This window comes from Mchenga conophoros, linkage group LG7, assembly GCF_057382185.1.
Source record: "Mchenga conophoros isolate Kocher_MC1m ecotype Shallow Benthic linkage group LG7, M_conophoros_male_GT1.1, whole genome shotgun sequence".
Lineage (NCBI taxonomy): Eukaryota > Metazoa > Chordata > Actinopteri > Cichliformes > Cichlidae > Mchenga > Mchenga conophoros.
Genome location: NC_140532.1, coordinates 10,487,962 through 11,641,394, shown reverse-complemented (window position 1 = coordinate 11,641,394; position 1,153,433 = coordinate 10,487,962). Strand labels below are relative to the sequence as shown.

Genomic DNA, 1,153,433 nt, shown 5'->3' with positions numbered 1-1,153,433 from the left:
ACCAGTAGTGCAATTGCACTATGTTTCTTGACATGTCTTGCTGCTCATTCAGACGTCCCCTGTCCTCTTGTGCTATGCCCTACACCCTTCTCCAAAAGTGCCCCACATTCTGCCTTGATTTCACATTTCCTCGTGCAGGTCTGTCTCGAGCCCTGCAGAGAAACCACCGCCTGGTGTGAGGTCAGGTGTTATTTATCACAGCCGTCTGTGCAGGGAGTTGACATTCGCACAGGCGTTCTGCTCTGCCATTGTAATTGACTCTCCTTGTCTTCTCGAGGACACCAACAGATATAACTATGTCAGTACACCTCTCAGCTATATATTACTCATCTCACTGAGGAAGACAACTGGTGAGTTATCATTCTGCATCAGCTAAACACAAGATGGACAACGCGGCTGGTTACAGGAAAATGGCAGGATTTCACAAAGCCAATATAATTCTCAGCCAGATTCATTTCTTTCTTTTCTCCTTTCTTCACACACTTCTCAAATTATCAGGTGCTATAAGTACAGACACGATACAGGGCAACTTCTCTGATAGGGCTAACACTTGTAGGCCAAAGGGAGCAGGCACATTTCTGAGGTCATCGTTAAGTAAATACTTATTAATGGTTACCTCCATGACAATCTGATAAACAGGTCATGGTAATGATTAAGCCAAGGTTGGCAAGGTTATAGGCCATGTGTACACAAACGCATGATGGACGAAAGCAGGTTCAAACAGGTGCTAAGGACTAAATGTAATTGTTCCAGGACAGCGATCTTTGACCTGTTATGTGCAAATGCACTTCATAAACCTCTGAATAGCTTTTGTCAAATAACAGAAGCACACAGTTTTCTAATGACAGGTACACTACACCCCAGAGATCTACATAGTTGAAAACTATCCAAATTGTTATGCAGGTATTGTACAGAGCGTTAGGTGCTGACTGAGGGAAATGAAAAGAGAAAAGGAGAAAAAGCAGAAAAAAAACATTCAGCCCAACTTAAGTTCACAGGGTCATTTCCAGCTCAAGGATTAAGTAAACTAAACAAAACTACACAAGCTGCAACTTATCAGACTGCTTGCATGCCAGGACTTTATTTTATCTCCCCCTCATGTTTGCGAGTGCGACAGAGAGGGCTCACAGTCCTCGGCAGCGTCAAACATTAGAAAGACCTTCAGTATGCGAAGATTTCTATTCTTTCCCAATAATGATAATTTAAAAAAAGATAACTGGAATAAATAGATCGTGGGGAAAACTGCATCAGTTAGAGCAGTGGCAAGATTTTTTCTAACTTAATCAGTGATTGATTACCTACTTGATTTATCTTTTTTTTTTTTCCTTTTTACTAAAAGAGATAATGTTGACATCCACTTAGTCTGTGTTAGAATCAGTACAGTGAACAGCTTTGGTCATGCAGGAAATAGCTCTTTAATGCTCTGTCTCAACAGAACTTCACTGAAGCTTTCATGAGGATTATTTTGTTTATTTTGATGAAATGCAGAAACTATTTTTATTGCTTTCTCACATTCCTCTGCTAACCAAGAGTACCACAGTACTTTTGGAGAACTTATTTTCCCGTGAATCACTTCATCGTGTGGTCACTCAAATCCACCAGGGCACATGAAACATGTATCCTGAATATTTTGCAGCTTTTTAAAATACAGAAAGTCAGTGGTTGTTTGACCTTTAGACTTCTTCTTGACATGTTTATTTATGAAATCTTTTGACTCCTTTGAAATCTCTCAGTAGACACTGTGTAGAGAACAACTTTTTGAACTTAATAATGGCGGTTGCTGAATAAAATGTTTCGAAGAGTGGTCAAATTATCCATAATAAATAAATTATCTGGCATTTTTAAAGATAATATACTACTGAATAACCGATGGAACGTAGCTACAAAAATCTGTGGTTTGTTTTTATATGTTTGCCCTGGGATTATCATTTTATGTAGTCTTTGAATCACTTTGAAAATGTAACTTTGACAACTATGGAAAATGCAGAAATGATGCATACATTTAAATACAGTAACTTTTGACTACCGGTATACTTTGTGTCTCCTTATGAAATAGTAGGTGAAACTGTCGGATGTAAGTACCTGTCATCGATGCATTTCTTTAGTTCTCAACTTCAAAAATAGCTCATCCAAACTTAAATGCTGTGAACAGGAACCTGCTCTTTACTTTAACATAGCCCTCAGTGGTAACAAAAGGAACACATTGGAAGTTATGTATAAAAATGGGAGTTGGGAACTTGTTTAAATGAGTAAGAAAGTTGTAATCAAGTGTTCTTAAACCACACAGTCTTTTCAAAAGATGCTTAAGTTGTGAAGGCCGGTGACTTTTTGGAGTTTTTCAAATCCTTTTAATGGCTATATTAAAACCACTGAAAAGTGCCTCTTCAGCAATTCATATCTCATAATATTCAGATGATATGGAGCTGGGACTTTTCTCAAGTTCTCAAATAAGCTAAAACATTATTTTGATTAGCACACAATCCTTACGGTATGTGATTTGTTGTAGATCGGAGCTGATACGTGTGCTTTGTTTCAAGGTTTACACAGTGTCAAAATCAGTGGCAAAAGCCAAAATAGGTAAGATGAAATGAAGCTGCCAAAACCCCTGGCATACATTACATAAGTGAAAGAATACTCTGAGTCAATATCACCTCAAGAAAAACTTCAACACTAAAAAGGGAGGGGGAAAAAAAGAAAGGTCATCTGGTTTCCATTAAGAAGATAAAATGGTTCACTCTGAGCCTTTTACTGGCCGCTTTGTTACTGGGAGGCGTCCATACTGCTCTCTCCATCATCATCCAGTTGACACAACATTAAAGGCTTCAAACAGCCGCACAGGGTTCCTTAATCAAAAACTAATTGTAATAGATATTGAGGAGTGCTAACACTCTGACCGCTTGGCTGGTATATGTGGTCCAAGGCTGGAGATACTATTAAACACAACAAAGGCATGATAGCTGAGACAGGGCAATGCAAGTGTGAAATACAACATGTGGCTGAAAAGGCACAGATACACTGATACTATAAAGCACTGGTCTAAGGCGAGCCTGTCAACTCTGGTTATTTAGAAACAAAACAATGGATCTGGAAAATTCCTGAAAGTGGATACAGCAGAGAGATTTAAAATCACTAACAGCTAAGGAAAGGATACTGTGGCATGGTGCCAGACTTAGAAAATTAGGAACATGTCAGACAAGAGGACATTTTGACAGTGCTTGTGTGTTTAGTATGTGTGTACGGCGTGCGAGCCGGCGACACAATATTTAATTTAGCAAATTAATTCTCATTAATTTGATTAGCCATTATCATTAGCAATAACTCATCAAAGGCCTTTATTCCTATATATTAACCTTTCAGACACTCGCCCACTTAGCATATTAAACATCAGAGTCCAAATGCATGAACAAGGTGAGCGGAGCTTCTGTCTTCGAATGATACATGACGCAACAGTCATCTTCTTGGACTGGAAACACATAGACTTGTCTCTTTCATCATGCCAATCCTTTTGACAAGTCTCATTCTTCTTCTGTTGCTGAAGAAGTCATTTGACAAACCTGTCCTGAAATGAATCTTAACAGACCTACAGAGGTCAGCAGTAAAACACTGGGCAACGAGTAAACAGAGCCAACTGTTTGAAGCCATCAAACCTGCTTTTTGGGTTTAGAAAATGGTCTGAAATTAACTCTACATCTATCTATCTATTGTACCGGATGATTTCACACCCGACGAGATAGAATCAGTGCTTGTTTTTGTGGGGTACTTGTGCGTATACCATGTCTGGCTTTCATGCAGGTGATGAAAACTTTGAGTATGAGACATGAACTCAAACACCTGCAGATAATGTTCACCTTTTTACCCCATTATTCACTGCATTATTCCCTAATCCTAAACAAAAATTGTAATTCCCCAAATTTAATCACACCATAATAATTATTTAAATGTCATAAGCATAACTGTTCCTTAAACCTGTTGTCAAAAGCAACAGATTTAAAAGACTCTGGACTAAAAATACAAAAACAAAACGTATTCTTATTCTGAAGTTTTGCAGAGATGTTGTTCTCGACATTGTGCAGGATAACTTGATGTAAAATTACAGTAACATGCTCCCTGCTTTTCAGGGAGCGCATATGCGCAGGCATGCTTATAGATCCTACCAGGTGTGTCTGTTTTTGTCTGTGTGTGCGTGCACCAGTTTTACTCCTCCTCTGTTGGCAATAGAGTGAAGGATATTCAAACTCTATATTGTACATCAGTTTGGCTTTAGCAGAGTCAGTTTTCTCTGACCATAAATGTATGGCTATGCACGGTAATTGTGTGGAAAATGCATGCAGCCTCCACCTAGCATAACCACCCCTGCTGCACTCCCCTGTGGATAACAAATGGCCCTTTTCTCTGGGAATTGAGGCTAAACGATGGTTTCACTTAGAGAGCAAAGTGACTGTCCATCTTCATAACAGTGCTCTCCATCAGAGAGCAATGAATCCCATCCCGTCCCACTGGCTCTGATTAAACACAGGCAATGGATATCCCCTTTATGAAGGCCTCCAAAGCTGGCCCTTGTGTCAGCCTTGCACCTGCAACTATCAGCTTCTCCTTCTTTAATATATAAATTTAAAAAAAGAAAAAAAGGAGAGAAAAAAAGCCATCTGGCCAGGGGGAGCAGTGCACTTCTCCAGCAGGCCAGTTCAACAGAGTCTGTTTGAAAGTGACACACCTTAACTTGATCTGAATTACCTAAGGCATTTCTTGTTGGTGGGGGTCACATGGAAAGCTCACAGGTCACAAAGCTCACTGGCTGAGGGACTTTCACTCGTGGTTGTGCTTTGAGCTCTTCCCCTTGTCTGTTTTTCCTCATTTCTGTTTAATAATATTGTGTTAAAGCAGTAGTCTGTCTCATATCAGTAGGGTTATAATGTGTAACGGCTTTCATTTTTGTTTGTTTTCACGGGGAGAAAAATAATTAGTTGCTTCTTGAGCTCTTTGTAGCCATAAGCCCAAAAGATGTCATTCTGAATCAAATGCATTTTGACTTCAAGTGCAGCCCCTTGAAAAATGTGGCTGAAATGAACAATAAAGTCTGTTTACATGCCTATTTCTGTTGACACTTTTTACCATGTAAGAGGTGCACGCGGTATAATATATGCCACCACTGGCTCATATAGTCTGTCCATGGTGGGAAGCTGTCACGTCAAATCTTGCGTTTGACCACTTGCCACTAACTTCTTTCAAAGTGTTCAGCATGTCACATGAGAACAACATCTTGAAGTTATTTAGCCTTATGAGAGAAAACGTTGAGTTTTACTTGGTGAAAGAGCTTCCAGCATTTGAATAGGCTTGCCATTGTCAGGTTGACCTTTAGTTACAGGTTACAGTGCTAAAACACTTGCGCATCAACTATGACTTAGTAATAGCACATGCTGTACGTGATGAGAATCACTTGATGTGATGATGAGCACTTTTAAGAGATTCACACTAGAGCGTAGGTTCCTCAGCCATAGACACGGTGCAGAAGACGATCAGTCGGAGATTATTTGTTTATTTATTTTGTTGAAAAAAAAAAAGGTTGTGTCGATGGAAAGCTCGTGAGTGCTTTTACTTGATCAGGTGGGGACAAAGATTTCAAAGCAAATGGTTGAATCCAGAACAAAAGTGCTTGTGTGTGTCTCTGGGAGATACCAGAATGCACACAGTGGTATTCTATTGTTCATACATTAGCTAATGCCATTATCTTGTCTGTGGAGTCAAAAGAGCTAATCTCATGTTATAGGATTTGCAGCCACCTAGACTGATCTCATTGGGTAAACGTTTGGCACAGTGACAAAAGAACAGGATGAACATCCAAGTTCAGTAAGCAGAATCCATAAACCAGCAGCAACCCGACCCCGTGACTGGCAAGAGTAGAGCCAATGCAGATGTGGCCAGCTTTACTTTTCACTTCAGGCTGGAGTTTGAACTGTGAAAAAACTACTTTGACACAAGTTTTTTTATTGGTTTGTTTGTTTTCTTAAGCTTTGCAGCATGCCTGTTGTGACCAATTTCATATTTTTGATAAAAATGTGAAAACCTCCTCCACTGTTATCCAGTGGTTAAACATAAATTTCAAAAGCCAACTATTTGCAGTGGGAAACAGTCTTATCGGAGTATAACTGCCAATTTGGTCCAGACACCCGCCTCATAAATTATCAGGAGTTAGATGGATTGTACAGACTGAAAGATGAAGTGATCCCAAACCCTTGAGAGCAGCACTAGACTCGAGTTTGGCATGGTGTTATCATTACTCGAGTTCATATTGATGACTTCTTTCTTGGCCTGATGTCATTTTCAGCAGTGACCATGATCAATAAATTCGGTTTAAAGGCTGCTATGGGGTTTTGTTGATTTAGTGCACAGGATTAATATGTGCACTAAAATCAAGTTCAATCAAATCAGTTCTGTTTATGTAGTGAAAAAAAGTGCTTTCAAGTTAGCTAAGACACCCTCTGCCCTAAAACCCTTGATTCAGATGAAGAAGAAAAACAGGAGAAAACTCAGGAAAAGCAGTTGAAGAGGAAAATATTCAGTATTGGTATTAACTAAAACCAAACCAAACAAAAAAGCAAAAAGAAAGCAATAACACCCTATTCTCGCTTAATAAAAACAGAGCTCTTAATGGAGTGTATCTAAATAGCATTAAGTATCTAGAACCAAAGTCAAATCTAGCACTTTATTATTTTTTAACAAGACATTTAATAGATCAAGAAAACACTTCTTACATCCATTTCTGCAAGTTAAACAAGGAGATTAACATCACGCTCATGTCTATGCAATAATTATGGATCTAAAACTAGAAAGTAATGAGTCTCGTTTTGTTAAACGACTGGAAATGGGGCAGAGCAGCCAGTCTTTCTTCCAATAAAATAAGGAAATATGCATTTTTATTATTTTATTTCTTACACTATCTCTAATGACAGTAACTGTAACAATAACTTTCTGTGAAGTAACAACCTTTAATGATTTTTTGACAATTACTCAACAAGGGCTGGAGTGATGGTTGTGACTGCACTGCGATCAGTGATTTTCTTATCACACATCCTTGAGTGAAATAGGTGCACTGACACTGAACTGAAGTTGAGTTACTTTTTTTCTGCTGACAATTATAAGGGGTCTAAAATAGTAATTTGTCTGCTTCACTTTACTGTTTTAATAAATTGCAAAAATCTAATGGACTTGCAGTGAATTTGACAGATTTCCTCAGAACTCAGAGTATTGGATTTAAGATAAGATAAGATAAGATAAGATAAGATAAGATAAGATAAGATAAGATAAGATAAGATAAGATAAGATAACCTTTATTAGTCCCACACGTGGGAAATTTGTTTTGTCACAGCAGGAAGTGGACAGTGCAAAAGTTATGACGCAAAAATTAGAATACAATAAGAATAAATACAGTACACAGCTGTACAGAATAGAATAAAATAATATACTATATACAGTAGAATAAAATAGAATAAAAATATACAATAAGATAAAAATTACTAGTAGTAAACAGAGCATATATGTAAATAATTTCCCTAAACTTGAGTTATGAAGGTTCGTTGATCCCCTTCTCACCTTCCAAACCTGTGGGAAAGCAAGGCCATAATAGTTAAGAATACTTCTTTAAACCAGTCATAAGATGTGTATCTTTCCTGGCAATCCTTAGATGACTCCTGCTATTATGTTTATCTGTCCCCAGAGCTTCTTTTGAATTCATTATTCCTATAATGCCCATTTGCCATATTTGTTAACATGCCGGGTCACCTGTCTCACAGCTGCCTGTGTTGACTAGATCTGCCTTTTCATCAATGAGAGCTACCTGCCATAATGACCCTGTAATAAAGTGTCATTATCTATCCACCCAGTCTAGTGTAGCATGCACAAAGCCACTGGAGGAATCCAGGCCCTGTCTAATTCATTTCTGCTGGGTATAAATGTCAGCGTCCTTTTGTGAGGATTACAGACATTCCCACATTAGGGCCGGACTGATTGTTCTATATGGAACGGTGGGAGTGGAATAGAGCGTTTGATTTCAGATAATGTAGTACGAGACAAATGTCACTGGACCGGATAGGTTTTTTGTCTAAACCTGGCTGCAGACTTGAATCTGAGACTATGACGGTGTCAGGGAAAGCTTGAAGAGATGAGAATGGCAGTGGTGTGGATTACACAGTCTGTTATTACAATTTGTCAGGTTTTATGATGTCAGTGATGTCTGGAATTTATCTCTTCAGCCTTTTATATTCCACCTCATTATGACATCCAAAGCCATCTAAGGTACTAATTTGTCAATTTGTATGTCGTTAGCCGAGAACTGTGTTAAGAGGAACGGTGTAATCCCAAAGTTGGATCAGTTATTTGTGGTGTTTTGCTTTTTTTCTGCCTTTAAATCTGTCATTTTGAACCCGGGTGCCAGTATATGAACTTGCAGATTACCAAAGCATATGCCAAAAATGTTGTAATTTACACAAAACTTTAAAACTTCTTAAAGTGTACAGTATAGTTTGTATAGATCATTGCTTTAAAGAACATGTTTAATATCTTGTTCAGTAATTGCTATATTGATTGCTAATGTCATCGTGATTTAGTAGAGAAGCAGTCATGTGGCAGCTTCAACAATTCAAGGGTCTCTTTGTCCATTCATCAGCACCCCTGATTGGGCCCATGTCATGGTTAGCTGCAGGCCCACCAGATAAAGATCAGTGGATGATTGGGCACACACATTCTTAACATGGCTGACCCGTGACATCTCAGGGGCAGGCAGGGAGCCTGTCATTATGTGTACAATGCAGCGCTTTCTTCCCTCTTATCTTTACTGATGACATTGAGAGTTTTTGTATTAACTCATTAATGAAAAGACTCATCATTAAAGGCATCACGGGACACGGTGCGGCGGTGGTGACACTGCATTGCCACTGTCAGCAGGAATGTGTCCGAGACGCTACACTAGCACGATGACAGCATGAGAACTTCTTGTGCTTTTGTTGTAGATGTAAAGCTATAATATCGAGTTTCCTTTGTTGCCTTCACCACAGCCCACACTTGCCCACACTACATTTAAATCATGTATTTAACATGATATGTTACACCTCGGCGTCCATTTCTGATAAGGAACCTTATATAACGTGTTTAGAAATTGTGGCTAATTGTTTTCTCAATGTTGTTTAATAATTCATTTAATAATGTCTGCTGTAAGACAATGAGAGCAGTGTTTGGGTTGTCAGGCTGGGGAAAAGAATGTTTGCTGGACACAGTGAGTTTATAAACAGCTTTAACAGTTTGGGGTTGTAAGAAATGTAAGAATGTGGCTATAATGATATAGTATAATTAGCATCTTTAGACTTTTATAGCTTCTCAGGGACCTCACCAATAATAGTATTGTTTTATAAATTGTGTAAATACTGGAAAGCATGATTTTTCACAGCCTCGCAATGATAAATTACCAATAATATAACTTTATAAGCAGTTGCAAATTAAATAATTTCTTTAATTACAATAAAAAATGTATCAAGATTTCCTTGTTATAAAGTGGTATCAAGACTTTGTTTAACATATCCAAATTTCCCCATCCAGGCCAGTTTGATCTCCACGAGCCAGTGGGAGGTTCTGAAAGTGTGCGTCGCTATCCACTGCATGCACTAACTGCTGACTGCACCTTGGTGTGTGCGCTCAAAACCATGCATGTGGTGAGTGGCTGTGCTTATGTGCAACTCGTGTGTTAATGCTGTCGTTTCCACAGATCAGTCACAGCAGCATTTTCTCTGTTGTTTATGGTTATGTCACCACAATTACAAGAGAGAAAGGGGGGCAGAAATAAAGTGTCTGTGAAAGATTGATAGCTTTGGTCTTTAGTTCAATTGTAAATTAGAATAGCAAGTCCCTCTGGGATACAAGGGCTCTATTTATGATTAAGAAAGAGCTTCCATAATAGAGTGGTGGTAGAAAAGTTTGCTCTTGCTCACAAACAGGCAATTAGCTTGATGAAACAAGCCTTACTTTTTTTTTCTCTTTTTTTCCCCCCCTCACAGCCTGGCTGTGTGAACCCATATTATTATGGGCAGCCTTATAGTTTATGGTATTATTTTCACCTTGCGCTGCAAACAATATGGTATTTAAATAAACTGGCATTTTTCTTGTAGACCACTGTTTTATCACTGCAGTTTAATACGGGCAGAGCAAGTTCAGAAGTAAGGCGAGGTGTTTATATTGTGTGTATCATGTGATAAAGGTGACAAATATCACACCATAGTTTTAATCCTGGCTGAGAATCTGCACAGAGAGTGTAAATAACATATGAGGGATATATAGAAAAAGACTTACAGTATGTACAGTGAAAATGCATATTTATTTTTCCCCAAATAGTTTTTTTTAAATAGAAAAGCAAAATTTATTGATGTGTAAATTGCCTATAGTTGTTTCTATTCAAACCCCCCAAAAGTAGCTTTCTCTCATACGAGAAACGAATTCCAGCCAATATACACGATGATGTCATTTTGCTTCAGAGTTTTCGTTTTAAAGGATCTAATCCTTGCATTGTGGGCTCATTGCCATGCCAGTTATTCAACCTGACTGTACAGATTTGTCCCCCTACTGTATGTTTCCTGGAAGAGATCAGTCACACTCTTTTTAACAAGCTAAGCTTTACTACTGTTTCATTCATGCGGGGAAATCTGGATCAAAAACGGAGCCAAGAGTTAGTATTAGTTAACACTGTAGAGCAGTCTGTCTGAGAAGCTAAAAATCCTCTGTGTAAAAGATTATTACCAACACCATTATAGTTAATGGCACTATGGCTAAAAAAAGAGTGAATGGGAGACGGGAAATTACTGAAGCATCAGAATATACCTGATTGTATTGTAGAGACTAAACAAGTAAATATGTGAGGCGGTGTGTGCCAAAGAGCACGTAGCTATGAGATGTACCGCTGTTTGTTAGGGCTTTATCTTTTAAACAGTGAATTAAAAAAATAAGCATACAAAAGCATAGTTCATAGTGCACACCTGTTCAAAAAAAGTAAATGAATAGAAGTTATTGTGTTAATTGAAAGCTACTAAAAGCTTGTTCAATTGAAGAATCTATTTCAAAAGTAAGTTGTTATATTATCCAAGGCCAAACAGCCAGGAGGATTGTTGCTGCTAGGCACAGTGCTAAAGCACCTCTGTACAGTACCAAGCTGACTGCCATTAACTACACAATATGGGTAAACTATATTTGGTTGCCTGGCCTTTTCATCTGCTTTACTAATGAGGTAAAGCCAAGTAAAATTTGGAAATTCCTCTTGAAATCACAGAAGCTGGAATATTGTAGTGACATGAGAAATGCGTAGGATTCAGAGATGAATTTTTAAAGCTGTGAGATGACAGAATTGTAAATTCAAAAGAAAGAAGGGTTCGACTCAATATTGTGATGATTTCCTACTGCTAACTATGAACTTAAGTTACCACCTCAGTACCAGTACAGGACTGCCCTGAGCCTTTCTTTACTCAATTAGTAATTTAATGGGCACCAGCTGAAGGTTTTTGTTGTTGGCTTCAAGACATATTTGTGTTGTTGTTTTTTTCCTGCTGATACTTCTCCTTTGCAAGCCAGATGAGGCTTCCCCACACATACACGACAAGACATGTGTGGCCACCGCTTTTCGTTTTTTTTTTCTACTGTTTTGCCTGAGGACACACACTCCTGTGCCAGCTGTTGTCATGGAAATTACACCAGTTTATAACATTTGTTTTTGGTATAAAGACAGTGGTGATCACGCAATAGCTCTCGTCTTTTTGGTATTTACACTTAGCTAATAAGTTCATTTTTGTTCTCTGTTTGCTTTCTTGCTTTCCAGTTCCTGTGTGCCAGACGTTATGGCTGCACAGACTCGCTCTGCAGCCACCATTGTTGTTTACAGCTCTGTTACGCCTGTCGATTGATCCGCAAACAGATGCATCTCTGACTGTGATTCACCAAAGCTGATTAAGTCACAAGTGTTTTGTGTTGGTTCACCAGCATCTTGGTTTCAGAGCTGTGTTTTATTTCTATAATTATTTCCTGTACCTGTTGAATATTGCTGAATTAAACACAAGTCACATTTCAGACTGTAAAATGCACCAAAGTCTTAATACTATGAATCTGTAGTGGTTAGTTGTTGTTTTTCGGGATTATAATTTGTCAAATTACAAAATGTAAAATTGTTAAATAAGCTATCTGTGGATATATAAAGTATAAAAATGCACTTATGCTGTTTGAATACAATCAAAATAATGAAACACAGGACTGTCTTAGCCTAAGGATACAAAATAATCAAGGTTTCACAGTGGCAGTTATCTAAATGATTCTCTCATAAATCATTATAATTTAGGGGGGATGTTGCTGAAGCAACGCCATTGTCTGTGGTGCCGCTTAATTTGAGGGTCTGATAATTAGGGTAGCCTAGTTACCATGATATAACCAAAAGCCATCTTGGTATTAAAAAAAATACAATGAATTAAATTATCTTACTTGTTTAAAAAATATATAACTGAGGGATGTCAAAGACAATGCTGTCAGCATCAGGTGTTTAATTTTGTCACACTAAAACATGCCAGAAAGCAACAATAGTTACACCTCCTGTCCGTGTTCTTATACTTTTACATACAAAAGGACAGATTACTCATGACAATTACAAACAAAACAAAAACACATGAATAGAATTTGTGATATCTTCAGGCATTTAGAGTTTTTATTTCTATAGTTATTTTCAGTCAGTTTGTTTAACATTACAGTTGTTTGCTCGTTTATTTTCACAGTTCACATTTAGAAGATGCACTTTTACCTTTGGGCAATCATCCCGCTACTGCACAGCTTGAAGTACTACATACTGAATTCATTTAGTGTTTTGTGACTTCTAGTAGTATGTTCAAGAGTTTGCATTAATAACAAAATGCTAATCCTAACCTTCATACATTAGCGAATAAGAAGTGGCGAAATATAGTTGCTACACACTGATCTAAAAACTTTGTATATCAAATACACACTGTTCAACATATATTTCAGATCACAATAAGACATTATTTTTTTCAACCTCTGCACATTATCACAACATTTTTACAACTCCCCTCTCAATTTATTGTGAGAAAAACAACTCTAATATTCAACTCAGTAAGTGTTGCGGCTCACGTTCTAAAATAAAGCTAAAAGTAACTCCTGTATGTCCTCGTGTGAAGATAAAGTAACTGAGACAAACAATGCGTGATTTTTGGTTTCAAATGGCTTTCACTCTCAAAGTCATGAAATTTTCTTCTTCTTATGTCGAGTCATTACGGATGTGGAGGTCTTTCCAGATCCCACTCACGTTCCATCTTGCGTTTATTCCCTCCCTTATAGACCACTGAACAAATGTGGATTAAATGTGACTTTAAAAAAATTGCATTGCAATATTTGCTATTATAGAACATGTTTTGGTAACAAATGCTGAATATGTGTCTGTGGAGATGTGGTTAAAATTGTCGATATTCATGGACTGCTGGTTTTGGTCATAGTTACAGTATCAGTGACTGCAGTGCTTTTACAATGACGTGCATTTTGATGACAGAACATTTACTCTGGATTGATTTCTCAGTCTGCATTTCTTGTGTTCAAAAGTGGTCCAAGTTATATTGCACAGCTACAGCTTATGTGCGACTGTGTTGAAACCCTGTAAGTCACATAAATCTCAAAACTGACAAATGCTTCTCAGTTTTGAAACTTAGGGTAAAACTGCAGAAGCTGTAGTTGGATAATCAAAACGTTCCTTAATTTGTACCTTACTCCTAATCATTAAATTACCAGAGATGCGTATAGGATATTGTAATTGTTTTTTACATTAATGCCACAGGAATATCATTCAAATATAAAATGAATAGGACTTTATTATCTTAATTTCAGTGAGCATCGTTAGCACCTTAAAAGCACCAAAAAACCAAGCATCCTGCCAAATTACTAGAGCAAGACACTGATAGCTTATACATTTAAGGCAAACAATCACAGTAAAACTGGAAAACCTCATTCTTAACATGTATGATACAGTAGGTGCTATAAAGAGAAAAGCAGTCAAAACACAGCTCATATCTTAAAACTTTATTAGTGGTAAATGTTGCAAATTGATATTATACACAATACTATTTAATTAACTTCTTGACTAACATATAAAACATTAATGCTTAACTGGTTATCTCATAACTTTACGTGGTAGACCATCACATAAAAACTGTGTATTTCCGAGATCTCACAAATGCGAGACCTCATGCTACAAACAGTAAAGTTATTCAGGAAGGAAGGAACATATACAAAAATCACTAAACTGGAGATACAAGGCTTTTAAAACAGAAGCAGTTTGAAATAATTGGTTAATCAAATACTGGCTGATTATCACTTGAGAACGTAAGCTGCTGTTATAGCTATAAATGACTGTAAATGACCTTCAAGAACAGAAACAACACACTTTAACACTGAATAGCTGTAACGGTAAGCTGAAGCTGAAGTAAGCCTCCACTACATCCGTTTGTGTAGTTTTTACATATCCCCCACTGCTACCACATTACACCTTGAGTTACAGTAATTCAATACACTGTCTGCTGCCTTTGGGGCCACATGTGAGCCACGTCTGGCTCGAGACTGAATGCTGCTACGACTTTCTCTCTTCTTTCTTCTCCCAAACTTTTTCTCTCTGAGTGCATGAAAAAAAAAGTGTGAAGCAAGCGGACTGCCCACTCTTCTCTTTCAAAAGGAAAAGTGAGGGGCTCAAAGAGACACATATCACAAGTGCCTGGTACAACTGCACTGTTGTACTGATGGTCACCGTACAGCTCCACTGGGACAGATGGGATTTAATCTGCTTGGCCGATGGGCACTTCAGCAGCAGTTTCTGGGGGTTAGAGAGCACTTATCACACAATTCCCCTACCCAGACTTTCCCAGCGAGTCCTTGGAGTTAAACCATTGACCCTCTGGTCATTGCTGCTACAATGCTGCTGCCTGAAGTAATCATCATGCATGCTCCATCTATGCAGTCTTTAGCAGCCAAAACAACACATCGCTTACAACACTAATCTTTCTCTCCCTACAGTTTTGATCACTTTAAACCTAACAGCAATGATTCAAACCAAAAGCATTTACAAATACATTAAGAGCATGCTGGCAGTCAGCCTAAAGAATTCATTGAGACAAATTGATCCCTATCTGTTTAAACTGGCACTATAATCTGTCATTGGCAAATTGAACACAGTGAGCTATCTGGGATCTATTGCCTTTTTAGATAGTGGCCCTTGGGGCAAGCAGACAGAGAGAAAGTGATCCACGCCGCTGAATGAACTCTATGTAAGGTTTTCAATTGAAACATGCATGGCTGCTTATACGAACACACTTTAAAACACACCTTTTTTCCTCACACTCCACATAGCTAAATGCTTTTATACTGCCTGCACGCGTATGCCGTCAACTTGCTTGCACACATACCACATTTATAATAAAGCGCTGTTACTGGAGGTAGTGGAATGCTGTTTTTTGTGACTAAATTAAAATTACATTTACATCAGAAAAACAAGCACAGTAGTCTTTAAACCTTACAAAATCCCTGTTTAGAGCAATATAACCATTAAAATATTCATATCAAAATAAACTACAGTGTACGTCTGGTCAGGATAAAAGCCAAAAAATAAAATAAAATAAAACAAATTCTATATTAATGATATAATTAAGTTAAGTTTGTTTATTTATCATAAAAATGTGAACTTTAAAATATCCCTACATCATGCTACTTTTCTTATGCTGCCTTTTTGTTCTTTGGTCCTGTAATAATGTTGGTAAAAAAAATAAAAAATTTGAATATTTGGTTTGTTTCTTTTTCCCCTACCCATAATATCACAAAGACCTACCATTCCAAAGAGTCAACCTTTACCGGAGGTAAAAGGTACTGATTGATATTCAGTGCAACAGATGAAAGTCCCATGAAATATGGGACACATCCACCATAATCAAATGAAGGAGAAACAATTTGGAGGTGTTAAGTTTTTTTGGCTCTTTGTTTTGTTTTTATACTAATGTGTGTGTTATGCTTGTAATCTTTTTTTTGACGTGCTGCCTTTTTAACTAGAAAATAATCAGCTTATAAGTTATCTGAAATTCTTTCTTCATTTACGATATTTTGATTTAGATTGCGTCAGTGGGCAAAAATATGACCAATATCTCTCTTCGGGGTGTTTTTTAAGTGGCACAGTTTAGTTTCTGTCTTGATTCCACACTGTCATCTAATTCAATCAGACTCTTGAAGTTGATTAGCCTGGTTAACCTTTGCTCCTGCTTGGGTCTGGAAGGGTTAATCAGGCCGGGAACTTGGAGACCTCCGGGTCAGTATCCCTCTATCTGCATGAAGGACTTGGTGGAGGAAGATTAAAGTCAACTTCTTCTTTTTTTTTTTTTTTTCATTTTTGACATTTAGCACAAGTGTGAGAGAGCTCTTTGGCCGTCAGCAGTTCAATTTTCTTTTTTTAGATCTTGGTGCGTTTTAAAAGCATATTTGTAGGAATTTAAAAAAATGTTTTTAACTACATTCGGTTTTTAGTATATGTCTATAACGTTTTGCAGAATATAATCACGTCGGAGCGCACTTCCCAGTTTAACCTGATATTGGAGGGAAAGCTTTTCCTTCGCACGCCCGTAAATCTCAAGAATTGTCTATCTCGCTATCGATTAATTTAACTGCAATCATTCCAATCAGCACATCTCCAGTCCCGTGTTCCAGAGACTGTGCTTTGTTTTACTAACAATAATAAAGTGATTTAGTCCTTTCTCCCTGTCAGAGCATGGGAAATCGTTAAAGATCTAGCTATTTGTCTGTGATCAGTAAATATTTAGTGCAGGCGACATCCTCTGTCTCCTCTTAATCGATACTGATCCCGTTGGGCAGCGCAATTGTTATGTGCATGCAGGCTTGCTGAGCATACACTGCTTTTATCCTCTGCTTGAAAAGGAGAACCAGTACAAATCACACAGGAAACTTTTAAATCCGCGAATTAAGAAAAACTGCAGGACAAGAGTTTTGAAGTGGGGGGTCTAATAGTTAAGCAGTTGTGCTGCTGTGGGAACGTTTATGCGTTAAGAAAATAGTGCGCAAATTTCTGTGCATATTTACGCGTGGTTCATTGGGCAGTCATAATTTATATATAGGCTTTCCTACTATCTGCCTGATGCATACATGCTAAAGGAGTATCTGCTAAAAGGTTAATTACCCTCTTATGTCATTACTGATATTTCTTAATAATAATAATAATAATAATAATAATAATAATAATAATAATAACTCATGTATTAGCATTTTGTAGGATAAAGTTAGAGCATTTATTAAATTATTTATGCTAAATTAATTTTTACGTGTTTAATAATAGCTTGGCTGATATTGCGTCTTGGCTTGCTTTCTCCATATATTTCCTAATATGCAAAATCTCATAAAGATTGCTCGCCATACTTAAAGACAGGTGTCTGTTCTGACTTCACCCCCTCCCTCTCGCCTCAATAGCCCACACAAAGCAGCCGCGTACGAGCGCGTTTTGGCCATATTACTGTAGGAGAGAAAAAGGCGCACAGGATCTCTCTCTCTCTCTCTCTCTCTCTGCCTGCTGTAAAGCTTACTTATCATTTCCAGAGGCAATCAAATGATATTCTGCTCGGACGACACGTCAACTTATATTTCCAGTCTCTCGCCTAACAACACATGACGTGAATCAGTTGTTTGTTTTGGCTCTCCAAAGTTTTTGCATGATCAGACATTGCAATTTTCCAATAAACAGCGTGCTTTTTGTGTCTGATCCCGTCTGTTGGAGAGGAAGCTTTGCCAGCTTCAGTCTGAGCACTGTGTCGAAAAAGAGAAGACTAAATATATTCTGAATAAGAGAGAAGATGCATCCCGCTACGGACGAATCAGCAACATATGCATTTGGTAGGTTTGTTACTATAAGAATACAGCCTCCTGCCTCACTATCACTATCGGGTAACTTTATGAATGGGTGTTTGCAAACTAGTTGGGCTTGATGCGATTCGTCATATAAATTAACGCTGCGATAATAGGCAGAGATGACTGACGGAGTCGTCCGTAGTCAGTGCGCATTGTAGAAGCATCGTATATATGTAGTCTACGTTATGCTCCGTCTGCAGCACAAGTCTTTTATTTGAAGAGATGAGCCTATTTAATATGATATTTAATTGTGAGCAGAAGGATAAAGCATTGCAACATTGCTGATTTATCATAATAAAGCATACAAATCGCATACTTACCATTTGAAGCAAAACTGGGTCCTCGATAAGCCAGTACCTTGCGGGGTATTTTATTTACAGACTTTCCATGTTCACGGGATCTGTAAACAAAACCGACAAAATAGTAATGCAGACAAAATATAATCGGCTAATTTGTTCTAGAATAAAGACACAATTGGTCTATATACCACCGCTGGGACTGCCTGAAGTGGCAAAAAGTAAATCCAACTTTGGCAACTCTCAAAGGTTTGCCGTCCAAGTCATGTAAAACAGAATTTAAACAAACAGTCATCAGTTTAAAATGGTGCTCGTTAGTTTGGTCGATGCGAGAGAGCAGACTGAATCGGTTTCCGTGTCCGACGGCTCCTCTAAATTGAATCTTATTTGAAGCAAAAAGAATTCATACGCTAGGGGGCACCCATATACTGTAATAGATCCTGGGACAATGCATGCATGCTGCTGCTCTCTCTACAGGCTAACACAGTGACCGGGCTGTAGGTTCATCTGGAGGGCTCTGTAAAGTTTTACCTGCAGTTCAAGTTTGATAGCCTCAGGCCACGGTGAAAGTAAATCAGCCCCGTTCAAATACACACAAATATCAATATAATATATTATTATTATTATTATTATTATTATTAACCATGTGGGCACAGCCATTCTCCCCCTTGTTACAAACACAGCATCGTTTACTTTGTTTCTTATCGTCATTAAAATAAGATGTTTTTATTTTATTTATTTTAGTGAGCAAAAATCCGACAAGTATTAAGGTATCGTTTTTGTGTGGTGTGTCAATAAGGGGACTCTGCTTTCACCCTAGCCTTAAAGTGAAGGGCATGGCCTTTGACCTCGAGTGACATTTTAATTGTGCTCCGCATTTAAAGCTGTAGTCGTCTCAAGCTCTGACCACATATACAGACAAAACTGTCTTTGGAGAAATCATGCTTTTGGACCTCCTGACCATGCAGATGATTAATATTTGTGGCTTGCGGGATTTTTTTGTTAGGCAACGGCGAGCTGTGGGATGATTTCACCAGGCGATAGCGACAATTTCACGAGACATGTGGATTGTGATGTGTAGCACCTGGTACGATTGGAAAGCACTAATATGTACTATTAGCCTCGTAGAAATATAGAGGTTTGTTTAAAATGAGAAATAAAGAAATCCAGGTGGCGTTTTCTTCTCTTCTTCTTTAAATGGGGAGCGACCTTATTCAGTGTCTGGTTTTACAGTGTGCATGGAAAGACAAATCGAAGCCTACACTTGTTTTGATTTTTTTATATGCATTTATTATCAATAATAATAAACATGTTATTTGGTCTAGGTAACAGCATCACCAGTCTTAAATTAACGTAGCCCATCACACAGCCTTTTTTTGTTTCTTTTGTGTGTTGTTTTTTCATTCATTCAGCAGTGGAGTCTGTCTTTATATCCACATACCTAAAGGATCAAGACTGTAATGAACACAGGTCATGCCAAGAAGGTGCATCTGTGTCTCAGGGATAAGAAAAAAAAGAAAAGAGAAAAAAATCCTATCTTCTTTTATATTTCAGCTTGTTATAGGGTTACCGGATATACTGTAGCGCGACATGATGCACTGCATTGAATTATTGATATTTTCCTTTTTTCCCCACTTGAAATTGCTAAAGCTTTACCAGGCTGCATGTGAGTATACCTTATAGTCTGGGTGATTTGAGTGACTATCAGTGAATACTCTCTCCGAAAAGCGTCTCTTTTTAGGACCAAGCGGCCCTCTCGACCTCCATGCTGGCTCTGGCAAGGTACCAAGTAGCACAAGTGCCGACTAGCCAATGGGGTTCAGGGGGAGGTCCCTGAGCTCTGACCAGTCAAACACACTCTCCTTCCTTATATGGCAGCAGATCTCCATGGTAACGTGTGCTAAGTTGCAGCAGTCGTGTCAAAGTTCACTATATAGAGAGCTCAGTGAGCTGATCAGAGAGAAAGCATTCTGCCAGCCCGGCTCCTACCAATCGCAAATCACTTCCTAACCTCCGCCTTTTTAACATATTTGATCACTTTGATTCTCTTCTCCTTTTTCCTATTATTTTTCAGTGCACGGAGGAGGTTTGTAGGTTGTGATCCTTGTTTTTTTATGTTTTTTGTTTTAGTGCTTTCGCTTTTTTGGGGAAGAGTTGTCTTCATATTCCAAGCTCTCAAAACATTGGCTTCAGCTGCGCGCTTGCTGGCGCTACCTCACAAGGAGAAAAGGAAGAAGACGCAGTTTTTTTCTTTTCTGTTTTTTTACCCAGTTGGTGATTTTCTCCGAGACTTGTGCTGGAACTTGATAGTAGCTGCTACAGTGTGCTCACTAATTGTTTTATGCTGCTGCGAGCACGGTCTTATCAACCTGCTCCATCATCCACTGACTAGCCCATGCTACCTCGGTTGGTTATTTTTGAATATTTAACCCACCTTTTCCCATTGATGGGTGTACTGGATGGCTGACTGTAAGCGCCCCTGGACTTGGCCTTTAAGCGCAAGGCAGCGACTCAGCTCGCCATCGCATCAGTTTTGAAAACGTGCTTCGGCAACGTCTCCAACAGCAATAAATCGACAGTTTTCGGGAGATTCAGACTGGATTCAGCGTAGGCTAGATCTGGCATTTTGTGTGTCCGACTGTTAATCACAGTTTACCGCGTTTCCTTGAGACATTATTCACCGCGACACCAAAACGGCAGACAAAAAGTTTCTTTACGTTGACTGATAGATATGGCAATGGTAGTGTGGAGAGGCTCCCAGGACGATGTGGCTGACACCCAAGGCACCCTTTCCTCGCAAACCCAAGGAGGACTATCTCTTCCCACACCTCAAGCAGGCCAGTTGAATTTGACAGCCTCTCAGGTCGCCCCTCCGACCCCTCAGACTCCGGTCCAAGGACCCCCGAACAACACACAGTCCACGCCGACGAACCAGACGTCGCAGCAGTCGGAGAAACAGCCACAGCACATTGAATGCGTGGTCTGTGGGGATAAATCTAGTGGCAAACACTATGGCCAGTTTACTTGCGAGGGGTGCAAGAGCTTCTTCAAACGGAGCGTACGACGGAACCTCACTTACACATGCCGTGCCAACAGGAATTGTCCAATCGACCAACACCACCGCAATCAGTGTCAGTACTGCCGCCTCAAAAAATGCCTTAAAGTCGGCATGAGACGGGAAGGTATTGGGATTTTTTGTTCTCTTATCCATGTGTGTGTTTGTGCGTTTGTAGGTTTTAGACATCGAACCATATCATGTCGCTCCCACAGCATGTTTCCTTTCCCGACTATTCCCTCCAAGGCTGTGCGGCTGGAGCACGCAATGGAGCCGCTCTCTGCCTGTGGTCGAGACGGGGCTCTCCGGATGTTCCTTTTAGCCATGCATTACAGTGTCTAGCGCCAGTGCGTTATAGCTCTGCATTTGACAAATACGAGCCCACCCGTGGCCAAACTGAAGCTGCCGAATATAATGTGATACCGTGACTGCCGTAGAGATACATCTGTGTTGAATTTATGATACAATAGCCCTCTGCGCTATTATGGCGAGTGGCGAATTAAGAGATAGCGTGTTCTGGCTACATCTCCACATCTTGCCGCTTGCCTTGTTCTCTGTGTCTTAAGCTGGACATTAGCGTGACACTGTGCGTTTAAAAAAAGAACGATCGTGCTCCGTCTAACCCGGAGAAATTATCTGAATTTTAGTCTAAAATAGGCCTTCGTGTATGGGGTAAAACGAGATGAATTGCTAAGTAGGTTAAGGGTTAAACATGCAAGGTCTCCCTTGCCCTCTTTGTGTTCCTTCACAGCCAGCTCATGTTGCTGTTGCTGAATAACAACAATTTAAAGCTAGACATGTGCGAGGCTTGTCTTAATTGTGTTTAAAGCGCATCCCTGTTTGTTTGTTTTTTAAATTTATATATATATATGTATATTCAGTGTACGGTTTCTCACACTACAGCCTCTTTATTATCAAGGCACTGTGTCTTATCTCTTTTTAAACTCGGGTAATAATATGTGTGTGTGCGTGTGTGTGTGTGCGCGCGCGTGCGTGCGTGTGTGTGTTTTGATCCTGCACAGGCTAGTAAACATTTACAGCTTGGCGTTCAGATTTCAGTTTTCTGCACTTTAAAATACTGTACTGTTTAACAGCCACCCTTAATGCTCAGAATGTCTGTGATCATTTGTAGAATTCAGGCTTCAATATCTGTAGTTTCTCTTTTTACTGCAGCCGTGCAAAGGGGACGGGTGCCACCCACACAGCCACACCACGGTCAGTTCGCCTTGACAAATGGAGACCCACTCCACTGCCATTCCTACTTATCCGGATATATCTCTCTTCTGTTGAGAGCGGAGCCCTACCCGACGTCCCGGTATGGCAGTCAGTGCATGCAACCCAACAACATAATGGGTATCGAGAACATTTGTGAACTAGCAGCCAGGATGCTCTTCAGTGCCGTGGAGTGGGCCAGGAATATTCCCTTCTTTCCAGACCTTCAGATCACAGACCAGGTGGCTCTGCTGAGGTTGACGTGGAGTGAGTTATTTGTGCTCAACGCCGCGCAGTGCTCCATGCCCCTGCATGTGGCTCCTCTCCTAGCGGCGGCTGGCCTTCACGCCTCCCCCATGTCTGCGGACAGAGTGGTGGCCTTTATGGACCACATTAGGATCTTCCAAGAACAAGTGGAAAAGCTCAAAGCTTTGCACGTTGACTCTGCTGAATATAGCTGCTTAAAGGCAATTGTGCTCTTCACCACAGGTAAGACAATAGACTGCTCACTCAAGTTCAGTGTGTGTGAATGTCACTAACCTGCACACTGACATCAGCTAAATCAACGCTGACCTAAATATATCAGCACTGGCCAGAGGCTGTTGCTTGTATTAGATGAACGCTGTACTTAAACGTTCACCTATGCTGCCTTCATGGCCAAGGGCTTTCAGACAGACCCTAGGCTACTCAATTATAAAATCACTCGATTGATCAACTGATTTATCAGTCACATGCGCAAGGATAAAATGAAAATGGTGGAATGACCACACCAGATCTATCTTGGTTTAAATGAACAACAAAGCAGAGCAAAGTATGCCCAGACACACACATACACACACACAAAACCCACCGCAAATTAAGCTCGAGTTAAATAAAACTGATAACTCCGCAATAATTGCTTCAGGCATCATAAAATCGAGATATTAGAACTCTTTTGGAGACTCAAATAGCCTGCAGATGAATTTCTACACTTGGGCTTTTCGGCCATTTATCATTGTGTGTATACCCCACGTCTTGTTTGTAGGAAATGACAGATATAAATGATGTCAGGCTACGAGGGGGATGGGAATAGAAAAAGAAAGACAAGCCTAATGTCCCATTTGCACACAGTAAAAGCACTGCCCAGGTTTCAACGCTTCCTTGTCATTTAGGTGGCATACATGTGCTACCATAAAAAAATACATAAATAAATAAATAAATACATAAAAAACACGGACACCCCTATATTTGCAAAAATGAGAGAGTCTAACAGCATTGTGTGATATTGCGCAGTGACAAGAGGGGCGGCTTTAATTTTTATTTGCAGAAATATTCTCTCCGCCTAAGATTCAGGGCGTCTCTGGACTCGCTCGAGAACTGGGTCATGACCTAAACATAACCCAAACTTCCCGGCTATTTTGTTACATTAGCTACACCGTTAAAGGAGAAGAAGAAAAAAAAAACACGTAGGGAAGAGATTTACAAGGTTTCACCGACGACTGAATGCATGTCTTTGAAATGATACCATACCTGCAAGCCATCAGTCTTTTTATTTCATTTAGCTGTGGCAATCTTCAAGTGAGCTCATGGTGGCTGGTTAGTTAGCCCTTTCTGAAATAAAATCATAGTTCATGTCATTGAATTTTACTGTCAAGGCTTTATACATCCACGATGGCTTAATTTGTCTCCTCCATACCTGAGTCCCGGAGGCTTGAACGTGAGCTGTGTGTTGTAGCCTGAGTGACACGCCTTTGCTACTTTGGCGGTTTGGTTGTTGTCATGCATCAACTTTACAAACTTACCCAATGTGCGTACAAGCGTTTTTGGCACATCATCAGCTGCCGCCCACATGCAGCAGCATAGATAGTGATTCTGCGTCTCCGATGGTATAGTATGACGGCAGCTCCGTAGGCTATGGGCCCTTTTTTTTTTTTCTCTCGAGCTAAATCTCTGCTCACTAAAGGTCAGTAGGTCTCCCTGTCTTTCCCTCTCTCCTCCCTCACCCCCACCCCTCTCTACCTCGCACTGCCTCTGACTGTGAAAGACACAGGCCCATCTGAAACACAGTCTTTAACTATGAATATGCTTAATTATTTAGTTCACTTTTAAATGGCTTTATCGGGGAAAATATAGATAATAATAGCGACGAAAGGAGAAACACAGAATTAATATGACGAGGGAAGCAAGGCTCTCATTTTTATCTGCCCCTGTAAGATGGCAAGTCCCCCCCCCCCCCCCATCCCCTTTTTCATAAATTAAACACACACGCAGATAAGAAAATAAAAATCAAAGTAAATAGTTTAAACAAAATAAACTGGCATGCATGTGGAAGCGTATTTTGGTTAATGGTGCCTTACATTATTTGTTTAGCGTAATGCTATGGTTATTGTATTATTGTCATATAATAATTTGTTATTATTTTTTTTAAATCGATATTTATTAAATCAAGCCTTGAGACCATTCAGCTACACTTTTACATGTAATGTTGAGATTTTAATTCTGCAAATAATTGATTTTTTATTTTTATTTTTTATGTGACAGGCTATCAATTTTCGCTGTAGTGTATCACCACAGTGGGAAAAAGCTCCTAGTGAGAGAAACACTTTAGGTTACACTTTATTAATGTTTATTTGTTTTTCCCCCTCTCAGATGCTTGTGGCCTCTCAGATGTGGCCCATGTGGAAAGTTTGCAGGAGAAGTCCCAGTGCGCCCTGGAGGAATATGTCCGGAGCCAGTATCCCAACCAGCCAACACGGTTTGGGAAGTTGTTACTCCGCTTGCCTTCCCTCCGCACAGTCTCTTCCTCGGTCATAGAACAATTATTTTTCGTCCGATTGGTAGGTAAAACCCCCATTGAAACTCTCATCAGGGATATGTTGCTTTCGGGGAGCAGTTTTAACTGGCCTTACATGCCAATTCAGTAAACCAAGAAGGCGACGAACAAACAAAAGGTAGGGTTGGGGGGCTGCGAGACTACAATGATTATAGCTGCTTTTGTGGAAGGAATAAAAAAAAAACCCGGCTGTTACACGGGGCTGGCTTTCATGAAGAAAGACATTGACGTAAATGACTGTGAATTCCCCCCTACTCAAAAAAAAAAAAAAAAAAAAAAAAATTGAGACATCCATTGAACTTTCAAAATGGCAGATACATGCTCCCAGTGTTCATGCAGAACAACCTGCTTCGATCCTTTTTTTTAATGAAAGAAGAAAATGAGGGAAAAAAAGGGAAAGGGGATTCTGTTGATCCGCGTGAGGAAATTTGAAGTATTAAGTGCATTTAAAAATGAAAATTTGGGTTAAAAGAGAAACTGGAGAAAGGGAAAATACGAAACGTGAATTTTCTTTTCTCAGATGACTTGTCCTGTGTCCATGTATAGCTGTGTTTTGTACTTTCTTTGTTCCTCCTTTCTGGTTCCAAACCGGCCTATGTGATTTCTGTAGTACAGGTGGTGTTATTTTCTAAGACAATGGTTTATTTTGAAAAAGGTGAAATAATGAAAAAAAAGAAAAAAAAAGTTCTAAAAAGAATTAAAACCACAGCAATAGGAAAATAGGCTTATGATCTAGGCTTAATGCTGCAAACGCACTTATGTTGTTAGGATGACCAATCTGGACAAAAGGGAGTTTTTTTTCTTCTTCTTTTTCTTTTTTGGAGTTCATGTTAAACTTTATGACCCAGCGGAAACACTTCGCTCTTTATTACTATGAAGTTACAGGATCCACTTTTGTTTTCCACTCCTGCTTTTAACTAAAGCTGCATAAGCTCTCTTAAATTTTTAAATTAATTAGTTTGACGCTGACAGACATGAGGGCTTTACACGATTTTAATTATTTGGCGAATAATCTTCCCAGTTTCATCCAGCTCTGAATATTTGGCTTCAGTTCCCCAATTGGATACAATAATAATAATATTTTTTCTTAAAAAGGAAATTTTTAGAAGTTGCCTAGACCTGCTGTTATAAAAGGTATGTAAAATAGGTTGCTCTAAATGCAGTACATGCGCATTTAAGAGCTTTTGCAGAAGCTGAAAACTGTACTGAAAGCATAGTTGGCTTGCTTGAAGAAAAAAAAAGTTGGAGAGGTCAAGGGTCATAAAAGTTTGAAGCCTAGCCAGAGTAGTGTTTAATAGCAGTATTATTACAGCGTCCCTGAAATGTCACCCTTTATTCACTTCAAGCATTAAGTGCCTGACAAGCATGGTGTGATTTCTTATCAAAACGATGTTAAAGTAGGCCTACAACATTTTTTTTTTTTGGGGGGGGACGACACAATTAGATATGAAACTCCAGTCATGTATTTCACTTGAAAAAACTGATTAGAGGCAGTATTCTTGTAAATATAGGTCAATTCATTTCAACAAGTTTTTTCCTTCATACAAAGTATATGTGATTAAGAAAAATCTGTGGTTGCCATTTTTTTTTCCTTCTCGGTAATACAACGTCTTCAAAATTGAGTGGCAGACTTAGCTAGTAGCACTGAAGGTTATGTTTTTAATGTATATACATATTACTACAAATGTTTTCTTTTTCATGTATATTTAGACTGTGAATGCATGGCCACAGGTCGCTAACCTATTTTACCTTTGATATATAAATGTAAATGTTTTTTCTCTCTTTCTTTCACTCTTTTTTTGGACTGTATAGATATAATCTGTGCATTCAGTACACTAGCCCTTGTATTTAAAGCAACAGAAAAAGAAAAAGAAAAGAAACGACGTTCATTATTAGGCTACAGACTTAAACAGGGTGAGCAGGTTTGGGGACAAAAAAATTTAGAAAAAACCTAAAAAAAAAAAAAAAAAAAAAAAAAAAAAGGAGCTGATATTTTAACTTTAGTGTTATGGCTCCTTTTGGTCTCTGACAGGTGCCGTGGTGTGCATGCGCGTGTGCGAGAACGTGTGTGTGCGTGCGTGCGCGTGTGTGTGCGTTTGGAAGCTAGCAATTTTGTCCTTGTTTTGAGGCTTTTCTTCAACACACACATACAAAAAAAACACAAAAAAAACACCATGTTGTGGTTGAATTAAAAGGGATCACTGATTGAACACTGATCTTTGGCTGTTCGGAGCCACATATGGACCAGAGAATGATACATGATTGTAATTATGAACAGTTTAAACTGACCCACGTTTTTATATAAATATATAAAAATATATGACTGCAGGGTATTGATAACGTATAGATACTTTTTTTATCATTATTATTATTATTATTATTAATTGCAAGTGATATATGTGAGTGTGTGTGAAAGTTTATAGTTGAACACAATTCTTGTTTGTTTGTGTTAGCTTATTGTAAACAAGCATTCTGCTGTAAATTTGTTCTTGGTATTAAATTATAATTTATGAATTTGAAAACACCAGTTTTTCATGGTTTCTTTTTTTAACTTCCCAAACTTTATGTGTGAACTTGTCCTTGTATGGGTGTGCGTGCGCGCGCGCGTGCGCGGGGGGTGTGTGTGGTCGGTTGAAGGTGGTGCTGGTGGTGGTGGACGGGGAAGGGAGGGGGGGGGTGACTGGAGTCAATTTGCTGTAGCAGGATGTTGCCCTTTTGCCCTTTGAAAGTGATTAATGAATTACAAAATAATTAATCAATCCGGCAACAGGCCCGCTCAGTACCTTAACCCCCCCCCCCCCCCCCTTTTTTTTTTTTTTTTTTTTTAATTTCCCTATAAGGTTATACTTCCTAAATCCTGATCTCTAAATTACCAAACTGTTTGGGAAATGATGGATTCAAGGTTGCTGTCTGTTAAAGCCCAGAAATGGAATACCACTTGTAATAAGGCGCAGTGCCTCAACAGATAATAACATTTCATAACAGTAGCCCGCCCTCACACGGGACTGCGACCATAGTGCAGGAAATACCAAACCCTGCCTTCCCACCGCTTTATCTGCGGAATAAAGTTTCACCTTTGTACGCTCGCATAAATATTAATGGGCGGAATTTATATAGGAGCCTGTACATTATGCATAGTATCAAAATAAGATAAATCGTATTGAAAGGGAAACCGCTTTGAATGATTTCATGAATATAGAATTGCTCTCTATCGCTGGCAGTGGTTTAGGTTGTTATGCTCTGCTTTTTATTTTTACTTCCAACCGATTCACCGGGCTTCATCAACACTACCAGAACTTCCTGAACTATAGGCGGCATAATGCACATCATCGTTATCGTTGCTGTTATGTGTGTGAGAAACTCGAGAAGTGGATGTAAAGGTTTACAGTGCCAGCTATTTACACGCACTCTACTCTGACGCTAAAACTGTTTGCCCTATAATTATTATTAGTATTGGCTTAGTTGGAAGTTAAATCTGAAGTAGAATTAGCCTTGTTGTGCAGAAGCTTTATCAGGATCGGTATGAAAGCCAACTTCACCGCATTTTTTTCCCTGCCGCTGCTGCTGGTGTGTATCTGTGAGTGCGCCTGTGTGGTTGTGTTGCTGTTGATAATGAAGAAAATGATGATTATAATGTGGCGCTGATGGTCTTTTATCACTGGCTTCTTGCTGAAAGCGCTATTTATCCATACAGTGGTGCTTCCCCTGTTTGTCCAACCAAGCTGTCCCTGAGGTATAGCCTACACTGGGGCCAAACTAAGCCCATATTGATAATTAAAGGTGGACATCTCGCTACACGCGATCATCAGTTAATTGGACAGAGTGTTTAAAGTAGAGCAACCCCGGCCACTCAAAAAAAAAGAAAAAAAACTTTTACCATTCACAGTGTTAGCAGGGGGTGAACACTTTGAGGGATGCAGAATTCACCCACGTATGTCAAAGTAAAGCTTTCGAGTGGGTCTTGACCGGTTGGATTTCGACACTGACCGGATTGATTTGAGGTGACAGAATTTTTTTTTCATGACATATTGGATCTATTGGACTCCATAATTTCTACTTCTGTCCATTTATTAGCATTATGCAGGGGAAAAAAACCAACAAGGTGTAACTTGCTGCGACGTCACTTTTATTTACGTCTGCGTGACGTGCCAACTGTTTGACACGCGAGCTGGTTTTGCCTATAAGCAAAAGTTTAAAGAAAAATCCTGCAGCCTGCTGACGATGCTACGAGGCTGTGGCATGTATACAGAGTCTTTAATGCTCGGTTAGTTTGTTGGGGTTTTACACACAGAAGCTTAGAACTTATTTAGGGCTCACGGGCTATTAGTGGCGCTATTTGTTTAATAAGATAAGGATATGGTTTGCATTCCCTTGCTCTTCCGCTGTCTACTTCACACGAAAGCACACAAGTACATGTCTGCGCAGTTAAGCCACAAATGCACATATGCACATTATTTGTACCTTGGCACTATCACTATGACAAATTATCCCATACTGCATGCGCTTTATTCCATATAGTTTCAGGCACCGCAGCTCATTTACAATGTAGCCTACAAGTCAAAGGCTTAGCAGCTTGGGGCACCTGCCTCATATGTTAACGCACGGGCTTTGAAGACAGAGGAAAAAATAATTAATATTATTATTACTATTAATATTATTAATGTTATTATTAATATTACACATTGACTATAAAGTGGTGATGAAAGCTCAATCAGCAGATGCAAGACTGTTTTTTCCCATTCTGTAGCAGTTTTCTTTATTTTAAATGTTTTATTTTGCGATCATTTCTCCACTTTGTCTTTCGCCATTAAAATAAATTGCCTTTCACTTCTCCTTAAAGCAAACGCCTTCCCTGCACTCTGTCCATAAATGTAAGAAAATTGTGCCATCTACCCGCTGTCCCTGGAACTGTAGCTTCCCAAGACCTCGGAGACCTCGGCTCACTTTAACACAAACGGAAAGGCGGTCGGCGCTGCACATGCAGGCGCCTCCTCGCGCGTCCATGACAGCAGCTGCCGGCTGCTATTAGGCTGTAACTTTACAAGTAATGTGTGTTTTAAGCACCTGTCATCCACTCTGTATCCCACTGCGTCAGTCTGTGTGAATGGAGCAGATAGTATACGGCCACTGGGCATCTCTTTGCCGGAGAGTCCAAATTCACATGATCCTGAGCGCAGGAGCAGGCACACACACAAACTATTTGGGGGGGGGGGGGGGGGTCGAAGGTAAAATATCATAGTTGGGGGATAAGCCTTTTTTTTTCTTTTTGGAAATTCGTGAGACCCACGACTGTAATTTACGCCTATAAAGAACCGCGTTCTGCTGTTGACTACATCAGCGAATTTTGTTCCTGGTTATTTAGCATCTATAGAACATGTTATAGAACATGTAGAACATATTTCCCGCACAACTGTAGACCTCCTGGGTTTATTTACTTTTATGAAGATTTGTTTGCAGCACGCCGTTTTTATATTTACGCCGATATTAATCGATAGTACTGAGTTTTGTTCCGCTTAACTTAAACAGAGCGGTTCCTTTCATGAAGTTTTCATAAGTGTTCGGACCGAAAGGAGAGAGAGAAGGGGACGTGCAGAAAGAAGGGCCAGGCAACACTACCAAGACAAAGTTCACTTGAAAAAAAAGAAAGGGGGGGAAAAAGGGAAGGGGGGGAGAAAACACTGCTAGACTTTCAAAAGGGGTGCAGCGCTTTGTGGCCGTTAAATAGGGGAGGTAAAGACAATTGCAGCTGATGTAGTCCAGGAGTATGAATATACCCCGTGCTGAATTTATGCCCGTTTCGAGAAGGCTATTTGAGTTTTCTTTTAGCCCAAACACGCTCACAGCTAGTCCATCTCGGTGCCAGCGAAACATTCCCTGCGGTAGTTTGAATATTTACGTGCCAAATGGATCAGAATGCAAACTAATATTTGGCCACCGAGTTTAGCATGAAGACCGTTTACAATATTAAAATGTATTTACGGCCGAGAGAGAACAAACCTTTTCGTTCTTTTTTAAGAGGAGCATGCTGCTGGGTTTCTGTCACACTACTGTGCGCCCGAAACTACAAAGCGGGGAGACCGGCACCTTTTTAAAGCGCACGTTGTAATTTGTCTTAATATAGACGATCACACACAGAGGGGAGGACTTAGAAGAGCGGTGAGCCAGAGGGATGATTTGAAGAGACCGCAAACACTCTGCTGGATATTAGACAGCCCCCCTCAGCCTCCCCAAACCCTAACGCATTACTTCATCATGAGTACTTCATAGGTATTGATCGATATAGGCCTACATCTTGCATTGATTTGTTACTCGGGGTACATAGATACTTTATTAAGATTCCCATTAGGTGCACCGCAGCGGTTGTCAGTCTTCCAGGGGTCGCAGTATTAATGTTACACACTCTTCACTCTGAAATCGTTTGGCGCGGGACCCTGAATGTGCCTACAGCCCACACGTTAACCTGGGGGTTCCCGTGCGTGCGTTTTGGAGGTCCTTGGAGGTGCGCGTGCTTGTGCGTGTAACTACAAAGTGGCTGATTAGGCCTGCGTAATTGGCGATGTCAGTTAACCAGGTTTGTTGACTTAAATCGCACTATTGCGCAAACAGTGGTGTCCGACTTAAGCCAAAAGACGATGATGAGGAGGAGGATGGCGATACCTGCCGCAGTGATTAGCGTGTATGGAAGACGCTGGACGTAAAATTTTGCATAAATTGCTCAGATAGAAGCTAAATGTTTAATCAATTCTGCATTAATTTGACGGACAGGCCTGCCATGCCTCGCTCGTGTCACTCCACACGCAGCTCTGCCTGTCTTACCCGTCGGTTATGGGGATGTTTTCTGTTTTCCTCCCTGTAAACCTCCCTCACCACGGAACTGTGTGTGTGTGTGTGTGTGTGTGTGTGTGTGTGTGTGTGTGTGTGTGTGTGTGTGTGTGTGTGAGAGAGAGAGAGAGAGAGAGAGAGAGAGTGAGCGTCTATGAGTGAGCGTCTATCCCTCTGTGTGTGGATGCGTGTGTTTGCCGAAACTTCAAACGCGCACTTGGCAAAGCTCTCTCAAACTGTGAAATTAATTTGGCGTAATTCTGGTCGATGCTGGTGGTAGACTGAAGGTGCTTTAACAATAAATCTCACACCCTGGGCGTTATCTCTTGTCCAGCCTTCATCTTCATCATCGTCATCATTATCACTGTTATTATCATCACCATTTCCACCACCAACACAGTGATCAGCAGCCTACACGTTCACAAATTCCACAGGTGAAAAAAATAAGCCAAACAAAAATCCTCCAAAAATGTAAATTTGTAGACTCACCTCTGCTGTGGAAATCCTCGAGAACTTCAGCTTCAAGAACGTGAATTCTACTTTTTTGTACCAATTTAACCTAAAACAGGGACTGCTAACATTTTCTTTATTGTTACTATTATTCTTTTATTTTACTTTATGACATTTCTTTCATCGTCCAGGCTATATGTTGCTCTGTCCCTCTCTGTAAACAGCCACGGGAAAGCGTTTAAAGTGTTTCTGTAGGACGGACTTTGCGTATTTCAACTCGTGTTTAAAAAAAAAAACATAAAAAAAATACAAATAAAAAATAATAAAATTAAACACCAAGCTCTAAACGGCCAAACATCTACTCGTATATTAGACTGAGTCTCCCGCGGCATTTATTTGACCTGTAGGCCATAATAGCGGCAGATATCGGATTCTTTCTTATTCAAGTGTTTCTTAAAAAACATGAATATAGAAACAAAATAAAATTAAAGTGAATGGTTAAATAAATAAACAAACAAATAAACGATGTTATGTTTACGTCCACGTACTGATGGTTTCTCAGATCCTCAAGAAATCCTTAAGGATTTGTGACTCCTTCCTATTCCCTTTTTTTTTTTTTTTTTTTTAAATCATCCTATATTTTCAAAGCTGTTGCGCTTAAATTTAAAGTCGCCTCTTTTTACCTTAACTTTTTAAAGTAGCATTCTCTTTATTCTCAGCTCACCCAAACAATATTGCGACATAAACACTGCGCGTGTGTGAACAAGTCTTCTCTTCGGGCTCTTTCGCTACCAATTCATGGGCTCCCACACCTTTTCGTGTCACGAACACCAGACGCAGTTACGACTTACAGCCCCCGGATCCCCGCTTGATAAGATGTTGTCACGGGGACCCACGTCTGACATTTTCTGAGGCTTGATAGGATTTTTTTTTTTTTTTAACACAGTCTCCATGTGCTGCAGACTAGCAGATAGCAGCAGGGAAGCTGAAATCCAGGATCAACATCCACGCAGGATGTATACATACATCCTGTAAATGTGCAACTAGAAGCTGAACGTGAATCACGAGAGGAATTAAATTATTTCTCTGATTTCCGAGGACCCCATTTTATCTCCCTCGGCGAACCAGTATAGCTCACGGGACCCCAGTTTGGGAACCAGTGTATATGTCGGACTGTGATCATTTTTTGTTGAATTAGATTACAGTGAAATGACAGCACTTCTCAGATTGCTGAGGACGACTTCACCCCCTCCTTCGGTGACCCCCGCTGGTCCCGGGACGCGCTCCGGGACCCCCTGCACTAATGAACAGCGATAACAGTATAACTGGTGGCCGCCAAAAGACAGCAGCATGCAGGCTGTTGTCATAGCTGGCTATGCACACAGAAATCGGTCAACCTTATGAGGGGACAAACCTTCACCGAGGGTCTCCGCGGAAAAGGGGGGAAATGTGAAGGAGTATCTGCTTGCAACAGCGAGATGGCGCTATTCTGCATGTTTAACATCAGCTGCGCTCCAGTTCTCTCTGTGCCTGTGAAATGCTCCATGTCTACCTGACCACCTTTGATTTCTCTGCAAAATACGCCGAATGAAACTAAATACAGATATCAAAGGGTAAATAATCGGCAGACTCCAGTCGGACAGGTTAAGCATGGAATTCCAGATGTTTTGTTCACATTTATGCTGAAATGTATGCAAATTCCTGAAGAAAAAAAATTCTTATTATTAACTAAATGTCTACTTAAGGGGGAAAAGAAGTATAGAAAGCACAGTAGGTAACAAACCCAGCTACTGTTTGTCAAAGAAACAGTGAAGATCAGGTTTCACATAGTGTTGCGCTATAAGCTCATTACGCCTCTTCCCCGCAGGCTCCAAATTCGCGATGATCGGTGCAGTTTCGATATTTTGTGTTCATTTATTGACAACTGCTTTATGTTGAAATCTGATCTGCATTATGCTTTTTGTGTCCCGTTTATCGAACATTGTGTTACATTTCAAATAAATCTGCTTTAAGTGTCCAGAACACATTTGAAATTTCTAAAAGAAAATAATTGATAATATAATATATAATCTATATATGGCCTTATTTTTTCTACACTCTGGATTTTTTTAAATTTTATGTTATTTATTTACTTATTTTGAACCTTTTTCAATTTGAACTTCAAAGCGCTCTGGGCCTGCTGGCACTAGTCTCTTGTATCTCTCTCTGTTGTTCATTTGCTTCGTAATTATTATTATTATTACAATTTATGGTAAAATATTTATTATGATTTTTATTATTGCGATCCTGTTTGTTTGTTGGATCGGAGGTGCTTCCAGCGGCCTGTGAACGAGCGGCGCTCCTGATATAACAAAGTGTAAAATAACACCATGTGATAGTTCATTCGATATCATTTCTCATCCGGTTGTATTCTCTCTGTTTGAATGACTGAAAACAGGTATATTTTCGCTTAAGCTTCCTTCAGCTTTTTATTTATTTATTTAATTATATTTTTTTTTCAGTTTTTCCTCCTCTGCACTTCAAAGAGCGGTGGGAGCTGAACTATTTCGATTTTATGAAATTTTGTCTTTTAGCTGATTTTACTTTTAAATTATGAATTGAAACCTTGACCTAAAAACGTTAAACTCCAGCGTCAACACACTGAAATGAAAGATAGTGAAACAAATGCCCCCCGCAGCCTCAAGTAGTCTCAGTAATGAATAACAGTATTAGTTATCATTACTAAAGCCACTGCATTGTACGTACGCACACGTGTAATTTACTTGTGTATCTGCGAAAAATTGGATACAATTAACAAAATAAATAAATCACACTTTCTACTTCTTTAAATTGTTTTAAAAAGTTCGCTTTTGCATCTGAATGTAGGTAAGGCGATAACTGAACGACCTAAATTGAGCCATTTCGTGATGCTGACGTTGTGGACTCAGTCATCAAGCTCCCTGAAGCTTTGGCCAGTCCTCTGAACTCTACAACTACATGTAAACAAGGTGTCAGTTTGGGAATAATCTTTCTTACTTTTTATTGGAAGGAAAATTCAATCTCCCAAGCTTAGATTAAGCAGTTTTTTCCTTTTACTCTCACCCTCTTCTTCTTCTTCGTCCCTTGTCATTGCTGGGGCTGGACTTTGGTGGACAATAATGCGGGAATTGTTGATGCTTTGTGACCCATAAAATTTGAGGGTGGCTATTCTGGCTTTGGTATGTAATTATGCAAAACACTTTGCATAAAGACTTGCTATCCGATCTAATGATAGAGCCTGCAGTCTCATTTCCAGAGAGGGAGACACCAGCAAACCCTACACTCCGAGTGACGGTGGAAAAGCTGCCATAATAAAACCAAGACAAGTGCACATAAGAACACATGCTATTGTTCAGGTAATTTTGTTTTGGTATGGATATTTATAATCTAGCAAAATAGAAGACTGTATTTAAATGTAACTGCCACTTACAGTATGTGTTTCTTTCACATTCATCTCTTTTTCCTTTTTTTTTTGCCTTTTGTTTCTTTTTGAGTCCACTGTTCTGTTTTTTATGAAGCTCTTTTAATGTGTGAAATCTTTTGGTTTTTGACTTTTAAAATGTCTTTAAAAGAAAGAATAAAGAAAAGGCAGACAGGAGGAGAAAGTCAAACCCTTTGCAGAATGTGTCTGCTCTGAAGAGCAGGTTCATTGTGATATTGTTCAGCACACTGGTTTTCTTCACACCAGGGGTCTAAAAAAATATCTAAATACAACCTATGTTTCTATAAACACAAATCATGGCAACACTTATTTACTTTTTTTTTTAGATTATTCCCAATAAATATGTAAAACAAAAGAATGAAATAAAATAAAATTTAAAAAATGGATGCAATATTTACATGGATATATTTTTTGTCACAATTTTCAGCCTGTTTATTAAAAGACTGCATACTGCATGTCTTTGAGGTGTGCAGTATACGGGATATTCTGTGTGTATGCACATAATAAACACTTGTGCTGCCTGACAGAGGTGTGAATCTGAGAGCTTTTCTACCAAATGAAGTGCCAGCAGAGAGAGAAATAAAGAGATCTGCAGCTGTCAGGGGTCAGTCAGGCAGAGATTGCTTTTAGAGATCTTTTGAAAAAATCACACGTTTGAAGGCTTAGTACTTTGCTGTCTTCGCATTTCAAGCTCAGATCAGTGGAATCAGAAAAAAAGGGAGAACATGGGTTGGAGAATTCTGATGTTGGGATGGACACCGGACGAGTGCTTTTGGAAGGCAGGAGACAAGTCTTTTACCTGATCCTTTAGAGAGAAGAGGAGAACCCATGTTTTTTTTCTTTCTTTTTTTTGTTCTGACATTAAAACATGTATTCCTCAGTTAAAGCAACAGCGTCTTTAATGTCTGTGGGCGTGCATGTGTGTGTGTGTTTGTGCAAAGGAAATGTAATGTACAAAACGTGCTCTACACACTCCTCTAATTTGCTGTGTGTGTGTCGACAAAGAAGGAGTTACGGAAAACAACTCTGAACTCTGAAGTGTTTTATAATTCACTCACATATTCAGTTTGTTGCTGCTTGAGAACCTTTATAGTTAAAATGTGGAGCACCCCCCTTTTCCAATGTAGAATCTTTTTGGCACTGTTCAGGAACAAGAAACCAAATAAATTACACTGAGATTGTTTCACACATTATTCATTATTTCAAGGATATAATGCGCCACATTTACTGTTACTTTGTTGTGCTTTTTGAGCAACTTTTCTAAATCCTGAGCCAAGCAGGAGCCTTTTTTGCTCTTTCCTGGCTGATATTTTGTGGCGATCACTTACTAATTTTAGGTCTTTTCTTGAATGATCAAACATTTTTTTTTCCTACAAGAGTTCAGAGGATTCCACAGACACAAAACACATTCTGGAGAGATGAAGTTAAGCGTTTAAGGAAAGAAGGTGAGTTTTTATGATATTAAGAAGTCATTAAAAAAAAAACAGAGAATCGTTATTCCCCATGTGTTTCCTAATAGAGTGGAGGTGGAGCAGTGTCTCGACAACTGTGAAGCCAAGAAAATGTAACTGAATACACACAATTTAATTTCAGGACTTTGAGGTCCGGGTTGCAAATAAAATTTAAAAGAAAATATGTCATGAAGGTTATTGATTATGACTTTTAACGTACTTTTAAGCAGCATTTATCTCTCTCTGTGTCTCTTAGACAAACACACACACACATATGCACACAAAGCGAGCGTGCTCTGCATCAGAGCAGAGTGTGCTCCAAAGCAAACCCCAGTAGGCAGTTGTAGTAAATTTTGCCAAAGTGTTGAGTCAAGCTATTTCAGCCAATCACTACTCTCACTGCAAAATCCAACAGTGTGAATTTTCCTTTCGCCTCAGACTCCTGCACAGAGCAATGTTCTTAAATAAGGGCAACGTTTTTATTTACAACATAACTTTTGACATAAAGCCCCGTTGAAAGCTGTTGACCTTTTAGAGAGTTTTGTTTAGTGACAAGATTTTAAAAGATCTCTAAACTACTATATTTGGATTTATATCTTTTTAAAGTTTCTGCTATGTTTCTATGATACAACACTAATATCCTGTTTAATACTAGCATCAGAAATCTGACAAATATGCCAACTTGTTCTTTAAACATGTGACAAACTCACCAGCCTGTTGTTTAAACTCGTCAAATAGCGGAGAAGACGAGATTTAGCACTTTGATTCTTACATTGTATGACACTGCTCCCTAAGCAAGGACTAACATTATTTGACAGCCAAGTTTTAAGTGTATTTTGAGACTGGTAAAGCTTTTTTCTCCCCCCCATTTCTGACACACTATAAAGTAAATCTGTTTAAAGATGAAACAAAAGAGAAATGAACCAGAGGGAAACTGCTATGGTGACAGAGAAAAGGAACAAAGTTCAAGTAAGCACATTATGACTGATTATTTGATTAATAATCTTCTTGACTTTGAGTCTTTCAGACAGAAGAGTTTAAAAAACTGTTCTTGAAGAAGCTTTCACCTTGAAGTCCTCACATTTTCAATCACAAGAGAGTTCTGGAGGAACATGTCTGTCTTAACGTGAACCCTAACTCCTGCCTGTGTTTTCTAACCACTTGTTTTTTTAAAATATGCCAGGTGATTTCTTTTGCCTGCAACTTGAGGAAGGCAAAATATGCAAATCCCATCAGATTTATAACACTCTGCGCATTTCAGTTGTATGTGCTTCTGCTGTGGTGTATTATTATTTTCAAGGGTTCTCAGCAGGACATAAAAGGATCATAAGTTATTCTTCCACCTGACAAAAATATTTCTTTTTCCCTCCGTTTCAAAGATGGACCCAAGTAAATGTGATAATGACGTGATTTATTATCATCTGAATGGATGACGGTGAGCTGATTGGTTTCGACGGAGCTTCATGCAATGCTGCATATGGAACAAAATATAAATTGACGGGGGGATGCTTACGATGAAGTGGAAAAAAAAGTCTTTCATGTGACAGCGTAGTGTGCTCATTAAATCATTTGCAAACAAACATTTTCATTCAGGCGACTATAGGAAAAGCCCTCTGAAAGTGGGCTGAAAGTGGAAACGAGAGCAGAGTCCTGGCGCCTGACAGAAAAGCTCTTCAGTGAACTCTGAAGTTTGATTTTTCCCCAGAGATAGTTTTCTTACTTTCTATTTTTTTTAACTAAACAAACACTTACCAATTCTTCAATGGGATTTTTCCCTTGAACAGTTGGCATACTGGTACTTCTTTTTCTCTTTCTTTAAAGGTTGTCCTGAATCGGGATCCGCCGGTTTTGACTGAAAAACCTCTGATTGGCCTGGTGTTAAAGAGCTCTGATCTGGGCCATGACAGCTTAGTCCAATCAGCCTGTTCAACATGCTGGTTTGACTGTCACTTTCAATTTTCACATGACCCCTTGGTCCTAGAATGGGGGATAAGTGGCAGAAAGTAGGGCTGAAAGCTCATATTATTGGTCTGACAGCTTCACTCATCTGAAAGTAATGCAAACCACAGTTCATATTTATTCTCTGACCTTATGCTCAAACAGGGAATCTACTGTATCTGCATGTTGGATGCTAAGAAAAAGGCCAAAATGGCAAAAAAATAAAGAAACAAAGGAAAGAAAAGTCAAAATTCATATGATTTCCTCACTAACTATCCTGTGAAAAGAAACAACTGTGCCTTTTAGGCTAAAGAGCAAAACTACATCTTTGTACTTCATGTATTAGGAGAACAGCAGGTGCATGAGCAATCCATAGTCCATATTTTTTCACCTTTCACTTAACACAATGGAAACAAAAAAACATGAAAAACACAGTGTCTGTTGCTGCACATTCACAGCTGATAATATTCTCAATATTCCTCCCGAAATGTTTTTATCTGAGCTATATTTATGCTCATGTAGGTCATAATAGAAGAGCGCTATCAGTGTTGCTGGATGTGGTCATTATCAGACATGGTGCTAGACAGAAGGGAGGGGTTCATTGTTCACTGTGTGCTGCCTGCCCAATGACTGAATAAGGTGTGTTCATTGTTCATTCTCTCTGTGCGATAGCCACAGGCTCCAGTTTTACACCAGTGTTGTTACTGCGCTTAACTATCACACAGCAAATAATCTGGTGACTTTAAAATACTGTAATTTTTTTTTAAAGGGGACATAAATGAGAGAAACTGACATCACCTCCCACCACGGAAACGTTCACAATATTTTGTCATTTACCGAAAGGCTGTAAATGAATGATGGAGTTTGGTTTAAAAACATGTTCCCTTATCAAACTGAGGTCACTAGACATATCAAATATTTCCATGAAGAAAAAAGAAAATGTCAAAAGGTGCACGTTAAAGGCACCGTTTCTCTCTTCTTCTTTTTTGCTCTTTTTTTTATATGCTAGTGTTATCTCATTTTGTGATATCACTTGTCATAACTCCAGCAGTAAACATGTAGAGTTGGGTGCTGTAGCAGTAAAGGTTGTTGTCTTTTCTGTATAATCCTCACTTCTTGTCCCCTGCCTGCCCTCCTAATCCCTTGGCATGTGTTGGTGACATCACATGGCTACTGGCTCTAAATTCCCCCTGCAACTGTCATTAACTCTGTGAACAAATGAATAATGACTGGGAGACTCGCTGGCTCCCACCACTGACCTTGGGTATTATTAGAGTGACCTCTCTTTGGCTTGACCAAAAAAAAAAAAAAAAAACCTTTTTGATATCATTGCTGAAAGTACACTAGGAATGATGGCCTATCTGCCGGGGGGTGGTGGTGGTGGTGGTGTAGTCGACAACCACCACTGTCGTGTAAACCTATACTTTCCTCCCACTGCTGTTTCATGAATACTTAATTAGAGCACACAGCCTGAAATACCCGACTTGCAAGTTGCCTGACCTCTCTTTACCAACAATGCACAATATTTGGGTTTAGCCGGGTGACATGGTCAGATGACATGTTTCACTGTAAAGGAGGGCCTTTTGGGAATCTTGTGGCAGTTAGCTGTGTGATATCATCTGTGCAGACAGTCAGGTGTGGCTGTGGGAGGAAGCATCTCCATATGTCACAAAACTGGTGCTCATAAGAACATGCTGGAAATCGCATGCTGATAATGATCACAGCCTGCAGAGAGATGAGTGAGGTTTTATTGTCAGCTGTAGAGGTGTAAAGTAATACAGTGCATTTACTCAGTTGCTGCATTTGAGTACTGCATTGTACTCAAATGAGTACTGCGCAGCTTATTTTTAATTGGCAATTAATAGCTAAAGATTAGGATTTGATATAGCAATGCTGCATTTTTACAGGTTTGACTAGTCAGCATATGCAGCCTGTATTTTCAAATTTCACTCTAAATGACTTAAAATTTAAAAGAAACACAATCACATTATTATCGTTATTATTAAAGAATTAACATGGATCTGAAATTATTTATTTATTTACATATAATGGCTATTTTTAATATCAGTTTGCCAAAAGGCAACTTTAGTATCAATGTATTCCAATGTAAATATATTATTTGGTAACAGTAACACCTGCAAGAGGAGTACTTTTACTTCATGAACATTTAGATATTAATGCTTTTATTGCATGATACCTTAAACTTATTATTGCTACTTATACTATGTTATTATTAATATTACACTTATTTTATCTTTGTTGGTTTATAGATTTAGATGATATTTATAGATTTTATAGATTTGAATATTATCCATGCATAATATAATAAAACATTGAATCTGCAACAATATTATAATGACAGTGTATACAGTGATAACATATTTTATCAGACTTTTATTCAATTATTTATTTATTTTTACAGTTCAGTATTTGTACTTGTTTCCAGTGAATAGGCTTCTTTCACAGCTGAAGTAACTTTTCACAGACGCATTTGCTAAACTCCACTCTGAAAAACAACAATAACAAAAAAGTACATGGCTCATTACAGCACAGCTCAAAGAATAACTGTGTTTTTAAGGCACATCTAATAAACTCATCTGTATGTTAACGCCAACTTCATCTGAGTCCTAATCAAGCACTGAGATCAGCGTATGAAAGAATAAATGGATGAAATGAAGCTGGCATGGTGTTAATCTTAACGGTAGTTATGGAGAAGGCGTCCCTGTATGGACAATGACAAATACATATCGAAGCTGCAGCTATTTAGGGATCGTACAGAACGAATAAATACCTGAGATGAAAGGTAGACACAGAGACTGGCTGATGTAATCAGTGCTGCCACAACGAGGGCTCTCCATCATTGCAATCTGTAGATTGCAATAAAAGTTCCCAGAATTGCACTGAGCAACCCAATCTAAACCAATGGACAATCACAGCCTCTGATCTCAGTCCCAATTGAGACATATCCCAGCTGAATGTCCCAGAAATTAGACCTACTTGGTGTGTTCATGATCCCGAGATGGACAGATAGAGCAGGTGTCTTCCCCCCTGTCTCTCTCTCTCTCTTTCAAACACACACACACACACACACACACACACACACACACACACACACACACACACACACACACACACACACACACACACTTACATGCGCGTCAGTCGATAAGCTTCAGAAAAAGGTTTGTTATTTACATCACTTTATGCTGGTACAATTTTACACGGCATTGCAAAAGCCAGAGGGGGCAAAGTGAATCGCAATTAAAGGGTGACAATTAGTCGTTTGGTTATGCTGAAGTCACTAAAGCCGCACGACAGAGCAGCACGACCTCTGGCAGCGGAAAACAGCAGAGTGGGGAATGAAGGGGCGACAGAGAGGAGAGCCCCGCTTGTTCACTTGGGATGCTGATGTTGTCGGCTACAGAGAGCGTCAAAGCGCCGAGTCTATGATGTTACACGGGGCTGGTAAAAGAACCGTGTCCCGTGAGTTTTGGGACCGGCACACCAAATGAAAAAAAAAAAAATCAGTTAAAATAGTGGGAGAAAAAAAACTTTCAAAAGCGCATTCTGTTGATTTTTCATTGTGTGATGACAATAATCTAAATATATAAAAACACACTGAAAGACTAGATACTTGTAGACAAAGCAGCATTAATTTCTATCGTTTAAACAATCCCTCATCAGGCTCTCAGTAGTTACCTCCCTGGTCATTTAATTTTTGGATGCGTCACCATTTAAAGCTGTGTGCACGTAAACATTTTACGCAGGTGCATCACCGCAATGTTAATGAATAATCTCTCATTTATCCCCTCTTCGCGTTTAGAAATGTACAGCCTGGATCGAATTAAATACTACTACTACTACTACTAATAATAATAATAATAATAATAACAATGATACATAATAATTGCCCTACGTTTTAATATTTTGTTTTTATTTTTCATTTGAAATAAAATAAAAGGATAAATAATAATGAAACAATTCCCAGCGCACGGAAATTATTTATTTCTTTATATATTTTTTAAAACCTCACGCGGTTCTTAAACGGAGCCAGATTCTGTCTGGAAACGAGTTTTGAAACGCGGCGTATTTGGAAGCAGAAAACAGCAGGTTTAATGTCCGCCCAGCACCTGTCATGACTTGGATGTTGTTGACGAGCAGGAGGTGGAACAAGAAGAAGATCTGAGTGACAAAAAAGGACGCGGGAAGATGTGAAGGAGTGAGAGATAAATGTGTATGGATCCGACCTTTCACAGAAAGTTTAAATGTACTGGGCCAAGACCACATGTGACCAAGGTGGCCAAGATGATAGAAATCATCATCAGAGCGGTAATTATAGTATAGTTTATGGCTGGCTGCCTTTGCCAAAAACAGTAATTGGAGCACACCTCTTCTTTTAAGCGGAGAAAGCGTTCAGCTTGGAGGATGGAGGCAGTTGTGAAAGCAATGACGGATACTATTGTCCAAAATTTGACCCTCTATTAACATCTCTTGGCAGAATCTGGATTCTGTCACCATGGAAGAAGACAAAAGTCATTTTCTCAACATACCAAATCCCCTCTTTTTAAATGCCTCCCCCACCAATAAATTGGTGGAGGCCAGCCCAGAAGCTCTTCCTTTAACACTCTCCACGCTACCACCTCTCCATCCTCCCTTTTGTTTTGCAGGTGTCTCCAATTACCTGCTAATTTGCCACTAATCTTGGCACGATTCTTAATAAACATGTTTATCTCCCCCCCTATAAAATAAAAGTTGCTGAAAATCTGAGACAATAGCACACTGACAATAGCACTGACATTCTCCCCCGCCTTGTCATTAAACAATGTGGCGATTTATTAATTTCAGTGTAAAAGTATTGCAACCCAAGAGAGAAGTGAAGAGTGTCGGTGTTAGAGATGGATGCAGGTTGTCGGGTGGCATTTCATTATGAATTTCCTTGGTGAAAGATGAGTGCCAGGGAGCAGTCAATTCAACACAGACACGAAGAGAGAAAGAGTGTTGCTAAGAGACAGGGATGCTGCACAACTTCCATCAGGAGCTTGACTCTGACCTTATATGCAAATTAGCTTCTGCCAAATCTTTTGTGTGAAAGCAACTGCGGTGTCACAGCTACCTGGCCTAAAAATGCTTTAATATCTAGACTCCTCTTAGAATGCAAAATGCACTTTGGAAAGTGGAGCAGTGCAATAAATAAAGACCCAGGCGCACTTGTTGGGGTTTTAATGGGGTCTAAATGAAGAGTACAAAAGAAGGATGAGGGCTGCTATGAACCTTTACTTGAATTGCTCTGTGTAGAATCAAAGGCTTTCTTCCCCTTTAGAAATAATGCTCTGGGAAGGGATATTCAAGAGCTGACATGTTTTCCAAAATTGCCCAGTGCATGAAATTTCAGCTACATCTACTGCATATTAAATTTAACTGGCTTTAAACTGTCCTGTAAACATTTGTTATTTACCTTTCTTCCTAAAGCTACCTGATGAAGCAGGAGATTTTGCAGGTGGCGTCTAGAAGCGACATGGATTATTCACACATGACACATCAATACTGCACAGTTTTCTTGACCTGTAAGTCATTTAACACAAGAATGATAATGATGCTGAGGGCGGGGAGGTGGGTGGAGGTGGTCGGACAGGGCAAATAGGTTGCGACCTGCGAAAAGGGGCTGTATCAGGTTGGAGCATTTTATTTGAAGTGGACACTGATAATGGCCTTTTAGACATGCCAGGTTTGATCTTTCACCACTCAGAAGAGAGCGTAAATCAATAATCGGAGTGAGCAGTGATATGAGGTTACTGTATGAGCAACTAGTAAGCAGACGACAGCATCTGCACATGGCTTAATTGGCTGGACATTTAATGGGGTCAACATGAGAAAGAAATACAGATTCACTTATCAATAGGGAAATGCTTTGGGGGGTTCTGTCATGGAGCGCTTCAAATCAAAACCATTGTGCATCGATTGTACGTTTTAATGTTTGGTCTTTACGCACGAAATAAACACTTTTGGAAATTTAGAAATTATGATCACAGCCAGCTCTTCACAGATTAACTTGCGGGAGCAATGAACACAACTTCAAGGCGCAAGCATAAAATAGCCATTTTAATCAAAGCTAAGTGAAATATAGATCCCTCTCCTCCTGGGGTTCTTCACATTATGCAGAGATACAGACAGAAAGAGAGTGGGAGGGAGAGAGAGAGAGGAAAAAAGAGAGGAAACGGAGAGAGAGAGAGTCCAATACACTACTGTGTTCAAAGCCAACCTTGTCAATAGTACTCACAGTGGGCTAGGGGAGTGTAATAGCACTTCCCTGATTCTACATTGATATCATATAATCCAGTGTGCCCTGTTTCAGTATCATATTTATCTAACCTGCTGGGGGACAGGGTAAGGGGGACAGTGTCCCTGCTGCTAGGAGCAGACACATTACACACTGCCTCGTGTATTCTTATTGATTACTCCCAACCCACAGCCCAGGGACCATAATTTAACTCAGCAGGCACTACAGTTAATACTGGAATTCAAACATTCCATCTACACTTCAAGAGACAAAAACAATTGACACTTTAAAAATGTGCAGGGCCTCTCTAAATGGGATCTGAAGGGAATGGATCTCCATTCTCTGGTCTGTTTTTTTTTTTTCTTTTCCTCTCTCCTACTTCAGTCTCCTGCCTGCACCACTACAGCATTGTTTCTGAGCAGAACTGTGAGCAAACAGCTTTAAATGAATTGCAGTGAGTCAAGGAAACTGGTAATCAAGAAGGACATGAAAAGATACATACATTCTTTTTCTTTTCTTTTCTTTTCTTTTCTTTTTTTTTTTTTTACAAAAATGTTCTTTTAATGCTTCAAATATCTGGAAAAAAGCATTGATAATAAAAAGCCCAAAAAAAAAAAAAAGCAAAACAACGACAAAAAGAGCATTTTCTAACTCCAGATAAAAAAAATAAATTCCTCTGGTAAAGTTTGAACACTGAAAAAAAAAATGACGAGATAACAAAAAGCACTATTGACATGACGTGTGAGGGTGGTGTGCCCTGCTCAGGAAATCACAGGTACCAGCAGTGGCAGGAAAAGGAAGCTGCCTAGTTTAATAAGAGTGTTTGAAATGTAAACATAAGCATAACATTGAAGCTAAAGTAATTAAACCCTTGCGAGGTTATGCAGGAGAAGAAAAAATCTTTTGCAGGACTCTTTGTTGGTGACCAAGTATGGGGATGTGGACTAAATCTATGTTGTTGCTGATCATTTTTAAAGCATACTGAAAGAACCTGTCTCTGTAAAATGTTGAGCCAGGAATGAACACTATTCATTCGAAGGACATTCCTTCATTTGCTGTTTTTGATGATGGTGGTGCAGGCACATTTCTAACTCGCTGCTCCCATAGGTGTTCAGTTAAGTTGAGATGTGGTCACTATGAAGGCCATATGAGTCACATCATTTTCATACTCATTAAACCATTCAGTGACCCCTAATGCCCTATGGATGGGTGCATTGTTACATTAAAAGAGACCCCTCCCATCATGATAGAAATGTTTCATCACAGCATAAAGGCGATCATTCGGAACAACTTTGTATTGATTTCTAGTGACCGTCCTCTCTACGGGGGCAAGTGGACCAAAATCATGCCAGCAAAAGGCTCCCAGCAGCATATCAGAGCCACCAGATCTCCTTAGCGTAGGGGTCAAGGGTTTAGATGTATGAAAAATTATTTGTTGTCCTTTTTACCATCTATTGAAACCAAGTAACAAGCAAAAAAAAGCAACAAAAACAAAAATATTGGTAATCCTGTAAGATAGATTATCCCATCAATAACTATTTCATAAACAAATCTACAAATTCAGAAAAAGTGAGACCTCAGTTTCTTTCAAACCGAGGTCTCATTTTGATTCGGAAAACGATCAAGCCTTAGAAATAGACAAATCTAACATAGACTGTCACACTTTTTTAAAGCTAAAATGAGCATCACAGGGGATTAATATGCATTAATTAAATTGACTCTGTTTCCTTTAATGAGAGGGAACGGATTTGATGTTAATGCTGTTGATCTCACAGAGGCTTGAATCTACCTAATTAACCAGTATTTCTGTAACACACTAAAATAATCAATAATGAAAAAAAAAAGAAAAAGAAATTTCATCACTACCATGGATACAGATACCTGAAACACATGAAATGCTACCTCACCTCGTCAAAAACAGGCTTTTCAGTTTGGAAATGTTTCTTTTATTTCTTTTCTATTCACTCCCTTTCTTTTTTCATCTGGTGCAATAATTAAAATGACTGCTTTATCTCAGGTTTTAGTCATAGTGTGGCAGCACTCACTGTTGCATCTGTGTGCTGTGCAGAGATAGAGAGTCTGTGGAGGGCCAGGGAGCAGGCTCCAGAGATCCATCCATCTCAATCTGAGGCTACAGCTGACACCTTACAAAGAGGTACAATTAATAAGGGCATTATCCAGCAGTAGGCAACAATAGAGTCCTAAAGCAGAGACACCAACCTCAGGAGGCCCAGGGAGGAGAAAAAGGGAGAGTGTGTGTTTATGGGTGGGGGAAGGGAAAGCCAAAGTGCTTCAAAATGGGATGCATTACAAGCGACGTCTTCGGAACATGAATTACAATCTATTAAAACTGAGGTTTATGATGGATGATAGAGGCTATTTTGTGTGCTAAATGGGTCACATAAATTTTACTGCTCTAAAATCTTACATTTACCGAAGTTTAAATGATGAAAAGTCATTCATATTTTCAATACATCAAGTTGCTTAAGCTATGAAATTCCAGACTGGCAGAGCCGAATCTGAAAAACAAAACAAAAATGATTATTAGCTCTTTGTTTCATGACTGCTGTTTAATTTATGAAATGGTCATCATGAAATCTGAGCTATCAAATGCAGCATAACTGATAATGGAGCTCTCATGAAAGTGTCCTGTTAGTGCAGGTTGAGTGTAGCTCTGTGGTTCACAGGGGAGAGGGCGGGGACAACGCTGCACTGACATTTACAGCAATCCAGGAGTTGTTTGTGGTCACTGGACTGGAGGCAAACGCTGAACCCCAAAGGTCAGAGGTTGGGGCTAAATTTCATCCACAGTGGAGGTCCCTCTGTTGGAAAAGACAAACAGAGAAAACAGCTGAGGTGTGAAGTGTTCCTGGTGTCGGGGGAATCAATCAATCGTCATGTATAAACACAAAAAGGAACACCAAAGGACTACAGACCTGCCTAAATGTTGGTACAAAAAGTGTTTAACGTCGTAAAAAGAACAATAAACACATGCAGATCAATACAAGATGACGGGTGAAATAATAATCAGAGAACGTATTCTTAAATAACTCTTAAGGCTGCTCCAGTTTTTAAAAGGAGTCAAGAGTTCCCCCCCACAGTGATCTTTTTATATTTTCCTGCTCATTCCATGGGGAAAGGATGAGCTTGGTTATGGATTAACGCTGTGATCAATAACAAGATAGGAGCCCGGCTCTCTAAGCTCAAGAAAATTAATTCGAAATGCAGTCAAACTCTTATCGACCCGCAGCCAGGGGTTGCTTTCATTGCAGGTAGTTGATAATCCACCAATATTGTGATGAGCAGCTAATCTCTCATTTGAAATATGACCTCCGCTGCACATAATAAAAGTTAAGACTGGCCATGCATTTGTTGTCCATACAGCACGGTCCCCTGGCTTTTTTGTCAGTGGTGAGATTTTGTGATCTATTCCAGGAGTTTGAGTTAATCTTCGCTTTAGAGTTTGAGTCAATTAAACCAACTTAAAACATCTTGATTAGTAGCTGCTCTGAATTAATTATATGTAAATGGCGTATAACAGCTTTCAGATAAGATTTGATTTTTTCAACATTCTTTTTTTTTTGACATACTAAAACTCATTTAAGAGAAGCTTTAAAAAAGCTTTAAATAAAAGCTTGGCATGTGGAAATGCTTATGAAAATGATCATGGGTTAACTTTTGCATACTTTTTTTTTTTTTATTAAAACACACCAAACAAATTAAGGGTTTGCTAAACATACAGCATTAGAGGTCTGAAAGAGTCCATCTTCAAACTCAAAAAGCAAATTTAATCAACTCTCATAAATTTAACTTTTGCAGGTTTAAATTCTTTCAAAGCATTTCACATAGGTGATGAGAATCGCAATTTGTAATAATGTCCTAAATGTCATCAAACATCAATTTACTGGAGTAGCAAAAATGTTCCAGCAGAAAAGAAATCACTCTAGTCTTCTAGATTTTCTTCCAATTTCCGTTTACTTTCATTTACTTGGGCAATAATAGGAACAGCAGATAATGGCGATGAAGATGAAGGCTATTTAAATGTTGTGTTAATTATTATGCATCAAAGACAATTAATATTCAGTCTTCCTTTTCAATCAACAAATCAAAAGTTGTCCCTCCATGACACGGGGCAGCTCTTGTGATGTATCTTGGTCACCTCCAGCCAACATTATGCACAAACCTTAATCACTGAAGAGCCCGAGGAAAAGTGGTGTTATGCAAGTTTCAAATCAGAAGCCCAACAAAGCAGGTTAATTGATGATCAACATAGTCTGACTTTAATGAGGCCACGTTGCCCATGGCCAGGCCCAGTCCAGGGTATACGGGACTTTCTCCTGACTGCTCCACTTTCTTTGATCTTGTTTGCTTTCTCCACTGCTGGGACTGTCATTGTTGGTTTTAATTACTTCACCACCAAATGGTACAGATAAAAGATAGGTGTCTGTAATTAATAAAATCTCCATAAATTTGAATCACTAACCAGTCTCATTAGCTTCTGCCTTTTGTTTTGACTGAAGTTCTCATGTCATCTTTTTCCAGCTCTAACTATACAGAATAATATTACTTAGCCGAAGAAATCACTTGATATGCACCATATTTTCTGATAATCAAATTCACTGTAGGTAATTAAATGCAGCACATACTGTAGTCCTCCTGCAATGATTGAGGTCAGCCTGAAGGAAATGGCAATTGTTGTATTAAACCAATATAACACTCGAAAGTCTTTTCAATTAGTCATTTCTGAGGAACACTGGATGTCGATTTTAGTCAAGCTCAAAAACATAATCAAATTGTTGAAGAACTCATCTTTGATCATGTGTAATCAGGATCAGGGCTGTGTGATGCATCCCTGGGCCACAAACTAAATGAGTTGCAATGCTGCTGGCGCTTACTGCTTTGGATGGCAGTCAGCTTGGCAGTCACAGAGCTGCAGTGTATTCACATGATAAAAAAAGCACAGTTACACAGAGGGGCATTTTGGGGGGAAAACACCTGTTGTTTTGGTGACTTTGAATACGTTAGCATTCTGATCAGATATGTGTTTTTAATGTAATCCCCCACAACCCCCGCCTCTTCTTTTAAAGTTATTTCTTTTGCACAACTTGAACAACAATCTCTCAGCAAAAAAGAAAACAAAAACTTTATTCTTGAAGAGTTTAACACATTTCAAACACAATTTTGATTACACATACATCATTTTTTCAGGCTCACACCATTAAAAACAGACTTTATATTCAGTCATTCGGTCCATATTAATAATTCATTGCATTACAACATAAAGCACCTGTATTTTAAATATAATAAAGACATCCTTCCGTAAACATACTTTTTCTGTTTACCTGCAGCGTAAAAATAAAGCTATTCTCAATTATAGCACATCAGGTCAGACACAGGGAAGCAAGTCTTTGTTGCTTTGTGACAGTGCTCTATAATCTTGTAGAGAACAGCCTATCATTACCAGGCAGTGTGGTAATAGACTGACATGGATGCTATGGGGAGCAATTGATTCCACACATCAATCAGTAGGGAAACTCGCCTTAACGATTGCAGAGAAGTGGCTTGTTTGTCCTCAACATCGCGATAAATGCTAACACGAAGTGGTGCACAATATCTGCAGCTGAAAGCAGGGGCAGTTACTCATCATAAGAAATTCATTAGTCAACCCCTACTTTTCCCAGGTCCTTCTTCTGATATTGTCAAGCAATGTTTAATACCTTAAAATGTGCACTGATGTTCCCCAGCTTAGATAAAATGACAAAAAAGTGGCTACCAGCAACAAAGGAGTGATCTTAGTTTACATTTCAGACCATTAATCATGCATATCAGTGATTTTTTTTTAAAGCCTACAACACCGGATTTAGTAATCCTTGTTAATAAGCTATGTTTCAAGTCTACTGATGATAAAATAAACTACTAAAGAGATATTTTTAATATTAAATTTTATGATTCATTTTTAGTATATTCACTAATCCACAGATTTCTTTTTTGGACCTCAGATAATTTGCTTTTTTCTACTAACAAACAAAACTTTTGCCTTTTTAAAAAAATAAAAATAATACTCTATGTCTTTATCGGTGCCAGTTAGTATAAAAGTCACAGCTGGATGCAGAGAATATACTATGTTCTACTCTAAAAGAGAAGGGTCCCACCTGATTAAGAAGGGCAGGGGAAAGACTTTGGCAGGCCAATGGGAGAGGTCAAGGATAGACCAACCAGCTTCACTCCCCCACCACATCATTTTTGTATGACAGCACCACCCTAAGGTTGAAGTTCACTGAGACTTTTCATGAACAGAGCGCTTAGCGTCAAACACAAGATTAAAGCGGGGGTGTCGCATCTTGGCAGGACCAAATGAAAATATCAACTGCTAAGCCCCCCTCTGAAAAGCCAAGGGACAGGTATCTAATATTAGAGAGTAAGCCTAGTTAGCAAAGGCAGCCTGCTGCTTTCCACATTCTCAGTGGTGGTCAAAAGGCCAGCCTGGCTTTGGAATTGCTTTATTGGTGAAATATATTACAGTAGAGGCCTGCAGAACTACCTTATTAAGGAGGCAGAGAAGAGATGCCCTTGTGACATATAGCAGGAACTGAGGACATTTCCATATTACAAGACAAGAAAAAAAAACCCTCTGCTTTTCACAATTTAGAAAAAAATACAAATATAACCGAGGATTATTTCACTAAAATACAAACAGTCTGATACCGCAAAATAAAACTGAAATCAAGTATGGGATAAAAACTCAAAAAGGCACCAAGTATAGTAACATTACACCCGAAATTGATCATTTTAAAATGTTAATGTTTCACGAAAGTGCTGTGAGTGTCCTGTGAAATGTAAGTTTTATATTTTAAAGCTTAGACAAGCTATCTGAGCAGTGGTAACTCTTATAGCATATTCTGGATCTGAGGGAACACATTTTAGAAAGAAGCCATTTTGTTGTACACAAATGACTTGTTTTCGTCCCTCGCAGAGTAGCAACAGAAGCTGGTGCTTCAGCTCTTTAAGTGGCTTGGAAACATAAAAGAGGCTTATCTGCCCCTCTCATTTCTTCTGCCACACAATCAGATGACCTGAGGAGATCTAAAGAGAAACAAAGTCATTCAAAATTCTATCTATCTATCTATCTATCTATCTATCTATCTATCTATCTATCTATCTATCTATCTATCTATCTATCTATCTATCTATCTATCTATCTATCTATTATTTTCAAAATGTCAAAAAGTTTCAGTTTCTTCAATTTCTTTTTGTATTTCATTTCAAACAGACAAATTGTCCAAAAATAAAGCAACGTCACATTTAAATAACAAGAAGGCAAAGCTCATGACCTAAGTTCACCCATCCTGAAATGAAGACATACACAAATTCATCAGTCTGAAAACACAACTGTGCGGTTATAATAAGTGAAATCAATTCACTTATATATATTCATATATATGAATTCTTTAATTTACACCTTCCCACGTGTTTACTATTAAAATTGCTTATTACGGGTATTACTTTTGTTTTATCAAAATTAAAATAAAGAATAAACACACATTGTAAAATATTTAAATTATTTAAATGGATGGTGAGATTAAAGCATATATAATTAGTTTTAAATGAAATTTAGAAAAGTATGCCCCACGTACCATTCCTTCTTTTTGACATTGTAGGTAAATAAACAGCTTAAAGATATTTTCTCCATATGATCCTTGCCAACGCCTATTTTTTTTTTCTGTTACATCGCACTATTAATAATCAGAAACTCTAGTAAGACATGAAGCTGATCTCGAGGCTTTTCTATAATCCCTCCCCTGGAAGTGGTCTTTACTGGAAGGCTAGTTTGTGATGGGCTCACCCAGTAGCACAATGTTGCATTGGGATACAGCATTCAGCTTAAGCCAACTTATCAACTACATTCAAAGCACATCCATTGAGCTATGCGGGGAGACTTTTTGCCGATCTATTAAAAATACTCTTATCTGTATTTAGCATATGCTGTGTATGTCAGTGCTGGCAGCTTTAGACGGATTTACACTCAAAACACCTCAAGGTATTCTTGAGCTGAAACTACTGATAACATTCTGAAAGTTCTGCAGACAAGCAGGTTTTACAAATAGATAAATTCATTCAGCACGCTGCTATATCGTATATTTACTTATTGTTATTTTTTGGTGGACAATAACTGTTTTTAAATACCATTTTGCCCTTTATTTCTTTAGTGTTTTTTTATTTTTATTTTTAAGAATCATTCTTTTCCTTCCACCTGCATATAAATAAAAGCTCTTTTAAATATTTATTTATTGCTTGATCACACAAATACAACAATTTACAAAGTTAACAGAACAAGGAAATAACTTTTTGTAAGGTCATCTTGTTTTTTTTACTTTTGATAATAATAACAGTTTATTAAATATTTTTTTTAAGTTGATCTTTATTTTGTTGGGTAAAGTGAGAGAAGAGCAAAATTGTTTCTTGTAGAGAAACAAACAGTCAAACAAGGCGGTCAGTATAAAAGAATTGCTGTTGCTAGTTAACAAGAACTTTTTGGAATCCAGCAGCAAATAATGTGGAAATAATCCACGCATCAGGCTTTCGGTGCGTTTCAGTGGGAAGTCCTTCAGAGGAAACACTGGGGCTGCAGAAAGCCTCACATTCTCTCTTTCTTTCACTTTTCTTTCTTTGCAGCAGACAAGGCTTATTTGTACTGCGGGATAATTACTATTAGACATAGGCAAGCTCATGTTTACTTTAACTAAGATGTAATTACAGCAAAAATTTGTTGAAATTTTAAAAATACACAAACTGATTTAGGGCTTTCTCGGGCAGTAAGGAGAAAAAGAACATTTATTTTTCCAAATCTAAACATATGCGAGGGGAATTTATTTATTCACAGAATTATCATGGCTTAACTTCCTGTTCTGATATTTATCCATAGATTTTTGTTGTTCTGGAATATGTTTAAAATATTAATATGTTGGGGTTTTTTTTCAATTGCAGGCAAACCTTTATTTAACTCTGCTCTCTGGGCAGTAGAGGTTTGGCCTTTGAAGCGATTGAGAAAGAGCACCGTTATTCATGCTGCATTCAGTGCTGAGAACTGAGACTCCAAAAACAGCAGTATCCTCTCATACCTGTTGAGAACACTTTCATCCTTAATGGGCTCATTAGCCACATTGTTAATTGAGTGCTATTCAGGCCAACATCAAAGCTAATAATAATTGTTTACTTACTTACTTACTTCACTAAAATGGACCCAACTGTAGCATAATGCTGCTCTCTTGGAAGCTATATGTTCATAAAGGGACATATATTTATGAATAAACTGGGGGGAAAAATGGGACACTCATCATTAACAGTCTCCCTTCACACTTCACACACACAGAGAGACACACACACAGAGAATGCTGAGCCTTTTGTGGACGTTTTATATAACAAAGCTGCTTCAGTTTGACTGAAAAAAAGAAAAACGAACACACAAAAAAGTTAATTTAAAATTTACAGCTTTTGCATTTGAAACCTGTCACTGCCTTAAAAGTTTTCAATAGCTTGTTTTAATTATTTTTTTTATTTGTTTTTACTTTTTGTATAAAAAAACCCCCAAAACAAATGCATTATGGTTACGAAAAATAGACAAAGAACAAATAAATGTTCAGTGTAATTATGCAGCAACACTGGCACTAATAATTCTACAAGTACTACAAACAACTGCAATAATAATAATAATAACAATAATTATAATAGTAATTTATTTTTTTATTTATATATAAGAACATATATTTTATTTTTGAGTTCTTGTCCTGTAAGTTTTCTCCTCCCACGCGCTGCTGCCATATTAGTGGATAATAGGATCCGAAAATGGAAGCTAACTCATTGGAATTAAATTTATCAGCATGTGCTCAGAGGTAATAAGCTGTCAGTTATAAAATGAAGATTTGTATTTAGATATATGATAGGAAGAAAAATGAATAGGCAAAATAAATGAAGCTGCTTTACAACTAAATTACTTATTTGGAGCCAACAGACCACGAAGAGAATTATGATGATGACAATGATTATTGCAGATAATATTTTCCCTATGGAGGTGAAGATAGCAAATATGAAAAAAAAGTCATGCAGGTCCATAAAGAGTTAACAGGAGGGAATGTTTGCAGAAATGTTCTGATAGAAGGAACCGAGGCATTATCAAACATTATAATGGAGGAAATCTAATTAGCACTAAGGAGGGATGTTGCTGTTGAAAACCAGACTCGGAAAAGTGCTGACTGACTCACAAATGTTTATATATAGAGATATAATAAGCAGCAAAGATTGCTAATTTTTAAACCTTCTGACAATCACACATAGTGCTAATTATATACATTTGTGGAAATGCTTGTAAAACAGTCTCACTTTAACTACGATTACAGCCCAGTGGGGAATCTGAATATCCATTTCAAACTGAAATTTTCATCATAGCAGGATTTCTATTTTTAAAAGGCTGAGCTGATGAAAGCTGGTCTAAGCTACACCTAGGCTTGGGGCTAAAGCAGCTGCATTTCAATTGATTAGGTAGCCATGCATGATGAAAGTTTTAATAAATGACACCATAGTCAAAACATTTCAAAGAAAACAATCCCTGCTGTATGCCAGCATACTGCAAATATGCCAGAAACCACATGGGAGAATTAGATGAGAGGAAAGTGAACACAACTGGGTAACACATAGGCAAATTCAAACACACTGAATTTAACAATATATGACAGTAAGTGTCTTATTATTGCTTATTTTTGTCTGGTTTCCCCACCAACTAATTTGTAGTTTGCGTAAGATGTCATTCTGCTATTTTTTAGGTGACTTGACAGCTGTGAATTGTTATTATTTATCTGTGCTGTGTTTTAAAGAAACTATTTTTACCAGAACAAAGACATTTGGAGAATTATAGGTAAGAATTATAAATATGTTTATGAAAAGAAACAAGCATCAAGGTTGGAAAAATCTATCTACAAAAACAAAAGTACTGAAAGCTGCTGGAGGTTTTAATATTTTAACATATATATATATATATATATATATATATATATATATATATATATATATATATATATATCACTTATTGAGAGAGAGAGGGAGATGTGATAGATATGTTTTTTTTCATCTGAGGAGCCTGGTGAAAACAAGCAAAGAAAAGTGTATTAAAAATGTCGTGTCTATAGGGCTCATGTCTGATGTCTGTCAAATCATTAAAAAGGAGAGGCACTGTTATCGAATGCTCGGGATCAGCAATAGTGGTGGCACATCACTGAGATGAGGTATGTCTTCCATGGGGGCAACTTGAAGGCCTTTTGTGAATTTATAGAGTGCGATAAAATCAGCTTCATATTTCTCTGCGAAATCGGCTGATGAAAGAAGCCTGGGAGAGAATTACATGGCAAGAGTTTTGTCACCAGACTCATAGGCTTTATAGGCTGGGAATTGAAAAGGTAATGAGAAAAGCCATGCTGCAGTTTGGCTGTGTTTAATAAGTCATCATGCCGCTATCTATTGTTAGTCGCGCAGACCCCACCAAGATTGTGTTTTCACCATACTTAATACTCTGCAGCTAGCGGGCATTTCAATGGATATAATACATCCAGCGCGGAGGAGAAAGCTAGCAGCTTATAGCACAGACACCATTACACAGAGTCGTGTGATAACAGTGAACAAAGAACAAAGTCTAAAAAATGAGACTGTTCTCCAGTTGCTTCTCTTCTTGAAGAATATGTGATTGCAATTAAGATAGATAGCTTTACCCCCCCCCCCCCCCCCCCCAAAAAAAGGCAAATTCTGGGATGGGCTAATTACACGCACAACTTACAAGTATAATTCTCCCTTTCTGCACAATGGAGTTTGTGTCTGTGCATGTGTGCAAACACACAGAATTCGGGTTGCAGTCGACAACAAGATAAAGAGTGAGGTAAATGCTGTCCTCAGGATACTGAGGATGATACTTGGCAGATGTATTTTTCTCCTTTTTAAAATTTGTTCATCTCATAACTCATCAAACAAATTTCCACCATCCCAGTGATCTCTTTATTCTTCTCACAGATTTTCTGTCTCTTAGTAAACTCGGCACACAGGAGGATAACAAAAAAAAAAAAAGCAGCCTGAAGGAAAATGAATTTAAATGTGAGCTGATGATGAATGGATGAACTGATTTTCTGGCAAGAATTAAAGCTTTGTAACGACACTTGACACAGACTGGATAAAAGGAAGAGTAAGACTAAAAAAAATTAAAAATGATAGGACTACTTTTTACAGTTTGTGTAATTACTGTGTGACATATAATGGGGCATATTTTCCATTTTGACAGCACACTCTACAGCCATCTTTTGTCTTTATGTCACTGCCTCTGGGTATGCATGAAAACAAGACTATTACTACACTCAAACCTGGCCAGACTGTTTGTTGTGCAGTTGTAAACTGCCATTTACTCACATGAGCAGACTTGTTTTAAGAGACAGGCTTGTCATATGCTCTGATCAACGAGAGTCAGTGTGAGGGATTTCTGGAGCGTGCAGAGTTTTTAACATGGAAATTGGCTTTGAACCCCATCTGCACAGGTCGGCACATCTTTGGGCAAAGCTCTGGTACTGCTGACAGGGAAAATGAACCATCAATTCTTTATAATGTGGCCTGATTATTATCCTACTTACCCCCCCCCCCCCCCCCCCCCCCCACAAATTTAAACTGCAAATGTCTGCACTCTATAAAATCTGCAAACTCATAGAAAGAGAAGAACTTATGTCTTCTCGCTCTTTTTTTTGGAAAAAAAAACATTCAAATTGAAGCACCATCAACACTGCAATTTCAAACTAAAATAACCTCATCAACTAAACACTTTTAGAAAAGTGCTTGGTGGTTTTACTAACACACTTCAACACGTTTTCCAGCATACAAAAATCCATCATATCCATCTGATATCTGAAAAGAATGCACCTCTACATCTGAGATAAAATATTCAAGCGAATTAAATGTTTTATATAGGTTTAAGGTAAGGCGCAAATGTTACTTTAACATAAAATTCTGGAACTATGAAATGATTAAAAGTATCCTACCTGTGTAGAAATGTTGATTTCCAAATCAAATCAAAACCAAAGGAAACGAAAATAAAGGTTTTTACTGTATATGTTAGGTTCTTAACAAGTGAAATGGGAGTCTGACTGTGAAATGTGATACAAACCAGAGCAAAGTTTGAATGAAGCATGTTCAGCAACTTTGGGAAGGGATCTGTCAACGGCCAATCTGAGATGTCTTTATTTGACACGACTGGTTTTGTTAGGTCTCTTGCGCCAGTCCAGCCTGCCGGTGTCCCTTTCACCCCTAAAAGCAGCTGGGCCCTGACCTCTGCAGCACTGGCCCTCAAAGCCGAGCTCTTTTCAGCTCAGGCATATAGGGAACCTCCCCATTCCCTCCCACAAGCAACATCCCATTCAGCTGCAGAGATAACTTTATTCATCTTGTGCATCATTGTATCCAGTTGAATGCAGATACTATGCAGACACTTGAGTGAATTGAACTAGCAAGCGTGCATGTGTTAAGGACAGGAAAGAAGGGGAGGTGTTATGTCTTAATTTCTTCATTTTGACAGAAAATTCATGCGTGGGTTCACTTTGAAAAGCCACCTTCAGCCGTTTCATTTCAGTGTGAGTGCTTGGAGCATACCTGAGGTATCAGATTTTTAGGAAGACGTGTTAAGATGACATTTTAGCACTTAAAATATGCAATCATGCCAAGAAATTTAAATAAATTCAGGAAATTACACCAGTGTCTGCAGATGATTTCTCTCCGTTACTGGTGCTAATTTACATGAAAGTGCTAAACAGCTATTTTTTTTCTCTCTCTTTTTAAATTGGTAAACTCTGGACAGACAGCTGGCAGGGACAGTTGAGCTTATGTTCACCTGCCTAACACCAAAACAGCACCAGGACCACCCTGCTTTTCTCTCATCATTCATATTCAAGCCAGGGCCTCTTGACAAGTCTGCTGATCTCACTCAATGTTTTGTGATTTGGACAATACGTTTTTCACTGTGTGGGCAAAAATGCTGAGGCCATCACACTTCTTGAAGCCAGTCTTGTGAGACTCAACTGAGGCAGAAGGTCTCAATTCTTCCTCCTCTGTGAGAGTTATCTCTGTCTAACGCTGTGGTCAGATAGAGCATGGGATTCTCGGTTTCCATACTAATGTGGTAAAAAAAACCAAACCCCAAAACACACAATTTACGTATAACTTCTGATTGAACATAAAGATTCAAATTTAAACAATCTTCTCTCCTGAAAGTTTCTCATTTTAAAGCTAATATTTTCTTTTTTCTTTTATATAGAATTTGACAGAATTTCAGCAAAACATCTAAATACAAAATCCTCACCGTAACATTTTATTTATAATGCTGTTCTTTGTATAACATTATTATACAAAATACAGCATTGACTGAACTTTTTTTTTACAAATAGAAGTGGCTTGGCTGCCCAAATAGACGTGCATTTATCATTACACCGTTTGATATTAGACATAGTTTTTCAGCTGTTTCATCACTTGTTTACAAGTCAACAAATATAAAGATAATATAAATAAATACCACAAACTTTAGGCTTTTCGCACCACTTTCAATCTGTGGTTTAATACGACGTAAAACGCAGTGGCACTCAAAAATATGATTCTCAATAAAAAGCGTGAATATTTGTGATGTAGCCAGTGGTAAAAATCCTTTTGGGGATTTCGATATCTAAAAGAGAGAGGTTTATACATTAGCGCTGTAGTTGCAAAACACTGTTGATATTCAAATGATTATTGTGCAAAATCTGGGATAAGCTTCTGTGTGAGAGCTCTTCTAAGTGCCTACAACTATTGCTAATTCCCCTCACCATTGTGGGCCGGACAAAGGCCTTAATCCCATTTCACTTTTGCAGAAGGCTGGGGCTATTTTCCCTCTCATAAACCAACAACACTCCCCCAAGCCAGAGCTGAGAGGTTCTGAGAAAGGGGCCAGTGTGTGCATACTTCAAGGCTTTTTTGTCCAGCTTGGCTAGTGCTCTGCATAAACTTTTAAGTGGTCCCAGTAGGCCTCAAACACCTTTTGGCAGAAAAAATAAGCTACCACAAACTGTAAAAAGGAAACCAAACACTCTCTTAACCTGGACAATACAAAAGAAAATATATGAAGTCTTTTATAACTCAGATTGGGTCTGGGCTGCAAAGAGTTAACACGCTTTTTTCAGGCGCTATAGTAAAGGAACTTTCATTCTTCTGAAAGCAGCTCTCTTTCTCTGCATTGTAAATCCTTTAATACATTATTTATAACATGGTGGTCCACTATCAAAGAAAGTGGAGTAGAACAGGATTCAGTTCTTGTACTTTGTAGTATAGCTCTAGTTCGCAGTGAAAATAAATCCACTTCTCTGACTTTGACATAATATTTTCTCTTTGTTATTGAACCTACTTTAATTCTACCTTTTAAATTTATGATTTAATTAAAACAAGAGACACTTTAAGGGATTTTGTCCATTCCAATTATAATTTCATCACAGAACCCTCACTGCAAATATGAAAAAAAATATCAAGACATACAATAACTTTGATTTTTATTGAACTCTGCAGTATGTCATTTTTGAATTTTATGTCATATTTGAAGAATAATTTAAGTCTGATTATCACTTAATTTCCCTTTTGAAAACAGGGATGATGAATGTAACATATATATGTAAAGACTGTCTTTTTTAATATTAAATTGCATTTTCTTAACAACAACAAGAGCAGAATATGTGCAAATGCGAGTTCGTGAATATATGCATGACTGGCGAAGCTGCCTGGAACTGAGAGCAATGCCACTAGCTCAGTTGTTTAGTAAGTAAGTGATGGCTTTATTCAGCTGCTGTGTCATGCAGTGCATGTGAACCAGCATGCAGACCAGCATGTGGCCTGTGTTGGCTCATGTTAGGTGTGTAGTTGGAGGGTTTACTCGCACTTAAAAAGGAGGGGCACAGCAAATACAAATCAGCCAGGAATTTTCTTCGACAGCCAGACAAACCATTCTCCTTTAATCTTAATCAATTAGACACCCATGAAGTGCAAACAAATCACAAACCTGTCAGCATACACAATACAGTGTAAAGAATCTGCAAATTACATGCAGTGTAGACAAGCTGTACCCCTTCCTACAACGCTGCTGGGTTGAGTTCCCTAAAAAGCTTCACATCACTCAGCTCATATTTGTGCCACTGACTTACAGTATAATAAAGAGGATCTCTTTGCTAAGATGCCCACCGGAGTCCAGAACTGTTAGTTTAATATCCACTGGGATCCACTGGGGTTAGTGTAGCCTTTCACATACAATACTCAGTCCTGGAAAGTGATACGTCTTTGCTTGATGTTAATGGTTTATAACATCCCATGATAGCTAAATTTATCTCTGGAAAACCTGGCCTAATGATATTTCCCTTGCTCAAGTTGACAAAGAGAAAATCCATGGTTAAAGTACTATTGAATTTTCACACCTGCATACAGGGAGTCATGTATCACATTGTTTCGACTCTTAACTGCACAAAAGTACACCTGAGGGTTTTCTTACTGCTCGGGGGTGGAGTGTTGGGGGTCAAGAAAACCCACCATACCTATTTCTTGGTTAACATTTACACTGGTTGACAAGTAAAGAGAAACACAAAGCTTGAACATTTGTCAAAGCCATATATGAGATAATATTCCTTTGCTAATTTATGTGTTAATGACAATTATTTCATTTATGATATGTTAATTGTAACTTTGTGATATTAAATAACTGTGAAAAACTGGTTGGTACAGCCATTAAACATAGTGTGATTAGTAACATTGTTTCTTATTACTATAGCGACTTTTTTTTTAAAGAAGGAACAGCTGTTGAATAGATACAATGTTGTGACAAACTGCTACTCAAAGCATACTACCAGTAACCTGTAAGTATTTAAAGAGGAAGATGACAACTGGTAATATGAGGATAATCTACTCAAAAATGGTACATTGTGTTTCAGATATAGCCAAGTGCAAATTTGATTTAGTTCCATCAAATATGCAGACATTTTAGTGGGTTGTTTGAAGATTTTATTTGTTAACCACTACCGCATGTTTCAGCTGACTAACCTTATCCATGTAGTTATTTTTTGAGCACTTCCTCTCCATAACCTAAACCAAGTAGCTTCGGTTGTCTAAACCTAACCAAACCTTAACCATACTGTACTTGTCATAAGCAGATGTTGTAGGAATAATCAAGTGGAAAATGTTGGCAGCAAATGCTCAAAAATGTTGTCACGAGCGTAATCTGGGTTTCCGAGAAATCATCCAATATCAGCGGCCTGTCTGGTGAGTGGGTTGTGTAAAAATGATCTTTGCAACCAACATGTTGTGAGTTTCCCCACAGTAAATGTCCTGGCAGTAGGATCTGGCACAAGAATCATTTGCAGGGTGTCCTGATTCAGTTACTAATATCCATTCAACTGAATGCTGTCTGTGGTTGCAAAATCTAATTTAACCCATTTATCCAGCTTCGAATGTAATGATCACAGAATCTACTCACATACTCAGTAAGCCTGTATGTATGCTTTTGCTGAAATCGCTGTGTTTCTTTTTGTAGTATTAGTGTGGCATTGCATTTAACCACTTTTGATCCTCTTCTGGCTACAGATTTATAGTTTTCCTTCAATGAGTTTCAAAGTGCGTTTTGGCACCTGTCATAAAAAGTAGAAATTGAAAAATATAGTGTTTAATGTCAGTTTCTTAGACAAACTTTTTTTAATCCTCTATCACAGCTTCTTTAGAATGATATATTCATTGAATCAAGAAAAGAGTATTTTCTTTATTTGGAAAGAAATACCAATTTAGAAAGCAAACATTATACAGAATGGCTTTCATGCTTGTAGTGTATGAAAACTTTAAAAGAAGCATCTATAAGAGCAAGATATTAGTAGCATTTATAGTTGTAATAGCATTATTAGCAATAATACATTTATTAGTTATGTAAAATCATCAAAAGATCTTTTTTTTAATCAAAAACTAAAACCCCTCTCTTAGGAGGCAATGAAGAAGCGTCCTGTTCAGATATCCATACCACCTCAGCTGGCGCCTTTCGATGAAGAACAGTACTGGCTGTGGTCTTAGCACATCCTGTGGGACCAAGATCCACACTAACTCTAAGGCTGAGCTCAGAGACCCTTTGGAGAAAACTCATTTCTGTTGCTTCTTTCAGTCAGTATTCACACCAAAGGTGAGTGTAGGCACATAGATTAAACTGTAACTTGACAGCTTTTAAATTTACGCCCACCTCTTTCTTCACCACAGCAAACTGTTACACCATCCAAACCAATGTGCCTGTCAATTTCTTGTTGCACTCTACCCTCACTTGTGAACAAGACCTCGGGATACTTGAACTTCTCCACTTTGGGCAGGAACGTATTTATCCATGACCAGGCATCAGTACTCCACCCTTTTCTAGCTGAGAACCATGGCCTCAGATTTGGATGTGCTTATTCTCCACCCAGCTACAAACCACCTCAGTGTAATCTAGGAGCCACTGCCTCATGGAGCCAAAAGAAGCACATCATCTGCAAAGAGCAGGACAAAATCATTTGTACCTCTGTACCTCATTTGCAGTCAGTAGGATGAAGGTAAAACTGAGTTTGAACTAGTTTGAAGTAGTCTGAACTGTGAGGTGTGCTCTAGTAGTATGGAATTCCAGGTCGATTATCACAGTCCATTAGGTTGTAGTGAATGTTGAACTTTAGAGTAGCCCCTTATTTCTAATCCATTGTGATGAGGGTGAGGAGGATTTCCATTTTGGGAAGCTCAGAATAGAACCCTTTCTTTTTGCAGATGATGTGGTTCTCTTATCTTCATGACGCTATGAACTTCAGCATGCAATGAAGTGGTTTGCAGCCAAGTGTTAAACAGCTAGGATGGAAATTGCACATCCAAGTCTGAAGCCATGGTTCTCTGTTTGAGAGAGAGGTTGCCCTAACTGAAGGAGTCATAGCATCTTGGGATCTTATGCACAAGTAATGAGAAAGTGGAGCGTGAGTTCAATTGGCAGACTGGTGAGGCATCAGTAGTAATGAAGGAATGGTTTCAAACTGTTGTAGTGAAGAAAGGCACTGAGCCATCTGCGTTCGAACCCTGTGATCCTGAGATCAAGGCCCTGAATACAAGTCGCCGAAATGAGTTTTTTCTGAAGGGTGGCTGGGCTCAGCAACACACAGGGTGATGAACTCAGACATCCAGAGAAATCTCAAAGCCATTTCAAAAGGAGTGGCAGCTGAGGTGGTTAGGGCATCTGGTAAGCATCTCTCCTGGATGCCTACCCATGGAGATTTTCTGGGCATGCCAAACTGGGAGGAGATCCTGGGCTATACCCAAAACCCATTAGAGAGATTATGTATCTCATCTAACCTGGGAAAGTCTCAGGATCCCCCACGAGGAAGTGGAAAGTATTTATTAGGAGAATATCTGGATATATACCTGAATATTTGGAATATCCTGCTTAGCCTGCTGACACTGTAACAAAACTTTCAATAAAGAGGAAAACTGTGGCTGGATGGATGGATGGACCACCAGAGGAATTTTTGCCATGTAATGCATGTATAGAACTGTGGATGCAAATCCTGAGAGACTAAATTTAATCAACTGCTAGCCAGACACTCAAAACAGAAATGCAGGAAACTGGTGACCCAGCTGAAGCCAGTCCTAAGAATTGCATGGTAATTATTTGCTATAGTTAATGTGACTTTATGGACTAATGCACTAATAATGCAGAAGCTGGGATTTATTCATATGTATCAGATACATTTATCAAATTACTTCAGTCATAGGCAAAAAAAACACAAAAACAAAACATTACTTGACTAACAACACTACACTAGCAAAGCACTGTTAACACGAATGCATGTCTGCATATGCACAATGAACTCCTCCTTAAGGAACCTAGTCTCTGGACACTGAAAAAATGGTCACTGTTACTATGGTTAGCGACCTGTCCTGGGCGTGCATCTCGTATTATGGTAGCTGGAATAGGCTCCAGGCCAAACACGACCCTGGTAAGGGGAAGAGAATGGATGGATGTTAACTATGGTAACCATTGTAATATAGAAATATTGCTTTAATAGTGTTGCAAATAGTTTTTAGACAGCGGCAAGTCTACCTTTAAACGAACAGTTTTGTATTAGGATCATATATATATATTAAATACATATAATATAATGTCTATAACACGGTAACATAACACATCAAGTGTAAACTGTGTCATTGATATATGGTGAGATGTGAGACCACTGTGGTCAGTAAAAATAACATTTATTTACTGTGTTAATCTGGCTCTTACCATCACACAAGACTAAATGTGCACTAGAGCTAAACTTGGGCACAGCTGTACTAATACTGTACTAAATACAGGAACCAATAAAGCAACACATTGGTTTATACTTCTTATACTTCTCAAGAACATTATCAGAGCACGTGACCATCACAGTATATGGAGTATGGAGAAGAAATCAGTTGGGGAAACTGGACGGCGCAGTAGAAGGGCATCACTCCAGCCCTACAAAATGACCTCAGTAGTGTTCACACTTAGTACATGTGACAGATTACACAATATGTGACAGTAAGGTTTTGAACTTCACTATTTAACAAGGTCCTTTAGCAAGGTCTGATGTGTGATTTAAGTGCTCCCTTAATTCTTCTGACCAATGTATTTATTCCTTTAAACAAGAAAACTAGATGAAAAATATGAGCATGATGAAGGTGATTATAATCAATCTCCAGTAGAACGTGAATGTGCTTCAAAATATCGACCAACTGTTAAGATAACTGCGCATAGATACAAGTTTTGGGCTGACCAACCCACCACTTGGCTGACTCTCATGTGTCCATAAAGCTGCATTTGACCTGTTTTATTAGCCTTTGACAGAAAGAGTGTGCTTACATTTTTCTTTTCTTTACCGCCAAAGAAAGATGGAGCCAGTGGACTAGCAAAGGTTTGCTAATTAAATATCTACAGTCATCAGTGATCATCTGCAGCCATTTTTGCCTGCTCACCAAAAAGACTTTAGAAAACACAAAGACAAACATGCAATGGTCAATCATCATTGACCATTGCATGATTTACATATATAATTAGTTATTATTTAGCCGGAGTTTATAGGGTTATGCGAATAAATGTTGTCCTACAGTATTTTATTCAACAAACAGCACAAATATGCTTGATGATACAGTACACTGTTGAAAGCTTCGTGTACCATTTTTAAAGAAGCAAACATAACATGAGGTGACAAATTAACTTGTCACTGGTGGAAATTACTCATACTGTAGTTATGAACATATTAAAATGCTTTTAACTTGCAAAAGCAATCCACATCCACTCAACACATATTGGAAGATAATTAATGAAAAGACAAAACAGACAAAAGTTCAGTTATCCCTGAAAGGTGACAACATCAAAAACAGAGCATCTGGCAACTCACAACACCAAAATCAGCTGTGTCTCTGAAAGAATCTGTTACTGACGAATATTTGAGGTGTTAAATGACATACTTTAATGGTTTTCAGTAAGTAAATAGAACCCCTGAAGGAAACAGATATTATAAAATGCTGGCACATTTATTCACAAGTTTGTATTTCAAACTATTCCATATCCAAACTTACACTAAGCTACTGTAATTCACTACTTTTGTATATCTCACATTTTGTAAAGCCTGCTAAGGGACTTTCTGCTCTTGATTTTGAAGAGAATATAGTGTGTGTAGTTTCCATTTCTTCACTGACTGATGACTAACAAGGCATTTGCTTTATTGGCAGCTACTAACCTAAACACCAGCCTTTGCAGTGGATGTGCTAGCAGTCTACAACACTGAGGAGTTATGTCAGGTCAGGAGGACAGCAAGGAGAAAGCCCATTTGCTATCATTCATTTGGGTTTTGTACTGTAAATATTTCCCCTGGTCTGTCAAGGTCTACTTTAACATCCCCCGAGGTGTGTGTTAGAGAACATGACCTCCAGTGGAAGTGACTTCCCACTCACCTTAAATACCTGCTGAAGTCCCTGCAAAAGAATATCATGGGTTCGTACATCCAGAACATTTTATGTACCATATGCAGACATTGCAAGCATCTAGTGTGTCATTTTATGAAAAAAATAATAATATGCAGCAATACAGTGCAAAAAAATCTCAGCATTTAATATGTACTTGGGTTTATAACCCCAAGCTGCCCCCTGCAACTTCTTCCCTCTTCCCTAGAATGACATTTAAGTTGAAGAGTTGTCCTTTTTGACAGAGCAATGTCAATATATTGGCAGAAGTGCTGGGGATGCTATATTAACCTCCTAAGACACGAACTCTTCCACGGCATGCATTTTTAATTTATCTTTGACATTAGGGCTGATTGGCACCTGATGAATGTAAAAACAAAGAATTACCAGTTTTTTGTTGTTGTTTTTTTACCTAATTTTTGTTCTTGAGAAAATAATATCCACATATGAGGATATTTGTTTAAAATTGCAATAGAACAGTGGCAGTATAATGTCCTCATAAGTGGATATCAGGCACTTGTAGAGCAAAATTTTGTATTTTGGTCTAGACAACCCAAAATGTGATGTCCACATATGTGGACACCAGGTCCTAGGAGGTTAAAGCACAGGTTTACTACTTCGGTTGGGTTAGTGGCCAAATAATCTTTTTTGAATGCATTATGTAACTAACATCAAAATAAAGTTAAGATTTGCGTTTTTTTATTCATTTCACAAAGCAAAAAGTAACATCTAAACAAAGTTTTAATTAAGTGTTTTTAACATTACTTATTTAATGTCTAATTTAAAATAAGAAAATCTTATCACTTGCATAAAGCAAACCACATCTTTTGCATATAACTATTTCCGTTTTTGTTTTAGAAGTAAACGTGTCAAAAATGTTGTGTACCCACAAAGAAAGCACAAAGGAACCTGCCTGGGTGGTTTTTCCCAGGCTTTTGGTGACCGTTGAGTTACGTATGGACGGTGTATGTTGAACATGACTCCCAAAAGAAAAGCAATAGAGAATGTAACATTACAGGAACAGGTTTGATGATGAAAAGAACATAATATATTTAAAAATCAAAGGAACCCTGAATGCTAATTAATGTTTTTTAATATAGAGATATTAATAATTGCTGTATGTGTGATGATGTTTGTGCAAAGTTTCATTCAGATTGGTTCACCTATTAAGCAGAAGATAGGGTACATATGGACTCAAATCTTTGTAGTAATATTATATAAAAAATATTCCATTTTATTTTTAACTGTGAGAATACTGTAGTGATGTTTCTAAGTTTTGGGATGCATAATACTTCTATTATAATCTATTTAAACCTGCATTAGGCAATGCCATTTGATTTAGACTGAAGTCTAAATAAGTACATAAGGAAGTAAGTTAAGTTTATTACTCGTGTTTCACAGCTTGGACGTGTCAAACACAGCGCTTCTTAACTGCTATTTAGAAGGAAATGGTAGTTTTTAAAAATAACAAAAACTGAACCCACATCACAAAGTTAGCAGCATTTTGGTGAAGAAAGTCAAACATTCTGCAATCCAAGATCCAGGTATTTCCACATTTTTCAGGTAGCTGTATGTCATAATATCAGCCATGTCAGTGTATCTGTCAGCTTGTTTTGGAATTATTTTGCTCCCTAGTGGAAAAACTGTTATTATATGGCAAAATGGAGGGTCAGTCACAGCAAGAGGGTCCCGCTCCTTGTGCTTGCACAGGTTTTTTCTGGGATCTCCTGTTTCTCTGGCTACCAAATAGACAACAGATTAAGGTTGCCTATCCTGGCTCAGGGCACACTTGGAGAAATTCAAAATTGCAAGAGGTTTGTTAGACAGTTAACTAAAATAAAAGCCTAACAAAAAAAGTTGGACTGATTTCTTTAAAACGATGGGGTGCCTCAAACGAGCAGCATGTCACCACTTCCTCTTCAACAAGATAGTCTTCATCTTTTCTGCTAAGTCCTTTTCCTGCTATATTTAGGAACCTCTCTCAACAACTCAACATAAGGAGACACTCTGAGTAACATGAACAAGACAAAGCAAGAGGGTGTAGCAATGCTGCTTGAAGAGAGGCTACTTTGGGAGAGCGATGATAAGATCTTGTGGTGTAGTTACTACTTAGATAAGGATAAGAAGCTTAAAAACTAGCTGGCAGGACACAAACAGTAAGTAGACTGTAAGTGCCCTTACTATTATGTGAAGTCCACTCTTCTTTGTGTACTTTTGTTTTGCCCTTAGAAATATTAGATGTGGCTGAATCATTTAGCTTCTAACTATATTTAATTTCTATTTTAATTTCTATTTTCTTCAAATGGTGAAAATGTTTCATCTGGAAATGTGAAAGTGCACTACGGCACAAGTCCAAGAAACTAACTCTCCTGAACTCATTTTTTAATTTATATCATTTAGTATATAAATAAATACACATGTGGAAACGTGCGAAGACATTTGCTATGATTTGCTGTAAATATCTCTGCAGATATACTGCAATGTAATGATTATACATTCTGTACATGTAAAAGTAGTTTTTGTTTTTAGATATTATGGCAGTAGCAAAATAAATATATAAAATAAATTCGTCTTTGCCTTAAATATTAGATAATTGCTTCAGAATTTTGTTCCATTAATAAAGAAGGATTTAGTCCCAGTTGCTTATTGGTTTTGTTAAGGTCTTAGTTGTAACATCCAGGTGATCATTAAATAAAATCTCTTATCAGTTGCTCACTTGTGGAGGAATTAAGCAGTACTTTGGTAAAGAACATTTTCACCTCAGAGTTTAATTAATATTAAAGAAGTGGCAAAACAATAGCCCCACTGCATTTGAAATCTTAACCCCAGGTGCCCTCATTTGGAGCGCCTAGCATATCTCCATGCTGCACCAGTCTAATCTATGGCATGTCAGCGTGACCAGGTGAAAAGTGGCGTTAATTCTATATTGGAGCTGGGCATGTGTTGAGAGCAGCAGAGACAGGTAGAGCATGCCATGGGAGTCAGCGTGTGACCTGACAGGGATTGGCAGGCAGAGTGTTAATTGGATAGGTGCGCCAGCCCATTTGTGTTGGCCATCCCATCGCAGAAGACATTGTACCTAGTTCTTGACTCCCAAGACAAGCTGTTGTTCTCTTCGTAGGCATGCTCTGAATATAGCCAATGAAATTATTTGTTTCACGACTGTCATGTGACTTTGCTCAGACAAAGACAGGGGGATGGGAAAGACAATGCATCACCCAGTTGAACCTGAGCACTGATATTATTTGGTAAGAGTGTGCGAGTGCAATTATTTCTGTACAGAAATAAGAAGTAAATTATAAAAGTACTCAGGAAGTGAGATTTGTCTGCCGAACACAATACTGCAAGGATACAGAAATGTTTCTGAGGCACTAATTTGTGATTAGTTGGTCAATAAATGCATTTGTGGTGTCCATAACTAGAACTTTATTCAATTTGAAAGTATTATTGTATCCACAGGCTGTTTTGCAATCATTTATGTAGAAGACAAAAGACTGGCTATTTTGCAACTTGTTAATGGCAAGTTGGTGGCTGTATTATATTTGACAACGTAGTAACAAATAAATAAAAAATTGTTTAAGCCTAAACGAATTAGCAGACTTATTAAAGTTAGCTCTTTTCTTAAGCTAATATTGGTTCAGCAAAACATTTGTGTTATATTTTTCTTTTTCTTTTATTTTCTTGTATAGCTCATGAATGTCTTGAGAGAAATCTTTAAAAGAAAATGGTTCACATCACTCTCACTTTCTTCATATATGTGCTAAACCTCTTTGTAATTGATAGGAATGTATACTGGAAAAAAATTCCTTTGGTCTAATCAAGGCGCTTTCTGTTTGTGATCACTCTGGTTGATGTTGTTTTATAATGATTAGTCTATTGGCCTTGATTTAAAGTAAAGAAATAAGAAACTTGTCATCATTTATCAAATCCTATATTCTAGGTGAACACAGCAGGAAGCTGCGCGGAACTACAAAAGCAATTTAATATCACAACTTGGCAATCGGTTTATCCTTCAGACCACGTACCATTAGATTCTCTCAGATTTTCTGATATAACAGTATTTCATAAACTTCCCAATTTGCCTGCCAAAGTTGTCTGTGAAATTACAGCTAGTGAATATATGATGTCCAATAGGGTCATAAACTGCATGTGACAACCACATGTTGAAAAGTCCTTTGTAGTATAATGCAACCTATTCTGTCAGGTGTGAGCTACTGAGCTACTGAACAGTGGTTTAATTAAACACAGAGCACACGTCCGAGTTATCACAGTAAATAGTTGTGGATTGTATATTTGTTAATCATGATTAATGTTCCTAAATTTCTATGGAATTACAAATGAAAAATTACTAAAATAAGTACTGGCAAAATGGAATTCAAGAGCTTAAATTACCTGGTTCTGTTAACTATAGCATGTCTGCAATGGGTAAACAAAGTCGTATTAATTTTTAAGATATCTGTAGCCCGGAAGGGGGATTTCACAGTGGTTGCAGAAATAAACATCTATTTATGATGAAACACTGAATTAAAAAGAGGCTCGACTTTTTCCATTGACTTACAACTTCCCCAAAATCCACAAAAATCAAAATACATAGAAAAATGACAGTTTTGTAAGCAAAAAATTAATTTATGATAGCTGTGTAGTATTATATACTTTAGTAGATTAAGAAATATACAAACAAAAAAAGAAACAAGCTGCAGTTCATGCTTAAACAGTTAAGCAGTTGCAAAAATTAAACATGTGCTATCAATGTGTTTTTTAACATCAGAAATTGTAACTGCATTGCATTTTTGGTTTATGAGTGCAACTGTGAGATTTCACATTGCGATGCTGTATGAATCAGTGACTTCAGTCTGCTTTTATTTGAATATGAATGGTTCTAATACAGCAAAGGGTATACACAACCCTCAATTTAACCTTAGCCATTGTGTTCGATGCAGACAGGCCTTACTATTGTTCAAGATGCTGCATCTTATTTTTTTAATAAGGAAAAGGATTAAATTAAAACCCATGCAATCCAAATGAAATAGGGATTTTTGGATGCATTCATACAAAATGTGTCTGGAAAAGATAATTCCACTTAATGGAAGCATTTAAAGAAGTTGGCTGATGCATCTGCTGAAACTTGGATTACATTGTGTATGTGTGTGTGTCTGTGTGTGTGTTTTTCTTTTCTTTGTGCCATCATAAATTATATTAAGGGCAAAAACTCAACATTAACATAAATGTTTACCACAATTTCTGCCTTGTTATTATTAACTATTTTTTATTATTATTTCATTAAATATGATACGGATTAGTACATTCTTTGTCACTTATTTATCTTTATTGGGTCCTTTATTTACCATCCTCTGTCAATATATAGATTTTTCCCACTCTGCGACAGGGGCTGGTGTTAACTGTCAGATTTCCTGGTGATATCTCAATTAAGACAAAAAAAAAAAAAAAAGGAAAGTCTATTGTTTAGGGGGGTGTGAACGGATATTTCCATGCTGCAGGCTTTAAAATGGGAACAAGAATGTGTTCGGTCAGCTTGAACAGCGCAGGACGATTTTGGGGAGGACTCCTCCTTTGTGACACATGCTGCATAGACATAATGAATTATATTATAATTACAAAGCACAGTCTGTAGAAGTGGACAATATAGATATTTGGCTAGGGGGTGGAGTGTGCTGCTCCACAGAGACTGAGCCACTCCAGACTGCATTTCTATTCAGATCACTTTAACTTAGACAAATCTCAATATCAATGAATGAGGCTTTGTTCAGGAAATAAAAACATTTGAACAAGGACGCCTCATCTTCTCATACACTGGCGGGATGTAAGCAATTTTAAACACTCCGTAAAGAAACCCCCACTAAGTTCAACTTTCTCGAAAAGTACTCGCTTTGTCTTTACATAGAAATAACGACACGCAGAAATGACATACGGAAATGCAAACATATATAACACTCATTTAGTAAATAAATGTTAGCGGGGAGATGGTTCACCAGAGAAGATTGATTTGTATTGTGTGATGGCGAAGGCACTATATATTGTGGAGAAACTGGGCAAAGCAGAGCAAGTAGAAAAACAGAGGGGAGGGAAGCTGGCAGTGACTGAGAAGATGAGGATTTGACGGCAAGGTGACAAAGAGTTCAAACAAAATGAGGCTTGTAGATTAGCAGCACTCCCCTCAGTGACAGGTGTCATCTCTTGGGGCAGTCTGTCACTCTGCCTGCTGCCACTCTTTATATAATATGAGGAGGGAGAGAAGGAAAGAGAGGAGGAGAGGCAACAACACTTGCACCTCAAAAGCCATGGCCTAGCCTGCTCTACCTGCCAGCAGCCAAGATTAAAGTCTAAGTGCCCGAGAGAGAGAGAGAGAGTAATGAAATGAACAAAAATAAGCAAATGTTTATTTACCCCACTGCCTATTTTGCTTTAATGATTTCAGCACGAAAAGCCTCTGCAGAAACATCTCACAGTAAGTCTGTGGGAAATAATCAAATGGTATATATAATCCGATGTATATATAGGGAGATATGTTTTATATAAATATTTATTCGTAATGTGATAAAAATGTCTGCGTCTATAAGTTATTTAATGATTTATCTAAAAAAGAAATGTTTTCTAAATACACAGCAAGATTAATAAACTATATACTAAATATCAAATCAAATCAAATCACTTTTTATTGTCACATCACATGTGCAGGCACACTGGCACAGCACATGCGAGTGAAATTCTTGTGTGCGAGCCCCACAAGCATCAGAGATGTGCAAACACAACAACACAAACGAGCAAAATACAAGAATGGCCAACCTGAAACTAATAAATATATGTACAATATATAATAGTGTATGCATTTCTGGATGTGTATACTAAATATTTTCCTACGTGTGTGTGTGTGTGTGTGTGTGTGTGTGTGTGTGTGTGTGTGTGTGTGTGTATACACATTTTTACAAATTAAATAGTAAAAAAATAAAATAAAATAATAATAATAATAATAATAATAATAATAAAATATATAAAATATACAGAGTTGAATATGTGCAAAACAAGTGGCATTTATATACAGTGTGGAGTGCATAATGTTGAAGTTCCAGTAGTGAAGCTGAGGTGTCTATGACGTGTTCAGCAGTCTGATGGCCTGGTGGAAGAAGCTGTAATACACTCCCACTGCCAAAGAGAGGGAGAGAGGCTGAGGGCAGTACTTACCAGTAAATATTTACTACCACCCAGAACAGGCAACACGGGGAGAGAGCGCAAAACACAGTGACACAGAGAGAGAGAGCGAGAGAGAGCGACACAAAGAGAGAGAGTATTGTTCTTTTGTAAAGAGTCAGTTGAGTTTCACCCAAACCTTTAACAAGTCTGTCATACAGGAAGGTATTAACTAAAGCTCAGAGGGAGCCAGCTCCCGTCATCCTGGTGACATGCAGACTGAGACCTGCTGCTCTCTGCCCAGGACTCCAGCCATCTGCTCCACAGATTGCACTGAAACACACACAGCAAGTGCTGCTGCCACCCCTCTGGGTGAGAGAGTCACCAGAGGGTCAGCTACTTCTCCAGGACTTTCTCCCTTATATGTTTTGACTGCTCTTACGTGCATATGTTGATTAGAGTCACCAAGCAGCCTCACTAATGACATTATAATCTGCAAAGACTGACAAACTGAGAATCTACAGTAAGTCTAACAGGCAGCCACACTACACAAAAAGAGGAAATGAGAAAAGGGGGGGGGGAAGCAGGAGACATATTCTGATGTTTGTTTTTGACAGATGAGGGATGCCCCCTATTGACTTTGTCAGGAAGGATAGAAACGGGGGTAGAGAGAGTAAAACCAGTGAGCAGTAGCGACTGTAAAGAGGGAAAAAAATAATGGAGTGCCAGTGTTCCCTTAGCAGGAAAAGGGCCCTTAAGATATCATGTATGGACAAAGGAAAGACTAAGACTGCCAATATACATTAAGGTTTTAAAATATTCATTGCATAGGTTGGAAGGGATAGAAGGTTATGTGAGTATTTGGCGCCCTCCCAAATGGAAAATTCTCTCTGAATAACAATCAGGTCGTACAGAATCAGACGCATAATGAAAATGAAGACGAGCGGTTGCTGGTTATGGCGACACAGAGTAATTTTCCAAAGCCTTGAAGAGAATCAATTAGAAGTTGATCAAAAATAATTACGAGTCTTGAGATACAACTTAAAGCTTTAAGTCGCATTCTGAATTCCTTTTCTTTTTGATTCTCTGTTTTACGTTTAGCTTAAATGAATTTCCCTGATACTACAATTTCACACACTTGCAGCATGACGGCATCTGTGCCCTGTGCATTGAAAAACAAGTCGTACGCCTCACAGTGCCTCTCTGGTCTGTGAACCGGTGTCCGTTGGGGAAATCGACCACCCTGGGCACAGTTGTGCTGGAGTGAGTAATGAGGCAAGCTTTCCATGATGGCTGATACAGCCTCCCATTAACAGCCATGCTTCAGGGTATTCTCTGTTTCTGTGTTGTGGAATGGAAATGAGATCTGATAGAGCCATGTATAATTTGTTGTCACATCAAAGTGACACTTATTAGCTTTATTTCCTTATCATTGTTACATCTACAGTACCTCTGGGTAAATATTTCTGAAGAGCAGACTGGTGCTAGCTTGCTTTTGTTACGTGCTGCTGTGTGCCTCTAAGTATAGCAGTAGTCACTAACTTTCATGGAGCAGATCTTTAACAGCTGGTTGTAGAAATGTGTGTCTTCTATTGATGTTTCCACAATGGACACAATGAACAATGGACGTTAGACTACAAATAGATTTTCTGAAAGTACACATCCACTTCTGTTGGATCTTAAGGAATAGTTTGGGCATTTCTTTTCTTACGGGAGAGAAAACATTGATGTCACTTTCATTATTCCTGTGCATGTCATTTCATTCCACCGCCAAGGCTGATAATCTTATTAGTAACATCATTGTACACTATATGAAAGTAATTTTTTTTGCTGCCCTTTTTTAATATATATTTTATTCATCACTCATTGCTCTCACGCAGACACGCACATGAGAAACACACACATTAATCTCCCAGCTATTCTGAAGTGGATTATTTTGAATTCATCCAACATCCCTCTTCGTATCTTTGTGACTTTGAATTGGGATATTGCTGGATCGACCACTATCAGAGCAGAATTATTCCCCCAAGTCCTACAGAGAGCTGAGCATTGAAGGGCTATATTTCAACCATTGCATCTATAGATATGCAGCATTATAACTCATGAGTGGCACCTCATTTCACACAGCCTAATGGCTTGACACGGAGCACACTGGGGATCCAGGCAGGGGAGCTTCCCCTCATTTTTTTGGTCCAAGTTTTATGAGAGACAAGGATTAGGGTTGATTGAAAGTCAGAGTGAGCTGCTTGCATAGGACTGCACTGTTGCAAGGCTTTTCATGAAATTTGCCTCATTGATAATTTGCATTCTTTAAGAATACACAGGCATCCCACTTCATTTCACTTTCATTTATGTTTCAACAAATTCCACAGGCTCAACTTGCCAGGCCAAATAAAAGCCTGCCAAGTCAAAGATCAGTTCAGATGTGAGTCTCTCCCTCCCTCCAAAAAAAAAGAAAAAAAGAAGAGAAAGAAATTGTGCTGCAGCAGCCTTGAGATATTTAACTGATTTAGATAGAGAAGCGCAAACACTGAGGCACAGTCTACTCTTCAGTGAACTTATCTTGCACGCCTGGATGTGACAGACAGTGTAGCCCTCCAGCTTAGTTGTCATACACCGGCGACCAGTCAGAGCTCGTCAGGTTGGATGATTGTATAATTGTGTTGTGACACCTTGAACCCGCCAGTGGTATATAACCATGTTAATTTTCTGATAGCACACCGTGGGCCGGTAAAAATCAGAGTTATGATGGGTGTAATTTGTGCCTCTGACGGCAGACTGAAAGGAGCGGGTCATCAGCAGGATAAATACAAATTAAAATTGATGCAGGTCTCATTTCTGCTTGACCAGTTTGTGTTGGGAGGCTGCAGAGAGCTAGGAATGGTGCACTTGCCATTTGTGCCATTTGGTCTTCCATTTCAATTCAGGGCCTGAAGGCAAAAAATAAAATGTACCTGCCCGAAAGATGTGCTGCAGCATCACAGACGCGATAATAAAACTCTGAAGGCTGGAAATACGGCAGCGTTTACATCTCACGAACTTGAGTTTTACAAAGAGTTGTAAAACAGATAAAGTTTCTAATTTCTAAAATAAATAAAAAGCGTAAAAGAAGGTAAAGACATACTAATGGTGGATTTTTATTTTCCCAATATAAACAGAGAGACCAGACATTGTTCATGTTAATGCTTAAAACATGAAAATAAAAATAAATGAGTGATGGCTTCATTTTTAATTCCGTGTTAGCTGTTTGCCCTGGGTGCACGCGCGGATGAGCATGTGTGTGCGTACAGGTGTGTATGTGTGTAATATGTCCAGCAAAAGCAAAGTGGCATCCTCCTGAACTCCTGTCACAGCTTCTCTGACTGTGAGTTCAAGAGCTCTTCATTACAGTCTCTGCGCATCTGAGAGAAAGAGAAACAATGCTCAGAGCCCACTGCACATAACCTTTCCATTCAATCAGCAGTTCAAACTGTGTCCCGCAACTGCAAATCATTCTGTTTCTACCGAGTCAAGTGTAGCACTGAGTCAAAAAGCCTCCCATCAAAACTGGATAAAAATATCTTTGTATTGTATTGCCCGACACGCAGGAAGCTACAACACAATTCTGATACATAACTCATATGGTTGCATCGGAATAATTGTTATCATCACTATACTCAGATATACAATACCATTTGATTGGTTATATCTGATCAAAAGGAAATACAGACACTAGTGATTACATTTAAAGTTGTATGCATTAGCCATCACCATCTGTGGAATATGTATATTTATGAAAATAAGCGGTGAAACTAGCCTGACAGTACGATGTAGACGTCAAACAAAGGCTCGTCAGTAATGTTTTATACAAATCCACTGATATAATAATTATACTATCCCCAGTCCTTAGTGGAGGTTGATTGTTCTTGCTGTGAGCTAACACACTTAATTGTAGTATGCAAATGAGAGCAATTACAAAGCTTTTAGGTGAAGAGATGACAGCTGAGGTTGGTTTTATTGGGGGCCTCACCCAAACAGTTGTCATGGAAACTACATAGAATAACTGTCAAATGGATATAATCTCATGATATGTCCAGAAATTGCCTCCTCTCTACTTTGTGTTCATGAATCGCTCCATATGAAAAGGAGATTCTTTGATTACTGAACAAATTGTCAATTTGTGTTGCGCAAAAATGAAAAGAGGGCTCATTTGAGAAAAAGAAAATGCTGGATTGGGTTCAATTTCCAAACTGACGCTTCATAAAGATGTAAAATATACTCACACAGAGTCGGAAAAGCTTTGAGGCTTTCAATAATTAGCCAGATGTATAAAAAAATAATAATTCCTGACATTTATTTTTAGTCAGAATGTAAATCGGTTTAAACTGTGAATTGAGAGCCTTGAACAAACAGGCCTTGACTTAACATATGTAACAGACAGACTATAAATATATATTCATATATATATATATATATATATATATATATATATATATATATATATATATATATATATGTGTGTGTGTGTGTGTGTGTGTGTGTGTGTGTGTGTGTGTGTGTGTGTGTGTGTGTGTGTGTATGAGACTTGTATTTATTGTAGATCAATCAGGATTACAGACAGTCCACACTCAAGCAAAACTGAACAGGATTTATTCAGGCAAGTACTTACTGTCAGTGGAACCGCCCAGAGTCACTTTTCATACAGTTGCTAACATGACATGACTAATAATGGCACTGATTATTGTCATTGTCTATGATATGAAATAGGTCGCTATCTTTCCAGTTAAAATTATCATTGCCTTTTCTCACAATAAATCGTTTTTTAAAGCACACTCATAATGCTGTTTGATGAAGTTGCATGTATTTTTTAAATCTATACTTTTGATAGTAAGTTTTTTTTTTGTAGGCCTGAATGAGGCTTTTACTGTTTACTGTCATTGTTTATCCCACGTTACAATCACTCCTGCTATCATGCAAAGTTGTGGTCAAATTTTCTGCAACAAACTACCCGAGTACAACTGCTCTTGTGGAGGCTTTCATGAATTAAATATGAGTTGTGCCTGAGAATGAGATGTTATAGAGGTAAATGACAAAAGGCAGCCCGTAATTGAGGTGGTGGCAACACAGGCCTACTGAACTAATCCCTGACTCAGTCATGTGACTGGGTGTTCACCAATAGCGGCGGTTCTATTTACCACAAAGCCAAGGCAGCTGGGAAAATTGATTTCTCATCTGAGCTGTATTTGATAGCCTTCGAAATCAAAAATTGAAATGAACTAACCTACGCCCCATCATTACAAAAGAGCAAATTAAACTGTGCCACGGTGGTTCCTCCGAGCACTAGAAGCCTGTGAAGGGGACAAATTCAAAGATCCAAGCTCTTCTCAGCCCTTGACTTTGTCTTGTGTCTCGCGTCCAGCATCGTATTGAAAACAACAGCAACAAAAGAAACGTGTTTTCCTCTTGTTTGTTTTTTTTTAAGTTGCGAACACTGGCACATTTTGAAAGTACAATTCCTAAAACATTTTATAGATAATTTTCTTGAGTGTAAAGAATTAGGATGTAATTAAAATAAAATATGGTGTTTTTTTTTAGTTTTATTTCTGAATGTCTGTTTGATTAAAACATCTGCCAAAATTATTAGCTCTTCCAAAAGAAGGTTTCAAAATAGAGGAAAAATCAAGAATGCTTTAGTGTAAATTTGTCATTAAAGCAAAATAAAATTGCAAACTAATTTGGAATTAAATATAGACACTTGTTTAACTGCCAAGCTACGAAGAGTGTCTCAGTTGCTTTTATTATTACAACAATGTAAACAGCAATTTAGCAAGCATTTAGGAGTAGTACTGCTTCGTGAGAGTGAGTGAAAGTGGACAAGATGTGAAGTGAAACAAAGTAGCCGCTTGTGTTGACAAGCGACATGCCGAAACAGATGTTCCTGCAGGTGGACGTGAAGATCAATAGGCGGTGGAGAGCAGCTAGATAGTTACCTGAGCTGCTGGAACTTGTAGCAGATGTTAAGCAGACTGATGCCCTGGAAGGCTGATCAATGGACAGGAGGCAGATGGAGGAGAACATGGAGGAGTGCTGGGAGGCGCTGTTAGCAGAGAGGAACATAAAATAATAGGAGTCACATTTGATATGCAGATGGGCGCCTGTCCACAACATTAACCCATCAATGGGAAAATAAAAAGCTTCAACTTTGGGGGAAACTTCAACTTCATCCAAAACTCTGCTCCCTCCATAGGTTGGGTGTCATAGTAATTACCGGCAAATTTACCCCTTCAAAGTCAGAATCCTGATAGGGTGATTATTGGTCCCATATAATAATTCTGGCCATGTAGGGTTAGGGCAGCATGATGGCCAATAACGGGGGAGATAAATGAGATTCAGCAGTTTTGCTGGGCTAAAAAACTTGCCTAATTAGAAGTGGTAAGAGACAGTGTCAGGCTGCAATCTAAAATACTATCACCTTTACCTTGCATTAGTCAATTAAATACACAATGAAAATCCCAAAGTAACTCTTGCCCATCACTAGTGCTTATAACTAGCACATTATCCAACCTATTTTTTTTCTTCTTGTTTATTCTTATTTGATAAATTAAAAAGGAAAGTATTTTTCAGATGTAATAAATGCAGGAAACATAATTCAAAGTAGTCATTTGACAGCTTGAACACATCACATAATTCACACTGAATTTATGGCACAATGCTTTTTCCTTGCAGTGGAAAATTGCTTTCTCTCAGCTTTGATCGTGGAAATTCAAGTCAAGCTACTAACAAGTGCAGCGTCTTTCCTCCAGCTCTGTACACCTGCGTGAGCACATACACGGACCCACAGAAACACATGCTTACAGTACGCACAAAGAAGACGCACACACGCACACACACAGATCTTCTGACATCCAGTGTCCCAGTGGCCTTGCTGTCCGAGAAGCAACTTGAACTAGGCGATAACCTGATAGACTTTATCTTGTCTTTCCTGGATTTTACTGAAGCCTGAAGAAGACACTTCAACTGCGCAGCATCCCCCCAGAGTCTTAACCTTCCCCTCATCTCTCCTCGCCGGCACCGGTGCCTGAGAGCTGTCAGCGGCCTGTTGCTTATTGATGTTTCTGCATGTTTTATGTCTTTCTGCGATATGACGGCCCTGACACAGTGCTGATTTCAATCAGCTTGCCACATACCGCAGAGAGTGACAGCTAGGGAAAGTAAGAAGGACAAAAAAAAAAAAAAAAGAATTGGTAGGGATGTCATTGGCTTAGATCAGCTCCGGCCTTGTCTCTGACCGAGGATTCTCCTCCCTTCTAATGAAAATGTTTCATTCACATCTCACATCTCATGCCTCCCTTGCTGATGAATTCAATAGGAGAAAAAAGAGAAACGAATAGTGAGGGATAGAAATTCAGCTTTTGTCAGATGGAGGAGGCAAGAAGAGAGGATGACCCCAGAGCCAAAGGTTTTGACACTGCATCAATCCCTTTAGGGGTGAGGCCTGCTGGACTAGCTCTGGCTGAAGATTACTTCAGCACATCTGAGGGATGGCTGCTCTATCTATTTCACACATTCTATGCAGAAGAGAGCCTTGTATACTTTGGATCCTGAGCTGCCCTGTAAATTAGGTCTGAGATCATTCCATGGAATGAGGGGAGCTATCCAAGGCAATTCAACTCCAAACCATTGACAGAGAGCTTACCGAATCCCTGAAAAAAAGGAGACACACATCTACTCCCTCTTTCTCTTTATGATACCAAATAGAATGTACCGTGGGTAATCCCAATAAGGCTCTTTACTTGCAAATTCAAGTATATGCACACATGTACCGATAAGACGCTCCCACACAGCTTTCTCACACACGTGGTATTGAAAAGCATTCGTCAATTCTACTCTGCTGTTTGGTGCTTTGTCCCAAAGTGAAGCAGTGTCTTGGATTTATTTGGCAGCGCGCAGCTAAAACATAAAATGTTGTAAATTATCATTAGGATTTCAAGAATTCAGACTGCAAAGGAAAATATTTTTGGCATACAATAGTAGTTTTTAGGTGTTTTTTGTTCATGCACAGACACACATATATATGTATAAATATATATACAAATTACAAATAATTATACTCTATTTAGGAATCATTTAAAATGTTTTTCTTGCTTTCTTCCTATATTTGAATCTAATATTAAAGAAGAAATAAAAATCTCCAGGATCTCCTATTCTTCTCAAGCTTATGTTTGTCTCAATCAGATAAAGCACAATTTATTCACTTCAGTTTTCACTGAGAGATATCAAATTAATAGCTGCAGTCTAGGTGCTTTCAGCATGTGGCGATATTTCACATTCATTATTTTTTTTGAACACAATTACTGCGGCCATAATGAGATTCAAAACAAAGACTAAATTAGCTGTCATTAAATTATTTCAATTTCCTTACTCTAATAGAAGATTGTGACAGGTGTCATAGTTGCCGTTGTGTTTGGCATCGCAACATGTTATAACGGATAATTGATCCATCAAAAAACATCAAGCCAAAGCAATAACTGGCTTGAGTCTGGTGTACTGAACATGCAGAAAATCGAATTTAACCCCATGTTGACTAAGACGCTCCCTTGCTCTGTCGATCAAGCATGTCTTTCGTTGACAGCTCTGTTCGCATGTTGTTAAATAATCTAAAGGGAAAAAAGAAACATGAAAGAAAAAGCAGTCTCAGAGGAGCTGTCACAGAGAAAGGAAAATGCCATGGGGGGTGAGGAATGCCTTCAGTCGCACAGCTTTTCACATTTTAATTTCAGTCTGCGGGACTGACTCATGGTAGCGCCTGAGTGAGTGGGTCCTGGGAGTCAGGGCTCACACTGACCCCAGAGCATAGACTAGCCCAGAGAGATGTCAGCTGAGAGCTCCTGAGGATCACCAGGCTGCCAAGCGCTTTGAAAGCTGCTGCCAATTCAGCCTAAGTTTCAGCTGAATGGTCGCTACAGAGAAGGGGAGCGACAGCAATAAAAACAGGTTGCAAAAGGAAGAGAATTTGCTTTCAAAATGTATTTGGCCTTTGACCTTGCATCCAACCCTGTGGCCTGTGTCTTTGAAGCTGAGCATATTTTTTGAGAGACACTGAAAGAGGGGAGGGTTTTAGGGGTGGACTTGGGGCCTGTCAGTATAAATATATTAATAATCTGACAGCTTCATCTGCTTTTGAGGGTTAGACTTGACAGCTCCACAATGGCCTGCGCTGTAGTCCTTCTCGTACATGTCTAGCTTTCCTGTCTGAACAACACAGAGAGTTTATTAAGACATCACACTCCTGTGAAGTATTGATTTTACACCGGTCTCTGTCACTTACTGTATTAGACAATGCAGGAGCTCCAAAATAAACTATGACAGCTGCATGTAACCTGCTGAATATGTTTGCGAGAACTGCTCAGTTCAGGGAAAATTGCGCTTTATTTTGTTGTACATCTTTAATCTGATATCTCCTGGCCAAGTTCTGTGATCAAACATAAACACACACAACAGGAAAAAAAAGCTTTGATTTTCTTTTAAAAGGGATTTTTTTGACAGTGACATAAAACGGGAGAAATGCATTAGAGGGAAAAAAATGTTGCAATTAAGTTTCTGCATTTCACAAAAAGGAGCAATTGCTATGTTGAACAAAGGAGGGGGATGTGCATCTGCCTGTGGAAATGCGCACCGCCTCTCAGACAGTGGGTCTGTCCGTAGAGAGACAGAGGGAGAGAGGGGTCAGAGGGAGCACAGGTAATTGAGGTGTCCCCTCCCCTCCCTTTTTTTCCAGGGTTTCTCACCCCATCCTTTCACCCCCCACCCTAGCCACACAGCGGGCACAATTACGTTCCCCATCACCCCACCAGCTGGCCCCCGTGATCCCACACTTCTTACTAAACGCGACTCCATTGGCCCTTTCCCTCTTAACCTCTCAGCACCCGCTCCAGGGGAATGGTAAGGCTGCACACAGAACTGGGAAAAACTCAAGACAGTTCTACTACTTTTAACAAAACAAAAAAAGCGTGGAGAAGTTGAGTTAACTGCATGTGCATTGAGAATTAAACGCGGTTTACGGCAAGTGTGCGGAAACTGACATCTGAGTGTCTGAATCTACACACTGCAGCTCTGAAGAATAATTTAACTGCATGAGTGACTGGACTGAAATCAAGCGCCAATATGATATTGTGTCGTTAGCGTATGTAGATTAAAAAAAAAAAACACTGGCGGTGTTGTGATATTTATTTTGCATTTTAAACGAGAACAGCATTCATATGAATTTGAATGAAACTGATCATTTCCACTTTCAACGAGGAATCGCCTGTCTGATATCAAGTACGTTAACAATTTTAATCAAACTCTAATAGCTATCAACATGAATGTTAATTGAGTGGCTTGAAATAGATTTCAACATCCGAGTGTCAGTCTGATCACATTTCTCAAACACGCTCCGAGTGTCTCTTGATAGACAGTGTTTTCACTCCATCCCTTCACATTAATGAGTGGGAAGTCTCTCCTGTGCATTATTACCTGAAATAATACCATATGGTAATATGTAAACAACATCTGCATATTCATGTCATAACTTCATCTGTTTAATTAGTTCCAGCAAAGCAGTTTACCCTCTGAGGCCCTCCCTGTCAGAGCAGTGATGGTAGAGCCGTGCCCCGCTGTCGGTCCTGACAGTCCTCCATTGTTCAGTTGACGCCGCTGCCCTGTCTGTTTAATGCCAGGTGCATCTTTACAGGCCACAGATCAGGTGAAGTGAGTTGGGGAGCTTCTTTCACTCTGACGCCAAGCCTGACACATCCCTCTTTAGCATGGCGACCCACCAGTTATTTGAGGACATTCGTTTTTACTTGTTAGCGCAGTTTGGTTAAACGCCAAACTTTCACGAAAAGACACAATCTCTTATATGTGTCGCCCACTGTAACAATACTGCCGTCAATATGTGTGGTGAAGCGCATCTGTTGTCACTCTACACTACAGCATTGTTAAACAGAGTGTGATACAGAGAGCTCGGGTCAATCACATGCATAAAATAATATCAGATGCTGTTTAATATTATTATTTCATCTTTTCAGATTTATCCCCTGGCATAGATCGGGCCTATAGAAAACTGCCAAGAGGTGTAATTCACGCAAACATATGCTTCATGAATAGGTGGTCTTTGATATGTAACACTGCTTCACAACGTTGGTAGGCATGTTTCATTTGGCAACCACTATTTTTGTAAGTAAAGAAAACCATGTTAGAGCCAAAAGAACTCACGATATTTTAAAATATTTGTTCCTTCCATTCAATAAAATATTCCCCCACACAAATAAATAATAAGTAAACAAAAAAACACACACACAGAGCAATGTGGTATGAAAAGCTTGAGTGGGTATTCTCTAATTAAATTCTCCTTCATCAGGCGCTCGTTTGTGCACAAGCATTAATACTTTTGACCCCATGTAGCCTGAACACTAACATGCCTGAGGAAGGAAAAAGAGGAAGGAAATGAAAGAGAAAAACATGAGGGAATATCTTATTAGGGAAGTCAGGCATGTTTTGGCCCTCGCTTCTTGATGGCTGCTCTTGGTGTCGCGACCTACTGGCGTCTAGCTAATACGGCAGTGTACGCCGTGCCATTGTTCTCAATCAATAACTAATTATCAAAGTACTGGCTCCGACTCGTATTGTCCTCTTTGCTTGGAGCCCCTTGTTGTGGACTGAAAGACAGAAAGGGGAAAAAAGGGGAAAGGAGGGTGGCTTTTGGCTGCACAGTGATGCTGCCGCCACAACATCCTCGCATGCCTTTCAAGATATACTGTGCCGTCAGTTTGAATTACCATTCCCTACTAATTGATATGAATTAGAACAGAAGAATTATTGTTGCTGGTGAATGTCATAACGATATCCTCAAAGTAATCATGTGAGACAAAAAGAGAACAGCACAAAAAACACAAGCAGACCAAATATGAAAAGACAAATTAAGCCGACTCCTGCTAGGGACTTTGCAAACGAGGCCTTAGACAATGGAGAAAGAAAATTAGACTGCTACCAATCTGTATGTTTCATTATTTCAATCTTGTTTGCAACTATGAACCATGATTTAAATTCACCAGAATGGATTTCTTTTTCCCAGGCACACTACACTCAGTCGTGCCTTATTTGTGGGCCATATCTTAACTATCAACAGGTTCCAATGCAGCACCCTGACCACTGATACAATGTCCTTTTATCACCTTGTCATTGTTAGCTGTTTTTTTACAAATGAGCTGACAGAAATAGAGGAACTCTGTAATTTGTAGTTGGCAACTTGGAATGGATTGTGTGGTGGTGCCTACTTGTCTCTGTGCTTGCTATTAGAGTACAAGTCCTGTCATCCCACGTGGCAGCACAGTTCACTTCTCTGCAGTACTGTTGGTCCTACTGGCACCAGGTCTGGGGGCTGAGGCCCCCCAGGAACCCAAGGGGTGGCTGGTGCCCCAGTGGCAGGCAGGGGTCAGCCCAGTAAAAGTGCCGCCCTCAGGACAGTGAGTCTAATCCCACAGCAAGAGCATGGCAGCTGTAACAGCCCATCCGTTCAGCCTGTGTAATGATATCACTTGCACTGGATCTGATGTCTGACCTCATTACCAGAGTTTAATTGTGTTGCTCACAGAGTTTCAGTTCTTCCTTTCTCTGCCCTCTTTTTGTTTTGGACAGCTCCCCAAAAGAATTTCTGTGTTGCTCACAAAACAAAATTAATATCGTACACATTTGTAGCTGTTGACAACAAAAAACCAAACAAATTATATAAATAGATAAATTAAATTAAATTTCAATAACTACTCAAATGATCATTTAAAAGACTATAATCATCTAAAAGAAGATTCTAAAAATAGAAAAAACACTCATTATCAAATTTATTCCAACTTTTTAAAAAATCATAATTTGTAAACAATATATTTTTACATCTCCTCAAAGGTAAAAGCAAAATTGAATAAAAAGTGACTCAAATGCCAATTCATTTGAAAGTAACACAAATTTAAAGATGCATTGCACTGCTTATTATTTATTTTAAGATGACAGGTGGTTATTGATTGGGTAATAATATCAAACAGAAAAGCGAGTATTAAAGCAGCAGTTCATTAACACCTTTTAAATATACCTGGTCCTTATCACATTGTGTTTATTACACATGAGTGTGAAAAAGCTCCACTACATATGTAAATGACATTGCTGTTGTTCACACTTTTAATTAGGAAATTTGTTTTTACCATTACACAACTAAAGGTAATGTTTAAAAACTGACATTTTTACCTTTATATTTTTCATATTGAGGTTTTCACCACTCGGATTGATGTTAACCTACATGTTCTGGACGACTCCTGGGGACCGGGCATTATATCTCAGGGGAAATATTGCTTTTCTATCATTGCTGGCTGTTTTGATGTATAAATCCAGAAAAACCATCCCTGACCCAACTTGTTATGAGCCATCCAACCTGAGAGCAAGCCATAACCTGCAGTGCACCATGAAGGAAATAACTCTCTTTCATGCCATGATACCGCATGAAATATGAATAATGAAAACAGAGTTGTGTTGTTAATAGGAAGAATAACTGTGTTGCAAATAGCAGCTCTGTGCCTTTGCTAGCAGCATCCTTTTCCCTCCCACACAGCTCAAGAGGTAGAGTCATCTTAGTTTCCTTCTCAGTGTCCAAACTGCAGCCCTTCATAACCTGCACACCGCTAGGAAGCTAACACTAGGTCATGAGGAACAGGCCACCACTGTTAATAGGGTTGCTCTTTGAAAACATCACAACACAAGTAAACAGGGCACTCCATTGTGTATTAAGTGCAGTGAAAGTTTGACTAAAAGAATCATGATGGGTAAAGGTTACAGACAGACGATATGTTTGTGCAAACAGCAGTCTGTGTGCAGAGACACAGCAAAAGATGCTGTGCTGTATTGAAAATGCCTCATTACTACCCATCCCATTTTCTTAGGCTCATATAGTGTAGCTATGTGCCCTTGAAAACAGTCCCCAATTAATTCTTTGCAACGTGCATGTGGCTAGATTTTCCCAATATTCTCATCATGAAAGAGCAATTATAATTCCATGATTCATATGCGCAATCCATTTGAAGCAGCTAGCCTTGCCTATTGTCAGTTGTCAGAGAAGAGGATAAACCATGAAAAGGCCTAATCCTACTCTGGGCAGCAGGCTTTAATGAGCAGCCTGTCTCAGGCGGAGCCATGTGATACCCTGGCTGGGGCCAGACCAGTGCAACGTGGAGGTCAGCTCCTAATGGAGGGCTCCATGGCTTCCCCTCTGAAGAAGGGTGGAGCCCACTTACGTTGACCTGTTAAGTCAAGTTGTTCTCCTCTGACCTACCAAAAGATGCCTGGATGTGGGAGATTGTCAGTAAAGCTACAGTACAAACAGCCATGCTGCCTGCAGGCAGTGCGGCTCACTAGAAATGAAAGAAGGAAAAGAAAATGCCAGCTCGGAACAGGAGAGTGGAGCCTGTGAAAGATGTAAATTCAAAGCAAAAGCAGTAGAACTTTAACCTATGGGCTATTATGTGGCAAGTGAAATAGAGCTGCCGCTTGGAATTAAGGGACAATGGGGAGTTCAGGCCAGGGGCATTTAACCAATGGACATCTAGTGTATCAGATCCCAATCTTAATGACATCAGTGACCGAAGCTTTGCAGAAACTCTGATCTCTGGTGGCATAAAGAAAGGGTCATGGCCAGAGGGGATTAGTAAAATATATGGAAAAACTGGAAAAAAATAAAGTAAAAAGAAAGGATAATGAAAAGAGGTTATGAAAAATGGAGGGAATATTATTGCCGGACTTCTCTGAGATGCAGAGGGGAAGAAAAAGCTGTGCAAATAGTCATGGGGATTGCAAAGTCAATAATACGTGCAATCTTCACAGGCAGAAAGCTATAATCAACAAGAATCCATATTGAGGGTGAATGCCAGAGTTTTTCAAAATGTCAGTGCAGTGTGTTTGCAGAAGGGCAGGAATGACAGATGAAGAGCAGGGAGGTGAGTGGCAGGGACACAAGGACAGGCAGACTCTGTGCTGATGAGGTCCTGGACACAGAGACCAGGCAAAGTGCATCACCAGGCCAACAGAGCATTCTGCCTCAGCCTGCTCCCTACAGAAAAGCCAAGAGGAGTCAGCAGTGCTACTGGTATCTAATGGGAACCATCCACTTAAAATTCACAGGTTAACAAGACAGTAGGCACCCTGGATTGCAAAAATGGCAGCAGGAGCGATTTGTGGAAACACTTTAAATTGACAATTTTAGCAATGATAAAATTACTTTTTCATTCTTAGTGCAGTCCTATAAAACACAATGCTTTGTAATACCAGGCAAAACACAGCAACTGAAAAGTGAGTGATTGTGGAGGAAGTGCAGTTTTTTTTTGTGAATATAAGCACTTAAAGTTGAGCCATTTTATGGATATAGATATTTTCCATTTTCGACTCTTGACAAAAATGCAGCGAAATAGGGTGGCCATTTTTTTTTCTTTTCGATTTCTGTCTCGTAAATCCTTTTCAAGCGCAATTCCCATTCTTCTTTTGAGGTCTTTTGAGTCATTATAAATGTTTTCTCTCTCCCTCCATTTCTATCTGTCTGTCTCCCTCTCCCTAGCTTTGGTTTTCTTGAATAAAATAAGTGCAGATTTGCTGGAAATCAGTGGCTTTTGTGTGTGGCTGCAGGAGCATGGTGAAATGTTTGGACACTAATACCCATTCATTTCGGTAGCGCCATAAATAAAAGCTGCCAGCTATGCGGCTGCCGTGAAGTGGTATTCTTTGGTGCCCAGCGGGATGTCCTGTTCACATTAGCGCAGCAGGGAAAACTGGCCGGAACAGCCAGACAACTAAATCAAGACATTGTCAACTTCTGACAAAATTGCTATGGGGGGAGAACCAGTTTTAAGAGTGGTTGTGCATGTCTGGTTGTATGCATGTTGCAATGTGTGTGCCTCTGTGTGAGTGTGTCTGTCTGTGTTTTCAAGACACAGAGAAAAACAGAGAGGGAGCGCAAAAGAATGAGTGAACAGGAGAGGCACAGGGGGAAGAGATGGCTTTTCAAAATTTAGTATATCCTGAAAAATAATTCCTGACTGAGCAACACCATGGGGTTGACATGAATGAGGAAGTGTTGCTAAAATGGAGATGACGAGGCTTAGCTTTAGAAATAAAACCTAAACCTCCACAAACACTCATCCCCTGTTGTGTTTTTATCTCAATCTGTGGAAAAAGAAAAGAAAAACCTCTGTCAGTGTCAATTTTCCAATATGGCTGAACGTTGTGCAAGCTATCGTGATATGACGGAAAATACTACAGACAAAAACAAAAACACACACATAGTGTGCAAAGTGTTCTCACTACTGAGTTTGAATGAGGCAACAAGGTATGTATGTGCAGACTTTAATAATCACCTCCCAAAGGAAAAAAAAAAAAAGGCAAAAGTCAGAGGGCCAGGTTGGGACAAACAGCGCACATGTGGCAGAATGTCATAAAGCATGCTCCTTTAAGCAGTCCCAGCCCTGGGCTAGATTTGTAGGTGGTCGATTGCCTGGTCTTCACAGAGGTTAACTCTTCGGGTGTGCTAAAAGCTTCAGGTTTGAAATTGAGTCCTATCATCAGTGGAGGCCTTAGTGACAACAAGACTCAGATAATGGCAACTTTGACCTCAGTTAAGTACAAGCACAGCAAGAGCGCTTGGATGTGCTGCCCAAAACATTGTACGGGGAGAAGAGAAATACTGCGCCAGGGCCACAGCTGGGACATACCATGCCCGTGGGCCTGCCATTTTGATTAGGGGTAAATAAGCCTTTTAACGTGGTTAGATTGAAAGGGAAAAAAAGAAAAAAGACAGGGTGGAGTCTCTATTCATATCCCCTTTCCTTATAAAGCCTAGTTGACAACACAGTGGTTCAACACTTCCCTGGTGAAATGAACCATTGCGGTGCATGTCAGGGGCCTTATGTGTACTCTGCCTTATTATTAGGAAAAGAATGAAATGAGGTTTGGCAGTGCCACCGTGAGGTTATGGCTGGATTTTGTGTATCTCGAGGCAACCTGGAGCCCATCCAGACTGGCCCTCTTTTGGAGTTCTGTGAACTGGAGATGAGAGGAGTGCTCCCTCTTCCTGCAGGCTCTAAGTTAGAGTCCTTGCTATAGGGTTCAGTGGACCTTGAGAAAACACCACTGAATCCGTCACCATCATCTCTCCTGGGACAAAGCTAGCTGGCCACTTCTGAAGCTCCAGTGACCCAAGGCTTGAACCCTGCTGCTCTCCATTCCCTGCCTTACGCAGCCACTGGGAATCTCCGACCTCAAGTTCATCAGGAATCACACACTTGCGTGGCAGCATCAAAAGCACTGCTGGCTCTGTCATGTTTTTTAAACTGTGTTGTGCCCTCCACTGGCTCTGTGCAAATTCACGAAACAAAAATACTGATAAGTGCATTTTCTTTGTTTAACAATTCTTCATTTTCGAGAAGACAAAGCTATTGTCAAAGGAGTGACTTTGTTTTTAAATATTGTGGAATCTCCACATCAAAAACATAACTTGGCAAATAAAAACAGTTATGATATTGTAATAGCTTTCTTGCAGCATGCGAGCCCAGATGGCTCTTAATTGGTTGGCAAAGGGAGCAAGAGGTCTTTTTTTTTTTTGAGGGATGAGTGTGCGATTGTTGCTGCTGAATTGTCGCTGTGAAAGGCTGGCTGCGTGATGTGGAGATGGAACAGTGTGAGCAGAGGTCACACAAAGCAGCCACCAACCTTGTACGTGGGGGGTAGCTGGGGGTGTATGGTGTGCGACTGCTGGGGGAGGAAAATGGAAGACAGCTTACGACAGAAAAGCAAAGACATATAAGAGGGGGAGGGCGTACAGAAAATCTACTCAGAGTGAGAAACTCATTAAGATTTCTTTTTAATTTATTTGAGTAGTTTATCAAAGGCACTTCCATCATACTGTAATGTTGCTCAGGCATGATAAATCTACCTGGGAGATTGTGCCTGAAGTGCACAAAATATTTCTTTATGTAACATCATAAAATACCTGTTTCTAAAGGAAAGTTAAGTGCTATGATTTATAAACCATAAAGCTGATATTTAACTGAAAAAGAAGAAAGGCAAAGTTTGCTGTGAAACGGTGAAGCAGAAAAAATTACTGGTTGGAAAAATATACACTTAAATTTGATGCCAACAGCACATTTAAATGAAAATGGTACAGCGGCATCAAAAGACAAAAGAAAAGTAAATAGAAATTAAAATAACACACCTTGTAGAATATCTTATAGCTGATTAGGTTAAGTGGCAACAGGTCAGTACCAGATTTGTATCTAAAAGGAGAATACAAGAGAAGACTGGGTCTTTCAGAAGTAAACGTGAGAAAGAGGTTTACCATTTTGTGAAAAGGTGTGTGGGCATAGTTGCACCATGTACAAGACACTCAATGCACAAAATGCAGAGAAATCTCTGCACACAAGGGACAAGACTGAAAGCCAATATTAAATGGCAGTGATCCTGAGGGCCTCGGTTGGTATTGCATTAAAAACACATACGATTTATTATTGGAAAGCTCTGTGTGGAAACATTTCCAAAAGTCACTGCCAGTCTTTGCATCCACAAGGTAAGAAGAAGAAAAAAAGCCGTTAAAGAATGTAATCCATAACCAGTGTTGTCTTCTGTGGGCCCAAGATCATTTTAGATGGTCTAAGGTAAAGTAAAAAGATATATGTAAAGGCAACATTATTGCTAAATGATATTTAGACATATTGTTTGAGGAACATATGTGACATTTAAGTCTTTTTTCAGATAAGACCTCGTTTATCTTAGCAGTAAGACGGCAAACTGCATTTTGCACATATTAAAACTGCAGCAGGACAATAATAAGATATTAATTGCAGCTTACAGTATGTACCTAGGATGAAGCCAGAGCACAAAAGTCTCTGATATAATTAAAAATCCTCTTCAAAGGCATTCAAACTTTCCAGTAAATTTAAAACAATATTAGCAGGAATGAACAGCAGCTCAGTTTAAATGACTGTGTACTGGAAAAACTGTATCTTTTGTTTTCTCCAATGTCCTGAATAATTTATATATAATATGTGATTTTGCATACTGTTACAGTCCTGCTGTTTGGAGTAATCAAAGAAGTTCTCCCACTACCCCCATTCCTACATTAAAACATTCCACGTGGGTAAAATAAATTTGGTTTAGCTGTCTTGGCTTAAATAAAACCCTGCTAGGTCTTAATGCTCGGAGAGAAGAGACATAACCATGAAAGATAAAGACCTAACACTTGTGCAACACCTTCCAACAGGATGTCTTTATGAGCAAGGGGCAAAATTAAACCGTGGGAAAATGGCAGGCCATGGAAGAGGTTGCTGTAGACATCAAATCAACAGCAGTCCAATACAGGATCCCATTATCAATGACACTATATGGTTGCCCCCAGCCAAAAGTCTCCTACACTGGAGAAGTTAAGGTGTTGCTTGATTCATTAGTGCCTGTGTCTGAGTTGAGGTGATGGCTCCCTCATTGTCCTGAGAGGGGTGAAAACTGGAATGTCTTTTCTTCCTGTCAACACTGTGTCACTTTAATTTCTTTTTCTGACGCCCAGTCTTGACACCTGGAAAGGTTTGACCGAGCATGGTAGTAAGGGATCATAGGAGACTCCTATTTAAAGGGAGTGGTTGACACTGTTGACATTTCATTCTTGTTCTTCCTTGCAGCCTCACCTTTTTTGTGTAAGAATAGAAAAACGCATCGTGTGAAAGGTAGATAAGTTGTTCATTGTTTGAAAGCCCAGATAATGATCAGTCATAACTCAGATGTTCTTTGAAAATTTGGCCAGACACCGGCACTATCATCTGCATGTTAGAAATGATCACAGATGGCCAGCGGAGGGATTTTAGATATTAAAATAACTTGCAGTAATTTAAATTAAAGATGCAATCTCACCCACCGTAATATTAATGCAACTCATAAGGAGACTTCAGGCAAACTAACTGATTGAAATACACTAAAGTACAACTAAACAAAATTGTTAAAGGAATGACGCTGGTGCACATTATTGCCTGGTATTTTTGTGTTGAAGTATTTACAGTATGAAGTCACCCATAATACACTGTTAGAATATAATAGCTGTCGATGGATACACAGTGCTAATAATGTAATGCGCCCCTCCCTAAGGGAGCTGATCTCCTCATCTGGGTCGCGGTGAGTATTAAAAGGGTTAAGGGTGCACAGTAAATTTATTGTGGGTCTACCAGTACCAATGGGCTAGAGCACTAATGGATGACCTTGGGGTTTGGCTGTTCCAGACTTGAGGAGATCATGTCTCACCACCACCCTACCACCAGGATGACCCTGGTCCTCTCTGCCCCTGGCCTCAACCTTTAACTCACTGATCTTTGACCAAATTATTAAGCAGACACCTGCTTTCCGGTGTATGGTCAGAGTGGGGGAAGAACTCATTCTGGGCACTCTAATTTGATGTAGATGCGTGTTGCAACAGTATAAATCTCACTAAAGATAATCCCATCTGTTAGACTTCCCTGCAGTGTAGCTTCCACCGATGCCTGTACGCAGTGTAATCAGTTTACTGTTTATACTGGTTAATATCACTTAAAATATTAATTAGCCTTGATAATCTGTTTTGTTCAAACTCATGAAAACACTATTGATTTAAGGCCAGATTATCACCAAACGATATTGCATATAATTTATAAGGACATAAACTTGGAGCAGCACCAGTAAATGACATCATGTTCATGTGATATATACAGATTTACAACTTTCAGGCACTTTTCTCCGTATTTTTGTTTCATTTTAAACACTTATTTTCTTTTATAATATACTTTATCAAGGGAAGCTATATGTATAATTTGTACATAAACAAGTATTAAAACATTAAAGATTTTCTAAAGATTTTCATTAACAGTATTAATATTCAATTTCATTACAAATCTATATTTTTTATGCTCAGCAAACTAACACAATTAGACATTCATACTACACATGCGCACACACTAACGCTGACAGAATATTTTGTGAATAAATCAACTATAAAATATAGTTCTCCGTCAAGGGCACCGTAGTACAGGGACCAGCCCCAAAGACTGCTATGGACCTGTGGGACCAGAATGTGTCAAATATGAGGGGGAAAAAGAAAGAAAAAAATGCTGCCATTAAGGTATAGCTTGGAAATGACTCTGACCTGGGTCTGCCATCTTGCATTGTCCCACCATCTGCACAAATGTGAACTTTGCCTTTAAATCCTGGCTTCTCAATTAACATGTCCAGCTGGGTGGAGAATTCCGTCAGCTCCCTAATATCATTACTGCCACACCAGACTGTGATATAAATATTAAAAAAGTGCCCAGAGCTCTTTGCTTGCTATGCGAGCGCTTCTGCTTTTTGGGTTATAATGACGTGCAGCCATGCAGCAGGGTAACCGTAGAACGCATGTTCTTATTAGGGTTTCTGTAGACCACAAGACAGAGAGTATAATGTCTTAGACTGTATTTCTTTGTTTTTCTTTACCTTTTACTCACACAATGAAACACCTACATGGTAAAATAGCACATCCTGCAATCCTCTAAAATGGTACAGGCTCAAGCCTCTTTGAGATATTTCAGTGGTCACAAAGAGCATTCGAAAGCATCAAGTCTTCTTCCAAAATGCAAGCTGTGTGGTCTTTGTGATAGCCCCATTACACCATGAAGGACTCTTACTTTAGGCTGTATATCTGTGTGTCTCTGTCTGTGTTTTCTTGTATGGGTAACTGTACTTTCTAGGAAAAAAAGATCTTAAGAGGAAGTCTTTGAATGTAGGACATTGGCGCTGTAGCGGTTAATCTTCCCCCACGGCTTTACAGACGGCTGTGGATTTAGGAGTTGGCATCATAACTGACCAGTGCTGTTTGATTAGATAACAGGGGATCTACTGCAGGCATCAATGGTCCACTGTGCTGAAATGAAACAGTGTGCCCGTTCACCCGTTCCTGCTTAGAACACGATGGGGGTAATTCTTCAGCAGTCTGATGCCACAAGCTGCCAAGCAGCGTTCACCACAGCGAAACCACGATCACGGCGATGCTATGGATAACACCACCTTGTACCAGATGTTGGGAATTGGCTGTCACCGTTGCTGTTATGGGTTGTGCCCTGCAGCTCTCCTTGAGACTCACAGGACTCCGGGTGTTGATGAGCTGCCAAAAGAGGCATGAAAAGATACTTAGGTTTAAAAGAAAGGGTAACTATAGTGAGACAAGTCTGCCAGCATCCTGTAGTGACCATGTTTTTTGGGCTTTTACGGCAAAGACACAGATTTATGCTAAGTGACAAAATAAAAATTGTTTTGTCTACATTTGATGCTAAGTCCTGCTACTCATTGAAACAAACTCAAAGGTGTTATAATGAGTATCCATAGCTGCTGCAAATGCTGCAAAGCTAGATTTGCTGTACATAAACACTAAATTAGTTCCCACTTACATTGCTATCTGACAAAGAGGTTGTAAATAAACCCCAGGACATAATGCTTCTGTTGTACACCTTATGCTTTCACTATTGTGATTGTGGACTGAAATAAACTCTTTTGATTAGTAAGTGAATTTGTAACAGAATTTCATGTCTCACTGTTAAAATGCTACAAATGCATGACATTAATATTACCACACTCACCACTTTTTAATAAAAGTTCTCTTGAGGCTCGTCAGACCAGCAGCAGGACCGACTGGTTAAGCTCGACCCTTGCTGTACTGTAGCGGAGGGCCTTTGTCCCCTAAAACTAAATACACTCTGAGTGCATGTGGGTGGATGTCACTTCAGATACAGATGCATTTGGGGTCTGCATGGGGGGAAATAATGTGCAACAATGATATCTTTGATCATTGCTAGAACTCCCCAACACAGGAACTGTGTCGAGTGTGGTTATCATCAGCCCATTTCTATTCCCCCAGCACAAATCATTTCATGGCTCCTTCATCCCATGTGCCAGAACTGGGTTTCAAAAGCAATTTCAGCTGAAAAATAAGGTGCTTTTCTTCAATTTTCAAGCCATTTGTATCAGGGTTAGTGTTGTTTACCTAGCTAGTACACTGGTATTTACATACCTCTTTAAAGAAAAAAATAGCCTGGTATGATTTATGGACTGCAGCAAGAGCGCAATTTTCTGTCGTACACCTAATCTGAGAGGGTATAGAGAAAGGTCACATTGGCCATACAAATACCATGGCCCTTCCACAGAGAGTGGGTGGATATTCATTCTCTTTAAAAAAATGTCAGTTAGGTCTGATTTATGATATGCAGAGCTCTACAACACCTTTGGTTTCAGCCTTACGTCTGGGTCGATGTAATAGAGAGAATAAGAAAATTGAATAATTTGTCCTAAACTACTGTCTTTGATAACACGTTGGGTATACAGTACATCTAACAATAATGTAGCATTTCTTGCCTCTTGCTTTTCTTGTGATTTTTCTTTGTATCACACTGAAAATAAGAGCGCTGAAAGCAGTAAATGGCACTGTTATAATTACAAAGAACAAAACAGAACGAGAAACAAAGAGAGATGCTGTCAGGTGTTAGGATCAATGCCATGTTTCAGAGAGGTAACCTTTAGCCTCCCCCTTGACTTCTGTGTGATATGATACCATGAGACTGATAGAGGTAGAAAATACATTTTCACGTACTTAGCGAACATGATACCATTGTGAGGGCTTCTTTTCCCCCCCTAATTTCCCAAACACATCTTCCCTTTATCTTGTCTTGTGTGAATTTGGTCTGGATAACAGGAAAGAATAAACCCTTTCAGTCTCTCTTGTGATTTATCAAAAATGATTCCTCGAAAAAATAAAATCACGCATTGAGTGATGTTAGGCGCCTTTAAAGTAAAGTATCCATTAAAACCTGACACTGTCAGGTGTGTCTTCATTAATATTAATATGAACTTTGTATCCCATGGTATAGCGTGGCAGGGATGACTGTTTCGTCTGGAGAGAATAACAGGAAGATTCCCACAAAGGTCAGCCAATTCACAGAAATGCTGAAACACTAAGCAAAATAATAAAGGGCATCGCAATCAACATATCATTCTGGGACAAGCCAGTGAGTTGAAATGATTACAGCCAAGACAAACGTAAGGCTGACAGTTGTGGCTCCTGCAAGTGCTTGCTGAGAAAAAGAGACAAGAAGAATAACTGCTGTGCATTCTTTTAGCTATGGGTATAAAAAAATGTTGGGTGAGATCACTTGTTCCACTATGAAACACTGTCTGCCTTACATTATAAATGTTTGTGCTAGATGTGTCTCTGGGTTTATAGAAGTACTTTGTGACTATGGCACATATCACTGTGCCCAAGTGGATCTCTGTAATATAAAAAGGAAAAGTATAGGGTGTCAGTTTTGCGATTCCATTTCATGTTCTGCGTTATATGCTCATTATTTACAGTGTGCTCACTTCTCGCATGGATGGACCAATTTAAGGGGAAGCAGAGGATCAAGTTCAGTCCTAATGACAACCTTTCACTGACCTCTCCAGAGAAAACAAATGGAGCCCCAAGGTGATGTTTCAATATCACTAACTACTTGGGTGTCCTAGGGAAAGGAACAGATGTAGCCCTGAGGACGAGGAAGGGGTGAGGTGCAGGTCAAGGTCACCATACGCCAAGGTTAGGGTCAGATAAGCATGGCTGACTTGGGGTCTTCACAAGCCCACAGGCCATAAAAGGGAGGCGTGGACAAAGACTCAAGAGCTATGGATCAAGTGTTATTCCACTGAGGGCCGGAGAGGCGGGTGAGGGCAGGAGAAATGTGCAAGGTTCATACAGTTACACTGTCTCTTTGCTTGCTTTGTATTATTTTTTGGGAAGTGCTTGATAAATTACTAACTGGAGAAAATGACAGGTCTCTGCATGAGCAATGCAAATGAGCGATATAAGGTTATGAGATAACTGTTAGACTGTTAGACTACGCTTGTGCCTGATGTTTTGATGCAATTTTCAGGAAAAACTATTTTATAGTAAGTTTAAGGTAAGACAGTTCCTAATTAATACAGCACTAGCAGGACTTCAAAAGAAAATGCAACAAAACTAAGTGCATAACTTACAATGCAAATTTATACGTATGTATACTGTCTTACAACCACAATGAAATAATCTCTAATTGGAAAAATCTAAATGAATTACTCCAGGTTATTTGTTAAGACTATGAAATGTCAGAGTATGCCATTAGTTGCAGTGGGAGATCCCATGGTATTTGGATGGAATAAATTAGCTCTAGCACATTTATTTTGACTTAATTAATAAGATAACCTAAGTGATTTATTTGATTCCCGAGACTGTATGGCACAATAATAACCTACAGTACGAGGTAAATTTGCTAAATGTGTTCAACTAGAGAAGGACAACAGGAACAGAGTGAGACTGCAATTACTGTCATATTCATGGGGAGGAGGATGCTAATAGGAAGATTTTCTGCTCCAGATCAGATCAAATGAAACTGTATCCTGGTGGGTTGTGCTTTCTTTAATTAGAAGTGCAAGTAGTTTGATAAACTCTTAAAGATTGTGGTTCCTCTGGTTGTCAGCTAATTACATGCCTGCTCATTCTGCTGAAACACTATGCAGTTCATATTTCTTTTCCATATGTTATACTACACTCAGAAAAATAAAGGTGCCAACTAGAACCAAAAGTGGTTCTTTAGACTGATGCCATAGAAGAACCTTTTTTGGTGCCACAAAGAACCTTTCAAACAATGGTTCTTTGAAGAACCATTTCTTTCAGTGGTTCATTGAAGAACCATTAAAGGTGCCCCAAAGAACCATCAAGAAATGGTTCTTTGGGGCACCTTTAATGGTTTTTCAAAGAACCTTTTTTAAAAAGGTTCTTTAAAATGGTTCTTTAAAAGAACCATTTTAAAGAACCTTTTTTGAGTGGTTCTTTAAAACCGGATACCGGATACTAAATTGCGCTGACCTCAACGGCTAACGTATCTAGCTAATCGCTACTGTTAGCACAACATTAACAGCAAGCTACAATGACGAGTAACAAAAACAAAACAGTAATAAGGTTTTAATGGAAATGTTTTACCTTTTCTAACAGTCCCAGAATCCACAGCTTCAAAGTCCAGCAGGTACTGAAGACTGTTATCCGCCTCGCTGTCACCGTCCGTGAGTTTTTTTCCCCGAAAGGTCAAGGCCCGCCGCTCGCACACTCTGTCTGCGCATGCGCATCCCAACGACTGACCCCCTAAGTCCGCTCCCGGGAGGTTATAGTATGACGTGTTCTGACGTCACTCTCTCTCCCTGTCATTTATTTGGCTCGAAACACATATTAACAAATTGCTCAATGATGAACAACTACTCAGATCATTTACCTAAGTTGTGATTTGTCAAAACGAAGTGTGTGTTTATTACACTGACATTCTGTTCTGCAATTGTTATTTACTTGTATCTTATAATTTGACTTTACATACTGCTGGGTGGTTTGTAAAGTTTACAATAATTAGTATTATCATTATGCTGTATTTTCAAAAATATATAATAATCTCAAAAGTAATGCCTTGGAGTAGAAAATGGTAATGCTTTATTAAAATTTAAAACTAAAGTACAGTATTTGAATGTGTGTATTGTGTCTACTGTTTGTTAACTCACCATATTCATAATGTGTTTGTGGGGTTAGGGGTGTGTGTGTGTGTGTGTGTGGGGGGGGGGGGGGGGGGGGGGGTTAGGGTCTTTAGGCTGCCACCACCCCACCCCTGCCACCAGTATATTTTTAAGCAAATATTTCTAACTTTTATTTGAATATTCAGTTTCCTACCATCTTCTCTTAAAGGGTAATTGCCAGGTATCCCGCCCTCCCCCTTCGCACACACATGCACACAAAGAAAACACACAGTATAATTCACAGCCTCATTATAGTGAATAAATATTTATGCCATTTACACCATCAAACTTAGATTGCTAAGGATGAAGAACCTTTTGTTCTTTAAAGAACCATTTGTAATAGCTGAAGAACCATCCACAAAATAAAAAGGTTCTTTGACGTATGATGGTTCTTTAAAGAACCATGAAGCCATCTGAAGAACCATTTAAGAACCATAATTTTTCTGAGTGTACAATGTAATAACAATACTGTGCGGCGCAGTTATTGTACGGCTAAAGAAAATCAATCCTAATTTATCAGAAATAATTCAAATAAGAAGTCTTAGATAATGAAGAGTGCTGGATCTTCTATTCATTTATTATTCAGTTTTAAGGTGAAAAACAAGGTCTGACCTTTCATATAATGAAGAGATTAAAGAGGGTTCTAAACAGGAGGAAACGAAACACCAGTGACACTCAAAGGCTTTTGGAGAAATACAAGACATTTCAGATGAAAGAGAAGCACTGTATTTTTGCATCATTAGCTATGCAAAGAAAATACTTTAAACAATCAAGGCCTTTATTATTCAGAAATATATAAATAATTATTTTCTTGATGATGTTGTTGGACAAGAAATTAAGAGACAGAGGAACTGAAAAGTGGAACCTAAGTTGATAGTATGTCATCAAAACATCAAGTGTGGCGATTTTTAGCAAGTATTTTATAAAGTATAATAATTTGAGAAAATAAACTGAAGGCTGAAGGCTACATATGACAGGACAGGCCATCCAATAAATAATAAAGGTATTAGTTTCACGAGCTTTTACGGGGAAGGGATTCTCTATATGACCATAATTTAACAGGTTTTTAAACACTAAAAGGTTTTTTACACATTATCTCTTCTTTCAAGTGATATTAATTTTTTCTTTTCAAGAGTAGCACTACATTTTAAAATAATATTATATGTATATCTGTTTAATATATCCTATAGTATCTCTTGTGGGTTAGCTGCTTTTAGATTCAATATTATATTCTGTATTCTGATATTGTAACAGAGAAAAAGTAAGTACATTTTATTGATAATAAACATAATGCCAAACTATTAGACAACTATATAATTGTTATTAAAGATCCATTATTTTAGCTGGTTACTTTAATTATCAGTGACTGGATAATAGAATGTCATTGTGTGTGGATCCACTGTGTTACTGAGATACCATCATATATACAGTATGCTAAGTAAAATTGGTGTTATGAGTTCATAACTGTTTTCTCATTATGTGTTTTGTCAGTGTTGTAAATGCCTTCTTTATTATACAGCGGTTTTAATGAGATCATCAGAAAAGTTCCTGACAGGGAGTATATTAACATCACGCATGTCAACCAACTGTTGTTGCCCAATGTGACAACCTACTGTTGGCAAAAGTTAACATGTCACCTGCAAAACAAGGACAGGAGTAAGATGTAAGAAATAGGTGACACCACGGAGAGCAGGGGGAGCAAGAGAGAGAGAGAGAGAGAGAGAGAGAGAGAAGGCTTAACAGGCGATAGAGGAGAGAGAAAAAGCAATGACTCCACAAAGGTCACTCCTTTTTTGTAGTCAATAATTGACATTTAAACACACATTTCAAACGTCACTGATAAAATTACGCAAGATAATGGAGAGCGAGCTGCTTACACTGGCATGCAATTATAACCGTAATGAGATGCAAAAATGCTAATGTCTTTGTGCATGCTACAGCTTCCTTTTGTGGGGTGCTGCGGCGTCTGTGGTGGATGATGGATGCCACACTGGTGGTGGTAGACAGAATGGTGACATGTGGGAGTGGGAGCAAGCACAGAACAGAACTGGGGCAAATATGCCACACACCCTCACATGAGTAAATCCCACACCCGCCCTTTCTAATGCTTCCTTGAATGTTCTCCAGGTTCATACAGTAAATTAACTGTTTCAGCTATTTTTCTATTAATGGGGGGGGGGGGGGGGGGGGAACACGGTTTACATGCAGGTTATGTGTGTTTTTTGAAATACAGTAATATTGATATAAACTTTATTTTAAGATTTAAAGTGAAATAAACGTCCTTATGCGATTATGCACACATCATTAAGCCAAACATTTGTCTCTTGTATAATGAATTGAAACCCTTTGGGAAAATTGCTCTCTCTGGCCAAAATAACATATAAACACCACCTTAGCATTTTTTTCTTTCCATTTCATGTCCCTATACTGACAGCTGAATTTGCTGTAGATTTATTAAGATGCTTTCCTAAAGTTCCAAATGTCAAAATTTCTATTTTTTCCTTCATTAAAAAATTAAGGGCTATATTCAGATGCAGCAGTTGAGACCATTATAAAGTCTAAATAAACCACACCAATGCTTGTTCCCTTAGCTCATGGACAGCATTAAATAAAAGTAAGTAAAGTAAGCAAACACTAAGCGCATACTCCTGTAAGCTTCCTCCCTCATTTTTAGGTTCATCCTTTCCAGACCTATCGCCCACCCCTCTACCTCTGAGGCTGATAAGAATGGGACACAAAACATGCTAGCAGTCATGCTGTTTGTTAGAAGCAATTAATTTCTCCAAGGCCTTCATTCCATTCAGGGTAAGCTTTTGTGCTCTAAATCCTACTATTCTGAGCTTCTCTTGTGCCACGTAGGAGGGTATGAGAGAGTGGAGGATCGGAAAAGAGAGGGAGAGCCCGAGACAGAAGCTTTGGATGACAGATTATCTTGGGCCAGTTAAGCATGTAATTGCTCAAATGAGTTAAAATCCCTTCAAATATCTGTCTCTGCACCTCATCACACCACTTCATACACTCAAATATTTGACAATTCACAAAGATAAACCTAAAAGGAGTCTTCAAAAGCCAGTTGCCAAGATATTTTTCAGCTAAAGGAATATTATTGAACAGATGAGTTGGGAATAGGAAAAAAAAAAAGATTGTCATGCAGTCTTTCAAATGTTGACTGACTTTCCACAAACTTTATTTCTGTGGGCTAACCAGGGCAAAACAAAGAAATAGTTTCTATCACCTTATACAGTGATGCCAAGATTGAAGCTTGGATGGAGCTTTGCCATCAATGGCATCTAGAACAATAATATTAAAGATCAAGGAGCACACGGGATGTGTCTTACATAAAGAGATGGTGGGATTGTTAAACAGAGTAGTACACATTTAGATCTGGAGAATGTGGTGGATCGTCTTGCCAGGCCTTTTTCACATGGCTACTGAAGCTCCCTCTAGGGCATGGATGTGAACTGGACTGCTTTCTTTTTAAAATTGTAATCATTAGTCTAAGGCAGCTTTACAACGCATTATTTCACATTATAAATATATTTTAGAACGTATTGTCTACTGCATTTAAATGTAATTTGACAGTACTGACTTGCAATGATTTCTTATTTTGGTACAAAAAATAATTTGTGATTATTACAAGTGTGCAATTTTTGGAAAATGTGTTTTGGGTAAAACAAAGACTGTTTTTGTGTGCGTGATGGAAAAAATAAATGGAATGAGCATGATGGGCTAGGAAAAGATGGAGACTTTTTGCCAGGTGTATTTGGCCCTTGCCAAATGCCACCCTCAGAGCAGAGAGGGTGTCCTGCATTGCTTCCCCGAATGAATGCTAATGAGGGCGTGTGTGTATGTCTGAATGTTATTCACACCACATCAAACTGGGCCTGCAAAGAGGTGCAAAACTGGAGCTGGCAGCCTCCCAAACCAAAACAACCTGGAAGAATGTCAGACATTACATGTGCCTAGGATATAGTACATGCATGGATTATTGTAGAGAACGAAATTATAAAGCCTATATTAACAGAGGCTCAGCTGTCATAAAAAAGGTGGAGCTCTCTCTAGGAAAACTGTTAATGTTCATCGAAAATGCTAGCCTTTGTTTTGCAAAGCTAAATATCACAATAAATAACAAACGGAAATATGTAAAAAGTCTTTCCACAAGAGAATTTACAAAATGGTCAAATCTGTCATAAATTAAAGGAGGGGGCAGTATAGCTGGCAATATGATGAGAGTTTCAATAAAACTTTTACCAATGCACAATGCAGAAGAATCAAAGATGGATTGAGAAACCAATTACAATCATTCAGGATGGTCTAGTTTGCTAAGGTGAGACACCCTCTGGATTGGCTTCACATTTGCTGAGAGCTGATGGGCAGACAAGGTCACTGGATGTACAAGCTCTCATTTAAAACATAGACATGAGAGCAGAACTGGGGTTAGTTGGGTCTATCAGAGCTGTCAATCAATTAATGACAATTATTGAGCAAGGACGCCCGTGGGAGGAGGGAGAGGGAATGAGTATGACCATGGGGGAACAACACAGGGAAAGGGACGAATTATGGAGATTGGAAAATAATGACCGAAACTGAATGATATTACCAGCCCACACATGCAGATCACTTACTTCTCCAACAAGTGGAAAGTGTATCAACTGAGCACCATGAGAAGCATTTCTTTTATCAATCAAACTGCCAGAGAAGAAGATATTCAATAAGTTCTTAGAATGATAAATAAATCTGTGATTTTATTATGCCTAACTTTATTATGTGAGGTGTCAAAGAAGACATGAATTATTTCGTAAACAATATGCCTGTTTTCACCACACATATAGAAAGTTAGTATACAAAATCACTTGCATGTCCCACACTAGGAAGGTACTGGTGCCACTGCTGTGCTCATACAAATGAGTACAGGACCGAGTCATGCTCAGTCTAAACTGGGAGAGAAAAAAAGGAGGGAGGGAAAAGCATTTTGTAATTCTCCAGCTGGCAGGCTTTAATTTTCCACCATTCTAATTAAAATGCAAATTAAATTTATAATTAGCAACCACAGTATCCGAGAAACCACCTTGTGTGCAGCCCAAACATATGGGGCAACCAGCGGTGGGCAGTACTATCTCTAGGAGACAACAGAGGTGGGTGGCTGGACCGGAGAGTCGAGGACGAAACTACTGATCACGGCTGGGCTGATGACACGAGGGTAGCACTGTGCTTTAACCTGCTCCTCTCAGCTGGGAGCCCTCTAAGCTCTCCAAGTACAGTGAGGCAGGGGAGCGCAGCGCACTTTACTCTGCTGTCACTGCCCATGTCACAGGTCAGTGCATGTGTCACCTAGGCTAGGCACGAGTGCAATGACCAGCACTGCTGGGATCAGCTCCTCTGGATCGAAAGGTGTCTGACCAAAATTAACCTTTGCTGACTCTCAGATAATTTATTTTTCAGTGACGGCAACTCTTTGTAAACACAACACCCCAACATTTTTTTTACACAGAGTTGCGCAGGCTGTTGCTCAGTCGTTCTGCCATTATAGTGCGAAAATTTATCCGAGCCTTACTATATGCTTTCACAGCTTGTGATGGTTTTGACAGAATATATTAGAAGACTAAAATGAGAAAACCGCACATAGAAGTGTAAAAGCCACACTTTTTTTCACAGTTGTCTTTGATCCTAATGGGAACAAAGAAGTTTCTTAACAATTATCAGGAGCAGAAATTTCATTGGGGACAAAAGTGTAAAAGATGCCGCTGACTGTCTTTTGTTGTCCAAGTTAAGTTAAAGCCAGGTCACACTGGGTCAAAGTAATGCTTTCTGTAAATCCAGTAAACTTCTTTTCACTTCTCAAATATCACTGTGTGTGTCTCCTGTATGATATTTAACTGACATTTTTTATTGTAACAACCAACGATTTATACAGGAAAATAATGTCTATTAACAAGGTTGCCCAAACTTCTGCATCCCACTGTATCAGTATATTTTGTCATTAGTATAATATGAAATAAATTCTACATGTGTCAAGTTGTGTGCCAACATTTGCTGTGTAGTAGAACTGAGACATTAGTCATTATAAACATTTATTTGAAATAATATTAAAAGTCTCAAACAGAAAAACATTAAACATAAATATATAAAATATAAGAATTTACAGAGAGACAGGAATAAAAAGGACCAGCTGCTCTCCAGAGCAGGAACAAGGCTGAGGAGGAAATGCTCCATTGGAGACTGGTGTGGCCTCTTCAGGGACTCCAGGATGGCCAGCTCCACCGCCGATGGACCGTCCTGGGACCCGTCCCTCATCTGCCTCGGAGCCGTCCTCCTCTGTGGGCCTGTAAAACAGCACAAAACACAAAGAAATGAGAAGGCTGCTACTAGATTTTAATTTCAACATTGAAAAACAAAACAAAAACAATAACAGGATATAATCAGATTGGTTGTAGATATTTAGTAAAGGTGATCACAAGGGAATCCCACCGACTAAAAAGGTATCAGTGCTTGCTGTACATATCTGTGGGTGCAGCAGCAGGAGCTCAGGGACTGGGGATGCTCTGCTGCAGAATCAGTTGGTTCTATCAATACAGTATTAAATGTTAACAGGTTGGATATAATAATCGTAGAGTAGACAGTGGTCCCTCATTTATTGCAGGGGTTCTCAGAATAACTAGCCCCTGGTCACAGTTCTCACAATTGATTCTCAAAGTGCAAACCTTTGTAGATTGCAAAACGTAAAAGTATTATTATGCCGCGGTTTGTCTTCATCTGCCCGCCACTTTCGTGCGCCTTTTTCCCTCACGGTGCAGGTGTCTATTTCCGAATGAGGCTCATAGTTATGGGTGTTTTTGTGCTGTTTTTTCTATTGGACGCGATGGTTATCAAAACCAAACGTGATAAATTTGGCAAGCGCAGGAGATTTGTCAATCAGGCTGCAGAATGCAATGCTGTACTGTGCAATAAAAAATCAGCGAAAAAGCAAAGCAGTGACGGATGAACAGCGGGACCACTGTGTGCTGTTTATTAATAAACAATAAAATATATTCCTAAATGACAACATGCATAAAAGCAGAACGGTATTTGTACGTCAGTGGGAAAATAGCGTGGCTTGCTAGCTTTTGTGCGGCTTCCCGGGTCAGTGAAAACTTTCAAAAGAGAAATGAATGAACTTACCAGGTTGCCCGATCTCTTCACATATCTTCCTCCAAGCTCGGTCCTTTTTATTCCTGTCTCGGTACTGAAAGCAGCTGGTGTTGTACAGCTCCGAGTTGTTTGCTACCGCATTGATTAGCCTTCCCCTCCATTGAAGTATGAAAGGCTTTGGCTGGATCTGCCCCTTTGACCTAGGTAACAGCCACGTCACCAGGCTCCTGATTGGTTGTCGCGGCGCGATTTGACGCTGGAGTTCAGATTTTTCCAACTCGAGCGGTAGACGCGAAACGCGCGTATGCACAAAATGCAACACAAAAACTCACGCGCATGGTTTTATTCGCGAGTCAAACGCGCCAGACGCGTTTTGGCGTTTTCGCGACGCAAATCTGCTTCCGAATTTTCGCGGGACCCGCAATCGCGCGTCTTCGCGCCTTTCCATTGACTTTACATGTAAACCTGACGCTCTATTCGCGTCCATCGCGTTCGGTGTGAACACACTAAGAGGTTCCTTGCTTTTCTCCCAACACAGCTGAAACAGTACCATCAATCATCCATCAGTTGTCACAGCCTGAAGCTAAGGTCAGAAGAAATCCATGTCAACACAAAAGGCCATATCTTACCATGAGCTTTTGCTCAGCTGGACAGTCTGCTGGTGACACTATGTCAAGAGACTGCTATCCTACTCTATAGTCCTTCTCTGTGACTGACTTAGTCAATGAGAAGGTCTCATATGACCTCTTCAACACCCCTATCCCTTTTGTCACCTGAGTTGGACCACCAACTTCCATTACGCAGTTAAGTGTCTCGACTACAAGACAGATTTATCTAGGAAGCTGTCAGCTGAGTTAACTCGCAAAGCTTTGGGTAGACAATTGGACTTGGCCCTGTGTCACGAATGACACTGTTCTCGCTTACATGCTGCTCTGTAAATGACACTTTTTGCTGTGCAGAGTCAAGCATTAGCACAATGTCATCTGTAATCTTGTGGTGTAGGAGCCATTAAGAGATGCAATACTGATATCTATGTATGTCCATGAGGTCATTGTTTTAAAGACAACATAACAACCTAGTATGTATTCGATTGTGAATTTTCAGGTTTCTGTTTTTGACTTTCCTTTGGATCAAACATGTGCTAGGCTGATAGTCAGAGCACTGAATAAGCACTTTAATTTACCACATTGTGAGGATATGACATATCTTCACGCGTCTGACTGGGCTGACAAGACGGACACAAAAGAAACCTTTCTGTGAAAATATCCTAACTGCAGTGGTAGACAAAAAAGTCAAAATGATATATGGCTTCACCAAATTGACAGTCACTGTTGGACAAAACATAGTTTCTAAATATAATCCTCCATTGTTTTCTCGCCTTTAAGAAATGTTCTTGCTAGCTGTTTAGTTTTGCCACCTGTTGTCTTGTTAATCATGCTGTGAAGATACTCATAAATCATAACATTCTTCAATTAATCAAGTTGTCAGCTTCTAGGTGAGGGGTCATGCATGGAAGAGACAGAGGTCATCGGTGCGGTGTGAAAGGGTCATGGTTGTGTGGCATCTCTTATTCTTGGGAAGTGTCAGTAGAGGAGCCAGCGGAACAAAGGAGAAATCAAAGTCCAAGGGACACGAGAAAAGGGGGTGGGGGAAGTGGCAGGGAAACCTAACCACGTCTACAGAAAAGAGGCAGGGAGCAAAGCATAAAGCCAGTCAAATTGACCTGTCATTACATCAAGAGAGCCGTGCCAAGCCGCTACATTATCACGCTCACCATACCCTTTTAGATGACAGAGTTCCTGCAACTTACCAGGTTCCTGCAGCACTCTATTTGCATAATTAACAAGTCATTCATGTGTCATTCATATGACTTCTATTCATTTCTAGGAGACTTCAGATTAAATAGCATGCACTGAATCTGGTAATTTCGACTGAGTGTCACACGATTATTACTCTAGAAATACAAATTAGTCTTTATTAGTTAAACAACTCTATCAATGATGTGTCCATCCACTTCAGGATAAACGATAAAGACATACGTAGAAAAAAACAGCGCAGAACATTGTAATGTATGTTTGTTATTTGCATTTCTGTTTCTGGGATGTGTGTCTTTGGAAATGTCTTTATAGGGACAAGGGAACGCAGGATCAAAGATGGTGGTCCTTTAGAAGTCCACGGATTTCAAAATGCCCACTGGCAGAAGGGGCACTGTCACACAGAAATGTCTGGTTAAACAGAAAAGAGCTAAAAAACCTTGAAATATTCAGGTCCACATTGTTAACAGCAATATGACAAAACTAAAAGATATTGCACTCAAATGGGTACTTGAAAGTTAGGAACAGGTGCACATTATAGGGGTTTTGTTTAATGAAAGATCATATCTGCTTAATATTTCTGATGGGATGGTTGACATGAAGATATTTTAACCCTTTCACACGTAGTGGTCACTACAGTGGATAGCTATTCAAAGGTTGTTTTCATGTATTTGTCTCAGTGTTGATGGTATACTTGCACATAAACCACTACATTGGGCACTGAAGTGTCACTCCATACCCTGCCGGCAGGGACATGTAAAAAACTCTTTGAAAAGTAGAGTAAAGTTTAAAAAATGAAGTTCAATTTTTTTTTTCATGCCTAAAGATGAATAAAAATACTTTAGAAAAAAATCTGGATTGAGGTTGTCATAATTCATGCATGAAAGGGTTAACTACTTTATACAGCACAGTATGGATCTGACATTTTGGATTTAGAAAATCCAGAAAGTACCCTGGACCTACAGTTATAACATAAATCTAGTGTAGTAAAAAAGTACAGTATTTAGTTCCTTTCAGTACCTTTCCATGACTCATTTTTTTATTCCTATGTTTTTATAAAACACTGTCAGTTAGGTTCAAATCCAGAAAACTGGCTGCATAATTTAGAAGCGCTATTTGATTCAAGGATATCTCTATAATATAGCCTCGCCATACATCTTATAGTCAACTCTGGTGGTTTACCTCTTTCACATTGCTGTAGGCCATTACAGAAAAAGCTCCATGAACATCAGCAAGCCACATGAAGCTTAGTACACGCAGGTTTGAGGTCTATAAATAAGCAAAGTGTTATACAACAGTTGCATTTATCTCCATTTGAATTTGGAGCAGTGCTACCTTTGGTCAGCAACAGTGCATTTTTTTTATACACAATAAACGTGACTGATTATTTCCAAGCAAGAAAACAATTAGCAGAATAAACGTGCCCTCTTCTCAACTCTCTTTCTCATGAAGGTGAATGAAAAGCTACATTTATTCTGACTGGAAATTATTCTTAACATTACTTTCTCACAATTTTCGCCATTTAATTTTAATAAAAGCATGCCATTTGCAGATACATGCCAATCTTTCCTTGTGGTACACATCTTAAAAGCACAGAAGAAGTACTTTAACCCAACACCATTTAGCACATGAGGTCACTCATTGCTGATAATTACAACATCTGTAATTTCCTGTCTCGATGTGCTATACATCAAGCTTGAACTTTACAGAGCTTGATGTGTCAATCTGCTCTATGTATTTCCCTTTGCATTAGTGAATTTGAATGACATTTAAGTCTCACGAATGTTGCTACCAGCCTGTCACTGCCCACTCATCCACCAGCTTAGAATTTGCAAGTGATTTTAGTCATCGATTACTAAGTGGAAGCCTCCTGCAAGTGTACTCGGGGATATTTAAAAGATCTTTAATGAGTTCGTGTTACCACTTAAGTCAATCACTGCTCTTTTTTTAATGGGGGATAATTGTGTCACAATTTGAGCAAGCCACATTTCTCACAAATCCGAGCATGCTCGTGCTCTGATTTGTGATTTATGTAGAAATGCTTCTTTTTACCCTCCAAAATAACTCATTTAAATGTTACAGATCTTTGCAATTTTCGAGAGGAAAAAAAATGTTATGCAGTGCTTTATACATTCAAGCAATCCAAAACATTTATGCACTACTGCCAATTGTGCTTTTTTAACTGTTTGATTAAATGCTTTAATCAATCACAATCCCAGCCTGTGTATTAATCACTTCATCAAGCAGTTGATGCATTAGGTTTTTAATGGACTCCATTTATTCTGATTTCTCCTCTCTTCATCTTATCGAAAGGGCACTCCCAATCTGGACAGATAAAAAGGGGGATGTGAGAATGGCTGCCTATAGTGGCAAGAGCTCAGACAAGCCAGTCCCTTAACTTCCTTACAATCATTCTGTTCAGACTTAACCAATTTATTAGTGGCAATATGTGTCCTGAGCAATGGCTAGGTAAACCACATAGCTTAGCTTAGATAAACAGGCGCCCATTCATTTGTCTCCTCACCTGACACCATGGTGATGTATGATCCTAATAAGATTAATATCCCCTGGATTTATTCCCTCTTAGTGCCTTTGGGCATCCTTTAATGTGCCTCCTAAATGATCTAAGATGGGGGTTTTTTTTTCTGTGTTGGGAGAACTGACACTAGAAATATAACTGTTTGGGTAAATACTTCAATTCATGCTGATTGTAACACTTCAGATGTAAATGATGGCGCTAACAACAGTTTATTGCACGGAGACAAGGCAGTCTATTCTTACACTTGAGCTGTGAATGAACATTCTTCCCTCCAGTGGAAGAGCTGAAAACAAATTTCTAAAACAGAAGCTTCTCTCCCAATTACATTTCAAGTTTCTGTTGTATTCAATAACGCATTAAAGTAGTCATTGAACCATCGTGTTCTGGTCAGAAATGACCACAATTAGCAAACAATCCATCTCCTTTTAAGCCCCCTCCCATCCAACCCCGCCATCACCCAACCACTGTCGCCTTTAGTTTGGATTCATGCGCAGACTTTCTGTCTCTTCCATATCTCCCCCCCCGTCTGCCCTTCAGCTTCTCCTCTTCTCTCCATTGTGCGCTAAAAAGCTATTGTCTGCATCACCTGAAACTCTGTTCGCTGTTACGAGGCAGCGGTGAAAAACATGAGAGTGCGCAGGTTTGGAACGCTGAATAGAAAATTGTACTTAAGTGGTCTTCTCTTGCCCATCACCTCTACCCTCTACCCTCCTCCACATGAGAAGGGCTGCTGGGGTGGGCTGGAAGGGGAAGCCAGCAGGGCAATAGCAAACTTGAAAGCAGCCAACATTTGCAGCACTCTTGAAAAACAAGCATTTCACACCTGAAGCCTTTCATGCAGGGCCTCGAGGCATCCCCTTCAAGGCATTTAATTGGCTATTGCTTCAGAGCTCGTTCAGTGTGCCCATTATGGTGAGGCGACAGGCAGCCAAGTATGTCGAATGAAAAGGGTCCTTCTCCCAGATGGGCCTAGTGGTATTAAAAACTACCCGATCACTTCTTGTTGACTGGCAGAGGTAATTCAGATGTATGCATATCTACAAATACTTACAATGAAAAGAGTAAACTAGAAGAAAAAGAAAAAAGACTGGCCTTCATGAGTCCGTCCTTCCAAACTCAGTTACAAAGACTGTTAGACTATGCAGACATTATGCTGTGATACTGACGTACATATAATATAAAGCACTGCACATACAACCAATAGCTCCAACTTTAGCTCACCCGTTAATCAATAATGACATTTGACCCAACTGTGAAACGTTCTCTTACTGTCAACTGGTGAAAATGTAAAATAAATAAATAAATAAAACACCCTGCAGCATGCCTCTACACATCAGGCACTTTGATCATTTAAAGTTCCAGTTGAAACGAAGACATTTGTGGCTTCTCTAAACATATATTTCATGCTTTAATCCCAGCCCTGGGACACAAAGCTCTAGGATATATGATGTTCCACTTTTGTTTGGCAGTTCTAACTTAAAAATATAGTCTTCTTCCTTCCCTGTGCCATCTGCCATCTGAAGTTTCACCCATATCAGCCTGAGGCATTGGAGCCCTCAGTGGAAATGTTTTTGAGGGCACCCTGACTCCCCATGGATGGACAGCCTTGGGGGAACCAGATAAAGTAGGTGTTTAGTCTCTGGGCTGCTGATGAGGAAGGGATTGGCTTTTAGCTGGGTTCGGGCTCATGGGAAATCTGGCGTGCAAACTAATTACGTTGTGCTGCCAAACTGCCTGTGATTACAAAATGGAGAGGCGGCGAAGGTGGAGCTAAGACTTTATCAATTGCCCTACTATTTCTTTTTTAGAAGAAAACAGCTAAAGTTAATGAGATTATTTAACAAGATCTTCTTTGTGTAGAATGACTTGTATTTTATTTAAAAAATAACAACTGTAACAGACCGATCGATGAAAAGATGCTCAATAAATGAATGAACGACAATAAAACTACTCCACTGTCAAAATCTTTTGACATGAAAGTTGTATCATCTGAAAATTCTGAATTCTCAGGATGGTTCAGCACCAGCAAATATCTAATTACTTCTTCCATGTTTCCCCACCTGCCAGTCACACTTTTGGAGAAAGCCACTTAAAAACAGGTTAGCTCACAAATTATCTGCTATATTTGTATTAACGCCTCAGCTGGTGGCATAGACAGCCCCCGAAGATCCGCACCAGGCAAATCATTAAAGGTACACTGAGCTACTAGTTCACCTCCCTCATCATGGACCAAACTGAAATTCAGGCTCAGTATCTGAATATTTGTGCAGTTTTGTTAAAATGATATTTGACTTGTGTTACTTACTTCTTATAGCTGTTATAAGGTTCAATATCCAACATTTGTGATGCTCTATGTTGCCATGTGGACATTATCACTGTATTGCATGTGCAGATGCAAACTTTAGGCCATGTCAAAAAAAGACATGATGGTGGGGGTTTTTTTTTTTTGAAGTTTTACAGTGAGTGTGTGCAGACCAGCTTTCCATAAAAGAAATCCCTGTGTTGTCTCTTGGAAGCTTGCAATAAAGCATAGCAAGGATGCCTATAATGGGAAATAAATCTTCTATGCTCCTGCCATTATTTTTATTACATTATGTTTCATTACATATGAATGTGCTTAGCAGATGTCTCAAAGCATTGTGACTTACATAACTTACATTCTAGCTCATAACCCACTTATACAGTGGGACATGTCACCAGCTCAGATGAAGAACATTTGTCAAGGACGGAAAGACTGAAGCAATAACATCCTTTAAAATAACTTCACGTTTCCCCCTTTCTCCTCGCTCATTCACTTGCTCACCCTTTTCCCTCTGACAAAGGATTTGGCATCTTGTGGGTTAAAAGAAACAGGCTGATTTTATAAGAGGACAGTAGGCACAGTCATGGATCTAATCATCAAGGGTGGGGTGGGGTGGGGTGGGGGGATGGAGGTAACATCAGTCAGTGACATGGAGCAACATGATATCAGACACAGAATAGATCACTGTCTGTGTGGTATACATAGCACCACTCTTCCTGAGACCTCATCCTTCAAAGGGGCAAACTGGTTGTGGTTAGGGAACTGAACTTGGGACAAGAGGGCTACAGGTTCAATATCTCCAGTCAGACACTGAGCAAGATACTTAACCTGAGCTGCCTCAATGAACAGCCCGACTAATAAATAGATGGCATATAAAATGTCAGCACAGCACTGACAGATAGTTGCACTGCAATAATAACAACAATACAGAGCTCCTATAGAGGAGAAAATATTTCTTTATACACTGCAAAAAGCACTAGCGTTATTAATGAAGGCTTAATAAATGCCATTTATTTATTGTGCTGCTTTTTCTTTCTTAATTTATATTTCATTATATTTACGTCATGTCATTTGTAGTTAACATTTCAAGCTTTTATTCTTCTCTTGCTACTAAAATGTAGAATTTCTGTGTGTGTGTGTTTTTTGTGTGTGTGTGTCATTTTAGGTTATATGTCTTATTTGATTCTCTGAAGCACTCTGATCTGCATTGAAAAAAGTACTCTGCTTCATTTTCAGCTATTGTTATTATCATGCAAACTGCCTGCGTTGCGTGATGGCTAAACCCTTAAGTAAGGTATAGTCTCTTTTCTTACACGGCTCTCGAGTATCTGTCCAATGCTCACAGAGCAAGGTAGGAAAATCAATAAACCAACAGGACAGCTAGCCTCAGAGGAATTCACTTTGGATTAAGAATAGAGGAAAAAAAGAGAGCAGAATGCAATGCTGAAATTGCATTATGACATTATCAAAATCCTCATTGATTACTGATGTGTAAAAATAAAAGGTAATCCTACAAGTAGTAATTGAAACGAAATCCAGAAGCTCAGTGTTCGACTGGGAATGATAGCCAATGACATGACATTAAGCAACGTGAGACAAGGGGCAGTGGTTTAAGTGATCTGGCAGGCAGTACGATGCCCTCCTGTCAGGATCGATCAGTCCTGCTGAAATTTAGAGCAACACTCTAAATTGGTCTTAATGGTGTGTTTCATCCTCCAGTCTCCTCCACACATTGACTGGAAGCCAGTGTCCTTCATCACGCCAGGTTCCTGCCCTCCCTTTCAATCTGGGCATACCACTGATCTCTGCTCTCTGTGGAGAAGGAGCAAATCAGGCCCAGAGCACCCACAGCATCGCGTGGCTTACATCCCACCTCCAATAGTCAGGGAGTTTCCCCTTTCAAGGCAATAAAAAAAAGACTTCAAAACAAACCCGAGCTCCTACTGGGTGCCAAGCAATTTTCTGATCTGGTCAAAATCCACTTCTTGCGTATGTGAATTATCAAATGGCAGCAAATAGCATATATAGAGTCACCAATGTGAACAAACTGGATGGTACAGGGGTGGCTTCTGCCTCGGCCTTTAATGGGGCAGACCTATAAAGGGGCACGAGAAAAAAAGGGAACCGGAAAAAAAACCCCTCTATGCCCCGTTTTCCACTCTCTTGGAAAGTAATCTGCTTACATCATTAGGCTAAGCTTGCTGAAACAAATTACCAGATGTTGTGTTCTTTTTTCTGTCGTCTTTTTGTCAGCATTTTAAAATACTCTCCTCTGTTTTTCCTCACTAGCGCCCCCACCTCTCTAACACCTCTGCACAATAAGGCCATTTGCAAATAACAACAATTGGAAAAAGAAACGTCCCTCCCGCTATTCACAACCCCTGTCTGGTTCTGTTCATGTCCTTCCATTTTCGGGCGATCCAGTCATGTAGCGGCTAATGACCTGAGAGCAGCGAAGAAGAAGAATGAAGCGAAGCAACTGAGGTCCCCCACCCGCAGTTGCACGTGGTAGGGATTTTTGAGGGTCTAGTTTAGCTTATCACATTAAAACCCATTCAGAGATAAAGACATGTCCCAGTTCTTATTATAACTGTGTAGCATGCTGAGCGTGCAAACACATATTTCAATCCGCTTTCCTTTTAGATATTTCTAAGAGCAGATGTAACATTAACTCCAAAGTCAATAGAGAAGAATTAGGCTATGTGTACAATGCCCTTGAAATATTGTTAAATTACAATTTTGATGCATAATAACGATGTAAATAATAGCTTGCGGTACTGTTTAAAATATATGTAAATACAAATACAATATCTAACAGTGTTTTACTCCTAATATTAAATAAAATAGAAGTGTCCAAGATGACTAATAAATTCTAAGATCTTTTAGGATTATTGAATTTTTTTTAACTGTTATTATTATTATTAATATTATTATTATTATATTGATATCACAGATCAATTAGGATTCTCTAAATTTAAAATTTAATTTGGTATTCCTTTCTGCAATTCCTGCAAATTAAATTTAAGCTTGTCATTTAGTGTAAACATCTGCCTTTTCAGCGTGGTGGCAACGGTTGTAAACTGGAAAATTCAGTGTCAACAGTACAACCTCGCCTTAGATTGATTGTGTGAGACTTTTAGAGATAGCAGTGTGCAACAAAGCAGACATACTGTCCATCTGGCCCTGACATTATTTTCTTGACACATAAAAGAATACATAAACAGATATATAGTTTAAAATCAAATTGCTTGTGTATTTACCTCTTATCAACAGCCAGGCAGCAATTGTGATTCATAGCAGTCATTTAAGTGATAATGCACTCATTCACTACACTAACAAACGCATAGCTCCTGGTTATCAGTGTGTCAGCGTCGTTGTAATGCTAGTCGCCAAACAGGAGGCAGAAAACTCAAGATGGCGTTGATTGATAAATTGACAGGTTAATTTTCGGACGGATAATGAGACCCTGAAAGGTGGTTGAGAGAAGTCTCTGGCCCTTTGCTCTACCTTGCATGCAGTGCCATCTATCTGTTAACGCTAGAACCGCAACTAAGAGCAGGTGTCTCAGGCCCTGCCAAATGTTTGTACTTTCCGGGTTAAATGCTTTATATCTTCTTTTTCTTTTTATCAAAACTCAGGAAAAAAATAGCAGTAATTTCACATAAAATTTCAACTACAACATTTAATTATTAAATAAGTTTATACTATTACATATAAGGCTCAAAACATTTTAACATCTGATTGTGCAAACAAATATGATTCAGAACTGATCTACATTTTATCTACAGCTGAGTCTGTTATTAAAACTAATTTTAGAAACTTTTATAAAAGGTTTTTTTCTCCTTTTCCATAGCGGATCATTTTTGCAGCTACTTTGTGACATATGTTGGACAATAGCATACATTATGATTTTGGAGAATACTGTCATTTTCTACAATTGCAATTAGCAAAATTGTGACTAGTTCTAAAGAAATAACTAGGCAGTCCAACTTGGAACTTAATTAGAGGGCAAACTGTTAGAGCAGTAGCGAAGGTTTAACTAGAGGTTAGAAAGGTTTCTATATCTTACACACATTTCTACCACTTGTCATTGCAATGTCCAACTCAGCAAGCACTCTAATTAAGTCTTCACCAAAGTTACACTGCAGCTACTCCTCATGAATCAGCGTACAGTTTAATGCAAATCAAATGCCCTTATTTTACTTTGAGCCCTAATGCTCATTATTTCTATTTTGCCTGATGTACTTATTTGTCAATTTGCATGCATCTTTATTTAATAAAGGGGAGATGTGTGGAAGTAATTTCATATTGTGAAATTGGGGAAATCGTTTACCAACATGTCAGGATGACAGTGACAAGATGGAATTATTAAACATGACTATGAACCAAAAGAATTTATTTTTCATAAAAACAAGAATTCCCAAGAAAAGTGCATAAAATTACTTAATTGAATTAAAAAATAGTAATTATAGTAAGTGAATGCAATTATTTGCATAATTGCTTCTATATTTTCATATAACAGTAAAGGAAGATGGCACTTTTTCCCTTATCTGCACTAGTCTCTTTTATCTCTTTTAGATATGCCTTGAATTGCTCTTAAACAAACTAATTATTTTTGCCAAAAAGCAAAATCTTTCAAATTTATCATCCAGCAATTAATCGAAAAACTCTTTCACCTTTCAAATGACATAGATGTGGCTATATTGCCTTCTTAATATTTTTTTGTCCTATCAAAATAGGATTTTCCCATTTTATGTTCCCTAAGTAAATGTTATATTCTGTCCTTGAAATGAACACAGAACAATTTACAAAGCACAGCAACAAAGAATAAATCATGGACGTGACCATAGTCATGACACTCTGCGCTCCAATATTTAACAAGAAAATAGAAATAAGCATAATAATACATGTTCCTAAACAATAATAATTACAATATAATAATTAATATATTCTCCTAAGTCAGTTACACTGCGGTCGTCTTTGCATTGTATTCAAACATGAAAATAAGGTGTTGCTATGCTCTTGTGAAAACTCACACGCACCAATTTGTAATGCAAAGGCTCAATGCAAATCAAACCAAAACTAATTTAACGCCAGCAAAAGTATGAAAGGACCCAAACAAACTGCAGAACAATTTGAAAATCGGGTATGCACGTCTACAATACGGCTCCGCAGCCATTTTCTTAACGTGCGTTTTGTCTTGTATTATTGAAATCGAGCGCAATTGTGATGAGAAGAATTATGGCTTAGGGACTCATTGTATTGCTGTAAATGCTGTTGATTACCAATAACCACATGGTCACAACCAAGGGTGCCTCACTCCGCCCATTCATTTGAACAGTGTTCTGAGCTCTGACAGACACCACAAGAACGAAAGGAAGGGTGCAGAGGACACATCTTGGGGGATTCACCCCATCTGAGACTCCAAAGCGCCCAACAGCTTGATCCTGTGTCACTCTGAGGGCATGGCTTGGCTTTCCCTTGATTTGCTTTTGAAATCTAAACGTTTAATTGTGGTCAATGAAAAGGGTTCAAGCAAATGAATGGTTGAAGAATATGAGCGGAGGGAGGGGCTATTTCTGAGTGTCAGGCTGTAAAATGAGTATACATAAAAAGCAGGAGACAGAGAGAAAAAAATCAAGAGGGAATAATGAAATTAGGGATGGGGCGAGGGAAAAAGAGAAAGCAAGGGCTGGAGAACTTGAGGCACTGACCCCTATCGTCCATGGTGAAAAGCAAGAGATTAGAAAGTGTTTCATGCTAATTTCCATGGAGATTTCTGTAATTTCTCAAAAATTACTTCTTCCTGCTTTGATTTGTCCATACTGCCGGGCCCCCTGCTAGTGTTGTCGGGGTGGTCTACTCTATCATGACTCTGCTCTCGTGGGCCCCTCGATGGCCCCTCGCTGTGGCCAGCCGTCTTGAGATTACTGAAGCAGCGCTGACGTCTCTATCAGCTCACGCCACTGTCATGCCCTCTCCCAACCCCCTACCATTCACCGATCCCATTCCCTCAGCCCAGCTTCCTTTCTGCCCACCCACCACCAACCTGCCCTTAGTGCAAACTCTCACAGATCTGTCAGATGATGGCTTCATTGGTTCGCATGGCTCTCTGCAAACTCATACCGGTCTTTTTACACTCCCTCCTTCCTTCCTCCCAGCCCTCCAAGAAACCTGCACCTCAAGAAAAATCTCTATCCCTCCCTCCTATTGTACACTGCTTCACCTATTGCTATCCCTCAGCCTTCTTTCTCTCTGCCTCATCCAGGTTTATGCTTCTCCCTGCCACATCAAAGGAGAACCAGGGGTCACGGAGCCACAGGCATGGAATATAAATGCAGCCAACTGCGTGGCAGTATGGGAAATCAATCCTCTAAAGATAGCTCCATACACTTCATGAACCCATCATCAGACTCTGATACATATAGTAACATATAGGAATTTGTGTGGCCTTTTGTGCAGTGTATACTGCACAGTACGTGTGTCTCAAAACACCTACTGCTTGCTGTTATGTACTATTTCAGCTCACATTTTCTTAAGAACTTTAGTTTTCCTTGTTTTTAACAGAACTTACGATATGCAGCATGCACTACAGTATATAATGAAGTGTATGAATGAATTCCAAGTAAAACTATATTCCTTAAATATGCCTTCGTGAAGTGTCGATACAATTTGCAGATTTTATGTTTATTGCTAACACGACTTTGAATCTGCCTTTGTGAGAGTCTGCATGTGTGAGGGGGCTGGTGAAGAGAAAAACGGCCGAGAATAACACCGCAGCAGAAATATGTAAACAACTTTAGTTGGAGGCCCTGAGCTGGAGATTCAAGCCAGCATTCACAGGTAATGTTTTCTGTAATATCAGATATTTGCTTTAAGCACCCGTGATGCAGTCAGGCTGCCTAGTGGGTGATGGTAAGATATCTGGCTAAAGATAAAAAAGAAAAAAAAGAAAAAGAAAACATGACACAGAGGAGCAGCAACATCATTGTTATGAATTCAAAGAGTCTTGAGGAATGAATGGGAAAACTAGTATGATTGCCAGACGCTGAGAACTGCAGCAGGGTTGGATGGCTCCGTGTGGGGGTGACTGGCTCTGGTTGCTTAGCATTAGTATTAGATAAACACTCTGTCGGAAGATGTCAACGTCTCCATTAATGCCAGAGTTGCCACACAGGCTGTGCTTGAGTGACACAGTGTTTTGTGGACTGTGACAGGGGTTGTAAAAGCGAACTCTCTCTGGCTACATCTCCGAGCCTGGTGGAGCCAAATCTTGGCGACATCTGGGAGCGCAAACACTTTTGACACTATGAGGAAATTATATGTTGGTACTCTCATTCTCACCTAGGGAAGAGCATTAAAATTAAATGAGAATGAAATAACAATTGAAAAGATGTTTTAATTGCACGGACTTAAATGTGAATGTTTACTTAGTTCGGCTTTAATATTTTAATTTTGAGTTTGAGGCTTATTCTGAGTTATAAGTGGGGGAGAAAAAGGCTTAAAAACAAACTTTGCTCACTTATCACTCTGTACCAACCACAAACAGATTAGCCTCATCTGGAAGTGTGGTTACCCCAAAAGGCTTTTCCAAAGTCTTTACAAACCACAATATGGAAGCTGTGTAATCAGCACAAGTCTAATGCACTTAAAGCCTGCCACAAGTACACATATTCACCCACACAATGCGCAGGATATGGGTTTTTCCATGCTTTCACAAAATGGGCCAAGGCATTTTCCAGTTAGTAATTATACACACACAATACTATTCCAGTCAGAAATATTGTGCAATTTTTGCTGTAAAAGTTGTAGAATTGATGAGGAGTATGTCTACTTACACAAAACGAAGAAATTACAATGTCTGTAAAACTAACACTGAAAAAAAAATGTACAACCACGCATACAGCATGAATGCAAACGACCTTACAAGCATGAGCATGCAGGGCCACTGTGAAAGTATTCAAAGACCATTTCGTTCTCCAGACTCGAAGGATTTTCTCAACATTGCAACCACACAAAAAAAAAGTGGAAGCAAAACAATACAAACAATATGAAAACGTTCAGCCTCACAAAACTCTGTACAGAATTAAACTGCCTTGAGCTCAATAATTCTGACCATGTAGGCGCTGCTGAGTTGTTCTGCAGGCTTGAGGGTTGGACAGTGTAGTGTACTCTTCCCCCTAATGCCCTGTCCATTGATCTTTCCCGTAACTACAGCTCCCCACAGAAACCCACACAATCTGTGCAGAGGAGTGCTCCTAGGCACCCCCCACTTCAAAAGGTGCATATTTACTCTTAGAAATTTAGAGAAAGTGCAGCTGTGGATGCATCCTCCAACCTCAATCAATGATAGGGCTGGTCCTCCTGACCCCCCCAACCCCACCCCCCGCTGGCTAATAAAGTGCTTCTTAGGCTTGGTGGTTTCCCTGGAAGCCTTATGGGGTTGGTTCAAACTAGCACTTAGGTTTGTTTCCATCGTCTCTTCTCGAAAATTGATTTTTAGAGAAATACTTATCTTGTTGCTCAACAAAGTTCCAGAGTGAATTAATGCAGACAGTTTTTTTTTCTTTCTTGTCCTCTATTTTTCTCATCAAACATAATAACTGAATTTGAAAAATACGAATATCAGACATTTCTGCAGGGCCAAACTGGAAAATAAAGTTGAACTGCACGATCATGGCTTTCCGATGCAATCTACATGTTTTTTAAGAGCAGAAAACTTGAAACACTTTGGATGCCATATCAAAAAGTGCCTTTTGTTTTTTTAAGGAACCTGTCACACTAGTCTCCAACAAATCTATAGTGTCCTAAAAACATGCCTAGAATAAAATACCTTGATTTTTAAATGATATCAAAAGAATAGACTGCTGAAATGTCTTTATATAGCATTTTCACAGAATCTCTGTAAGAAATATGTGGACTTAACATGTCCTGCTTTCCAGTCTTTGACAAAAGTATTTCATGCTGCGACGCACATTATCATAATTGTCATTTCCAATCTTCAAAAACAAATGTGTATTAAGACAGTGGCTAAAATAGGCCTTCTGCTCAAAATCAGACAATCAAAATCTTTTGTAATTAGCAAGCAATATTATAATTACCAATGATTCAAGCTACTCCATGCTGCTTCTGCCCCCCAACCCTTCTGCAACAATTAGAAAAATATATGTCAGCTGTGATTTTTCCTTTATTTCACTTAAATGTGAGACTCCAAAGTGGCGCAGTGGGGGATTTATTCAAAAACAATGACATTTTCAACTCCTCCTTGGAAGAACTGCATTTATTCTCCACTCAGCGGGAAAGACGAAGTTTTAAGTGACTGGACTAAAGGTCTGAAGCGTTTTGCATATCTGCACAACACCACAGAAACTCGATGACAATGTAGTATTCATTGTGTAGAAATTATAATTTTTAGAGTAGCAAAAAAAAGGGTAAAAGTTTTACATGAGAAATAATTTCTCCTAACTTTGAATTTATAACTGCATTTGTATGACGAGCACAGCAGCCTGACAAATTGTGACCTTACAACTACACTGTCTGACATTCATCATTTGATCATCACCCTGTAGGTAAATGCCTACCGAACCCAACTTTTCTTTATGGTGTTGATTGCATTCTTCAAGTCTGCCACAACAGTGTTAGCTCTGAAAGAGTGAAAAAAAAAAACTTGTTTCAATGTCATTAATTCTAACTTGTTTGGACTCCTCACATTGACTCTCCCACACATCTCTTTTTCTCCCCTTTTTTTTTCTCTGTCTTCACATACTACTGCTCTCACTCTCTCTGCCTCGCTAACATGTTGACAGCAGTTTGTTAGTAGGTATCAGTTTTCAGTGAACAGGCTGAGAGGGAGAGAGGGATGTGGTAATCATCTCTATCTCCGGCTGCTTGGCAGCGTTCCCCTCGGCATGCTGGCAGACACTTGCCATTGAGCGGCTGTCAGGCAGAAAGGGTGTGGGATGTGGGCTCAAGCTACACAGGTCACGGTCATTTCTTTCCAAAAGCCACTGAAGCTAAAACCTTAAGTGGCATTTGAGCTACCTGCACTGTCAGTTCTGACACTCGCAACACTAACAAGGAGACCACCGGTAGAGAGTCAAACTCGATTATGCCTCCCTGGTGGTTTTCCTTAATATAGCTAAGCTACTGCCAGACTTGTTTTCCTAACAGCACAACATTAAGGGATTGTTCTGCAGATGTGCGAGGTATCATTTATCGGTTTATCTAAAAAGAGTAACAAATACATTTCTCCAATGAATTAGATTAACTGATTTAAAAAGTGTGTAAATTTCTACGTAATCTCTATATGATGAAAACAGTATTTTTTTTTATATATTGTGATATACTTTCTATATTGTTGAATTTTTAATAGTTGTCAATTTTGCCTGATTCTGTATTTATTTTATGTGACAGCATTAGTTTACTTGTTTAGTTATGTATGCAGATATGCATGGCTTTTAAATTCAACTGTATGTAGTGTGTAATTATGGTAAAACTGGTGGGCTGCTTCATTTACAGCATAATAAAAAATAAAATTAAAAATGATTTTTAATTATACTTCAAAAATCTGTCTTTTGTTCCTTCAGGATGCTCTTTTCGTACACAACAGGATTATACTCATTTTTCTCCTTATAATAGCTACTCTGCTTTAATTCAAAAAAGTCTTTAGGTCACAAACCCGAGGACCATATTTTTATTCTGAATTATTTGCAAACATTACTAATCAGCAAAAGAACCACCATCAAGTTCCAGAGAAAGGTTAAAACTTTAAACAAAACTGCGTGGAAAAGTATCCTGACTTCCACAGCTGCAAAATGAATTGCGCTTGACAAGCTGCAGTCTCTAAGAACCTGAACCTGTGATCTTTAGAGTGATAGCCTCAAGTTCATAGCAACAAATACCCTCAATCACTCAGGGAGATCCTAAGTCTCTCTGTTGGCCAATTACTGCTTTTCAAAAGCCTGCGGCACCCAGGAAACTTTGACTCCTGGAAATAAAGACCAATCTGAGAGAGAAACATTGCAGCTATTAAAATCTTTATAATTCTGTAAATCACAAGTGATTTGTTTTGCCCCATGGCTTGTTCCGATACATCCTTGCTGCTATTGCAAAGGGCACGGGGTGACTGCAATTGAGGAGAGCAAGCTTATTTTTACAACTAAGCTTAGAAAAAAGGGATGCCTTTTTTCTTCTTCTTTTGGAGTGCAGAAGGCAAAGATCTCCTCTGTGTCATAATTGCCTGAAGTTAGAGAGTAAAGGCTCTGGACTCCTGATGTTAGTGTGGGCCTTTCATCAGGGGGGTTGGAGTCAGAGGTGCTTTAAAAAGATCAGGCACTCTGGAGAATCAGACTCTGTTTTTATTTATGTAATAAAGGCATTTTAAAGAGAGAAAGAGAGAAATTAGCATCACTTATCTGTTGATGCCTTATCCCAGGGTGATGCTGTCATTGTTTAGGATACTGTTTTTGTTGATGATTAAGGCTCCCATTATTCAAAGCAGATTTACATTTTCTCAATTATTTCATTTGTGAACTTCAATATTAAGTATGCTATACTGATTAATTTTGAGGATGGATTCTGAAATTAGCCTGCTTATTCAAACAAAGTGGAAGCCAAAAGTGGTAGAGAGGATCATGCAATTATGAGTAAAATCACTCCAATTAAACAGTGCCATGTTAACTTTTAGAGAGCACACACTCGACATAATATAATTACAAATTGGGATGGAAAAATGGAAAAGAAAACACCAACATTATGGAATGAAGCATTTACAGTTGATGGATTCTCAAAAGGCTCTTCTATCCTCTGGTGCTCTGGGTTAAGAATGGCACTCCTCTGCTGCTGCAACGCTCTCCCTCCCAATCGCCACGCTCCCCATTCAGCAGCGCAAGGCCCCTCTGGTACTAGACAAGAGCCCTGACTGAGGACGCTTTGATACTTCAGCCTTTAATCACCAGAGTATCCTTATAGCACCAAGCTGATGGAAGAATGGGTCATAGGAAGGATGTCCCAACCATAAATCAGACTACAGGGGTGACAGCACACAAAATAGGTGAATTGTCCTTGGGTTCCCAATGCTGGCGGCATCCCTTGTGTCCCCAAGTCACACAACCCTTTTTATTATTTGGGAGCGAGTCAAACGGATGCCCTACCAGCCATTCTGCCCTCCCCCTTGTGTTTTCCCCCTAGTCTTCGAGGTTGGACCCTGCTATGAACTGTTTCCAGAGTCAGTTACTGGTGTAATTGAAAGTGCTTTGTCATCGCTTTGAGCCAAACACTGATGGATGTGAAGTTGAATGAGGTTTGGGTTTTAGTTATACGAGTGAGCCTGCGTAAGATTTATCACCAAAGGCTTAAGAGGCTACAAGGGACCATTAAAGCACCACCAGCATCTACATCACAGTGAACTGTTCATTATTATTCATTAAAACAGAATACCTTTAATATGTCTAGTTTCCCATGTGGAAAAAAAACACACACACACATATAAATGCTGGAGAATAGAAAATATTCAGCTGCCAGGTTTTACAGTAAAGCAAGTCTGATGCATTTGAATGGGTTTTTTTTGAAAGGGTTTGTAAAATACTAAAATGCCCTTGGAATTTGAAAAAATCAGAGTTTAAAAAAAATAAACTTTTTTTGTCTTTATGTGTATTGTTTTTAATCAATGCCCTTAATTTTGCCCTTTTAAAACTCAGTATAGAGAAATGAATAGCGCATATTTTCTTAAATTGTGCTATAAATAATGCTTATAATAATAGTGTTAAACTATACATCTGCTAAACCCACTAGGGGTTTTTATATCTTTTCGGAATTAGGGTGGCCTATGGAAAACCTATGAAACCATTTAATTTCAATTCCGAGTCGACATGCACATGCAAAGCGTGGGAGGTGTGCTAGTTCTCATTGTCTCCCACTTATTATAGGCTGCCCCCAGCTGCCTGGGCTGTGAGGGCCTGGATTCTGGCTCACATCCAGCATTGCTCTGATCTGGGCCTCTTTGTGATTTGAGGAGTATAGAGCTTTGCTGGGCTGCTGTCCTAGAGCCATGTTGGAATGCAAGAGCAGTGTTGGAGGTGCAGAGGGAAGTGACCTCACTGTGTGATGCGAGCAAGAGTATGGGGCAAGAGTTACACATTGAGGTTGGCTGGATTATAAATAAAGTAGCGTGTGGATTCTGTGCTGCAGCCGGAAAACAGGAAAGGTGAATACAAGTGCTCACAGCACAGTTGTAAATGGTGCCCTATCCGAACATTGGCTCAAGGCTGCCAAGACAACATGGTCAAATAAAATAATACTGTTAAATTTAAGTTAAGGTTTTGCTTTTCAATTGTTTATGTATGAGTTTTCTACAGTATGACTGTGTTTGCGATCATTATTGTCTGCTATCCTAAACAATATTTCTTAGCAATGGTTGCACATGGAAGGAACTGGATGCTTGTGTTTCTACATTCTTCTTCTGTTGCGCTGATGTTGTTCTGCTGAGTAAAAAGCTAAATAAGTAAGCAAATTTTATTTCTGTAGCACCAAATGCTTTACACTAAATAAACAGGTTCCTAAACATGTTCACGCTATCTGTGCTTTTTCATTTTTGTATTTCAAAATATTTTTAAAAATACAATATTGAAAAACTTAAATAAATTATTATAAAGCAAATAAACTTATTTTTTATTAATTGTGTTAATATGCCTACTTTGTACAAGACCAATTATGTGAATTGCTAGCTACATGTTAGGGGATACTCATGACTGACCTTTGAGGGGCCTGTGTTCACATGGGCCGCCTTGTGGAGCTGAGGAGGAGCAGGGCGAAACAAAAGACCAAGACCCTGCCAAAGGCATAAATACCTGGGAGGAGAGACAAAGACAGCTTCACTTCAACAGGATTCACAGTGTCCAGGATAAACAGTGCATACCTGCATGCACCACCAGTGAGTGAAACTTAACATGACCCTCAGGACATCCCAGCGCTGTTTAAAATGTGGATGGGATGCTTTTGTACTTCTGTGGTTGTTCTGGACCATTTGTATAAGTTTATCAGCACCAGATGGATTCTTTTTCCTGTGTTTTTAGTTGCGCTTATGGCTTAAAAATCAATATCTTAGAAACAAAATTAAACATACTCACACTTGCAATATAGATACTTAAAAAGTGCAATTTTCTAAATTAACTATTTCATAATGCTAAGTGTAGACAAATCTTTTAAGAAGTAATCAATAGATATGCAGTTGCCTCTGGAAAAATTAGCATGGTAAATTAACATTAACTCGCAGATGGTTGGATATGGGGCATCGCAGTGGCTCCAAACAAACAATTGATTAACTTGTAAAATCCCATTGCCCAGCTGTTATTCAGGCTGTTTACCATAAATAAAAGAGGGGGAGTAGAGAAAAGATCCAGATGCTTTGATTGTAGCAGAAAGGCAATATGTCATTGTTCTCAACTAACACTGATGGATGCTGCTTTAAATGGGCATTGGTTTTACTTATTAAACATGACAAAGTGAGGGATGACACACCACTGGTCAAAAAGGTCTGGAGGTCCAGCAACGCCTCAGCACTTCCTTTTTTTTTCCAGCCAAGACAACCTCTTGTTCATGTATCAGCTGCCAATAAAGAGAAGATGTTGTTGGGAAAGGCATTCAAGTTTATTTGTTTTGCTGTGTGTTCACGCTGAACTTGAGAAATGGAAAAATGATGACAACAGCCTATATCAAGAGAACAGCCAGGACCAGTTCATAAACTACTTTCTTTTACTCATTCCCAGATATTTACTGGTTTGGTTTTGTTTCTTTTTTTCTCTGTTTTGTCCATGTTGGCTCACTAGAGCCTTTAATCAGAGTAGTTGACTTGGGTACAATTATAATTCATTACAAAGTTATCATTAATTGTTAAACCCCTCTGCATATTGGAATGCATTCCAAAATTTAACAAAGAACATTTTGTGAAACCCTAGAAAAATATGCAGAATCACTTAGCAATAAAGTAGTAATCACTGTGTTTTTAAAAATAACCATATAAATTGGCAGTAAACTAAAGAAAGTCTGGAGATCAGGTAAAATCATTATATGCAGATATATATGTTTAGTTATATAGCATGACTTAAAAATGTGAAAAACTTGCTGTGCTTTTAAACATTGCTTTCAATGGACAGATGTACCTCAACCAGACTTCAGAGTGATGTCAGATGGTAAATGGTCCAGTAAAGTCTCTTTTCACTGGCATATAAAATGCATATCAGCTGGTCTGCCAGCTGCAGAAGATCAAATACAGGTTCTCAGAACAGGATGACATCAGAAAACTGGAAGGAAAAAGACCAGCCTTTCTTTGCATGGTAAACTTGTACATCAGACTTTAGAAGTCATGTAGTTTCCCAGACAGAAGGAGGTGAAGGAGAACTGAAAGCAAACCTTTGGGACATTTTAAGTACAGACTTCTGCAACTAATCATCCACTGTCAAAAACGACTGAGATACAATGCAGGCAGAAGTTTTTAGGTCAACTGTTCACATAGGATATAATGTTAATATGATCTGGTATTAATATGCACCAATGCATTTCATAGCAACAATGTGACATGCACAAAAAGTGATAAACATGTAATGCATTTGTCTTCCTCAATGCTTTCATTGCTTCAGCATATGTTTGTTACCCTAAGTTTCCCAAAAATGGATATCTATCATCTTTTCAGTGCAGTAGCTGACGTTAGCAAAACGCTAACGTCAGCTACTGCACTGTTTGTATTAAACAACAGCTCTCTGCAGAGGAACAGAAGCGTGTAAGCAAGATTAATGAGTTAAGAAGTTAAGTAGAGCCTGACAGAGTTTTCAGTGTTGCCTCTTTAGGTAAGCTTTCTTGTCATTCCTTTCAGTAGTCTTAAAGGCGGCCAATCCATAACTGATATTGTTTCTTTGTGTTTCTTTTTCCTATCCAGATATGTTTTTACTGCACTGGCAGAATGTTTGAGATCATTGTTAAGCTGAAAAATAAAGTTGCTGCAAATCAACCCTTTCCAGATGGTGTTATATGGGGGATCAAGATCACACGATACCTTTCTGTGTTCATTAATCAATCAGTTTTGACAAGATCCCCAACACCATTGGCTGAAATACAGCCCCAAACCATAACAGTGCCACAACTGTGTTTTCATAAAAAAGTTTTACAAAGGAGGCCAAGAGAAATTTAGTTTCATCACTCTCCGAGACCTCTTGCTACCCATTTTCTGTCTATGTCTTGTGTTATCTGGCACACTTCTCCCTGTTTTACTTACTTAAAAATATCTTCTTGACAGTCATCGTTTCACTAAGACCCTGTCTGACAAGGCTTCGGCAAACTGTACATGGATTAGGTAATGGCCAAGACGTATCTCTCAGGTCATATGTCAGGGTTTTTTTTCTTATTTATACATATAAAAGTTGTAACTGTATGACAAAGTTGGGAAGAAAAAGTGATTGTACTTTTTCCATATATCACTTTCAGTTACCTGCTATAGGCAGTCTTTAGTCCTGCCACCTCTTCTTTTGTCCAGAGTTTCTAGTTTTTGCCAGTTTTCTATTTACACACTGAACACAGTGGAGTATCTGCCAATTTTGGAGGAACCACTTGTTGGGCAAAAATATTTTATGCCTGTCAAAATGTGTTACCATTGGCATTTTTCATAGATTGAACAAATCTTTTTAAGTAGTCAAAGTAACTAAAGATACAGAAGTAGTAGTTTGAAACTGGCTCTTTGCTAAGTTGCCTGTTGTGTGCAGACACCAAACATATTCATTCTTTGAGTGAGGTGCTTTTTCATGGTTCGATGAGTCATAGGCCAGTGTTAAGTGACTGAAAAACATTCATCCCGAAAATTGTTACACTACATACCTAGCATAAAAAATAGAGAAAAAGCAGCCAATGTACAAACGAAAACTTTGAAAGAAAGCCCCAGAAAGCCAGGAGACACATTGTTTAAGACCACTTAAAGAAATGAGAGGTGTCTTGAGTCTTTTGCACCATGCTTTACCTTTGCCCTGGACAAAGGTACAGTAAGTGACTAGAATCAACATTTTTTCACTCATTTTTTTCCCAATGACATGCTCCAAGGAAGGTCCAGGCTCTCAAGGTACCAAGGGTTACACAACAGCTTACACAACCTACTGGACATATGAATAACACTGAAAGCAAGTCTTGAAGTAAAGTTACCATAGCACAAACTGCCTGCATGTATTGTAACAGAAATATAGAGACACCAGTAAATATATATATATATATATATATGTATATATATATATATATATATATATATATGTATATATATATATATATATATATATATATATGTATATATATATATATATATATATATATATATATATATATATATATATATATATATATATATACACTCTCGCCCCTGCAGGTCGTCTATCCTCCAAGCTCAGGTCCTCTACCAGAGGCCTGGGAGCTTCAGGGTTCTACAAAGTATTTTGGCTGTTCCTAGGACTGCACTCTTCTGGACTGAGATCTCCAATGTTGTTCCTGGGATCCACTCTGATTATCACTTGGACCACTGTTACCTTCACCCTCCACATATTTTTGAGCGCTTCTTTGAGCCCTTGGTACTTCTCAAGCATCTCGTCTTCCTTCTTCCTGATGTTGCTGTCATACAGAATTGCTACATCTATCACTACGGCCGTCTTCTTCTATTTGTCTACCACCACTATGTCCAGTTGGTTAGCCACTACCATTTCGTCCGACTGTATCTGAAAGTCCCACAGGATCTCAGCTTAACCACATATATTGCACTCATAACTAGGAAATCAGCTTTGTATCTCAAAGCAACTTCATACCCAAAGTTAGCTAAAGACCAATCAAAAGGCAATCTGTCAACAAGCAAAAATCAGACAACAATTGCTATTACAGCCATCTTGGTGCTCAACAGCAGAACGTCTGATGAACTTAACCAGCAACTCCTTACTTATACAAATTTGGCTTTTCTGACCTCAGTGGATTTTTGTGTGGCAGTGATGTAAACGTATAATATAGGGTTATCTCAGTGGCATCACAGCTGTCACAGCCAGCTGTGGTGATGCTGGATGTGGTGATGCTGACATCAGCAACCTTGAAATCTTCAGTCAGAAAATGATTTGATGTGAAATTAAATCAGTAGTAATTATTGAGTTTGTAGAATTAAAACAAGACTGACATTGCACTCCTTATTTGGCAACGTATAACACAACACTTACTCTATGCAGTATTTTATTATAGCCTTCTAAATACTAGACCTAGGCCCATTTACTTTAACATGGACAATTAAAAATGTGATTTATGATATTTTTCTTTGAACGTGTAATGCACAGTTGCTTTATGTAGACTTGCTGGCAGAAACAGCCGAGTATAGTTCATATGAAGTAAAGGAGAGTCAAAAGAGGAAACAATTAAGTATGTGCAGAGCAAACAATTATTTGCTTGGAGTTGTATGCTTCTATATTATGTTTCTGTATACATACTGCATATGCATATGTAATGTATATGTGTGTCTGTATATAGCAGTGTGTCTATTTGTTAAGTAAAACAAAAAACCTTCCATTTATGTGTTTGCCTGGCCAACAAAGCTGCACATGAAGTTGTTGTTCTTTATAAAGAAACACAAAATTCTAAAATACAACATCCATCCATCCGCTTATCCTTTTCTGGGTCGCGGGGGGCACTGGAGCCTATCCCAGCTGTCATAGGGCGAAAGGCGGGGTACAACCTGGACAGGTCGCCAGTCTGTCGCAGGGCTAACACATAGGGACAGACAACCATTCACACCTAGTGGCAATTTGAATTAGCCAATTAACCTATCCCCACAAGCTGCATGTCTTTGGACGGTGGGAGGAAGCCGGAGTACCCGGAGAGAACCCACGCAAACACGGGGAGAACATGCAAACTCCACACAGAAAGACCCCGGCCTGATGGTGGAATTGAACTCAGGACCTTCTTGCTGTGCGGCAACAGTGCTAACCACCGTGCCACCGTGCTGCCATATAATACATACATATGTTTTATAATTTACAAGATATCCACAATCAATAAAGCTTCAAGGTAGACACCTAGTACTATTGTTATAAATTAAATAACCACCCAAATGTGAAAGAAGTTACAGACTTACTGTGAGTGGTCTCTTTTTTGGATGGCCTCTGGTCTTTTGGATAGAATGTCTCATTATTTCCATTCATCACTCTTTTTTTTCTAGTAGACAATTTATGATTAAATTCTAATCAGTTCATCCTTGAGCCCTTGGACACTTGTGGCCAAATTTAAAGAGATTTCCTCATTTTATTATCCCAAGCATTCCTGGGATATTGCATTCACACAAACGGGATGGACAGAGCCCAAAAATATAATGCCTTTCTTAGCAATCACCTGTCCTTGGTGGGGATAAGAATAGATGGGACTCAAGATCCAGTTTTAGCTAAAAAGCAACATTTTTTAATAAATACCAGCAGGTCAAACAGCACTGAAACGTTTGGAAATCTAAATGAATTATATGTTTTGTTTTGTTTTTCTGTTTCTTCTCAGTAATCAGACTTCAGGTAATACAATAGTCATGCTGACAATGAAAACATGTGTAGGTTTGTATTTTCCAAACAGAAAACTGACCAAGAATAAATAAGAAAATCAATAAAGAATTGGACCTATAACCAAAATCAATGAAGACACTGGGATCAATATGCTATCAGTCTATATGGGCAGCTATAACAAACCTACCTAAAACAAACTAATAACAAAGTGAGCCATTAAATTAGATGATGATTTTCTGTGACTTACATTCAAATTAAATCAATTTCATTTGATTTAAGTTTTTTTGGCAAACATCAAAAGAAAAAGGCAAGCCATTGCTTGAAATATAGAATTTGGCATTGCTCTTCAAAGTCAAACCCACACTACACAAGTGCAGGACACAAAAGTCCAAAAATGCTCTTCTAGGGAAAAAGTTTACAAAAAAACAAATCAATCAAGATGCAATTGTGACCTGTCAAAGAATTTACAGATTTATTAATACTTGATGTCAGCCCAGATGCTGAGATGTGTGGATTTGGAAAGTTTTTGTGGGTTTTCTTTGGGAGCTCTGGTTTCTCCTCCAAATAAATAACATTTCATGTTAATGCTGTCATCGACCCATTTTATGATTAAACATTGTTCCAAAAAGTTTGAAAAAGTACTTACAGACCATTTTATACTAATGCCTGATGGAGTTTCAGTGAATCTGAAAAAAGTATTGCACTTAGTTCCATCCAAGGAAAGACAATAAAAAAACTATGAATAAAAACAAAATTCATATAACGTCTCACTTTTATGTATTTAATGTTGAACTTGTTAAATTTGTTAAATTTAAAATTCAAAGTCTTCCAGGGAGAAAGAGAACAATGAAATATAGCTACTTATTGTGAGAAAATATCCTTTTACTGACAGGTTTTCAATGTGGAGATCCAATATGATTCCAGTCAGTGAGACAGTATGTCAGATCAGCATGTTTTTTGTGATGTTGCTTTTACTTCTCTAATGTGAATCCATGTGGCCAGACTGCTCGCAGACTTGGCCACTGGCTGAAGCCAATTTTCTGAGTTAGGCAGCAGAACACAAGACTCCCCACTTGGAAAAAAGAGAAAAAAAACAGTGGAGGAGTTTTAGCAGTCAGCCCTCAGACAGGAAGACTCTAGAGGAAACACCAGAAAGCCATTAACTAACCACAGAATTATGGTGATCTATTTGCTGGAATGGGCTACAGATAGCTAATGAACAAGCCCCCCCACCCCCCGATCACACACACACGCATACACACACTGCATATACACACAGAGAAGCAATGCTGAGAGAGCTCTTACTTGTACAAAACAGCATGACAGATCAATGCCTGATTCCTAAATCAAGGGAAAAGGTTATTTTCTGTCTCACTGGGATTCCACTTACTATCCCCCCTATATCTAAGACACTCCCATACCCATTTAAACCAAACAAGTCCACCCCCAAACAACACACGCACACACACACATCTCCTAATTAAGAGCGAGGCGGTGCAGCTTTTTTGTGTCTGTGGTTATGCTTGCAATGTTAGTGTCTGGAGTGTGAAAACAGATCTGATGGACTGGTGCCCTCAGTTCTCCCTGATCAGGCTCCAGCAGGTATCCCCCATGATTGACAGCTCACAGGTCATCCGCCCATCTCTCAGTCTGTTAGAGGGTGGGCGGTAAAGAGATTTGGAATGCCTGGGACCCTGATTGCTTTATTGCTCGCCTGTCAGAACCATTGTACAGCTCTGTATTATTAGGGCTTGCCATCTCTCACCGTCTGGTAGGTGTCGCGTCTCAGCTCTGCATAAAGAATCACCACTCCATTCAAAACCCTCTTTCTTTTTGGCTGAAAGGAAGAAAGCACAGATTTTTCCACAGAATCTCCTGTACTGGTTTGTCAGATAATACAACACAAGTGTCTCCAGGGAATGGTTTGGATGGCGCTGCTTTACACTCAAATGAAGAAGATTTGAGATTCCATTTGGCAATAATTTATCACAGTGATACCAACAATAGTCTATAACACTACACTGAAATTACTCTGATGTTCCTGATTATGTATCTAATCATGCTGAATTTTTACTACTCTAGTGTGCACATCCCTGAAACCGAAGAAGATAGCAAGTTTCTCTATTATGCATTCCTCTTTTGTGATGTTTTATTCTATAAACCACAAAAATGAACCAAAATATCTTTCTTAAATAGAGTGGCAAAAGTTAAAAAGCAATGATCAATTTAAAAGACAATTATATATAAATTGTGCAACACATATAAAAACTGGTTTATCATATCATTCATTTTTAAATAAATAATGCCTAAAGTTACAAAATCCAGCTTTTCAATTGTGAATGTGGACAATGTGTGTGGGGTTTCTTTTGTTATAAATTTTCATTGAAATTAGTATATTATTGAGTTTTCTGGTCTAAGAAAATCAATAATCAACAATTTCAACAGATTCTAGAATTCACTTTTTAAAGAGTTAATTCATCAATAATAAGATCGGCATGTTTAATCAATAATGAAGTTAAAGCTCCATCTCCACTAAGAAAAACTGATTTATTTATTACATTTTGAGAGTGCCCTAGTATTTTGATGATGATATGGTGTAGATTCCGTATAATAAAAATGTTCCAGACTAAACTGTTGGGTTGTACTGTGTCCAGACGTGCATTCTATTGGAATTTGTTTAATATTGCAGTTTAAATATAACAAATTGAATTTTCAATCAAAATGTTTAATCATAAATCGCCAAATTTAAGTTTATTAAATTTTCACATATAAAAATCTTATATAAAATCTTAAGGTAAAGGTAATACAGGGGAAAGAAATGGTTTGAAAAGTATACTTCACTAGCTTTGATTCCCATTGGAACAAAGAACCTCATCCAAAGCTAAAATGGCCCAGTGAACAATGTCTTTACACAAATCCCTAGCTGATTTTTTTTTTCATGTTATTCCCCAGACCGCGATGACAGACTGGCAGGTTGTTGAAGGTCATCAAAGCTATGCCTCCCGCCCCCCCGAAGCCCAGGTGATGGCCAGACTACATCCCCAAGTGATCTTGCTCCTCCAGGCCACAGCAGAAACAAGCCCACTGGGGTACCACGTCACTGTTTCCATGGAGATGAGGTGACAGGCTGGCCGCGGCGCAGACTCACACCTTTATGGTCAGCGACTCAGCGTCTCTGAGGAGACTTTGCTGTCTAACAGCAGTTGCACACAAGTTGCGGTTGCCCCCACTCCCACCCCAAAACCATTCATTGTCTCTTTTTGTTGTCGTTTTTAAAGCCAGTCCATGCGCAACATGGGACACCCTTCCTCTAACAGTCCAACCCTTCTTGCCCTGGCAGTGCTACCCTTGTGAGCCCTGCTGGGAACAGTGGTGAGATGTTAGATTAGACCTGCAAGTCTGGGCAGGGCCTAAGAGGGAATGCAATGTGAAGGGACTGCCCATTCCGTCTATGGCTCATGCTCCATTGTGGTTTTATATGGGGGTGTGAAAATATCATTCCCCAGTGCTGTCTCCTTTAAGAGCCTCTCACAATTGGCTGCTGACGAAAACTGGCTTGACTAGCTCAGTTCAGTATCCCTGTTGATCTATGTTATCACATCTCATTACACCGACTATATCTGACAGACAGTTGAATAGCAGATGCATACTTTCAAATCTATCCATCACTGACAAGCAGCTTTCATGCCAGTGATCATATTGATTTTTAAAGCGAGACTGTTCTTCATTCTGTATGTGTGTCCTAATCTGAGAAATGAATGATAACCTCTTCATCACTCTACCCCCTGAGTGTTCTTACTGGAAGCCATATTGATTTTGTTAGTCTGAGAGTCCTTGCATTGCATGGCCTTTACCTCAGGGACAAATCTAATTGTTTATCTCTGGACAGACTTCTGCCTTTACTCCCTTCTGTCTCATTATGTGCCAAGATTTGTCAAGTCAAGTCTCTCCACACTCTCAAATCGCGCTTTACAACATGTCGTTCGGCAGAACACTACAGATGGCTTACTTATCAACAGACCCTCCCACATGGAATGCCACAAACATGACAGCACAACACACTTGCAAAAATATACACAAACTGACATACAATGTAATCACACTCTGGAGACACGATTACACATACTGACACACAAAACATGAGTCACATTTTTTAAGAAACACTGATTTTTGAGATCATTGTGTAAGCTTTCTGGAGAAAATTGTAGACATTTTTTATTATTTTGAGGACTGCAATACACTTAAAAATAGTTGTAAGAATATTTCTAAATCTTTATTTTATCATGAATTATTTCCTCATGTCTAGTGAATCATACCAGAGGTGGCTCATAGTAGAATAAACCACCGATTAAAATGAAAAGCTTTAATAACTCATCTGCAAATGCTATCTTTACCAGCCTGGTCAGGTCACTGACCAAAGCTGAATTACAATAGCATTCCTCTACTTTATTATAGCAAACACAGTCCTTTACAGATCCAAGTTCTTTTTTTAAATAAGGAGTGTAACTCAGTGCATTGTGCCAGACTACTTCAGCTGCACTTACAAATGAATGAATGAATCACTGAAGCTACTGATTTACTACAGTGTGAATTCTGCTCAATATATTCACTGCAAAAGTCCTGTTGTATGATGTGTGTGAGTTATCAGGAACGAGAGAATGACAAATGCCTTGCACAACGATGCCAAAACCATTGCAAGAGTCAGTACAGTGCATTCAGAAGGTAGATTTAACCACTTGATTAGATGCATACATAATGCAATCTCATCAGTACAGTCATGGATAGAATGTAAATAGTAAGCAGGTGAACCAAATAATTATGGTTTATATACATACTGTATATTGATTTGATTTCCTACTACCTACTCAACTAAAACATGTTTAAAAAATAAATGACTTTATCAAGTTCAACATCCCAAAATCATGCAAAATTTTAAGATTCTAACCAGTCTACTTGGCATTATAACACTTTTCAAATTAGTAACCCTAACTCTTCCATAAGGACTATAATATGAAAGGTTAATCAAATCTGATAAGGGTTAATGGCTTAGGATGAATAACTATACTCTTTCAGCTGCCAACAATTAAAAGCCTAGGAAGACAATAATTCAGTACAACTTGAAAAACCTGAGTCTGTACAGTTAATAAACCAACTTGAATGAACATGAGGACAAAATATTTTTGTTAATATAAAGACTTTTCTTTCCGATGACCTTTCTCGCTAGCTCTCCAAACTCTTTTAGGCCATTGGAAGCCCTTGGTCAGGCTTTATCAGTGAGTTAACTCCAACGAAGTAGGCTAGATCAATAAGCCCACTCTCAGAAAGGAGCCAGAGCAGAGAGTTAGAGGCGCGGGGGAGAGAGATAGACGCAAGAGGCAGGGAGCAATCAGAGAGCTATGGATGTGTGCCTTCAGGAGTGGATCGATGCACTGACAGGAGCCCTGCTTTGTTCTCACACAGTGCTCAGATGTTAGGCATGCTTAACATGATTGCTTAAAGGTTTTTGTTTGCCTACTTGTGTTTTTGTTTGTCATTTGTCTACTTATAGTATATCATGCTGTCCCTTTTACAATGTAGACAGATCGTTAGGGTTGTTATCCTATGTCCCGTTGTTTTTTTTTTGTTATTGTTTTTTTCACAAAGTACGTCAAGATATGATTTTTTTTTTCAGCTAGACTTTTAGTAAGCATTTTATTCTGTCAAATTTCTGCAAAATTTCTACAAATGCTTAAGACATGGATAGCAACTAGTCCTTAAGTAACAAATACAAATATTTCAAATATGCTTCTGAATTAACAAACAAACAAGCAAAATTGTGTATTCAGACATATTTTGGCATCCACAATTTTCAGCTATGAAAACTATTTCTTTTTGCAAAATTTGGCTCTTACATCCTTGTCATTTCTCTAGATCAAGGGGTTGTCTTATTATTGCTAAATTGCTTTTTTCATCTTTCATCTCTACATATGGTCGTCCAAAGCATGTTAAATAATTTGCCATACTAAATGCTACGCCAGCAACTGCTTCTAACAAAAACTTGGGTGTGCCTTGGGTGTGTTAACCGCAAAGGACAAGTAGGTGTCAATAGATCTGCTCTCAGAGCGCATGGGCCGTTGAAACGCATGAGCTCTTTTCCAAGGCTTAATAAGATAGCACAGATGTGCCCTTGTCTCAGCCCAGCCCTACGTCTCATTGTACTTTGGCCTCCCAACCCTGCCATTGCAAGACCTCTATAGCACTGGCTGCATGAGAGGGTCTCATTAGGACAGACAAACGAAAACCGAGGGTCAAGGTATATAAAGGTAGCCACAGTTAAGGATCCTGCCTCTAAGATTAGATGGACGCTTCACCACATCCTAGGGCCACCCTGCAGACCTCTGGCCCTCCCAATCATGACCTCCAATATCCACCATTATTTGATGAAGCAGAGCTTGATAATTATTTTGCGTGGATGAAGAAGGGGGCACAGTGTGAAAGGAGTGTCTCATTCTAAGGGAAAGGATAGTAGGGGATGACAGAAAAAAACTAACAAAAAAAAGATCAAAAGCAGGCCTTTCGCTTTTCATGCCTCAGAGGCTCCAAAGAGGATAAAGAACAATTGGGTCCTGGGTATCCTGTCCTCTCTGGCAATTAGACTCAGCTGATGAAGTGAAAGGGATGAATGGCAGGGTTCAAGGCCTTCTCTAGGATTCACACAACAGGATGTGTTTTTACCTTCTTCTCCTTTATCTTCAGCTCCCTTTAGAGCGGCAGAAATCCAGTTGAAATATTTCTAGATGAAGACAATGTAATTCAAGGTGCCAAATCTTAATCATAGGAACTGTTGAGACTCAAGAGGTGTGAGTCGAGTGAAAGGGCCAAGAGAGACGTGCATGTAATCGTACGTTCATGTACACATTTTTTTAAGGTCACAAAGACCATTATCTGTTTCAGTGAAAAAATAATGTGAGTGGATATAAATGTAGGATAATCAAGCCTGTGATATGAAATTTAAAAGCTTAAGAGAGTATCTCACAATTAGTATATCTAGTTTTGTTTTAATCTGCCTTTTTTCAAACCACATGACATTTCTTTAACATGATATAGTCACATACCCCTAACCAGTCGTGTTAGATACAACTACACAGCAAACAATAATTCTGTTTTTACTTTGCTTCATTATAACTGTGAATTAAGACAAAACATTTTAACTCAAATAGGCTTTTAATTACTAGGAAGGGTTGCAGGAAGTGTAGAGTTTATATTGTTGTTTCCCATGTGGGCTTGTCAGGGACATTTCGGGATTGAGCTAGGTTTATACACTGTTATGTCTAGTCTGTCATGCTAAATTCTTCATGTTTTTTCCACCATCTGTACAGTTCAGTTTTGTGTGCTGTTCATTATTTACATTTGTGTTAGATTAGTGACGCTGTGACACCATGAGTGCAGTGGGTTGCTTGTCTGATGATACAAATTGCAAAAAAAAAACCTAAAACTTCAGGTCATTTTGGTTGGTCCTTTGGCCAGGTATGACGAGTGGGAATGGAAGCATAATTCAAATATTCACATATATTGAAAACACCTCCGAAAACTGTTTACTGAGGTAACGAATGAAGTGATGTTTATTTTCATTTTCTCACTGTTTTCTTGTGTCTTCTTATTACGACTTCACTGACTTCTTAACACGAACAAAGTATGGCTGTTTGACTTTATGCAGCAACTCATGCCTGCTGGCTATGACAATAACATCCAGTTTGAAGACACCATCTTAGGGGGCTATTTGCACTTTACATACTTTCCATATATACTGTTTAGTGACAAGCCTGTGTTAGCATACACAGTTGTCTTCAGAATGATGCTCTCCTAATTGTTAAATCCATGCCGAGATAGTCAAGCTGCTGACTTTTTAATCAAGACTCAGAGAATACCCACAACTGCAGAAAGAAATAATTAACATGGCAAACAGGATAGGGTCAAAACAAGGCTTTGCATTAACCTAGGACAACTGGTAATAGAAGAAACACTCAGTTGCTAACTAGAATTGTAACATGTCACTAGCACTTTTGAAAAAGCACAGTATGGTCCCACTTTAGGTCAAAAGGAAATTAAAAAAAATTTGAATATAGAAACTAGAAACTGTTATTATGAGTAGATGACACACTGGAAAAATGACCAGAGAAATGCTAAAATTAAAGTTGATTTGTAAATTGTTTTAAAAAGCAAAGCAAATCTCCCCATTGTCATTTTTTTAAAAGTTATTGAACAGTTAATAGAAGTAGAAAAATACATTTTTAGTCCAAAAAAATTAGACTACTGAGAGGAAAATGTTATACTCTACATCCAGAGGCAAAAAGAAAACTCTAAATTCACATATTAGATTAAAAAAATAAGTCAATTAGCTTGCAGTATATTATCTAAATATGTGAAGGATACCCTTTCAAAAGGTCCATGTCAAATTCTTGACAGTTATACAAAATATATTAAACTTTAAACTTGGCCTGGCATTAAAATCCAAGCCAGATTCTCTAATGTGTAGGAAGAGGTATTAACCTGATACACAAAGTATGCTAAATGTTACATTTTGTCTTAATGACTGTTTTTGCATTAGTGAATCTGGTTTCAGTGCACTGAATTTTTTAGTTTTGGAGACGGAAGATGAAATGGGAAATATGCACGAAAAAACATTTTATGTGATTTGGATAAGGGCAAAGTTCTAGTGTTGTACTTTGAAGGCTACTGGATCCATTTCAGAGGAAAGTAAGTGAAATTAAGAAGAAAAAAATGCTGGGCACCATGTGTTAAGATGCTACTTGGAAGATGCTAAGCAGATACAGTCATGCCCCATGATATTCATATGCTGTATTTTCCACAAAATTGCACCCACACTGCTACTTTAATCTGAATACATAAACTTACAAACCACTTGCTGCCATTAGGTTATCATAGATTTCATTGAAAATTCCTTACAGTGCCCATGCCAGTAAATGGATCCCGTCTCTTAACTATACTGCTACACTGCACTAAAACCTTAAGATGATTAGTGATATTCTTTTTTTTTTTTTTTTTTTTTCTCTTAGATTAGTGATATTCTTAAAACCTAGCCCACTGATAATGTGTTTAAAGAAGCGATACGGCTTTTCCAAGCTTTGAGTTCAAAGTCTGAGAAGCATGGGGTCAGAGTGCCAATGGGCTAAACAAAGAGTAGCCAAAATGGGCTTTGGGGGATTTCAAACTCAGGCCCCTGAACCCCTTTGATCAAAACATAGCTACCGCTATAGAAATACTAAGTATCGAGTGCATGGAACTGTGCTGGTAGCAAAGAATCATGAGTTTGGCTTGTTGAATAAGAAGGTACAAAGTATGCTGGATATGTCACGAATATTATTATATAATAAAAAGACTTTAAGAACTATGAAAATACAATTTTTGTATGTAATGGTAGGTAGATTCTCAAATTATGTTATATAATGGCTTCCAAAGCTGCTATATTTTCAAACAGGATAGATGCAAGGGATGCTGTTGAACCTAGTATATTTGTTTAGATGTTTTCTATTTCACTTTTATTATCAATCATCACTTTTAGATATGATTTTAGACAAGATTTCTTTCAAATTTATATATAAAACTAATTACACATAAAGATTAATCAGGTGGTAAGCAGATTTTTCTTCCCCATCTGTTTTAAGGGTGGTATGGGCTAACTCACAAATATTCAACTGGCTAATTAGTTCTACTTTGACTCTCAGTGAATGCCAGTGTACTTAATGAAATAAACAAGAATAAAAATGACTGAAACTCAAACTTGAACAGATTTTCCCATCTTGAACAGCCCTGAGCAATTAAGCAGGTATGTTTTCATATTATTCTAATATTAAATCAATTACACCCAAGAGAATGTGACTGTGTCGGTTATCACGAAACTGTCAATGAGGCTAACAATATAGTATCAACAAATGTACAGTGAAATTGATGTCTTTTTTCTTAATTTAAGGAAAAGAATGTCATGAAGGGAATATTTATTATATGTAAGATATCTAAAGTTGTTAAATGAAAAAAGAAATGCGTATAATGTCAAACTGCACTTAATAAAAAAAGAAAACTTAATTTTATGTGATTATTAGCATCCTTCAGTACAACACCTCTGGGTATCAACAACAACAACAGATTAGTCTGGGAGAAAACCATATTGGCAAATGGAATATATGATGGAGAAGATAATTGCATTGTGAGAATTTCAATTAGCCTATGTAGGTCTTTGAATATTTCCTTATGGCACTGGTGGTTAGCTCATATTTAAACAGTTATCGCTGTGTTTCACAGTCCATTAAGAATGTTTTCAAAAGGTCCATAGTGAATGATGTAGTGTCTAGTACTTTCAGATAGACCTTATACTACTCCAACTTAGGAACATACAACTGCAATATAAACCACAACATATGTTGCACATCTGAGAGAGGGGCAGTTATGGCTTGTTACACCCAGAGTACTGCAGGCAAAGATTAAAAAAAAGATTAGAGTCTACAAATGAATCTTTCCCTCATTGTTGTCTACCCTAGCTGTGGATTAAATCACTGTTTGGTATGTAACGCCATATAACAACGCTATAAATTTGGTTTTCATTAATTTTCCAACTTACCTCAAATAATTTGCTTCTTTGATTATGTCGCTATCAAACGATTTCATCAAATGCTTGGGTCTAAAACGTTGTAGAGCACAAAATTAAGCAACAAATTTTGTTTTTTCGTAGCACACAATGCAAACCAGAGGTTTAATTTAGTATAAGACAAAAAAAACAGTATAACTATCTTAATAGTGAAGCTAAACTAATCAGTTTTGGGCATTATAACTTGAAAATAACATTTAGTGATTAATTGACTATTAATGGCCATGATATAAAGAAAACACACATTTTATTTATTAATAATATGCATGAAACTCAAACAAAGGTAAATAGTTTTGAAGATTATGATGAATATCATATAACTTTACACCCCAGATTTAAGTCAGGAAAGGTTAACACTTTCTCAACAGGAATCTTCATTGCTTTATTTTTTAAGCTGACACAAACAATATAGCCAATATAGCCAATAGAAAAAGACAAACTTACTGCTATATTTTCTATTTATTCCACCCTGAAAAAGCCAATTACTGCATTAAAACATTATTTTTCAGCATGAAAGATATCTTCCTTTATAACAATGAACAAAATTTCATTTTATTATTTAATCTATTAGAACTGGTTGATGCCTCCTGATGACACAAATAGATGGGATGCACAAAATGTAATAGGCATCTTGTTTTAATTGTTCAAATTTTCTCTCTTTTTTTAAGGTGACAGGGCCATTACTCCAAAGTCACCACTTATCAGCAGTATCACCGAGGATTAATGGTTTCACTTCTGCTAGTAAGAAATGTTTAAGTTGTCCTGATTATCAGTGCAAGAAAAAGAATAATGGTTATTTGTCATTGTGTTAAGCAGTGGGAGAGACTAATCTAACAAAACACCGAGTTAAGAACACCATTAACCCTTTCTAGTGAAGCTGAGTGGGATGTGAGTTGGATTGTGCCCAACAGTGAAGCCCAGTGTCTAAAATAAATGCTTGTCTTTGTAAGAGCTGTGTCAATCTGACTCAGAGGTGCATTATCCATGAGCAGTTTATGCTATAGCAACTATAGTTACTCTGGCTTCCATACTGAGCTTAACATTTTCTACATTATTCACTATTTTTGGACTGTAATCACACTTTTATTGTGTAGGAGACAGTGACCTACAGAGGAAAAAAGGTTTGTTTTTATAATACTGCATAAGAAAAAAGAAAAGCTAATGGGACAACATCTACTTCCTTAAAGTTAATAACAGCCAGTCAGTCAAAGATACACAAACAAAAAAGGAAATTTCATAATGTTACAGTAAATATTACATTCATAACCCCATTGCAGAACACAAACTAAATATGGCAGTAAGTGAAAGATAACATTATAATGGTAAATGTTCAGACATTGAATTTAGTTTAGGACTTATACTTGTTCGCACCAGAACAATTACCACCAATATCTGGCATACTACCGATTTAACACATTTGTCTCGTAAAGGATTTTTTTTCCAGTGGTAGAGTCCCTGAAGCTTTTGTACTGGTGGTGCTGCTCCAGTAATCGCCTACATTATTTTCCTTGTCTGTCACCTTTATAGTATCTATTAGCCACTCTCTACTATCTGTTTGTGGGGCATTTTCTCTTCCTTTTTTCCCATGAATGTTTTATATATTGGAGGGAGAATGATTGTTCTTTGCAATGAGGCTAGCGCGTGGCCTCAGTAAGACAAATTGCTCCAGAACGTCTAAATGGCAGTCAATGATAACTCATTGTAAGGAGAGTAAGTGACTTCCAATGGAGTGGATAGGGGACAGAGAATAATGGCAGAGCACAGGTGAAAAATAGATGTTTGGCTCAGTGTAATTACTCCATTAGGGGGCTCTCTGTTAATCTACCAAGCCACAGCAAGTGTTTTTACAGCGATGAGGAGGTGACAGGCGAAAATGACTGCAACTGGACAGAGAGGAGCCGCGCTGCCTCCCCAGTCACAACACACTCTATGAAGTGTTTACTAATGGACAAATGTACTCCCAGTCTGTGCTCTATGCGGCATGCCATATGAGCTACTCCAGTCAGAAGTTCATATAGTGATAGATGTATTGATGAAGCTCCTCAATGAGCTGACATATTAATTACCTGCAGTATGGTCCCATGCATGCAGAGTGCTTTAACCTTCACTGTCTCTGTTTTGTGCTGAAGGATGGATCAGCTGTGTGCCTGTTAAATATGAAAATCTGGGTTAGAACAAAAAAGGGACAAAGGAAAACCCACCCGCTGGAAATCAACACCCCCATTCTGCTGATTTTCCAGACAAACATAATGATAACAATTTTTTGACCATTTGGTGTCTGCTGCTTCCGCCTGTGGCAATCTAGACAAAAGAAGCCTGGAAAAAAAATGCTCCAATATGGTCTTAAGAGTTTATTCTGACCATACAATCTGTTTTCTTAAGTCAACTTTTAAAACACTGCTACGAGCAGTGCCCACAGCATTATCAGTGAAGCTCAGATTGACCTGGTATTCACCTTTATACCATTTCCCATCTGTTTAGGTTCCACCCTAGAATTCATCCCAGTTGGCTGTAGGCCCACTTTGCATTGGGCTTTCTCCGTGAAACCCTGAACAAAACCCTGTAGGAGCTAGACTTTCTGTTCGGCCTATTTCAGAGGAAGATTTCAGCTTGCATCCCAGGATTTCAGCACCTGACTTTTTCCAAGTGCTTTCCAATGTAAAAAAAAACAACAACAAAAAAAACAACAACAAAAAAAAAAACATAAAGACGAAAGCGGAAAAATTTAACCATTTGTTTCAGCGCAACTTTAAATTTAACTCAAATAAGTCGAATATCCCTGCACCTCAACAGCAGTAACTATGGGTTTATATAGTGAGAGGAAAACTGCCTGCAAACAAGCTGGTTACATTAGCCGACAACGAGTTTATTCGAATTTCTTTAAACGCATCTATTTTCATTCAAGTTACATTAGAGGCTACATCCTTGATTATAGCTGTTCTCCTTACTGCAGCTTATTAGATAGGAGGGACCGACCTTCAACTTGATGAGAAAAAAAAAATAAAAAAAAAATAAAGCTATCAGCAGGCAGGAATGGCTCAAAACACACACAAAGGCACCAATACAAGGCGTCCAGCTGGACAATTTTCTCTGCCCCAAAAGCTACAGGTTGCGGTTAGGGGACTTCAAATGGTAAGGACAGTGAGAGGTGCCATTATCACTCAGTGATGAAAACGAGCACGGTGACCCGATTAAAGCGAGAATTTCTGGGTCATGGTCTTGTTTTTCAATGCTTAATTTGTCTATCGATAGTGACACGGTCCGCGGCTTGCACCTACCTGTAATATTATCTTTCTAAAAGTCGTGGTTCAGACAGGGCCCTTGTCACTGTAACCCAACACGGAGTGAGTGAGCGGATTAGCCCGCAGCGTGTAGCGGGGGGGAAGTGCAGGCTGCCTGCCTGTGCTGTGCAAGTTGCGGGCTGCGGCGCCACTCAGTGGACGCTCCGGTTTCAAGAGCTCCTGCTTCACCGTGGGGTCTCAGTCACTGCAGTCTGCTGTGCGTGAACGATACAAAGTGTTTCTCGAGTTTTTAAACCATACATAGATAGATAGATAGCAAAACCTTCTTTAATACTTCTATTGAAGACAAGTAATGATAAGTAATAGCTGGACCTACATACAGCCACATAAGATATGCATAACAAATACAAGCGTTGCTTTCTGTCTTACATTGCACAAGAGTATTGGGAATACTATGGACCTACACTTTAGCCTTCACCTGAGCTGAAACTAGGTATAGCTTGTTTAGGTGGCCTTTGGTGTGTGATGTATGGTAACAAATAACAGTTCACAGTGTCTGTGGTCTAGCCTTCTCAGGGCTCCCTTTGCATCAGACACAGTCCCCTTCATCTCATGCTAATGTAGTGCAAAAAAGATATCCAGCTTTAAAGACATGGCAGTGAGTTTAAAAAAAGGCTGTGCTTAGTGTTTGAAGTCATAAATGTGACAGAAGACTTCAAGAGAAAAGACCCAAGACTGGCAGTCTAAAGATGAGTGAGAGGCGGACAGGGAACATGTTTTTTTCCCATCCAGAGGGATATTCTGTGGCCAAGCTTGATTATTAGAGATGAAGGACAAGCTGAGAGGATGTGGGATTGTTAAATTCTTGAATCCTTTCACTAAAGAGCCCCCTCCTATAACATTCTTCCGCGCTCCATTTCTGTGCATTTATGGCGCACCCTTGATTTTGTTCCCTTTTCTTTTTAAGGCCGAATGAAATTCAGATTCCTTGATGATATGCAAAAAGCAGAAGAGAAATATGGAAATATAATTTGAAGCTGGGCTGGCATTTAAAAATAAAACTGCAATATACATTTACAGTGTTTATATTCGAAAACCAAATAATACTGCTACAAAATGACCGAATTTCCTGTTTGACTAGAAATTATAGGCTCACCCCCCCCCCCCCCCCCCAAAAAAAAAAATTAATCACTACACTGTATATGTAGAGAGCACTTCAGCTGTCTATGGTGTTATGTGAAACCCTGGCTGTGGATTCAAAACCTTCTTTCCCCTTTCTGTGAGAGGCTGTGCTTCATTTGATGCCCTGTCCATTATTGCCAGCATATTTGAAAAGTGCTAAGCCTTGAAACGAGTCCCATATTATTTCAGGCCGGACTGAATATTTCACGGCAGGAGGCAGAAAATGAGACCTTCCCTCAAGAGACTGCCTGCAGTGCATTCTACTTGGTGCAGCAATCGGAAGGTCTCATACTGTGCAAACACACTTGAACAAACAATTATATATTTATCCACCACACTTGTGAGATTTTTTTAAATTTCTTTATTTTTCCTATCCACTTGGTTGTACCGAAAATTAGGTGGGGGGGGATGCAAGTAAACTGTATATATGGAGTTTCCTTTAGTTTTGGGCTTGCAGCTATCGGTATCAGCACCTTCACCAGGGACAGTGAGTATTCACCAACCCTTAGAATAAGGTGTTTTATCACCACCTCAGGAGCAGAAACACATTCTAGGGAAAGAGGAGCTTCCTTTGAGTTGCATCCAGAGTAAACTGCAGCAGGCTAAAAAAAATTAATAAATAAATATAAGCTAACCAGATTGATACCTGAATCCCCTCTGCCTTCTTTAAATCCTATCTCGTTCTTGTGAGATTAATCTGTGTTCTGGTGCATGATTTCATGAATGTGTAACAGACTCTTCTGTGGACAGTTGTCTCTCTCTTTGACTGATTCACGAGAGTTAGATAGCGGCATAGCGCTCTGAAATGTTTGCCGGCAGAATATTCATGAGTTAGGAGTGGCAGAATGAGGAAAGTTCCCGAGAAAGCTGTAACACTTACTAGTAAAAAAGAACTCAAGAACATATGTAGGTGTGTTATAGTCACCCACTCAATTTGCCCTCTGCACATTTATACATTATTACTGTTTGAGTCATTCCTGGATTATTCTACTTGGCAAGCACCAATAATACTATGTATGTAGATATGCATTAGGGCATTATGGTAACAAAAAAAAGCTGTTTCTGTGGAGATGTGTTCTTTTATCTGGTAACATATATAAATACATACACATATATTCCCCTTTGACATTTGATTTTATCATCTACCTTCAAATTATAAAATTGTGGTCGGCCACAAATGACATCTATTCAAATTTAAAGTTGACATATAAAATGTGCTTCAATTTTATACCATAATAGTGAACAAACTACTCAATTTGCACCTAAAAGTAGATTTGCTACAGGAAAAAAGTCAGACAACAAAGCTTTGCTTAATCATTAAAACTTCAGCTGCCAGTGACCTTTGGGAAGGATCCATATCTCTGTTCCTGGAAGAAATGATGTGAATGGCAAGCAGTTGTGTCCTTTGTGTTTTGGGAAGATATTGAGTGTTTGAAGTGTTAACCCTGACACTACGCCTTTGGGGCGAGCAGGCGAAGGAAACATGTCACACAATAGGATGGGACTTGGATCTTTGCTTCCCCTATCCTGACCTCTGACCGTTATTGGTTTTAAGGGTTGCTGCAACCCCAGCTCCTTAGGGGCAGTGTCGGCCTCTATCATATCAACCCAATATGTAGAAATAGTACCACTACTAGCTAATAATTTGTACTTTATGTAAAATAGTCTCACTGCCATTTTAATTATTTCTTTTTGTTTAAATGTATCATAAATTCAATATGTTGGTGTGATGTTATAAAGGATGTTATGTTACCATTGCAACTGCTGTTAACAAATTTCTGAACAGCGGTATAATGATTTTTTCAACCCAGTAGGACTGCAAAATTATAATTTCGATCCTCGCTTCAAGGTTTTTTTCATTCAGCCTGTTTATAATATCCTCATTGTGGCTTCAAAAGTCTTGGCTGTCTATTAGGTATTTGCTGTCATGGAAATGACCTTTGTTAATGAATCTTTGAATTTTGGTTGACAATGTTTTTGTGTGATCTCTGCATGTTATATGCCTCCAGTAGCTTCGCTGACATAATCCGCTGGGGCCACACATAAAACAGTGTGCCATCTGCACCTGGAGCATGGCTATCAGCTCTTTTTTTTTCCCCCTCACACTGCTTTTGCTTGAGCCTTCTCCTGCCTGTGTGTAGCCTGACCCTGCTCTTCCCGTTCCAGGCTACAGAAGCCAAACCAAAGGCAGCTTTCAAGGGGGACTGTCTGCTCAAATCAAGTCAGAGGCCTTTTTAGAATTGGTTCAGAGATCATAGCAAGTAGAAGTCAGGGAAGAGGATGACCCTCTCCTCGAGGCTTGATCGGATCTTGGCCCAGTCAAACCCAGCAGGGCTCAGTCTCTGGACAGCTTCGTCTCTGCAGGCTTTGACTCTGTGATAGTGCGAATGAAAGAGGGCACCAAGAGAGCAGCAGTTCTGATGTGTCAGGCTCAATGTCCTGGCAGTCTCGCAGAGCAAAGTGGGCAAAGCAAAGGACACAGCCAGCAGGCACGGGGCCAGAAGAAGACCCCTATATTGTGTGACATGTCATCTAATGGCTGTCTTCCTCTTTTAAAACCATGCATCTGAGATAAGTTGGGGCCAGTGACAAAGGTCACGATGTACAAGACAAATAAGCAAATGTAAGAAGGCTCTTTAATGACCCAAATAAACATATTGTTAACATTTTATAGTCAAATATTAACAGTAAAATACCACATTGTTAACAGATCGAAAAATTATTACTTCCCCTTATTAGTATCCATTAGCATCTGTTGATTTTTCATAGACATGTCTTATCTCAATCAGTAATTCAAATTATGTTTTTCCCCTTTTTACACTCCAAATAATGCCTGGTGTTCAGCAACATCTTTTTGGGATGAAAAAGTAAATTCTGAGATTTTGTCCTGCAGTCACTCACTTGGTTTATTGTTGAACAACAATGTCAGATGTCAGAAAACGTTTGAATTCTGCTCACTGTAAACATGGCTACACATTGGGATGGAGAGAGCTAGTTGTGTCTTGTTGACACAGGATTATTCACCCTGTGTTTCTGACCCTTCTCTACTTGACTTGGGCTCCCCTCACTCCCACCTCCACAGATCTCAGCATTCATTAAGATTACGTATTTACTTTAAGCCTGCCGCCTCTTTGCATAATGGCAAGCAGGTTCCCTGGCCGGCACAGTGTGTTTCAAGTGCTTGGTGAGGATACGACTGAATTTTAAACACGATGTGTCTTGCTTCGAAGTTGACCTTGCACAAAAAGCCCAGTGATCTCATTCTTCGCTTCAGTTGAAAGCTGCTGATTCTCTCTGTTACAGTGTTGCTCCTGTAAGAAAGGAACTCTGTATGGCCCGCATATCACTGCAGGCCACTTCTGCATACTCCCTCCACTTTCTCTTTTCAGCAAAATGGGAGGGCAGGGAAAATGGCATAATTCATAATTCTTTGATATGGAAATCTAGGTTAATTTCGCTCTCCAAAGGGAGTAATTTACCAACAGAGAATAATGTCCAGCTAAATGCAGGAAAGGAGATCAGCCATTTTCAACTTCAGCAGGGAAAAACTTATCTGAAGTTATTATTGTACAAAGATGAAAAACACGATAAAACTATCATTTACATTTGGAGCCTGATGATCATGTATCTCGCAGTATATAGTGTTAGATGTCATGGTTCCTTGTGTCAACCACAGTCATTTCCCACAAGGCGATGGCAGTAAGAGGATACCCAGCTCCCACTAGATGTAACTTTATCTCAGACTTACTTAAGGTCAGTGAACTCACAGGTCAGCAGAGGTCACAGAGGAAACCCCTATACACTGAGTACACATGATTCTGTCCAAATGGATTACATTAAATAGTCTTGAGCTTCAGCATAGCTTTCAGCAGCTTGACTTATCTGTGAGAACACAAAGGAAATACAGCCTATGAGGCAAAACTTTGTAACATTTTTTAACTTTTTCAGAATATCCTTCCTGGCAACCTGTCCAGGGTCCACCACACCCCTATATACCTAACGCTAAGGAAATTGTATGCATGTATGGATTGAATATCCTTAATAAAAGTTATTTTTTTATGTTGGTGTTGTAAAGCTACAGTAGCCAAAGCCCCAGTAATAAGGAAAAGACTTTTATGAAGTGCTCTTCGAGCTAATATCATCATGCTGGTACCATTTCATCCATAGCTTTATGTGACTGAAAGCATTTATTATACTGACACCAAACAGTTACTTTGATACTGTGCCTGTCAGTCAGAGGCATTGCCAAGCTGTCCAATGCGACTTGGGGTTATGAAGGTTAATACTGGCTAGTACTCAAAATTCAAATCATGACAGGATGGGTTCATTGATGAATGACTGATAGTTGACCCCATATTTCACTTGTCACTGTGTCCACTAAAGATTTCTCGGACAAGGTTTGTATGAAGAGGCTTGCAGCTTAACCCTCAGTTGTCTTCGTTTTCCCTCACTCGCCTCAGCTGATGACTCTGTTACTTATCGTGACTCACTGTCAAATCTGATTAAAACTGGATTTCCTTTACAGTGCTGCAAAACTCAGGGATTTAAGACGTATGTAAGTGTACGTCTGTGTGTTGAAAACAAAGGCACTGATTTCACAAATCCGATATTATAGACAATATAATCCCGCAGTTTTTAACACAGTAATGAAGCAAATACTGAAAATCAAGACAAGCAATTAGAGCTGGTAAAAGGTTCATTAATCTAACCAAACCTTTGTCTGTTGTTTAAATATCTTTTTTATTACATAATAGCAAAGAGGATTATGAGTAATTTTGAAGAATTGTGAATCTATTCTTTACTTGATGGCAATAAGTATCATTACTTTCCATAAGATTATCCAAGTATAAGATTGTTTAACTGTTTGGTTAATCATGACATTTATAAATTCATAGTTTTATTGGGTCCTCACAGCATGTCTAACCAGTAAATTATCAACAATGTTACACCATTTGTTTAGGCCATTCACAGTTCTAAACCAGTCTATGTTATCATCTAGTGCTACTTTTCCCCAATACTCAACTGAGTCTTAACAGTCATTGTTTTGTTTTAACAGCCAATCCATTTGGACAGAATAATGCGTACTCAGTGTATAGGAGTCTTTGCATTATTTGGTACAGCACGACTCAGCACAGAGTGCCAGACTCTCTTTGTAGGGCAGCTAAGTTCATTTTGTGTCATGAGGGTTGAGCTATAAAGACGCAATAGGCTAGTGGGGTGTTGTTGAGCCACTGTTTCCTTTTATATGCCTGAAACAATATGGTAGCCTAAATCATAAACAAAGGGGTGTGCTTTCAACTTGACATGAACATATCACCGCACAATTAGTGTACAATATTATCAATCTGACTGCTAAATGCAATAAGCTAATGAATTTTCTAATCTCTGGCAAAGTCGGTGCTACTATAACTATCCCGCATTGCTTCATTACGTGTTATTACAAATGTACAGCTCAGCAGGTTGTATATATAAACTGTATTCCCTGAGAATGTGTATTGCTCTTGTCTATCGCACAAATTTCCCCGCCGTGGGATCAATAAAGTCTTGTCTTATCTTTTCTTATAATTGTAGTGATCAAGGTTTAAAGAAAGCCACTTTGTTATACTGAGACACTAAACAGTTCTGGTTTTAAGCTAACCAATACCTTACCAAACCATCAATCACACTTCAAGGTAAATGCCTTTGCTCTGGAGCAGGTTGTGTTAAGAGAACGTAGCAAATGGAATATTTTCAAAAATTCTTTTATACTGACAGTTTGATCGAATGGCAAAATATAATCTTAACTGAGGGAGTATGTTTTTTAATTGCAAACCACCAGACATACCATTTGTTGGTACAAATTTGCATACATTCATCTGGTGATGAATGTACAGAATCTACAGAACATCCACAAAGCTTGATAAAATACTTTACTGTCAAATCTGTTTATGGTAAATGGTCTGGTATTCTACTCTACTTGAGGGCTCAAAGCACTCCATACAACATGTCTCATTCATACAAGCACTTTTTTTGGCTGCTTCTAGGTTTTCTATCTAATTTTCAAACTCTGATAAACACATCCAGGTTCAGTATCTTGCCCAAGGATACTTTTGCATACAGGTTGGAACAGCCAGGGATTTGACCACCAACCTTCCAATTGGTAGATGAAGTGGTAGAGAATGTACACTACTGGCACTGTATAACACAAAAAACTAAGTAGCCTGTTGTAGCATATTTGATAGAGATTATTTAATAAGTAGAGTTCATTTTACTTTGATTTAGATAAAAGCCGGTGTGATTTCCACAACTTTTTCATTACAGGACCATATCAGGTTCGAATGTTCTTCTTGAATATCACATTTAAACGCCACGAGTTTAAAGTTCACAAGTTTAAGCATTTCACTGAGTTTGACTGAAGAAAGCAGCACCCATTCAGTCCATGTTGTGTGGAAGATGAGTCAAATGAATGGTTTAATAGGAGTATACACAGAGTTTGAGGAAGAAGCCATAGGTTAACAGTAGAAAGTTGATAATCACTGTTTTGATGCCCAATATCTCTGACTTTAAATTTCTGGGTTTTAGGTTTTGTCAAAACAGCTAAGACACAGAAAACCCAGCTATCTAGTACACCCTTCAGATGTTGAACATACTGAAGCCTTTTACCACCTAATTGCTAAATACATATTTTCCACAGGATAGTGGACTCCAGGCACAAAATAAAAAGGACAGTCTAATTTGTGGTTAGACAAACAGCTAGAAAATGAAAAGTAATGTTGCAAACAGAAGCTGTTAATAAAACAAGCTTACCAAATCAATAACACTTGTGATATATCAGGGTCCATTTCAGTACTGAAAGAGCACATACTAAGTGTTTCAAACTGATGTATTTTAAAACATCTGTATTTGAAACTACCAAACTTAAAGCTGGTGGTATAATGTCTTTTGTTTTGTAATGACCTATAGAGTGACACACTTTTAGGCTACAATACGCATGTTACCTTTTTTACTGTCAAATGCCATAAAGCCATATGGTTTTATAAGAGTAACTTCATCTGGCCACTGCTTTTCAGAAGTCTTGCCTTGGAGTGTGCTCTTTCAGAATTTCAGCTGGAGGGCACATTGGTGAAACCTTGTGGTGATGAGGGCAATATATCAGTCAGAAGCATTTTAAGTCATTGCGTTGCTGAACACAAGGAATGACTTACATTAACTGCAGTTCAACAGTCATAGAGTCAAAGGACAAAAGGTAAAAAACAGGGTATAATCTGAAAAGGTCAAGTCAATCAAGCTTAATCTGATACACAGAAAGTCCATATGTACAACTGTCATTTTTACTTCAACTCCAGGGAAGTTGAAATAAGCAATATGAGGCAGTATTTAGTTGTTTAAAGTCTTTAAAACCTTAAATTTTACTCCTTAAATGTTGTTTAGAAAATAATGTTGTGTTTTACTTTGTAATTATTTAATATCTGAAAAATATTGAGTAATACAGGCTTGATATGAAAAACTGCATTATGTATCAAGAAGTGTTTCTCACATTTGGACCAAATTTATGGCTTCTTCTTCTCCTTTTTGAAAAACTAAAATAATAATGCAACCCCAGCTAAATTACCAGCTGCATATAGAGACCAGAATCCATCACAGTGAATTTTTGTAATTTTAAGCAAAACCCTTTTCCTTTACCAGGGCCTACTGGAGCAGTCAGGATGCCCCCGTTAGGTCTCCCTCCTGCCTAGACCCAGCGTATCTGCACCGTACAGCCATTAACCACCATTACCGGGCAGGGCCATTTCATGGTCAAAGAGCATTTTAGTGTTTGCTCTCCCTGGGGCAACAAAGTCATCCAAGTGAGTTTCAGCCCTGCTTGGCTACATATGCTATGTTTTACATCTACTCTCTTTTTAAGCTTATTTTTTATTAATTTCGCCCCGTTATGCACTTTGACTCTGTGAGTGTGACTTAGAATGAACTGTGGATTTTGCAGAAAATAATAATTGTGTTGGACATACTTGCATCATCCATTAATTAATGAGACCTGACTTACAGTAGAAAAAAAAATCCTTAAATGATCTTTAAACCCCAACACCAAAGAAAGAAAACCTTCACTGTACAGTATAGCTCCGTGCTCACAGACATTATGTAATGGATGAGTGTGTTGCAGTGCTCCAAAATAACATCAACCAGCATCCATTGATCCATTATTAACTATAGTTTTATGATTATTGGCTGAAACCGCTAATTGGCTGAAACCACTAATGGGGCTCTACAGACTTACTCCTCTTTGCATCACACCATATTAAAATTGTCAGGCTCTCACTGTCAGATGAACCTTTTCAACCCTGTTCGACTTTTTATCCACTATGTATTCAGCAATGGGTGGAGTGGTGGCTCATTAGAGGGCTGTGATTGCTGAGTTAGAAAGTTACAAAGGTTACTCTCCGCAAAACGCCTGACTGAGGGCTGGCTCATTTAAAACAGTAACAAATAGTGTTTTGGACGCCAAAGCCCCATCACACCCCGTCCTTGCTGCTAATATCTCATGCAAAGCATCCAAATTAAATGACGAAATACACAGAAATTGCCCTCCTGGACACCACACAGGAAGTATTTTCACAGACTTGTTGGCAGGACACATGATCTGTCTGAGCTTTTCAAAGTAGTCACAAATAGCAAGAAGGTCCTGAGTTCAATTCCATCACCAGTATTTCTGTGTGGAGTTTGCATGTTCTCCCTGTGCTTGCATGGGTTCTCTCCAGGTACTCTGGCTTCCTCCTATAGTCCAAAGACATACAGTTAGTGGGGTGAGGTTAATTGATGATGCCCATAGGTGTGAATGTGAGTGCAAATGGTTGTCTGTCTCAGTGTGTTAGCCCTGCAACAGACTAGCGACCTGTCCTGGGTGTACCCCACCTAGGACAGCTCCCTGCAACCCTGAATTGGATAAGGAGAGGGGAATAGATGGATGGACAAAATCCAGGTTGTGATTTGGGTTTAATTTGTTAAAGTTAGAGGGACTTCATTATCATGGTTTGAATAACAACTAAATGTTTACAATTGTGGTCACGCTTTAAAATTTGCCAACTATTAGTTAGAAACAAAAGTCTTTATAATGCAGATTTTGTCTATTTTGACACCTGACTAGTGCCTTTTTGTCTATTCATAATTCCTATAAACCAGGCATGCAATTCCCTTTATGTAACTGTCCCCCAGTGCAGCTAAGTTGGTTACAGGGCTCTTTAGACCTCAGTAATTCAGCCAAAGATTTCCCACATGTAGAGCATTTTAAAACATCTAGGGATGAAAAAGAGCACCGGGGGAAGGCATGTCTCAGTTGACCTCATTCTTTACGGAGACAGTGGAGGACTCAGGAGATCTTTATTCCCATGGGCATTTGTCCAAATAACAGAAATTGGTTAGAGAGACAAATATCTTTGACTTCCACCATAGCTAAACCACAGAATGCATACAGAAGATACCTTGGAAAATTACCCTACTCTTATTGAAGTTGTGTCCTGGCAATTTTTAGCCTTATTCAATAATTTTGTAAGTTAACGTGGACTGCTAGCTCAGGTAGCTGTAGCTCAGGCAGTAGAGCAGGTCCCCTACTAATCGGAAGACTGGTAGTAAACTGTAGTTCAATTCCTAGCTGATTAAATCTGCATGACAAATATCCTTGGGCGAGACACTAACCCCACATTGTTCTCTGATGTTGTATAAAGAGGTGCTCAGACAGAATACAAAAGCTCTGTCCATTTACATCCTGTAAAGAAGGGACTTAGTCAATACTCTATGGGTGTACATTGTTAATTGATTGAGTTGAGTGTTGCAAAAATATTTAAGGTTGGTTTGTTCCGTAAACTGATGGGTGATGTCGTTGAGGCTACATCCATATTTCATGGCATTTACAGCATAAAGTTAAAGCAATTAACAATGAGATGATCTGTTAATCTAGTTTGGATACAGCTTGGAGAGTCATGTGATAATCCATATAGGCCCCTCCCCCTAAATGTAGCCCTGTAGAAACAGAGTACCATATTTTATGTGTTTTGTTTTCATTAATGTGTGTATTACACATTTGGATATAAATTATAAGTTATTTGGTAAATTTATTTATTCTTTAAGTTCAATTTTAAAAGTTTTCAATTTCTTGGTTTACACGGCCTACCGGGGTCTGATTGGAGGGAAGGAAACTTGACCCGCCCTCTCCTAGCATGAGGACACACGGCATGGAACACCAGAGAACTAAGAAGCAAGTTCACAAAGTGAAAACAAAGCTGTTGTATCTCTGAAAGTGTTTAAAAATAAAAGCAGAAGTGGCCGAGGCGACAGCCAACACGCTTGATAAAGTTGAACTTTTTGGTAAGTGATTATCGAGTTAGAGTTTAGCTAAGCTAATGTAGCTAACTATAGTGTTGGCATGACAGCCGATGTTACAGTTAAATACATTTTTTTTCCGGTGTGTATGACAAGTTATGTGTACTTACAGCCATATAAGAAATTTGTGAAGGAAATTTAGAGGCAAACAAAAATGTGGCTCTCATTGAAATATGGTCACAGATTGTAATGCCATGACTGTATACAATAAGGGTGTTATTGTTATGCAGGCTGGATTTTTGTCTTTGGATACCTTTTGAATCTCCCTGGAGTTGGGCCCCGGATTTCCTCCTTTGCCTAGGAGGTGGTGAACCCGACCTTCCATCTACCTGAGAAGGAATCCACCTATTCCTTCTGTTCTGTTGGAGAAGTTATCCGTTGTGGTAAGACTAACATAGATCACAAACTGTTGTTGACTAATACCATTGGGTGCAGCCACAAAGAAACAACTGCGCTAAGGTTTGACTAAATACTTTACGCTATCACATTATTATTTTTTGCATAAATCCTACTGATACCCACTTTGTAGTAGCAGTTTTTGTTTTTATTTGTTGTTTGGAATCACCATTCATTTCTACTGCAGTTTAAGGTTTACACCATATGCCACTGATGGCAATGTTTTATTTCAGCATGCAGTTAATGCCATGTTTTAAGTTATTTATTGTGCTCCGGTATTGCAAAATATAGTGAGTGTTACAATCACTGTCAAAGCCTCCAGCTATTTCCTGGTAATCACACACATTTTGGCACCTACCTCTCAAATCTAAATACTGGTCCACTATTTTGTAGCTTATCTAGACCAACTAGTGGGTCTGATTATGTTACATAAACATAAATCAAATCAAGCTGGCCATTACAGTCCGTGACAGTACAACTCATCCAACTTGCTGAATAGATCTATCCCAACTGGTGGTGGGACTATTTAAAGATATGTACTGAATGGAAATAATGAGTACAAATGCAATTAACATTCGTTCAGTAACAATACTCACCACATTCTACTGTATGTTGCGGTTATGATGAACTATATTGTAAAAGTTTTGTATAGTAAGTTATAATTTACATCCCTGGGAGTCAGAATTGTTGTGCTCTGGATAAACTTGTGTTTGCTTATTTTTAAGGCAGCAATTTATTAATACAAAATAGACCTACAAATATCTTTCTAATGAAAGCTCTCAGTGTATGTTAACTCTACCTTGACAGAACATGACTCCAAATGTTACATTTTAATCTGCTTGAGTGGAGACTCAAACATCTGTATTTCATCAGAAAAGAAGTAATCAAAGTTGACATCAAGCTGGTCCTTAAAGTTTGTTTGCAAGTGCCAGCAATCTGGCTCAACATTGGTATGAGAGTAATGAAACATTTTTATTAAGAAATTATGATATGTAGTTATCTAGAGCAGTGGAACATAGTATGCAGCTGTTGCTGGCAGACCCCACTTAAAAGTGTTATGCACGGACTGTTGCTACCATCTGGCTATTACCCGTGAATATGAGGTTATATAAAATGCAAACATTAAGGTTCAGTCATACCTCAGCAAACTACAAAACCATATTTGACACATTAAAGGCATATTCTGATTTTTGGGACACACATTGGTAGAATGGGGTCAACAAGTTTTCCAGATAATCACAGAGATAAAGCGTATGTGCAGATAAAGTCTTCTTTGCCTCGTGCTTCAAGAGAAACTTGCTGATTGACATTGGCAAAAGACAACAACAGCACCGGGCAATTCGGATGAAAGCGAGAGACACCACCTACTGTCATGTCGTACAGCAGCTCAATAGTCCACCGAGCACTGACAGTCACCACAGCTGTACATTTTACGCTACCTGAAGCCCAATAATTAGCATTGCTTTTTGAGGAAAAAAAAGCCCAAAACAAACAGAACATACACTCCAAGATTTATATAAACAACTATGCACGCACACACACACATTCAACCGCATGTGCACGTCAGGTACGCACGCTCAACACATTCAGTGGAACTCCTGCTTAACTTAATTGTTCTTTTCTGTAAATTGGAGCTATTTGTGTAGTTCGTTTTTGTATTAATTTGTGTCAGTGTTACACTTGTCAGCTTGAAGTTGACAAGAGAGCCATATTCTTGTTGTACAGTAGGAATCCAAACATGCTGGTTCTGCCTCATGCTGCTGGTGGATGACACTCAGGGAGAGATCATCTTGCTCAGTAGGCAGTTTCCTCTCAGTTGAACTAGACAGCTGTTTGTTTCTCAAAACTTGGCTATTTGACATATGTTGTATCCATGTTGTCAAAAATCACTCCACACACAAATTAGTTCCCCCAAATTGCATCTACTCTTGTAATAAGCTGTTTTTTTGGACTTTAATGACTATTTTTAACCACTAAAAGGGTATTTCTATTACTTAGATGTGTTTTATTTCAGTTAGAATTCCTTTGTACATTAAATATATTATAATATTTTAAGCTTTTAACCGGTTTAGAGTATTATATGATCTAGGGGTATTGCTGGAGGAAAAGGTTTTGTGGATTTTGTCCTAGAGGCAGACATAGCAGGACAAATCAGCAGGTCTCAGGACAAACCATCCTGTCACAAGAGATGGAGAGCCTGGCCAACTGTGTTGACTGATTGTTAGCATTAGTGGCTTTGAGTGTGATTAATATGCCTTCCTCTCACATAGCACTCTGGAAAAAGAGAGGTGTAGCTTAAAACTAAAAGTGGAGGCCACATTGCACATTTTTAAAGAAGATAATGCATAACCTGAGTGTGGCCAGCTGTATGTAGCTGGATGGATGGCTCTCAGAGTCCAGGTGCTCTTGCATTAATTCCTCCACCTTGAATCAGAGGGAGGATGTGCTGGCCTAATGAGCTTGTTGTGTGGGATGCTGTGCGTGCTGCTGAGATGCTGTTAGAACACACTGTGCTCCAGCTTAGTGAATTTGAGGCGAGCGTAATTGCTGTGTTGTGAAGGGGATCTTCTTCTTCTGCATCTGAAGCAGCCCCTTAGCACCTGCCTGTTTGCCTGGGCCTCCTGTCTGCCGCGGTCATGGCACTCCCTTCGCTTCCGCACACTGGGACTTTGGCACTCACCAGTCAATTTGGCTGTAATTTGAGAAGATTAGGTCCCCGTACAGTTAAGTCAAACATTGCATCACTGCCTCTCTGTTGTGGAGCACAAAAGTTCTTGCTGTGCTCTGCCACTGTTGACAAAAGTACGCGAACACCTGGGCATGTGCACATACAGTTTCCTCAGTGGAAAGGTATGTACTATATAAGCTGGTGTACCACTTGGCTTACGTTGCATATAGATTAATATTTTTTATTTTATTGAAAAGTAGTTTATACAGTACTGATAAAAATTATTATTACAATATAAAAAATTAAACTTCAAACTTTCACAACCACAGGCTCTGACAGAGGAGCTGTAAATTAACCTGAATGGCTCTTACAAAGCCGATTCTTCTACTCGTAGTTTCCATTACCAATAAGGGTATCTAGGGGGAAGTAAAGACATGTTCTGAAAGAGAAGAAAACTTTTACATAAAACTGCAAATCCACATAACAGACAGAAAAAAACAATCTCCTCAATTACACTGTAGCACTGTGTAGCAATGGTGCACAAATAGGGTTTGCCTTAAAGAGTTATTAGAAGAAAAAATTACCTTCAACCTCATTTTCAGCCAGACTCAAGTCAGCAATATTTGGAAAAATGTGGTTTTGGAAACATGGGCTGTGGACAGATTGAACATTTCAATTGAACCCTTGGGCTAGACTCACAAAGTATTCAAAGTATTCAGTTGCTCAGTAAAAAGTAAGGAAATATCAAATCACAATAAAACTTAAGTTGATGTTGATAAAATATAGAATAAAACCAATTTATACGTGTATATGAAGAATAACTTATTGTTTATGCATTTTTGCAGATTTTTCCCACGAATAACTAAACCTTTGAATACTGAGGCTAAAATTGCCAGTGAAGCCATGTTTACAACAAGCTTTATCAGATGCCCACATTCATGTCTGCCTGTTTCTAAGTTGTTGTTTTTTCTTTTGCAGTAAGTATGACACTGCTTAGAATACTAAAGCAAAAATATACGTCAAGTCCAGTCAGTCGCTCATTGAGTTGTAGACATGACATGATAAAATGCCACCTTCAGTTTTCCATTTTTGTACATGTGTGAAGGCCATAAGAAGGCTAAGCTATTAACCACGCTGCTCATTCAACATCTGCACGAGGTTCATCTGTGCAGCAGAGAGCCGTGGCTCAGGCACTCCCTCTGTGCCCCTATGGAAAAAGAGGCCTGCCAGAATGAGGAATGATGGCTAAGGCCCTGATTATTAGGATTAATTGTCTCTTAGTCATGCAGTGGAGCAGGAATGCCAGGGTAAAAGCAAGGTGGAAATAAAGAGGGCCAGCCAGCAGTCGTCATGTTTTCTTTACAAGCACCTTTCACATAACAGTTCCTCTCAGGTACTTCACTCTATCAACACCATTTAGACTGGTGATAAGCATGAAGTCATAATAAAATACGAAATGCTTTTGAATGGAAGTTATTCTACTTATCCTCTGTGCTGAAAAACTTGTTTTAAATAAAGCATTGCCCTGGTAATAATACTGGTGCTGTGTAGCCTATGAAAACACACCTGCCAGGTTAAAGGTTTCTTACACAATCTGCTTCGTATTCATTTTGGCCCTAGAAATCTCAAGTATTGATCTTTGACATACTCACTCTCTGTTAGCTTGTTTATAGATTTTACCAGGAAAAAAAAATAAACACATTTCATTATTTTTTTATTTTCATTTTTTGCCAAAAAAAAGTTACACAGACAGTCTGTGCCAAGCTCAAACTTCTTTCAGCATTTAAATAGTGTAGATAAAGATATTTTTAAGAAAGACTTTGGTAAAACTTTTGCGAGAACGGTCACATTATTTTCACAATACCAGACCTGACAGAGTCATAAAAGACGGATCCCTTTGTTTAGCATTCTTTTCATATTTGGCTCTTTAGCCTTACATTAAACGCCCAAATTTTTACCTGTTTTCATTTAAAACAGACAGAGCTCTGAAGTTGCTTCTCGTCCTCAAAGTGAACCAGAAAAGATTTTCGGGAAAGTTACAAATAGATGCCTTTCCACCAACAAAACATCCAAACAGCTGTCACTTCCCGGCGTATTCATTCATCATTATTAGATAATAAGTGGGGAATAGCCCCTGAAAACCCCTATTACCTTTATGTACTCTACAGAAGTGTGCCACAGATAACAGATGAGGCTGGACTTGATGTAAAATTAAATTACTTGTTTCGTATTGGGTGCAATTAATGGGCTTTAGACGCAGCGAGGCTCAGTGCGTTTAGAGATGTGTCCTATCAACTCGTCCTGGGGATTAACCTATCTACTTTGCATTGGCCCCTGACTGCATGCAAGCAATGCTAATCTGTGCACAGCTCCCTTCAATAACTTTCAAAAACTTCTGCATTAATGATGGAATATCTGTCAGCTGGATGTCATTAATTTTGTACATGATTAAGCGTGTATTTAGGACACTTGTCAAGCGGTTGTTTTGAGCTGTGGCAGGTTTGAGCGCACATATTTTTTTTCCTACAGTCTCTTAGAGCCAGAGTTCTGTTTTCATCATTTCAGATAGCAAAACAGAGACTGGTTAGTGTAATTATGAAGTCAAAAATATTAAAATATCTCTGAGTGAATCTGCATTAAATTTTCAGTGGCAATTCTCTTATTCCTTAAGATTTGCTATAATTAAGTATCACAGTTTTAACTATTACCCACTCTCTTCACAGTTTATGTTTCACCTCACAGAAATACGTCGGCTCTGCATTTTCCCACTAAGTCTGTAATTTTTTACATTTTCTTTCTTTCTTTTTTTTGCTTTTGTATAACTACATTTGTTCTGTATGTCTTATAAAGCATTGCAGGGTGACCACTTGCTCTCCTGTGGCCTTGACTGTGGCAGCACAGCACCTGAATAAAAACCATCAGAGAAATGCCTTTGATTGTAGAATACCCTTCCAAATTTTGTATAGCCTTCGGTAAAAACACGGAACAACAATTCAGATGTACAGTACAGCACAATGGAGGCACTCAACATGAACTAATCAGTGTTTAGGGAATATATAAGTCTCTTTGACTTTCATGCAGTTGAGGGAAGAAAAAAAAAGAGTTTCCAAGTTGTTTGTCATCTAAATAAATCTTCCCTGCAGCATTTCTTCAGACTTCCAATAATAGTGACTAGTTCAAATGCCAAATTATGCTTTGCTCTGACATATTGCCCACACCATGTGGTATATGTGATTGTGTATATGTTTCTGTGTGTATGTGTGTCACACGGATTGTGTCTGTAAGAGTCTGTGTGTATGTGTGCCCGCTGTTTGTATGCATTACTGTATGTGTTAGTGGAGGTGGCTGGTGGCGGTGTACCAACTAGTCACGGACCTGGAGGATTAGATTTACCATTTCAAAGATGCCTGTGTTTCTAAAGTTTACACACATACATGTACACACACACACACACACACACACACTCATACAATCACCCACCCACACACTGCTTCCCCAGCTTGTCAACGTGCAACGTGGGCTGTGGAGGCTTGTGCGAACAGATGGGAGGAACCAGCATAAAATAAAGTTAAACTAGAACAGAATGACTATGCAAGTGGCGTGGCCGCCCTTTGTTTGCTAGGAAGGTGATCCTCAGCAGCTGGGGATGATGGAACGCATGATTAAAATTACCAGAGGGAATGATTAATATCTCCTTAAAGCACACACTTCCAGCATATCAATCATCTCATTACACTGGAAATGTTAATTGTGTGAGGGGAGGGTTGGGGCCCCTGAACCATGAAAAAGTAGCCCACCCCTCGACATGTTTACTTACACAACAGAACGGACCTAACAACTCCATGCGTTCTGTACCGTGTTTTGAGAGTTTCCACTGTTACCACTAAAGCAGGTCCCACTCAGCAGGGGACACTGTACTCAACAGTAACTGGACTCTTCACTTCCTGACAAAAAACTTTGTTTAGGAGCAATCAGGAGGTGTATGCTGGCACAGGAGTTGTTTTAGAACTCATGTGTGATGCTAAACAATACTAAATGTGCTTTTTTCCCCCTTTTTTTAGGGGAGGGAGGTTGAAATTTGCATTAAAGTTGTACACCCCTGCGCACACTCCTAATAACATTCATGGAAATAGTTGAGTGTCATGTGTTAGTGGGATACTTTGTTATATATGTCATGAAGTGTTGGGCTTTTTAACTGAACTGAGATTAATTTCCTAATATCCCAGATTTCCTGTAAGATTTTTATATTTAAACGACACAGGCTTCAGTTTTTGGGGGGCAACATGGAAACGATGAACGAGCAAGAACAGAAAGTTTTTTGTTTTGCTTTATGTTAAGCGATAAAACATCGTGAAAAAAGAAGACTAAAGCCGTGTACATTTTGAAATAAGGAGAGGAAGAGGTCCCAGTGCCTATGGTGGCCTAGATTGCCCTTGCCTTGCCTTCCTTTCCCCTGGTTGCCAGTGTGTCCTACTCTTTGCCCTCTCTGCTCCGCTGCGTTCGCTCCCGTCCCCCCTCCCACCTTTCCCTGCGTGCCTACGCTGCCTGAGCCAGCTGCTCCCACTTCATCTTCAGCAGCGTCACCAGGCGGGGTATTAATCATGTTTTTCGAGGGGGACACTCTGCTATTTATCTCTCTGACACTTCCAGCATTCAGAGGCCCATTGCTGGGCACAGCCCATTGAGTAGTAAGATTACACATTACATCGCTCCATTGCTTCTCCCTGCCCTCTCCATTGACTAGCTGTTCAACGGTGGCATCAAGCTTGCACGATCGGACATAATTTATGCCCTACATGTATAAAAACACTATCCTGTGTCTACATTTTTACCTTCTACACTTCACTTTTACATGTACATGTGGAATGGCAATCTTCCATTGATTTCCACATATAGGAAATACAGGAGTAATATTGTAAAGGAGAGCAGTACAGTAAACTAAAATTAATGTGAAACTTATTCACAGTGAGGTTACAAATCGGAGTAAATGATTGTGATTAAGCCTGTTTTCTGTCAATTGTGCAGCATTTTACTAATATTCAAATAAGAATTCTGTGTAGGATACAACAGGGTACTTACTTTCAGTCACTGATCTGGTTTTCAAAGAGAGAGCCAGAGGAATAGTTTTATCTGTGAAATGCAATTACAAATCCTGACCCTTGGCTTTTTCACTTACACTGCGTATTGAGGCACTTCGGCAAGAACTCCAGTGTAGTTCGTGCCATAGATTCAAATCGCAATCCAATCTCCGTGCTTTTGAGTAGGCAATGAGATGCGGGAATGAATGCACCACTCTTCTGGTATTTTGTTCACTTTCAGTTTGTAAAATGTACGAATCCTCGGGCTAAAGTAATCTATTACGTCTTCCTGTTGGAACTTTCAAAAACAACTGAATTAAAGTAGGGATGAAAAAAGGTGTCTTAGAGAAACAGGAAGCAGTTATGTTGGCTGATGGCCAGTCTAATGGGCTGATGGGAATGCTGAATGAATGAGTGATTCTCCAGGGATCCCCTCGGCTTTTGGTGGAGTTCTGAATTGAGAGTGTCAGCTAACTCCTCCTCTGTTGAAAATGGAGGGTAAAAGTGCATTGAAATCATGCCAAATAGTAAATCAAATATGTGTTCAAAAAGGAAGTGAACATTTTTAGAACAGTAGAGTTAAGTACACCCTCAACCCCCACTTCTGTCCTCCCTCTCTTCCTCTTTATCTCTCTGTCTTTCACTCACCATTTTCATGCACATATTGAAAGAATTTGTGTTGAAGTCTAGATAATAATAATAACTGTTGTTGCCGAGCGCAGCCCAATGCAAAGAGGAGGCAAAAGAGCTGAGGTTTGTGCTACTACAGCCTTTGATTTATGCATTCCTACACATAAGTTCAGAGGTCAGGCACAAGGTTTGAAATGGCTTGTTTGCCATTTCTTTAACCTGACTCAAATTCTTCCTTGTTGGGGGGGGGGGTAAAATATGATCCTAATCCTTCTGTCAGCTGAATGATATAAACTTAATTATTTCAGAGGCAGTAGAGATGTGGCCCACATTTCATAACACTAATATACTTTTAATTTAGTACATCTGACTCAAAGGCCCCGGCGTCTTCACGATCCAAAAAACTGTCAGACGATATCTATAAGCTGAAGTTATGATAACTTAGAGATAGTGGTGTGAATTTAAGGCTGCAGTCTGGTCACAACACTTTATGAAAGCTATTAATGAGATGGAAATACACTTTATGCAAAACTGAAGTGAAATCAAGTTCAGTTTTGACTTCTGCATGACTGAATAGTTTCACAGTTTTCTGACATGAAACTATTGCATTAAATATTCAATCCTATTTGAGCCTCTGTCTAGGAATCTCCATCATAAAAGAAATGTTGTGTGGTTTTGAGTTGCTGATGCAGAATACCTCTTTTGACTTAACTCATCTGGATTTAAGGTTAGCAACAAATTACCAACCACTGAGTTTAACTGAACAGATTATTGTTCTACATACATACAGATTATTTTTCTTTCACATTCTCTATAAAATCACAAAGATTTAATTTACTGGAATTTACTTGAATCCAGTATATTTGGCATATTTAAATGTAATGAAGGATAAATTGCTTTTTAATTAAAAAAAGAATTATGTTGTTCTACGTGTCCTATAAATTCAGAAGTAATCACAGGAAAATATGTTGGATAATTTAATATATGTTATGCAGTTGGATATACACTCATTGACTACTTTATTATGTACACCTTGCTAGTACCTGGTTGGATCCACTTTTTACCTTGAGAATTGCAATACTGACAGGACAGCATTGACACATTGCTGTTGTGCTAAAATATTCCACTAACAACAATCAAGACCCATCAGCTCAGGCAATGTCCAATTTTATTACCAGTGTGAACTGCGGCCTCAGTTTTGTGTTCTTCTTCAGCTGTACCCGATCTGCTTCAAGGTTTGGCATGTGTACTAAAAGATGCACTTCTGTATAACTTTAAAAATAAATTTTAATGAGTGGTTATTTGGATTACTGTTGCCTCCTATTGGCTTCTGATGTCAATATGACATTTTTAAACAGAGAATTACAGCTGACTGTAACCCCCGGAGACACTTATGTAGGAAAATCCCAGTAGGGCAGCAAAAAAACTGAAAACTGTTTACATGAATGCACTGAGTTGCTTCAATGCGAAAGTGATGAAGTGGCTGGTGAGTTTATATAAAAATATTTTATTACTTCAGTTATTTAAGAGATATTTGGAGTATTTGTTATTTCTTAATTGTCTTTTTATTAAAAAACAAAAACTATGTAGCGCGTAATGTTGGCCAGTATGTTAGTCCTTCTATACTTTATATAAATGAAGGAAACTGAAAAGTCATCCTAACTACAAGAAAAATCATACTCGCTTCCACACCCCAGATGTTTTATCACCAAGTCTTTTGGTGCTCAAAGTCCAAGCTTCTGCTGATAGGAGACAGGAAATGGCAGCAACCAAGCTTAATGGCTAATGTCTACCTACTCTGTCTGTAAGTGGTTCTCCACACAGCTACAAGGAGTGGGTGTTAACGTAGGGAAAAGAGGGGTGCTATTAGTTGAGGTGCGCTGTAGGGGGCAGAAACACTTAATAAAGCGTTGATAAATGACATCTAAAAGCTAAATATATCTAAAGATCAAGGGCAGGGGGAGTCCGATTTGCATTAGTCTTCTTGTTTCTGTGAGAGTGAGCATGTACATTCTTATGTCTTTGTCTGCTTCCGAGTGCCTGTGTGTGGTAAAGGCTCACCTGGTATTTCAGTTGTATCTGTCATGTATTAATATAAGGCGAGGGTTTTGAAATGTTAACCATCAGTCAGTGTGTCACTGGTTCTAAGACTGTTGGCTTCTGTATAGAGGATGACTCTCAGATGAAAGCCCTGGACTCTCCTCAGAAACCTTGGAAATGGAGCACAGTATATAGCTAGCACTGATAACAAGAATTTGGCTTCAAACAGAGGGAACATCAAATAACTCTGTATGTGTGTGTGTACGTGTGTGTGTGTGTGTGTGTGTGTGCGTGCGTGTGTTTGTGTGGCGTCTGCCAGACATGTGTTCTTGTCCGTGCAGGTGTGTGAGAAGGCTTGTAACTCTATATGTGCTGTACATTTCTGTGTTTTTATCCACAATTATGGTACACTTGAGTCTGTGTGTACACGTGTGTGCACATGTGAGTATCTGTGTGTGTGTGTGTGAGTGAGTGTGTGTGTCTGGTAGCAAAACCCTCCCATTTTAGCTCTAATGACACAGTATGTTGTGGCTAAGGCCACAAGATTTGGACATATGTTCACCTTTCTTTTGATGAACAGAAATTGAGACTAGAAGAAAGGGGACAACATTTGGACCAGAGATCCACCAAAGGGAGTAAGATGAAAAGGGAAAGACTAGATGGCTAGTGAAACCCTGTCAAGACCAGCAGAGTGGCCCATTCATCTGCTCTAATTCAGGGCATTAGTGCCTCACAGGATCAACATTGTCAAAGCTACAAACAAGAATTGTTACAGACTTCACTGCTGTAGTTTCTTTTATGTGTCTCACAGCATTCTTTTATGCAGCAAATTTCATAACAGTGTGTGATAGTAGGGTCATTGTGGTGGCATCAAAGCAAAGAACAACACAGGAAAAAAGGATCCAGCAATAGTTTAGTACACACACTTTACACTGATATTCTAATATGTGTTTTGCGACATGCTGAGAAATTGTCATGCGCACATGCTGCGGCCTTAAGAGGAACATGAGTAATAATAAAGGGTTAGCATGATTTATGACCCTATCTGCCACTGATTCCTGGAGGATTGCTGATATTCTATCTCCAAATTTTGTATTGATTCTGATCGGACTGTGTAAAGTTGTGGCATGACCTTTCTTTACAATTCCCTTGCTTGGGTCTCTCTCAGCATCTGTGTCTCCCAGCACTAAAAAGGCTCATTAAGGGTTTCGCAGGTGCCTTTATTGCTATGTCCCATCTTTGGACCTATGATTGATTGTTGGTATACAGTGAAATTGGAAATGTTCTGTGCTGTGATTGTTTTGTTAAACACCCGCACAGCACTTATTATAAAGGTCACATCACCTTGGTTTCCTCATCCAAGAATATATGAGACCAATCTACCACAGAAACAGTTTTATTTAGACATACAGGCAAGCAACAAATTAAAGGAAAACATGAGCCTTTGACCCCCTACAGGGGGGATCTGGTAGCTCTGTTATTTTATGGGGGCATTTTGCTGCCATGGTTTGGATGCACTTTTCCCCTTAAATGTAAGGATCACTGCCAAATAAATAAAACAAAAAAAGATCATATGAAATAAAATGAAAAACATGAAAGTATATAAAAGTAAAATACATAGTTGTTCCAAGAGATCTATGTTAATTTGTCACCACCTACTATCATATGTTTTATTGACTATGTCAAAAATTTCAGCACTCAGCTTTAAAAATGTATCTTTTTGTTTCAGTGAAGGCTGGTATTCAGATGTCTGTCTCTATCATAGCTTAATGTCACATAGGGCTGGGCGATATGACCCAAAATTCAAATCTCGATATTTTTTAGCTGGATGGCGATATAAGATATATATCTCGATTTTTTTTTTAAGCCATAAAGTAAGAACAAAAAGAGTTCTTAGTCAAAGCTGTGTCCCAGATGTCACACAGGCACTTTTATTAACATACAGCACAGATGTACATGAAAAATTACTCAAAATTAAATTATGAGCATTCATTAAATAATAATGCTCCATAAATAAAAGAAAACAAGGTTGTTTTTGTGCTAAACAAAGAGCTCACAATTGTGCAGTCAAAATGTAAACTAAAAGACGCTGAGCGTAATAACAAAGACAGACAGATTTCACAGCTGCTCTGTTCCCAAGTTTTACTGTGTGACTGATAGCCTGGAGTTTGAAATCCGCTTCATAACCACGTCTCTTACAGGTGCCATTTATGGTCCTTATCCACACACAATACGGTAATATTACGTTGATGCACAGTACGTATCACTCCGCGAAGCTCCTCGGTAGCCGTAATGCGCCGACAATCTATCAAGCGGTGCAGCTCCGTAGCTTACCAAAGTCGTACTCAAACATTTTTGACAGATTGCTGAGCGCCGTGTACCACATAAAATCAGTTCGCGGCCATCAAGCACAACCAGAATTCATACATAAGGCGCGCTATCAACTTTTGAGAGAATGAAAGGATTTTAGGGTTAGCGCTGTTAGCTCGTTAGCATGTTTAGCTCGTTAGCACGTTGACGCCGTCCAGCCCCACGCATGGGGCGATGCGCAGTAACTCGTTAACGGAGATTTGCCGTGTCCGTCTTGTCGCTGCCTGCACGTGAAGCGATGGGGGAGGAGGGGGAGTTGTCTTCAGTGAAGGCGAGGCGGAGTAACGTTGCGTAGAGACAAAAGTGGACGAAAGAGAGGCAAACTTGCGGCTCCACAACTATAATTATAACGTAACATAGACTATATCGATATAAAGGATATTGTCACATCTTATATCTCGTATAAAAATATATCGATATGTTTTAAAAACTCGATATATCGCCCAGCTCTAATGTCACATCACTTTGTAATTCAGTACACTAATTCTAATTAATCTAATCTAATCTAATCTAATTAATCTGTCATATTTTGTATTTTGCATATCCTTTTCAACAATGCCATTATCTGATTATTTGTCTTTTATAGTCAAATTTGTATCGCTGTGGTTAGACTCAGCAGCAGATCATCAGCAATATAAAATGTGTGTCAAAGCTTATAAGCATTAAGCCGGACTTCAAAACACATGAAGCTCTGTGAGCAATTTATGTTCTCTTTTCTACGGTCAGACTTTCAGACTGTTGTTTTTGATCAGATATCTATCTAAATCACAGCATTTGTTTGGCAGTAGTTAACAAGAACAAGATTTGAAAATATAAAAATGAAACAGTCGTGTTCAAATGCAGGAAAAAAAGGTAAGCCAGTGGCTTTGGGTTTGAGCACAATGATGGAATATAAGTCTAAACCACTCCTTTACAGGATTTTGAAGTTTATAATTAATGAAATTATTAAAAATAAGTACATCTGCTGTAGTAATCAGCGTAATTGAATTGTTGTATGCTTAATGAGTTGCTTATTAGAGTTTGTGAAATAAAGTCTTTAGAATTTTGTATTTTCATATTTAGTTAGCTTACATTTACCTTAATAACACCGAAATGAGATTTAAAATATGCATTGTTATCTACTGATAGGTTCAAACTATTCCCTCTCATAAAAATGTATTGACCAAATTAAAGTGTGATGCCCCACTTGTCTCTCATTTCCTAGCAGCAAACAATTTAGTTTTATGTCACACATATTTTCAGCCTCTGCTTAACTAACATCGGCTCCTTTTTTTTTTCCTTTTGAAATGTGTTGAAGAAGCATTCATTGTACGTTGCGCAGGCTGTTCATTTGAACTTCACAGTTGAAACAGAACGTATGCAAAAAGAGGAAAATCATCGATCCTTTAATGCCATCCCAAAGGGTCCACTGGGTGGGGCAAAATAAAGAAGCCCTTAAACTCTGCAATTGCCAATAATGAGCTATCATTACTCAAATTACAGCAAGCACTGATTGGATTTAAAGTAATGAAGAAAACAACACGATCAATCATCATCAAGGCCCAGTGTCGTCATGTCAGAGCTTGGGCCTTGCCGCGGTGCAGCGTACTCTACAGAGGCCAGGACGGGGCCATGTCCTTGGGGCAACCATTCATCCTCCAACATCAACATCTCAGAAGCAGCAGCACCAGAAGTATTAACTTTGATTTTCAAATACTGCCGTGACCATCGCTGAATAATAAAATCAGAGCTACATCAACCAGATGATAAGACAGATGTTTTTATCAGGAGTTAATTGCTGGTACAGTATACGATTATATTGGTGTACGCTCGTTATCCATGGAGACTGCTGGCCAGATGCTGACTTTTGTCTGTCTTTTGGCGGTCATTTCCACCAGATATGAAATTTGTGGAGAACTGAATATAATAGTTACTTTTCATAATCGCTCTGATAGCTGGCTTGTCAAGCACCCACACGCTCCATTATCATTTTAATACCCTGCATGGACTTATTCTGCCAAGGTGCTGACAGAATGGTTTCTGAGAGTAAGTCATCTTATGGAAAGGAAAATAGTTTTCCCCTGGTTCACCACAGATAGCTCAATTAAGATAAGAAGGAACAAATCTAAGTCGGAGGAATATGTAAATGGTGAAGAAAAACTGCAGGCAGCACAGGCATTATTTGTCTAATAACCATATTGCTATTATTGTTTGCAACAGTGCGAATAGTCAGCCCATTCAATACATCAAAGCACTGTAGTAAGCCTTCAGTACTGTATGCAGTTTATTGTCATTCTCTGTGTGCACTCTGTCAACTCATCTTCTCCCACTTATTTGCCATTCAACAGTTCAACCAGCCCGCCTGCCCTCAATCTCAAGCAGGAGATGCAGAAGGCACAGAGCAAAGTTTTATTGCTGATCCAATCCCTGTTTAGATTCAGCGTGCATGAAAGCTCCTAAAGTTGCCTACCATCAATAATGAGGTCTCATTTACACAAATTACTCTGAACGCTGATTAGGTATTATCTAACAGCAAGGGCCACCTCGATCAATCATCATCAGCCTGTGTAGCGTCAATGGACATCGAAAGGTTAACCCAGATCTTGGAGGCCCTGCCAGTGTCAGCAGAATCAGAGTGGGAGGCCTCTATGCTGTCGATAGAGCAGCCAGACAATTAGGTAATGATTAAAATAACGGCACCTGGGACTCAATAAGAAAATGAGCCATCCCGGCATAATTTGAGAATGATTTGTTTACCAATCCATATAGCTGTAGAAGAAAGTCACTGAAGTGCAGTGTGTTAGATGTACTAAGTTCTTTCTCTGCCACTACAAACTTTCTTAAGCAGTGGATGGACTGTTGTGACACTGTTAATAAAGGTAAAATCAGCTAAAAAAAAAAAGATGCCCGAATATTGTCTTACATGTATATGCATGTATATGCAGTTATTTGTTGCATTCCACTTTCAGAGCCTATTAGTAAAAGCCTATGGGAGACAATCATAGCCTCAGACTTGCTGGTGCTACTCTTCATCCTGACTAAGCTACCCTGAAAATGCAATGTTTTTGCAAAAAAAAGTTCTATGATGTCAAAAGGGAAAGAATGCTGCATAAGAGGAAGTGCAGAACTTTTTTGCAGAAGACATTTGAGCACATTACAATAGGACGAAGAGCCCAGGTGTCCATGATAATTAGGCTATATGGTGACCTAATTTCATCTAACTGCTTCAGTTTCAGGGTCCTGGTTATGTGCACAATAGTTCACTATCACATACCCCTGTGATGCAAGCCTATAAATGTGTTCACATTCATCCTTTTTAGTGTCACTATTAGTTAAGATGACAAATGAAATACACTAAAGCCTGAGGCAACAAATGTTTTCTATGGATGTACAGTGCATTTATGTATTATTAGAGCTTCAGTGAAAACCGTTAAAACCATTAATACTAGATGTAGCATGCTGTAGCGCATTAGATGGACAGGATTGCCTCATTTACTCTTCAATTCTTTACTCTTCAGTGCAGATGTCAGACAAGAATCCCAAAAGTTTAAATAAAGTTTGATGGGATTTAAAGGGCCCACTCACTGCTGTGAGGCTTACTCTCAAACGATCCATGAAGTGAGTATGTTAGTTGACAGTGACTCTTTTAAAGTTGTGGCTTTCAGAGAAAAATAGCGTATGTTATGATTATGATAATTACAAATTCCGCCTTGACAGAATGCATTTGTGAGATGGTAGCTAACAGTTTTAAGAAAAGCTCTCTTCCTCTCGGGCTGTGAATGCTGGAACAGAAAAATTTAAAACAGTAGTGTCACGATGAATATGCGGTTGACAGTAAGGATGGATCAACTGCTTGTGATCTAGGAATACGCATTAAAAATGTCAGTTAGACTTTCAACACTGCGAAATTTGCATTCCAAGCACCCGAGATTATTCACGCACAAAATGGCCCATATACAGACCACAGGCATAATTTCTGCTCATACGTGGGCTTCAAAGCATTACCGTATACTCACAGGCTGTGTAGACCTCGCCCGTGCACTCCTGCTGAGTAGGAAATGCAGCTACATTCAAAACTTTTGTGGCATTCTTTATCAGCTCTGTGTTGATAGCTGGTGCTCCCCTTAAGACACAAGTGAAAACAGAGTACTGTAGATACTGTAGATGCACCTGAGGGCTAATTGACTTCCGTGGCACTGGCGTTACATCTGTGGCTGATGCTTTTGATTATTGAATAGTGCACTCCTGCCATTTGCTCAAGAAACTCCGTCTTCTCACTACAAATAGAGCTGGGCAACACACGATGGACTGTCTGAATGAGCATTCACTTTTAAAGAGCGACGGCTGTGTATTTATACTACACATGCATGTGTCCCTGGTATTCTTAATAGTGATCACTCCTTGTGACACAAGATGGGAAAGAACAGCTTTGTCAACTGTACCGCAGCTTTCTGATTTGAATAATGAAATTAAATCTCACATCTCTGCCTTTGTTCCATATTATTTGAATAGAATTAGTATAGGACAGAAAGCAGTGGTAATAATTTGAATGATTTAACCTCTAATTTTAGGAGTATTTGTACTGCATTTCAAAGGAACAGATGGCAAATGAGAGTAAATTTTCCAGGGAGTTGTACCTTGAATGACAAAATATTATATGGCATAGTTTGTATAGTATAGTATAGTAATATTTCCCAGACATTTTGAAATGGTTTATAAATGTCTGGAAATGAAATGTTGTGGGCATTGCTAGAAATATTGCTGTGTTTAACATTATCTGCACAAGTACTGTAGGATCTGTGATGACACAAAGCCAAAATCTAATACCGGATAACTCATCACATACTTCTTATTCAGCATCACTTGGAAGCTACCTCAAGCCAAATATTTGCTCTTTGAAAAACCTTGTTACCCAAATCAGCTGGTGGCCCTCAGTATACATCCATCCCATAAGGAGTGAGTGCCAGAGCATGCTGTGTGCATCCACTAATACAAATGAACTTTCTCAGATAGGTCCAACACTTACGGCAGTGAACAAACACTGCAGCCTCTTTATGTAATGGGTAGCAGTGGGGCACAGCAAAGAAATGATGAGACATGAAGGGCCATTGCCTCTGAATAGAGGTGAGTGCTGTCGGGCTGTTCGGATTAACACATGTCCCCCACAGCCAAGTCACATGCATTCGCTGCTCTCCACCAAACAAGCAGGGTTACAAGTGTTATTACTCTCACCTTTCAGAGGGGGTTTTGGATAGAGAGATCATTAAATTAACCGCAGGGCACTGCATTTGTGACCAGAAGTACATAAGCCACTCAAGGGTGGTGGCCTACACTCTGTGCTTTTTGAGATGCATGTATAGCTGTCCTCAGAGAGCAGGTATGACACTGAGGTGAGTGTGGGTCGGTAATGTGTTAGCCTTTTGATCATTATGGGCTTAACACAGTAGATCTTCATTATTGAGCCTATTTTTCGCTGAATTCACTTAGCTGAACATTATTTTTCCGTGACCCAGTTCAATATCTGCTGCTTCACACTGACTTGACTGGGGAGCTCTTTCCTCTTAGAGGATGGTGAAAGGTAATGAACGAGTGCCTCAAAGAATTTTTCAGCCATCAGTCTATAGCCTTTCAAAGCGGAGGTGATTGACAACATCCTATCAGTGTAAGTGTGTGGTGTATTATCATAGTTGTCCATCCTGTCTAACAGGAGAGGATGTCCCTGTCTTCAGACGATGCTTTTTATGAAGTGGTTCTGCCCGATCATTGTCAATAAATAAATCTGATAATTGTCAGTGCAGACAGCTGTTTGTGACAGCTTTGTTGTCTTGACTCACTGCATCCTGTCATTCTCACAGAGAGAAAAGTGAGTTTTATATACTCTGACTGCCATCGGGGGAGCAGAGACATTTGCACATGAATCAATTGTCAGCATCACTGTACGCTGACAACTCGGTGACAGCTCAAATATACTGAATGTTGTTGTGCACATTTTTCTAGGTGGCATCCAAAGTTTGTGCAGATATTTTTCTCAGTCATGTGATTCAAGGAATCTGGAATATCAAGGTTATATCTATCATTATGAAAACAGAAGTGCAGAAATCTTCAGAATTATGGACTCGAGCAGAACAGGAAAGTAGATGAAACATCTTCTCTTTTTTTTTCTTTTTTTTTAAAATATCTTCTCTTTCAACAGCTACTTGAAAGTGAGCCTCTCCGATTATGATTGTGGCTCTTGTTGCTCAAGATAACTGCTTGACATTTGCTAAATCAGTCAGTGTCAGTCTTGCATACTCAATTTCCCTCCACTTGAAAGCTCTCTCCAACTTTGGCATTTTGCAATGCACTGTCACTCAAACAGAATTTGCTATGTGTATTGATAAACAAAAAGTCTGACAGCACAGCAAACAAAAACCGGCTTTTTTATTACAGAAATAACTCACAGTGGCTTCCATTAGACCTATAAACTGATAAGTGTGGTAAAGTGTAGTAAAAGTAACACTCTATATGCTTTAACATATAGCATTTTAGATCCATCTTGCAATATTGTGCCTCTGGCTGGGGTGAAATAGGCTTTAAAAGGGATCTTACTGTGAGGATGACAGTTGTGGAAATCCTTCCTGATTCAATATTTTTATCTCCTGCCTCGCAATAAGTTAGGCGATAGGAGTTCAACATCTTAGCAACACCACACAGGAAGGTGGTGGGGAATTGTACATTTTATGTGCTGTAGGGACTGAACTACTATAGTCTCTGCAAAAGGACTGATTACTTTAAAATTTAGAGCTCAGCCCATAGTAGGCATCACAACTCATGGGTTAATATGTTTAGGAAAATGAGGATGACCTCATGTCAACAGCAAGGCACTTACCCTAGTAGACCATGGCACATTGATCCAAGCTGGTGAGAGGAACACTCTCCAGCTGCACTTCATCCTGAACATTTCTTAAATGTTTTGCCAGTGTCAGTGCACTCTGAGTGCTCCCAGTGAAAAGATAATCACCGCGATCAGTGTTTTTTAAGGCTTGACCAGCCACAATAATCAGTTCACATCAACGATTGTGCACTCACTTGTGCCTAATGGCTCTTAAGTTCCCCTGCCCTGCAGCTCTTCTGCACCCTCTGAGTCACAGCTCGCAAGCTACAGGGCTGATCAATTGAAACAACTTGAACATTTAAAGGCCCGTCAATAAACAGTCCCATGTGACACAACACTACCTGTGGAAGATGTGGATTTGGCTCATGTGCCATAAACAGAACTAATTATTAGGTGCCATAGCAAACACTTTGTAATCCCATTTTGCAGTGTTTATGATGTAAAAACATCATGTTATTATAGTTTGTAGAGTTGTGAAAGAATTATAAATGAGTGATTAAATCATGTCATCTTTGCAGAAATTATGTAAGTGGTTTTTTTTTTTAAGCTTTTTTTGTTGTTGTTGTTGTTGTTTTGGTAGAATGTGTAGTTTTACCAGTGATAAATACAACAAATAAAGTAAAAAGTGAAAATGTTTTTTTTTAATTAACCTCAGGACCCAAGACTTCCCAGCAGAGCACTGTAATGTATCTAATTGATCTGTAGCCACCTATATTATTCACCTTACCTGTCTTCTTTGTACATTCACTGTAAAGCTTCAACCATGTCCAACCATGTAAAAGTTACACATCACACGAACACTTTCCAAAAAGTAATATCATGCTATTTTTCTATACTGATGTAACCTCTTTTATAAAGGACAAAGAATCGAATGTATATGTATTATTATAATGATACCATGGTGATTTAGAGCATGTATATATTTCCATGTATATATTCTATGGTTAGAAACCCAAGAAAACAAACACTAAACAAATAGCTGAAAATCTGAAAAGTCTATAAATAACACTGCATTAGAGTTGAGGGGAAAAAAAGAAATGTTGTATTTGCATGAGGCGCGCAAGCTGTAGTCACCTCTCTGTTGTTGCAGATGAGATTGAAGTTGATGCTATAAATGGGCCGGGTAACTCCCTTAAGGGAGCCTCGGTTGACATGTGTTACTAAATCTTATGCAGTTGCCATCTGCTGCTGTGTTAACTGTTGGGAATGTTGACCTCCGCAGACACTGAAGTCATCCAAAACTCATCACATCTGGAAAAGCGGCCAGACCTTAAACTTAAAAATAAGAAATCTTGTTTTTCTTGTCTGTTAATATAAAAAAAGCCAGAAAAACACGCACACACACAGCGCCGCTCATTTGAATATTTGTAATGAAAAGCCAAAGTTATTTGGAAGAAATATTTGAAGAACTGTTGACTTAGCTAGCTACGCAATCTGAGGAACTATGTTTACTTTGCTGAGTGGCCCAAAGTAGAAGTGTTGGAGTGAACAAGTCCAGACAGTATAACAGACACTATGGAGTTGGATGTGGGTGGATACACTTGCCTGGAGCATAGGGTCATGACATAAACGTACCAGGCTCCCTCTCTTAAGCAGTGAGTGACAGGAAGAGGCAGCGTGTTGTTGCCTTTCACGTGGGAATCACAGCTTGCAGCAATATTGAAACAAAAAACGTCTGCAAGACTTTGTGGGAAAATTCAATTGTGAGTTTTTTGGTCCCTTAATGTTTCTCTTAAAGTAAACTGCTGCCCAAAGTTTATTAGTTCAGATAACATTTTTGTCCAAAGAAAGGAGCAGCTGTGTTTTCAGTCCTGCCCACAAGGTCACTCAATAGACATGGACTAAAAATAATTCCTTCTAAAATTTCTTGATGCAGTAATTGTTGTAGTTTCAAATGCCTCGAATGTTCTCATTCCATATGTACTTATTTATTATCAATAATACCAGTCTTTGTTTTCACCAAGATGAATGTTTAACTGCTGAAGCTGGTTTGCAGAGTTCTGAGTGCTGAGTTCTTGATTTATTCTGACTAGTGGATAGGACAGAAACGGCATTTTAGTAGTGGCATTTGCCCAAAAGGAATGCTTCAAAGTACACTCTTCTTTGCAATGTCTGACAGTGAAGGCATCAGTAGTGTCAGAGTATCTGCTTTGCTGTCTTGAACCGATGTGCAGCGCTAATCAGTTTGTGAGCATTTGGAACTTCTCCTGACTACTGAGCCATACAATCTGCACACCTCAAAGACACCTTTCCTATGGAACAGCAGGGGGCTGCTCGCTTTACAGTTTGTAAGTTCTTCACTGAGTCTTGTGTAGAAGTTTGCAGGCTTATTACTCAAGGGGGGGTCTTCACTGTTTTCCTTGCATGTCCCATGGGTGTCTTTTTCAGCTGTAATGAGGCCTCCTGGACCAGAAAGCTCTCTTTAAAACAGGGAGTAATGAGTCCTTGTTGGCAGAGAGAATGGGGATTTGCTCTACTCGGTGGAAAGGGAAGGTCACTGAGAGGAGTTTTATTTTGGGAAACTGTCTTGTTTCTGAACCAAACAAAGCTTAAAGGGAAACACTACAAAGTCTTAGTCCAGAAATTGACTATCGTGGTCTAAAAGCAATTCAACACCTGCAAAGTTCTAAGGTAGAACTGACAGCTTATGTCCCATATCCTTGCCCCCAATGGCAAGTATTATTATAGCTGGCAATATCATTTAGATATACCATTTTCATACAAAGCGTTGCATATACATACATTATAATGGATGCATTTTTACTGGCTATATTCTTAACGGAATGACTAATTAGGGAAAAATGTTGCATATTGTTAGCACTCCCATCAAACATGACATTAAAAGAAAACAAAAAACTAAGTCACGCCATATACATATCACTATTTAGTGTTATGTGTACTCGTCCATAAGGAATGTTTCTATGCTGGTGTCTCTCCAATCACTAAAAAAATCATTCACTTATTTCATAATTTTATTCTAAAGGGTAAGCCTTTAGGCTCGTACCTCCTAAAAATCAGAAAATCTGGATCTATCTATTAGACTCATTTAATGTTTGGGTAAATTACTATTAAAACATTATAAATACTCCTTGTCTCTCTGTTTAGCTCAGTATACACAAACACAATCACAGTGAAGGCTGCTGCCATGACAGTTGTCCACATGACTTTCATTGACACCTCCACAACGAGGGTGAGCCTCAGAACATCAGTGCTAAAAAGGCTGGTTTGTTGCAAAGTGCTCTGTTGAAACATATGAAGTATGGTAGGAAGAGGTGGGCAAGATACAGGGAAGACTGAAGTTTTGAGACACTTGCCAAGGAAAGTCAATTCAAGAACTTGAGAGAATTTCACAATCAGTGGACTGATGCCGGTGTCAGGGCAGTAGAAGCCACCACACATTGACATCTTCAGGAAATGGGCTACAACTGGCACATTCCTAATGCCAAGTCCCTCCTGAATCTGAGATAAAGTCAGGAGTCTCTTACCTGGGCAAATGAGGAAAGGAACTGGACTGTTGCTCAGTGGTCCAAAGTCCAAGGTGTTTGAAGTCCAGTGTGAAGTTTCTTGAGTCTGTGAAGCCTGTCAGACTGTCATCTGTTGGCATTCATGGTGGTTAGCCTACTAAGTCCAGAGTCAACACAGCTGTCTACCACTAGATTTTAGAATTCACCTACCAGCGGTGCAAGAACTACTACCAAATGATTTACTGACAACATTACTGTGGTTCACTGGCTGGCTAACTCACCTGGCCTGAGGGATATTGTGGAGAGGCAGATGAGAGTTTCCTGACTTCCTGACACCTAACCCAAAAATACAGATGAGCCGAAGGAAACAGTCAAAGCTACATTCTACATAATAACACCTCAGCAGTGCCACAATCCTACCACTTTTCAGATTTTGAACATTTCAGTGTTATAAAGACTTTTTGTGATTAATCCTAGAAAATATTATAATATTCTGAGATACCTCATTTCTGTTTTTCTTGAGCTGTAAGCCATATGCATAAAAATTAAAACAAGAAATATTTGAAACTTACATATGAATTTATTATGAAAATAATTTTTTGGGTTGCACTCAACTGGAATATGGACATTATTATTAAATAGTTCAAATAAATAAATATTCAGATTTTTCTATCGTTTTGCAGTCTTTCATTGATTTTACAGGCATGACCATGAACAGCAAATAGATCAAATATCAATTATTATATTTCTCAATAATTCACTACCGTTGCAAGAACATCCCATGTTAACGTTAACCTGAAAATGGGTTCTCGGCCTACACCGACCTACGGTAGGGAAAATTGAATGCAGCACCTGCAGACCTGGGGTGGGGTAGAGAGGCCAGCCAGCTTGCAACTGCCTCACGTCATCCTTCTGCACCAGTAATAGCAGTGGAACAGCCTGCCACCATGACACATTCACACATAATTGGCCCTGACAAGAGGGCAAATCATCAACACAGACCTGATAAGCATTACAGCCAGATGACAGCGTACAGAAGTGTATTAGCAACAGTGTGACATATCATATTACCACCATGAATACAATAAAGGAGATACTAAAGACTATGGCAGCTTCAGTGACCATCTCTTTCTTAATTTTTCTGCTCGGCCAATATGCCTTATTTTGTGTTTCTACATTTTTTGCAGACTGCACACTGGTAGATGTGCACTTTAAACCATTTGTATTGTCACAGCAACCTTGATGTCTTAGTCTAGGACAGATTTAATAAGTAATTAAATATGAAGCTTTTCACAACTTATTATAGATGTGAGTTTGTACCGTTAAGTGTTGAGGGACACAAACAGATGGCGCATGTGGCAAATCTATATGAAAACACGAGTTCTTCGCTACCATCGCCAAGGTACAGCGAGAAAGGCTTGTGCTCAAAAAGAAATAAGTTTTTATGAGTTGTTGTGTCACTCACTCTAAATGTACTTACTTTGATTGGAGCTTTTATGACAGACTTGGGAGGCTGATTTCTGACATGCAGACAGTGGAAAATCCATTTCCCTTAATTGTTTTACCACTCGTATAAAAGGCAGTGCCATGTGTAACAGGAGCCTTCAGATACTGGGACAGGTCTTGAACCTGATAACTTGTACATGTTTTATAGCTGTTACATTATAAATTATTTCCACAGACCTGGGCCTTGAGGGATCATATTCTCTCAGCTTCAGTTACTGGTAACATCTTTTAATGATATTAACAAATTTGCAGCTCTAGTGTTTCAGTTTTATCTAGGAAATCTTAAACGGCTCCATGGTAAATACTTGGTTATGATATTATCAGGCACAGCCCATTGTGTGCTGGGTGGATCATATGGCTATTAAAAGTGGGCCAGCAGTGGTAATAACGAAGCTCATAAAGGCCTGCGTTGCTGCCTAACGGCGTGTCTGCATTTCCTGTTACAACAGTGAGATATTGGCTGGAAAAGTAGAAAAAGCGCATTCATTTTAGTGGTCACCAAAGCAGCTGCACTTAATTTTCCATGGGTTCTCATGAACCTTGTTTTTAAACTTTTATTCCATATTTGATAAAGGAATGCATTTCTGCTCAGCCACCACAGTGCCATAATTGGAGGAAATAAATGTCCACATACAATTTTACGAAATCCCTTTAGCAAATTGAATCTAGTTTCTGCTGGTTTTGTATTTTTTTTGTATATCTTTGTAGAACAATTGCTAATAAATGGTGGTGTTATAAGTTATTTAAGTCACTAGTTTGTCTATATCAAAAAAATACCTTGCATGCCCAAAAAATGTTGACGTGATTGGACAATGGGAAATGAAAGATTGTTTTAGTCACAGAAACATATTTAAATTTATTTGACATTACAATGTGGAAAAAAATACAAATTTAGATCATTCTTATCTGTTTTACATCTGATATAGAAGAGAATGTGCATGAAATAATAACCTGCCAGATATCATCCTAAGCCATGAAGCCTTACTCTACCTCTGTGGCCACACAAGACATGACAACTTTTAATCTCAGCATGGAACTATGCCAAAGCCCATTTTATCCCTAAGACAGGGAGAGGGATTTGCTTCCACTAATGGAGTTCAAAGATTGCAGCATGTCAGATAAGGAGTCATGGGAAGTGAGTGACAGCGCTGGATATGAAGTGAGGAAAGGTTTGAGCATAGCTATGCGAGTACCAGTGTGTTGTTTAAAAGGGTTTTTGCTCCATCACTCGTCAGCCACTGTCACTCTGCCTTTTTTTTTTCTTCTTTAGCAACAATTCTGACTTCTAACTGACAAACTGAGGAGAATGAGGAAATGTTACACCAAAGCAGCTCTGAATCAGAGTTAGAGGGGCACAGGCAGCATCAGACCAGGCAGCTATTTATAGGAGATGACAGTTTGCAAATATCTCAATCTGGGGAAAGGCACTCGGGGTGACAATGAGGAGTGCCATGAAATTGGAGGAGTCAGCAGCCAGCATTTATTTCATCAGGCTTTTTCCAATGAGGTGCAATTGCCTGACAGCATGAGGTTACTGGTGGGTGTGTCATAAGGCCCTGCAAACCCATTCTGTATAGATATGTTTTTATAAGAAACATATAATCCAAAAATACAACAACAAAAAAAAGCATAAAAGCGACAGGAGCGCTAATAGGAAACGTTCACTTCAGGTTAAAATAAGTTGTTGTGGTGATGCTTTGCAGTAATGCTACTGTAAGGAGTTGCAACCAAAAAGTTGTCAATTATAATAATGCTGTACTATTTTTTTTTTTAAACAGTTCTAGGATAACTTGTGCTTGATTGCTCTTTTAGATGCAGTTTGATGAGGGTTCATATTAATTTGGTCTTGTTATGCCCCAGTATATGCTACATGTTAACTTGGTTCAGGGACAGGAGGTTGTTGGCTTTGTGCTAAATGAATATTGTGCTCACAGTTATATTTGACATATCTGACATGGATGTTTAAGCTAGAGCAGCGGTCCCCAACCCCCGGGCCTCGGACCGGTACCGGTCCGTGAGTCGTTTGGTACCAGGCCATGAGAGTTGAGGCTCAGGTGTGAAATGTATAGTTTTCAGGGTTTTTAACAGTTTTCAGCGTTATTTTTGTTATCGTTTTTATCGTTTACTCGGTTTTCCTTGGTCTTTTCAGGTGTGTTATGAATAAATCTTCTTTTTTTCGGTACCCGTACTAGTTTTATTTTGGTGTATTTATCCGCGACACCTTAAAGGCCGGTCCATGAAAATATTGTCGGGCATAAACCGGTCCGTGGCGCAAAAAAGGTTGGGGACCACTGAGCTAGAGTCTGGCTACATGTTAAATCATATAAATATTGAGGATGATAAGTTTTGCATCTTCTGTGACTCAACAAATGTAAAGTACCTACTGTACATAATATATAAGTAATATGATAACTTTTTCAGTTTAATAGGCATTTACCTGTTGAGCAACTGACCACATTTCTGTTGAATTTGGCTATGAAGCTGCATTATGCTAATCATAAAACATCGCCTTATATGACTGCTTAGCTTCACTCACATGCAAACCTTTGAATTGCACTAATTGCACTTTACTTGGCTACTGTATACTCGACACACAACCGCCCTCAAATCCCTCTCAGCCCCCTCTGAGTGATGCAGGAATTAGTCTAGTTTTTGGATCAAAGTTGTGTCACAGCCAGTGACTTCCATGAGGCACTGGATTAGAGGAGATGCTAAACCAGTTTGCCATCAGATATGTGCAGCTGAGTATTACAGCTGTACAAACAATATTAAACAAACAGGGAAAGTATTTTCTAAAGGAAGCCAGTAATTCACCCAAAAATCAAGGGTAAGGTGGGGATGAAGCCACAAAGACTAAACTGCTTGCAACTAAAGCCCCATCCTGTGACCCAAATGATTTCCAGCATGCTTTTGTAATTTTAAACACAGCCATTTGGTGCTTTGGACTGTACTCGAGTGACTCTCCCAAAAGTAAATATGAACTAAAAGCCACGTTCGAAATGCAATCATGTTAAGTGCAGGCATATGTTGAATCGCCAGCCTATGCTATGTAAATTGTCATTTCAGTCAACTCTGACCTTTAAATGAGGCCTGGAACCAACTGATTTCATCAGCAACAGCTGCATTTTCTTCATGACTTCTAAAACGTTTGCATTCCTGGGAAGCTCAGATTTCTGTCCCCTTGCACAAACCGATGCCTTTCTTTCTACTTTTAGTCTCAACCAGTGTTATGTTAACCTGGATTTTATTGAGCATGGCAGTGTGACGCGATGCACACGCACGTTAAGACATCAGATGTCATGGTGCTGTGCGGCATTTGGGTTTCAGCTGTGATTACAAAAACTATGGGTAACCCCACAAAAGACAACTTGAGGATCTGAATGTAAGCAATAAATATGACCCATCTGCATTTATAGACTTTATTCTCTCAGGTCCGTATTCCCCAGTCCTCTTTTTTAACCCACTTATTTAAATTGGAAACAAAAAGCAAATATAATTACAGTGTAATTAGGTGCATACCATAACAACTTACCTCTACATTTGAGCAAAAAACGGAATAATTAAAAAAGAAAAATACAGGTGTCTAAGTTGGAACAATTGTATCTCCCTTTAATAATTCTGGCCTTAAGTTCTAAAATATGCTTCATTCTATAACAGAAAAGCACAATGACATCATGACAGCTGAAAATGATGAGAGAAGGCATAAATAATGGATGCGTACTAATCAAAACATGGCTTCAAGCTTTATGTGTTTTCTTTCCTGAAATCAAAAGTAAGCGTTTTAATCTATTCGTGCCAGAGATGCGGTTTAAAGCGAGGTCAAACATGTAGTCCTGTACATGTTTTCCAGACAGTGAGAGAAAAGCTAATGTAAAACATACCATTAAGGAGGGGCTGTTTGTGAGGTGATACTTTTTAATTGCTTCAGACAAATTTGTTTTGAGCCAAGCGTCAAATTCAGAACATTAAAGCAGATTTCAGCGAATGAGCACGTAAAAGGCGTGTCCTTGGGGAGCACTGCGATGTACTGGTAATGAGTGGAGGTAATGAAAGACTTCACATAGACAGATGTATCCATTTAAAATAGTAATAACTACAGTTAAGATGGCAAAGTGCAAATTGCACATAACTTTCACTAAAGCACATGTTTATTCAGACTCTGCGGGGACCTGCCATTTTTACTGTGTCCCTGGGAAGGTAAGGGAGCTCCTGATGACGCTCATTGCCCCTCAAACAAGGTCAAAACTGTGATAGAGCCAGTATGACTGAAGTGCTACTGGGTACTGTACCTCTGAGATCAGAAGAGGCTCACGGCACCACGTACAAGAAATCAACTGTTGTATAGCAAATGCTTTACTTGGTGATGAAATGCTTTTATGCATAGTAATTTAATAAAACTTCATTAATTTCCTCCGAAAAAGGATGTACGTTTCAGGTCTTATACTGATAACTTAAATGCTTCATATATTTAATTGCAGTAAAACATCATTTCTATGCAAAAAAGATTTCCATCTTGAAAAGTAAACTCTTGTCCCAAACCATAGATGGAGCATGTGTGACCTAGAAAAGATGTTTACCCATCCATATGGATGGTGTATCTTTTGAGTGACATGGCAAATGACACTTTATAGAGCGATGTCACTCATCAGGCTGCATGTACATGCTGGTTTGGAGGTTATGCTTAAACCCCTCACCTCTAGTCTGTTGTTTCAGGTACAGCCTGTTAGAGGTCAATAGACTGAAATGACAGAGCTGAACACTTATTCTTTCTGCACTGATGGAGAGCAAAGAGCAAGTTAAAGACAATACTGTTGTTCGACAGCAACCCGGTCCTTACCCGAGTAATCATTTGTGCCATTTAATTCCCCTGGCACTGTGTCACAGAGGTGCTTCCATGACAGCTATGTGGTTTTTAAGCCTTTGTTGTGGAGTCACGTGAAGTGATGGATGGTGCACTATTGAGTGAAGATCAACCTCTTCCCGTGCAGGGGAAGGTGTCTGCACTATGTGTGTTTGTGCACTCAGCAGTGCCGCCCCTGCCTTGTCTTCTCCTTGGAGGACCCGGCCATTTATCCTGATTTAGTCTGGAGTGGTAACATCAGTACTTCCCCTTTGTGTTGGACAGAGACTGATACTCAGCCTCCTAAAGCTTTAGCTTCTGCTCCAAATCTGTGGTGCAAAACTCTGAAGAATGGTGTTTGTTTAAAACTCTAAAGAGTGGAGTGGCATGTGTGTGTGTGTGGTGGGGGTGTGTGCACATGAGCGTCTTTGTGAAAACTGTTCACAGTCAGTATGCACAGAGCTCGCCTGTGCCAAAGCAGTGCTTCCCACGCAGCTAATGGCGGGGATGTGGAAATGACTGGCTGGCCATGGCGGTGGAGGCTGGGGATGTGTTAATTGAAAGTTAGGATCACTTTGTGGCCATTACAAGGAAACCTGAGACATGTTAACTCAACGGAGTTAGGCAGCACCTGCTGTCGCTAGCTAATTGTGTTGGGTTTGGTCATGTCTGTCAAGAGCGGGTTCTCATCACATTCTGCTTCCAGTTACAGCTGTATTACTGCCAGAGTTGACATTACGGAAGCAACCACAAGGGAGATGAAGCCAACCTGCAACCTCACTGCAATGGCTCGGGCTGACGGATCCTCAAAAGCCAATATAATCTCAGCCATGTTATTCTTTGTCATTTGCCAATTAATTGCTTTTTGTTCATGTTTTTTTTTCTGTAGTGTTCATTCAGCCTAAGGTATGTGCATAGTATTGCATTTTTATGAGTCATTTTCTTCTCTAATTCCTTTTGTTAATTGACTGAGAGGGTGTCTGTTAGGATAAGAAAACAAAAATGAGCTGTGTCTTTCCAATTCATCCTCACTTACATATGCATCAGTCACAAACCAGGGTGCTGTGCAGATGACTCGCTGAGGAGGCATACTGTGCTTTTGAGGACCTGCTAGGGGCAGCAATGTATAATCTGATTTAGACTAGAGCAACCTCCTATTTATTTTTAATTGTCCCACTTTAGCATTTAAGAGCTATTGATCCCCGGAAAAGCATTAAGTGACAGAATCACTATTACTGTTAGTGCTCCCTGCTTGGGGAAGGCACATCAAAGGACATTTTAATGTCACTGACTTTCTGAGGGAATTTGAAGCCTGGTTTTGAACAGGCCAGCCTATGAACGGAAAGGACACACAATAGACAAATGCAGAAACAAATGTGAGGGCAATTTGCAGCTAATCAAAGAGTAGCCGGGAATTGATTTCTCTAGGTGAATGTTTGTAGAGCAAGGATTTTATAAAACAACAGGCTTTCGTAGATAGATGGATGGATAGTCTCTTGTTACAATGACTCCACACACAAAAATATACCCCTTTCAAGTGAAGCCTCCCCCCCTTTTTCTGCCACCATCCCCAGATGTTTTGATTAGCAGCAACTCGTATGCTGGTCAGATCTCGGGATTAATGATGGATAATTTGCCTAAGGTTGGCATAGCACACCGCCACGCTGCCAGCCTTTGGATGCCATATGGGCAGAAGCAGCTGTTTTCATTACTCTCCCTTGCCCAGATGTGTCAAACAGGATGCCGACTTCAATCCGCAGTCTTGCTGGCACTTGGTGGGGGGTGCTTTCTACTAGCTTGGCAGCTAATTACTTTAATGTAGCCGAGTACGGAGTCCCTGCATGTTTTTTAAAGGCCTTTTATAAACAGCTGAATGCCAGCTGTCACCTCTGTGCACAATGAGGGAAGATGGATAGGTAGAAGCTGAGTGTATGATGAGGTTGGCTGCGGGCACAGACCCAACCCGGACCAGGGGCAGGGCAGTCCCGCTCATGAACAATGGGAAGGTCATCCCAAATACATGCCGGTGAGCCATGTGGCCACCGCACCACAGTGATACCTCTCACTTTACTAAACTGCATTTTCAGATCTGACCTTGCCTGTGTGTCCGTGGCTCTGCATTTGCCCTCTCTCCACACACACATACACACACACACATACACACACAAAAAAGCTACAGCGTTGAATGAAATGAATGTGAATGTGGTAATCTGAGCCGCGACGGTACAGTGCCAAGTCACAGCAAAGACCACACACAGGATAAGCTGGCACAGGAGCAGAGAACGGCAAGTGAAAACAGAAAGGAGGATGCTGCCAGAATGTCAGCTGGGTCTTTACATGAGATTGCACACACCATGGAACATGTGTTCAATGTGTCCCATTTCCTGCTGAGCAGCTCTGTTTTATTGTTCAGTGATAAATCCTGAGATTTGTCACAACTGCCACATTTTTCATTGTTCGGGCTTCGGCACCACTGCTGTCTTCAAACTGTGTGCAGTGTGCTTTAAAGTGATTGACACCAGTCAGATAAAACCTTCCTTTCATTCTGATGCATTGACACATGTCAAACGACCTGAATAGTACAAATAATAGCTCTGTGCAGTCAGTCAGTTACATCGCTGCAGCAGCACAGGGCATCAATAAGTTTTCATTATGTTGAGATGCATGTCTATATTATGACTTAAACAGTGCCCAGCAGCAAGAGCTGAGTGTTGACATCATGAAAGGGTCAACGACGCCTGTCTATGGCTTTGATATTTCCATCAATAAGACTTCATGTTTCCACACCTGTATGTCCTCTCTTCTGTAATGATCAACAAGGGGTTGCCATCAGTCAATAGAGCATTATAGTTTCTTCCCAGGGCAAGAGATGATGAAAGCACTGTCTTCATCCAGCGCCTCCAGTCATCAAGGTGCTGTAACACATCCAATGACCTAATGTTTTAAATGTGTTGGGGGTTTTTTGTTTGGGTTTTTTTCCCCCTGAGAAAGGTTGAATTCAAACATTTGGAATTTGAGGCATCGCTCGTCTTATTGACAGGCCTAAGAACGTGAGTGATGTGGGGATGGTAACAGCAGCCGTGCTTCCTTGCAGCTTGATCCAACAAAGTCACAAGGGTGTTGTTTTGTTGTTGTTGTTTTTGTTAAGTATTGATCTTAATGTTGCGCTTCATGTTCGGCTTCCATTGGGGAAAAGATGAGTAAAGAGTGCATTTAGTAAATCAAAAGATCTCCTTTTGAGCAAGGGTATCAGAATCCTTTTTTCTCGTTTTCCCTTTCTTTGTATTTTGAGTGTCATTTTGTTCAAATTATTGACACCGCCTTAGGGAAGGTAACGCCGAACCTTTAAACTGTTATTATCGTGTATACAAGAGCCGCTTTAAATCCTGAGTGTAGTTCATAATTCAAAGTGGTGTTTGTTCATCGTGGCTCCTTCTACACTTTACCATGTAGTGTGCATCCCCTTCACAGCACTTTTATAGTCATACTCACTTTTGGGCCTCAGCCTCTTCTCCCATAGGAGCCTATTATCCTTCTTAACATATGCAAAAGCTTGCTGGATTGTGCATCATACTCACTTGGGGACTTGACACACTCGTATTATGAGGCTCATAGTTTGTGCGGGCTGCTCAGCATTATTGTAGGGGGTGCTTCTCATTTAGAAAGCTCTCCTCTTTCTGAGGGCTTTCACAAAGAAAGTCATTATAAGTTTTGAGCGAACATGAAGGGTCATACATCAGAGAGAGGACATTATTATATCTTGGTATGAGTTTGAGCATCCTATAAAATTCACAGTTTAATGACAAGATCGGAGACTGGATATATCTATTAATTTTTATTCATAGCTGCTGTTTATCCATTTTATCCAAGGGATGACCTTGCATTCTTTCTTTCTAGGGCTGAAAATTCTTTTTTGGGTATTTTATTCACCTACAGACCATTGCATTCTATTTCGGAGAAGCAAAATGTTGTAAATATTTTTTTTTTTAATGAGATTTGAGGACACAGAAAAACTAGCAGTTTTTCTCATCATCACATCTGTTCTAAAAACATACACTCAATAGAGATGGGGGGCACCTCAGCAACGCTTTGATTTCAGCTATGAAATTTTAATTTGAAAAAAGAAAGGAGGGAACATATTGCTTTCATTCAAATCTAACTTTGTTCCCTCAAACTGGAAGATTGGATTTTCTTAATTAAATTATCCCCCTTGTTCACATACTCAAGGGGGCCATTGGCTCAAGGCAGTGAGAAAAATGTGTCTGGGTTTTTGGATGCATGGCTGGCATAATGCTGGTTTGTGAAGAGAATGAAATGTTTTGTTCTGGTTGGACTCCTTTTTTCCATTCCATTTGGACTCCTTTTTTCTAACTGGCCGTCCCTGCTTTCTTCTGTGCTCCTCTGTGTTGTGCCAGCATCAGCCCTGAGCCTCTCACCGAGAGAACGCTTTGATGTGTCCCCACTGTGCCGCCGCCCCCCTGTGCCCTGATTGGTGGATAGCAGGCGGGGCTGGCGGGGCAATGTGGGAGTGGATGGGGGATGAAAGCGAACGGGGCAGCGAGGGGGCACCTGCACACAGAGCCTTGCCTGTGTGTCTGCTACATCTTCAACTGCTTCCCTTGACCGCAGTCTGAACTCCCGTGTCAGCGACCATCACACGGTCACTATGACCTCCCTTTCTCTCCCTCTCTCCGTCGCTCTCTCAATTTATTTCCCCTCTCTCTCGCTCCATATCCTCCTCTTTTCTTTTCCTCCCTTTTGTCCGTCTCTATATAAATGTGTTATGAGCAGAGTAGCAGATGACAGGTGAATCTTTCTGGGTGTGAAGTATTAAGCAGAATGTGAATCAAATGAAATTCCTTCTCTATTCAGACATTTATTTTACCAAAGCAGAAATAAAATCTTACTTAAGAAACCACGAGGTGTGGCTTTAATACTTCAGACTAGTCTTAATAAATGCCAGCTGGAGATTTTAATAAATGTGACAAAAATACATTAAAAAAAAAAGCTTCACTGCTAATCACTCAGTGTTAGGTGAATGAACAATGTCCAGTTACATCTGTCAACTCTAAAGCTGCTCCCTGATTCTCTGTTCTTTTGGAATTTGATTAACCATAAAACGGTGCATTATGACATTTCTATTTATGCCTATTAGAGCTGCCAGAAGGTCAAAGCAAAAGGACCCCCCCCCCCCCCCCCCTTTTTTTTTTTTCTTTTTTCTTTTTACTTTTATTGAGATGTCTCAGCAATAAGGGTACTGTTTCACCACAGCTGTATGCCAAGGCTGGTCAGTGAGAAACAATGAGCGTCTCTGTGCCATCACATTTCAGGCATTGCTGTATGTAAAAGAAAGGAGGTTATGGTTCATGGCTGAAACATGGTTAACGCTTATTAACGACAAAGCATGTTTACATATTGTTTTGCACGTACAGCATTATTAAAATACGATTTCATCACACAGCATGCGGGTGCTTTTATCAAGGTTGAATCTGCATTGAGAAACCGTGTTAGGTGATATAAAACTGCGCTGGTGTGTGGTTGGTTCCCCTTCAGTTCGTTCGTCTAAATGCTGCTGACATTACAACAATTAGTGCTTAGCTTTTATTAACTGTGGCGTTTTATAACCCAAGCTTTAAACTATACTCTCTTCATAACTGACTTCAGGTATGTGTCCACATGCATGGTGTAAAATGTTTTGTGTCCTGTCTTAAGGATGTAGCTGTTGATTCCTCTTCACTTGCAGGCCCAGTTGTGACCCTCTTCTCTTATGCCGCAGATGTATAGCCACGTCTGCGCTCTCAGGAAACACTATACGATTAAGATCTGTCCTCTTTTTAGAGCTGTTTGCTGTACATGGATCTTAGCTGACCCCGTGTAAATGTAGTTGTTGCAGAGGCCACCTGCTTATAAATGAGGGTCATGGTTCAGGTGCTAGAGGTCATATGAGTTGGCCCTCTCTGTGCATAAGGGCACCTTAGTGGCTGCCATCACTTCGACCCCCAAATGCTGAACGTGCATTTGATTGTGTTAGGACCAATAACGTATGGAGCTCCAAGGGAACAGAGAGGTCACCTCTGGGCCCATTGAGATGTGAAAGGTGACAGGCACCAGGATCTAAGCCAATAGAACTCAAAGAGCATCTGTCAGATGTCCTGGACAGAAGTGTTTGCTCAGCAGATATACAGCTTTCTTTTAAAGAGACACTCTGTGGATGGAATATACTCTTTAATGCTACATAATACGTTGGAGTGTCTAAAAAAAATTATTTTCCTTTTTGTAAGGCTTTTTTTTTTTTTTAAATAATAAAACAGAATCTTCTAATCAATCTCATATCGATTTTTAGCTCCTTTTTCACTCACCTAGAAGACTGAGAGAAATTCCATGGGATTGTTAAAGAAGTGTAAAATACTTTCAAGGCTGCCTATGCTTAAGAATTTCAGAGCAAAGCATCACAACGTACAGCACTTAGGCCAAATCCCAAAGGCCGTGACTGGCGCAGCATGTCCCACATTAGCTCAACCACAGCTCGCTGAAATGGACTCGCCTGAGTGGAATGAAACCCTTAAGGCACCATGCACACCACGCCAGCGGCTTTATCAGACAAAGATCAATGGACAGCAGCATTCACTCTGAGCACCCAAGCTGCAAGGACAAATACAGTAACTTGGGGGGCTGTGAGAGTCATTGATAGGCTTAGGCTGTGTGTGTGTATGTCTCACCCCCCTTTAATCAGGTTTCCCAACAGCAAACACTGGGCGTCAAGTGATGCGTTTCAGGCAGTGAGGCCTTTCAGGCAGGACAAAAGGTGGAAGAAGCTGTGGGACTCAGGGCCCAGCCCTCTCATTCGGTGAATGTCTCTCAGTTTTCCAGTGGCGCTCAAAAGGCCTTTGCCCTTCCAGCTGTAAAATTGGCAGACAGGGAGCCTCTAAAATCACCTACTACTGTGAGTTCACACAAAACTACAGCATTTACTTGGAAGGAGCTAACCAGGCTGCAGCACAGGCCAAATCAGACACTGGGGAGAGACTAAAAACAACACATTTTTGCACATTTTATGTAGAGCAGTGGTAAAAGAAAAGCGTACACATTAAGGTATGGGTTATCAGTTGTGCAACAAAATAAATGTTTTCGATTAAATATAACATATTACACCCACATTGTTATATTACTGAAAGAGTTCTTAGTTTACATCAATCTTATGACCATGTGGGAGAAAACAACTCAATATTTTATATATAAATATCTACATATCAAGCACTATCGACTGTTAATCTAAAAGAAATAGTAGTACATGCTTCTAAATGGCACTGAAAATCACACTTTTTTTTTATATTTTTAAGCAATTGTGTTTATGCTCTCTTTAATGGCTTATGCTCACTTTAATGCTCAAACATTGATTCTGCATGCTGATCCTCATGTTTGTCCCCCTATAAATTAGAGCGCTAAGTGAAAGAGCTGGAGGTCTGTGTTCATCATTATTGCATCACAAGCCGGTGAACTGAACAAGACGGGAGCCACAAGCCCCTCAGTAGAGAATATCATTTATTTATGAAGTGGCCCGTGACTTAAGAGGCTTGTGGATCTTATGAGGGATTTATAGTGCATAGCATCAAATGTTGATGTGCATTTAAACAAAGTAGCAGAGGTCACCATTACAGAGCTGGTTATAGTGGCTTCAGAAATCCTTCTAGGCTCTGTCTACTAGTAAGTAACACTAACTTTAAGCATAAAATCCAAACTTGAAGATGATTTTAAACTGATCGTTAAGAAGAAATTCCTTTCGATGTGCTAATGCTGAGATATTGTTCATTACCAGTTCTGATGCAAGTACAGTAATTACAGGGTCCAGATAACAACTATTTTCTGTACATAAACTAGAAATTGCCTCAAATATTATTTGGCAGTTTAACCGCTGTTAATGTCGAGTGACTTTTTTTAGCCTGTGTTGGCGACTGTGCTTCTGTCTACAGGAAACACATCACGTATGACTATGCAGACCTATTTCTTTCACATTTCAAAGAATCGTATTAGCTGAGCAACAACACTGCAAATGTTTGTTCACCTTTTTGCCATTTTTTTATAAAATATTAAACACAAACATACCGAAGTAGCTTTTGAACCTGATAAGATGAAGAGAAATAACAGAAGGTGTATGCTAATTATAATCATAGGTAGTCTTTGCCAACCTTTGCAAATTTCTGCAATTGGCTAACGACGAGGTTACGACATGGGCACCAGGACACTTTGAAGGGAGGCAGTAAAGGATATGTGCAGTTGACATAGCTCCCGTCAGTCGCTGTCTGGCCATGTTGTTTACATGATTCATAGGACTTGCTGCTCGTCACGGCCTGTGGCACTCTGTCAGGAAAAGAGAGAAAGGATTGTAACTTTGGCCCTATTGTTTAACAGCTCACAAAGACGGAGGACACAGAAATTATTCTGAAGAGCAGGAGGCACACGGTGGAAAATGACCTTTAACTGCACTTCCTTAGCTGAATCTCATCCAATTAGAGCACTGTATATTTTCCCTAATAGCAGCTGATGAGGCAGGGCGTATGAGTGAGCACGCCCGACCGGCGTTGCTATGCAGCGAGATGGCTGCTTAGCACCAGAGGAGCGCTAGGGAATAAGTGAGCAGAGAGCTTTAATTTGATAGGGTTAGAATCCTGCAGGCTCCAGGGTCGTGGGTCACCAGGAGCTCGTCTCACACTGAATATGAAGAAATCAGAAGTAAATTGCTTACATCTGCTGCCAGTGGCTGTGAAGGCTGTGATTGGCTCCCAGAGGTGTGCACTATCTAACACAAGCAGTGGATGGGGGCCTTGGCGCAAAGAAGGCTTGTAATTGGAGTAATTCTGCATTAATAGATGTTAAAAATCCTCCAAGCAGCTGGTTTGAAAAGCAATGCCTTCATGAAATGCTGCAGGATCAGGAGAAGCATTTCTTCTTCTTCTGTTCTTTTTTTTTTTTTTTTTTTTTTTTTATTTAAATCTTCTTTTTTAAATGTCTGCACTACAGTGCAAACCCCACAGCCATCTATAAGTGCTCTGGTTCCCCAATGAAGGCTGTGGCTGACAGGGGAGCAGATAAATAAGGTAAACAAAAGTGCCATGTGAAAATTACTATCCATCAACATTGTCCACAGACTGGAATGAAAGGAAATAGCATGTAATATTACTGTCAGTGAATAATACCATATCAGGTCAAAGCTTCAAAATGCCATATTGCGTTTTCCACTTTCCATCTATGGATTCTATACCAGCAAGCGGGTTGTTTGTCTTAAGTCTGTCATGTTTGCTGCTCAGATATTTCTCAGCTATTTCCATGCTTCAGATATTTTATTATAATTTTCTCTTGTCAGTGTGACACTGTCTAGTTGTTCATGTTACTCATCACAGTCCCTACTTTGGGACTGTGTCCAACAGAAAATGGGACAGGCTGTGAATTATCACAAATGCTCTGGCAAATGACACTTCATTGGAAGGTCTTTGTCACCAATTATGTGTCTATTAAGAAACAGTCAATCAGTCAATGTGCAAATAGCTAACCCTCCAAGGGCTCAGCTATTGACAGGATGCTGTCAATAGTCCATCTGATATGATTTAGCTGTGGAAGAACTGTGTGCTCACCATAGACGCTTGACAATCCTGCTGTATGTTTGGAGGCTAACATCTACTCTTGCTCGTTTATTGACCAACAATTATTTTAATGAGCCTTTTTAATGGAAATGTATTTATTCACAGAAAGGAAGCTGAGCCGCTTGCTGTGTGCGTTTGAACCTTTTGATTACAAGGTCTTTGGTACATCAAGCATAGGTCATTTCTTTTCTTAGCAAAATAAAAGTTTCCATTTCACAGCAAGAGCTACACATTTTTGAGTTGCGTAACGCAAATGAGCCACTCTTCTCTTGTCTTGTGGCCTCCAGCATATTAAGCAGCGGCTACATCTGACTTAACCAAAACGCAAATTGGATGTCTGGCAGACTAATTTGATTTCCCAAAAACCCTGAAACTGAAACCCTGTTAGTTACCTCAAATGATGGACACTAATATTGTGTTTTCAGCATGTAACTGCAGCTCGGCATGGTGTCCCATCCCAATCAAAACAGTTGCTTCCCAAATGTTATTACATTATGTTGCCATTTTCAGATAAATGACTGTAAAACGGCTCTGCATCACCATTGATGTCCGTGCACAAACACATTAGATTTACTGGCTTACTCTGGTTTCATAGAGTCTCACTGTCTCATTTTAGTAACTTATATACTTGAGATAATGTGCTACGAAACCATTACCACGAGTGAAAAAAACCCATCTCTTAACTACATACAGTACTAGCATGGAGGTAAACATTTTTTGATCATCTAAAGCTTGAATGCAAAATCCCAGAATCCCCCTTCCCCACAACAGTCAAGCTAAGTTAATTTTCAGTGTTTCAGTGGCATCATGCTGCTCTGAAAGCTGTCGCCCGACATGCAGAAATAAGAAGAAAACAGGCATTGCTGTTTCATATGGGTGCTGCGAGATGTTGACTGCTGCTTCCAGACTCTCTTCCTGTCAAACACTGCCTGGATTGTCAGTTAGAAAATTATAAAATGAATGACAATTCTGTGGCAATACCCAGTCAGCTGGTTGCAATAGTATTCACATTTAGACACAGCCTGATGGATAATCAAACATGAAGCGAAACACGGCCGCAGAGCACACGCTAATACACTCATGCCTCGCATAGTTATTCCTTGCCATACAATGCATTTGATTTGCCTCAGCTATTGCCATTAGGTAGATAAGTGCATCTTTTCAATTTCCCCCCAGGCACACTGGAGACTCTTTATGTTCAGGATAGATCAGACTGGCAGTGAGAGAGCTAAGGACCTGATAGTCCTCAACTATCCACCATAATTACCATGACAGACTCACTTAAGCATCTCCTCCATCTAGCACTGTTACCGGCACAGATCTCAGAATTCTTGTTGTGCATAATGGTCATAAACCTCCAGGAAAAAAAAGCGAGAGGTTATTGAATCTACAGCTTGGAGCTAATAAGAAAAAGTATCACAGGAACAGGTGGACTGCATATATTCCATCGGGGTGTTGTTTAAAGACTGACAGGGATCAGATTAATTAGTTACAGATTGTATAAGGAGTCAAGCATGTTGTCTTTTTTTTTCACTTGCTGCTAGCACATAAGCAGATTTTAGAAATGTCACCAGCTGAGAAACTAACTTGAAAATAAACCCATTAGCAAAATCACCATTCTTAGGAGAATTTCAAAAAATTATCTTTGCTCATCTTTATTTTTAAATCCAATTTTCCTCATCAAGAAGAAGATTCAAATGGTGTGATTGCTTTGATTTCCCCCTCTCTCTCTCCCATGCTCCTTTTTTAGGCACATTTGAATAATAATTCCTTGTTTCTGATTCTGATTTGTGAGGAGGGCAGAATAAACAGATAATCATTAAAAGCAGAGTAGTCTTCTGCTCATAAATCAGTTGTGGGTATTCCAGCTGAGGTAGCTCAATAAGATTCCCTTAAACATTGGCCCATGGTAATGGGAATATCTGAGGGTCAATCGGGGTTAGGCAGTCTTCCTCAACAGGAAATGAGCTTTTGGTGGGCTGTGTTCCCAAGGTAATGAGCAATGTGTATGTGTTTAATCTTAGCTAATATTGTTATAATAACTGGATAAATTATTAAAAACAATCAAATGGTAACATTCTAAAGACCACCAGTAGAATTTGATTTTGTTGGGTTAATATACTGCTTTTAACGGTGCGGTGGAGCTTGGTTTTAAGGCATTTTAACTGTCTAAGTTCCTTTTTTAAGTGTGAATTTGATAAACCTTGGACTTGTTGGGATAGACGATGACACTAGCTGTAAACTACATTTTATGTGGTCAAACTGCCCCTAGCAGAAGTCCTCTTTATCTTCATGTATGCATCCTCTTTAACTCTTTGCACATAGTGCAATCATTTCGCTCCCACCAGTGAGCCAACGAATTTTGGTTCCTTTCATCTCCTGTAAAGTCATTATTGCCTCGAATCTGCAGTAGTGATGGGTGCATGAAATTCATCTCCTGATATGCAAATGGATTCATGAATGCTCCATATTGTATACCCACATGCATCTGGCATGATTGGGCAATGTGGGACAAATAGCCCTTAGCCAAGGCATTTTCCTACTCAGCAAAAGCTAATGTTAAGGTTGGACTCATGTTCACAATTACCATGATAAAGGTGAGCAGGCAGGGGAAGAATAAATTGTGGAAAGAGAAACTCCTGTGCCCTATACGAACACAATACATACTTAGTCCTGAAATCACAGAACAAATGCATCAAATAAATACTTTATTCATGTGGAGCTAATTTCACCCCTCCATTTTGATCACGTCATTCCCCCTGGAAAATTGCAATTAAGTTTGGAGAGATAAAACATGCCAACTACTCTGCATTTCAAGGCTTGATTGGCCTATCAGCTAGTCAGTATGCTGCCATGGTTTTCATCACTGTTAATTGATCCTTTCTTTAATTAATCTGGAAAGGAAAGCCCATATCTCTATCCTGTCTGATCGTCCCCTCTGTCTGTCATAACACAATAAAGGCCCTATCCTACTGCTAGTAACTCTGCCTTAGCTTCTCCCTCTGGCTCTCGGCCAAATGGACTATTTATGGTGCACCTATCTAACGACAAGCCTGCTGTATGGAGTTCAATGGCTGGGTTCATTAACAGTGCTTTACCCGGCTACGTCTAATTTGCATGCAGTGACACCTTGCTTTTAATATAGATGTGAAGGTTAGTGGTAGGCCACGCCACTTTCTCAACTACCAATAGCCTAAATGTTGTTCTTCCATCTCCTCGTACCCCCACTGTGGCTAACACAGCCACATTTTCCTTCTCATTCAATTATACTCTAATCTTTTCTTGGCATGCTTTGTTCCTTTGCTTGCATTTGTCACATATGTTACCATGCATTATGTTAGCATAGCCAACTGTCAGATCAAATTAAAATGTAGACATTGGTTTTTTTGTTGTTGTTTTTTATTTCAGCAAAGTGTTTAATAATCACAACATTATCCTATAATTTGAAATAATACAGGTAAGATCAAATATTACTTTATTTTTTTAAATCTGTGTTTTAAAGTCATGCTACAAACTTGCCTAAGAGGTCTTTGTTTGGGGTGCATGGGTGTGATCTTCATTCAGGAGGATACCTCAAGACTTTTTGGAAAAAATGTACTTTCTTTGTCCAAAGTCTTTGCCCTCTCTTTTGTGTATTTTAACAGTTGGCCTGTGATTCTGACAGCTCTACCTGCTGTAATGGGTGCCTCTAGGAAGTGTGAAACAAGGTCTTAACACTTGGCTTTTCACTATGAATGTGTGGTTCTTTCTGTGCTCACAGTTAAAGTTACAATTGGACCATAAAGCGTTTTTCCCCAACAGACTGTAAAGAAATGGATGGGAGGCAGCTGAGAAATGAACATGTGAGTATCTGTTTCTGTCTAATTAAATCCACAGAACAGCCTCAAGCCTTCCTCTGCCAAGACTGGATTCAAACAACTTGAGGATACTGTAGCTGCCTTCTGTGGTAGCACACTGCCACCTATTGTTCGAGGGACTCCTCTCTGCCTCTGAAACCTTTGTCTGGCTCCTCTCTTGATTGCTGAAAAGACAAGTTAGGTGGTAACAGATAACTGATGATAGTGACATCAGTCATCTGCCAGCATAAAACACTCTTTTAAGATCACATATCTCTTTTGAAGGCTTCTTTATTACTATTTGTACAACACATAGACTACCTCTAATGGCACAAATCATCAGAGCAGGAGAGTAATGCAACCCCAGCTCTTATGTGTTATCATTGTGAAATGTGTTTTCTTAGTGTGGGATTCTGCAGAGGCCCATTTGTTGTTGTTGCTCTCGAGAACAAAGCAAAAGAAGAAGTGGCAGCTGGAGGAGCAATTTTTGTCCATCAAGGGCTATTGAGAGTTCAATTATTTATCTTGTGAAGTGTTCCAAGGATGTGGTCAGCTCATCAGGGTTATAATGCACGGAGTGAGAGGACATGTGCATGGAGCATAGGGAGAAGGATGTTGTTGTAGTCTGAAAAAAGTCAGCTAAAGCTTGTTTCCAGATACCAGCACTCCCACGCTCTCCGCAGCTAATGAGGAAGTCTTTAGAAATGGACATTGTTCGTATCTCCTCTGGTGAGGAGGACAAAACACTTCATGTCAAACACCTGACAAACTTAACCTGACAATAACCAGCGGGGACTGCAAAGAATTAATTCATTTGTTGTTTAATAATATTTCTTTACTGAAGTGCACAAAGTAAAACGCCATGTCAAACTATCTGGTTGCACACTGTTGAGACTCTGGAGGTCCCAGTGACATTCAAAATGAAAGAGAAATATGTTGCCCAAACAGGATTATGAGACCAAAGAGGGACTATGTTTGCGAGTTCTCCTTGCGAAAAGCAGAAGAAGATTTTAGTATTAAAAATAGAAACTATTTATATTTAAAATATCTTTATTAAGTATCACTCAGCTGCCAGTGATGGGAAGTCTTTTAATTTCTAAACTGGATCTATAGAGAGACCTCTATTTTCTTTACAGTTCCCACCAGTGTACCAAGTGTGTTATTCAAATATAAACAGTGGATATAAATATATATGACAATTAAACCACATGTAACATTTTTCTAGTCTTATCAACCACTATATGTCATGTTTACCCGCACATTCCTGGAGGAATTTCACTATCAAAGACACACCAGTGACACACATGAGGACAGTTTTAGGGGTTTGGTATGTTCCCCGAGGATACATATGGACTGGAAGAGCTCAAGATCCAATCAGAATCTTCTGGTTAGTGGAAGACCAGCTCTAATTCTTGAACCATATTGTATGCATTACTATACAACAGGAAAATAAGCATATTTCATTGAACTGTCTTGCATAATTTTCTAGTTTTGACAAAACTTTGGCTGGACAATGAAGATAGAGCACAGCAGGAAAAAAATCCTGCTAGCAGCCCCTTACGGGCCATCTGCCTGACGCATTACTATAGGAGACAATAGTGTTTTAAAACCAGCCAACAAATATTTCCATTCACTGGAAAGCAGGGCTTTGGTCCTGCTTAACCCAAGGTAAGCAGAGTGGCAGGGGAAGTGCTGTACTGATTAGAGGAAAATTTATCATCTGCATTTTAAGCCAAGAAGCCTTGGGCCATAATTTTTCTAGCAAGGATACATAACAACTGTTAATGCAGAGCATGGCAGCAGAAAATGCATTACATACATAAACAACATGAAAGTCCCAGATGACATCATGGATTGTTTTTGGGTCCATATTCCTGCATAGCAGGTAGAAAATATGTAGTATGCACTATAGAAATATCTACAATATTTAAATACAGAACACAGCAGATCTTCAGAATATTGGGATCTTTTTTGACCATTTTTGTGAAATATCAGAGATTAAGTGGTAACTTAAAAAAAATCTGAATGTAACTTGAATACATTTGAATGAAGACAACGCAGAAGTGTGATCCAGTCAATCTCAAGCAGCTGTTAAAACTGTGCCTGAAGAGAGATCCATCACCAGTTTATTCAAAAAAATGAGCCGCTTTCAGAATTCCTGCTAATGTCCATCCATTTCTCCTAGTCAAATGGACTCTGGAGAAGTGACTGATTTTACACCGAACTCAATAATCCACAGCCTGTGCAGTGCAAGCAGTGGAGTTCCACTGTGCGCATGTTAACACCATTAAATCACCTCAAATGTCTGCATGATTCAATTTTTTTCACAGTGTCCGACAACCGAATTGAATTTCTCCAAAGTGGCTGTCCATTTCCTGCCTGTGTGACGAGTGGCTATCGTTGCCAGGGATTTCAGAACCATTCTCCCATTTGCTTAACTTCCAGATCACATTTTGAGCAAAGTGCGCAGCTACCCATTTTCCAAAAATAAAAATGAACTGGAAAAAAAAAAAGTTAAATGAGAATGAGACAAACATACAGTTTATAGAAAGTGATTTTAAATTCGGTGAGGTTTTGTTTCTTTTATTTCTAATCAACTGCATGTGGTTATGTGACAGAGATAGGGTTCTTTCTTTGTTTTTGTGCGTGTGTGTGTGTGTAAAGCTGTATCCACAAAAAAACCATATTCACTGTCTAAATTTTGGAATTGCAGCCAGATGAGGCCCTGGCCTTGTACAAGCCTGTCACTGGCACTCTATAGCACAGCGGCTCTTAGTGGCCGTGACTCCATGACCTGCTTTCCCGTTCATCATGAATAGCTGCTGGCACCTCTCTCCAGCCTGTCTACTAGATGAGGAGCAAGTTTAAAGAGATACACCATTTTTTCAGTACCATTACATTTTTGCCTTGATTATGTTATTATACTATATGCTGTGTCCACACGGTTCTGCACAGTTTGACAATGCCCTCCGGGTCAGGTATAAGAATAACAAAAAGTAGTCTCCTTCTGTGTTCCTCAAGACTGTTTGTACTACTCTCCATGCAAATGCTCAGCTGCAAGAAGCGCAGAGAAAGTTCAGAAGCATCGTTGAGCATTTACGAAGAACTGACTCAGTTTGGCGTTCTCTGTTAATGGATAAAACCTCTGAAAACAAAAGACATCGTTTATTTCCAATTGGGTTTATGAAGGCTCAAAACTTTCTCGCCAAAGATTTGAATTCTGCTATAACAGTTTTCCCTTAAAAATATGAGACGTCTAATCAACTCTAAGACAAAAAACCATTTCTTTGTGAGTGCAGCTGTAGATGGGCTGAGGAAGACAATGTTCACGTGGGCTGGGGAACACTGATTCCCTCTGACAGACTGGGCCTGTTTGCTACCTGCTTAATCCCCAGCATTTTAAAACGGTGTTTGGAATAAACGGACTAAAGGGAATAGAGTACCTAAGAGCTAAAGAAATTGAGAGCTCCACAGGCTTGATTGGCAGGTCTTGTCAGCGAGTCTCTTCCAGTAAGAGGCACCTGCCTCTGCTCTAGTGGGATCCCTGCCTCCAAAGTGAAGCGCAAAGGCATTGTCTTAATTATTCCCCAACCCCACGCCCCCACACCAGCGCATCTCAACAAGAAGGAGGGAAAAAAAACACAATTAACGGTAAGCATTTAGGGGAGAGAGATTATTTACTGGGGCCCATCCAGTGGAGGCAGACGCTCAGTGGTCCTGAGAGACAAACATGTCCATCAGCCTGGGGAAGCCTTGCAATCCAATTAAAGTAGAAGTCTTTCAGGCGGTCAGTGCTAGCTGATGGTGTTCATCATCCACCGGTGACATTGCTTGAATAATTTCTCATTTTAGTCCCTTACTAGCAAAACATTTCTTTTTTGGAATAATAACTGCAAAATATTCAACAACATGAGATGTTTGTATGAAGAACAGAAGACCAACCCGCAGCAGAGAAACACAGAAATCACGCTTGCTTATTCATAAAGTGTTGTTCAAGTAGTGATCTTTGGAGCCCAACACAATGGAGTCAATAGGAAGATCATTAGCCATCTATATGGAAAAATTTATAAGTGTTAGTGGATTGAACAAGGGAATTCTTATGGAGACAACAATAGGAATGCAAGCATGTGACGGCAGGAAGATTCCTGTGTGCACTATGTGGACTTTACTACAGTCGCCCAGGCTGAGGAAAAAAAGGAAAGGAGGAAAAAAAGATTGCTGCAATTCAAAGAGCATGACTTTACTTGGAGAGGCAAACCAAATGAGAGTCTGGGCCTTGGGTCCGTGGGTCAGCTAGCAGGTGGGAATGAGGTGAACCAGAGCGGGGGGAAAAACAGGATGGCAGAGTGGGGACGTCACATCTGGGCTGAATTAGGAAAGTAATACGGCGGGCCCAGGAAAGTGTTTGAGGATCTGGCAGATCTCCTTTCCCTAAGAACAGCAGGTTAGTATGTCAGCAGGGAGTCCAGATGAGAACGATTAGAGGTGGCCTTTGAGGAGCAGGTGCCTCTTCTACCTCTGCTGCTTAGCACTGAATGCATGGTCATTAATCTTACATTGTCATAAGGCATTTAAGCAGATGATACTTTATGAGCTTGTCAAATTCCGCCTTGTATGTGGTTTGTTTTAAATGCATAATTTCTTATGCATGGACCATTATGGAGCAGCACTCGGTTACATTCAACAAGCACTGGAATTAAAGCTAGAATCTTCTGCTGCAGTGTAATGGAAGAAAGAAGAAAACAGGGCATCTTAATCATTGTAAGTGGATTACCTCACCTAACATTACATCATAGCTGATTTGGTGAACAAATTATTTGACAATATCGCAATTTAAAATCAAGTGGCTCGCAGCTTCACTACTGCATGACCAGTTGCTGCCAACTGCTGTATTAAAATGGAGATACAGCCACTGGCAAAATCCTGTAAGAAGCCAAGAGTAACAACAGTGTCTCCTTAATAGTCTCATAATTTCCCCTATGGCTCTATCATGCTCACTGTCTCACTCTGCTCCGCCACCCCGCCTTGCTTTGTATACCAGGGACAGACACATTTGAGAATTGATTCAGCGCTACATTAAGTAATCTAGTAATCATTTACAGCAATAGTTTTGGGGTTTTCTTTGAGAAACAGAAGCATATTAAACAGGCATTGGTGTCACTACGAGGAGAATGGAGCGGTTTCCGTGCAATGTGAGTGCTATCTGACTCGGACGGCCCGCGTTGGGGTTTTTGCTCTCCTTTACGACCTCAAGCTGTACAGTGAAGTGGAAGAGCATCTTTTTCATGGTACAATTTCCACCCCATTTCTTTGCATTTCATTGTTATCCCTATCTCCAAAACAATTCAGTCATGCGGCTCTATGCAAAAGAGCAAAGCATGCATCTGCTCACAGAACAAGTGGAAAGAGAGCAGCTGTGGACACAGACCGCAGCATGAGAACTACAGTGTAGCTGTGTTTGTCAACATGAAAGGCTCGAGACCAAAAAAAAACCCCCAACCTGTTTTACAGTTTTACATCAGCAGAGAAACATTTTGTTATTCGTTTTATGATTGTGGGCATTTTTGGTACATTCAGGCTCGCTTGAGCATTGAGATGGTGATGTAAGTAGTGATGCTGGGGAGCCGGATTAGCAGGTTGTCATACTTTGCCGTTTTTGTTAGTTTTTGTTTAAAAGGGATTTCAAAACGCGGCTTTCTGTAGTGCTCATGAAACCTGAAGTGCTTTAATAGGAGTTCTGTGGTCTGTAGCTGTGAGCGATCTGAAACATGGACAAAGACGGGGAGATGGAAGAGAAATCTAAGCCAGAGGCAGTCTAGTTTGAACAGCTATACAGACTCGCCTCAAGTGCACTGGGCAGATTTTGGGGTGTAAAAGAATGAAAGCGGTAATTCTCACCTGGCGCTGGTTTTTGTTATAGAAACAAAAAGGTTGCTTTTTTTTTCTTTGCAGAAAATTTAAGAAAGTTTTTGTTATTCTACTGGAAGCACTTGTTAGCAAAATCGAACAATAACAATGAACAATTATGAATGAACAGTACTTTCAACTGTAATTGAAATTGTGTAATGCCCTTCAAAATGACAATTCCAGTTGTTGTTGTTCAGGACATTTTTAAAGGAAGAAAAACAAATTTTTGAAAACCACTTTTTCATCCGCTTCAACTAGTGCCTGAGTGAAGTGCTGTCTTCTCCCCTCGCATAGGTTTCAGATGGAGGTGTGGGTGGTTGCAGATCAGTAATGATTTACAAATAATAAGTGGTGGAATGAACAAATCAATAAATCAGTAGATCTCTGGATATTTGTGAGGCAACCTTATTTTTTATATTTATCTGGGTCTTTTATTTGTTTTCAGCTCTCCAAGGCAGGAGCAGGAATCCCAAATTATCCAGGGGGTTAGGGGGCGCAGTGCCCCTGAGCCCCGAGCCCCATAGCAGAGGTAACGTATTCAATGGCCTGGGGCGAGTGGAGGAGAGGAGCGGCCCTGCTGCATACTGATGGCAGGGAGAGAAGCCAGTAATTGGAGCTGCAGAGGAGAGGGGAGAGGGGGGCAAGCACTGGGAGATGATGGCTTTGTTTTCTCTCTTCCTGTCTGTGCTGCTCAAACTCCTCCTCCCAGGCCTCGCTCTCCCTCACACTCACTAAGTAGAGATATGGAGAAATTGAATAGAGATACTTGCTAATTGGTCTCTTGCTGCTTGCTTAAAGGACCATAGACATTCTTTTTCATTTGCCTATTGAAACTAATAAACTACATCTGTCCGTGTGTGTCTCTGTGTGTGCGCCTGCGTATGTGCGTGCGTGTGTGCAGTTATTCAAGGATTACATGAAGCGCTGTGTTGTTCTAACAGGGAGGAAAAGAGGAAAATGTGAGGCATTGCTAATACAGTAGATTTAAAAATGGTTGTTATTGTTATTAAGACTGAAAGGAGAAGCCGTGCTCACCAAAATGAAAAAGAAATCTCAGACTAACCTATTTGTAATACCCTATCAAAGCTTGACGAGTTCATTTACTGCTTTATTTCACTCCACTGCCGTAGAACATATGCACTGCGTTCATGAAAGCCAATTTAAACCCTGTGCTGCCTGATATGATGTAAATTGGTAAATACTATCCTAATCAGAGCACATCACAGTTAATTAAGAAAATTACTTTGACAAACGGTTTGAGACTGGTGTAGGAGCTCAAGCCAATCAGGCTCATTCCTTATGGTGGTGCTCCCTCATGTGGGTAGGGAACGGTGAGAGTGCTGTTACATACATTGTCGAACATCGCTATCAAATCGGCCAGGAGAGAAGCGGATGCTTTTGGCGAAGTAAGTCCCACAGCACCGTCTGTTGACATTGTGAAGTGGTATGATATATGCAGGCAAATTAACTAAAAAAGAAATAATAATTTTTAAAAAATGGAGAAGAAGTTTGTTGTGGCGACATGTTCGAGTCAGCCCTGCTGGCCAGTTGGCCCTTAAACAGGTTGAAGTCCACAGGTCACAAGAAGGACACAAGCAAAGTGAAGCTCTCATTTCCTGTCAAAAGCAGCGCAGACAGATTCTTTCCAAGGCATCAGTCGCAGGCTAATTGGGCCCCGGTGGGTGACACTGCAGCATCATAAATAAAACAAACACAGTTGTGGTGTTTCTGCCACTGGACTCTTTAAACCTTCATCACAGAATAAGCGGTTCTGATGAAACACCCAGCCTAATTACTCTGGTACAGAGCTGTTATCTTTTCTGCCTCGTGTAATTGATCCTCTTTTTTTTTTTTTTTTTTTTTCCTGAATGCATTTATGTTTTTAATCAGAAATGAGAGCATGCATTGCCTGAGAGCTTGAAGACCTTGTAGGAGCCGATAATTAGCTGCTGTGGTTAATGGGCCTAACTGCTTGTGTGCTACATGACTCTACGGTGTCATAATGTGGCAGAGCTCAGAGGAGACAGTGCTCAGGGGTGATGCACGTGTGATTAGTCTCCTCACTTCACCAAAGCCCTTTTCACACCTTCACTTTGCAGTCAGAACCACGAACCTCTGGTGTAGAAAATTACATATCTTTAACTGCACTCACTAATCAAATGTGCTCTCTGTGAACCTCTGACTGATCCATGACCAGTGTTGGGTTTTAATAGTTTTTTTTTGTTCTCTGAAAAAAGGACTAAAATACTGAAACACACAAGTCTTGTACTTTCAAAGTGTTACGACTCAGCACGGCAGAATGTAATGTGCTCCCTTTAATATGTGTGTTGCGTTCATGTGTTTGTATAGCAGCATGTGTGCTAATTTAGATAAATATACAGCTTGCCCTGGGCCATGAATTAGAAAGCAGGCTAATATTGATATACTTTGAATCTCTTGCTTCTTTTAAATTCACAATGAATCAAAATACATCAGCTGCCCACCTGGCATATTGTGTGTTCTTCATTCTGCTCGGTGTCCTGATGATTTCACTTTGTTATTCAGCCAGTGGCTCCTTCCTTGGGACCATATATTCATATTCATTCTGAACCTATAGAATGTGTCAAATAGAGGTGTCCTAATTGTGTCCTTGATGAAAGGCTATTAATATTGAACATTTTCACATTCACCCGTGTGCCAGTGCTGAGGAAATGTGTTTTTCCCCCTGTTTTTTTTTCTTTCTCCAAGACAAAAAAGCAGATCTGTTCATATCTCTAATGATACCTGATTCCCCAGGGGTTAGCGGCGAGACTAGCGGTGGCTTGAGCAGATTCATCAAACAAAATATGGTGCTCTTTCCTCAGGAGGCTGAGAGTCACATTGCGTTATATCACTGTTAATTAGAATGAAATATGCAGTTCAATTATTCTTTGTATTGTTTCCTGACGCGCGGGCTTGTGCTAACTATAGAGCACTGATGTAACACCAAATGTTAGAAAGCTTAACACTTATTTCCGCTCATTTTTTTTCTTTTAACAAAACTGCAGTGCTGCTTTTTTTTTTTCTCACACACACACTTCCATTCCATTTTTCAGCATAACAAAGTGACCCCATAACTATTCCAAACAGTGACTGTAAAACCAAAGCGTTTATTGTGTGAAAATTCTTGTAGCTCTTCTAAGCAGTGCTGTCATGATACTGGCAGCAACTGGCCTGATCGGCTGGGTAGCCGGGTGGCTCACTTGACATTGTTTTTTGAAGCAGGCACTGGCTGTCCTGTGACCAGTGTCAGTATAGCACAACCTCTGATCCAGGAACAGCAACTGTCAGGCCCGCACCTGTACGGCACTGAGACCTTGTGTCCCCCTCCACGTCCACAACGCAAGGTTGTGCTTAGACATGCTTTGCATCTCATCGGCACTCATTGGCCCAAGCAATGCTCTCGAGACTGCCCATGATCCCAGCTGTTGTCTTCATTTTAATGCACTCTGAATAATATTAAAGCAGAATCAGTTGAATTTATTAATGCAGCTCGCCCCTTGGAGAGATGCTTTTAAAGGCCAATGATTTAATTTCAGCTCTTAAAGGCCATCTTCAGTTCTTGATGCTATAAAGAATTATGGCTTTTGCCATCTCTTAACACCAGCGTGTACTGTGGGCCACAAAATGAATTATTAGTAAACTGGAGCTAGTGCAAACAGCTGCTATTAGCGACCATTTTTCTCTCTGTTGTTATCTCACTTACATTGCCGCCCGTATTCCCAGAGATGACATCAGTCCTGGTTACTATAATTTATGTCTTTCATCAGGAGAGACTAAAGAAATGTGCCAGCTAGTTAAGGCGCAATCTGGAGGAAAACAGCTCAAGGTGGCTACAGCATCATTTTAAAAACTCCCAATGCAGTCTCATGTAGACGTGTTAATATACACTGGGCTAAACAGTCGCTAACTGTATTAACATCAGTATGTTCTGCGTTGTGTTTGACAACTGAGCTGATGCACAACAGGTCATGTTTCATTTGGTGCATTGGTGTGTTCTGTTTAGAGGCAAATCGTAACCTCTGCCGTAATAATTTAGGCCATTTGGGAATTGCAGAGCAGCCAGTGATCTCCAGTGATGACCTGCTTCTCCGGTGGTACAAAGAGACCAAATAACACATACACAAGCGCCTTAACACATGTAAGTCAACGGATAGCGGTGCTTTTGTTGGTTTTTCCTCCCGTGCACATTATGTCTGTCAGAGGGGAGGTCAGAGAACCTTAACAGCATTGTAACAGTAACAATTACTAAGGATTTGTTGAGAACACTGGCTTATTTAAATGAGTTTTGTGTTCTGTTTTGTTTTTTTCCTCTATGCATCTCCTTGTAAAGCAACACAGAACTGCGACAAAGGGTGCAGTGTTCGCTCTCCCTCTCTGCACTTGGTAGTTTGACGCCCGCTCCAGGGCTGAACATCAGAAGAGCGGCTGCTGAAAAAACAGGTTGTATGGGTCCTTGCACACAGCCTGCCTGTGGTGCTGCCTGAAGGACTGCCATGGAAACAAGGAGTGTGACAGGCTCTGGGGGGATCCGCCACAGCTGCAGGCACTTCCTTTTTGACAGCCTGATGAAGACATCACTGCCACACCATGCACAACAACAACTACTACTGGAGAAAGAATATGATCAGACAATGTTAACTGCTGTGTGGCTGAAATGTTCATTAGCAGGCTTGTAAAACATCCAGGGATTTTCCCCACCACATTCAGGGACCATATTGCACAGTGACTTCCTCTGCAAATATCTGCAACTGTCCCAGGAGAAAATATACTGATAAATAATTCCTTAAATATGATTACAACATTTTGAAGAGGGGCTTAGGTGTGTTTGTGTGTGCGTGCCATATGTGCATATAAGTAGAGAGCATGAGTGCGCACCGGTGCATGCAAAGTAGAATCAACAATTGTTGAATCCCTGTCAGACTGTTCGGTATGATCCACTGAATATGAATGATACGGGGTACATCCAAGTCCACAACCTCAGTGCCACAGATTCAAAGATTTGACAGCTTGGAGGCAGGCAACCATAGTCCCTTAGGACCTCTCGTAACTGGAAGAATTTATCTTTATAATAATATATATGTCAAATGACACATCATTTCAACTAAGTGCTATTAACCAAAGCGATGACTTTAGATAAACTGTGTTGTTTTTGGCCCCGTATATGTCACATTCTTATTTTCACTTGTTCTGTCAGATATTTAGATGAAATCCGGTTGTTTGCTGTAATGTCTCTTAAAAGTACCCTGGGAGTGTCGCTTAATTGGTTTCACCTCTTGGGGACGTTTCATCGGGTTTTGCATTGGATCTGCTTGTAACCCCCCCTTACACACCTCCCCGCGATGCCCTCCTCTCAGCACAGCCAAAACCAGCTCCCCCCCCCAAGCCCCAGTGGAGCCAAGAATGTAGGAGGGTTTCAGCCAGTGTGTGGGATTTAGCTCGTCAGAAGCTCAGGGTCACCTCCACACCCTCTCACTTTGAAATGGACCCCTGGTGGCAGCTCCTGGGAGAGCCCAGTGATGTCTCTATCAGCCTGTCAAAAGAGATAGCCCGGGGCTCCACCAGGTCCCCCTGAGCCAATCAAACTCTTCACAAAGCACAGATGGATGCTCTTTCACCAGCGTGCTACTCCTGAGGAGGAGGAGGGGTGGGTGGGAGGGAGGGAGGGGACCCGGCCGTGATGCTCAGTCCCCCAATTGGTTGGAACAAACTTCCATTGCTGGAGTCCACTCCTCAGTTCAGCTCAACTTCAATTATAACTATATATTGTATTGTATATTGTGAAAGAGAGTATCTGCCATTTATCTAGTGGGCAAAGAAGGAAATACTACTATTTCTAGTTTTAATTTCCTCTTATGTACTCTCATATATTCTACAGGATGCAATTATTTTGAAGAACAGTTCTTTAGTCACTTTGTGAAACATTTATGTGAGCAACATAAATAAGAAGAAATACTGTTTTGCACAATCAAAAATGATCAAAGATGCCAATCGATCATTTTGCGTATTTAAAATTAATATGCGCGGGAACACTGAGAGATGATACGCTATATCCCTTGACTTTGAAAAACTGTTGCGGGAATACAGATGGAAAAACAGAGTACGTGTGTGTGTGTGTGTATATGTGTGTGTACGTGTGCAACCATTAGATAGGCCAGGTGATTTTAGTGGAAATATAAAGCACTAAGTGCCGGGGATGGAGAGAGTACTCTCTGTGAGATGAGCTCTTTCTCTCTCATCTGGACCCTGTTATTGTGAGAAGGCAACAAAGCAATACATTAGGAAGCACACTGGAGCCACACAGCTTTGATGTGAGCTTGGTAACCAAGGCGCAGCAGTGGCCGGTGTGTGAGCGCCGTTTCAATGGCTGTGTTGTGTAATCAGATGTGTTTACTGTGTATTCAAGTAAAGAAGTGGTGTAATCCATGCTCACAAGAGTGCAGTTATTGAAAAAAAAACAAGAACTCAAACTGATCAAGATTCTTTATTCAGGATTCTTGCAGATTCTCCATTTGATGATGCAGACACGATGCTAGGAGGTAAAACTTGCACGTGAATTTAACAGGAAACACAAAAACTTTACTTAAGCCAAGCAAGTTGGAAATAATACATTTCATGACTATATTTGTTTCTGAGATAAAATTAGGAGTGCTTGTAGGATTACGTTAAATAAAGCAAATCTATACCACAAAAAAGATAAATTCAGTACTCTGTCCTTAATATTTTAAATATAAACAAAAAATATTATTTCACCACAGTTATTTAAAATATATGTGACCTTTAGTTAAATGAACATATAAAGAAAAAAAGAACATTGCAGTGGTTTGTTAAGTTTGTATTTTCTTTTCTTTAAGGCAAATTTCTCAGTTTTACCAAAGTCGAAAAAAAGCCCCAGATGCTTTTCATTCCTTTCTAAATCATATCCAAAGATGAAGGCTGAGCCTCGCAATGCTCTTTTTTCTTTACCTCCAAGCTTGTGATTGACAGCGCCATGTGCTGCCCTCCTAGCGGCTGCAGTTCACAGCCCCTGTCAGGGGGGTGGCAAACACACAAGCCAGAGAGCGGCTAGCTGCCCCTCAGCAGCAGGGAGCAGAGTTAGGGTGGTATGATGGGGTGCACGGGGTCAGGGGCTCTGCTGGCACTGGAGCATTGTTGTCAGGTGGATTGCATCATGCCACATTTAGAAAGAGACCAGCCTTTCATCCAGCGTGTCCGCGGAGCTTACTTTTTCTTCCGCGCCTGGTTCTGGCTGGTGGGCGCTCTCAGCACACTGTACTGCACCTGTAAAAACAAACAGGAGTTTGGTCAGAGGCAGGTAATCCGAGCTCAGTGGAGCGCACGGTAATGGCTCCCCTGAGGAGAGCTGGTGCAGGGGAAAGCGAGGCAGGCTCGCCTGTAATGAATCATTTTTTAAACACAGGAGCAGAGGGGATTAATCACAGGGAGGAAGGATTTGAAGAGTCAAGGGTTCTGTACCAGTGAACGCCCCCCTCATTCTGCACCACAATCACAATATTAGAAACAGACATCAACTGCTGAGATGACCTGCCAGCCAGGCCAGTGAGGGAGTTGCGAGCTGCATAATCACTCAGTGTAAGTTATGTCCCCTAAAGAAAACTTTGTAAGTGTTTAGTGTTGTTTAAGCTGAGCGCTACCAACACAAGTTGATGTATAAGTTTCTTTATGACTTTGCAAACCTCTGAGTGACTTTAATTTCTCCGGGCTAAAACTGGACCTGAAATGTGATATTTGAACTTAAGACCTTGTTCTTTCTCCTGGCTACATATGTAGTGTTAAACTCAAGGAACTCAACTCATGTTACACACTTTCTCATCCATAAATTCCCGCATGTGCTTGCGAAATATGAATCGGGTTTATTCGGACGCTAATTTTTGTCTTTTTTAAAATTACCACCAAAATTCCCATCATATGCCAAAGAGGGCCGATCATAGGGTAAGCTGAAAAGACAAGTTGGAATTTGAAAACTTGCTTTGAAGCTTGCTCGCTGAGCTCAAACAATACGGTGAATCTGTTGAATAAAGGTAAGAACTCTATGCTAATTAGCTGCTCTCCATTATTAGAATGGGAGATGGAATGTGGGAACAAAGTGACTGCCTCCTGCATCAGAACATGAAACTGTCCTCAGAACTGACAGATGCTTCTTATTTCAAGACAGACACTGTGTTGTCAGAAGTCCCCGTTTGAGGCGGACTTTGTAGATGTGCACAAGCACTAATTGCCAAGTCACATTTGCAAGAAAGACAGGAGTCAATTTTCCTCCTTTGTGGTCTTCTGTGTCCACACCTATCTGAGGATTGAAGTTCTAAGTCAACAAAAAAAACAATATGTGGTTTATTGTTTTTGGGTCTCCTGTGTATATGATGTTAAGGTTATTTTTCACAGCGCATAATGGAACGTACTTATGATTAATCTTAAGAGTGTTTTGTTTCCTTTTTTTATGACTGAGGCTATTTTCAAGATGTAGTTCCTCTTTTAATCCAGGCTAAAAAAAAAAAAAACAGGGAAAAAAAAGTATTGTTTCTATGGGATTTGAAAATGAGTCAATTTCAAAGCTCAAATAGTGTATCCCAATGGGGGAAAAAGACATACAAAGGATTCTGAATCAAAATGTATTCACCACCTTGTTTTGCCAACTCAGTCAGCCAAATCTCAAACAACACAGGCTCCCTCCAACATCACAGAGAAGTCAGCAATGGCTTGCTGCAGAAGGACATCAAGGGTGCAGCTGAGAAACAGACTAGGGTGAGAGTGCCTTGCCAGATCCAGACTGTCAGGATTTCTCGCTCTATTCTGTCTGGTGAGTTACCTGCGAGATAAAGGCATTGTGTGGCACTTCATTTCCTGGCTAAGCAAAATCCTCAGTCAGAGAGCGCCGAGCACCCAGCGCCACTTATAACACCCTGACAGCTCCTCTCAGCTCTGTGATGTAAATGCAAATGACATATCAGCCATGGCTAATATGTAATCACATATGGCACCCAGCAAGTCGACTGGGGCTCGCAACTACATTAATTGACTCTACCACCCTGAAGTGACTGGGGCCACATCAGAGTTTCTCTGCTGACACAACAGCCAGACACGTCAGGAGCCCTCTCTGTCGGCATGCAGCCAATCACTGGCTTTTATGTCACAGCGCTTCAATCAGCCGTGCAAAATTGCTAATAACGGACAAGGCCTCTGCAATATGGCTGAGGAGAGATCTGAGCATCTCCTTATTCGGGCAATGCAGCAGCTACACGGAGTTGCACTGTGGAATAATTGGGGCAGGCCCGCTTTAAAGGCGAGTGTCCATTAATAATCAAACAAAGCCAGAGGATATATCTCTGCAACACTTGGGAATTCTGGTACAGCAAATAATGCGGACATCTTCAGGGAATTCTCTCCATATCTGTATGTAAAATTGGACCTTACCTTTTGAACATCTGAAGGCACCCTCTTGAGGAAATCCAGTATTTCATTACTGTCAATACTATATGGGTTGCGCAGCTTCTTGGTAAATTTGTTAATGCCTGTGAAAACAGGAATGCATTATTAAATAAAGCCGTCGTACAGGACACAAGTTTCTATAGTTTTATATAGTTTTGTACTGTAAATAACACCTATAATAAAAAAACAGTTGTGCAACTCTATCAGTGCAGAATTTCCCCACCTTGTTTAAGTAATAGCTGAAAAAGAACATGTGCAAGAAGGGTGTCGCTGTTGCAGTAAACAGTGTGTTAAGTGGATGAGTTGTACATAAGGAACATTATTCAAATATGATCTTACCCTTTATTAACAAAGTTTATTTGTAATTATTAGAAGGACTCCTGACCACATTCGCAGTGTGTGCTGCATCCAGTTTATCAAATCACCAGTAGAGCAGGTGGTGTACAACGATTTTGAATCAGCAGTAGACGCAAATCACTTTTCAGAACCTCAGTGCCAAATGGTCTCCCCTTTGACATCCTAGGATGTTATAGTAGAACTCTCAAAAACAAATGCTAAACATCTTCCCGACTGAACCCTGTAGATTCTTCCACAAAGGGTAATAATGGTCTCTGGATTATACCAGGAGACGCAACTTCCAAACAGCAGTATTACCCTTCGACATATAAATTACTATTTACTATTTGCTCAGTGTGCAAGTTTGAAGACTGTAATGGTGTCACATACGCACACATCAGAACAGGATATCCAGGAAGTAAAGTTTAAAAAAAGCAGGAAGTTTAAAGGAGATAGCGTCAAAATTTTATGGGAAGAAAAGTTTTTTCACAGATCTAGGCACGTCTGACATTTAATGGGTGTAAAATTGTGCATTAACTAATCAATGACAAGTGTTTATCAGTCACTCAAACAGTATTTATTAACCATTCATTAATCGGTTATAACGTTTTTGAACATGCATGCATCAGGTTGTTGTAAAATCACAATAAAGATGATTCAAAGATCAGTTATTAACCCATTGGCATTAGTAATTTTATAAACAAGTGAAAGATTATGTAACAACTTTAGCTTTAGCTTACTAAAGCATCTGAATCTCATTTAAGAATAAAATATTTAATTACCCACAAATGTACTATTCATTAATAGTAGTTACAAAGTGTTAGCAGTTACTTTAATTTGAACTATAGGTACTCGGTTATAACAACTTTTTCCCACTTTTGTTTGCTTCAATATGATCTTTTTGTGCACATCTATATTTACTTTACAAATAGTTCCATACCACAGAGGGAAAAAAAATCTCTTGGGTCTTGTAATGGGACCATTATATTCACAGCTCAGTACTGCTTGTACCTCAGCATGCAGACAAAGAACCTAAGGACTTAAATATGTGCAAGAAACTTGAAAGGCTTGCCTTGCAACCACAGAGATGGGGGTTAACTGGGAAGGCAGAGGAGTGTCTCAGACTGTGTGTTTTTTGTTTGATATGGTGGTTTTTTGGTATTGATTGTGTTGAAGGCAGTGTGGAAGTACAGTGGTTGTGGGCTTACAGCTGGAGGAGGAGAGCCTGTTAAGGGCAGCATATCTCCCTGACCACTGAGATGACGGTCTATTCTCTATGACTACAGCAGATAATGAGAGGCTAGACCAGGAGCCTACAGACTGCCCAAGGACATCATGTATTATATACAGCTTGCTACTCTACCTCTGCTTTGTTTTCACACAAACCCTCGGTCATACCTCTGCTGGGCTCTGCTACATCAGCCCACACTGGGCAGAGCAAACCTCTGCAGCTGTCTGATCTCTGTGCATTTGCAGAGGTGTTGAGATGGCATAGTTCTTAAATTAGTGTACTTCATTAAATCATGGATTAACAGTTAGGAAGACTAAAAGAAGTTGTGTTTTGCAAAGATGATATAGGTATATATTTCTTTCTATAATATTTGTAGAGATATTTTTGGTTTTATATATATGTATAAGTGGATCAAATAACAAAAGGTATTAAGTATCTTTTGTGAATTAAACATGCTTGCGATTTTTCTCCACATGTGGTACTTACCCCATATCAGTACAATGTATCGCAGTGGGATCAAATACAATAGCGCTGCTGCCACAAACAGCACCAAGCAGGCCAAGCACGACAAGAATGGGACAGACCAGTTGAATATGCTGTAAAAAGAATAACATGTCCAGTTAAGTTTTATATATACACTACAACAATAAAATGTTAGTAATTTAAATGTATTATGTATAATAAAATCCAGATATTTGGCAGGTAATTATGAAATAGTCATATTACTTCTTAACTCGCTCCCCGATGTTTGCAATCTCCTCCAAAACATTCTGGACAGCCAGCACTACTTCCTGCACCATATATATCTTATCAATCAAACCCTTTTTTCCGGGTTCCTAAAGTGAAACAAAAAAAATGCACAGACACTGATGAGGTACACTGTATGTCAATTGTTGGGCAGAGTAGACAAAGACCAGTTTATCTCTGCTGTGCTATTATGTGTGATTTATCTATTGAATGGCCCGTAATGAGCAAACACTGTACATCTTCAGACTATGCTTTTGAAGATGAGACAGACTCGGCCATCCACATAACAGCTTCAGAGCACTGAGAGATTTCAGCTTTTGTCCGTCACACACAATGGAGCTGTTGCACAAGTGCAGCACAATCAAGACTCTCCGGTAGATGAAAAGTACAGAAAATGGCCATCTGCAATCAGACAGACTAGACGACCTAGACAAGAAGTGCAGGGGCCTCACAACTTAGGAGCGATTTTATTCCAGGAACCTGCACAGGACGAGTCTGAACACGTTTTGCTTCCTAGCCTATCCTAACATTCTCAAAAAAACAACAAAAAACACACACACACACTTCAACCTGCTTAGAACACCACGCACGAATATTATCACAACCATCACGACGCAAAGCGCGCTATTTGCTTTTATGCATTGAGATAATAAACAAGGTGGAAAAGCAATAAGTCAGAACGAGAGCGGATTGGGCTGTTTGTCTTGAAATGAAGCAAACGTGATTGCATCAAACTTGGAAATAATGGCAACTGTGAAGCCTTCCAGGGCAGAGAAGTAGACTAGAGATAACACGAGTAACACAAGCTAAAGAGGGCTGAGGAGCCTCACATCAAAAGGAGGAAATAATGACAGGAATGATGACAGAGAGAAGTGTGGGAGAGGGAGAGTGAGAAGGGGGATGAGAGTGTTGGGGGTGGTTGGCTTGCTCTAATGGACCCTAACAGGAGGCTTGAGGATGTCTATATGTTTGTGTTACAAGTCAGCTGAAGCAACAGCCAGTGTCCATTGACAGGGCGCAGACAGAGTGCCTTTATCAGAGCTTCATGAGGCAGCCCCTGGGAACACGCTGTCTGCCAGCACAGAGAGACTCCCCACTGCTGGGCCCACTCTCCTCCACGAAAGGCGCAGGAAGAGAGCAATTCCCACACTAGCGGAGCCTCCCCCACTGGGCTCCGATCTGGACAGACACTGAAGGCCTAGCACTGTCCAAAAAAGGAAAAACTATCACAAATATGCTTTCTGTGAGATTAACATCTCACGGTCTCATTATGAGGAAAGACGACTATCTGTGTGCACGCTTCGTTTTTGCTCTCCCCCCTCACTGCACCGGGAAACAGAGGAAACCATCCTGAGTGTCTTTTACTCCACATCAGGTGTTAGTTGAGCTGACTGGGGACGCTTTCAAGTTTATTTTGAAGGCGCGGAACATCTTCAGAGTTTGCTAAAAGCCATTACGAACCGTGTTGGTAAGCTCCTGCAGGACTTAGACAGCCACACATCAAATGATAGCTCATTTGATATGGAGCCTCGTCAGTTAGGCATTCCTTTCCTTATTTCCATTTAAACTTGTTTAAGCAGCCCAATTACATGACTTGGAATTCAAATATATTACAGTATGAGATACGAAGCATTATTTATCTACAACGGATACGCACGCAAGGTAAATCTAGGCCCCAAAAGAAAAAAGAAAAAGAGAGAAAACCATATTGGCTTTCATTTCTAAAAGAAAAAGCAGACAAATAGATGTGCTCTGAAGTATGCATCAAGAGGCAGAGCTCTCGTGATTATCATTATTCATCTGCTTTAAGATTCCTGAAATCCTCCATCTCCTTAGCGACCAAAACTGAAGTCCTTCCTACATTAATCATGTGATGATATTCTTTGTTCATTTCTCTTTTAAGCATGTACTTGAGCGCGAAGAAAACAAATAAATAAAAGATCTCCCTCTTAAATGGGAAAGGATGGCTGAACTGGGAATGGACTAAACGAGGCCTAAATGTCTACTGATTAGAAAACCTGTGTGAAATCATAGTCTCATTTCAGATAAAATTGTAAAAGCTTCCTTTTAAGGTGCCGTAATGGAGAACCAATTTGATCTCCCACACAAAGGTAAACATGCTCTCACAGACATGTGGAGCTATCAAAAGCTGGGGGGGGAGAAGCTCATTTAGCATCATTTTAATTAGAATAAACGGTGCCAAATTTGAATTCTCAGACTGAATCTTTTTTTTTTCTTTTTTTTTCCTGACATGGATACAAAATCTCTCTAAACAAAAAACACCTGCGTTCCTGAAACAAGCTAACAAACAATTTGCTGAGATAGGGCTTTAATGTAATGTTGGGTCCACATGCAGCACGACGTGCACATCACAGATCACGACATGGGCAGTCTGTCTGGCTGGCGTGCTCAAGGAGACCCAGCGGTGAATGTGGACTATCGGGTGAGTGATGGAGTAACCCCGCAGCCCAGTCTAGCACCCCCACAACCACCTCCTCACCCCCCCACCAACTCCCCTGGGCTGGGTTCTGCGAGCAAGTCAACCTCAGACTTGGACGCGGGGGTGTACAGGCTGTTTCCTCTTCCCTGTTCGTTTCTGTTGGAGATCTATGGACTTGTTTTGCCTCTCTGTTTCTTTATGTTATGATTAAATATTGTCTATGTGCTCCATTGATACCTAAGGCCAAAGGGAAGTCACTTTGGCCACACATAATTTGTAAGCCCTCTCCTTCCCTGAGGACAGATTTGTTCACAGGCAGGGAATCTGTTCTGTATTATCCTGCTGTAATGCTGCCTTGCCTTTCGTCTCTCTTTAACGTCATGCCTTCACATTCTTGCCGCTCTGACTGAGGTTTACATATTTCCTTCCTCAAGGGGGAAAAAAGAGGGGGAGATAAAAACATATTTGAGTGGTAATCATAACCTTCTCAGAGGGAAAAGAGACTGTGGGGAAAAAGTGAGGCTTTGAAGTCATCAAATTTAACACTGATCACTCTTTAACCCCAAATATTTTTAAAGAAGACTTTGATAGGGTGTGTAAAGCTACACTGCTTGATCTAACTGCATGATATCGCATTCAAGTGACAGCAAGACCATAACAAGACTTTCAAATAAGCCACTTTAAATTAAAGCTGACAGCTTAAAACAAACATGGGTGACTGCTTAATTAGTAAATGAAAGGAGATATTTCATTTCCTCTGAGTGTGAAAGGGCTTAGAAGGCTCATGGAAAAACCTTTCAAAAAGCTTTAAGAGGTGAAGGCTGAGTTTGCAAACACATGGTGTATATATAGAGAATCATAAACCAAAGCAGTTTGTGGGAGAAAAAAAGAGACATTTCTCGCTTATGTGTTGAAGTTTCAAGGTGAAACCAATAATGATTTTTCTGACCTCGTAATGTAATGATGATTTGGTCAATTCAGTTCCCAGTTCAATGTGGATAAAATGCCGGATTCTCTCAGCGTTGCCGCTGTTTGTTTAAGCCTCGGTTTGCCTGTTAGTAGCTGTGATAGGAAGTGTGGGTTTTCCACTTTGTATGTGCAGACATATCACACGAGTTTCATCTGTGAATTAGCCCGTCCTTTCAGACAGGATTTGCAGGATGTGCCTGTGTTTTTAAACAAAGCTGGCTTTTTTTTTGTAGCCCCTGGTTATCACAGCAGAATATATTGAGCACATTATGGATATGAATCCTGGGCCTAGACACGCAGCACAGGGGTCATTGCTTGGAGGCTTTGCGTTAGTTCCACACTTCATTGCCATAAAGCAATAATACACATCCCTGTTAACTTTTTTCCCTTCTGTACTAAAAAAACAGCGGGTTGAGTATAATTGAATATTATCTGCTGTGGGAAGTATAATTTTCAGGCTACTTAAAGATTTCCTGTTGTTCTGTTTTTCAAGCGATGTCATTATTATTTATGATTTCTCACAAAGGAAAAGTGAAGATAAGTGATAACCTTTTGGGGTGTGGTATGTGTTTGTTACTGTATCCCGTTCTAAAAGATCATACTCAGTGTAACTTCTCCCTTTAGAAAAGGATGACATAAGAAAATCTACTTATTTTGTCCCCAAAAGCGGACTCGAAATCTACCTAATGATGCGGTTTGGATTTGTAGAGTGCTGCAGAAACTCTGTGCAATGCATTCAGGATTGATACTGAGTGCCCAGAGGAAGAGAACAAAGAGCTTTGTGCTACAACTGTTTCACAGACTTTGAATGCATGAAAATATGGAAAAGAGCTTCAGAGAGCTGTCATTGTGACTATGCTAAAATACTGACTAGGACCCGTGTGGCTTTTTTATTTTGTCTGAATATTTCCTGAGAAGAAATTTGCAAAAGAATCACAGCTATTTGGTTGAATCGGGTTTGTCTCTGCCACAAGCATGCACGCATCGCCATGTTTGATTTAACCTTAGTTATTCAGAAAAAAATATTTAAAGGATTTTTGCTCAAGCCGTTGTGTAAAATCACAGTGAAATGTTAAAACAGCATGCGCTAAAATATGTATTTACATTCATAGTGAAACTGAGAGGAAATAGCATTCTAGCAGAACAAGTTATCCCTTAAAATGCAAGAAGGAGACAACATAAAATACCTTCTCGTCTTCCTCCTCGTCGTCACCTATGGTCATGTTCACCTAAGAGAAAATAAAGGGTAGAGGGTGAGTTCCAACGAATGGGACATGTGGGCACTGGAGCATTTTTAACAAACACCTAGTAATGAAATTTTCTTTGAGTACATTCACCCCTATTGGGAGAGGCTTGTTTCCATAGAGACTGCATCACAGGGGTGACCTCACACAAAAGCAGAGGTGAAAAAGGGCCTTCCTCACAAGAGCACTGTCACACCAAAGCAATCTCTTTTCTTCACAACATAAGCACACAGAAAAACAGAAAAGGAAAGAAAAAACACATTTAATTTGGATGTTGTTGCCTAGATCACTTTATATCAAGTCATCCCTGACCCCTCTGTGGTGCGCGCTGTGGCATTGCCTGGGCACAGAGTTGTGTCATTGCCGGCCAGAGGGTCACATGAGGGTGACAGAGGCTCCACACTGGATATGAGGTTGATCCTGGGCTTTAACACTGCCCAGGGATGGCATCTTGAGCCAGCAGCCATAAACACAATGACTGGGACAGAGATTTCGCTTTGGGGAAGGTGCGTGAGGAGGCCAGGCCCCTGGCTGGCCAGTGAGAAGGCTTACAACACAGTGAAATTGGGGGGCAGTCAGAAGTGTGAACAGCATTAACCTTCACAAGCATGTGTAGGGCGAGAATAATTTCCATAAGACTAGATAGAGAAAAGATAACACTGTTGAAAGACCTACAGTCTTCCACCTACAGATGTGGACAAACAATATCAGCAGTCTGTAAGCTGCATCGCATATTCATAGTCACTTCATTTGAGTGGCTTTTTGCTGCTTGAGGTTTTGTATTTGGAGACAACATAGAAACTAATGTTACTAGCTATGAGCTGCATACAGTGGAAAGCTGCCACAACTGACTGTAGTGTTGGGGAAGATATTTTTTGGGGAGTGGCTCAAAAAGTAATGATTTATGTTGCTGTATTTATGCCCCATGTGCACCAAAGGAAATTAATTCCTTCCACCACTGGGTTAAAGGGACAAATCCCCCCTAAAAAAATTTACATATACACAAATTTACACATTTATCTCAGCTGTAGTCCTCCTTTATTCACAAATATTATTTCAGTGATAGTCTGCCTTCTTCTGAGTAGAATGAAACCAGATGGCACTTATCTCGAGTCTCTCAAAGCACCAAAAAATAAAATAAAGAACTATGCAGCAATGTCTCTTTCCGCACACCAGGACCTGGTCATTCAAAGAATCCAAAAACATTGTTCTTAGCTTAATGTGGAAACTGTTTTCGCTTTTACCAAACTATACAAACCAACCGTATCACTCACATGAGAAAGTCCGTCTACCCCTGGCGAGTTGCTTGTGCTGGTGACAGCACAGCAGGATGTAAACACAGTGTCCCCTCCCATTCCGATGTAATTTTAGCTGCTTGACTCTTTTGGTTGGCAGATGTAGATCGTAGAAAGAAAATAGCTACTGTTTTAAAATCTGCTCACAACAAGGTTTGTGAATCTTCACTCAAAAAAAAAAAGCTGATTTAATTCAATGTAAATTTTGAAATGTAATTTTGCCACATAAGCACAAAGAATCATTTTTGGAATGTTTTTGAGTAACCAGGTCACATTTTGTTCTTCTGCTTTGAGGATCTTGTGCCAAAAAGAAGGCAGCTTACAGGAGATAGCTCCAAAACAGGGCAATTCACACCAAAACAATCTACATGGATGAAGCACAGTGGAGGGCAGAGAGAAAAAATGTGATTGACTTTGAGATGAACTATCAATTTAACTTGTTACAAACTGTTGCACTGTAAAACCATGCATTTGAAGAAAATACTGAAGTTACGAGTCCTCATCGCTTACCAGGTCTTGGTTGTAGCTGGCCCTTCCTGTTGAGAGCTGGAAGTAGTTCCAGCCTATGAGGAGAAGCAGGAAGAGGGGAAGCATGAAGAGTTCCCAGTGCCACACTGTCAAGAGGAAGATCTGAGGAGAGAGAACATGACAGTATAAAGCAAAGCACACAGCACACACCACTGTACCCTCACCCAGCTTTCAAATCTCAGCAAACCTTTTCACAGAACAAAATATATAATGGTTTTAATCACGTCCTAAATTTCTTGATGACAGCTACAGTACTAAGCTCGTAAGATTTACAGCCAGTGGCAACAGATTTTACCCCTGGCAGTTTGAAAGTAAAAGACATTCAACTTTTAATATCATGAAATCCTATTTGCAGTATACACACAAATAGCACTGTGCTGGCAGAGTGCCTTACTGCTGAACAGAAAGTCTGACATGGATAGGCATGATATGCTGCCTTTTAACATCCACATCAAATCCTCTTAGATTCAGAGACAGGAACGCTTTCTGACGAAGCACATATGGCAACTAGAAAAGCATTTGCAACATTTACCCCCTCCGTGGCAATGATACTGAGAAAAGCCAAGACCCCTGGTAGAAATAAGATGGATCACACTGAATGAGTAATCCCTCATAATTCTGTAAAGGAGTGGTGCTAAGCACGTTGCACAACACCCACTGCATTTCACAGCAGAGCACTAATTGGACGGCTGTATTTAAACCCATTTAGTGACAGCCTAATGAGTCTGCCTCCAACTGAAATGATCGGGAATGTTTGAGGAGGATCACACCAGCAGGTTGACATGGATGAAATCAAAAAAACTTTTAAATGTCCCCCACACGCTATATTAGATGTCCTAAAATGTAATAAAATGCGAATACGTGCCAGTGCACCCAACATGGCCCACTTTTATTTACCACAATTCATCTTGCGTGCTGAAATTTTGCGTATACCTTTTCTGTAATTAATGCTTCCTTTGCAAAAGTTACATTAGCTTTCACGTCCATTTCAAACGTAGTGTAACTACTATGTTGAACCCACACGACGGTCACAGTGTGCAGTCTAGGCTCAAAGAGCTGGAGGCTGCTTAGAGTATGAACAATATGTTCGAGTTAAGCTCGAGACAGGATGTGAAGCACTGAGGCCTTCAGGCCCCAATAGCAGGCCTGTAAACAGCAGACTGCTCCTGTCACAGCAACCATGCGGAGTCTGTGCATGTTGCTCTGGGGGGCAGTCTACCTATTGCCACACCAGGCCTAGGTTCAAACAGCCACCAGGGAAACGTGTACCGTGACTAATGCCGACAACACTGTGGCCCAAGAGCCCTGGGCTTCGCTACTGTACTGCTTATTATCCCCTCTATGCAACCTGGGTGGGAGGGGTGAGTGGGCCAAAGTGCCGTGCAGAAAGCAGTAAGATCACCAAGATGCAAAAAATGAACAATATAAGCAATGTGTTATTGTTACAGCTCATTTGAATTACGTACACAAAAACAAACTAGAGCTGGTAAATGATTTTAAAAAAAGGTAAACAATGAATATGCATGATGTGCAGATATAGCTGCGCTACATCTCCTCTCGGTTATGAATAACTTACGTCATGTGTTGTCACCTGAGTTCCCATGAGGCAATCTAAAGAAATGCTCCCCTCACCCCAGAGGAATTCTGCTGGCTGGTGGACAGGTAGCTTGTCATATTCCCAGTATTTTCATTAAAAAAAAAAAGAAAAGAGAAAAAAGGGGGGAAGGGAGGGTGTGCCTGGAAACTGACACAAGCCCAGCAGGAATGTTGAACCTCCTTGCCCTCCCTGCAAAAGCTTCTACATTAACCACTAAAGTCTAATTGCTTGGTCTCTGTCTTCCTGTGCAAGTCAACAGAGGGAGCCAATTCATTTCCGCCCAGGGAGCCAGCAGAGAGAATCTGTCACAGGTATTCATAATCGCCCACTAATGCAAATTTCTTCTCACAGCGTTCTGGCTCAGTGGACAAGATAAAAGCCTACAGAAATACAATGCCTTGTGTCTAAACTGAGTGCTTAAATGAGGGTATAAACCAAAACTGTCAGAAATATCTTCTCAATTCCTCCCTCATGGTATGTCAACCCATGTGTTCAGGATTTACATGCTTTTTTAACACTAATAAAAACGACGGAGAGAAACAGCTGGGAGAGGCGCTCAGATTCCTTCACTCAGGTGTGCACACTGAGACTTGGCCGTCAGATATTCCGCAGTAATGAGAGGAGGCAGGGCTATTCCTTCCCCCTGTCTCCGCACATTCTACAGAGTTTCTGTGAAATGGAGACGGAGCTAATTCCCCACTTAAGTGGTTTATGTTTTATTAGCAAGCAGCTGAGTGATTAAAGGACATATTGGACAAAGTGCAGCCTTTCAAAAGTAAGTGTAAATTTGTAGGAAAATAATCTCGTTTTTAATTGCGTTCAGCTCCATTTCCGAGCCCAGCCGCATATTTTAATCGTCTTTTTGTCAGCATGACATTGCTAATATGTTGCACAAATACTTAAACGGTGATTTATTTCACCAAAAAGGACACAAAGCAGCAAATGAAAGCCAGAGTAGTAATAATTAATGATATACCTGGGCATTGCGGTTTACCCACAGCAAAATTGGATAACGAGCGACTTGTAATTGAACAAGTGTTGGTATGTATGTCTGGAAGGAGTGTCTCTAATGCAGGAAACCTCCCTTGACAAACACCATTTAGCTGAAAAATGTCTGTATGATTATGCACATGGTGCCTAGGGAGAAAAAAAAGAATGAATTAATAAAACTATTAGCACACGGTGGAGTAGATGACGGAGATGCACTCTCCTTAGCCACCTGTAAGCGCTTGGAGAAGGGGGCAACCCTGGGCAGAGCAATTCTGCCAGGAGGGTTAAGAACAGCCTGACAGATTTGTTTTATAGTGCCATTAATATGATTCCACTAAATGCATTCTGCGCCTTCTCATGCAGATCCCCTGGCCAGCAGAATCCAGCACCTAATAATAAAGCACTCAGCGATTAAAAGTGTGAATAAAATAACTTAAAGCTGAGCAAGCACGGGTAGCTTCCACCACCCACACTCTCCCTGGAGAGGGAGAAGGGACTGTAGCAAGAACAAAGGGACAAAGACACCTTCTATATAAGTTTCTATCACTGTAAATTGATTAACAGGGGGTGGCCCGATCTACCAACCTAAACCATTGACTGGCAGACACACCGCCAGACTACCAGGCTGCCAAATGCTCTGTTCATGCAGACAGACTATAAATATAGGCCTGATATCAGTATAAGATAAATAAAACTGTTGATAATCCAAATAAGTGTAATGTCACAGCACCAGGGCCTTCACAAAATCCTTATTGTTTCTGTTTAAAAAAATAAAAAATAAATAAAAGCTGCTTTTCCCCCCTCCCCTCAGTGTGGTACATTTCAAAAATACCCTTATTTTTAAACTATGCACCAAGCAAAAACACAAAAGATTTAATCTTGGCTCTATCTTCACTATTTCTCTTCAGTTGCACTCCACTTGGAAAGCTAAACAAAGCGAGAAGAGCGCCAGCCAGCATTATGAGGGTCAGTCATGGGGGCTGTGGACGGATGCCAGATTACGTGAACATACAGTGAAAGAGTTTAAGACGGACTATAGGCTGCAGGGTTTGTGTCTGAATGTGTGTGGTAGTCTCTATGTGTGTGTGTGTGTGTGTGTGTGTGTGTGTGTGTGTGTGTGGCAGAGAGACACCAAAAAGGACATAATTGATATATGTGATTAATGGCAAAATATGAACGCTACAAATAGTAAAATCATAAAATTAAGTCATGAAAAAAAATCTTAGGAACTTTTACAAAACCTTGAATAATTTTTATTGTGACTAAAATTTTCCTCTTATGGGTGAAATCAAGGGCAGTAAAATGAATCTGAAAGACCTCAATTACAATACAAAAAACCCCAAACAAACAAAAATAAAAATAATGAATCAAAGGCATAAGTAGCAACTCGGCTCATGCGAGTCCTGTTTTTTTGTTTTCAGCTGAGCTGAAACAGAGTCTGGATGAGAGAGCTTATGTGGGGGACAGGCGCGGCAGGCTTTAAAGTAGCTGTAAATGCAGAGCAATGAGACATGTAATTTGTGTTGAGCTCGGGCCAGTGTGGGGACAGGCTTTCAGGGGGTGTCGGAGGCAGAGGAAGCACAGATAAGATTTCTCTTCAGGGCAGGTAGAGTGTGTGGGCAGCCATAGTGCTCTGAGCTAACGCTGAATAAATATTTCACATACCCTCAGCTCAAGTCTTATCGACTGAGGGGAGGGAAAGAGAGAGACAGTGAGCGTAAAAGGGGCTACCTTTGAAACAGGGAGCGATACGGTGGGGAAAAAAATCATGTTCCTCTTAAGCAGAGTGAAATCATTTGTGGGAGTTGCAAAGTGTGACACAATTAGGAACAAAATTTTTAAATAAGTATATACTAACATTATTTTACATACCTAAAGAAACAAAACTGACTGGTTTTTTTTTTTATATTATTTAAAATTAATATTCATTTTTCTTCAGGATAGGGTATAAATAGTACAAAGGTACCAATTTTAATTATAAATGTCCAAGTAAATAAAAACAATTACATTTCTTAGGAAAGCTCAAAACCTAAATATAGTGTTATACAGCGCAACTGACATCAAATCTGTGTGCAGTACTTTTTCAAAGTCAGACCCAAATGATTAGCATTGAATGATAAGCCTGTAAGTCTGCCTGCGCGGTACAATGCAATAGTGATAGCTCTTCATCAAAGCACTTATGAAGAGCAGCTGTGCAATGCGAGGCATTAGCATTTGCACACGGGGACATTTCTGGCCGTTGTCTCCCTGCCTGTCTGACACATGCCAGGGCCAGAGTAGCGCCAGTACAGGCTGGAGCGGGGCAGTCAGCGGGGGCCCCGTGGTGCCTGTCAGTAGTGGCTACGCTGACCCCGCACTCCGGCACTGGCCACTAGTGTTTAATCCGTGTCGGGAGCGTTAACACTGAGCGACCTCCCGGGTGACAGATCTGCCATGCAACCCTTCTCCCCTGAGGAGGTGTGTGTGTGTGTGTGTGTGTGTGTGTGTGTGGTGGGGGGGGGTTGGGTGGCAGTGGCACCGACTCTTTCTCCCTGTCAGCTCAGCTCACGTCGGGGCCAAGACCAGCCCCGAAACAGCCACACACAGGGGTGGACAGGTCGCTACCTCAGCTGCACAGGGAGAGGTGTCCTCTGTGAGTGGGAAGGTGGTGATGATACGGCGCAGACAATGGGGTCAAATGCAGAGCATACTTCAACTAGGCTGAAAACATGCATAATATAAAACAACAAAGCGCAACAGATGCACTGACAAAATCTTGCCTTCTCATAATACCGTAACTACTTAGTAAAACTTTCAAGTGAATTCATGCTGTTTTCTAACTGTAATGATCGGCAGTGGTTTCAGTTAATTCACGAGCGCCGGCAACTTTGAATGTCCTAAAACATAAAACATTCGCAGCCCTAATGACGTGAACGTTAGCACAGAAAGCTTATTAATCCCACTAATAACGTGACATGTTCCAAGGTTACACACTGAATTCAGCTATTTGAGGGCAGATAAATAATAATAGCGTGTTAAATCAGGAGGCACTGCTGAGCAGTTTGCAAGTAGTCACAGACTATCATTTAATAATTAATAGATCTCGGGCTAAAACACCATGAACACACACCGCCATCGCTGCCATCATTTTTTTTCTCCCTTCTAGACACATTCCCACTGCACAGCCTGTGAGAACTCCCACAGCCACAGAGATGGAGAGTGTAACCCTCATGAGACTGAAAAAAACCACTCCTTTAAGGCCTCCAACTTTTTCAAACAGAGAGAAAACAGATGTAAAGCAGAAACAAGGAGACGATTCACAGGCGCACGCGGACCTCTTGCTTTTCTCACAAAAAGCCCAGGCACGCCGCAATGCAGTAAACCACAAAAGAGCACATCCAAGACTCACAGAGCATCTCATATTCAGGGACGGTGTTAACAAGAACAATTATGACAACTCTGATTGTGGCCTTCATCTTGGCCAGGCTGGTGTTCTGGTTAATGGCTCTGACTGCTGTTGCTCTACACAGGTGGTCTCCTGAGACCTCTGGAGCCAGATCTGACCCCGTCCTGCCCTCATCTGGGACGACGATGATTCTATCAGCCCACAAAAAAAAAAAAAAAAAAAAAAAGAGCGCCCGCTGCAGCTGCCAAGTGTGTTTACAGCTGCACCGCATCAAACATTCATCAAATGCCATCTTTACAGTGTGTGATGTGAGGCAATCAGCATTTCACAGGCCGTCAAATGATGTCTAAAGCAGTTGTTACCTGGCAATGTCGAAAAGAAAATGGTTCAAATACTCACGAAAGGTTTACAGGTTTCTTTCTAGTTAGTCCTGACAGATGAGGTACCTCATATGTTAAAATATTAATTCTACTTAAATACTTAAAACGGTCTAATGACAGCAAAGCTCAAAATAAGCTTTCAAGTGTAAATGATCCCCCTCCTTTTTTTACCTTTCAACCATTTCATCTAAATCAAAATTGTTCTCAACTTTAAACTCCAGATTAATTTGGCTTGTTAATACGCGCTCATTTCTTTCTTTCTTTTTCATCTTTTTCTTCTTTTTTTTTCCTGGAAGAAACTTGTGTCTTTTGGTTTAATGCACAGAATGGAAGATTTCACTCCAAGTTGTTCCCACGAATGGCTCCTGTTGGGAAAAAGTTAGTGATCTGATCTCTCCAGCGCCTCCGCTGATGTTTCTAGCAGTGCTGTAGCTCCATCTACAGGTGGTATCCTTGCGTGCAGCAAAGAACTCTGGGTGACCCCTCTGCAGTCGCTGCTGATGTATAGCACATTCATCTCGCTCAGTCTTAGTGAAAAGCACATCTAAAGGCAGTTATTTTATGAAGATTTTAGCTGTCAAATTTCCCTCTCTCTCAGAGAAAGGAACATGCTGTTGTCAAACTCTTTAAAAGCCCAGATCCTCAGCTCATTACTGTAGCATAAACAAGAAGAAGGGAGGAAAAAAAATCCAAATTTCATGTTTGTATTTCCACTTACTGATGAAAATGTTTATGAGGATTTGCCAAAACTTTGTTTAAATGCACGACAAAGATTTTTCTCCCCTTTTTCTTGTTTTTCTTTTTCCTTTCTTAAATTGCATTACCTAATTAGAGAGACTATTTTAAAACTGCAACCCACTGGTGGAAAACTGAAGGTAACTTCAAAAAGTATGGACTCTGCTGATGAGTTTGCACAGTCAAAACAAGCGACCGCCCTGCGTTCACAAACTGTAACAACACTGCAAGTCTTTCCATTCCTTACGGAGTCTCCTCTCCCACAAAAACACTCGTTAGTCGCCCAGCCAAATAAGTCAATGTGCAGCTTTCTGATTGCTACCCACGGGGGAAATCAAATTGAGATATATAAATATATATATATATATATATATACACACAACTTGCTTATTCAGTCTTTGGAACCAGTTCACTGATCTCTGCAAAATTTGAGTACCTTGCACACCCTAAACCAACAACCTCTTCATAATCCAGTTATAAAATCTACATAAACAGGGTAGCAGCGTAGACTACGTGCTGTGTAGAGGTCAGAAAATTGGCCTGTGGGACTGAGTGATATAATAGCTAAGTATTCCTGGTAAAGCACTACGTGAGCATCCCGCAGTCCCAGTAAAAACCACAGCTGTGGTAATGCATTACAGGATGTATATAGTGTAAAAGGGTAGGACTGGTCTGCCTGCATGATAAATAATGTATTGTAATGTATATTATAGCTAGACCCACCGCTGCAGTGTTTCCAACTGCTATACCCTGAGAAGCCCTGCGCTGCCTGCCACTGTGGAAAAGAGCAGACACTAGTGGTATAATTATGCACATCTGAGAGGCAAGCAGAGGCCATCTGTCAATGTCTGAATCAGTTACCTTATTACCACTGCCTAAAGATATAAAGATAGGAGTGGGAGCTGCTTTCATTAAAGCACATGGTGGCATGCTGCTTTAGACAGCTCCAAACAGTAACTTAATTGGAAACGATGACTTGGAGGAGGAGAAGTGACTGTACGGTGAGCGCCCTTGGAGTGGGCAGGGGCACGAGACGAGGATGGTGGCATGGCACCAGGCTTGTAATGACAGTCAGTCAGGACCTTGCTGTTGGCCTCGTTGACAGTGAGGCGGTAGCAGAAGGAGTTTTTTTTCCTGTTGCAGTATTTACAGTATTGTGATTTGCATGTTTCATTGTGCCTGTTGAAACTATAATAAATCACTGAAAAGGGGGGGGGGGGAAAGAGCTTTTCACTCGCTGTACTCTCAGTCTGCTGATTAGTGGGTGATGAATAACAATGGCAGTTTCGCTCTCTTTGGGCAACTCTCGCCGTCGACCTTCGACACTTAGACTATTTGAAGCGCACCTCTTCACGGGCACAGGCGTACTCTGACTGGTGTGTTACTGTCTGCTTTTTGCACGCTGGTATCAGTGTCTGAAAACGTGCCAGTTGTTTCAAATAAAAGGATAAGAATTGCAAGAATTATCATTTTCACCGACAGCGAACAGATTATACACAGCTGACGACGGGGTGGGGGGGCTACACTGCCGTAACAATGACAGTCACCATGAGAAAAGTGAGCGCGAGCCTCTTTCCTCAATTTTAAAATCTGCTGAACTCTTAAACAGCAGGTGGAGTAGAAGTGGAAATGAAAGATTAGAGTGTACCACCTCGCACTCCCATTGCCTGCGGAGGATCTAATTATAGGTGGAAGAAGATGGCCCCATCCCGCTGACCTGTCACCTGTCAGCCTGCCTATCCTCCTGCTCTCCTGCCCGTATCCATGCCTGCCCGTCTGCCTCCAAGTCTCTCGCTATCTCGCCCGCACTCTCGCTGAACTGTCTTCCTCTTTCTGTGCTCCAACTTTCTTTCCCAGATAGTAGCCTGCCTCCCACTCTCCTTATACAATTGGCTGCATTGTTCTCTGCCTTCCTGTCTGTGTGTCCGCTGTCTGCCTGTCTATGTGCCGTGCTGTTCTAAAGGCTGTGATACACTGAGCCTGGCCATTGCCTGCGGGGATTTGCACCTCAGGATCAGTGAGAAGGGCTTATAGAATACACCAGGTATGAATTGCATGTCATCCTGAGACAGAGCAGACAGAAGAAAGGCGGTGAAAGGAGAGTTCTTCACACACCCTGTCTGTGACCGCTTCCTCACCCTGACACAGCGCTGGCAGGGCTTTCATGGTAAGTGTGCACTCTTAATCATGACATTACATGTGCTGTACTGCAGGGGATTCACTGGGTGCTTTAAGATTATTTAAGCTTAGGACCTAAGATCACATACCCTCATTAAAAACAGCTAAACAGAGACATTTAAACAAGGTTCAAATCTCAGAGGCAGACTGTCACTACTCTACCCAAGGAAGCTGAGACTGTGATCCTCCTTACACCATCCCCTGGGTTAGGAGGCTTTGCTAAGAAGTCAGATGTACAAACGCCCAAACCCCACACCTTCAAATACACTCTAATGTCATCAGAAGTGAAGGAAAGCCAAGTGGGGTTTGATTTAAAGGATAAATCACATCCATCACATTGCACATGGGATAAAAACAGAAGGCAGCCATTGTTTTTCATGGGAAAAAGTCCAGCAGGGAGAGAAAATGGCTAAACCAAAGAATCTCTTCAACATCTAATTCACATAAAATGAAAGAGTTAAAACTGGGCTGCAGTGAAATGGGACAAAACTTGTTCGCCCCTAGGCTTAAAGAGAGTTCATTAACATGAGGCAATGACTTACCAGAAAGGCTATTAGACTCCGTTGCGTGCTCTCCCACTGAAAACAGCTTTTAATGTACTGTAACGTGGACAGAACTGCTGTGCTGATTTTGCGGACCCGATATATACTCTGGGCAAGAACCTAATGGGAAATAATTGGAAGAAAACACCAGTTAGTATCATTTTGATACTGGACAAAATGTTTATGACTTTGCAATGAGCTTGGATCGGCTTTACAATCCCTTATTTGCCACGTTGAAGCCAAACCCAATAAAACTAATTAGGTTGAGTAGAACAATCTGAACTACGACCTATGTGTAGATTTTTAGTGGCCACTTTTTTAGGACATTGTGAGGAGGAGACTTTATTGTAAGCTTTTAGTTTCTTTTGCAAAATCTTGCAAAAACCAATCGAAATCACCTTTTTGTTGAACTTGATGGTTTCCTCTGTTAATTTTGCCTCCTTGGGCTGGAAGGATTTGACACTAGCTCCCACCTGAGGCAAACAAAGAAAACAAACGAATGCTTCCGTTCGTTAAGACTTTTCACAACATATAATACAGGCTATTATCAACATTAACAATTTTTGACCAAGTTGATTTGATCTTTACTTTGTTGTAGATAACCTCCAGCACCAGAGTGATGCTTCCTTTAGACGCACTTCCCAGTTTTTCTTTCTTCAGTAACAGAATTATCTCCTGGCCATTCTTAACCTTTGGGAAATTCAAAATACATACGTACATATAAAAGTGATTTGCTACTTTTTTTAAACAGATATTTATAAACTCAGCAGACTTACAGTAAGTAAAGGAATGGCCACCGTCCCCAAAAAGTTTGGGGCTTTGTCTCCATTTTCATCAAAGACTGTCAACTCGACCACATCGGTGATGTCCTTAATCGGGCTGCGAATGAGTAATTCAAATGTGATCAATATTAAATTATATATCCCAAAAATTTGCTACAGATTTGCTTTTTTCCCTACTTGTATTACTTACAATGTAAAGGATTTTTTCCACTCTGGATTTACATTCTTATAGACTGTGTGAGTTTGAAGTTTAGAGTTCCCCAGCTCTATAACGCACAGGGCGTTGCTTTTTCCTGCAAAACAGCAACAATGTGATGTATCCACAATTTCATTGCACATGTTCAATGGCAATAAAGGGCTATTCTATTCTTATCTAAGAAATGAATCTGAAAATTAAAAAAAGATGATCTGGAGTAGCTGAATACCATTAATGTCTGTAGCAGGGAGATCATTTGCCCTGATTACGCCAACCTGAAGGATGCCAATATCTCTCATGCAGTTGTGCGAGTTTTTTAAGCTCTGGAAAGATGAAATTGAAAAATGTTAAACAAAGAAGGCATAATTATTCAGTGTGATACTGCTATACATATATTACATCATATATTCATCTTAAGCAATCCCATCTACATCCCAAACTTGAACTCATTACTGAACCGGTTGGTGTTATGTGCATGACTACTATTGTCCTGTTTTTCTTTTTATCATTATACAGGTACAAAAGGAAAAACGTACAAATTTCTCCACCACTTCGTCTTTCTCATCAGGTTTTGACAAGGTAGCATTTTCGATGTCAGAGATGGAGACCCCCCAGACGGATCTCAGGGTGATCAGAAACACCACTCTGCCTTTTCCTGGGTTCAGCATATAGGAGTAGAGTTGCTTCTCATTAACCGTAAGTGTCGACACGTCAACCTCAAGCCTGGCGCACAAAAAAGGAGATTAGCTCAATTGAAACAATTTGTAAGGAGTGTGAGTTCCTCGGGTGAGCGAGTGTGTGGGCAAATGTAACTTTACGAACCAGGGAATACTCACATCCCCCATGATTCTTCACTCTTCCTCCCTCTCTTTGAGCACATCTCCACCTGTAGAGGTTCCTGGTTATCTTCAAACTGATTGAAGTCAAACTGCTCTCTCCACTGGGGATTTGGCTGAATGCAAAGGTTCTAAGGGCAGAAAAGATGCGGCTTCAGCACATACAGTAACACAGAAACACACACACATACACGAGCGCGCACAAACACTTTGACGCAATGTCAGGTTTAATGCATTATCAGACTGAGCAGCTCCTGCATGACGGCTGGATTAAGTCTTCACTCAGTCCTACCAGAAAGAGGCAGGAGAGGAGAAAGAGAGGTATGTTGCGCGTATGTGTATCTATTTGTGTGTGCTTGTATGTGTACACCTCAGTAGCCACTGTGGGATTGTAAACACTGACAGCTTCCAATTAGAATCAGCTTTGTTCAACAAACAAACAAGCAGAGAGGAAAGCAGAGAGGTTTACAAAGAAATGACACGACAACATGAGACAAGTGCACCATGGAATCATCAGGGGGGAGGCCAACAAGTACAGGTAGATGAACAGGGCATGCTGGGTATGCAAATGAAGGCAATGAAGCCCGGCACTCGAAGCACAGTTAGAAGTGAGTGGCAGCCTTGCCCAGTCTAATGAGCTGCCTCTGCCATGGCCCAGTGAGCCAAGGTGGAGGTGAGTCAGTGGCAGGTGCCTGCTGGGAGAGAAAAGCGGGGAAGTAAGAGAGTGGGCCTAGGAAGAAAGTTAAAGTCTAAAGAGCAGACATTAAAAAGACAGAGGAGCACGAGTAAAGCGAGTGTAGGAGAATTGCAAAAAGAGAGCGACTTTTAATGAGACCAGTCCAACCTTGCTCTTGTACTTCTGATCACCGAGGCGAAAGCGGACGTAAATGTCACCCTGGCCACACTGCGGCATGTCCTGTCCCTCCACCAAGGTGATACAGAGCACCCCGGTCCACATCTGGTTCCTCAGCTGATTCTTCTGTGTTTCAGCCGAGCGCTGAGCCGGCGTGGCCTGGTTCTGCTGCGGGGCAAAGATGCACACAGATAGTTAGATCTTTTTCTCTTTTCTTTTTTTTTTCCTCAACGCAACATGCGCGCAAGCTTTGTGAGATCGCTTCCCTTTTACCTGCTCCCGCCTCAGCCTGGCATCTCATCATGTTCACAGAGTGCACAAAAGTAGGACAAAGGTTTACATTATACAGTGCATCTCTGTTGGTGCACATTAGCACATCTCTACTGACAGGCGAGCCACACCATGGCGGCTCCTGGAACGAGAGGAAGAGAGGGACGTCAGCGAGCAGCCAGATGTCCCTGGCTGTGACAGTCCCACTCATCACTGGCTCCCAGACTGAGTGTGGGGAGGCAGGACACTTGGCATACTGCACCAGAGACAGCAGGCAGCAGTGAGTAATGATGCAAACCACACAGCTCTCTCTCTCTCTCATCAGCAAATTATGCATACATGCAGCATGTATAGCCAGCATCAGAGTTTTACTGCATGTTAGCAAATGTATCCACTTTGAATTCAGCCAGCAAAGTAACGAGTGTTTTTCTGCTCAGGTGAAGATATCAAACTGACCAGGGTACTGTGCTTTCAATAAGCCTTCAAGAGCAGCAAATAATCCACTTCTCCCGCCGTGTGTCACAGAGCAAGTGTGAGAGAGAACAAGAGACCTTGATATGTTTCCATGTTAGAGTTCCCGTGAGGCTGTGCGGTGATAGGCCAGGGCTGTAAAAACAAACAGCACAGAGGTTGTGTAGGGCTGACTGTAATTAAAGCGAAGGAGCGTAATCTGCTCTCGCTTCTTTGATTGCCCGGCTCCTTCGGCTGCCCCGGCGACGGCGCTTCAAACAGCCCCACTGCAACTCCCCTGCCACTCCGGCCCCTCCTCAATAGCTACGGGGTCGCAACCCACATTGCCACCCAATCCGGAGGGGATCAAAGCACATCTCGGGGACCTGAATTAACATGGAATACCACAGGCACAGCCCTATAAATATCAGGCCCTTCAAAAGAAGAGGAACAGAGGGAGTGGAGGAGCGATATAAAACAGGCCTCAGCCAAGTCATCCCAAGTGTTTATCTTGGACACATTTCTATCTCAGCGGCCAATAAAACAATTCCACTTAACTGTAAGTGGCCCCTAAAGAGAATCTATTCCTGGTCTTAAAAGGGCTGTGCGATTGCTTCCATATGGTGGGACAGCATGGGGACAAGCATGATGAGCTCAGACCCAGGTCCATTTGGCTGGTGTCTCAGCACTGTCCATCCACAGCTGTGATATTACATCCTAACATCTGGGTTATTGCCCGCTATGCCTGGGAATTATCAGCCTTGCCGATCTTAGTCATCCCACACTGGCAACATGCCTCCAACAGCCAAGCCCCCCCCGCTCCCCTTCCCTTCCGCTTCTCCCATACGCCCCCTCCTGTTTGAAACACTGTCACACAGCAGACTTTTACTCAGGCACTTGCAATTCCCTGTCTCTGTCGTGGTAACACAGAGGGAGAAAACGATGTTCTGACGGAGGGGGAGTAGAGCTGCAAGAGCCGGGTATTCAGCACTTCCAGGATAGGTGTTAAACGCAATAAGATATTGTACGTTTGTCAAAAAAAAAAACATGAAATGGCGGGGGGGGGGTAAAAATGGCATTGTTACATTGTTAAATTAGCACCGTGATTTAGGCAGGAGAACAGCGCGCAGAGTCCCGCCACACATTTCTGTCTCCCTTTGAGTATATTTAACCATCTGTAGTGGATAACCTACAATGTGTATGAAAATGGCATTCATTCCTTTGTCATCTAATTTCAAATTGAGACTGCCTACTGGACCATCAAGAGACTGAACAGTGGCAGATGTAGTGACAGCATAGGTGTGAAAATAAACCCAATCGCTGCAGTGTGAGTCCCAAACAGCAACCCTCCTATTTCACTCTGAATCTAATTACTGCTTCAATATATTGAAAACCACTTGAGAAGAGACGGAACTTTGTTTACCACAAAACCAAATACTGCTCTATAATGCTCATCAAAAGGCTCTTTCATGACAGCATATTCAGCGAATACTATTACTTTGATTTTGATCAGAATGTAATATTGTACCATACTTTCTTTACACAAAATGATTCCACTGACTGAATATAGTATGCATTGCTAAAAAGGTTAACTATAAAGCAGAAAGGAAATAGGCTGTGCTGATAACAAGGTTACACACAAAAGCCTGAGTCCTGAACATATGCCTCGTTCTTTGTTGCACCATTGTGTAGTGAGCTACTGCCCCCTAGTGAGTTAGATTAGCCTAACCATAAGCGCTAATGAGGAAATTAAAAAAATATCATGGCATTAAAAGCAAATGTGAAGATTTAAAAAACCCATACCTTATTTCTTTTGGGTCCAAATCTCTATAAAATTGAGAAGAATTGCAATGAATGAGTGCATAATAGCAGGTAAGAATATAGATTTTCATCACACAAACACTTGTAATGTCTGAAATATTCCTACCGGGCCTTTTTTGATGGTGGCGTCTCTGAACATCAGGCAGACATCAACAATAATGACTCCCATGTCATCTTCTTTGCTTTTTGGATCTTCGAGACGCAACTCCATTTCATTGGTTCTGTGAGGAGACAGGAAGGGTATGAAGATTAAAAATGAGAAGACCCCTTGTGCATAAACTAATCTCTAAAATGTAAAAGTATTACTCACTTTTGCAGTTCAAGATCTCTCAGGGAAATAAAGCTGGAACCCATGAAATCATCAGAGGTCCGATTTTTATCATAGACCTGCAACATTATTAGAGGTATGGCATGTATTAAATTAAACATCTCTTGGCCTTGCATTCAGACTGAAATTGTCCGGTCTGGCACAAGACCAGTGTCCCTTGCAAAATGCAATCATATATAAGCAGCGCCTACCCGAACTTCTATGTTATATTCTCTGTCTCGGAGAGGGTGGGAGAAGGACTCGTTCCAGCGAGGGTTCAGGTCTTTATAAACCACTTTGCTTTTATAGAACTGTTTTCCTTCAATTTTGAACTTCACATAAGGATCACTGGTACCTAAATGAAACACAATAAAGGGCAAATCAGCAAGAGAGTGTCGTGCGACACAAGTGGAGGAGCGATCTTATGTGTTAAATTATCAATCATCAAGCTGGTTCCATGACAGCATATAGAGGAAGTGGAAATACTAAATGGAAACTAAACGATGTTAGCAGCTTGTCGCTCTATTAGTGTACACTGTGCATGAAAACGCACATTCGTATACACTCCCTCCTCCCCCCCACATGCTCGTCGTGTGAGAGAGTGAAATATGTATGGAGGAGGTGCACCCCACACATGGCAAAAACAGAAGAATGTAGCTGTTTAATTGTCACAGGGTAGAAACACTCGCCAGCATGAGGCTACCAGAAACCAAAATCTAGAAGCAACCAGTGTTAATCCTCCAAGCTTGTTAAGAAAGTCTGTCTGTGAGTGGGGTGGGGGTAAGGGACTTCTTTGTTTCTGCAATTGCATGCAGATTGGCCAAAAAAATGAAAGCCAGCCCCATGCCTTCATTTGTATAGGGGAATAAAGGGGTGCTTGAGAGAGCCTGCAGGGAGGCTTGAATCACATGACAAAGGCCCTGTGGGGATGGGCTGTCAGGCCTGTCAGCTCCCCACTCCAAATGAACATCTCGCAAAGGCAGGCAGGACCCACAGCAGCTCCACCCTGCCAGCCTGTGACAGGGAAACCTCCAGGCAGCTTGACAGGAGGAGAATGTGGCAGCTAGCAAGGAGAAAAGCTCTGGCATGACTGAGAATGGTGACGATGGAAATTAATAGGGGGGAAAAAAGGGGAGAACAAAAACCAAGGAATGGGAGAGGGGAGGGGCTGGTTATGTGGGTCCTTTTAGAATATGTAATGACAATGTATGCCATTGGTGAGCTCTTGGCACTGTGTTGACTGTTGGGCAAACAGTGGAGAGATAGGGGGCGTGTGGGGATTGCATCATCACTGTGCCATCTTGTCAGGGGAAGTGAGGTCTCAACTAGCTTAGAAGTATGGCTGGGAGAGCCTTGTACCACAAAGCAGCACCATTTCAAGTACCACCACCATATATAGCTGTTAGGTGATGGGAGGCACAGCAAGGTTTATAATTGGTTAGAAGGAAACTGATGATATTAACATAGCTTTAAAATATTGACCTTCTACGAGGCCAATTTGAACACATTTGTTCTAACCTTAAAATAAAAGCCAGAATGTTGCTTTCATTTTGGATTCTTGATCAGCCTTCACAGTTTTCTCATATGTTGTAATTCAACCTATGACCACGTGAGGGTGTAGCTTTCCCAGAGTAAATGCCGACCTAGGCCTCAGGGGAAAGAAAACTTTTTTGCCTCTCACAGATCAATGCCAGATATGGGGGGAAACAGTCATTTAAGCACACAAAGATTTGAGACCACCTTTCAAAATATCTAACTGATTTTACACACGGTGACTCGTAACGTAACCAAAGCACGGCTCTGCCACTTTAGGAAGTAAACATCAAACTATCAAACCAAAAGACATCTCCAAAGTAATTACAGTGGTAGACAGCTTTGACTTTAGGAGGTAAGGGATGACTTTTCCACTTTAAAAATCTACAGGCAAACAGTCGTCACAATACCAGTAGTGTCTCATCGTATCGTCAGCCTCTTGTCATACTCGTTTGACTGCATACTTTTCTAATGTTTTGTTTTTTCTTTGTCCGTGCATAACTTCACATGAGATGTCTCACCTGCAAATAGGAGCTTTAACTGAACTGACCTGAACTGAAGGATATCTCACCTTACATTCCTGTCACAGTAACAATAAGACTGACAAGACCAATATGGACTTCACGTGCCTGTAAAACTTTATCAGATTGTCCCTAGGAGCCAACAAATAAAGAAATGCATTGTTTTACTGTATACAGGACATGTGATCTATCTATGATCTAACGTTTTGATAGATACGGATCCAACCAAGACTGTTTTAAAAAATTGCTGTTATAAGAACAGGATTTGATGTTAGTTTATTCAAATTTCTAAGATCTAGATGAGATCTTTTAATTTTACAGGTTGTTAAAGGTCGAGAGCTTATTTTATGGATCACCTGTAGGTTTTTGGCGTACCTGAGCGCTTGTTTCTGATGACCAGGTTTTTTCCTCGTTTCAGGTTGATTTTCAAGAGATACCTCTGGAATGGGGCAGGTACTCGATCCTCACACCCCCCTGTAACATCCTGCGGAGAATCACTGATATTTGTATGCATTTACCACACCAGATGATTAGCTTAATAAAATGAAGACAACTCAGTGGATACTCACTGAAGCATTTTCGTCAAAGAAGTCAGCTGATTCACTGGCAAGCTGTGTAAAAAAAATAGATTTTTAAAAATGTTGTGACACTTTATAAAACATAAAACTGCGCAATCATTTGAGTCGAGGACAGCCAAGCCATCTAGGTTTGTGTAGCATTCCAAGGGAATCATAATAGCGTTACTATTATTTATTTAGTCAGTTGTTTGCATTATTACAAAAAAGGTGTCTATTAATGTCTTGCTAATGACAACCTATTGCATTTGGGTGAAAAAGTCAGTAGATGCTTTGTAGACGTAGCATCTGAAGAGAAAGTGAATTCTGCTTGACCTCTTTTGTGCTTTTTCTTTTTTGGCTTGTTTGCACATTGTGTGACTAACTGGTAGCACAGGTTTTTATCTTTCTTTTTTGAGGTTTGTTTTCATTTTTTTTATTTTAATCTAAGAGACATCTAAACAAAAGCGGATGCTTCTCTCCACACAGGGACTTTAACTTGAACACCAACCAGCTTTTGATGCTTCATCAGTTGAGTGATTTGCCTAAAAGCTCAAGAGATCAAATGTAATAAAACCAAAGGTCTGGGCTCAGGTTTAGAAAAGGTTTCATTCATGACTGCATACTAGAGGATACAGTAACTACAACATTTGGCTTCATTTGCAAAAGCGAGTGGAAAAACAAAGCCACACTATTTGAAAGCTAAATGAAAGCATGGAAAGGTTCAAGTAAATGTGTCCAGTGATCCTGGCAGTTTTTGTGCTGTTACTTCATGTTACATTTACCGCAACTATTTTCTTAAGCAACTTCTCGTGACAGTTGAGGTTCACTTTGATGAGATAACCTGTATTTATTTATTTTTATATATATATATATATATATATATATATATATATATTGAACTACCAGAAGGCAACATTGCAGACATAGAGGACAGTTACAAGTACATGGGGATCCCGCAGGCGAATGGGAACCATGAAGAGGCCGCTAGAAAAGCTGCAACCACCAAGTACCTGCAGAGGGTCAGGCAAGTCCTGAGGAGTCAGCTGAATGGTAAGAACAAGATCCGGGCCATCAACACGTACGCCCTACCCGTGATCAGGTACCCTGCTGGGGTAATAGGCTGGCCAAAGGAGGAGATAGAAGCCACTGACATAAAGACAAGAAAGCTCCTTACCATGCATGGAGGGTTTCACCCCAAGTCCAGCACCCTGAGGCTGTACGCTAAGCGGAAGGAAGGGGGCCGGGGACTGGTGAGTGTCAGCACCACAGTCCAGGATGAGACAACGAACATCCAAGAATACATTGGGAAGATGGCCCCAACTGACCGAGTGCTCAGTGAATACCTCAGGCAGCAGAAACCCAAGAAAGAGGAGGGAGACGAGGAACCATCATGGAAGGACAGGCCCCTGCACGGTATGTACCACCGGCAGATAGAGGAGGTGGCTGATATCCAGAAATCCTACCAGTGGCTGGACAAAGCTGGACTGAAAGACAGCACAGAGGCACTAATCATGGCAGCACAAGAACAAGCTCTGAGCACAAGATCCATAGAGGCTGGGGTCTATCACACCAGGCAAGACCCCAGGTGCAGGCTGTGTAAAGATGCCCCAGAGACAATCCAGCACATAACAGCAGGGTGCAAGATGCTAGCAGGCAAGGCATACATGGAACGCCATAACCAAGTGGCCGGCATAGTGTACAGGAACATCTGTGCCGAGTATAACCTGGAAGTCCCGAGGTCAAAATGGGAGATGCCCCCAAGGGTGGTGGAGAATGACCGAGCTAAGATCCTGTGGGACTTCCAGATACAGATGGACAAAATGGTGGTGGCTAACCAACCGGACATAGTGGTGGTAGACAAACAGAAGAAGACGGCTGTAGTGATCGATGTAGCGGTTCCGAATGACAGCAATATCAGGAAGAAGGAACACGAGAAGCTGGAGAAATACCAAGGGCTCAGAGAAGAGCTCGAGAGGATGTGGAGGGTGAAGGTAACGGTGGTCCCCGTGGTAATCGGAGCACTAGGTGCGGTGACTCCCAAGCTAGGCGAGTGGCTCCAGCAGATCCCGGGAATAACATCGGAGATCTCTGTCCAGAAGAGCGCAGTCCTGGGAACAGCTAAGATACTGCGCAGGACCCTCAAGCTCCCAGGCCTCTGGTAGAGGACCCGAGCTTGAAGGATAAACCGCCCGCAGGGGCGTGCTGGGTGTTTTTTATATATATATATATATATATATTGGAAGGATAGATACGGAAGGACAGGCCCCTGCACGGTATGTACCACCGGCAGATAGAGGAGGTGGCTGATATCCAGAAATCCTACCAGTGGCTGGACAAAGCTGGACTGAAAGACAGCACAGAGGCACTAATCATGGCAGCACAAGAACAAGCTCTGAGCACAAGATCCATAGAGGCTGGGGTCTATCACACCAGGCAAGACCCCAGGTGCAGGCTGTGTAAAGATGCCCCAGAGACAATCCAGCACATAACAGCAGGGTGCAAGATGCTAGCAGGCAAGGCATACATGGAACGCCATAACCAAGTGGCCGGCATAGTGTACAGGAACATCTGTGCCGAGTATAACCTGGAAGTCCCGAGGTCAAAATGGGAGATGCCCCCAAGGGTGGTGGAGAATGACCGAGCTAAGATCCTGTGGGACTTCCAGATACAGACGGACAAAATGGTGGTGGCTAACCAACCGGACATAGTGGTGGTAGACAAACAGAAGAAGACGGCCGTAGTGATCGATGTAGCGGTTCCGAATGACAGCAATATCAGGAAGAAGGAACACGAGAAGCTGGAGAAATACCAAGGGCTCAGAGAAGAGCTCGAGAGGATGTGGAGGGTGAAGGTAACGGTGGTCCCCGTGGTAATCGGAGCACTAGGTGCGGTGACTCCCAAGCTAGGCGAGTGGCTCCAGCAGATCCCGGGAACAACATCGGAGATCTCTGTCCAGAAGAGCGCAGTCCTGGGAACAGCTAAGATACTGCGCAGGACCCTCAAGCTCCCAGGCCTCTGGTAGAGGACCCGAGCTTGAAGGATAAACCGCCCGCATGGGCGTGCTGGGTGTTTTTTTTTTTTTATATATATCAATCAGTTGGAATTGATGTCAGTTGTCACAGTAAACGGAAATCACTAGGATCCACTGACTATACATGTGCCGAAATATATAATAATAAAAATAATACTGACCTCTTCCTCATCCTCCTCATCTGCCGGGGTTTCATCGAGGAGATTCTCATCTATGAACTCGTTTATCGGCAGGGGAGGAGAGGGTTCTCTGTCTTGTTCTTCCACATCTCTCACCCAAGGCATGTTGGCTTTCTCTTCACTGGGAGTGCCACATGCTGAGTTCAGAGAGTTGCCATCTCCACTTTCCAAAGGTCTGCCCATAGAGTCCAACATCAGCTTATCTATACGAGCATTTTGTCTTTTTGTTGGTGGAGTCCCTTTTTCAGATGATGTCTTTTTCGGCTCAACTGATGAGTTCTGTTTTTCTCTATAAGGGTTTATTTGCTCTCCCATTGATTGTGCTCTAAACAGCGCTGCAGCAGCAAGACTTTCTCTAGACCCCTTTTCTGAGACTTCTTCACTTCTCTCTGGAAGGTCTGGTCTTGGTATGGGATCTTGTCCACTGTTAGACATTTTCTTTCCTGTAGGAGCTGGTTCAAAAGGGAATTTTGATAAGGCCCCTTTGCCTTTTTTGTCTATTTTAGCATATAACTCATCTACAACTGGGTTCGTTTTGTTCTCTAAACCAAAATCATCCATTTCTTCATAAATGCCCAGGGTCCCCGGGGGTGTGCTTAATCTATTCAGAGCTGGATTTGAGTGATCAGGCTGAAGAAATCTGGTTCTGATTTCTGGGATTGGATCACTTAGTTTGTCTGCAAACTCTGAACTTGCAATAGAATCAGTATCACTCAGACCAGGAGAGATGCCAAAAGCAGCAGAAGACAGCGAAGCATCCTCGGTAGATGCTTCACCTGGCACCATTGTTAGGTCGGGTACAGAGATACTTCGTCGATTGGCCAGATTCCTACCCTGCTTGGCCAGTGGCTTCTTGGCGGGCTTCTTTAAGATGGGAAACTTGGGTTTCAGACGGAATCTCTCCGCTAAATTCTTTTTCTTGTTCTCCATCTTGAGGGCTACCCTTTAGATTAAAATAATCAACAACAGTGAGTTAATTTGCTGTGCATTTTTAGAGGTCTAATGCACATAATTTACATAGAAGCTTCATGGAGATCAGCTGATGTGAACATACTGGAGACAGTCAGTGAAAAAGATCGACTTGGGCAACGAGTTAAAAGGAAAAGGCTGAAACTTTAACCCCTGCAATGTTTCTGTTATGCTGTAAGAATATTTTGCTGACATGAAAAGTTGCAGTGTAACAATGCCCCCCATACCTAAGGCATGGGGGGTAGCTAACGCTTTAATCAGCATGAACATTTTGGAAATTATATGCCATGGGCTTCACAGGAACCAGATCCCAACTCTGCTGAACAGCTCTAGGACATTTTAGTGTCCAACATCCAACTCTACCACTATAATTAGAACAGCGAATTATATTTTGGGGGAAGGATTTTCATCTCACCAGTAGGTTTAAAAAAAAAAAAAAAAAAACTGGTAGAATTAGTGTCAAGACACACTGAAGGTAATGTGGCAGACTGTGCAGCCCAGCCCCTTACTCATCTTCCTAATGTGATTTATATTTCCTGTGTGACGTTTAAGCTTGAGTCAAATTTTATAAAGAAGAAATTGAATTTATATGGAGGTTTGTGACATATCAAGGAGGTAGGTAGTAGGTTGGCAGCATTATGGCTAAGATTTTATCAACATACACAAACCACATTGGGACGAATGTTTAGTGTGATTTAATGTGCCACTTTTCTGCCTTTCACCTTGATTCAACACAAAAAAAACATATTACAACAAAAACAATCTTACCAATAATGCTGACATAAAAAAATTAACAAATCTGTATTTTAAAAAAATAGCTGGATATACAGCAACCTGAATGACACTCAGTCTAATTTAGAAAAGGAAGACACTGGAACATACCTGTTCAGTTGAGCTTTGTTGTCAAACCTACAAACTGATTTAGTTCCCACCCAGAGCAGATGAAATCATTCCAACAGACAAGTTAGCTATCCCAACTATGGTCAACGAGCCGAAGTATTTAAGGCAACAGATCACGTAGGATCCCAGACAAGTGATTGGTGGAGGAGCAGCAGCAGGTGAAACTAGCCGTACCAGTCAAACAAGGCGAGTTTCAATGACTATGTGAATGCCTTTCAACTGTTCAGTCCTACCCAAGTTGTCTGTGATAGATGGAGCAACACAAAGTACAGTTTGACTCCACTTATGTGGGCTAAGAAAAAAAAATCTGACAAGAATTATGGAGTAAATTAAGACAACGTAGCGAGAGAGTAAACCAACACGGCAGCGTTGAAACTATGAAACAGTTGCTCACAGCACAGCAGCCTGTTATGCCAGCTTGCTCTGTGTTGATTTGTATATTTGACAGTTTATTTGCATTTGTGAGGCAATTTGTCTGTTTTACGACTTGCATTCTCTCATATGGGTTCCATTATAGCCCCAAGTATTTGAAAATATACTTAATACCTTAATCTAGCCTAATTATACAATACAACTGTCTTTCCTATGTGTCCAAAACAGTCCCAAAAATGCTGCTGATGGATTCTGCAACATGACAGGCATATGAAATGTCAGGGAGGATCTGGCACTCGGTAGCTGCCTCACCATACTCAACTCCATTACTTTCGTACACCCCCATATTTGTTTACAGTAGAACGTGGTTTAGCCTAAGCTAGTTAAAAAGGAGCATTTGTGTTTGCAAAGTATAAACTATAGCTTTCTGTCTACAGATAGAAGCTAATGCAACAGACACACTGGTTTTCCCCCTCTCTCTCTCTCTCTCTCTCTCTCTATCTTTGTCTGAGCCTAACAGTTGAGACTATATGACAACAGATGTGTTTGAGTCTGGACTGTCTTGTTCAATATTTGCTGATGTCTTTAGGAGATCAGGCCCACATGAAAGACCCTCTACTTGGCTTCCACTTGAAAGGCAGGGTTGGGCATCAGAACAGGGCAAGCCCCTATGGCAGGTGGCCTGTCGCCCTCTTTCTCGCTCAACTCAAACAACCCAAAACCCTGCTTGGTTACTCTACCCATGCACAGTGGACATCTTCCAGCCTAAATCACAGCTGGTCTCAGGAAGGAGAGCCAAGAACATGCACTTGGGGACAAATCTACTGAGTTATGCACATGCAAGCCTACAAACTGAATACAGTCATTAAAGAGTGAGCCTGTGGACTGAGTGGCCTAAAACATCCGTGATGTATGTTTGATAAATGTAGTTTTAACTTTTTCTTCGTATTTAAGAGTATCAATATTATATTGATATAAAGTAAAGTAAAATTACAGTAGATGTATTGGCAATAATTGACCTAGCTGCTAGTGGTAGGCTAACAATCTGATTCTTAGCTGGATTACAATTGGCCCAGAGTTACTTCGATTACGAGATATGCTCAAAATGTGCACAACACCATTAACCTCCTGAGACCTGAACTCTTCCATGGCATGCATTTTTCATTTCTCTGTGATATTTGGGCTGATTGGGACCTGATGAATGTAAAAACAAAGATTTACCAGATTTTTTTTTTAACCTGATTTTTGTTTCTAAGACAAATGAGAACCACATATGAGGATATTTGTTTAAAATTTCTCAAAAAGAGCCCGCACGGCAATCTTGCTCAGCTAGATACCAGGGAGGCCACAACTTATAGAGCCGTTTTTCATTAAAGCAGCAGAGCAGCCAGACACAATGATGATCACTGGCTGGCTTGAAAAATGAGGAACTCCATCATCTAAAAATAATTATATAACTGTGGCTATTTTCAAAAGCTGTTGTCCCAAAGACAGTGAATATGTGGCAGAAAGTACAGATGTTTTAAACATGAGATTGCAGAGTCGAGTTAATGAATGAAATGAGGCCTGTTTGGCTGCAAATAAAGTGGTTGCACCTTTGCATTATTACAACTGACAGTTGATGGAGGAAAAAGGGCAAGAAGATTTGGCCATATTCCTGCGCAAGATTTCCTGAACACGGTGTGCCAAATTTCAAGAATGCGCCCAAAAAATGTAAATCTTACCTGATCCTGGGCATTCCCCTTTTAAGTTCAGCTTCTTGGGCATTTGCAGACAATGTTATGCTCACCTATCGGATTGCTCCCTGAACACCGAGCGCTTGCACTGTGTGCACATTGCTCTTCCGCTTTAACAGTAACGTCTTTTTCTGACTGACTAAATTTTGCGTGAAGGATCACCTGGATGGATCGTGGATGATCCCTGGGTCTCCAGCTATGATCTAGCAGTTTTCAGTTGATTTCAATTTATCCATCCATTTTCTCAAACGCTTATCTAATTCCAGGGAGCGGTGGGCAGGCCGCAAGTCTATCACACGAATATCCGCGCTTACATCACAACACCAGTTCCCAAAAAGTCGCCAGAAGAAGCTTTTAAGCGCTGTTAAGTCAGAATAAAACAGAACTTTGCTCAGACCTTATTATGTCCTAGCTGAAGGTGCAAAATAATATTTATTTCAGGTTCACCTGTGTTGTTCATTAGTAAAATCCTCATCATAAAACTGAAATTGTCAGTTAATTTTTATTTTTATTGCTAAGTTACTGGTCTTCTTATAATGAGGATATACATGCATGCTCTTCATTTTTAAATTAAAAAACGCATTACAAAAAACACGAAAACAATGTTGAGATTCACAAACTCATTCGTTTTTACTTCACATTGGAATAAACTACATTTTTGTTTGTTTATTTATTTATTTTTTAATGAATGTCTTTGACTAATTAAATATGATAGCACCTTAACCAAGTTTCAAACATGGAGAAAAATGGAGTCCAGGAATAAAGTGCCAAAAACTGTAGTTCCTCTAGGTGCCACTTGTGGCTCTTTCCACAAGGGATTTAACCTGGTACAAAAAAGGAAAAGAGATGGAGTCTAGTTTATCCCTTCATAACAACTCTGAATGAGTACATTTTGCATAAATGAGTTAAGGGTGTGGCCATATTGAATGGCAGGTGGCCTTCTAGTCTCATTAGGCCTCACCTCCGCTATGAAGTGAGTGTTTTAATGCATGCTGTTCTAATCTTGCGCAGCATTTTTAAAGGACTAGCTGAGTAATGTTTTGAGTTGCCGTGTGGTGCAGACAATCCTTTGCTTCAGATTTGATGATTGTGTCTCTGTTGAACCCACACAGTTTATTAATGAAACTTGTTAACCAGTCTAGATAGCTTAGCTGATAAATGACCCCTCCAACACTAACACTAAGGATTAGTCCAAAAGGTGTTGATGCTGTCCAATGTTTATGGTGTCTGTGACCACTGTTTGACCATGTATTCAACAATTAATTTAACAAGTATGCATTTTTCAGACTCATTCCCCTGATAACTGACAACCTGATTCAGTTTTCCATTCTACCTTAATGATTTTATGGAAATGAATATTTAAATGTGTGACATATAACAGTATAATGCCTCAGATTTTCTACAGTGGTTAGATTGTAGAGTCTATGACCCACACCCCAAATGCACACACATCCCACCTTCCCCACTCAAACTTTAACTACACCCATGTTTACATGCGCTTAAGGAAGTGCAGGATTTTGTTGTTTCCCTCTCAGGTAATCTCAGCATCTGATTAGAGATTACACTGTAATCACAGTTCTGTACATAAATGGATGATGAGACCCTGCCTACACAAGATGTGAAAAAGCAGAGTTTTCTAGAGAAAGTCGACTTTAATTCAGAGAGAAAATTTTGGCCAGCACATTTAAAATAAACCAGCGGACAAAAGTCGGTTCTATACTTCGAGCAGTAATTGCTCAGCCTAACATCTATGATTCTGAACTATACTCTGATGGATATTTGATGCACTGAACTGTTCCCACTGCTTCAAGATTCAAGATCCTTTTATTTGTCACGTACATAGTTATACAAGTATAACACGCAGTGAAATGTGACCCAACCTTTCCCAACCATCAGACTCCAGCTGCCTGTTTAAGAAATCAAGGAATCACACGGAGAATGTGTGCAAAAACCTCAAGATTCAAAGTGTAAAATAAAATCATAATCTGTCTTTCGCTGATACAGGTTGTAACAATTACCTGCATGTTTTTTTTTCTTACCTTAATAATGGTACCTTAGTCAATACCTGGGCAATAAAATGCTAATGTTAGAACTGTGCAGCTGGGCAGTGTTAACAAACTAATATGTAACACTGAGTGAACAGTTTGATAGTTTGCCATGGGGAAATGACCTTTCAGGATTTTTTACTTGTTTGACAATGCCTCTCTGTAAGTAATCCTTTACACACACACACACACACACACACACACACACACACACACACACACACACACACACACACACACACACACACACACACACACACAAACTGCATTCAAAGTGATGAAAGTAAAAGTAAAGAAATAGTTCTTACCAGGGTTTGAGCTTAAGATTTAAACATTGTCAGTGGCCAAATGGGTTAAAACTGTAACTATTTAATCTGTTGTAGGAGAGGTAATTATTTTCAAGCCTGTGCTGACCTGTGGCTCAGGAGGTAGAGCAGGTCATCCGCTAATCGAGGGGATTAGAAGATGACCTTCCAATTTGAGATTGGAGATACTGAGGCCTGTGTTGCTCCTGATGTGTTCATCCAAACTAATGTGTGCGAATGTTAGCTAGAAATCACTTAGATGTTAAAAAAAAAGTGTAGAAAATGAATGAGTGAATGGGGCATGTTGTTTAAGGTGCTCAAGTAGTAAAGTGCAATAGAAGAATCGGTTTGTTTACAATTTGGTAAGTAACTAGCAAGTGCAGGTGGCAGATGAAAATATAGTAAAAATATACAGAGTTGTCCTCTAAATGGACCCACCCACTAATAAACACTTTGACTTGCCATGACTAGAAAGGAATAGGTGTATTAAAGATGTCTGCATTCCATTTATGGGAGGCCCTGCTATTACGTATGTTGCTGCAGGGTCACGGTTTACTAGGACATTGATTGGAACTGAGTCATGAGTCATTAATGTCATCAGCTCCACCTGTGATTTTCCTGCTGTCAGGAATGAAAGTCTATTGCAAAAACACTGTGTAGTCCTGTGAAAAACAAAACTCTTACTGCTTCCATGGGATTTAAGAGGGTAGGTTTCAGCTGCTAAGTGAGAACCAACAACCTTTACAAAAGCAGAGGGTTTGGTTTTCTGTCTGAAGCATCCAGGTATGTTAACACAGTAACATGGTCTTCTCCGGAATGGTCTTCCCAGCAAATCCTCTCCAAAGTAAGACCATACAATGTTCAGAGAAATTAAAAAAAACAAAACAAAACTGAGAACTATGCCTCAGACTCTACAGGCCTCAGTCCATGGCAGAAATTAGAAAAAGACTGAACAAATACGCGTTGGTTTGGAAGCATAGCTTAGCATAGCATCCAAACATAACACAAAACTTTGTACACGATTTCCTTTGAACAGATAAGACCAAAGTAGAGCAGTTTTGCCATGATGCACAGAGCCATGGAATCCAAACACAGCATATCAGCATAAACCTTGCATCATGGTGGTGGAGGTGTGATGATTATCTTTTAGCTATGGGACCTGGGCACCTTGTAGTCATTGAGTTGACCATGAACTCCTCTGATAAAGTTTAACTACAACTGAAACTATAGAGCGACGATTACATACACACCAGCAAATCTATAACAGAATAACTAAAAAGAAGAAGAAGAAGAATCAAGGTGTTGCAATAGTCCAGTCAAAGTCTAAACCTCAATTTGATTGAAATGTTTAAGAGACGTGTGCATAAATGAATGACTGCAAACCTTAATCAACTGAAACTGAAATGTTGTAATGAAAAGTGGGAAAAATTCCTCCACAACAATGTGAGAGACTGATAAAGTCACAAAGGAAGCAATTACTTCGACTTTTTGTTGCAAAAGCTGTTGAATCATGGGGTGTGTTTAGTATTCTACTGAAATTCTGTAGAACTTTCCTTTTTTCAAAAAGCCTCAAAAGGTAAGGAACAACACTAAAAATATCGAACTTATAACAATAATTCACTTTCCAAATAATGTCTCAATATATAAAAATATGACAACTTTGACTTTTGGTGTGATCAGTGATTCAGTCCCCAAATGGTTTTTTGTTGTTTTTTTTCCCCTTCTCATTGTCATGTTAAAGCCTATACTTGTGTTGTTTTGTTTTTTTACATTTTATTTTTCCCTTACTTTTTGGTGTGTCCATTTAACCTCATATTCATATATTGATGGCTCATAACGTCTGTCATCTCCCATCTTCCACATACACATTTGTATAGTAGACATAAAATTAATATAGAGCCCACTAATAAGAAGCTTTAGTCAAAGTAGATCAAGAGAGATGGAATAAACTAGTTTTCCTTTGCAGTACATTCCCCTGCTTTAGTAACGGCCCAGCAAACTATTGACTAATTGATTGTACTGCAGTGCCTCCTGCAGGCAATAGCATGCAAATACACTGTTCTCTACTGGTGCCTGTAACAGCTGAATGCAAAAAATATGGTTTCTACTATATATAATTTGTAGCTGTTCTAACAATGATATTGTTGTATTAACTTGACAAACTTAGAGATTCTTCATTGCAATACATGGAAGATTTTCATTGTAGTAAATACAAATTTCCAAATCATATACAATATATAAAATAAAATCTATGTAGAAGTTAATGCATAGGCAGAAAATTACTTAATATTACACGTGATCACACATGATTGGATTCAGTGGACAGTTATTTGGGTTTTTTTCCAGTGCAGTAGTCCTACTTTTTCATTGGAAATTAATATGATTTTAAAATACACAAACTGGAAATTTAACATTTCTTATATAAATTCTGGGTTTTTTCAAGTTTTTAGACGCAATGTGCTGCCTGTTCAGCTTGCATCTAATTGACAATGGCAGTGGGCCCAGTGAACCAAATAAATATAGTACACCGATATAAGAGACGAGGGGAAAAAAAGTCTTTGCATAATTCAAAGATAAATAGACAGTGAGATCAGACTGAGCATACACTGAGGTGTTTAATAAAGTTGACAGTTTCTACTGTTTGGGACTTCACAGGAGAACAAATTCTATGAAAGAGTTGTTTACTTCATTTTATACAGAATAAGAGAGATAACCTAAATTACACATTAAAAGCCAATATTTTGTACTTTTGTGAAGAATACAAATTTTGTACAACATCTAGCATAGTATCTTAATTGTTTAATAAAAAGTTCACTTGAATATTTATGCTGAAAATAAAGGAACACATTCAAGGGAAATAAAATGTAGATTAACTTCAAATCTATTTTGATTCTGAAACAAATAATGTCATTATTGGCAACAAAGTCCAGCTTGTGCCGCCAAACGGTCTGAGCATTCAAACCGAAAACAGCTTCTTTAGTTAAGTGAACTATCAACTACAAACACTTACCAAACACGTAGTTCTGTTTATAAAAGCAGTGAAGCAAAGCAGTGTACTCTTGCACAGCAAAGTGAAGAAAGTCCTCGACAGAGGTTCATTGATTACCCTTTCCTTTCACATTCATCAGTTGTGCACAACTTGGACAGAGACCAAAAGAGCAAAGTGTATCGCAGTGCATTCGCCGTGCGTTTTCTTGCGTGTGTCCTATCTGAGACGAGGCAGGTCTGGTCATGTTTGCTTGAAATCTGCATTGTCTTTGTTTTACTGAGGGAAAGTAAAAGCGGTGTCATTTCTCTTTGGGATAAGGCATTTTCCTAACTGTGCATATTGATAGAGCAACTACAAAATTCCCTGATATGTTATCGAGTGCTAAAATATGTGCTCAACTTCGAGGTGATGCTGCCCAGACAGGCAGATGGTTTTCGTTGTAGTCTTTTATTATTGCTATTCTCACCAGCTGTGTTAAAACTACATTACACTATGGATTACTATACACCATGTGAGTATGTGGAAATTGACATAGGGTATCCAAATAAATAATTTAATGAAATGTATTAGACCTAACTTGTACTCCAGCAACTTCCTTCTGTGGCACTTTAGGAGGCTAACAGTCTTTAACACTCGTCTTCCTAATGCACCGCAGACTAAACGTGACCTGTAATGACATCATATTCTGTATGTTTAATGTGAATCGGGGTTAACTGCATAGATCATTACAGACGTGAGCAACCATGGAGCTGTTGATGGGGGCAGCATAGGTCAGAAACCTCAGAAACGCACACAAGAAAAGCCATGGCGAAGACACAGCAACACTCGTCTTGTACAGCAAACTTCTCATACAAATGTGTGCCTTTCAGCAGTGAGATTGAAGTCAGTCAGTGTGTTTTATTATGATTTGGCTGCTGAATGATTCCTTTCCAGTGAGGATGAAGAAGAAAACAAGTCACAGCCCCTCCCCCTGAACACCATCTCCTGTCTTTACATGACCTCAACAGCTTCAGATTTTCACTGTTCCTCAGGCTGCACTACTCAAACGGGAAATGGAGATAAGATGAAGTTTGCGTAGCCAATTCATGACACACATGGGTGTTTTTGCACACAATTGTGACGGACAGTTCAAGCAGACTTACATATTTACAACTACACGTGGGAACAGGCATGACTGGTTTTGTACGAAGGTCAGCAGCCACTTCTGCCATGTCCATGTGTCTTCCTTTAATTGCATGAACCAATAGCACGATAGCGGAAATGGCTTGAGAGATGACGTGTCTTTCAGTCGAGCTACACGCATTAACAATAGATTATTCCTCAGTGAGGGGCTTGGACCTTGGACTTGAATGGTGGCAGTGTATTCAGCAGCTGCTAACACAGGCCAGCACAATAGGTGAGAAGAAACCCTATTTCCCCTAGCCTTGTGATTATCCTTAAGAAATATGAAAATAGTGGAACTTCAACCTCACAGCATTGTTATTACAATGTCATCAGGACAAACAATCACCACTAAACCACTAAAAAGAGAGACGAAACAAATTAGCCATCTGGAACTAAACACATGGGAGTTTTATGTTGGCGGTTCATTTTCAAAGAGACTAACATAATAGTAAATATTGACCAGTGAATGATCTACTTTTTTTTTCCTTTTTCTTTAAGGGTGTACTCTTGTAAACTTGGCTGTAAACCACAAAAATATACTTTCCTTGAAAACGGTGATCATACAGTACATTCAGCATGTACTCACACCCTGGTAATATATATTAAAGTCGCTATTTACACAACAAAAGACGACGTTTGGCTCAAATGATCAATTACACAAACAGAACAGCAAATGTTCATGGCTTTCGATATCGATTCAAGATCTGGTTTACATGACTTTAAACTATATTAAAAGCACAATAACAAATAAGAACTGTGACGAAAGAAACGGTGCGTTTGAGTGAGTTGTTAGGAGAAATCAATGCAACTGTACAAAACAACACAAAAGAACAGCTTTGGCTTATATTACTGATGAACTGTTACACAAACGTGAACATGCTGACTTTCTCACCAGCTCAACTGGGCATTATCTTAATTGCACATTTACATACCCTAATCTTTTAAATTATAAAATGAATAGTTATTGTCATTATTGCAATAGATTCTGCTCCTATCTCATTTTTACCCCCGACATTTATGTTTCACGTATTCGCTAAAGTAGTCTCAACTGTTGCAACGATTTACTGTAGGATCAAAATATCTGTGTAACTTCGATAAAAAGGACCAGTGTGCTGGATGTTTGAGTATCCAACGGCATGCGTATATTACAGCATTCACAAACATGTTTGAATTAGTGTGTAGTCAACTGCAATTGAATTTGTTTTTTACGTTTTGAAGGGGGGGATGTGTGGCTTATAATTAGAGCAGTATTTTCTTCCACGGAGTCGGTCATGTGGGACAAACGTGGACAAACCTTTCACGTTTCTACATTGGCGGCCTCGGAAGGGGAAAAGTGAGGGATCAATTTGCAACACACACCATCGCAGCTAAATTCTACCAAATCCCACACACTGGTCCTTTAAACTGATGCGCGCCTGATCCACTCAGTCAATAAATTAGGAGAGGCCACTTAATATAAAGGTCTTGTGTGATTACAGCATGATTTTAAAGACAGTTCTTGCAGTGAAATATCATATGCACGGGTCCTCAGCCTGAAAGCAACACAATTTTCTCTGACTGTTTGCAACTTGCAAGCACAACAGCAAAAACAGCAACTACATGTAAGTGTCTGACTAGACCAGTGACTAAAGTAATCTACCGCCTATTGTTTAACGATTTTCTTTGAACATCTTTCTTCTGCAGCGTCTCCTGAATTGCACCAAGTACCTGATACCACCTGTTTGTGCATATAATTCAGTCCACCTAGCTGAGTTTTTAATCTTATTTTATCAGTCTGAGAATTAACTTTAGATATGTCCTGACACGTCTTATTACATTACATCTCAGTCATACAAACTGAAGTGGAGTTGAATAATAGCATGACAATGATAGCTGTAAGGACCCTTGCTCTCTCTCTCTCTCTCTCTTTCTCTCTCTTTCCCTCACTCTCTCTTTTTCCCTCTTTCTCTCTCTTTTATCTCCATGTCTAACCCCTCCCTCTCTCTCTGACCGGCTGGTGACTGGAGGCTTGATCAGAGCTCTTTATGTCACCCATGTGTCCATGCGCAAGCGCTTGACCGATGGGCTCTCCCTGTCCTCCGAGCCAGCAGGGGGTCTGCCCAGCCCCAGCGGGGAGTGGAAGTCTGGCCGGTGGTCCTCGCGATCACTGCCATCATATGAGCTACAAGACGAGCTGAGGCTGTCGGCAGGTGAACGTCCCAGAACTTCCTGTCGGCTGGACCCTTGCTGCGGCTGCTGTGAGGGGAACCCAGACGGGGTGACGCGCTCCCGTGGCGGTGAGATAGGCTCAGACTTGATGTTTATGCTCTGGCTGGTGCTGATAGATAGGTTGGAACCCTGAGGTAGGTGACCTCCGCCACTGCAGCAAAGATAAGCGAGACATTTTGTTCTTGGTCAAAAACAACGAGCGAACAAATATGAACTGAAATAATGTGAAAAGCCAGGACTGTAGATGTGTGATTCAGTATGATATCACAGAGCACAGTGGGTGTTGCTTTTATGTGAGGGCGTCTGGAGAGTGTGCTTTTGTTTGTAAGTGTGTTACTCACACCAAAGAATTAAGAGCTGCTTGGCCCAGTTGATGCTGTTGCCATGCCGACATGGAGCCCAGCGAGAGCCCAGGAGAGCTGAAGCCCTGTAGGGAAGAGATCTCTGCACTGCTCAGGGAGTACTCTGTTAAAAAAAAAAAAAAAAAAGCAACCACGCACACTGAGAACTCACTCGCATTTCAGTTACAACACTGTGTGCCACTGAGAAAAGAGCAGGAACCAACAGCGTGTTGTGCAAATAATCTCGGCCAAAAAGGTTGTTGTCAGTCTGGGAGGGGGGTGAGCGAGTCCAGACTCACCAGCAGGATTGTAGGAGGTGGTCATGCCTGAGTAGACCAGGCCCTGTGGGGGTAAGCTGGGGGTGGTGACAGACACGACTGGAGTAGCCAGCGGCTGGGTGGACTGGGAACTGCTTATCCTCTGAGTGTTCTGCAAAAAACACAAACAACAAAGAAAATACTTTAGCTCAAAACATGGCACTATAAAAATATCACACTTGGATGCTAAACAGTGCCAATAGTATCATTTAAAACACTTCATTTAGCGTCGTGTTACTCGACTTAGAGGCTGCGTGCCAAATCAGCCATATAATGCCAGGGGCAGGCTGCACTGAATACGACTTATTGATGAGTTTTCACCTGTGCCTAATGTTTTCAAAATGTAACTAAAGCATTTTCAGTTTAATGAAGCTGTAGTTACTGAATAAAGTAAAATCCTTTCTTTGTTTGTCTTTTGATCCTTTTATTATTTTACCTGATAAATACTGCAGATGATTCAGTCATTTCGCTAAAGTAGCTCTTGGGCAAAGTTAAAAGTCCGTAATGTAAAGGCTACAAATGATCCAGTTTTTTTAATGACTATTTTTTTTCAAAGTGTTCCATATTCTGTACTAAAGGTCGTGTCAAGAATGTGCATGTAATAATAAAAGCTGCCACAAGGTGGCAGTGTAACTTCATTGCTGTAAATGTTCCGCTCTTTCTGATTTTTTATTGACTGTGTGCATTAAAAAGTTTATGAAAGTAGATTAAAAAATGAGGACACCTAACAATAAACTGATATATTTAGTCTGATTACCTACAGATTCGTTTATATTTAATATATACAGAAAAACGTTGAGAGAGCTTTGCAATAAATTTAGGTAGAATTCTGCTATTCAAAGTAGAAAGCTGACCGACGTCAGTACAGAATTGCTGATGTGCAATTAAAAGCACGACAAATACATTTTGTTAGTGTTATTAAAGAGTTAAGAACACTCGTTTTGGGCAAGCTCCACTCCACAAGAGTCCACCGCAAAAACAATCAGAGTGAGCCATTAAAGTGAGTCTGGAGATCAGTTTCACACCCGAATATTATGTATATGTATATATATGCGTATATGACACATATCAGCACCCAGAGTGACACACAGCAGAGCCCCAGTGGTTTTTAGTGCAGTGACTGGCATGCAGTCCGCAAAAAAAATGCAGCTTGTTGTGGTCATGCAGTAAACTCTTCAGTGAGTTGCAGATCCACTAATGAAACGCAGCAAAAGTTTAGAACAATACTATAAAATTCCCCCGTGTTTAATGTAACAAACATATGTGCAGCTGCCAGCAGTCGTGTTTGAAGCGCCATTGCATCATGATCTACAGTCGATGGCTTCCTCGCATTGTTCCAACACTCTCCAGCCAGATGACTTCACCGAGTATCTCGTAAGGTGATATCATTTAAGATGATGTAATCCTCTCTGGCTTAAAAAATATAAATGATTTATAATTTACTCATCACTCTTTGAGTTGTAAAACATGAAACTATGCGTAAAATAATTTTAAAAAGTAATCACTGATCTGCTTTCTCCCCCTCTTCCTTTCTCTCGCTCTCCTTCTCTGTCACACACACACTTTCACACATAAACTCTGGTGGTATATGACTAACATTGACGTGTTGGGAATAGAGGAGCCAATTTAACAGGCCGAGGCAATTTTCACAGGCCAAACCCAAAGCATGCAGTGTTAATGTTTTTGTCGTTGTTGTTTTTGTTTTTCCATGTCTTGTTTCTTATCACTGGGAGATCTGAGAGCCAGTCTCCAGTGTGCGCGGTGCCTTCAGTCTAGCATCAGTGATCACCGGAAGCACGTTCACATTGCAGCCATTTGCCCAGGCATTTCTCAAAACTCACCAAATCCATTTCCTCCTCCTCAGACTGCCCTCAACAGAAGAAAAGAAGAGAGTTACAGAAAAGCAGCAGAGCGGCTGTAAATCGCTCGGGGTGGGGGGAGGTGACAAGTGCAGGAATTTACAGTAAAAGGGACAATAATAAATATAAAAACTTCTGGTGACCAATCACTGGTAAATCCCGCTCTCTTTGAACAAAGCAGCTAAATTTGCTTTTTTAAATGTAATGCAAATACATGCTGTCACCAAACCGTAGCACGTGTGGGTATGAAGCGCTGGTGCTCCGGTTTGTTGGGCTATAAAATTCCAGTCTTGTAAATAAAGAAGATGGAGCAGTCGGACGTCAGTGAAGCTTACACAAATGAGAGCTGACATTTGTGAGTGGCACTGAGATCAAATCATAATCACCAGAAATTACGAATGAAGCTTCTCCGCTGGTACCAATAATGGCTGCTTAGTACTGTGCACTTAAAAATCCCCCCTGTGCTGGGAGGAAGAACAAGAAGCCCATTTTCCATCTTTTCTGTGCTGTGGGACATACTGTGTCCACGCCGGGGCTCTTAATACCCACACTCAATCAATAGCGGTAGGAAGACATGACAAGGGCGACAAGATATTATCTGGCTCACACCCTGGGCCCCTGATTAAGTCTTCATCTACACTCTGTCACACTGAGATGTGATTAATTTAATACCATTATGGCCTAATGACAGGCTGTCTGCAGACCTGCCACAGCCCACGCCCTCAACAGCCTCTACCAGTCGAAAATACTTCGTAGGCTCAGACAGAACAGGACCTCCCACCCTGCACCTCTTGCAACACAACCTGTCCTACTCCTACGTATTCCACAAGCAGACACAGTATCACACAGTTGTTTAAACACTGCTCCAGGCCAGCTGAGGCTCAGCAAAGGAGGAGCAGCCACAGTAACCAGAGGTTTATTTACAAAACACATCGGTTTTCTGGAAAGGCTCCTGTTACTGACACCACAAACAACACACAGAGGTGAATCAGGGTATTTGCTTGCAACTGTCTTTAAATCCCGCCCCAACCCCCCTTTTACAGTTTTCTGAATGTCGATTCGTGACTCGGAGGGTCTGCTTAAACCTCATGTGTTTGCTACGATCAGGGCACCCTGAAGCTTTCTTCTTATTATTGTTTTTACAGGCCTCAGAATGAATGTGAATAATGGAGGGAGGGTGCAGATCCATGGTTCGGTCCACACTGAAATAGAGGTGAACACATCTCAGACACTTACGCTACCACACTGAGCCCCACTTCTCAGATAAATAAAAGTCCTGAGTTCAAGTGTTCAAGTGAGGCGGAAACCTCAGCTGAACACCACGCTACGTTTTGTGATAACATCGAAAACATGTTTGGGCAAAATCCAGGCAAAGTGTTCTGCTACGAAGGGCTTGATAAAGACACCAAACAAAGCTCTGCTCTGCCCTGCAGCAGAGATATTTAAAGGTGCTTCAGCTAGTAATACTCGTGTGCAGTGGTGTGCTCTCTACTCACCAGCGGGGGCATCATCCCTTTGCTTGATGGAGGGATAACAACCCTCAGGTCTGGCTTGCGGCTTCCCATTCCCATGTTCCCTCCAGGGGGTGGCGGAGACTTGGTGGGCATGACTTTACCCAGGCCATTGCCACTGGCTGTGCTGAGGAGGCCTGGAGAGCCCCTGGGGTTAACAAAACCATTTCCTGCAGATGCGCACAGCAACAGAAACACATAATCAAACCATGCACTGTGACTGACAACACTCCCAGTCATCAACCAAACCTCTCGCGCTGTGTTGTTTTCCAGCTTGCTGCAGCATGCAGCGTTAAGTGTTTCCAACCCTCTGGGAAGTTTTAATAGACTGGGATAATTATCCTGCACATTTACAAAAATAAAATGTCCATTTCAAAATTGATGAGCCCTTTATTTTTACTGTGAATGATTACATCAAAGCCAATTCTTTGCATCTTGGGACGAGGAGCAGTTCACTGGCAAATGTACTGTGACTGCTTAAAAGAAATAGCTGAGGCCATTACAATTGAATAAGAACAATAAAATGTTGTTCTTTGTTGTTTTTCACTGTGCACACAAACAGCAGCATGTGCTAGACTATCCCCACACCATTCACACCTAGGCATTCATGATCATTAGTCATTTCCTTTTCTTGAGAACAATTCAACTAATTTTAGGAAGTTATTTTCTTGAGTTCCAACAACATTTTAGGAACTCCCTCTCCCTTTTCTCATTGGACAACCACCCTTGAAAAACATCGCTATATCCACTGGGTGTGGACCGATCGAAAATAAAAGAAGTAATCGTATTGAACCAATATTAAATATAAATCTTATAAAAAGGTGTTAAAGCTACAATAAATGCCACAATACAGAGAACGGCTTATAGTTATTATTATTATTAGGACTTTTTTTTTTTTTAAAGAAATATGTTTTTGGTAGTTTCTCAATTAAAATAAATCTTTCCGAAACAAACTGAAAATTTCTAAATCACCATAAAGTGTCTGCATCCATTAAGCATTTTCTTTTTAAAACACGTTTCACATAAAGATGTGTTCTTCCCATTTCTATCATGCTACAGTACCTTATTTTGAACCACAAGACACTGTATGACTCATCTGCACAAGATCTGCAGTGAGATTCTGCAGATTTCACACAAAAGAGCTCTGATAAAAAAAAAACGGACTGCTGAATTCTTATGAAAACAATAACCAAACAAAAGTAAGATTTCAGGTGCACTTGAAGCTTAGCCTCACTTTATTTGACTTAAGTCTGGAAAGAAAAACTATACTTTAAGAAAAACACACTCGGAAATCCTGAAAACAAAGGGAAGAAGGAATTAATGATATCTAGCACTGCATCAACAGATCAGTAACACTTCAACAAGTTGCTGATTTCTCTATTGTGTTCAGTTTATCCCAGTGAAACACAAAGTGTGTGCGCAACAAGTAGACTCTTACATAGGAACATAATGGAACAATAGCCCGTCTGACTACAGATAAGGCCAGCAACAATTCAAGGTCAAATAAACAGTTATGAAGTACACAATAGTATCTCACCGCTGAATCAACAGTATATGCAAGCAGCTACTGCCATCAGCCTTCACTTTGATCATATAAGACTACGCTGCTGCAAGACAACAATGTTTACAGAATTAGCAGATTAAATGTCCAAAGCCCCAAAAATAGCGAGCCTGATTAAAAGCATGGAAGAAGTCATTCAGTGGGAATGAGGAGCAATGAGTGCAAATAGAATTTCATGTAAAGAAATGGATTTCAATTTGGCAATTTGGCAAATAAAGACCTCGCTGATAGCAATCAGTGAGCTCGAATATTTTACTTTGACAGAAGTCTGCCTTGTAACGCTGAGGAAAAACAACACGATGGAGATGACTAAAGGCCTTTTTCACATCAGAGATTTGTCTTGCAGCATTGGAGGCCAACCTTCGCAGCCAAAACTGTCTGACGTAACATTGTTTTCTAATAATGCTTTGCAGTAAAATATCAAAATGTAATCCTTGCTTTGGTTTAGTTTGTTTTTATTCCCTAATCATATCAAAAATCCGACTCAAAACATATATCAAGTAATAATGTAATGCATCATCTGGTGACACACATATATATAGCCAAAAGAAGACATAAATGATTTTTCTTGGTTTAACATCAAATTTAACTTGCATATGTTTTTCTCAATTGCGTGCATAATGTATTGTTTTATTATGTAGCTCATTGATCTTCAGCTCAAATAGGCTGTTTAAATAAAGGATTCATTCATTCATAACTGATGTTTTAAAATGTGTCCACATTACAATAATGTTTGTGGGTTAAATTTCCATGTATGCTTTATGTTTTCATGCACTTGCATATATATTTATACATTTATCTATATATATTTCATTATGTCTTTCTCTTGATAATCTGCTTAATTTTATTAATCTGGTTTAACTGTTTTTTTGTCTGAAAACACTTCAGGCTTAAGGTTGCAGCTTTGCTAAAACTGCAAGAAGGTTCCTTCAGAGATGTTTGTTTCATACCTGCAAGCTACGTAAGATACAACTTGCATATTCTTAGCACTTGTAGTCATACTAGCACTAAGGTTCTGTTGGTGGCAATGATGGTTTATTTATCAGTGAAAAATCTCCACAGCTGTTTGACACAAGAATATCACATCATTCATAGTGGCCACAGCACAAGCACACAAGTTAAAAAAAATAAACAAATAGCAAAGGAAAAGATAGAAAGGATCACGAGATTAGAGTACAGAGTCTTTTCACATGAAAAGAAATGATTGCACATATGCAGGTAACGCGAGCGTTCGGCTTGACTGGCTTGTGTTATAGTTGGTTTATTATGTTGTTTAAGTATGTCCTTTTTGTGCCATGGAAACAAACTTTCATTATTAAAAACAGCCTACTTTAAAGTAGAAATGGCACGATACCACTTTTTTATGTCCGATACCGATATCATAAATTTGGATATCTGCCGATACCGATATGAATCCGATATAGTGTGTTTTTTAATCAATAAAACTGTTTTTTAATATCTTGCTGCATTTTGTATAAGTTCATACTCAAGTTTAAATAAACAACAACACTAAAGCTATTCTGTTATACCTGTATGTAAAAAATACACTGCCCACAAAATATTTCATAGTTCAGCAACACTGATCAATCTAATAAACTTAAACCTACTCCATCCTTCCTATTCTGGCATTTTAAAGAGTACTTAGCAGAAATATTAAGCAACCTAACTAATAGGGTTGCAAACTCCCAGCAAAAAAAAAAAATAGGGAACCACCCCCCACCTCATGATGCTTAATCGACGTAATCAACTTTAATTTGATGCAGTGTGAAAAAAAATGCACAGAATTAAATTATTTTTCAAGAATAATTAAATAGATTCAACATCTTTCTTCAACAGAATTGCAGACTGCACAGATGGTACCTTCCCAAAGGAAAAAGTACTATAGCTTACTAGGGTATATTAGACTTAACAGTTACTATATACAGTAATGGACTTCTACATATTTTACATCAGATTAAAAATTTGGGTGTAAGATTCAGATAATTATTTATTAAAAGCTAGACATTTTAAATGAGAATAAGAAAGAAAAGTATGTCTTTGTGCCCCCCTTTTCCCTGTTAATGCCCTATCGGCCCCCCCTGGCTAAACTTTGCTAGATCCGCCCCTGCACAGTTACCAGCCATCAGCTACGTAGAAAAGGATCCTGGTGTAGAAAGTAATATTAAATAAATTCTAACAACAGCTTATCAAGGTTAAACGTGTTGCTGTTGTTCAGCCGCTGGTTTCCTCTTTCTGGTGCAAAGTGGGCCAAAAACAAAGAAGAGAGACGGACTCGCGGCAGAAAAGCCGATCAGCTGATCATTGAGCAGTTTCATGATTGAAGTAGCAACAGGAGAGGGAGGGAGAGAGAAGAGGCACTCGCTCCATATATCGGTTGTTAACCTTAACGTGGGAATGCTTTACAAACATTCAGAGACAAACTTACAGACTTGCTTTACTTCTCTCTGGGATCACTTCCTCGGAGATGAAATGCTGGTTTGGTAGGGAGGCTACAAATACACACAGCCGCTCTATCACGTGAGCACACTGCTCCGACGTGCTACGGTTATGAGCTGAGTTACGCCGTGTCGCAAGTTTTGTGAGGTGCTTTTTTGATATTTAATGGATCGGATTACATTTTTTATTTCTCTCCGATATCCGATCCAGTAATTTACGTCAGTATCAGACCGATACCGATAGGCTACGTAATATTGGATCGGTCCATCTCTACTTTAAAGTCGTTAAAAATGTAGACATCCACTGATAAGTCGTCTTGCTTACTCATAGGCTGATGTAGTATATATGTGTATTGCATTCCTCATCCTCGACTTGATAAACAAGCTGAAAACAAACGAGTTGCCCTCTTTAATCACATATTGAAAATTCCCTCACCATAAGGACCCTGGCAGAGCATTTGTAAAAATGTTACAATCGAGGAGGCAAAAAATGAAGAACACTTTCTCTATTTTCCAAATGTGAATATTCTCAGAAACGTAAAAGAAAAACTCACAGCGTTCCTGTTGTAATATTTCTAATTCTACATGACTTAAATTGTAATATTGTCACACTGTATCTATTAACATTTCAGTTATGTCCTTTCGCCACCTCATTTAAAATACATTTGTGTCACACTATTGGCGATTTCATTACCGGTCGGAGACACAAAGACCCACAGTCTTGTGTTTACTGGCTCATTTAGACACAGAATAACCCACCTGACTTGCTTATGTGTGCAATGTGAGTTTGATTATGACTTCATACGTCTGACGATGAGTGAAGGAAATAATTCTTTGAAAATAAGTGAGGATGAAAACACGTCTGAACAAATACACGGCAAAGTTCAATGGGATCCAAGGTAACAGACACAAGTTAAGACCAAGCCTTCAGCATAGGGCATGTCACCGGGCTTTTCTGCTCTCATTCTATATTCAGACTTCTCTTAACAGATCGGTTGTGCTGGTAAATCCTCTCTGACTGAAACCTGTGCACGCTGAAAGCTGTTTGGTTTCTGTTCATTGTTCTGAATTATTAAAATGGTCTGGTAAGGGGTATTACATAAACCCCTGTGTTTACAAGTGAAACATTCGGTTTTCATTTTAAGTTTGGGGAAAGAAAACACTGTGACTTATTGTGTCCAACATCCCACACGCGCCAGGCTCAAGCAAAAAAAAAAAAAAGGGAGGGGGGAGTCTTGATGAATGAGAAGAAATGATAGAAGTGAATCAAGGGGCTCCAAATGCAGTTTTCCAATAATAGCTAGATGCCATGTAGCCTGCGGTCCTTTTGTTGTATCTCAGCAAACTAATTTGAGACAGGATGTCCCAAGTGTAACTGCTAAGAATGAAGTCAGATGGAATAACTGTTCACGCCCCATAAAAATTTTAGACTGAAGAAAAACTGAAACACGCATTTGACGTTGGAAAGTATCCCTCATTATTCAGCAACTGCGGACATCCAAGCAGCCTAAGTTTAATAAAGTAAAACTACAACAAAGAAAAAAAACTTTCTGAAAACAAACTCCGGCACCACTGAGCCTGTTACTTAATGACATCTGGTGGGCATGCAAACAAACTTTGAAAATGTGTTTCAAGACCTTGCAATCATTCAGTATTAATGAAGGCATGTATACAGCTCGCAACCATACTGCATACCAGAGAGCACTCTCCTGAATCCTTCGTTTTCACCACAACTTTCTCACCAGTCAAGGACCAGAGCTTGTAATTAGGTGTTATTGTATGAGCTGTTGTAAGAAGCGATGCACTGTCACTCAGTGAAGTACACACACTACTCAATCACATAAAATGAGGCTTAAAGAGAAGCAGTTTGGTTTGTGGAGGTGTATTAGCTTTCAAGCCATTATCTGAATGAGAAACTAGACAAGAACAACAGATGGCTTATTTTAGAGAGAACAACTGACATTTATCTGCCAGAAAATGTTGCCAGTGATGTTCGCTGTGGTATCGTGCATGCATATACAGTACGTGCGCCTGTAAGATGGAGAAATTTTACACAAAAAGCTAATAAATAAAGCGGCTATCACACTCCAATAGTTGAATGGGATAAAAATAATTTGCCTTTTGCTTAACTTAGAAAAAAAAGTTTGAAAGTACTTAAAACTATTAAATGGGGAGAAGATATCACACAACACATCTTCCATCTGGCTGCTTTGAAATGCCTCTACTGTGGTCACTGCGGCTACTTGGGAAAATCATAAGCATTTCAGGAATGGTCATCTGACATCAGGGCTAGAGAAGTTAGTCCTCCTCGTAGCCTATGCTCTGCTACACACTTGTTGCAAACAACAGCTGCAACATGCCCATACAGTGCCAAATGCTGACGCCCCTTGGCAGAGGCTCCTGACTTTACCCTGACCTGGTGCCACACCCAAACTTAAAACCAACCGAGCACTTTCTTTTTGGTTGTCTTTAAACTCTGTGACTAAGGCCGAGCCTAAAATCTCTTAAAGCTTATATCCTAGTGTTCTTCAAATTGTTATTACCTTTGATGTCATGCAGTTTGCCAGTTTGCTAAACAAAATAAGGAAAGAGTTAAAACTCCATCTGCCTCCACGTGTCACACGACACTTTTCACTCATGACAGGCTGTCCGGTCATTGTGTACTGAGGACTTAGTGGAATGACATGGCCTGAATACCTACAGGGTTATGCTGGTCTAGGCATCTTACAGACCCTCTCCAGCCTTATAAGGGCTGCCAGGGCAGTCAGGGGGGAACAGATGCACCTGTCAATAGACGGGAAGGAAACAGGAGAAGAGGGAACTGTGTAGAGGCGACAAGTTTAAAGGAAACACTGGGTTTATTTACCTGCCCGTGTCAGTAAGACAGCTAATTGCCCCACTCTTTTACCGCTTTGAAGTACAAACACCACACAGGGTTTAATGCTGTGGAACCATTTCCCATCTCTCAAACGTGCGTTTACCAAGCATATTGTGCATGCTCTCTGTTAAGAGGACATGTGTGCCCTTTGCATGCAATGGAAAGACAGTCAAACCAATCAGTCAGTGGTACTGACGACTGTCTTTAGCCAATCACAAATAGATATGCTACTATCCAGCTCATTTGCTAAGCAGGAAGCCTGTTGGGCAGAGCTACAGAGAGCTAATGAATCTCTCCAGGAGGACTTACCCGCTGGGCTGGAGCCCGCACCACTTGGCACTGAAAGGTCTGTGGTATCCAGCATGCCACCTAATAAGATGCACAGAGTGATATGATTAACCATCTGCATCTTTCTGCAAGCTAGCAGAGCATGTGATGGAGATGGCAGACCAGACATGAAAATGTCATGTAGCTCTATCTTCACAGTGCACGAAAGAGTAGAACGTGCTCTGCCAGGGTCCTTATGGTGAGGGAATTTTCAATATGTGATTAAAGAGAGCAACTTGTTTGTTTTCAGCTTGTTTATCAAGTCGAGGATGAGGAAAGCAGCATTCCACTGTGAGGAGGCACGTTCAGAAAACGGTTACTTGTGTAATTCTGAATTTGTGCACCTCTGAGTGATGTTTCACACACATTTAAGCAATGCACTTAGGTCAAAAGAATATAATGCTAGCATGCCACCAGAATCATCTAAAAATAAGATAAATGCTTTACAGTTATTAATCACAAGGGATGAGTTATTCTAGAAAATTATCATTTAGTATACCCCCAGTAAACAAGAACATGTTACTACTGATATGTGGTCAAATGTCAGTGAGGCATTTCACACCTTGCTGCATGTGCTCCCATCAAAGGCATTGTAGTGAAATCTTGCAAAAGCCAACCGAACTGACTGAGTCCAACCAGTCATACCAGTACTAGTGTCACTGACATCATTTTTCCACTATGCAGATACAGTAAAAGGTGTAACAATGAGCATCTCAGAGGATGTGAAAAAAATATATCCACCAAAGATCAGATAAGAGGTGTTGAATGACGACTTGACATTAGCTCACTTACCCTGGAGACCATTTTGGACAAAAAGTTGAAAACCATTTGAGATAGAGACCACTCAGAGGTTAAATGTGGACAACCTAGATAACGCAAACCTATTTATGCATATGAAACTAAAGAGGTAAAAGCTAGATCAGTCAAGTTTTCTCTAATCTATCTGAAGTATGCAACATTATTGGCTTTGTCAAGTGCCTGAACTCTGTCATTCAGACATAGGTCACATTTATTGTTTTTTTTCCCCTGTACCCTTGAGATGGGACTGCATCTCAATATCTAGCCCCAGAGCTTCCAGCATTTCCGTCCACACTGCCATGTGTGTGCCCCATTCCCACCTCTCATATTCCCTTGCCTCTCTGTGCACCCTGTCCTCATATCCCCCCTGCTCCTGTGTGCAGCCTCTCTTTTTACTTACGTCTCTTAGCCAAAAGTCTGCGCTTGTCCTCAAACGTCTGCTAATGTCTGAACTTTCTTTTTCTTTCTTGGGTTGTTCTGTTGCAGATCGGTCTTAATTGTGAGCATACCAATCCCATAACGTTAACTGGCATGTATTTATTTGAAACAGTAAAAGTGATACATAAATGTTGTTGATACAATTTCCATCAAAGGGGCCAGGATGCTTTTTTACAAATAAAGCCGACAAGTCTGGAAAATTGATTGGATCCAAGATTAATTTGTATGTCGATTCTTCACAACATATATCCCGCTTATAAAATTAAGTGAACTTGCATGCTGCTACCCATTGTCTCCACTCTTTATGCTAAGCTAGGTTAACAAACTTCTGGCCTCCAACTCCATGTTCAACAGGGATATAAGAGTGATACTGATCTCCTCAGCAAATTCTGAAAAGTCAAAAACAGCAATTTCCAAATTTGCTGAGCTACTCTTTTCAAACTATTGCAAATAAAACTTTGATAATATTTCTGATGTTGGTGAGACCGACTCTTGTATCAATTTGGTGGGAAACTGCCTTAACCACCATTAACAAAAATCGAAGTGAGATTGTTATCCACTGACCTGCACTGCCTGCACTGGTGGGCCTCTGGGATCCTCCACCAGAGCCAACATTCCTGTGCAGAGAGGCCTGTGGAGGGGACAGCATCCCACTCTCACTCAGAGAAGCTGTGGCGGCTGCCAGGCCCTGGCTGCCCAGAGTCCCTCCTGCCTGGTACATGGCATTAGGATTGGATACAGGCACTGCCACATGCATGGAGAAGTTCTGCTGAGGCAATGCTGTGGGCTAGAAGAGGGAGACAAACACACAAATATTTACACAGATTACACTAAAAATCCAAGCTCCGATGAGTCTGATGAGTCACTGGTTGTCATGGCATCATTAACAGCAAGCTCCACTTGAAGGTTAGCTTTAATAAACAGATTCACAAAACAGGCAGGCAGGGCAGATTGAAGTACTGCAAAGGAGACCTCCTACATTGTCGGCTTTGTATGCTTTATAGTATACATAACATAATATTTATTCATGGTACTTTAATAAACATTCATAACCATCATTCTCATTAACATCATACATAGAGAATACACACAAATCTTCAAGTAATACCACAACATACACAAATAATAACTTACAAAACCCAAAATATAAAAACATGCTGTCAGGTGATCACTGTGCATTGCAGCAGTCAGCACTAGACACATAGATTTTCCTTTTGAAACACCATTGTGTAATGTGTTTCTCTGCAAAACACACAGCGGTGGTGGGGACTTGCAACCCAGACATCTACAAGAATCACAACTCATTTGCATTTACCCACAAAGTGCTGACTGTGCAAAGCTTTAAGTGAGAATGACAGGTGGCAGTGAGAACATTTCATTATAGCATTATCCAGTGAGCCAGTTGGGTGTTATCATTAGTTTGTTAATGGCAAAGTGATGCTCTTCATGTCAGGAACATAGAGAAAACAACTGCTTCTTAGTAAGCACTATGTTCTTGCACAAGTCTAATATTGTCACGTGTGATAAGATCACAAGAGATCTGTGATATCTTGAAAGACAGAGCCAGTGTGGTACTTGGAGAAGGGAACGGGACGGTGTAAATATTAGTGCAGTGTAACGATGAAGAGATATAATTTGAAAAGAAGAATGAAAATGTTGGATTATTAAGGTCCTACGGAGACAAAAAAATATATATTTTTTTACCAATCGAATAGAAATCTGGATTGAGATGGCAAAAAAAACACCCTTAAATTAAAGGATCTGCAACTGTTTATAATAAACACTCACATTACTCTTAGGGTATTTACTGTAAATTCATTATGTTGAGATAGTGATTGCAGTTTGATTTGTGATAACATGACCATGATACTAGGGTGTAATCTTTCTAGCAGAAGCATGCAACATTTCATCTGTTAATGAAATGTGATCTTATCAGGGTGTGCCAAAATATCAGCGGCAAAACAACTCAACGTAAGGAACAAATGCACACCCAGTAAAGGGGGCATTAATCTTTAGTGTAGGTCTGAAAGAAGTTAACGGAAATCTTCGGAGGGACAACAAAAAGAGGAAAGAGTTAAATGGAGAAAAAAAAGAGCCAAAAATCCGTTGTGCCACAAAGCCAAGCAAGAACATTGCATTTACAGTACTTACGATTTTATGATTTCTCATCATATTATCAAACTCCTCATTAATTTTTTTATACTTTTCTTCTGTGTGAGGAGTGAGGACATATGAGGCATCGGGGTCCGGGCTATCACAACCTCTGTGTTCTTTCTTGTTTAGCGCCTGTAGTGAACATCAACATAAAGACAGGAATCAACACAAAACAGCAGGGGACAAAGGAAGTACTTACACCGCAGCGCTTGTACATTAAATCACTGTCTTCGCTTAGTTTGCCGAAATGGTCATCCATGAGGGGGCTGTGCCCAAAACAGTCATCAGGATCAGGACTAGCACAGTCATTATGGCCTTTGTTTCTCAATTTCTGAAATGAAATTGCACAGTTGAAAAGAAACAATGTACAAGAAGTAGTCCTGTGTTTATGTTGCTTGTTACCTGTTATATACAACACTGTGCAAAAGTTTTATGAACATCAGAACTGTACATTTTTATACTAATGCTTAACATTAGGAGGAAACTGATCTGTCACAAAATAATTCTGTAGCATTACAGACACAGTCAGCCATAAATACATGTCTTCAGTGCTGAGAAAAACAACAGGTCTGTAACAGATGGTATGGCCCCTATACAACATCACTGAGTCAGTCTAGGATCAAACGAAGAGACAGAAGATGCCATAGACTGTATTTATAAAAAAGCCAATGTGATGTCACCCATTGGTTTGTGGACTCATTTTGAAGCCACAGACTAAGCACTTTGGCCGCTGCCATCTTATAGAGGTGGATATGGCTGATAAAGTGTCACATGTCATAAAGTAACCACTCCCTAAAGCATAACCTGCTTTACTGCCAATTTTACTCGGCTAGAATTTATGAAATAAAACAGCACGTTATGGTAAATAAGGCCTGAAACTAGCAATCGAGATCATAATCGCATAGGGGGAAAAAACGCTTACTGAGGTAATAAATAAAGTAGGCAGTAGGACAACTTAATAATAGACTTCCGTACAATAGGATTTTATTTTTGCAACCAGATGAGCACCACCCCCTTGCTCGCCATTAGAAAGAATGTAGGTTTAAGGCACATTGATGCCCAGTTTTTAAATATACAGTATAAAGCAGACACTGAGGTAACCCAATTTCAGACAAACAGTGGTAAGTTCCTCAAGATGCTTGAGATAATCTCACAGCTGAATAACTGGAGAAACTCTGTGTAAGGCTATGTCATAGATGTGCTAACATTTTAAGGTCGAATAATAGATAACTTTTTAAAATCTTTGCACTTTTTGTCAAGGTAATCATTCGCAAATGTACCTGCAACCTTTGACCAGTACTGTACTTTAAACCAAATTACATGTGAAAATATTCTACTCTGTTTTTTCTTTTCAGAAAATCAGAAAAACAATTTACAAACACAGTGGGCTAGAGTGTGGAAGACAAGGATAAACTGGAAAAGTCACTTTCACCAATTCACCCTTCACCTGGAAACTCCCTTTTTCTTTTCTTGTATCCATTCCTGTCCCCACAGCCTATGCATGTGCATGGCTATATCTTTCACATTTATTAGAATGCCCTGCACAAAACGACTCTACAGCTGAGCACACCTAGTCTGCAAATTAGTATGGTTGGCACTTGCATACTCTGATCAAAGTTAATGAATGTGCGATTATCAAAAATTGGTTACATATGCTTATTTGTGCAGGTCATTGAGAAATTATAGCAACATAAGGTGGTCCAGTGTGATGTTATAAAGAGCCTATTCTAACTTTAGCGAGGTAAGAAACATGCCATGAAACTAAGCTCTTTTGCTCACTTTCATACAGGCTATTCTCTGCTCCTCATTACAGCTCTGAAAAGCAGTGTTAACAAGACTTGCTGACAGCATGTGACAGTTTGTGATATCTAGGCAGTGTACATCAAAACATGATTTATGCGAGGCTCCCAAGACTTCTCTATCAGGCTGCTGCAGGTCCACAGCAGCACCCTGCCCCATCTTGAAGACCTCGTGTCTACAGGAAGGTCACTGACTCCTGTGGATGTAGGGGTTACAGTGCACACCAGAGGAAAGGAACCTACACACACTAATGAGACCTTACTCTCTTGTTTCTGGTCTTCATCATGCAGCAAAGTGGAAAATGTGTGTCTGTGTGTGTGAGAGAGAGAAAAACAGAAACTATGTGAGTAGGAGTGTGCGGTGCATATGTGCAATGTCTGTACGTTGTGTGTGTGTGTGTGTGTGTAAATGTGGTGAGGGGAATGGGGGAGGGGGGGTTTCTACAGCTGCTACATCCTCTGACAGCGATGTGACAGTACGTTTAGGTCTGTGCAGACAATGTGGCTAACCTAGCAGTTCTCACCACAACCTCAGTGTAAGTCACATTTCCTAAAACCTGTGTTGTATGAGACTCCTGCATAATACAATTTCTCATTAAAACTAGACCACTTTAAACACCCGACTGCTCCTCCATTTTACGTGTACATTTTCTTTTTGAGGGATGTATATTTTAAAACCCAGTAACAATGTTGGTATGCAACATGCAATGAGAGAAATTAAGCTGTGCATAGCTGAGATCGAAATGAGGAAGTTCAGAAAGAAAGAAACAACAACAAAAAAACACCCACATCTCTTTAAACGTTAAGTGTACATAGTGCCCAAAGGAGCGCAAGAGAGAGAAGTCCTCTGGATAATGAATGACCAGCACTGTACCACAGATGCATTACTGTTTGGTGTGGTACAGAGTGGAGGCATTCTTCTCATTCTAAGAAAACGCCTTGCTGGTTCATTTCCTGTTTACTGAACGCAACCCCCTTTAGTTAGTGTCCTGAAAGGCCTGTGTTTACTGGGGTTAAGCTATGCACTTTCTCCACCAGTGAGCCAAAGATCTGATCTCAACCTGCTAATTTAAGTTCCAACCTGCTCATTATGGGAATATCTTGGTCGGATTGGTCGGGCACGGCTGTGCGAGATGGGCAGGGTTGCTCCACTTTCACAACAAGCCTGGCCAACCTTCAGTACACCACACCCACTAGTCCAAGCCTTTTAGGGAGGGGTAGCAGAAGCAGAGTGGGCGAGCAAGAACCAAATAGCAGTCAAGGGCAGGCGGGACTCAGATGTGTTTTATGATACATGACACGAGTCACTACAATACATATTATCTTCAAAGAGATGTACTAGAAGGTGTCGTGTTGTGCAACAGTTCATCTCTGTACTGTTCTAATGAATGCAATATTGAAGTGCAAGTAAAGCATGGCTGTAATTCTTTTTTTAAATTACTTGGCATGTTTTCGGGTGCCCCCCCACAGACACTGCCTACAGCTCTCAGTAAACGGATCACTAAATGAGCACATGGCCAAACAGGTGCTCCTCTTCCAAACACCTGTCAAGACCTGGCTCCCCATGCCAGCCAATCAGAGGCACACTCACAGAGACATAGCCATAGCAGGGACCACATGTATCCCTGAAGGCCCCCCAACCACAGACCAACTTAGTTCTTACATGCCAGTGTAAGACGCTACAGGGTTCTGACACGGAAAAGGAAGAAAATACATGATTAGGAAGCAAAAAACCCACTTTCTCTTTTCCGCATTATGAACAGCTTGTTAAAAGCAGCTTTAAAATGTCTCTCAAATGTTGAATCAAGCTTTGGGGTTCGTACTTTTTGGAAAGTATAGTTGGCTGGACGTGAATGCAGCTGAGGCTGGGATTTTCAGTAGCATGTCTGATGAAAGATACGGCCTGTTTGTTGCGGGAGAAGGTTACAAAGGCTATAGACAAGGGAACTTGTGTAATCTATTCACGAGGCCCTGAGAGGCTCACAAAGATGAGTGGGAACAAGGCCAGCTGCTATTTTCTCACAGTGGTCCAAACCTGTATTGATAGAAATTTGGCTCTTGAAATAAAAATGAGGCTGAGTGGCTGATGACAAAACCTACTGGGTCCTATTGTCTGAGAGTGCATCTATAGTAAGTGTGTCCATCAGTTTGCTTTTGTGATACTTCTCTTAAAAAATATTTTCCATTGCAGGAGGCCTTGAAGCTTCCCTGTCCTGAAGAAAACATTTATCCGTCATTTCCATCTGAGCCCTGACTAATAACCTAGTTGTTACCATGGGAAGCATTCAGCGCAGTAATTGCCTCCTCATGTTTGCACTGTATGTTCAGCACAGGAAGCAGCAGAGCAGTTAGATCTCACCTTGCGTTCCATTTTGATATGATATCAATATAAATTCTCTTTTTGATTCAATTCTGCGCAATGACACGGACTGCTACTAAAATAAGTGAACTTTGAACAGTTTCTGTGTGTCATTAGGCATGACAGATCATCAGTTTACATCACTATGCTGCCTCCTAGGTTTACTTTTAAGCAGGATTTTCACATTCAACGGGTTAAAAATAAAACCCAAACTATTGCATAAGCCACCTACATCACCTGTTTCTTGAGAAGTACTTTTAGTGAGATGGGTCCAAGCAATTTACTCTGCTGCTGTGAGTCTTGGAAAACCATTTCTTTCTGATGTTCTCCCTCTCTTGTGTCAAGAGAGCTTTCTGCACTTAACTTATTCATGTACTGTACTCTACTGTACATGAATAGAAGGGAGGGTGAAAGGAGAAAGATAGCGGTTAGGTATAAAAGCTAAACTTCAAAACTGTGGGGGGGGGATGGCTGAAAGGAGGGCATGAAGAGGCTGTTTCTGCAGTCTCTTCTATTGTGCCTGCATCACGGCAAAAGGCTATACTTACAGTAGCTTTCACTATTGGAAGAGCTCCGCCTGACCTATGACTGGTTTACCACAGCTCCAATTCAAGGCCCTCTGTGGAAAGACAGTCTGTAGTTATAAACTGGAGTACATCATGAATGTTTAATTCACGTAGTGTTTGTTCAAGCCTCCCCGTTAAAAGCCATATTTTAACGGGTTGCCGTGCCTGAGGCCTCCCCTCACCTCATTCCAGCCGGGTATCTTGGCCCGCTTGCCCTGCAGTGCTGTGAATTAGCCCTTGTGTCCGCCGCTACACTAAGCAAGGTAGCGTGCTAATCCTCATGACATCACTATTGTGTCCAGGCCGTTCCATCTAATGTGCTTATCAAAGGGCTTCTTTGAGCGTTAACGTACTAGGAAATCAGCATGGGGAGGTGGCTTATAGGAAGGCTTTTATCTACTAAGGGATATTTCTGCTCTTATATAACATCTTAACAATCTTTCAGTGCCGCCATGTTCCCTTTCCTCTCTGGTGGTGCTGTAGTCTTCACTCAAGGGGAATAAACACTTCCTCAGGTCGGTCTTTAGCCGCTGTTTGAAACTGTCCAGCACTGGGTTACTAGGAATCCATTTTTCTCCATTTCCTACCACATACTGTGAGACTAGAGCAAGGAGATTTTAGATAAGGAGTCCTCTGTAATTCCCAGACATATCTTGTTTAATCTCATGACCATTAAACATTACAGAGTGGAGTGATATCAGGATATGAGACTGGATTCATGTCCTTCCTTTAGCACAGTCCATTGTCTAGTTACTCAGTGGACAGGAAGAGCGAACAGGAGGGGGCAACTTGAGTGCCTACATTACACTTTGACATTGTTCTCTTGCAGCTGTTAGAAAAACAACATAAATAGTGCGATTCAATCCCACCTGAAAGTAGTGACAATGGAAGACAACAATGATGTAAGGCCTCAAAGTCAGTGGACCATAAGTCGAAAGTGGCAATGCTTGTTAAATAAAATCGTGACAGACAGATAGACATCAGGCAAACCTCTTATATTTTACTGCAAATGATTACCTGCATTTGGTTGACTAGATTCCCAATTTAATATAGTCCATTGATTTTACTGAATGAGGAGTAATTGCTGTGCAGTGAGCAGTCCCTTCAGAGCTTTCTGCTCTGAGACTGTGGTGAATGACTGATGTGACAAAGCTATTAGCTGCCAGAGTCAGAGAGAACAGTCTCAATCAGTGGACTGCATATTTTCAGTATAGACAAGAGGGAATTAAACTACAAATTGAGGATAAAGGCAAACCAATGTCATCATTATCTACAGATTAAAAAGAATGAGAACAAGCACCCTGTGCCCACGTGAAAGTAGTGGCACACATAAAAACTGAACAAACTCTAACAAACACAAGATCCTTCAAACCATTTCAATCTCAGGCTCTTCATCTCCCTCTTTCTCTGGTCATTGAGTGGATCATTAGCTGTCAGAGCCATTGAAACCATACCCCCAACCCTGAACTCCCATTCCTGCTCGCCTCTAAAATATTCATAAGGACAATTAGGAGTTCCGATAAGGCGAGTACGAAGGGCTGGGGGGCGTGCGGCAGAGAGGGCAGGATGTGCCAGCAGGACGTCTGTTCTGCAACACTCTATACCCAGACCACAGACCTGTCCTCATCAATCTGAGACACAGCAGCCTCCCTCTTTGCTCCCAGTCAGGCCGGGCAGTCGGGGGGAAGGTGGCACTGTGCCAGCTAACCCCCCCCATCCCAGCAGGCTTTGCTCTGTCCTCGCCCCTGGGCAGGAGGGGTTGGCTGCACAGCATGCACAATAGGAGGAGGGGGGCACAAGGGCAAAGTGATTGTTGCACGAACTAACTCACAGAAGCTGTTTTGAACGAAAGCAAGGTCACTGAAGAACATCGAGGGTGGAGTCGATGGCTTGAGGTTCTACTAATCTTTATCATAACTAGTATCGCTGTTGATCTGTAACTAGATCAAACCAAATTAGGCCAGCTTAGTGTATGACCTATTTCATGTGGTTCGTGCCATAGTTGATGACAGGTATGTGGTTTGAGCTCAGTTTTGAGGCACTATGGTACACAGAATTTGTGTTATTTGCTATGAAATATATAGTAAAGTAAAATCATGACACCACAAATGTTATAAAAAGCAATTAAAGCTAAAAAAAAAAAAAAAGGGAAAAAAAGGAAAACAATTTCCTGCTAAATAACAGGTACAGAAGGAAACATTTTTTAGAGTAAATACATGAGAATAAAATGTTGAAAGAAATCATGTCCATTATGTTGAACAGAAGAAATAAAATGTCTGATGACAAAGAAATCTAAGTTAATTTCTGGTGAATAAATTCCAAGGGCAGCTATGCCTCTGCAGTGACTTTAAAAGAACAATTCACAGTAAGCGAAGACAGGTTGGGGTGCTTTGATGCTAGGTGCAAGAAAAAAGCCAAACAAAGTCAAAATGCATAATAATGTAATCTATTTCTCAACAATCGATCTAACAAGTTTAAAAAATACCATCTAAGCACTGGTGCCAAAAAACATGTCCATCAATAGTTATCTAGGCTTTCTGAAGGTCTTTAAAAGTTCTTTGGGTATCTGCTGCGTACTGACTAATTTTCAGTCCAGTCCTTATACCTCAGCATTTTCACAAGAATACACTTCTCTTTGTTAAACCACTTAAAACTGACCAATGAGGCAGTCAAGCATAAAAAAGACATTTAATTAAAGGGTTGAACCACTTTGTGCCTACACATAACAAAAAACTAAACAATTTTATATTACATATATTTTGTATTTTTAGGCACTTTGTTACTAGCAGCCTAATGCAAAAATATTATTTTATTAAATCTATTAAAAAATGCCAATGAGAACACAGTTATTCCCAAATATCTGAGGAAACTGGAGATGTGGAGGACGTCAGAAGACATAACAGGCCTAAAGAACTATCCACAATAGATGAAATGTATCTGAAAGTATACCACACTTTACTGTCCTGAAGAAACAGGTGATTTACAGGCTCTGTTTTTGCCTTATATACGGCTCATGTATGTTTGAACATGTTTCAATAAACTTTACACCTATTTTTCATTTTCCTAGCAAAATAAAAAAGACATTTGTGGTGACGCTACTTTTTCACAAAAATCAGATAAAAACAACTTTTAACACTGAAATTTTTTAATGAGTATAAAAATATAACTCTCTCCTTAGTTAACTGAAGTGTGTTCAGTTGAACAGTCAAAGGAGTTTGCAAAGAAAAGCGTCTGGACTTCTTTAAGTTGCTTGAAGACGTTTCACCTCTCATCCGAGAAGCTTCTTCAGTTCTAAGGTCAAATGGTGGAGAGTCCCAGATATAAACCTAGTGGGAGTTTCCCCCCACAGAGGGACAAAAGGACCCCCTGATGATCCTCTAATCGCCTGAGCCAAGGCGTGGGTCCCAATCAGCCAGAGTTTCGGGTGTGTTCATTGTGAAACCTGGCCCCACCTTATCATGCGAATTCCTGAGGTCAGATGGCCCAGGATGTGAGTGGGCGTTAAGGCGTCTGGGAAGGGATCTCAAAACTGGATTATAGATGGCAGAGAGTTGGTGTCATAAACCCCCGCCTCTGTTCAAAGATGGTCGCTCACAGTGGACATAGATGGCTTCTTTCACTCCTCTTTCAAACCATCTGTCCTCTCTGTCCAAAATGTGAACATTGGCATCCTCGAAAGAGTGACCTTTGTCCTTTAGATGCAGATGGACTGCTGAGTCTTGTCCTGTGGAGGTGGCTCTTCTGTGTTGTGCCATGCGCTTGTGAAGTGGCTGTTTGGTCTCTCCAATGTAGAGGTCTGAGCATTCCTCGCTGCACTGTACAGCATACACCACATTGCTAAGTTTGTGTTTTGGCGTTTTGTCTTTCAGGTGAACCAGTTTCTGTCTGAGCGTGTTGCTGGGTCTGAAATACACTGGGATGTCATGCTTGGAGAAAACTCTCCTCAGTTGAACACACTTGAAACCCTTGAGTCCTAGTAAGCTCACTGGAAAGTACTGTTTAGAATAAGACACAGTGTCTTGTGGTCCTTGTTGTTGTTGTTGTATCTCTTTTCATTAGATGCTCACTAAAAGACCCTCCGTTTGAAATGAGACATATGCAACGTAGTTGAGAGGGTGGAAAAAGAGCTCTGACGTCAATGAGGCACGACATGAGCCAAAAGCAAAAATCTCTTAGCAGTAACCTGGTAACAGGAATCGCATACACACACAGCCGAGTCATAATAAAACAATGAGATGTAGTACATGATGGATTTAAAATGCACAGAAAAACAGTGCTTGATTATGGAGTAAAGCCAGTCAGCAATTCAAAAGACAACTACAGAAAAGGGATACTGCTGGTTACCCAATAATCAAACTACATTTCAAGATGCCATTGGGTAACAACTACTTAAAAGTATCAGTTCCACAGCAGAGCACACGTGTTAGAGAGTCACCTATAGCTTAACCATATATCTGCATGAGCATTGCAACATCTGTTTTATTACACTACAAAAGAAGACCGATGACCTTTTTTCGCTAAAAGCCCAGAGGAAAAGGAGTCCTTGTCCTATAAAAAGTGGCACTTCTGAAACACAGCGTGTTGCTTGCAACAGAACCATTAATACTGCTCGCTGTGGCACGAGAAGACCTTTCAGAAAACTCTCATCAGACTCCTTTGTGAGAGATATGAAGACATCAAGTGGCATAAGCTAAGTACTTATTTAGATAGAGTTTACTTTTACACTTTGCCCCACATTGGGTATCTCTACTCTAAATATACTGTAGACTCTCTGAGGCTATAAAATTTATACCCTCTGTTGGAACTATAAATGTATCAGAAGTATTCTAGTAGTCCAAAATAAATCGTCCGCTTTTACTATAAAATGTGTGAGTTTATTTTTATCTCATCCCACTGCACTAATCTGAAAATAACTTCTTATCTTGTATGTATATAACAGTTAGTATGTTGGCTCTGACACTCAACAAAAGTTAACTGTAGAGCCGACCTGGCCGGAAACACAGGCCCAAAGGTTAAATGTCTGCCCTCAGATACAAAACCCCCGCCAAAAAACAGTCTGTGCACACAGACAGGAAGAAGTGCATCATCTTAACAACACTGTTTGTTTATATGTACGCCAAATGAAGAGGCGATAATGGGATTTCAGAAATACTAATTAATGGCTGCCTTTGTTGCTACATTATCAACCTCTCCAGAGACAACAGACTGACTGACAGGTTTCATATTTATGTGGCAACAAGGAGAAGACACTAAAATAAAAACTAAAAAAATAAATACATTTTCATTATTACAATGCAGTATCACCGAAAACTTCTATTAACTCAAAACAAAAACTTCCAAAACACAATAACATCATATTTAGGTTGGTCTGCAGTATTGTATGTGACCTACAGTTATTAAGTATAAAAAATAATTTTAATATCACTTCAATAAGTCATAGAAGCCCCAAACTACATGTATTTTTTTTCTGTAATATTAAAAATGGGCTGGCTGAAAATTTCACATATATTGAAAAGCCCTGGAAAATCAACATCAACCCAATAAATCTATGTCAACAGCAATGACATTTGATTTAGCTTAAAAGGGATATCTCATCACTGCTGCTGTGAGGTCTGTGGCGAAACACCAAAAAGGATGATGATGGTGCAGATAAAGGGTAAAGTAGAAAGATACTGGTGAAGGGCTGAGGCAGATATTGAGCTTTGCAGAGAACTGAGAATGAAGTCATTAAACCGGTCTATTTATTTATTCCTTTAAATAGCGCTCATTGCAGAGAACACAGCAACTTGTGCTTGTTTTGCCTCTTTTCAGACAACAGGGAAATTCTGTCAAAATCAAAACATTTTCACCGGCATATCATATATATATATTTGAAATATCATATATTATATATCATCATAATATATCATATATTAATGTATACACATTACTGTAAACACACCAGAAAAGTATGGATACTACCAACTTACAGAGAGAGCAAAAGAGAAAACTAATAAATGAATGCTATGTCTTTATGTTTTTCATGACAGCAGAATATAGAAACACTTAACAGCAAACTAAAAAAAAAAAAAAACATACAAAAAAAAAACAACTTTCTGCAGAAATGAAACCAAGACAATGAAAAATCTTTAAACATGCATAAAAACTTTGACTGGTGTCAGGTACAAGTAATAATCCAAACAACAATTAAAACTAGTATTACTGAGTGGCTATCTGTTCACTTAATATAGCCACCCGACACTTAGCACAAACATTGTGTTGTTGAAAATAAAATTCTATACTAATTCAGTTCTCCCCAATTCTAAATTTCAGTTAAGTAAATATATCTGTGTAGCTGAACTTGAACGACTTAATGTTACAATTGCAAAACTGACCATATATCATTCAAAATACCACCACCCGTTTTTCTAACCTGGAGAAATTCTCTCATTTTCCAAACAGAAAAGTATGCTATGTGTGTTAACTTGTTGTGAAAAAGACTCTTTTTCATCGGTATGAATAACTTTCATAATGTGTACGTGTGTGGGCAGCACATACCTATTACTATATTACTTAAGTGACCAATGAATGAACAGTGCAATAACTGCAGTATCCACCAAACACATTTTGTAGCCTATGAGATAATACCTGAGAGATAAAGAAACAAGCAAGTATCGTAGGGCTAAAGAAAAAGCATGAATAGAAATAAATAATCATTTTATTGCCCTTAAAATATGTTTGGATATAAAACTTTTGGATGTCTAAAAAGAAATTTATATTAATGTGTTTTTTTATTTAAACACTGTGACATAAAACATAAAAATCTCACTAGCACATTTCTGTCACACTATGAAATTCCTGAAGAAACTAGAATTTTTATCTCTCTATTGTCTCCACTAATCAGCCAAGTTGCAGCAGAAGTTGCAAAGAAATTCATGCTGTTGCAGTAAAGCTGACTTTTAATCTTTTCAATTTGTGTTCAAAAGATTTCAATTACACGTGTCAGAAATTGTGTGCTCAGACCGCTCTGAATGCTTGGTTTTTCAAAGGGATTTTTTTTTAACTCTTAGCTCTAATTGACATCAAAGAAAGGTGATGGCCTTAATATAGTCTGCTTGCACAAGACGGCCAATCACTTGGAAGTTGGCTTAATTGAGCTTGTTTCAGACCAAGGGGCTGCACCAAGGCCCACTAGAGGGTAAATCGTGAATAAGGAATGATGTAAATCTAGAATAAAAGTGCAGAAACAGAAATGAGCATAATAGGAGCACTTTAAATTATGACCATGTTTAGTGAGGTTAAAACTGTCCTTGACCTTGAACTTCTATTTCTAATCAGTTCATGTCTGAGTCCAAGTGGATTTTTGTGCTATATGTGATAAAATACTTCCAGGTGATCGATTCTAATTATTTGCAAGACTGGGATCGACATGAGGTGAGAGACCTTGACCTTTGACCACTAAAATTAAAAATTTTAAACCCTAACTCCAGGTGAGCTAATCCCACCACGACTGCCGCCAGTGCAGAAGCACGAAATATAAATTTCAATCTACTGTTAGCTAACATTTCAAGGTCTCTCTATAAACGTGAAGCTTCTGTCAGAGTTGTTTTCAGTTTTATTTATTTGTCATATGCAAGTTAGCACAGGGTCAACATTGCAATGAAATGTGTTTGAGTTGTGTGCAGTATGTATTCACCTGTTAACTCTAAATCAAGTATACCACACTTTACTGTTATTTTCTGAGATGTGAGGCTTTACTTTTATAAATTAAGATTCATTTTGAAATCAATACGTCGAGATATAAAAACATGCAATTTCAACAGTGCATGTTGCTCAGCAGCAATCTACACGACACATAATTGGCAAGACATCATCTTGAGTAAATCATGTAGCACTAATAGCAATTTAAAGCACAATTATAAATACACGCTCAGGACAAGCTGCCTCTGGTACTTGGAGTAGTTTCACCAATTCACTCTGATATTCAAGTATTTGTTCTTGCTGTTAAAACCAACACAAATAATCTGCACAGCACAATATCCTAGACAGACTTCAGAGTTGACTGAGTGCTGATCTATTAAATATTTGCAAGACTAAAGCTCTTTTCTCTCATAAATATTTGATCAGTAATTCTGGTGATGAAGGGTGAGAACAAATTCAAATGCAATTTGTGTTGGGCTTTTTTTTCCCCATGTAAAACAAATAAAGTATTAAACAAAGCCGGAGCCACAGCCTGACTTTGTTAACACATTTGCTAAAGTAATATATTTTTTCAATTTTAATCTGAGCCCCTGATCTGATCTCTCTGATCTCTGATCAGCTCTTTGGAAATTATTCATTCTGTCAAAAAGAAGTCGTTCAAAGATAAAAATCACAGCTTTTTCAAGTGTAGTTTGAAGCGTTCATTTTTAAGAAATGTCTGTAAAAAAGAAGCCTTCTTTGAGTAAAAGGACTCTCCGCTATTTCTCCACTCTCATAAAGTAATAAATAAGAAATCGCATTCACTGAATGGAGGCTTAAGACAGTTTTCTGCTTGTTTTTTTTCTCATGTTCTTCCATCTCTCTTCCTTAATCCCCCCCATCCATACACCCCCGGCCCATTCCCCAGCCTCCATTTCCAATGAGCCACCAGCAGGAGGATAATTGATCAATCATGCTAATTGAAGAGTCTGGACAGCTAGACCACCATAGCAGATGTGCCAATTTGCATTCATTAGGATAGAAATGAGCCTTAATCACTGCTCAGCCTTTGATTGACGAACATAAATATCTCCTGTCTGAAACTCCCGGTGCCCATTCAGCCCAAAGCTTTTCAAGGGATTCATTCTATAACTGGTAATAATATTTATTTTGCTTTGAGCTGTAAATCACAGAAAAAAAAAACACTTGCGAGGCACAGCTCATCACTTAATGCAATGATCGTCTCCATCATTTAAAGTGTAACACGCAGAATGAGGAGAAATTAAACCTTGAATTGTGATAAATGCATGCGTAGCTTTTGTCGTCGCGAAATCTACAGCACACAATGTGTGACATTCAGTAATGGTCAACATTTACATACCTTATTAATACAGCTCAGTTTATGACAAAAGTTCATAGTGATCATGAAATAAAGCCTAATGGAAATTACCTGATAATTCTGTGCTCATTTCCTCTCACTGTACTGGTCTTGTGAGACGGGGGGACTGCTCGTTCATAAATACAGAAGGAATTGTCCCTTTCTCCCCGAGTCACAATAACAATGACCATCTCTCTTTATTATGAGTATGATAAGCAGAATTTCCCTATGAATGATCTCACGCTGTTTATTCTCAGAAACCATCAGGGTAAAAGACATGAAAAGGAGCGCTAAAAAGTCACTTCTTTGCATATAGCACTCTCTGGGTATTTAAAAGGTATCGGTATTTCACTCCGAGCGCATTCCTGAAATTTGATTATAGTCTATTCACAACCTTGATTTCATCAGATTAGAATTAAGTGTCAATTAATGTTTATTCCATGTGTCTGCAAACCTGATTAATGCTAACCTATACCATATACCTTAATTGCATCGAATTGCTTAAATAGGGGACAGATTGATGCCAAATTATGCCTGTGAAGTTAATATCTTATTTCAAGGTTTCTCCTGGAGAGACACAGGGATCTTTCTGTGTGCAGAAACACAGCGTGAGGTTATAGCAGAGCACAAATCTCATTAGCTCCACAAGCGGAGACGAGAGTAAGACTAAATATTATTAGATTAATCTAATGACTAACAGCAGCATTTTCATTTGTGGAATAAACAGAATTCAATAAGTAACACAATAGAAACAACACCATGGAAACTTCATTCAGGAATACCCGACTTAGTCCACTGTTACATTGAATAACCCTAATGCATGAGAATACGCTGAGACAACATGAGCTATAAATGCTAAATAAGTCGTCTTTATTTACAGTAAGAGACACTGCTGGTAGTCACTCAGGCCATGTGATTCTGGCAAAATTATTTATTTAACAAATTAAAACAGTAGCTTGTATAAAAACACCCACCTGTCTTTAATAGTAAAAGCGGTGAAAGGTTTGTTTGATGCACACAGGTGAATTCATAAAAAGACAGATTTTACACCACTGCTCACCCTCGCCTGGAGTGACAGTAAGGTTAGCACATGCAGACAAGAACTACCAAAACACACACACACACAACCAGGGTAGAAAAATCTGAGCCTACTGCTCTGCTTTGGACTGCGAGCCAAGTTTGAGACAAAGTCCATAGCCCTCCACTGGGTTATCAAACTGTGGCCAAGGCATGCATCCATCTGTGGAAAACATGGAGACTGTTCTCTCACACTGCACAGCCCAGCCTTTATCTACAGATGGTACTACTGAGCAAGAATGTGACCTTTGATTTGGTTTCTCACATGGAAAGGTCTTACCAATGAAAAGTGGGTGAGCATTTTTCTTTCCTCCAAAACAGGACAAATGAGCACATGGCTGTTTTTATAGCAAAGACTTGTTTAACACAATTTAAAAATTTAGATAAGTGTCCCGTGTAAGTGCCCTCATGTGAGGCCTATTTCAGTAGATAAATGAGGAAGGGGTGGATTCTTCCCATTATTATAAATGCATCAGCTCCTCTGTGTAGTGTACAAGGATTTGTACAGCTGTGGTGAAGCACAAAATCTGGGAAAGTGCTCACCAGCAAAGACGGTCAAAAAAAACAGCCGAAATTAGGCTTTCTCTTAAAATATGATCAGATCTGAGCGGGAACTTGTTGGACTGGAAAATAAAGCCAGCACAGAAATGCAAACAAAGCTGCAGTTCCTGAAGTGGCCACTTTTACAGTGGAAATAAACACAGTTTTGGCCTCAAAAGCTCATTTTCCCCTTCATTATGACTGAAACCTCTACATCACTCTATCACAGTTGAGATAGATCCCACCCCCTCACTACCCAGAAATGAACAAGCAGTTAAGAAAATGGATGGATGACAAACTGTTAAATGTATGTATTATGAGCTGTTGACAGGTGAGAGCCACCCAGGCAGCTAGTTAGCGAAACACGCCTCTCCACTGCATAACAAATAACATGGCTCAGTTGTGGCTAATTGTGTTAAATGCAGGGGCGGATCTACTGTGTTGGCATGTGGCTTAAATTGTAACACATGCATATGTGTAAAGAAATGGCTTTGATTTTGCCACCCCATCTGATTTCCATGCCACTCTAAGAAAGTTTCTCTAGATCCGCCCCTGGTTGAAAGCTAAGTGAAGTTCTAGTAAGTTCTAGTACGTTTGCTAGAATTAGCAAATAACTTAGCAATCCATCAAATATGGTCATTTCTGGCTAATGATGATGATTAAAACAATGACAGTCATAATGCTAAAACTGGCACATCAAAACGGGAGTTCATGGGTGACGTCACAGTGGCTAGAACTATCTTCTACATGTATATATACAGTCTATGATTGGGTCATAGCCTCCACACACTATCAGGCTCCTCAGACACAGCTCTCTGAAGAATGAATAGTGAGACAGTGTGTTGATGCTGTTAAGTGGACTGGGTTGGTTACTTCAGCTCTGTTTCACATCTGAACCCTGACCACACAGCTTGCAGGCAGAGGGGCATTTGTTATAAACTGCAAAGACGCTGGCCGAGTGAGCCGGGACAACGGTGGCTTGTTCTCGCCTTTTATACAGAGGGGCAGCTTGATGGGGTCAGCCAGCAGTACTAGGTGGGAAAATCAGCAGGAGAACCAAAAAATGTACATTCCAATTACACCAAGCTGTTCACATAAACATACATGTGCAGACCACAGATAGAGAGCGTGGTGTGGATTGACCCGGCTGATACGTGGTGAAAAAAAATCCCATGACTCTCATTGCAAGGTGTTTGCGGGAAGTCTTCGTTGTAATAAGACAGCCTCCAGAGTCACAGCAAAAGCAAAACTGTGGTCACTGTTATGTAAGGAAAGTATTTATGTATTTTTTATGCAGGTGAGCCCTTGCTCTGCTCTGAGGGCCCCTGATGGAGGAGTGACTGCATGAGTGTACGGATGCCAGAACACTCTTGTGCAGCTCTGCCAAGCAGGTAATTCACAAGCAGCAGCAGTATAAATAAAAGATAATGGGCCACAGCTGACTCCTTTATGCTGCATGTAATTTCACTAATTCCTCCAAGTGAAAGTCTTTTTTAAACTGGCATTCTTGATTTTTTTTCTATCCATTCTGGCCCATTTTAAACTCTTAATGTCTCTTAATAGTGCAGGAGTAATAAAAATGCTGTATGTTTTAGTGGGCAGGTGGCAGTAAAAACAGAGAATTGGGATGTAGCAGTTTGCATGGTCTATTAAAAAGTGTCTTGCTGCAGAAAATTATCATCTAAGTCTATTTCAAATAATAGCAATAAAGATTAATGGGCAACTTCATACTGAGAGTGTGGATTCCATCAATAGGCATTAACATACATTGTGTGTGCTTTCATCTAGTCAGAATGAAGATACCGGCCTCTTAAAGCAGATCTTGAATAAGCTGAGAAACCACACATGTGCCAATGCAAGATGTTTGGAACAGGATGTATCCCTAATTATTCTCATTTACTTTGGCTTTTACGCTTTTGGCTGACAGTTTTGTATGCTGGCATAACAAGTGGCTTACTCTTCCGCTAGTTGCTGGGCATGCAGGAGCTGCCAGGAAACCCAAGTGCTTGTTGAGTTTTATAAAGCTGTATGGAATGTACTAAACACTGTATTTCTCTGAAAAAAATACTGCAGCATTGGGCAAGCTAACTGTGTGTACTGAGGAGTAGCCAGAGAGCTGTGCCTTGCAGGTACAGTATCTATGGGAAACAAGGTCAGCAATGGTGGTCGGCAGCTACTGTGTGCATGAGTGTGCAGAGACAGGTTTTCCACGTCAGTTGATGGGCCTACGAGAAGCTGAACTTATCAGAGAGTGCAGACCTCCTGTGCCCTATCTGAATGGTGACTAGAAGGAAACTGCTATTTGTTCCTGACAGCACTTACAAACCAAGCCAATGGTTATCAAAGAATACATACGTCTTTTAAAGTGGAAGCCAAGCAATAAAATAATTTAGCCTGCATAAACCCGAGGATATGTTTTGTATAAATAAGCATAAGGAAGATAAACTACATGCTCAGTGTGAGGTTAAAATGGCACGGTGTGAAAGAAGTTTTTTATTGCAAATTAAGAAAGCGGTGCTTGCTCACCTCTACAATGTCAGAGTTGGTTCTGCTCTCGTGGGGCTCGTTGTACTCTGTGTATTTCAGCAACACTTTGTCCATGTCTGTGCTGGCGTACTGGAACAGTTTGTTAGAGCTGTTGAAAATGATGAGGGCGATCTCACAGTCACATAGTACGCTCAGCTCATAGGCCTTTTTCATCAAGCCAAACTTCCTCTTTGTGAAGGTAACCTGAGGAAACACAGAAAGCAGCCAACGGAGAACATTTTTATTTGTACACACAGTTTGGTTTAATTTGCACTTTAGCATTCTCATTACAACGAAAAGCTGTAGTCAGTAGTTGCTGTGTGATTATTAGTGGTAAAAGGGGCATTTACATATTTTTTTGAAATACATTTAAAATCTTCACGTAAATGCAGAGAAGTACTATCAACAATAATAATAACAGCCACTGTCAGTGTTGTCTGTAAAACTGCTAGATACTTCTGCATTAAGCCCTGTAAGCAGCGTATAATCGATCCAGGTGGATCTTATAAAGGAATGTTTGTATGTAAACTGTCCATGTGCTAAATAGCTGATATTGCAACATAAATACAACACTTGAGTGAACTGCAGCAGAGATGTATAGTAGAAAAAAAACATTAGAAACAAGCATGGTAACACAAGATAAGAAAGGCAACAACACTGCTGTAAACAAGGTGACAGATAACAAATTCATTTCTGCTTTAGTAACAACTGAAATAACATAGTGCATATCTGAAATGTCTAGTTATCAGGCCAGAGGTCAGGGTTAGAGCCACGAGTCAGCAAGCTGAGTCAGAGCTTTGGCAACAACAGGGGTCCATACATTACTGTAGCCCCTGTCTCCATATACGGAAAGCTATCTCTGTAGTGCAGCATAAGCCTTGTAACACGAGCTCTCAGATGGGACTTTGGGTCATACATCACTCCAATGGTAACGCAACCCTCTGCAAAGTGACTTTCTGTCCTGTAGCTCTGCAGCTCTGTCTCTGTGGTCACTCACACCAATTCACATGTGTCATTATGTTACACTACCTCTTTACAGTAAGCTACACTCATTTCTCAAACTAAAAACATTATTAGTGAGGAAACTGGACACAAATACAGCCGTTGTCTCGCTTGTGTGCAGAAATCTGTTTTGGAAATGCGTTGCTTTTTTAAAATCTGACTTTTCACAGCATATGTCTTGTCAAATTGTGGCTTGAGAATGTGCTAGTAAAAGCTGCGCTCAGAGCTTTCCGTCTTACAAAGCAGTGCACGGGGTCTATATCCTCCATCAGTTTTACTGACCTACTAAGAGAGGAGTTGAGGAGATGAGCTTGCTTTGTTCAACTTTAATTGGTCACAGCTCGCGGCTATACCCTCATTTTAACTGGTATAATGCAGTATAATCTTATGTGTTGCATAGTGTATGTGTAACCGCTAAGGCAGCGGGGTCACTACAGCTGTGATAAATGAATTTTAAATCTTCCACGCTACAGGTAATTACACTGGATCATTATTCCTGTTATAGACACACCGGAGCCTGTCCTGCTGTCATTTTCTTTTCACTGCACAAATGTTATTCAAGCTCATATGACAAAACAAAATTCTAACATGAAATTTCTTAAAATCACAAGGTTTAAGTACAGGAGAAGCTGAACCAAATAACATGTTTCCTTACAAATCACAGTTACAGAGTGTTTGAGTGAGTTTGTCAAGGTGGACACACAGTGGGGGATCAAGCCGGGACCAGCCTCTTTCTATCTAGTTGGAGTTGTAACCACCTGATACTAGTCTCCTCTGATTAAACACCAGCGATGCCCACTCGCTCATTTACCCGCTTGCGTATTTGTTTGCCTAACCAACTGGAAAGCAGCGACTGTGACGCGGGAAAACGATTAACAAATTGTATGCTTTTTAGCAGATGAATGTGCCTGTTAAGCCATGGAGATGTCACCTTTCAGCAGGAAGCCCAGGATGAGATGCTGAGCGAAGACTTTGTTCCACCTGGATGCATGGCTGTGCTGAGTGCAGAGCTGCTGACCCAGGCATCGCTTCATTTCAACCTCAGCAGCAGTACTGAGACCTGGTCCTTGCCCCAGCCACAGACAGAGTAACTCTACAAGGGCTAGCTACTGCTCACACTTCCATTAAAATGTGACAAGTATATTATTCTTCTGTACATACACACTTAGGTTATTTTGTAACTGATTGCCCTATTTTTATCCTTTTGTTAGAACATGTAAGACGTCCATCTAAATTTGATGGGTCACAACGCAAAGGACAAAAAAAAACAGAAAAAAGGTTTGGGGCATATGGACCAGCATTCACAAATGCACAAACCTCAATCCACCCCCATCATTTCTGGGGTGACTGGTGCGACAGTGGAAAACCACAGACATCCTTGAGGTCAAGTGGGAGGTTCAATGGCAAAGCTTTCCTATGCTTAACCGAGTCAAATACACCCACAAACACACTCGATGCGGTTTTAGCATTTTTTCGAATCGCTCCTGCAGTAAGATGTGGTGCAAATTTAGTCTAACTCCCTGACTAATTCATGTAATTCACAGCGACAGGATTAGCCTCAGTATTGTAAAATTCTACACGACACTGTACCAGTGCATCTTACAGTTTTTCACAAAAATCGTATGCCATGGCGAAAAAAGACAGGCCACATTTAAACTTCCAACACATTTAAGTGATCCCAGCTTTCTAGGCTTGCTAAGGTCATTTTAACAGCTCACACAATACCCAGCAGATCAGTGAGCCTCTGCCACACTGAAAACTCTCTGATGTTTTAAGAAGCTCTCTCAAAGTCTAGATAAAGTAGTAATTCCACTCTCAATTCACACTTTCTGCATTTCTACCTTCTTCCCAAGAGCCCCACCACCACAACCTATGTTTATAGAGCTTTAATTGAGGTAGGTAATTTACTTTTTATTTTTTATATTTTTATAGCAGACCAAACTAAATGCTGCTGCAGTTCTATCTTTCCCTAAGCGATAGCAAGTTCAGGTAATGGGGAAACCTTCTTTGGAATGGACAAAATCATACTCGAGGGGTAAATTTAAAAAACTGCATATGAACGGCAACAAGTAAATTTGGTCTCATCAGCAATACAGTGGCCTGTTTGTTAAAAATAATTATAGACCTGCTTAGCTGGTAAAATGCAATGGAAAGTTTAACTGCACAACGTATAGACCTTTAGTGTAAACATACAAGCATGGGTCTGTTACGTTTTACTGCTGTATTTGGTTTATGTTTTATTGTCTTCAACATTCACAAGACAGGCTCTGCCACGGAAACTTGTGTAGCATATAACAGCATATGCTACAACAAACTCCAATACACACATTCACACAGAACTGACTTGTCAATCAAATGGTCTATCAATGTCTGTCCACAGGCAGAGGTGCCAAGATGACAAACAAGACATCTGGGACTGAGAGTGCAGCTGTGACTGGAGCATGGCAGGAGATGCCTGAGTCACTAACACCTTCAGAGGGGTGAGGAGCTAGCGGCCTTATTAGAACCTCATGTCACCTCTGACAGCCCCCATGGCAGACATGAGAGCGGGCTACAGAGACAGTGAAGTCTGGCACCAGCTGGCAGAGTGACCCAGGCCCTGTGGCTGCTGCCCTGGCTCCGCAGTGGCAGAGTGTGTGGGCTTAGGAGATGAGCCAGGGCCACTGTGACTGTCTGCCTGGATCAGCTCTCTCTGAGAGAGAGAACAGCCCGAGGAACCCCATGTGGACATTCGAAGGCACAATGGGCTAATCCAGTGGGTGGGATTGACCTTGAAACCTACAGTAGCTGTGACGGATCCTGTTTAGCGGAGACGATGACATGCAAGGTAACAAAATGTAAGTAGGTTTCCTGGAAATATCTCTAATCAATAACAAGAATGATGCATTTAACGGATAATTAATTTGTTCTGTTTATTGAAAACTGTAACTGAGAAAGTGTGTTGTGTTCAATATACTCTAAGTAAACCTGCTGCCCTGTCTAAAACCAAGACAAGATCAGCTAATTAATGGACACAAGCACTATTTCCACTTTCCTTTTGGACTTTCACACACCAAACAATAAAGAGATGATGCAACAAATAACAGATTCATCTCAAAGTACAACCTGTCTGTAACGCTTTGTGCTACTTCATGCTTCTGCCTCACAGTTTTAATAAATCCACGTATCATCTTAAACAAAGAAAACAGTGCAGATGCACTGGCTCTTAAGTTTAACACTTTTCTTCTGTTCTTTCCATTGTCTATCAACAAACTCTTTAAGTGTCAAAAATATATATCAATTAAAAAAATATATAACAATGACTGCTCAGAACTTCAGGACTGAGTGAAAGCTGAAAAAGAGGCGCTATGTGCTGTGTTGCTCCCTGGAGAGTAAGTGAGAGAGAGTCTCTGCTTGCCTACAGGCATTTGACGTGCTGGAGCAAAATCCAAAATGAGCCACAGCAAGGGCAGGCAACCCTCCACCCAGCAGCAAAATCATCAAACTTTTAATGACTTGGACAATTACCCCCAGTGAGCCTGCTTAATGGCATCCAGAGGACGTCACTAGACACTGCTCACTAGGCCTCACCAACATGTACACTAACTTACGAGACTGATGCATACCTTGGCTTCTTCACTACTGTTCTCCCTATAGTTTCACAAAAATCACAGCTGCTTTGGGAAGAAGGTAAAACTCACTGAATTTGCTCAGTGCTCTTGGCCCTACTATTGTTATTTTGTAAAGAACATAAGTTCCAAACCTCTGAAGTCTGAAAGAATGACGACTTTCTATTGTTGAAGGCTAAATTTTCTTACTGGTCCGTCCAGTCTTCTAGAAACTCAAAGTAAAAGAGGAAAATATAAGAACCTTTCAATCTGCACATGATGCCTGTACCTGTCTGTGTCTCAAAAGGTAATAATTGCTGTGAATACATCAAATCAGAAGAATCGTGCAGGTTGTTATCTTGCATTCATTTGCAATCAGTAAAGTCGGTCTAGCTGATGACTCTACTGCTGCCATCATTTAGCCAAGCCATGGAACAGAAACTGGCTCTTTGCAGTTGTACAGTAAGCATTATACGACCTCAGTTTGCTCCATGTCTCGTTCTCCAGTGCATCTCTGCCAGGTCAAACAGCAGAAAGCGGCACAAAAATACTCTACCCTACACATGATGTATTAAACAGTTACACATCAATTTGTCATACATGCACAACACACTTCATTAGAATATAAACCTACCTGCGAAGTTCACAGCTTGCACTACGCTGTAACTACTTACCGTCTCAGCCTGTGTCACACACAGTGTTATAAATCCTGAAGGGTTAACAACCCTCCTAAAACACTTGCAGAGACAATGCAAGGGAGCCCCTGTTGTCCTTACACAACATCCTCTATAGAAATACTGTCTAATTAGTCCACTTAAGGACCTCTTTCATTTCACTGTTACACTATGGAAAACTAACAGCAAAGATTTAAACTGTCTCCTGACAATGGGGAACATATGCTAATGGCTATTCCCCCTTGGTTAGGAGCACGCCCAAGGGAGATGGCACTGTGCGCTTCATGGCCCACGGAAAAAAAACGAGAGAGAAAAAAAAAAGCCACACGCATACATCACCTTATACCAAAGCTTTATTTTAGCACAGCCTATTGTCACAGCAGATTCTCTGCTGAGCCAGCTAAAACCAAACTAAATGCTAAATGTAAGCTGAAATGCCTGCATGCTGCTGATAAACTTTCTCACAAATTATCCAGTCAGACATTTAAAATCTGATGCAAACACTAGACTTTGGAAGGCGTGTTAATAATAAGCTCTTCAGCTTTACTTTCCCATAAAACAACACTGCAAAATGTGTCCCCTCACCGCCTCATATATGCAGTGCAAAGAATGGATCTTCTGAAGAGTTAACCTGCTCGCTTAGCAATCAGAAACCAACCTATTTTCATATAACTTTATGTTCTTTTTTTCCTTCATGTCACAGGTCACTGAATAGAGCTTGGATACCACCAACGAGCTTAGACCGATTCCCCTAATACCCCCCTATTTGGAACCCACCCAGAACCAGGTGTAGTGCTGATAATTGGCCCACACTGTGGAATTTTGTTTTACACTTGACTACTACTGCTACCCGCACAGATAGAAACATAGTCAGAGTACCAACTGCATATTACCACATAATTAATCATGTTTAGCCGATGTTAACCAGATGCGTTCTATCTAGATACAGGAAACCTATGTATCTGCATTAATTGGTATAATTTGTCAGAAACAGTGCACATGCTTCCTTAACTTAGCTCTTAAATCATAGGGAGCGTAGCTAAATAAGACATACCATTTCTGCTATAGATATCTGCACCTGTTATTCATGTTTCAAACAGACCCAGGCTGTTTTTTACTGTTTTGCTGTTTAGGAGTTTATATTTAACATGAGCAGACAGAGTGAATTCCAGCTCTTTCCCGCTTTGTGGCTAGTCGGGACCAGCGAGGCCAAGGCAAAGAAGGGTGCTGTGTGTCCTTCTGACCCACCCTACAAATGAGAGGGTGCTGTGGTGCAGTGGCTGCTCCTAATTACTACCAAACAGCTGCAAACACACAGGGCTACAGCAAAGGGCCCCAGCCATACTGCCGGGCCAGGGGACAAGCCCTACAGTGTGGGAAGGCCACAGGCAGCCCGCTGCACTTCTTGCAACACTCAGTTCACTCCCACGCCATGAGGCCCCCGCTGCGGCCCAGAGTTGCTGCTGCCTCATCAACTTCTCTGGTTGAAATTGCAGGGTGGCAAGGGAATCATGTCTGTAAATGCGACCGCACTGACAAAGAAATGTCATGGTCCCTGTTCAGCTGGCTGGGACTTTGGGGAGGGAGGTATGTCTGTTCAGATCTTTGCACACCATGACAGCTGCTGAACTTTTCCAAGAAGGAAAACAGAGAAAAACTGTAACCGTCAGATAGATACAGAGAAGCATGTAAAGATACAGAAGCATCTTTTAAAACAGTCTTAGATTAGACACAGACAAACATAGATATATAGATGAACTGTTATCTCTGTCCCACTCACCTGCCTGTTCCTTTCGTCCATGATCCTCGTGATCTGTATCTTCTTTCGCCCCATGGCTGTCTCCTTTCCTGGTTCTCTGACACCTCAACAATATCAGAATAACAACACTCGTTCTTCCTCCTCTCTCCTAGCACATTGTGGAAAAGTCTCTCTTCTTATATTGGCTCTCACACTTCTCAAGACACTCTTTGTTCTTCAGCAGACCACACCAGGATCTGAAAGAGGACCAAAAGAGAAAGAGAAAAACTGAAAGTTAATATGACACCCAACAACATCTCCCAAAGTACCAGAGGGTTCTGCATTTTGTACTCAAGCACATACAGAAACTATGAGACCTGAATAGCGTGCTGTTATCTCTTTGACTGCTTCAATTGTTCCACAGCTGAAATCACTGAAAGGCAAGTCTCCTTGACATTTATTGTGTTTTTTTCCTATTAGAAGCTCATATTTTGAAAGAACAGTTTGACATTTTGTTAGATTTTATATTGTTCTGACAAAGTTAAAATTAATACCAAAGCAGGTGGTGTTTTAAATTAGAAAAGCGAATGGAAACCTTTGTCCAAAGGTGACAAACTACACCCCCCCAGAACCTCTGAAGTACACCAATTAGCAAGTAATCTGTGCTAAGTCTATAAAAAGTTAAGAGTCAAGGGGGAAAAAAACAATTCAATATCTTATTAAGGGTTATTTGCTTGGTTATTTCTTGGCTGAGAGCACTACCTTCCTGGAGTCTCTGGTTGTTGCCTGGCAACTGGTTTCAACTGGTGTGACTAAGTGAGCTCTGAACTTGTAGGCAAATTTAGTTCCCTTCACAGAGATTCAGGTTAACCATTTCTCTATTTCCAGGCTTTGTAATAAGTTAAGCTAAGGTAAGATAACCAGAAACTAGTTGTTCATTTGACTTTGAGGAGAGGTATAAATTCTTCCACAAAGAAAGTGAAGAAGTGCATTTCTATAAATGCCAAACTTTTAGTATACTCACCTACTTTAAGTTAGCATTTGTCTTATGCTTACATTTAACACTATTTCACACATTTAACACAGAATGCAAGGTTTTTATTAAACAAAAACATTTAGTCTTCCACCACCTGTACACATAGCCAGTTTTCAAAAGAAGATCATGCTGTCCCGAGAAGGCAAATTATGGACACTGTGTCCTCTTAGGAGAGGGACCATCTGGATTGTTACTCACACACAGTTAAAAGCAGGCATACACGATGCTAAAGGGAGCAGGTTGGGTTTGGCGGCTTTAACAGAGTAGTTGAACTCTATGCATGACACTCCCTTTCTCTAATTCTGGGTTTACAGAATGAAATGTACAGTAGTTCAATCTTTTTTTTATCCCATAACGTTTATATTGGCTACATAAAAGTTATCAAGGGACACCAGTGACAGACTGGGATTAAATGATGCGCAATACATAGCATAACTAACGTTTTTGGTAACTGGCTTTGATAGCAGAGTTTTTCCTGAAACAAATTGATTTATTTGAAAAAACCTGTACCTTCCTCAGCCAGTAATATTTTTTTTACGGTCTGAGCTTGGTTACACTGATGCCAGCTTTGCTGTTAAGATGATGAAGAGGGAGAGCATAGTTTGGTCTTACAATAGGGTGGTTGAAATCTCCAGGGTTATAGGATAAGCCAGAGGGATAAAAAGAATTTGGAATATATTCCCATATGAGCTTGTAACCTGGCCAGTGGTTCAGACCACAGTGTTCCCCAAGGAACATCTAACTCTGTCCTGTCTCTACTTCTCTGGAAGAAGAGATATAGCCCCCTCCCTGGAGGCACATCCATCACTTACACCCAGCAAATAGAAAATGTCCAAACAACTATATTTCCCCCATGAGTACAAATGTAGAAAGGTTAACAACTCGGGCCTTTAGATGCAGTCAGCAGTTGCGAGGTGAGGAAGCCAGGGGCCGATTTGGCAGTGAAAACGAAAATGACCAGTTGCAGTGGCACACAGTCATTATGGGTTACAGATGGACTGGCATTATGGTGTCTGGCTGTCTGAATCGGGGCTCCACTGTAGGCAAACTTGACTGAGATCACCTTGCTAACTTCCCACGCGTGGCTGTCTGAGCCAGGAAAGAAACTGTCTGAACCCCCACAAAGAATTTCCCCAAACCACATCACAACAGGCCAGGGAGAATGACAGTGCTCTTGTTCATTCAGCATTTTACACACAAACTAATGTTTGAATTAAAGGGAGCCCTGGGCAAAGGGTGTCTATTCCACTAAAGAAATACACTGGCCACCCTGAAGTTTAATATATTAGTATGGGAGACAACTGTAGCAATACAGTAGCTACACTGCCAAATTCAGTGACTTTACTTCTTTTAAAGTAAAATAAATGCGATTTTCAAGTTCAACACCAAACAAACAAGTTCAAAACTTGAAAGAAAAACTCACCACCCTGGTGCATTTTATCTGCAAAGATTATGAGAACGTCATTTTGCTCCTCCTCTGTGTTTGTTAAGTTTTATCTATGCAAGTGAATAGGGTGTCAGTTTTGAGATGTTTTATCTAATCACTTGCCAAGGCTAGTCTGAACTGACCACTGGCCTGTTATTTCAGTGTGTGCATATGTGAATAGGTTCAGTGTAATGCGAGTATAAGCAGCGCGTACACATTCTTTCCTCCCGTTTTGCAGAGGAGCTGTCACCGGAGGACAGTTCAAGTCTAGAGGCATAATAGGCTGTGTCGTGACATTTTATCTTCCACAGATATGAAATGACAAGCTGAGAGAGCCTTCAGACTGCAGGTGTGCCACGCTCCAAACTTAGTGTCCATATTCATCACAAGTTAGCTAGCCACTTTAGATTTTGACTAATAAAACCTTATTTTCAAGACTTGAACAACAGCAATCACTGATGTGTTACTGTGGTTATCACAGTATACTTTGGCGTAGAATAAATAACGCAATTTCAACGTCCTGAAGTGAGTGGGATAGTTCAGCTGGTCTTACCAACCGGATAAACATGTCAGAAGATGTTCAGATTACAAAGTAGAACAATGTCTGCACTGTAGCAAAGTGCGTGTTTCTGCGTGACACTCTTAACTTCTCGTGAGTGTTGGAATGGGACAGAGTATCTGTTTATGGCCTAAATCATGTGCTCTTTGTACAAGTGAGTGTGCATGTGCGTAGGAAACAGAGACATAGACAATAAACATAAAAGGAGAAAAGCACTGAACCAGAACCAGGATACCATATGAGGCTATGAGCCCACCTTAGAAAAAATGTACAGTATAGTCACGCAGCTGTCTCCTGTAAACTCACTGTCAACAGTAAAACCTCTTTCTTTCCAGCAGAGTGATTTAGTGGAAGTCTACTGGCAGCGATTTGAGTGTTTTAATTTGTGTAAAATTACCTTAAAATGATAACTGGGTTTTTGTTTTCTTACCTTCACTGCAAGTGGCCACTAAATAATACACATTGGTCCTTTACCAGCTGCAAAAGGTTCCACTCAGTAAATTATAAAACATTCTGTGGATAGTAGCAAAGTAGACGAAGAAGATGAAGTCACCTTGTTTGCACAAAGATGCATGGAAATGGATGAACGGTGTTGATAGTGACCAAGGTAAATGGATTAGCATCAAAGTTCCATATTAAATACACTTTTTTATTCCGCTTTGTTGATTTACAGCTAGAAGATCGCATGTTTAATACTACCACTTATTCTTCTCTGCCTTCTGCATGTGCTGCACAATAATCTGATTGGAAGATAGTGCAAGGTTTCCAGTTCTGTAAAACTAGAAATGACTCATGCGGCTCACTAATGTTAGCTTTAGTGTTAGTTTTTCCAGCATTACATTTTTTGCTCTTCTTGACTGTCTGTCATTAAGAGGTTGATGCATTGTAATGTTGAAGTTTCATAAAGACACTGCAGGAAACATTTCTACAAACCCACATATCTGAATGGCTGCCTCCACGTACAGAAACCATATCTACTGTGAATCCAACATTACCTCGAGCTTTTTCATGAAAAGCCACACATATACTAAATGATTTTGCATTTAGGAGAAGCTTTAGTTGGTGCACACAAAACAGCACATTGTATAACAACACTACATTACAAAGACCTTGATGTGACACACCTGGTCCACTTTGATATAAACCAATCCAGCACTTCTGAAAGATGCTTACCAAACATTTGTAACACATAAATCAATGTGCAGAGAACATGTCACTGTAGCAACGGCCACAGTTTGACATAAAGTCAATATGGCATCCCCTACTATACCTGCTGTTAAACAAACGTGCAGTTTTAGAATATGCCATGCCTATACAAGTGACTAAGCATTGCAGTTGTTTATTAACAGAGCCGCAGCGATCCTCTGTGATGAGGTGCGACACTGGTCAACTGACAAGAATGCTAGTCCTCCTCCTCCTCCCTTAAGACGGACCACTGAGACACTGGGAGGCTTGGTGACAGGTCTAGCCCTTTCACAATCAATAAAACATGTTCAATTCCCAGTGTAATTACTGGATCCAGCCTCCTCCCTCCCTCCTTGTAAGCCTGCGCTCATTCCACACAAAGTTGAACCATTACTCTCTCATCTGCTGCCCTATATAAAAGGTAACATAAAATTACATTTCTGTTGTGAGATGTACCTAATGAACAAAAAACGAGGCCAGCGCTATGCAGTTAGTCTGTAACGAAGCTTATAAACTACAAACTTTTTTTTCACTCAACATCTCAAACGTCATAATATAATAAGAATTTGTCAAAGAAGATTTTGAAGATTCATCCTATGTGGCTTGTGTTAAAGACGTACCCACCATATGTAGCTATACGCAGCAAGCGCGCTTCAACTTCTTTGAAGGTGATGGACAGCAGCCAAAGTCTTAAGCATAGCCGTGACAGTTGCACTTCCTGTGCAAGGCAGAGTTAGCCTCAGTATCCTACCACAGGCCGTGGGCAGACAAAACTTAACTTCCTGCCCCTCGACTTCCTGTTATTCAGGACCTTTCAAAGTGCCCCTCTGCGGGGGAGACAGAGGGAGCGGGGCAAGTTAGTGGGGAAGAAGAAAGGGAGGGACCACCTTGGGGATACCCTCCCTTCTGATCCTTCCCCTTATTATCATCCTGAATGTAAGTCGAAGACTAAACAACAGAGGCTCATCTCTCGTGGCTTTGCCCTGTCTGTTTACTGTGTTTACTGTAAGGATCATTACATAGGCCGGACGACGTGCACAGGATGCTTTTGGCCACTCACTTTACAATTAGCAGGCAGAGGCCTTTTCTAGTTATTCAAACACTCCAATGGTTACATAAGAATGAATCACGGTGCTCACAACTCAAGTTAATATATAAACAACATGATTAAGACAGAAGTACATTCCCGAGCATGCAACAGCCTCACGCGGTAATCTGATGTGCATTGACACACAGATTCTGTGAAATAATCCATGACGACGTTCTTAAGTGTATCAAACTCAAAGTGTCAACATTGTGGCTCGGTTATGATTAGCTTCTGGCAGACTGAAGACATAAAGCGAAGCGGCCTAAATCCACAGTTTTACCAATTTGTTTCAATGGCGCCTTGACACCAGCGCAGTAGGAAATGAACATCCACCTCTTTGTTCTCGCTTTAATCAGGAGGTGCTGTACCTGTAAATGGGGCTGTTGGCCTGAGGGGAGTGGAGGCAAGCCAGCCCTCTCACACTCTCTCCCTCTTCCCTTTTGTGAGAGTGCGCTTATCTCCCTCTCCAGCAGTGAAAGGCAGTATTGTGGCCCCAGCAGCATCACTAGTGTTAATGTCTCCTGATGCTAATCTGACACACGGCTGATCCTTTAACAACCACTTTCTCTATCCCCCCCCCCCCTTTTTTTGCCCTCCCCCTTCTTTCTTTTTTTTATTCTTTCATGCCATTTCTCATGATTTATTTTTCATCGTCTCTTTTTAATTCTCCCTTTCTTTAAACTCATGTTATACATTCCCTCACCTCAGTTTCCAAGGCAACTAATGAGACATAATTAACATGAGCTATCGCAAGGGCATGTGAGCAAAAAAGTGAAAAAGGAGGCTTTGAGAAATGTAGAGAGGTGGGGCAGTCTGCAAAACATGGACTTTCTGCAGCACTTCCCCTTCCTCTGTAAAGCATAGCTTGGGGGTGACATTTCTCACACAGGAGAGATTTGAATATCATTTCAAGGAAAGGCTAAAATGCTTATGATATGAACACCTTGAACGTGTTAAAAACAAAATTCATACAGTTTGCACTAAAGAAGATCCTGCAGGCCAAAACACTGAGACTGAAATCAGGAATGGCAAGTCTTTCATAGGTTGCTTACAGATTTAAGCACTGTTAGAATGTTTCTTGCCTTATTGCATTAGGTAATACGTTTCCCTACATATTAAATCAGTCTGAAGCTAATTCGATGAAGAAAGTATAAAAATGCATTGTTCAAAAGCAAACAGTGACCTGCATGTAGGGACAGTCACAAAGCCAGCAGTGAGTGCCTGCACTGAAATGGCAGCCAAGCAGACAGCGAGTGGTTAATCTGCCCTGATGACTGGAAGCTCAGTCCAACTCTCCAATGACCCAGCTGTAATCCCACAATGGATCAATGCAAGTTCAAACAATCCTCCATGCTGCTAGCACCTTGCTTGGGCTGGGGGATGGTGGTGTAAGACAGGGACCAGGAGACAGAAAGCTACTTATCACCTGCAAAATGACATCAAAAGGAAAGAGAGCCCCACAGGATGAACTTGTTCTCACTGAGAATACGCTTCACTGTGGGCTACAGCATACTGTATAGACGACTGAGTGGAAATGATGTCGCTCTTCAGATAAACACCAGACACGTATTCAATCTGCAAAATATGAATGACGATGAGTGGATATAACAACTTGTAACTGAAGGACATCATATGCTGACAACCTTAGCAGACAGACATCCTCCATCTCACTCTCGCAGTACTGTCAGGGGATGAGAGGACTATGCAAGGTGACTTTGACTAACTGCCTTGGGGTTTCGTGAGAAAACGCCATTGACATTACATTAATTTCATGTCTCTTTTTTAACTGACTTAGTGCCACGGAGGCCTGGAGAATAGAAAGAAACCCCGAAACAGACATTTTGCTTTAGCTTCAAGGCATAGGCAGTAGGGATCTAGAGGCCAGGAAGACAACAGTGACAAATAGGTGACATGATGTGATACCAACTTTTTCCTCATTATACGAGTAATTTAACAGAAGGATGAGACATTCAGTCAGCAGATCAGGATAAATGTTAGTCAGAAACTTTCCACTGCAGCTCACGTGTGTTTAGGTTTGACGGCAGTTTTTGCCAATGAAAGACAGACAGAAAGAAAACAACAGAGAGAGAGAGTGAGAAGGGAAGTGTGAGAGAGAAGACAGTATGACTGTGTTAACTATGTGGAAAGATGTAAGGGAAACAAGACTAAAAGAAGCACCCCGCACCCATCCCAACCCACCTCTGTGGTAGTGTGGTAGTGTGCGGCAGCTGCGTTGTAACATAATTACTGCTGGGACACTTCTATTCCCAATGATCCATTTGCGTCAGTCAGGTTTTCAAGCCCAGCCAATGAATGGATTCTCAGTTTCTCAAGGATAAAGAGATGACCCTCACCTAACAGTTATATCCATTTCATGTAGAAAAGCTACTCTCCTCCTCAAGGTAAATCCCTTGATGCATATTTGAGTCAAACTTTCATGAACATAGAAAATCATGATAACTTCTTCGATGCACAGACAGGATGATGAATTATATCTCATTAAAAATGGATGTGCTTGATGACATAGATATACAGTTAAGTTGCTATATTGTCCTGTTAGCATAAGGATTTGCCTCTAAAATATTACCATCACTATTAAGTTACAGAGCTCAACATTTTAGTTCCCGGCTTTCCAGATGGTTATTTAATAAAACTTACCGACGTCCTGAAGCTCTCAGCAACTTGAAAAATGTGTTTAAACACTGAGATTAAAGGCTGCGTTAGCCCACGACCCAATGTTAGGTTTATGCCACAGTTACCTTATATTAATTGGCAATTACCAAAATCATTTTTTAATGTTTTAACGGTTAACCTGTATACGCAAGCTCTTTAATCAAAATTATATTTTTATGCTAAAATATATTTATTGTTGCTATTGTTACAATTTTACAAAAAAGCTGGAAAAAAATAGTAAAGTATATCATTATCTTTTGGTTAATTTGCAAATTACAATTATTTGCTTGTATTTCTAAACAGAAATATTAGTTTAATAGTTTTAGTGGTTGCATGTTATGCTTGATTTATTTTTTGACTTCTCAGAAAAGTCCAGTGTGATGGTTTAAATTAGAGCTGGGCGATAGAACGATAACGATATGTATCGCGATATAACTTTTACTCGATAGAGAAATTAAGCTATCGCGATAGACCTCGCCGCTCTTGTCCTCAAAAAAAAAAAAAAAAAAAAAAAAAGGTCAGCCAATCCAAATTAAGTAGCGCAGAGCCGAACCAATCACAGCCGCAGCATCACGTCGCGTGACTTGTTACGTACAGCACAAGTGCCAAGCCGCACGTGTGTTTGTTTGGGAAGCAGCCAGCGGGTAATGGAGCCAACGCGTAATGGAGGAAATGAGTGTGCCGACTAGAAAAATCAACCGAGCGTGACCGAAGAGAAAACAGATGATGGTTCCAATGCCGGAGAGATTGTCAAACGGAAGAGCCATAGAAGTTCCGTAGTGTGAAGGTATTTCGGCTATTTCAAGTCTGACAAAAAATAGAGTAGCGTGCACTGTAAATTGTGCCGAAAGCAAGTCTGGAAATACAATAAACTGGTGCATGCGTCACACTGTGCGCCACGTTATTGTTTCGGTGAAATGAATTTCTACAATACTGTTACTGTTAATTCTACTCTCTGCAGTGTTTAAATGCTTACACATACACACAGTTACTGTCCCTCCACACATACGACTCGGTTCTGCTTCTATGCCCCAGCTTTGTTTACTTTTTCCCACCGAAGCTTCTAGACTTCTGATTGGCCAGCATTTCGGCACGGTTAGGAATCTAGCGCCACCTGCTGCTTTGGCATGTTCATAGCAGCGTTTTCCTTCATTTCTGCCTTTATGTGTGGACGGGATTATTTTTAAAACGAAAACGGAAAATCTCAGTTTTCAAAAATACCCGTGTACGTGTGGACGTAGCCTCAGTCTCTGACTGGAAGCGCTAATTCGTCATTCGGCTTTTGTCAGACTAAAGTAACTGTTAAAACTGTTTGAAAAGCTAAGCTATACAACAAGGAGAGATTGAGAATTTTCTTTTAGTTCTCAGTTTATTTGATATTGACAAAAGTTAGTCAGTTTTGTCTGTTCTTCTGTAAAACAAACTAAGATTTATTTTTAGAATTAATATTTTGTTTCTAAGTGGAATTGACAATTTAGTCTGTTTCGTTTGTTCTATTTTGAAACTTAAACGCTTTAGCGGCTGCCTTTTGTGTAGTTTGCAATATTTGCCTTTATTTATCTGAAAAAGTCTTATGTTCCTTAAGTACATCTACCCTGTTGAACTTATTATGGGAAATAAATATTTAAATAAAAACAAGCTGCTGATTATTTCACATTTTACTTGTGAGCAACGGCACATTTAAATCTTACAAATATAGTTATTTGGCTTATATCGTGATAGATATCGTTATCGCCTGAAATGGAAAAAACATATCGTGATATGAAAAAATCTCATATCGCCCAGCTCTAGTTTAAATGTTGGTTTAAAAATGTGAATTCAGTTAATCTAATGCAGTATTTTTGAATTTTAAACAAATTTTTGACACAGTTCCATGATATTTGTGTGTTCTAGATTTAAAGGTGGTCGAATAAACTTGTCTTGTTCTGCTTTTTGTTTTTTAATCTCCAACTTGAGAAATCATTAAGAAAAATTACTGTGCAAAGGCACTTTTTTCAATCAAGCAACCTGGAAATACCAGGACTCACTGTCTATGCTTACATTTTAAGTTTCCATGCTAACCTGCTACTTTGGTGCAGGACTGACGGACTGACTTGCGCATTTAAAATTTATAAGTTTTGTTTGGAGGGAATATTTTACTTTCTTTTCTTGTTTGTTTCAGTATTAATATAGCTACTTTTTGGATTATTAATTTATTTATTTATTTGAGACGCCACAAATCACACAAAAGACTTAACTTTATGTCAAAACATTTTTTATGCTCTCTGGAAGAGACATTTTGATTTTTAACTTACTATTTGGTTAATTTTGTATTTGTTGTTTGGTCGAGTGTGTAGGACAGATAAACACTGGAACAGTCTGTAAATACAGTTATAGTTAAAAAACGAAGCCAGTTTCTCTTTGTTTCTCCCTCCCCACCATTGTCATTTTTTTAAATTTAAATAAATTTTTTTTCTGAACACTACTACTGCCTTTCTTTCTTTCTTCCTTTCTATTATAAGTCTGAGTAAAGAAATCGCTGCATTTGGGTGCACCTGAAGAGGCTGCATTTGCTTGCAGCTGCAAGATGGTGCCATTAAAGCAGCGCTATTATTTTTTCTGTTGACTATTTCTTCTACATTCAACCAACATTATTAGCAAACTTACTCATGGGTAAATAAATAAATCGCTCTTCTAAAAACGATTGGTGAAAGGCTCAGCCTGTCGTCAGTCAATAAATTTGTCCAATCGCCCAACCTTATCACAGTCCTTACAACTGTTTCTTTATAACCTTAAACCCTGAAAATGTGATATATATTTCTTACTGATAAAAATTGCATTATGTGGGAAATGTCCATACCAACTGGCAGCTGTAGCTTTCTGGTAAGCAACATCTCATTGGTCCTTTTCTATGTGGTATACTTGCCTACCACTCTGTTATGAAATTCTAGTGTTTTATTTGTCTGTTACTGAGAACTAATTAGCAGGTATTTATCTGTGATCATAAAGGCTATGGATGTAGCTTGCAAAACAAGTTTGCTAGCATTGGCTGATAACTTAGCTCTTCCCCCTTCTTTCATCTACATATAATCACTTCAGATGGCAACAGGCAGAAAAATTGGAGTCCAGAAACGAATGGGTTACACCCACTTTTTTACATGCAGTCTGTTCTCCAACCACCAAGACTGCTCTGTTGAAGTGGCACATTATGCGCCAAGTAGTGCTTCTGAAGAAAGCCGTACTACTGTACTACTGTTTAAAAGTATGTTAAACAGTAGTACAGATATTGACTCTGAGTCACAGTATGAGTTTTTATAACATATTTTCTTATTTGTATTTGCAGAGGCCAAGTGTTCAACTAGATTTTGGAATTTCTTTAGGCAACAGCATTTCCCATAGTATCACACCATGATTCAGCTTAAGAAACTTTTCAACTCCTGATGTGCATAAATTATTTATAATCAGCCAGTCGTGCTATGTTAAAGTCATGAAAAATTATGTCATCCTAAACACACTTGACATATTAACCTCTAACTGCTCAGCTCATATTAACTCTGTTAATACAGATTGTGTATCTGAGGAAAATCCCTCCATCACCATACTCCCTGTGACTTTGTATGAGCTTCAAAAGATATCGTCTTAACATGACACATTAGCAATGAGGACATTATATGTTCCCTTTGCTCTAACTGATGAAGTATTTTCAGTATTTCCCTATTTTCAGTATTTCATTATTTTTGTTGCTTATTGCTCTGTTCACTGTGTTACACACAAACACACATGGAATAATAAAAATTAATGCATGCATGCTCCTAGAGGTTTATAAATTTGCATAGAATTACAGTGTGGCTCTGTGGTCTGATTTGGTATGATGGCATGTGTCCATTTGCACGGTTGTCTATCATAAGATGGACTTCTCACCAGGGAACAATAATAATGCCAAACCCATAGGGAGCAATAGTCCCCCCCCCCCCCCCCCCCCCCCAAACCTACCAGTAAGCCTGTGAGCTGTGTTAAGTGTCATGGCAGCCTTTTGATGTTGCACAGACCGCAACTCAGAAATGGTAAACAGCAAAGATGAACCAAGATCTTCCTCCAGGGGGAATCCACAGTGTAAGGATATTAGGGACGTTATGCATAATGCGTCTCAGCAGCAGCGCATTTACCCAATCCCAACATGTCTTTTTTAAACACTGGGAACCGAGATTAGACACAGAACTTCTAGATATCCAATTCTCCACCAGCATTTGGAAATCCACATGAAGATTTTACTAAATAAAAAGCATGTTTTGGAACACATACATGGGGTCCATATTGTTTAGGGGTATGGTGACTGGGTGTCTTCGGAGAATGTCTGCTTTTAATGGGAAAAAAAATTAAAAAGCTCAGAATAAATATTTGATTTTCTCTTCCCATTTTTATCTTCCACGCGATGCCTCTTTCCCACAGTGTTCCATTACATAAAAGGTTTATGCAATCTGAGCAGTGAGGATGGCCATGAGTCATAACAACAGTGAAAAGGCTAGCTAAAGTAGCACTGATTTTTTTTTTCTTAGAATTTTATGTTATAGAATTGGTCTTTTAATGATCGCATGCAGACCTGTGATTCATGCATTTCATTTCATTTATATTACATTTAAAATAATGAAACTGCTCACTCATCTCTCCGTACCACATGGCTGAGAGATGATGGAAGTGTGAGAGAAAAAAGTAGGTTTTGCTAAATCATTTTGTCATAGTGCTTCATGTTGTTAAGGCTCCTTCAGGTCACAGTGGGTGACAGTTTTCATTTTTAATAATCACTCACGTTATCACTTTGCTTTTGTGAATGACAGTAAACATCAGTTTTAATGAGGCTTTTCCTGAAAATGTGCAAGGCAGATCTGCCCATTCTAGTCTGATATGTATTGACATGAATGATTATCATTCACTGAGCAAATAATGAAATGGGTATTTCACGAGCTATAGCCTACAGTTTCTCCCAGATCAGATGATATGTGTTAGCTGTCACATGAACACTGTGTGCAAACATGCACAGAGAGAGACAGAGAAGGGGAAGACAGAAAGACCCCAAAGGCCTTCGCACAACTTGTCTCTCCAGGAAACAGAAAGATTCCTGGAGAGGCTCTGGCCCTGTGTCCCAGCTTCAAATAGCTAATTGCCTCAGGCCCTCTATCCCAGGGCCAGCGGCTCATGATGAATCCCGACCTCCCTAATCGCAATACCCGCTGTGAACACCTCTGTAAGCTGGACCAGTGACATAGGTTCAGAGGAGGATTGAAACAAAGTAAAGAACAACCCAGTCTGACATGAATCCAGGATGGCAACAGCCAGTGGAAACACTACACTATTTTCACCTAGATCGGCAGCCCACAGCACACAGATGGAAAGTGGACTGGGAGAAAGGAAGAGGACAGACGGGCAGACGCACAAACAGCGGGCAGACTCAACACCTCACTTGCAATCACAGTCACACTATGAAGAGCTGGGATTTGGAGACTGGAGATGCAAAGACAATCATTTCTGAATGCCCTGGATTTAAAGGGACAAGTTTTGACTGAATTAAAATGCAAAAAAAGAAAGAAAAGAAGAAAACATGGCCTGACTATGTACAAGAAAGAAAAAGTAATATTCAATTTTCTGGATGATTTCAGAAGTAAAATGATATGTAACTATTGAACTCGGCCAGACTTGCACTTTAACTTAAGTGGGCAACATAAAAAAGACAATCTCATCATCCTGAATCTACAGAAAAACATACTCAGTGCACAATGGTTTGGAAACTCAAATGCATAACTCACTGCAATGTTCATGGTGCTATAGCTGTGCTCAAACAGTAGAGAGGAAGACAACTTTAAACTGTAAGTCAGAGCCCTGCGGTGAACCGGAGCAGCTTCCACAGAGCAGAGGGGGCTGGGGTCACTTCCTTTCCCTGTTCATATGGCTGATGTGTGCTGGAGAATAATAGGAGGAATCACATCCCCCCAGCTGTTCTAGTTAACAAAGCTTCTCAGACAGACAGAAAAACAAGGATATTACAGACAAGGCCTTCTTCCTGCAGATGAATTGGCCACAGGGCCGGTCCAGCTGCAGGAGATCCAACTGTTCCTTCCCAGAAGCTACTGAACTTTTAGTCAATGGGCTTTGTGTATGAGCTGTGACACCTAAGTCTCACAGCTGTAATGAATACACCAGCCATTGATAAACACTTTTTAATGCATTCGACTTTTATTTTTGGTAACCTAATGGACGGCTAGATTAAGTGGCTGTAACTGATGAATCAAAGAGCCTATATTAGCCCTCTCTAACAGCACAGTAAACACCTCCATCACTTAGACAACAGCAGACTTTGAAGAGAGTTTTACTTTGCACACAGTTCAATTGTTTGTCTGTTGATGAGGCTTCTACTTCATCGCCTCTATACAAAGACAGAGAAGTTAAATCTCCAGCGAGAGAGGCTTTTTAAGATCTACAGTAGAGCATGAGTAATTCAATACAGTGGGGTATATTAGCAATCATGGGAGATCTTTTGATCTAGTAAATTATATTATAATATATTCCTTTGATTTATGTGTTTTTCAAAAAGTCTCATTAAGATGCGGCTAAAATGCAACTCAGCAAAGACATGTCTTTCTTAACTTCAGCTTAGTTTTGTACGTGATATTGTTTAGCTACATCATTGACTAATATTAGGTCTCCATGCAGGACAACAAGATGAAAACAAGGTGAAAAATACTGACTGAAAGCACGGGACGCGCATGTTTTCGCTCTACGTCTTTTGAGTTTGGCTCACTCACTTCAGAAATGAAGCACAGTGTGATTCTGTGGTTTTTCGTGCAGTCCAGAAAGTCAAAGAGGCGAGGAGGCATCTTAAAGGTGTTAAATGATTTGACTTGTTAAAGTCATCACCTTTGCTCTAGCACATGCTTCCACAGTCTACCCTCCCAAACCACACCAACTGTGGAAGGCCAGTTTATGCTTAACACAGTAGCCACAACCCAAGAAACCAAGAAATTCTGAGTTTAAAAAAAAGCAATAGCATAATTTAAAAAAAAAAACATTAAGACTTGATTCTTCACCATTATAGTCTGCTTGCATTATGGATACAAATAAACTGACAGGGTACAGTGGCAAAAGCAGGCTGACAGCATTACAGTGTGGCTCTGTGTGAGGATCTTCCTGCTGAGTCTCCTGTGTGGTCCAGGTTGCAGAGGTGAAGAGACCTCCAGCCAGGCCTTGTTTGAAAGAGCAGGAGAGACAGGAAAAGACGGTGCGGCCTTAAGCTGCTCTGCCCTGCTCAGCAGCACATGTGCTGAGTGAGCCAAAAGGGTGGCTTACCACCAGAGGTCTCAGTCAAGGGCAGGACAGTTGAAAGGTCACTGCTAGCTGTCTTGCTATACAAACAGTACCTCAGTGAGTAATGCCTTCACCCTCTGAGCTGTTATAGAGCTTTAAAAAATACTAGAGATGATGAGCATAGTTTATAACTGTCAATTAAATGTAAGCATTCAATCAAAGAGCTATGATTTTTTTAAAATAATTTTTCTAAATAATTTTATATTGTTTATCAGCGCCTTAGCACAAGTTTTGCCAGTGGGCTTTGTGATGTCTTAATTAAATTTCGGTTTATTTTGTGTATTTTAATCAGTCAGATACTTCACGCAAGTTGCTGTTGTCAGTCACCCAGTGCTAGTTCATGCCCATATCAGTGGTTCACGGTCACAACACATGAATGTTCTGTCTTTAAAGTAAGGCACCGGCACTAACCAAAGACCCATAGTGACTCCCACAGTCCAGAATTTATCAGACATCTGATCTGATTAGCATTAACAAAATTAAAAGAAAACATGTAACTAAACATGAGTAATTATATGTATATATTTATAATAACAATTAATAGTCCATTGGGAGCAGTCTACAGTTAGCTGTAGCCTAAAACATTATCTCCCAGGCTCAAGATTCTGCATCCAACCTCCAGGTCTCACAGAGGAACGCTGGAATCTCCATGCTGATGATACAGCTCCAGTAAGGAGTTCCAACAAACAATGAATCACGCTAAGATGTTTTAGTTAGGAAGACTGATTATTGTTATGCATCTGACTCTTTTAAACATAGATATTAATTCAAGTTCTTGCAAAGAAAAAAAAGCATACCACAAATTTAAAAGAACGATAGCCGTGCAAAGAAGAAAAACAGAGAAAAGACAACTGTGCGTTAAAAAAAAGTGTCGCCTCAAGCTAATTGCCGTCAGTGAACAGACTCAGTATCTTGTAGCAAGTTTAACGGACCAAACCAACTCACACAGCTGGAGCGGTGTTGGGGGTGCTAGAGAACACAGTATAATGAGTTTAAAGTTAATAACTAGCCTGGTATAGACACAACTTCAAGGATTCACAAAATAAAACTAGGGATTCAAAACACAGACAGATAAATAACCATGCAAGAAATTTCAAATAAATATAGCAATCAAACTACACTGTATAATACTATAATAGCCATAAGGGCCTTAATTTTCTTAAGAAATCTGCAGCATAAAAGAACAGCTTGGCTTACCAAACAACCAGAGAAACACTATCCTCTTTAACGGGCCAAGAATGTTCAGCTTCTATCTCTTATTTTTTATTCAATGCATCCTTGGCTTTCAGCTCTCTGCTGTTTTGTCCTCCTTGAAAAAAAAATGTCCTGGGAGGAGGAGAGTGAAGGAGAAAAGACTTTCACTCAGTGATTCAGAGGCATCGTGTAAACGCCAGCATTCTCCTTCTGACAACCGGCGTTAATTGCAGATCCGACTCGCCCACACACTCCACATTTCTCCTGGAAGGAGAAGCTGAGACACTGAGATTGAAGTGGGATGAGGAGTGCAGTAAAAGATGCTGCAGCTGCCCATTCCTCGCACCGTCACCACCTCTCATTTCTCCCTTTCCACTGAGAACTTGTGCTGAGACGCAAACAAGCGCTTACGCACATTTACACAGGCATGCAGGGGCACACAAACATCCCATATAACAAGGCTAAAACAGTTACTAAACACTGGTAGTCATTGTGCAATACCAGCCATAACGATTAAATAAATACAGGACAAAACTCTCATATTATCAAAGCTTTCTGTGTGCTTGTCTAATGGACGCTATAGAACATTTGAGGTCTCTGAGGTTAGTGCAACAGTTCACAGCGCACGTGAGAAAGACATTTACGGCAGCCCTATCTGTGCCTTCATACTCATTCCTTTGACTAATACATGACATAAATTGTTAAAATGATATTCATTTCAGCACGATGAAAAAATCCCTCATCCACACATTAGACACAGGAGGTCACGTGATGTAGATCATGAGCAACAAGGCCCATTACTGGCGAGGCCTGGGGCAGCACAGAAGCTAATGACTGCAGATTGGAGGGTGCTTTAATGCTTTGCTTTAGAAATCACTGGCAACCAGCTGGTACGGTAACGTGCATGCTTTCAGAGTAGCGGTAGCACAAAAAGGACAGTGAGAAAATGCAAGTACCCTTTAATGCTGCTGTAACAACTCGTGCCCCTAGAAAAACAATGAAATTTGTCATTAGTTCAACCTGATAAGGGGGTAATATACTGTAAGCAGTAAAATAGTTACAACTGTGGTAAAGACAAAGTCACGTTTTATATATGCATGCAACATACAGAGGGGTTTTTTTTTCAACACGGCAAAACATAAGTTTGATTTTGCTGGGTTTTATCCACACAAAAGGCAGTTTATACGTTCAAATGTGAAGCACAACCAAATATTTTCCACACAGTAGATCCACTCATGAATGAGCTTATAAAATCAGGACAATTTCAAGTCTTATTTTCAGTTTCAACTGAATAAAAACTACTCCTTCTGTGCAATATTAATGAGCTATGCAGGGTGTAGCATACACTAGAAACATTTGAGAAGGTCAGGTTACCGTTGGCCATTTCCCACTCTGGCCAGGGGTTAAGGTCACCAGAGTGCCAGAGATTCAAAGAAACACCAGGCAGCAAAGGTTCTCTCGCACAATCTCCGCTGGCCAAAGATCCTTATGCAGCTTAACTTAAAGGTGCGATGCCCCTGTCACTATGCCTGTCACTTAAATGCATAAAATGTGTCACCTTCAAGTGAACTTATTAACCAGGGAGAAATCTTTAAGGTCAAAGATCATCTAAAATATCTCACATCAATTCACTTGATTGGGCACGCTTTGGCTGAGCATATTTCAGTTTTAACCAGTCGCATATCCCTTCATCTATTTCAACTAACTATGAAAATATATAGTACATATATGTATACATATACAATATAGGCAACTACCTCAGCTTTGACTTTTATCATGCCAATTGCTCTAATGAAAGAAAAAGTTTGTTTATTCACGTTATAATGCTGTACATCTACAAATTAAAAAATACCTGCATACATAAAATGTATTTTATTTTACTTTTTTTTTTTTTATTAAAGGAGGTTAGGTGTTTAAGGAAAACATACAATCTGCAGTAAACTCACGCCAGACAACTTTTTTATTACCACTGTCACCGTGTGAGCTCGCCTGATGTTGTCAGTGTGATGGCTCAACAGTGTTATTATATACACACTGATTACTATTTTCCCCCAGGAGACTCGCCCGTTTTACAAAGTATGGCTAATCATTTCACACTCTGGACAACAAGTCAGAATCTGTGTGAGTTTTAAGACTCACAATTGACAAACCGACCATGTAGTCGAGCTTCTAGTACAACTTATTACCGGCTTAGAGATGAGTCCTATAAAAGTTTTTAACAATTGACAGATATCAACAGCGCGCGCGTCTAGCTACACCCTCCCAAAATACGACACTTGGGTATTTTACGACACGGAAAGCGACTAATTACCAAGTGTGACTTATATTAAATGACGCCACTTTTTACGCTGTCTTCTCGCAAAAGCTACATGTTATTAGGATACGATAGATAGATGTCTCCTAATGTCTCCCAAATCCACACTCTACGTCTCCCTCTTGCGCTTTTCTACACTCACTCTCACTGTAGCTACAGTATCGCTGCCACACTCCGCAACATTGTTTCTATTTCCGTTACTCACCTTTACTCCCAAGTCAGTCGCTGTATATAGACACTCTATATCGGTGACTCCAGTGGATAAACGTAATTTCAGTTCACATTTACACGCTGACTGCTATTTTAGGGGGAGCTGACAAACTCAGAAAAGCCAGTCTCCCTCTTGTCAGTGAGACTCCTCCCCTCATCTGACGAACTGCCTCTGCCCCCCACTCCCTCCTTTCTCTCTCCCTCTCTCTCTCTCTCCACTATCTCTCTCACACACAGCGTCAAAACATGTAGAGAACAAGCTGTCTAAACAGTGTTTTGTTTTTAAACTTCAACATTCATGTGAGGTGAACATTAATCCATTTTGTGCTCATTTTCAGACATGGAACTACCCCCTCAAAAAATTGTACAAAATCAAAGAAAACAATTATAGAAGCATGTCCTCAATTCCTCTTCCTTTAAGGCGCATTTTTATTTAAAAAGCTACTTTTCCGAACTCACTGGCCTCGGCCTCATTACAAACTACATTTGACGTCATATCTCTAAGACAACAGCGATGGAATTCGGTTTGAAGGGCAGTTCCGTCGGTCGATGAAAACTCGCAGCGCCCCGTGAGCAGCTAATCGGAGCGGGAAGGCGGGACCTTCGTGACTCCCATACGGGCATGTCACGTGTATTTGCGGGGGTCATCGTCACAGGAGGTGTGGCTAGCAGGGGCTGTAGTGGCGAGTGGCCCGCCCCGCTGTTTATACTGGCGTTTGGAGGCAGGTGTCATTTTCTCTTGCAATTATGCGTTTATTATAGATTTGATAGACTTGATTCTGGAGCAAATTTACAAATGAATGGCTATTACGATTAAATGTGGCAGTTTAAAGCTATTTGAAGCTAACAGGGCTTTCTGGTTTGAAATGGAGCCTGAATAGAAGGACCCTTTTCTTCTATTTTAAATACGAACTTGGACTGTATTTACCAAGAAACTATTCTAGCTACAATTTACTTTATAGATTTATCGCATAAGATTTATTTCTTGATGTCTTACTACCCAACATTGGAGGTGAGCTTCCCTCCCTCCAAGACATCTACAGGAAGCGCTGCCTGAGGAAAGCGGGGAGGATCATCAAGGACTCCAGTCACCCCAGCCATAAACTGTTCAGACTGCTTCCATCAGGAAGGAGGTTCTGCAGCATCCGGTCCCGTACCAGCAGACTGAGAGACAGCTTTTTCCACCAGGCCATCAGACTGCTGAACACGTCATAGACACCTCAGCTTCACTACTGGAACTTCAACATTATGCACTACATACTGTATATAAATGCCACTTGTTTTGCACATATTCAACTCTGTATATTTTATTTTATATATTTTATTATTATTATTATTATTTTATTTTATTTTTTTACTATTTAATTTGTAAAAATGTGTATACACACACACACACACACACACACACACACACACACACGTAGGAAAATATTTAGTATACACATCCAGAAATGCATACACTATTATATATTGTACATATATTTATTAGTTTCAGGTTGGCCATTCTTGTATTTTGCTCGTTTGTGTTGTTGTGTTTGCACATCTCTGTTGCTTGTGGGGCTCGCACACAAGAATTTCACTCGCATGTGCTGTGCCAGTGTGCCTGCACATGTGATGTGACAATAAAAAGTGATTTGATTTGATTTGATTTGATTTGATTTGAACAGCAGGTTAACATAAACTCTGTCTTAACAAGGTACGCCAGGTTACGCCTCACACAAGTTAATTATTCATTTTAAAATAATTACATTTGTTAGCATAATAACCCTTTTCCCCTCCAAGATTAAAAACATAAATGAAAGAATGTCCTTGATATCCTTTTGTGGTTTTGCTGCTTTATTAAAGGATCCACTTCCTGAATCCTCAGTCTTTCTAAGAGTGAAACCCAGAAGTCTCACAAAAGTTTTACACATTAAACTACATTATCTATTTGTGAAGGAATAGAATCACTCTTTCATATACAATAGCTTTTTGGGTAGCACATTTTTATTAATATACAGCTGATAAAATCAATTTTAGATCACAAGGAGTAACCAAACTTTCAGTGTCTGAATGTTTTCACTTCCTCTAAATACTTTAGAAATGGTAGTCAGAGCAGCAATTTTGTATCTCTGCAAACACACTGTATGGTTTGATGGTGCTATGATGAAACATTTTATACTTATTCAGGAATGACGGAGAGGGTTTTGTACAAAGTTGATTAGTGTTTGTTTCGTCTGTGGTGCATTGTGTTATCTAAGTCACCAGTTAGTTTGAGCTGTAAAAAGAAAGGCTGTGTTTAGTGTTCCTGGGACCTCCTGACTCCTCATAAGTCTAAAGCAAGAAGTCAACATACCTTTAAAAAAAACTATTAAAACACAAAATGTCACAGCCTTGGAATAATTAGGCCAAGAAACAGCAAACTAACAGATTAAATGGCAAATCAGTTAGTTTCATTCTATCATGGACTTGTGACCTGTCCACACTGTATCCTGGAATATGCTCCAACATCCCCCACCCCCCACCACCTTATTAAACTGAATTGGATCAGCACTAAAGAAACCCTGTCTTTCTCAAGACTTTTCTCAAGACTTCTCCCTCCGTGCCAAAAAACCAAAAAAAAAAAAAAAGCCAAAGTGATGAAATTAAATTTTAGAATAAGTCCTTAAACAAAAAGGGAGTAATAATGTTTCCATTCTATCTACAGCTGTTGATTTACACTGCCCTACCATTTGATTCTGAAAATCATGCTAGCATTTTAAATCATAACATCATATTGCCAGGTAACGTACATTTCTGGTTGTTCTTTCGTGGGAGGCCATTTAATTATTATTTTTTGTGTGTTTCCCAAATTTACTATGTATTTATAAGCACCACATGACAGGGTTAGCAAGTTTTGTTTTGTTCTGTTTTGATTGTTAAATATTGAAGTACTTTTAGTCTAATGAGCAATTCATGCAGTTGTTACACTTTGATGAAGTCATTGAAGCCTTTCCTGTAATTTCTGGATGGCTGAAAATTGTAGTCAATAGCAAAAAATGAATATTTTGCACCCAGCAGTGCTTATATTATAACAATGCTGGTGCGAGATCTATCTTTGAAAAGATTTTTCTTTTCTTTATCCAGACAGAGAAGAACATATACTTTGTGTACTTTAATAAGTATTATTATGTTGTCTGTGTGGTAAAAGTTCAACCCTCTTTGATATATTGTAGCATATAAAAGTGGTATAATATATTACATAATATATGATGTATGTTTTCAAAGTGACTGAATCTGTTAGCGACTCATGTGTGGTATTCTGTTATTAGAAGATTAGTACTACTACATTGTTAATACAACAATATTACATCTCATAACCAAAACAAAAATCAGCATTGTTTCAGCTTTGTCGTGATCCTTTATGAGTTCCAGCTGGTTCTTATTAGGGGTGCAACGATACACAAAATTCATGGTTCGGTTTGATACTTTGGTGTCACGGTTCGATATTTTTTCGATACAAACAAAATGTTCATGCCTTTTTAATTTATCATTTATTAAAATTATAAATATATATTTTAACTCAAAAGTACAGTTTTTAAATTTAATGTTGCTGAAACAACAAAATAAAAAAAATTAATCGATCTGATCGAGAAATCACTCATCTTGGGAAAAGAGAGTTTATTACAGAGAAATGACTCTTTCCAAAATAAAAGCTATACTATACGCTTCTTCTGGGGTATATTCTCAGCAGCATATTAAACATATCAGGTCCCCATAAGGAGAATCATGTGCTAACTGCTGTCTAAATGACTCGGGTAAAGTTTGTAGCATGTGTGCTTGTTGTTTTTGTCTACTTCCACTTTGCACTAGGATGATGTCGGTGTAAATGTGCTGTCATATTCGTTGTGTTCCCACTAGCGCTGTCAGCGTTAATCTCGTTAAAATGACATTAACGCCATAATGCGGCAAATCTCCGTTAACAAGTTGCCACGGATCACCCCGTGCTTGGGGCTGGACAGCGTCAACAGGTTAACAAGCTAACTGCGCTAACGCACTAGTTCCCACAGCTTGAGCATTGCGTGACACATCCGATATACTGTTTTACTTTTGTCCATGATGCACCAGGGTCATGCTTCACATGAAAACCAAGATAGTTCCAAACGCCAGATCTGAATGAGGGTGGGGGAGGTTCAGTTTCGGGTAGCGTTGAGGCAGTTGCCATGTTGCGACGAGCTTAGCTTCTGTCTTGCTAGCTTGTGCTGCGCTCAGTGGATCTGCACTCGACAGTGCAGCCTAGGCGGAGTAGGCGCAGATCCACTGAGCGCTCAACACAGACAGCATCGTCAGAAGAAAAGTTGATAAAACAAATAAAAAATGTTGTATTGTTCGATACATATGCGTACCGAACCAAAAGCACTGTATCGAACGGTTCAATATTGATACAAGTATCATTGCACCCCTAGTTCTTATATATCTAAGTTCTAAGATATCACCTTAGCAGCACTTTTGCGTTAACGTGTGTTACCATCATCTCAAACTGAGGCTAGCAAAAAAGAACAAACAACAACAAAATCTTCTGCTATTAAGAATACAGAAGAACATCATTGTAGTGATCTGCATTACCTGTGTCAGTTTAATCCAATAAAAAGCAGTAGACTAATATATGAAAAGCTATGTGCAACCCATATTATCCTGGATGGGAGATAAAACTTAAAATGACATTAGCATCACATTTCGCTTCACATCCTGAGTGAGGACTTCAAGCCCTTTGTGACACCTGTGTCTTACCTGTTGTTCTACATGCGCCTTCACAGAACCTGCTGTTCCAATCTCCACCTTTCCTTCTGCAAGCATTGACTTTCCTTTTTTCTTCTTTCCGTTCTGCCCACAAGTCTTCTTTCTGCTGCTTTGTGTCACTCTACCCACTGATTTACCTCAAAGCCAGACCAGCTGGCTTTGGATGCTTCCCTCAGAGCCCTACGAGGCCCGTCTTCACACCCTGTTCTTTCTCTTGTCCCTTGGTCTCTCTGCCGGCACAGAGCAAGGGGCAGTGGTTTGAAGGGTAGGACCCCAGATGGACATAGACATGTCGGGCATGCATTATGTGATGGGGCTTGGCTCACGGCTCTCTAGACCAGCCACAGCTGTCAGTCATAGCTTCACAGATGAAGGTGTTGAGGACTTTTTTTTAAACCCCCTACTCTGTGAAAAGGATCATAAGAATAAAAAACTATTTTTTTCTAACACAAACAGTTTTTTAAAGAGTGAATGCTAATGTAGTTCATGAGAGAGTTTGTTTTTTTTGAGTGAAACAAGTCACAAGTCACAATATTTTTCTCATATATCAAACGTTTGTTTGCCTTTATCAATTAAGCAGCTTTTTTTTTTTACACATATGACACAGCAAGTGATGCATTTCAACCAGCTGAACGGACATGCCAAATAATGGTTTGTTCCAGCAGGGTTTTGATGCCGACAGCTGGCATTTCCAACTTACATTGCGCCAGACCACAAATAGACCCAGACACTCTCCAATTAAAAAATGCATGCAGCTAGCTTTATTAAGCCGTACAAGTCAAGTCTGGTCTATCTTATGATCGCGAGGAAAGAAATAGATGCTTGTGTTGTAAATGAGAAAAACACAAACAGAACTCAAAGTCACACAATTTCCTAAGACAGCAGTCAGACTACAAGGATCTAAAATAACATTTCATTATCTGAGGCTCATTAAAACAACAGTTCTAAAACCCCTCAACACTCCTCACCAATCACCGGTTCTCTCCTCGCTGCGCATTACACCTTAGTCATGGGACATGCACTGCTAAAAACTGTCATGCTGAATATCACTGATATAACTGAATAACTACACTTATAATGACTCTGATATATAAGTCAACCATTAGAAAAACAGTAGTATACCTTCTTAAATAACCACCAAATAAGTTTATTTATTAAATGTGAAAGTAACAGAGTTGCATAAGATGAAAATACTTTCAGTCTCGGAAGAGATTTAACAGCATCATAGAAAAGTGTCGATTGATTGAAATTATATTTTTTTCAAAGTGCTACAGCTTTTCCTCCAGACTGATTTTAATCATATTAATGGTACAGAAAGTCTTCCAACAAAGTCATATCTGAGTCGACCGCAGCAATGTGTTAGATAATCAAGATCGAGATCTAAAAATACTCCGTGTCTCACAGTTTGAAAGTCTTCTCTCATTACCCACTGTAATTAAAAGTAACCAAGGCATTCAAGCTCCAAATAGCAGACAACTGTTAATGTGAAGAGGTGACACTTGAAACTAAATTCCTTAGGATACAAGTTTGCTGAGGAGAGCGGAGTAGCTAACACGATATACGTGCACTCCAGTGAATGTGGGTCTGGAGAAAGGTGCCCGCTTAGGCTTAATGGTCAGCTAGCAATCAAATGTTTTCTGCGCAAAGCAAGACGCTGCGGTTTCGGTTTATTTGCTCTATAGAAATAATGACAGGTATAACTTTGCAAGAGTTCTGTGATGTTTCTCGCTTGTTATGTCTCACTTCTGTACAACTTTGACACTCTGCAGTAGTTTTGTTGAGCAGTTCCTGAGGCAGAGAACGACAGCATACAAAGGTCCTTATGATGAGCTGATGATCCCTCTTGAGATTATCAGTCTCTTGGGTTTCTTAATGTATTCGTCTCTGTTTATCGCACTACTGAATGCTTATCAGCTGCAAGGGGGAGTAGCTCAAACATCCATTCTGTCTTGTTTGCTTGATAGGCCCCCTTTTTCCAGCAGATGTGCAGAGATTTGGATAATAATGCAAGTTCTTTAATTATCTGCAATATTCACACAAGTCTATAGTTCCATTTCTGAAATTTAGTCTCAATTGTACTGAGCTCATTAAAAATTGAACAAGGTCAGGAATTAATCTGCTCTTGCCATTATTCATTTTGTCTCCAATATCAATTTAATTAATCACCTGGAATGACTCAAATGATTAACAGTGCCACGTACTACTGAGTGATTTCACAAACATATTGTGGGGTTTTTTCTTAACATCCACCTAAGGATCTCACTTATTAGTAGAAGAAAACATTCGAAGTACTTTCAGGGTTTGTTTTTTTAATAAATCTTTAATTTTCTATGAGTGCAAATGATGATTTTGTACTCGGGCAGTTCACTGTTGGCTAATTTCACAGATTTTCTGACTCGATGATTGCATCATAAGCAAAAACGTGTGCGAGCGTGTCTGTGTACGTGTGAGTTTCTGACATTGCCAAAGCCAGTGAGCAGGTGCCATCACTTCTCATTCCCACCATTTCCAGTGAAAAGACATGTTGAGAACGAGACGGATCAGGGGAGTCTGCGGAAGGGAATGTGTGGGAGAAACCACTTTAATTCCTGCCTTTCAGCCAGTTCTCCTTGGCATTTTAGTTACGATTGCACATCAAGCTAATGCTACTGTAATTGAATTTGTCAGACTGTATAGCAGGAAAGCCAAAAGATATCTAAATCTACTCTCAGTGTACAGTACCTGTAGGCAGGATTTAAAGAAGACAGTGTCCTCCATTCTGATCCAAATGCTGTTTAACAGCAGACTCTAATTTAGCATATAATTTGAAATGCCATTACTAACTTGTGTTTACTGGTTTGTTTACATATGTTGCTGCTAAACTGCTTTCTTTAAGCACAATTACATTTTCCTTCACAATGCTCTATTACTGCAGAGTTCCTAAAAAGCTAAAAAGCTACCCTAACATGCATTTGAAGGTAGTAGGTGCCCAGTTCTCACTAAGCATTATGACTCACACCAGGCATACAGCAGCTATCCAACTCTAATCCACAAGAGATAATTTGGTATTCATGTTTTACAAATGTGCTTGAGAAAAATCCCTAAATCTTTTTGGCATGTGCAGTCGAGAAAGTCGTGCAAGCATGTCATCCACCATGAAAAGGCAGCTCGATGGTTGAGCAAAGCGAGGCTTTGTCTCCCGAATTCAGCCCGAAAGACATTGCCATCATCATCTTCCTTTGTTGCGGACTTTGTCTTTCCAGTATTTTACTGGTTTCTCAAAGGTAAATAGAGGCTTGACTCACTGGGACATGTGCAGTTTTCCTACAACAGGTAATAAATTTGCGTGTCAGGCCTGCGCGTCACAGATTAAACATGCTTTGTTTAGGATGATTTATGAGTGCAATGTCGCACTGGGTGCACTTGGCTGCAAGAAGCTGAGGGTTTGATGGTACGAGGGGGTAGCAGGTGGGGCGGTGGGTTGGTAAGTGTCAGATTTGTCTTACAGGAAGACTGATCTGTAGCTGCTCCGAGGGTGCCCACTGCAACACACACCTCTGTCATTAATCACACACAGCCTCAGAGAACAGAGTGCTTTGTCTTCTCCTCCTCACACACCAGTGCTGCAAGCTGTCACCGTCCCGAGAAAAGCTTACTTCAGAACAACTATCAAGAAGTAAAAGAAACTCCCTGTGCCCCCTGAAACTGCAGATTGTATACTCACAGAAAATGGTACAAAGTTGCAGCACTAAAACACGACTTTCTTTGCTGTTCATGCAGTATGGCAGCCTTACTGCAAGACCATAAACTGTGCTACTCTTGCATTCGTCCTCGTGCAGAGAAGGTTACCTAGACATACAGGATTAAGATCATTCACTGTCCTCACGCAGAAACGGCTGATTCAGCAGGTAGCACAAACCATGTTGACTTATAATCCAAATACAGCTGACTGCTGATGCCCCACTTTCCACCGATCACGCACACTGACTCCTTCCATTCTGAGGCTGAATTTGAGGTAATTAATCACAGTGGTAGCAGAGTAGCAGGCTATTACGCCCAGAATCTTCTCACAGTACGATCAGTTGATTTTGACTTGAAGCTTAACATCAAGAGAAAAACACTCCCGACAGTAACAATGTATTGCGCAATAGTGCTTCAGTTTAAAACATCACGCAGGAAGGGCCATTCTGCGTCGGTGAGGCGAGAGTTAGTCCTCAAAGCTATATTTGCATTAGTTGTGAGTGCCATGTGATATTTTGTGCAGTTTCCTGTTTGATCTCTTGCAGCAAAAGTCTATCGAACCCTGACACAAAAAATCTCTCATCTGGATTTTACTGTAGCATCATGTTCATAATAGGAATAATAGCAGAGGAGGAAGGGCGTTTATATAAAGGGAGAGGCGAAAGTAAGCCGATATGATAAAACTTGTTGAGTAACATATAGGCCTTAACTTGCCATTGCCCAGTTTGTTCAGTTAAGGTGAGCAAAAGGAAAAAGCGCAAACAACAAATAGTTTTAGTTTAAAAAGGCAGAAGAAAAGACCACGCATGGCTCTGAAGCTCAGGTCTAAATCCAATATTTAGAAAAGAGATCAAAGCATCTGACTTGTTTCAGATGGTTTTACGTCTGCACTTTGATTAGTTTTTCTGCTAGTTTTTTTTGGTTGTTAGAAAGTCCTGTGTGTGTCTGTTTTTTTAATCTTTACCCTGAGTCTCTCTTTTGTGATTTCTGCTTGCACCTTGACGAGTGCATTTGCTAGTATCTTGCAGGATCTTTATGCATTGTGTGTTTTTGGAACCTTGGAGTGTTTTTGCTACCTGACTGCTTTAGTTACAGTGCAGACCGCCTTCGTGTGCATGCCCTCTGCTGAGTTCATTCAAATTTGGGACTTTAATCTGTGCCCTCACTAGTCTGTGTTTAAATCTGCGTTTGGTTCTAGATCGTTGGATTGGTTATGCAGTACGTTCGGTCACGTGAAGAAGAAAGATTTTGTATGACTCTATGCAGTCCTGTTAAAAACAAACTACACATAAGCACGCAGGACATTTGATAGCTTGTGGAAAAGACCTTTAGGAGCAATAACTTGTAGTAATCATTTTCTGTATGACTTTATCAGTGTCTCACGTCGCTGCAAAGGAATTTTGGCTAAAGTTTCTGTTCAGTTTTGCTACAGTTAATCGACATCCATTAATGCACTGCTCTCTTAAGGTCCTGCCACAGTGTTTCAGTCGGGCTGGGGTCTTTGACTAGGTCATTGTAGCACAGTGATTCTTTTCTTCTTCAACCTTTTGGCTTGTAGAGTTGCTGCGGTGGTTGAGATCATTGTCCATGACCTAGTTTCAGCCATTAGCTGTCAGACAGATGGCCTCACATTTGACTTTAGAAGACTTTGGTATACAGAGTTCATGATTGACTCGGTAACTTCAAGGTACTCAGGTCCTGTGGCTACAAAAAAAACCCTTAAAAGCCCAAATCGTCACCCCTCGACCACCACGCTTTTCAATTGGTATGAGGTACTGATATGCTGTGTTGTGGTGCACTTTGATCTTGTGTGTCCAAAGGACGTTGTTTCAGAAGTCTTGTGGTTTGCTCAGATGCAACTTTGAAAACCTAAACTGTGCTGCCATGTTCTTTTTAGAGAGAGGAGCCTTTCTCCTGGCAACCCTTTCACACAAGCCATACTTGTCCAATCTTTTTCAAATTGTACTTTCATGATCTTTAATATTTAACATGATAAGGGAGGCCTGTAGAGTCTAAGAGCTCTTGGGGTTTTCCTGCAGTTACTCTGAGCGTTGTATGGTCTGACCTTTGGGTAAATTGCTGTGACGTCCACTCCAGAGAAGATTGTGACACTGTGTTAACGCACATTTGTGGGCTCCAGACCAGCAAACTGCCAGAATGTCTGCTTTTATCGAGGTACTCACACTGGCTGATAATTAATTAATCAAGTGCAGTTGATTAGCAGCACCTGGCCGCTACTTACCCCCTAATTCCTATGCACAGTTTTTTTTTTTTTTGTTGTTGTTGCTTTTTTTGTTTGTTTTTTAACAGTACTGCAAAAAACTGGACTCTTGCAAAAAACTTCCTTTTTTCATGACTGTACTCTGTCTAAGGTATCTTAGACAGAGTACAGTCTGCACTTAAATACAGGCTGCACTTAAATACAGGCTAAAATTTGTAATCTACCCTGAGCATCTCATAAACGGTTAATTTCTGAATGTGACCCTTGGTGGTCAGGAAGGGGAATAACGATCTGTCAAAATAGAGCTCAGGTCCACAAAGCCTGCTTTCAGTGTGGAGAGCCAGATATGTGAAGTATATAATTGCATGCACTGTTTAACATTTATTACATTCAGTACACCATTGCGGTTTGTTTATCGTAACATACCAGGCAAACAGAGTAAATGTGCCTAGGCAAATATTTGCAGCACTATATCAAATTCAGCTACCAAATTAAGGATATCAGAGAGGCCAAATAGGGTCGCGTGTGAAATAACAGAGTTGTTAGGCCATTCACTGTTCCATACACACATGCCCTATCACACGAGTGGTTGAAGTGTTTGCACACAGAGCTTTGCCGCCTGCGGGCTTATATATCACACTGTGTCTTATTAAGAGCTTTTACAAAATCTGGCTTTCACTAGCCCCCCTTAGTCACCACTGTGAGGGTAGCGGACTTCGGGACCTTGGTTTGTACACAGCCCTGACTAAATGCTTTTTCCTCCCTGAAAAGATTGGGGGCAGTGCATGTGGATGATAGATAAAAGCAGAGAGTGGAGATATCATAGATGTTCTGAATATATTCACGGGGAAACTGGTTTAAACTGATATCCTTTAAGGAGATCACATATATTCAGCTTTCCTGGATGTCATGGCTTGAGGTGATTAAATTTACTGTCTATTTAGATGTGCCTCACGACAACCTTTACAGCATTCCAAAACATACAAAAAGTGACCAATACTGAAAAAAACATTCGACTCTTTGAAAATGTCATTTATAACCAGATTGTCTAGTAACTTGTTGTGATAACCATGGCGACAGTGCAGTATTAGCCTCGTGTTGCAAGTTCAGCTGTCACAAAGACAAGCCAGACAATTTTGCACAAAAGTTATGAGCAGTGACCACTGACCCATAAATTGTCTCCAGCTGCAACGCTGAGCCACAGAAATGACTTCACTGTAATCGTTGAAAGTTGTTACAAATTCTGGGTGTAGCCTATGTCCTATTCCTATAGTCACCAAAATAGAGGACTCCATTTTATTATAGAATGCTGGGAATTCCCCACCATTTCCTCTTGCTCTTGACCTCCCACCCTCCATTGTATGTGCAAGGAGAAGGTCTGAGGCCGGAGAAGAGAGCGCAGCTCTGCCAGGCTGACAGATCGGCTTGCCGTGCCCTCTGCTGCTCCGTCTGCACTGCGGCTCCATTGTTCTGCCCTTTCAGGTCGAGCCCCCGGGCAACTCCTCAACATTGTGTCGGACAGACCTGCAACCTGATACCACAGCAGCAGGCGCCTGCCTACATCCCCATGGAACACTGATGCTTCATCATGCACTGTATATGAGCATGTGGGTGTGTTTGAGTATGTACATTAAGTTTCAGGAGAGAAAAAAATTATTTCTATATAAAACTATGGTGGAGTAACTGTTCACCACTTTAGTCTTATCTGTCGAAGATGTGAGCGATCAGCGTGCAAGCAAATCACTTATACGTTCATCACATGGAAAAAATGTTTACATATTCAAGGAACCATAAGAACAGGGGCAAACCTTAGACTACACTGCAGTGGTATGTATGTCTACACAGGCTTGATGCTCTTATTTAGCAGCAAACTATACAGCCGCAGTCACATCTTTACAGCAACAAGAGGAAGACTGACATCTTATCTCACCTCCACAGAGAAATGGAAAAACTGAGTCTGAAGAAGCCTATAGCAGACACAACACAACAGCCTATACACATCAAAGCAAACCCCAACCAAGCTGAGCATGCCGTTGTGTGTCACTGAGGAATAGTCCTCTTTTTATGTAACACACAGATGATTAAAGAGTTCAACACAGCAAGCAGACTAATGACTCCACTGGGTTGCAGGGGAACTCAGGAGAGAAGAAGGCAGGGCCTCTGGAGAATATGTGCTGAAACAGGGATAGGTTCTAAAATATACAAATTTATTCATCAGAAAGCAGTCTTTTTTATGCCATCGTTGTGTGCGTATGCGAGTGTGTGCAGGTGGCAGAGAGTGAATGTGAGCAAGGAAGGCGGAGGGGGAGAGAGGGAGAGAGATGAGAGAGAAAAGGATATAGCAAGTCTGATAGTATCAGCCTTCTGTGAGCTGTACAACATCAAGCAACCAGCAACAAACACTGCAACAAAAAAACTGCAACTCTGCCATAATGTCAGTTCCACTTTCTGAATCTCTCTTTTTTTCTCTCTAATACTATAATGTGTATTTTTAAAAATCATTAATAAGTCATCTGGCACCATTTAACAGAGTTTTTCATTTGCTTTTGTCCTCCGTTTGTGAGACATAGCAAAGGAGGCAGAAATATATGAATACACATACATACACATACATAATCCATTTTATTCCAATTGTTAAACTGTCCATCATTATTACAGGAAGGATTCATGACCACAACCTAAATTTGATTTTTTTTTTTAAAGTACTTACTATACTATACAAGAAATTTCCTCGCACAGCACATAATAGATACTTTTCCTACTCTTGAAATGATTTATCATCAGTCATATTCATGTGCTGTTTGTGCACGGTTATTGCTGTACTGGTGTTAATTCCAAACACACCCACAAACTAGTCCTTAAAGAAACATTTTGTATTTGTACAGCAAATTCCACACAATTTTCCCCTGCCCAAAACAAAGTTGATTTTCCACCATTTTTTCTAATGCCTGTCATGGGATACTAAAGCCTGTCTCAACACATACTGGAGTAAATGAACAGAGCATAGCATACCAGGCAGATTCAAGTTATATCATTAACTTTGTACTGTTTTCATCTCTTTCATTTGTCACGTTGTTGTATCAGTGGATAGCTCAGTGCAGTCAGTACATGTTTGTGTGTGTTTTTTTTCCCTTTTAAATCCAGTAGCCATGTGAACGGAGACGTCTAAAAATTACAACAAAGCAGCGTGTCTTAAATTTTGGGGAGATTCCATTCCCTCTCTTGTTCACTTAACTCTGAGTTTTTTGTAACCCATTGTGCTCTGAGAGGAAACATATTTCATCCTTAGATTGAGGTGCTATTTTTACACAAACAGGTAGCAGAGTGGCAAAATGAGTCAGTGGTAGAAAATTACATCATATTGTAAATATATAAACTAGCCAGCTGCTTTCGTAGGCACATCTTGTTAAAAGGTTTGACTCCAGAACTGCCTTAATTCTTCATGGCATAGATTCACAAGGTGCTTATTTTTATTTTTTTGTTATTGACACATATTTCTGCTGTAAATCCATGCCCATCTACTTGTGCATTTAGAAATATTCTGCTGCATATGTTGGTTGTAGCAAGTTGTTATTTGAGTGACTGTTGCCTTTCTATAAACTTAGAAAGGCAAGAGTTCTCAGATCTCTGGTCTTAACAGAGATGTCGGCCATGGCTGATTACATATTTACATCAACATGCAGTTAAGCACCTGTACCGAATGAAATGGCTGGTGAATGTATACTTTTTACACAGCTTCTATATGACTGAATGCAAACATTTTAAAATATGTTAATGACAATATGTCTCAAATGGAAACATAGGTTGTTTATGTAGGTATTTCCATCCATCCATCCATCCATTTTCTGCTGCTTATCCAATTCATGAACTCCGGGGGGCCAAAACATATTCTAGCTGCCAAGAGGCAAAAGTGGTAGATTTTGAGACCTTTAAACATGACCACAAAACATGTATCACTTTATTTTCTATCATTATTATCTTACATTGTGCACACACTGTATTGAGCAAACACACATTTCTCTAATTAGCATACCGCACTTTGGAAAATTAAAACAGTTTCCTCTTTTTACTTAGTGGTGTTTAGATCTGATTTGATTCTGCATAATCTGAATCTTTTTCTAAGGAATCCAGGAATTGTTTAATTTCAGCATTATATCCTTAGAAGCTTTGCTACTCCTTCTATTTGGTTTAAGGCTTCCTTTAGAAAAATAAAAACCCACAATGGTACAAACACACATGTTTTCCTTATCCCTGGGCATGGCATTGAAATAGTAAATGTAAATCCACTAAATTGGTTACTTCTCACGAGTACAATCGAGAAGGGATGACAACATAAACAATGGTGCAGAAAGTTGTTCAAACCAGCTGCACAGTGCTATTGTTAGGATTAGAGGGGTAATCTCATGGCTGGAAAATCTCATACTACAGACACCTGATCAGCCAGGGTGCTTGTTCCTCTTTCATTTTGCAGTTATTGCAAACAGCATTCCTCAACATTAGTCATATTATCACAATATACATTTTTACCTCCCTTCATGAAATGTCTATTATTTTGTGCCATGCCTTACATATTTGTACAACCTGTACTACAAGACTGGCAAGAGTTTGTAGTTTTTACCTTGGCAAAGTAAATCTTATTTGATCAAATATTTCTTATGATAAAATGAACATTCACTATGATATAGATAAAGTGAAAAGTAGTGCCTAAAATATGCCTGTAGCATATGAGTATTACACATGAAACAAAGCAGAGGAGGGCTGAGACTAGGCCAAGAGATGAAGGAATGAAAATAGAAAGGAAGAGAAAACAAAGAGAAATGAGAGCTTGTGTTTGTCTGTATGGGCAGAAGGCCTGCAGAGCTTGGCAGGAGTCCTGCTTCTGACAGCAGCTGCGGCCTCAGTTTTATATCTTAAGGTGGTGCCTTGACTCCACACCAGTCTTTCAATCTCCAGCTCTCATGTTTTCAATCAGAGGGGACCATAAATTATTGTCAGCAGTAATCACAGCTGTCCATGATGGGCCTGCTGAGGGGTCCCAGCCTGTCCTGGTGCATTAAGTCACACTGAAAAGTGGCACCTCCGATATTGGCAGTGGGTTGGACCTGCAAGCGGCCTAAGACACATCACAAAAGTTAAGAAGAGGTGTTAAGAAGAACCTGAAGCAAATGGAAAAGAAATGCTTTGTTGAGACTATCTCGCTTTGACTTAAAAGATTTGATTACTTGCACATGACAACCAGTCAAAACACATGAAGACCAGTTTCTAAAGAGCTGTAGTTATGCTGCTAAGCTTCAGCTTTTTGTGGCAAATGAGTATTTGATATCTCTTCAATTTATATTTTTTGTTCTAACCTCAGGGGAATTTCAGGGATGAGATCTTGAAGTTATTAATGAATATTTAAATTTGAGTGAGCCCTTTATTCCGTAACAGTGGAACGCAGTGCAAATGAGACTGTACATCTGTGATCAAACATGATCATTAGCTGTTGCAGTCTTTTAAAAAAAAAGAAGACACGACGTTATCTGTTTGTAGCCCTGGAAGAAATGACAGAAATGCCTGTTAGATTTCCACTAAATGCTGGCACAGCTCTCCTCCCTGAAGTCGTAAAGCAGAAAAAGTGGGCTTCCCCTCTTTCTTATGTCCGCAAAATTCATCTGGCTCCCCTGGCAAGTTGCCCGGGTAGTTGTGGCATGGTCTATGTTTTTTCACGACAGCACTGTTATTTTGCTGTGAAAACTCAGCATGGGGTAGCACACCCACCTCTGGCAAGACACTGCTGTCAGAGCTGATCAGCAGAGAGCAGCCTTCCCTTTCAATTAGCCTTGTCTGTCTAAGAACAGGGCCAGGAGCACCAGCATACAGCCACACAGGCACCCAGTGAAGGAACAGCAAGGAGAGCAGGTGGGAGAAGAGGGGAGAGATGGAAAAGTAAGCCCCAAAACTCCAGACGGGGACTGAAATACCCTCCACTGCTGTGCACTAAGTCCCTCTGTACCAGAAAGGGCCCTGCCATGGCACGTCACAGTAAACACAGGCAGGCTCCATGGAAACATGGCCATTTGGCACAAACGCATGGGATGAGATATGGCACCAATGAGGCAGATAATTCCCTGAATAACTATATCTTCCCCCTCATGTGCTATCACAGTGAATAAGAGTGTAGTGCATGTGCGTGTGAAAGGCAAGGAAAAAGAGAGCATGCAGGAAACAGCCGTCTCACATATTACCCATAGTCTTACTTGGGATAAGAACAGTTTATAAGCCAGTGATCAAGATACAAATTAGAGGCTGTTCAGGAGCCTATAAACAGCATTGAAGGATCTTCAGGAAGAGCACTGGGAGTGAAGAGAAAGGATAGCAGCCATGCCCCTAGGTTGTTTATTACAAATGCCACATCCAGGTGGGATTTGCAGAGTTGCACCCTAGCCAGCATCTTTCTCTCAGTGGAAAGAGCCTGAGGTGGAGGATGGTAAACATGGGCAGCTGTAGCACAAGCACAAATCCACCCATATGCTTGATGGAGAGTTTAGAAAAAACTGCTAAGAGGAATGAATGTATCAATAACTTTATTAATTCCGTGGTTATACTTAGCATTCAGCATACTGCTCGCAGATTTTATCAGCAACACTACCTGTTTAAAGTCCATTAAACTTTTAAATAGCTTAAGGTTAAACAAAACACCTTGTTCATTTTTTTATTATTATTATAAACTTTGGTTTATAATAATAAATCCAAGCAATACAAAGTGACAGAGAAGGAAAGGACATTGTGATATGCCCTTCCAGATTTCCGTGCTCCTTTCTCCCTAGATGCCCTACTGTAATGAGTATCATGTGTTTAACTCTGCTGTAGAAAGTCATTGTACCTATAAAACCAACGGCTCTGTCTTGAAACCTTGAAAAGTCATCACTGGCTAAACCTCAAAGGTAAGTACAGGTAAATGTGATAAACAGACAAAATCAGCACAGTTAATTCAAAACCTGTCGCTTCTGTCATGCAACCTCCCATCTAATTAAAGCAAACATTGCAGTTGTTGAGAATATAATGTCCCTACAAGGACAAAAAATACTTGTTCTGGGAATTTAAGTAAGATCACATGGTCATCATTGGCAGATTGAATTTGCCCAGTCGTCCTGCACTAGCAGATACTTGAATTTCCCCTTTTTTCTAAGCATTTTCTACATTGATGGGAATAAGATGAAGGTAATCATCTGTACGTAACTGGCAAAACCCCAGTCTGCTGATTGAGATACCCATGTGATGTGACTGAAAGGTCCAGAGCACCGTTAGTCATCTACTGTTTCCCTGGTAAATGTTTTACACTCCAAAAGACACCTCAGTTGAATGACAGACAGCTGTTGCACTACCGGGAGCTCTAAAATGTTTGCATCCCATTAAGTCCAGTATAAAGTCATCAGTTTGGGACATATTGCTCAGTTTGTTTGTACAGCTTTGTCTTTCGTGTCATAACAACTGGAAGGAATATGACAGGCCATTGCTGGGTTTTGTACAGATGAGGACACCAAACAGCGTATCTAGTAATAAATTTGTTGTCAGTGGTATAACACAGACACAGCATTATGTTTGTTATGTGGCAGGGGTGATTCTGTGTGCTCTTTTTCCCCCATTATATGGTTAACTCAGTATCTCAGCACACTTTCAAGTTATTCCAAACTCCAAAATCCTGTCGGTCTTTCATTTCTCTAGTCCCATATGTATCCTGTTCAATCCATATGTAAGTGAGGATATGATTCTGCTTCTTTGTTCTTTTGCCATTCACAACTATCAAGACGGCATTTGTGGATAATTTATTTCATCCTTTTCTGACCAAAGTTATCATGTGTATTTTCTTTTTGTATTGCCAAATCACACCGCACGCTCAAATACAACTTGAACTTCAAATATTAGTGTGCGTGGTCATAAAACAGCAATAAAAGAACACATGAAAATTTTGAGAATTTAGCAAAAGTACAGAGGGAAGGACAGCACCCTCTCTTGCCTTTCCAGCTGATGTGTGGGATGAGGGCCCCTTTGGTGAGCGTTGTTGTCAGCCGAGACAAACTGCAGCTCCTGGGAGTGCCCCAGATCTGACAGAAACCTCCCCCTCCATCAGTCACGTCATCTGAGTCAGTGAAGGAGTCTGTGCCCTGCTCGCGGTCACACTAACCAGGAGACACAAGCTGTTCCTCTCCAGGTGCTCATTAATGCACTTGTCCTTGATACCTCCACCGTACAACAACACAAAGACAAACACATGCCTGCCGTGTTCTAATTACACTTGCGCGCACACACTCATGAGGATGTGCATCATACATTTTACTAAGAGACTTGTAAATGTCAAACAATGGCAGACGCCCCTTTACTCCCCCTCCTGTTTTTCATCTTTTCTTGTTTGCGCTGGGTGCAGTTGGGGAGAACTGTTGTTCCAATGCAGGAAAAGATGGAGTGAATGTAATGCTATGTAAAGATGGTTCAAGTCTTTGAAGTGGGGGACGTTGGGGACAGCTGACAGCAGAGCCAACATTGGAGTGGAGAGCTAGGCTGGAAGAATTCATCAAGCTTTTCCAGCAATTAGCATATGGGTCTAATTATCATATGAAACCGATCCTCCATAACTAGCTTCTGCCTCCAATATCACTTTCTATCTTTCTAAATTATCGCCCATCCCACTGAAAAATGGTGAGCATGAATGACCCCTGTATTGTCTTATAGCTCTCCTCTCCACGGCCTGCTTGAATAACTACCATACCTCCAATGTTCGTTTTTCCATTATGCAGTTAAGCCAGACAGTTAATTATCCAGGAGCAGGGGAGGCCAGGTCTCTTTGCTGGCTGCGATAACGATATGCTTTGCTGGGCAGAGAATGAAGAGGGCCAGCCCATAGGGAACCGTGCTGATGTCAGGCAATCTTTCAAAAAAGGCCCAGGCAATTAGATGCACCAGTGCTACCAGGGATGACTAGTGTTATTGAGGATACTGGCTAGCCTCTCTAATGGGGGTATTTAGGGCAATTATGATAAAGATGTCAAGGCGACCTCCCTGCGATTGCTGCTTTTACAAGGGGTGCCTCTAAGTGCAAGATCACAGAGCAGAAATAAGGAGTGACTAAAGATGTGGCCAGTCCCGTGTGGAAGTCTGGCCACCAGCAGAACTGCACTTAAGACTCGTCTCATGTGGAAAACACTGTCAAGAGGTGCTAAATGGGATAATCTGCCCTCGGAGTTGAGTTTTATGGGAATTTTGGAGTCTATTATGACAGTCTCAAGAAAGTAAACACTCAGTGCTCAATTAAAGAGTAAAGCCCGGCTGATTTGTTTCCATTTCGCATCATACCCGTTCAGCACATCTGGCCCAGGGAGACACAGAGCACTGTTATTATTTAATGGACGAGGGAAGCTGACCATCTGTAAGGTAGAAGAGCCCCACAAAGGGGCCTTTCATGTGGCTACTGTTGAACACTGCTTGCAACTGAACTGAATTGTTTCCATACACATGTTCATCTTAGCCATCACCTTTTCACCACTGCCGTTCTCCAACTCACATCAAAGTTACAGTTCAAGGACATAACTGAGAGCTACTGGTCACCACACACACTTATACCTAGCCCGCCCATTTACAGAGTTAGCATATGCCATCCACATGGCTGGCATGACACTAAACACACACTGACTAATGTCTGAAGTAGGTTCAAAGAGGTAACAGCAGAGGAAAAGTGCAACGTGGATGCAGCATGTATCCTCGTTCCTCCTTTAAAACAGTCAAACAGCTGGTCGTGTTCTTACAAAGCGCTCAGTACATTTCCATGATTGTTTTTATACCGTGTCTGTGGATAATGCACCATGATATCCCTCTCTCTGTAATAACCTCTCAGGGCAGACATTAGACAATCAGGAAACAGCAATCCCACTATCTAGATGAAGTAAAGCTCTTCAGTGAAGCACATTCCAGAAGTAAGTGTTTCTTTTGGTTGTAGTTGATGGAACAGAGCCATACGCTACTTCAGAGGGACCATGGAGATTAAATATAAGGTTTAATGCAATAAAATCCTCAAAGCACACTGAGCCTCTCATTTTAATGTTTTAATAAAGAAGTGCTGCTCAAGAAAATTAAAAAGGCAAGAGACATTAAGCTTAAAAATCAAAAGTTTTGGTCTTGAACCGTAGTGCCACAGCTTTCTATATCACTTTTGAGCTGTCTGTGTGTTTGGATGGTCTATTCAGACGTGGGGCATATGTTATATTTTCCAACTGGCAATATCATGGGAATAACATTTGTTGTTAAAGGATCATAGTGCACAACCTTTAACATTTGGTGGTGATGGAAATGGGATGGGCTTGCTAGCTTAGAAATTTGTTGGGCAAAGAAGTATTGAGTTCCATATGATGGTTTGCTTACCAGATTCCATGTACACGTCAATGCACAACTCTGAAACACTGAGTCATTAGAAATCATGGACAATGTTGTAATCTCAACATTAGCATTTCAGCCACCACCATAGTGGTGCTTTGGAGCCAATATTTGTACAAGAGGGCAGAATGCTTAGCTGGTGGTTAGCAAGTTGCTATGTTGCTAGTTAGTGCTAAGTAAAAAACAAACAAGCATAACAAAGTTATTCACCAAAAACTGAAGCAAGGCTGTAACTTACTGCAGGATATTTTCTTTAGCAGATAACTACCTCAAAAATGCTCTAAAAACACTACATTACCACATTGCCACACCGCCTTGTTTTATACTGTTTATCATATCATGTACAGTACAAAAAAATGGACACCACTACTTGTTTTCTTAATTCCAAGTCTTGAGCTAACAAATTGCCAATCTTTAGCCAATGAGCATACCCTGGATAACTGTCCTTTTTGAAACACAGAAAGATCAAATGAACAAAATGGTTCTTTTATTCAGTATGACCTCAAATGAGTGCCCATTTCTTCAAACTTCTAGTGCAACCACAGCTATCATGCCTTGCTGGTCATTGTAAAGAAAGCAGATTTTAGACACTTCATGTTGGCTTGAGGCCCAGAAAAGTCCTTTACACCGTCTGTGGGATTGGCTAACCCTTGGCACCATCCTCAAGTGGCCATTAGAGAAGGTGCAGTTTGCAGACAAGAGATGTCAAAGTTATTTTACACCGAAGGCCACATACAGCTCACTTCGATCTTAACTGGGGCGGGTTAGTAAAACTGAAAAACTAGCATGAAAAGCTGCAAAAAATTACAGTTAAAAGTCCAAAACTGTATGCCCTTCTTCATATTTTCCAAAACTGTTCAGCAGGCCAGATTGGAGTCTTTGTCAGGCCAATTCTGGCCCCCGAGCCTTATGTTTGACACGCCTGTTATAGATTATGTTGTGAGGTTTGATGTAAGTGATACTGACACAGATGCATTCAGATTTGTCATTTTTAAACACCATTTCTAGTGTTATAAACTAGAATGTCATTCATATAATTTATTTGCCACATATGAGTTAAGTCCAAATGCTCCAGAAAAAAATACTAAATTTTCTCATCTGCATTTTTTTTTAAACTGATAAATAAAATACTGCCATATGAGCATTTTAGTCATTCTACAAAATGCTACAAAGTATTCCAACTTTATAAGCAAATGGGAATACAAGCAATCAATCAGGTCAGGTTTGCCCTTCTGGAGAAACAAGGCGCCATTCTACCCCACCATCAGTCATGCACCACCTCTGCTTGTCCTCTTGCCTATTTTCACACCATCTCTTTCACTCCACACCTAACACAGTGACTTATTATGTTATCCAACTTGATTCCCCTTGATGTTGCTCTCTTCTGCTCTCTTTCTGCCCATGAGTTACAATCCCATCTTCAAATGTTTGGCAGATTCAAGAAAGCAGGGGGGGACAGAAGGAAAAAATATCCTTTTAATATCTACAGTCAAGTGTCTTCAGTTGGTGTGTGTAAAGCTTCTATGTTTTGCACAAGGTCAGTTAAAAAGTATAGGATGTAAAAAGGCTTTCCATGACAAATTGCTCCTTGTAAAAATAAAATTTATAACACCAGGATCATGTGGATGTGTGTTGTCTTCTTGGGGGGTGAAGTCTTCACTCCAGTTTAACAAAAAAAATGAAAAAAAAAGTCAAAGCATTTCCCAAAAGGGTGCAACATATGCCTGTACTATATAAGGTCACCTTTAAGACTGCTGTGCTACACAGCTAAGAGGTACAGTTAAAACACCTGGTAAGCAACAACCCACAACTTTAGATTACAAGTGCAAATCGTCATGAAAATCACTGAAAAAAAAGGCAGGTTAAGCAAAGTCATCAACTACAGCCATTTGTTAATCAATCGCAGCAGAAAGATGTATTTCTCTTAAGGCAGATAGATAATCAAAGGCTCTGCATCAGGTCTGAACAAAGGACCAGCATGACCTGCTGTGTGTACATAAATCCCAGCTGTAATGATGGATGGCTACTTGGCAGAGTGTTGTTCTACGGTGCAGTTGAAGAAGAATCCCACTGTGACTTCCATCCACCATCACACACACAAACATATTTAAACACCACATGTACCTTTATTTACAGATGCTGAGATGGTGATGTGTGACCACTGATTTAAGGTGTGTAATGAAAGTGTATAAAATTGGTGTTTATGCATATGTATGTTTTCGTGTAACACACAAACATAACCGTTCACTTGGTCTGGTTACATCAGAGGGGTAGAAAAAACAGTTCTACCTCTGCTGTTTTTGACTCGTTCTTTCATCAACAGGAAGATAACAAAAGAAGAAAGAAGGGAAAAAAGCAGACAAAGAGAGTGAGAACAAGACCCACCATCCTTTCAGGAAGGACCCTGCAGGGTTTGGGGCCCTGAAAAATAAGGCTAATTTGAAGGTCATTTAAAGAGCGCCAGGCGTTGCAGCTCAGGAGGGGGGCCTCAGAACAAGTGCAAGGGGAGCGGCTAGGTTTGCACCGCTGTGAGGTAGTCGCTCCGACAATCCCTGGTGCTCTTCATCAATCTCTCCCATCCACCAAGAGCCTCCTCTGACCCACATACCAGCCAGGGGGAGGGGGGTTGCCTTTCTTCCATTATTGATATCACTGCATCACACAACCTGAACTTATATGAACCAAGTCAGCAGAGGAGGCACAAAAGGTCAGAGAACCACAGGCAGACATTTAGCCTCTCATTCACATTCACAGTCAAAGGTAGGTGACTGAACCCCCTTTTTTGATATGCCTACTGTAAACTAAACACTCGGTTTGGAAGTGTATTCTTGAAGATGGGGGTGTTAACTGAGTGGTCTTAAGCAAGAAGAGAAGGTATGCCAAAAGAGCACTAACTACAGTACAGTACTGTGCAGAAGTCTTGAGTCACTCCACATATCTTTATATTTTGCTTCCAAGGAAGCAGACATTCTTCTTGAGCAATAGTTCTCCAGGCTTTCTGGAAATATTTCAAATGTCTTCTTTGGAAATTGTTTACTTTTTCATTCATTTTCAGTCCAGTCTTTGTACCTTTTTTTCTTTTTTCTTGTGTAAACTCAAGACCACTTTGCAAAGAAGCTATTTTAAATTCTAACTTTCGGCTCTTTGGTGCCAGCAGACTGTTGCATGAACATATAATTCGTTCCAAATTTTTTTATCTAAATCTACAAAAAAATGCCAAAAAACACAGAATCCGACAGGCTGAAAATAGTATTTCTACACTAACAAGGTGCTTCGCAAAGTGCTATTAGCTGAAAACATGCCGTGTCGTGACAAGGTGTGCTTAAAGTATTTGAAGAAACTGAACAAGTTTCTTGTTCGGGAAAAAAAAAAGAAGGAGAGACAAGTCTAAATAAAACTGTCTATAGCTGATCATAATATATGTATGACATGACATATCTGAAAGTCACTTCCTCAAGAAATACAGGGGACCTGGGGACTGCATCTGGGCCTTTAGCTGAGTCATCTACTGTTCACAACAGTTGTGTAGTGGATCTATATATATATATTCACTCCTTACACACATTCCAGAGAGCCCAAACGTGCCACTGGACTAAAAGTTGTTTAGCTAAATGTATTTGAAAACAAAAACATACATGCTATTTATCCGTGTTTGTGTACAGCACTTTGTATCTGCTGTGGCTGTTTTTAAAGCACTTTATGATAGTATTGTATGGTACGGTATGTAACGTACACAGATATACACGTACTGTACACATCGCCATTAGTTTTGATATCAGCTACTACACAGACACGCACACAAAGTTTTAAAGATGGTGATAATGCTGGTACCCTCAGCAGTCTAAGACTGCTGTATGTGCAATTCTTTTTCTGACAAAGTTGTACTTTTGTATTTTCTTACTCAGTTGTATATAGCATTTGTATTCTATTTCATTCCATTGTACATAGTATTTTATTTTATTTTATTTTATTGCATTGCATTCCAGTGTTTTCTAATTTCTGCTACATAACTTTGCACTTTTGCTGTAACAAAACAAATTTCCCACCTGTGGGACTAATAAAGGTCATCTTATCATCTTATCTTATCTTTTCCAGCTTTATTAATGCATCAAGAGGAGTTAGATGGTTACCTATTAAATTATTAAGGTTTTACCAAAAGTCAACTGCAAACATTACTAGCTGTAACTGTTTGGATATTAAAAGTAAGATCTTTTGATAGAGTACAAACACAATTAAATTACTATAAATTTCAGATTTCTTTCCTGGTTGGTATCAAGGTGAAAATGTGTACAAGGCTCGAGCACTATTCACCAAGGAGCTGCACCTTCCTCTCATCTCTCTGAGGGACATCCTTGGCAGTTGTTTGTGTGTATGTGTGTGCCTCTTTTGGTGTTAGCTTGGAGGGATATAGAAAAAGTCCTTTACATCATTTTGGAAATGTCTTGAGAGCAGTTGCTGATCTGTGTTTTAGCACCTAAAGCTCGATTGCCGGTTGTGGAACGAGCCAAAACCCTCCAATACACATATCTTGCTGTCACAGTGCTGCTAAAACTGTGTTTACGAAGGAATATACATGCTGTCAGCACACAAAATGGCTAGTCTATTGGTTTAGACCGCTATTGTCTAAATAAAGAATAGCAATATCAACTCCGAAGCGCCATAATCTTTGATTTTGACACTGAACAGAAAGAGAAGAATAAGCTTTAGGGGAGAAACAATAGTAGATTTGTTTTCTGCGTATGTTTCAAATTAGGCCATGGTTTAGGTAAGGATAAACACTAGTTTAAGCCATTCCAAGTGTTTACCACAGCAGAGAATTGTATGCATATGAATAAAAAACACTATTGTTTAACAAAGCACTGGAATGGAAGGATGCTGCTGGATGCAGAGAGAGCTTATCGCAGTGTAACTATCACGTCTTTGCTATAGATGGCTTAAGTCGGTTCAAAGGAAAGGGTTCCTGGCTTAAGTGTCCGCCTTTGTTTCTACTTCTTAACAATGGCATTACTTTCACAAATACTGTGCCACTGGATATGTTCCTCCAAAAACCTCGCTTTATCTAAAGTGTAGCAGCTGTCAAGGCATTTGCATATTTGCTGTGAGTCAGAATATGATACATTTGTTGAAGGGGGAAACCAGTTGTGTGGTTTAACAGTTAAAATTATGATTTGTCGAATCGTGTCCCTAAATTCAGACTGATTTAAATTCAAATGTAATAAACAATAGAGTCGTCAAAGATGAAACAGGAATATCAGAGCTCCTATAGAATTATTAATGATTTAAGGCATTCCTGAAAGCTATGTCACATTAAATGTTGTCTGCTTTATTTGGCCCCACGCTACAAACCATCTCTGACAACAGGGACTCGAGTTTATCGCTGAGGGGTGGGTGTCTGTGGGTAAACTAACACAGGAAGTGGGGACAGCTGTCTAAAAGACAGGTTCTACTTTGTGGCTTCGACAAATAACTGTGACATATTTGACAAGCATGAGCACAATATGATTGATGAGTCTTGCTGATTGAATACGACTGCAATAAGAGCTGAGTTTATAGGCTTCATTTATCTGTGAATTGGACCCATAAATTGATTGCTTGTTATGCAGGACTGGCACATTCCTGTGTGGAAAGTTAAAGCTGGGTATGCGAATAATAAAACGTACATTGTAAATTATTACAAAAATATATACATTTTGCATTAAACTGCTTGTAAAAAAGACAAAAGGATCTTTTGAAAAAAATGCATGATGTTGTTTTATTGAGTAGAATGACTCATGTCAAACTAAAACCGCAAGACCTTAAAATTACTAACAATTCATGACAACGCCATTAACTTTGCATTCATTTCCCCTTTTGATTCAGCTCATTGTGGAGTATATTATATTTCTGCATGTTCATAACGCCATCCCTTCACAAGCCGGGGACGGTGTGGTTTGTTACTTTGCCTGTTTGTGACCGCAAAGTTGTGTGGCAAAGGTTTACCATACAAGCGCAGAGAATTCACCCATGCTTCCTGTGCAACTGCATGCAAGACGCAGGTTTTCTGACTAATTATGTGACTTTTTAAGATCCCAAGTTTGGTTTCTGTAAAAACAGTGGAACATCTATGTTAGCAGCACATTGAGGAGCAGTTGCCCTGCTGCCTGCATGTTTTATTTTTTCTGCTGAAGAAAAACCCAACAGACAAGGAAGTTTTCAGTTTTCATCTAAAGCTTTGGCTTTGCTAGTGATGTTGACAAGGTTGCCATGAGCCCCTTGAACTGTGAACAGAAGGGCAAGTGCTATAGTGCCTGAAGGCAGGTTTCTATGGTGACTTGACAGATGAAAATTGAGTAATTGCAAGCTAAACCCAGGTAGGGGTTTGTCCGAAGTAAATTCAATACTAAATAAAAGCATTGCTTTTGTATTGATTATTATTTAAAGAGCTAACATGTATGATTTCAAAGCAGCACTTGAGAAAGAAAACATTCATCATCAAATAGTTATAATCTTTAAATCCTTGCAGGAAGCTTGGCTTGCCTTCTCCTTTGTCTGTCAGAGAAACTACCTAAAATAAAGTTATTCACCGCTAATGTTTTTGGAACGATTCCATGGAAAATTAAGAACATGGAAAGTCAGAGGTGTATAGGGTAAACATACATTAAAAACTTGTTTTTCTTCCGCAGTTTATATGGGCTGTAGCTGGCAAAGATCTGGCCTGGAAGCTCTGAAGGGTTATCTTATATCTTCTGTTCCTACTAAGCAGTGCAGACATAGGAGTCTGTGTGCAATGCAACATCTCAAAACTACATGAAGAAAACACTAAATGTTCAATGAGGTGTGATAGTTTTTAAATCTCACGGTTTATATTTGAATTAAGATTAAGGGAAGATCAGTTTTGCTGAGTACAAAATACTGCTTAAGCTTTAAAATGCTCTGTAGATAGAAATGCTCTTTTGTTAACGCGTTATCTCGCTACATGACACTCTTTGGAGCTAATATTAGCGTAAGAACATTTTGTTAGAAAACTTGACCAAGAGTTGCGGATGCGAAAGTCCACTTAAAACCCAATACTACAGTAAAACAAAGCTAAAGAAGAAGAGACTACTCTTTTGGAAATCCTTCCCGTTTGTACTGTGTGTCTACCATACGTTTGTGCACGGTGCAGTAAGAATAAAATAGAAGAATGTGCGTTTGAATGGCGTTTGGCAGTGGTGAGCAATTTTAAGTACTCACTCTCCACCTCTCATCACCCCCACACACTCTCTTGAATATCTACACATACACACAAACACACACACAGATGTCAGAGAAGCCTGAGTGACTCTAGCCCTGTCACTGGGTGCCTACTGTGAAAACACTCCCCCCCTCTCTCCCTCTCCCTCTCCCTCCCCCAGCCCAAAGCCCCCTCCCTCTTTTCTGGACGCCAGCCTGACATACCAGACCTTGTTCGTTAGCGCATATTTTTACCCACCGTTACTAAATTAGGAAGCCAGAGGGAGCAAATGGTGTGTAGCTGCCAAGGCAGAAGAAGAAGGGTCTGATCAGGCCTGGGTTTGTTGAGGGCCCATGCCAACCCTACCAGCTTCATTAAGAGCCACTTGGGTTTCAGAAATAGAAGCCCAACAGGGACTGGGGCCAAACAGAGCCCTGAATGGCCAGCCAAAAACTCACGGGACAAACAAACAAATAAACGAGTTGTCTCATGGCCTGCCAGAATCAACCGGCAGCAGCCATCCCAAGGAGCCATTAGAAGTTATCTTAGGCAGTCTTGGACACAAAATGTGCCCTGCCCCGAGTTTAAAAGTGGTGACAGTATACACACACTCCCAGCAGCACGATACAGAATAAATTAACCTAGAAAGCTGTCTCTGGAGACCAATTTCTCAAAGCAGCCACAGAGACGTTATTTCTTGTTTATTTGGCATGAATATTGGGTACTGATGTAAGAAAGTATATTTTCACAAGGAAATGTACATTTCCTCCTCCTGCTATGGGTATATAGCTTTTATATTAAAGCACAAAATGATGGGAAACACAGGTTATCGGCACTTTTACAGCAACATTTTAATTTGAAGGCCTTTTAGTTCTTCGAATACACCTGTACTAACAATTTATAGCCATACAACTGTACTATCATACCCTTTATAAAAAGGAAGAATGTTGCACAGCATCGAAACAGACTGCATACCCAGTGACAAATAATAAATTAACTTAATCAAGGGGAAAGCATGTTGCTGTGTAGAACACTGAATCACACTTATTTGCACGAGATTTGGACAAACGACAGAGCTTGTGTGCAAACAGCATACTTTAATCTCTGGATGTGTAGCTTCAGCAAAGTACAAACAATTAGAGAACACAAGAAAAAAACTCCTTTAAGCAGTAAAATTAGAAGCCATGGAAGAATGTCTTTCAGGTTCATTGTTTACCATCTCATCAAAGTGGCACCTCTCAACCTGCGCACCACTGCGACTTCAGCCCATTTAACACCCACCCATTAAAACTAATGAGCTTACAGATGACATTGAACAACTTAAAGGTCAATGTTGCCTCCCACCCATAGGTACATTAACCAATAAGCATACAGAGATTTTTGTTTTTTTTAAAATTCTGTGGTCTACGCAGGTTGTTGTCATCATAAAATACTTGTGAAGGCGTTGTGAAGTCATAAGTTTTTGCCATTTGTGTGACTGCTGAAATGTGCAGATGACTAAATGGTGATTTTTATAAATCATAAGTATCTTCCTAAGAGCTTTAAGAAAACTTAATCCAGAGGATGAAGCCTGGATGACACAGAAAAAAAAAAAAGAAAAACAAAGGCCCTGAGGTATACATATTTGCACTTTAGTTTGAAGTGCGCATGCCCTCAGGGATGGCCAAAACCTCAGCCATCACTTCTTAAAACAGCAAAACAATATTATAATACTCCCTTGAGCTCAACAGTAAAACCCACGGTTTGTCTGAGTCCACAGCTCTTGTGTTGCTACACTGACATCTTGTGGCCTTATTAAGACGATAAAAAAACAAACCCTGATTTTAATGAGACAGTTCCTTTGTCATTGACTGTCTTGACCCCTCTCTTACCTCGGGTCATAGGGAATTAGAGACAGGGTGCACAATGGACAATTCACCAGTGCATCAAAGGGGCTATCACAAGAATACAGACAATGACACACCTATGCACCTTTGCACCTATAAACTTAACAAGCATGTCTTTGGTATGTTATCGGGAGATTAAAGCACCTGGGGATAACCCAAGCAGGCACAGGGAGAACATGTCGACTTCTCACAGAAAGCAGATTTTGCAAATTTTGTATGTCAAAAACCTTGTCTGTTTTCTTCAAGCCAGGGGCTAAACGGCCACTGGGAGGTTTTATGGTGGCTTGAAGTTTGTTTTTGCCTGCTAGGAACAGTCAGGTTTTTCATTGATTTTCAGGCCCTTAAAATCCATCTTTCAATGCGCACTTTAAAAAAAAAAACTCCGTAGCTAGGACTGTCAGGTGTAAGGAAGCTGATGTATTCCATCCTGTAAATTGCTGCCTCAGTCTCAGCTGTCCCCTGTTCACAGCCAAAAATATATTTCAGGTTTTTGAAAATGGTCTGTACTAATGTGTTGGGCTTTGAATACTAGAGCAAATTAAAATGTGGGACACCATCTCAGTATGTAGAACAGCGGGACAAGGACTAAAAATGACATGCGACATTACACAAAGCTGCACAGCAGTTCACTTAAGCGGTTTGTTCGTTCATTAAAGCAGCATTGGAGAAGACCAGAGATAGGGGGTAGATACAAACCCTGCCTAGAGGTGGACAGATGATCCAAATATTAATATTATCATTACCAACCCTGGTATTGGTATTGAATCGATACTAGTGGAATAGGATTAATACTTCACCAGGATAATCTGGCATACTAAGGGTTTGCCCAGTGGGCCGATGCGGGTCAACTGAAGGAGCGCTGTGCACCAACCCTACAAGCACTCACAACAGTCCATTTGTTCATTTTCATTGCAGACAATGTATTGCCCAATCAAATCTCTTAACACAATCAGACCCTCCCCCACCTTTGATGTGCACTCATGAGGCTTGTAAAACAGAGTTTAGTGTGGAAGGAGTGGCAAAAAACTAAAAATAAATGCAGAAAAATGTGTCAGATTAACCGACATGTTAGCTGTCTCTATTGCTGCTGCACCGTCAACACCAGCAACAAGTAACAAGCCGTAGAGACGTGCAGCAGGAGGAACTACAGTCACAACAAGAGAGTGAGGAAGAGACAGAGGAAGGGAAATTAATGTGGTATGAAAACAGATGAAGGAACATAATTAGGAAGTAAAGTGAATGGCTACATTGACCATTAGCTAAAGTGTGGCTTTTAATTATCACATAGTGCACTGCAGCTAAGAACTAACCCAACAACATAAAACATGTTGCTGTTTATTTTTTGTTGTTTGTTTGTTTGTTTTTTTGAGTGATCATGATGGGCTGCGTGGACCAAAAATGCCAGGGCCGATTTCTTTTGTCCCAGTCCAGCCCTGATGAAGCCTATTTTCAAACAACAGCAGAAGACCCAAAGTGCTTTAGAGACACACACATTTACATTCCAGGTCTCAAAAAAAATTGTTTCAAAATACATGAGAAGCTGAAAAGTGAGTTTAGTTGTCGAAAGTAAAATCAGAGTGATTTAATGGTCATTATAATGTGTTTGGAATAATTTGCTAATAATAATTCATCTCATAAATCATGACACACTGCTCTCTCCCCTACATAGGCTGCCTTTGTAGGTTATAAGTACTGGTATCGATATTGGTATCAGCAATACTGACCCTGTATTTACTTGGTATCGGATCCAAAATGTGTAGAATTGCATTAAGTCAACCGCCTTAATGATAAATGAATCACAAGAAAAAGAAAACGTGGATGTGGCTATTCTTTGATTTAGTGACTTTCTACCCAGGCTAGTTCAAAAAGCACACTGAAAGAGCGTTAACAAGAAGACTGAAACATGCAGGCGCAGTTTAACCATTAACGATTATATCCGGTTTGAAGTATTTCATTAAACTAAGTCGTTTTGATGATGTTTGTGGTCACATAAAAAATCGTACTACACTTAAAAACGACGTGTTCGTCCACGAACAGTGTAGTTCTTGAATGCTGCCCGCTCCATGATATGCCAGTTTGCGCCTTCAGGAAGCGCTTCAGCGGTGAATATTTTTCAGCAGCGGACCCTAACGGCATCGCTGAACAGAGCCTGGCTTTGGTTTAGCTTGTAAGAAGATGTTTTTTTTAGCTATTAATTGCTAGACCGCTAAATGTTTCCGGTGAATAACGTGGACGAGGATCCATTGTTGGTCACATTAACTTGCTACTATCGCACGCGCCGTGTGTAACCAAGGAAACCATTCTGCTGATGGCAAATAAACAAATGAATTAATAAAATTAAGCAATTTAGTGATGACAACCAAGTGAGTCATCAAGTGAGTATCCTTTATGTTTACCTTTATTTGTTTAATTCGTTTAATTAGCTCCGCTAGGTAAATGTTGATCATTTTATTTACAGTTAAAAAAAATTAAGCGTTTCTGTAAGGTGTTGGTAGTTTAAGTGGTAGGTTAAATAAACGCAAGGATTTACATATGTTTCCTTCCAGGAAAAAAAAAGTGTTAACATGACTTATTCGATTAAACCTATGGATGTTCCCATGAAAACATGGCAAGCAGAAACAGGGGTACATATTTCTTTCTTTTTCATGGCTCAGATGTAGGGAAACCTTCACAAATAAACAGTGCTAAGAAGAAATTTATATAATGATTCCTCCTGAAGAAAAGCTCCAACACTTTTAGAGGCACGCTCGAGCCCATGAGGATCATTGAGAGGTGAGTATACGGTATAGGCTGTAGTGACACAAACTACCCCTTTTTTTCTTTAGAAGTCATATTGCAGCGTTTATGTACAGATTTAAACATTACAAACAAAAACAAAAAGCTCCAGCCGAGTCCCTGTCCAGCACATAGACCAATCCCAGTCGATCAGGTTAGTGTCATCTTTGAAGCAAAAGTGGGGGGGGGAAAAAAAAGAGATCTGATTGTGGTGCAGCTCAACTGCTAAGTGATCATTTTGGGGAAAATTTCAGTTGTTTAATGTTTGGTTTAAACACCCTTGAGCTTAAGATTTGAAAATCCTTAAAGCTGCACCAAAAACAGCTCGAGTTTTCCTCCCACATGTTGACATTTTAAACTCCTAACATCAGACAGCGCTGGATATGTGCTGCAGTGTACACCAAAAAAAAAAAAAAAAACAGTGATAAACAGGCAGTTATAACATAAAACACGAAATCTGTTACAAGTATAATGTCCAGAATATAGTCACAGCCCAGTTAGATGGAGCTAGCCTGGGGCAGAGTATAATCCAGGGCGTAGTCAGGGCCCATGATCCAGAGTCCAGAAGAAACAAAGGCAAAGCAAAAAGGAAGTGTCTGTCACTTCCTGTCAGATTTCACGAAACAGAAATAAATGCAACGATACAGTCAAAGTCAGTGAACATTATAGAGCAGGAAATAGACCCACCCTGCAGAAAAGCAAAAAACCCCCTAAAAACTGTCTTTCTTGTGTGCCATTTGGTGACTCCGGTAAAGATGGAAGTATTCACAAACTGATAATAGTGCAAGAAATGTTACGAGTTCTTTCCAGGATATAGACACAGACCACACCAAGGCAGTCATTTAGCTTTTGTCGAACCATTGTGGATCTCACGCTAATTAAAGCTGTGCAGATTTTTCATTGTCCAGCTATTACTGATTGCTTTTTGTCATCAATGATGTTTTTAAACCAGGTTTTATCCAAAATAACCTGACTAAAACAAAGGGAAACATGATCACCAAATCTGGTGTTTTAATATTTTAGCGTTTCAGTTTTTATTTCTCTGAGATGTTATTTTGAATAAAAGCCATCCCTGATGAATTTGACTGTTCTGGTGTCAGGCGCTGAAACACACGGGAGACCATTTTGCATCCCAAAGCCTATAAAAAGCAATAAATAAAGGCTGGGATGCAAAATAGCTGCACAGAGTACCTGTGACATTTCACACTCTGAACTCCTGGACGTAGCCACAGCCCAACACAGACAGATAAAGCAACTCTTAATTAATCTGAGGACACAATCAGTTAACGTGTGACACCAGCTGACAGATTAACAGGAAGTTTTGTTTTGTTTTTTGTGTTGTTTTTTTGGCTTTGAGTTTTTCATTCTCGAGCATTTTGACAGAACAAAATATTAAACAAGAGACCTAATCTCCCCAAACAAGGCAACCTGCTTCAAGAGCGTTCCCTTTTTTTTTTTAAACAAAAACAAAACAAAACAAAAAAAACCCAAAGAGAACCACCCTCCCTTCCCTCCCCACCCAAGGCTCATGTAAAGAGAAACAGAACAAATCAAAACAAAAAAAAAATGTATAATACACATCAGGAAAATACGTTTTTATATAGTCAATAAATGGTTGTTTTTTTGTGATGAGAGAACTCTATATCTAAGTTTTTCCAGTGGTAAAAAAAGCACCTCCTTTAACCATTGTATGTATGAAGGAGCCTTATTAGACTTCCAGTAGAATAGAATAAGTCTACGGGCAAGCAATGTAGCAAATGCAATGGCATTTTCCTGAGGAAGTATGTATACGATTCAAACAAGATCTCCACTCATCATCAGATAAAACCACCTCAATGTCTTTTTCCCAATTATTTTTAGTTTTTTCCAAGTAATAGGCCTTAAGCTCTGTATCAGTTTGTATATGACGGAGATTCGCCTTTTGCCAAAAGAATCCATTTCCAAAATAGTATCCACTTGATTTTTAGGAGGTAGGTAAGGAAAAGAAGGAAACAATGTTTTTGCAAAACTTCGTATTTGCAAATATCTAAACATATGTGAGGTTGGTATATTGTAATCTCTCATCTAAGCGTCAAAGGTGTTAAAAGTTTCTCCTGAAAATAAATTGTAAAAAAAAACTTCAAACCAATATTATGCCAAATTTGGAATGCTTTATCTGAAATGGATGGCAAAAAAAGGGTTAAAAGCAACAGGGAAAAAATTACTAAACTGTTGCAAACAGAAATGCCTTCTGAATTGAAGCCATATCTTAATAGATGTTCTTACAACTGGATTTGTTATTTTCTGTTTTTGAATTAGAGCTAGGGATGAGGTTAAGAGGGGAAGTGGATTAGACATCAGTTCCATTTTTACCCAAGCTTCACCCTCGCTATTTTCATAAACATATTTCCAATGCAATAATTTGGTGAAAAAGATAAAGATAGATTTTGGCAACCCTAGCCCACCAGCCTCTTTTGGTACTTCCAAATATGTTTTTTCCATTCTGAGATTTGAATTTTTCCAAATAAATGTTGCTATTAATCTATCTAAATCTTTGAAACTTGATTTGGTTATGAAAACAGGAACCATTTGGAAAACATAGAGAAACTTTGGTAAGACCGCCATTTTAACTATATTTATTCTGCCTGCTAATGAGATTGGAAGTATTGCCCATTTTTTAAAATCTTATGATGTTTGTTCTAACAAAGTGTCAAAATTATGAATCCGCAACTCTTTCATTGTGCGGGTTATATTTATTCCCAAATATTTAAACGTTTCTTTTTCTAATTTAAAGGGGAAGGCAGAGAAATCTTGCTCTATGTTATTAATAGGAAACAGTAGGCTTTTCCAATAGTTCACAAACTACACTTTACAGTAGCCTATGTGCAGCACACCCAGATGCTCGATAAAGTGCTCACTGTTGTCAAGGCGCAGGCTCAAATGGAAGGATACAATATGGAGACCACACATTATTTGCGTGAAACTTAATTTTATCTAGAAACAAAAAGGGGGGAAAAAATCGAACCCTAAATAATTGCATTGCACTCATCAATAATGTCTTGTGCGGAGATGTGCTGTATTTAGTAAATCAAAAACCAAAGCAAGCAAATCTAAAAGGTCTGGAGGAAAGAGAGAGAGAAAGAGAGTGGTTTATGTACAGTATATCTGCAGAAGATTAAAAAACCAAGTTTCCAACATTAGCTTTTGTGCTTTGTTAGTCAGACAGAACACAAAGTTTGGATTATATATAATAATATAAATCCTAAATAAATCCATTAAGTTGGGCAAGGTGAATGACAGTGCTAGTATATGGGGAGCGACACCTGAAACTAGCAGAGGCCCATGCTAGATTTGCTAAAGCATATTTCAAGTTAAAAGGTAATTTTACATAGATGCTGTGAGTACATTGCGAATCTCAGTCTCAATATGTAATTCTGGTCTGGTCGACCTTTACACAGACGTAGTTATGACAGTGATTAGCCATTTTTTTACATGTTGCTGTTTGGGTTTCTTTTTGTAAATGGTGTAAGGAGAATGTTCAGATCCGCTTTGTATCAGTTTTAAACTCTGCCCTATGATCTCTCTCTCTGTGTGTGTGTGTGTGTGTGTGTGTGTGTGTGTTTTCCTCTAGGCTGGGGACTGCAGGCCCAGACGCACTCGGCTCTTGCAAGAGAGGTGCTAAATTTTCTCTGTCCACCTCTCCAATCACAGGTGAAAAGGTTACGATTTTCACATGTCTTCTAAATGTAAACCTCACACAAGGTGGTGCGTTCCCGCTCACGGTCAAACATCGTTACCACAGTTGCTGATATAGTATTATATATAGCAATCAGTTCAACTCTGCTTCTCTCAATGACTATCGCCCTGTAGCCCTCACCTCAGTAGTGATGAAGTGCTTTGAACGCCTGGTCAGAGACTTCATCATTTCTTCACTACCAGACACACTGGACCCACTACAGTTCGCTTACCGTCCAAATCGTTCCACAGACGATGCCATCTCTCATCTCCTCCACACATCACTCACTCACTTGGACACTAGAAGGGGGAATTATGTTAAAATGCTCTTCATAGACTACAGCTCTGCATTTAATACCATAATTCCCTCCACACTCACCACCAAGCTGGAGCATCTGGGACTCAGCTCATCTATGTGTCAGTGGATCTCCAACTTCCTAACTGGCAGACCACAGGCAGTAAGGATGGGCGGACATGTCTCAGCCTCCACCACTCTCAGCACTGGAGCCCCCCAGGGGTGTGTTCTGAGCCCCCTGCTGTACTCTTTGTACACATATGACTGTGTGGCCACTACCAGCTCCACCACCATCATCAAGTTTGCTGACGACACCGTCGTGGTGGGCCTGATCTCTGATAACAACGAGACGGCCTACCTGAAGGAGATTAGGAATCTGGAGAACTGGTGCCAGAGGAACAACCTCCTTCTAAACGTCAGTAAGACAAAGGAGCTGATAGTGGACTTCAGCACTAAGCAGGAGAGGAACTACCAGACCCCCGTCATCAACGAGTGCCCAGTGGAGAGAGTGGACAGCTTCAAATACCTCGGAGTTCACATCACGCAGGACCTGTCATGGTCCTGTCACATCAACACCGTGGTGAAAAAGGCCCGACAGCGTCTCTACCACCTCAGACGCTTGAGAGACTTCCAACTGCCCTCCAAGGTGCTCAGGAACTTTTACTCGTGCACCATAGAGAGCATCCTGGCGGGAAACATCTTAACCTGGTTCGGGAACAGCACCATGCAGGACAGACGAGCTCTACAGAGGGTTGTGCGGTCAGCTGAGCGCACCATCCGCTCCGAGCTCCCTGACCTGCACTCAATCTACAGCAGGCGGTGCTGGACCAAGGCCAGGAAGATCGTGAAGGACCTCAGCCATCCCAACAATGGACTGTTCTCTCTGTTGAGGTCAGGAAAGCGATTCCGCTCCCTGAAGACCAACACAGAGAGACTGAGGAGGAGCTTCTTCCCGCAGGCGATACGGTCTCTCAATCACACCACCACACAGTACTGACCCACACATATGGTTCTTACACACACACTGGACTTTCTGGACATTGTTTTTGCACAACACTGGTCACTATATTCTTCATTTCCAGTTAATACTTGTACAGCTGCTGTTATTGTGTATATATTTATTTATATTTAGATTTCTTCATACATTCTTATATAGTTCTATATTGTGTATTGTGTATTTTGTTGTACAGTTATTTTATTTTCAACTTTAATTTATATATTTTATCTTATTCTTCCCAGTTAAATTTACCCTTCATTCTAATTTGTGTTGTACAGTTATTTCATTTTTAACCTTAATTTATATTTTATTCCTTCCTAGTTAAATTTACCCTTTTTAATTTTTCATATTTATTTCCTATCTTATTCATAGCCTTTCCTTTTTTTGTTTTCTTTAGGTCACGAGCAGTTGTCCAAACATTTCACTACATATCGTACTGTGTATGACTGTGTACGTGACAAATAAAATTTGAATTTGAATTTGAATTTGAACTCAGATAAGCTGAAAAAGTCCTTGACTTGTGAACTTTGCCTGGGGCAAAATTATCTTTTCTGAAGGCAGAACATATCCTGAAGCAGCTTCGTAAGTGCAGTGTTATCACCCAGGAAGAAAAGATAAAGACTGAGCTGGAAATATCTTCTGGGTATACAGGTATTTTAGTCAACAGATAAACAGCTGTAAACATAAAATAGAATTCCAAATTTGCAGCCATTAGTGTGTTATATTAGCTGCTACTCAGTTTTCTGATGATCTGATAATTTCCTCTATTTCCTTAAACTGTCATGCTCATTAAAAATAACTGAAACACTTATGCTTAAGTATGGTACATTATGTTTTAAGATTGGCCACAAGATGGCGATAGATTTCTGCAGATTTGCACAAAACTACCTTTTAGGATGTTTTTGGAAAGGGGAATTTTTGCTGACCACTTGTAAACAACAGCCTTTCAAACCAGAATTTCCCCTATGACTGTCCAGTCTGCTCGGCAGTAAGCAGGGCTGTTTTGTAATGGTGTTTATAGACATGGAATGTAGGACTGCTGCATGGCAACCCAGTTAATCATTAATGAAGCAGAGGCACAGATGGGAAAGAAGCACATATTTTTAAGCATTTCTCTAGGCTGTGGACTGCAGGCCCCAGCCTAGAGAAACTAGCTTCATTATTTTTTCTCTTTTTGTTTAGTTTGGCTTCCTCCTTGGCTCATAGAGATAGTGTAAAGCTTGAAGTTACTCTATTAAATGTCACTTCCTTTGTTTGTTTCCTCTAAACAGGCTAGCATTTTTATATAACTGATATGTTTACATCACTTTAGAAAATACATTACCACCATATGGTCGTATTGACAACAGAAGTCCCAAGGGCACTACTGCATGCTCTTTAATAAGATTAAAGAATTAAAGGATCACGGTGATAACACCTTCCACAGATATCAAGTCCTGTATGCACTGTTACAGGAACTTCGTGGCCTGGCAACATAAGAAATAGCAGGCACTTGCATAGTTTAAATCATGGGGTGAAATTAGAAGCACAACTGGGAGAGAAAATATAGTGTTGCCTGGGTTTAGGCCAACATACGAATGCCTTTGTATTTATTTTGATCCTGTTGCTTGCTTTTCAATGCATGCATCTTAAGTCACTTATAACTAAGAGCACTGAGGCAAGGTGATGTAGACTCAGAGGAATTTGTAAATGATCCAATTTTGTTCTGTTTCAGAGAGCCAGAGTTTGTTGACATGATGTGTGTAATTGAAAAAATGTGCAGACTCTGGCTGGTGTGTAAGCTTACTAAATCTCTTTTGTTAGGTGATGAGTAAGATTTTGGCATGCCTCTAAAGCTCTATCGGTCACCACTGTTGTGATGGAGGGGAATGTTCCCACCAAAGCCTGGAACAATAAGCTCAGCTCTAGCTATGGATCCTGGTCCAAATATTTAGGTCCATTTTTGATTAACACACAAGGTGTGCACTAACAATATAATCAGTAGATGGGATATTTTTGTGCCAAACCTTTATTGCTGAAGTTTCAAATTTGCTGTGTTGTTCTTATATTGGCAGGGCATAGCCAAATAAGATGACATGTTTTTTTTTTCTTGTTCTTTATCTTTAGTTTCGTAAATCTAGAGATTTTGAAAGACTTTATTACATTAAACATTTGGAAATAGTATTTCCAAACTTATCTCTAGTTAGATAATGAATTCATATTTTATGAGTCATAGATATTCCCTCCAACCTTAATTGACAACTCGTGTTTATGGTCCGTATTCACTGACATTTAGTCTCTGTTTACCAGCTTTGTGCAAAAAGTTTCCAAAGTCTGAACTGTAACACTTTGCAGCTGTAGTTATTAAATTGTCTTAGGCTATTGATTGCATAGTTTTTGCAGTGTAAGTATTATAGGTCAGATGTCAGTAGTATTCTCTTGCTTGGAATGAAGTTTTTTTTTTCTTTTCAAAAAGAACCCCTTTCTCTCAGTTTACTTTTGTTCAATTAGCTTGCTGAAATAAACCAACCTTTACTGGTTTATCTGATTTGTTGTAGGCCATGGTTGCCAATCAATACCCAAGACAAAACGGGAATTTGTTTCTCTGTGATGCTGAGTCTAAATGCTATTAGTTTGAAGCACCATACCAGTATGCTGGATCAGATAGCTGTTTTTTAGTCTCTCTGTTTTTACTTTGGTTTGCCCTTACTATATCATTTTCCAAATGAAAGCCCAACAACCTTGCGTCAGTCATGTACTGGAAACGTTTACAATAGTGAACTGTGTGGCTTGCTTGGCAACACATCTACAGATCCCTAATTATATTAATTTTCCTGCCCTGTGGGCTTTTGGTATATTTCAGTGGGATGTGACATATTATCCTTCTGCCAGGATGTGCGTAAGGAGGTAGGGTGAATTAAAAGGATAGAGAGGCATTGTATCTGTCTGTCTGTCCATGCAGGCAAAGCGGTGGGGCTTGAGCCATGCTGGAATGTAGTGATGGGTTCAGCCGTAACTGCTGCCCTAAAAGGGTCTAATGTGCCTGGATATATGGGTGGGGCACTTCTTCTATCCATCAAAGTCTGTTACCATAATCTTAGATTCATGGGAAAATTCAAAGAAATGAGCACTCACGCTGTTTTTGTAACCTGTGCTGCTGGTACATAGCCAGTAAGCCATAAATACCTAAATCCAAGCAGTGCAACAATGGGAACATAACACTGTTAGGCTTAGACTTTTGGTTCCCATATACTCTGCTCCTAGTAAAACAAGAAAAAATACAATTTTGATATTATGATAAACTGTGTGGCTTTAAATCAAATGAAATTCTTTTAAAGGCTGATATTGTGTTCATATCTAGAGAGTGTATAGAAGTGAGTATTTGCCCTCCTATAAAGGCCAGGCCCTTGACTGGAGAGCTGAATTAAATTTAGAGTCCCTTAGTTGTTTAAAGCTGTTGGCACAGTAGCCTGATGGATCCAGTGTCCTCGAAGTGGGTAATGCTGCCATCATATCATGCTGTCTCCTTCCTCTCCAACTCCCTAGTTCTGTATCAGTCAGAGAAACTCAGTATGACAGGAAATGACACACAGTTGTGGTCAGAAGTTTACATACACTCGTCATGAATGACATGGTTTTTTGGGTCTTTTAATTATTTTTGAACAGTTCTTTTTACAGGGTGGAATGACACGACTTTAAAAACAAGAAATGGGTACACAAGTTTGAATTTATTCATCCGCACATTGTCAAAAGTATACATTCAGGATTAAATCTATACATACACCCCCCACTATGGGGCGATCGTAGCTCAAGAGTTGGCAGTTTGTCTTGTAATCAGAAGGTTGCCGGTTCGAGCCCCAGCTCGGACAGTCTTGGTTATTGTGTCCTTGGGCAAGACACTTCACCTGTTGCCTACTGGTGGTGGTCAGAGGGCCCGGTGATGCCAGTGTCCAGCAGCCGCGCCCCAGGGCGGCTGTGGCTACAATTTCACCTTGATTGGACACTTTTGGTACCCAACAGGTTGACGTCAGGTTTTTGGGAAATATGAAACCCTATGAGCAAGCACTTTGGCAACAGTGGGAAGGAAACACTCCCTTTTAACAGGAAGAAACCTCTGGCAGAATGAGGCTTAGGGAGGGGGCAGCCATCTGCCGCTACTGGTTGGGGCGAGAGAAGGAAGAGCCTGTATTTGAGCCTTTATGTATGCTTTTGACTCTGTGTGAATTAGAAAAAATCAAAAATTATTTCAGACTTGTGCATCCAATTCTTGTTTTTTGTAAGTAATTGAAAGATGTATGCTGTGCAATTATTCCATCCTGAAAACTCAAAGAAATAATTGAAAATCCAAAATTACGATGAAATCCATGCCAGTGGTGAGTGTATATAACTTCTGACCACATGTCAATAAAAAAAACAAACAAACAAACATGCAAAATAAAAAAGCACACAATAACAAATGGGTTACAAATTGGTATATACCATTGCAATGGTATATACGCACATTAAACCTGTGAGAACCTTCACAGACATATTAAACCTCCAAGCTACCCTGTTCTGTCAGTTCTGAAAGTGTAGTTTCCACTGAGGCTATAAGAATCTCCACTTATTTAGACATCCTTAAAATGAGAGTTTAATTAGCATTGCTACCAACAGTGTTGCATTTAACTTGTGAATAGATGCAACAAAAAGAGTCGGAAAGGCACATTTCCCTATTATTGTCTGCACTGCACCAAGCCTCAACTGGAACCATCAGCCAAAGCTCTTTTTTCTCTCTACAAGGCCTCAACCAGGCTAGACAACCTTTAGTCTTATTAAACAGGCTCATAGTATTAAAGTAAAATGTTTGTGGTTATATACTAGACACTAATTTTCTGGCAGTTTAATAATTGCACTATTACTAATAGTCTTTTCTTTGATGATCTTCTAGATGGAAATCAAAGTACAATGCCAGACACAGAATATACAGACACAAAGATGCAATGGCTTCAGTGTACTCCTATCACCTGCACAGTTCTATACCAGGAAGATCATTGTTCCATAATGGAAAGACATACCACAGATTTCTTGTGGATATAATTCAACATCCTAATTATATCCTAACATAGTTGGTTTATGGTATGGGCAATCAAAATGATCAAGGACTGCATGCATATGAAACTTAGACTCAGGAGAACATTGAGTAACTTCCTGTCAATCTGAGTATTTGCATGTCTTTCTCTGTAGAATCTATAAGAGACAGAACAAACCAAAGAAAGCTTTAAGCCAGTGTCAGAAGTCCCTGCAACTACTGATGGACTGTAGTAATCCAGAGAGGACCTGCTCTGTCTATAGGGATATGGCCACTATTAAACAGGACCAAGGCCACAGAGCATCTTTCCAAGACAAGCAGATTCAAGTTAACACAACTTGCACATTATATACAATTCTTCTGCACAACATATACAAACACAACGGCTTCCTGAGATACTGATGTCATTTGCCAGTCTTCCTTCAGCTCTTACTTGGTAGTATGCGATTTCTCATTTTTTCATGTGCATGTTTCCGTTAGGCTCATGCCATAGCTGTGAGTCATGGCCTAGAGGAGCTGGAGGGGGCTCAGATCTCCCACAGCCTGGCCCTCATCCTTTCTGTTGCAGCAGAACCCCATCACAATGGTAAGTCTATTCACAGATACAGGCTGGGCCAGAGAAGTTAATTGGGACTTAAATATTCCACTGTCTATATGTCAAATGGTGTAATACAGAATCCAGCTTTATGGTAGCCTTTTTGAAGACCTCAGTATCACTAATGTCAACAATGGGCAATCTATTCTCTACTGTAGTCATATAAAGCATAACGTCTGGAAACTGTAAAGAGAATACAAGGATTTCTTAGTTACAACCCCAAACAACTGATCTCACTATTAAGGTGCTCATATTGAAGGTATTAGCTAGTGCTGCCAAGTTTTCAGAATCAGTTATTGTCAAATGTGTGTGTGTTATGTGTGCCTGTGTGTTTTTCCCCTTTGCTGTTTTAGATTCTGCAAGTCACTAATTTGATCAAACTTTAAAAGCATAGAAGAACTCTGTAGGTCCACAGGATCCTGCTTTTATTGTTGCCCAGGATGACTTCTGTCACTTTCTCCTAAAGAATAGACAAAAACAGGTTATGTCCACTCACAAACTACGATCTCTATAAGACAGCCAGATTTCCATAAGATTATTTTGAGGCACAGAACGTCATACAAAAGTTTAAAAGGATGAATCCCCTTAAAGTTTCATTATTTACTTGCTTTATCTGGAGATAAAGTAGGAAATAAGAAGTTATTTACCTGTTGTACCACTGTAGAAATGTGCAGAGATCCAGAGAACCTCTCTTGATTTTAAAAGATTTGTATGACTTGGGTGCTGAGGTAGCCGATACCCTTCAGCTGATTGGATGAGTGGAGATGACCAAGGGCAGAATAAGCCAGGCTTACAGGACACTAACAATAATCATGTGTTACAGAGCACATATTTGTCTTGGTTAACACCTGTGTAGGTGTAATGCTGACAGAGGACTACTTACTGTCATTGAACATGACATCATAGAATTTTAATAAAAGGTCAGTAGTTGTCGTCACCTCTGACAGTAAGAAGGCGAGAGGTCATTTCAGAATATCTAGTCATTTTGAGTTGAGCTATTTCCACCATCCCTCTAGAGCTCAACGTTATCAGAGTTGCATGCTAATCTTGGAAGGCCTCTCTCTGGTGTAAAATATCCTGAAGAGTGACTTTGTGCTTCTTTGGTTTGGATGGAGTCTGACAGATGGGCAACACTTTTGGGAAGGAAATTACAGTTTGCTGTTTTCAATTAATAGGAGGCTGACCCCAATTACTGCGGTATGTCTTTATGTCCTTTGAAACAAAAGTGGCATTTCTGTGTCAATCACCACACAAGCACTGAATAAACAGCAGCTCTTTAGTTCATTTAATTCAATTTCTCTTTTCATAGCTCTTACAGGTTTTCTTTATTCCTTATGTAATGAGGTTTTTTTTAACATGCTGTATATTATTTGCCACATGAGCTCAGTTCTACCAGCAACAGAACACTGGTACTAAAATATACCAGGAAAGGGGGGATTGCTCCACACTAGTAATGACATGCCTCTAAGTGAAGGAGCCTGGTTGCTATGTTGCTGTGTTATTGCTGTTAAAGTGCAGAGTCGGGGTCCAAGTATGACATGGAACACCAGGGCTCACTCTTCTCTGTTCGCCGTTCAAGTGGTAAACTTTCTGACAGAGAGCAGATATGCCCGGAGTGTTTATTTTTCACTGCTTTCCTCATGACATCACTCAAAATGAGTAACTTTTTCTTTTCCGAAGTTAAGCCGGCTTGTGTAGCAGATACAATGCATAAGAAGTTTTAAAAACAAAGAGAACAATAGCCCACATACAGCTACGCTTTTGACATTTTCCCCCTTCCTCTGAAGTGCAGCTGAAAAAAAGGCCTTCCATTACATCAACCTTAGCAACAGTGAAAACATTCAGGAGGCCAAATGGATCTGTTCCATATTAGCAGTGTTTCACTTTCCCCGGTGAGGACGGTAACTTTTCACTCTTCTTTTCCCTGCTTTAATAAAGCTCTCTTCAACTGTTATTTATGGTGATTCTAGAAATGGCTGACAGCCATTCATCATGTCTGCTGTGTCACTTTGTGTGGGCACATTGTGTAATCATATACGTGTTTCCTGATGAAGGTTTTGATTTGTTTTTTTGGGTGGGGGACTTACATAACAGTTTCTTATGAAGTTGCTTATTTCTCTCTCGCTCTCTCTCTCACAACAACTGCCTCATACCGAGTCTTTATTTTACAGCAGATTGCTGATGGGTCTTCATAATAAATCAAATCCTGCTTGTTGATCTGACACTCTGGGCAGTTGGCACAGGTGTTATCTAAACCTTGGGCAGCTACAGTGGTTATTTTGGTATGTTTAGTGCGTTCACATGTTGCTAGGAAGTGGCGCTTCCCCTCCGAGCTTGAGTTTCAACACTTATCTTCCATTGACCACTCTCTCGGCTATCTTTTTTCCCCGTATGTAGTGCCTGAAATCCAGAGATCCTTGTATGGGCGTCAGCACAAGAAGACCAAAGCAGTAAAAAAAAAAAAGCTGTGGACATGCTGGCTAGGTAAATTTGTGAAATAATCACAGTGTTCTTATGTTAAGAAATCTGACAGGCCTCACCAGTCAACACTTACCATTTATTTCTTTTTGATAATATGATTACATTAGGGTAAACCTAACAGACACTTATAAGAATGCAGCTCATGTTTCATGTTTTAGTAAAGCAACTGTGTCCTCTATGTTTCTCAGGGCACCAGAGGTGGCTGAGAAGAAAGGTAAAAGGAAAACGACCTCTAATCTTTCCACTTGTACCATCCAGTGGTAATAATTAAAACTTCATAACTGAACACACTTGTTTTGTTTGTTTTCAGTGTGGTTTAAAGTTTAAGCCAACGGTTGATATTCCGTCATGATGGTTTTTGTAACTAAATGGTTTTTGTCATCTGGCAGTACTTGATTTTTTGTCAATTTGCACTTTAGGTGAAGAAAGTAAAGTCTAAATAAATACTCAAACAAAACATACACATAATATTTTTTAATGATGTTATAATATTGGGGCAATTTTCATCTAAGGACTGGAATTAGTACCAATATAAGCAATGGTCTCAAAAGAATTCAGAATAAATCAATGATTTCAGTCTCTCCATTTGACCTTTATTAAACACTGTATTAGTCACTCATTCACTAATGAGATAATAACCGCATAAAGATTAATAACAAACACTTTAGGTGCACTGATATAGGAGTGTTTGAGTTTAAAGAGTAAATCACAACAAATCATGAAATGAAGGGTTCTTTTTGTAGATTGCTAATTTATTTTATTTGTAAAAGCATGGCATTCATGCCAGATGTTGTATTTTTGGATTGCTTTACCATCATACCAGAAAGTTGACTTGCAAAGACTTTTCAGTAGTTAGAAGTAAATTATACAGCCGCTGTTAGAGAAAATAAGCAAAAAAAATAACCAGACGGTACACATGCTATTTCATTTCTGTCTCTGTAACGCATACACAACACAACAAACTCTAGTCAACACTCAATGCTAAGCTGATGATCCAAAAATAGGTGCGGTTATAAACACACTCGTAGGTCAGAGCAAAGTTGAATCCTTCAAGCCAACACTGAAAGCCAACAGCTGTGGACAAGCCATAAGTGCTATACATGACAAAGATCAAACCTATGTGTGATTACTTTTTCATCACTGCAACATCCTTTTAATGCAAAACACCTCTGCTGCTACTTTAATCGTTTTATCTGGATATTGTTTTCAACTTGACAGCCATGTTTGGAATTCTAAATGGTCCCATTTAGAATTCCAAATGCAGTGTTACCCCCAATTATATGCTCAAAACAAAATCTTAACTGTTTGCAATTTACAAATGTTTGGCACATGTTAAAATAGACTTTTTGTTTTATTTTTTAAAAACATGCTTCTCCCTTGGGGGTGCTGGAGCCTATCCCTGCTGTCATAGGGCGAGTGGCAGGATACACATTGGACAGTTACACATTTACACCTATGGGCAATTTAGAATCATCAGTTAACCTAACCAACTCCACATAGACAGTCCCCAGCCAGATGGTGGAGTTGAAATCTGGACCTTCTTGCTGTGAGGCAACAGTGCTAACCACTGCGCCGTCCCTAGAAACCCCAAGAAATCACTTTTAAGCTTCACAAGAGCTTTGTTAAGACAAATTCTAAAGCAAATAGATCTTCTTCTTTTTTTAACTCTCATGATATTATCCTCAGTCACAAGGTCAACAGTCTTGAACACATGTTAGCAATGACTTGTTAATATAAACCACTGTGTTCCAGCATGTGCTGTGTACTAACATCATTCCATTTTCTAGAGGTGCTCAAAACATAAAAAATTAAAGCCCTATTCTGCAAACAGTGCACAGCACCTTGTAACCCAGAGAGCAATAAATGCTGACCAAGGAGACTTAACATCATGGCAAGTACAGCCACGACATGATGGTTGGGTGGATTATATGCTGTAAACTGTAGAATGAGCTGTTTAAGCTGTTAAGTGTAGGTTAGTACAAAATGAAGCACTATAAAGAGAATAATCAAGGATATTCAAACTGCACCTTATGAAAAGCCAAACATACTAGTACAGCACACAGCATTGCCTACCATTAAATATGGCTACAATATGTAGATGTTTCAGTCCTTACACAATCTAGCCCACAGGGATCTCTGCAGTCAATGGCAAAAAGAAAAATTCATATATGAAAATCAGATACTTTTAACTAAATAGCTAGTACTCTGTTTTAGGTAATCTAGTCTTATGGATTATAAGTACGCTTGTTTACTTGAAAAATAGCATGAATACAGTTCCTGCAATCACCATTAGTATATGCTTTGTATGTTTAAGTAAACATACCGTAATGCACTGGCAATTATTCAATTTGAAAAAAGTAATCAGATTTAGTTCTTAGTCATTAGAAGGGCTTTCAAGGTAAACTGTTGCGATTCTTTTCTCCTGTGAAATCTTCACTGGCATCTCCAGGACTGGAGGCTGCAGCTCTTGCTCTGAGGCAGCCTCGTCATGGCCACCGTGTACATCCATCTGGAAGGAAAATGACTTGTCTGATGGCCCCAGTTTAAAATGTTTCTCACTGATTTCAGATGCAGATTCTCCTTTGTCGCTGAAGTCGCCATACTCCACGCTATGAGCAACATTATCTTCTCTGGAAACTCTAATGCTGTATCCTCCTCCCGCCCCACTCTGGAAGGCTTTCTCGATCCCTATGTTAGAAGACTTGAGCGCTGCCATGATCTGATCTTCAGATAGGTCATCTCCTTCCAGCAGCCCAGATTCTTCCAGGGTTTGAGAAACATTTAGCTCTGCAACTATAGTCATGGTTCCATTGTCAGTGGACTGTTCCACTCTTTTGACACCGACGGCTACATTCTCTGGACTTTCACTACTCACTCTGGTGAGGAAAGCTAACTCCTCTTTCAGTGGTCCCGACACTGAACTTTGTAGCTTCTCAAGAGCTCCTTTCAGCTGCTCTTTGGGCTCCAAAGAGTCTTCTCTCAGGTACTCAAGCACTGCCTCTTGCACTACAGGTGAGACCCGAACCTCTTCTTCTATTATGCACTCTGGAAAACTCTCTTTGGCAAACAACCGGTCACCTGACATAAACTCATATTCATCACTTTCTTTTACAGTCACTTTTTTCTGGGGAAGGCCATCATCTTGATAATACCTCTCATCCGACAGGTCATCTACAATTCCATAATGGCCATATGAGGTTATCCCGCCACCCTCCTCAGATTCAGAAAGATTTTCATCTGGTGTGGAGACAAAATACTCATGAGACTCTTGATCATGGGAGAAATGTGGATATTCACTCTCTCTAGAGACCTCTTGGACTTGTACAGATCCAAACTTTGACTCATCTGTGTTGGATTTCATGACATTATCATCCCCCCTGCTACCTTGAATGCCATGAGGGATATTTTCTGGCTCCTCAACTTCAAAATATGCAGAAGGCTCATGAAAAGTCAACCCGGACTTCTGCTCAGCCTCAAGTTCTTCATCACTGTAAGACTCCACTGGTTCCTCGATGATTTCCACATTGACTGACTTATTTTGTAAGTCCCCTCCTCCTTGCAAGCCACTCAGCAGGTTCTTGACCATGCTTCCTGTTGCTGTGTCCTTGATGTCCTCTAGTGACACTTTCTTCACACCTTGTTTCAACAGTTCTTCCAGGGCATTGTCCTGAGAAACATCCAGCTCTTCCTCCACTTTGGACTCCAGCACGATTTGTGTTTTAGTCGTGCCATCCTCCTGCTCAGTTTTCTCCACGTGATATCTGACTTTTGAATCTCCTGCTGAACAGACCTTGGCTTCCAAACCTGCTGGTTTTATCACTTTCTCAATTATTTCTTCTACAGACACAGAGTCTAATATCTTTTTCTCAGCTGGGCCTATTGTAAACTCTGTTCTTCCTTTGTCTTTGACCTTGCCGTCGACAACGGGGCCTTTTTCTTTTTCATCTGACACATACTTCTTGCTTTCGGTCTCGGTTTCCGTAACTAGGCTCTTCATTGATGGTGACACCACTCTTACTGATTTGGTATCAGGAGTAGAAGACTTGTCAGGACTCATCTGGCCCTCTGTGTGTGGGAGCCAGATGAGTTTCACAGTTTGCTCTTCTGCTGTTCTTTTTGGTACACTCCGACTGACTTGGTTTTCACTATGGCCTGCTTGCTTATCTTTGGTTGTAGTACTGGTGGTGGTAATGGTAGTAGCAGAGGCAGAAGCAGCTGCCTGAGCTTTGTTAAATGAGATCATATCCCTTCTGGATGCCGGACTCTGATGGCGAGCTCTTCCTGTAACTGAAATAGGGATGACCCTAGACGGACTTATGGACCCAGAGGAAGGGATGGGGGCTCTTCTCAAGCTTGAAGTCGATGGCATGTACCTTACATCCATGTGCTGTTTGGTGGTTAAGGTGGAAGCTCTTGGAGTATAGCGTCGGGCAGGCATTTTGATATCTGAGTCAAAAGTAATTAGTAAAGAAGTAATTAGTAATAATTATTTGATGAATTGACATTTTGTTTTCAGTTTTGCTTAATAAATGTGTAAATGATTTATCCAAGTAGAAACCAGTCTTGCAGTGTTTCCCCATCATTATCACATCAATAAAAATAACTGAGAAACATACCTATTATTCTTTCTCTTTGATGTTGATTCACTCGCTTATGAGCATCTTGCAGACTGATTCGCTCACCCTCCAGAAGAGCCCTAAACAGAGACAAGGCAAATTACATATGAAGACAGGGGCAAAAAGGTCCTAACTCAAGTTAATTTCTCAAATATTTTCAAAACATCAAAGACAAGTACCTCATGGGATCGTGTACATCCTTCAGCTCTGCCATTTCAACCCTCTCAAACTAAACACACTTGGCTTACGAGAAGGCATGAATGCTGTACCTGACCATATAGGGTAGTAGTCTTAAAAATTCAAATAAGCCACCGTCATTTAATATCGATGCATTACTAGTATTTGAAACAGCTCACCTTTCCTTGGCCATGCTTCAACAGACATACAATAGCAAATGAAACGAGCAACTTCTCTGGAGAGTGCCTTCCGAAAGACTGGCCTAAAAATAACGCCCACAAAGCATGGCTGTCTATGCTTCCCTGTGAATCCCAGAGCAAAAACGGACACGTGACACATACAAAAACAAATGCCGCTGCCACGTCTCTAATAAGGTATTCTGTCTATTCCAAAAGTTCAAAACAAACCAGTTGTGCCTGTGGAGAGCCTGCCATATAGAGGCAAGCTAAAGCTAAAATGCTAATATCTATCACCATCTTTGATATAAGTCTGTTTAAATGTAGGTCAATATGAGGCAAGAGGTTATAATATGTCAAGGGTACATTGATATAACATTCCAGTACAGTGTTTACCCACTGTTTTATAAAGAGCTTTGAGATCTTAGCATCTCCCTGTGTCATGAACATGAAGCCAACACACTGAGTGCTATAACAAGACAAGTTATTGCTTATAAAATCAGTCCTCCTTCACACAATATGCTCTAACAGCTTTACTTAAGAATCATCTATAGTATGTGTAGTATTTATGTAACCTTGTCAGACACTAATTTTCAGTTAAGCAGCTCGGGGTTTTTTAAACTGTACAGCAGTCTCCACTGTTGGTGCATGGAGCCACTGCAGGTGGGGTGTGAGTGAACAATGAAAAATATGAATCCAAGCTATATTAGCTTAATGTGACTTTTGTTTGAGATCTTAGATTTGAGCAATTAGTGCCAAAACCAGGGATGAGCAAGCAAAGTATGTCTCCTTATGTAAATTATGAAGTTAATTGAGTTAAGATTAACTTGAAGAGGTATTTGGGCTGGTTTAATCAGTAATCTGATTTCAAAACCATAGAAATATCTCAGAATAAAGAAAGCTTCTGCATTTTAGCCATTGTTTCTACAATGTTTTCTACAATTGTTTCTTAAGAAAAGAAAAAAAATAATGATTCCAAACAAATAACCATTACTGTCTCTGTTTTCACATGCGCTCATTCCCCAAAGGAGTTCTTCATGAACAACACAAAAATCGTTCAAAATTGTTGTAGCTTACACTTTTTAAAGTAGACTGACTGTTAGCAACACCTTTGCAAAAAGCATCTGACAGCTTTTCCTTGTATTAAACGTGTCTCTAAAACATTTAAGACGCCACATGTACTTCTTCTATGGAAGACATTTCCCCTCACAGTAAGGGAAGCAGTGAAACACATACTCCTATGTGGTTCTAGCACCCAGGTATGGTTCATATCACATAATAAAGGCTTACTGAAGAGTTGCATAACGCTGACTGCTGATTGTCTCTCATAGTGTTTTTATTCGTGCCATCTGTGCTTTTCATGCTAACACAAGTAAAAATGGCTTCTGGGAAAAGACTTAAACTTGACGTGACATAAAATATCCATTTCATTTATTTAGACAAAAAATGAACAAACTAAATGGTTTCATCACCTGTAAGTAGCAACCTCCATTCCTAGATCCATCTTCACCTGGAGAAGCTGCTGATGCTCTCTCATTTTTTGTGCTATAACATCAGCCATCACATTCCTCTCATGCTCCAGCTGTTCAACAGTCATCTGATGGTAGGGGGGGAAAAGCAAAAACAGGAAACCATAATTCATCTCAAGGCAGCTTTTAGTGCTCTTAACAGATTTGAAGTTTTTAGGCGTGTCCTCTCAAGTAGTGCTTTGTGTATTGTGCATAAACCCTCTCCAGTAATGTTAACATTTGCCTTCCTTACATACAGATAAACAGAGGAATGTATTTGGTGTGACTTTACTGAAGACAGCCCTGCAGTGGGTGGAAAGAGAAGTGGTATGTAACTGACTGGCCTGCTTTAGACTGCATCTTCAGGCTAATAAGGATTTGTCAGTCTGACAGCTAATTGGTTTAAGTGGCTGGTGTAATCTAGCAGTTGGACGGTATTAGGGCGGAAGTATAGCGTTTGTCCAGCTAATGGAGCTATGCTGTCCTGGTATACTGACGTCAAATGTTGTGCACAATCCATATTTTTTAGTTATGGGTACATAAACTTGACAGGCCTTGCTCACTGTTGAATAATGACCCCTCCTTATTTATTGTGTAGCGTTTTGGTACAGACGCCAGAATGGTGCAGCGTGTGTATATATATATAAATTTCACATTATTGGAATGTGAATGTAAATTTCACATTATTAGAAAGATCGAAAACATTTGTAGCAGCCACTGTGAGCTGCAGCTGCATGAGTACCTTTAAGGACAGTGGGTGTGGCAGGGCAGCAAGGGACAAGCCGCTACCCCGTCTCCAAAATTAGAGCTTATTTTGCGGGGTTTACTGAAAGTGGTTTTTCGTTTGTTTGTTTGTTGATAAAACGAATCAAACAATGCCAAATTAAACATTTCTTCTACTGTAGCACAATTAATTCGTCCTTACCTGATACTGACTGTAGTCCACACGGAATTTTTCCTGCATGTGCATCAGTTGCTCCTCAAGTCGCATTTGAATCTGCCCTTGTTTTTCCGCTTCCGTGCGTAATTTGTCCAACTCGGACGCATACAGCATCTTTTCCCTCTGCATGTCGTTCAGCATTGCCTGGTCCGCTTTAATTGACTGCTCCATGTCTTCTACCGTCTTCTGGTACATTTCGAAGGTCTGAATCCATCCTTCGGACATACCGTGGGCATACTCCTGCACCTCTTCCACGGAGACCACCGGAGGCCCACGATAAGTTTGCCTGATGATGGGTGCCACTCGGGACTCCACCTGACTGCAAAGGCGGCTCACTTCTTCCCTGTGTGCATCCTCTAAGCGTTTATACTCGTTCTCTAGTTGCAGCAGCCGCTGCTGGAGTTCGCTGTTGGTTTTGTGAGCGTGATGAAGCTCCTGCTCGCAGTTCTTTAGTTCGCCGCTGACGTCCCGGCACACATCGGTCTGCTCGCTGCACAGACTCTGGATCATCTGCAACTCCCGCCATAGCTTCTCCCTCTCCATCTCAGCCTGGGACTTTTCAAACGACAGCTGCCCCACCATTCTCCGCAGGTCCTGCATCTCAGCCCTGTACTTAGTTTCCCATCCGGTAGTCCTCACCTGTCTCAGTTTATTTATTTCAGCAATGAGATGCGCGTTTTCTTGCTCCAGCTGCTTGGTTCTGGATAGATACTGGGTAAGTCTGCTGTTGAGCTCCTGCAGCTGGTGCTTCTCGCTCTCAAAAGTTCTCTTGAAAGGGAGCATTGTGGTAACTAATTATCTCTGTTAAGTTAGATGGAGAAAAATGTCCGGTGATTTTATTTATTATTTAGGAGACGGATTCTCCCGGCATCAATTTGCGTCTTCGTCCGTGGGCGCGACTGTGATGTAATTTGTGATCGGTGGCCTTTGACAAGTGCAGGAGGAGGAGGAGGGCGGGTCCTTTGCTGCATCATAGCAGCGTCCCGAGCGTGTCCCTCCGTCCCTGTCCGTTGTTATGTTGCGTTTAAGTGCTCTCTGAAATACTATAATGCTAAACTCACCGCAACTATAAATAAAAGAAAGGACAAGCTAAAAAGAAACGTACACGAGTTAAAAAATGATAATAATTGAGGTTTAAACACAGTATATTGGTTTTGGCTACATTTACCTTTTGGCTTTTTCTCCCACATGTAAAAGCCAGTCTACATTTAACTGCAGCTATAATATAGCTCCATATTAGAATGTATAAATATATATTATTTAGAATGTGTGTTACACTTAAAATATATTCCCACTGATGTCGTAAGCGTCTAGTTTGCAGATTTGGTAAATTTGCTTTTTCATTTTGCTTTTTTAATTTTAATTGAATCTTTTTTTACCCTAATACTTTTTAATTCAGAAGATTTACTCTTTCAATGAAGTGCTTGCCTTTGTTGTTTACTTGCCATAATAGACCGATAGATTCTTCACCCTGCATGGGAAGTTATTGTGTTACAGCACCAGGGTAAATATTTAAAAATAGAACATCCTACACTAAATAAACACAAGTTAAAGTAAATGTGCCAGAGGCAGAACATAGTGATGGCTTGATTCTGTGAGAGTGCAAGAACTTTAAATATATCCAACAGCGATTTAAGGTTAAGTTGAAGGAAAGTAAAAGGTAAACTGAGATTGTGCAAGAAAGTAGTTAATATGGATAAATACAACGTACACACAGTGGCGCAGTGGGTAGCTCTGTTTCCTCACAGCAAGAAGGTCTTGTTCATGTTCTCTCCAGATTCCTCCCATAGTCCAAAGACATGCACTTAGTGGGGTTGGTGACTTTTGGTGATTCTAAATTGCCTGCAAGTGTTATTGAGAGTACAAATGCTAGTCTGTCTCGCTGTTTTAAGTTCAATATGATTTGTGGATGGCATAACTTTCCTGAGACACCTGAATGCATCACCCTCACAGGGGCATCACATTTATCAGAGATGAGCGCCCCCAAGCGGACAGTAAACGAATAGCGAAAGCTAAAGAAAATCTATCTACGTTTTAGTATCCTTGCATGAAATCCCTGAACTGCTGTTACAGGCGCTGCAATCTCGGTTCGGCTATGAATAAAAGCGAAACTGTGGTCGTTACAGGTAAACTGTAAATGTTCATGTCCTCCATAATCGCACCGGACCGACTTTTATTTTGAATTGGCAAATTCGATTTACTTTTAAGGTTTTGGACCTTTTCGACAGTTCTTGACCAACACCAGCTGGGAAGCCGCCAAGGTAATAACGATCAACGCCACCGGCTGACTGAGTCTGAAAATAACTCATTTGAAAAATGATTGCAGGGGTTGAAACTGATCGGACTGGGGGAGAATGTTGACGTCCATGTGAGGGAGTTACCAGTGAGTTACTTGAAAACCCAGAAAGTTATTGGTGAGCTCTGGCACACTCTTAACCCAAAGGTAAAAATAAAGCGAAATGTGACTTGTAGACTGATCACCTTATTAGTTTAAAACTTAATTCTGTCAATAGATTTCCAAAATGTTTATTGTGCTTCTTCCAAATATGAAAAATAAATAATAAAGAAATCCCACCACAAGGTGAATAACTCACTCTTGTGTTTGTGTGCATTTACTTCAGTTTGCTGTACATCTGGGTTTGGCCAGAGGCTCCAGTGTGGTGATTTTGGAGCAAACGGGGAAGAACACTGGCTACAGAGACCGAGATGTCTGCGGCTACTGTCCAGAGACTCGCTGCTGCGTCGAAGGGGGGGCACAGAAGCTGGAGTCAGTCATTAACATGAGGGCAGTCTCAAAGCACTTCAGACAAGCAGGGATGAATGTAGTTTATTCAAGAGATGCTGGCAGGTAGGCAAGTGTTCCAGCACGATCAAGAGTCACTCTTGAATATGAGATAATGGCTGATTTCTTCTTTTTAGGTACCTGTGCGATTTTGCATATTACTGCTCACTGTATCATGGTCAGGGGAGAGCAGCCCTCATCCATATACCCACATCTGGTACCTTGGCCTCAGCTGACAGACTGGTGCCTCTGCTGCAAGCCCTCATTCAGAAGATCCTGGAACAGCTGGAGGAGCATTCAAAAACAGGAGTTCCCCCTTTTGTGTCAATGAGGTAGATCGTGATCCATAGCAGATACCCACTGATTGGTGTGAATGGAAAATTAAATATAGCAGGCATTCGTAGTTCTCATTCATTTATTTATTCAAAATTTCAGCAAAAAAAAAAAGAGAAAGAAAATACAAGAAATTCTCAGATACATATTCAGAGAAGGTGTTTTAAAAAATACACCATCTCAGCTATAGGTGTGAAAAACTTTGAGGCCTCAGATATAGAGCTTGAAAGAAGACAGTCTAGTGATTTTTCGTTTTGATTATTTCTTTCCCCAATCTAATGAACACACAGATTTTGTGAAAGCATCATAATAAAATAATAGTAGTAGTAGACCAAGGCCCCTCAGAAGGTACAGGAATGCAAATCATTAAAAACAGAGGCGCAGGATGATGATGAACCTCAAACTTATTATTGCAGTTTAAATGCACTGATGCATTCTCCATAAACCTGACATTTGCATGAAGAACATTCTGAAGAATTGAAATGTTGACAGACGACTAAACTGTAGTGTATATTTATGCTGTTTAAGCCTAAGGTAACGCAAAAAAAAAAAAGTATCGCGTGAAGCTGTAAACTATCGTCTTTTTCTAACCATGATTACTCTTCACCGTGACTACCCGTAAATCTACGCAACATCCCTGTCCTATACATGTCCACGAGTTCATTGTAAATGTTGTAAGCTTTGACAGGTTCGTGATCTAATGGTAACTAGTTATTCAACAGCTATTCACCTCAGAACAGATCAGTGTCTACTCTCAGAACTGGAAAGTTGACATATACCATAATACAGCAAAAAAACAAAAACAGAAATGCATAGATATGTTAAGTAACTACCTAAGCTGTTTGCTTGTCAGTGGTGATTTTTAAACCGTTGTGATATTAAACAGCAATCAGACAGTTTTATCTATTTTTTTTATTTACCAAGAACTTTAATTGAGCACCCAAATTTCACATTAGAAGTTACCTGGTTGCCTATCTGTGATCCCATTTTCTTTTCTTATTGCTTTTGGGTATTCATATAAATGCAAATTATCTAATGTTCCCAGCCCATCAGCCCTTGCACTGAGTTAACGCTCGCCAAGTAGCCACTGCGAGTTAAAAAGTAGCACTGAGGTTTCTTTTGTTTTTGTTTTTTAATGAGACGCTTTGAGATGTAAAAGCTACTTTGCCACCTTTTCACGCTTGTTCTCTCTCTTTTTTTTCCCTCCTATTTTGTGGTGACAAAATAAGATCTACTGAGGTGACTGAACCAGCAGCATTACTGTAAGTATCAGTTACAACGGGCCAGACAAAAAAAATGGGGGTTGCAGACTTGACTTTTGATAGAGCAAAACAACTCTGAACGGACAGTGAGGGAGTGGCACCGATAACGAGAGTGGAAATGAACGCTGGGGTCAGAATGTCTTGGCATTCAGACTGGGAAGGAAGGGGAAGGGGGATGATGACATTCACATAACCACGAAGAGTTTATAAGGGTAGAAAATGACACTGTTTTACTGCTCTTGTGATTCCAACGTGGAAATCATTGATTTAGGGGTTCCTACAGAAGTTAGAAATACGTAGGAGGCTGCTTTCCCCATATTATGGAAAGTTCACAACTATCTAGTTTTTGTTGTTGTTGTTCTGAAAAAGTGAATGCCATCTGTTTGCTTGGAATAAAGTGAGAGGTGGAGTTGCACCGTATGCTCGCAGCATCACAGGCTGCAGGTCAAATTGTTTTATTGGAGGTGATGAAAAAGTTTCCCTTTTTAAATATTTCCCGTTTTATATCTATCTATATATATATATGTATGTATATACATTTTTTATTTTAGACTTTTATATAAAAGCATTTTAGAAGAGGAAAAATTAAAAGTTTTTGTCTTTTGAGGATTTGAGGTTGTGACATTTATGTTTGGAGATGGAATGTGTGGTGTTGAGCCCTGGCCTCCTGTCTTATCATGTACTGCACCTGCCTCGGTTAAAATACAGTGTAGATCGATGTCCTCACATAAATACTCATTTACATTTAACATTGAGAGCAAAACTACACCGTACTAACGGCTGCTGTTCAATTTGAGCAAACGCGCGGGCCTTTTTTTTTCTAAAAGCTTTAACCCGCTGGGCCAGAAATGGCCGGGGTAACTTAACAACACTTCCATTCCATCTCCTGTGTTAGTCCGCTTCGTGAGGTTTATCTAGATCCCTGTGGGGGTTTAAAAAAAAAACGAGAAAGAGTGAGATGTATTTGTTTTCCATACGCATACATATATTTAAAAAGAGTGAGGTAGATATAATTAAAGGGGGGAAAAAAAGAAAAGGTTTTAAGTCCCCCAGTCATGACACCAAAGAAAATGCATACAAAAAAATCCAACTTTATACTGAATCATGGGGCATTTATACAGTGATTTAAACTGATATCACAAAAGGAAAAAAAAAAAGAAGAAGAAATAAATAACATTTCTACAGAAAAAAATAAAATAAAAGAAGGGGAAGGGGAATCACCAGGTAACATGAGCAGAAATCCTTCAAAACACTTTCAGTATTCAGCCATTCGTGACATTGAAATGCGTTCCCTTCCCTGGATTTTAACCCATCCTTTATTTGGTTTTAAGAAGCAGTCGTCGTGAAGATTAAACAATAAGTCTGAAGAAAGGAAATCAGCAGAGGGAACACTGAGCTAGAGGAGGGAGTAGAAGTGAAACGGTTAAAAGATGGTTGGCATATATTAAGGCAAACGAGACAACTTAATTTAGCCCTATCTAATCGGAAAAAAACGAGGCAGGACGTGGATGGGTTAAAATACCAGATCTGGTAAATATCTCGTATACTGGAACTTATCCTGACTTCAGAAGGGGGGGGGGGGGGGGTCATGATGATCAGGAGCAGGAAAGGAGGAGGAAATGGTGAAGCAAGTACAGGATGATGTTGTGAGAATGTGTGGAGAAAGCAAAGCCTTAACTTTGACCTGAGATCGAGTCGCACCTAGTGGCCAATGCCAGGCGCAGTGCTAGACAATAAAGTACAAAAAAAGGGATGCAGAAAGTACACGCTCTGCTCACAGACTGAGCCAAGGTGTCCGTTCTAAATAATAATAACATTAATAATAATAATAATAATAATAATATAGACATCCAGAAATAGAGAAAGAAACATTTCATAAAAAGAAAAGGCAATTAACAAAATGTAGTGTTGCAGAAAACCTTTCGGGGGTCACGTTTTGTGATTTAAATTGGATATTTTCTGAACAGTTTAAGGGTATTAGAAATGGACTGTTGTGGAGACCATAAAATACCAAACCTGAAGGATTTCTTTATATATATATTGGATGATATATATATATATATATATATATATATATATATATATATATATATATATATATATATATATATCATCCAAAAGAGGAAAAGAATAAAATAGCAGCTTTGTTCTGTACAGACATAGAGGCAAACATTTTTTAACCGTAAAAAGGTTTTAAAAAAGTGACAAAAACCAATGAGTGTATAAAAACGATCCTGCAGTCAAAAATACAACTGTAAGACCTTTATATGTGTTTGAAATGTAGATAAACTATTGACTGTTCTAAAAAGAGACCACCTGTGACTTGAAAGCTGTCTCTAGGCTACTAAAATCACCTCATTTTCTGTCTCTTGCGTTGTATTCGGTACAGCAGTGCCGGCGAACCATGTTCACCTCCCACTGTGAAATGCACAATTGAAAATCTCAGAAAAAAAAGGTTAGAAGAAGTCAAAGTGGAGCCAGAGTTGTATTCGTAAAGTATAAAGTTCAGTGATTTGCTCATTTGAAGTGCGACCTTCTGATGCTTTGATGTTTTCAGTCTTTTTTTTTTTCTTTTTTCTTTTTTTAAATAAATTAAACAAAGACAGAGGCTGTGACTCAGAGTTGGCTGTGCTTCAATCACATGCCTTCTTCCCTCAGATGTTTGAAAGATGAAAGTAATGAAGGGCATGTAGGTGGGCAAGCAAACTTTTGATTAGCCAATCAGCACCACGGCTTTTCTCTTTTTCTGAAAATCTGTCAGGTGTTTGTAATGCTCTCACATATTTAGTGCTTTATTAGTCTTGCTGACCACTCAGTCACATTTTAAATAGCCATGGATGCAGGCTGTAGCAGACATCCGTGGCCAATTTAGAAACACCAATTGACCTAACATGCACGTCTTTGGACTGTGGGAAGAAGCCAGAGTACCTGGAGAGAACCCACAGAGGCACAGGGAAAACATGTCAACTCCACACAGTGTCTGCAGCCAGCGTTTGAACACAGAACCTTCTACTTTGTGAGGCGACAGCTCTTACCACTATACCACTGTGCCGCCATGTGATTGGTGTGCACACAGAAAAAGAGAAAAATTATTACATGGGCTGAGAACAAGTCATCCAGTCCTCAGTTTTGAGATGGAACCAGTAAAATCTGCGTTAAACATAGAAAATAAGTGATAACCAATGGTGAAGGCAGCAAACTCCTACACACAGCTGCTCCAGGAGCAGTGACAGATAAACATGAAGACTGAAAACAGCCAGGCAATCTTGGCATTATCTTTCACACAGACAACTCTGAACCACAATCGTCAGTAAGAAGGGACACCTTTTAGGAAACTGAAGAGAAAGCATGATTTGGCAATAGTCTGGCAGAAAATAGATCTTCCTCTACCATTCTGACCTACACAGGACAAAATCCCATAGAAACATCAACAGTAAAATAAAATGAAAAAAAAAAGATCTTAGAGGATCAGAAAAGTTGGAACCTTTCTAATCCTCACGCAACATGAGGCAGTCTGCTCATGTGAATACAGTCATTTTGATGGAAAGTAATTTTAGAAATGGAGCTATGCTGTATTATGTATTATGTGTATAAATACACACTTGAATATCCATCACATCACCTCTGAAATCGTGAGGAAAAAGTGCTCTTCTGTTGGTTTTGCTGGCAGATATGCTTTAAAAAAAAAAGAAGATTTTCTTAAAGTTCATGTGTAAATCTGTAAGTCAGGATACATGCCTGTATCGTTTTCCTTCTTTAAGGACTCTTACATAACAAAGACTCAGATACAGGCTGCGCAGGATGGAGTTTCCCAGTGTTGAGCTTGAGCCACCAATTGCTCTGTGCTATCTTGTTTTCCATTTCTTCCGAGTTTATGTTTGACCTTAAGAGTGGAGAGACCATCTACTGGCAAACAGTAGAAGAAAGCAATTTCTTACCTCATCCATCCCTCCTTAAGAGACAGATGAGAGGTCTGTGATACCCTGTGTAAAAGGGGAAGGAGGAGAGGGCTGGTCTGATATCAGCAGGCTGATGACTGGGGCAGTGGTAGCGCCCGTTCGTTCTTTCTGACCCCGTTCATGTGTGCATAGGGTTGTATCTCATCAAAACTGGGCCGCAGCACCACGACAGGCCCGTTGGCCGAAGCATGTCCTGAGTGCTTGTCCAAGGCTAGTCCTGGAGACGCCAAGGCTGAAGCAAGTGGGCCGGGAGGAGAGTTAGAAACAGGTCCCAGTAATGGCGTACTCGGGCCTTGCATGGGGGATAACTGATGCGTAGAAGGAGGAGACATGCCTCCTGCACACCCAGACGAGGAAATGACAGCAGTCGACGGCTGCCTCACGGATGAAGGGTCCAGTGGAATGTTCTCCATGTTTTCTACCTCCATGTCCAGCTCCTCTGTGTCCGGCGGCTTGTTCTCCTCGCTGTAGAAGAAGCTCACTTCCCTGAAGGGAGGATCCAGTTCGTCTTTGATGCTGCTGATGATCTCCAAGAAGGACGGACGCATCTTAGGGTTATACTGCCAGCACATTCGCATCAGTTCAAACCTGAAAGATAAATGACAAAATCATCATTTTTGTCATTTCTGTGTAAACATTTCTCACACACCAGCTTGAACTGACAAACAGAAACTTCTTAAACTGCAACATATCAGCAAACTTTACAACCGGTAAGGACAGGAGGGATGAAAACAGCATGTGGCCCTGTAAGTCTTGTTTCTGTCCAGCAGGTGGCAGGAGAAACTGAAGGCCCCTTTAGGGCTTTTTGGCACTACATCTCAGTTCATAACACTGATCATGAAGAAAGAACAGAGACTGTAATATCAGCGTTGGTAAAGTGTGCTACACTAGATTTTATGCTTCAGTTTTTTCTTTAAAAAAAAAGAGGGGAAAAAAGGATGTAGTTATTGTAAATACCCATCCTTACCACTTGTAGCTGCTCATTAATTCGAAGCAGGTTTGTTGGCAGGTAATCTTGGTGAGCATGCCTTCTCTTTAAGTACTGTCCCGTAAAATTATATAATTAAAACCCTGTAAGACTGTGGCCAAAAGACTAAATATATGTGCGCGCGTTCCAAAGTTGCTGCAAGCTACAAGGCTTTCAGTGGCAATAATATAGTAAGTAAATCCACAAACTATTTTTATGCCAGTTCAATTGTTTTGAAATTTTGCCGTTTTTTTTTTTTTTCCTTCTATTTTGGGGGTTCCGTTTGTTTTTTCTTTTTAACAACAAATACAGTAAGATCAGAAATGTAGCATGCACTCAGCAGAACAGTAAATCATACTTAAGGTTACTGTGCCAGGCCAGCAACCGAGCTTTGGGAATGTCAAAACAACATCATAAACGGGAGAATTATTACAGTTTTGTGTGGTGCTGGACCGCACACCACAGCTCCAATTATACACAAACAAGCTCAGAATACTCTCTAAGGCCCGCTGACATAAACACCTTGGCCATCGCTGCTCCGTTCTTGCTGTTCCCTCTGTCTTGTTTTTCCTAGTGGTCTCTTTGCCATCTAGAATAACCTCTGCAGCTGGGTGCCAGCTCCTCTCCGCGCCAGAGGAATTATGGGTAAAGCTTTCTTAAGCACGTGCCTCGCTTCATGCTCTGAAGCAGCAGGGGGCGGCTCAGACTTGTTTTGCACATGTGCAGGAAGTGTCTCAAAGTTGACGTTCAGATGTCCGAGCTCGGGCAAGCAAGGACCTCCCGTGAAAAAGGCGCACGGCGCTTGGAAGTAAGGCCGATGCACCAGAGTAACCCGTCTGCTGCAAACTTCCGACACCGTCTCGCACGAGGCTTCTTGATGCAAATTTAGAAAACAAACACTGTAAATCCTGACTTCTTGTCAGCATCCTGCCAATCGTGACCCACAGGCCACATGCTTTGGCTAAACTGACTAACATTGGACCTGTGAGCAACACAAAACAGATTACATGAGCTTTACTTGCACTGCATTAAAACTCCACTTGTTCTTTAGCTGTGTTTTTTTTTTTTTTCCCCCGAATCACTTCACATTCAAATTTGAGTGCACCAAATGTGCTGTATAAATACAGCTGAGCAGCAGCTATTAAGTTACTGAGATGGCGGCTCGGATGGTTTGCCTAGGGTCTGCTTTTTTGTTTCTGTTTTTCTTTATTTGCTCTGGCTGATTCGATATCTTTGCTTGGCTGTATGTCTGTATCTGTATTATCCTGCGAATTTGCCATCTGCACGGTATTAAAATATAGTGAGAGCTCATGTGTGTTAACGTACTTGGCCAATAAACCGATTCTGACTTCACTGTCCGATATACTGTATACGGACGGTTACAAGCAAATATGAGATAGTCGGTGTCAGAATTATAAGAAAATCTTCACTGGCCTGGATAAAGCCAAATATTCACAGAAGAGATGGGCCAACAAAGCTTGATAAAAATCAGAAACAGATGCAATTTCAGGCCAAGTGTGAGTGCAAAAAAGTCTCCAAACATCTATGCTAAATGCTTAATAAACCTGAACAGGAATCCCTGCCAGATCTGAAAAACTTCACACGTGCAACCTCCCCGGCGTGGCAAAACCTTGACGGATAATAGCGTGTAAGTGATATTCCACAGAAAAATAATGATGTTTAATTTAGTCACATTTATTTTCCACTTCTGAAGGAGGAAAAGAACTTTTATCTCTGGGAAACTCTAGACAGAAACATGAGAATAACAATCAGTGACCAAAGCTACCTGAGAAACAAAGGAAACAGTACAAGTAGGAGACATTTAAGGCTCTCGAAATATGACTCATCCCTGTTTGTGTTAACCTGCCCACTTCCACTTCTTCTGTATCTTTCTATTCAGTCTTTGTATGAACTCTCTGGCTTCACTGCACTTGGGCAATCTTCTGGAAATCTCCATTAAGTCACTACAGCAGAGGCGACCATCGACAGTGGCCTGACTTCCATGTGTGCTGCTAAGCCCCGACTCCACCACCTCTGTAACACAATCCACACACTCCTGTAATCAGGACAAAACAGCCACGCTGCCATAGAAACGCGAGGTTTGTGTCTGCACAACACTTGATCCTCTTTTTCTTTTTTCTTTTTTTTTGCTACTCACACTCTTTCTAAGGTGAGGTCAGCTGTGGAGAGTGGGAGGGGAGAGAGCAGAATGCCTTCTTATTGAGGTCAGAGACGGAGAATCGAAATGCATGTATGCAGCGCTGCATGCCGACGAGCAGGCTGTGCTCGGGCTTTTCTTTCCCCTCTAACTTCCAAAGTGTTTGATCGATTGACTGATTAATTTAAAGTTAAATAATGATAACTTTCTCATCCACCACGCTGACAGACAGGCACTACCTCCCTCCGTAGTAGGAATGAGGGGCATCTTTCACACACTGATTGTGGCATCCCTTCTATGGGCCGGCGCTGAAGGCTGAGCAGGGTTCTCACTGCCAGCTGACCACTGAAGCTATGTCGTCAACGGACCACATTTATCCTGTGACGTTAATGTCGGCCCTCGTCCTGGCTCTACCTTAACTTATACACACGATATCCTTCACACTCAGAGCCACAACTTAAAATAAAACAGGGCAAAATATTAATAGGACAGAAGACATGGGTGGCTGCGGCTGTAGAGGATAAAATATCCTTCATAAATCCAAGCTGATGTTACTTAGTTTTATTGTTCTTAAGGGCAGGGTCACAGATTTGAAAAAAGAAAGACTTACAGCATGTCAGGGCAGTTGTCAGGTTTGTCCAAGAGTCCTCCCTCCATGACAAAGCGCAGCACTTGTTCATTGGACATCCCCTGGTAAGGCTGTTCAGCTAAGGTGGCGATTTCCCACAGCACGACACCAAATGACCTGCAGCGAGAAAAATTAGGCAACATATTCAAGTAATATATTGTGGTATTTTATGTGATGCTCTTTCGGCTTCCACAGTAAACGTTTATTTTAACCATCGATCAAGCACACATATTCTTCTATTGCTTAGGAATTAACTTTACTTTGAAGAGCCTATCCTACATCATCGCTCTAAATTTGAAAGAAATGACATCCATTATGTTAGTGACTAAATTGTTATCAGGGTGACCTGAAAATGCCTCACCAGTAATACTTGGTAACCATCTAATAAAAGCAAATAAAACTCCCTCCACTCAAAATTGAGCTGCACTGTTTGCATACAAACAATAAGTACAAATCATATTTTTCATATATTCCTTTTTTAATAAGAGCCACATATGGTGCTTGTTTGAGAGCTGTTGTGCTTGAGATGTGCATAAATGTCCAACCTAAACAGAGAGGAATATTCTAGTAATGGTTTTAGAGGGAGTAAATGTCAAACAGCCTGACTGACTGATACAGAAAAGGTAATAAATGCCTTTTAATATACAGAAGAGGGAAAAAAACTGATGTCAGCATGATAACACGCTCACAGTGACAGGCTGATGCTAGGCAGGTATCTGATTTGGCGTGCTCTGTGCCTTAGTTTATTGTGTTAAGTTGGTGAGATTTACTGGAATGTAGTCATTAAAAAATGTATTAGAAGATTGAAAATTCTGATCTCGTGATGAAGGAAGATGAAAAGGCAGAGAAAGTGGCTGTAAAGCAGTAAGTGGGATTCATCTCCTGGGTGCAGTGAATGTCTGAACCAAATTTAATCTAAGGCTAACCGATAGTTTCTGACTTTTTGTTCTGTCCGTGTTGGACTGAAATACTCTCACTGCCATCCATCGATCGCAGTACTAACAGCGCACAAGCTGAGCTGACACTGCTGACTTTATTTCAGGCTTCATTTTTTTTCTTTTCTTTTTGGAGTGTGTCATGTATCCTTAGCTCATATCTGTCCACAAGTTCCCCAAAAAGATGAATGCTATTTTAAATATTGCAACTTTAAGTTCCCCAAATAATCTGCACTAGAATCCAAAATGAGCGCAGGATGTCGGAGAGCTGGTACTGAGCATTTACCCTGCTTCTTATTTTAACTTCATGACGTGTGGCACGGTATGTTGTAACACAGCTTACATGATTACAATACTGCAGGAAAAACCTCAGCATGAAGTATTTCTTCAGTTTAACTTCAAGACTGCCTCGCGATGACCACAATATTTGTTTACTGTACTACTTTGGCTAGCCAAATTTTCAAATGGTATGCTTAACTTAAAAACAAAATAAATAAAATAGGCCTATTACAATACTGCACACCAGGATCTCAAACAGTCACCTACTCATGATGACATCAGGGTTATCTTACACTAAACTTCTTTACAACATCAAAGGGGAGGATATAGTACACAAATTGTGGAGGTGTGTTTGTGCTGGCACGGCAACCTCTCATTTAAAGACATCTGGAGCAGTTTAAGCCCACTCTTAGGGACTAACCCGTGACATTTGGGGAAACAAACATGCAGGGGGTTCTAGTAAACAGTAGTAAAACACAGGAAAAAAAGTAGCAGTGCTGTAGGCTGGGAATCTACGAAACAGTGGAATAATAGAGTTGTCAGTAAATGGAAAAAAAAGAAGAAGAGGAATACTCCTGGCCTGTACTTTTTTGCCAGGAATTTCCAAAGAGGCAGCCAGAAAACCAAAGGTTTGGATGCTTTTGGAAACAGTAGTCATGATTTAAAAAAAAAAAACTAAAGTAGAAAATTATCATAAGAATATATTATCTAGTTTTTTGCCACAGCATGAACTGTTTTAGAGTATACACAAGGACAAAGGCAAAAAAAATATTGAGGTGGTTATGGAAAACTTAGCATCTTTCTGGATTTAAGGAGGTTCATACATGTCTAATGTAGGGCTGCCACAATTAGTCGACTAGTCACGATTACGTCGACTATCAAAATCGTCGACGACTGATTTAATAGTCGACGCGTCGTTTGAAGCTTTGTAAGATCCCAAAAGACGCAGGAATAAGTAGGATTTAAGAGTGTAATAACGGACTGAAACAGAAGATGGCAGCACTGCATGTACAAGGATGCCAGCTGCCGTTAAACCCCGAAGAAGAAGAAGAAGAAGCTGTGTCCCAGAATTCATAGCGCAGCCCAGCTCAGTTTCCAACAATGGCAGCAGCTAGTTAGTTTTAATATTACTCTTATTATTCTTTCTGGGTCACAAAATAAGCGTGTAGCATATTTTCAGGTGAGAATGTAGCTGTGTAAACCTCAAATATCGGCTCAGTTTATCAAGACACAACATGTTTTCAAAAGCGCTCCGACGTTTTCGGAGACGTCTGTTACCCACTAGCTCGATAGCTAGCCGGGGTTACAGGCTCACTAGAGCCGGTGAGAACACCGGAAATCGTTTTCAAACCCACTCAGGTGAAACATATATAAGTGACTTAGATAACTTAAAAATGTTATTGTTTGGCTTTTTTTTTAGTATTTTATTTGTTCCTGAGTAAATCGGTTTGGCTGAGCTTAAAGTTATAGTTTTTACACAGCTGAATAAACATCAAGCAGACAACTGATTATCAGAAATGTGAGATGCTCGAGAAAATACTCCGGTGTCCTGTTATATTTTAGATAGCAAGGAGTTTATTAAACTTCACCGAAACAATCTGCAAATTTCATTAAAATTTAATAAACTATCATCTTGTCTTTATTTTTAGTTAGCACCTTAAACACTTAAAACTGTAAGCTAATGATAGTTATATAAGAGCAGATGCTGCTGGTGCAATAAGCTGTACATCCAATGGATGCATGATCTGATTAGTCGACTAATTGCAAAAATAATCGGTGACTATTTGACTATCAAAATAATCATTTGTGGCAGCCCTAGTCTAATGCAGGCTTGTGTATATGTAAGAGTGATTTGCTGCCATACCAGACATCAGACATTGTAGTAAACACGCCATCTTTCAGTGACTCTGGAGACATCCAGCGGACAGGCAGCAGGCCCTTTCCTCCTTTTCGGTAGTAGTCCGTCTCATAAATATCTCTGGTCATGCCAAAATCTGGAGAAAAAAAAATGAAAGCAGAAGTTGAGGAAGCCACTAAGTATCACTCATTATGTGTGGGAGAGGAAGCTCCAGAGAGCTCATCTATCCCTCTCACCTCTTCCCTCCCCTCTGTCCATCTACATTAACGTGCTTGGGTCCGACACTGAAATCCAAACAGTTTTTTGTCAAGGCCGGCAGAGCGGGGGAGGCTGAAGGCAATATATTAACTTGACTTACCTCCAATCTTCACAGTGAAGTCCTCTGCTACCATGCAGTTCCTCGCTGCCAGATCTCTGTGGACAAATTTGTTGGCGTTTAGGTACGCCATACCGTCTGCGATTTCTCCAGCCATCTGGATCATCTTTTTGAGTGGGGGTAAGACCTGGCTGGTGGCGTTCTGCGGTAGAGCAAGAGGCGGTGAGAAGAGAAACTCCATGAAAAGCACTATTCAGTCAGTCGACATATCACGCCTTTCTGCTTTAATCAGCTGAGCGAAACAAAGCGTAGCGTGGATGATGTATAAGGGTGGCAGAAGAAATTGTAAAAATTAAGAAAGAGAGCAGAGGTGTGTGTGTGTGCACACGTGGACAGGTTGCTTACTTCTTTGCGCAGGGAGCGCAGGTGGCTCTTGAGATCTCCGCGAGTCATCAGCTCCATAATCACTAAGGTTGGCTGTCCCTGAGAGACCACGCCAAGCAGCCGCACCTACATTAATCACAGCAGTGCAGAGGGGTCAGCTCTGATAAAACAAAACTGTGTCCAAAATACATGCTACATATAACTTCAAAATAGGTTTTGTTTCAAATAGGAAAATATGAAATATGCTCAAAACTTTAAGCTCTGAAAAAAGTTTTTTTTTTATAAAAAAAAAAAAAACAGCACAGAGTTCATTCAAATAGGCAAGTCAAGTTCAGCTGTGATCCAGCAGATTGATGATACCCTTCTACACTTCTACAAATCTCTTATGGCACCTTTAACCTGCCTGCCTGCCTTTGGTGGATCATATTGCTGTTCACCCTAACTCGTGCCAAGAATACCCCAGAACAGAGCCATGCCACCAAATCCAAATTACTGCACATGTGAGTATTCACCTATTACAGTGGTCCTGACTCAAATCACTTTGTATTTTCCACTGATCAACACCATTCTCCCACAAAGCAAACCACAAAGGAAAAGTCTCTCTAGACTTTCTCACTGTTGGGTTTTGTGTGATTTCTTGTTAGAATAAAATGTTTGGCTTCCACTAAATCTAGATAACATTAAAGACCACCACATAGTGCATTCAGTAGCAATAAATTACTAGGCAGTAAGGTAGGTTGTCTGACTCAGAAGCACACTAGGTTACAGTTCAGCTCCATCCTGCATTTGCAATTTAAATGTGTTTTTTTTGTTGTTGTTGTTGCTTGGAGCATTGTTAAAGATCTTTATCCTTAAAAAAAACAAAACAGTGACTAATAAAAAGGCTTTAACAACACATCCACGTTATGCAGTTTCTGATGTTGTGATCACACTGAAGTGAGAATATACAGTATATCCTGGAGTCTGAACTGCAAGTCATGCTGCAGCTGTCGGAATAAAGACAACCACAGCGTACTTGAGTCTACGTCTGCGAGGATCAATTTCATCTCGTGACTGGATTCATTATGACAATACACTGGTTTATTATTAATAACCACATGAGCCAGATGGTAAGGATTTGATGACGCGTCCAACTTACCACATGGTGACAGTTGAACTCCTTCATGACAGAGGCCTCGTTCAAAAACTCAATTCGCTCCCTCATGCTGGCCGTCTCATTGACCGTCTTGATGGCCACTCTCGTTTCAGGTTCGTCCTTCACTACTCCCTTTGCGATGCCTTCGTACACCATGCCGAAGGATCCCTGGCCCAGTTCCCTGTGCATAGTGATCTTCTCCCTTGCTACCTCCCACTCATCTGGGACATACACTGGTGTGGCACAAGAGACAGCGGGTCACCATCAGAGTTTAAACACCCCACCCAAAAAACCCAATGAAAAATAGACCAAATATCCAACAGTCTTACTCTCAGTAGCACTGAGGTACTCTGGATTGACTGATGCATACAGGACGCCGTTCCCCAGTCTGTCACTGTTCCTGTTAACACAAACTCAGTTAGCCTGCAGGCAAGTCTGATTGCAGATGCTGTGTGCAATTTTCAAGAGGAAGTCTACTCTTTACCACAGGGGAACGTTAATGAAAACAACACCTATTAGCGCTGATTAACATTACACTGATCATTAAGCTTCGTGAGCATAGCCAGGCAGAACAGCTTAATCAAAGAACTTTTGTCAGGCAGTTTTAAAAGCGCGTCTGCAAAAAGATACTTGCCTCTTTTTGTTCACATAGAAGAGGATGGTGATGAGGCCGGCGACAAAAATTGTCACAATGATGGGAATTATGATGACCACATACAACGTAACACCGTCATCACCTGTCAGAGAAGATAAAAACCGATGGTGTCAAGTCCTATTTATTTTTCATTCCTCTGCATTCCATGTAATTAGGGAGAAGTTCATTACGTTTAGGTGGAGACACATAGAAGAAAACACTTTCTGTCCAGGAGCCGTTTCCTGCCGGGGAAGTGGCACGCACTCGGGCGGAGTAGTTCCCCGAGCCGAGGTTGGTTAGTCGAGCTCCTTTGTACCGGCGGTAATCCTGTCGCGACACACACTTGTGCTTCTCAGGCTGGAAGAGAACAAGCACACGCTGGTTACTGCTTGGAAGAAAACATACCATCGGGTTAATGTTCTCATCTAATCAAAAATATGATTTCTTGTTTCTTATTTCAGGTGAATAAGGTTTGATGGCCTCCAATCAGCTTTCTATTGTGTAGAGTTTGTCATTTGTTTTTGGTTTTACTCAGTGTTTAAGCCCTGCGTGCATGAGCATGATTGGAGTCTGGTGCACGTTTTAAACATGTGAATCCTTCACTGAGCAAACACTGAGAGCCTTTTCAGTTGTTTACAATATTTGGATAGTCATGGATTCCAGGCTTTTCAATGTTGAAAAAGGAAATGACCTATGATAATAAGCTATAATTACCCCAGTCCAGCTCACCTCATTACCCAGGCGGAACTTGATCTCATACATCAAGATGAGTCCATTGGGCATAACGGGCTCTGGCCAGTGCAGCACCACACACCCCTCGATTTTGTCACACCTCTCAAAAATCACCTTGCCCGGGATGTCATCCGCTTTGACTGGGGGAACAGGCACAACCACGTTAATATAAACAAGGATATTTAATTTCAGAAAAGGTGCCAGCACATTTCATTTTCCATTTTCCACACCACTATGTTACCAAAAACAGCAGGGATGCTGTGTAAATGAAAACAAAATCAACACAATCACTTGGAGTCATTTTAAATCCTCAATCTATTTGAAAACTGAGAGATTTTATATTTTTATATTATATTTATATTTTAACCCTCGCCACCTTTATTTCCGAAAGGCTCAGCTTTGTTTTATACCCACTCATGGTACCGACCTCCTTCCAATTAACCCAACTAAGTGTGAGATGTTTGACCAAGTGTTTTTCAGCATTATACACCTTTTCCACTGTTTTTTGCCCGATATCCAAAAAACACTGGAAAAAGTAATATTTGTGACTTTTTCAGGTAAATAAAAGAAATGCACTCTCTTTATATTTGTCAGCATTACTGAAAACAGGTAGTTGAATGCAGGCTTTTTACTATGTTTCTAACCTGCAGGTTTGGTCCTGGAGAAGACGAAAGCTCCAGCGCTGCACTTCCCCACCACCTCGTTGCACGCATGGATATCAATGCGGTAGACGGTGAAGGGCCGCAGATTGGGGATCTCTAAATACTCTGTTGTGCTCTTGTCTTCAGTGAAGGGGAACTCTACGTTAGGAGGAATGCCATCTGTACTGTTATCCCCTGCGCCGAGAGTGGTATTCCCTCTGCCGCCCTCATAAAACAGTGTGTTGTTTGCTGTACCAGAAAGGTCTCTGCGCCGACGCTCTTGAGGTCTGAAATACAAAGACACAATTGAATATAAAACCTGTAGCACAGATCATTAAAATTCAATGAGCAGTGCTGGGGAAACAAAAGACAAAAAGGTGCATTGTATGTCCTGGAACCCTTATTGTAGCATGTCAGTGATGGTTTATACCTCCTGAAAAAATGTTTGCGCAAAGCTAAACATCTTTCATGGAAAGCACGGAGTGATTGCTACTCCCAGTTGTGCTGTGCTTATTAGGTCATTAGATCACTGAGAGGCTGACTGACAGAGAAATGCAAAAAACAGACAGTAACGCTAATGTCCAACATGCCCCTGATAAAAAACAAGCAAACAAAAAAACCCAAAAGGTTAAACTCTGAAAAGTAATGTTTAGCCTTCAGTTCACTCAAAGTTCATATGATACTGGGTGGAGCTGCCAAGACCTGGACATCATCATAATTGAAAGCAAAGAGGCGATGACAGCTGTGACCTTAGCAGTAGGAGATACCACAGGACATCTTGTCCACCTGTGAAAGATGCAGGGTGGTCAATAAGACAGACAAAGAAAAAAAGCACTTGCTGTGACTGAGAAGATAAAAGCGTTACTGATGCCCTTTATAAAGCTCGTACACAGACATGTTTGGGGGTTGTCTAAAACCGAATGTGACAATGAACAAGTGACTGGGTTTAGACAGCTTAGCTCAGAGAAAAATAGCAACTTCAACTAAATGACTCAAACTGTACACTGAGAATTAGAACTGCAGCTACTTTTTTTTAATAATTTGTTGTTTTTGTAATAATTAATAGATTCATTATTTGGTCTACAACACCATTAAACAGTGTTTTTAACAATCTGACTAATAATTCAAATCCATAAAATCTACTTTTTGTAATTTTTTCATGAGATGAACAGAAACCACAAATCCACAGAAAAAAGAATTTGTTCCTATAGTCATGTGCAAAAATCTTGAGCCACCGCTTCTCTCTTTATAACGTTGGCATTTACATCAACACTGGCAAGTGGTGCAATACAGAAACAACTGTGTTTGTTGTTATAGATGTATAAATATATATATTCTTTATTTTATTTTTTATTCTTCTTTTGCACTGAGAGAATTGCACCTCAATTTCATTGCTGTAATGACAATAAAGATTCAGTTCTGATTTCTTTATATTTTGCTTCCAAGAAGCCAGACTTGCTTTTTATTTTTAGAAGTTACATTGAGTCGAAGTTCTTCATTCTTTCTAAAGGTCCTTCAAATTTTTTCTTTGGTATTTCTCTGATTTTCTGAGCATTTTCAGAGAAACTTTTTGTTTTGTTTAGTTGTTAAGCAACTTAACACGAATCTCTGAATCATTAAATTGTTATAAAAGAACCCAGCTCGAGGGATGCAGCGGTGTTGTTCCTACGGATAGCAGATAACTTAGCAAAGACGTATTTCTTTAGTTGCCAAAGACAACAGGTCCAGGTGAGCAGCAATGGACAGAGGAGGTCAGGAGAGATGTGTCTGCAGCATTTCGGCCAGTGGTGTCGTGGATTTTGTCGAAATTGGTGGAATGATCAAGTTATGCAACACCATTTTGAACGTGTAAGAAAGGCAAAGAGTGATAATGATCCCAAACACACTGCCAATGCAAGTAAAACCATACGGGATAGCAAAACACACAGTGCAACACGATCAGTCATGGACCGGCCTCCCCAAAAACCGGATCTCAAGATTGTTGCAGCTTGACAAAGAACAGAACAAAAAACAACAAAAATTCTAAGAGATTGGAGAAGCCCGGAGAACTATTCATGAAGACGACTTTAAAAATTTATAAAGAAAGCTTGCATGTTTGCACATTTCAATAAACTTCTACACCTGTTTCCCCATTTTCCTAGCAAAATATAAAATTGAAGACTTTTACGCAGTACAGTAGACTACCATGTTAAACTAAGAAGCTAACTAAGCAAAAGCTACAGAATGCATGTTTTATTTTACTTACTTTTGTTTTACTTTAAAACAAAAGTAAGTCTGTGAATTGGGGAATGGGAGTCGATTGCACTGCCTATGTGCGCTTCACTGAGTCCTCGGAGCAGGGAGCAATGGCCCTAACAAAATCACACGTAATTGTGGTCAGCTTAGTGCAGTGGCAGTAGCTATGCTGGAGGCTGGATGGGACTTCTTCTTTTACGCAGTACAGCAGACTACCATGTTAAACGAAGAAACTAACTAAGCGAAAGCTACAGAATGCGTGTTTTATTTTCAAGTCGACCTGCAGGAAGAGGAGTGCACAGACAAAGACAGAAATGTGGGAAAGGCAGTTTCACTGACATGTCAGCATTCCTCTCTGACAGCTAAAAGTGCTGCAGTCCAGCAAACCAAAGCCCAGCCTTTTAGTTATTACTGACTACATCACACATACATCAAAACTGACAACATGGTAGAGACTACAGACAAAAGACTCGTGACACTGATTCACTCTGACAGTAGCCGTTCATCAAAGCGAAGAAGAAGAAGAAGAAATGAGCAGGCGACAGACATTTTATGGCTTCGACCTTCTGTATGGGCGATAATGACAGTGAAATAAGAATCTGCTACCTGTCACATGCTTTGTAGCTGTAGTTACTACAGTGCCCTGACCTCACCTGCTAAAAAAGCTCTACCTTTATGCATCGGAATCCAGAGAGGAAAGCCGTGACTACACATTCACTCTATGGTTAGTGGGGCACATTGTAAGCAGTTGACACCTCATACAATACAACAGGATCATGGATAATAGTGAAATATCTGATAGAAGAAGAGGCAACATCAGGGAGTCCTTTTCACCTCATCTGTACGTATTCATCGTGAGGCAGCCCCCTTCCTTTTCCCCATAAATCAGTCTGCTTTCCTTATTTTCTACTTGTCTTCTACGGCTGATGGGGCTCTTCCCTCATTCATTTAGATTCCAGATGGATTCACTGTACATTTCCTGGCAGCTGCCTCGTTACAGGAAAGAAAAAAGAGGAAAAAAAAGCCTCGGACAAAGAGAGCATGCAAGGGAGGAGTAGCGTGAAGTGCCGAGTTGAGAAGGACAGAATGGAAAACATTTCCTTTTCTTTCTCTTTCTGTTTTCATGCACCCTCTTTTCCCTCACCCTGGGTCTAAACCCTGAACTTTTGAGAAAGAAAGAAAGAAAAAAACTCCCTCATTTTCCCTAGAGTGGTTTGTAATAATGTTGGCTGTGTTACAGTGGAGAGGCTGTGCATACACTGGCCGAGCTCCTCGCTGAGGGCCAGGGACCTGCCACCCGCCAGTTTCCTAGACACTTCTACTGAAACAAATCAGCACAGCCAGAGAGAAGAGGAGGTGTAGATAGATAACAGTTCAGCCAATTTTTAGCAGTTTTCCTCCAAAACATATTGATCAAATTCCATGAACAGCACTACGAAGTAAAAGGTCAGTGCTGTTCAATTAAATAAACTTCATCATTTTAACAAATGAATATCCATCAGTCTATCCTGTCCTATCCTATCCGAGAACTGTGGGAGAGGAACACTGAAACATCCATAGCCACGAGCAAGTGAAATGATAACACAACACAGATGTCAGTCCTGTTGCGGGAAACAAAAGCATAAGCAGCTATTGTGTAGCCAAACGAGACTCTTTAATCTCGTCTCTCTCCTGGGTTTGTTTGTTTTGTCCAAATTGCTGCCTGGTAGACCCCATCAACCCCTGTGCCACCGTTGCCGCGGCAATAAAAAAGCCACATGAGTGCTGAGGAGGCTTTGGAACCTACTCAGCATGTCTCCTTCATCTGCTCCACCCAACAAAAGGGCCGGCCTCAGCGGGCCAGCTCAGCGTCCGTCAGGTCCGTCCACACCCGTCATGCTCAGATCTTGTTCGCTCCACAGAGGAGCCATTAAACCCGTTCCACCACCTCAGTCTTCGCATTGACCCAACAAGGCAATTACATTCAGTGCTCTGATAGCTGTCTGCACTTGAAAGGGAGGTCACAGCCTATAAACGGTTTAAGGAGGCCACTGATGTGACATACCTTGCCAGAAAGATGGAATTGTGGAGGAAATTCTCAAAAACTTTCAAGAAGACACGGTCGTCCTTCTCACGGTCCTTCTCTTCTGGTGTCTTCTGGCAAGCACAGCACAGGACCTTTTCTGGCCCTGCTAGGTCTGACTTCGTGGGCTTTGTGTTCTCTTCCATGTCTGTGAGCTCCGACGCCGGGATTCGGATTGGGATCTTCAAGTCTGTTGAAGAAAATATGAAATGAAAAGCCAGGAAAAAAGAGTGTTTAGCAAGGGTGGGATTTAACCTTACCAATTACAATGGCCAGCTTATTGTTTTGGCAAGCTAAAGCTCTTCCAGGTGATTGTCCTCTTTTAACTGTGCATTAAGATTAGTTTAAAAAACAAATAATGTTTGTACGATGCAAGAAAGACTGAGTGGCCTTCGCTAAGTAACTGGAAAGGTTTGAAAGGTCAGAGAATAAAGACATATTGGCTGCTTATTAGAATAAGGAGGAGTGCAGACCTTTGGAGCAGTAGTCATGTTGGTAGAGCTCCCTATCCTCAGCTTGACGCTGCCAGCGGACCAGGTAGTAAGTGAGATTGCCGTTGGGCAAAAGTGGAGGTGACCACTTCACCACCAGCTTTGTTGAGGAATTACCATATGCACGGGCATCTTTAGGCACAGACGGCACTGTACCAGGGGAAAGACTAGATTATTTTATGTTGTTCATGTGTTTATATAGTTGCGCAACAATAATAATGTAAAACTGAAGCCAGAACCAAAAGTGATGGTCACACTTACACGATGGGTGTGTGCGAATATAAATGATGTCACTCTTTGCTCCAGTGGCATCTTTGTCGCTCTCTTGCAGGGTGATGGCCTTCACAAAAATAGCATACTGAGTCCAAGGCTTGAGGTGCTGAAGTCTGACATTTGGGTCATTGTTATTATCTTTAGGAAGATCCACATCCACCATGTGCCAGCTATTTGAGCCACAGCCATCCTGGCCATCAAACTCAGTGATGTTCTGGAAAGGACTGAAAAAAAGACATTAAAAAAAGAATTTCATTAAAAAAAAAAGACAGTTGACATGAAAGTAAGACACTAAATTACTTTATGCTCAGAGGCTAATAATAAGCCTTTGTGTACTCACGATTCCTTGTAGTAAATGATGAAGCTGATAAGGGTTCCATTTTTGGGGGGCTGGTAGCGCTCCCATGTCAGATTGATCACATGGCTGGATGTGATGTTGGATTTGAATTTCAAGATATGGCTTTCACCTGGCCACCGGTGAGACATATGTATAAAGTAAAAACGTGCACACAAGCTGAATGACTGAATGAATGTGGACCAAAAATTCACACGAATTTACTCACAATTGGCTCTTTCGCCATTGTTGCGGAAATCCCCTTCCTCTGGCTTCACAGCTATGCCAGTTTTATCCCACATCTTGTAGATCTCAGACATGCAGAGTTTGGGGTTCTGACGGAAGAATAGACGTCCACTGCTAATAGTCAGGTTGTGCTCAGTCCAGTTCCACAAGTACTTCAGATTCTGATTGTTGATGGCGGAGAATGAATACATGCTGGGAGAAAAAGATCAAAAGACTGTAAGAAGCACCTCGTATAGTCTCTATCAAAAAAACCAAACATAAAGTGTTTCACAGGATATAACGTTCCCCTAAATGTTGTTCAAGGAGCTTTTTTTTGCCACCTGGTGGTCCCACTAAGGACCAGCAGATGTGGATATTACGGCCTCGGCTTTGTGTGTCTCCCTGAAAACAAGCCTCCATTACTACAGACGAGGACATAAAACAGAAACTGTCACGCCAACACTTTTAGCTCTACCAGTCCAAGTACCACAGATGAACACCTCCAGAGGGAAAGGAATGCCTGCCACCCTCAACAGCATTCCTTGGTGAAACTTAACCCTGGAAGAAATGATAACAAGAAGGGCGACAGGCCCCATGACCCCTTTGGCCATCACTAAAAAAAACTTTCACTCGTATCTTGGACTAGTGTTAATATCACAGTGAAGACACTAATGGACTGTACATTTAACTTTGTTTAAATCTTACTGAAAATGTATTATCATCATTATTATCTTCATTAATATTATTATTAATTCATCTCTTCATTGACCTATTGTGCTAAATTACAGTAACGTATTAATTTTCGCACTCTACTGGAACAGATGATAATAATAATAATAATAATAATAAACTGAGTCATTTTATCTCGTTTCCCTTTAAGGTCACTTTCCATTTAAGCCAACGTTAGTCTGATTAGCTGCTTCTGGTGGGCGGGGTTTTATTACCATATTAATCACAGCTGTTCCCTCAGGCGTCATACGGAGCCAAGAGTGCAAAAAAAAAACCCCAAAAACTGAGATTTTGTCTTTCAGGCATATTTGTATGGAAGTCTACCCCATTATTTGAAACTTATCATAGCAGCTCTCTTTAGACCAGCGAAGTCAAACTTATTTTAAAGGCCCGCATACCGCCTGATCCTAAGTGGGCCGGATGAGTGAAACTTGCATTCCTGTCAGTACAAAGAAGTTCATCTACACATCTAATCTCTGAGATATCTTAACGTAAGATATAGAGATGCAATTTCAACAGCACATCTTAGGTTTTATACATGATAAATAACAGATCCCAGAAAACGTTCTACTAGCTTGCTTCCTGTATTTCCTGTAAGCATTGTTTTTCTTGATTGATTAAACATTTCCATTTTTAAAACTGTGATTTCTATAGACAGTGGAAAAAAAGGAACATTTTCTGTCATTTAATTCTTTAACTAACACCTGACTATTCTGATAAGGTATAAATGGCTGTGGGGGAGGTCTTTATCGGCAGAAAAAGCCATAAAACGTATGAAAATCCAATAGTAAGTCAAAAAATTTATACTCTCCTTTGTATCCGGGCTGCTTCTGGTGTTATGTTTAGCGCTCCTGCTTCAGACTGAGTTGTTTTAACTTGATTTGTATTTTTTAACTTCCTTGTCTGTAAAATATGTGTTGCCTTAGTAGCCACAGTCACTTATCTAGCCTTTGTGCATGACATTTTATAAGGATATTGCGATATCTGTGAAAAGTGTTGCAAAAAGCATTCTTATCAACAAGAGGTTAGTTTGACATCTATGGATGTAAAGCAGTATGCTTGCTGCTTGGCTCCGATCCACTCTTGTCCTCTAATTCCCTCTCGCTTCGCACGTGCATGCTACCACAGCCTAAAAGTGCAGACGAGCCTTACTTGTCGATGAGTTCCTGCCCCTTGATGTAACGTAGGCTCTTGAGGAAGGACAGCGAGCCAAGAGCGTCGGAGTGTCGAATCTTAACATAGCCCGTCACTGTCTGGATCAATCCCATGAATCTCTCAAGCTCGGGGGCTATATTATCTGAGGACAAGAGATTTAACAAAGAAAAACAAAACACATTTGGTCACACAAAAATACAAAAAAGCTATAAAGAAAATCTATTGCTACTGTGATAACCAATTTGGTCTTCATCCAAATCTGCCAATGAACACATAACGGATTAATCTTTATCATATACAGGGATTACCTTTGAGCCACTCTATCAACTGAACAAATAAACAGGATTATAACATAATGTGATAATTGGGTTAGAGTGCAAAAAAGCACATGTGATGTTGCTCCACCCGGCCCTTCTGCTTTTACTATACCTCCAAACATAATAAATGTAGGGAAGTCAAGTGCAACAAGCTGTAGTATAGTGAGTGTAGACAGTAAAAGTTTACTATTAAGTATCATGTAGCAGATTCTGGCCAAGTTAAATAATTCACTGGCTCACACTCATCATTTTAAGTGTACAAAGCTATAGTTTGCTTAGCTGCAGCATAGCAGTGTAGTGAAGTCCACACCAAAATGTAAAGTACATGTGCTTCTAAGAGGAATGTTCATTGTACAGAGCTGCACTCACTTCCACGGCGGATATTGATGTCCAGATTGCCATCGATGACGGTGCAGTCCTGCAGGAACTCGGCAGCATTCACAGAATCGATGACAGTGGATCTGCAGACCTTATCACACGGGCCATTACAAGCACTGCATAGCATACTGTATAAAGAAGAAGCAAATATAGGGGTGAATGAGCAAGAAGAGCCATGTGAAAAAACTAAACAAAAAAACAAAGTGTCAGAAATACAGAGAAAAACTTTTTCTACCACGCCCTGAAAAAGATTTGCTCACTCCCCAGCTCCCAAGCATTCCAGAGAATTCATGCAAATAATTTCAGTGCATGATACAAGGTCACCTCTCACACGGAGAGTTTAATCTTTTATGGGCCCTTGACTGAACTCGGTTTCGTGAGAGAGTGACTCATTGTGTTGACCTCAGAGACAGAGCAGCAGTCGTATGGCAAAAAAAAATATCCGGCAGCAGAAAGGCTGCATGGAAACTTTACAGACATACAAATCCGAAAGAGACAAAACGGGACAAAAAGGGTGTTTTTATTCCTCTCTCTCTCTTTCGAGATATATATATATATATATATATATATATATATATATATATATATACATATATATATATATATATATATCCTTGGTTGGGAGATGTTAAGTACAGGAAGTTTTAGGACACTCAAGCCAAGTCTCTTCTTAATACCTTTATTTGCTAGCCTGTAAAATCTACCAGTGGCAAGTGTTGAGCACATTTTACACTTTCTAAGTAGTCTGGGAAAAACCTTGAAACATTAATAGCCCGCATACTCTAAAACCTCTAGCACTTCCAGTTTTGCAGAAAGGAAGTTTTTGAAGAGCCGAGGTCAGGTGAAGTTCAGCTGAAGGATACTTCATGCAAATAGATTCATTATGCCTAAGTGCACAGTGCTTTAGTGTATGTGGGCACTGCAGAATAAACATGCATCTACTTCAGAAACAATACCAAGACCTGTGGCTCTCCTTTTGATAGCAGTCAGGTTATAACCCTTACAAATTCAAATACAGAGTATTAAGAATGATGGGCAAGCCTGGAAAACACTTAATATAATGTGAATGTATTTACGTTAACGTATATGTTACCATGGTATTTCCAAATGATCAGGGCCTAAAGTAAGAATAAAGGATTCATCTTTACCGATTAGTCTCGTTACGTGTGAAGCCAGAGGGACAGTCGAGCATACACTCTCCATCGTGGATGACAAAGTGAAAATCGCTGGCCAGATGCACTTGAGCGCACAGTTCCATGGTAATGCAGCGCCAGCCCTCAAACTTGTAGGTGCCCGGGGGACAGTTTGGGACACACCGACCCTCGTGGTAGTAGTGGAGACAGGCGGAGCAGGACATGTCATTGTTGGGTTCGGTGCAGCTACCGAGGCACTGGTTGTGGCAACACTCCCCCTTGTCCGTACAGGCAAGCCTACATTGTTTCGGGCAAACTGACAGAGACAGAGAAAGACACGGTAAGTAAGTGTCAGACATATAGAATGGCTTGAGAACACCCTAAACAAAGAAAGTATGCAAGGATAATGTTCCATATACACAGGTCTGCAGAAAGCATCATTCCATCCATATACATGGAAAGCCGGATGTAGGAAGAGAAATAGCAAGACACCCAATTGAAAAGCAAAAAAAAGTTAGACATCGCATTAAAAGGAGGAGATAAGGAGGAGATATTTGACTTCTTGGGCCTGCTGTGCTTGGTTTTAGGCAAGAACAATGCATTCTTTTACTTTCAAATATTCTGTCATGGTGGAAGAGAATCACACCCTTTCTATTACAGCGTCTAACAAAGAATCACTTCCCACAGAAAATGATTGTGCAGGGTGTTTCGAATTAAGCTCGAGCCCCATGAATAATAGTCACTGTTTTTTGGGCATCACTCAGAAACCAAGCAGCAAACAATATGTTATCAATAAAGCGCGGCATTTTCCCATTGCTTGGAAGGACAGACAGTTAGTCAGATTTATCTGACTGAGCTTGAAACGGGACGGTTAATATACGAGTCGTCATCACTAGAGAATAAGTGTTTCCAAGTCCAAACTTTGATGCAGGAAAGACTACAGTTATGAGAAAGTACTCATTCAGCTAAGAACACACTACAAAACCCCGATCTTTGCTTGTATGTAGTCTTCCTAAGTACTTGTGTTAATCCCATCTGTCTTACTCTAAATGAACAGTGACATATGAAAAACAGCAAAAGCAAAAGGAAACGTCTGTTTTTAATGTTCAAAAGCATTTATTTTTTTTGCTGTAGCCTATTCACAGAAAGTCTCCTCAGGAAAAACAGATGTAAAGAGAAGAAAGCAGACGTTTCCCACCGCTAGCTAATCATGAGACACAGGGGTGCCCTAGTTTTAGATAAGCCTACTTCCATAGACAAAACACCTGGACTGTGTGTGTCTGTGTCTGTGGGAATCTGTGTGGTTGTGAAAGGCCTGGTGACACTGTACTTTATACAAATAGCAGCTGAGGAGTCACTTGGGGGGGGGGGGGAGAAGCTGCCCTCTGTAACAGATAATAAATCTATTGTTTTTTGTTAATTGTTATTTATCGTCGTTTCTTAAATCTGCCTAATTTACATAGAAACTATTTGGAAAGAGCAATGCTTTTTGCGGCCTCCACAGACGTTTGTTATTTAGATTTTGAGAACGTAAGGGTTTACCATTTATTGTTGTGCTTTTGACTACAAGATAAATTTCTTTGCATAAAATGAAGTGAAAAAATGAGGCAGAGGAACTGTGATTTCTCCATGCAGTCAGAGCTTAAAGAAAACACGAGTACACACACGCCATCAATATGTTTTATGTGTTATTTTTATATTATTATTAAAATTCGCACAGCCATGACAATACACAAATTACTTCATTCATATTGTTTCAGCCTTCCTCGTAACACACGCCATTGTCTGAATGAAGAGTGCACATGTGTGTCCAACGTGTTAGCATGCATGTAGATATGTGAATATTTGTGTACGCTGCAGAAAAGGACTCTCTGCTCCGCTTGTTTATTTGATTTTAAATTAAAGGCAGGTTTGGGTGCATTGCGTTTCATTTGTGTTCAATTTGTTAATCAGTAAAGAAAATTAAACCCTTGTGTTGGGCTAATCTCTGGAAGGGTACTTCCCCTTGCTTCACAAAACATCTGTGCAGGTTGAAACGGTTCACGGTACAGATCAGCACTGCTGCGGAATAAATGCATACTCAGTCTGAGACTTTCATTTCTGCAAGGTTTCTCAAATACATCTTTCTTATATTATCAAAACAAAAATTATCAGCAATATTCTTTGAAGGAGGTAATGCACACAGAAATCTCCATCACTAAATTATAGCTTCTTTAATAAACCTTTAGGTCTTTACCTTTGTTAAACTGATTGGAAAGAGGTGTTCTGATCATCATTGCAATGTGCAAGTAAAAGTATGTATGCCTACACAGATATTCCATTTTAAATAAATAAATAAATAAAAATAATCAATTTAGAATTCCCATTTTTTCATTTACAAAATCTCCCTTCACTTTAATATTTTTAAGTTAGTTACAAAAATTTAAGAAATGTGTTTTTTCTTTTTAAAAAAACAAGAACCTATTCTCAATAAGTGTTCTTATTATGGGCCACATATTGGTTGTTTCAGTAGTTAATGACAAAAAAAATTCAAGCATTTGAAGTACTGGAATCACTAAAATTTGAATGAGTTATATGACCAGAAAGCTACTGAACAGCGTATTTAAATCATTAGTTTAATTACATGCCACATTATAATTCGTAATCATAATTATAGTTCTATACTGCACCACCACAACAAGTATTTGCATGATGACATGAGTATAATACTCAGCGTGGGAAAGGCCATAATGCTATGTATATCCTCCTCTACGCACATTTTCTGTGACGACAGGAGTCGAGCGGCTCCTTCACAAACAGTATATTTTCACCAATAGTGTATCTAACTGTTTTGGATTGGGTCCAGTACAAATACCAAAGATCTTTTTTTTAAACTACAGCATCAAATGCCAACACACTCACATACTCGCATGTAGCAGCTATGATTTGATTAGTAACATGATGCTGACTCTAGTATGCCAGAGCAGGCCAACTGGTGCTGCACATTTAGTAAGAAAAAAAACACAGCGTGGCTTCATTTTCTTGGAATCCTACCAAAAGGGGGCAGCCAAAGCAAACTCTAATGAGCCTTATTGGAGCTTCTTTCTGCATCATTTTAAACAACTCCTCAATGAAGAAAAAATCCCAAACATGCATACCTTCCTACAGAGGAAAGCAGACAGAGGCGAGGAGGGGGAGTAACTGTCTTAAATCCATATAAGTCGACCCGGTTTCACTGCGTGACCAAACAACCCGTGGTATCAAGGATACAATCCCCTATTTATAGATGGTCGTAATGCAGCCCTATTTCCACGCTGCTGCTCTCTACACATAGCTATGCTGGGTAATGTAGGTTTCCACTACTTCAAAGGAAAGGGACTACCTAACAAGGGTCTCCTCTTAAGATAAGTTGTCATCATCCTTGTAGTCCCCCGGGTAAATGTTTAATATGAACTAAAATGCATCAGGAGCATCAGCAGGTCTGGATTTGACCCTTTTTGAGAACACACTGCATTAAGTAACCTTTTCAAAACTTGCAAATCCCACCCCCACCTCCCTGCAGAAAAGTCAGATTGCTGATTGTTGGGTTAGGGGACCTTATAATGTTGTTCCTCTCTCACAGTACTTACACAACCCTCCTCTCTCCCTCCGCAAACACTGTCTGGTCAAACATCGGAGCCAACCAACAGCCTACCCCCGCTGTTCACCAGACCGCTGCGACACGAGGAGTGGCCAGGTTCGTTTCATTAGTAGTAAATGGCACAACAATCCGCACAGAGGAATCTACTTCTGAGGAGCTGGCGAGGCCCTGGCTATAGTCACCATTAAATACAGCAGCAGGGGGAGGAAGCATTGCTAATAGGGAGACAGGCTGACAAGTTTAGTTTTTGTTCTAAAGGTATTATCCAGCTGCCGGGCTATGAGAAGAATCTGCAGAATGTTCCAGGCTACGGAGAATTCAACAAGGAGAATGTTAATCCCTATTAACAACTTCCACAACTAGCTGCAAACACGATTACAGAGCAGTCAGAGGAGAGAAAATCTTACAGACATGGAAAATGCAAATACAATATGAGAAAAATGTAGGCATACAACAGATTTTATAGGAAGTGCATTTGTTTCCCACCACCCATAGCCCCCTACTGAACCCACAGCACTCACCTCAACACTGTATGAACCAAAAAGCAGCTTTAATCTTATAACAAGATGGTTCAATTTCAACACTGTTTGTTTTCAGGAGGGTGTGTGTCTGTCTGATGGGTGAGAAGGTTCAATGTTATTGGTTCAAACTGGTGCATTACTTGAGAGGAAGAGGATTGCAGTGCAGCAATTCTCCTCATCTGAATGCGAGTCATGTCTTGTTTGCCGGAGAGCACACTGCGCAAGTAGACTACTACACTGTTTACACTGGAAGGCTGGTGACATGTTTACAGCCAGCTGGCCACTGCCACCTCTGAAGATGAAGTACGCGTGAAAATATAAGTAATGCGGTAAAATGTTACACTAACCCTAAACCAACCAGGTGCAGTCATGCCGAAACGTTCAAATTATCCAACAAACAATGTTTCATTCTTTAAGTCATTCTGCACATCAAAGTTCAGTGCGTCTTCCCGGAGTCATTTAGAATAAGTAGGAAGACCGACAGACAGCTAGGAAATCATTCATTATTCACAGTGGGGCTCAGGGGAGAAGGAGGGGGTGCCGAATATAGGTGGGTAGGGTTTACACTGTTAGCTGTCTGCTGGACCAATAGCAGCTGGGAGGGGAGGTTCTTTTCCAGATGACTGACATGTTATTGAGTCTGGAGCAGAGATGGTAAACAAGTCCTCTCTTGAGCAGGCACTGGGAGGGGGAGTCGTAACCATAGTGATTAAGCATGACCTTTCCACAGATTTAGAGAAACCATAAGTTAAGGAAAAACCTGAACAGACCCTTTAGTGGAACATTCGTAAATAACAAACCTGGCTGGGCTACGCGGAAGGTGGGACAACCTTTCAGGATGTAATAGGTAACATTTAAACTGGCAGTGATTTTAAAAACGCGTCAGTTTGAAACAAAACCATACAAATACATTATAATTAACACAAAATGTGCGCTTTGAAAATATTGCACATTCATAAAAAGAACACAACCACCACATACTTTGCTGTGACTGCCTATGAAGGCTGTTAGGATAGAAGCCGTGCACATCAGGCGTCAATCACACCGCCGGTGCTGCTTTACGTTATAAATGGGGTCGTAGCTTCATCAGGACGTAATTAAATGTATCTCTATATCACCTCCATTTATGAAAGCATTCACTCGACTGCACGCTACAGTGATCCACTGCACTGGGGGGATGCACAGCCTGTCTGTGCACAGTCAAGGCATTTGAGCTCAGGTTACCAGCTCTGAAAGCAGACTGCAAGGTAGCTCAACTGTACAGTAGCAAACAGCAGGGCCTATCAGGGCCTGTTTAAGTCCAGATCCCAGGCTGACCCTCCCATCTCCCTGAGCTCAATCAGGCCACATCCTCATCCGGCAACCCGATCCTCCCCGGGAGCCCCCAGTGGATCACTCCAGACACTTGTTTAAAGCACATCAGCCCGAGCGGCTGGAGAGAGGATGCTTCCTCTGCTCACAGCCAAAGGCAAACCGCATCAGAGATTCCAGTGCGGTCTCACTCCTACAGCGATAGAGTCTTAAGTGCTGGGACGATCTAATCTAAAGAGGTTTTGCTTTTTCTTTTTTAAATACTTTTTCAGGCAGATTGTGTCTGGCTGCGCACGTTCGGCAAGATCGACCGTTTCGCTGATCAGAGGGGGTTTTGTTTGGAAGAGGAACGCTGCACGGCATCATGATGCGATTTTCTCGTGCAGACAGCTGGCTCAGATGAGCTTGCCTAAATCTCTGTTCGGGCCTGCGCACAAAGGTGTGTGTGAGCCCATTTCTCCCTGTCCCACTGATTCTGGGTCTTTTCCACTCCCATGCCCTCTAAAGAACAGCAATGTGTTTTTCACACAACTATGTGCTGGTCTGTGTGTTCAGGCATGCGTGGTATTTCCCCTCACTCGAGCTCAGTCACAACAACAACACACAGGCACGCACACATGCGCCCGTACACACACACACACACCTTCTTTAGGCCCTCGGGCCTTGGCCCAATCTGCAGCTGTTGTTGTTGTTGTTGTTGTTGTTGCTTTGTTGTTGATTGATTGCACCCACTAAAAAGACACAGGTATGCAGCACCATATGTAAGAACTTTGTTTTTATCACTGTAGAGACAGAGGACGGCCTGAAAGCTATTAAAGTGCTAAAACAATGGAAAAAGTGAGTAAGAATATCCTTCAAAAGTGACATTTTACCACACAGATTAATATATTCTATGCATTCGGATGTTACCAGGCAAAATCCTCATTCTAACTAATCATTGAACAGTAAAAAGCCCAAACATTTAGTTAATCGAGGTCTTTATATTAAAGTTAGAGATGCACCCATGTTAAATAATTCGGTGTTTGAACACCATAACCTTCTTCTATCTTGTAATTCTAGCTTGAAGCAGTTAATGCATGGTTGACAGGACAGGTCAGTTAGAGTGACAGAAAATTAATTGGCAACTGTTTCGATAACAAATAGTAGTTTTAGTAATTTCCCCAGTTTCATTAGAAAAGAATATTAGATGGAAGTCAAATAGTGGGGCCTTTCTCTGTATCAAAGCTGACCTTCTGAATCCCTGTGGGCCTGACTTCTAGTCGACTAATAGCCCCACAGTCCCAGCTCATCACCCCTGGAGTGTTTTTTGTAGCCATGAAGATGAGCCTCTCCAGCAGCTCTCCAAATTATCCTCAAGACTCACATCTAGTGGTTGTCATGACTCAGAGGGGGAGTTCAAATTAAAAGCACATTCAGCTGCACTGACAAATCTAAAGAAGGCATTATTGCAAAAACTGACTGTGTGACTCGTACCTAATGGTTGGCAAGTAAGTGCTTCGCCTGACATGTCTAAAGTTGATCTGGTCATGAAGACTTCACAGAGATTTACAGAAATGTTTCAGCTGCAGGCACTGAACTTAACAAGCTAAATAAGGTCCTTAGATAGACATTAAGGATGGAAAGAGAAACTTTGCAGAGAAGTTGGGCATTTTTTCAGAGGTTCTGAGGTGTTTCCTCTTACTAAAGGTGCCTTCTAAAAATACCTGCCTTCCCAGATCTCTTTCATTAAATACAGTGCGTTTCCTGGCACTCCTCTGTTGACTAACTGTTTTGCAAGCCGAGTGACTGGTCAGGGTTAGTAAGAGCCCGCATTGAACTCTAATCCCTCCTGTTAAGTGATTGTCTTCATAGCTGTTAGTTACATGTATACACTGTAAGATGAATCGTTACAGATTTATTTCGCAACACTGGAAAAAAAAACAACATAGCTGGTCATAAAATGAACAACTTGGTGCTTCCTTTGGCTCAAGCGCTGGATGTTTGCAGGCACAGTTTAAAACCTGGCTGTGTACCCACATGCCACCAGACAGAACTTCCAGCCATATGGACCAATCTTGATTCTCAACATATTCCAACCCACTCCAATCTAAACTTTAATAAACATCTTTAAAACACTCCTGAATTTTAGTGCTGCTTGTACAAGTTGCAATCAGGGAAATGTGTAACATCTTAGTCTGCAGACAATCGTAGCCAATCATCATCGGAACATCAGAGAACAGTAACGGTTCTCATACCAGAGCATATTTCTGTAAATGACCATCGACAACTCTGACACACGGTGCCCAGACTTCATCCTGGTGCGCCATCCGGCATACATTATCCCTGCTTGCATGACGTCTGGATTCAACATGACAAATCTTCATTTCACATCGACTTCAAAGAGGTCCTAATCCCGATTAAGCACAGCAACATTTGCCTTGAGCTAAAAAGCTGATGGGGATATGTTTGTGCTCATTGCAAGCACTCCCACCAGGTTAAAATTGAGATCTCTGCTAGCACTGAGGAGGCCATTAGTTGATTGCTCCTCTGTGATAGCGAGAGGATGATAAAGCCTAAAATTGCTTGAGATTACTTTAAATAAAAACATTTTAGAAGTTAAAAAAAAGTTATACAGCCCACATTAAAACCTCTGTATGTCTGCAGACACTTTCTGGTTGTTGGCACACACAGGCAGACTGCAGTGTTGTTACTCTGCCCATCTCTTCAGTGCATCGCTCTCTTTTCTTTAGGATACACACCTCAGTATTTGGCACCTTAATGGAGCCACCGATCCCAATAGTCGCTTCATGAATAACATCTGGGTTAAGGATTTCCTTTTTCCTCCCTTTGATGTTGTTATAGAAGCAAGATTCGATTTGATTTGATATACCTTTATTAGTCCCACGAGGGGAAATTTCATGTTAAGGCTGCCGACCTATTGCACACAATGGCGGCGCCATCTTACCCTCCGACCATACGTACATTACACAAAAACATCACATGGGGAAGACAGGTCAGAGAGGTATAACAATGGAAAATGCACCACATGAGGAAAGATAAGCTTCTCCAAGATCTTATCCGTGCTGCACTCAATGAGCCCATTTTGAGAAACTCACGCCTCATCCCATCATTTCAATCCCAGCGGGCAGCATTGTGGGGGTTTGAACAGCCGGTTCCACTTCCTTAATTCTTCGATACGTCAGGCCAGCTCCGATCAGCAAGAACCCTGTTATCATGGTTCCGAATAGGTAGATATCTTCAGCACTCAGGCTCACCCAAGCCCAAACTTCTCATTGAGAAAGGGGTGTCAATTGCATTCAGGGACCAGTTGATCAAATCCATAATTCTCTTTTAAGTTTTAGAGAACGGACTGTGAGAGAGTGTTCCAGGGAAAAGTAATACAAAAAACACGAGACTAGACAAGGACACAAGAGGCTAAGCAGGGAAACTAAGGGAGGGGAGGAGAGGAGAGGAGAAAAGTGCGACCGCCTTCGTCAAGAGCAAGAGCAGAATTCTTGAGCAGAATTCTTGAGTGTTCATGCACAGAAAAACAAAGGACAAGCACCAGAGTTAGGATGAATCACTCTCTTTATCTAGAGAGCCTGCACTGAGACTTAAGGCTAGGTCTTTCAAGTGTAATGGCCTGATAAGATACCACAGTCCCAGATGATGTCACAGTAAAACAGTATTGTACTGATCCAGTAGAATACACACAAACCTCGTGCTTGTTTTGAACATTTCCTTTTGGCACAAGGAGTTAAAGGTTTGCAGTTTTCCTCATAAACAGTTGAACAACACAGAAGAATAGAGGCACTTACTACTGACATGCACGCTGATAAGGCCAAACAGGACTGGTGACGGGAAATGTTTGGCAGCATTCAGCAATTAGCTCATTCTCACTCGATCCTTTCACATCAAAAGGGTGTGACTGGATATCATAAATAAGGGCTACTTTACCTTAAACATCCCATTAAATCCATGTGTCTTAAAATGACAATAAGCCCAAAAGGGTGGCTTACCATGTCAACGTAAAGCCACGAACGACACTAAAGGACCACTACAGTGTCGTCAACAATGGACTTGTTAAGGTTTATCCTTATTAGTAATTGAGTAACAGCAACACCCAACATCATGCCAGTTGCACAAAGCCTTGCAGCGGGAATGAACTACTATTTACAAGTCTCTGAACAAACTGTGGGTTACGTCACTTTCAGCAAGTTTCTCTCACAGGCTCAACGCAGACGTAGCTCCTCATTTGTAACCTAAGTTTCGGTGTTAATCGGATTTTACCATGACGCAAGTCCCCCATTCACTTCTGGCCTCGAACACAAACAGTAGTCATGATAAAGAGCGTGTGGAAACAATACAAAATGACAAACTGCAGCTCTCCACCTAATCTGTACCATATTTGGTTTTGGGGCAGTGTTTCAATGGCAGTTCAGCTAGAGCATTAAGTGAGACCTCGCTTCAGGACCTTCATATGCCATACATAGAGCGTGGACTCAAAGGTCAGAAGCTAGAGACCGGTGACCAGACATGGGGCAGAGGATGGATAAAGCTGTGCCTGACCTCACACTGCCTATGTGGATGGAGCAGGACAGCTGACAGGCCTTAAACAGTCCCCAGCCCACACTTCCTATTGGCTGCCTGTGACATCATGCTTCTATCCCCATTTTTTCACCTCCTCTTTTCAGGGTGGGTGGAGAGTTCAGTTCTTCCTCCTCCTCCTTCTCCCCCGTCTCTCCTTCTCTTCCCCCCCATCCCACACACACAAATACACTCAACTTTCTTTGCCCCTTTTAGGGACCTCAGCAGCTTCAGGAGGGAAGAGAGAAGAGGAAGGAGGGAGCAAGAAAACGAAAGAAAGATGAAAGAACGATTAAAGCATGTAGTGTGGAAGCTTTGCTAATTTTATCTACATTTCTAGACAGAGGTGTGTGTGTGTGAGAGAGAGAGTTTCCTCCAACTTGTGTGGCAGGTACATGGCTTGTATGACTCTCAAACGAAGCACCACTGCCACATCACACTTGTTTATCGTTAAAGTGCTCCCCGATGGGTCAGCGTGTGGTCTGTAAGCATGAAGCAGAATCTGCATATAAGCCATAAAGTTTTCTTTTTCCTCTCTTTCCTAGGCTCTCGGACTTGAGCAAGTCCTTCCTAATTAACACATGCCAAATGAGGAGTTTTGTCTGGCGTATCGTGCTTCATCGTGTTATTGTAAAACTCTGGGTTTGACATTTTCACTAGAGGACAGCTACAGCTGGGCTTTTTCTTTTTCCAGTAATGAAACCAAAAGATTATTAAAGCAAAAGAAAACTAAAAAAAGAGAGAGAGCCACAAAGGGAGACAATAAGAGGAGGCATATTGGGAAATAATTGCTTAATATAAAAATATGCGCTGTAAAAAGAAGAAGAATCAGACTGTTTTTTTAGTGTTTTAAACTAGACATGCAGCAGAGGGATGCGGCTTTTTAGGGAGATTTAAAACACAAAAATGATCAAGACATGCATTCTATGCGTGATGAGGGACAGTGACTAAGGGCTGAGATTCCCCTGCTCTGCGACAATCAAACCTAGTGTTTAGTGCCGGATCACATCCCTCGGCGATAGATTAGCTCTAAGTCGGATTAAGGAGGAGTCAGTGCATATAGGAGAGGTGAAGTGTCATCAAAGCGCTGCAAGAGGACTCAAAGACGCTGCAGTGGTTAGCAAGCATGAGGCAGGAGGGTTTATTTGGGACTTACGGGAAGATGGAGAAAGATCTGGGGGCGGGTTTTTTATGTTGGGCACAAAGCACAAAAACTACATTTGAACACACTTTCAGCTCGTATAGCTTGTCCTGCTATGACACCAAAAGCTGCAGCTTAATCAAAAAGAAAACCTCCACAGGTGTGAACACACTATAAACCCGGAGCATTCAGAAGTCGACACAGAGGGCAGAGAGAACAGATGCCAGTGCAGAGGCTGGGAAATGGACACAGGGAACAAGACTGCTTCCAGCTACAGGAAGCGTGCTAAGCCCCCACCATGTTAAACATAAGACTTCCAGAAATGATTGAAACAAAATGCCCATGCTTTCTCCCCACCAAACAAACAATAGTCTCCTTTGTGAAAGCCCGTGGCTACCAACAGTCAGGGGAGATATAAAGACACAGTTTAGAAAGAGCGGGCATGTTTCCCCCCTTCTTTTTTGAGGCTGCAGACAACTCTCTCCTTCAGTTTGGACAGACGGGGACATAAATGTGGGGCGCACTAGTGTGGCCCACTTAGGTGCCCCCTGCTTAGAAAAAAATGCTTTTGTTTTCCTGTTGTTACAGGCCTCAAACAACTCAAGGAACAAGGCTGCAACAGTAGCGGAGCACCAGCAGGGGGTCAACGCCATGGTAGAGAGGCACGCTAACACAGCAGACATGTTACACACATTCATTGAGATTGTAAACACAGGGCTGAGGAACCAGTTTTTTCCCCCCTTGTTGTGACCTAAAAATCTGTTGTATTCCATTAATGGTTCAGTGAGCGTCTTCTAAAGCAACACAGCATATCTACCACAATCTCTCACACCATCTGAACTCTGATATTTCAGACTTATTATCATTCCTTCAGCTCCATTTTAATCAGCCCCAGGGTTTCCCCGAGCAGATCACTTTACACAAGTTTTCTGTCATCCTTAAAATATCCCTCTGCTCCTCTGACACACATGTGGTAACCTGCGTAAAGAGGACACTGCACCAACTGCAAGCACAGGATGAGCCGATTCTATATTTACCCGAGAACTGCTGTATCTCTGCTGTCCCCAGATGCAGTAATTCATTAGTTATTTCATAAATGTCTTGTTAACTCTTATTGGTCTGAATGCTGCTAAACTGAACATCATAAACTGTAATAAATGTGGGTCCCGAGGCTATATTTTTTCTCTTCAACAGAAGCACTGGATCAGCTCTGGAATTACTTGAGAGAGAAAAATATCATATGCCTCATAACACATGACTGTAGTATTTAACTCCACCGAGGAACATGCAGATGATAACACAACGAGCCCTTTATCCTACTTGAATTGTGTGTTAAATATTAATCATCAATAATGCAACATATTCTTATTCTACGTAACATCAACTGGTGTTAAAATGCTGCCCACGCCCCGATTAAGACCATAACAAGACACCATGGGAGAGTAGAAATCGCACCTGCTAGATCAGTGATTTCCGCCGGAATGCGCTTATTCAAACATGAATGTGCGCACAGATATACACACACACACACACACACACACACACACACACACACGCATACTTTTGAACAGCTGGTGCTGGGCTGGCTGGCTACATACAGCCAGGGGACAGATAGCTGGCTGAGAGAGGGAATGGGAGCACGTTGCTCAATCAATGAGCCATCAATCACACACTTACACACACACACGAACACAAATGCATACACACAGCAAGAAGGAGCAAAGACATGAAACAGGAGACCATATCCTTTAACTACCACTCAAAAGAAAGCCATCAAAGCGCTGGCTCTGGCTCCAGGCCTTTTTCCATGGCCAAATTTCCAGTCACTGCTTTGTCTTGTGGTGGTTTCATTAGAGCTACTACTAGACTCCTCTGTGTGTGTGTGTGTGTGTGTGTGTGTGTGTTGCACCACAGCAGTTATCTGCTATCTAACTAGCTCACTGCTGCGGGGTTTCTTTTCTGCACTCTGCTGAGCTCCCAGACAGCAAGAGGTTGTGAAAAGGCTGGCAAGGAGGCGGCAGCAATCATATAGTAAGTAGCACCTTTCTGTTGTCTGTTTGGTTCCTGTAAGGAAAAAAGGCGAGTGAGGAAGTAAACAAAGCACGTCAGAGAAGGGACTCAGCAAGTGATTACTGTTATTTATAGCTACTCTTTTCCTGCTTTGGCAACACCTGTACAAGCGGTACGTGATAACTTATACCACTTAAAGGGGGGAAAAGAATACATGGCACAAATTGCAGTTAGTTACTCTGAATAGTTGGATTATTTTAGTCGAAACATTGATTTTTATTTGAAAATGAACAACCTAAACACACCAACACACACACATTCTCGTTTTGATATCTTAGTGAGGACATCTAATTGACATAATGCTTTCCCTAGCTGCTTACCCTAACCCTAACCATCAAAAACGAATGCCTAACCCTAACCCTCAGCCTAACCTAATTGCAACCCTGACACTAAAACCAAGCTTTGAGTCTCAAAAATGCCTTCAAACTTGTGAGGACAGGCACTTTTGTCCTCACAAGTGACTGTTGGTCCTGACAAGTATAGTAATTTTTGATTTTTGGTCCCCACACAGATGTCTAAACAGGTACACACACACACGCCTATAATTTTACCAACAGGAATAATAATAAAGTTTTCAATGATAAATGCGGATATCCATCCCTGTTCTTAAATCAATACTTACATCAATTCCTGAACACCCATGAAATCAGGTGGGCCTGTGTCCATTAATTGTTAATTGTTTATGTAAATGTACACAGCGGGAATACATCCACAAACAAAAAAGTAATGCGCTTGTAAATCAGAGTCTTCAAATGATTTTAATAACAGTCCAAACATGACTCATTTGGGATAATTCCAAAATATTAGTTCTTATATTTGAAAAGCTAGAACGGGTTAGCGGTGTTATTTTATTTAACGGATTATCTCAGTTAAAGAGAAGCAGGAAAAGGCGAGCGGCATCGCCATCAGCAGCAGGATCAGCAGCGTTAATGTACACAGGGAGGAGTAAACAACACCGGAGGACGTCCTCGTGTCCCTGAGCCGCAGTGACAGCATGTCCTCCTGTCTGCACTGTCATTCTGTGTCAGCTCTCATTACCTACAGCACTGCACGAGCAGCATTGAGTGACTGACTAGCTAATGGCACCTGCTACCTACTGCTTTATGGATGACAGCAAGGGGCTGGGAATCGCCATGACAACGCAGAGATTGCACTATGCCTGACCTCGATCACGTGGAATAATCTGTTCGTTTAAACATTATTACTCATTTATGCAACACAAGAAACCGATTTCAGTTGATTTCTTATGTGTTAAATATCTATAATTTACACAGAAGACACAGCAACCACTCAACTGCTGCCTACATCGGACTAAGTTAGGTCCAGTTCACATAGTGGAGGTTCGGCTTCGCCTTGCCATCTAAACCTAAGTCGTGTTTATTCGCCTGCAGCCATATTTCTGTGACAGCAGATATAGGGGAATCACAAACAAGAGAATAAGCTCCGTCACTTGAAACAAGACTCCCCTTGGATCGTCATTTTCCTCTAATGGATAACAGAACAATAGATGCCTCTAACTCACCACTAAAGGATCACTGTGCCGTCATTGTACAAGGGGTACAAGGGTCAATTTCCACAGCAAAGAAGAAGAGAAGATGCACTCTCTGTGATCCCCAAACTCTGCTTTGTTTTCTTGGGTAACATTTTTTTTGTTGAAGATTTTAAAGACTTTCTGCAAATGATATCTTGAAGACAGTAAAATGAATTAACTAAAGAAAAGAGATTTACTAAAAAATGATTCAGTATGCTTGTATACCGTCTCTTCCACCTGTCTAAAACTATTTCAGCTGGAAAAAGGGGAAAAAAGGTGCTTATATCTACTGGAAGATTTTAATTAAATAACAATGCAAATAGTAAAGTTGTGTGGTGAGCCCCTGGGAATCCACTTAAAAACAAAACCCAACAAGAAAAAAAAACACTGGGGCAGTTTCACTGTGAGACAACAGGAGAGCACAGAAATGATGTTTACATGCTTCCACAGCACATGGTTAAACAAGTGCAAAATCAAGATGTCTCTCCTAACTGTAACTGGCGAAGTTTACAAAATGTTGAGGTGTGCCTGTTACTCCTCGATCTGATAACTGATCTGCAGTGGCTGCTAAGCGAGCAGCTTCAGACGGAAGCACAACCCAAATTGGGCCTTTGTTCCAGACTGCACAGTGTCTCAGCAGAGGCATGAACAAAACACAACACAGACGCACACGAAGCCTGAACAGTCACTAACGCGCACACACACAAACACACATAACTAACTCTACCACAAGCGCCTCTGAGCCGCGTCTCACCCACCCACACACATATACTAAACACAACCTAACCCGCCTCCCCTCTCACTCTCTCTTGCTCCTTTTATTCCTCTCGGTCTCCCGCTCCCTCCCCCCTAACCCTCATTCATAAAATGGCTGCTTCACAACTCCAATTCCTGGCATGGAATTTATGGATAAGGGGTCAGGAGCAGCAACAGGCCAGGGGGGACTTGTTAGTTCTATTTTCCCCTCCCATCTTTTTCTCCTCCTCCTTTTTTGAATAAAAAAAACCAACCTACACCAATGTGATTTGTCCACCTAATTCTCCTCCACACATATGCCAGCCTTCCTCATCTCTACCCCAACCCTCCCCTTTCCTCTTACCCACTCCCCTCCAAAACAAACCTGATACCCTTGTAGCCTAGCAGGGAAACTAAAGCTATGCGTCTGGCAGAGGAAGGCAGGCACGAAGTGGAGAAGGGGCAGGAGCAAGTGCTGGTGGCTTCTCCTAAGAGGCCAGCAAGAGGGGAACGGGGACAATCTCAGGTTCCATCCCTGGAACACAACCTCCATGTTTTTGCAGTTTTACTACATCACACGGACACACATGCAAACTCCCAGGGCATGGGTTAAAAACAACAGGACATTGATTGCTATAGCATTTGCTCCGAAAACACCAATCTATGTTAAAGGAGCAACAAAATGGGGCAGCTTGAATGGCCGAGAAACTCATCCCAACCTGCCAACACATACCTGTGTTGGTATGAGACAAAAGTGTGTGTGTCAAGGTAAATTTGGGCCTATTGCATCAGTTTTCCTCACGACACCACTCTGCGATATCTGCTTCTGAAATCACACAAATTAAAACTCACTCAATAACAGCACACAAACCCTGAGGTGCATGTCAGGTTACACCGTAGGTAACAGCATAAAGTTTCAGATGGGGTTGCGGTTACAACGTAGCTACGGCGTAGATTTCCCGCTGAAGCATTAAACCCCAATAACAATCCCTCTCCTCCTCCCAGCGTCTCCCCTGTGCTGCCCCTGGAGCCCCCAGCAGAAGACGGTACGAGCAAGGAAAGGTCGAGGCCACGAGATGAACGGTCCCACCTCTTGCTGGAATGAGCCTTAATTTGTATCGGAGACACAATGAGGAAGGTCATTCTTAGGATGCAATTTGAAAAAAACAAAAAACAAAACAAAGAATCAGCCATATGCTTAAGTCGTTGGTGTGGTTACGGTTGCCTGGCTATTTATATGTGTCCCTCCTTCAGAGAAGGAAGTCGCTCCTATTGGATCCAGATGTGAGCGGAAGGACAGACGACAGCTCGACTGAAAGGTAACAGCCTGGATCCAGTTGCTTAAACTACTGTGCTATCATTTAGGACACAGCAGCATTACTCCTAATGGCAAGGACAAAAACATTACTACACATGTACTACCACATAGACTACATTTGTCTTTGAAGTGTATCATAAATGAGAAGGTGGACGGATGTGAATTTTAAAAATGTGTCTAAATAAGTCAACATTCACACATTTAAGCGTTTCTGAGAGGTGAACGTCACCGCTCACCTGAGGCTTCAAGGGTTCAATTACGCTCTCGGCCAGCCAACTACCATAACTTAACACTGCTCTCCTCCTCCCTCTGTTTAGCCACAGTACTTGAATGTCAGCAAGTGCCTGTGAAGCAGGACTAAATGTGTTGTGACCGCTGGTGGTGATTTGCTGGTAGGCAGCACCCCAGTGGGCCATGAGCCAATTGATCTACTAGTAGATCCCATGACACATGATCAATTCTTAGGCCGGTCTCCTAAGAGCTAGGGTCTACAGGCATTTTCACATGCCCTCTGGACTGGGTCAGGAGAATCAGGACAATACTTGTACATGTAGGAGGCAATCTGCTGCACATGCATTCTCACTATTACACAGAACATCTATAGAGTACAAATACTATGCTTGGTTTGGGTGAAGGTGCTGCCCGGGTTCAGGGTGCACATATAATGCCCACTGAACAAGTTCTCTATTCTCCAGACAGTTACTTTCGCTATTCTACATGGGTCCACACAGACTCTGTAGTAGGATGCTGTCAGTTTAGAGACTCTTTAATTGTATTCTTAGAACATCTCCACCAGAGATTTTAAAACACAGGTGTCGAACTCCAGGCCTCGAGGGCCGTTGTCCTGCAGGTTTTAGATGTGTCCTTGATCCAACACAGCTGATTCAAATGGCTAAATGACCTCCTCAACATGTCTTGAAGTTCTCCAGATGCCTGCTAATGAACAAATCATTTGACTCAGGTGTGTTGACCCAGGGTGAGATCTAAAACCTGCAGGACACCGGGCCTCGAGTTCGACACCCCTGGTTTAAAGGAAAGTTGAGCTGAGAGAAGAGAGGATATGATGTCCTGGATATGTTTTGTACAGAATGAGCTGAAATGATAGAATAACTTGTCCATCTGTTCAGTGTACAGTTTCATTCTTTTCTTGTTCTTCTGTCTTCTTACAGCCACCGGACATGATGTGGCAGACAATAGAGGCCGTGGACAGCTGTTAATCTAGTAACATCTGGCTCCGTCAACCCACATTTTTCTCTCCCATAGTGAATGGATACGGACTATTCTCAGAAATGACATGGTGATCCCTTGATCCGCTCTTGCATCAGATATGTCTGGCATGAGATAGCTGAAGCTAGCACAGACGTGTGCACACACACACACACACACACACACACACACATACAAGCATCATTTGCGGTTATGGGGCATGAGACATGAGGTCTCAACAGGAGCCATTGTAGACTGCACTACCAGGCAGCCACACTGGGGCCCAATCACCCCTCTGATATGGCTCGAGTCTGAACACCTACGTCAGCCCACAAGCAGCCCGCGTGACGTCAAGCACATGTGTGCTTTGACCAGAAGCCTGCACGAGTTGGTTTCACACAGAGAACGAAAAGGAGGACGGAAAGGGAAGAGAGCACAATCTTGATGTCTCAACTATTTGTAGCCCCTAAAACAGAAAGTGAGATCAGCTTTGATTAGAACACGCAAAATAAAACAGCAGTATTAGTATTTCGCAGCAAGCATCACTGTCAGTCTAATGGTATAATTATACGTCTGCTCTCATATAACTCTGAGGCATTCTTGGTGCCCACAGTAGGCCAATGTTCAAATAAAATAGCACTCTCTGGTTGACCAGCAGCTGCTGGCTTATATATAAAGAGAAGTGATACAGATGCCAAAGGAGACAGCAATAAAAGTAAATCATTTCACCAGTCAAGGGTACATCATGTCAGATCGAATGGGCGGGTTTCTTGGAATAAAAAAAAAAAAATCAGACCTTTGTAAGTCAATATTGCCCTTTGTTCTTTGTGCTTCTTGTGTAATACAATGTTGTATTCTGTTTTCTGCGTCAGCGCAGGGTAACGGAATACAACAGTCGTGTTTGGTGTTGTATTACATTAGCTAATAAATGACATCCTGATGCTGAGTTAACTTTGTTGTCTGTTTGGCTGGATAAAATGTGCCAGAAGGAATGTCTCAAAGGCAAGAAAACACACAGAAAAAAAAGTAGGTTTGGCCATGAAATTAAATCTTGATCTTTCTCTATCACTGACACAGCCACAAAAACACCCCTGCACCCTCCTGGTACCCATTCTGCTGGCTCCAACCGCCAAGGCCACCCGCCACGAGGGAAGCAGCAGAACGGTCCGGTTTCCACAAGCCTACGTGCTGCACAACACAACCACATAACTGCGTACATTGGGGTGGGGGGGTTGGGGGTGGGTGGAGGGGGGTGTCTACCCTCACAGTGCACCCCATCACCCTCAATCACGACACAAAGACGTAAAAACACTTTGGCACGGGGTACAGCATGCACGCATGCGTCGATAATGCTTTCTTAATGATTTTTGCCACTGTCTAGTCAAAAGAGGACATATCGTCACTGGTCCACAATATTCACCCATCAATACATTACAAAACAGTTTTGAACTTGAAGCCGTTGACCAATGAGGAGTAAAGACTAATGTGCTTAAGTCAGAGACCAGACTGCCCACTGCTCTCGTAAGCCTGTTTGACCAGCTGTCTATCTTCCTAAAGACAGACTGGAGAGCACTTTGCGTACACACACCCACCCACTTGAGGGAGGGAGCACCAAAGGCACTCCAACTTCCAGACATCCGTCCCATCTGCTCGACCAACCGCCAAAATCAAATCACAACAACAGGAGAGGACCTGCGCTTGGCTTCCCTCTTTTAACCTCAAGGAATTAACCCTTTGAGGTTATGCGTGACAACCTTGAGCATAGCCCTAATTCTAACTGTGGGCATTCGAAATATCCTATTTCTCTTTTTATTAAGTAGTTCTTCAAATTAGTGGCAATCAGGGAACAAAGGAAATAACCTTTCTAACTGAGAGAAAGGTCAGGAGTTAGGATTACCATCTAAGACGTCTTAGAACTCAGAAGGTTAAAACATGCACATTTCTCTTCATAACACATCTAATGTACAAGTTTCCAAGTGCTAAAAAGGCTCTGAGTCAACTATTAAATCTAATGTGTATGCTCACTCAGTGGTCACTTCATTAGATGCACCTGCTCAAGTGTTCAGTAACGTAAACTTCTAATCAGCCAGTCACGTAGCAGCAAACAACTGGATTTGGGCATGTAAATATGATCAAGTTCAAACCAAGCATCAGAATGGAATAGAAAGGTGATTTAAGTGACTTTGAGCATGGCATGGTTTTAATGGCATGAGTATTGCAGAATCTGCTGATGTGCTGAACTATTCTCACACAACAGTCTCTAAGGTTTACAGAGAATGGTCCAAGAAAGAGAAAATATCCAGCGAAAAAGGCAACGTTGATATCAGAGATCAGAAAGAAAGGCCAAACCCCTTCAGGTGGTGGGCAACAGTAACTATTAATCATTTTTTACAAGCATGGTGCAGAAGAGCACCTTGAAGCAGATGGGCTACAGCAGCAGAAGTGCACAATGGGTGCCACTCCTGTCAGCTAAGTCAGGCTCACAAAAATTAGACAACCTAAGACTGAAAAAAAAACTTTGCCGGGTCTCATGAGGCTCAGTTTTTGTCAATATTAACCAAAATCTCAGAGGACGTTTAGAGCACCTTGATTAGTCTATACCCTGGAGGCGAAAGGGGATCCAACCTGGCAACAGCAAAGTGTAACTAGTGAAGTGGCCAGTGAACATATAGTTCAACTTTAATAGAGAATTTGCAATATTAATCTTTATTATTTATATACACTTTTGTCTATCTCGATTGTAAAACATTGTGTTATCCCTGGTATTCAGCCCACACATACTCTCAACACTGTACATGCCTTCTCTAAATCTGAAGCCGTGATTCCATTTCATTGAACTTGCAGTGTACATTACTACTCGAGAGCACGTTAGGTGTGAAGGCAGGAGCTATAAGTGAAGAGAGGTTGTGAGTGCACCTTGCAAAGAGTGTGTTTCAGCCTCAGGACTGCATTTTCCACAACACTCCTGCAATTCAGAGCTGCCGAAGAACATGCTCAACTCATTAGAGCAGAGTTCGTTAAACCTTTCTCATCAATGTACCTGCACTCTGCTCTCCATCCTCCCACGTTTACTCTGTTATTAACCAGACAGCGCTGTGAGATAAATGACTACATTAATCGTCTTTGATAGCTCAGGGATTTTCCTTGTTCGCGGGCGGGAACAGTATACGGTACACGGTGATGGTCAGGGCCATTTTGTAAAACTGCGTACGTGTCTCTCCCTGTGTGCAAATGTGTGCAGGGACTGAAAGCAGCGGAGTTTGGATCACTGCTTGATGGATAATTTGTCCCTGCGTGTTCAGTGTCTCTGCTGTAAATGAAACACATGGGACATGGCAGCAGGCTCTTAACCCCACTTTGTCCGATGGCTGTGTTTGCTCTTTGCGCTCTCCCTCTCTCGTCAGAGGTGAGCCTCTAGTTCTCAGATTGCCGCAGCTGTCAGGGAAGACCCGAAGGACTCTGGCTGTTTCCTCAGTTCACAGAGGAGTTAATGCTCTCTGGCTTTTTCACTTGCAGAACCATATTTTTCCTTTCCTCTGTATCCTCTTCCTTCCTTGGGGGTATGCTGTGAAGTTGTAAACCTGAGCCACAGGTGTCCAGCAGTGATACGCGTTTTGCCCCCTCCCCAAACGCATCTGGGAGATCTTATAGTTCTTTCACCCAAAGCATCAGTTTAGCATACAGTTTATGAGAGCAATGCAGGCAGGGCTTGTTGTGCAGTAATGTTGTATTATTATGGCACCTTTCTCCTGAGGGTACCTCTAATCCAGTTACAGATTTAAACAAGGGAAATGGTTCCAAGGCATCCATCCCACTTATCCTTGGATCACAGGGAGAACAGAAAAGCTTGTTGCCAATCCTGCAGGGACTTCAAAGGGTTCAACCGTCCAAACATTTGTAGAAATTTGTGGAATTCAGCATACTTGATTGCACCTGAACTACAATAATACCTAAATTCCAGCTCGTTAATTAAATCCTGTGATGAAACCGACAAAACACTGGAACCTGGTTTGTGGGAGGCATGTGGAGGCAGAGGACCACCTCTGTTAATTCTTATGTTTTTAACAAAACAGCAGGAAAAGTGCAAAACACAGATTTTTACTGTAATCAATTATTAACAATAGCATTAACAGTTATTAACAGTTGTAACAAGAACACTGACAACTGTTTTAAATACATTCCACATCATGCATGAATCCGTTTCCTAGATCTAAAAGGATAGCTGGCTGCAGATTAGCTTCTGATATTTTTTAATAACATTAAGGCAACAGCTTTTAAATTTAATACTTTCAGTTCATATTCTGTAGTGAAAATATGATGCAAAATGTCCAATTTTGCCCTATGTCTTAATAGAAAATGGCAAAAGTAACAATGTTAATCATTTGAAGTTGGGTTAAATTCTGTCTATATTAACAGGCAAAAATCAAATATATAAAAAAAACACAAAGAAAATCCCATAAACTCCTTGGCGGAGGTATGAGAAGAACAACATGATCTTCTTCCTGATTTTCAGGAAGAACACAATCCATTATTGCCGGATAATTGCCACACATAGAAACCATCAATAGTTCATACAGCTCTAAGCCGAGCCAACACACATACAGTGGGGCAAAAAAGTATTTAGTCAGCCACTGATTGTGCAAGTTCCCCCACCTAAAATGATGACAGAGGTCAGTAATTTGCACCAGAGGTACACTTCAACTGTGAGAGACAGAATGTGAAAAAAAAATCCATGAATCCACATGGTAGGATTTGTAAAGAATTTATTCGTAAATTAGGGTGGAAAATAAGTATTTGGTCAATAACAAAAATACAACTCAATACTTTGTAACATAACCTTTGTTGGCAATAACAGAGGTCAAACGTTTACTATAGGTCTTTACCAGGTTTGCACACACAGTAGCTGGTATTTTGGCCCATTCCTCCATGCAGATCTTCTCGAGAGCAGTGATGTTTTGGGGCTGTCGCCGAGCAACACGGACTTTCAACTCCCGCCACAGATTTTCTATGGGGTTGAGGTCTGGAGATTGGCTAGGCCACTCCAGGACTTTCAAATGCTTCTTACGGAGCCACTCCTTTGTTGCCCGGGCGGTGTGTTTTGGATCATTGTCATGTTGGAAGACCCAGCCTCGTTTCATCTTCAAAGTTCTCACTGATGGAAGGAGGTTTTGGCTCAAAATCTCACGATACATGGCCCCATTCATTCTGTCCTTAACACAGATCAGTCGTCCTGTCCCCTTGGCAGAAAAACAGCCCCATAGCATGATGTTTCCACCCCCATGCTTCACAGTAGGTATGGTGTTCTTGGGATGCAACTCAGTATTCTTCATCCTCCAAACACGACGAGTTGAGTTTATACCAAAAAGTTCTACTTTGGTTTCATCTGACCACATGACATTCTCCCAATCCTCTGCTGTATCATCCATGTGCTCTCTGGCAAACTTCAGACGGGCCTGGACATGCACTGGCTTCAGCAGCGGAACACGTCTGGCACTGCGGGATTTGATTCCCTGCCGTTGTAGTGTGTTACTGATGGTGACCTTTGTTACTTTGGTCCCAGCTCTCTGCAGGTCATTCACCAGGTCCCCCCGTGTGGTTCTGGGATCTTTGCTCACCGTTCTCATGATCATTTTGACCCCACGGGATGAGATCTTGCGTGGAGCCCCAGATCGAGGGAGATTATCAGTGGTCTTGTATGTCTTCCATTTTCTGATGATTGCTCCCACAGTTGATTTTTTTCACATCAAGCTGCTTGCCTATTGTAGATTCACTCTTCCCAGTCTGGTGCAGGTCTGCAATACTTTTCCTGGTGTCCTTCGAAAGCTCTTTGGTCTTGGCCATGGCGGAGTTTGGAGTCTGACTGTTTGAGGCTGTGGACAGGTGTCTTTTATACAGATGATGAGTTCAAACAGGTGCCATTCATACAGGTAACGAGTGGGGGACAGAAAAGCGTCTTACAGAAGACGTTACAGGTCTGTGAGAGCCAGAGATTTTCCATGTTTGAGGTGACCAAATACTTATTTTCCACCCTAATTTACGAATAAATTCTTTACAAATCCTACCATGTGAATTCATGGATTTTTTTTTCACATTCTGTCTCTCACAGTTGAAGTGTACCTCTGGTGCAAATTACTGACCTCTGTCATAATTTTAAGTGGGGGAACTTGCACAATCGGTGGCTGACTAAATACTTTTTTGCCCCACTGTAAATGCTTGATGTGCACAATTGTAACGACTCCAAACATATGATCACAGAGTCAAGAGAGAGAAAAGGACCTTTTCCTTTAGGGGAGAAGTGGCACCAACAAACGAGTGCGCCCGCACCGACTGCGCAGAGCCCACGTACCCTTCAAACATGGCATTTTCCAGTGCAGCTCATGAAAAAAAATAATAGATGTGTCGTCACCCCATAATCGCCATTAAGAGGAATAAGAAGTGGGATTTTCTAAAAATAAACTCATTTCTTGGGGTCTTAGAGGCTAAACACTGCATTCTAGAGAAGCTGAGCTGAGTGCAAGTGACGTGCCAGCGGATCACTTACCGTCATGCATTCTTAATTTAAGCTGTATCCCTCTTGAGGGGGCCTTAGGTAACCTTACAAATGCATGAGGAATATGGGTTAAAGTGTGAACACGTCTCCAAATAAGGATTACTGGATTATAGGAAAAAGCTTTTTTTTTTCACTTTAGACAATTGTTAGTTTGGTGTATGAAGCCTCAGAAAACACTAATGTCTACAAACAAAACTTAACCTGACAACCCCGAAGACGTCATCCATATTTTCCATGTGACTGACAGCAGAAGAAAGGATACATATTATCCCATTTTCATACATGTAGTGCACCCCTGAACCCCCCCAACATCACCCAACAGCAGTGCATGTGAGAAATACCCCACACAGTCAGTTTTTATATTAAGCTGTCATTAACCTTGTCAACTTCTCAGTACAAATTCTATATAATGTTGGAATGTACTGATGCACAAACAGCACAGGTGCATTCATTATTAGTGAGCTTGTGTCATGTGTGGTGCCTCCTGCATGCATACATGAAGGCAGCTCCTTCGCTTAAACCACACAGAGTATTTCCCTGAGTGCAAACGCATCTGAAACAGACCATTTTCTTCTGCGTGCTACATGTGAGAAAGGACAGCTGTGGAAAATATCCCGACCCGATCTTCTGAAATTGTCCAAAGTTCCTGTGTGAAAACAGCCACAGAAACCTAAGTAAATGATTCGCCACGGGCATGAACAAGACGAGAAGTAGTGAGAAATTAGGTTTCTGGAGGACAGGGGTTATGTCCTCTTTCAGTTTGTGACATTACGTGAAGACAGTACTGTTATCCTTTTGTAACAGTGGAAATCAACTGTACCGACAGCTAAGTCGCTAGTCTTATATAATCCCTGCCCAATCCAAGGCACTTTTTCTTTTTTACTGTGAGGTAAACGGGCCAACAGTACCCAGAGTGCAGAGAGGTGGTCTTCCAGGTTAGGAGCTGTCGGGGTGAGAATCAGCAGAAGGGTGAGGAATTAACAAGTGTAGCAGGAGAACAGTTGGTGATGGAGGGTCAACAGCTTTCAGCTATTGGTCAGAGTTTATCAGACAAAGCAAGCAATGAGGAAACAAAAGGTATTGTTTCAGATCTCCCTGTGAGAATCAGACCCCCCCCCCCCCAAAACATGTAGTGTCCTACAAAACACTGTCTGTGTTTAGAGCATTTCTTCACCAAGCCATATATCTGGGATTTAGTTTCATCAGCCACATATCACCCAGGGAATAATGCCAACACTGTGGCAATTAGACGATAAGTTGCAGTAAGCCTGAGTCAATACCAGTTGGCTCATTTAACAGAATCTGCCCATTGTCTGCTCTCTGTGACATCTCCCATTCCTCGCCACCATTGTATCTTCTCTCCTTATCTCTCTCATAGACAGAGGAATCTTCAGTATGCGACAAGAATGCCAACAGGGAAGCCAGCCACAAGACTGAATTTACGTAACCCTGGAACCAGGGGTAAAATGTTACAGAACAGACAAAATACAAATATGGCAAAAGCTCAAGGGAAATCTAGAATGTCATGAGGGAGAAATCCATGTTGATTTTTACATTCAGTTCAAAAAGTGTCAAAAGATGCCTCGGAGGTCACAGACCGCAGGGCATCAGAAAGCACTAGTGAACAATGAAGGATACATTTTCTAAGTGGAAATAAATTAGCCAAGCGAAATCAAAGAACAGCGTTTTCTTTTCAGTAGCTTCCTCATGTTTCTGTTTAGTCCATTTAAGACATTTTCTTCTGGGAGTTTAATGGAGCAACACACATTAGAAAACAAAGTTAGAAGATTTATGGTCATATGAATTGTAGCGACAGGCAAAAATCAAGAAAGGGACGAGAGAAGAGAAGGTAACGGAGAGAGCAATGAACACCTCGGTGTACAATAACAAGGGGGCCGTGCACCCATGATCTACAAGACATCAATTCAGAAACGATATCGGGAGCGACAACCGGATTAAACTCAGATTAAACAAAACACATTGGAGCCAATAAATGAGAACAGAAATCTAATTATTCTCACAATGTCATTTCAATTCCACCGACAATTAGCGGCAAGTCTGTAATAGCCTACACTGCCTAATAGTGCTTGTGATTTAACTTAAACAGAGTCCAAACTAAACTAACAGAACATTAATGGCTATTTGTAAAGAGGCCATTGGTGCACAAAAGGCTAATTCATTCCTGCTGAAGAGAGCAGTTTAGTTAGAACAATGACACTGGGCAATGAGGGTATGAGGCCACACTTGAACTGGCTTATGATCTTCACAGTTAATCAAAGCCAAGGGGGCATGGGGAGGTAGAGAGAGAGAGGAGAAAGTGAATAGCAGAGAAGTCCAATAGTTAATCCTAGCCACAGTCTTTACTCTCTGAAGATGCCCATGACAGACCTAAGATGGGGAAGGATGCCAAGCGACTAACTGGAAAACTCACTGCTTCAACAGTCACGGTCTGGAAACGTTTTAATAAGCTGGAAACAGTTTCCAAAATGGTTTACGGTTCCGATGCCGACCAGAGACAAAGGCCTGCATTGTGAAGCCAGAGAGTGTATTTTTTCTGATCAAATTTACTGCCAAGAAGCTGGGAACAGGCGACATACTCAAGAGCAGTCGCTGTTGTTTCTTTAGGCCTAACCTCCCCCTACCCCACACCCGCCTACTCCACCTCCTAAAACACTCACACACACACACAAACACAGCCTTTTCCATCACAAAGGCAGACATGCGAGAGCTCCTCCATTGAGCTATGTCAGAAAAAATGCGACGCTGCAGACCATCCCCACAGTGGCCCGTGGCCAATATCTTGAATCAATCTTCAGCATGATAGCCCTAATTTGGGCCATTCAAAGGGTAAGTATTTACATGAGAAAGTCAAAGTTGGTAAAAACCACGAGAGATTCCTGGTATGGGTGTGTCTGTCAGTGACAGAAAAAAAAAACGAAAGCAGGGTAGGAGAAATAATGTCGCAGACAAACACACTTCCAAGCACAATGCTTCTGTATGTCGCCCTGACACCACAGCCGTTTTCCACAGTTCATCCAAACATAACACACACACACATACACTATACATATACAAACAAGTAAATTCTCCAGGCAGCATTTTACCGCACTGAGGTTGCTTATTACATTTTATAGTTACATTTTCATTTCTTCACTGCCAAATATTTCAGCAGCCTAAGCTGATGGTGATTACTTAATGAGAAGCCTAACCGTTTGGCTTGGTCAGAGATTGGAGTTCTGGGGGTATTTCTGGGACCCGAGGAATCATAAACACGTGACTTGGTCTTGTACAGATGTCAGTCTGGATGTGTTCTGACTGCTGGATGGACATGGATGAGCATCCATCTCACTTGCTTCTTCTCAATTCTTTTCCACTCTTGACTTTTTTTCTCCTCCCCTCCTCTTCCTCAAGTAGCCGGCCTCTCTGTCAGGACACGACCCGCCCAGCTCATACTCTGTAAATCAAGAGCGACATCTCTGTTGTTGCACTTAAAAAGAGGCGACGGCACAGGCTCTCTTTGCTGTGCCCCGAGAGGCCGCTTCCTCCCACCGCACCGGAGCCAAGAGCTTAAACACAAGCTTGTGTGCAGCATTTTCTGACACCCGCAGGCACTAAGCGACGCGCCAAATGCAGATGTGTCTGTCTCCATGGCGGCACCGAAGAGCTCACTGGGCAGAGCACGTACTTACATGCTAGGAAATAACAACCCCCTCTGATATTTACATACACTCCAATGCAAAACAACACTGGGCTAGTGTCTGCTGCCATGTGGCGTGAATGGAAATACACACTTACTTAATTGTAATATACAATGTTAAAATTTGTTGGGAGCAGACACAGATTGAGTTTTAGGGATTAACTGTGATTTTTCTTTTTTTGTGCATCTACGCACAATTAAGAAAAAATAACAAACATAAAGATAGCTAAAAAAAAAAAGAGCCACACATTTGAATAAAAAAAAAATGTTGAATCCCAATTCCAAGAGCTTAAATTAATCCTGCAGTGGAGGCAGTCACTAGAAAAGGTCACATTCTCAGGGGGTATCGCTGCCGGTCTTAAATATTATATTTACTTAGGCAAACACCCCTGTACCTCAGCCACTTTGGGCTTTCACTTAATTAAAACTCAGTGGACAGAAAGGTGTAAAAACAAACCATTCCTTGATTTGAGATTCTACATGACAGCTTCTCAGCAGGCTGAGGTGTGCAGGACCTCTGCAGAGATACAGAATACTAATAATACCACAGAGTAGGCCAGGGTCCAGCATATCTGACTCTACATCTACGTGCCAGTAAAGCCACTGGTGCCAACACAGTGGCTCACAATGTGAGCCATTCACAGAGTCTGTGCACCCACTGTCCTTACACACAAAGAGGAGTCCTGCTTCATCACACGTATCAGACGGCCACATAATTTCAAAGACAATCCATAATGCTCTCATTGACCTCATCGTTCTCATCAGCGCACACCTAAGCAAAAAAAATGTAAAAAAGTAAATTCCTCTCCCACCTCACTCTCATGTTCCAAGCAGGAATAGTGCACTTTTATTCCTCTTGGTCATTACATTTTTTTTGCTTTTATCCGGGATGTGGAAAATAGTAGGAGACCCAAACTGACCGATCCGTGAAAAGTAAAAAGCGGAGGCGGCACAGTGCGTGATGTAAGATGCCGGGTCTGTCTGATTCCACGGCACTGGCATGCTATGTAAAGGTACACTGGAAGAACAGCAAACACCAGTTTAAATAAGAAGAAAAATGATGAAGGAGAACAGGTACTTGTAGTACAGGTAGTTGTTATTCAAAACATTCAAAACATAACCAGTTAGCACACACATAACCATCATAACCAAAAACTCCACAAAGAGAAGCATCAAATGGGCATTTAAAGGTCAGCTTGAGTAAACCGTGCAGAATGCTATAAATTAAAAATGAAACAGCAACATTGAGGACAAAAACAGACATTTAGCAGGTTTTTGTTCTACTTCAATTTGAAACGGGTCAGCGTCGACTGAGTGACTGAAAGGCTAAAAAAAAAAAAACCCTAATTAGTAAAATGTCGTAAAATAATTTATCTGAAAAGGAAAAATAGAAGACGAAGTAACATTCATTAGCTTTGAGTTCATTTTGTCTTGTGCAAAATCCCAAAGTTGTCTAGAGATGGAAAAGTTCTTTATTGCGTCATTTAGTGCCTGCGGGTGTCACAAGTATATTTATTATGTTTTTAAAAATGAATTATGTGAGCCATGAGTTCAGCACCTTGTGATGCACCTCGGGCAAGCCGAGACACTCACCAACCACAGAGCAAAATCTTACTGTGGGTGTTGTTCTCTCTTACAGCCTGAAAGCGCCGTCACTGGGTGGCCTTTCCCTAGCAGTCACCACGCTGGATCTTCACAGTGCTTCATGAAACTCCTGTTTAACGGCATCACTTTGGATTCAAACGCTGCCTTTCCAGGAAAGACCTACGCTTAACCTGCTCTGACCCTGTGTCACTTTTTCTGTGGAAATGTTTTGCACTTTATATAACTTTTGTACGACTCATCTACTCTTGTCTGAAAATACCTGCGATCGATTAAAGTGTTTTGTCACAGGCTGGATTTTATAAAGCCTGAAAACAGAGAGAAGAGGAGATACAGGGCTCTAGTTCCTTCTCAAAATGTTTCAATTACAATATCCTGAAAAGCTGTTCCGTTTTTTCTTTCTTCCCGTGATGCTAAAAACATGTTGCCTAACCCAGCTCTAATGGCGATGATGTAAACACAATGAACCACTAATCTGAGAAAAAGAAGCCATGAACCAGAAGAAAGGGGAAAGAAACCTTTACATGCGTCGATTTGAGCCTGAGGAAACTGTTCCTTAGTGCAGATGAATGACTCACATATGCACAGCAAAAACATGCACGTCACACCGCTAATTAAACAAAAGCTATTTTTGTCTGAGCACGCTATAAGCACGTACATATATACAGTGCATACAGTAGGTACAGTACATGCCGAGAGGCAGTGTCACACATCCTTTCTCATCCATCTTTGGTCCCCGGTTTATTTTCCAGATGACACACATCTGGAGGTGGTGGTTTTGACATTTACTTTAAACACGAAGCCGAGTATTTTGAGTTAATCTTAGTCCTTTAAAAAGCTGCTGTTGACTGAAGGACATGCTGTTATGAAGAAAAACGCTCTTTGTGGGGGGGAAAAAATGTTAATGGACAGATTTCAAAACAAGCTCGAATTCAGCGGTTATGATATCCCTAAACAGGAAGTCCGTTTGCAGTTTTGAAAAAGAGACAAAGGGGAAGAAAACACACTCTGAAATCTTTACTGTAAATAAAACATACAGTGGAAACAACGGCCATTGAAGGCCCTGCCTTCTTAGAACAATCAGGAACAAAACAGCAGGAACAAAAAGATTTCCTAGTTTTGTTGATCCTAACCAAAGAAAAATAAATAAAAGTTCCACTGATGTAACGCTCGCGTATATGAAAAGGAATGTGGCCTTTTGCTTTATGCGAGGCTATTTTTACGTACAGAAAGAGCAACAATCTAACGTGTTTGAATTGGACTATGGCTCTTTTTTTCCTGTCTTTCCTCCCCAGCACCACACTAAGGCTTCATTCCTACCCACTAAAATATATACTGGTCAAAAAAAAAGTGAAGGGAACACATAAATTACACATCAGCTCCTGACAAATGGAATATTGAAGGTGAAAATCTTTACTGACAAACAGTGCATTGTGTCTTTTGCTGCAAATAAAGTGACAATATAAACAGTAAATGGAATCCAAAATCTTGATTATAAATCACACCAAGAGTAAAAGTTAAAAATTGCCCAAGTGTTCTCTTAATTTTGGGAGTTTTTGTTTTCCAAGGAAACCAAAGTTTGAGGGGTTTGTCTGAAGACGAGCATCAGTGTCATTACCTCACACACAGGCAGACCAAGGGAGACACAAACAAAAGGGCTGGAAGTTAATACCATATATTATGCAGGGAGGTAGGTGGAATGCAACAACAAGCTTCTTACAAGCAAGTACATGCCTGGACTGGAAAAGTGCTAACAACAGTACATATAGGACAGAGCAACTTCTCAGAAGGGTTGAGAAACAGACTACAACTCAGTGAATACACCTGCAGGGTCTTTTTTTCCCAGCTGGGGTGAAACAATGGACGTTGACTTACTCATCCAAAGAAAGCCAAGCACTTTTTTTAAAACCAGATCATACATAAAAGCAGAGGTGCAACAGAACAAAAGCTTAAGCTGGGATGACAGAGGAGCGCCTACGCTGAGTAAACGAGTGTGAGTAATAAAATATGAATGACAATGGGTGATGTTTACATGGAGACTGTATGTTTATCAGCCACAGGGAGGAGCCTGATCCACACTCAAGTGCAAACAAGGCCTGCAAAGCCTTTCTGTAATTGACGCAGTAATGGGGGTGGGTGGTGGTGGCAGGGTTGAACTGAAGTCCCGACTGGGACTTCAAAGGCGCGCTGGACGCTTATCAACCACTGTGCGCTCGTCAAACAGAAGAGGATGAAATAGATGAAAGGAGAGCTAATGCACCTCCTCTTTTACCCCCAACAGGCTGCACTTTCTGCTCGATCAGCAGACCTCATGAGCCAGGCTGTTATAAGGAGGATGCACAAGCGCGCTCGGACCAAAACACGCATACACAGCGGGTCGGTTGGCGCACTTGCTGCTGAATTAGCAAAGCCATCACTCACCATTTTCTTAACTTTTAAGCCAATAAACATAAGAAATCGGTAAGTGCTATGGATGAAATCATGACAGCTACTGAGCTCAAGTGTGCTGTCGGATGACAGCTCTGTGAAAAGACAGTATGTGGGCATAAAACATTAAAGCGTACCTTGTGCCTAACTTCAGCCCTTCTCTGTGGTTCACCTTATACCCCACCCTATCCCTACAGATTCTCAATAATCTTTAATGTCCTGCAAATCTAAAGCCAATTTAGTGAGGATGAATGAGGAGAGTGGCATCTCCCAGGTGACGCGGCCTTTCCCTTCCTTTAAGCAGCGAGCAGAGATAGAGCTGCAGTGCAGAGCTCTAGAGACCTCTATATTTATCTGACACAGTAACAAGCCGCTGTCTGACTGCTTCATAGTGCAATACAGCTGCAGAGCTTTCTTTCATCCAACAACCCCCCCCCCCCCCCCCCCCCAGACACACACACTCACCATCCTCCGCACTCTACATCCCCTTCTCGGACATTGCTCTGCTGTGGTCAGTAACTGGGAGGAAATCAGCGATGATCTAGTGACATGTCATCTCTTTGAAAGCTTTTATGAATGAAACTGCTTTTGCATCCACGCCTGCCGGAGGAGGAAATACAGCGAATCCTGATCGGAACTTCACACGCTGCTGGATTTCAGAAGAAACCATAATTCAAAGTTGAGAGCCATAATTCATCTTGGGGGCCACCCTGATGCTAACAAAGCACCAGCTGGTGATTACTGCTTTGGAGTGGCCCATTGAGGCGAATGGCCAAGGAGCTGCTGGTCTGCCAAGAGAACTATGCCAAGAGGGCTGGAGAAGGCAGAGGAGCCCCAGCCACCTGTGCCCATTAGGCTGCGCGTTGACAACTGCACTGGACTCTGGAGATCTCACCCAAACAAGACGAAGAGAGGAAGGGGAGGCAAAAGACAGGGTCAAGGTCATTCTAAGCCACTGACAGAAAGCAGGCTAATGACATTAGACAAGTTAAGACTCCTTCATCGATTGCTGACACCGAACATTAGATGGGGAAGATTTTTTAAAGCGCCAACCTTATCCAAACTTCTGTAATCTAAATCCTCATGCTGGTAAATAGGGAACTTGAAATAAGGCCTGAAAGGGAAGTGTGTGGTTGTCAGAGGCATTTCATCTAGCTGTGTAATTCATGAGGTTTCCTTTGTAATTTTATTATGTCCTTTCATCTCCTCATTGTACACATGCTCCGAAAAAGAACAGACGGCAAATCACCACTGGCACGCCGAGGCCTGCTCGATATCTCCTTTAGAGATAGCGTACGCACAAAAGAGACACGTACGAACACAACCATAGGATCCGTGATTCATCGTTAGTTAAGCAGCTGCAGGATACAAAACGGCTCTTAGTAATTATACATGTTTTATATTTTTATAGTTTATAGAAGTAATGGAAGAAAACAAACAGAGGCCAACAGTTTTTAAAGAAGCACACACATTTTGGCCATGTGTGGTGAGGAAGGTAGACAAGAGTAGCTCAGATCCTCCTTTGGTCTCCTCGCCACACATTTAAAGGGAAGAGAATAGAGGACCAGTGTTTCTGTGACCTGAGTGAACCTACCTAACTATTCTGGCAAGAAAAAAAAAGGATACTCTTCTCTCTCTCTCTCTGTGGCATGCCAGCATACATCCTCACCTCTGCAGGAGAGATTTGTCAGCAGGAGATTTTGTTTTTTCCCCCACTGTGGAATTAACCCATGCTCTGAGCTTACTTGCAGGCATGGCGCATTATCTCCCAGGAGCCACAGCCAAGTCAGCCTAGCATGAGTAAATGGCTGCTGTGGCCGGAGTTATAAAGAGGGATAGAGCTGAGGCAGGCAGGCAGACAGAGGCACAGTTAAGGCACCGAAGGCAGGCACAGGCAGCAGACACAGGCACTCATCTCTCGCACCTCTCACAGAGGCGTCGCTAAGAGGTGGCGATAGCCCTCATCCCGCCCTGCCATTTAGAGCAGGACTGAGGGGAACCTACCACAGAGCTGGGGGTGGGGTGGGGGTGTTATAGTATTGAATGAATACTATGAATACTATGAATGAGTAGTGAGAGCAAAGGATGAGTCACAGCTCCTGAGCTGCGCAGCCACAAGCCAGCAGGCAGCCTAACACTAGAGGAACTGGGTGGCTCAAATAGGCATCAAACAGGCTGGAAACACATTACACACTGGGCTGACACTTACACAGGCTCTCTCTCTCTCTCTCTCTCTCTCTCTCTCTCACTCACAAACACACACACACACACACACACATGCACAAACACAGCAGATACAGTCACAGTGGGCACAAGTTGAGGAAAATTTGTCAAAAGCGATGGCACGTGAGAGAAGAGAGCATATGTCTGTATGTTTGGATGTGAGTACAAGTATGTCAGTCAGTCTCTTTGGAGCCTGGCAGCGAGACACACAGGTCCTATTTTGGTCAATCAAGCAATCCTAGGAAGCGGATCTAATCTGTCAGTGCTTTGAGAGGAGACCTTTGTAGGCCACAGAGGACAGGAGTCGGATAAACTCACAGAGTCAAGCATTAATAGACAATAAGCCTTGCTGTTCATACATGGACAATAGCACACTGTACAGCCGTGTCATCATGACTCGGTGAAACTTTGCAAACTTGCAACCGGTTCTAAATAACAGAGAGGGACACTGCTGTTGACATTAAAAGTTAGTAAGAGCAGTCAACACGTGTCTGTGGCTTTTCACCACTCTTGGCCCAAACAGCGAAGTGAAATAATATCCGTTTCAATTTTGTCTTTGCATGAAACTCAAAACACATTAAAGTCTGAGGAAAAATGAATTCCTTTCTGACCAATCGCAACACGAGCCCCTCGAAAGTCCAAAGGCAACCAATAAAACCAATTGAGCAGAAGAACTATTTGTAACCAAGTTGAGTTTTACTTCAACAAGGCTCAGGTTCTGGGTACTCGGTGAAGAAGGTCTCTGTTTGGGCTAATGCACCAATATCATCTGCAAACGGGCCCTGAGCATGACATTTATGAATATGACGTAGATGGTGGGAAATGTCGCAAAGGCCATGAGAGGCGAAAGAGGAGAAGGGAGGGTGGGTGATAGGATTTAGATGGGATGACAGCGCAGAAAGACACGTCAACTGCTTGTAATTAATATCCTATCAGAAAAAACCTAATGATGTATTGCCAAAAAAAGAAATTCAGATATGATTTATATACTGTAGCTGCACTGTGTATCATGTAATGTCAACAATTAAAAACACTGTAAACGTGCCACAGCAAATAAACTGCCTCAAGGAAAGCAAATAACAATTTCACTAAACTATTCTTTTATCTAATGCTAACATAACCACTGACTGCCAAATGTGCTTCAATAAGTCAAATAAAATGTGAAGACAATATAGTAAATAAAATCTAAAAAATCTATGCCTGATAAATTCAGAGAAGACAATATATTTTCCCATGTATTACACACACACACGTGCAAAGAAACCAATTAGTAACTTGTTTTTGCTTCTCTTGTCCTTGGTTTGAAGAGACATCTGAGAACCCAGAAAACAAAGGGCTGCTGTAAAGGGAGCTTTATTTGCTATTTAATGCATTTATTTTTGTGACACCATGGAGTTATAACACTGTGAATCAATAGTATCCTGATCTCATGGGAAATAATAGGGGCCATGCACAGTGTGCCAGCAGGGTTGCAGTATGTTGACTACATTCTCTTTTAGTTCTTGGTAGAAACCACACACAGGCAGGAGCTGTGGTGATACAGTGATATAGTGAACATGGCAGGAGACACCAAGACAGATGGGACTTTTCCATGGTCAGTCTGGTGGCTTTAGGATGGTGGGAGTGAGTGACTCTCCTCACTTTGTCACCAGCGCTGGCACTCCGCCCAAGCTTTGTACAAACTGGAGCAAAGCGCAGGCAAGTAGTTTGTGCCCAGTGGAAACAGCGGATGTACGGGAACTTGTCATGGTGCTGAGCATGCCCCCAGGAAAGCACTGGATTCTCAAGACTGGTATTTGAGCTGTTTCCTGTGCCTGTAACCGCAGGACTTTGATAAGCTCCAGAAGCCATTAAATATTCAAAAGCTTCGTTGTATCTACTGTTGGATGTTGGTTAAACAAAAGAAGGGGGAAGGCACAATCATATGAACTTGGCTCACTATATTACACAACAATGGCTGCATACACCAAACAGACCACACACACACACACACACACACACAAATCAGTTTAAAACTTTATTATTCGAAATAGCACATAAAGTTTCTCCACGGCTTTCCATGTGTAGTCCGCACACAGCCTCTGCTGTGTATTTCCCCCCTCTTTATCCCCTCACAACTGCAATGACTAAGCCAGCAGGAATGTCTACCTTATATACTTAAAGTGGCAGACACAATTCTACTAACTCCATGTTACGAGAGGTGTAGAGATCAATAAATCTAGTTTATTCTTTGCAAACCCACCGTAGAACCACTTTGCACAAATGTATTTAATGAGTGGTTATTTCCAGGAAATTTGAATGAAATTAATCAGCAGAGAGCCAGGAAAACAACCAAAAGTAAACTGGCTAGTCAGTGTGTAACCATACTCTTACAAAACACCAGGTATGGGCGAATTTGGAGAGGTGGTGATTAAATCCCTGCAAACACTAAGGTGTTAAATAATCATTGTTTGAACATCCAAGGCATAACATTAGCTCAAAAATGAAGTCGGGCCAACTTCCGAGTCCTTTTCTTAGCCATCTGCTGGATTTTTCCATGGAGCAATAGGATAAAGAAGGTGCAAGCACTGATAAAACGTGCAACCTTGACATTATCGTCATTTCCTCTTAATTTACCAAGCGAAACATCTATTACTGAAAGACTCAAACACTGCATACCACAGAGTTATAATTATTGGTGGAGAGATGATCATTATGCACTGTGAGAGACCAGAGGCCCATTAGAATTGAGATTTCAAATACTCAAGGACCTAACACCGTCTGAAACCCAAGCTTTGTGACATTTTATATTTTCCTTAGTGGAAAAAAAATACTGTTTACTCATTTTCACAAACTACAGGACTAGCTGTTTAAAAAAAGCACTTTCGACTTATTTTTAAATGGCACCGTTTTGACACGTTTAGATAAGACCGACTGGATGCCACAGTCAGAATGATTCATTTTGCTCTTTCTATTATATGTGGGGAAGATTTGTGAAAACTTAACAGCATTGGGGCTATTACTCATCAGGAAGAATACTAGATCGTATCTGCCTGTGAGACCTTGCTCTACAGTAAAATAGTGGTTTTAGGAGGGGGTTTGTTTTGTTGTTTTTTTATTAAAAAACCCACTTCAGTTCTGAAGTGGATTCAGGTCAGAGCACTCAGGCCAGAGATATCAAGTAGGTCTTTGGCAGAGAGAGAGCAAACATATTACTAAATGCAAAGTAATGCAAAGTCTCCGAGACTGGTGCAAAGCTCTCCCAACAGCCAGGGCTCCAGAGCAAAGTCTGTGGTCTCCTCATGCTAAAGTTTTGACTTACCCTAATGTCCCACTACTCTTAAAAACAATAAATAAATCATTATGACGTGCATTTGTTAATATAAAAATAAAGCATGGCAGACGTGCTGCTTTAAATTAGACAGGGTAAGTTAAGGTTGAGAAACCAGACCGGAGTGCCTGCAAGGCTGAGCATACCATAAATGAATATTCTATTGCATAAAGACGTGAGCTATGTGAGAACCAGCGGGTAAGAGAGTGTGTGCCTCCCAGTGGAGCTATGAAGACTAGCCGGCCCTAAGACCAGCCGTGACTACAGCGGCATGCTTAGTGTTCATCTGCCTAATTGCAACTGCCTATTGACTATGCGGATTTGGATAAGGTCCAGTAAAAAGCAGGACTGTCTACAGCAAACACAGAGACCTGAGGAGGACATCTGAAGCAGGCCACACTTCTTTAGTCATGGGATCCCCCATAACTCAAAGCAAGCAGCTGGCAGCGTGGAAGGAGCCAGGGTCTCGCCAAACAAGCTTGGTGGTTCTGACCAGTGTGTGTGTGTGCATGTGTGTGAGTAAGTGCCTTTTGACAAGTAAACAATGAAGAGATATCTGACAGCCGGAGCTGTTAACAGCCCCTGATAAGCCCTGCAGAAAAGAGTTAGGTGAAAATAGAAAACGAAACACCAGCAGAACAACTGACAAGGACAATCAGAGATGAGACTGAGGCTAAGTGAAGTGGAGAACGACAGTTAGGAAGACGAGAACAGACAACATATACAAAGAGGAGGGAGTAACAATGAGGAAGGCAGAGAGGATATACGAGGAAGCATGGGGGTTATAGATGAGTGGGAGGAACGGGGCCTTTTTCAACACTCTGTACACTGCCCTTCAGCGAGACATTGGCATTGAGCTTGTATACTTGACATTTGTCTGACATTTCCCCTCCATGCCCCTCCTCCTGTAAACAGCTTCTCTATGCATCTCTCCCTGCCACTAAAAGGCACCCAGAATTTCTGCTCCAATCTGCACTTCTCTGCACAGTCACTCCTACTCACGTCCATCCTGTAGTAAATCCAGATGTAACGCAACATATTAAAGCTCACTTCTGAGAAACCCTGGTCTAATTCACCCAAACCTGGTGTGGGAAACAGTATCTGGTGAGCGGACAAACATTTGGAAAGGCCCAGAGGGCAAAGCAGTGAGCTAGGCAGACATCACTCCCTCTTCATGTTGTGTAATTAAAGAGGAGACCGGGCTGTATTGACTAGAATACCACTGCATGCCCTTGAAGGAACATCTGTACTGGAGAAAAACAAGGCAATTATACAAAGGGGCGGAGGAAGGAGGAGAGAGGAATCTTAAGCGGGGAGGAGAGACACATCAAACCTTCATAAAAACAAAGACAGGCACAAAGCCTGGAATATTACAAGACATCACAGATCTGCTCTAGCTTCATTGTATCTTATTTTTGCCTCAGTAACTCCTCCTTTTTTACCACTGTGTAGCTAAACCCAGACCCTTTATCTGCAGCCTTGAGACCTCAAGGCCTTCTAGATGAATGCTTTTACCCTGACCTCGCCTGGGCCTCTGAGAGAAGTGAACTGGTTCAAACAATGCTCCGGCTCTGCTTCTCAAGTCCGCTTTGTGAGAACAACAGAGGGTTTCACCACAAAACCCCACATAGCAGCTAGTGTGGGAAGAACAGACGTGACTAAAAAGTCATCACAGGCGATTTGCACCTTTTACTATGTATGGTATTTGTAAAATATGCCCATTTAAGATTTCAATGTTTTTGAACAAAGACAACCATACAAAACCTTGTTCATTTTCATTGTGTATTGATCAAAGGGCTGATAACATACAGGGAGCACCAGCAGGTCACAAAACGCACACAGTGAACACCATTGCTTTCCTATAGAGATCGACTTGGTCAATAGGAAAACGCAGCAAGCTTGATTTCCACTGTTTATTCTGAGGTTCCCTGAAGGGATGAAGGACAGGGGTGTTTGTGACTTCAAACTAATCCTAGCACCTGCACAGATGCCTTCAAAAATGGGCAGGGGGAATATTAAAAAAAACTGTTTTCACACAAAAATGTCATCATGTGCTAGTTTTAGTTACAGATGGTTAAAAAAACTCAAACCTCTGACGCATAGATCGATGAGCCCTTTTGTAAATGTGTACCTGACTCCAACTTTGAATAAATTTTCATGACCTGTAACTGAACTTCAAACCAGAGACAATGTTGGACCAAATCAGTCTTCAAGCTAAGCCTTCATGTTGCTCCCATCTAGACACCCTTATAGTTTTGTGTGCATTTTGTGACATCATCTGCCCGCAGGCAGGCAGAAACACCTGACAAAGTAGTTGCTGGAATATATAAGTGTCCTCCAGTACCAAACAGCAAACAGCAATAATTACTTAAATTCATGGAAAGAGTGGGTGAAATGTGTTAGACAACAACAACATAAAATTCCTCCAAAAAGCCTCTTTGCTCATCTTTTTGGCCTATAAAGACTCGAAGTGGTTGACAGAGTTGTTTTGAAGAGGCATGAGATGGAAGATCTACTTGTCCCAGTTTCTGATCTGAAAGCACAAACTGTCTCACACTCTAAAATCTGTGAAAAAGACAGTGAAGATAAGTAATGTGACCACAAGGTGCTACACCCGCCTGCTGTATGGATGCACAAAGTATCAGATATTCATAAATGAACTGACTCAACTCTACAGAATGGAAGGAATTTAAATGCAATGAATATAAAAAAATATGACCCTCCCCTGAACTGTTAAAAAATGCATGACCCTACCGCAAGGCCAAAGTTAAACAAGAATTACCCTCCCCCCCCTTATTTTTCAATATACCCCTTTTCATAAATCGCAAAATGTCCCTCAGGCAAATATTTAGCTGACATGGTCCAGACAGGTAGACTACCTCATTTCTTGGCAGGGCAACTTTAACCTCAACTGAGTATGCCTCTCTAATACCTGGTGCTCTATATTGCAGCCATCCTTCATTCCACAAATAGCCTGATCTAAAGACAAGGTCTCTGTAACGAACAGAGAGGAAATGTTTGCACTGGCCCATGGACAATCTGACTGCCTGACGGAAATGAAGGAAAAACACTGCATAGATTCATGGGATTTGTTCACTGGTGAAGAAATTTACAATTTCTTCATGTTTGTGATGCTGGAAACCTCCGAGCTAGATCAAAGCCACGTCCGCATTTACTCTACTGCAGCACAAAGCATCGCTCAAACATCGCCATGATGAAAACTACCAAGAAGTTCAGGGTTACCTTTCTGGCAATGGTTGGAGGTCCAGCAGCGGTAGTTACGATTGTCATTGAACGTCGTCTGCTGACAAAGAGGGTTATCCTCCATGATCCCCGGGCAGACGTTGTCACATTCCTTTGCCTTCTTGTTCCCGTTGATAACATTGTTGAACTCAGTATTCATAATAAATGACCAGTCCACCGAGTCCAGGTAGCAGAGCTCAGGGTTCTTTTCAATCCTCATGGCCCCACGGGTGATGTTCCTCAGGTTGTAAAGCCCAATGTCTTTTAAGCTGGTCATCTCATAGATCACGAGGGCGTAGTTGTAGAAGAGGTTGTGCCCACGAATGACGCTCAGGTTGGGGAAGAGCACACTGAGGCTATCGAGGCCCGAGACACGAAACAGAAGCAGGTAGCCGGTGATGACGGTCAATTTCGGGAAGCTGACGGAGCGGAAGTCCTCCTGCTGGCTGTTGTTGCTGGTCTTTTCGTTGATGAGGAGGATGCGCAGGTAGCCCTCCACCACCGTGCAGTTCTCAAGACGCTTAAATTGATCGATGTCGTTTCGGAGGTCGATATCCGGGCCACAGACTGCAACACACAGAAAAAAAATCTTTACTGTTTTCTTCATTGAGAAACAAAGAAAAAGAACAACAGAAGAGTATTACAGTACATATGCATCATATACACAGTTTCAGCAGTGTTCGATGGGAAATACAGCCTGGAGATTGTGTATGCCAAAAGATTTCCACGTAAGTAATCTTCTTGAAACATAATCTTGTTAGTACAGTAAAGTTGGTACTTTGCTGGCAGTTTTTCATATAGGAAAAACAGCATGTTTACACCAAGTTCCTAAGCTGCATGAAAGAAATTAATTTATTCTCACTGCTCTCTCAGGAAAGGAGTTTTTAAGTGCGACACGGGGGGAGAGGTTCTTACCAAGGTCAGCTGAGGTGAACAGGGTGATGAGAGAAACAGTCGCTTACTTTCACAATAAAGTGCGAGAGTTAACATGTTCATACATCTTTTGTATCACATCAGACAAAAACCCTGCATTTCGTTGGAAGACATGTGGTCCTTCACCTCAGATAACCCCAACATTTAAATAAGCTATTTCTCTGTTCTCGGAAAACAGCACTTGAAACCACAAGGCCTGGAGCATCCCTTCACACCGCACACACACCCCCATATGCAAACAGACAGAGAGGCAGGCAGGCAGATGCATACACACATACACACACACACACACACAATAAAAAAAACTGCATTTTTTATTGACGATAATCGGCTATCCTATTAATTGTGCAAAACAGCAACTACACCAAGGGAAACCTTATCGCAGTGAAACATGCAATTACATACATGCTGTATGCAGTTTTGGATGCGCCAAGTTAGTCATGTCTGTCCCCAGGCGACAAGGTGTCGACAGGTTTTGTTAGAAAAGCAAAAAAACATGCTTCCATGGAGCACTGGAAGTCATGAGTTACTTCACAAGTAACAGTCATCAATCAGCATGAAAATAAAATACAAGACAGTAAATAGATGCTCAGCCAGTCAAAGAAGAAAGCAAACAAATAAATAAATAACTCTTGGTCCTATAATGACACAAAGGAAATTTATAAAGAAAATCCTGGGTATATGATTAGACTTAGATATGACATCTGCTGTACTTGCCTGTTCAGGTAACATCCTACATTGTCTTCAATTCTTTGTGCACACTGAATACCCTTTGAATAGCCCAATGCAAGAAAGGTAAATGCTTCAAAGTAGATTATACAGTCTCACTTCTTCAGCACCTTTGCAAACTTTATTCAAACTTTTATTATTTTTAATCATTTCATAATGTATCAATCTGTTTACCAATTCACTGTTTTTCTGTTCACCAGTTTTCTTAAGCCAACTATTTCGTCCGTTATCACATAATTGTCTTTTTTTTAACTTAGCTATTTAATCAGTTCATATATTAATTTTACCTATTTTAACATTTTACTCCAGTGAAGTTAAAATAGTCCATTTTTAATTCAAACATCCATATTTTACCCATTTCCCCTGACTATTTCGTTCCATTTAGTGATTAATTTTAGAGAAACTGACTATAAATCACATTTTTCTCTATATAGTTTTTTTCACATTCCTTCATACAGCAGCTCAAGTACTCTCTGGGGTAAATACACCAGTGTTTGGGAATCAACTGTCAGTCAAAAAGCCTAAGAGAAATCTTCTGTGAATCTCAGAAAAAGAACAACTAATTCCCTTGCATTGTATGTTAAATCGTTATGAAATCAGAATATCTTCTAGTTGCATTTATATATATTTTTTAACAGTGTCTAAAAGAGGGTTCAACAATCAGCTCAGGAAATGCAATGACATACAAGCTCTTAGGTTAAACCTGTTATGTTCTTAAAGGCGCTTAAGACACCGTCACCGTGAGCAACACGGTGACGGTGTCCATCCAATGAGGCAAACAGACATGTTTTCATTGTCTTGTCAAAACACTGTCTACTGAGAGCTAAAGGATAAAGAAAAGAGCTAAACAGTTTCCACTCCCAGCACGAACACTATGCCTCCAGATTGTTTTTCTAGACTACAGAACAATGACATAGAAATCTAACAAGCATACAAATAGTTCTGTTAGTATATTAACTTCACTTTACTCATGGTTGTTTTTCTGAAAAGAAAAAAAGGGAAAAAAAGCCATGTTTGATGTGCTTCATTAAAGCTATTCTACCAAAAATAGAAATTGTAATCTTTATGGGGGTAAACGGGCTATATTTGTTCCTGCAGGGGTGTTTCACATGTCCAAATTTAGAATGGAAACAATTACTCCAGTAGAAAATAGTATTTGCTTTCCCCAATCAACACCAATGCCCCTGGGCTCCACTCATGAGCCATCGAGCTGCATGTCTTCTTTGTTTCATTGAGAATTTTCTTCCAGCTTCTCCAGCAGCCGGGGGAAAGAGGGAGGAGGGGTGGAGCCACTCAAATACAAAGACTAATTTGTTTGTTAGTAAAGAGAAACTCTAGGCTCCACTTCCTGATGGGGGCATTAATAAAATCAGGAGGCGTCTGGCCAGGGAAGGATAAGATTTCTGCCAAGAATAGCTATCAGGGGCCATCCTGGTGTAAAATGGCAGCAAACAGAAACCGCTATGCAGTAAATGTCTTTCTGAGTGCCGTCGATACAAAGCAGATTTACGCTCACAAAGAAAGCCAGAAAGAATAAAATGAAAGGAATTACACAGACTTCCTCTTTGCGATTCCCTTGTTCTACTCATTAGGCATGTTAAGTACCAGGAATTCCAATCATTTCCTTGCAAAAAGACCGAGAAAGACATTGCCTCAAACTAAGCCTCCAGGATTCTCCGATTCTTGCCAGTCAGCTCATTTGTTGCGAAGACAACGATGCTTAAATAAGATTAAGACGCCAAATCCTTTATTCATTATTACATACACCAGATACATTTCAGCAACAGCGTCCACATAACATGATAACCCCAAATAACACGCGTCTCCTTCTCTCCTCCCGTGTATCTTTGCTCTTCACACTGCTGAGTAAACACACATATCTTCACAGCGTGATGGGATCCATCGGCTCGTGTTTATGACTGATAAACCTTGCCCTGTCTCTCTGTGGAAATGTCATCACACAAACACACGCACACACCAGCACAAGCACGTGCACGGTCAAACGTGTCCCCGTCGAATGAAATCGAGGCAAGTGGCTGCCGTTTATCTCAGCTTCACGTAAAATCAGATTCGGATCCAGTAAACATACCTCACACGTAAATAAACGCCATCTCGGTTTTGGCTGAGAGAAAAAAATGAGATAGCAATCTGGGACCACATGCCGTGCTGTTTATCAAAAGGCCACAAACTGAGCTTTCTGGGAAAACACTTGTATTGGAACTGTATCCTTTATCAGACATCCAGCTGTAAACTCCGGGAAGGTTATTAGGGAAGACTCCTCTTCCCTGTGTTTATTTTGAAGCGATTTTAAGGGTCCTGAAAACTCTGTGACCCCTGCAGTTACTGACATAAAGTTGTTGGTGGGCTCTGTGCAAAGTGCAAGCAGGGATGCATAGAACTGTTTCCATTGTGGATTAATCATTAATTATAACACAAAAAGAGGAAGAAGAACGACAGTCTTAAAGGAAATTGTAAAAACAGAGCATGTGGGCAGAAAGAAATGTTTGCAGACTTTAACAGACAACTTAAAACACTCAATTACCAGTCTGCTGACTTCCATTGAATATTCTGCACTTCTTGTTATTTAAAATCTGCATTTTTTTATTCTTATTTGAATTCCAGAAAAAAGCCCATGTTGATCATATCGTGTTAACTACCACTTTTATTAGTGTATATATACTGAGCCTAGGTTAGCTGAGATTTCCTATTTCCCTCTCATTTAAGGCCAATCATAAAGGGTCTGGTTTTATTTTCAAGGGTTGCCTAGCAACCAAAGGCGCTTATAGCAAATGATCAACTTCCTGAAATTGTGTTTTTCCAAAATTATATGAATTCTCAACCAATAAAATCAGTATGATCATTAAAAGGTTCGAACGGTGAAGGAGTTGGCCACTTTGCTGTCCTATCCCCTCACACCTGCCACATCAACTGGCTCTAATCCCCAGCATACTGGAAGTCATCTGACCAGCAGTGTTGTGGACCGTGTCCACTCAGTGGACCTTACTTCAATCACTGTGGCTCAGATTTCACCAAAACCCCAAATGGTAACATTACCCATCACAACAACTCTCAGACAGGCACTCCCCCTCACCCAGAATGAGGGAAGAGGGCAAGAGGTAACAGGCTGTGTTTACATACACACTGCACATGCTCAAAACAGCAATATGAATTTGCAGTGATGTAATTTCTTTAAGGAGGGAGTGTGAAAACCTATAGAGAATTTGAAAACTAAGAAAAATGTCATCCGAAGGATTTTGATTTAATGTCTGGAAAAGATGGATGTAGACAATTTGATGTCACTTCTTGTGATGGAGCTTAGTGCTGACGGCCTCAGCCTTCACCACCTCTGTGGTTTGAAACCAGATGTGACGAGCATGAAAGTTAGACCTGACTACGAAACCGAGGGGAACTGCACACTGATGTGGTAAAGATCACTCAGGCACAGTTGTTTTTGTATTAAAAGACAATGACTTTGAGGTTTCAAGTTCATGTCTCACCTCTTGGCACCTTTTTGGACACTTATTTTGAAGTTACCTAAAGTAATAGTATTTTAAATGTTCACCTGATTTTGCCCCAAAATACAGTTTTAAAAATATATCTTTTTTCATTAGTTCTTTGACTGTCAGCTTCACTCTACAGCCTTCTGGTCTGCTGCATGTATAAAAAAAATGACCTACGTAAAGGAATATAAAGTAAAATGCAGTGTTATGATCTTTAGTGTTTAACACTCAACAGATTAATATGAGTATAGAAAAGGCTTCTTGTAGACATTCTGGGATCCTCCGCACCACGGAGGATAGATCAGCACTCTTTTTAAACAAACAGCTTTCTACTGATAAAGCGAGTGCCATCCATTAGAAGAGCTAACATTTGCAATCATCATCTCGCAAATTGTAAAATACTCTACGGACCATTAAACCGGCAGCCAATGATGATGTATGTGCAGTCGGACGGATACTGCATTTGAGCAAATCCAGTGACATGCCACTTGAAATAAAGTGTTTAATTAAGCATTGTAAACCTCAGCTGGCAGCCTGGAGGAGCGGTAGGCCAGCATTTGACTGCACTCTCACAAACTAGCCCAGTGACACACTTTTACATCCTTACTCAGGGGCACGCCACTGACTCAGGCTGCCACGCTGAGTCCTGCTGCAGTACACACTCGATGCTGCACAATAAACTTGCATGTGTGCACACAACACAGGGCTGTGAACGCTTGTCACACTCTTTTGGTGCAGTGTGACTAGGCATTCCTGCACCCAGTCTCCAGGAAGACCTAAAGGAAGTGGGGGGGCTTTATGTAACCACAAAGTACACCTTAGAGCAGAGTGACAGCAATCATATCTGAGCCACTTACCCCGTCATGACAAAGAGTGCTGAACTTCAAATATGCCATACCCCAAAGGGAAAAGTAGGAGGGGTGCCTGTCAAACACAGTGTTCACTGATGCTTGATTATTTATTCCGTCATTCAGGTTTTTTCCGAAGCAACATGTTCTTTCATAAATAACTGAACAGGAACACTGGTGTACCCGCACGGAACAGGACAGCGGGTGCTTGTACTTACACGACCCCACTTTTGCCAGTGACATATCTATTTATAACTCTAATAGCAGTGGTGCCAAGTGATGAAGTTAAGCGCATCAGTCTGCATACGAGACCACTCCGTGCGAACAGCACAAGCCAATAAAACAGTTCACAAACTCACTACTATTCCAATCAACAAAACCGAGTCTGTTTCTCTTTCAAGAGTATTTTTGCACAATCTATTTCCAAACACCGAGTCTCTATCGCCCTCACACACTCCCTTTAGACTTTTAGAGACTTGTTTGCTGCGCATTTCGACGCCATGGCATGGAAAGTTTACTGTGGCGAAAGTTAAAAAGTAGTTTAATTGCATTTTATTGGTATGGACAGATTACAGAAATGAAGAGAGCAAAGAAGGTTTTTACCCCCTAGTGGAGCACTGGAAATTCTGTCCCTCTACAACCCGGTGAAGTAAACATCATCCTCGAGTGATACATTTGCATCTCTAATGTTGTCCGCAGCCTTTGTTATGAAATTCTTTGTTCCATGAGTTCTGATGTATTATGCACCACAGAGAGCCGAGATCTGAGGGCAACTGCCTATCTTCCAACCCTCAGATGTGCTTGTGGCCTTCAGAGGGGGAGAACATGACTGTGGTACGACTACCGTGTTACTTTTATTTTTCTTCCATTTCCATATAAACCGAGGTCAGACTATCAGTTTCCTTACTTATCAAGATATAAAGCATATGCAGCGTAGCTGACAAACACATTCAACTCAAGCACAATTGATGGGCTCAAAGCAGAGAGATGCAATTGATGTGAGGCGGGCAAAAGAGCAACTTGTGGTGATGGGTGTGCCAAACAGACTTAATGTATATACGAACAGCAGATCATGATGATATGATAAACTGAAAGTTTTTTACAATTCAGATTATTGGCGTAAACACCACCAAAGAAATAAAGATTTGAACTAAAGGGGAAAAAATCGAAATGAACTCCATGACTATCTCTGTTTAATCTGGGAAACTTGATGCAAAGTGTCACAAGAAGCTTTACTACAAAAAGCTGGAATGCTTAATCCTCTCTATCATTCAATTTCTTTAGTTTTTCCTTTTTTTTATTTTTCAAAAACTAATTTCTTTGTGCATTTGAAGCAGAAACTTTTGCCTTTGAAAACCAAGACAATGAGCCATTAGATATAAACACACTCCATACAGCCAGGGACTGGAGAGGGAACCCTCTTTGACCCCCATTGATCAGCTGTTCTATTTTAGCACTGGCAAAAAGCAGCCTTGACTGTGGCAGCTCTCAGTACATTACACAGGATTAGATCAGATTAGATTTATATGTAGATATAAACAAAAACAGTTTTTATTTTATATGATTTATCATCCTATTCTAAATTTAAACCATGAAAACAAACTTTTACATCAATCAAAGGCAACAAAAGTGGGCAGACTCCTGTGAAATCCTGCCATTTATAAAACGGAATACTTGGGAATAAACTGAATACACTGGGTCCTACAAACCCTTTTGATTTTTTTAATTTTTTTTTAAACTTTTCCCCGCCTTTAAGGTTTAATTAGCATTAAGTGCACACATTTTCACGTCATGCCAAAGAAAATTACAACGTTATTTGGATGGTTAGTATAACGTCAGCGGACATTTCTTGCGTTTTACAAAAGAGCACGCTGTTAAGGCTGGATTTATGTGTCTGGCGCTGCTGTATTTCAATACTTTCATTAGTTAACAGTGCACAGATCTATACAAATGTAACAATGTTTCACTTTTTTTATTTTTTTAAATTATATTTAGATATATAGGCACTCTTCTGGCATTTTACATTTTAAGAGTCAAGGGATCGCCAGATTTTTTTTAAAAAATAATTGGCTGTTCGTGCGCAGCGACGCCACACTACGAAATGTAAAATGGCCACATGGTCGTAGTAACCTTCAGCTCAGCTCCCTGGCTTCATCCCGTGCTTTCTGGATGTCTAATGTCAAAAATCACACCGGTGTCTGCTTCCATGTCTTTACGCGTTTCTCGATAATCATGACAGTTTCATCAAATAAGACGATATTACGCACAACAGTGACTGTATTTGGTTAAATGCGCGCATCAACTGACGGCAGCTATACCACATGGTCCTCTTCAGATAGCATAAGTAAGGAGCACAAGTCGGTTTTGTCGCATTCCATCGTTTTGTCCAACTACAGGTATTCACTCTGATTATTTTGCAAATAAAAACAATAATTGCAGCTAACGCATATCCTCCACTAGTGGGGGAAAAAGGCGTTTATGCAAGAGGTTAAACTGGGTTACAAAAGCAAATTATGCCTTTAGGCCTATTCCTGCTCAAGCGACATGTTCTTCATAAAAACAATATTGATTAGAACTAAATACTTACTCTCTCCATATGTGGACCATATGCAGATAGTGGAGACAGACAGCATCAGACCCCAAAACAAGATCGGGCCACCCATCGGTGCTTCTGATTTTACGTTCCTGAACATTATTCTCCTCTTCAAGAAAAAATAAAAATAATGAGAGTAAAAAGGAAGTAAAAATATTTAAGTTGTGCACATCAGCTCAATAAATCAGAGCCTTCTCACTAAAAAAAAATTTTAAAAAAGGAGAAAAAGAGAAAACAAGTGCCTCGTAGCCCAAAAGCTTCTGATATCCTGATGCGTGGTCGCTTATCTGTCTGGATTTGCTCTAAACATATATATAAATGTGTACAAAAAATATTTAAACGTTGGGGGGTGGAATACTAAAACACTCTGCTATTTTTGCCAGTCACAGGATGCTTTGACGTTGGCTGGTATGGCACACAAGCCATGATTTTACTGAATAAATGATGGCAATCCCCATCTTCATTCTCCATCTCTTAAAAACAGCATGCGCGTAGCCTACACAGCGCGACCAGGCCCGTTAATACAACAAAAAAAAAATCAGACTTAAATCTTAGCAGCCTTTACCACCATAATAAATTAAAGCCAGTGTCGCTCACAAGAATCCCCCGTGTGAATAAGTGTGTGTGAGGAGGTGGTGGGCTGAAAACGCGTACAGATCCACAGGGGTGGTGGCTGTGAGGTTGAAAAATGAATGAAAAACCTGTTTTTCCGTATGCTATTCAAACAGCAGGGTCTATCGACCCCCCCAAACCAAGCAGTCCTGGCTCGCAATGAGAAGTTGCTTTAAAAAAAAAAAAAAAAATCAGCAAATTTTCAGCCCCTCAGCTCCGACTTATCTCCGCCGTCAGTCGGGATTTGCAACTGAAAGAAAATACCAGACTTGTGCCACGCAAGAGAATGGGTCTCCAGCTCTCCGGCTAGACGACCTCGGCTGGAGTGGGGAGGGAGAATATGTCTAAGGAGTTGCTCTCCAAGAGTGTTTCTTGTTTTGCCTTTATAGCTTCGCACAAAAGAGAAAAAGAAAAACTCCCGTCGCGTGTGTATCCACAGGCTGAAATCCCACGGTCCGCCCTCGGTTAAAGCACACTACGGGTCTCCGCCGCTCCTCCGTGGAATCGCTGCTGTAAACAAGAGTCGGCTTCTCTCACACAGAAACACAAAGTGTTACGGATAAGGTGGTCGGGAGCAGGATACAAAAAACGGAGCGGATTTAGACCCGGCGTGTCTCGAACGACGGGGCAACCCAAACAAAACACACACACCCCAGCCGGATGTGAGTGGGAACACTTTTCTGCTGTCCCAGCTTCTAAACTTCATGTCATTGTTGAGAACAGTGACTCCCATGTTATTTAATACACCTTACCCCACAATATGGGCCACTAATTCCGTCATACATTAGCTAATTGTTTAACTACTACTTAATTAAGTATTTCATGTCACTTAGTGGACTCTTTCATATGCGTATCATTAGGTTTAGTCAGATATTTCGTTTCTGCTGTTAGTTAACAACTTAAGCGGTTCATGCGGCTGTTTCAGATCTTAAATATTTAAAAGTGATCATTAAAACCACTAGTCCTACCTTTAGATTACGTTTTTTACAATATTTGAAACATCTGTGGCTCCTCCCACTGGGTTGCTTTGACATTATTTTGGTTAATCCTTAATTTTTCTGATGCTGTCAATTCTTTACATTAAATTGTGTTGTTTGTTTATTTATTTGTCCTTCTTACATATTTCCTGCATCCTACAGAAGTACTCAGTGGAGTTCTTGTAGAGCTTTAGCTTTTAAAAGAAGCAAACAAATTTTATTACCTTTTCCTGAGTTGATCCTATTTGTATAATTCAAATATCCCAGTCATTTGAATTACATTGGCCACATAAGTGGTTTTCAACCTGAGGGCTGCAGGCAGCTCTCGCCCATCTCACCAGATTTCCAGCACATTATTTTTTTTACTCTTCCAGTAATGAAGACAAATGAGTATCTGTGACATATTTATATAAATTGGGCATTTTGTCTGTGAGGCAATAACTGAAAAGGTGGTTTGTTTTTAAATGCCAGTTAGGTCGTTTTTTGTAATCATTATTTTAAGGTGGTATAGCAATAAATGTTCTTTTGTGTAACAATCTGAAGGTTAGTTCAGTGTAAGAATTTGGCTTTTAGGACAGAGGAACAGGCACAAAGTTATTTTTTTTTTATTGTCAGTTAATGTGTCCTTTGCCTAACAGAGCTTTGAAACATTTATCTCAGTCAAGGTTAAAGAAGTTTTACATTTTGTAAAAAGAATTAGGTGGGATAAAATATAACGTTGTTGGCACACAAATCATGTTATCTGAGATGGATTACTTCAAAGAGTGCACATTGTTGACTGAATAACTTTGTGCTCCAGAGCGAGTCAAAAGATTACAATGTTTACAGTTACAGTGAGAGTTTAGCCCTGAAGAATTTTGCCTTTGTTTTATTATCCAAGTACAGACACATCTTATTTTTCTGTTTAGTTTAAATATGCATACATATCTTACTCCTCTGGATTTGTTCATAATAATTTTTTCAAAAGGTAAGTAAATAAATATTTGTGAATGATGTACTAAATAAATATGTTTTTCTTTGTTGTAGGAGGGAGTGAATAATTGTACTGCATGTTTCACTTCATTTTAGCTGATTAGATTATGTTTGGGTGGTTTCACTGGTTACTAACATCCTCGTAGTTACCCTTTATCACCGTTGGATTTCACTTGTAATAAGAGGTACTGACAGGTGATGAAATTAATTTTTAATACTAGCTATATTTCCTACATATTTTCCTTTATAATATGCATTTTGCTGGGCTAAAAACAAGATCGGCAGGTCTGCTCAATGAAGTGAAATGTGGACTTTAATTTTTTATGGCTTTTAAACTCGTCTTTTCGCAGGTCACTGCAGATTTGTCTAAGATTGAAAGGATCACATTCGAGTAACTCAGCTGACGACTCTTATGTGTGACAATGTTTCATATGGTTCAGAGTAGAAATCTTTTACACTGTTCTGTTCATGAAACTGTCTGATTTAATACACTTTAAGGGTTGCAGGACTTCTGGCATACAGGGGACGACGTTCAGTGTTTTGAAGTCTATTTAGTGCTCAGGAGCTGTACCATAGGTTACGCTGCGCACTATCGTCACGGGTAGGGTAAAAAGTAAAATCCGACATGGACATGTAGTCAAGCGGGGACTTGAGTTGTGCTTTTATCTTTCATTCATCCAATACACGCAGCAGACAACACGCTGTGCAAGGAGCGTGGTTATCGATCCATACCGCACAGCATCCCCTAACTGGGAACATGTGAGCCTAACTAAGGTTAACTCCAGCGGATATTTGTAATTAGTTTTCATTTTGAATGAAAGCGGGTTGTTTTTTATCTCCTTGTTCCTTTACATTTTGATTTACGAACGAAATTAACGATGTCGTTGCAATAAATACTATGAGCTATGAATTATAAACAGCAGCATCACTGATCTTTATTTGGGAAAAGGAACTGCTGACTTATGCTTGCTTCTCATTGTATTTTCAAATAAAGCTACATGTATTATAGTAATGGAGTCCTTTAGTTGCGTAAATATGTGATATGATATGAAAATTAGCAAAAACATATTACAAAAACAATAATAATTAAAAAAAAAACTCACATATGCTTGACAATCGTAAAATTCCGGACATGTACTGCAATGTTTTCTAATGAGAAGCGGCGCAGTTTTTTTCAGTTACCGTATGGTGCTGTGGTTGCTGAAAAGGGTGTTTAGTTGTCGCCCTCTGCTGGAGAAACGTGCGTATTATATTAAAATTATTGTGGAGAAACTAAGTATGCTTGTTCCTCTGCTTGGTAGCGTAGATCAACTCGGTGTATTTAGGCATGTAGATGTCATGAAGACGACCTGCTGATGTTGAAACCAGCCATCAGAACAGGGAAGAAAGGTGATTTAAGTGACTTTGAATTTGTTGGTGCTGGTCTGAGTACTAAGGAAACTGCTTATCCAATTGGATTTTTCCACATAGTCATCTCTGGTGTTTATGGAGAATGGTTAAAATGAGAAAACATCCAGACAGCGACAGTTCTCTGTTCTCCGTGTGAAAATGCCAGAGGTTTAACTAGAACAGCCAGATTGCTTTGATTTGATAGTAAATCAACAGGTGGTAGTGTAGTAATAGTGGATTAAAAGTTAATGGGCACATTTTAAACCCTTTAGTGCTATGTGAGAATTGTTCAAATGCCAAAGCCTACTTGAGTATTGTTGCTGACCATGTCCATCCCTTTATGACTGCAGTGTCTTTATCTTCTGATGGTTGCTTCCAGGAGGATACCACGCCATACTACAATCTCTAATCATTTCAAACTGCTTTCTGGAACATAACAATCCACCAAATTGTAAAGCACCTTTGGGATGTGGTGGAAAGTTGAAAAGGGAAAGTTACGTCATGGATGTGGAACCGACAAATCTGCAGCAACAATGTGATGCTGTCATGTGAATATGGACCAAAATCTCTGAAGAATGTTTCCACTGTCTTGTTGAATCTATGCCATGAGGAATAAAGGCAGTTCTCAAGGCAAAAGCAAGTCTAACCAGGCATCAGGAAGGTGTACCTATAAAATGTCTGGTCTACAATTCTCTATTGACAATTAGGTTTTCCTCAAAGAAGACTCATTTCTTCATTGCCTGTTTCTGTTTTCTCCCCAAACACTCCCAAAAGAATCAGAGCACTGAGGAATTACTTGTTGATAGAAACCCAGTTCCAAAATTGTGATGTTTAAAGTGTCTTTTAACATAAGAAAGCAAGTACAGAGTTTTTAGAACATAAGAAGATACCATGAAGTTTCAACATCAGCTTGTACGCAACTAGACCTGTAAAAAGTCAGCTGTAAACATGTCAAAGGATACTGGTCGTTACAAGCCATGTGGCGAACTAATGATGATATTACAGCCCACAAAGGTTTTTGAGGCTGTATGGGAAGCCATCATTAGTAACCTATTATGCATTGCACATGGATTATAATATGGGCTATAGAATTTTAGTCACATTACTGCATTACACACGTTGCCACAAATTGAACATAAAATATAAATGACAGCATGTCATCAGCCCATTTTCCCGCATCCTCCAACTTAAGCTTTCCTATCCATCCATTTGTTACCATTTTATTTTTCTGTTTTTGTAACAGCATGCACATATATTTTTAATCAAAATTATATTATTAAAACTAAAATTATTATTGTTCTTCTCTGGGAATTTTCCATTTTTTCAGTTTTACCAAAAAAAATAGCAAAGCACATTATGATTTTTTAAAACTATATTAGTGAATATTTTTCAGTATTTTTTGAAACCCACGAAATAAAACACACCACAGCAGGAAGCAAAAGTGTCGCAGTGCTGAAATGGTTCCAGCATGGTGATGCAAAAAGACAATCCACCTTAAAAAAAAGTGCACAAAGTAAATGTAACATCAATGCAAAAGAGACATTCTGATTTAGACAATGTAAGTAAAGGACCATACGCTGGATAAGTGATGTGAAAAATGGTTACAGGTTACATTGAAAAAATTTTTTAAAATCCAACTAAATGCTATATTGACATTTAAACTTCCTTATATTTTGCCAGTATTTCTGATAATCGGTGTACCACTGCATAGGTCACACATTAAATACACTGCACTGAAATCAAGTGAACTATCGCTATAGACTAATTTCAGTCCTTTAGCTCTAGAACAAAAAGACAATCTGTTTTATTTTTTGCTTTTTTTAGAGTCCTGACAATTCACTTGTTGTTACAGAAACATTTGACTGTGCAACAATATAAATCTAGCTTTGTAAAAAGTGAGACCTGCACAACAGATTAAATGTGCCATTTAAAGGAGCAGTGTGTAGAATTTTAGTGACATCTGGTGATGAGGTCGGCATTACAACCAACTGAGCAGCCCTCACTTTAGCTACCAAAGCATCTTTTCAAGCATGCAGTAAAAACTAAAGTGGCTGCAAAGCCTTAAAAAATGTTGTTACTTACCCACATCCCCTGGATTTATCCAGAGAAAGTAACATCACAGCAAGCCCTGCTAAAGTTGTAACAAATGCAAAAGACTCTCTCTAGAGCCAGTGTTATTATTATTATCCCTCTAAGTCTGAACTAGGGCTCCTAATGATTAGGCTAGTAAATTTATAGTTTTGGCCTCAATGCCCTACCTCACTATTGTTCTTCTAGACAGGTGTCAAATATTTTAGTTTGTCGGTGCATTAAAACTTATAGTACTTAGACTAGATCCAGAGTTACACGGTAGTCGTGAATCTGAAAAATCAAGTCTATCTTTTGCAACCCATTTGGCATCTGCTACAACCAGATCTTTTTAGTGAAAGGTACACGGTGGCCTAAAAATACATACCCAAACCAAAATAACTACTACAAACGACCCTTGTTTAACTGGCAACATTATGTTTTTTCTCCCTCGATGGGAGGGAGTAATTGGTCTGTCTGTCTTTTCAATTTTTGTGTGATGTTAGATACCGATTACAGCTCGAGCTGATTTAATTTTGGTAAAAATCAAGGTCATATCAAATGTGAAAATCATAAAAACTTTATATCACTCACAGTTTCTTTTGTAGATTAAATTTAGACAACAATAAACTACACCTTAGTGGACATGAGTACCTAGGTTGACCTACCTATTTGACCTTGACCTTAATTGTTAGCACCCAGGGTCAAAGTTGACCTCAAAAAACAATTTCAAGAAACTTTCATGTGAAAGGGCATAGAGAGAGACGAACAACTACACTATTTTTCAATATGGCGCCATACAACGTCGCGATGACATAATCATATTGTAATAAAAACAGATAGAGATAAGCATGTTGTAATAAAAACACCATAAAACCGTTTTAGGACAGCCCTTGCCCTTCAGGAGGCGCTGCGTTCTTTCAGTGCTATTGTTTCAGGTATAATGTAAGCTTGCCTACACACACATCCCTGGAAACCTGAGTATGTGAGGCTGACAATGGCCCTCAAACTCAGAACAAGAAAAACTTGTCAGATGCTTTATAGTAGCAGCATAATAATAATACTTGTGCACTGACCATCACCCTTCTGGCTTACAGTTTCAGCTACTCACTTGCTTCACGCTCCAACCCGTGTTGCTAAACGAGAAGTAGAGAAAATAAACAAGTTGACAAAGACACAGTCAAACACGTGGAGAGCAGGAAAGAACACATACTGAAAGCAATAATGATCAATCAGTTCAAAAGTTCTACCTGTCAGGGTAGGAACCCCCACCAGAATACTGATTTTCTGGCTGCCAACAATGGTAACTTTGTTCTTGTTGCCATCACATGTCTTCTGCACTTTCTTTGATTTCGGTGACCAGGATGAGAATATTTTTAAAAAACACACAACAGCCACCAGTCCAGGTACATCCACTGCTATGACTGTCTGGTTACACAGTCAATCTAAATTCTGTCAATGACATAAAAAACACAATAAATACAAATAAGGAGGACGAAACGCTTATGTTACTGTTCTTAATGAGTTGAGCAGCTGTCTACAATTTGTATAATTAAAAAATAATATAATTATAAAATTTGTATAAAGTTATGAGCCTATTTCAGGCAACTACTTGTCAACTTGACCCTGACACACTGTGACTGGATAAGACTACTGTTGTTAACTTACGATGCTAGCTCCTGGAGGTCATTTTTTACAAATCTATCCATGTTTCCCATACTTCCTGCTTCTGACTGCACCACATAAATATATACATATTATACAATAATATTTCTTATATAAATAATACAAAAAAACTGACTAAACAGGTTTTCTTGTCCAGGAAAAATTATATGACTTTTTTTGAAGAATCAAAATTTTAAACCACCTTAGGAGTGGAGTGGGGTGGGTGGGTTAACTGTGAAGTTAAACGTTAACATGACTTCAGACTGGTTCCAGTAATTTTCCAGCAGGATAGAGTCATTCTTTGTCTGGATAGTTTCCCCAGGAGTGGGAGGGCACAGAGACTGCATATCTATATTGGCACATAAACCACAATCCAGCTGCTTTATTGAAAGTTTTTCAAACCCATTTATTGTTGGCTTACTGAAATAAACAACATAGATGCTAGTTACAGTGAACAAGGTTCTTAGAAAGCAGATTTTTTATTTTACCGGCCAAGCCACAGCATTCACCCTGCTGCCATCTGGCAAGTATTACAGAAGTACTGACTGCTGCTCCAGCAGACTTTAGGTCAGTTCATTTCCTCTGACCACTCACTTCATCCTCCGTCAACATGTATAAAAGTATTTTTGTTGTTGTTGTTATATTTACAGCAAAATCATTATTTTTTATTTATTTTTTGTTAGTAATATAAAGGCACTACATCATTTCAATGTGTAATTTATTACATAAATTACACATTAACTGCAGAAAACAAATAGTGTGATTGATCGTGTATTTTATGGTTTTAGTGTGTTAATGATAAGCATTTGCCTTGCATGTGCTTACTGGTTATCAAGAGCTGGTCTAATGTGGACTCTGACCATGAACTGGCCATGGAAGATGATGTTATAGCAAGCGGCTGTAAAACAAACCGCTGTAAGCTCTCATTCCTCTCAGTATCTACTGCACTATTGAAAAAAAAACTTAATTTAAGACGTAATTTAAAAGCTCCGGAGCCACATCATCGTGTACTTGAATGTTTTCTGGAACTGTATATGGCAAATAAATGTTTATTAATTAATTAATTAATTAACTACTAATGTATTGATCTGTGGTGCTGTTTTTATTATGAAAATAAACCACTCTTCAGACAAACTAAAATCAACCATGCTGACATTACAGATCTTCTAGTATCTCGATTCTCTCTTTCACCACTGCTGCAGACGCCAAAAATATTACAGTTAACTGTCTTTCCCTGTGGTTGGCTTACCTCTCTGCAGTGGAGAAGTTCTTCAGAACCACCATGTGCAGTAAGGGCTTCTCCCTTTGTCTCTGAGTCACGCTCAGTGTGGCTCAATCACCTGGCAGGTGCAGCAACACAGTCCGTTTCAGACGAATGACACTTAAATGAAAAGCATAATAGCAGCAAACATGTTCAAACGCTGCTGTGAAACAACACATAAGGGAAAAAAACATCAATGATGTAGCTACATAAAACCTTTTAAACTCTGAGCGGGATCATTATATGTATTTCACTGCATATAATTAGAAGAAACATGATGCTGCACATTACGACCAAAACCAGGAGAAAACAAACACGTCTCATTGTGATGTTTGTTTGTTTTGCTTCAGCGATGGTAACTTAAATGCAAGCTCAGATAAAACAAAAAACTGAGGTCTAAGCCATGCACTTGGAAGTCTGGTTTACTGATAATGCTTCCAAAACCTCTGCCCCACAATTGAGGTCATGAAGACAAAAGAAAAAATTTAAACCGAAACCTAATCCCGCAGACATCTCAGAGAACAGAGGTCTGTTTTTAATATTCGTTGTTCTCTAAAGCCATCCCTCAGAGTCGTTCCTGCAGTGAGATAGACTTAAACTTCCAAGGGGTAGACTAGCTGTCTCTCCTATCACACACACAACTGGGATATTGGCTCTTCTTGGAAGGTTCTTCTGGGATCGTCTCCTTCTTGCTGTTTATTTTTCCCCAATTGCCAAAAAAAAAATTGAGAGAACAATAATGTTTTGTAAATTTTTCTTTTCAATTTTCTTTTACAGAACATTACTTTGTATTGCAGTTTCAGTTAAATAGAAGACTTAAATCATTTTTGCTTTACATTATTTACAAAGTCACAGCTTTTTTGCAGATGAGGGTTGCATCTTTGGACGTTCCTGAATTTATAAGCAGTATAGATCGATATTCCTCAGTTAACTTCCAATGATTACTTCCTTCAAACCATCAACTCTATTAGACCCCTTTTGATAAGACTGTTTAAAAAGTCCCACAATTAACTAATGTATCGATCTTAAATATGATAAATCTATCTTTATTACTAGGGTACCTACCACAGGCTTTTAAGATAAGTTAAGATAAGTTTACTATTACTTAAAAAGCCTCTACTTGGCCCAGCTGTCTTAGCAAATTATTGACCAAACTCCAACCTTCTTTTTACTTTAGTTTATTTAGCAAATTCTAGTCAGTGCAGAAACGGCACTGGTGAAGGTTATGAATGATCTACTTATGCCTGCTGACAGTTGATTAATCTCTGTGTTTGTCCTGCTAGACCTCATATCTGCGAAACAGATTTCCATTTCCTCATGAAAATGGGGAGTGTTTTCTATACAGAGCTCCACAGGGAACTGTGCTGGGACCAGTTCTATTTACTTTATACAGCCTTCCCTCGAATAACTTTCTGTTATTTGCATCACAGTCTTCTGATGCTAACTGAACTGACTATTTATGCACAATAAAAAAAAACATTAAAAAAACAATCAAATACAAGTTCCAGCTGTATAATAATCATCCACATAATAAACAGTGTTAATTATTAATATTTTAACATCAGCTGCAACTTTGTTATAGCTTTCCAGATAATGTTCATAGATGGTTTACAAACTAGTTATTAACAAATTCATGAACATTGCTGTCAAATTATTACTTATTACTTCTAGTAAAACACACTTAACAGTTGGTGGTTATGTGTTACTGATTTTTGCACTAGAATCTTCCTGCATTACAAGTGATGACCTAACCAGAAAAAAAAAACCTTTATTACAATACATTTTAGCATAAAAACAGATGGTGTTAAACACTAGGGTTAGCTTCTGAGAACGCCTCAAGTTCTGTTTTTTTAGCCATCAACTGTGGTTGTTTGAAAAGTACAAGTCCGTCCCCTGCAGGATCAGCGGTGCAGAGTATCCAGTGATTGTTGTCCTGTTCAGCTTTATGGGAATCCAAGAACGTGTGAGCCGTCAGCTCATACTCCTTGCCGTACATGGTCCTGCAAGCACACAACTGTTATGCACAAATGAATTCACATCTTGGTGGTCATTATTAAGGACACAACAGATGGTTGCTTTCACATGTTCTTATAGCGGCTGTGGAGCTGATTAGCTAATTGGACCTGAGTAGCAGTGCAATTTTAATGTCATTGTAGCAAAAATGTACTGTTTTCTTCTTTACTTGCTCCTTATGTATCCTAGAGTATTGTTTGTTATTGCTAATGTGCTAACAGACATCTAAGCTGATATCATAAATGCCCAACACAACTGGTTTGGAGTTACATTTGAAAAGAAAATTGAAAAATACCAGAGGACTTGATCACCCAGAACAGCAAGAGCCTGGTTTGTTTTGCAATGTACAATCAGCACCTTCACATTAGCCTAAAAAAGCATAGACAAAACACAATTCTTAATGGCAGTGAAAGGAACATAATGCATTTATAACACTGATGCTGCAGCAGGTGTAACCAGGAAGATACAGTAAACACTTACAGGAACTGGCAGACCCTCATATTCAAGTCTTTCCTGGGGGTCAAAGTAAACTATCTTCCACCATGACAGAAAGGAATCGCTGTCTTCCAGGCTTACTTCTTGGAGGCGAGACTTTTTTGCACACTTTTAGGTCAAAATATATGATAATAGTAAAAATTCTCACAAAAAGGGGGAACATAATTATGTCATCTTGCACTAAAGTATGTACAGTATGTACAAATGCACAATTTTTCCATTAATTTTTCATTTAAAGCATTGTCACAGTTATTTTTGCTGTAATTAATGTTAAAACTTAACTTACCTTTTGAAAACTTTGCAGGTCACTCGTCAAGTAAAGCTGAGGGAAAGAAAGGGAAAGAATACATGTAAATACAAGAAGCAATCATTCAAATTGTACATACATCCCATGTGTATATGAGACCCTGCTTTGATTCATGTTGTAACATTAGTTATGGTACTTCCATGTGTTTGTGGTTTTCCTTTCCTGTGCGTTTTCTGTTCACCCTGTCTATAGCTTGCTGTTTTTCTGCATCTGTTCTTTGTTCTGCTTTAAATTTTCCTCTTTCATTTTGAGCGTTATTCCCTTGTACTTTTTCATCCCTTCTGGGCTATTTTACTTCATTATCATCTTGAATGACTTTACCTGTGTCTCATTTATTCATCTTCCCATGTGCATTTAGTGTGTGTCTGCCCTTAGGCTTTGCTGGTTCATTATGTCGTGCCTCCTGTGAACCTTTCTCTATTTTGATTTTTGTTTTCTTGACAGGATATTGGATATCTACATTTAGACATAAGAAAAAAGCATGGCATGTTAAAAGTTCATTTAAAAAAGACTATAGTAACCTAGAAGCCATTTAAATCTTGCATTAAAAAAGGGGATTTATGGATGGCTAGATAATCCTGAGAAATATCTGTATGCAAGGGAGAAAGTCGAACACTCTCAGAAAGCAGTGAATTAAAAACCAACATGACTTCATATCTGACATTAATGCATGGCCTTAACCCAGTAAACACAGTTTGTTGCTATCGCCACAAATTCAAATTAAAACTCTCCTAAGGTAATGAAAAAAGCATAGTATAAAAAGCCAATGTGTTCTTTGGGACCTAACTCTTTAGAGATGGACTGAGGTGATGTGCAAAAACTATTTGAACCATCACAGTTTGAAATTGTTTTTCATCCTCTGGGATAAAGAAAAGAGGGACTGTTTCAATTTTTTTCAGCTTTCACTTTAAAAGCAAGAACCCACAGTAGTATAAGAGCGTGTACTGTGTGTCAAGTGACCTACAAGGGTCCAGGTGCCAAACTAGCTTGACTATAGTCCACACCTGTCACAAATGGATCACACTGTGTTAAAAAGAACGCAACTTAGTGGTAATTGTTTTTTTCTTAGAAAGATAATAATTTAACCTTCCAGTAATTGGCACACTGACAAGATCAGGTTTTTAAAGGTAATGTCATAACTTATATAAAGCTACTAAAATACTATAATAAACAGACTATTCATACATATTGGCTCATTTGTACAGGCCATCCTTTCTGGTATTACACTTCAACACTGTATCTACTACCAGTAATAAACACCTTAATAAATCCTCTAAACTCAACACATCTAGTTTAGATCAGTCCAAAGACATAACTGAAAAAACAGTGTTATATAATAATCAGTGCTTAAAAGACTTATATCCTCCTCTCATACCAAGAACACAACTGAAATAACTGACAATAACTGTAACAAACATACTAAAGGATTTTTATGTGGAAAATCACTGGAATGCCCATTCAAGATACTCTTTGTATTCAACATGTAATTAAAATGTGTATTGTGTGTGTGTGTGTGTGTGTGTGTGCGTGCGTGCGTGCGTGCGTGTGCGTGCGTGCGTGCGTGCGTGTGTGTGTGTGTGTGTGTGTGTGTTCACTTACTCCCCTGGCAAAGCCACTTGTTGTCTTTAAGGCAAAACTTTGCTCAAAATGAAGAGTGGATCCCTCAGGACTGCCATCTACACTGATGTCACACAAGCAGATGTTGCAGATTTAAATCAGGGTGTTGCTATAAGTATTAAAGTTTATGTTAATGTAAATTTGAGTGTGTTTACCTGGTAATGACGAAAGCTGTGCGTGTGCACGGCTGGACACTCCTGACAGCGCTGACTGCACACGGAGCTTGAATGCTGGGAGAAGGAATCTTTGTTAAGCTGTTAACATCAGCATTGATGCTCACTGCACTGCACTCCCTGTTTCCTCCTCCCATGTTCACTAACATCACAATATCACCAAAGTGCAGAGTGCCATCATTTGTCACGGAGAATTTCACCTACACAAACAGATAAAGTCCCTTATTAGCACATTGCCAGTGTGATTGGTTTCAACAAGTATTTTATTAGGTTAAAACCCATTTTACCGGTTTTAAAATGTTCTCTTTGAGGAAGTCCATTTTCTGGCCAGCAAGCTCACCCCTCTCTTTTTTCTCCAGATGTTCTTTTACTTCATCCTGGAGAAAAAAAAATAAGACATCAAGTAAGTACTCTTTAACACAGTTTTCTTTTCAGTCCCACCACTACTAGTTACTGTAGCAAGTAAAGCAAATCAATTACTTAAAAACATTTACAGTAGCATTAAACCATTATTACAAAAATTATTTGTAATCTCCCCAATTCAGTATTTCAGGATTATATCTAGCTGCGTGACATTTTGCGTTTGTTTTTGTCTCTGTGCAGTTGAACCCTGAAAACTTTACCCCAATAGCTATATCAACGTATTTTTGTGTTGCCTACAACTCATAAAACGTCTAGCACTGAATACTTTCTTTAGGTGTGAAAACAGGACTATAAACAGTCAGATGTAAAGTACATTTCGAAGAATATGGGAATATTTTGACCATGAATTGTAAAAGGCTAAATGTTTATTAAAAAATTCCAAAAATTAGCAGACTATTTGTTATTATTTATTAGATCGATGCCCAGTTCGCAGTAAGTCTGTGTTAACTAGAACCTCGTAACCCCGAATCAAATTCACTTCCTAAACATATATAATAACACTGAATTACTACCAGTGCTATTTTCAACCCATTGCTGGTTGAAACATTAAATGTTCCAGTAGTTTTTTTTCTCTCTCTCTCTCTTTTTAAACAAACCTCTTTTAAGCGCTGCTCTTCAAACCAGTTTCCCATTTTCACAGGTGTGCGGTAAGTTCTTATATGTGCCATTTTTCACTCAGGCAAAACTGCGAGTACATGCCGGAAAGTTTAACAAGTTTAGCTGCTTTAGCTATTTTAGCTTGGTTTGTGATGTAGTCTCTATGGTAACGGTGTACTCGTCAGTTCTCGCTGATCGTCGCGAGACGTCGAGGTTGTAATTAGAAACAAAACAACTGCAGTGTAGTACATTCATACAGCCATATATTTGTGTTGTGGCTTTTTAATCCGCTTTAATCTTGCTTGATTAGATTTTTTTTAAAGTTTTTTTGCTCTATAGAGCAATTGTATTGTTTTTGTGTGTTTTTTTGAGCTGTTTTTTTTATTTTATTTTAATGGTATTGACTTGAGCCACTTTATTGGTAATTGTATGTGCTTTTTTCTGTTTTGGCAACTGTAATTTATTTGCAACATTTATAAAGTATATCTTATTTTAAAAGGTTCATGGTTTATAATTTGTCCTATTTGAAATAGAATAACCCATGCATGTGAGATCTAAAAGTCATATTGTCATATCATATCAGCCGCTCACTTTGGAAGTCATCACAGCGGATCATCTGCCTCTGTCTCACTCTACCCCAGGCATCCTCTTTTATTACACCAACCCTCTGCATGTCCTCCTTCACTACATCCAGAAATCTTCTTTGTGGTCTTCCTCTTTTCTTCCTACCTGGCAGCTCCATATTCAACATCATTTGTCCAGTATATTCACTCTCTCCCCTCTGCACATGTCCAAACTATCTCAGCTACGCCTCTCCAGCGTGACCTGTCTCTCTGATACATTTTCATATTTGTCTTTATTGTTACTAATTATTCCCACCAACATACAAAAGCACAAAATAAATGAAAAAGAATTTCTGTTTTTCATTTAAGAGTGGAGTAAAACAACATGTGGTCACGGAGTTGCAGAAAGCATGTAGTGTCATACAAGTTTATTTTTGTAATCCTTCACAGTTACCTATGCAATAATATTCTGTGCTTTAGAATAATACTATATGCTTTATCATTTTACAAACAGTTAAACTCTAACAGTTGTAATCCAAAGACTTGAAGAAAAATGTCCACATATCTGCTGTACATCTTTCTCTGTTTCTCTCTGTATATTCTTTCAGTGGCCATTGGCCCTGCCTCTGGCACCAGAACCATTCATGTGACTCGGTTTGTGGTTTCTTTCTATCGGTGGGTCACTGTCATCTTCCTCTTTATCACTCCTATCATCGCCTTCCAGCTGCAGGATGAAAATAAGCAAAGAGGATAAACAACACAGACAGAAATAAAACATACCCCACATTCCCACACATCCCACATGCATGGACACAGAGACATCTGTAAACCCACCTGGGTAAAGATAAACTTGTAAACCATTCTTAATATGAGAGCAGCCCAGTACAGGTGGAGCAACTGGAGAACCAACAACATGACGTTGAAGAAATAGTAGCCAAAGAAGGCAGGATACAATTCCAGTGGGTACACCCATGTACAGTGAATCAGCCTGTGGAAAACACACTCGTAATATTTTAACATATCACACTAAGATCATCAAGATCATCACTAGGGTGCAATTTCTCTTTTAAAATACTTACCAAAAAGGAAAAACAATAAGTCTTGTCACCATAAAGACGACTGCAAACACCACAAACATGCCGTTAGAAGTCTGCTGCCACGTGGCGTAGTTGAATACTTTTGCACCCTATAAGGGGGGAGAGTAAATACATGTTACCTATTTTGCCATCAAATATGCCTAAAGTAACTCTATACTTAAATCTATGTATATTTTGACACATTAAAAAAGCCTCCAAACACAAAGAATGAGTTTTCTTATTTTACATGCCACCTCAGAAATTGTTCACTGCCAGATTTTTGCTGGATCACCACCTTTACAATTTTTTTTTTTTTTTTTAAGAAAAAAAGGTCATCATAAAAAAAATACAGATGCAATCATTTCAAAAGAGTGGCTGGCTGAAGTTCAAATTTTAATCAGTCTTTTTCTGACTAACTGACAATGCAACACCACATACCCATAAGTATAAGTACCCTCACTAAAGCTAATACAGCTACAGCACTGACCTCGAGTAGGATGTCAGAAGAGTCATGAACAACCATGACAAGGGTTCCGATACGGACGAAGTTTGAAATCCAGGAAAAACTCAGGAGAGTCAGTGTGGCCATATGATGAACCACCTGCTCTTTAAAGTCCTAAAAGTAAACAAGACAAATAAGACACAAAGATCACATAATACAACAGGCTTTGCCCCCAAAACTGTATTCTAAAAACACAGAAATCTAATCTAATAATAATCTAATGACATTATTACATTAAATATTTTTCTGTCTCAAAATGTGCCTTTGGGAGATGATTACACATTTAAGTGTGATTCATTTATGTATAGTAGAAGCAACAATTTTGTTTTACGTTGCTCATTTTCTTATTATTTCTAATATACAGAAATGCATATGTTGTGCCTGAATAATTGAAACCTATTATTTATTTATTAAACATTTATTAAAAATGTTTATTTATTAAAAAGCTCGTGATTGTCCTTTGGCTCTGCATAAAACATAGTGGGGGAGGTTGTATTGTGGGTAGAAAACAAATCCTCCAAGATTAAAATAAATGAAACTACTTCATTGTCACTCTACACATTTGTACACTTACTTTTCGTTTCACATCAAATGTGAGACTGAAGACCAAAGAAAGATAGAAGCCCATTTCCAACATGTAATACCAGTACTGTGATGGCAGAAGGGACTGTGTGGGGACAAGCAGGTGTGTTTTTGTGTCATTCATCATGCTGTACTGTGTAATCCATCGCAAATACCAAAGGTAAAGGCACGTACCTGTTTAGGAAAACCTGCCCAAACTTCCCTTAGATTATAAACCCAGGGTTTCTAAATCCAAGGAAAACAGTAAAGCAGAGAGTGTGACGTGAATATCAGAGAAACAAACCAACCAAGCTGGCTGTTCACTAATGCCTTGTAAGGACAGTCCCAGTACTTACATCATAGAGAGCTAGGATTCCACCAAAAAATGCAAAAAGATAAAATGCACATCTCCAACTGTTGACAGGCAAAAGCCATAATGTCACATATTTGCATAGACATTAATCTTTTCATATCAGTGCATCTTCAGTTCACACAGACATACGCTCACCTGGCTTCACTGAACCTCTTTCGAAGCCCCGGTCGCTCCTGGTTCCTTCTCCTCCTGAACCACACCTGAACTCTCCTTTCTGGCCAGCCAGTCTTCTTACACAGAGACCACACGTCAGCCTGAGACACAACAGGAGACATTCCAGTGTTTATAACCTTTCCACATTTGGACGCACCCTCTCCAAGGTTACACAAGCAGTAAGCTTTAGTCTTTGATTATTAACACACTTTAACAGTGCAATTCCACTAAAATTTGTGGCAACCAAACATGTTTAAAGGGATGTGATGCACACGTAAAAAGACTTTATGATGTTCCATTAAAATGCATTTTACCTGTAGCTTATTTGAACAAAAATCTGGGTTTGTTTTTCTTTTGTACTTTCAATCATTTACTATTTTTTTTTGTCATATTTGTCACCCTTACATGTTTCAGATCATCAAACAAATGGTATTATTAGACAAAGATAACCTGAGTAAATAGTAAATGCAGCAGTTAAATTACACTTTTAAGTATTCAAGGAAATAACCAATCCAATACCATCAACCCTTTCCTGACATTTCAGGAAAGGGTTATAAAGGCTTTGGGACTCCTTGAACCATAATAAAGGCACTTATCCACAAATAGAGAAAAACCTGGAACAATGGTGAACCTTCCCAAGACTATCCAACCTATCAAAATCACTCCAAGGAGGCTCGTCCAGGAGGTCGCAAAAGCGCAGACCTCATTTGCCTCAGTTAAGGTTAATGATTCAACCATAGAAAGAGACTGGTCGAACATGACATCTATGTGAGAGTTTCAAGGAGAAAACCACTGCTGACCAAAAAAGAACACAAAGGCTCGGCTCATATTTGGGGAAAAAATTCTGTGGACTGGTTTAAGTCCTGTTACATGTGACATAAAACTAACACAGCATTTCAGAAAAAGAGCATCATATCCCAGAACTGCTCTCCTGCTTCAAGACCTGGATGACTGAAGCTCAAGCGCGGTCAGATAGGGAGACACATATCTGAAACCTACCAGAAAATTTACGTTAATGGCTCAAAAAAAAAGTTTTTTTTTTTAAATAAAAGGTTTTAGATTAGCGTAATCAAAGTCCAGTCTTAAATCCAATTGAAATACTCTGTCATGACCTTAAATAAGCCGTCCATTGTAATGTGAAAGATTAAGTTTCAGTTATTCTAAAGACTTGATTATACACTCAACAAAAATATAAACGCAACACCTTTGTTACTGCTCCCATTCCCCATGGGATGGACGTAGAGACCTAAAATTCATTCCAGATACACAATATAACCATCCCTCCCAAACAGTGGTCACAAATCCGTCCAAATGTGTGGTAGTGGGCACATCTGCTATATTGAGATAATCCATCCCACCTCACAGGTGTGCCACATCAGGATGCTGATCTGACATCATGAGTAGTGCACAGGTGTACCTCAGACTGCCCACAACAAAAGGCCACCCTGGAATGTGCAGTTTTTTGCGCTATTGGGGGTCTGGGGACCCAGAACCGGTCATTATCTGGTGTGACCACCATTTGCCTCATGCAGTGCAACACATCGTCGCATGGAGTCTATCAGATTGTCAATTGTGGCCTGTGGAATGTTGGTCCACTCCACTTCAATGGCTGTGCGAGGTTGTTGGATATTCGTGGGAACTGGTACACGCTGTCGTATATGCCGGTCAAGCACATCCCGAACATGCTCAATGGGTGACATGTCCGGTGAGTATGCTGGCCATGCAAGAACTGGGACATTCTCAGCTGCCATCTGCCCTGAACAATGTGAACCATGATTCATCCGTGAAGCGCACACCTCTCCAACGTGCCAGACGCCATCGAATGTGAGCATTTGCCCACACAAGTCTGTTACGGCGACGAGCTGGAGTTAGGTCAAGACCCCGATGAGGACGACGGGCATGCAGTTGAGCGTCCCTGAGACGGTTTCTGACAGTTTGTGCAGAAATTGTTTGGTTGTGCAAACCAATTGTTCCAGCAGCTGTCTGGGTGGCTGGTCTCAGACGATCTTGGAGGTGAACCTGCTGGATGTGGAGGTCCTGGGCTGGTGTGGTTACACGAGGTCTGCGGTTGTGAGGCCGGTTGGATGTGCTGCCATATTCTCTGAAACGCCTGTGGAGACGGCTTATGGTTGAGAAATGAACATTCAATGCACGGGCGACAGATCTGGTTGACATTCCTGCTGTCAGCATGCCAATTGCACGCTCCCTCATTGCTTGTGGCATCTGTGGCATTTTGCTGTGAGACAAAACTGCACATTCCAGGGTGGCCTTTTGTTGTGGGCAGTCTGAGGTACACCTGTGCACTACTCATGATGTCAGATCAGCATCCTGATGTGGCACACCTGTGAGGTGGGATGGATTATCTCAATATAGCAGATGTGCCCACTACCACACATTTGGACTGATTTGTGACCACTGTTTGGGAGGGATGGTTATATTGTGTATCTGGAATGAATTTTAGGTCTCTACGTCCATCCCATGGGGAATGGGAGCAGTAACAAAGGTGTTGTGTTTATATTTTTGTTGAGTGTAGTTCTTGATAACAAGGGTGGCACAACCAGTTGTGGGGTTTATGGGTCATTGCTTTTTCACATAGGTCCAGACAACTTTTTTCCCCTTAATAATAAAAAGCATAATTCAAAAACTGCATTTTGTATTTACTCTGATTATCCTTGTCTAATAATAAAGGTTGTTTCCATCCATCCATCCATTCGCTTCCGCTTATCCTTTTCAGGGTCGCGGGAGGCGCTGGAGCCTATCCCAGCTGTCATAGGGCAAAAGCAGGGTACACCCTGGACAGGTCGCCAGTCTGTCACAGGGCTAACACATAGGGACAGACAACCATTCACACCTAGTGGCAATTTGGATTATCCAATTAACCTATCCCCACAAGCTGCATGTCTTTGGACGGTGGGAGGAAGCTGGAGTACCCGGAGAGAACCCACGCAAACACAGGGAGAACATGCAAACTCCACACAGAAAGACCCCGGCCTGATGGTGGAATTGAACTCAGGACCTTCTTGCTGTGCGGCAACAGTGCTAACCACCGTGCCACCGTGCTGCGGTTGATGACCTGAAAAAATATAAGTGTAACAAATATCTGTGTTGTTCAGCACTTTGGTCTGCCTGGTGTGTTCTTAAAGTGCTATACAAATAAACGATGATGATGATGATGATGATGATGAAATATGTCTGAAAAAAGAGATCAGGGTGGGGGCTTCACATCACTGTATTATCCATGTGTTCGCAGTAAAACTCACTTGAGAAGGAACCCGTGTTTGGCTGCAGAAGTATTTTTCTAGTATAGGGTTTTGTTCTGCTGGGAGACGTATCTTGTCCCTGATTCCCCAAAAATTAGCCAGTGGTGTGGCAAAGTACCTGAAACAGCACCAAAAACTGGTCACTTCCTCCTAAACACAAAAAAGTCCTGGGATTCTAAAACCAGATGACTGCGTTACTAATCTCATTGACACACAGGCATATTTACTTACATACTTTGCGGTCTTACCTTTCAAACAAGTATCTGACTACAAGCAGGCAAAGGGCACAGGGTAGAGAGGCATAAAGATGAGACACTTTCGCATAGACACGACCTTCCTTGTCCTCTAAAGCAGACCAGGACAAATTTCCTGGCAGCCACAAACGGTCCCACCAGATCCACTCCCCAACTGTCTGCAACATGATGCTGGAAAACACACAAAAATTACATCTAACTATCACTGTTACTCAAGTAAATAAATAAAAATCTTGTTTCCAAATTCAAATGAATTTTTTTCTTTTCTTTTCTTGTTACATTTCCCTCTTTTCTTTTTGTTATCATGAAGATCTCCTGCCAAAGTAGTGTGACGCCACTGAATGAGCCACGTACATATTCTTGACACTTAACAGCGGTCACTAGATGGCATCAAGATCAGGCTGCTGCTATGATCCAAGCACATTCACAGCCAAGAAATCTACCATATGGTGCCAACTTTTCATCACAGCAGCAATTTTTGATTCGACTTTCCACTATCTTCAACTCGAATATCAATTCTCGATGTACTGGCAGTCATGAATGAAGTGAGCAATATACAGAAGAAGAACTGCGTAGATATCAAAGGGCAAGAAAGATAAAGATGGGTGAGGAGCAATTCAAAAGGGAGATTAAGGAGAAACAAAGTCCTTCTTCTCGTGGACTCTGATCATAACTGTAGATAAAAGTGTGTTTTTTGAGCAGTGAGAAAAGTACTTAAATACTTAAAGCGAGCTGGATTGTAACTGGTTTAAATGATCAGTTAAAATATTTGCTCTAAATTTACTCGCTACGATAGACTGAGTCATATCAGTGTGTCCCTGAGCCTCAAAGGTAGTTAATAAGTCAGCATAAGAACAGTCAAATGTGCCCACAAGCGGTGTTGTCTTGACAAGTTCTAACAATAGAGAGGGAAGCTGAGGCAGACAAAGCGAGTGAGTGTACGCGACAAAGAATGATGAAACTAGAGAAACAGTTAAATATGGTGTAAACTCCAATAATTCCAGCCTTCCGCTTGATTGAAGTTATTACATCCTTTAGTTTAGGTAACAAAATACATAAAAACTAAGTATGGAAATGTCTTCCCAAACACACACTCACCTTCAGTGTCCCAGTGTGAGTAGTGTCTGGTGTTTTCCTTTGCCAGTCTGTTACTCATACAACTCAGTGGTACTCCTCTTATCCACACCAGGTAACAGCACTGTCCTGTGATCCTAGACGATTCCTCTTCCTGCTATTGTAAAGCCATTCTTCATAGTTAAAAAAAGCAAATATCAGCTCAGTCTGCTGCCTCACTTCATCTGTACAATGTGTCTCATTGTGTGGCACTAGACTCCAGTGAGCATGTTTCTAGGCATGCGTATGGTCGCTCACCTGAATGGGATCCTTCCCTCCCACTTTGTCTGCTCTTGTGATCACACCCTTGTAGTTGCTGCAAGTCTTTTGAGATTAGCACAGCTGAGCACTGCAAACACCTTGGAGCATATTTGCATGTTCACTTGTAAGCTGCAAGAGTCAGAGGGTGGGAGTATTTGCGTACCCTCACCTGCAAAAGAATTCCCTTGGAATGCCAGGAAAACCCCCACAAAGGTCCCATTCATTGGCAGGGCAGGGGAGGAGGAGCCAGGGCAGAAAAGCAACTGACACACAAAGAGAGTGAAACATCACTCTGTATACATAGCTAACTGGGTTGATAACAAACTTATTAATACAAATGAGATGACCTTGGACTTGGTTTTGGTTAACAGAAAGTATTTCCTTTTTCAGTTTTCTGTGCGGAAATAAAAGTAATAATTTCAAGGAACTTATTAAAGCAGTCTAGTGATTATTTTTGTGATTTCCCACTGACAATGTCAAGCTTCAGATGTTGAAAAAATAAAAGTGAACATAAAGCAACTCGTTACTAAAGCATCCTTAATAAAATGTGGAACAGTAGATAGTTTTGTTTCAACATACACCAGAAGGTGGCGATAGAGACAACATAATACATGGACCTGCTTGTCAATATACTGTACATGAGTGACGTGTTATAAATGTAGTGGTGGGTCTGCTGAACACTTTTGTTCAGTTTGCTTTCTCAGAGAAGAACAAGCTGCTTTTTTACTCGTCATAGCAGGTAACTGAATATTTCAGTGGGTATATTTTGATTTTGATCTGTTTATTTATTTTGCCCTTCCTGACACAACATCAAAGAGATTTGTGTCTCCTCCCAGGAATAAAATCTTGTTAGGTCAACATGTAAACCATTATATGATTCATACAAAACTGTGCGAAAAGTCTTAAACACCCCTCACTTATTTACATTTTGCTTCCAAGGTGCCAGATTCTCTCATATTTCTTTAAAGAGGTCTTGAGCAATAGTTCTCCAGGTTTTCTTAAGTTGACTCTACAATAATAATAAAAAACAAAAACATTTTGGCATGGTGTGCACACACTGCCAGTGAAGTAAAAACACACCGCGAGGCACTATCAGTCATAGATTGGCCTCCCCAGAGCATTGAAGCAGTGTGGGATTATCTTACCAGAGAATGAAACACAAAGGACGCAAACATACAAAGGAGAGCTTTGGATGTCCTTCAGTTAGCCCGGAGAACTATTCCTGAAGACTACTTAAAGAAATTATAAAAAAGCTTGCCTTATAGAGCATAGGCTACGTTAAAGGCAGCCATAACAAATACTGACTTTAAAATCAGCTGCGATCAGTATAATATTTAAGTGTTTCCTGTCAATAATCAAAGCCCTTGTCCAAGGAAAAACAGCCTTGAGGTTACTACACAACTTTACAATGAAGAACAAACATGAAAAACATGGGGGTCTTTTATTATAAGTTCATGTGTTTATATATCAAAACATCTAAAGATAAACGTAAATCTAAAAGCACATGAGCTGATTCTAGCTGCAATGAATACAGTTTCATCTTCAGCTGGCCTACAAGGCAGCACTGCTGCATGTGTTGGACTGGAAGTAACAGAGGAGCATTGGCTACTGAGATGTGAGTGTAGGCAAAAAAGAACAGCCCAAAAATATACACAGAAATAAAACAGAATACGGTCCAGTGGGTTTTTTTTCACAGGTCATAGCAAGGAGACTTTCAGAGCAGTCTTTCTCTGAATTGCCCAGCACCCCCATTGTTAGGTTTAGCCCTAAACCACTGAGCAGTATAATGAGGAGTAACATGATAAAAAGGAGTTTCCATTTATGTTTCCTTTCACACCACAGGTATATGCAGTGGGGACTGAAGGGTGTGCCTCCAGGCACAGACAGGAGAAGGTTATCTGAATAGTCCTCTCCCTCCCTCCTCCACCCTCCTTCTCTTCCACTTCGCCTTGCAGCTCTCCTCATACTGGTCTGTTGCGCTTCAGTTCACTGGGGGAAGGCGGGATACGGTCTTCCAGCTTTGTAAAGCTGGTGGAATGGCTAGGCTTTTTAGAGTGCTCCTCAGGACCCTGTGCTCTTTGTCTTGGAGGCAGGGTTAAGCACCGGGCTTTGGCCCTGGAGCGTGGCTGTTGGGGTGGAGGGCCTTTCAGCACAAACAGTTCAGTTGAGGCTTTGTGCTGTTGGGCAAGTAGAGGCTGTGTAGATGATGCGGATGCCTGTGTGTGTGTGGGAGATAATGGGCTGGGCGAAGCTGATGATGAAGGGTCCAGGGAAACCAGGGGAATAAGTGTGGACTTCTGCTGGAACCTGGTGAGGCTGGTGGAGTGGCTGGGCCTTGGCAGGCTGTAGCAAGCCTCAGCCCCTCTGTGGCGAGAAGGCAGGGTGGAGCATCGGGCCTTGGCCTTTGAGCCTGGCTCTCTGGGAGGAGGTGCAATTAATGAGAAGCTCTTAGTTTCATCATCTGTTGTTGTAATCCCTTCCGTGGAGATCTTCAGACTCTGGGATGATCCTCTTTTACACGATGAATGTGACAGAGGTTCAGCATCTTTCTGGCATTCTTGTTTGGAGCCTGAGCGGGGAAGCTCCATATCTTTAATTGTGCCCGATGAGGGTTCTTCATCTATATAACAAAAAACAAAAAAATGAATTGTACGATGCAGACAATATGTTTCACAGACAAGATGAACAAAGAAAGAAGAACTTGTGCTCTGTTATTAAATTGTCTCCTCTTACCTAAGAGGCCCAGCTCACTCATGAAGACGTCCAGATCTACAGTAAAATTTTCATTCTCAACTTCCTTTGCTTCATCTTCATTTGTTCTCTGCCCTCCTTTCTCCTTTTCATCACTTTCCTCTTGCTCAAACTCTTCCTTTCCACCTTCTTCCTTCCCATCCTCCTCCTTAACATCTCCTTCTCCTTCCTTTTCTGTTCCTTCGGCCTCTCTGTTTTCCTCTTCACCTTCATCTCCTCGCTCTTCTAGACCATTTACTCCACCTTCTACCAATACATTTCCAATCTCTGGATCACTGTCACTATCTCTGCTCCTTGCATCCAAATTGATCTCAACCCCCACCACTTCCTCTTCCTCCACTTGTACTTCTTCTTGATTTTCTGGTGGTGCCTCCACCACAATGTCTATGTTGGTGGGGAAGTAGGGGGCTGAGGGTTTTGTGGAGTGAGTTTTGGCACGTGCTTCTTGGTCTTGAGTCAGCAGAAACTCCATCAGCAACATGTTCTCTTTCTTCAGCTGTTCCCGCAGAGATCGTGGTACATCTGGGATCATCCAGGCAACTAACATGCTGAGGAACATGGCAAGGTTCTGATAGAAAAAACAAGTAACAAGAGTTTAGATTTTTATTTTTAAAGAGGGTTAAATAGTTTTGAAAGCCAAAAATGTATTTGTTAAAATAATTTTTTTAAAGGTACCTATGGTAAATGGTAAATAGCCTGTATTTGTATAGCGCTTTACTTAGTCCCTAAAGACCCCAAAGCGCTTTACACTACATTCAGTCATCCACCCATTCACACACACATTCACACACTGGTGATGGCAAGCTACATTGTAGCCACAGCTGCCCTGGGGCGCACTGACAGAGGCGAGGCTGCCTATAGGTAAGAAAGCACTATTTTGCTGGATTAACACTGAATGCCATTAGGCAGTTTGCACACTCACTGAGATCACTTTTTATTATAAACAGATAAATATCAGATAAATAGGTCTGGTCACAGTGAAATAGAGGACATATTAATATAAATTATCCAACTTAATATCAAAGACAACACTACTGTCAGATAAAAACTATCAGCAAATATCAGAAGAGGAAAAGTTGGACTGGTGCATCTCTACTTATCTATACATTATATTAACATCCTTTGAGAAGTCACATATCAGCGGGATAGAAAGCTATTCATGGATTTAAGTAAAAACAGAGCTGGAGATACCCTTTCAGACTAAGTGTAGCATATGTCCTACTGTAGCTAAGTAATATTGATACCTGGAAGAAAATTACGAAGGCCAGTTTTGCAGCCAGGACAGACCAGTACTGTTTAGAGAAGGTGTATGAATCTGTTGCCCACGGAGGATCTCTGTAGTCTTTATACCTGACAGAAAGATACACTGTGAGTATTAGCACAGAGAAACATGTGAGAGCACGGAAAAAAATACACACAAAAAAGCTAAAAGCTATCCAAGCCAAGATTTGACAATTTCTTAAAACTCATCCTTGCACACATTTACAGTAAAAAATAAAAACAATTCAAATCCTTTCAAATCTCAAAATTGATTCTTATACTTCTTTTTCTAACCTCTTATTAATTTCCACACAAATACTCCACAAAAAGTTTTATGAATGTTTTGTAAATGCACTAAAACAAAAGCCTGAAACGTCCCATTTTATATACATTAAGCATTCAGAAGTTTCTCTCAGTACTTGGTTAAAGCAGCTTTGGCAACAGTCACGGCCTTTCTTTGGAATGATCTTACAAGTTTGGCACATGATTGTTTTGGAAGCTTCGCCTATTCTTCTTGGCAGAACTGCCTGGTGTCACTGCACAGCCACGTTCCCGTCTCTCAGGTCTTGCCTGTGGTTGGGTCATTCTAGGCCGTGTTTTTGTGTTTGGGGTGGTTATTTGTCATCGGTTGCAAAAGACTTTCACTGAAAATTAACATTTTTTTCTGCAAGCATCTTTATCACTATCCCGTCTTGTCTTCCACGCCTTGTTGTAATAAAAACAAACAAAAAACAAAACATAAACATCCCCATTGCATTACGTTGTCACGAGTGCCTTAGTCTGTACAGACAGTGTTAATGAAGTCGGATCTATTTTCTCCAAACAAAACTATAAACTGCTTGATAAGAAACTGCTCCAAAACTTGCTACACTACCACGAGGGCCTGATTGGTGGACTGCTACACCAGTGATGGTCCCATCTCCACATAAGGATCTTTCATAGTGACCACTCGCTCATTATTTAAATGTGTGAACAAGTCCACGAGGGGCTGGGAGACGATGCAGATATGCTCTCCCTGGCGCTGCGTGATTTTCTCTTAGGTGTTGAATTTCCATGCACAGCTTAAAAGACATGCATGTTAGGTTAAATGGTGATTCTAAACTGTCTGTCTGTTTCTATGTGTTGGCCATGTGATGAACTGCCAACCTAACCAGGATACACTCTGCCTCTCGCCAAATGACAAGTGAGATAGACTGAGAGAGGAATAATCCGTTAAGAAAACTGCTGGCTGTGTGGCTGAATGGATGGATGGAAATTTTGAAGCGGATACTGGATGGATATGAGCATGAATCACAGTATGTCCCTCAGCGTCTGCTCTGTGATAAGCCACTGCTCTTCCAGTATCATACAGGATACGCTACGGTTTGGCCTTCAATCTGACATCCACCATCAACAGGAAGAATTTATATCGACAGGTGTGTGCCTTTTCATATAGGCTGTACCCAGTTAAGTTGCTGAAACATCTCATTAATTTTTAACAGGATGCGCCAGAGCTCAATTATAGCCCTGTAAGGTCTGAATACTGAAGTAAATTGTTATCTTTAATACATTTAACAATACCTTCAAAAAAAGTTTGCTTTGTAATTTTCAAGTATCCATGAAGACTGATGAAAAATGAATCTGACACATGACAAAATGTGGAAATCTTGAGGAAGTCTTTTTGTATATGTTCCAGGTAAAGCGCTAAGCTGCTGGACTAAAGGATTTAAAGAAAGTTCCAGGTAGGTCAAGGTTAATAGAGTGACTCTGACCTGCACATGGATACTCCAGTGATAAGGGTGGTGTTTGGCGCTGTGCCAGAGGGGAAGTTGCTGACATCGAAGTAGGACAGCGAGTGCTCCGTGTATCCGCTCATGGTGCCATTAGCGCTGTACATGTACTGGTAAACCATTCGTGGAACAAACTCTGATGTGAAGGAGATGACAAATGCCTAGAAAGACAAACAAGGGGTGAAAGTTACATTAGCAATAAATAACTTTATGGTCCAATAATAAGAATAACGTAACATTGGTAATACTGTCTACTTTTTTGTCTGTAGCTTTTAAAGAAATATTACACTTTAAAAATAATTTGGTGTTTTAATTAAATTTTTGATTTATGTCTGTGTTAAAATATTACAATATGTGATTTGAACAATTATACCTGAGCCATCAAATTGACAAGATTTGTCAAATATATTATTGTCAGGAAGGGTTTCTGGTGTAATCTGCCAAAACAAACACGTCGAGCTGTGGCATCCCTTTGAGAATAAATTAGCCGAAAGCAGTTTATATATAGATCCAAGCACCACAGATGAGTGCTCCACCACACAATAAAGGATAGTGGTAAGCAGCATGTTTTGTTTTAAAAAGTGGGGTTTTTTTTCACCATTTAAAATGCAATAATATCTACATAACTATCAAACATACAATAAACGTGACATAACAAAATGAATTGTAGACAAAATCTAAAAACATATATATAAAGAAAGTATTATTCCCCTGATGTTTTCATATTAAAAAAGTGTATTATTTTGAAAGAAAAAATGATAGTGATGACATCACTCAATTCCCAGCATTTCCTCTGACATATTTACTGAATTGCTCACAATAAGACCAATGCCTCTTTTCATTTATAAGAACTTTTCTCTTTTATTTTATAATTTCATAAAAAAGGTTTAGTTTAAGATTTTACCTTACCTTTAGTGAATTGTAAGAAAAAGAACAAAATAAAAACTGATTAAATTAATGACTCCAATTTACAGAAAACATTTCTTTCTCATTATTAATCCTCCTTTTGTTTGGTATCTCCAAACTGAGTGGGGCTTTTTTTCCGATCACATCAAGCAAGGTGTTTAATATTTGATTTCGACACATTAGTAATTAGTAACTGTGTGGGTTAGGATATATAGGATTGCGTTATTATTCATTTTTAACTGTAACTCTAATATTTATATTTTTATTAGCAAATACACAAATAAACAAATGTCAAACAGCCACAAGCTGAACAAACCAAACTGTAAATAATAAAATGAAATCTTGTTTCCTTATCCTAAAGAGGCTGAGGAATAATATTTTGTAAAGCCTTTAAACTTGCCAAAAGAATATGGTAACACCAGTGACAAGATGAGTGACAAATAAAAAAGGAAATCAGTATTTTTAAAAATTTAATTTGTTGCATGTCTGTTGTGAAATTTGTAGACCTCTAAAAGAGCCAACCAAAAAAGTCCCGACTATTTCAATTTGCAACTTACATTATATATTATATTATATATTATATTATATTGTATTATATTATATTATATTATATTATATTATATGTTTAAAAGTACACTTTGTTACAACTGTTCCACATGTGTTTGCAGCATTTCTATGCTATGACACAGAAATGCTGCAAACCAGCATCAAAGTGAAAGGAGGAAGATTTTAAGTATACTGCAAATTCAAGTATATGAGCAATTAAAATAATTTAAAGCTGCATTAAAGTTGCTTTTGAGCTCAGAGACCTGCAAATTGTGCCACACCTCTAGCTGCCATAGAGTGCCTTGTTACAATATTATGAATTTCAGTAAACAGAATTTAATTCGATGGACTGAACATTTGCACTTATTCAGCAAGGACATAGCAGCAGCATTAAGTTGCAGTTAAACTGGAGTTCCCTTCAGTATACACTTCTCTGCCAGAAGTCAAAGGTTATAGAGAGGAGACTCATACACGCACACACACTTACATTGGTGATGACAGAGAATTTGCTGATTCCACAAAGGATGTTGTACCAAATCCCTGGAGATAGCATGCACATGAAAAGAGACAAAGGGGAGGAAAGAAGTGTGTCAATCCATGTGTATCAATGTGTGTGGGCATGCGTGTATTCATGTAAAAGAAAGGAAAGAAAAAGAACTTGATTAGAAATTTAGGGATAGGGTTTTTTTTAGTGTCACATTCACACAGAGGAAGACAGAGAGGACATGAGCACATGTGAAATCTGTACCTATGTCTTTGCACCTCACAGCATCGGGACGCCGGATTTCGGTGACAAATTTTGCAGCGTCGAGGCGAATCTCGATGACATTGTTGAGCAGCGCAAACGCTGGTGCCAGCGGGAAGGAGGCCACAAACAGAGTCACAAACCCATACTGGATTACTGTATATGTCAAGACATGCACACATGGTTACATGTTAATGCAGGTTCGTTGCAGTATTGAATGATTTTGTGAATAAATATATATCCAAGGGACCAGAAGAGACTTACTCATTTCCATGTATTCTGGACTGACACCTTCAAACGGTTCGAGGGTGAAATCCTTGTCAAACTGCTGTTTCGGTCGCTTCTCCTCTGTTTCACTGTCCTCATCTTCTGCTCCTCTATTCTTTCCTTTTTGTTCCTGTATTGTTCTGTACATCTTTTTCAACTTACTGTAAAACAGAAAAGATATATTTACAGAGTCAAATTACAGATTCAAATTCTGTACATTAAGCAGTATCTGGGAACACTTACGGTACGAGTATCTCAAACACATTGTTTTGGATGAGTTGTTTTCCGAGCATGATCATGCTGAGCTGGATGCACAGCTCAATGAGGCAGCCAGGAGGGGCGCACTGTAGAAGGCAAAACACACATTTACATAAAAGACTACAGATCATTTATCTTACACGTACATACACAAAACAATAATCACTAATGTGTGTAGTGCAACAAACCTCCTCCATGCGATAGTCTCCAAAGACATAAACATAATCGCCAGGCCGCCCAGCAAACCTGTATGAGGAGAGGACCAAGTCACGTGATAAAGGAATGAAGACACACAGTGCAGAGTGAGTAGGACAAACTCATCTCAGCAAACTAATCATGGGGCAAAGAGTATGTTTGTGTGAGACAATATATATGAAATGTAGCATATGAAGAGGAAATATATTTAATTTGAATGCAATTTTCCATTCCTTTGCTAAGTAAATACATTAACCATATAGGAAGAGAAAGATTGTGTTGCCTTATGCAATTTCAACAGCTTAATTTCTATCATACTCTGTCACAGTCTGCATAACTATTGCCATTAAAACTGTATAAAAATGTATTCTTTCACCATTTTTTAACTAAACACTGGCATAAGTGAGATGACAAAAGATTGAAAGTGATAGTACTCCACTATGACTTTGTGGTCACTCGCATTTTTCCCTGTTGGCTGTATCTTGGGCAGCAAAAGACGGCAACAGGTTAACCTGCACTCGACCCATGATTACAGCCTTCCCTGTTTGCTTCACAGCCATTGGATACAAGCCAGACATTAGAAAAGTATCTCTCCTGCAGTGCTAATTTTAGAAAACTGGTGACAATCAAAATGGTTAATTATCTCTACCTGTGAGACGACAGACAAAGAATAAAAATGCTGTGTAGTCCCACATCAAATGGGACCCCAGGTCACTTTATGAGCTTGTGAAGAAAGACAAAAATACAGACCTGCCCTTGAAGAAGGCCACATAGAAAATTGGTGCAAAGGCGTTCATGGATTTGAGGAAGAAGGACTTGAATATTAGTCTCTCTTCAAACTCCTCCGTTGTCTTTGGAAGTTCTGTTGAGACATGACTTAATTCTATTAATTCCAATTACAACTTTAAACACATCACCTGCATCATCAGTTTCTTTATACTGGTTACGTTTCACTAACAATATCACCAAGACCTGTTGTACTAAAATACATGGTGAAGTATCTAATCGTGTTAGATGATACAGTTAGTTACATGAAAATTAAAACTCAAACAGCAGAAGGCTTAAAGACAGATCTTGTAAAACAGAGTGGACAATGTTAGAGCTGTCTCAACAACAGTGACACCGTTATAATCAGTAAAGATGTTTCTAGAATAGAATCACTGTGGCTTCGGGTGGTTTTCATCTCTGTGCTGTGTTGCCAGTTTTGTGTTCATACATATAAAGATAGATCACATGTGTGTCTTCACACCTCACCTGCTTAGGATGAGGTTATGTGCTGGAGTGTGAGACTGTAGCCTCAGGTTTATACTGTCAACTGATAATTTTGTGACAATGAGTTTCAGGTAACACAAAAGTAATGTAACAAGTACTGTAATGAATTACTTTCTCCAGGGAGTAATCAAGTAATATAAATTCAGGAAAATGCGGTAATGTGTAATGCCTTACTTTCTTGAGTAGTAAATTATGTTTGCTGGTGAGTGTCCAGTTTTATAACTTGTTTTACCTTCAAGATTTTACTGCTTTCTGTCTCCAATTTAAACAATTTCAATGATTAAACTTTCTAACAGCATTAAAAAAGTACCAAGCTCAGTTAGCCACACGGCGATCGCTCCGTAGACCTCTTCCAACACCAGAACAACCAGCATATTGAGGATGATGCCTGTGGTTGTGACTGTCATCCTAACGCTGGCCTTGGCCTCCGGATCAGGGTTCATGGACCACACACTCAGCATGCAGATGCGGTAAACTGCCACCCCGAACACCGCTGAGAAGGTGATGAATATCTGAAGACACAAAAAGTTTATAAAAACTTTAAAGTTTATATTAAAATATAAAAACCTTCTGATTACTGTTAAATACAAACAAATAAAAATACAAATAATGATAATAATAATAATAATCTCCCTTAAGAAATCAAATCAACAAAAAAGAAAGATAGAAATGTGAGAATAAGAAGAAAGTATGATTGCAGTACCAGCAGTAGTAAGGTGGATATATTGATGAGATAACCTGGCATGTGATCCTCTATGTCCAGTGACTCGGGCTCTTGCTGCCAAGAAAACATGCATATTATTTTTGTTCTCATCATCGGTATATGAGTTAGCACTGTGCATTAATGCACTGCACATGTTCTACACACACACATGCACACACGTTTTTGTTTCTGTCTGGCAGGTGCGTGTTTGCCATCTCAAAGGACAGAAATCCCCTCCCCTTCTTCCTCTGCTCCCTTTTCCCTCTCCAACAGTAATCTGGGCTAATCTCAGGCAGGTAAGCTGCTTTGGACTCAACCATCCACAGTAGGTGTAGGGGGGTTTATTATGAACCAACATAAAGTCATACACACACAGGTAGTCTATATTAAATCTACAATATATGAAAAACCCAGATAAACTGTAAGATTTGCTTTTCTGGCAGTAATTCACTTAACTTCATTGAGAATAAAGTAAATCGGGGAGTGACATTATCTGCTAGCAGTAATGAAAGAAGTTTAAATACAGCCCTGCCCTTTACCCCCAGCAGCTCTGTCCACATAATGTCCTGTCACTCAGGGCAGTGTAGTGATACCTGGTAGGCCAGCATCTGGTCTGTTTCTCCATCTCTACCGTCCCCAGACTGAGTCATCTGCAACAGAGGAAAAAAGACACAGTGAGTGAGTGAAATCTGTGTCTTTTGTGTGGCAAGTTATAAAACTGAATGTGAATAAAAACACACATTATACCTTGTTTGCAGACTGTGCTTTCATCTTGGCTTTTTTCTCCTGCAGTGCTTCTTCATATTCAGGTCTCAGCTCCTCCTGCAGTACACACACACACACACACACACACACACACACACACACACACACACACACACACACACACACACACACACACACACATTTAAAACACATGCACTAATGTCTGGCATCTGCCATTACAAAACCATTTATTTTGTGTGAATTATTTACACCTTTAATGTAAGTGATTTCAATCTGCAACTGTGACCATTAACTGAGTTTTTCAATTGCTGATGTTTAGTATTAAAATTCTTAACTGTAGATACACAACCCATTAAATGCCAACACATTAAAACATTAACAATGAATTTATTTCACAATGCATAAAAAATGGCTACAGAAACTTGCGGGTAAAGAAACCTGCCCACCTGGACTCGCTCCTTCGGGCAGGAGACAAAGTGACGAATGAAAGAGGCAGAGACAGATATGCACACACAGTTAGAAAGGGAAGAGAGAGAGTAAGAAAGATTAGCTGTTTTCATAAATGAATGCTGTTCATGAACTCTGTAACACACAACAGATAATTCTCTGTGTTATATATTTATTCAAAAATAGTTCATTTGAATAAGAATTTGGAAAAAAAAAAGATGGATGGACGGTTCTGGGGAGGGGCCACATGTCGTTGCTATGAATTTCATGAATTTCAACTATTTCTAAGACACACTCATTGGCTAGTTTATTCAGTACACCTTGCTAGTCTCTGGTAAAGACCCACTTGAGCCTTAGACTTAACAAGATGACAGAAACCTTCCTGAGAGATTTTGGTCGATATCAACATGACAGCATCACACAAGTTGCTGCAGATTTGTCGGCTGCAAATTCAACATGGCAATCTCCCATCCCACCACATCCCAAAGGTCCCCAATTGAATTGAGATCTGGTGTCTGTGGAGACCATTTGAGCATAATGAACCCCTCGTGATGTTCAAAAAACCAGTATGAGATTATTTAAGCTGTGGGCCATGGCATGTTATTCTGGGGGAAGCAGCCATCAGAATAACATGGTCATAAAAGGATAGACTTATATTCAGGCAGGCTGTGGTGTTAAACAATGCTTAAGTGGTACTAAGGAGCTAAACGTGTTCCAAGAAGATATCACCTACATCATTAAACTGAACCGTTGACACAAGGCATGACAGAGTCTTTCTGTTGCTCATGTTTCAAAATCTGACCCTGCCATCCAAATGTTGCAGTAGATATGGACCATTTTTTTTTCTACTGTGCACCTTTGGTGAGCCCAGAGTAACTGCAGCCTCAGTTTGTAGTTCCCAGCTGACAGGAGTGGCAGCTATCCACTTCAAGGTTTGATGTGTTGTGCACTCAGAGATGCTCTTCTGCATTCCTTGGTTGTAACAAGTCGTGATTTGAGTTACTGTTGCCTTTCTGACCTCTGGCATCAGTATGGCATTTTCTGGATATTTCTCTTTTGGACTTTTGGATCCTTCTCTTTAAATTTTAGAAATGTTTGCGGGCGAAAATCCCAGTAAAAAACTAAAGTAAACAGTTTTTGATACTTGGACCTGGATCTTGGATCTGAGATCTATAACCATGACATGTTTAAAATCACTTTATTCCCCATTCTGTTTGAATTTTAGCAGAGCATGTTGCCTAACGTCTATATGTTTAAATGGATGGAGTGGACGAATGGAGCTGATGTTATGCGATTGGATAGCAGGAGTACCTAATGAAGTGGCTGGTCAGGGTACATTCTCATGTACGTCCGCTGGATAATCTCAAGCGAAGTTCAAACAGCTATAGTTGTTCTAGGCTGTGTCTGTGTATGTTATGACCCTGCTTTGTCATACTATCCAGGAAATACCCTTTAAGAACTCGCCAATCCCATTACCACACTTAACACCCTAAACACATGGATACATGGGTGCCTACAGGTATGTGTATGTAGGGGATGGGCGGTGTTCTGAAACAAATGATAATCTACAAGGTAAACCACAACTTATCCCTGCCGTCAAGTGTCAAGAGGTTAAAACTCTGGGCTTGACTTACATGGGTTATAAAAATAGAAAGTGAAAAAATAAAATTATGTAATAATTTGATTGATTTTCATTTTCAGTTATTAGAGCATAGTTTTTTTTTAATTGTACAATATGCCAAATCTACTTCATTACCTCCTCATCCTCGAGGCTCGTCAGGTCCCACGTATGTTTCAGATACATCTGCCGCCTTTTCCAGTGCTCAAGAAACCATGCAGCTACAAAAAAATGAACATAAGGAATTCAGAGAAATTAAAAAAAATATAACGATTTAAAAAAAATTATTTGCATTCACTAGGTTAAAAAAAATCTATTTTGGCAGGAAATTTATTCATAAACATATCCTAAATGTGAATGTGTTCAGAAAATTAAATAAGCCTGTTTTTTTTACAAAATAAGTAGCTTCATATCTTAAAATGTATATCTGGGTAAACTGAAAGTTGAATTAAGAAATCTAAGTGTTTATTAAATGTCTGTCTATCTACTGGAGTTGCTGTGTTAAAACTTACTGCGTATGCTGTAACAGGGATATGCATTAAAGTGTGTATAGTTACCCCACAGAGACATGAAAATAGCAAAGAGGACAGTGGCTCCATTGTCAAACAGGTATGAAGCTCGGGCCAATGAGCACACCGAACTCAGACGCCAGTAGTCGCACACGCCATCACAAAGTGGACACATGGTGATGTTCAAGCTGTCATTACACGTCTCCTGACTTAAATACACATGTTAAAACAGCACATGCATAATAACATTAACACTGTGTGTCAGTAATACACTTTTGATAAGCACAAACAGATTTGAAGACTAATTAGTATCTACCCACCTTGGCACATTGGTATCCACAGTAAGTATGCCGTATAGGAAGACAATGATGCCCAGTACTGAAGGAGGGATGAGGAGCTGAGTATAAACACCCAGCCATGCAAAATACAACCCAATCTGTTCTCCAAAGTACTTTCTGTAAACAAAGGAGCAACGTGCAGGCTATACATTTTTGTCAAGTGGAAATGTGAAGAGCCAAGGACATATGCTATTTTAGACTCAAGCGGTGTTCAATTTAAAAACACAAGAAAAAACTGATCTCACCTGAGAAACATTAGAAACCTTAACGTTTACTTGGCACATCTATGAACTTTATTATTAATAGTAGAATTAGTACTTTTAGTTTAAAACTTTGACTTGGCATCTCATCTATAATAATAATAATAATGATAATGGCAAGCCTTAAACACCTATATTGTTTCTTAAAGATCAGTATTAGTGGCTGTAATGAACAATACACTAAAAGCTAAAGCTATAGCTAGAAATTCATAGCTCAGTACCTGATAAGATCTACAGGCTGGTATTTATGCATGACTCCATAGTTAGCCCATTCTTCATGGAGGAGCTGAAAGATGCACAAGAACATGACAGAAAAGTTTATAACAGTTAATAACTAAAATGTCAGATGCAATGTTTTCAGGCCTTTCATTATAAATGTCAGACCTGTGGACCTCACCCAGGGTGTTGATAGTAAATAATCAAACTGTATTAAGATTTGATTATGTATGAAAGAACTCAAACTACTGGATCACATATAGATTTGTACATTGTATTATTTTTAAAATATGTTAGCGCCTAAGCGCTCTGAAGCTTGGTTAGCAACAGCAAAGATTTTATCCCTTAAATGAATGTATCACCTCCATCGACGTCATCAAGGATGTTCCAGAGGGAAAAAACATTTTGTCAACACATGCTTATCCACATCCAGTTAGAGAAAACTCACCTGTCTATCATTTCTCTGATCTTTCCCTCCTCTCCTTGTGAATGACCCCTAAAACAGAAAAAGTGATCAGCTCTTTATAAGACACATAGTGGTTTACTTTAAATCATATTAAATCCACAGGATTGAGTGAAGATGAGGTTTTTAGGAGTTGTACATTTTTTTGTTACTTATATACAGTAACTGAGCAGAACAAAAGCACTTCAAGCAGAGGTCTTCATTTTACTTACGTCATGCAGAGGGAAAGCAGCAACATAGACACCCCGAGCCAGTAAAGAGTTGATGCCTTACAACACAAGAAGGTAATGTAACACACAGGCAGTTTAGCTACGACTGTCAGCATGACTCTGAACAATATGAAACAGAAAAAAAGTAGATCTCACCGGTAGTTTGGCAAGAGTGTCTGCAAGTAGTACGTGAAATAATCTCAGCTACCTAGAAGCACACGTAACATAGTATAGAAATTTTAAGTGAGCTCATTTATATTTAAACTTTAGATTTCAGAATCTTTTTTTCATGACAAAAACTCCCGGACTCACTATTCTGCTCCGCGTCGCATTGTCAAACAGAGTCTCTGTTGACTTGATGTCATAGCTGTAGGGACAAAATAAATTAGGGTTAAAAATAAAGCCTGTTCTCAAAAGTTTTGCGAATGGCAAGTTCCTTTTTTGCGTGTTTCAGTGGCATACAAAGTTCTGAATTATCTTTATATTAAAATATAATACCTACTGAATACCACTTTGATTTTTCAGTCACCAATAAAACTATGTGTGTCCAAAGCTAAGATTGTCCTTATTATTCACCAGTAAGTGTGATCATCTATGTACTCACAGATGGAGTTTGTCTCTGATAAAAGGGTGTTTGAGGGTTTTAAAATTGACGCGTGTCTGGGAGTCCCTCTGGATGTCAAAATCGGGGACGTCCGGCTGAAATGGTGTGTTGATTTTAGTGGCAACAGAATCCCACATCCCAGCAATGCCTGTCCCTTTCCGCAATTCACATTTCTACAGAAAGACGACACACATGAAAAACATTTTGATCAAAGCTACTTGGTCATTTTCCACAGTTTTCCAAACTGCAAGTCCCCGAACCAAATTAAAAATCTCAAAAAAAAAGCTCAAAATGTACTAAATAAAACTGGAATTTCACTGACCAAGATATGTTACTGACTGCGTGAAACTGCTGACCTTTTTTACTGCGACTTTGATCTTCTGCAGCTCCGCTTCTCGGCTCAGTATTGACCATGGGATGTGCAGTCGAATAAACCCCATGCCGTTTGACCTCTGCACATCAGCACACATATTGCCAGAGAGAGTCATTAGAAATGTGAAGATGGCAAAAAATTACATTCATAACTAAAATATATGCTTCTCTAAACCTGTCAGGATGACACATTTGATTATATTTGATGAAGCTCTTTTGTAAGAAATCCCATTATCACAAATCCAGGACCACTCAATCCTGCAAAGTATGGAAAACTGCAGATAACTGTTGGGACGCTTTCCTGCAAATTGCAATGATGTACCCAATTATCGGTTCTGATAATACGAAATGTGGTCAGTTACTGAGCTTCTTGAGCTCTGTCTTCCTGTCTGCCAAAGCAATTACTGCAGTGACCACATTGCTAGGCAGGTACAGCATCACAAGCTCAAACATCACCTCCCAGATATGGCTATGTTGTGCATTTACAGCAGTAAATCCGTAACAGCCTTTTTCACATGTATCCTGAGCCTCAATGGGGACAAGTAATGAATATTGTAAAACATAATAATGTTATTGCTAGCTTTAATAACAAAAAACCTTTCGATGTTATAGCTAAGACATGATCAAGCACACTATTCCTTTACATATAAATACTTACTAGTCGCAGCCAAATACATGTATGTGGCAGCCAGCACACGCTTCACAGTATTAACTCACTGTTTAATAAGGTCCTATAATCTGGCCTTTGGCTTCGCCCTTACAATCAATGCTCTTAATCCCCATGTAAAACAGCAGCCAATTTAACCTACGAGCTCTGCACAATCAAATAGACAGACAGAAAAATCACACACTAAATGCATTTATGTGCAAAGACACAAATAGGATAGAAACAAACCCTTTGTACATTGTGTTCATGAAAAAACAAATCCGGCACTATTTTGTTGTTAGTTGTGTATTTTTTAATTTATTATTCAATCATACACCACTGAAATTAAGCATTCTATTGTGCAGACGAGGCTTCTAGCTTCAGCGGGCAGGCTTATGGTTTACCTGCTGGGCAGCTGTCCAATCATAGGATTTGTGGTCGAATCACTTAAGGGCAGTCCAAAGCTGTAAACAACAATATTCACTGTGAAAGCTCTGTAAAAGCACATACACACCTCCTTATCACGCTCAATCTGTAGCCCAGCCTCCAGCAGGCCTGCTTCAAACTCCTCCCTCATTAAAGCTTTTTCCTCCTCAGTAAGCTTAGACTCTTCCGCGTCTCCCGCATGAGCTCCCGGCTCCCCAGACTCTGCTTCCGCTTCCCATCGACCTTGTACCGGGATTGGCATTGGTATAGGTATCGGTAGACTCCCGTTAGATGAAAGGGAAAGACGCGACTTTGATGTTCTCCTTTTTTTGTATTTGTAGCAAAGCACGTAGTCCACTTTCCTCTTGCCATCAGCAAAAAAAAGCCCAGGGCCAAGCTCAATGCCAGACTCCTACCAAACCAGAAAACAAATATTATAATTTGGCTGAGTGATGAGATAAAGGCTGTGATTTTAGGGCGAATACTGTACAGGCAACGTGGCAACAGTTTAAATGTGACATCTCCAGAATAAGAAAGCAGAGCTGTAGGAGGAAAAGATGCGCTACAGACGTGGGATGTTAAAGCCAGCGTTCAGGTGCAACCATACCGGAGGTGGAGGCTCGTCATTGTCATCGAGGTTGACAGGGCCTCCATTGGCGGCGTCAAGTCCGAGCCCAGACAGTGATCGGGCCAATGAAATAAGCTTCTGTGAGTGAAAGGACGATGACTCACTCATTGCTGTGGTTAAGGGCATACATTCGTTTCCGTTTCATCCCTCTGTGGGCACATGAAAGAGAAAACAAGAGTTAAGTGTTGCCAAAGGCCTGCCAGGAGAATATTAATATATAACTTAATGCAACTGTTTTGTGCTCTCATTCCTGTAAGTAAAACTTATAAGTATAACTTATAAAGTGATGACATGTTATCTAACATTCATTAGACCTCCTAATTAAAAGAACAAGGAAGCGAGTCAAGGTTTATTTTAATTTACCTTTAATTATTATGTTTTTTTTAAATGCCCATTTAATTATATATCAAGTCAAGAAGACTTTTTTTTTGTCGACCTAACAATATACACTCATGTATACAATGGGATAAAAAATCATTATTGTATGGGAAAAAACAAATAATAAAACTGAGGCAAATGTTGTCTTCTCAGTCTTTTTGCAGAAAATATGAAATATTTAGATTGATCCTTAATTTAAGGTCAAATAATATATCTGAGAAAACAGTAGGGGCTCTTTCAGACTGACAGATAAACTCAAAGCCAAAATTAAGCTGTCTTGTCTCCCTTTTTTTTACTCAATTGAAGCTGTAGGCTCAGATTAAGCCCACACTGCAATCCAAGCAGCACAGGCTGCAATCTGTTGGGACAATTTGGTCGCTGAGCTCAGACTCTGGTGCTAAAGAATGAAGCGGCATCTCGAAAGACTGTGACTCACACTCTCGCTATTGCTGTGAATCCCTTGAATTCACAGAAATAAAATATGGAGTCATTTCTTTGGCTTGACTTGGAACTCTACATTAACTTTTCAGCACAATGTAGACTTTTACACAGCTCTTTTTGAGGCTTTTGGAAGGTTTTTTTTTTTAAGTCTTTTTAGAGCAGATCAGGTGAGGCATAGCAAAGAGCAACAAAGTCAGCTATAAGAGTTAGACATTGTGATCACCAACCCAGGACAGTGAGGTTTGTGGCCCATGTGAAACCAAAAGGCGAATTTGACCTTTGCTTTGAGCACGTTTGTGCATACTAATGCACTGAAACAGGATCAGAGCTCGTAAGATTAAATACGTCAATTTCACTTTCAGTATTATTGTTTTCTTCGAGCTTCAGTTATTCAAAAGATGTAACAGTCCATTTAGTTTTTCTTAAACGTAAATTGAAAAAACAAACACATTTTATAATAAACTATGACTAATATTTTAACAGCGGCTCTACATTTCACTCTGCACAGCCAAGAACAGCATCATCCTTTCATCTCTGTCTGATGAATTCTCCTAAAAAAAAGTGTTTAATAAGTATAATGCTTTCTGTTTTTATTCCTCCCTTCTATCCCCTCACAGGAAAATGTTTGAAAAAACTAGCATTGCTGAACATAGTAGTATAAGATCACATGTCAAAAAAACTGACAAAAAACAGTTACAGTCCATTTCAATGCAATATAATATTGTCCATGTGCTTTGAGATACTATTATATTTATGTTTCTGAAACTGATAAGAGGTTAAAACATGTCAAATCTGAAAAAATCTTTCTCTATTTAAAAACTTTTATGTTGTCACCAAAACATCTCAATATGTGTTTTGATTTGAAATCTTTATTCAGTCTGAGTGATTTTTTAAGCAATATGTAGTTTTTCCCCCCTGCATGATCAGTACAGTACATTTTCTTTATCACTATTTGTATATTGTCATATTTTTAATTATCATAGCATGTTTTTCAGTGTAATTTGCTTAGTTAGGGCTATAATTGATGTGCTACTGTATAAAGATGTACAATATAAAGAAAAAAATTTTTTTACTCAGATGCTACGCTAAAAAAATGTTTTGGGGGTCAGGGGATCTTCTTCTGTTTTTTCTGGAGTTTTGGTTGCCAACTGATGATGTTTTGTTATAATTCCTTTCATCTGTTGACCAATTAGAGCTTCAGAAAAACAATGCCAGCTATTTCTTTTCCTTGGAAAATTACCTGAAGGATTGAACACAACATTTTTAAAATTTAAATGTTTTAAATATTAAGATTACTTCTTGGAACCGAAAATGGTCACAATGTTTGCATCATGATTACACTTTGTATGTTGGTAAAATTGTATTAAAGTCCTACCAACCTAAAATACTAAGCCTCCAGTTACACAATTACACTAACAGCCAACAAACCAGCATGAGTACAACAAAAACGACAAAAACTTCAACAGTCAATCCCCTTACACATATACACAAACATCCACGATAATCCCAGTTATCCAAGAGTCAGCAAACACAGCTTGACACACACTGGCAAGACATTGCAGGTAAAATTGCAGGTTACTTTCTTTTCTTCTGCATTTTTAGCACAAAGTAAACATTCAAAACAGATATCGATGTTCCTGTTTGACTACACATGGTCTATTGGACATTTATGATTGGTCTGTTTAATTATGTAATGTAGGTAGGGTGTTTTAGATTTCTCTCTAATAATTTTGCAAACGGGTCTGGTTTGTTGTTTTAATTTCATTTCCATTGGATGTTCCATATTTTGAGCCCTATTCAATTAGCTTATTAGTCATAGTGCCATTTCTTCTGTGGCTGAGATTCTTGCTAAAACTGTTCATATATAATAATATTTATGCACACTTTGCAGTTAACCGAATTAATCATGTCCCATTAACATACCACAGAGGTCCATCATTAATCTGCTGGAAATATTAAGCCTGGAGCTTGGGTGCTGGACCACATCTAAAACTCCTTTCTGTGTGACAATTAAGATTTAGATTCACACAGTTCTCCTCTTTCCTCTCGTAGATCCTGAAACCTTCCCCACACTTCTGTCATCATCTAAAGCCACCACTGACATCAGTTTCCCCCTCCCACAACACTCTTATAGATGTATGCCTCTTTCCAGCTATTAGGTCAAAACTAAGACCTCAGATCTAGAAAAACAAAAACAAAATACAACTGGATTAAAAAAAAATTGGTCAAGAAGTTCTCTTCTAAGAGAATATTATTCCCCCAAATTATCCTTTTTGGATTTCATCTTTTAATCAATAAATTAGCATCTTAATGATAGTGTGGTGATTGCCCCTGACTACTAATATTCTCCTCATGTTTTATTTATTTGAATATTTTTTACTGACTTTTATCCCCCAAGTCTGTTTTATGACGTATTTGTCCTCCTTTCCTGGTAACTTTAAAGCAGGCACCGGAGGAGTGACAACAGAATTGCGTGTGTCTCAGCATGGGGCTTATAGGCCTGTAAGCTTGCTGACAGCTCAACCCGAGACGCCGGGGGTCAGATGTACCTGCACACTAACTTTAATGTGGCGCTGCTCTAATACTGTCTCTCCTGAAGCACCCACCCATCGCTAATTTCAAAGAACCGCTTGTTACTTTCCAGCACAACAACAGCAAGGAGAGCTCAAAATGACTTGCATCAAACTTTCACTCGAGCCTACAGACTATCATTGAAGCCTAAATCTAAATCAGCATAAAAACATCGACAAGAGACGTCATCAAATTATCTAATTTTCATTTTGACTAATTAATCCCTGGGCAGTTGCTTTGGTGATTCGATAAATATGTTTAATTGGATGCTCGTTGGCGCAACAGTTGTGCGCACGCAGATGGTGGTTTGGGGAAAAAAACACAGTCTCAGCACACTGACACGCACCACTACATCCATCGGGGGATTTCAACAGTAGCAGTAGCTCAAGTCATGGGTATTGTAAACACTTGCAAATAAATGAGTGGTAAAGTCCAAATGACCCTTATAAATCGGACACCATAGGATATTCCTGTATATGCCTCAGTGCTGGATAGCAAAATGATGCGCGCTTTTTTTAAAATTTGCACTTCCGATGAAAGAAAGCGAAAAGAGGACTCACCAGTACTCGCGGAGGATCAGGTCTTCGCCAGGGAGATGATTGACAAGACGCGCGATTTGCACAGCCTGAGGGGCTGAGATGGTGGACAATCCGCGCGCGCTCCCGCAACCCCTGGCTTATTGCGCGAGCACAAGACGGCTAATTCCCTGACCGTTCCATACTGAACGGAAGGAAGGTGTGAAGCATATTACTGGATACAAGAGGGGTGTGTGAGTGTAGCTGTGTGTGTTTGTAAGCTAAGAGGGAAAGGGTTTACAAGTGACCCTTGAAACTGAACCTCGGCTACCCTCTGTAGGCTCTGAGACGACACTGAAAAAAATGTCAAAAATTATATAATGCCATATGTAGTAGTGATAATACAAAATATTTTAAATAAAAAACTTACATTAGCACTTATTTTGACTTTAACTGTCCTGCTTCAACTACCTGCAGTGGAGATGTAAAAGGTCTTAAAAAAAGACATAAAAATTCATAGTGAATGTTTCCTGCTATTGAAAATAAAAGCAAAACTGGCTCCCTTGAGTACATTACATAGTGTTCTAAGCATTATTTATTGTAATACTTTTATTATTACTTCCTTGTTATACTGATGTGTAGTCAGTCACACGAATTGTATGTATCATGTGTATTTTGGGGCAGTTTTTAAAGAGCAACGTATTGAAAAGCGGTTTTATTTTTGTATCTCACTGTCCAATCCCTCACTAGTTTCATGCAACTCAGTAAAGACACAGTAGCGCTGAATTAAATTGAGTAAAAAAAAAACAAAAAACACCCAAGTGTAAAAGTTGCACTTTTTGAGGAACATGGTGTTTCTGGATTCGCACTTAATGTATATTAAACTTATTCTGCAACGCTGTGAAAGAGTAAATGTCACATGTTTATATACAAACATTTAACAAACAGTAGTTTTTATGAATACATTTCAACAGAAATAATCAAATTACAACAACACACAAAAGGTGATGCTTACAGAAACAGGTAAGTTTGTTTTATTGCTATTTGTCAAGGTAGTTTTTTTTAATACTGCTACATTTTCTTGGATAAACACAAAGCATCAACCTTTATAATCTCTGTCTTCTATTCTTTTTCTTCCACTCTCTAGGTGCAGTGTCTGGACAGACAGTCGCATTTGGTTACAGACAGAATTGTGTGGTGGCTACGAGTGCCATTGGCACACATGACAGGAACGTTGAGAGGCTCTGTCTCTACCGCAGCACAGCAAACGCACTCCTGCTCCACAGCAGCCCTCTGCAGGGAGTACATGGACTTACTGCGACATTTGCCCTGACAGACAGAAAGACAGACAGATGGAAGGGTACACATAACAACAGGGAGACAGAAAGGACAGGATGGTGAGGGACAGTGTTACGATTTCACTCAAATTTGCAGGTTAATCCTACAGGGGAAAAGATTTAATCATTCTTAAATGTGTGTGCGTGTGTGTGTGTCTGTGTATCTTACCTCACAGTAGTACAGGTCTATCTGGTGCTCTGATTGGCAGTCATCCACCTTGATGTAGTCGAGCCTTCCCACTGTCTTTCGGCACTCTGGCTCTGTACCTTTACACACACACACACACACACACACACACACACACACACACACACACACACACACACACACACTATTGTTAAGATCCAAATAATTTAAAAAAAAAGATAATTTACTGCTCTTGCAAAGGGAACAGTTCAACTCACACGTCTCACAGCAGGTTGTTCCAATTTGACTGACTTTTCCCTGGGAAAGTAAAAACAGGAGAGACAATGTTATCATACATTCCTGGGAGAAAAGGTATAGATAAGGGAATACTGTGCGCTCAATGAGAGCTTTACCCCTTGGTCTAAGCAAGCTTGGCGATTAAAAGACGGGCAGGCTGTCACTTTGGTCTGCAGCACAAGATTTCCTTCACTATTCAGACCACATGTATATGAGGTGCAACCATTCTCGCTCGTCGTATTGACCTGAAAGAACACGATTCATTCTTACAGTATGTAGCCACGAACAGTACGACTGGCATGAAAGAGTATTATAAGCTATAGCACTGCATAGAATAGACAACAGAAGTTGTAGCGTGGTATCATCTTGTTTGCATAGGACTTACTTTCACACTGATGGGTTTTCCATCTGGTTGTTGAACGAAGCAGGCGGTGGGAGCACATCGACCACAGCAAGTACCTTCCTCCTTCTCCAGAGTGTACCCCTAAAAATGTGGAGGTTAGTTTTAAGTGTCCATTAATGTAAAAAGACATTGGGAGTTTACTACTGCAAATACAAAGACATAAGATACCTGGATTTTGTTTTCTAAATAAAAAACATCTTATTTACCTTTGTGAATAAAGTGAATCATGGAAAGATGATGTGGCTACAGTTTAATGATGAGCAGGGAAGGAATGCGAACAGACAATTAAGGAATGTGGATTTGTGATTGTATTAATCGGTTATGATGAGGATGAGAAATGACAAGAGTTAAAACAGACAAAATAATTTGAGGATGGCTACCATGGGGCAAGAGGGACAGCTTGTTTTCCTGCAGGACAGTTCATATTTCCTGATTGGACCATCCACTATCCTACACTGACAGCGTGTACACGCATCAACCATCAGCTGCTCCCCTGCCTGTACAAACACATATACAGTATATCAAAATAAAACATCATTTCCAAATGTCTTTTTTTATACCAAGGCAGCTACTACTTCTCTGAATGACTTACCCCTATCAGCGTGTGGTTGAGAACACAGGCGTTCACAGGAGCTGCAGAGAGAAAAGCACAAATAATTTCCACAGTCGTTTGTTAAAAAGTAATTCAATCCCCAGTTTGTGTAAGGTCAGATCAGGATAACAATCTCTGGGATGACACCAGAGTCATCTGTTGGACATAAACTGCAACTGCAAGTTGTTATGAAAACACTGTGTGGATGATTTGACTGAAGGGAAAGTTAGATGAATGCAAGCTTGATGATTCATGCATCGCTTGCGAGCTAAAGGGCAGTTTCCTAACCCGGTGCACTGGATTGTCTGTGTGCCTTCTGAGTAAGTCTATGTGTGTATGTGTGTTTACCACAGTGGCAGCGGGGGCAGCAGTCCTCGGTGTCACAGCGTAACTCAGTCCCCAGTGGGCAGGATGGAGTATCCGTAATCGAGCAGCTGACATTTGAAGCAGAGATGAACACCTCATCTCTGACTTTTATGCACTGATGTAAGACACATTTATTATCTGGAGACTTCCATCTGTCACCCACCTAAAGACGACACAGAGATGAGAATTAGATCGATAGAAAGATGAATGCCTTCTTATGTGAGGTAGTAATAAATTTATATGCAGCAGTGAAAAAATAAGACAATAAAAAATAAAGTGAAAGAAACGACAAAAAAAAAGACTTATTTTTTTGCAGTAGGGCAAATACTCCAAATACAATGGCTTGCAAAAGTATGAACTTATCCACATTTTGTCACATTACAGCCACAAACATGAATCTATTTTATTGGAATTCCACGTGAAAGACCAACACAAAGTGGTGTACACATGAGAAGTGGAACGAAAATTATACATGATTCCAAACATTTTTTTTACAAATAAATAACTGAAAAGTGGGGTGAGCGTAATTATTCAGCCCCCTTTGGTCTGGGTGCAGTCAGTTGCCCATAGATATTGCCTGATGAGTGCTAATGACTAAACAGAGTGCACCTGTGTGTAATCTAATGTCAGTACAAATACAGCTGCTCTGTGACGGCCTCAGAGGTTGTCTAAGAGGATATTGGGAGCAACAACACCATGAAGTCCAAAGAACACACCAGACAGGTCAGGGATAAAGTTATTGAGAAATTTAAAGCAGGCTTAGGCTACAAAAAGATTTCCCAAGCCTTGATCATCCCACGGAGCACTGTTCAAGCGATCATTCAGAAATGGAGGGAGTATGGCACAACTGTAAACCTACCAAGACAAGGCCGTCCACCTAAACTCACAGGCCGAACAAGGAGAGCGCTGATCAGAAATGCAGCCAAGAGGCCCATGGTGACTCTGGACGAGCTGCAGAGCTCTACAGCTCAGGTGGGGGAATCTGTCCATAGGATAGCTATTAGTCGTGCACTGCACAAAGTTGGCCTTTATGGAAGAGTGGCAAGAAGAAAGCCATTGTTAACAGAAAACCATAAGAAGTCCCGTTTGCAGTTTGCCACAAGCCATGTGGGGGACACAGCAAACATGTGGAAGAAGGTGCTCTGGTCAGATGAGACCAAAATGGAACTTTTTGGCCAAAATGCAAAACGCCATGTGTGGCGGAAAACTAACATCACTCTGAACACACCATCCCCACTGTCAAATATGGTGGTGGCAGCATCGTGCTCTGGGGGTGCTTCTCTTCAGCAGGGACAGGGAAGCTGGTCAGAGTTGATGGGAAGATGGATGGGGCCAAATACAGGGCAATCTTGGAAGAAAACCTCTTGGAGTCTGCAAAAGACTTGAGACTGGGGCGGAGGTTCACCTTCCAGCAGGACAACGACCCTAAACATAAAGCCAGGGCAACAATGGAATGGTTTAAAACAAAACATATCCATGTGTTAGAATGGCCCAGTCAAAGTCCAGATCTAAATCCAATCGAGAATCTGTGGCAAGATCTGAAACCTGCTGTTCACAAACACTGTCCATCTAATCTGACTGAGCTGGAGCTGGAGCTGTTTTGCGAAGAAGAATGGGCAAGGATTTCAGTTGCTACATGTGCAAAGCTGGTAGAGACATACCCTAAAAGACTGGCAGCTGTAATTGCAGCAAAAGTATTGACTCAGGGGGCTGAATAATTACGCACACCCCACTTTGCAGTTATTTATTTGTAAAAAAATGTTTGGAATCATGTATGATTTTCGTTCCACTTCTCACGTGTACACCACTTTGTATTGGTCTTTCACGTGGAATTCCTTTTTTTTTTTTTTTTTAAATTGATTCATGTTTGTGGCTGTGATGTGACAAAATGTGGAAAAGTTCAAGGGGGCCGAATACTTTTGCAAGCCATTGTAGCATTAATGAATAACATGTACACTAGGTTTGATAGTGGTACAAAAAGGAGACATGTTGTACGGCTTTATAGAGAATAGCAGGATGGATTTCCTGAAGCATTCTTTATGGCAGTCGGCTTTAATAAGTCCGGTGGAGAAGGAGCTCTGCTGGCTCTCTAGTGGACTGGAGTTGGTGCAATGGGTTGTCAGTGATGGAGAGCAGTTTGCTGAGTGACTTCTTGTCCCTCACTGACTCAAACACTTTGAGATTCATAATTATGCAGCAATAATTATTTGCACATATCCTTCAGGCATGTCTGATTTCTACACACACATACTTGTCTAAGCTTTCCACTGATAAGTGTGTCCCCTCGCATCTCTCCCCCTGACTCCACACAGCTGGTTGGTGTGCACTTTCCACAGCACTCTCCTTCTGATGAAGTGTATGTTGAGCCCTGAAATACATATTAAATATATATAGGAATGTATCACTTTAGAAGCACAAGCTAAATATGCGTCTTTGGTGTCTCTGTGAATCTCACCAGAGGACAGGCCCGGTCACAAACAGGCGGTTTGCACTGTGCAACATGGAGAGACGTGTCTTTGTCCTGCAGCTCGGTGCAGATGCACTTCTCACAACCTTGCTCCCATTCACTCCCCACTGAGTGAACCACTCCACCAACCACACACACCTAGAGACACAGAGGACATAAAGCTTGCAGGACAAACAACAAACATATTGCACTCAGATTTGAATCCAAAAATACACTCACCTTGTCTGGCAGGCAGTTGGTTTCTGTGCACCCACAATCGTTGGTAGTGGAGGACGTGATGAACCCAGTGGGACAGGTGTGGGTGGAGTTTTGGCAGCTGCAGTCACATTCAAACACGTCGCAGCACTTTGTCTTTCTCACCGACAGATGGCGATGTGGTGTACAATTGGGGGGAGCTTGAAGAGGACACTCTTCCTTTTTGCACACTGAGACAGAAAAAGAGGTGAATACGGCTGTGTCAACATGCGCTCTGTTTCATGACTATGTGTGTGTTTACCCGTGGGGCCGGAGCATCATAGAGAATGTATTAATGACTTACCACACTCGTGTATAGGCTGACATTCCCCGGGGTTTTTCAGGACCACAGTCTGACCGTCCTCACAGCGGGGAACCTCAGGCAGGTAACAGCTCACTAGATCACAAACTGGAAAGTGACAGCATGGCTCAGTGTGTTGCAAGTTGGACACATGATATACATTTGGTAACACTATCCAACAAAGTATAAAAAAATGAGGATAGATACTGGGGAATGAATTAGGAGTAACTATGTTATTAGTTATTAGGAGTTAAAGTTGAGCTATTTGGACCATAATAATTTAATAACTACACTGAGTGACTGACCACACAGTATAGTAAAGCTGCTCCTTGTTGCAAATAGAGACTATCCTTTTTTACATACCACACTCATACTCTGGGCAGCACTTGGACTCTGTCTTCTTTCTGAGGACCTCACAAGGTCCACACACTGGAGCTACAAACAGACACACATGATTAATTTAAAAAAGATGGCAGTTTTTCTTCTTCTTCTTTAGTAACACTACAAAAGCAGACGCAAAGAGCATAATGAGGAGCAAAAGAAGGGTTTCTGACTTCTGACATCGTTGCAGGGCCGGTCAGTGCAGTTGATCCGTTGCTGATCCAAACACATGCAAATCAAACATGGGTTCTCTTCTGGTACCCAACTCTGCATATACTGTACAAACACAGACAAAACCAGGCTCGTGTTGTGAAGTTGGTCATATTAGAAATAAACACTAGAGGGCAATCAAATCACATTTTAGTCTCTAACCTGTTCTCTAAGTGTTTGCCTGATAGTATTCCAACAGCATATGTGTTTATTTATTTTAACTAAGAACTTGATTTTGCGTCACTGCTTCCTAGCAGATTCAGTCACACTTTTCTTGTTTTGTGCCTCACCGTGTATGTGTGCCCATGATGGTCAACACACTGTCCACATGCTTCTGGCGGTATACACCGTCCCTGATTCAAAACTGTGCCTTCAGCACAGAAACAGCCTTCAGTCGGCGTGTCCATACAGGATGACTCGTTACTCCTAGCAACCGACCAGTCGCCTGGCAATGACTGTATGCTACCACAGTCCTGCACGCAACCTGTCCGACATGAATCATACTCCATGGAACTCGGGCACTGTAACGCTGCAACACAGAACAGTGTTAAGTTTAGATCTAGGCTCAGGTGTTAAAATGTTTTCACTGGAGTAGAAGATAAACTCGTCTGCAAATCAGAAAATTACTCACGGCAGAGGTGAGGGCTCCTCCAGTCCACACACACACCTCTTTGTCTACAGAGGCGTGCATAGGCTGAAATGAGCTCGCACACATCTGACTCCTCACATGCCTGCTCTTCACACTTGGTGAGGAAAACCTGAACGGGAATATATGCATGGCATGGTTCGAACACCTCGGAACGTAGAGCTTGACATCCCATCGCCGCTCCAGATGCACACACCGCCCTTCGTCTTGGCAGGCACACACCGTGCTCTACAGCTACAGTCCAGTCTAAGATGAAAGCTGGTTGGTCGGTGGTCGAGGTGCCATTGCGTAAAGAAAGGACATTCAACTTCTCCTCCCCACAGCCACCTGATAAAACAATATTTGGGGCAGTTATCAGAATAAAAAGACAAATACAGAAAGCCACTGGGTGAGACATGCTGACTTTTGTCATATATTTGACAAATGTGGGCTCTTAATATAAGTTACCGCAAAGTCCAGCAGTGTGCCCCGTCGTAGTGGAGCTGAGTAATGTGATGGTAAACTCATTGCTCTGAGGTGTGAAACTCAGAACGTAGCCATGATCCGATTTCAGCTGCAGCATCACTCCGCCATAACGCACCAGCTCAATGCCAGAGTGCCGCCACGGCAGTGCAAGCTCTTCCTCTCCAATCATGGCCTGCTCAAATAAACATATGCAAAATAAATGAGCAAATCCTTACAGTTAATGCAGACTTCTTAAACATAACATATATCATATATCTTACCGTCATGTCATCCTTCAGCAGCACCCTATATGAGCCATGGATCACCTCCATGGCTTTCATGCAGACTTGGTGGTAGTTTGCCGAGTCTTGGCAAGGTCCAGTGTGGAGTTTGACCTCTGACCCTTCACTGGAGCCTCTGCTGACAGTGAGAAGTGTATAGGAGCACAAACCCTCCCCATCCAGCCTAAGTGCCAGGCCATCAAACCTCACTACATGGTTGGTGGAGCTGCCCATACACATGCCTGTCAATACATTTGAGGCAGGAGGGAAAACATGTGTTTGTACAGGAGCCAGAATCTTGTGCTCTATTAACACTTAGTATAAATAGAAAGGAATGTTAGCTCCCAGCATTCATTGTTAACAGCAAGTACACAAATAGTCCACACTTTATATAGATGGACTAGACCTAAGAGGCTATTGGATCCTTTGGATGTACGTACAAGGGCATTCCCAGTGGCAGTTGCAAGTCTCCTGGACTTTAACAGGTGGCATGTTGTTTCTGCAGGCTGGAGGCTCCAATCTGTCACAGCTGACTTTGTGATTCTGTACTGTCACTGCCCCACTGGGGTGGCAGAGGAGGGAGTGACAGCCATCCTCCAGCAGCCATGACTCACCAGGCTAAGGCATGTAGAGAGAAATGCACAATTTGCTAAAAGTAAATCTTGTAAAAGGTTACATTAATGTTGTATCTAGCAGACAGTACTCACCTTTCTCTCATTTCCATTATCATCAACACACACTCCTGGTGGACCAGCTAAAAAAATACATACAATTTTAAAATAAATAAAATATATATATAACAGAGCACATAACATTTCCATTACTGTCAATTTCTATCATCGCTATGTAATGAAGATTTAATGTATGTGTCTCTGCCTGTAAGCACCTCTGCAGATTCTCTCTGTGTAACTCCTGTCCAGAGTCAGCAACATCAGTAACTGATCCATGCTGTTCAGATGGAGAGTGTTGTCTTGGTTGCCCTGGCGACCAAGCACTCCAAGTTCACTCTTGTCATAGTCTGGTCCAATCCCAATTGGGAACACTGATACACCTGAGGGAAGACAATCTTATCAGTGAAGCTACACCGCAGCTATAACAGAGGAAGATGAAGGATGGAAACATACCAACTGAAGTTTTTACTGAGGTATCCAGTGTGTTAATGATGATTTAATTACCTGCTGCCAGTGCCTCATTAGCTGCTTCCCCGACATCATCAGTTGATTTGTCCATCACCAGCATCACCACAGCCTTGGCTACACCAACTCTTCCACCACTGATTGGTGAGATCGATGTCTGCACAGCAAATCTCAATGCAGACCCTGCAAAAAGTGAGAAAAATGACTGCATGTGATTGTGCATCTGTCTAAATATGTGTGCATATTAGTTTAAGCAAGCTCCTTTACCTAGTTTAGGGGCTGCAGGAGTCCTTGTAGTAATTCTCTCCACCATCCTCAGGAGGTCTGATTTGCTCTGTTGATCACTCCATAGGAATTCTGCTGTGTTGGTGTCTCCATACTGCACAACACTCACAAGAGTGCCACTGAGCCCTGCACACATACAAACACAGAACTCACTGTAGAAAGGTGCTTCTTTAATAATTTAAACATGAGTAATATTGTTCTTTCAAGGTCAATAATGCTAAAAAATATATATATGATTTGATCTAAACGAATAAACTAAAGCAATTTAGTAATTGTATTGTTCTCATGGAAATCTGGTAAATATCAGTTGGGGAAAAAGACATACTTCAATATTTTTCTTAGAGCCTATTTGGCCCTTAAACATGCTGCATTTCTGAAGAAAAAAACCCCTGCTAAAAACAGTGATTGCAAACTAAATTAATAACAACACACCAGTGAGAAAAATCTGCATATAAGAGCTGCATCACACCTACCTATGTCAGCATTACTGATAAAAGCTTTAACAAATGTCTTCATGTCCTCAAGCTGCCCTCCAGACTTCAGCAGGAACAGCACATCCAGAGGCTTCTTACACGGCACTGTGCAAATATAAGACTCCAAGTTAATATAGACTAAGAAATCCCTGAGGACTGTTTGATGAGAATAAACATTTCTGTTATGGTACCTGAGACTGGCAAGCTGGCATGTGTTGGGACAACTAGTGGTGGCAGTGTTGGTGAGCGGGGTCTGACTGTGGTGCGTGTGATGTTGACTATGCGGTGGACCACACTAGACAGATGGCTGTAGTCCTCCACCATTAATGGACGCTGAGGAAAACTGAACTGAATCAAGTCCATTTCTTGTATCTTTGGTCCAACACCAATGGGATACACATGAGTCTGGACGCTGGTAGATGGTGGGCGCGTTACTGTGTCAGTTGGTGGGTTTTCTGTCACAAGGAAAACCAGCTGAGGTGGGGTTGGACGAAGAGAAGGCTGGACCGTAGCCATTTCTTGAAAAGTGGTAGTGATAGCTGCTCCAGTGTTTGTCTTACTACCACCCCTCCAACGAACCTCCCTCAGGCGTTCCAGCAGGCGGGTTCTGTGCTGCCTTATCTCCCACCGACTGATCTCCACAGTGACTGTCACTGAGTATTGGATCACAGTGATGCGAATCAACTCCTCCTCCTCTGTCAGTTTTGTGATAACTTCCTCCAGGAAGAGGAGCGACTTGTTAAAGTTTATTTCACCAACAGCATCAGAGCCTTCTATGATAAATGTTACATCTTTGGTTGGAGAAAGAACAGATGGCGATGTGGTAGTGGGCGATAGGCCAGACGGTGCTGTAGCTTCAAGAGTGTTGGGGAGGCGCCGTGTGGGTTTTGTCTCCAGATGAAGAACTGGGGAAGTGGTGGTCGTGGTCTTTTGAGGTTTACCCACTGTGATCTTTGGTGCTGGAGGTTTCACCACCTCGGGCTCCATTCCTAAGGTGCAGAGGTAATCTGTCAGCTCCAGCAGCCGATCAGGCAGCTCACCTGTGCTGCTCAGCACATAGGCCCTGTTATCAGGATTGGCCTTGGAGATTTCAGTAATTTGTGACATATCTACCCCAGGACCCAGTGCCACTGTCAGGGTGGTGATGGCCTTCTTTCGGAGCATCTTTACAATGGAACGGATAGGGCGAGGGTTGGGACTAGCAGCCAAGATAATGGCAATGCGGCCGGCATTCTCACGCTTGTTCTTGTCATAGATGTTGATAGCCAGATATTTGACGGCCTCATCCATGAAAGCGGCATCTCCTCCTGTGTAATGAAGCTCACGCACAGTCTTCTTAAATATCCACTTCTGAACCTAGAGGCATAAGAGAGGGAGGAAAAATAGTAGATCAAGTATTCACATGTAGACTTTTACTATGAATCTGTTTCAGTGAGCCAAAAAAGCTGCTTTTTACCAAGCTTGATTAGTCATCAGCATTATTCAATGCATCCACCTGCTTCCTGTTGCATTTTAGTTTCCACTTTTTTGCTGAATTTAGAAGGCTGTATATACAAATTTATGTTTTTTTAGTGTATTAACTCTGACTGGATTGATTACAGCAGAAATAACACTTTAAAATCTTTTTCATTCTTATTTTACTCAAACATGAATTACTGATAGTTAGAACACCAACACAAACATGTGTATCACATGTTTCTGTATCAACGCAACCAAAACTCATGAACACACCAAAATTAAACTCCTTACAGACAGATTTTGCAGATATTCCATATTTTGTGCAAAAATACCCACTTGCTGAGTCACACGTGCGTGCAGTGTTTAACTACCTGCAGATCATATGTTTTGACTCCAGAGTGGTAGAGTAGCACTGTTGCTCGAGTGTGAGCTGAGCCCATGCGGAATCGTTCAACCACCCCAAGTATGAACTGTTTTGCAGCCTCAAATTCATCTTCAGTCAGAGCTTCTGATCCATCCAGTAAGAATGCTAGGTCCATGGCACGGTCACACGTGCCCTCAGGCATCAACGTGGTGAAGGGAATTGTTGTGAAGGTGCCATAGGTGGGCGTCGGTGTGGGAGTTGTGAACATGGTGGAGGAGGCACACGCTTCACAGCTTAATGTGTTTTTGTCACAATGACTATAGTAAAGAAACAACAAAGCATCATGAAATATAATTGCAAAGCATTCATCACCAAACATTTGGTTACCAGGATAACCTCGGTTCTATGTAAGCCAAGCCTGGTGAGAAGCAGAAAACCGAAATATTCAAACTCATAAGGAAATGTTGTGATGAAGTATTACCATATCCTGCACTGGTCGGGGTCATTGTGATTCAGGATGACCTTGTTCCCATGGGAGATTCTTTGACCCTCATGCATACACACCTGACAATGAGAGGATTCAACACATCGCATGGCCATCTCATCCAGGAGTTGTCCTAAGAACATCAAAGTCAGTGTAAAAATCCCCACAATATATTCGTGCGATATATAAATCCTGAAAGCATTCATTTAGTGTTTGTTGATACCTGGAGGGCAGTAGGCATGGCAGCCTTCCACACATCTGAGCGAACACTGGAGGGGATCTGGATGTTGGCAGGTGACTGGACAGGCAGGACCACAGGTATTGTATCTCCACTGACATAACTCCTCCCCTACACCTGGGATTCTAGGATTCAGCTCCTCACAGCTCAGTGCTAAGGAATCAGAACATTGTAGCATGCACTTTTCAGTCATTTCACTTAGCTACAAATAAATAACATTATTATTATAAAGATAACTTTATAATAATTGTGATATTAGACTACTGATAAAAATGTGCAATCTGCATTCTGATATTCTGAGTAAAATCATGACTTTTAGCACAAAAAACTAGATGCGACTAGATGGGACTTCAATTATTTTTGTTAGTTTGGTCAAGCAGTTATGACTTGTGTTTTTTATATCATAATGAATTCTTCATACTCACGGCAAAGATCATTTGATCTCCAGTTGACGAATACACCACTCTCTGAGCAAGCCTGTGCATAGGCGGCAATAACATCACAGAAACACTGGCAGTCACCCACTGATGGGCACGAGCATGCTGCCTCCACACACATCTCTACATAAGGCTCTGCATCCACCTACAGACACACAGGCAAAGGTAGAGGGTAAAGAGTATAAACCCAAAGCATCTCACTTGATCAGTTAAAGTTTGCCTGTAATTGCTCACCTGACTGTTGCATTCTTTAAAGAGGGAACCAGTGAGGATACGGCACGACTGCTCCACTGTTACCAGTTTGACAATGTTGTCAGTGCAAGGAGCAGGTATCTACACACATAAAATAAAAACAGCAAATTGGTGCGACATAGTTTATCTCTTTGTGAATTTTCTTGTAGAATGTCTCTATCTATTCTGTGCCAGTGCACTACTGAAATATATGCAAAGAACTGCAATCGTCACCATACTTGATTTCATTGTAATAACATAAAAAATGTATGCGAATGATTCATTTTAGTTTTACACTACTGTGAGTTGGTTGCCTGCAGAGATTTTCAAGTAGATCAGTCACTGTGATCTAAATATATTTTTAATGTTTCTCGGTGGGATATAATGAATAACGCTGACAATGAAAGAAATCTAATTTTCCGCCCTGTAAGCCCACAAACAGTCCTGGTGAAGTACAATGCTCAGAGATAGATCTAAATATTAGAAATCATCCGATATAGGATTTTTAAGCTACTGATAGTGACATATTTTTTCTTTTAGACACACAAAACATCAGCAGATTTTCCTAACATTAGTTATGAGTAGAGAGAAAATATAAATTTTTCCATTCAGCAAGCCAGCCCTTTAAGTCTAGACTTTACCTTTGTGAGATCAGCACAGCTGGGAATGACCTTCCAGGAGTTCCCAAAGTGTGAAGAATCCACCTCTAGCTGGTGGTTACTGCTCATCAAGTCGTTGTTTACATTCCCATCAAAGTTACCACACAAGCCGCACACCCGACCCTACACGCAATAATATTTAATATTTTATATTATGACTAAAATGAAAAAGATTCAAGCGGTCACAATTAGTCATAATACATCAGTACCCTGTATTCAGGTGAGATGTGAACCAGGAGGCGGGTTCCCATATCCCAGCTGAGGGAAATGTGTTTCCCCAGCTGCAGAGTGTAAAAGTGACCAGATCGGACAATCTCCACCTGTGAGCCCTGCGGCACCGGCCTCTTCATCTTCACCTGAAAGACAGAAAGGTCATCATTACAGGTGCATTTGGGATACTGAGAGGTCAAGTCTCAAAAGCTTACAACTTGACTAAGTTCGTTTGCAGAGTGTCTGAGTAAAGCAGGACACAAGTTATAAATGTACTTGTGTCCTGCTTTACATTACACTAAAAAAACTTTTAGTTGAATCTAACTGCTGAAATATACAAGGCAGTTTGTGGTTTTGCATCAAACTGCATGTTTCTACTGTACTTGAGCCCTCAAGGGTCTTTAGACAACATGTATCATTCACACAAGCACCTTGTTTTTTGGTGTTTAAGTGCTTTGTATACTGTATACATATATACTGGAGCAGCCAGAGCTCAAATCACCAGTCTTCCAATTTGTAGATGACCTGCTGTACCTCTTGAGCCACAGCCTGTCATGATTAGGCTGTGTGCAGGCAGGATGAGGACCCAAACGCAAACTCACGGGAAAACAGGACTGAACTCAAAATACAGCTTTATTGCTGACAGAAGATGAAGGCGATACAAAATAATATGAACCTAAACTGGGAAGTCATAAAGGAACTGACTCACGAGGAGACACACGGAGGGGCACACAGTCATGACGGAGAACGCGACACTGAACTGAGGGGGACGCAACATGACACATACTGACGATAGACTGTCAAAGTAAAACAGGAAGTACACAGAGGTTCAGACGGGAAGAGAGAGAGAGCACAGACATAACGGGCTGGGGAAAACATGGAATAAAACACAAGGAGGGGAAACGAGGGTTCACAGATACACAGAGGGGCACACAGGGGGTAATCTTAACAGAACAACCTAGGAACCAAGGCATAAATAAAGAACAAAATACAAAACACACGAAAACTAAGAATACTGGGCCAACATTGCCCAGGACCATGACACAGCCTCCACTAATAATTGTACTGTTGAAATGCCTAAATTATAAATATAATGTTTAAAAGCCAAACATCTAGAATGAATTTTGTGAATGAATGAATATCAGTCTTTAGATAAATATTCAAGTAAGTTAACGTTAACAACATATTTGGTTAATAGCCTCTCTCGAGAGTAAAGACATTATTTCAAGTTTTACACTTTTTCACATGTTACAAGATTATAAATCCATTTGGACTTTGCACTAATACAACAAATCACTTAATAAGTTGCATGTGTTGATGTGAATCAGTATAAATGAATGTTTGTGTGTTACCTCTCCATGCTGCATTATTATTAACCCTCCCTGGTAGAAGATTGTGACAGCTTTTGCACAGCGGTGTCCCACAATTCCACAGGCCTCGTTTTCCACCAGCACCCTAAAGGAACCGTCTTCCCCACTACACATATCCTATTGATATGTGCAAGTAGAGAAAGATAGGACAGGACCTGATTAACAAAGAGTGCATGTACTTCATAGTCTGCAGTTCACTTTGGCGCCCTTTTTGGAAGTCCTTCTCAGTCTCTTACCTGGACTAGGACATACTGGCAGAGGCCAGGGAAAGAGTACTTTAAGCCATCAAAAGTGATGTAATGCCCTTCCCCCACGGTGCGGCACACACCATCACACACTTTCTCCGTGCATTGCCACTTTCTGTTCTTGCACACACTGCAAAACAGGACACCTGCTAAGCAAACACAGTAGAGGTATTTCCTTTAATGGACAAATATATTAACAAGCATTTTACCAGGTGTTGCAATCCACAGAGATGGTCTGTCCTGTTGCATATGGCCTGTTGTTATGGTAACAGGGACACTGCTCCGGTGTAATGCATTCTCTGCGGTGACGCACCTGAAATCAGCTTGATTAATCAATCAAATCACTTTATATGTTCACTTTGTTACTTACAGCATGCACACAACATAACAAACCACCTACAGTGCCAGGTGGACAGAGGCAGCCTGGGATGCAAGCAAGACTGACACAAGGCAGATCCAGATTTTGGCAGGTTCTTGCACACTCCAGACCCTTTTCTCCTGCATTACACTCTGCGCGAATGAGCGGAGGAGGGCACTGTGTTGACCGACGCTCTGGATACATAAAAAAACGAATTAATTAAAAAAAAAAAAAACAATCAAGCAAGCTTCATGACAAAAATCAAACATTTGCCCGAGACACACTGATCAAGTTGTTCAGGGTTCAACTGTCAAATGAGAACTATTAATGAGAACTGCTTGTTTTTTACTAGCCATTATCATGAAAAAGGTTCGGGAACTGAAACACTCAGTTATACCTCTGGATGGTGCTGGGTCATCATCATAGAAGAGGTCAGAGAGCAATGAAGACGTTTCAGTGGAGCTACACCGCATGGAGCCCTTCTCACAGTAGCTGCACTCATAAGCAAAGACAAGATGGCAAAAATGATAAAACAGTAAACCACAGCAGCTGTTTAGAGTTTAAAGTTCTGCATAAGCATGCATAGTCACTGACCAAATACTGTTGTGATCTGCATAGACATCATCAGGCTGGTAGAGCTGTCCATCATGCAGGCAGGTGCACTGGTCAGCCGTCACACATTCACCTGAGGAACTCAGGTACTTCCCAGTGGGACAGAAACAGCCCTCCTCACACACCCTCTCCCCCTCACAGCCAGCCTCAGCGCCAGACAGAGAACCACAAGTCCGGTCACACACACTCCCACATGCCTCATACACCTGTCCTCCTGTGCACTCCAGAGCTGTGAACACCATATCAGGGAGGATTAGTCATTTATTCTCACTAACCCATTAGAGATATTGCACTATTGAACTGTGCAGCACTAATGCACAAATCGGGTCTGAATGGAAACATTATCAGAAAATAAATAGCACTCTCACGTAATCCACAAAAATCTGAAACTTAGTGGTGAAAAACGATGTCATATTTAGTTCTTAAATAATCATAATAACCACAAAAATATATCAGGAGAAAGAAATGGCACCATTTGAGGAAAGAAACATTTTGCCAACATGGGGGAGGATATATTCTGCTTGCTGTAGCAGACAGTGGCACAGGAAACATTGCACAGGAAGAGGAAGAATAGTTTCCAGTAAAATTCCGCAAATTTAGTCAAGAAACCAAAACTTTAAAAAAAAACATGATGTCTACAATAAGACAGTAATCCAAAGCAGTCTGCAAATTCACAAAAGTCTCAAGATTTTAGGGTGACCCTAACATACACATAAATGAAAACCATAGATCCTGCAGAGGACATGCTTGTAAAATTATCTAAAAATATTACAGAAAATGAAATGATCTATAAATAAAAATGCATACAAAATGATTCTAAATAAACCACAGAAAGAGCCAGAAAGAGAGAGAGAGAGAGAGAGAGTGTGTGTGTGTGTGTGTGTGTGTGTGTGTGTGTGTGTGTGTGTGTGTGTGTGTGTGTGTGTGTGTGTGAGTGAGTGAGTGATCAACTGTAAATAGGTCCAATCTAAAAGTTACCACAGAGCGAAGGAGACCTCCAGTTGAGCAGCACTCCTCTTGCTGAGCAGGCAGCTGCATAGGCGGACAAAGCCGAGCAGAGGCACTCCTCACCGTCCCCACACGCACACACATCATAACGACAGAACTGCTGGAACGGACCGGGATTCACCAGAAAGTGGCACGGACTGAACACGTCTGACATCATCACTGCACACGCCTCTTCTGCAAAGCGCACTGGTATCGAGGTATCGTAAGATTAGTGTTAAGTCATTACTGGAGTGATGTCTGTCTGTGTGGGTTTATATACCTCTTTTCGGATTAACGGCACATGGATCAGTTTCAAATTTCTGAGTGGATTCACAGTCTCCATTGATCCTCCAAGCCTGGCCAAAAGAGTGAGGACTAGCCTCAACCAGCCCAGAACCAGTCAAAAAATCATCACCTTGGTTACCATTGTAGTTACCACACAGTCCACAGGTCCGGCCCGCCCATTGTGGACCCAGCTGTGGAGGCAGACAGAATTCAAGATAGTTTTTTCCCCATCTTTTCATACAGGGGTTATTGAAAGGAAACATCTTTAAGATATACAACTTCTTTAACCTTTAAAAGCACACGGCCCCGCCCATCCCAGTCCAGACGAAAGTCCTCACCAAACTTTACACGTACTGAAGACTGAACAGATCTCTGGATATGTAAACGGCCTGTAAAATGACACACGTAGAAAACTGCCTGGTTAAAATCAGTTAATATTAATGAACGACTCACGCAAGTACTCAGCAGAGCTGTGCTGTTAGAGCTAATGTGTTGCCATTCTGAAATCTGTCAGAGTGCTTCTCTCATATATGGATAACCATCTTACAGGTATATTTACTTAACTTATATGCATAAAAGGTCATTTAAATGCACTTTAAAGTAGCATACCGTTATGCATTGGGGTCTGGATGTTCATGCTGTTGACAGAAACAATTCCTCCATGCTTCAGCTTGACTGTCATGTCCTCCAGAGAGGGCAGACTGAGAGTCACTGAGCGTGTGCACACAGCATCCTGATCATCAGCGCACTGAAAGATAAAAAGCAACCTAAATGCTGTAAATGATGAAAAGCCGGCAACACGGGAGTGACAGAACGCTAACAGGGACATTCTTTGTGTAATTGTGTAGTTAGTGCAAGAACAAATTCCAAATTCCAAATTTATATTATATTTTGCATTGAAAACCAAAGCTCACTTTTACCTGTACATTTTCAATTATGATAGAAAACTCATTTTGTGAGCAGTCCTTTGCCAGCAGATACTGGCAGTGGCCAGCAAAAGTGAAGAACTTGTTGTCAAAGCTCTTGAAGTGAGACTGGCCAACAACCAAGCATTCACCTACACACCAACAACAAGGATATGACATCAGAAATGAGGATTATATTTCCCAAACGAAAGTATTAGTGAGTGTGTATTATTGTTCATCTCTCTCACCAGGACAGCCTTCATTGGTGCATTCCCATGAACCGTGACGACACACACTGCACAAAAGAGACATTTGTTTGAAGGAAGCATATTTTCTATGTAACTATTTCTGTGTATTTGCGCCTGCACTGCTTTCTCACCAGGTGTTGCAGTCCTGAGAGACCGTGGCTCCTGGTGGGAAATGTTTTCCCATGTGCGCACAGGAACACTGGGATACCTCAACACAGCGATTACCATCCAAAACCTTGCCAGCTGAAACACACATGCATGCCATGTTACTACTAGAAACAGTAAGACGGAGACAGGAGAGAGATATCGTGAGCGAGGGGTTACCAGGACACGTGCAGCCATCAACACACTCTTCCTTGCAGACCTCCTGGATGTTGAGGCTATGGCAGGTTGTAGAGCAAGACTTGGTGCATTCACTGTACTGCATGCCAATTGGACATTTGGGGACTTTACACAAAAGAAAAGCATATATAAATAATGCATGTCATGTTAGAACCTGCTGTTAATTTTATAGAACTAATAAACTAATAAACTCACAGCACTGGCTTTCCTGCGACCAGCCGCGAAGAAGTATCCCATGAGCGTGGCATGTGCGAGCATACTCCAGCAGGATTGGACAGTAACAATCTTCGGGCCCTGTCTGATCACAGTGACAGGCCTCCTCCTGACACAGCAGCAGGAATGGTTCGGGAGAGACCAAGTGGGCGCAGTGGAGAAACACACTAGAGGTCTGCAACACGCTGCAGCTGGACAAAATCTACACATAAGCACAAACAGGCAGAAAATAAGTTGTTTGCCTCTTTTTAGGTCTAACAACCTGTGCAGCTGAATAAATGGGGAATAGAAACCATGTCTGAAACTTCATCAGAAAATATGTTAAATGCCAAAAAAAGAGGAAGAGTGGATTAACATCTGGTGGGTGAAAATTGTGAAAATGGCAATATCATAATGATAGAAACTGAGATTTTGAATAAAAGTGAAAGAATACATATTCATCAGTTTTGTAGTGAACTGAAGGAGATGCTGATAGGATCCTATGGTTTCACACTAACATGAAATTTGTACAGTTTTCTCACATGTGGGTGTTTCACATGTGCAAAATGTTCTTTCAAAATCCAACTGTTTTTATTTTGTATCTGCTCACCCACAAAGACTGCACAGGCTACAGAGTTGCAATCACACCTGTCAGATCTGTCCGCTTACCAGCTGTTCGTTTTTTTTTTAAAGAGACTGGGCTGTCGTCCCCATTTGAGCATATTGAACCTTAATCCTGTGTATGAAAGCCAAAATGCCTTTATAAAAAAGAACAGATGTATTAAAAATGCCAAGTCTTTCTAAAATCCTAAGTCAGAGATCTGATACAATATGAGACATTTAAGCACAATTTATACCTTTGTCGAATAAAAGTTAAAAGTAGAGATAGAATAGTAAATGAGACTAATAATATGTATTTGGACATCAACCAAAGACAATGGGGGTTATAGTTGGCACTTTAACTCCAAAACCCACCTGATTTTAAAATATACATTATATGTTTGTAAAGAAAAATGTTTATTTACAAATCTTTATGAGTTTCTGTGTGTGCAAAAAAATATAACCTATTGCATATTAACAGTAAAAGAAACAAAGACAAATTAGAGCATAATACACACAAAGAAATATCAGGTGCTTTGTTAGGAAGTGAACCACTGTAAAATACCTTTTTTATTGTGAGGAGAAATGTACAAAGCTTTTATTTAATGACTTGTGTCTACACATCAGATATCATGACACGCCTACTATCTAAACGTGCATTTGTGTTAACTACCCTCTCACCGTGGAAGTTTCTTTTGTTGTGTTACAGGATTTTGATGGATTTGACACACGCTGACAGGACTGATCAGCTCCCTTCACTGCCCACGAATTTGCAAAGTCATAAGTGTCCTCTGTTAGGAATCCTGAAAAATACACAGGCACGCACAGACAGAGAGACAAACAAGTTGACAGATTTGTTCTTAATCTCATCCTACCACAACTGTGTCTTTTGCTTTCTTTTACTTTATCTTTTCCTGTACTCGGTTGTTCCTCTTCCTGTTGCTGAGTGCTGGTGACTCAAATCGTTTCCTCTATTCCAGTAATAATAAACTCTCCCTAGTTTCACTCTTCTCACAGTTGCATCTTGTGGGCTGTATAGCACGCACATACCTTCCTGAGCAGTATATTCATCGGCAGTCATAGAGTTGAAGTTGCCACAGAGCCCGCAGGTGTGGTTTGCATGGCGTTTGGTCAGGGTCAAGGCGATGTTGGCAGCATTATCAATGGTGACAGTGAAGCCAAACTCCTCACTCCAGAGCTTGTAAAAGCCGAGCTCTGAGCCCACAAACACAGAGTGAGATGCATAGGGCAGTGACAGCCTAGAAAAAAAAGACGGCATAAATCAAGCTCCTGCAGAAGCAAAATAGCGAGGAGCTTTCAATATTTATACACACAAACTTAATGCTGAATGACAGCGCTAGTGTGCTACCTTTTTTCTCCTTGTGAGAGCCGTCCGTCTACAGAAAGGTGCAACTCAAAGACATCCCCCAAAAATAGCGTGACTCCAGTTTTTTTGCCATTTTGAAAGTCGCCTGCAGATCCAAAGCACATTTTGAACACACTGTTACTACTTTGTACCACCACCATGGCAGACTTCGCCAAATAAGACAGAAAATTAAAAGTGAAGATGACTTGTAAACAGTTTCCAAAAGCCAACATATTGCATCAACGAGGCAACAGTTTACACACTAAACTACACAAGATAAGCCTGGCACACTATTAAAATTCAAATCTTTTTCTGAATCTCTTTATTGAATTTGAGCGTGACTCACCCAGCAGTGTGAAGGAGTGGTGGTTGCAGTCCCCAGCCAGAAGGTAGCTGCAGTCTCCAGGAAAGTCATACAAAACACCATCGAATGTGTGAACGTGGTGCCGTCCAAACAGACTGCATCTCCCTGTCATGCTCGCTAGACAAGCTGAACACACACAAACAGAGTACACAGATATGCCGATGTGTGCTGAAGAAGAATTATAAGAGATTTCATATGAAGCACGTAACATATGTCACTTTTTGGGTGTAAAGATAGAAACGAAACTGGATATTCTCCAATATAATACTCACAGGTCAGCTGCAGGAAAACCCAAATTCCTCGCAAATATCTCTTTATGTAGTCCTGGAACACATAAACATATATGCTTTCATTTTCATCACAGCTTAAACTAATATCTTTATTGTCTGATGTACAAAGATCGTGTTATTTTGTGTGCGATGTTAGGCCTGCTTCAAAACCCCTTTTTTTTACTTCTATAAACTCCAAGTACTCATACCTCCATGGTTCCAGACTCCAGAAACAGCAGACACTATCCCAAATCACGACGTTAAGACCTCGCAGAGTCCGGACATTATAAAGTAATGTGATGGTCAAGCATTGGCTAAACTAAGAAGAATTTCAGCCCCACTGGAAGCTCAGTTTTATAGCAAAGACTGAACCCAACCCAACTTTCATAGGCTTTCTCTTAAGTCCACTCCCCTTGCCAGGTTCAGACAAGAGGGAAAGAATGCCTTTCTGTCCACAACTTGGAGCCTGCAGACTGACACCATCAAACACACTCAACGGGACAATGCCAGGATATGCCCACTGATCGCCTGGCTGAGTGATTAGTCTACACATACGTATCTGTATCGGTGCCAAGCCAAACAATCCTTTTGGTAAAAAAAAACACTTACTAAAGCGATCTCACGCAATTACACTGCTTCGATAGTGTCACATGCACAAACACACTTGTCTTAACGGCGCCAAAATTACACACACATATACACACACGCACACATAATGGGAACATGTGATGATCAGCACTCTCAGGTGGAAACTTATGTTGTCTCTGGACAAAGCTGAGGAAAAAGAAGAAGAATATGTTTGGTGTTTTCAGATTCACAACCTGTATCACAATGTCACAAAAATAAGTATTTATATAAGTATGAAGCAAGCATAAAGTAATTATAAATAAGTAAATAAGAATTCTGCAGACTGAGGCTGTTTCTTTTGCTTTCACTCTCTTTATGTAACTCTAGGCTACTAAATACGTAATGATCAGGGTCTGTGGAGACTACCTGATCTACCTATCTGGTGTAAACAGACAAAGCACCCAAAATGTTCGCACAGTATGTATGATCTATCTAGTGTTGAGCTAGAAATCACCTGTGGAGCTGTGTGCTTCAAACACACCGCAAACCCACGCAGACGTTCATAATCTGCCTGATAGAAGGCGTCTCTGCTTGAAACAAGGGTATTACTGGCATCACTGAAATTATGTGTGTAACCAAAAATGTCCTGTAGTGCGACAGTGAGATGCCAAGAGATGTTTTTCAAAACAGACAAATGAACATGCGGAATTTGGAGAAAAACAAAATTCTAACATTATTACTTGCAAATGTGCCTACATGTCTTCTGTATAGCAGCTCTGATAGCTCTGATATAATAACTTAACTGAAAGGGCATGCAGAGCTTTAGGTAGTCATTTATATGCATGGTGAGGCAGTTTTGGTCAAGTTGGTTATCCTGCAGAACCACCCCCCCCCCCCCAACCACACAAACAAATATAGCAAATATAACCAAATTAAAACTAATATATGCAAATTTATGTGTATTTTTTCTAATTCAATAATTTTCTGGAAATAATGTCATAGCTCAGGCTTTAAAGGGTTAAAGTGGGGGTTTTCTACTTATTAATAAACCGCCCGTGAAATAATTCAGTCCTACTACGGATATGAAAACTGAAAACTTTATTATTAAAAGCTAAATGTAGACAAATGGCATCATACTTTTCAGGCTTTTTTCGAGCATAGCGATGTTGACTCTTTCACAGCTATGTTGTTAAATTAAATTAATAAAGTTATAAAAACATTAGGTAAAACAAAAATGTATACATCATCTATAAATGGTAGCTAATTCATTGCCCACTTAAAAATGGCCGTAAAACGTATATCTAAGCGTGATATACCCTGAAGCAGGACTGTTCAGACACAAGACTAATGTACAGCCTTCATGCCTCACAGATGCTAATGCATTCAATTGCAAAGCTGCTTGTTTCATATCGCGTTTAGAAGTGAGAGCGTGTAACCTATAATCTGTCTGTGAGCTATATATTGCTGGCGAGCACACAGCCTGCTCGTGCACCGTGTTCATTCATGTACAGTATATTTAATCCGTGAACGCGCTTTCCTTATTCCTGGAGAATTACGTCATCGCAATGCCCAGAGTCCTGCAGGAACTTGCATTCAAATGCCCACAGCAGGGTGCTGTTAAGTGTACTGTTCCCACTATTGTATATAGGAAAGGCACACATCGAGACTATACTGAAAAGCAAGTGCAGGCTGCAATCTGAATAAATCGAAAATCGTGTGGAGATGTCAACACTCCTACATCACCGGAAATCCCACAAAATCCCCGAAAATAACTAATAGAACCATATCCACTTGTTTTTGGTCAAATAATTAAATAAAGAAGAAATTGTAAACAAAAGTTTTTAGGAATAAAGACAGAAAGAAGAAGAGCCATAGGAGGCTGTGCAGCCGTGAGGGGGCGGACCACTACAGGCGCGCTCCGCACGACGCGCGTCAGCGCCGGCGCCTCGGCAAATAACCTCATTCTGCATACAGGCTGTTATATAGTGGCTCTTCTCCTCTTGAATTTGAGATAGCGGTACAAGTGTGAGTCACAGTTCAAGGACCACCATGGCTGCACTGTCGGGGGGTGAGACGTGCATCAAATACCTGATGTTTGCCTTTAACCTGGTGTTCTGGGTGAGTCCGAAGCAAGAAAATATTTTATTCTCGTGTGCATCCTGCCTGTTTTTCTACGTGTGTGTGTGCGTGTAGGTGTGCGAACGTGTGTGAGGTTTGCGTAGGAACATGCGCATTCGTGTGAGCGCAGGTTACTATAGTGAATAAAATTACACGGTATAGACGTCCCAGATGCAGAATAGTGCCGAGTGCTCACGGTGTGTGTCTGTTACTTATCCCCGGATTGTCTGAGCAGCCGCATGAATGAATTATGGCTCTGGCTGCCACTAAATACAAAGTGTCCCAATGTTTGTGGAGACCGTGCGGGCTGGAGAATAATCCCCAGTGGCCAAGTGACCCAGTTCCACCGCGCAGACTAGCCACTAGTGATGGGTCGTTCGCGAACGAAATGGCTCTTAGAGCCGACTCTTTGACGTGAACGACGCGAGCCGGCTCCTTATCGCGAGCCGTCACGTGTTTTTTTTTTTTTTCTCTCAGCCTCTCTCTCGCACTTTTTTTCCGCTTCACTCTGCACGCGAGCCTTGTGCTTTACGCTGGGCAGAGGGGGGAGGGGCGGTAGTTACACTCAGTAGCACAGGAACAGAGCCAGAGAGAGAGAAAGAGAGGCAGGGACAACAACATTAGAAAGGTATAGTAATCATCCACAACTATTTTCGGTTGCAGATGATAAAGGATTGAGAAAGTTTATTCATGCAGGTCCATATGACAGAGAATGTGCATGTTCTTTTAGTTTTCATATTATAATTTATATTTAATTGTGTTGTGGTTTGCAGTGTTTTGTGTTCTTTTCACTTTAAATTTGTGAAAGGAAAAAGCTGAAAATTTAAATAGTTAAAACTTGAAATGTGAATAGTTGATTTTTATATTATATGATTTATTTATTACATTTTATGTGGAGTGAATAAATAAAAGTATATTTACGGTGGCCCCTAGAGACAAAGCACATACAAACTTCAAATCACGTACGAACTCTGAAGCATGTACAAACTCCAAAACATGTAAAAACACGTACAAACTCCAAAACACGTAAAAACAGTACAAACTCCGAAGCACGTAAAAACTCAGAAGCATATAAAAACTCAGAAGCACATAAAAACTCAAAACACGTACAAAAGACAACAGAAGTGCTCCAGGATGCTGGGCGCAGTGTTGAGCCTTTGTTATCTTGTGGCTACACAAGCCAGCAAGTACCAACGACCGGATTTGGTGTGTCGTAGTAACAGGTAAATGAACTTTTTTTTAAATTATTTGAATATATATATGAGTGCCTGTGTATAAATACACAAACAATACACACATGCTTTCAATTGTGTAATTTAAGTGATCTAGTAGCTCTGCTTTGGAAGTTCAGTTCATGCTAGAAATGTGTTTTGGAGTTTGTACGTGTTTTGTCTCTAGGGGCCACCGCATATATTTATATATAAACATATATAAATAAAACCACTTGTTTTTATGTTAGTAATTCCTTTTGTGCATAATTTTATATTATTGTTAATAATAAATTAATTAAAGCAACAAAACAACCTGAAGAGCCGGTTCGGAGCCGAAAGAGCCGGCTCTTTTTAGTGAGCCGAACCGAAAGAGCCGGGTCTCTAAAAAGAGCCGGAAATCCCATCACTACTAGCCACACTCTGGAGTTTGCGCGCATGGCATTTTAATACTTGCAATGAGGGGGAGGGGGCTTATTGTGGCCGAGATATAGCCCCAAAATTAAGTAATTAACATTTCCGCCCCTAAAAGAGTTGTTAATGGAAGTCTGTTTACTTGGCGGTGTGCGCGCGCACATGCTTGTGCGTGAATGCTAGATATCCCATGTAGGTTATGTGTGTCCCGCTGTCCTGCGCACCCGCAGGGTGTGTCTTGCTGTGCGTGTTTGAGTGGGATGTGTGCGTGTGGTTTCAAATGGTTGTGTTGCCTTTTATGCACGTTTGTAATCTGCGACGCTATACATAGAGCTAAGTGTAGCATTAATTACAGGGCAGACAGATTTCCCACAGCATGTGAACGCTACGTGTGAGAGAAAAAAATAAGTTTTGAGTGTTAATAAGATTGATGAAAATAGGTCATTAGAATCACTTTTTAAAAGTCACAAATGTTTCGAAATGGAGAAGCTTTAGGAATACAATACATTATAAATTACAGTATAACTCTTAATCAGCAGAATTTGTCAACACACAGGGACGCTTCCTTATAACTAGCATCCTCATTTAAACAAAGACACTTCCCTTCTGAGATAGAAACTAACCAGGGTCAAAGCTCAGTGCAGCTTTTGTGTCAGTGCACACAGAGCAGAGTTCGCAAATTTTGCTTGGACTGGATCAAAACCCACTTCTGGGTGCAGCAGAAGCTGTAGGTGTAATGGGAAGCAAAAGTCGACCCATTCACTGTAGGTACGAGTTCAGATACCAGAGGATTAAATGTGTCGTCAAGCAGGTATTTTAGGAAACGTTTACATGCCTGGACACAACCCCTCTATCTACCAGATCATAACACCCTCTAACTATACATGGAACAACAGGTTGAAAGAGAAGAGTTACTTTGGCCACTCCCTACCTCCATAATCAGGTGACTCTGAAAGGCACGGTATTGAGAATACTCTCTCTTACCACTACCTTTGCGTTGGCTTCTTCCTGGAAAAAAAGGCACTACTTTGTCACAGTGGTGAACTGTTTAATGTGACTCAACATGGCTCTCGGTGGGGGAATCAAATGTGTGAAATATCTCATGTTCATCTTCAACCTTTTCTTCTGGGTAGGTGTATTTTGCTTTTTAATTAATTAATTATTATTTAAAAAAATTTTTTTGATCTGGTGGTTTGTGTGATAAAGAAAAGGGGAAATGTTTCAACTTGTGTTACAGTTCTGTAACAAATTTCTACTAGCTAACATATTTTAAAGGATACAGGAAAACTGCAGCAATATGGCATAAAGTATTCAAAACAAGAAGCATTTGTCAAAACGTGAGAAGAAAAGGCAAAGTGACACTCCCACGCTTTCAAAAAAAAACTGCGTGCCACCTTTCTTCTCAAAGTTAAACATTTACCAACCTATCTTTGCCGAGGCTTGTAAGTGGCCTTGTACACACGTTTTTTAAAGTCCTAAACTCTGAGTTTTAGAATACTTTCTCCGCATATTTCAAATAACTTGCTACTATGTGTTCATGTTAAGTGAAAATGTTAAAAGGAATGTGTGCAAGCTGTGGCCATGCAGGCTCCCTTCTCTGTTATCTGTCTCAGAGCTTAAGAATCAAAAGTGTAATGTTCAGTTTCAGTTTACTTTGGGCTATTTGTTTTATTTTGTTTTTTAGAAACATGAAGCTGTGTAGGTATTGAATTGTAATATTTGTAGGTGTTTTTTTGATTGATTTGTAGACAAATAGAAGTAATTACTGTGAAAGGAGAGTTTCCACAACGAGGCACTGTTTATTAAATTATATTTGAAGATTTCTGTTTGAGTACTGCGAAACTGTAAGGATGAAACCAGGAGAAACAGCTGGTCAGTGCAGTGTTTAAAACTCAGAGGCATAATTGTTAACCGATGCTTGCTGATTAGGTTGGCAAGCGGGGGATGGTGCATGCATGGACATGAAGAGAACTGAGTATGAAGAGTTTTCTTCTTGACTCAACTTTTAATGAGCAAACAGTATGCAAATTGCATGGTCCAAATTGCAATATATCTTGTATGTGACAACATATATTTTTGTGTGTTGCAGCTCGCCGGCACTGCTGTATTAGCTATAGGACTGTGGCTAAGATTAGACCAGAAGACCAAAAGCTTATTTGAAGAACCAGATTCTTCATATGTGTTTTACACAGGTAAGATGCAGGGATGTTTATTATATCATAGCTATTTATATAAAAGCTATTTATTCTTCTCTGTATATCACATGTGTTGTGTGTGTGTAGGTGTATATATTCTGATAGCAGCTGGAGCACTGATCATGGTGGTGGGCTTTCTGGGATGTTGTGGTGCCATCCGGGAGTCCCCCTGTATGCTGGGAACGGTTTGTACCACTTAATAATCTTCATAACTATCATATTCTATTAACTAATTTTGATCTAACTAACATAAAAATTTTAACTGTCTTAGTGATTTCACTTAGCTGCACTTGGACTTTTTATCTCACTGTCACAAGTGTGCTTTACGGACGAACCTTGGGCTCACTCAAAAGATATGAGATGTCTGCCTTCATCTTTGTTTACTGAACTGTGTGAAAGCCACGGAAGAGTCTCTTAGATTTCTCTGCACTAGCTTCCACCATCCTGCTCCGTCTGGCCATAATCTTCTCTTCTCGTATTAAACCTCTCAAGAGGAGGAGTAAATGAAAACTGGGTTTGGCTACCCTCAACTGACCTTATGTGTTCATACATGGGCGCAGAAGACATGCGCGCAAGCATGCCTGGAAGCAAACAGTCAGCTGAGTTTAATTTAGTCTTTTTCTTTCTGCAGTTCTTCTTCTTCCTGTTAATCATATTTGCCATTGAGGTAGCTGCTGGAATCTGGGGATTTTCTAACCAAAGCCAGGTAACATTTTAACAAATTATAATGCTAACTATCAGGTTGAAAACACTTTACACAGACCTAGTACACTACAGGAATCCATGTGAGAAAACACTGCCAGATCAGAAAAGACAAACCAAATCCAAAAAAGCGAGTCGAGTGAAGGGGTTTGGAGATTTATGTGTCTCTGTGACATATATTATATCATCGTTTCTCCGTTTACTGCTGTTTTGCAGGTGGTGAATGATATCACAGGATTTTACACACAGACGTACAACAACTACAAGTCAAATGGAGACGAGCACCTCAAAGAGACACTGCGGGTGATTCAAGCTGAGGTGAGTCTCTTTCTAATTCAGGCCGACTCTGATCTTATCCAAAAGAAATTTGTCACCTACGGTAGAGTCAGATAAATGTTGTTTATTATTTCTAGGTGAAACTGGTTTTCTAGGACAGATTTTTTTTGTATTACCGTTCTTCATGAGAATTACTAAGATCAAAACCACAGCTGCTATGTGTGAAGCTAAAACTGTGAGATGATTACACACAACAAACTATACAGGTAGTACAAGGAAAACGTGTATCTAGTGATAACAACACATCTACCACCTTTTCTAAGTCTCACATCTTAACATGCTGTATCTCAGGCTTAATGTCTGCATTAACATGTGTCGCAAACGCTATTAAGAGAGGTGCAGGCTTTATTTGGATGATCTGTATAAAAAGGATGGACATGGTCTCCAAAATGAAGCCTTAAACCTCCATTCTATCTAATGACCAACGATGAGTGATTCCTCAGATAGTCCATAAGTGTATATGAGAAGGGTTAATTGTCAATGTTAATTAACAATTTAAATATATATGTATATAAATATATATATATATGTGTGTGTATATATATATATGTTATTGTATGTTATTGTAAAAGGTTTTATATATATATATATATATATATCTATATATAACCTTTTACAGTAACATAAATGACAGCCCAGGGTGTACTTCAGTGTGTGAGTCTACAAACCATTAGGTGATGCCACGGTGACTATGTTTAACTTCCTAGGACCACATTTTGGGTTGTGTAGACCACAATACTAAATTTTGCTCTACATAGGGCCTGATATCCACTTACAATGACATTATACTGCCACTGTTCTATCAAAATTTAAAATGAATATCCTCTTATGTGGACCTCATTTTTCTCAGAAACAAAAATCAGGTGAAAAAAACGGTGATTCTTTGTTTTTACATTCATCAGGTCCCAATCAGCCCAAATAGCAAAGTTAAATTAAAAATGCCAAAGGAGCTTGCAAAGAAAGCTGTCTGGAGACGCCTTTCTTTGCAAGCTCCTTTGACTACGATGACCTGGATGACTGAGAACCTTCACAGACTTAAATGAAAAATGCATGCCATGGAAAAGCACATTTGGGGTGGGGTGAGGGTGTGGGATGGGGGGTCTCTGTTTTCATCTGCATTCATGGTCATCATGTTCATTTACAACATATATTCATATATGTTTACAGCTGAACTGTTGTGGTCCAAATGGGAGGTTAGAGGAAACAAACACAGAAACGTGTCCAAAGGGGGAGCTGCTGGAGGAGCTCATTACTAAGGTATGACTATCCTGTGTGTGTGTGTGTGTGTGTGTGTGTGTGTGTGTGTGTGTGTGTGTGTGTGTGTGTGTGCGTGTGTGTGTGTGTGTGTGTGTGTGTGTGGATAGAGATGGAGAGTGGAGAAATCAAGAGGCATGCTGGCATGCTTCATCTCTCTGAGATCTGTGGCAATTACTGTAAATCAAATGCATAATCATGGTCCAATGTGTGTCATAAGTCTGTCAATCTTCCCTTTGCAGAGCAATCCCCTAGTCTCTTTGCAGTGTTACCATAGCAACGGTGGTTTACAGGAGCCCACATGCCCTCAGGCTGTCTTTTATGTGTACCATCCCACAAGTCATGTTCAGAAAGCTCAAAGAAATTATTACTATCTTTTGCAGAGCTGCCCTGATGCCATTGAAGAGGTGTTTAACTCCAAATTGCACATCATAGGAGGAGTAGGCATTGCCATCGGGGTCATTATGGTGAGCGCATGATTGGTTTAACTCTTAATGCTATTGTGCTGAATGAGGACAGTCCAGAAATGAGCTCAAAACTTGTAACACTCTTTCTTACAGGTGTTTGGGATGATCTTTAGCATGCTCCTGTGCTGCGCCATCAGGAGGTCCAGGGAGGTGGTGTGACACCCTCTCGAAGTCCTCATTAATGTTGCATGATGTCATTCCTAGAGTCCCACGACTCTCCACTGCCAGTAGAAACACTGCTCGTTAAAGGGGGGGATAAACTAAGCTTAGGCTGGGTGCACATATTTCTGATTGCATTATACGTCAGCCTTATCTGTGCTGCTGATGCTTAGGCCCACTTTCCTGGACTAGATAGCTGTTATGTGGTTATAAGGCCCAATTTTAAAATGGGTGTCATCTGTTATTCAGTGGCAGTGTAGTAAAAAGAAATGTGTACTTTTGTGGTGATTTGACTGAAATTAGTGTGTGAACAGCTAATTATCTAAACAAAACATGATACTATTGTATACTGATAACATTTCTATTGCTGTCACTTGGGGTCATCTACTAGCAAGAACATGGTCCAGATATAAAAAAACAAACACAAAAAAGCAAACACTTCTGCACAACACAGCCGCAGCAGTTTTACAGTTCCTTTTTTCATGCAACTTCTTAAGTAAAATTAAGGTGACGAGTAGCCAGCTGAATACCGAGCTGTTAACTTTAAGCTAGAGTAGCATCTTGATTCCTTTATTTTCATGACATTTGATTTGTTCCTGGTCCTTATCCTGATTTGTGTTTGTAAATGTTTTCCTTTTTGTATTTGTAAGATTTCTAATGTTAGCTGTTTATATTTTTACGTGCAGTTTGACGATGCATTTTGCAGTGTTCTCTTCAATTTAGAGATTGATTTATATCATATGCACTGTTTCACAGAGACAAAATTTAACAATAAGCGCCAAATAAACTAAAATGTACTGAGTCGACTATGAGTTTACTGTAACAATCATAAAGTTTATTTATAGAGAAAATATAAACAATTCAGTATAGGAAAATAAAACGTGCCAGCAAGGGAGCATTTAAGCATTTAAATAGAGAAATAAAAGTGGACCATAAAATAATATGACCTGCAATTATTCCCAAACGCTGTAATAGTAAACAAGTTGGAGAACATTTAACTGCACCTGTTCTTAGGTCACTTGGTAACATTCATAACTACAATGAAAATATAAGAGTTACACTGATTCACTGTTAGACTGAGCTTTATTTACATTTTAGATTTAGCTGCTCACGATACAGCATGCTGCAAGAGTTAGACGTGCGTAGGTGTCTCCATAGGACTGACAACAATGACAGCTACACTCAAGCTTGTTTCCTTTTTCGCAGTAGGAAAAAGAAAAAAAAACATTGGGAAAACTCCCTCAGCTTCCCCTTCTTTGATATTGGCAGCTATCAGCTGACTGACTCCCTTAGAACACAAACAAAGACAAGAAGTGTCTTTGTTTCTTAATTGTGCTGTTACAAATATTTTATGGAAAATTTTTGTCTTCAAAACTAATGACACGGTAGTTACGGTAAACAGTATGACTAGTTAATGTCTTTATGACTCACAGTTTCCATCTAAAAAGCGGCGAGTATAGAAGTAAATAGAGTTTGTGTTCCTCTGATTACAGCACAAGGAAGCATGCTATGATTTGGTTGTTGACAGCCGGGTGTTGCCCTTCTAAATGCCTCAATCGTTTTTTGGAGATAACACTGATTATAAAAAAGGACTGTTTTGTGAGATGATCTGTATTTAAACCGTTTGTGTAAGGGACAAACTAGCAAGGGAATAGGCCAGGAAAATAGAAAAGGAGAAGAAATTTTAGAGAAAATCTATGAATATGAATAATACTGAGAAAAAAGGCATTAACACATTCTCGCTTGGAAGGTTTGCAACACATAAAAATATTTCGCAACTGCACATTCCGTATTACAACAGTGTTTAATGCCTTCTTTTTTACTGCCAGACCTTGCCTTGATTCAGGACAGGATGCTATAGACCACTTTAACATTTTACTGCCACAGAAACTGCAACCAACCACAACATGGTCATAAAACTGAAAATACCATCTGTGTCTTGCAATAAAAATATATTTTGTTGGAACAAAATATACACAGTGGCAAGGTGAATAGCACTGGTTGCCTCACAAAAAGATGTTCCTGAGTTTCCACCACCATGTCGGGGCCTTTCTGTGTGGATTTTGCATGTTCTCCTTGTGTTTGCAGGGGTTCTCTCCAGGTTCTCCGGCTTCCTCCCACAGTCATGCAGTCAAGACATGCAGTTAGTGGGGTTAGGTTAATTGATCATTCTAAACTGTCCATAGGTTTGAATGTAAGTGTGAATGGTTGTCTGTCTCTATGTGTTAGCCCTGCAACAGACTGGCGACCTGTTCAGGGTGTACCCTGCCTCTTGGTCTATGGTAGCTGGGAAAGGCTCCAGTTCCCCCGTGACCCTGACAAGGATAAGTGGAAGAGAATGGACAGATAGTTGGATATATCTTGTGGGTATAGAAAAATCACTGTGCCAAAAATGTATTAAAGTGCTAAGTATTTACTCCATCTTTGACATGAGGGAGCACTGAGAGAAAATATGTTTATGGCTTTTATCTTAACTAAGACACAATCTCAGTCCTCGCCTTCGTCCTCTGTACCCTCCCAGGAAGTCCTGGTGAGTCTACGCGACTGGGTGTGTAAAGCAGTGTGTGTAGGCAGGACAGCGTCCACCTTAAGGAGACTTGCGACACACTGCAATACAGCAAGAAGTAGCTGGTATTTACAGGAGACAGATTCAAGGCCCAGATCCAACTCTGAAACTTTTGACAATTTGTCACCCTCTCTACAACAATGCAAGCTTAGTTTACCATCCCCCAGAGGCCCTTCGACCTGTATAGGGCTTATAGTATTTTCTCGTTTATATACAAGGCTAAAAGGGTGGGAATCATTTGGAAACTTACTAACAAAACTTATGACCCTTCTTTGAGACTCCAGGAAATGGTGCGGACTGTGAGAGTAAATCTTTTGAGGCACGCTCAGTAGGGCATTTGCCAAGAGCTGGGAAACAGAAGCATCTATATTTAGGTCAGGGGAAACTGAGCAACTATGTCCATGTTGTAGGAGGGCATAGTGTAAGAGAAGCTCAAATAACCCACCAGCAGATAAAACACAGCCTGGCTTTAACACACACTTTTGAATGGGCTGTATAGCGATGGATCTGTATGCGGTTTCCTCGGTCAGACTGTCTGTATGTAAAGATGCGCCTTTATGCGACTGCAGGGTGCTCTTTGATGTTGTGGCTGCAGCTGCATGCATGGGCTCCCAAGTTCTAAGTAGCATGCGAATGGCATCTTGTAAAGCACATGCATACTGCTCAATCTGTCCTTCCCCTGGGGCACAGATGATCAGACTGCAGGGTTTGATGGTGATTCTTTCTTCCGAGTCCTGGAAAGCCACATGGACATACCTGTGGAAGAGACAAAACCCATACATTAAACTAAACAAAACAGCATTAATTCCTGTTTTGGAGATTACAGATAATGCTAAACTTCCTGTTGCTATCTATAATATTATACGAGCACACTACATTACTCAAGACGAAGTGTGTTTTTTATACCTGTGGGCTCCGAGCTGTATCGGCCGGCAAAAAGCCAGTGTGGCTACGTGCTCTGATTCAATCATTGAACAGTCCCAGATTGGAGTAGTTCCACTTAGCTGGGAAAACAGAGAAAGTTCATCTTCACTGACACATTCTACAAGGCACATCTCTGCCTGTGTGGCTAAAGCCAGGACAGCAGCAGACTGTTTTACTGCAGACAGAAGCACACAAACACCCAAAGTCTGCAGCTTCGCAATAATACCCTGCAGTGAGCTTTCCATCCAGGAGCTAAAGTGTAAAATACTTCTCTCCTCCTTCATTCTGCCTCTACATCCCAACTCAAGCACGTCTCCTGTGCTGAGCAATGTTGGTTGCAGCGACCCGGTGAGAACTACAGCTTTAACTGGCTGGTGGTCAGTCTTAAGCGGTGGCGTGGCAAAGTCCCTGTGGATTACCTGCCCCTCGATTAAACGTGAAGAGCGGACAGGAAAGCCCGACACAGGTGTATGGAGGGCAGGGAAGTAGTCGCTTACAAGCTGCAGAGAGAATGAAGGTAGTTGATTTTTAAACTTCCAGTGACTGAGCAGCTCACATGTGAGGTGACTACTGAAGTCACAGTGCGTGTAACCACAGCGTGTGTGAAAAAATGATCTTAGCAGCTTTTGAACACAGAGATTGTTTGTGAGAGATGGCGTTTGTGCTTCCACAGTGAAATCTTCCCACGAAATGCAGCCTCCATAAGGGACCACTCCCGTAGCAATGAGCTCATCCAACTCCTTCAACCCAAATGCTAGCAGTTTGTCAGCCAAGTGTCTGGCAGTGGAAGCCTCTGCTGCTTTTGTTGAGCTATAAGAGTGTGACACATTAGACTCCTTGCTGGCTGCTGCATGAATCAACCGTAGCAATGATGCCAGCAGCAGGATAAAGGTTTTGGATCCATCGCCTGTTGCAGAGCTATGCTTCCAGACACACTCCACCACCATCCTAAAATGAGGAACACACAAACACGTCACCAAGGAGTTAAACCTAGAAAAATATGTATAATCATTCAAGTAAATGTTTGACTGTTAACCTGGCCAACGGATGCTCCAGATGTAGTGCCGTGAGAATGCGTGTCCCACTGCGGCTCAACATCGCCTGTCCCGTGTCTCGTGTGAACAGCACCTGTCCTCCTTCAGGGCCAAAACTGCGAAGGATGACCGCCTCCAAGACACCGACTGCCTGCAGGACATGTTCCATGTGTAAGTGCCCCAATGGCGGAATCCTTTCTCCCAGGAATGAGCACAGACTGAAATTTTAAAAAGTCAGAATTTAAACTGCGACCTGCAATAAATAAATAAATACATAATATATACAAACCCAGTATTTTTATTCTTTAAAACATGAACCCTCCTAATTAAAACACTATTTGGATTTACACACAACATACTGGCTCGCTGTAAAGCGGTATTTAAACATTAGTGTTGCATGCAGTGTAGGAAAGGTGTCAGGATAAATCTACCATGGCTGCCTGTGCTTGGCAGACACTTAAAAGCCTTTCAGAGGATATAGAGACAATTAAGTAGACAGGTCTCGACTGCCAAATCAGATATATGGTTGGTAGACTTGGGATGGCTGGCGGGCCATGATTTAATTAAGGGATCTAGGACTTCATGTGTTGGAAGTTGACCTGACTGCTTAGAGAAGCAATGAGAGGGCGTAACTGTAGACACTATTAGATCCTACCTAAGTGAGAAAGCAGTAATGATGATGAAGAATGTTAACAATATCTGACTCAGAGGCGTGGCTGCTTGTCTTTTTTATATATGTGGAAACAGGAGCCACACTGGGATAGAGTGGGTTCAAAGGAAATCGAGGTTTGACTTTGACTGATCGTATAATGACAAAAACCAAAATTAGTGCAGTTGAGGGTTTGGAGATGTAATTGCAAAGGAAATCCAAATCCAGCTTTTCTGAGAAACACAGAAATCTTGGCAATGTGATAGATCCTTAAAAGCAAAGTAAGAAAATCAAATCTATGACAAATTATGTAGGTAGGTTAGAGAGTGGAGAAATTTTATTTTGGTTTACAGATCTATTGGTTTCCACACTAGAAAACTGTTTACCCAAAAGCTATTGAACCATACTGTATTGAACAATATCTATAACAACAATGCTTAGTGAATATTTTTCCGTTAAACAACATTAATTATTAAAGCATGGCAATAAATATATAGTATGCAAACCATGTTTGTTTGGTTTTTTCTCGGAGAGAAACCGTTTACTTAATGAAACAGAAATTATAGTTTAACAAATGGGCAGAAATAACAGGAAAATGCTCAGATCTTTGTCAAATAAGTAAAACAGACCCACTGCCTGCAGTGTACAGCAGGGGACTCATTTATATGTGTCACACACGTCATTTGAACGGTACGTAACACTGAACCAGGAAAAGCTGTGCAGTAGAAAAATAAAAATTAGGTTCAAGAGGAATTTACCTAATAAATCAAATCTGACGCACACAAATCTCTATCTTGTTAGAAATGTCGATATATGACTTGTATTATTATGTATTTTCAGTGGCTTTTATGTATTTTATGCATTGTAATCTAAATGTTGACACTGTGGGCCATCAATATCGTGAAAATAAGCAGAAGAGTTCTTCTCCCTGATTAATCATAAACGTCTCGGCTCTTACACCCGACCTCCACTGCAGCGCACTTCCAGAGTCTCGAGACAAGGCAGGCGTACTTGCTTCTAGACACGACTTATGATGGATATCGGATTTAGGGATATTATAGGGAAATTGTTAATTTCTGGAGGACGAAAACGTCCACGAGGTGCACTTGCTCAAAAGCCTAGCACAGTTAGCTTTACCGATTGGGGCGGACTATATTCAGTTCTGCTCTATGAAATGTAATCGTCGGAGATTCTTTTTTTTAACTACTGTTCTTTATCTGCCAAGACCATAAAAACCACAAATAAGAGTTTCTTAGCACGAATCGTCAACCTTACTGTAGCTTTAACTACAATATACGGCAACCGGTATCATAGTTACTATGGTTACTATGCTAGCTACGTTAGCCAAATAGCTAGACTTAGAAAACAATTGAAACCACCGGCGGTTTCCGCCAGCCTATTTCATTTAAAAAATCCGGGTGTGTTTTAGAATATCTTGAAATATACCTTCTCTGATTTCTAAAAAAAATAAAACGTGGCTTGATTTTTCAGGACTTTGCTCACCGTTAGTTAGAAAGGATCGCTCGCCTCTGTGCTTCTTCTTTGGTTGAGGTACCTTGGATTAGAAATCGCTGCTTCCACCTAGTGTATCCAGCCAAAAATGATCACAGCTACACGACATTTGTTGATCTCTTTCCAATGGTTTGCAATTTAATATACATTTAGGAAATACTGCCGGATAAGTATACCAGATATACTTAGTTGAGTTCTTTCCCCGCCACCACGCCACAAAATACAATAACGAAATAACAACAAAAAGACTTTAGTTCATATCAAAGTTATATTTATTTTATCTCTCTTAAGGCTTTCCAGGCTGTTCTCGCTCCTGTCGTTAGCTGATGTTTGTACGAGACTTTATTAGCGACAATGAAAACAAGGCAGCATTCAAAGCCTGTCTGTATTTCTTCACCTTGGGGTGCTTATGGATATATTATCGCTATTAACCTAAAAAAAAAATACGTTTAAGGTTCTTTGTTATTGATAAATGAGCCACATGAGAGCTGTTACTTACTTTAAACAGAATTTATTATTATTATTATTATTATTATTATTATTATTATTATTATTATTATTTAACTTTAAACAGTTTTCTTCGGGCCAAGAACTGCGTGTGACGTCACACTGGCTACCTGCTGTGACCTATCAATGCGTTCTTCGGGGTGGGCGTGGCTTCTGACATGCGAGGCTATAAATAGCCAAGAGCAACGCCAGTAAAGCTCAGTTCACAAAGCATTTATGCATCAGAGCAGCGAGTGTAATTTAAGCGCATTTAGTTTACAAACAGCACACATGTCTAGCACAACTCCAACTACACATCAAATGAATCCCACTTCTCCAATTCAGAGTTTAAATAGTACAGACTTTAACATGAATACTCCACTCACTTACACCTCAGTGGAAACTTGGGAGTTACTCATCAACCACTTTTTTGGTACAATTGTACCACAGTGGCAATCTCTGGTACCGTTCAAACCAGAGTACTGTGACTTTCATCTGCTTTCCACTTTGTTAACAGACATGCTGAAGTTTTGTAAAATGTTAGTGAGATCAACTAGGGAACCCACAGAGAATGGAGATCCAACCTCCATGCAGACCTCTGAGGTCTGTCTTCAGTCCATGGGCACAGACTGCCCTGAGAAAACAGAGGATACAGGAGCAAAGGACAGCATCCTGAATGAAAGCTCTGTGGATGAGCACGGTGATAATGAAAACTTAGAAACTCCAGGACTGGAGGCTGAAGCAGCCCTAGACTGCATATCTGTGGGTAATTCAAACACACAACTCGAAACAATAGACACAGCAAAGCCAAAAAAGAGCTGTATGAAGAAAAACTTCACAGCTGATAGAAAAGACTTTGACAAAACAGAATCTTGTCTCCTGGAAAACAATGTGAAGCTAGAAGTACCTGAGTCTGACACTGAGTCTTTAACTTTTTCTAGTATCAGTCTGCTGTCTGATTCTCTAAGTGAAAGCTCTGTAGAAGACCAGGGATTGGAGGCTCAACCAGTTGTAGGCTGCATATCTGTAGACAACTCAAGCTACAGAGATGAAACAGAAAGTCGAGGACTGAAAGATGAGGCAACCCCCAGATTTCAGGGATTCCTCAGTGACAGTGAGTCTTTAACTTCTTGTCAGATCAGTCCACTATCTGATTCTCTGAGCGAGGAAAAGTTGTGTGTCAACAAAGTTATTCAGATGGTGGTTTCAAAGGCCATAGACAACGTCGCCTCTAAACACAAGCTCTTCACAGAGCGCCTCACTCCTGACTGCATTGGTGATCGCCTGCTTGAGAAAATGTGGCCAGAAATTAATGACAAACATTTGGATCTATCTCCAAAAAGCCTAAAAAATATCCACGAGGCCATTTTAAAGGATCTTTGCAAAACACACAAATGCAAGGAAAAATATTTGATTTTTAGTCTGAGGGAGCAGCTTGATAACATTACTGTTCCAATCTTCACCAAACACCTGCTGGGATTACCAAAAAGAGTACTCAGTGTATCTAAAAACTGGGACGAGTACTGGGAGCTTGTGGAAAAATTCACTAGAGATCTGGTAATACACAGTATGGCCGAACTAAATGAGACGACGACATGGCATTCAGGAACAACTGACTTCATTGTACAGAGGCTTAGCCAAAAGATCTGGAACAAAATTTTGTCCAAAAAATATAAAATCTCCCTAGAGAACATTGAAGAACTCAGCTTGACAGTATACAATGATCTCCATGAAAAGTGGCATTCTCCAGGACAGTTCATGAAGTTAAGCAACCCAACGGTTGACGAAATAATTGTCAACACTTTCAAAAAGCATGCCAAGCTGAAGAGACAAAGTATCATCTCTAGGATTTTCTCATGTGCACACTAAATGAGTGCAAATGAGAAAAAGGTGTGCTATTTTAAGACAAGCACACGTGCTTGTCTTAAAATATTTATTTAAATTGGTCCATCTCATCTAAACTTAGTTTTAAAACCAAGTTTAGATGAGATGGACCCATTTTAATTGGCAAAAAAAAAAAAGAGTGGTTAAAATAACCACTCTTTTTCTCCTGCCTTCCTTCCCTCATCCCCAACTGGCCAAGGCAGATGGCCACCCCATTCCTGAGCCTGGTTCTGCTGGAGGTTTCCCCCTTGTAAAAGGGGGTTTTTCCTTCCCACTGTCGCCAAAGTGCATGCTCTTGGGGGTTGGAGTTTCTATGTATTATTGCATGGTCTTGACCTTGCAATAATACACCTTGAGGGAAGTGGAGGGGGGTGGTTGGCACCGTTTCTTAACTTAAAATGTCCAATTACAACAGGACATTTTAAGTTAAGAAACAGTGCCACACCAAAATAAATAAAAAAAATAAAAAATAAAATGAAATAAAAATACATTTTGTGTTGTTTCATTTCATTTGCTGAAAATGGGATATCAGATTAGTTTAGTGTGTAAATAAAATACCTTCCATCTGGTGTTGTACCTCTCTCTGTCTTTCTGTAAGGTAGATCACGAGCCAATATTTTCCCCATGACTCCACCAATCAGCTCGTGTCAATCTGGAGTTTACCTGCATACATCCTGTTCACTCTGTCAGAAGTTTGGCGCCTGCTAGTGATTTAGGAAACACCCCCAGATTGCCTGGTGATAGTCACAGTTTAGTGTGGGCAGTAGCCTGCTCAATACAGTGTATAATTACGTATATATCTATAACGACTCATTACGTTATAACTACATTAGTGTACTTTGTTTCCTTAGCTCAGGCCTGCTGGAGATTGCCTTTACTCTCAGAGGGACTTATCCGAATTAAAACAGGTCTCTTAACGTAGAGCATAGAATAGAACTTTATTAATCCCTTTGGGGAGGTCAATTTATTGTTTATTTTTGAGCATGTGGTTTCTTTGTCTGTTCTTCCCATCCTCACTCAACCTTAAAAAAGCAGTGCAGCTGCATGGCTGCAGATGTATGTATGTTCCCTATGTTTGCTAGTACCACTTAATTAAATAACCTGAGCTCTTTTTACGCCTCCACTTCACAGAATTCAATAATTAAATAACAACCCAAAAAGTTTCAGTTCTATTTATTGTTCATTCTTATGGCTTTGCACCTCTGACACACAAGGATAAATTCAGCAGCGTGTGAGAAAGAGGAGGAGAAAGTCGGAGCAGGGAGCACCAACCTAGAGATGAAGAAGAGAACAAGAGAGATCAGACATGATAGCCAAAAAAATATTGTGATAATAGCCTATTTCATTTAAAAAATCCGGGTGTGTTTTAGAATATCTTGAAATATACCTTCTCTGATTTCTAAAAAAAAAAATAAAACGCGGCTTGATTTTTCAGGACTTTGCTCACCGTTAGTTAGAAAGGATCGCTCGCCTCTGTGCTTCTTCTTTGGTTGAGGTACCTTGGATTAGAAATCGCTGCTTCCACCTAGTGTATCCAGCCAAAAATGATCACAGCTACACGACATTTGTTGATCTCTTTCCAATGGTTTGCAATTTAATATACATTTAGGAAATACTGCCGGATAAGTATACCAGATATACTTAGTTGAGTTCTTTCCCCGCCACCACGCCACAAAATACAATAACGAAATAACAACAAAAAGACTTTAGTTCATATCAAAGTTATATTTATTTTATCTCTCTTAAGGCTTTCCAGGCTGTTCTCGCTCCTGTCGTTAGCTGATGTTTGTACGAGACTTTATTAGCGACAATGAAAACAAGGCAGCATTCAAAGCCTGTCTGTATTTCTTCACCTTGGGGTGCTTATGGATATATTATCGCTATTAACCTAAAAAAAAAAACGTTTAAGGTTCTTTGTTATTGATAAATGAGCCACATGAGAGCTGTTACTTACTTTAAACAGAATTTATTATTATTATTATTTAACTTTAAACAGTTTTCTTCGGGCCAAGAACTGCGTGTGACGTCACACTGGCTACCTGCTGTGACCTATCAATGCGTTCTTCGGGGTGGGCGTGGCTTCTGACATGCGAGGCTATAAATAGCCAAGAGCAACGCCAGTAAAGCTCAGTTCACAAAGCATTTATGCATCAGAGCAGCGAGTGTAATTTAAGCGCATTTAGTTTACAAACAGCACACATGTCTAGCACAACTCCAACTACACATCAAATGAATCCCACTTCTCCAATTCAGAGTTTAAATAGTACAGACTTTAACATGAATACTCCACTCACTTACACCTCAGTGGAAACTTGGGAGTTACTCATCAACCACTTTTTTGGTACAATTGTACCACAGTGGCAATCTCTGGTACCCTTCAAACCAGAGTACTGTGACCTTCATCTGCTTTCCACTTTGTTAACAGACATGCTGAAGTTTTGTAAAATGTTAGTGAGATCAACTAGGGAACCCACAGAGAATGGAGATCCAACCTCCATGCAGACCTCTGAGGTCTGTCTTCAGTCCATGGGCACAGACTGCCCCGAGAAAACAGAGGATACAGGAGCAAAGGACAGCATCCTGAATGAAAGCTCTGTGGATGAGCACGGTGATAATGAAAACTTAGAAACTCCAGGACTGGAGGCTGAAGCAGCCCTAGACTGCATATCTGTGGGTAATTCAAACACACAACTCGAAACAATAGACACAGCAAAGCCAAAAAAGAGCTGTATGAAGAAAAACTTCACAGCTGATAGAAAAGACTTTGACAAAACAGAATCTTGTCTCCTGGAAAACAATGTGAAGCTAGAAGTACCTGAGTCTGACACTGAGTCTTTAACTTTTTCTAGTATCAGTCTGCTGTCTGATTCTCTAAGTGAAAGCTCTGTAGAAGACCAGGGATTGGAGGCTCAACCAGTTGTAGGCTGCATATCTGTAGACAACTCAAGCTACAGAGATGAAACAGAAAGTCGAGGACTGAAAGATGAGGCAACCCCCAGATTTCAGGGATTCCTCAGTGACAGTGAGTCTTTAACTTCTTGTCAGATCAGTCCACTATCTGATTCTCTGAGCGAGGAAAAGTTGTGTGTCAACAAAGTTATTCAGATGGTGGTTTCAAAGGCCATAGACAACGTCGCCTCTAAACACAAGCTCTTCACAGAGCGCCTCACTCCTGACTGCATTGGTGATCGCCTGCTTGAGAAAATGTGGCCAGAAATTAATGACAAACATTTGGATCTATCTCCAAAAAGCCTAAAAAATATCCACGAGGCCATTTTAAAGGATCTTTGCAAAACACACAAATGCAAGGAAAAATATTTGATTTTTAGTCTGAGGGAGCAGCTTGATAACATTACTGTTCCAATCTTCACCAAACACCTGCTGGGATTACCAAAAAGAGTACTCAGTGTATCTAAAAACTGGGACGAGTACTGGGAGCTTGTGGAAAAATTCACTAGAGATCTGGTAATACACAGTATGGCCGAACTAAATGAGACGACGACATGGCATTCAGGAACAACTGACTTCATTGTACAGAGGCTTAGCCAAAAGATCTGGAACAAAATTTTGTCCAAAAAATATAAAATCTCCCTAGAGAACATTGAAGAACTCAGCTTGACAGTATACAATGATCTCCATGAAAAGTGGCATTCTCCAGGACAGTTCATGAAGTTAAGCAACCCAACGGTTGACGAAATAATTGTCAACACTTTCAAAAAGCATGCCAAGCTGAAGAGACAAAGTATCATCTCTAGGATTTTCTCATGTGCACACTAAATGAGTGCAAATGAGAAAAAGGTGTGCTATTTTAAGACAAGCACACGTGCTTGTCTTAAAATATTTATTTAAATTGGTCCATCTCATCTAAACTTAGTTTTAAAACCAAGTTTAGATGAGATGGACCCATTTTAATTGGCAAAAAAAAAAAAGAGTGGTTAAAATAACCACTCTTTTTCTCCTGCCTTCCTTCCCTCATCCCCAACTGGCCAAGGCAGATGGCCACCCCATTCCTGAGCCTGGTTCTGCTGGAGGTTTCCCCCTTGTAAAAGGGGGTTTTTCCTTCCCACTGTCGCCAAAGTGCATGCTCTTGGGGGTTGGAGTTTCTATGTATTATTGCATGGTCTTGACCTTGCAATAATACACCTTGAGGGAAGTGGAGGGGGGTGGTTGGCACCGTTTCTTAACTTAAAATGTCCAATTACAACAGGACATTTTAAGTTAAGAAACAGTGCCACACCAAAATAAATTAAAAAAAAATAAAATAAAATGAAATAAAAATACATTTTGTGTTGTTTCATTTCATTTGCTGAAAATGGGATATCAGATTAGTTTAGTGTGTAAATAAAATACCTTCCATCTGGTGTTGTACCTCTCTCTGTCTTTCTGTAAGGTAGATCACGAGCCAATATTTTCCCCATGACTCCCCACCAATCAGCTCGTGTCAATCTGGAGTTTACCTGCATACATCCTGTTCACTCTGTCAGAAGTTTGGCGCCTGCTAGTGATTTAGGAAACACCCCCAGATTGCCTGGTGATAGTCACAGTTTAGTGTGGGCAGTAGCCTGCTCAATACAGTGTATAATTACGTATATATCTATAACGACTCATTACGTTATAACTACATTAGTGTACTTTGTTTCCTTAGCTCAGGCCTGCTGGAGATTGCCTTTACTCTCAGAGGGACTTATCCGAATTAAAACAGGTCTCTTAACGTAGAGCATAGAATAGAACTTTATTAATCCCTTTGGGGAGGTCAATTTATTGTTTATTTTTGAGCATGTGGTTTCTTTGTCTGTTCTTCCCATCCTCACTCAACCTTAAAAAAGCAGTGCAGCTGCATGGCTGCAGATGTATGTATGTTCCCTATGTTTGCTAGTACCACTTAATTAAATAACCTGAGCTCTTTTTACGCCTCCACTTCACAGAATTCAATAATTAAATAACAACCCAAAAAGTTTCAGTTCTATTTATTGTTCATTCTTATGGCTTTGCACCTCTGACACACAAGGATAAATTCAGCAGCGTGTGAGAAAGAGGAGGAGAAAGTCGGAGCAGGGAGCACCAACCTAGAGATGAAGAAGAGAACAAGAGAGAGCAGACATGATAGCCAAAAAAATATTGTGATAATAGCCTATTTCATTTAAAAAATCCGGGTGTGTTTTAGAATATCTTGAAATATACCTTCTCTGATTTCTAAAAAAAATAAATAAAACGCGGCTTGATTTTTCAGGACTTTGCTCACCGTTAGTTAGAAAGGATCGCTCGCCTCTGTGCTTCTTCTTTGGTTGAGGTACCTTGGATTAGAAATCGCTGCTTCCACCTAGTGTATCCAGCCAAAAATGATCACAGCTACACGACATTTGTTGATCTCTTTCCAATGGTTTGCAATTTAATATACATTTAGGAAATACTGCCGGATAAGTATACCAGATATACTTAGTTGAGTTCTTTCCCCGCCACCACGCCACAAAATACAATAACGAAATAACAACAAAAAGACTTTAGTTCATATCAAAGTTATATTTATTTTATCTCTCTTAAGGCTTTCCAGGCTGTTCTCGCTCCTGTCGTTAGCTGATGTTTGTACGAGACTTTATTAGCGACAATGAAAACAAGGCAGCATTCAAAGCCTGTCTGTATTTCTTCACCTTGGGGTGCTTATGGATATATTATCGCTATTAACCTAAAAAAAAAAACGTTTAAGGTTCTTTGTTATTGATAAATGAGCCACATGAGAGCTGTTACTTACTTTAAACAGAATTTATTATTATTATTATTTAACTTTAAACAGTTTTCTTCGGGCCAAGAACTGCGTGTGACGTCACACTGGCTACCTGCTGTGACCTATCAATGCGTTCTTCGGGGTGGGCGTGGCTTCTGACATGCGAGGCTATAAATAGCCAAGAGCAACGCCAGTAAAGCTCAGTTCACAAAGCATTTATGCATCAGAGCAGCGAGTGTAATTTAAGCGCATTTAGTTTACAAACAGCACACATGTCTAGCACAACTCCAACTACACATCAAATGAATCCCACTTCTCCAATTCAGAGTTTAAATAGTACAGACTTTAACATGAATACTCCACTCACTTACACCTCAGTGGAAACTTGGGAGTTACTCATCAACCACTTTTTTGGTACAATTGTACCACAGTGGCAATCTCTGGTACCCTTCAAACCAGAGTACTGTGACCTTCATCTGCTTTCCACTTTGTTAACAGACATGCTGAAGTTTTGTAAAATGTTAGTGAGATCAACTAGGGAACCCACAGAGAATGGAGATCCAACCTCCATGCAGACCTCTGAGGTCTGTCTTCAGTCCATGGGCACAGACTGCCCCGAGAAAACAGAGGATACAGGAGCAAAGGACAGCATCCTGAATGAAAGCTCTGTGGATGAGCACGGTGATAATGAAAACTTAGAAACTCCAGGACTGGAGGCTGAAGCAGCCCTAGACTGCATATCTGTGGGTAATTCAAACACACAACTCGAAACAATAGACACAGCAAAGCCAAAAAAGAGCTGTATGAAGAAAAACTTCACAGCTGATAGAAAAGACTTTGACAAAACAGAATCTTGTCTCCTGGAAAACAATGTGAAGCTAGAAGTACCTGAGTCTGACACTGAGTCTTTAACTTTTTCTAGTATCAGTCTGCTGTCTGATTCTCTAAGTGAAAGCTCTGTAGAAGACCAGGGATTGGAGGCTCAACCAGTTGTAGGCTGCATATCTGTAGACAACTCAAGCTACAGAGATGAAACAGAAAGTCGAGGACTGAAAGATGAGGCAACCCCCAGATTTCAGGGATTCCTCAGTGACAGTGAGTCTTTAACTTCTTGTCAGATCAGTCCACTATCTGATTCTCTGAGCAAGGAAAAGTTGTGTGTCAACAAAGTTATTCAGATGGTGGTTTCAAAGGCCATAGACAACGTCGCCTCTAAACACAAGCTCTTCACAGAGCGCCTCACTCCTGACTGCATTGGTGATCGCCTGCTTGAGAAAATGTGGCCAGAAATTAATGACAAACATTTGGATCTATCTCCAAAAAGCCTAAAAAATATCCACGAGGCCATTTTAAAGGATCTTTGCAAAACACACAAATGCAAGGAAAAATATTTGATTTTTAGTCTGAGGGAGCAGCTTGATAACATTACTGTTCCAATCTTCACCAAACACCTGCTGGGATTACCAAAAAGAGTACTCAGTGTATCTAAAAACTGGGACGAGTACTGGGAGCTTGTGGAAAAATTCACTAGAGATCTGGTAATACACAGTATGGCCGAACTAAATGAGACGACGACATGGCATTCAGGAACAACTGACTTCATTGTACAGAGGCTTAGCCAAAAGATCTGGAACAAAATTTTGTCCAAAAAATATAAAATCTCCCTAGAGAACATTGAAGAACTCAGCTTGACAGTATACAATGATCTCCATGAAAAGTGGCATTCTCCAGGACAGTTCATGAAGTTAAGCAACCCAACGGTTGACGAAATAATTGTCAACACTTTCAAAAAGCATGCCAAGCTGAAGAGACAAAGTATCATCTCTAGGATTTTCTCATGTGCACACTAAATGAGTGCAAATGAGAAAAAGGTGTGCTATTTTAAGACAAGCACACGTGCTTGTCTTAAAATATTTATTTAAATTGGTCCATCTCATCTAAACTTAGTTTTAAAACCAAGTTTAGATGAGATGGACCCATTTTAATTGGCAAAAAAAAAAAAGAGTGGTTAAAATAACCACTCTTTTTCTCCTGCCTTCCTTCCCTCATCCCCAACTGGCCAAGGCAGATGGCCACCCCATTCCTGAGCCTGGTTCTGCTGGAGGTTTCCCCCTTGTAAAAGGGGGTTTTTCCTTCCCACTGTCGCCAAAGTGCATGCTCTTGGGGGTTGGAGTTTCTATGTATTATTGCATGGTCTTGACCTTGCAATAATACACCTTGAGGGAAGTGGAGGGGGGTGGTTGGCACCGTTTCTTAACTTAAAATGTCCAATTACAACAGGACATTTTAAGTTAAGAAACAGTGCCACACCAAAATAAATAAAAAAAATAAAAAATAAAATGAAATAAAAATACATTTTGTGTTGTTTCATTTCATTTGCTGAAAATGGGATATCAGATTAGTTTAGTGTGTAAATAAAATACCTTCCATCTGGTGTTGTACCTCTCTCTGTCTTTCTGTAAGGTAGATCACGAGCCAATATTTTCCCCATGACTCCACCAATCAGCTCGTGTCAATCTGGAGTTTACCTGCATACATCCTGTTCACTCTGTCAGAAGTTTGGCGCCTGCTAGTGATTTAGGAAACACCCCCAGATTGCCTGGTGATAGTCACAGTTTAGTGTGGGCAGTAGCCTGCTCAATACAGTGTATAATTACGTATATATCTATAACGACTCATTACGTTATAACTACATTAGTGTACTTTGTTTCCTTAGCTCAGGCCTGCTGGAGATTGCCTTTACTCTCAGAGGGACTTATCCGAATTAAAACAGGTCTCTTAACGTAGAGCATAGAATAGAACTTTATTAATCCCTTTGGGGAGGTCAATTTATTGTTTATTTTTGAGCATGTGGTTTCTTTGTCTGTTCTTCCCATCCTCACTCAACCTTAAAAAAGCAGTGCAGCTGCATGGCTGCAGATGTATGTATGTTCCCTATGTTTGCTAGTACCACTTAATTAAATAACCTGAGCTCTTTTTACGCCTCCACTTCACAGAATTCAATAATTAAATAACAACCCAAAAAGTTTCAGTTCTATTTATTGTTCATTCTTATGGATTTGCACCTCTGACACACAAGGATAAATTCAGCAGCGTGTGAGAAAGAGGAGGAGAAAGTCGGAGCAGGGAGCACCAACCTAGAGATGAAGAAGAGAACAAGAGAGATCAGACATGATAGCCAAAAAAATATTGTGATAATAGCCTATTTCATTTAAAAAATCCGGGTGTGTTTTAGAATATCTTGAAATATACCTTCTCTGATTTCTAAAAAAAATAAATAAAACGCGGCTTGATTTTTCAGGACTTTGCTCACCGTTAGTTAGAAAGGATCGCTCGCCTCTGTGCTTCTTCTTTGGTTGAGGTACCTTGGATTAGAAATCGCTGCTTCCACCTAGTGTATCCAGCCAAAAATGATCACAGCTACACGACATTTGTTGATCTCTTTCCAATGGTTTGCAATTTAATATACATTTAGGAAATACTGCTGGATAAGTATACCAGATATACTTAGTTGAGTTCTTTCCCCGCCACCACGCCACAAAGTACAATAACGAAATAACAACAAAAAGACTTTAGTTCATATCAAAGTTATATTTATTTTATCTCTCTTAAGGCTTTCCAGGCTGTTCTCGCTCCTGTCGTTAGCTGATGTTTGTACGAGACTTTATTAGCGACAATGAAAACAAGGCAGCATTCAAAGCCTGTCTGTATTTCTTCACCTTGGGGTGCTTATGGATATATTATCGCTATTAACCTAAAAAAAAAAACGTTTAAGGTTCTTTGTTATTGATAAATGAGCCACATGAGAGCTGTTACTTACTTTAAACAGAATTTATTATTATTATTATTTAACTTTAAACAGTTTTCTTCGGGCCAAGAACTGCGTGTGACGTCACACTGGCTACCTGCTGTGACCTATCAATGCGTTCTTCGGGGTGGGCGTGGCTTCTGACATGCGAGGCTATAAATAGCCAAGAGCAACGCCAGTAAAGCTCAGTTCACAAAGCATTTATGCATCAGAGCAGCGAGTGTAATTTAAGCGCATTTAGTTTACAAACAGCACACATGTCTAGCACAACTCCAACTACACATCAAATGAATCCCACTTCTCCAATTCAGAGTTTAAATAGTACAGACTTTAACATGAATACTCCACTCACTTACACCTCAGTGGAAACTTGGGAGTTACTCATCAACCACTTTTTTGGTACAATTGTACCACAGTGGCAATCTCTGGTACCCTTCAAACCAGAGTACTGTGACCTTCATCTGCTTTCCACTTTGTTAACAGACATGCTGAAGTTTTGTAAAATGTTAGTGAGATCAACTAGGGAACCCACAGAGAATGGAGATCCAACCTCCATGCAGACCTCTGAGGTCTGTCTTCAGTCCATGGGCACAGACTGCCCCGAGAAAACAGAGGATACAGGAGCAAAGGACAGCATCCTGAATGAAAGCTCTGTGGATGAGCACGGTGATAATGAAAACTTAGAAACTCCAGGACTGGAGGCTGAAGCAGCCCTAGACTGCATATCTGTGGGTAATTCAAACACACAACTCGAAACAATAGACACAGCAAAGCCAAAAAAGAGCTGTATGAAGAAAAACTTCACAGCTGATAGAAAAGACTTTGACAAAACAGAATCTTGTCTCCTGGAAAACAATGTGAAGCTAGAAGTACCTGAGTCTGACACTGAGTCTTTAACTTTTTCTAGTATCAGTCTGCTGTCTGATTCTCTAAGTGAAAGCTCTGTAGAAGACCAGGGATTGGAGGCTCAACCAGTTGTAGGCTGCATATCTGTAGACAACTCAAGCTACAGAGATGAAACAGAAAGTCGAGGACTGAAAGATGAGGCAACCCCCAGATTTCAGGGATTCCTCAGTGACAGTGAGTCTTTAACTTCTTGTCAGATCAGTCCACTATCTGATTCTCTGAGCGAGGAAAAGTTGTGTGTCAACAAAGTTATTCAGATGGTGGTTTCAAAGGCCATAGACAACGTCGCCTCTAAACACAAGCTCTTCACAGAGCGCCTCACTCCTGACTGCATTGGTGATCGCCTGCTTGAGAAAATGTGGCCAGAAATTAATGACAAACATTTGGATCTATCTCCAAAAAGCCTAAAAAATATCCACGAGGCCATTTTAAAGGATCTTTGCAAAACACACAAATGCAAGGAAAAATATTTGATTTTTAGTCTGAGGGAGCAGCTTGATAACATTACTGTTCCAATCTTCACCAAACACCTGCTGGGATTACCAAAAAGAGTACTCAGTGTATCTAAAAACTGGGACGAGTACTGGGAGCTTGTGGAAAAATTCACTAGAGATCTGGTAATACACAGTATGGCCGAACTAAATGAGACGACGACATGGCATTCAGGAACAACTGACTTCATTGTACAGAGGCTTAGCCAAAAGATCTGGAACAAAATTTTGTCCAAAAAATATAAAATCTCCCTAGAGAACATTGAAGAACTCAGCTTGACAGTATACAATGATCTCCATGAAAAGTGGCATTCTCCAGGACAGTTCATGAAGTTAAGCAACCCAACGGTTGACGAAATAATTGTCAACACTTTCAAAAAGCATGCCAAGCTGAAGAGACAAAGTATCATCTCTAGGATTTTCTCATGTGCACACTAAATGAGTGCAAATGAGAAAAAGGTGTGCTATTTTAAGACAAGCACACGTGCTTGTCTTAAAATATTTATTTAAATTGGTCCATCTCATCTAAACTTAGTTTTAAAACCAAGTTTAGATGAGATGGACCCATTTTAATTGGCAAAAAAAAAAAGAGTGGTTAAAATAACCACTCTTTTTCTCCTGCCTTCCTTCCCTCATCCCCAACTGGCCAAGGCAGATGGCCACCCCATTCCTGAGCCTGGTTCTGCTGGAGGTTTCCCCCTTGTAAAAGGGGGTTTTTCCTTCCCACTGTCGCCAAAGTGCATGCTCTTGGGGGTTGGAGTTTCTATGTATTATTGCATGGTCTTGACCTTGCAATAATACACCTTGAGGGAAGTGGAGGGGGGTGGTTTGGCACCGTTTCTTAACTTAAAATGTCCAATTACAACAGGACATTTTAAGTTAAGAAACAGTGCCACACCAAAATAAATAAAAAAAATAAAAAATAAAATGAAATAAAAATACATTTTGTGTTGTTTCATTTCATTTGCTGAAAATGGGATATCAGATTAGTTTAGTGTGTAAATAAAATACCTTCCATCTGGTGTTGTACCTCTCTCTGTCTTTCTGTAAGGTAGATCACGAGCCAATATTTTCCCCATGACTCCACCAATCAGCTCGTGTCAATCTGGAGTTTACCTGGATACATCCTGTTCACTCTGTCAGAAGTTTGGCGCCTGCTAGTGATTTAGGAAACACCCCCAGATTGCCTGGTGATAGTCACAGTTTAGTGTGGGCAGTAGCCTGCTCAATACAGTGTATAATTACGTATATATCTATAACGACTCATTACGTTATAACTACATTAGTGTACTTTGTTTCCTTAGCTCAGGCCTGCTGGAGATTGCCTTTACTCTCAGAGGGACTTATCCGAATTAAAACAGGTCTCTTAACGTAGAGCATAGAATAGAACTTTATTAATCCCTTTGGGGAGGTCAATTTATTGTTTATTTTTGAGCATGTGGTTTCTTTGTCTGTTCTTCCCATCCTCACTCAACCTTAAAAAAGCAGTGCAGCTGCATGGCTGCAGATGTATGTATGTTCCCTATGTTTGCTAGTACCACTTAATTAAATAACCTGAGCTCTTTTTACGCCTCCACTTCACAGAATTCAATAATTAAATAACAACCCAAAAAGTTTCAGTTCTATTTATTGTTCATTCTTATGGCTTTGCACCTCTGACACACAAGGATAAATTCAGCAGCGTGTGAGAAAGAGGAGGAGAAAGTCGGAGCAGGGAGCACCAACCTAGAGATGAAGAAGAGAACAAGAGAGATCAGACATGATATAGCCAAAAAAATATTGTGATAATAGCCTATTTCATTTAAAAAAATCCGGGTGTGTTTTAGAATATCTTGAAATATACCTTCTCTGATTTCTAAAAAAAAATAAATAAAACGTGGCTTGATTTTTCAGGACTTTGCTCACCGTTAGTTAGAAAGGATCGCTCGCCTCTGTGCTTCTTCTTTGGTTGAGGTACCTTGGATTAGAAATCGCTGCTTCCACCTAGTGTATCCAGCCAAAAATGATCACAGCTACACGACATTTGTTGATCTCTTTCCAATGGTTTGCAATTTAATATACATTTAGGAAATACTGCTGGATAAGTATACCAGATATACTTAGTTGAGTTCTTTCCCCGCCACCACGCCACAAAATACAATAACGAAATAACAACAAAAAGACTTTAGTTCATATCAAAGTTATATTTATTTTATCTCTCTTAAGGCTTTCCAGGCTGTTCTCGCTCCTGTCGTTAGCTGATGTTTGTACGAGACTTTATTAGCGACAATGAAAACAAGGCAGCATTCAAAGCCTGTCTGTATTTCTTCACCTTGGGGTGCTTATGGATATATTATCGCTATTAACCTAAAAAAAAAAAAACGTTTAAGGTTCTTTGTTATTGATAAATGAGCCACATGAGAGCTGTTACTTACTTTAAACAGAATTTATTATTATTATTATTTAACTTTAAACAGTTTTCTTCGGGCCAAGAACTGCGTGTGACGTCACACTGGCTACCTGCTGTGACCTATCAATGCGTTCTTCGGGGTGGGCGTGGCTTCTGACATGCGAGGCTATAAATAGCCAAGAGCAACGCCAGTAAAGCTCAGTTCACAAAGCATTTATGCATCAGAGCAGCGAGTGTAATTTAAGCGCATTTAGTTTACAAACAGCACACATGTCTAGCACAACTCCAACTACACATCAAATGAATCCCACTTCTCCAATTCAGAGTTTAAATAGTACAGACTTTAACATGAATACTCCACTCACTTACACCTCAGTGGAAACTTGGGAGTTACTCATCAACCACTTTTTTGGTACAATTGTACCACAGTGGCAATCTCTGGTACCCTTCAAACCAGAGTACTGTGACCTTCATCTGCTTTCCACTTTGTTAACAGACATGCTGAAGTTTTGTAAAATGTTAGTGAGATCAACTAGGGAACCCACAGAGAATGGAGATCCAACCTCCATGCAGACCTCTGAGGTCTGTCTTCAGTCCATGGGCACAGACTGCCCCGAGAAAACAGAGGATACAGGAGCAAAGGACAGCATCCTGAATGAAAGCTCTGTGGATGAGCACGGTGATAATGAAAACTTAGAAACTCCAGGACTGGAGGCTGAAGCAGCCCTAGACTGCATATCTGTGGGTAATTCAAACACACAACTCGAAACAATAGACACAGCAAAGCCAAAAAAGAGCTGTATGAAGAAAAACTTCACAGCTGATAGAAAAGACTTTGACAAAACAGAATCTTGTCTCCTGGAAAACAATGTGAAGCTAGAAGTACCTGAGTCTGACACTGAGTCTTTAACTTTTTCTAGTATCAGTCTGCTGTCTGATTCTCTAAGTGAAAGCTCTGTAGAAGACCAGGGATTGGAGGCTCAACCAGTTGTAGGCTGCATATCTGTAGACAACTCAAGCTACAGAGATGAAACAGAAAGTCGAGGACTGAAAGATGAGGCAACCCCCAGATTTCAGGGATTCCTCAGTGACAGTGAGTCTTTAACTTCTTGTCAGATCAGTCCACTATCTGATTCTCTGAGCGAGGAAAAGTTGTGTGTCAACAAAGTTATTCAGATGGTGGTTTCAAAGGCCATAGACAACGTCGCCTCTAAACACAAGCTCTTCACAGAGCGCCTCACTCCTGACTGCATTGGTGATCGCCTGCTTGAGAAAATGTGGCCAGAAATTAATGACAAACATTTGGATCTATCTCCAAAAAGCCTAAAAAATATCCACGAGGCCATTTTAAAGGATCTTTGCAAAACACACAAATGCAAGGAAAAATATTTGATTTTTAGTCTGAGGGAGCAGCTTGATAACATTACTGTTCCAATCTTCACCAAACACCTGCTGGGATTACCAAAAAGAGTACTCAGTGTATCTAAAAACTGGGACGAGTACTGGGAGCTTGTGGAAAAATTCACTAGAGATCTGGTAATACACAGTATGGCCGAACTAAATGAGACGACGACATGGCATTCAGGAACAACTGACTTCATTGTACAGAGGCTTAGCCAAAAGATCTGGAACAAAATTTTGTCCAAAAAATATAAAATCTCCCTAGAGAACATTGAAGAACTCAGCTTGACAGTATACAATGATCTCCATGAAAAGTGGCATTCTCCAGGACAGTTCATGAAGTTAAGCAACCCAACGGTTGACGAAATAATTGTCAACACTTTCAAAAAGCATGCCAAGCTGAAGAGACAAAGTATCATCTCTAGGATTTTCTCATGTGCACACTAAATGAGTGCAAATGAGAAAAAGGTGTGCTATTTTAAGACAAGCACACGTGCTTGTCTTAAAATATTTATTTAAATTGGTCCATCTCATCTAAACTTAGTTTTAAAACCAAGTTTAGATGAGATGGACCCATTTTAATTGGCAAAAAAAAAAAAAGAGTGGTTAAAATAACCACTCTTTTTCTCCTGCCTTCCTTCCCTCATCCCCAACTGGCCAAGGCAGATGGCCACCCCATTCCTGAGCCTGGTTCTGCTGGAGGTTTCCCCCTTGTAAAAGGGGGTTTTTCCTTCCCACTGTCGCCAAAGTGCATGCTCTTGGGGGTTGGAGTTTCTATGTATTATTGCATGGTCTTGACCTTGCAATAATACACCTTGAGGGAAGTGGAGGGGGGTGGTTGGCACCGTTTCTTAACTTAAAATGTCCAATTACAACAGGACATTTTAAGTTAAGAAACAGTGCCACACCAAAATAAATAAAAAAATAAAAAATAAAATGAAATAAAAATACATTTTGTGTTGTTTCATTTCATTTGCTGAAAATGGGATATCAGATTAGTTTAGTGTGTAAATAAAATACCTTCCATCTGGTGTTGTACCTCTCTCTGTCTTTCTGTAAGGTAGATCACGAGCCAATATTTTCCCCATGACTCCACCAATCAGCTCGTGTCAATCTGGAGTTTACCTGCATACATCCTGTTCACTCTGTCAGAAGTTTGGCGCCTGCTAGTGATTTAGGAAACACCCCCAGATTGCCTGGTGATAGTCACAGTTTAGTGTGGGCAGTAGCCTGCTCAATACAGTGTATAATTACGTATATATCTATAACGACTCATTACGTTATAACTACATTAGTGTACTTTGTTTCCTTAGCTCAGGCCTGCTGGAGATTGCCTTTACTCTCAGAGGGACTTATCCGAATTAAAACAGGTCTCTTAACGTAGAGCATAGAATAGAACTTTATTAATCCCTTTGGGGAGGTCAATTTATTGTTTATTTTTGAGCATGTGGTTTCTTTGTCTGTTCTTCCCATCCTCACTCAACCTTAAAAAAGCAGTGCAGCTGCATGGCTGCAGATGTATGTATGTTCCCTATGTTTGCTAGTACCACTTAATTAAATAACCTGAGCTCTTTTTACGCCTCCACTTCACAGAATTCAATAATTAAATAACAACCCAAAAAGTTTCAGTTCTATTTATTGTTCATTCTTATGGCTTTGCACCTCTGACACACAAGGATAAATTCAGCAGCGTGTGAGAAAGAGGAGGAGAAAGTCGGAGCAGGGAGCACCAACCTAGAGATGAAGAAGAGAACAAGAGAGATCAGACATGATATAGCCAAAAAAATATTGTGATAATAGATTTTCCTCACATCACCCAGCCTTTATTTCTAGTACACACTACAACAAGTAATAAGAAATATTTAGTGGAAAAGAGAATACAGGTCAGGTAAAAAAGGAAAGTCAATTTTAGTTTTTTATTTACCTGAGCAGCAGATTGCAGATACTAGTATTAAAAATACTCCAGTAAACTCTGAAGTACTGATTCAACTTGTTTACTTATGTAAAGGTGAAAAGTACAGGCTCTGCCATATACTCAAAATAGTAAAGACAGTAAAATTTGATATTTCAATGACATTTCTACCCGCTATTTTTGTGCAAAGCTAAACTTGCTATATCATAATAATAGAATTATATTAGTACATTAGAATAAACTCAAGTATTTTCTGAGCCACAACATGCAAAAAACATGGAGACACAGCTTCATGACAGGAATTACAGGAATAGATTATTTAAGACAGTAAGGGAAGGCTGTGGTTTAGGAGGGAAAGCTGCCACGGTTGTGTTTCAAGTTCTGTGTTAATATGTTTAAGTATTGTATTCCTGGGTTTGGTTATCCTTATTTCTTAAGTCTTAGTGATCTTAGTTCTTCTTCCCTTGGTATTTATCCTTGCCTGTGTTAAGTCTCTGTTGCCTATGTCTCCCCAGTCACTGCGCTTTAGCTTATACGTCTAGAGTTGGTGTCCTCTGTCACTACGTGTTCCCTGAGTCCTACCTCTAGGTTTTTTTTTTTAAATTTGCTGTCAAGCTTCCTGTTTTATTTTGATAGTCCTTGTCCTTTGTCAGCGTATCTGTTTTGCTTCCTCCCTGCGTCGTCATGTCTAATTAGGTTCAGCTGTGTCTCCCTCCTGTTGTCTACTCTTTACCTTGTGTGTATATTTAGTGTGTGCTTCCTTCTGCTCCTTGCTGGTCTGTCTGCGTGTTGTTCCTTGTGTGTCTCTGTGTTTCTTCTGCCCTTTTTCCCCATGTCTGCTGGTTCCTCATTTCTTGCCCATGTTTCCATCCACAGGTTATTTGTTTTCCTTAGCTTTTCCCCAGTTTTGGTTCATTTGTCAGTTTTTCTGTCCCTCACCAGACGTGTCAAGAGCATACTAATTGGAGCATAGATGAAAAATGGACAAAAAGTGCCCCATGCTGAGGTTAATCTCAACTAAAGGCAAGCCCACAGGACCTTCTGGGGCCCCTACTTTTATAGGTAGTGGTCTACTACACCCATCCTCTCTAAATTTCCATTCTTGATCTCATCTCTGGCAGGTGGTGAACTCTGAAAAGTCAGTAAATTCCAGTTCCTTTGTTCACCACCATTAGCAGGTCACTCTGACCTGAAAGACTTTAGGGCACAGGTACCATCTGTCTTGCACTATAAAACCTTTGATGCTGTGCAAGACATGGCATCCAAACACAAATCTTACTATATTGATTACTTGGGCTCAGACCACCCTATGTGTTGTTAGATAAATGCAGGACTTCCAAAATAGAGTACATGAAACATTAAATGAGAAATGTAACGAAGTGTCACATGGTGCCAACCTTCATGACTTATAGTTCAACTTGAGATAACATTACACTCTTCAGTGTTACATACTGTTTCATTGGGAGTTTTTTATATATAAATGAGTTATGATCATAAATTTACTGATTAATTAATGATTTCTGAGTAAATAATGATTATACTCTTAACATATATTGTTTTCAACCTGAAAAAGGTCAAAGGTCATACTCGTGAAATCTATATATGATAAATGTTGGATATTTGTATTTTGTTGTAATGTGTCTCTGGTAAAAGTTGATTATACAGCTTCTTGTCCTAAAATTAAGCTTATTTACTAAAATAAGGCCAATAATTGTGATTTCTCACAGGTGAACGCAGGATTAGCAGCACATCTCTGGCCTGCAGGCCTTCTCTATAATTAATTCACTTAAAGCATTTAAAACAGTTTGTAGTGACCAAATAAAATACAGTGCTACTATTTTCTACATGTCACAAACAGCAACTTACATTGATCTCCATGTTTCCCAGCCCATCCCCCAAACCCTCTCTTTTCCCTCTGTCTCATCCCTCCTTCTGTACAGTATCTCTAGGTCCTCAAGGTGAATGAGGCGGGGCAGGAACCTGATCTCAGTGTTGCTGCAGAAACCACATCCTAAGTTTCTAAATCAGGCAACATCGTCCATAGATAGTATGAGACAGTTCTGCAGCTACTGCCAGATGTACAGATGCGCGCATGCACACAAATACGCACGCATATCGAGCCGTCCACGCTGAATGTAAATGTCCTCTATTGCTGAAGTCTCAGTATGCTAACGAGCTGTTAAAATGCCATGTCACTACACTAATGAATATACATCAGTGGCCTGGTGAGGGTGACCTGCGGGGATGGGACAGAGGTCACAAGAGGTGGGGTGGCAGAAATCAGGACCAGTGCTCCCATGAGACCTGAATGCACAGAACAAATTCACCAGAACACACACACACACACACACACACACACACACACACACACACACACACACACACACACAGAGGGAAGCAACACAAGATGACTGAGCTGCCATTTCACCTATACCCACCCCACCCTTTCTCTCGCGCTCGCTCCTGATCCAGCTCTCGCACACCTGCACTGTTCTTCTTTATGTCTAAGAACGCACAAGACACAAAAACAAAAGGACAACGGCCAGCGTGGTGGTCCTTACCTCACCGTTCTCATCTGCGTCTCGTGTTCTGTCATCTTTTATCTTCCTCCTGCATTTTTGTGTAAGGAAAAGAATTGCCCGCAAGTCCGAATATTGCTGCTGGGACGCTTTAATACAGGTATGTCTCTATTTTCTATTAATTTCAAATGTTGTTTCATCAGTTGAAATGTCTTTTTCTGTCCTGACTGTGGTGAACCTAAATATTAACTATGTGAAGACTCATGAATACACAATGGTAAATATTTATTATATTGTCTACTGGATACAGTCTTGGTCATTTAATAATATGTAAAATCATAACTAGCAAAGGGAACTTCCTCTGAAGGAACAAACCTTTGGAGGTTGATATATATGCTAAGCTGTATATTGTCTAAACATTTAGGTGAATTTGACACCTTTTATACATATTGTTACATATTACATATTACCTTCTGTTTTGGAATAGAGTCATACATGTTGATTAAGTGTCTTGCATCAAATTAGCTCTTTTTTCTAAATGTTGTAGAATCTGTCATAGGACATGGACAGCTGAACATTTTATCATGTATTTTGAGCAATGCTGTTTAGAATACACGATAATATCACCAGTGTCAGAGCTCTGTAATATTGTAGATATAGTGTTTGGAAGAACTCCTGATTCCTTTGGGTATCCCTTTAATTCTGCTTGCTCCTGCAACTCTTAGTAACAGTGGTGTATCTTTTCAGACAAAATTGGTGTATGATCCTGAAAATGCAGACATAAAATGAGATCAGTATCTGTGTGTGATCCCATCTGCTGATTCAGCCTCAGATACTCAATCCTCGCGATGTCTGCAGAATAGAATATAACGTACCAAAACAGTTTTGCATTTGGGAGCCAACTTTTGGCAAATTAACTTCCCCTCACTTAGTTTGTTTGCCTTTGTTAAACATCACCTTGGCACATGATTTTCACCTTTGGCAGCTCATTGTGGAACAGCAGAGGTCCACGCATGACGCTTCAACCTCCCACCTCACCAAACACCTCCATGTCAGCAGTTTGGCAGAAAGAGAGAGAGAGAGAGAGCAGCTTTCACATCCTGTTTTCAAGTGTTTTTGCCAGGCCAGCAGAAACAAGAGAAGTCATTTCTCACTGATGGTACAGCATCTATAAGCACATTACTGCTATCTGATCAATAACAAATATGGAAACTCTCCTTTGTGTGTATCCGTGTTGATATTGTTTGTTTGGATGGTTCTACGGAAAGTTTGCAAGTCTTCTATTTTATGGAAGTATAATGTTCGCTTTATTGCACGTGCTGTGATGTTTTTAGGGCTGAGCAATCTTTTTTCTTCATCTCACCAGTTTCTGTCGTCACTCTTCTAATAATGACTGGGAACCGCCGAGTTGAACCAAGCACCTCAGCTACCCCTACCCATCTGCCAAATGCAACTACCACGCCAGACCAAAAATCTGGAGGCCACAGTCTTAATAAGTTCATGAGTGAACTTCACAGCATCCACAGTGAGTTTGAGAAATGACTTAATGATAAAATGTATGAATTAACATTTGTAACCAGGAAAATTAGGAAAAAGGATTATAAAAATTATGAATGTGAGCAAGTTACATTTTTTTCTAGCTGCTACGGGGATTTGGTAAAGTATATGAAGAAATTAAGAAACTTGTGCACTATTAAGAAATTTGAACATCTCACATTTCTTATTAGTATTATCGGTGTTTTCCCAGTCAGCTGGAGGACTGGGATCGGATAGCTGCAATGATTCAGTCAGATATTATCCCCTAACAGCAAACAGTAATGCAAGTGATATAATTTCAACAAATATTTTTGAAGGCCAAAGCACAGAACAACATCTAAAATGCCATATTTGACACATTTGCTTTTATGGAGCAAATATCCCACATTAAACATATAGACATATTTTAAATGATATAGATTTAATTTTAAAATACCCTCCCTGGTAGTAGTGCATTACAAGTTTGTGTGACAATCATAGTTGGAAATCATTCTTTTTATATTTTTGTTGTTGTACTTCAGATTAAGTAAGTCAAATGTATTTATATAGCACTGTTTACAGATATATGTTGCATTATGCTACAACAATTAAGAGACAATACCAATAGACAACAACATTAAAACAGAATAAAAACTTAAAAAGAAGAAGAATGTCAACTGAACGCCCAATTTAACAGTATTCTTTTCAAAAAAAGATTTCACAGAGATAAACTGTTCCAGAGCCTTGGTGCCACAGACTGAAAGACTCTGCCCCCCCTATTCTTCAGTCTTGTATGAGGGACAAATAATAGATTTTGAGATATGTAGTCTGGAGCTTTTCCATTTAGTGCTCTGTAGGGAAGTGTGAGAATTTTAAAACAAATTCTAAAATCAACTGGGAGCCAATGTAAAGAGGATAAAACAAGGGTGATGTAAGATCACTTGCCAGAGTGCATTAGGAGTCTAGCTGCAGCGTTTTGTATTGCTTGGAGGCGTGACAGAAATGATTGATCTAAGCCAGTAAATAAGGCATTAGAATAATGTAGGCGCAATGACACAAACACATGAACAATTTTCTCTAGTTCAGAGAAGATTATAGCTTGCAATTTAGAAATGTTCCTTAAATGAAAGAAACTAACTTGAGTTATACATGCGTACCGCTTGGACAGCCATATGCATGCACATTTTTTGGAAAATTTAAAATTGCATGCCAAATGACAAAAATGTAATCTTGGAGATGGTGATGTCCCTTGAAACGACACTTCAGAACAAGCACTTGAACTATGCTGTGATAATACCATGACATGACAGATGACAACACCTTGCAATATGTTTTAATCTGGATTAACATAACTCCAAATTATGGTCTAAAATTTCCATGGATTGTGCCCTCATAGATAACACTGTAGAGCTGTACAGTTGATTTACAATAAATGCAAAATTCCATAAAGACTTGAATTATCAGCTATTCAACAAATAATACAGGAACATTAGGGTTCATTGCACTATTTCCCAGTGTTCACTTTATGTACTCTTAATTCAGACAATGTAGAAATTTGTTTTATTTCATTTTGCCTTAAAACGATTTTAAGAGAAAACAACAAGAACTAAATTTTTTGTCAAACATTTATGTATGATTAATCTCTGTGCTTTGTGGATTTGCAGTGCCATCATGGGCTGTCGCTGCCCTTTGTATTGTGAGCCTGTGTATGGTGCTGTCCTGCGCTGTGTGCGTATGGAAGAAGTTCCTAAAAAAGGGGGACAAGGGCAAAGAAAAGGACAAGAAAAAGGGGAAAGAGAAGAGTAAGGGAGGTTGTGACACTGAAATGGATGGAGGTTACAATGAGGTAAGCTGTAAAAACACACAGTCTGTCTCCCCCCCCCTCTCCCGCCTGCAGACGCATTGTCCTTGCAATGTATCACAGTCCTGACATCCGGGTCATCCAGGACTACTAAAACTGTCAGTGTGTGTTCAGACATATGGATGTTTTGTACTCCTTCATGTTGTAATAAGAGTTGAACTATGGTGTGAGATAACTTGTTCTGGACTTTAATCAAAGCTGTGTGTCACACATTGCTCATGTATCATCTATTTCTGTGTCTGGTTGTGTGAGGGTACACAACATACAGAAGGAACATCCTCACAAGTTGTAGCACAGATTACCTGATGTGATGCATGTCTGTCTGCATGCAGTCCCTGAAAGATGAATGTGACAAAGAAACAGAGCTGTCAGATAACGAGCCCGAGGAAGACAAGAAGCTGGGCAGACTACATTTCACATTAGACTACAATTTCACAGATAATACGGTGAGTCCCAGCTATTCACTATGATGCGTTTTGCCCACCATCTGCCAGCTCTCAAAATGTCACATTTGAATACTTTTCTTCTCCCTGTCAATTAGCCAGAGTCTCTTTTCTCCCCCTTACATTCCCCTGTTATCATGTTCCAGCTGGTGGTAGGCATCTTGCAGGCTGCAGAGCTACCTGCGATGGATGTGGGAGGAAGTTCTGACCCTTACGTTAAACTCTATCTGCTACCAGACAAAAAGAAAAAGTTTGAAACCAAAGTTCATAGAAAGACCTTAGAACCCAACTTCAATGAGACTTTCACATTTAAGGTAAATTGTAATACACCAACATAAATAAAGGTCATTTCCCCTGACTAGCAGCTCTGTTAATATATGTGCAAAATGACTGCCTTTAATCATGTTCTCTGCTCTGCAGGTACCATACACTGAGCTGGGCGGGAAGAGCCTTGTGATGACTGTGTATGACTTTGACCGTTTCTCAAAACATGATGCTATTGGAGCTGTGAAGATACCCATGAGCAGTGTGGACTTCAGCCAGTCTCTGCAAGAGTGGAGGGACCTGCAGAAGGCAGAGAAGGAGGAGGTAGGAGAATATTATGACAGGGGAGGGTGAAGAAGGGAGGAGCACAGAAGATGAATGCGTTTAGCTTTTTAAATACTACACAAAGCATTTCAGTCTTAGGAACTCCAGCTTCTTTTACTAATTAATAATTTATGCATTAAAATTTATTAAACATTCATCGAATGTGATAGTCTTCTTTTTCACTACTCCTTGTGTGTATTAGAGTGAACGGCTTGGAGACATATGTTTGTCCTTGAGGTATGTCCCTACGGCAGGGAAGCTGACAGTGGTGATTTTGGAGGCCAAAAATCTGAAGAAAATGGATGTGGGTGGATTATCAGGTGAGTTAAGCAGCAAAAACTTTGAAATCATCTCAGATTTAAAGCCTTTGGCAATAATCTTTTTGACCTTTTTTTAGTACTGATAATTTTCATGATTCAGTGCAAACCAATTAATACAAAATCTAAACATCTAAACATATGTCTCTCTGTGTAATTGATGATTTCACCAGGTGCTCTCTTCAAACTCCAGATTTGGTAGTGCTGGCTCAGTTTTGGTCTTCTAAATGCCTTTTTAGTACTGTGCCCACTTTCAAAAAGAGGACAATTGATGTTGTGCTTCATTGATGGAGTTACTGCATCCATGCCAGGCCGTTGGTCTGCTCTGTGACATAAAAACTCCCTGTTCTCATTTCCAGACCCATATGTGAAGATCCACTTAATGCAGAATGGGAAAAGACTCAAGAAAAAGAAAACAACAATTAAGAAAAACACTTTGAACCCTTACTACAATGAATCCTTCAGCTTTGAAGTACCTTGTGAACAGATAGAGGTACACATTTTTAATTGCAAATACAAGCACACAAATACAATAATCAGCACTGATATTTGTGCATCTGTATTTTCATTTGTAGAAGGTGCAGGTAGCAGTGACTGTGCTCGACTATGACAAGATTGGGAAGAACGACGCTATTGGGAAGGTGTTGCTGGGCGGGAACAGCACTGGAACTGAGCAACGCCATTGGTCAGACATGCTGGCCAACCCCCGGCGGCCAATAGCCCAGTGGCATAGCCTTCAACCAGAAGATGAAGTCAATGCACTAATTTCCAACAAGAAATGAAAGCCTGGAGGGATATAAAACTCAGCATTTACCTCAAATACTTCTAATTTTTGTTCCTTTAGAATGTTAAGCAGCTTAACTGACTAATTCTACTCAATGATAACTTGCTTTAGCCATGACAATATCCAAGTCTTTAAAACAGGCTGCAAGCTTTTCATTCCCTCCTCCTGCTTCTGCCTTATCAAAGATGCATCACTATGTACAGTGTTATTAAAGCAAATTACATTTTTTTACTTGTAAGTGTCATCTGTTCTATGATGTCCACCAAGAAAATTACACTTACGCAATAGACAAGCCAAAGGGCTGAAAATAGGCACTTGTATGGCTGCTATTAAGTGCCTGATTCATTCTTTTGAAATTCATTTAGGTACGTTAAATTTCTATTGTATTCCACTGTAACATTTTACAAGAAAAATAATATCATTAAAGGTTAATATAGTGCACTGTGACTGAGGAGCCAAGAAAGAGAAGCCAAGATAATTTCTAGGCGGCACTTACAGACTTGTTCCTTTGCTCTAGCCAAAGTGGAGAGTGGGAACAGGCCCAAATCTCAACAGGAATATTTTATTTTTCCTGTCTTGACAGAATTTGAAAATAGGAATTTGTCACATTTGCCTTTCTTGTTTTGCCACAAAAGTAAACCATGGGCATTTCTAACAGGGACTAGTGATGAACACAGACTTTGTATAGCCATGCAGAATGCTAAAAGAAACTAAAGCAAATAAATTGTTTTAAGCTCGTAATTGCATAAGCCACAAAGTGGCAATTTCTGCAAAATAACACAAAAAAACCCCACTTCACTCTTTAATGACAGGTCTTTATTTCTAAATTTTAACCGGTGGGAAACAGTATTTGTTAATCCTAATTGTGCATAAAATTACATTAAACCATGACCCATCCTTTCTCATTTTGGGGATATACCGTAGGTGTTCACACATTTTTTTTCTTTGATTAAAAAATATATCTGTGAAGTGCAGATGGCCGCACGATATAGTGTAAAGTAATAATGTGCACATAGTGAGCGCTGTAGTGTTTTGTCCTCATGTACACATAGACAGACAAATAGGAATTCCATGAAAAAATTATGGAGGAAGTTCATTTTCATTGAGGAACAACAAGGGTGCATTATTATAAGTGTAGATAATAGCTATCCTAATATATGCAGCTTTAATTATTTTAATAAACTGGTCCTTTAAACAGCTCAGAGGGAAAGGCCTCTGTGTATGCTACAAAGCCTAAAGCCCCACAGAAAAATAATATTTTTTCTCAAATAATTAATTCATTGCCATGCTGCATTTTGCTGTGTTTAGAGAGGTTACATCCATTATAGTAAACAGGCATGTGAACAATAATGATACCATAATCGCTACTGCAGTTACTGACTTTAGGTGGGAAAGCTCAGGACAACCTCACAACAAATCTATTTTTGGTTTCAGTTTTTAGGGATCTGACTTTAAAAGTAATAATAAAAAAAAATGTTCAGATTGCTTTGATAAGACTGCTTCTGTATAACAAAAGATTCAAGTGTAAAACTCTGAGTTCGACATCTCAGCTGCCTGAGGAGACCCTGACTTATCCTGTCTATGCAGAACTAACTGGATAATTAAGTTTTACCATGTGCAAAACCCACAGGATGTTACCTGAAATTAATAAAACATTTAGTGTGTTATCAGTTCTGTTCCCTGTAGGAGATTTACACTAATGTTTGGTGATTTCATAGCTGTAATGAGTGATTTTGCAGCCAGTGCATTAAGAGCAAGTTTTGTTTGGATTCTGTAAGGCTATAGCTTATGAAGCAGTCCATCCAGTGCTAGTGGTGTGGCAGAGAGACCTGTAAGTGTGCCAGCGAAGCAAAACTTTCTATCCTGTCCCCAGCAGGGCTCCATCACTGCTGAATCCCCTCCTTCTAAATCCTTTCTCTCCTCATTTAACAGTCCTTTGGGGCTGCTACAACATGCATCAGCATGAAAAAAGCTGAAGTGTATTAAATTATTGTGAGAGATCCCATCTGGAGGTGCTGAAACTTGCGACGTCCTCCTTTTTGTCCTCACACTAACTCTGTAAACTGCAGATGTCGCTGTAGAGGCATTTTGATCAGAACTTAAAATCATGGACAGGCCTACCTTTGGCATTTTTCATGGAGTCAACTATGTAATGGTGACATGATATGGGTTTTTTTTACAGGCAGCAAGCAACAAAGTGCTGAAAGATACAATTTAAAATAGGTTATTTGCTTAATTGTCTGCTATGTGTGCAAACAACAATGGTCCATCCCATGTTAATGACTTAATAATATTTTTTTTCTTGAATGATTCACAGGTCCATGTTGAGAATGGAACAATGGCGCAGATTATGACTGTCACCCCACAGCAAGGCAGGCTGGGACTTTTTGTTTACATGTTCTGCTCTGGCTCCATCTGGGTCTTTATAGCTTCCTTCCACAGTCCAAAAACATGCATACTTACTAAATGTAGTAAAAAGATCACAGCTCACACCAGATGACACTGGCGAAGTGTGGTGGCAAGTGCTGTGCAATAACATAGCTTTGTCTGTGTTAAGTGTAGGTTGAAATAAAGTTAACGTGAAAGCACAGATTCTTTGTTATGTGTAGCAAGAGAAAGTTATTCCTGCACTAATAGTCCAGTAAGCAGTGCAGTAATATACACCAGTATTTACTGGTGTAACATCTTCCGGTGTGGCTGAATTAAAACAATTCCTCAAACAAGAGTGGAACAACACTTCTCAAAGTGATAAGAAAGACTCATTGCCAGTTACTGCAAACACCTGATTGCAATCCTTGCTGCCAAGGGTGGCACAACCAGTTGTTAGGTTTAAGGGGCAATTTATGCCTGTTAATAAATCAAATTATAATTTTTAAAAACTGCATTTAGCATTTAATTAGGTTATCTTTGTCTAATTTGTCTAATTGAAATTAGTTCAAATATCTTAAACATGCAAGAAACAAAAGAAAATGTTTTTTTTAATTTGTTTGTATTTATGTATTCATTTTATTATTATTATTATTTTTTTATTTTTTTATTTTTTTGCTTTGCTACCTTTACATATGGTAGCTTTAATGATTTTCACACATCTTTGCATCAGTGTTCGTATTCTTTTTTAGCTAGCTAACATACTTTTCTGTTAGCTAATGGACTAAGTTTACTTCAGGGCTGTCTTCCAGAAGGGCTTTTACTCCTGTTGTTTTCTTTTTCAAATATATGTTTGTTGTTTTTATGGTTTGTTTTGGCTAATAATGTCTATATAACCAACTTTTGTGAACTGGACTCTTAATTCGAAGCTCTCTAGTTCATTTCCCCCCTGCTTGTTTCTCTGTTTGTGTCTCTGACAAGGGTCCCACCCCACAAGTGATTTTACGGTACATTCAGGTGAAAACCTCTGTTATGGAGGGGCAGCTTTGTAGGCTCACACGGTGGCAAACGGTCAAGCCAACGTCAGCCTGCTGGCTGAAGATGCAGTGATAGAGAGCAAAGCAACAGGCTTACCTGCGCAACAGGTGTAGGCTACTCGTCAGCTGGTCAGGGGGGGGGCTGTCTCCACCAGGTACGTTTTAGAGGTACAACCAGGCATCGTACCGGCTCAACAAACACCCTGAACTCTTTCCTCTCGGGACAGTTGAGATGCACCGTTAACGTTTCGGCGAGACTTCCTTTCGGACTCTGAGATGAACTTAAAGTGGACAGTGAAACGATTTCTTCTTATGTCGTTTTCAGTCTCCCACTTGCTGTTACTTGAGGGTAAGTCAGACACATCCAGACTTCTGTAGATGTTAATGTTATTGATATTATATGATGTATTACAAGTATGAGACAATATTTACATAAATAAGCCACAAAATCCTTGAGGTCTTACAAGTTATTTTCGACTCATCTCTCCTTTCTTTTATCAGTATTAGCACTGACAGATGGTAATACAATTTTACAACTGTCTGCTTAACACGATGTACACTTTGAGATGTATTTTGATTTTACACCTATAAGATACCTTTGACTGAGATGAGTAAGGCAGAAACCTTAATGCTGATTTTATAACTTTGCATTTAGGAGTTCAGAGTCGACTTTCAGTGGCAGAAGGAAGACCACAAAGGTAAATAAAAGAAAGAATACTAAACATGTTGCTGTCTACTAATAATATTAATACAGTATTAATACATTAGATGATACAAATGAAAAGTCATTTTTTTCATATGTCATTCTTACACATTGCTCTAGGGTGAACATGATAAATGCATTTACACTTCCTGTATGGTGTATATGACAGAGACAGTGTATGAGAGTGTGTGTCTGTGTGTGCCTGCACATGTGCGTGTGAGAGTTCAGTACAGAGAGGTTTCAAGTCTAAATTCAAGTGGTGTAAAGTGCACTTAAGTCTCCCCTCTGACTGTTTCTTCCCACTAATGTGCATGTTTGTGTGTGTGTGCAGAAGAGCTAATGCACTCCGGAGGAAACGGGATCTCCTCGGGGAGGAGGTTTGTACACTACACCTAAGAGAACCAGAGGAGGTCAGGGCACCCACATGCGCACAACACCCTAAGCGGCACAAAGCTGTCTTTGTAGAGAATGAGACACACTCACTAACTTGTACACTTTCTCCCACTCAACTTGACGCAACTGTTATCTTACAGGAGCAGTTAGAGCAGTGGTACAGAAACATCAGTGTCAGCGATATTGTTAAAGCTTAAGAGTAATTTAAGGAACTACTCTTAGCATCTGTTGTTTACTCTTTTCCAAGACGTACAGACCATTGCTGTCAGAGGGTACTCTGTCACGCAGTATTTTGCACAACTACACAGCCAGAGATTCCTCTTCAGGTAAATACTCCGCCTGTGAAGTGATTCCAAATGCATTCACGGAAACTTAACACTCTTTACCTGGGCAGGCTGGAATGATTACCCTTGATTTTGTCTTTCCCAGAATACTGCGGCTGCCTCAATGGCGGCTGGTGTCAGGAAGGTGGGGTGTGTGACTGTGCCCAGTTCCAGGCATTGGGAGACCGCTGCCAGATCAGTGAGTAATCCACCCATCTACATGTCTTCCTTCAGATTTGTCTTATAACCACACATTTTTGGTATGCAATAAACCAGCTGGCTAGCATCTTTGGTAACAATACCCTTTTTTAATAACATAACATAGTCAGTCTTCAAGAATTTGTGAATGTGCTCCACAATCATTCAACAAATGTTAATTAGCTGTACACACTCCAGCATTAATTATCAGATTTTCCCAGATCTCTTTCTCTCTGTCTCTCCTTTGTTGATACAAATCCACCAACCTCCATCTCTACTAAAACCACCCACCCATACACACACACGCACACAAAGACTTTACTCCCTAGAGGAGCTGATATAAAGTCACTTGAACTTAGGTAATAGGGTAAGGGCTGAGTGATGGAGTTTCTGGTTTCTATATTGTGAACAGGCTCCTTATACAGTATATCAGGAGATCTGAGGTCACAGTGATTGTAAAGACATTTTTCATTTCAATAAAAACTAATTTAGTGTTGACAAATGGTCGAAGGCAATGCAGTTCTTTAGAGACCACCTGTGACTCAGCTGAGACTTGAGGAGAAACCCTGAAATGGCACTGACAAGATAAAAAATATGAATTTTAAAAATAAAACACCACTACAGAAAGAAAATATGAAAGAATGTCATGAGTGCAGGTTTGTCATGAAGGTAATAAAAGCTTCACCCAAGAGAAATATCAAGCTCTCCCACCGTAACAGATTATAATAATTGAGGCAACTGAGCTATTCTTCAAAAAGTACTGAATAAAATTTGAAAATTATATTTTTTAAGCATTAATGTCTGAAATTGAAGATATGTAAAATGAGTCATTCATGTCAGAGTATTAAAATCAGAAGATGTGTTTGCTGTCAGCGCAACCCACCTCCTCAGATTTTTGGGAATGGCCCTCGGCAGCATCTTGGCATATCCTGCTATGGGGATTTCCTCTAACAAAGAGCTTTTAGAAAATTCAGGAGTTCATTTTCCTCTGATAAGTGCAATGAAATAGAACATGATGAAAGGCATAACGATGATAGGTCAGTTCATTTGTGTCACTATCATTACAAGAATCTTGTCTGACTGAAGTGCCCATTTTTCCTCTCAGTACCTAACCAGGGCCAGGATAGAGATGGGATCTGCAGGTCATGGGGTCAGCACCACTATGAAACATTTGATGGAATATATTTCTACTTCCCTGGAACCTGCTCTTACATTTTGGCCCAGGATTGTCACTCAACTACACCGCAGTACACAGTGTGGGTAAGGCTAGTAATCAGTCTTTACTCTATGTCTATATATTAGCTTCTTGCTACATTGCCATGTTTGCTGTTAAAACAAAGCAATATGGAAGTTTCTTAAATAAGCTAAACTGCAGTGGCATCTGACTGCTTGTACTGAATAAAATAACAGGAAATAGGAGATCTGTAAAGGCTATAAAACAGTTGTTAATAATGTATGCTAAACACAGACACTTTAAGACCTTGCCACATGACTATCTGCTGTCAGCACAACACCGATGTGGCATATTTCTTTGTGCCATTGTTTTCTAAAAACTCAACAAAAAAATTGCCTTACTAAGGACAAAAAAATGTTTTTAATTATGATTAACCTTTTCAAAAAAGGTGCCAAAGTCATTCTAATTATGTCTTTATCCTTGCAGCCATATATTATTAGATAATGATAGTCTGCAAAATTTGAGTTGTAGCTTTAATGAGCCCTTGTTCATAAATCGGTATGCTTTTCCCTCTGTGGCTCTTATTCCACTTCTATCATTTTCTGGTGTTTGTCAGGTTCACAACAGCAGAGTGTGTGAGGGGAGTGTGTATTTATGTCCGAGAGCTCTCAGTCTGTTCTTCCCAAACGAGGAGGAGATCCACATCTCGGGATATCGGGTCCACCAGGGAGGTCGCAGGTGCATATGAGTGTGTGCATGTATGTGTGTGTTTGTTAACTGCAGAGGTGTCAAAATAAAAACTAAAAAGGAAGAAAGAAAGAAAGCATTTGCTCGCCATCCCATCTAAACCTACTGTAAAATCGATAGAAGACTATAAGTAAGATTTTCAAAGACCTGACGTCATCCAATGATCTCATGATGTTTCTGTCTCTGTATAATGTCAGGTTAAGTTTACCACAGACCGTGGGCGGTGTCTTTATTGAACGACTGGCTGATTACCTGCTCGTGAAGAGCGTGTTTGGCTTCTCTTTGGCCTGGGATGGAGGCTCGGGCGTCTACCTGAAGATGAGCGAGGAGCACCAAGGCGCCCCTTGTGGCCTGTGTGGAAACTTCAACAATGTTGCTGGTGATGACCTCACCACTGCTCGCGGTAAGACCGGCCTGACTGGCGACTCATCCTCTTATCCCTTCTCTCAGCACCCACTCATCATAATTATTGTTATTATACACTCAACACTGATTCTGGCCAATTATAGTAGCAGTGGGACCTGGGGAGTCTAGAGTGGAAGGACAGGGGAGAACTGGTAGTTTTGATTTGAATAGCTGGAAGAAGCATGGACTTTCCTCATATGACCTAGTAACATGAACTACGGTGCCCCGCTTGTTTGGGAGGAGAGATGACCAGTAATGTGGAGATGAGCCCAAGGAAAGACAACAGACAAAAAGGAACCAACTACAGCGCATTTCTACACGCACATATTTCCTCTTAGTGCCTCTTATAATCAGCCCTCTTTTTTATGTCTCATGTTATTGTGTTTAATGAATTAAAGAAATAATTTAATGTATGTTTGAATGGAAAATCTACTCCATTTTTACTCTGTGTATGTGTTTTTATACATTTTTATCTTTTGTCTGTACCTACGTCATGCTGGGTATACCACATACAGCTGCACATATGTGTTTACTTTAGGTATTCGGACTGATGAACCTGCACTGTTTGCTAACAGCTGGGCAGTGGACCTTGCTCATGAACGAGCCTGTCCCTCAGTGGATCTTGACTTTAGTGGGCCCTGCCAGTCTGAGTCAGACATGGATGTAAGAACCACAGAAGCAATATTTCCACTTAATAACATGTGCAAAGACAAATCAGGCCCACCAAAGTGCACCATAATAAAACCTTTTTTAGCAGTGTTAATTTTTGTTTACTTCTGGTGGTATATTATGTTGCATATATTCATACCATACTTTATTTGTATGCAGGATGCTATAGAGAAATGCAGTGCGCTTCTCTTTTTCCCCTTTTTGTCCTGTCATGAAAACATCGATCCCAATCCCTTTGTTGCCAGTTGTGTCTCTGACCTTTGTGTGTAAGTAAAAGCAAGCACACTGTCGAGTAGATACATTCAACCTTTTGCTTGAGTTGAAACTTTTTGCATAGAAAGCAGTTCCCCGAAAACATTTGATGCATGTTTTCAGCTCTGATGATGAGGAAACTTTTTGTCGAGCCTTGGTGGAGTACACCCGAGCATGCTCCCATGTTGGATATCCCGTAAGAGAGTGGAGAGACAGCTTCCCTTCTTGCAGTAAGTAATGGCTGCTGCTCTACGATTTCAGCGGAAACATGAAAACTTGTATAATGTATTTAGTGCACACTTGTGTTCTACTTTTATTGTTAAGCCAGTTGTTTGTGTTTATGCTCAGATGACGGCTGTGAGGAGAGTTTTGTGTATAGAGACTGTATCAGCTGCTGTCCACCTACCTGTACATTTGAGAAAGAATGCCTGGGAACCAACCTGCATTGTCTGGATGGCTGCTACTGTCCTGATGGTATTCAAAGAACCCCCCCAAATTTTTTTAATGTCTCTGAAATTGTTGACTGATCTCAGATCCTTGCATGCAGGTCTCATCCTGCAGAATGGAACATGCATTGCTGCCTCTCAGTGTCCATGTGTTTATCATGGAACGTCATATGTACAAGGACAGGTGCTACAACAGGGATGCAGTGTCTGGTGAGTGTGGAAAACTGTTACTGTGTGAGAATATAGCACAGCCAACGTGTTGCTAACTGTTTCTGTTTTGTTTTTTCAGTGTGTGCATGGGTGGTGTGTGGAACTGCACTGAGAATAACTGCACAGGTGAGAATCCCATCGAAGACAGCCAAAGAAGAAATAATGCATCCAGATTTAAAAAACAAAAACACTCTTCTCTTTGTCTCTTCTTAGTTGAATGTTCAGTGGTTGGGGACGTGTTTGTGACGACGTTTGACGGAAGGATGTTTCTCCAGCCAGGGGCGTGTCAGTATGTCCTGGCAAAGAGCCGCAGCAGCAGCAGATTCACCATCACACTACAATATACTACTTGTGCAGAGGTAGCACACACAACTACTTTTGCACACACCTAACAAGCCTGCAGTGTTCCTTTAATCCAGATATAACTGCCCCTTCCGTATAAATGTGTGTCAACAGCAGCAGGTGTGTATTCAGTCAGTGACAGTAGTGCTGGATGAAGATGTAAGTCGCCAAATCACTTTGACAAGAGAGGGGGAGGTGATAATTGGTGTAAACCCAGCGCCTGCCCTGCCATATGTCGATGGTAGGAATCACACGATGCACACACACACACACACACACACACACACACACACACACACACACACACACACACACACACAATATCAAATGGTACATGTAAATACATTGCTAGAAATAGTAAAAAAAAAACAACCAATTGATTCGATTTTAAAACTTCTTCCTGACATACAGATGCAGTCGAGGTGCGGAAGCTGACCTCTGTGTTCACACAGCTGAAGACTGGGATTGGTTTCAGGCTGCATTATGACGGTCGAGGCGGAAGGGTCTATGTGCAGCTTGACAGCCAGTGGCGCGGACAGACGCTGGGACTCTGTGGAACCTACAATGGAAATCTACGAGATGATTTCCTGTGAGCATGTACTTCCCACTTATACGTCAGTGTTGAAAATGTGACTTTTGCTGAGAATATTTTTTGTGGGGGGTAGGTCTCCAGCGGGTATGATAGAGGGCACTCCGCAGCTTCATGCCAGTGCTTGGAAGGTGTCATCTGCCTGTGTTGCTCCAGTTAATCTACCTATTACAGACCCATGTGAGATGAATCAGCACAACGGTAATAGTTTCAATTACTGTGGATTTGGTTATTATTCTTTCATTTTAGCCTTAATGAAAAAATATGAAGAAAGAAAAGGATTAAGGCAAAACTTTAGGGGTTTGAATCCCAGATTGTACTATGCATTCTAACATTACTGCTTTCTGGTTTGAATTATGAATTGCTCAAGTGTTAGCTGCAGGCAATCTATCTTGTCAAAGGAACTATGAGGATGTGTTAAGTTTCGTGTGGGCTTATGTGTCTTGTAGTATTCTACGCATCCCAGTGTGAGGTGCTTTTGGGCACTGTGTTTGCTCCGTGCCATGGCTACATCAGTCCACACATCTACCAGCAGCAGTGCCGCTATCAGGCCTGCCGCTGTGGGAGCAGCTGTTTGTGCACTGCACTGGCTCATTACGCTTACCTTTGCTCCAAACATGGAGTCAACATTAATTTCAGATCACAAGTCTCTGAGTGTGGTAAGTTTCCATAGTCTGGATTTTTTTTAGACATTAATTTGTGCCTTTGTGATTTTTCTTCTTATTGATATGAGATTTAAGTGTACACTGCCCCAAAATGTAGGCATTGTAAAGGGATTGCAGAAGACTGTAATTTACCCCAGAAAAACAAATTTGTACTATTCTCTGTGTGTGATATACAGGAGTGGTGTGTCTTGGTGGAATGATGTACCACTCGTGTGTGTCGTCTTGTGGCCGGTCCTGTCGGGCAATGTCCAGCAATGAGACATGTACCCCTGATGATTGTGCCGAGGGATGCGGCTGTCCAGACGGCAGTTTTTATGATGATGTGCGCCAGCGCTGTGTGCAGCTGTAAGCCTTAAGCACCTCATACATCATCCTTACTTACTAATGGGTATCAGTTGCCATTTGGCCAGAAAGGACATACAATGGCACACAAAGCACTTAAACACAAAAAGCATCATCATTAAAAAATGTAATCAAAATATTCTCATGACTTTCTCCTCAGGTCGCAGTGTCACTGTTATTCCATGGGTGTGGTGTCACAACCAGGAGAGGTGACCTTCAGTGCCTCTGGGCCCTGGTGAGTCACAGCTGACCGTAAGCTGCACTGAAAATTGAAAACCCACTCTTCTTGCTCTTCAAACTGCACACAGTGCAACATACTGGCACACACCATGATCCATTTGAGAAAGCAGTTTAAGCTTGAGTGATTGTCAAATGAGATGTAGAGCACTTAAACTGACCTTGTGTTTGATAACATTATTCTCTTTCCCAAACACTCGCCCCTTTTTCTCTCCCTTCCTGTCTCCACCATCAGCCTGTGCAGAAATGGGAAGATGGAGTGTGTGCCAGAGGAAAAAGGTAACCTCTCTGCACTCCCCCCTCCTCCCTTCAGTTCCTGCTTTCATCCGTTCCAGTAACAAAGTGGCATTTCAGGCTATGTCCCTCTTGCTGAAATCAAGAGCCTTATGTCTGTAGCTGTGGCTTGTTTCCCATGACTTGATGTTGCAATTGGTGTTTATGGCAACTAGGGCATCGATTTTCTTGTGTGTGTGTGTGTGTGTGTGTGTGTGTGTGTGTGTGTGTGTGCGCGCGCGTGCATCAACATCATAGAGCCAGATAGTATAGAAGTCGGGGAGTGTCCAGAGGGGAAAGTGTACCACAGCTGCACTGAGCAGAGGGGAGGAGTGGCCTGTGCACCAACCTGCCGCAACCTGATGTTGAACCTGACGTGCCCACCCAGTACACCATGCATACCTGGCTGTGTCTGCCCTTCTGGGTAATACAAAGACTTAGTGACTATTTTCAAAATAACATGAGAATGTATAGGTATTTGTTCGTTTGTTTTTAGTGGCCTCCTACCTGTTAGTCAGTCACTTTTTTTTGTTAATTTTAATACTAATTGTAATCCCTGCTTTACCCGTGTTAGGATAGTTACATTGAAACACAAAAAGTGGTACCTTAACGTAGTTAAAACACCTTTCACCTACCCCAGGACCATTTGCCATTGGCATGGGTTGCACTCACCACTGTGGACTGTGTGAAAAGAAGCATCTTGCAGGCATCAGCATATATGTGTCTTAATTTCACTTACAAGATTTTTGCCGATATTCAGCAACCAGAGCACAAAGTACTCTGAAAGCTCATGTCCAGGGAAAGACTGGTTTTCAGTACTGTCACCATAATACTGGAAAAAAACCTTCAATGCAGCTTAAATTTAGGAACACTAATTCCTGTTAGAGTTTATATTTCTAATAATTGTGACTGTTTTAATTAGTGGGGAGATGACTGATTGTTTTGAGTTTGTGTTTGAACTGTTGAATCTTGTGTTTATGTATTTTCTCCACCATTTTTTCCAAAAAGAGATTTGATCTCCAGGCCTAAAAGCTAAAGTGTTAATTGCAACACAGAGACAAACACAGATATGGGGTTTGAGTGTTTAAGTGTTCGCATGCTTTGTACCACCTACTTTTGTTTTACCCATGAAGGCTGGTGCTGCACCAGGGGGAATGTTATTATCCAGAAAATTGCCCTTGTTCCTGGCTTGGACTTGAGTACCTGCCTGGAGAAACTGTGGAAACACCATGCTACAAATGGTAAACACCTTTCCTGCCTCTGTATTATTTACAAAGTAATAATGAGGTTCCTTATAAGGTTGTCAATCATCTCCAAACAACTGATTCTCAAAGCAGTTACAAAAGAAAGTTTGTCTTTTGTCCCACCTCTGCTTTGTTTTTGCTCTTCTCTTATGCACCCACCTGTCCATCCCTTTAGCGTGTGTCACCGTGGCTATTTTAACTGCAGCTACTCCCCGTGTCCAGCTGTGTGTACTGTTTACAGCGACAGGCACTACCACACCTTTGATGGCCTCGAGTATGACTACCACTCTGACTGTCAGGTCTACTTGCTCAAAGTGAGTAGGCTGGCTGTGTGGATTTATATAACAACTTTCTAGTTAGCACAAAAAAAAACTAATAAAGGTGTAAAATTATATAATTTGCTTCCAGTGACAAATTTATGGATTCATTTTTGGCACTGGAATGTCAGTGGGGATTGTCTGACAGAGACTGTGCTAACCTGTGCCAGAGAAGTTTGTGTGATTGATTGCGTTTAAGGGCAAAGGAGGAGCATCCTTAACAATTCCTAGCCAACACTGATATGGATCTGGGAAAGAAGATCCAAGCTGGTTTCTAATCTTGGAGTTTGGGTTTTAATTAGAGCCGATCAAGGCATGTATGTGTGTGTTTGTGTCGGTGGGTTGGGACCACTGTAATGCTAGCAGACGCTGCGCAAAGCTGTAGTGACACAAAGAGACCAGTGTTCACTTCAAACCCCAGGGCTCCTGCGCTCCCAGGGATATAGAATTAGAATTAGCAGAACAGACATTCAGAGCTCGCAGGCCGCCTGCCACCATGCAGACCTGAAAAGAATGGGGAAGTTGGTCAAAACTGTACTTTAATAGTCTACAGTTGTTTCCTCTTTTTGTCACTTCTCATGTGTCCAGGATGATGATGTTTCCTGAACAGGTAGAATGAGATTCCATCTCTGAGTCTAGCACGTGGTGTTTAGATATTTGCTTTCTGACTGCTGTGGCTTTAGTGAGGAAAATTTTGAACAGACAAAAAACACAACAAAAGTATTTTGTTGTGTTTGCTAAAAAAAACACAACTTTCCTTACAGTAGTAATATTTTGCCTTCTCCTCTCATCAGAGTGCAGGAGAGACCGAGGTATCCATTGTTGCCCAAAACAAAGACTGCTATGAGAGCGGCATTGTGTGCATGAAAATCCTGGTCATTCACGTGGGACTTACCAAGATCTACTTCACTGACAATTCTGGCAACCTTGTATGGATAATACAAACACAGTAACAAGCTGAAATATTTCAGTAAAATCCAGTGAATCCTGCTGATGTCACGCTACCTGGTTTATTTTGTGTTAGAGCCCTTCCACTGTTGTTGGTCGAGGGTCAGAGTTTGAGCTCTGGAAAGCCGGCTACTACACTGTCATCCACTTCTCAAATCAGGACCTGACCATCCTTTGGGACCGCAAGACGACTGTGCACATCAGAGCTGGACCTCAGTGGAAGGCGTGTACTAGTAGCACATCTGAAATTCGAAGTGTTGTTATAAGAAAAATATGACAAGTTGTCTGCTTTTTCGCTCCAGGGTCTTCTCAGTGGGTTATGTGGAAATTTTGACAGTGTGACAGCGAATGATATGACCACCTCCAGCCACATGGAAGTCAGTAATGCACAGACATTCGGCGATAGCTGGGCCCTGGGACAGGTATGAGTCAGCTCATTTCCTCTACTCCCCTTCATTGATTCTTCTTTTGCCCTCTTTTCTCTTTCTGTCTTTGTCCATCACCCTCAAACTCACTACCTCTCTACCTCCCTGCTCCCTGTGCCCGTCTCCCTCGAGTACACCGTGATATTTAAGAGTAATCAGACACTTGATCGCTTTCTGTGTGTGTGTGTTTTCTGTATTTTAGTGTGAAAGCGACTATGTACTTGAGCGACCATGTGAAGGGGACTTAGGGAGACAGCCGTACGCCAAAAGAGAGTGCGCTCTCCTCTACAGCGATGTCTTTGCACCTTGTCACAATGTTGTAAGTGCCATTCAAGTGACACATATAAACACACACAAACACAGAAACCTGTGTACAGAGAGACTGCAGCTATGAAAAGGTTATATCATTTGAAAAAGGGAGCTATAGGGATTAATAAGGGGTTATAGGAACAACTCTTAACTAATCCTGGTAAACACACTCTTTAAAGAGATTCACAAGCTTGCCACTCAAATTCAAATAGGGCACACCTAGTGTTTATTATAGTGTTATATTTCAATTTATGACCAGTAGATGGAGCCATGTTTTTATGTACAGTTTTTTAGCCATCACTATCAACCAGTGGAGAGTCCATTTCACTTCATTGCTTAAACTACATTTCAGAAAATACATACATTTAGAATTAACTAAGAGGTTCAGTAGAGATTATCATAATAAAGCAAAAGTCAATCTTTGAACATGTCTGTATTCAAACAAATTTCTCTCTGTCTTATATTCTTTGCAATAAATTCATTTTTCTTATTAAACTTAATGTGCCCTCTTTGATCTGATCTGATTCACGTTCTTGTCATGTTCTGTTTGCCATAGTTGTCCAGTGAAGACAAATACGTTCCCTTGAAGCAACCTTTAGAGGAACATCATTTAGTAGTATATTCCTTTGAGATATTTCTGAATTCCTGCTACTTTTTTTTAGCACTTATTTAAAGTATGTTTGTATTCTTTTGCACTAAAACAGATTTATTTGAGGAAACAACAGTTTAATGTATTAATTCATCAAAAGCAAAAAATATAGATTACAACGAATTCTCAACAGAAAAAGAATCATGCTTGCAGACAGAAGACAATAAAAATGTAAATCAATACATTTTTAAATATGGTACAGACACAGCAGACCTGATAATAAGCAGGAGGCAATCCCACAGAGCAGGATTTAAAATGTCAGAAGCACAGTTCCTCTTTGTTCTCAGTTTCGATGGTGGGATAATTAAGTGCAGTCGGTCAAAAGAAATGAGTGGTCGTAGTGGAGAATACAGGGTGATGAGTTCAGATATACAAGACTCTGCTATGCCATGGCATGCTTTTAATGTTAAAAGCAGAACTGAACTAAATTATGAAGCATATATTCATATAAAGCATGTCAGTCTGTGCAATTCAGCAAGAATAGGGTAATGTGTTCTTCTCATTTAGTATCATATATGTGCCTCACTGCCTCATTCTGAACCAAATGATTTTCAGTAAATGCTTTAAGATACAAATCTAGATTTGCAGTAATTAAGGCAAGGATAAATAAAAACATTAATATCCCAAGGCAGTACTGAGCTAACTTTGGAAATATTTCTGTACAGCTAGATCCAGGCCCAGTGAGTTTTAACTCATGTTAGTGTTGAGCTAGCATTCAGTCTTTAATAGTAAGGCTGTCACAGCTGGTCTGTTGATGTAGTGTGCAGTACCCAAATGTAGACACATGAAACCACTAATTATATGAAAATGAGCATTTTATTGGCTGATGCAAGTAGAAACCAAACAATAACAATCCCAAAGAGTAAAGACATCTAATCAACAGGGGTTAGAGGGACACAGGTGAACACAATTAACAATGGATGAAAACAATCAAGGAATCAAGGAAAGGCGGATAAAACACAGAGGAAACAAAAACGTTCAATGTAAAACAGGAAATCAGATGCTCTTACCAACACTAAACAATATAGGAGATAATAGGAGACAAGGAGACAAAAGGGACCAAAGCATAAACGTGGTATAAGACAGGAATGCATAACACAAACACTGTCGAGACCACTTCTACAAACAATTCTAAAAATAGACAACAACTAAAATACAAACAAAAACAAAAAAAACCCCTCATCACTGGGACAGATACGAAGTAAATATACTGCTCTTTAAAATTCCGAAAAAAGGAACACTTTTATGCCTAACACCCTAACCTTGTCTAGTTGGCCATGTGCTCACGGCCTGGCACTGTGGAGCCTGATTTGCCATAGAATACCAGAATTAGGAGAGACACACATACCTCTACAGGCTAAGCAATGGCATCCTGACTGCCATAAGATATCAAGGTGAAATCCTTGATATCGTCCGACGTTACGCTGGTGCAGTGGGTCCTGGGTTCCTCCGGTGCAAAAGCATGCCCGGCATCATGTGATTAGAGAATGCAGGCAGTTCCTGGTGGTTTGATACCAATCAGTGGTATCAATACCTTATCAGTTCCAGAATATAACAATAACCATTCACAACTTTGAAATCTGTCTCTGTCTACGCTGATAATGTGACAGATGTTTACAAATTATAGGACAAAATATGATTCACATGTCCTGTTAAACATGTACCTGTTTGTTATTAGCCTCTGACAAGCACTGGGGTAAAAGTGACAAATTTATTGTTGTTAGTGTTGTTGAAAATAACATTTTACAAGAAGAGAAATAATAATATGCATCAGGGGCACAGAAAGGGCTTATTAAATGTGTTTCATAATAACATTCTAGTAAAATGCTAACATCTGAATATTAATTGTAACCTTGTTGCTCCAACCTGGTTGCAGCACACGTCTCTACTTGTTATATTTTCTAAAATTATAGTAATACAGAAAAGTATTATTTGCTCCTGTTTATGTACATCATAGTAGCCAGTGTCAAAGACAGAGTTAACCTTCCCTTTGGCCACACCAACTCATTGCTGATGCATAGTTTGTCATAGAGTTCATCTGATACCTTCTGCACCAGAGGTTGACCCACATTTCTCTGTCCCGATATCATCGGTCTTTCCTGTCTGAATTATTTAAAACAACTCCCCCCCCCCCCTCCAAAAAATAAGACCTCCCTCAGTTTCTCCCAGCGAGATTTGGCCTCGTTCATTTCATGATTGTTTGTGTGGATATCTTCCTGTGTGTACCCTTTCAGGTTGATGTGGCCTGGTTCTACAGGAACTGCCTAACAGACACTTGCAATTGTAACCGTGGGGGAGACTGTGAGTGTCTCTGCACGTCCATCGCTGCATACGCATACAAATGCTGTCAGCAGGGGGTCACAATTCACTGGAGATCACCTTCTGTCTGTCGTGAGTACATACATACACAGACAGACAAATACAATACAGGCTTCTGCTGTGTGGGTCAGGGACGTGACCTTTGCTTACCTCTTTGACCCATTTTCTGTAGTCACTCTTTGCATCAGTCAATATTTTGCCATTTTTCACAAGATTAAATAATTCTTCTGTTGTATCTTACATTTTACTCTTCTGGACTGTCTTTCAGCCTATGATTGCGAGTACTACAATCAAGGTATGTTTAACTGAGAATCTTCTACCAGATTTGTAAACCTTACTCTTATTCCCTGCCATCTTATCATTCATTTCCTCTTTCGCTCTCTCACATCACAGAGCTAGGCGATGGCCCATTTTCCTTGGTGAGTGCAGTCTATAAAGACACCATGTTTGGAGTGAATCGTACCAGCAGCTCTGTTTTTCCCCTGGTAAGAGAAAGACCAGGGCAGTTGCCTGCCCCAGGTCTACTGTTCAACTTCATGATCACAGCAGGATTGCAGAAGGACAGAACATCACGTGAGCATCTGCATTATTATTATTATTATTATACATTGATATGTGTTTATTTTCTGCATAAATTACTTTGATTATGATTACGACTATTTGTAGGTGTTCCCATGGTGTCGCTGGAGTCTGCAGAGAGACCCAACTACTTCCTTGTTGTGTCAGGGCGCAGCCGTCTGCAGTTGGAGCAGTGGAGTCGAGGGGTGGAGTTCAGTCGTAGAGCAACCTTTATCCAGCACCAGGGGCTGATTCTCCCAGGTCACACTTCATTTGAGCTTGTGGCCCAGCCCGGAGTTTTTTTGACACTCACACGCACTGCTGCACGAGCCCAGAGATACGACACCTCACAGGGCTTCAAAGCCAGCAGCAGCTTCACACTGGAGGGTCAGAAACACACGCATATATACAGTGGCCCCAAAAACATATCAGAATGACCCAGTTCTTTTTTTTATAAAATGTTAGATAAACTAGTATTTAAACCATAAAATGCATTTAGGACAATTTAACGGGAAGGTTTCTATTAAAATAAATAAATAAATCACAAGGAGGGAGAAAGCATGAACACAGTGCTCTAAATGGCAAGCTGGACAGGTTCTGATTGTTAAACTTAGTGGACCATGCCCATTCCTAATGTGATGAGCTAAACTCCACCATTGGTTGCATTGCTAGAGGCATATGTTTGAACTGATGAGCAACTGACTTAATAAATTTGTTACATTTCAAAATCACCTTGAAACTTGTTGGTTGAACATCAATTAAAATGTGAAGAAAAATTCAAGCATCATTTGCTTGCACACAGGAACACTTTGAATATATATTGTTAAACATCCGTGAGAAGAGAAGCAGACACAGGAACACCAGCTGCAGATTGGTCTGCATGGCTCTGTGCAAAATCAAATCAGAAACAGGTGATAAAAAGCAGCAAGGACAACTCAGCTTAAATATTATCTTATGAATAGAAACCATTCATAAGCTAAAAATCAAGACAGCTGTACCTGAACTTGCCTGAGCCCGTAATGTGATGTAAATCCATATTTTCCGTATGAATTTAGCTCTTTTTACTTGTCCAAATAACTTTTTGGAGCCACTGTATACCTTTTATAGATGCATGCTGTACATACAAATGCTGACTAATAAGGTATGTTTCCTCTCTTCTTGCAGAGAGCACTTTTGTAATACCTTACCGTATGATGTGTGAGTGGCGCTACCAGTCCTGTGCAAGTCCTTGTGTCCCCACGTGCAGTGACCCAGATGCTACACGCTGCCAGTTTCTTCCTCCGTAAGAGGCTTGGCTAATTAAAAAGCAATAATAAAATCAGCATAATGTGTGCTCGACGCAAGTATTGAAGTAGTTTTGTATTTTACAGTGTAGAAGGTTGCTTTCCACGATGTCCAAAGAACATGGTCCTTGATGAAGTCACTAGAAGATGTGTCTACACAGAGGACTGTGAGTACAGCCATTTTTATTTTAAGTTGCTGTAAAAAAAAAAAAAGAAAAAAGATATGGTTTTCTCATATACCAAAAAATAAACTTAGTACAAAAAGCAAGGAGATTTATGTTTGGTAAGTTATTGCTTAGCTGTAACAGCACTTATAAAAAATCTTATATTTTGGAAAGCCTTTTTATTTCTCTTAATTGTAAGGAAAATACATTTGTGAATTGAGCAGCAGCATGGACCATACTACAGCTGTCAGTTGGTGTCTACTGCAAGCATGCCATGTTTGACTGATCTGGATTGGTCCCATGCCATAAGACAACAACCAAGCTGCAGCATTACTTGGCTGTATATGGTTCTTCCACATGCTACTGAAAAAATGGTTAAATTGCCAATATGTCTTATTACTTCACACTTCAAACACCCAATAAAATAAACCACACCAAAGTTTTTGAACCGACATACTCAACACTGCTACTCAACTCAAAAATGCATTTTGTGGCACCATTTAAGTGGAAATAAACAAGCAATTCAACAGTGTAAGGTTTATTGCCAAGAAGCAGGATTATGACAAAGAAATAATCAATCAGACATAAATGTCCTTACTTTTGTGCCAAGTTTATATTTTTTCTTGGTTTGCTCTGTATATGACGATGGTTTTAATCATTTTCAATTGAAAATATTTGCCTGTTATAATAAACGTCTTCTCCAGGTGTGTCTCTTCCCCCAACTCCAACCCCGTTTGCATATGTGACGCGGTCTAACAGGACTACTACAGCACCACTGCCAATACCTACGACTACAACAACAACTTCTACTACCACCACCACCACTACCACCACAAGGCCGACAACAACCACCACCACTACTAGAGCCACCACTACCACCTCCACTACTATCAGGTCCACAACAACCACTGCCACTTCTACCACCACCACTCCTGCTACTACTCCCAGCACAACATTAGCCACTGAGCGTGTCACCACTCTGCTCACCCCAACTTCATCCACGTCTCCATCTGCTACTCCCACCACTATTGTTTCAACTACTCTCACTCCCACAACCCCGACAGAAAGCACCACTCTCAGGACAACTGAAACAACCCCCACTCAAACGCAAACTACTACGGTGACTACAACAGTTACCTCTGCAACGCCTTCCACTGTACCCACTGGAGCCACTACAGCCCCCTCCACTACTTCTCGTCCCTCCCATACCTCACCCTCAATTCCTACCTCCACCACCATTACCGCACCATCCACATCCCCGCCTCATCCAACATCCCCCACCTTACCACCCACTACAGTTGTTACAACTACCTCCACCTCAGCTACTTTTGAACCTGAAACCACTACCAAATCCACAACCACTCCTCAACCTCCTCCAGCAGATACGACTGTCGCCACAGAGGCCACCACTCCAACAGACACTCCAACAACTACAGCACCCCCTCCAACAACCATCGAGCCCACCACTGAGCCTGTAACTACAGAGATAGTCACAAGTCCTGCAACCATTCCTGTAACAGAGGAAACATCAACCACTCACCCTTTCCTTTTGCCCACTATTCCCTGTACAGTAAGTCTTTTGTTTTAGTTTATTATATATGCACAAATATAAACGTGCATGAAAATACCCATCCTTGTTAAACTTTAGAAATCATGGTAGCAATTTAAATGATTACTTAAATCATCATAGATTCCTTACATGATTATTTAGTATGAATAGGCTTTAAAATATAAGCAAAATGCTACGAAGAGTCCAGGTTGCTGTTGACATCTTTAATAGTTCTGTTGTAATCTTGTAGTAAAATAAGTGTCACAGTAAGCATCCACAATACTAGCTCTCTAAAACCAGTGAAATTCAGTCGTGTTTTTTTAAATTGATGCTGGTGCTACTGTTCATACCGTTATGTGTCAAAACAAATTATACCTACTATTAAAAATTAAGAAATGCTTTCTGACTCACAATGAGCCTTTCATTTCAGAAAGGCTTGATCGGTCCTCGTACCATAAAGGCAACATTTCTGCATTACCTGTGCGCCAGTCACATATCACACCTATTCTTGTGGCCTTTCACTGACTTCCAGTGAAACTCAGAATCAGCTTTAAAATTCTATTACTAGCATATAAAGCTTTACATGGAGAAGTCCCTGCTTATATAGCAGAGCTTCTGAAACCTTATCAGAGCTGCCGGCCTCTCTGATCCTCTAACCAGAGCCTCCTAACTGTCCCTCGCTCTGATTTTAAAACTGGAGGTGATCGTGCTTTTGAGGTTGTTGGGCCCAACCGTGGAACAGTCTTCCTTAGTCGGTCAGGTCGGCTCACTCCATTATTTCTTTTAAATGACTACTGAAAACTCATTTTCATCATTATTGCTATGCAGAATATCCATTCACTTCTGCCCTTTTCAGGGTCGCAGGCCCAGTCTGTTGCTGGGCTAACACACAGGGACAGACAACCATTTGCACTCACATTCACACCTATGAGCAATTTTGATTGATCGATTAACCTAAGACATGGTAAGTGCATGTGTTTGGACTGTGGGAGGAAGCCAGAGCACCCAGGGAGAACATGCAAACTCCACACAGAAAGACCCTGGCCTGATGGTGGAATTGAACTCAGGACCTTCTTGCTGTGCAGCAACAGTGCTAACCACCGTGCCACAGTGCTGCCTGCTATGCAGAATAATGCATAGTTAATCTGCATACACATACTGTATTCTAAGCAATAATGGGTTGGGCTGAAAGAAAAAACAGATAAATCATTATGTAGAAATTAAATATGTGTGTTTGATGATGATAATGAAGTTTAAGCCAGCTCAGCTTTTAAAAACAGAACGTGTATATTTGCATCCACAGCCCCCATACTCCTATCGCATTGATGAGTGTGTTGAGCTGATCTGTTTTAATGGAGAGCTGCTGCTTCACAACTCTTCTCTTCACTGTCGCTACAACACCACCCAACCTCAGTGCAGTCTGCTGGGCATGCCTATCCTGGTTAACACAGACCCCTGCTGTCCGCAGTGGCAGTGCCCGTGTAAGTTTTTCTATATGCACTAAAATAACTTGGTATGAAATGGTATGAAAGTTTTCTTTTGCCTTGATAATCTGTTTGGCTTTCACAGGTCGCTGCACTGTAATGTCAGACCTGCGTGTGATCACATTTGATGGTAATAATGTAGCCTTGTACGACAATGGCTCCTACATCTTGGTTAACCTGCCCAGAGAGACTATTATTGGCACTGTGGAGAAATGTCCAACTAGTCAGGTATTATATAAAGTAAATGCAATTAAGTCTAATATACTAAAAAGCAGATGTTAATGGCTTACATTGACGTTTTTTCAGAGTGTGAATTCCATCAGACGAACTGTGAGTACAGCTTCAATTCTTCCGTGTTATTCCCTGCAGTTATACTTGCATCAAAGCTGTTGTATTATTATCTCATTATGACTACTCTTTAATGTTTCCTGCAGAGCCCTACAGGTGGAACATCTGGACTTTGTTTTAAGAAGCTGAACATTACTACCTCTTTCTACAGAATTATAATCAACCGACTCGATCGGAAGGTGATTATTTTTACCAGCTTTAATCCCAAGACATATTCAATTTAGCCTACATAAATAATATGCTTGCATTCTTTATATTGGTCTCTAGGTTACAGTAAATTACAGACCTGCTAGACTTCCGTTCTCACGTCAGTCCCTTTATGTGGAAGATACAGGAAGCATGTACCTTATCCACACACCTGGCGGGATCAGTATACAGTGGTATCATAGCACGGGCATTATGGTGCTACAGTATATTGCTCCTAATAATAGATCTGTGCCCACTCGAGGCCTGTGTGGTGAGCAGTCATATACATGCACCCATACACACACATACCCACTGGCTTTGACTACATCAGCACCAACATCAGCCTCTTTTATCTAAGTGCCATCTTTAGGCCCTTTAAGGTTTAATGTCTAAACTGCAGCATCACTTTGACTTGAATCATTATGGGATATGACAATTTGAGATGTCGAGAGCTATTTGGTTTAATTAGGCAGACACCATGTCACTTGACATTTTTATTGCTCATTTGCTGTACACACACACACATACATACACACACAAACCTGTCTGTCCACTATGCCAGGTTGCTGCGATGGGAACCCAGAAGATGACCTGAAACTGCCCAATGGCACAGTGGTGAGAGAGTTGGGAGACATGATGATCTTCCTACAGGCATGGAGAGTCCACACCACCGATGAGACCGAACACACACGCAGGGTCGGAGACAACTGCACCACTGGCGACTGCTCCACCTGTCTCTCTATGCTTTACCAAAGCGCTTTCACACCATGCCACGGCAAGGTAACCAGCAGTGCTTTCAAAACCTTGATTTTAGTGAATGTGCTAAGTTACTTTGTCATTTGCCTTTTGCATTAAAAACGGTAGCAGGAGAGTAAATGGGGTTGCAGTGGCCCATGAAGCAGAGCAGGTCATCTACTAATTGGAAAGATGGTTGTTCGATTCCTGGTTGCTCAAGTCAGCATCCCAAAGTGTCTTTTGGCAAGATAGTGAACCTGAAGTTGCTTCTGATACGGTCACTGGAGTGTGAAAGCACTTAGACTTAGAAAAAGCTGCTTGTATGAATGGCTGAATGAGACTTCTTGTGCTTTGAATGAGGAGTAGAAAAGTGCTATGTAAGAACCAGTCCATTTGCTGATTTGCTGGTCAAAAGGAAAAGCTAAGGCAATTTTGAAAAAGCTTTGTTATTTCAAGTATTCATCATGCAAAAATACCAAATGTGAGGATATGCCAAGGTGTGTGCTGTGGCAGGCAAAAGGGAAGACACAAATGCAGGACTGGAACATGGAAACATAACTTAAAACGGCAGCTTTATTGCTGGGAAAAACACTCCATTAAATAAACTCATGAAAGCCAACCAAAACCCTGAACATGGAAACAAGGAACTGAAAAAACTAGGAAACCGGGAGCACTGAGACCGCACACAGCATTGTGAGGGTACGAGTACAACGCGACAACCAACAGAGGAAAACACAGGGCTTAAATACACCAGGGAGTAACGAGGGAATGGAAAACAGGAGGGAAGTAAAGCTGGAGCTAATGTGACATAATGAGACAACAGAAACAACAAAGAATACACTGACATAGGACATAGACTGTCAAAGTAAAACAGGAAGCACGAGCCAAAGACGCAGACTACACAGACGTGGAAACATGACAGACTCTGGAACAGAGGGAACATGAAGAACAGAGACAAAAGTAACAAGACATGGGACACAGGGAAGACATAAAGACAGATAACTAATACTAAACATACAACATACGGAGAACAGAATTAAACCTTCACCAAGAACACAGAGGAGGCACAGAAACAGAACAGAAACCCAAAACTAAGAACTATAAATACAATACAAACAGAAAACCACCATTCAAGGAGTATAAGTTAAACCAAAAACCCAAACACTGGGTCAACAGACCCAGTGCCGTGACACGATATGTGGTTTGTTGATTAAAAACCCACTCACCCTTTCATGCCCTGCTTGTGTTTTTTTCAGGTGCCTCCGGAGCAGTTCTGTGACATCATTTGGGCAGGTGACCTTCATTACAAGGACCACCAGTGTGACTTCTTGGCAGCCTACGTGGCGGTCTGCTACACACATCAAGTCTGCATCAACTGGAGACGACACAACTTCTGCCGTAAGGAGACACAGCATAAAAAATGACATACTCACTCAGATGAACTCATTCATGGTTTTTGTTTTCTCATGCATTGTAATCTTGCAGCACTCCGGTGTCCCCCTGGTAAGGAGTATCAGCCATGTGTGAGCACTTGCACCAGCCGCACTTGTCTAAACAGAGATTACTACGAGGAGACTACCTGTTCCTTCATCAGAGAAGAGTGTGTGTGCCGCAGTGGAACTATCCTGCACCGTGCTGATTCACCTTACTGTGTAACCGAGGACCGTTGTGGTGAGTTATTACTTGCCCTTGTGATGAACACTGCAATGTCTAAGATGCTGCGTAAGTTTGTTATTGTTTTTGTTTGGTTCTGCTGTATCCAGTGTGCACAGATAATGAGGGTAACCCCCGGGCCCCAGGCGAGGTGTGGAATGGCTCTGCTCGGAGCTGCTGTCTCTACAAGTGTATGGAAAATGGCTCTGTGGTGGCTGTGGAACCAGACTGCAGCGCCGTGCCTACTCCACTGTGTGAGAGAGAGGGAGAGTATGTGCTGGATGTGCTGGAAGAAGGAGCCTGCTGCCCAAAGAAGATCTGTGGTGAGTTGCAACTGTCCCCGTTTATCTTTTATCTTTGATTCATCTTTAGGTTTTACCTTTTTCTTTTTTACTAGTAACTAACTAGTACATGACCATGCTACAGTATTGTTTTGTCTGGTTGTACTGTTGGCTAGCAGATATACTTAATCACATTGAGAAAAGTAAAAAACTAGTTGTGGGAGATGTTTTATAAATGATAAAATGGGGCAATATTATCAGTTGCTACGTGGTTGCTAGGCGTATAATTAAGCTTTTTGTGGATATAAATGAGTTATTATTGTTGATAGGATAGCATGCTTTCATAATACTTTATGCACCTACAACAGTAGGTGCATAAAGTATTATGAAAGGCTAAAGCAGGTACCGGTAAATTTAGCCTAGAGGGTTGCCAGGCAACGAGATGGCATCATAGCATATCATGCATAATTCTCCTTTTGAACCTGTTATTGTTCTTAAATGGAAATTCAATGATGTGTTTAATAAGGTGTTAGAAGTGCAGAAATAAAATAAATAAATAAACAAATAAAAATGTATCATTTTTATATGACAACATCATAATATCTGATATAAAAAAAACAATCCAGAGGCCTAAAATCCACCTCTGAGCCAATCTGGTTGCTCAACTTCATATGTTTTACGAGGACTTTGTGGACAAAGGAACAAACAAACACATAGACAGAGATTTTGCATATTATTATAGTGAGATACGACATTGATGATGTTTCACCAGATGTTTAGATAACTATCATATCTGACATCATATCTCACAGTACAATAATATTGAACGGGTTGCATTGTTGTACTTTGTCATGTTTCTCAGGTCTTTGTCTGAATTTCTTATGAACATTACTTGTCATGTTCTCATGTTGTTGTTAAGGATTGTCTTATTGCACTGGAGTCACACTGGGTTAAATATTTACACTTGGGTTTTAAGGGGTATTTATTATTTTCTTCTTTGTTTTATTTATGGGTTGTACGGAAGCCCCAAACGCAATTTCATTGTTCTCTGACAATGACAATAAATAAATGAATGAATGAATGAATGAGTTTAGCTTAATAAAAGTGTGTCCTCAAATAGTTCGCAAAGTATACCACCATAATTTACACCAATTTCAGAGACCAAAAATCTTTTTCATCAGTATAAAGTAATACCCATTAAATGAGCAATCCTTCACTACTTGTTAGACTGCAACATGACCATCTGTGATAGTGAAGCTCCACCTTGTGATAATGGGAACAGGCTAGTGATCGGTTACAGCGCTCTTTCCTGCTGTCCAGAGTACCGCTGTGGTAAGAACAAACTTTCATCATTACATTTTATAAACTTTCTGTCAGATATAACATTTGGATTAAACAGTTTCATTCACTAAATGGTCTTCCTCAGAGTGTGACCCCATGGCGTGCCCTCCTGTGTCTACCCCAGAGTGCAGGGAAGATCAGTTTCTAGTTGAGGTCAGGGGGCAAAAGTCCTGCTGCTACTCTTACCTGTGTGGTGAGTTTAAATTGCTGTGTACAGGCCTGCCTAGTTTGAGGTCCCTTTAATTACAGCAGTAAATCTGTGAATGTTCTTGTTTGTTTTCTCTCTGAGCAGTGTGTGAGTCATGTATCGAGCCCATTCCAACTTGCTCGAACGGAGAAATTCTGGCTGTGGATCTGAACACCACCAGCAGCTGCTGTCCACAGTACCACTGTGGTAAACTACATGAGCAGGCTCATGTGTGTGTGTGTGTGTATGTTTTTGTCTGACTTTCAAGTAATATTCATATTTTGTTCCTTTTATTGCAGTCTGTGATGTCAATCTGTGCCCTGAATCATCTGTGAGCTGTGCACCTGGTCTCTCTCTTGTCCAAACTGCCATTCCCGGGCATTGCTGCCCCCAGCATCACTGTGGTACACAATCGACAACACACACATATTCATTCACATGCACACCCGCGTATGCACACTCATCCAAATAATTACTTGTCAATTCACTGCTGTGTTGATGACTGCAGTAAACTCAGAAGTTGCTAAGCCTGTCATGCCCTTTGCGTAAACCTCACACTACCTTCCTCTTCAACTTTTTTCTTTCACGTCCAGAATGCCAATGTGAGGACAGTTCTTTCCCCATCTGTCAGGTGGTAAGTCAGCAAAAAGCTGAATCAGAAGTCACTGTCTAATCGGGTTTTTCTGCAAGGAAGAGGAAAAAGTGAGCAAATTCAGTTAAGTCAGCAATCTGTTTTTCTCTCAGGGGGAGGTGCTGATGGAGGTTCCAGACAGCAACACCAACTGTGGCTGTCCTCAGCGTACATGCCGTATGTGTAACGTGACTGAAAGCACACAGACACCTGATAATAGTGTGACAACAGAGTCTCTGCAGAAATCCTTTCTGTTTAACACTACTTTATTTCCAAAATGCTCAGCAGCTTTAATAGTTACCTTTTTGCATGCGGCGTAATCTTTTCTTCTATGTTTGTGTGTGTGCAGAGAAGGCAGAGGTGTGTCTTTTCCAAGGGGTGACAGTGCTGGGCCCAGGCCAGTCTCTGGTTCAGTACTTTGAGGGAGAACTGTGCTACACTGTCCAGTGCCTGCATCATAAAGATCCAGACTCGGGTTATTATGCCATGGAAATCACCTCTGTCAACTGCTCCCAAAAATGTGGACCAGTATGTATCCAATGGAGCTTTAATCTCAGGTTTGACTGGTCACTTGATTGGTCAATATTCTCTTATCCAATCAATCGTTGATCAGGCAATTTCCTGTGTTAGTTTCATAAGGAGAAAAGCACTACATGAAAAGCCTGTAAGTATTGATTTGACAGTGGTAGTAACAGACTCTCTGTGAAAAATAGCCCCTTATTCTCTCAGCTGGGAACTCACTGAAACCAGAAGTTGATTGCTACCATAATTAACCTTTACATTTACTGAACTTTTACTAAGAGTCAGCTCCAAAGTAATTAATAGCATCTCATGTGTGGCCTAATAGAGTTAAAACAGATGGCAAAAGAAGTTATGTGAAAACTTTTCAGCAGTTTGCATATCACAGCTATATTTTATTTGAGTTAGGCTTTCCTTTCCCTCCCAATCTCCAATTTATAGTTTGGTTGAAGAGGAGATTACCAAGATTTTCATTTGACTACTGTCTCTGTATTCAGTGTATTTAAATGTGAGCAAAATCCTGAAGTTTTATCTCAACTGAGGCATTTGCGCCACATCTCATCCTGTTATATTCTTTTTTCTGTTGGTCCTCCTTTCCTTTAACTTTTCAGCATCAGGTGTATGTACCATCTACAGACCCTCAGGTGTGCTGTGGTTCCTGTAAAAATATCTCCTGTACTTTCACTAATGAAAACGGGACAACGGAGCTTTTCACTGTAAGAATGAACAGATCCACATCCAAGTGCAATTAAAGCAAATCTTTAACAGTGCTAATTCTGACTGTGTGTGCAGGCAGGGAGTTCCTGGGTGGAGAACTGCACACGTTACGACTGCATGGAAACTGCAGTGGGAGCGGTGATACTTGCCTCTGGGGTGGTTTGCCCACCTTTCAATGATACAGAATGTATTCAGGTTAGGACCGCTACTTATAATCTATATCTAAGTATGAGTTTAACGATGCCTAATTTTTTATCTAAAGTTGCTCAGTTTGATATTTTTTCTTATATATTAAACTTTTAGTATTTCTTTCCTATCTTCTTTGCAGAATGGCGGTGTTGTTCAGAGCTATGTGGATGGCTGTTGCAGGACATGTGAGTCTTTAAATTTATTCAGGGCTTCTGGTGTCGCTTTGAGCAGTCAATTAGAGGGGTGAGCGCCTTGTTGCTTGGCAGTGGATGGGCTTATTGGCTGACTGGTTGGGGGTGTGGCCTTTTGTAGACGGTGAACATAAAGCCTGTTGGCCTATGAGTACATTTCACAGTCCCTTGCTTTCCCTGGTGTCCCCAAAACCTTCTGTTGACATATTTAAGAGCTACCACAGCATAAACTGAAGAAATACTTGCTGAAAACCTCAAGTAATTAACTAACCAATACATTCAAAGGGATATACTACACTACACTCACAACCTCCTGAAACTGTACTTTAAGGGTGAACATAACTGAACTATCTTGATGTTTGGAAAAAGTTTGAGTTAAAGTATCTTCTGAGCTATGTGGATGAAATTTGTAATAAACATACAGTGGTGAGATTTCCTCTCTCTTTGGATTCAGCGTTGCAGCCTTGCCCGCTTGCCTGCTTAAGCAGTTGTTCTTGCTGTTTGGCCAGTTGAGGTGTTCACAGTGAGCGTTTTACCGCTGAAGATGTGAGATGGTGCAGGGGTTAGCATTCGCCCTGCTGAGCTTTGTAGTACATCAAATAACTGCGTTCCTTGGCTGGCTGCCCGGAGTGACCCAAAAAAGATGCGACATCCATGTGCATGCCGGCTGCAATGATTCCATCCGCTGTGTGTTTGTGTGTGACATTAAACTGTGCTTTCTGAACAAAACATAACCTTGTGTTCTCCTGACGTTCTTTGAACCGGACGGCTGCGGTGCCAACGATGTTTCCAGGTTCTGGAGTGGGTGTTTTACCATTTACCGTTAATCCTGTAACGCCTACTGGTAGTACAAACTGTGACACAGGTACCACCATCTTGCACTATTCCGACTTCTTTGGCATCCTTGCTCTCAGTGACTCATTCCCTTGTGTTTTCAAATTCTGAATGTGTACGGTGTAAATGCGGTTTTTTATGTCTTTTTCAGTGTCTGTGTGTCTTATCGTTTCATTTCCTCTCTCCACTTTTGGTCAGATCCTTAAAACACAATATAACCTGCAAAGCATTTTAGGTTATTTGTAACAGAAAGACCTTAATAAAATAAAAATTGCACTTCTTGTGAAATAATATAAGCTTCAGTAATGCACACACAAATGTTTAGAAGAAGCACTTCTGTTTTTTTTCATGAATTTCAGGCCCACACAGAATTCTTTGAAACTTTGATTGGTTTAAAAGTAAGGTTAAATTTAGGTCAGTAGCCATTCAGTGGAACTGTGCTGGGGGACCTGTATCCCACACCCCCACCCATCACCCAGCTGTCAATCAAAGTAAGCGCCTACTGCTCAGCAACAAAGAGCCAAAGTGAATAGGCATTTCAGTGTGTATGTGAAGTCTCTGTAGTGTAATGATTAAAGTGCATTTGAAAGTGAGCATATTATCATTACTGTGTGCCAAACACCAAACATCAGTTTGGTGTATATAGGCTTCTCTAAAAATATCTGGTGTGTTAAGGATCTATGATTACTCTGAGGATCCTATATTTCTTCCTGAGTGTTAGTCTGTGTGAAAATCTCTGCAGGTAAAGAGGACGGCAAGACATGTAAGCGGGTGGCCATCCGGACTACCATTAGAAAAGATGATTGCAGGAGCAATGCACCGGTGAGAGAGAAAAGAGACATTCACTTGTGAAAATGAGGAGTCTGTGAAAGCAGAATTTTAAACACATTTAGTAGTTGTGGTTGTGTTTTGTTTAGTAAATATATGTTTTTCATTTGGCAGGTTACAGTATATTCCTGCGACGGGAAATGTCCATCAGCCACCATATTCAACTTTAACATCAACAGTCACGCCAGATTCTGTAAATGCTGCCGTGAGAGTGGACTGCAGACTCGCTCCGTCGCACTCTACTGCTCTCGCAATGCCACAGTCGTGGAGTACAACTTCCAAGAGCCTCTGGACTGTTCGTGCCAGTGGAACTAAAAACGGCTGAATGAGAGCAAGACAAGTGAAGAGAACGTCTAAATAACAGGGTGGGGTAGGGGGATATCTGAATATTGTTTTACTAATGGACAAACATGAAAACCAGCCATGTCTTTTTTTTTGTTGTCGTTGTCTTAATACACTTTACAACACTGACTTTGAGTCATAGTTGTAACTAAAAGATATGAGAATAACCGATTTAAGAGGCGGATTGTTTTCCAGATAGTTTTCTCGCACTTTAGCCTTATTTTCTGTAAGTCCTGCAGTGCCAACCCATTCAGCTTCTAGTGCTTTCAGCTGATGGTACCCTAAGCTTTTGTGCCTAGAGTATATGAACACGTTGTTGCGTTTTTAAATAGCAGTTGTGTTTAAACACTGTATATGAATTTTGGTTTGTCTTATAAGATTCATTTAGCCTTTATGCTTTGTTGTCTTAGAAAAGTTGAATTTCTTTCTCAAATGTTATTTTGTCTTCCTTTTAGTTTTTACAGTAGTTTAATAAAAGATTTAACAGTGCTGTTGTCTAAAACTGTGTCCTCATGACCTGCGATGTTTTTATACTCCCTCCACTTTCTCTTTCATTAAACCTTTATTACACACATACTCATTCTGGTTCAGCATTAATAGTGCTGACACATATTTATGTCTCACTTTTCAGAGGTTATTGCTGAGTGGGAGTCACCTCTTGACAACAGACGCCCTTAGTAAAGTCAGCTCTTTGCCTGTCAATCATTTCTCCCTTTCACATTCCTGTCATTCCACATGGGCCAGCGCTCCCACCACACCCCACCTCAGAGCCAAACCATTCTTACCACTGCAATGCTCGGAGCAATTTGCAGCACATGCTTATTTTAGAGGTTAAATAAAGTCGTGAAAACAGTCATGAACTGTCTGCTCTAACCGAGTGGTTGACCGTTACTCTAGAGGTGTGAAGCATGGCGGGCGGCTTTGCCCAGTGAGGACATCTCAATTGCTCATAAAATCCCACCACATCTTTTCCCCTCAGTATGCCCCACATGTCCATCTCTCTCTACTTATCCCCCTCCTCAGGAGCCCAGCACTGGAGTGGCCGTGTGCCCATGGTTGTCATGGTAAAGTGCTCTTATCCCGACAAGGAGGCAGAACAAATTGGGTTGAACTAATGCACACGCAATCTCTCTCTCCTCCTACAAACCCAGGAAGACTGCCTCCTTCTTCACTTGAGGCTTGCTTCTCGAGGGAACTTTGGCTTCGAGTGCGCGCTAAATTCAAAGTCTTGGCTCTGCGTAAATGTGAAGTAAAACTAAGAGACTCCCCCCAGGCATTAACACGTCGAGGCAGCTGTAACTGAACTAAGTAAAAGCTGAAAGGTTTCACGAAAAAAATGAAAAAGTTTCAACCCGTTCACTTTTCTTGTTCTTCAGTTTTACGTCAGCGACCAAAATAGTTTGGGACTTTCCACAACTGATGTTTACGCACAGCTGGCTTGGATTTTCTTTTTGTGCGACCAATGGCTGACGAGAGGAAGGATCTGTTGTGTCTGGGCGTGGAAGTGACTGCATGTACCCATGTGGATCAGTGACACTCCTGGAAGGTGTGCTAAATGAGATGGATTAAGATTCCCAATGGGTCAAACACAGCGCCTGTGGCTACTAGCAAGTTTATGTCAGGTAAGGTAACCCTGCACGTAGCAGTTATCTGTAAATAAGGTAAAACTGCATTCTGGGTCTTTTAGGCTCAGTTATTTTCCTGTATCAGTAAGATTTAAATATTACATAGCGATTTGGGGCGCATTCAATTATTCAGCAGACATTTAATCCCTTTCTCTTTCCACAGGTGGTCTTGCTAACCTGTGAAAAACATTCAAACACTGTTGAGGTTGAAGTTCTTTTTCAGCCCTTTAGTCAAGATCCAGACAGCTACAGGGTCACCTGCAGACCTGCAAGTAACCATCTGGTAAGAACATTAGTAATGGTGAAAAAAAGCTGTGAAAGTCTTATTAAGTTTTGTTCGTTTTTATAAAGTTTACTCTGTTCTCACTTTCTGTCACATCTTTGCAGGTATATGTGAAGAGCTTCAATAACTCAGCATGCTCCCATCACTGCAGGATATTATTGAGAATGGTTGAGGATCAGAAGGGGTATAACATCACGCTGAGAGCCAGCAGGTGTGATGCGGTGCTCGAGACAAAGACCTTTCACTTCCGTGAGTGTCTGTGAAGTCTGAATCCAAACACCACATGTTGTATTTCTATCATGTTTAATAACGTTAACACCTCATCCCCTTTTTGTGTCTCAACAGTTCCAGTGTCCACGTCCTCCTTTAATGTATACAGCACAACCACCACCGCCCTTCTGACATGGAAACTTCACAGGCTGCAGACCCTGTCCTCCATAAGCCTGTACAACACACACACAGAAACTGTCGTGCACATCTTCAACATAAACTCTTCAGAAGTAAAATCCCAGTATACAATGAAAGGTTTGCAGCCGGGCACACGCTTCAAGGCCAAAGTCACAGTGACTACATACATCAAACAGTTTAATATGACCTTGAAGCAGAGACTCAGAATTCGTCTGGAAACAGGTATTGTGAACATTAGTAATCCTGTGATCGCATGACCACAGCTCAATTATTAACCTTTTAGTGACTGCAGTCAGGAATTTGTACTGTAAGCTGATTGTAATATGTTTCTGCAGCTCAGTGCCCACCTGGCTGGATTGCCATTGGGGGAAGCTGCTACATTGTGAGAAGAACAGGGTTGACCTGGAGTGATGCACTGCACAGATGTTCAGACCTTGCAGCAGGAAGTCATCTGGCTAACCTGAAGAGCCTGGAAGATCTGTTTTTTATATCTTCTTACCTCCTGTCCCAGAACAACTTGCTGCTGCTATGGACGGGACTTAATGACCAGCAGGTATGCACAAACATATTTTAAATCACTTTAATTCTAAAAAGCAGCATTTATAATGACTTTAATTTTTCATTTTTGTCATGAATAACTGAGCACTTAGTACTTTAGAGAGGATTTTCTAAAAACAAAACAACATTTTGATTAAATATATTGAAAAACATGCACTTAAATATCCTCCAGGGTTAGGTGGTTGTGGAACGTGTGCTGCATGACATTATATTTAAACTTTTTTTTCTGCATAAATACAATTTCTTTGCATAAAAGTTTTTCACACTTGAAATCAAACACAAACCTTGTGAGGAAAAAAACAGGTTTTGCATTTAGGTAATTATGAATATGTTTTTATGACAAAAAGCAAAATATGCCTAACAAGGGAGGTCCAAACTGTTCAAAAATATTCCTGGTAGGATTTTTCTAAAGTTTTGTTAAAATAATTTAGTTAGAAAAACTCTGCAAGCCATCGCTGAAGTGCTGGATATCGCAAGGGGAGGTTTTTCACAAAACGTTGTTCACTTTGACAATGCTTCACCGCAGCACGTAACCTTCAGAGGGAAAGTTTGTTTTTCATACTTAAATGGCATTCGACTCGTGATGTCTGCCTCTTTCTTGCCCTACAGGAAGAGGGCCGACCTCTCTGGTCTGATGGCTCATCATATAACCGAACAAACACTATGAAGACTCTGCTACCAGCCAACCAGACGGACTGCTTCGCTTTCCAGAGGAATGCCACGGGGCCGGGATTCTTTCTCACTTCATTCTTCTGTAACATCCCCTTACCCTTTATCTGCCAATATCAAAGTAAATAACTTGTGCACGAGCTGTTTATTAGCCAGCATATAATATTTAACAGTAGTTGTAATGTATAAGTCATATGCAATATATAATTTGGGAGTATCACCACATTTCGTTTGTGATATTGCACAGCACTTACAGATTCAAACCATGCAATTTGTGAGCACTTCTGCCACTTATTTATCTTTTCAGGGTGCTAAGATATTGCTTTTTCCTTCTTTACAGCACGTTTAGTTCCTGCCTCATTCTCATTCGACCTGGTTCAGGTGACAGAGGACCTGGTAGAGCTTCGTTGGAGTGATCTCTCACTCTGTAACTCACCTGCTCTTTCATCATTTGAGGTATTCCTGCAGTACCAAGAGGAAGAATACGGAGAGTGGGATCCAAGTGAAGAAGAAAGGAAGCAAGAGGACCAAATGGGCACAAAGAACCAGAGCACGCCTAAAAAAATTGTAAGGGTCCCCATTTCGATCTCTTCTAGAGGCGTAACTTTAGCAGGTTTATCTCCAGGAAGCATCTACTCCTTCACCCTTCAAGCGTCTCACCCTCCTGGCTTCGCTTGGAGCTTGGGACAAACACAAATTGCATATACTAGTGAGTGTATTGATAACCACTTACACAATTCAAAGGACATTATATTAATAGAGGCTGACTTTTAATATTTACACTGCCTTTCTTACAGGACCTCACCCTGCTCAAAATATCACTGTTGGTCCCATTACAGCCAGTCACATTAGCGTTCATTGGATGCTGCCAGATGCGTCATTTGTGGCTGGTTGGACTTTTGTTGTACTATATGAAGACATGTCTTCGAAACAGGATGGTGTAGTTGGCATGGCAAACATCTCCAGGTCATCTGGGTTGAGGTCCTATACTGCAGTAATTGGAGGGCTGGAATCTCACAGGAAATACAGGATTGAAGTATACACAGTTACCGAGCATGGGATAGGGAGCTGTGGACAGGCAACTCTAACTGTAAAAACTGGTAAGCATGTAAATGTTAGATTCATGAACAATTTCTAAAAGCTTGTTGTCCAGTAAGTACTGTCTGGTGCTATGCTCTACCTATTTTTAAATTATATTCTAGGAATTATCTTGTACTTTTTAACAATCGCATGGCTTATTTGAAATCTCTGCAAATACTGACAAGATAAGGTAAATGCAAATGGAAACTTTACAGAAAATTGAAGTTATTCTACACATTAGTTGCTCATGTAAGCAACCTTTAAGTCTGTCCAGTGCACTTAAGCATTGCTGTGAAGTGGAAGACAGTATTGTGATGCCAGGGTGATTCATTTCACCAGAGTAAAAGGCGCAAAGTGTCACAAGTGCAGATGGCATGAACGCAGACTATTACCTTCTCAAAATATGCATCTTATTAAGCAGCTAAATCGCTTCACATCCAAGTGGGCTAGTTTCAGTTTGATTTTTACTGCCATTCCAACATTACTTGAGAGGTTATTAATTTTTTGCATGTGTTTACATCTACTCATCAGTATTCACTGATGATCCTGTTGGCAAATATGATTTCATAGATGTGTTTCTGACTGCTTTGCAATGCTCTCCTAAATAATATGGGCAGTATAGATTTTTTTTTCAGTACAATATTAAATGAAATGGTTATGTGCAGGTATGCATAAGTAATCATGTAGCTTTTTAACCTCTGACTTTCAAATAATGCTGGTTTGTACTTCTTAGTGGTGAAGGCTCTCAGTGGTCTGGTAGTGATAAGCACTAGGAGCAGAAATCTGACTGTCTGTGGCACCCAACCACCCAGCGATCCTCCAGACGGTTACTTTATCACATCCCAACCTCTTGACAATCCTACTGCTCCTTTGTTGTGGCTAAACCACTCCAGCGCATATGGACACTTGATAAATGGATCCATGTGTTTTAATTTGGGCACATTTACTCCTGGTCAGACGTATGAAGTTGGAGTTGTTGCTCTGAAGGGAAATGACAGGAGCAAGAGGTCTAGCGTCATACACACCACAGGTAAGAGAAATAATAAAAGTGTCCAAATAGATGTATTGCAATTTTTTATTATCTAAGATACTCCACTATCTGTCTTTGACTCTTTTTGTTTGTCTTTGTGTATATAGCTCCTATGCCAGTGCAGGTAGCAGTGCCTGTCTCGGTGGGTACAAACTATGCACAACTGTACATCCAGCATCCACAACTGGGTGTGATGGATGGCGTAAAAGTGTGTGCGTGTCCTGGAGACTGGGATACTGTTTGCAAGGGTTTGGGCAACTATCTGTGTGACTGGTACTCCCTCACTGCTCAAGTTCATCTCATAAAACTCAGCAACCTCAGTCCGGGGTCACCGTACCAGCTCAGAGTGCACAGCACGAGCCGAGAGCAGTTGGGACCACCATACTACAGCCGCCTCTTTAGAACAAGTGAGTTACCTCTGTCACTACCAGCACATACAAATGCATGCACTCTTCAGAGTGCGCGTAACAGCTGCACTTAAACTGCTCCTAACTGAGAGGTGCCAACACAAACACAGAGATTTAAGGCCACTTTAATTAAGATAGCTTAGTGCAACCCTTGACTGCAGTGGAGCTGATCATATCATCCTATTTCACATAACTAAGATAGGCACATAGAGTCCAGATGGTAAGTAATTGGGTAGATATACATGTTTTGTTCTTCGAGCTCTATGCTTCAGCAAATTCAATTTGAATCAAATAATGGATAAGGCCACTAAAATGTCAAGTCACAGATTTAATTTGAGAAAGCTTATTCAAGTATAAAAAGAACTCAGTGAGCTACAGTGCATCTCTTTGATCAAAAGTTCCTGTTTTATTAGTGGGTTAAGTTGAAACTGCAGTATTAACAGATGATGACCAAAGTAGGTCAGGGCTGACTGAGAGAGCTGCCCCTCAGGCAGAGGTGGAGTAGTCTGTAAATATGATGAGGAAAGTGATTAAGCGAGCAATGAAGCTCAAACAAAGACAAAAGAAATTATGCTTTTTTTTTTAATGCATGTGCACAAAACTGGAGAAACACAAAGAAAAATGTGTTATGGATGATCTGAAAAACATTTTTCAGGCAATTGTAAATACATGTAAAAAAAACGCCCAAACACTCTATGTCTGTACAAAACATCACAAATGCTCTCAAATACCTTTGTCAAAGGTTAAGAGAAGACCTCATCATAAGACCCCCCCGAAACACAAGAAACTGCTGTTCAACCCAAATGACAGAAAAGCCACATTACACATCAGAAACGCAAGAAAACAAAATTAATGTATGACTGCCGATATTCTGAACACTATTTCTATTCATTTATTGTAACTGTCCTAATTCTTACAGATGGATTGTATGATGAGAGTCGTGCAAAAAAAGTCAAGCTACTACTTGCTGTGTATCCTCGCTCTGTAACAAATTGTTGAATGGCCCATGATAGAGGTTAGCCATCTAAGTATTCCTGAGGCGGTAGCAGATGTATTCCCCAATCTCTTTTCTTGTTTACTGTTTGTGGATGGTGGTTGCGTTACCGTAATCTGGAGAGGGCTTATTTTCTTTTGCGCTGCTCATTTGGCTTCACTTAAAAGCAGATTGTGCATCTTCATCATGTCATGGAGATAGCAGTAATTCAATTTCAAATGTAATCCATCCTAATCTTGGCACGACTTCACTGTTTCTCTCTCTTTTTTTTTAGATTTTTAGTGATAACATTTAATGTTTTAAAAAGATGCATCACAGATCACAGAGGCCGTGCTCAGAACTGTATGATAGATACTGTATTTTGATCCCTTTGTTTGAAACTTCATATCAAACTATAACACAAATTTTCTGTGGAGTTTGGATTTTCTAAATGAATAAAATCTTTAAATCTGTTTCTAAAACATTGTTTGCATAAATTATTAGAACTTTTAATAATCGTTACACTTAATGGGATGTGATATATGCTTTGTAACTTTAGGTCTGGCTCCTCCTAGCAGAGTAAGGGAGGGTCAGGTGACAGATACATCCATTGAGCTGCTTTGGGATCCTGCACCAGGCCAGGATCACAGCTACGAGGTCATCTGTCTCAACTGTGAAAGCTCACAGAAGGTAAAAATACAACAACTAAAAAAGCTCCCAAAAATTCACCTGTTTAGGAAGCATATCAACAGAAGCCTTTATTTGATTTCCCCGACAACTTTTCAGTGTCTGGTTTGATAATTAAATCAGAAGTTTTCACACCCACTGAAATAAATTTCCTCAAGTGTTTCACTAATCAGAAGTAGCTTCAGGGGAGACTTATGGTAAACAATAATTGGCATGTTTTTAATGTATTCAGTATAAATATATACAATTATAATAAGGGTCTTGGTCAGCTTTGCTGGTTATCTGATTTGTGTGCTGCAGGTGCAGAAGGTGTTGAGTCAGAGTGCAGTATTTTCAGGTCTTACTCCAGGCTCGCTTTACCGATTCGAAGTACGGACAGAGAAGCAGTCCTTTACTGACAGTTCACCAGTTACGATTAATATCACTGCAGGTAAATACAGACACACAAGTACAAGCACGTCTCTGTCTCTCTTTCCTAATAACTATCACTTTCTGCTGTGCCAGCTTCCAGCCCAGTGGAGGTCTCTCTTGTCAATAAAACCACATCATCCATATGCATTAGTTGGAGTATGTTGAGGGGATTGGTGACTACACTCATCCTGTCGATCAAAAACAGAACAAGCACTCAGGAGCGGATCACATCTTATCAGGAGCCCAGGTCAGTCTCCGTTCTTCTCAGCCAGTACACAAATTACTGCGGGTTTATGAGCCTGGCGTTTCAATCATCAGATCGAAACTACTTAAAAACACCGAGTGCTAAAGCTGAGTGTGTGTACACAGATTATTCTGCTTCAAGTGCCTCGCTTCTGGAAGCCAGTACACAGTTGAAGTTATTACCATCAGTGGGGACAGAAGAAGTAAACCTGCTACTATGACCCTCTGTACTAGTAAGTGTTCAATCGAATAATGTTGATGAAGTACAAAATAGATGAGCGCAAATAAATTCAAATGTATTCAGAAATAGCACGCATTAGATAAAGAAGAGAAGCAAAATTACTTCTATCTGCATTTGTTAAGGTTCACTTCAAAGGTAGACCTGAATGCAGACAGAGTAAAATCAAGAGTGAACTTTATCTAAAAACTGATCATCAGAGTCTATAAAAACAGCAAAACACACAATAGACAGCCAAACAGAGCAGAAGGCCGGACTATATTTACACTGAAGACTAACAGGGCATCGCCGATGGAAGAGGAATGAAGCACAGGCAAGTAATCAAGACAGTCAGACTGGAAGTAAAACACAAAACAAGACACCATAGAAAACCAACTATCAAAGTAAAGCAGGAAACAATCCAAAAGAGATGGAGACAACAAGACTCAGACTAACATAAAGGCGTAAACACAGAAACTAAACCCACATAGCAAGCAGGCCCGGCCCAGATCTGGTATCAAGCCGGCACTGCTGGCGGACTTCTGGCATGATAAGACATATGTCATCCAGATATGGGCCAGGCCTGACATAGATGGCACTGTCTACGTGATGGCATGCCATATCTGGCTCGATTGTGGTTTGGTTTATGTGGCCCAGGCCCATAGAAAACAGGTCTGGCCCAGATCTGGCACCAAGCTGGCACTTCTGACTGTCTGGTTTCATGGCAGAGTGTATGTCAACCAGATGTGGGCCAGATCTGGAAATAATGGAACTATTTATGTTCCTATTTTAGTTAGAAGACCCAAATGCCATGTTGCAATACTATACTGCTATGGTAGCCAATGTTTCAAATACAGATTTGACAGGTTTGTGAGTGTACACTTTATCCAAAACCTAGTAACGGTTTAGTCATCTTTGCCAGTGGGTGGCTGTAGCTCAGGAGGTAGAGTGGGTCACCTACTGATCGGAAGGTTAGTGGTTCGATCCCTGGTTTCTCTAGTTTGCATGTCAAGAGTGTGAATGTGTATCAGTGTAGTTAGAAAGCACTCAGTTAAGAAGAGTGTGTGTGATAGGGTGAATGTGGCATGTTAGATAGACCACTTTGAGTAATCTGGGAGACTAGAAAAGCATTATATAAGAATCAATCCGTTCACTGTCTGAACAGAGTTTTGTCTGTTATTTTTGCACTGTTTTGCATGTTCTGGCACATGTTGTTATTACATGCCTTGATTAAGGTATGCATTAGGCTGACATCTGGGGCCAGAGCTGAAACTCAATTTCAGTTAGTTAATTATCAGTTTAACAAAACGTTATCACAACAATCTAATTCATCATTAGAACAACCCTAAAGCAGAAGCAGGAAACATAAACTTAATAATGTCACAAAAACTCGAAATTACTAAAACAACCGCAAAATCAAAACTGAATACAACAGAAAACAGCAACTCAGAATAATCACAAACCCACACGACAATAACAGCATTTCTACAGCAAATTTGGGTAAAACTGTGTAAAAATTAAACATTTTGAAATCGCTGTGTTACAGCAACCAATGCATCAAAAATGATTTAGCTCATTAAAGTAAAATAAATTCATACAAAACAAAATATATTGGAAAGGTAAAAAAAATATACTAAGCAATGGAACAAGGAACTTAAACCAATAAAAATATCCAAAAAAGTACAGAAAATATATTTAATAATGTAATACTATAATCAGTTATGTTGCATATAGAATTAGGTCCATAATTTGCTGGACAAAGATACATTTTTTTTGTAGCTTTGTCTCTGTATACCATTAAAGTGGATTATAAATAAAGTCAAGATGTGATTGAAGTACAGACTCTGAGCTTTCATTCAAGAGGTTTAACAAAAGCACTGCATTAATTGTTTTGGAATTACAGACATTTTTATACATAGTCCCCATTTTTCAATCACCAGTCTGTAATAATTAACCATTATAATGCTTATTAGCTACAGTAAACATTAAAGTAATTGATACTTTTGGTAAATTTAGCCCATCTTTTGATTGCCTTGTGTTCAAATGCATGACTTTTACTTTTAAAAGACTGTTTTTATACTGCAGTATTGCTACTTGCACTAGAGTCTCAATACACCCTCCACCACTGGTGCTCGGTCGTATCCAGTGTCGCCCCCTGCTGGTTTAGAATGAACTGAACCAGTAAAGAACACAGAAAGTTTAACTTTTTAGGTGTGAGTATGTGGTGTCAAATGCTAACAAGCACCTTGTCTCAAGTTCCTGAGGTGCCACAGGAAGTGACTCTTTCAGAAAACGCAGTGACGTCTGTGTCTGTCACCTGGAGACCGCCACCAGGACAGGTGATGCAGTACAAGGTAAGACATGCACAGCAATGCACAAGTCCAGAGGTAGAGGCAGTACGAGATGCCATGGTATATTGGTATACTGATTCATACCCCCAAAATATTGATTGATATGATTGATAGATAAAAGTACATCACCTGGGTCAGGTTCTACACTCACCTGTTGTTACTAAGCAACTGCTGTTGGCACGCCACGGATTTGGTTACTTCAGAGAAATATGACCTCCACAGAGCTACATCCAGGAAGAATGACCAAGCACATTGCCGACACACAACAAAAGTGCTCACTGAGTTATTATTTAAAGCAGAAAATATGAGCAATATTTAAAATGTTGAATAAAAATAGACAGAAATATAATCTGTTATATTAGTTGTTTTTTGTTTTTTTTCTCAGCTTCTTTTTGGCCTGCTGTCTGTAGACAGGAAGTCATGGACCGAGGTGCTTGTCCAAGGCACAAGTTGTGAGGTGAAGGATCTGATCCCCGGATCAGATTATGGGGTTAGCGTTCAGAGCGTACTGGGCTCAGACTCCAGTCATGCGGTCCACAAAAGGTTCAGCACACGTGAGTGACGCAAAAGCATCTAGAAACAGAGACGCACCGAAACAAGAGCACTTTCCAAAACAAGAGGCAAAAATTCTAAATTGTGTTTCAGGCCCAGCAGGAATACACCATCTCTATTTAGATCACCTGACCTCTTCTTCTGCGTCTGTGAGCTGGGACAGTACACATGGAGAGTTTGACTTCCACCGCGTGACTGTGACCAACACTTTAGTCACGTCCACACTCACCATACCCAAGGAGAAGCAGGTTGCTGTGGTTACAGGGTTGCTGGGTGGCTGCAGCTACAACGTGACTGTTGAAAGAGTGAAAGGAGTGACAGCAGGACGCTCTGCGTTTCTGACTGTAACTACAGGTAAATGATATCACAAATGATGCTGGTCAGCACCTCCACCCCGTTCTTATCACCAGCCTTGATCATGTCTTCATAAATGTTAGAAACTCTCTGCTAACATTGTTTTTCCCTTTCATGTTCTTCTTGAGTGCCAGCCCCTGTGCAAGGATTACATATCACAAACCTATCTGCATGTGCCTTCTCGTTGCGTTGGGAACAGGCAGTAGGGTGTGTGGATCATTACCAAGTAAATCTGCTACCAAACCAAGGAAATATCACCATGCACCCCGCACGTGACGGATACATTCAGGTACACACATACTTAGTTAGACGCATACTGTTTAAAGGTTAAGTTAAGAAATGTACCATAATTGTAGACGCTGGGACAACAAGCGTGTAAAAAGTTCACCTAAGTATCATCAAAGCCTTTGTCATTTCACCAAAGCAGTGTTTGAGTAAAAGGAACAAACTCAGAGTTGCAGTAGTGTTGTAATATTAAAGTGAAAAAAGTACACACACATACACACATAGATCTCTTGACCAGTCACATTCCGGCTTCTACCGGCAGCCAGGTGTCAGTTACCCCCCAAAATGTAACCTGACACACCTCAAACCACACACATAGACAGTACAGAGAGTTGAGTAATAGATCTCATTATTTGTTAAGTTGCCCTCTTGAGCTCAACCCTGAATCATTCATTTGCTTAAGCAGCTCTCCTGGAGGGAGAGACCAGTGGGAGACTGTTAGCCTTGTGCTAATGAAAGGACCCACTGCCCTTCCTTGTAAAATTCCAAACATTTTGGACTACCTCAAGAGCAGGATCTTTCAGTATTTAATGCCTGGATGACTAACCCTGTAACCTTCATTAATGCCATTAACCAGCAGCTTCTAGACTCGGAGTCATCCCTGTCCGGCTCACTGGATTACCTGTAGCCCACTGCTAACATTTGTGCACTAATTCTGGAAACAGGTATACTGGTGAGGCCTCTAACCTGCTGTGACTAAACTAAAGCTAACTCGAAAACCCAGCATGGCCTTCTTCTCAGACATCCTACTGCTCACACTGTGCCTGGGCCAGGTGCATTCACAGGTAAGAATTAGACAATGGTTACATGGCTCTGGTGCACACAGTTATTTCTAAACTGCGCACATAGATATGTTATGTATGTGTAACAGTAATACACTAACCATTCAGAGTCACGTTTTAGCTTTACAAATGAATGCACATGCAGTAAGATCAATTTTAAAGCACCCTTTCTTACCGTGTCTGAGTGTTTAGTCATTTTTCTGAAAGGTAACACACTATCCAACACCTTGATGTCACAGATGCTACAACATGCACTGAAGCAAAAAAGCAGTGATGTGGGAAGCAGAGCTCGTCTGTCTCACAGATGTTAAAATGCAAACAAGTGCAACCACAAGCTGTCATCCATTCACTAATACCCACCTTCAAATTGATTTAGATGGATGAGGAGAGGTCTGGTAATTCTGTCATAGGCAGCATAATGGAGTAAAATAATGGAGTGAAAATTGCATGTATTTTGTCATTTAGATGAATATTACTGCAAAAAAACTGAAGAAAAAAGACAATAAAAGACAAATGAAAAGACAATAAAGGGATTACTGCTGCATGTGTTGTCTAAAAATGTTTAAGCAATTTTTCAGCTGTCTATAATTTTAAGCAATAATGATTTTGCATAAAATCCAGTTTAAAATCCATCAAACAAAAATACATTTAGGTTTTAAAAGAGAAATAATTGGGAAGTAGCACGTTACATTGCTGATGAGCAAGTAGATTTATTTATTTTTCTGCTCCCACAGGCCGATGTGGTAAATGTCAGCCCCAAGACACAATACACTGTAACAGTCACAGCAGCCTCCTCCTCGAACATCAGCCGTGGAGTCAGCCGCATGATCAACAGGAATGGGAGCGGTAAGACACACACACACAGTTTGGTGTTGTTTGTGTACGTTTTGTTTTTTCAGATGTTAAAGCACCATCAGGAACTCGTTTTGTATTTGCTCACTGTATATATATATATTACACACACACATACACACTGAGGAAAAGGGATTGGCACAGTGGAGGTGTGTGTATAAATGTGTGTGTGTGCCTACTTTGCTGTTTAATTCCTTTTAGGTAACTTAAGCCTGGGTTTTTGAACCACAGGATGAATGGGTCTGCAGTGAATGTCAGTGAAATGCCACTGCTGTGTGAAGCCTTATTCATCAGGGTTCAGCCTAAAACACCCTTCATGCAGACCCAACACACACACACCCACACACACTCAGAGGATCAGTCTACAACAGATAGCAACACCATTCTTCAGACGACACAGTAGTCTGTCGGGTAGATAGTACAAAAGTTATTAATCAAAACAAGTGTACTGAGTTTGTTTTGTTGGTGATGTTTTACACAGGAGAAGCCGAGGGGATTAGATAAGAGATTACATATTTGAGCCCACTGAGGCGCCAGTTGGCTCAAGTACAGATGATTAACAGACATGTAATATACAGCTATTTGTGTAATTTTTAGATATTTTTACTTTACTTGTGTTCTGCTTATGTTTACATCATCTATCTCCTTCACACGGCTGCCCTCATCTTCATCAGTTCCTGGTCCACCTTCAGGCCTAGAGGGAGAAGCTGTCGGCTCTAATGGCATCCTGCTTTCCTGGAATATACTGTCTAATGCCAAAGATATAGATGGATATGTCATAAGGTAGTTTTTCAAGATCTTCTTTGGAAAACTGTCTAAGATACATACACTATCATAGTTTAGTATAGTCAAAAGTTTTGATCTCACATCTTATGTAAAAGTGCAGTATAATCAGCAACATGTACTAAACAAGTGCTAAATACTTATTGATCTATCTATATCTCTTCTATGTAGTTTTTCTGTCACGTTTACACATGTTGCCAAAAGGGATGTCGCAGAATACCTTCTGCTGGACAACCTATACAACATCAACAATGATCACTTCTTCACTTTTACAATTTTCATTTATTGACCGTTATAAATGCAGATGCCAATATTAGCAGCAAATAGCCAGAAATTGGCATTTGAGGTGTTCGAGATACATGTCTACAGTACAACCTGGCTTTTTTGTGCAAAAATGGTTTGAAATACTTTCCTAGGGATTATTTTTAATGTTAAAAATATATTACAACAAGACCTTATTACTATATGTTAAAAATTCAAAGATCAGCACAGAGCTAGTTACCAGTTTTTGGATTAATGTAGATCAGTGAAATATTCACCTCATGAAGCAGCTGTATAGCTGGTTCCATAGAAGAGGGGCCTGAAAACTGAAGGCTCTGCCTCCTGTTGTACTTTTAAATAATCTAGGAACAACAGGTAAACCTGCAGTGCGAGAGCAAAGTGGGTTGATACGGCACTATAAGGTCAATAAGATAAGTAAACAAGAAATATTAAGTGTAGTTGAGTACAGTTCGACAGTTTTGCATCTGACCATATATTGTATATTCATTCAGTTGCATAAATTTCATAAGTGTGAAGTTGAGATATGATGATCTTAACTACCTGGTTTCTTACTGCAGGTACAAGGAGGTGTGTCCTTATCCTGACCCCGCTTTCACACAGGTGACAAAATACCTGGATATACCAGAGACCCTGATCACTGACTTTACTTCAGGATCTACCTACCACATTCAGGTAGAATATAATAGTCAGAATTAAATTAAGTTTACAGTCAGATTGTTTGGTGAATTCACTATAAACAATAAAACAAAATAAAACTCATTCTCGGGAACTGCTCCAACTTACCTGTTTTGACTACAAAGCCGTGGCCCAAAGGAGCTACAGTGGCAGGGGTTCAAGTCTGCTCCACACCATTTCTTTCGTCTCTTTCCCCCTTTACCTGTCTAGTCTCTGGAGTCTTATCAAATAAAGGCTGACCTAGCAAATTTTGTTTAAAAAGTCCCAGATTGAATCAAAACAGAACAAGCTGTCCTGCAGGGATACTGCACATAAAAGAGCTTTTGAATATGAGTTTTTATTATGTTAAAATGAATTGATTAATAGATATACTTCTGGGAACTGTGATCATTGTCCCTCTTAACAGACCTCCTTGAAACTGCCCCCCTCCCAGCATGTGAGTGTGTAACTATGTGACAGAGGATCAGATTATTCTGTTGATCTGGCTGAATACTGGTAATTGATCCTGATTGCATTATTAAACAGGTAAACAGATCTATGGATGAGTCTTGGCTCTTTCCACTATCTGTTGTCAGTGAGCTTGAATGCGATCATGCTTAAAGGTTTTCAGAATTCATTAACCCGCTATGACCTTCACATAAATGGACGGGACACACTTACAGATTATAGCTGCACATACTGCATTTATCTGTGTGTGTTTGCACGTATAATGTTACTAAATTTTACCTCTGAGTTTGCTAGACCTCTAGACCCTACGCACAGGTGAGCCCATAAGCAAATTCGTATTTCTTCCTCAGCCTGTAATAGCCCTTATACTCTTGTCACCAAGTGTATAAGGGCTATTATTTCCCCACAGATTTCTCAATAAACAAATAGAAAAAGCATTTGTGCCACAGATTAGCGTTTTAATGAAAGCTGCATTGTTGCACTGTATTTTTACAAGGGCAAAAATCTCTTCTGCTCTGTCTTTTTCAACAGTAATTCCTCAAAGTAAAGCCCATTGAGTTTTTCTCTAAAGCTGAATATGAGATAGTTTTTCCTCAGCTTACCTATTTCTGATGTGAAGCTGAAAGCATTCAGTTTAGAAAGGCACGGATACAGCCATTTGTCATGTTGGCATAAAGAATGGAAGTCGAATAATAAAGAACAATCTTGCATGTAGGCAAGTGGTAAACAGAAAAAGTGAAAAAAAACAACTGGAACCCATTTGATGTGTAAGGAACTGACAGAGAACAACGGCGTGATTTCAGATATGAATAAAGGAGGAAGGTTTAGTCAAGAACAGGTGAAGCAGGTGTGAGAGTTAGGTGACAGGAAACACTGAGAAAATCTGAGGACATGAGGGTTATGTTTAGCTCACCTGTATTGTAGTGTTGCACCTAGATCAACTGATCCATTATGTCCATTGCTTGTTTAATTATTCTGGGGTTACCCTGTATGTGCTTGGCTGCTGATTGGATGACACTGACACGAACCAGAGAAACGCCTGCAGCGCCCCACTGCTAACCGTTTCGTGGCAACAAGGTAGAAACAAATAGCTGAACGGCGCGCGCTGTTTTCTGATCTCAGGCAGGAACGAAATACATTTTTTCTTTGTTCTTTTTTAAGATAACATGTCAGTTCCCATACTACTCCAGTACAAAACTAAAATCCATTTAAGTGACTCCACAGTTGACCTGATAAATTGCTATTTAATTTTGATCCAACCTTAAATTACTGGAAAAAATTCAAAGACTTGAGACTGTGTTGTGATCTGTTTACATCTACGCTATATAATGAGATATATTTTTGTAGAATATATATCTCTGGGATCTCTGAATAAACTCTGCTACGGCAGCTTGTTCCAGCAGCCTGAGATTAGCACATGACTGGGAGATGATAACTGACAGGAACATGAATTAATCATTATGCCTACCAACACTTCCTCTCTCTCTCTCTGTTTCTCTTTAGGTAGCAGCTATATCTCCATTTGGAGTAGGAGCATTCAGCAAACCTTTATACATAAAGACAGCAGAGTCCCGTGGGTATTCATGCACAAGCACACAGCCTTGCACTCCGATCAAAGCGTCTCAACATCATAAAAAAATAACATGTGCATGTATATTTCACTGAATTTGCATGTGTATTCACATCCTGCAGCCCCTGGCCTGGTGACCAATCTCACAGCGTATGCTCATAACCACACCTTCGTCGTCCTTACCTGGTTCTTGCCACACCGCATCAATGGCCTCATCACAAAGTTCGCCGTCAAGGCCAAATTTGCTCGTACTGGGCAGATTGTCCGTTTGCTGGAGGTCAATGCAGTGGACATCATGACTGTAGCCCTGCCTCACTGCAATGTACTGTGTTTTTCCTTCACCCTCCTTCTAAACTGTGCTGTTATTGCCAAGTGTTTTTGTTCTATACTACTTTCCTGTCAAGATGATAAATAGCTCAAATGCACAAGGCCGACCGTCTTTTCTCTTTCCTTTTTTTATTAAATGCACTCTCTCTTTTTATCCCGCATGATTTCATGTGTCTAGGATGCAGCCGATATCCTGTCCAGTGCGACTCTCAGTCCCTTGGAGATAACAGCATCATCGCCACCCATCACCCTCTCTGCTGTGCCCCCTGCAGCCTCTTGGAACGTACCCATATCAGTAGGAGTTGATCAGCTACGACCTTATATTGCCTATCTATTTGAGGTGTCCGCCTTCACCTCTGAAGGAGAGGGACAGGTAGCCTCTACTATGGTTCGCATGCCAGAATCAGGTGTGGAAAAAGAAGCGTGCAAACACTTTAGCACTAATTAAGCTCGTATTCATATTAGCACTGAGGTATGAAAACAAATATTCCTGCTTGTGCAGCTCCAGAAGACCCGCCACAAAACTTCTCTGTATTCAGCATGACGTCTCGATCATTCTCTGTGTCCTGGAGCCCTCCCAGCATCACGACAGGAAAGTTCTCCTACGTACTCTACCTTCATGGACCCACAGGTGGATAAATGTTGACTCAGAGCAAACACAGCTACATGCACACATAATACACGCAAAAATCAATGCAGTTTTAAATTTTGTTCTGTTTTTTTTTAAAGGTTTTATGTATGAGAACAGCACAGGAGATACCCGTTTTGCTTTTACCGGTTTGAAACCCTACACGAGGTACATAGTAGACGTCCGAGCAAAAGCAGCTGGTGAGGTGGGTCCTGCAGCGACGGGAGACATCGTTACACCTGCGGAAGGTGAGGCAGTTACAAGATTGAAGTATAAATGAAAAAGTTCAGTTTAGTTAGTTTAGTGTAGTTTCACTTTTAATACAGACGCACACATTGGTAGCAAATAAAATAAATACATACAAAATACAAGAGCAAATTTAGTTTTTGTGCTTCTGTTTATCTATGTGCGTGTGTGTGTTTGTGAGGATAGCACCCAGTGCAGTGCAGCACCTGATGGCAATTGCTGAGGATTCAGTTTCAATTCGTGTAAGTTGGAAAAGCCCTGCCCAGCCCAACGGTCCCATAATCCAATACAGACTTCTGGTGCTGGTTGAGGAAACTCTGCTCCAGAACATCACGATGACAGCAGTAAGCCAGATGATATTATCTCTACCGCTCTATGCTTCCAGCTTAAAAAACACAGTTAAAGACATGTGATATGTTGCTGTGTCATGAATACTTGTACAATCCATTACAGCTGATGATACACTGTCGTCGTTTTACGGTCGGATGTAAGACCACTACACTCTCAAAGATCAATATGGTTCAGCAACACTCTGCAATAGTCTACAGTGGATTATCGGCTGTTTTAAACCACTAGTCTGGTGGATTACAATGGACTGTGTGCTGCTGTATCCTATTATAGGAATAATTAAAAAAAAAACACCTACTTTATATCGGAGCCCCTTTAATAATGAGTGCTATCTACTGATGCTTACTGATTTTATTAGAAATCACATTAAGGGATGATGAGTCTCATATATCCATATATAAGGTGTTTTTTTTTTTGTCTCCTTTCAGAATACAACTGGTTTTTATGAAAATGAAACACGTCCACCTGATGTCCATAACAGTTCAAAGAGGCATAAAAGAACTGCTGAGCTTGGTCTGATCACATCTCCACCAACTTTTACAGCTACTATTTCAGACCGCACGCTGCACACTAGTGCTACTGCTTCCAGTTTCACACACTCTGGACTTAGAAGCACTGATTACATCACTAACACGAATGCTCAGCCAACCACTTACCCCATGGCCACCAACAGGCCCAGCCCTGATTATGACACTGCCTCACGCTCTGACAACCCAAATATGCAGTCTTCTGACTCTGCAGTCTCTGGAACGTCTGCACTTTCTCTTACCTCTGTGCCATCTGTTACACTTCCACCCTGGCTTACGAAGCAATTACATGCCGGGGAAGTGACCTCAGGCTCTGCCCCCTTGGCCCTGACCCCAGGCCAGCTTCGCTTGTCTACACTTGATGCTTCAATTACAGAACACTTTTCAACACGCAGCGGTGCTGTGTCTGGTACCACAGGTGGGAGAGCTAACTGTAAACACTGCATTTTTTTAACTTTGCTTTGCTTTGTTTCGCTTTAACCAGAATTATTATTAAAAAAAAACCCTTGACTATTCATAAATCCTCTGTGCATGTGTCTGCATGAATCTGCAGGGGTAACAGTGAGACAGGAGGTAATGGACGTTCTGTCTGAGGAGTTGTCCTACTTGGTGTCAGATCTAGTTCCCTTCACTGAGTATACATTCAGGGTCACTGCTTCCACCACTGTAGGAGAGGGCCCTGCTGCAAATATCACAGAGAAGACCAGGGAGCAGGGTGGGTGCTTATGGTACACGTTTAATAATTGTAATAAATATTAACAAGAAAAAATGTTAATAGAGCTGTTAAAGGTGCCCAATTTTAACATCTTGTGCGTCTGTATCTTTTAGTTCCTAGCTCCGTGCTTGAGGTATCCTATCAGAATATCAGCTCTACCTCCATTCTAGTGAGCTGGACCCCACCCATCAATCCCAATGGGCGGATCACACATTACACTGTTTATGGTCTCAAACTGCCCAGTAATCAAGGCCTGAAATGGGTTACTAACACTACCAGCATATTGATAACAGGTAGCGTCTTCATTCTCTTCAGCTGACATTTTCTTAAGCCGTTAAGTATAACTGCCACTACAATGTAAAGTATCACTTTTCCCTCTTGTTATGTATAGATCTGGACAAGTACACTCCTTATAAGCTTCGTGTAGCTGCATCCACAGTTGTGGGGGAGAGCTCACTTTCTGAGGAAGATGACATTTTTGTTTTCACTTTAGAGGATGGTACGTGTTGGACTTTTGAATTTATACATTCACAAATACAAGATGCCATCATACATTTCTGTAACTTTTCCCATAAAAATAAAAATCCTTACCTGAATACAATTTGGCCGATATCTCCTTCAAGGTCTTCCTGTAGAGCTGCTACTTTTCAGTCAGTCCCTCGAGGGCCCGTTCCTGACCACTTGGCATAAATTGAAAAAACAAAACAAAACTGCATTTTAAAAAATAAAATGTGCGATGAATGTAGAATAAAAAAAACAACAACAGATTTCTCTTGCTTGTGCTTCTGAACTCTCATTAACTGCTCATTCAGTTTGATGCAGAAGCTCATTCCTGCTCTCACAGCAAGTTTGAGGCAGACGTGTGAATGCAGCCGAACTGGAAGCATTCAGGAGGTGCACAAGGAAATGAGCTTGAATGGAGGGTCGGCCAAATTTAAGTCAAGAATTTATTATTTTTGCTGGTTGCAAAACTTTAGGATCGTGCTGCCTGTATGTGCAAATGCAAAAATCTAAACTTTGTCTGAATTCTGTTTATAATGCTTGGATCAACTATATGTTATCAATGATTAATGAATATCCAGTGTTAAGTTTTTTAAATTAATTAATCATGAGCTTTGCATAATAACTATTACTGTATTCTTTATAAATTGCTTGAAAATGTAACTTTTTTATTAACTACCTACTGCAAATACTGACAAGTTCTCTGTTTTTTTTCTTCTCCCTCTTAGAGCCCGACTCCCCTCCTGTAAACCTCACTGTGGTAAACACCACCCCCTCTACTGCCACAATAGCCTGGTCTGCACCAGAGAAAGCTAATGGGGCGATCCAGCAGTATGAGGTCCTGTATGAGAATGAATCCTACTCTGCGCTGGTGAACACGTCTTCTAACAAAGTCACCCTGTTCAGTCTGAAACCATTCTCCTTTTACAATGTGTCTGTGAGCGCGTACACGCGTTACGGAAATGGCAACCAGACATCAGACACTTTATACCTGTTATCTGGAGAAGATGGTGCGTTGAAGGATGTGCCCACCTTCACAGATACATTCATATGAAAGGCTTTAGAGTGAATACCAACTGTTTAACCAACACGTTATGATGTTTTATTCCTTCTCCAGTCCCGGGCAGTCCTCCATATGGGCTCTCCTATGAATCAGTTAGTCCCAGTGAGGTGAATGTGACGTGGATGCCTCCTCTGCTGCCTAACGGCGTCATTATTCACTACAGCTTAGAGATTTGGAACTCCAGTCACTACCTGAACCTGACCTCGCAAACCAACTACATCCACATCACGCATCTGAGGAAGTACGCACACTACCGCATCGTAGTTCAAGCACACACAAGAGTCGGAGCGGGAAACTACAGCAGCGAGCCGCTCAACATCACAACACTTGAGGATGGTGAGAGGGGCGTGAGTGACAAGAGGAAAAAATGGGGGTGGTGTGGGGGTTCTTTTCAGTTCCAGGACACTCCACCATTACATCATCACAGGCTGACAAGTTCGAAGGGCATCTGATTAAATCTGACTTTCCTCTAGTCTTTTCCTCCTCACGTCTCTGTTTCAGCTCATGCTAATGATGTTACATCACAGATATCCGATGCCACGTGACACTCGTGTTTTCCACCACGACTGGGAAGCACAAACAACAGATTCATTACAACTAATCAGTTTTTTTCTTTTCAGGGAAATGTTCTATTTTTTCTAGTGTCTTCCTGTGTGCCTTTTGAGTCCCTGATTTCCACAACGATAAATATTTTAGAAATTAATTTCCGTTTACTTGTAAGTTCACCACCAATGCAGGTTTGTGCTACGTTATTGGAAAGTCTTTCTCGTGCGTCTCAGCTCCAGGCACACCTCCTCAGTTTCTCCATGCCAGGAAGTTGTCAGACTATGAGGTAGAGTTATCATGGCAGCCACCACTCGAGGCCAATTCAGACATACTCTACTACATTGTCAGAGTCTGGTAAGGTTTTGAACTCTACTTCCATGTAATAACCTTAAAAGAAAACACAAATAATTCAGCATCTATGTGTTAGGAATGAAACGACTGACCTGCGGCAGAATGTGACAAAGACTTCGGTGGTTATTAACGTGGACTCAGAGAGTCGCTACAATGCCTCTGTCTCCAGCTGGACCAGACTGGGGGATGGAGGAGTGCTGATCTACATCAGCTTTACCACAACTGATGCAGGTGCTGGATACATGTTATGCAATCTTTAAACATTATCGTGTTATCCTCACATAAAAAATAACATTTCCTCTTAAGTGATGTTTTATCGCACAACTTGAGTTTTTGTCCTTTTAAACTGTCTCCTTTCAGAGCCATTTGACCCCCCGCAGAATGTGACTGTTGTTAATACAGACGCCTCCTCTGTTACCTTGATGTGGTATCCACCCACTGAACCCAACGGGATCATTGTACACTACACTATTTACTACTCATTTAACAACACTGTGACTGAGAAGGTGAGACAAAAATACTGAAGACAGATTAATTGAGTCAATAAGTCGGATGAAAGGTGCTGAATGTAGTAATCACGGCAAAGTCCCAGATTCCTTTATAGCATTTTAGCTCCAGCACACACACACACACACACTCCCCCCGCACGACCCTGATAAGGACAGATTGAATGATAAGGAAAGAGAATGTATTTATGGGTTATTTTTTAGGTTGTCTGTCCATCCTTTTGCTCAAGCTCATAAACACATTGTCTCTTAAGTTTAACTTTATCTTTAATAGTTTTTTTTTTCAAAGTGTGGGGCTTACATCTGTAACCATTCATGTCACTGTGATGTTTTGGAGGGATGAACTGAATTTAGTGTTTAAAGGTCGCTGTAACCTCACAAAATATGTTTTTGGGGCCTAACGGGATAAAATAATGAAGTCAAGACATTTTCTTTTCAAAATATAAAGATATATTTTGAAAGATTTCTTCTTTTTCTTGTTCTTTTGGCTTGCCCATTTTGGAGTCGCAGCTGCAGATTAATCTGCCTCCATCTCACCTCATCACTAACAACCACCTCTGCCACGTCAGCCCTCTGCATGTCCTCTGTCACACATCCACAAAGCTTTTTTATGGTCTTCCTCTTTTCCTCCTGCCTCCTTTGTCCAGTATCCTTCTTCTGCACATGTCCAGACCATCTCAGCCTCAACTGCTCAGCTGTACCTCTGTTGTACTCATTTCTAATCAAGTCTCTTCTCATCACTTCAACTCTACCACCTCCAGCTTCACCTCCTGTCTTTTTGTCAGCACCGCTGTCTCCAAACCAACATCATAGCAGGTCTCACTAGCATGATGTAAACCTTTCCTTTCCCTCTTGCTGTTATCCTTTTGTCACACATCACCCTTGATACTCGTCTTCACTCTACCCTGCATACACACTTTTCTTCACCTTTCTTGCACACTGTCCATTACTTTGAATGGTTGACCTCAGGTATTTAAATCCATCCACCATCACTATTCATTTCCACCCGTCTCCCTCTCATTCACACATCACACATTATCTGTCTTGCTTCTAGTGACTCCCATTCCACTTCTTTCCAGTCCATAGCTCCACCTCTCCAGGCTCTCTTACACCTTCTCACTGCTCTTGTACTCTCAGATGTTTTAGGACACTATCAGTCACAAAAATTCACCCCAAGTTAGGCTACAAAAATGTTTAAGTAATATGTGTTTCATGGTATTTTTTAACAATTACATGAATTTGTCCTAGAATTTTTAAAAAATGTGAACTGAATGATAGCTGTGCTTACAGGTCATTCCACTGCCCATGTAAACAGTAGCCAAAAAGTGAAAAAATGCAGGGCAAACTTGCTTCCTGATGCAATGTATTGCACCTGATTTGTAACAGTATATATTTTGCATTTTTCAGGCTGTGAAATTAAGCCTGACACATCTTTTTCTCCACAGACAGTTCCTGTTTCAGACTTATATTCCCACACCTCTCCTGACTCACGTCTCTCCTACACTCTGACTGGGCTGATTGGGGGCAATAACTACACCTTCTGGATGGCATCCAGCACTGTGCAGGGTGATGGAGGGGTCCATTCCGAGCCCTTAATCCTGTTATTACCAGAGGACGGTCAGTCAGACACACGCACACACAAACGCAGTACAAACGAGGATAAAGTAAATACACATACACATAAAATACTACTCGGGAAGCTGGATAATAATTGCATGCGATGATTAAGAGTCTCACCGGAGGGCAGGTCTGCACTCTTTTTTTCAGAGCTCTTCAACTTGAAAAAAAATTACATAAAAACGCTGTGATTGAAAATAGCTTTCAGTATCCGTGAAAGGAGATAAAAAAAATGACCACCTGTGACACTGCGCTTTGAAGACAGCCAGTTATGACAGCATGATGAAAAATGTTAGGGATTATAAAAAGGGAGGAACGCAGAAACACTTAAAATTTGTTGGCACAGAGATTCAACTGAGTTTGATGAGCTTTGAGGAAGTTCATATTAATTCACACTACAGTCCTTGAATTTGCATTTATGCATATGCAAATATTTTGTTGCATTTTAGCATTTTAGCCTTTTAAAGCTCTTTGTTTTTATGTGATTTTCAAAAAAAACGGTGCAGACAGCAACTACAGACTTATTCACAAACTGACTGCATTTTGGCACTTTTTGTTTTGTTCAATTTTGCTTGTCGTGTATTCTGTGCCTCTGAATAATCACTGCTCACACTGACTCTGTATCTCTGCCTATGCTCTAGCTGCTCCACTCTCAGCCAGTCGCCGGACCTCCAGGGCACCTTGTCTGTCCCGCACAGCTAAGCCCAGCAGGGGTTTACTCCCCTGGGCTCAGACCCTCACACACATCCGGCCCCTAACATCCACTCATTCATCTTGCAGATCTCTCTGTTTTTTTTCTGTCCTCTGTCTCCCCACCCCTTTTTTCTTTTTACTCTTTCTAGAGGACCTGACACCATAAGCAGGATGAGTATCACTTCATCTCTCTCCCTTTCATTCCTTAATTTTCAGTTTGTAAATTTCTTTTCTAAGAGCCTCTGTATTTCAAAATGAAGTCTTGTTAATCGTGCATTGTTTTGTGTATGTTTACTGTTTGATTTTGCTTTGTTCCTGTTTTCCTGTGCTGCCAAATTAATGTTATGCTGTATTGTTCTTGATGTGCTATTTCTTTGCTAATTACAATCACCCTGAAAGTTGATGATGATGATGATCATTGTGATGACTTCATTTTTAAGTCTCAGGGCATTGATTGATGCCCAATTTGATTCCGCACTCAAACGTAAACTCACAGTAAGGGCATAGAGTTTCAATCACTCGTGCCAGTGGAGATTAATAATAGTAACACTATTCTTCTTGTCTCATTCTTTAGTGCCAGGTGACTCGGTCCAAAACTTGACGGCACAGATCTTCAGCTCCACGGTAATCATAGTGAGCTGGGACCCTCCTCTGGAGCCAAACGGACGCCCCTACTACCTGCTCACCTTACAGGAGGCAGGCATCGTTCCAAACATCTCCAACCAAAGGGCTCCAGCTGTCAACAAGACCATAAAGCACACCACAACTGACAACATCTTCCTGTTCACCAAACTCAGGAAATATTTCCCTTATGTGCTGACTGTTACCCCAGCAACTACTGCTGGCCCTGCCTACAACCATACAAGCACAATGTACCTGAGAACGGATGATGACAGTGAGTTTATTCACAGATATTCACCCATGCAATATGTCTTTATGCATTTGTTGTGGCACTGACATATGTGCGGGCTTGTTTCCCCTTAGTTCCTAGTTCTGCTCCGTTGTTGGTGTCCACCAAGAACCTGTCTTCGTCTTCCATCGGTGTGGTCTGGCAACGCCCTCTGGAGGCCAATGGGGAGATAACAGAGTATACCCTGATTCTTGTTGGCCTGGAGGGCACCAACACAACACATACCCCCAACACCTCGTTCGTCCTCACTAACCTACTTCCATACACAGCTTACAATCTCACGATTACGGCCGCAACTCGTAAAGGCTCGGGGCCTAGTCTGCTGCTGCAGCTGCACAGCGATGAAAGTGGTTAGTTTGAAAGAAGAGTTTAAATGATTATAGTGGGATGGCAGAAACTTAATATTCTCTTTTCTATCTGCCCAACTTTATGATCCAGGTCCCACCTCTCCTCCCCGTAACCTGACTATATATAACCACACGGCAGTCTCTGTGTGGCTGAGCTGGGAGCCTCCTCTAGAGCCCAACGGAGTGGTGATAAAGTACGGATTTCGGATCCAAGACCTCATCACACAAACCGTCACACATCGGGTACTGTTAATTTCACACACTGAAAGCAGCCTCACAACAACAATAACACACACCTACACATACTCCAAGGACCCACTCAGTAAGAGTACACATGGGCGGGAGCTAATTTCACACTCCAGATGCTACTGAGCAATAACATGATACTTAAACTCACCATCACATATGTGCTGATATAGACATATTATCCACTCCAGCAGTCAGATTTAATATCGTATGTATTTCCTGTTTGTTTGTTTGTTTGTCTGGGAACAAATGCAGAATTCCTCTGGTTCATCAACCACAGAGTATCTCTCAGGCTTCAAGCCCCACAGCTCCTATGAAATCAGTGTGAACAGTTTCACCAGAGTGGGCCATGGGAATCAGTTCAGCAGCCCTGTGTCCTTCACAACCAATGAGTCAGGTAAAATATACACTGTATACAAACAAGGGACACATGTAAACACAGATATAGGTTTCCTTTCTCAATTAAAACTTTGGAATGTTTTTTTGGGATGATAAGATTTGTATCAGGATGCCAAGTGGAGTGTGACTGTAGAAGTAGCAAAAAGAAAATGAGGCCATACAGCAAGGCTTTCAGTAGGCCTTGGGGCAATTCTGGCAACCCGTTAGGCGACTCAGGAAGGGGACCCAGCTTCTTGTATACAGTGGTGATGGAGTGCTGCTAACCTTGCCTGCGGATAGTCAGGAAGTAGAAAGAATGCTTTAAGGACCTTCTCAATCTCAGTGACACACTGTAGTGGAAGCAGAGTCTAGTGACTTGCCCATCACTGTGGCTGAGGCCACTGAAGTATTCAAAAACTGTCCAGTGTGGCCACTGGACAGTTTTTGACTACTTCAGCCCCTGGATGGATGTAATTCGTCCTGGATGTTGTAAGGCTGTCTTGGTTGACATTGCCTCTGCAGCATCACATGGATGTTAGACACAGTGCCTCTGGATTGGCAGATCAGGGTGGTGGTCCTTAGTTTCAAAAGGAATACATTCCTCAGTCTCTCACCAAAGGTCTAAGTCAGAGAGCTGAAGAGGAGACTCTGTCCAGTAGCTCATTGCCTTTACAACCAGGACTCCTCTTTCTTACCAATTCTGTTTATAACTTTCATGAAAGGGATGGATAGAAATTCTGGAAATGGCCAAATTGCAAAGGGTTTCCACTTTATTGGCCTCAGACTTGCATCTCTGCTCTTTGCAGATGATGTGGTTCTTTGGGGCTCATCATGTGGGCCCCTCCAGCATGCTGTAAGATGGTTTGAAGCCAAGTGTGAAGCGGCTCTAATGAGAATCAGCAACTCTATGTCTGAGACCGTGGTAGTTAGCTGGAAAAGGGTGGAGTGCCTAGCGAGTCTGGGACTCCACCCCAAGTGGCGGAGTTTAAGTATCTCAGGGTCCTGTTCACAAGTGAGGAGAGAGTGTATAGTTGATCTACATTCCTACCATTACTTATGGTCATGAGCTCTGGGTAGTGAACAAAAGAATAAAGCCCTGGATTCATCAGATGGCATCTTAAGAACAGCTTTCGGGCTTTAAATCTGTAGGATTTTCTTTACTTTTTGGGGCCAAGGACCACTTACGGGGAAGAAAACATTTCCAAGACCCCTGGTTATGGATCTTTGGGGTCTCTAGACCAGAACCTACGTCTAATGAAGTTAATGGGTTAAGCTGGAACAAGAATTCTGGCTATTCTACCAAACAGAAACTAAAATAATAAATGAAATGTGATAATTAGACAGGTTTGATTTGTTGTGTTGTGTCGTGTAGTGTCACTTTTTTTGGACCGAGTATGTTTCTAGATCTTTAATAGTGAAGAAAAAAGACGCAGTTAGTCAATACAGATATTTGCACGTTAGTAATAATTCAGTGTTCTGTCCAAAAACCTGCAACCTTTTTAAGTTCAATTAAATAATAAACAGTTAATTTTGTGAGTTCTTTAGTAAGAAAATCAACCGAAAGCTAAGATTTGGGTTAACAACATCACTGTCTCGTGTCTTTCTCTGTCTGCAGTGTCTGACGCTGTAGGGAATCTGTCTTGCTCAGGAGTGAGCTGGGATTCAATTCTTTTGTCTTGGGAAATTCCTGCCAATCCTAATGGGCAGATCATTTTTTATGAGATTCAATTGGAGGTAGACCAGCAATCCTATAAACATGAGGCCCATACACCAGAGCACACAGTGACTGGGCTGTCGCCAGACCAGGAATATGCTCTCTCTGTAGCTGCTGTAAACTCTGCAGGACCAGGAGACAGATTAAACTGTACAGCTTCCACCCTTTCAGAATCAGGTAGTCAAATCTTCTTGTACTGCATTTTACATAACCACCACAAGTGAATAATTGATTAAACCTTGTTGTCTCCTGACAGTTCCTGCTGCCCCTCGATTCCTCACCATCTCTCAGGTCACACCTAACAATGTGACACTTCGGTGGGCTCCACCACATTCTGTTCCAGGCCTGCTTAAAGAGTATCACATCGTTGCACAGCTGATTTCAGCTAACTGTGAACCAAGCATATCAGTTAAAGCTCAGTCAACCCCGAAGGACGACCTGGCCCTGCATTGCATTGAACATAATGTGACAGTGTCGATAAATGCTTCAGATGCAGAACAGAAACAAAGCTTCACAATCCATCCCGTGGCTAAATACAGACACTACCGCTTCAAAGTTGCTGCTGTGACCAACGCTGGAGTCGGAGACTATACACAGTGGAAATATAAACGCACCATGGCAGGAAGTAGGAATGACACTGACGACGTGACCTTTTTGTGTTGCCAGATAGCCAGAGAGATTTCCCGCTTAGTCAGACCTTCATGACCAATATTTGACAAATAATTACTTATTTGTTTTCAGACATACCAGCAAAATTACACAGCTTGTCTGATGTTTCATTAGCAACTTGAGCAAACACAGGCATGGTCAGTTGTTTTATTCTGAAAGATGTCTTTAGATGTTATATCATTATAGTTTAGCAGTGCGTAATTAAGTAGTAATTACCAAAATACTAAGGCTGTTGTAACATCATTATTACACGTGTTTGACAAATGAAAGAGAAAAAAGAAATAGAAGCTGAATAAGAAATTATACTGATATTTATTGGACTGCACATGTAATGAATCTATATGCCAATCTAAAAGACAACATATGATGACATCTAACAACTGCAAAACTACAGGAAAGGCATTTAAAGTGAGGTGGACCAAGTGATCCCTGCTAATCCCAAAGAATGATCAGTTAACACTAATGCAACAAAAGTACCTTTTTATTCATGTAAACATGTTAAGATTTAGCAATTAAAGTATTAAAATTGTTAGTCATGCCAATAATCTATAATACCTAATACATTTGCAATGACATGTCCTGCATTGCTGCAGTAATTTTATTATCTAATATGTTCCGGCCAAATTAAATACTCGACCTCCCCTGCCAAGTACAACTAATGTATGCAGGAAAGTCTTCAGCTCATTAATTCAGTATTTAGAACAAAGAAAAGATTAATTACCTTATCTTGTTTAGTCTTGTTTGATTCATATAACCGGAGCCACTCAGTTTTCAGTGTTTCTCTCATTTCCTTCCTCAGACCCCGATGCTCCTCCCCGTGACCTGAAAGTGACTTCCACCTCCAACAGCTTTCACATTGCGTGGGACGCTCCAGCTGTTCTCTCTGGACTGACTTCTTATCTTGTGCAGGTCATCTCGTTAGACTGTGTTTGTCACAAATATGAGCATGTCACCAATGAACTGTAGAACAAAGTTGGCTATTCTTAGAACAGCTCAACAGGCTATTATGTTGTTCAGGCTTTCTCAAAAAGCAGTAGCAATTTAAGTACAAGGCTATAAAAGCAATCCAGTATAACTTAATAACTTTTCTACATAATGTCCTGTAATGCCAGGTGGATGGTCCCGGGGTGAATATCTCAATAGTCAGGGCTCCAGGGGAGTTGATGACCATTGTTGTTACTAACTTGACGGCTTTCAGTCGTTACTCTGTGACTATCACTGCCTTCACTGGTGACTTGGAGCACGCTAGCAGTGATGGGAAAGCCATTGGACCCATTTACTTTCAAACAAAGGAGGAGGGTACGTCTTCACATTGTAGTGTCTGCACCACCTTCTGCCCACCTTTAGAGTTGACCAAATTAATACTGTTGTCTTGTATCTGACCCCAGAACCTAAAGACCCTCCAAAGAATGTGACAGTTTCAGTAATCCCAGAGGAAGTGCGTGCTGTGAAGTTGACCTTTAACCCTCCAGAGGAGCCCAATGGAAACATCACAGAATACATTGTATACATCTATGAGAAGGACCAGCTGGTCAGAAACATTAGCCTTAACATCATCCAAAAAGAGAATAACACGATGGATGCTGTAATAGAAGGGCTAAAGGGAGGACGGACCTACAGTTTACAGGTAAAAAACACACCGCTGTGTGAAGTGAATTCTTTTCTTTTCATTGCAAACTTGAGATTCGGTGTGTAAGTTCTCCATGTAAGAAAAACAATGTCCCCAAAAAATTATAAAACAAATATACAGTATTGTGCAAATGGTTCATCAGATGGCTCAGATTATCCAACATCATGGTTGTAGTGAAGTAAGTATACTTGCGACCAAAAGTGTCTTTTCATTCCCTTAGGTGCAGACTCATGTTGGCATACACCGCAGTTCTTCTAAAAGTTTTCCCTCCGATTCCTGGAAAATTCCCAGTGGAAAAATGTAACAGGCCTCGTAACTCACTGATAATGTACTCCCTGGCTATGAAACTGTGGGCTCTGTCTCTAAATAACTGCAGCTTCATCTCTAAATTGTAGCTGGAACTCTGAGCACTGGTGATAATTCTCGAAATGAAATTTGGATCAGCTTGAGATAGAAGTTGGTTCTTGCTCTGTAAGTTTGAGGTTGTAGGTGAAGTAAAAGCACAATTGGCCAGAACAAGGCTTCCATGGAGCAACTTAAAGCTTTAAGAGCAGTTCAAAGCTGCACAAGGAGACAACTGAAGGGGAAACTTCAGTTATAGAACTTTATGATCTCATCTCCTTTTACACAACACCAGCGCACCTATACTAGCCAAACAACCAAGCCTACCATCAACCAAAAGCTTGGACTTGTTAAACTTTTCAATGCTTTAGTTCCTTTCTGTGCTGGTCTTTCTTACTTTTGTATTCCCTTCTCTCTTGTGCTTGTCTGACTGCAGATTTCAGCAAAGAACGGGGCTGGCAAGAGCCCACTCAGCTCACGTGTCCTGATTACTACAGGGATCAAAGGTACAAGCCTGTCTGTCTTGTCTGTGCTCTGCAATGCTCCAGAGTCTTTCTTTCTTGATGCAGCAGTGCAGCATAGTGTGAGACAGAAAACTACCACTGCACAGTATTATTGCTCGGCATTCAGGGCCGCTCTGATACAGTAAATGTATCTTGGTAGTATTATTAGATGGGTGCTAATTATGCATTTATTCCAGCCTGTTTGTCGTGTTATATATGTAAATGTGGCAGATTAAAAGTACATCTTCTCACACAGACGCAACTTCTACGCACACACGTGTGCGTGTGTTTCTGGGTGTGCTCATGTGTGTGGTTGTGTGTGTGTGTGTGTGTGTTTCAGCCCCATCCAAGCCAACCCAAAAACCTCAGGCAATGCTGAGCTATGGAGGGGTTGCCATGGTTACCCACAGGAGTATCACCATCCACATGCCTGCATGTTTCTATAGTGACGACAATGGACCAATCACAAAAATTCAGGTCATCGTGGCCGAGTCAGGGGGTATGACTCTTAAAAAACATTGACAGCCATCACTTTTAGTTGGATACACTCGACTCGGGTGTCTGTCTTTGTATGTGTGTGTGTTTTAAATCAGAGTTTACACTATGTTACTTTGTCCCTACCTCAAAGAAAAAAGCAAGTCAAAACTTAAGCAGCTGAAATTTGACTTGGCCTCTTTGCACTTCTTCTCCTCTCTAACTTTTATCTTGCCACAGTGAAGGACAACAAGAACGTGACCAACTGGAAGAGCGCGTACTATGATCATCCCGCCCCTTACTTTACTGACTCAGGGTTCCCCAACCCCCCGTGCAGTGACTCAAGTATGAATGCACATCTCAGAGGTGTGTTTAGAGATGGTTGGTCACAGAGGTACAACCAAACTGCTGCAGAATATGTGATCGGCAAGAGCAATGACTGCACGGGCAACAACACTGAGTATTTCTGCAATGGACCTTTGAAGCCTAACTCTGTCTATGTGTGAGTGCGCCACAGACACAGTCAAATAGAAAAAACTAAACAACTTTTTTTTTATGTTTATTTTTGGTAAAAGCTAATGCAAAGTCTTGTGTGTTGTCTTATATTTACCAGGTTTAAGTTCAGAGCCACTAACGTCAACGGGGAATACACAGACTCTGAATACTCGGAGCATATCAAAACAGGTACTGCTGTACTAAGGAAAGGGGTAACCTGTGTGGCAAAGCCCTCTTCTTTTTTTGAATTAATGTTTATCATTCTGTGAATTCTTCTCTGTTAAGAAGTATGGGGAAATTTACTAATGCATCATTTTATTGTCAAATTAATTACCAATGCATGGGTTGCTTTATTGCCATTTCTGTGACCCTCCAGCTCCAGGCGATGGGCTGTTGACCAGAGAAGAGCAGATAATTCTGGGCGTTCTGCTCTCCTTCTTCTTGGCTGTGTTACTCATCATCATCATCTGTGGCTCAGTCAAGTAAAATGGCGATAGACACTCACTCATTTGCATATATTAATAGTCTTAATCGTGGCTAGTTGAGCATTACATCATTTGAAAACAAAACTTCACTCATTTTACACATGTATTTGTATCATTATTTACCTGTTTGATTTATTGACATGTCAGGATCCACCAGCGTAAAAAGGAAGGTGGGACGTATTCGCCCAGAGAGGCAGAGATCATAGAGACTAAGTGTAAGCTGGATCAGCTGATCGCCGTAGCAGATATGGAGCTAAAACAAGAAAAACTCAACCAGTAAGTTTGTGCTAGTTTTAATCTAAAAGCGTCACTTTGACGAATATAACATGCACATTTCAGGCAACTGAATTAGGGTGCGTACTACATGACTTCAGGCTTAATTTAGCTTCTCCAAACACGATCTTAAATCTCAGTCAACAAGACAAAAAATGCCTTTGCTGCAGCCAACTTGATGTGCGCTCCTGTCAGCACAAAATCTTCTAGTGTTGTAGAGTTTGTGCAGAAAATAGCAGCAGCACAGAGACACAATGCAGCACTAAAGTGGCTTTATAATTTATCTTCAGTTCTCTGCAGAACAGACAAGTCTTCCTGTCTCCTTTCTCCCACCATCCTCACAGACAAATTTAGCATCTAGCTTTACTGGGGTTTTTTTTGTCTTTGGCACAAACAAGAGTGCAGACACTAAGTGGTGCAAGCTGCTCTTCCTTTACAAGCTGCAATTTTGAATCTGGTGAGAATCAAACTCAGGTTTAGTTGTTGTTTATGATTTATGAGTGCCACCGATGGTTCGACTATAGCAGTAAACTTGAGGAAAAAAAATATGTACGTCAGTATAAACACTGGTTTATAATCTGATTCATTAATCAGCAGCTAATAGGTAGAGCAGATTGTCCACTAAGCAGAAATGTTACTGTATATACTATACTGCCAAATGCTTTGTAATAGTAGATCCTCTATATATATATCTACACTGTTCCAAAAAATAGTAATGTCAAAGTATCTTACTGTATATTTTACAGTTTTGTACTGTCTTTCTAGAATATCATGAAATTTACATAAGTAGACTGTGATTTTACATGTCAAAGGTAAAATAACATAACATCACTGTAAACATAGTAAAACACACTTTACTTAGTATTTAGTATTTAGTATTAAATACTAAAAACACACTTTACTTGTTTTTTAAATATATTTTTTTGTACATATGCATATTTAGATTGTAAAAATACATTCAGAAATGTATCATAATTTCACAAATATTTGTCTGTCATGTGAGAGAATGATCTGTTAAATTCAAATGTAATACTATGGGAAAATATATAAAATGATCAAAAATTAATGAGAATAATCAATAATTAAAGGAGTATTTGAATTATAATGTTGCTGAAAATTTCATGTCATCTAGGTCTGATTCAATAATTCAGAGGTAACAAGTGAAAATATAATTAATAGGAATAAAAACTAAAAAAAAACATATAAAACATTGCACGGCCACGCTGTGCTAATTATATATTTTAAAAAATAAATGTAGAGGTAGGAATTGCAATTAATATGAATCTCAAAGTATTCACAACATTCCTGAACAGAAATAGGCCTCTGCACCTGGGGTGAGGGTGTGGCCATGAAAACAATGTGACATGCCATTGGATGTTGGGACACATAATAACATGACGCATCGGCCAATGAATGTGAACTAACAACCACAAGGTCGCGGGTATGGCTGCACTGTAGGAAAAAATCCTAATATAAAATTTTTTTACTGTGCATTTTACAGTTTTGTTCTTTCACATTTTAAATTTCACATTTCACTGTAATGTAATAAAACATAATTTTCATGATTATTAAATGTATCTGTTTGTACATATGCATATTTAGATTGTTAAAATACATTCACAAATGTATCATGATCTCACAAATATCTGTCTGTTATTTGAAAGATTGAACTGTTGAATTCAAATTTAATGCTATGGAAAAGTATATAACATGATTCCTATAAGCTTGTGTTACATCACACAAGTATTATTATCATTGCTGTTTAGGGCGATCGTGGCTCAAGAGTTGGCAGTTCGCCTTGTAATCAGAAGGTTGCCAGTTCGAGCCCCGGCTCGGACACTCTCGGTATTGTGTCCGTGGTCAAGACTCTTCGCCTACTGGTGATGGCCAGAGGGGTCGATGGTGCGATATGGCAGCCTCGCCTCTGTCAGTCTGTCCCAGGGCATGCAATCCATTATTATTTAAACCAACTGTTAACCGTATATTTCTGTACATTTACGTATTATGATTCATATTGCCTCATTCAGTGACCTTGTTTATAGGTAATTTCATTATTTCATCACGTTAAAATGTTCCTAATTTAATGTCTAAAAGCACTTGGAAAAGGCAGAATCCCATGTAAAATTAGCGCAACAAACTCTATTTTCATTACTGAAAATAACATGTAAACAACCTCTAAGTGAACCCCTTCCTTCCACAACATTTAAAGAATACTGTCAGCCACACACTGACAAAACACAACAGAAAACAAAAATAAAGAGGTCCATGTAGGTGAGTAAATGTGTCTGTCTTCAGGAAAAGTTGACCGTGTACGAGTATTAAAACACAGAACCTAATTACAAGAAGATAAATACAAGTTCTTCCCTGCAGAGGATAATTGCTACTTATCTCTTCTAATTAGGCAATTGATAAAGGATGCAGTTCCTGAGGACAGTTTGTCAACCACTCTTTTTAAGTTTCAAACAAGCAAAAAAATGTGAACCAAAATATCCATACGTAGTTCACATTGCGGTCATTAGGACAGATTCTTTTCCATGCTTTGTTGTAACCAGACTCTCTTCCCAAGTTAGGTGATGAAACGAGGTCTCTATACACGCTACCTCTCTCACAAGAATATCCATCTTCTTCTTTTGGCTGCTCAATGCCTCCATGTCACTCTATCCATAGCATCCTCTCCTCTGTCACTTCCAACCTCTGTATGTCCTCCATCACTACATCCACAAACTTCTTTTTTTCCTCTTGCCTGGCAGCTTAATTTTCAACATTATTTGCAGTTTACAACAATTTATATTTGGCAATATGGTCAGGCAGAGCATTAAAGGGAGGAGATAGACTGGAGATGGGTTGCAAAGGGAGCTGCAGGTGCAGCAGCAACAGGAGACAAGTTCAAGCAACTTAAAATATATTTTCCAGTTAGATGCATAGAAGGGTACCAGCTAAGTCCTTAGCTGATGTGCCCTTGCACTGAGGTCATCTATTTTCAGCAGATCTACATTAAATGAGGACTGTCCTTGACTCTGTGGTATGCCTGCACTAATGCTTTGCTGAGTTTCATATTAAAATAACACACATTCCATTGTATTTAGCCAGATTTCTTCCGCACAACTTAAGCACCTGCATTTGCTCGCTTAGGCTTTTGTTTTTCTCTCACTGAGCACTTCTCTCCCACCAGGTATTCTTCATTCTTCTTTCGACGGAAAGAGATTTATGTGATCCAGTAAGTTGGGCTTTTAGCATGTGTGTGGCACATTTTGTTGCATATATCTGTTTGTAAGCTGTAGTCTGCTTTGCGTGCATGTGTGTCATCACAGTGTTACTCATTAAGCTTTCATTAGATAATCCATCTGTGCTGCTTAGTAAACCTTCAGTGGAGATCAAAAGTTGAACAAATCAGTGACATCAATGTATTACCTACAAACTGCTCCCTATTCTCCATCAATGTCAGGGAAGCTGGAGAGTTGCTGACAGACCTCTGCTTAAGACCATTTTAATTTGTTTGCCAACTTGTTATCTAAAAATTGCTCGGAAGGCTTAGCACTCTTGTAGGGTACTAATGTGTAAGCTTTATTGATGGCTGAGGATCTGCGTAGCTGCATGTCACAGCGCTGCAACAAGAAGGCTTCCTCGGGGGAATAGCTGCATTCAATTGATGCTACTGATGTTCACATATTCCTTTAGAACAAAACATCAAAGTCTGTGTCGATGTTTAACCAAAGCGATTAAAAAATGGTTAACCGTCCCTGCCTTCAACACATCGCCATATTCTGTCTGAAGCGGGGATCAGTTCAGTTCTGTCGTGGACAGAAAATGCTGTCGTGTGGGCTGTGATTACTGAGTTAATTTGTTTATATTGGTTGATTTTTACTGTCTATTTTTATCCAGGCTGCTCAGCTACAGGAAATCACTCAAGTAAGTCGTCCTGTGTAAATATTTCAAATATGCACACAGTGCAGCATGAAAGAGTCTGCCCTGTACTGCTTAATCTTGCTTGTATCCTTGAATGTGTTTAAAGAAAATCACATATAGGCATAGAGTTACTGTGCATCCTCTTCTGCTTCTCACATTCAGTGCATTTCTCCCCCGCCCTCACCGACAGGCCTGTCAACAAGAAGTCTTTTCTGCAGCATGTAGAGGATCTGTGTGCCAATGACAATTCCAAGTTCCAGGAGGAGTTTTCTGTACGTTTTTCTTTACAACCTTCCCCTGTGCATACCACACCAATAAATAAACTATAAATACAAAAACAGAGGTAAATTAGATAAAGTTAAATACAGTGGGGCAAAAAAGTATTTAGTCAGCCACCGATTGTGCAAGTTCCCCCACCTAAAATGATGACAGAGGTCAGTAATTTGCACCAGAGGTACACTTCAACTGTGAGAGACAGAATGTGAAAAACAAATCCATGAATCCACATGGTAGGATTTGTAAATAATTTATTCGTAAATCAGGGTGGAAAATAAGTATTTGGTCAATAACAAAAATACAACTCAATACTTTGTAACATAACCTTTGTTGGCAATAACAGAGGTCAAACGTTTACTATAGGTCTTTACCAGGTTTGCACACACAGTAGCTGGTATTTTGGCCCATTCCTCCATGCAGATCTTCTCGAGAGCAGTGATGTTTTGGGGCTGTCGCCGAGCAACACGGACTTTCAACTCCCGCCACAGATTTTCTATGGGCTTGAGGTCTGGAGACTGGCTAGGCCACTCCAGGACTTTCAAATGCTTCTTACGGAGCCACTCCTTTGTTGCCCGGGCGGTGTGTTTTGGATCATTGTCATGTTGGAAGACCCAGCCTCGTTTCATCTTCAAAGTTCTCACTGATGGAAGGAGGTTTTAGCTCAAAATCTCACGATACATGGCCCCATTCATTCTGTCCTTAACACGGATCAGTCGTCCTGTCCCCTTGGCAGAAAAACAGCCCCATAGCATGATGTTTCCACCCCCATGCTTCACAGTAGGTATGGTGTTCTTGGGATGCAACTCAGTATTCTTCTTCCTCCAAACACGACGAGTTGAGTTGATACCAAAAAGTTCTACTTTGGTTTCATCTGACCACATGACATTCTCCCAATCCTCTGCTGTATCATCCATGTGCTCTCTGGCAAACTTCAGACGGGCCTGGACATGCACTGGCTTCAGCAGCGGAACACGTCTGGCACTGCGGGATTTGATTCCCTGCCGTTGTAGTGTGTTACTGATGGTGACCTTTGTTACTTTGGTCCCAGCTCTCTGCAGGTCATTCACCAGGTCCCCCCGTGTGGTTCTGGGATCTTTGCTCACCGTTCTCATGATCATTTTGACCCCACGGGATGAGATCTTGCATGGAGCCCCAGATCGAGGGAGATTATCAGTGGTCTTGTATGTCTTCCATTTTCTGATGATTGCTCCCACAGTTGATTTTTTCACACCAAGCTGCTTGCCTATTGTAGATTCACTCTTCCCAGTCTGGTGCAGGTCTACAATACTTTTCCTGGTGTCCTTCGAAAGCTCTTTGGTCTTGGCCATGGCGGAGTTTGGAGTCTGACTGTTTGAGGCTGTGGACAGGTGTCTTTTATACAGATGATGAGTTCAAACAGGTGCCATTCATACAGGTAACGAGTGGGGGACAGAAAAGCTTCTTACAGAAGACGTTACAGGTCTGTGAGAGCCAGAGATTTTCCTTGTTTGAGGTGACCAAATACTTATTTTCCACCCTAATTTACGAATAAATTCTTTACAAATCCTACCATGTGAATTCATGGATTTTTTTTTTCACATTCTGTCTCTCACAGTTGAAGTGTACCTCTGGTGCAAATTACTGACCTCTGTCATCATTTTAAGTGGGGGAACTTGCACAATCGGTGGCTGACTAAATACTTTTTTGCCCCACTGTATATACATTCATATGCCATTAAATGTAGATTATTAACAGATTATTAAAAAATTAATATAGAGAACATTTTATAAAGTTACCCCAATTTTGCCTTCAATTAAGTTGTCCTTATTAATTACAAGTCTTTTTGCATTTTTTTTATACATCTGTGCTTCTTCATGCAAATATGTCATTCTGTAATTAGATCCAGATTTCACCTATTAGTTGATCAACACCAGCTAGATGGTAAATGCCTAGGTTCTTCAGAAATGCTGCTGATACTTTAAATACTTTAAAAATACTGTTTTTTTAATAATAGTTGGTCAATAATTCTGTTTACATCTTCACGTGAATACATAAAATGAGTATGTATGTGATATCTCTGGGTTACTGGGTTACAGGATTTGATGTATTTGTCGAGAAATACAAAGGCAAAGCAACAAAATAACAAACTCAGGTTTTTATTCTAAGTTTGATCTCTCAGAGAATCATAATATTCAACCACTAGAACAATTTTTCTCTCTTTAGGAATGCAAATAAATAACTGTAATTTGTCACTCTAATCAAACTTGCTTTATTTTTATTCAGCTTTTCAATGATAATAACAATAATTATATTTTAGCATTAAAATATAATTTTTTTAAAAGAACTTGGGGGTACTGGTTGTTTTAACCATACAGAAACATACAAAATGATTTCGATAGTAGATTTGTAAAGCAGTGTTAATACAGTAGATGAAAATCTTAAGATATACATGGAAAATGAATGAATACAATGATAAATAAATACAGAAGAAAATGAAAAACTAGTGGTTTATATTACATTTAATACATTAGATAATTCACTAATGTTTGACCTTAGATGTTTCAGTAATGCATAATTTTAAAACTAAACCTGTTCTACCATTTACATACATACTAGATAATATTTTCTGAAGTCAAAAGGACTGTGAGTTTTATTTTTGAGTTTGCCAGCAGGAACTGGGTGAGTAGTCACCTGTTTTTACTTTTATCTTTCACTCACTCGTGGCCCTTGATTTTACTTTGGCAAAAATTGTAGCCTTGACCTTTGTGTGTTTCTGTGAATACTGATGTGTTATATTTTGTCCATCCAGGAACTCCCAAAGCTGCTGCAGGACCTGGCCACTACAGACGCTGACCTGCCGTGGAACAAGTCCAAAAATCGTTTCCCAAACATCAAACCTTGTATGTTGCCAGGCTGAAATTAGTTTTTCAAGGCCGTTGCGCCTACAACGTACCAGAATTGTTCCTATCTCTCATTGCTGTTTGCTTCACTGTGGTCGCATTTCATATATTTAAATTCAGCTGTATTATTATCCCTGTACTGTTTTTAGATAATAACAACCGAGTGAAACTGCTGTCTGAACCTGGCACTGCAGGCTCAGACTACATCAATGCCAGCTTTGTCTCAGTGAGTACCAGTTAGTCACGATTCTGTCAGATAGACATCCACATACATAAGGGTAGATGTAAGCCTCCCCATCTCCTTTTTTCTGTGTCTGTAGGGTTATTTGTGTCCCAATGAGTTCATAGCCACCCAGGGCCCTCTGCCGGGCACTGTGGCTGATTTTTGGAGGATGATCTGGGAAACGGGAACCCGCACTATCGCCATGCTCACTCAGTGTTATGAGAAAGGCAGAGTGCGTATGAGAGATTTGTCACTGTTAGAAAAAAAACATCACCGCTATTAGCATTCAGAGTACAAGCCAGTATTTGGGCTTCATTCCCTGGATGCTTATGTCTGCTCTAAAGAGCTGATGTATGTGTGTGTGGGTGTGTGTGACATTTCAGATTCGATGTCACAAGTACTGGCCTGAAGACAACAAGCCGATGTCAGTGTTTAGTGACATTCTCATCTCAAAGGTGTCAGAGGAAGTCTTTCCTGACTGGACTATCAGAACTCTGAAAGTAGAAAAGGTATGGCGCTAATAACCTCCGTCAAGTGAGCATTCACCGGCTACCACGCACACATGCACACTTACAGTGCACACATGACTTGAAATATATGTGTGCATGCAATAGTAATATTAGTTCATGTCAATGATACAGTATTGTTTGGTCTATTTGTGCACCTGGAAAGTGGAGATACTTAAAAAAATTGCATGTTTTTACAAGTCACCTGCAATGCTCAGGTTCTGCTCTACTATATCAGTGTTATTTTAATTCTTTGATAAGTGGTTGCTAGGCAACATGGTGCCATTTTATTATTATTATTTTATGAGGATAAATTGGCTTTTTTTGTTTAGTTTAGTTCTTTTTTTTTTTACAATTAAAAAAGAAAAAGCAACTTCTCTTTTCTTCAAAAATAACTAATAAGATTTAAAAGAATAAAAAAAAAAAAAAAACATCTGCTAATATGCCCCCACTTCTCCAGCTCCTCTAATGAATGAACCTTTGAAAAGGTTTGCTTTAAAAAACCTTTTCAAAGAATATAGTTTGGTTTATTAAAACAGGCTGAACAATTTACACTTCTGGCAAACTAAAGTACAGGTTTACTGGATTATTGATGAGCGAATAACATGGAAAAACTTGATGAAGAACAAAAAGGCATTAAACTAATTAAGTATGGATGAAACAGCATCATCCACTGACTGCAAAGACAATATGTTTGCTTTATTAAGGGGTGCAGGTGGAAAAAGTGATTCAGTGATGTGCATAAGGTAGCCATCAGAAGACACTGTTGAATGTAAAGTAATGTTGGGACTCTAGGCTGTCCGGCTACCCTTTTCAAGCTAAACTGGTATTTATGTCGAGCTCTTCCAGTTTTATTGGAATTTGGGAGCAGTAAATAATTTTTCCTACAGCCAATAAGGAGAGCTCAGACTAAGTTCAGACTTGTCTTTTGAGACTCTTGGTGTCAAAAGCACTGGTTTCTTAGTAGAACCCGTAATATGAATTTTAAAAGTAATGGTGGCACTGCCCAATTTTGGGGTGATAAATTATCACAATTATCAGAATTTTATGTTATATAAGAAAATATAAAAATAAAAAAAATCTTGTAAACTCTATGTAATAAAGCTGAATGATAGGGGAGGCTTTACATCTTTGTAGAACTACATGTGTTTCATAGGAAACAGAGGGTAGGCCTACTAACCATCTTGTTTTGGTAGTAAGACGTGCAGGCATATTGAGGATGGTCACACAACCTTTTAGTTTGGAATTACATTTCTGATTACATTAAGAAAGTTTTGTTTTGACGTTTCTCCATCAGTAGTTTGATGGCTTGAGAGAGCCTACATCCTTTTAATTAAATTTGTTTATTGTTAGAAAAATAATAAATGTTATCTCTGTTATCACTGAAAAACATCTGCCATAAAAACAGAGTTTATAATTGACTTCCTGTTATGTGTGTTCCTGTCCTGCAGCATGGGCACTACATTTTGGTCCGCCACTTCAATTATACATCGTGGCCTGAGCACGGCGTTCCAGAGTCTTGCAGTACGCTCATTAAGTTTGTCAAAGCTGTCCGAATGCACAGGCAGGACAATAGCACTATTGTTGTCCACTGCAGGTACGCTATCAGCTTCGTGTAAGGGAGACTAACATTGCATGAACTATAGCAAAATATTTAATTTTTGGTCATTAAAATTGAGTCTCATATCAACAGATTATCAATAAATGCTTCACTGTCAGTAATTTCATATCCTCTTTTGTATTACACCTACAAATAAGACCTAAATCCTTTTGTGTGGTATAACAGTGCAGCTGAAAGTATAATGGCATTTGCTCTCTTGTATTTTCTTTAGCGCTGGCGTAGGAAGAACAGGTGTGTTTATTGCTTTGGATCATCTTATTCAGCATGTCAGAGATCATGACTTTGTCGATATTTATGGGCTGGTGGCTGAACTGCGCAGCGAGCGGATGTGTATGGTACAGAATCTGGTAAGTTTACCATAAGTGCAGCAGTATGTTATCCTTTTGCATGTGAGCTTCATGGTAAATAGAATAAATATGATTTTTTTAAATTTATTTATCCTAAGTTCTTCCAATAAACTTAAGAATCATCAAAGACTGACAAATGGAAATGCAGCTGCCCTACTTTTTACTTTGTACTCTGCTGTGATCTCATCCCGATCAGAAGATATTCGGAAAATTTTAGTATTGACAAAGGGAATGATCTGGCGGTGGATTAAAAGCAAGCGCTGAGCAGGATTCCCTCTTTTGAAACAGCTTGAACCTTTCCTATATTTACCCTAGTGTTTACTTTTGGACTGCTGATTTGTCTGTCAGTGCCTGTATAGACTCTCTGCCTGCTGTGGTTACTGTGCTTTTTCTGTGTAATTGTTTTCTTGTTGCTAGACTTTCTCCACGTCTTTGTGAACATTATCTGGCTGTGGGATTTGAGCCTGTAGTGTCTGCAGCTACGAGAGCTGTGCTTGCTGAAGGCATGATTCTTTGAGAGTTCAGTTTTCAGTGTGCCAGGCTAGCTATTAGCTAGCCTGGCACACTTACAAACTCATAAATGTCCTTGCTGAGACTCTGAAGCAGAGTGCCTTTTTCAGACGGCTTTAAAAAGACACTTTAAAAGTTTTCTACAGTCATTGATTTGAGCTACTTATGTGTTTATGGCATCAAAGGGTTGATGTTGTTGTAAAAGTCCATCAGATTTTGCAAACGTAGTTCCAGTTTCCTACTGAAATAAAAAGACCATGAATGACAATTATTATTAATTACACAAGCCACAAGTACTCAAACCACACATAGGACTAAACAATACACTTGAAATGTCAAAGACTGGGCCTGTACTGGCTAATAGGCTCTATCATTCTGGTGCCTTTAGTTCAGTATTCATGAATTACACAACTGCTGTCAGTTCAAACTATAGAGATAAGGATAGAATTATTTGGAAATATAGTTGGGAAGTATTTCAAGTCCTGTTAAACAGAATAAGGAGTTTTTAACACATTTCCAAACATCCTAGTTTGACTATTGCTAATAGACAGCTGTGTTTTGTGCTGGATAACAGCTTACAGTCATTTACAATCATGTTCCCTGAGCAATCCCAGCCAGCTTTGCTTTGACTAATCTCTCAAATTTCAGTTCACCCCAAAGATTTTCGATGGATTCAATTTCAGGCCAGTTCACTTTGATCTTCTGGACGTAGTTTTTCACCATGTTTTTGGTTGTCATCTTGGAAGACAGAGCGACAACCCAGAACCAGTTTTTCTGCACTGCTGAGTGCTTGAAGTTTTCTTTCAAAATCCTTTATTTGGAAGTAATGAAACTAAATAAAACGTCCAAAGCAAAAACCACCAAGAGGTGTTGTCGTCACAGCCATTAAGATACCAAAGTATTTTTGCACATCTCAAATCATCCATCTATTCATTCATTATTTTAACCACTTAATCGCCACGTAAAGCAGCAAGAAATTTTGAGGAGGGTTGGCCGGACAGGTCACCAGTTCATTATATGGCTTCTCACAGAGATGCAAAGCCTTTCACGCGCAGCCAATTTACATGTCTCTGGCTTTAAATCACCTCTGTTAAGTTTTAGTTCTGAAAAATAAATCAAGTGGTACAATCTTCGTACCACAGCAATTCAAACTTAATCTGCTTTTCCCACTCTTTTGTTAGGACTATATCATTGTTCATATCAACATCTGTTCTTTGTGTGATTAATGCAAAAGAACATATGGTCTGAATAAGCAGAAATATGTCTATGCATATGTGTGCTGTCAGGCCCAGTACATCTTCCTGCACCAAAGTACGCTGGAACTTCTAAACAACAAAGGCAACAGCCAGTCGATATGGTTTGTTAGCTACTCTGCTCTGGAGAAGATGGACTCCCTGGATGCCATGGAAGGTAAATATATGAGGTCATACTTAAAAAAACAAACAAACATGCAGCTCAGTGCTCACCTCACAAGGTTGTATTGCTCTTCAGGTGATGTTGAACTGGAATGGGAGGAGACCACTATGTAAAAAAAACTGACTAAGGAACATCTGTGAGATTTCTTTGGTGGGTTTTGTGCGTCACTGTCACATGACCTGTGGGCAGATCCTGGAGATGGAGAGGTCCATCCCCACAAACCAAAGTAAGAGCAACAGGAGATGAATATCTACACTCAACGATCTGTCTGAAGAACTCCACTCAGTCCACTTCAAAATCTGTTCCGAGCACAGTCGTCTTTATATTGAACCTTTTGAACACTTGTTTCCAAAGACACTGCGAGGGAAAAAAGTGAAGAGCAGGGACAAAGAAGTTCAGAAAGGACAGGAATAAATGAGACATTGTGAGCTGATCGTGAGAGCTCTATCACAAGTGTAAGCCTACAGGTATTTGCACAAATCGATTTCACTGTCTTATTATTATTATGTATTATGTTCATATCATCTGTGTTTTTTTAAGGTAATTGTTTTCAGCCAAAGTAGTGTTGGGGCTTTTCAGTCTCTTTATAACTGTGTTGAGATGTTCGTTATCCTTTCTCAAGAGTGATTTGCAAAATAAAAGAAACAATCAAGACTTTCTCCACTTGACTGTTTCATCAAATGTCTGCACTTTGACGTTGCAGTAGGGAGTTACAAATTAGTGAGTCTTGCTGTTTCAACAAGGGAAGTCTGCAGTAGCTTAATAGCTAACATAACCGTTAAATCCAAGGCTGTGGTTATATATTCACTAAGCACTTTGTTGGATGCATCATTTCAGCTGCATATTAGCACACACATCAGAAACATTTAAGCATTCGGCTTGAGACGACCTGCGGAGGTTCAAACTGAACATCAGAACGGGGAAGAGGGATGGTTTAAATGACTTTGAATGTGGCATAATTGTTGGTGCCAGACGGGCCTGTCTGATAAAAACTGCTGATCTGCTTGAATTTTTCTGCACAGCCCATCTCTGTGGGTTTGCAGAGGATGGTCTGAAAAAGAAGAAATATCCACTGAGCAGCAGTTCTTTGGGAGAAAAGGCCTTGCTGTTACCAGGCGTTCAGGAGAATAACTCAAATAGCCACTCTTAACAATCAAAGTGTGCAGTGGAGCATCTATGAATGCACCACATGTCAAATCTTGATGTCAAGCCTTGAGGCTACAGCAGCAGAAACTGAGGGCACATGCTCACAAAGACTGGGCAATAGAAAACTGGAAAATACTTTGTTTAATGAGTGTCCGCTTCTCCTGCTGTAGAGTTCAAATTTAGCAAAAACAACTTGAAAACATTGGTCCATCCTGTATTGTATTTACAGCTCAAGTTCGTGTCTCGTAATGGTATGAGGGATATTTTCTTGGGACACTTTCAGCCTCTTAGTATCAGCTGAGCACCATGTGTATGTGTGTGTCACAAAGCTCATATCATCTCAAACTGCTTTCTTGACAATGACAATGAGTTCACTCTACTCAGATGGCCTCCACAGTCATCAGATTTCAATCGTGTAGAGCTCATTTGGGGTTTGGTGATTCTTATCATGGATCTTCAACTGACAAATCTGCAGCGACTATGCAATGATATCATGTCAATATGAACCATGATGTCTGAGGAATGCAAAAGGACGCTTTTAAGAGATTACTATTGGCCAAATGATAGCATTATTTCTGTAAATGGTCCCCATCTGTAGATATGCGTCTTTTATTACTACAGCACAATTTAGAGCAGTTTTTATGGACAGGTTTGTGCATATGGATCAGGTACCTGCACAAGTCATTGGACCCATCTTTGAGAACCACTACAGCAGACGCATATGACATTCAGACACCTCAGATTCAGTGTTACTTTGGGGGCAGGGGGTTTGGTGGAAGGACCTCTAATGAATGAGTTCAGACCAGGTGTGCTGGAATGACAGCGAAACACCGGTCAGACTGATTTCCCATAAGCTCCTTCATTCCACCATCCTCCCTGCACACCTGCTGCAAATTAATTCATTAGAAAGGCAGAGAGTGCTTCATACACAGACACCGTGGAGACGCAAGACTGAGAGTAAAAACTACTTTATTCTTTCATTCTCTTCAAACAGAAAAATTAGAAATTCTTTTAGTAAACATGTTGATCTTTAAGAAATCTCCTTTATAGAAATATTGTGACGGTGCAGAGATTAATGACAGTGCTCCACAGTGAGGATGCAGATTGGTGCATCTCCATGACAACCACGGAGAAGGCAAGGGGTAAGGGTAGAAAAGAGAAGGGGGGAGAGGGAGTAGAGCAAGAGAGAGAAAGGAGAAAATGACATCAACAAAGCAAACATGCCCTGACAATAATAACGAAAACGTAGACTCAAACTCCTCCTGTGTACTGTAAATGAAAAAAACAAAGCGAACAAAAAAAGCAAACAAAAAAATGTGTCATGCGGTATAGTACAAGTCAGAGTTTACAGTAAACAAAGTGGGGTTACTGACTTGAGAAATCAAGCAGTTTCAAAGGTAAGTCTAAGCTTAAATTTGTTGTTGCTTTGGCAGCCATGTGCATGTTTGCGTGTTTGTGTGATCACATGTGCAGCTGTTTGTTATGCTAGTGCGTGCATGTGTGTGTGTGTGTGTGTGTGGCGTGACTTGTGGTGTACTGTACGTATTCACCAATACAGCATAGCCCTTTGCATACCTTTACAGATGACACGCAGCCATCTCTTAATAATCCTGTAGTAACATGACATGGTAATTTAATGGCAAGTGTAGATCTGTAATAATGTCACGTATTCTATAAAAGCTGCCTGTTTTCTGTCTCTTATCACATATAGGACTCCCCCCGATATTAAATGTGAATAATAGTAACTATAATAACTATAATATTCTTTTTTTCTTTTAAACTAGATTTTCTCTGTACAAATACATACGTAGATACACACACTGGGCAAAGCAATCACTTTTTTCAGAATAAATCTATATTATCTATTTACAATATATCCAGTATATTCTGTGGTGCAAAAAGGTACAAGACGTGTTTGGTATGTCTCAGTCGGATGATTCGTGATGTGCTGTACAAACTGGCTCGAAACCATCAAGACAGACGACACGTGAGGAAATCAGTTATTATTCCACGGACATCTTCAGTTTTCCCCCTGATTTAACATTCAGTACACATGTGCATGTCTGCTTATATAATATTTTCATTGCGTAAGGAGAATATAAATAGGTGAGAGGGGAGACGTGGTCTAGTGAGGTGATTTGGGTCAACCCTGTGTAGAGCATTTTACTTCATTTTAATATAGTTTTGGAGGTATAGCTGTAGGAAATCAAGCCTTCTCTTGAGTATGATGGTAGCAGATGGCACTTTGTCTTGTGGTGCTCAAAGCACCAAAAAATACACATCAGAAAATTAGTAGCAATGTGATTTCTAGAAATCAAAATCCAATTTATCAAAAAATAAATAAATAAATAAAGTAAATAAAAAATTCACTTCGGATCGATTCAAATCTTGTTGTGAGCAGTTTTAATGTGTCCACCCTTTAATGGACTGGCTGCCTGTGCGGTGTGCCCTGCCTCTCACCCTTGATCCTGAATATAATAATGGATGGATGCCTACAACTCAAACTCCAGGAAAGTTCGGACAATGTGGAAAATGTCAATAAAAACACAATGCAGTGATTTGAAAATCTCATAAGCACATTAAAAAACGTGTAAACAAATGTTTAATCTGAGATATTTTATTATTCTAGGAACAATATTACGCTTATTTATAATTTGATGGCAGCAACCCATCTCAAAAAAGTTAGGATGGGATCAACAAAAGGGGAGGAACAGCGTGTAAATATAATACTAAATAAAGGTTAATTGGTCAGTAACATGGCTGGCATCTTAGTGAGGCGGAGTTTCTAAGAAGCAACGATGGCAGAGGTTCACCGACCTGCAAAAAACAACATCTACAAATTGTGGAACACTTTCAGAATATTGTTCCTTAATGTAAAATTGTAAAGATTGTCAATATCTCATCATTAACAGCACAATGGGCCTTCACGCAGCACTGCTTTGAAAACAGGCATGATTCTGTCATACAGTAAATATCACTGCATGGGCTCACAAATACTTCCAGAAATCACTCTCTGTGAACACAAATTGCCATCCACAAATGCAGGTTAAACAACCATAATGTAAAGATGATCTAGAAAATGTGTAGTCTTCTCTGGATCATTTAAAATGGACTAAGGCACAGTGACGCTGCATCCTCTGGTTTAAAGAGGATAGGACACCACCACGTCTATCAACAAGACAGTGCTACAGCAGGTGCACTAAACTGCAGAAATATTACAACAACACGGCTTTGCTGACACGGAGGTAAACACGGCCATGTCACAACATTTTTTTTAGATGGATTGCTGCCATTGAATTCCTTATCTTTACATTATCGGGGGGGGGTTCCCTCAATTTGAACATTTAGTATGTTTTCTATGTTATATTGTAGATAATCATATGGGATTGTGTGATCTGCAAACTGTTGCATTATGTTTTTATTAATTTTTTGGGGGGGGGATTGAGTTGTACATCCAACCAAAAAAGTGTTCAGGTACAAAACATTACAGCTCAGCACCGGGACCTCTTATTTACATCCTATCATGGTTATGCCTCTTGTCATAGATGCTTCCTTCTGCCATTTTTTCTACTTTTAGCAGTGCAAGGCAAGTGCTATCTACAGTAACTCCATTACATTCAAAAGAAGGCAGGCATGTCCACAACTGAGCAACTCAAACCAGAAGAAAAAAAAATCTAGATGTAAAAACAGCACTACAAAGCATAAGAAAAACATGTATATTTGATTTTTGGATAATGTTTTCTTTTTAGGTTTCCCTAAATCCAAAGGTAACATCCCTATGCACAAGGCAACCTGTTTGGAGTAAATAGACAGGAGGAGAAAGGCTTCTTTTAGCCTTGGTTAGGATAAATTACCAGCCTGGCTCCCTGTTGCCCATGGGTAAGCAGGCTGAACAAACAGTACAGAAGCACTCTCCCCTCAGTACAACTCAGAGGTGCAGATAAAGTGTTACATGTTGCAATGCAGCAGACTCTTTCCTGAGCTGTGTGAGAGCACAACTTCAGAATCACAGCATACAGATACTGTGAGGATATCTGCTATCTGTTCAATTTTAGAAAATCATGCAACAGTGAAGCACCGAATCATGATTGTCATCAGGATATTAATTTAGGATAGTTTAGTTAGTAGCAGCATCCTTGCTTACTACACTAACTCGTAGGTGGTAGAGACGGTACGGCAATTTATCTTCTTTGCCTTTTTTCACACACACTGATTATGAGTTCCCTAGAAAATGGAGAAACAAATAAGCTGGTGCTCTTGTTTCTTCACATTATGCAGAGATGAAGGAAAATGATTATGGTATAAAGTAGTTAGATTAGCTGCAAAACGATCCCTCACTGAGTGTGGTAATACTGAAAACAGGGAGATGCCATGAACATCAATATCCTCAAAGAAAACAGAATCTTCCCCTTTTTTTTAAGATATGTCATGTCTTTTCAGGGTGCTTTTTTCTGACACTCCAAGCTCACGTACACTTGTTGGATAGGCGACATTTAAAAATGCTAAGTCACCATACACCCAACAGCGTGAAATCCAGACAGACAACAACAGCTGCTACCAGGTGACAGGCTGAAGAGAAAAGAAAGAAGAAAAGTCTTTCAGAAATACCATCAAAGCTACTCCATGTTTAAAAAGCACACAGCCAAGTTAAGACTATAAATAAATTCTGAGGAATGCATTTAAGTCACACAATATAATCTTTACTTTTTTTTGCACTTCTTTTGTCTTACTATTCAAAGTAAGCTAACTTGTGCTCCAGCATGTGTTTGTTGAGTGTGAGTGTGCGGATCTTGTCTGGCGCAGGGAGTTTGTTACGCAGCTGATGACCTAAACGATGCTGCGGGAGCCGCTGGAGTTGCGCCTGCGGGTAAGAGGCATGGTGTGGTGAAGGGGCATGGGTGAGTCGGGTGGACAGAATTGGTGGGGATGGTTGTAAGGTGGAGGAGGTGGTGGCAAAGGGGGTTGAGGCCCATCTCCCTCTCTGACACGCGCAGGTGTTGACAGGGCCGACTGGATGAGCTGATGGGTGGCCGGGCCTTGGCTGAGGAATGCCTCCATCCGTCCTCGCCCACTCTGGTCCATGACAATCACCTTGACAATCTGCTGGCACTGGATGAGTGTTTCTGGGCGGAGATCTCCGGCCTGGACTGGGCTGAGCAGGGCAGGTGGCGCAGCCAGAGCCAGTGGCGTTGACTCAATGCTGGGCTGGCTCAGCTGATAGGTCTGCAGCCTGTTGTGAATTGACACCTAGTTTAGGAACAGTCAGAGAACGCATGAGGAGTTACCAGCCTGAACGCAGCCTCTACGCAGCCCTCTGGTGTGTTACGCACATGGGCATGCAGGCATGCAGGTAGGTAGTATGTAGAGCGAGCGCATGCAAAACACACACTCTCATTTTCTCTTGATCATCTCTTCGATGATTTAAACTTGAGTTCACATATTTACACGCACCAGCCTAGGAAGAGAAGAGGGTTGCTGGGTAAGACGAGATTTTCTTAAGGAATTATGGTGGGAACCCTTTGGATTTTATGAGTGTCGGAGTGCGACACAGGGAGTGGTCATTGAGTGGCAGACTGATAGGCTGAAAGATAAGGGAGTGCCAGACGAGGAAAGAGGTGACACCGAGGGCGTGGTGTCTCCCTAACACAGTGACTTACAAATCTAAGGGACTGATTGAAAGGGAGGAGAAGGGGGCTGGGAGTACGGGCAAAGGAATAAAACAGAGAAAACATCTTCTTTCACTTCGCCTACTTACAGGAAGGGCTGGTTGTACAGACATGCACACACGTACCCACACACACAACAGACCTTTAACAGTATCAAGCTTATCTGGCTTTGTAGATGTATTCTTGGAGCCAGCCAGGCTTATGGTGGCTTGCAGTGGCTTATACAGTAAGGCTGGCAAGCAGCAATTGATGAGAGAAGGAATGCTATATAGCAAGTAGAGTGGCTGCTCATCTACTCATGAGGCACAGTGAGAGACAGTTTGTAGCACCACTACACCAGAGTCCTCTCAGCATCCTTTGTATCTATGGCTGCATAGTCAGGATGTGCCTCAGGTGGAGCTCTTTTAAAGCAAAGCATAAAGCACACTTTCTTGTCAGGATGAGGCACAGCCCTTGTCCAACCACACACACGCACACACACATATAAAAACCACACCCACAGAGCTGCAGACGCAGATACTTACCTGAGGGAGACAAGAGTAGCTTTGGCACTCACCTCTACTGTGTTGTTGTTGCCGGTTTTATCGTACGCATCCTGGCCTGTGGGGGAAAAACAGGCAGATTTCAGCTTCACATACAGAATTTCGAAAATGTCAGAAACAGACTCAGGCAACTGTCATTCAGTTAAAAAATGGTTCTTGAATATTTTTTTTAAAATACATTTTGCACAGAATCAACTGAACATGTCATGTTTTCATATTTTAATACTACAGTTTTCTCATAACTGGTAATATCCAAATACACCGTATCAGCACAAACGTCTGAGGCATTTGTGCTCAATCACAGCAGTGGACATGTTATGATGTGGGCTTGTTTTGCAGCCACAGGATCTGGGACCTTGCCGTCACTGAGTAAAGCATGAACTTCTCTGTATACCAAAGTTTCTAGAGTTGCTATGAGGCCATCTCTCCAACAGCCAAAACTGGGACATGCAAAAGAAAGCACGTCAGCAAATCTACAACACATTGGCTAACCCAGTCAAATTCCAGACTGCAGATAACACATAACTTTAACATATTTCTGTAAAATATAGTTCTTCAAGATAATGAATCATGGGGTGTACTAAGTTTTTCATATGACTGCAGATCATCTGAAAATTTTTTCCACAACTGTAATTGGCACTCTAGCCTCATCATTAACATATGACATTGGTATCCATCCTCTCTCTGAAAAAGGACCGTGTATTATAATTATTTATTGAATTAGAGACTGTATCAGATCTGAAAGTCTCTAACACCTGTGTACAATGTAAAAATGACAACTGGACAATCTTTTTGAAGCTATTTCTCTGTCTTTCTTTAATATTTCAAAAGTGACAGTGATGGCTTTCTCACCAGCTTTTTCATGTACCTTTTCTCCAAGAACTTGTTCTATTTCCTATATTCCCCTGAGCAATGTTTGCATTATTATGAGTAATATATTCTGTGTTATGCTGCACAAGCAAAACCAGCACCTGAGGGAGAGCCGTGTCCTGTATGTGCATCCATTTGCCCACCGTTAGTGTGTAAGCCATGTGGCTGGATGCCTTGTTGCCTCTCCAGTTCCCCTACAGCATGAGAAAGGGAAAGTTCAGTGAGCCGTACACAGGTTGATCAGTATTTGTTTACATAGATTTTGCAGATTTTGAGGATTTTCCTCCTTACACTGGATGTGAATCTGTTCCATCTCGTTGACCTCTGCGATTGACTCTCTGAGCTCTTCCGCAAACTTCCTGAGCTCTTCTCCACTTGGAGAGCAGAAACTCACCAGCTGCTTCTTCTCTGAAGTAAACGGGCTCATCATGGTGACACCATGGGCATAGACTGATGAGAAACCCCAACAAAGAGAAACAGAAGTGTTTTTACCATAACTGTGACTGGAAAAACGAATGGATAATCCAATAATCAATACCTAACACAGATAATCTCAGCCTTTCTTTCTTCCTTCCAGTAACCCATAAGCTCTCTCAGTTCACACACCTTTTCTATTATCTTTCCAGATGGATTTAGTGAATTATTTGTGTTTATAGATTCTCAGAGCTTCACCAAGTTCACAAACCTTACTCGATGATGCACCCGAGGACTCAAATGTTGATAGGAGATTGACAGCACACATAAGAGATTGACAGTAAGATGCTCTTGTAGAACATAGACAACATCTTGATGAATGTACAAGCAAAATGCTCTTTCTTTAAAAACTTAAAAAGACTAAATCTTAAAAAGAATAAAAATATATCCTTCAGGATATCTGCTGTAACACTGACAACAGCGTGTCAGTGGTATACTGGTGAGTGCTTGGCAATTCCTTAAAGTATGGATCCTGACACTGACATTGACAGACAACAGTGCTGTGGATGGCTCAGCATTTTTCAGCACAGGGTGAAACTGCACTGGCAATAAATTGCTGCAGTGTAAAATGGCAGCTTACATTCATTGCTGAAGAGGTGAAACTGCATTCCTAGGAGACCCATAGCTTTACAGAAGGTGTATGAAGCAGAGCTTTTCTTCTTGGGACATAGCTTCAGGATCTAGAGACATACAACACGGAAATATGGTTGGTTGCATTTGGGCACATACTACATGTTCTGAAATGGTTTCTAGTGCTTTTTAATGGTTTTTAAATGTTAAAATCTTACCAACAGTAGGTCATTGAAAAGGAAGACCTCTCTCTGGAGCTGAGACAGTTTCTGTTTGTGAGGTTTGTTGGCATCAGGCACCTCAAACAGACGACAGCAGCACACTAGACGTCTGTGGGGCACGGCGAGAATCTGGACAAGGTTAAAGAGATGAAGATGACAGCTAGCACAGAGCAGGGGATGGGCTGCAGCAAAATAATCTGTGATATAAGATAAAGAAGATTGTACAAAAAAAGGGCAGACAGCTCTCTCAAAAGACAAAAGGAAATGCAGGACTTGCACAAAAACGTGGCTATTACTCACAGTTTTTAGGCCCAGGATTGACTGCTCCACACGGCTCACATAGGTGACATGGTCTTCATTTGAGCGGAGCTCTCTCTGCTGGATCCTTTCATAAATACCTGCAACCATCTCTCTGGGGATGTCCGCTCCATCATCCACACCTGAAAGAAATGAAGGGTTCATGCAATGCATGAGTAGCCACCATACACATTTTAACAGATAGGTTTAACCCCTCCCCCCACAACCACCGCCAGCAAAACAGATTCAGACACAACATCAAATCTGACTAAATTATAACCTGTCTTTATTATAAACTGTCTTTACTTGTTGGTTGGCTTATGTGATGGCCAAAGATGAATATATAACCCTTTCATGCATTGTGGCCACTACAGTGGACAGCTATTCAAAGGCTGTTTTCTTGTATTTGTATCAATGTTTATGGTATGCTTGCACATAAACCACTACATTGGACACTGATGTGTCATTCCATACCCTGCCACCCACTGGTCACCCAGTGGGCTGACTAAGTGGATGTGTAAAAGAAAACTCTTTGAAAATTACATGTTTAAAAAATGAAGTTCAAAAATCTTTTTTCATGCCTAAAAATACTTAAGAAAAAACCCTCACTGAGGTTGTCATAACTCATGTATGAAAGGGTTAATTTGGTTGGCCGTTCTCTACCCCCTTTTTTTGCACACTTACATCATATGTAAAATATCTCACCACCGTTGCAACAGTTATTGACTGTTGCATGCACTGTGCATGCAGCTTTGCACATTTGTACATTCAAGGCCATAGTTTAAAACAATATATACACAGTCCTTGTTTATTCCTGCAAAACTGAACATTGTCCTTGGTCAATGTGACAAAATAAATTACATTAGAAAGGTGACATCACCTTTGATATCCAGATTGAAGAGGAGATATCCACAAATGGTACGAGAGGAGATAACACAGGAATAGTATCAAGAGCACAGAGAAAGTCAGAGAATGGGGGGGAAAAAATCCATTTTTTGATTTTTGGGTTGATTTCAGACAGTGAAGTCAATACTTGAAATCAGATACCAGATAACAGTTCTTTAGGCTGGAAATTAAATAAGCATCTCAAAAGTTTTAATTACTCACAGACTTGACTGTGACTCATTCTAATGTGCAAATTAATGGAAGTATTAGAGGGAAAAACACACAGAGGAAGTTAATGGGTGTCTTGAGATTGAGTGTAAACTTAACAATCTGAATTTCAAACTGTGTGACTGTATCACTTTTACCCAACATTTTAATGCCAAATTAGTTTCATTCCTTTGTAGGATCTGAAGTTGTGAAATCAGAAAATGTGCCGTTATCGCCGCGTGTGTGTGCTGACATTGTATCCTGGCAGTTGTTCCACTATCACTGTGGAGCAGCACACTCAGCTGTAGAAGATAATATGAAGGAAAAATATGTAATGACTGAGAAATAGATTTTTCTGTTAACTAAAGGCACAAATAACAGTGAAATCCTTTTTCCTTAGGCCATTGTTGCCGTTAATATATGAATCTGCTGAACCTTTGGATGGAGACTAGAGATGGACCTATCCGATATTATGTATCGGTATCGGTCCGATACTGACCTAAATTACTGGATCGGATATCGGAGAAAAATAAAAAATTTAATCCGATCCATTAAATATCACGAAAGCACCTCACAAAACTTGCAACACGCCGTAACTCACCTCAGAACGTTAGCACGTCGGAGCAGTATGCATCACGTGATAGAGCGGCTGTGGCATGCGGGACCTGTCGGTGGTCTGGATAGCATGTGGAGCTTCGCTAGCAACCCGGCATTTCATCTCCGACAAAGTTATCCCCGAGAGAAGTAAAGCAAGTGTGTAAGTCCATCTCTGAATGTTTGTAAAGCATTCCTGCGTTAAGCTTACCAAACGATATATGGAGCGACTGCCTCTTCTTGCTGCTACTTCAATCATGAAACTGCTTAACGATCAGCTGATCGGCTTTTCTGTCGCGAGTCCGTCTCTCTGGTTTGTTTTTGGCCCACTTTGCACCAGAAAGAGGAAACCATCGGCTGAACAACAGCAGCACGTTTAAGCTTGATAAGCTGTTGTTAGAATTTATTTAATATTACTTTCTACTCGAGGATCTTTTTCTACGTAGCTGACGGCTGGTAACTGTGCAGGGGCGGATCTAGCAAAGTTTAGCCAGGGGGGCCGATAGGGCATGAACAGGGAAAAGGGGGCACAAAGACATACTTTTCTTTCTTATTCTCATTTAAAATGTCTACCTTTTAATAAATAATTATCCGAATCTTACACCCAAAGTTTTAATTTGATGTAAAATGAATAGAAGTCCATTACTGTATATAGTGACTATTAAGTCTAATATATATATACCCTAGTAAGCTATAGTACTTTTTCCTTTGGGAAGGTACCATCTGTGCAGTCTGCAATTTTGTTGAAGAAAGATGTTGAATCTATTTAATATTTCTTGAAAAATAATTGATTTCTGTGCATTTTTTTTTTCACACTGCATCAAATTAAGGTTGATTACGTTGATTAAGCATCATGAGGTGGAGTGTGAGGGGTGGTTCCCTATTTTTTATTTATTTATTTTTGTTGTTGCTGGGAGTTGGAACCCTATTAGTTAGGTTGCTTAATATTTACGCTAAGTACTCTTTAAAATACCAGAATAGGGAGGATGGTGTAGGTTTAAGTTTATTAGATTGATCAGTATTGCTGAACTATGAAATTTTTTTTTTTTGCATATAGGTATAACAGAATAGCTTTAGTGTAGTTGTTGTTTTAAACTTGAGTATGAACTTATACAAAATGCAGCAAGATATTTAAAAAAAAAACAGTTTTGTTGATTAAAAAACACTATATCGGATTCATATCGGTATCGGCAGATATCCAAATTTATGATATCGGTATCGGTATCGGACATAAAAAAAGTGGTATCGTGCCATCTCTAATGGAGACAACATTCAGAGCTATGGGAAGCTCAGCCGCGGCGATGAGTTGCTTCTGGAAAACCAAGCTCAAATCATTAAATCTCACGCTAAGTGAGCCTCAATTAAATGGGCCGCCGCCACGGCCTCTGGGGCAGCGCTCCGAGTCAAGGATATCAGGAATCTCTTCCCGCACTGATGATGGTTTCCTTGATGGTACCGAGCATAGGCAGCCAACCACAGCCTCTTTGAGTAATTTACTTCAGTTCAAGAAGCTGTCACTCACGGGCCTGATAGTGAGGTTGAAGTGAGGTCGATAAGAGAGTGCCTGCTGTAAAATTTTGACTTCCCCTGCCATCTGCTCTCTTTTTCATCTTCACCGTCATTCTTTCCACCACACCAATCCACTGTGAGTGATCTACAGTAGAGGGGCACGTATGTATAAACAAGTTTACTATTTATAACCAGTGCTCGTGCCCTTCTGATAAAACCACTTGCTATAAATGTTGAAACATGTCTGCAGCTCATTATGCCAGCTCTGCCCACAGGGACAGTTAGCTCTCGCATGGCACGTAGAGTAAAACCTGTAGAAAAATACTCTCTGCCTCGCAGTTTGAGCACATTCTTACCTCTTAGGTTGCGTATGAAGTCATCAAGGCCCATTTTTCGCTGGGGTTTGATGTTGGGCGAGTACATATCAGTGTTGAGGAGGACGACAGCAAAGGCCAGAATAAATATGGTGTCTGGATTGTGAAACTGCTGCACCACGTCAGGATTACACATACAGTACCTCTGACTGTGGAGGACAAAAAGGAGTTATATTTTTATATTTTTTTCAGTGGAGGTCACACACTTCTCTGTTATGTATTTGAAAGCAGAGAACATTAAGCATTGCTGACGCAACAATACTGAAATCCTGTTTATTAGTCAGACAGAATCCTGAGGAGTATTATTTCTTTTGACGGGATAGATTGAGGTGAATTTTTTCTAACAGAATGGCATTGCTACGTGTTTGCAAGACACCACAATTTTGTTGTCATAACAAAAACATCACAAAAATGTAATGCCAGATTTTAATACTTGTGTTCACTGCAGTGTGTTAAAAATGTCCTAGCAGCACAGAAATACATGGAAAAACTAAATGAAAAAACAAGATGATAATGATGATGACGTGAAATCACACTCAGATGCCAAGTTATTACATACACATGGATAATATTCATGCAGCATGACGTCAAAGTCCTGTTATGGCTATTTTTAACTTGCATTCATGCAATGTAATACGATGCATGGCTTTTTGATTTGGTGAGCCTATCGTGCACTCGTCAAGTGTAAAATTAACAAACAACATAAGAAATATATGCTCTGTGTTTATATATTTGTGTATGTGGATTTCTTACAAATACGGTGCTGTGCAAAAGTCTTGAGCCACCCCTCATTTCTTCTTTTGGTGCAAAGAAAATGGGAAATATGTGTAGGTGAAATGGGCAAGCACGAATGCAAAAACAGCACATGATTCAAAAACAGGGTTTCTGACAAGCTTGAAGGTCAATATTTAGAATAATCGCCTTTATTCTTCAAAATTGCCGCACTCTCTTTGGCAAGCTTTCTTGTAATTTCTTTAAGTAGTCTTCAAGATTAGTGCTTCATGCTTCTTGAAGGATATTCGAAGCTCTTCTTTAGATTTTGTCTGCCTCTTGTTTTGTTCTCTGTCAAGATGATCCCACACTGCTTTAGTAATGTTGAGAACCACACTCTGGGCAGGCTGTTAATTCATGACTGGTAGTGTTACATGTTGTGTTTTTCTACCCAGGTATGTTTTTATTGCATTGAAATTGGAAACACTGCCAGGCTGAAAAGTACACGTTGTATGTCAGATGCTTTCCAGACAGTATTTTATGGTGGATGAAAATCTAATTGTACTTTTCTATGTTTATAATTTCATCAAGTTTTAGAAGATCCTAAACAAACCATGACAGAGCCTCCACCGTGTTTTACAGATGGCTGTAGATGCTCGCAGTTGTATCTCTCTCCTGACCTCTGTACAATTAACAATAATATGAACCAAATGTCAAATTTGGATTCATCACTCTACAAGGCCTGCAGCCACTGATTTTCAGTCCAGTTCTTGGGTAATTTGCCACACCTCAAACTTTTCTTCCTGTTTTCCTTCCTTAAGAATGGCTTCTTGACAGCCATCCTTCCACTGAGACCATTTCTAATGATGCTCAGTTTTTCCTATTTCCTGGAAAAAAAACTTTCAGATAGTGTTCAGTTGCTGTAGACTGATCAATTGGTTCTTTGATAGGTCACCTGTGATGTGAAGACAGAAAGCCGATTCATCCCTTGAGTTTTGTGCTTGAGGTGCATTTTTATGGCTTAATGACTGAAAATGAAAGTGGTCATTTACAAGGACTGAACTGAAAATGAGTGAAAAAGCAGTACTCATATTCAAAGAAAAACTTTGAAAGACCTTCTAAAAACATGGGGAACTATTGACTAGCTCGAGACCACTTTAAAAAAATTTAAAAAGCGGTTGGGTTCCCTGGCAGCAAAATATGAAGAAGGAAAAGGTGGCTTGAGACTTTGGCACAGTTATTTACACACACACTAACACACAAACACACACACACACACACACACGCACACACACACACACACACGCATACAACTGATTGGTGAGTTCATGCTATATAAAAAAAAATCAGGACATCTTTAAGAGAGATGCTTGCATACTGATCTAGTTGTAAAGACAGTAGATTCCTGCTGTAATTTGAAGATAGATAATTCTCTTTCTAATCTCACTAATTAACTTTAGCTCAAATGTGAAAGCCGTCACTCCACCATATATGAAAGACAGGACAGCAGAGAAATTTGACAGTGCAATACAGCTAAGAAAATTCTCCCCATTTTGTTTAGGAACCAGAGATGCTGCATTTGGACTTGCTTTGACCCATTGGTGCCCATAGCCTTCACAAACTCTCACTTCCACCCCTCCTTCTTCCACAGCTCTTTCCTTCTCTTTCTTACTGTCACTTACACTTACACAGTGGGCCATTTCAGTGGCGGGAGGCTTTTATCTTTGCAGTCAGGCACGATGCAGACACGGAGAGGGGCTGCTCTGCTCTAGAGGACTATGCACTTGGAAGAGCGTATGCAATCAAGAGGTCACATCTGAGACCGGTGCAACCAGAAAGCCATTTCTCACATTCCAAACCAGAACTGAAGTCAGAGGAGTCAGTGAGTATTAATCATGCTGTACAGTTCAGAAGAAATGCCTTTGTTTGAGAGAGACTAGATCCTGCTCGTCTCAAACTCCTTTGCAGATAGAACAGGCACCCGCACATAGATACAAAACCACAGACTCACAGATGAATCTGTATCAGCAGACTTGCCAACTTCTGCAAAAAATTAATCAAAGACTGAATTCAAGGCAAGCTCTGCTGTATCTGTGAGCGTATGCATGCAAATGGGCATGTGCATGGATGTGAAAGTGCATATGTGTGCATGTTTTCTCAGTGAGTGAGCAAACAGTTGACTAAATCGGTAGTGGTAAGCATGAGCGTGTATTTCTGTTTCATTCACACATTTTCAACCACACATCTCCGTCTTATGTAACCAGTTTATTTAAACACTAGCTCTGATCGCTTATCTTCATATCTGCATATAAAAGTTGCATGCCAGCTGGCACAAATACCACTTTGTATAAAAGAACTGCTTTCGACAAGAGTACAACACGCTTCAAACAGATGACATAACAAGTGTTACATAACAGATATGGTAGTGGATGTCTGGCAGTCCCGATAAAGCCCGCTCATTTCTGACCTAAACTCCCAGCTCCAGAAAGTGTGGTCTCAGATCACTGATGACTTTATAATCTGCACCCAGAGGCTCAGTATGTATGATTGAGTGTTTCTGTGATTAACTGATGACCGCAGTGGGTGTTCTGATTGGCCCTCAAATCAGAATCAGAGAGGGGAAGTGTCATGACTGCTCCCTTTCCTCTCTTCCCTCACCACCTCTTGTTTGGAATAAGAACACTTTTCTTAATGGATAGGCCGGGGATTCTGTACTTTTCACATTATCTAAAATCTAGAATCTAAAAAACGTCTCAATCCAAAATAAATAAATAAATAAGTGGTGCTTGCTGTCAGTGTAGCCAAACCCCCCATAAACAGTAGTGTCTTAATCAGTGTCATAGACATGCAGTGTTTCCCTAGATGTGCTAAAGACACTTTGATCAAGCCACATTTTTGCACTGGATCAAATGTTCCTTCACTTACAATCGTGGGCATTAATTCAACAGTGAGTCATCTTATGTTAACTGTACTATTTTTTCTACTTACAATATGATATTCTTCATTGATGTGATGTTAATTTGTATAAATAATTAAAGACAAACAGAAAAGAAGGTGTACGTTTAAATTACAAACTGAAAAACAGAAATCAAAAACGTGATTACTCATCTCATTTCCAGGTTAACTGAATAACACACCCACAAATTACCCTGTAAAAACCGGAACTGACTCAGCTCTGTCCTTGGTTGTGTCTCGTGCAACATGAGGTTAGAAATATTACCCCTCACAGCAGAGCATCCGGTTAGAGCTTTTCTTTGAAAAATGCTGCCTAGAACACTCTTTAAAGGATGCTCTAAATCTCAGGAGTCACTTCTGTATTAAATGAATATTAAAATCTTTTCAATGGGGTCAAGATCATGTGTATATGCTCTGAACCAGAACACTATTTATGGAAAACTCTTCTTCAAAAATGCCCAAACAGTACATACAAGACAGGAATGGTTTCGAAGAAGAAAACCACTGTCGACAACATGGCACAAAAACAGCAAAACTGAGAAAATAACATCAATGAATTCTAGCACATTCTTTGGTTAAAAGAAAAGCAAAATAAATGCATTTGTAGATGATACAGATAGATCCTGCATGCCTGATGTCAATAAGGCAAGAAATACCACAGTGGCTGAAGAGCACCAACAGTGAAACATGGATGTAGGCGTAGGCTGATATGGGAATGCATGAGTGCACAAGCTTGTAGGGGAGATGACATTTACAGATGGCTCTATGAATGCATCTTTATATACCCAAAGACTGAAAGAAAAGACGACTCGCAGTCTTGAAAGGACAGGTCAGAGAAAAAACGATCAGTTTTAAAGGAAGAAGTGAATGCATGGCTATATATATATATATATATATATATATATATATATATATATATATATATATATATATATATATTTCCCTAACTTGAATGTAGGATAACTCATTTGGAATATTTTGCAAAGGATAGCAGCACAGCAAAATCCCTCCAGCAACGAGAGCTGAAAAAAATAACTTGTGAGAAATGGCAGAACAGTTCTCTACAGATTTGGGACAGAATGGTATCCTCCGTGTCCAGGAGGAATGAATCTGTCAGCACAAATGTTATACAACAGGCAGATAGAAAATATATTTTTAAAAAAAAGAAAGAAAGAAAAGAAATCACTAATTGAAGTTGTACTTACTTGTTCTTGCACTGAAAGACATGCTGTATTTCTGGCATGCTTACATTAGCCATGCTAGCAGTATTGTATATCAGCAGTTTTCATGAAACTGCGCTGTTCCAAAAAATAGTAATGTCAAAGTGTCTTACTGTATATTTTACAGTTTTGTACTGTCTTTCTAGAATATCATTAAATTTACATAAGTACACTGTGATTTTACATGTCAAAGGTAAAATAACTGTAAATATAGTAAAACATAATTTACTTGTTTTTTTAAATATATTTTTTTGTACATACAGTGGGGCAAAAAAGTATTTAGTCAGCCACCGATTGTGCAAGTTCCCCCACCTAAAATGATGACAGAGGTCAGTAATTTGCACCAGAGGTACACTTCAACTGTGAGAGACAGAATGTGGAAAAAAAATCCATGAATCCACATGGTAGGATTTGTAAAGAATTTATTCGTAAATCAGGGTGGAAAATAAGTATTTGGTCAATAACAAAAATACAACTCAATACTTTGTAACATAACCTTTGTTGGCAATAACAGAGGTCAAACGTTTACTATAGGTCTTTACCAGGTTTGCACACACAGTAGCTGGTATTTTGGCCCATTCCTCCATGCAGATCTTCTCGAGAGCAGTGATGTTTTGGGGCTGTCGCCGAGCAACACGGACTTTCAACTCCCGCCACAGATTTTCTATGGGCTTGAGGTCTGGAGACTGGCTAGGCCACTCCAGGACTTTCAAATGCTTCTTACGGAGCCACTCCTTTGTTGCCCGGGCGGTGTGTTTTGGATCATTGTCATGTTGGAAGACCCAGCCTCGTTTCATCTTCAAAGTTCTCACTGATGGAAGGAGGTTTTAGCTCAAAATCTCACGATACATGGCCCCATTCATTCTGTCCTTAACACGGATCAGTCGTCCTGTCCCCTTGGCAGAAAAACAGCCCCATAGCATGATGTTTCCACCCCCATGCTTCACAGTAGGTATGGTGTTCTTGGGATGCAACTCAGTATTCTTCTTCCTCCAAACACGACGAGTTGAGTTGATACCAAAAAGTTCTACTTTGGTTTCATCTGACCACATGACATTCTCCCAATCCTCTGCTGTATCATCCATGTGCTCTCTGGCAAACTTCAGACGGGCCTGGACATGCACTGGCTTCAGCAGCGGAACACGTCTGGCACTGCGGGATTTGATTCCCTGCCGTTGTAGTGTGTTACTGATGGTGACCTTTGTTACTTTGGTCCCAGCTCTCTGCAGGTCATTCACCAGGTCCCCCCGTGCGGAGTTTGGAGTCTGACTGTTTGAGGCTGTGGACAGGTGTCTTTTATACAGATGATGAATTCAAACAGGTGCCATTCATACAGGTAACGAGTGGGGGACAGAAAAGCGTCTTACAGAAGACGTTACAGGTCTGTGAGAGCCAGAGATTTTCCTTGTTTGAGGTGACCAAATACTTATTTTCCACCCTGATTTATGAATAAATTATTTACAAATCCTACCATGTGGATTCATGGATTTTTTTTTCACATTCTGTCTCTCACAGTTGAAGTGTACCTCTGGTGCAAATTACTGACCTCTGTCATCATTTTAAGTGGGGGAACTTGCACAATCGGTGGCTGACTAAATACTTTTTTGCCCCACTGTATGCATATTTAGATTGTAAAAATACATTCAGAAATGTATCATAATTTCACAAATATTTGTCTGTTATGTGAGAGAATGATCTGTTAAATTCAAATGTAATACTATGGAAAAATTGAAAATTAATGAGAACAATAATAATTAAAGGAGTATTTGAATTATAATTTTGCTGAAAATTTCATGTCATCTAGGATGGATGTTGGGACACATAATAACATGACGCTAAACATCGGCCAATGAATGTGAACTAACAACCACAAGGTCGCGGGTATGGCTGCACTGTAGGAAAAAATCCTAATATAAAAGTATTTTACTGGAAAAGGCAGAATCCCATGTAAAATTAGCGCAACAAACTCTATTTTCATTACTGAAAATAACTGTATTTTCATGAGAAAGTTATTTTCTGTTATTTTACGGTAGTATTTTGGCGCCCCAGCTGCCGGAATATTACTGTTTTTTTAAGATGTTTTTTTTAACAGTGTGGTCCTCACATATAAATTGTAATGTCGATGATGAGCCTCTGGCAAAACTTGTAGTGCAGTCAGGCAGCATTTTAATCTGTCCATTATTTTGGTTTAACTCAAATACCTGCAAAACTAATGACATTCCTACCATCTGTACTTCCATCTGCTGTTTGCCTTGCGTGCTGTTTAGCAATGCAAACTGATATGGTAAACATGGTGATCATTACCTGCTAAACACAATGGTTTTGTGAACATGTTTGAATGCTGACAATAGTATTCAGCTTAAAGCAGCAGGCCTGTGGGCTGTTCAATGTCTTCAGAGGGACAAACCGCCCTTGTCACAGAAGAAGGAGGAAACTGTATTAACAGTCATAAGATTTGTCAGAATGAGGATGCAGAAATTTGTTGGCAGCCTACTAACAAGCTGAACATTTGTTATGGTGTGAACAGGGAAAATGACGTCTTGGTTAATGAGTTCAAAGAGGCCACTGACTCAAGCCGTGTCATGCTGGTGACAGTGTGGGCATTCCTGAGGGAAAGAGCAGTACATCAAGGGAAAGACATTAAATGTATAGAGCAATTCAAGCAATTTCTCTGTAATAGAAAACAATGAAGGGCATTTTTATTGCATTTTTAGTCCTGAGGGGACGCTTTGGATATCTTTAGGACTTATCAAGGACATGGCCAGCCAGGGGACCAAAGTTGCAGCTTTTATTTGTCTGGTTGCTTCTATCTGTTTATTGCCTCAGTTAAAGGTTAAATAGCATGATTTTAAAATAAAACAGTTTCCATCCAGGTATTTGTTAGAAGCAAAGCTAGACAGTTTGCAGGAAAGGTATAAGTGTAGTCTGCAAACTGCAGTAAGTCTAACAAGTTCCACTTGGCATTTCAAGACCTTTATCAGCAGCATACACTAGCGTGACTTCAGGGCTGGATTCAACACAAAATGAGGACAAAACCAACTGAGGCAGATCTTGGTGAGTAACAAACTTCTACATATTCATGTGTGATTTTGAATGGGATGGACACGCAACTACCCAGCATGCACCAGCAGCCTAAAAAGAAAATGATTTGGCCAGGGAAGTGTCATCTGGTGAAAAGAGAGCTGCGAAACAAAGCATCTATTCTTGTCCTGATGGAACACACGCTGATTTTGCTGCAGTGTAAATCCCTATTGTGATTGGCTGATGATCAAACACTGTTGAGTTTATTCAAAGGTTACAGGAAATCAGTGTAACTTATTAATGACACAGAGCTTTGCTGTCATCACAGCCTGTCGCAGTAAGCCAGCAAAAACAGCCGATTCTTCTATGTCTATACAGTGAGCTGATTAGTATGCCATCTTGGACGCATTCTGCTACCCCAAGGCTGCGAGATCAGAAAAAGCTTTTTGCTTCAATTTTATTCCAAAGTGTGTGTTCTTGGTTGTGTGCCATTGTTTTTCTGATTTGTATTGGTGGCCACAAGCAAAAGGCCCATTCCTGTTAAAATCTTCAGAGTGCACTACCCAGCCCTGCTCGGTCACATGATGCACTGTTTTTGTGTTGCACATTGTTAAAAATCAAAGCCAGAGCCCGTTAGTCAGTGAGGTTGGGTTGTGATCAAGCTGACAGTCTCACCTAAAGGCTTCGATGAGTCTCTCCACTTTCTGTGCTTCTCCCTGAACACGGACATGGGCCTGGAACTTTCTCAGGGCTTCGTCAAGCTCCATGCCTGAGAAATCCATCTCGTCCACAACACAGCTATAAAGAGACAGAGAGGGAGGGGGGGAAAGACAAGAAAAAAAGGCAAAATGAAGCTGGGTTTAGTTTCAGTACTTCACTGTAGTGAGAAGGTAACAGAGTGAGTGTGCGAGTGGATCTGAGACAAACTATCTGTACCCAAGTGCTGACGGCAAATCTCGTCATTACAGTCATAGTTCCATTACAGAACCACTGACCTGAATGATGCACATAGAGACAACATGCTTGCACGTGCACACACATATACCCACGTGCTGTGCAAATATCAGTGGAGAAGAAAGAGTCCGAAAATAGTGGGAAAAGAGGGATGAGATGGCAAAAAATGAAAAGAAAAGAGGGAATGGGAAAGAGAGAGGTAACATGAAAGGCTGAGGACAGACTGCGGTAATGGGAGTAGTACGTACAAGATTGCGCATGTACATTTAGGTGCATGGGTGTATTTGTGTCCATACAAGTGTGTCTCTTTGAAAGAAAGTGAGGGTGTGTGCTTAAGTGTGTGTTCAGTGCAGTGACCTATTTCTACAGTCTGTACAACAACATCAGCAGAAAACCTCGCTACGCTGGTTCTCAGTCTGCAGCCTACACTGGGAGGATGCAAAAAGGGGTGAGTGTCAAAGCATTAAGAAAAAGCATGTTTTCATGGATGTCTTCCATTTCCGCAAACTGGTGCCACATGTCAAGTGAGTTTTGCGCGTACGCTCATTTATAAGGTAATTGCTTTCGAAAACCAGCTCAGTTTGAGATAGCTTTTAAAATAACTGAAGTTTGAAAGTCCAAATTTAACAGATGTTTTACTTTATTTACCTCAGTTTCTTAGCCATATAAAGCAACAGTACCATCGGACTTTGTACTATGATGTATGATTGAAACTCTACTAAAGGACCTAAATGAGAATATTAGTGAGATTAGGTTTTCCTGAAAAAGAAAAAGTCTTTAAAGAGGTCCATATGGATGCAAAGTATGTATAGAAATGACTTTTCCTGTGAGAATACTGGCAAGGAGAAGAGAGATAAGCACACATGTGCAGGAGCTTTGATCATCATTAAATTGTTATCATTTGCAGACATTTCTCAAATAAGGTATCACAGTGATTTTCTGCAATATCAACAAGCAGCCAGTTTGTCCTTGAAACCTTTGTAGAGGCAGAAAAAAAAGAAACCACAAAGAACTCAGTGCCTAAAAAAGCCTCTATACAGCCTGATTCTTTCAGGTCTCCTCAAAATAGGGGCACCCTCACAAATAGCGGGGTCAGCTCCTCAGCTACATGTGAATGAGTTTGTTTTTTTCCAAGGTCAGGAAGGAATTCTAATCTTAAAGCCCGATTCAATGAGAAGTGAAACGACTGAAAATGTGAGCATTTACAGTTTTGCAGCAACGAAGCAATCTAAATCTGGTGAAGAGAACCGTGTGATAAGGTTTAAATTTTCAAAATGAATACTGTGTTAAGATTATTAACTCAAATTGAGAAAATTAAATAGGCAAATAGCAAAAAAAACTTTTTCACTTTATAATGAGTAAATGCTAAATAGACTGGTACTAAACACTCAAAGCTCTACGAGCCTCAATCACCCAGACATACAAGCACTTTTTTCTATACCTAAGCACCTCGTCTAACATTCATGGACATGTTCATACTCCCATGGATCCTTCAGGAGCAGCTTGGGGTTCGGTATCTTGCCCAAGGGTACTTCAATAGGCAGACAGCAGTAGCTGAGCTACTGACCCTACAGTTGGTAGATGACCCACTGTACCTCTTAACTCACATCCGCTCCTAAACAATGTAGCTGTAAATGTTAATAAGATCTATTGCTGTCAGTCCAGATGCTGGACTGCAGCGCAGTTTCTGTTTCACTGATCTAAGGTGCTTGACATAAGATAAGAAAAAAGTGTCAAAGTGAGTGAGAGAATATTTTATGATCGGAAACTCAAAAAGTGAGGTGCACTTAAACCAGTTTTATAAATGTCATTGGTTCATTACTATGGGGATTACCTTTGTCAAATCTGACAAAATAACCCCCAAAATGTCATCATGTTCATACAAGTTTGTGCACTGACGCTATAAATTTGTAAGAAGCCTATATTTCTAACTGGAAGTACAACGTTTGAATGATCAGAATATAAGAAAAGGGGTGCCTTATTATCACCATAAAGTCAGTTATATCTTTTCCTAATCAAATAAACCTAAATGATGACTGATGACAGAGAAATGACATGAACTCACTCAAGGACATCTCTGTTGAACTGCAGTTTGCTGTTCCCCAGAAACTCCCCAATCATCTGCCGACTTAGGCCCTTCCTCTGCAGCAGAAAGTGAGCCACTCCGATGGCCGTGTCTGGGACGAAACCACGCGTAATCAGGAAGTGGATGCCTCTCTCTGGATTCCTGTCCGCACATAACAAATAGAGAAAAGCACATAGCGTTAGAGGGAATGGTGCGTGTAAGAAGTTTTGTGCATTCAAGCAGAGAGGTGTGTTGAGCTGAGCGCGAAACAAAATCTCTTACACTATATTTAAGAGAAAGGGTGCCTAATATGTGTGTGTGTGTGTGTGTGTGTGTGTGTGTGTGTGTGTGTGTGTGTGTATGTGTGTCAGAGGAGGCACTAGGAAAAAGAGGGAAAAGAGAGGCGCATCCGTGCGCAAAAGCTGTTAGCTGTGGACTTTAGAAAGAGACCAAGTGTTACTGATGCATATGGGTTAATTTACATTAATTTGTATTAGCTAATAATAAGTGCAGTCCAACCGTGGACACTATTTATAGGAACTCTGTGGCTCTCGCATTGTTCATGACCTCCTTGACTGCCTCTAATGTTCCACCGCATTTATTCTCTTTGCATCTGTCTCTCTCTCTCATTCCCATCCCTGCCTTCCTCTTGATGTCTTTTTTTTGCCATGGACATCAGATCATCAGAAGATAACACTGAACAGGCAGCTCCTCCCAACAATCACAAACGCTAATGAGCAGCTGCCTAAAGCGGTTTTGCATGGCTGTTGGAGATGTGTTGGAGACACAAACAGCAGTAAGAGTACTTTGAACCCTGAGCCAGAGGGTGCAGAAATATTTATTATATATTTTCTGAGAGAGTGCTCGGTGTGTGTGTGTGTGTGTGTGTGTGTGTGTGTGTGTGTGTGTGTGTGTGTGTGTGTGTGTGTGTGTGTGTGTGTGGTGGTCTACTCACACATTGAAGAGGTTGAGTCCTATACGATAGAGGCGTTTGCGGTGTGTGTCAGTAGACAGGGTGGGTGAGCGGCAAGAGGCTGGATCCTGGCAGCGGTCCCTCGGCAGAGAGACGACCAGAGCCTGCAGGGCCTCGGGGCTCGGCCCCCCGGAGATCTGCTGGGGATGAGTGTAGTGGTACTGCTGGTACTGGGTATAAATCTGGGCAGGCTGTTGGTTAGTCTGGGCTGAGGTGGAGATGGAAGTGGAAGTAGAGGTAGAAGTGGAGGAGGATCCCAGTCTGTCTGTGCTGTTCTCCCCTTCCATTCCTCCTCCCCCTGCAGTTGGCACTGCTGAACCCCTCCTGGATCCTAGATCAACCATTTCCAGCTCTTCACTAGGCGGAGGTGCAGGAAACTCTGGCTCCTCCACTGACTGGTTGTCTCCTCCCCCAGCCATTCCACTCACAGAAGTCTTCCTGCTACCTGGTTGTCCCCCACCTGCATTGCCCAAAGAGGTGGTGGTGGTTGTGGTGGTGGCAGAGGAGATGGTATAGGAGCTATTGCTGTCAATATGAACTGTAACATCCCTGAACGCCATGAGCAGCGAGCTGGCACTACGTGGCAGACAAGCACTCTCAGCAGCTGCACGAAGCGCCCCGGGGTCCATTAGCAGTCCCTTGCCCTCTCCACCCTCAGACAAGCTCCAGCCACGAAGGGCCTCATCAATTGACTGCGCCAAGGAGTGCAGCTGAAAGTATGATCACAAAAAAATATAAAAATTCACATCACAACTCGTGATTTAATCAGGTCAAGGGCCATGATTCATGTATGTAAAAGCTTATGATAGTCGCAGGGTTGCTCATTAGTGGCTTTTAGTAAGACTAGTGGAACTAAATTAACAATGACAGCAGCTGGACTACTGAGTGGGCCACTGGCATTAAGATTAAACTCATTTCTATCAAGTCACTAGAGCCAGTCAGTTTAGTTTAGCTAAGTAAGATAAAGTGTAGATGCAAGGACACTGAGGGTCAGCTCTGTTCTTGGATAAGTAGTGCAAGATTTAAAGAGAATTTAAAGATAAGTTCAGTCAGGGTAAGAGAATATTGTCACGGAGATCAGTAGATTTATGATGGGACAGACTGATACTGACAGCGTGCCTCACGAATATGGTAAAATCTTATTTAACATGACTACACGCTCGTAGGGCTCCTTGGCTTTAATGAAGTCATAATGCCATGCAGACATTTGCTGATTTGCATTAAAACACAAAGTAAGTCAGAGAATAATAAGAATGTCATCAGTTTTGCAGATGTTTCATCATAAACCTCAGTATCAGACACATTCACATCTTGACCTGAGGACATCAAAGAATGATCAAAGTTATAAAAGATCCCGAGGAGATTATGAATGTCTACACCAAATTTTCTGCCAATACATTTACTAGAAAATGACACAAAAGTCAAGACGTTGTTAAAAATGTATCTTCTGAATGATGAAGGACATGGTGTATCTATCGAATTTAATAGTAATATGCTCTGTACCTGTCAAAATATTTGACTAGAGGGTTAAAGAAGTCACTGGGATTCACAGTCATGGAAAGGTCAATGTCTAAAATGTACCAAAAATTGTTATAATTCATTCAGTGGTTTTCCAGATATTTCTATCTGGAGTTTATAAAAAGTTTATAAAACATTTATAAAATCATACAGTTTTGCATTCCTACAACACAAGATTAAAACAAAAAACAAAAACCTCACTTGTTCAGAGAAGCAGTCTTCCAGTTGTGTGAGTGAGGGTCCTGGGGTTTGAGGTGTGGGTGGTGCTGGGCCTGGTCCAGGTCCTGGGCCTGAGCCTGGGGCAGGAGTTGGGGGAGGTGCCGGGGCTGACGCAGGAGATGATGGGGGCAGAGACGTGGAGCGGCAAGGGGGTGGAGGGGGGGTTTTAGAGCGTAAAGGTATCTGTCCTCCTCCAGGATGCAGAGTGTAGCTGTGTCTCTGAGCTGCGTTCCGGTTTCTGCCCGAAGGGCTGGGATGCCGTAGAGAGATCCGACGAGGAAGCTTACTTTCTGACAATGAGTTGCGGATCTTCTGGAAGTTTTTGCTGAGCTGGTACTGACGGAAGGCTGTCTGGATACGACGGGCTGCCCGCCTTGCTATGAGATGGCCTCCATACTTCTGCTCCAACTCTTCTATCTGGGAAAAGGGAGAGAGCGAGTATATTAAATTTGTTGACAGGACTCTGAGACTTTAAGACATTTCAGGAATAGTACTGCAAAGCACACAAAATCTAATGAAAGATACTTATTCATCCAGCAGTAAGCAAACATGTTACAATTTTGCGCCAATGCCTGCAAAAGATCAAAAGAGCTGACTTGAATCATGAAATTCCCACTCACACCCTTCTTAAGCCTTGATTATACTTTCCACTAGTCCATGAGTCTGCTAGCGCCCGCTTGGGTCTTACTTATCAGTCCACTCTTTTTAAAACTGGTGGGTGTTTGTGTTATTAGAACCAAAGTAAACATCATCTATCATCATTCAGCTGCTAATACTGGCTGAAGGGGCATGAAAAAGAGGATGGATGGGCTGTGACAAAGGTGCTGTTGAGAAAATGAATAGAAAAGTAAACACCCGCACAAGCTTATTTCTGTTCCATTTGTTGGCAGAGCAGCTCAGCTTAAAATCTCACTGTCCTCCACAATTTTTTGCCCTCTTACATTTTCGGCGAGAGGGAATCGAAGGAGAAGTGGGAGGCAGGGGGAGAAGAGACAAAAAGGGAGGGAAAAAGGAGGACAGCCACTCATTTGTGTGTGTTTCTGTGTGTGCGTGGATTTGATCATACCAAAAGTACACACAGACACGCTCATATAAGTGAATCCATGCAACAGCGCTAGCAGTAACAGCGGACCCTTCAGCAGTTTCCTATGAGGAATAAAGACATCTCCAGCCGCCAGAAGCAGTTATTAGCTGTTACCATGACAACTTAGCATCGTTCATGCTCCTGTCTCTGTGGCAGTGGTATCCTGGGTGCTCTTTTTTCATGTGAACATAGACAGAAATAGATCTGAATGGGAATCTGTTTTTATTTTTTTGTCACCCAACTCTGTGTCAAGTGAGCAACCTTCACATGCACACCTTCTCGTGCAAAGACAGGTAGAACAACCAGCTCTGCCTCAGCACCCAAAATATGCTCATGAGCCCACATACACCTGCTAAAAGACATACCTGTTTGTTTTTATTCTCCAGGGTGCTCTCGTACTCACTGGGTCCCTCCCTTTTGGTACCCTCTGTTTCCTGTCTGTCCCCAGAGGAGGTGCCATCCTCCAGGCTCAGCATCTGTCCACTGACACAGAAATAAGAGCGGAAAGATATCAGTCCTTCTGACGGAGTAAAACTCTGATGTCAGTGGCTGGTCATCAAGTATGTGAAATGTGAAGAGACTTATAAGGGGAGCAGCACGCAGACAGTGATGTGTAGCTGTGGCGGCCCAGGGTGAGGTTGACTGGCTTTATGTGCCCAGTCCTATTTGGTCAGATTTGTGGCTCGAGTGCAAGTTGCAAGTGTGCAACTCTGAATATGTAACAGTGTAAAACTATGTAAAAATTATAATCTCCACCTCTTATTTGCTGTTTCAAACATAAAACTCAGCTTTTTCTTATTGTGTTCTGCAGAAAAGAAACAGCACATCAGCTGTTTGTCAATGTGATGAAAAAAAAAATGTTTTTAAAAATCATAATTTCTTGGACCCAAAAATGACTCATTAAATGAACAATCCACAAGCAATATTCATTTCTATCACAATAATACAACATAGAGAAAATGCACAAGTCCTCACACTATGACAAACAGTGAAAGCATTTTATTTTTCCATTAATAGCCAAAATAACCTAAATTACTATTCAGTTAATATTGATTCATTTCCCTTTAGTGTGCTGATCCAGTTGTTCCCAACCCTTTTTGCTTGTGAGCCGGTAATGTGAATCAATATCTTCTTGTGATCCATCATCGCAGGATGCATGTCTATAAACTGTGAGCAGTCAAAGACTGATTCTTTATTCTCTGACTCTCTCTTAAGGAGGTAAGAATCAGCTGTAATAGAAGTGAACGTTTTCCTATATTCCTCAGTGGTGACTAGCTCACACTTGACCAGTAACTGGTTTATCAATAGATTGTTCCTCCTATTCAATCGGTAAATTAAAATGTTATATATAAAGCATAAATGATCACCTCTTTGCGGTTAGCTCGCACTGTAGTGTTATATAAATGGAAGATTGTTTAGTTTAGTTTAGACATGCAGCCACTCTCATATTTGCCCTCCTTATAAGTCTTCTTGATGACCATCTGACAAAATATTCAGCAATTCTCCGCTCATGCATATTTACCAAACATCTGTCGATCTCTCCAGGCCTCCTTCTATTACTATGTGAGAAGTTTGAATGTTTCTTTTTATTTGTTGATGTTCATTACATGTTGTGTACTGAGATCTGAGGGACATATTTTGTCAAGTTTGCTCAGATTTGTTCCAGAGTATTGCATGAACAGACTGACACCACCACTTCACTTCCCTTTTCCCTTCAGAACTGTCTTAATTATTTGTGGCATAGCTTCAAAAAGGTGCTGGAAACATTCCTCTGAGATTTTGGTCCATATTGACATGACAGCATCACACGCCCGTTTCAGATTCGTTGGCTGCACATCCTCTATCAGATTGAGATCCGAGGACTCTGGAGACCATTGTCATGTTGAGTTTTGTGACATGGTACATTATCCTGCTGGAATGGTAAATGGCCTGCATTTGTATAGCGCTTTTCTAGTCCCTAAGGACCCCAAAGCGCTTCACACTACATTCAGTCATTCACCCATTCACACACACATTCACACACTGGCGATGGCAAGCTACATTGTAGCCACAGCTGCCCTGGGGCGCACTGACAGAGGCGAGGCTGCCAGACACTGGCGCCACCGAGCCCTCTGACCGCCACCAGTAGGCAAACATGAGGTTAGCATCTTGCCCAAGGATATTTGGCATGCAGCCAGGAGGCAGCCTGGGATCGAACCACCGACCTTCTGATTAGTGGCTGACCTGCTCCATCCTATCCATCCTGAAGATGGATACAGTTTGGTCATAAAGGGATGGACATGGACAGCAACAATACTCAATACTGTGACATTTAAACAATGCTCAAGTGGCACTAAGAGGCTCAGTGTACCAAGAAATGATTGATTATTCCACCAACGACAACCTGAACTGTTAATAAAAGGCAGGGTGGATCCAAACTTTCCTGTTGTTTATGCCAAATTTAGAGCCTAGAGCCAAATATTGCAGCAGAAAATGAAACTCATCAGACCAAACAATTTTTTTTTTTGTGCCAGTGTGAACAATTGTCTCCATTTTCTGTTCCAAGCTGACAGGAGAGGAGTCTGGTGTGGTCTTCTGCTGCTATAAGCCTGTCCAGAGATGCTCTTCTGCATTCTCTGAGTTACTGATGCCTCTTGTAATTATCATCTGACCTCTGATTACAACAAGGCATTTTTGTCATGGAATGTTTTCTCTTTTTCAGATCGTTGTCTGTTTTTTGACATAATCAGGCCAGTCTGGTACAAACAACCACGATGCTCAGGTTAAACTTCAGCACGTTATCTTCACCATGTTTACATGCATTAAATTGCTGCATTGTAATTGACTGATTAGATAATTACTAAAACTAATAAAGTAGCAGGTGAGTATGTGTATTGATTATGAAAAGAAACTACAGGTGAAGGCATGTTTTTTTTTTTCATACGGAGGTCAATTTTGAAATTTTGGGTTATTTTATTTCCATAAGATGTCTTTTTCCAGACAAGTCATGAGAAAATGTCCAAAATACACAAACAGGCATTTTAAGACACTTTGTCTACATATTCATGGAAAATACTGTTTGGAATTTAGCAGCACCATTTCTTTATAATAATTTTTTTCTCATAGTCAAAACCAGAAACCTCCTTGAATGTGTGCGCATGACGTTGTGTGCTTGTTCACTCTTTCTTCCTCCCAGATAAGGCTTACTCTAATAATTTTTACACGAAGAGGACCAGTGCTAAACGGGACCAGGGAGAACAAAAAGCCCGCTCATGGTTAAATAATGACTGCATCACTAAATTTCCTCTTTGTTTTCTTTGATTGCTGTGAAAGCAACTATTCTGAGTACCGAGCTAAAAGTCACAGATAGGGCCAGAGACGCTCGCTCTTATCATTAAATGAGATAAAGTTAGCGAAAATAGATGGAAAAAGAGAGCGTGGGACCAGAGGAAAGAGTGCGATAGGAAAATAGAGAGGAAACAGGAAGGTTGAGACTGTGTGTTGGGGTGTGCATGCTGGAGGCTGTCTATATCAAAAACTCTATTAAAACACTGCCATGCCCCAGTACTGCATCAGAATACATTAGAGTACATTAGAATACATTAGAGGATTTAAAAGCAAGAGTCAGCTATTAATGCATCTGGACAGCAAAAGCCTCTGTAATGATATGGGCACCCTCTCTTCCTCTCGTACACGCTCGCAAACATAGACTCCTGCCTTTGCTTTTGTGTGACAAGGTGGCAAGATTTGAACATCTGTCAAAACGCATTGCTCACAGTCCCACGGAGACCTAAAGTACTGTACAGCCAGGGGAGAACTCGCTCACACGCGAAAAGGCTGAGTAAAGGAGAAAAGGCACACCAGTTTAAGCTAGAGGCAGATCTCGTAGCATCTCTTGGGAGGTTTGTGTGTTCTGATGGATTCAGCGAACATCAGCGCGTAGACGTGGGTGCAGGTTAGCAGCCACCGAGAGCACAAAACTTTGTGTAACGATGATAATAATGAGCTACGGTGTTACACATCTCCGCTACATCTCATCATCATCTCAGCTGGCTGTCCACTGCCGCTGTGCCATTAGCCCATCCAATCAGGGATATGTGGGTGTAGGAGTAAAGTCATCAGATCAGAGAGAAGAGAGGGATTCCAGACAGACAGATGGTGATATTAATAAAAGCAGAATAAGTGAGAGACTTGATAAGGAGGGATGAGATAGAAATAATTGCAGTGAGCTGATTAGAAGAATCTTCCAACAGACAGATAAATAATGAGAAGAAATAAACAACACAGGGAGGAAAACTACGCCATAGCAGATGAAGAGACTGGAGGAAAAGAAATAGACCGGGAACGACTGGATTTAGAAACAGAGCACAGAGGATTAGAAGATGGGAGACATTCGGGAGGAGGGTGGAAAAACAATAATCATTGAGAAACATGACAAAATCAGCTTTTCACAGTTTTAACGGCTCATTCAAAAATCCAAGTGAAATGTCATGCATTCCCACACATCCTCATACACAATACTTTCTACATACTCACAAACAACTCACATCACAAACAGACAGCACTGCCCACGCACAGTCACACGGTAAAAGTCACTACAGTAGATTCTCCAGTTACTATGGTAGTGGCGAGGGTTGCGTCAGAGTTGCCATAGGCGCTTTCATAGTGGGAATATCAGTTCGGTTACCCACACTTCCCATTTATATGCCTATGAATATGTGAGTTACCCTTGAGGCTGTCAGAGGTGTAGTTTAGTCACAGAACATTTAACTATCTTTATGAAATCCATGCACAATAGGTCTATAAATGCACCAATTCACACTCACATGTGGTTCAATAAAGAGCAAGCAGGCTATCAGGCATGCTTAAAGGCCTGGGTGTTGAAATGGCTCAGCTGGCACTAATGCACAGAGTGTATGTATGCAGACTGGATGTTTTACATTGTTGCAAGAGCACACTGTGAGAGAAAAAAAAAAGTCCATTAAAGTATCTTTGGCTTACCTGGACGAGCTAGTGGTCTCAGTCTCTGGATGCTCAGGGGCGGGGCAGCAAAACTGATGCAGCACAGTCTCGCTCCTGCAGCAGAAGAGACAGGTGAGGAAAGCAGTGGGGTGGATAGACTTGAAGGGAAAGCATGTCTTTCAGGTTGTTATTGGTTCAGTTGTTGGATTGCCTTGTGCTAATACGCTTCTCTGCGCCCATTCCCGACATCACAAAAGATCCTGAAGAAGTGCTTCTTGGATGCTGGATTATTGTAACATTGCATTACACAACTTGCCACTGATCCCGGGGTAAATACCCTATGTAGGTCAATTCAAGGCTGAGAAAGCTTAGATAGAGTGGGAGCACTTATGTGTTTGTGTATCCGGATGTGCTCGTCCTCTCCCCTCCTCTCCAATTCAGCAGATCAGTGGTGATTTAGCAGAATTCCCCTAACCCAATCTGGACAGATGGTTATTCTGGCTCTGCTTCCTGTGTTTTTCTTAAGTTCTCATTTTCATTTCTCTCTCATACATTTTGCATTTACATTCATATTTTAAGCACTTTGCTAGTCCTTTTATCTGGGGCAGATTACAACCAAGGAGAACAACGGACAAAAAAATCCCATGCATCACGTGGAAGCTGTTGCCGTTCGACCTTTTCACCTTCCGAATGCTGGACACCTTCCACTACCAGAGGCTTGAAAATTAGCATGATCATCACTGTCCATCCAGCTAAGTTTTTGTGAGGTCTTGGTGTAGTATTGGTCTTTTCATGTTGAGCTGAAAGGATTCGGCTGACAGTGAATTTCTTGGCTACGCTACAGCAAGTCTTCTGACCTGGGCGCAGCATATTGCTCATGACACAGACCCACAGTGACAGGCAGTCAGAGTCAGTGCAAGACTAGGAATGACAGTCTGAGCTATAAAAAGCTATCGTTTCACAGCAACTTCCACAGACTTAAAGGGACACTGTGGGGTTTTTTGTCTTCATTTTTTTTAAAAGATGCATGGCAAAAATTATTCATATTTATTTGGTATGAATAATACTGCTTCATCTGTTGTAACACCTAAGCCCCCCAGTGACACCTCTGACACAAAGAACTGCTTTTTGTGGAATTTATAGACTAGTTATTATACCTGGATTCATCTTTTTTGGGTTTTGTTTTGCAGGTTTTGCAGTAATTTTCACACTCTTCTGTTAACAGCTTGATCCCAGGAGGTTCAAAAAATTTCCAAAACAATCATGTTAGATCTGAATATTAATTTTTCCATTGTAGTTGTTGTCTTTGTTGTGCCGTTGATCCGCTTTAAACATCAGGTAAAGCGGGGCAAAAAAGGGAATATATCAAGCTAAGAGGACTTTCTGAAATCACTGGAGCTAAAAACATAAACTGCTCTGTCATACATCTGAAACAAGTAATTTTCAAACATGCTTGTCAAAGAATATTCCCTTTCCCCCCTTTTTTTTAGTACGCAGATAGATGTTTAATAAACAGTAACACGGTCCCCCTCTAGTTTTCCTGCAGGTTAAAACAAGTCTACACACTTGAATAAATCTTACTTTTTAACACCTGATCTACTCTATATAGCCACAAACCTTTTTGTAGTTTGAGACGTTTCCATGTTTTTAAAGTAATTTGATCTGCTTTTTATTAATTTTACACTTGATGAGGTTTTGATGCTGTAAATTGTCATTTAAAAAGCCAATTTCTTAGTATTTCTTAATCTTAGTAAGCACTCAAAATGCTTTGCATTAAAAATCTGATTCAAATCTGTTTATACTGTAGACTGTATTATTCTGCGGGTACGATGCTTTATCAGTTATGGATGTAAACGGGTCGTATGTGGGATTTAGTGTCTTGCTCAAAGGCTCTTCAGTGCGTGAACTGGAGGAGCCAGGAATCGATCGCTGGCTCAACAACTGAAGGAGTTTAAACATCCCCGTAAGCCTGTAAACTACATTCCCTGTGCCATTCACCGTCTATTTTGGTTTTGGATGAGATGATGCCAAAATATACTTTGTCTAATGCACATCTGACTGACAGGTGAGCAGAAAAATGAAATTGTGTGAAAGCTCAGAGTTTATGGAAGATACAGCTCAGTCACGGATCTTTGTCATCAAATATAAAAGAGTGTCTTTACACTAAATTGCAGGGTGAAACTATTTCTGAGGCCACAACCTCGATGAAATGGAGAGCCATATGACTGATACTGTTACCACATCAGCAATTGAAAGAAAACATGGAACACTTTTTACATTTTGGAAAGTAAATTAATTCGCTTTCATCAAGTTTAGAAGAGGAGACGCACAGCACGAAGCCACATCTCGAGAAGACTTTAAAGTTACGACTAGATTGCAGAGGGGTTGCTGACCATGGTATTTTTTTGTCCCAGACTACTTGCTTTGAGTCCAGTGAATTAATTAATCTGGCCGAGAAATACTACAGTGTAAAACTACAAATTTTCTTGCTTGCACTTTGGGGTTTGCACAGATTAAATAAAGCAATATGACATTTTAATTTAGGAACTTTAAAATATGCAGGGGGGTGAGTTTGCTTTTTCACTTTTATTTTTCATCTACTCCTGCTAGGCTATAGCTTCGTGTTTAACGTATCAAAATGATAAGATAAAGATCATTCATCCTCTAACTCTCCAAAGGAAAGCAAATACAATATAGCCTATTTTTAACTATACTGGTTTAAATAGGAGCTGACTGTTCAGGCAGTTGTTGTAAGACCTCAACTCCCAAAGTCAACTCCAGTTTGTCCATCATGATGAGAGTTGGAAGTTTTTGTCAGGCTAATATAAAACAGTTCAGCTCTGCTCAGTTTTATTTGGTCATACAGGGAAGAAGAGGCCAGCCTGAGCAGACACACATAGGCTACTCATATACACACTCGCACACAAACACTCAGCGGGTCCATCTGTCTGTACAAGGCACACACGTAACGGCCATTCGTCTGCAACAACACTTACAAAGAGAACAGGTGAATATTTTAACAGGACATGCCTCCTGCTGTTGGCCTATGTTCTCTCTGGCTCTCTCTCTTTCTCTCTCTGTGAGCTCTGTCCTCTCTCTTGCACCTCCCCTCTCCTCTTCCCTGTTTTGTAAGAGCACTTAAAACGCAATGCCTTTCATCAGCCAGTACCCAGTACAAAGTGTAAGGCGAGAGGAGCGATGGAGGAGGGTTGGCATGCAACAAGATCAGCTCCATTTGGACTCAAAAACATTACTAGTTCTTTGTATGCACATTTCATGCCGCCACAGGATAGCAACGTGTTGTTCAGCCTTTGCATTTGTTTGCCAGACGGATAGATCGTGGAGACAGCTCTTTTTTTCTGTGTGTGTTTTACTCTCTCTTTGTACCTGTCTCAATTTTTGTACAATGAATGTGCTTCTCTTTGCCTCCTCTTCCTCTTTTAACCACCCTCCCATCTCTCTCAACTCCCCTCTCTTTCAGCGGTCCATTCACAGTGTCAGCCTCAAGCTCCTTCCTCTAGACACCTCCAAGGGCTCCATCAAAGACAACAACTGGGCATGCATGTCTCTCTTTCTCTTTATAGCTCTCTGCCTTTCCCTCTCCTGAGAATGGCTGATTACTGTTCGCTCCATGGGCTAAGTGGGGCAGATAGAAGGCTCAGCTGGAAAGAAAGACTGAGAATGAGTGGAGGAGAGGATCCTGCCTCTCCCCCATAGGCATATCCATTGGTTTCTGTGACAATGCAAACATAAATACACTCACAGCCAACCCAATGTAGAACTCTAGTCCACATGTCTCTGTTTGTCACAAAAGTCGATAGTGAGTTAAAATAAATCTTCAAATTAACTGATAGAGTGGGATGTGTGAACGAAGGCATGCCAGCACATATGCATATGCACAATCACACAACTTATACAGGTTAATTAGCTGGCAACAGGACTAATGGAGCAGAGATCTGATTTCCAGTTAGCTGCAGACAGGATGGAGCAGGGAGGTGAAAAGCTTTTCTCCTCCTCTCCTGCTTGGCTTGCCAAAAGCAAAAGTAGACATTAGGTGTTAGGCTACTGGTCTAATCCAAAAGACTTAAAATCACTGAGGGAGCAGAGGCGTAAGGTTGCATTCAAGGACATACATCAGTACCCACAGGAGCAAGAGGGCTATTTAGCCAACTGCTCTGCAGCAGCCTGCTCATCTGGGGGATGTTCTGCTCCAAGCTCTGAGCTCTTTTAATAACAAAAAATTATTGTTATTGTAATTTCTTCCCCTCTTCTTAATTATAATTAAGAATCTGTGTAATACTGTTTCTTGAGCAATAAATTGTCGTTGCAGAGTAAGACGTTCAGGAACAACTTGGGGTCAACGCAGTGCAACAGGGTCCAGAGGAGCAACAGGGACTCTGCACACACACACTCGTGCACATGGAGCTGCGACTGTAAGATGCATGATCATGTGCACTTTTGGATTAATATCACTAATGTTAATATGTGCTCCTCTGCACCTCTCATCACAACTTCATTCTGTGTTGCTCCCCTCAGTGGGGGTGGAGTCCCAGAGAGACCAATAAGGGCTCCTGCTGATAGAAAACTTATGAACAGAAAGAACACCACACACACTCTGGCAAAGAGAGAAACATGGGTCTTCCCTCATTAGGGTGATATTCTGTGAAGCTCTGGTGACAAGCAGGAGGCGGTACTGTGTGTGTGTGTGTGTGTGTGTGTGTGTGTGTGTGTGTGTGTGTGTGTGTGTGTGTGTGGTTTGTGGTGTGTAGCTGTGTATCTCATCTACCAGGGGAACATCAGAGGATTTGAGATCCCGTGGGAGCTTGTAGATCCCTGGTGGTAATTGACAAGGAAAGCCAGCAAACACGGACAGCGGCTCGAGGTGTGTCATCGTCACACGTGAAGCTGCTTCTGTCTCCTGCTGACTCTGACCGCTGCGCTGAGTGTGTTTCTCGCTCACACACGCGCGCCCGCGCACGAACACACGTACAGGCCTCCAGCTGTTTGTTATGTAATGATCCAGTGATCGTGATCCAGTTTCTCATTTAAATAATCCACCTCTTCCTCTCCTGGCACGGTCCTTGGTCGGCACACACATACACAGAGCTGAAAATTGGAAATTTGCAAGCGCCCTCTTCTTTAATTAAACGCCTCTCAATCTGCAGAGCACGCGCACGCACACGTGGATGCGCCTAATTACACAGTTTCAGACAAAAGCTGGATTCGACAACAGGCTAGCCCGTAATATGGAAGATATGAAATTTGTTTTGGCTTGAAGTTGATACAGCCGAATAAGTCAGGTTAACGCGAGAGGTTTGAAATTATGGGCTATAGAGCTACTTTTTGAAAAGCCACTAGGCTATGTATATAGGCATCTGGAGCGTTTTGGCGCACACGCATACATGCAAACAATCAAAGGCTCTAATATTTTCTACTCACTCGGATTTCCTGGCCAGGGCCAGAGACCGACAAAGGGTTGTCGGGGTCATCGGAACCAAAGAGCGGCAGCTGTGGCAACTTCCACCGTTTTCGGACTCACTTTCAACCGGCGAAATTGTGGATGGCTCGGCTGGGACCAGCTGCATGTCTCCTGGGTCCATAGGTTGGGTGGGCGAGGACTGGACAGCCGGAGCCGCCTCGACTTGTGCTGGTGAAGCCGCATCTGGCAAAGACCCCGCACTAGTCTTGAGCGGGGGGTCCTGGGGATGGTGGTGGTGATGATGAAGGCAGCTGGGGTCGGGGTGGTGATGGTGGTGATGGTGGTGATAAGGATGCTGTTGTTGTATCCTGACGTCCCGCAGGTGTCTGTTCTCGCCGATCAGCTCATCTACCCTCCGGTCCAGCTCTTCTATTCTTGCACGCTGGGTCTGGATGAGACTCTGCTGATTCTGGACGATGGTGGTAAGCTCCCGCAGGTACAGAATCGCCTGCACCGGGTTTTCTAGCAGGCTGGAGCTCATCATACGCTACCCACAGCAAGAGGAAGGAAGAGAAAGAGAGAGAGGGGGGAAAGAACCTGGACGCGCGGATGGAGGACAGAGGAGATGCAAAACAGCCTATTTGTGAGTGCGGATGAGAAGGTGGCGTGGGATGTCCTTCCGCTCTCCTCTCCTTGATTCTGTTCGGCTGTGGATGAGGCTACGCCGACCAAGTCAGTCTCCACTTCTCCAGTCGTTTACTCCCTCCCTCACTCTCTCTCACTCGCTCTCGCTCTCTCAAACACACACATACACTGCGCTGAGTGGTGCTGATGAGAGCAGCCAGCTCCAGATGTGACAGCAGGGAGGAGGGGAGGTGCTCGAGGATGGATGCGTCACTGCACGCACAGACACGAGCACGGTCCTAGCACGCGCCCTATAGGTAGCTACAAGGAGTTCTACGGAGCATCTTTAGTTTGTGGACTAGTATGTGAAGCTGATTTATTGCACACAAAATCCTTTTTTCTTTTAAATCTAAGAATTTGGTTAAACAATCGCAAGGCGGTGTATTTGTGTAGCATGTGCATCTTACGATGCATCTTGCCCCTGAGCTTTGTATGTAATTTAAAGGCCCATAAAAACTAAGTTAAAACTATAAATGCTCCAGAATGTGAAATTAGTTCGTACGAAATTGTCTATATAGAAATAAACAATACGGAACAAAAAAAAAGGGGGGGGGGGGATGTATTACATGCAAAGACAATTGAACGTCTCATGGTGCCTTGACCTAAACACTCATTCACAAAAGTCAAATAATACAAAACTTAGAGACTTTTATATTATTGTTTGCTTATTTATGTTTGCGTTGCCTATACTTTTTTTTTTTGGCCTGTCCCGTTTGTCTCTTTGCCATCAGAATTGTTGTCTAAAGGCGAAGAAAGATGCCCAACGGATTTACTTTGCCAAATGGACCATCCCAGCCTTGCCGTAATGGTCTATTTGATTCACCTTTTATTGTTTATTTTATTTTATTTTCACTTGCTAAATATGGGACAGACTTGACTGGGGAAAAGAAAGGGGAGAAAAAAAAGAGGGAAAGAAAAACAGCGGGGAAGAGGGACGGGGATAAAGGGCAAAAAACAAAAACCAACGAATTAAGCAGACAAAAAATACATGTATCAATCACCTGGATCACCTGTTGAGAAAGAAAAAAGAGAAAACAAGCAGAAGAAAAAAAAAGAGCAATATAATAAACAACATCACGATGATCTATGGGAATATAACAGTAAATACTAAATATTAAACATTATTGTGCAGCACGTAAGATCGACAGCACACAGTGTGCTTTGAGGTAGGAGCCAAAAAGGGTGTAGTGTGTGTGTGTGAGCACCCGTGTGTACACCTGTGAGCATGGTCGCGCTTGTTTTTAAAAGGTTCCTTCATGTAATGAAGTGCAAGAGGGTGTGGGGGGCCACAGCCCCGTCCTCCAGGGCATGAAGCAGGTATGGAAGAGATCAAAACTCCAGACATCCAGAGGCCCTCAGAACACAAGAGACCAAGGAAGACCAACAGAGGGGCAGCCAGAAGCCGGGGGGGGGGGTTGCAGTGACGCGCCCGTGAGCTCCGTCGGCAGCCAGCTGTGCCAGAGTGACCGAGCCCCAGGCCGAGAGGCTGAGGGCACCCCACCCCCGAAGTGGCCCGAGCGAGCCCCAGGCTCCAGGCCCCGACAAGCAGCCACCAAGAAGTGAGGTTCTTTGTGTCCTGGACGCCCACCCCCGGACACAAAGAACCACCAACGCACCGATGTCTGAGGGCGTCTGCCACTGGCAGGGGAAGTGGTGGGGGGAGATAGGCCTCCATACCTTGGAGGGCCTGAGATGTCCCCAGAGAGGTGGCGTCTGATACCCAACCTGACATATAGACACAGCCATACAGGCACACACAGATACAGACATCCATTCCCACCCTCATGCTCTCATATGCAATTACTCAACACTCATCCAACGTGGAGACAGACATAGGTACCCTTGCCCCTGGAGGGGGAAACTGCACCCAGACCCAGGTAGTGTTACCCTTTTCCCTGGGGTGGAGAGAAGCAGACTGCCCCGACTCGGCAGCAGCAGGGAGGCCCCACATTCCAGACCCCAATCAGACGGCCAACTCCTCCTCCCACCCCGTCATCCACTCATCTTCCAGACTACACAGGATAATAGACGCCCAGGCTGAGATCTTCCTCCACCTCTCCTGTATCTCCCCCTCCTGCAGAGTGAGTTCCTGAAGAGAGGAGACCTCCTGCAAGATGTAACAGCCTCCCCCACCAGTTGAAGAGCCCCCCAGGTGGCTCGATGCACTGGCCCCCATACACCCACCCGCCCACAACCCCAGCAACACACCAACCAGGACCCAAGCCCTCAAGGCCCAGCCAGGGCCCCAGCCCAAAGACGGAGCACCCCCAGAACCCCACGCCCGTCCCGGACCCACCCAGGGGCAGCCAGGCTACCAGTCAGTAACCCGCGTCCATCAGCACAGACCCTCCCCTAGCCCCGCTGCACGCAACCACGAGGAAACCGTCACCTTAGAGCCAACAGAGCCCTTAATAGGCCATGACCGCAACAACCCCGGGTTGAGCCCTCCAAGGAAGATGCTCCTGGGGAATCCCCCGACGCCCCAAGCCTATCCCTGCCCCCACACCAATCACAACAGCAAAGGTGGGACCAAACTATGACCCCCCACCCCCACTAGGTGATGGAGCTGATCAAAGGAGCCTAGAGTAATTGATCTGATGTGGTGGCAGAGGCTGTATCAAGACTAATGTAATCTAATAGATCATTTCTATATTATTATTAAGATTATTTTTATTTTTCCAGTTCATGAGGACTGTTTTCTTGGCTATGCATAGGGCAGTGAAAACCATATGGGCTATATTCTTTTCTGTAGTGACATTATCTAAGCTGCCCAACAAACTCACTAAAGGGGAAGTTGGAATGTTACATTTCAGACACTTCGATAAGTCTTCACATATCTCGCGCCAAAACTTCTGAACTGGTGGACAGAACCAAAGAGCATGGATATAATTGTCCGGTGAATTGGTTTGGCAGTGTGAGCAGTTGTTGGTAGACGTAAAGCCCATCTTGAACATCCAATGACCTGTATAGTGCACTCTATGTAATATTTTGTATTGAATTAATTGAAGACTGGGATTTCTAATTAGATGAAAGGTTTTTAAGCAAATCTGAGTCCAGAAGTTTTGGTCTATCAAATGGAATAAATTCTGATCCTTCTAATATATGTTCTAAGTATTTGATTCCTTTACCACTCCAATCTGGAAAGTTTATCATATTATTGTTTTGTAATATGTCAGGGTTGTTCCAGATAGGTGTACGTTTGCATGGGATTAATGAAGACTCCGTCAATTTTAGAAACTCCCACCATGCTGTCAGAGAAGAGCTGATGCTGATGCTTTTGAAGCATTGATGTCGTTGGATGTTTGAGCTGATAAATGGTAGGTCTGAGATCTCTAGATTATTGCGAAGTGCTTGTTCTACATCTAGCCAAGGTTCATCTAAGAGGGTATGTTTTAGCCATCCTGAGATAAACTGAAGCCTTTTGGCTAGTAGTGCTGAAAGTTGGTAGTTGTGATCATTGAGAAGAAATAATTTATTTTTGGTAAGACCATCATTTTTATAGCGGCAACCCTTCCCATGAGTAATATGGGTAAACATTTCCATCTAGCCAGATCGCCTTCTACTGTCTTTAAAAGTGGGATATGGTTTAATTTAGTCAGATCTACAAGCTTGGGAGAAACATTAATACCTAAATATTTTATATTTCCCAATTGCAGTGGTGTAGAAGAAGAATTATGGAAGGAGCAATTAATCGGGAGGACTGTAGATTTTGATCAGTTAATTGAGTAATCTGATATTCTTGCAAAAGAGTTTATCAATTCAATCACCCCAGAGATATTGGTTTGTGAGTTTTGGAGAAAAAGTAACACATCATCCGCATAAAGGCTGATTTTATGTTCCACGTTCTTGCATTTTATGCCCTTAATTACTGAATTCTGTCTAACTGCTGCTGCTAGTGGTTCAATAAAAATTGCAAACAGTGGGAGAGTGGGCATCTTGCCTGGTGCCCCTCAGGAGACAGAAGCTGGAGGATGTTTGGTCATTTGTTTTGACACAAGCTGTTGGGAAATTGTATAATATTTTTAACCAGTTAATGAAAGAGGTTCCAAAACCAAATTTGTGTAAAGTTGCAAATAGAAATTTCCAATTTACTCTGTCAAATGCTTTTTCTGCATCTAAAGAAAATATTGTCGTTTCAAGGTTTTTACTGTATAAGTAGTCCATCAAATTAAGTAATCTACGTGTATTTGTTGATGAGTGCCTACCTTTTATGAAACCAGTTTGGTCAGGATGAATTAAGAGGGGGGTTATTTTCTCTAATCTCTTTGAGAGAGTTTTGCAGATTATTTTAAGGTCTACATTTATAAGGGATATAGGACGATAGCTTGAGGGATATACAGGGTCTTTGCCTGGTTTTAGCAGGAGATTAATGTTTGCAGAATTCATATTTGATGGAAGTCTGCCCTTTTCTTTGATTTCCAACAACGTTCTGTAAAAAACTGGTGCTAGAATCGTCCAGAATTCTTTCTAGAATTCTGCAGGAAAGCCTACACATTCCGGTTTACTGACGTAGTTCAAGCGTAGGCTGCACTAAACGAGAGATTTCCGAGTGTTCCTGAAAGCAACACAATAATTGCTGAGTCGTCACGTGCTACACGGATGCGGAAGTGCGAAACTGTTGTTTTGCTAAACGAGTGGCTATCGTCGACACATTTTTTTTTCCATTATACTGTTTTTGTGGTCGTAAACAACACTCATGGTCAGGTGAGACTGTCTTTCTAGTAAAACAAGTCTTTAAACGGGTATGGCTATGCTCACGGATATTCTGCATTTAGAATTAAGAGGTGTCAGATGTCGGGTTATTTCATTACGGAGATCAGCTGTTTGAAATATAATATCTTCAGCAATTTGGGTGCAGATTTATTTACCGTTCGAGCTATTAGCTTTTAGAAAATTCTGACCAGCTGAAGACGATAAAAAGAGTCCACATAGTGCTGTGGTTAAAGAAATGATATAATATTCCTGCGCCGTCATGTGAGAGTCAGACGTGAAGTGTGTGTGTGTGTGTGTGTGTGTGTGTGTGTGTGTGTGTGTGTCAGTCAGAGACAGCGAGAGAGATTGCCATATGACATAAGCCCTCATAAATTTGATACTCAGCATGGTATTTTTAACAATATTGTTTGTCAGGAATGCAATCCTTACTATGAGAATATGCCATTACAACACAGTGGTACAGTTTGATTCAACTTTGTTGCTCTCTTGCTTTGCAGGATGACACAGAAGCACTGCCTGGAGGGCCAGGTGTACTCTGTGCCTCTCATCCAGCCCGACCTGAGGAGGGAGGAGGCTGTTCATCAGATAGCAGACGCACTGATGTACTTGGAGAACATTTCTACAGACATCTTCAGAAGGCAAGCCCACCACACACACACACACACACACACACACACACACACACACACACACACACACACACACACACACACAGTTTACAGTTTCCAGGTTGGTCTCGCAGTGTTTGACTCTTGGTTGTAAACTGAATCACTGGGTCTGCAGTCTTTTTCTTTGTTTACATTTTCATGGTTGCAAATACGGGATGAATATGAAATTAATAGGGAAATTACATTGTTGTTTGTGGTTACATTGTAGTAATACAATGTATTATACAAATTCATTATTATTGATATTGTTTTATTCCTTCAGTTTATACCACTACATTTTATTCAGGGTAGGAGTGAGCCAGATGTTATTCCAGAGCCTGTTTCAGGGATTGTTTCATTTTTAGTGTCATTTATTTAAAGGTTACTTTGATCAATTTTAGCTTATCAGATTTTCAAAATAGCAAAAAGTTTTAAAGCTACAGAGTTTTTAAAAAAACTCAACAGTAGTGATCTCTGCATTTGCTCAGGCTAGGTAGCAAAGAGTGTTTAACAACAAAAGAACAGGTTTTAATAACGCACAAAATGAATTGGTAGCAGATATAACAGCAGCTGTTGCAAGTTTGCTCATGGGCCAAAAAGCTTTGTCATATTTAATAGATTGCACCGTTAACAAACAGCAGCTGCTTGAGGACAGATGGTCCTGTCTGGCACCCTGAAAACAGAGGAGGTGTTGCCTGTGACAGCATGGAAACAATAACATTTATGAACAGAACAGTTTTGGCCATGTAAACTTTTGAAACATGAGCTTTTTATAAGTAGATCACTGATAAAACATGAGAGTGGCATTTGATACTTATACATAATCTCAATGAATTGTAGGAGTCTTCAGTTCCTTTTGGGGGGTTTCGGGACTCTGCAGGATATATAATAAAGAACTGGATTGTGCAGTATCCTTGACATACGGTTATCCTTTGTGTGTAGATGTGCATATGCCCATATTCAGTTGTTGTTGCTTGCAGGGTGTCAGACAGTGTCGAGAAAAACCGTCACCAGCTCAAGAGCATCACTGACCGGATCAGACTAGCTCAGGCCCGTGTCGACAAGATTAAAGGCAGCAAGAAAGCCACCAAGGTAACACTGAATCTTCACCCTAGAAGGCAGCTTTTTAAGTTCTGATACAGAATATAGGAGAAAAAAAGAGTAAAAATGTTATTTTATGTGCATATAGGTTTTCTCCAGTGCCAAGTACCCAGCCCCAGATCAACTTCAGGACTACTTGTCTATCTTCGCTGGAGCTACAGACCCCTCTTCACAAACACGGCCCCGACACAGAATACAGAATAAACTGCGACCCTTTGATGAAAAGGCTTTGCAGGTGAGATCAACACATTAAAATGTTGGGGGGGAAAAGAGCAAAGGTTTTGAAAAGCAATTTTCAAAATTATGAAAATGATGACTGTGACTTGCTAAGAGCCACATTGCATATTTTATTTTCGCAAAGCTGATGTCTTAAAAGAGTTTGCTGACTAGTTAGTGTTGCTGCTTCTTTGTTCAGCTCATGCTGCTAAAACAGCAGGTAGAAAACAGGAATATGGACACGGTTAACTTTATTTACATAGCTTTTATCCACACCTCACGTTCTAGTCAAATGAGGGCATGGGGACTCTGCGCACACTGGTCATATTTATGCAGACTGCTGGGCAAACCACTTTAAAGCTTTAGAGCATTTGCAGGAGTCTTGGTCTTGGATATATCCATAGTGATGTGGGTAATACCTTAAATTACACACATTTTATTTTGACCTGATTTAAAACTTTGATATTTCAAGTGAATGCTTGACTGGATGTGAATGCCCTGTAAACCTTGTGAAACATGTTTATGCATAAATCTCCACTCGGCCTGCGTATTTCCTGTTTTGCTAAGTAAACATTTTCAGGCCAAGTAGGTTATGTTGTCTGTTTAAAAAATACTGCAAAGTAGTACACAGCAGCCAATTGTATGTGCACTCTGTTGCTTTTACTTGCAATTTAGTACTTATTTAGGAGGTAAAATGGAGGTGAAAACAACATAGACTTGTAGAAAAATGCAGCTTGTCAATCATGTATCGAAAGCCGCAACAGGCATGTCCCTTCTTTTCTGTAGATTTAACTACACATGAGTCACAGTTGAAGTTGTCACATACTGTATGTGATGTATGTAAATGGGATATCAGAACCCAGCTGTATTTGTGTCACCGCACAGTGACAAGAGATGTGTTTTTTTTCCCCCAAGTGGTTCTTGTGTGTACGTGCTCTGCTCAGCACAAGTTCCTTCATTATTTATAGCAAACACCACTGTTTTTCCTTCACCGTTACAGAAAACTTAACAGGAAAAAATATAAAAATAATATTTTTTCCTGCCTGTGCTTGCACGTGTTTGTGTATCTGTGTGTATTTGTCGGCTTGGGAAGGGAACAAAAAAGAAAATAGAGCTGGCATTTGTCTCTGATGCAGAAATGCATTATTCAGTACCCCCCTCAATAGAAGCAATACCCCCTAACATATAACTTGGTGTTGTAGTTTGTGTGCATCTATGCGCAGGAGCACTTTGATGACATTTACGATATGCGTTGCTAAAGATTTCGTTAACATTTTCTTGATCTCCTTCTCACTCCAAGTCCTGCTTTCTTCCTTTCAGGAGAAGTTAATGTATTTCCCTGTGTGCGTGAGAAATAAGAAGAAGACTGAGGATGAGACAGAAGAAGGATTGGGCAGTCTGCCGCGTAACATCTCATCTGTCAGCTCTCTTTTGCTCTTTAATACCACAGAAAATCTGTGAGTCTGCACACGCCAGCACAGACACAGATGTTTATTGTAAACACTGACTGATTTCAATGTTCTCTCGTATGTTTTAATTTGTGTCTTATTTTTTTAAAGATATAAGAAATATGTGTTTCTTGATCCTTTGGCGGGAGCAGTGACAAAAACGCACACAACACTAGAGACGGAAAAAGAAGATAAACCATTCGATGCTCCTCTGTCCATTACAAAGAGAGAGCAACTGGAGAGACAGGTACCTTCTGACTTTTCCTTTTTTTTTCTGTGAAGGATCAGATCTGTTAAAACTTAATCATGGTTTTCTTTTTCTCTTAACAGATAGCAGAGAGTTATTTCTATGTGCCAGACCTGGGTCAAGTGCCTGAGATAGATGTGCCGTCCTACCTGCCAGACCTGCCAGGTATTGCAGACGACCTGTCTTACAGCGCAGACCTCGGACCTGGATTTGCCCCCTCGGGACCCACACACAACATCCCCGAGCTGCCCTGCTTCTCTGAGGAGAGCAGTGCACCAGGTAGATGTCTTATGTTGTGAACCTCAATCATTTTGTGCCCATTTGTCTTTTACTGTGAAGCTTTTTGTGATATCTGAAAAGATGCTACATAAATAGATCAAATTTTCTTCCAGTGTTATACAGTATTTCATCTGCTTGTTTCAGGAACTCAGCTCCAGCTTGATGGCACACCACCTCCGCCACCTCCCCCGCCCCCTCCTCCGGAGCCTTCCCTCCCTCCCGCAGCTCCGGCGTCAGCTCCTCCTCCGCCACCTCCACCACCCCCTCCTGCAGACAGCTCCGCAGAAGTTTCCCAAGTGCCAAGTTCAGGTTTGTCACATTTATGCACGTCAGTAGTCTCGTACAGGCTCTACACTGCTGACTTGGAGCGAACCTGACAGTGTCTTAAAGCCTGTTCCCTCAGTTATGCACACGCACACACGGACTAAATGATGTTTGTCCTCATAAATTAGATTGACCTCAGTGATGTAAACCCAGACCACACTGACTCACTGGCTCCTCTAAATACAGGTCCTGTGTCGGGTGCACCCAGCGAGGTGGTCCAGCCGTCAGATGGCCGTGCCAGCCTGCTGGAGTCTATCCGCAACGCCGGGGGCATCGGCAAAGCCAAGTTACGCAACGTTAAGGAACGCAAGCTGGAGAAGAAGAAACAAAAGGAGCAAGAACAAGGTGTCAGATGGTTTGAGCGTGGATGTGGTTCTGCCCATGTTTTATTAATGAGCACACGGCAGTCATCCAGGCAAAGTGGAGCGTGACCAGCCCCTAATTAGTATTCAACCAGGAGTTTATACAGTATTTCACACTGAATGTTAAGATGAGATCGTTTTTGACTATCACATATGCTTAACTGTGTGACTTCAGTTTCATACCAACCAACGATTGTACTTAAAAACTGTTTTACCTAATATTAGACAGCATATCTCTGGCCCTTTCATTTTCTCGCCAGGTCATGACCTTACATTTCTTTCTTTTTTCAAGAGAACTGCCTTGACTGAATAACTAGATTAAGAAAAAAAAAGTCTTGTAATTATATGCTTCACTTTGAAGTGCAGCACTGGGGAATTAGTGAGACCATAATCTCTTCCAATTGCAAATTTAAAAAAAATACTGGTAGCATGATTATTTATTTACTCTTTTTTTTCCTTCTAAAATAGCAGTGGGAGCGGCCGCCGGTGGTGGAGACTTTATGTCTGATCTCTTCAACAAACTTGCTATGCGACGAAAAGGTTAGAGGCCCGTTTTATGTCAAATGAAATTGAAAATACTGATATTAGTGATTGAATTTGCATAATGTCTTCTATCCTCTGTTCAGGAATATCTGGTAAGGGTCCAGCTGGTGGAGAGTCAGGTGATGCTCCGGCCGGTCCTTCTGGGGCATTTGCGAGGATGTCAGATGTCATCCCTCCACTTCCTGCCCCACATACAGCGACAACAGACGATGACGACTGGGAAGCGTAATGGACAAACACCACATTCGATGCCCTTTGATACAGTTATTTAAAATGATTTAATTTCCTTCTAACACAGAAATACTATTAAAAAAAAAAAAAAAAAAGGAAAATGCAAATGATCAAACAATTTACTGATGTTTAATTTAAGCAGAACATGTTAAACGATGATGATGGAACGGATCTGCAGGCTTTGCATTACATAACACATTGCTTTGAATTCTACGAATATTTCAAACTTCAGGAGTAAATCAGTCACATGTATTTGCTATGCCAGCGCTGTGCCTGATATGTGTGGTAGCTGTTCAGTAAGTAGTTTTTAACAAGCCAAACTTAAAAATAGAGGAGAAGTTATTTTCTTTTATGAGATTCAGACGGATAACCCTGACTAGAAGTGTTAATTGCCCCGTTAGCCTTTGTTTGCATCGTGCCATCAAATTCATCATTCTCCAACCATTAAATAAAACGAGATGTAGAGAGTGTACAAAAAATGAAATATATAATAAATATGAAAACTGAAAAACTGCCTGACTGATTTTTTTTTTTTTAACCAGCAGCACTCACAAGGGTGCAAGATGTTCAAAAGCCTGTGGTGTGATATTGAACTTTGTGTCTCTTCCCCCCCCTCCCCTCTTGCAGTTTCACATCATTTTCTTATCATCCTAACACAAGTCTCCGTGAATATTAGGGAGATGTTAGTTGGGTCCTTTGGGAGAGGAACTATGCTTTTTTCTGCTTCTTTTCCAGGAAGAACTAGGAAAGAAGAACATACAGACACAATATGAAAATTTAAAATGTCAATCATGAAGGGGACGTTTTTAACAATACAGGGAGCGCAGAATTATTAGGCAAATGAGTATTTTGTCCACATCATCCTCTTCATGCATGTTGTCTTACTCCAAGCTGTATAGGCTCGAAAGCCTACTACCAATTAAGCATATTATGTGCATCTCTGTAATGAGAAGGGGTGTGGTCTAATGACATCAACACCCTATATCAGGTGTGCATAATTATTAGGCAACGTCCTTTCCTTTGGCAAAATGGGTCAAAAGAAGGACTTGACAGGCTCAGAAAAGTCAAAAATAGTGAGATATCTTGCAGAGGGATGCAGCAGTCTCAAAATTGCAAAGCTTCTGAAGCGTGATCATCGAACAATCAAGCGTTTCATTCAAAATAGTCAACAGGGTCGCAAGAAGCGTGTGGAAAAACCAAGGCGCAAAATAACTGCCCATGAACTGAGAAAAGTCAAGCGTGCAGCTGCCAAGATGCCACTTGCCACCAGTTTGGCCATATTTCAGAGCTGCAACATCACTGGAGTGCCCAAAAGCACAAGGTGTGCAATACTCAGAGACATGGCCAAGGTAAGAAAGGCTGAAAGACGACCACCACTGAACAAGACACACAAGCTGAAACGTCAAGACTGGTTTTTCTAAGGTTTTATGGACTGATGAAATGAGAGTGAGTCTTGATGGGCCAGATGGATGGGCCCGTGGCTGGATTGGTAAAGGGCAGAGAGCTCCAGTCCGACTCAGACGCCAGCAAGGTGGAGGTGGAGTACTGGTTTGGGCTGGTATCATCAAAGATGAGCTTGTGGAGCCTTTTCGGGTTGAGGATGGAGTCAAGCTCAACTCCCAGTCCTACTGCCAGTTTCTGGAAGACACCTTCTTCAAGCAGTGGTACAGGAAGAAGTCTGCATCCTTCAAGAAAAAAATGATTTTCATGCAGGACAATGCTCCATCACACGCATCCAAGTACTCCACAGCGTGGCTGGCAAGAAAGGGTATAAAAGAAGAAAAACTAATGACATGGCCACCTTGTTCACCTGATCTGAACCCCATTGAGAACCTGTGGTCCATCATCAAATGTGAGATTTACAAGGAGGGAAAACAGTACACCTCTCTGAACAGTGTCTGGGAGGCTGTGGTTGCTGCTGCACGCAATGTTGATGGTGAACAGATCAAAACACTGACAGAATCCATGGATGGCAGGCTTTTGAGTGTCCTTGCAAAGAAAGGTGGCTATATTGGTCGCTGCTTTGTTTTTGTTTTGTTTTTGAATGTCAGAAATGTATATTTGTGAATGTGGAGATGTTATATTGGTTTCACTGGTAAAAATAACTAATTGAAATGGGTATATATGTTTTTTGTTAAGTTGCCTAATAATTATGCACAGTAATAGTCACCTGCACGCACAGATATCCCCCTAAAATAGCTCAAACTAAAAACAAACTAAAAACTACTTCCAGAAACATTCAGATTTGATATTAATGAGTTTTTTGGGTTCATTGAGAACATGGTTGTTGTTCAATAATAAAATTATTCCTCAAAAATACAACTTGCCTAATAATTCTGCACTCCCTGTAATGTTCCTCACCTTTCGTAAGGCAGCAAAAGCAGGCCCAAACGTCGTGTGCGTGGTAGTGCGATCTTTAATCCATGTGGGAAGTTTAGAGAGCGTAGCAGGCCGGGAGTAACGCCTGTCACACAGCACAACGGAGGAATAATCGCCCCGATGACGAATAGCTCTTCCTTTGAACAGAGGATATCACGCACAAGTTAATAAAACTGTATTTTGATATTGATATGTATTAATATGACTTCATTATCTGTACCTATAGACTGATTGACAGCCTTCATGCAGATGTTTTCTATTAGAGCTTGTCCTGGACTCCTCCCCTGACTGTGAGGCTGAAATAGAAAAAAAAGATGAGATTTGATACTAAGCTGCATGTCGCCTTCCCTCTAATCTTCTATTTACAATGAAGTCACAGTAGAAGCTGCTGGTAAAGAGTCTCACCAGGTGTTTGTCCAGATATGACATCTTTTCTTGCAGCTCTGGGGACTTGATGTTTGGATAGGGCATTCCCACCATCACTACACACCTGTTATCAAAAGCACAAACCCACACTGATTAGTGTGATATACTTTAAACCAGGGGTTTCAAATTTAAGACCCAGTGGCCAAACTCCAATCTGGCTCACTGCACGGTTTTAGAAAATGTGAAGGAGGGAATACATTTTATATTTTAACTGTATTTTAATACATTTTCCTGCTTCTCTTGCTGATAAAGACCTCCCCCCATGGCCATTCAAACTACATTGAAGTAATTAAGTAATAGACAAACAATTAAATGACATAAAAGTTCTTGTTTTTTTCCCCACTATCAGCTAGAAATTTCTTTTTTTTTTAAATAAAATAAAATAAAAAAAAATAGGAAAGTTTTTATGAGAACAGAAACTTCATGTTTTATAATTACAGCACAGTCTGGGTAATGGAAATAATTCTGTCTTTTTCTTATATTAACACATCTCAGCTAAAAGTGTAGTTCTTTTCACTGACTGAAAGGCCAGTTTCAATGGTCCAGCCCACTTGAGATCAAAATGGGCTGAATGTGGCCCATGATGTAAAATGACTTTGACTTTCCCTGCTTTAAAACGGTGTACAACTGCTTGTTCGGCGCCCTTCAATTACCTGCCCAAATCATCGGAGAAATTGATTCCCTCACTCATCTTTCCCCCAACCACAGAGAACAACAATGCTCCTGTGAGTCCACTGCAGTCCGCAGAACACCTCTAAAGTAAAAAAGACAATCATTGCTTGGCAGTGGTAAAACACAATCCTAATGATCATCAGTTTAGTTATGAGATCGGTTGTGTCAAGAGTGCAGTTTTACCTGGATACAACGGGAAAACTCATTCAGCACCTGCTCTACCTGGTTGGCCTTCTTTGGCTCCTGAAAGATCTGAAGAGGTGTGATTAGATAATTAAGAGACTATAGGACAAGATGTCTTTTGACTCTTTTTAGTGACTTGAGTATTTACTAAGTAGTTTCCAGTAATATATAAAGCTAATGTACCTTCTTCTTATTAGCCAATCGAGTAAGTGTACCGCTGGCCTCCCAGTGAGAAATGATCCTCTTCGAGTAGTCGTAAGAAGGGAAGAAGCACACCACGCCCCCGGGAACCACGTTGCAAATGTTGGAGAGAATGCGCCCGGTCTCATCCATCTGCAAACAAACAAATGTGCATCAGTCAAATGACACCACTGTAACCAATGAATAACAACGCAAACTTCATTCAGTATTCTGCATGTGTGAGTTACCATTCGAGGCGTGTCTCTGTTTTGGAAAGTGAACTCGAGCTCCTGACCAGACGGGCCACTACACAACACGAGGGGAAGGATGTTCTCCGGAGGAATTACGTGACCTAGAGGGCAAAATTTCTGTTATTTATCATGTTAAATGCATTAATGCAAACTAATATTCTTATGTTATTTTCGTGCACTAATACACTTCAGTCAACCTATGCACAACCACTACCACTAAGGCTTGCATGTGTTGTGAATTAAGATCATGTTCAAATGTCACAAAATGAGTCACAGAGCACAAAACTTAACTTGTTATAGGTTGGGCTAAAGTTTGTGTACAGTGGATTAATTTATGGTTTAGTTCATGAGATGTCTTGTATTTCCTCCTCTGCTTTGCCTATAAACAATCATCCATCTAAACACATCAATTTTTGGGAGTCTTCAAAAATTACAAAGGCTATTTCTGTAGATCTTACCCTAAGTCTGTAACTGAACAATAATAATGTAACAATACAATATAAGTAAATAACATAACTATCGTGATGGGATAAGCAGGATTTGTGCTTGTCCAGGTAACTTCGGAGTAAATCCTGAGTTTTCAGTATCATGAAGGCAGTTTGCCACGTACTGCGGGACATCTCCATGGTAACTTGTGCAGCAGATCTAACCAGCTCCAGAGCAGACCATGTTTGAGGTAAGAGATCAAAAATTATAATAAATAAATAAATCACTGCATGCTGATCAGCTATTTCTCTAGAAAAAGTCACTATTCCCTCAGACAAAAGTCTGAGGGAATAGTTTAGATTCAAAGAATCTAAACATTTAGTTTATTTCCTAATGGACATAAATAATGATGATGAATAATAAATATATATTCTTAGACAACTTTTTTGCTTGTCGGCTACAAACAATTTAAATTATTTCATTTTATTAAGCATTAATATGTGAGCCTAAAACAGGGCACCTATTTCTACTTAAACTTTATTAATATAATAGATCTTTTCCAGGTTGCTGAACAAAGTGCTTAATATGTAAGCAGATTCACATTCCACTTTTCCTGTTATAGACAGTGACACCACTGATTTGTCTGCAGCAGCTGTGTCCCTTTCAGACTCTATTATATGTGAAACCTCTTTGTATTTTCCACATAGTATAGTTTTATGTTCTTTTGTAAAATTAGTCTCTCTGCTGTGATTGGCTATAAGCTGACACCACCTTCTTGTAAACATGCTCGTAGGTAGATTGGGAAAGCCTGGGTTAACGTATTGTGCTGACAACCACCTTCGTGTGACATCACCTGACTTCAGGAACTTATTCCTATAACAGTCTGGGTAACCTCACTGGAAAATTAGAACTCCATCTAAATGTCTGTCATCACTTTTGTCAAGCAGTCTAATTATTCCCTTTATCAAAATTTCCCACAAACAGAAATCTTGATAATCTCGTCACTTAGCGAGAGTGCATAATAAAAACACAAAAGGGGGAGCTCCACAAAGTACTGTTGTGTTATAAAATGGGCCACTCACCACAGGAAAACTCAGTGATGCGCTCCTCTCCCACCCCAGCAGAAAACAGAAGCTCTTGTTTGAAGTCTGAAACCTACATATAACATCCTTTAGAGTGGAAAGATAAAAGATACGCAGCAAGAGCTCAGTTTATTTTTAGAGGATTTAACACAACTCACAGGCTGCATAGTTCCTCCTGCAATGATGACTGCTCTGCACTCCTCCAGCACCTGGGCAAAGTGGACTGCCGGATTCAACAGAAGGAACTTGACGCTGCTCTCCGACAAAGACCCTGTAAAACAAGCAAAGGGTGTACTTTACACTGTAATGCGTTGATGTCATAACTGTTCTTTATTTTGTGCTGTGTGTTTAAAACGGCACCTTGTTTGTGCACCACCACTCTGCCGTCAGTGTTGCTGTTAGTGAGAGCCATGAAGAAACCCTCCACTTGCATCATTGGAGATGCAGACAGGACTTTTTCCATCTCTACGGACTCCTGCTGGTCAGCTGCAGGAACTGCACACAAAACAAGAATACAAAATAAATTTCTAAGAATGCTGAAACCCCCCCCAAAAACAAACAAAAAGAAAAACAATAACCTAACCATAAGGTATCATCACATATTATGACTTCATCCCGCACAGTTATGACATTATTGCACTGACAAAATCTGTCCACAGACAGAGAGACATGCCTGCCAAGCTACTCAAAGGCCTCTTTGTGGCAGTTTTTGCTCCCTTATAACATATACTCAGAGTCATAAGGTTAAAAACAATACCAGTCGGGTATATTGGCTGGTAAAACTCACTAAAAGCAGAGAAATACTGTTCAGCCTGATGTTTTATGTTGGGCTGGATTCCAGTTTGTTTGCATGTTGGAATCAGAGACATATTTTTTTATTTTTCCATTTAAAAATGTCTACCCGTGCAACTCAAGTGCAGTTTTACAAATCCTTATACATTTTTAATGCACTGAATTAAAACAGTAATTATTTCTGTGCTTTAGAAACTGATTCACTGCAAAAGCTGAGTGTGCATCTGAATACTGTGAAACTTTCTGCTATCATCTACTTTAGCTCTTCTTCGTCTCAAGTGAGTCTGACCACCTTAAAGTAATCAGGTGACTTTATAAATGAGGAGGCCCCGGGGCAGACCCAGGACACGCTGGAGAGATTATATCTCTCGGCTGGCCTGGGAACGCCTTGGTGTTCCCCCGGACAAGCTGGAGGAGGTGGCTGGGGAGAGGGAGGTCTGGGCCTCTCTGCTTGGGCTGCTGCCCCCAGTAAGCGGAAGAAGATGGATAGATGGACTTTATAAATGAGCCATAAACATTATAATTAAGAAACCACAACAAAATTCTGATTGTGATATACTCGATTCATTTCAGACTGGAGACAAATCCAGAGTGTGCTCCGCCTTTCTCCGCCAGCAGTTTGTTTTAGAAATTGATTCTCGTACTGAACTGTTGAAATAATTTGTAAAACTTAGTATAGAATACCTAAAAAGAGCTTTTACACAATCTGCCTTTCATTTAACAGCATCAAGGAATTGAACAAGCTCCTCAAAAGTCTGAAGATGTGATGATAAAAATTAGTGTTAAACAATCAGAATAATTATTTCTATAAAACTCTAATCTTTATATGATATTGTGATGGTAGTATAACCCCTGAAGCAGGGACTATTTGTGTCTTTGTGATTTATATCTATGCTTGAATATATCATCCATTGTGTATCTACTACATTGAATATTATTACATGAATTTTTTTTTATTTCACAGTTCTGTTCTGCTGAGGGGCTACAAATGGAAATTAGGTAGTAGCTAAATATGGTAAAAATCATGTGAGATTAATTGCATTTGCTTGTATTGTCTCTTTTTACACTTTTCTGATACAACATCGTGCAAAAAGCCAAGTGTAAAAAACTTTCAGAACATCTTAGATCTTCAAAAGTACTTTTGTGACTGATTAAAAAAAAAAAACTATGTACAGTGAGGCGTTCTTTCAGTATATACACTATGCCTCCAATAATGATGCAATTCTCAGAAATATTATTTTGTCCTGAAAATTATTTAAATATTATTTTTGTGGGTAACAAAATACACAGCCGACCTGTTCCAGGGTTCTGGTTGCTCTGTAGGGTCTGAAGGTAGCGGTTTAAGCCTTCTGTGCGCCGGTTCTCCTTGTTGTTGCAGTGTGTGTGCAGAGTCACACCTGAGCCTGCGTACTTCTCCACAAAACCCCCCAGCTGCAGAGAGAAAACCAGGGTGGTAAAAATGTAATTTTACATAAGTGAACTCTCAGACGTTTACCGTCTTTGTATGTATGAGATAAATCACACTTACCTTCCTGCTGATCATGCTCTTCTCAAAGTATCTTTGTAACTACAGCAAGAATGACAATGAGAGCTTGTAGTTTCGATGAGGTGTGCAATTAAAATGATTGTGATTCCTAATAGAATTACCAACTACCTTAAACAAATTTATATTGTCAATCTGAGCCTTGAAGAGAAAGTTATTGATGGTGAGCATCTCTGTTCCTAGAAGAACAAAAAAACCAGATTTGTGCCTTGATATGTATGACTGCGTGTTTACAGTTTGTGGTCAGAAGTTTACACTCATCATATGTAAATGTCATGGTAATTTAGGGCTTTTAATAATTTATTAGAAGTCATTCACTCGTTTGAGGATGGAATGATTATACAGCATACATCTTTGGGTGCACAAGTTTGAATTTATTTGGGATATATATCTCACACCAGGCAAGACCCCAGGTGCAGGGTGTAAGACGCTAACAAGCAGGGCATACATGGAACGCCATAACCAAGTGGGTGGCATAGTGTACAGAAACACCTGTGCCGAATACGGCCTGGAAGTCCCGAGGTAGGGTGGTAGAGAACGACCGAGCTAAGATCCTGTGGGACTTCCAAATGCAGACGGACAAAATGGTGGTGACTAACAACCGGACATAGTGGTGATAGACAAACAGAAGAAGATATCCGTAGTGATAGATGTAGCGGCTCCCAATGACAGCAACATCAGAAAGAAGGATCATGAGAAGCTTAAGAAATACCAAGGGCTCAGAGAAGAGCTGGAGAAAATGTGGAAGGTGATGGTAACAGTGGTCCAGAAGAGCGCAGTTCTAGGAAGGGCTAAGATACTGTGCAAGACCTTCGGTTAAATGTTAAATGTTCCTTAGCAAGTTGCATCTTCACCAGTTGATTTGGTAGCAATCAACAAGCTTCTGGTATAACTCTGGTTGAATATTTGACGACTCTTGGCAGAATTGGTACAGTTCATTTAAAATGGTTGGTTTCCTGTTAATATACAGACACAGACCTGCTGGCAGTAAATCAATGATAATCAGTAACAAGAGGTTTATGGACTTTAGCTTTGTTAAATTAAAAGAAACCGTAGAACCTTCACCACTACTTATTAAAAGTTTTAAGTGATTATACAGTATGTACACATTTGAGTATGCATGTATAATTTTTGGCCCTGTGTTCCTTAGAGAAATTCCAAAATAAATTCAAACTTGCACAACTAATTCATTTTTTAAAGACACTAAAGATGCATGCTATACAATCACTCCATCTTGGAAAAAGGAAAGCTCAAAGAAATCATTAAAAGCCTCACATTACCTTGATATTCATGACCATGATGAGTGCATGCAAACTTTAGACCATAACTTTATGTGTTTATCATTGACTGACCTGGTTGTGTAGTCTGGCTCTGTGGACTCTGCCCCACCTTACCTGGAAGAACAAATAGGAACAAATATCAAAATGAGGTGCATTGCAAAATTTGATTTTACTGTCCAGCTATTACCCTCGCTAAGCTTGTTGCAGACACTCACCTCCCAGCACCCGAACAAGTCCCTCAATCACAAACAGGATCTGCTTAATGTACATCAGGTTCTTTGCCTTCAATCTGCTCCTGGCATTTAAGAAACAAAAATATCAATACAAAGAAGGAGAGACTGCGATCAATTTCCGAATAAGCGAATTTTCTGAGACTCACTTATAGCGGTCAGCATACTGACTGAGCTGGGAGTGAGCACAACAAAGCTGCAGAAAATTGAAACATTAGAACATCACAAGGAAGAATCGTCTCAGAAATCTGTATTTTGTGCATGTTATAGAATAATGTATTCACCTGTGCTCCACTGAGCTCTGCACTGTGTATACAGGAGAGAGTGTCACTAAGGTTATGAGCTTCATCTATGATCAACACCTGTAAAAGATACCCCAACAACTTTTTTTAAATATCCCTTTATCACTCAGTCATATTTGTATCGTTATTTTCAGATATTACAATTGAAAAGAGAAAAAATATATTTCTTAATACTGCCAAGATATTTTAAACACTTATTTTTCTATATTTTTAAGAGAGGAAGAAGAATACCAGACATATAATTGTACCTGTCCCTTTAGCTGGACACCTGCTGCTCGTCTTGTAGCTTCATGAAGCACCATTTGATAAGGTAACACAACCAGCTACACCAACATAAACAAACCACAAAGACATTAAATGAAAACCAGATCTTGTGGGAGAAATACAGTAACCAAGTAGCTCTTGTTGACAAATCGACTGGCGACTCAGTTACCTGTGCAGGGGGAATAGCGAGACGTGTAGAGTAATAAGGACACGAGTGTGTTTCTCTGCCCAGCTTCAAAAGCTGCTCTATGTCATGAACAGCCCCCAGAACTACATCTCGCATCTGCTGCAGTGCTGAAGCCTTATAATAAGGACACACGCTCTTTGCTGGGCCTCGCTTACGTTTTACACCCTCTTCGTGATGATGCTTCTCTACAAAATGGAAGGAGAGATGAAAGAGGCTTTCTCGAGAAAAATCAATAAAGCCTGAGGTTAAAATAATTTCTGGAAGAAGAGCAGTTCTTCCACAAAATGCCTCTCACCGTGCTTGTTTTTCTGCATCTCCATGCAGCGGTCATTTATGCGCTGGATGCTGCCCAGCTGCAGCACTTCTTCATTGATGCACAGATTCTGCAGAATTTTATAACAGGACAATGTCAGATGTCAGTGTCAAGAGTCACAGTTTTATTGATTGAATAAATGTAATAGTTTGTGTGCAATCCCAAGTAAAGTCTCAAGTACAGCGTCTTTGAATACTGTGTATTTCATAAAGGAAATACCCTCCTTCTACATAGACACAAACTAGATTGTTCAATGTGCTATAGAAGAGAACATAACACCATTTATCTTGCATTTGTTTCTCCATTTTTTCTATCATGTAGAGGATTTAACAGGCCAATCTTCCCAGCGCTGGCTGTTGTTAGGTGCTACTTGATAGTTCTGTCAGAATCTAAAAGGACTCTTTCAGAATTAGACTGTTTCATAACTGTTCCCCATCATATCCTGTTCTGCAAATGTCTTCTTGGCTTTATTATCCTCTGAAAATCAAGATCAGGTTTTTTCCTACATTTGAAAAAGCCTCTAACGGGCTGATTACACACATAAGAGTCTGCATATGTCAAAGGCAATGAACCTTTGTTAACTTATTTGTTATTTCTGACCATTTGATAAACGAAATTTAGTTATTACACCTGTGTAATAAAACCTAGTTGTTGTTTTTTTTTGTTTTGTTTTTTTTGGCCTGTCCCGTTTGGCTCTTTTGCCATCAGAATTGTTGTCTAAAGGCAAAGAAAGATGCCCAACGGATTTACTTTACCAAACTGACCATCCCAGCCTTGCCGTAATGGTCCATTTGATTCACCTTTTATTGTTTATTTTATTTTCACTTACTAAATACGGGACAGACTTGACTGGGGGAAAGAAGGGGAGAAAGAAAGAGGGAAAGAGAAACAGCTGAGAAGAGGGACAGGGGAGAAGGGCAAAAGACAAAAACCAACAGAATGGGCAGAGAAAAAAAAATGCATATATCAATCACCTGGATCACCTGCTGAGAAAGAAAAAAGAAAGCAAGCAGAAGAGAACAAGAGTAATAGAATAAACAGCATCACAATGATATATGGGAATATGACAGTAAATACTAAATGTTAAACATTATTGTGCAGCACATAAGATCAACAGAACACAGTGTGCTTTGAGGTAGGAGCCAAAAAGGGTGTAGTTTGTGGGTGTGATCACCCGTGTGTACACCTGTGAGCATGGACGCGCTTGTTTTTTGTTTTTTTAAAAGGTTCCTTCATGTAATAATCTGCTAGAGGGTGTGGGGGCCAATAAAACCTAGTTAACAAAGCACGTTGGTGAGATTCCTTTAGCTATGCTTAAAACCTCTTTGGGTGGGAGCAGTAAAAATTCGTCTATGAAGGAAAAACTGCCAGTAGGTAAACAAACAGAAAGACTTGGTGGCGTGCTTTATGAACAATCTGTACTTTTACTGACAAAAAATAATAATAATAGAGACAAATTATACCAGTCAGTTACTTTGAGGAATTAAAGGAAATCTCTCAAGTACTCGAGCTGACAAAAAAAGCACCATGGAGAAACAGTCAAAAGCAACTTCAAGAAAAAAGTATAATCACATCTATTGAATGAATAAGTGTACAGGATGAAGAGATCCATGCAAAAATTTACCAGCTTATGTTCATATATTGTTTGTGTTACTTTAATGAGATAAGATGTTTATGTACTCAACCAATTATGCCATTTGTGTGTTTCTGTGTGTGTGTACCAATGACTGTATAAACATTTTTTTTCTACAGTAGAAAAGATTTTTATTTTTTTCCAGTCACTGCTGGGTACATACCTGCCGTGAACCCAGTGTGACCACACTGATGTCCTTGCTAAAGGGGCTCTTTTGTACCTCGTGGACAAACTGGGCCAACTGGGAATGAGTGCGGCTGCAGTAGTAAATCTACAGATATGCATATGAACACAGTTCCACATCAGGAGAATGTCCGATGCTCATAATTATAATAATGTTCTTGTTATAAATATATTAATTCCATCCAACCCATTTAACTCTTACAGCTACAACGTGAAATTTCATACCTTAGTAACATGTTCTTCAACCAGTTCATCATCCTCATCTTTTTCAGCTCCAAAGAATCTGAGGATGCAAGCAAAGAAATCCTTTGTCAATTTCAGACTCTCATTTGGATTATTTATTAATTTTACCCATTAATTCATGTCCTCACTTAGTTTATTAATATATAACTAGAGATAAACTCAAAATAACGATAACTGATGTATGATACACAAAAAAAATAAATAAAAAAAATTGAAAATTGTACCACGTTGTATTTGAACTAGCAACCTTTAGCATACTGAGAGAGGACTGGTGCACCATTCAAAATCAATGGGACTGTATTGTCAGAGAAAAGTTTAATATTTCAGAAACAAAATTTTGAAAATCTAAATAGAAGCACGCAATGCATAACTGAGCTGCTCGTTTTGGCATATGAACACTCTGTCTATGACACATGGTGCGAGACTAGTTAGCAGGCAAAGAAGAAGAAAAATAGCCAATGACAATAACATGTACTAGGACTGCTGCTTTGCAACAGTTGCGCCAACGAACAAGCAAATCCACTCTGGAAACTAACAAAGACTAAACTGAACTGTAACCAAAAACTCAAGATGAATTCAAACTAATTAGAAAATATGAAACTATAACAATCAGTCTTCCTCACCTGCTCTTAATCTTTGATTCATCATCGCTCTCATATTCTGCAATGATCAGCTCCTCGTCTTCTTGATCTCCTGTTGCCTCGACCTGCTCCTCCTTACTGAGCTGAAGCAGCTTGAATGCCTCATCCTCTTCATAGCTCTATGAACAGACGAAACCATTTCATTCACTTGTATTAAATGACTTGGAATAATTTTAATATCCAAGTAAAGTTCCATTAAATGCTCATGTGCATGATGGCTCACCTTTCGCTTAACCGCATACTTTAGCTGGACATTGTTTCGGATCATTTCTAACCGTTCTTCTCTCTTCTTCCTCTTCAATTCTTCCTCCTGACACCAAACCAATCAACAATAAGCAAATGTTGAGCAAGTTAAAATTCAGACTTCACATACACTTCACATCAAAGTTTTCCTCACCTTCAACTTTGACACTAAATCACGTTCTGCTTTTTTTTGTACAAAGTCAGTGATCCAGTCCAGCTCTGCTGAGGAACTGACTGCAGAGGACTGAGCAGCATTAGTGGAAAGAGCTGCTTCTCCTTCCTGCAACAGAGCAGCTGCCTCCTGCCTCTTTCTCTCCTCATAATCTGTGAGCCAGCTCAGTGCTCCACATATCAGACTCAGTGACTTGCCCTAGATTGACATAAATAGACAAAAACACTTATTAATGAAGTCCAACAGCTTCTGCACAGATATGCTTTTCCCCATGCATTAGTACACACCGTTCCAGTGGGACTTTCAAAGATGCCAACTTTGCCTTTGTCAAGTGCGCTGTACAGGGCTTGCATGAACTCCTCCTGGATGTTATAGGGCTGGTAGGGAAATGGAAACTGTGCCCTACTATTTTCCATGCTCCTAAACCTTCCTGGAAGGAAACACAAAAGCAAAGGTTAGTTTCAACTTTTCATTTCTGATATGGACCTTTGACTTGCCTCTACAAACAACCGATTATAGCACCTTTTCAATCGACGACAAATTCCTTTTTCGGCAGGGCTCATTTTACTACAATAACTAAATCTTCATTAACTAAAGACCTTACCTGTTCACCAATACGTTGCGTCAAGCAGCTAACATTTAAAACCGACAGCTTTTCAGCTATCTTTAAAGTGAAGCGTTCTGCTAGCTAGCAATCTTTCTCCTTACAATCGTATCTTTTATCGAACGTCAATCAAAATCTGAGAAAATAGGACTGCCGTTTCTTACCGTGTATATCATGTAAAATAATGTCTGTTTTTAGTTGTCAATTCCCGGCTATTCAACAACCGCGCCAAAAAACAGAAGTGGTCACAGAGTCTGGCCAATAGGAAACGAGCTACGAGAAGGAGTGCATGTTTTAATGTACAGTAACGTTTGTCCGGACGGGGTTGTGTGTATTTATCCACGATTTTGTCATTTACTGTAACACTGTTTGATGACAGAGAATGTCAGATAGCCTTGATATTAGCAATTTGAGTACTGACCTAAAACATTCGTAAAATAAGCATGAGTATTGCTCGTTGGATTTGCTGCCGCCTTCCAGGTAGATCCTTTAAACTATATTTAACGTCACCTACGCTGGTCCCTCCCCCCCGGTACCTCCTAGACTGTCTGGAAAGTTCTCTGCCCTTCTTTAAGCGTCTGTGAGATGCCAGATTGCAGGATAACGTGGATTGAAGGCAACATTGCGTAAACCTCGTATTATAAGCCGATAGCAGCGTGACTAGTGAACTATAGCAAAGGACCTCTGTTGCTAGTTGGTAGTTGTGCTGTATTCTCGAGGAAGTTAAGCCAGCTAGTAAACGTTGATCAGGTTGTTGCTTGCAGCACTTGATCTGAGGAGTAGTAGGGGCTTTAGCCACCGTCACTATTAGCCAGTGTTAGTTTGGATTGTTGTGCAAGGCAGAGAAGGGACAGATCAGCTTCATGACGATGACTGCAGAGGAACAAACAAGTGAAGTACAACATACAATCCCCCTGGAAGGAGAGGACATCACACCAAAGAAAGATGGGGGTGTTTTAAAGGTAAAAAATGGTGCTTGATTTGGTACTCAGCACCTAGCTAGCTGAGTGGTTAGCTGACAGCTTGTTTACTGTTCGGCTAGGTTAACGTTAGCTATCGATAGCTATGCTGTCGCATACACTGATTTTTAAAAAAAAAAATTCAACGAAAGCTAACTTTAATGCTAGGAACACCTTATAATGGTATGCAGCGTCACAGTTATGAGAACTAACTCAGTACCAGAATGTCAGAAACAAGACTAGCTGTCAATGCATTTCTAGAAGGATCTGGAGCCTTGAAGAAACAACTGTCATTTTATTGATGGACACATTCTATATTTCATCCCACAATTAAACACATACTGAGGGCTTTAAATATATAGGCCTTCATTCATAATAAACAAGTTTGCAATTTAGTCGTTCACTAAGCGAAGTGCGTGGTGCGCGTGCAAGGCAGCGATCACAAGCATGTTCAAGAAATTGCTTTCTGATGTTCTTTGATAAATTCTCGTCTTACCTTTTTCTCCAGGTGATCAAAAGGGAAGGTACAAGCACAGAACTGCCTATGTCCGGCGACAAAGTGTTTGTACATTATGTGGGCACACTTCTGGACGGGACTCATTTTGACTCCAGTAGAGACAGAGGAGAGAAGTTTTCCTTTGAGTTGGGCAAAGGTTAGTTTCATATTTGTTATAGCTGCACAACCAGTGCAGGATTTTCTCTACGTTTTAAAAAATGACCTTTTAATAAAGGAAATGAACCAGAATGCATTTAAGGTAACACATAACCACATGACCCCACATAACCACAAAGGGGGTTGCTGCCCCTTGAGACAAGGGTGTGCCAGTGTTCGGCAGCCTCGCCTCTGTCAGTGCGCCCCAGGGTGGCTGTGGCTACAATGTAGCTTGCCATCACCAGTGTGTGAATGGGTGGATGACTGGATGTGTAAAGCGCTTTGGGGTCGTTAGGGACTAGTAAAGTGCTATATAAATACAGGCCATTTACCATGTAATCTACCTTTCCCCCCCATAGGACAAGTAATAAAGGCTTGGGACATCGGTGTAGCCACAATGAAAATTGGAGAGTTGTGCCAGCTCATCTGTAAGCCAGAGTATGCCTATGGCTCTGCAGGCAGCCCACCCAAGATACCACCCAGTGCCACTCTTGTTTTTGAGGTAAGGATGCCAGTTTTCATTGTCCATTAAGTACTTTTAACTGTGTAGTTTGAGATACTATATATCTGGGCTCCCATGATAGGATAGAAATTGAGAAGTGGCTTCAATTCAGCAAGTACAAAATACTTTACAATCTTTTTGCTTCCAAGTTTATAAATTACCTTTACAGTTCAGGTTACACATTGCATATTTCAGTCAGTCTGTCTCAGTTATCTTTGCAGTGAATTTCAGCTGTGGATCATAAAATGCTTAAATTTAGCATTTAGGATAACTTAAATAATTTTTCTGATAATGCTTATCTCTTTAAGTGGTATCTCTGTGGCCAGACTTGCAAAAAAGCAAATCATGATAAGCAGTTTCACAATTTGAATCTCCACTGTGCTTATAGTTGTTGCTTCTGATGGTGTTAAAAATTGTTATACAGCCTTCTGTTTTTATTGTTTTGTATAAAACCAGTTGTTACCTTTTCATACATTTAGGATAACTGTTGTAACCTTTTGTTTAAAGACTACAGTAAAAGAAAAGGAAAAAAATACAAACCTGAATGACTGCTCCCCCCACCCCCTGCCCCCAAAAGAACTAATCTTTTGAGGAAAAAATTGGGAACTTTGGAAATTATATTGAAAAAGTTGTTGTTTTTTGTTGTTTTTTTTAATGAAAAGATATACATTTTTTGTCACATGTCTACATGCTTATAGGTGGAACTGTTTGAATTTAGAGGGGAAGACATAACGGAAGAAGAGGATGGAGGAATCATCCGACGCATTATCACTAAAGGAGAGGGATATTCTAAACCTAATGAAGGAGCAGCTGTTGAAGGTAATTCATCCAGAAATGTGTTTGATACAATTAATTTCATGTTTTATATTTCCATCCTTGGAAAGTAGAGTCCCTGGTTAAATGTGTTTAAGTAAGAGCATATTGAGGATAATAATCTTTTCAAACAGCGTTGCCTTTGGTTATGGTCTTATATGTCCCTTATTATGTTTTAACAAACCCACTGAATAATAATTCAGTAACCGATTGGTTTTGTCACCAAGAGTGGACTTGCAGACATAACGAAGAAACTACTTTCTCCTGCGCCCTTGTCACAAGGGGTCGCTAGAGCAAGTAGCTTTGCATGTTTGATTTGTGAGTTTTACACTTCTAGGCGATTTGTGACTCCAGCTGGAGTTAAACGAGCAGCATTTTACTTGCCAAGTCACTGTCTAAACCACTACGATATAGAGCTATTCAAAGGTAAACCTGCAGATATCCACTTTCAGCAATGGTCCAGGTGATGTATTGGGCTTGATTAAAACCTCGATTATACTTTCCAAGTCTGCGAGCTTGAGTGGCATTCACTTTTGTTTTGTTCCCCCCCCTTTGGACCAACTGTGTTACAATGCTGTGGTTGCAGCCATTCCACAACTCTCTATGAATGGTACTTATGGCCATTATTCAATGGTCTTTGATCAATGGTCATGACATTTTGCATATTAATGATCACTCAGTGGGCTACTTTCAATCATTGTGCAAAGGTACTGTTTATAAGCGTGGTTAAACCTGCAATCAGCTGAGACTGAAGAGCTCACATGGATGAGTGACGAAATGTTTCTCCAACTGAAACCGCTACGTCTAGATGAACAAAATCAACTTTTTGGGAGTTCGGGGAGAATTTACATTTCAGCCCACCGAATATGCACACAAGTATAACAGGAATGTCTACTCGGGTCTCCAGCTCATCAGTGTGACTGTAAATGCTCAAAGATGACTGTAAGACAGTTTTGGTTTCTTTAAGAAACTGAGTCTGTAATCATACAAGTACTATTACACGGAATTCTTAAGGTTCCTAAAAATGAGACCGAATGATGGAAAAGAACTTCACTGACACTTTAGAAATGGCTGACTTTGTAACGTGGCAGTCTGCCAAGAAATCAAGACTGAGTGGGACATGAACTAACCTGAACATTTTCTGTCTTCTTCAGTAACCGTGATAGGGACCTGCGATGACAGTGTATTTGACGAGAGGGAATTAAAGTTTGAAATTGGAGATGGTGAGAGTTTCGGTTTGCCAGCTGGAGTCGAGAAGGCTATCATGGCTATGGAACAGGGAGAGGAGGCGGTCTTCACAATTAAACCTAAGTATGTTCACATGTGCAAATTCTTACCACTAACTTCATAGTGGTGACATTTTATGTTCATATGAAGTCAGTCCAATTTTAGACTCTTGAACTGCTTTTTCTGCAGCTCTCAAGCATCTCTTTACAGAATATTTCCACAGTTTAAAGATGCTGCTGTAACAGTAAATAAACATTAATTCCTGCAAGAATTAGCTACATGAATTTTTAACTGGATAGTTGTGCAGTCTTTGGTTTTAAGCTAAGTGACAGCATGAGTAATGACTAATATAATCAACTATAACGGTTAAGCTTTGCAATGTGATTAAACAGGAAAATGGCTGCAGAATTATCTCTTTTTTTGCAGTATCCAATACCTTAACTTAAATGGTTTTTAAGTTGCACACCAGCAGTGATTTTTGTGCCCTTTACTCATGACTAATGATATGTTTGTCTGATTTGTTAGATATGGTTTCGGGAATGCAGGAAACGCAAAGTTTAACATTCCTGGTGGAGCGACATTGCAGTACAAGATTAAACTAACAGCTTTTGAGAAGGTAAGGTGGGAGTGTGTGGCAAACACAGCAGCACTTTAGATGCTCATTTACAATATTTTCATCTAAAAAGGAAAATGTGTTCTTTCTATTTTAGGCTAAGGAATCATGGGAAATGAACACCTCAGAAAAGCTGGAGCAGAGCAGCATTGTCAAAGAGAAGGGAACACAGTATTTTAAGGTTTGTTTTGTTTTTTGTTTTAAATTTAAGAAGTGATCCTGTCTTGGATTTCAAGATGTTTTGTGATGCAATGGTTTATATGCTTCAGGAGGGAAAATATAAGCATGCATCAGTGCAGTACAAAAGGATTGTGTCATGGCTGGAACATGAATCTGGTTTGTCAGAAGAGGACGATAAGAAGGCGAAAGCACTGCAGCTCGCTGCACACCTGAATTTGGCCATGTGCTTCCTTAAACTACAGGAGCCAAACAAAGCCCTGGAACACTGTGACAAGGTATCTGGTAACTGTTCTTTGTCTTAAAGCAGCACGTGTGTGTGTGTGATCAGTGGTTTGTCTTGGTTTTTGCTTAAATACTGAAAACATTTAATTATATTTATGTAATTATATTTAATTATGTTATAGTCGATGGAGTTGGATGCATCCAATGAAAAGGCGTTATTCCGAAGGGGAGAGGCACTGTTTGGAATGAACGAGTTTGAGAAGGCGAGAGATGATTTCCAAAAAGTGGTTCAGCTGTATCCTGCCAACAAAGCTGCCAAGAACCAGGTATAACACAGTGTGCCTTTGATGTGTAATTCAAGCAGCTTTCAATGTTGAAATTTAATCAATCTAAGATGATATTTAATTTTAAAAAAAATCTGTCTCTCTCTGTTATGGCAGTTACAATTCAGTTTGGTTAATGTGTCTAATTTTATTGTACTACCATCCAAAATGAGACAGGTGAATGTTTAATTTATTTTCATGGTGTAAACGAAAGTTTATACTGGATTCATTTAGTAACAAACCAGGATGGGTGAACAAATATGACTGTGCTTCTGGGATTGAAAACGCTGTTTTTTTAGGTCACTGGTCATAAAACAACTGTTCTGCATATCCAGTCTTTTAGTTGTTGTTGTACCCATAACATATCTGGAAATACAGCAGGGTGACGTCTGCTTTATGTTCTTCCAGGTGCTACTTTGTCAGAAACGTATAAAGGAGCAGCACGAGAAGGACAAACGCATCTATGCCAACATGTTCCAGAAATTTGCAGAGAGGGATTCAAAGGTGATGGATCTGTTTACTAAAACAGCCACAAGAGGGTGTGATAAGCACGATTTTAGGTTTGGCAAAAAGTGAAGGTGTGCTGAACTGGTTTGTGTCTCGTGAACAGAAAGAAGCAGAGAAGGGGAAGAGTGAGAGCGTGGAGAACGGAGAAGATGCGATGGAGGTTGAAAACGGAGAAAAGGAAGCTGGGGGTGAAGCAAAAGCGTAGATGAAGACGCAGCTTTTTTATTTTTTGTCTTCTTTTTTTTTTTTTTCCCCCCTTTCCTATTCTCTCCTGCGGTTCATCTGTACTTCAGACTTTTGTAACTCTGGCCATTTGTGTTTAAGGTGTGATTGTTTGTGTGTGAGAATGAGTATGTCATCGACAACACTGACCTTGGGCACGTCCTCGCTGGCTTTCTTCTTGTTGGGCTTTTTGCTGTGGCAGCTAGCCGACTGTGGGGTGGGGTGTCGTCAGGCACCGTGGGACGTGGATTTAAATGAATTGTATGCTACAGTCCTACCCCCCCCCCCCCCCCCCCCAACCCCTCCCCCTCAACTCTGAACTGTGCATGTGGTTTCAAAAGAATTTGGGAAGTGTGGGGGGGAATTGCATCCAAAATGTTAAGTGCTGAATTTCAGAACCTTCACCCGTCAAGGGCTAGACCATCCCCCACCTTGCACTACCTTCTGTATGACCCACCCTATGTTTTTTGCTGTCCATCCGAGCCTCCTCATGGGCCTACTGATCAATTCCTAGAGTTGTGATGGCTGTGTGCATAGATCCACTGTGTTTTCAATGTTAGTGCCTATGTCCCAAAGTATGTATGTAGCAGCACTGTGGATAGGTGGAGTAATAAGATGTTGGTGTGAAATAGCTGTCAGACTTGGAGCTTTTCTCTCAGTTTAAAATGGAGTTCACTTTTAACCCCTAGGGTACAGGACTGTTCACCTTCTGCTTTGGAAATGATTTTTTTGTACTTTTTATTTCCTAGTGTTGTGCTTGTGATTCTGTATTGTTCTCAAAACTACAAATACAACAGTTTACTTAACTGGAATATGTGCATTTTTAAAGCAGCTACAGTAGAAACTACCTGAATTAGCTTCTCCTGGACGCCCTCGAGTATTAAGCAGTTAAGTCTTAATTTACTGTAAAAAAGTACTTGTATGAAAGTGTACATATTTGGCTTGTCAGATTCAGGTTTAGACTGTACACGAGAGGATTAAATGAACCTTTATTCATTTTAGTCAGCAGTGCCTGCAGGAAAGGGATGAAAAACCAAATGAGAGGCCCGGTTTTTTAAAAACATGGCTGTGGGTTGTATGTACAGCTCATCTTTGTTGGGGGGGAAAAGTCACTGCTTGTTCTGTCCTGACAGAAGGATTTAATAAACAAATGGATACAACTCAGCTGCGTGTGATATTTTTGACTTGTACATGCATTTCCTCCCACTTTTCGTTGGTCACGTGAGGAACTTGAGAACCTGTGATGTATCCATTGACACAAAGTGTGCAAAATAAAGAATCTGCTGACAGTGTCACACGAGGAGGGCGACTCCTCAGCTGGACTTGTGCTCTATGATGAGGAATTTGTTTATACGTTAAGCAAAATTAAATTGACCTGATTTTAAATGTTTAAAGGTTGTACGAGTTGATGATAGCCATTTAACCTGTAATAAGTTTGATTTGTAATATTTGCATTGCAAGTTAACTGAATTTGGTGTTTGCACTGTCTGTCACATAAAGTAAGCTACTGCAAAAAGATGTGATGGGGTGGGACGGTAAATGCATTTTTTTTTTTTTAATTATTATTGTTTCATATTGTGCTTTAATGAAACATAAGGTTAACTAAGCTGTTTACTCTCCATCTTTATGGGAGGAATATTAAAATCTCTGTGCAAAAATACCAGTGTTGTGTGTATTTTGAAAATTAAAACTACCGAGCTTGCACCTGTGACAGTCAGGAGGCCTTGTCTTGAGGAGGAAGAGGTGTTTATCTGATCCTCAAGCTCTCTCACTCAGCTTACAGATGTGCTTTCTCTCCCTCTGGGGTAGTTATGACCCAGTACTGCTTATTCTCCACAGAAGTCAAAAGTATTAAAAAAATCTTTTCTTTACAGTGTTTAACTTTTTACAGACATTTCTTCTGAGAAGATCTCCTTTTAGTGACTCAGCATTTTAAAGGCAGACAGGTGTGGGGATCGCGCTTACCTGGGAGGGTCTGCTTTCTTTTGTGTTCCCTATGCCATGAGCCCTTTGTTCTTTTATTTGCTGCTCTTGATTTTAGACATACAGTATCAGAGTGGTTATATAATCCATATAGCCACTGGCATTTTTGATCATGTCTACGATTATGAACAGATGGAGGCAACACTGGATATAAATAAATGTAAAAAAAATAAACAATTTTAATTCAATAGGGAAAAAACCCTTTTACTTTTTATTTGTTTATAGTCTTAACCATTATCCCTTAATGATCCCATGCATCCACTGAATAGCACTTTGGATTAGTCATGGTGGCTGTTAAAGCATTGGTAATATTGTTTCTTAGGCGTGTTTGTTATTCAGAAAAGTCACACGCACCCTCAAAGTCTGGCAACAATTTTTTTTGTTTTGCTTTTTAGATTTGAAGACAATTTTTACGTTGTCTAACTTTATTACAAATGTGTAATTGTAACATACGAATACATGTTACGTGTGAAACGTAGGAAAAATCTCGAAAGGCAACAAAATCCAGGAAGCATTTGTTGCTATACCTGTTGCAGGTAAATCCCAGGGTAAAGGGTGTGTGTGTGTGTGTGTGTGTGTGTGTTCGCTGAACGTGTTTACTCCTCCCTTTAATCTCAGCGGTGTGTAACGTCGAGCTAGCTAGAATACTAAAGAGTGTTTCCTGTTTCAGATTTCAAAATAAATCACAAGCGTGCAAAAGTTGTGACCTGAGGAGCTCGGAAAGAAGGGAAACGTTTCGCTACAGGAAATAAAATATATCATTATATTTCACGTTGATGAAACTTTGCGCTGAAGTAATTTTGCCATATTTGTGCGAGTATTCGCAGATCAAGTATTATTTTTTCTTTCACATGATCACGATCGTGCTTTTACGTTGACGGCAAAGCTGGTCCTATTCTGGCCGCTTACTAGCTCCTTCCATCTGGCTTCTTTAAATTGTGTGGAGGATGGTGAGGGGAGGGGAGGTGAAGATTTCATTCCTTGCTGAGTTCTTTGTACCGAGCTGCGTGCGCTTCATGTGGTACTAGCAGGAACAGAGGTCAGGTCTCAAGCCGGGCGCTCAAGGAGCAATAGGAGACCTATTAAAAGTTTTAGATGATCGAGAGTGCCCAGTGTAGGTCACCGGCTGGCCCAGGGCAAGGTGGGATTTTTCTCCGGATGAGAGGCACCAGGGGATCCGAGCGCCGGGGATATCCAGGGTGCCGGTGATAGTGCGCATCCACCGGGAGCAGCGGTGGGCGGCAGGCGGACGTGCTCAGGGCGCGTTCCGTCCCCTACTCATGACAAAGCGGGTGAGGAACTCGGGAGCAAGTTTCCCCCGGGAGTCAAAATGATCACGTCGTTTTTCCCCTTGAAGAAACTGCGGCGAAATGGCAAATATCTCCTGTTCGGTGCGATCCTGCTGGCGGGATTGGTGGCCGTGTACCACGAGATGGTTGCTGCAAAAGAATGGAGGAGTGATATGAGTAAGTTTATGGTTTATGATTTCCAGTACGCGCACTGCTACTCACAGAGTGTCACTCAAACCTTTGCTGATGCACCAATCAGACGGAGTTTCTATTTATGATAATTATGCAGTAGCGATAGCAAGTGAACATGCGCATGCGGGAGGGAGGGGGGGGGAGAGAAATATAGCCGAACAAAAGTAAAAAGGTTTGGACTGTATTACGCATTTGAGCGTGCATGATATAAGCTATTTGTCACGTATCACACATTTCCATGGCACTGTGGTGTTGAACAGTCCACATCATTTACAAAAATAAGGAAACACAAACATGAAATACTGCTAAGGCCACTGTAAAAATGAGTCATCACCAAAAACAATGTATGGAGTTGTTTGGTGACATTTTTTATTATGTGAAGTTGGAAGTCAGAAAACGAAGTCGCAAAAGATTTGTTTATTTGCATGAAAGATTTGAATGCATGTGCATTTTAAACACGTTTTCACATCTAACATCTGCTTTAGCTTTCATGATGTTGGATGCATTTCCTCAGGAAACTTGAGCCTTCAGCAGGTGAAACAGCAGGTTGATTTAGGGAAAGAAAGACAGTAAGAAGGGGGTTGGGGAGGTCAGGAGGTCACATAGTAGGTTTACACTCAGAAGGAAATCTAGTCTCACACTGGGTAACCAGATTTCCTGCTTTCTACCCTCACACGTTGCCTTACCGTCTGTCGCAGCACACATACACACACACACAGCACAAAACAGATGAAAGGAAACAACAGTGGGGTTGTTGAGAGAAACAGAAACATATGACACGCTCAGTCTGAGCACAGCATCAGCATGTAAACACATGCCTAGATCTACATTAGAGGGCTCGCCTATATGTGCACACATTCCTGGGCTGAAGCCCCCCGGCCACAGTGGGGCTTCTATTGAGAGAAGGACTCCACAAAGCTCTTCAAACAGAGCTGTATTAAAATCCTAACATGGATAAATAATTGGCAGGTGCAGTTAAGCACATGACTTCAGTTGCAAGTGGTCAGTATGAGGTTTCTTTTCCCCCCCCCCCTTTTTTACACAGTTCATAAGACAAGACAGACGTTTTTAAAAATGTTGTAACTTGATTGTTATAACATACATGTACATGACTTTGAGTGAACAAAATGTGTCATGGCTCACATAAAAAAAGCCCAAAACACATAATTCAAGTCAGTCTGTTACATAATTACAAGAGAAAGAACCAACAGCAATTAAAAATGATATTTATTAAGAGTTTTTAGAACCTTGTATTGAGGGTCAAAATGAGGTCCACTATGGGGATGTTGTGCCTATTCGTGATGCCATGTGGCTGCTGTTTTAAAGTATGCTTGTTGAGTGATTTGCATGGCTCGCCAGCAGCTTGAATTGCACTTTTGGAGCTATGCAGAAATGTCTTCTTCATGTGGAATTCACTGAGGTTTAAAATGTGCTATCCTAGAGTACACTTTGTGGGTCAGAGCAGCACTTTATATCTTTAATGGGTCATAATCTGTTCACACACACTTTCATTAAGAACGACTTCTCACAAGTCCAATTTCTTTTTACCCTAAATGCGGTTTACGACTCCCCCACAACTCTGGTTTTTTTCTACCTTTTGGGAAAATATAATCACCCAAGTTCCGTTTTATTTCCCACCTTTTTAAGAATGCATGCCCGATCTACACCTGCAATTAATGTATTCTCTTTTATTTGTGCAGCAGGTTACTCACTCACTCAGGTTAATCACCTTTAAACTAGACAAACAGGACTTGAGATGTGCAGTTTTTATGGGACGGGCTTTTTTTTCTGAGATCATATGAGCACTACAACTAACAACGTAGATAATGTTTGCTGCAGTAAAGCAGTTAATAACTGGCCCAGCAGAATAAAGATGGCCATTGTGTGCATGACTTATATGTGATAATTCCATGCAATGGACACGTGGCCTAGATTTTTAATAACCCTTTGGTAAAAGTCGAGAACTAGTAGTTAAACTCATAATGTGCAATTTATTATCCAATTAATTTGGTTGACATCTACACACACAGAAAAAAAATTGTGATGCAGACAAAGATCCAATGGCCACATGCAAGGTCAAGTGACTTATTTAATTAAATAGCTTGAAGAGCATAGGCCTCAGTTAAGGCTTCTAGTCCAGCTTTGTGTGATATATATCTGTAAGCGAAAACAAAACAATATCTTTAAAAATGGCATTTTTCCACACAGCAGGAGCCCTTATTGGGAAATACTACAAAATTGTTTGATTTATGCATTGTATGCTTGGACTGGGGAAGAAGTGCTGTGTGATAATGCAAATTGTGGCATCAATCCAATACCAAGTAAACACAGTACTGCCGATACCAATACCGACACTGATATTTTTAACTTCTAAAGACAGCTTGTGTAAGGGGGAGCAGTGTGTCATGATTTATAAGACGAATCATCGTCACTTGCCGAATTCTGAACACATTTTAATGAGCCCCTAAATCACTATGATTTTTACTGTCCACAATAATTTAACACAACAGCACACACATTTTAGATTTTCATGTATTTTGAAACTGGGTTGGTTTTTGGGGTTTGTTTGTGTTTTGAGACCCGGAATGTGAATGTGCCCCTAAAGTAAATATTGGTACTTTTTGAGATTTGAATGGCACTTTACTTTTTGCAAGAGGCTACAAATAAAATAGACATGACAGTCAACACAAAAAGGTTCCTCTTTCATCGTGCATGTGGGAGGTATATTTTTCGTTTCCCAAAAAATTATTAACACAATTCAGTGGGCTGCATATTGAACTTAGAGGCTAGACACATAGTATCGATCCTGTCGTGCTAGTATTGATCCAATACCAATACCAGGGTTAGTATCGATATTTAGATCGATCTGTCCACCTGTCCAACTTTATATGGAAGCCCCTTTGCGGGAGTACAAAGACATGACCTCACAGCCACTTTGGTAGCTACCATTTGGCTTTATTATTCTGTAAAACTACGCCACAAAGGTCCTTACAAAAACCTTTCTGAGGCACGTTTTTAGAAATGTTACCAGGAAAAAAAAAATCTTTGTCATAAAATCCAAGATGTCAGGCACAAGTGGATCAAAGACATTCTGTTGGATTTCCTCTGTGAAAATTGTGCACGTTGTTCAAAGGTTTCAAGCTTTCTTATTTGAGGTAAATACACAATATAGACAAAAGTACTGGGGCACTTACACATTACACCTACAGTAGCTGTTCAGCCATGCAAACACATTCTACGTACGAAGCTCGTGGCACAGATTTTATTTGCTGATGTTAATGCCAGAGGAGCTTTGATACTCAGCAGTTAATGAGTCAGCAAAGCGTCGGTGGCTCTATACACCTCGGTGATCCCATTCTGTAAGTTTATGTAGTCTGCTACTTCATGGTTGAGTTTCTGTGGTTCTTAAACACTTCCACTTTGCAGCAATACCACTCACAGCTGATGGTGGAAGATCTGAGAGGTAAAACATGTCATAAGCTGAGTTGGGGCAGTGGAGGCATCTTATTACAAGACCAAGCTTAAATTCACTGAGCACTAGAAAGGCCTACTGTATCACAAATGTTTGCAAAAGGCAGAAAGCATAGCTGGATGCTTGGTTTTATACACATGTAGTAATGGGACTAAAAACCCTGAATTAAAAGATTAAAAGATGTGACCCAGAGGTCAAGAAACATCCATCTCAAGATATGACTTCCTGATCTTTGATCTTTGATCCATACTCATCGACACACACCATCTCCACCTTGGAGACGCTGTCCCAGGCTATTGTTGCCGCCACCTTCACTTCTTGATCTGCCTTTGACTATGGTTTACAGAAAGTGAACCGTATGCTGAGCTTAACTGGGATCAGGAGATATATTTGGCAACTTGGGGACATTGCAACACTTTACAGAAACTCTTTGTTTGCTTATAGGATTTTGGTTTTTATATATTGTGCATTCAGGGCATCTATCAGGAGACAAATCATCTCGTGTGCAAAGGTACTACTTTCAGTAAACCATAACTGCTCAGTTACCACGTTTGGTTGATTCCAGTTTTCTGCATAGTTAACATAGAACACAGCGTTACACCTCCGCTTGTTTCCACTTTTTTTTAAAACAACTGCAAGTAAGCTTTCATGCTTTTTGAGGCTTACCAGCGGCTTGTCTCTTGTGGTGAGTTGTCTGAGGCTTTGGTAATGAAGGTTTTTTTTCCTCTTTGCAAAGAAAAATGTACGCCTACATCCTGGAAATTTACCTCTCATTTTCAGAGCCAGTTCCACTTCAGTTAAAAAGGCAACGTTTAACTCTCGGTGTATGAGTTCAAGCTGAAACAACACAGAAGCTCAAGAAATATTATGCATCCATTTGACACATTGCTTTTAAAACTTGCTGTATAAAAATTTATGCATCTCACAAACAGTTTAAAAAAAAATCCTGTTGTAAACCTTCTTAACACTAAAACTTCAAGCACATAATCCAAAGAATACTGTGGACACTTAATTTGCATGCTAAAACATGCAAATGAAGCTTTTTTTTTTTAAATGTTGTAAATGATATATTTGATTATATTCTGTTTTACATGTTATCACACAGCCTCTCCCTTTTATTCAACACTTTAACTAAATGTCTGTTAGCAACATTTTTTTGACAGAATAAGAAGAGTAGGACTGCTAAACTGGTATGTTGTGTCCAAAGTGGACAGAAAAAAAAACACTAAAACAGCAACAATGTGACAAGAGATTTAAAAAAAAAAATTGTTTTCCTGCCATATATGGACGCAGAAAGCTAGTGAAACCCTGCTGCATCCTTCTTATCACCTGAAGTGTCCACCCTGACAGTAAATTTCGCAATACATTCCACGGAAAGTAGAAAAAAACATGACAGGGAAGGTTTAGTAAGAAGAGGAGAGGAGTGCACATAGAGATGAAAAGTACTCCACTGTTGCTTTCCTTATCCACGGCTCTAGAATTACTTGTGCTGCTAAAATTGGAACGTATGTCACAAGGGTGTGTGTTAGGAGATCTCCACCCTGGCGATAATGACAGACCATCACTGCAGTAACTCCAGTTCACTGCTGACACCACATGGTCGTAAAAAAAGAAAAGAAAGACAGACAAATAGGTCCTGTTTTAAAATACACCCTGTCCTGTAATTTGAAGGATGATGGAAGAAGTCAGCAGGAATAATATTTGAGCATCTGCTCTGCCAGAGCGCCAGAGATGTTTGCCAACGCGGGAGCCCTATGCCATAGCAGCTCTTTGAAGCCTGTCACTGAGATGAGCTATGTTCAGGGACTATGAGCAGTGAGTCTCTGCTTAGACACCGGGCCTGATTGTTGTGTGCAATGCATGGGCAGAGTTTATCATTTATGCATGGACGTGTAGCGTGCCTACCGCTCCTCACATGCAACCCAGATAGAGTTTCTTTTATGTCACAAGTTGTAAGAAGCAGATTGGGATTTTTTTGTTTAGAATGCATTTTGATTGGATGTGCACCTACTGGGGAAGCCTCAAGTCGCTTTAAAATAACAACTTTCACAGAGATGATGTGACCATGTTGACTATTGTCTTCACCTATATCCTCAGGTCCAATTACTGACGCTGACCACGTCAGCTGGAGGAGAGATGTGTTTGAAAATAGGGTAAGGATGGCACCCGAGAGTGTTTGTTTTTTCAGAAAGGAAACCAAAACTAAACCAAGTTTAATATTTGTTTTTACAGGCAAAAAAGGACCATCAGCCAAACACTGTTGGGGACAGCAGTGCTTGGGTCTCCAGTTATGCTCCACAACCTTGGAAACCAGAGGTGTGTGCGCTTGCCCATACCTAGTGGCCCAGTGGCCTCCCTCAGTCCCTCCGTTTATAGTGTGACTCCATTTCAGAAGCTTCCCTGCTTTGTGTTAATGTTTCGAATATTTCATGTCAGGTGTAACCGGTTCCTGTTTATGTTTTTGTTTTGAGCCAGTGTTGCCTATTTCAACAGCAGTATTGCATGATTAAACAGACAGACCTGGCAAACAGGGCATCAGAGATTCTATTATAGATACACAGTTTACAAATCATCCACAATAACAAATCAGGAACAAAAAAGGTGCGGTTTCTAACAAATTTAAGAGCATTCACACTGACCAAGGGTACATTTTTCTTCTTTATTATCAACTTAATGTCTCACTGGTAATCGGGGGGTTGGCCACATATTTTAAAGTGTTTTTCTCACTTCTATTGTCACTCTGGGGACAAACATTTGGAAAATATCACAAGGGTTGAGACAGCACAGGCGAGGAACATAGGAGGATAAGAGGAAACCAGCCTAAGCAGATATTGAAATGTAAAAAACAACCAACAGAAAAGTCTGCAGACATGCATAGATTGCTACATAGCTGCACCCTTTTAAGAGGTCAAGGATTTACACACAATTTACAGCACAATATTAGTATACATCTTCTTTGGGTCCTGATCAGGTGCACTGATAAAGAGCAAGAACAAAAGTTGCAGAAATCATGCAAAGAGAAAAACAAAAAAAGAACCTTAATTTTCAGTTTTGTAGATGAAATGCAAATACTAACCACTGCATATAAAATATATTTATCCATAAAACATTTTTTGTTAGTTTTGATGAAATACCTGTAATTTTATTCCATCTAACTATGACTTACTTTCCTGTTAATTTGCTGAAATCTTTCTTGATAAACTGACTCACTTTGGGGTTTTTAATGTACAGTCAAGTGAAAGGAAAGCCACATGTACCCAACAACAAACAAGTGTCACGTATCTGCTTTGAGAAAAAAACCCTTTTGATATCAATGTCTTTATTAGTTCTACAGTCAGTATTCCTCAGTTTTACATGATTTTGTGCACACTGTATGCCCCTGTAGTAGATTTGTCTATAGTTTTGTGTTTTTTGTCAAGGAAGAGGTTGATAAGTTTTTTACAAAATGTTATTATTGAGTTATAAGTAATATTGCTGTGAAAAACGATGTAAAACTAGGCTAATGTCTCGGAGAATTAACAAAGCTCAAAAATGCTTTGATGAAGCGCCACACATAGCAGGCTAGTTATTGAAAAATAGAGTTTTAGCAGAAGCAAATTGAGCTTTACAACAAAAGGGCTCCTTAAACTCACCGCCTTTTGATTTTGAGTAAGAATCTCCTTAAATGATTACAAGCTACACTCTCAGTCATCATTTTACGGCATTTTGTGTAAACTTGTGAGCTTCAGTCATGCTAATATTTAACTAACTAGCCTGACCACTACTGAAATCTGATGAGCTGCTTGGCTACATTTGGCTCCGATCTGCACTGTTATGTCCCTTTGGCGAAACCAACACACACTCACTCACACACTCAAACACACACGCACACACAGATCAGATAACATGGCCTCTTTGGCAGATATCACAGAGGTATATGTTTACAGGACATCTGTGCATCTACTGAAACTCAGCTGCTTCTTCATTTACGTGTTCGTGTTCCAGTGTTTCTTATTGACTTTCACTGAGCATTTGAACTGCAAATGAGAAAAGTGATTTAGACTGTTGCTCCAACTTCTGTGCCTTTAAATACAGTAAACATACAAGTTCTGTGTTAAAGTCACTGTCACTCTCCTGTGTTGCAGTATAAGGGACAGGCCAATCTGCATGTGTTTGAGGACTGGTGTGGCAGTTCAACGGCCGATCTTCGCAAAAACCTGCATTACCCGCTTTACCCTCATGTGAGTCAAAATGCCCAACTTCTCAGTTGTCACAGTCAAATGTAAACCTTCACTGAGTCAGACAATCTTAAACTAGATTTGACAAACCTCAGAAGAGGAAACATTCACAAGAGCACAAGCACAGTTTACAAGGAATCATTAAACATGTTGGCGAAAAAACCCCATTTCTTAATAAAACTCGTTTTATTAATGGTTAGAATATGGTTATTCATTAATCTTGCTTAACTGATGATTTACATTTTTAGCCACTGTGGCCATTGTGTGACCAAATATATGAAAACCAAATAGCATTCCAGCCAGGCTAAAAATGGTAATTTGCAAAAACTGTACTAGGATGCTAACATGCCAAATGTAACAGGTAAACATAGTAAACATTATTCCTGCTATATATAATTATGTTAGTACTAGAGATGGACCGATCCGATATTACGTATCGGTATTGGTCCGATACTGACCTAAATTACTGGATCGGATATCGGAGAAAAATAAAAAATGTAATCCGATCCATTAAATATCACGAAAGCACCTCACAAAACTTGCAACACGCCGTAACTCACCTCAGAACGTATGCATCACGTGATAGAGCAGCTGTGGCATGCAGGACCTGTCGGTGGTCTGGATAGCATTTGGAGCTTCGCTAGCAACCTGGCATTTCATCTCCGACAAAGTTATCCCCGAGAGAAGTAAAGCAAGTGTGTAAGTCCATCTCTGAATGTTTGTAAAGCATTCCCACGTTAAGCTTAACAAGCGACTGCCTCTCGCTCTCCGGCTGCTACTTCAATCGTGAAACTGCTTAAATCAGCTGATCGGCTTTTCTGTCGCGAGTCTGTCTCTCGTTTGTTTTTGGTCCACTTTGCGCCAGAAAGAGCAAACCAGCGGCTGAACAACAGCAGCACGTTTAAGCTTGATAAGCTGTTGTTAGAATTTATTTAATATTAATTTCTACACCAGGATCTTTTTCTACGTAGCTGACGGCTGGTAACTGTGCAGGGGCGGATCTAGCAAAGTTTAGCCAGGGGGGCCGATAGGGCATTAACTGGGAAAAGGGGGCACAAAGACATACTTTTCTTTCTTATTCTCATTTAAAATGTCTAGCTTTTAATAAATAATTATCTGACACCCAAAGTTTTAATTTGATGTAAAATGAATAGAAGTCAATTACTGTACATAGTGACTATTAAGTCTAATATATATACCCTAGTAAGCTATAGTACTTTTTACTTTGGGAAGGTACCATCTGTGCAGTCTGCAATTTTGTTGAAGAAAGATGTTGAATCTATTTAATATTTCTTGAAAAATAATTGATTTCTGTGCATTTTTTTTCACACTGCATCAAATTAAGGTTGATTACGTCGATTAAGCATCATGAGGTGGCGCGTGAGGGGTGGTTCCCTATTTTTTATTTATTTAATTTTGTTGTTGCTGGGAGTTGGAACCCTATTAGTTAGGTTGCTTAATATTTACGCTAAGTACTCTTTAAAATACCAGAATAGGGAGGATGGTGTAGGTCTAAGTTTATTAGATTGATCAGTATTGCTGAACTATGAAATATTTTTTTTGTATACAGGTATAACAGAATAGCTTTAGTGTAGTTGTTGTTTTAAACTTGAGTATGAACTTGCAGACTTGCAAAATGCAGCAAGATATTTTAAAAAACAGTTTTGTTGATTAAAAAACACTATATCGGATTCATATCGGTATCGGCAGATATCCAAATTTATGATATCGGTATCGGTATCGGACATAAAAAAGTGGTATCGTGCCATCTCTAGTACTAAGTGATTTAATAAGTCACAGATACACAGCAGTGGCAGTACAAATGAAGTTTTACAGTTTTACTACTGGATTTTACTTGGATTGTTAACTTGGGGTTGGTTAGGCTGTTCCGACTCTGACTGGTCTGAGTGTTAAAACCGAGGTAAGGAAGCGTTCCAGATTCAAAGTCGACTGGGAACTCAGAAATTCTGACTTATTCGGGAATGCACCATCACTTTGACATCAAATCATGGCTGATTTTCTTTGTCTTTCATTACTCCTTTAGTCCAGAACCACAGTGGAGAAGCTGGCCGTCTCTCCTCAGTGGACCAACTATGGGCTCAGAATATTTGGCTATCTTCATCCACATACTGATGGTACTTTTTCACTTTGTGTATTTTCAGCATGTAATACGTGTATGTTATGCTATACAGACTCAGTCTGTCTCTTCATTCCTTTATCTCATTTCCTCTTCTTTTGTCTCAGGAGATTTTGTGTTTGCTGTGAGCTCTGACGACAACTCTGAATTCTGGCTGAGCACAGATGACTCTCCCCTTAATTTGAAGTTAATTGCATGGGTTGGAATGGTATGCATTTTGTCATCTCAAGTGTTCCGGGGTAAATTTCTCATACTAGTCTTTGTAACATTTCCTTCAGTGTTTAATTTTCATTTCCTAGACGGGAAAAGAATGGACGGCCCCGGGTGAGTTTGAGAAGTATTCCAGTCAGACCTCCAGACCAGTTTGGTGAGTGAAGTTGGGAACGTACTTACATTGGTTGGTTTGACATCTTACACAAACAGTTCAAACTGATAAGAGTCTCAAAAGCATTACCACCAACTGCCAGGGTTTATCATTTAACAAATAACGAACAAATGCTTTGAACTTGTGGAACTGACCTAACTGGAGAACAAGAACAAGGCTTATCTAACACTGGTAAAGCATCGTTAGCAGTCAAAGACTTACGCTACTTTCTTTCCCCCCATCTGGTACCCTTACTGTTTTCCTGGGTGTCCTCATTCTTTCTCCTTATATTAACAAAGCAGTTCCCTCATAATAACAACTTTCTGTGTATGGAGCTTTTTAAAACACAGTTACTCGTGAGCACTAAAGCATCCAGCCTGATGGGCTGAGGAGAGACAATGTTGAAGGCTACAAGGTCAGAATCGTGGTATTTTCTAGACACACAAAAAAGAAAACGATTGTGAACAGTCATAGGGCCCTGACGTGCTGAAATATGTCTCAACAATTCTTCTATATTAAGCAGGTTCAAAGCTATGCAAATTTTAAAATTAAAAGAAGGTAATTCTTTAGTGATTTCAGGTCTGGGGTCATATGTTCCTATTTCCATGTATGTGTAAGGACCCTGGGCTCTGCACTCAGAACAAGTTGAAGTCAACCTGACGAAAAGAACCTGCATATAGAGCGTTAGAGTAGTCTAACCTGTCTGACATGAATATATTAACCAATTTGTCAGAGTCAGTTTTTAATAAATATTTTGCATGTTGCAGTGGGGAAGTAGCAGTTAGGGATTTGTTTGTGTACTGATTTTTCTGTGTATATTAAATGAGGCAGAAAGGTGAAATTTCAGCTCTTTCAAGTCACAAATATTTCTTTAAATTTAAAAAACTTTACAAGTTGTACTTGTTGTACTTGAGGATAAGAAATTAGGTTTGAGGCATCAAACCTGTTTCAAAAGCACAAATGACTCTTCTTAACAGTTGAATTATAATTAATGGCATGCTGGAAAGCACACCCTTTTACACCCTGTGCGTATAAAATTAGTTGCTTTATTAAAGCAGTTTAGTGAGTTGCCATAGGAGTGGCGTGTATGCTCGTGCCAAGATATACAGAACTGGCCTAAATCCACATTAATGCAAATATTTAAATAATGTTAATGTCTACTCATAGTTTTATATATATATATATATATATATAAGGGTTTATGTATCAGGATAATAAAAAAAATGATCTGGACCTCATCTGTTCTTAAAAGGTAAATACAACCTGAGATTAAAAAAACAGCACATGACATGTGTCATTATTTATTTAAGAAAGGTTCATCCAAGGGTACAGGAAGATGGTATAAACTTCCACATTTTTCCTTTAATTTCCAATAAATAATTATTGAACATGTGTAACTTCTGTTTTTCATCTGAGGTTGTAATTACCTAATTTTAAGACCTATTAAGGACAGTATGGTTTTATTATGTCCTGATATGTAAAAACATTACCATGATTGTATATATTGAAGTCTTAAATAATTTATTATGTAGATTCAGCAAATAAGGGTTTGAGATTATCTTTGGGTAAGTAGTTTATATTGTCTTTTTTATGACTATAACATGATACTGAGTACCTTTACTGTCTGACAGGCTGTCTGCTCAGAGGAGATACTTTTTTGAAGTTATTCACAAGCAAAACGACGAAGGGACTGACCACGTGGAGGTGGCAGTAAGTAGCTGGATCCCTCTCTGTTTTCTTATCTCATTCCTTGTTTCCAAACTCCCACGCAGAGTATGCGCTCTTGTATTATGTGAGTAATAAAGTGGAAAAGATGTGCAGTTTTTAAAGTTTGTTTTGTTTTCACACAGTGGCTGCAATTGGACTATAGCAGTCTGTTTAAGGTTATTGACTCCAAGTACATCTCCCTCTATACTAGTGAGTACACACATCATGCCTAAAAATATATCCCTCAGAATGAATGTTCATGAGTCTAGATCGCAATGAAACATTTGCCTTTTATTCTGCATAGATGCTAAAAAGCACAGTAAGTAAAAAGCTTGTATCTTCTTCTGACGCTCCGTGTCTTCAGATGAGTCAGCACTGTCAATGAATGATGTCGCCCACATACCACAGACAGCTGCAAGCCACCGGCAAACCCCCACAAAGCAGCGCAGTGCTGATGCAGATATGTTAATTGAAGACCGTCGAGATTCATTCTACAAAGGTCAGCTACGTCGCTCGATTGTTTCAACACAAAGCAGATACATCAGCTGTCTGTTTCCTACCATCCCGGATGCAAGTACTGTGCAAGTTATTTCCTCTTACTGAATGCACAAAGTAATCTCGCCTCTTATCTGTTTCGCTTTTTTGCAGTGCGCATGTTAAACAGCAAGTACCTACAAGGTGTTCTGCCTGACTGCTCATATAACCCCTCTTACACAATCAAAGACTTCCCTTTGCTTCGTTATCAAGGACTGCAGTTTGTACGTATCTGTTGTACTGATAATTTGTTTACGTCACTTACACTACTTTTCTGATATTTAATCACCTTATACCATTATTCTCAGAAGGTTACAGGTGCATTTTTAAAATCTTTTGTTTGTTCAAGAGATAAAGAAAGGCATGCCAGCAAGAAACGCTGGGAAGCTTTTTCAATCTTTTATGGCTTTTATGTCAGTCTTCTAATGGTATCCCTGGTATACTGAGTTATGCTATCTATTTGAGGCCTTTAAATTGCACCCACATTCTTAATGTCTTCCGAGGACCATATAAAATAAATTAGTGCTAATTGCATCCATTAGGAAGAAAAAAAAACAGTAAAATAGCTTGAGATTTTTCTCGTATTGATTTTACTACTGTTGCTGAAGTCGAGTTATTTGCAGTGACTTCCTGGAATCTCTAATGGTTGCCTCCAGGACGTCATTTACTGGCCAAGAAATAGTCTTCAATGTCTCTTTCACGCTTCAGCTGAAATGCGTTAGTGAGATTTGGAAGAGCTCTAAAGTAGATGTTTTTTAATCTTTAAAGAAAGCCACTGGTAGCTTTACCTTCTCTTTGTTTCCAGTCTGCTGAGTTAAGCCTCTAATTGTACCTTCATATTTACCAAATAGATTTTTATCCAACTTTCAATACAAAGGACAATAATTACATACCTCAAAATATTCAACTTTTTTCAATAAGATGTCATATATTTTACACCATGTCATTTCATTTCATATCCTCAGGTCCACTTGTCCTACATCTACCCCAATGACTACACTCGACTAACACACATGGAGACGCAGACCAGCTGTTTCTACTCTGAGAGCTCTTACTACCTAAAGAGGTGAGCTAATTGTTACAAATACGTTTACTGTCCCACTCAACTCAACTTAAGTTGATGTTAAATCCAGAGAAATCCAAGTTCATGTTATTCTCAAATGGCAAAGAATTGTTATCTACGTCTCCTAAGATTAATTTGATCTATATGTATATTTTTCACATGTTTGTACAGGATATTGTATTTGTTTAAAATGTTATATACTTATGTGGTACATGTATTTTGACTTTTGTTGTCATGATGTCTCTCTTGGAAATGAGATTTTTAATCTCAATGGGATTTTCTACCTGGATAAATAAAGGACTAATAACAATAATGCTGGAAAAGTGTGACAAGTTGAACTATAATTAGTTTCAGAGTATCACCAAGCAAGGCTGCTATAACTTCCGTCCTTTTTTCTTTTTTTAAATGTCATATCTAGGTTCGGCTTCTCTAGATACATGAGATTTGACCGTCCAGCTACAGAGGAAAAAGTAAATCCAGACAGAGGTATTTTGCCTTTGTTTTTCCCCATAAGCAAACATAAGCTGCTTGCGGTTTCAGTCCATTTAACTGTCCTTTTTTTTATATCTGGTGTATATTAGATTTTAATTTCCAGATGAGGAATTTTAACCAGGAGGACAATGACTTTCATAAAAAAGAAACGGAAACCAAGCCTGCTCATGAGGATAAAGCCCATTATCAAGACTATGGAGATGATTATGATGATTATGTACAAAAACGTAGGCGCAAACTCTTCTCCTTGGTTGTCCCAAAATCAAACAACACATTGGGCAACTCTTCAGGACTGCACAGAGGCGAGTTGGGGAAGAGGGAACATAAAGAAAATTTGTCTCAGCCCCAGTCAGTGCTAAAGCAAGGCTTAAAACATAACCTGCAACTGAATCAGACAAAGTTACAAAAAGAGGAGGGGCAAATTGTAAAAGCAGAACAGCAGAAAAGCAGAAAACGAGTAAAAAGAAAAAGGGTAAAAGCAGCTCAGAGACCAGGACAGAATAATCTACCAATACTGGGTAATAAAAAAGACCTTAAAGCAAATCAGCAACCAGTTGTCCAATCAGAGCAACTTGGCTCTAAACAGGATCAAATCCAGAAATTTGGTAAAACGAATAATACCGAAATCCAGCGACTCAACAACTCACAGCCTGAAAAACCACCAGTGGCCAAGCAGCGGAGGTTTGTAACCAAACAGAAGGAACTTCAGCTGCCAAACAGCAAGCGTTTTACCCCTCCCAAAAGAGATTTCAACCACCCATTAAAAAGATCAAATCAAAGGGACTTGGATGGCAAAAAAAGCCCCAATGATAAGGATATGGAACTGACTATGCCACAACAACAAGATTTAGAAAACAGCATTGTTAGAGGTAAGAAGATTGCTAAAGGGAATATTGACAAAAGGTGGTCAGATAGGAAAGAAGGGGAGGAAGATGAGCTCTCCAACAGGGCTGAGAAAAGGAAAGACACCACAGAGGGTGAGAAACGCTACTTCTGGGAAAGACAAGAAGACTTTGAAGGTACTGATGATGAAGATCTTACACCTGCACCAGTTTTTGACACTCAAGTCAACTGGAACCAGACCTTCCATGTCAACCACCTGGATCTTCAGGCCCAGCGTTCAGATTGGATCGACCTGCAGTGCAACATTTCTGGAAACTTGTTGCTTCACTCCAATGATGCTTTGCCAATAGTCAAGATGTTCATGGACCAACTGAATAAAAAGCATCATGGGTAAGTTGTGCATCTAGTGATGTGTGTGTGTGGAAAATGTTGATCTGATTGGATTTTGCTATATCCTCTAGAATTTGTTAAAATAAGTATTTTAGGTGATTTTAACTTTTCTCATCTTGAAAGTCAGTGGTTAATTTATGTATACCTCCTCAGGTAAAGTGTTTTTATTTTTTTTTAAATTGCTTCATTTGCTACTATATTTTTAAAGCTATAACTTGCCTAAATACTTTGAGCTGCTTTCATATGATTAGCTGCTTAGATGTATGCGTTAACCAGCAGTTGGACAGGGCTATGTAATAACGTGGCTGTTGATTGTAGTATGCAAAAATATTACACTGACAAGAGCCACTTTGTAGCAACATGAGAACTTTTGCTACTTTTTTAGTAGTTATTTTATACTTGGTGTAGTAAATTAAGTTTTTCAGATTAATTGTAACAAGTCAACGTATGATATAAGACTCTTATTGTAAGCTCATGCCATTTTCAATTAGGTGATAAAATATTCAAAAACCTTTGTACTTCCTTTACAGCACATTGCACTTTTATTTTTGTGGTTGCTCTTGCAGGCGGTTTAAGTTGGTACGTGTGGTTAACATGGTGAAGCGTGTGGATGACTTCCAGGGCAGCCGCTACCTTCTTGAACTGGAACTGAAAGATGTGAATGGCCAGCTGCTGCGTGTATCACACTACATCTATGCTCTGGTAACCAATAGCTGGTCCAACGGCTGGGACTCAGACTTCCAACAGTCAAAATCTAAGACTTTGCTCTGCAACCCGGTGGGCTTCCGCTGGAATCCTGTTGCCATGGTCCACTTCATAGTGCCAGGTACTGTACACCTGACACTTACTTGGTGATTGCACATAAAATCAGCCAAATCTAAAAAAAAGTTCCCACACCTGCTCAAAATCAACTGATTTACATGTTCATTTTCTTGTTTGTTAATATTTCATTTTTCAAAGATAGAAGTTCTTACAGCCTGACAGTGTCATATTAAAAAACATGGTGAGATGTAAGTGGACCTTTTTAGAGGAAAAAGAAAACCCTTCAGTGGGATTAAATAATGGCTCCATGTCTCTAAACTATGCAGAAATAAAGGATAATCTCTCTGAGACAAGGTCCTTAACGGTAAAATGTAAAACTCTTATCACCTGAAGACAGAAATTGAATCACATTATGAATTCAGCATAATATAATATTAATGTAAATTTGGCAGTAATGCATTAATACTGGTATGTAAAGCACATAACAGAGCTTCCCTTTATTAATGCAGTTTAACTGTCAAGCACCGCATGGGCATGGCAAGCCTGTTATTATACTGTCTGTGGGAATGACCTGTGTTCCCTTTGAGAATTAATAGCTTTAAAAAAAATGCAAAGGTCAAAACACCTCTGCCAGATAAAAGATAGAGATAAGTCACTTATCTGTCATATAATTGGCCTGTATGTCTTTTTCAGTAAAAAACCAGGCTAGATGGGTGCAGCAGCTGATTACTGACATGGAGGAACTGTTCAAAATAACTGGAGATAGTAACTTCAACCTCATAATCACTGACTACAAAAGCACTGACATGGATGTGAGGAAGGCTCTTGAGAAGTCCTCACTGCCCAGGTTTGTGTTTGTGAGTTAATTTTACAGGCAATACAAGCCTATTGCAAACTATTCATGGTGTAACTGAGCTGTATGTATGCTTGTGGAAATGATCAGGTACCAGTATGTGAAGATGGATGGGAACTTTGAGCGCTCTGCTGGTCTGCAAGCAGGTATCGACCTGATAACTGTGAGTACTGCGGCATCACTCGGCAAGGAAGCATAAAAGTGTACCGATAGATGTCAATAGTAAATTTCATGAATTTAATGTTTCCCATCTCGCTGTTCCTTAGGATGACCACAGCATCGTGTTTCTTTGCGACCTCCACATCCACTTCCCTCCTTCAATCATTGATACCATCAGGATGCACTGTGTAGAGGGATACATGGCCTTTGCTCCCATTGTCATGAGGCTGGGCTGTGGTAATACACCTTTAGAGGCCAGAGGTGGGAAATGGGACCAGATTCACTTCCTTTTGTTTTTTATTTTTTTAGCCACTAAAATGACAAGTATTTATGTCTTGGGCTATGTGATTGTCTGTGTTGTAGGTTACTGGGAGATCAATGGCTTTGGCTTGCTGGGTATCTATAAGTCAGATCTTGACACAGTGGGAGGTATGAACACCAAGGAATTTACTGATCGCTGGGGAGGAGAAGACTGGGAGCTTCTCGACAGGTTTGTCTCACACTTTCTATCTTTTCTAAATGGATAGATATGTTTAGAGTTTTTCCATCCATTTCATCCATTGAAAGAAATTAGATAGCAATACTTGGAAGCAATACACCTTCCAAGTAAGACGCAGACTGGTTAAAAGGTTGCTGGTAAAGGCAAAGAACAGATGGACATACTCTCAAAAAAATTTTGATTTATTAGTGCAAGGGTTTTTTTCAGCCAATCATGATTTGTGTCTAAGAAATGACAACAAAGCATGTTGGAGCTCTTAATTGGCGAAAAATCGTTTCTTTCCTGTTTGTGATCCAGGTTGAGTAAGCACTCTTCCTCTTGTTTTCTCATCTAGAATCCTTGAGGCAGGTCTGGAAGTGGAGAGGATCTACTTGAGGAACTTTTTCCACCACTATCACTCCAAACGTGGCATGTGGAACCGGCGAATGTCAACAAGTCCCAGGTGACCTTGTCACCTGCATTTGCACAATGACATCACCACGGTTACAACCAAGGCAACGCGAGCACTTTAAAGCCGGGAGGGTGATTCCTGCTATGTAATGGTAATACCTGCTGACGGTTAGAGAGTAGCACATGAGCCGGTGCTGTATTTGCTCACTCAGGCTTTGGGAAGCAGGTGGCAGCACTGAAGGTCATTGCTTAGGAGATACTACTGATATGCTCAGAGTTTATTTCATTGAATATGCTGTGGACTCCAAAGAGGGTACTGGCTACTGAGTGCCAGTGACTATAAAATTCAATGTATGAGGATACCGCCGTGCACAATGATGCTGACCAAGATCATGATCTGCACTACTGGCAGGAAGAACATTTCCTAATCTGAAGACAAAGCTGGATTCCATATATGTAAGCTCACAAGTGTCCCTTATTATAAACATCACTCTTGCACATAGGTCTTAACTAGTGGGAGGGGGAGGGGGGGAGGGGGGATTTTATTTTATTTGTGTCCCAAAATTTCTTTTTACTGTAGATTGTTTATATGATAAAAACACAGCCTTACTTGTCTTGTTGTAAATTAGAGAAAGCATTTTATTTATTGAATAAATATTTGTGGTGTTCTTTTTTCCCCCTTTTATATTTAATGCTAGAAATGTTGAACTTACCTCAGTGCTCTTCCCTGTTTGTTCTCATTATGTTTAAGTGTCCTTACTCTGCTGTGACTCGAAGTAATGAGAACTGTTTTACAGGCAAATCCAAAAAAGCTGAAAATAATAAGTTAATGTTAAAGTGATGTTTAATTGTAGCATTAAGTTGTTTTTAAGGAAACAAAAAATAATGGCTTTAATTTAGACAGATTTGTTTTTGTCAATGCACAGGCAATTAATGACCATATCATATCCACTGTGGAAGTACATTTTCCACTTTTGCCAGTTCTCCTTACACTGCCACTAACCAAAAATAACCAAAATAACCTTTAATCATAGCATTAAGTCCTGTGTTTGATGGTCCCTTTGCTCTACTTTTTCATCAATGGATCATGCTTCTCCTTAGGTTGTCATTTCTGACAGCAGAGAAATTCCTCAAAATGTGATTAATGAGTGAAAATTCTTGTCGCTTTGTCGCATTGTTATGTTGTTAGTTAATGTTGGAGTAATGGCAGCATTTTCTCATTAACATTCCATGTCAGCAAATGAGTTGTCTTTTAGCGTAACCTGTAAAAATGACTGACAGGTGCTGAACTCTTTCACTTGTCATTCAGGGCAATGAAGACAGAAGACGAGTTGAAAGTGATATTTATAATTTATAACACTGCTAAGAGTAGTGTGTTGTGTTTGTTTTTTGTTTTTTCCTTTTACGAGCATTGCCTCTTTCTAAATTTGGTTTGTGAGTTTGCTGGAATAATGGATACTTCCCCCTTTCCTCCTTTACACTCCTTCACATGACTTAAAGTGCTCTTGGTTTACTTTTAAAATACCTCAGCACTGTCTTTATGCTGGGAATAGGTTCTCCATTAATGTTCTGAATCGTTTTCTCTCAGGGACAGGTTATTCCATGTTACGCTGCCTTGACAAATCTGGCAAATAAAGTCCTCTTAAATGTGTTCGTTTGATTACCGTGTTGTTTTACATAGCTGATATATACTGAGGTATACTGTGGACTTGTACCTCAGTTGAGCACTCAAAGAACTTTTTACTGGAAGCTTGATTCACCCAGTCACACTTATTCATATAGCACTTTTATCTGCCTAAGAGTTTTCCTAACATTCCCACACACACTCATATAGGTGCATCAGAATAGTCTCTGAGTTTAGTGTCTTGCCAAAGGATACTTCAACATGTAGGCTGTAGAAATTTGGGATCAAACCATCAACTTTCCAACTAGAAGATAAACTGCTCTGCCTCTTCAGCCACAACTGCCCCAGGATGCAAGTAATGAACTGAGACAACCTTTAATTAAAAAAAAGAGAGGTATTCTAGTTATTGATTAAATTACCTTTGGAGAGAAACAAGCTTTATAGGTGCATCATCACTGTTTTCCTCCTTGGTACATCTCTGCACATTTTCACAATAATCTAATTGGTAAGTAGTAATTATTCTTAAACTCATTCAGATAAACTTGAAAGACATTTGTGTTCCTGCCGGTCGGCAATCTTATCAGCCAATCTAATGAATTTAGGCATAGTTAACTAGCTGAAGTTAAAACCTGGTGAAGGATGGGATGTGTTCATCTACACAAAATTTCCATCTCTATCTCTAGGGTTTACAGACAATGGTATGAAAAATATAAACTATCCAGTGAACAGTAGTTCTCTAGGTGGAAATCCCTTCTTGATGTCAGAGGTGACATGAGAATAGTCAGGGTGCGTCGATCTGATAGGTAGGCAAATGTAGCTCAAATAACCACTCATCACAACCAAGGTATGCAGAAAACATGTCCTGCTTTTTTTTCCTCAAAGGCACAACATGTCAAACCTTAAAACAGCAGAAGACTGCAACGGGTGTCACTTCCTATCAATTCGAAACAGGAAACTGTGGCTACAGTTGACACAGGCGGATCAAAATTAGACAACAGAAGACTATAAAAACATTACCTGGTCTGACAAGTCGTAATTTAATTCATGCACGAATTAAATCCTGCCTTGTATCAACAGTTCAGGCTGCTGTAGGTGGTGTGATGTTATGGGGAGTTCTTTTCTTACCACACTTTGGGCCCCTTTTTATCATCTAAGCATTGTTTAAATGCCACAGCCTACCTGAGTATTGTTGCTAATAATGTCCATCCTTTATGACCACACTTTACCAATCTTCTGCTTATTTCAATCAGAATAGAATATCATGTTACATGATATTTGTACATGACAATGAGTTCACTGTACTCAAATCAAATTCAAATTCAAATTTTATTTGTCACAAACACAGTCATACACAGTACGATATGCAGTGAAATGCTTAGACAACTGCTTGTGACCTAAAATAAAAGACTATGAATAGGATAGGAAATAAATAGGGTACTGTCGTTGCTACTGTCACCAAATTTCAGTCCAACAGAGCACCTTTGGGGTATTCGCATTATGGATATACAGCTGACAAATCTGCAGAAACTTTGGGCCAAAATCTCTGATTTGGGCATTAGGTACATATCTATACATACATCCTGATTCTTGTAAAAGTAAAAATAGAGACTAGCAGGCCAGTTTCTGTGATTTTCTTATTCTTGAGGCTAGACTGATATTTCTGGGTTATGGCAGATTATTTCATAGCTCATATAGACAGAAGCTGTACTATTGTAGTGCATATAGGCCACTGTTATACTAAATGAAATAACTTCACGCAGTAAAAATAGCATTGTCAGTCATACACAAATTCTTTCCATCACCCTTAGAGTCCTTAAAGGCTGCTGACTCCATCCACAACACCCTTGATTATTCAACCCCCTGTCTTGCTGACAGTGTTTGACGCTAGTTCAAGGACAAGTATCAGTATGTGTGACAATATTTGCTGTTTTTAACCGGAGAGGAATTCATTCCATAGAAGAAGAAAGGCTAAGTATATCCTTGCTCTAAATATCTCAGGTGGCACTGCAAGTTTATGGCATTCCTTAGTGGAGACAGAAGAAATACAGCTCCATTACCGTGTACAAGGACAATGCCAAGCAATGTAAATCTGCTACACTCACAAATGAAATACAGTATTATCACCATATGATAATATGCCTAAAATCTAAGTCCAACCAATCCAGTTGTCCATGGAGTATATCTTATTGTAATGGTCAAGCTCTGAACTTCATCGCGTATTAGTCTCCACTAGTAATTTATGAATTCATTTACTTTTAGGTTTGTAATTTTCAGTTTTTGACTATCCCATTTTATTTTTGACTCATTTTAGTTTGATTTTATAAATGTTATGTTAAATTTTGGTTAATTTTTTTTCACTTTCAATTAAAGTTCTTTCATTAAATCTTCCTCCATCCATCCTGCAGCGTCAGCACATGAAGGAATTTGTTCACTGGGCCCCACCAGCAGCATTCAATTCAATTCAATTCAATTTTATTTATATAGCACCAAATCACAACAAAAGTCGCCTCAAGGCGCTTCATAGATACAGAGAAAAACCCAACAATCATATGACCCCCTATGAGCAAGCACTTTGGCGACAGTGGGAAGGAAAAACTCCCTTTTAACAGGAAGAAACCTCCGGCAGAACCAGGCTCAGGGAGGGGCGGCCATCTGCTGCGACCGGTTGGGGTGAGAGAAGGAAGACAGGATAAAAGACATGCTGTGGAAGAGAGACAGAGGTTAATAACAGATATGATTCAATGCAGAGAGGTCTATTAATACATAGTGAGTGAGAAAGGTGACTGGAAAGGAAAAACTCAATGCATCATGGGAATCCCCCGGCAGCCTAAGTCTATTGCAGCATAACTAAGGGAGGATTCAGGATCACCTGGTCCAGCCCTAACTATATGCTTTAGCAAAAAGGAAAGTTTTAAGCCTAATCTTGAAAGTAGAGATAGTGTCTGTCTCCCGAATCCAAACTGGAAGCTGGTTCCACAGAAGAGGGGCCTGAAAACTGAAGGCTCTCCCTCCCATTCTACTTTTAAATACTCTAGCATCAAACATCTTCTTCCTGCCCTGCATACCAGACATGTCCTCCACATTTTTACGCCAGTCACCCACCTCCATCGTCAGCTCCTAAAGTAAAGCCGCATTCAGACCATCAGATTCTGCAGTTTTATTTGGCTGCTTATTTGAATGTACCTAGATACCAATTATGTGTGTTGCTAGAGCAAACCTTCTCTTGTTTGATGTCTTCTTTCTTTACAGACTTGAGATTGGCCCTCAGATCCATGGAGCCCTTAGTTTTCGATCCAAACAGAGCTTTCAACATCTCATCTGCTGACACTCTCACCTTCCTGAGAGCTGGTTTCTTAAACTTTCCTCCAAGGTCCTGTACCTTTAGCTTCAACTTGTTGATCTAGCAATAGAGGGAAAAGCTTTATTGGTGGCTTATTGTTAAAGGGGGGGGGGGAGCGTGTCAACATATTTTAGTTTAACTAGGTGTATTATGATGTTTGCTGAGCTCATACATCTCTGTAGTTCTTGAGAACCTTTGCTTCACAGTCATAGCGATCCTCGTCCACCACATGAATCTTTTCATGAATCTCCTTACAGACTTTCTACACAGAAAAAAATAAGTTTCAATTCATGACACTTAATGGGCTTTAAAAACATTGTCAAGCCCATATGCTTACTCAGAGTATCATAAGCTCACACCTGCAGATCATCAATGTTTAACCCTCTGAGCTGCAGCGGTGGAAGCTTCTCCCTCAGGTATCGAACCTTCGCTTCCTCATTTGCAGTTTTCTCTGCCTCCAAGTCTTCCGTTGCACGAGTCAGGAGAAGGATCTCGAAAAAGTCAAAGAGGTTTTCATTTGTGTCATCTGGTTATCGCTTATAATTTTAATATTGGTTGTTATAGGAAAGAACATTCTAATAATGACATTCTATTTATTATATATTCAGGAGTTATTATGGCTCGTGCATTTTTTGCCAAATTATTTACCTTTAGTGATAGCTTGCGTGACGCAGAAATCTTGCATTTAGGCTGGAAACAATACAAATCTTACATATTATTGATGACTTGAAATGCCACATTGCTTAATTAAGTGCTCATCAACCATTTAAATGATTACCTTTTTTTTCTATAATGAGAAACTAAATGTCAGATCATATCAAATAAAACTGACATAAATATTTCACAATGACACTGAAATTATTTCTTTTTTCTGCTGCATGAAAGTATACAGTCTGCAAATATAAAAACACATTCTTGACAGGTTAGAAATATAAGACTTAATTTAATAATCATATGATAATATAAAAATATAAATACCTTCGCCTCTCCCTTGGGGGCAATGGATGATGTACAGGGAGTGCAGAATTATTAGGCAAGTTGTATTTTTGAGGAATAATGTTATTATTGAACAACAACCATGTTCTCAATGAACCCAAAAAACTCATTAATATCAAAGCTGAATGTTTTTGGAAGTAGTTTTTAGTTTGTTTTTAGTTGTAGCTATTTTAGGGGGATATCTGTGTGTGCAGGTGACTATTACTGTGCATAGTTATTAGGCAACTTAACAAAAAACAAATATATACCCATTTCAATTATTTATTTTTACCAGTGAAACCAATATAACATCTCCACATTCACAAATATACATTTCTGACATTCAAAAACAAAACAAAAACAAAGCAGCGACCAATATAGCCACCTTTCTTTGCAAGGACACTCAAAAGCCTGCCATCCATGGATTCTGTCAGTGTTTTGATCTGTTCACCATCAACATTGCGTGCAGCAGCAACCACAGCCTCCCAGACACTGTTCAGAGAGGTGTACTGTTTTCCCTCCTTGTAAATCTCACATTTGATGATGGACCACAGGTTCTCAATGGGGTTCAGATCAGGTGAACAAGGTGGCCATGTCATTAGTTTTTCTTCTTTTATACCCTTTCTTGCCAGCCACGCTGTGGAGTACTTGGATGCGTGTGATGGAGCATTGTCCTGCATGAAAATCATGTTTTTCTTGAAGGATGCAGACTTCTTCCTGTACCACTGCTTGAAGAAGGTGTCTTCCAGGAACTGGCAGTAGAACTGGGAGTTGAGCTTGACTCCATCCTCAACCCAAAAAGGCCCCACAAGCTCATCTTTGATGATACCAGCCCAAACCAGTACTCCACCTCCACCTTGCTGGCGTCTGAGTCGGACTGGAGCTCTCTGCCCTTTACCAATCCAGCCACGGGCCCATCCATCTGGCCCATCAAGACTCACTCTCATTTCATCAGTCCATAAAACCTTAGAAAAATCAGTCTTGAGATATTTCTTGGCCCAGTCTTGACGTTTCAGCTTGTGTGTCTTGTTCAGTGGTGGTCGTCTTTCAGCCTTTCTTACCTTGGCCCTGTCTCTGAGTATTGCACACCTTGTGCTTTTGGGCACTCCAGTGATGTTGCAGCTCTGAAATATGGCCAAACTGGTGGCAAGTGGCATCTTGGCAGCTGCACGCTTGACTTTTCTCAGTTCATGGGCAGTTATTTTGCGCCTTGGTTTTTCCACACGCTTCTTGCGACCCTGTTGACTATTTTGAATGAAACGCTTGATTGTTCGATGATCACGCTTCAGAAGCTTTGCAATTTTGAGACTGCTGCATCCCTCTGCAAGATATCTCACTATTTTTGACTTTTCTGAGCCTGTCAAGTCCTTCTTTTGACCCATTTTGCCAAAGGAAAGGACGTTGCCTAATAATTATGCACACCTGATATAGGGTGTTGATGTCATTAGACCACACCCCTTCTCATTACAGAGATGCACATAATATGCTTAATTGGTAGTAGGCTTTCGAGCCTATACAGCTTGGAGTGAGACAACATGCATGACAAAATACTCATTTGCCTAATAATTCTGCACTCCCTGTATACTGAGGAGAAAGGGATGCACAAGAAATTCAAACTATGTTAAACACAAATCTGTATAATTGTTAGCTGAGAAAGTATATGGTCATGCAGGCTGTAACTTACACCGCTTTGAGTGCCCAATTTGTTGTTCAGCAAAATCAAAGATGCACAAACGAAAAAAAGGCATGAGATTATTATTCTCATATGAAAGAGTATCCGGCTTCATAGGCCATTTAAATAAGAATAAAAAAGTGACAACTTACTCGCCAGACATTGTTTTTCCTTTACACAATTTGGATGCTATTAAATTGGAAAATGGACAGAAAGAAAGAAAGAAAGAAAGAAAGAAAGAAAGAAAGAAAGAAAGAAAGAAAGAAAGAAACTATGATGCCTAATTGAAGTTCTCACTTCTCACGTCAGGAACGAGTTACTTTACAAGCGGGAAACAGCAGCGCCTGTAGATCGAAGATCGTCTATTGTGACGAATAAATCTCCCCTTTTCTTCTTTTTGTTTTAGAACAGAGGTTTCTCACCAAGATACAAATTCAGCACTTTATTTTTGGCCACCTAGCTAAAAACAAAACTAAACAAAAAACTGTTAAGATAAGACTCTACATAAAAATAAAATAATAAAATAAATAAATAAAAGAAATTCGTGGCAAAGGGAGGAAGACTGAGTGGGGAACGTTTTCAGCCTGAAATGCGTGACTTTCTGTGGTCGTTGGTAGCTTTCATCTTCATATTTGTGGTACAGTGATGGCATCTCCAGAGAGGTTTACAGTGCGTCGGTATTATAATGTTATTTATTAAAGGCAAAAAGTTCCTGGCCTACCAATAAACCAAAAGGATTTCCACCTACTAAAGCATACTATTAGGTGTCTGGAATAAGAACCAGAATCTGATCTGAATGAAAGATACAATATTCTTCATTGTGTGAATGCTGCACAACTATGAAACTGTATTCTTCAGGGTAAGATGTATGCATAGTTTAAACGTCCTTTATTCTTGTGCACACTAAAAACTTGGTGCCCTTTCTCCAACTATTTCAGCTATCCGCACAATGTGTTAAACCCGCTCAGACATTAACACATGGTTGGATTAACCTGTTAGTGGCCCATGGGTGCAGAGAACAGAGTTCCCAGTACATAACTGTTTTTTGTTTTGTTTTGCTTTTTTGTATTGCTCAATAATAAGGTTTTATGTTAAGTGGTTAAAGTTATTTTTTTATTAAGTGATCAACTGTCAAGATCACTGTCACCAAATGTTTTGGACATCAACACATCATGATCCAATAAGTAAATGTAATGCAATTGAAATATGTAAAATCAAAGGTTTATTTAAATTCAATTAAATAAATGAAATTGAACCTGATTCAATCAAATTCAATGTTTTACATTGTACTCGTGTAACAATATTACAATGAAATGCAGGTTACTTATATAAAGTCATAATTTATGGGGAAAAATATATTTTGTAAGATAAAATGAGAAGTTGATGAGATTTTATCAACAAAAAGGTGTCAAAGTTCATAAAGTTCTACAAAAGATTTCTGGCCACTATTCAACCCAAAAGTCAAAATATGAAAGAGATGTGACCACAACATATTAAATCCCTTACTATATTTATATATATGTACTTAATCCTTACTAGATATGGTATCTGAGTCTAGACAGATAGAGATAAAACGGCAAGGCAGTAATTCATATAGAAAAGAAAAGAATAGAATAGAATAGAATAGAATAGAATAGAATAGAATAGAATAGAATAGAATAGAATAGAATAGCCCTTTACAACAAAGTTGTGTGTGCTCAACGTCAACTGTGCCAGCTCTGCAGGAATAGAATATAGACAAATCGCAACCCAAACTGCATATTTGTGTTGCAGTTGGTTAGACATAATTTCATAAGCAGTATGTCCAGACTATATAAATTAATTATGATTTAAAACTATAACTGTGAAACTGTGCTCTTCCATTATGACTTATAATAAATGTTGAGAGGTTCCGCTAAAAAAACACAAGTACCCACTTTGTTGTGTTGGAGACATAATAAGGGCACGATCAAACCCTGCAGGACTTTTCTTCTTTGAGCCATAAATGTTAGAAAGAGCCATGAACCTAGTGAACCATAGCTCCTGCCTTCTGGTGCCCTTGGTTTAGTTTTCCCTACTTTGTTAAGTTATTTTGTTGTCCTTTTCAGATTATTTCATGTATTGTGATTAAAATCTATTAGTGTAAGGGAGATTTAATTTTAAACCTTGGTCCACAAATATAGGTAGTCATACATGTGTAACTAAATCTCTTTTTATGTGACAGGTGTTTGTCTTCACACATATCATACATACTAAAAATACCATTTGACTCCCCTCAGTAGACAAAGGTGACAAGCTGTGTTTGATATAGACTAATCCACCTGGCACAAGAGTTACGTGTACTACAAAAGAACACTGTGTAATGTTTTCCTGATGTCTTTTCTTGCTTTGTTTTGCAGAACATTTTTACAGTTCTTACACATAACATATTACATATACATATATAAAAGGCTCTCAGGTTGAGATGTAATGGTAAATCTTTTAAAAAATGAAACAAACAATGTATAATTTTAATTTAGAAAAACAAAACAAAAAACGGGCACAACTCCTTCCCTGAAATTCACGGGGGCTGTAGTTTTAAAACATATAACATTCAAGCTTGAGCAAATGGAGAACATGCTGAGGGTTTATTTTCAGTCAATATTTCTAAGTACTCAAAGCACCTGCAACAGTGCAACAGTTTCTTGTTGAGATGTTTGGAGGACTACGGTTCAGGCAGTAGGCTACTTCTAGTTTAGGTCTTTTGTTGGGTTTTCCTGATTATTAGGAAAGCCTCCTCCTATTATAGGTTTTCCTGTTGTCATTTCTGCAAAGATATATATATTTTTTCCGGATAAAGTATTCAACGTGCGCAAAAAAAATAAAATAAAAAATACAACAGCAGGATTGTTAAAAAAAAAAATCTATCACGTAACCTCTTACAGTACCCATGCACGCAAAACATTTTGCATTTATTTTAATAATACTGGGAGTGTTTGCTTCCTCGTGCTACGGTCACATGGAAGGTAAACGAAGTTGTCAAAGTTGCGCATGTTCAAACCAAATCTCTAAGATGCCTTTAAGGGATACACTTAACGGGGGAGCTGCTATTGAAATAGATAAAATTAAGCGAAATTGAACTACTGAAAAGCTAAACTTAATTTGACTGCATATAAGCACGTTTTAATCATCCTAGTGGAAAAAGATATTATATTATTTCTTATATTATTATTTTTATTTGAAGCAGGGGCGCGTCGACGTAACGTTCGCATGTTAAAGTACATCTTTACGAGGTACACACAAACGCAGCACACAACAACCCCAAGTGAGAATTCATTCATCATGGGCTTCATGCTGTCAAGCTAGCCGTTGTATTTACGCGGGACGTGTGTAATAAATAGTTAGTGAACAGTAATGCCATTTGTAGAGCATCGCCAGTATCTGTAAAGCCGCAATATCTGCGGCTGGATGATTTCTAAGTTGAGCGACACTTTCCTGTGTGGTGTACTGGGAACTCACGTCTCGTGTTATGGGAGAGACACGGAGGTCAGACGAACGGTGGACTGTCAACAATAATGTCCGAGTAAAACGAGACTGCTGCTGCTTGGCCAGCTGTATGTTAATCTTCTAGCACTGGTAAGGATGCTACAGTCTGCACTGAAGACAACATGCTTATTTTGTAGCTGCATAGGTGGAGGCTTTGCCGTGTGACTGTAAAAACATGGCCGATCAGGTAACTAGAGCTAAAGAGATTCTGACTGCAATGCAGTTAACCTAAGTGGCTTTTCGTGTTAGCCTCGTGTTGCTAACTTAATCTAGCACACTGATAGTTTGTTTTTTGTTTTGTTTTGATAAACGGCAATCCTGTAGATAACCTCAAACCGAGTGGATCAACCTTTTTGAAAAACAAGAAATACAAATTCTAGTTTAGCTTTTAGCTAATTAGCTAGTGAGCTTGTAAACAGAGGAAGGGGCTCTGCACGTTATCACCAAAACATGTTTACCGACGCCTCGATGTTTCCTGTTGCTAAGGGCAGTGTTGACAGATTTAATTATATATGTTGACAGATCAGCGTAAAATTGAATCATGCCTGGGAAACTGAAGGCCAAAATTGTGGCAGGGCGCCACTTGCCTGTGATGGACAGAGCCAGTGACCTTACTGATGCTTTCGTAGAGGTAAGAGAAGAATTTATGTACTTAATTTGTTTACAGCAGTGTGGCTGTACATGAACTGTTTGTCCTAATGCTGATAGTCACTTCCCCTCTAAAATGAGCCAAGAAAAGCAATTAGGCATTTTAAAAAGGTGTCTGATTACATTCCAGGTCAAGTTTGGAAACACAACCTTCAAAACTGATGTCTGTCCCAAATCCCTCAATCCACAATGGAACTCGGAGTGGTTCAAATTTGAGGTAAAATGCCTCTCTTTGAACATGAGGGACCGATGTTATTACTACATTAAATTGCAATCAGATTCTGTAGATTTCTAAACTCTCCTCCTCGCTTTTGCCTCTTGTTCCTCTTCATGCCTTGCTGTCTGTAGGTCGATGATGAGGACTTGCAGGATGAGCCATTGCAGATCACAGTATTGGACCACGACACTTACAGTGCTAATGATGCCATAGGGAAAGTTTACATTGACATTGATCCACTGCTTTACAGTGAGGCTGCTTCTGTCATCTCTGGCTGGTTTCCCATCTATGATACCATCCATGGTATAAGAATCAGCTAATCCATCCACAATGATCACTAATTTTATTTTGTTTTCTTCATGGCTTTATCTATATTTCTATTGTTTGTCATCAGGAATTCGAGGGGAAATAAACGTCATTGTTAAAGTGGAACTCTTCAACGATTTGAACCGTTTCAGACAGTCTTCATGCGGGGTCAAGTTTTTCTGCAGTAAGTTTGGGTGGATTTTTGATTCTAAATGCGTCATAAGACACAATTTTCAGATTTATGTGAGGGAGAGCAGTTCATTAGATGGCATTGTAATCAAGTTTTTTGTGTCATAATGATCTTGCCAACAAAAAAAGGGGTTATTCCTTAATCAGCAAAATTATAAGCCGTGTCAGTGCCATCAGCACATCTGTAAACAAGGAAATACCACTTAAAACTGTGCAATAAAGATGGAATATCAGCTATAACAAACCTTTCTAGTGAAATCTAAGTTCCTTCCCCTCTGTTTTTGTATGGCAGCCACATGTATTCCACAGTGCTACAGGGCAACTTTGGTGCACGGCTTTGTTGAGGAACTCGTGGTAAATGAAGATCCAGAGTACCAGTGGATTGACCGTATCAGAACTCCCAGGGCCTCCAATGAAGCGCGACAGAGGCTCATCTCTCTCATGTCTGGTAAGGAAATTCAGGTGTGGAGGAATGAGTGCCCCAATTTTCCCTGTTTTGTTAACATGGCCGTGTGTTACCCCCCCGTCCAGGAGAACTACAGAGAAAAATAGGGCTTAAAGTGCTGGAGATGGGTGGGAATGCAGTAGTGGGCTACTTGCAGTGTTTCGACCTGGAAGGAGAGTCGGGCCTGGTGGTCCGGGCCATAGGTACCGCCTGCACGCTGGACAAACTCAGCTCTGGAAGTGCCCCTAACACCAATACACACATGCACCCAAACACAGCTCCTGCTTCCAATGCCTGCAATTCCCCCTCTAAAGATGGAAAGGAGTGAGTATGAACCAACATCACGAGCATGCACACTACTACCTCTTTTATGTGCAAGACTGTGAGTTTTGGGAAAGACGATTGTGTGTGCACGAGAGGGAGAGTGTGTGGATTAAAGCGTGTACTGTATAAAGGTTTATGTGCACACTCCTGTGTGTGTCTCAGTATCTCTTGATTCCCCTTTGCACTTGGTGTGTCCATTGTATCACGTATAGTGCATCATAAAACTAACAGCACACGACATAACCTGAGACACACACATGTACAGTACACACACAGCCATCCTCAACCCCCTCCTCCTCCCTTGTCTGTGTCTGCTCTTTTAGACTCCTCTTGCATGGCTTTCTGCTCTGCCTCTGCATGTTCTAGTGCTGCATCTTTTTAGTGTGTATCTAGTACACATGTTCTGCTGTGCCTCTAACTATGTGGTTACTCACTTTTTTCTGCTTTTCCCATCATAAGTGATTTGTTTTGTGGTTTACATCCAGTTCCTGTAACCTTAACGACTTGGTGCGCTTGTGTGCCTCTTATTCTCTTCAAACTTTACATCTGTGTGTCGGCGTGTGAGATTTTGTGTAACGGGGATGTAAACATCTGCTGGTGGTGAGATGAAATGTGTGAATTTAATTGGAAAACTTTTTTTTTCGGTGAGGAGAACAGTCATGAATGTCCACTAAAAATAGGACAAAGTGATGAATCGAAGCGAGCGTAATTATTGTACCGGAGTTCATTTTCTTCTTTCTGTTATGATTGTCTTTCTTCATCTTTCCTTTAAGACTTACCTGCATTTTGGTTTTTCTTGCAATTAAGAAAGTGTTGTAAAAGAAACCCCTATTTCTTCTATGTTATCAGAATCTAAACAGCTATCTGTGATTACACACATTCTTGATTGTTTTTAAACTGGTTATTCAATGAGCTAAAGCTGCCATGATTCGGGATTCTTGTCGTTTAATCTCTTTCGGGTATTTATTGTTGTTTAATTTACTGACACTGTTCAGCAGTAGTGAGTATAAAGCGAAATTCCACTAAATTAAATCCATTTAGTAATTTTGGGTTTGACCTCAAGGTCAGAGGTCAAGTCTTGTGAATTCAATAACTTGATAAGGTTATAATAACAGATTTTTAATTTCCCCATAGGTGTATCTAGGGCTGTGCGATATGACCAAAATCTCATATTCCGATATTAAGACATCTATCGTCCGATAACGATGTAAATCACAAAAATGTAACATTTTCTGTAAATTCTGTGAATCTCGGGCAGCTCGACTTGCCTGAAGCGTTTCCAGCTGGGCATCGTACCTGGAGTGCAGTGTTTTAACTGATGCATGAAACTATACATTTTTAGACATAAGTTGTAACGGCCGCCGTTTTCTTTGTGAGTATTTATTACACAGCGTGCTGCGAGGAAAAGCCTGTTCTAACGTTTGAGTCTAAGGTTTATTTTTTAGCACCTGACTGCTCTTTTTTGCTTCTCATCCGTAAACACTCTGCATCTTTCACGTGATTCAGTTTATTTTGAAAAGTCTCTACAGGATCTTGAGCTTTATTGTGAAAGGTTTATGTGGAACAAGCGGACACGCGGTGGATTTACCGTCGTTGTTGCTAACCACAATGCATTAAAATCAAACGCTTGTCTGTCTGTAGTGTGGTTATATTAAATATAAGAGAAAGAGAGAACTTTAAGAAATTAATATAGCCACTACAGTGACCATCAAAATAATGAAAAAATATTGCTGTAAACAGTTTATTTTGCGACACCACGAAACAAACGATAGCATAAAATGAAACTATAGACGTTTTTATGTCGTCATCCGATATATATCTTATATCAAACACTAGGAGGTTGAGGGGTAGCGCTGGCAGTTGCCAGTCATTTACAGTCTCAATTCCTTCTCTTCAATAAATGCACTTTTAGTTACTACAAAAAAAATACAGTCACTTTTTTATTTAATTGTCTATCTATCTTTGCTTAGGCCTCCTTTACTTACTTTTCAGTAAAAACAAACAAACAAAAAAGACATAATGAGAACAAAATGGTGCCAAAGTGGAAAACAAGGTCATCAGATTGCTTTTTTTTTTGACCAACAGTTCAAGATGTAGCGGTTGGATATTTTACACTATTATAAAATAAAGGACCTTTCTTAATCAGTTTGCTTAAAATTGATATCCACAGTTACTCCATGTATTAAAATGATTGCTGATTATTTTCTTTTACTTCTTTTTTTAATATTTCAGCCATAATGGAGAATTTTAAGGTTTCCCAGGGAGCCATATAAAAAGAAATTCTTTCCAGGCTAGCTTATTTTTGGTTACTTATCTGTACTGCTGTAGAGCTTTCGTTACCTTTTTTTCCCCTCGTGTTTGCATCCCTGCTCTGTATATGTGTGAGACTGAGATTTCAAACTGAGAGCTGCGTGTTGTTTTTGTGCTTCTTTCACATGACTTTAAATTGAATAACAGTGCAAAAAGTGGGAGTTTTAACAAAAAAAAACCAACAACCTCTTTTTGCTGTTCTTTTCCTTTTTTGTCTCCCTTTTTCACTCTACTGCAATGTTGTGTTGTGTTGGTTCTTGTGTGCACCTCTTTCTTCCTTTCTGCCAACATTTGGATTTGGACGTTTCTCACCGCTCGTGTCCATATCGGCCCTTCGTCTTCCTCTCTCTCTTTTTCTTTGTCTTTCTCTCTCTCTCTCTCTCACTCTCATTCTTTCTGCTGATTGGCCCAGGTCTCCCCTTGCCCACGGATGCCGCTCCACCCACAACAGCCCAGTGCATTCGGTCTGCAGCTCCCAGAGACTGTCCCAGAACTTCTCAGTCTCTGTACCCACACTCATCTTCACTGGTACGCAGAGGCAGGAAAGGAAATAGGTGCAGGAGAAAGGCAGGAAATCAGAAATGCAGTGTAGCAATAAAGCTATAAGATAGAAGCATCAAGGCAAAGAAGGTAGACAGACCCTTATGTCCTTAAAAATGATTTTAGTCTGGAATCCCTCCACTTCTCATTTTCTAATTACTGCGGGGTGGGCAGTCAGGTTTGCAGTTGCATCAGCATTTCTGAGGAAGGGCCTGTAATCACCCTACAGTCACCTGACCTTTGCTTCACTCTACTGGGACACATGCTTCAGCTCGTCATCCTCTGTTAATCTGATCTTTTTTTGTCTGTTTTGCCATATTGCTTTCTTTAGTTTCATTTATGTGTGTGTGCGTGTGCTGTTCTTCGTCCTTACTTTTTGCTTTTCATGCTTGCTTTTGTTTTTTTGTTTTCCAGCCATGCGTAGCACCTGACAACACACCTCACCCAAAGCAAACAAGTGTCACATTAAAAAGTCACCCTTCCACTTAACAACCTCGGTTCACTCTCACCCACATATGCGCACACATACAAACGCTCAGAGGGGTGCAGTGGTGACTGACGTGTGTGTGTGTGTCATGTTCTCCTGGCAGGCCGGTATTTGTTGAGGATCTGCCCTCGTCCTCCGGCCCGCCAACCCCTTTCAGAGCCCTTCCCACCTCCTCCTCTCCTCCCCCCTTCTCTCCCTCCAAGCCATGCAGCCGCCAGTCCTCATCATCAGACACAGACCTCAGTTTGACGCCCAAGACGGGTAAGAATACTTGGCCCCGTCCCTCTTTCCCATTCTCATCCCTCCCTTCTCCTACACTTCATATTGGTGCTGCTGTGTGGTTTTGTTTTTCAAATTCAGTTTATTCAGTTCATTTTTTAAGAATATTTTAACATTATTTTCTGTTGTAAGTTTTATTATAAATATTTATTAAGCCTTGCCTCGTCTCCCACTTGTCCTCAGTGGCCTGGTGTGTCTTCTTGTTTCACACTTTGAAAAACAAAACAAAAAAAACCAAAAACATTTTTAATATTTGTAATATGAAACATGTGCTTCATAGCCTGAAGGCACACCAGATCTCTGTATTTGTTCCATCCCCTTGTTGTTGTAGCTTTAGAAGCACTGTGTCTCATGGGGGCTGTTGTTGATTGAAGGTCACTTCTCCATTAGTAGTCATTATGGTTAATCATTGAGCAAGAGATAATTTTGGTAGAACTCTGCCCTAAGGACAACTTAAGCACATTTTAACGCAGGCCACTAATAAATGCCACAAAAACTGAGGAACTTTTCACCACAGCTGCCCTCCCGAGCCCTCAGGATTGGACCTACATTTTCCCCTAATCCACATTCCTCCTTTCTTTCCACTTCATTATCTTTCTTGCTCATGTTTCCTCTTCTGTGCCTCCTTTCTTTTCCTCTTAAGCCATTTTCACATGTAGATTGCAGGAGTCCAGACTTGAATCTGATTGAATCTCTGGAGAGATCGGAAAATGGCTATGCACCAACGCTCCCTGTCCATTCTGATGGAGCTTGAGAGATTCAGCAAAGAAGAATGATAGAAACTTCCCAAAAATAGGTGTTCCAAGCTTGTGGCATCATACTCAAAGTTTTGCAGAGAAAAATGAATTTAATCAATTTTTGGAATAAGGCTGTAACATGGCAAACTGCTACAGCTGTGAATACTTTTTGGGTGCACTGTATAGCTAAGTCTTTAGGATTTAACACTTTTTCAATAAGATTTGACTGAGTTGTAGACTTTTAAGCTTTAATTCGAGGCATTTGACAAAGTTATTGCATTAACTTGTTAGGAATTACAGCCAATTGTTTACATAGTCCATTACATCCAATTTCAGAGGAATGTTCTTTTGTTATTCCGTGATAATTTAAAAGCAGATAAAAAAATCTAGGGCTGATTCCAAGTTTAGAGCTTGCATTTAGTAGCTGACCTCAATATGAGATCAAGAGATGTATAAATACAAGTTAAAGTGCTCATCATTTGGCTGAAAGACCAAAAGAAAACAGAGAGCATCAGCTTTAAGGAACAACATTCTGGTGTATTCTTAAAAAGAAGAAATGAACTAGCCAGTTCAGCAACATCGAAAGGCTTGAAAAACCACAGAAGACAAGTAAAGTCCACTATAACAGAATTATTTCCATGTTTAGGAAAAACAGCTTCACATCTAACCGAGTGAAGAGCACTTTTGGTAAAGTTGGAACAATCAACGAGATGCCTGAACTGAGGTTTTCACAGGTCGTGACAGGAAGGCCAGATCAGACCGCCGGGAAACATCTAGAAGAGCCTTCACAGTTCTAGAAAAATCTTTGGACAGATTGAAACCAAGATCAACTTGTACCATAATGATGGGAAGATAAAATTATGGAGAGCAAGAGAAATGACTCATGATCAGAAGCATTGATTGTCTGGAGTTCATGTGTGAAAATGGCTTTTGCTTCCCATCATTCTTCAGCATTTTTCCTTTTTCTCTCTCCTTACAACCAGTACATACAGTGCACATTTGATAAATGTCATTAAATTATTTGAATCGAAAGTATATTTTGGGTTCTGCAACACTGAAAGTCATCAGTTTGTAGTTAGCATGCTAATTTAATTAAAATGTGGACCAGCCATGTAATGTATTGACAGCTGATCCGCTCACCAAGGTCAGTATCAGTACAATGCCCAGCTTACTTAATACTAGCTACCTACTTTGCATAGTTCATTTCTCTATGCTTGTGTCCACTTTCCTCCTCATCGTGCTCTTCTCCATCTTCTCAGTTGTTGTGCTTCTACCTACTCTCTTCATTGCTCTCTGCCTATCCATTCTCAATATATCTGTTTTCTTTATGCACCCTCCATCTTTTTCTCTGCTGTTGGATAGAGGAGCCCCATTCAGTGAGATGCAGACCTGGGATCTTCCTCTGCCCCAGCTCCCCCATCCTTTCCACAGACACTCTGTCCCTTCCTGGTTCTGGCTCAGTGGGCTGTGGTCGTGGCTCTAATCCCAGGGCAACCACCTCAGCCCCACTCTCCTCCATCCAGTCAGACTCTGCCTTGCTGAGAAAGAGCGTGTCCTTCACTGAGGACCTGCTGCTGGCAGCCTCCGGTATAGTAGGCCTGCTGTGTGTCACCGAGTGCCAGAACCTTATAACAGTGAAGTGTTGGCATCTCACTCATTTGATGGGTCAACAGCAGGACTGTTCACACCCAAATTGTCTTGACTGGTTTTGTCAGAAACACTAACTGCTCACAGTCCACAAAACTACTGTGAGAGTCCTATTCTGAATACCTTAACTCCCAGCATGTGGTTTGATGTATTTTCTAGTGCACTAAATGATCAGAATAAGTTAGTCTGAGGTTCATGAGGCTGAAGATCATTAGGTTTTTTTTCATCCAAGTTCAACTTTCTCTTGATTTGTTTTAACATGAATGCTGCAATGTAATAATCACCTGACAGTTTGTTTGTCTTTGTGTTCGGCTGACTTTTGTGTTTAAAATGACAAAACTGAAGCCAGGCTCTCCTCTGTGATCAGGAATGGGCAGTGGAGGCAGCGCTGGGAAGGAGGCGGGACCTCTGAGGACCCTCCTCAGACAACAGACGCAGACAGCTCTTGAGCAGCGGGTACGGTGACAATGGTGTCACTCATCGTCCACGCTTACAAACAATTAATTACTAGCTCACTACTGGTGCAGACACCTGAGACTGAAATGCAATGTCACAGCTGACGAGCCATTTTGGAGAGTTGAGGGTTTGACATTTGTGTTGGCGTTGCATATCAGCCTCAGATCTCTGTGCAAATGGTGAGTTTTAACACAGGTGCATTCTTTGTGACAAATTCATAACTGACATTGGAGAGGTGTTTAATGGGGATCGGTCTGTGTAAGACCAAGTAATGTTCCATTTTTTGTGTCTCGACCACTTATGCTATTCAGGGAGCGTCTTCCTCTGGGTTATTGTTAAACGCCAGGGTATGTCCCATCAGTGTGACACCTTCTCACTCTCCACCTTTCCCTTGAAACCCTAACCAAGCGGATGACCACCACCTAGCCTGAGTCAACTCCTAACCTAGCTCTTTTTTTAAATTTTTTTTTTATTGCTCTGCACCCTCCAAACCCTAAAAGATTGACAAACATGTAAGGCAGAGTGCCTGAGGTTAGGAGTTGGGCTCCCTTCTTGTTCGAAGGGGTGTGTTTGAGACTGTTCGTGTTTCGTCTGGATATTCATCTCAAGTGCCTCCCTCCTTCCAGAAAAATTTCCCGAGTTTGACTTTTGGTTTCCCGTATCAAAAACAGGAATGAGCATACTCATCTCATCAGCTCATTCTTGTGACCTGGCTCAGAGTGGGAGGAGCTGTCAGACAAATTGGAAGACATCTTCCTTTTGTGGAGTAGTGGATACGATTGAAATTTGTGGCATTCCCACCTGATTTCTGATCACTGAAGCCATCCATCACATACTGGTCCTGCATGGCTGGGAATCACTACGTCCCTCTGCTTTTCTGTAAGAGTGTTGTCTCTTCAACTAAGAATGAATACCAGCAGGCTTTGTTTCCTGCTCCTCGTGTGAGTGAATGCATGGATTTGCATCACATTACTTGGCTAGAGACAGAAGACCAGCTGTGTTCTTAGTGGGCAGAGACAAGCATGTAAATCAGAGTAATGATTCACAGCCGCAAACTACTTTGTCTGTCTTTGTCCTTCACTTTCAGCTCCAGACCTAATGAATGCATGTGTATACAGTAGACTCAAAAGAATTCAATCACTACATCAGTGACACTAAATACCTAGGCTTTCATAGATGTTTTTCTCAATCATTTCCAGCTGTATTTGAAATGCTTTTGAGTTTTATTCCTACATGGGTAGGCTGTAGTGGGGAATCTCAGTGGACAAAACCTGCATGGGGGGCTCATCACACTCTGTCCTTGGTGCATGTTTCCACTTATCCTATACCTGCTGTAACTTAAGTCTACATGCATCATGTTTTAGACTTTAAAAACAGTTTTGATTGATAATCACCTGCTTCAGTGTGTATTGGAAGAGGAAAAAATGTGAAGTTTGATATCTGGTTCTGCTTTAGGATTTTCCAATTTCTCAGTTTTTGCATAGAATTGATACTGTGAGGTTTCTGGGGTTGAAAAATATTAAAAATATAGGATGATCTCTATTCAAAGTATTTACAAATTAATTTTTTTTGTTATGCAATATAAAGATCTTATTAGTAGTGTGCAAAGGTCTTGAGCTAGCCCTTGTTTTTTTCTGGGGGTTTTTTGTGTGTTTTTTTTTTAAACTAAATTACCTCCAAGCAGGAAGTAGGTGGTTTTGAGCAGTAGTTCTCCAGTGTTCTGAAAGTCTTTCTAGGTTTTTTGATTTGCATGTTGGCTGCTTTTTCATTCATTTTCAGTCCAGTCCTTGTACGTGATAGTTTTTCTTATTGTTTTTGTCAAGCCACTAAAAACTGATGTCTTAATCATGCAAACATAAAAAGGAATTTAACCCACATATGTCTGCACATTACAGTCAACTTGGCAAAGAAACATTTTTAAGTTGTATCTTTAGGGACTTTTTTACTAGCAGACCATGAGAAAAAAAACACTTTGTTCACTTTTATTTAGTTGACTCTATGAAAAATTGCAAATGTAACATGATTAGATAGATGTATTTTTGCACCAACAAGGTGATTTTTAAAGAGCTATTAGCTGAGAACCAGATGAACAGTAATTGAAATTCATATATTAAAAAAAGGAAATAAAATCCAGCAAAGACCTGACACAGGACCTCGCTGTGGCTTAATTTTTCAGCACAACAGTGATTCCAAACACAAAAGAGTTAAAAGCATACATGGCTAAAAAAAAACACATGAAGTGAAACATTAACACGTGAATGTTCTTTAAGAAGCCTGGAGAACTTTTCCTGAAGACTACTGAGAAGGACGCTTGGCTGAAAGACTTCACACTTTAGTGAAGATTAAAAGGGGTCCTATTGACCTTTCAGGCTAGTTAGAATTGTAAAAACAGTTTTTGCCTTATGTACTGTATTTCATTTATGTTTGTAGAATTCCCATTTTCTTGGTAAAATATAAAGAAATATAGGCTGACTCAAGACTTTTGCCCACTACTGTAGGTGTTGTATCTTATAGTGGTGTTTTAACCACCTACCTAACGCAGAACAAATTAGCCTTGTCAGCAAAAAGTAAATATTTGAACTCAGTTTTGAGTTGAGAACCTAATATTCACCAATGTATAAGTAAACATGAGACACAAAAATACTGGAAAGGCCCTTTCTGTAAGTGACCAGTGTGTGTGTTTTTTTTTTTTTTTTTTAATTAAATGTGTAGGAGTTCCCCTTCTTCACCTTGACGTCGTTCCCGCCTGGTTTTCTGCTTCATGTTGGTGGAGTGGTCAGCGCTCGATCTGTCAAATTACTGGATCGGATACACAACCCCGGTGAGTTCAACACACAAAAGCACACAAGTTCCTAACGTAGCTCGTCCATCGCGCCATGAAAAGATAAGAATGAGCTTTTTCCATTGACCCTACAGTGTTGTGTGTGTTTGATCTCGTTGCAAATGGCTGTTAGTCAATGCTACCCATTATCCTCTTGTGTTGCCAAATTTTTCCAGTGTATGGTCCTACTCCCAATTTGTTTGCAAAGGAAAAAAAAAACAATAAGTTGACGGTCAGACTTAAGTTTATCTGCAAGTCCTGTAGGTAGCAGGTGAAAGCTGTTCCTGGTCACGCCGATAGGCTGCGTCTGCAGTTTGTTCTAAACTTTAGGATGGGCTATCATCACATGTGTCAAACATTTTTATGGATAGGGGCAACTTTCACCTTGTCGTTTGACTCACTGGCTTTATGTAATTAATAGTCTGTGCTGGTCATGTGGTGGCTCTGTGTGTGTGCCTGTGCTGTGGTTGCTGTGTTGTTGTCGTGCAGTGCTGCCCCCTGCGGCTGAATTGCAGTAGTGGCGCATGGCTCCAGTGTTTTGCCTGCTACTTCTGTTGTGTGTGTGGTTGGCTGTAGGTGGCAACATATCGGGGTGCTGTGGTGTCTTGATTAAGCTCTGCCAGCCTTTCTCTGTCTTTATTGAACTCAGTGTGTTGAATCTGTTCTTGTGTTAAGAGGGGCATAATAAATACACCTTCAAATGAGATTTACAGACATTTGCTCGTCAGGTGATCACCTGCCTGTTAACAGTGTTGAAATGCCTGAGTCCAGTTTATAGACTTAGTAGTTTTACCTTTTAGCTCAGTTTACTAATAGCCTACCAATATGAATGAAGGATGTCTGAGAATCTAATCAAAGGGGAGTGTTGATGAATGTGGGCTGGGTTAGGATAAGCAGGGCTCTTGTCAGAAGTGGACAGGGGAACTAAAATAAGACTGTAAAAAAGGTGCTGTGATTAAACCTGTAGTCTTGTTTAAATTAGACTCAATGACCCTGATTGAAACTCCAGGATTAACTTGGAAAGCAGTCTGAAAAGAGCCCTGTTCACTGTTGCCTTTCTACTACAGAAAAACATCAAAGGTACCCTGTGGAGTTTTTCTTCAAAAATAGCACCGGGGAGCAATATTTTTACAAGTGCATTACTTTTTTAGCTTGTTTTTACTTCGACAATAACAACAATAACTTAACAGTTATGCTCTGCTTAACTCAGGCTTGATCTGCTGGTTATTAGCAAAATACATTAGCTAATGCATGTAAAAGCACTTCATGTAATGTTTTATAAATGCATCCAAGGCCGTCGTTGTTGAATCACTGCAGCTAAATGTTGGCAACCCAGATGACTTCTATCACTCACTCAGGTTGGTCGGCCTGCTCCAGACTGGCACCGTTTGAACCTGTTGACTGATGATTTAAAATCGGAGCAGGGGGGCATTTACAGTAAGAACATGCCCGGTGCATTATGATGAGACGCATTCGTTTTTGTTTACGTGAAAACTCCACAGTGCGCCTACATGTACTTACAGTCGCTGCATGCTCCTTTTTGTGTTGTAGAGCTTCTCTTCTCCTTATGTTAAAAACAAAATAAGTAAATATAGCCTGACGCTTTTACTCATCTCAGTTCTCCTCTCTTCCTCATCAGTCTTTTTCTTCTCTGTCAGATTGTTTCAATAGGACCTAACTTAGTTTGTCGTCGCATTAGTGACTGTGAAGTGGTGTCTGTCTTTGCATAGTGATTGTGGAGTGCTTCCGTTGTGCTGTGTCGGTTTGTTAGACTGTCTCTTCTTTTCTTTTTCTCTCTTTTCTGTACTAACGGTGTGTTCTGGCCCAGCCTTGGGTAACACGCGCTCATACAAACTGCTAGACTGGAATAGTGTCACTGCAGGTATTTTCCCCCCTTTTAATGCTCTCACCCACAGGAATGATGGCAGCTCAATGAAATTAAACCCATGTCTGCTTAGTGTTAAACTATAACGCCCCCATAGAAAGCTTAAGTAGAATTCAGCATAGCCTCATATTGCTGAAAACTTCTGACTTCAGTGAGCTGCCATCTTCCTCTCTCTAATCTGTGTGTTTGCGTGTGTGTGTGCTGAGTTTAGTTGAGCATGCCCTGCGTCCCCACCCCATCCAGCCTGGCCTGGCTACCCCACACCCAGCTCATCCTGCTGCACAGAAGAGCTCCTGCTCTTCACTAACGTTGTCCCAGCGCTGTTTCTAACGCTTCCCGAATGAACATTGTGGTCAAACCTGTCTAGACCAGAGGAGGTTTAGGAGGTTTACTCTGTCACAAAGAGCCACTGAGGCATGTGCATCCTTAACTCACTGGGCCGTATTCATACTGAGAGAAAGAAAGCGAAAGAGAGAGAAAAGTGATGAATGGATGCATGGAAAGAAGTCGTTGGGGGGTGCAGTTGAGGAAAATTAACTGGATCTGGGACTTTACAGTGGGGATGGAGGGAAAGAGGTGAGCTGACTTAAATAATGGAGTAGATTTGATGGACTCTAGTGAATGAATATGGCCCTTCTCTGCCCATGACTGTGCACGTGGTCATGAGTGTGCACGTTGGTGAGCCTGTGCCTGTTTGACATAACTGCTTCTGGTTTAAAGAAACCCACCTCGTGGGCCTAATGCCTGACCATCAGTCATTGTTCTTCATCTCTTCAGTTTCACAGCCCATTCTTCTCACCCCCTCATTCATTCCTCTCCCCTGTCTCACCTACCATTTGAGTTTCTCTCTGTATTTGGGAGGCTCTGTCAGCATGTAGCGCTCCCAGGGAATCATGGGGTGAAGCTCAATACTCTAATGTAGCTTTTTTTTGGTCATGTCCTCTTTGTTCAACAGCCTAAAACAACCATATGAGTCAGATTAAGCTAGAGCTGGGCGATAGAACGATAACGATATGTATCGCGATATAACTTTTACTCGATAGAGAAATTAAGCTATCGCGATAGACCTCGCCGCTCTTGTTCTCTTAAAAAAAAAAAAAAAAAAAAAGGTCAGCCGATCCAAATTCAGTAGCGCAGAGCCGAACCAATCACAGCCGCAGCGTCACGTCGCGTGACTTGTTAAGTACAGCACAAGTGCCAAGCCGCACGTGTGTTTGTTTGGGAAGCAGCCAGCGGGTAATGGAGGAAATGAGTGTGCCGACTAGAAAAATCAACCGAGCGTGACCGAAGAGAAAACAGATGATGGTTCCAATGCCGGAGAGATTGTCGAACGGAAGAGCCATAGAAGTTCCGTAGTGTGAAGGTATTTCGGCTATTTCAAGTCTGACAAAAAACAGAGTAGCGTGCACTGTAAATTGTGCCGAAAGCAAGTCTGGAAATACAATAAACTGGTGCATGCGTCACACTGTGCGCCACGTTATTGTTTCGGTGAAATGAATTTCTACAATACTGTTACTTCTACTCTCTGCAGTGTTTAAATGCTTACATATACACACAGTTACTGTCCCTCCACACATACGACTCGGTTCTGCTTCTATGCCCCAGCTTTGTTTACTTTTTCCCACCGAGGCTTCTAGACTTCTGATTGGCCAACATTTCTGCACGGTTAGGAATCTAGCGCCACCTGCTGCTTTGGCATGTTCATAGCAGCGTTTTCCTTCATTTCTGCCTTTATGTGTGGACGGGATTATTTTTTAAAACGAAAACGGAAAATCTCAGTTTTCAAAAATACCCGTGTACGTGTGGACGTAGCCTCAGTCTCTGACTGGAAGCGCTAATTCGTCATTCGGCTTTTGTCAGACTAAAGTAACTGTTAAAACTGTTTGAAAAGCTAAGCTATACAACAAGGAGAGATTGAGAATTTCCTTTTAGTTCTCAGTTTATTTGATACTGACAAAAGTTAGTCAGTTTTGTCTGTTCTTCTGTAAAACAAACTAAGATTTATTTTTAGAATTAATATTTTGTTTCTAAGTGGAATTGACAATTTAGTCTGTTTCATTTGTTCTATTTTGAAACTTAAACGCTTTAGCGGCTGTCTTTTGTGTAGTTTGCAATATTTGCCTTTATTTATCTGAAAAAGTCTCATGTTCCTTAAGTACATCTACCCTGTTGAACTTATTATGGGAAATAAATATTTAAAAACAAGCTGCTGATTATTTCACATTTTACTTGTGAGCAACGGCACATTTAAATCTTACAAATATAGTTATTTGGCTTATATCGTGATAGATATCGTTATCGCCTGAAATGAAAAAAACATATCGTGATATGAAAAAATCTCATATCGCCCAGCTCTATGATTAAGCTCTCAACTTGCAATGATTTGGCTTTAAAGAAAAAGATGTTTGGAGCAAAGCCTCATGAGAATATTGAAACACACCCATGGTTTAGCATAAGTATGATGAAGGCTCGATCGCTTTAAAATTACTAGCTTTGTCACCAGGATAGGAAAGCACGTTTAAAATTAGGCGTAGTGTCTTCTCTTATACCAGATTTTCTATCTATACTAGCAGAGCCACATAATGGCTGGTGGCTGTGTCCTTTCGGTTAGTGCAGCTGGCTGAAAGGAGACAAAGAGAAGGGAGACATGAACATTTATATGATGTCCACTAATGAACTAATCTTGTCTGACCATTGACTCTGCCTTCATCATCATCATCTCTCTGAAATTCTCACAAACCATTTTCAGTGTCAGTTTGTTTTACAAACTCACGGTTGGTTTTGGCCTGCTTTGATACACTGATTAACCCATAAAACATCAGAAAATACAAACTGTAATGTTGGCTGTTTGTTGATTTTCTGGTAAGTCAAAGCAGTCAGATTAGGCACCGGATTATGCACAGATTTCCTGTTAGTGTTGTTTGGATTTGTGAGGGTACTGCATTTTTAACCTATATTTTAGTGTTCAGTGAGGTGTTTTGATAAATAATTCAGTTAGAAATGCCTCGTGAAGGCTGTTTGATTTAGAATTGTGTGTTTCGCAGATGAGCCCGAGACTCGCGATGCCTGGTGGGAGGAGATTCGCCAGGAGATCAAATCTCATGCCAGAGCTCTCGGTTGCCATGCGGTTGTAGGGTACAGTGAGAGCACAAGCATCTGGTATGTACTGCGTAAACACACAGAAAAGTGATGCACTTTAATCCCGAGTTTGGTACAAAACACTTGGATCCTTGTGATTTCTCTCTTTGTGTCCTGCTCTCATTGCGCCTTTTTGTTTTTCTCTTTTCATTTCTCCCATTGGCTCAAAACAGCGAGGAGGTGTGTATTCTGTCCGCATCTGGCACAGCAGCCATCTTGAATCCTCGGTACATGCGTGAAGGCTGCCTGGACATCGGCTGCACCGACCACAGGTTGGTTTCTTTTTTTCTTATTGTTCAGCTCAAAGTCTCGGACAGTCTGAATGTCAGTCATCACGTGTTTATGACAATGCACCTTTTTGGTTTTTGTTGTTCTCCAGGTTTGAGGAGCCATCGCCACCGAACTGTGGCTTCTGTCACATCCCGTACGATGAGCTCAACATGCCCTTCCCTGCACAGCTCACCTATTGTTACCACTGTAGACGACAAAAGGTATCAAATACAGTTAATTTCTTTTTAGGTTAAATAAAAGGTTTCTGCTCTTTAAAAATATCAATAACTACTGCCTTTTTTTGTAAGGTTCCTGATGTGCTCTTCACAACAATTGACCTGCCATCAGAAGCAGCTGTTGCAGGAAAGGGCTGCCTTATCCAGGCCAGGTATAACACCTCACAAACCCACAAACCCTTCTTGATATTAGCAGAAAAGGAGTTAAAAGGCTTTAAAAAAATATTACTTAGGGAAAAAAACACACAAATCAAATCTATAAAAGTAAAGAATATTACAAGCATTTCACTCTATAATCTAGCTATAAATTATAACTTTTACAGTAGATATTTCAGATAACATAATTTATAAGACCCAATATTCTTCAGTGGTATCATGTGGACTAAACAATACACCTCAGACGATGCATTTTGACATCAAAGGAAGTTATCAAAGTGAGCAATTTTGACCAATCAAGGTCAATTTTAGACCTCAATTGGGTTCAGTCAAGCAGGTTTTCTATGAGTGAATCAATGCACCTTCAATGCCAGTGCCTCTTATCTGTCAGGCTGTGCCGTCTAAAGAAGAAAGCCCAGGGAGAAGCGAATGCAACGGCCATCTCTAACCTGCTGCCTTTCATGGAATATGAGCTACACACTCAGCTGATGAATAAGCTGAAACTGCGGAGCATGAACGCGCTGTTTGGCCTGCACATACAGATCAGTGTTGGCGAGAACATGCTCCTGGGTCTGGCTGTAGGTTAACCTTTCATGCTAACAAGTGATTATGTCGCTTTTATGTGTGGTGGATCTTAATCGAAGAAAACGTGTGTGTGTTCAGTCTGCTACAGGTGTGTACCTGACAGCTCTGCCTGCTCCAGGGGGTATCCAGATAGCAGGGAAGACTCCAGGAGACTTGAGCAGCGAGCATATATCATCCATTCAGAAAAGGATTAATGACACCATAGCTGTGAACAAAGAGCTCTATCAAATAAATCCTCCGGTGAGACAGTCAACACTTGCTGATACAGTGAACTTATGGAAGCTGATCTTTGTGATAAAGCCTGAAAAGTCTCACCTTTCAGGGCAGGTTTGTGGTAATGTAGGTTTGTTTCCAACTGCAGTAGCTGTGGTGTCATGTATGAAGCCTTTTAGCACAACAGAACTAAAAAAGTTAAAATTTATGATGTTCAGACATGGTAAAAACTTACCCTGATGAATACGCTATAACATCACTGTTTGTGGTCATTTTATACTGCAACAAGTGGGAACAGTTTTCACATTTGTTTCTACTTTGAAAGAAAAAATATCTACGGTCTATGACCAAGAATATTAAAGACTAGTGCATTGTCATCAGGCTTTTACATTGTATGGACAATACTAGTGTTTTCCATTATTTTGGTGATATTTTACAGTGTTAAAAAACATTTTATGAGACATACTATACAGTCCAGACTATAGTTATGTGGACAGTTACCTTTTTATTTTGTTCTCCAAGCTTTGTTGATTGGGTACAACATTAAAGGGTCAAGATTTACAAAGATTCAAAGTGCCCGGCCAACTGGAAACTGTTTCCTGGGTGGCTGTGTGTCATGGCTCAGAGCTGACTATCAACACTTAACCTTCAGTTACAAGTAGAAGTTATGTGTCATTAAATGAGAAGAGAGGAATTGAACATGAAAGAGAAAGAACTCCATGTTGGTATTTGTTTTCCAGAAAATCTGAAAATCATGGTGAAGGAAAAAAAAAAAAACTTGCTGAAAAGCAAGCCAGAAATGCTTCACAAGTACATAACTTGTTCTCACCTTTTAAAGGAAGAATTCGTGACCAGATTAATTCATGATTAAAGGATCAGAAGAACAAAGGGGCCAAGTCATATGTGTATATATATCTAGATCAGGGGTGGGCAATCCACGAGGGCCGGTGTCCCTGCAGGTTTTAGATCTCACCTTGGGTCAACACACCTGAATCACATGATTAGTTCATTACCAGGCCTCTGGAGAACTTCAGGACATGTTGAGAAGCTAATTTAGCCATTTAAATCAGCTGTGTTGGTTCGAGGACACATCTAAAACCTGCAGGGACACCGGCCCTCGTGGACTGAGATTGCCCACCCCTGATCTAGATAGCTAGATAGATCTTTTGACTTAAAGCCCCCTCTCTGTTATTGTTTCAGCCCATATGGCTGTGTTTGCTAATGTCATATTGCTAGTTGTTAATTAATTCACTGCTGAAAAAAAGCATAGGGACGAGTGTGCAGGTGTGCACTGTAGGTGAATTCTCTAGATGCATTAAAAATGGTCATCAGGCACATAGCTGAAGCAACCAAAGAGCCTTCCAGGGTGAAGAAGTGAGCTGTCTTTCAATCGCTGTGTTAATCACTTGAGCCAAATCTGTTTGAGACCTATTCAATTTGCTGAAGGTCAGATTAAAGAAAGAGTCCCTAAACGTTGTCTGCCGTGCATGGGAAGCAGTCCTTTCCATACTGATGCACACCTTCTCAAGTGAAATCTAAGACTTGACACTTTAATGTAGTACATGTCATCTTATTTAAATCCTCTGTGCTGAAGCTGAACAACTTCTAACTGTCCATATATGCCTGGGCTGTATATTCTGTTCTTTGTGAATCGTGATAAACTTACCCCTCTTGTCTCTCTCTGATCATTAAAGAAATTATTTGCCCTGGACCCTGAGGTGTTCTGCGGCATAAACATGGTACTGAGCATGCCAACCTTTAGCTGTGAGACGCAGCAAAGCATGACAAGTGTTTCACACTATTAATCTCACACTATTAATTGCAGCTCTTAACTGGGGACTTTTTTTGTGTGTGGGGATAATACATAACCCACACCAGAGTCACCTCTTCAGATGACTCACTGCAAAGTCATTTTATAAGTTGTTAACGTACTTTGATTATGTCCATCTCCCCTGACCAATCACACTCTCCCCTGCATATATATTTGTGTGTGTGCGAGTGTGCGTTTTCCCAAATTAACACCAACCATGAGTGTGTGTCAGTAAAGTTGACTGGGTGAGTGAGAGCATGTGGATTGTTACTAACACAGTCATTCTACTAGTTACAGTACAGATGTACAGATGTTAGATACAGATGTGATCTTCTGCGGTGTTCTGGTTTTCTCTCTGACGTCCCGTCTGCTCGGACGCTGCGTCTGTTTTGCTTGCAGGAGCTTGCAGAGGAAGGGGTGGGCTCTCCGATCCCTGAGCCAAGGCATCGATCCAGACTTTTTCGCTCCCACTCGGAAAGCTCAGACGAGCTATCAGAACTGGATCTGTCCCACGGCAAAAAGGATGCCTTCGTCCTGGAGGTGTGTATCTGTACAAATCAAATCAGTACACGCCAGTTGTAAATGCCAGTTTAAATGGTGACAATGTTTGATCACTCCTATAGATTGATGACACCGATGCCGTGGAGGATATCCACTCCCTCCTGATCGATGCACCTCCCCCCACAGGTACATGCTGCACACTCACTCTGGTTCAGTTACAATGGATCGTTATGCACTGCACACAAGTTAATAATTCAGTCCAAGCTCTAGCAGGTGCCATTGTTTCTGTGCTTCATTGCATCTGCTTCAATGTCTTCAGGTTTCTACAGCTGCAACACTGAAAATATGCCTGGGATTTCTAACTGGACTTCAGGAGTACAGGTACGTACTGAACGTAGTTGTAGCAATACTAACCATTATTGCAGAATAATTATTTTAGAAATAAATACAATTAAGTATTAATTTAGATCTGTGTAAATCTGTGTCATCCTTTATGTTGACAGATGTTTACATCAGTGAGGGTTTTGAGGTTGAGCAATGCCAATCTTACTAACCAAGGCTTAAACAAGATCTTTACTGACCTCTGTGAGAACCTGCTGAAGGTAAGAAACCATCATGGAGCAGGTTTCACACTGGCACTGTTTTTTGGGGGGGGTTTTTTCTTAGTTGAACTTGCTATGGTTGTCTGTGTTTAGTTTTGGGTTTTACAAGTCTACAATTCATCATGTTTGTTTCAGAGTTTTTACTTCAAGCTGCGCTCTATGATCCCCTGCTGTCTTTGTCATCTCAACTTCACCGTAGCAGTGCCAGAAGAAGAGCTCATACAGGTGAGACAATTCAGGCTATCACTCATTTGTCAAGCTGCCAGAGCAGTGAATGTAATTGAGAGAAAAAATTTTTATCTACTGCTGTTCCTCTGCTCGTCTCCCTGCGCAGGTCACAGTGACAGCCGTTGCCATGACCTATGACAAGGAACAGACTCAGGAGAAGACAGCTGAGAAGCCCGTCAACAAAGGTCAGTCTCTCTGTTAATTTTACTTCAGTTAAAGCTCTGCTCAGATGAAGGAAAGCTTTCACGTCCAGTTTAATACACTCAGTACTCATCAGTCAAGGAAAAAAAAATTCAAGCTGTATCTATGAAGTGAGCCACTACTTGACTCCAAATAATGCAATAACTCAGCTTAGGTAAGTTGATATCAATATTGAGCAAAGCTGAGAATTATTGCATGATTATTAGTGAAGTAGGAAAACAAATATTCTTTTAGGATCTAAGCCAGGATGTCAAACTCATTTTACACGATAGGCCACATACAACCCACTTTGGCTGATTCTGGCCCCTGAGGTCTTATGTTTGACACCCCTGCTCTAAATAGTGTATTGCTTTTTAGAAACATCCCTGCTAGTGCTGTGTGTAAAGTTGAGTGTGGTTTTTGTGTGTATCTTTTTAGGGAGCCTTGAGGCTGAAGAGCAGCTGCAGTTTCCCCTGGAATTGTGTGCAGACTCGTCCTCTTCCAACATTCAGACAGCATCCAAAATCTCAGGTATCTTTAACTGTATTTTTACCTCCCTTACCTCCGTTACCCTGCTTCACTAAACAGGTATCACCCATCTCGTCCACTAACACATCAGATACAGTCTCTTTATTCACCCCAGCTGCAAAGCTCCGCCAAAACCAGCTGCTTATAGTCCGATCAGCAGGTAAATGAACTGTAGTAGACAAGTGAGAGTTTGTTTTGCCGTGAACTTAGATAACAGCCTGTGACGCTGTCTAGAAGAGACTTTGTGTTGGTGACCCCCATTTGCATTAGGCTAACACAGCCATGGGATAATGGGGTGGGGGTGATGGTTAAAGCTAGGCAGCGCCTGCTGTGTTCGCCTTGTGGCAGTAATCGGTTGTTACTGAACTTTTCTCACCTTCCGACAAGGACAAAGTTAGACTGTGATGGTGTGTGTGTGTGTGTGTGTGTGTGTGACAGGTGTCGGAGAAAGTACCAACATGTCACCCAGAGGTAAGCTACCTTCTTGTCTTTTATTTTCCCAGCCCCTTCTCCCGCTACCGAAACTACTACACTGCCCTGTTTTGACTTTTCATCCTTTAGTCTCGGACAGAGTTATCCTGCACAGCTCCCAACCCTCATCCAGTTTTGTTCTTTTCTGTTCGTTTGTTTTGTGTTCTGTTTTGTCTTTTCGTTTTCTTTTCTTGTTGTTGTTGTTGCTGTTGCGTTTGTGAATGCACGTGTGTGTGTGTGCGCGTGTGTGTGTGCGTGCGTGCGTGTGTGTTCTCTCCAGCTGCCTCCGTTGATTACGGTTCCTTTGCAGACAGATGCAGCACCTGGCTAGAGCTGCTTAGGCTGAAAGCTCACACCATAAGACGAGGATCAGTTAAGACAAGTAGGAGGACACAGTCTCTAGCACACTCTGGTGATCATACCCACAAATACAGAACACGGTTCACAAGCGGTCACACATACGCGCACACACCCCTCCATGCATGCCACTGGGGGGCGGAGCATTGTAAATCAAGCACCAGCTTTGTTTTTGTTTTTTTGGCTAGAGTGTGAAAGTTGACGCCCCGCCCCTCAGAGGGATCCACAATTTGCAGCTTGCCAAAAACAGTGTGTCACATTAGAAAGGTTTTTGCATTTTGTGTGCAGCATTTTTCTCAAATAGCTTGTTGGTTGCAGCAATTTCATGAGAACCTCCGGAGGGTTCCTTTTATTCCCCTCCCCTGCTTTTGCATCACTGATTCTTCTTATGCTTGGAAGATAGGAGGAGACACTGTATGAATGCTAAAGGATTTCATGTCTGATTTGTTTGGGAACACACTGATAATCACGGTGGGGCGGGGGTCAAAGCTTTTCTGCAAGAGCTCGTGTGACTTTTCAGATCTGTGCATGTTAAGTAAACTACAGTCTAATATGTGGCTCTGAAGGTTCCTGGTTTGATGGATGTAAGCCACATCAGGTAAATTTGCAATAAGATATTGGAGCATCTTTCACACTCTGGCTTGTGTACATGTGCCCAGCCTCAGCCTCACAGCTGTTTCTGTCTGTCTCCATGTCTGAAGCCTTCCTCACAAATGCCAACATATAGAATAAAATCTCTCATGTACTTTGCTGTAAGCACTCTATTCACACTTGTAAACAGCTGTGCCCAGGTCTGTCTCTCTGTCTGCAGACATGTGTAATTGTTTGTTTGCATCAACTGCATGATATGCATGGCAGCGCACACGCGCCAAGTGATTGTCTATTGCATTCTCAATGCTGCATGTAAATCTAACAAACACACACATGCCTAAGCACATGTAAGTGCACATTTTACTCTTGCTGTGCAAACCCTAACAGCTGAGTTTCTGCATTTTCATTCCACTATGACATTTCTTTCTGCTTCAAGGCTCATGTCTGCTTTTAATCTTTCCACTAGTTTTGAGTTTTTTCTGGTATCTCCATTCCCGTTTTATCTCTTCTTTTTCTTTATATCCCCTCTCCTCTCTTCTTATTTTTCTCTTCACATCTCCCACTTGCTTCTGCCTACACTCTCTCTGAACCTGCAGTCTCATCTTTGGAGCGCTGCAGTCCGCTTCAAGAGGGACGTTCCCGCTCGCTGCGCTCCAGTCGCTCGTTTGGAGGCAGCTCGGTAACGGTGGTGAAGATGACGCCGCTCTCCTTCCTTCCCGGGACACGCATCATTAAATACCTTGGCATTATCAACATGTTTTTTATCAGAGAGACGACATCATTACGGGAGGTACGAGCGACGTCAGTAAAATATCCAAAGTCCCGCGGTCATTTTGCGCAGTTTTAAACGTAAAGTGTGTTTTTGTTCTGTGCAGGAAGGCGGTGTCAGCGGCTTCCTTCACTCATTCATCGCAGAGGTGTTTGCGATGGTTCGAGCCCATGTAGCGGCCCTCGGCGGCAATGCAGTTGTGTCTTACAGCATGAAAGAATGTGTGTTCATGGAAAATCCGAATAAAAATCAGGTGATATAAACTGCACATTACTAACAGGCGGTTTATCTCAATACTGGCTGTTCAATTGATTAAATTTTGTGTACTTGTTCTTCTCTTAGGCTCAGTGTCTCATAAATGTAAGCGGTGATGCGGTTATCTGCATCAGCGAAACAGACCAGGAGTCCTCAGCATCTACGGCAAATACTGGACAGACCGGTGGCAGTGAAACTGATGGGGCTACATGACAATGACACTGGTCCCCAATTCTGGCTCCAAGAAACACACACTAAGTCAACACACTTTAAGTCTAGCCGTCCAAATCTGACTGACTTATGTTTGCCTTAAAACTCTATAAAAGATCCAAAGGCTTGGACACAGCGAATAAAGAACCATTGCTCAAGCATGCAAAGCAATCTATATTAATATAGGAGTGTGGGATGTTTCTTTTTTGTTTAAAGAGAACATATTTTGCAGGACATATTATGGAATTTCAAAGTATTTAAAAACATTTAATTTAAAACCAGTCACCGACTCCTTACACCTAACCTTCATATTAAAGCCATCCATGCTGGGGTCACTCGCAGCCACAGTATATTGGTCATCCAGTCGGGTATGAGTAAGGCAGCTATGACTGATTTGTCCATCCACGGATCACAGATGTCGCTCAATGACTGAAGTAAAAGGGATACAAGCTAATGATTTTAAAACACAGTCAAATTCTTACTCAGTTATTTTCATCCCATGTGTTGAGCACCAAGTGAACAGATTATGCATCAGGCAAGGCAAGTGTTTAAATTTCAACTGAGTGGTGCTCTTTCTTAAACTATAGAAAAAATAGCCTGAAGTGGAAAATTTTGAAGCTAATTCCAAAGAATCCAGGTGGACATGTGATCCGTTCACTGTTGTCCAATTTTAATGTTTTATGTCTAAACTGGGCTCATGTTGAATTTTTGAGAATCTTGCTAATTAGTTTTAAAGTGTTTCTCAGAGGAAGTCCAAAATTGTTCTGCAAGTGTGGAACGATGGTGTAACAGCTGTATTTCTGGGAGGAAACTCATGTTACATGCATATAGATAACACAAGCCAAAATTACAGGTGTTATATGCACATATTTTTGTAGAGCAATAACTCCCTTTAGAATAGCCATTACCATATATTCAGTATAAAGCTATTTAAAACTATTAGATTATATTGCTTTATCTTAAATTCAAGTGGCATAGCAGGTATGCTTTTTATTCACATGCAACTGGAGTGAGCAGGGAAATGGTGACAGGTGTGATGTCAGATGAATACAAACAAAACTGGTGAGTTGATATAAAGCGGGTCTTTGGGATGTCGTAGCAGGGATCTGTAATAGAATATAAAAAATGAGGTTGTTTTGAAGTATTTAAACCTTGATCTCTGGGTATCGAAGCAACTGACGTCCTCTTGATGCATTTATCTGTGTGTGTCAAATTTCACATACCTTCGCCAAGCTTAATCGCTGTTTCGTGGGCACTCGTGTTTATGTTTAGAGTCTTGCTGCTGGTCTTCTGTCTATTGTGGGGGGGGAGCAGCTACAAGTGTCTGTGCCACCTGAAAACAGACTGTAAATGTTCTCCAAAAAAAAGAGAAAAAAATCAGATTTCTAGTATTTTTGTAAGTTAAAGAGTCCTACTACTTAATTCAGCTGTGCAATGAGTTTCATGATGTTTTTGTGTCACTGTGTCAGAGGATTAGTGGTACTCTGTTTTGTGTGTGATCAGCTGTTTGTGATTAGTTTCATATGTTTGTGTCTAAAACTTGAATGTAAATACTTGGAAGCTTTGGCTCTTTGACTAGCAGCATGCAGACCCATTTTTTTTTTTATTGCCATGACCCTGTATGCTTGCCTGATAGGTCTTGCACAATAAACCTGAGTCAAAGTGACAGCTATTGGTTTCTTGTTTTTATTGTTATTTGTTTAATTTGATGAGCTATAAAAATAGAACGGGATCTGTAGTTGTCTTTTTAAAGATTATTTCTGCCAATACAAAAACAAAAAAAAAAAACCCCAAACCATAATTTTTTTAAAAAAAATTTCATTAGAATTTCAATAAATAATGTATTTATTTATTTTTTGTAGCCGTAGAAACAACCTTCTGAAGTCGTGACCCTGCGTTTTATTTTATTTTAAACATTTTCAAAGTTTATTCTTCTGTTTGTATCGTTTTGTTTATTTTGCATTCAGCTTCATAGAATAAACGTGAGGTATCCCTCGAAATAAGTGATGAAAAATATCAGCTATATGAAAATATAAAAAATAAATGTATACGACATTGATTTGTTCTTGTAAAATGTATTTTATTAATTATGATCTGATCGTCAGAAACAAGCTAATCCTTAAATCGGGTTATATATCTAAATTCCCGTGTACCTTTAACGCACCACACCGTTCAAGCCACCTGCAGCGGCACCTAGCGACCATTCGGGTGAATTTAGCGTAAGCAGCTCGTTTCTACGTGTCCCCCAGCTACGTGAAATCCCGCTCCCAGCTTCCACAGGAGTAGCAGCGATAGGTGAAGGGGTAAAAAAGCAGAACGGGAGTCGGTCAAACATGGGGGAAGTTGTTCTGCCACGCCGCATGTTCCTCTGGTGCATGGCGGTCATCTACTTGACTGCTTTTGTTTCCCTCTACGTGCAGATACCAGGTGAGCCTCAACTCTGCAGCCCAAGAAGCGGCTAGCTGACTTCCCTTAATGTTATGTGTTAGCCTGTTAGCTGGGAACTTGGCGCTTCCTGTGTGTCCGTTCCTCTGCTTTCCACGCCGTTAGACGTGGTGAAGAACCGCCTGGAAGTTTCTTCATCCCGGGCACGGTCAGCCTGCAACTGGGCCAAATTTACAAGCAACCTGTTGTAAAAAAAAAAAAGACATACGGTGGCATTTTGAGTCACAGCACACCCGAACTATGTTTTTAATGTAAGGGGTATCTCTGCAGCCCAGTTAAGTTAAAAAAAAAAAAAAATTTCCTCCGCCCATATTTGAAAGGAAATGTATTTGGGCTATTTTTTAATTTAGTCGCAATGGCAACATGACTTTCCACTGCAAAGGTTACTACTGTTTATTTTCGTTAATTTTTACGCCATAGTACATACATTTGCAACATTGTTAAACTTGTTAAGAACTGGTGGTTATAATAAAATATTTTCATTCATTTTACTTATAGAACTGCATCACATATGTATGACCAGTGTTGTTATTTTTCGATTCCACCCAGCAGGTCACCAGATTATAATGACTCAGATTATAATCTCCAGCACTGAGAAGTAAAATTCATTAAAAAGAGTAACATAATGAATCCACTGCTCACCACCAGCATAATCAGTACTGTTGCTTTCCGTGTTTGTGTGCAGGTCTGTATGGAAATGAGGGGCTGCTCCCTGCCCGCTGGCAGCTGCGATACAGCGGGAAGCCTCTGGTGGAGCAGCTGCTCTCCTCTCCCACGCTGTTGTGGCTGGGACCTCGGCTTGGCCTGGACACTCACACTGCCATGGAGCTGCTGTGTCTTATCGGTGCGGCACTGAGCCTTGCTGCCACGCTGGTGGAGGCTTTTCGAGACAGTGTGGTGTTCTTCTGCCTCTGGGTCTTGTACCTGTCTATGTATGAGGTGATTTTGCACGGTGGTAATGCGCTCTTCTGTTTTTTTCTGTCACAGTATTTCTCACTAAACTTTTGTCTGTTACAGGTAGGCCAGGTTTTCCTCTACTTCCAGTGGTGAGTGCAATGCAGTTCATTTTTTTCCTGAATACCACACAGCTTCTAAAACAGCAGCTGCTTAAAGGAGATCATTTTATCAGTGTGCTGCAAGGTCTCTGCTGCTGTGCAACACTGTTGTAGATGCAATTTCTTACTAGTCTCTCCTCTTGCTTTGATTGCTTGCTTTTCAGGGACAACCTGCTCCTAGAGACGGGGTTCCTCTGTATCCTTGTTGCTCCCCTGACTTTAATCGGAGGGTCACGAGGGGTCAGAGAGCACGATTGTGTCACCTTCTGGCTTACTCGCTGGCTGCTCTTCAGACTCATGTTTGCATCCGGGGTGGTGAAGCTAACCTCACGTTGTCCCACCTGGTGGGGCCTCACAGGTACGGATGAGTGACTGTATGGATGCCATTTATGCTGTCTTTACACAGTGGTGTCATGTTTTCTTTTCCCATTTCATTCTGTCATTTTCCTCCATCTGATTACTCTCTCCCTCTTTTTGCTGTGTGTTGAGCAGCCCTCACGTATCACTACGAGACTCAGTGTATCCCAACCCCTCTGGCCTGGTTTGCCCACCAGTTGCCGGTGTGCTGGCAGAAGCTGAGCGTGGTGGGAGCCTTCGTTATCGAGATCGCTGTTCCGTTCCTGTTCTTCAGTCCACTGCGGAGGCTCCGACTTGGAGCTTTTTACTTGCAGGTGAAAAGAAATGAATTTTTTCACGTTTTGCTTTAGTTTCACCTGCAGTATTATCAACTTCAATGTTGGCTCTAAAATGAAATCAGTCTGTTTTCTCTCCTCGTGTAGGTGCTGCTTCAAGTCTTCATCATTTTGTCTGGCAACTACAACTTCTTCAACCTGCTGACTGTGACCCTCTGTCTGTCACTTCTGGATGATCGCCATGTCTATTTCTGGTTGCGCAAGGCATACAAGACTGATAACGGGAATGATGGTATGAAACTTCATTGCACAGCTGCAGCCCAGGCGATGTTTCGTAGGCTAAGGCGTAGCTGTTTGTCACGAAGAATGCACATTTTGTTTTATCTCAACTTCCTTCAGACTAAAAGAAATATTGAGGACAAACTTTGCTCACTCTCTCTCTCCACTGTATTTAGACTCAAAGCTGTGGTCGTGGCTGTGTTACCTGCTGGAGCTGGTGGTCTGGGCTCTGCTGATTGTTGGAACAATCATCTGCTTTGACCTGCAGCTGGATACAGCTAAGAAAGGCATCTCCTCGCGGACAGGTGAGTGTTTCTTTTTTTTTTTCTTTTTATGTGCCTGTAACCAATTTTGCTTCTCTTTTTTCATGTTCCTTAAAATGTCCTTGGCAGCATTTACATACCACCAGTTTAACCTGTTTCTGAAGACCGTCACTATTCCCTGTATCTGGATCGGTGTCCTCTCACTCACCTGGGAGATGGTTACCTCTCTCTTCAGGTAAGATTGACCTATAAATGGTTGTGATGTGTTGCTTGTTGAGCAGTTGCCTTTTAGATGTTGTGCAACTTAACATCTAACTTTTATTTCTAGGTGTGCGTGTGTGTCTGGTTTCTTTAAGAGGTTTTGGGGAACAGTCCAGTGGACGGTGTTCGCAGGGGCTGCAGCTTCAATGTTCGCTGTCAGCCTGGTGAGTTCTGTTGGAAACATGGGAACTGATAAAGCTCATAAGCGATCAGCTGTAAATCGCCTGATTCTCTTTCAGGTGCCGTTTACCTTCATAGAGTACGATTCCAACTCCAGGTTGTGGCCAGGAGTGCGCCAAGCCTATGAGATGGTTGATCGCTATCAGGTAGTCAACTCGTACGGTTTGTTCAGAAGGATGACCGGAGTTGGCGGGCGACCCGAGGTTGTCATTGAGGGAAGCAGTGATGGGGTCACATGGACGGTGAGAACTTAAACAAGATGTAAAATTCTCTAATTTGTAAATTAGGAAAACTGCATATTTCATAACATTAACTTATTTTCATTTAAATCTTTTTTTCTTTATAGGAGATTGAGTTCATGTATAAGCCAGGGAATCTGAGTGCACCTCCTCCTGTGCTGACACCCCATCAGCCCAGGCTGGACTGGCAAATGTGGTTTGCTGCTCTTGGGCCCAATACGCAATCTCCATGGTTCACCAGCCTGATGTACAGACTCCTGCAAGGAAAAAGAGACGGTATGAACACGTAGAGCGGAGAGCTGCATTTTCCTTGTGCAGCTGCTTAATGGGAAGTTCAGTTAATCAAATTAGGGGGAAAAAATCCCATGTTGTTTGTTTATACGGTTTTATTTGAAAGCCACATTTTATGGTATTTTCAAAGGTGGTGCAATCAAAAGAAAAAGTAGCAGGAGGCAAATAAAAATCCACCAGAGATCCATGTTCTACCTTAGTCTTGACTTAGACTATTCTACAGTGCTCAATTACCTTGGTCAGGAACAAACAGTTCTCTTAAAGTTTGCTTTGTGTTCTGCAGTTGTTGAACTGATCCAGTCGGATGTATCCCAGTATCCATTTCACCAGCAGCCGCCTGCCTATCTGCGAGCTCACCGCTACAGATACTGGTTTACCGAATCAAAGGCTGACGGGTCAGTGCTCTCTGGTTCTCCTCGTGCTTCATTGTGTTTGCATGCATTGAAGAAACTTCACTGGAAACATTTCACTGCTTGATTTATTCCTTTATTTCATTTTCTGGTGTTTAAAAAAAAAAAAAAAAGTGACTTTAGACATGCATACTAAATTTAATGCAGGTTTACTTATTTTATCCTAAAACTAGACCTCACCGACTCTTTGTTTGCAGCTCTTTCCCAGAGCGCTGGTGGAGGAGGGTCTATGATGAGGAGTTCTATCCCATAGTGCATCTGGGAAACAGTTTCCTAGAGGGCATGCTCAACCAATATGGACTTAAGGTAACTCTCGAAAATGCTTTCCTGTATTCGAAGAGCTTAATGTTCGCTCCTGATTAGATTTAGGCTTCTGGATAGTTGTTCCACAGAACCAGATTTTTGTGTTTGAAGCCCTCCCTGGGACAAAAAAGGCAGACCAGTCAGAAGAGAAAAGAGGACCCACTGTACACCAGTGTGTCATCCTTTTCAGATGAGTTGTAGAGAATATTACAAGTGGTCAAAAGTGTGGGGGAGGGTGAAAATGAGATGCGGCATGCAGTTCTATTTTCCTGCATGAATTAGACTACATGTCCATGACGTATGCCAGTATAGGAAGCAGTCGGTTTCATAATTTCAGTGTGAAAACAAAACTAACATGATTGGTGATGTGATGTAATAAAAACACAAGCCTTAGTTTTCCAGCTCAAAAGATCCAGTGTTAGCACCACCACTGATCCACACTGATTTCTGTTTATAGGACAAGTCTCCTCCGCGCCGTTTGTCCAACACCACTGTTGCCCAAGCGGTGAGGTGGGTGCGCTCTCAGGTCAGAGGTGTCCCTGCGCACACACTTATCTGGACCCTGATTGCCTGCAGTGCCACCTTCTGTCTACTTCAGGGATTGCGACATAAAAGCAAAGATGCAGAGAAGCCTTCAGACGCTCACAAGGCCACAGCGACCGATCGTACTGAAAATGCGGCCGACGGCTCTTCTTCAGACCATCATGAGAAGTCTGATGAACAGCAGGCAGATGAGGAGGCTGACAAAGAAGCAGACAGTGAAGACGAGGTGGAAGAGGAGGGAGAAGAGGAGAACGAAGTTGATGAAGAAGATGAGGATGAAGAAAGGATAGAAAAAAGATGAGGGCCTTGAAAAAGCTACTGGTAATCCATCGTAGACTGTTATCACGTCTGCCTTTATAAAATGTTACCAAGATGACCAAAGAAGATGTTTTCTGTATTTTTGTGTTTCCCGATCAGCCACTCGTTAACAACATGCCTGCCTTGTTTCACCAACACTTCACTGCACCACACTGTATCTCTCTGTATTTCTGCTTCATCACTTTGCAGAAGTTTTTTAAACATTTTAATGCCTTCCTTGTCAGTTCTGACATATACAGCTGAACACCTGGAGAAACCCAGTTTAAAAAAAACAAACAAATCATGTAGAATGAAACGAGAAACGATGATGTGGGCTCTGGTTTGTCTAGCGTTGACGCTACTGTTCGGCACAGTTTGTCTCCCGCCTGTGCTGTTTGCGTCTTGCTGTATGTACAGAACTAAATCACACAAGCACTTTTCCCCTTTTCTACAAACGTGTGTTTTGGGTTTTGTTTTTGTTTAAGATTTCAAATTAAACACATGGAACACTGTAGTGTTTTGAAATCTTTTTATATATATGTAACAGTACAATAAAAGTGAAATTTTGATTTGTACATGCTTTATTGTATAAAATAGGCATTATTATAATGATTAGAATATACAAAATAAGATTGATTTATCCAGTAAAAACTAAACTATATACAGAAAGACACCAAGTCCAGCTATACATTTAGTCAGAGTGTCACAATATAGGTATGTAAAATCATTCCACTAACCGATTTCTAACAGTGTTGTCGTTGATTTTTCTTTTTAAGCGTTCCTTTTGGTCTGTTTTACCACTGCAGTACTCCAGGACAGTACTTGTCAATCAGAGACCGGTAGTACACCTTCAGGTTGTTGACGTCAGGCAGATCAGTGGTTTTTGTGTACAGGTCAAATTTGCTGTAGATGAATCAGAGTTAAGTCCTGGGTGCAAAACTTGACTGAACACATTTTACATGTGTGTTTAAGATACTCACTTGAACTCTTTGACCCAGGGCAGCATCTTCAAGTCTTTATCGTTGCACAGATGCATGTAATCTCCATGGGAGTGCCAGGGGTAGAAGGAATGGAAGCGAATCATGTATAAGCCCTGGAGGGAGACACAAATTAGAGGTGTCTCCAGTCACTGTATGCATGGAAAAAACAAATGTATTTTTTCCACTATAATCGGGATTTATCCACTAATTCTTCTATTCTACCCCTTTTGTTCTGATGCCTAATCTTTGACCTTTACTCCGGTTGTGTTGGAGTTGCAATCAGTCTTTCCCCACAAATTAATCCAATTAAATGTTTGGTTCTTAAACCTGCTGAAATCTACCCTGGTTCTCAAAGAGCACCAAGCAGAACTGGCACCATGTCAGAGGAAAAGAGGAATTAGTGTTTAAGCTGTTAATTCAGAGCCAAGACTTTCCTGTTGCCTAACACTTTTGTGCCAACTATAAAGCTAATTGCCCCCGATAAAAACAATTTAAGGTAATAATTAACTCACCTCCTCTGGGATGAGGCACTTGTTGAACTTCATAACTCTATAGAGATACTCTGAAGACAAGAACGCAAGGGTGTAGATCACAGTGTAATAGATAAATGCTCTTCTATAGTAGTAGAACTTTTAAAAATAATTTAAGTCATGCGTGGCTGATGATGCTTCTTACCATCGTGGCCCCAGGACATGAGGACATTGTCAAGGCCACAGTTTGGTTCGTAGATCCCAAACTCAGTGCTAAAGGGGGAAAAAACATAACAGGATCAACTCCCTGCACTTTTAATAATTAGACTACAATTTACTGTCAGCAGTCATAATTTTACAAGGAGCATATTTTCAATAGCACAAATAAAAAAAATTTTTTTGGTCAGCTGATTAACACCAACTGTGGACTGAACAGATGCAGATGTGTGTTTTTATGTCCACTGAGCAGTTTGCTTTCAAGCACACTTCGTTAACTTTTTTTTCCAATGTTCTCATCTGTAAAATATGTGCAATTATTTTGTGAAATTCGCAGAGTCAACGTCAGAATACCAACTTGTATTTGGGATTATTGTCATCTGGATTTTTCAGGAAGGTGTTGTTTCTGAACACAATGGAGTTTTGAAATTTGCAGCCAACAGGAAAAGTGTCGCCCACTACAGCCCACTACAGGACACAGAGACACAGACAGTTACCTTAGAAACCTATTAAAATTAAACATGAAACAAATGGGATTCATATAGTAATAATAACAATAATGAGCAATAAACTAAATGAGCACAACTGTGTTAAAACTTCCGTTTGAGGAAAAGCAGCTCTGAAAACTTTGAACAGATGAATCTGCTGTGCCAGCTTTACCTATCTTGGACCTATCCCTCACCTGCGGTTCATCCCAGAGAGCCATGATCTTTCCGACATCATGGATCAGACCAACCAGCTGGAACCATTCTGAGAGGTACAGTAAGTACAAGATATTTACTCTATAGCATGAGCTTTTCCACAGTCTCGGTGCATTTCTGATTCTCTCTCTGCACTTTACCTTTGTCTGGGTGTTCTTGGCGGATGCCTTCAGCAGTCTGGAAAGCGTGGAAGGAGTTGGGGAAGTCCACATCGGGATCAGACTCATCCACAAGCTGGTCTAGAGACATGATGGCATCCATCATCCCCATCCGGGTGTGGTTACAACCGTTCCATTCAGTGTGCTGCATCAATATTAGACAGTTAAATAACTCCAAGCGGTGTGTGAAAAATGCTCTGGTGAACAGATAGAAGTGATGCTATTCAGCGGTCAAAGGAGCTTGCAAAGAAAAGCGTCTGGACTTCTTTAAGTTGCTTGAAGACATTTCACCTCTCATCCGAGAAGCTTCTTCAGTTCTAAGGTCAAATGGTGGGGAGTCCCAGATTTAAACCTAGTGGGAGTGTCTCCCCACAGCATGTTGCTGGGTCTGAAATACACTGGGATGTCATGCTTGGAGAAAACTCTCCTGAGTTTTTCTGATACACCGGCTACATAGGGGATGACAATGTTGTTGCGTCTGTCTTTCTTATCCTCCCTCGCTGGTGTCTGATCTTCTTTTCTGTGCCTCTTTGCTGACTTTAAGAACGCCCATTTAGGATAGCTGCACGTTTTGAGTGCTTCCTTTGCATGCGTGTGTTCCTTGCACATGCGTGTGAAGGAACACACGCATGTAAAGGTTGCCGGTGTATCAGAAAAACTCAGGAGAGTTTTCTCCAAGCATGACATCCCGGTGCATTTCAGACCCAGCAACACACTCAGACAGAAACTGGTTCACCCAAAAGACAAAACTCCAAAACACAGACTTAGCAATGTGGTGTATGCTGTACAGTGCAGCGAGGAATGCTCAGACCTCTACATTGGAGAGACCAAACAGCCACTTCACAAGCGCATGGCACAACACAGAAGAGCCACCTCCACAGGACAAGACTCAGCAGTCCATCTGCATCTAAAGGACAAAGGTCACTCTTTCGAGGATGCCAATGTTCACATTTTGGACAGAGAGGACAGATGGTTTGAAAGAAGCCATCTATGTCCACTGTGAGCGACCATCTTTGAACAGAGGCGGTGGTTTACGACACCAACTGTCTGCCATCTATAATCCAGTTTTGAGTTCCCTCCCCTAGACGCCTTAACGACCACGCACATCCTGGGCCATCTGACCTCAGGAATTCTCATGATAAGGTGGGGCCAGGTTTCACAATGAGCTCACCCGAAACCCTGGCTGATTGGGACCCACACCCAGTTCCACACCTTGGCTCAGGCGATTAGAGGATCATCAGGGGGTCCTTTTTTCCCTCTGTGGGGGGATACTCCCACTAGGTTTAAATCTGGGACTCTCCACCATTTGACCTTAGAACTGAAGAAGCTTCTCGGATGAGAGGTGAAACGTCTTCAAGCAACTTAAAGAAGTCCAGACGCTTTTCTTTGCAAGCTCCTTTGACTACGATGACCTGGATGACTGAGAACCTTCACAGACACGATGCTATTCAGCAGTTAACACTAATATTCTGCCGTTTATAATAAAGCAAAAGCACATCATGTTGTCAAATATATGACAATATATTCAATGTATAACTTTGTGAGGAGAATTAGGTTAAGTAAACAATGTTAAGGCCAGAGACTGGTCTGTGATTCAGACCTCTTTCTTTTTTGTTTGCTCAGTCTGAGTCAAGTTTGCTCATCCAGAGGCAAATCCAGAGGTCGCACAAGTTCAGTGTGATTGACTAAAAGCTGCCATTCATGAATCTGTAACTGATCATTTCACACAGTGACAGACCTTATTTTTAATATCCAGGTCTCTTTTTTAAAATGTTCTCTTTGTACCAGGTTTTACTCACTGTTTTTTTTTTTCCTTCTAATTTTCTCACCTTTTGGTTTACAAACTCCACTGTTTGATAGGTGTGCATCAGGCTGTACGTGTTGAAGACACGGTCAATTAGGTTTCCGCTCTGAAAACACAGACCAACACCAACAGATTCTCAAAAGCAAAAACTGATTTCCAATGTTTCCGTGTGTTTTTTTATGTGTAATATCGTTACGTATGTTGCTAAATAGACTTCGGTGAACAGGTATTGCAAAGGGGTTATATACAAAATTTAAAAAAATTACCTGTTTCTCAATTATCTTTGTAGCTGTGTTATTGTACTTAATTGTAATCAATCAGCTTCCTTTTGTCCACTTACAATAAACAATAATTTTTTTAACTGCATAAATAAAGGATACATAAAAGTCCCTGCCAAAAAGTGATTGCGGCTTCTACCTTGTTACAGGAATGTTGTTTGTTGGTTAAGAGGACTTGATATAATTCACGAGAGATATATTTGACATATGTTTCACATATTGTAGATCAACAAGTTATTTATAGCAGTTTAAATACAAGCAATCAGTTTTTGGCACAACACCGGCCAATGATTGGTCGCTCAGTGGATCTAACAAACACACTCTAAAGGACTAAGTTCTGCCCCCACACCATTTATATATTACATATACATATGTACATATTAATTAAACTTATATTTACATGCTTTTTTATCAGTATTTATTATAATTAACTTTGTTTTTATCAATATTTATTCCCATTGTGAGAGTATGAATATTTATACTTTTAATCCCGTTTTTAACACTGGGTTACATAGTTGTTTAGTTAGATCAGACCATCAAATCAATGAGCTTCTCGGAAAACCTGCATTAGACTGTAATGTTTGATTAGTTAAAAATCTGATGACATATGCAGAACTGTGTCAGCCTCTGCTGATAAAAACTCAACTATCTTTCAGTGAGTTGACCCCACTGTGGAAGCTTAAACTCAGTGAATGACTAAATGAACTGAGTGAATGATCTGCTGTTACAGAACTGATCAAATTAGCCAGAAGTCAGACTCTATTGAGTAGAAAATAAGAACCTGAACTCCCCTTGTGGTCAGCCTTGGGTTAGTGTTAGGCACATTTTGATATTTTGCTTAAGTTTTGGCTCACTCTGAAGCTCAGCTTTTTTTTTTTTTTTTTTTAACTTAAAGCCAGTTATGTCTGCCTGTAATTATAACCTCAGTTTTTTCCTTCAACTCATAAATTAATGTGGAATTAAGCTGGTTTGTTTAATTACCTCAAAGTTTCTGTAGTCTTCCTTGTCTTTCGCCTTACTTGTCTCCAAATTTGGCCGATATGCCAGAGACGGGTCCGGACCCTTTGAGCAGTAAAAAGTACATTTTCAGATTTTACAAAGCTATGCAGCAACTCTGCTTTCAAATGAATGGTGTGAATGGGCAAAAATTACACTTACAATGTTAATGATCCTCATGGCTGATAGGTGAAATCACAGTTACTGTTGGGTTGTGATGGGTTGTGATGCGTCGATGCTCTGGTGGTCACTGTCCGCCTGCCCATATATATCCTCCTGGTTCAAACTGTAACCTTTTTGACGTGCATTGGGGGCTAGGTTTACAGCAATGTCCTGTCACACTTTAACCAAATTTTATGTAATGGGGTACCCTGTGTTGCACGTTGGCCTTGTTTGTGTGTTTTTGTATGTCAGAGTGTCTGTCCGTTCCAGGAAGAGCTTTTCAGTGATCAGCAGATTGCATGTTTGGGCTTATGTAGAATGACTCAGTACTTCTTTTCACAGTTAAGTTGTTTTTATTTTTTTTATAATTATCGGGGGAAAAAAGTTTTTACACATATGTAGATCTGTTTTTAATACTATGTATGCATTACATACAGTAGATTTGTCATATTTACATGTCTGCGAACTATATCACAAACTATTTAAATAGCAAAACAATTCTGCTTTCTTGTAATCTATGGGTACTGGTCCTCATGAAGGCAGGCTCTGACTTGGGATTTTTCAGTATCAACGGTCCTGTCTTTCAAGTATCAGCTGGTTCAAACGCAGATTAACAGAGGTAAAGTTGACAAAGATGTCCAAACAAGCGTTACTTCGTGACTTCTATTTTTTTTATTGATTGCTGTCTGTCACATAAACCAAATGCCTGCCTCTTTACCAGGTCACAAGGTGAACATTGTAAAGACTGAACAGACGACAGGAAAACCTTCATATTTTTCCGCTTTGCTGTGATGAGATATTTGGATTTGAATTTTGATTTGCAACCTTTACATTCCCTCGGAGAGGACACGGAGTACAACAGATCTTTACATTTTGTTTTATGTGTTAATAATACTGTACGGCATAAAAAAACATTTTTGGGCATAATTTTTTGGACACAAACAAGATAACTTCTCAGAAAAGCTTAAATATTTCTAGTTCTGATTTGCGTTTAAGGGGTGTATCTGGGGGTGGTAGAGGCTTGGCCCACTCTTAAATCTAATTGGCCACATTAAATGCCTCCCAAAACTGTTGAGAAACAACAGCCTGCATGCGATCAAGCATGGCACATCTGATGTAAATGTTGCAAACCGTGGGGTTTATTATACTTGTGTAAAATATGTTTTATATCTAAAGCTATTTGTGGCTGTAGAAGGAGCTGGATCAAGTTTGGTAGCCTCATTAGCCCCTGCCTCTGCTCTTTGTTTATGAACGTGACTTACAATGTGTGTTTTTTCTGAACATTTGAACTCTACCTGCTTTGTTCTGTGCATGTACAGGAAATGAAACGTGAATGTAAGTCACACTCACCTTTTAGGAATGGACAAAAAAGTGTTTCATAGTGAAAGAATAAAGGAGGCAACATGGATATGAAAAGGGTAAAATGATGCTGGTTTGTAACTTTACTTCATTTGTAAAATATTGTCAGTATAATACAGCATGAAATGTTCACAAAAAACTTCACACTGACGCCTCGATTTGCTGTTGACAGGTGAAATAACTATAAAGGTTTTATTTAACATCAGTGTTAGAAGAAAACAGCACAATGGTTTACAAAAGGACACTTGTGTCTTTGAATGGAGTGTATATGAAAACAAAGATTTACTAAAGTGTGATATTTACAGCAAAACTGACCCATTCATTTAAAGTTAAATAACACACCTTTAAAATTCAAGTCATATTGAATGTAAAGGATAATAAAGTGCTTTCATGCATTCCTAATAATAGCCTGTGTGAACTACCAAAACGGGAGTTATAATGAGCTGATGTGCACACAGAGAGAAAAGAATAAAACAAACTATAAAGCTTAAAAAATGATGGTCTAAATTCACTGGCATGCTTAATCTGCGCTGGTGAAAGGCAAAACACTGTAAGCCCTTATAAATGATCAATTAAGGCTCAAACTGATGCAGAGAATATCGAGTGCGGCTGTCCTCCCTCTGGTTTAATAGAGTTGAGACCTGCTACGGTGTCTGTTAAGTGTACAGACAGATTACGGATTAGGGTTAGTGGTTATTTTGGCTGATCATATGCACTGTGGGTTTTTGGGTGAAGGGTTAATTGGGTTTGATTGGGGGTTATTCTCGGGTTCTGTCTGCACTGAAGCAGAGAGGGATAAATGTGCTTTCAAGACACATTGTGGATTAACACTGAGCTCAGGTAAGTTAAGAGGAGGAGGATAACCATTCATCAGCAGACATTAGTCAGGTAGGGATTGGTTGAGAGAGGCTTGTCTGGTTACAAAGATAGTCGTGCTGTAAATGCCAAAACATATAGGACTCTAGTTTTAGCTCGGTATAATGCTGTAGCCCACACTACAGGTAATAATCTTTAAAAAGTGTTATTTTTACAGATTTGACAATCGTATCTGTAGCTTACAATAGCAATGTACTCGTCAGAATAATTGATAGATTCAATCTCAAATTGGTGATAATGAGTTGAAGCAGGAAGTTGTCTTGGGAAAGACTCCTGAGTGACCAAAGCACTCTGACATAAAAAAAAAGCAGTCTGCTGTTTCCAGTCAAGGGACTCTGACCTTTCCAAATGGCCTCTTAGTCTTTGCTGTTGTCTTTTTCATGATGTTGCCTCATTCAAAGCGTTCAACAGTTTACTCTGTGAGTACCTTGTTCTTATTACTGATGAGAGTTTTAGTCAAAACTATAAAAATAAGACCCAAGCTGTAAAAAACCCCACAACTGCTCTGTTAAGGAATGACAGCAGAAGCGATATTTTTGAGCCTGAACATATAGTTAGTGTAACAGTGGACCTGGGTAATTTGCCAGCAGGTGTTGATGAAGTTGTCTTGAGTGTGGGTGAGTGGGTGTGGCCTTATCCATAGCTGTGAGGACTGCGGGGGTTAATTGGGGAGGAGTCTTCCCTCCCACTCTGTCCAATCAGCTGGTACAGACGGTGGCTGAGGTTCTGAACCTGACAGGTGCCTAGGACACACCCCACCCTCATCAGGTGGGGGTGGCCCCTGCCTCTACCAGCATGGCGACGACCCCGTGACCCGTGCTGCCAGACTGGCACCTCCGGTAGCACGTTGTGGCTTTGGTCAACCAACAGGTCAAAGGGCTTTGGCGGGGGATCTTTGTGTGGGAGCAAGGCCCTCCAGATGATCTGTCCGTCTTCCTCTGTAATTTGGTTGGGAGCAGCGACAGAGAGATCAGACACAGTTGGCACGATGCTGGGGTGAAAGGACTTTGGGAATTTAGAGGTTCTGGGAAAACTCAGCCTGAGAAAAACAGACAGAAAGACAGAAAATATTTCCAGGGAATCACATTCACATACGTCATATAAACGTGACTTTAGGGTAATAATACTACTTTCAGCTGCTGCCTTATTCACAAAGGGTTGTCACAGTGGGTTTGTTGCATGTTTGACTTGGCAGGTTCCCTTATTGATGCAACCCCAAAGGGATATATGTCGCCTCTCAGGATCAAACTAAGGATCTCTGACTCTACTATGGAGCCCCCATGACTTTAGGGTACATTACGTTGGTGCAGATTCATTTCCTGAAGACTTAGTGAATCCTTTAGTATAACTTCAATTAACCTCATCCCCGCCTAACGCAGCAATTTAAAATTGAACAACTGTGTGGATATGAAAGGGTGACTGTGTAAACGCGCAACATTAGCAATACCTGTTCAAATGTGATGATTGGCAGTCATGCATGTCACCTGCTTGAGTTTCACAGTGAAACTGGATAAACGCCTTACAGGATTCACGGTTGCACTGCAGGAATGTCTGCTGTGCTCAGTCTGAGGTCTCATTTTTGAGAAGAGATGATAAAGAAAGACAGAGTGGTGCACAGGTAGTAGTTCTGCCTGTAGCTATCTAACCGTCTATGTGCATTGCTTAAACATTAAAGCACTGCTTTCCCCCATTAATCTTCAAAACACAGTTAAAAGGGTGATAAGTTCATTTTAGTCAATAATTAAAAAAGAATGCAACCAGTCGGTCTGAAATTTCTGCTAGCGACATCTAAAGGCTGCTCTGTTTCCAGCTCCCAACCGGACCAAAGTGGTTTAAACCAACAGAGTCGAGAACCAAGACACTGACATCCGCTCAGTCAAAAAAAAAAAAAGACATGGTTAATCAATAACAGTATGCAAGTCGGCAAATCTCACAACAGTTCCGGGAAGTGACAAAGCACAATGTAGATTGGTGGTGAGGGGCTCCTACACCTCCTCCACTCCCCTTGAGTGGGTTTTAAGTACTTTATTTCTCAGTCTCCTGCTGTCTGCACACGTTTTTTCCCCTCACATCATCACAATACCTTTTCTATTTAAAAAAGAAAAAAATAATTCCCACTTTCTCCCAGATGCTCAAAAGTTCAAGTGCAAAGAGGGGGTATGTTTTGTCATGTAAGCAACCAGCGATGACATAATACTGCACAGGTAAATTAAAGGTTTGCAATAAAGCAATTGTCTGTTTATTCCAGCCCTTTTATACTGCTGACAGGAGCAAGTGGTTAAGTCAAATGACTGCAAACCCTCATCGTCCCTAATTCTCTTTAATACTTTTATAGTTTTGTCAAACACAACACTGCCTTACGCATGACTTATAATTCTGTACTGCAAAAAATGATATTGTATATTCAGTATGTAAGGAACAAAGAATAAAGGCAGAGGGATGGATGAAGTAAGATAATGTTTGTTTGTTTGTTGTGAAAAGTGGGCCAGATTACCATTTTATCCTGTAACTAATCCTGACTGGTATTCTGATCACTCTTCTGGCTGGACACCTTTAGCTCTCACTGCCAACACACACGAGAACACACATTCATTGTGTGTTATACCATTGACTTTAGGCTAGGTGAACTGAACTGGTTTTAATGGATGGTGAATGAAGCGTGCACACTTAGACACACACACACTGGCATAATGTTGCATGGTGGAGAATTAGTCAAAACACGTGACTGTGACACGTGACTGTCAAACTGAGATGCAGACTTTTGCATGCATGCGGTACACAGCGTAAGAAAACTCTTGGCTTTATTCATCTTTACATGCGTGTGCTGACATCTGTAGTTGCCTGTCTCTTTTTCTTTCTGCACAAAAAAACACACATTTGTGCATTTACTCACACACATACATGGTTAAATGGCCCCCTGTGGTGAGGTTTAAAATCAACTGCCAATGAAGGGAAAGGCACTTGGCACCAAACTGCCTCCCAGTAACAAGAAATCTGGGCCACTGAGCTACTTGCTAGTTTCTAACACATCTAATACAGGTAAGCTAATATACAGCAAAGAACCAATACAGTAAACACATATGCCTATTTTTTATTTTACTTCCAGTAATTTTTAGTGTCTGCATTTTCATTGTGGTGAAAAGGTTTTGCTTATCCACTGTACTACAAGATACGGGGATGGGTGTTCTTCTTCACCTTTCCACCTGTCTCCTTTACATGCACACAAATGTTCTGTCTTGCTTCCTCTGGCTTTCCTCCCTCTTCTCTCCAGAGCATACCTACATCACTCTAGACTCTTTTCCACCAGCTCCATACTCTCACTATGGATCACAATGCCATGTGTGAACATCCTAGTCCACAGAGACTCCTGCCTGACCTCATCTGTCAGCCTCTCCATCACCTTTGCAAAATACAGGGGGCTCAACCCCACCTTGAACTCCCACTGCGCACCTCACCTCTGTCTCGTTGTCCTCATGCATGTCCTGCAACACTCTCACACACTTCTCTGTCACTCCTAAATTCCTCATGCAGTACCACAGTTCCTCTGTTGGCACCCTTCCGCATGCTTTCTATAGACCTACAAGGACACAGTGCAACTCCTCCAGACCTTCTCCGTATTGCTCCTTTTCAGCTGTACTGCTGCTCATTAATCATTACTAGCTTCGGTCAAGCTTCAACAGCTCTTTCTCATATCTTTGTGAGTGGCTCTGTAGTTATTATAGCTCTGAACATCACCCTTGTTCTTGAAATTCAGTACACAACTTTTCCATCTTCTCATTTTTCAAGATTATGTTAAACAATCTGGCAAAAATAAGCAAACTCTCCTGTCTTCTCTCCTAGACTCCAGACCTGTGGAGGTATGGAGATACCTCCACAGGTATGCCATCTGGACAAATCAGCTTTCCATGTTTCATCGTCTTCATAGCACATTCCCTTGCCTCATTCAGACATTTGCATAAATACCACTCTTTCTTTTCTGTTTAGCAGTGGATGGGTCAGAGTGCAGTGAAAAACCATCTTGCATTCTTTAAAGTGCATCCTTAGTCTCCACTGGCTGTAGATTTATAGCTGTGAACATGAATTCACTGCATCCTGAGTTCTTGTAGATGAGAAACTGCCCACCAGAGGTGCATGCGAGCACAAAAATGTCAGACGCAGTTAGATATATGTAACAGAGAGTGAGAGGACCTCATGTGTCCTGCCTTCTTAGGCACCAACCTCACCTTCTTCCTTCAGAAGTGAGAACACACCTCACATCGCCTGCTGTGTGCTACATGTGAGAAGGGATAGCTTTAGACAGCATCTCACCCTGGCTTTGTTACAGCCAGTTACATTAAAAGTACGACTTTATTATGAGTTGACAAGATCTGATGATAGTGATATCCATTTCCCAGTCACAGTTTTCTTTGCCCACCTGGTCTGTTTAATGGCGGTACTAGCTGGAGAACAGAGAGGGATTGCTTATCGTCAATGAAACTTACTGTAAAGTTGTAAAAAAGTTATTTTTTGAGCAGCTGAGATGCTTTAAAATGAAATTTGGTCATAACTCACAGGAAGGAAAACAGAAACGATTGTTGCCTATAATATCTGGCAGCAATTAACACTCCATGATAGCAGTATGTAATAAGCTGAACCCCCTTTTGTGTTTTTCTTTCTATTGCAACCCCCATTCCCTCACCTCTCATGTGTGATTCAGGATGTGAACCTGAATCTGAGAGACCAAAAGGAGCGTCTCCAACATTCTTCCCCAGTTAGAGCTCAGCATGGGGCTGTTCACAGAGAGACTGAACACACATGCAGACACATACGTGTACACAGACACACACACCCTTTTGTCCCTATGGGTTGCCCACAGCTTCACTAACAGCACGACCCCCTCCCTCCTTTTGGCTCTGTCTTTTTAAAATTACAGCAGGATGCTTTCATTTTTCTTTCTCTCCTCTTTTATTTCTTTAGGCTCACTTTGCTGAGAGCCAGCAGCAATATTACGTTACATCCAACAGCACTGAATCACACTGAGACGTTTGAGATGGGGTTCCCCACAACCCCCACCCCCATTAGCCAGAGATGTTTAGTATATAATGCTACACAACTTAATCAAATTGATAATTCTTATTGGTGTTGTTGAGGAAAAACAATCAAATAAACAAGCAGGAATAGTTCTGAAAAAATAAAAATAATTGTATGAAATGCATTGCCTTGATGCCTTTTTATCTTACACTGTTATTGCACTAATTTAGCTCTCGAACAATAGATAAGGTGTATTAACACTAATGTGGGATTAAAGCTTTATAAAAGCTGCAAATAAGGGGAGAAATCCCTCTTATATAACTTAGACTCAGGGAGCATAACCCCTCTCCCTCTCTTACGCTTTCTTTCTCACACACACAAAACAGCGTAAGAAGTTTTCTCTGATTAGATCTACCAAGGTAGCAGAAAACAAAGTAACGACCTGTGGGTTTGCATGTGACGGTAATTTTAAACGGCGTGCTGCTGGCCTTGAAGCAGCCACATCATAACATGTTCTTAAGGAACCTACAAGCTGCTGGTGTCTTATTCAGACTGCTTGCTTGCTGCTTGGCCCCTCGGTATGCGCATGTATCCTTGTCCCAAATCCCACTAAATCACCTTCACCTCTGTCTCACCTCCTGCTGCTACTGAGAGGAATTACCTTACTCTGTCACTAGACCCTTTTTCTTCTCTTTTATGTTTTTATTTCTTTCTTTCTTTTCTTCAAATGCTGTGATGTGTAGTCATTGTTTTGCCAAAGTTACCTTTTTACAAAGGCTTTTTATTTCTAAAGAGAGAGTTTAAAGGGTGTTATGTGGTGCAAATTTATTCACAATTACTCACAAAACCTTTTAACATTGCTTTATACTTTATCTTGTATGGGGGGAAAAGAGGAAAAATACAAAATGTGCATCAAAGTAAAGCAGCAAAATTAAAGTTGTTTTCCATTAAGGTTATTAGTTAAGAAGATATTCTGAATTTAACAATTTACTTAAAAACAAATATTTAAATCCCCCTAAAAGTTTCGGGGTTCGGGTACCTGGGTCTGTGAGTTCTCTGCGGAGTCAGTGCTTGGGACTGGATCTCCAAAGGCAAGAGCCCGAGCAGCACGCACAGCCACGCCGGACGGAGGGTGCACATGACAGGGTAGCGGAGGCACACTGTCCGGGAGCAGTAAACCAAAATATTATTGATATTACCGGAAATGTTAAAAAGAATCGATTAGAAAAAAATCCGAGAATATGGTCTGTCTTTTTGTTGTTGTTTTGTTTTTACAAAATTATCTCTAACATGTAAAATGTCGCGTATTCATGAACGACACGGTCAGCATCATCTCTGTTTCCTGCATCTTCGGCACACTGACCTCCGCGGTGTAATCCAATGTGATGCTCACTGGGGCGCAAAGCAGGAGCGAATGGAGTGTTCTGGTTTATAAAGTCCGAAGGAGGAGGAGGAGGAGGGAGGAGGAAGTTTTATTGCGTGTCCTGCTCACCAACCTCACCTCCAATGAACCTCGCAACCTAATTAAACCTCAAGAGCTTCAGTCCTCTCACTAATCCTGGGTATGAAGTGGATCTGCCATATTTGTTTTGTGCTTTATGTAAGGTAACTTATATTTTTGGATTTCATTTCCCATTAAGCAGTGTCCTTGTGGCCAATGAGCCTAGGCTGACCCACTTAGAAATAACTGCTGAACCGATTATTATTAACACAGTGAAGTCGTATTAAACCCCCTGGAATACAAAGAAAATGTTATTTTTAGTAACAGGACTTCACTTATATGACAACCACGGGTTTTCATACAGTAGCCTACTCAATGCATGCCTGGAAAACTAACAAATAACTTCCTATAAAACCTGAAATAAAGTCATTATAAAAAAAAATAATTTTACTTTGAAAAGGTATTGCATTTTATTAGTCTAATGCTTTCTACTTTGCATAAATCTTCTATTTCTTCTTCTACCTGCTGGAATTAGTGGATCATCTGCCTCCATCTCACCTCATCGCTGGTATCCTCCTCTGTCATACCAACCTGCTCCATGTCCTCCTTCAATACATCCATTAACCTTCTCTGAAGTCTTGCTCTTATCCTCCGGCCTGGCAGCTCCATCTTCAACATCCTTTGTCGAAACCAGGTTTCGCTGTCGAAACCTCTCAAAGCTGTCTCACCAGCTATCCCATGTTAGAATGTCCGACTTACCATCATTAAAAAGCATATTTAAAGCTTAACACACATTAATATGAATGTCTATGGACAATTCCCCCCTTAATAACAACTATGAGTAGGGTAATTTTTTAAGAAATTTTTTTTTAAATGACTTTCTTAACTGGATAATTGAACTAGGTACATGTCTGCATTGGCTGATAGCTGTCTTGACAAGGGCAGCTACAGTTTCTGCTAGGCCTCATCCACTACCTCAAGTTGTTAAACTGGATCCTTTTTGTGTTATCTTTAATAGACTGGCTACTGTTATTGCTTGCTGTGTGGTTCGTACTTCGGTTTTGGTGAGTAACTTTTTTGTGTTTGTGTTTTCTGTTTGTTACCACTGATTAGCTGCATTGCACTCATACAGTTTATGAATATAGCTTGCTATGAATCTAGCTAGCATTAGCTAATAAATTAGCAGTCTGTTCTTTTGTTCATATAATATAATATCTGCTTCAAAAACCAACATGGCAGAAGCCAAAAAGCTAACATTATAGCTTCAGGTCAGCACCTACACAGGTATTTTGGAAAACATAGCCTTTTTGCCTCTTGCCCACATATTAGCACCATTTTAGGTCTTTGAAAACGGAGATTTCTGGGGGTTTTGTGGGTTGGGGAAATCACAATGCAACTTTGTTGCTTTTATTTTGAAGGTGACTGCTATTAGACGTGTGTGTGTTCAGTTGATACACATACCCACATAGCAAAATTGGTATGGCCCGGATCAGGCCCACACAATGTGCTTACATATGGCTAACATACCGCAAAGAACGACGGCCCTTTGGTGGCCCAGACCTGGTTTGCCCAAGGTTGCCCACACATGGGCCAGCACAAGGCCAGTTGCATACACACTGGTGGTCCTGTGCTGGCCCATGCGTGGATTACCTCTGGCAAACCTGATCTGGGCCACCAAAGGGCCGTCGTTCTTTGCGGTATGTTAGCCATATGTAGGTGGTGTGCAGCCACGGGCCAGTTGTAGACACACTGCTGGCCCAGAACAATTTCAGCTCTGGCCCCAGATGTCAGCCTAATGTATACTTTAAACAAGCCATGCAATAACAACATGTACCAGATGTTATGGCCCTGGCCATAATCTGCTTTAGTAGTTGTTTTCTTTGTCTGTGCCTTTAAGTCTTTGCAGGTCCCGGATTGGATGAGCTGACGGCTGCCGATCGGTCCGCTGATCATGTGGTCGCATTCAAAATCCATCACCAGGAGTTGTCCCAGGCAGCCACTGACAGCAGCAGCAGACCTGACCCTGGCCTCTAAAACCTGAGACATTTGTGCCACTTTCTGAGTTCTGTATATAGTGTGTACATTAGTTTTCATTGTAAATAGCACCTTGTAAATAGCACTGGAACAGAAGGGGTGAGCTGCCTTATCGTTTTCCTTGCACTGTTTTCTCCTGTTTATTTCAGTTAGGGAGTTAGGTGTAGCGCTTGTCTTTTGTTTGATGTTTGATTTCACATAGGGTTTTAGATAACACCTCCTCCTGACTTAGCTTGTTTTGTTTGTTATTTTGGCCTTTGTTCACCCCGGAGCTTCATTTTTGCAGTGTAGATAAATAAACCACCATTCACTAAGAAATTGGTTTTCCCTCTGTGTATGGTTTTGGGGACCAGGGCGGGGCAATCTTTTCAAACTTATGTTGCGTTCCTGTACCCCTAGACTGGGGCGTAACACCAGAACATGCAGAAGTAACATGCCAAAACTCTGTTCAGACAGTGAGTGGACTGATTCTTATATAGCACTTTTCTACTCTCCCAGATTACTCAAAGTGCTCAATACAACATGCCACATTCACCCAATCACATACTTTTGCTTAACTGAGGGCTTCCTAACTACTTTCACACTCTTGACATGCAGATTGGAGGAGCCAGGGATCAAACCACTAACCTTCCAATCAGTTTGTGACCTGCTCTACCACCTGAGCTACAGCCTCCCACTGGCAAAGATGAGTAAGCCCTCACTAGGTTTTGGATAAAGTGTACACTCACAAACCTGTCAAACCTGCATTTGAAACATTGGCTACCATAGCAGTAGAGTGGCATTTGGGTCTTCTAACTAAAATAGGAAAATAGGAACATAAATAGTGCCATCATTGCCAGACGTGGCCCACATCTGGTTGACATACACTCTGCCAAAACACCAGTCAGTCAGAAGTGCCAGCTTGATTCCAGATCTGGGCCAGACCTGTTTTCTGTGGGCCTGGGCCACATAAACCAAACCACAATCAAGCCAGATATGGCATGCCATCACGTAGACAGTGCCATCTATGTCAGGCCTGGCCCATATCTGGATGACATACGTCTTATCATGCCAGAAGTCCGCCAGCAGTGCCGGCTTGATACCAGATCCGGGCCAGACCTGCTTGCTATGTGAGTACAGATTGATGCAGAATGTAGCGTTTTTAACAAGAGATGGTGTTAGAGATAAAGCAGTGTGCTTAGTTTGTGGTGAGAAGATTGCTATGTTGAAGGATTACAGTTTGAATTGCCATTATGAGACTAAGCACCTACATAAAAATACAAGAACTTGAATGATGCAGAGCGCAAACTAATATGTGAAGACAGAAGAACGTTTTTTTTTACCAAGCATTACACATCCAAGGAAGAAGCAGTCAAGACCAGCTTTGTCTTTTCCCATAAAATTGCACAAATAGCAGTAACAAAGGTAAACTATTCTCCGATGGGAAGTTTATTTGGTGAACTGTTATTATGCCCATGAGAAAAAAAGAAGCATTTGAGAATGTGTCTCTATCCAGGCGAAGCATAACAAGACTGATCAAGGACACTGTGGGAAATCTGCAACTTACGCTGACAAAGTGGACACTTTGAACTGGACGTGATGTCTGTGACACAGCCAAGTTACTCATCTTTATGGATGGGAAAACTAAAGTGTTTGAGATTGCAAGGAACAATATTTGTTCATGGAGGTAACCACACGCTTGGGATGAAATGGGAAAAACTGGCAGATGTGACCCCTTGGGAAAATTAACTGCTCACCTCTGGTATACATACAATAAAAACTTTGTTACTGTAAGCTCTCGGAGGACATTTTATTAGATACACAGGCAAGTAGATGTGGTCAAGATGACCTGCTGAAGTTCAAAATGAGAATCAGAATGCAGAAGAAAGTTGATTTTAAGTGACTTAGAAAGTGGCATTGTTGTTTTGAGTATTCCAGAAAATGCTGATTTATAGAGCATGGTTCAAAAAAGCAAAAAATCTCCAGTGAGCCCAGTTCTCTGGGTGAAGATGCCTCACTGCTGGGAGAGGTCAGAGGAGAATGGCCAGACTGGCTTGAGCTGTAATTCAAACAACCACTCATTTCTACCAAAGTTTGCAGAAAAATATGTCATGTTGAACCTTGAAGCTGACTGCCTGCAGCAGCAGAAGACTACTGGATGCAACTTACTTCTGTCAAATAAGAACAGAAATCTGAGACTATACTTCAAATGCAACCTGATTTCTGCTGCAATATTTGGATTGTAGTATTAGAATATGGCATAATGGTAATGGTACACTTAGGGTCTCTTAGCACCAACTGAAGATGATTTAAACCCCACAGCCTGCCTGTGTGTTGCTGCGGATTATGTTTATCCCTTCGTGTCCAGAGGGAACCCATCTTCTGGCTGTTTCCATCAGGATAGCGTGCCATGCCACAAATCTCACATCATCTCAAACTGGTTTCTTGAACATGACAATAAGTTGACTGTACTCAGATGACCTTCAAAGTCACCAGATTGCAATCTAATAGAGCACCTTTGACCTGTGGTCGAATAGGAGAGTCTCAGCCAACAAGTCTGCAGCAACTGTGTGATGCTGTCGTGTTAATATGGACCAAAATCTCAGAGGAATGTTTCCAGCACCTTCTTGAATCTTGTGCCACGAAGAACAAAGGTAGGTCTAAAAGCAAAAGGGGGTCTAAACAGATACTAGCAAGACATACCTAATAAAGTGGTTAGTGAGTGTTTTTATCCCAACATGCCAATTTAAATCACTCTCCCTGCAGTGTAGAGCAGGTTGTTGTGACATTTATAAAGTTATCAACAAAAACTGACATTTGTCTTTACAGCCGAATATGGTCCAATCTAAGGAGAAAAAAAAACATTGCCTGAAAAATGACACCTCCACCATCTCCATTAAAGATGTGTTTTGTTGAAGAAACCTGAGTACAACAGCAGTATATGAACTCATATTGCACCCCAGTGCCTGGCTTTATGGCTGCTCATATTTTTGACCTGTAAAGAGATGACATTGTGCAAATTGTACCCACATGTTTCCCACATGGGGGTCAGAACTCTCGCATGGAGTTAATCTGAACAGCTGTGACATGATGCACGAGCCAGTTAAACGCATGCAAACCCAATGTTTTTATGTTCAAATTAACATCATGTAACAAGTTCAGCTAAGACAGATTGGCTACTGTTATGTCATCCCCTGATTATGAAAGTTCAAAAAAGTAAGGAAAACTAGAGAGAATCAGTCTCTGTGTTGGCCAGAGGCTGTCAGATACTGTTCCCTTCAGTTTTCTTGTAAAAGAACAACTCTTCTTTACTGTGAAGGAGGACACAGATGAGCAGCTCAGAGTCTGAACCTGATTAAAAGAATGCTCTGTATGTGGAGGTGGTTTCAGGTCTTAATTAAAGCGCCATGGCTGTGCTTGTCTGTGACTCAGCAGTTTGCAGTATTACCTTGTAAGCTCAGTTTCCAATACGGTGAGCCTTACCTCAGTCCCACATGTGCATTAACACATCTCCTATCTACCCAAAGAACAAACCTTTGTGTGTATGCGTGTGTGAGGGAGTGTGTGCATGTATCCAGACTTATCCTGCCTCCTCTCTGAAGGGTTTCAGTTTCAGTCTTTTGTGTCTGCTGAACACCTCAGGTTGAAATCTGAGTGGAAATCAGCCATCTGGCTGCAGTTATGAGCTGTAATCCAACTCAAATCAATCAGAATTCACATCGCATACACACTTGCAATACAAAACTTCCATTTTCTGTTGAGCTCTCTTTTCACTGTGGAATGATTACCACAAAACTATGGCACACAGTAGGTTCATCACAGTAAAAATCATGGAAGGAACTTCCACCAAGGCTTTTGTGTCTACATTTGCAAGTTTTTATGTGTCTAAATGTCATATATATATCACTACAATCAAACAAGATAAAGATTTAAAAACAAAAACCCTTTATTTGGTCTGAAACACGAGTACTAAGGGTGTCTGAAGTATGTAGGCCAAAGGGCCTGTCTCTCCTCCTCAGTTTACGTCCCAAGTAAGTCAGTCGTAAGTATTTTAATGCATCTGCAGCACTCCATATAAGGCTTGCTTATGTGCTGAATAAACGTTTATTTTTAAGGGTGGGTGTGACCACAAGATGTGCTGTACTAATATGTTGGTAAATAACTCATGAAAGAATAAAGTTACGTTGAAACCAAGCACACCATTGTTTTTCTTGTGACATTACCAATAAGTTTGATGTGTCACATGGCCCTCTTCCTATTGAAAAAACAAAAGTTGTATCCAAGATGGCCAACTTCTAAATGGCCACCATAGTCACCACCCATCTTGAGGAGTTTGTCCCCTCACATATACTAATGTTCCACAAACAGGACTTTAATATTACCAACCATTCCCGTGTTATTACGGTGTATCTATATAAATGGCCAACCCTGTATAATGAAAGAGGCATGTTTTCATTTTAAGTTGAACAGAATTTGCAGTTGAAATGAGAGATCAATCATTTTTTGCAACAGTGTTGTTCAGTAATGAAGTTATGAAATGAATAAATACATTTCTTTTAGGTTAATCATTTTTCAAATTTCTTTGTATTTTTAAGTCTGTCGGTAAAATGTAGGGGTTTTTGCTGCCTCTTTGTGGAGAAATATAGGACTACATGCTTATATTGGGCAAAGGAAAAATGTTTTAAATAAAAATAGCCAAGCAATAATATATCCTGATTATGTTTGTATCTGGGGCATGAGATGCGAGAAAAAGAGATGAAAACAGATTTTCATATGACCTGGAAGCTACAGAATAGAATAGAATACCTTTATTGTCACTATACAGACATACAGAGCTACAGAGCATCTCCTACTCGGTGCAAACGTGGTGGGGGGTGCAGAGTTTCTGCAGCACTATATACATATGAACAGTATTTAGAGAAAAAATATATAAAATGTACAAATATACAATCGGGTAAAAATAGAAATATGTAAATAAATAGTGTTAATAAATAGAAGAGGGGGGGCAGTGAGGTGAGAGCTTATTGTTTATGGAAGCATAGCTGACATATATGCCATCAGGGGTAAGCACATCATTTTTAAATTACTAATTATACGTAAGGATAATTAGTAATAGTAGGAGCTTCAGGTGGTGCAGGGGCATCAAACGGGCGCTGGGTTTGTCCACATGTTGCAGAAAGCATCCCTCATGACAGGGCCATGGTCTGTGTGGTAACAACTAGGTTTTTCAACAGGACAACACTACAGTACACAATGCCCGCAGGACAAGGGACTTCTTCCAGGACAATAACATCACTCTTTTGGACCATCCTGCATGTTCCCTGTGAACCTTTGGGGATGGATGGATGGCTAGGGAAGTTTACAAAAATGGGCAACAGTTCCAGACAGTAGATGCCCTTCTTGCGGCTCTCTTCACCACTTGGAGAAATGTTCCCACTTACCTCATGGAAACGCTTGCATCAAGCATGCCGCAACAATTTTTTGAAGTGATCAACAATAACGGTGGAGCTACTCATTACTGAGTTAATGTTTAGAACTTTTATGGCTGATCAAAAGTTTAAGACCACATCTTAAAAAAAACTAAGCTCCCCCAAATCAGAAATCAAACAGCTTGATTCAGTTTAAGCTTTGTTTTCAATAAATTGCATGCTTAAAAAAAATGTTTTGTCTCACTCCTATTTCTTCTTGTTGCATGTTGAAACTCTACCTGGAACCTTGTTAAGATACAAATATGCAAAATATGATTTTTCGCTATTTTTAAACGTAAACTTTTGATCAAGACTGCATATGGCACAGGGCCCGTTAGGCTCATTTAATGCAGTGTGGCTCGAGTGGCCTGACACTTCCCAGAAACAATGCTGTTAACCAAGAACAATGTACAGTAGAGTTTGTATGTTGAAGAGGCACATTTTCTATTTGTTTTGCAGCACTAAAAAGAAAAAAGACGACTCTGAAAAGAAACAAAAATTTTCATACAATTCAGTGTTTACAGTATGTGATCCCTTGGCTTTGTGGGCCTCAAACGGCGTTCACATCTGAAATGAGAGAACCAGTGCAGCCAGATGTTTTGTCAACATCCTTACATTAAAACAGAAAAACCACCATTTAACTCTCATAAGTCAGTTTAATCATAAATCCAGTATGTAAACAAATATTTACAGATGGTGCAGGGAAAATGTGATACGTGCTGGATTCCTTTACTAGCAGCAGGTGGCGCTGATTATAAACCAAAGACCTGAAAATATGCTAAATAAAACAGCACCAGCACCCACTTCAGGATCAAACACAAAGTACCTCCCTGTCTTTAACCAATTCTTCCCACTTTTTTGCATTCACTAATTTCTCCAAAATAAAGTATGCATGCTTTTCAGTTCCACTGTACAGATAATGGCTCACAAATATTTATTACAAAGTACTCTAAAATACATGAAGATGCAGATGCAGCATTTTTGCACGGTGCACAAAATACAAAAATGGCACAAACTGGGTTTGTTTGGTTAAGTGACCTTGAAGATCTTGACCTTATCAAAGTAAAATAGTGCACCATTATGTTAAAAAAGCAAAAAAAACCCCAACAACAACAAAACAAAGCATGCAATAGTCATACACTTCAGTCCAATTCTACAGAACAGGAGCATTGTTTCTTTGCATTGCTCTCCTTATAGAGCTTTCTTTAAAAATCTATACTGGGGAATACGTTTAAATTTGGCCCAGAGTGGTGAGAGACAATCAGATTTAAGAAATAAATAAGCGTGCAATGATGTGATTGTACAATATCTGCGGCTGCCCTTTAAGTTCACCCTTGTCGTCCCAAAGCTGTGATGAGGTCCTGCAGTGGCTCAGTGTCTTCTGGATCCAGCAGCTCATGGTGCCGGCAGAAGAGCGTCAGGTGCATGAAAAGCGTGTTGAGGTGCGGGTGCAGACCCACCTGCTGGGCCTGTGTGTAGTGAGACCAATAAATGTGAGCCATTGTCCTGAACAACAACAGAAACACCTTCTGGACCATAAACACGAAGCCTGTCGGAAATTTTGCACCTGGAGAAACAAGGAAGAGATGACAGTTTAAAACTAAAACTGAAACTGAAACGTGCCGTGCAATTAGGTAACACACGATGTAAATGCACTCTACCTGCTTTTGTAGGGAACACGTCTTCATCAGTCAGTAGGTCCTGAATGTATGACATGGCGTAGTCAAAGTAAAGTGGAGCAGAGCACTTAAGCTTCCTGCCATGGTCATCAGTCCAAACATAAACCCTGAGGACGAAAGCGTACTAAAAGTTTACACAACATGGAAACAACAGAATCCGTACTTGATGTTTTTTAAAGGGTAAATATTGTGATGGCACTCCTGGGCTGATAAAGACTGAGAAGCTGCTCAGAGCTCAGCTTAAAGACTGATTATAGTACATTTAGGTCAACCTCATGCAAGCTCTCCTAATGCTGTTAGCAAAAAGGCCGTTTGCTGGCAGTAGTGTTGGGAAAAAGGGAAAAACGAACTTTTAAAACAATTCACATAAACATAATTTAGGAGCTTGGACATTTTACTTCAGCACATGCTGATTGCTTGCACTTTACCCCAATGACTGCAACAGATATAGTGTGCAAGGTTACCCATATATAATATGAATATAATATTATATTATACATCAAGAACAGCTTTTGTATCTGCATACGGTGCCACAATTTGCAGTATAATACTGAGTAACTTACGCGTTGCCTGGTCCACAAGCAGTTGGGCATGTGCTGGGAGTGCAGAACTCTGATAGGGCACTGGAGAACAGGTTTATATGCTTGAAAAATGCCACAGCTGGAAAGAAAATAAATAAGCACAGCAACATTATATCTTGCGCACGTTGCTGTTCTCTCTTCTTCTTTGTTTTTGCAGAAAGAAGAAAAGTGTTGGGAGTTAAAGAGCTACAGAGAAATGAGTCCAAACACAAATCTGTTACTACTTACTGTTGCTGGCAAGCCACTCTGCCTTGTCGACGCCAGGCGGCAGAGCTATGAGGGCATACATGTCTGCATGTGTGATCCGCTGACACACATACTGCTGCTGCAGATATGGACGCGCTTCCTGGTTATTGTTATTAATCCCCCTTGAGAAGACAGTTCAGAGTTAATGAAGCCGACACAGAAAGAGAAAGAGTGGGAGACCGAAAAATATCGCTGTGTCTAACGACCAACGGGTCAGTGGATTAATGACTGCTGCTGCACTCAGTAGATATGATGTTTTAAGTTCTTTCATCTATCTTGCTCTGTGTTGGCTGACACACACACATTGAAACATACGAGCACTGCTGTGACTGCAGACCTAAACATCCAATACAGCAGCAGTTAATGTAATGAAGGCAGTCAATTCAGATCCAGCGTAATTACTGTTAATGAAGCAGACTGCTGCAGCGGTCAATGCTGGAAAGCAAATAACTGAGCATGATTGTGCAGGATAATGTAGAGCCGAGTGCTGAGGCCAACCCTCTTTGGGAAAACATCTCTTTTTCCTACATCGGTTTATATACTGCACCTACTGATAAGCTACAGACAGGGCTTATTAATCAGGAAGGTGTGACAATATAGATAGAGAATACTGGGAATGTATGATGTTTACAGTGTGATGGAGAGTCAAACCTGGCAGCAGAATTTGACTTTATTCAAAGCAGGGATGCAGGATAGTTGCTCCTGATCAGAGCAGGCTAACTCAGACTTTTAGTCAAGACTTTGCAATATTAAAAGTGTAGTGGATCAGGCAGCTGTCACGCTCAGCTTTCTTACACACATGCACACACACACACACACACACACACGCGCAACAGCTGAGGGTTTACTGAGTATGACCTTGCCTTCTGTGATAAGGAAAACACAGTACTCTCCATGGGGTTTCATTCCCCCCTGTATAAATGTGTTAGTGTGTGTGAGAGAGAGTGGCTGCCAGGGATCATTTGTGTAAAGGTTTAAACAGGAGGTCTTTTGTCAAACGTGAAAGGTCAGAGCAGTCAGAAAGGGAGGAAGAGTGTCAGAAATCAATGTAAACATTAGCTGTGCAAAGGTACAGTAGAGCAAAGCTTTGCCAAGCCATGACAAACTTTCCTAATGTCCACAGGAACATCAGCTGCTCACATCCTGCTCTGTTACAGCTCACTGACATTAACTCAGTCACCTCCTCTCTTGGCTACAGGTTGTCAGCACACAAAAACAAAGAACCCAAAGCTAGTTGTCATGTTGTGTTTTTTGTGTAAACACTCTCCTCTGTGACCCTGCTCTCCTGCACTCGGCCATCTGTCCACTTTTACTTTGTCCATGAGCGGGTTTCTCTTCGCTACAGCGAGCTGGCTGTAAAAGATTCAACCTGGAGCAAAACATTTGCCTAGTAACTCAGATAAAACACATTTTCCCAGTGCCTTTCCTCATATTAGTTTTAACTGCTGCTCATAATGTGTTCCCGCTGTTAGAGGAATCCACCGTCACTGATGGCATCAGGCAAATATGTAACACACACGCACACGCACACACACACACGCACACACACACACACGCACACAGTCTTATCTGGAGAACATTCCTGAGTAAACCATGTGCAACCAGCTTTCTAGTCACATTTCTTACACACCATTAACAGATATAAGTATTGTCCTCTTTTTAAACATGAGTGTTTGTTCTATCAAAAATACAGAAGTAGTAAAAGATTGACAGGACAAACAAAGAAATGCAATAAAAAAATAAAAAAAACAAGGAGAAAAAGAGATATAACTTACAATTTGTCACTGCTGATGTCAGAGGGCTGAAGGGTCTTCCCGTCTGCTTCTTTAGCCGAGGGGTAACTATGGCACCCCCCCATGGCGTGAAGCTAAGAGCAGAAATGTTGATCGTGCCAGCTCCACTTTTCCATCCCAAACACACACACTTCTACACAGTCTGGGCAACATATGGCCACCACTGCTCCAACACAAACATGTCTCAGCTCACAAACCGATCCAAGGTATCACACCCCCCCTCAAAAATCTCCTCTACATAAAGTTTGTTTTCTCCAAAATATAGCGAAAAAGTAGTCCAAGAGTTGGGAATCGTCTCCCTTAGTCGTCTCCTACTCTTTTTTTGCTCCAGTGATCCAGTGTCAGTGTGTTTATGTCTCCTTTGTCTGAAGTCCCACACCCCACAGGCTCCTCCTCTCCCAGCTCCAAGCAGACAGGCAGGTTTCTCCACAACCCATTAAAAGTACAAAAACACAACTCCGCCTTCTTCCCTTTTCCACCCACTGCAAACAGACTCTCCTTCATGCACTCTGCGCAGAGAGAGCAGGCAGGTGTGGATCAAAACCTAAAAAGGTGTTTGTTTTTTTTTCCCTGGTGCAAAAGTAAGTAAGAAGGGAAGAAGGCAGGGAGAATGGTAGAAAAGAGTCTTACCTCTTAAGACTTAACAGTATCTGTGCTCCAGGATTAGTATGACAAACATCTAAGCTCAGGAAAGAAGCCATACACCCACGGGTAAAACGGTAGCTACATATAGAGAGGACCACAGGCTGAAAAACTGAAATGTAAGTGAAGCGAATGAGCACAAATGAAGGCTCTTCAGGTCCTTCTCAGCTGTTATGTGAACCAACTTTACTTGATGCCTGCAGCACACTGACATCTAACTGACAGGCAGGTTTATGTTTGCAGCAGGGGAGACACTGTGAGGGTGTAGCACTGATTGTATGTGTGGGAGACGGGGACCCAACATAATCCACCTGTTCAACTTCCCTTAAGGTAAACATATTCCAAAGACCATGTCCTGTTGACTCTTTCTCTCTCTGTGTACTGTGTGGTGTGTGTGTGTTTTACAGTAAGCGTCACACAAACAGAGGCGTATTTATCTTTGACATATTTATTAGGTTCATATCTGAATGTACAAGCTAAATTGACAACAGGTAACAGACACATTACTCTAAATGAAAAAAAGAACCCAAAAACAAAGACACCAGCATCAGTCCGCTTTACAAAAAAAGGCATTTAACCACACGGCTGTTTTTCCCACCACTCCCCCACACATCTGCACACACATGCCCTAATATAATAATAAGCTATAATGTGAGAAAAAACTTTGAAATGGTCTCAGTGTAAATAATAAGTAATTGGTAAGTAACAACTTCACACCCATTGTTTCTCAATAAAGTTCGGGGCACACACTGTGCAATACAGCGAATGCCCAAAAAGAGGTGAACGAGGCTAATGTGCAAACTTAATGGCACTTAGAGATGAATGCAACGTACCATTATGCATAATGTGACAACATACCCGTAGCTAAAACACTCAAACTGAAGGGGGCACACAAACACGCATTAAATACACATACACACAAATGGTATAGGCCAGAAGCACTGCTTAGGCTTAGTGACGGGTGGGATGCCATATTCTGACCATGTGAACAACCCTGACAAACGCAGCCCTATTTTTCCTCTTTTAACCCTGACAACGAAGCGGTGCTAGCTCTGTGCAGTTTCACTTCAAACGGCTCAAAGCGGTGAACAGATGAAAGCAGAGGAGGAAGAAAGAGCTGTGATCTAAGACGAATCTTCAAAGTCTTTCTTTGACTTGTGGCATTCTCTTCTCCAGCTAATAACTCCATCACATGATTCACAAAGAAAAAAAAAAACATGAGCAATGGATCAAACAAAGGCTGCTTCAGATAAATCTACACCTCTAAGACCACTGCAAGAAAAGAGGCTACTTCACAGATATGAAACCCAGTTGTACACTGGTGGGAAGACACACTTTGGCAGAAAGCATTGAAGAAAAAACAACAACAAAAAGATATTCTAAAGTGTCTACGCGATTCACTCGTCAAGTCAAACATTCCCATCGCTCTGAGGGAGGGAATTACGTAGGGGCGCTTAGCGCCACCAAATTAAAAAACCAAAAACCAAAAAGTGCTTCTTGAAAAAGTGCTTTTAAAATAAATACAACAATCTCAGAGAATCGTTCCATAGGTAAATGCAATTTAATTCGACTCCTACCCTGAGAAAGAGAGAGACGAGGAGAAAGATGACGTAAAGGATGACTGTCTGGCACACACAGATTTTAAAGGATAATTCAGTACAACTTGGGTCACGTTTTCTTACGTATTGTGTTGTTTAATGTAATCTGATTATGACCAGACTGGATTAAACCGGTTAACTGTTTATAACAAGCATAGATTTGATGAAGCAGGAAAGATCAGACAGCTAACTTAATGGCGTGCCACCTCAGTGAGCACTGATGGTGTTGCTGCAACTAATGTTGACTTTCATTACCGACTCAAGTTCCCCCCCCCCCGGAATTCTCGGCCTCTAGCAGTTCTATCGCACCTTTTTCTGCGTCTTGCCATTGCTCCACTTGTGCAAGAATGTGAGTAATGTTACACATTCCTGCAAGTGGCTGCAGACACTACACTGATCGACAGGAAGAACAAGACTGCTACCAAGTAAGCAAGAACGTAAACAATGCTGGATTTGAAATATCTACCAATGAATTAGCATTGCAAAAGGAAATGCACTCCAGACGTTTCTTAGAGAACAATGGGTTTTGGTGAATGACACCTGAGGTCACAATATTTCCTTTGTAAGTAAACTCCACTGGGCACCTCTAATCTGCCAAGTAAATTTAAGTGTTTTGGTCTGACCAGTCTTTTGAAAATCCAAAATGAAGTTAAAGCAGGAAATGGAGCAGCTAAATTAGGCAACATTAATTTACCGATTATAAAAACCTGTGCCTAATGTGCTTCTGTTGATTTATTATTGCTCTAACAAACACATTTGTTCAGATCCAGTTTAAATTAATCACCGTTGTTACAGTGGAAACACATGCGTACACAAACGATATGATCAAAAAGCAGTACATGGACTATTTTATTGTTTATCATAATTTTCCCCCTGAATTTGACTATTTAAATTATGCAAAATGGGTTTAAAATTGATACAGGGTGGAAATAAAGAAAAAAAAAAAAGACCCAAGTTGTCATTAACAAGAATCATCCTCAAAATAAACAAAATGGAAGACGTACCGTAGACGACCAACTCGTATTCACAACACTCCTAAACTGCCATGTAGGAAGCATGTAGCAAAGAAACATCAACTGATGCTGGCCTATTAACCGAAACACAGACATCATTATTGCCTCATTTCGACAGTACGACACACATACGATACACACATCGCAACCTGCAAAACAACCGCCTTGCCGTACACTGGATTTATTCCAAAAATAGATATGATGTTTATATATATATACTGTTTACATTTATATTACGTTTACAGATTACCAAGAAGAGCCACAACCTAATACAGGTTCAAATTTCACAATATTACATTTAAACAGCTCTGAGGGTGGTATGAACTTATACGTGGGCTGCCATTTTTTTCCTTTTTTTTTTGCATCTAGATATGGTTGTGTACACTTGTGTGTGTATGGCACTGTGTGTCTGCGTGTGTGTTACACAGGTGTGCTTTCTTTCTATCTGCATACCTCTCCTTTGACCTGAGAAACGTACTCTGTACCTCAGACAGAGCTCAAACACACACGCCGGCACACACGTCTATACACATGGACACAACAGTACACACACGCGTGCACACACGTACCCCTAAACTACTTGAATCTTTCAGGAGGAGGAAGTGACACACGCGAGGCCCCCAAATCCAATGCTCCAAACTAACAAATAGAGAGCACTTGCGCGTCATGTGATCAAAGGAGATAAAAACTTACTTGACTGAGAAATGATCAGATAAGTCGCATATTTGCTATAATGACCTGTCTGCCCGGCACGAAGACTGAAATGTTGTACACAAAATGGCAGCTAGCTAGCGGTTTGCAAGCATCTTGGCGTCTGTAATCTTGGCTGATTATTTGAATGCTTTTTGTTACTAAAGTGTAAACAGTCAAATGCTCTCCTAGAAAACAGAAAAAAATCCACTGGACCATATTTATACCTGGAGAGCAGACAGACCCAAATAATCTGAAATCCCGGTGCTTAATTTAATAAAATGTCAAATTTCAGAATAGGGTGTTTTCTTAACATTAAAAGTGCAGCTGGCACATCAGTAGATCCCGACAGATAAAGGTGTTTACATTTCCAAGTTTAACGGGAAAGAAATTCATCTTGAAAAAGTTCGTATGTAACACAGTTTGCCTTTGGTGTGCCTGGCACAATGAAATGTTTTTCATAAAACACACAATTCTTTTTGAAGCGGTTCATTTATAATGATGTCATGAAGGCGCATTAGAGACATCACTAGTACCCATGTGTTGATTTCTGGTATCCATTATAAATACTGCTCGAGCTCTGCACTAAGGATCTTCCATTCACTTACACGTCTTTTAGACACAAACGAGGGTATTGATGGACTGCTAACAGGAAGCAAAGGTGGCGTGGCTGTGTGTTGAATGATCAGGTATGAAGTGTGTTCCTGCACCACTTCGTTAGGCCGGTCCATTAGCGGGGGACTGCATCTCTCTGTCAGTTAAAAAAAAGAAAGAAAAAAAAGAGAGAATTCAGACGAGTTGGTTTCCTTGTGGCTACTGTTGCTATGCATGTCAAACGACACTGGCCCATTCAAGTTTGGAAATCCAGCTTGTTATCATTACCTTAGCACAACACCAAGGCTTTAGATCCAAAACCAACAGGTAATATCATGATGGGTGTGTACATCTTTTATGTACAGTCTATTTGTTCACTAGCCCATATTTTCACCTAAAGGAAGGAGAGATGATCTAATAAAAAAATATTTTTTTAAAAACTGACAAGAGAGTAGGAAAATGGACTATAATATGCACTGTGGCTGCAAAGAAAATTCAATTGTAAAGCTGCAGAAAAATCTTAATCTTGTGAATTCATGACCATCACAAATGCACCATTCCTTGGACTCTACAATATGTGCTGCTGTTTGTTTCTAACATGGCAGCTGAACATTATAAACCTTTACAAATATAACCTTACAAACAGTTCTTACATTGTTCCACACATCCTCTTATGGCCTCCCTGTAGTTTTTTTGCGAGATCAAAGTGAAATAAATTTGATTTGTTGAATACGTATTCTTAACTAACCTGTATTCTATTAATTGATTTTCCAGCTGTGCAAAGGGGTCATTACAAAAGATTAGAACCAAGTATAATTTAACTTATGCTTATATATTTTACAAATCTTTAATTAAAAAATTTAAATTAATTTATATATTTTCTGCATCGCATGGTGAATACATGTAATAACTTTGCAACTGGGATTTATTCAGTGCTCAGCAGGTTGCATGTGTACAACATATTCCTTCAGCATGTAATCTATATTGCACTTGTGTCACATGTGACACGTGTCTCTAAAGAATAGATCTTTAAAAATAAAAATTTGTACCATTTACATACTTCATAAACTTTCATTTGTTCCAACTGTAATTTGGGGTTCAGTAACTTTTACTAAAGAAAGAAAAACTGCTCAACTACAGCAGAGTATCCATCTACAGCCTATGCAATGATGCTGTATGTTGTTGTATGACAGAAACTAAATTATTCAACAAAGAGGCCAAAAATCTCCCATTTCTGGAATTGTAAATCACCACAACAGTCCTGTAAGTGATGTAAAATTGTTTATTTTTGGCTGCCCTGGATGTAGATAAAACATTCATGATTTAATACTCCTTAAAGCTTCTAAGAAATGCAGCCAATTAGATATGACAGGTTACACCTCTGTTCTTGGGGTCAGAAATGTGCGTAGGTTGTGCGGTGACTCGTCAAAGAGCTCTCACATAAAGAGGTGCTTTGACAGGGATGAATCACTGATGCAATGTTTGGTGATCTCATCCCTCTATTCATCTCTATACAAAACACACAAATGCAAACTTACTGTGTAACAGCAGCTGCCTGGTTAGCCGAATCAGCAGTAACTGGGCTGGAACTGTTCTCATGTTGCTTTCCTTTTTCACCTTTGCCACTTTCTTTATCGTTAGCGAGCCCTTCCACTGGCACGTCGCTGAAAAAAACAAAACAAAACAAGAATTACAGCTTTAGCTACGAAAACAAGTGACAGCTGAACTGAGTACTGTAGATGCTCCTTTCTGCTGCTTGCTAAATTGTCTCCATCTGCTCTGATCTGTGGCCTCTGTCCCCGCTGTCCACTGAGTTCAGATTGGACTTTAACTCCAGCATGCTCGTTGGTGCATTGTTAGTAATTTGCTAATGTACTGGTTTGTTAGGATGTTGATAAATTGGATAGGTGGCAACCTTTATTCATAGCATGCTATCCAACAGACCGTTAGTGGTGAGGGTTCTCTGAATGAAAAATCATATCGAGCCCTAATGTTATGATTAAAAATAAAACCAAAATATCACATCATTACAATCAGCACTAATATGCTACTCTTCTCTCATCATTATACTGTATAAAACAAGTAAGGTAACAAATAGTCAACCATCTTTTCTTTCATAAATGCACAGTGAATTTCTGTTATATTTGAGAATCACAGAGAATACAGAGACTCTACAAGTCACCAGGTTGGAGTTAGTGGATTTTCTTTTTTATGAATTAGGCTTGGCCTGAATTATGCCATAAGGAATCATTACTCCTCATCCTGTTAAAGGCAACAAGCAAAACGCATCTTAAATCCTTAACACAACTCCAGGAAGCATTCCACACTTCAGAGCACAGGACCTCAAGCACAACATACCGTCTGACTGCAGGTCTGAATACTCTGGAGTCAAGGGGAGATGAGAAAGGAGGGAACAAACAGGGGGAGGAGGATAATCAGAAAAAAAGCAGAGAAGGGGAAGCAAAATTGTACAGGAGAGCAAAGGGAAAGGAGGGCTTTATCAAAGCCTGGCACACTGGACCAGACAGAACAGGAGCTCCCTATTTGTGTGAGAGAATGTGCACCTGCTGAAGACTGCCCTCTCATTTTTGGCGTCAACGGTGAGCCGGATGGTCTCCTTGCCAGCACCTGTGGTGATGGTCTCTGTGGTGACCGTCTCACTGGATGTGGATTCTGTCTTTCTTTCTTCCTCATCGCTGTCGGAGCTGCTGGAGGAGGAGCTGTCTGATGCCACTAGTGGTGCTTTCCTTGCCACGCAAACACTCCACACACACGCTGTTGAGATTAACAGGAAAGAAACAGTTTGTAAAATTGATGCATGGTTATCTGAAAAGCTTACCTGCCATTAGGGCTGCTCAATTAATCGAATTTTAATCACGATTACGATCTGGGCTTTCAACGATCATTAAAAATGACGGAGCCGATTATTAGCCCCTCCCTCATTTATCCGTGACACCTTAAAGGCCGGTCCGTGAAAATATTGTCAGGCATAAACCGGTCTGTGGCGCAAAAAAGGTTGGAGACCGCTGATTAAGAGGACCCGAGGGAAGCTCGGAAAGCTCGGAAAGCTAAGCAGAAGTTATTTGGAGAGGAGAGTGACTGCTGTTGGTTGAAAAGAGAGGTAAAAAAAAAAAACAAAAAAAAAACTTCAGTGGTGTTGCACACTATTTTATATTATTTTTTAAAGTCATTGTTAACCCTTTAAATCTGGTCAGAGCAGCACGCTCCGTTTTGTGTAACTATTTTTAAATCCCTGTAGAACCTGAACCACGTAAGCTAGCGCAATAATTTGTTTTGCATATGAAACCGGAGGAGTTTCCTTCCACATAAAGCTTTGCAATAATTGCATAAAAAGCGCTTGCAGGAACAAAAACATAATATTCCAGAAACACGCTTTGCCGATCCGATCAGCTGTTCGTAACACTTCCCACAGTGAAACAGACGTCAGCGCGAACTGTCGCATGTCCGCCATTTCCTGGCCGAAACCGGAAGTGACGTCATTTTCGCGGAAATGTAGTTTTTTACTTGTAGGCCTTAAAAACATCTACTAGTCATGTTTGACTTTTCTGAATAGTTTCTGGGATGCTTGCACTGCTGGAAATAGTTTATTTTGATGCACATGCTGTTTTCTTTGCAAATTTGCATCATAGGATTGTTTTTTTTGTTTTTCCTGCAGTATATAAAAATTGGTGTATCTCCAAAATAAAACTATGAAGACACTCAAAATTAATTTCCTGTTGTTGTAAACTATTTTTTGCAACTTTTTTGTATTTAAAGTTTTGAGGGATAAACCTCTTAAATTTCTCCAAGTAGAAATATATGTAAAAAAAACAAAAACGATTTTCAATTTTTTTGTAGTTTATTGCACTTTTTTGCAATTAATGTAGTTACTATGGACTTAATGCATACATATTATTAAAATATGGGCTATAACAGTTATTTAGCAACTTGAAATGCTCCCACAAATGGCACTACAACATGTAAAAAAATAATATAAGCTCTGGCGGACTTGGTTCTATGGTAGGTCTTAAAGGGTTAAATAAATATCGTCAAATAATCGCGATCTCAATTTCAGTGAAAATAATCGTGATTATCATTTTTGCCATAATCGAGCAGCCCTACCTGCCATAAAGTTAACCAACTGACTGATAGAGATGTTAGAGGCCTTGTCATTTAGATATCCTTCCTGTGGACCATGATATATGGAGTTGAATAGAAATACAGTGGAGACTTTTTACCATTTCTGTAGTTTTTTTATGTTTGAGTGAAGTGTTACAAAATATTCACAGTCAGTCATTCTGAGGCTACTTACGGTTTTGGTTTGGTTTGGGGATGTCTGATCCACTGAGCTCTGAGTCCACAGGTGAGCTGCATCTCGGGCCTGTTTCAGAGCTGCTGGACATAAGTCACACAAATAATAAAACAGAGAGAAAATGCACTGCATCTAATAAACTACACACACCCTTTGTATGTGGAGGTTGTATTTGTTTACCTGTGATACTTGTAAAATCAGATGCAAAATCAATGACTAGGAAAAGGCACTCAGTTTGTTCACAACAGCTAGCAAAGAACACAGTATGGCACTGCATGCGAATGTAGAGTAGAAGCCAAATCGCATAAACGATTTGTGTTCCCCACAACAGCTCAAGCTTTCAATGATTTAAACTAACACAAGTTAACATGTTAATTAGGGCTGTTCGATATAACGATATATATCGGATGACGATATAAAAACGTCTATCGTTTAATTTTACGCTATCATTTGTTTCGTGGTGTCGCAAAATAAACTGTTTAGGGCAATATTTTTTCATCGTTTTGATGGTCACTGTAGTGGCTATATTAATTTCTTAAAGTTCTCTCTTTCTCTTATATTTAATATAACCACACTACAGACAGACAAGCGCCTGTTTTTATGGGTTGTCCTTAGCAACAACGACGGTAATGCCATCGCATGTCCGCTTGTTTATTTTCCACATAAACCTTTCACAATAAAGCTCAAGATCCTGTTGAGAATTTTCAAAAGAAACTGAATCACATGAAAAAGTATGCAGAGTATTGACGGATGAGAAGCAAAAAAAAAAAAAAAAGGTGCTAAAAAATAAACCTTAGACTCAAATGTTAGAACAGGCTTTCCCTGCAGCACGCCGTGCAATAAATACTCACAAAGAAAACGGCGGCCGTTACAACTTATGTCTAAAAATGTATAGCTTCATGCATCGGTTAAAGCACTCGACTCCAGGTACACGACGCCCAGCTGGAGACACTTCACCTACACGAGATTCACAGAATTTACAGAAAATATTACATTTTTTGTGAGTTATATCATTATCGGGACAATAGATGTTTTATATTGGGATATGAGATTTTGGTCATATTGCACAGCCCTAATGTTAATCTAACAAAAGTTTTAATGTTATTAATCTGTACTGCCCCACTATGCTGTAAACAGTGACCCTGCCACTAATGACAGATGCATCAATGTTGAAAGGCTTATTAGCTATCACCTTTGATAATGAATACCTTGTCTACTTCACCTCTTAAAGAATCCACCAATCCAGATCAAAAATCCAGAGAAAAGTAATAAAGTCTCAAGAAGATATAACATCTGTAAAGCAAAGCTCTGCCTTGGACTTGCTGTTTATAGTGATTGGAATAGCCTACAACAGAATGTGCACTGTATGGAAAAAACCTTGATATGGAAAAGATATGGAGAAGTCCATATCTTTGTTTTTTTTTAAGAGCCGATCTAAATAGTTTCAAATAGAAAAATTATGCACAGTGTTCAGTGTTGGTGAACATATCCTAACAATACTGGTCATGTGACTAAAATGGTTTGTCGTTAGTTTTGAACACAAATGTTCTCCTTTGCACTACCACTTCAAAAAACGTGTCACTGGGCAGGGAGGAAATTTTGTAATGTTTTTAAAAAAGAAAAACTCATGGTTTTTAGACTTTTTTGCACCTTTTTTTTTAGTTTTACTTCGAGTTTCCTCTGAAAAGTACGTCTTTCTATCATAGAAAAAATTATGCCAAATGAGCATTTCCTTTAAATAAAATATTAATCATCACGAGATATATAGTCTTATAATTTTAATTAGATGCTTTTTAGACAATGAACTCTCCTTACATATAATGCACCCAAACTCACCAGCAAAAAGGCTGAAAGTCTGTGAACTTGGCCCATCCCTTCTCCTCGGCCTCTGTTGCAGCTGGCTGAGACACTGGAGCGTCCCAGGCTGAGAAGCCCGCTCCTGCTGCAGGAGCCTTTGAATTCACTTCTCCAAAGTCTGCTACCCATCCAGTGCCTGAAAAAACAAACAAACAAGAGCATACATACATGACATGTGACACTTAAAACCTGCTTTAGACCTAAAATACAACTACGGCAAAACAATTATACACGATTACACGATATATCATATCTCACTCGTTGTTGCCTCGGTCTGGTCCGGACTTGCAAAAGGGTCCAGATCATATTTAGGGTCTTCTCCCTCGTCAGAGTCTGAGTCTGCTGCTCTGCTGGAGCTCTCACAAGTTTCTGTCATGTCACAGGTCTTACTGGTTGCTTGGCTTTGGGAGGACTGTGACCCACCAAACCTTGAAACATATGAAATTTGCACGGAATACAAAACCATCATTTTGAAGCAAAAATAATGATAATAATAAAGATGTTGAGAGCATCTTTATTTAAAGCCATGTAGTTACCTGTTCCGGGACTTGGCTTGTGTTGCATAGTTAATCTCCTTCTCCTCCCAGATGTCCTCCTCCTCATCATCAAAGGGCTGAATCCTCTCTTTGGAACAAGCCTCAAATACAGCTGTGTTAGCCTGCACAAAAAACAAACAAAATAATTAGCTGTCAGGTTTGTTTTCTGAGCTTCAGTGCCTAAAAACAAAAAACAATGTATAGTTAAGAATGAACAAAAATATTTACAGCCTAAGGAAAGAAAGAAAACCCCTTTAAAATCAACTTACACTGTCATGGCCAGCATCAATATTGATATTAATCTCTGCAATCCGATCAAAAGTTGCCCTGCAAAAAGAACCAGGATTCACACCCTCCGCACACACGAGTGAAATAAGAATAAACCATCACTTGAGAAAAATGTCAGCTAATTTACCCAATGCTGTCATCATGATCAGTGAACTCCTCATCATTAAAGCCAAACTGATCCACAAAGTTAGCTGTCATCTGCTGGATCTGGTAGTCTGAAAAGGCCTAAAAACAGATCATAACAAATATAATTACAGCACAAAAGCCCATAAGAGAAGCAAGAAATATTTTAAATATGTGCTTATGTGTGTGTGTACGCATACCTGCTGTATTGTCAGTTCTTTGGGGAAGGGGCTCTCCATATCATCCTCTGAGGAAGGACGAGGGTTGCCAGTGCCAACCTTAACATGGAAAGATCAACACTTGTGCAGTGCTTAAAACTCTGAATGTGTGTGTAATGAAAAACAGGTTCTTAATTCTACAGATGTGCACGAATTAGGATTTACCAGGTCTATGGTGTTCTTTCTGTTGGTCTCAGACAGCGTTTGATCTACAAAGGTTTCCCAGCGCCCTCTGTAGTCCTCTGGCAGCTCTACATGCAAACACACAACAGCAGCATTATGAAAGCCATAAGCCAGTTTGGTGTGATTCGTGGTAGTTACTGCTTTCTTCCACACAGAAATGAGTCCATGTGTCCACAAACACATACACACCTGCAATGAGGCTACTGATCTGGGTGTGAACCGGGCCTTTCTCCAGATTGTGCACCACTGTGTTGGCGATCCTGGTCAGATGCCCCATGTAGCCTCGTCGCATACCACGATCTGACCTGAACAAATAGATATGACACTTGGAGAAACCCAGAGATTACCGCCAATTGCCACAAATTCATGTAAAGATCTCAAAGTTACTTACTGAATTTTATCATTTCCTTCCCAAGCCTCTAGAATCCTTTGGACGAGGTGGCAGTGCTGAAACAACTTGGGAAACAAAAACATTGAGTCAATCAGTTATTTATTTATTCCGAAAGAGATGCCACATTGCCCATTCTTGTAGATCAACCCTTCTACTTCACAAATACAAGCAGAGACACTCACATGAGTCACCATTAGGTTATGAGCAGAGTTTTCAGATCTGTCTGATAGTTCAGAAGTCGGGGTCTCGTTCAACTCCTGTTCTGGTGCTGCATCTGGATGAGGCTTGACTTTTTCCTGGGTAACCAAGCCAGGCTGAAGTCTCATTTCGTGGGCACAGGGCCGGACGATAGCAGCAACACAAAGCTCCACTTGGAGATGCAGAAAGTTGTTCCAGGTGTACTTGAAGAACAGGTCCTGTATTTTTCAAAGGGGTATTTAACACGTAATGTTTTCTCAACATAAATAAATTGTCAAAAGTGCAGCAGATTTTCTCACCAGAAGGAGGTTCAGTGTATTGAGTCTGCAGAGTTCCTGTGCTACGACTGCGTGGCTAGCAGAGCTGGTATAAAGCAGAGAAGCCACTAGTCTGGCTACGTGCAGACGCGTGTTCCCCAGCGGTTCCTCCAGCACACCCAAAGTCGTCAGCATAGGCTCTCGCTACATGGATAAAAGGCAGAGGAATTTGGGGAAACACGATCTAGAGGTTTTTGTTTTGTTATACAGGTCTGACTACTGTACAACAACGGCATGTAAACAGCAGAGACTCAAACATACCTGATAAAGAAAGAGGCTGGTGGAGCAAGCAAAAGAAAGCCTGCGTCATGCAGCATGACTTGAGCTAAAAGAGCTTGCACTTTTATACTGGGCAATTTCATCATTTTTGAAACTGAGCACTAACACCTTGATGAAATACACAGGGGATTCCTGATTTTCCATACAAAATGGAATGTATGTGGACAGACTGAATTTATTGATACCTGATTTCCTAAAAGCCCGTTCTCACCTAGGGAAACGCTCACACAACAATCTTAAATACCCTCAAGCGGCTACATTATCATTCATCATAGAAAGACTTGTTTATGTACCTTGGGTGGCTCCAGAAGTAGCTGGTGGAAGTGTATCAAGTGTGGCTGGATGGCCAACAAAATACTGCTGTTAACAGTGTAGCTTCTCTCAAATCCCTGAGCATCCATTACACCATCCACCCTGCCATAAAGACAGAGGAACAAAAACAGAAAACTCAAAATAGATGTTGGGAAGGCTTAATAAATAGGGATATAAAATAAACTTTAACAAATGTTTAAAAAGAGATTAAAATGCCCAAATTTTAAATGAGAAGGCTTGTCAGAGAGCTTTGTAAAGAGAAACTTAGCTGGAATAGCTTCACACTGTTAGAAATTGTTCGAGGTTTCTCACTTACACAGGCCTCCTGATCTCCAGTAAGGTCAGAAGAACCTGAATCCCGTTGACGATACAGCTCTCAGTTCTCTCTCCTGAGAACATATTCTGCAATAACTGCTCCACGCACTCCTGCCTGTATAAACAAAACGGAGTACGTTAGTATCGCTGCATCCTGTTTAGAGAGCATAAACCTGCGTGCATGTGAGTCTTTCCAACTTACGATTCAAGCACGGTCAGCAGTGGGTCAGGCTGTGAAATCTCTTGGAGCTGGCTGGCCTGGTCTCTGCTCAGACGAATGATATCACACAAAGTCTGCGATGCATTTGACTGCCTCTGTGTTGGGCAAAAATCAAACAAACAACAATCACATCTGGACACTCAGTCTTATGAATGGTTTCGTTGTGAATAAAAGCAATGGCACACTTTTAAAGACCAAAATAAAATATTTGTTAAATTTAAAAATTATGAAATTCTCCACTACCTCTTCATCCCTCTCAGGGTGAATGAGCTCTATGAGTCTCTGGGCCAGTTTTTGTTCATTCAGCCACTGTTGAGAAAAATATTGCTTTACAACTAGACAAAAATAATAATAATTAAAAAAAAAAAAATCAGATTTATGTGAAATTCTGAATGTGGGTCTATTTGTCTCGTACAGTAAGTGTCTCCAGTCGTAGAGGCGGTGGCTCCACACAGCTGATAAGGCGTAGGAGCACATCCATCATGGCTGACGTGTCAATATGCTTCAGGACCAAGGAAAGAAATCCATCCTTCTTCTGCAGGAAACTAATCACCTAAACAGTACAGAAAGCAGAGAAAATAATGATTATACAAAACAGGAAACTGAAGAATGGGATAAGGAGCTTGCTGTCAAACAAGTGGTATTATTTCTCAAGACTGACTCGCGCTGCATAAATGTGACACTATTTCCCAAACGATATACTGCTATTTGAGCAATACAACTTGAAATGCAATAAAATCTAACACTGTGGGTGACACCGTAGTACAAAGACAGATAAACCATTATACACACACACACACACACACACACACACACACACACACACACACACACACACACACACACACACACACACACACACACACATAACAAATGCTTCTATTACGCCATCTTCCCTGTGCAATATTTGTTTAACTTCGTTGGAGCAACTATAACCACATAATTTCAAGTATTCTGATTCAGATTCAGTTCAATTATGATTCAATTCATCATGAGCAACTGTTCGGGTTGTACTCTGTTTCACCCGGTGACAGCTGCCCCAGTGACTGTCCCTTATGGTCATGATATAGGTGAGATAGTTGCCTTACTTAAAGTCTTAAAAAGCTACTCTAAAAAATCTGAAACCCCACATCAGAATCAAATGAGCTTCTATTCACACACACAAATATATACAAAGTTCAGAGCAAATGAAATGTAGAGGTAATAAGCTTTCTTTATGTTTTAGTTGGCTTAATACAAGCAGGAATGTTAGCCTTAAATGGAAGACTATATAAGCTGCAGTCCAGCCATTCATTTTTGAGTTAAGTTGTTTTGGACAATAATGGTTCAGTAAAATAATTCCCTTCTGATACGGGACAGTTTTGATTATGTGTTGTTTCATAAACAAGCAATCTTACACTAAAATCATCAACTCGGACACTAAAAGGGTAAAATAAACCATGCATGTTGGCACCTCAAAAGAAACAGAATTTTAAAACAATTTTGGGTGAAAGTACATTTTTTGTGAGTATTTTCCATTAACTTGCCTCAGACTTATTAACTGAAAACAACATCACAAAAATGTAACCGTCATCTTTATTAAGCATGCCCTTTTGATGTAGCGGTGTACGTGTGTGTTACCTGCTCAGTCTTCCGTGTGATGAGGTTCCCAATAGTTTTGCTAAAGAAGGATGCCAGGAGGGGGTTAAGTGGGGATGGCTGCTCCAGGAAGGCATACAGGCTTTCCAGGAGTGGCTCCTCATTACCCAGCTTATCATTGATCACTCCCACATCACTTGTCAGCAGCTCACATGCTATATTTGGATACCTGTTGTAAATGGCATGGACATATATTGCAGTAAAATGATGGAGGAACAAAATTATTGCTATATTTTCCACTTCAAAGAAAAACAAAACAAGATAAAATTATCTGGACAGGACTTTCATTGGTTTGCTGGCAACCGGGCAATTAAATAGTTTTGCTAATTTAGGGGAATCATTTCTGTTCTTTTAGTCGGATTAAAAACATTGTTTAAGCAAATCTGAATCCTCTTAAAATCCAGGCTCATCTACAAAGTGGCTGGTAACAGATATAATGTAGTGCAGCACCAGGAATATATTTTTACCCTGAATATAATAAACTACATTAGAATATTCTACACAACAGCACCTACTTGAAGCGCTTTGTCTCCTCTACACCAGTAGGAGGCTCTGTAGTAATCAGTCGAACCAGCTCCTGCATGCTCTGGTCTTGGCACAAGAGCACAAGAAGCCTGCAAAACCACAACGGTGACATAAGATGCACAACTTATTAATTTAGTAAGCATTACAGCAAAGGTGATTGATTATGCGAAATGTGGTAATAATTTGCAGCTACACCAAAGTAGACATTAAACAGACCTCCTGTTTTGGGCCTTGCACTCCTGCAGCACATCCTCCTCATCCATGAGCTCAGCGAGAGTGACATCCTCCTTGTCCAGTAAAGCCTCCAGATGAGAAGATGTGTGTAAATCAAACTTCCAAAACATGACTGACGTCACCGTAGCATACACTCTGCTGTTGAGCAAAAGAGGATGTGGTGCGGAGATAAGCAACAGGATGGTGTAGAATGCACGCAAAAGTTAATTTTTGATTTAGTTTAATTTATTTATGAATGCTTACATTTGGACAAGGAGAAGTATACTCAGTTGGATCTTGCTAAAGAGCCATTTGCCTCACAGACACTGTGCAACCTGTACATCAGAGACAATATTCATTTGAGTATAGCGAAGGTGGAAACACACCCACTTTACTCATTCTAAACACCAGACACACCAACCCAGCAGAGTTGCCTTCAACCCAAAAAAGGGAAGCAGCAAAATGAACAACAAATGTTGGAGAATCATTTACAGTAATATTGCCTCTGCCTTCTTCAGAGCTAGATGAAGGGCTGAACTCAGGCTAAGAGGCTTGGACTCCTCTCTGGAAAGAACAGGAAGCAATGCATCTGTAATTGAGTTACTGCTGCTCATTCGTGTATTAACATTAACCACTTTGCTTAGGGAAGGGACTCACACATGCACTTGCATCAGCAAAGAATGACTGGAGATAAGAAAGATGCACACACTGACCCTTCGGTGACAGAAATGCCTGAGTATGGGAGGTTTCTGGGAGCTAGCAAACTTGAGTCTAGGTGTGGTGGTGATGACAGCTGAATATTGTAAGAGGCAGGAAATGTTGCTTGCTTTGTTAAGGCTTTAAATATTCACCTAAAGCCACCCCACCCCGCAAACTAAACCAAATCAGACCACACTTTGTACGAAGCATCCATCATGAGTCCATTATCTCTTAGATGCAAACACATGTTTACAAACAAACTCTCGTCAACGCGAGAAAACAAGAGGGTAGCGTATCGTTTTACAGCACAAAATATGGCTGGAAATAACTTACACATATCTAGAGACCATTAAAAGTAGTTGCATAACATTGAACGGTGTCGGAGTACGCCACCCTTGTGCACACATCCCTTGAACAAACACGCAGGGGATAAACAGGTGTCTCGGGAATCTGGGTTTACAGATTCGTCATTGCCATCTTTTTAAAATTTAATACAACAGCATAACCGTGACAGGCCTGCCAAGGCGTCCTAAAAGCAGCTGTAAACGGTTACTCTGAGCTGTTAGCGGATTTTAGTTATAACAGGGTAACAGTCAAGTCAGCGTGGAGCCGTGTTAGATAGCGAATCCGTGCATTTAACTCCACGTTAACTTATCTCCTTTATCACTGTCTCCCTTAACCACTTTCACTTACCGTACCTTGACTGCAGATCGTAAAGCAGCCCGCTAGCAAAGCAAGCAGTGTCACAGTCGAGTTGCTAACAACCCCCCCCCCAAAAAAAAAAAAAAAAATTATTATTATTTCTTACTGGAGACAAACCACATTCAGATTAAAGCTAATATAGGTCAGTATTTATCGCCGCTGGTGAGCTAGGTGGTCGGACGACGTGCTCCTGATTCAGACCTAGCTTGAAGTCACCGTCTTCTGATCGCTTGCACAGGCTTTACGTTGGGCTACACATGTTTACCTCCCAAAAAGACATACCACCGTTACCTTTGAGCCATTGTTTAATCTGTGGACATCTGGAAGCTGAACTGCAACTCGGCGACTTTGGTTGTCAGGTCACTCGGAGGCCCATCGCAGCCTATTCAGGGCTGCGCTGTTAGCTTAACGATACTACCCTTTCCACCGGCTGCAATGTCATTTACACAGCCGTGTTACTCAGCGGCTAGCTCTGCTGCTGCTGGGAGGGCTGTGTTGACACGGTGTAAATTATTATTCAGGAGTCCAAAGGACCAAATGGGGAAAAAAAATACATAAAAATAGTCAGGTTTGGAAATCAAAATGGCGACTACCTAAAACCTAAACGTAATCAAAAAGTTCGGCTGTCCATCAACTGTGTAAACATCCAGTAAGTCCATATTTATCTGCTGTCATCAAGCACTGCAGCAACATTTAACATTCACATCCATGCTCTCAAACATTTTTTTTTCTTTATGAAAATAAACACTTTAAGTTTAAAACTGGGGTGAAGAATGCAATAATGCATACATGAGCATTTATTTAATATTGCAGGAAAATTATTTAGTTGTGCACGTAAAGTAAGCGACAAGTGCAGGGACTGTCTTTTCCGGCTTGATTTTTTTACGAAAACTCACACCTGAACATGTCCCTGTTCTACCTGCACATGAATTCCCACTGTGTAGGGTTACGGGTCTGAATATTCATTAATTATATTTTGTCTTAAGCTGCACCGTGGAGCTGTATCACAGGGTGGAGTCACTTGTTTCAGTATGCTTGTTTCAGTTTAGGTTTTATTGCTGAAAAATGTTTAGTTTTGCTTTAGTTTATTATGAATGAACGAGTTACTCTCATACAAGCTTTCTTTATTCTGCTCTTAAGGCAATTTAAAAGCCACGGTTGAGGAAATATGCTGCACACCAATCTGTCTAGTAACTCAGTTTCTTTTATATTTATCATACCATTGCATGGACTGGTTTATGTGTGCATATAGAATGAGATAAATATACAGAAGAAAGGAGAGGGATAGTCTGCATTGTGTCAAATGCAAGAGTACTTGGTCAGCATGTGTTATGGTTTCCTTCTTGTGTTGTGCAGGTAGTCATTCCTGTGCCAAAGCTCATGTTTTCGGTTCCTTTGTGCAGTATGCTCCATAAGTTCTTTTTGCTCGTGGTTTCTTGTATATATAGTCTGGACTTTCGTTGTTTGTTTACTGGCTTCTTTTTTAAAAGAAGAAGAAGAAAACGTTATCAGGCTTAGAGCCACTTGTAGTTATTAAGATTTAAGTCTAGTAAAAGCAGAAGAAAATGCATGAAAGGATGGAAAATCTTCACACTGACTGATATTTGATCAGTGATCTTGTTAAAATTACATTTATGTTGTGTCAGCCTAACAGCTATTAAGGATAGGCTCAGCTTAAATAAAGACTGCAAGGCTTAGAGCTGTTGAGCGTGGTGGTATTATGGTACACTCAAAGTTCTAAAAGAAAATAACCATAACATATAATAAGTCCGGAAAATGTATCTTCTGGGACATATTTTTAACCAGATTACCAATGTGGAAAGTGTGACTTTCATGCTTTAAACAATGTTTTGTAACAGATTAACACAGTCCCTAATGTATTTTTTTTTGTAAACACACACAAAATCGGTCATTAATTACACGTATATCATACAAATTAAACGAAAATGTATTTGTTTTGGAATAATAAGTATGTGCCATGTTTCAGCATCTTTTTGTCATGGGGTGTTTGTCTGTGCTGCTTCTGGCAAAAGTCCGGACAGTCCCAGCCGGTAGATCCGCGTATCGTCGCACAGCTGAACCTCCTCCGGAGAAGGTCTCTCTGTAGTTGCCGGTTAGCGTCATGTCGGGCGTTGTGGATACTAAATTGTACGACATCCTCGGAGTTTCGCCGTCTGCGTCTGAAAATGAACTTAAAAAGGTACGTAAATGCTACAGTGAAATGAATGTCTTGGAGTTCAAACAAAATTGAAAAAAGAGGAAGAGAGGTCACCAGAGCAAATGTGGCCTACAAACAAGCTAATGGATGTTTAGCTAGCTTAGCCAGTAAAATGAGCTGGATAACAGCGGGATACATCACCGGACTTTTAAACATAATTTAAGCGACACATTGGCATTAAATGATTGCTTATAAGTGTTTCTAAATACGTGATAAGGATGAAGTTAGTCTCTTTGAAAACAGAGATAACACTGGTAAACACGAGTGTGATAGCTTGCCGGCTACTAATGCTAAATTCCAGCAAATAGTCTCCACCAACTCAGTAACGAAACAACACTCGCTAAACGAGACACTTAGCTTAATAAACTGCCAACCCCAGTGTAATACTTGATCATGCTTATCAGTATTGATGTTAGGCAACGCTATAAACAACGTGTGTGATGGTCACAAGCTAACGTTCATGCCACCATTCGTGCAGCTACATTAGCCAACGTCCAGGCGTTATTCCCTTTAAAATCCATTCAAACATCAAGCAGATGCTAATGGCTCATATTTGACAACTGCTGCGTCCTCTGCAAAACCCGACATAACACAACTTATACAGCTTGTGTATTCATCTTATTTTTGTCTCGTAATAAAGACCTTGTATTTCCGTCTATCGGGATTCAAAATAACGCTGGCAAGTCAAAAGCTGACTATTTGGAAGCAGTGTTGTTGAGTTTCTGACATGTTACATGCAACCATGATCTTGACTATATCCTGTTGTTTTAGACAGCAAGCTAATTGAAGCGTCTTGCTACAGGCACATGAGCTTAGGTCTGTGACCCAGCTTTCTTCACGCTGATATTTTTTATTTTTTTTGGTTTATTACAGGCCTACCGCAAATTGGCCAAAGAGTACCACCCTGACAAGAACCCTGAAGCTGGAGACAAGGTATGATGCACCAAAACAGTAGTGTTAGCAACAGCACCAAAGGATACTCAGTTGATCAACAATTGGGCATGCAGAAATGATGTCGCCTCCATTTATAATGATCACATAGCCCAGTGCTTTGAGGATTACTCCTAGGCACAGATTAGAGTACAAAATGTGACACAGGCTTTCCACTAGAGAAGAATGCTTTTTAAAAATATATTTATTTCTCTATGACTCAAATCTTAAAGCCTCTTTTAAGTCCTTTGTGCTTTGTAAAAGGGAACTGTTGTTGAGGTGCACTGAATTTATTTTCTTCATGCACCAGTTCAACCTGTCTGATTGTGCTTTGTTCATTTTCCAGTTTAAAGAGATAAGTTTTGCATATGAGGTATTGACAAACCCAGAAAAAAAGGAGCTTTATGACCGCTATGGAGAGCAAGGCTTACGGGAGGGAGGAGGAGGAGGACCTGGCATGGAGGATATCTTCTCTCACATTTTTGGTGGAGGACTGTTTGGGTTCATGGGGGGACAAGGAAGAGGACGCAATGGAGGCAGGAGGAGAGGAGATGATATGGTACACCCGCTGAAGTGAGTGTTGTTGTTTGATGGATGCTTCAGTGGATGGTGCATATGTAATGCAGTATGTGTACTTACAAATCGTGTTGTTACAGGGTTTCTCTTGAAGACTTGTACAATGGTAAAACCACAAAACTGCAGCTCAGTAAGAATGTGCTGTGTAGTGCCTGTAATGGGTGAGTTTCCTTTTTGTTAAAATTATATTGATTTGTAGTTTTAAGGCTGTCTGATGAATGATTTGCAGTTGCTCTAAATGGATAATAATGCTGATACTTTACTGTTGGCTTTTAGTCAGGGTGGTAAGGCAGGAGCTGTGCAGAAGTGTGTAGCATGCAGAGGACGGGGCATGAGAATCATGATTAGACAGCTGGCCCCAGGAATGGTTCAGCAGATGCAGTCAGTCTGCACAGATTGCAATGGGGAGGGTAATGTATCCCCACACACCTGCAAACTGACATTAAAAACAAAGTTAATGTACAAACCGCAGCAAAACAGCTCTCTGAGGTCTTCTATTCTGTGTGTGTGGTTGTTGTCCAGGTGAAGTGATAAATGAAAAGGACCGCTGCAGAAAGTGTGAGGGTCATAAAGTCTGTAAGGAGACTAAGGTTCTTGAAGTTCACGTGGACAAAGGCATGAGACATGGACAGAAGATCACATTCACTGGAGAAGCTGACCAAGCACCAGGCATGGAACCAGGAGATATAGTTCTGGTGCTGCAAGAGAAAGAACATGAGGTACCCCAAAACAGACAGCTCCTATTGATTACAAAACTGTTTTTAATAATAGAATAACTTGGATAATGAATAAAGTCTACATTTATCCAAGCGATTTGATGTAATGAACCTAAGCAACAAATATGGGTTTTATATCTCAAATAGGATTTCCGCCGTGATGGCAGCGATCTTCACATGGTTCATCGTATCGGCCTGGTTGAGGCTCTGTGCGGCTTCCAGTTCACAGTCACACACCTCGACGGACGTCAGTTGCTTGTTAAATACCCACCTGGAAAGGTCATTGAGCCAGGTAAACATCTTCCCTTTACTTTAATTTATTTTTTCTGTTATGACATTCTTTCTTTTTTGGTTGGACAGAAGGAAATTTATTGGATGAATACTTATGTTTTACTGCAAGTGTTGGTGCCAGCATTTATTTTTAGGACAGCATAAAAGAGAGAATATAAACATCTAATGTGAACCAAATTGAAAACAAAATTAGATTGTTTTAACAAGTCACCTTGGTGTTGTAGAATTTTCTGGTAATTTCTCAAGGTTGTGCTATATAATTAACTGTCTTGTGAAAAAGCTGTCATTGTTTCAAGTTGTTGAGAATACATATACTTTTTTGGGACATTTCAAACTTAACAATGTAAAATCTAACACTAGTTTTCTAAATAAACATGTAACTATAAAACTGCATTTGAGTTAAAACTGTGGCATTAGCATGTATGATAAGCACAGACACATGTATAATCTAAGTCTTAAAATATCGTTTGCATGACAATTTTGACAACTTGCACCATAGTTTATATTATATTATATTATAAATTCCAGGTTCAGAATAAATATGGAAACCACAGGCTGTATATAAAAGATAGATGTAGCTTCCATGTCAGAAAAGTCGAAATGCTGATGTATAGTATAACTAATTTTGTCTAATGGGCAGCAGGGGGCGACGTCACTTGTTCCCAAAAAGAAGCCTGTTTATATTAGGAAATCAACCAATTAGCGAAGTTGAGCTATGAAATTTGTGATAAAGTTGTTTTGTTTTGGGTTTTCTTTTGGTGTCTCTAGTTTCAAATCTTACTTTTAACCATTCATTATTTTTAAAAAATTTTAAATGTGAAAATATTAGACCCTATCAGTAGGGGTGCAACGATACTCGTATCGATATTGAACTGTTCGATACAGTGCTTTCCGTTTGGTACGCATATGTATCGAACAATGCAAAATTTTTAATTTATTTGATCAACTTTTCTTCTGACGATGCTGTCTGTGTTGACAGCTCAGTGGATCTGCGTTCGACTACTCCGCCTAGGCTGCACTGTCGAGCGCAGATCCACTGAGTGCAGCGCAAGCTAGCAAGACAGAAGCTAAGCTCGTTACAACATGGCAAATTGAACCTCCCCCACCCTCATTCAGATCTGGCCTTTGGAACTATTTTGGTCTTCATGTGAAGTATGACCCTGAAGGCAAGCGCGTCATGGACAAAAGTAAAACAGTATGTCGGATGTGCCACGCAATGCTCAATTACATGGGTGGGAACTACTGCGTTAGCGCAGTTTGCTCATTAACGGAGATTTGCCGTGTTGTGGCGTTAACGTCATTTCAGATTAACGCTGACAGCACTAGTGGGAACAAAATGAATATGACTGCACATTTACGCCGACATCACCATAGTGCAAAGACAAGTGGAAGCAGACAAAAACAACAAGCACACATGCTACAAACTTTACCCGAGTCATTTAGACAGCCGTTAGCACGTGATTCTCCTTATGGGGACCTGATATGTTTAATATGCTGCTGAGAATATAGCCCAGAAGAAGCGTATAGTATAGCTTTTATTTTGGAAAGAGCCATTTCTCTGTAATAAACTCTCTTTTCCAAAGATGAGTGATTTCTCGATCAGATTTATTATTTTATCCCTTTGTTGTTTCAGCAACATTAAATTAAAAAACTGTACGTTTGAGTTCAAATATATATTTATAATTTTAATAAATGACAAATTAAAAAAGCATGAACATTTTTTTGTATCGAAAAAATATCGAACCGTGACACCAAAGTATCGAACCGAACCGTGAATTTTGTGTATCGTTGCACCCCTACCTATCAGATTTGAAAGGACCATAAATCACAGTATGGTTTAGGGCAAGCCTACCTTGTGGTTCCCTATAGTTTACTGTGTCCCCTGGTTTCACTGTCGGATCAATACCTCACTAACACAGCAACTGTGATAATGCTCAGTGCGAGAGATGATGTCAGTGGATGATATCACTGTGGCTAGATCCATCTTATATTTAGACTCTGTTGGAGAGCACATAGACCTCGCACTCTAGTGTACAATTGTTGTTGAATCTGTGTGCCGTTTCTCCTTTGTGTGTTTGTGGCAGGCTGCATTCGAGTGGTGAAAGGAGAGGGGATGCCTCAGTACAGAAATCCATTTGAGAAGGGAGATCTTTACATTAAGTTTGAGGTCCAGTTCCCTGAAAACAATTGGATTAACCCTGAAAAGCTGAATGTGAGTTGCAATAGAGAAAACAAAAATCACAACTCGCAAAATGTTAGAGTGAATACAATGTCGTGATGGATGTTTGTCTTCTTTCAGGAACTCGAGTGCTTGCTGCCTGCCCGTGCGGAGACTCCCGTTATTGCAGCAGATGCCGAGGAAGTTGACCTAACAGATTTTGACAGAAGTCAAGGTTCAGGAAGCGGAGCCAGGAGAGAGGCCTACAATGATAGTTCTGATGAGGAAGGCGGTCATCATGGCCCAGGAGTGCAGTGCGCACACCAATAGAAAGACTACAGACTTGCACACACATAGAAGCATAAAAACACAAAAGTCCCATTGCTAACACCATTCAAGATTTGCGACTCATACATTTTCCTCCTCTCAAGACTCACATGAAAAAGAGAATATATATATATATAATTTCTTTTTTGTTTTTTGTTTTTTAGTCTCACACAAAATTCCCCCCCCTTCGTTCAGCTCCATGGTGCCCATAAGACAGTGATCCTGGATGTGTTATGATCATTTTATGTTTATGAACAGTAGTGCTCTTCAAAGCCAGCAGCAGGAAGGTGGCCCCATTTTCAGAGGTTTATTGAATTAACATGATTTAGATCCCTTTGTTTTCATCCTAAATGTTTAGACTCGTCTTTCCTATAATGAAAGGTAATGTATAAAATTCAATTTTTGTTGACTGTCTTGTAAAAAATATAGTTTAAAATCTTTTACACACAAGCGCATGCTGCCGTTTGCTAAAGAGCTTGCCCGTGTAAAACTAGGGTCCAGACATTACATAAACATCTGGCACCACAGGTGTTTCGATTTCAGTGTGTCACCACTATTAAAGTGCCCTGCTCCCATCAGCGCTAACCTGATTATACGTGTCATATTTTGAAAATGGGATTTGCTGGTTCTGTTCAGTTTCTAGCTGCCACACACACATATTAAAGGCCTGACTAAAGTTACCTGCCTGCCAGGCACATTTGTTTTTTGTTTTGTTTTTTTCTCATATGTAAGCTGTTTTTGTCTATGTAGGTGTGAATGATAAGCCCCTTTTCAGACATTCAGACAGAGATAACATTCATTAATCTTTAAAGTGAGAAAATTATGCTGTGCAGATGTATAGCACTTTAGTTAAGGTTCGAATGTTTAGTTCTCTCCAATAGTGTAAAAAGGGGCAGGTTCTGTATTTGTACTGCATGGTGCTCCTTGGAGAGCTGTACCCTTCCCCTAACACATCCACCCAGGGACAAACATTTCTCTTCTGGATCAGGAAAAAAGCATCATATACAACTCTTCAAATTATAGTCGTTACTGATTCAAGACACATGCACATTCACAGTCTTGCCATTATTGAAGAGAGACGATCAATGTTCAGACATGAAGCCGACAAGTTCAGTTGATTAATGGAAACAATTGCATGTCTGAAGCGGGGGGTTAGTGTGTTTGAGACCTCTGAACTTGAAGTTTTGTGTTCATTTGAGTGGAGGTCAAACTTGTATACTACTTGTATGTGTGTTATGCAGTGGCTCAGTGTGTGGGAGCTGCTGTGGAATGTTCCGGCTTATTAGGGTGGTAGGTATTCCTGCTTTATATTGGACTGCAGTGCGAGTGGATATTATATAAAGTTAGGGAAGGAGAAAAAATGTTTATTTGCTGAGAATCTTCCCCACATGGACAGTTTTATTCTCACCAGGACTGAGAAGTTCTCCTGGCTTGCAGGAAAACCACTGAGCCTGCACCAAACCCTCTATGTTATACATATCTCCCTATTCTTGTTAGCCAAACCTTTGTCCCTCAACATGTTATAAGAGTCCCACCCCCATATACCTGTAAATAAATACAGTCCTACTCCACAGGTGCATTCAGAGTCAACAGCAGTGTCTTTCTTTAGCCACAACTTTTTTTCTTACATAATGGTAATAAATGTTATGTTCAGATGAAGAGAAGTTAATGGAGCCACTGTAGACTGTTATCACGCACCTCTGTGACTCATTGTGTATTTAATTTAGCCCACGGGATAGTCTGTACACAAGGGTCATTGGTAAATTACATTATTGTTGATGCTTATGGTTGTCGAGATTATGATTAAACTGTACAATAAATGACTGCAAGTTCATTGAGCTGTTCTGTTTTCATATGTACAACCTGTACTGGTTTCTGAGCATTCTGTATAAGTTTTGTTACAACCCCGAACAAAAGGAAATACTGCTGATAGAAAATCTGCACCATTAAACCTAAACACATTAGACAATTGGTGCCTCAATATATTCAAAATAAGAAAAGCGTACATTTGTTGGTATTTTTGTGACTGTGTTGTGACTCAGTCTTCTGCATCCTCCGTGTCTCTGCTCTGGAGGGCAACTGGACCCAGGAGTTCTTTAAACCCTGTGGTATTTCTAAAGGATTAAAAAATAGTGTTGAAATAAATGCAGTCAATATTAATTTGGTGTTGACTGGCAGATTCAAGAGGGTGTCATTTACCTATCTCTTTTAGACTGCATGACATAAGAGCGCTCTCTTCTGAGTTGCTCCAGACGCTCTTTCACAACAGTCTTCTGCTTGTTCTTATCTTCCTAAAAAGTAGACAATATGATGATAAGATAGCATGCTAATTCATTGTTTTTGAGGGGTTTTTTTAAGTATACAGTTCCTCAATATGTAGTTACCAGTGGTAGATCTTGAGTAAGGTGCTTTATCCTGTCTGTGTGTTTCAGGCCAAGCAGGTCTTCCTCTGCCTTTCTGTTCTGGATGATTGACAGGCGCTCCTGAACCTGAAAGACATGCTAACAATGTAACATCAATTCTGCTTTCATTTCTGAGTCATGAGCATGCAGTGTCCCTCTCTACACCTTGTCTCACCCTGAGCAGTTGCCTCTCTCTGTCTCTCTGTTGCCTTTGTTCAACTTTTCTTTGCATGTCCACTAGGTTGCGCATTGTCCTCTCTCTCTCCATTGCAGACACCGGTTCGCTCACTCGTTCTCTCTCCATCAGAGAAGCTTCCTTCTTTGCCTTACACTCTGACAGGCTATAGTCTACCTGGAACATGGTGGGAAAATAGCTGGTTGTATGTTTTAAATGAGAACCGATCTAACCAGAATATGTCAAGACTACTCTTACTGTTTCTTCTGGACAGTATTTCTGCTCCTTATAGCAATCAAGTTCAGGGTCTGTCATGTCCCACTGCTTGGACTCTGTTTCCACCTCAGTCACAACCCTGTCAGCATTAGTTATGTCCTTGCATGTCCCATAGCAGAAGTCGTCTGCATGTGGGTTAGCTTCAGAGGAATCAGCCATAGGGTGTGGCTGTGCGGCTTCCTTGCTCTCTGCCACCAAAGCATGTGTTTGTAAGCCACATTCAAATACAGCTTCTCCTTCATTTGGTTGATCGGCTGTTTGTCTGTTACTGAAGGCCAGCTAATAAGAATTCAGAAAGTGAACACATGAGTTCAGTGACAGTCACAGTGAATTACGTTCTGCTACACTCTTATGAAGTACCTCTTCTACTGTGCTGCACTGCTGGTTTGCAGACTGTGTGTCACAGTGATCTGGAGTACCAGACTTCAACCCAGTAGGTTTCAGCTCTTCTCCACCTCTCTCTTGATCTGACACATCACATTGTGTAGGCCGTGCTTGCGTCTTCAGACTTCTTGCACCATCCTGAATCTGTCCTGTACACCCATCTGCAGGCTCTGCTGCGCTGTCTATGTCATCCTCTGGTGGTTTGCTCCAGGCGAGGGTGATTAAAGAGCCCTGTTTCTCACAGCTCTGGGGGCTCTTTAATTCACTGCCCTCTGCTTCCTCTTTGGCTCCTCCATCTGCAGCAAGACCCTCACGAGCATCTGACACACACAGGATCTCCAAGTAGGGCAGGTCCTCCATGACTGCTCCACAACCTGTTGGAGTTCAAAGCATATTATTCCCACAGTTTTAGGAAAATGTTATTTTATTAGGATAATTAGTTATTAAATGTTTTTAATACCTGAACAGAAATCGTGTTTGTAAGTCCCATCCGCATTTTGGACTTCATTCACTACACCGTTGCTGCTTTTGCTTGAATCAACCGTCTCAGCTTCAGCTGATCCCCCACTCATGTTTTGGACTTCTGCCTGTCCAGTGTAAGAGGACTGAACTATGATTTGCTTGCTGCTGCTGGTTTCAGTAAAGTTTGGATAAGGATTTAACACAGAGCCTGAACTAAGGGGAGCATCTGAGATCAGGAGGTGGAGCAGGTTGCTAAAGCACTGAGCTTGAAATTCAGATTTATATTTATCCTGCAAAGCCTGGAGAAGCTGTGCATTCTAAACAAAGAGACAAGATGCACCACTATTAACATTACAGCCTTTTGTAGGTTTTCTTGCTTTGACTTGTATGTTGTGATTGACTCGACTCACCCCATCCATCATCGCTTGCAGTAAAGCAGAAGCTTGGACTTCCTGAAGTTCTGTTAGATGGGTTAGAAGAAGCAGGGCACAGTCTTCCAGGAGAAGTTGGGACCATTCTCTGTAGGCCTGCACTTTGAGCTGGGCCATCGGTTGTGGTTCAGGGTTAGTTTGCTGTAGAGGGCTCTGAGTACCACTGTGTGCCTGCAACCAAGCATGAATTTGATGCAGCCTTTTAATACAGCCATTCCTCAAAGGAACTTGATGATGATTGTCTGTCGAGGAAACAGGAAAGAAGATAATGAAGTGGAGAAATGATGGAAATCAAAAAGAAGTAAATTCTAAATAAATTCTGCTGGGAAAAATAAAACTATTTATTACCATATTTTGGAGGCACTGTGAATGCTGGTGCCTGCACATCCTTTATGGAGATTCCATGTATTAATGTGATAAGTTGCTTCCTCTCCTCCTCTTGAGTCAGCACCAGCAGCTGCAGCACTGACTGCTATAAGTGGACCAAAAATGTAGCTCTATTACTTATAAAAGTAATGTTAACCCACTAAAAAAGATCATGTATATAATCTGAGAGCAATATTATAACAGGAGTTTGCTGTCCACAGTCTGATTTGTAATACCTGCTCTATTGTCTCAAAGTCATACTCTTTCTCTTGTGCTTTTCCATGTAGCCACAAGGAGGCCTGCTCTGCTCTACGTGGACCGTTAACATGTGGCCTGAATGGACAGACAGTACACAAAGGATATGAAAACTTGATGATTGTGAATACAAACTGTTGTATACTCTGAGTGTTGTTTTGGCTCACCATGTCTCCCAGGACTGGTGAGCAGCCAGAAGAGCTGTATAGGAAAGTTTCTCTCTCTGAGCTCTAATAGTTGCCAACCTGACGTACAGACACAACAGTTTCAGGCTCTCCCCATGGAGCCTGGAAGATAAAAGATTGATGAATCAACCCTTTCCCTCTCAGGGTTTCATGGTGGTATTTCCCCCCAAAAAACTCTCTTAAGTCAAATGTATGAAACTACTTGAAATAATTTACCTCTCATGCAGGACTGTAAGTGCATCATGTTCTTGTTGACAAAATTTGTGCAACTCATTCAGAAGAGAAACGGCAGACCAGGACTGCTCAGGACAACTTCTAAAAGATGCACTCATACAGGCCCTGAAGGGAAATAAGCTTTACCATGGTGCTTTGGCTTAACATGAATCAAACTAAATGCTTTCCATCCATAATACAGACATAATACAAATATATGAATGCCATCTTAATAGTAGACCCTAAAGTGCCAGTACGTATGAATGTGAGTGTGAATCGTCTGTTGCTTTTTGTTCTCCCTGTGCTGAACTTGTCCAAAGTGTATCCTGCCTGTTGGCCTATGCCACCTGAGATGGGATCTATCCCTTTTCAACCCTTTAGTTAAATAAGCAGTCAGGAAAATTGATGGATCTACAAATTAACCCATCTGTTTTGATAAACCATTTTCTTTGCCGTTACGTGTGCTATTTAACAAAGTTGTTTATGCACATCCTTTTTTAGTTTTTGGATAACACACTGACTCCTTATATCCCCGACCAGTGGCAGTGTAGCCAAGTTCAAACACTCAAGCAAAGTAGCAAAAACATGATCTATGTGTGTTACTTGTACATCCTGAAAGCTCCTGGCAGCTCAGCTAAGCTGAGCATATCAACAGATGCCAAAGCTTCATCTGCACGATCCTCCAACTGTTCTACTTCCTGATGCTGTTGCCATGTCGGCATCATCTCCCAGACGCTCTTAGCTGTGGATCAACAAAGAAGTAATGACAGAAACATGAAGCATCCAAAGCAGACTCCTTCATTGTGATTAAGGTGTACTTAGGTGACAGTGTAGAGGAACATTTCCTTACTATGGTGCTCCTGAAGCATTTCTGTATACAGCAATTGAGTGACCACATCATACTTGACATCCACCAAGAGGAGGACGTCTGACAAGGAGACATGGCCCCACGCCTGGCCTGTAATCCTTTGACTTTGGTTCTGCCATGTAGAGGGCAGTATGCTCCACACACCCTGTGATGCCAATCTTAGTAGAAGCAGACACATTAACAACATAGCTATTGCAAGTAAGCACTTCACTATAAAGGGGTGGTTTGTAATATTAGAAAACTGTATATCTCTGAAATGCTCAGTTGCTCCTTAATACTCAGGTTAAGTAATATTGAATAACCTCTGAAAGATAAAACATCCTCCTTAGTAAAAAGCTGTGTTAACTGGCAATACAATTGTTGCTCACATCAGTACACCCAGTTAAGCTGCAGTCACCGAGTTGTTTTCTACTTGCTTTAGCGATTTGATGTGCTACATGCAAACCACAATTTAATATTATTGAATAATGCACAGATTTGCCACAAGGACTAGGGTATTAAAGAAAAAGCAGTTACGAATTTTGCTCCTTTTAGGTTCTTTAATCTTTGGCTTTTCACACATGCAACACAGTAATCTGGGTGATGTGGCTGTAAGTCTAACAACGGTGTACTATGTGGTTCATACATACACACAATAAAAATCAATACATGTACAAATTTAATATTAAAATAACACATTTTGCTATAAACTGAGTAACTTCTCACCCTCAATAAAAGATGCTCACCTAGCCCAGTACTGCCTGGCTGCTTTTTTGAGCCTTTTCACACATGTCTTTTTCCCAGAGAACTCTTTCCCCCCTCCCCATCTTCCGATCTGCGGAAAGCAAAAGAGGGCAAATAATGAACTGCATTAATGCAGGAGAAAGTGTACAGTTCTGCAAGTACATACCTGTACCAACCTGCTGTAGGGATCCTAAATCTGAGGTGTATGCCTTTTCGAAAGTATTAAAGTCTGTATTCTGGAGCAGGGAATCCATCGTGTGATGAAAAGCATTGGGATTTCCAGTATTTAGTAGCAGGAGGTCCCAGTATAGCTGAAGATAAGAGTATTTATAAGAGCAGTAGTAATAATATTTTGATTATGGAGTTAAGCTACGATATTATCATATTAAAGAAGAAAAATTGTACCATTTCCTTCTTTTCCCTTTCCCTTTCCATTTCTAAGAGAACATCCAAAACATTTTCACCAATACAGGTCCAGCTACTGTCTCCTCCTGCAATCTGAAGCACAAACATCCCCATTGTAGTATTCTGTTACTATTTGTTTGTTTGTGTTTGTGTCTAATTATGTGTGAGCTGGTACCTTCCTCATAGCTGTATGTGCTTCAGTGATGTTGGAAGAAAAATGAAACACTTTGCTGTAAAGGAGACTCACATCCTCAGGGGTAAACTCTGCGCCAACAGACATACCTAGAGACTGGTAAAGACCAGCAATGTAATCCTGAAGCAAAGCACATGGTTGTAATTACATTTATTTTCAGTTCATTCAATTCAACCTTGTACATACAAAAGGAAAACAAATGCATTTCTCACACAGCCACAGCAAAGTATCCTACCTGCTCCATGTTTTCAGGTTGATAAATTATGCAGCATATTACTATGGTTACGGCAGTCCTCTGGGAAACAGCTGGATCAGCTTACCAGCAACAAAAAGTGACAGTGTATCTGTCAGAGAGTGAAAGGTGATACATGACCACGTGATGCTTTACACCTGAGTGTAGTGCTCTGTAACATTTAACACGTAGTGAAAGTCAGTGGCTCCATGCCTTTTAGTGTTGTGTTGTCTTTATTTTAAAGTCTGTGGTGTCAAATGATTTATTTACTTTATTTTTAAGGCATACAAAGTCCTAGTATGTGATTTAGGCTTCTGTTCTCTTCAAAAGCTGTATGGTGGATCAACTTAAAAAAAAAAACAACTAACCATTTTGGGTTTTATTAAGCCTTAAATGTAGGGGTGTGGGTGCTGTGATTGACAGGTATGCGTTGCCTGGGTCTCACCTCTGTTTGCAGAAGTTTATGCTCCAGTTTTGTTGTGTAGAATTCTAGTATTTTATCTGTATGATACTGCTATACTATTTGCATGATTATCAATAATTAAAAGGAATCTGCTTCCATGTGATGAACCCATATACCTTATATATCTTGTTTAACAAGCTTACTAGTTATCTGATAGCTTAGCACTTAACCATTTCACCTGTTGAAACTTCAAATTGTCCAGAGTCCAGAAAATAATAGATGATATCATGGTGGCTACATACAACTTTTATATACAGACTATAGTGTTGTAAAGTGGCTGTGTTTCTTTGTCTTATTGTAGAAAAACATCACTGTTAAGAGGAAAACAAAGGGATATGAGCCGGTTTCTTTTTTTGATTTGCTTAAAGTTATGACATATCTAGGGACACCAGTGTTTTCTTACAAAGCACCCTGGACCATGGACAATTTAGAGAAAGAAGTGAATGTAAACATGTCTGGCCAGCTCTCCCTAAAAAAAAAAGAGAGACCTCAGTGGGATTTCTTGGTCAAATAAAGGTAATAATAATGAGGTGGTTAGGTCTATAAGCAGTTGATCATTGAGAATCACCCTGAAATAAGCTGATTTATTATTGAAAACTGCTTACCATATTTGTTGAATTGTAAAGCTATTTCACACATTTTCATATGTGTAGCTGACCTGATGTGTACTCACTAAAATACACTCTACTCAAATAAATACAATGTGTGCAGAAAGGACAGTGTTGCCAAATGGGTGATTAAATATCAACATGAAGTTTGTCTCTGAACACAGAAAAAGAAACAACAGAAATATTAGTGAAACTTTTATTTATAAAATGGAGAAGGAAAAGATTACCTGAGATTATATGGCTTCCTGTATGAACAGTCAGACATTGCACAGTGCTAAAAATGTAACCTGCATGATAAACAACTTTAAATAATTGCTAATACTGTTAAAGTAAATGTGTGAAACAAACTAGGTATGGAATTAAATGACAAATCTTTAAGTAGTATAAATATTCAGTGTTACAATATTTATAAAAACCAACAAACACAGTATGTGGAGTCCACAGGTCATGGAGGTTCATCTGGAAATCTTTCCATTGTATACAGTAACATGGGGCTGATGCAGTGACAGTGCATGCGTGTGAAATTATAAGTGAGTGTCCACTTATTCAGTAACTGTGGCATTTGAGGAGCTGCCATGAATGATCTTTGGACACTTCTCTTGTGGTATGCAGTAGTTGTTGTGTAGGACCAGACCAGCAGGACACTGACATCCTGGAACACAGGGCTTGAAACAGTGGCTTTCTATCACTCCCAGAGGTACATCGACATTAAAGCAGGTTACAGGACAAGGGGGGCCGCACTCATCAAACACAAAGCCCCTCTCCACTGGGCAGCCCACAGCTGTGGAAGACAGGAGCAAAGAAAACACTGTGAGCACTATAGCGTCAAGCATATGTCTTATTTTGACCTTTACTGATCCTCAGCAGAAATTTCCAGGTGGCTGACAGCAGTGAGGCCAATGGCTGTTTATTTTTAATTCAGAATGAATCATATTGCATTACTTCCTTATAACATTAAGCAGTTTATGTCATGGAACGCCGTGTGGCAAGCAGACTGTGGACCCAGAGGCAGGACACAGGAAGAGAAATAAACTCAAAAACTCAGCTTTGCTTGCTGGCAAATTACAGAAATTACACAAACCAAACCGAAAAATAGGACTCTAGGAGAACACACGGACAAGAGAGCGCACAGCAAAAGGGAGGACGTGACAAAGAACACATTTTAGTCAAAATAGCCAAGAGGAGATTAGAGCAAACAAGATGAGAGACTATCAAAATAAAACAGGAAGTAGCAGAACATGAGAACAGAAACACAGACCTGAAACAAAGACAGAAAAGGAAACAAACACAAAGAAGGAAACACCAAGGACAAAACACAGGGATGAGGTTAGGACACACATGGGAACATTAAGAAGACAGGAATACACAGAAACTCAGGATATAAAACATAAACTGAAACCAACTGAAAACTAGACAAGACCCAAAATTTAAAAAGCTGGGCCCGTGACAGTTTAAAGTTGGTTATGAAGCTGACAGCTGGTTGCCGGCATGCACGCTCGATGTGAAATGATAATATACATCCTAGAGTATATTTGCCACTTTCTGGTGATTTACTCACCACACAGAGACGCGCTCCTCCACTGCACGATGACTCCTGCTGCTCTGCACTGGCTCGCGTAGGCCTCCAACGTGTCACAAAGACAGTCATCAGTATTGGCACCGCAAGCACAGAGGTCGTAAACACAAGCTCCGTACCACTGTTCAGGAGGCACCACGGGATGACAGGGCTTAAAGATGGCAGACTTCAGGATTTTACAGCGAGTGTTGGCCCCCTTTTTGGCCTGGTAGCCTGCATCCTTACAAGGGTCAACATTCTCGCCAGGACGACAGGAGGAGCGGAAATGGGTACCATTTGTGACCTTAAATGACAAAAAGTTATTTCATTTGCATGCAGTCAAAATTAGTGATAAGCTATGTATTTTATAGAGTCTCTGTATTACTGCTGTGTATTGATTTTACCCTCCAGCTGTTTCCAAATTCAGACTCAGATAGGGTGATTCGTCCATTTGGCATCCGGAGGTCATCCTGGTAGTAGTTGTTGAAGTTTCCACAAAGACCACAGGTGTGGCCCTTATAGGAGCCTGGCACACTTACTTCTACATGTGAACGAGGACTCCACAGCACCTAAGGTGGGCGAGTGGATGTACCAGTTTGTTACAAAACTGGGAGTGACCAAATTTGTGAGAAGGTAAAGAGACAGAAAAACAAAGAGTACTGCACCTTCAGACCAATGTTAGTGTTGAGTAAAATTGTGTTGGTTTGCCGTTCGATATAGATGTATGGTTCCCTGAGAAATGGCAAAGTTACAGCCTCATCATTCACCTGGATAAAAGAGGAGATGGATGAGTGAATGCACTAAGCATAAAATTCACTGGGTAAAACCCTTTATGGTCTATTTACATACAAACCTTCACAATCCAGTCCTGCAGTAGCTGCACTGTGACATCACCCAAAAACACAGTAACCTCTTTAGTCCAGGACACTCCTTTACGTCCACGATCATCATTTGTAGCATGAACACTGTAAAAACAAAAATGTGCTTTCTTGTTTTGTTACTTGTTACCTTTTAGCAAAATTTTGTGCTTTAAATACAATAACAATGCATCTATTTTCTGAAACACCTCCAGTTCCAGCCAGCTAGGATGTCCAAGACTATTTTTTCTGTGAGGCAATGATGGCAACTGCACCTCTTGGGGAGGTACTCCATATCATCAACCTCAACACAGAACCAGTACTGTTCTGGTTTGTTTGAACAGAAAAAGAATCTCTTTTTCATTAGTGCTGTCAAAATTAACGCATTAACGCAAAATAATCCACCATCATGCTTAACGCGTTTATAAATTTTAACTCGATGAACACATCTGGAGCACACAATGACTCAAAATACTCGAAACGATTCTGTCTATGTCTGTGTATATATATATATATATATATATATATATATATATATATATATATATATATATTAGCGCCACCGAAAATTAACGAGTTAACGCGAATTAATCCCCATTGCGATTAAAACTTTTAACGCAATTAATGCATCCGGGAGAAGATTGAAGAAAACTATTCAAATTCTATTTGAATTTGAATTTCTTGTTTATTCTACATTTACTTTATTATATTGCATAAATGTCAGTTAGAAGCTTAAATATAAAGTTGAAAAAAATCAAGTTATCAGGATCAAGTAATTGCGATTAATCGCGATTAATTACAGATAATTGTGAGATTAATTTGTTAATTTCTTTTAATCTATTGACAGCACTACTTTTTATACAATTAATTATTATAGATATTGTTTGGGATGAATTTCACCTGAAATCTCCACTCTCACAATCCTGTGTCAGGACATATGTGCACGTTCCCTGGAAGTGCAGCATGCGGCCATCGAAGGTCCGGTAATGAGGATCGCCAAAGGCACTGCAAGTAGCTGGACGAGGAAGGCAATGAGGACAACACAAACCTGGGATAACTGCAGGCATCTCATCCTGGCAGTAAAACACACAAACAGACTGTGTTAACACTGGCTGTGTGAGAATATGATGAACCTAAAATGATTTAAAAAACAAAAAGTCTGCAGTGACAAAATGTGCTCTGTGAAAATAGCCAGCGTGTGAACACAGATGAGAAACGTCAGATAATAACTGATTCTCTGCAAATTGATGGGTGAGCATCATGGGAACATTTCAGATAATCATGAAACGCCATTAAAAAATTTTTGTGTGTGTGTTTTTCAATAACACTCACATTTGCACAGGTGAGGGGAGGGCAGCGTTCACTGCGACAGTGTACGTCTCCAGACAAACACGTGCAGCTGGTGCATTCATCCACCTCCCAGTGTTCATTGGAGTGAAACACTGTCCCCTGGTACAAACACGACACCTCCGAGTCTACAACACATATGCACAACAAAGTTTAATCTTTGTAAAGAATACACCCCATCCATCTGTCACATCATTCCAGTGTCGAATACCCAGAGGTGAAAAGCCAGCAGCTGTTTTTATTTTGTGATACCTTGACATTCATAGCAGCATCTCCCAGGAAGTTTCACTTGCTTTTGTCCTTCCAGACAAATGGCAGGTAAACACTCTTCAATGCTGCACTCAATGTAGCCCAACTGAGGATGCAACCACAAACAGACTTCTTAAGAAAATAATCTCAGTAAATAAAAAAAGGTCTATTTTAGAAATGCTATTTTTTTAAATATAACATTAGTGGCAACGTGCTGGTGTGCCTTCCACCTAAGTCTGTGGCCTTTCTGTGTGGAGTTAGCATGTTCTCTGCGTGGGTTCTCTCTGCATTCTCTAGTTTTCTCCCACAGTCCAAAGACACGCATGGGTTTAGGTTAAGTGTTAATTTTAACCCCTGTGATTGGAGATCTTTCCAGAATACCCTGCCTCTCGCCCTATGTCAACTGGGATAGGCTCCAACACTCCCAAGACCATGAATTGGATAGGGGATAAGTTGGATCAGATGTATGTATGTGTGAATGGAGAATCATATTAATATTATGTCTTCAGTTAGGTGAAATTTAAGTGTTTTCCTTAGCTTAACGATCAAAATCAACCCCTCAGTATTTGCAGCTGGAGAGCGCTGGACCCTTCTTTTTGTGTCTTTTAAGTCATTCCTCAAAAACTAAACCCTTCCACTTGTATTTGTGTACCACATTCTTTTTTAACATACACACACACACACATATACACATATATATATATATATATATATATATATATATATATATATATATATATATATATATATATATATATATATATAAAAAACACCCAGCACGCCCCTGCGGGCGGTTTATCTTTCAAGCTCGGGTCCTCTACCAGAGGCCTGGGAGCTTGAGGGTCCTGCGCAGTATCTTAGCTGTTCCCAGGACTGCGCTCTTCTGGACAGAGATCTCTGATGTTGTTCCCGGGATCCGCTGGAGCCACTCGCCTAGCTTGGGAGTCACCGCACCTAGTGCTCCGATTACCACGGGGACCACCGTTACCTTCACCCTCCACATCCTCTCGAGCTCTTCTCTGAGCCCTTGGTATTTCTCCAGCTTCTCGTGTTCCTTCTTCCTGATATTGCTGTCATTCGGAACCGCTACATCGATCACTACGGCCGTCTTCTTCTGTTTGTCTACCACCACTATGTCCGGTTGGTTAGCCACCACCATTTTGTCCGTCTGTATCTGGAAGTCCCACAGGATCTTAGCTCGGTCATTCTCCACCACCCTTGGGGGCATCTCCCATTTTGACCTCGGGACTTCCAGGTTATACTCGGCACAGATGTTCCTGTACACTATGCCGGCCACTTGGTTATGGCGTTCCATGTATGCCTTGCCTGCTAGCATCTTGCACCCTGCTGTTATGTGCTGGATTGTGTCTGGGGCATCTTTACACAGCCTGCACCTGGGGTCTTGCCTGGTGTGATAGACCCCAGCCTCTATGGATCTTGTGCTCAGAGCTTGTTCTTGTGCTGCCATGATTAGTGCCTCTGTGCTGTCTTTCAGTCCAGCTTTGTCCAGCCACTGGTAGGATTTCTGGATATCAGCCACCTCCTCTATCTGCCGGTGGTACATACCGTGCAGGGGCCTGTCCTTCCATGATGGTTCCTCGTCTCCCTCCTCTTTCTTGGGTTTCTGCTGCCTGAGGTATTCACTGAGCACTCGGTCAGTTGGGGCCATCTTCCCAATGTATTCTTGGATGTTCGTTGTCTCATCCTGGACTGTGGTGCTGACACTCACCAGTCCCCGGCCCCCTTCCTTCCGCTTAGCGTACAGCCTCAGGGTGCTGGATTTGGGGTGAAACCCTCCATGCATGGTAAGGAGCTTTCTTGTCTTTATGTCAGTGGCTTCTATCTCCTCCTTTGGCCAGCCTATTACCCCAGCAGGGTACCTGATCACGGGCAGGGCGTACGTGTTGATGGCCCGGATCTTATTCTTACCATTCAGCTGACTCCTCAGGACTTGCCTGACCCTCTGCAGGTACTTGGTGGTTGCAGCTTTTCTAGCGGCCTCTTCATGGTTCCCATTCGCCTGCGGGATCCCCAAGTACTTGTAACTGTCCTCTATGTCTGCAATGTTGCCTTCTGGTAGTTCAATCCCCTCAGTTCTGACTACCTTCCCTCTCTTTGATACCATCCGACTACACTTCTCCAGTCCGAACGACATTCCAATGTCATTGCTGTATAGCCTGGTAGTGTGGATCAGTGAATCGATGTCTCGTTCACTCTTGGCATACAGCTTGATGTCATCCATGTACAGGAGGTGGCTGACAACTGCTCCGTTCCGTAGTCGGTATCCGTAGCCAGTCTTGTTAATGATCTCACTGAGGGGGTTCAGGCCTATGCAGAACAGCAGTGGGGACAGAGCATCTCCTTGGTAGATCCCGCACTTGATGGTGACTTGTGCTATGGGCTTGGAGTTGGCCTCTAGTGTTGTACGCCACATCCCCATTGAGTTCCTGATGAAGGCTCTTACGGTCCCGTTGATCTTGTACAATTCTAGGCATTCCAGTATCCAGCTGTGGGGCATTGAGTCATAGGCCTTCTTGTAATCAATCCAGGCAGTGCACAGGTTGGTCAGTCTGGTCTTGCAGTCTCGGCTGATTGTTCTGTCTACCAGTAGCTGGTGTTTTGCGCCTCTGGTATTCTTGCCAATTCCTTTCTGTGTCCCGCTCATGTATTGACCCATGTGCCTGTTCATCTTAGCCGATATGATGCCTGACAGGAGCTTCCATGTAGTACTGAGGCAGGTAGTACTACATGGAAGCTCCTGTCAGGCATCACATATATATATATATATATATATATATATATATATATATATATATATATATATATATATATATATATATATATATATATATATATATATATATATATATAGGGGTGCAATGATACACAAAATTCACGGTTCGGTTCGGTTCGATACTTTGGTGTCACGGTTCGATATTTTTTCGATACAAAAGAAAATGTTCATGCCTTTTTAATTTGTCATTTATTAAATTTTCACGGCACATTCCGCACCACATCTCTGTGCGTTCATCATTTGTTTGAAGCCAGCTCACCTCCTGCAACTACTTTTCCGAGAATACATGCTTCTTTTGTGGTTCGGACTCCTTCTGACATTTCTTTGGAGGTGGAGGAACATCACAGTAATTGCTTAAAGGAGCTTCTTCGACATCTTTAAGAGTTCTAAACAAATGTCTGTCCTCCTCCTGAAAATCTTATGTAGCAAACACGCGTTGCAACTTCTTATCTTGTGCGCGTTTTTTATTTTGACAGCGAATGCGCACCTGCGGACCACTTATGTGCACCCCTGGTTATTTAGCTCGTCATATTGCAGCCACAGAAATTCTTTTGTCCATGAAACCATAAAGCTGCACTTTATTTTTGCCTTATAGTCTGATTTGTCATAACTTTTCCATTTTGTGGTAAGCTTTTCTTTGGCTGTCACTTCTTCACCCTGACCTGTCTTATTTGGCTCAGCAGAACTAAAATATATATCCTGCTGCTTTTACACACGCACTCACACAACGCTCAGCGATTCTCTGCGTGATCAACCTCTCACATGTTTAAGCTTGCTGCGGGAGATTTCACTTGTCATGTTTGCGTAGTAAGCTAACGATTGATAAGACGATGTCAGAGGAATTGGTGCGCAAATTATCATCACTCACCAATCAGTGCTGTCGCTCTCTATACACAGTTCGCGCGATTGCAAAGTGAAAGCAAAAAACAAGCACAAATTCAAACGCGATTTCAATATGTCACATATTGACAGTGGCTCTCACCGATGCCAATGACATAATTACCCAGCTACATTTCCGAAAGAATATATATATATGTGGTCCCCGTGGTAATCGGAGCACTAGGTGCGGTGACTCCCAAGCTAGGCGAGTGGCTCCAGCAGATCCCGGGAACAACATCGGAGATCTCTGTCCAGAAGAGCGCAGTCCTGGGAACAGCTAAGATACTGCGCAGGACCCTCAAGCTCCCAGGCCTCTGGTAGAGGACCCGAGCTTGAAGGATAAACCGCCCGCAGGGGCGTGCTGGGTGTTTTATATATATATATATATATATATATATATATATATATATTCTTTATGATGGGTGTCTAGATTTCTGTTGACTTACAAAACAGGTGCATGTGACACAGTCATCTTTGCTGTCTTTCCAGCTGGTGCCGTTCACAACACGCCTGTTCTGATCCTCAATTACACAATCTGCGAGGAACAGAGGAGAGCCAACATATACAGAGATGTATTAATACCAAGAATCTAAATGTTAAGACTGCTGCTGTTCTATCACATTATACCTTTACACACTGGGCAGCATGAGTCTGGAGGGGTGAACTGCTCATTTAGAGGACAGGTGAGTAGTGGGCAGACTTTGTGTAAGCAAGTCCATGTCAGGTCCTGTACGGGAGATCACCCAAAGACAGCATCACCCCATAATGAAACTCTGTAGTTGCTGAAATATCCTAACTGTAAATATTTTATTCCATATCTGTGAGGTATCACACCAAAGTGTTGTTGTTTTACCTTACACTGGCAGGTAAAACAGGGGTCATCTGTTGCCAACACCTCATTACCAATCAGTGCAGGGGTACAGTTACTGAGAGGCTCTAAATATAGACACATATGTTAGAGAGCTCAGCAATACTGCAGAGATAATACACATATAATTTATTTATTCATTTGTTTGCTACTAACGTGCACAGACAGGACAGCAAGAGTCCGGTCCAGAGAACAAGATGTTGCCCTTAGGACAGTCAACCAGACTGGGACACTGCTTTCGGTAACACTTCAGGTGCTGTTCTCCATCCGGCATCACCTGAGAAACACACAAAATGTCAAGAAACTGCTTCAGATTTTACTATTACAGCTTCTATCACTCCATTTATCCATCTATCTATATTTATTTAATGATGAAATCTCACTGAAATCAAATATCTTCCAAAGAGAAATCCTTGCATTATTTTTACGTTATTTCTGTCTTTCTGTTTTTACTGCTTCAAGCAATTTTGCTACAGTAAGTAGAACTGAAGCTTAACTGACTTTGAAAACATCATTCATCACTTTGACTTAAAATACTAAACCCTGCACGGATCGCACATTGTGTGACACAAATAGGGTGTGGGAAGCAGACTGAACAAATTCCATAAAGCAAAGTAACAAAAACTAAAGGCACTTAGTAGAAAAAAAACGGGAAACACAACTGGAAGTATAACAGACAGCACAACAGAGAATGAAGAGAAGATAGGATTTATATATAAAGATAACTGGCTAAGTGGGGACAGGAAGGGAATCAGAAACAGCTAAACATAATCAAGGTAATCAGCAAACAGGAAGCAAGCCCAAGACAACACACCAAAGAGATGCTAACTGACAAAGTGAAACAGGAAATCTAGAAGATAACTAAGCACAGAGACACACAAAGACAGGAAAACTGGGAAACAGTATTGAAAAAGCATTCCACAACACAAGGATCAGATCTGAGAACTGTAAAAACGTTTATTCTAAGGTTGTCACATGATATTTTCATACCATTTTTATAACACACATGAGATAATATCTTGTCATTTGTGTCAGTACAGTAATGGCATATCTAGAATCTCACTATCAATCTGAGTAATGAAACTGTAAGACTGTGAATTCCCTGTTTTAAACACAGATTTAGTATAGCCAATAAGTTATAATAAAAAAATAACCTAAACCAAAATTTCATGATCCAATACAGAGATGATTTTTATTTGTTTCATACCTCACATGTGCAGATCTGACAGGGGTCATTGGCTGGATGGAAACTGTCCCCTGGTCCATATACTTTGCCCTCAAATACACAGTCTGCTCAAAAAATAATGACAGATTGTGACAATAAAAGAATATGAACACATATATTTTATATTAAATGTATGGCTTTCACTACTGTATGGCTACGTATGGGTTTCACTACTGGGAGAGACTGCAGAGAAACAGAAACTAAGAAAATGTAAGGCGAATATGCTTACCAGCACACATTGGGCAGCACTCCCCAGGCACACTGATGAAGTTAACACATGGAGACAGACAGTGTACTTCAGAGCAGGTGGTCACACCATCCACGCACATACATGTCATACATGGAGTTGAGTCTGCAAACCAGCTGCTGCCCTCTGTATGCTCCTCTCCCGCATAAACACAACCTGAGAAGGAAAAGTGAGTCACTGACAAACTATTCCACCTGTGATCAGAGCTTCCATTAGTTTATTTACCTCTACAACGAGGACAGCAGGCTCCTGGATCAGTCACCTGATGCACACAAGCAAGCTTAGGACACTCAGGAACTGCACAATGCACCTCTCCTGCCTGTGAGAATATCACAGATCAGCACTTCAATACAAGAAAGGAAATATGGAGAAGAATAAAATCTATATCTGCAAACAAGATTTATAAAGTCAGACCTTACAGATGCAGGTGGAGCAGTGGTTTGAACTCAGGGTCCACGTCTGCCCATCACTGAACTCCTGTCCATTCAGCATACATACTGAGTCACATGACCAAGAGTAGCAGAGAAAGAAAATGTTGGAGAAGTCAGTCAGAGTTTGTTCTAATGTTGTGTATATTACAGTACAGGGTGGGATTACCAACCCAGAGTGCAGGCCTGGGAAGGTAAGCCGACAAAATATGGCATTAAGACTGATGAACAAGCGACTGTGAGTGGGCCATGGTTTAAACATAAATGTTAAAAACTGACAAAAAGGTAGAAGATTGAGTGTGGAAGAAAAAACTGTGTAAAGTTGTAGTGTAGGATATATTATTAGTTCTGTCAGAATTACTTATATTACTTCTCTCTCAACTACAGTAATTTAAAATTGGACACAAGGGTTTTGAGCCTCCCCATCATTCTGCATGAAAAGGGTAAAGGCAGGGAGAGCACGATCAGGAGTCCTGACAGAACAGAGCAGGTTATCGGTGACAATAAGCATTGAATTAAGTCAGAAATAGCATTAAAAGCACAAAATGGAAAATGTGGGTGTGTAAAGGAGCTTGTGGGGTAACAGTAGCTGTTGCAGGCTGAAGCAGCTTAAGTAGCATATCCCATATGAGATATGGCCAATAGAATGCACAGAAGGGTATCAGCTGAGCCTTCACCTGATGTTGGCTGTAATAAATCATCCGGGTTTGTGAAATTATACTGCAGGCAAAGCCATCATTGGGACGAAAACACACACACTGCAGCTGCCAGGGAATGGTGCAAGGTGGTGATATGTGCTGGATGATGGTCATGACCTCTTTCTTCATTGACCAGTAGAAGGTCATACAGTACACCTGGAACTTCCTCTGTTAGGTATCTATATTTTCAGCTTGTTCTTCAGCCACATGTAGGCTTTGAGTCTTGCACCACATTTTTCACTGTCTGCATTGCCTTATATTGTGGTACCGATAGTGATGAGTAAGTAGAGCCCATGTGCTGAAGAGACCTGTTAATCTCACTGATTGATGTTTGGGCCCCACATTTTTTTAAATGAATTTCTTTCGCTTTCAACCTCACACTCATTCTCAGCATTAAGAATGCTCCACTAACTTCTCCTAAAGGCTCCTTTCATCCCAGCAGAATCACATTAATATGTTCTTTGGTTTTTCTTGTAGAACTTTGAAGGGGGGAAAAGAAAACATCAAACGACATTTCACAAAAGAAACAGACAAGTTCTGACAAACAAAAGAAAACATGCAATGACGTCACAACAAAGAAAAACACAAATTGTTATGATGTTTTCCCAATAATCTCTAACTTCTTCTTCTTTCACCTGCTGTCATTATGGGTCACCACAGCGGTTTATCAGCCTCTATTTCACCCTATCCCCAGCATCTTTTTCTGCCACGCCAACTCTCGGCATGTCCTCGTTCACTACATGAATCTTCTCTGTGGCCTTCCTCTTTTCCTGGCAGCCTGGCAACTCCATCCTAAACATCCTTTGCCAAACATACACACCATCCCTCCTCTGCACATGTCCAAATCATCTCAGCCTTGCCTCTCTAACCTTTCCAAAATGCTCAACCTCAGCTGAGCCTCTAATATATTCATTTCATATCCTGTCAATTCTGGTCACTCCTAATCAGAATCTTAGCATCTTAACTCTGCCACCTTGAACTCCGTCTCTTGTCTTTTTTTTCGTTTTTTTTAATAGTGCCACTGACTCTAAACCACTCTCACTATAGATCACAATATTGTCTAGAAATATAAAGTCCACAAAGACTCCAGTCTGTCTTTCTCTGTCAGACTGTCCATCAGCATTGCAAACGAGAATTGGCTCAAAGCACATTCCTGATGTACTCCTACTCCCACTATGAACCCATATGTCATTTCATTTTTCTTAGTTTCTTTTTTCTTTTCAAACTTTTAAAACTCTCAGATGCATTTAAAAATTTTTTTTCTGTTCTTCAGTCCTCTGGTAACTAAAATGTCAAAACCTTAAGCAATTTAGTCAAATCCTAAGGCCATGCAGTTCCACAGACCTTAGACAGCACACAGGAACAATAACTGTGTTTTCAAAAGGATCACTGACCACTTAGTAACAGTCTCCAACTAAACGTATTACCAAATGGATCACGGGACCAAACTGTTGAAAGTTTGCTGTGGTGGTATGTTTATTGAGTATTCTGGTACCAATTCAGAGAGTGGGTCTGGGAAGGTAATCCAACCCTGACCCACTGACAAAACACAACATTTATACTGGTGAACAAGAGTATGGGCTGGGTATGGTTTACATGCAAGTGTTAAACAGTGACAAAACATATAAGGTGGAGGGTCTGGAAGACAACAACTGGGTGACAAGATCAAGGACTAAACAAAGACTTATTATGACAAAATAAAGTGGTGACAGGGTCAAGGGGTCTGGGTAGACAACTGACTTCTTGTTACAGGGGTTGTAACCAGGAACAAAATGATAAAGGTCAGTGATTCAGCGTCTCAAGTTAGTGAGCGTCTTAATAGTCTTCGTCCAAAGGAAGCAGATTTCCAAATTAGTCCATAAAAGGTGAAAATAACGTGTTCCAAGTTGTTGAGATGTGTAATTTTTGTGATCAGGTGCTTGAATTCAAAATGGGATTTATACTCTTTGTACTTCTGTGACATTTCTGTTTAACAGTGTGAAAACAGTAAAGATTACATACTAATGCAGGTTAATTTTCTGTGAAGCCCTTGTTATATTTAAAAAGTGAATACATACGGGATCCTAGCTTTCTTTATAATGAATTGTTGGCTGTGTGTTTATCGTTTCAGGATGTACCTGAGCACGGCTCTGACATGGAAACGTGTTGAGCGCAGGGTGCTTGTTGGCAGCCGTCGGACACACATTCAACAGTGCCCGCGACACAGGTGCAGCTCTGGCATTGGTTTGATGGGGGCCTGAAGCTTTCGCCGTTAGAATAAACAGCATCCTCATAGAAACAGCAGTCACAGATGGGGCAGCATTCCCCAGGACGTGTCACTGGATTGCTACAGGTAATGCTTGGACAAGATTCCTGCTCACATACCACACCACCATTCTACACAACACACATACAAACACACACAAAAAAGCAAGTGCAAATTAATGCCTGGTAAAAAGTCACTTCTAATATGAAGAGTTATTATAGTTTTAAATGAGTTTTTAATTTTATTTCATTTTGACTTTTTGTTTTTACTTCAGTTTTAATTCAGTTTTTTGTTTCGGTTTAGTTTTTATTGTTTGAAAATATTTAATTTTAGTTATGTTTTTATTAGTTTCAGTGTTAGATTTAGTCTTTTTGAATTGTGGATAGATACATATGTTAGAGACAAGACTTTTTTTTACAATAAAAACACATAACCTTTTGAAAGTAGTTAAACCAAAGTCTTTTTAGATATAATAAAATAAATATATATAAAAATAAAATATCCATCAAAGCCTCATGAGGGAAACTGTAATAATATTTTTTAAACAAACTAACAAATATTAAAACAACAGGGAGCGAAAACATTTCCTGGCAGTTTTTCAAAATAAAAGAAAAATTCACCAAATTGTAATGTGCTGATGGGGTTAGGGTTGTGCTATTAAACAAATTGTTAGCTAAATGTATCTTCCTTAAGTAACATATACTGTTTAAATGGTTTACACGTGGTTACAAAACATTTGTAGCTTGCTTCTTTTAAGTCCTCAAATGTTTCTTTACAGCTCTGGTGACTCTGGAGGCTATGTGACTACAGTGAACTTATTGTCACGCTCAACAAACCAGTTTAAGATGATCTGAGCTTTGTGCGTTATCCTGCTCAATGCAGCAGTATGGTGCTCTGTGGTCATAAAGTGATAGACATGGGCAGAAACAATACTCGGGTTGGTTGTGGCATTTGAACAATGCTCAGTTAGAACTAGGGAATCATTTGCAACTGGTGCATATCAAATAACATCTGCCATCTTCTGTGAAAAAGCAAGCTATAAACTTTCCGAGCATACATAATCTGAAATGACAGATATTTGCAGGTTTGGTTCTTAATATAAGCCTGTAATCTCTAAAGTTTCTGATTTCTGATTTTTCTGTGTATACTGAATGTCACAGTTGATAGAGCTGAAAATGATGCATGGCAGTACCTGACAGGAGCAGCGCTGACAGCTATCTGTAGGGTGTGCAAATTGCTCCCCACTCAAACAGTCGCGTCCATAGAAGTTACATCCATCACACACTTCACATGCGCAGCTGTTGAGAGTTGGATGTGGGCATGACACAGCAGGGCATTTTCTTTGCTCACACACTACCTCTCCTCTCTAAAAAAAACAACCAAAACCCAAACAAAAATAAAACATGATGCCATGATGGTGAACTTAATAAGCGGTTTAAATAATGCGTTGCTCTCGCTCACTGAACATCTGCAGTCCTCGCACGCTTTTTCTTGTTCAAGGAGAATCTGTCCATCAGCATAAGTCAGACCTTCAAAACGACAACCTGCATACACAATAAAGCATCAGTTACCTACTTATTCTACTTAACATGAGCTGCGATGTGTTGATCGCTGATACCTCCACAAACTGGGCAACCACAAGCATCAGCGACTGGATTAGGACAAAGGGCTTCAGGACACCGCTTCCTCCTACATTGCACCGAGCCTCTCTGTAAGAGAAATAAGCATGACATGGTGTCTAAAGCTAATAGGAATGTCTGTGTGGGTGTGCTGATACTACCTGGCAAATACATTCATAGCAAGGGTTTCCTGGGTCAGGAATGGACTGTCCATTGATGAGGACTGCGCCATTATAGGAACAGCCTGTCAAATAAAGATGTGTTTAGTTGGTCAAATTGTAAAAATTGGGGGAAAATATCAGTGTGGGCACAGTTAGTTTATTAAGCGTTCATACGGTCACATTCTCCACAGCATTGTCTTGGTGGTTTGTAAGGGTGACTGCACTTTTCATCACAGGGTATCCTGGAGCACGTGACATCGCCTCCGTAACAGTGACAGACAACACAGGGGTCGCTGCCATCATGAAACTCAGTGCCGTCAAGATATTCTCTACCATTATACATGCAGCCTGCAAGAAGAAATTTACAGTTTAATACATGCAAAAAAAGATCATTTTTAAATGACTTTAACTGAGGCCAGTGATTGGTGCATTGGCTCAGGTTCTCACCATCACAGGACATGCAGCAATCTCTCTGGACTGGGTGTTTACAGTTGGAGGGAGGACAGCGTTTCCTCTGACACTGGACAGAGCCGTCACGGCAAGCACACTCAACACATGGCTCTGATGGGTTATCCCACATCTCCCCATTAACTCGCTGTTGATCTTCATATAAGCAGCCTGAGAAAAAGAGAGAGAGAGAAAAATAATTGATAATAAAGACGCAATAAACAACTGCATCAAATATCAGTAGTGTTCTGATCTTTAATTAAGGACATGACAACTTGTACCTTCGCAGCTCCGACAGCAGTCTTGTTTGATGGGGTGAGAACAGTGAGCGAACGGGCAGCGCTTTCGTTTACAGCGAACTGTCCCGTTGGTGCAGGCACATGATCGACAGTCGTTATTGGGGTCGCTGAAATGCTCCAAGTGACTGTAGGAGCTTTGTTCATACACACAGTCTGACTGAGGAGCTGAAGAAAACAAAAACTGTGAAATTATTTACCATAAAAACTTTCAGGAGTCAGCTTCATAGTCGTTGGTATAACTTATATTTTGCCATCACCAAATCATTTTTGTATTTATATTTAAATTATATTATACTATTCTCTCATTATATATGTATGTAAAGCATACAAACACAGTATTTGACCAGTTCCTATTTGCAGTGTAGTCCTGAAACTGCTATTATTCCTCTTCCTCCTCCATCGTCACAGCAGATTGTCTGCCTCCATTTCACCCAATCTCTAGCATCCTCTTCAGTCACACCAACTTTCTCCATGTCCTCCTTCGCTACATCCATGACACTCCTCTGTGGTCTTCCTCTTTTCCTTCTGCCTGGCAACTCCATATTCAAAACCATTTACCCCTTACATCCACTCTCTTTCCTCTGCACATGTCCAGCCCATTTCAAGTTCGCCTCCCTAGCGTTGCCTCTAACCTCAACCTAAGCTGTTCCTAATATTTCTAATCCTGTCCATCCTGGTTACTCCCAACAAAAATCATAGCATCTCCACTCTTGGCCGTTTCCCTCACCACCTAAGTTTTAATTTCCCGGTCATCTGCTAATTCTTTCCTACGACCCAGAGCCTGCCTCAACTCCTTCCTGAACTCTGCACTCTTTTTCAACTCCCATTATTTAATCCTTGCCTCTGCCTTCACTTGCTTTCTGTTCTTGATTTCCAAATTCATCCTACAGACTACCTAATGAAGCTGCTTAGCTACATTCTCCACTTGCAGTCTCCAACCTCTTTCAGATTGCACCCTCTGCACAAGATGTAGTCCGCCTGTCTCCACTCTTTCCTATCTTACCCTATCCTACCCTGTTCTTCTCCCTTCTTGAAATATGCTTTCCCAAAAATTTTCATCCTTTTTGCAAAGCCAACTGCCATCTTTCCTTCCACATTTCTCTGCTTATCACATACCTATCCAGCACCTCACTGCCTCGGTTGTCAATATCTACGTGTCCATGTAAGTCTGTTCAATCTCTCTTCCTTTGAGATTATCCCCCCTCCATTTGGCTCCTTATTGTCACCATGGTAGAACAGTTTAAATCCACCTCCGATGCTCCTTGCTTTTGTGCACACAGCCTTCCTATCTAGCGTCCTTTTTCTCCATCACATCAGCCACCTTTCTTCCTTTACCAATCATAATTCCTACATTTAGAGTCCCTACTCCTACCTTTCCCCCTCTTTTGCTGCTTCTGTATATGCCTTCCCCCACTCCCCTACCTTTGTCTTCACTCAAAAAAACTATTACTAGATGTAGTTTACATTACTAGTGTAAACTTTTGAATTGTGGAGTGACGAAGAGTGCCTTTTTCTTGGTTCAAAGTAGATTTGTGAATTTTTTTATTTGAGGGGGGTAACTGTGCTTTGTACTACTTTTTCTAGATATTTTAAGTCATCAAAAAAGATAAAGAGAATTCTGCAAGAGCAAAAATGGCTTGTATAACAGCGAAAAAAGGCTTTTTAAAACTCTATTTTGTGGCATATTTGGCTGGTGATTCTCTCATGCAATTTTACTGTTGCACTGGAAATTCATTTAGCTAATGCTTTAAAATAACTTTTCAAACAAGCGCCCCAGAAGGACTCTGTTCTTGCATATCCTTACCAGGACACTGGGGACAGCACTCTCCTTGTATCACATGAGGGTTAGAGCAGGTCAGTGGTGGACACCTCTTCATCAGACACTGGACATTTCCATTCTATGACAAACACAAACAGAAATGAAAACCTGCTTTAAGAAGGCAACATGTTATTGAATTAGGTGTTGTACTCATTATTCTTACAGTGCAGCTGCATGTCCTGCATGAGTCAGTAGGATGGGGAAATTGTTGTCCATTGGAATATTCTTTCCCTACATAGCTGCAGCCTGCAGCAGTAAAACAAGCAATGTTGTAATTATGAGATCCTAATTTCTCAGAGTTGTTTATTTTCCTTACAGCAAATGTAAACTTTCTCACCATTGCAGTTGTTCTGGCAGCACTGCCCAGGCATCGGTGCATTACAGCGAGGCTCAGAACATTGTGCCTGATGGCAGTCAATCCTTCCACTCGCACATGTGCACTCCTCACACACACTCACGGGGTTGGGAAAAACATCTCCATTCAAAAACACACGGTTTTCATAGGCGCAGTCTGACAAGAACAAACACACACATTACAGTCACCTCACTCAGAATAGATCACGTTTACCTATGATAAGAATCACAGTCTGAGTTTTAGGTACCTCGACATCTGGGGCAACAGTCTCCAGGTGGGGTGTAGGAGTCCCTGCAGTTAAGCTGAGGACAAGATTGTCTCTCACACTGAACAGTGCCATGCTGAGCATAAGATGAAAGGAGAAGATGTTAGCAGGTGCAAAGATAAAAAGTGATAGGGAATGTGTTAATGAATGGATTCTTACCAGACAAGTGCAGGTGTGGCAAGGTTGGTCAGGGGTCGCGAAACTCTGACCATTGCTATAGACACGTTGGTTATAAGTGCAGCTGTCACAGACTGAACAACAGGAGCCTAAAAAACGAGACAGAGTATTCAGTTTGTTAAAGTATCTCAAAAAATGTGGAATTTGTGAAAAAGTTCATTTTTTCCATAATTTAATTAAGAAACATAAACGTAATATTTTACACATTCATTTCACAAAGTTCAGCAGACACAACCACACTCATGGGGAAGCCTGCTGACTTGAAAATGTCCACACTCCTCAAGGAGAGTAAGCCTTTGCCGAGTAGGCTGGCTTGACTGATCATAGTTTGATATATAGATGCCTGATTTTCACCAGACACACAGCCTAATCATCAAAATTAAAACAAAACAAAAAAGACATATTTCAATTAATGTGTAATAAATATAGCATTTATAAGAGTTAGGGTCACAGTCTTACCAGTAATCCTGGTGGGATGCAGACAGTTGTTGGCAGCACACTGTGTGCGTGTGCATAAGGCCTCTCCATTTGCACAGGTACAGCTGGAACAAGGACCCTCAGGCTGCCAGTTGGACCCCTCATCATATTCCACTCCATCCAGTTCACATGCTGCAATGAGAAAAGAAGGTTTTCTTACAGGACACTCACTCGTATGAACCTGCACTCTAAATGTGTATGAGTCAGAAGTTACTTTTGCAGACTGGACAACAAAGATGTGGGTGTCTAATTGGATTGGAGCAGCGGACAGGAGGGCACTTTTCTTCGTTGCAAATTACATTTCCACTCTAAACCAGAGAAGCAACAAAAGAAATGTCAAAGATATTAATGGGCATAAAAAGTGCTATGATCTAGAAAAGAAAAATGCATGAAACAAATGAAGAATCATGCCTCCTCTTGAGTGAAAAAACAAAGAGATTTTTGCACTAGACACACACTTTCTTTGGGTGTATATTGCATAAACTTGCCTTACACCTGCACTGCAGGCAGGGTCCACCCCCAGAAGGGCTGAAAATTTCCCCATCAGCATACACCCTCTGTTCATACTCACACTCTGGAGGAACAAACACAGATAGCTGATTGGTTGTTTCTGTGAAAGTTGAAATGTAGAGGGAACTAGATGCATATTTTGACACTGACCATTGCATGAGGCACAACATTCTCCTCTGTGCTTAGCTGGATGAGTACACTGTGGTGTAGGACATAATGCAGCCATGTGTTCACATGACACTTGACCTGCCTAGCGAAGAAATTGAATATGTATCACTTATTCTTTTAACCTTAGTTGTCACAAATATCATGGCTACTCTGTAAGTTTTGATACATTTTTATTCAGACTTTGTCAGTTTAAACTCACAGAGCAGTAGCATTGGAGGCAGGGGTCTCTCTTTGACGTGAACCTCTCTCCATTCACATACACTTCGGACTCATATTCACACTGCTCGCATCTACAGGTTCACGTAAACATTGATTAAATATATTTAAAAACAACAAAAAAGGTGAAACTGTACAGGCTTAAATATGATACGGATGATGGTGGTAGGCGGGCTTGTTACCGTGGACAACACTCCCCAGCATGATATACTGGATTGTTACAAGATGGAGCAGAACAGCGAACGCGTGAACACACCATATTTCCATTCTTTGAGAGAAAAAACAAAAAAAACATGATCCTCAATTCATTTACACACACGAAAATCAAATTTAATTGTAACTTATAGACACACCTCACATCTACACTCTTCACAGGGGTCTCCAACAGGGATCACAGCTCCATTAGGGACTTCATGTCCATTCACATCACAGCCTACAAGACACACAAATAGACACATTATGCCTCTACAGTCTAACACATATACAAACCTTATTACACAAGGCAATTAAGCCCACCTTCACAGACTGGACAGCAGGTATTTGGAGGAGGAGCAGTAGGGTTTCTACAGGGAGTGTAACACTGCTCCCTCTCACAGCGAACATAACCATCCTGTGATGAAGAGTGAACAGCATTATTAGAGATGAAGGTGAGTGACCAGATGAAAACCTGAGCATGTAGTTGCTGTCAGACCCACCAAACACTGGCAGATATCACAAGGACTCTCCACCGACCTCCAAGAGTCTCCATTGTTATAATTTACACCAGAATGGGTGCAACCTGTAAACACACATCACATTATTGTACTATTCCTGTGCTTCTAGGTATGAAGATATTAATCTGTACATCTAAACAGATTTTTATCCACCCTAAACCTTTCTGCAAGAAAGATTCTCAGTACAGAGTTCCTAACAACCCGAAACCAACAAGAAGGTCCATTTGTTTTCATATTTGTTGAGTCCTGTCAATTTTTGTGACATTGACAACTGGAAATTTGAGTATATGTGATTAGGACAGCACATGCTATTTGTTATAGTAAAAAAGTGGAACGCAGAATTATTTTGAATAGCTATAAAAATGCCAGTGTAGGCTTACAAGTTATGCACCATGGGTGATACAGTAAAAAGCATGGATGTGGTGAAGGGGTACATGCAGATGGTTGGTATGACAGAAAAGGATGCAAGGGATAGGGTGAGATGGAGGGAGATGCTCTGCTGTGGTGACCCCTAAAGGGACCAGCCAAAAGAAATAAAAAGAAATGATACAATGAATGCCAGACAGAGTTACCAGTGTGCATAAAATGAATGAATGTGTACCTTGCCAAATAGGCAAGTTTAGTTCCTCTCAAATGTATTGTTTAGTATGCTTTATCTTCTCTGTACTTACCTGTGATTTGCTGGGCACAGCCTCCAGGTACATTCCCCTGTGGGCAGTCTTGAGGGGGGCACTCCCTGTTATCCTCCTATTCAAATTAAGAGAAACACAAAATGAGAAAAGGAATGGAAAAAAGGGCCAAAAGACTTCTTAAGCTTATTTAATATTTTTGATTGTCATTTATTATGAAGTAAACATCAAATACTTACATTGCACGTTTGTGTCTGACAGCCAGGTACATTTTCCTCTCTGCAGTCTTGATTAGGGCATGGCTGTTGAGGGCACTGCCTGTTATCCTATTATTAAAAGGAAGACAAACAAAAATTGAGAAAAAAGGAATGGAAAATAGGACCAGCAGAATTCTTCAAGCTTATTAAATATTTTTGATTGTTATTTATTATGGAAAAATATGAAATACTCACATCACACGTTCGTGTCTGACAGCCAGTTACATTTTCCTCTCTGCAGTCTTGATTAGGGCATGGCTGTTGAGGGCACTGCCTGTTATCCTATTATTAAAAGGAAGACAAACAAAAAAATAAAAAAAACTAATGGAAAATGGGACCAGCAGACTTCTTCAACCTTATTAAATATTTTTGATTGTTGTTTATTATGGAAAAGAATGAAATACTCACATCACATGTTCGTGTCTGACAGTCAGGTACATTTTCCTGTGGGCAGTTTTGAGGAGGGCTTGGCTGTTGAGGGCACTGCCTGTTATCCTCCTATTTAAATGAAAAGAAAGTAAAATGAGAGAAAGATCCATCCATCCATCTTTTTGCGCATTATCTCTAAGGGAGAGGCCAGCCACCCTTCAAAGGAAGCTCATTTCTGCCGCTTGTGTCCGTAATCTGTTCCTTCAGTCACTACCCACAGCTCGTGACCATAGGTTAGGGTTGGAATCTCGTTCAACCGGTAAATGGAGAGCTTCACGTTTACACTCAGCCCTCTCTTCACCAAGAAAGGACCGGTACAACATCCCCATCACTGTAGCCACAACACCAACCCGTCTGTAGATCTCCCGCTCCCTTCTCTCGTCACTCGTGAACAAGACTTCAAGAAACTCCTCCACTTGGGGCAGGAACTCGTCCCTGACCAGAGTGGGCACTTCCCCTTTTTCCAGCTGAGGACCATGGCCTGAGATTTGGAGGTGCTGATTCTCATTTTCATTGCTTCACACTTGACTGCTGCGAACCATTCCGGTGCGAGCTGGAGGCCATCGCCCGATGAAGGCAACAGAACAACATCAACTGCAAAAAGCAGGGATTTGATTCTGAGAACACACAAGTGGCCACCAGACGCTCACCTTCAGGCACCCTCCCCGGGCCTGGCTTCAGGGCGGGGCCCTGGTGACCATACCCTACGCAGGATGAATTGTTCCCTTGATCGTATACTCACAGGGGTCTTTTATATCGCTCTTTGAAAGAATGAACTGAAAGCAGTGCCAGAAAAGTTCTTTAAATTCATTAAATGTTTTTGACTGTCATGTGGTTAATTATTAAATACTCACATTACACGTTCTTGTCTGACAGTCAGGTACATTCTCCTCTCTGCAGTCTTGATTAGGGCATCGCTGTTGAGGACACTGCCTGTTATCCTCCTATTAAAATGAAAAAATAAGAAAAAAGGAATGGAAAATAGGAGCAGAAGACTTCTTCAAACTTATTAAACATTTTTCCATTTCTTATGGAAAAATATGAAATACTCACATCACACGTTCGTGTCTGACAGTCAGGTACATTTTCCTGTGGGCAGTTTTGAGGACGGCACGGCTGTTGAGGGCACTGCCTGTTATCCTCCTATTTAAATGAAGAGAAACAAAAATGAGAGAAAGAATCAACAGAAAACAGTGTGAGAAAGGTTGTTTGAGCTCATTAAATGTGTTTGAAAATCATCTGTTGTGGTTAATTATTAAATACTCACATTACATGTTCTTCTCTGACAGTCAGGTACATTCTCTCCTGGGCAGTTTTGAGGAGCGCACGGCTGTTGAGGGCACTGCCTGTTATCCTCCTATTTAAATGAAGAAAAATAAACATAACATAAGCAATGAACAGGAAACAGGACCAGCAGATTTCTTTAGGTTCATTTATTGTTTTTCATTATTATTTTGTTGCGACTGAATATCAAACACGTACATTACACGCTCTTGTCTGACAGCGATCTTCAGTACAGTTGGACCCATTGTGAAAAGGACAATCTGACTGGACCCCTGGAAATCAAACAAAGTCTTTAGATCACAATTTTTTTCTGCGTCTTTAATTGTAAGTTAGGATTTTATGCAGGCTTGGAGTTTTATTCTGCTTTCTTTCTCTGTGTCTCTCTGTCAACCTTTTTCTCTTTACTCTTTGTTGGATCGATCACCTCTGATTCTGCCCATGGCTTGCTTCCTGCACCTGCAACTCACTGCCTGCCTCATTAGTGCTGTTTTTAACATAGCTAAATACTGTGTTTTTACAAGCAGTAAAGCTTTCATTTCCTATTGAAGTTTACAAGTTGAAATCTTGTTGTAAATAAACCTTGCCAGTTGCTTGACTCTGCTCTTTGGTTGTGTTTATGCTGGAGTGTATACTGTAAATAAGAAAATCTAAATTTTTCTGGTGCCACCCTCTGCCATCTCTGTCTGTCTCCACAGGTTTTCTTTACCTTTTCTCACTGAGTCACTGATGAACATCTGGCTTTGCTCCCTTTCCAGTAATAACAAACAGCATGGTTCTCATGTGATATACACGGGCTTGCCTTTACACACGCATACGCATTTTATGGACTGTAACCATAACCAGAATTGTCTTCATACTTTCCGACGTTAAGTCAGACAAGTCTATTAACACTGCAGGAAATTTACTGTGGGCGAAACAGAATGTTAGTTTTCTGAGGGATTCCCTACCAAACAGATGAAATCACGGTCTTAATAACTTCCTCTATTATGTCTTTGTCCATTTAAAAGATTATGTTTATAGTACAGCAATCACTGAAGAGAAAAGTCACATTTATTATAAGCATTTACATTCCTCGTTGAATATAATTTGCTGACCTTGGGTATTTCAGCCTTTAATCAATGTAATGACTCAAACAATGTGTTTGTGTGCAAGAGAAGGCAATAATCACCGCGCAAACAAGAGGTTAGTAAAGCTGCCTACTGTGCCTAAAGGCATTTCCTTTAGCAAGCCAAGAATGCATTTGCTAAAAGTGTGAGTCCACAAGTGTGTGTAATCATGGTGCCCTTGCAGCTGTCTGCTCTACGTATGTACTAGCAATGAAGCAAGTGCCAAAGGTAGGTCAGTGGGGTGTAAGAAAGGGGACAGTGGGCTAAATGTGGGGGAAAAAATGGGAAAATCAAGAGAATACTTAATTAAAGGAATCCTTAATGAGGCTAGTCCAACATCGGCAAAAGCCCCATGTCTTTGTTTCATATGCACATGTATTTTTACACAGTTTCTTCAAATGCACCAAGGAGAACGCGCAGGAACTGCTTAGTTTCAGTGTAGCAACACATTACTGACAAATTATTCAGTTAAAAGATAGACATATTGTTGTTTGGATAGTTTTTTTCTGATGATGGAACGAAACCATTTGAAATCCTTTTTTCCCAGTATTTTCCTGGCTTTCTCATACCCTTTGGGCGATGATGTGGATCGTTTGTGCCCATGTTCATAAGACAGCCGTATACACATAATCACCCCCCCCCCCCAAAAAAAAGTAGAGAATGAGAATGAATCTAATGAATCTAAGAGGTACTGCAGAGATCATTTCTATGTTGTCACTACAAGTGACGCATTATATGGAATTGAGAAGTACAGAGGTGAAAACACATATGCTGTTTTTTATAATTTGCTGAACTTGTCATTTTCTTCTGCTCACATAAGAGATGCCTTGATTTTAAATGTTTACACATGTAATGGAACCCTTGCCTTTGTTTGCTGATACAGCATCCTCCCAACATGCACTATTTCCAACAGGGACCAAATGAGAGGAAATTAGTGCTGTTCCCAGGGGAGAGGAGGAAGACTTCACAGAGTAGGGGCAGCAACTCGTCCCCGGCCCGGGATGGGCATTCTACTTTTTGCTGGCTGAAAACCATGGCCTCAGGTGCTGATTTTCATTCCTGCCGCTTTACATTTGACTGTGAACTGCTCCAGCATGCTGGAGGACATCACCCGATGAAGCCAACAGAACCACATCATCTGCAAATAGCAGAGATGAGATTCTGAGGCCACCAAAGAGGAACCCTCCTGCTATCTGGCTATGCCTAGAAATTCTGTCTAAAAATTGAACTAAGAAGTAGTTTGACGCAAATCCAAAATTTTGGTTTACTATGTAGATACAGACAGAAAATATAAAACACAATAAGATACATAAACTTGAACAGGAAAGGGTGATAAAATCCACTGACTACCATATATGAGACTAAAGGTTTGCATTCTGTAAATAACAAATCAAAAGCCGATGACAATGAAAGAGAATACTTCATACACTATTAGAAACTAAAAGAAAGCTATAGTAATACAAAACCTGAAAGAAGGTGGCTTCTAAGCTTGCCTTCATTAGCAATTGTGACCAACCTCAAGCCGTTCTGAAGCTCTGCCATGTAATTCAACATAAGGAAATAGTCAAGTAAGACATATTTGGATGCAAATGATCATTTCCCAAATGTTGCCAATACAAACAAATGCAGTAGAATTTTAAACATAGTTTAAAAGATAAAAGCCATTTTATGAAAGCTTGACCTTATTTAACCTTGAAGAAAAGATCAGAGGTAAAAAGTAATGTAAATGGTCTGTATTTGTGTAGCGCTTTTACTAGTGCCTAAGGACCCCAAAGCGCTTTACACAACCAGTCATCCACCCATTCACACATTGGTGATGGCAAGCTACATTGTAGCCACAGCCACCCTGGGGCACACTGACAGAGGCGAGGCTCCCGGACACTGGCGCCACCGGGCCCTCTGACCACCACCAGTAGGCAACGGATGAAGTGTCTTGCCCAAGGACACAACGACTGAGACTGTCCAAGCCGGGGCTCGAACCGGCAACCTTCCAATTACAAGGCGAACTCCCAACTCTTGAGCCACGATCGCAATACTTAAAATCCCCATATGCCCTATTTTATACTTATATGTTGTCAACACAAATAATGGCAGTAAGAAAAAAAGTTTTAAATAGTTCTATGTAGCATTATCATCACTTTGACCTTTGGATCAATCTATTGATCTTGAAGGAAAGGTCAGAGGTCAAATATGACATATTTTAAATCTTTATATGGTACTTTCTCTACATTGACAATACACACCACACTTAAGAATTATAGTTTCTAATTTATTAGGCTTTTTGTCAGTTTTTCACCAATAAAGTTCACCTTGAAGACCTCGGTGGATCTAAGCCAAATTTTAAAGGATTGTTAACATCACCCCACGCTGGACTTTTACAAAGTTTTATCAGCGATCATTCAAAACCTTATGAGATTTTATATTTACAGACAGTATAACAGACATACACAGAGGAGGAAGGAGGAATTCTCTTAAGGAATCTCTGAGAAACACAAATTTAATGCCAATCTTTTCATGTATAATTGTGTCAGTAGCATTGTTAAAAGGCCCTGAATACATTTTCACCACACAGAGGTTGGACAGCAGTGTTCTTCATAAACATTTTATGAAGCTAGTCTAGTTGACTTCAGTGTGGGTCAAAAATACCTGCCTGTTCTGTTTGTGTCCCCCAGGAAAAACAAAAGCCGTGATAGCTATCAGTAAAGAGCTACTAATTATGTGCAATATTGTTGCTGACAGGAGACACAAAGACATATTTACATTTTCTCCGTATCTTCGTGAATACAACGAATTTAAAATTTGAAAAAACAAAACAATAACATAAAACACCCGTGACAGATCTCACAAACAGACAGAAGCTTAGTCACCTTCTCTGCAATGGTCCTTCAGACATAACTCCAGGAATTTTACACGATTTTGTAGGTTTTTGTTCTGTTATAAAACAAACACACAAACAAAAAAATCTCAGTGTACCCTGCAATTATGTTTCATTATATCATTTTTCATGAAAACTCATACACCAAGTGTGATCTTTACCTGCTCTCTTATGATGCCCAACTCATCAGTCAGCTTTGTCATCTGTCTCTCCAGCTCCCTCAATGTCTCATCTTTCTGTTCCTGAGAAGCAGAATTATCACCTCGAGGAGGCTCAGCTCCCTGCATCTGATCACTCTGGATCTCCTGAGGATGATAGCTGGTTTGGTCCTGTGATCTGTGGTTTGTTTGAAGTTTACTGGGTAAATCATTGTGAGGTTTGCTGGAGTCAGTCTGGGAATCTGGGTCATGTGCATCTGGAGGAAATAGATGATCTAAAATAAGAATCAGTCAAATGGTGGAACTCCTCAGAAGTGAAATATACTACATTTTTGACACATTATAAGTTCTGACCAAATGGCAGAATGATATCATCATACACTATATGGTCAAAAGTACTGGGCCACCTACACATTAAGCTTACAGGCGGTGCTCAGCCATGCAAACATATGCCATGAAGCTCTGGGTCCACAGTGTTTGCGCTCAGAAGAGGTTTGAAACTCTGCAGAGAGTTGGTGACTTTGACACATCATGCTCCTGAGCACTTGCCGACCTCGCTCTTTAACTTTATCTGGTCTGCAACCCTCTGAGTTGCTGTGGTTCTTAGCTGCTTCCACTTTGCAATAATAGGAAGTTAGTCAGTTACTAGACCCCGTCGCCAGGAACATCAAATCATCTGCTAAAAACCTTGGTAGGCCTCACTGCACCACTGCCTGTGTGAGTACTCTGTTTCACATACTCTGGCTTCATATATTCACATATTTCTTAGGGCTACTGGGTAATTGGTGATCGGCGTGATTGTGATTGTGAATGGTTGTCTGTTTCTATACATTATGTCTGCAATCGACAGGTGACCGTTCCAGGATGTAACCCCACCTTCCTATAAAAACTGTGACGGACGGAGAGATGGAATCTGCTCTTACCTGTAAGATTGCAGCTCCATGGGCGCCTTGGATATGCTTTCAGTGAAATTTCTGCTGCCTTCAAATATCCCTGCATTTGAAAAAATACAGTCAGTACATAAAATATATAATGTATTTGTTATGTAGAATAATGGCATTGATTATGGATATACTGCATATACTTGGATATACTATCTGATGTTTTATTTGTAATTATGCACACGGTAAATCTAAGCTGACTATATTTCCTGGTACTATTTTCAACAAAAGACAGTCTCCTTCGATTACAAGGTTTATAGGACAATACCTAGTATTGTGTAAAATACAAACAGAGTACTGTTAATAAAGAAGTTCAGATGATGTCTCTCTATGTTCTCTGTGTGGAAGCAAATATGCAGTAAGCAAAGTAAACTCACACTAAATTTACTGCTTCTCTTCCCTAATGTGCTGCCAAGAGTGATGAGAACATCTTGAGGCAGTTCTAGGTTGATCCTGTTCTCATTTTCTATCGGAAAAACTGCAGCTTCTTGACAGTCCACAAAAAATGCCAGTCTGTCAGGCTCCAGGCTCACAGCCAGATGACCCCACTTTTCACTTGCAAAAGGGTTTGTGTCCAGAAGGTTAATGCTGGCAAAGTCGTGCGCTCTTCCTTCAACCTGGTAGTCCACACGCAGGGTGTTATTGACAGTGGAGGAGATGATCTGGAGTATAGGCGAAGATGCAGACGAAAGAGAAAAGATGGTGGCAGTGGATCGAGGCGCCTGGCGCCCCACCACGTGAACACCCATGCTACCCTGAAGGTTGGAGTACAGGAAGTGAGAATATTCAGCGGGAAGTGTCAGGTGGGGTGCTCTGTTACGTAGTTTGTAGATCATGCCGCTGCTCGCACTTTTTCGGTGAGGTAGGTTTAGTGCTTCCACAAGATCAATTACTATAAAAGAAATAAGAGACACTGTCACATTCACATCCATATGACATGAGTTCTGGAGTAGAGTACTGTGATTTCTGGGTTATGATGATTGTGAAGCTTTGTGTGAGAGATCTACTGGTCAGTGACCTCAGTGACCTGAAACCAAGATCACCCTTATCTCATCTGTCTGCAATTTCAACTTATGACTCTCTTTAAATCTGATATCTGGTGCTTCAGGACCAGATAGAAATGGAACATGACAATAAAAGCTTGTTTTGTTGTTCGTAGATGTATTTATATTATGTTGAAGTATTGTGAAGTAGATGGACATGCATACAAGGTGAAAAGCAATCACTGCTAGAGGCAAATTGTCCTTTCCAAATGTCAGATTTTGAACTTTTTAAAAACTAAAACTATAGTTTCTTCGAAAATGAACACTCAATATAAACAAATGTGGGACTGGGCAAGAATGAACATTAAAAATCATTAATTACATGTCAGCTTTTGTATTGTGATTTTTTAAAAAGACATTATATCAAGCTTAAGTATTTAAATACCAGGGTTTACTAAAACAAAAAACAACTCCCCACATACCATTTATAGCTCCACTGACTGTGAACAGATTAATTCACACTTAAAGTTATAATTTAAGAAAGTTCGATCAAAACAGTAAAATAAACAATCCATGACCCCCGTGACCCTGTGTGTTAACTTACCATTCTCGTTATCTGCACTAGACTGTCCGTGCAAGAAGAACACGAAGAGCAAATGTATCTCCAGCAGCACAACTGCTCTGAGTTTCCTCTCCATTCTCCTCAGCCAAAAGGGAAAAAAAGCTCAAAATCAAAATACTTTACACAAATATAACAGCATTTATCGTCCTTTTAGCCATGGATCGTTGAGTTTAACGTTCAGTGTGTCACTGCTCCTCGTCAAGCAGACCTCTCCAAAAAGCGCTCAGGGGAAACGTGAAACATCTGGATCTAGTGTTGCCAGATATTGCAGATGGTTTTCAGCCCAAAAGTTATTCAAAACTCTTCAAAATATAAAGATCCTATAGCCGAGTTTACGCTCCACTGTGCTACTTAGCGTCGAAGAGGAATGAACACAGGCACTGCAGACACACATACTCACACATACGGAGACACACAAATGTGTGCGTGCGTGTGTGTGTGTGTGAGAGAGAGCGAGAGAGAGAGAGAGAGAGAGAGAGAGAGATTATTGCCAGAGGTCTGGACCACAGTCCCGCCTATCACTTGAAAGCAACCCAAACAGCAACCCGTGCACATCAGTGCTGCACTCACTGCATACGTACACTACGTATAGGAGTCCGTGCGCTTTATTCACCGTGAGCACCTTAACTGTACGTAGGTCCCACTGCACCGCCGTGCGTGTGTGAGCGCGTGTGTGTGTTTGTACTCATGGTACTTGTTTCGAATTAACCCATAAAATTTACATGCAAGAAATAACCGCCAAAATGATCCCAAACACCCGGATTGTTGTTGTATCGTAATTTTAACCCGCACGATAAATCTTTAGAACCGCTTAACTGGGCGGAAACCCACCCGATCTTACAACACTGCTGAGTCTCTCCTCTGCTGACACAGTCTTACATTCCCCCTTGGGCAGTGATTAAAAGGCAGTAGTGAAATTCTGTTCATTCACAACTTTTATCAAGATATCACATGTTTTACATGAAAGGGGTCGAGGCCGCAGATATTCACGTAAGAGAAATGTTCAGGTGTGCAGAGTTCATCTAGTTTCTAGTACCAAAAAGACATCCGTGACGGCCTTTTCTTGTCTTGTTTTCCTTGTTTTTTCCTCGAAAAAACATCTCCACCCAGTGGAGACCCCTGTTTCTGGTAATCAGCTAAAACCTGGTATGGAGACTGGAAGGGAGCCATGCTGAAGCATCCCAAAATATTTGTGTGTGTGTGTGTGTGTGTGTGTGTGTGTGTGTGTGAGAGAGAGAGAGAGAGAGAGAGAGAGAGAGAGAGTAAATGTGAGTGTTAATGTCTTACTGTTTTGGAAATAACCCCAGTTTGCATCCCACTGTGCCTATCCACCCACCCTCTGTCCCAGGAATCTATATCCCTCATGTTGCTGACATGTTCATCACTGCAATGACTCTTATTTTAGATTCTTTCCCATACAAATCTCATAATTCTTAGCTGTGAAACTTACAGGACAAATAAGACATGCTGTTTTATCTTAATGAAGAGATGATACAACACCCAAGTGATTCTTAATGGATGGAGTTGATGGGAGATTCTCTTATCAGGCCAAATTGCTTTCCATCCATTAACTACACAATTACTGTAGATCTGAACAAAGACCCACCCATCGTGCTAGTTAGATGGTTTTAATCAAAGTTACAAGTCCTCCATCCACCCCATCCCAGAGGAATTCCTCACTTAACTCCTAGAGGGTTGATTGTAGATGCAGAAACTCTTTCAAGGAACTGCTGTTTCAATGTAGCACCAGAGTGGCATTTTGTTCTGTAACAATCAGTGAAAAGTAAAAAGCTGCACTCACCATCACTGTACAGTGGCTCTTTCCTTTTGGAAATGTGGTCTAGTTTCACAGTTAATCTGCAAATAATAATAATTTAAAAAAAAACTGCCCAAAAATCTACCAACCCATAGCCCACAGCCCAAGAGAATAAAGGAGTATTCTTAACTGAACCCACATGGGGGCAAAAAAACAAAAAACACCAAAACATTCCCAGTTTTTAGTGACTGTTAATTTAAGTAAGACTGTTACCCTTTCTGGAAAAAAGGCAGATGCTCACATTGTCAAGGTTAAACTACAGGAGGACTGCCAAGACACAGCTGGGGCAAGTTAACAGAGTAATGAAGGAATTTTGAACAAAATCACAACAATTTATGCAGAAACCTCTTCTGGGACCAGAACATGAACTCCAGGTTAAGTATACCATTCCAGTAAATCAGTCCTTAAAACCTTCCTTCCTTTTTTGTTTAGTCCTTCATTTCTTATTATGAAAATATCCATATATAATAATTTTACAAGTATTATATTTGTTTGAAATCCTTCTGACCAGCTCTGTCTTCAAAAACAGACACAATCCTTTATGTAAATAAGTCTTTTTAAAGAACACGTAAAATTTATTTTGTCAAAAAGTGATTGCCGCGTCTGCCTTGTGATAGAAATGTCATTTTTGGCTCAAAGTGGTTTGTTATTCATGAAAGATTTGTTTGAGAGATTATAGGTCAGCAAGTCATTTACAGCAGTTTAAATACTCCCGATGTGCCAAAAGTGATGTCTGGTATTTAAACTGTTGCACATTATTTGTTGGTCCATAATCTGTCAAACGTAACTCAGAAATATCTTTGATGTATTATCAAGCCAATTTGAACAAGAAACAATACTCCTGCTACAGTATAGAAGCTTCAACCAGGTTTTGGCAAAATGACTTTTATATATGCTTTATTTATCAGGGTACAGCCTGTTACTGGCATTAAAAATGCCTTTTTCAAAACAGATCTGACCACCAGCCAACAGAAATCACAGCATATAACACCACAATCTATAGTAATTGAACCAAAGAGGGCTGGATTGATTATAGCATGTACGATAATGCAATATCATAAAGATACTTGCAGAACGTCATTTCTTTAATGTATATACACTGCTCATACTGATATCATACTGATATTGACTGGGTAATTTTTAGGAACAAAATGACGAAACCTTGGTTGATGGAATTGAAAATGATCAATCTACAGACAGCTGAATACACCCTGAAGATCAAAGAGAAAAAATGATTCAGCAGGCCAGTATGGAGACTGGAAGGGAGCCATGCTGAAGCATCCCAAAATATGTGTGTGTGTGTGTGTGTGTGTGTGTGTGTGTGTGTGTGTGTGTGTGTGTGTGTGTGTGTGTGTGTGAGAGAGAGAGAGAGAGAGAGAGAGAGAGAGAGAGAGAGAGAGAGAGTAAATGTGAGTGTTAATGTCTTACTGTTTTGGAAATAACCCCAGTTTGCATCCCACTGTGCCTATCCACCCACCCTCTGTCCCAGGAATCTATATCCCTCATGTTGCTGACATGTTCATCACTGCAATGACTCTTATTTTAGATTCTTTCCCATACAAATCTCATAATTCTTAGCTGTGAAACTTACAGGACAAATAAGACATGCTGTTTTATCTTAATGAAGAGATGATACAACACCCAAGTGATTCTTAATGGATGGAGTTGATGGGAGATTCTCTTATCAGGCCAAATTGCTTTCCATCCATTAACTACACAATTACTGTAGATCTGAACAAAGACCCACCCATCGTGCTAGTTAGATGGTTTTAATCAAAGTTACAAGTCCTCCATCCACCCCATCCCAGAGGAATTCCTCACTTAACTCCTAGAGGGTTGATTGTAGATGCAGAAACTCTTTCAAGGAACTGCTGTTTCAATGTAGCACCAGAGTGGCATTTTGTTCTGTAACAATCAGTGAAAAGTAAAAAGCTGCACTCACCATCACTGTATACAATGGCTCTTTCCTTTTGGAAATGTGGTCTAGTTTCACAGTTAATCTGCAAATAATAATAATTTAAAAAAAAAAACTGCCCAAAAATCTACCAATCCATAGCCCACAGCCCAAGAGAATAAAGGAGTATTCTTAACTGAACCCACATGGGGGCAAAAAAACAAAAAACACCAAAACATTCCCAGTTTTTAGTGACTGTTAATTCAAGTAAGACTGTTACCCTTTCTGGAAAAAAGGCAGATGCTCACATTGTCAAGGTTAAACTACAGGAGGACTGCCGAGACACAGCTGGGGCAAGTTAACAGAGTAATGAAGGAATTTTGAACAAAATCACAACAATTTATGCAGAAACCTCTTCTGGGACCAGAACATGAACTCCAGGTTAAGTATACCATTCCAGTAAATCAGTCCTTAAAACCTTCCTTCCTTTTTTGTTTAGTCCTTCATTTCTTATTATGAAAATATCCATATATAATAATTTTACAAGTATTATATTTGTTTGAAATCCTTCTGACCAGCTCTGTCTTCAAAAACAGACACAATCCTTTATGTAAATAAGTCTTTTTAAAGAACACGTAAAATTTATTTTGTCAAAAAGTGATTGCCGCGTCTGCCTTGTGATAGAAATGTCATTTTTGGCTCAAAGTGGTTTGTTATTCATGAAAGATTTGTTTGAGAGATTATAGGTCAGCAAGTCATTTACAGCAGTTTAAATACTCCCGATGTGCCAAAAGTGATGTCTGGTATTTAAACTGTTGCACATTATTTGTTGGTCCATAATCTGTCAAACGTAACTCAGAAATATCTTTGATGTATTATCAAGCCAATTTGAACAAGAAACAATACTCCTGCTACAGTATAGAAGCTTCAACCAGGTTTTGGCAAAATGACTTTTATATATGCTTTATTTATCAGGGTACAGCCTGTTACTGGCATTAAAAATGCCTTTTTCAAAACAGATCTGACCACCAGCCAACAGAAATCACAGCATATAACACCACAATCTATAGTAATTGAACCAAAGAGGGCTGGATTGATTATAGCATGTACGATAATGCAATATCATAAAGATACTTGCAGAACGTCATTTCTTTAATGTATATACACTGCTCATACTGATATCATACTGATATTGACTGGGTAATTTTTAGGAACAAAATGACGAAACCTTGGTTGATGGAATTGAAAATGATCAATCTACAGACAGCTGAATACACCCTGAAGATCAAAGAGAAAAAATGATTCAGCAGGCCAGTATGGAGACTGGAAGGGAGCCATGCTGAAGCATCCCAAAATATGTGTGTGTGTGTGTGTGTGTGTGTGTGTGTGTGTGTGTGTGTGTGAGAGAGAGAGAGAGAGAGAGAGAGAGAGAGAGAGAGTAAATGTGAGTGTTAATGTCTTACTGTTTTGGAAATAACCCCAGTTTGCATCCCACTGTGCCTATCCACCCACCCTCTGTCCCAGGAATCTATATCCCTCATGTTGCTGACATGTTCATCACTGCAATGACTCTTATTTTAGATTCTTTCCCATACAAATCTCATAATTCTTAGCTGTGAAACTTACAGGACAAATAAGACATGCTGTTTTATCTTAATGAAGAGATGATACAACACCCAAGTGATTCTTAATGGATGGAGTTGATGGGAGATTCTCTTATCAGGCCAAATTGCTTTCCATCCATTAACTACACAATTACTGTAGATCTGAACAAAGACCCACCCATCGTGCTAGTTAGATGGTTTTAATCAAAGTTACAAGTCCTCCATCCACCCCATCCCAGAGGAATTCCTCACTTAACTCCTAGAGGGTTGATTGTAGATGCAGAAACTCTTTCAAGGAACTGCTGTTTCAATGTAGCACCAGAGTGGCATTTTGTTCTGTAACAATCAGTGAAAAGTAAAAAGCTGCACTCACCATCACTGTATACAATGGCTCTTTCCTTTTGGAAATGTGGTCTAGTTTCACAGTTAATCTGCAAATAATAATAATTTTAAAAAAAAACTGCCCAAAAATCTACCAACCCATAGCCCACAGCCCAAGAGAATAAAGGAGTATTCTTAACTGAACCCACATGGGGGCAAAAAAACAAAAAACACCAAAACATTCCCAGTTTTTAGTGACTGTTAATTCAAGTAAGACTGTTACCCTTTCTGGAAAAAAGGCAGATGCTCACATTGTCAAGGTTAAACTACAGGAGGACTGCCGAGACACAGCTGGGGCAAGTTAACAGAGTAATGAAGGAATTTTGAACAAAATCACAACAATTTATGCAGAAACCTCTTCTGGGACCATAACATGAACTCCAGGTTAAGTATACCATTCCAGTAAATCAGTCCTTAAAACCTTCCTTCCTTTTTTGTTTAGTCCTTCATTTCTTATTATGAAAATATCCATATATAATAATTTTACAAGTATTATATTTGTTTGAAATCCTTCTGACCAGCTCTGTCTTCAAAAACAGACACAATCCTTTATGTAAATAAGTCTTTTTAAAGAACACGTAAAATTTATTTTGTCAAAAAGTGATTGCCGCGTCTGCCTTGTGATAGAAATGTCATTTTTGGCTCAAAGTGGTTTGTTATTCATGAAAGATTTGTTTGAGAGATTATAGGTCAGCAAGTCATTTACAGCAGTTTAAATACTCCCGATGTGCCAAAAGTGATGTCTGGTATTTAAACTGTTGCACATTATTTGTTGGTCCATAATCTGTCAAACGTAACTCAGAAATATCTTTGATGTATTATCAAGCCAATTTGAACCAGAAACAATACTCCTGCTACAGTATAGAAGCTTCAACCAGGTTTTGGCAAAATGACTTTTATATATGCTTTATTTATCAGGGTACAGCCTGTTACTGGCATTAAAAATGCCTTTTTCAAAACAGATCTGACCACCAGCCAACAGAAATCACAGCATATAACACCACAATCTATAGTAATTGAACCAAAGAGGGCTGGATTGATTATAGCATGTACGATAATGCAATATCATAAAGATACTTGCAGAACGTCATTTCTTTAATGTATATACACTGCTCATACTGATATCATACTGATATTGACTGGGTAATTTTTAGGAACAAAATGACGAAACCTTGGTTGATGGAATTGAAAATGATCAATCTACAGACAGCTGAATACACCCTGAAGATCAAAGAGAAAAAATGATTCAGCAGGCCAGTATGGAGACTGGAAGGGAGCCATGCTGAAGCATCCCAAAATATGTGTGTGTGTGTGTGTGTGTGTGTGTGTGTGTGTGTGTGTGTGTGTGTGTGTGAGAGAGAGAGAGAGAGAGAGAGAGAGAGAGAGAGAGAGAGTAAATGTGAGTGTTAATGTCTTACTGTTTTGGAAATAACCCCAGTTTGCATCCCACTGTGCCTATCCACCCACCCTCTGTCCCAGGAATCTATATCCCTCATGTTGCTGACATGTTCATCACTGCAATGACTCTTATTTTAGATTCTTTCCCATACAAATCTCATAATTCTTAGCTGTGAAACTTACAGGACAAATAAGACATGCTGTTTTATCTTAATGAAGAGATGATACAACACCCAAGTGATTCTTAATGGATGGAGTTGATGGGAGATTCTCTTATCAGGCCAAATTGCTTTCCATCCATTAACTACACAATTACTGTAGATCTGAACAAAGACCCACCCATCGTGCTAGTTAGATGGTTTTAATCAAAGTTACAAGTCCTCCATCCACCCCATCCCAGAGGAATTCCTCACTTAACTCCTAGAGGGTTGATTGTAGATGCAGAAACTCTTTCAAGGAACTGCTGTTTCAATGTAGCACCAGAGTGGCATTTTGTTCTGTAACAATCAGTGAAAAGTAAAAAGCTGCACTCACCATCACTGTATACAATGGCTCTTTCCTTTTGGAAATGTGGTCTAGTTTCACAGTTAATCTGCAAATAATAATAATTTAAAAAAAAAACTGCCCAAAAATCTACCAACCCATAGCCCACAGCCCAAGAGAATAAAGGAGTATTCTTAACTGAACCCACATGGGGGCAAAAAAACAAAAAACACCAAAACATTCCCAGTTTTTAGTGACTGTTAATTCAAGTAAGACTGTTACCCTTTCTGGAAAAAAGGCAGATGCTCACATTGTCAAGGTTAAACTACAGGAGGACTGCCGAGACACAGCTGGGGCAAGTTAACAGAGTAATGAAGGAATTTTGAACAAAATCACAACAATTTATGCAGAAACCTCTTCTGGGACCAGAACATGAACTCCAGGTTAAGTATACTATTCCAGTAAATCAGTCCTTAAAACCTTCCTTCCTTTTTTGTTTAGTCCTTCATTTCTTATTATGAAAATATCCATATATAATAATTTTACAAGTATTATATTTGTTTGAAATCCTTCTGACCAGCTCTGTCTTCAAAAACAGACACAATCCTTTATGTAAATAAGTCTTTTTAAAGAACACGTAAAATTTATTTTGTCAAAAAGTGATTGCCGCGTCTGCCTTGTGATAGAAATGTCATTTTTGGCTCAAAGTGGTTTGTTATTCATGAAAGATTTGTTTGAGAGATTATAGGTCAGCAAGTCATTTACAGCAGTTTAAATACTCCCGATGTGCCAAAAGTGATGTCTGGTATTTAAACTGTTGCACATTATTTGTTGGTCCATAATCTGTCAAACGTAACTCAGAAATATCTTTGATGTATTATCAAGCCAATTTGAACAAGAAACAATACTCCTGCTACAGTATAGAAGCTTCAACCAGGTTTTGGCAAAATGACTTTTATATATGCTTTATTTATCAGGGTACAGCCTGTTACTGGCATTAAAAATGCCTTTTTCAAAACAGATCTGACCACCAGCCAACAGAAATCACAGCATATAACACCACAATCTATAGTAATTGAACCAAAGAGGGCTGGATTGATTATAGCATGTACGATAATGCAATATCATAAAGATACTTGCAGAACGTCATTTCTTTAATGTATATACACTGCTCATACTGATATCATACTGATATTGACTGGGTAATTTTTAGGAACAAAATGACGAAACCTTGGTTGATGGAATTGAAAATGATCAATCTACAGACAGCTGAATACACCCTGAAGATCAAAGAGAAAAAATGATTCAGCAGGCCAGTATGGAGACTGGAAGGGAGCCATGCTGAAGCATCCCAAAATATGTGTGTGTGTGTGTGTGTGTGTGTGTGTGTGAGAGAGAGAGAGAGAGAGAGAGAGAGAGAGAGAGAGAGAGAGAGAGAGAGAGAGTAAATGTGAGTGTTAATGTCTTACTGTTTTGGAAATAACCCCAGTTTGCATCCCACTGTGCCTATCCACCCACCCTCTGTCCCAGGAATCTATATCCCTCATGTTGCTGACATGTTCATCACTGCAATGACTCTTATTTTAGATTCTTTCCCATACAAATCTCATAATTCTTAGCTGTGAAACTTACAGGACAAATAAGACATGCTGTTTTATCTTAATGAAGAGATGATACAACACCCAAGTGATTCTTAATGGATGGAGTTGATGGGAGATTCTCTTATCAGGCCAAATTGCTTTCCATCCATTAACTACACAATTACTGTAGATCTGAACAAAGACCCACCCATCGTGCTAGTTAGATGGTTTTAATCAAAGTTACAAGTCCTCCATCCACCCCATCCCAGAGGAATTCCTCACTTAACTCCTAGAGGGTTGATTGTAGATGCAGAAACTCTTTCAAGGAACTGCTGTTTCAATGTAGCACCAGAGTGGCATTTTGTTCTGTAACAATCAGTGAAAAGTAAAAAGCTGCACTCACCATCACTGTATACAATGGCTCTTTCCTTTTGGAAATGTGGTCTAGTTTCACAGTTAATCTGCAAATAATAATAATTTTAAAAAAAAACTGCCCAAAAATCTACCAACCCATAGCCCACAGCCCAAGAGAATAAAGGAGTATTCTTAACTGAACCCACATGGGGGCAAAAAAACAAAAAACACCAAAACATTCCCAGTTTTTAGTGACTGTTAATTCAAGTAAGACTGTTACCCTTTCTGGAAAAAAGGCAGATGCTCACATTGTCAAGGTTAAACTACAGGAGGACTGCCGAGACACAGCTGGGGCAAGTTAACAGAGTAATGAAGGAATTTTGAACAAAATCACAACAATTTATGCAGAAACCTCTTCTGGGACCAGAACATGAACTCCAGGTTAAGTATACTATTCCAGTAAATCAGTCCTTAAAACCTTCCTTCCTTTTTTGTTTAGTCCTTCATTTCTTATTATGAAAATATCCATATATAATAATTTTACAAGTATTATATTTGTTTGAAATCCTTCTGACCAGCTCTGTCTTCAAAAACAGACACAATCCTTTATGTAAATAAGTCTTTTTAAAGAACACGTAAAATTTATTTTGTCAAAAAGTGATTGCCGCGTCTGCCTTGTGATAGAAATGTCATTTTTGGCTCAAAGTGGTTTGTTATTCATGAAAGATTTGTTTGAGAGATTATAGGTCAGCAAGTCATTTACAGCAGTTTAAATACTCCCGATGTGCCAAAAGTGATGTCTGGTATTTAAACTGTTGCACATTATTTGTTGGTCCATAATCTGTCAAACGTAACTCAGAAATATCTTTGATGTATTATCAAGCCAATTTGAACCAGAAACAATACTCCTGCTACAGTATAGAAGCTTCAACCAGGTTTTGGCAAAATGACTTTTATATATGCTTTATTTATCAGGGTACAGCCTGTTACTGGCATTAAAAATGCCTTTTTCAAAACAGATCTGACCACCAGCCAACAGAAATCACAGCATATAACACCACAATCTATAGTAATTGAACCAAAGAGGGCTGGATTGATTATAGCATGTACGATAATGCAATATCATAAAGATACTTGCAGAACGTCATTTCTTTAATGTATATACACTGCTCATACTGATATCATACTGATATTGACTGGGTAATTTTTAGGAACAAAATGACGAAACCTTGGTTGATGGAATTGAAAATGATCAATCTACAGACAGCTGAATACACCCTGAAGATCAAAGAGAAAAAATGATTCAGCAGGCCAGTATGGAGACTGGAAGGGAGCCATGCTGAAGCATCCCAAAATATGTGTGTGTGTGTGTGTGTGTGTGTGTGTGTGAGAGAGAGAGAGAGAGAGAGAGAGAGAGAGAGAGAGAGAGAGAGTAAATGTGAGTGTTAATGTCTTACTGTTTTGGAAATAACCCCAGTTTGCATCCCACTGTGCCTATCCACCCACCCTCTGTCCCAGGAATCTATATCCCTCATGTTGCTGACATGTTCATCACTGCAATGACTCTTATTTTAGATTCTTTCCCATACAAATCTCATAATTCTTAGCTGTGAAACTTACAGGACAAATAAGACATGCTGTTTTATCTTAATGAAGAGATGATACAACACCCAAGTGATTCTTAATGGATGGAGTTGATGGGAGATTCTCTTATCAGGCCAAATTGCTTTCCATCCATTAACTACACAATTACTGTAGATCTGAACAAAGACCCACCCATCGTGCTAGTTAGATGGTTTTAATCAAAGTTACAAGTCCTCCATCCACCCCATCCCAGAGGAATTCCTCACTTAACTCCTAGAGGGTTGATTGTAGATGCAGAAACTCTTTCAAGGAACTGCTGTTTCAATGTAGCACCAGAGTGGCATTTTGTTCTGTAACAATCAGTGAAAAGTAAAAAGCTGCACTCACCATCACTGTATACAATGGCTCTTTCCTTTTGGAAATGTGGTCTAGTTTCACAGTTAATCTGCAAATAATAATAATTTTAAAAAAAAACTGCCCAAAAATCTACCAACCCATAGCCCACAGCCCAAGAGAATAAAGGAGTATTCTTAACTGAACCCACATGGGGGCAAAAAAACAAAAAACACCAAAACATTCCCAGTTTTTAGTGACTGTTAATTCAAGTAAGACTGTTACCCTTTCTGGAAAAAAGGCAGATGCTCACATTGTCAAGGTTAAACTACAGGAGGACTGCCGAGACACAGCTGGGGCAAGTTAACAGAGTAATGAAGGAATTTTGAACAAAATCACAACAATTTATGCAGAAACCTCTTCTGGGACCAGAACATGAACTCCAGGTTAAGTATACTATTCCAGTAAATCAGTCCTTAAAACCTTCCTTCCTTTTTTGTTTAGTCCTTCATTTCTTATTATGAAAATATCCATATATAATAATTTTACAAGTATTATATTTGTTTGAAATCCTTCTGACCAGCTCTGTCTTCAAAAACAGACACAATCCTTTATGTAAATAAGTCTTTTTAAAGAACACGTAAAATTTATTTTGTCAAAAAGTGATTGCCGCGTCTGCCTTGTGATAGAAATGTCATTTTTGGCTCAAAGTGGTTTGTTATTCATGAAAGATTTGTTTGAGAGATTATAGGTCAGCAAGTCATTTACAGCAGTTTAAATACTCCCGATGTGCCAAAAGTGATGTCTGGTATTTAAACTGTTGCACATTATTTGTTGGTCCATAATCTGTCAAACGTAACTCAGAAATATCTTTGATGTATTATCAAGCCAATTTGAACAAGAAACAATACTCCTGCTACAGTATAGAAGCTTCAACCAGGTTTTGGCAAAATGACTTTTATATATGCTTTATTTATCAGGGTACAGCCTGTTACTGGCATTAAAAATGCCTTTTTCAAAACAGATCTGACCACCAGCCAACAGAAATCACAGCATATAACACCACAATCTATAGTAATTGAACCAAAGAGGGCTGGATTGATTATAGCATGTACGATAATGCAATATCATAAAGATACTTGCAGAACGTCATTTCTTTAATGTATATACACTGCTCATACTGATATCATACTGATATTGACTGGGTAATTTTTAGGAACAAAATGACGAAACCTTGGTTGATGGAATTGAAAATGATCAATCTACAGACAGCTGAATACACCCTGAAGATCAAAGAGAAAAAATGATTCAGCAGGCCAGTATGGAGACTGGAAGGGAGCCATGCTGAAGCATCCCAAAATATGTGTGTGTGTGTGTGTGTGTGTGTGTGTGTGTGTGTGTGTGTGTGTGTGTGTGAGAGAGAGAGAGAGAGAGAGAGAGAGAGAGAGAGAGAGAGAGAGAGAGAGAGAGTAAATGTGAGTGTTAATGTCTTACTGTTTTGGAAATAACCCCAGTTTGCATCCCACTGTGCCTATCCACCCACCCTCTGTCCCAGGAATCTATATCCCTCATGTTGCTGACATGTTCATCACTGCAATGACTCTTATTTTAGATTCTTTCCCATACAAATCTCATAATTCTTAGCTGTGAAACTTACAGGACAAATAAGACATGCTGTTTTATCTTAATGAAGAGATGATACAACACCCAAGTGATTCTTAATGGATGGAGTTGATGGGAGATTCTCTTATCAGGCCAAATTGCTTTCCATCCATTAACTACACAATTACTGTAGATCTGAACAAAGACCCACCCATCGTGCTAGTTAGATGGTTTTAATCAAAGTTACAAGTCCTCCATCCACCCCATCCCAGAGGAATTCCTCACTTAACTCCTAGAGGGTTGATTGTAGATGCAGAAACTCTTTCAAGGAACTGCTGTTTCAATGTAGCACCAGAGTGGCATTTTGTTCTGTAACAATCAGTGAAAAGTAAAAAGCTGCACTCACCATCACTGTATACAATGGCTCTTTCCTTTTGGAAATGTGGTCTAGTTTCACAGTTAATCTGCAAATAATAATAATTTTAAAAAAAAACTGCCCAAAAATCTACCAACCCATAGCCCACAGCCCAAGAGAATAAAGGAGTATTCTTAACTGAACCCACATGGGGGCAAAAAAACAAAAAACACCAAAACATTCCCAGTTTTTAGTGACTGTTAATTCAAGTAAGACTGTTACCCTTTCTGGAAAAAAGGCAGATGCTCACATTGTCAAGGTTAAACTACAGGAGGACTGCCGAGACACAGCTGGGGCAAGTTAACAGAGTAATGAAGGAATTTTGAACAAAATCACAACAATTTATGCAGAAACCTCTTCTGGGACCAGAACATGAACTCCAGGTTAAGTATACCATTCCAGTAAATCAGTCCTTAAAACCTTCCTTCCTTTTTTGTTTAGTCCTTCATTTCTTATTATGAAAATATCCATATATAATAATTTTACAAGTATTATATTTGTTTGAAATCCTTCTGACCAGCTCTGTCTTCAAAAACAGACACAATCCTTTATGTAAATAAGTCTTTTTAAAGAACACGTAAAATTTATTTTGTCAAAAAGTGATTGCCGCGTCTGCCTTGTGATAGAAATGTCATTTTTGGCTCAAAGTGGTTTGTTATTCATGAAAGATTTGTTTGAGAGATTATAGGTCAGCAAGTCATTTACAGCAGTTTAAATACTCCCGATGTGCCAAAAGTGATGTCTGGTATTTAAACTGTTGCACATTATTTGTTGGTCCATAATCTGTCAAACGTAACTCAGAAATATCTTTGATGTATTATCAAGCCAATTTGAACCAGAAACAATACTCCTGCTACAGTATAGAAGCTTCAACCAGGTTTTGGCAAAATGACTTTTATATATGCTTTATTTATCAGGGTACAGCCTGTTACTGGCATTAAAAATGCCTTTTTCAAAACAGATCTGACCACCAGCCAACAGAAATCACAGCATATAACACCACAATCTATAGTAATTGAACCAAAGAGGGCTGGATTGATTATAGCATGTACGATAATGCAATATCATAAAGATACTTGCAGAACGTCATTTCTTTAATGTATATACACTGCTCATACTGATATCATACTGATATTGACTGGGTAATTTTTAGGAACAAAATGACGAAACCTTGGTTGATGGAATTGAAAATGATCAATCTACAGACAGCTGAATACACCCTGAAGATCAAAGAGAAAAAATGATTCAGCAGGCCAGTACATTTCGCTGAAGCTCTATTGCAGCAACTCAAAGTGGTGCTCAGTAGTTTGTATGGCTTCCACATGCTTGTATGCATAGAAGCATGATCCTAATAAAACAACAAGCGGTCTCCTTGGGTATCTCCTCCCAGATCTGGACAGACTGAAGTGCATCCTGGTGCAGATGAATGGAAACATGTTGTCCCTGAGGTGCTCTGTGGATTTAGGTCAGGAGAGTGTGGGCCCAAACAATTATATCAATTCCTTCATCTTCCTTCAAAAGTGATTTCTGGTATTTAAACTGTTGCATATTATTTGTTGGTGCATAATCTGTCAAACATAGCTCAGAAATATCTTTCATGAATTATATCAAGCCATTTTGAGACGGAAACAATACTCCTGCCACAGTATAGAAGCTTCAACCAGGTTTTAGCAAAATGAATTTTATATATGCTTTATTTATCAGGGTAAAGCCTGTCAGGGTCTATGGATTTCAAAACGATACCTAATTGCAGTCAGGGTGACGTTGCCTAGCCTGTAAAAGTCTGTGTGTCCATCCATGGGTATGCCTCCCCAGACCATCATGACTCACCACCAAACCGACCACACTGAATCATGTTGCAGACAGCACAATGTTCTCCACCGCTCCTCCAGAGGGCTGGTCCACACATGGAGGACGAGACCATGACAAAAATGATGTTAGTGTCATTATTTTTTAATGTCCGCTGTTTTTCTGTCATTTATCTTCCATTTTTTTAAAGTTGCTTCTCTGCTGACATCCAGTGGCCACCTCCAATTACAGCAGTTAAAATAAAAGTTTTGTATGTAAAAATAGGGTTGTAGTTGCAGTCACACAGTGGAAGCTCCAACCCCCACAAAACACTAACCCTACATTGAACAAATGGACAGTATAAATTCACATTTATGCCATAGATTTAAGTATTTTTGCACTCTCCTTCTTCCTCCTCTTCTTCTTCTTTTTGTTTCATTGACAGTGTAAGCTGAGGAAGGTCAAGAAGTCTTATTTCTTGTTTTCTGTACCAATGTATTTGATAGAGTCTGTTCACAAAGTTTCTCTCTTGGAAAATGACTCATTTCAAAGTATGCAATACCTATTTTATCATATAATTGAATAAAAAAGTAATAGTATTGGGTGTTACGACCCGGCTCAAAAGCCGCAACATAAAAAAAAGGAGACGAACAACAGAGTGTGGGTGAGAAGAGGTTTCATCCTAAAATGGAAAACCAGGTTGGCTAAAATGGCTGGTGCCACCAAGGCAAAGACTAGTGCACTGCCGGAAAGCTTGCCTCAGGTATGCTTTTATCCACACCTGACTAGGTGTGGCCAATTAGCACCAGCTGAAAACACTGAGACGATTAGAAGCTGCAGAGGGACGTAACAGGGTCTTGAGCCGTTTCTTTATTTTTGAGCCATTTGCTTTAATTTGAGGTCCTTGTGCGCCGGTGGCTATTGCAATGGTAACGATGGTCTGTTTGAAACTGAAGCTCTGGTGCATGTGCCCCCCCCAAAAAAAATCAGCACAGTGCTTCAGAAACATTGTGCCGAGGCTTGGTTCGTCTGAACAGAGTCAAGTGATCAATGACGTCCCAAGCTTCCAAGCTTCATTCGGCACATCACTGCTTCAATACCTGATTCAGGGTTTATAAGGAAATGAATCATTGGCAGGATTTGTGGTGTTTTGGTGGTGATTTTGTGCGAGAGATTGAACCAGTGTGTGACATAATTAGAGACATGGAGCCAGGAAAGGAGGATGCTCTGCCTATTCTAAAATAAAAAAAACAGTTCATCAGCAGTTCTGCTCGCAGGTCTAAAATTTAAATAAGAAATACACTAGACATATAGTTATATTTATAGTAGTATATTATATGTAAACCTACCAGTCCGCTGGTTAATTACATAAACACATAGAGGCAGGGACCTCACAGCACAAGCATATTCCCTATAAGATTGTTATATGTAGTGTATTCTTTTTATTAGTAAAAAAACATCAAGAAGTCACAAGCAAAAGGAGCACACACCATGGCACATGTTTAAACAAGGAAGGCTTACTCATCAAAATGATCTATTATTAATTCAATTCAATTCAATAAAACTTTATTGATCCTGAAGGTTGACCCCGAAGGAAATTGGGTAAATGGACATAACTTTAGTTTTTTCACCCAAAAATACATGTTCTGAGGTCTGTCTGATATCGGGCTGATATCAGACGGAACTATTACATAATATCAAACAGAATATCAATTCAGCTCTGTAAAGTGTGCAATCATAATGAAACAGTTCATCCTAAGTTGTACATTCAAGCTGCTCTTCATATTTTTGGCCACCAGATGTCACCAGAGATGACTATTGAAAAGCTTATAGTAATGAACCGTTTTTTAACACAAGCTTCAACGCTTCAGAAAGCTTCGTTTGGCCATCACTAGTAATTTGTTTTAAATCAGTTTTACAGTTTTTCTCAGTCGCTTTGGTGCTTTGCTCACATCACTATTAACATTTGCACAACAGTTAGTGTATTTCTCAAAACAATTGGTGCAAACTGCAAAACCCACTTGCTCAAATTCGATAATCCATTCCTCAAAAGCAAATATTCGTGTCAATGAAACTGCCATTGTCATCAAAATGAGAAGTCGTGAAACCATCTTTATGAACAAGATAGTCAAATGGACAATGTAGTATTCTCTCAGTGTTTTCCAATGAAAAAAGAAGGTCAGAACTCGGTGACACTACCTGAAAATGCTCAAGACAGCACTATACACTTTTTGCACAGCCATTTATAGTAAAATCTACAGTAAAGTTAGACATTCCACTGAATACGCATGTTTCACATTTTTACTGTGTAGGCTGTTTGTAACATTGTGCAAAAGAAAAATACTCTACAGTCACGTATTTAGAATAAACCTGAGAAACACCCTTTTGGTAGAGCTGTGCACAAATGTAAACAATATAACAGTACATATTGTAACTGAACATACGTAAATCATTCTAGCACATCCAGATGTTCCTGTCTGTCTGGCCACATATTTTCATCTACATCACAACGGATATCATCCCTTGCGATACAGTGAGGAAAGTATTTCCTATAGTGGCGAATCCACCCTCTGCTGTGATCTCGTCACATGCTGCATCCATGGCTGCTAGCACGGCCAATTGTGCATGTGAATGCCGGTCATAAACCTTCTACCTCCAGGCAGAGAAAAACTCCTCAGGGATTAAGGAATTGGGAGTAGGGAGGGAGATATTCAACCAGCATTCTGTCATGTGCCGCAAACCACTGTCTGACCAGATGTGAGTGGTGAAAACGGAAATTATCCCACAACAATGACCTCCACCCCTCTCATTCTCAGGGACAATGTCCCTGTAAGTGTCTAATGAAGTCAGGAAAGGGAATATGGGTGAGCATGCCATTGTCTGAGATGGCTGCACAGAGAGAGAGAGAGAGAGGGAGGGGGGACAACAGTTGTTCAATTTAGGAGACATTTCCAGGAAAAAAAGTACGCATTTCAAGTGCGGTTACGTCACCGCCACGCAACGACGGCTGTCCCAATTCGAAGTGTACTTCAAATGCATACTCCAAATGCGCCGTCGATTTCCCCAAATATCAAGCGTGGTCCGGTGCACGCTTCGTGGTCCCATATATCCCACAATTCATAGCGCGGCGGTGGGTCTGAATAATTTTGCCAGCAGAAGGGAGCGGCCGAATAGGTTTTTTGTTTTTTTGTTTCCCAAACTTTATTGAACTTATAAAGCGAACAGTCAGTCATTCCAGTTCAGTTTGTACAGTAGACATACAAGGCAAATAAGAGTAACAATATACAGTACAATGAAATAAGAAGGATAAATAAATAAAGGATAAAAAAAAGAAAAAAGGGGGGGAATGTGACAGACTTCATAACAACTTTGTACTTGAAAGTTGTGACAGCTCATTCGTTAAACATTTCTGAATGAATTTCAATCAATGATAAACCTTTTTTATTGGAAGTTAATTTAAGGGAGTTTAAGTAATATTCAATTTCAATCAAAAACAAATTAAATGATGGGGTTGAGTTTTGAAATTTACATTTATGTATATGGAATTTCCCTAATAAGATGGAGCGGCCGAAGAGTGAACTGTCAAAAGTACTGAATATGACGTCACTTATTTATGTGCGAATGTTTAATAATTAAAGTTACCACAGTGAGATGACTTTAGTCTCATGAACAACATTAACTAACTAACTAATTAATTACTAACTAATCTTACATGACTGTTCAGCACAGAAATGAAGCCCAACAAGCATGTTTTACAGTCCCGTGGTCTCAGCCTCAGATACGCAACTAATCAAAGTGATTGTTGAAATAAGAAGAGAAAATGCTCTCAATTATGGAGACAGTCAAATGGTTTATTTATGTTTGATGTGTGCTTTACATTTGTGTGGCTGTTAATAAAGTTAGCGCGCTCTAGGGGGCGTATGCGTCCATCAAAAATGGCCGAAGGCTGATGTGTGTTTATTCCTCCCTAAATGCTGTTGATGAAGTTTGCCATGCACGTCGGATTTTCCTGTGCATTTTCATACCTCTGCCAACAGTGATGTCATGACAAAAATGAATGACTAACAAAACATTTTTCTCCATTTCTGTCAAACAATGCTGTATGTAACGTGTCTCGCGGTTAGTATCATGGTTGCTAGGCAACCTGAGCAGCACGACTAAGTGTATACCGTCCCATTTCACAAGCCTCTCACTTCCGCACTTCTCGTACTTATAGTACGCACCGTACGTTGTACGCGTAGTGCACGTACTTCAAGCGTGCAGACCCTGAATTGGGACACAGCCCTTGTGTGTTCAGGAAATGGAAAATGTGTGTTTGGGGAGGAATCCCATTTTGTTTGGACTGTTGGCATTATAAACAAACAGTCCTAAACTCACTGGCTCTAATAGCAGGAACTCCTGCAATTAGCTCCTATTAGCTGCCATTTGGCAAACCTGACACATGCAGTCAAATCTAATTCAAAAGGGAAAGCTTAGCATCATTTTTAAATCAGTTCTGTGTTTTTCTGCTTTTATTGTTTCTACTGATTTTGTTATGAGGAGCTGAAGCTTAACTAACTTTGATTAATCAAACTGACTGTAAATTTATTTAACACTGCACTGATCACTGGAACCTTTGCTGACATTCTTTTTTTTTTTTTTTTTTCCGATTGCTTGGACACAAATACCGGATGTGGGAGGGAGACAGAACAAAAGGCAGTAATTTTTATTAAAAAAAAACAAAAAGAAAACAACCTAAAGTCCATTAATCAATGCACTCAGGACAACAAAAAGGGGACTTGTAAAAAAAAAGACTTGTACTTAAAAGCTAATTGCGGAAGTCAGAACAGAGAAAGGAATGAGAAACAGCTGAACATAATTACAGTAATCAGGAATGGGAAGTAAACCCCAAACAACACACCAAAGACTTGATAATTAACCAAGTTAAACAGAAAACCCAGAAGACAAGTAAGCTGTGAGACACAAACTCACAGTGAACAAGATTCAAAATGGGCAATGTAGAGGCTGTAATGAGAAAATCAAAATCAGCAAATACATCAACAAAAATCTAAATGATAAATATCAAAAAAACAAAAACATAAAAGTCCAGAAGAGAAACAAAGTGCTCCACAAAATAAAGATATCCGGCAAGTGAGAGAGTGCAAGTTTACTCTAAGGGTGTCACACAAACACATTTTAATAATGTTTATGACACACATGCACATGAGATAATATCTTGTCATTTGTGTCGCTACAATTATGGCACACCCAGAATCTCACTGAATGTCTCAAAAAAATATCAGTGTAATAAAGCTAACACTGTGACAACTGTTTTATACATATATTCAGTGAATCCTGCTTGTGCCGTGATATTCAGGACTGCAAACCGAGCAGCATCACTGACTTTCAGCTTGTCGTGTTTGTGGATATATGACTGACTTTAATTACGCATGAAATCATCACATTCTCTGTAAGATTAAGGTCAACTATCGAATGGCGTATAAAGTATAGGGCTGCCACAAACGATTATTTTGATAGTCGACTAGTCACCGATTATTTTTGCGATTAGTCGACTAATCAGATCATCATCCATTGGACGTACAGCGTACAGCTTATTGCACCAGCAGCATCTGGTCTTATATAACTATCATTAGCTTACAGCTTGAAGTGTTTGTGCTAACTAAAAATAAAGACAAGATGGTAGTTTATTAATTTTTAATGAAATTTGCAGATTGTTTCGGTGAAGTTTAATAAACTCCTTGCTTTCTAAAATATAACAGGACACCGGAGTATATTCTCCAGCGTCTCACACTTCTGATAATCAGCTGTCTGCTTGACAGTTTTAGCTGTGCAAAAACTATAACTTTAATCTCAGCCAAACCGATTTACTCAGGAACAAATAAAATACTAAAGAAAGCCAAACAATAACATTTTTAAGTTATCTAAGTGACTTATATATATGTTTAACCTGACTAGCGAAAGACGGCGGTGGGTTTGAAAACGATTTGCCGGGAGTCCGGTGTTCTCACGGCTCTAGTTAGCCTTGCCCCCGCCTAGCTAACGAGCTAGTGGGTAACAGACGTCTCCGAAAACGTCGGAGCGCTTTTGAAAATATGCGGTGTCTTGATAAACTGGGCAGATATTTGAGGTTTACACAGCTACATTCTCGCCTGAAAATATGTTAAACGTTTATTTTGTGACCCAGAAAGAATAATAAGAGTAAAGTTAAAACTACTAGCTGCCGCCATTGTTGACAGCTGCGCTATGAATTCTGGGACACAGCTTCTTCTTCTTCGGGGTTTAACGGCAGCTGGCATCCTTGTACATGCAGTGCTGCCATCTTCTGTTTCAGTCCGTTATTACACTCTTAAATCCTACTACTCATTCCTGCGTCCTTTGTGATCTTACAAAGCTTCAAACGATGCGTCGACTATTAAATTAGTCGTCGACGATTTTAATAGTCGACATAATCGTGACTAGTCGACTAATCGTGGCAGCCCTAATAAAGTAAAGGCTTTAAAACAAAGTAAACACTGAAAGTACAAACATCGCTAATGTCACATAACTTTGCCGGCATGTGGCCAACAGTAATGTTTTAATATCCTTTGTAATTAAACATTTGCACATAAATAAGTGACATAATATTCAGAACTTACTTTTGAAAGTTTACTCTTTGGCCGCCCCGCTTCCACTTCTTTGAAGTGTCTCCCAGTCCCAGTGCACTTGTTAGCATGTTTTGGTTCGTGCAACTGGTCGGTCGGGTTATTGTCTCCCCAGAAACATTTCCGCTGTGTTGTGTGTGCTTTTGCACCGTTTTTCTTTTTGCAGGCATTTCCCTTTTTGCAGCGTTTTTCTTTTTGCAGGCATTTTCCTTTTTGCAAGTGTTTTCTGAAGTTGCAGTCCGTTTGGCCTCTCAGGGCCACCGTACAGATCTGATTCCACTTAACACAAAAACTGATGCATCAAAAAGCAAACCCGTGACCAAAGACAGTCCAAATAATTTACTAAGAACACTGGATACTAAGTGCACTGAACTGAAAGGACAGCTACCTAATACATTTATGGACACTTTAAGTGATATATTGTACATTGTTGAAGATTACTTGTTTGAAATTATTTAAATGTTTTGTTCATGTCTATGTTTTGGACCATTTAAATGTAGAATACACTCAAATCACTTTTTTCCCCCTTTAAGTTGTTGTCAGTGTCTCATTCTGAGTGGAGGGTTTTTCCTTCTTTAAGTTGAGTTACCACTGCCAGTCTCCTTACAATCCTAACTGAACCCAACATGAGTAGATTCTCAAATTTGTTTTTACTTGACCTTGGATGACAGATTACTGTTGATCTGACTGATTTTTGACTACTCAGTTAAAAAAGGTGACACAAACAACACCTAAAAAAAGGAACTTAAGACACTCGGGAGTTGCACCTCACCAACATGTGAAAATAGACCATCACTTCAGTAGTGTTCAAATATGAAGAGGAACCCAGCGTCCATGCCTGCCCATTACTGAACTCCTGTCTATTTAGCATGCACACTGAGATGAGACAGACAGAGAGTAGAGAATTTTCTGATACGCTTTGAAAAATGGATCTGGGAATGTAAGTGTCATGGTCCCTGTGCCTGCCTGGCCGGCCCCACAAGGCTACATGTGTTGTTTGGTTTTCTTTCTCCCTCTCTGCCTGGGAGAGAGGAGCTCACTGTGGGCTCCCGCCCCTGGCCCACACACCTGACAACAATCAGCTGTCATCACCTAGGAGCACTATTTGAGGCTGGAACACAGTTCCTCTCGTTGCTGGATAATTGTACTACAGACGTTAGTGATTCTCCCAGCTCCTGTGAACCTTTGCTTTGTGATTTGTGAGTGACTTCCCTTTCTTCTGCTACAGACTTTCCTCCCCGGACCTGTGACTTCCCTGCCGTGTGAACGTGGGTGAGTTTGGGCAAGAAGACGTGAGCGAGTGTGAGAGAGCTTCCCCGTGATTCCCTGGAGTTTGGATTTCCCTTCACTGTATATATCGTGCACTGGTGCTGTAAATAAACTGTTTTTGGAGACGTCTAACCGCTCTGCGCTTGAGTTCCTACTACCAGATTGTGACAGTAAGCTGATCCTTAATCACTTACACAATATTGATATTTGTAATGATAATATCTAGGCAAGGCAAGTTTATTTGTATAGCACAATTCAACAACAAGGTGATTCAAAGTGCTTTACAGAGACATTAGAAACAAATAAAAAGCATGATTTAAAATTGATTAAAACAAGCAAACAAACTAATTAACAAACAAACAACAGTATATAAAATCAAAACAGATAAAATCAGAACAGTAGATAAAATCAGTAGTTAAATGTAAGTTTTGAAATTTAAGCTTAAAAGTGTGGATTTGGTGCTTTATTCAAATGCAGCTGAGAATAGGCGAGTCTTCAACCTGGATTTAAATAAACTGAGTGTTTCAGCTGATCTGAGGCTTTCTGGGAGTTTGTTCCAGATATAAGGAGCATAAAAGCTGAATGCAGCTTCTCCGTGTCTGGTTCTGACTCTGGGAACTGATAAAAGACCGGATCCAGATGACCTGAGGGATCTGGAAGGTTCATACTGGGTCAGGAGGTCACTGATGTATTTTGGTCCTAAACCATTCAGAGCTTTATAGACCAGCATCAGAACTTTAAAGTCTATCCTCTGACGGACAGGCAGCCAGTGTATCCTGATGAACATAAGGTTGGGGAAAACAATCAGTGAGTGGGATATTTTTAAATGTATTCTTTACTTAGAAAAAGTTCTTGTGTGAATGAGGCAAGTGCTTTGAGTTGTTAGCATGCTGTCTGTGCAGGTGCTTGCTAAGAGCCAAAGTTGTGTTAACAGTATGATGCAGCTGTTTCTATCCTGGAGCTGTCTCCACTTTACCACTGCATTCTCATCATTTCTCCTATAAAAAATAAAAGTAATGCTCTGACCCATGAATCAGCTGATTGTAGTGAGAGTGCAAGAATCAACAACGGACTGCTGGAAACCGGTTCTCGATTCCCATCCCTACAGGTTGGTGCACTGAGTGGTTACAGTTGGAGTGTGGAAAGTGTTTCCTGTGACCCTGGACTGCGCCAACACAACAAACACAACACATAACTGATATACAGTGATGGGAATAACGGCGTTACTTTTTTTCAGTAACAAGTAATCTAACTAATTACTATTCCTATCGTTACAATGCCGTTACAGTTACTAACAAGAAAATGCGGTCCGTTACTATTTTTCAACAAACAGACAGTTGAAGCTGTGTTCAGCTTACCGCATCTTATATCAGTTGCACGGAAGTAGCTGACTACGTAAGTAACACACTGTTTTTCTCTTTTTCTTTAGCGTTTACTGATGACATCACGAGCCAGTCTGAACTCTAATCTCTGTCAGTATAAATGACTTGGATGAGATGATGAAATATGTTTTATGGATACTTATGTTATCGTATTACTTCTGGTCCAAGGTTCTGGCAACCTGACTGGAATCTGGTGGTTTTTGAGTAGTAGGAAGTAACACAGTCAATCTTTTTCTTTCTTCAAAAATGTCTCTGATTACCTTTAGTGAACTGAAATAGCCTTTCTATGTATAGTCAATGTCAACTGTACTTGGACTGTGGCTACTGTAAGTTATAGTTACAAGAAATGAAGCAGATGGTGGCATTATCTTACTGTTTTGACTTCTTCGTTAGCTGGCAGGTACCCTGTATCTGATTACTGATTACTGTTTAGCCCCAAAATACAGAATAGGTAATACCAAAAACTGGGCTTGAAGGCCTGATTTACTTTTTGTTTGTAATAGCAAAACAATAGCATAGACAAGCAGCAAAGCCTGGCCGTTGTTGTAGTAAGCATGCAGACTCAAACACTCAGGATCATAAAATTGCAGAATTTTACACTTTGATGTACTGCGGCAGATATTCAGAAAATTTGTCATGTTCCAGTTCTCTCCTTGTGTACAATCTCTTCTAAAACACTTTCTCCGATGAGTGTCCTGTGAGATCCCACAGACTTGCGTACTTCACTCCATTCAAAGCCAGCCCATCTTTTGCCACAAGGTATCTGTCTTCTATCATACTCGGAATCAGAAAAACTACATGTAAAAATTTACAGTAATATCTCAGCACACATGTAGAGTACTCATCTTATATCAATACTCAAATCTTACTGATCGACACTGATGTCTTAGTGATGTGTGATAAATGTGACATTTCTCAAATACACGAGAAATTTATGTGACTTAAAATGTCTATTACTGCTATATATGTGATATGCTGTTTAATGAGGTTTACTAAAAGATGTGAGAAAATGCTGAAATGCATAAAACAAGATTTACCCATAAAAAAAACATACACAGTTGTGATACAAAACAAAAACGGGCTGTTCAACGTTCAACGTGTGTGGCCACTACCAGCTCCACCACCATCATCAAGTTTGCTGACGACACCGTCGTGGTGGGCCTGATCTCTGATAACAACGAGACGGCCTACCTGAAGGAGATTAGGAATCTGGAGAACTGGTGCCAGAGGAACAACCTCCTTCTAAACGTCAGTAAGACAAAGGAGCTGATAGTGGACTTCAGCACTAAGCAGGAGAGGAACTACCAGACCCCCGTCATCAACGAGTGCCCAGTGGAGAGAGTGGACAGCTTCAAATACCTCGGAGTTCACATCACGCAGGACCTGTCATGGTCCTGTCACATCAACACCGTGGTGAAAAAGGCCCGACAGCGTCTCTACCACCTCAGACGCTTGAGAGACTTCCAACTGCCCTCCAAGGTGCTCAGGAACTTTTACTCGTGCACCATAGAGAGCATCCTGGCGGGAAACATCTTAACCTGGTTCGGGAACAGCACCATGCAGGACAGACGAGCTCTACAGAGGGTTGTGCGGTCAGCTGAGTGCACCATCCGCTCCGAGCTCCCTGACCTGCACTCAATCTACAGCAGGCGGTGCTGGACCAAGGCCAGGAAGATCGTGAAGGACCTCAGCCATCCCAACAACAGACTGTTCTCTCTGTTGAGGTCAGGAAAGCGATTCCGCTCCCTGAAGACCAACACAGAGAGACTGAGGAGGAGCTTCTTCCCGCAGGCGATACGGTCTCTCAATCACACCACCACACAGTACTGACCCACACATATGGTTCTTACACACACACTGGACTTTCTGGACTTTGGTTTTGCACAACACTGGTCACTATATTCTTCATTTCCAGCTAATACTTGTACAGCTGCTGTTATTGTGTATATATTTATTTATATTTAGATTTCTTCATACATTCTTATATAGTTCTATATTGTGTATTGTGTATTTTGTTGTACAGTTATTTTATTTTCAACTTTAATTTATATATTTATCTTTATCTTATTCTTCCCAGTTAAATTTACCCTTCATTCTAATTTGTGTTGTACAGTTATTTCATTTTTAACCTTAATTTATATTTTATTCCTTCCTAGTTAAATTTACCCTTTTTAATTTTTCATATTTATTTCCTATCTTATTCATAGCCTTTTCCTTTTTTGTTCTCTTTAGGTCACGAGCAGTTGTCCAAGCATTTCACTACATATCGTACTGTGTATGACTGTGTACGTGACAAATAAAATTTGAATTTGATTTGAATTTGATTTGATTCGAAATAAGCCAGTTGCAGTGCTATGATTCCCATTTACCCTCAAAACATAGGGGAATCTTTTAGTCTCTCCGCTGGGCATCCCCCTGTGGTTTCTTGTCAGGATTTGCCACATAGCCTCATGCTGATCCAGAGCTGTTAGGCTATTATTTACAAAAAAAAAAAAAAAAAAGAATACTGGCACCAACCTCGGTCTTCCTAAAACATCCCTGGGAAAAACAAGAAAAAAAAGATATGATTAAAAATAAACATGTGAATCCTGGAAAAAAAAATCCAAAACCTCCAAGTCCGGGGTCTCTGTAGGTTGGCTAAAACGGGGGATCCAAAAATTACAATTCTGTGTACAGCACAAATTCACACTGACATTTTTGGAAAGGTGTGGGTAACGGAATGAGAGGGGTCTTTGGGGATGTCTTCATATTCCACCTCATCCAATATACATGCTACAATAGCAAGAGAAGGTTTTCATATAGGGCACTCACTTGTAAGCAGCACATGCACTGTAAGTGTGTGTGTGAGTCAGAAATTTCTTTAGCAGCTTGGACAACAAAGATGTGGATGTGTAATCGGGTTGGAGCAGTGGACAGGAGGGCACTTCTTCTCATGGCAAGTTATATTCCCACCCTAAAACAGAAGCACCAAAAGAACTGTCAATGATATTAACAGGCATGAAAAGTGTGAAGTCAAACTGTGTTATAATCCAGAAAAGAAAAAAGCACAAAGAAAGCAGAAATATGTCTCCTGATGTGGGAAAAGCCATAAAACGCACACTTTGCCTGATTTTTTTGCACTAGATACAAAACATTTTATATACACCTGCCTTACACCTGCAGTGCAAGCAGGGTCCACTCCCAGGAAGCCTGAGCATTACCCCATTAGCATACACCCTCTGATCATACTGACAGTCTGGAAGAAAAAACACAAATAGCTGATCGGTTGTTTCTGTAAAAGTTGAAATATGTGAGGGAACTAGACGCATATTTTTGACACTGACCATTGCATGTGGCACAACACTCTCCTCTGTACCTAGCTGGATGAGTACAGTGTGATGTAGGACATGATGCAGCCATATTTCTACAAAACACTTCACCTGCCTAAGAGACAGAGAAAGAAAAATATTGAATGTATATGTCAAATTCTCCACTTAGTTGTCACATATATCACAGCTAATCTGAAAGACAAATAAATTTAGATCCATTTTTCAGTCACATGAACATCATGTAACCATAACTATCAAACTAAACTCACAGAGCAGTAGCATTGGAGGCAGGGGTCACTCTTTGAGGTGAAACTTTCTCCATTTCCATACACTTTGGACTCATATTCACACTGTTCGCATCTACAGGTTTATGTAAACATTGATTAAATACATTTTAAAAGGACAAGAACTCTACAGGCTTAAAATATGATATGGATGATCGCAGCAGGCAGGCTCCTTACCGTGGACAACACTCGTCAGCATGATACACTGGATTGTGACAAGATGGAGCAGGACAGTAAACGTATGAACACACCATATTTCCATTCTTTGAGAGAAAGAACAAACAAAATAATCCTTAATTCACTTACACATATCAAAATCAAATCTAATGTTAACTTATAGACACACCTCACATCTACACTCTTCACAGGGGTCTCCAACAGGGATCACAGCTCCATTAGGGACTTCATGTCCATTCACATCACAGCCTACAAGACACACAAATAGACACATTATGCCTCTACAGTCTAACACATATACAAACCTTATTACACAAAGCAATTAAGCCCACCTTCACAGACTGGACAGCAGGTATTTGGAGGAGGAGCAGCAGGGTTTCTACAGGGAGTGTAACACTGCTCCCTCTCACAGCGAACATAACCGTCCTGTGTTGAAGAGTGAACAGCATTATTAGAGATGAAGGTGAGTGACCAGATGAAAACCTGAGCATGTAGTTGCTGTCAGACCCACCAAACACTGGCAGATATCACAAGGACTCTCCACCGACCTCCAAGAGTCTCCATTGTTATAATTTACACCAGAATGGGTGCAACCTGTAAACACATCACATTATTGTATTATTCCTGTGCTTCTAGGTATGAAGATATTAAAATATTTGTGCAAAATCTTACAGCGAAAAAAGCAAATACATTTTATTTGTACATCAAAATGTGTTTTTATCCACCCTAAACCTTTCTGCAATGAAGATGCTCAGTGCAGAGTTTGTTTCTAACAACCCCAAACCAACAAGAAGGTCCTTTTTTTTTAATATATATTTGTTGTCCTGTCAAGTTTTATGAATTAAAGTAAAAAGGAGAAAGCAAAGTTATGTCAGGATAACTATAAAAATGATCAGAATATATAATGTATATAACATACACAGGGTTGGTGTAATAGAAAAGTATGGAAGGGGTAGTGTGAGATAGAGGGAGATGATCTGTGGTCATCCCTAAAGCAAGCAGCTGAAGAACAAGCGATACAATAAATAGTCCAGACAGAGTTACCAAAGAGTTTGGAGAAAATTAATTATTATTTTAAGTGCTAAAAAAGACATGTTTAATTTTTTTTTCTTATGCTTCTCCCAGATGTATTGGTTAGTAAAGTTTTTTGTCCTTACTTCTGGTTTGCTCAGTGCAGTATCCAGGTAAATTCTCTTCTTTGCAGTCTTGAGGAGGGCACTCCCTCTTGCCCGTCTATTCAAATTCAGAGGAAAAAAATAATTAGAGAAAGAGTGAACAGAAAAATAGGACCTGAAGACTTCCTTTAAGCTCATTAAATATTATTGATGGTTGTTTATTGTGCCTGAACATCAAAGACTCACATCACATGTATGTGTTGGACAGCCGGGCACATTCTCTGCACAGTTCTGAGTAGGGCATGGCCGGGATGGGCACTCTCTATTGTCCTTCTATTCAAATCAAGAGATACAAAAATGACAGAAATAATGAAATGAAAAACAGGACAAGAAGACTTATTTAAATTCATTACCCATTTGTCTCTGCTGTTTATTGTGGCTGAACATAAATACTCACATCACATGTATCTTTAGAATCAGGGGGACACGTGACCAGGACAATCCCATGGAGAGGAAACAAAATCATTAGTCCACATCATCTGTGAAAACTTCAGTAAGTCTGTTTGCATATATCATTTGCTGGATGCAATGTTGACACACACACACACACTTTATAGACTCTTAACTATAACCAGAAGTGTCTTCCACATACTAAGTAAACAAGCCTGTTAGCAATGTATGATATTTACTGTGGAAAAAAGAGCAAAGAAATCTGGACAGGGTTTCATTTTTTCTGGGAGATTCCCTACCAAACAGATCAACAAGTTATTAAACAGCAAAGTCATCTCAGCATTTAGTTGTTTTAATGACTCCAAAAGACTCAAAACAATGTCTTCCAGAGTCATTTTAGAGAGGTCATTAAATGGTAAATGGACTGCTTCTTATATAGTGCTTTTCTACTCTTCTGAGCACTCAAAGCACTTACACAACTTGTGCATTCACCCATTAACACAAGCACATTTTTCTAGGTGCTTTCTAAGTAACATTCACACACACACACTCATACTCCGGTGGATGCATCGGAGAGCAATTTGGGGTTAGTATCTTGCGCAAGGACATTTGGCATGCAGACTAGGGGAAACCAGGAATCGAACCACCAACCTTCCGATCAGTAGATGACCTGCTCTACCGCTTGAGCTACATTATTCTGAGTGAGGCTGCCCACTGTGCCAAAAGGCATTTTTGTCATCAAGCCAAGCATATGGGAACTGTAACAGGCACTATTTAAATAGGAGATGAGCTGTAGACATGCAGTCAGTTCACAAGGTTTAATGCCAATACACATATACACATACATATACACACCACAGTAGCATCTAAAACAAACAAGAAAATAAGAACTTCTTTAATAAATAAAGGAAACTGTAATAAAAAAAAATAGTATGGAACTACGGTACGTAAAGTCATGATAAGTGCTGCTGGGAATATATTGAAAACACCATGTGTAGCACGTATAGCGTATAGTGATGTACACGTCAACCGAAGGGCAAAAATATATGCAAGACAATCTCATTGCCAACCACTGCTCACACAGTGCCTTCACTGTGTGAAATGACAAGAATTGGTTGAAACATCCATCCATCCATGGATCTTCTTCTTCTTATCCGGGGCCAAGTCGTGAGGGCAGCAGCCTGAGCAGTTACCAGGGAAGTTGTCCCTGGCCAACTTCCCTGGCATGTCTGGGGGAACACCAAAGCATTCTCAGGTTAGCCAACAGGTATGTTGTCTCTCCAGTGTGTCCTGGGTCTTCCTGGAGCCTTCTCTGGGTGGGACATGCCTAGATCACCTCACCCAGGGGGCACCCAGAAGACATCCTTATCTGATGCCCAAACCACCTCAACCGGCTCCTTTCCATGTGGAGTAGCGGCAGCTCTCCTCTGACCCCTCCCAGATGACTGAACTCCTCACCCCATCTCTAAGGGAGAGGCCAGCCACCCAAGAGATTTGGTTCTATTGGTCACTACCCACAGCTAGTTGCCATAGGTGAGGGTAAACAATGGACCGGTACAGGGTCCGGATCACTGCAGCCACAGCACCAATCTGTTTGTCGATCTCCTGCTCCTTTCTCCCGTCAATTGTGAATATGACCCCAAGATAGAACTCTTCCACTTGGGGGAGAAACTCGTTCCTGACCTGGAGTGGGCACTCCACTGTTTTCCGGCTGAGGACTATGGCCTCAGATTTGATGATGCTGATTCTCATTCCCACTGCTTCATTCTCAGCTGCAAACCACTCCAGTGCAAGCTGGAGGCCATCACCCGATGAAGCCAACAGAACCACATTATCTGCGAAAAGCAGAGATGAGACTGTGAGACTACTCAAGTGGAAGCTTTCCACCACTTGGCTATGTCTGGAAATTCTGTCGATAAAAATTACCAACAGAAACTGTGACAAGAGGCAGCACTAGTGGAGTCCATCACCCACCAAAAACGAGTCAGACTCATTGCCATTTATGCAGAACAAGCTCTTGGAACGGTTGTATAAAGATCAAATGGCCCATAGCAATAGGCCAGACACCCCAATACTCCAGAAGCACACCTCCCACAGGACACTCTGAGGGACATGGTCAAATGCCTTCTCCACGTCTTAAAGATGGGAACCACCACCCCAGTCTGCCAATCCAGAAGTATCTCCCCTGATCTCATAAGATAAGAGATAAGATAAGACAAAACTTTATTAATCCCTCGGGTGGGTTCCTCTGGGAAATTCGGTTTCCAAAAGCACAGCACCGACAGAAGTTACAGAGCGTGAGCAGAATATTATATATATATACACACACACACACATATATAAATACAGAGACATATATAAATAAAATATATGAAGGGGATAAATAGAATAAATAGGAATAAAAATAAAAATACAAGTGAACTGCACATTTAAAGTATTGAGGTCTATTGCACCGTTGACTATTAACAAAAGTATTGCAAAAAAGGTATCTCACAGTGAAGTGAAGAGGCACTACAGCTTAGTTGTTCCCCCCTCTTTTGTCCTCCTGTTTCCCCTCCCTCTCCCCTCCAGAGAGGCGTTAAACAGTCGGATGGCGTGTGGGACAAAGGAGTTTTTAAGTCTGTTGGTTCTTGTCTTTGGGAGAAGCAACCTGTCACTGAACAGACTCTTCTGGTTGTTTATGGCCGTGTGCAGAGGATGCCCAGCATTGTCCATAATGTCCAGCAGTTTTTTTAGTGTCCTTTTCTCTGCCACTGTCACCAGAGTGTCCAGCTTCATGCCGACCACAGAGCCAGCCTTCCTGATCAGTTTCTCCAGCCTGGATGAGTCCTTCTTTGCTGTACTGCTCCCCCAGCACACCACAGCATAGAAAAGTACTCCAGCAACCACTGACTGCATTGCAGTCATTGCAGCATTGTAGAGGCGTGTTAACCAAGACAGCCCTACAGCATCCAGAGCCTTCTGGAACTCAGCGCGAATGTCATCAACCACAGGTGCCCTGCCACCAAGGAGTTGTTTAACTGCCTCAGTGACCTCACCCCCTGAGTTGTCCCCCTCGTCCTCAGACTCTGCTTCTTCCACAGAAGATGTGCCAGTGTGATTAAGTAGGTCCTCGAAATATTCCTTCCACTGCTCAACAATGTTCTCAGTCAAAGGCAGCAGTGCTCTGTGCAGATCTCTGCCAGTGTCACAAAATCTGTAATGAGAGATTGTGATACTGGCAGAGAGGAGGAGGCAGAGAGGAGAAGGACCCAAATGCAGACACTTGAGGCATGAGTGAGATGGAATTGGACCTTGCCTACCCCTGCCCCAGTTCAAAAGTTCCAGTTCCCCAGGTGAGGGTGGCTAGGGCCCAGCTGGTTCCTGCACCTGTACAAGTTCCTGAGCCCGATCCACTAGATCAGTTCCATCACCAACGTCCAGAACTACTGGTGTTTGCTTTTAGATTCTTAGTTCCAGGTGTCTTTCCACTTGTTGCCCATCCTCTCGTCATCCTGCATATTTAAACCCTCAGTTTATCCCTGTTCCTGGTCACCTCGTCATCTCCTCATGTGTGCGCCTTGTTTGCTCAATCATATAAGTTCTACATTCCAGTTTGAACTGTGCTTTTTGTTGTTTGTGTTTTGTCTGCATTATGGCTATTCAGCAAACAAGAGCTGTTATACAGGGAGTGCAGAATTATTAGGCAAGTTGTATTTTTGAGGAATAATTTTATTATTGAACAACAACCATGTTCTCAATGAACCCAAAAAACTCATTAATATCAAAGCTGAATGTTTTTGGAAGTAGTTTTTAGTTTTAGCTATTTTAGGGGGATATTTGTGTGTGCAGGTGACTATTACTGTGCATAATTGTTAGGCAACTCAACAAAAAACAAATATATACCCATTTCAATTATTTATTTTTACCAGTGAAACCAATATAACATCTCCACATTCACAAATATACATTTCTGACATTCAAAAACAAAACAAAAACAAATCAGCGACCAATATAGCCACCTTTCTTTGCAAGGACACTCAAAAGCCTGCCATCCATGGATTCTGTCAGTGTTTTGATCTGTTCACCATCAACATTGCGTGCAGCAGCAACCACAGCCTCCCAGACACTGTTCAGAGAGGTGTACTGTTTTCCCTCCTTGTAAATCTCACATTTGATGATGGACCACAGGTTCTCAATGGGGTTCAGATCAGGTGAACAAGGTGGCCATGTCATTAGTTTTTCTTCTTTTATACCCTTTCTTGCCAGCCACGCAGTGGAGTACTTGGACACGTGTGATGGAGCATTGTCCTGCATGAAAATCATGTTTTTCTTGAAGGATGCAGACTTCTTCCTGTACCACTGCTTGAAGAAGGTGTCTTCCAGAAACTGGCAGTAGGACTGGGAGTTGAGCTTGACTCCATCCTCAACCCGAAAAGGCCCCACAAGCTCATCTTTGATGATACCAGCCCAAACCAGTACTCCACCTCCACCTTGCTGGCGTCTGAGTCGGACTGGAGCTCTCTGCCCTTTACCAATCCAGCCACGGGCCCATCCATCTGGCCCATCAAGACTCACTCTCATTTCATCAGTCCATAAAACCTTAGAAAAACCAGTCTTGACGTTTCAGCTTGTGTGTCTTGTTCAGTGGTGGTCGTCTTTCAGCCTTTCTTACCTTGGCCATGTCTCTGAGTATTGCACACCTTGTGCTTTTGGGCACTCCAGTGATGTTGCAGCTCTGAAATATGGCCAAACTGGTGGCAAGTGGCATCTTGGCAGCTGCACGCTTGACTTTTCTCAGTTCATGGGCAGTTATTTTGCGCCTTGGTTTTTCCACACGCTTCTTGCGACCCTGTTGACTATTTTGAATGAAACGCTTGATTGTTCGATGATCACGCTTCAGAAGCTTTGCAATTTTGAGACTGCTGCATCCCTCTGCAAGATATCTCACTATTTTTGACTTTTCTGAGCCTGTCAAGTCCTTCTTTTGACCCATTTTGCCAAAGGAAAGGACGTTGCCTAATAATTATGCACACCTGATATAGGATGTTGATGTCATTAGACCACACCCCTTCTCATTACAGAGATGCACATCACCTAATATGCTTAATTGGTAGTAGGCTTTCGAGCCTATACAGCTTGGAGTAAGACAACATGCATGAAGAGGATGATGTGGACAAAATACTCATTTGCCTAATAATTCTGCACTCCCTGTATGTTTGCACTGAAGCACTGCAGCAATTTCCTAATGTTGTAAACCTGCTCAACATTTGGCAATAAAACCCTTTCTGATTCTGATTCTAAAGAGTCTGTGTAAGGGAGCCCTAACAACATTACACTCTACAGATATATGATATACTCACCTGTCAGAGATTTACAAGGCAAGAGGAGAGACCTGAGGCGGGGCGGTCCGAGTGTCAGGTGAACTAAACTTCAGGTAAGAAGTTATGACCTGCAGACTATCTGAGTCAGATATAAACCAAGTTTAGGTGGAGTTTATTTTCGTTGTGCTGACTTTTTACAGTCCGTTACAATAACTCGTACTGCATGCTAGCTAGCATGACAGAGTGTCTATACAGCTGGGTGGGTGTTATGATGTTACTGATAGTGAACTATATTTCATTTATAAGGTTAGTTAGTAGAGTTGCCAACCGTCCCGTAAAAACGGAATGTCCCGTATTCAGAGAAAATATTACGCGTCTCATATTGAGCTGAAAAGGAACGCGATTTGTCCCGTACTTCAGCTAGAATGGAAAAAGACACAAAGATGGATTTATTCTGTCGTTACACTGCACAGCTGCCTCTTCTTCTCTCATTCTCTCTCCTCCCTATCCTTTTGCTACTTCAATCATGAAACTGATCAATGATCAGCTGATCGGCTTTTCTCTCTTGTTTATTTATCGCCCACTTTGCGCCAGAAAGAGAAAACCAGCAGATGTCACGCTAAACAACAGCAGCACGTTTAAGCTTGATCAGCTGTAAAGCTGTATTAATTTCTAGTATCAGCTGATGTTTGCTGGAGCCACAGCTGTAAAGCTGCTGGTCATGATCGGTTTGGTTATCTGGTGAGAGGGAAACATGAAGATGAAACCAGGAGATGTCCTTACTGAATCATCAGAGCTGAACAGGTGATGGAGAAACAGGTTTACCTTTTAGGTGACATGAATGAGTTGAAGTTATGAACTGTTTCTGGGAGACAAATAACATCAGGATCCTTTTCCAAGTAGCTGACAGCTGGTAACTGTGCAGGGGCGGGTCTAGCAAAGTTTTGCCAGGGGGGCCAGGTAGGGCATTAACAGGGATAGGGGGGCACAAAGAAATACTTTTCTTTCTTTCGCAAATTAGCTCACATAGACATATTAGTTGTGCCACTTCTTAATGACGGTATCTTAGCTAACAACCCCAACTACCAGATTCAACTTGTAATTGGCTAAAAATAACTTAGCCTACTGGTGAGAGGGACGTTGTTAGCTCTCCACATTCCGACGTTTCAAAAGCTTCAGGAGCTGTCCGCTCAGCACAGCATCAGCACCACGGAAATACACGGATACATCCGTAGACTCGAGACAGAATTCACAATGCGTTTTTGGGACTTTCAGGTATATGGTCCAATGTTTTCTTTTCTGATCAAACCAGAAATCTTTAATGAGCAGCTAGATTTGTCTCCCAACTCTGGCTGAGTTAATGCCAGTTAATGCAACATTGAAGCAGCTGGAATCCATAGCTGCGCGTGTTCATGGAGCTTGGCTTTACATATCTGTGTGAGCAGATTTTCTCTCACATGAAGAGTGTCCTCAGGTAGCTGTCTGAATGCTGGACACTCACTCGGAGACGTGTGTCATGAATGCTGATTGGCCTGGAGCAGACCAGGAGAAGGTGATTGGACTAGACCAGTGATGCCAGTGTGGGAAAGTGATAAAGCTTAGATTTAGCCAGCAGCACCTGGGAGTGGACAGATGTGAGACCATAGATCTTCCTTGTTGAACTTATGCATAAGCTTTCACTACCAGTCAAAGGTTTGGACACACCTTGTCATTTAATGTTTTTTCTTTATTTTGACTATGTTCTACATTGTAGATACATACTGAAGACATCAAATATATGAAGCAAGATGTATATACATATGCCTCACCTCTGTCAGTGCGGCTGTGGCTACAATGTAGCTTGCCATCACCAGTGTGTGAATGGGTGGATGACTGAATGTGTAAAGCGCTTTGGGGTCCTGAGGGACTCGTAAAGCGCAATACAAATACTGGCCATTAACATTTACCATTTACCATATGCAGCTAAGAAAAAAAAAGTTTTCAATTTTAGATTCCTCAGAGTAGCCACCCTTTGCTTTGTTGACAGCGCTGCAAACCCTTGGCCTTCTCTCAATGAGCTTCATGATGTAGTCACCTGAAATGGTTTTTACTTCACAGGTGTGCCTTGTCAGGGTTCGTTTATGGAAATTCGTGCCTTCTTAATGGGGTTGGGACCATCAGTTGTGTTGTGCAGAAGTCAGGTTGGTACACAGCTGACATTCCTATTTGACAACTGTTAGAATTCATATTATGGCAAGAACCAGTCAGTTAAGAGAAATGACAGTCCATCATTACTTTAATGAATTACTTTAGGTAATCTCTTTTTGGTAATCTCTGTCTTTCACTTTAGAACTAAAGGTCAGTCAGTTGGGAAAATAGCTAAAACTTTGAATCTGTCCCCAAATGCAGCCGCAAAAACCGTCAAGCGCTATGACAAAACTGGCTTACATGAGGACCGCCCCAGGAAAGGAAAACCAAGAGTTACCTCTGCTGCTGAGGATAAATTCACTGAGTCAACAGCCTCAGAAATCACAAGTTAACAGCACCTCAGATTAGAACCCAGATGAATGCCACACAGAGTTCCAGTAGCAGACACATCTCTACATCAACTGTTCAGAGGAGACTGCGTGAATCAAAATCAGAATACTTTATAAATCCCTAAGGAAATTATGTGGGTTACAACTGCTCTAAGACAGTAACAATAACCGGCTAAACAATTTAAACAATACAATATGTTACAGATTTTACAAATTTAAGTAAAAGCATATAGACATCACTCAATTATAAATATCAAGAACTAACAGAGGTCTTATAAATAAATAGAATATTACAGAGTAGAAAAGAGCGTGTGCAAAAAGGGTGTAACTATTGCAGTGTTTACTGTGCATTAGATGGAGGACTTGTATAGAGAGATGGCCATGAGCAGGATTAATTTCCTGTGTTGTTCAGTGGTGCTTTTTGGTAATCTCAGTCTTTCACTGAATGAGTTCCTGTGACTAGCCAACACATCATGAAGTGGGTGGTATTATCCAGCATTGTTTTGTCTTAGACAACATCCACCTCTCAGACACCACCTTAAGGGAATCCAGCTACATCCTCACAACATTACTGGCCTTGCGGATCAGTTTATTTAGTCTGTTGGCATCTGCGACCCTCAACCTGCTGCCCCAGCATGGAACAGCATAGAGGATAGCACTGGCCACAAAAAACTCATAGAAAATCCTGAGCATTGTACGACAGATGTTGAAGGACCTCAGATGCCTCAGAAAATCGAGACGACTTCACACCTTTATGGTCGAATAACTGCTAAGAAACCACTAGTAAGAAAAAGAAACAAGCAAAGAGATTTGTTTGTACCAAGAAATGCAAGGAATGGGCATTAGACCAGTGGAAATCTGTGCTTTGGTTAGATGAATCCAAATTTGAGATCTTTGAGACCCTCTGCCTTGTGCCGTGTCTTTGCGAGACACAGAAAAGGTGAATGGATGGTCTCTACATGCACGGTTCCCACGGTGAAGCATCAAGGACAAGGTGTGATGATGTGTGGGTGCTTTGCTGGCGACACTGTTGGGGAATTATTCAAAACTGAAGGCACAATGAAATCAGCATGGCTTCCACAGCAACCTGCAGCAACATGCCATCCCATCCAGTTTGCGTTTAGTTGTACCATTTTTTATCTTTCAACAGGACAATGACCTCAAACATACCTCCAGGCTGTCTGAGGGCTATTTGACCAAGAAGGAGAGTGATGGAGTGCTCTGCCAGATGACCTGGAGTCCACTGTTGCCTAACTTAAAACCAGTCGAGATGGTTTGGGATGAGATGGATGACAGAGCAAAGTCAAAAGGGCCAACAAGCGCTCAGCATCTCTGGGAACTCCTTCAATACTGTTGGAAAACCATTTCAGGTTTCATGAAGCTCATCAGGAGAATGCCAAAAGTGTGCAAAGCAATAATCAAAGCAAATTGTGGCTATTTTTAAGAATCTAAAATGTATAACTTGTTTTGAGTTATTTCACACTTTTTTGTTTGCTAAATAATTCCTTATATGTTCATTCATAGTTTTGATGCCTTATTTACATTATTTACATTGTGAGAAACTACAATGTAAATAATCATGAAAACAAAGACAAACCATTAAATGAGAAGGTGTGCCCAAGCATTTGACTGTTGAATGAAATGAAAAGAAACACCGATAGTGATATATGACAGATAATAGCTCTCACAGAAAGAACATGAGTCACCTTCTTTGCATTGCTCCTTCAAACATGATTTCAGGAAGTACATCTCTCTCTTTAGTTTTTCATTCTGTTATAAAACAAACAAACAAAAATATATGTCCAGATATGTCCTGCAATGTTTCATGCCATTTTTCATGAAAACTCATTGTGGAATATTCCATCCATCCATCCATCTTCATCCGCTTTGTCCGGGGCCGGGTCGCGGGGGCAGCAGCCTAAGCAAAGAGGCCCAGACCTCCCTCTCCCCAGCCACCTCCTCCAGCTTATCCGGGGGAATACCAAGGCGTTCCCAGGTCAGCCGAGAGATATAATCTCTCCAGCGTGTCCTGGGTCTGCCCGGGGCCTCCTCCCGGTGGGACATGCCTGGAACACCTCACCCAGGAGGCGCCCAGGGGGCATCCTTGTCAGATGCCCGAACCACCTCAGCTGGCTCCTTTCGATGTGGAGCAGCAGCTGCTCTACTCTGAGCCCCTCCCGGATGGCCGAACTTCTCACCCTATCTCTAAGGGAGAGGCCAGCCACCCTTCGGAGGAAGCTCATTTCTGCCGCTTGTATCCGCGATCTCGTTCTTTCGGTCACTACCCACAGCTCATGGCCATAGGTGAGGGTAGGGACGTAGATCGACCGGTAAATTGAGAGCTTCGCTTTTACACTCAGCTCCCTCTTCACCACGACGGACCGGTGCAGCGTCTGCATTACTGCAGCCCCAATCCGTCTGTCAATCTCCGGCTCCCTTCTCCCATCACTCGCGAACAAGACCCCGAGATACTTGAACTCCTCCACTTGGGGCAGGAACTCATCCCCGACCCGGAGTGGGCACTCCACCCTTTTCCGGCTGAGAACCATGGCCTCAGATTTGGAGGTGCTGATCCTCATTCCCGCTGCTTCACACTCGGCTGCGAACCGTTCCAGTGCGAGCTGGAGGCCCTCACCCGATGAAGCCAACAGAACCACATCATCTGCAAAAATCAGAGATGAGATTCTGAGGCCACCAAAGCGAAAGCCCTCCGCCACTTGGCTGCGCCTAGAAATCCTGTCCATAAAAATTATGAACAGAACCGGAGACAAAGGGCAGCCCTGGCGGAGCCCATCACCCACCAGGAACGAGTCCGACTTATTGCCGGCAATGCGAACCAAGCTCTTGCAACGGTTGTATAGGGATCGAATGGCCCGTAGCAATGGGCCAGACACCCCATATTCCCGCAACACCTCCCACAGCACACCCCAAGGGACACGGTCGAATGCCTTCTCCAAGTCCACAAAACACATGTAGACTGGTTGGGCAAACTCCCATGCACCCTCAAGTATCCTGGAGAGGATAAAGAGCTGGTCCAGTGTTCCGCGACCAGGACGAAAACCGCATTGTTCCTCCTGTATCTGAGGTTCGACTAACGGACGAACTCTCCTTTCCAGCACCCTGGCATAGACTTTCCCAGGGAGGCTGAGGAGTGTGATCCCCCTGTAGTTGGAACACACCCTCCGGTCCCCTTTCTTAAAGATGGGGACCACCACCCCGGTCTGCCAGTCCACAGGTACTGCCCCTGATCTCCACGCAACATTGCAGAGGCGTGTCAACCAGGACAGCCCTACAACGTCCAGAGCCTTCAGGAACTCGGGGCGGACCTCATCAACACCAGGGGCTCTGCCACCGAGGAGTTGTTTAACTGCCTCAGTGACCTCGCCCCCGGAAATTGGCGGGTCATTCCCCTCATCCCCAGACTCTGCTTCCTCCTCGGAAGACGTGTCAGTGGGATTAAGGAGGTCCTCGAAGTATTCCTTCCACCGCCTGACAATTTTCTCAGTCGACGTCAGCAGCGCTCCGCCAGCACTATACACAGTGCAGGTAGAGCACCGCTTTCCCCTCCTGAGACGTCTGACGGTTTGCCAGAATCTCTTCGAGGCAGTCTGAAAGTCTTTTTCCATGGCCTCTCCGAACTCCTCCCACACCCGAGTTTTTGCTTCAGCCACTGCCCGAGCCGCATTCCGCTTGGCCTGTCGATACCTGTCGGCTGCCTCCGGAGTCCCACAGGCTAACCAAGCCCAATAGGACTCCTTCTTCAGCCTGGTGGCTCCCTTCACCTCTGGTGTCCACCATTTGGTTCGGGGATTACCACCACGGCAGGCACCAACCACCTTGCGGCCGCAGCTCAATGCAGCAGCTTCGGCAATGGAGACGCTGAACATGGTCCATTCGGACTCAATGTCCCCAGTCTCCCTCGGAATGCTGTTGAAGCTCTGCCGGAGGTGTGCGTTGAAGATCTCGCGGACTGGGGCCTCTGCTAGACGTTCCCAGCACACCCTCACTACGCGTTTAGGTGCACCAGGTCTGTCCAGCGTCCTCCCCCGCCACCTGATCCAACTCACCACCAGGTGGTGATCAGTTGACAGCTCAGCCCCTCTCTTTACCCGAGTGTCCAGAACATATGGTCGCAGGTCTGCTGATACGATTACAAAATCGATCATCGACCTACGGCCTAGAGCGTCCTGGTGCCACGTGCACTTATGGACACTCTTATGTTCGAACAGGGTGTTCGTTATGGCCAAACTGTGATTAGCACAGAAGTCCAATAACAGAGCACCGCTCGGGTTCAGATCAGGGAGGCCGTTCCTCCCAATCACGCCCCTCCAGGTCTCGCTGTCGTTACCCACGTGAGCATTGAAGTCTCCCAGCAGGACAACAGAGTCTCCAGGTGGAGCACCCTCCAGCACCCCCCCCCCCCCCCCCCCCAGGGACTCTAAGAAGGCTGGGTACTCTGAACTGCCACTCGGCGCATAAGCGCAGATGACAGTCAGGACCCGTTCCCCGACCCTAAGGCGCAGGGAACAAACCCTCTCGTCCACCGGGAAAAACCCCAACGTACCGGCAGCAAGCCGAGGGGATATTAGGATACCCACCCCAGCCCGCCGCCTCCCACCAGGGGCAACTCCAGACTGAGACAGAGTCCAGCCCCTCTCCAGGAGACTGGTTCCAGAGCCCAAGCCATGTGTAGAGGTGAGCCCGACTATATCTAGCCGGTACCTCTCAACCTCACGCACTAACTCAGGCTCCTTCCCCACCAGAGAGGTGACATTCCATGTCCCTATTGCCAGTCTTGGCAGCCGGGGGTCAGTCCGCCAGGGCCTCTGCTCCTGGCCGCCACCCGGCACACAATGCACCCGACCCCTATGGCGCCTCCTGCGGGTGGTGGGCCTGCGGGACCATTGTGGAATATTATGAAGTGAAATCCTAAAAGGTTGATTCTGTTTATCTGGACGTAGCAGTTTCAGTGGCAGAAATGATTCATCAATCATCCAAGTGACTTCTTCAGTCTCAGCTGACTCCAGGTTTCTCCAACCTTATAAACAGTACCTTTGCACAATGACTGAAACTAGCACCACTGACTAACAATGGGCTCTAGATGTCAGTTTCTTGATCATTTATATGTAAACTGTCATAATCAAAACCACTTATCAATGTCCATGATTACCATTCACAGAGAGTTGGGGAATGGCTGCAATCACAGCATTGTAAGAAGAGTTGTTCTTTCGGGGGATCAACATTGGAATTTCCATACCTGGATGATTGAACATGCATCAAGAAATATGAAGTGGAATATTTACCTCAACACTGACCAAGTGCAGCCTATGATCCAGCTTTCTTGATATATCCTCCAGATTTTGCAGGCTGTCATTTCTCTATAGTTTGTCATTGGGGCAAAAAAGTAAAAATAACAGTAAATGAATAAAAGTTTAAAATCCCAGTATGTCATGTTTAATTATGCCATGTCATGTTTAATTATGCCAATTTTGGCTCGCACAGTGGTTACGTCTATCCTATTCTCCAGCATTGACAGTTTTTCAGTCTGTTATAAAAAAAAAGAAAAAAAAATCCAAGCATGTAATTTCATGTTTCATTGTGTTATTTGTTTGTGAAAACTCATAGAGTAAGTGCAATCTTTACCTGAGCTTTGACGGTTTTCTGCATATGATCGAGCTCTCTTGATATATGCTCCAGATGTTGCAGGTTATCATTTCTCTGTAGGTTGTCATTGGGGCAAAAAAGTGAAAATTAAAGTAAATAAATCAAAGTTTAAAATCCCAGTATGTCATGTCATATTTCATCATGTCCTTTTTGGCTCGTACAATGGCAACGTTCAGTGTACGTGCTAGCTCGTCCATCCTATTTTCCAGCCTCGACAGGTTGTCAGTCTTTTATAAAAAAAAAAAGAATTTTTTTTAGTATGTTATGTAATGTTTCATTGTGTCATTTTTTGTGAAAACTCATTGGACTGAGTGCAATCTTTACCTGAGCTTTGACCGTTTTCTGCATGTGATCCAGCTTCCTTGAGATATTCTCCAGATGTTGCAAGCTATCATTTTGCTGTAGTTTGTCATTAGGGCAAAAAAGTAAACATAAAAGTAAATAAATCAAAGTTTAAAATCCCAGTATATCATGTCATGTTTCATTATGTCATTTTTGGCTCTTACAATGGCCACGTTCAGTGTATGTGCCAGCTTGTCCATCCTATTCTCCAGCCTCGACAGTTTGTCAGTCTGTTATAAAAAAAAATTTTTTTAAAAATCCTAGTATGTTATGTCATGTTTCAGTGTGTCATTTTTTGGTGAAAACTCATTGGACTGAGTGCAATCTTTACCTGAGCTATGAACATTTTCTGCATGCGATCCAGCTTCCTTGAGATATTGTCCAGATGTTGCAGGCTATCATTTTGCTGTAGTTTGTCATTGGGCCAAAAAAAGTAACAATAAAAGTAAATAAATCAAAGTTTAAAATCCCAGTATGTCATGTCATGTTTCATTATGTCATTTTGGCTCTTACAATGGCCACGTTCAGTGTATGTGCCAGCTTGTCCATCCTATTCTCCAGCCTCAACAGGTTGTCAGTCTGTTATGAAAAAAAGAAAAAAAAAATCCCAGTATGTCATGTCATGTTTCAGTGTGTCATTGTTTTGTGAAAACTCACTAAGTGCAATCTTTACCTGAGTGTTGATCGTTTTCTGCATGCGATCCAGCTCCCTTGATATATCCTCCAGATGTTGCAGGCTATCATTTCTCTATAGTTTGCCATTGGGCCAAAGAAGTAAAAATATAAGTAATAAATCAAAATTAAAAATCCCAGTATGCCATGTCATGTTTCATTATGTGATTTTTTGCTCATACAGTGGCCACATTCAGCTTACGAGCCAGCTCCTCCATCCTATTCTCCAGGCTCAACAGTCTGTCAGTCTGTTATAAAAAACAAAAAAAATCCTAGTACGTCATGTCATGGTTCACTGTGTCAATGTTTTGTGAAACTCATGCTTTAAGTGCATCACTTTACCTGAGCTCTGACCTCATCCAGCACCCGAGCCATCTCCCCCACCCTTATCTCTAGCTTCTGTAGTCTATCATTTACATCTCGAGGAGCTCTTCGATGCTCCAGTACCACAGCTCTCTGCATCTGATCCCTCTGAATGTCCTGAGGATGATGGCTGGTGTCAGTCAGAGAATCTTTGGTTCCTAAAATATAAATCCTGGTAAACTGGGTGGGAATGACAGGATCTTATAGTTGGGAGTTAGTAAAAATCTGGTTTATCAGTGAATAATCAGATATGATTTTCTGTTCATGAGGAGTCCACTGATAGAAATAGTGCAAGAGTATTCAAAATACAATAAATGATCAGAGGCAATAATGAGGAGAAATAATGAGGTTAAGAAAAAATACATAGTTTGGGTAAAAATGAAGTCGGCTACGTACACATTATGCCTATAGGAGCTGCTCATTCAAGTAAACCTGCTCCACAGTGTTTGTGCTGATGTTAAGGCCTGAGTAGGTTTGCTCTTTACAACGACCCATTCATTGCCAAATTTTTGTAAATGTAGACTGCATGACTAGGTGCATGATTTATACACCTGTGTGTGAAATCATATGGAATTGAAAACACCTGAATTAAAAGATAATGAGATATGGCCCAGTGCATATACTGTATATGTACCAGCTATGTGTAGAGGTAATAATTTATTCATCCAGTACTGTGCAAAAGTCTTGAGCAACCACATATTTCTCTATAATTTTTTAAAGAAAATGGAACCGGCAATTTTTGGGGTGACATTGTGCAAACATTCATAAAAATATATAATAATGGATTAGATTTATATAGCGCTTTTCAAGGCACCCAAAGCGCTTTACAATGCCACTATTCATTCACTCTCACATTCACACACTGGTGGAGGCAAGCTACGGTTGACTACTGTGTTTTAAATGCACTTTAGAACAACACACAATAACACTACACATCCCACATAGCAAAATGGGTATGCCCCAGATCTGGCCCACACAATGTGCTTACACATGGCCCACATACTGCAAAGAATGACGGCCCGTTGGTGGCCCAGATCTGGTTTGCCAGAGGTGGCTTACACATGGGCCAGCACAAGGCCAGTTGCAGACACACTGGTGGTTGTGTGCTGGACCATGTGTGGATTAGCTCTGGCCAACCTGATCTGGGCCACCAAAGGGCTGTCATTCTTTGCAGTATGTCGGCCATGTGTAAGTTGTGTGCAGCCACGGGTCAGTTGCAGACACACTGCTGGCCCTGTGCTGGCCTAGAACAGTTTCAGCTCTGGACCCAGATGTCAGCCTAATGTGAACCTTAATCAAGCCATGTAATAACAACATGTGCCGGAACATAACAGTGCAAAAGTAACAAGATGAAACTCTGTTCAGGCAGTTAATGTACTGATTCTTATATAGCGCTTTTCTATTCTTCCGGATTACTTAAAGTGCTCTATACAACATGCCACATTTACCTATTTTCTCAAAACTGAGTGCTTCGTAACTACATTCACTCTCTTTCCATGCAGACTGGTGGACTCAGGAATCGAATCACTAACCTTCCGATCAGTAGGTGACCGGCTCTACCACCTGAGCTAGAACCACCCAGTGGTAAACATGAGTAAACCCTCACTAGTTTTTGGATAAAGTGTACACTCACAAACCTGTCAAACCTGTATTTGAAATGTTGGCTACCGTAGCAGTATAGTATTGCAACGTGGCATTTGGGTCTTCTAACTAAAATAGGAAAAATAGGAACATAAATAGTGCCATCATTGCCAGGCCTGGCCCACATCTGGTTGACATACATCCTGAAACGACACCAGTCAGTCAGAAGTGTCAGCTTGATGCCAGATCTGTGGAAGACCTGTTTTCTATGAGCCTGGGCCTCATACACCAAACCATAATCGGGCCAGATATGGCATGCCATCACATAAACAGTGCCATCTACGCCAGGCCTGGACCATATCTGGATGACATCCCACTTACCATGCCAGAAGTCAGCCAGCAGTGCCAGCTCGACACCAGATTCGGACCAGACCTGTCTGCTATGTGGGATGAGCGGGAGGAGGGAGGTATGGGGTCTTCACACACCCCTGTTCTCTATTAGGCATCAGGCGGAGGGGCTGGGATGCGGGGCCTCCCTGCTGCTGTGGAGCCGGGGGCGGTCTGCTTGCCTCCACCCAGGGAGACAGGGTAACATCTCCTGGGTCTAGGTGCAGTTTCCCCCTCTGGGGGCGAGGGTACCTGGACCTGGGGTATAGAGTATGTTTGGGGAGTATGATTGTGTGTACAATGTCCATTTGTGTCTGTCTTTACGTTGGGTGATTGCTGAGTATTTGTGTATATGTGCATGAGGGTGGGAATACACGTTTGTGTCTCTGTGTGCCTGTTTGTCTGTGTCTATATGTCAGGTCGGGTGTTAGACTCCACCTCTCTGGGAACATCTCAGGCCCTCCAAAGTATGGAGGCCTATCTCTCCTCACCACACTCCCTACCAGTGGCTGATGCCCTCAGGCGTCGGTGCGTTGGTGGTTCTTGGTGTCTGGTGCTGGGCGCTCAGGTATGTACTGGCTTACTCTTGGTGGCTGCTTGGCAGGGTCTGGCGCCCGTGGCTTGGTTGGGCCTCTTCCGGGGTGTGGGGGGCCCTCAGGCCTCTGGGCCTGTGGCTCAGTTCACTCTGGCACAGCTGGCTGCCGGCGGAGCCTACTGGCACACCACTGTAGCCCACTCTGGCTTCTGCTCCATGGCTGCTGGGTGTTCCTTCATCTAGGGCTCTCCTCAGCTCTTCCCAGGAGGGTGGCATGGATGCCCCTCTGGTGGTCCTTCTTGGGCTCTCGCAATCTGGGGCCTGTGAATGTCTGGGGCCTGGATCTCCTCCATGCCTGCTTCATGCCCTGTCCCCAGGGAGCCATAGCCCTGTCCACACCCTCTAGCAGATCGTTACATGGAGAAACCTTTTGTATACAGCCGTGCTCATCCACACAGGTGTGCACAACGGTGTTCACTCTTCAGAGACACAAACTACACCTTTCTTGGCTGCTACCTCAAAGCACATTGGGTGCTGTCGGTCCTGCGTGCTGCACAACTTTCAATATTTAGTATTTACTGCTATTTACACTTAGCTAGATTAATGTGATGGTGTTGTGTTTATTATGTTGCTCTTTTTTTTGCTTGTTTTCTCTTTTTTTCCTCTAAAATAAAATAAAATACATAACAACAAAAACAAAGGTCGACTAAATGGTTTAATACGGCAAGGCCTTTTCTAAAATCTTAGCAATAAATGGCAATTTTGAGATTGGTCTGTAACTGCTAAGAAGAGAAGGGTCTAACTTGGTTTTTTATTTTTTTAAAGGGGGTGGATATCACATTTTTAAAATAATAACTTTACCAGACACCAGTGAACTGTTGATTAGGCGAGGAGAATAAAGATGCAGGTAAAATGTCAAGTCAACAGGAGGACGCTTTCATTGAGGTAAGATAAACGTGTGAAAAAGTTTCTAAAATAACAGGCTGAGCTGGAGTAGGAACTGACAATGAAGATACTGATGGGAATTTTTTTTTTCTTACATTACTGATTTTTTTCTAGCAAGAAAGAGAGAAAATCTTTACTTCCCCTATGAAGAAAGGGGGCTGCAGGTGCAAGAGGAGTAATAATACCACTAATGGAGTCAAACAACACCTTTGGATTACCTCTGATCTTTGCAGGTGTGAAAAAATAGGCAGCCATCGCATCTCTTATTGCATTGTTAAAAGCTATCTAAAATGGAACGACAGGTATTATTAAAAAGATTAGTTATAAGGGGATAGATATAAATTAAAAGTATCAAAGAATTTCTCACATGTGGAGAAATTTAAGATACGAGAGCCAACCTTCCTTCAAACAGGAGACAGCGATGTGTGAAAAGACAACAGCCAGATAGGATAAGATAAGATAGGATAAGATAAATCTTTATTAGTCCCACACTTGGGAAATTTGTTGTGTTATTGCAGAAATTGGACAGTGCAATGTTAGAGCAGCAAAAAATAAGACAAACAATGGAATAGGATAAGCCTTAAAATAAAATTCAGCCTTAAACATTAAACATTGTTGATTTTAAGTTGAGGATATAATTCTGTATGAAACATTAATTAATGACCTCTCTCTTTTGCGTCACAATAATAACAGTAACAATAGTAACAGTAAAACCAAACAATTAGTGACTTCTGTGACCCAAACGCCTTTTGTCTTAGCTTACCTTTTTTGCAATTTACACTAGACTGTCCGTAGATAAAGAGTACACAGAGCAAATGTATCTTCAGCAGCACAAATGCTCCTTGTTTGTGCTCCATTGTCGTGAAGCAAGAGGGGGGGAAAAGCTGTGATCAAAATCCAAGCACCTCAGATCCAATACCAAAAATACCTTCAAGGCACTTCGATTGTTTTAAGGACAATAATGCCCAGTCCCTCTGAATAGCTTGTAACTTGTTGATTGTGAGGGCTGACTAAAGGCGGTTCCCTTAATCAGTGAACTGATGAATGTTTACAAAGTCAGGGGTGGGGCAACTCCAGAGAATGCTTATGGTTTCGGTGGTCTAGGTGTTGGTGATCTGTCATGTGGCGTTCTACAAAGTTCTAGATTAGGTGCTCTATTTATCAGTACTTTTAAAATAATTTCTCGTGACTTGTATGTCCATCACATTCAACTTTACTTCTTTTTTAAACCTCACAAACTCATTAACTTATCCATTTTAAATGAATGCCTTAATGCAGTCAGTTGTTGGATGGCAAATACGTTTTTGCAGTGAAATCTTGACAAGACAAACAATTTAATTATTTCTCCTGCGCATTAGTGCCCAAAATAAACAGCAATTGGGATCTGTTTTATCCACTTTATACGCTTAAGTGTAAAATGCGGGGATAAATTTCATTCAGTCTCTAAGACTTGATCTTCACATGAAGTCTCTGGCCTGCTACTTGTCCACTTTCTCTTGTAGTGGGTTGTTTTGGTTTTTTTTTTTAATTTTTATTTGCCTCTATAAAGCATTTGTGACTTCTCTTTTTCTTCCTTTTCCCACAATAGAAATAAAACTTACAACTTTACTATTACGTGAATATACAGCAAAAAATGATTCTATTATTAAATCACTGATTTATTAATACCTTAATTAAAGAAAATAAGGATATTCAATCATTCTCATTCTCTGCTGACATCCAGTGGCCATTTCCTGTCACAGCCGTACAGTTTAACACTATAATCAGGGAGGTCAAACTCATTTTACACTTGGAGCCACATTTATTTTATTTATTTATATAGCACTTTTAATTACAACAGTGGTGTTGACCAAAGTGCTGTACAAACATACAAATTACACAATAAAATAACACACAATAAAATAGCAATATCAATTAACATCAATGACAGATAGCTAATGACAAATAAATAAGTACATGACTCTCGTGCAGTATTAAAAGCCAGTGAGTAGAAATGTGTTTTAAGATAGGATTTAAAAAGGTTGAAGGTAGGAGCCTGTCTAATGTGGAGAGGCAAATCATTCCACAATTTAGGCACCACGACCGCAAATGCACTATCACCTCTAAGAATCAGCCTCGACCTTGGTGTGGCCAAGAGCAAAAGATCACCCGATGTAAGAGCTCTAGGGGGCATATAAGGCTGTGCACATACAGTGCACTTTAATCTTAAGTTGTCCAGGCCAGAAAAAAACCCTTTCTGTCAGTGTAAATAAGTTTAGCTCCACCTATAGTCCCTGTAATATCTCAATATAAGAAAAAAAAGTGCAATTTCAGCTGGATGTGTGTGTTCTACTACATGTTAAAGAAAGGCTGTTCTATTTAATGAAATAAATGTCAAAATGACTCTCTGGGCAAAATAAAATGTGTAAAATTATAGAAAAAGGTTTGGTAGCTCTTTGTCCCGACTATCGTGCCATTATAAAGCAAAAAATACTTTAGATGTCCTATTTTATTGATTGATTGATTTTTACTTTTTATTTATTTTACTGTGGACACATTGTAATCAACTGAAATTTCGTTTACAGAGAGTGGAAAACACAGGAACTTTTCTGTCATTTAATTGTTCATCTATTACTTGGTGTAATATTTGCTCCACAGTACTGAGGCACTACATGTATATGATGATGCCATTAACTAGAGAACAAAAGAGCATATCCAATATTTTGTCAGAGGCATATCTGCGTAACATTAGATAAACTTATTTTAATATTACAAACACTAATACTAATATCCAGAATTTGTCTCTTACACCTCGCATGTGCCGATCTGACTGGGGTCATTTGCTGGATGCAAACTGTCCCCCTGGGCCATACACTGCCTTTAGTCTACTCAAAAATAATTGATAATTGCAATAGAAAAAAAGAGTATGAACACATATATTTTAGATTAAACATATAGCTTTCACTACTGGGAGAAACAGCAGAGAAACAGCATCTGAAACAAATGTCATGTGAATTCACTTAACAGCACACACTGGGCAGCAGGTGGGCACTCCATCCACACACCCACGTCATACACCCAGTGGAGTCTGCAAACCAGCTTCAACCCCCCCCATTAACACAAAAAGAGGGGAAAAGTTTTTTCTTCTGTGATTATATATTCCATTATTCTATTTACCTGTACCTATTGTACAGGTACAGTATTAAAAGCCCTAAATCTGGTGTAGAGAACTCCAGGCCTCCAGTTTTAGATATCACCCTGGGTCAACAGACCTAAATCAAATGATAAGTTCATTACCAGGCCTCTGAAGAACTTCAAGACATGTTGAGCAGGTAATTTAGCCATTTAAATCAGCTGTGTTGGATCAAGGACAAATCCACACCACAGCTCTTAAAATCGTGTCTTTATGCTTTTGAGTTTCAGTTGGCAATTTTTTAGTCAGGTGTACCTGCTCTGAAACTCTGAACTGCTACTTGTCCACTTTGCCTTTCACTTATTATTACATAATGATATATAGTGCACATAGGATACAGATTAAACAGCCTTAAGCCTTTTTTTTCTCTGAGTCTGTCACCAAACACATTTCACATCAAATCATCCCAAAAGGTGTGTGTACACACTCCTTAATTTTATTGTTTGGGGGGTCCTGGGTATTTTTTGTTTTTTTGCATGGGTGTGCTGAGACAAGTGTCTAAAGATATGAGGTTTAATCTTCAGAAGTTGTCTTTTTATTTATTTACCTCTATAAAGCTGTTTTGAGTCAAAAACACAATAAAATAAACTTACTTACAATTTTACTATTGAGAGAAACACAATTGCACAATTATAAATGGTTTATCCTTCCCTTAATCACAGCAAGTATTTAAGTCTATTACAAGAAAAATACACTCATTCTGAAAAGAAGCAAATGTTTGGGTACTTTAGCTTTGAAAGTCAACTCTTTGACTTGCCTCCTATTTTAACCACATCTCTGCTGACATCCAGTGGCCATATTCAGTCATGGCTGATGAGATAAACACAATATAACCTTTTTTGATCCAATTTAAGTCTTTTGTTGATATTAAATGAATATTCTAACTTATTAAAACACACTAATACGATTGAAAGCTTCTAGGAACAATCATATGATATGAAAAATTATTGTGATATAGTGATATATAGTGCACATAAGATACAGATTAAACAGTCTTGAGCCGTTTTCCCCCCTTTGAGGCTGTCACTCAGGGCTGGACTGGCCATCCGTCATATGGGCCGCTCGTGATTTTTCGTTTTTATGGGCCGATGGGGTTTTATTTCTTTTCTTTTTTTTTAGCGGTATAAGTGAATAGTGGTGGATTGGCCAGTCGGTCATGATCGACTCTGGACTGGACCAATTACAGCCGAGGGGTTCGAACTTTAAAGTTGAGGTGAAAAGGAATGCGATTTGTCCCGTACTACTTCAGCTAGAAAGTTGCTAATTCAATCATGAAACTGATTAATGATCAGCTGATCGGCTTTTCTCTCTGCGCCAGGAAGAGGAAACCGGCGGAGGTCACGCTAAAGAACAGCAGCACGTTTAAGCTTGATCAGCTGTTATTAGAACTTATTTAATATTAATTTCTAGTATCAGCTGATGTTTGCTGGAGCCACAGCTGTAAAGCTGCTGGTCATGATATCCGTTTGGATATGTGGTGAGAGGGAAACATGAAGATGAAACCAGGAGATGTCCTTACTGGATCATCAGAGCTGAACAGGTGATGGAGAAACAGGTTTAATTAAACAGGCTCAATTACATGGGTGGGAACTAGTGTGTTAGCGAGCAGTTAGCTCGTTAACGTGTTAGCCGTCTAGCCCCACGCAGGGGTAGCTCGATAACGGAGCACTAGTGGGAACACAACGAATATGACTGCACATTTACGCCGACATCATCCTAGTGCAAAGACAAGTGGAAGCAGACAAAAACAACAAGCATGCATGTTACAAACTTTACCCGAGTCATTTAGACAGCCGTTAGCACATGATTCTCCTTATGGGGACCTGATATGTTTAATATTGTGGCGAGCTCAGACAAGGAGGAGAGGGAGGTGTCGTTTGGTCTTGGTTACCGTGAGCTAGCCAGGGAGCACAGCCGTTTATTGACATCTGCAGAAGAACACTGCCGCTAGCTAACTCCTCAGCGCGGCAACCGCACAGCAACAACAACACACAGAGCGCCCTCTGACCCCGGAAGGACACACCGTCGCAGCGAGAAGGCGTCACCCGTCACTATGGCAACATAAACAAAACATAACTGTACAAACAGAACCCCGAACAGCCCTGACCCGCTACATAGCCCCCGCCTAAGGGGTCAGTCGTCCCCGACGACCCCATTGCCCCACACAAAGTCCTGCAAATGTCCAGGTGCCTTCTTTTGGCGCACCGCCGGTCACGACAGGCGGGGGAAAAGTCACTCGGGTCAGAACATGGGGTGCCACCATCATCCCACTTCTGACACCAATGTGGCGAGCTCAGACAACGAGGAGACGGAGGTGTTGTTTGGTCTTGCTTCCCGTGAGCTAGCCAGGGAGCACAGCCGTTTATTGACATCTGCAGAAGAACACTGTCGCTAGCTAACTGCTCAGCGCGGCAACCGCACAGCCACAACAACAACACACAGGGCGCCCTCTGACCCCGGAAGGACACACCGTCGCAGCGAGAGGGCGTCACCCGTCACTATGGCAACATAAACAAAACATAACTGTACAAACAGAACCCCGAACAGCCCTGACCCGCTACAATATGCTGCTGAGAATATAGCCCAGAAGAAGCGTATAGTATAGCTTTTATTTTGGAAAGAGCCATTTCTCTGTAATAAACTCTCTTTTCCAAAGATGAGTGACTCCTCAATCAGATACAGGTGTTACCGCGCCAGATCCGCGGCCCCGAACCGTAGTAAGGAAACCTCTGGCAGTTACTTGAAGGTTCCGTAACTGACTCGTAGCCGGCAACAGCTTACTATACAGGTCAACTCCGCTAGCAAAAAGATCGAAGGAGGCGTAGGAAACTGCTTCACCGAACTTTATTTCTTCTCTAAGGCACGAACACAGCGTACAGTGGGCTGAAACAGTTTACTCACAGCGAGCATCGCCGACACAACTCTGGCTGTCGAGGGAGTTATTATATTCCTTTTATTTATTTTCTTTCCGTCTCTTCTGTAGCTAACCGTTACTTTTTCCCCTTCTCCGCTCTCTCTCTTCACACACACACACACACACACACACACACACACACACACACACACACACACACACACACACACACACACACACACACCAGGCAGTCCCGCTACACACATCCCGAATACATTTCCCATCAGGCTTCATCCTTAAAGGGCCATGCCTGTAACACAGGGCTTGCAAAATCGGGCTAGCGATTTTTCCAGTCGGGCTACCAAAATCTATCTCTGCCCTGCCCGTCGGGCTATTGTAGGAAGGAAAAATATATGTCAATGCTTTTGCATTCTTTCGGAAATGTAGCTGGGTAATTATGTCATTGGCATCGGTGAGCCACTGTCAATATGTGACATATTGAAATCGCGTTTGAATTTGCGCTTGTTTTTTGCTTTCACTTTGCAAATATCCAGGTGCCTTCTTTTGGCGCACCGCCGGTCACGACAGGCGGGGGAAAAGTCACTCGGGTCAGAACATGGGGTGCCACCATCATCCCACTTCTGACACCAATGTGGCGAGCTCAGACAACGAGGAGACGGAGGTGTTGTTTGGTCTTGCTTCCCGTGAGCTAGCCAGGGAGCACAGCCGTTTATTGACATCTGCAGAAGAACACTGTCGCTAGCTAACTGCTCAGCGCAGCAACCGCACAGCAACAACAACAACAACACACAGGGCGCCCTCTGACCCCGGAAGGACACACCGTCGCAGCGAGAGGGCGTCACCCGTCACTATGGCAACATAAACAAAACATAACTGTACAAACAGAACCCCGAACAGCCCTGACCCGCTACAATATGCTGCTGAGAATATAGCCCAGAAGAAGCGTATAGTATAGCTTTTATTTTGGAAAGAGCCATTTCTCTGTAATAAACTCTCTTTTCCAAAGATGAGTGATTCCTCAATCAGATATATTTATTTTTTTAATTATTTTTGTTTCAGCAACATTAAATTTAAAAACTGTACTTTTGAGTTAAAATATATATTTATAATTTTAATAAATGACAAATTAAAAAGGCATGAACATTTTTTTTGTATCGAAAAAATATCGAACCGTGACACCAAAGTATCGAACCGAACCGAACCGTGAATTTTGTGTATCGTTGCACCCCCATTAGATAGGTATATGTAATTATTATTATGTTGTTATATGTTTTTTCTAAGTACTGTTTAGAATACCAGAATAGGGAGGATGGTGTAGGTTTAAGTTTATTATAAAGGCTTTATGGCTTTTCCTAAAATACCATGGTGGGCCAGTCACTAGTCAAAATGCCCGGGCTGATTTTTTGTCCCAGTCCAGATCCCAAAAGGTATGTGTACACACTCCTTAATTTTATTGTTTTGGGAGGTTCTGTTTTTCTGTTTGTTTGTTTTTGCATGGGTGTGCTGAGATAAGTGTGTAAAGACACGTGGGTTAATCTCCAGAAGATGAACAGCTAATCCCTTGTCAGGGTCTATTAGTTGTCACACATTAATTGCTAATTGAACAAATCCAGCAGGGACGAGCTGTATTGCCAAAGAAAATGTTTAGAATCATTTAAAAATTTCTTAACTATCTCACAGCCTGAAATTTAAATCTATGTATGACCATCCTAGACCTAATGTACTAAACAAAATGATGTTCTTGTTATGCGCTGTAATACTGACAGCTGAGTTTGCCAGACACAATGTCTATAAAGGTGAAGAGTCTCAGAGTATCATACAAATCTCTTGAATTCACTTGGTACCCCAGTCTCTGACCTCATTGTCAGGTTCCTGTCATCTCTAATCTCTTTGGCGTTTTCCTCTTTGGCCAGGTAAGCCACGCCCTCAGCCTTTAGCCTCTGAGCTGGCATTTATCCCCGGACACACATAAGCTGCTGTCTGCTTTTTAATGTATGTGGGGAGGGTGGTGTCAATGTGTGTGTATGTGTGTGTTTTACCTGTTGCTGTCACTTGTTTTTATTTTTGAAAGCGTCACTCTGTCTTTCTTAACCATGTTTGGTGGATTTTTGGGGTTTTGAGACTCAGACATGCCACGTCCATCAGAAGTCAGGAGGATATGCAGACTGACCAACTAGCTTCAGCGGATTTGACAACAACAGGTCAGTCAGCCGAAGTTTATCAAACAGTGTGGATGGCAGATCAATCTTGATCTATAAAACAAACTGTTCAGATGAGTGTGTAAAGGCAGGCTTCTGTGTGTTTATTTTACTTCATATAAATGGTAAAGTTGTTATTTCAGTGGGATGTGCTCACAGATCCAAACAGTTACTCAAGAGCATCGCAGACCCACAGTTAAACTATTTGGTGGTATAGTAAACAAGGTCAAGGTAGAGATGCTTCTAAAAAAAAATTTTTTTTAAAATCCAGCGATTCCTTAAGTCTGATTAAAAAAAAATTTGGGAGTTGTTAGTATTTCTGATATAAGACAATGTAATGAGAACACTGATGAATAGTAAAAAAAATCTTTAGAAATCCCTGATACAGGAGGCATGTGAGTATTACCAGCACTGACAGAGTAGAGTTAAGATTACATGTCTGCAGATGAACTGGGAATAAAAGTAAGGAAAGCATGTTAGAGAAACATGTAGCTAACTATTACTATTACTATTACTAGTCTGCTCTTTCTGATTGAAGAAACCCCAACTGAAACCCAATTTAAATTTATTAAACTGGATTTATAAGGCAGAGTTGAGTGTATTTGTGTTTGGGTATCATGTCACACTCTTAACCTAAAGAGAATAACTGAATGTGACACACTAATAACAATGACTATGTTTAGTTACTTGTTTTTTGCTCTTTCTCTGCCTTGACTCAGGCAGAACTGGCTCCTGAGTCCTAACCCAGGAATGGCCCTCACTGGACCAACTGCCAGGGCTCCAGTCTGCTTGCTGCTGGTTCTCTTGTATCTTCGCACAGTCACAGGTGCAACCACCTCACAGTCAAGCCAAAAGCTTAAGTTATAGGTCACACTTAATGAAGCTTTAACCCCCCGTCTATGTGTTCAAGTGTGTGTTTGTGTTTGGCACAGGAATGTCAGGCTGGGGTGGATGTTTGGACGGCCAGAATGTATCTGCAGCAATCAAAGAAAACACAGTTTGGGGAGAGATTGTTGCTGAGTTAATGGCTGACACCACAATGGAGGGAGTGCAGTGGAGCCTAATTGGAAAGGATGCACATTGGTTTTTCTTGGATGGAAGCAACATCCGGCTCAACACGTCAGCTGACCGGGTGCTTGACAGAGAGGTAATGGCACTGATAACTGAGCTGTCTACAAGGCAGAAATATTTAGATGTGTAATATACTTTTTGTAGTGGCCTTGAGCCACACTAAGGAAACTGTATTTGGAACAAACACATGTTGAACCTCACTATCTCCTTCTTGGCCCAAACCCAACCTCTCTTACTGTCATCCTCTTACATCATGGCAACTGTTAATGGGTCAGCTAGATTATCTCTCTCTCACACCAAGAAAGTCTTTCAATGTGCTGATCACTCATTTAAAACAAAAAAAATGAGATAAACAACTTCAGAAGGAAGAAGCTATAATATTTATAATACATATAACCCCAACAATCCTGAACTTAATAAACAGAAAGAAATGGGTTGATCTGTGAACAAATGACATGATAGCATCACACAGTTGCTGCAGATTTGTTGATTGTTGTACATCTATGATATGATATGAATCTATCTATGATATGAATCTCCTGTCACACTAAATCCCAAATGTTCTCTGTTGGATAGAGATCTGTTAGCTGTGGAGGCCATTTGAGTGCAGTGAATGCACTTTCATATTCAAAAAACTACATGATTTTAGCTTTGTGACATGGTGCATTATCCCGCTGGAATCAGCCAACAAAAAATGGGTCTGCTGTGGTCATAAAGGGATGGAGTTGGTCAGCAACAATACTCAGGTAGACTGTGATATTTAAACAATGATCTGTTGAAACCGAGGAGACCATATTGTGCCAAGAAAATACCCCCCACACCATCACATCACCATCACTAGCATAAATTACTGGATCCATGGTTTCATGTTGTTTTATATCAAATTCTGAATGTCACAGCAGAAATTGATAATCATCAGATCAGGCAACGTTTTTCCAATTTTCTGTTGTCCAATTTGTTAAAACTGTGCAAACTGTAGTCTCAGCTGACAGATATAGGTGTAGTCTGCTGCTGTAACCATCTGCTTCAAAATCCAGCATGGTCTGCCCATTCTCCTGTGACCTCTGGCATTAATAAGGGATTTTATTTTCTTCTTTTTTATTGTTGACGCCAGACCAGCCCATCTGGCACAGACAACCATGCTGTGTTCAAAATCAATTAAATCACCTTTCTTCCCCATTCTGATGTGATTGGCTGATTAGTTTGTATTTACAGGCAGCACCTAACAAAGTAGTCAATGCATAAATCTCCACATATCTATGTGTTTATTTTAAATATGCAATTGCTGCAGTGAAAGAAATGTTATAATTTCATACTTTATAGCATTAAGTTATCCAAATGCAGGCCAAATCTAAGTTATATATTATATAAATCATTATAGAATGGAAAGACTCTTTACATATTTAATAATCAACTCAAAAACTCAACACAAATCAGCTTAAAAACTATGATTACAACAAGTCTATTCTTTTAAATTGATTTAAAATCCCTTTATACAAATTAATGTTTCATGTTATTAGACAGGTATTGAGTGCTCACATGACTCTTATGTCCTGTTTACTGAATAAAGAGAAATGGCCTAAATTAAGATTTGAAAAATAACCCTGAACATCAACAGAAGTACTAACCAGGCCCAACCCTGCTTAGCTTCTCTATAAGTGTCTTTGATGGACTCTGGTTACAAAGTTTCTGATTTGGAAAGGGACTCCATTTGAAATGTGTGGTTTTGACAGCTATGTTTAACAATGTTATCATATCACTGAATGAAAAGCTCTGCCTGTCGCCTCTTGTTTTACATCTTTTAGGCACTGGGACCCATCCTAATAGCTGAATTGACATGTCATGAGGACGGCATCCTTCTGGTACACTGTCTTCCATCATTTTACTCATAATTCCTCTTTGTATCATTCCAGATTCAAAGCTGAATATATGTGTGTCTTTTTGCTGTTATTTTAGAGTGTTTACAGCGTCCTGGTGAAGATTCTTAATGAGAATGATAATTCACCTGTGTTTCCAGAAAACACAGTCCAGACTCTTATTATCAGTGAGGTATAGGGCTTTCAAAAATACCCGCACGCAAATCTCTGCATGTGTATATTACAATAAAAATTCCACTCCTGCTGCCTCAAGTGCTTCTCTGTCTGTCTGTGTTTTCAAGCTGACTGCAGTGAATACTGTGGTATTTACTGTCCAGGCCACAGATGCCGATAATGACAACATCATTTACTCAATTGACCAGGCATCCGTAAGTTGTATTTTTCTACCTTTTAAATAAAAATTGGAAACATAAACAAACAATTTATCATTGTTTATGTATTTGTGTGTATTCCACAGCCTGATGCTGAATATTTCAAAATTGATCTACCAAACAGTGGAGAGGTGGTGCTGGCCAAGCCTCTAGACTATGAGACCAAAACTGTGCTTACTGTCACCATCTATGCCTCAGTATGTACATTTATTTAATTTATATTTCTTTGATTCTAATCACGTGAGTAATTGTGCAAATATATACATATGTTGCTAGATTGTTTTTTATCCCAAAAAATAAAATAAAAATACAATCAAGATTTGATTCACTGGTTCTCCTGATTGTAAGACTGTAAGAAAAGCTTCACTGTATTTCATGCTTCATGACCAGTGTAATATATTTGACTTGTCTTTATTTCAGGAAATGAACACTGCTGAGCACTACAATATCAGCACCAGTACCACCATCACTGTCCAAGATGGAGATGACCAATACCCACAGTTCCTGCCCTGCACCTGGCTTTTCCAGGAGACTAATCAAATCTGCACCAGCCCTGTGTACACGGTCAACGTCACTGAGGGGGAAGAGGTCAGGTGCTAAACCCTCCCTCACAGATGGCACACACATGTCATCAGAGCAACACAGTGCGTGGCTATCAGTCGCTCAGAGTTTGGTAAACTTAAAGCTGACGAAGTCCAAAATGTTAGTTTTAGCAGATCAAAACACCCAAGATAATGCTCTGAGCTTTATTTTCTTAAAAAACAAAATAAAGGATATTAAATTTAAAAAATGATGAATTTCCTTTATTTTTTTATTTAGATTCTATCAAAAAATTTTATGTTATCTGGCATTTTTGTAATTCCCTGTCACAGTTCAAACAAGACTCAGATCCAGTGGCTTGGTTACTACTTTATTAGAGCTGATTTGAACAAATATGTATAATATTGCAGGACATTTTGTTGGACTTTTCTCCTGGTCCCATTCATGCAGTGGATGGAGACAGAGGACTCAACTCTTCACTGAGTTACACCATCCTGTCAGGTAAGATAACCAGCAACACAAATCAGTATTTAAAAATGTTCTGTGTTTGTATCTATAACTGGGTTTTTCTGGGTTGCAGGAGATGATGATGAACATTTCACGATGGACAGGCTGACAGGTGAGACGAGGCTCACTCGAGGGGTGAGAGACAGGCTCATAACTCCACTGCTGTGGCTTCAGGTCATGGTAAGGCTCAAACACACTGTAAGTGGCAGGTTTAAAATGTATGACGTCTTCTTCAGTACCAATCTCATTACTGTGGCTTTTTGTCTCTATGTCATTCACCCAGGCATATCAGGATAATGACCCCAGGAAGTATTCTGTTGCTACAGTGTTGGTCCGAGTTCTGGCAGCGAACCAGTTTTCTCCAGAGTTTGACAAGCCTGAATATCGTGGCTTTGTAGTAGCAGGAAAAAGTCCAGCCTCTCTGGTCGATACTTACGGTAGCAAAGCACTAGTGCTACATGTACACGACCAAGATTTTAACCAAGTATGCACTGTGACATGCACAGATACAACCATGCTGCCGATGGTCAGTGCAGTCTGTAATGCGTCACCTTTTTTCTCCACAAACTCACAGGGTTTCAATCCAATGATCTACTTCACGTTCAATCCCACATCCAATCACACAGACATCTATCAAGTCACACAGGAGGGTCTCCTGATAGCCAAGACCAGCGAACTCAAACCAGAACAGGAATATGTTCTGGAGGTGAGCCTCGAAACTGTACAGGCTACAAACCTTATGTTGTGTTACTTACATTTAGCACTTTTTAAACAACCGTTTGAATTGAATCATACATTACAGAGAATTTAAATAAAGTAGTATAAAATAGTTCATATATATTCAATAACATTGTCTTTCTATACTAAAATTGTAGAAACACAGTAAGAACTGGTGGGGGGAAATGTAACCAATATGTAACAATGTAAAATCAATTGGCTAAAATATTACAACCAGTGTCTCCCTGTAGTTACTAATAACATAGGCGAGTTTATATTAGGTCTATGTGAATCATGTTTTCTGTGCTCCACTTGCCCTCTGTCTTCCACGAAAGTCTCATAAACGATGCATGTAAATAAGATAATGATGCCATTAAAATACTTTGCAGGTTATGGCTGTAGATCAGGAATCAGGTGATGCCACGTTTGCTACCGTAGTTGTGGAGGTGTTACCTGAAGGGCAACCAAGTAAGGTGACCCATCTGCACACTTGTATACACTGCTGATTGCTAATAATCCTGCAGACTAAAACAGCCTCTTCATGTTTTACTTTGTTTGCCCCAGTCCCCTATGGTCCACTGCGAGGTGATCACGTGATCGGCTGCACAGTGGGTAAAGCGTTGTTTCTGAGCATGGTGTTTATGACTGCACTTGGATGTGTCCTGTCTATACTGATGTGGCTGAAGAAGAAACAGAAGGGAAAGAGAGGCCCATTGGAGAGAGGCTGTGTAGCACAAGGCAAACATCCCAATGTCGTAAGATAATTTATGACTAAAATATTTACTAAAATTAAAATTAACATTTTTTATTTGTCTGAATGTGATCCAAAATATTCTGCCATTTACTCCCACAGAGCTTACGATGGTTCCAGCTGGTGAGTGGTCTCTTGTTTGTTTGTTTGTTTGTTTTGTTTTAGAGTTATCTGTATCCTCACCATATTTTTTTCCTGTAGTAAAAACTGCTTGTCCTTTTAATGTTACCTTTATAGCATATTTATCTTCTATCCAAAACCAACTAAGGGATTTAATTACAGTTTTACATCTGAACTCTTCTAATTCTGCTAAAAGTAAATGATCAGGTTTTACAAAACTGAATGAATAATAAAATTCATGTAAATACAAGATACAACTTCCTCACTAGTTCCAAAATTTCCAAACCCATCTCATGGCCTTCATCTGCAGATTTAACTCAAACTTCCTATTACAGAATAACACGCACAAAAGGTGTGGTCAAGAAATGTCACATGGACCCTGCTTGTCGAATCTACTATTTCTAATGTTAAAGTTTATACAGTATTTGAATATTCAGAGTACTTTATAAGTCTGTGAGACTCGAGGGCAATCTGCATATTCAAATAATCTTGCTCAGGATGATTTGCTTGCACCGTCTTTGTATCTCTGTGCAAAAAGTAGCTTTATTCCTCTGTGTGTTGATCTGATGAATGTAATCACTCCTCAGATGAGTCATCATAATACTATGCCACAAACGGAGGAAGTACCCTACAGCAGTGAAGAATATGGAACTTACAATCCTTCCTTCAGCTTTACTGAAAACCCAGGAATCTACATCCAACAAGGATGTACCCCCTGTCAAGAACCGACCCCACCCACAGATACAGCTGTACCTGACACCAGCTCCATCCCCACTGAAACTGTAACCTTTGACAATAATGTTTCTACACCAACCAACATATCTTGCATTTCGCCCACTTTTACAGCCCCTGCAAATGTGAGCCCAACAGATAAAACTCTGGGTGCTGCTCCACCCAACGAAACCCCTGGTATCCCACCAGAATCAAACCCGGAGTCTATTGAGGAACAATCTAACATCAGCCCAAGCCCTGAAACCGATGACGCTGATACAACTCCACCTGTAACATGCCCGGATATGCAAACAGGCTCCAATGATGATCTTGTTGACCCAACAACTAGCCCCTCCTCTCAATCCAGTATTCCATTCAGTCGTACCCGAATCGCTTCAGCAGAAATTGACAAACCCTTTCGTAAATCTCGCGTGAAGACGCCCTCATATTCGCCTTTATTGTCCACATCCATCCCCAGGCAGACAAGCACACCCCCACCCACCCCAGAGGATGTCCCTTTAAAGGCCACATTGGTACATATAGATACCTCTCCCACTGAGACGCCACCAGAAACACCAGAGCGAACGGCGGTAGCTCTGAGCACAGAGGTGTACCAACCCTCTACGTCACTGGATGAAATAGAATCAGAGCGTCTCGACGGGACAGCAGACAGTAGCAGTCATCCTGAGGAAAGAAGGGCATCGACAAACTCGGTAAACACCCAAGATGACCGCAGGGTGGGGGAGGATGATGATGGTTTTCTGGGAGATGAAGATGCAGACAAGAACAGTGAGGGTGAGTTGGAGTCAGACGAAGAAGAGCTGCTGAGAGTGATGGCTCGTTGTAATCCCATTTTTATCACATTTAGTAAGTGATGTCACTATGATATCGCAGGCGGGTGACAGAAGATGGCGCAGGTAAGACGAAGATGGAGAAATCATGGAGAAACAAAGAAGCACTAAAGGCTGGCTCTGCTGTTCTGAAGGCATAAATGAAGACTGGGTGTATACACAGTGCACTTGAAGGGCCACATCAAAAAAAGGCCTGCATGTGTTTGCACTAATAAGCTACAACATTAAAACCAAAGTGCAATGTTCTCCTTGGAAATCTTGAGTCCTGTTGCTTTGATGGTGCCACTCACCCAAATAGTTGCATAGCTGCAGATTAAGGAAACCTATCCAGTGAGATGGCACTCCCCGGCAGCATGGCCTCCTTAAGCAGAATGATGCTCACAGAGGCTCCCACAAACATGACAAAGAGGCTAAGTTAATGACTTGGACTCTTCACATACTAATCTTACTGAACATCCGTGACGTACTGAAGACCTGGAGTCAATTTTTCTGAATAATGTTTCAGTAACACAAGAGGAACCTCCATGATATTTTGACACATGGTTTGAAAGTTGTAGCTTATTAGTCTATATGTAAAACAACATGTAACGTGTAACATGTAGCATGAAATACACCATGCTGATCCATTCATAACACATACAGTAGTCATAGTCTAAATAAGATAATAAGGATACCATGAAAATGCAATACAAATAAATAACACACTGTTTTAAAACAAATGTAAGCATAAATTGAGATTTTGTTGTCCAAACATTTCACACTAACCAAATATACGAGTTTATCCTGAATATGATGAAATATGTGAAATATACTTCAAAAAGATAAATATACACAAATCTCAGTGAAAAGTGCTGCTAAAATTCCATCCAGACTGAATATGGGGGGTCGGTGGTGTTGCTGTGGGTGTACTAGTCACAAGCAAAACACTTGCTGTAATATCAGAGGACTATGTAAGGCTAACATTTAAATCCACAGGGATAAATGCAGCTCCAGTTTATGTACATGTTGTAACAAAGAGCACAACACATACTTGATAATGATCGTTTATCAGTAATCAGAATGTTCAAAGGGATAATCACAGCAAATGTCTGATTTTCTGGTCACATTCCAGTCAGTGACGTCTTTTTGCAGCTGTTAAAACCCCAGCAGCTGCCATCACATGACACAAGTACAAAATCTACATTTAAAGTCACAGTGCAAAGCACAGCCACATTTGAAAAGCCACTTACCTGTGCATCTAAGGTTCCACAGCGTTATGAATTTTGATGAGAAGAGATTTACACTTATGAATGTACTTACTTACAGCATAAAATTAGTATAAAATATGTGTACATTCATCACGGAACATCAGTTTGAAATCAAAGAGAACAGGGGAGCACATGTTACAACAGGCATGGACACATCTGAAGTTTTAATCTCTCAGTATTTCAAACACTCAGCGCCATCAGTACCCAATCTGTTCATCTACTCTTAAAGGCTCCATTCTGATGGACCTTTTCAGATCTATGTCAACATACACTGCATGTCAGTGGGAAAAAAGCCAAGGAACTTCTGTAGATCTTTATCAAGCTACAGAACCGGAGAAACTATTTCCTGGTAGGAAAATGGCTTCATAAACTGTGATGTGGGGGGGGAAAAAGAAAGAAAAAAAAATTCTACAACCACAGGGACTGTTCCTACAGTTAGCTATACTGAATGCTCTTTTAATTTAATTACAGAAGCTACTCGAGCACAGGAAGCAAGCTTTGAATTTTCCAAACAGTATTTTAAGGACTTACTTGCTTTTTCTGATTTGACAGGACAAAACTGAACTCATTAGAAAGAACTGCAAGCACAGCATCAGGCAAACACTCATAAACTGGTTGATGCAATCTCTACAGTGAAAAACGCTGGTGGCAGCCTCATGCTATTGGGCTACTTCAGAAATAAAGGCAGGTCAGAATTGGCCATAGTTTAACTTTCAGCATAGCGTGTCTAAAGATACGGTTTCAGTTTTCGTTGTTAAAGGCCACTGACAGATGGTTATAGACACTAGAAATCTAAAGATACAAAAGGTGAAAGGTTGTGCATACTACTGATTCTTCCTTTAATAAGTTTGTCAGTGTAGCAGGCAGCACTCAGTCTTGAATATTCTGCAGATGAATCCTGTTCTTCTCACATTTTTGTACATCAAAGCAGAATAAAAAAAAAAAACATTTTTCTGTAAAAACTTAAAGGTTAAGGCTCCTAATGAATAGCATCAGGTAAGTGAATGTGAATCTAAAGATCACAAAGACCTCAAAAGAAAAGAGCTTCTGAATAAATTGTTAATATTCATCACGCCCTATTCTGAATAGTTTGTGACTTCGCCGCATTCATTAAATACTGTGTGCATTCAGCTCAGTTCTGACACTTTTGTATATAAAAACACCAACATTGGTATTATAGTGAAAGGGAAAATGAATGTCTGAAAAAGAAGGTGGAAGGAAGACAACAAGCAGGTCAACATTCTGAACTGTGTTTTTCCTTCACTGTTAATACGAGCACTGATATTTTTCAGCTTCCACTTAATATGATGAAATGTTTTATAAGATTATTTATTAGGAATGTGAAGTTTGTAGAAGACAGTAACTGAGCAATTGGTATGTTTAGCTTTCCAGAGAATAGCTGTTATACAGCAGAAAGCTTCTGACAGCTTAACCAACACAAAAGAATAAAGAAACCAAAACACTCCTTTTTTAATTTTTTATTGAGACTTTGTTCTCAATCACAAAAACTGGACCTGATTGTTAGAGTGCTCACTTTGCTGAACAACTCATTTATAGTAAAGTCACTAGTGAAAGGCTGTTGCTGCAGTGAGCTTGTAAAAAAAAGTCATATATAATACCATAAAAATTATTAACAGTGGTTATAAATGCTAGTAGTGATAGTACAAACATGACAAACATATCTGGGAAAGAAATGTTGAAACGTCATTTTTTTCTAAACTAAATTGCTTACAAAACAGGACAAAGATTTTGGTTGGCACACAAATTAGTTCAGCTGAATCAAACAAAACTGTAACAATAAAAAGCAAAAAAAACAAGTCATCAAGAATACAAGTAAATATGTACACACGGATTCACATGCACGCACACGCACTCACACTAATGAGGTGATGAGATAGAAGAAAGGAGGCAGCATTGAGGACGAAGCATCCATCAGTCCCTAAATTCATCTGTATTCCTTCAGCTAACACGAAGCACGTCGGTTGGGATGTGCAGATTTTGTTAACGTGGAAGGTTTAGGCCCAGCTTAGCAAACAAAGCCTGGTCCAACTGATGATACTGTATTGCACTCGACCAAATGGTCTCCATTGCCACTGGAATTCAACATATACCTCCTTGTTACAAACAGCTGTTACTCCAGCATCACAATAATATGAAGAAATGAAAAACAAAGTACAAGTAAAGTTTAGTTTGAGCCCAATTACAGAGCAATGGTACAAATTCTGCTTTTTGCTTCAGTCTAATGCACTACAGAATGACATGCTGTGACAAGCTGCTCTGTAGGCTACAAACTAAAACTCTGTTCCATGAAGCATTTTGCAATAAATCAAGGCTATGCAAAGAAACTGTCTTCTCAAAGAAAATAATATCTGATTTGTCCTTTACCTGACATGGGCAAAAAAAAAGGTAGTGTATGGAAGCAGAGCAAAGGCCGGCATTATATATCCCAATCTGAGGCATTGCTTAACATGAGCTCACACTGGCCGATGGTGTGCAAGTTGCTTAGAATGTTAGTGTGTGTGTATGCAATGGGACACATTCAAGAAATCAAATAAATTATTGTCTGTGGCGTTCGATTAGGCAAGCTCATCTTGTTTAAAAAACACTCCACGGCTAAAAGGTGGCACACAAGAAGAGCACACAGTCTTTGGAGGCAGGCGGATTTTAGAACTCATCGTGTCGAGTCAGCGCCTCCCCGAAGTCGGTCGCCTGGCTGCCCACGAACAGGTCATACTTATCCACAATTTCGGCTTTGGTGAGACGGCCATCCTGACAAAAGAAACACAAGAAACCATCTGCTATAGGCATTCAGTTTGTCCTATATGTTTGAACTAACACAATGGTCTGCCTTTCAAGCTATTTTAAAGGCCTCCAATTGAGTTTTGATTACAGATACACCAGTATTTTCTGAACACTGGTATGAGCTGATCAGGATCTTGCTGACTGGTCTGGTCTCGACTAGTGTTTGGGATCACATTTAACAATTTACTAGGTCAAGTCAATTTTGCTACATATTCAAAAACTTAAAAATGTTATAACCAGTGTGGGCATGAGTCCACTTTCACTTTCTATACCTAAACTCACGGTGCAGATAAAAGTAAAGTCACAAGGAACAAAATGAAAGAAATAAGTAATTTTGACATTTTACAGTACTCACTTTGTCTGCATCAGACTCATAGACCAGATGCTTGGCCTCAGCCTCAGCGTGGTCATAGTCACTGGGCAGGATCCAGTCTCTGGTCTCCTCCTTGTCCATCTTCCCGTCCTTATTTTTGTCTCTGAATTCAGTAAACTGCTCCCTCTCAGTCTTCACCCACTCAGGTTCTGAGGTGTCTCCCTCCTGGTTGTACATGTCACCTAGACCACAAACAGACAGGAACACATTGACTGATGAAGCAAGTGCTAGAAATGCAACGTGGCCTATAAAATATAATAAAACTTAATATGTGTGTTGGTTTGCTTCCTCCAATCACCAAAGATCGTGTGGTACAAACTAATAATGATGCTGGTAGGCTGTCAGAACTCACCTATGTACTCATCCAGGTCAATTAAGCCATCTCCATTCTTGTCAATGTCTTCCATAGTTTCCTTAAAAAAAAAGAAGAAGAAGAAAAAAAAGTACATAGTGAGAAAGGATAAGGAAGATATCCAGTTGGTCTCAGTATGTAGCACCTTTGTGAGTGTGTCTCTCACCAGCACTACGATGTCTTTCATGTGGTCATACTCCTCAGGGTGAAGGAAGGCTGTAAACTCCTCCTTGTTAGCTTTCATGTCATTGTCCTGGTCAGCCATTTTGAATCTCCTCTCATCACGAGCCATCATCTGCCTGTAGCTGAAGCCATCTTCAGGGTCGGGATCATCTGCGAGTCAGAAGACACAGCATTTTTCAGTGTGAGTCCAAGAGTGGCAAAGTACATTTGTCTATAAAAATAAAGCTAACGTATGAAACGAAAACTGTCTGCCTCTGTACCCAGAATGTATCCATAAGTGGCATTCTTGTATTCCTCCCATGACACCACGTTATCCCCGTTGAGGTCATGACTCTTCCACTGTCGATCCACATCATCATAGATCCACCTCTTCTGTGCGTGCTTGATCCACTTCTTCATTTCCTCAACAGTCACGTAACCATCTTTATCCTCATCTATACGCTCAACCAACATGCTGGAAAGAAAGAGCAGAAAAATTAGAAAAGGTTCATTTTTTCCCCCCCTAAAGTTTTGTCATCTCAGATAAGCATGATCAAAACAAAATGTACCACAAGAATTACTTTTTCAACCAATTTTGGGATTCATTTGTATCTGCATAATTCCTCAAAGTATTCAGGTAATTACAAACATCCCCCAATGACTTTAAAAAAAAAAAAGCAGAAGACAGTGTTGTTACCCGAGCCTCTCCTTGCTCTCTTCTGGTGTGAGCTGGTCAAAAGTCTTAGCCTCTTCCTGTCCCAGAAAGGCTTCATGGTCATAGTCAAAGTTCTCAGTATCATCGTGCTCTCGGCTGCTGAGAGGTTCATCGTGGTGCACACGGTCCTTCTTGTCTGTGGGTTTGCTGGTGGCGTAAACCACGCAGAGAGCAAAACACATGATGAGTGGCCGCAGCTCCATCCTGTGCACGTACAAGCACCGTCTAGAGCAGGAGTTTGGAGGGGAGAAAAAAAGTCACCAAAAAGCCATTGTCATCCTCCTAAACCCATTTCTTTATCATGGCATGAAAGCATGCAGTCAGTACTAATCCTGTCTTTTGATTTCATTCATTCATTGCTGGTTGCCAGTATATGACTCAAAGGGCAGCCAAATACCACGAGTACTGCTAATCTTTCACAGCTTATGCAATACTTTATTTGTTCTACTGCTGCTTTCTGGAAGCTGGTGTTCCACACATTGTTATTACCATAATCTACTCGACAGTTCCCAGCATATTACACAGTCACTCCACACAAAGTATTAAACCAAAACATGTTAATGGAGCATGTTTATTGTCTTTTACTGTACGGCGTAAAGCTTGGTATACTTAATAAACTGGCAATTGAGTACAGATTTCTCTTCAAAACATGCTGCATGATCTTTTGCTCCAAACATCCACAGATTTGAGCTTTAAAGCAAACTTATGAGATTAAGCTACCTGTTCACATATCTAAAAGACCTTTGTAAGTTTACCTGGCAAAAACACACCTAATAACGGTTTTACAGAATTGCCGGGTTGCTATCCCATATATTCAAATTTTTGGTCATTTTATCATCCTGTGATCAAAAAAAGCTCACCATTATACTGGCTTTAGCGTGGCAAGTGATATAATCTTTTTTTTTTATCTCGACAACTTAAATCTTGCCTTTTTTGTATTAAAGTTAGAAGCAACAGTTTGTGACCGTTATTTCTAAGACCGTTACCATCCATACCAAGGTGAGGCATTAATAGCAGACTGGCTAACCCAGGATACCGCTAGTTTTCCCCCCTATTAGTCTTGCAATTTAAAGCGCTCAATGCGGATAAGTCAGCACCATCATAACGGACCACTTTAAGTCACTATTGGAGAAATACACTCTATTTCTTTTAGAGATTTTACCCAATTTATTTTGAGTACTCACCGGTTTCTTCTGCAAAGTTCGTCGCTGTAGCCTTACGTCCGCCCCTCGGAAACACACCCATGCACTTCCTGTGCTAGAACAAAAATCAACCAATCAGGTTACGAGAAGCCGAATGCGATGTCGCTTGTTCATTGGTCCACTTCAAGAGAGCATCGTTGATTGGATTGGCCAAGAACCGCCACGTCCTCAAAGGCGACAAAACACACTTCATTCATAAATGCCACTGTCAAAAAAGCTACAAAACCATCACATTTTGCCTAAACATGTCGCTTATTATTTAAATAAATAAATACATTAATTATATATTTTTGTATAGTATTAATGTTGTTACATTTTATTGATTCCAAGGGGAAATTCATTTGTCAAAGACAGAGGCTACAAAAATGAAGAGAAGCTTGGCTAATACATATTCAGACGCATAAAAGAAGCAGTCACATAAACAAGCACAAGTAAATAGAAGTCGGTTTTTTTCGGCTTTTTTATTTGTTTAAAAAATAAACAATTTTCTACAATTATACAATCCACAATTATAAACTTGCTAAGTGTAGCCAAAAAGAAATGAAAAAGAACAAAATGCAATAAGGCCTGCAATTACAAAAAAACAAAACAAAAAAAACCCTCAACCCAGTGAGAGCAACTATTTAATCAAAAATATGAAACCACTCATTTTTACCACTATATATTGTCATCAGAGTATCCAACTATCCATTTTTTTCTCCACTTTTTGAAAACAGGGTCGTGGGATGCTTGAGCATATCCCAGTTTATAATGGAGGCCAGAGACTCTGTGGAGAGTTCACGAGTGCATCACAAAGCCAACAGACAACCATTAAAACTTGCATTCAAACCTACAGCCAATTAGGATCACCTAACATACACTTTGGATGGTGGGAGAAAACCGGAGCACCTGGTTAGAACCCACACAGGCAGAAAGATTCAAACATAGGACCTTCTTGCTGTGAAGCAACAGTGCTCTTCCAACTCTTAGTGCCATCCAAATAGTAGATTTGATCAGAAATATGAAAGCCATTATATTTTAAATCATATACCCCTCTGAATTCTTTATATGTTTATGTAGCTCATTGGAGAAATAGCAATTTATACTGCCTGTTTTGTCTTCCTTTGCTCAGGAATTTTCATTATTGTAAATTCTAAGCTGACCCAGTATCTGTATGTCCATCCTATGAAGATATGATGAGAATTAATATACATGACAACCTATGACAAATTCTGTTTTTTATTCGGGTGTGATTTAACTACATTCATGTTTTGCATAAAATATTTAACAACTTATGCATGACATTTGCCGACATAGAGGCTTAGTATAAAAAAGGCAACAATTACACATTGTGTAAAAATAACAGTAACTCAAACATGTCTCCTGGTTAGCTCTGAAGTGTAATCTAACTGGCATGAGTTTGTTTTTCTTACAGAGTCTCTCAGAGCCATAAAAATTAAAGTGTTTTATGTAACAATGGGAGCTTATGGCACAGCAAAGTCTCTATATCTCAGCCAACTGCTGAGTTATCCAAATCTGCATTGTCCCCATCTTCTTCTGTCTTGTCGCGCAGGTTAACATTTTCTCCTTGACTGGATTCACAGGTTGTGTCCATCTGTTTCCCACCATCACAGCTTCCTGTAAGACAGACATATTTGGGTTTTTAGCATTTTATTTTCCAAAGTTGATTCTTTATCAAACTGCAGATAAAACTGCAGGTTGTGCTGATTAACTCCTAAAAGTATACAGAGTTGTATCAACAATGTTAGACGTGATCATCTATGTTGCACTGCACTGAATTTGGGCAATCAGGCTGACCTGTGCTTGCTTCACCCTCTTTCTTCTCTGTGAGAAAGATTCGTTGCATTTTCAGTTTCTTCGCTGTGTGGCATAAGTACTTCAGATCTAGACCACCAACTCCTTTTCCTGCAGACAAAAACAAACAAAAAAAAAAAAAAAAAAACCCCAACTTAAGTACTTAAGTAAAACCACTGAAAAAGTTGTAGTAAATTGGTACCTTTTCCTGGTGTCTCCTCAAACAGCACACAAGTTCCCAAAGCATCTTTAAAGAGGCAAAGATAACAAAGATTTAAAAAACAACAAAAAACTTCACAGTAGAGCAGGGCGATATGGCCAAAAATATTTATCACGATATATATTTGAAAATTTGCGATAACGATATAACCGACGATATAATTGATGCGAGACAAAATACAACTCCACAACATTACTAGCGCAAAAAGACAACCTTCCATTTATTTTCACTTAAAAAAGAAGCTGGTTTTTATGTACATTAAAGCTTTATAAAAATGTAACAGTGCAAATGCAAATTCCTTGCTGAAAGTTTAACCAAAAGGCATTTCCAGTAGAAATGGGCTGACATATCCTGAGCATAACCATGTATAATATCCACTGAAGTTAAAAAGAGGTGCTTTGCAACATTAAACTGCAGTGTGCAGTACACATTTTTCGGACCATAAGGTGCACGGGATTATAAGGCACATTAAGCGAAACAAAGCAGTCAGATAAATCAAACTTTATTAAACTCATTCTTCTTGCTTCCTCCACTTCTGTACCATTGATTCATTAATGTTGAATTCTCTGGCAGCTGCTCTATTCCCATGTTGTTGCAGTATATTAATGACTAACCTCGTATTGTGGATGGATTATCTCAGTTGTTCTCCTGACTGAAGTTTGGTCCGTTTACAGCATCCTGCCATGCGATTGCATTTGTCTCTAACCATGAAGAACCTTCACGTTAACTTTTATAAGTGGAAAAGTGTTAGTGTTCGTCCTCCAGCTTCACTGTTTATGTTATGCTAACATAGCTGTGTCGCTAGCGATCACGTAGCACATCATTATATACCAGCTAGCCCAACTTCAGTAACCCTACAAACGTCACTGCTGTTTAGTTTCCTGTCTTCATTTATGTTGGAAGTGATAGCAGAGCTGTACGTTTGATTTTTTTCAGAAATCTCTCAGTCAGAACATGCAATATCATGCTTAGGTAACTAGCGAAACTAGCGAGCTAACTTCCGCTAGCTTCCTGCTAACTTCTAACTCCGTTAAATGTAATAACTTTTGTTTTCATGGATGCCTGGAAGTTAAACTTTATAGTTACACCTGGTAAAGCAGCAATGCTGATCGTTTTATTAAAGATGAAAGAATTTAGACAGTTTTTAACTCTAAGTGATGCTGCAGTGTTGTTTGACCTGAAACATACGGAGTTTAGGACCCAGATTACTCCCAGATTTAAGAGCATCTTAGTCCGACAAATACGACAATAACAACGGCTGCTTGCATGTTCTGCAAAAAAATGTGCTTTGTTGTGTATCTGACGGACAAACACCAAACCAGTTCCACATCACGGAAGTTGCACCATTTTTACAAACCAATTCTGGTTCATCTGTTTCACTCAACAATCGGCCATGTGCGTATGAAAACAAAGGCACTGCGCATGCGCGTTTTACTCCCATTCTATCGCGATATTTCATTTTCCTATCGTTGCCTAACATTATACCGGTATTACCGTGAACGGTATAATATGGCCCAGCCCTACTTCACAGACAATCAGCCAGCGGCACCCACATGCTCATCTATTAATGGCTTATATTTCCAGAACAAACAATCTGTAATAGTTAATCAGATATCAGACTAGAAATGACTCTTTGGAACTAAGAAAGGACATCAACATGAATAAGTATCCTCACAGGATGCAAACACAGCAGGTACAAGCAGTTTGAATCTTTTTCATTTTGCAAGATTTCTCACCTTCATATTCTCCTGCAAACACATACGGTCCAACTTGCATCATGGGTCTGTCGCTGTCAATGTCCTTACACACAAAAGAGAAAAGTAGATTTATGAAGCTACACTGGAAGCAATTAGGTTTCTCTTTTCTCAGTACAACAGAATATGCTTCAAACTCACCAGTATCTTGCATGTGCCCCCACTCTTGGTCAGAAAGTCATTGTTGATTATACCAGAGAGCTCCACCACAACAATCTGCTCCTAAACAGAGCAAAATTATTGATGCTTTAGAAAACATAAAAGTGCATTAGAAAAACAGACTCCCCTGAGAGTTATTTTTTCTTTACGTGTTCGTGTTAATTATTAAATACAAAAATACACAAAAGTCAAATTATCTGGTGTGATGATTGTCCCTTAAACCAGCACTTGGGAAATGTTACGCTATCAAACGGCTCTGTATCCTCATGTGCAGTTGAGCTAATGCGGTAGCTTCAGGGGGCTACATCGAATGGGAACTACTAGTAAATTGGTGGCATTTCATACCTCCTCTTCCCATTCGTCTTCCATGCTGAAATTCCTGTAATGAAAAAAAATATTGTAGGTTATAATTTATGTTTAATTAAGAAAATATATCGAGCTAAACCGCTACTCACTGGCTTAGTAATGTTTTGACAATTTCCGCGAATGTACGGTGGCCGAGAAGAGCCTTTCCAGCGTGTTTTGCCGGGTAGCGCTCAGTTACAAGTCCGTCCATCGAGGGGCGGTGTTGCTCAGTTTTGCAGGTAAATTTCAGAGCGGAGCTATTTAATGAGAACTGGAAATTTAATGATCAGGACTTAAATCTGTCTGTTTGTCTGTGTCTTCTGCCAACAGCTGAGAACTCTGAATCTAAATATTGGCTACCTGTAGGCATACTCATGACCTCCATCTGCCATTAGTGTTATTAATGCCCTCCTGTTTTGAGGCCATGGTCGACATGGTGATGAGATGAGATCAGGTGAGATGAGATGGAATAAGATGATACATTTTATTGATCCCCAAGGGGAAATCCATCTGTCAAAGACAGGGGCATAAAAAAATGAAAAGAAACTCAGATCTCACACATATTCAAAAACATAAAAGAAACAGCCACACAAACAAACACAGTTAAATTAAGAATAAAAGTGGAGTGATATTAAGAACTAAATGAAACACTGGAGGTTTGTGACGTCAACAAATGCTGCAACCCCTCAGGAAAAACATGAGCATCTCAGTGTTTTTAGGTTACTGTGCAGAAGTGAATGGAGGCATACTAATACAAACGCTTCAGAAGCAAACATCGAGCTGAAAGTGTGCTGTCCAAAATCATTTATATGATTAAAGTAAGAAATATAAAAATGCTCAGAAACTGCACCTAATAGCCATATTAATTTGCGGACTGTGCTCAGTTGGAAAAGGACAAATGCTCACCAGTGGAACCACGAAGCCTAAAAGCTGAAATGTTGTTGTTGTTTTTAACACATCTGCCATTCAGTTGACTCTGACTTCTTTTGTATATTTTTGTCCTTAGAATGCTCACCTGGATTTAATTTTGTTGTAACATAATCATAATGAATATTATATGTATTTGATAACTACAATACATTTGACGTGCCTGAAATATATAACAATATTTAATAGCCAAAAAGGGGGGAAAATGATACTCATTGATCTCTATGGGAAAATCTCTTTTTCCTGGCTACCCTCTGCTCTGGGGTCAGAGATCAGGGTCAGCTGAGGGTCAGCATTATCGATGCTGGTTGGGTTTCATCATTCCACTTAGGGTGTCTAAAGAGGACTTCTTTTTTCTCACAGAGTCCTCCATTTTAACTCCTTGTGCCTATATACTATCAAAACAGCTGCAGAAAATAGAAAAATGTGAAATAAATTTGTGCAAATCTACTCAATTAACTATAAGTGACAAATAGCTCCTTACACATTAGCAATATTAGGTCATTATTTGGGTAAATACATTTTTGAATTTTGTTTTTCACAAATCCTCTTCCACTGAAAGCCAGGTTAACATCGACTAAGAGAAGTGTAGTAATTGTTAACTTGTTTTAAGTCGGCACATCGGCTGGTGTTGGGGCATTAATAGTAGATTTAGGGAATCTTAGGAAGTCTGGGGATTAGATAGCCTACTATATTTAATCGCACAGAAACTTCACCCCTGCAAAATCCTTATTTTTAATTTTTGTTTGCATTTATCATCTATACTGATTTACTCTGGAAGAAAATGACTAAGTTTGTTCAGGTCTGTTATACAAAACTAACAATTCATTGTGAGGCCTATTTTATTACTGTAACATTTTGTAGCAGAAACCTAAATTTTTGTTTTTTGTAAGTTGCTGAGAAATACAATTTTTCTCAACAATATCCATCCAAGTTTCATGAATCTGATCAAGTCTCTTTTTAGTGAAGTTGTTCATGCACCAAGAGTGTTTTCCGTCTATAAATACCTGTGCAACTGGAAAGGAGACTGAAGCTGGCTGAACCTCACCCTTAGAGAGAAAAAAACAACAAGATTTTGAATCAAAATCAGGCAAAGCAAATTAAAGCGGGGTGGGGGTGCAAATCTCCCATGTGCCTTCTCCCTCCCCGTTTCTGGCCTATCATCTATCTCTGGACCATGGTAGGGGTTGTCATGTCGACCAGCCTACTAGTTACTATGACAACGGCTCAAGGGGAAGCTCTTGCTAGGGAGGTTATTGCCTCCTTGGGGATGTAAGAAGGACAGGGGGAATGTGAGCGCAGACAAAGAGACACCCAAAAAGGCAGGAGTGAAAGGTGAGGTCAAGCCAGAGTGTGTTGACTGGAAGTGTGTCTGCATATGAGGCAGTTTACATTTATAATCCCACAGTACGGGACAGAGTGCGTGAAGGACTAAATCAGTGTTGTCCCACTGAGCCTTTGGATGTAGTACAAAGTTTCCTCTCTCTTGGAAGAGGCCCGAGCCTGTCCATACATGATGCATTACACTTCCTTCTCAGTGCCATACCCTGGGGCAGAAAGGGGCGGAGGTAAGTGAGGGAGTGACATTAAGGACCCTCCAAGGTGTCAGATGGGTCCCCAGCTTCCCCCCATATTTTGTCATATAAATGTCATAAAGACAAGTTTGGAGTTGTGGAGCTTTTGCTGTTCCTTCTGCCTGGGGGGTATCACAATGGTTAATTGCCCCATTAGTACTGACAGGGTAAATTGGTGGAAGGGCTAACTATATATTACAGTGAAAACAACAAACCCCTGGCATACACCTGAGGGCATGGGAAGCTTGGCACATTTAACATTACAGCCTGTGCATACTTGAGTGTTTAGGCAAAAGATGGGATGAGTGTGAATTTTGAATGTACAATCACACCAGCTTTAATACATTATTACAACTCTACACTTATATCTATGGAAATGAACTCAGTGGCAGTCACAGAGAGCGGCGCTGCTTTCGTCTGTGCTGGATCGACGTACGTTCAAACCGATGAGGAAAAATATTCTATTTTTTTCTATTTAAAAAAAACCTTTTAGATGAGGATCGCTGTTGAGGTGGATTGTGCCCAAAAGCATACAGACATGTTCTCCTCACACCGAGACAGACATCAAATGCGTTCGCCCGCCTTTCTGTTTTAATGAAAAACACTTGCAAATTCAATGCAAATGAAAATCTATATTGATAAGCAATACCAGTAATAACAAAGATCATTTGAAGGCCTTGGAGTCATTACACAAGTCTAAGGTTTGGGAAATTTGACTAAATTCAAATGGGCTATGTATCTGAAAATGTCAGGGAAACATATTTCCCTTGTATGTTTTGTTCTTACAGGTTACTCTGTTACATTTATAAGAAACAAACATCTGACAAACTAAAATCAGTAAAAACATGAATGTGTATGAGCAAACAGAAACATTTCCAAACAGCATATAGCCACATTGCAAAAGCTTCAATTAACATTTTTTCTCTCTCTCTCTCTCTCTCTCTCTCTCTCACTCACACACACACACACACACACACACACACACACACACACACACACACACACAATGTCTGGCCTAACGTTATGAAATGATAAAATAGTATACTGTCACGAACAAATTGCAGAAAATCCATGCTGGCACTAAAACAACTGATCCATCCACGATTTTGCTGGAGCTCATTCCAGCTGTGATAGGGTGAGAGGCGGACTTCACGTTGGACAGGTCGCCAGTCTATTCAGGGCCAACAGATAAAGACACAACAATTCACACCTGCGATCAATTTGGAATCACCAGTTAACCTAACACGCATGTTATTAACCATGGAGACACGAGGGGAACATGCAAACCACACATAAAAAGGCCCCAGCAGGTCGGTGGATTCAAACCCAGGACCTTCACGCTGTGAGGCCACGATGCACACCACACACAACAGATCTGTCACTGGTTTTTTTTTATTATTTCTATTGTGTATATATATATATATATATATATATATATATATATATATATATATATATATATATATATATACACACACACACACACACTATCACGTCTTTTTTCAGGTTTTCGAGATTTTCATAAACAATTACTAGATGTACCAAACGAAGGCCATTTTTTTAGCAATGTCTTAAGTGACCAATCGAGGACAACCAAGAGAATCACAAATAAAATGTCAGTGCACTTAAATCTAACACAGGTAGAAAAAATAATTATAAAAAATTTATATTCATGACTTTCCTATTCCGATATGACCTAATAGTGCGGTTGCTTCACGCAACAGTGAGCTGACAGAAACCTATATTCATTTAAGCTTCTGTGGAAATTCAATCAAATATGAGAATCTACAGACTGTTTTATATATGGACTTTTTTGCAGGAAGACTAACGTTTGTGGGGGAAAAAAAATGTACAATTGTAAAATAAGGACGAGATCAGCTCTGACAAACAAAGCTCAGAAAAGAAATAAAAGGGAAGAAAATAGATGCTATGGATCTTAAATTTAAATGCGGTGTTCACCTTTTAAAATATGGACGATCGACAGATTGCACATCCAGCGTGAAATTCACAATAGTATTATCATAACAATAGATTTCGGTGGCGAGGATGGACGGCCGGACTGGAAACAAAACCCTGCTTGGCTAAAGGTCTTCTGTGATTCTGTGACAGCAATGGATACAATAATTTAGCTTTAGCCTAAATATATATATTTTTGACTTTTTCCAGAGAATTTTTCTTTCCAGTAACATCAAGCCAGTGTGCCAAACTCGAGTCCACTGCTTCGACTAACCTGATCAATCCAAAAAAAGAAAAGGATGAAATACCTTATTTCTCAGCCTATATCCAACCATATAATAGTTTTTTTTCCTTTGTTGACCTAAGTATACATTTTAGATCTCTTCAAGGCCTTCAGTTTTTCACAGTTTTTAACTTTTACGAGCCAAATGATCGCAAACAGATTTAGTAAAATAGTGTAATTTAGGCGCATGGCATCATGCATACGTTTGGGCGTCTAACCTGTGCTTTATCAGGCACAAATGTCAACAAGATATCTCTAAAACAATCCTCGAGGGCCTTTTGGTGTGTTTGTACCAGTCTTCACAGTGAAGCACAGTGACAGCGTCGCGTTTTGCGGCAGGTTTTCCATTTTTGCACATTCGTAAAAAACGTCTGGATTAAATGTTTTTTGTTGATGTGGATTTTAGTTCGCCGTTTTTATACTTTACAGCATTCCGATGTGTGTTTTGGTAGAATTACATATTTTAAAAAAATTCTGCAAAACTGTTTCCTTTCTAGATATTTTAAATGGGTGGATTTGTTTCTTAGAATCCATCTAAATGGATACGCCTATTGGAATTTCCAGCAGCGACACACTAGTATAGAATAAAATGTAATGTTTCGGCTGTAATCTCATACTTTTAAAAAAATATTTTCCTCTCCTCGTCTTCTCCTTGCGTCCCCGGCAGCCTCTCCCCCCTCCCTCCGTCCTTCCTCCCCCCCCTCCCTCCGTCCTTCCTCCCTCTCGCTTCTCTCTCGCGGAATCCTATTGATCCAAACGGGCTAATTAGCGGTGTCTGCGCAATTACGCACATGCGCACTGGGCGTAATCTCAGCCATTTTTTGAAGGAAACTAATTAGCAGGAATAAAGAGCCAAGTGTTTTTCCTCCCACAGTGATCAGAACTCATTCTACCTCTGGAGCTCGCACAAACCCCTCCGTCCCCCCATCTTCTGTTTACTACAGCCTATATGTAGCTTTAATTACACTGTTGTTTGGTAACAACTTGGACCCCGCTGCTCTCTCTCCCTCTCCCCATTTTTTTCTCTTCCTGGCTCCGTAAAAACGCAGAGGATCATTCATAAGGAATGAGTGGACTCTCTGCGCGATTGTTTTCTGGACTACTACACATTCAGCGTGCGGAGCTTTGTACCAGAGTCGCTGCAGAAATGTAAGTGTGTCATTTGTTTACGATGTTAAAGGGAGCTGGAGGGACGCGACTCGGCGGTGGGGAGGAGGGGATGTTTGGTCAGTGTAGCCTCTAATTCTCACAAATCGAGCTTTTGTGCGTTAGGTCACCTGTTACTGGTTACTGATCACTCTCGGCTTTTGATGAATCGGGCTAGGATACACTGTAAACAAAGGCTGAAGTAGTGTGGGAGCTGATGGTTGGTCAGTGGCTTGACAACACAGAGACGGGGAGTGAACTATTCAAGCCACTGCCCCTCCGGTATTCTCCCAACAGCCCGGCTACTGTGGTCCCAGATTAATGCTAAAATACCAGTGCTTTTACCTTGAGACTGCGAGGAGGTCGTTGGCTTATGGTCCACCGAGTCTTCACGTATAAAAATCAGTATTTGTCCATATCCAACTGTGTTTATCCAGGTCCCACACGGGCAGACAAAAGGCATTTTCCTAAAGTATTGCTTCACAACTCTTCTCTCTGCCTGTTTCTCTCTCCTTCTCACACCCCTGCTCTCTCTTCTCCCTTGTAACACACACAAGCACACACTCGTGCACACACCCACACCCACACACCAGTCTAGGGAATCCGGGAATACACTTTTTGTTGTATATTTGCACATGATTTTTATGTTGCAACTTCTGTTGCGCCACAACTACAGCAATAGGCCTGTGCATGTTGGATTTCAGGTGTTACATGTGTGCTTAATTGACATCACCACAATTAGCAGCACAAAAAGAGGTACAGGCATATTAACAGACAGAGATGCACACACATGTGCACAGACAGACAGACAGACAGACAGACACACACACACACACACACACTGTTAAATGATGGCTTCCCGCACTTGATCGATGAAGAGCCAGGAATGCTTGTATAAATAGTTACATTGCCGATAGACCCAGGTTATTGATTGCAGTGTAAATGAAAATCTTTATCAGATTAGAGACTGTTCTCAGCTGCTGGCAGGCCTGCTTGGTCCCTCAGCATTCTCTGGCAGGACAGTGGACAGCAGCAGTGGGCAAGGGTCTGTGGCCTGTGACATAAACACAGTACATTAAAGCACTATCAGGGTGCCGATATGAGCCATATATCTTAAAGCTGCAGAGAGGGGGAGGGGGTGGCTACAGGAATGAGAGAGAGAAAAGGGGTGTTTAAGGAGGAGGAAGAGGGGGTTGGTTGGTTGAAGGAGAAGGTGAAAGGGTAGATTAAGGTCTCTCCTTGATTAAAAAAGGTCAGTAATGAGATTGTGGGACACACGCAGGCTAACAGAGATGTATCTGTCTTAGATGGCATTCATCTGTCATTCAGAAACTGACGAGGGGAGAAAACCTATCCATTTTTAAGGAAGTATCTATAGTGATACGTTTTTATATAAAGTGAATTAGATTCATTGTGAAATTTTATTGCTCTTTTTTATTTTATTAATTTATCTTAAAGTATGATAGAACGTTATAGGCCAGTACTAGCTTTATTTCAAAGTAATAATTACAAAAGTAAAGTCTTAAATATGTAGATTTAATAAGCTGTAATAAACTGTTTGAAGTATTCATTTTTCAGACATGCCTCTGCTGTGGATTACAAATGAATAATAAAGCTTCAGTTTAATAAAAGCAGGGATTTATTATTTATTACCCTCTAGTATTTATGTGCCTGGGTATTTCTGTAGCAACAGAGCTTACAGGGGATGGAAGCAATATAACAGACCCAGACTGTGAATAAGTCAAAATAAAATCCACGGCAATGCAACACCACAAGTAAAAACTGCTTCGAAAGTGACCACAGATTAGAATTTTTTTTTCTTCACAAATTAGAATTAATACGCATCTAAAATCAGAAAAAAGAAAGAGATTCAAGTACATATTTAGCTGTGTTCACTTCTTGTTTTTGTGCTTAATGTGCAAAGTGTGTTCTCAGTGTAAAATTCGCTTGTGTGCTAGACGATGATCCCGTATCCTCATATTATTTGCGTCCTAGTGTGTGCAGCAGAAGATACAGAGACTGATACACAGGCTTTTAAATGTGTTCTTTTATCTGCTTTTATCTAAGTGTGGCAATTTAGACGAAGCCCTTTAGCTCAGAAGCATTCAGTTCTTTATTCAATCCTATCCCCTGAGGAATATTATAGACCTCCTGCGTAGCCTTTACCCGCATTCCTCTACCTAGTTTAGCGCTTGTGCTATTGATTTTCCCATTAAGGGCTAACGCTAACCCCTGGGTAACCAGCCTCTGGATTGCGCACTGTGAAGGCTCTATCGAACAGATGCTATCCAGGGACCCTAATCAATGCGTCCACTGTTATGCAATAATATTTACATGACATATGTTGTTCATTTTCTCCTCTTTTTTTATTTCACTCTTCTGTCTCTGCCTGTCCCGCTCTCTTCTTCTCTTCATCTGTAACTGAAACACACAGGTGGGGTAATGATGTGTGGCAGCTGTAGCCTCTGGTATGGACAGCGGTGAGGGAGGAGGAGGGGATGGAGGGGGAGGAGAGGAGAGAGATGCTGACCTCAGTCCCCAGGCTTTATCTCTTCCTCTCCTGACCCTGGCAGTCATTCCTGAGCAGGGGTCATCCTCTCATACCTCAGCCATGGCCCCTACCAAAGAGCCCCTGACCCTGCCTCAGCAGGAGGAGGAGGGCACAGAGCGGTCCCAGGCTAGAGAAGAGACCCAGGGAGGAGAGCAGAAAGAAGGAGGGCGACATTCACGGGAAAATGGAGTGCGTCAAAGGCAGGGGATGAAGGAAGACTTCGGGGAGGGATATTTGTCAGGGCAAAACAAGGAAGAAGGGGAGGTGCTTGTAGGTATAGGAGAGGCATCAGTTACAGGGGGCCTCCCAGCAGCCCTCAACAGAAGAGGCAGAAAGGAGGAGAAGGAAGAGGAGGAGGCCATCTCAAACCAAAGCCAAACCAAATCCAAATGTTCTTTATTACCTCAACAGAGCCAGCACAGCTCTTCTTCCAGCACTGCAAAGGCCAGTGGCACACTCGACAGCAAAATAGCCGCCTCTCCAAAGCCCTCTCCCACTCCTTCCCCCTCTCCAAAGCCCTCCCCCTTTTTTCCCATTTCTCCAAAGCACTTCAGTTGTCCGTCCTCCTCTTCTGCCGTGCTGAGCGAGACAGAGGTAAAAGACATTAAGGGAAATCAGGGCTGGATTTCTGGGTTTCCTCAGAGCTTTAGATCCCAGCAGTCTTCTCTGGCTTTTCCACTGGCAGGTACAGAGCCTGCCAGTACACCTGCTGAGGATGATGGTCTGGCAGGGGTTCCTCATTCTTCCATTTCCAATGGAGATGGTGCCAAAGCTCCAGAACCAAATGACAGCCAGCTAGACACCGAGGTGGATGATGAGAGAGACAAAGAAAGAGAACAGAAAGAAGCTGTCCTTAAAAACCACAACCAAGACCTCTCTCCTACTTCACTGACTGGTCACATGACTATAATGCACTCACGTAATTCCTGCAAAACCCTGAAATGCCCCAAATGTAACTGGCACTACAAGTCTCAGCATACGCTGCAAGTCCACATGAAGGAAAAACATCCAGAGACAGGAGGCCAGTGTGTGTGTGGCACATCTGAGGGAAAGTGTGTGTGTGGTGGTTCAACACGAGGTGTGTGTGTATACTGCAGGTCGGGGAAACCCCATCCGCGTTTAGCCCGGGGTGAAACCTACGCCTGCGGCTACAAACCCTACCGCTGTGAGGTGTGTGACTATGCTACCTCATCGAAAGGCAACCTCAGCATACACATGCAGTCAGACAAACACCTTAATAATGTTCAAAATGGGGGAAACTTGAACGGCCACATGCACACTTCTCATATTACTAACAGCAGCAGCTCCTCCAATGGTCACGAAGTGGATGAGCAGCCATACAGCAAGCTGACACTCTCTATCCCCACACCTACTACCCAGCCTGCCAAGCTCACTCCACCTGCACACTCCCACTCTCATGGTAAGCGGTGGCGATGCGACGTGTGCGACTATGAGACCAGCATTGCCCGCAACCTGCGCATACACACCACCAGCGAGAAACACACACATAACATGCTACGGCTCCAGAGAGGTTACTATCTGTCTCACTGCAGGAGCCTTGCCCCACAGCTTAAACACCTGCAAAACACAGGTGAGTGATGTGTCACAACTGTCACTGTTATCCAGCATTGAAGTTTCAAAATGTGTAAATTGTAATTTGTGCTTTCTCTCTGCCGCAGGTGCCGAGCTTTCACTGAACATGCGGCTGACCAGTCAACAAGTCGCAGAACAGCCAGTTACCCTTGGGTCTACACTGACTCCATCTCCCTCCCCTTCCCCGTCTCCCCCTCCAGCTCCATCTCTGTCCCCCACTGGACCCCTTTCCCAGGGTGTCTTCCAATGCCTTGTCTGCTCCTGCTTTTCGTCCGACAGCTTAGAGTCTGTGGAGCAGCACCTGAATGCTCCCCGTTCCTTGCCCCAGTCTGAGTGGTGCTCCCTAGTTGCCGGTGGTTGCCACTGCAGGCTGTGTGGTTACACCACCCCGCTGAGGGCTAACTTCTCCTTACACTGTCAGACCGACAGACACCGCACCCGTTACCAGCTTGCTGCTCACCTCCAGGAGGGGGGAGACAGGGGTCAGGAGGGGGCTGCCCTCATTGCTAAGGGCAACCCCATCCAGCTGAGGTGCAACCTGTGTGACTACGTGACCAGCAGCTTGGAGAAGCTCAGAGGGCATTCCCTCAGTTCACACCACGAGGCGAGCGTCCGGGTTTACAGAGTAAGTACACAAAACCACACCTTGTCATACTCCAGAACAAAAACCCTTGCGTCTTAGGAATGGCAAGCTACACTTTAAGTATAAAGTGTAATGTTATTAAAAAAGATTGAGGAACCTTTGCGAGCTCATAATATTGTTTTGCTTTGTCTCCTTTTCACTATGTTATTAGTTCCTGCAGCAGTATGATGGTGAAGTCGATGGAGGTTCGTGGCTGTTCCATTGTCTTCTATGCAACCACTCCTCCTCTTCTAAACTCCAAGTACTGAAACACAGTCAAACCCCAACCCATCAACAGCGGGAAGGGCTACTACAGCTGCAGCCAATGGGTGGAGAGGAGCTGGCAGCCATTTTTACCATTAGGAAGAGCCCTGATGGTGTCACGGGTGAGAATATGAACTGTGTGTGGGTGTATTCTAATTCATGTTTCATGTGGTTGCTGACAACGGAGAGCGGACTCGGGATTAAGATGAAAAGAGCGAGAAAATGAGTAATGGCTTTTGCTGAGATATTGATCAAGCAAAGTGATTAGTCGATACACATCCTTGTTATATCCCCAATCACCCCTGACAACAGCTAACTAGCACCTGCTAATCAATGGACCAATACAAATCCCCAGGACGAGAACTGTGGGAGGCAGAGGCTAGCTCCTACTCTGCAGCCACATGCAAGATAAAACAGTAATATGCTGTCTGGAGTGCGCACCTAAAATGACTAGTCCAACACTTTATTTGTAAATTTAATCTATCCGATGATTTGCCTCTGTGTAGATTAAGACTTATTGAGATGAACCGATGTGTTGTAAGTCCATATTACCCTTACTCCACCTCTGAGGAGAATCTAATGTAGAATCAATACTTGATCAATAGTGTATGGAGGCAAGCAAGAAGAATGAAGTGTGCCCCACTGAAATTGCTCTTTTTGAATGATGTTACCTAGCGAATAATATAAACTACAATTAGCTTGATAGTTTGCAGGAACATAAAGTATGAAGCACTGTGTTTGTAGGACATAATTACTTGTCTTGTTGTCTCCCAGGAGAGCTCAGTGAAGATATGGAAACTTCCAGCGAGTCCTGCTCTGGTCCTTTGGACACAACCAAAGACACATGTAACTTGGGGGCAAAGAAGATTTCTGCAGAGACAGGTATTGCTGCTTACATCAGTTCTACAGCATACTAATTGTTAAACATGATGCTAGTATGACAATGTATTTTGTTGTAATTATATTCATATTCATTTTTACTTTTAGAAAAAAATAGAGTGGAGGAAGGAGAAAAGAAGGAGTCAGTGCCCTCAGTCAAGCGTCCGTCATCTGGATGCACGGAAATGGAAAACACCATCTTAACCAAACGCCCTAGAACACACCAGCAAAATGAGAACCAGCAGGTGACACACTTTTAAATTATTCAAATATGAATAAGTGAATACAGAATGTACCGCTGGACATAACAAATTAAAAGCCTGCGCATTTCCTTGCGTGATCTGTGCCACCTTCAGATTCACACTTCTCTCCCTTCTATATTTTTCTCCCTTCCCTTTCCTCTCTTTCAGACTGTCCAGTGCCCTTTGTGCCAGGTTAAACTCCCATACACCCAACTTCGACAGCACCTCACACATGTGCACAGTGTGGCGCAGGACTGTGTAGACAAGCTCATCAGCACAGTAAGTGCATGCAACTGTGTATTTGCTGTATTTGCGTTTGTCGGGAAGCAAAAGAAAATGTGAGGGCAAGCGATGGGGGATGGGGCAGAGTGAAATGTAGGGAGACAATTCCATTAAGAAGGCACCAGAGAGAAAGGCAACGCTTTTTTTTTAATGCATGTTTAAGTAGCTCCCCGCTATCATCTTTGATGCAGCCGTGCATTCTGTGTGTATGTGTATGCGCGTCTCTTAGAGTGGAAGAGAGAGGGTTTGACTGAGTGAGTGAGGGAAAAGCCAGTCTTTCTATAATGCATGTTTAAGTAGCCCTCTATTACCAGAAGTGCAGTCAAGCTAAAAAGGGGCCCCCCTGCTTTTTACTGTGTCTCTCCAACTAACAATGACCGGTCATCTATCCACATCACCATCCGCCATCTCCTTGGCCTGTATGCTAAGTGGCCTTTGTCTCTTGCTCTCTTCCCTCCACTTCACTGACTGCTTTTCACCCTTTTTCCCCTCTGCTGCCCTCCCTCCCTCCCCCCTCCAGCTACTCCTATCATTCCTATTCTGCAATTTCTGGCGTTGCCCCTCCCTTTCTGTCTCTCCCAAGCTCTCTCTCAATTTCTTATGCGTTACCCCTCCCTCACTCACTGTCTTTCTCCAAAGCAGTTTTTTTTTTTTGTTCATTGCCCCATACTTCCTCCCTCCCTCTCCCTGCTCGCTCTTTTTCAAATCCTACACCCCTTAGTCTCCCCCTAGTCCTCCCTCCTTCCTTCCCCCCTACCCCTCCCTCACTCTCTCTGATAGTAATTGAGGTTCATTAATTCAGACTGAGGTGATGATGGCCATTATGTACCTTGCTTTCCAATTACGCTCTCTAGATTAAGCCTGACCTTCAGTTTTCTCTGCAGTGTGTGTGTGTGCGCGCGCGTGCATGTCTGTGTGTGTGCAGTTGTTCTTCCCTTTTGCTCTTATGAAGCTGTTATGCAGAGAAAACTCTTGTCATGTAAATCTCATCTTTAGCTGTCTGTCCTTTCCTTTGGGTGGCTAGCTGTTCGGGTAGATATAGTATTTGCTCTTATTGCTTGAAGCTGTGGGGACGGAGGTTTTCTATATGAAGAATGATTTTAAATAAATTCATTATTCAGCTCAGTAAAGTTTTATTAAACCCTTGGGGCATGTTGGAGGGCGTCGCATGAACTGAAGGGCAGACCCACATATCTCAACCATGTATACTTATTAAGAAATTGATGTGCCTTGCTGCTTAGACTGCTGTGCAGGCAGGTGCAAGATGTAACGATACACTTTAATGTTTTATGATATCAGTAAGGGGAGTGCAGGCACTCTGTGTTTATACATCTTGAGATTTGCTTGCTATTATCCTCTACAATTAAGCATGTTTTATTCATAATGTAGGATTAGGAAAACACTGGGAATACCCCAGCTTTCTTTTATTCCGAATTGGTGAAACAAACCTTAGTGAGAAAATTTAACAAAGGAAAAAAAAAAAAAGACCAAAACTGACAGCCCGTTACATTTTCTTTCTTCCAGGTCGCAACACCCATGGAACAACCGCAGCCTCAGCTGGAGACAGAACTACAGGCAGATTCTCTCACAGATGATATTCAGAAAAATAAAACCACCAAGAATAGCAATGCAAATAGCTCCCATGCTGCAGATTCCTGCGCTTCAACCAATTCTCAGAAAAACAAAGGTTGGTGTAAAGTGCCAAACTGATACCAGTTTACTAATTAAAGAAGCAACAATAGCACACCATGCTACTTTTATTTGCCCTGCTCACAGCCATTATATCTGTACATTTTATAGGCATTTCAGTGGAGAGCACTGAGGGAGACGTAGCCGCACCCAAAGATGTCACAGCTCTTCTCACCCCACCCCTAGAAGACAACACCACTCACCCTTCCAATGGCAGATTGGCTCCCCAATCCCCGACTCAGATCCCCCCATCCTCGCCTCCCACCTCACCACCCGGTGACCCCCCTCCCCTTTCTGATCGTCATGGTTACCGGTTCCGTTGCAGCAGGTGCAGCTTGGCGTTCCCCACTCAGGAGAAGCTCCAGCTGCATTGGCAGTACCATGCCATGAGGGCGGCGACAGAGTGCCCCCTCTGTTCTAGACAATGCCGCAGTCAGGAGGCCTTGCAGAGACACATGCAGAACACGCACTCACAGCTGGACAGCACACAGGGACAGAATACGCTATGGCCACCTCATACTGTGCAATACACGGAGAATAACAAGAATTCAGCTCAACAAGATTTTAGTTTATCACCCCAAGTGGGTCAAGAAGCAGGAGAGGGAGAGGATGAAGACATAGATGAAGGAGCAATAAGCATGGAGGGAAAAGATGAACAAAAAGATGTTAAAAATAAGGAGAAAGGCATGGTTTCTGAAGTGGATGGAGGTGAGGAGGATTTAACTGAGCCAGAGAAAGGGCCACATGAGGAGATCTTATCAGAACTTGGTTCCAGCTCTCTTGTCAAAAAGAGCTCTAACCCCACAATGGACCGTTATCTGGATCCATCTAGGCCCTATAAGTGCACCACATGTTCTGAATCTTTTACTCAGAAAACGATCCTTCTGGTCCATTATAACTCCGTGTCCCATCTCCACCGGGCCAGACGAGCCCTGCAGGAAACTGGCACTAGTGTTGCTGCTCCAGAGGCTCCCCGCGGCCCAGATCCTAGACCATACCGCTGCCGATTGTGTGGAGTGGGCTATAGCCAGAGTTCCACACTGGATATACACCTTCGATCAGTCCTTCATCAGACTAGAGCGCGTGCCGCTCAGAATCCCACATCACAGACGCCTGCATCTACTGTAGCTGTTCCACAGTCTGTCCCCACTACAGCTACTCAGGCCGCTACCACTAGAGAAGAAACACTGAAGAGTTTGCCTTTCACCAAGAGGCCAGATGGCATGAGCTCGTCAAATTCTTCATTAGCTGGTTCTGGCTTAGTAGCTGACGCCCAGCCGATCCTGTCCAACCCAACAGAGAGCCCGCAGGCTAAAAAGCGAGTGTCAGATCTTCTAGCTTCAAGAAACCAGCTAATGCTAATACAACAGCAGCAGATAGCCCAGGCACAGGTCCAAGCTCAGTTACAGCAGCACACAGCTTTGCTCCAGTCTCAAGTTATGCAGCACCTTCCCTTAGGGCCAGAGAATCTCCTTAAACAACACTTCTCCCTGACCCCAGACAATTTGCTTTCTCTTCAGCAGCAACTTCTTCTGCCCTTTTACATGTCTGGAGAAATGAAGCTCAACCCAGAGTTCATTGTTAGTAGCCCAGAATGTAGCCACTTGATATCTGCCAGCTCTATCCTGAAAGAGCAGGTTAAGACAGAGGCTAAAAGGGAGACTCAAACAGATGAGAAACAAACCCAGAAACAAAGTTCAAGTTCAGTTAATACCCAACCAAAGGATCTTTCACAGTGTGAAGCAAAGGTTGATGCAGTCTGCAGTGACCCCCCTACTAACCAGACAGAAAAAGAAAACAGCAATTCTAGTTTTGAGGAAGAAAAACGAGAAATGCATGCTCCTGTTGTTAAAAATGAGAGTCGGGAGGAGGAAGCCGTTTCCTCCTCATTTCATCTACTTGGATTGCAGTGTCCTCCTCCCAGAGTGCCCTATGCTGCTGTGAATGGGGAGCCTCTCAGAGCCCTTCTGCAGAGTTATGGCTATGAGTTAGCACTGCAGTATATACAGAGTAGACACAAGCACCAGCAGCAGACAGCCACTCAAAAAATACCAGATAAGCAAGAGTTTTCTGATATAAACAAGATCGAAGTATGCTCAGAAGAGGAAAGAGATCTATTTTGTAAACTACAGGCTGGAAAGATTGAGCGCTGTGATAAAGGAGTGGAAGGCAATGGAAACATAGAAAGGTTGACAGAAGAGAAAAGTGAGGACAGAGGCAAAGAATCGACTAATAAAGAGAAGAAATGCTGTGAAAGAGGGAAGAAGTGTAGAGACTGTGGCAAGTTCTTTTCAGATGCATTGATTTTAAAAAGCCACCAGGAGTATATTCACAGAATGCTGTTCCCCACTGCTGTCCTGGAGAGGTTTTCCAGAGAATACAGGCTTCAGTATGACCAGATGTACCCACTTACACAACCTAAATCTGAAGAGGATTCAGTTCCACCTCCAGCTCCAGCTCCTGCTTCAGCTGCATGCTCAGAATCAGAACAAGCACCAGAACCAATGAAGGCTCAAGTTAAAACCCTTGAATCTTCACCAGGTTCAGAACCCATGAATAAAGCAGATTCTACAGCTTCAGACCTAACAGTAACTGCCCCTTCAGCTTCTCCTGCTTCTCCTGGTCAACCTCTAGATTTTTCACAGCACGAGACACCCATCCAGATCTCAACCACACCTGCTGCCCCTATTTCCCAGAACACTCCCCCTTTACCTCTTCCCTTACCCAAAATACCTATGCTCCCTCTTTCCTTGCCTCAACTTTCTATACCACCACTACCCCTACCAAAGCTTCCTCTACCACCAATTCCTTTTCCCATGGAGCTACCGCTCCTCCCTCCTGTTGTGATGCAGTCTGTGGCTCTTCAGCCCCAGCCTTGGTTAGACTCGAGTGTAAACCCTGAGCTGGCAAAACTCTACCAGTCTCAGCTTAACCCTGCACTGCTGGGGCAACAACCACAGCTTAGCCCAGCTTTGTTAGCTCAGCAGTCACAGCTGAGCCCAGCTTTGTTAGGTCAGCCTCCACAGCTCAATCCTGCATTGCTTGGCCAACCATCCCAACCCAGCCCTATCCAAGCAGGACAGCAAAGTCAAGTCAGCCCAACAATACCTGAACAGCAGCAGGGGAAGAGAACCCGAACACGCATCTCTGAAGAACAACTAGCTGTTCTAAAGAAACACTTCAATATTAACAGTCTCCCTAATGATGAAGAGATCAACAAGATGTCTGCTTCGTCCGGTCTGCCTCACAAAGTCATCAAACACTGGTTCCGCAACACCTTATTTAAAGAGCGCCAGCGAGACAAGGATTCTCCTTATAATTTTAATAATCCCCCAACCACAGCCCTGGAGGACTCCAGAGAGGATATAGCACAAAACCAGTCTTTGGCGCTTTCCCCATGTTCACTGTCCCCTGGGTTCCCACACAACGCTTCCCCACAGCCTCAGACAACAGACCTGCATAGAGGAGAACACCATAGGGGCCGACGCTCTTCACGAACCCGCTTTACGGAGCAGCAGCTGGAAACCCTGCAGGGGGTGTTTGAGGCCACTCCCTACCCCAGAGAGGAAGAATATGACAGGTTGTCTGCTCTGTTATCTCTCCCTAACAGGGTCATTGTTGTGTGGTTCCAAAATGCCAGGCAGAGAGCCCGCAAAAATCAAGACCGAGGCACTGATGATGGATTAGAGGTGAAGTTTGACAACATACACAAGCAGCGAAATGGCTGCTATCAGAATGATGATAATAATCAGGATAATAGCTGTGAGGATGAAGGACAAGGTGACTCTCAGAATGAAAACTCCATGGATCTGACGTATGAGTATTACACCCAACCTGACTCACCTGCCCTTGATTCTTCTACTCACTGCACAGAAAGTGAGCATCCTGTAGCCAAAGGTGAACCGACACCTGCTCAAAAGAAGCAAGAAGATAAAATAAGTTCACCTCGAACTAACATAAATGCAGCTCCTGATAATACTGAAAAAAGAATTTCAGATGCAGAAATCCAGCTTAAAGAAACTATTCCAGCCATGAAAACAGGGTTTTCTCTACAACCTGAGACCAAATTGCCAACAGAAGGTACTCTAGAAAGATCCCAGCCTCTTGCTACTTCCTCTTTACAGAAAACAGTACACACTACATCTCATCCAGACCAAGTGAATACACACAACCCTCCTTCAGATCAAGCTGTTGAAAAGGCTCCTGAGACATCACCCAGCCTCCCTTCTGCTCTAGAGTCTGAAACAAGTCACAATGATACTGCAGCTTGCCCATCCACTGAAACCCATCAGCAAACCCAGCTCCAAACCCAGGCTCAATTCCAGTGCAATCTTTGTCCAGCATCCTTGCCATCATTCCAGCTGTGGCAGGAACATCAGACCAGACACCTCCTAGCAGCTCAATCCCAGGTGCAACTCCTCCACTCCAGCTTCACAGACCGAACCATGCCTTATATGATGCTTCACCCCAACCATCCCTTAATGGCGAGCCAAATGCTTTCCCAGATACACTCAAATCCCACACTTCCCATGATTTCGCACTTAAACAACATACAAATGAAGAACACACTCTCTGATCACTCTAGTAACACACTTACAAATCCCCTGACAACCATAAAGCAGGGTACAGCGCATATATCAGAGACCGGTTTTGAGGGCCAAAGGGGCAGCAGAGAGGTCGAGGAGGAGCACAGAAGAGATAAACGTCAGAGAACCACCATCACTCCAGAACAACTTGAAGTGTTGTATCAGCGCTACAGCTTGGATTCTAACCCCACCAGAGGAGTCCTCGAAAGCATTGCACGCGATGTTGGTCTCACGAGACGAGTGGTTCAGGTACTGAATAGATGAGAAGACAGTGATGATAATTTTGTGGTGTTGGTTCAGCTGAATTTTAAAGCACATGTCTTCCTTCCTTTCACAGGTTTGGTTTCAGAATACCAGAGCGAGAGAGAGAAAAGGGCAGTTCCGGTCAATGGGGCCAGGATCCAGTTTCAGCTTGGGTTTGAATCACTTGCGATGCCCATTCTGCAGGGCTCTCTTCAAGGTGAAAAGTGCTCTAGATGCACACATGAGGTCACGCCACTGGGCAGAGGCTGAAAGAGCAGGCTTCAACTTAACAATGAACAATGGATCCAGTGGGCAGTCTGGGATGGCTATGTCTGTCATGGACAGACCAGGTCCATCGATATCCTCCAGCCCAATCCCAAACCACGGCCATGTCATCAGCAACCGAGAGTCAAGTATGAAGTTACCCCTAACTACTTTGCCTTCAACCACTCATCTAAACAACCCCGAGGAGGATGATGACTATGAGGAAGATGATGAGGAATACCCGTGTGAGGAGGGTTCCAGTATGGCTGACCAAGGGTCTCTTAGTCCTGAAGGATCTGTGGGTCCAAGCTCAGACTGGGGTGAGACACAAACTTTGCAGCAGCAGCACCATCAACAACAGCAGCGCCAAAGGACACAGATGAGCCACTTCCAGTTACTCCAGCTGAAAGACTTTTACAGAAGCCATCGCACACCCAACCGACAAGAGTGTGAGACACTGGGCCAGGAACTGGGTCTGCCTCACCGTGTGGTGCAGGTAATTGTTTTTAAGTATTTAAGATTAAAAAAAAAAAAAAAAAAGAGGAAAAATCTTTAAAATGATATTTGATGATTGTTGACATTTGTTTTGTTTAAATATTCTTTGAAGGTTTGGTTCCAAAATGCCAGAGCTAAGGAGAAGAGGGCCAGGAGCCTGAGCTCTGACTCTGCTGAGAGGGAGAATGCTGAGCTCTCGGCGGGAACAGGGGAGAGAGACAGAGCTTAGAGAGGCGGACTGCTTCCTTCAACTACGTTCGCACCAAAACCCCTCCTGCAGTTGCCATCTTACTCCAAACAAACACCATGTCCAGTTGCTGCCATCCCTCTAACACGAACGCCCCAAAGAAGCCGAGTTGCAGTGGCCCAAAGACAAACTCTCTCAGCCAAAAGTAGGAGAGAGCACAAACCACGTCCTGTCAACCACAGCTTTCCAGTCTTCATTTTTTCCTTCAACTCTTGCCCAAGTCTGTTCTTTCTAAAAAGAGCTTCTCTCCTTATTCAGTCAGACACCTTACTACAACCAAACTCCACCTTGATAAAAACCAACCAGATGCCACAGAGGCCAAAGAGCATTCTCAAAGTATGTGACCTCACTGCCCAGCTAGACCTGCAGTCTACCTCTCAGTCTGCACGACAGACTCACAGTGGGCCCTCCACCAGACCAGTGCTAGATGACTAGCTGTGTAGCATGTAGTGCCAGTCTGTATGAGGCTGGAACAAAAAAATGTCAAAGAGATTTTAGTGTAAATAGAGAGCTCCAAAAAATAAACTTGAAGAAAAAACGGTTAGAAGTGGAAGAAGAAAAAGAAGAGGAAAAAAAAACCTGAATTGTATCCTTGAAATACACAGGGATATTAGCATAGAGCTTTTGTAAAGACTGACTCAGATTCCAAAGCTCATAACCAAAATTTTACATGTCTGTGGATTTCGTTTGAACACGTTTGTTTTCAATAACAAACTGCAGAGCTGACGTCTGTACGGTGAAGGGGTGAGATCTGCAGCTGGCATAGGTAAGCCGAGTACCAATAGACTGACCCGGTGCTAGAATGCAGCTTCACCCTCCAAAAGCCAATGATGAGTCTTCTGTTGTACATGTACTCCTTCTATGTTCCTTTAGTGGATAACAGCCCAAATAGCACAGAAAGTAAAGGCCAGTTTGTCCCAAAAGGGACAAACTATTTTTTTATAGCACTCAACCATTAAACTGTATATGAAAACTTTAACCAAACTCGAATTTACGTTGTGTGTGTTTAGTCATAGTTTCTTAATATAAATCTTATGGATTGAGATAAACTGTCTTGCTTCGATATAATAGTGTCATGATTATGAAAAGATTATGACAGCTTTGATATGTTCAGGCGAGGTGACTTACTGCCTTTCCGTTCTATTTGAATATACCAATGGCTTACCAATGTTATGTGATTAATGTAAAGCTTTCTATGCTCAGGTCAACAGCTCAACATGGCTCTGCTTCAAATGTGATCTTAATACTGGACTTTTCTGTTTTTAAAACAGAAGAGACACGGTTTAACCATGGACTAAGTATTAAAGGATATCTTTAAAAAAAAAGAAGAAAAAAAACATCTCTGTATTTCAAAGATCTGAGCTTTTCACCTCTGAGTAATAGATTGTTACAAAAAAAAGAACCTTATTGAAACTAAAGTGTTTAATAGCGTGAGGGGTAAATGTACAGTATTTAGCTTTTGTATGGTTGACTCGAGACTTCATTGGATGTTTGAGACATAGCTCTCTTTTCCACTTACAGAAAGAGAGCTACTGCGCAAAGCTGAGAAAAAACTTCGGATGTTATTGATGTTATTTTTGTACACTTAATTTATTTTCCCTCCTTTTCTCCCTCCCCACCTACCCACTTTCCGCTTTTTCTCACTACCTTTCTTCCTCTGTTCATTTGCAACCAGTCCTTATTCTATCTGTAATAATGATAATATAACAATAATAGCTAAACAATAATTAATGCTTTAAGACAAAAATCCAAAGACGTGATAATACTTTAACCATATGACCTACAAAAAAATAAGCGCTACTGTTTACTTGACGATGTATTGCTGTTTTTAAAGAAGGAAGGAGTCCCTGTATCTAAGCTACTGTTTTCTGCCTCTCATAAGCACACTGGAGACTGTAACCAAAACCCCAAACTAGAGCCATGGCAGTCTGTAATATAGCGGTTGAAGAGTTTTACTTCTCTTGAGAAATGTTGCAGTTTATTTTTCTTTTATACCATAGTGTTGAACTTCAGCCCTTAAGGATGTCCAGTTTGCTGCTAATGTACTGTAGTTTCTAACGATACTGTAGAAAGATGCATGCTCTGATCGCTTTACCACTAGGCTTTAATGACTACAAACTGTAATGATACCTGTGATGCTGTTGATAAACTGCTCCTCTTTTATTCTGTTCAGAAACAAATGGATATGTGGGGCTCAATTCCATCAAGTTTTTTTTTTTTACGGTATCATAATAATTACCCTTTCTCAGAAAACAGAAATGGCTTTCGTAATATCAGAATTTTTTTTTTCTTTTCTATTTTTTTTGTTAAAGCTTCCAGTCTGAGAGAAACCCTCCGGGGGCATTTACTTCTCAATGCTTAAGGAGATACTGCAGTTCTTTGAAGGAGTTCAGCCCCAAACCCTCTACTGGTTGATGTCTTTCTGTGTTGCAATGTCTCTTGTCCGTTTGTCCAGCTTAAACAGCTTTGCTAAACTCAGACTGACATCACAGCCGACTTTCCAAAGGATGTGGACTGACTAACTCTGTCATGTTTCGTTCTTAACTAACCAATGTTTACGACAATACCAATGAGCTTTCTTCTGTACAGAAATGTGCATTCCAAATACCACAAAGGCAGTTTTTTTTTAAAAATATACTGATTATTTTCAGATTTAATTTCTCTCGTATTCTCTTGATCTTAGTGACTGTAAGATGTACATATTGGAGTACTCTATGGTGAAGAGACTCTGTTATCCTTACTGTAGGTAAAACAGTTCTTTTCATTTTTTTTCCTGGATATGTTGTTGCCATAGTGATGACCAAAAAGATACCTGTGATGTGCACCTGTCCTTATGTCCTGCTCCAGTGGTTTAGTGTGTCTCTATACTCTCCCTACCCCAGTTGTGCTGGTGTGTGTTTCTCTTCCTTTCCCTCCCCGTACTCCACTGAGCTAAATAAAGTCTGCTTTGGTGCACGCTCTGGTCTCATCCTTTTGGTGTAGCCGAGAGAAGCCATTTTGTGAATGTTGTGGTATGCGAGGGTGTCTGCTTGTTACATGCGTGTTTCATATTCCAGGGTGTATGTTCGGCGGCGGTGTGCGTCTGGCTTGGGAGGCTTTTGATGTGCAACCGTGTGTGCGTAACACGGCCAAGTGTGGAAGGCGTTTGGTGAATGGAGCCATGACCTCTGGGGTCACTTCATTAATTACATCTGTGACATTCAGCCAGATGAGTTTCCTTTGTGACTAAATGATATGATGAATATTAACGACCTCGGATGAATTACATTGCTGCTCCTGCTGCTGCTGCTGATGATGATAATGTGTTTTACGACTCTGGGAGAGAGGAGAGGAAAATTGCACACTACAGCACATTTAGGACACACAAATTTTCATATGCAACATTTCAAAGACCACAGCTTAGGTTGGTAGAGAAGATTTTATTATTTGCTCATTTCTTATGTAAAACTTCCCAGTGGTTGATGAGACAACTTGCTGGAGAGGGGGGAAAAACTTCAATGAACATGGGAATGTAGTGTTCGATCAGACACGCGCACAAGTCGAGCACAAACCTGTATCTGCTTCTTGTTCTCTCGCGGCAAGCCCTTCATTTCACTGTTACACAGAAATGCGGCAACGGAAGATGTAACTGTGAAACTCGGGGTTGTTCTGATTGGGTTTGCTGGGCGGAGACAAGCAGATACATGGCGAGAACAATAGGAAGGTAACCACAGAAAAGGGCTTGAGATAGCTTCGTAGCTCATGATAGCCATCTTAGAAAGTCATCCTGATAAAGTGATCCCCCACCATTTCTCCTTCTCCCTGTCCTCCCCCTCTTAATCAAATGAGTACTGTGCAGCTGGTGGGGTTGCGGCAAAAAAGGGGGTTCGAGTGAGTGTATGCGTGTGGAGAGTAGGTGGAGGTGGGGGGGCTTTGAGGGATAGCGTGAAATTATTGCCTGCTGGTGTATATGTGTCACTGGGGGTAGTAGGGTAGAGTAGGGGGTTGGGCTGGGGCTGGGGAGTAATGTCATTGCCTGCTGGTGTATCTGTAGTGGGGGCTCATTTAGATTTAGATTGGTTATGTGAGGAGAGAGCTGAAAGGCCAGCTCATGTTTATGCATGAATCCCAAAGCATGCTGCTGTGGTGGAGCCCCGAGTTAAAGAGACAGAGCTGAAATATATTCGCACATTCAGACGCACCTCTGTTTCTTAGGATAAGGCTTGAGCTGAAGCGACGCTGCGCTATCAGATTTCAGTCAGTGTGTGCATGTGTGTGCACGCCTATGCACACAGATTACACCTCAGTCCAAATTAATATATTGCTTTAAATCCAAAATATTAAAAAGATGTCAGAGGTTGTGTTTTTTTTTCTCTTTTAACTACAATTTTTAACTACAGCCTTTACCACCCTTTTCCTGACTGTGTCGAGACGAGTGCTTTGGAGTCCTCTACAGCTGATGCAGAGGCTACACTGAGTTCATGGGAGCTTCCCACATTACACTCACTCATACCCAGAGAGTAATCAGTAAATGTCTTTGAAGGAGAGTTTGTTCAGCACTTCATCAGGTATAAAGTGGTTTTTATTTGGAAATGTGGTCCCTATCCATCTTTTAAATGACTTTTTAATGGTCGTCACACCATCCTAATCAATCATGTGGCAGAGCTAGCCTGCAAGCGCAAATACACTCTATTTATAATTCCTATATTCTGCAGCAAAAACCTGACTCAGTGTGCCTCTCAGTACTGTAAACAAACAGATACAAAATCAGTAGGTTTGTCTTTCCAATTTTGTGCAGACATTGGAAAAACTTCCTTTAGCAATCTCCAGCATCCTGGTTATGAGGTACCCCGCGTAATTTGTCTTTATATTACATCAATAACTTTTTCAAAGGAAGGATAGAGTAACTTTCCCCCCCAAGTAGTGCAGTTTATTGTTGTTCTTCTGTGTCTCTTTATTCAGGCCCACACTTCATGAAGGCCCCCTGCTCACCGTCACCACTCCCCCTCCCGCCTCACTGGCGACCACAGTACTTTACATCTATAATGAGATACAAATACGCATCAGCAGGACAGTGTCTATGCCACGCGTCACTCTGTGAATATTACTCACACTTATTAGCTGGATTATGTTAATCTTTACACTTTTTGCTCACAGACAACAGACTCCCCATGATATGGGGGTGGTCACGGCAGCAAGCGTGTGTTGTCCTGTGTGTGTATTTCTGAGTGTGCGCCTGCATGTCTGTTAAAGTGATTGCCATGTTGTCAAACTGATCTGCATGAGAAAGGGTGGTCTAATTACATCACTTATGTAAATGAGAAATGCACACAGCCAAGCACATACATACACATCGCAGAGGTCAAAAAGACAGTGCAGGCTGCCCCCTTATTGACTAACACAGGGTGGCATCACCACCTGTCAGAAATAGCCCTGTGCTCACACTGTACACAGAAGTTACAGGCTGTTTCGATGCACACCACTCAGATAAATCAGAAATGGAAGTCGATTGGTCAAGCTCACATTAGACTAAAGCACTCAAAATGTTATTGGAAAATGTCCGACCGCATATCCAGTGATTAGTCTTTTTTTCAGACTGAAACACTGATAGTATCCCTGTTGGAATGATTTATTGAGTCTGACACATTTTAATTAAGCCCAAATTAAATGAATCGGCTGGCGGACTATGAAACATTGCAGTTTAATAACGAGCCCCTACATTTTCCTTTTTTCCCCCCCCTTCCTTCATCCAATCCCATTTTGGCTAGCCGCACCAAATAACCTCTCTCCATTTAATGATATGCAAATGAATTTTCATGAACCCCATGATCCCATGCGATGATTAAACTGAGATGACATTAGCTGCCATGCTGCTGCCACTCTCAGTGTTTCTGTCTCCCTATTTTCTGTCTCCCTATCTCTACCATCTTCCTTTGTATCCACGACAACAGCCAACTGGTGATATTAACAGGGTTCATTGTCAATATTCCCTTTCCTTCACCATTCCTTGAAATTTCCTTTGTGAGAAGTGACATTTTGCATATCCGCTGTTATTTCAGAGAAGTTTTCCCAATGCCAGCAGAGATGGCGAATCAGAGAGCTGGTTTCACTGGTTCTCACGTCTCATGTGGTAGTGAGCCCACTGCAGACATACAAGTTACAACAACTTTACAATTACTGTAGTAACATTACATAGACGATTTTAGTAACCTTCCACATCTCTTCATTTTCCACTTTCAATGCTCCCCTCCCACCGTTCCGTTTTAGTCTGTATCCAACTCCACCTCTGCTGTCGTTTATTGTACTCCATTTGCATAATGAAGCCCAGGCTTAATTAAGATCCCACTGGAGTCTGGAGCCAAGGATGAAGGAAGGAAGGACGAGGGAGGGGGAGGTAGTGAGGGAGGAATCCGGCGTTCCTTAGCTTATCCGCACGTGTCCAAATAGGAGGCACAATTTGGGGGGGAGAAGAGCGTTGACGAGTGATTAAATCGCTAATTATGATCGGCTGTTAGAATTAGTGTGTGGCTGTTAATTAGCTGCAGATGAGATGCCCAGACAGTTGCCCGCCTCTGATGACTGCAGAACCCTCCCTGACTGGCAATAGAGAAACACAGCTTGACACCCTGGAGATGATGCCAACACATCCCTCCCTTTAAACACACACAGCAGTCTGAGGGGATATCCCTTTAAGAAGATCCCAGGTGTGCAAGTGCAGGAAAGAGGCTCTTCATCATCCTTGTCCACCCACTCCCACTGTTCTTCGTTAAGCACAAAATCCCCCATTTTCCTCCTTCTGCATCCGTTATTCATTTTGCTCATTATTCCTCTCTTTCCACATAGTCTTTCTGCCCATACTGGAATGGTATGATCCCTCCTCTTAGATTTTTGTGATGGGCAGCAGCATCCTTTCAGTGCAGCAGCTGGCACTGAGCAGAGTTGGCATCACGGAAATAGTTTTTCTCCCAAACTCCCACCACGGCTACATTTGTAGTTCTACTTGTAGTTCTTTTGCTACTTTTTTTGCCGTGGCATTTAGTACATTTTAGTGTATCTATTGGTCGTGCCCGCGAACGCCTCGCAGTTTGTGTTTGGCATGGTGCCATCTCTGTTTCCAGTCTTTCCCTTGAGGGGATGCCACCGCCAAAAACGTTCAAGGCATCCGAAATGTTTTGCTCACCGTACGGAGGTTTCTGTTTACTAATGTGTGCATTATGTTGCTTTGGCAGGGTGCCATCTTTCTTCCTGTACCCTTGCCGCCCCTGAAAAGATGCCATCACTAAATCGCTGGCAACCGTTGCCCGGGCACCTCTTCTTGGCTTTGTCCAAACAAACAAATGGTGATTAGTAGCAAATCCTCGGAGGTGAGTCCTCGTCTTTGACTATGACAGTTTTCCGCCATTCGCTTCGAATGCTTCGGGCATGCCACATGTACAAACTGGCATGCTGCCCGTTGGGTGGCACGCTGCAGCTGGCATAGAAAGGAAGAAAAATTGAATAACGGTTACAATAATTCCAACGCTGTTTCCCATTCTGCGACCTATCGTGCATTTACAAATTTAAAGTATTGTCCATCTTTCTCCTCAACATCCTATGATTCTGTCGTTTATCGATATCCGAGTCCTCTGCTTGCTGGCATCTCACTTACTTCTATGCTCCGCTATCCTCTGATATTTTTCCCATCTTCCCTTTCTCTGCCCAGTCTCTTGTTCGTTACGCCCCATTATGCCTGTGCCAAGGTGCCACCATGGTAGCAGTATGGAGGTCTGTTTCTCTTCCTCTTTCATTCTTATTCTCCTCCTCGCCCCTTTTCCCATGCCCATGCCCGCCCCTGCTCAAGTCCTGACTGGATGGCACTGTGCCAACCTGCCACCGCCATCGCTCTCATTTGTAGCTCATCCCTCCGTTGCCCTTCCCCCTGTCTCTTCATTTCCATCCCTCTCTTTTCCCCTTATTTCATTCATTTATTTTCTAACAAAAAAAAAAAAACGCTTCACATTGTATGGAACACTTTATGTGTTGGACCTCTAGTTATGCGCAAGATCACTTCAGACATACAAACTTTTCATTCCTTAAAGTCACTCTGCAAATCTTTGCTGTCATTTGAAAGACTTTTTTTGGCACCTGAAGAAATGCTCTCAGTGGCTGCCCTGTAGGTAATTACAGCAGCACTCACTTATTCCACTGAGACAAGAGGAGAAGGACGAAGAGAGCCCCGAGTTTGTAGAGAGCTTGTGCTGTTTTAATTAACTTTAACCAACCCCCCATTATGTGTGTTTCACTTCACATCTCCTAGAGCCTTGAGTAGGTTGTGCTCGTTCACACATGAACAATACAGCAATATGATTGATATGATCATCAGTAAAATTGATTGTATACCATTGACCTAACCCACTTTGCCAAGATGACCCTTGCTCCCTTGTTTTTCTTTTTTTTTTCTCCCACTCTTTTAATTCTCTTGAGTCAAACAAAAGCTGGCAGTGGTGGTGATGCTATTAAGCAAATACTCTCATTAGAACACAAAACATAATGAATATGTAAATGGTGTGTGTAATTTATGCATGGGCTGAGAGACTTGTTGTCTATTCAGCCCTTTATTATACTCTCTATTTTTATCCCCTTTTCCTTAAAAGTTCACACTCTTTACCAATTTACTGCTTTTCTTAGACCACATCCTGTGACTGAATCCTTGGGGGACTTCTCGAGGTCTATCTATTGTCTCCTTTATTTTGCCTTTTTTTATGTCTACACTTTTCTCCTTGCCTTTAACCATGGTTTGTACTCTCTAACAGTCTTTTTTCTCTGTTTGCTTCTTTTGGCTCACATCCTGTCCTCTCCAAAAACAAACCCTGCAGTGACGCATTAAACCAACAACTGAGTGTTTGAACAAGGTCTTTCTTCCAGGAATATGAATACTGAATAATCTATCCACTAAATCGCATCCGGACCTGATTGTGTTGTATTCTGTTTTCCCTTTGTCCCTCTGTGACTGTGTTGATCTTAATGTGTGGTCCAAACTGTGTGGCAAATTGAAGCGTGTCCTGATAGACGGAGAGTAGCCTTGCTCCTGTCTAGGATAAACACCTATAATACTCTGGCTCCCTTGGCAATCACCATAGCAACAAACCATGGTACCCACGTGAGTTGCATAATAAGATGTTCCCCAAGACCATGGACCATAAAGCGACAAAGTGACAAACTAGACACCCGCAGCACTGGCTGTAAGACAGAAAAATTCATTTTGAACAAAACAAAGGTTATGTTTGACATTTGAATGGTTATTTTCTATTTGTCAATAAGCTCACATCAGAAAACATGCACCCTTACAAGCACATACACCTTTTCTGTGTCTCCAGACCTTAAAAGGTGCTGATGAGCTGCAGTCAATGATTGTAATGAGCTATCGATCACCGTGGGAAAACAGAGGGACAGAGAAGGGTGAGGGAGGCAGAGGGAACCAGAGGACACACACACACAAACTGAAGGACTGCCAGAAAAAAAAATAAGAAAAACTTCAGATGAACTAAATGGAGACAAGCTGCCTGAGACAGAGTATCAATACTTGCTTTAATCAAGACTTCATCTCCCATTGTTCTGCTTGAAATAGAATTTATGGGACTGTGTTTTCTGTGATCACAGGTTTAAATGGAAGTGGTCAACTCAGGGCAGTGTGTGGATGAGTTGATTTGCGAAGGATGACCATGCAGACACGCTTGCCATGACCAAGTACAGATGCCAGTGAATGGCACTGACGCAGTATCTCTATATTCCCCTCTTTTTGTGCTGTATGCATGGAGTGAAGGCAGACAGCTTTAGGGAAGGGGGAGGTGCGTTGCGTGTGTGTGTGTGTCGTGTGTTGGCTGGCGTTTCAGATAATGAAATGCAGCAGGGAACAAAGAGCTGGGGGCCCCTATTCTCTGTGCTGCAGCTTCATTTTCACTCCCGTCAGTCTATGATTCTTCTAAACCCTCTTTCTTGTGTACACGCATGCATGTGTGTGTGTGTGTGCGTACGTGCATGTTTATGTTTGTATGAACCAGTTGTTGTTATGTGCACGAGTCTCCCCTCCTCCTCCCCCCCTGTTAGCATTCTGCATGGCAGATCCCCCTAATGTAATAACTGTGTCTGCATGTCTAATTTACAGCAGGAGAGAGTAAATAGCCTGTGGTTAATTACAGTACGTGTGTGTGCTTGTGTGTATGTGCGTGTGTGAGTCTATGCAAGTGTCTACATGCGCGTGGGTGTGTCAGAATGATTTATGAGTTGCAAATAGCTACACTAGTGGCCCGTTTCTCCTCACTTAGTTTTTAATCTGTCTTTCCATTAATTTTCCTGGAGACGTTATTATGGTTTTATAACAATGTGCACGAGGATGCACATATGAGTACACGCGTGTGTTAATGAGACCGAGGTGTGGACATTTCGCGAGTATCAGCTCTACGTGGGCACCTGGACTGCACTTTTGCTTTTGCTTCTCTATTTCCCTTCCTTCCTTTTCCCCTTTTTCTCTCTTTTGGTGCTTCATTCACTCTCTTCATTGAGAGCCACAATGAACACAGATCTTTATTGACAGTACACGGTAGAACATGGAAACAGCAGGTCAATCCGTTTAGCCCAAGGGCCGATACACCAATTCACCAATTTGTCAGTGTTAGTTTGAAAGAGAAAAGCAGCTAATCTCTCCTCTCTGCTCTCTATTGATCACACACTTAGACTCCACTTCTCTGTCTAAACACTATTGATTCTCTCTCTCTCTCAATCTCTTTCTCCCGCTCCCTCTCTTTCGGTCTTGCTCTATTCACATACCACAGCACTCAACACCATATTCCCTTCTTACACTCCCACTACTTTTCACATAATAGTTTTGAATAACTCAGATCGTATGTCCTTGTTTGCGAAGCCTTGAGTCGCATTTTAGACGAACACTTGAGAATTTGTTTTTATATAAGTAAAATAAGACTTCTGAGTAATTCCTGTAATAGTATCACAAGTGGAGCTTATCAACTATACAAAGCATTTTAAAGTTTGCTCCACAAGTGTCACAAATCATTGTCCCCTGCTGCGTACTTTCAAAAGCTTATTCATGGTCTCATTAAAAAAATCAATTACTTAGCAACCCTTCAACAGTCTGAATACAGACTGTGATTAAAAAAAAAAAAATCACTGCTGGGTACACCGTCTCCTGTCTCCTGGCTTTGTTTTTCAGTCACATCACAGGCTGCACTTGAAAAAGGCCACATTCCTGTGAAGATGAAGGCTATGTAAAAATTATAGAGTGATTATCCAAAGGAAGATGCCCCCCCCCCCCCCTCCAGCATTTTAACATCACTTCAAATTGAACCAAGGATCTCTATTTGATTGGATTTTGCTTGTGGCGACCCTGGGAATGAAACATTTTCGTTGACAGGTATAGATTTGGCAGAGAAATGATTGTGCTGTGGACAGGAAGATGAAACACAGAGATCGACTCAAATCTATGTCAAAAACAGGCATTCATATAGCATTTATTAGGTCTATATTGCTCTGCCATAATGCCAAGTTAATGAAATGTAAACAAGGAATCCCATCTGTTACTCACATGCTGTGAAAAGAAAAAAAACCCAGCCTAACACCCATGGGCTTTACTAGCCTCCTGCATAGCTCATTTATATTAGATTTGTACACCCCCTACTGGTGCTTTTTACTCATTACAATTTACCCCAGGTTACAAAACATTTGACACATGGCTTGTGTAACTGAAAATCAGCTGTTGTTTGGTAACCGGTAGTTCAGGAGGTTGAGATGATCGTGAATATAGAGCTTAGGCTTTAATCTTTTTAACAAACTAAAATGTCAGTCACCTTTTACTCGAAGATGCCTCCTTCAGGAGCTGATGCCCAAGCCACAGTGAAATGGTGGTTAGGGGAAGTACTGGAGGGTCGAGAGGATCCCGAGGGTTTCTTCGCCATGTGTGTGTCCATCCTGGGGCAAGTAGAGACCCGCTCACAGTTTCTGTCCCTCATCGAGCCTCTGTCCACGGGTGACAGACTCCTGCACGCCAGTCTCACCTCCATCTACCAGGAATATTTCACCAAGGTCAGTAAATGTTTCAGCAATAGAAGTACATTCAGGTTGGAGGACTTGTAACACCTAGGCTTAAGTCAGCAAAAATAAAATACATACAAAAAATGACACGAACAAAACACAATAAGGAAGTAACAGGACTTAATTAAACGACTGGCGTTTTTAGAGATTAACTCAAGCATTTGATGATACACGTAACTTTAGGTAGCTAGTTGTGTTTTTGTCACTTTTTCATTTTACCTACTAGCCTAGCTTAACCTAAAATAAATAAATACGTAAATAAATGAAAGAAAACATACATAAGTATTAATGATTTCCTAATGGCGGTACAGGAGCAGCTCTTCACCGAAACTGCAAACCACTGCCAAGGCTAAAGTTTCCCCCTTTTGTGAATGCGGAGCCCCGGGATCTGCGTTAATTGGTGATATTTTCCCGAGAACTACGGAAGCGTTGAGCTGCCACCCAGGCAAAAGAAAAATAGAGCTATATCACATCATAACGTGAAAACTTTATTGTTCTCACAATATACTATCATGTTAGTACAATATACTTTTCACGTTTGAACAACATAATATCACGTCATTACAATATACATAATTATTACGTTCGTAGAATATAAAAAGTTTTTTGTTATAACGTGATATTAAGTATATTGTAATGACGTGATAGTATATTGAACAAACATGAAAAGTATATTGTAAGAACAATAAAGTTTTGTGATATATCTCTATTTTTATTTTGCCTGGGTGGCAGCTCTATGCTTCCCTACATCGAGATGATGTCTCCCAATTTTTTCCCATTTCAGTTTTCTTTGTATTTGTAGGGATTTTTTCTAAAAATGTCTAAAAGTAATTTAGAAAATGGAAATTGTGATTTCCTTGGCATTTTCCACTTTCCCTAAACAATTTGAGGAAAGTGGACAAGTGGAGGACAAAAGAAGTGGCAGGTCTAAAGAACTATCTAAAGCAGATGAACAGTATCTGAAAGTCATGTCCAGAAGAAATAGGAGAAAAAAAAATCAAAAACAAGACCTGACACAGGACCTGAGAGATGCATGTGATGCTGCCCATCAGCGCAGGATTTAATCCCAGTGCTGATAGGGATTAGGGCAGGACCCCCTGGAATCTAGAGGGCGGTGTTGGAGATGAAGATGGGGGCTTGAATGAAGCCTGAGTGACAAGACGGAACTGGTGATGGGGAGAATTTGGGTTACAATAAGGTGTCTGCAAGGAAGAATGACAGGTTTGCATGTGTCCCTTATGAAGTACTTGATGAGTGTAAACCAAGCCGTGCCTGTACACACCCATCTAATTAAAGAGATAATACATTTAAATAATTGAAACACCTGTGGTAGTTTTTGATAAAAGCTAATGTCTTGTCATTTAGGGCATAGTGTACACATTCGTCTTTTTAAACTACTAAAGAATTGTTTTAAAAGTAATAACAGTGGGTTGTCCTGCTTAAATTTTAGACTGAAGATGACGAGCTGGAACTTGCTTTGGCTCTCTCTCTACTGGATATGAAAGGTCAGAGAGGATCTGTTCAGCTGAATTCTATATTAAAGCCTGAAGGAAGCAACTGCACCAATCAAACTGGATCCTGGAACAGAGAGAGTCCACCGCAGACAGCCAGAGAGATGGAGTTTCAAATAAGTACGTATCCTAATAAGCAGACACTCGGGACAGGTCAGACTGTGTGTGTCTCAGAACAGGAGGGAGATGTGGATCAATCACAGAAACCAAAACGCTCTAAGAATAGGCGGCAGAGGCGAAAATGTACTGGCCAGCACCTTGTAGGTTTACCCCGCTCTCCATCAGCACCACCACCAGTGTTACTGTGGTTCAGGAGGGATTTGCGGCTGTGTGACAATCCTGCTCTCGTGGCGTCACTAGAAGTGGGTGCACCTGTCATACCTGTCTTCATCTGGAGCCCCAAAGAAGAGGAGGGAACGGGCATTACAGTGGCTATGGGAGGAGCTTGTAAGTTTGATCAAGGAATCAGTGGTTATAGCAATACTTTGTCTCATGTCTTCATAATAGTTCTTGACAAAATCCTTGTTTGTAAGGCTCTGTATTCTAATTGTCTGAATGTATCTTCCCTTTTTTAAATAGGTAAATATTGGTTGCATCAGGCATTGTTGTGTTTTTGTTCATCTTTGGAGCACATCGGCAGCCGTCTTGTCGTCCTCAAGGCAAATGGGGAGATGACAAGTACTGAATCTTCTCTGAAGGCACTTAAGGAGCTGATTAAAGAGACTGGGGCAAGAACAGTGCTGGCTAATGCCTTGTATGAGCCCTGGCTGAAGGAGAGAGATGATCTGGTAGTATCAGCTCTGCAGAAACAAGGTGTTGAATGCAGGATGTTCCACTCTTATTGTCTCAGAGACCCTTATTCTGTCACCACGGAGGGTGTTGGCCTTCGAGGTTAGTCAAAGCATATTTCTATGTGCATACTGGGTTTGCTGATAATGTATACCTAAATTACAATATGGCTATTCTGATGAACTTTTATTGTTTTTTTATGATGTAGGAATAGGTTCAGTCTCTCACTTCATGAGCTGCTGTAGACAGAACCCAGGGACTGCAGTAGGAGTTCCCCTGGACCCCCCGGTATCTCTCCCTACACCTGCCCACTGGCCAAAGGGGCTCTGTTTGGATGAACTAGGCTTGGCACGCATGCCCCGCAGGAAGGATGGCACAACGGTTAGAAACCAAAGCTCTAAGGCAAAACAAAACAACTTAAAAAATAATTTAAATCACGCATCTGTCAATGTTTTCTTTGTTTTCTCTTCGGCATTCAGGTTGACTGGGCAGCGAATATTAGAAAGACCTGGGATTTTAGTGAAGGAGGAGCGCAAGCCCGTCTAGAGGCCTTTCTTCATGATGGTGAGACACCTATTGTTCAGTTGGTTATCTTAACAGACTTGGCAATGAACAACACCATATATTTATTTCTATTTCTAGGTGTGTATAGATATGAAAAAGAGTCAGGCAGGGCAGATGCTCCGAACACCAGCTGCTTGTCGCCCTATCTTCATTTTGGTCAGCTCAGTCCACGCTGGTTAATGTGGGATGCCAAAGGAGCACGTTGTCGACCCCTAAAGTTCCAACGCAAATTGGCGTGGAGAGATTTGGCTTACTGGCAGCTCACGCTGTTTCCTGACCTCCCATGGGAATCCATCAGACCTCCATACAAGGTGGAAATTAGTTATAGACTACAAAGTGAATATTAACCATACCATAAAATTGTAAACTTTTTTTGTTGCCACGTCAATTTATTAATTTGTAATAAAGGCCTAAACCACATTATGGATAATTTTACATCCACTGGCAGGCTTTGCGGTGGAGCAGTGATCGGGGCCACCTCAAGGCATGGCAGCGAGGACGAACAGGCTACCCTCTGGTCGATGCAGCCATGAAGCAGCTGTGGCAAACAGGCTGGATGAACAACTACATGAGACATGTAGTGGCATCTTTTCTCATAGCATATCTTTATCTGCCTTGGCAAGAAGGCTATCGCTGGTTCCAGGTGAGATGCGTGTGCACACTGGGACTAATGCACTCACAAAGATATTGCACCAAATGCCTGACAAATATTCACAAGTACTACTTAACTTCCTGACTGTATCCAACCCATTTTTAGGACACCCTGGTGGATGCAGATGTTGCCATAGATGCAATGATGTGGCAGAATGGGGGCATGTGTGGCCTGGATCACTGGAACTTTGTCATGCACCCTGTTGACGCAGCAATGACCTGTGACCCCTACGGTACCTATGTTAGGAAATGGTGTCCTGAACTTGCAGAGTTGCCTGACGAGCTTATTCACAAACCCTGGAAATGTCCTGCATCTATGCTGCGGCGTGCAGGTGAGACATTTTATTGTAATTCACTTTTTAAATAAGATAAATGTATGGAATCATGCTTTGCATAGTTTAGTTTTAACAGTTAATATATCAATTTATTACATCGATGCTGTCCTCACGGTTTAGGTGTGGTGTTTGGCCAGTCGTATCCCGAGCGAATAATTACAGATCTCGAGGAGCGAAGGAATCAGTCTCTGCAGGATGTAGCTTTGGTGCGCAGGGAGTTTGAACAGTATGTGGACAAACGCTCAGGCTGCGATTTGGTGCCTTTGCCCCCACGCCTGGTCTCTGAGGCTTTGGGTTTATCACACAAGGATGGGGCTGTGGTGACACAAGGAAAGCAGTTCCTGTTGCCTGTCATCACTCGCATGGAATTCAAACACCAGCATGAAGATCCGGATGCTGATGCCACATCAAACCCCTACAACGCAGTTTTAAAAGGATACGTGAGCCGAAAGAGGGACGAGACCATTGCTTTCCTTAATAAGAGAGACTTCACTGCCAGTGTAATGCATGAGGCAGTCCAAAGAAAGGAGAGGCTCAACAGCGATTATCGGAGAATGGAGGGGCTCCCACCGTCTCCTTCACCTCGAGGCAGGGCGAGACGAACTCCCACAGCCAAGGACAGGTTCTCTATAGTACCCGGTGGGGCAGTCACTTCTCTAAAGTGACCAAGACTACAAACTTTTTAGTCATTTGCCACAGAATGTAAACATATTACAAATTTATTGAGTGTAAAAATTATGCCAAGACATATTCTGCCAATGTGGATGTGGAAAATATTTGTGGAAAAAAAGTAGATTGCAAGGGGGCTGGAAAATGCTCTCAAAAGTTTATATTCAGTTTGACCTCAGGTACTGTGTTTAATAATGGCAGCATACACTGCGTTCCAAATTATTATGCAAATGATATTTTTCTGTTTTTGCTACTTAGTCGATTCAAATGACAGTCGGCATAATTTTCGAGTCATCGACCAATAGAGTATAATTCAAATGTTACTGAACAAAATTCCCAATGAAAACAGTATGTTTTTCAAAAATAAAAAAACTTAAAATGCACTGTTCCAAATTATTACGCACACAGACTTTCAAAAGATTTTATAGATTGTAAAGAATTGAAAATGGTTATTTGTTGAATTTGCAGCATTAGTAGATCAATTTCACTAACATCAAAAGCGATTTCAATCAAAAACATCTTAACAGGTCAAGTTACATATTAACATAGGACCCCTTATTTGATAGCAGTTTTACAATTCTTGCATCCATGGAACAGTTTCTACTTGAATGGTTTGCAGGATGTCAGAATAGCCTCCCAGAGCTGCTGTTTGGAGGTGAACTGCCTCCCACCCTCATATTTTTTGTTTGAGGATGCTCCAAAGGTTCTCAATAGGATTGAAGTCAGGGAAGAATGGGGACCACACCATGAGTTCCTCTCCTTTTATGCCAATAGCAGTCAATGATGCAGAGGTATTCCTTGTAGCATGAGATGGTGCATTGTCTTGCATGAAGATGGTTTTGTTCTTCTCTTTCTACCATGGAAGAAAGTGGTCAGTCAGAAGCTCCACATACTTTGCAGAAATCATTTTCACACCTTCAGGGACCCTAAAGGGGACAACCGGCTCTCTCCCTGTGATTCCGGCTTAAAACATGACTCTACCACCTCCTTGCTGACGACGCAGCCTTGTTGGGACATGGTGGCCGTCCACCAACCATCCACCACTGCATCCATCTGGACCATCCAGGGTTGCACTGCACTCATCAGTGAACAAGACTGTTTGAAAATTAGTCTTCATGTAGTTCTGGGCCCACTGCAGCCGTTTCTGCTTGTGAGCATTGGTTAGGGGTGGCTGAATAGGTTTATGCACAACTGCAAGTCTCTGGAAGATCCTACACCTTGATGTTCGCAGGGCTCCAGAGGGACCAGCAACTTCAAATAAGTGTTTGCTGCTTTGTAATGGCCTTTTAGCAGCTGCTCTCTTAATCTGATGTATTTGTCTGGCAGAAACCTTCCTCGTTGTGCCTTTATCTGCACGAACCCATGTGTGCTCTGACTCAGCCACAAATCTCTTAACATTATGGTGATCACGCTTACATTTTTGTGAAATATCTAAGGTTTTCATTACGTGTCCAAGGCATTCAACTATTTCATGCTTTTCAGCAACAGAGAGATACTTTTTCCTTCCTATGTTGCTTGAAAATGGTGGTCTGCTTAATAATGTGGAACATCCTTCTTTAGTAGTTTTCTTTTAATTGGGCTCACCTGGCAAACTAATGATCATAAGTGTCCAAGATTGATTTCAATGATACAAAGAGTCCTGAGACACAATTCCATCCATGGGTTTAATTGAAAAACAACTAATCTTTATGACACTTAAACACAATTTGCATTATAATTTGGAATGCGGTGTATATACATATATTTATATTAGTGCGATTTATTTTTTCTTTAAGCCGTATATAAAACATAAAAATTTCAGAAATAAATGACAAAGAAAAGAGACTTTTTAAGGAAATGTTTATTTATTTTTTATTACACAGGTCCTCTGTCCACAGTTTAACCCTTATACATGCAGTGAAGATCAAAATAATTAATACCATAAAGACAAAAGTGCTTTTTAAGTCAAACAGTGTCCCAAGACAGAGTTTCAAGTCCTTCACTGAAATGATTTGTAACTATTTTATTCTAGTCTCAGTCTCTTCCACCTTTTGGTGGTTTGATGCTTTAAGAAACCAACAATGGATATTAGGTCAATGCAGGCTGGAAGGTCCCCTAAATTAAGTCTGTAAAGAAATTCTAAAGTTCACAGCTCTACAGCACTGACAGATCAGTAGCCTGGAGCTACAGAGCTCCACTTGAGAATGCTATGTATTGCGTTTTAACGGACAGGCACATATTGTGCACCTCTCTCTGCCAGTGTTGTGAGAAAAAGGGAAGGTGCACAGCACATACAGAAAAGTGTTATGTCAGTCCTCAATAGAATGGATGTATCTCTCATATGCAGCTTCATCCATTAGACTGTCAAGCTCGGCAGGTTTGGAAATGCTCATCTTCATGAGCCAACCTATAATAGATGTGTAAAAATCAAGTTAAGCTAAGCTCTGATTCAAAGATGCACACTGGTTTCAGTACTTGTAGCATTAAATGCTTCACATGAAAAAACAAAACAAAATAACTACACAAAATATGAGTATATTTTGTTCTTTGCATTGTTTAAAGATATAAGCTAAAAACCTTATAAGAGAAAATGTTTGTAAATGTCACTGACACTGTTTTATATATATATATATATATATATATATATATATATATATATATATATATATATATATATATATATACACATATACACACACACACACACACACACACACACACACACACTTTTTTTGCTTGAGTAAAATAGTCCACCAGAGTGAACAGCTTATGTTTTGCTTTCAGACTGTGAGTGAATGTTATAAGTGAAAGGTTATTTTAACATTCTGCAGTGCATTACTACCAAAGGCCATAAAGGTAATTGTGATGGGTTAGTAATTAACTTAAATAAAATGGAATGAATGCAGTGAGGGAAAAGAGATTGAAACATACAATGTCTCTGGACATCAAATATTCAGATGTTAGTTAGAAAATGTGCAATGAAGGGTCATTTTAATGAAATATAATGTAATGTAACAATAGAACAGCTCCAGCTTTATGGCCTTAATGTAGACCCTGTCTTCACTGTTATGTTGTGTTGTATTACTGCCATCTACTGTCCAGAGATTAAACCTCATAGCTTACTGCCGCGTATTATACTGGGTGATAAAACAGTTAAAAAAAAAACATTAGGTTTTAGCAGTGATCTATATAGAAAAAAATGCACCAATCGAAAGAAAATGCCAATGTTGTGACAAACCACAAAGAGTAATGTCATTGGTTAATTCTATTTAAGCTCTTGCATTAATCTAAAATGTCTCATACATACACCAGAGTACCCTCCACTAACTGCACTGTGACGTTTATGTGTGTACTTACCATCTTTGTAGCAAGATTTATTGACCAGACCAGGGTTGTCTGCCAGTAGCGTGTTGATCTCTACAACTTCTCCAGTTAAAGGAGAATAAAGCTCGCTGGCTGCCTTTACACTTTCCAGAGCTCCAAACTCATCTGCAGGAGTAAATTTCAGAAAGTACGTCATGAGGGACAAGAGGCCATCCACTTTCCTGCATTGTGGTGACTCTAAATCCAGCGATGACATGCATGAGATCAAGCTTTATACCCATCTTAATAATATTCACTATTATTCAGCAAACATCATACCTTGCTGAGCCAGCTGTGCCCCCACCTCTGGCAGTCCACAATAAACTACATCTCCCAATGCCTCCTGCAAGCGGTTAGGGAAAACATTTAGCCAGGACAACCAGAGTATGATGTCAAAAAAACAAAACAAAACAGTTATTTGCGTTTCATTTAAATGTTGTGGAAAGGGATGTCTGTGTTTACATTTGAGTCACTGCTATCTGGTGTTTGAGTGTTGTGCACACACAAGAAATGTAATGACAACTGTCAGTCCTACATATACTTTCTAAACTTTTAAATAAATGCCAGTTTAAAAACTGTACTTTATATTTATGTCAGTAAATATATGTTATTTAAGTTTTTTGGGGGCCATGTGAGGGAACATTGCCTTAATTAGCTTGCATAATAAAAGAGCTTTAAATCTTGGATCTGCCTTGCATGTGCACATATTTCAGCGCCATTGTGCTAAAAAGTCATCACCTGCAAACATAAAAAAAAAGATTATGTTTTTATGTCTAATATATTTGCTTATATTGAAAAATAGGCTGCACTCCGCATAATCTACATATGAAATAAAGAAATAACAAGTATCTTTATGACTATATTATTGTACCTACCTACTGTGTATTTTACACAATAATAAACCCAGTCTCTTCTGGCCACTTAAAATAGCTTTTAAAAAGACATTTTTAATGTTAATGAAACACCTGAACAAACAAAGGACACATACAAGTCCCTCTGCCAAAAACTGAGTGCAGCTTCTACTGCTACTGGACTGTTTATTTCAAAACACAATGATAACATTTAAGAGAAATATGTTTCACATACTGTAAGCCATCAAATCATTTATAGCAGTTTTAATCAGTGTTGTCTCAAAAAGTGATTTGAGTGATTTACCAAAACATTGTCAGCCTAGACATGAAACGTATGCCAACCATATCTCTAAAGAATGATATAAACCAGTTTGTGACAAAGTGACTTTTACATAGCATTTACTTATCCAGCTAAAAAGTCTCTTGACATATAAAAATGTCAATTTTTAAAGAGAGAGATCTGGCCAAGCAGCATTAAAAATAACACTATTATAAAGATATTGTGTGGCCAAAAAAGGACTGGATTGATTATAATGTAGATAGAATAATGCAGAGCCATAAAGATACTCGCGAAACAGGCCATTTCTTTATTTTTCATATATAACATATAAAGTCTATTTACCAATACAATTAAACACATTACACATAAAACTCTGAAATCAACTATCAGTTGATAATTTATTAAGACAACACCAGTAATCATCTTTTTTTCCTTCTTTTTCTGGCAAATTCCGGAAATCACATTTTGGCACCGGTCTGTGAAGTGCACGCGCAAAGGTGGAATACTCACTTGTGCAAAGTTGCTGATCCCGACCGTCCCGATTCCGTCTTCCACACGAATCCATTCGTGTTTGTCTGTGAATTTAAGCGCTGCAAGATAACACAACATACTCAGAACTTAGCGAGGATTTTGAAGTCCTCGACGAGTATGACAGAAACACTCAAACACGCTGCAGCTATCGTGTCCTTTCTGTCGCTAATGTTATCTAATACAAGACATGCATAGTCGAATACCTGCTGATAACCGGCTAGAAGAGGCTAGCGTTCTTCCAAAATAAGGCTTAGATGCCAGCTGCAATGGAGAAAGCGACGCTGAACGAGCGAGTAAAGGCAAAACTGTAGAAAAGTTGGAAGAGAGGGAACGGAGTAGCCAACAGGCAGCCATGTTTGTCGCTCACTGATGAGAGCATGTTTCTTCTTCATTGATATGAGAGGTATCAGTGGCGCTTTACTGCCCTCCACCGATCATCGTTATTGATCCTCTTGAGCGCTCGGTTTGCTATTATAAAAACTATTATTATAATTTAACTAGCAATAAATTTCTTAAAAAATAAAGAAATGCCAAACTCAAGCCCAAAGTAAATTACTTCTACCCCTGTTGATTTTTTTTAAAAGTTGCCACAGATGGAAATGGAAACTGACTTAGAATCGATGCTGCATTATTTTAAAATAAATTTCTTGGCAGTTTGAAAGTTTTATACCATTTAAGACATGTTTCAGCTTCAAAGATCATCTAATATTAAAAAAGGAAAAATAAATTTTTGTTTCTGAGTTGTTTTTTCCCATGTGGCTGAATAACTCAGTAAAATAAAGTCTAACATTACCTTGGTGATAAAGTGGAAGGTGTACTACTTTTTATATTTCCAACTATTTTAGTTGATCTTTCCAGTACAACGCCAAAATTACTGTCAGCAAAGCCAAGGGAAGTTATACTGATTTAAAAATCTAAGTGTCAAAAATATAATAAAATACACATACACCATTACTTTACAGTGACTCAAATAATGGATTGTAGGTTATGTCCCAATACTTTTTATATACTTTGCTGCTCTAGCAATGCTCAAGATTTAGACATTAATTGAAGTATAAGTTAAATAAACATTCAAATCAGTGACTTAAAGATCTAGACCTTTTAATATGAGACTGTTCTAAGACATGCCTTGCTATTTCCTCAACACATTTCACTTGGAAATAATTGGAAAACAAAAGCCCACATATTCAGCAGCAACAAATTAAAATATAAAAAAAAAATATGAAAAGAAGGTTTTAGAGAGAAATACTGGGATATACTGGCAAATATCTGCTTCTTTCTGTGAGTATCACCAGGATTTCACACTCAGAATAATACTGCATGTAAATTTCTATGCCCAAAGTAGGGTCGTTTTTTGTTTCGTTTTGTTGGAACACGCCCAACTAATTTAACATATCTAATATCTATGGTTTTGCTGATGATAAGGATAAGCTTCCAAGAAGTTTATCAGGGCGTTATTTCAGGAGCCGTGGTGATATCAGATCTGTTTATGATGGGTGGATTATGTGTAAACACATTCAAGTTTATTTCCTGGCTTCATCCAAATGTTTGTTTATAAACAAACACACCCCCCCCCCACACACACACACCTCAGGGCTTATTCTGATTGACCAGCCTCACAAAACTTAAATTATTTATTAAGTAACACTTTTATTCATACAAAACAAAACAAAAACAACAGAATATATAAAGAAAAGTCACTCTCATGCCTGGGAGTTTTACTATTGCTCAAAATTGCATTAGCTGAGGAAATGGCATGTGTACAATTTAAAAAAATAAAGCGAATTCGAGTGTTTCACACAACCACGCACTCCCTTTGTCCTGTTCTGGCTTCATATACTATGCAGTAAAACAAACTTAAAAAAAAACAACAAAAAAAACAAAAAAAACCCCCAAACAAAACAGAATGACTAAAAGTGTCCTCCCCTATACCAGCGCTAAAAGCTACAAACATAAATAATAAAAGCACATTTGTTTGGCTTTTACATTACACAGCTTCAAGAGTCCATCCAGTGTCCACTTTTCCTTTTTTTGATTCTGAATGTGAGAACAAACAAAACAAAACAAAAAACAACAACAATGACAACATCAATAACAGTAAAGAGAAATGAGAGCTTGCTGTGGAGAAAGGAGTGAAAAACATAGGGGACAAATACTCCTGTGTGTGTGTGTCTGTGTGTGTGTGTTTGGTCGCATCTCCCTCAGAGCTCCTTGAAAGCTTGCTCGCCCTTGTGGAAAAAAATCATGTAACATGTGTTAGGTCCTCCTGTGGGGGGTGCTGTGTGCTGCTGGGTGGGTATGGGTACTGGCGGTCCATTGCAGGCAAACCGAGGGGGGTCTTTATTCTTTAAAGTCTCTCTCCTCACTGCACGAAGGAACAGCTAGGTTGGGAAAGCCAGGTCCAAGATCATGGTCACCACCGTGTACCACAGACACAACACACTCTCTCTCCTTTGTACACACACTCCTGTTGCCTCTGTGCTCACAAAAATATGCACAGTCAGCCAGACCCAGCCACCCCTGATGTTTTTTTTTTTTTTAGGTGGTTCGTTCCTCCCCGTCGGTCTCCTGCTTGGTCCTGCGCAGGTTGCTTTTCATCTTCACAAACTCGGGGGTGTTCTCCTGTTCCTCCTCAATTTTCTGTTGCTCCAGTTCAAGCTGCAGGAATAAAGACATTAAATTCACATTTACATTTACACGAAACTCAAGTTTTTCCAAAACACATACAGACAGCTTAGCAACTCAGATAAAGTTTTGAAAAAGCCATTGTACACGTTGGGATTTATGAGCGTGTAAATGACACAATGTCCATCAATCATTTACCTGCTCTAGTTTCTGTTGTCTTTTCATGAGCTCTATCTCCAAGTCACTCCTCTTCTTGTGGGCTTCTTGCTCCTCCTTCTGTTGCTTGAGAACTTGGTCCCTCTTTCTCTTTTCCAGAACCTTCTGGAGCTCAGGTTTGTTCTGAGGAGCCAGACCCCTGTGCAGAATCCATCAATGAAACAGCATGTCAGCTTCAATCAACACATGCTGATGTCACTGCAAAGCCTCATTCAGAAGGAGACTGGCATGCAAATTCATGCGTAATATATGACCTTATTCTGTTTTGACATGCAGATTAGTATTAGACTTTCGGATTAAACACGGCAATCGTGTTACAGGAAAGTTCTGATTCCCAGCAAATCGCACATTGCTCTGCATCAAAAAGAATTGCATAAGATGATTTTTGCCAGCACAGGAAATGACTTTGAAAGAGTGGGCTGAAACCATGGGTGAGAACTTGGCTGTTTATTTCTTTCCCAGTTGCCTTTTTTTTGGTCTTTTAGTATCAAGAATGATTGCAGGGAAGCATACGGCACACACGGAAAATGTCTTAAGTCACTGCAAAACCAGTGGGACTGTTACACAACTCGGTGAAGACATCTCAGTAAAGTGAAAGCCTGAGGAGCAAAGATGCAAAATATTATGTAATCTGCTAAGCTCTTCCAAAATCATGACAAGAAAAAAAAAAATGCACACACACAAAACAAAAACAAAAACATGTTGTTTGGGGTTGAGGGGGTAACAGCAAGTTTGGGACGTGGGGATATTTAAGAACAGATGGATTGAAGTCATCTATAAACAGACAAAAACTAATAAAGATCAAAGGATTAAGGGCAAATAAAGTGGCACAGTAGAAGGGGGAAAAAAATACTGTGCCTGGTCAAAAATCCAATCTCCATGCCCTTTACTGATTTAATTTTTTAAAACCTTTAATGCAGATTACCCAACACTCCAACTGATTTTTCTTTCACTATGACAGCCTGAATCTACACAGGCCACAGATGGTCTTCAAAGAAAACACAGCGTCCCTTACCTGGATACATTTTAGCAACAGCACTGCCTTAATTACATGCATTATTAAATCAAGACGATTACATAACTGAGCTCACCGTGTTCCAAAAAGCAGTGGGAGTTAATTTACAACAAGGGTCTGTTTTATCAAGAGTCACTGCTTCAGTTAAATGCCCTGTTTTGCGTCAGTAAGGGTCTTAGAAAGCTCTTAGTGAGCTGAAGCAGGGCAGAAGGCCCAAGATGTGACTGGGTGGGCTGATTTTAAGTACCCTCACGCAGAAGGGGTGGACGCCAAGGTCGGCGACAGCAGTAAGACAGGCTACAGTACAAAGATGCTGACTTCATTCTTCTCTCACCGTGGGCAGTGTTTACATAATAACTGACCTATGCACACACCCCACCACCAAATGCATGCCCTCAGGCAGACTGAGAGGAATGTGTGTTCAAAATCCCACACATCACTACCTCCATCTGATCGAATGCCTGGCCAGTCATGGTGGCTGAATTTCTCAAATTCCTTTGTTTGTGTAGGAAGGTGCCATTACAGTTAAGGTAGCCAAGGCAGAGAAAGGCCCTCAGCTAGAGACAGTTTTGTAATCTCTGTTACATAACATATTTTTTTTCCTCTCCGTTACAAGCATCCATCCATGCATTCATCCAACCATCCCACTTTCATCACTGTGACTAATCCACTTTGCAGGCCAGCTTTCTATACCTCAGCACACGATAAAAGCACAATCATTAAAGTTTATTCCCCCTTAAAGCTGGTTGATGCTTGTCAAAATCCTCTGTCTAGACTATTAGAAGCAATATTTTGCAGCAGTTTGAGCCGAAAATTTTTATTTTCTATTTTTTTTAGAATTTCATTTCTCTTTGGCCCGTTTCCTCCTGATTCTTAAATGCCCTGCTTTAATCATTACACTCTGGTTTAAGACAGACCGGAGAACTGCTGCTGTGATGTAACAGCTGTCACCAGCATGCGTGTTTACAGAGCTATTTATAGTTCAGGCACAAAGCTGCTGGCACTGTATGGTGTGATAAAATACAAACATCGAGTTTGAAAGGGCAATCATGGGCCCCAGTATGTATGTGCATTTAAACATGCTAAGATATAAACGTATGCATACACTGATTGATGCTCAGAGACTTACAGACCCATAAAATCCTTTGTTTCATGTAATATCAGTAGCCACGACTGGATTTTCCTCCATGGCATATATCTCTGACTTTTACATAACCAATATTTGCCAAAGGTTTTATATATAATAGCTTCTATGAAATGTTTTATATCCCAAGCCTCACATTACACTGCTGCTGGGAACTAGATGGACCAGTGAAGTCAACCACACTGACAGCAGTGGCATACGGTAGCATCAGTGTCGTTGACATGGATACAAAAAGGAATTAGCAGAAAGTGGCAAAGTTACTGGATTCACTCATCCTCCATTAGTGAAGATAAAACTAAATTATCCTGAATGTGGAACCGTTCCTTCTTATCACAAGTTTGTGTTACACCCAGAAACAAACGGGGATGTTTTATTGTCGTTCTAGAAACTATTGGACTTCAGTGGCCTCTCACTATAAAGTATTATCTATCTTGATACTAGCAGTATTAAACATAAGGAAATCTTAAATATTGCTTTATGGCTATGACTATTAAAGGCATAGGGGTGCAGCTATCTTTGTTTAACACTTAACTGCCGTTATAAAATATAATCTTGCTGTTGGTATCAACAAAAGGGAGGTAAATAATCTCTCTGAAAAAATGTTTTGGATTTACCACATGTGGTCACCAAGTGACAGCTAGGAGTGAGATTCAAGGTATTTTTCTATCTGCTGACCTCTTCTGGTTCATGAGCAACTCTCTGTGCAAGTCCTGGTGATTACGGGAGCTTTTCACTGGGTTGATCAGTTTCTTGGGCTTGATGAGCTCATCACAGTCTTCGTCCATATAGTCCGGTTCCGCCATGACACTCCTCCCTGCTGACAGCGACAAACCAGGATCACAGGGATCTAAATCAACAGGGGGGGGGGGGGGGGGGGGGGGGGGGGAAGAGAAAAAAAAGAGAGACTGATTTAAACACAGTATGAGAAATCTCATACTTCTTGCAAATCAGGATATGAGCATCTGCCAGATACTCTGGCATGAGCTCAGGGTTTTTCACTGGTCTCTATAGTGATGAAGGGACTCAGCACTGGAATTACGTAAGTGTTCCACACTGAGTGAAGAGGAACATTTCATCCCCTTGATGGATGATATAAGAAACATATGCATATTAATGAAGGGACAGTAATGGGTACAGCCCTTAAAAGCCTAATATCTTTCTGACACACAGTGTCATGTAAATATTCCAGAAACTACTAAAGCACAGAATTAGCCCAGAGAATCAGCCTACAGCTGTCTGTGGGCTTGAAATAAAACCAAGTCACATCTGTGAACTCCTCCAGATGCGAACAGATGTTTGCTTTGGTCAACTTTACAGAAGGAGCAGAAACCATAAAGTAGAAATTTCTAGCAACAGTTGCGAATGGAGTGTTCACCTATTTTCATACACACAACCAGCATGTCAAAAACCCTCATTATGAACCATTATAAACTACGGTACAGAAATAGCAGGGGGTACTCAGGGTCAGCACGGTGTATATTTTTACTTATTTCTTCATTTAGCAGTGCTCTAGTTAAAGCTGTGATTTACTCCAAGTTTGATCAATATCTCTCACAAGTTGCAATGTATGCATGTAACACCATACCTTTTATAGCAGTTACTGTTATCGATCTACCTATCTGAACTCACGGCTCACGTGCTCCACTTCAAAGAATGACTAATCAGGAACTTCGGAACGATGCGCATAAAAATCCCAGGATCCAACCGCATGACAAACATACAACAAATGCACTGAGTGATACTTGTGTTTCTTTAAAACACCGACTCTGCAAGCTAAAATAAAAAGGACTCACTACTTCACTGTTGAGCTACTGTTTGAATTAAAGCAAAAGAATTACATAAATTGAAAATGAAATGATAAACTCACCCTGCAGATGAGGAAAGACGGGGTATCTGAACATTGTAGCCATCTCTGTTATTTTGATTTGGGATGTATTCTCCAAGAAAAGCTATTAAAACACGCTGTCCTCTTTCCCTCTCTGGCTCTCTTTTTTAATTGGTATCTCGTAAAGCCTCGTGCTGGAGTCGTGCTTTGTTCTGCACAGCTGTCTGCTACTGAGCTGGTTGGAGTTCAAAGTCTGTTTTACAGCTAAGCTCACACAAACCCTCCTTCCCTCGCTCGCTCGCCCCCTCTCTCTCACTCTCCCTCTCTCTCTGCCCCCTCCCTTACCTTCATTGTTCCATTCACTTTTAATACACACCTCTGGCAGTTTATGACTATGCACAATGTTTCACTTATCAAATTTCATGCTACCTTTATCTTTACTTTTTACCTTTATTAATACAATATGTATTTACGACCTCTGTTAGCTTTAAAACTGTAAAGTTATTAATTACTCGACTACTAAATGATTGTCTGAATATACCATCCAATAAAGTCATGGTTTCCCGGTCTGACGAATGGCTCAAACTCATAATCAGGTGTTTCTTCAACTGATAAGGACTAAAGAATGCTGCTTTTGATCTTACAGCCAATCACAGTTACTTGTTCCAAAGACGCATCACACTGCATGTGCCAGACACAATGGCAAAACATGCATTCAAAAGCATTGACGCAATGAGTTACAGTCACCACTAGAGGTCGATATTTTTGCATCCCCAGGAGCTAAATGATGTCAGTTACATAACAAAGAAGCCTGGGATAAACACCTAGTGTGTGGCTGCACTGGGTGCAGAACAAAGAGAGAGAGAAATGATACAGAAACATCCTTGAAGAATATTATACGATATGCTGGTAATAGTACAGTTTTCCTGCCTGGTTGTCATGGTTGTAAACAATTCCTTCTAATCTCAGATGAGTAACCCTGTGTTTACCAACCCATGTAGCCATCACAAACCTATGCATATAACTAATTTAGAAAAGCAACATAAATAACACTGGTCACTAGTTTAGTTTACCACTACTTTCACAGACATCACTGACTCTAATATTGTGAGGAACCTGGCAGTCAAAGTGCATTTGTTTTTGGAACAGGAAATAGTGATAGTGATTGTAAATGTGAGAAGGGGAAGAACTGCGTGATGCTGTAATCAGGAGCTGCGTGAACCCGCACATGATGGGCACATCAAAGGGTGGCTTCTGTTAATGCTGAGTTGGACGGGTACAGGAACTTACAGACTGGCAGTGTTGTCACAGTGTCCGTTTAACACATCTGCTCCTGCTTCCTCTCTGCCCCCGGGGAGAGGGGAAGTAACATAAGGAGTTCAAAAGGGACCTACAACCTCAAGTTCGAGGACTGCTTAAAGTCAGCTTGATCACCGGTGGTTCTGCATGTTTATTTGCTCCTTCTGGCTTCTTTTTTTTTTAAAAAAAAGCTACATGTTACAGTTGCACACCTAAAATCTAAGATGGGTACAGACAAGTTAACATGTTGTCCCTTAAGATCCCTCTGACTGCAGCTGCTTTGCCCATCGGTGGGGTTAAGAATGAAATAACATTGTCACTAACAGCCACTAAAATGTATGTAGTAGATTGCACGTGTTAATATGTGCACCTCCAACTCCACCACATCTCAAGATAACGATAATAATAATAATAACAACAACAACAACACACAGTTTTAAAAAAAAAAAAAAAAAAAAAAAAAAGCACTTTCTGCTTTTTCAAGAATCCCATTAAATCCCTCTGTGTTTATTGGTTTTGGAGACACACCCTTACTACTGAGACAGGCGCACACACACACACACACACACACACACACACACACACACACACACACACACACACACACACACACACACACACACAGATAATGAGTCTCCATTCCCCAAGATGTCCAGGAGAGAGCGTGCAGTACTAATATGATTCAAAATATCCGAGCATCCAGCAATAAAATGAGACAGAAAAAAAAAGTTGGTGAAAACAATGGGAACTAGAGAAGAAACAGAAAACTGGGTCAGAACAGAGTCTTGGAAAGGAGAAAAGCAAAAGCGGAAAAAGAAACTTCTTTCTCCCAGCTGTCCTCATGAGCTGTTCTTGTGTTGTAGGTAATCACACTTCTGGATTAAGTAACAGGGAATATCTGATTGATTAAGTGAGGAAAAATGCCAACAAAAAGATAAACAGTAGTGCACAAGGTTAAAACCACGAGGAGGCTTAAACACACACACACACACACACTTACTCACATCTTGCTGACACAAGTTCGTTCTTCTCACTGTATAAAAGCGATACTTGTTTTGCTTTTGTTGTCGTTTTATTTTATTTTTTTTTTAAAAGAGGAAGCAGTTCAATGTGTTTGCACTGTGTGAGAAAGTGTAGTCCACAGTGGCAGGCTGCATTAGAGCTGATAGAACGACTAGAGTGCCAGCATTGTGCCAAGGAATTGCATCATCATGGCCAGCTTTGCTATATGAGCTAACATGCACACAGACTTACATTCATTATATGGACTCATTTCTCAACAGCCTCTAAGTTGCCATGGCGATCAGCCACCACCCACAATTTAGTGACACAGCACTGTGATGCAGGACTTGTGAAGACGCTAGAACATTAAAATAATTTTAGCACTGAATTAAAGCCTTAAAAACAATGTTAATGTGGCTTAAATTGTTAGCTTTGGGAAAACAATGGGAAAAAACTGCATCATGTAAAAATGTGTTACTTACAACAAAAGCCATCAGACTCTTGAGTTGGGTTCAGAAATAGCTTCTTTCAGTTAATTTAGAGCCTGCATATTCACCCTTAGTCCTTACCTTACGCACATATGTGCATCCATTAAAAGAATAAAAACAAAACAGAGCACAGTAATGAGCATGGAAGGGGATGTTAAGCTGGCCGGGAAAACAATACTGTGGATACTCTAAGAAAAAAAACACAAAAACAAAACAAAACAAAAAACAGACAAATGAAGGGGATTGTTAGTGATGTGAACATGATTAAGGAGCAAAGAAAAAGTAGATGACTATCAGCATGACTAACAAGATAGGGCATGCAAAGACACTGACAGCCATACTGAACGATGACATGGTTTAGCTTTTCATGAGTCACAAACGGCCCTCTTCCTGGTGCAGCTTTAGAGACAGAAAATGAAGGCAAGGAGAGCAGCTGGTGGCCTGCGTTGCCATCTGAACCCACCGTTCTCCTTCTAGGACACAGGCACAGACCATCCAGAGATCTGCACACCACAGGGTGGGGTTGGGCAATCAACTGTCATTGGTAGTGAACACATAGCTGACCACACCCACTACAGCATGTGTGAGCCAAGATCCCCCCCTTGCAATTTCCAGTACAAAGGTACACAGGGGTTAGGCTTAAGAAAAGCACTGATCTGAGATTTAGCATCCAGTTTTGATGTAGGCTTTGGCAGCTTATGTTTAAAAAAAAAAAAAAAAAAAAAAAGGGATCTAATTTTAGGAAGAGCCAAGCCTGTGTATTGTTTGACTTTGTGTTTCTTGGTTAAATACGATAAAGAATCTGAATATTAATTGCTATTCAGGCCATATATTCATATATACTGACATATGTTGATTGTAGATTCATATGAGCTAAAGAAAAAAAACAACAACACATTAACATTTAATAAGATGCATATGATTGTGGCCATAAAAAAAAAATTAACATTTAATCTTATACATCTTGCTTCCTTGTCCCATATAGTCTGCTTTTACTTTGGACAAATCCTCTATATTCCACTCACAGATGGGAGGTCCACCCCTCAGGGGAAATTACGTCATCAATACCCCTGAAGCAACCCCCACACCCCATTCTGTCCCTCTTACACACACAGACACACACACACACACAGACTCTCTCGCCTTGCTGTGTGTCACAAGCTGTACAGATCCGGATGTGAATCTCCTAGCCTCTCTGTTAATGAAGCGGCCATTCAGCCATAAATAGGGGAGGCCCTAATTAAAACGCAGAGATAGATGGGCTTTTAACGGACAGCTGAGGGAGGATGGGGGTGGGATAGCATGGCCCTGTGTGTGAGTGTGAAGAGAAAGTGACTGAAAAAGTGAATCACAGAGTTGACGGTCTACCAGTGACCATGAGATAATTTCCCGTATGGGCTCCCTGTACAGACGTGATAATTCACAGCCTTACCACATGACAACGAATAAGTCATTGTGGCAAGCGTGCTTACTCTCCTGTACCTACAAACACGTTCAAGCTGTCATCTTGAAACACATACCACATACCCACATTTATTTTTTGTGTGTTTTTTTTTTGTGTATTTGCATTTGTAGGTAAAATCATTTGAGTTCAAATGACTATCTAGGTAGTGCTCATCATATTGCAAAGGAGCCAGTAAGATAAGAAGAAAAGATGGCCACTGGCATGATTTTGTCTGAGCTCAATGCAAATACCACTCTTGCCACCCGCATCAAGAGTTTCAGCTTAGACCAACGACTCTGGGTATGTCAGAAAGGGTGCCACACAATTGCTACCGAGAGAGCAGAGTGGTGAAGACACGGCAACTTTGGAGCGATTATATATTTAGCCAAGTACGACAAAGAAGAAACATACAGTGAGATTGAAAAGGGCTCCTCAAATGTATTCCGAGATTGGGGGTTGAGATCTGTTTTGTGTTTTCTGCCTTGGGGTGGGGGTCTATAGCAGGGGAATTTAGGGGCCTCATCATGTACTGACCTCCAAAAGCACCCGGACTGCTCCCACAGTACAATGATGTCACTTGGGAGATGCAGGGGTATGGGAATTTACAATCTGGGTTTTAGGGTTCATAAACCACAGATGTGCAAACATGGAGAAAACACCCACACAAGGAAAGGATAATGTGCATCATGTGACAAAGGCATGAGCTGTGCTATGCAGTATGTGTCTGTGCACGTCGGGTGCTTGAAAAACACTGGAGGCATCAAGTCAGTACCAGGCTGTTACAATGACAACAAAAATCACCAATACGCCTCCCAGCCAAAGGGTTCAATCAGGGCATTTGAGTTACTGTTACTCTCTTTGGCAACTTGATACTTACTGTAAATACATTATTTTTGTTTGGCTTCTACTCCAGTTTACAAAATATCGATAGCTTCTTTGTATTGGTCTGATAAATCTTCCACTTGATACAACAGCTTATATGGGCTTACTGCAAACAAACTAGAGTTAGAAAGCATATTTATGCTCCATATACAATAATCTACAACAGAGCCACAAATATTTTGGTTTTATCTCAACAAAAAAAAAAAAAATAAATAAATAAGCGCCTTAGCAGATACTGTATCCTTTAAAAAATTTTAAGAGCTTTGCATGTTTAAAATTAAACCTTATTATCTTATCTTATACTGCTCTAAGGGCTTACAACTGGGCCTTGGTGCTGCTCCCTAGTTAATCCACTGTTGTAAATACAGCCTTTGGGCAGCTCCCTCTCTACACAGTTCTTTCTGGGAGCAAGAACAATGTGTCTGAAATGACCACAATAAAAGAGAATAATGGCCCCTCTCTGTGACTTAATACAGATTTAAGAGTAGCAGTCTGAAGCCCGAGCTTTTGGCTTGTAAGGATCATTTGCAAACAGGACATCGTTATCTGAAAAAAAAAAATAAAAAATGGCCATGTTGAAGAAAAAAAACAACAAACCCCATCAACTATTGCATCAGTACACATGAGGTCGAAAATTAGGAAAGGCATAATAGGTTAATTTATTATATATATTAACAAATATATCTCTCAATATATGTCAGCTTGTCAAACCCTCTCATTATAACTACAATATTGGAAAATATTTCTTCAGAAATCAGGCTTTAATACTGACTCTAAATGAGGAACTAAACTGTTCTTTCCCACCAATGCATTTGTTTTATATCAGACAATTTCAACTATCGGAACAGAACAAAGTAGAGGAACATGCATAATTTTACTTCTCCTGTCTGGTTCTAGTTCTCAATTAAAACAAACAAACAAACAAAACTGGCATACCCAGCGCACACTTTGGCAATAACTGTATGTGCAATTGTTAATGTAGTTTTGTGGCTGTGTTGTAAGCTGCACTTGAAAATGGTTGTCTCTTGTGGCTGTAATTCTTTTATCTGTCTGTGTTATCTTCCACTCCTTTTTGTGTCTCAGCTGCAATTTGTCTTGCCTGATGATAACACAAGCTCCATCTCTTAAGAGTATCCTGATCTTTCAAATGTCTTGACATGATCAGATGAAGCAGATACTGGTAAAATATTATGTATTAGTTGTTAAGATGTTACTTAAAAATGTAATTATGCTTAGCTATGACCTTTCTCTCGTTGAACTGAAACATGCCGAGTTAGACAGTTTCTGTTAAGCACAGAACTGAAATTGTTCCATGCTGTGGCTCCTGTTGCTGCACGGTTTGAGCCCCCGGGGTGAGGCAGATTACAGGATGAATGGGATGGATTGAAAAGGCACAGACACCACTTTGAGTCACGCTGTGGGAATGTGATGAAACTGCACACTGATTATCGCCTTGGACGCACAACAGCAAATACATGTATGGACACAGAGACCTAAATATATTCAAACACTGACATATTTAAGTGAGAAACATTTGGGTGTTTTTCCTCCTTCAAAAGGTTAAAATGAAACTGCTGACAACCGCATTCAGGGCATATTTCAGGAAGGGATACAATTTGAGGTCACACCTGTTAGTCAAATACAAAAGGCTCGCCTATATGCTCACAACTGGCACTGACACATGTTCTTGTATGTATATGTACAGACCTGATGGGAACAGGTGGAGAGATGAAGATCACAACACATGCATAAGATCCAGACTTATATACCACAGGCACAGCTGAGATATACGCACATTTCATGTAGGTCCTCCTTACTGAGACATAAGAAAGATCCACACACACACTTTAAAATACATTTCCAATGTCTGTCTCAATAGTGGTGTGAAAGACATGCAGGAAAATAAAAAATATATAATTGTTTTGTCTGGCTAAGAAATAAGAAGTCTTTGTTATGGCTCTGTTGTCTGTTCCTGCTCCAGATTCAAAGCTTTGTGCTTTACTGCTGTTTTCCTCATATGGAGCAGGCACGCCCATCCTCATCGACTACTGGCGGAGCCCATCTGGGATCTCACATCTGATTGGCTGGAGGGCACACCAGGGAGTATTTGGGAGGTTCTCCTTTGTTTACATGCCAGTAAAGAAACCCCCCAAAACAACTGTTACCTTGAGCGACCAGACAATCTTTAGTTAGCCAGACAGACAGACAGGGGTGCAAGCTGACTGTGCGGGCACACGCATATAGAAACAATAAGGGTCCCAGGTATCCAAAAAAAACAGGCTAAATGAGGAGCTTTGTTCTCTCTGATTCAATTAAGTGTGCTCGTCATGACAGAAAATGTACCTGTCCTAAGTAAAATGTATCTGTATAAATCTATTTATACAGGCCTGTATAAATAGATTTATACATGCATATTTTACAGACAGAAGTCTTGATCTTGTGCTTTTGCCTGATGAAACTTCCAAAATCAAGTATACGCACCTTGAAATCGCAGTCATTTTCAAGTATTAGTAGAATGGGGATCTCTTCTACTGTGGAAGTGTAGCTATGTTCCTGTTTGTGTTAAAGAAAGGACCATATATCTTGATATGGGCTTACAATGAGCTTAATCCAATACATTGAGCTCAGACTCCCAATCGCGATATAGCCGCAAGGAGGAAAGCATTTAGAGTCAGCGTGCATGCCATCCATTCTCCAATGCTATGCAAAGTGGTCAGCACAGTAATGGTGCTTTATTGTGATTGAAGCTCTGGCGTAACAGCAGGAAAATCAATGGGATTCTTTGAGAGGCAGAATCGCTGTAGGTGTGTGCACTTGTCTCTGCTTCAGGCTTTCCTTTCCATGCACCTTAATCTGTCTTTCATGAGTAAATCAGTATTGAGCATGCTTAAACAAGTCTCTCCATGTCTGAGTTGCCACAGCCCCCCCCCCACACAGATGTGCATGCCACACAAGTGCTATATCAAGATACTCGGCACCTGAACCGTGACAGAGCCAACTGTAAAACCGCTGCAACAAAACTGCAGCCGAGTGAAAGATCCTTCGTCGATCCTGCTTTTGGATTGCATCACTTGTGTTTATGTTGCATCATAATATTTAATTCAGCCTTTACGGGCGCAAATTGTTTTTGAAAAACTGTAGAGCCAGATTAAAATGCTAAGCAGCTCTCTAAAACAGTTGTAGAAAACATATTTTAAGAAAGCAGGCTTAAGGAGTCCTTTAATGCAAACCAAACATTTTGGTATTTTATATAATGACACTGAACTAACTTTATTATTAAACCTTGAGGAGTACACTAGAATAAGTACAACTATTTTGGCTTTAAGCCTGGAAACTATTTAGCAAATGCTTAATGTCATTTAATCATTGCAGTTACTAGATGATGGGTGATTGAATACACTGTCCTTACACTTGCTGATATTCTTTAATACCTGCTTAGGAAAGGACAAAACCAAAAGACCCAAACAAATTACTCTAGCAAACATCTTGAAAAACAAAGTATTCCTATGACATAAGCATCAAAACAGGAGCACTGTGGCACATTTGAAAAGCTTTAAATAATATTACATACGTTAAAAGTGGCACTGGACAGAGTGAGGTGGTGTTTGGTAAAAATGCTTGAAGACTTTACTAGAGATCCTCTGAAATCTTTCTTAGTTTACAGGCTAATTACAGGGTTAAATGCTTAAAAACATTTGGTACAAGGTAGTCTTCACCAACAAGGCCTGAGCTTGAGTTTTCCTGACTCAAACACCTTTATTTTCCTGAGGTCGGTTTGACTCCTTGACATGGTCTCTAACTCTGTAATGATATATCTGAGAAATGCACCAAACCACTAATGGACACTTGCTATTATAGAATGGAAACTCAGATATTTCATTCACATATTTAAATTCCTTTGAGTGCAATGATAATGAAGCAGGCAGCTTTTCAGTTATAACACCCACCACACACACGCACACATACACAGTGACGGCATCAGCTCTTACGGGAAGACAGCAAAGACAGACCTAGTAAGAGAAACAGGAGAGAGAGAGAGAAGAAGGAAGGAGGGGGTTCAAAGATCAGAAAACAGATGTAAATCGTTTCGCAAACTCTCCTCCAAATGACTAACACATGTGCAAAACTTTCCCCTCCCTTTAGCACAAACACCCACTACCACACTCTTAGAAGCCATTCACCTAAACGGCGACAAACTCACTCAAACCACCTGCTTTTATCGCCTCTCTTCTCACTAAAACATCAGATCGCCAGAGTTAAACTACCTCACCTTAGGTCTACTCTGCACTATTTACCAAGCTGCTAGTTTGCCTCCACCCAGCAATCACACATACATGCGCACACACAGACACTCAACCCTCTAGCTCCAGCTGGGGTTTGCCCTGTTTGCTTACTGTTGTTAAAATTTAACAGAAACATAATTCACTATCAAAAAGAAATGCCTCAAGTTTTAGACTTGCAGACCTGTTGCCACTTTAAAAATAGACACTCTCACACTCACATGACAGTTGTTCTGCCTGATGACAGCACAGGCCAGTTTGTCAGTTCTGAATGAAGCCATGTGCTTAGACCTAACCACTCCTGTCCCATTCCACTCAGAGTCTGACTCACTGATTCAGTCACCCATAAAATGTGGTCTCTTCGCATGTCATTTGTCTCTCCGATTGATCTCCTTTCAACAGTAAATACTGAAGTGCTATGTACAGGTTATGGTAGCTGATAAGAAAAATGGAACAACGAGAAAAAAACAAACAAACGTCTGGTGGTACAAACTGTAAACACAAAATACATGGTTTTGGGGTAAAGGATTATGAACTGGCTTAAAAGCAGGAGTACCATATGCAGCCTTTGCATTGGTTGCATTTTAAGCCCTCACAGGTTCACACAGATACAGAAGGGGAACTATAATAAAGGCTTTCCCCCTCTGCTGTTTCCTCAAAGTATCAAGTGCCACAAACGCTACCTGCTCTAAGAAAACCAAACTGTTGTCTGTGCGTGTGGAAACAACAACCTCAACGTGTTTGTTCCTCACTGTCCCGTCGGCTACAGTCATGCGCCGCAACAAAAGGAGACAATGAAACAAGAGTTTGTATTTCTGCAATCTCATCCTCTCTCTTCTCCGGCTTGCTCGTTTGCCCTTAGACACTTTCTAGTTTCGAAACCCCAAACCGGTCGCTTAGCTATACCCGCGCCGCTTTTTTTGTTAGTGCACTTGTGAAGCAAGCTCACAAGAAAAACAGCACGAGCTCCAGCCACGCACGCACGCGCGCGCATACACACACACCTACCTCAAAGTCGAAGCCGACGCGACTTGTCCAACTCGGGTTGTTTAATATTTAAAGTGACAAAGTGGTTTGAGCCACATCGGTGCGTCTCCGGGTCACTTCTTGGGGTTGAGGTGTGTCTCCCTGTGGAATCTGTTAGCTCCGGCTCCACATACACTCAGTCAGGACCCATAGAAAATGTAAATTTAAACGGGGTGGGAGGGATGGAGTTACGTCACACAGGGGCTCCTCCTCCTCCTCTTTCTTCATCTGCTCCGGAGAGAAGATGAGTGGGGACTCCTCGAGCTCAGGGCGGGGCGTGCACGAATTGAACGTTACCAGGTTTCTTACTGAAAACTGGGCTATAGGTGACATGTTTATCTAAAGCCAGTGGCCTTGTAAAAATTATGTAACGCGTGGAGGGACCAGGCATCAACAACTAAATCTTCATAAATCGTGTGACACACAACATGTATGTATGTAAACAGAAATTTCCCAGCCTCGTAAAAGCATAAATTGAACTGTAATTTGTTTTAGGGAAGTTCTGATATGCAATCTTTTTTATTCCTTTTGTGCATTCTCTTTATCTTTTGCAATAACTGCTTCCTGTTATTACAGCTGCTAATCACTCTGGCGATCACCCATGTGAATACATTGCTTGATAGCACACTTGTTTTTTGTTTTTAAGGACAAGTTTTCATATGTATTGACTTTCATATGAGCTAACTGAGATCTTGGACATTATCTCAATATGTAAGAACAAAAATGCTGTGTTACCACACCTGATCATCCACATAATATATCTGGTATTCTATAACAGACTTAAGCAGGCCCAATTACATGTGTAACTGTAAAAATCTGTTTGTTTCTGTACTTTAAAGTTGCAACAATTTTCACTTTGAGTGGAAAAGGGCCCAAAGCTTTTCTTAAAAACGTCCTTATGACCTTTACGACACACCGTTCTGTGGCAGAGCTTCTCTTTGATTGCAACACATCAGCCTGCTGCCTGTTATTTTTTTCTGCAGAATGAGTATGCTGAGCATTATTTGTGATAAAGAGTAATCTGCTTACTGATAAAGGGCCTGTGGATCTTCTTATCCCCCCACCCTTGTCCTTCTGTTAAATCGGCTCACTGAAACCCCTAGTTTCATGGTGATCTGTCCCTTTACATTGCCTTGCTTATTTCAGGGGGAAAACCCTATGTTTTTCTTGGCTACCTCTCATTGTGTTGGATGTCCATTTCATAAAGCTCTAAATTCTTGTACAACTACCAGACCAGGCTTACTGGAAATCACACAGACACACACACAAAAAAGCGCAAAATGGCCCAAGGGTCTGGTTTGAAATCTAAACACGTGGGAGGAGGGGGGTCCAGAGAAGCAAAACATTCCTACAAAGCTTGTCATAACCTAAGACAGAGGTGACTAAGAGTTTTCTGCTGAACAATGGGGTGAATCACGAGAAGGGTCGTCACTGGCAGAAAGGACACTCCCTCCAGAGACCACCACACTTAAAGCAGAAAGCATGCAGGAAGCAGATGTGCGTAAGTGTGTGACTGCGGTTGCATGTAAGAGAATAAAATCTCTATGAAAAATCAAAAGTCGGAGCAAGGACTGTCAAAGAGTTTTATAAGCCAACCTCAGCATGCTGTTTCAGATGTATTCCTCCTGCTTAAAGTGACAGTTTTGACATTCTGGAAAATATTCATTGTCTTGTGCATAGAAGAGAGAAAACTCTACACATGAGACTGTGGTGGATGTTTTTGGAAACTATCAAACTATGATAGGTCTAGTGTAGTTAAGACTTTGATCTTTCGATTCTAACAAACCTCTCTTAAAGGAAAAGTACAAAATTTCTCAAAATGTTCAACCATACTCACTTAAAACTTAACTTAAAACTTAACTGAGCCTTAATTTCAAGAATATAGCCAACATGAAATAATCTATGGTTTATATAAATAAAAGAACAAGCAAATTTTAACTTTGAGGTTTAGTCTTTGCCCCAAGGGAGGAAGAAGGTACTTCCTCATTGCTAAGGTGACAAACCAAACTACTTTGTCACCATCGGAAAACTAGATCAGAAAAGATATCACATCTGTCACCAGATCCGTTTTTGGTGGCTATAGATTGGTTTCAGCAAAGGTTTGGGGAAGTTTTTTTTTAACTTCCAAACCACATTGTGATAAACAGATTTAGTGTAGCAGTTACTGATGGGATAAACCCAAATAGTGGTTTGAATATGTAAAAAAAAAACCCCTTTTCTATTTAATAAAGGACAGACATTTCCATCATAACCACTTTTACTGTTAACCAGAAGCTTTCTGTGATGTCAGGACTGTCGTTATCAGATGCACATTGACAGATTTGTGTGGACACATTTGAGCATATAGACACAATCCATAATGTTGCATGTGACTAGCTAATGTGGACAGTTTTGGACACTGAAGGTCAAGCTGTAGGTTTTTCCTGGAAAAGATAATCCTTACTCTTCCTCTCTCACAATTTCACACCGCTCCTATCTGAAGTATAACATCCAAGAGAGATGTTTCTGTTTATGTTCCAGGTTTTCACATGGTGCTTGTTTATCCTCGTGTCTATGTAGATTTGCAGAGATTTGCGAGGCCCCTTGTTTTTTTCTTTTTCAGGCCTCTGAGGGCCTCCACTTTAAACAGGATATAGCAGTTATCTGAAAACCATGGTGACAGAGAAGCCTTCCTGAAAGTGTGGGCAGGTCTTAAAAACCGATCTCTTTTATGTTTAATTTTTGTGCGTGTTTGTTGCTCCGTGGACCTAGTGATGAAAATGTGCAAAGAGCAAAAGAGGGTGAAGTCATACTGAATCTTGCACCAGTATAGGAAAGGAGTTGATGTAAATAATTGCGTAATTGCAGTGTACATAAACTCCACCCCCTACATGTTTGACCTACTTCTGAGTGACTGGTGGTTCATACCAGCAGCACACCCACCATATGCTGAGGCAGTGTCTGTTCAAGAGAACTTGGTCAACTTAGCAAAACACCATTTTTTTCTCTGTTGTACTCACACCAACAGACAAACTGCATTCTTTCCACAGTTTTATCCCTCATGTCTGACACGACTACAATTTAGGGCACATAACCTCAGTGCACTGCTGGAGAAAACCACAAATAAGACTCTGTTCTTAAGTGATATTCCACTTTCATGATTTGTGTTTTGGAAGAATTTTCCAATTAGTTTGCTATTTTCAGTTGTTTGGGGGTTTTTTGTTCCCCAATTTGTGTGCATTAAAAAGAGGATGTGTTCGGAATATTTTTGAATTTTTTTTTTAAATAAAATTTGGGCGACATGCCCACCGTCAGCCTGTCTGCCTGTGAGATGTTTTCTCCAGTTGTTTGGGTAATGTAATGCATTCAGCTTTTGCTGCCTTTCCTTCTTTTCCCTGTGAGTGTTCAGCCAAAGTTCAGCTAATTCAATCACTGATGGATGACTCACGCCAGTGTCCCTTTGTGCACAGACACACAAGGGCCAAGCGTACGCATACACATGCACCACGGTGCTTGCCTGGATGAGGTGTGTGAGGTCAGTGCTGCGTCAGCCTCTTGGTACGCTTGTGAAATAATCGGTTCTCACACAGCTTCACGAGCCAGCTGATGTGCCGTGATGCTGTTATATATATTTCCTGTTTCATGTTGTCTGTCTGGAAACCAACCCAGTTCTTTCACTCTCTCAAATGGAGAAATGAAGTCAAAATTGATAGCAGTGATCTAATTTTGACAAAGTAGGATATTTTTTGTAACCTTTTTGTGGTCCATTACTTAAGACTAATTATCAATTTTTTCTTAATTATTTATTACAATTATTTTGGCTCTTTATTATCACACTAGATCGTCACACGATCATTTGAGTGGCTAAGATGGCACATTCATCACATTCAAAGAAAAAACAAGTGTAACTCAAGCGTAACAAGTGAGCAAATTAGAGACTACATGTCATTTCCCTCATGTCTGCCTGTGTGTCAGTGTTTGCATGCATTTGAATGTGATGCAAGGGAGCTCACGCAAAGATCCAGATACAGTTATTTAACTGCGGCCCTTGGATGTTGTCACAGAGGCCATTATTAATGGCCCAGCCAGCCAGATTTATTGAGCTTTAGTGTAGAGTTTTCCTCTTTAGCTTAATGACTGCCAAAAGGAATGAGAGCAGATGGCTTCCTTACAGTAAGAGCAATATAGCCACAGGGTTGGACAAAAGTACCCACTAATTATAATGTCTATTTTATCACACAGACCATACACACTACATTTATGTCTTTGGGATATAAATCTCACCCACATATACAGTATAAACATGTGCTAACTGATAGGAAATTTAACAACTTCCATGATTTTACATATACAATTTCAACACACTCTACAAACAAGCACAAATATTCTTTCACAGCACTGACAGAACAGTTCATGTAGATCACTGAAAGGCCTCAATAACGTACAAATCATACAGGTGCAGAAACAAGACTGACAAAGTTCAACTCAAGGGTGGGAGCTAAGCAAGTCTGAGTGAGAGAATTTTTGTGCTTCCCATGTGTCCGTGCACTCATCTGTCTGTGTGAAAAAGCTGAATAAGCAGGATTTACAACATAGAGAGCAAGGCCCTTCCAACAACACACACACACACACACACACACACACACACACACACAAAGAGTGCAGGAAATCAAGGTCAGTGTGACAATTGTGTGCATGTGTGTGTATCAGAAAGAGACAGAGGAGGTTCTGTACTTACATTACCCCCTGGTGCACCATAATCTCTCCCACTTTATCCTTGGGGGGGAAGGGGGGGGGGGGGGCAAAAGTGTGCTTGTATTGTTTCAGTTTCTCTCATTGGAATAAAGAGACCCCAGTTGTTCTAGACTTACATGGCACATTGTGTTAACATAGCAACTCTTAGAAAGCCATGTGTAGCAGATGGTGTTTCTTTGTGTGTGTGTGTGCGTGTGTGCTTGTGGCACAGAGGCAAAGTTAAAGATGTTAATCCTTTAAAAGCATCTAAATCACTGTTCTGGGTTAGTAAAGCACTAAGACCACTAGTGTAGTTTGTTTAATATATTATTACTGCTCTTTACCCTCTGTGCTGGCGAGCTGATTATTTACACATAACCCCAGTGAAATGATGAGCCTATTGCATTATGTAAGCAAGTACTATAAATGCCACTTTTGACTTTCAAAGATACGTTTTTGTACTGTTTCTGGAACTTTTATACTGGACTGCATTGTTTTGCGATATATCTTCGAATTCCTGTTCCCAAAACTCTGGAGCTTATCCTAGCTGTCATAGGGCAAGAGACAGAGTACATTCTGGACAGGTTACCAATCTGTCCAGGATGGGCACAGGGTTATGATAAATTTAGAATCACCAGTTAACCTAACCTAACCCCGTGCATGTCTTTGGACTGTGGGAGGAAGCTGGAGTTCCACAAAGGAAGGCCCCAAGTGGTATTTGAACCCAGGACCTGCTTTCTGTGAGGTGACAGTGCTAAATGTCCCCCACCGTGCAGCCCAGAGCACTGTTCCTTGAAAGAATATCAAATGGGAGATAATCTTGTGTTTTCTGGTATTCCAGAAACTGCCGGAGAGGACGCAGAGGCAACGGTGAAAAGCTTCATTAAAATCCACCTGAAGCTGCCGGAGGACACCGTAAAGAACATCGACTTCGATAGAGTACATCGCTTGGGGGGCGCGCGGTCGCGGACCGGGAGACCACGGCCTATTGTGGCCAAATTCAGCCAATTCAAACAAAAGGAACAGGTGAAGAGTCGCGGCAGAGAGCTGAAAGGAACGGACTTCAGCGTGAACGACCAGTTCCCCAAAGAGATCCTGGAACGACGCAAGGTCCTGTTCCCAGTTCGACGTAGCTTTATCCAGAAAGGCTCCCGTGCTGTCATCGCTGTGGACCGGCTCTACGTGGACGGACAGCTGTACCGCGACCCCGGCACCACACCGTGGTTATACTGACTGCACTCCAGATAAGAACCCGCTACACTCTTTTCTTATTCATTCACACTTTCTCCTTTAAAATGTGTTTAACCTAGTAATATCAGTAGGATGTCATAGCAGATATAATACCGTCACCCTCCGTCATTGCTTTAATTGGAATGTTTCCGTTTCGTTTCCTTTTTTTTGTTGTCGCTCACAGTTCATGTGGTTTCTTTCTTTCTCTTGTCTTTCACTGCTGTGGTCACCTACTTCCCCACTCACCTACAAACAACACCCTCTATTTCTCCATATTTTCACAACACGATCACGCAAACACATCAGCTCAACGGCAGCACATTCACAACAGCCTCACAGCACGCACAGACTTGCAGGACACATAAGCAAGCCACGCTTGTTCATATTAGTGAATATTCACACACATAGTCAGACTTATGGAGTCTCTCACCACACTTCTTTTTCTCTTTCTATTTACAAACAAGGGATGTTTCCATATTCTCTCCACCTGTCTAAACGAAACACCCAGCATACATCATTAAACATACACGCACAATTAAGGGCATGCTGAGGTTTGTCACATGGAATGTAAATGGAGCTGGCACCAGAGGAAAGAGGTTAAAAATATTTAACCAGCTTAAAAAACTACAGGCAGATGTTGTTTTATTACAAGAAACTCACAAACCTGTCACAGGTTTAAATGAACTTAAAACACCTGAGTTTCCTAACGTGTTTGCAGCCGGTTATAATTCTAGACAACGGGGAGTAGCAATTTTAATACATAAAAATGTTAATTTTACAGTACTCGATACAGTTATAGATCCAGAGGGTAGATTTCTAATTATTAAACTATCAATATTGAACAAAAAACTATGTATTGTTAATATATATGGTCCAAATGTTGATGAACCCTCATTCTTCCACGGTTTTTTTAGTGCACTCTCTGAACACCTTGATTGCACACTCATTCTTGGCGGTGACCTCAACCTTGGACTAAATGAAGAAATGGATAGGCTCAACACAACAGGAACTCAGCGTAATTGGCAGTCCACAAATATAATCAAACAGTATATGAACGACTTTGGTCTTTGCGATGCATGGCGCTCTCTTCACCCCACCAGTAAGGAATATACTTTTTTCTCGCATGTTCATCACTCTTACTCTCGTCTGGATTATTTTTTGGTCAGCAGCTCACTGCTGTGTGACATTTCAGACACTGAGATTCATCCTATAGCTGTCAGCGATCATGCTCCTGTATCTTTAACACTAATGCACAAGAATAATACTACGCCAAGTAAAAACTGGAGATTTAATATATCACTACTTAAAGATGAAGACTTTATTAAATACTTTAAAAAGGAATGGACTTCATATTTAGACTTTAATGACACTCCCGGAATATCTGCTTCTGTTCTATGGGAAGCAGGGAAAGCTGTGATGAGAGGTAAAATAATTTCTTTCTCATCACACAAAAAGAAAGAAGAAAACAAAAATATTCAGGAATTAGAAAAAAACATCAAATCACTAGAAGAAGCCTACGCGTGCGACCAAGATCAGGAAACATTGAACAAAATATGCAAAACAAAACTAGAATTAAATGAAATTATTAATAAAAAAACACAATTCCTTATACAAAGACTTCGCTTGCAGAATTTTGAACACAGTAACAAATCAGGTCGATTTCTAGCTAACCAGCTAAAAATAAATAAAGAAAAAACAACTATATGTGCTGCTAAAGATTTATCGGGGAACACAATATATGATCCTGGAAGAATAAACAACATTTTTAGGGATTTCTATGAAACTTTATACTCACCACAAATAAACCCATCTAAAAATGAAATTGATCTGTTTCTTGACAACGTAACTCTTCCAAAATTACTAGACAGTCAAGCAATGGAATTGGATTCGCCACTGACGCCAAGTGAACTCCAGGAAGCCCTGATAAGTATGCCCAATAATAAGGCTCCAGGTCCAGACGGCTTCCCTGCAGAATTCTACAAAGAATTCTGGACAATTTTGGCACCAGTATTCCACAGCATGTTGCAGGAAATCGAGGAAAAGGGCAGACTACCACCAAATATGAATTCTGCCAACATTAGTCTCCTGCTAAAACCAGGCAAAGACCCTTTATTTCCCTCAAGCTATCGTCCAATTTCTCTTTTAAATGTAGACCTTAAAATAATCTGCAAAGCTCTCTCAAAGAGATTAGAGAAAATGACCCCCCTCTTAATTCATCCTGACCAAACTGGTTTCATAAAAGGTCGGCACTCCTCAACAAACACTCGTAGATTACTTAATTTAATAGACTACTCATACGATAAAAACATCGAAGCCATAATATTATCTCTAGATGCAGAAAAAGCATTTGACAGAGTTAATTGGAAATTTTTATTCGCAACTTTACACAAATTTGGTTTTGGAAACTCTTTCATAAACTGGATAAGAATATTATACAATTCCCCAACGGCTCGTATCAGAACAAATGACCAGACATCCTCCAGCTTCTGTCTCCTGAGGGGCACCAGACAGGGATGCCCACTCTCCCCCTCACTTTTTGCAATTTTTATCGAACCTCTAGCAGCAGCATTTAGACAGGCTACAACAATTAAGGGCATAAAATGTAAGAACATAGAACATAAAATCAGTCTCTATGCGGATGATGTGTTGCTTTTTCTGCAAAACACACAAACCAACCTCTCTGAGGTAATTACTTTAATAAACTGGTTTTCAAGAGTTTCAGATTATTCAATTAACTGGCCAAAATCTACAGTTCTCCCCATTAACTGCTCCTTCCATAATTCTTCCTCTGCCCCACTGCAATCCGGAAATATTAAATATTTAGGTATTAATGTCTCTCCTAAGCTTTCAGACTTAACTAAACTAAACCACATCCCACTTCTAAAGAAAGTAGAAGGCGATCTGACTAGATGGAAATCTTTACCCATATCACTCATGGGAAGGGTCGCCACTATAAAAATGATGATCTTGCCAAAAATAAATTACTTATTTTTGATGATCCCTAACAAACCATCACAAGATTGGTTCAGATCTCTGGATTCATATATTTCCAAATTCCTTTGGAAAGATAAACCCCCGCGTATTAGCTTAAAAACGCTACAAAGAACCAAGGATAGAGGAGGATTAGATCTGCCTAATTTTCACCAATACTTCTTAGCCAACAGGCTTCAGTTCATCTCAGAATGGTTAAAACATACCTTCTTAGTTGAGCCCTGGCTAGATGTTGAACAGGCACTATGCAAGGATCTAGAGATTTCAGACCTACCATTTATTAGCTCAAACATCAAAAGACATGAATGCTTTAAAAGTATCAACATCAGCTTTTCTCTAACAGCATGGTGGGAGTTTCTAAAAATAACGGAGTCTTCATTAATCCCATGCAAACGTACACCTATCTGGAATAACCCTGACATATTACAAAACAATAATATGATTAATTTCCCAGAATGGAGTTGTAAAGGAATTAAATACTTAGAACATATATTAGAGGGAACAGAATTTATTCCATTTGACAGACTAGTTGAACAATATGGGATCAACAAGACAAGGTTTTTAGAATATCAACAAATTAAATCCATAGTAAAAAAGAAATTTAACCTCAGTCAAGTTGAATCACAAACACCACTAAGTGCGGCACATTTTCTTACTCTTAAATCCCCCAAATTATTATCTAAAATATACAGAACACTTTCTAAATTAGATGAATCAATATCCCTTCCTACTGCAAAGTGGGAAGCAGATTTATCAGTCAACCTAGACCAAAACTTCTGGTCTCAGATTTGCTTAAAAACTTTTAAATTAATTAAAAATCCCAGTCTGCAATTAATACAATACAAAATACTTCATAGAGTGCACTATACAGGTCATCGGATGTTTAAGATGGGCTTTACATCTTCCAACAACTGCTCACACTGTCAAGGCAATACACCAGACAATTACATCCACGCTCTTTGGTTCTGTCCACCAGTGCAAAAGTTTTGGCGCGAGATATGTGAAGACTTATCAAAATGTCTGAAATGTAACATTCCAACTTCCCCCTTAGTGTGTTTGTTGGGCAGCTTAGATAATGTCACTTCAGAAAAGAATATAGCCCATATGATCTTCACTGCCCTATGCATAGCCAAGAAAACAGTCCTCATGAACTGGAAAAATAAAAATAATCTTAATTCTAACCAATATAGAAATTATCTATTAGATTACATTAGTCTTGACACAGCCTCTGCCACCACATCAGATCAATTGCTCTGGGCCCCTTTTATCAGCTCCATCACCTAGTGGGGGTGGGGGGTCATAGTTTGGTCCTGCCTTCACTGTTGTGATTGGTGAGGGGGTAGGGACAGGCTTAGGGCGTCGGGGGGTTCCCCGGAGGCATCTTCCTTGGGGGGCTCAACCCGGGGTAGCGGTCACGTCCGGTTGAGGGCTCTGTTGGCTCTCAGGTGACTGTTTCCTCGCGGCTGCGTGCAGCGGGGCTAGGGGAGGGTCTGTGCTGACGGACGTGGGTTACTGACCTGGCAACCTGGCTGCCCCTGGGTGGGTCCGGGATGGGCGTGAGGTTCTGGGGGTGCTCCGTCTCTGGGCGGGGGCCCGGGCCGGGCCTCGGGGGCTCGGGTCCTGGTTGGTGTGTTGCCGGGGTTGTGGGCGGGTGGGTGCATGGGGGCCCGGCCCTGGAGCAGGGTGCCGCCGGTGCATCGAGCCGCCTGGGGGGCTCTTCAACTGGTGGGGGGGATGGTCACATCTGGCAGGAGCTTTCTTCTCTCAGGAACTCTCTGCAGGAGGGGGAGATACAGGAGAGGTGGAGGAAGATCTCAGCCTGGGCGTTTACCGTCTTATGTAGTCTGGAAGATGTGTGGTTGGTGGGGTGGGTGCAGTTTTCTCTGTGGTGGGGTTGGGTGGACTGTCCAGGGCTCTGTGGAGCCGGGGGGCGCTACTGCACTGGGCCCCGGTCTGATGGGCCTGGGCCCCCCTTCCCTGGCGGGTCGCGGAGGGTGGGAGTGCCTACTGGGGTCAGCGGGGGAGCTGGCCCCAGGGAGGGGTTACCTGCCCCTCCCTTCCTTCCCTCCCCATCTCCAGCTGCCTCCCTCTTCCCGCTCCTCCACAACCACCCACACATGCAGGGCCTTGGAGTGGGGGTATGTCACCAGGGTGCAGAGGAGGCTACCCCCCCCCCTGTCCCCTTCTGGCTGCCTCTGCCTCAATTTTATCCCACAACTTAGACATTCACATTATTCACACTCTCATTACACATACATATAGGATCTTGGGGGTGGGCACAATCACGGAGTCCAAATCACCATCAGGGTGTATACCTCACCCCTGACGTCGTTGCCCACCTCTCAATTTTAAATACACTTAGTCATTGAGGGCTAGCAGGAGGGACCATGCGCTTACCTGCTGCTCCTTGGCAGGTAGCTCCATGCCCTCCTGGGTTTTAATTGCACCTTAGAACACATATGCATCAACACTACAATGAGCGGGTGGAGGGAGGTTTGGAGTCTTCTCCCACCCCCATTCTCTGCGGCCTGCTGGAGCGGGGGGGCTAGTAGGAGGAGTTGGCCGTCCGACTGCGGTCTGGGGTGTGGGGCCTCCCTGCTGCTGCGGAGTCGGGGTGGTCTGCCTCTCCCCACCGCAGGGAAAAGGGTAACACCACCTGGGTCTGGGTGCAATTCCCCCCTCCAGGGGCAAGGGTACCTAGACCCGGTTTGTAGAGTACGCTTGGGGAGTGTGATTGTGTGTACAGCGTCTCTTTATGTCTGTCTCCACGTTGGTTGAGTGTGGAGTGAGTGCATATGAGAGCATGAGGGTGGGAATGGATGTTTGTGTCTGTGTGTGCCTGTATGTCTGTGTCTATATGTCAGGTTGGGTATCAGACGCCACCTCTCTGGGGACACCTCAGGCCCTCCAAGGTTTGGAGGCCTATCTCCACCCACCACCACTTCCCCTGCCGGTGGCGGACTCCCTCAGGTGTCGGTGTGTTGGTGGTTCTTTGTGTCTGGGGGTGGGCGTCCGGGTACACACCGGCTCACTCCTTGGCGGCCGCTTGTCGGGGCCTGGGGCCTGGGGCTCGCTCGGGCCCCTTTGGAGGTGGGGTGCCCCCGGCCTCTCGGCCTAGGGCTCGGTCACTCAGGCGCAGCTGGGGGCCGGCGGAGCTCACGGGCGCGTCACTGCAACTCCCCCTGGCTTCTGCTCCGCGGCTGCTGAGTGAGCCCCCATCTGGGACTCTCCTCAGCTCTTACTGGAACAGTGGCGCGGCTGCCCCTCTGTTGGTCTTCCATGGTCTCTTGTGTTCTGGGGGCCTCTGGATGTCTGGAGTTTTGATCTCCTCCATACCCGCCTCACACCCTGGAGGACGGGGCTGTGGCCCCCCCACACTCCCTAGCAGATCATTACATGGAGAAACCTTTGGAATGCAAGCATGCTGATCCACACAGGTATGCACACATGGGTATTCACAGACGCGGACTAAAGCTTTCTTGGCTGCTGCCTCAAAGCACACTGTGCGCTGTCTATCTTGCGTGCTGCACAATATCGTTTATTACTTAGTAAATACTGATATCTATGACTAGCTAGTTTATTGTGATGGTGCTTTGTTTTCTCTATTATTATGTTGCTCTTTGTTGTTTGCTGTCTCCTCTGTTTGTTTGTTTGTTTGTTTGTTTGTTTGTTTTTTCTCCATACAGGTGACCCAGGAGTTTTTTTTTTTTTTGTCTCTCTTCCCCCCCCTTCTCACCGTCTCTTCTCCCCTTGGGTTTTCTTTCTTTCTCTCCCCCTCTCTCTCTCATTCATTCCCCCTGTCCTATTTATTAAAAAAAAAAAAAAAAAAAAAAAAAAAATGACAAAGGATGAACTGAAGCTCTGCCATCACGTAATGTCGCATACTGCTGTTTCTGATGTCATTTAAAAAAAAAAAAGAAAAAAAAAAAAAAAAAAAAGAAAGAATATCAAATGGTTTTAGACAACAAAAGACAAGAGACTGACTGCAGATGGGACGGCCTTGATTTGTGCATGCCAAGGCTTTGATACACACTGCAGGTCCACTGGCACACACTCAAATTCACACTAACATTACAGCTGTTGTATGTAGGCACACGACATACACACTCAATCACATTATTACTCAGCCACTTAACTCCATCCTTTTACCTATTTGTAGCCCCCTACCCCTCCCAAAGCTTTGCCCAGGGCCCATCGTCAAGGTAACCGCCAGCACTCAACTCTTCCCAGACATCCTGGCAAGGTGAGTGGACACACACACACACACACACACACACACACACACACACACACACACACACACACACATGCACACATGCATTCAGAATATCTGCTCTTTATCAGTATTTACTGCAAACAGACAAAGAGAAGTCTCCCTGGTCATTCCATAACAAACATATATAGGAAACACAAATTCTTCCATAATAACACGCTGACGCACTGGGGCCACAACTGTGTGAACCAGATCATTTCCTCACACGCAGTAGTAACTCTTTTCACGTATATGCCATTTCTTTGCCATTCAAAGTTGTTTTTTCCATCAGCAGATGATAGCTCAAGGTAGATGTCCCCCTCCCAAATCTGTGCCCAAAAAATCAGCAGGGATGATGTGGAGGTGGAGAAGGGAATCAGGAGTAAAAAAGGAGGAAGCTTGTGTTATTTTCCGTACCTGATAACCCTCCATCCTCTGCCTCTCTGTAGTCTGACCTGTCAGACGCTGTTTCCTGGAATTCTGATTCCTGAGGGGAGTGTTTGGAAAAGGGAACACAAAGGGATACTGTCAGTCATTGTCAGGTCTTCACTGAATAACAAACATATTAATCTAATCCACATGGCTACTTTAGGCTGCTCCCTTATTGACGAGGGTTCACCACAGAGGGTAGCTCCAAATGTTAGATGTTAGACAACAGACACCCTTTCTGATGCAACGCTTATATGTGGCTTGTTAATCTGGATCTCACTCTTGTTAGTCAAATGTGTAAGCCAGTGCATTATGGAGCTTCTACTCACATGGCCATTAGTACAGGCCTTTAAGGGGCTGACTAAAGTAAAGTGTAGCTGTGCTACATGAAATAAAAACGAATCCAATATTTTAATGCAATTTGCACACAATAAAGGCAAAATGGGAACTGCAGTTATGCTTATTAACATACTAAACCCTATTTTTAATAGTTGTTTATAGAAAGAACAGTGTGCCAGGAATGTTGTCATAAAAATTTCAGGCAAAAGTAAGAATTATGTGGTTCAAGGAGACTATTTAGAGGCTTTACGTTTGTCTTATCAGCTTTATCTCTGTGACGACAAAACAAGAAATGCCTTTGCACATGTAAGTTTAGTTTCTGTGGCTGCTTGCAGTGGTATATTGTGAGATCTTTTATGTTCTTTGTTCTCTATTGTCCTCTTCAAACTAACCTCACCATTTGCCTACTAACACCATTCAGTAAACCTTTACTGTAAAGTGCAGTTCTGGACATGTGTGAATGGCTGTGTGGTAGAGGGTGATACAGAAGAGTTGGTGTCATTGTTTAAAGTGGAAACACATTTTTTATTTACCATCTAATCATTCTTCCTGTGTGTGTTCATGCACGCACGCGCATGTCTCTCTGTGTGTGTGTATTGTGCAGAATGTGCAGATATGACAGCAGTCGGCTCTGGATAAAGGAAGTGTTCCATAAACATGTCCGGCTTCGCAGGAGGGGTCAGAGATAAATGCTATGACGGATTTATCTCTCGCTGATATGGGTCCACACAGACACATAGATTAAGCCTTTTGCTCCAAGAGATCAAAAGCTGCATCTGTTACACTGGAAGTCTTAACAGAAACGTTAATGACTAAGTCCAGAGAATTACACCGTGGAATGGCTCGACTGGGCGATCACAGTTATTCAAAAGTCACCTTCTGTTGTTCACACACTCCTACCCATTTCTCGTACTTGGTATACTGCACAGTATTCTCATTGCAGTCATAAAAGGTCATATTGTTACATTCCACTCCTTGAACTCTACAACAATGGGGACTTTATTTCATACCTTGATGGTAGGAGTCAGAAAGGCTTCTTAGTGTAAGTAGTTAGTTGTTAACCTGATGGAGTAATATAGTATAATAGTGGTGCATATGATCAGATCATGCCTATGGTCCGGTGAGCATGAATCTGTTGTCAAGATGGAGGAAGTAAGGTGGGTGTTATGCAGACTTGTGAGAGTAAATATTGTGTAACCGCTTTCCGTTTGCCACAGAGAATGCGAATTACATGCCTAAATAAAAAAGCTTTCTCATTCTCACTCTGATTCACCATAACATAGTGTATATTAACAACAGGGATTCCTGTGCGCATTCACAACCTTCAAATCAAAACATGCATTGTACTTTTGGCCACTGTGCAGTTCTACTACAGTTGAATTTCGAGGCTACACAAAATCAAAAAGTGCTTTTATTTGATCTGGTGAATACTGGTTATAGTCAGCTCAGTGCTTTGGTGTCTAAAGGAGAAGATTCCTCATACCAACCTTTTGTATCACAATAACTTGCCATAAGATTTGTGTAACATAACTTAAACTTAAAAGAAATAATGGCAAAAAAGATCTTCAAAGACTCACAGACAGGCCATGCAGTTGGCAGTTTACATTTCAGGATTCTTATTAATACACCACCCCTCTTCCTTCTGGAGTTTCCAATGCTATATGTTTCCAATATCAGTTTTAAAAATGCAAAAAGATGCATGTACACACACACACACAAACACACACACACACACACACACACACACACACACACACACACACACACACACACACACACACACACACACTCATAGCACGGCACAGATGTATGTGTTTGAGGAACTTAAGCTACAGAGATCATGTTGAAAATTATCTCCGGACACGTTTCACTGACACATTATCTACAGCTGGTGGCAAGATACGTGTGTGTACATGTGTGTCTGCGTGGGTGTGTGTGTGTGTGGTGGGGGATTTTCAGAGTTTTTTTAACCTGATTAATAAAAACTGAAACTTTAGTTTCTCCTGATAAGAAAGGCGTTAGCTTGATTGAGCTAGATTACTCTTTGCAAACCCACACAGGATGAATGAACAGTTTTATTTGGGTTCTATGCCCCCTTGTGGTTATATAATTGATTACAACAATGCAATGCCCCAGCATGAAGGAAAATGAAGCAAGCAGCACATCTTTCAAATACCAAACAGTCAAAGTCTTAATGATCACAGTGTGGCTAGTCTTATTTTTCTTTGAGAATGTGTGTGTGTGTGTGTGAGTGTGTGTCATCATGGAAAAATATGATCCTGGCGACAGCTGCAGCAGAAGATGCCACAAAGACGGCTTCAGGTAATTTCTTCAAGTACTTATATGTGTGTTTGTGTGCGTGGTTATATATTTTCAACATGCATTGTCTGACCTATGAGTAACAAGGTGTTTGTGAGGGTGGCTATCTTATTGGCCACAAAATTCTTACCTCACTATGTCTGATAACAATGGAGGGTCTGGGAATGTGAGTATATTTGAGCTCCAGCTCTGGACTACACTCAGACTCCAGGATGTCAATGTCCGAGTGCTCAGATGGGCTACGGGACAGTGGAGGTGACTCAAAGTATGGGTCATCATCTTTATCCTGCGTGTGGCAGACAGAGTTTGGGTTGGTACCATTTATTTTTCTGGTCCTGGAGGAACGGGCAGATGTACAGCTGCCAGCCCTCTGAAGGTGTTTGTGCTGAAGTTCCTGCGGGCTGTCTGGTAGGGCTTCTGGCTGAGATATAACTGGATCTGCTGCTGGAAGTTCATGGTTATTACTGCTTTGCCTGGAGTTGTTTGCCTCCATAGACGGTGCAGGGTCAGTATTAACATCAGCTGGATTACCAAAACAATGACCTAGAGATGAGCAAGGTAGTCCATGCATGCTGGCAGATTCAGAAATGACCAAGAGAATAAATAAAATAAATCCTGAAGGCTCTAACATCAGGCAGATATGTGGTTTCCTAACACAGCAATAAATGCGTGGTACTTTCTTGTGGATCATCCAGCACTGGAGTCGGAGCTACTGCCATTTAGGTATTCATATCATTTAAAGGCACATGAACAGGCCAAGTTGCCAAGTTGTGATGTGATGTGTGAAAAAAAATCTTCATACCCAGGAAAGACTTTTGGTTCCACCCATGACAATTATTTCATTAATGCAATAGCAGTCCATTTTTCCTGAAGCAACCAGATCAACAGCTTATCCGAGGCTCGTCGTTAGAAATCCATAATGTGTCAGCCTTCTTGGTGAATTGATCAATCTGTTAACACATTATTCTCTCATTGAAAAAAACAAACAAACAAAAAAAAGGGGAAAAAACCCCCCAAAAGCTAAACAAACCACAAACAGTATTTAACTATTAAGCAATTGTTTCTTCTTCTCTTCTCAGTACCTTATCTGCCACCCTGACAACCAGCATGAGTACGACTGTCTCAGGGTTTTATGCGCATACGTGAGTGCCTTGGTGTCTCATTACTCGATCAGGTAGTCCCTGGCTTGTTGTGAATTTGGAGGCTGGGGTTGGTCCACCTTGTTCCAGCTGGACTCTGGTTACCATCTGACTCAGGGTCAGTTACTAATACACTTGCCCTACACTTCACCACTATTAATTAATGAACTCATCTGATCACAGAGCAGCAGCTCAGGGTGTAAAGGTTATTGCAGCGTTACAGATGGTTGAATATGAGAGTTCAAGTTACAGGCAAACACCGTAAGTGATAGGCCTCAGATGAGAAAGAGAAAGGGGGGAAAAAGAGAGAGCTTGAGAGAGATAGATGGATAGAGAGAGAGAGAGAGAGAGAGAGAGAGGGTGGAGGCTGGCATCAGTCCTCACTGAAAAAGTGAGACGGTAGAAAGCCAGCTGCCTTTAGGTGAGAACTACTTGAATATTCATACAATCCCATGAAGAAAAGCTGGATCCATAGTTTTGTTGGTTAATGATTTTTCATAGGGAATATCAATGTTAGCATTGGGACCCAACATATTCTAATCCTACTTTGGTTACGGATGCTGGTTTGGACTGTTTCTTTTAATATAAACGGCACAGGCTCTGGATAAAGGAAGTGTTTGATGTAACCTTTATAGGCTCAGATATCATACTTATATTTTAGACCACAATTATATTGCATATAATATTTCTGATGGTCTAGTTGTAATTCTGATTAAAGATAAGCTTTAGTCTTCATTTGGTGCCAGCTGCATAGTTTTCCTAGTTGAAACCAAAATACTCTATACACAGGAAAAAAATTCAACAGAAAAGAAATTATTGCTAAGTTTCCTGCAACAGAATTAAATGTCAGAAAGGGTATATTCTGTCAAGCGAGGAAAAATTTCAACCCACGTGAATTTAACAGCAGGAGTCCTGACTCTCAGTGTGTGAACAAAGGGAAGTCCTAGCACTGTGGACAAGCCTTGTGACTCAGTTTAATGCAGCATGTCATAAATTATCCACGTGAGTGCCACAGGAAAGCAAGTTGATTACACAGCCTGCCAGGCATTTTTTTCCCTCTTGAAACTATTATTATTTTATGCGTTTTCTCACATGCTGTAAATTGGGGGGACAGGTTCAGTCTCATGGGAAAGATGGGTCATTTCTAAGTTTCAAGTTCTTGGTGGCATTTTGGTCCTAAGTTGGTTGCACTGCTGACTGTAGGAGAAACACCAGACACAACAATTAAACTATTATGTCACCGATATGTTTACCAATTCCAAAGAAAGATTAATGTCTGATAACTAGTCAATGAAGGTCATAAAAATTTTACACACGTTTTTTATTTTAAACACAATGCTTTGCTTAGATGATTAAACTAATTTCAAATTTCTGTCCATTAAATAGAAAGTTAATAAGAAAACTGTTCAAAAAAAAAAGAAAAAAAAGAAAAAAAAGAGACGCATTGCATTTCTGTTACACCTACAGGCACAGAGTTGTTCTGTCAGGCTGCTCTTCCGTGTTTTTTAATGCGGTTTGGTGCTATGGGTGTAATGCACACCCTGACAAATTGAGCCAGGGTGTTATTATGAAACATGCATGAGCTTTTTTGTGTAAGGATGTAAACAGAAACATACAGGCTTAGAGGGACTTTATAGCCAAGATTAAAAACATGCAACCAAATTATATCCATTTCATTTTCAGGTTGATATTATTTGGAAGCTTTAGAAATCTTCTATCTGTTAGACCTTCAGTAGTAACCCGAGTCTGACAAACTCTACATGTGTTCAAAACCAAAAAAATGAGCACAAACCAGTTTTTCCATGTCAGACACATCAGCTGCAAGTGCTACACTTACTATGTTAGACTTTCAGAGTTGCACGCCGAACATTTATCTCCATAAATATCTCACTTCAGACACAAAATAAAAAAATATAAATTTGATTGTTATTGCACAGGCTGTAGATAACGTAACACAGCTAACCAGAGCCGTCCCCACAGTAATGTTGCAGAGCTTTGTTTCCCTCTGGTGGTCAGTTGTGTGCATGACTGTCACTAGTGTTTAATGCTCGCAAGATCATGAAAAAATCCTTTCAAAATGTTGTGTGCCCAAAAAATTGCTGCTCGTTTTCCTTTAGCCACCAGTATTATAATTAATATGCTACTAAACATTTCGCTATATTTTGTATATTTAAATATTTTTATGATAGCCAGCTTGTTTTTTAATTTTTTTTAAAAATTCTTTATTTATTTATTTATTTTTTTATGTAAGCAACACTTCAGGAGGACCAGGAGGTTAAAAGCATGAATCAAAGATGTGCAAAAGAAAGAAAATACAACGACAGCAACAGAAGGCAGCATTACTTCGCCTTCAAATTAAAGGAAAACTGGGGGCTTAACTTCTGCAGTGAACATTTATGCGTTCCTAAACACATCCATATCACAAAAATGACATCATACAAAATGATGCATTTCACTAAACACTACCATCACAAATCATCAACCGTACGCGCAAATCTTTATTTTGAAAACCTTAACCGGAAACCCATTTTTTTTTATCCTACACTGCTTGAATCTGATGAGGCATCCCTGGAGCGCGCAGCGTAATTGCAGGTGGAAAGCCTGGGAAGCAAGAAGCGATATAAGCAGGTGTCAAGCCGGGTTCGGGTTCATGATACGTTCCGTTTTTCTCCTGGATTTCGGTTGTTTTTGTGTGTTTGTGTCCCCCCCGCCACCTTCGATGATCTACAATGCAGACCTCAGCTTGGCTCGTCGGTCGTTGCGCTCTCATCCTCTGCGCGCTCCAGCTGATGGACGGGGCGAAAGGACAGAAGCAGTGTACTGAGGTGAGGCTACAGTCAATCAGTCTGAGCTGTTTATCGCTATATCAAAATAACTGACTGTTTATACAGAAAAGAAAGAAAAGGCGAAAGGCTGCTGTGTCTGCGCACGCTTGAGCGAGTTATTAATCTAGTGATCGAACAGTAAACACGATTAAACATTGATGTCACATTTCCGGGTCGATTTACGGTGTAGGTTTGGAGTCCCACTTTATAATTTGCAGCATGTGTGAAGACGCACACCTCAGCGCTGCTTTCTGTTTAAATAACGCGAACAACATGGAGGAGTATGAATCACTGTTCAGGTCTGGTGTTTGTTGAACTTCACCAGTCTGTGCTATTAAGTTATCAGTTTCCTGCATGAACTGGCTTTTCCTTCCCTTTGGTCTGGCACAGCTCAACACGTTCTGACACTAGGCTGGCAGCACAACACACACACACACACACACACACACACACACACACACACACACACACACACACACACACACACACACAGAGAGGTGTCCCAAGATAGAGGAGCAACATTCCTCTAAGTCATTCTCTTTTTTCACACTGACAAAGAGATTACTGCGGGCCTCCAGTTTGTTCCTATATGGTGGTTAAATCATTGTGCAGCTTTAGCTCTTCTGGGGAGGGTGAGATTTACCAGAGCTGATGTTTACGCTGAAAGAAATTTATTCCGAAGAGGACTTTGCTGAATCATGGTGTGAGATGAATATTGAACAGCTGCCACATCAGTGATTGACCACAGCACTTATGGGAGTCGCAAGAGATAACGAGGGTTTAGTGTTGCACAGTTCACAATCCTGTATTTATTTTTTGTATCACTACAGCAGTAAAAACAGTTTGTGTATTAATATGCTTGATTTAGCCTCATTTCTTGTGACCTTTATCGGAAAGCGTCTCTGAGCTCTAACCTTAGACCCACTTAAAACCAGGGAAAAAAAATCACTCCACACACAACAGCCTGTATGTGCCGGGGTGTCAAAATCTGGTTTGGCTCAAGGAATAGCATTATGTAAACTGTCAGAAATTAGGCCACCTGCCTCTGTAGACACAAGATGAGGAGAAGTGGAATCAAGAACACTGGGCCAGTGCTTTTCACTCATGGGCCACAGATTAAAACAATTACATGCAATAATCGAATGTCTAAGTGAGCCTACTTGAAATGTTAAAAGCTGCTGGTAAAATGACTCAGCCTCTTTCACCAGCAGCCCACTGCTGCCATCTCCCCTACTCCTATCGCCATGGAGATGGTTTGTTGTGACCAGGGGCAGAAGAATGGTTTTAGCTTTAGAGATTACACTGTGACTGGCACTCATGTTTTTCAGCCAATAGCAGCTGGATTCTGTAGGAATTCATTGTTAGTAGCAAGCAGTCTGCTCTGATTTGCTGGTGATTCTTATCTGGAAGAGATGATTCTGTGCTTTAGTTTGGGTGGAGATGTTTGCTGACCTGCCTCTGGCCTATGTTTAGTCAGGTTTTATGTCCAAGCCTGCTATGTTGACTGACTTCTTATGTTTTGTGTGTCTCCCTGGCAGACTGATTACTACTTTGAGTACACGGAGTGTGACAGCACAGGATCTCGGTGGAGAGTGGCCATCCCACAGCACCCTGGGGCCTGTACTGGACTACCAGCGCCAGTGCGAGGCACAGAATGCAGTGAGTTAAGTGTGCGTGTGGAAAATGACTGAAGCTGATGTGTGTATGTCACCTTCTTATCAGTAGCTGGAACTTTCACCACCACAACCTGACTGAGTGTGTTTGGACGTCGACCAACCATAGAGTGAAGCTACAGGCCAATAACCTTGGAGCAAAAACAATGTTACGTAATTAAGTGTGCCTATGCCAAAAGGCACACTTATTACTATTGCTCGGATTTATTATTATTATTATTGTGTGGATGCTTTAAGCATCCACACTATTGAGTTCCTGTTTCTCTTTATTGTGTGGATGCTTTAAGCATCCACACTATTGAGTTCCTGTTTCTCTTTATTCTTTATACTTTATTCTAGTTGCTTCCGTACACTTTTTGGCACTTAACTACTTCCACAATTTTCAGCCGATTTTCACCATTCAAATTTTAAACTATTCTGCTATTTTTGCTAATGCTGGCTATATCTTTTGGTATTTTTAACTATTATACTTTTTAAAATATTCCACTTTTTTCCTTTAATTTGTCCCATTGAAATTAATGGGAAACTTCAGCAATTCTGCTAAATTTTGCTTGTTTTTGAAACTTAACTACTTCCTCAAATTTTCACCTAGAACAACCATTCAAACTTTAAAATGTTCACAAATTATTGGGCTATTCATGTATGTTTCAGCTTTTTCAAATATTTTACCGTTTTACTTTTATGCCTCTTAAAGTTTTGAGTTGCAAAATTGTGATTTTTCACAAAATACATGTGTTGTTATGGTTGCTATGCTCTTGGCTTCCAGTGTGACACTGAAGCTTTTGCAGCCTTTTCTTCATGTCCGAACAACTGTTTGCTACTTGCTCAATTTTCACTCAACTTCCACAAATTATACATCAAAACGTAGGTATTTTTGCTGGCTTTCAGAAAATGTCATTATCATTGTTGTGGGATTTATAGAATTTTCGCAAATCTCCTCAGACCAACACAAGGTCTCAAAACTCTGCATAGAAAGTCAATGGAGAGCTTGTTCAAAATCATCGCTGGATTTCTGTAATGAGAGGCATATTCGAATCGTCATATCTCCTTAACGAAGCAAAGTTAAGACATGAGGCTTGTCCCGGTATATCTTCAGACACTCGTGACGCTCACAATTCAAGAATTTCTTTCTCACCTATTACCATTCTGAAATGAGTTGGACTTGTTTGAGGGTAGGAAATTCGTCCTTCGCTCAGATTTCTTCAGATTTCAAACTGTGGAAATGAACCACTTTTTTCTCTCGTCATAACTTTTTGTTGGATTTCCACAGAGACCTGAAAATTTCCATGATTGTTCACCAAAGCCTGCTGTCTCTTACGGTGAAAGAATGATATCGATACTCCAAATAGATTTAGAGTTAGAAAGCGTTGTTTGAGGGCAAGTCAAGGCAGTTTTTGCTTCGCTCTGCTCAGTTATGGTGCATTAGAAGTCTAATATCTTTAATAATTCATATTTTAATGATAAATTGTTAACACTGGAAGATTCCCCCATCTCTTCTGAACAAAACGGTGTAAGAATGACCGCTCTAGCCCCTACGGTTAGGAAATTATGGTCATTTGTTTGAGGGAAGTCCTCACTATGAGAAATAGGCTGCAATAATCCTGTGCCTCTCTGTCCTGCGTGTGTAAAAAGATGCACCTGTTTTGGCGGGAAAACGTAAACAGCCACTCTGATTGGTGGATTTAAATTCGGCAGCTCTCTCCCTCTGTGTCTGTCTGTCTGTGTGTGTGTGTGTGTGTGTGTGTGTGTGTGTGTGTGTGTGTGTGTGTGTGTGTGTTTAGTGGGAGAGAGAGGACCCTGCCCTTATTTGGCAGCATGTCATTGTAGGATTTAAATTGAATATAGTTAGACTGGTTGACTGGATTAGAGCCTGTGTTTGTGTGTCCCTCTGTGCATTTGTGTTTCAATATGCCTTCATATTTGTAATTTTGTAAGTTATTACTATTCTGCTAAATGATACTATTTCTGCTTTTCATAAGATTTGTGCCTAATATAGTATTTCTGCTAAATTATAGTATTTATTATTTTTATAGGATTTGTGCCAAACATAGTATTTCTGTTAAATTATAGTATTTCTGCTTTTTATACTATTTGTGCCTAATATAGTATTTCTGCTTTTTATAGGATTTGTACCTAATATAGTATTTCTGCTTTTTATAGGATTTGTGCTTAATATAGTATTTCTGCTAAATTATAGTATTTCTGCTTTTTATAGGATTTGTGCTAAAACATAGTATTTCTACTAAATGTAGTATTTATGCTTAATCATAGTATTTCTATATATTTCTGCCAGGTCCCCAGGCAGCCAATCCTCTGTGAGGACTTAGACATTCAAATTTTCAAATCAGGGCCTGCACGGTTTCCCAGCCAATCATATATGTGTCCTGAGGCATTCAAATTTGCATATTGGGGCCTTCATGGCTTCTAAGCCAGCCAATCATATCTGAGGGCTGAGGAATTCAAATCCACAAATCAGGGCCTGCACAGCTTCCCAGCCAGCCAATCATGTATGTGGGCTCCAGGTATTCAAATTTGCATATTGGGGAATTCGTGGCTTCTAAGTCAACAAGTCATCCATGTCATATATCTCTAAAAATTCATATTTTAATGATAAATTGTCAACACTTGAAGATTCCCCCATCTCTTCTGAACAAAACGGTGTAAGAATGACCGCTCTAGCCCCTATGGTTAGGAAATTATGGTCATTTGTTTGAGGGGAGTCCTCACTATGAGAAATAGGCTGCAATAATCCTGTGCCTCTCTGTGCTGCATGTGTAAAAAGAGGCACATGTTTTGGCGGGAAAAAGTACACAGGCTCTCTGATTGGTGGATTCAAATTCGGCAGCTCCCAGGCTGACCTAGAAACTCACTTCTCTCTCCCTGTGCATTTTTTTGCTGATTTTTTCATTTAACAAGTATATTTGAGGGACCCTCAGCATGTTCAGCATTTTTTCAGCTGTCCATTTTGCTTTTCCAATTTTTCTGTTTAACTTATTACTATTGTGCTAAATCATACTGTTTCTGCTATTTTATAAGATTTGTGCTTAATATAGTAATTCTGCTTTTAATAGGATTTGTGCTTAATATAGTATTTCTGCTTTTTATAGAATTTGTGCTTAATATAGTATTTCTGCTTTTTATAGGATTTGTGCTTAATATAGTATTTCTGCTTTTTATATGATTTGTGCTTAATATAGTATTTCTGCTAAATTATAGTATTTCTGCTTTTTATAGGATTTGTGCTAAAACATAGTATTTCTACTAAATGTAGTATTTATGCTTAATCATAGTATTTCTATATATTTCTGCCTGGTCCCCAGGCAGCCAATCCTCTGTGAGGACTTAGACATTCAAATTTTCAAATCAGGTCCTGCACGGTTTCCCAGCCAATCATATATGTGTCCTGAGGCATTCAAATTTGCATATTGGGGACTTCATGGCTTCTAAGCCAGCCAATCATATCTGAGGGCTGAGGAATTCAAATCCACAAATCAGGGCCTGCACGGCTTCCCAGCCAGCCAATCACATATGTGGTCTCAGGCATTCAAATTTGCATATTGGGGAATTCGTGGCTTCTAAGTCAACAAGTCATCCATGTCATATATCTCTAAAAATTCATATTTTAATATTAAATTGTCAACACTTGAAGATTCCCCCACCTCTTCTGAACAAAACGGTGTAAGAATGACCGTTCTAGCCCCTACGGTTAGGAAATTACGGTCATTTGTTTGAGGGAGTCGTCACTATGAGAAATAGACTGCAAAAATCCTGTGTCTCTCTGTGCTGCTGCGTGTGTAAACAGATGCACCTGTTTTGGTGGGGAAAAGTGCACAGGCTCTCTGATTGGTGGATTCAAATTCAGCAGTTCCCAGGCTGACCTAGAAACTTAGTCCTCTCTCCCCGTGTGTGTGTGTGTGTGTGTGTGTGTGTGTGTGTCTGTGACAGAGAGAGAGAGAGAGGGAGAGAGAGAGAGAGAGAGAGAGAGAGAGAGGCTTTTAATGGGATGATCTCATTCTAAGATTTAAATTCAATATATTTAGACTGGTTGACTGAATTGGATCTTGTGTGTGGGTCTCTATGTGCATGTGTGTTTCCTCATGTGTACATATTTGTGATTGTGTGGCTGTAATAAATTTTTTTGCAGATTTTTGTCATTTAACAAGTATATTTGAGGGACCCTCAGCATGTTCAGCATTTTTTCAGCTGTCCATTTTGCTTTTCCAATTTTTCTGTTTAACTTATTACTATTGTGCTAAATCATAGCATTTCTGCTATTTTATAAGATTTGTGCTTAATATACTATTTCTGCTTTTCATAGTATTTGTGCTTAATATAGTATTTCTGCTAAATTTAGTATTTCTGATTAATTATAGTTTTTCTACTAAATCATAGTACAGTATTTCTGCTTTTTATGGGATTTGTGCTAAAACAAAGTATTTCTACTAAATGTAGTATTTGTGCTTAATCATGCCATTTCTGCTTTTTATAGGATTTGTGCTTAATATAGTATTTCTGCTAAATTATAGTATTTCTGCCAAATTATAATATTTGTGCTAAAACATAGTCTCAATTTAAAATTACAATATTCATAGTTCATCACAGTGTCTCTGGTAAATCACAGTATTTCTGCTATGTTGTACTATTTTTCTAAATCATAGTGTTTCTGTAATGTTTAAGTATTTTTGGCTAAATATATTCTTTCTGTTATCTTATACTATTTCTCCTAAATTCTTGTATTTTTGAGAAGTTATCATGTTTCTGGTAAGTTACAATATTTCTGCTAAATTCTGCTATGCTATTGTATTTCTGCCAAGTATTATGTTTCCTCTAAGATATTGCAGTTCTGCTAAGTTATTCCATTTTAGCAAACTTCTTTTGCTTCTGCAAAGTTTTTACAATTTCTGCAACTTTTCAGCTTTTTCAGCTACTTTTTGCATACAGCTTCAGCTTTAAGCATCCACACTGCATTTTCGCAGGAAATGCAAATTTTTCTAGTTCTTTATTGTGTGGATGCTTTAAGCATCCACACTATTGAGTTCCTGTTTCTCTTTATTCTTTATACTTTATTATTATTATTATTCCAGTTGCTTCCGTACACTTTTTGGCACTTAACTACTTCCACAATTTTCAGCCGATTTTCACCGTTCAAATTTTAAACTATTCTGCTATTTTTGCTCTTTCTTGCTATGATTTTTGCTATTTTTAACTATTATACTTTTTAAAATATTCCACTTTTTTCCTTTAATTTGTCCCATTGAAATGAATGGGAAACTTCTGCAATTCTGCTAAAATTTGCTTGTTTTTGAAACTTAACTACTTCCTCATATTTTCACCTAGAACAACCATTCAAACTTTAAAATGTTCATAAATTATTGGGCTATTCAGGTATGATTCAGCTGTTTGAAATCTTTTACTGTTTTACTTTTATGCCTCTTAAAGTTTTGAGTTGCAAAATTGTGATTTTTCACAAAATACATGCGTTGTTATGGTTGCTATGCTCTTGGCTTCCAGTGTGCCACTGAAGCTTTTGCAGTCTTCTCTTCATGTCCGAACAACTGTTTGCTACTTGCTCAATTTTCACTCAACTTCCACAAATTATACATCAAAACGTAGGTATTTTTGCTGGCTTTCAGAAAATGTCACCATCATTGTTGTGGGATTTATAGAATTTTCGCAAATCTCCTCAGACTAACACAAGGTCAGAAAACTCTCCATATAAAGTCAATGGAGAGTTTGTTCAAAATCACCGCTGCATTTCTGTAATGAGAGGCATATTCGAATCGTCATATCTCCTTAACGAAGCAAAGTTAAGACATGAGGCTTGTCCCGGTATATCTTCAGACACTCGTGACGCTCACAATTCAAGAATTTCTTTCTCACCTATTACCGTTCTGAAATGAGTTGGACTTGTTTGAGGGTAGGAAATTTGTCCTTCGCTCAGATTTCTTCAGATTTCAAACCCTGGAAATGAACCACTTTTTTCTCTCGTCATAACTTTTTGTTGGATTTCCACAGAGACCTGAAAATTTCCATGATTGTTCACCAAAGCCTGCTGTCTCTTACGGTGAAAGAATGATATCGATACTCCAAATAGATTTAGAGTTACAAAGCGTTGTTTGAGGGCAAGTCAAGGCAGTTTTTGCTTCGCTCTGCTCAGTTATGGTGCATTAGAAGTCAAATATCTTTAATAATTCATATTTTAATGATAAATTGTTAACACTGGAAGATTCCCCCATCTCTTCTGAACAAAACGGTGTAAGAATGACCGCTCTAGCCCCTACGGTTTGGAAATTATGGTCATTTGTTTGAGGGTAGTCGTCACTATGAGAAATAGGCTGCAATAATCCTGTGCCTCTCTGTGCTGCGTGTGTAAAAAGAGGCACATGTTTTGGCGGGAAAAAGTACACAGGCTCTCTGATTGGTGGATTCAAATTCAGCAGCTCCCAGGCTGACCTAGAAACGTACTTCTCTCTCCCTGTGCATTTTTTTGCTGATTTTTTTCATTTAACAAGTATATTTGAGGGACCCTCAGCATGTTCAGCATTTTTTCAGCTGTCCATTTTGCTTTTCCAATTTTTCTGTTTAACTTATTACTATTGTGCTAAATAATACTATTTCTGCTATTTTATAAGATTTGTGTCTAATATAGTATTTCTGCTAAATTACAATATTTCTGCTTTTTATACTATTTGTGCTCAAACATAGTATTTCTGCTAAATGTAATGTTTATGCTTAATCATCCTATTTCTGCTTTTTATGGGATTTGTGCTTAATATAGTATTTCTGCTAAATTATAGTATTTCTGCTTTTTATAGTATTTGTGCTAAAACATAGTATTTCTACTAAATGTAGTATTTATGCTTAATCATACTATTTCTGCTTTTTATGGGATTTGTGCCTAATATAGTATTTCTGCTTTTTATAGGATTTTTGCTCAAACATAGTATTTCTACTAAATGTAGTGTTTATGCTTAATCATCCTATTTCTGCTTTTTATAGGATTTGTGCTTAATATAGTATTTCTGCTAAATTATAGTATTTCTGCTTTTTATAGTATTTGTGCTAAAACATAGTATTTCTACTAAATGTAGTATTTATGCTTAATCATAGTATTTCTATATATTTCTGCCAGGTCCCCAGGCAGCCAATCCTCTGTGAGGACTGAGAAATTCAAATTTTCAAATCAGGGCCTGCACGGCTTCCCAGCCAATCATATATGTGTCCTGAGGCATTCAAATTTGCATATTGGGGCCTTCATGGCTTCTAAGCCAGCCAATCATATCTGAGGGCTGAGGAATTCAAATCCACAAATCAGGGCCTGCACAGCTTCCCAGCCAGCCAATCATGTATGTGGGCTCCAGGTATTCAAATTTGCATATTGGGGAATTCGTGGCTTCTAAGTCAACAAGTCATCCATGTCATATATCTCTAAAAATTCATATTTTAATGATAAATTGTCAACACTTGAAGATTCCCCCATCTCTTCTGAACAAAACGGTGTAAGAATGACCGCTCTAGCCCCTATGGTTAGGAAATTATGGTCATTTGTTTGAGGGGAATCCTCACTATGTGAAATAAACTGAAAGAAGCAGGTCTATGTCTCTGTGCTGCGTGTGTAAAACAGATGCACCTGTTTTGGCGGGAAAACGTAAACAGCCTCTCTGATTGGTGGATTCAAATTCAGCAGCTCCCAGGCTGACCTAGAAACTTAGTCCTCTCTCCCTGTGTGTGTGTGTGTGTGTGTGTGTGTGTGTGTGTGTGTGTGTGTGTGTTTAGTGGGAGAGAGAGGACCCTGCCCTTATTTGACAGCATGTCATTGTAGGATTTAAATTGAACATAGTTAGACTGGTTGACTGGATTAGAGCCTGTGTTTGTGTGTCCCTCTGTGCATTTGTGTTTCAATAAGTTATTACTATTCTGCTAAATCATAGTGTTTCTGGTACTTTTCGGTACTTGTGCTAAATACAGTATTTCTGCTAAATCATAGTATTTCTGGTACTTTTCGGTACTTGTGCTAAATACAGTATTTCTGCTTTTCATAGGATTTATGCCTAATATAGTATTTCTGCTAAATTATAGTATTTCTGCTTTTTATAGGATTTGTGCCTAACATAGTATTTCTGCTAAATTATAGTATTTCTGCTTTTTATACTATTTGTTCTAAATTATAGTATTTCTGCTTTTTATAGGATTTGTGCTTAATATAGTATTTCTGCTAAATTATAGTTTTTCTTCTTTTTATAGTATTTGTGCTAAAACATAGTATTTCTACTAAATGTAGTATTTATGCTTAATAATAGTATTTCTATATATTTCTGCCAGGTCCCCAGGCAGCCAATCCTCTGTGAGGACTGAGACATTCAAATTTTCAAATCAGGGCCTGCACAGTTTCCCAGCCAATCAAATAAGTGTCCTGAGGCATTCAAATTTGCATATTGGGGCCTTCGTGGCTTCTAAGCCAGCCAATCATATCTGAGGGCTGAGGAATTCAAATCCACAAATCAGGGCCTGCACGGCTTCCCAGCCAGCCAATCACATATGTGGTCTCAGGCATTCAAATTTGCATATTGGGGAATTCGTGGCTTCTAAGTCAACAAGTCATCCATGTCATATATCTCTAAAAATTCATATTTTAATATTAAATTGTCAACACTTGAAGATTCCCCCATCTCTTCTGAACAAAACGGTGTAAGAATGACCGTTCTAGCCCCTACGGTTAGGAAATTACGGTCATTTGTTTGAGGGGAGTCGTCACTATGAGAAATAGACTGCAATAATCCTGTGTCTCTCTGTGCTGCTGCGTGTGTAAACAGATGCACCTGTTTTGGTGGGGAAAAGTGCACAGCCTCTCTGATTGGTGGATTCAAATTCACCAGCTCCCAGGCTGACCTAGAAACTTACTTCTCTCTCCCTGTGTGTGTGTGTGTGTGTGTGTGTGTGTGTGTGTGTGTGTGTGTGTGTGTGACAGAGAGAGAGAGAGAGAGAGAGAGAGAGAAAGGCTTTTAATGGGATGATCTCATTCTAAGATTTAAATTCAATATATTTAGACTGGTTGACTGAATTGGATCTTGTGTGTGGGTCTCTCTGTGCATGTGTGTTTCCTCATGTGTACATATTTGTGATTGTGTGGCTGTAATAAATTTTTTTGCAGATTTTTGTCATTTAACAAGTATATTTGAGGGACCCTCAGCATGTTCAGCATTTTTTCAGCTGTCCATTTTGCTTTTCCAATTTTTCTGTTTAACTTATTACTATTGTGCTAAATCATACTGTTTCTGCTATTTTATAAGATTTGTGCTTAATATACTATTTCTGCTTTTATAGGATTTGTGCTTAATATAGTATTTCTGCTAAATGTAGTATTTATGCTTAATCATACTATTTCTGCTTTTCATAGTATTTGTGCTTAATATAGTATTTCTGCTAAATTTAGTATTTCTGATTAATTATAGTTTTTCTACTAAATCATAGTACAGTATTTCTGCTTTTTATGGGATTTGTGCTAAAACAAAGTATTTCTACTAAATGTAGTATTTGTGCTTAATCATACCATTTCTGCTTTTTATAGGATTTGTGCTTAATATAGTATTTCTGCTAAATTATAGTATTTCTCCAAATTATAATATTTGTGCTAAAACATAGTCTTAATTTAAAATTACAATATTCATAGTTCATCACAGTGTCTCTGGTAAATCACAATATTTCTGCTCTGTTGTACTATTTTCCTAAATCATAGTGTTTCTGTAATGTTTAAGTATTTTTGGCTAAATATATTCTTTCTGTTATCTTATACTATTTCTCCTAAATTCTTGTATTTTTGAGAAGTTATCATGTTTCTGGTAAGTTACAATATTTCTGCTAAATTCTGCTATGCTATTGTATTTCTGCCAAGTATTATGTTTCCTCTAAGATATTGCAGTTCTGCTAAGTTATTCCATTTTAGCAAACTTCTTTTGCTTCTGCAAAGTTTTTACAATTTCTGCAACTTTTCAGCTTTTTCAGCTACTTTTTGCATACAGCTTCAGCTTTAAGCATCCACACTGCATTTTCGCAGGAAATGCAAATTTTTCTAGTTATTATTATTATTCTAGTTGCTTCCGTACACTTTTTGGCACTTAACTACTTCCACAATTTTCAGCCGATTTTCACCGTTCAAATTTTAAACTATTCTGCTTCTTCTGCTAATGTGCGCTATGACTTTTGGTATTTTTAACTATTATACTTTTTAAAATATTAAGCTTTTTTCCTTTAATTTGTCCCATTGAAATGAATGGGAAACTTCTGCAATTCTGCTAAAATTTGCTTGTTTTTGAAACTTAACTACTTCCTCATATTTTCACCTAGAACAACCATTCAAACTTTAAAATGTTCACAAATTATTGGGCTATTCAGGTATGATTCAGCTTTTTCAAATGTTTTACTGTTTTACTTTTATGCCTCTTAAAGTTTTGAGTTGCAAAATTGTGATTTTTCACAAAATACATGCGTTGTTATGGTTGCTATGCTCTTGGCTTCCAGTGTGCCACTGAAGGTTTTGCAATTTTCACTTCATGTCCGAACAACTTCTTGCTACTTGCTCAATTTTCACTCAACTTCCACAAATTATACATCAAAACGTAGGTATTTTTGCTGGCTTTCAGAAAATGTCACTATCATTGTTGTGGGATTTATAGAATTTTTGCAAATCTCCTCAGACCAACACAAGGTCTCAAAACTCTCCATATAAAGTCAATGGAGAGCTTGTTCAAAATCATCGCTGGATTTCTGTAATGAGAGGCATATTCGAATCGTCATATCTCCTTAACGAAGCGACTTTAAGACATGAGGCTTGTCCCCGAATATCTTCAGACACCCCTGACGCTCACAATTCAAGAATTTCTTTCTCACCTATTACCGTTCTGAAATGAGTTGGACTTGTTTGAGGGTAGGAAATTCGTCCTTCGCTCAGATTTCTTCAGATTTCAAACTGTGGAAATGAACCACTTTTTTCTCTCGTCATAACTTTTTGTTGGATTTCCACAGAGACCTGAAAATTTCCATGATTGTTCACCAAAGCCTGCTGTCTCTTACGGTGAAAGAATGATATCGATACTCCAAATAGATTTCAAGTCACAAAGCGTTGTTTGAGGGCAAGTCAAGGCAGTTTTTGCTTCGCTCTACTCAGTTATGGTGCATTAGAAGTCAAATATCTTTAATAATTCATATTTTAATGATAAATTGTAAACACTGGAAGATTCCCCCATCTCTTCTGAACAAAACGGTGTAAGAATGACCGCTCTAGCCCCTACGGTTTGGAAATTATGGTCATTTGTTTGAGGGGAGTCCTCACTATGAGAAATAGGCTGCAATAATCCTGTGCCTCTCTGTGCTGCGTGTGTAAAAAGAGGCACATGTTTTGGCGGGAAAAAGTACACAGGCTCTCTGATTGGTGGATTCAAATTCAGCAGCTCCCAGGCTGACCTAGAAACGTACTTCTCTCTCCCTGTGCATTTTTTTGCTGATTTTTTCATTTAACAAGTATATTTGAGGGACCCTCAGCATGTTCAGCATTTTTTCAGCTGTCCATTTTGCTTTTCCAATTTTTCTGTTTAACTTATTACTATTGTGCTAAATAATACTATTTCTGCTATTTTATAAGATTTGTGCCTAATATAGTATTTCTGCTAAATTACAATATTTCTGCTTTTTATACTATTTGTGCTAAAACATAGTATTTCTACTAAATGTAGTATTTATGCTTAATCATACTATTTCTGCTTTTTATGGGATTTGTGCCTAATATAGTATTTCTGCTTTTTATAGGATTTTTGCTCAAACATAGTATTTCTACTAAATGTAGTGTTTATGCTTAATCATGCTATTTCTGCTTTTTATAGGATTTGTGCTTAATATAGTATTTCTGCTAAATTATAGTATTTCTGCTTTTTATAGTATTTGTGCTAAAACATAGTATTTCTACTAAATGTAGTATTTATGCTTAATCATAGTATTTCTATATATTTCTGCCAGGTCCCCAGGCAGCCAATCCTCTGTGAGGACTGAGAAATTCAAATTTTCAAATCAGGGCCTGCACGGCTTCCCAGCCAATCATATATGTGTCCTGAGGCATTCAAATTTGCATATTGGGGCCTTCATGGCTTCTAAGCCAGCCAATCATATCAGGGCTGAGGAATTCAAATCCACAAATCAGGGCCTGCACAGCTTCCCAGCCAGCCAATCATGTATGTGGGCTCCAGGTATTCAAATTTGCATATTGGGGAATTCGTGGCTTCTAAGTCAACAAGTCATCCATGTCATATATCTCTAAAAATTCATATTTTAATGATAAATTGTCAACACTTGAAGATTCCCCCATCTCTTCTGAACAAAACGGTGTAAGAATGACCGCTCTAGCCCCTATGGTTAGGAAATTATGGTCATTTGTTTGAGGGGAATCCTCACTATGTGAAATAAACTGAAAGAAGCAGGTCTATGTCTCTGTGCTGCGTGTGTAAAAAGATGCACCTGTTTTGGCGGGAAAACGTAAACAGCCTCTCTGATTGGTGGATTCAAATTCAGCAGCTCCCAGGCTGACCTAGAAACTTAGTCCTCTCTCCCTGTGTGTGTGTGTGTGTGTGTGTGTGTGTGTGTGTGTGTGTGTGTGTGTGTGTGTGTGTTTAGTGGGAGAGAGAGGACCCTGCCCTTATTTGACAGCATGTCATTGTAGGATTTAAATTGAACATAGTTAGACTGGTTGACTGGATTAGAGCCTGTGTTTGTGTGTCCCTCTGTGCATTTGTGTTTCAATAAGTTATTACTATTCTGCTAAATCATAGTATTTCTGGTACTTTTCGGTACTTGTGCTAAATACAGTATTTCTGCTAAATCATACTATTTCTGGTACTTTTCGGTACTTGTGCTAAATACAGTATTTCTGCTAAATCATACTATTTCTGCTTTTCATAGGATTTATGCCTAATATAGTATTTCTGCTAAATTATAGTATTTCTGCTTTTTATAGGATTTGTGCCTAACATAGTATTTCTGCTAAATTATAGTATTTCTGCTTTTTATAGGATTTGTGCCTAACATAGTATTTCTGCTAAATTATAGTATTTCTGCTTTTTATACTATTTGTTCTAAATTATAGTATTTCTGCTTTTTATAGGATTTGTGCTTAATATAGTATTTCTGCTAAATTATAGTTTTTCTTCTTTTTATAATATTTGTGCTAAAACATAGTATTTCTACTAAATGTAGTATTTATGCTTAATAATAGTATTTCTATATAATTCTGCCAGGTCCCCAGGCAGCCAATCCTCTGTGAGGACTGAGACATTCAAATTTTCAAATCAGGGCCTGCACAGTTTCCCAGCCAATCAAATAAGTGTCCTGAGGCATTCAAATTTGCATATTGGGGCCTTCGTGGCTTCTAAGCCAGCCAATCATATCTGAGGGCTGAGGAATTCAAATCCACAAATCAGGGCCTGCACGGCTTCCCAGCCAGCCAATCACATATGTGGTCTCAGGCATTCAAATTTGCATATTGGGGAATTCGTGGCTTCTAAGTCAACAAGTCATCCATGTCATATATCTCTAAAAATTCATATTTTAATATTAAATTGTCAACACTTGAAGATTCCCCCATCTCTTCTGAACAAAACGGTGTAAGAATGACCGTTCTAGCCCCTACGGTTAGGAAATTACGGTCATTTGTTTGAGGGGAGTCGTCACTATGAGAAATAGACTGCAAAAATCCTGTGTCTCTCTGTGCTGCTGCGTGTGTAAACAGATGCACCTGTTTTGGTGGGGAAAAGTGCACAGCCTCTCTGATTGGTGGATTCAAATTCACCAGCTCCCAGGCTGACCTAGAAACTTACTTCTCTCTCCCTGTGTGTGTGTGTGTGTGTGTGTGTGTGTGTGTGTGTGTGTGTGTGACAGAGAGAGAGAGAGAGAGAGAAAGCCTTTTAATGGGATGATCCCATTGTAAGATTCAAATTCAATATATTTAGACTGGTTGACTGAATTGGATCTTGTGTGTGTGTCTCTCTGTGCATGTGTGTTTCCTCATGTGTACATATTTGTAATTGTGTGGCAGTCATAAATTTTTTTGCTGATTTTTGTCATTTAACAAGTATATTTGAGGGAACCTCAGCATGTTCAGCATTTTTTCAGCTGTCCATTTTGCTTTTCCAATTTTTCTGTTTAACTTATTACTATTGTGCTAAATCACACTATTTCTGCTATTTTATAAGATTTGTGCTTAATATACTATTTCTGCTTTTATAGGATTTGTGCTTAATATAGTATTTCTGCTTTTTATAAGATTTGTGCTTAATATAGTATTTCTGCTAAATGTAGTATTTATACTTAATCATACTATTTCTGCTTTTCATAGGATTTGTGCTTAATATAGTATTTCTGCTAAATTTAGTATTTCTGATTAATTATAGTCTTTCTACTAAATCATAGTACAGTATTTCTGCTTTTTATGGGATTTGTGCTAAAACAAAGTATTTCTACTAAATGTAGTATTTATGCTTAATCATACCATTTCTGCTTTTTATAGGATTTGTGCTTAATATAGTATTTCTGCTAAATTATAGTATTTCTGCCAAATTATAATATTTGTGCTAAAACATAGTCTTAATTTAAAATTACAATATTCATAGTTCATCACAGTGTCTCTGGTAAATCACAATATTTCTGCTCTGTTGTACTATTTTTCTAAATCATAGTGTTTCTGTAATGTTTAAGTATTTTTGGCTAAATATATTCTTTCTGTTATCTTATACTATTTCTCCTAAATTCTTGTATTTTTGAGAAGTTATCATGTTTCTGGTAAGTTACAATATTTCTGCTAAATTCTGCTATGCTATTGTATTTCTGCCAAGTATTATGTTTCCTCTAAGATATTGCAGTTTTGCTAAGTTATTCCATTTTAGCAAACTTCTTTTGCTTCTGCAAAGTTTTTACAATTTCTGCAACTTTTCAGCTTTTTCAGCTACTTTTTGCATACAGCTTCAGCTTTAAGCATCCACACTGCATTTTCGCAGGAAATGCAAATTTTTCTAGTTATTATTCTTTTTCCGCCTGAAATTTTGGACCGTAACTTGCCCCACAGTTTTGAGACAAGGTTCACATATGATATATCATTGTGTGCAGCTGGAGCTGGAATGAGTTGCTATGACTTTTGGTGGTTATTACTTCTATAGTTTTTTAAATATTAATATTTTAGTGAAAATTTTCCCACGCTTATGTGCCGCACAGTTTTGACACAAGGGTTACATATTTTACATCATTTTGTGCGGCTGGGTCTGGACTACTATGCTATGACTTTTGGTGTTCATAACTTTTATAGTTTTGTAAATATTTACATTTTAGTGCAAATTTGCCTTAAAACTCAAAATCCCACAATGCAAAGCACGCCTCTACCGAGTGAAACAATGGCGGCCACCATTTCGTTTAATATATTGCTCTTATTCGTGTTTCTAGGTCACAAAGTAAACTTTTAAGATATTTTCAGGTGAGAATGTAGGTGTGTAATCGTCAAATATCTGCTCGTTTTGTCAAAACATCCCATATTAGCAAGAGATGTCTCACGATGTTGCTGCTAGCCGCGGCTAGCTAGCGAACGTAGTTTGACCGGAAGTGTGGCGTCCCGCTTGCCCTTCACAATAAGAGCATTATAGCGGATTATAATGGGGGACGCTTTTATTTTGTATAACTACCGGAAGTAGTTCCTGTGTACTGACGGTTGCTTAACCTCGCACTAATGCTATTTAGTTGCATAGTGTGAGCAGTTTGAAGTGTATTATATATTTCTGATCTTTATATTTGATTATGTTAACTATGTTGTATTATGTTTATATTTGAGTATTTGACTTGTCTATTCTCTTTATTTAGTGTTATAAGAGATGCTAAGCACTAACTTTAAAATGGATATTACCAACTCACAACTGAACCGCGTCCATGCTTACTGATGTTACTGATTCATTTTAGTAATTGACTAAGATGAAGCATTAGCTTTTCAGCTGCAGTTTGCTGGTAATCCTGCTATGTTAGTTTTTTGTCATACTCATTCCTGAGACCGTGGAATTTTGTAAAAACATGATTATTTTTGCTTAATGTGTTTTTTTTATATATATGTTGTTGTATTTTACTATGTTGATAATCACGCAGTGTTTACTGTGATGTGCAAAGGGCCAGCAGCAGAGTTGGAGTGGTGTTTGCCCCAGCATCTGAATAAACGGAACAGTCCGAGCCACAAATTGAACGCCTGGTTGAATTGAACTACCTGGGGCCAGGTAGGGCATTAACAGGGAGAGGGGGACACAAAGATATACTTTTCTTTCTTACTCTCATATAAAATATTTAGCTTTTATTAAATAGTGATCTGAATCTTACAACCAAAGTTTGTATAATAATACACAAGATTGGCTGTAGACTATGTTAATCATTCAGAACACTGTGTAAAAATAACAAAAAACAAAAAGTGAATGCAAAAGTGCATAAATATTTATTTTACGTGTTTGATGTGTGTGGCAGGGCGTGGTCTGCAGTGCCGCTGCAGGGGAGGTGGACCCACCTCAGGGGCATCTGCAATCACGCCTCTCAGGTGTAAAGTCTGTGCTCTCTCTGCTTTTTGTTTTTTTGTATGTGTCGGGCTGTGAGAGGAAAAGCTACAGCCAGCTGTTTGGGTACAGCAACTATGTGTGAAAAGTGGTCCATAACGTAATGCTTCACAGCGTGTTCATGCAAACATTGTCGGGTCTGCTTATGAACCTCTGCGCACAGCGTCTACAAATCGGGGCTGTACGAAGTCACCTCATCTTTACACAAAACTGTAAGCTGTCATCTGTGAGGTGCGAGCAGTGTTTGGGTTTTATCATAGTTCATGGTGGAGAATGGCTGCTCTGCTGAGTTTTGCTCTCTGTAGCCGTTTGAATGGCAAACTACACTCATTGGCGGCGGCATAGGCACACTTAAAATTTCTTCAGAAATTTTCGCTTTCTAGTATCTTTCTGTGCTTGCTACGAAACAAGGCACATAATTGATGGCACGTGTTGATGAAGGTTAGTGGTTGTTTAATGTGAAGTGAAAGGACAGGGAGATGTTAGTGTAGCTCCAAGAATGCACAGGTGCTCACTGACAAACATGTGTCCTTGAGGATGTTAACTCAAGCTCGTTTGGTGCTTTTTATTGGGCCATGTAACTAACCTTTCCAGTCGATGCTAATGTATTTTTTTTTCTTAAGTAAAAAAGTGAGTCATAGAGGGTGTTACTTTTTTCTTTTTGTAGTTTTTGTTTGACACTCTTATCATAATGGAGCCAAGATGACACCGTTTCATTACATGACGGAATGCTCATGTTGCTGGTCATACAAGTTTGGTCTTTATCATTCACCTGTACAGGTTTGCCCAGTGCTTTTATTCAACACCACCTCACTAATGGATCGAATCCAACAATAGGGTTCATGGATGCTTTCTTTTCTTTTACTGTTTTCAAACCTACATGTGTTATGTATGCATAAATTGTTTGGAAAAAGTTTATTTATTATTTTAATAATAATAGTGCCGTGAACTGGAATGCACTGAAGACTGAACTAACAAAATGCTTTCCATATCAGCACTGTTACTCACCTTTTGTTATTTTAAACAATTTTTTGTTTCCTTCTTCCTCCTCAGACCACTATTTATATACACTTGTGTTCTCATAGGTTCGTCATCTAATTCTAACTCGCATATGATATTTCAGTGTCATTCACTGTATTGAAATGGAGCACACCGCCCACTTAATGAGCTTATCTGTCACCAGTTGTTATGTGTAACTATCAAAGTGCCTGCCAGAGCAAACTATTTTTAAATCTAGCCTTGAAGCAGTTGCATGCTCTCACATTTAGCATAGAGAAGCATCACAATGCCATTAGACGAGAACAGGTATGAGGAAGAACTGTCCTCATACCTGTTCTGGAGAAATGCAGAGACACAATGGCTCAGTGAGGGGAAAACAAGTACAAAGACGCTTTGTAACAGATGTAAGAATGAAGTTTGTCAATCACTGGGGTTACATTACATGTAATGGCTGATGCGACCATGCTTTTTGCTGTAGAATGTGAAGAAGGTTGGTAAATTCAAAAACTGTTTTCTTTCTTTCACTGTGTCCACTAGCCTTCTCGTGTAAGGCTGGAGAGTTCCTGGAGATGTCAGCTCAGGAGTGCACTCAGTGTGCAGCAGGAAGCTACTCCCTCGGTAGCGGTATCCGCTTCGACCAATGGGATTACATGCCTATTGGATTTAGTAGCCTAGCAACCTCCCTGGAGAACAGCCTACCCGGTTATAACAGCCTCACCTGTAACAGGTAATTGAGTAAGACATTTAAAAAAGGGAAAAAGTTGGTAAAAAATACTATGCTGGATTTATTTATTTTTTTTTCTTGTAGCTCTTCCTGGGCTCCTCAGGGAAACTATCTGGAGTCCAACAGGGATGAATGCACAGTCTCTCTCATCTATGCTGTGCATCTGAAGAAACAAGGCTCAGTTAGCTTTGACTACCAGTATCCTGACAGTAACCTGCTATTTGAGTTCTTTGTGAGTATTCGTTGCCTTTCAGTGGAAACATCTGCCATCACTTCATTATTAACTGTACAGTGGGGCAAAAAAGTATTTAGTCAGCCACCGATTGTGCAAGTTCCCCCGCTTAAAATGATGACAGAGGTCAGTAATTTGCACCAGAGGTACACTTCAACTGTGAGAGACAGAATGTGAAAAAAAAATCCATGAATCCACATGGTAGGATTTGTAAAGAATTTATTCATAAATTAGGGTGGAAAATAAGTATTTGGTCAATAACAAAAATACAACTCAATACTTTGTAACATAACCTTTGTTGGCAATAACAGAGGTCAAACGTTTACTATAGGTCTTTACCAGGTTTGCACACACAGTAGCTGGTATTTTGGCCCATTCCTCCATGCAGATCTTCTCGAGAGCAGTGATGTTTTGGGGCTGTCGCCGAGCAACACGGACTTTCAATTCCCGCCACAGATTTTCTATGGGGTTGAGGTCTGGAGACTGGCTAGGCCACTCCAGGACTTTCAAATGCTTCTTACGGAGCCACTCCTTTGTTGCCCGGGCGGTGTGTTTTGGATCATTGTCATGTTGGAAGACCCAGCCTCGTTTCATCTTCAAAGTTCTCACAGATGGAAGGAGGTTTTGGCTCAAAATCTCACGATACATGGCCCCATTCATTCTGTCCTTAACACGGATCAGTCGTCCTGTCCCCTTGGCAGAAAAACAGCCCCATAGCATGATGTTTCCACCCCCATGCTTCACAGTAGGTATGGTGTTCTTGGGATGCAACTCAGTATTCTTCTTCCTCCAAACACGACGAGTTGAGTTTATACCAAAAAGTTCTACTTTGGTTTCATCTGACCACATGACATTCTCCCAATCCTCTGCTGTATCATCCATGTGCTCTCTGGCAAACTTCAGACGGGCCTGGACATGCACTGGCTTCAGCAGCGGAACACGTCTGGCACTGCGGGATTTGATTCCCTGCCGTTGTAGTGTGTTACTGATGGTGACCTTTGTTACTTTGGTCCCAGCTCTCTGCAGGTCATTCACCAGGTCCCCCCGTGTGGTTCTGGGATCTTTGCTCACCGTTCTCATGATCATTTTGACCCCACGGGATGAGATCTTGCGTGGAGCCCCAGATCGAGGGAGATTATCAGTGGTCTTGTATGTCTTCCATTTTCTGATGATTGCTCCCACAGTTGATTTTTTCACACCAAGCTGCTTGCCTATTGTAGATTCACTCTTCCCAGTCTGGTGCAGGTCTACAATACTTTTCCTGGTGTCCTTCGAAAGCTCTTTGGTCTTGGCCATGGCGGAGTTTGGAGTCTGACTGTTTGAGGCTGTGGACAGGTGTCTTTTATACAGATGATGAGTTCAAACAGGTGCCATTCATACAGGTAACGAGTGGGGGACAGAAAAGATTCTTACAGAAGACATTACAGGTCTGTGAGAGCCAGAGATTTTCCTTGTTTGAGGTGACCAAATACTTATTTTCCACCCTAATTTATGAATAAATTCTTTACAAATCCTACCATGTGGATTCATGGATTTTTTTTTTTTCACCTTCTGTCTCTCACAGTTGAAGTGTACCTCTGGTGAAAATTACTGACCTCTGTCATCATTTTAAGTGGGGGAACTTGCACAATCGGTGGCTGACTAAATACTTTTTTGCCCCACTGTAACTGTACAGTACTCTCTGTATATAGTAACCATTGTCCTTAATGTAAATATGTAAGAAAAATTGTGTATGTTTCTGTTCTGTGTCCTGTGTACTGTTTGTTTGTATATGTGTCTTTTTGGCTGCTGTTACAACCAAATTTCCCCTTGTGGGACAATTAAATGGATTATTCTATTCTATTCTATTCTATTCTATTCTATTATTATTGCTTGTATATACATCTATCAATGCTATTTTATTTGTAAGAAGCCTGCAAGAGCTAATTAAAAAGTACTATAGATTGTGCTCAAGCTAAAGCATAGTTACATAGTTTTCTTACAGTTAATTCTAGTACTTTTTTTTGTATTTTCCCCTGTCCACTTATCAGTGTAGTGATGCGGTGTGTATGCATGAACATATAAACCATGCACAATGTTGTAACTGAAAATTAGTGTGAAAAAAAAGGGGGGAGGTTTTGATCTGCTTGTGTGTGTTTAGATCCAGAATGACCAGTGTCAAGAAATGGATCAGTCTGATGACAAGAAGTGGCTCAAGCTCACCAAGCATGGCGAATGGGCAACTCATACGGTAAATGTCTCACAGAGCACGACGACAAGTAGACAGAAAGGGCAGGTTTTTAGCCTCGTTCTCCCAAATCAAATGTATTGTGTAACATCCACAGAGCGGATAGAAGCAGGAAGCGTGTACACAGAAAGGAGCTGGCATCATTTTATATTGTCTCCAGTAATTTTCCACTCATGCTGTAAATGAGCTTCTGCACATACATATTTTGGTTTCTGCATTGTGAATTAAAATGTACAATTAAATGTAATATATGGATCTTCTTGAGATAGGTTTCTAGTGGTGGTACTGCTCCTTGCTTCTTCTCGCAGGTTAGATTAGATTTGTTTGGTTCAAGAAAATTGTTCTGCTATTTTAATTCCTTAATAAGAAAAAAAATATATGAATTTACTTACGTGGCATTATATGCCATGAAAACAAAACAATCTGTATAAAGTTACTGTTGTCCTGCATACTTTGCAGTTTATGTTTTCTGAACTTGTGCTGTTAAGCTTTATATTTCATGGTTAGATGGCTATAGAGTTACAGCTTAGCTGCTGCAATTAAGCTGATCGCATATAATGACCTTTCTTAATTTTCAGATAGAATATTATATTAATTATTAATATTTAATCCCAAGCTGATGATGCATTGATATGTGTATTCTAGGTGAACCTGAAATCTGGCACCAACATCCTTTACTGGAGGACTGGTGGTGTTACGATGGGAAAAAAAGTGGTGAATCCTGCACTGCTAAAAAATATTCATATTGAGGGTTGGTGGTTACTTTTGCTTTTTTCTTTTTCTCTTTATAAAAAATGACAACAAAATAGATCAAACAGTTACGTCTTCTTTCTATCTTTTCTGCTCCGCTCAGGTGTTGCCTACACATCAGAGTGTTTTCCGTGTAAGCCGGGATCTTTCAGTCGAGTCCCTGGCTCCTCCTCATGTGAACCCTGTCCTCGGGACACCTATTCTGGCCATGGTGCCAGTTCCTGCACTCCCTGTAACACCAGCACTCAGTATGCAGGTATGAATAAAAAGCTAGATTTGCCATTTCAAATCTGTTTTGAATCCTAATTGCTATCACTGCTTTTTAGAGAAGCACATCTAAAGGATATAGATAGAGCTTGTCCTATTTTTATGTCACAGTTGTCAAACTTTAGACAAAGAAACACAGTGAGCCCGTGTGATCGCAAGGGAATAGCAGGTTTTGGCAACTGGGGCAGCAAAAGTAATGCTTGATCATTATGTTAGTATATTTGCTAACATATGTAATATGATAGGAAGGCAGCCAATGCACTAGAATCTTGAATTAGAAGTTTAGATTATTATTATTTTTTTTTCCCCAGGGGGTTTGAACGAGGACTTTTCAGTTAAAGTACTGTGGTTATTTTATTTGTATGATGTATCTTGTAACATACTTTTACATACTGCTACATAATGTTAACATACTTTTTGAAAATGTATTTAGTTGGATCTTTCTACTCAAGTGATTTAAAAAAATGTATTCACTTATTTTTAAAATTGGCCTGTACCATATTAAATAGGCACATCTCAGGATAAATACAGTATTAAGGACTGCCAATAAGTTGCACTCCTTTGGATTATGAACTAAATATGACACAACCTACTCCTTGCCTGGGACAATGATTGGCCATTTCTTGTAGATGCACTGTTGACCGATATGTATTTTGATGTTATTTTTTAATATTTTTTATTTGAGCTGTACTAGGTGATGTGTTTTATGAAGACCAAAAGGCAAAACCAGCTGATATGGCAATACAACTCTTCTTTGTACTTCAAACGAGTTGTTCAGACTGTTTAACCATCTAATGAAATTTAAGTTTTAAGATGAAAGAACAGACAATTCCACAGTTTTTACTGAGGCACACTCTGCCTTGATAAAGAATCATATAATGCATTTAATTAATTTTCTGTTTAGTAAAGTAATTTAAAAGTCACTGGATACAGCTAGATACGGTAGAGGATTAGGGCCACCGGGGGGAAAAAAAAAGTTTTCTTTTTCTTTTTTTTCCAGAATTCTGAAAAAAAAAAAATTCTAAGGAAAAAGTCAAAATTCTGAGCTTAACCTCAGAATTCTTTCTTTTGTCTCAGACTTCTGGAAAAGAAGAAAAAAATCACATGCCCACTTTTTTTCCCCAGTGGCCCTAGTCCTCTTTCCTAGCTAGATCATCCAGGGAATAAACATATTTTATTTAGTACATATTTTGCGACTGTTGCTTTGCTAGTGTTGTATCCATATAAAAGGAAATGGGGGTGGGGGGGATCGATTCTGCTTAAAATTGCTCCTGTTTTTAAATAATTATATTTGCTTTATATCTCCTATGCTAATATTAATATAATGTATCCCCACTTTTCCTAGCTGAGGGATCTGGCTCATGTAAGGACAGACCTCCCTGTTCCATGAAGGATTATTTCCAGATCCACACAGCTTGTGACCAAGAGCGCAAGGTGAGAGAAAAGAGGCTACCTCTTTACTAAAGAGCCTGTTGAGACTCGCTCTATAATCACAGTTTGTCCTTTTTATTCCAACTCACACCTTTTTTTATCTGATTTCAGACACAGGTCATATTTAAGTGGGTTGAACCTAAGATCTGTCTTGAGAATGTGACTGGAGCTGTGACATTGCCTCCAAGTGGAGAACGAGAGCCCTGCCCCCCCTGTAACCCTGGTTTCTATAACAATGACACGGCCACATGCTCACCATGTCCACCTGGGACCTTTTCCGATGGCATGAAACGTACTGAAAACTTTCTATCTTACAGTCCTCATTTGTCTTCCACTTACCTTTTGTTTCATGCGGTTTCCCAATTGTGTTTTTCACTGTTTGTCCCCAGCATGTCAGCAGTGTCCTGCAGGCTCTGAGCCCACCTTGGGTTATGAGTACAAATGGTGGAATGTTCTTCCTTCTAACATGAAGACTTCCTGTTTTAATGTCGGCAATTCCAAGTGTGACAGTATGAATGGTAGGTGTTTATGGCAAGACATGCCCACTTTTGCTCTTTCCCTCAATTCTGGTCTATTTTGTCACTGTATTGTGTGATGACTCCAATGAAGTGAATCAAAAAGCATGGCAAATATTTGGCTACCATTAGCAACACGCACTAACCGCAACACCCACACGACACTAACCGCAACACTGACACCAAGGCCCCCCACCCCCCACCCCCAACGACAACAATGATGCCAACAGCTCTTCCTTCTCCTCCAACAAACTAGTTAATTGTGCTCATGGCAAGGCAAGGCAAGTTTATTTGTATAGCACAATTCAACAACAAGGTGATTCAAAGTGCTTTACAGAGACATTAGAAACAAGAACAAATAAAAAGCATGATTTAAAATTGATTAAAACAAGCAAATAACCTAACTAACTAATTAACTAACAAACAAACAAACAAACAAAACAGTATATAAAATCAAAACAGATAAAATCAGAACAGTAGATAAAATCAGTAGTTAAATGTAAGTTTTGAAATTTAAGCTTAAAGTGTGGATTTGGTGCTTTATTCAAATGCAGCTGAGAACAGGTGAGTCTTCAACCTGGATTTAAATAAACTGAGTGTTTCAGCTGATCTGAGGCTTTCTGGGAGTTTGTTCCAGATATAAGGAGCATAAAAGCTGAATGCAGCTTCTCCGTGTCTGGTTCTGACTCTGGGAACTGATAAAAGACCGGATCCAGATGACCTGAGGGATCTGGATGGTTCATACTGGGTCAGGAGGTCATTGATGTATTTTGGTCCTAAACCATTCAGAGCTTTATAGACCAGCATCAGAACTTTAAAGTCTATCCTCTGACGGACAGGCAGCCAGTGTAAAGACCTCAGAGCTGGACTGATGTGGTCCACTTTTTTGGTCTTAGTGAGGACTCGAGCAGCAGAGTTCTGAATGAGCTGTAGTTGTCTGACTGATTTTTTTTTTTTTAGGTAGACCTGTAAAGATGCTGTTACAGTAATCAAGCCTACTAAAGATGAATGCATGGACTAGTTTTTCCAGGTCCTGTTGAGACATCAGATCTTTTATCCTTGATATATTCTTGAGGTGATAGTAAGCTGACTTTGTTATTGTCTTAATGTGTTTTTCTAAGTTTAGGTCTGCATCCATCACTACACCCAAATTTCTCGCCTGGTTTGTGGTTTTTAGATGTATAGATTGAAGTTCTCTGGTGACCTGTAATCGTTTTTCTTTGGCGCCAAAGACTATTACCTCAGTTTTGTTTTTGTTTAGCTGGAGAAAATTGTGGCACAACCAGTCATTGATTTCCTCAATGCATTTACCAAGAGCCTGTACAGGGCCTCGGTCTCCTGGTGACATTGTGATATATATTTGTGTGTCATCTGCATAGCTGTGATAGTTTATTTTGTTGTTGTTTATAATCTGTGCCAGTGGGAGCATGTAGATGTTAAACAGAAGGGGTCCCAAGATGGAACCTTGGGGAACTCCACATGTGATACTTGTCTGCTCAGATGTGAAGTTACCTATTGATACAAAGTATTTCCTGTTTTCTACGTATGTTTTGAACCAGTTTAGTACAGTTCCTGAAAGACCTGTCCAGTTCTCCAGTCGTTTGAGTAATATGTTGTGGTCAACTGTATCAAATGCTGCACTGAGATCCAGTAAAACTAGGACTGACATTTTTCCACTGTCTGGGGAGGAGGTGGGACGGTTTATCTTTATTTTAAGCAAATACACCAGAGTTCATGCAGTTTTCTAAATGTCTATACATTATTATACTTTATTTATTTATTTAAGATAAGATAAGATAACCTTTATTAGTCCCACACGTGGGAAATTTGTTTTGTCACAGCAGGAAGTGGACAGTGCAAAAGTTATGAGGCAAAAATTAGAATACAATAAGAATAAATACAGTACACAACTGTACAGAATAGAATAAAATAAAATACTATATACAGTAGAATAAAATAAAATAAATATACAATAAGATAAAAATAGAATACAAATACTATATACAACTGAGTAAAAATACAACGATGACAGAAAGGATTATTGCACTTAGTATTATTGCATATGTATGGATGTGTGTGCTTGATCAGTTATTTATTTATTTATTTATTTATTTATTTATTTTCAGGTTGGGAGGTTGCAGGTAATCACATCCAGGCTGGAGCCGGAAGCTCTGATAATGATTACCTCATCCTCAACCTCCATGTTCCTGGATTCAAGTAAGGATAGTAGCTTTGAGTTTTTTAGCCTCCATCACTTTTGCCACTGAGCTATTTCTTTCAGCTGTGACTAATTCCCTTCTTCTGTTTATTTGCCATCAGGCTTCCTACTTCAGTGTCGAGTCATTCAGGGGAAGAATTTGGTCGCATTACATTTGAATTTGAAACTTCTTGCACAGCTGACTGTGAGCTCTACTTCATGATGGTGAGAAGAGTTACTGACATGATTGCTGCTCTGAAAAATGTTACCATAGATTTTCAAACCAGAAATTTGTCTAATGAATCTTTTAGGATGTAAACAGGAAGAGTACAAAAATAGTGGAGTCTTGGGAGAAAAACAAAACAAGGCAAACCTACACACACATCATGACAAAGAATGCTTCAGTTTCCTACACATGGGCCTTCCAGAGGACTAACCAAGCTTCAGATGTGAGTAGAAGTACACAATTACACACAGATATGAACTAATTTAAACTACATTCACTTCAAAGCTGTCAGTGAACGATGTTCATTAATACTTTCCACCCATCCATCCATTTCCTTCCACTTATCCGGGGCTGGGTCATTAGGGCAGCAACCTAAGTAGAGACACCCAGACAGACCTCCCTCTCCCTGGCCACCTCCTCCAGCTTGTCTGGGGGAACACAAAGGTGTTCCCAGGCCAAATGAGAGATATAATCTCTCAAGCTTGGCCTGGGTCTGCAACGCAGCATCCTCCCAGTGGGTTATGCCTGGAACACATCACCCTGGAGACCCCAGCAGGCATCCTTGTCAGATCACCTCAATTGGCTCCTTTCGATGTGGAGGAGTAGCAGCTCTACTCTGAGCCTCTCCCAGATGGCCAAACTCCTCACTTTATCTCCAAGGGAGAGGCCAGCCACACTTCAGAGGAGGCCCATTTCCGTCACTTGTATCCACGATCTCGTTTTTTGGTCACTACTCAAAGGTCGTGAGCATAGCTGAGGGTAGGGACGTAGACCGGGAAATTGAGAGCTTAGCTTTTAAGTGCAGGTCTCTCTTCACTACAACAGACCGGTACAGCATTCGCATCACTGGCGCTGCAGCACCAATCTGTCTGTCAATCTCCTACTCCCCTCTTCCCTCGCTTGTGAACAAGACCCCAAGATACTGACCCAAGGCACTCCACTTGGGGCAGGAACTCGTCCCTAACCTGGTTTAGTATGGACATGGCACCCTTTTCTGGCTGAGGACCATGGCCTCAGACTTGGAGGTGGTGATTCTCATCCTGCTGCTGGAGGCCACCGCCTGATGAAGTCAATGGAGCCACATCTGCGAAAGGCAGAGATGAGATTCTGAGACCACCCAAGTTGAAGCTTTCTGTCACTTGGCCTAGAAATTCTGCCCATTTAAATTATAAATTGAATCTGTAACAAACGGCAACCCTGGTTTATTTATTTGTTTATTTATAAGGAACCCCATTAGCTTCCACAACAGTGGTTGCTAGTCTTCCTGGGGCCCAAACCATCAAATACCACCAAATAAAATGTTACACAATGAGTTGGATGCAAATTGTCCACATAATTTGGCTCTTAGATCCACAATAAGGTTTTACAATTCTGAAAATGTAAACATGTGAATATTAAAAATTATATAAAAAAGCAAAAAAACCAAAACAAAACACTCAAACAAAATACACAATTTCCATTACAAGTGACATTACCCTCTACAATTTTTACAAATAAATTAAAAACTGCCTAAATAGGCTTTTAGGTGATTTTTAAAATTATGAATAGAAGCCAATTCTCTAATTGCATAAGGGAACTTATTCCACTGAAAAGATGCTCTAAATATAACAGAGTTTTTCAAAAAGTTACTTTTAACTCGAGGAGTTACTAAATTGTGGTTACGGTAGTTGAGAATCGTGTAGCATGATTATGTATTTCATCTGGATACTGCAACTGAGCATAAAAAAAGTGTGGTGTGTTTACCAGTATTGCTTTCTTTAAAAATACAAGTAATCCATAGTATAATTTAGCTTGTACAGAAAGCCAAGAAAGTTTATCGTGCATTTTATCAATACTTGTATAATATGAACACCTTAACACTAATCTGGCCGCCCTATTTTGGACTAACTGAAGTCTGTTCAGATCGGTCTTATTAGCTGCTGACCAAATGATTGAGCAGTACTCTAGATGAGATAATACTAGTGCATTAATGACATCTTTCATAATTGAAGAAGTGATATAAAAAGAGCATTTCCTAGCTATAGCTGTGCCCTGTCCCATTTTCTTAATAACAGAGTTGATGTGCTGAGACCATGAAAGGTGGTGGTTTATGGTAACACCAAGTAATTTAATCTGGGTGACCTGTTCTAATACCAATCCAGCTATGGAAAGATTTAGTTGTGGGCTGTTGACTAAGCGTCCTCTACTTCCTATTAACATGGATTTGGATTTAGACACGTTTAAAATCATGTTGTTTTTACTTATCCAATCAAACACGTTCAGCAAATCTAGTTGTAATACGCTTGTCAATTCAGAGTGGCTACTGGCTGAATAAAACATGGTGGAATCATCAGCATACATTACAAGATGAGATTTATCCAGGACATACGGCAAATCATTTGTAAAGACTGAGTAGAGAAGTGGACCGAGGCAGCTGCCTTGGGGTAGACCACAGTTCATTTCACAGCCCTCCGAGAAATAACCATTATAATAAACCTTTTGCCTTCTTCCAGACAAATAACTTTCCATCCAGCACAAAGCAGCTGGTGAAAATCCATAACATTTTAGTTTATCTATCAAAATATCATGATTTATCAAATCAAATGCAGCACTAAAATCCAAAAATACCACCCCGGCCAAATTCCCATTATCTAGATATTTGTACCAGTTATCTGTCATGTGAATGAGAGCTGAACTGGTGGAATAACCAGGTTTGTAGGCATGTTGAAACTGAGTGAGTAACTGATTTTCTGTTAGGTAATGTTGAATTTGTTCATAGACAATCCTCTCCATAATTTTACTTAGAACGGGGAGTAGACTAATAGGTCTGCTATTGACACCATTAAAAACGTCATTCTTGTTTTTAGGAATGGGAATTATTTTCGATTCTTTCCACTGCAATGGAAATAAGCTGCATGCCAAAGATCTATTAAATATGTGACATATAGGAAGGGACACAAACTTGGCTGCAACTTTGAGCAGTTTACTGTCTATGTTATCAGAGCCGGAGGATGTATCGTCAGGAAGTGATATCAATAAGCGCTCTACCATCTCCGCATTCACTGCCTCAAACTTAAATTGGCATTGCTTATTATTCATGATAACATCCTGTATAAGACGACGTGATAAGGTGGGATCGCCTCTGCTCATATTAGATTTTAAATTTGTTATTTTATTGCTGTAATAATTCGCAAAATAATTGGCTATGTCCTTAGCTTTACTTATAAACGTACCACCCGTGTAGATGTGAGACATCACCGGAGCAAGCTCTCTACCCATTATATTATTTAAAACTTTCCACACCTTTTTGCTGTCCTTATTGGCCTCCTTGAGCTTAAGTTGATAATATTCTTTCTTCTTGCGCCTATTCAATTTAGTTACTTGATTTCTTAACTCGCGATATCGTGCCCACTCTTGTGGACTGACAGACTTATGTGCTTTTGCTTTTGCTATATCCCTTTCTGACATTGCAACCTTAAGTTCATTATCTAACCAAGGTGCGTAGTTCTTTTTAACAGTAAATCTTTTTAAGGGGGCATGTTTGTCAGCCAGGTAGCAAAAGTTTTCAATAAACATAGATAATGCCATATCAGGGTCACTCTCGAGGCAGATGTCAGTCCAGTGAATTTCTTTTACGTCATTAATATACTTATCTGCATTGAAATTTTTGTATGATCTATGAAAAATAATCTTTTGTGCAGTTTTCAGTGGTTTCATTTTCTTGGTCAAACCTACAAGATTATGGTCACTATAGCCAACTGGAATAGAAACAATATTAGAGCAATGCTCAGGAACATTTATATATATATATATGATCAATACATGATGATGACCTATGACCTCCTGCGTTGACCGTGACCCGGGTGGGAATGGTGATCATCTGAGACAGGCAACAAGCCGACGCTGATGAACTTATCTTTTTCCTTAAAGGACAAGAAGGAGCTGACCAATTGATATTAAAGTCTCCTAATAAGAACATGTCTTTGTTTTCCTCAGTTACTTTTTCCCTGGTAGAGTCCAACACCCACTGGGAAGCCTGACTTATTACAGGCTATGCAGACCAAGCTCTTGCAATGGTGGCAAAAGGATCAACTGGCTCAAAGCAACGGGCCAGACACCCCATACTCCTGAAACACCTCCCACAGAACTCTCTGAGGCACATGGTCAGATGCTTTCTCCAAGTCCACAAAACACATGTAGATTGGTTGGGCAACCTCCCATGCACCCCCAAATATCCTCAAAAGGGTAAAGAGGTGGTCCAGTGTTCAGCGACCGGGACAAAAACCGCATTGTTGCTCCTGTGTCCAAAGTTCAGTCTTTGTACAACACCCAGAGCCTTTAGGAACCTCATCCACTCCAGGGGCTATCCCACCAAAGAGTTGGTGGTGATAGAGTCATCTATCACCAGGGGTGACCCCACCCCTGGTGATAGATGACTCGCCCCCCTCCTCCCCAGACTCTGCTTCCTCTATGGAAGATCCCACAGTCCCACCTGAGCCAACTCACCACCAGGTGGTGATCAGCTGTCAGCTCAGCACCTCTCTTCACCCAAGTGTCTAGCACATACAGCTGCAGATCTGATGATACAGTTACAAAATCGATCACTGACGTGTGGGCTAGGGTGTCCTTTAAAATTATAAATATATTTATATATTATTAATTAGAGTTATATATAAATATATAACTCTAATTTAATTTACCTCAAATATTTTAGTTATCTCATATAATTGCAAACCTTATTACATATCATAAAGTGCAAAACTGTAAAAGAATAGCAGTAACCTTTGCTTCTTGCTTTTTGTTTTAAACTGTCTTTGGTTGCTGTTGTTGTCGTTGTGTTGTAATTTGTGCAATAGCTAATAAAATCTGAAATGACTGAGTTCTTGAGGTCAGACCACTTTAGGCACACCAAGTACTCCCTTCTTTTTGGTTCTAAAGATCAATTCTGAAGTGTCATTCAGTGTCTTGCACAATATATCAACACTGGAGATTTTATTTCATGTCATCTAGCTGATGTGTATTTATCTCTCTCTACCTAAGGTACGACAGTATGTCAAAGATGTGGCGCGAATCTACTCCATCACTGTGAGTAACGCGGTGGACGGAGTGTCCTCTAGCTGTCGGGTTTGTGCCCTCGGTGCACAACCGTCCAGCTCTGCGTGTGTGCCGTGCCCACCTGGGCATTACATAGACGCAAGTACGAGCCAGTGCACAGAGTGTCCACCTAACACATACCTGATGCCTCACGCTGCACCAGGCCCTGATGCCTGCAAATCCTGTGGACCTTCCAGCAAAAGTGACAAGGTTTGTTGCTATGATTGAGAAAGAATTTAAGAAAATTCTTGTTATCAGTAAGGCGGTACACCAGATACCTGTGTATTTGTTTTCCAGGAGCACAGCTTATGCTATAGTGACTGTCACTTCACCTACACAGAAGGCAATGCCACTCTGACTTTTGACTTCAGCTCACTTGGGCCAGTGGGGTCACTGATGAATGGCCCAAGCTTTACCTCAAAAGGAACCAAGTACTTCCATCACTTCAATATCAGTATCTGTGGAGGAAAGGTGTGCAAAGATGAAAATGCGCAGAAAATCCTGCAATTTTAAATGTGTTGTGCACAAATTGAATGTCATTGCAATTTTCTCTTTTTCTTTAAGGGTCAGTTGGCAGTATGTACAGACAATGTAACAGACCTATCCATCACTGACTCCCAGAGAGAAAAGGAAGGGCCCAATGCCATCACGACCTTCATCTGTCAATCAACAATAATCCCAGCTAGTGGACGAGGATTCCACACAGCCCTCTCCTCGCAGTCCATTAACCTGGCTGACACATTTGTTGGTTAGTGAGCATCAAACACAGACGGTGGCAGTGAAGAGAATTGAATTTAGGTTTACTTTTTTTATGCCTCTATTTTTATTTTAAAAGAATAAAATAATATGTGATAATAAGTAAAAGGTCCTTTTTTGTGGGGATCATTACTCGTATAATATAAAAGGTCTTTTTTGCTTGTCTTTAAATGTTAAACTCCTGTCATAGAAAAGATTAAAGACAAATTAAAAGTAGACATATTATTAAGTAATACATTTCTATAAATATTAACAGGGACAACTGTGGATAACAACCTTGAAGGAATAAGTGTAACACCAGATCTGTTTCCCAAGACCTCCAAGAAAGTTCCTGATGTCAACTTTTACTACAGGTGCCTATCATTACAGGCATTATTTATAGAGTGGAAAAAAAAATCACTGCTTTAAGCTTCTTGCTTTCTGTGCTTTTTGGTGTAAGGTCTTTGGAGACAACTTCATCTTGCGAGTCGGGTCGGAGCGTGGTGGTGACACTTCGCTGTAACCCAGACAAGAGCACTACGGGGGAGCTCTCAGTACCCAGGTCTTTCTCATCAACGTCTCTCTAATTTTCATGTGTTTGTCACTGTTCTGTGCTGTGGTCCAGCTTACTGAACAAATTGTGCCTTTGGCTATTTCAGTCAGTGTCCTGCTGGAACGTGTGATGGTTGCACCTTTCAATTCTTATGGGAGAGCTCAGGGGCTTGTCCTACATGCACAGAAAGAGACTACCATCAGATAGAGGGAGTCTGCAAGGGAGGAAATCAGGTGTGTGTGTGGACATATACTTGTCTATGAGTACTGGATTTTTCTTAAAGGCATGTTTGATGTGAATTAAAACAGACTGTGTACTGCAGCTTTCATTTGAAGTGGTTTATATTCACCTCCGATTTTAAAATTCTTATCCAATTTTATAGCCAGCCAAGCAACCAAACGGGTTATAATTCCACAACCGTTCATGGTAACAAGCCTAAAGGTTGTTAGCATCCAAAATATCCATGTATGTAGAAAAATCCCACAAAGCTTAAAGTCAGCACTATAACAGTCTTTGTTTCACTTAAAATGCAGGTTGCTGGAATGAAGACAAACCTATTGAACACTTCAAATTTCATATTTACACTTACTAGTGTATGCGCTGTCCCATTCATGTGTGTATATCCACCCTTAGGACTTGCTGTATGTGTGGAATGAACCAAAGCTGTGCATGGGTGGTGTGCCCTTGCCTGCTAAGAAAACACAGACCTGTGAGGGCATTGAGTTCTGGATCCAGCTTGGTGCAGGACTGGGAGCTTTCACTGCAGTGTTGCTCGTTTCCCTGACCTGCTATTTCTGGAAGAAGAACAAACGGTATCTTTAGCCTCTTGTTCTTTAACTTCTCACATCATTATTTAATTACATGTTTTCTCATTTTCCCCTTAATTCCCCTTAATATTCTCCCCTTCTCCCTTTCTCACCTTCTTCCTCATCACTGCTGTAAGATTTTAGCTTCACATGTTTTGTTTTCTTTCCTTAACTTTGTCTCTTCTTCTCCATTATTACCAAATCCCATCTCTTGCCATTCTGTCTCTGTAACGTCACAGTATTTATGTGAAGATTCTTCGTCTTCTTCTTCTTCTTGTAAATTTCTGCAGTATTGATTCTGTCACTTGTCTCTGTGCAAGGTTGGAGTATAAGTACTCCCGGCTGGTGATGTCTGCTAATAAGGAATGTGAAATGCCAGTGGCTGACAGCTGTGCTGTGATGGAGGGGGAGAATGAGGCAGACATGGAGGATGAAGTTGTATACACAAAACCTTCTCTACTTGGAAAACTCAAAGCCATAGCATCCAAGGTGAGAGACACAGTATCACTATACTTTTAAAACCACAAAGTTCCACAGTGGTAAAAAAACAAACAAACAAACTATATAGTGTTGCAAAATAATTCTCTTTTCGTTTTCATTTTAGAGAAATGGAGATAACTATGAAAATGTGCAGCTAAATTCGGCTCATTCCAAAACATTGGTGTGGAGCTAGAGTGGAAGAACCGTGAAGGGGGCTGAGGGGAGAAATCAGACCTTCAAGAGACTTTTCCCACTTTGTGACCCCTATCTAACTATCCCCTTTATAAGCTTTGATACCTGGAACACCAACTGTTTGTATGTGCACACACATATAGACATAACATCAGAGCCATGCTCAAACGAGTCACACTAACCTGGTGGCCTTAAAGCTTGGTACGATGGAGCTGTCCAGTTAAAGACTGTGAAGCAGGTGTGTGGCTGACACTTCCTGATAGCTGTCTGATTCTAATTTATTTCAGGAAAAAATTGATAGAAGAGCTCAGGGTAAGACAAAGACCTATTTAAGATGTCCTGTTTTGCTATTTTTCTCTCTTCAGTTTGCGTATCGTCCAATATTTCGTTGATACCTGTGGTATAGTTCATCTTCAGGAAAGCTATGATTTGCCTTTCCATATCCCACAGATGTTTACACAGATGGTTTATTCTTTTCATGTACAATCATTACCTTCTCATGTTTTTGTTGTTTTTTTTTTTTTTTTATTTGAAATTATATAATGAAGAGAACTACTGATCAGTTGAAATTTGAATTTGCCATATTCTGTTTGGGTTGTGGTGTGGACTGTCCATGTACTTCAAATAAATCATGATGTATTTATGTATAATCTGACTCAGTTTGATTATCTTATTAAAAAGCTGCTGAAAAATTAAGCAATAAATACATTTGACTTAAGGTTAAGTCAAATGTATTTGTTCAATACTATTTAGACTCAAGGTACTTTTGCATGCTTTGCAGACTGAAAAGAGGAATACAAAGAGACATTTAAAACATCTGTAAACATATGTATACAAGCTTGCACAAACAGTCATTATTAAAATATGAAGACATTTCACAGATGTCCAGTTATATAGATCTGGTGCACTTGCTTCTATTTTAATGGGATTGTCACCAAAAATTCAAGTTGTTTCTAATACGGCCTTAGTAAAAGCTATGTCAAATCGTCATTAACACTATGGGGCATCCATAAAAAATGGAACTGGCAAACAAAAATGTAACTCGTGAAGAAATATGCACTCATCAACCACTTTGTTAGGGGATCCTATTGTTAAGATGACCTGCTGAAGTTCAAACTGAGCATTAGAATAAAGAAAAGAGATCTAAGTGACTTTGAATGTGGCGTGGTTGTTGGTACCTGACGGACTGGGCTGGTTCACACACAACCATCCTCGAGGTTTACATTTCCCCACAGAGGCAGTGCTTTGTGGGGAAATGCCTTGTTGATGTCAGAGAAGAATGGCCAGACTACTTTGACCTGATAGGATAATGAGAGTAACTCAAATAACTACTTGTTAAAACCAAGATACGTAGACGAGCACCTCTGAATGCACAACATGTCACAGCTTAGAACAGATACGCTGCAGTAGCAGAAGGCCACATCAGATGTCACTGTTTTCTTTATCATGACAGTGAGTTCAACATACTCATTTGGCCTCCACAGTTACCAGATCTAAATCCAATAGAGCACCTTTGAGTTTTGTGCAACGCCAGATGCAGGAGATCATTCTACATCACAGTGGTGATGTGTTTCAAATAAGATCATTTTGAATTTGATGGGATCAACATATCTCCAAAAAACTTGGGACAGGGTGATGTCCCCATTTCATTTAACAGCAGCTTGTAATTGTGAGCAAAGGAGACCATGTGCTGGAATTTTTTGGGAGAGGTGATAATGGACTCAATAGCTGCTCACCAGTCCTGGGTCTTATTTGTATTTTTGGTTTTCTGGTGTGAGAAATATTTGACCAATGTTATCCTAAAAAATAATTTCAAATTTAAAACAATCTAACCACAAATGGTGATTTCCACATTTTCTCAGTCCAGTATAAATGAGCCTTGACCCAGAGAAGACGTGTGTTTCTGGATTATGTTTGCAGTGATTTCCAGAAGTGTTCTCAAGCAGTGATTTCCATTATAGAATCATATTTGTCTGTTAATGCAGAGCTACCTGATGGCCCAAAGATCATGAGCAATCAATACTTATTTTTGGCCTTTTGCCTTGCCCAACAAGATTTTTCTGGATTCTATGAATCTTTTGATGCACTGAAGATAATGAGTTATTGAACATCTTACATTAAGGAAAATTATTATGAAATTGTTCCACAATTTGTAGATGCAGATTGGTGAACATCTGCCGAGCTAAGATGCTTTTTTTTTTTTTTTAAAACAAAAAATACAGAATATGTTACTCACCTGTTGCACAATTAATTTTGCACAATTGCAAAATGTTCCTCCAGATATTTCTCTTTAGTACTACTTATGTTTCCAGCCTTTTGCTCTTGAAATGTGTGGCTGCTATCAATTTCAAACTAAGCAAATATTGTTCATAAAATGGTAAAAATGTCTCAGTTTAATGTTTATGAGATTTGCAAAGTTTACAAATAAGGCAGAACTTCTTTTCCTGGTTTTGGTTGTTATAGTGGAATGAATGGCATTCATCAGTCAGAAGATTTATATCGTGGCCTGAAAGCATTCAGTATTTCCAAACCCCTCTGGCACTTGGCTTCAACAGTAATATAATATCCTAGCAACGGAGGGCACAATATTACCTTAAAATGATATATTACTTTTTAAAGTTACCATTGCGCAAATCATCATGCTGGCTCAGAAGTGGCTACCTTTGACTTACTGATATACAGGATGCGAAAATTACAAATCAAATCAAATCACTTTTTATTGTCACATCACATGTGCAGGTACATTGGTACAGCACATGCGAGTGAAATTCTTGTGTGCGAGCTTCACAAGCAACAGAGTTGTGCAAAATACAACAACATAAACAGGCAAAATATACGAATGGCTAAATCTGAAACTAATAAATATATGTACAATATATAATAGTATATGCAAAAAAAATAAAAATTAAAAAAAAAACTCTGGATGTGTATACTAAATGTTTTTCTACGTGTGTGTGTGTGTGTGTGTGTATACACACATTCTACAGCTGAAGCAGCTGAAGCAGAAAAAAAAATCCCTCTCGCGGTTAGAAATGATACATTTGATGAGCCACTTTTCCCCCACCTTTTTCCTTAGCAACTCACCCTGGTCTTCACTGGCATTCGCCATATCGTCCTGCAGAGGTCAGTCAAACATTAAGATTTTAAAAGGTAAACTCATGTCGTTTAATTTAACGTCCTCTCTGATTTTTCCCTGGTTTTTGCTTCCCTACAGAACATCATTTTTCAGTACAAGTTTCTGAAAATTTACCTGTACACGATTTCCGAGTGTTTAATGCCGCTGGAGAACTCCTTGCTGTAAACCGCAGCACAGTATGGTGGTCAGAAGTGTAATTACTGAAACTAACCACTGGAGGGCGACATTCACTAGTATACAAAAGAAGAGTCCAAATCCTGTTTTACAGAACAGATAACGATAATGTAATCTTGTAAAAATAATAAAGTAAAATGAGATAAAATGAACAAATATGATAAGATTTTCATTTCAACAGTTTGACATGTCCCCGACTTTTCTAAAAGCAAAACAAAATAGCTTCTCTAACGTACGTTGTGTCAAACTACAAGCTACTGACTGCAGTGTAGAATGGAAAATTACCAAAAGACTGCTTCATCTTTATCTTTTTTTTAATACACACTTTTAACGTCTTACTTTCAGAGACTGAACCTTCACACTGCATTTAGCAAAAAACACTGGGCTCTCCGGTAGATGGTTTAACAAGAATGCCTTCATTGGGGAACAGATGAGGCAGGGTGTTAGAGCCATCTTTCAACATTTGGCAACACACACGTTGAATAGAGCCCATGTGGATATGAAAGTGATGTTGAGAGGCTGTTAGTGTTGCTGGAGAGACGAATGTATCTGCACTTCGACACACATTTTAGCTGCATTTATTGATATTTTTCTGAGATGAACAGAGAGAAGGATGAGTGGACAAAACCAGGTTTTTTTCCTTGTTATTTTATTATGATGTCATCACAGCCTTATTATTGCACATACCATAAACACGGAACTATTGCTTTTGTGGTTGATCAGTTCCAGAGTCCCTTAAACCTCAGCTTCATTTTGCCTGCAGAGATCTCATCTTGTTTCAAAGAGGCCAAGGACACATTCTGCTATACGGCGGGGGCTATAGCACAGAGATCTTTGTGGAGCACACAGCAGTTGGCCGAGGCTGAATAGAGGAACAATGTTTATAATGAATGGCTGCTTGTAAAGGATATTCATGAGTAAAGCCAATTAAGGACGCTTCCAGAGTGAGTTACTTGGTGCATGACATGGTAAAACTCGGAAAGGTGAGGCATTTCAAAGTAAAGCGTTTCCTCTACGTCTCAGTTCCAACAGATTTTCCCATACACCCGTTAAACCCTTTTCAAACCTCCTTATGCCTCGACAGCATGCCTGCAGTGGGCTCCCAGATCTAAATGCTTCAGTTCAAGTATGGCCTAGCAGCCTGCTGGTCTTGCTTAGGTGGTCTTGGCTGAGACCCACTGTGTAGCAAGTTTCACACATCGAGTGGAGATGAAGTGGACAAATGTGGCGAGGGAATGGTTGAAGGGGTGAGGCAGACTGTGAGAGACGGGGTCAAAAGAAGAGTGTGAGATTGTTGTCAGAGACTGGTCCCCGGACTAAATGAGTGGAGAACAGGGTTAAGTGCTCTATTTGTGCAACTATTAAAAGCTGGGAGTAGGGTACAGGGACTCGCAGAGCCAAATCTCATCAGTCACTGCCAATTTGAATCAGAACCAGCAACTCGTTTTTCTTTTCCTCCTTTTTCGGCAACTCCTCACCCCTCCTCTTCATGCGGACAAACAGACATTCCAGCAGCGGATGTGATGGTGGTTGTCCATAGCAACGTGCCATGCTGGGTGTATCTTGTGGGAGCAGGACCACTGAGTGAATGGCTAAGCCTTCTTCTAACAAAGCCTGCGAATCTCTGAGATGCTTTGAGCTTCCATAGAAGCACTGTGACTTCTGGGCTGTGGGAGTGCTTTACATAATCCAGCAGCAGCTTCCCTCTGCTCTGCCACAGCGCTCTCTCCTGCTGCTCTCTGCACCTAACACACACGCCCCAATGTAGGTCGGCTCATCTTGGCGCATCCTCTAAAATTCTTTCAATCTATCATTCAGTGTGATAATCACAGGGTGCTCTTGGAGACAGGCAGCATAAAGGTGTAGACCAGTCATGAGATGAATGTTCAACAGTTCTACCCACATCTGCTGTATGAAATTTGAGAGAATAGTTTGAAAAGGCTCGACCGGGGGGGGAAGAAAATGAGTGATTCCGATCACATATTTTGCTGGAAACATCAAATATAACAGTCACACTTTATTCCAGACAGCATATTATATGTAAACATTTAAGATCAATTTATTAATAATTTACTACCACCTTAAATGCAATAAATTATTGCATGAGTCACTTGTTTAAAAAGAAAATATGCTAAATTACTCTGCTAATATTTAGATTTTCTCGCAACATTCATTTATTCCACCACCTCAGAACTGTCACCCAGCAGCGAGTCTGCAACATTTCCAGCTTGAAACAGACAGTTTGATGTGTGTGGATGTTTTGATAAATTGGATGTACTTTATGGATATGAGTTCTTCTCTAACATCCTTTTGTTAGCTGGGATCAGCCAGCAGCTGACATTGTGTGCTCTGCTTCCTTTCGTGAGCCTCTCTGGGACTGCCAAAGCCAGCTGCTCCTCTGTGCCTCTCAACATCAACACATTTAACACAGATATGTAAACTGCACACTTCAATAACTCAGTGAGTCAAAGACTCAATCTTAATGGTATATGAGCTCCTCTTCCCCTCCCTCATTTTATTGGAGATGCTATGCTGTAAAAATATATGGGCATATATATCAGAAATACCCTTTCCCTTTTAATAACAGACTGGAAAAGATATGGGTGGTAGGGAAAGGCATTTTAACCCAGGGATTCCTCCGAGTCGCCGTTTCAGTAATTCAGGTAAACAATCAATGGCAGAAGGCTCGTTAGGAAATAAAACTATCTGCATGTTCTCTATAGTTAGCCCACTTTTCCATTCACCAAACAGGGATTTGCAGCTGGTAATGTAAAATTGATCTTTTACAACTTCTACCTGGAGAACTATCAAACATTACATTAAGGCACATAGCCATATTCAAAACATCACCACATACTGTATCTATGGGGCACAGAAACATCAGCTACCATTCCCCTCTAGCTGGAGAAATTCAGCATGTATTCATGAAAGCAGACCATTTTCCTCCATTAGCGTTTGAGTCATTTGAGTACATAAAGTTCATAATTACAGGGTAAGACACCAGTTTGCTTTTGTCGACACAACTATTGCTGCACTGTCTGTGTTGACAGTTTTGAGGCAGAAAAAAAGGTGTTTGTTGTACTGTATCTTTTCAGCCCTGCTATTAGTTATTATTAGCAATCCATTACAGAAATCCTCCATAGAAACAGCAGTTTAAGAGTGGGAGTAAAATACTGTTGCTTTGGTGAACACATGTCTGGAACTATGGCCATTAAGATAAAGGGATTCCATGATTAGAAATAGAAAAATGAACATTTGTATCAAAAGCAAAACATACCTTCCCGCAAAAAACAACCACATTAGGTTCTTAAATAGATCTAGGATGCAAAGCACATCTATCAAGATGTGAACGGATGAATTCTCAAACTGAAAGTTGATGAATTTGAGAGATTTTGTTTTTTATACATGTCCATTCCAGCTGTTCTAACCAGTCCAGGTTATGCTTTAGTCCACATTCACTCTAGGGTTGTAAGACCATCAACATTGTGCTGTTTGAACCATCAGTAGCATAATATACAAATGTACAGATACACAATAGAAATACATACATCATTTGTTATTACAATGAGACCTACAAAAAAGCATGAGAATAAAAAGTCTGTGGGGTATTGCAGGTGAGGCAAGCAGAGCCACAAATGTGCATCCAGACTGAGGGACACAGCCCCTCCTACCATGAGTAAGCGCATGTCTATTTACACTGCATCATAACAAAGCTATCAAAAACAAAGGCTCCAAAAATTCCTCCTAAAAACTTTTTTTGTTCTTTTGTTTCTCTACATACAACAAGTTTTGATTTCCATGTATATACATCCCTAGAAAATAATTTCCATATAGTTACACACTTTCTACATATGTGAAACGATACAGTTCTAGTCCACAAGGAAGGTGTCTGCTTGTTTGTGCGTGTATGTGCACATATGTGACTGTTTATCTGTGAGCGTTGTGTGTGTGTGAGGCGGGCAAAGAAGAGGATAATGTTCATCAACTGGCTAACAGTCACAGGGGGCAGATTTGGAGAGTAGACTGGATGTGGTCACAGAGAGGAAGTAGTGGAGTCTACAATCTCTCTCCCGTTGCACACAGTGGGAACATAGTGGGCGCTGACAGAAGCTAGGAAAGGAAAAAGGAGCAAGGGGGTTAAAAGGGAAAATACAACTACACAGACAGAAAAAAAAGCATAGTTAAATATTCAATTTTGTTGGTGTCAAATTAGTAAAAGAAAAAACAACAACATCTTTGTCATACAGAATAGAAGGATACACAAATATTCATATTTTGCAGTAGAAATGACCCTGCAGCAATAACCCCCCCACCCTCTTCCCCACACACACACACATTTAACATATTTTACATTTTTACTAAGTCTTGAATTACTCACAGGAACTTACTAACATTAGGAGTTGTCAGGTAATAACAATTCTCAGCTGAATAAGCCCTGTGGAAACACTCACCAACCGGGCTGCTCCAAGAAACTGAGTGATCTGGAAATAAGCTAATTGGTTTGGGTATCTACAATTCAGGGGAGTCTATAAATACAACCCATGTTCTTTTAGTTTTAGTTTCCACTATCCAAAATACCATTAAGCAACGTGAGTTTACAGAAACTGTGGAAATCAAGACAGCATCTGAGAGAAAATGTTCAGATAAAACTGCAGGTCTGCTGGGCAGGAAGTCTAATCAAAACCACCCACTACAAAACAGTTGCTGGAAGCTTTAGCTAAAATAGGCGTGGTGGTGCGCTGTTCCACTGTGCAGCACTAATGCACAAACTGGGTCCCTACATCAAAGAGTCATCAGGAATAAAACATTACCTGTGACCTCATCACTAAAATCAGTGTCTGATGTATGCAGAGCAACATCTGGATAGGTCAGAGATGAAGCTTTTTTGGCCACAATCACCAGGGATTTTTCACCAGGGGGAAAAAGAAGCACTATTTCATGAAAACATGCCAATGGCTGCCAACTGTTAAGTAAGTAAGGAGGTTGGGAATATTATAAATAGTAATAGACAGGGAAATATTGGACTTTTTGTTGAGTACAGAATGTTGAGCATATAACCAAATAACCTACCATGAGATGCATATGAGGTGGCAGCCCCGCTGACACTGAAGCGATTAAGGTTAAGCCTGTGGCTGGTTACATTCTTTTGGGGCTGAAACATGATGATGTGGACCTTGGGGGCAAACATGCAACCCAGCACCACAAAGCCACTCAAGCTGACTGAGATACACATGGTAGTTGTCTGAACCTGCAGAGGAAACATAAGAAGACAGTAATTAGTAGCCAGGTTAGCACAAGACATCCATCCATGCATCCATCGATCTAGCTATCAGCCACATTGTGAGCAGTTTGCAAGTCTATCACTGTCACATGGACTAAATCGTTTTTGCTAACATTTGCATCTACGGTCAGCTGAGACTTGCCAGTAATCCTGACATGCATACTTTTGTACTGTTTCAGTTGCTATTACAAACTAATTTAATGATAACAATCTATAATAATGAAAATACTTCAAAGGAACATTTGAGTGCTTATGACAAAGTGCTTTGAATAGAATTAGAAATGAAAGCAAATGCTGCTAAAGACACTAAAGAAATGAATCTCTGTGTCTGCACACGCTGCAGATAATCATGCATGTAAAGTGAGAGCACAAGTCTTTGTTAGCATACTTTGTTAGCTTATAACACTTACTAGAATCTATCAATAAAAGACTTAATCAACAGAGACCACAGTGGCCAAAGTCTCTCACTGGAGGGAAGCTTTAATTTTATTCTCTGTGAAATCAATGCCAATTAAGTACACTCTTATTCTCTCTTGATTCCTGATCTCCAGCACGCAGCAGTGCGCACTATATGTTGCTGTATCCCGCCATAATCGTTATCACAAGTGTTACAAATGTTTGAATAACAGCAATTCCCAGTGAGATCACAGTACATTTGAGCATATCAGCAATAAACCCTTCAACGTCTCCTCTGAGTACGTATGTACATAGAGTATGTGAGTGGGCGGGTATGCATATTGGCGATGTTTTTCCCACATCTGTCTAATCTTACAGTAACATTACGTCAAAAAATGCATATTTAGAGGGGTGGAGAGGAGAGCTAGAGAGAGTATGAGAGTGAGCGAAAGAGGGTCATTTATTTGACATTTTACGGGGATCAAATGAGCAGCCCTGGCATCAGCACTCTATCAGCACTCCTCTCTTGCGCCCTTTGATACAACGTGTGCATTTGTGGAGTGTGTATATAAGGTGTGTGTGTGTATGCCTAAGATTTGTATGGTCAGGTGAACATTCACTCCCCGTTGCTGTTAAATCTGAACATGTGTCAGCAGTTTGACAGAGCTTGTTCAAGTGTCACTCCCAGTACTGCACAGCTGGGACATTTGCCAATAGGATTAGGAATTGTTGAAGTTGTGACTACACCTATGTGATTTCTGCTTTGTTAGCTGTGCATCTTTAAAAAAAAAATCATGTTGAGAAGATAAAAACTGCTCAAATAACCGCATTACATACTTGAAACACCAAAGCGAGTCAGTTGCCATAGAGTCCCATTGAAAAAACGCTCATCTTTATCACAGAAATAAAAAACTTTTAAGGTGGAACATGAAACAGCTTTCAATTCTAACTGAGCACTCAAAACGCTTTATACAACATCCAACATCAAAATGTCTACATATAACTTTTGCAGTCTATGGGAAAAAAACAGTAAATGTGAAACTGCCAATAGTTAATTTTTACCACAAACAGCCCAGAATATTTAATTCTGCTTTTTATTTGGACCATAAGCATACCATCACAGTTGTGCTGCTGCTAGATAGTTTTTAAGGTTAGGCTTGCATCTTGTTGAGCTAGAGTCAGATCAGTGTCCTCCTTAAATACAGAAACACGCACTCGTGCATGCATGTGTATGTTCAAAACCATACCCTGTAGTCACTGGATGTAACATAGAAGATAGGAAGAAAGGCCAGCCAAATTATACAGGTGGTGTACATAGTGAATCCAATAAATTTGGCCTCATTGAAGTTCTCAGGGCACTTCCTGGTCTTAAAGGCATACCTAGTGGAGAAGAGAATCACATTTTTAAGTTGACAAAATACCCTTTTCATTTCAGCAGTTCCTGATTTGATCTGTAGAACATAAACTACTTTATATAGTACATTTTGGGTAGTTGTGAGTTTAGTTGTGACACACTTACACAGTACACAAGATGACCAGGAGCACATCATATCCCAGTGACAGCAGCATGCTGGAGTCACGTACATTACACTTCAAGATGACAGTCTGTCGTCGCTCCGGCAATGTAAAGCGACGCGTGCCGGGGACTTCCAGCAGCAGCCATACTGACACCATTACTAACTGGACAGAGATTAGACTCAGACAGATGAACACCTGGAAAAAAAAGGGAAAAGAGGAAGTAAGGTCATCGAGATCTACTGTTTGTCCATCCATCCATCCATCTGACTGATGCAGATGGATAGACATGATGCTGCAATCACTCACCTGAGAGGATGGGCTAATGAAGCGTGGCCTCACGGCTCCCGCTCCGTCTTTCACACCATTGAAAATCCTGGCGATTCTGTTGGTTTTGGTGAGAAGGGCGGAGTAGCAGACAGCAAATGATGTGCCCAGGCCAAGGCGGCGCAGGGCACAGATGGCAGGAGAGGGTTTGGCCAAAAAGAGGAAAGTCATGGCGTAGGACATGAAGACTCCTAAGAGGAGGATATAACACAGTTCTCTACCTGATGCTTTCACCAGTGGTGTGTTGTTGTGTCTGACGAACACCCAAATCACCAGGCCGGTGCACATGAATCTGGGGACAGGGAGGAAGTTGCAGCCAGACATACAATCAGTGTCATGAAGTCACTGCTTATATGCTGTCACACACATAAAGCATGGTTATAAATAGCAAAATTGACTTAAACAATCAACAAAATATTCTGAAATCAGTATATGCTCATGTCATTGTCTGTGCATAGCTATGAAAATTTCTGTATCTGTATGACGCTGAGCCTCGGCTGACCACATGCTAAGTTTTTCCTCACTTACTTATTGTTGTGAGCTACTTCTGTTCAGTTTCCCTGTCACTTACCCTACACATGCAATGGTAATTGGGCCAATAGCCCAGGCATCTTCCCACATAATATAGTCCTCGGGAAGGTCATAACAGGACGTCAGGTCGTCAGTGGGCCACTGGCCAGGAGCGCAAGGTGAGCAGGTAAACTCATCAGCCAGGTATTCATGAGGCTCACAGGCTGTACAAATCCAGCAGCAGTACTCACCTGGGAAACAAGAATATGAACAGTTTGTGGCAGATTTTCCAAAGGTGCTGCTACCTTGAATGTCACTACAACAAAGACGAAATTAATGAAATTCACCGTCCTACCTGCCTGCATTTTCTTCATCTCATTGCGCTCACAGGGGTCGCTGCACTGCGACGTGGGCACTACTTCTCTGGGCCAGCGAATTAAATCACTGCTCAGACTTAAACTCTCTGCCCATTCACCTACTGGCACGTAACCATAACGATCACCAGAGTGCTGGTAGCTGAAGATGTTGTATCGGCCTACGCCATCCCCCTGGGTGTCAAACTTCACTACTGTCTCGCTGCCTGGAGGAGAAAATGGGGCTGAAGAGAGAACACAGAGACAAAGAGTGGAAAAAAGGCGATAAACCCAGTGGGAAAGGAGATCAAAGCTTAACAATCACAAACAATCACCTTATTGAGGTCTCATTGATGTCTTTTAAAAGCAGCAGTGAAGAGAGGGACAATAAGCAATGGTCAGTAAGCCTTAGGAGTCCAAAACAGATAGTGAAAGGCACTACAAAAGTGTTTTCATTACTGAAGACCAGCCAGTCACAAAAGTGTTTTCTAAAAGGCTATAAATGCCCAGTATAATTGGTGATGTGTGTGTCACTGGCCTCCCACCTGTCCATAAGGTCACCTAGGGACAAAATTGCTGTTCTAAAATCAGATCTGATAAAGTTTATTACCAGATGCATCATTAACAAGCTGCCCATAAAGCCATATAGGCATGGAAGCAGAGAATTGAATCCCTTGGTAATGCTATAGCTACCCACACAATGATAGATTTAGCCTCTGGGTCTCTTCTGTGAGTGAGGTGCACTGCTGAAACTGCCAAATTGGTTTGTATACATGTTGTTATGAAAGGATTACCATCTACCCTGAGGATGTGGGAACAGAAGAGATTGTAAAATTGGCAGGATGTGCGGTCACCATTAAAAAAACAAATAGAAAAGGGCTATGGACTGGGAAAACAGTAAGTTATTGATGCTTTGCAGGCAGTGCTGGACCTGACAGTGCTGAAAGTTGGTTGTTTTGACACAGACAAAGTGTATGCCACTCCTATTGTGCCATCGCTGTCCTTTACAGCAGAGCAGTCAGCTCTGTATTGCTGACACACAGGCTTGCGTGTTATACGGTGGTGCCTTGTCGAAAGATGATGTGACTAGAGAAATCACAGTGTATGCTGGGTTTATAAAGCACCGTTCTTCAATTTGTAACAAGGCTCTCGGTCCTCACCGTGCAGCTTGCTTTGATGATGCTATGCCGCCTTCCTCATATCTCTTTGTCTTTGGGTAACTGAATAAATCGTGGGCTGAATTCATTCTCCATACATACAGCCTGGGATCAGTAGAGTGAATCAGGATACAGATTGCGAATAAGCTGTTGGGCTGAAAAGTTTGCATGTGTGTACGTGTAAGGATGTGCACACAAGATTGAAGCTCGATTAGGTTTTGCTTTACAGTTTGATGGCTAAGGTATTGCTCTGAGCGCTGTGGGAGGCAGTGCTGACAGAACCAAAGCTCTGACCCTGCTGTTAGCTGTGTGTGTGTGCGAATGTGTACGTATGTGCACGCAGCACTGACAGGGGCTAAAGCTGTGCTATTGTTGTGATAGTTCAGTGTGCTCAGAAAAGAATGGCGTGTCAGATGGCAGCAGAGGGGGTTAGGGTTTATGAAATCCATAAATCACAGAGACAGCACAACTCTCTATCTTTCTCCTCTCTCATCTCCCTCTGTCACAGGAAATTCTAACTGTCAAGTCTTCTTTGGATTTTGCAGCTAAATGTTTAGGTGACAGCTAAATGAAAATGATTTCAATAAGAAGGTGCTGATAATATCTTGAGATAAAGGAGATATATGAATCCATTATGCTGCACGTCGCCAGATAATAAAGTCTGCTAATATCAGCAAGCAATAAGGCAAGCTGGGACCTCCTCCTTTTAAACACCAATACACACTGACAGAAGACGTTACCAGTGGCTAATTATCATAACTGCACCTTATTAGGACCTTAGATATGTGCTGAGGCCTAATTAGCTGCATGTGGTAATTACGTGTAATACAGACAAAAGAGATAAGAGTATTGGCCTACAGAGCCATTTGAAGGCACTGTTTTTGTCCTTGACTTCCCGCTAACACATCGCATTCAGGCAGCAATAGACTCAGAGGACCGGTGATTCCTCCTTATTTCCAACATCAGTGACCTCGCTGACATGACAGAATGGCTTATCAAGAAAGTGGATGAGGGTGCAAGTCAGAGCTAGCGAAGGCCACCAAGATTCAACTGACTGCAGAGAGTGGAGACACGTAGCCCAGGTTATTGACTGATGGACAAAATTCTCTCTCTTCATCACTGTCCTGGACTGAACTAAAAAAAAATAAAACTAAAACAACAACAACAAAGGTTTTTGTTTTGACAGGACTAAGCATCTATGGCCGTAGACTCACTGAATCAAACTTCTGAGCATGTTGAAATTTTGAGACTGGCCATTTAAATAATAGCTAAAACAGTTAATAAATATTTGTCAGTCCACATCTCCAGCCTGTTTTGTTGAATTAAAAATATATATACATTTAGGATTTCCTGATTTCCCAAATAGTTACAAATCTCTCTCTCTCTCTCTCTCTCTCTATATATATATATATATATATATATATACTGATCATGTAATTCACTTGCTGGGCGCACGTCCTTATTTGAGGTTTGACAGCGGTTTAGTAAATAAAGATGAATGGCTTGGACATGAATTGAGGTGCAGTTTAGGCAAGGCCTCGAAGTGGACTGGTGGCGGCTCCCGAGCCTGGCAGATCCCCATGTACTAAATAGAAGTGAAGAAGTTAAAGAATTGAAAAGGGGAGGGATGGTGGGGCGTGTAAACGAGAATGAACAGCTTGTAGAACTGGGGGAACTTATAGAGATGAGAACCGGAAGAGCGTGTTTGGAGATGTGGTCCTGCACCTGAAATTCAGATACTTTATCTCCAATTACAGCAAGTTAGGGCACCACAAATGTGCTTTTACTATCAACAGGTTAGCTGTGGCCATATTATACCAACTAAAAGTGATTATAGTGGCCATGTCCTTTAAATATAGTCTTGGTAAACATCAACAGATGCAACTCTAATGTCAGCGATACTCATCGAGATCCATTTATCTTATGAAAATGCACGTATTAAATTCAGTTCCACCGATGGACCGAACAGGGAACCAGTCTGCCCATATGTCCAATTATGAGCCGGTCTGTTTCATGCATGCGCAACACATGCTACACGCACAGCGGGGCAGACAAATAGTGCACACTCATAACCACACATTAATATATTGTTAGCATGGAAGCTCTTCGGAAAGCAGTTGTCTCTTTGTCTTCAAAGTTTGCCAAAGTAAACCATGTGTGGACGAGTGCGAAAACATTTGTAACAACAGACCTAATCAGGCACTTAAATCACCCTCACCCAGCTGAATACAGACATTTTAAAGAAACTAACAAAGACAAAGTGGCTAAAGCTAAAGCTATCCAGTGCACAGAGTCAGCCACACGCCTGCAGGCTCTATATGAGCCTCGGTATGAGCAACAGATCAAAGAACTTAAGAGGAAAGTTATGGAGACAAATGAAAAAGTGGTTGGTGTCCTGTTATCTGTTAAAGTTATAAACATACTGGAAAATAATGTAAACACCTTAAATTAACATTGTTGTATAAACCTGTTACACCTAAATGTCAGCTGATGATGGGTGTACAGTATCTTTTTCAGGTAGCAGAACACTTATTTTTCAGATATTTAATAGACAATGGGCTGTAACTTACTGCAGTTTTGGGGGAATTGTAAAGTTTAATTTGGTAATTTCTGTATAATTTTATTTGGTGTTGGTTTTGGTTCTTAGAAAGAAAATCAGAACTGGGAAAATCAGCATAGGCAAGTCACTTTTAGGAAAAAAATCAGAATTGACAAAGAAAATTGAAATCTCTAATATCAAATAAAGTTAGACTCATTTAACCAGCTGGAAACCTCAATAAAGCCTCAGGATCTTTATAGCAAAGCTGAAGCACTGTGACAGGTCTTTGTGTTCAAGTCCGGCATCTCAAATATGCAAACTGTCTTTTTCGACCGACCTGCAGTGTTTCCGAAACAGTGTTGCTTAAAAAATGATTTTTAAAAAGCCTGTTCATATTATTTCCAATGTGCACAAAAGCCTTGATCTGTCAGCTACTTTTCTACAACATGTTTCTGTTACAACAACACGCTGAACAATAAACTGACGGAATGATTTGTAGCGATGCTTCCTAACGGCGGCTCTTAGGTTTCCATGTGTAACAGATCTTTTAACGCAACCTAATACAGTGTTATAGATGATTCTGTGTCACCTCATCCACACAATACTTCCCTACTGCTCCGGGTGACTTTTTATGCCCGTGAAGTGTCATCAGCAAACAAAAGACCAAGCCTCACTCACTGACATCCAGCAATACTGTCAGCCAATTCATCTGCCATGTGGTACACTAGAAGTAGAGTAGAAACGGTGTCTCACAGGCTGGGTGAAACATAGGGTTTGCTTTGTCCCAATCAAATCTAAATATACAACTATCTTACTGCAATGGCAACAAACTCTTTCATTTTTGTAATGGCACTTGATTAGACAACTGGGAGAAATGAAAATTAAACAGCAAAAAATACAAAAAAAGAGGGAAAAGAAAGAAAAAGCAAATCAACTTAAGCAAGACAAACTGTAGTTATAAAGCAGCCTAACCAGAACCCTAATTTTTGCGAAACACTTAGCATTCCCACTAACTTGAGAAACACCTTATTGTTCTAGCTTAATTAGAAGCATGGTGAAAACAGGCTTTTCATTCAGAAGCTGAGAAATTAATTATGTTATCGGCCATGTCGGGCTAAAGCAAAGCCCAAGGGGGATTGTGGGTATTAAAGGCAGGGGGAAAGAGCGAGAGGAGGCAAAGGCGGCTTGGGATGAATAAGTAGGAATAAGTCATCTAAAAGCGGTGAAAGTGAAGTGCACAGATTTACGTGGAGAGGGTAAATCTTTTTTTGTTTTTGCTTACGTGACTTCACACATACATGCACTCATGTCCCCTCAGTGCATATATGCAGGTATTCACTCACATGTCACAAATTCACACACAGAGGGATCACATTAGTTATATTTGTTCTCCCTGTGGATTTGGTCCAAGGGGATGGAGGCGCTGACTGGGTCACAGAACAACAGGCCACAGGGGAACAGAGGACAGATAGGGTAGAGAAAAGGAAGTCTAGAGTAAGGGACAGAAATGTATAGGAGGTAAAATGTAGCGGAAGAGAGCTGAGGCTTGACTGAAAGAAAGGTGGTGAGATAGAGGAGACAAAAGAAAGAAATGGCAAGAGAAAAACAGAAGGTGCTGGGATGGAGAATGAGCCAAGAGACAAGATAAGGGCAAAGAAAGGAGGGAAGTGACAAGCGAGTAGAGGGAGAAGAATACAAAAGAAAGAGAAAGGAGATAGCAAAAGTGAAAAGCAAGAAACTGATGTCATGGTAGCTGAGATACAGGTGGATGGAAAGGAGAGCCTTTAGAGAGAGGAATCAACAGAGAATAGGTGAAGGCTGGATGGACAGATGAGCAAAGTGAGGGAGAGGAGTGGAGAAGCAGACTGGCGCAGAGAGGCAGTGGAGGCAGGAGAGCAACCTTGTGAAGTCTGAGTGGGATGTGCTGTTTTTGAATGTAGGAGAGAGTAGGACACTTTCCGGGTGAGAAAAAAAGGGGGACAAGCATCTAGAAAAGACGGAGTGATGAGGTGGGAGAGAAAGAGTGACGGAAAGACAGACAGCGACAAAGACAGAGAGACAGAGGAAAAGAGACTGAGGGAAAAACGAGGGAGAGAAAATGAGTGAAGGTTGTTCTCTAGCATCTAAACGTTGCAGCAAGCTCAATGTGGCCCTGAAGGCACACCGCCTCTGCTAACACAGACATATCACACACACACACACACACACACACACACACACACACACACACACACACACACACACACACACACAGAGAGAGAAAGAGAGAAGGGGGAATATCACATCTATCACCACTATTTGAACAGAAGACTGCATGCATGTGTGTATATACTGATCTGTTTGCTGCAGATCGGGGAGGTGGGTGGGTGGGAGTTGAATGATGGCTTTGAGAAGTGTGTGGGTTGGGGGTGTCTGCAATTTCATGCTGGTAGAAAAACAAGCATTTCAAGCCACCTCATTGTAAAAAAGACTGTTAGGAAGGCGTTTATGTGCCTCTTGTGTGTATGTATGTCTACGTTTTGCGTATGAAGCATGTTGTAAGGCCTCATAAAAATGTGTAAAAAAACGCCTCTGTGTCTGTTACTAGTTGGTAAGGAGCAGTTCCCATGATCTACCGGATCACTTCAACAATTGGCAATTACCATAGCAACGAGCAAGACGAGATTAGATGAAGAGAGCCGCATATGAAAACACTGCTTTTAATGCAGAATAGTGCATTAGGGCACCACATACAATGTCAGTAAAAGCTAATAAAACAACAGTCTTATTACATTTAAGAATCACAGTCCTAGGGGACATTTGGAAGCTATAAGGAAGCTCCGATTTTGATGCAATGCAAAGACTGTGCAATAAACCTGCATGTGTGTATAAGAGAAGGCGAAAGGAGGGAGACAGAGAGCACTGAAGAGTGTTGGTTTTCCGTCTGCTACAGTTCAGACTGAGAGCACTGCGGATGGTGATGCTGCAGTATTCATACCCCACATTCAACCTCAACTCACCTCAGCTTCTTCCTTACATACTGTAGTCGGAAGGATGTATATGTACAGCAGAGAGCGAGAGTGAGTCATTCTGGGCGAACCAATACCTCAAAACAAACACTGCCGCAAGTTCCCAGTTTAACTGTACCGTCTTCCACGTAGTTTGAGCTCTTATCAGCACAGCTTCTCTGAATGGATTTTTACCAATACAGCTGCTTGTCATTCTGTCAGCACTGTCAGTGTAAAAGGACTCAGGTTGTTTGTATTTGCTGTTCTTTCTTACCAGCTGAAGAATAAAAACGTGCAATTCGCAGACATACATCAGTATTAAAAAGAAGGCAGAAGCGGTGTTAGAGGGAGTGTATTATCAGACATAGAGATGTAGGAAAGTCACAGAGGGATTCACACCTTCTTTCTCATCTGCTGTCCTCTGCTTTTCCCTGCTTTTCTCTCCTCTGCCCCAAAACCCACTCCAGAGCATTTGTCAGCTTCCCGTGTGTGTAAATCTGCATATCCTTCCTATCTCTCACTGTATGTACTCTATAATGGAGTGGGATCATCGGTGCCAAGTGGAGGATGCAACTGCAATTGCTTTGACTGTTTCTTCAGTCTCTATCTTATACTCGCTCTTCTTCTCAGACAGAAATGCTCCACTTTGATTTGTAGCAGAAATGAAGATGGGGAATTTCAAAGAGAATTCTCTTCTTCTGCTGACGCATGCCGTCCCACTCCGGAATTGCCTCGGTGCTCACTTGTTCTCTCCCTCCTTCTTTCCCTATCTCTTTTTCTGTCTTACGCTCTCTTACCTTACCCCAAACTCTCTTTTCTCATTTTAGTCTGCCTGTCACTCTTATCTGTAAGCTCCCTCCCCCCCTCCCCTCATAGGCGATGCCATTTTCTCATCCTCCATCCATCCTTGCTGCTCTCTCTCCCCAGCGTCCCATGGCAAATCTGCCGTGTTAGTGTTGTTTGTCTGGCTGTTTTGATGTCTGCTCCTGGTCACGGTTGGTGGAGGAATAAGCACCTCTAAACCTGTGTCAGTCCCTGAGACACAGCAGTTTATTTATAACGCTTCCTTTGTACGCCATCTGTCAGTCAAGCCAATCCTCTGTCTCTTCACTCCCAACTCTACAGAGACTGACAGACAGACAGGCAGCCTGCTATAGGAGCTATTATAACACACACAATCTCATTAGTGCAAGAGAGAAGAATATGGCTGACGGATTAACTGAAGCTCTCATTCCTCAAAGAAACTTTCAAGTGTCGTATCAATTACGCATGGGTAATAGGTGTCAATGGCAAGCTGGCTCTGACAATACATAGCAATTAAGTGGATTTGTTTCAGTACTTTTTATGTTCGTGGCTGCTTTGGCTGAGGAGAAGGACAACATCCCTGTATTGTTTCACAGAGGACTGTTAACTAGGGACTGAAAATTCCCATCGTTGTCCTACTGTCTTTCCACCAGCTTCCCCTCCAACATTTACTTCTTATTCTTCATAAAACTTCAACACCTTATCGCTCTTCATTCTGTTTGCCGTGCTATAGCTCTCTTACCTGCAAAGCTGACATTAAGGATGTAATCCCTGTAGAGTCTGCGCCCATCCAAGGCCTTCATGCTGTCACACAGCTTGGTGGTGTTAAAGCACAAGCTACGTTGCATGTTATGTAGGGCGTAAGCCATTGCATACACGGCATTCACCACAAACATGATCTTGGACTCGGGTTCAAAGTTATTCTTGTCCATCGACAAGTCCTTGTCACATGGTGGGGTAGGCGTCTCTCCCAAGCCCACTCCGCCTCCTCCCCCAAAAGAGCACTGAAACCGCTGCTCCCAGAACTCCTTGAACCAGGGATTCCGATGATTTTTGACAGGGTTCAGACTAAGGAAGTAGCGGTTGAATTCTGGTATGGGATTGGCTGCCAATTCAAGCGTGATGGCTCCTTCAGCTGTGACCTCATTTCCCTTGACAATGCTTTCCTGCGCACCCCAGCCGTCGCTGGCCACCCATATGAAGGAGGTGTTGAGCCTGGCAGCAGCTGCCAGCAGCTCTCTGGCATCGTCACTTCGCAGGAAAAGAACAGCCACACGGGCGTTTGGCTTCTGGAGGAGCTGACGGATCACAGCTTCATAGGACTTCTTCGCGTTAGACCGTCCCACCTGGACAAAGAAGAGACATGCTGCAATTTAATGACAGACATACTGTACATGCTCCTCCTCCTTATGTTCCCTATTCGTAATTATTTATCACATAAATCATAGGCGGAAATGTGACAAAAAAAGATATGTCTCACAGTCTCATACCAACATGTATTTCTGTAGCAAATTAGATGAAAAATGTGACTGTGAAAGCACCCAGAATGAGTTCTTGGAGATAAGCTTTCATTTTCTGGTTCACGACTGATAACAACAGTGTGATATTAAACCCTATTTGGTGTAGGACGAGATAAGATGTAAAGACAAACTTTTATAAGCGGACAAATTTAGCACTTTGCTTATTGTTGCTGGTGCAGCCGTAGGCCATACATCAGGGTGACATTCCACATGGAAGTTTTGGCTTTGTTTGTTTTGTTTAGCTTTTCTTTCTGTTTGCTTCTTATAGCCATGTGGATTTGACAACAGAAATGTGCAAATGAATTCTTTTTCCTACCTTCTCTGAAGTGGCAATACAGATGTTTCTCATGCGTGCCTCTTGTTCAAAAGCCTCGATACCAGTTTCCCCGTAATCACCCTCGGATGCGACGGTGGACACATAGGTCCAGTTGAAAAACCGCAGGATCTCAGCCATGGCTTTGGCCTGGTAGAAATCAGGGGGCACAGTGCGGGCAAAGTAATCGTACCGCGTCTTGTCGCTGAGTTTGGCACTTGTTGAAGCGTAGCTTATCTGAGGGATCTGGAAGAGCCTGAGAAGATTGGCAACCTGAGGGAACACATAAATCAGGTGGAATAATTCTGAGCCTGCTGTTGTAAAATTAAGTTATTGCAACTGCTTTAAAATTAGAGTCTTGACATTGATTGATTGATATCTTTTTTTTTACTGGATTTTCATAGCCCATGCTCCTATGACATGATGAAATATATTTTAATATTTTAACTTTAATATTTTGCTGCAGATAACACCGTAAAGTTATTGAGAAGAGCCAGGGATAAAGGAGCAAAAGGAGATTTCCCATAATTTTTTGTAAATTATATTTTTAATGTTATGTATCCAGAGCTGAATTAGAATTGACTGATTATACTCTTATGGATCAGTGTGAATACAATCTAATAAGTCTGAATTTTATTAAAATATTCTCTATGAACTTGATGATTTTTTTAGGTGATAGTATAAAAAGTATTTTCTTTAGGAATGATTTGACACTTAGACTGAATGTAGTCAATGTCTGAAAGGTAGAGTAAAAAAATTAAGGGCCAAAATATGTCAAACTTAACATTTATAGTAACTTTTATTAGTTTCTGTCATGAATATATGTATATATATTAGGGGTGCAACGATACACAAAATTCACAGTTCGGTTCGGTTCGATACTTTGGTGTCACGGTTTGATATTTTTCTGATACAAAAAAAAATGTTCATGCCTTTTTAATTTGTCGTTTATTAAATTTTCACGGCACATTCCGCACCACATCTCTGTGCGTTCATCATTTGTTTGAAGCCAGCTCACCTCCTGCAACTACTTTTCCGAGGATACGTGCTTCTTTTGTGGTTCGGACTCCTTCTGACATTTCTTTGGAGGTGGAGGAACATTACAGTAATTGCTTAAAGGAGCTTCTTCGACATCTTTAAGAGTTCTAAACAAATGTCTGTCCTCCTCCTGAAAATCTTATGTACGCAAACACGCGTTGCAACTTCTTATCTTGTGCCCGTTTTTTATTTTGACAGCGAATGCGCACCTGCGGACCACTTATGTGCAGCCCTGGTTATTATTTAGCTCGTCATATTGCAGCCACAGAAATTCTTTTGTCCATGAAACCATAAAGTTGCACTTTCTTTTTGCCTTATAGCCTGATTTGTCATAACTTTTCCGTTTTGTGGTAAGCTTTTCTTTGGCTGTCACTTCTTCACCCTGACCTGTCTTATTTGGCTCAGCAGAACTAAAATATATATCCTGCTGCTTTTACACACGCACTCACATAAGCTCAGCGATTCTCTGCGCTATCAACCTCTCACATGTTTAAGCTTGCTGCGGGAGATTTCACTTGTCATGTTTGCATAGTAAGCTAACGATTGATAAGACGATGTCAGAGGAATTGGTGCGCAAATTATCATCACTCACCAATCAGTGCTGTCGCTCTCTATACACAGTTTGCGCGATTGCAAAGTGAAAGCAAAAAACAAGTGCAAATTCAAACGCGATTTCAATATGTCACATATTGACAGTGGCTCACCGATGCCAATGACATAATTACCCAGCTACATTTCCGAAAGAATGCAAAAGCATTGACATATATTTTCCTTCCTACAATAGCCCGACGGGCAGGGCAGAGATAGATTTTGGTAGCGCGACTGGAAAAATCGCTAGCCCCAGCAGGCGATTTTGCAAGCCCTGTATCTTATTGAGGAATCACTCATCTTTGGAAAAGAGAGTTTATTACAGAGAAATGGCTCTTTCCAAAATAAAAGCTATACTATACGCTTCTTCTGGGCTATATTCTCAGCAGCATATTGTAGCGGGTCAGGGCTGTTCGGGGTTCTGTTTGTACAGTTATGTTTTGTTTATGTTGCCATAGTGACGGGTGATGCACTCTCGCTGCGACGGTGTGTCCTTCCGGGGTCAGAGGGCGCCCTATGTGTTGTTGTTGTTGTTGTTGCTGTGCGGTTGCCGCGCTGAGCAGTTAGCTAGCGGCAGTGTTCTTCTGCAGATGTCAATAAACGGCTGTGCTCCCTGGCTAGCTCACGGGAAGCAAGACCAAACGACACCTCTGTCTCCTCCTTGTCTGAGCTCGCCACATTAGTGTCAGAAGTGGGATGATGGTGGCACCCCATGTTCTGACCCGAGTGACTTTTCCCCCGCCGGTCGTGACCGGCCGGTGTGCCAAAAGAAGGCACCTGGACATTTGCAGGACTTTGTGTGGGGTAATGGGGTCGTTGGGGACGACTGACCGCTTAGGTGGGGGCTATGTAGCGGGTCAGGGCTGTTCTGGGTTCTGTTTGTACAGTTATGTTTTGTTTATGTTGCCATAGTGACGGGTGACGCCCTCTCGCTGCGACGGTGTGTCCTTCCGGGGTCAGAGGGCGTCCTGTGTGTTGTTGTTGTTGTTGCTGTGCGGTTGCCGCGCTGAGCAGTTAGCTAGCGGCAGTGTTCTTCTGCAGATGTCAATAAACGGCTGTGCTCCCTGGCTAGCTCACGGGAAGCAAGACCAAACGACACCTCTGTCTCCTCCTTGTCTGAGCTCGCCACAATATTTTAGTTCTGCTGAGCCAAATAAGACAGGTCAGGGTGAAGAAGTGACAGCCAAAGAAAAGCTTACCACAAAACGGAAAAGTTATGACAAATCAGACTATAAGGCAAAAATAAAGTGCAGCTTTATGGTTTCATGGACTGTGGCTGCAATATGACAAGCGAAATAACCAGGGCTGCACATAAGTGGTCCGCAGGTGCGCATTCGCTGTCAAAATAAAAAACGGGCACAAGATAAGAAGTTGCAACGAGTGTTTGCATACATAAGATTTTCAGGAGGAGGACAGAAATTTGTTTAGAACTCTTAAAGATGTCGAAGAAGCTCCTTTAAGCAATTACTGTGATGTTCCTCCACCTCCAAAGAAATGTCAGAAGGAGTCCGAACCACAAAAGAAGCACGTATTCTCGGAAAAGTAGTTGCAGGAGGTGAGCTGGCTTCAAACAAATGATGAACGCACAGAGATGTGGTGCGGAATGTGCCGTGAAAATTTAATAAATGACAAATTAAAAAGGCATGAAAATTTTTTTTGTACCGAAAAAATATCAAACCGTGACACCAAAGTATCGAACCGAACCGTGAATTTGGTGTATTGTTGCACCCCTAATATATATATATATATATATATATATATATATATATATATATATATACACACATATACATATATATGTATATGTGTATATATATATATATATATATACATATATATATATATATATATATATATATATATATATATATGTATATATATATATATATATATATACACATATACATATATATGTATATGTGTGTATATATATATATATATATATATATATATATATATATATATATACACATATACATATATATGTATATGTGTGTATATATATATATATATATATATATATATATATATATATATATATATATATATGTATATGGCAAATTGAACCTCCCCCACCCTCATTCAGATGTGGCGTTTGGAATTATTTTGGTTTTCATGTGACGTATGACCCTGAAGGTAAGCGCTCATGGACTAAAGTAAAACAGTATGTTGGATGTGCCACGCAATGCTCAATTACATGGGTGGGAGCTAGTGTGTTAGCGCAGTTAGCTCGTTAAGTGTTGGCCGTCTAACGGAGATTTGCCGTGTTGTGGCGTTAAGGTCATTTTAACAAGGTTAACCTGAAAGCACTAGTGGGAACACAACGAATATGACTGCACATTTACGCCAACATCATCCTAGTGCAAAGACAAAAACAACAAGCATGCATGTTACAAACTTTACCCGAGTCATTTAGACAGCCGTTAGCACAGGATTCGCCTTATGGGGACCTGATATGTTTAATATGCTGCTGAGAATATAGCCCAGAAGAAGCCTCAATCAGATACAGGGCTCGCAAAATCGCTAGCCCGACGTCCTGGGGCTAGAGATTTTTCCAGTCGGGCTACCAAAATCTATCTCTGCCCTGCCCGTCGGCCTATCGTAGGAAGGAAAAATATATGTCAATGCTTTTGCATTCTTTCGGAAATGTAGCTGGGTAATTATGTCATTGGCATCGGTGAGCCACTGTCAATATGTGACATATTGAAATCGCGTTCGAATTTGCGCTTGTTTTTTGCTTTCACTTTGCAATCGCGTGAACTGTGTATAGAGAGCGACAGCACTGATTGGTGAGTGATGATAATTTGCGCACCAATTCCTCTGACATCGTCTTATTAATCGTTAGCTTACTACGCAAACATGACAAGTGAAATCTCCCGCAGCAAGCTTAAACATGTGAGAGGTTGATCGCGCAGAGAATCGCTGAGCTTATGTGAGTGCGTGTGTAAAAGCAGCAGGATTTATATTTCAATTCTGCTGAGCCAAATAAGACAGGTCAGGGTGAAGAAGTGACAGCCAAAGAAAAGCTTACCACAAAACGGAAAAGTTATGACAAATCTGACTATAAGGCAAAAAGAAAGTGCAGCTTTATGGTTTCATGGACAAAATAATTTCTGTGGCTGCGATATGATGAGCTAAATAACCAGGGGTGCACATAAGTGGTCCGCAGGTGCGCATTCGCTGTCAAAATAAAAAACACGCACAAGGGTTAGGGTTAAATTTAAAAATTGTACTTTTGATTTAAAATATATATTTCTAAAATGAAATGGTACACAGAGGACCTCATGTTTTACTCCATGACTATGAGGTGTCCAGGTCCTGTGGCTGTAAAAAAAAGCCCAAATCATCACTCCTCCACCACCGTGCTTGACAGTTGGTATGAGGCGTTTATGCTGATGTGCTGTGTTTGTTTTTTCCATTTAGCAAACTTAAGCTGTGTTGCCATAGCCATTTTAGAAAGCAGAGGTATAGATTAAAGATGTGGTTACATTTGATGGTGCTCAGTTAATCAGGTGTATTTGATAAGCACCACTTGGCTGCTACTTACACGTTTAATTCGTATGGAAGCAGAACTTCCACAGGAAGGTGTGTTTTGCTTTTCATAGGACAAACAGCGGATAAAATGAAGGGCTGTACCAAGGCTTGGCAGAAGAAAGGGAATGGTAAAGTTAAAACAAAGTGGAACTGAGAATCAGCACAAGGAATGTTTATGGGGTTGAAATATATAAAAACAATAGCATCAGTTTGAAACTGCTAAAGCTTCTTGCGCTTAGTTATTTAAAGTTGGTGTAAGTGTTTATCTGTTTCAAGTGATCTTTAACCTTTGACTGCAAGGCACTTAATCAAATATTTTTAATAAAAGCTGAGAAAAGATTTTTTTTTTCCATATGGAAAATGGCAACATATATTGAAGATCTCTGCTTGTAGAAGTTGCTTCTTGCGTAACATGAAAATAAAAGAAAACACAGCAAGTACATATGCACATGGTGAATCATTTATTAGTGACGGGTGCCTGAGCTCTAGTAGCGTCTATATTGCATTCCCTTTTACTATTGATTGGGGTATGGTCATGTTCTGTTTATTGCAGTTTCAATCACAGGTGTCACACAAACAGTAGAGATACGACTGGAAGACATCCTCGCGCTCACAAAGGCATGTAAACATACACAATCAAACATGCACAGGCACCCACAAATAAACACAAACTACACAGCCATTCTGTTCCCGCCTCAGTTTAATCCTGTTAGAGTGCATCAGTCTGTGCTTTTCTATATTTCATTCATAGCTCAGCTGATGAGCTGTTTTGACAACATGTCAGAATCTCATTAGACTAATAATGCAGAAGATTAGAGCACACGCTCACATACATACACCGATGTGCGCCAGAACAGGCCGACACTTACGCCAACACCTGCGCTGACATACACAAGCACGCACGCACTGATGGCTGCTTATAGTTCTGCAGGCAGGTTTTATGGGTTTAAGATGGCACTAGACTTAAATGTCACGGAAGGTCACGCTGCAAAATGTAACCGCATTGCTCCATTACCTGCCACTGAACAATGACCAGCTACCTAAGAGGGCTGTGTGTAGGGACACGGGGAGTTTACTCTGTTAGCGAAAGCTGCCTTCTTCCCTTGTGAGAGAGAGAGGGAAGGGAGAAATGCATAGGAATGGGCTGGATGTGGATATGGAAAGAAATGAAAGTAAAGGACGGAAAAAATGGTGCAGAGGAGGGGTTCTGTGGGTTTTCTCCTCGGAATGCAAGTCACACACATGCACACACAGAGACATATACACAGAGACATGAATGAGTAGAGGGGAGGAATCATGCTCGCTAAGTAAATGCCTTCAAGGCAGACAGACAGACAGACTGGCCAAGTACAAAGGCATGAAGGAGTAGCTAGATTAGCTTCACTGGCATTAGATCACAAAACAGCACACAGTTCAGGTCTTGTAAACACGGTTGCTGTTTAGATAAAAAAAACCCCAAAACAAAACGATAAAAAAAACCCAGCAACAAAGGCCAACAAAAACGAGCCGCAAGAAAACAAAGCATAATTATGTCTGATGAAGGACAAGAGGCAGTGCAGATGTGTTAACAATGGCTGCCCCAGGAAGGAGGAGGAGGAAAAGAAGGGGGCTGAGGTCAGCATACACTGAGATCTCCCCAAATAGCCGGGAGGGATGCCTCAGAATGCATATAAATATGGAGGGAAAAAAAGGGAAGCAGGAAGTTATGAGAAGTGAGAGAGCAAAGATTTAGAGGAGAAAAAAAAGCAATATATAAAACGGAAGAGAGAGAAAAAGACAGGGCAGGGTGAGAAAGAAAAGACAGAGAGACAGTTTCAGAGATTAGGGATTTAAGGACTGATAGGAGGAGGCTTTTGTGCAGTCACAGAGGAGTAAGGGAGAAGGAGGTTTTATGCTAAACTATGCAAATTACATAGTTCTATGACAAGAGCTACACGGGCTGGGAAAACACACAAGAGCACACCGATGTAGCTTGATTCTAAGAAATAGACATACACATACATACACAGTCACATAAATATGAAAACAGCAGAAATGGAAAATGTCACTTTAACCCTTGGCCACGGGAGAATAAGCAAAAACTTAATGAGAAAGTTAAAAGTAGATGATCACAGTGATTGTTGTTTGTATAACTACTTCTGTACTTTTGTTACCTGTATAGAGACACTGCTAAAAGATCCTCCTATGACTCCTGCGATTGCAAGCGGGCTGTCGTCCTGCAAAGCATATGATCCATCGGGACAGATGAACTCTGTGTCGTCCACCTTGGTGAGAGAGGCTCTTACGAACTCCAGAGCCTGGGCAACACAGAGACACAGATATTTTAGAACAAGTGTAATGGATCATGTAGGGTACAATATGGTCTATGTTTTCTATTAATTCTTAATCAGCCTTTGAAGTATTTTTGCTGTAATGAATGTGCTACATAAATAAAAGTTGAATACGTTGAGGTTATTTTTTAATGCAAAGTTTCTCTCTTCTCTAAGGACAATGAAAATCTATTGCTTCACACATGAGGTTGATTCATTTCAGTACAGGGTCCAAATTGTAAATTAACTCATACGAGACCAAGGCAGATTATACTGTATTTAAACTGCTGTGGGAAACAAGTTATAAATCCACAACCTGTTTAGAGAAACCAGATGTCAACAATTCAAGGTTTATGCAATCAGTCACAGAGCTCATTGCGTAAGATCACTAGATGCATCATACCTAAATAGCTCAGCAATAAGAAGATTTTTTTGAAGATAACAATCCTTGAGGGGAAAGTGCCATCCTTTCTTTTTATCTGGCTCATTTCCCCCATCGAAAATAGCTTCAATCTATCTTTCTCATCACGGATTTGCTGTTATCATTCAAGGCAATATCCTTTTTCCTTTGTGAATAAAATAGAATTTTGAGGTACATTTACTTCACCTGAATATTACCTTTTAATGAGAGCCTATAGTTTTACTCGATTTAAAATGGAAACGTTGCACATTTAACTTCTGAGGCCAAAAATTACTTAGATGAGCAACTTTTTAAAGACAAAATATAGCAAAAGTTCAAGTCGCCCAGGAGCACAAAACAACTAATTAGATTTTAACTGTGCTGTACCTAAAACGTTACATCAGCATTCACATGGATTATCCCGATATTTCACCAATATGCTTTTGTGGGGATTTGATTACTTTCAGTGCTGTCATGTGTTTACCTTTAATGTCCTTTAAACTGACTTTGACTTACATATGTAAGATATGATTATGATGCGACCTAATTTTGTGGTAGTGAGACTAAATTTTAGGTGTGTGGGAAAACTACCATATGGCAGAAAATTACATTTGTACACTGTCTAGATTCATCATCTGCCATTGATGCACAATGGCAATCTTCACCCACCTGTTCAAGTGCATAGGTATCTCTGGAGCAGGTATCAAGAATGTGGACCCCTAGGGAGACCCCTGGTAGCAAAGCTTTGTCCGAGTTGATTCTGTCTATGGCAAACAGCATGGCCTCCAGCCTCTGGATCCCTCTGTCCTCATTAACACGGCCACATTCCTCCATGCCAGCTCCTTTTTCATGCACTGGAAACAGGCCGCCGAGCACCAGGTCACCCTCGATGCGGATCTCCCGACGTGACTGGGGTGGGTCTGAGAGCAAAACGCCTTGACACATCATGACCAAAACAAGAAAGGGAATGCGGGCCACCATGTTGTGCTCAGAGAGGATTGTCAGAACGCAAGAACAGGCGTGACAGAGAGCGAGACAGAGGGAAGCGAAGGGCTAAGGGTTAAGGTTAGGGGTGAGGGGTTACAAGTGAAGTGGACAGTGCTCAGTGGGGTTGAGTCAGGCAGCGGCCGTGGATTCTTGGGTTGTTTTGTGGCCCATGAAACGGTCAGGGAGAACTGAACTGGACCACACATGGAGGGGCACACCATCTGGGCATCAGTTCTGCTTGCAGAAGAAGGGAGAAGAGAGGAGGAGAAAAGAGAGGAGGGAAGAAGAGTGGGATATAAGTTTGTCAGTCCACATGCCACAGGGCAAATCTAAAAGCTGAAATACTTTTTGTGGTACAATGAAGTAGAAAGACAGCAAAGTAGACATTTTAGTGGAGTTTGGGGACACTGCTAACAAGGGCTCAGTCATTTCTGCTTTACAGGCAAAGCAAGGCCATGACTAACAGGGATATGGAATTGTTTGGAGATTTTACCCCACTCTTCTCCAACCTCCTCCTCCCTTACATCACCCGGTAAACTTTCTTATTGTAAGTGTGCACATGTGTGCGCGCGCGTATGTGTGTGTGTGTGGGGTGTCTGCCCCTGGTTGTATCAGGATAAGCCAGCTTAGATGGCTGGTTGATACACGAGCCAAGTCTTCTCATGCCACAGATCAGAAAAGCTTCTCTAATCTCATCTCTGTTCCAGCAATTCTCCGCTTGTCCATGAGTTTATACCCCTAAGTATATGTGTGCATGTGTGTGCGTGTGTGTGTTATCAGATTTATTGCTCCCCCTCTCCCTTGCATAATTACAGAGTGAGGGCTGAATGCATTTTACCATGAAAGAAGCTGTCTGACAACAATGAGGCCAACAACAGCTGATGCTACTTACTCAGCTTACGACTCAATTAAAGCTGTGTTTTGACTGTTTTCTTCACTAATGTGCTCCACCTCCATTTTTGTCAAAGCCGGCCTAAAATATATGAAATATATCAGCTAAATGTTAAAGACGGTACTCTACAGATTTTGCAGTTTACATGTTTGGACAGTACAACCCATGTGAGTATAAAGGTAAGAAATATACAAGAGCTTCTGTAGCTCTGGAGGGGTTTTGTCCTGTAAAAATACTTTAGCTTTAGCAGCATCCATGCATTGCAAGCTGAAGTGCAGAGCTGTGGGAATTTGCAAGGCAAATAATCTGTTGGGAGTCATTAAGGTTAGTGTACTGAGATCAGTATTTTAACAAGTAAAGAAACGGCACCTAGATATATTATGTGTACTATTACAATGCATCACTATGCCCTTTGCATTTAGAACAGGTATTGATAAGGTATCTTGTCATCTTAAATCTTAGTATGTAATAATGTATGCCAAGTGTGCTGTAATAGAGCAAATCAACTTCCCTACAGCTAGGCAATGTCTCTAGCTTTTTTAGGGATCATCAGAATATATGGAGTTAGGGAGCTGACAATTAAGGAACTGTTCGTTCCACAATAAAAAACACTGTTTGTAACTCATCATCAATTTTTGCTTACCAACCTCCCTCGGGTGTGTGGGAAAGCAATTTTTTTCCAGCAAATGTCCAAAACAACATATTTTATGTTTCAAGATCAAGTGAAAAAGCTCATACAGTAGCCATTGTGATAGGAAAAACGGCAGGTGGCACTGACTTGGTAGGTCAGCAAAACCTTTACCACAGTTTACAGTTAGTTAATAGTCAGTGTTGTTTCTTTTAACCACAACAAAACACATTAAGTTGCTGATGAATTGCTTTTGTTTCTAAATCTTTATGGCAGATGTTGTCACATGTCACCAGTACAAAATGATGTATGATATCAGAAGTATAGAGAACACTGAATTCTATCAACACTGAAAGGCCTTTACAATTATTGGATGGATTTCCCTAGTGCTAGTAGAAATTAACTAGTGCTTCTCCCTTTGAGGTTGACATTTTTGGAAAATGAATAGTCTGAACTAGTGGATTAATTGATATAAAATTTCACAATGTAATGTTCTTTTTTTATTTTTTCCAGAGGAAGCACTATGATACCTTTGATTAGTATTTAATCTACTTAACAAATGTTCATATGACAAACACTCAAAAGTAACTTGTTTAGTATGGTATAGAACTCCTAAACATCAGCATGCTGGTTTTAAAATAACAACACACAGCCATGCTGCTGGAGGAATCCAACAGGGTGGGAGGAGGTTGTGGGATGCTCTCACTCACTTGTTTTCATTTCATATGTCACTGCTATTCCACAAAACGAATGGCTGATTTCATGCCAACATGCAGTGCTCAAGGAAAAAGGGGACTGAACCTCACATCTGAACCAGTTCTCAAAGGATACAAAGAGCCTTTGTGTGTTCTGTTCTGTTCAGGGTTCTTTACTGACAGGTCACTGTCTGCTTAATTTAACTAGTCTTGTACTATGGCCTTCCACTTCTGAAACAGCTTAAGAAAAAGGCGCAGGTTATTCTACCTCTAAGATAATCCCCTTTGTGAGATGTTGCTGCAGAGGCACTGAATGATCTGTATGGAGCCATTGTCACACAGGAGATATTCTGACTTCTGTAACTTAAAATCTGTGCTACCAGAACTTTTTCTGCATTTCACCTGCATAACCAGAGGCAAAAACCTCGCCTTACTTTGGGAAATCCAACTACCTGTCAGTGCTCTTGCTTCATGCCTGCAAGCAGAAAGTGAAATGCTTGCAGCCGACTGTGAGGACAATGCCAAGGCCACATTAAAGCAGCATGGGCCCCAGGGCTACAATTTTTTCAAAGTTAGTGGAATGGTCAGTGACTATCTTAAATTCTTTGTGAATATCCATATTCCAGTGCTACTCGTTCTTACCCAACAACAGCATTTGATACGTGTGCAAATGTATGTGTGTGTGTGTGTGTATTTGGACAGAATTTACCACTAATTTTAAATTAAGAAACAAGAAACATTACCAAATATCCAGGTCTATCAAAACCTAGTGTAGCTATCAACATCTGTGCCTCTCTCCCAGATGAGTTGAGCAATTTTTATACTAATTTTAACGCTCACAACAAGCACCCCAGAGCCCACCCAATGGGGCTGGTCTACAGGTGACAGAAACAGATCTTAAAACTTCTCAAAGGATTAGGACTCAGATTTTCTTGCATTGCTGCTATCCTCCACACATTATTTATTATGTTATTTACCTACTGTTCCAGGTGATGCTATATCATTTCCTTGCACACTGCTTTAGTACACCTTGAAATCAAAAATACATAAATTACATTTCTGTTTATTGATTACAGATTTGCTTTCAATACAATTTTCTGGGAAGCAGTTCCTAGACTGTGAGAATAGGTAAACCATTCTCATCTACAATGCATGCCTTAGGGCTGCTTTCTGAGTCCCCTAGAGTACAGTCTGTTTACACAGAAATGTGTTGCCAAATATGACAACAACAGAATCATAAAATTTGCAGATGACGCCACAGAGATGAGACTAATAAGCAACAGTGGTGAGAGGCACTATAGAGAGCAAGTGGAAGACCTAACCATATAGCGTAAAGAGAAAAACCTCTCCCCAAATATCAATAAAACAAAAGAAATCATTTAGAAAGATCAAAGAAAATCATATTCTTATTTCCATCAGTTGGTCATCTCTTGTGGACAGTTTTAGATTTCTAGGTTTACACATCACAGACATTGATGTGTAAACCTAGAAGACTCACATTGTTGCTCCACATTAACTGCATTCAATAAGGCACAGCAGAGATTGTATTCCGAGGGTTTCAAGAATTTTGGCATGAGTATCTTGTGTACTTTTAATGGAGTGCCATCGGGAGTGTCTTGACAGGCTTATTCGTAGTGTGGTTTGGCAAACTGACAGCTTAGGATGGCTGCCTGAAAGAACCACAAAGTTAGTAGCAAGAATGGTTTGGTCTAACTTCATAATGATTAGACCAAACAAACAGACCCAAACCTTACCACTAGCAGTGCATTTTATGTTTTTGTACTATCTTGCCCATTGCCTGTGTCCTTTGTCTTAAGGCAGTCAGGCCATAAAAATGTGATTGTGTGACTAATTTGAATGAAAATAATGTTGACCTTGAACTTTCTAACAGATTGAAATGATACTGTTTCGCTATCTCGCAACGATGTTATTTAGTCGTCCCAGTATTCCAAGTATCATCTGTAAGATGAATAGTTTTTTGCTACTGCCAAATCTTTCGGCCAATCCTTAAACATCATGAACAAGAAACATGATTAATTCACAAACCAGTTTTATTTAGATGATCAAGCATACCCTGGGAGTGGGTATAGGTTTGTGTAGCGCCGTACGATCCAAGCATAGTCGCTCCACTGCGGCCTTCTTTTTGCATGGATAGCATGCATTCTACGGGCATCGTGTTTAGTAAGTCTTCAGCTGTCAGACTGTCATGGCAGCAAGAACAGCAAAGGATTACAGCGAAGGTGTTTACAAAATGACGCTAGCAAATTTAGGCTTTATTTAAATGATGGAGGTAGCTTCTGGGTCTGAAGTCTGCATTTTTTTCTAATATCCAGTCTTGGGGGATATTACAAATCTGTGCTAGTGTAAGCGCCTGTATATTTGAGGTCCGCTGGTTTATTGACTAATGCTGGTGCATTCTGATAGGTTCTAACAGTATAGGCACATGGGAACAAGGTCACTGCAAATGTTAGCTGCTCTATTTATTAAGACCTAGCATGTGTAAGTTAGCAATAATGCATGCAAGAGTAGGCTAATGAGACAAAACTTGTCCTGCTTTTAGGAGGCTGGTCTAGCGGCTTGTGTTTTATATCAGATATTTTTTTAACTTCATTTGAGAGGGGCTTGAATTTATATTTTGCATCAGAGCACTTTAATCTTCCCAAGACCCATGTGAAACAATACTACACATCAGTAAAAAGAAATTATGCTTACTTGGTTACTTACTTACTTACTAGCTAAATGCAAATTACTTTGAAGGGATAATCAATGTATGCTTTTTATGATGATTTATGGCTAAAACACCTAAAAAAATACTTAGAAAGTTATTTCAACAAACCTAGATCCTTGTGAAGAATCTTAAAAAGCATACATTGTCCCAGAACAAGCTGGCAGTTTATGATTGCATAATGCAAGTGTTGCAGAAGGTACGACCTCAAGAAGACTTCCCTGGAATTCTTCAATTGAACAAAAAGACCGATTTGTTCACTTAAAAATGTGTAAAGTGTTTAAAGTAACAGATAATTTGCTCATGGACACATAAAGGTATCAACAGGATACAGGTTACAGGATTCTTGATGTGTTGGTAGCACAATTTGGAAATACAAGACTGTCAAAAAAACCTTACATGCCTTAAATAAATTACACTCACCTGCCACTTTATTAGGTACACCTTATGAGGTGGTACGTGCTACTAGCAGGTTGGACCCCCTTTTGCATTCAGAACTGTCCTAAGTCTTTTTGGCATAGATTCAGCAAGGTGCTGGAAACATTTTTAGGTCCATATTGACCTGACCGCTTTATGAAGTTGCAGTATATTTGTCAGCCACACATCAGTGATGTGAATCGCCTGCTCTACAGCATCCAAAGGTGCTCTGTTGGTTTGAGATCTGGTGACCGTAGAGGCCCTTTGAGTATCTCACTGTCTTGTTTAGGAAACCAGTCTGAGATGGTCTGAGCTTTGTCACATGGGAGGTTGTCCTGCTGGAAACAGCCATTAGGATAACACTGTGGTCATAAAGGTCATAATGAACATTGGTTGGCAACGATCAAGTGGACTGTGTCATTTAAATCAAACTCAGTGGGTAGTAAAGGTCGCAAAGCGTGTCAAGACAATATCCGCTGCACCATTACATTTGCAGGTGCAAATTATACCCTCATATTCCTGTTGTTAGCTAACAGAAGTGGCACCCGGTGTGGTCATCTGGTGCTGTTGGTTACCTAACAGGGCAGTCTGGCCATTGTCCTCTGACCTCTGGTACAACAAGGCATTTTTAACCTGAGAACTGCTGCTTAATGGATATTTTCTCTTCTTCTAATAATTCTTTGTAAAGCTTGGAGATGCTTGCATGGAAGAATCCCTAAATCACTAGTTTTTGAAGTACCAAGACCATGTCATGTTTAAAGTCACTAAAATTACCTTACTTCCCCATTTTAATACTTGGATTGAACTTCAGGAGGTCCTCATGATTTTAATGCACTGGGTTGCTGCCACTGATTAATAAGCTATTTATGGTAACAAGCAGTGGGACAGGTGTACCTAATGCAGTGGCCATGAGTGTAGAGCACTTGTTTATTTGTTCAACTTATACACTCACCAGGCTGTTGCTTTGCTGACTTGTCAAAGTGCCAGATTATATTGCTGATGTCTATTTAGTCCACAGCAATTGTTTTGAAGGTATAATTAAAAGATATATAAGATCTAATGTTTTTTCCCCTTCAAATGCAGTGAAATTACCCATCAGTAAATTAATAAATGCAAGCAAACAAACAGAATTTTGTGTGCACACACACCTTGACCCCATCACCAGGATGTCTGATCTTAGCCAGAAATGTTGTCAACCCCAAGAAGCAATCCCGTTAGCCTCCCTCATTCTCTCTGTGTTGTTGAGTTTGCGTTTGGCTACTAAAAAGTCACTCACAAGGCTTGAGTAAGACATAGCTCACTTCTTTTGAATTCTGCCACTTGTGCCTCTCCTGCAATCCTCGGGAGAGATAAGACAGAAGCTGGAGGTTGACGTTGTGACTAGAAAAATCAATCTAGACCAAGGAGCAAGCTCATGGTAAAACTTCTCTTGATTCCTACTTTATCTGTGTGTGTTTATGTGTGCGTGTGTGTGCACGCGCACATGTGTAAGAGAAAGTGAAAGAGTAAGTCTCCCCTCTTTAGTGGGCAGGTAGGAGGATGAAAGCTTCTCTTAGATGCAGGCAGCTCAAATTTTTCTTCAGGCGGCTGCCATACCTTTACTACTCTGCTCTGTAATATCACACACATACAGACGAACGCACACACCCAGACAAACACCCGCCCACACACGTGCACACACACATGCACAAACACACACCTTTGCTTCTCTGAGGGGTTGACCTAAAAGCAGACTATTTCTATGTCTTAGCTTCCTTGTGCATCAACCAACAGAGATCTGAATGAGTGTGGTCAGGAAGCACGTAAAGGACACACAAAATCAGGTTATATGATACATAATAAATTCTTACTGTAGGCAAGGCAGGAGTACTAATACATAATTTGAACTGTAAAATTTATATCATTTATATGGGCATATATTATTTATATAACTGTGATGTTCCTGTCAAATTCTGACAGGAGATTACCTGACATGGATATTTAATTCCACATAATTTCTATATTTTGGAGGGACATGGGGGATGACATTGATGGTGTCAATGAAAGATTTATATCAATTCTCAAAACCGTCACACATCCTTGATGTTTGTCTGTAGTGGAGAAAAAAAAAGATCCTCCTTGAATGATTTCCAGTATTCCCCTGAAAAAGCTGGAGTCCCTATAAATATAGCCTCCAAAAATTAAAGTTGATGATGATAATAATAATAATAATAATAATAATAATAATATCATTATTAGTAATTATATTATTGAGTCTAAAAAAAGAGAACACTGTCATGAGATTAGTTTTGAGTACAACACTGCAAGAAGGCTGCAGATCTGGCTATGTGTTTGTTTTGAGGGTGTCTTGGTGTAAACGCATGCTTATGGATGTGTGTTGTTGAGTTTAAAATTGTATATTTATGGAGCTAGAACTCTAAGAGTTCCTCCAATGCACTCCTTTGAAACCATGCTTTGTTATAATTGGCAGCTCTTGAGGTCAACTTCCCAGAAATGTGTCAAACAATATCTCCCAGCACTTTTACACTATCTCATGGTGTCCGCTGAAATTGAATGTTTGCTTCATTATAACCTCTTGGAAAGTTCCCAAACCCAGCTTCCTTTCTCAAGAGCAACTGTGCAAGTGGAACACACACTGTGTAACAGAAAATCTTTTTGTCCCCTTTTCCATTACTGAAAATGTTTCCAAGGAGGTTAAAGTACAGGACAATAAGCCTTGGGTTTTTCATGCAGAGCAGTGACAGAGGCTGTATTAAAAATACTTATTTAAAACGCTGAGTAGTTTTGACCCCAGCTTGTTTTTTTGGTGTGGCAGGAAAACAAACTGGTACTAATCTTTATAGAGAATGAAATAACTCTCACTACTGCTACATCACAAAACACACCCTTTGCCACATTAGTGGTTAACAGCTTTTTTCCTTTCTTTCTTCTGTACTGCATGGTGCCATTCTTTGGGAATGTAACATTTCTCCAAAGACATACTTTGACATTTGAGGATTGATTGTAAAGTAAAAGTGAAATCCAATCAGTTGCATTGTACATCCAGTGTGCCCTTCGCCTGGATGGAATGTCATGAAATTGGCACATCGAAATGTGACGAAGACTGTTGATTAAATTTTTGTTTCTGAATGATTAAACCCCTAATTAGGCCCATGAAAGTGCACATCAAAATGCTGTCTATCCCATCTGCTCCATATTTAAGCATGACCAAACAAAACAAACAAACAAAAGTATCATTTGACACCAAACTAAGTCCAAGGTAACAAACTTACCAAACTACTACCAACACACATTTTACTTGTTTATTCTTGAGAAATAAGATGCACCCGCACAAAATTTAAAGCAAACATTTTTTTGGTTTGTTGTGGTTTGTTGCTATGTGCACTATGTGCTGCTATGTGCTGTGACTTTAAGCAAGGGAGAATCTGCCCAAACAAACAAACAAACAAACAAAAATAAACAGGATGTCTGCTTCCTGTAAAACCACGACCTCTTTTTTACAGTTAATTCACAGACTGACATGCAGACATCTACCTTTGCATTAGATAGGCACACACAGCTATTAACTGCCTTACCTGAATTGAAAAGGATGGGAGAAGACACCAGCTGGCACATAGCAACATCATCAAAGAGCCCTATTAGAGAGATATGGGGGGGATACTTGAGATGAGTAAAGAACAGGCAGAAAATAACAGCACTGTTGACTAAAAAGAGAGAGCAGGAAGACTACTGACCCTTCTCCTTGGGAGCTATGATGCAGAGTAACATCTGACAGACAACCCTATTTCACCTCTGACCCTGCTCAAGTCAAACCACACTCCTCTTTTGCTTCTCATGTTACATCCTCTGGTTGCTCCAAAGCAGCTTCCCTGCATCCCTTCCTCCACCCCCCTCCTTTGCTGGTGCTCCACTCTTCCTATTTATTTCCACCTCCCTTACACCCACCACAGCCCTCACTCTCTCCCTAACAGGCAGGGCTGCTGTGGATGACACGTATCCAGCTGAGAGCAGCCATGCAGGGTCGATGGACCATGGTACGCTGAGAGGAGAGATAGCCCCACAACCTGTGTGTTTCCACTGACTGTGTGTGTGTGTGTGTGTATGTGCCTGTTTATCTGACTATTACAGATCTGACAGAACTGAAAGCTGCTCCAATGACATGAATCTCACAGTATGAGAAGACACTGTATGTATGTGTGTGTGTGTGTGTGTGTGTGTGAGGTCTTTCTTTCTTTCCTTTTTAAGAGAAAGAGAATGGATGTAGCATCAGAAGCTTTGCTGCTGTGTGCTGAACAACAGACCCCTTTAAAGACGGTGCACACTGTCAGAGCTTTATCAGTTAATTCATCAGTGGCTTTGTGTGTTTCAGCCTCCTTCCATCTCTTTCTCCTTTCTCATTCTTATCTTTTAAGGCCAAGTAAGAACAGTGGTACTTACAACTGTTAAGTGAATGTGAATTCAAGGTATATGAATTGTTAAAGACGGAGTGCGGTGTAGCCTTTTCAAATTGTGTGAAAAGTGTACTTTTTATTTTCCCACTCACAAAACAATGACCTGCGTGTGTGTGTGTGTGTGTGCGCGCGCATGCGTGCGTGCGTGTACATATGAGTGTAGAACTGGTGTCCTAGACTTCTGACAGTGTAACGGGTGCAATGGGCTGTGACCATTAATTATTTACAAAGTGCGTTTTAGGCAGGAAAGACTGATGATCCATAAATAGGACAGAAACATCTCACAAAATACAACAACCAAACAACGAGCAAGACATGATGCACAACCCTCCAACCCTTTAGTATTAGCGCATAAATCTACATGTTTTTTTAAAAAAAAGTCTTATAAATAAGTTCTTAAAAATTTTTACTTGCATTTTATAGCTCTGCTTATTATGCCATCTTTTATTACCATTTACCAGTTAAAATCAATAATCAGGTACTGAACTCGGCCTTTCCTGTATTGATCAATCGGTATATTTCTGACCTCCATTAGGGTCCAAGGTTAAAGGTGGTATCATGTTAGACATGACATAGAAATGGACCTTAGAGAATTGCAAATATTAACCACACACCCTCTGAACTCTGGTTTCTCATAATAGAATGATCCTCCTTCTGTTACATACTTGAAAGTAAATTTGAAATGAAAATAGGTTTAACCCGTATAGAGCACGTTTAGAGCTACACAGGCTAGACTCTGCTCTCATGTGCAGTGGGTACTCCAAAAGGATCCTCTACTAAAAGAGCTTTTAACCTTCGAGCACCACAAAAAGTCTGCAGTGGGAGTACTTAGCGCTCTGTTTTTTGTAAGTTGCGGTACAGCGAGACCTCCAAAATGGTTTGAACTTAACCATGAAAATGCATTAAGTGACAGAAATTGTATTAATAGTTTTAATTTCATTTCAACTCCGCTTCGTTCGAGTCTCGTGTCAAGTTACAATGTTAAACAAGGTGTTCAAACATATAAAATATGCACATTTGTCTCTGTTTTTCCTCTGTTTTATCACCGTAACTCCAACATGTTTGAGTTGTTGACAGCTGATGGCAAAGAAAGAGCAACGTCACCCAACATCTGAGAAACTTTTACATTTAATTGACAAAAATAACACAAAAACAATTTAGAAATTATTCTACATTGTGTTGAAAATCGATTAATATTTTATCCTTTCCCACTAAGTTTCAGTCAGATGTCTCTGCATGTGTGCATTCCCTGGGTTTTGTGATCTCCAGCACGTCTGACTGCATGATTTAAACATTAAAGAATGTCTGTTCAACCTAAAAACAGAAAAGGGTGGCGAAATGTGTGAAAGCATCCATCAGACCTGCAGTTTATCACTATAGAAGGCAGTGGACCTGTCAGAAGTAGAATTACTCCTCAGTGGATTGCATCTATCAACTTAACTGTCATGTAATGACCCTGTGAGACATCATGACGCATCAGTCTAACTCACCATGGCACAGATCTTGTGGTACCCTACTTAATTCATGTTCACACAGCTGGCAACTCTGTCCTCAGCATGGTCGATACATGAGGTGCACAGAGCTTTAATAGACAGGTAGAGAGTAATGGAGTGTTGACCACAGTATAAGCTATCTGAGGCTGTTAGAAGAGTACATTTAATTGAGTTGGACAGAGACAAAAGCCTTTCAGATAGGACCAAATGTTGGTTGGCTTTGCTTGATTTCGGTTAGGTGGTTATGTGCAAAAACCAATTACCGCTGACATTCCTCACTAATTATTAGAATTTAAATTATGTACTAAGTTTATGATTTGCCCTCCCACATTAGCCCTGGAATCCTCATCACTGTAATTGTAAAATTCATTGTTCCCACATCAGCACAAAAAGTTCAGTCGACTGAATTTAAACAGGAAGTCTTTATTTAACTATATTAAAAAGCTCAGTTTCGTCTTTCTGACTTGTGAATATTATAATAATGTTTATGTTTTAAAGCAAGGGAGGATTTTATTTTTACTTTTTTACTATGAGTGACTATCAATATCAAACAAGACAAAAAAAAACCCCAAAACAAATGCATACCCACTAAAAGCGTATATGCACAAATGTATATAAATAAGACCTGAAGTGAGAATTTTTAAGTACTTAGTGCAACATTAAGTTTATTGGGTCATATGTGAGAAATTATAAAAGCTATAAAACAAGCTGACTTTTAGGCAACAACCATAAAGCATACGCACACAGACCACTTTAGGTACACCTTGCTCCTTGTGGTCTTGGATCCCCTTTGGCTTGCAAAACAGCCTTAATTTGGTGCTGGAAACATTCCTCTGAGATTTTCATCCAGCAGAGATCAAGACTCATCATATCAGGCAACATTTTTTATTTAATTTTGGTGCGCCCATGCAAATTAAAGCCTCAGTTCTTAGCTGACAGGAGCGGTATCCGGTGAAGTCTTCTGCTGCTGTAGCTCATCTGCTTTAAGGATCGATACGTTGTGTGGTCAGAGAGGCATTTCTGTGTAGCTTGGTTTCAGTTAGAAGTTATATGAGTTGCTGTTGCTGTCCTATCAGCTCAGCACAGTCTGGCCATTCTCCTCTGACCTCTAGCATCAACAAGGCATTTTCATCACGAGAACTGCTGCTCACTGGATAGTTTTTCTTTTCTTTGTAAAACCTAGAGATGGTTATGTGGGAAAATCCCAGTAGATCAGCATTTTCTGAAATACTCCGATCTGGCACCAACAACCATGCCTCATTCAACTCACTTAACTCACTTTTCTTTCCCATGCTGACGCTTGGTTTGAACTTCACTATGTCATCTTGACTAAGCCCACATGCCTAAATGCTTTGCATTGCTGCCATGTTATTGCCTGATTGGATATTGTGTCTGCATTCACGAGTGGCTGAAGAGGTGTACCTAATGAAGTGGCTGCCACTGTTGTAATACTTGTTTTCAGTCGTTGTGCTTTGCAGAAGACATTTATCTAATACATTTAAAATTAAATCTAAATTCACAATTGTCCAAAGGACATTTTCAACTTATGGCACTATGCTGTACCTACTATTATTTATTGATAACTTCACAATGACATTCACAGCTCTCATGCAGTTCCCAGGTGTGTGCCAGATGCCCGCACAGCAGTGAGCAAGGAAACGCTGAGTGGTCGGATAGAGAGAGTTTGACTTGAGCAATATGGGTGAATACTGTATGAACAATGTAGTTACTATACCTGATGCAACAGGGGAGGAAAGGTTACTATGGCTGTAATGTGACCAAGACCTGAGACGCTTTACAGTACTGGACAATTCTGCGTGTGACAGGAAGTTTTGCCTGGTTATGACATAAAAAATGAAAGCAGAACCACTTGGTATTTCACGCAGTAGTCATTTACCTATCCCAGTTTATAAAACACTGCTGACCAGTGACATGAGATAAAGAAGAAAACTGACACTGTGTGTGCTCCTCACAGGTTTAGTTAAAACAGGGATAAAGCCGTTAGCTGAATGCCCTCCATTTTAAATCACATATTCACAGACAGAAGTAATAAAAAACTCAGTTGCATGCCACTATCACACTACCAAAGGGAATATAAAACACTAACATTAACATACATAATGACTTGTACTGCTGTTTTTCCATTTTCAAATTGCCCATTCCAAACACTAACCCAGTTCTGGATCTTCATCTTGTTATTACGCTGTGTATTATCAGCTATCAGTTAAAACAACCTTTAATTGGCATCAGATGAAAAAGGTTGTAATCCAGCAATAAAACATCTGGAAATGTCACGACATCTGCACCATGTAACTTTTGTTTTGTATCGATAGCCGCTATTGCATGACCAGGAAGCCACCCCTCACTATGCATTTCACACATTCTCTCACACACACAGTTTCCCTGCTCAAGATCATAATTTATTAACAACTCTGATCTCTCTCTGAGACACACCATCACAGCTGTACATCCCACTGCCCTTTCGCTCACTGCCTCATCCCCTGCGCGTATGTATGCATGTGTGCATGTAGTGAAAAAGGGATGTCAGTGCACGCAGTGTATACACGTGGATGCTGGTAAGTGTGTGCGCAGCTGAGTGTATGCTGTGACTGTAGTTAATGATGAGTGGTGAGCTGTGGGAAGCAGGAGTGATTTCCAAACACTTCCCTGTTTCCTCACTGGAGCATAACAGTGAAAGGATCATGTTGAGCACAGCAACAGTGTTTCTATAAAGAAAAAAATGATAAAACTGGAAAGAACTTCAGGAGGCCTCCGAGAATGGATGAAGGACCTATTTTTTGTGTTAATGACTACTCCCTACATGGAATCACTAAAAACAGCAATTATCCTCAAAATGAAACCATTTAACAAAAAAACAAAAACAAAACCCCAAAATGATACATGCTAGAAAACCAGAATCTTTATACAAATATGCCAGTGTAACTTTTTCTCTATGATGCCTTCTCCTGCTTTCTAGGATTCCTTAATTTAGGTCACTGTTATAAGCATTATGTCCCATCACTTTTATTGGTCAATAACCGTCTTACAGACAAAAAATATGCCAAATAAATATTTTGTAAAATTTCGACATGCTAGCTTTTGGAAGTCAGTGTAGGAGTGATATTCAAATTATCAGTCCTTGGTACAGCCAAACTCCTAAATATCATGTTTAAACAACAACAACAAGACAATCAAGTAGGTGAAGCCAGACGTCGATGTGGCAAGTTGGCAATGTGCAGATTTAAAAGTGGGGAAACTAGAGATCTATTCATTTGGAACAAACTTCCATGTGTGTTTTTGTTTGTTTGTTTCTGTGATGAAGCTGCCATGAAAGTGATAGTGCTGTCTTATTATGATGGTATAGTACATAAAGCTGAATGCAAATATGGCTTCATGGAATGATACCTACTTTAACAAAATATCGGGCTGATGGTGAGCAGCAAATTATTGCATTTAATTACTTCAACAGACACTCGCTTATTCTTTTAATGCGTGGTGATGCCACTGGTTGGTCATAAATTCATCCCATAGGGACAAATAGCCATTCATACTTATAGCAACTTAGAGGCAGCTGTTAACCTACATGTCCATGCAGGATAACACACATGGAGCAGACTGACAAGCAGAAGCAGAACATAGTTCATGTCCATATTTGTTCATCAAAGTGGTTCATTTGTTTTTTGCATGAAACAAGTCACTGTCATTTTTAACCTACCTGTCTGCTTACTGTGTTAGACTCGTCTTGGCTTTACACTGAGATTAGATTCCATGTTTTCATCCCCTCATCTTCAGTGTTGATGAACACAAGAAACCAGAAAGAGAAAGAACAGAACAAAAGAGGAAAAGTCATGATTTCACATCAGTATAACAATTGTGAAAATACAATCTCGTGTGATGTTAATTTCATTTATGCCTTGTAGGTATGAGACTGCCTATAAAGACTTCGAGTCAGGAAGAAAATGAATTCAGCACCAAGGACAGCGGCATAAAAAAGCACTCTGCTGTCCTCAGAAACACCTGAGCGTCAAAAGTATGGAGACACTGTTGACCAGTTTAAATGAATATTACTGTAAAGCAGGAGCAAAAGCTGGTAATTGACTGTCAGTGGCAGCTTTTTCTATGCTTGAGTTTTAGTGACGTATGCTTCATCAAACATTTTAACAGGAAAATATCCTTCTAAAAAATGTAGCATACAAACGATATTTTTAACATACGCACAAATGATTAAATAAAGAAATTATTTAAAATTATTTATATTCCAGTTAGTCACACTTAATCCTCTTCACTGGAGCGCCACACATCTCAGCAAAATTTCAAATGATAATTATATAATGTGATTGTTTCAAATAGTTCTAAATCATGCAAAAATATTTGTATATTTTCATCCTTGTCTATTAAATTTTGCTCAGTTTTGATAGTTCTTTAAATGTTCTCATCCTTTTATATTCAGTAAAATTATGTTCCATTTTTAACTGGCTAGGACATTAGTCACATAGATAAATAAAGAAATAAATAACACTACATGGAATATCCATATTGCTTTCTAAAATTTTAATTGAATATAACAAAAATATAGATAATGTCTTAAAAACACTCTTGGAGCAAAATTCCCCTTTTCCTCTCTCCTTTTTTTCTCAGCAGTTAATGTACATCCTACTATTGGTAACATATAGTCACCAACTTATGATTAAACACACCTCCGTCTCAGCTGTCATGCACAATCCTGTCAAGCTGTTGAGCAGGTGCATTTCAGGATGTTAGAGCTCCCCACAGCACATATGGCTATAGCTGCAGAAAAGAGGTCATGATAAAGGTGACGTTCTAAAAATTTCTATGAGTACTTTGTTATATTTCTAATACACAAGTCGCTTTTGGATTTAACTGCTATTAACTGCCACTGTGCCCCATGAATAATAAAACTTTTTAAATGTCCTATAAAAGCTTAAAGAACTGACTACAACATAAATTCTCACCATAATCTCTCATTTATGGCTCTAGAAAAGGGACTTTGGCTAATCTCCTGACACTGAAGAACGCACATAAATACATTTACACATAAGCATGTAAACACAAGTTAAAGTCTTAACATGTCACTACATCCCCACCTATAGTTGTCATCCTTGCACGCACATGCAGAGAGTTAATGATGTGCAAACTCTCTGTACAATTGTTAAATTAAACTTAGTTATGCAACAAGTTTCACAAAGAATTTACACTGATGTTGCTTTATATCAATAAGGACATCCCAGCCTAGTTAATCAAACATTACATCTTTACAATATACATAAAAACCATAATCATAGAAACATGAATATTTTATATTCATATATATTATTCTGAAAAAGCATGTAGCTGTCATTTTACACAAGCAATGATAACATGTTCACATTGAGCAAATACACTCTTATCTAACTGAGCAACATAGTTAATTTAAAAATTCTCATTGCTTATTATTTAGTAACCTAATCATTTTGATATCGCATTCCTAATAGAGCTAAAAAAAAAAAAACACAGTATATGATTATCACAGATGGACATTTTATCATGGTTTGGTAAAATTATATATCACCTAGTAGTTCCCAATTCAATACAGTAACTCCAGTATAACAGAAACATTATTTTATCCTTATCTGCTGCATATCATTCTAGTAAAATATGACAATTTTGGTTAAAATTGATTAAGAATAATCAAAAGTCTTTCACTGACTATTCAACACATTGATGCATGTTTCAGCATGGGTCGTGTGGGGCAGGAATGATATCTGTTCTGAAGTGTGTCCAAAATGCACACCAGTAAGAATTAAACACAAAAATACACACACCTAAAATGCATTGTTTTTGTTTTTATGTTTGTTTTTAAAAGACAGCACATTATAGACCCTTAATATATTAAAGCTAATTACAACCTCTCTCTCGGGGCTTATAAAAATGCACCTGCTCTACATGAATTCCGACACGGGCCATGATTTTTCACTGTTTATAAAACTGTAATTTGCAGTTGTTTTTCTAGTAGAGTGCAGAAGATTTTTTTTTTTTTTTTTAAAGGCCAGTAATAACATGTGGGTTTGGCTATATGAATCAATATGTTTATCCAGTTATCCTCTAAGTTCTGTTACCCCTCTACGCTTGTTAGTGAGAAATATAACATTGCTAGTTAAAGCCAGTATAGCTCATAGACAGCAACTAATGTGGACATTCCCATTTTGCTTGTTCTACCTTCAGTGCAGGTCCACTTGCCTTTCCTCTAGCGCAAGGTGTGAAGTGGATCCTTAGATGCAAACGGAAAGTAACATTGATAAACAATAACCAGATCCAGATATCGGATCCACCTGTATGCCTCTTTTCAAAGACTACCCGCCCACCCTTCCCCGGGAAGCCTAAAGCCAAGGGACATGCCTCAGTGCGGTTTGTCTGAACCCAAATAACTTCTCCGCGCAGAGTGAAATACGCAACTGCAGATAGTCTTTGTTTCACCTTCTGTATCTTTATCGTGCATCTGCTGCAGAGATTAGCAACCATTTTTCCCCCGCTGACACAACCCAGAATTACTGAACGTGACTGAAAGGAAACAACAAGCACGTTTATGCAGTACAACTGGCTTTTTAAATCCTGCGCAAAGTTCAAAGCAAATTGCTCCCTACAGTAGGATTGGCTGACGCGCGCTTGAACGCTCCCGGACTGTCAATTCTTTCACTGCACTCTGACAACCACTGCCTACCAGTCAGGAATGTGTGAGATTTGACCTACCTTGACGGCTTCGATCCTTGAAAGGTTGCGCACAAATCTCAAGCTGCTGGAAGTTTGACTTAGTCTACTCCTGATCCCTCGGAGGAGTCGCACTGAGAGAGAGGATGGGCGCCACTGCTCTGCGCGCCAGCTCCGTGGCTGTGTGTGTGTGTGTGCCCGTGAGCGCGCGTGCACGAGTGAGGAGAGAGTAAGTGAGAGAGAGAGAGAGAGCGAGAGAGAAACAACAGACGAGCAGAGCTGAAGCCCCTTGCCAAAGGATGCTTCAGTCTCCTAGCAACAACAATCGATCTGGCAAGGAGACATTTTTATTGGATAAAAAGAAAACTTAGCCACTCACCCCCCCCCCCCCCCCTTTAGCACATGTTTACCACTCAGAACAACAACTCCAGCTTCAGTGAGTGAAGATAGAGAGTGAGAGAGTGAGAAGAGAGGTGTGTGTATGTGTGTGTGCTGCTCCAAAATAGATGTTTTATGTGTATAAAGGTGCAGAGTGACACAGAATTTGTTCGCATTCATCTGTCCTTGTAGCCCGGCTCAAAACACATGAGCAGTGGTGTATATATAAAAATCCTTACCCCTTTTTTAAATTTTATGGAGGCTCTATTATGTTTAAAACACATTATTACAGTCAATTTTGTCAGCATGAAGAACAGCACTAAACATGCAGCCCATGCTTCAGCTCAGGCATATTAGAAGAGAAGGGCATCCAGCCCCGGAGATGTGACTAGAAGTTTACATCATGCGTCACACTAACAGGATGCATGATATTTTTCACAAGTTAGGTGTCAGTCTCTCTTACCTGTGTATTTCCCATCAGGAGAACAACAGAAGGTGGCATTCAGTAGTGTGTGCGTAGGTATAGGTGTGTGTTTATGTGTACACAGGTACGCATCTGAGTATCTGTACTAGTACGATTATGCATATGGAGTCATTAGAATGCAAATATGCAAGTGCGCAGCCCCTATTGAACAGAACATACTCTTCACGCATGATTGAGTAACACAGCGTCCTCTTTCTCTACTCAACACCAATACACACAGAAATACGTAGTACAATGCACACAGACACACACTCGAACACAAGCACTCATTCGACTAAAGCTTGATTTTGTATTGTAAAGTTAGTCAAGTGCATAGAGATAGCCTGTCTGAGGGCTTGCTCAGAGCTGTTTGTGATTGCAGCTAAAGGCCACAGCATGTTGTTTTGCCTGTTTTATATGGAGATTTATGACATGAAAGTTTCTAACTAGCTTGGCCGTTTTTCCATACATGCAATGCATGATGCTACCTGGCATCAGAAAACTGTGAGATTAAGCTTTGGTTGAGAAGAGATTTCTTAGTTAACTGAAGAAGAAAGGGTAAGAGCATCCACTTCACACCTCTGTGAAACACACATGCATGGGAAAGAGGTGGGAAATGCACACACTCTCACTTGTGCCCAGTGTCAGTCACAGCTTTCTCGGACTTCCATTCCTCATCCCTGTCGTTCCAGCTCGGAGATGCTGGCTACTCTAATAAAGGCCTCATTGTCTGGATGGCATGCATATATGCAAAAAGCCTAGAAAGCCAGCTTTGTCCCATAAGGGTCACTCAGCTTGAGAGCTTTGTGCCAGGCCTTTCCCCACAGACAGCAGAGTCAAAAAGAAAGAAAGAATGAAAAAAGAAAGAAAAAAGAAAGAAAGAAATAGAGAGAGGAAGAGAGCAACACAGAGAGAGAGAGAGAGAGAGAGAGAGAGAGAGAGAGAGAGAGAGAGAGAGAGAGAGAAATGAATGAGATAGATGGCAAATGTGGACATCCTGAACGTCACTGTATGAAACTACCTCATACTGTTATGTGTATTTGTAGAGGAATTTAACGTTTTGCCTTATCATGGTGAATTGCTCCAGCTCATGCAGCAGGAAATGGCTCTGCTGGGATTATGTTTCCTTCTTCTTTGATTCCCCACAGATTGTTTGTGTCCATGCGCTAATAGAATTAACCATGCTTCATTTCCCATGGTCTTCTGTCCTTTCTTGGCCTCGTGATGGATGGAGCTTCACACAGAGGCGCGAGTGTGCTTAGAAGTGTGCCCAGTGTTGGTCAGACAACCGGTCTAGTTATAACCACAAGCGTCCATTTGCTTTGGTCAGTGTGGTCACTTGTGATGTTGCCAAGTGGACAAAAGAACTCATAGAAACATAAAGCTTGAGGCGATTAGGGAAATTTCTGTCTGACATAAAAGAAGTATATTTTTTAAATTGAGTCTTATGGTTAGTGTTGTTAAGTGCTGTTGTTTATTCAGATGTGTCGCTGCAAACCTAAGCATGTTGCCATGTTCTTTGTAGAGAGAAGAGGCTTCAAACAAGGCTAACTGTACAAATACTGACTGTATCATTTAACATGCCGCGATGTCCACTCTCGGGAAGATAGGCAGCTGTCTAAAATGTTTTCTGCTTGAAAAACATGAATAATTGTGAGTAATTATAAATGAACAATATAATAATAAGAAAAAGTAAATAATCTCTGTTAATGTAGAGTGATGGAGTTCAATTTGTTTGGAGGCCTCATAACAGTTCCCAGATTGATAGGCAACTTAGTTTTTCACACATTACACCTTTACACATATTGGCTTAGATTGTATTAATAAACAATGACATGATATTGTTCAGCTGAGGTTGTCTGTACCTGATGTTGCAATTTTAGGACCTGGTAAGTTCTCATATATGAAACCCTAAAAATGTAGACATTCTTTTACACATGACTACAGTTCACATTTTTTGTAAACATGCATTGCAAAAAAAACAACCACAACCCTGTAACCCAGGTTTTTTGTTCGGTTTGAATACTTCCTTGATAACATTCTCTTCTCTTGCTAAGGCCCCATTCAAAAGACTGGAATGGTCTGTTCAGAATAGCGTAGATGCTGTCACAGTCGCTACTCCACAAAAGTCTGCCAGTGTGTAGCTGGCATACGAACACAATGTTCATATTTGGAAATTAAGACGCATATCAAATTTGCCCTAAATTTGTTTTAGATGAATAGATAATAATGTGTGTGTTTGGGATTGTGTATCAAATGGTTAATGTTGTCTTTGGCTGTTTATGGCTCCTAACAGGGGGTTGGGCTCTAATTATCCTGGTTACAGAGGCATGGCCAACAGACTGTGGGCCAAAAACACTTCACAGGACGTGCACTGACCTGTCTCGTGTTCGTCTGCTCATCAGTCACCCCCCTTCACACACACATACACGCAAAAAAACTTTGTACTGAATACTTTGTCACTGAACAGTGACTCACCTGGCACAGCCTCAGTCTGCCATGTTTTACATCTAAACATTATTTGCTGCTATGCAAATATGCAAATTTCTAGTAGAGAAAAAAAAGAGTGAAGAGCAAAAACAAGAATTCTAATCTGTGTTTCTATTTCCCACTGTTTTTCTCATTCTCATTGTGTTTTATGGTTTATTGCTTTCTAATGCTATTAGAATACCAAGGTCCCCTGGTTTGCTGGTTGCCAGGTTTACAGTACAACCTACCCCAGAGCCCATCCTGGCATCCATGGTGATCAATATAATTGGGGATTGAACCGAGAACTGGCTTTTATAGGGAACTGGTTCCTGTTAGTTGAATCACTTGTAATACTTCGTTTGCTTGCCTATCAGTTCCACTTATCCGCTGAACTTGCGCTACAATCAGCTGATTTCAGTTTTTGTGCAGGCGAGGAAATTAGTGGCGCAGGTTACAGTGTGGATTTATTTTTTATTTTTACTGCACAAAAAGACAAGAGTGAAGTAGAAACTGCATCCAGGGCAGAAACAACTGCATTATAAACTTTCGCTCATTGCAAGCACCTGCACAGATTGCATGCTAATGCTAAGCTAGAATCCAGAACCCAGCCCTGCAGCCAGATCCTGAACTTCAACAGGTAACAAAAGCAGAGATGAGCAATCAGGTTGCAGCCTCTTTTTCCACCTATTCATGTTTATAAAGTAGAATCACTGTGCTGTTCACTCTGAAGTCTCTGTGCTGGTTTCCATATGTGCTGTTTCTGGTGTTCATACGTAAATACCAAGAGTCCTCATTAGGATTTGTGTTGGTCTGTGGGACTGTAGCCAATAGGTTTATATTATGAAATGGTAACTATGAGCATTTCATGTGAAAGTACTGTGAAGAGTAGTGTAACACATTTCTTTCTACAGGGCGTAACATACTGCAGTACTTTTAAGAAAAGTATGTTTGCCCACACAACATGCACAAACATTTGACCACACAGCATGTAGTTAATTTGCAAAAATGTAATGTCTTTGATATGTTGCTTAGCGATGGTGGTGACTCTCAAAGCAGAGCCAAAGAGAACCCAATGAGGATAGATAAGAGAACTGATAAGTGATGTTGATAATGGGATTGGAATCACTACATCCCTACATACTGCCACACCTTTTCACTGTCACATGGAGGCTGGGGATAGTTTCTGTGTAGAAACAGTTAGTGGACTGAGGGTTTACTAACAGAGTATCATACTGTTCAGCCTCCTCCCAAAAAACTTTATTCCAGGGTGCTGAAAAGGAGGCTGTCACTTGGATGGGCAATATGAATCATTTCCAATCTAAATTGTTTTAATGATTTGAGTTGGCTTATGGCCATGTCCCCTAAGCAATTGTACACTGGGTTCAACAGGATAATGGAGTATGAGGACCCCTTGTTGAGATCCTATTTTCAATCATATTTCATATACGCATAGATTTATGAACAGAATCTCAAGGCAAAGTTGGGATGAGAAGTGTGTACAGTCCAGCCTCTGCTTTTTGCAGTTGATATGCTTCTTTTAGTTTTGTTAGATCACAGGTTTCACTTCCCATTTGGGATTGTTTGAAGTTGAGTTTCATGAGAGTTAGCACCTCCAAGTCTGAGGCATGGTTTCCTGCTGAAGCAGAGTGGATTGTTCACTCCAGGCAACAAAAGGACTCTTGTGATGAAGTGGGAGCTTAGCTGGAAGTCACAAACCTCACCTCTGGTCAGGAGCTCTGAGTGTTGACCAAAATATTTAGATTGCAGAACAGTGTGACACGGCTCAACCTCTGGGGTATACCTGCTGCTTCTTTGTGTCAAAAGGAGTTGATATATAGCCTGGGAATGCCTCGGGAGGGATTGGAAAATGTTGGGGAGAATGGTGTCTGTAATTACTTTCTCAGCCTGGTGCAATCACAGCCTTATGACAATTCATAAAAACAAATAAATGAACAAACTGCCAAAAAGCATCTGTTTTTCTAAAAAAAAACCCAAATAAATCATATAGTGAAGAATATATATAATCAAAGAAATCAATATAAGAAAAAAAAACCAACAACCTATAAATAAACAAACATACACAAAGGGGAATAAACAAAAACAAAACAAACAAAATACAAAATAAATAATGACCCTTAATTACTGTTAATTTTAGTATTGTTATCGTGTAAATTACAAAAATGTAATTTACATATACAAATACCAATGCAAGCAATGAGTGTTTTCAGGTATATGTATACAAACACACACACAGTCTGTATAGTATCTGATCTGGCCTATCCTCTGAGCTTTCTCACCATGACCACAATTCATTAGTAATTGACCGCAGCAGCCTCACTCATTAAACATTAACAGGCTACTGGTGAATAATTGATTAATGATATGAGGCGATCTGCAGCAACATTCTGACAATAAGAGTGCATAGATGATAGAAGAAGAGGCCAAATCAATGTAAGTCAAAGACTCTGACACAGGATGCAGATATGTTCAATTACCTACTTATTCAATTACTTATAATTCAATTAACTCATGATTCAACTACAATTTAGATCGTTTCTTTCCCCCATATAAACAAACATGTAGTGCATGCACATTTTAACAGCATTTTGGATGCAGTTGGAAACAAACGGACTTTTCCTTTTTTTAACTGTCTTAACTGGTGATCAAAGAAGTGTTAGCACAGTCGTAGTTTTAAAGCTAAAGCCAGTGTTACAGAATTTTTTTAGATCTTCATTTTTGAATCCTAATTTTGTAGAGCAAACACTTTGAACTCTGACAGCCCTCAACTGGTGCAGTTTTTTATTAATATTGTGGTCGGGATATTGCAGTCTGCAGTATTTTTTAGTATATCTTTTGGAGAGTCTGGCCATCTTGTCTTTAAAATTGAAACACTGCAGGACTGATTCACAGTTTGTTGTAAATCCTTCAGATTAAAAAACAATCTGATTTTTTTTTTTTTTAGAATTACAGTCTGTGTTTTCTGATATGCTGTTCTTTTTGTATGGAAGATAAAACTTGCCAGTTATGTCCAAAACTGCTAATATAATATATGCTTTAAAGATAAAGTAATTTCTGTCTGACACTTCTTGTTAGTTTTAGGTACAAAAAATGACTTGGGTTGCATTGACCCTTACGTGGTATTCAAGTCTGTGGGACATTTTTAGTGTATACTAAAAGATAAGATATTATGCAATTTATGTGGACCACTGGACTTGTGTGCCCTTCTGTCTGTTCTGAAGAGGGGTGTGTTTATTTGTATGTGTGTGATTGCATGCGTGAGTATTTTGTCTTTCTCCTTTTATTTTTCCCGCACAAGGCTCCACTTTAAAAAAAAATCATGCCGCTACACCTGTCTTCTACCACTTTCCCACACATTTTACCCTCTGTTTCTTGGCACTCTTTCTAATTTTTCTCACACTATATCCCAGCTGCAAATTTGAAGTGGGACACAAATACATAGCTTTGCCTCAGACAGTAGCTAAGATACTTAAATACAAAATTATTGTACTGTTTTTGTAAGCTGTAAGTAGCATGAATGTGGCATAAGAGCTTCTATAAATACTTTAAGTCTGTCATGATAAGAACAAAACTTCATGTCTCTGTTTTCTTAATAAAAAAGGTGACTTGGAGCATAAAACAGTGTAAAAAATTAAGGTAGGACAATATTTTCTATAAGGCTTGGTAGTGCTACTCAAAAAAGAATTGTATTAATTTTATTAATCGCTTACTACTTACAGAAAAGAATTTGTTACACTACCTGTTAGATTACCTTTGGGCTAGTCAACATAATGGCTGAAGATGCACTGTCACAGGTAACTGTATAAAATTTTAGGCTACATGCATCCTCTACTTAGTGTTCAAGCATTAACAAAATTCAGCTTGAATCAATTCAATTCAGTTCGACTGACATAGCAATCAATAGGTGAAGGACTTCTATAGCCCTGTCCAGCTGTCCTAGATGAACTGCCTGTCTCCTGGAATCTCTTCCATGCTTTGAGGCTGTGCTAGGAGACACAAAAACCTTCTGGCAACGGCAGGTATTGATGTGCCAGTAGGAGTTAGACCACCTGTGCAACCTCGGAAATGTCCAGGTATTGCCTCATGCTACTAGTAGTGACACTGACCCTTGCCAAATGTAAAACTAGTGGGAAAAAAACAATCAGGAAAAAATAGAGTGAAAAATGATTCCTGCTTTGTTTCATTGTTGCTTCTCTAGTGCACCTGTTATTAATTCAATTGACAACAAAGTAGCTGAAACTAATTAATAACCCGATCTGCTACTTCATTTAGTTACTTTGCTAGGACTTGTTGTAGGTGTGAGTGGAGTTTGCAGTTTTCCACTACAGTTTTTTCCCTTTCATGCAACAAATATAAAAAGAATATCTCTATTCCTCAAAAGATGCAGATTGCTATTCTATTTTTCTTCTCCCTCCAAGTGAGTTGACAGGAACAGAGGAAGAAGAATAGTAAATGGACAGGTACTTGTACAGGGCTTTTCTACTCTAAATGAACACTCAAAGCACTTTTTAGTACAAGCCATTCACCCACACATAGAAACACTTATACAAGTGCTTTTTCATATGCACACTCACAATTTCAGTGGCTGCATCGATGGCAACTCGGGATTCAGTAACTTGCCCAATACTTCCACATGCAGAATAGTCAGAAATCGCACTGCTGACTTTCCAATTGATAGACCACCTATCTCCTGAACTACAGCCACCCTGAAAGAAGGACTAGGAAAAATGCTTTGCTTATCCCAAAAGTTGAGAAACCCCTGTGGTACAGCATCTAAATATTATGCAATAAGGAGCTTAAAATTAGTGAAAGAACATGATTGATGATTTGTTTAAATATCAACCCCACATGCAGATTTCTGCAGACTAATGCAAGTAATTACAGATTAGTAAATCTAATGTGATTACTGGATTTATTATAGCAATTCATTACATTAGTGTGTTACAAAAAATCACGGAGGGGATTACACTAGGGGTTTCCTTTGGAAGTTTCAACGCTACTGATACCATACAATTAGTAATTGAAGTTTGGTGCCTGCATCATCCAGAGAGTCTTACTTTCTGGCTTTCCTCACTAAAAATAAGCAATTCTTGAAATTCAACATTTTCATTTTGGTGGTCCTAAACATAGAGTTTGAAGATAGAAAAATATATGCTTTTTAAAATGAATAAACACAAACTGAGAGTTGATAAGTAATTGTGCCTCTCAGAGCATACAGTTGTATGGGTTGGATGTTGGAGAGGTTAAAACAGCAGAGAAGCACTTGCACTGATATATCTGAGGCAGAAATCTGAATCTTAGATACACCGTAAAATTAAGAGGACTCATCCATCTATCCATCATCTTCTGTGTTTCTGGGTCTGGGCTGCAGGAGCAGTAGCTTTTGCAGAGATGCCCAAGTCTATGTCTCCCCAGCCACCTCCTCCCATTATTTCTGGAGATGCCAAGTTATTCCCAGTCCACCACTGTCACATCATGTGTCCAGTGTATAATGGATCTGGCCTCCTGGGCTGCTCTCAGTAAGACATGCCAGAAACACCTCATCTAATAGGTGTCCTAGTAAAATGCCCAAACCACCTCAACTGGCTCCTTTAGTTCTGGAGGAGCAGCAGCTCTGAGATCCTTAAAGATGACCAAGCAACTCCCTCTACCTCTTTAACTTGCATCAATGATTTAATTCTTTCAGCACATGCATAACCGTAGGTGACATATCTGAGGTATCTGTGCTTTGAGACCAAAGGAGAGGAACCACTTGTATTTGCAGTCTTGTTCTTTCTGTCAGTACCCAAAGTAGAAGATAAGAACGTAGCTACACATTCACTTGTGTGTTTACTCTATTTATTATCACTTAAGAGAGTATTATCTGAACTTACATTTATTTCTTAGAGACTAACCTGTGCCTCACCTCTGTTTGGTGATTTACATAATGAGGATTTATTATTTGTTCCCAAAAGGAAGGCGAGTCTCCATTATGTGACTGTCTAAACAGATGTACGTCCCCACCAAATTATAAAATTATAGACTCACACACGTAAGTGCTGAAAATCACAGAATGAACATTAGGATAATAACAGGGTTCTAGCATCCAAAATTATAAAAGGCTGCTTCCTTAAGGATGTCAGGCTGAGAGAGAATAGAGTGAGATATGCCCACAGTGAGTGCTGATAAAACTCACTAGCACTTGGCAGGAACCGAAGGTGGCAAAGGTGCTCTATAATGAATAAGAGGCAGACTTACTCCTTTAAATCAACTAATGGTGCTTGTATGCCTGTACTCATAGAAGTGTGTCTTATCTGTCTTGTCTTCTGACAGCAGTAAGGCAGGCAGACCAGTTCATTATCACATGTTTTAATATTTAATTTTGAGATTTGATAAAAAAAAAAAAAGGATGATTCTTTAATGAGGTGATCCATCCCTGGCTATCAAGAGTCATCTAAACCAGGGCAGCTCTGCGATATCAAAACTTCTTCTTATCTTTGGTTTACTCTGAGGTAAGGCATGTTGTTCTGTCTTTTCCACATGTATTTATAGTTTATCTCCTAGTGAGTATTATGTAGCATGCGATTTTGATATACGCTTGTGCATGCATGCTTTAAATAGCGCAGAAATCATTTTATCCTTGTCCATTAATCTCCCATTTGGTTAATTATCACTTTCACTAATTACAAACCTCTCAACTGAAGTAGACTTCCTCTGCCTGGTTCTTCCCTTATTCTTCCTCTCATTCCTTCTCCACTATTTTCTGTGTCACAACATTGCAGCACAGGCTGTCAATGAGAAAACTTTTAATAAGCTGCAACTAGAGCTATAATGAAATGATTAAGACATCATGTAGCATGCTCTCATTTCAGGTGATCTTAAGTACAGCGCAGATAGTGACACTGAATGAATTTCTAGCTTTGCTATTATTCCCCCCCCCCCCCCCCCCCCCCCCCCCACACACACACACACACACACTTTTTTTTTAAGTGGTTGCCTTGGTTGGAACTGGTCACATATCTCCTTCCATCACACTGCTATTTCTGCCCATGCCAGTCGCTCCAGGATGGCTGCTCTGAGAGGAGTGCTTTGAAGAGCTGTCCAGGTGAGAGCTTGGCAAAGGCAGAGCTTTTCTGCTCTTTCACAACACAGAGTGCCCTTCAGGGACTCAAATTGCCCTGCAGTGTTATGGATAATACTCCTAGCCACACAAAAATCACATACACGGACACATGCCCAAGAACTCCATTTACAGCTTTCTCTGCATGTGCACAAAGGATGTGCACACACTCTTACAAGCAGACACTTACTCATACACACGCTTAGTTGTTCACATATTAAAATAGCAAGTTGGACTAACAAAAGAGGAAGACAATTAGTCTGGCATGAAACTTTCCCTTGGTACCATTTCAAATCTTAAAAAAATATAATAAAAAAAAAAAGAATTAAGCACTCTGTTTAATTTTTCTCTCTGGACTTTAGTTCTTCTCTCCACCTTTCTTCTCATCTTCCTTTAATTTCAGCTCCCTTTCCTAATCAGCGGAAACATAACCAGGCTACAGACCATATGAGACCATATGTTCCAGTGTGTGTATATGTGTAATTATGTGTGTCCAATTTGGTGTGCTGTTCTATTCAAAGATGCTGAGGAGAGGCAATGATGATGCAGAGAAAACTTAACGCATCTCTTGACAGAACCTTACAGGTACCACCACAATGCACTAAATGTTAATTCCAAAAGATATACTTTGTATATCTTGGTAACATTTTGATGAATAAATAAATTCTACATGTGCTTTGATTTCTTTAACGCTACAGTATTTGTGATTTCCTATGCATCTTGTGAAAAGCTTTGTCCAACATTTGTGTCAATCCTAAAAAAACAAACAAAATACAAATCCTATGCATTCAGTGATATACAACAACAGCAGACAAATATACAAGAGTAAATGCAAATACGCACACCTACTAACAAGAGCACCCAGAGAGCGCAGCTCCCCTCGAAGGGGAAGGGCTACACAAAAACTTGGGTGTTTTTTATTACAGCATGCTGAAGTCAGCCAGTTTTTATTACAATATAATGATGAAAGTCTTTAATGACATCACTGGGATGTTGTAGGGCTTCCTGTAAAAAAAAATAAAATGTGTGTTGTACAGCTCTCTCTATGCCATTACATATGATATATTACTCTTTATAGTTTCTTTAAAAAAAATTTCCAGGTCAACTTTGATCTTGGGTGCTAACAATGAAGGTCAAATGCTTAGCCAACTTAATTGCGCATGTCCCCCAAGGCTTAGTATATTGTTTAGAGATGGACCGATCCGATATTACGTATCGGTATCGGTCCGATACTGACCTAAATTACTGGATCGGATATCGGAGAAAAATAAAAAATGTAATCCGATCCATTAAATACCACGAAAGCACCTCACAAAACTTGCAACACGCCGTAACTCACCTCAGAACGTTAGCACGTCGGAGCAGTATGCATCACGTAATAGAGCGGCTGTGGCATGCGGGACCTGTCGGTGGTCTGGATAGCATGTGGAGCTTCGCTAGCAACCCGGCATTTCATCTCCGACAAAGTTATCCCCGAGAGAAGTAAAGCAAGTGTGTAAGTCCATCTCTGAATGTTTGTAAAGCATTCCTGCGTTAAGCTTAACAAGCGATATATGGAGCGACTGCCTCTCCTGCTGCTACTTCAATCATGAAACTGCTTAACGATCAGCTGATCGGCTTTTCTGTCGCGAGTCCGTTTCTCTAGTTTGTTTTTGGCCCACTTTGCACCAGAAAGAGGAAACCAGCGGCTGAACAACAGCAGCACGTTTAAGCTTGATCAGCTGTTGTTAGAATGTATTTAATATTACTTTCTACTCGAGGATCTTTTTCTAGCTGACGGCTGGTAACTGTGCAGGGGCGGATCTAGCAAAGTTTAGCCAGGGGGGCCGATAGGGCATTAACAGGGAAAAGGGGGCACAAAGACATACTTTTCTTTCTTATTCTCATTTAAAATGTCGAGCTTTTAATAAATAATTATCTGACACCCAAAGTTTTAATCTGATGTAAAATGAATAGAAGTCCATTACTGTATATAGTGACTATTAAGTCTAATATATATACCCTAGTAAGCTATAGTACTTTTTCCTTTGGGAAGGTACCATCCAGGGGCGTCACTAGGTTTCAAGGACAGGGGGGGCTTAACCCCCAAGAGATGTACACGACATGAACGAACGTAGTGAATGAGCACAAAATTTCACAAACAGAAAACAAAGACTGAGAAATTGTTTTCCTACTTTTTTGGACAGATTAAACATCCTAGGCCACCAATAGATCTATTGTTTTATTTCAGTCTGCTTTATAATACAGTACAACAAAAAAACAGAGGAAATGTGTTTGCCGCATCAATAACAAGAAAAAAAACTGAAAATAAAAAAGTACATTTTTCTGGCTGCAATCACCAGTTACTTGGTGGGTGGAAGCATCAAAGAATGACGTCTGTTTTTAAGAGTGGCAAATCGGTCAATCACTCTGTTGTGACTCAGATGCTGAATCGTGTCTTTTTCAATAGACATGACTGCAAGACTGTGAAGTCTTTTCTGACCCATTGTTTGACGCAGCCAGGAGTGCAGCCGACGCAGTGCACTAAAGGACCGTTCGCACGAGCAGCTGCTGACAGGCACTGTTAGGGCAACTTGGATGGTTGCCTTCAGAGAGGGAAACATGTCTGAATCAAGGAGGTTGTACACAGACAACATATTTTTGGGTGGACATCCAGCCTCTGTTTTCCGGGTAAGAAAGTTTCTGGCCACCAGAACCTCCTCTTTTTTCAGGTCAAGTCTGTAGTGCTTTGCAAGTTCATTCAAGTGTGGTTCACTCAAGAAGTTCTCAGATTCAGGACTGCATGCCTGGACACCTTTTAGCAGCCCTGCATCTACACTGCAAAATCTTTGATCAAGCTCGCCAACCATCCGATCCACACAAGGGAAAAGTAACTCTCTTTTCAATGTGTCTGAGTTGTTCAATTCAGTGCGTGAACCCACAGTTGCCTCCAGGACAAAATCCTCCATTTTCCTCTGTTTGTGCCTTGTCTTGGCACCTGGTTCAGGGATACTGTGGGTGTTACACAGGGCCTTGGTTTTCTCATACAGCTCTGTAGCAAATGCATCTGAGTGTTTTCCCTTAATTGTGTCACACACAGCTTGTTTGCAGATAAACGCTTCTGCCAGGTCTAAAGTCTCTTTCTGCAGGAATTTGTGGAGTCCTTCGGTTACAGACAGAATCGACTAAAACATCAGTAGTGCATAGACTGCTGAGAACTTGTAGAGCTTTGCTCTGAGACCAACAGCTATGGGGGATCCAATTGCAGATAGGCACTCCAAAATGGCAGGCAATGTCTCAAGAACTGCACTGATTGATCGCAACTGACATGCCCAGCGAGTGTTTGAAAGTTGCACAAGCTCAGTTTTTGTCAATCCAAGCTTTGCCTGAGTCTCCATGAACTTATGATGATTGACTAGGGAGGTGCTGAAGAAAGAATACACACACTCCAACAAGCTGAAAAGCTCCACAGCCTCTGGGACAGCCTTGCAAGTATTGCACAAAACCAGGTTGAGTTGATGAGCATAACAATGCACATAGATAGCCTCAGGATGAAGCCTTCTAAAATGTGCTTGTACACCTCCAATCATGTCATTCTGGGATGTTGGTGAGATATACTGTGCATTTGATGGGGGATTATGTTTTTGAAGAAAAGCATCAAACTCCTTCAAAAGCTCCATGCACGCAAGAAAATTCCCTCTGTTTGGGCTGTCTTCACCTTCATCATGGCCACGAAAAGGGAGTCCCTGTCTCCCTAACATAGAGGTGACTGCAACAATTCGTCTGAGATACTCTCTTCTTTCGACTATCTCACTCACATTTGCAGTTGCTATCACCTGTGCAACGTTTCCCTGTTTGCTAGTTCCCTGGTAGCTTTTCCATGTAACAACACTGTCCTTATGTGTTTGTGCCATCTCATGCTTGCCAAAGATGACTAAAGCTTTCTTCCAGTTCTTGCAACCGCTACTGACCAAACTATCATGTTTGATGTTTTTGCCAAACACTCTACATGGGAAGCAGAAAGCTGCATTCTGGTTGACTGAATATTCTAACCAGTTGTGCTTTTCAAACCAGCTGTGGTTAAATGCCCGCTTCTGTGTACCAAAAGTATCAGCTGGATAGCTCTTCAGCTTCACCTGTCTGGGCCTTGTGTCTTTGTCACCTAAATCAAACCCTGTAGTAGAATGAGTTGCTGCAGCTGCTTCATCATTTTCCCTCTCTTGGCCTGTTTGCTCTCCTCTCTCTGTAATAACTTGATCTTCCTCTGCCTCTCGATCCATTTGCTGCAGCTCCTCTGTCTCTCCTTGCTCTCTCTGACTTGAACTTGCCTGTTGACCTTTTTCTCCCTCAGCCTCCCCTTCTGCCTCACCCTTCAAGATACATTAAAACATACTGAATTGTAATGTAAATTGCTAATATCATGACTTCTGTTGCTTCCAAATATTTTGAAGTTACAAACATTATATTTTGAGCACGCATGTGACTAAAATGGTTGCAATTTAAAGCCCTGAAAAATATTACTAAATTACTTGAATTGAAGTAATATTAAAATAGAACTCTCAAAAATATGTGAGTCAGGCTAATTTGACTTATATATATATATATATATATATATATATATATATATATATCTCTTTGCTCTCTCCACTTTCTAACCTTGACTCTCCTAAATAAAAGCTCAAGTTAAACAGGTCTTATATGTTGTACCGTGACTGAAATGTTTCATATTTCATATCCATATTGAGTCCCATAAAATTCTAATCAGACTGTCTGCATCACAAATGACTCCATCCTTTGACTCACCTCTCCAGCAGACGTCTCTCCCCTCTGCCTCTCTGTGCTCCTCTGCCCTGACTCCTACAGGTTAATGGGGATGGAGTGATTATTATTATTTCCACTGATGATAACCATACCACAGCTCGATTTTTCAGAGCTAAAACGAGTGACAGAAATTAACATTATGCTAAGAATTTAACTTAGTGCGCTAGCCAGGTTTTTATTTATCAAAATGGGGAGCACCTGGTTCATTATTTACATGGGACTCCGCTGTTAGCTGGAGCTAACTAATTGTTACTACCAGCCAGTGATGAAGACTTACTTTCTTGAAAAACTTGCGTATATCCATGATTTCTTGCCGTTTGCCACATGTACGCTAGTGTAACCACAGGTGTATACGAGCGGAGTGTAAAGTAGCAGTGAAAACGAGGACTGGATTTTCAGTCATGTGGATGTCCCCTGTGAACAACTGGAACGGATTGGATAACGAAGCACTGACGCTACCTTAACAATGTAAAGCGAAAGGGACCAACCGAGTTATGATCATATTTGTGTGAATAGCGACAGGTTTATATTATTATTTCTTTAGACTCATATTCCTGCATCTTTATATTGAATTTGTCTGCAAGTTCTGTAAAAAAACAAAAATCGAATAAGTTAAAAAAAAAAAAAAAAAAAACCCCGCCAAATTATTTAGGGGGGCTTAAGAATATTTTAGGGAGGCTTCAGCACCCCTAAAATAGGCCTAACGACGCCACTGGTACCATCTGTGCAGTCTGCAATTTTGTTGAAGAAAGATGTTGAATCTATTTAATATTTCTTGAAAAATAATTGATTTCTGTGCTTTTTTTTTCACACTGCATCAAATTAAGGTTGATTACGTCGATTAAGCATCATGAGGTGGCGCGTGAGGGGTGGTTCCCTATTTTTTATTTATTTATTTTTGTTGTTGCTGGGAGTTGGAACCCTATTAGTTAGGTTGCTTAATATTTCTGCTAAGTACTCTTTAAAATACCAGAATAGGGAGGATGGTGCAGGTTTAAGTTTATTAGATTGATCAGTATTGCTGAACTATGAAATATTTTTTTTGCATACAGGTATAACAGAATAGCTTTAGTGTAGTTGTTGTTTTAAACTTGAGTATGAACTTATACAAAATGCAGCAAGATATTTAAAAAACAGTTGTGTTGATTAAAAAACACTATATCGGATTCATATCGGTATCGGCAGATATCCAAATTTATGATATCGGTATCGGTATCGGACATAAAAAAGTGGTATCGTGCCATCTCTAATATTGTTGTGATAAATATACTCCTAGCAATATAAAAATTGTGGGTAATATAAAATTTAGACACATTTTCACATTCCGTTTGACCTTGATCTTAATTCGATTTTTACCAAAATGAAATACGTATGTTCGTAGGACTGCAGTCTTCTGGACAAAGATCTCCGATGTTGTCCTTGGAGCCTCTCGCCTAATTTGGTGGTTACTGCATTGAGCACTTCGTTTAGTTGTTCGTCGTCAGTCTGGATGCTGGGCATCAAAGATTCAAGAGATCCCTCATCCTCCAGGGTTACTTGCATAGTAGCATTCCAACAGCCCCCAGCTCTGTTTCCTACCCACTTATGCCCTCTAGTTCCAGTAGCCCTCTTCTCAACTGCGCTAGCTTGCCCTGCACTCTTCCTTCTGACGATGCTGTCTGTGTTGAGCGCTCAGTGGATCTGCGCTCGCCAGTGCAGCCTAGGCGGAGTAGTCGAACGCAGATTCACTGAGCGCTCAACACAGACAGCATCGTCAGAAGGAAAGTTGATAAAATAAATTACAAATTTTGTATTGTTCGATACATATGCGTACCGAACCGAAAGCACTGTATCGAACGGTTCAATATCGATACGAATATCGTTGCACCCCTAATATATATATATATATATATACACACACACAAACTGAAACAACTTTTAGGTAACCACATATAAAGTCAGACATGTAGGTATTTACATCCTGTATTCACACAAACAAACATGTAGATTGCCTTCACAAGTTTACTAAAGTAGTAATAAATCATTTCCTGCATGTTTAATCTCACAGATGACAAACCATATATAACTCAGAAAGCATTTGTTCATGTTCCGGTGTGTGTGTGTGTGTGTGTGTGTGTGTGTGTGTGTGTGTGTGTGTGTGTGTGTGTGTGTGTGTACACTGGGTAAAGGATATGTGTGAGCTGTGGCATAGAGCCTTGGAGGTACAATTTCAAATCACAGCCTTAAGGTGGCCTCTTCACTTATCAAGTTAAAGAAGCCAGTTACTGTGGTGCACCAGGTGAGCCAGTGTGAATAGAAGATATGATTTAATGGTTGCAGTAAATATTGGGCCTGAATGTGGAATAGATGGTTAAGATGGGATTGCTGATGGGATTGCTTTTATTTACTAGTGAGAGTCACTGCTTAGATGTTTTTAATGGCAAACAGAAGTTTACAAATATTTTCTTTTCTATTTTTATGTATTTGTAAAGTACTTTTTAATTTTCACCAAGATTTCTTTTGTTTTAATTTATTAATTTGCAAAATCTCATATAAACACGATGATTAATATGTCAGCCCTGTGGCAGACTGGCGACCTGTCCAGGGTGTACCTTCCCTCTGGTCCTGTGACAGCTGGGCTCCAGCCCTCCCACAACCCTGAACTGGATATGTGGTTAAGAAAATGAAAAGAAAGACATCTGGATAATTAGCATTTATATGTGCACCAGTTTATTAAAAAAGTAAATACCTCTTCATTAAGACATACAAATACTAAACCTTATCAACTTTTATATGATAGATATGCAGTATGATGGATAATTAAACTACCCAGAAACAATGGTTCTGAGAATATATATTCTTCTTGTTTTTATATATTCTGCAAACCTGGGATCCCACTGGCTAGTTTGTGTAGCCTTAGGGCATCCGTTATAGCCAGTGGACATCAAGCTCAGATTTCTTGTCCTGTCTGCTACATTGTTATCAGAAATATTCAGTGTTTATCTAATGCTTTTCAGCAATTGCCACCCCTCTTTTGGTATATCATGCACCATTTACCTATATGCAACCAAAGCCTGCTGCAACCTGATTGGTCAATAGCACTCGGACTACAAATTTAAATCAGATGCAAAGAATCTTGTCCATTGCCTACAAATTTATTAATTTACATGCCAAATGTGTTTACAGAGATTTTTCTTCTATACTAACGTCTGCAGTCAAAGTAGCAAATGGATGATTTGTGGTTAATGCTGGGTTTTGGCAAGAATATATTTTGCATGCAAGCATAGGAGCAGATCTGAAGTCAGTTTCATGTCTAAATTAGAGCACTCTGTAGCAACACATTGTAAATGAGTCTTAATGAGTTTCCCAGCCTTTATTTTCTGCACTGTTAGACAGCCCTATGGCAGCAGTGAGATGTCTGCCACTCCTGCTGGGGCTAATATCCTTTAGCCATCATGATGACACTGCCACCAGTCATTCACATACACACAGGTAATTGCATGCTCCAGGCATATACTTTATATATATTTGTGTGTAAGCGTGTATATCTGAGACAGCTTGCTGTGCTCACTATAAGATACTGCTGGAAAGCAAATCTAACAAAATGAAAAAGTTCAGTCTAAGTATGCAATACTGCATGTGTGTTTTTCACAATATCTGTAGATACTATTTACAACCCCTCTGCAAGTCTTCTTTTGGATACACATTTGTATCATTTTTCAACAAGACAAATGTCGTTTATAATGGATTTCAAAAGCATTACAGCCACAGGAAAACCCAGTAAAAATACATGTCTTTAGTGTAGAGTAGAAGATCCTTTTTTTGGCGTGTAGTATGTCAGCATATGCGTGTGCGTGTGTGAATGCAGCAGTGATCATCTCGTGACTCATCTGAATGCTAAATCTCTCTATGAGATTTTCATGCACAATGTCTCGGATCCTCGTGTATGCAGCTAAACTCAAAAACAAAAATCATGCTTATTTTTGCATTTTTATTAAACTGCTGGCAGCATCTGCCATGAAGACTTACAGATCTGGTAACTGAATATGTGGGACAGCATACATTAATCATAATGATATTGAGTTGAGTGACAGATAGTCATATCAGCATTTACATAAACAAGTGGAACAGGGTATGAATCCAAATGATGTACCATGAAGTATGGATGATGTCAGACAAGAATTTACCACAATTGCTGAAGAGCATAGAGTAACTGACAATCAATCTGACATCGCTGAGCGTGTGTCTGAGGATGATTGTCTGTTGATGTTTTTTTTTTTTTTTATGTTTTGTGAATGTAAAAAGAGGGTGCTTTACCATTTGAAGATTTAGCATGTCTATATTTAAAGGGAAATAACTAATCCTTGTGCGAATGCTATTGTAAAATGTTCAAGGAACGGGAGCCAGTCTAATAAGACTGCTAAGGATGTGATGAATACAACAACTATAGGCGCTCTAATCTAAGGGTGTTGCATCACCTCATACAGCTAATCTTCTTATGGTAAAAAAGGAAGCAACAAAGATGCTGCTTAGCTGGGCAAAGAGAAAACACATGTTTGAAGAAATCAGACTCAGTGAATCAGAGTTTTTTTCCCCTTTATCCGTGTGTCTGTTTTTTCACCCTTATGTCAGTCCATCTGGCCTTTTCTAACATATCCACATGCTAGTTCTTCCAAAGCTGCATGGCACTTTCAGTTTGTCCTTCAGTTGGTTCAGAGTGAAATATTTCATCACTGGTTGGATTACCACGAAGAGGTTAATAATCAGCATCCTCACAAAAACAAGGAACCCTCCAAAATAAGAAAAACTAATAATAAATGAATAGCATTTCGTGCTATGAAATGTAATGCCAGGGGAAGTTGCAGGGGGAAGCTATTAAGGAATCTGATTGCTTGTGGATAAAAACTGTTTGATATTCTGGAGGTCCTTGCTTTAATGGATCTAAACCCTTTCCCTGATGGGAAATGATGTTGGAACAGGTGATGGGCAGGGTGAGAAGAGTCGATGAGGATACGTAGTGATTGCTGCAAACAGCGGGCAGTGGAAAAGGTTGTAACATCGGGCACCTCTGTCCTGATGATATTTCCAGCAGTTTTAATAACCCTCTGGAAGACTTCATGTTTTGCCTTTGTACAGGTGAACACCCAGGCAGTCAGACAGTATGTCAGCACACTTTCTATTACACATTGATTCAAACTGACCAATAGCCTCTTTGAGGTGTTGTTGGGGTTTTCTAATGGCCAAGGCTGTGTTGTGGAGTCCCAGGACAGTTGCTCTGTCACTATCAGGTCTTTAAGTCTGATGTCATTAGCCATTTCCAGGTCCAAACTCCGTTTCAGATCCAAAAGTCAAACAAACTCTGCAGTATCACTGAGATTTACAAACTGTCTAAATTCTTTCTTCTCTAATAAAATGATCAGTGTAGCTGCTCTACCAGGTGTAACATTTTAACATCCAGTTTAACATCCAGGTATCCATGAAAACAGAATTTATGAAGTTTAACCGAGTTCGAAATTAGCAGGGAGTTCTAACTGAGGAATTTATGAAAAATGAAAACATATAGCTCTGCAGTCACTTGCAACATAAATGAAGAAGAAAAAAAAACTAAACAGCAGTGACGTTTGTAGGGTTACTGAAGTTGGACTAGCAGGTAGTATAAGGATGGCTACCTACACAGCTATGATTAGCATAATTTAAACACATTAGCACAGTGAAGCTGGAGGATGAATGCTAATAAAAGTTAACATGATGTCATGGTTGGCTGTGTGGCAGGCGGGCAAGCAGGAGTGGTGGATCCAAAATGCAGGACTCAGACACAGAAATTCAACTTAAAGCGCAGCTTTAATGCTGGAAAACCTCTTACTAACTAAACTCACCAAAAGACAAACAAAAACGCTGGTGGACTAAAACACTGAAGCACAAAACACTGAACTGGAAACAAAACACTGGCAACACGGAGGAAAAACACACACAGCTTGTTGAGGGTACGACGCAACACTGACTCAGAGAAACACAGGGACTAAATACACTGGGAAGTAACGAGGAGAATGAGACACAGAAGGAGAGCACAGCTGGGGGAAATTAGAACTGACGAGACAAGCAAAGCAGGACACATTCACATAAGACACGGACCTTCAAAGTAAAACAGGAAGGATCACACAGAGACGCGAACTTGACACAGTGGAGACAGCAACTAAGAAACACAGAGACATAAACCATAAGGCAGAGGACTCTAAGAACCGAGAGACACAGAGGGGAAATCAAACATGCAGACAGACTTACACAGAACAGAGGGGACATAGAGAAACATGAAGGGCAAGGGATCGAAACTAGAAACTCACACCAAGTACAATAATACAAAAATCACAAAGAACTAAAACGCTGGGTCAGGAGACCCAGGACCCTGACACATGAGGGTTTGAGATGGTTAGGGGCAAATGCAGTTGCATGGCAGGATGGTGAAAATGGACCAAACTTCAGTCAGGAATACAACTGAGATACTCCATCCACAATATGAGGTTAGTCATTAATATACTGCTGCATGGGTTGGGTTACATCGTAAGGTTTTAAAAACTGAGCTTTAAAACATGCTGCCAACGAATAGTAGTAATAAAAAATGAGAGAGGCTGACAGTAATCACTGACTTTCTTTTAGGGTCTTGTTCAGATTAAATAGGACAGGATACACAGCATTAAAATATGTTATGAACACTACAGCCTTAATAAACACAGAGTAGTTTGGACCCTAAAGCAGGGTTAATACATCATCACTTAACAACCAGATTAGCTCCTGCAACTTGAAGCTGGTGAAATGCTCCAACTCCTTGCCTTCAATGCAGAGCATTGGGTCGTTGCACTGACCTGCCCTCGACAATCATCTCTTTTGTTTTGCCGATGTTCAGGGAGAGGTTGCAGTCATAGCACCAGACAACCAATCTATAAGCAGACACATTGTTGATAAGTACAAGCACTGTGGTGTCATCTTCAAACTTGAAGATGTGGTTTGTCTGGTTAAGAGGGAGAGCAGACATATATGTAAACATTGTAAAGTAATGGATTGGGCATACAATCTTGTGGAATAGCACTAACGATGCTTAGAGTTGAGGAGTGGTGCTTGTGTGGTTTGATTAAAAAGTTCAACAACTAATTGCATAGTGAAGAATTGAAGTTTAAGTCCAGGAGATGAGTTTGCCTGGCAGGAATTAAAAAAAACAACCATAGTCAATGCGGACATATGTATTCTGAAGATCCAGGTAAAGATCGAAGTGTAGAAGCCACGCCAGTTCATCCACTGTCAACCTGTTTTCCCCATTGGCCAAACAAAGCTGTCAGAATGCTTCTGATGTGTTTTATGGCCAGTCTCTGTAGTCATTTAGCAGAAATCGGGGTGAAACCCACAGGACTAAAAGCATGTCTAATCATTCTTCAATTAGACTTTTTTTTTTAAAATCACCTTCAAATTTGTACGTTTCAGTAAAATCTGTTGGCAACTAATTTGTTGCAGGATGTTTACTGAGACATAATTTTTGCATTTATAGTTGTAACAACAATCTCTTCAGATAAATGAATATGGAAAATGTTAACCTTCAAGGCTTACTGCAAGACACATTCTGTAAGGTGATGTCAGGGTTGCTTTAAAAATCTTTTCCACACCTAATGAAACTGTGACATGGCTCAAAAATACGAAAGAAAAGAAATCTGTGTGGCAGAAAAAAAACCCTGAAGACTAATCTGCTAGAAAGATGACAATCTACCTATAGTATTAGTTAATACACCCTACAATGTGATACCTCAAACTTTGGCGCAAGACCCACAAGTGATGCTCAAAGTACCAATAGATATGAAACGAATGACCAGAAGAAAAATTGAATGACTGCTTAAAAAATGCAGGTTGTAAGATCATATTTATTTTTTGACTTCAAAAATGGGATGTCAGGAAATGTTTGTGAGCCTCCGACTCAACTTAATCCCAACATTAGCCAAGTCTAACCTTTACCTAAGGCTAACAATAACACAAAAGCACACTGTCTTATTTGAAGGGGGTGTGTTATGAGGGCTTCATGCAGACAGATATACATGTGCAGCATTGCTGGTTATGGTCATCTATGCTGGAAGGCTGATTTGTTTTAAGCATGTTTGAAAATGGAGCTACTTCCTGCACATTTCACAATAGAATCAATGGTGAAAAAGTTCAAAGATAGACATGCACGTACCTTGAAAGAATCTCTACATTCTATGTTTAAAAGCAAAAGCATTGCTTTCTGCGTATTGCAACATGTGCAACATGCTTTGTTTTAACAGTGAAGGTATTGTTCAATGTATTGTTCTTTGTTTTGGTGGAATTTTCTGTTATCAGAGTGCAAGAGTCTGCACCAAAAGCGGTCTGTAGCCGGACTGCCTTGGAGGAACGTTCATGCTACCTTATGTGCTAGGTTTCTCATTCTGATGTTGAGCATGTGTCTGTCTATCTGTCTGTGTGTATTTCTTTGTAGCCTGAGGGGAAAACAGCAGTGCAGGCTGCATAGAATAAACATAAAGCATCAATATTAGTCAGAGCAAAGGCAAAGATGTAGCTTGTAAGATGTGAGCAATTGATAAAGTACCAATACATAAAATTTCCTACACTTTTTTCCCTCTAAAGTCCCTCAGGTGTTATTGTATATCCATTACACTGTATCACTCTGTATGTACACATAAATACACACATACTGACATTTGCTGTGTAGTGCTGTAGTTTTAGTCATTTGAATCTTTTTGTCCTTGAATAGATGTAGTTTATATGCTCGCCAACCAGCACTACCTTGTCTTTCCCTCCCTCTCTTCCCCATCTCTTCTTCACCTCTTCCTCCTTCTGCCCGAGCTCTCATTCTTCACTCCCACCTTCTTCTTCCTCCTCGCTGAGTACAGGGCAGGGTAGCAGAACTGTCTCGTCTTTGAGATGTGAGGAGTTTGATCTTGAGAAAGTGGAATTTAGATAGCATGTCTTGCTGTGCTTTGGGGATCCGTACGTGCGCATGTGCATATGTGCACGTCGGTGTGCATATACACCCACATGCGTGTCTACCTTACATTCCAAAAGATAAAAGCGCTAACCCTGACATTGCTCAGTTATGCTAAGTAAAACAACAGGAATAGTTTACAATTTTAGCTGCAGAAACCTGACTTTGTCTTTATAATCGTGACAAAATAAATACATGAGTCATATTTACAATAGATCATCATTCTGTTATATATACACACATGCGCATCTAACAGTCTTTGCTGTATCACTGTGTTATTTTCAGACTGATAACCATAAATCGGCCTTTTTTGATAGAAGCATGAAATTCATAGGAAGATTTAATGTATAATACATCAAATCTAGGCAATAAAAGACAATTCATTATTTTTCTTGCAAATGTTAAAGAACTAATCATTTCACTTGTTAATTTATTGATTTACCTGTTTTTTTTTACAATTCTAAAAAATCAATGTATGTTGAAAGAACACATTTTCCATTGCACTTCTAATGAAAAATAATTCAAGTGTTAAAAGTGTCCTTCTCTTTCTTTCATCCTTTATTCTGCTTATTTTTTTTATTCTGTGGCTAGCAGCATAAATCAAAGGCAATGTTTGGCCTTGATTTTGTCTTTTCAAGAAATTATTTCTTTCTGCTGCCCATAGAGCCCTCACCTTCTCTTCTCTCTGAAACGTCTGATTGCATACTCGTATGTGTGTGTACATCGATTAAGTATTCCTTGTATCTGGGAAGTAAGTTTCTAGAGTGGCTTTGTAGCTTGAGATGTCTTGTAAAAATATTTTCAGGGGACCATGACCTGACCATTTGACCAACACTCACCATTTCTTAAACACATGACAACATTTTTCTTAAAGCCTTACCACCCACAGCCAACCACCCAAAGCCTTACCATCCTTTGAGGATAGGTTAGATAACCAGCGTGTTTCTTCTAGCGTCTCATTGGAAGACACAGTACCAAACAGGTGTGGCATTTATAAAAAAGTGAGTGAGTGTATTTCTGGAGGGCTGTGTGAGCAACTCACACATCTGTATGTGCATTTGTGCTTGTGCACATGTACAGGGAATAGGTGATGTGTGTTTGAAGTGCAGAAGTACCAAGCCAAGTGTTACATACTCTTGGATGGCTTTGTTGCCAGATGAAACAGAGAGCGAGAGGGAGGGAAACGGAGAGACAGAGCTGAACTTAAGTAACCCTCCTGCAGCGTATCACATTCTGAATCTAGCAAGAATTTAACTGAAGAGTTTAACTTTCCTGATGTCACTGCCTGAACTTCTGTTGAACACTCAAGCTATGTCAGGATAGAAGTAACAGCAACTTTTTGAGTCCTTTACCTCAACAGTTTCAAGTAAACACCACTTTCAGTGAGCCGGGGAAAAACATTATGCTTATAGATCAACGCATGGTAACAGTGTGCTGTCTGAATGATAAAAACATACACACATATATATACTGTAATGTTTCTTTCACAGCAGCTGCTTTCTTTGTCAGTATTTTTTGACTGTATATGAATGCATGCAGCACACTCTTTTTCATGTGCCGTGAATCTTTAGCAACCAAGACAGCTGATAATGTGCAAAATGTGATTTAATCTGTATGTAACTATACATGTACTGAATGCAGTCTCATGAAGGAAAACACAGATTTCAGCTCTAGATGGATGGAAAAATGAGGTTTAGCTCACAAAAAAAAAGGTGAAGGTGAGAGGAAGATACTCTTATTCAACTGATTTGCTTTCCCCACAGCAGTGCACACTTTTATGCACAGTGGGACTCTTTTAGCATAACCTTGATCCATGATTGAGGGACTGGCTTCACTCCGCTGTGTCAGAGCTCAATGTGTTGCACAAGCACTTTCTTTATCCAATTTTACCAGACATTCTTCTCACTTTTGTAGAGGCCTCTAACCTTATTTGAGCTTCAGAAATAGTTCATTCACACAAGACTAATCCCACCTAGGGAGAGCAGTAATTTTGTAAAAAGTGTGAAGATAGTGATTTTAATTCCATTGGAATTTAACATCGGAATGATAAAAGAAGAAGAAGAAGAAGAAAGCTTCCAGCACAAATGATCTGATCTGTCTTTCGAAACATTAAAATATGTCCGTGTTACTAATTTTAAACAAACAAACAAATAAATAAACCAAAAAATTAGATTTAGATCCTGCCACAGCACACTAACAGCTGCATTATACTCATTATACTGTAACATTGTTAACATAATCACATTGACCATAATCAGTCTATACTAAATGAGAAGCAACATAAGGAAGCTCCTTTCAAGCCATTCTGGTCTCATCCTGGTTCATTATGGTTTCCAAACACAGTAACTGCGTACACACCAATGTAGTGAGGTGTGGTCCTCTGTTGCAATGGTATACATATTGTAGGTGTACACTATTTGTGTCTCTGTTTGTAGGTGTTTGCTCTCTCTCTCACGCTCTCACAGACACACACACATACACACCACCTGTTTTTACAAAGTAATTGAGTCACTTTATCCATCTCTCCCTCCTCTATTTTTTTTTTAAAGTTTACTTCACTAGGGTGGATGCTAACATGTGGATGGCTACAGTGGCGGGGGTGAGGTGGATGAATGAATCCTCCGGTTTATCACTCTCAGCATGTGTCCCTGTTTTATAGGCAGTCTGTGGGGGAATTCAAATTGACTCCACTCGGGCTCTGACTCTGAGTTTCTATTGTTAGACCCGGAGAGATTTGGTACCTTTCCTTTTTCTCCTTCATGCTCCTGACTACATTTTCCATTTCTGTTCTCCACTACTCCCTGCTCATATGAGCCTGTTAAAATAATTCTCGCTTAAAAGTGTTTATGCAAAAATTTGAACAATCAAAACCCTCATAAATGTACCTATTATCTGAAAAGCATTATATCATCTCTGTGTAAACGGACAATTCCAAAATGGTATAAACAGTATTTTTATGCGCTTTTGTATTACAAATATTTATAAAATCCTATGAATAATGGTTTTTTTTTCTGTTTTTGTAGGTTTCGTTTACTTTCCTATTCAGGGATTGTCAACAACTGTGCAAAGAAACAATCAAAATATTAATTATGCATTGATGATAATAATAATAATAATAATAATAATAGAAATAGTAAATATGAAACAAACAACAATAATGAAACCATAAAAGGTAAACTGAAGTCGATGTGCTCGTTCCCTTTTTTGGTGATATTGATAAGAGCGGTTTTAAGGATTCACAGCTTTATTAGCGCAGATAGAAATCTTGATTACCTCACTTTACTGTTATCTGACCTTGGAAAAGTAACAAAGTGATGGAGCCACATGAAAGAAACGGGGTGTCTCATCATTCAGAGAAAGAGACTGACAATAATACAGTGAATATGGAAAATAATCCAGATAATCATTACAGCTTATTGCAAAATCCTCAAAAGCACACATTTATTTAATAACAAATAATCAACAGTTAGTCACTGTTTGAGTTGTGTAATCCTGTTCTGTCTTTTTTTTTGTCAGAAGTGGGAAATGTCTGAAATGATTTGGTAAGGCACTGTCATGTGTAAGTGACAAAGATGACTTGGGTCCTAATGGAGAACCATACTGTATGGCCTGATTCACATTAAGAATTTAGCCCCGAATATCTATTAATCTGCACGATAGGCTCCACAAGTCAAATATTTATTAGCTCTGATTAGGAAATTCATATTTTAGATATGACTGTGTCTCATTCCTCTCAGCTCATAAATATTCACATCATTTCAGATGATAACCTCAGAAGATTTCAGACTAGACAGAGATTCTCTGTCAAAGATTCTGCTGTCCAGACATGTAACCATATCTTTAAAAGTTTCTTTGAACTTTATATCATTGAAGGTGGTGAAGGATTATGTGGGACATGTATTCGCATCCAAGTTAAACCACGGTGCATTTTCTGTCTTATGTTGTTAGATGCTTGATAAATCTGTATATAATCTCTGTGGTTATATTTTAGTAGTGGAGATGAGTAGGCCTGGGAATTCTCTCAGGGACAGATGAAATCTTCAGGAGAAGCAAGAAAAAGGGAGCAGTGACAGAGAGCATGGCGTTTGCCAAATTAGCCTGAGATCAGATTAGACTGACTGAAACTGGTCTGTGTGTGGTCACATCATGTGTTTTATGCGTGTGTGTGTGCGTTAGAAGGAGAGTGATTGTGTGAGTGCGCTCGCTGGCAAAGTGGTGTCTTTACAAGTTGAAGAGACCTCCTATTGGACTGTATGGGTCATGGGAACCTGCTCTCTCAGGGTCTCCATTGGCCATCACACACAAACACACACAACAACATCAGCGGTTGTAATGTGACGGGGTGCTTCTCTCAGTTTCTCTGTCTTCCAGTATCAACACTCGTCCCTAGAGCAGATTAGCACCACTTGTTTTTGCCAACTAGTTTACAGCTATACGTGCCTTAACCTGCAATTTAAACTCAGAGGGACAGTAGTCCCACACGCCTAAAGGGAAAACAAGTTCATGCATACTCTAAATAGGAAAGACACAAATGTTGAAATTTATGGGACATTGTTCCAATCTACAAAAAATTGTCAACTTTTGAGTCAAATAATGCTTTACTCCATTATTTTGTACTTTGAACTTGGAAACTGCATTTGGACATTTGTCTAAGGTCTAAGGCTGACGATACTTCCCAAAACCCTTTGCTCATTATAAACAAATGGGTTAAAAAAAAAGACAAAATGTTTGAAAATGACATTAGAAATGATTATCCTTCTTACATCAGCTGGCAATATGATGCATTACTTCAATTAAGCTCATTTTGGGGGGTCGGATGATTTGCAAACCATTAAGCAATATGCAAATGGATGTATTTGTTTGGGAGGTTTGGGAAGGAAAGAGGCAGGAGGGAGGGGAGTGGAGGGGTGTTTGGAAGGAGAGGAGAGAATTCAGTGCAATTGGCCAGACTACTGTCCTCTGCTGTGGGCTTAATGAGGTATACACACAGACAGGCACACACACATTGCAAGAAATTTCAGATGTCATCTGTGATGGTTGTTTGGCCATTAGCATGCAAAAGTGCTTTTATGCCTAATCAATAAAATTTGACAGGGAAAAGTTTAAGGGGCGTGGGGAGATGTTGTTCACGTTCACCCCTTGTGTATATCTTTAACTGTGAGAAAAATTGAAAATATTCTTTAAGTCCATCTTATGTTGCAAAATGTTGGACTGGGCTGGGACCTATTAATACTGTAAATAGAACAATGATTTGCAAGGATATCTTGTAAGCGATATCTAATTTTGAAAGTGAGAAATGTGATTGTTTTGGAAATATGCAAGTTTTTCTTAATTAGTAAGAATAACAAGTAGTATATATTACACATTATTCATAACTTTTCTTAAAACTAATGTAGTATTTACCTACTGTTAGCATGCTGTCTGTAGATTCATTGCGAGGGGGCAAAATTGTATTAGCAGTATAATTCAGTTGTTTCTGTACTGGACGCAGTTTGTGCTCTTGTCCTTTTGTGCAATAAAAATAAAAGTAATGTCCATATCCCCATTGTTGACCGTTCCACCATTTAACTCCTCGAGCTAATTGTAGTGCAAGTGTGCAGAAAACATGTTTGTTCCATGTTTATTTTTTTCTTTCCATCCATGCTGTGCAGAGAACTGAACAACTTTTGTAACACAAGTAACAGCATAATTCTAACAATTCTAACAATTATTCCTGACCTCAGTACAGTTATAATAATGCTCTTACTGAAAAATGCCATGTCATAATGAGAAACTGTCATAACCAGTCAAAACATTGAGCCAAGTTAGCAGTTACTGATACTAGTAGAGACTCAGTTCAGAGTGGGCACACAAGAGGAAGGGCTCAGGTGAGTTGCTCAGGGGATTGGCAGGTTAAGGTTTATCTTTGCCAGGTGGAGAGCCAGAGAGTGGGCAGCGAGGGGAAATTCACCCAGAGCAGAAAGAGGAAACCAGAGACAACAGAGGTCTGAGGGCCTGACATCTGAGGAATTTGAGACAATATAAGACGAATTTAAGTAACGCAGTTAAATTTCCTGACAGCTAAAGGAAGCCTGAAGTGGTCACCAAGCAAGTAGATTTTAGAATGTGGGAAAGATGAAGAACTAATCTTTCTATACACAGATGAGCAGATGAGTTGCTCACCTGTTGCCTACATTCACAACAGAGGAGAAGAGGTGAGAGAAGGGTGAGAGAGAGGAAAGGAACATAAAGGGAAGAGGAGAGAAGGGGAAGCCAGAAGCTGCCAGGGATCGTGACAAAAAGAGCAACCCAGAGCCTGGCTTTCAGACACAAGTTCACCACTCTGTGACGGCAGATACACCAGGTCAACAATAAAGGTAAATAATTTGATCAAGAATTTGTGGATTCTATTAATTATTTTATATAATAACAATAAATCTCTCTAAACCAGGGACAAACCTGAAAAACAATATGATCTTTGATGCCTGAGGTGTAACTGAATTAAAAGCAAATTGATCACATGAAAACAACAACACTTCTGAAAAGTATTGTTAGTGAACACAGATCTGACTTTATACTCAAAAAACAACCAAAACAAACAAACTGGTTTTCTTAGTGCTAAAATACACATTCAGAGTGTGTTAACAGAAAAATAGATAGAAAAATATTTTCTCTTCACACTTGATTTGTTATATTTGTACTGCTTTATGCGTGAAAGTTTTAAAGTTTTGCAAGTCAATATATTCTGTTTTTATTGACATTTTACACAACTCTTTTTTGGACTTGACTTGTATGTGTAGATTCGTTATGCATTATTAAGAGCAAACAGAGCGTCTTACTTCTATATATTGAAATCTATTAGCTCTGCTGATGCCTCATAATGGAAGAAAATGAACAAACAAAAGAAAAGAAGAGTTAAACTGATTTGTAACTCGAAAGGCTGCTCTGAGAACATCACCTGGCTGCTCTTTGGATTTTTTTTCCTGAAAAACCAGAAAAAAGAATGTGTATGACCTGTAATAAGCTAATCTGTGTGCAGCTGTGGTCAAGCCTGCTTGGGGAGACTGTGTTCTTTCAGGCTGAACCATCACTGTCGCCTCTCACTTAATGACTTTCTGCTTCGTGAAAACTTGTGCGAAAGAGATTACATATAAAAAAATAGAAAGAGAGAGAGTGAGGAAAAGAGAGTGAGAGAAATTTGAGTTAGGGGTGGAAAGAAAAGACAAAGAAAGCAAAAAAAGAGAAAAAATGGTATATGGTGAGCACTGAAGCGTGCCAGTTTCTCTAAGGTTGGGTAAATTGGTTCAGACTGGTGTTGATCTTGATTACTGATCCATCTTGGTTCTCTTCTTCCCAAGAAGTCCAGTTTGAACTACCACACAGATTGTTTGCCTAATCTAACCCAGACAAGTGTTAGTTCCCATACTGTTTCCTGGAAATAGAGCAGATAGTTTTCATTTCTGCTGGCTTAGGTTTACACCACATCTACACGTCAGAAGTGCTCAGTACCCAGTACACCATCAATGCATAGCAGCCGTTTTTTTAATGTAAAATGCTGGAAGTTAGACTTAAAGCATAACCACATGCTTTCTAAAAAACGTGCACGTATAATGAACAAGTAGACTTAGTAAGATTTTGCACTTTTGAAATACAAATAACTCCAGAAATTGTCATTTTTACTTTATAGAAAGTACAAACAGTTAACAATAATTTAAGATATAATTTTATCACTACTTAATTAAATTATTGTGTTAGTTTTTATTTGATCAGAAACTCTTGCAAAAGTGTTTGTTTGGGCAAGATAACAAGCATTAACCTAACATATTGTGTCATGCAAACTTATAGAAAAACACAGACTCCCTACAGAACGGCTTTGCTCTGGTTAGGTAGCCACTAAGCATTGTGCTGCAGGTTTTGCCTGATCGGCTGTAACTATGTTTTCTTCAGGTGTACACTAAACATTTCCTAACTTAATAAAAAATCTAATGGATTTTATTTGCTGCCAAAACTATAAGAATAACCCCGTTAATAAATCAGCAAACGACAGGATTGCATGCTGTCACTTGCAGATATTTCTCATAGTCTGTCTTTACAGTATAGCTAATTTGAAAAAGATTTTGTTATCGGTATTGTACAACTGTTGTGAGTTGTTGTGTCAAATGAGAACCCATATCTATTGCTGATGCAAATGTATCATCTTACCTGAATATGAAGCCCTGCAAGGCAAGGCCACCGTGATTTCAATATCAGATGGCTCAGTCTAGCAACAATGCCTCTATTATGCAAACAGATGTTCTTTACAAAAATCTGTCCAGTTACAGGCAGCATTATGAATGTAATGCTTATAAAATAAATTAAATAAAAGTTCCTCTTTCCCTCATTGTCCTGTGCTTCCTTTTTCCCCTTGTGCCAATTACAGGCCGAGTGGAATTTGTTCTGTGTCTGTGCATCTCTCTTCCTGTGACCCCTGGGCTCATTCTCATGCTAAACTACTTTTCATTTGCTAACGACGTGGCACGGCTTCAGTCGGCCCATCTGAATATGTATGGGGGCAGTAAGGAGAGAACAGGTTTTATGGAGATGTGGATCCATTGCTGTCGCGTTTTCTCGGTTGGTCTGCTCCATTACTGATAACCCTGCACTCATCGCATACAGTAGAAAGTGTTTTTTCAAGTTTATTGCAAGTTGCGTGTGTATTAATGTGTCTATCTGCATAAGTAACTGTGTGTGTGCGTGTGTGTGTGTGCGGTAACCTCTCATTTAGTCACACCTCATTCGGTCATTACGTCCACTAATGTGGAATATGCATGGCTCTACTCATAATCACACTTCTCTGATATGCAAAACGAGCACTCCACTGCACCTGGCATCCAGACACACACTTCTCATCAGCAACAGTCTCCTCACCCTAATTTGCTTCCCGTTGAAATGTAATAGGAAACCACTCATAAAGGAAAATGGTTTGTTTTGTCTGCCTTGATAATAACGTGTTAAGGGTTTTTTGCTGAATGGGAATGTGTGTGTTTGTGTGGGACAAAGGTTGTGTTCAGCTGCAGAAAACAACAGGAAATTGTAAATAGGAAAAACGGCTATGAACTGAGATAATAGAGTCGCTACAGGTGTGTTGAATTTTGTGCATGCTAACATTGGGACAATAATTGTTCTTTTGTCTACACCAGTAATGAACAAATCAATGCTACACTCATGTAAGCCACACAGAGCAGCTTGGACAATTCATTGCTCCGGTAAATATATTATCTGTGCAAAATCATTTCCAATACATGTGATAATTAATCATACAGTGACGTTTCTATTATCAACCGTGTCCTCAAGTGTGCGTGTGTGTTCTCTTGTACCAGTGTGCATGTGTTTACATGTCTATGTCGGCAGCAGATAGAACAGAAGGTGTGAAAAGTGGATGTTAGCACAGGCTGCAGATAAGACCGTAAAGCCTGTCTATCCAGACTGCTCCTTTCTCCTTTCTCCTCTCCTTGACTAAATCTAAATAAGATCAGTTGGGTGTTTAAAGTCCTGGCAGCAGCCAGGTCCTCATTTCTTCTCCTAATGGATTACAAATGCCTGGCATGGGAGTTCTACCTTGTTATGTACCACCTTGTGGGGTGGAGCGAGGTGGACAGTTCAAAAAAAAGAAAAAAACTTTGAGTGAGCAATATCTAAATTTCTGTAAATACCTCAAAGAGAAATGCTATTTTAAAATTCAAATCCCTTCAAGGTTTGTTTAGGTTTAACATCAAGTATTTTACAAGCTTGTGCATAAGTTTAGCTCATCCTCATGAAGTGAGGGCAAGGAAGTTTTGAATTTTGGTCCACATATATGCTGTGTACTTGTTCACTGAACCTTTAATATGTTATGACTTCATGGTAGCTCTGCATTATGTGTGTCAGATTGCAAAGAAGGAACAGACCCTGCATACCTATCTAAAAAAAGGTTGGGAAGGGACACATCACCATGACAACACAGGGAGGAGTAGAATGTACGCCATTAAAAAATGCCAAGGTATGCCATGCATCTCGCTAGTCAAAACCATGCAGACGAAAAAAACCCCCCAAAAACATATTTGTGTGTACGGATAAATTAAAGCATGCTCACATGCACATGATTCCAAAGCCACACAAAACATAGTTCACTCAAGCACACACACACACACACACACACACACACACACACACACACACACACACACACACACATTTCTTGTAATCCATTTATTCAGTCCTTGCCTAATTTGCCACAGCAATGACAAACTGAAGTAATTTCCTGCACATCTTTTTATTCCAGTTCAGTGAACTCTTAAACAATTCAGTTTGAACTTTGATTACTTGCTCCTCATTTGCATACTCTTAGTTTAAGACACTGTGGCCTCACATCAGTGGAAATGAGGTGACCTTAGAAGGCAAAAGTTGCACATTTATCCCCTTCACGCCTACGCTGCTTTGCTTGTGTTCGATAAAGGTGTGTTTCCTAACATGCCACAATAAACAGTTATGCTGTAATTATCGAATCAGTTTATCATTTTGAGACAAGTCTAGTTACACATTCAGGGAACTGTGTTAAAAAGAGCCGTCTACACAGATTTGGCAAGTGTTATCTTTTGAGAGCCAAACAATGTCAGCAAGCAGCATGTCTGAGTGGAATTTGACACAGAGATAATAGTGACATCTAGTGGTCGCTAAGGAGAATTCCGTGCTGATGACAAACAAAGCACTGCTTATTTGTCAGTGTAGCAATTTTTCTCCCAAAGGAAGAAGAGGACTTTCTCTCTGCTGTGTACCATTTCAGCTTTGATTCTTTGTGTGTTTTTAACTTGCAGGCGAAAGAACCTTTTTCTTGTTTTTCAGAATGTTTCTCTCCTGGGTCTTTTATCCCTGCATGCACAGCACACATATGCACCTACAAACACAGACTCACACACACACGCACACATAAATGCACACACCCAAGTGAGATTCTAGATCTAGGAAGGCTGTTTTTTTTCTGTGTGACACCAAATTTATTTAATCAATCCAGCACAGCCCCAGCTGTCCAACATGAAGTGTTTCCCAATTATCTTAATGTGATTTGCTCCCTGCTGTTGGCTGCTACACTACTGATTATGGTGTAATAAGATGCTGAGTCTACACGCGCAGACACACTGAAATATTTTTTTTGTCCTCTGTGTTCTTGTGTCATCAGATAGCCAGTGTGAGTTATGACAAGACAAGCTGCGACAAATAGGGGAAAAATAGACATAAACCCCAGGAGTGGAGGAGTGGTGGGATGGAGGAACAGGATGGATGTAGGGATAAAAAGCAGACAGACACAGAGTCTGTAGGCCCCAGCAGAGCATACACCAGTGGTTCTACTGTCATCAAATCAAAACAGAGCGCCCTGCAAAACGGCAGTGCAGACATCATCCTAACAATGTGGTGACAGGGCAGACGGGATTTTAAATACACATTAGGAGGCACGCCCCAACTCCTACAGGGAACAGACAGACAGTTGGAATATAACAAGACAGAAAGAGATGACAGAACAGTATATCAGTGTTTGGGGCCTCAGAGGTCTCGTGAATCCCAGCGGGCAACTCTGGCTGTCTCGGTCAGTCCCTTTGGTTTAATCCTGAGAGGTAGAATACAGAAGAAGCAACAGTTTTGGTGCCAAAGTGACTTAGTGAAGACAGTCAGATAATTAGATCGAATCTGGGAAATAGTGGTTCGGAGGTGTCGAGATGTGAACCTTCTGGCTAGGGGATCACACAACTGACAGTGTGAGCAGTGCAGTGGGTCTGCTGTCAGCAGAGTGGTTCTCTGACAAACGAGGGGAAGGAAGGTTAAAAGAGGCAAAAATTGTGGTTCTCTTGGGGCCTCTTTGAAGACCAAAGCCAGGGAGATGTTCTAAGCCATCTGAGCTGCAACCATGATTTTGACCTAGCTTTTATAACTTGGACAAGAGAGAGAAATAAAAGGAGAGAAGATGAAATTTGTCTTGGTTTTGTTTTTAGAACCTTGAGAATTCACAGAGGATAACATCTCCAAAGGAAACAGGAAACATTTGGAAAAGGAAATATGTTTTATTATGTTTCTATTAGATATTATACATTAATACTAAGTCACAAACAGATTGTCTGTAAACTCTGGCTTAGTATCTAATTTGTGTTTAGTTGTGTTGTCCACAGGGTGTTGAACATCATGAAATATGATGCCACCCTCTGAGTCTTTTGAAATCAATAAGACACTGTTTCACTCTGTTTATTTTGTCAATCTCTGCCCTCGGTACACATGCTTGCACTTCCTCTCTGATTTTGTCAAATCGCTCTTGAGAAAAAAAACAACTTTAGTCTTTTCTCCTTGACTTTAATTATTTGTCTAATTGATTTCATACCCATTTTCCACAACAAAGTTTCATATTTATGAGTAAAACTGTGGCCAAGCAACAGCTGTGTTGCAATTTTATGAACCACTTGAATGCTGGATGTTCTAAGCTGGAGCATTTTAAGGGTAATTACCTCTTTGTTCAAGTATCACTTATTGTATTGCCTAAATGAGTTTGTGCAGTAAGCTTCATTCCAGTGGTTCTAAACATTTCTGTATTTATTGCATTTTAAAGCTGACGATGATGATGAAGAAGAACAAAAAGATCATACTTTACGTCATATCTATGAGGAACGGCACCACGCTGAGTCATTGCTTTGTAGGTGTCAGAGGTCTTTACTTGGGACTAGTTGCCTGTATGGGGACTCTCTGGTCATGCTCTAATAGTATTTGAAAGTAAGAGTACTAACATTATATTATTATCCATGTTTTTCAATTTCACACTCAGCAGCTTCCATGTGGTCAGGCCTAATTGGGGCATCATCAGGGGAGTCTTTTCAATCTGCATACTATGTGTGTGTGTGTGTGTGTGTGTGTGTGTGTGTGTGTGTGTGTGTGTGTGCTCGCTTTTATGACTAGGACAAAAGCAGCATTGTTTTTTTCCTTTACTACTGCTTTATCTTTAGCATGTATATTTAGCATGCTCTTAAAAAGAACATCGGGGAGTATCGCCATCCAAAGATGAAAACCTGAAGTCAACATCTGGATGTGAAAACAACAAAGCAGCAGGACTTCAACTCTGGCTTCTGCATTTTTGAGTCCGAGGCTATAAAGTGTAAATGGTAAACTCGTTCTTATTAAAACAACAAATACAGCACTTTAAAATTTGGTAAGTAATTTGACTGTCCTTTGGAATCAAATACAGAAAATATATGAACGTATATGTATTTGTAGAATCCTTTAATAAAATATCTATTTTACAGTGTTCAAAGTGTATCCTTGGAGTTTGACTGCATGCTCTGAGTTTGACCTGACAGGCTCAGTTCAGCTCACCGACATCAAAACACATCAACCTGAAGCTCTATCACTAACCACACATCAAAGGATTCAGTTCTTCCTGGGTCCATCTGTCCTTTCATTCCTTTCAGTCACTCCCCAGGCCCAGAGAAACAATGCCACCTCTTCGGGATAGGCAGTCAATAGACCATTTCCTTTTAAAGGTAAACATAAAATTCATTGGCCTAAGGACGAGACTGAGTCCATGAAAACAGGTTTACAACACTGACATTCATTGACACAGTCTACAAAACTTGTGCAGCTGAAGTCACCAGGGGTGCTGCATAGATATTTTGTCAACAGCCCAAAGACAGCTCTAACACAACAGAGCTCTATAATCCTTGACATGTCCTGCTGGGAAAGGAGATGGGGAATCATTTGTGGACTCCTCCCCAAAGACCTCTGAAAGTTAGTAATGTACCATACCGTGACGGTATTTTCTTTACATTGTACAACTTGGCTAATAAAAAGAGCTTCACGTCATGCAGCATATCATAACAAATGCTTTACTTTCATGACTTTAAGAAAGCAGTATAGATGTAATATACAGACACTCATAATATGGATAACCCATGTGGTTTTAGGTTTAAATTGTAGCCAGGGCATAGGGTAAACATTTGTTTTTGATAAACTCTAAATTTTATATAGGAGTAAAAATTCTGGGCCGCAACTGCCAAGCTACAGTTACACAAAATCTATAGTTTAGACTGGCTTACAATGGATGCCATTGTTTAAGTGCATGAGTCACGACCACACTTAAATATACTGATCACATTTTTTGTCAGCTTTTTAAGATTCAACCACAAAAATATTAGTGCCAGAGCTAAATACATGAACATTTTTTATCTAGGCTTTGAAATTATGCCATGAGAGATTTCCTTTTCTTTCTTTCTTTTTTAACCAGCTGATCAATTTAGCTTGACTTTAGAAATAAGGAACATCTATCGTAGCTCTGTTCAAAAGTACTAACAGTTTCTCTCTGTAAATCTTACTAGTTAGCGTATTTTATATTGTTTCTTTAATTAGCTCAAAAAAGATTTATCCATCCATTTATCATGCAGTCCAAAAAGTTTAAACAAGGCAGCTTGTGTGTCATATTTTTAATTTAAAGCGATAGATACGGTTTTCATACTGCAGCAACACATCTTGCAGTCTGGTTTGTGCTTAATTTGGTTTTCAATGGACAATGACCAGAAAACACACCCTGAGGCTATGTAAGGAGATTAAAGAAGTGCTGCATTAGATCCCCTGACCCCCACAATCACCTTACCTAAATCCAGCTGAGATGGTTTAGATGTAGGAAAAAGCAGGCAGCAAGTGCTCAGCATATGTGGAGATAAACTTCTCCAAAGCTGAAGTGCTGCTGGTAACAATCCCCGGAGGTGCTTGAGAGAATGCCAAGAGTGTGCAGAGCTGTAATCAAAGTAAAATGTGGCTGAAATTTAAGACATATACTTGTTTTGTTTACACTTTCTTTACTACTGTTTGACTACTATTTGTGTTATTTCATAATTTTGATGCCTTGAGAATTGTTCTGCAGTACAAGAGTGAAAAATAAATAAAAAACCCTTGAATAACTGGGTGTTTTCCATAATTCTGAATGATACTTCACTATGTGACTCAGTGCAGAAAAAGGATCTGTGTTTTTATTTTTTTTTTAACCTTATTTTGGACAAGTGAATTGATGCGTGCTTTCTCAGAACTGCACAAGACCTGACGGTAATGGAGACATTATCAAAACAATCTGCTCCAAAAGCACATAATGTATATATTTTCTGTATAGTAAAGAAGTAGGATGAAAGGAAGGTATGTCACATGCAGTGACACGGTACATTAACCATATCTACCCATTACAAAAGGCTACTCAAAGACAGCTTAAGGGGAAAGAACGAGAGGCAGACAGAGGGTTAGGGCGCTTCGTACACATAGTTAAAAACAGCAGGAGAATATGCATTTGCAGGCCTTCCTCTTTCATTTAGCCGATGTGTCAGTGGAACAGGTGTGGTGTATCAAGCTGCCTATGACTTAACATGAACACTATAATTACTCCCAGAGCCATTCTCTGTGAAAAACAAGCATATTTCCCTGTATTTTGGACCTGTATAGTGTGTGTGAAGGCAGGAAGCTAATCAACTGAAGTGCATTCCATATTATTATGATATATTACCACTGTATAGGCTAAATATGATCTTTCACACCAGTCAGTACAGGGAATTAATCTATTTCAACTCTAAATAATGACACATGCCACAGGGCCTAGGATGGGTTGTTTTCTTCTTTGCTGACAGCCTGTGTTCTTCTGTTTTGCCCTAAGGGATTGTGGGATTGAAGAAATCTGCTCTACTTTTACTGTGAATTCTAAAGGTGAATACTGTCTCTCATGAGACTACAATATGCTTGGGTAATGATTTTAAAGGATTAGATGACAGTATTTTTGCATCTTCATACAACAGCGACCTCATCCAAATTTTAGTCGTAAAATGCAATTAAAAAATGCAAGAAATTACCCCCCAAAAAATGCACGAATCATTGACATTTAAATTGGAAGCAGCCCTTTTGAAAGTAAATCAAAAGTAAGTGAATAAAAGAGTGTGCTGACAAGGGGAAGAAAATATGAAACATTTTTCCCCTAGATTCCATGTTCTGTCAGAGGAAGAGAATGGTGTGAAGCTGGGAGAATATCAGCTTCCTATAGTGCATCTAGCTGTCAATCAAAACATTGCCACTAATTGGATGGTGCCATGCTGTAACCTTGGAAACAAAGGGTCATATCACATTCACAAATCACAGGAATGAAGGTCATGGAACAATAATAGTTTGAGCAAGAAGTATTTTTCCTGATACTTTATATCTGTCACTATGAGGTCTACTATCAAAATAGGTCCGAATTTCAGTAAGACCAAACCTAACCAGCAGTTACCTGGCAACACAAATGCTCTATGCTACTCATTTTGCTATTTTACAAGGATTTGACAAGATCTTGTAGATGCAATCCTAAAAATTAAGGGATTTAAACAGACCTAGATTCCAAAATAAGCTCAAGCAATGACTGCTTTAAGCATGCACAGACACACATGCAGGTGACCTCACACTAGACACCCAATGATTGATTACTACCCTTGGGCTATCCCTCTATCTGAACTTCCTGGTTTTTAAGTCTTGCTTCCTACAGGGGTCATTGTTTTTTGTGATGTGATTAGCTAACAAGAGTGAGGTCATGATTCATGCTCTGGTCTTCCAAGGGGTTAGACCACAGAGTAGAGACAGTTTCTGAGGTGGTCTGACTGAAGGGGTGAAGGGGGCAAAAGGTGGGGTAGGGTTGGGATAGGTGGAGGAAATTTACCCATGTTTGCAAGGGTTTATGTTTAGGCTATAGGGTGGATTTTTACACGTTTCCAGTTTTATATTCTATCTGTCTTCTGATCTTATTGGTAAATTAGGAGATATAAAACAACTCATTTAACTCTTAGCAGAAGGTTATTTGTTATTTAAACTAAATAGGTTTATCCTAATCGATAGACATATGCTTAAAGTTACCGTACTTTAAACATATGTGTATACCATACCATACCAGTCCCCTTGCTTTCTAATTTCTTAATATTTGAGAAACAATTAAAGTCACTTAGCTTCTGTCTCCAAATAAACATATAGAACCCAAAGTCTATTGTCCTTCGGTCTTACTCTTTTCTGTCTGCATATCTCACCCTTGAAACCCAGTGCCTTCATGTGACCCTTTTAGCTTTCTAATCGAGTTTCTTCTTTTAACAGCCATATGGTATTGGTTTCAGTTCCGCTGCTCCAATATAATGAGCTATACCCTGTGGAAAAAAATAAAACCCTTTAGATTTATTTAACAGTCTCCTTACGAATTCTAAGAAATGACCCTGTGATTTGAAAGGTTAAAAATTTATTGCAAGCTAGCACAAACTCAGCTAACGACCATTACTGCAGATGAAAAGCAGATAAGGCGTCTCATTTTCCAAACTTTATCACTGTGTTACCCTTTCTCTACTCTCCTCCTACTTCTCTCCTGTCTGTTTATTGCTGGTTTTACTCTTTATGGGCGTCAAAGTCAGGGAGTGTACTGTCACTGACTGTCAAAGTGTTAGAAAAATTCACAAAGAGGATCCAGTTAAAACAAAAGACATTACAGAATTTGCTAGTGGAATTCAGGTTGAATTCATCCGTTGAAGTGGTAAGGATTTAGCTGTTCAGGTTTATTCACACAAAGTATGTTTTTCCACACAGTACTCCATCTGTGTTCATGCAATGAACCGTTAGAGATTATTGTTGCATGACACAATTTGCTGTTACCAGTCTGTGACGGTGTGAAAGAGGGAGGTGTGCTGACATAGAGCAATAGGGGACTGGTACCAGTGAGTGAAATTCCATATTTGCAGCACTGGGCTGCCACTGTTATCTGTCCCATACGCAGTTATATGCACAGCAGCTCAACGGCTACAAGCTGCTTCCTGTTTCACCACCAACACCCTGCAGGTTAATGAGCACTGCCACCACTCCTAGCATATATCTCTGGCTTGTCCCATTGCCACTTCCAAATCACAGTGAGTCATTGTGCCGATCGCTCCTCATTTCCTCTCCAGTGACGGCGTGAGCTGTGTGGTAGCAGGCAGAGTGCAGGATCCAGCAGCCTTCAACGCTCATAGGCTTAATGAAGGTGAGGGTGTTTTTATGGCACATTCTGACCTGTTCAGTCAGGTGGCACATTAGGCACTCTCTGAGGGCCTTATTACAAATGTCTTTACACAAATGCTTACAGATGCACGCGCGTGCACACACACACACACACACACACACACACACACACACACAGAAAACCAGTAATTACTCATACGTCTGGCAACCTTCCACCCAACACTTCATGTGCCTCTATGCTGTGCCCCCACTGAACTGCTTTATAAGTGGCTTGACTTTTATTGATACTCCTAACTGCTGAAAATTGTTTCCAATTAGACAAAATTGGTCAGTTAAAATAGTGGAAGTAACTTAGTTACTGAGTCACCCCAGCATAGATTGTGACTGTATTAGAAATGGACTCCTTGGTAATGATAAAGAGGCACCACCATTATCAGAACGTGGTGGTAATTGCTTAACTGCTCCTAATTGCTTTAAATTGTTTTTAGATACTGTAATAGAGTGATTTATGGATGCCAGCAGGCTAGCCAACACCAGTTATTGACACTCGGGTTCCCCAAAATGAATTAAAATCACACCTGAGATACACTTTTGGGAACTGGGAAGTTCACGCTTCACTGGCATACATATTCTCATCAATGAGTTCCTCTGAAAGTCGTGTAAATGCATTCCATTGTTATAATGAATAGGTGTGGAACACAAGCATTATAATGACTGTCTAAACAGAGAAGTCAGCCGTGCAGTAAAGAAGATTAGAAATAACAGCAGAGTTGATGGTGTATCGGTAATATGATCATATGGTTAAAGTTGGTCTGAATTATGTTGGCGTGTCTCTTCAAAGTTCCAGTGAAGGGAAGGGAAGGAATTCTGGTTTCTGGCATTTCTTTAAGAGGAGTCAATAAAAGGCATTGCTGATAAAAAAAAAAGATTTTTTAAAAAGAAAAAAGGAGGGAGGAAAGTTGCGTGTGGTAGTTGTTAAAATCAGTGGAAGGTCTGAGGAATGAGGTGAATCCATCTCTGTTTCTGTTTCGTGCTTTTCCTCCTTTGTCTGCCCCTCTCTCATGCTCATCCTGAAGCCATCTCAAGACAAAAACAGTGATTTAAAATGACTCATTTGGGGAATGCAGAGAGCTAACAGGCTGAAAACTGAAAAGTCGCAATGCAACCTCACTTACCACACACCTTATAATAGTGTTTAGTATCATGTTTACTAAACAGGCTACACAAATACAGTAAACATAAAAAAAATGTATTGAGTATGTAGACAGATGACTCTTCCATGGAACCTCCCTAAATTCAAGAAATATTATTTTATTGCATTCCAAATGTTTTCTCTAGGATTTTTACATCCATTTGTAGGGTATTTGTTCACTAAACCCAGGCCTACATCTGTTTACTCTGGCATGTCAAACATCGACTCTATCTTTATAGGGACCCAGTCTCAGTGTTTATGAATGTGGGCCTCAGGGGACAAGGCCCTCACTGAGTGAACTGTGATGTTTGATAAGCTGTGAGAACTCTGAAGTAAATCCAGGGCCACAGGCATTGCTGTTTCTCTATCTGCTGCTCCCTCCACCCTCTCCTTCCCCTTGGGGTTTCTGTATCTTTAATTGCCCGAAAGGAGAGATCGGAATCACATGTGGCAAGAATGGGGAAAATGAATATTAGAGAGAATGATCTAAGAAAACCGCTTTCTACAATAGCCTAACAGGAAGTAAACTTCACATGCTTCCTATCTCCACTTCCCCTTGTCTGCCTGTGCCTGATCCCATCATCTGACTCTTTTTGATAGCTTCTGTAAACTCAGTAAAACAACAGTATTTAATGAGATTACGTTTATTAAGTGAAAGCCTTGCATATTGTATGTTGCCTCTGGTTCTTATTTGATTGATTAACGTTGAGTTTACTGAATATAACAATAACACAAGGGTTTGTCAGTCTTTTAAGTTTGAAAGCTATCTGTTCATTATTATGTGTGTTAAGGTAAGCAGTACTGGGATCAGTAATTTAAACCACTCGTGTGTTTAAACCATTACTGTATGCTTGGGATTTATTTTACAAAATACGAACAGCTGATCGGGGGAGGAGAGGTCTGCCTGATAAAAAGACACAGAACACAGCTGTGCCATATCTCACAGCTGCATACGTCAAGGCTACACTCAAACTACACAGGGGACAACGTTGTTAAGTATGCTTTGTTCAAAGGCTTGCAGACCATCTGAGGCTGCACGTCAGCCTCCTGCCCTGAAGGTGTAATTTACACTATATCCTTCCAAGTCTCTCTCTCTGTCTTCTCCTCCTCCTTAGTGGAGTGTTGTTGTCTGATCAGACGAGTTCTCCAGATGTTTTTTTCACTAGAAAGGAATGCAAAGGCCTATCAAGATCTCAGACTTCAGCTCGACTATTTAGTCTGGATGCAATGCCAAATAAAAATGACGTCTTTAGAGTTTGGCTCAATTTCACTGAAACGACATGTTAAGGTGACAAAGAAGCATTGTTAGGGTTTTTAAAAACCCCCAAATGTAGCGACTGTTCTGTAGAATATTAAGTTCAAAGTTATTATGCAGAAATCAAGTTGGGACTTTTGTCAAAGTTGATTCTGCTGATGAATTTCCTTTGAATAACATTCATTTTTACAAGTCATTGCAAGATGACAGCCATTCATTTCCTAGGACAGTCACTCCTTTCCTAATCGGTACTTTGCACCTCTCTCCTCCACAGAAGAGATAAATGTTTGGGAGAAAGTGCTGTTGATATTGGCAGCTCTAGAATTTACACTGAACTACACCATTTTTGAAGTACCTGAGCAAGTTGTGGATTCCTTCTGGTTATTTCATGCAAAAATAACCTCAGTTTACTTCTTGTTCACAGTGTAATATCGTGTAATAAAGAAAGAAAGGAAGGAATAAAGCAAATACATTACAATGGTGTACTTTGTACACATTATACATTACCCAATTTAGAAATTAAAGTAACTCATAACACTATTTTATATATTAAAGTATTTATTTTACAACATATAATGTATTTGTATAGCCATAATGTGGAACAAATTGTGCTTCAGTTCTGTCCTTATTTTGAAATATGCTCTTCTGTACTTTTTCTTTAGTAAAATACCTCTCAGTGTCTCAAATGTTCTCCCCCGTGCTCTTCTCCCAGCTGCCATACAGCCCACCTGTTTCTACTTTCAGGTCACTTCACTCCTACTGCAGAGACTGTCGCGCTGTCAACCACAAAGTTGCATGTTCCTGTTAAAAATAAACAAATAATCCCACGCTTAGACACTTGCCAATCACTAACAAATTCAGAACACAAAATAAACAGAGTGCAGACGGGAAAAAACAAACTAATTTCCTCTGTGTACTCACTTTCTGCCTCTGAAGGTATGTTTTTGCTACAGTTTTCAGTCTAATGGGCCTACTTGTTTGTGCGTTTGGAAAACGGTTTTAAATGGACTGTGGGTTTATTGTTTGTTCTACACGCTGATATTTGAAGCTGTGACTGTTTGACTCTTAGCTAGTCAGAAAAATTCATTCTTGTGGTATTTTACTGGGGTGAGTGTGCATATGTGCGTGTGGTCTATGTATTATCTGTGTTGTGAGGACCTAAATCTGTTTACTAATCAAATCACATTATGGTGATTGGACTTCAAAAAGCGAGTCTCCATAACGATGATGTGTCGTAAGTCTTTGTAATGTCGTCTAAAGTCATGGATACATAACTCTGTGTGTGTTCTTGGATTACTCATGATATAGATCCGTTTACACAGTCACACAGTGGGAACAAAGACAAGTTACAAAAAGGAAAAGAAAAACAGTTCCTTTGAAATCTAATGCAGCGAAAACGTTTCCCTGAACTTTTTAAAAATACTATTGAGTTATTCAAAGGAGCTTGCAAAGAAAAGCGTCTGGACTTCTTTAAGTTGCTTGAAGACGTTTCACCTCTCATCCGAGAAGCTTCTTCAGTTCATCAAACATCCAGACGCTTTTCTTTGCAAGCTCCTTTGACTACGATGACCTGGATGACTGAGAACCTTCACAGACTATTGAGTTATGATAAACATCTATTAGAGTGAATGGAATATATTTCAGAGAAAATAGTTTATAGGGCCTAAGTTCATGGTCGCGGTAAAAAGAAAGTGCACCGTCTTTTAATTCTTAAGTTTTACATATTAGGACACAGTAAAGAGAAAATAAATTCTGGACTCTACCAGGTCTTATAATGTAAATACAATTTCAAATGAACAACATGATACATGGTGTTACGTGCCAAGAGATGTGGCTTTGCTTTTGTGTTCTTTTTATCTAACAGGTGTCAAGCCTCCACCTATTGGCCAGTTCAAAGTTGATTGGCATGTATCTATTGGCTGGTCTGGGCACAGTTGGCCAATCACACTCCAAGGATCACTACAAATGAGCAGCTTCCTGACCAGCTGGGGGTGGCTGGCTTCTGCTATGACAAACATTTGTGAACAGGCGTCTTTGTATTATGTGTGGTGGGAGGCTGGACAGGTAAGCTGGGGTACCCTATACACTGGTTGCAGGTTTTAAACTGTTAGACACACTAGGTTATGCGGTTGATGCCACTTATGTATGTTTTCACTGACCTTTTGTCGAGCAGCTAGGTAGGCCTTTTGTTTTGCATTTTTCTTTTAGTTAGGCCCTGGGAGCTCTTGACCTCTTTTTGTTTTATTACTTTCTTTGATTTGGTTCAACCGCCCAGTCCTCCTCCCCCACCTTTTTTCTTTTGTTAAGTTTGACTATCAAGGCAAGCAACCAATAAATCCTACCTGATCCTTAACTGTTCTGTTGTCTTCCTCCTTCATTGATTGTGGTTGTCCAGTGTTGCTGTCTCCTTCCTACCTTTGCCTCCACCATGGTGGGGGGGGGACGTAACGCATGTTTTTTTTTTAATTTTTTTATATATATTATTATTTAGCAAAAACTCAGCAAACATGTAGAATCAGTGTGTTAAAACACCCTTACTGCATCCATAGGCATTAAAAGGGTAAGTAACAGCCTCTTGTGCCTCAAATGCACTTGATTACCTGATGATCAGGAAATTATGGCATCTAGGGTTGTGCGACATGATCAAAGTCTCATATCCCGATATAAGACTATTCTCATCCTGATAACAATATATATCACAAAATAGTGCATCTTCTGTAAATGTCAGGCAACTCAACTTGTATGAAGTGTTTTCAGCTGGGCGTCGGGTACCTGGAGTTGAGTGTTTTGAACGATGCATGAAACTATATATTTTTAGATGTAAGTTGTAACGGCCCCCATTTTCTTTGTGAGTATTTATTACATGGCGTGCTGCGTGGAAAAGACTGTTCTAAAGTTTGAGTTTAAGGTTTATTTTGCGCATCTGACGGCTTTTTCTTTTGCTTCTCATCCGTAAACTCTCTCCACACACTTTCACGTGATTCTTGCATAGGTGCTCGAAGAGGTTTGTTGTGTTTGAGTCTGTGGTGGGGACTGGTTTGCGGCATAATTTGCATGTTTTCTGGTCTGTGTCAGACATTTCATAACCAAAGTATGTCCAGGCTACAGAGGTAGCCCCTCGTTTAGGAATTTCTTTTGACTGGTCCTTTTTTGAGCTACCTAGTTCTGCCTCATCTTTACTGGCCGTGATTGTATTCTGTTCACTGCATGGTCGCCATCCAAACGATGAAAAAATATTGCCATAAACGGTGTATTTTGCGACACCACAAAACAAACGATAGCGTATAATATGAAACGATAGATGTTTTATTTTCATGATCCAATATATTTTGTCATATGACGAAAAGTAGAAGTTTTGGCAGTGTGTTCATCAACACCAACAAACCATCTTAAAGAAGTACTTGTTGCTGGTCCTCAATCTGGGAAGAATTATAGGGCCATTTCCAAACATTTTGAAGTGAGAAAGATTATTCACATGGCTGTCCTAGTAAATTCCCCCAGAAGTCAGACCGTGCAATATTCAGAGAAACTGCAAAAAAAACTCAAGTTGCATCAGGCGTCAGTTAGATTCAACAAGTATGACTTCTCTTTCCAAGAGAAAACCTCTTCTCTCTAAAAAGAACATTCCAGCACAGCTTAGGTTTGCAAAGATGGATCTGAACAAACCGCAAGACTTTTGGAACAATGTCTTCTGGACAGACAAGGCCAAATAGGAGATGTTTAGAGAAAACCAAACACAGCACAAACACCTCATACCAGCTGTCAAGAAAATGGTGGAGGGGCGATGATTTTGGCTTATTTTGCAGCCACAAGACCTGGGCACCTTGCAGTTATCGAGTCGACCCTGAACTCATCAGTATACCATATCAAGTATTCTAGAGTCAAAAATTTGACCCAAACTGGGTCATACAACTCACAGTAATCCCAAGCATACCAGCAAATCTGCAAAAGAATGGCTGAAAAACAAAATCAAAGTGCTATCAAACATGTGAAAAATATTCCTCACCCGAGAAGTGCTTTTTGAATGCAGCATTAACCTTAACTCCTTCTCTAGCGCTCCAATCCAATTTTGATAATAAGTCGCACCTGCACCTCATTGTTCAGGCTCTCTTGGCTTTTTGGATTTATTCTGATTGCAGTGGTTGTTATGGATGTATTGAAATAGATTCTGTATGTTGAAAATAGATTTGGTGTGTTTAGAAAACCTCTTTCTTATTCTAGTGTTTGTTGACTGTTTGATGGCTGTATTTGGCTGCCCAGTGCCTGATGATGGTGATTAGAAACACAGCATTAAGATCGCAGACCAGACTTTGGATAACAACCATAATGTTTTTTCGCTTTGTATTTTAATTCGGTCTTTCTTTAATTTGTTTCTCCTTATTTTTTTTTCTTTTAGTTGGTGTAGATTCAAGATTCAAAGTGTTTATTGTCATGTGTACAGAAGAAATAGCATTTCTCTGTGCAATGAAATTCTTCCTTTGCTGTCCATACACAAATGCCAAGTTAGGTAGGGTTGAAGGAAAAAGATAAATAAGGATTAAAAATAAGACAAGATATTAAGATAAATAAGGTAAAAATGAGGATTAAAAATAGTGAAAGATAAATAAGTACAAAAATAAGCAAATGAAGACAAGTGACTTGTCAATGTAGGGACATCTTGTTAGGAGGCTTGTTAGGTGAGGTTCTCTCCCCACACTTACACATGTGAATGGAAGAGGTTGGGACACAAGAAAATGCAGTGAGACACATCTGACAAGGACTTAGTGGCACCGTAGTTTGCCTCCCAGATAGTTGTATAGATTTATTTATTGGAGCTGATATTTTATTTAATCTATTTACTTTTTAAAATAAATAAATGTATTCTAGAATAATATCTAATATCTTTTTTTTTTGTTTTAACTTGTTTATTTATTTATTTATTTATTTGCAGCTCCAGGCTTGTTTTTAACTTATTGTCAGATAAAGAATTGAAAGTAACGTGTTACACCTGTTCCCTGCCTGTGAGCTTTTACTACCAACTGATTATGTAACAAAGTCATTAGATTAATAATTCCTGAGGTGCAATTCCTCAAGTGGCATTGTCGGTTCTTTCTTTTTTTACTGCCCTGGCCACATACTGAATCCTGGAGTGTACTTAGTTTTTCACACAATGTATCAGAATTTTAACTTAGCTTTTGTTTCATAATGACATGGTGTACTACATCATGTCATGAGATTTTGTTTTAATAACTTCAGAATCTGGTGTGGCCCATATTTCTCATTTTTGACTATGTTCTGATATGTGAAACCCCGAGTTAAGAGGGTGTGCTTTCTTTTTAACTACATTGCAGTGATGCAGCTACATAGAAACACCCATGATGAGTAACACACGTTTGTAATGTGATACAGCAGCCACGATATCTCGATGGATTCCTAACATTGAAGTATCGTGAGCTATCGGAATGCTTGCCATAGTGTTTGTGTCCACCCATCCACAAATCATTGACACAGAAGTAGTAAGTAAGCCTCTTTGTATATGTAGAAGAGTAATAGACGTGAAAAGGAATGATGCAGATTACCATTCACAAACAACTTTATTTAAAGAAGCCTTAGCCTTATATGACCGTCTCTGGGGAAAAGATTGAGTCTGATGTGTTTCTGTATAGTTCAATTTTCTTAGGCTATTCAAATCCTTAAATGGCTTGTTGACATGTCTAGTTGAGATCTAATTAATGATCCTTATCCCTAATCATCAATAAGTAACAATTGTTGACAATTAACTCTGCTCCAGTTGTTTAAGAGCACCACAAGCCTGGTGGCAGTTCTTGTAATCAAGATTAGTTAATCAGTTCAGGTCTATTGGAAGTAAATCTTGGAGGCCTCCGTGTGTGTCCGAAGTAAAATAGGAGCTGCTTGTGTTGACAGGCCTGAATAACTGCCCTATTGCTGTAGATCTTCACGATTAGTGTTAGAAATTACTCACAGACTGCATTACATTCTGACAAACACTGTGTGTGTGACTGTGCACACGACCCTCTCGCCAACGAATACCACAAGTATGCAAGAAAAAGCCATTTCCTTCTCTAAAAACAAGTAAGGATTGTGAATCTAATAATGGAACTTTAATGTCACAGTTTTTAGCACATTCGCCTCATTTGACTTACCAGAGAACTTAGCCTTCAATCTTACACCAGCAGTTTCTTTTTGTGCTTTAGCAAAACCTTTAAGAAAGAATAAAAATATATAACCCACACTAAAATGTGACATATTGGCCATGTACATATCCCAAACACACACTTTTCCAATGAAAGTGTTTCCACTTTTAAAGACTGGTGATTTTGCATTCTTGTAGACACATTTATGCAAATTGTTCTTCAAATAACCACCTTTCTCCTCCATTGCCCACAATCTTCTGTTTACATTTTGGCATTAGATTCTTTTTCAGGATGATGTTCACTGTTCAATGAAGAGATCGGATGAGATGGCTGCAGCTTTCCACCTCATCCAGATTGAACATCTGATGCCCCATTAAGAAGCATCAATTAGAGGTAAAACCTTTATACACAACTTCTTATCCTGTAGACTTAAGTGGACATTCTATAAGCTAGAATATGCTAGCTCCAGCTTGTATAAAGTGCTCTACTCATAATATTAATTGGAACAATGTATAACGCTCTGGGGTGTTTGTTTCTTTTAAATAACTCAGCCAGTTTTTAGGAAACTTTCCCACAATTTGTTAAACTGTCCACTAAAATCATGTTCTGGTACTGAAATCACCGTCAGCATCCCTCAGATTTTAAATTGTTTGAACATTGTTTAAAATCCCACAAAGGGTCTCGAGTTACTTAACATATGTGCTTCTGTTGCTAATAGGTTAAGCTGCCAATCGTGCACCACAACGTCTCCAATTTGAATCTGAGCAGGTATTATTGTTGTCTCTCTCCTGCAATTTGAGCAATTTCTATACTATGTTTAAATAACAGGATATAATGGTCCAGTACGTGATAAATAAACAAACATTTGGGTGTTTTTGGAGACAAATATATGTGCTTTGAGTTTGTGAAATGTAGTAATGTAAAGCGCTTTGGGTGCCTTGAAAAGCGCTATATAAATCCAATCCATTATTATTATTATTATTATTATTAATGTATTCCAGTATGAGGCTAAACTCTTATGTCACTCAACCCAAATCCCAGGGAAAATCCCAAGGAAATCAATCAATTTGTGCAAGTATTTTACTCGATTCCTCACACACGCAGGCACACACAGTTGTTTCAGTCACTTCACACATGAACTTACATTAATTTCCCAATCATTTACCCCAACCATACCATATCGTCTAACCACATACTATCATCTCATCATATAACATATGTTCCAAACATTATCCTGACCTAAAAAACAAAAACAGGTTTACATTACAAGTATACACACACACACACTTTTGACAAAGCTCTCTGGAGAATGGGCAGGGATCAAATGAACATTGGACAGTGTGCAACCTTATGTCGTCAGTACAAGTCATCACTAACTGCTTTCCGCTTGTGTATGTGTATTTGCGTGAGTGTGCGCAAGAGAACGATATCCTGAGGAAGATCACACCCTGACACTAAACCTCCCAACAGTGCGGGCGGATACTCTTTTCACCTGTTGACCTTTAACCTAATCCTCTTGGGTAACTGGGACCCAGTCGAATTTGTTGAAGATACACACCCACCACTGGAAAAGTGATATGATCATCACAACCAAAAATCAATAACAAGCATTTTCATCTAAGTTTATGGGTGGGATATCCTGCAACTCTTTTTTCTTGGTCCAACATTACAGCTCTGTTCTTGAATAAATTCATTTTTTTGTGCATGTTTGGCTCTAACCCTTCCACAACTCACAAGAAGTGCAGATTTGGATTGACTCACGTCTGTGTGTACATGAATAGAGAGTGCCAAAGAAATCCATGTTTACTTCAAAATCAACTCCTCCATTCGTTGCACAGTCTTTTGTGACACACAGCCAAAATCTGCTGCCTGAACCAACATTCAGCTCTTGGTTCTTTCTGCTTGTTAGTAGATCAGGGAAACCCAGAGTACACACAAGTTTACAAAAATGAGCCGCATAGACTTTGACTGGACACAAATGGCTATATATATCAAAACACGGACAGTTTAACCATTTCCCCAGGGGATTACAACATATTTTCGTGATTAAATCGATGTGAGTTACTCCAATTTACTTGAAAACAATGTAAAATTAAATAATTAAACACAGGTAATCATCTATAAACTGGAATGTCATTGGTTTGATCCCCACCTCCTACTGTACAGCTTGTAGGTGGAAGTGCACTTAGCAAGATACTGAAATCAGGCTTGCCCCCAATGTATTCACTGGTGTGACAGATAAATTGATGCATGCTTAAAGAAAAAACGGGTGAGGGCATTATTGTAGAGTGAAGCACTGAGTGGTCAATAAGAGGAGAAAAGCACCACAGAAAAATGTGAGGCAGTCCTCAGTGGTTAGGTCAGTCCAATGAGCTGACTGCAATAATATTTTCAGCCATAGTTTTGCCACTAATAATTATAAAATACCACATGATCACT

At 40.4% G+C, this 1,153,433-nt stretch overlaps 44 protein-coding genes, 6 long non-coding RNA genes and 1 pseudogene across 90 annotated transcripts; 20 read left to right on the top strand and 31 right to left on the bottom strand.

The window, feature by feature from the left end:
- Window positions 1-11,852: 11,852 nt before the first annotated feature.
- LOC146569650 (uncharacterized) lies at window positions 11,853-18,613 on the bottom strand. Its single transcript, XR_014893377.1, has 2 exons — window positions 18,455-18,613; window positions 11,853-18,367 (listed from the first exon to the last, which is right to left on the bottom strand). It is a non-coding gene; the product is annotated as an uncharacterized LOC146569650 (long non-coding RNA).
- A 1,544-nt stretch (window positions 18,614-20,157) lies between these two features.
- nr2f2 (nuclear receptor subfamily 2, group F, member 2) lies at window positions 20,158-27,864 on the top strand. Of its 2 annotated transcripts, none has more exons than XM_085282092.1 (3): window positions 20,158-21,445; window positions 22,474-23,019; window positions 25,159-27,864. In XM_085282092.1, exons 1-3 carry the CDS (start codon window positions 20,995-20,997, stop codon window positions 25,431-25,433), a joined length of 1,272 nt encoding a protein of 423 aa, XP_085138218.1. In that variant the 5' UTR covers window positions 20,158-20,994; the 3' UTR covers window positions 25,434-27,864. The 2 variants fall into 2 exon arrangements, with proteins under 2 accessions (XP_085138218.1, XP_085138219.1); XM_085282093.1 differs by having other exon boundaries at window positions 20,160-21,445; window positions 22,492-23,019.
- A 20,315-nt stretch (window positions 27,865-48,179) lies between these two features.
- Window positions 48,180-129,207, bottom strand: LOC146569647 (uncharacterized). The gene is made up of 3 exons (XR_014893176.1): window positions 129,113-129,207; window positions 80,903-81,009; window positions 48,180-48,562 (listed from the first exon to the last, which is right to left on the bottom strand). It is a non-coding gene; the product is annotated as an uncharacterized LOC146569647 (long non-coding RNA).
- Window positions 107,631-109,032, bottom strand: LOC146569648 (uncharacterized). The gene is made up of 2 exons (XR_014893376.1): window positions 108,735-109,032; window positions 107,631-107,899 (listed from the first exon to the last, which is right to left on the bottom strand). It is a non-coding gene; the product is annotated as an uncharacterized LOC146569648 (long non-coding RNA).
- Window positions 129,208-216,049: 86,842 nt separating the features above from the next.
- On the bottom strand, window positions 216,050-251,033 carry mctp2a (multiple C2 domains, transmembrane 2a). The gene is made up of 23 exons (XM_085282091.1): window positions 250,798-251,033; window positions 248,929-249,889; window positions 245,749-245,790; window positions 245,555-245,663; window positions 243,338-243,480; window positions 243,129-243,205; window positions 242,925-243,039; window positions 242,801-242,824; window positions 240,269-240,445; window positions 239,425-239,555; window positions 239,125-239,311; window positions 238,818-238,911; window positions 238,583-238,685; window positions 238,387-238,489; window positions 238,199-238,300; window positions 238,009-238,083; window positions 237,611-237,730; window positions 227,786-227,905; window positions 225,924-225,965; window positions 221,307-221,416; window positions 221,067-221,176; window positions 218,999-219,096; window positions 216,050-216,847 (listed from the first exon to the last, which is right to left on the bottom strand). The coding sequence occupies exons 2-23, from the start codon at window positions 249,874-249,876 to the stop codon at window positions 216,788-216,790; spliced, it is 3,090 nt and encodes a 1,029-aa protein (XP_085138217.1). The 5' UTR covers window positions 249,877-249,889; window positions 250,798-251,033; the 3' UTR covers window positions 216,050-216,787.
- Window positions 251,034-257,869: 6,836 nt separating this feature from the next.
- mef2aa (myocyte enhancer factor 2aa) lies at window positions 257,870-325,162 on the bottom strand. 6 transcript variants are annotated; one of them, XM_085282090.1, is made up of 11 exons: window positions 320,173-320,339; window positions 301,201-301,415; window positions 294,158-294,361; window positions 276,453-276,584; window positions 276,251-276,385; window positions 274,664-274,886; window positions 265,648-265,832; window positions 264,134-264,157; window positions 262,275-262,404; window positions 261,976-262,099; window positions 257,870-261,785 (listed from the first exon to the last, which is right to left on the bottom strand). In XM_085282090.1, the coding sequence occupies exons 2-11, from the start codon at window positions 301,252-301,254 to the stop codon at window positions 261,449-261,451; spliced, it is 1,548 nt and encodes a 515-aa protein (XP_085138216.1). In that variant the 5' UTR covers window positions 301,255-301,415; window positions 320,173-320,339; the 3' UTR covers window positions 257,870-261,448. The 6 variants fall into 6 exon arrangements, with proteins under 6 accessions (XP_085138216.1, XP_085138212.1, XP_085138213.1 ...); XM_085282086.1 differs by lacking the exons at window positions 276,453-276,584; window positions 320,173-320,339 and adding an exon at window positions 324,927-325,162; XM_085282087.1 differs by lacking the exon at window positions 276,251-276,385.
- A 27,303-nt stretch (window positions 325,163-352,465) lies between these two features.
- Window positions 352,466-366,649, top strand: ttc23 (tetratricopeptide repeat domain 23). The gene is given in 7 exon segments (XM_085282084.1): window positions 352,466-352,736; window positions 353,016-353,133; window positions 356,747-356,834; window positions 363,670-363,775; window positions 366,182-366,240; window positions 366,243-366,268; window positions 366,454-366,649. Coding segments are annotated over 6 exon segments (372 nt in total). The 5' UTR covers window positions 352,466-352,736; window positions 353,016-353,116; the 3' UTR covers window positions 366,530-366,649.
- Window positions 366,650-366,844: 195 nt separating this feature from the next.
- synm (synemin, intermediate filament protein) lies at window positions 366,845-374,619 on the bottom strand. The gene is made up of 4 exons (XM_085282081.1): window positions 373,668-374,619; window positions 372,707-372,831; window positions 370,882-370,961; window positions 366,845-370,711 (listed from the first exon to the last, which is right to left on the bottom strand). The coding sequence occupies exons 1-4, from the start codon at window positions 374,463-374,465 to the stop codon at window positions 368,640-368,642; spliced, it is 3,075 nt and encodes a 1,024-aa protein (XP_085138207.1). The 5' UTR covers window positions 374,466-374,619; the 3' UTR covers window positions 366,845-368,639.
- pgpep1l (pyroglutamyl-peptidase I like) lies at window positions 374,554-378,972 on the top strand. Of its 2 annotated transcripts, XM_085282082.1 has the most exons (6): window positions 374,554-375,808; window positions 375,891-375,943; window positions 376,009-376,125; window positions 376,304-376,530; window positions 376,602-376,796; window positions 378,027-378,972. In XM_085282082.1, exons 1-6 carry the CDS (start codon window positions 375,730-375,732, stop codon window positions 378,061-378,063), a joined length of 708 nt encoding a protein of 235 aa, XP_085138208.1. In that variant the 5' UTR covers window positions 374,554-375,729; the 3' UTR covers window positions 378,064-378,972. The 2 variants fall into 2 exon arrangements, with proteins under 2 accessions (XP_085138208.1, XP_085138209.1); XM_085282083.1 differs by lacking the exon at window positions 376,009-376,125.
- A 2,487-nt stretch (window positions 378,973-381,459) lies between these two features.
- On the bottom strand, window positions 381,460-452,808 carry igf1ra (insulin-like growth factor 1a receptor). Its single transcript, XM_085282080.1, has 21 exons — window positions 451,685-452,808; window positions 443,088-443,654; window positions 402,033-402,333; window positions 400,876-401,012; window positions 400,187-400,331; window positions 398,310-398,518; window positions 398,087-398,213; window positions 397,735-397,970; window positions 397,456-397,623; window positions 396,965-397,172; window positions 392,689-392,972; window positions 392,042-392,184; window positions 391,504-391,669; window positions 391,313-391,415; window positions 391,008-391,078; window positions 390,682-390,911; window positions 389,565-389,669; window positions 389,202-389,361; window positions 388,850-388,979; window positions 385,754-385,888; window positions 381,460-382,606 (listed from the first exon to the last, which is right to left on the bottom strand). The coding sequence occupies exons 1-21, from the start codon at window positions 451,788-451,790 to the stop codon at window positions 382,081-382,083; spliced, it is 4,257 nt and encodes a 1,418-aa protein (XP_085138206.1). The 5' UTR covers window positions 451,791-452,808; the 3' UTR covers window positions 381,460-382,080.
- Window positions 415,080-420,963, top strand: LOC146569641 (uncharacterized). Its single transcript, XR_014893374.1, has 3 exons — window positions 415,080-415,206; window positions 418,517-418,830; window positions 419,999-420,963. It is a non-coding gene; the product is annotated as an uncharacterized LOC146569641 (long non-coding RNA).
- A 9,568-nt stretch (window positions 452,809-462,376) lies between the features above and the next one.
- On the bottom strand, window positions 462,377-467,102 carry cfap161 (cilia and flagella associated protein 161). Its single transcript, XM_085282079.1, has 8 exons — window positions 466,258-467,102; window positions 465,526-465,615; window positions 465,221-465,438; window positions 465,048-465,129; window positions 463,428-463,463; window positions 463,127-463,249; window positions 462,942-463,015; window positions 462,377-462,633 (listed from the first exon to the last, which is right to left on the bottom strand). Exons 1-8 carry the CDS (start codon window positions 466,327-466,329, stop codon window positions 462,438-462,440), a joined length of 891 nt encoding a protein of 296 aa, XP_085138205.1. The 5' UTR covers window positions 466,330-467,102; the 3' UTR covers window positions 462,377-462,437.
- Window positions 467,103-467,234: 132 nt separating this feature from the next.
- cers3b (ceramide synthase 3b) lies at window positions 467,235-474,558 on the bottom strand. Of its 2 annotated transcripts, XM_085282078.1 has the most exons (12): window positions 474,372-474,558; window positions 474,099-474,247; window positions 472,995-473,171; window positions 472,747-472,864; window positions 469,469-469,587; window positions 469,317-469,374; window positions 469,156-469,206; window positions 468,974-469,066; window positions 468,385-468,513; window positions 467,901-468,007; window positions 467,656-467,809; window positions 467,235-467,545 (listed from the first exon to the last, which is right to left on the bottom strand). In XM_085282078.1, the coding sequence occupies exons 3-12, from the start codon at window positions 473,165-473,167 to the stop codon at window positions 467,426-467,428; spliced, it is 1,122 nt and encodes a 373-aa protein (XP_085138204.1). In that variant the 5' UTR covers window positions 473,168-473,171; window positions 474,099-474,247; window positions 474,372-474,558; the 3' UTR covers window positions 467,235-467,425. The 2 variants fall into 2 exon arrangements, with proteins under 2 accessions (XP_085138204.1, XP_085138203.1); XM_085282077.1 differs by lacking the exon at window positions 474,372-474,558 and having other exon boundaries at window positions 474,099-474,345.
- An 803-nt stretch (window positions 474,559-475,361) lies between these two features.
- Window positions 475,362-496,564, bottom strand: ano2a (anoctamin 2a). Its single transcript, XM_085282076.1, has 28 exons — window positions 496,459-496,564; window positions 492,488-492,657; window positions 491,969-492,292; window positions 490,793-490,888; window positions 490,437-490,609; window positions 490,145-490,199; window positions 489,989-490,040; window positions 489,836-489,891; window positions 489,609-489,656; window positions 489,166-489,230; window positions 488,667-488,801; window positions 488,395-488,555; window positions 487,976-488,058; window positions 486,219-486,230; window positions 485,794-485,868; window positions 485,640-485,696; window positions 485,047-485,121; window positions 484,654-484,855; window positions 483,822-483,933; window positions 483,065-483,122; window positions 482,862-482,962; window positions 482,616-482,779; window positions 482,355-482,507; window positions 482,094-482,146; window positions 480,137-480,315; window positions 478,370-478,475; window positions 477,108-477,693; window positions 475,362-476,994 (listed from the first exon to the last, which is right to left on the bottom strand). Exons 2-28 carry the CDS (start codon window positions 492,632-492,634, stop codon window positions 476,336-476,338), a joined length of 3,987 nt encoding a protein of 1,328 aa, XP_085138202.1. The 5' UTR covers window positions 492,635-492,657; window positions 496,459-496,564; the 3' UTR covers window positions 475,362-476,335.
- Window positions 496,565-497,113: 549 nt separating this feature from the next.
- vwf (von Willebrand factor) lies at window positions 497,114-518,995 on the bottom strand. The gene is made up of 53 exons (XM_085282075.1): window positions 518,827-518,995; window positions 518,621-518,672; window positions 518,331-518,474; window positions 517,988-518,090; window positions 517,669-517,877; window positions 517,300-517,421; window positions 516,022-516,241; window positions 515,809-515,931; window positions 515,616-515,727; window positions 515,485-515,531; window positions 515,252-515,388; window positions 514,941-515,079; window positions 514,620-514,720; window positions 514,327-514,522; window positions 514,038-514,253; window positions 513,042-513,288; window positions 512,845-512,939; window positions 512,490-512,641; window positions 512,299-512,402; window positions 512,081-512,219; window positions 511,827-511,961; window positions 510,474-510,620; window positions 510,247-510,387; window positions 509,609-509,707; window positions 509,363-509,519; window positions 508,923-509,090; window positions 508,697-508,832; window positions 508,223-508,532; window positions 506,585-507,749; window positions 506,394-506,498; window positions 505,903-506,046; window positions 505,675-505,818; window positions 505,386-505,550; window positions 505,207-505,253; window positions 504,940-505,117; window positions 504,500-504,741; window positions 504,222-504,411; window positions 503,760-504,101; window positions 503,419-503,657; window positions 503,092-503,194; window positions 502,901-502,972; window positions 502,541-502,645; window positions 502,222-502,427; window positions 501,991-502,140; window positions 501,787-501,903; window positions 499,518-499,698; window positions 499,170-499,210; window positions 498,958-499,074; window positions 498,560-498,658; window positions 498,291-498,419; window positions 498,156-498,195; window positions 497,920-498,017; window positions 497,114-497,742 (listed from the first exon to the last, which is right to left on the bottom strand). Exons 1-53 carry the CDS (start codon window positions 518,830-518,832, stop codon window positions 497,557-497,559), a joined length of 8,562 nt encoding a protein of 2,853 aa, XP_085138201.1. The 5' UTR covers window positions 518,833-518,995; the 3' UTR covers window positions 497,114-497,556.
- A 2,110-nt stretch (window positions 518,996-521,105) lies between these two features.
- Window positions 521,106-528,838, top strand: cd9a (CD9 molecule a). 2 transcript variants are annotated; one of them, XM_085282073.1, is made up of 8 exons: window positions 521,106-521,302; window positions 525,014-525,116; window positions 525,207-525,304; window positions 525,751-525,825; window positions 526,038-526,139; window positions 527,325-527,414; window positions 527,795-527,878; window positions 527,972-528,838. In XM_085282073.1, the coding sequence occupies exons 1-8, from the start codon at window positions 521,234-521,236 to the stop codon at window positions 528,035-528,037; spliced, it is 687 nt and encodes a 228-aa protein (XP_085138199.1). In that variant the 5' UTR covers window positions 521,106-521,233; the 3' UTR covers window positions 528,038-528,838. The 2 variants fall into 2 exon arrangements, with proteins under 2 accessions (XP_085138199.1, XP_085138200.1); XM_085282074.1 differs by lacking the exon at window positions 521,106-521,302 and adding an exon at window positions 523,845-524,053.
- On the bottom strand, window positions 528,666-535,676 carry bbs10 (Bardet-Biedl syndrome 10). The gene is made up of 4 exons (XM_085282071.1): window positions 534,714-535,676; window positions 532,564-532,779; window positions 531,510-532,475; window positions 528,666-531,359 (listed from the first exon to the last, which is right to left on the bottom strand). Exons 2-4 carry the CDS (start codon window positions 532,728-532,730, stop codon window positions 530,525-530,527), a joined length of 1,968 nt encoding a protein of 655 aa, XP_085138197.1. The 5' UTR covers window positions 532,731-532,779; window positions 534,714-535,676; the 3' UTR covers window positions 528,666-530,524.
- A 7,193-nt stretch (window positions 535,677-542,869) lies between these two features.
- LOC146569633 (uncharacterized) lies at window positions 542,870-545,167 on the top strand. Its single transcript, XM_085282072.1, has one exon. It carries the CDS (start codon window positions 543,033-543,035, stop codon window positions 544,662-544,664), a length of 1,632 nt encoding a protein of 543 aa, XP_085138198.1. The 5' UTR covers window positions 542,870-543,032; the 3' UTR covers window positions 544,665-545,167.
- A 669-nt stretch (window positions 545,168-545,836) lies between these two features.
- On the bottom strand, window positions 545,837-546,331 carry LOC146569632 (uncharacterized). Its single transcript, XR_014893372.1, has 2 exons — window positions 546,128-546,331; window positions 545,837-545,951 (listed from the first exon to the last, which is right to left on the bottom strand). It is a non-coding gene; the product is annotated as an uncharacterized LOC146569632 (long non-coding RNA).
- A 9,934-nt stretch (window positions 546,332-556,265) lies between these two features.
- On the top strand, window positions 556,266-561,925 carry syt1b (synaptotagmin Ib). The gene is made up of 9 exons (XM_085282070.1): window positions 556,266-556,400; window positions 557,607-557,765; window positions 559,420-559,601; window positions 559,949-560,062; window positions 560,206-560,373; window positions 560,480-560,647; window positions 560,850-560,967; window positions 561,324-561,457; window positions 561,540-561,925. The coding sequence occupies exons 2-9, from the start codon at window positions 557,630-557,632 to the stop codon at window positions 561,744-561,746; spliced, it is 1,227 nt and encodes a 408-aa protein (XP_085138196.1). The 5' UTR covers window positions 556,266-556,400; window positions 557,607-557,629; the 3' UTR covers window positions 561,747-561,925.
- LOC146569630 (uncharacterized) lies at window positions 559,377-565,492 on the bottom strand. Its single transcript, XR_014893370.1, has 4 exons — window positions 565,250-565,492; window positions 560,489-560,623; window positions 559,919-559,951; window positions 559,377-559,502 (listed from the first exon to the last, which is right to left on the bottom strand). It is a non-coding gene; the product is annotated as an uncharacterized LOC146569630 (long non-coding RNA).
- On the top strand, window positions 564,819-593,840 carry otogl (otogelin-like). 3 transcript variants are annotated; one of them, XM_085282068.1, is made up of 58 exons: window positions 564,819-565,307; window positions 565,380-565,501; window positions 565,808-565,850; window positions 566,187-566,232; window positions 566,496-566,574; window positions 566,678-566,770; window positions 567,875-568,029; window positions 568,560-568,681; window positions 568,888-569,093; window positions 569,634-569,758; window positions 569,924-570,030; window positions 570,140-570,246; window positions 570,365-570,490; window positions 570,564-570,672; window positions 570,752-570,798; window positions 570,886-571,031; window positions 571,129-571,255; window positions 571,426-571,603; window positions 571,680-571,804; window positions 572,053-572,262; window positions 572,445-572,613; window positions 572,771-572,845; window positions 573,083-573,126; window positions 573,379-573,544; window positions 574,254-574,361; window positions 574,540-574,678; window positions 575,476-575,610; window positions 575,706-575,852; window positions 575,932-576,051; window positions 576,257-576,373; window positions 579,247-579,403; window positions 579,600-579,626; window positions 579,725-579,904; window positions 579,998-580,276; window positions 581,054-581,171; window positions 581,260-581,339; window positions 582,041-582,906; window positions 584,189-584,366; window positions 584,455-584,597; window positions 584,676-584,699; window positions 584,804-584,896; window positions 584,985-585,174; window positions 585,466-585,683; window positions 586,895-587,036; window positions 587,124-587,309; window positions 587,402-587,614; window positions 588,800-588,904; window positions 588,999-589,106; window positions 589,206-589,307; window positions 589,400-589,504; window positions 589,694-589,734; window positions 589,845-589,908; window positions 590,081-590,259; window positions 590,862-590,966; window positions 591,043-591,162; window positions 591,296-591,341; window positions 592,924-593,003; window positions 593,124-593,840. In XM_085282068.1, exons 2-58 carry the CDS (start codon window positions 565,429-565,431, stop codon window positions 593,322-593,324), a joined length of 7,794 nt encoding a protein of 2,597 aa, XP_085138194.1. In that variant the 5' UTR covers window positions 564,819-565,307; window positions 565,380-565,428; the 3' UTR covers window positions 593,325-593,840. The 3 variants fall into 3 exon arrangements, with proteins under 3 accessions (XP_085138194.1, XP_085138195.1, XP_085138193.1); XM_085282069.1 differs by having other exon boundaries at window positions 564,819-565,501; window positions 571,132-571,255; XM_085282067.1 differs by having other exon boundaries at window positions 564,819-565,501.
- Window positions 593,841-605,351: 11,511 nt separating this feature from the next.
- ptprq (protein tyrosine phosphatase receptor type Q) lies at window positions 605,352-639,737 on the top strand. The gene is made up of 43 exons (XM_085282066.1): window positions 605,352-605,488; window positions 606,150-606,269; window positions 607,001-607,112; window positions 607,793-607,901; window positions 608,741-608,855; window positions 610,809-610,878; window positions 610,998-611,197; window positions 611,381-611,609; window positions 611,705-611,833; window positions 611,932-612,078; window positions 612,263-612,420; window positions 612,853-613,369; window positions 613,505-613,666; window positions 613,780-613,959; window positions 614,058-614,165; window positions 614,896-615,177; window positions 615,285-615,566; window positions 619,518-619,838; window positions 619,928-620,203; window positions 620,292-620,443; window positions 620,702-620,843; window positions 622,440-622,715; window positions 622,795-623,163; window positions 624,007-624,116; window positions 624,320-624,506; window positions 624,596-624,834; window positions 625,616-625,685; window positions 626,023-626,181; window positions 626,397-626,658; window positions 626,770-626,840; window positions 627,028-627,133; window positions 627,284-627,412; window positions 630,582-630,626; window positions 631,292-631,318; window positions 631,506-631,587; window positions 634,380-634,470; window positions 634,620-634,696; window positions 634,791-634,925; window positions 635,077-635,202; window positions 636,651-636,796; window positions 637,032-637,167; window positions 638,964-639,087; window positions 639,169-639,737. The coding sequence occupies exons 2-43, from the start codon at window positions 606,210-606,212 to the stop codon at window positions 639,204-639,206; spliced, it is 6,756 nt and encodes a 2,251-aa protein (XP_085138192.1). The 5' UTR covers window positions 605,352-605,488; window positions 606,150-606,209; the 3' UTR covers window positions 639,207-639,737.
- On the top strand, window positions 616,074-619,529 carry LOC146569628 (phosphatidylinositol phosphatase PTPRQ-like). Its single transcript, XM_085281242.1, has 5 exons — window positions 616,074-616,130; window positions 616,229-616,358; window positions 616,488-616,633; window positions 618,079-618,250; window positions 618,892-619,529. Exons 1-5 carry the CDS (start codon window positions 616,074-616,076, stop codon window positions 619,107-619,109), a joined length of 723 nt encoding a protein of 240 aa, XP_085137368.1. The 3' UTR covers window positions 619,110-619,529.
- A 1,454-nt stretch (window positions 639,738-641,191) lies between the features above and the next one.
- Window positions 641,192-678,340, bottom strand: iqsec3b (IQ motif and Sec7 domain ArfGEF 3b). Of its 2 annotated transcripts, none has more exons than XM_085282064.1 (15): window positions 677,549-678,340; window positions 672,149-672,223; window positions 667,534-667,651; window positions 666,067-666,501; window positions 664,330-665,057; window positions 663,375-663,536; window positions 661,031-661,153; window positions 652,431-652,597; window positions 648,883-649,022; window positions 648,580-648,711; window positions 648,372-648,471; window positions 647,609-647,767; window positions 647,419-647,511; window positions 646,462-646,505; window positions 641,192-645,486 (listed from the first exon to the last, which is right to left on the bottom strand). In XM_085282064.1, exons 1-15 carry the CDS (start codon window positions 678,070-678,072, stop codon window positions 645,067-645,069), a joined length of 3,420 nt encoding a protein of 1,139 aa, XP_085138190.1. In that variant the 5' UTR covers window positions 678,073-678,340; the 3' UTR covers window positions 641,192-645,066. The 2 variants fall into 2 exon arrangements, with proteins under 2 accessions (XP_085138190.1, XP_085138191.1); XM_085282065.1 differs by having other exon boundaries at window positions 645,298-645,469.
- A 4,437-nt stretch (window positions 678,341-682,777) lies between these two features.
- washc1 (WASH complex subunit 1) lies at window positions 682,778-688,834 on the top strand. The gene is made up of 11 exons (XM_085282063.1): window positions 682,778-682,916; window positions 683,423-683,563; window positions 684,553-684,664; window positions 684,762-684,908; window positions 686,210-686,346; window positions 686,449-686,584; window positions 686,668-686,863; window positions 687,008-687,172; window positions 687,374-687,532; window positions 688,018-688,089; window positions 688,176-688,834. Exons 1-11 carry the CDS (start codon window positions 682,909-682,911, stop codon window positions 688,319-688,321), a joined length of 1,419 nt encoding a protein of 472 aa, XP_085138189.1. The 5' UTR covers window positions 682,778-682,908; the 3' UTR covers window positions 688,322-688,834.
- ddx11 (DEAD/H (Asp-Glu-Ala-Asp/His) box helicase 11) lies at window positions 688,829-706,766 on the bottom strand. Of its 4 annotated transcripts, none has more exons than XM_085282059.1 (28): window positions 706,609-706,766; window positions 702,236-702,378; window positions 701,931-702,146; window positions 701,757-701,843; window positions 701,516-701,652; window positions 700,875-700,932; window positions 700,630-700,737; window positions 698,816-698,903; window positions 698,503-698,705; window positions 698,318-698,392; window positions 698,052-698,129; window positions 697,917-697,963; window positions 697,753-697,832; window positions 697,610-697,651; window positions 696,369-696,436; window positions 696,243-696,281; window positions 696,010-696,145; window positions 694,283-694,417; window positions 694,081-694,193; window positions 693,923-693,995; window positions 692,412-692,515; window positions 692,167-692,316; window positions 691,984-692,052; window positions 691,782-691,882; window positions 691,108-691,192; window positions 690,923-690,998; window positions 690,685-690,839; window positions 688,829-689,064 (listed from the first exon to the last, which is right to left on the bottom strand). In XM_085282059.1, the coding sequence occupies exons 1-28, from the start codon at window positions 706,742-706,744 to the stop codon at window positions 689,032-689,034; spliced, it is 2,835 nt and encodes a 944-aa protein (XP_085138185.1). In that variant the 5' UTR covers window positions 706,745-706,766; the 3' UTR covers window positions 688,829-689,031. The 4 variants fall into 4 exon arrangements, with proteins under 4 accessions (XP_085138185.1, XP_085138188.1, XP_085138186.1 ...); XM_085282062.1 differs by lacking the exon at window positions 706,609-706,766 and adding an exon at window positions 702,974-703,032; XM_085282060.1 differs by lacking the exon at window positions 706,609-706,766 and adding an exon at window positions 702,717-702,801.
- On the top strand, window positions 706,743-708,755 carry fkbp4 (FKBP prolyl isomerase 4). Its single transcript, XM_085281373.1, has 7 exons — window positions 706,743-706,789; window positions 707,231-707,321; window positions 707,416-707,499; window positions 707,588-707,773; window positions 707,903-708,046; window positions 708,452-708,547; window positions 708,654-708,755. Exons 1-7 carry the CDS (start codon window positions 706,743-706,745, stop codon window positions 708,753-708,755), a joined length of 750 nt encoding a protein of 249 aa, XP_085137499.1.
- A 2,958-nt stretch (window positions 708,756-711,713) lies between these two features.
- Window positions 711,714-730,630, top strand: b4galnt3b (beta-1,4-N-acetyl-galactosaminyl transferase 3b). Of its 2 annotated transcripts, none has more exons than XM_085282047.1 (20): window positions 711,714-712,221; window positions 717,806-717,861; window positions 717,941-718,024; window positions 719,833-719,928; window positions 721,970-722,060; window positions 722,170-722,270; window positions 722,362-722,429; window positions 724,058-724,136; window positions 724,277-724,343; window positions 724,498-724,632; window positions 724,782-724,891; window positions 725,633-725,733; window positions 726,149-726,216; window positions 726,312-727,455; window positions 728,022-728,281; window positions 728,911-729,064; window positions 729,161-729,233; window positions 729,337-729,490; window positions 729,593-729,719; window positions 730,063-730,630. In XM_085282047.1, the coding sequence occupies exons 1-20, from the start codon at window positions 712,086-712,088 to the stop codon at window positions 730,172-730,174; spliced, it is 3,216 nt and encodes a 1,071-aa protein (XP_085138173.1). In that variant the 5' UTR covers window positions 711,714-712,085; the 3' UTR covers window positions 730,175-730,630. The 2 variants fall into 2 exon arrangements, with proteins under 2 accessions (XP_085138173.1, XP_085138174.1); XM_085282048.1 differs by lacking the exon at window positions 711,714-712,221 and adding an exon at window positions 717,230-717,523.
- A 3,576-nt stretch (window positions 730,631-734,206) lies between these two features.
- Window positions 734,207-736,093, bottom strand: tnni1c (troponin I, skeletal, slow c; the record flags this gene model as incomplete). The annotated part of the gene is made up of 6 exons (XM_085281371.1): window positions 734,207-734,859; window positions 734,960-735,142; window positions 735,255-735,344; window positions 735,442-735,573; window positions 735,731-735,772; window positions 736,061-736,093. Coding segments are annotated over 6 exons (717 nt in total), but the record flags the coding sequence as incomplete, so codon positions are not given.
- A 4,885-nt stretch (window positions 736,094-740,978) lies between these two features.
- On the top strand, window positions 740,979-767,292 carry c2cd5 (C2 calcium dependent domain containing 5). Of its 14 annotated transcripts, none has more exons than XM_085282036.1 (33): window positions 740,979-741,323; window positions 741,756-741,864; window positions 742,012-742,098; window positions 742,230-742,401; window positions 742,493-742,588; window positions 742,886-743,041; window positions 743,125-743,362; window positions 746,803-746,960; window positions 749,078-749,302; window positions 749,730-749,818; window positions 750,130-750,165; window positions 752,531-752,639; window positions 754,468-754,521; window positions 757,569-757,683; window positions 757,836-757,934; window positions 758,042-758,153; window positions 758,241-758,320; window positions 758,716-758,902; window positions 758,988-759,149; window positions 760,817-760,861; window positions 761,332-761,472; window positions 761,556-761,619; window positions 761,753-761,814; window positions 761,937-762,035; window positions 762,171-762,260; window positions 762,370-762,448; window positions 762,882-762,974; window positions 763,069-763,131; window positions 763,410-763,442; window positions 763,753-763,824; window positions 764,987-765,180; window positions 765,266-765,412; window positions 765,502-767,292. In XM_085282036.1, the coding sequence occupies exons 2-33, from the start codon at window positions 741,775-741,777 to the stop codon at window positions 765,625-765,627; spliced, it is 3,573 nt and encodes a 1,190-aa protein (XP_085138162.1). In that variant the 5' UTR covers window positions 740,979-741,323; window positions 741,756-741,774; the 3' UTR covers window positions 765,628-767,292. The 14 variants fall into 14 exon arrangements, with proteins under 14 accessions (XP_085138162.1, XP_085138160.1, XP_085138159.1 ...); XM_085282034.1 differs by having other exon boundaries at window positions 763,723-763,824; XM_085282033.1 differs by having other exon boundaries at window positions 763,723-763,854.
- Window positions 767,293-767,807: 515 nt separating this feature from the next.
- lmf2a (lipase maturation factor 2a) lies at window positions 767,808-773,334 on the top strand. Its single transcript, XM_085282053.1, has 14 exons — window positions 767,808-768,051; window positions 768,755-769,008; window positions 769,087-769,115; window positions 769,289-769,482; window positions 769,617-769,795; window positions 769,904-770,048; window positions 770,212-770,340; window positions 770,428-770,533; window positions 770,627-770,723; window positions 770,799-770,981; window positions 771,086-771,254; window positions 771,553-771,664; window positions 771,877-771,985; window positions 772,440-773,334. The coding sequence occupies exons 1-14, from the start codon at window positions 767,958-767,960 to the stop codon at window positions 772,824-772,826; spliced, it is 2,187 nt and encodes a 728-aa protein (XP_085138179.1). The 5' UTR covers window positions 767,808-767,957; the 3' UTR covers window positions 772,827-773,334.
- Window positions 773,335-773,379: 45 nt separating this feature from the next.
- On the bottom strand, window positions 773,380-778,747 carry miox (myo-inositol oxygenase). The gene is made up of 10 exons (XM_085282055.1): window positions 778,588-778,747; window positions 778,411-778,491; window positions 777,177-777,257; window positions 775,330-775,492; window positions 775,171-775,238; window positions 774,847-774,956; window positions 774,478-774,545; window positions 774,315-774,364; window positions 773,803-773,915; window positions 773,380-773,725 (listed from the first exon to the last, which is right to left on the bottom strand). The coding sequence occupies exons 1-10, from the start codon at window positions 778,603-778,605 to the stop codon at window positions 773,617-773,619; spliced, it is 861 nt and encodes a 286-aa protein (XP_085138181.1). The 5' UTR covers window positions 778,606-778,747; the 3' UTR covers window positions 773,380-773,616.
- A 142-nt stretch (window positions 778,748-778,889) lies between these two features.
- On the bottom strand, window positions 778,890-787,257 carry adm2b (adrenomedullin 2b). Of its 2 annotated transcripts, none has more exons than XM_085282058.1 (3): window positions 787,196-787,257; window positions 786,872-786,992; window positions 778,890-781,861 (listed from the first exon to the last, which is right to left on the bottom strand). In XM_085282058.1, the coding sequence occupies exons 2-3, from the start codon at window positions 786,970-786,972 to the stop codon at window positions 781,456-781,458; spliced, it is 507 nt and encodes a 168-aa protein (XP_085138184.1). In that variant the 5' UTR covers window positions 786,973-786,992; window positions 787,196-787,257; the 3' UTR covers window positions 778,890-781,455. The 2 variants fall into 2 exon arrangements, with proteins under 2 accessions (XP_085138184.1, XP_085138183.1); XM_085282057.1 differs by having other exon boundaries at window positions 787,123-787,216.
- Window positions 787,258-795,400: 8,143 nt separating this feature from the next.
- On the bottom strand, window positions 795,401-800,003 carry LOC146569616 (MOB kinase activator 2). Its single transcript, XM_085282056.1, has 5 exons — window positions 799,036-800,003; window positions 797,243-797,382; window positions 796,997-797,093; window positions 796,416-796,540; window positions 795,401-796,321 (listed from the first exon to the last, which is right to left on the bottom strand). Exons 1-5 carry the CDS (start codon window positions 799,116-799,118, stop codon window positions 796,083-796,085), a joined length of 684 nt encoding a protein of 227 aa, XP_085138182.1. The 5' UTR covers window positions 799,119-800,003; the 3' UTR covers window positions 795,401-796,082.
- Window positions 800,004-800,127: 124 nt separating this feature from the next.
- On the bottom strand, window positions 800,128-817,539 carry ppp6r2b (protein phosphatase 6, regulatory subunit 2b). Of its 3 annotated transcripts, none has more exons than XM_085282049.1 (26): window positions 817,208-817,539; window positions 815,780-815,850; window positions 815,519-815,674; window positions 815,293-815,391; window positions 814,760-814,946; window positions 813,555-813,692; window positions 813,383-813,448; window positions 813,122-813,234; window positions 812,921-813,034; window positions 812,586-812,706; window positions 811,996-812,157; window positions 811,681-811,914; window positions 811,499-811,563; window positions 811,297-811,412; window positions 811,090-811,175; window positions 810,907-810,984; window positions 810,711-810,808; window positions 810,565-810,622; window positions 810,296-810,417; window positions 810,018-810,187; window positions 809,739-809,895; window positions 807,903-807,985; window positions 806,155-806,365; window positions 805,949-805,972; window positions 805,129-805,254; window positions 800,128-803,747 (listed from the first exon to the last, which is right to left on the bottom strand). In XM_085282049.1, exons 3-26 carry the CDS (start codon window positions 815,644-815,646, stop codon window positions 803,714-803,716), a joined length of 2,790 nt encoding a protein of 929 aa, XP_085138175.1. In that variant the 5' UTR covers window positions 815,647-815,674; window positions 815,780-815,850; window positions 817,208-817,539; the 3' UTR covers window positions 800,128-803,713. The 3 variants fall into 3 exon arrangements, with proteins under 3 accessions (XP_085138175.1, XP_085138176.1, XP_085138178.1); XM_085282050.1 differs by having other exon boundaries at window positions 807,903-807,982; XM_085282052.1 differs by lacking the exon at window positions 805,949-805,972.
- Window positions 817,540-818,960: 1,421 nt separating this feature from the next.
- On the top strand, window positions 818,961-825,966 carry dnaja2b (DnaJ heat shock protein family (Hsp40) member A2b). The gene is made up of 9 exons (XM_085282054.1): window positions 818,961-819,116; window positions 820,008-820,067; window positions 820,411-820,637; window positions 820,721-820,801; window positions 820,917-821,050; window positions 821,163-821,359; window positions 821,504-821,648; window positions 823,732-823,859; window positions 823,947-825,966. Exons 1-9 carry the CDS (start codon window positions 819,039-819,041, stop codon window positions 824,133-824,135), a joined length of 1,239 nt encoding a protein of 412 aa, XP_085138180.1. The 5' UTR covers window positions 818,961-819,038; the 3' UTR covers window positions 824,136-825,966.
- Window positions 825,967-826,170: 204 nt separating this feature from the next.
- LOC146569613 (uncharacterized) lies at window positions 826,171-828,394 on the bottom strand. The gene is made up of 8 exons (XM_085281370.1): window positions 828,242-828,394; window positions 827,830-828,148; window positions 827,346-827,743; window positions 826,968-827,264; window positions 826,710-826,886; window positions 826,517-826,621; window positions 826,332-826,423; window positions 826,171-826,246 (listed from the first exon to the last, which is right to left on the bottom strand). The coding sequence occupies exons 1-8, from the start codon at window positions 828,377-828,379 to the stop codon at window positions 826,171-826,173; spliced, it is 1,602 nt and encodes a 533-aa protein (XP_085137496.1). The 5' UTR covers window positions 828,380-828,394.
- Window positions 828,395-832,986: 4,592 nt separating this feature from the next.
- Window positions 832,987-863,089, bottom strand: kcp (kielin cysteine rich BMP regulator). Of its 4 annotated transcripts, none has more exons than XM_085282029.1 (51): window positions 862,658-863,089; window positions 861,448-861,962; window positions 861,053-861,122; window positions 860,133-860,404; window positions 859,964-860,027; window positions 856,189-856,262; window positions 855,974-856,063; window positions 855,760-855,849; window positions 855,561-855,650; window positions 854,686-854,775; window positions 854,473-854,559; window positions 854,260-854,346; window positions 854,063-854,138; window positions 853,374-853,456; window positions 853,195-853,288; window positions 853,032-853,111; window positions 852,861-852,946; window positions 852,662-852,752; window positions 852,445-852,544; window positions 852,273-852,358; window positions 851,999-852,092; window positions 851,767-851,916; window positions 851,290-851,396; window positions 851,113-851,206; window positions 850,848-851,021; window positions 850,674-850,756; window positions 850,496-850,589; window positions 848,674-848,856; window positions 848,393-848,563; window positions 848,120-848,293; window positions 847,946-848,028; window positions 847,784-847,874; window positions 847,627-847,709; window positions 847,358-847,531; window positions 846,038-846,296; window positions 843,209-843,291; window positions 843,020-843,113; window positions 842,777-842,950; window positions 842,530-842,612; window positions 841,479-841,599; window positions 841,308-841,390; window positions 841,082-841,181; window positions 840,901-840,989; window positions 836,785-836,887; window positions 836,518-836,660; window positions 836,086-836,258; window positions 835,182-835,293; window positions 834,994-835,095; window positions 834,733-834,897; window positions 834,332-834,632; window positions 832,987-833,554 (listed from the first exon to the last, which is right to left on the bottom strand). In XM_085282029.1, the coding sequence occupies exons 1-51, from the start codon at window positions 862,749-862,751 to the stop codon at window positions 833,316-833,318; spliced, it is 6,498 nt and encodes a 2,165-aa protein (XP_085138155.1). In that variant the 5' UTR covers window positions 862,752-863,089; the 3' UTR covers window positions 832,987-833,315. The 4 variants fall into 4 exon arrangements, with proteins under 4 accessions (XP_085138155.1, XP_085138156.1, XP_085138158.1 ...); XM_085282030.1 differs by having other exon boundaries at window positions 860,133-860,386; XM_085282032.1 differs by lacking the exons at window positions 854,686-854,775; window positions 855,561-855,650.
- Window positions 863,090-890,421: 27,332 nt separating this feature from the next.
- On the bottom strand, window positions 890,422-896,076 carry LOC146569611 (kielin/chordin-like protein). The gene is made up of 10 exons (XM_085281369.1): window positions 896,069-896,076; window positions 895,480-895,711; window positions 892,126-892,201; window positions 891,480-891,562; window positions 891,301-891,394; window positions 891,138-891,217; window positions 890,969-891,054; window positions 890,777-890,867; window positions 890,555-890,622; window positions 890,422-890,434 (listed from the first exon to the last, which is right to left on the bottom strand). The coding sequence occupies exons 1-10, from the start codon at window positions 896,074-896,076 to the stop codon at window positions 890,422-890,424; spliced, it is 831 nt and encodes a 276-aa protein (XP_085137495.1).
- A 9,539-nt stretch (window positions 896,077-905,615) lies between these two features.
- Window positions 905,616-907,410, bottom strand: LOC146569610 (uncharacterized). Its single transcript, XM_085281092.1, has 8 exons — window positions 907,213-907,410; window positions 907,032-907,106; window positions 906,872-906,937; window positions 906,690-906,764; window positions 906,523-906,588; window positions 906,341-906,415; window positions 906,178-906,243; window positions 905,616-906,070 (listed from the first exon to the last, which is right to left on the bottom strand). The coding sequence occupies exons 1-8, from the start codon at window positions 907,246-907,248 to the stop codon at window positions 905,972-905,974; spliced, it is 558 nt and encodes a 185-aa protein (XP_085137218.1). The 5' UTR covers window positions 907,249-907,410; the 3' UTR covers window positions 905,616-905,971.
- A 10,897-nt stretch (window positions 907,411-918,307) lies between these two features.
- On the top strand, window positions 918,308-929,231 carry LOC146569609 (uncharacterized). The gene is made up of 16 exons (XM_085282023.1): window positions 918,308-919,089; window positions 919,806-919,912; window positions 920,019-920,233; window positions 921,963-922,019; window positions 922,114-922,206; window positions 922,316-922,402; window positions 922,492-922,602; window positions 922,826-922,993; window positions 923,356-923,446; window positions 923,526-923,632; window positions 923,736-923,936; window positions 924,027-924,158; window positions 924,559-924,637; window positions 924,734-924,924; window positions 925,023-925,043; window positions 925,628-929,231. Exons 2-16 carry the CDS (start codon window positions 919,837-919,839, stop codon window positions 926,624-926,626), a joined length of 2,628 nt encoding a protein of 875 aa, XP_085138149.1. The 5' UTR covers window positions 918,308-919,089; window positions 919,806-919,836; the 3' UTR covers window positions 926,627-929,231.
- Window positions 929,232-929,310: 79 nt separating this feature from the next.
- Window positions 929,311-933,551, bottom strand: calub (calumenin b). Its single transcript, XM_085282025.1, has 7 exons — window positions 933,438-933,551; window positions 932,236-932,478; window positions 931,820-932,013; window positions 931,543-931,709; window positions 931,377-931,437; window positions 931,007-931,206; window positions 929,311-930,618 (listed from the first exon to the last, which is right to left on the bottom strand). Exons 2-7 carry the CDS (start codon window positions 932,454-932,456, stop codon window positions 930,514-930,516), a joined length of 948 nt encoding a protein of 315 aa, XP_085138151.1. The 5' UTR covers window positions 932,457-932,478; window positions 933,438-933,551; the 3' UTR covers window positions 929,311-930,513.
- A 1,106-nt stretch (window positions 933,552-934,657) lies between these two features.
- gtf3c6 (general transcription factor IIIC, polypeptide 6, alpha) lies at window positions 934,658-944,112 on the bottom strand. Of its 2 annotated transcripts, XM_085282026.1 has the most exons (9): window positions 943,959-944,110; window positions 939,662-939,703; window positions 937,838-938,237; window positions 937,728-937,761; window positions 937,365-937,445; window positions 937,206-937,269; window positions 935,452-935,496; window positions 935,253-935,360; window positions 934,658-935,072 (listed from the first exon to the last, which is right to left on the bottom strand). In XM_085282026.1, exons 3-9 carry the CDS (start codon window positions 937,936-937,938, stop codon window positions 934,945-934,947), a joined length of 561 nt encoding a protein of 186 aa, XP_085138152.1. In that variant the 5' UTR covers window positions 937,939-938,237; window positions 939,662-939,703; window positions 943,959-944,110; the 3' UTR covers window positions 934,658-934,944. The 2 variants fall into 2 exon arrangements, with proteins under 2 accessions (XP_085138152.1, XP_085138153.1); XM_085282027.1 differs by lacking the exons at window positions 937,838-938,237; window positions 939,662-939,703 and having other exon boundaries at window positions 943,959-944,112.
- LOC146569606 (zinc finger homeobox protein 3-like) lies at window positions 943,272-960,525 on the top strand. Its single transcript, XM_085282022.1, has 11 exons — window positions 943,272-943,616; window positions 946,048-947,755; window positions 947,844-948,382; window positions 948,552-948,765; window positions 949,418-949,525; window positions 949,631-949,767; window positions 949,933-950,043; window positions 951,571-951,733; window positions 951,847-956,570; window positions 956,659-957,324; window positions 957,436-960,525. Exons 2-11 carry the CDS (start codon window positions 946,084-946,086, stop codon window positions 957,550-957,552), a joined length of 8,451 nt encoding a protein of 2,816 aa, XP_085138148.1. The 5' UTR covers window positions 943,272-943,616; window positions 946,048-946,083; the 3' UTR covers window positions 957,553-960,525.
- A 7,123-nt stretch (window positions 960,526-967,648) lies between these two features.
- On the top strand, window positions 967,649-975,983 carry LOC146569605 (uncharacterized). Its single transcript, XM_085282024.1, has 9 exons — window positions 967,649-969,624; window positions 971,084-971,591; window positions 971,724-972,035; window positions 972,142-972,314; window positions 972,413-972,497; window positions 972,576-972,808; window positions 972,946-973,140; window positions 973,255-973,480; window positions 973,604-975,983. The coding sequence occupies exons 1-9, from the start codon at window positions 969,379-969,381 to the stop codon at window positions 974,146-974,148; spliced, it is 2,523 nt and encodes an 840-aa protein (XP_085138150.1). The 5' UTR covers window positions 967,649-969,378; the 3' UTR covers window positions 974,149-975,983.
- Window positions 975,975-979,537, bottom strand: LOC146569604 (glycine cleavage system H protein, mitochondrial-like). The gene is made up of 5 exons (XM_085282028.1): window positions 979,360-979,537; window positions 979,136-979,215; window positions 977,774-977,837; window positions 977,489-977,620; window positions 975,975-976,538 (listed from the first exon to the last, which is right to left on the bottom strand). Exons 1-5 carry the CDS (start codon window positions 979,508-979,510, stop codon window positions 976,441-976,443), a joined length of 525 nt encoding a protein of 174 aa, XP_085138154.1. The 5' UTR covers window positions 979,511-979,537; the 3' UTR covers window positions 975,975-976,440.
- A 1,249-nt stretch (window positions 979,538-980,786) lies between these two features.
- On the bottom strand, window positions 980,787-996,558 carry fam107b (family with sequence similarity 107 member B). Of its 2 annotated transcripts, none has more exons than XM_085282021.1 (4): window positions 996,385-996,558; window positions 984,832-985,003; window positions 981,980-982,136; window positions 980,787-981,814 (listed from the first exon to the last, which is right to left on the bottom strand). In XM_085282021.1, exons 2-4 carry the CDS (start codon window positions 984,957-984,959, stop codon window positions 981,695-981,697), a joined length of 405 nt encoding a protein of 134 aa, XP_085138147.1. In that variant the 5' UTR covers window positions 984,960-985,003; window positions 996,385-996,558; the 3' UTR covers window positions 980,787-981,694. The 2 variants fall into 2 exon arrangements, with proteins under 2 accessions (XP_085138147.1, XP_085138146.1); XM_085282020.1 differs by lacking the exon at window positions 996,385-996,558 and adding an exon at window positions 986,024-986,249.
- Window positions 996,559-1,016,357: 19,799 nt separating this feature from the next.
- elapor2a (endosome-lysosome associated apoptosis and autophagy regulator family member 2a) lies at window positions 1,016,358-1,052,982 on the top strand. Its single transcript, XM_085282019.1, has 22 exons — window positions 1,016,358-1,016,639; window positions 1,018,178-1,018,298; window positions 1,036,462-1,036,651; window positions 1,036,733-1,036,880; window positions 1,039,021-1,039,110; window positions 1,039,753-1,039,858; window positions 1,039,961-1,040,113; window positions 1,041,470-1,041,558; window positions 1,041,667-1,041,847; window positions 1,041,945-1,042,073; window positions 1,044,197-1,044,287; window positions 1,044,390-1,044,492; window positions 1,044,579-1,044,716; window positions 1,049,513-1,049,776; window positions 1,049,864-1,050,037; window positions 1,050,131-1,050,314; window positions 1,050,579-1,050,675; window positions 1,050,762-1,050,863; window positions 1,050,961-1,051,087; window positions 1,051,488-1,051,666; window positions 1,051,981-1,052,149; window positions 1,052,265-1,052,982. Exons 1-22 carry the CDS (start codon window positions 1,016,544-1,016,546, stop codon window positions 1,052,331-1,052,333), a joined length of 3,000 nt encoding a protein of 999 aa, XP_085138145.1. The 5' UTR covers window positions 1,016,358-1,016,543; the 3' UTR covers window positions 1,052,334-1,052,982.
- A 3,224-nt stretch (window positions 1,052,983-1,056,206) lies between these two features.
- grm3 (glutamate receptor, metabotropic 3) lies at window positions 1,056,207-1,100,406 on the bottom strand. 4 transcript variants are annotated; one of them, XM_085282016.1, is made up of 15 exons: window positions 1,100,249-1,100,370; window positions 1,098,199-1,098,289; window positions 1,097,217-1,097,287; window positions 1,091,133-1,091,192; window positions 1,081,883-1,082,434; window positions 1,080,658-1,080,801; window positions 1,073,348-1,073,617; window positions 1,072,254-1,072,857; window positions 1,064,027-1,064,269; window positions 1,063,733-1,063,922; window positions 1,063,144-1,063,453; window positions 1,062,839-1,063,032; window positions 1,062,567-1,062,699; window positions 1,060,713-1,060,890; window positions 1,056,207-1,059,752 (listed from the first exon to the last, which is right to left on the bottom strand). In XM_085282016.1, exons 5-15 carry the CDS (start codon window positions 1,082,192-1,082,194, stop codon window positions 1,059,676-1,059,678), a joined length of 2,655 nt encoding a protein of 884 aa, XP_085138142.1. In that variant the 5' UTR covers window positions 1,082,195-1,082,434; window positions 1,091,133-1,091,192; window positions 1,097,217-1,097,287; window positions 1,098,199-1,098,289; window positions 1,100,249-1,100,370; the 3' UTR covers window positions 1,056,207-1,059,675. The 4 variants fall into 4 exon arrangements, with proteins under 4 accessions (XP_085138142.1, XP_085138141.1, XP_085138143.1 ...); XM_085282015.1 differs by lacking the exon at window positions 1,098,199-1,098,289 and having other exon boundaries at window positions 1,100,249-1,100,406; XM_085282017.1 differs by lacking the exons at window positions 1,098,199-1,098,289; window positions 1,100,249-1,100,370 and adding an exon at window positions 1,099,718-1,099,735.
- Window positions 1,100,407-1,112,760: 12,354 nt separating this feature from the next.
- LOC146569600 (zinc finger MYM-type protein 1-like) lies at window positions 1,112,761-1,116,975 on the bottom strand (annotated as a pseudogene).
- Window positions 1,116,976-1,153,433: the final 36,458 nt, after the last annotated feature.

Bases quoted from the DNA above. Each gene is read 5' to 3' on its own strand.
- nr2f2 (XM_085282092.1), top strand. From the start codon at position 20,995: ATGGCAATGGTAGTGTGGAGAGGCTCCCAGGACGATGTGGCTGACACC. The intron at 21,446-22,473 runs GTATTGGGATTT...CAATATCTGTAG, and splicing joins AGTCGGCATGAGACGGGAAG to TTTCTCTTTTTACTGCAGCC. The intron at 23,020-25,158 runs GTAAGACAATAG...TCCCCCTCTCAG, and splicing joins AATTGTGCTCTTCACCACAG to ATGCTTGTGGCCTCTCAGAT.
- mctp2a (XM_085282091.1), bottom strand. From the start codon at position 249,876: ATGGAGAACAAGAAAAAGAATTTAGCGGAGAGATTCCGTCTGAAACCC. The intron at 221,177-221,306 runs GTAATATGACTA...TTCTTTTTACAG, and splicing joins ATCGGGGAGCGAGTTAAGAA to CATATTCAACTGGTCTGTCC. The intron at 219,097-221,066 runs GTAAGTACCACA...CTGTTTTCACAG, and splicing joins ATACATTGTACTGATATGGG to GCATTAACAAATTTACCAAG.
- mef2aa (XM_085282090.1), bottom strand. From the start codon at position 301,254: ATGGGGCGAAAGAAGATACAGATCACGAGGATCATGGACGAAAGGAAC. The intron at 294,362-301,200 runs GTGAGTGGGACA...GTGTTTCCTCAG, and splicing joins TGGACGAAAGGAACAGGCAG to GTTACCTTCACAAAGAGGAA. The intron at 264,158-265,647 runs GTGAGTAGAGAG...TGTTGAGGGCAG, and splicing joins AAGGGATGATGCCCCCGCTG to TCTGAGGAGGAGGAAATGGA.
- synm (XM_085282081.1), bottom strand. From the start codon at position 374,465: ATGCTCCCTTTCAAGAGAACTTTTGAGAGCGAGAAGCACCAGCTGCAG. The intron at 372,832-373,667 runs GTAAGGACGAAT...CCCTACCATCAG, and splicing joins TGGACTACAGTCAGTATCAG to ATGACTGTTGAACAGCTGGA. The intron at 370,962-372,706 runs GTGATGAAACCA...GTCTCTGTTTAG, and splicing joins ATGGAGGTTGCTACTTACAG to GGCTCTTCTGGAGGGTGAGC.
- pgpep1l (XM_085282082.1), top strand. From the start codon at position 375,730: ATGAAATCCCTGAACTGCTGTTACAGGCGCTGCAATCTCGGTTCGGCT. The intron at 375,944-376,008 runs GTAATAACGATC...AAATGATTGCAG, and splicing joins CCAGCTGGGAAGCCGCCAAG to GGGTTGAAACTGATCGGACT. The intron at 376,797-378,026 runs GTAGATCGTGAT...TGACAAAATAAG, and splicing joins CCCCCTTTTGTGTCAATGAG to ATCTACTGAGGTGACTGAAC.
- igf1ra (XM_085282080.1), bottom strand. From the start codon at position 451,790: ATGTTCAGGAACGTAAAATCAGAAGCACCGATGGGTGGCCCGATCTTG. The intron at 398,519-400,186 runs GTAAGGCTCGTC...TTTTTCTCCCAG, and splicing joins GGGCAGGAACTCATCGACAA to CATGTATTCATTCTCCGCCA. The intron at 397,624-397,734 runs GTAAGTGTGACC...CCCCTGGTACAG, and splicing joins TATTCGCACACACCCATCGT to TGCCGTCTGTGCCTAAAGAT.
- cfap161 (XM_085282079.1), bottom strand. From the start codon at position 466,329: ATGGCACATATAAGAACTTACCGCACACCTGTGAAAATGGGAAACTGG. The intron at 463,464-465,047 runs GTAAGTGAACAC...TCTTTCCCTCAG, and splicing joins CAAGTGGCTTTGCCAGGGGA to CTTTACTTGACGAGTGACCT. The intron at 462,634-462,941 runs GTATTTTTCAAT...GTGTGCTTGCAG, and splicing joins CTGGGTGATCAAGTCCTCTG to GACCATGTACGGCAAGGAGT.
- cers3b (XM_085282078.1), bottom strand. From the start codon at position 473,167: ATGTTGCAGACAGTTGGGGAGTGGATCTGGTGGGACCGTTTGTGGCTG. The intron at 469,588-472,746 runs GTGAGTTTTACT...GTTGTGTCTCAG, and splicing joins AAACACGGGTTCCTTCTCAA to GCTGACGTGTGGTCTCTGTG. The intron at 467,546-467,655 runs GTGGGTTTACAG...TTCATCCTGCAG, and splicing joins ACAAGTTTATCTTTACCCAG to CTGGAAGGCGATGATAGGAG.
- ano2a (XM_085282076.1), bottom strand. From the start codon at position 492,634: ATGCCCTTAACCACAGCAATGAGTGAGTCATCGTCCTTTCACTCACAG. The intron at 489,231-489,608 runs GTGAGTTTTCTC...TGCATCTTTCAG, and splicing joins ATCAGAGAAATGATAGACAG to CTCCTCCATGAAGAATGGGC. The intron at 488,556-488,666 runs GTGGGTAGATAC...TGTGTATTTAAG, and splicing joins GTGGATACCAATGTGCCAAG to TCAGGAGACGTGTAATGACA.
- vwf (XM_085282075.1), bottom strand. The intron at 509,708-510,246 runs GTAAAGTCTAGA...TTATGTGTGTAG, and splicing joins GCTGTGCTGATCTCACAAAG to ATACCTGCTCCTTGCACTGA. The intron at 505,254-505,385 runs GTGCTTACAGGC...GTATTTTTTTAG, and splicing joins CACAGAGAGAATCTGCAGAG to CTGGTCCACCAGGAGTGTGT.
- cd9a (XM_085282073.1), top strand. From the start codon at position 521,234: ATGGCTGCACTGTCGGGGGGTGAGACGTGCATCAAATACCTGATGTTT. The intron at 525,117-525,206 runs GTAAGATGCAGG...GTGTGTGTGTAG, and splicing joins TTCATATGTGTTTTACACAG to GTGTATATATTCTGATAGCA. The intron at 527,415-527,794 runs GTATGACTATCC...TATCTTTTGCAG, and splicing joins TGGAGGAGCTCATTACTAAG to AGCTGCCCTGATGCCATTGA.
- bbs10 (XM_085282071.1), bottom strand. From the start codon at position 532,730: ATGGAACATGTCCTGCAGGCAGTCGGTGTCTTGGAGGCGGTCATCCTT. The intron at 532,476-532,563 runs GTTAACAGTCAA...TCCTCATTTTAG, and splicing joins CTGGAGCATCCGTTGGCCAG to GATGGTGGTGGAGTGTGTCT. The intron at 531,360-531,509 runs GTATAAAAAACA...TCTCTTCCACAG, and splicing joins ATACAGCTCGGAGCCCACAG to GTATGTCCATGTGGCTTTCC.
- LOC146569633 (XM_085282072.1), top strand. From the start codon at position 543,033: ATGCATCAGAGCAGCGAGTGTAATTTAAGCGCATTTAGTTTACAAACA.
- syt1b (XM_085282070.1), top strand. From the start codon at position 557,630: ATGACTGGGAACCGCCGAGTTGAACCAAGCACCTCAGCTACCCCTACC. The intron at 557,766-559,419 runs GTGAGTTTGAGA...GTGGATTTGCAG, and splicing joins TGAACTTCACAGCATCCACA to TGCCATCATGGGCTGTCGCT. The intron at 559,602-559,948 runs GTAAGCTGTAAA...GTCTGCATGCAG, and splicing joins TGGATGGAGGTTACAATGAG to TCCCTGAAAGATGAATGTGA.
- otogl (XM_085282068.1), top strand. From the start codon at position 565,429: ATGAACTTAAAGTGGACAGTGAAACGATTTCTTCTTATGTCGTTTTCA. The intron at 572,614-572,770 runs GTAAGCCTTAAG...CTTTCTCCTCAG, and splicing joins CGCCAGCGCTGTGTGCAGCT to GTCGCAGTGTCACTGTTATT. The intron at 589,735-589,844 runs GTAAGTCAGCAA...TTTTTCTCTCAG, and splicing joins CTTTCCCCATCTGTCAGGTG to GGGGAGGTGCTGATGGAGGT.
- ptprq (XM_085282066.1), top strand. From the start codon at position 606,210: ATGGCCTTCTTCTCAGACATCCTACTGCTCACACTGTGCCTGGGCCAG. The intron at 611,834-611,931 runs GTGGATAAATGT...TTTTTTTTAAAG, and splicing joins CTACCTTCATGGACCCACAG to GTTTTATGTATGAGAACAGC. The intron at 624,507-624,595 runs GTACGTCTTCAC...ATCTGACCCCAG, and splicing joins CTTTCAAACAAAGGAGGAGG to AACCTAAAGACCCTCCAAAG.
- LOC146569628 (XM_085281242.1), top strand. From the start codon at position 616,074: ATGGCAGCCACCACTCGAGGCCAATTCAGACATACTCTACTACATTGT. The intron at 616,131-616,228 runs GTAAGGTTTTGA...GACCTGCGGCAG, and splicing joins TACTACATTGTCAGAGTCTG to AATGTGACAAAGACTTCGGT. The intron at 616,634-618,078 runs GTGAGACAAAAA...TTTTCTCCACAG, and splicing joins ACAACACTGTGACTGAGAAG to ACAGTTCCTGTTTCAGACTT.
- iqsec3b (XM_085282064.1), bottom strand. From the start codon at position 678,072: ATGATGAGCTCCAGCCTGCTAGAAAACCCGGTGCAGGCGATTCTGTAC. The intron at 665,058-666,066 runs GTGAGGTTTTTG...TCATACTTTCAG, and splicing joins AAGACTGCTTCTCTGAACAA to CTGCACTCCTTGGCGCAGTC. The intron at 645,487-646,461 runs GTGAGTGCCAAA...TTCCTAAACTAG, and splicing joins GCAACAACAACACAGTAGAG to GTGTCAATTCACAACAGGCT.
- washc1 (XM_085282063.1), top strand. The intron at 683,564-684,552 runs GCAAGCCCACCA...TGTTGCTTGCAG, and splicing joins TCTACAGACATCTTCAGAAG to GGTGTCAGACAGTGTCGAGA. The intron at 686,585-686,667 runs GTACCTTCTGAC...TTCTCTTAACAG, and splicing joins GAGAGCAACTGGAGAGACAG to ATAGCAGAGAGTTATTTCTA.
- fkbp4 (XM_085281373.1), top strand. From the start codon at position 706,743: ATGGCTATGGAACAGGGAGAGGAGGCGGTCTTCACAATTAAACCTAA. The intron at 706,790-707,230 runs GTATGTTCACAT...CTGATTTGTTAG, and splicing joins GTCTTCACAATTAAACCTAA to ATATGGTTTCGGGAATGCAG. The intron at 707,774-707,902 runs GTATCTGGTAAC...ATTATGTTATAG, and splicing joins CCCTGGAACACTGTGACAAG to TCGATGGAGTTGGATGCATC.
- ddx11 (XM_085282059.1), bottom strand. From the start codon at position 706,744: ATGATAGCCTTCTCGACTCCAGCTGGCAAACCGAAACTCTCACCATCT. The intron at 694,194-694,282 runs GTGCCGTTTTAA...CTTGTTTTACAG, and splicing joins AGTGGTGGTGCACAAACAAG to GGTCTTTGTCGGAGAGCAGC. The intron at 690,840-690,922 runs GTACAGATAATG...CTCTGTTCAAAG, and splicing joins GGCTGTCAATCAGTCTATAG to GAAGAGCTATTCGTCATCGG.
- b4galnt3b (XM_085282047.1), top strand. From the start codon at position 712,086: ATGATCACGTCGTTTTTCCCCTTGAAGAAACTGCGGCGAAATGGCAAA. The intron at 722,061-722,169 runs GTACTTTTTCAC...CTTTTGTCTCAG, and splicing joins TCTTCATCCACATACTGATG to GAGATTTTGTGTTTGCTGTG. The intron at 722,271-722,361 runs GTATGCATTTTG...TTCATTTCCTAG, and splicing joins TAATTGCATGGGTTGGAATG to ACGGGAAAAGAATGGACGGC.
- c2cd5 (XM_085282033.1), top strand. From the start codon at position 741,775: ATGCCTGGGAAACTGAAGGCCAAAATTGTGGCAGGGCGCCACTTGCCT. The intron at 750,166-752,530 runs GTATGTCCCATC...TTAAATGTGTAG, and splicing joins GGTTATTGTTAAACGCCAGG to GAGTTCCCCTTCTTCACCTT. The intron at 763,855-764,986 runs GTGATCATACCC...CTGAACCTGCAG, and splicing joins ACAGTCTCTAGCACACTCTG to TCTCATCTTTGGAGCGCTGC.
- lmf2a (XM_085282053.1), top strand. From the start codon at position 767,958: ATGGGGGAAGTTGTTCTGCCACGCCGCATGTTCCTCTGGTGCATGGCG. The intron at 769,483-769,616 runs GTACGGATGAGT...TGTGTTGAGCAG, and splicing joins CACCTGGTGGGGCCTCACAG to CCCTCACGTATCACTACGAG. The intron at 771,255-771,552 runs GTATGAACACGT...TGTGTTCTGCAG, and splicing joins CCTGCAAGGAAAAAGAGACG to TTGTTGAACTGATCCAGTCG.
- miox (XM_085282055.1), bottom strand. The intron at 777,258-778,410 runs GTAATTAAACAA...CTGTGTTTTCAG, and splicing joins AAGACTACAGAAACTTTGAG to AGCGGAAACCTAATTGACCG. The intron at 774,546-774,846 runs GTTGGTATTCTG...TTCCCCCTTTAG, and splicing joins GACAATAATCCCAAATACAA to CACTGAGTTTGGGATCTACG.
- adm2b (XM_085282057.1), bottom strand. From the start codon at position 787,180: ATGCAGGAAACAGAGATGATGCTGACCGTGTCGTTCATGAATACGCGA. The intron at 786,993-787,122 runs GTTAGAGATAAT...GCTCCCGGACAG, and splicing joins GAATACGCGACATTTTACAT to TGTGCCTCCGCTACCCTGTC. The intron at 781,862-786,871 runs GTACCCGAACCC...TGTTTTTCTCAG, and splicing joins CAGAGAACTCACAGACCCAG to GCTGAGTTTTCCCAGAACCT.
- LOC146569616 (XM_085282056.1), bottom strand. From the start codon at position 799,118: ATGGGGGGGTGCCATAGTTACCCCTCGGCTAAAGAAGCAGACGGGAAG. The intron at 797,094-797,242 runs GTAAGTAGTAAC...TTTTCTTTCCAG, and splicing joins AGAGTGGCTTGCCAGCAACA to CTGTGGCATTTTTCAAGCAT. The intron at 796,322-796,415 runs GTAGAGTGCATT...TTGTTTCTCCAG, and splicing joins CGTGTTCCCTACAAAAGCAG to GTGCAAAATTTCCGACAGGC.
- ppp6r2b (XM_085282049.1), bottom strand. From the start codon at position 815,646: ATGTTTTGGAAGTTTGATTTACACACATCTTCTCATCTGGAGGCTTTA. The intron at 810,985-811,089 runs GTAAATCCTAAT...TTCCATGTTAAG, and splicing joins GAAAGAACACCATAGACCTG to GTTGGCACTGGCAACCCTCG. The intron at 807,986-809,738 runs GTGAGTTTGGGT...ACTTATGTCCAG, and splicing joins GACTTTCAGCCTTTTTGCTG to CAGCTCTGAAACAGGCCCGA.
- dnaja2b (XM_085282054.1), top strand. From the start codon at position 819,039: ATGTCGGGCGTTGTGGATACTAAATTGTACGACATCCTCGGAGTTTCG. The intron at 821,360-821,503 runs GTACCCCAAAAC...TATCTCAAATAG, and splicing joins TGCAAGAGAAAGAACATGAG to GATTTCCGCCGTGATGGCAG. The intron at 823,860-823,946 runs GTGAGTTGCAAT...GTCTTCTTTCAG, and splicing joins TTAACCCTGAAAAGCTGAAT to GAACTCGAGTGCTTGCTGCC.
- LOC146569613 (XM_085281370.1), bottom strand. From the start codon at position 828,379: ATGGCCCAGCTCAAAGTGCAGGCCTACAGAGAATGGTCCCAACTTCTC. The intron at 827,265-827,345 runs GTACTTCATAAG...AATTCTTATTAG, and splicing joins AGTGCAGCACAGTAGAAGAG to CTGGCCTTCAGTAACAGACA. The intron at 826,424-826,516 runs GTAACTACATAT...TCTACTTTTTAG, and splicing joins TTACTCAAGATCTACCACTG to GAAGATAAGAACAAGCAGAA.
- kcp (XM_085282029.1), bottom strand. From the start codon at position 862,751: ATGGAGAGGAAACTCAGAGCAGTTGTGCTGCTGGAGATACATTTGCTC. The intron at 861,123-861,447 runs GTGAGTTTACTT...TTTCAAATGCAG, and splicing joins AGAGAAGCAGTAAATTTAGT to GGATATTTGAAGGCAGCAGA. The intron at 847,875-847,945 runs GTAGTATCAGCA...TTTCTCTTACAG, and splicing joins GCTATGAATGTATTTGCCAG to AGAGGCTCGGTGCAATGTAG.
- LOC146569611 (XM_085281369.1), bottom strand. The intron at 891,395-891,479 runs GTGGGTCTGACA...TCTTCAACACAG, and splicing joins GTGATATCTGCCAGTGTTTG to GACGGTTATGTTCGCTGTGA. The intron at 891,055-891,137 runs GTGTGTCTATAA...TTTCTCTCAAAG, and splicing joins GTGAAGAGTGTAGATGTGAG to AATGGAAATATGGTGTGTTC.
- LOC146569610 (XM_085281092.1), bottom strand. From the start codon at position 907,248: ATGGAGGAGCTGGCTCGTAAGCTGAATGTGGCCACT. The intron at 906,589-906,689 runs GTAAAGATTGCA...TTTTTATAACAG, and splicing joins AGAAAATGTTCATAGCTCAG to ACTGACAAACTGTCGAGGCT. The intron at 906,071-906,177 runs GTACGAGCCAAA...GACAACCTACAG, and splicing joins GTACACTGAACGTTGCCATT to AGAAATGATAACCTGCAACA.
- LOC146569609 (XM_085282023.1), top strand. From the start codon at position 919,837: ATGGCCCTCACTGGACCAACTGCCAGGGCTCCAGTCTGCTTGCTGCTG. The intron at 922,403-922,491 runs GTAAGTTGTATT...TGTATTCCACAG, and splicing joins ACTCAATTGACCAGGCATCC to CCTGATGCTGAATATTTCAA. The intron at 924,925-925,022 runs GTAAGATAATTT...TTACTCCCACAG, and splicing joins AAGGCAAACATCCCAATGTC to AGCTTACGATGGTTCCAGCT.
- calub (XM_085282025.1), bottom strand. From the start codon at position 932,456: ATGGAGCTGCGGCCACTCATCATGTGTTTTGCTCTCTGCGTGGTTTAC. The intron at 932,014-932,235 runs GTAACAACACTG...CTTTCTTTCCAG, and splicing joins GAGAGCAAGGAGAGGCTCGG to CATGTTGGTTGAGCGTATAG. The intron at 930,619-931,006 runs GTGAGTACTGTA...TTCTTTTGTCAG, and splicing joins ATGAGTCTGATGCAGACAAA to GATGGCCGTCTCACCAAAGC.
- gtf3c6 (XM_085282026.1), bottom strand. From the start codon at position 937,938: ATGGACGGACTTGTAACTGAGCGCTACCCGGCAAAACACGCTGGAAAG. The intron at 937,446-937,727 runs GTATGAAATGCC...TGCTCTGTTTAG, and splicing joins AAGACGAATGGGAAGAGGAG to GAGCAGATTGTTGTGGTGGA. The intron at 935,073-935,252 runs GTCAGCCTGATT...TCTGTCTTACAG, and splicing joins AGAGGGTGAAGCAAGCACAG to GAAGCTGTGATGGTGGGAAA.
- LOC146569606 (XM_085282022.1), top strand. From the start codon at position 946,084: ATGGACAGCGGTGAGGGAGGAGGAGGGGATGGAGGGGGAGGAGAGGAG. The intron at 947,756-947,843 runs GTGAGTGATGTG...TCTCTGCCGCAG, and splicing joins TAAACACCTGCAAAACACAG to GTGCCGAGCTTTCACTGAAC. The intron at 948,383-948,551 runs GTAAGTACACAA...CTATGTTATTAG, and splicing joins CGAGCGTCCGGGTTTACAGA to TTCCTGCAGCAGTATGATGG.
- LOC146569605 (XM_085282024.1), top strand. From the start codon at position 969,379: ATGTCAGTCACCTTTTACTCGAAGATGCCTCCTTCAGGAGCTGATGCC. The intron at 972,809-972,945 runs GTGGAAATTAGT...ATCCACTGGCAG, and splicing joins CCATCAGACCTCCATACAAG to GCTTTGCGGTGGAGCAGTGA. The intron at 973,141-973,254 runs GTGAGATGCGTG...ACCCATTTTTAG, and splicing joins AAGGCTATCGCTGGTTCCAG to GACACCCTGGTGGATGCAGA.
- LOC146569604 (XM_085282028.1), bottom strand. From the start codon at position 979,510: ATGGCTGCCTGTTGGCTACTCCGTTCCCTCTCTTCCAACTTTTCTACA. The intron at 979,216-979,359 runs GTATTCGACTAT...GTTATCTTGCAG, and splicing joins TTCTAGCCGGTTATCAGCAG to CGCTTAAATTCACAGACAAA. The intron at 977,838-979,135 runs GTGAGTATTCCA...AACCGCTTGCAG, and splicing joins GGATCAGCAACTTTGCACAA to GAGGCATTGGGAGATGTAGT.
- fam107b (XM_085282020.1), bottom strand. From the start codon at position 986,066: ATGGCTACAATGTTCAGATACCCCGTCTTTCCTCATCTGCAGG. The intron at 982,137-984,831 runs GTCAGCAGATAG...GATTCTGCACAG, and splicing joins TTGCTCATGAACCAGAAGAG to GGGTCTGGCTCCTCAGAACA. The intron at 981,815-981,979 runs GTAAATGATTGA...TTATTCCTGCAG, and splicing joins GACAACAGAAACTAGAGCAG to CTTGAACTGGAGCAACAGAA.
- elapor2a (XM_085282019.1), top strand. From the start codon at position 1,016,544: ATGCAGACCTCAGCTTGGCTCGTCGGTCGTTGCGCTCTCATCCTCTGC. The intron at 1,018,299-1,036,461 runs GTGAGTTAAGTG...TGTGTCCACTAG, and splicing joins AGTGCGAGGCACAGAATGCA to CCTTCTCGTGTAAGGCTGGA. The intron at 1,049,777-1,049,863 runs GTTTGTTGCTAT...TTTGTTTTCCAG, and splicing joins CTTCCAGCAAAAGTGACAAG to GAGCACAGCTTATGCTATAG.
- grm3 (XM_085282015.1), bottom strand. From the start codon at position 1,082,194: ATGGTGGCCCGCATTCCCTTTCTTGTTTTGGTCATGATGTGTCAAGGC. The intron at 1,063,454-1,063,732 runs GTAAGTGACAGG...CCCTGTCCCCAG, and splicing joins ATTACCATTGCATGTGTAGG to ATTCATGTGCACCGGCCTGG. The intron at 1,059,753-1,060,712 runs GTAGGTTATTTG...TTCCTTTCCTAG, and splicing joins CACCTCATATGCATCTCATG to CTTCTGTCAGCGCCCACTAT.